General features: G+C 38.9%; 2 protein-coding genes across 4 annotated transcripts; one reads left to right on the top strand and one right to left on the bottom strand.

Annotated features, from left to right (window-relative positions):
- Nucleotides 1-533,447: 533,447 nt before the first annotated feature.
- On the top strand, nt 533,448-1,042,458 carry CTNNA2 (catenin alpha 2; the record flags this gene model as incomplete). Of its 3 annotated transcripts, XM_082315551.1 has the most annotated exons (19): nt 533,448-533,520; nt 584,116-584,222; nt 626,603-626,798; nt 655,180-655,346; nt 659,252-659,371; nt 662,543-662,809; nt 679,274-679,477; nt 919,252-919,332; nt 936,803-936,955; nt 975,342-975,434; nt 975,714-975,870; nt 979,714-979,914; nt 995,339-995,490; nt 1,002,447-1,002,560; nt 1,005,989-1,006,170; nt 1,008,901-1,009,006; nt 1,012,054-1,012,188; nt 1,025,184-1,025,327; nt 1,042,171-1,042,458. In XM_082315551.1, 19 exons carry the CDS (start codon nt 533,448-533,450, stop codon nt 1,042,456-1,042,458), a joined length of 2,940 nt encoding a protein of 979 aa, XP_082171677.1. The 3 variants fall into 3 exon arrangements, with proteins under 3 accessions (XP_082171677.1, XP_082171678.1, XP_082171679.1); XM_082315552.1 differs by lacking the exons at nt 533,448-533,520; nt 1,025,184-1,025,327 and having other exon boundaries at nt 584,121-584,222; XM_082315553.1 differs by lacking the exons at nt 533,448-533,520; nt 1,012,054-1,012,188; nt 1,025,184-1,025,327 and having other exon boundaries at nt 584,121-584,222.
- On the bottom strand, nt 875,992-877,557 carry LRRTM1 (leucine rich repeat transmembrane neuronal 1; the record flags this gene model as incomplete). Its single annotated transcript, XM_082315554.1, has 1 exon — nt 875,992-877,557. The coding sequence occupies one exon, from the start codon at nt 877,555-877,557 to the stop codon at nt 875,992-875,994; it is 1,566 nt and encodes a 521-aa protein (XP_082171680.1).
- Nucleotides 1,042,459-1,153,433: the final 110,975 nt, after the last annotated feature.

Here is a 1,153,433-nt window from a genome sequence, read left to right as displayed (position 1 = left end):
CATAGCAGTATGTCTAATACCAATGGTGTATTTAGTAAATAAATAAAAAAAGGAAAAGATTCCATGCACAATGTGGAAGGGGAAAGGCGAGAACAGGAATGACCATGTAAATAATGTGTGCAAGTCACATAGCTTAATGCATTACCAAGAAGTGCTCAGACACCATGGCGATGAGCATAATATAGATGAGCATACAGAACAGAAAAAGAAACCAAAGAGATAACCCATGCAATCAGTAATGTTCACCTTTTAAACGCATCAAAACAGCAGGATCCAAAGAATTTTCCTTTTATTGTTTCTCTGTCAGTTGAGCGCAGAGCCCTAAATTAAAATAAGCTGAGTGTGAGAAAGCTTCTAATTGAAACATTATAAGAAATTTCCTAGATGATATTAAAATACCCTAGAATCAGCTTCTAGAGGAAATACAATGCAAAGAGATTCAAGCACTAATTAAGCAGACAAACAAACCATATTGAATATAAACAATCCAGCCAAAAAACTGGGAAAAAGCTCTTCTCCATGGAGCTTAGCCACAGTCTGTGTAAAACCGCGTATCCAGAACCGCAATCAGTGTTGGTGCCTGGAGTTGGAACAATCTTTGGGTTTCCTATAAAGCTCGGATGAGAATGACCCCAACAAACACTCCAGCAATAGCCCAGTGCTGTGGAAAGCGGCCTTTCCTGCTGTGTGCACCAGTTGGCTTTATTTGATGTTTGATTTGGTTTTAGTGTTTGAGAGATGCCAGAACTGGTATGCTTATAGAAAGGTCTCTTGCGTAGCAACAATCCACTCCTTTGCTAAACACAGATTATATCTTGGTGATATGCCACAATCGCCTTCCAGCTCTCAGTGAGAAAGATTCACTTCACAACTTTGAATCCATTTCTGGAAAATTAACAGAATTAGTCACAGTGGTACCTGTTGGTAGCAACTCGGGGATTTGAGAAAGGCATTCCTTGACGCAGACATGTCTGGAAAGAAGAGTACAGCAGGGTATATAAAGAACCCAGAAAACTCTGGACGTTAATAAGCATTCATTTTTGATAGGCAACTAAAAGTAACCCAATCAAACAGAAAAGGAGATATTATGACTTTTAATAGAACAGGTAAAATGGACTGAGAACATGAAGATAGAGGACAGCTTGGATGAGAATGAAACAGGATGGATGGGTCTTAGGAAAAGAAGAGAGGATATTGATAATGGTCTTTCGAAAAATGCATTTCCTCAAATGGAAGTAGTTAAGACCCAGAAGGGAACTATTTTAGGGGGGAAAATTTGTGGAGCACTGGCAATGCCTTAAGAAATTTCTGTTGAAGGAAGACATACAGACTATCCCAACATGAAAAATGGCTTAAGAAAGTTGTAAGAAACCTACTTGACCAAACAGACCTTTAGGGAGCTCAGAGACAGGTAGAAAAGATACAAGATCCAGAAACTTCATCAAAGCACTATGGACAAGTTTATTAGACAAACATAAATACATAGGGACAAAAATCAGATAGACAAAGAACAACAAAAAAGCACCTGATGAGTATAAGAAGGAGGAGATGAATGTCCATGAAACAGTTGTTCCTCATCTCAAGGGAGAGGAAGATGTCAGCCAAAAACATAACAAATAATGCTATCTCAAAAGTGATTAGGTGTTTGGCACAATTAACATTACTGAAAAGAAATGAGAAGTCAGGCTGTAATGGGAGAAAAAAAGCTATAGCAGGTAAGTGTTTCAAATGATCTGGACTTGACAACATTCACCTGTGTGTATTCTGGGAGATAACTGGAAAAACCCACAGAGATATGGTAATGACCTCTGAGAACATGGGGTGGGGTGTGAAAAGACTAACACAGTGCCAATATTTGGCAAGGATGGGGTGATACAGTGAGTTAGTGTCATTTCAGTTTTCAGAATAATGTTGAAATAAATACTCAGTCTGTAAGTGTGAAGAAGACAACAGAGGGATGAATAACAGCCAAAACATTTTTTATTTTTTTAAAAAAACAACCTGTGTTGAAGAAAGTTTTTTTTTTTTTTTTGACAAAGCAATAGCCTGGAGGATAGGAAAGAAATCATAGATGTCAAATATTGTGAATTAAGGTCTGGACATTATTTCACTGGGTGGTCTCCTAAGCAATTTTGGAAAACAAGGATTAGATAATGCTACTATTAATGTACTGGCATTTGACTGGAAAATAGCAGAGCATTAATAACTGTTCTCTGAGGAGTATCAGACCAGAATGATGTATTAAGAAACAAAAGCATGTCTGCTGTAGGACAGCTATCAGTCAACATTTTTTATTAATGACTTCGAGATTCTAAGGACTGATGACATTTGAAATCCACATGAACAAGCAGGAGGACAAGACTGAAATCCAAAATTGTCTTGACAAATTGGAAAAATTGTCTGGAAAAAATAAAATCCAATCCAATAAGGCCAAATGTAAAATTCTGTCCCTCAGAAGGAATAATATCAGCTGTGTGATACAGGAGAGCGGACGAGTGGCTGCAGCCGGCCGAGGAGAACTGGGGACACAGCAGGCACACAAGGACCATTTCTGAGGAATTCACACTGCTGTGGAAAATGAAACTACCTTGCAGAGATGGGAATGCACGAGGCTGTAAGTAAAAATTGATCAAGTTCGTAGCAACTCTTTTTCTCACTTAAACTGTTCTAATATGACATAACACCCATAAAGTGTGTGGAATCATATTGCTGTAAATTTATTGGAAATTGATATAATTTTTCCCTATTCTATGATTTTTTTCAATATTTGAGATATTCTTATTACGTCTTATTACACTTTTAATTTGATATTAACTAAAAAAGGACCTAAGAGAGACAATGGGAAAGTCATCTAATGATATGGTCATGGCTAAGACTCATTTTGGCACAGAAATCCTGGTAACTTTGGTCTACAGAAAGTTTGTGACCTGTGATGAGCTCTACTATTAATTTAGAAAGGAGATGACATAGGACTGTTGATAGTAATGGGTGACACGGGCTTTCTTTAGCTCAGTAATGTTGGCCGGTCAGCTGGTCTCCCAGATTCTGGATAGTGCCACACTTCTATGAAGGGGGCCACAAATAGCTCAAGGTGAACACGGATTTAAAAGTTAGGGACTGTGCCACACTCATACGACTACATTCCTTAGGTCCCAGTCACTCTACTGGGAATGAAGATGTCTGGCCAGTATACTGATATTGGCCATCATGGGAAATGTAGTTCAGCTGGAATTTCATAGAACCATAGCATCAAATTTTAGGTTGGATGGAGCCTCCAGAGGTCATCTAGTCCAACACTCAACTCAAAACAGGTTTCACTAGATCAGGTTGCTCAGGGCCATGCACAGTTGACTCTTGAACACCTCAAGGACAGAGTATTGCTTTTATCACCTGTACCTCTGTTTTTTCAGTGTTTCTCAGAGGGACTGAAGGGATGAAAATGAAGGTAGTTTCAATCCCATGATAATCCCAAAAGCCAAAATTCAAATGATACAAGCTAAAGATGCTGAAAAAAATTAATTCCAAGTGTAAAATTATTAAAGCAAAGAAAGAAAAAGGATGGGAGGGAAGGGGGAAAGAGTTAATTCCTCTTTTGTATGGATTGCAATATGTACAGACAAAGAGATAATGGGGTGCTAATGTCCTAAGTTCTTTAGTATTTTGATTGGCATGCACAACGTGAATAAGTCAGCTATAGTTAGAGCTTGTTCCTACATGTCCAGACAGATCTGTAAAAAATGTAGAAATTTAAGGACGGGTAATCCTGCCAGTGCTTACCCAGACATGTTAAACTGTTGAGTTCAACACCGCTACTTTGGTGAAGAAAAGTTTTCAAGACCATGTGCCAGGCATGTCCCTTAAACAGATTAGTCTGTGATCCTTGGTCAACAGTCTTTTGAAAGCATATCCGATTCCCAGGCCCTTTGGAAACCTTACCTGGCATTAACTCCATTTGTATTTACAAATGCTGTAAATTATAGGTGTCACATGGCCTGATATCTGCAAAAAAGGCTGTTATTTTTCATACTCTATGGTTAGCAATAACAAGTCTGCTTACGGGCCAGAAAGCATGATTTCCCATTTGGAAGAATTTAAAGAATTAATTATTTGGCAGAACGAATGTACTTGTAAAATTAAGCGTCAGAACACATTTTGCCCTTTGATTCTCTCTAAAATTCTCAGATAAACCAACTTACCCCAGATACACAAATCATATGCATCATCTGTCTAGCAGGGAAAAAGGAATGTTATGCGTAAATGAATAAAAACTCTCTGGATTTTTAAAGAGAGGAAGTAACCTGAATTGCCTGAAATCTTTTTCAATCCATAAACAATTTAAAAATATTTGAAATGCATTTTTTTCTTGTTTTTTGTACATGTTTTTCCATGGTTATCAAAAACTTTGTGTCTGGAATACGTGAGAGCTATTCAAGGCGAGTTTGTCAAGAACAACATACATACCTCCACTTCTAATCCAGGAATCCAGAAAATATCACAATAACTTGGCAGAACCTGAATTCAGTAAAAATCCTTCCTGCTTTCCATCACCATGTTGAAAATCCCAGCAAAGCATATAAGGAGGATTTATGTACATACCTATATGTATTTGCATATGTATGCATTAAAGAAAAATTCATTTTTGCTTTGGATTGATTTACAATAGATTGCATCAAGCAAAATCATTTTTGTGAAACTGGGAAAAAAAAAGCAGAAGAGCAACTGGAATTGACTGAGGCCAAGAACTCTGGCATCCACACCGCATTTTAGAAACACTAAAGATTCCCAAGACAAAGAGCAGCTCGTTTCTGGGACATGTTACCCAGCTTACAGTTGCAGCAGATATATCTAATAGCAGAGGAAATCTTCCAAACAACGACAGTGATAAGAACAGGTATCCTACACCGTTTGTTTCGTGATATATCTCTAACCTGGCTAATGTTGCAGGAGACGACACGCTGCCTTTTTCTTTTACTTATGAAGTAATTGAACTGGGTAGTTTCAATATTGGACTGCCAAAATTATGACTACATTTAGATGTAGATCAATGCATCGGTACCTGGAGGGTTTTCTCACAGCTCATACTAATCAGAGTGGTTAATAAGGTAGCGATTGATGAATCAGGTGTTAATAGTGTTTGCACTATGATTGCAATTTGGTAATTCTGGATTTTATTTGCATAATCATCCGATGCCAGCCACACTGCACTGACATTGGCAGAACTTGCAATAACACCAGGAATAACCAGCTGATTGAGTTACTGCAGCAAAACACTTCTGTTTGATAAAATGCCTTCCAGACATGGGTCATGCTGAAATGCTTTACAGCGTTAAAGCCAGAACAAAAAAGAAAGTGAAGCACAACTTCCCTTGAGGGTTTTATACTTTACCCCATAGCTGGCCATGGGAGGCATTTTTAGTGCTGGGCACAGAAGATAATGTCTCTGTAGCCTGCTGAAAACAAAGTGGGGTGGTGGTGGAGAAGGTGAAGCCAAGGAAAAAAATAAAAGGTGACAGTCTAGGTTTCTATACTGGCAATAAGGCTTCTAAGAACATGAGGAGTTAAAAAAAGCACTCTGAAAGCATCAAGAAATCTTAGCACCTCCTTAGACCATAGTCTGGATAGAGAGTGTCAGGGAAAGGCAGAGGGTATGAAAAACAAACACAGGAGAACTTAATTCTGTGGTTGCATTGGTATAGCTAAAGAGATTGGAGGAAGGAGGAGATGAGACCAACTTCTTGCTTTGCTGGTGAAAAAAAGTGTGAGGGCAGTCACAGGGTGTCTCTCTTATACCTGGCCTCCCATTTTTGCACAATTTAGGATGTTTTCTGTGAGGGAAACAAAAAAGTCTTTGGACATGTAAAAGGAGTTTAGTGGTGCTTTTTATAAAGAAGTTACAAGACACACTCAGAAAATACTATTGTGCACAGTTAACAGCCTGGAAAATTCAAAAGAACTGCAAAAACATGTTTGATCCTGCACCAAACAAAAGGATGGAGAATAAAAAGCAAGAACGAGCTTCTTCTTTTAGTGTAGTCTGCCTTACATTGTTGGGCCCCTTATAAATCATAAATACATTACCATCTTTGTAGATATCATTATGTGTAACTGAAAGCCAAGAGAGATGGTAAGGAAGACACATCATTCGAATCATCCCTTACAGCTGCAGGAATGGGACCTGTGATGGTCAGGATGCAGATGGTCTGGAGCACCAGAGCTGTGGTTCATGAACGTGATCACCAGAAATTATAAGACTGTACATAGCAGAAGTTTCTATGAACTGCCAACACACTAGATTATGTTCACAAACTCCTTTCAGTTCATAAATTGGGGTCAGTAACATCACAGTGTAAACTGAGGCACAGGTTGCTGCAAAGGCTTTTACTCAGAATCAAATCTCTGGCTATTTCTTATATGGCCACTAAACTTTGTTGCCACTGCCCCTGACAAATAGAATGGAATGGAATGGAATGAAATGAAATAGAATAGAATAGAATAGAAATATTATTAATAAATAATTAAATGCTAAAACTTAAATGCTAAATTTATTTAGTTTGGGCACCTGGCACCCCGAGAGCGCTGCTGGCAGCCTGCTGCTTGCCAGGGAGGGATTAATTCCTGTGCTGATGTGGTGGCTTTGGCATGGATTAACATGAGGGATGTCAACACCAAAATTATATGACCTGGAAGGAGAACAGACTTCCAGAGCAGACAGGCTGTAGCAGGTAGAAGCAAGTCACCAAGATTTGATATGGCCATCTCACTTGCAAAGAAGTTATTCTGTCATTCTGTTTTTACTCCATGGGCACGTAGTTTAATTTGCCAAAGTGTAAACATGCCAATATTAATTATCCTTAATGAGTCAGTCATGCAAAGTAAAACCTGACCACCGGGGAGATATCAGAGGTGATGTACTTATTTTTTATGTGCATATTAATCTGCTAACTTTAAATCTAAAGAACATTGTTAGCCTGAAAAGGCACTCATTATTAAAATTAGGCTGAAAGTTATAAGGCAGAAAAGATGGTGAACGATCTCATGTGGCAACAGTGATTTACAAATATTCATTATTAAAAGCAGAGAGAGGTTGTGTTTCAAGACTTTAATTATTCTGTAAACAGTACCCGATTAACTTGTATTAATCTTCTGTTTGCTTGTTTTCTTGACCTGTGTGAATGGCACAGGAATTTATTAGCATTTGTCATTTATATCCATTTAGCAAAAATGTCAAGGTGATAGAGTAACTGAGGTTACAGGGTTGGGAGGGGAAGACATGGTAGTCAGTGTCTACTTAGCAGAATGTACTTAAGCTGAGCAAGTGACTGTGAACCGCAGCCATGCAATGTTTTTCAATTATCTTAAAGTTGTCCAAAATCGCAGCATTTCTCGGCCTTCAGTGTGACATCAAGCAGATGACTCTACTAGTACTGAAAGCAGGTTTGTTATGTTAATGAGTAATTAAGCTAAGTAAGCTATATATTTGCTGACTTTGAGATATGTAAAGTTCCCCCAAAGGCAAATAAGATAAGGGTATAATCTGAAGTATTTTAGGAATCTTGTGGCAACATGCTTAGATTAGTCCGAAGGGATAACCATGTTTCTTTTTTTGAGCATCCTTTCCTGAGCAGATTTGAGATAACCCTCGTGACTCTGCTCTCCAAGGACAGCGCTATGTCTAATCCATTGCAAAGCTGTCTGTGCCTTTTACTAATAATTTAATAGATCGAGCCCAGCTCTGAAATTTAAAGTGTCGTTAATATTGAACCATGCATTTATGGCTATTAACATAATATGAAATGGTGCCATTTTACAGTGGCTGATGAGTTGGAGAGCAGAGAGTGTCACAGTCCAGCAGAGAACAATAGAGGACTTATAAGAGCACTTCAGTGTACAACCAATAACTATTAAATAGCCAAATACATGGAGCAATTTGCAGAAAAAAACTCACCTTGTGTATAATAATGAGAGTCTCAGCACATAGGAGGTGAAGCTGAAGATAGTTGCGAACGGCGTTAGGTCGCAGACCACTTAGAGGGCCCATTGTCAAGGCTGAGATGCCTTTGAAGAAGCATCATCTATTAATCAGGTTGAGATAGAAAAACTGTAAGAAAAAGGGCATATCAGCAATGCAGAGCCGCAACAAGCTGCCAGCCAGCATAATAGTAATAGCATTATAATAGCGTTTTTGCTCAAAGACTTTGAAAGACTATGAGGTTTAAAAAGACCTAAAGGGTTTTGTGGCAAAAGGCTCATGCCTAGGAGATGGATTATTGACTTGTAACTCCATCTGTCTCAGCCAATTCTTCAAGCAGCTCTTTAAAGGGCACACAACAGAGTTTACCCAACAGGAGTTCAGTGGAAGGTGTAGCAACCTGTCCTGAGAAATCTTGTCTGTCAGAGTTTACCCAAATGGATAATAAAAGACTGTTACGACTGTGCTTAAATCTTGTCTACATGCATGTGGCTAAAACACAGATAGGAGTTGCAGCACCTCTTATGAGCTCTTATAGTGACAAGAGAGCTAATTTGAAAATGAGAGTCCTCCTAATCTTTGCAGAGTGGTCAGGGAGAAGCAGGCTTCTTGCTGGGCTTTGGGCTGGGAAGATACGCAGAAGAAGGAGAAGTCTCGTATGCTCCATATGGTGGAACCCATGGAAGAGAGCACCATGACTAAGACTTTCTTTCCTCTGTTTGCAAGTTATGTTCTTGTTGCCAATAAGCCTAGCAACCATTGTAACTAGCAGTCGCAAAGATGAGCTTTGAATAAATCAGGCTCTGGTCCTTGAGGAGCTCAAGAGTCAATATTGGAGCCTTCCGACTCTTCAGTGGATGGATGGATGGATGAAAATATCAGTTCACAAATCCAGTTTTAATTTATAAGTACTCACCATTCTGAGTATTTATACTCACCATTTCTGAGTACACCATTTTTTACCCCTCAAAGCCTGTATTTCAGCAGGCGACATAGGGCAATAAACACATAAATGATGGTGACCAAACCTCCATGTGAAGAGTCTCAGCTGCCTTGTTACCTGGCTGCAGGTGACCTGAGTGTTTCTGGGAGCAAGGTGGAACCTGGAAAGTCCCTGAGACTTCACTTGTGCTTTACACGTCCTTGGCACTTCAGGCACATGGGTAAAACTCAACTTGGTCTAGCAGAGGCAGAGACACACTGCCAGGCTTTGAGCTATACAAAGACTTTGGTTCCCTGGCATGTGGACCAACAATCTCCTTGTGGTGTCTGAGACCACGAGGCTGAATTATGGATGCATTAGGTCAAGTCTTGAATCTCAAGCGTTGCATGGGAGAGTAACCCCTTCGTGCTCTACACATTTGGAGGATGCATGAAACATCTCAGGCTCCATCCCTGTCAGCCAAAATGTTTTTGTCCCAACAAAAGTACAGTTTAAAAGACAGCGTGGCACAGAGCATTCATTTTGTTATTTTAAACTATTTACACATTTAACATCATGGAGCAGCTGAGCACCAGGACATGGTGTTCACACTAGAATCCATTTCGGAGAGGTTCACCCATGTAGCACTTACAGAGGAGTCCAGAGCACTGAGATTTGATCCAATTGCCTGGGCTACAGAACAGCTCTGAGCAGACCCCTGAAGGGTCAACGACTGGTTACATTAAAAAGCTAGAAAAATGGCTATGTGCCACAAAGGACTGAGCTGTAGTTAGTAGCTGTTATCCTCTGGAAAATGAGACTAATTATTCAGATATGCTGATAATGATTGCCCCTGAAATAGTTTCGATCAGCCAGTCCTGTGAAAGCTTTGACATGTATCCAAAGCTCTTTGTCCCTTCCATCAGCCATCTAACCTAGCAATCACGTCCGTCCCTTCAGCAGCTTAACCTTTCATAACAAAATGGGGAAATGGACAGGCAACAAAAATGCCCCCAAAACAGTCCCTGAACTAAGCATAGGCTCAGAAAGTTGTTACTTTAAATTTTATTTAAGCACAGTCGTAACAGTCTTTCTTTTATTATCCATTTGGGTAAACTCTGAAACAGCAAAAAAGGAGGACAAAACCTGCAGGAAAGCAATTTGAAAGCTGTGCTGCATCATTCCAGAGAGAGCAGGTAATGAGCTCATGCAAGTCCGTGCTGGGACGCGTACACATGATGAGATCTACACTTTCAGGTTTCAGTGTTTGCATGCGAGTTCAAGTTCAGCATTTCCTGGTGGGTGAGAGCCTCCTTACTGCTATTGATTAATGTAGAGCCTTCTGGGTGGATTTCTAAAGGAGAAAAATAAGGAGAAAAGTACCCAAAACAAGTCGAGGAGCTTAATTGCTTCAGCTCTTACATATCTACTGTTTTGCAGGAAAGCGATTGTGTCACAGCACATTACTTCTGATGTCTGCATTATAATACCTCCCTAGGCTAAGGTAGCTGAGGATGTTGCGGAGCTTGCTGGGTTGACTACGGGGTCTAGAGGATGTGGTGGGATGTGAGATCCAGGGCAAGACTCCACGACCCCAGAGGTCCCTTCCTGCCTGGAGTTCCTATGAGAACATCCTGACCTCCCTCTCCCTCTTCTCCATCATCCCCTTCCCCCTCCATCACAGTCTGCACAGGCAGAATTGCCCAAAATTCAGCCCAGCCTGAGTCTACTGTCACCTGAACATGCACCAACGGGTTCCACCAAGGCTCTTGCTAGGCTGTGCTTCACCTTCTGCCTCCAGCCCATCTCTCCTTCAGTAGAAAGGTGGAGAGAGATCGCTTTTCACATATTTTTTGTTTGATCCTCTGCAAAAGTATTGTGTTTTCTTTTCCGAAAGTCAAAATAATTCTTGCCCCTACTTTCAAATCAATATGTCTGCTTGTGGGCAAAGTCACACCTTGGGAGTCTTCTGTGGGAAAAGCAGAAATTTAGGGGAGGTCTGAGTAAGGAAAATGGGAAAAGCTAGAGATGTCATTTATATGTTGTTTAAAGCTGCCACTGCCTCTTTTGCTCTTTCTTGCTGCCTCTGAGGAGCATTCATCCACAGAATGCTTTAACGCAGCTTGCTTTAGTAATACTGTATTTTTTTTATGTTGATCTATTTTTTTTTTTAATCAATGGATCTCAAAACATTTTTTCAAGTAAATAAAGCAAGATTCCTTACCGCATTTAAGAGTAGGTGAAGTGAATTGCTCCGGTCATGTATTTTATGCCATTGTCAGAGCTGGAAATAGAACTGAGTCTCTTGTGCAATGCACTGCCCACTCTGCTTCACTGTCTGAGAAAGAAAAAATACCCTTTAATCCCCCAGAATACTTTATAAATGAATGCTCCATAACACATTGGCATAAAAATGGTCATTTTCCATGCTGGAAAGGCCCTTCTGGCACTTGGTGATTAGCAGCCCCATCCAAAAAAACCTTTGTGTCATCAGTGCCCCATGGTGCAACGATCTCTGTGTCCTGCCAGGTTCTGCCCATGAACAGGACCTCATCAAGGGGAGCTGCAGCCCTGGAAATGGCAGCAGAATTTGGGCAAGGCAGCTGGAAAATTAGCTTGCTTTTGCACATATGCACAGCCCCTGGGGAGATGACTGCTTGCCCAAAGTAGTCACAACGAATGTTTCATGGACCATAAAGATTGTGAGGGGCCATTGCACATTTCTCCCATGAGTTCCTTTGCAACACAGGGCAAAGAATAATTTTGGCATGTGGATGCTAAGTACTTTTTGGCTGTATGGTACAGTAGTACAGTTGCCTACTTTATTTTATTTTTAGCCTACTGCTGACAGATATCTGAGAGGGGGCTTTTCTGCTTATTTCACACTGTGGCAATGCTTGCCTAACTTAACTAGCCATGGACGATGCAGTAAAGAAAATCGAACCGAAATTTGGCACACAAGGTTCACTTCAGAGAAGCATTCATGGGCAGTTAAAGCGGAGCATGGGAAACAACATATCCCCACCTTAAATACACTTCCATTTGCTTTAAAACTCCAGTTGTCACTTCTGTGCTTCCCATTTAATCTACCTCCAACTCCCCGGCATTGTCAATGGTTATAAATAGAGAGGGGCAGCTCGAACAAAACAACGCTTTCAACGCTTCCAGTTATCTGTCAACAGCCTCTTACAAATGCAATAGAATTCTCTCCCAGAAGAGACGTAGGGTTTACTGGTGATTTGCGTTATTCCTCCTCTCTTGTACATGATGAGAAAATAAAGGCAATATGTGGTTTTGATCTGCTTTTTTCTCCCTTACTTCAGTAGTCTTTAGAGGTAGAAATGAGATGTATAAAATTCCCAGCGCAAGTTCTGCTCTCTGCCAGCATATCGTCAATCCTAAATGATAAATCCTGCCTTTCTGATTTTGGGCTGGCCACCTTTTTATGGCAGAGGTCTTGGGGCAAAAGCTGGAGTTAATGAAAAGCTCCTTATTGAAGAGTCCATCACCAGCACAGGCTGAAGACTGCCATGCATCGCTGCAGACAGCCAGGACTTGTTCCAGCCCCTAGGGCACAGCTCGTCCATGTCCATACAGCTTGTATGAGTCCTTGCACTGTGCAAAGATCTGGTTTAGGACTGCTATCATGCACCAGTGGATTATATGTATCTGAGTCCCTAAACAATCCCAGGGCACAGCCTCCAGCCCTGGCTCACCATCCTGTACACCTTGGTGTGCTTTTACCCTGTGCTGGTGCTTTCTTAGACAGCACAAATTCAGGGCATGCCATCTACCAAGGACCATTCCCAAAAGGCAAGACAGACAAGGCAATCCTGGCTGGGGAGAAAAAAGTGTGAATACAATGTGTGTCTTGCAGCCAGAAAACAGATTCTGACTCCTTTTACTCTCCACCATATACGCTGAAAATATAGAAATAATTTGTGAAATTTGTGTTTGTTCCTTCTTTACTACTGATGCAGCAATCAGCACCTGTGGGTAACAGGGTGCCCAGCACTGGCTGATCACCTTCAGACTGGGAGTCCGTTTGACTGCATGGCTCCTTGGCAGATGCCTCCCAGTTCAGCCCCATGACATCTCCAAGCAGAGGTGTGCAGGACAGAGCATAGCAAGAGAAGGAAGCCTTATGGCTCAGCTCTGAAAAAGGGTAGACCATCCATTAGGGCAGTTACAGCTACACATCCTATTTTAAGAGTATTGGCTTATTCTGCAATAAACAGACTGCTTCTGCACCTCAGTTTACCCAGAAGCAAAACAGTGACAATCCCAGGGTGCAAGGACTGTGCATGCTGACCTGGCCATTTGCAGGATTGTTCTGCTTTGGGGATTCTCCAAAATGGTATTATTGATTTTCTGCATCATGTGGCAAATGTTTAGTGCAGCTCTTGAACATTTGAAGTCCTTTCATGCTTGGAAGAAAGCATGACTGTGGGAGTCCCATCCACAGCAGAACAGAAGGGGCTTGAAAACCATTTACAATAAGAAAGGAACTTTTGGAAATGAAACCTTTTATTTTATCTCCTTATGTTTTTAATTTGCCAGACAAGTGGGAGAGAAGTGCTGAGAAAGACAGTGGCATGAATAACAAGGCAAAGATAAAAGCCACACTCTCCTCCTGCTTACGCTTTAATTTTTCTTAGCCGTTAGCTCACATTATGGTGTCTGTAGCATTTTGCCATTCCGGGCTAAAAAGGATCAGCAGAAAATAAAAGCTCTTTTTTCTTAAAGAGCAACACTTGTCATGTGGTTAGAGAGCATCTTGCTCAGATGGAAGACAGATAGAGAGAGGTAGCCAAGATATTGTCCAGCTCTTCTGAGTGGAGAATATCTGATATGAAACAAGCTACAGACTCCCTCAGTCACATCACAGAGGCACTGGGGATCATTTCCACCTAGTATTTTTATGAAAATTTTGTCTTCAATATGACAGAATATCTTTCAAACATTATCCTGCTTGTCAAATTTGGTTAACACAGTAAAGAAGGCTAAAATTGTTTTAGGGTTGACACAGGAAAACAGATAACATACACAGTGTGACTGTGCAGCATTATTTCCTTAGGAAAACAGGCTAAAAAGCAAGAAAACTGGCTCATAGTACTTTATTCCTCGTTTTCCCTGCTCTACAGGGATGCTATAAGATTTCCATTCTTTTCTAGAGCAGTGAACAGAAACTCCCTGGTTACTGCAAATCAATACCACTGAAACGGACTCATTTTATTCGTTCCTTTGGCAAATGAGTGATACCCTCACTGGAGCTCTTCTGATTCATATGTTTGTGAGACATTGTTATAATTACTGAACATCTGGCTTTCCACAGGTCTGGGGACTTGCAGAAGTTTTGTCACAATGTCTGAGGCTCCAAGAAATCACTTCAAGCATGACATTCATTTAACCTTCAGCATTATTTGTCAGCCTTTCTTTTAAGGCGCTGGTCCTTACTATTTCTGGAGTCATCATAGTAAGTGAATGGATCACTGGTGTGATGAGCACAATAAGTCTTATACGCTCAGTTTTCTCAGTAGCTGGAAACTGCTCGTGTCTTTCTTTCCATTTCCTCTACAGAAAGTCCTCTGCCCCTTGCATGCTGTCAGTCATGTGGGAAGCTTCAATTGCCTCCAAATATGAACAATTAATCACTATCTAGACCATTAATGATGCTCAATAAATAGTGTGAAACAAATACTGTCTGATACTAATGACCTCACAGCTGCATTGGTGCTATTAGCATGCACTGAGCATGTTTTTGTGCTGGGTCTGAAGAGTGACAATTTGGAGATGATCTGAGAGCACACTAATAAATGATGTTTCAATGAGGTGAAATGCAAGGAGGTGAAGCTACTCAAGCCCTCAAAGTTGTTTCCAAAACCAGAGCCCCATATGAGGGCAAATAATAGGAGATAACAGCAAAGGTAGCCTGGAAAGTATAACACTTAGAAGAGCAAATTGCCTTTGTGCCACTAAAACTCTTTTTGACTTGGGTGGGGAGGGAAATCCTCCATCATGTTCAGAGCTAGATGATGGACCAGAAAGCAAGGATAGGGAGAGAGAAAAATCTGGTCGTTAGAACAAGGAGAAATTGAAGATGGTGTCTTACACTGGGGATCCAGGTGTAGGGAAGGCACTGAACTCAGCCCCTGGGAGGATGACAACCTGCATACCTCTACCTGCAGACAGGGAAAATCTGCTCAAACAACAGATGATGAATGCTATCCACAAGGCCAGCTAGCTCCCTTTTGCATGACTGGATCATAGCTAGGGCTCTACCTGTCCTGACTGCTTCATCCAAGGAAAGCGAAGAAACACAGGACAGGGCTAACCTCATCCCAGCCCACAGGAGGCAGGGGTGACAAGTACCATGCTAAAAGTGGTCCAAGGTAGCCCATGACATTGCACATCAATATGAGTTGAGTTGGTGGTCATGCAACAGTGGGGTGGAGGTCACTTTAGATACTGGCACTCTTGAGCTGTTGGGGTATATCCACCCTCAGTCAAGGGGCAGGCCACAGCAACCCATGCCAGACTGGATTAGTGCTGTTTTGAGTCCTTCCCTGTGTTGCAGAAAGGACGACAGGTCCAAGAAACAGTTTGTCCTCTAATTCTGTCCTGAAGAGATGCATCAAGGAAAGGAGAAAAGCATGTGCTTTTGAAGAGATGAACGGATCAAAGAGCTGGTTGATGGTTGATGACAAGGATCAGAGAGGAGGCAAGATGCCTGCAGAGAGACATCTGGGGCAGGGATGGGTTGTGTTGGGTTTGGAGAACCACGGCTGCAAGGGGAACAGGGCCTGGAGACAAGCATGCCCAGCAGAGATGCAGCATAATTCAGCAACCCACGCTGCAGGAGTTTTAAACTTGTGCTGGTGAAACCCTGGTGTTCAACACAAAACCTGACATTGCACCTTAACCCTCTTCCCCAAACACATTAAGTGGGGAAAAAAAGAAACAACCCATGATTTTTTATTTTTCCAAATAAATATTTTTGTTCTGAAGTGGTGGAAAATGTTCTGATTCTATACTCTTCCTTAAAAAAGACAACGAACCCTTCTTTCTCCTTGTAAAAAAAAAAGAGGCGATGCAAAATGTAAGTGAAAAAGACACAAGCTTAAGCCTTTTATATTGAATGCACTGAGCAAAAAAGAGAAAAAAGGAAATTTAGGGCTATTTTCTCTCATTTTCATCCCCCGTTCCTGTTCTGAGAAAACAAACAAGTCCATGTGATCAAAAAGACATGTTCAGAATGAAAATGTAGGGAACTGATTCTCTTCTCACTAACATTCATCTGAGAAAGCAGGAGCTTAAAGAGTATGTCTGTGCTGGTACATGAAAGAGGATCAAGGAGCAATCCAGAACCTTGAGTCCAAATGATGCAACCTTGCCTCGTGTCTGTACTTTTTCGTGTTAGTCCCATCTTGAACAGACCACGTCCATACTACAAAGTCCTTGGGGGAATTTTTTATTAATAATGCCAAGTGGAGGATCTGCATTTCATATCCTGAGTTATTGCCATGGGAGGGTCCCCAGGGATATTTAAGGATGCAAAGCCAGGCAGTAGTGTTGGAAAACTGGACAGAGGGAGGAAGGTGAATGCCGAATCCAGTCTCACTCATGTTGCCTGCTGGAGAGGTCCTTGCAGTGAACTGCTCATCAAACCAGGCTTTGCCTTGCAGAGAGCTAGAGTGATCCAAAACAGAGCCCAGGATGAAACTATTGATTTTGTGGTGTGGGCAGCTGGGGAACAGGCCTCAAGTCCACTCCTTGGGAGAATTTATTTAGCAATGTTGATAAAACTTATCATGCCGGGGCTGCCAAATAGCTGGAGAATCACATGCTAGAGGAACCTCACACCTTGAATGGGAAATGTATGATACAGAAAGAGTAAACTTACCATTGGAAGAAAACGTGGATTGTGACTATATTTATGTCTTACCTGGTGATCCCCCACTTACCAGGTAAGTAAATTAATCCATCTGCAACTGCTGGTGCCTGAAGAAAACTAGCTTATGCACCCAGGGTAAGCACAGCCCAGCTGGGCAAAGCTGCACCATCACATCAAATGAAGCAGCAAGCGTGACCTGTGGAGGTTTGATCACCACATCAGTTACAGTGGGGAAAACTCCTGAGGCAGAAGAATTCCAGGTATCCCTGTGCCTTACTTGGAGAGGTCTGCCTATTTTCAGGTTAACAATGCTGAGCAGGGAAGGGAGGTTGCACAAAAAGCAGAATATGCAACTTGCACAGCAGTGCGCCTGCTCCTCTCATGACCTGTGTCTGCAGCCCACTTTCTTCATTACTTCAGGAATTTTCCTGCACATGGAGGTGAGCAGCAACTATTCGTTCTCAAAAATTAACCCACCATAGGAATTCAGGTGTTGATGAATGGTCTCTTATTTTAGCTGCTCACAGAGGAGCTGTGTTAGATAGTATCCTCCCTTGCTTGCTGAAAAAGAGAAAGAATAATTGTTGCAACCCAGGCTTTCCCTGCTGGAATCATTAGGCAGAAGCAAATTCATCTCCTCCAGTTCCCCTGTGCTTCAAGAGGGTTTGAGTGTGCTGCATTTCAGCCAACCCCATCCAACAGTCAGGATCTATCTCTTCCTCGCTGTCTCTGCAAAGACTGGGTCCATGAAGGCTCAGCTGTTTGGATTCATCACTCCAGTATGCTCAATTTTGTACTCCTCACAAGTTTCTCACTTTACTGTCCACAGATGGTTCCTTGTCTGGGGGCTCTGCCTCTCTTGGCGTGCTGTGACACAAGCTATGGGCAACCAGGCAGGCAGCGTTTTCCCCATGCTTAGTTTGCAACGTGCATTTACAATTCGAAAGCAAGGACTGTGCGGTACAGCCTCACACCTCGACTGTGCTGGCTAGCGGTCTCTCCTCTGCAGCTCAAATAAGAATGTGTTCTACCTGCCTTGTATGAATGGGGATTATTTTAATATCTTACAGACACCCTGAGTCTACGCAAGTGAAAGCAACTTATGCGAGGTGGCAGTGGAGGGAAATTCACTGTTCCAGCAGCAAAATGTCTGAGGCACAAGGGAGCAATAAAACCACTTCTGCTTGAAAAGCAATGACATTTCAGTTACAAGGTAAAGACGAAACAGTAACAGAGAAAGCATGAAGCAAACACACATCTGATAACTGGTAGCCCATGAAAATCAGCACAGGTTGTAAAATGACATTGAAAAGCACTCAACAGCAATAGGCATCTGAATCTCAGATCTATCATTTCTGCTGGGAAGTTTTCACACCACCAAGGAAAAAACAAAGTGCTCAGTGTTTTTCACAGTATGTCACGGCAGACAAAAAAAAAAGCCAGAGCTTGTCAATCAATGGCAAGAATTGCAAGAGTGCAGCTATCCTGCAGGGGTTGTGGTGCTCTAGGAGGAAGAAATGCACCATGCCCTGAAATATTCTGGTTAAGTGACGGTATTAGAATTAACAGTTCAACACAGGGTAATGCTGATTTTTGTAATTTCTGCCCTTTCCCTAGTGCAAAAGTTCTCAACATTTTTTTGGTTTATAGGTATCTCAGTGTTTTCTGCTGAGTATTAGATCCCTGAATAGCAAACTTAAGCTTGCTGACAATAGTTTTGATTGCTTAATTATTTTTCATGGGCTCAGAGGCGGTCCAGAGACCACATTTCCCCCTGGGATTTACAGACAACAGCCTGAATGCAACTGATAAGTTTATTAAAGTATCTGCTGTTACTTTGAAGCCATGGAGTTCCTATTAATAGCCTAATGATACTGCATATGTGCTTAGGGGGAGGAAATTACTCCCCCATCATCTACTCTCAAATAAAGCTAGTGGGACTCTGACGCTGTTCATACGTCTCTGTGCAGGACGGAGCATTGCAGCAGGGGCATCATTTCATGCTATGATGGCTGAAGAGCTTTGGGAAGGTAGACAACTCATGCCTCATCAGCCTGGACTAGTGGCAGAGCAAGCATGTGACTGTTTACCCCAAACATACAGGCAATTTTGCAATATTTAATCACAAGAGCCAACAACATGTCTGCTTAGCCTCTAGCTAACAGCAGAGAAAGGACTTCCTCTGTTGACTTTTGAACGAGTCATTTTTTTTCTTAAGCAAGTACTTTCAGTTACATCATTTAGGCGTAATAAGTGATAGTAAGACTTCAGGAATGAAGAAGCCATTTGCCATAGCCCTTCAAAACTTGTCTTTAATTGCTGCTATTATAAAAAAGAAACCAAACCTTAGTTCTCATTCAAAAGCTCTCATTTTAACTCCAGAACCTAATTATGCCTCTTCAGAGAGTTAAAAGATAGGGTCAGTATCTTCTCTCTACTAATGTAAGAACACATTCAACGTTCTCATTTTGATCTTCATTTAGATTAAGAAGTACTTTGAGATCCAGGGGGTGTATTACTCAGACCCTGTGATGAAGCGAATAATTTGCTCTATCGCAAGGGAACTCTGTTCTCTCAGGAACAGCTGATATTTGTTTTTTCTCCTCCACTTTTCTTTCTATGCCTTATGGCATAAATCAGCACCAGTCTCAGTGGGTCAAAGTAACGAGCAGCACACATGGAGGAAGAAAGGGTATGGATGTCCCTGGCTCTGCTCTCTGGGTCAGATTCTCCAGTGCTTTGCACCTGGAGCAAATCCCAATCTCATTTGCATCGCTGCAAACCAGCTGCACTTGTAGGGTTGATATTACTCTGCCCTTTTACTAAGGAGGCTCTGAGGAGAAGCTGGTCCAGCAAGGGCATTGAGATGTAGCAGCATTCCCTGCTTTTCTGGTGCAAGCATAAACAACTGCAGAAGGTACGTTAAGGAACCAAGCATGGTGAGTCTGGCTCCTAGGATTTCAGTGATCGGTGCCTCTATTGGGAAGATCTTCAGCCAATCTCAGTAATTGCAAAACAATAGATATACTTGGGGATCTCTGCCCCATTTAAGTTTCATAACAGAATTTAATAAATGAAGGGTACAGGGGACTGTAGTTGAAAGGAGGTCATATTATCAAGTCCTAAACAAAGAATCTTATTTCCTTAGGCTGTGGCTCGCGTAAGAGATAGCATCTTTCCCCAGCCTCGGCTCTTACTGGGTGGTTTAATAAGAAAGAATCTTTTAGGACCTGGAAAATGGGCTATTGGCCACAAACATGTGGGTTTTTTTTTGTTTGTTTCTTTTCCAGCTGCACTAGCTGGCCTAATAAAAAACCATTGCCAACACTTACAAACCTTGCCTTTTCTATGCCCTGTGGCCATTGCCTGCACTCCTACCATCACATTGCCAACGATACCACTGCCACTGTCCTACAGTGGTCCATCAAGCAGTGCCTAGCATTATGAGTCTCACAGCTTGGACTTTGCAAGCGAGTGCATTAAAAAGGCTTTTGCCCAAGAAGCGGGATGCTGTTTCTTCCCTCGTCTTTCTCTCACTGCACAGACTGAAAGCACGAGCCTTTGTCTAACATGGAAATGGATTCTGGAAAAAGTGTTGCTGAGAGCAATTTTGCAGTGCTGGGAGGAATATCAGTAAGTGATCAGCTCTTTCCCCTCTATGTATTCTATTATTCAGCATCACAAGCTTGATTTTTCTAAAGCTCTCAGCCAAATGCTCACCCGTTCGTCACCTACCATCAAAGCAAGATTTTCAGAAGAGTTCATCTGCCATTTAGACTCTGAAATAAATTTCCAGAAAAACTCCTCTTTGCCTCCCCTCTTCTAAGCCAACCCCTTTGAAAACCAGCATTAGTGCTGAAGGAGAGGCAAGGCTATCTGAAGAGTCTCCTGGAAGCCAAGGTAGGCAAACTTTTGGGTGTATATTAGAAAATGTGCAGGGATGGTTTTCAGTTTTCTCACCACTTCCCTGCAGCTGGAGTGGCAGCATTTCTATTTCACCCCTCTTCATTTTCCTGCAATAGTCACCACATCCATGCACATTTGGGGTGACAGCTGTGGGGAGAGGTTTCATTCAGGGTGAGCAAATCTCAGTCTGGTTTTCCAATAGTGTAGGTGTCCTGAGGCCTCTATGACCTAAAACCTTCCTCTGTCACCTCAGAATAATTTCCTACTTATAAGATTTCCAACTTAAAAGGGAAACTAGTCTATTACTCATGAAGCAGGAGCACAAGTCCTTGGGTTTCAAGGGAGCTGAAATGGTAGAAAGCATTGCTGGAGCATTGATAAGCCCACATCTGTTTGTAGTTAACAGGTCCCAAAACATACAATAGCATAATCAATGGTTAAATAAAGCCAAAAACCCACCAGCTCCCGAACCCTGCTGCAATTACAGGTGGACGTAGTGAACCAACTTCAAAACTGCTTTGCCCACTCACCATGTCCTCCTCCAGGCTGAGGGGGAAATATGCAATTTCTTGCATATTTTTCAAGAAATAAGTAGCAATTCCCAGAACAAGGCCAGGGTTATGTTTTCTGGGGTCATTTTTTTGCTGTACCTGGGATGAAATATCACCGGAGGTAACCTTCTACCTCTCTTGTATCTGCTAGTCTTGAATACACACTGCAGAGGGAGATCATCACAAGAATGTCAACAGCCTGGTGTTTCCAATGCCCAAAGAAATCCTTAATCATCCTTGGTGATTTGAATTTGGCCTGAACCCTTTGAACACTGAGCATTAAACTTCAAGGCAGCTTTTATTTTTCAATGGGAAGTGCTTGTGTATGGGATAAAATTGTTGCCATTTTCCTTGCTCTCCTATCGCTGTGTTTTCTCTGCTCATGCAAAATAGAAATGAGGAGCTGAGTATCTTCATGAGGTTGTTTGTTTCTGGGATAATACAGTCTTTGAGCTATTCTGACTCAAAACACTTTGGTTTACATCATAGTGAATAATTTTGTTTTGGTGGCTTCCACACTCTTCTGTGTCCACGTAAACAGGAGCCATTATTCAGGTACATCTTGTTGCAATTCCTTGTTGTTTTCTGGCCCTCACAGTCAGACTGCATCTCCTGTGGTGTCCTACAGCCTCAAGGGCAGAAAGCCTTCCCTTTTGGTAGGGGGAGGCAAAGAAACAGAGGGATGTTTTGGAAAGCAAAGGGCCACCAGAAGTCCTTGACTATAGAGAATAATATTCATAAGAGGTGTTCAAATGCAAGTCTTGGGTGTATTTGCCAAATGTTCCAAAATAAAATAAAAAGTAGTTTCCTACTAAAACTCGTCAGATTTTTCTGCACAGGATATCCTTTGTGCGATCATTAGGAGTTGTTTCAACCTAGAGTTAAAATCAAGCTTGTATACAAACTGGCATTTCCCTAACAGTGCATCTAATCACAAGAACATGTCACTTCTGTCTACTGAAAGTTATTTTTCATTTGCTGCTTCCCTTTCCCTGAGCCAGAGGGGTTCCTGTTACAATCCTTTCCTAAAACAGGGGCTGCAATGAACCCTGCTTGTCTGAGTGTAATCCTGATAATGGCAGCTGTCATTCTTTGTGCAAAGAAAGCTTTGTCACCGCTCGCTTTGGTTTTCATGTGAAATGTTTTCCTGGTCACCACTTCCATTTGTGCTGCTGATTATATCCCACAACTGTATAAATCAAATGTTTTATGCATTGCTTGTATCATTGGTGCAGATTTGGTTTTCAGATGAGGACAAAAACCCCAAACCCACAAACAAACAACTTAGTAATTAAATCCTGAAGCCATCTGGATTTAAAGGCAAAAGCCAGACGAACCTTAATACCTGCAGTGGCTGTCCCATGGGGATAAGGAATAACTCTGATTTCCCCTCCACCCTTCCGAAGCCAGTTAGAGAACTCACCCTAAATTACAGGGACATTGAAAATGAGAGAGGACGTGAAGAATAGCCTTCCCACGAAGCCAGTCCTCTGCCCAGCAATACTCACTCTCCCATCTGGCCCCGGCACGTACAGCTCCTGTGAGCTACGATCCAGCTAACAACTGGAGCATGCAGGTGGGAGCTAGTTAGCAGAGATACTCCTCTGAACAGGGTGGTCAGGCTACACAGAGTGGTACCCAACAAGCAAGTGGGAGGAATGGGTCCAAAGCCTTGCGAATCAATGCTGAGAGTACATTGCTAATTCTTGGAGTAAGCACATAAAACTGAAGGGATGACATGAAGTTTTAATCTATGCCGTAAAAGTTGGCTGGAGATGGGTTTTTGCTTTTATGGTGATTCCAGAGAGAGAAATGGGGACTATTGCATGCCTGACACAGGCAGAGGAGCTGAGTGTGTGTGGGGTGGTGTCTCCACCACAGACAGTACTTTCCTGGAGATCTCCAGACCATGGGGACTTACAACAATGCTGCAAGGCAATGTGAATTCTGTTGAAGGCATGCTAGTGCCTGAATATTCTCTATCTCCTCTGGTCAAACTGTACAAGACTTGGGGGTGGGTGAGAATATAAGCTGCCGTAATCCATCTGTGCCCAACAGCAGCGCACACCCTGTGACAGATGAGAAATTTGCATGCAGAACTTGGACCTGCTTGTCTATTTGTATAAGCTATCCACAACATAGTTTGCTTCTGACACAAATACCTGCAAAAAAAATCCCAAAGTAGGATTTTCTGCCTTTGTATATGAATTACCTCCAAGTATCCTTAGAAATACTTTTTCCTTTTGATTTTAAGAATCTATCTTATTTTCACTTGCATTTTGTACCCACGCACATTTTGTGCCAGCATAGTCTATGTATTGGCACTATCATAGTTTTATTGCATTGTTACTTTATTTACTTTTTGCATTGTGAAATTTGTTGTTAGATAAACCTCTTATTTCTTGGGGTGGAAACCTAATCTCTTTGGTGGATGTTCCTTGAACTCTCCTTGTTCACAAACAGTGCCTGGGTTTCAAAAAATATGACCAACAAAGTCAATCAAACTGCAAAGAACATCATACTGTTGTCAGTCCCACATCCCATACACTGAGTTATCACTAGTTTGGTTTTAGTTGTTGGGTTTTTTTTGTAAGCTAAGTTTTTCAGGAGCTGTAGGCTGAGAAGATGACAGTGCAGCGTGGTGCTAAACAAGTTATAACAGTGTGAAAGCATTCATAAATGGTAGTTCACATAGGAAAAAATGAGCTAAGTTCTTGGATGTTTCAGTCAATCAGTACTGTGATATCTGATGACAGCAATTATAAACCTACTGCCTACAGAGGAAGCCCTGATGCATTGCGTGTTTGGCTACATAGGTATCGGTCTGCAAAAGCTGTGTGTTAGAAGTGAGATATTGTTGCCTGGGAATGAAAATGTATACATGTGCAGATATTCAGGAATTACTGTCAATCACACAGTACTTAATTTTGTGCTAATTTTCAAATCTATATGTACCTTAGCTACTGGCAAACCAGAGAGATCTTGTCTGTCTTGGTTTCCTATTCCTCTATTTTACCCATGCTGAATCTTCTCTGTGTTGCCTGTGTTTCATTCTCTTGGTCGTTTTACAGATCGGGTATTTTATTGATATTTTGCTACTTCTTTTGTTTTCATGTCATCAGTGAATTTCACAGTGCCTGATCTTCACAAGAAAATAAAAATCATGGAAAGGCAGTGCTGAAAACTTCTTGCTGTTTGGGGTGTGCTCAGTTAGGAAGTACCCAGGATTCTGGGGGACAGGCTTACTGGTTCTGTGCCCAGCCTTGGACTGGGCTCTGGATTGGAGTGCCACTGTTTGAACACCAATGGGTGCATTCCAGGCGTAATAAGAGCAGTTCTACTACAACAAAAAGGACTTGTTGCACCATAAAACATCCCTGAAACAACTCTGAGAAAGTGATGGTCTCTTTCTTCAATCCAGCATGGAGGACATCTATGTTTTCGGAGAACCTTCACCCTTTGCCATGCAGATATGGTCTGCCATAAGAGTATTTACAAAGTATCCTTGTTCATTAGGATGTCAAGCAATTTAGAGGAGGTATGCACAACATCCATGGGAAACAAGGCCAAAACACAGCACAGGACAGTGGATGTGAAGTTGCTTGGGTGATCACAAACCATCTGGCTCCATCAGGGAGTCATTAACATGGAATTCTCAGAGTAAAACAGCCTCTGAAGCTGTATTGCTGCTTCTCTGCCTCTGCAAGCATTTGGTAACCTTGTACATTCTGCCAGACATCAACCTGTTCGCCAAACAGGCCAGGTATTCCAGCGTGGAGTTTCATTTCTCCACATGGGATAGACCCTTAGTGAGTGTGCCTCTTATTTTCAGCCTTGATTACTTGGAGGAGGCTGCTTAAGGAGAAATTACCTATTCAAAGTGGGGAACAGAACGGAATCTGACCATTTGGCATTTTCTTCTGTAAGGGATAAAAGGTGCAATTTTGAACACATTAAGTAGTGACGCTGAACTGCAGAGTAGGTAGTTATAAAAAGATATGGAAAAGTTCTCCGTGCCTGTTTAAGCGGGGATGTCTAGCTCTTCATAGTCTCATGGAGAAGTAAATCGTTAACGCTTAGTTTGCTTTTAGATCATGGACATGCAAGGCAAGGTCTGGCGGTTTTCTGAGCCTTTTCTATAGAAACCTGGACATCCAGCAAATAACACAGGATCCCAGCTTGAGTAGCACCAGGTGTCAGGGGAATCAGACCCCACAGAGGATGCAGGAGCAAGGAGCAAAGGCTTCTTTGCCTCCACATGTGAAAAGAAAAGGACTGAGGTCATGGAGCAGCTGGGCAGCCAAGAAAGAGAGGAAAAAATGGTGATTTCACAAAGGTTGACGATACATGGCTAAAAGTTTCAGCAAAGGCCAATACGAACACAAGGAGGAAACAGGCTGGTGAAAGGGAATGAAAAAGTCCAAAGAGAGCCAAAGCTCAGAGGTTTTACTCATCGTCAAGAGATCATTCCAGAGATGATCTCTGAGATGATCAGAGGTGATCATGATCCCAGAGATCATTATCCCAGAGATTCGGAAGGACTGCCACAGTGAACGGCAAATGAAAAGGTACCATAAACCCAAGCCTGACTTTTGTAGCATAGGGAAGGTTTAGCAGGACATGGTACTTCTGACTGTGGTGCTACTTGTATCGCCCTGCCGTTCTCTGCAATATTTCCTGACCTCTTCTCCTGGTGCAGCAGGCCCTTCCATGCAGCAGCCCTTTTGAATGTCATACCCTAGCATCTACCACTACAATGTTGTTGTTACTGATATTCCAGTAATGCATGGTCACATTGGGACACCTGTGTTTAGCACTGTGCAGACATGGGAAAAATGAACACTCCTAACCCCCAGGAGACAGACAACCAATAAAGGGTGCAAGAAAGGAGAAGATAAGACCATTACTAGCAGAGAGAATTACCCCATGCTCTGAGGGATGCCCTCAGATGATATGCACTGCATTGAGGTGTTAAAAGCCTGAGACATCCAGAGGCAAAGGAAAGAAGATAAGTACCATTGCCTTCACTTTGTTGATGCGGACTGGGAAGGCAGAGGATTAAGCGAACTATCCGTCCTCACTCAATGGCTGAGTTTGTAACTGAAACTGCCCTCCGCAAGTAAGTTTGGTGACAAAAAGAACTGGTTTTTTTTAGGGTGCACAGAGAAAATCAGAAACTTTCACTTCATCCTATTGCTGCGTCTCCACTAATAAGCTAAACGGAGACAGGACACAGCCTATGACTGGCCAAACTGCCTAATTTTTAATATGCTGCTTCACACATCTTCAGCCTATGTCAACTAAGAGTCTTCCATATAAAACTGGGAAAAGTATAAAACTGACCTGTTTTGGGCCAGTAGGTTCTTAGACTAGTCCTGCCTTATTCTATTTATTATAAAAGGTGAAATATCAAGGGCTTTGCAAAGGTCTTGTTCCTACTTAGCTATTGTGGTGTGATGCTGCTGAAAGCTGCAGTGTGAAATCTAAGCCACACACAGTTTAGCATTTCAGAAAAGACTGATGATCCCAGGAAGATAATGACCTGCAGCAGTAGGAGCTGCTATCGTCCTGGAGGCTTGGAAATATTTTTTTTTTTTCCCCCCCTTGTTTTCTTTCTTTCTTTCCACTTTAGAGATTATATTTGAAAACCTCTAAGGAAGTTCTTATAATAGGTACAGAAAATAAGAACCTAAATCTCCATCCCTGTCTATCAGAGTTGTGAGACCTTGTTTCCTTAAGCAAGAAAATGCACAAGGATGATACGGTTAAGAGTTGTCCTTAGGATATACCTCACCACCTAACCTGCCATGCAGATTTACAGTTATAAATAGACCACACACAAAATCAAAATATAAAATTGTCAGTTTAATGATATCCGACCATTTCACGTTCCTTCTTAAAAGGAGGAAATTCCTTCAAGTGGAATGTTCAGCAAGAGCACCCAAAATAGGACCTTTTTTTTTTTTCCCTAACCAGCCTTGGCTTCAAGCTTCGGACTCCTCCCAAGCATATTTCATGTAAGGTTCCAGGCAGTCTCGCCCCAGTAACTGGGCACTTGATTGCTTGGCTGGGTTGTCTATCCCAGGCTTGTTTGGAAAAACAACAGGTAGACAGACAGGCCGAGGGCTGCAGTCCAGAGTCCCTTCCAAAATCCAAGGGTACTCTTTCCTCAGCGAATGTGTGGTCTGTTGACATTAATGAATTGCATTATACGCAGTGAAATGAAAACTAGCTTTGTTTGGGCAATGGTATCAAGAGATTAGCTCATGGGTGATAGAAAGTACTGAACATGAGTCATCAAGGTCTCATGCAGTCCTTTGCATAATGACTACATAACTAGAATTGCAGGCTCATATGTGCTAAAATAAATAGTTACGCCAAGGCCAGCTTATCGGGTACAACTGTTCTCTGATCCTGTTTATGAAGCCATCTTTGTTGGACACAATTTTTGCCAGTCTCCTCAGAGGCTGAATAAAATATTTTTGCAATTTGTTCTGCCTGAAGCCATGGGAAAGCTTTGCAGTTCTGGAGAGATGGGAGCATCAGGTGCGAAAAAGAAATGCACAGAAGCTGAAGAACTCCAAAACCTGTGGAAGTGACAGAAGTGGAGAACTTCTGCAGAAGAAAGATTTGTAGGACCTGCAAATATGGAGAGGATGATTTCTAGCTTTAACACCTGTACTCCTTTTTCTGTGGGGATAGATCGAGATTGTCACAGAACAGAAGAATCTAAAGCAACTGTGCCAAGTTCAGATGTTCTTGATACTCACATCCATCAGCATGAGAGGTGCTAGCTAAGGTGGTACTACTTAGAGCCAGGGAGCTCCAAAACTCAAAATCAGCCCCAGATGAGGGCCTTTGTCCCAAATGTACTTGGAGGGCCAAAAGAGGACTGCACAATTGTATTTACATGCTCATGTTGGAAAAGAACATCCTTTGTTGTGAGAGGTCCATGGGTCTACATCTGTATGACACTACTGCACTTTTCTTGCACAGACAGCCCATGCAGCTGTTGGGAAAATCAACTCTATTTGGCTTGTGGGACTGAGGAACTGGGGGAAGTCATATAACTGCACTGCAAACATGCATGTACAAATAACAAAAGTACTAGTTTTATAGTATGTGTTAGGATGTGAGGATGATTGTATATTCATTGCATGCACAAACCTGAACGATTTCCCAGAAGAAGAGGAGGGACGAACATAGCACCCTGGTAAATCTGTATCTGCCTGCCTGTTTATCTGTCTGTAGGGTCTGTATAAATCATCCTGCTTTTGTGGATGATGGAAGAGGAGAGCTATGACTTTACAGGGATCTTACAGGTCTTGAGAAGAAGCCCTTAGCCACTTATTCCAGCCTTGGTTTCCTTGATTTCAGGACATGTTGCAAAGCCCAATCTGGAGGTAAACCTTGGAGACTTGAAAGGTATTTCAGTCTGCTGGGTTGCAGAGACTTATTGACAGATAATTCTTTGGGTGGGAGGTTACAAGGAAGAAATGGTTCAGTATAAATGCTTTAAAGTGTGCCCTTTGAGCAAAGAAAAGCTGGGGGTTTGTCTTGAACAAGGATGCATGGCAAAAGTAAAAGAGGGTTATCAAAAAGGGACACAATTGGCTGTAGCCATCTTGGATGGCAGAGGTGGGTTGTCCCCACTGTCTGACACAAATCAGATGCAGGAGTGCAGCAAGGTCCTTTTCTCTTCTGGATGACAATATTTTATCTACCTATTCTCAGATTAGGAGCAGACTTTTGTTGCTTCTATAGATATCAAGGCACCAGTCTCTGGTGGGATTTCAGAGTGCTGCTGCACTCCTGATGAATGACGATCATTCCTTTGTCGTTCCCTATAAACAAACCTCATCTCTCATCATGGATGAAGGCATCATTTGGAAATTTCCACCTCTTATTGTCTCTGCTGGTCATTTCTATGTATTTTGTCTCCAGTGAGCAACCCGAGCATCCTGACAGCAGTTGAGATGTGAGCTATGAAAAAAACTGTGTCTTGGGATTTTAATCTTCCTTGGGACATTTGCTTGCAAACATCTGCCTGTTTGTGCAATCTGGCTTCTTGCAGCAGAAAATTTTTTCTTCAGAAACATTTTGATGAACCCTGGGACTCTGGCATGGGTGGTTTGTATGTCCCCAGAGCGGGGGGAGGGATGGGAAAGGGGGGTGACTCTGGCAGATGCAGGGAAAGTAGCTCTGACCTTCCCATCATTTCAGGGTAGGATATGAGCTGAGGGTTTCCCTTGGGCTTCATCCACACCAGCCCTGCCTCTCTGCATTGACAACAGCATAAACAAGAATGGCTCTAAAGTCAGAAAACTCGCAGCTGCATCCTTCAAGGGAATATGTTAGTGAAGTCACCTTGCAGGTTGTTGTGGACAGAAGGCAGCTGAAGCAAGGCATGTCTGGCCAAGAGCAGGGCTGCCTCCTTGTCCCACTGCAACCTGACTCACCCTCAACCAGTCCTGCCAGCTGCACACCCCACTTCCCAGACCAGATGCACCAAATACACCAAATACACTGCTCTCTAGCTGAGGGGCAGAAACCCCTAGCAGCAATGGGAGTGGGTGAGCAGACTGGTGAAGGGGCAGATGCACCGTTGTGATGCTCCTCCACCAGTTCAGGATTGGAGGAATGATGTCGCAACAGGGGCAAAGTGAGTGCTAGGTGACCTCCTAAATCACGGTCATCATTAAAGGAGGACTTGAAGGCTCCCCTCAAGACAGGCTCCAGGGAGCAGTGGCAGCAGAGGTAGGGACTAGCTGAAGAAGAGCTGCTCTGCAAGTTCCCCGCCACCTCCCACCATTCATCTGACAATAAGATTCTGTCCCTGCAGGCTGGCTCTGAGCGATGCACCACAGCATGGCTGCTCAGCAGTCCTGCTCTCCTGGCCAAGCCCTCCTGCTCACTGCAGTCCTGGGTATCTTGCTTTGCAATCTACTGATGAGATTAAATCTTGTGAGCAAAGATTTATCTATCTTTGTGAAAGCTGGGGAGACATACATCATCATCAAGAATTTCACAGTCTCCCATGAGGTTTTCTTAGTGCCTTCAACCATTCTCTGCTGAAGCTTCCCTGAGTTGCATAGAATCATTATTCTCATTTTACAGATACGGCACCAAGGAGAGGTTACATGGAGGTCTTCATCTCCCTTAACTCTTAGAAATCTAAAATGAGATGTCTCACTCTAAGCCAGTCACTGTGACCTTCAATTAGAGTGAAAAAGGAGAAACTAGTGCCTCCAGGGGAAAATTCATCCAACAGACTGATGACAATCCAGGAGGAGATGCATCACCCTCTACTATGTTGATATAGCTTTTCACGGATGCTAAAGAGATCTGAACGTGACTAACTTGCACTATGCAAACTGATGATTCTCACCCAGACTCACCTGATGAGTCTGGACAAGACCTAAAAGCCCCCAAATCATCATCCTTATTTTCCAGGACTACTCAGCTCCATCTCAGCAATCAGCATTACACTTGAAGATTTATGTTGAGACAGGCATTTAGGCTCTACTCCCAGCTGACTCAAGTCAATGGCTGTCATTTATCTTGTTAATAGAAACTAAACTGAATACAATACTGGAAATATGGAGAATAAGGATTTGTGTAGTCTCAAGTGTTATGTGAAACTGCAGCAAACAGAACTTATTTCAACAGAAAGCACCTGTTATTACATGGCTGAGCAGTTATGCTCTTCGTCAGTGCAACACACTCTGCTTTGGTACTGGTTTCTTTGCTGGTGCTACATTGGGGTTATTCTGCTTTACTCTGAGATCTGACACAGCCTCTCGTGTTAAATCAAAACCTAGGAACTGTTAGCTTTGACAAAATACTCACTTGGCTCACTGCAGGGAAGCATGGATTTATTCACTGTGGAAGGAGAAAGAGGGAACGTGCCTCCTTTTTTATGTTTTCTGCCTTCTGCTTGGTGGGATGTGTTGGGCTGACAGATGCAGACACGAAGGCTCTTCCTCTTTCCCCCAGTATAGGACACAGTTGTACCTGTGCCAGGATCCTCTGGATGACTACATCACCCCTGTGACCTCAGGGGTACCTTCTTAGAAGAGCATGGAAAAGCCCTTGAAAAAGACCCATCCAGGCAGATGTAGCAAAATAAGAGACAGTTTCTGTCTGATTTGGTCATAAAATCACAGCCAATTCCTAAATAGCCTCACTGTTTACAACCTACCTCCAGCTTCTGGTTTGTCTTCCTGCAGTTACTGTTGATTCTCACCAGATCCTTCTCTTCCAGTAGCTTGGACTTGACTCCAGAAGTCTTTGCCTCCCTCTGTGTCCATACCCAGGGGTGGAAGATGTCCATACTGCTATGACTGCTTGCCCCCTGCCTTGCTGTTAGCCCCGGATCATTTGAAAACAAAGAGACAGTTTAATTGTTGATACGGGCACCTTGCACCTTCTTTCCAGTTAGAACAGCTCAAGAGTAGACAGAGTGAAGGAAGACACAGAGATCACGCAGCTAAATGGGCAACGGTTGCATGGTCCAAAGATGACAAATCATGTGAAAATTTATATAACTAACATCTCCTCCTCCTTAATAGTTCCCGCTCACTCCATCTTCATCTAACTGAAGTCTACTGGGAGTCACTGCAAAGAGGAACTTGAAGACAATTTAAAAGCATGAGGTAATGCCCTTAAAGGTTGGGTCAGGTCTAGGACATCAGCAAGCCAAGCAGAAACATTTTTATTTGCTGGGAAGGGTTCAGTGACAAAGAGTTCAAGTGAAAGAAATGCTGAAATCCAAGCACGGGTGACTGACGCCCTGGCTAGGCTGGTTAAGTAGAGTGTGACTGGAAAAGCAAACTGATATGCGAGCTTTCCCACTATCTTCCCAGCTGGAGGAGTGTTTTCTAATCCTGCCCTACTTTTGCATTTTTCAAATGGCAATGCTGAAAACATCAAAATACAGATTAACGTGGAGAGCCTTGGAATTAAACTTTTCATTGTTATGAAGTTCCCTTTTGAGGTCAAATTTCACTTTCAGCCAGGTTTTCTCTTTTATTCTGATTGTTTTACTACTTCTAAAAACTCAACAGTTTTTTTTCTTTAATTTGTTATGTATTTGGCAAAAAAGGCATGTTTGTAATTTACAAATCTAAGTTACAGTAAACCAAGTTCAAGAGGACTCATTAATCTTTGGATTAATCTAATGGATGATTAATCTTTAATCATCCATTAATGTGGATGAAACATACTTTCAGTAGACGGAGAAGTGTTTTATTATTTTTTTCTTTAATGCACTGCAGAAAACATCTGGCCTACATCAGGGCATGCAAACCCTGCTCTTACATAAGGATCTGGCAAGGCAGACTTAAAAGTAGTGCATAGAATCTAACTTGATTAGCTATATGTAAAACTCGGCGAAGATTTGAGTGTTAATATACTGATACCAGCTTGGGATGAAAATCAACACCTTGACTATTCCTGTTGTATCTGGTTGGTGCAACTGTTCCCATCAGCTAAAGAAGAGTTGTCCTACCCTGACAACAGAAGCTCAGCTTTATATAGAGAGCTCCCTAGGACACAGTGCATCAGTCAGAGAGGAAATGACCAAGCTTGTTCTGCTGACTTGCCATACGCCCAGGCTTCCCTGCTCTCTTCTGTCCAAGTAGACTGCAAGGTTTTTAAAGCACAGTCCTTCCTGCCCTTCCTGCCCCTTCTAGGGGCTTGTAGGATGAGATCTTGGTACAGTTTTGGTCATTTTTTGGTAGTGTCATGCCGTTGGTGTGACTTCAGGAAAGAACCAAAGCACTATAAGAAGCTGAAGGCTGAATGTGAGCTTCCAGCTCATACTTCTCAGAGCTGGAAGAAGGATGAGCTGGGATGAGATGGGAAATGAGCACACTCCCACCTTTATGCCCTTTTCCCCTAATTCCCCTTAAAGCAGAGCAAAACTCATCACAATGACGGTTCTGTGTTGGGTGACTCAGGGTTTTGTGGCAGAGAGGGGGAGACACAGACCTTCTGGCTCTGTGCTGCTTTATGTTCTTTTTTAAGCCAAAACCAAATCAGAATCAGCTTTAACTAACTTTGCCCACCCACAAATTGTACCTTTTGTTTAGCGTGCACCAAAGCTTTGTGTGTAAAAGGAATTGCAATCTGGAGCTGGTTTTTTTGACAGCATGGTATTTTCTGCTCTGTCTGGGTACAAACATGACAGCCCCCTTTCAGAGGAACAAGCACCAAGTGTTGGCTCGGATCTGGTTTTTATGGTGTGGTTGCGTTCTCTGACACACAAATGAACGGTGTGCTGATAATGACAAGCTGCTTAATTGATGAGTAGTCACTGTTTGACCTATGGGAAAAGAGCAGCACTTTCACCTACAGGTAATGCAGAAATTCAGAGATGAGCCAGAGGCACCATCCTCATCAAATAGCGTTTCCCATTGACAGACAAATGCTAGGGTGAGAAAGTGCTCTAAAAGCTGGACCCCAGAGCTAGTCTGCTTAGAGCTGTCTGTGAGGTGGGCTGGAGTCTTTGGTGCCTGGGCCCCCTCTCCTTTGTGAGACAATCCCGAGTTGGTGAGGAGGGGAAGTTTCTGAGAGGGGGAGCCTTCATGGACCTTTTAATAGAATCACAGAATCATAGAATCATTTAGGTTGAAAAAGACCTGTAAGATCATCGAGCCCAACTATTAACCTAACACTATCAAGTCCACCACTAAACCATGTCCCTAAGCGCCACGTCTACGCATCTTTTAGATACCTCCAGAGATGGTGACTGAACCACTTCCCTGGGCAGCCTGTTCCTGTGCTTTACAACCCTTTCGATTCAATTAGCTCCCAAAGCTCCAGTTATCCTATGTCATTTCTACATCTTCTTGGGGGCAGTAGCCAGTTTGAGTGAGCCTCTGGTTTATCAGGTTGGAGGACTGGGGTGTATTTACAGTCACCTCTCTAAACACAACCGTGTGCTGCCTGATTTGGTATCATCCCCTCCACAAGCCATTTCCTCCTCAGGATGACTGTCCCTTTCCATGCAGCAAATCTTCTAGCGAGGCTTTTGCCCAAGAAGACTGCAGCACTGTTTGCAGTGCAAAGACACTATTTTGGAGGTATGTGGCCCTGCCCACAAACCCCAAAGGACGTGAGAAAGGGGATTTGAATGTCAGTTGGTACTGGGATGATGCATCCTGAACTAAGGTGGATGTTGGTGCAGGAACTGATCCACTAGGAGGGTCTCGCCCAACGTAACCCACTTGGGATGCAACCTCGTCTCTCCTCAGCAACTTGCACTTTGACCGTTTTTCTTTTGTGTTTCTTCATATTTTAGAGAATGAGGCCAGTTGCGCACAGGGCTGGAGATCATATTTTGTTTGGTGCTACCCCAATATCTGTGGGCTGCTTCATGCTAGGTTCATAATTAGGAGACTAACTTCCTTTGGCCGGGGGTAAAAGGGCTGCAGGTGGTGATTCAGGGCAGATGAACCAGGCTATGATTCTCCCAAATTCCCCATTCTGAGGAATTTTCTTCCACAAACAACAAGGAACCCACTTATCTGCATTTGTTAACTGTCTACAGCGGGCTTTGTAGCATATCTCCAAGAAGGAGGTTTCTTCACCAGGAAGAAATTTTCTGGGGAAAAATAAAGTTCTACCAAAAAATTAATTCACTAAAAACATTTTTGCATTGTAGAAGCCCCTGTGGTAGAAGCAATGATGCAATGTGTCAGAGGCACTGTAGTCTGGCTGGTTCAGAACAAGGCTGTTCATTTGTTCAGTCTGTGCTTCAGGGTAGCCTAAGGGAGAAATCCTCAAACACCCTCCAGCTTCTCTCTCTCAGTCAAACACTTTTTGTCCAAAAAAAAGGCAGAGCATTTGGCTTTGTGCCACACTTTTTTTATTCAGCCCTTTGGGTATATGAACACTGAAATGTACACAAAGCTGTGGACTTCACTGGTGCTATGAGAATCAGGCCTGCCAACTTGATCGCCTGATTTATTGACCATTGCTTGGGTAACATTGACCCTAGATGCACTGTAGCTCTGCAGCAGAGTCTTGTCTGCCTGGCAGATGTGGCTTCTTGATTAAACATGTTGTGTTGCATAGCTGCGCGTACAAAGAACTACACGAAGGCAAATGATGAGATCCTTCCTGATACAGCCGAGGAGAGACAGCCAAGTCTGCTGACGTTGAAATGGAGTACTATCAGCTTACACCAGCTGAGCATCTGGACCTTGTGATTTCCAACTTTCTCCAGCTTGCGCAGCTGTAAAATTACGTTAGTGGAGTTACAGGCATCTGTGTTATGAATTTCAGCTGATTTACAATAGGTAGGGATCTTTCCCACACCCACCGGAGGGGTCCATGGACTACAGCTGGAAACCACTAATGAGTCAAGACTAGTGGTTCTCTACTTTCACTGACACTAATACTAATCCAAACAAATGGAAGACTTCCAATTTTACCTGGAGTAAACAAAGGGAGACACCAAACCCCTTTATTTTCTATGGCTCTTTGTTCACAGAGTATTTTTAGTCCAGTTGATGATATTTTTATATATCCAGGATGTTTAATTAAATACATTCATCAAAATGAAGATCCCAAGGAAATTTTTGTAGACATTACTCCATCTAGCATGTCACCTCCTTGCAATGCTAATTTTACATGTCACTCTGGGAATCCAGACATGGTTTTGTTACCTTATTTTATTATCAGAGTTCAATAATTAACAAAAAATCACCACATCCCTCTTTCTTTTCTGGAATCAAAGTTCTTCCCATCCGTGGTCACTACAGCTCTTCCTACCTGTGATCATCAGGGAAGCGTGCAGGATAAGTAGAGAGAGGAGCCACCATATCTGCTTAACAAAAAATCCTGTACTTTCAGGAGGCATTTATGATGAAAGAGGTGCTTGTTATGCCACTTGGTGCTTTCCGGACTGTGTTCCAACCCCAGATCCTCTTCATCTAGTCCTCAGGCTCCTGTCAGTTTGCTGAAGTGAAGACCTGTAGGATAGAGAGGAGATCATATTTCATTGTGCCCCCTAAATCTCAGGATCCTGTTGAACAAGAGGGAGAAAAACTGTCCGCCTGGGTCCGAAGCAGAAGGGATGCACAGAAACAGAGCAGGAATGTCTGGAGGAACATCAGAAAAAGCAGCTGACCAGTGGGCTAAAGTATACTTAATCTTCTGCAGTAACTCTACACCTAAATGCTTATAAAGAGATGAAGAGCAGACATTATGTGATGTGACCACAACCACAGATGATGTCTGTGGTAGAACTTGTAATGCCTCCCCATCCCAAATTGGTGTTTCCACATCCACACAATTCAATTAACATATTCCTGCTTGTAAATTCACTGGATCAGATGTGGCCAGTGTTACATGTCAGACACAGAGGGAGTTTCCTCTGCGGTCTGACTTAATCAAATCCCAGAATGAAGGGCAAGAAACACCCCTGCTAGGCAGTAGAGTTGCCCATATGTTATTACCACTGCTGTTGCTAGGTTCGAATTTGGAGAGGGACACAGGATGAGAGGACTATGTTCAAAGGGCTTAAATTTGACCTAGACCATCTTACTGCCATTCATGGGCTCTTCACTAAACTGGCTTGGGACTTTAATATCCAAAAATAGCCCATGAGATTGTTTGAGTTTTAAAAGTCCTCTTTTTTCCTTTTGGAATAACTTGAAAATTCATTTTTAAAGCTCTAAATCATGAAGCCCCATCTCATTCCTTGAGACTGTGCTGCTTCTGAAGCAGTGGCACATGAACTATGGCAGGGGAGGGAGTGAGAGACTTCCCTTAAACATGATCTTGCTGACTCCACTGCAACAATGGAGCAATCCAGATTAAATCACACCCCCTCCCCCCTTTTTTTTTTTCTGGAAGCCACAAAGCCAGGCAACAGCACTAGTGTTCATTTGTTTGAGTGAAAGCACAAGATTTACTCTCTCCTGAGCGTAACTTCCAGGCTGTTTGGAGTTCTGAAATCGCAGCTTGGCAAAGGGCCAGCTCTAAATAATAGCTCATCACTTCAGCTTGTTTCCAAAGAGAAAAAAAACATAAATAAACAAAACAAGAAAGCTCCACCCATCCTCTCTGTAATTCCAGGCATTGAATATTCAGGGCTGGCTTCTCCAGACTTTCTAGCAGGCCTTAGAACACAGCAGATAAATACAGAGGGGACACCGATGTTGTTTGCTCTTCCATGTTTCCCAGTAACTTTACATTGAACGTAAGAACGTGTAATGGGTTCTCTCTTCTTTTTACCTCATGTGGAGTTCAGTAGGTGGATAATAAAAATACAGCATAAAGCCTACCTGCAGGAAAATGTTCATTTTCAACTCATAAAACTGGTATCTCCTAGAAGATGTCTGGAAGTGAACAAGACCACTTGCCCTGCTACATATTGAAACACCTCATCAGAAGGTTAAACCTCCCCTGAGCTCCTCATCTCCCTGGCTCTTGCAGAGCTCCAGAGTGTCAGCTGGGATCAGGTACTTACACAGCCCTGCCAGCCGAGGGATTTCAGCTACCAGGGTGACAGGGCCACGGTTCAGTGACAGAGCACTAGATGGCCCCTTTGCATGATTGAGAGAACCTATCTCTGTGCTTCCTGAGTGTTGCATGCTTAACTTCACAGCTTTACTGTTGGATTAGCATTGCCTTTTCATGAGCAACATCTGGTACTGGACTGGTGAGCATGGCATGAAGGGCCTCAAGAGACAGGGCAGGCAGGAAAGACTGAGGAGCTGGACATAATGCTTTACCTTGAAGGATCCTGAAGCACTTTGAGGGCTGTAAACTGTGCAGAAATGCAGCTGCCCCAGGGCTAGGAACTCCAGAGAAGAAAATCGCAAAAAACCAATCCAGTTACATCCTAAGATCTAGGGTGGAAGAACAAAATATTGCATAGTACAGTGAGTTTTATTTTCATTTCAGAGTAAGGTTGGTAGCAAGGGTGGGTGTTGAATGGCTCTGCTAGGGGTTTACTGGTGCAACTCTCTGCATATAGTTCAAAGCTGTAAATTAACTTTGCAAATCACAGGCCAGTCGTTTATCCTTGTTTCAACCTTTAAATGTAGATACTTGTATGAAGCAGCAGCTGTTTTATCATGAAAGTTTGCTCCATGTGAGAAAACATCATTTTTTCTTGTGGAAGTGTCAAAGATAGAATGCATAATATCACAGAGTTTTCCTTCTGTTTAAAAACTAGGCAATTCACTGAAATCAGGTGCTTCCTGTAAAGAGTTTTGATTGCACAAAATTGGTGTACTCCTGAAAAGAAATCCAAAATAGCCTTACTTTTATCCAGTGGGATTGTTGTCTTTGGCAAAGTTTGATCAACTGAAACATCGAATAACGATCAAAAAAAAAAAGCCACTCAGTTTTGTGTAGAACAAAGTCCTGCTTCAGCAATAAATGACCAATCGGAATAATTTTGTACAATACTTTAGTTCAGCTCTTACGCCCCTAAAATTGGTAGTTCATTGAGGTCATCAAGGTGTCATATACTTTGAAGGAGCACAGTGCTTCCTCTGGAGATGTGTAATGTGTCACCTGGAGTAAGGAGGCCACTCAGATTTACAGCAGCTGTAATTTTTTGTCCTTTTCTTTATGGATTTACAACACTATCTATCTATGTTTTTCTTACATGGTTTTGTGGTGTAATTTGAGTGCCTGGTCTTTGCAGAGGCCTCTTAGTAGGTCATGTTTTGAGGTGAACTGTGGTATTGTCTGGCAGTCAAGGAGTAGTTTGTGGGATGGAGGTTGGTATAGGTTGTGGAAAAGGAATGGTCCATTCAAGGACATGGGTGGGACAAGAAGGACCACAACGAACTTGAGGAAGTTGGCTAGATACCAGGCTCCATGGGATGAGGCCTGATGGTAGGGGGAAAAGGCAGCAGAAGGGTTGTATGAACAAGGAGGAACATGTCTGGGAGCACAGCAAAGGTGAGTCAAAAGGATATAGCAGAATTAGGATAACACTCTTGTGATAGTGGGACCACTACTCATTGGAGCTGAGGGTTTGCATTAAAGAACCCAAGAAGTGTCCTCAGAAAAATGGAAAGGGAATATCAGAGGGATTTAGAAAGTCTGTGTAGAGATGGATGTATGTGCTTGCATCTCTATACCTGGTAAAGGCAGGAACAGAAGGTCAAAAAGTGCAAGATACATAGAGGTCAGTCTGGGCCAAACGGGAAAAAAAATTCTTATTTTGTTCAGAAAAATAATTGCTGTTTGCTAAAGCTGCTGCCTGCTTCCAAATCCACTCCAGCCTTCAGGGATGACGACTCCCTCTCTTCTGCTTGCTTTGCTGCAAATCATAGTATCTCCTCTTGATTTCCTAGGATCCCATCAGGAGGCCCAGATGCTTCTTCTTGCAACTGCAGAAATACTAATGCTAGTAATTACAAGCCTCAGCTTTGTCCTCTGAGCAGTTCACTGGTCCCATTGTGCCTACAAGCACAAAAGTGCACCTCCAGCTTTTGTTTTTCCTTTGCAACATGAGGGGATGAAGACAAGTCAGTTGTTCAGTCACCTAAAGACTCCTACACCTGGGAAGGATCAACCTCATGCACTCCAGGCACCAGTACATGCTGGGGGCCACCCAGCTGCAAAGCAGCTTGGCAGAAAAGGACCTGGGGGTCCTGGTGACACCAAGTTCACATCGAGCCAGCAATGTGCCCTTGTGGGAAAGAAGGCCAATGGTGTCCTGGGCTGTGTTAGACAAAGTATTGCCAGCAGGTCAAGGGAGGGGATCCTTCCTGGAGTACACTGTCCGGTTCTGGGGTCCCCAGTACAAGAGAGACATGGACATACTGGATAGAGTCCAGTGAAGGGCCACAAAGTTGATGAAGGGGCTGGAGCATCTCTCCTATGAGGAAAGGCTGAGCGAGCTGGAGCTGTTCAGCCTGGAGAAGAGAAGGCTCTGGGGGGTCTCATCAATGTCTACAAATACCTGAGGGAAGGGAGCAAAGAGGATGGAGCCAGGCTCTTTCCAGTGGTGCCCAGTGACAGGACAAGGGGCAGTAGGCACAAATTGAGACACAGGAAGGTCCCTCTGAACGTCAGGAAACACTTTTTTATTGTGAGGGTGACCAAGCACTGGCACAGGTTGCCCAGGGAGATTGTGAGTCTCCCTCCTTGGAGATATTCAAAAGTCATCTGGACATGGTCCTGGTTAACCAGCTCTGGGTGGCAGTTCTTGAGCAGAAGGGTTGGACCAGATGACCTCCAGAGGTCCCTTCCAACCTCAACTATTCTGTGATTCTGTGCCTTAGTTTCACACAGCATCCCCAACCCTCTTTCTTCAGACTGATTGATGTCTTTGCATTGACACTCTCAGAGCACACAAATGATATAATAAGATATTAACACAGAAAATATTAAGCTTATTCAGATCTCAATTCTACTGGCATAAATCTGGAATTGTACTACTGAAACCTGTATGGCAAATAACTGAGGTGAGAACCAAATCTGACCCATTCGACTAATGTCCATCTGGTACTAAAAGGATGCAATGTTATTTTTTAGTTTCCAAATCTGAATGTTATTTTCCTGTCTTTTCTTCTCCTTGTCCTTCCTCCCCCATCATCCCCTGAATTTCTGGAGTAGAGCTAAGACAGTTCAGAGGGACATCTGTGTGCTGTGGGTAACAGTGTGGGTGTGATATATGCATACCACGCAGGCAAATAGGTATATAAAAAATAGTATAAATAAAACACTGACAGACTCCTTTTGTAGCCTGCTCCATCGCATCTTACAACTTGGTAAGATTATTTCTCAGAATGACATCAGTTTGATACACATTGTTACCATGGTGACAGATTTTTCTCACACTTTTTGTTTTGTTTTGTTTTGTTTCAGTTATTACTTGAAATATCTTATTCTTGTTCAAGAACCAACATTGTCTCGGGGATGTTTACCCCCCTCCCCCATCTTTTCAAAGGAGTTAAGCTAATTAGTGAAAACTTCTTAGCCTAAATGATATCACATCCTCTCATCATTTTCCAGTGTTTTTCTCTTTTTATTTGACAATATGAAGTAAAAAGACACACACCGCACACCCCCCCAAACCTAGCAAAAGAAAAAGAAGCCTGCTAATCTTAGTGCATTGAGGGGAAGAGCTCACTGAACTCCATGTGCAGAGGCAGCGTAGTGTGTTGTGCTATGGACTGGGACTTGTGCTGGCCCTCATCTGCCCTGATTTAAAGCCAATGGAAAACAGAGAAATGCCTTGTTAATACCAGGATTTTGGATTTTGGCCCCTTGGTCAGGGCAAGTACATGACTGCTCTGGTTTATCATGTTTTGACCACGCAAAGCTTTCTCCTTAAATGATATCTCATGATACCATGCTTTCACACTTCATCCCCTAGTTGTTACTAAGAATAAACCCTGCTCTTCAGCAACAGTGCAGACTGCATGGAGTTGTGGGGCACATATGAAGAAGTTTATTTCACGACACCTTAATGTCTTTTTACAACCTATAGGCTCACACTGCCTCCCTTCTCTGCCTCTGGTGGTGTTGCATCAGAAGGAAAAACACAGCAACAGGGTTCTTATGTTTCTGTGAGGAGACAAATGCACAGCTCAGAAAGGTAAGGCATGTGACTGCGTCCGTCAGCAGGAATCTTCATCACAGCACCAGCCCTAAGCAAAAGGTTGTTTGTTTAATGACCTAAATATGAACTTGGGACCCATCCTTCCAAAACTGTGAATGGCATAAGCATGCCACCAAAGAGCCAGGCCTGAGGATGCCTAGGGATCCGTCCAAAGTGTGTGAAGGGGGCAGATACCAGCAGGAAAGGAAATGGTGAGGGTGTCCCCTTGGGTCCAAACACACAGTGTATCAGGAAATGTTTCATGGCAGTGAAAGCTATTTGGCTGCAGCTGGCTCCCAGAGGAAGTGCTCTTGGAGGGTCTCCAAACTATTACACGGGGCTGCATAAGCTGCACAGGAACACAGTTTGGATAATGATATTATTGATCATGTTTGCCGTGATGGCACTAAAGAAACCAAACCAGCATCCAGTGCAGAAAAGGCCTTGTATGAATGCAAGGGCTAGAAAGAGCCATAGCAAGGGTGGACAGAAAGGGGCTATGCAGCAGCACAACCCTCCTTCTCTCATGCTTTGCCAGACTTGTGAATACACTTCCCCTAGGACATCCACCCCAAACAGATCAACAGTCACATCCCTGCCCCCTCAAAAAAAGCAGGCTGAAGAGGTCTATTGAGGTTTGGAGAGCCTTCTCCTGGCACTCATAGCATGCCCTTCAGATACAACCTTAAGAACCTGCCAGCAGTATCCAGGTTTGCAGGGTGGGATGACTGAATGCCTCTGGGAGGTGATAAGAACAAGTTGCAAGTAGGAACTGGGTGAAATATTTAGGAAGAAAAAAGGATAAAAAAGAACAAGATGGTTTTAAAGGTGGGAGCAATTGCCTTGCTGCAGTAACCATCCTCTCGGGCAGGTGGAAACCTTTTTAGCAAACGTCTTATGGCTCTCTCTTCTTTGCATGTTATGCATCCTTCCATGGCGGTGACTGTGATTATAGCCTCATCCCCAAACTCCTCAGCACGTGGACAGAGTTATTCTCAATCTCTCAAATCTAGCTAGGAGGTCCCTTGCTCTAACTAAGCAGTTTCAGTATGGGTAATGATTAGAGACTGTAGAGAAAGGTCCCTCAAGGGTCTGTATTGGGGCCAGTAGTGTTTAATATCTTCATCATTGACATAGACAGTGGGATCGAGTGCACCCTCAGCAAGTTTGCAGATGACACCAAGCTGAGTGGTGTGGTTGACACGCCTGAGGGATGGGATGGCATCCAGAGGGACCTGGACAAGCTTGAGAAGTGGGCCTGTGTGAATCTCATGAGGTTCAACAAGGCCAAGTGCAAGGTCCTGCACAAGGGTCGGGGCAACTCCTGGTATCAATACAGACTGAGGATGAAGGGATTGAGAGCAGCCCTGAGGAGAAGGACTTGGGGGTACTGGTGGATGAAAAATGAGCTGGCAATGTGCTCTTGCAGCCCAGAAAGCCAACCATACCCTGGGCTGCATCTAAAGCAACGTGGCCAGCAGGGCGAGGGAGGGGATTCTGCACCCCTACTCCACTCTGGGGAGACCCCCCTGGAGCCCTGCGTCCAGCTCTGGGGTCCTCAGTACAAGAAGGACATGGACCTGTTGGAGCGGGGCCAGAGGAGGCCCCGAAGATGATCAGAGGGATGGAACACCTCTGCTATGAGGAAAGGCTGAAAAAGTTGGGATTGTTCAGCCTGGAGAAGAGAAGGCTGCAGGGAGACCTTATTGTGGCCTTTCAATACTTAAAGGGGGCTTATAAGAAAGATGGGGACAGACTTTTTAGTAGGGCCTGTTGCGGTAGGATAAGGGGTAATGGTTTTAAACTAAAAGAAGGTAGACTCAGGCTAGATATAAGGAAGAAATTTTTCACAATGAGGGTGGTGAAACACTGGCCCAGGTTGCCCAGAGAGGTGGTGGATGCCCCATCCCTGGAAACATTCAAGGTCAGGTTGGACGGGGTTCTGAGCAACCCGATTGAGTTGAAGATGTCCCTGCTTATTGCAGGGGAGTTGGACTAGATGACCTTTAAAGGTCACCCAAACTATTCTATGATTCTATGCTTATTAGCAAAAGATAAAAAAAATAGAACTCCTGTGCATAGTAAGTTTTGTGCTTTTGCAAGCTCATTATTCCCCTCATATTCTCCTCCTTACTATTTGTGGGAAGTGATGAAATCATCTGCTACATTCAACCCCAGAATGAGGATTTCTATACAATTTTTGAAAGCTCACAGGACAGTCATAAGACAAGAAAAACCAAAAAAGATCTCACACTAATCCCAAGCAAAAATGTCTTTCCAGTTGCAATAGGTTTACAATGAACTTTAGTCTGGACAAGGTTTGACTGCTGGGCACCCAATGAAGTGCCTCCCCAGCACACAGACACTACACACAAAACCAGCTCCTGACAGTCTCCGTTCACTCAGCGGGTCTTCCTGGCCCTGTCCCATCATGAAGCTTCCACCTGAAGAGGGGAAAAACCCATTTTTGTGGAACGACTCTGTACAGCAAGTGAGGCACAAGCAGACAAGCAAGGGTGTGATGGGACAGGGGCTTTGTATTCAGCAATTTGCCTTTTCTTTTCTCTTCCTCTCCAGCTTTAGGTATTTTCATTATGTATTGTAAACAAAGGCTCAGAGCTTGGTATATTGCCTGCCACTTTTTTTCCAGATAAATGAGAAAGATGAACTTTGGAGAATGAAACTAGCTGGCTTTGAACCTTTCAGTGCAGTTGCTTAAATCCTCAGGCTGAATAATTTTCATGGTTTTTCTTTTAACAAAAGAAATTCAGTTGGTGTCCTTGTGCCTTCCCAAAATGGAGAGCTGGTTCAAAGAAAAACTTAACAGAAGACATGCTCTGTGTAAGGTGTTCTTTCATGTCCCCAGGGCTTGCTTCAAAAGCCATTCACCCATCCTTGATACTGACAGGGTCCTCTTAATGACGGGCATGACCAGCACTCAAATGGCGTCTATCCTTGCAACACTCCTGTAAGGTAGAGCAGAGCAGGAACTTCAGCAGAGGTATCACTGAGCATTATAGAAACCAAGGAGAAAGCCCCTGGCTCCCAAAGGTACATGCCTACATTTTGCCTTTGCATTTTTAGGCAATTAAGTGGCCATGAGGGGGGTTATTTTTTTTTTTCCTCTCAGAAAACCTTCAATAATTTAAATTCTGCTTCTCAGCCTAGCTGGAGATATGATTGAGGAACTCCACAAAACAATATCAAGCCTAAATACTCCAGGGGTTCACAGAGTAGATCTTTCTGCCCAGGCTGCCCCATGGATGTGACCATATCCCCGTTACAACTGACAGCACTGAGTGGAGCAAAGAACAGTAGCCATAATCCCTCTCCTTCAAGCCATATCCAAGAGTAAAGGTACTGGTCGCCTTTTTGTAAGCAGTGATTTGGGTGCTGGAGCTCTCCCCTGTCTGAGAATGTCCTCCTTAGCCTTGAGCTTTTAAACTCTGTCTCCAAAAACAGTGTCCGGGACACTGGACATCAATAGGCTGGAACATAGTTGTGATCCTTTCTGTCTATTAGAGTGGGCCACCAGCCATGAGAGACTGAAGAGGAGAGAAAGAGAAGCTGCAGAAATAAGACCTCTTCCTGGCTTACCTGCACACTGTAGTGAACCCTGAGAAACTTTGACAGAGCTAGCAACAAAAAATGAATGTATTTTTCCATCATTTCTTTGACAACTACACATCATCACAGACCTTGCTCAACAGCTAGTTCTGGTGAAGATGGAGGCATGGGGATACTTTAGGAGAAAAACAGCCAGGAAAGGAAAAAAAAAAAAACCAAACCCTTGTTAATGCATCCAGGATTTATGAACAGAGAAGGATGAACAGGAGTTCCTTTCTGTCTGTTTCTACCTGTGAGTTATCAACCTTGTTTTCAGCAGCTTTTTCCCATGGCCCAGCACAGTTTTAACTAGCAAGCCTCCTCTATGTGCCCACATTTACTGGGAAGAGTTCTATAGCAACATGGTGAATAGGTGTTTTGCAGCCCCCTCCAGATTATGTCTGCTATGGTTCATGGCATCACAAGATGTTTGGAGTGGGAAGGGACCCTGTGCAAACATTTTCTGTGAAATGAAATGGAAATAGCTTCTGGCACAAGTGGACTGATCCAACTCAACAGTGTAATGTGAATACCACCAGCAAGCCCATCTTAAAGCTAGTGATGCGTCCTGGCACACCCCTTTCCCTAATTTCTGTTCACAGAAATGATGTTCACATCATAAAATTTACCAAAAGCATCCTGTGCCACAGTGATATAGTTGAGCATTTCCTCTTCCCAGGTCCTTTAGGGTTGATCAGCATTTTGGAGGGGCTGGCACAAAGGGATTAGAGATGCCGCTATTGCAAGATATTAGAAAAAAAAATAGCTTTAGGACCTGCCCCCTAAGAAAGCATTTGTCTTTTATCAGGACAAAGAATATTAGCAGTTTACTAAGACGTATGCAACCTGGGCTTTTGCTAATCCATCACACGGGTGTGAAAATAAATTCATCCTGTAATACAGGACATTACGACTAGGTGTGACTCATAGGTTTTTATCTTCCTTTGAAGCAGATAGCACTGATCAGAGAATGAAGCCTAATAACAGTGGTAGGAGTCTGGAGAGGAGAAAAGAGGGGGCTTTCTGAGAGCCTCCATAGATTAATTACACTGAGAACAGATTTTCTTTGTGATCTTCCATGCAGTGAAGGTGCTGTGTGACTTTAAATCCCCTCCTATTAGTGTACCATCTGTCTTTGCTTCGAAATTCCTCATTTGCAGCAGCCTTGATAGGTACATAGTAAGATGGCTCAGGTTTAAAGATCAGAGAAAAGCAACGTCTGTGCCGTTTATGACTTGACTTCTACCAAAATGAACTTATTTGTCTAAATTAGGTGCTACAGCCAAGTATAAATAGATCCTGTCTAGACAGACAATGTAATAGAGAAGTGAGATAAAAGGTTTTAACTGTACCAGGCTCCTGACTTCAGTATACTGATTCAGAGGCATTTCCAGACTGAACGAGGCTATCAATCAAGAAGGGCAAGTGGAAATGGTTCACTCTGCATTCATCTGTTAGGTTACTGTTTCTTGAATTAAAACGGTCTGGGAGACTAGACCCAAAATAAAGGGGAGTCCACAAAACTACTGCAATAGCAAAGGTAAAGGGAAACAGCTTGCTGGGTGACTGCTTCTGTGCCCAAATCCCCATGTCAAGCATCATCTCAGCGTAGTACCATGTCACCAAAAGCACAGTGAAGAAATAGCACTGCAATGTCTCTGCTGATTTAAATTAAAGCAGTTCAGATTTTAGGCAGCTGAAGCATGAGGTGAACTATCAACAGGTTGACGAATGTGGTGTTCCCATATAGGTAGGTTTTGTGTGGCCAGGCCAGATCACCTTTCCAGGCAGTTTTGGGGCAGCCACTTTGCCATAACTAAACAAGGAAAGACAAGAATAGTAACATCAACAAACTTGGTGTCATTGAACCCTTAAATACAACAAGAGGTCAGAGGCAGTAGGATCAAGCTTGCACCTTCTTCCAATTTATCTTCCACCCATTCCCAAAGAGAACTAATACTTTCTGTGTTTGTGACTTTATTCCACCCCTGTGGGAAACAGTATTTTCTGATCAACAAAGTGCATAAATACCAGTATTTTCCTGCGTCTGCCTGGTTGTATGAACCATTTCCCTCTGGGGATTTAAAAGCGCAGCCCTAAAGGGGTCACTAACATCTACGGAGGGTTACAACAAGGCCATGGAGGAGAAACAGTTGAGTAGCATGAAGCTGTTGCATATATGGCCAATGCCATGCTTTGACATGCTAATAGAGGATTATCAGACAGGTTGTATTATCTTGAACGCAGCCTTAATTGGACAATTACAGATGTATTTACTCAAGCCCGATATTTATATTTCAATGGGAATACTGAAAAAACCATAAATGGCTTTTTAAAAAACAGCAAGAAGTGGTCTTGAAATGACAACTTTAACCAAGAGATTTAAAAACGTTATCTCTTCAGCTTCACCATGAGAGTTAAGAGTTGACTTGGTCTCATTTGTGCAAGTATGTCTATAGAAATACCCTTCCTGATAAAATACAACTCTTTAATCTCGGAGAAAAGGACACTGTGATAGGTGGAAATCAGGCTAGCGTGAACTGCTGGAGAAATTCAGACTAGAAATAAAGAACAGATGTTTTAATACTGAGAGAAATTAACCATTGGAACAACTTCCCTAAAGAATTCATAATTCTTCATCAGCTGCTTTCTTTAAATCATAAGGGAAAGGTCTTTTCCTATATTGGACTTCCGTAACACACAAAAAGTAAAAAGTCTCATTTTTTTGCTTCAGCTTTTAGTCTGGGCAGCCAGGAGTAGTAAAATCACTTTCTGATGTGACCACACTCTCCAGATTGCATGGTATTGTGCAGATAAGGTGGAAGGCAGGATGACTCACTCATCAGCTAGTGCGTAGGATCGTGCATGCACAAACAAGTGATAGTCCCAGAAGACATCCTTGAGATGGAGATTTAAAAGTCAGTTTATTTCCATTTAAAGTATTCTCAACCAGATTGTAAAAATAGTTCTATACCTGGTCTCGCTGGAACTCTTCAGAAATCCAAGTGGGCTAACAAACATCATCTAAAAGTGATTAGAAAGTTTTTATCCTGATGGCAAAATTGCTTTGAACATGTAAAGTAATTAGGAGATGTGGGCTTGATCCCCCACCACAGTAAGCACTGTTCCATTTGGCTGTTGAAATGATAGTTACTTTTAGAAAGAGCAAATAGTTTACTGTGACACATTTACATATCTCTGATTGCCATAACATTGTACAAGATCAGCAAGTGGTTAGCATGGGGAACAAGCTGATTCTGGGTATTCAAGAAGAAATTTTCCATCAAGAAAAGTGAAGCCTGCTTTTAAATTATTCTGGAATCTCGGTTGTGGGAATAGATCTGAACAAAACCGACTGATTATTATTGTGTTCAGCAAGATGACGATTTACCAGTGAAATTTTTTAAGTTTCCAAAAATCAGCTGGAATAGTGTCTCCGAGGAACATACAAAAGTTTTATAATTGATTTCACAGTGTCCTGCAAGGCTCTGTTGCCCAAAGCAGTTCTGGCAATTTGCAGTGTGATCTGGAGTGGGGAAGGTGCTTGATAGTTTGAGGTATGTGAGGTGTTTTCCCAAGCCCATAGGTCTTTTTCAACCCAAGTGTCAACAACAGTAGTCCCATTGCCTGAGCTTGGACTATGGTTGCAATTACTATCAGGCTCTGAAGGCATCAGAGGAAGGCTAAAAACCTCAATCAAGTCAAGGATAGTGCTGTACCGGCACTGAAGGAATTACATGGATTTAACCCAGCTGAGCATCTGAAAAAAGCTTTTGTTATCTGTGCCTGTTTTTTGAGGAAGCTGAAGGTTTTGTTTGTTATTATACAGTACCCTTTATTTAAAGGTAGGAGAAGAAACAGAAAGGACAAGATGATGAATGAAATTCTGAAGGTTTGGAAATCCTTCAGAACTTCTGACTTCCATGGAGACAGCATTTTACCTCTGATATGCTAAGCAAAAAAATAGATTTTATCATGAGAAACTGTAGCAAACACTTTACAAAACCAATGATATATATCCCCTTTTATGTCTGATTTTGAGGCGTTGTTTTAATCTTAAAGATGTGCCTTCCATCTGAAATCTCAAGTGCAGAGGTCTTCAGGGTTATTTCTCCTTCCCCCGTAAACTTGATGATTCACCAAGCACGGCCTTTTAGAGACTTGTTACTTCAAGCAAATACTTCTCTCCCTCTGTTTAGAGGAAGAAACATTTTCCTTTTCTTCTGTTTGGTTGTAGGAAATTAAAATGTATTTTATATTCATGTCTCATCAACATGAACTATTGAAGTGTGGCAGGGTATTTTTAGGAAGGCCGAGAGGTTAATTTTAGAATTCTCTGTCTAAAAATACCCCCATGTATTTGAAACACTGCAAAATCTCAGCAGGATTCATAAATAGAACATTTAACCCCTGAGATCCCCTTCCTAACAGAAATCATTGAAAAGAAACCTGCCCTGGCTGTGAGCTATTCATGACTGAAAACAGGATAAGCACAGCAGTTAGGTGTGCCAGATCAGGCACTGAGCTTGAGGTAAACCAGGGTGTGCCCAAGTTTGGCCTTGTTTGCTCTGTGAAGTCCTTATTGTCTTGAAACTGTGTTCTAATAAATCTAAATTTCACATGAGGGTTGAATGTCTATGGTCAACGGCCCAAGTTCCACAGTGGTCTGGAGGAGAACAGCCTTGCCACACAAAACGTTATACTTAAAGCTACTTCTACACATCTTATGAGCTCAAAGTGCGTTTAGCCGTGCTTTGTCCATATTCAAGTCTTAATGTCTGAGGTTAGGCCCTAAACTCTGGTCTTCTGTGGGTGTCTTGAGACAATAAAGGCTTCACACAAATCCCAGAGTTTCCTCCATTGCTCTGCACTGGCTTGAGGCTCTTGCTGAGCTTGATGTGCAGGAGCTGAGATTGTGAGAGGGGATTGTACCAGGAGCTGCAGATGAAACATGTCCACCGCTACTGGGAGTGCACCAAGATGTTAGATCATTTTCTGCACCTGAAGATGAAGCCTTGCAGTCAATGCCTACTATGCTTGTTCCACCAGAAGGCCATGAAGGTCTGCAGGCTTTCTGCAACCCTCTGAAATGGTTTACCTGTTATATAAAGACACGTGCTAAATGTGCCTTCCTATTTCCATAGGCTGGCAGTGCTTTCCTGACTTTCCTCCCCTTCTGCAGCATCCTGTTGTCTGTCTGCTTGCCCTTCCTCCCCTGCCTGTGATTGGATTTGGAGATGAATGGACTTCCTCTGGGAGCTGCTTCTCCTTCTACCAGAGTCTCCTTTCCTGAAGGTCTCACAGTCTGATGTCCAGAAGGGCTGTTCTGCTGGAGAAGCCATTTTTATACCCCCACACCATTTTTGCATTCATCTTATTTTTGGGAACCGTGAACTGTGGACTCATTTGCAGCCCTGGATACAATCCAGGCAATTGCTTGATGAATTGCCACCCCTTTGATGCTTTATGGTTTCCTCAGGAGTTCATGTTCCCATTTAACAACAGAGGTTGTGTTTTTGTGCCATCACAGGATGCTCTTGCATCCAGACAGCTTTGCTTTGGCCAAGCACTGTGTTTGTAGCAAATCAGGGGGATCCTGGGACAGAGGCAATCTGCTTTTCCTTCCCCAGCCCTTACAAGGTTTCTCTCCCCTTCTGAGAGGATAAGGCTCCTTATTTGATCTCTTTTACTTTTAAAAGACTATCAGGAAAATTTTCCAACAAGTCACTGTATAGTGACAGAGAAGAGGTTTACTGGTGGTTTAGCATACAATAAAGTTCAGACTGCTCTTTGGCGCTCCATCTCAATGTTGTAGATCAAATATTCAGACACATGTACAGATAGGGAAGGAAGGATTTATCCCAGTTTACCATTACTATGTCTTGGAAATCTGATGATCTTACCAGATTTCTGGAAGTAGAAAAGTGCATGAGAAGGGAATTCTGTTCACATTTGTGAGGCCATTTTAATACAGCTAGAAATAACCTGCCAAAAGACAACTGGGCATGAGAGAGCTTGTGGATATGATACTCCATACAGAGCAGTGATTATCATATCTCTTTGACAGAAAGTCTTAAAAAGTCATTCAGAATATCCATGGATGAGGGATTCCCAGTTATTTTTCAGAAGTGCAGTAATTGATCACCAATCATGTAATTATTTTAATTGGAGAAAATTACGTGCCTGGCACCTCTTTGCCTTACATCTGCCACAAACTGTTGAGAGTCCTGTGGTCTGATTCCAAGTCTGCTTCATCTAAATCATGAGTATTCAAAAACATCACTGTATCATGTCAGACCTCTATCGGTTTTGGTTTTGACTCTAGCTTTGTTGTGCTGTATTCCTGAGAGAGACTCAGCCTCATATTTTCCCTTCTAGCCTGCTGATGAAATTTTTGTTTTCAGAAGAAGATAACTTAAAACATGTAGTAGAGTCTCTACATGAAGTAGAACACAATTCCAGGACTGGAGATAGCTCTCTCCAGCACAAGCCATGGCTGAGTGCCAGGAAACCTGTATCTGTAAGAAATGACTACAGTGAGATGCAGAGGTCAGTTCACAAGTAAGGGAACAGTGGAGCCTGGTTTGCTGATGTGTGGCTTTTTGTGAGCACTTGAGTGGGTTCTTCGTTCAGAGAGGACATAAAATAGAATCTCCCTCTTCTGTGTAGTCACATAACTACAAAGCATAAAAAGTCACAATATATCTGAGGCTGCTCTCCACCCATAACATTTTATTGAACTTGGCTTATATGTTCAAGAGTTGTAGGATAGGGGGAGTGTCTGTCAGTGTTATTTTCATCCACACATTGGGCTTCCACGAGTTGTTTTCCAGTGTCTAATTCAGTCTAGAACTGACAGCTCTGAGGCATTTATTCCAGAGACATGTAGGATCAGTTGAAGCACTTGTTTTCCCTAATACAGTTAGAGCTTTTTCTTAGTTCAATATTGCATTAAGCAGTGTATAAAAGAAAAAGAAACAGTTTATCTCTTAATTTTCATAAGTTTCACACCATTTTTACATTTCTGAGTTATACAAACAACTCAACTAAGGACTAGCCAATTTTTGTCCCCAGGCAGCTTGAGTTAAAGGTTTTAAAGATATTCCCAAGACAGTTGCATGGTTTTCAGTGCATGGTTTTCATAGCACGGTTTTCATGCTTTGGGTAGTCCTTTCTACACCTGGGCAGGGGCAGAGTTGGATCTGAGTATACCAACATCTCCATCGATGATCAGTCATTACTATGACTGTCTGGAGAACACTGTGAAAGACCCATTGTGGTGCCAAATCATCAGGATGCGGTGTCATCTATAGAAATGGACAGTGTGAGAACATCATTATTCCTGTGTAAATGCTGAAACTGTAAAAATGCGCCATTGATCTGAAGAAATAGAAAAGATTAAAACAAAAACAATAAAAAAATGTGTTCGCAATGAAGCACAGCAGGAGAAAGGGAGTCTGAAAGACTTACCATGTAATTATAAACTCAAAGAGAATTTTAAGCAAGGAAGGGGGTGTGCATACAGATCTATTCATGCGTGAATAGAGAAACCTTTGTAAAGAAGCACTTTTAACCATAAATGAAGAGCCATCAGTGGACCTGCAGATATAAATTTTCCTTACTTCTTCAAGGATAGTGGTACCAAGGGATGATAAAGGTGCAAGTGGCACAGGGTTCATATGTGGATAATGAAGTGCTGAAAGGGGTGGGGGAAAAGTGAAGGTTCAGGAAAGAAGAGATGCAGGGAGAAGCTAGGATGTCTTCTCTTGAACTTTCACCTTTGCTTTCCCCTCTGCCTTTCCAGTTTTTCTTTATATTACCGTCATACTCTGTTCATTTTTGGTATCTCTGTAAGAGCTGGGAGGAACAGATCTCATCTCTACAGGCAGGACAGTGCAGTGTGAAAGACAGCCCATCCCTCCCTGCTCTGATACCCCCCCTAGACATGGGTACTTGCAGGAAAGGCACGTCCTGTGTGCTCCAGCAGCTTTTTACATCTTCACAATGTAGTCATCATGGAAAATGTAGCAATATGTCTCTGGGGTTTGAGATGGAAAAACTTTGTCTTGAGCTTGTTTGAATGGTGTAAGCATCCAAGACACCCCCCCGTCCACAACCACAGGGAAAGTTCCCTTTTGGCAAAGCAGGGACTGTTCCTGTGATAGCCTTGGAAAGTTCATCCACAGTTGTTGCCAGGTGTTTTTACTTGTGGACATAAAGTGTCCTGGCTGTGTGGTTGCCACACTGCCTGCAAAGACAGAGACTGAGTGTGAGACAGTTGCCTTCAGGACCAACATTTCTCTTCCTGTATGGACAATTGTCTCTTTCCAGTTTTGAGGTAGGGCAAGAGTTGACTTTTTGGTAGGGTTGACCATGAAGGATAAAGTATGTATTAAGGTGGACATTAGACTCATTATCTCAGTTCTTGTGTTCTTTAATCATCTGAACAATGAGACTCTTGATGCTTCAGTAGAAATATCGTTCTTTCTTTATAAGGACACTGTGATAGAGAAAGTCATCCTGATGGGCAATACTGCTAAACTGAAACGTAAAAACCCATACGTTGTTTTCAGAAGAAAAGGGCAAGTTTTTTTATTACTGCCTAAAGACCACGTCTTGCTAGATTTTTTCAAAGAAAATAATCCTTACATGCAATAAATTTCTCTATAAACAAGGCAGAAAGATCATTTCATCTGGAAACAGAATGATGTGCAGAGAAGCAGTCATCCAAGCGGATGACTCTGAATATGTATTTTGAGCAAATACATGTGTGTTCTTTAAAGGTCATGCTTCTGTCCCTTTTGCATTCAATCTCTTTAACATTCAAAGATTTTCATGTTTAAGGTCAGGAGTCACCTGGACTGACGGACCTCTTGCAGAACAAAGGCAGGAGGGGGAATTTCACTGGGTTTTAAGAGAACTAAATTGTTGAGCTACATCATGTTGTTTTAGAAAACTAACCTGCCTTGATTTAAAGACTTAAGAAAAAGTGACTTTGCTATGTGCTGTGGTAAACTGACATAATGTTTAGTTACTTCGGAAGGCAAAAATGAGAGTCTTGATCTTCCATCTCAATTTGCTCAGCTTTCCTGGCAGATATCTGATCTTGTTGTGAATCTTTCTGATAAATGAAAGTGTGCAGTCGTATCAGAAATCTTTACTCAGCTTGGCGAAAGACCTAGTATCAGGAGGGCTTCTAACTTTCTTCTGGATAAATTAAATTGAACATCTATACTCTCTGATATCCATGAACTTGAATAACATTTGAACATTTAGAGAAATGCAGAGAAAAATACACAATAGCCTGGGTCTTCCTTTTTTCCTTTTTAAGAATGGGAGTTATGTTTCCTCTTTTCCAGTCAGTGGGAATTTCACTGAACTGCTATGACTTCTCAAATATGATGGATAGTGGCTTAGCAGCTTCATTTGCCAGTTCCCTCAGGACCCACAGATGCATCTCATCAGGTCCCATGGACTTGTGCACCTTCAGGTTCCTTAGATGATCTTGAACCTGATCTTCTCTTAGAGCGGGCAGTTCATTCTCCCACTCCCTGCCTTTGCCTTCTGCGACCTGGGCAGTGTGGTTTGAGCACTCGCCGATGAAGACTGAGGCAAAAAAGTCATTGAGTACCTCAGCCTTCTCCATACCCCAGGTAACCAGGTCTCCTGTTTCCTTACAGAGAGAGTCCACATTTTCCCTAGTCTTCCTTTTATCATCGACATACGTATAGAAGCTTTTCTTGTTGCCCTTGATGTCCCTGGCCAGATTTAATTCTATCAGGGCTTTAGCTTCCATAACCTGATTCCTGGCTTCTCAGACAATTTTTCTGTATTCCTCCCAGGCTACCTGTCCTTGCTTCCACCCTCTGTAAGCTTCCTTTTTGTATTTGAGTTTGTCCAAGAGCTTCTTGTTCATCCATGCAGGCCTCCTGGCATTTTTGCCTGACTTCATCTTTGTTGGGATGCATCACTCCTGAGCTTGGAGGAGGTGATCCTTGAATATTAACCAGGGCTTTATCAAAGTGAGGTTCCTCAAAGTGAGTCCCATGGTCTAAGTAGCCGAATCCCTGGCTGTGGCACCAGTCCTGTAACCACTTGTTGATTTGCCAGATTAAACTGGCCCTTTCAAACGCCTTCTGTTTGACCGGGAGGATTGATGAAAAAACTACCTGCACTCCAGAGCCCCTTACCGCCGCTCCCAGGGCTCTGTAATGCTTCTTGATACTCCTCAGACTGCTCCTGGCTGTATCACTGGTGCCCACATGAAACAGCAGCAGCGGATAATAGTCAGTGGACTGTACGAGGCTTGGTAGTCTCTCAGTGACATCCCTGATACGAGCCCCTGGTAAGCAGCACACCTCTCTAGAGAGTGCATCAGGTTGGCAAATGGGTGCCTCTGTACCTCTGAGAAGAGAGTTGCCTACTACTATCACCCGTCACCTTTTCTTAGTTGCGCCGGTTGTTACACATGGAGCAGATCGGGCTGCCTTACTCAGCTCCAGCACCTCTCCTGGTGTGGTGGGTCTTTCCTCTTCAGTCTGCAGAGCGGTGAAGCAATTCTGCAAGGTCACCTCAGGCTTTGGGGGAAGTCTCTTCCTCCTGCTGGTCCTTGCTGTTGCAACCGTCCATTCTTCTGCGTTATTGGTCCCCCTGCCTTCTGTGTGTGCTGGTGGGGGAGCTTTTGGCTGCTTGGCTGTGGTTCCACTGCAGAGTGCACTTGGAACCAGCTATCTAACTCCTTCTCAGCCTCCCTGATGTTACACAGCCTTCTCACCACCTCCTGCAGCTCAGCCACCTGCTGCAGGAGGTCCTCCACCTGGGCACATTTTTTGCTTAATGTCAAAATCCACTTCCCCTGCCCCCCTTATCCTTCAAAACAGGAGAAGAGCAGGAGGAGGAACAGCTGCTGTGGTACGTCTTTTTTGGTCAAGCACATACTGGGCAAAGCTAACTCTGAACTCACCTGACTGCTTTCAAAGCAAGGTCTTTTCAGTGCTGTGTGTTTTCCAAATTTACTCTTGTGATTTACTCTCTGGAAAGGAAGATGCAGAAAATGATGATGCATTTTTTCAGGAGTTAAACTTTGAAGGCGTTGGTGCACTTCAAATCAAAGTGAATCTCAGTCATTACTGCTAAATGCAAAAGAAACCTTATAATGGTGTGCAAAACTTAAATGCCAAAAGCTAACAATTCTGGATTTCTGTTTGTCTCTGTTCTAGCATGGAGTGGAGGTAAAATAAAGACTTTTAATTTTTAATAAAACTGTTTTCATGATATCATCTGAAAGAGTATGAGTTAATCACAGATCAGATTTCTGACTTCAAAACTTTTAAAGAAGCTCAGGAGATTTTCAGTCACTACAGTTGTGGGCCCACATTCTGGAGCAAGGCAACTGAGCGCCAGTCCCTCTGTGAAAATTTCTGTGAATAAAGAAAGAAAATGAATTGAAAGCTCTTCAGTCCTGTAAGGCTTAAATTGCCTATTTTTCCACAGACTGCAATGCACAAGCTGGCAAGTTTTGCACCTTACCTTACCAGCTTGCTTCAGTGTCCCATCTTGGAAAAATCAGCTAAGGCTAGAAGATAAGTACAGCAGACCAGGTAAGAAAGACAGGGGAGTTATCAGAAAGGTTATTTGTCATAATTTTATCTGTGGTTATTTTCTTATTAGGTGGATATCTGTGCACCAGAACCTGGACTAAGGTAAAATTATTTTGAAAGTATGACATATATTTTGGATAAGGGGTCATTGTTAGTTAATTTTCTATGCTAATTTGCACAGACATGCATTTCACTAAGGGGTGTAAATGAATTTAAATCCATTACTTTCCTCAGTTGCAGAACACTGTTAGATCAGTTAGGCTGATTGCTGATAAAAAGCAGACCTCAAGCAATAGCCAGTGATTCTTCAATTCTGTCTATTTTTTTTTTTTTTTTTTTTTTTTTTTCAGGAAAATATTTCCAGGAAAACATTTTCCAGGATCAGTTTGTTTTCCAGGATCAGTTCAGAGACTCCTGCATGAAGGAGAATGTAACTGCATTTGGTGGATGTTTGTGCTAGTGATTAACTATGCTTAGAGAAAAAACCCAACTATATAATGTCACATTGGAGTTCTGCTAGCTTCAGCTTTCAATTAATTACTACTTTACAGAATAGCAGATTAGCAGAAAAGTAGAGCTTGATTCACATCTGTGTACTTGTGAGATCCAGATCCAGCAAATTCTAGCACCCACATGATAGAGGGGGATTAAAATTTATTTTCCAACCTTAGTCACCTGACCTTGGTCAGAGTTACAAAGGTTAACTTACTCTGTCACATACATCACTTAACAATGTTATTGCTCTTCCCCCTCCAAAAAACTGGAAAGGGAATATCATCTCCTTAATGTTTTTACTATGATAAAACACTAATGAACTACAAATGGATAATCTTCAGCTGTCAGTGAACTGCATATTTATTTGGACAGGTCTCACTTTTTGAAATGTCTGTGAGACGCTTCCAAGGAAAATGCCCTGCTTTTTTGCTCTAACATTAATTCATGTTTTCATCTCCTTGTCCTCTTTGAAATACAATACAGAAAACTCTGTCAAGGATCAAGACTCCAATAAACTAAACGTTGAACCTGAAATCACTTAAACAAACACAAAGGCCATGTGTACATTTAGTTTTTGTGCTAGAAGTCTCAGCTCACAGCTGCCAATGGAAGACCCAAGAATGGCTGAAAATCTAGGAGTTGACTAGGATGTATCTTACCCTAGGATGATCTTCAGACCTCTTTAGTAATGCGACTCATCCATGGAGAGCAAGGCATCCTTCAAAGTGATCTACACTTAATAGGAGATGGAGGACTGCAACGGTAACCCTGGAGTCTTGATGTTTTCTTCTCCCTTCCCCTCCCCCCCATCTTTAAAGATATTTATCTCAAAGTGATTCTTTTTTTTAATCATTGCTGTTCCAGCAGCCCCAAGAGCATTGAGCAATGTGGAAATGGCACACAGTGAATCATATGGTACGTTTTAGCCAAGACGCTTAGTAAACTCCATGGCTTCTCCATAAGGTCTTTCCATTATCCGGGGATTGTTCTCACGCTATACAAGTGGTAACTTAAAGTCACATCTGCTTTGCTGACCTTGCCTGAAGACTGAACATTGTTTGCGTGTTCTCTGAGTTGGAACACGCTGTGTAGCTCCTGCGCTGAAGTGGGAAGGAAACATTTTCTCTATTTCCTGTGTCCTGTGTGAACTTTTCCATTGTAAAATGTGTGCTATGTTTAAAAAAAAAAAAAAATGACTGGAAATCAATATTTTCCATCTGATACAACCATTTAAAATTCACCCACAGGAACTCTGTGGTTTTCAGTTGGTACGGGAACTTTAATAATAAAGCAAATCAACAGATAATGGAGAGGGAGGAGACTTGGGAACAGCCATAATCATCGTTCATTGGATAACGTATCATTTGTGTTACTGAAGTGCCTACTGCAAAAGACTTTTGAGACAAACTGAAGGCTATAGGAAAGATAAAAGCAAAATGTCTTTTTTTTTAAAACAAAACAGCTTATAAGTGACAAATGCACACCTCCAGCCTGTCACCTTTCTAAGATTCACATGCTGTTGTGCCAGCGAGTCAGATACACACTTACTAAAAGGCAACCCTACCACAGGAAAATTGTCATCTAAATAGAGAAAACAGGCAAAAATCTGGGTGAGCTCAGTCATTTCTTCCATTCTTATAAAAGCCTCTCTCAACAAGTTAAATCCAGCAAAAATTAGGTGCTCTTAGTAGGATTTGTCTCACCTAAGTAAAACTTCTTGATGTAAGATACTGACTCTGATATAGTCTTTGAGAGGCTGACTGAGGGGGGAGAGAGACAGAGAAACCTCTAGACAGTAGCAGCACTTCACCTAACTTAGGATACAACCAGTCGTACCCTGGAAGAGCATCTTTCTACACAAACCTTAGGTTAGGTGACAGTCTTTGACAGAAGGCCTACTTTAAAAGGAGATTAATAGGTGAAATAACACCAAACAGTCACAACCACTAACTTGGAGTTTCCTGACTCCTGAGCTGGTCCCTTCAGCTTCAGAGCCTTAATATGCTCAGGAAAAAGAGTTGGCTCCAAAAAGGATATTCAATGTCTGACAGACTGAGGGTGGTAGATGTCAGAATAACCTCTGAAGTGTCTTAAACTCTTACCTTTCCATCGGTTTCGTGTGTGGCTCTTACACACAAGGAGACCCTTATGAACCAGGCTACCTCTTCTAGCACTAATGTGTACATTTTTGCTTTTAAAAGAATGAAACAGGCTCTATCCGCTCTCTTTGGGTGCTGCAGAAAGAGGAGATAATTGCTGCCCCTTTCAAACATATTCTGGAAAGTGGAAAGCCTTCCAGCCCCTGTCACCTGTGGAGGTTCAAACTCTCCCATGAGCTCCACTAATGGCTTTGTCAGCAGACAGCCTACGTGTTGGGGAGACAGGGGAGAGCATTCTTTGCCTGTCATGCTGAAACTGAGTCTTTATGCAGCAGATCTGGGATTAAATCTCCCCTGGATCAAAGAGGGGTAGCAGGAAGGCCATCTGCTAGCCAAAGCAATAGGGCCGTCACCTGAAATGCGGAGGCTGGTTTCCAGTTCCTGTTCCAAGGGCTATTTATACTTTTTTATCTAGTAACTTTTAAAAGATTGATTATGATTATGTGGTGTCCTTCCTATGCTCCACAAATAGGTTGGAAAGCCTGGAGCTAAGATATCGGCCAGTCCATGATGGAGAGGCAAAAGCTGGAGCCAGCTTGGAGATCAACACCAATTCTTTCTCCATCCGACTGTAATTATGTGACAGAGGGGCAGGAAATCTCTCACTCTTGGATTTTCAATCTAGCAACATTTGCTGGAATAAAACCAAGTTGCACTTAGAGGCTGGAAGAGGTCACATGGACAGAAGCTGCAGGAACAAGTTTCTTTCCAAAGTAAACCCTTGTGGAATGAAATTTGGGTTTCCAGTCATGGGAACTTCTTATACAGTAAACTCTTATAGAGTGGGAGATATGGAGATGTTGGGATGACATCTCCTATGCCTTTGTGACATGGATCTGCAGTCTAAAAGCTGTCATTTTCCTCTTAGGTTAAAGACCATTCTGCTTCTCCTTTGTTTATCACATGAATGAAAGTTAGAAACCCATCAACCAAGTTTATCAGACCAACACTGAACAAAGCAACTGTTGATCAAATCTTGCTTTCAGTGAATTCATCTTGAAGATACCTAAAGTCTTAAACAAAATTAAACTAAAAAAAATACATGAATGAAATAAAAAATCATGAGCATTGCTTCATCTCTGGGACTCTGTCCACTGGAAAAAGCCAAACCAAACCCAACCAAATTCTGGAAAGATTTATTACTAGTTTCACAGGTATAAAATATTTGCCACACATGCTCACACGTGTGTTTTCCTGCTAATGTTCAGTGAGTAGCAAGCTCAAAGCTAGGTGTTAAAACATGTTAATTATTGAACTTTTTCTGATTTCAGGTTACATGGTCTTGCCTGAGGTCCTTGAAAACTTCTACACAAGATGAGCAGTGTGCATATATGGAGGGCAGCTCTACTGTATTGTCTTGCTGTCCTGTGCAGGGATCTTTGAGAGACTGGGAAAGGGTCTCAGAGCCACATGGAGAAACTGAAAAAATAAATTACTTTCCTTTGAGTTTGGAAGGGGGAAAAGTCTGGGCACTGTGGAGGAAAACTGAGGTGGAAGAAACCCTCTCACCCTACGCAGTGTGATGCTTGAAGAGCGAGGACCTCCCCAGGCTGGGTTGAAGCTTGGGGAATGAGGGAGAGTCTCGAGGATGGGACCTGAGCACACCCTACCAAAGGTCCTTTAGGTAGGAAAATCAGCTGGTTTGGAATCAGGCAGGTATGCTCAGGAGAACAGTAGTTACCATTCAGCAGCAAATTTAAAGGCAAAAATATCTGAATTTCTTTACTGATTTTATACAGAATAGCTACAGGTAGCGCAGAGGTGCTGAAGAGTAAGCTTAAATCATATTTCTAGAACAACTGTAGGCAATATCAGGATTATACTTAGGCTTACTTTATCTTTTGAGCACCTAAAGATGATTTTTATCTCACGTCTATTGTAAGATTAATATTGGCTGTATGAAACACAGTATCTAAGGGATTGTTAGCTTACTATATGGAGAGTACAGTTTATCTTCAAATCCTAGTTCTCTCTGTTCTTAAAATTGTAAAGTGTATCATGACCATCCCTAGCACAAATAAAACAGGCTCGCATAAACAGATTTAGGTTAAAGGAGCCTGTTTAATAGCACCTGTTAAAGTTCAGTCACAAATCAGAATTAATTGTTCCTGTAAAAATTTTATCAATTAACTTAAGAAGAAAGGTCTGTTTGAACGTGAGAGAGCTGCTAAGTACCACTTTCAATAGTGCATTCAGGCTTGTCATAACTGAATTCTATGTGAAAGCATTAAAGAGGCACATTATTAGAATAATGTCCTTTACTTTCACATGTATGTTTGCACACACGCACACAGAAAAACAGTTTTATTTTTCTCTCACCCTAGAAAGATAATGGCTCTACACTGAGGATGCACGTACTTGTTCAGATGGAAAAGCCAAAAATCACTTGGGAAAAAAAAAAAAAATGAGGCTGGCAGGAAGCCATAGGGATTGTTTACTCTGTCCCCCTTTGAGAGGTGTGACAAGCCTGTCCCCTTTCCAAGGGATTCCTCTCACTGCTGGTGCTCTGACTCCCCGTAGACACAGCTTTACCCAGAAGGGTTTTGTTGAGCCTCAGGGCAAATGAATTCTTAGGCTTAGAATTTTGTTCATGTTTTGTTTTATGACATGTCCTCTCCAGTGACAGGAGCATAGTTTTACCAATTAAAGTAATCTATGGAAGCCAGGAAGCGAGGAGGACTCCTTGTCCCCATGGCTCTCCCTGTCCCTGCTGAGGTTTAATAATGTCAAACATAGCTGTGGTGCTGTGGCTCCCGCAGGGTGGCTATTTAAACAGCTGCAGACTCCTGGGAAAGGCCATCTATACAACTCATCTGCCACCATCTGACCAGAAATATTCGGAACTGGCTGACCACAGTCAATATCAGTTAAGATGGACACTGCTAGTTCCGACCAGATAAGACATGCTCCTGAACAATTGCTGCTTTCTGCATGGCAGGTCCGTTCTCTCTTCACGGAGGACATCAGACTATGGACGGACTCACCCATACCACACCTACCCCCAAATGTCCACATTGCAGGATGCCCCAAGCTTCCCTGAACATTGGAACTGTCAGGAAAAGGGCTTGGTATCCTACTGATTGTTGGAAAGTGAGGGAATGCTAAATTCCTGCTTTTTTCTTCTCAGTTCATTTAAACAGGATTCACAAAGTGGTCGCAATCCGCAGATTACTGGCTGGCTTATAAATCTAAATAATAATAATAAAAGTTGGCACTTTCTAAATTCAGTCTCCAAGCTTTTATATGTTATCTTCAACTTGTCTAAAGACAATAGGCACTCACTGTAAATAAATAATCTGATTGTGTTTTGCAGCAGAAGCTCATAGAGAAAGGTGTATTTTCAGGTGAAAACTGATCTTCTGAAAGCTGAAGGTGCCCTCTCACTTATTCAAGGCAGAAGATTAGACACGATAGGACACCTTTATTAATATTCTTTCTGTCAGGTAAGTACAATCAACTGGCAAATGAAAATTGTTCTGCCATTAGCACTGCCTCATCCATGTGCTAGTTTTGCTAAAATTGACCACAATCACTTTTCATCTCAGAACGTGTAGAACAATATTCTCTTTAAAAATAAATGAAGGTATATGAGCTTAGCTATTTGCTGTGTATCATAGTCAGTCCTCCTCCACAGGGTATAAGTACTCAGATACTGTAATGGTTAGGTCATGGCAGTGTCTAGATACACCTTTAGACATATCAAGCATTGTTTTATACGTTTCAGAAAGTCTGTCTGAGTCTTTCTGTGTCTATCAAGTGTCCTCACTTATTCCTACTATTTCCAAGAAATGGAGCACAGGAGTCCATCCTGCTGGGCAAGCTAATAACAGCAAAGGATGACTTTTGTCCATGCTAATATGAGATGATCAACTCATGTGCAACACCAAGAGAACTAGAATGCTGAGGTAGATATCCTCCAGTTGGAAGATTTTAGAGAGAAGGAGAAGGTAGAGGGGTTTACTCATACCAGTTTTTCCAAGTCCAGGAAGACAAAAAGAAACAAAACTCAAAGAAACTTCAGAGGATAAGCTGTATAGTGCTAAAGTATTCAGCAGACCTCTTCCACATTTCAATTAGTCCATGCTGAGCCAAAATCCAATGCTCTTGTCTGAATGTGTAGTTTATCAACCAAGAGCTAAAAATTCTTCTCAGTAGATAACTAAGGGCTAATATCATCACAAAACAACTCTTTGGGATTTGAGAAAAAGTAGCCTGAAGCAAAATGCCATTCTCTCTTTTCCCCTTTTATTCAGTGAAAATGCAAATCATTCAAACAAGTCTGTTCACCAGTAGCCACAAAGAACCAACATGTCCCATGGCCCAGAGGTTTTTCATCACTTTTCTTCCTGCCTAATATGGTTGAAGTCAGAACTTCTTGACAGGAAATGATTCAAAATGGTTTTCAGATCCTTTCCACTACTTTGTGCACTCGCCTCAGGAAGTCCTGTATCATGCAGCTTCTTTGCTGGTCACAAGAGCCAAAGGCAACGAAGACCACTTTGATCCATGGTTCGTTGACCAGCTGTGACTGGTGTTTGTGGTGATGAAGTGGAAAACAATCTGTAGAGCTGTGCTTGCATCTTAGGGGAAAAGTACCTAGAAGAACCTGAAACTCAGATTAGTGAGACCTGCTTCAGCTGTAGCTTCATGCCTTCTCTCCTCCTCTGTTGTGTGATCCACGTAGCAGACGTGTCCCCAGTCAGACGATCAAACTCAAGGCTGTCTCTGGCACAGGGAAATGCAAAGCTTGAGTGGCCTTACTGGGTTGTATGGTTAAAATAAATCATAACAGGAGGAATGTTTGAAGCCATATTTACATAAAATATTTAAACTAACCTACAAATCCTGTATAATTTGCCTTTTTCACCAATAGGTGGTGCCAAGAATTTATGCATTCATGTCTTCTGCTGGGCAAATGACTCAGAACAGATAATTTAGCTGCACTGACTGCAAGCAGACCATCTGTAAGGAACAGTTTTGATCCAGTAAACTGCTAGGAAAGTGGATTTTGTTGAAGTAGCCACAACATACAGGTGGAAAGCGGTGAAGAGAAAACCCGTATGTTTCACGGCAAGAGTCATATGGCTAAACTAGAATATGCTTCCTTTGCATGATTCAGAAAAAAAATTAAAATTTCTTCTTGGCAAGGCATACATCATTAAGTGTATTAATCAGCACGCAGCTTTCAGAAATGCAAGTCAGCCTTAGCCCTTCCTTTTGCACTAAGTCAGTAGTAGTATGTTAGAGAAGGCAAAAAGAGAGGTCAAGAGAGAATGTATTCATTCATTGAAAGGAAAAGTATCAAAAAATATCCCTATGTCAAAGCTTTTTACATTAAAAACCCACAGCTGGCATTTCTGCTGGGGCACACATCAATTTTAGCTGGACAGCAAAATGCCAAGGCTTTCTTCTTCAGGTTGGATATTAAATTCCCTGTTTAAAGTACTTGATATTATTGCATTTTGGTTATTTGGTTTTTTTACATTCTGCTGGGCTAGACTTCTTCTTGACCCCTTCCCATCGTAAATTTGTGATCTTGGGTCAATGTTATAGTGGAATGAAATGTCACTAATTACATAAAAGGTAAGATAACCTTTGAAATATGTTTAAGCAGCTTAAATATATTTTTTTAAAAATATCAGATTTCAAGGCAACATATTCAATATTTGATGGGAGAAGAAAGGACTGGAGGATGCCAGGAGATAACTAAGAGTGCCAGAAAGCAGATTCTAGAAGCCAGATCATTAACTTCAAAATTAAGTCTAGTTGGCTTTGGAAAGTGTTTATCATTAGAGGTCACTAAGTATAAATTGAATGAGGTACGCTTGGGTGTTTGTAGAAGTGATGCCATTCCCTGGCAGGAAGAGGCATTAGACAAACTCTCAGCATGCCCTTAGCAGTACTTGTGTGTGTCACAAAAAAAAGGTACAGTGAGTTTTGCCCTCCCAAACAGAATAAGGAGGAAACCCTCTCCTCCGTAAACCTCCGACTTTTTTTTATTTGGAAATCCTGTTTCTTTGATGCTCTCTCTCTCACAGAAAACTTCTCCTTATGTCTTTAGTGCCATTTATTAAAAATCAGTGTCCTAGCTTGTGTGCTGAGTGTTGGAGAGCAGGGGAAACTGTGGTCTTATGTCTTGGCCAAATCATATTTACTGGCCCAGTGCCTTGATTGGCAAACCTGGAAAACATAGCAGTTTCTTTTTTTGTTGTTAATTTATTACTAATATAAGTTTTCCTACTCCCTGTGGCTGAGTCACAGTGTACCAGGTAGCTTTTGCCAGCTATTTTTATGTCACACTCACAACAGATATACTTTTTGAAATAAAATTGTACATTCACAGTGGGAGAGTGGCTCTGGGGAAACAGGGCCTGAACTCACAGCCACCAATGCAAGAGTGTTTATACCATTTAGGCAATGGGTCTAACTGTTAGACAATTCACAACCAGGATGAGATACAGGTGGAATTACAAGAGACCTTGCAATGATGATTAAATCAGTACATCTATTTGTTTCTGCCAGTATTTAATAGAAATCTGTAAGTGCCTGGTCCATGTCCTAAATAGTTATTCCCTATTTCTAAACATTTCAAAGATGGGGGAAACAGATCTTCAGGGGATGGGTCACATCTCAGTCTCTATCATTCTTTAGTTTCTCCAGTCCTTTTCTTTACACTCACTAAGGTTAATCCATGCACTAAAGTCATCAGTGCAGTATCAGCCTCCTCATGCTACTGTGACCCTCTGTATTCAGACGGCACAGTAAATTTGGATATCCAATAGGTGTCAAGAATTTTTGCTTCCCCCTCTTCCAGTTCCTGACCCCAACTGTAATAAAGCACAATATTTCTTTTCTCACAGTTGAACTCCAGAGAATTTTGGCACTATAACCTCACAAAGCTTCCAAAATGAAGGCAATCTGATGTCCATGGCTGTAGCAGCAACCTCCACAGACATGCTCTTAATTAAAAAGGAATTAATTGAAACAGAACTTTTGAGCATTGACTTTAACAAAGTTTTCCTTTTACACAGCTACAGGTCCGGTCCAGTGGCCATTGTTTTAATTTATTTTGGCTGGAGTGTATCTTGCTAACATGGTGTACTTTTGTGCGTTTGCCTCTTATTTTTAAACCATGTTTGAAAATATTAATAGTTCTTTATCTTTTAAAAATGCCCATTTGTGTCAAACACATGCAAAAAATTGTCTGAGTTAATACTGAATTATTTCTTTTGGATAGACTTGGTGATGTTACAGCTACCTCACATTTTCTTCAAATATTGATCTCTCTGCAGCTCCCAGAGGAGTTGTCTAGAGAAAATCAATGAGCTTCAACTGAAGAAAGGAAGAAGAGACTGAAGAGGTAGTGTTTTCATATATGTAAATTGCCACATTTATTCATCAGAAGGAAGAAAAGCAAAGAGTAAAATTAAAGTCTATAAGAACATAGTTTACAAAATCAAATGAGTCTCTCTTGCTCCTGTGGCAAATAATACATAAAAGGCTCATGGAAGAAGGAGGGAAGTCATTATAAATGCAATTTAATTCTTTCTTCCACAGAAAAGCACTGATCATAAACTTTCTATTTTAAGTGCATAACGAAAGTAACAAAATATATGCACAAGAAATATCTTTAGTGGGTAAACTTTTGCATCCCTAAATATAGTAACTCAGTACCAACTCTATTAAGCCTGTGATCCTTATCTGGAGCAACCAGAAGATGGATAGTCTCAGTCCCTCATATTTTACCATCTCAGGGACTTTATACAGACCAATAATTAGCTGTTGACATGAGACAACACTAGAATCCAGTTTGCAAAGTTCCCCAGGAGTTGTATTTGTCCAGAGCTGAGCTATTGGTTTGTCTGGGGACTGTTTTCTCTTCCAACTAGCAAGATGTGCCAGCTGCCTTTGGAAAGCCTCAGGCAGCCCAGTCTCTGGCTTGAGCAGCCCTATAAATCCTGCCTTTGGTGGCTGCCTCATGACTTCCAACCGTCCTTGCAGTTCTCTCTGAAAACATCCACTTAACATTTGCTGGGTTGATCTTACAAATGTGACATCTATATAGTAAAGGTCTCTTTCAAACCTAGGAACGCATCAGACTAGTGCAGTTTTTGTTAGCATGTCCTATCTCCTTTAACCTGCCGGGCTGAACCCACATATTTTTGCAATGCTAACGATTGGGAGGAGTTATAGGAAGTAATCATAAGTTGTCTACTGGCCAATACCCCAGGGCATCATCCTGTTGTACCAAGCAAGCTATTTATTTTTTTCCGCAGATGAATATATTTTGTTCAGTTAAAGTTGTTGCTGAGATCTACAGACCGAAACGCCATTTAAGAAACGGTCCTATAACAAGGATTATATGTGTGTGAGCACATCTATGAAATATTACCGCTTCCATTTTTCAAAACCTTACAAGCTCCCAGCTCTGCTTTATCATGATTAGCAGGAGTATGAACACTTCGCTTTCTGTCACTTATCGTGAGGAGCAGGAGCATGAATCCCCGTCTCCCATCAAGCAGTTATTTTCTACTCCTTGTCTTTTTGAGCTAAGCTGCAAAGAACTGTTAGAAAATATATACATATTGGCTCTGAGCTTTTTGATTAAACATCCAGTAGCATAAGGATTGAATTTGTACCTGCAGCACAGCAGTGCACAGCACTGTGTTGCGACCCTCTGTTAGATGTACGCTACCCGGCTCCCCAGCATGGCTGTATTTACTGAATAAGGTCCCTGTGACCATGCTATCAATTTTAAGTCCATCACCATGTAGTCCAATACAGGCCACTCAGTAAATCTCGCATCAATTTCCAGCTTAGCTAGAACATTTAATTTTGAATAAAGTAATAATACAATTAAGCATTTCAGCAATGGAAAAACCTGCTGTTTGCCTTCACTATGCCCACCATTGAAATTTGTGACCTTGTTTCTTGTCCCCCATCCCAGCTACTGGGTCTTGTTGTGGTAATTTAGATGGAAGAAGAGGTAACTGAGTAGTAATATCCCTTGTGCACAGCATGCCAAAGAAGACTAACTGCATCAGCTTGCAAGTCCCTAAGCTAGAGTAGGTTTTCCAAATCCCTTGGCATAATGGTCTCTGTTCAGGAGCTTGATGGAGGATATAAAAGCTTCCTTCTGCTACCAAGCTCCTAGCTCTAGCACATGTCTTTAGCAGCCACAACATGTTCAGGATGGAGATGAGATAGTGAGCACAGATTTATTCACTGCTCTCCCATCCTCAGAAGCTCAAGTTGACCATAAGGTGACTTTCCTTCATTTCTCTATCCATACCTTGGACAGGAAAGATACTCTGTGCCATTACTACTTATTCATAGTCTCCTGGCAGGATTGAACAGTCCTCAGAGAAGGAAAGAGAATCCCAAATCCTTCCATCAAGGAGCCTGGCTAACTTTCCATCCCATTCAATTTCCTCCATTTATGATGTCAAGGTTTTGGGTCAGGGACTTTGCTACTCTATTTTTTGCTGTGTGTATAACAAGTGGGATGAAGCAGACTGAATACAAGCCCTCTTCTCCACTCCTAGTATGAGCCCAAATACCCATAGAATGGTAGCCTTTGATTTAGGCTTTCATTCTAGCATCTGCTGATGCATCCTTAGAATAATACCAGGATTAGGTCTTGTATTGCAAAAAAACCCACAGAGTACTTTGTTATGAATCAGATAAAAAAAAAAAAAATATGTGACCCTTATTTCAGGAACACAATCAATGCTCCTATTCCCTTTATTTGTTTGATAAAAACAAAAAAAACCCAAACAAATATTCCAAGTGAAAGACTTGTGCTAAGTCATGAAAGAAGATACAGTGAACAGGTAGTTATTTTAGGACCTCTTACTTAGAATAGCAGTGGGCTTAAGGGTAAGTGGATCCATTCCATTGATTCCTCAAAGAACAACACCTCTCACTGAAGGCAAAGACAACTGTTCTGGGATTTGGCTTCTAGAAAGTAGACATGTGCAGGAGAATGAACCAGATGAAAAATCCTAGAAAGACAATGCACATCTTGTGCTGGTCTCATACACTCTGTTCTCAGCTTATGGAAGCAAAATGAGACTTTATTAAAAGGTCAGCTTGGAAAGAGAGGAAACCGGCCAGTTCTCAGGAGACATTTTTGTCAAATTTCCAAGAATCCAAATGCAGTTTGGTCTGAGAAAGGGCCCTGTTCAATATAATAAACTTCTAGAAAAGAACAGGCGGGTGAGAACTATGTCACTATGTGTTTTTCTTGCCTCTGAGAATCACATCATGGTTGCTCTGCCACTGCAAGACTTCAGTCTCTCAGCACCTCAGTGCATCTTTCCCAGCTATTTCTGTTCATCACCCACTTTCTCCTAATTGGATTATTCTTCTGTCTTTCTTCCATTCAAATATTATCGCTCATTTAGGAGAGCTACCACTCTCCAGTCTTTCAAAGACATATGGTCCTTGCACTGAGGAGTTCATGCTTCAGACTGTGCTTTCATGGACAATGTCTAAGCAGGAGACAGAAGAGAGCTGACTCCACCCCTGGCTCATCTCCACTGTCTCCTGGATGTCCTGAAGGGCAGAAGTGTTATCCCTTTGGAGGGAACATTTAGCAATCAAACAACCATCTCCTCTTACTGGGTGTTCTGCCACTTCTAGAAAGGCTGATGACTGGGGGGATGGAGGAGCTGAGAAGTTCCACCAGTCAGAAACGTGGTTTTAATCCCTGTCTATAGTGGATAAACAGCAAAAGAAAGTTGCTAGCACCTTCCTACCATCTTATGGATCATGTACAACTGGTAGAGGAGCATCTTTAAAGACCACGATACGCAACGTCAGTGTTAGTCTTCTGGCACCAAAGTGGTTGCAGGGAACTGTAAGTAAATAGATGATGTCTTTAGCTTCTTTTAAAGACATTAATAAGCACAGATATCCAGCGTAGTAAATATAAGTGCAACTGTACTGAAATCTGTGACAAGCTACCATTTATAATCATCGAGGATCACTGGCTGATCCCTGCTGTTTTCTGAAACATTTAATTGAGTTATAAGCAGTGAGATCTTGACTCTGTTGAAGTAAAGGGGAATTTTACCAATCAATCACATCAATAGGTGTCCAGATAGATTCATATAGGGGGTGTCTGTAGGCTCTGAACTGCTCTAGCACAAATCCAAATGAACCCCAAATGAAAAGATCTGGAGAGTGAACTCACATTTACAGGGAAATAGCTGAGAAGAGTTTAGACTATTCAGTCTAGCTACTAAGGAGAATCTACCATTTTAGGACCAATCCAAGTTTCACTTCCATGAGTGTAAATCAGGAGGAGTACTACAGTAGTCAACGGATAAATTTGAAATCTGAGTCAAATCAAATAAGAAAATTAGGGACTGAAAATTTCTTCAATCAAGTTAAAGCACAGTATCTTAGCATGTGACATATGTAAGCAAAGATCAGGTTTTCTGGAGTGTTTAGGTACCTAGAAATGCAAATAGAAAAGTCTTTCAAAAGTCTTTCAAAAGTCTCCAAGCTCCTCAGTCACGCAGTACTGCTCAAGGAACAGGTCACGTGCAATAAGAATTTGTTAAATATCACAAAACCACATGGAGGTGGACAACATAAACATTTCCATGTTCCTGAAAGTGTTCATCATCTCTCATCCTAACTGTTAGCTGTGAGTGCAGAGTACAAAATGAGAGAAGAATATCATGTTCTGAGATCAGTACAGAGCCCATGGACTCAGAGGATTTTTTTCTGTGGGAGTAAGAGAGAGATGATATATATACCCTTGACTGAGAAAGGTACTGAAATAAGGAAGGAGACAGATCAATGAGAAAACCAAGAAGGAACAATCTGTTGAGACCTCAGCAAATAACACCAGCTGAGCTAGGCAGAGTGACATAGGTCCTTTCAACCATCAGCGTCTTTGATCAGAAACTTGAATCAGTTTTAAAATGCCAGTTTCCTAATAGCAAGTTGAAATTACAAAGGAGAAGCAGAACTCATGGAAAGACAAAACTCCCTTTAAAGGCAAAAGGAAGGAAGTGACAAGGCTTATTCTTTTCATGCCCTGTTACATTTTTTTCTGCTGGGGTTGAAAAGCAGGAGTAAAATGTTAACTCTTTTCTCTTGCTTGCAAGGAGGAGACATTCAGCAGGAACCTGAAAGGTCAAGACCTGGCAAAATGCATCTACAGAATACAATAATGCCTTGTGCTTCCCCAGTGCTTTTCACCCCCAAAACTCCCTGTGTATATGCAGGAGTCCCTGCAGAGCTCTGGAGAGGTAAGCAGAGCATTCAGAGAGGTCTGTCTTTTTGGCAGACCATAATCTGCAACTGGGGCTGTATTTCATCAGTTTGCAATTAGATAGTAATGTTAATGTTCATATTAAAAAAACCCACTCAAAAACGCTGAAGCTTTGTCACATATTCCTTTGCAAACTGTTGCTGGAGCTGATTTTGACTGAGGCGGGGAAAATAGATGAGGCAGTCTTAGCCAGGGTAAACTGAGCAGAGCTCTCTCTACAGCAGCTGTCACCAGGTGGGAATCAGGTTCAGACCCTTTTTAAAAAACTCCTTGCTCTAATGTGGCTTTGAAGCTTTTGCTAGACAGTGAGCCAGGGTAGCACTCTAAGTGCTCCTTTATTGGAGACTATCACCCTGGAGAGCTGTCCTTGCTGGTGTTCAGAGACAGTCACTGCTGCTAACAGACAGGACTGCTTATCAAGTTGCTTTCTCAAGTTTTTGGAGTACAAGCTTATAGCCCCCATGTAATTTTTGGGGCTGCTACCCACACTAAGAAACAAGCACGGCTAAGCAGGTATCTGAGCAGTGTTTCCTTGCTCACAATGTTTTTTGTGAGATCTTCAGCTTTGCTGGTCTGTGGGAGGTGATGTTAGTCTTGCTGCCCCATTGGACCCTTCTTTCCAGCGCCTTATACCACCCTGAATTACTGATCAGCTCCTTAAAGTATCCTTGCACAACAGAGGTATGCTAATATCATGAGTTTGCATCTGGGAAGCTGAGGTAGACTAAGGGCACAAGCCCACCAGGAGGTGTAGACAAAATTCTTGGATACTCTAGAGCTGTAAAGCTGTAAAGCTCTAGCAGTAGTTGATGATTGAGAGACTTCATATCCCCATGACATCCAGCTGGGTTTATAGTGTCTTGCTCAAGCTGGCTCTGATCTCCAGCATCTTGGGGATCTTGCACAGCTTGGGAAAAACTGGGACCTAGATCTTCAGAGTGTCATCTATTCTGCAGAACCAGAATGGTGTCTGTCTCAGTCAAAACTAGACTATGCTGAAAAAATAGCTTAGTTAGTGTCACTGCCCTGGATTCCAGTTTTGTCTATGTGGGTCATCAGCTCCACCAGCGAATACCAAACTTCAACATACTGGGCATTTTCCAGGTTCTTCGCATTCATGTGCAAGAGCACAGGGAATGCACAACTCAGAATGCCGGATGGCATATGATGCCTAAGTATGACTATCAGTAAGGATATATCTCACTCCCAGGTTGTTCTTTGACAAAATATATTTTATCCAGGAAGCCAAAAGCATAAAAAACCCCTCCAAACTCAAGAAAATCTGCATACTGTGTTCTTAACTGATGTAAATCAGTGCATCTTCAGTAACAACAGGGTTGAGAATCTGGCCCTAAATCAGGGACATTTGATTTTCTAAAATAGGAGACAGGAAATGACAAGCTATGAATTAAAAATATATAAAAATAATGTAATTAATTATTTCTGTCAACAACTGAGAATTGGCTGAGTATTTTATCCAGAAAGCCTCAAACTTATTACTCCAAAAGTTTTTCCAAAACAAGATTGTTTTCATAGATACTATTGGAAATCCATGAGCCTGCACCAAGAAAAGCAGTTGCCTGATAAAGGGGAGAGTGCTGCTTGCAAAGCCTGCCTGCACAGATCACAAATATTATTGCTGTATAATATCACCAAGTTGAGAGATGATGACCTGACTGACACCTGGCGGACATGAACCTCATCTTCTGAAGCCTCCAGTTTTGTTCCTTGTCCTCAAATCTGCAGCTCCAATCTGCAAGATCCCAATCTGTGTCATTCCTCATTTGCATGAGTGTGTGGGTTTCTGCAGCACTCGCTGTAGCCAAGAGGATTTTACTGAGGAAATGGAAAATGCTGCTGGACATACAGAGAGTGAATATTCCAGCTGGCACTGTTTTCTAAGAGTACTAAAAATTTCCATCAGATTCAGAACAACGAACCCATCTCTCGGCAGCAGGGACCATATAAGTACTGAAAGTAGAATTTAGGCCACATTAAATTTGAGGATGTGGAGGGGATTGTGGGGAAGGAATAGGGGCATCTCGATAAAGTAGCATCAGCCCAGAGGGTGGGATGGGGCTGTTCCCTCTCATCACGGTAATAAGGATTTTTGAGGGGACTGCAGGAATGATTCCTCCCTTGGGTTGCCCTGAGAACTATTAGGGTTGTTGCAATAAGTGTTAAGTACAGTCCAAAACTTGGAAGAGCTGGCACTCGATTTTCCGCTAGGAGAGATTGTACCAACTTGCTCTAAATACATTCCCTCAAGTCAGGCAACGGGAAAGCTGAGGAGTTACACTATCTAACCCAGAGAAAAAGAGACCAGAATCAGTTGTGTATTGCAGACAGATGTCCTCTGTCATAGCTGTGGCAAGGCAGACGGGAGCCAAGCCAAGTTATGCTAAAGCAAAGACAAGGAGTTTGACTGATAACAGTTCTCTGACACCTCTCAGGAGGAAAAGGGTCACTTAAGTGCAGATCAATCACTTTTCCTGGACAGTGAATCAGCCAAACTATAAGAGCAAAAGGTAAGAAAGGCTGCTGATGAGTAGGTGTGGGCTTGCAATGACTGCCCATTGCCAGGAAGGGATTGCCAGTGATTGGGTTCCTTGTTCCATCTTCTGCAAGCTACCTTATTATGGCCGTGATAAAAAAAAAATTAGTATATTCTATGGCCTAGCAGGGTAGGGGAAGCAACATGTAACTCCATGATCTACAATCAAAATTGTCCAGTATGCTGGTAATCATTCCTCTTCCTTCTCTTTGGAGGAACAACAGAATTTGAAAGTTGGTCATGAGCTCTCTAATTACCTGGTTGGTAAATATAATGCTTGCATTGCAAAGCATGTAGGTAAGGCTATGAACCTTTACAGAGCAAAGATTATGAAATTTTACAGAGTAAAGCCTTTACAAAGGCTTTTAAAAGTTTTTAAAAACTTTACAAAATAAAGACTATGAACTTTTACAGAGTAAAGCCGTTGGCTACTTGGCTTATTGCAATGATTACTGGATGGGATTTCTGAGTAACTCGGGCCTTAGAAGCTGGAGTGACTAATTGATATATGCTCTGGCCTTGAAGCTGACAAAAACACTGTCAATTTTATAAGTTTTGTGGGCTGTGCCAATTTCTGTCATCTAAGGATCATACTCATCCCTTTTAATAACTGCAACCATAACTGGCAATAAGTAGGAAATCTCAAAAATGAAATTCAGAGAAATATCAGGAAGAGGTGCTTGAAAAAATAAGCCTGCCACAAACATATAAATTGGGAATGCATCATTTCCATGGTCCCTCTTCTCCAGACTCCCACTGTTTCAAACAAATGGGAAAGTTTTCACTTGGCAAGGGACAAGACAAGAGAGAAAACCTGGACTGGAAGGAATAGAATCATAGAATCACAGAATCGTTAAGGTTGGAAAAGACCTTTAAGATCATCGCGTCCAACCGTTAACCCAGCACTGCCAAGCCCACCACTAAACCATGTCCTCGAGCACCACGTCTACCCATCTTTTAAATACCTCCAGGGATGGAGACTCAACCCCTGCCCTGGGCGGCGTGGGCAGTCAGTGCATGACTACTCCTTCAGGGAAGAAGTTTTTCCTAATATCCAACCTAAACCTCCCCTGACGCAGCTTGAGGCCATTTCCTCTCGTCCTATCGCTTGTTACTAGGGAGAAGAGACCGACCCCCGCCTCGCTACAACCTCCTTTCAGGCAGCTCTAGAGAGCAATAAGGTCTCCCCTCAGCCTCCTCTTCTCCAGACTAAACAACCCCAGTTCCCTCAGCTGCTCCTCATAACACTTGTGCTCCAGACCCTTCACCAGCTTCGTTGCCCTTCTCTGGCCACGCTCCAGCACCTCGATGTCCTTCTTGGAGTGAGGGGCCCAACACTGAACACAGCACTCGAGGTGTGGCCTCACCAGTGCTGAGTACAGGGGCACCATCACCTCCCTGCTCCTGCTGGCCACACTGTTCCTGATACAAGCCAGGATGCCATTGGCCCTCTTGGCCACCTGAGCACACTGCTGGCTCATGTTCAGCTGGCTGTCGACCAGCACCCCCAGGTCCTTTCCCGCCGGGCAGCTCTCCGGCCACTCCTCCCAACACCTGCAGCGGTGCCTGGGGTTGTTGTGACCCAAGGGCAGGACCCGGCACTGAGCCCTGTTGAATCTCACACAGTTGGCCTCAGCCCAATGATCGAGCCTGGCCAGGGCCCTCTGTAGGGCCTTCCTGCCCTCCAGCAGATCAACACTGCCACTCAACTTGGTGTCGTCTGCAAACTGACTGAGGGTGCCCTCGATCCCCTCATCCAGATCATCAAGGAAGATATTGAACAGGACCGGCCCCAACACTGAGCCCTGGGGAACACCACTCGTGACCGGCCGCCAACTGGATTTAACTCCATTCACCACCACTCTCTGGGCCCAGCCCTCCAGCCAGTTTTTAACCCAGTGCAGAGTGCGCTTATCCAAGCTATGAGCAGCCAGCTCATGAGGGTATAAAGATGGTATAAAAGTTGTATGACAACAGGAAACGATTCGGAAAGTAAAACTCCCCTGCTCTGTGCAAGACCTTTGCGGTTTTCTCATGAACTCCTATGACTCATTACAAGTTTTATACAAGATTATATAGGGCAAGGCTGACAGAAGCCGTATTGCTGAGTGGTGGGAGCAAACTACTGCTGAAGTTTTTTCTATAACAGCCTTTAACATTGGTATAATCTGGCTACGGAAAGACTCAGTTTCTCAGGACTTCACTTTCCCACACAGGACATCCTGAAAAACTGCTGCAAAATTTTCGTCAGTTATCTGTAAAACAATGTGATGTTGTTGTCTCAATTAAAATTTAGATAATCTCCCGTGCCTTGGCCACATATCCTGACTGTACCTACATTTAACACAAGTACTTCTTGAATGTTTTTTCTCGGACACCTTGGGAGGATTAAACTCACCCTGGAGTTATGTCTGTTAACATTAAAAGATCAACTGCACTTGACTATATAAACATACCTTTTGTTGCTCTTGGCAGTACTTTGCAGCTGGGTAGCACAAATATTCTGTGTATTTGATCCAACGGAGGATTCTGTAAAAGGAGAAAAAGAAAAAATGGAAAAGTTATAATTGGAAAAGGGTAAATCTCAAACCACATTTATTTACACCTTCTTTAAGGTAATTCTGTCTTTCTCTCTAAGTATGAGAGCTGATAGCCTGGAAGACTGAACACAGGATGATAGCATCACCATCATCTCTTCATCTTCACAGAGATCATGAGTTCAGCCTGGGAAGTGTGCTTGCTCAGAAACCTAACAGAGTTGTTGAAAGCTACCCAAACAAGCACAGAACACACTTGTTCGTCAAGTGCTGGAAGGAGGCCATGGAGAGGAGGAAGACAGAAGAAAGGAGGAGAATAGATATTTGTAGGAAAAATAAAAATAATTGTATTCTTGCTAGGACTGAGAGGCAGTTCCCATCTGCAGAATAAGTTGGCATTAACTTGCTCCCAAAGGGGGATATGTGCTCCTCCCTGATGTGCAATGGTGCTGTTAAACAGGAGAAGACCTGCCCTCTGCCTTTAGTCCTGCTGCCCTGCAAAGAAATACAGCCAAGCATGTTTGCAGAGAGGATCTTGACAGCAGAGACTTGGCAAGACAGTATGTATGCTCTAAGGATATTTTCCAGAATATATCCAGAATATATTCCAGAATATATTCCAGCTCCTTTCTTGCAAAGAGGAAAGAAAATGAAAAAGGTGTGGTGCATCTTCTGTCATTTTAGATGTCTAGGACTTTGACATCTAGTCTAAGTGTGTCATCCAGAGTCCCTCTGTAAAAAGGGGAAAGGTGAGGACTCTCCATGTGATGGCTCCAATTCTTTTGCTCTAAGGTGGGTATTTCAGAGTTACATTGTTTTCTGGTGGTGTCTTTTTCTCCCCACTCATTTTCAAGATTTCTGAGATTAGATATGTTGGAGGTTTTTTAGACTGAAAATTTGGTGGGATCATTCCTATACATAAGGCTTGACTTAAACTGTGTCATCGTTGGCCAACCTACAATGCATGCCTAGTTTAGCATTCACCCCATCAATTTCAGAGGCAGCTGGCATATCACAATGTTTGATGGGTCCTGACCTGAACTGGTTAGTGGTCACTTCAACTGAGACATTGTAGTAGTTATAGGGGCAAAGTTAGGCACTCAGTAAGGAGTCTGCATACCTCACAGAAACAATAAAAGCTTTTTTATTGAACCTGGGAGAAAACTACAACCAGCCTCTTTAGTAGCCATCTTAGAGTTGTAGATGACCAGAGTTTTTTCACATGAAACAAACAGCAACACCAAAGTGACCAGTCAACATTGCAATGATGCTGAGTTTATTTTTTTTCTTTTTCTTTTTTTTTTTTTTTTAATGGAACATGAAAATCAAGAGATTCAATTCACCTGCTCTGTCTCTTTGAATGTGGTGTGATGTCAGAGCTTGAACTTCATTTTTAGGATACAAAAGGTTTTCTGAATAGGGTTTTTTTCACTGTTTCTTAAAGACTGCCAGAACCTGTGCCTCAGTTCCCCACGCCACCTTTCTTCTCCATGCCATCTCTCTTCTGCTGGATTAAATCCCACAAGAAAGAAAAAAGAAAAGGTCTGAGATGAATAAATGTTGATAATATTGAGAGAATGAAAAAAAAAATATCACACTTTTTAAGGAAAACAAGCCAAACCTCACCTCTGAGCTAACCTAAGGTGAACTGCCTGCCCTTTCACATTTAAAAAAAACCCTCTGCCAGGCCACAGTTGTCTCTCTTGCCTCTCACATCTACAAAAATACTCCACACTCAAGCACTGCTTCTATTTTCACTCCTGGTGCCACAGCCAGAGCACTCTGCCTGTACAGAGGGCAGGTTCAAGAGGGGCAGCATGAGCAGGTTCCATTACGTATTAGACAAGATCACTTAAATCACATTTCCTGCTCCCTGAAAAGCTGATTCAAGAGGAGGAAGCTCTTTTTACTGTCCTTTTCCACTGAGGGCATGAAAACTGCTGCTATGTGTAGGTTGGCCAGGGGAAAATGTCAAATGCTCATGTCAAAGTCTCCATATTTTGTGCTGTACCCCAGACTTGTCCTCCGTTTAGTTGTTCATTTTCTTCATAGGTTTTAGCAGCCTTGCTGGCTACAAATTCTGTTGTATATCCACTAATTCTGATGCTTGGTTTGAGATACTTCTAGGTCTCTTCTGTCATTAGTTGTCCTTCTAGAAGAAGGTTTTTTTCTCCTCTGTGTAGTTTGAGATCTGGTCTTCTTCAATGCCTCCAGATGCTCAGATAAAGCTACTGTGTCCTGCAGATATGCACACAGGTAAGGGCCAAGCTCTGTGCTTTTAGACTTTTTTGTTTCTCAAGAATTAGTGAAAAACTTTATCCCACCAAGCATCTATGTTTATGTAGGTTGTCAGGAGAATTTCCTGCTAGACCAATAAAGATGAGATAAAATACAGTGTCAAAATCTCTAACACATCATTAATTAGGTATATTATTATTGTAGAATTAGAAGCCCCAAAATCAAACATTCCCAGACTCTTCTCAGATATGCACAAAAGCAAGTGGAGAGATAACAAGAACCTAAATGTCCATTTAGTACTATTGCATACATGTGATTTAAAAAAATCCTGAATCATAATTTAATGGAGAATTTCTATGAGAAGATGGATATTAGTTTCCCCATTTAAAATGGTTCTACTTACTGCACTTGAGATTTCTGCTTTTGTAGTTACAGGGTTCAACTGTTTCTCCCCTCCGTCCCACTATAACTTTATAACCTTGTGCTAATCTTGCAATGCAAGGAAATATTACTATGTACACAGACAGTAAAATAACCTTGGAAATACAGTTAAACTGCTTAAATGAATTAAAACAAAAAAAATCGCAATCCAATTTTCAGTCTCTGATAAGGTGAAAGAGCATTCCAGGACAAAAATGGAGACTGTCATACAGTGCTGGAAAGTAAGGTCTGGGAGCCAGTTTCAAAATTGACTGGAATTCCAAGCCTTAATTTAAAAAAAACAAACCCATTATTTCATAAACAGTAGTAAAAAACAAAACTAAACTAGTCAAGTGAGATTATTTGCCTTGCACTTGCCTTAGGCCAAATGTGGGCACACTGCCATATATGACAAATCAGCTCATATGCAATAAATTCAGCCAGTTAAGCTCTCTATCACTAAAGGTAAATCACCTTTCACAAACTCATTTTCTCTATGGTCCAGTAGCAAAAACCAGGGGCGATGCCTGCAGAACAGCTTCTGTATAAGGAACAACTAAGTTGGATAAGTTTGTCTTTCAGGTTAAAACAAAATACAGAAGGGGAAATGTTGCATATAAAATCTAGAATTTTAAATCAGGAGTGAAATGGGAGGGTGGTTGCTGGTCTGCCCACCAGATAACCTGCGAAATTGCTTGCTGAATGTGAGAAGCCTGTGGATTCCAAAATCTATGATATGCTTGGAAGGGAAAGTCTTTGAGGATCGTTAAATACAAAGACAAAGATTTTGGGGTAGGGTTCCTGGAAGAAGAACCAAGTTTACCTTGGTTCTGTATGTTTCTCTAAGTGTCTGCCAAAGGCCACTGTTGGAAAGGGACTTAATTAATTGTTAATGAATAGTTAAATACAACTGTTGCTCCTGAGTCTGCTCAGCCTGCAGAAAGCAATGGGAGCCAATGCGGGAGCTGCCCTGATTCACAGATGAATGCATCAGCTTAAATTTACAGGAATGAGCATAAACCAAAGAGCTGGCTTTGTATGGAGTCAACCATTAACAGAAAGACAGTATTAATTAAATGATGTGAGAGAGCATCTTAAAATTCTGCAGTCATCACCAGAGAGAGCAGCAGTAAAAGCTGGAGTTTGGAGACATGCGAGGAGCCTGCCCTCCAGCGAGATGGCCGACTGGGCAGACACAGCAGCTCGGCACAAATGATCCAAGGAATTTTTCTGAACGCGCCAGAGCAATGAGTGAGCAGAGCTCGAGTTTCTATTGTATATGTGGAGTTTCCCACTTGGTGTGAAGATCTGGAACTCAGGCTGGAACAAAATTCCTTAATCTGGGACCCACTCCAATGGCATTACATTAAAACCTTGAACAACACATGCCGCATGTAGCTGGACCAGCACTCGGCTTACAAACAGCATTCCTTTGCTGATCTTTTCCTTGCTATTTTTCACGGTGCATTCAGATAACCTCTGTACTCATGGTGAAGAGTTGTCTCTTGAGTCTTGCAGCTAGTGGGAGCATTAGGTGTCCAAGGTCAGGTCATGAGCACCCATGCTATTTGTAAGACAGACCAGGAATGAGGAGAGAATTTAATTGCTTGGCTGAAGAAGTGGAAAGTCCTTCCAGATGCCAGCATGTCCTTTGTAGTGCTTCCCAGGGTGTGTATCTGTAAACTGGCATTACGGGGGCTTTGGGCTGAAGCTGTCCATTGATGGCTATTGTTCAGTGTTTAATGTGGTAACAGTAAAACTCTCAGGAGTTACCTGTATCTTCTTCTCATTGTAACAAGGAAATTGGTTTTCTAACTACTGGACTGAGATAGACACAGAATTACTTAGCGTTGTGGAGCAACCTCAAACAGGTATGCTGTGAAAACTTATTTCAGCATCTCATTCTTTTCTTCCTCTGTCCTCTTACCAAGCTTGACCCACAAACTTCCAGTTTTCATTTCCCATGTGCTGCCTTTTCCAGGAAGACCCCACCAAACACTCAAAGAAGGCCTTGTGCTCATTCAAACTTCATTAAGCTCAAGAAAAAACTAATCCTTCATTTGGGATGGGATGTCCAGAGCTGTGTAGTAGAGACCCTTGTAGACCTTCAAACACTCAGCTAGAAAAAGCCAAACCTGAACTGATCCAGTGTTGCCAATACTCTCATTTGGGCTGGAGGTTGGATTAGAGATTTCCAATATGAATATGACCAGTATATGGTTTTTTTGAAGCTGTTACTGCACAAGGGGGACCCTGGAGAGATGCCTTGCATACGGTTTGGCAACCAGTCCCTCTATAGTGAATTTCAGAAGCACAGAAAGGGATTCTTCTTCCTAATGCATAACGATTGCACCAAGAAATTCACCAGCTGCTTGCAGATTCAGATGCTAAGCAGATGTGAGCAAGAACAAAGTCTCTTTCTACACTGATGTCCTCTCACTGGGTGCTGGATGTGGTGCTTGCTGGGCCCTGTCAGGGTCACAGTGATCAGGAGCATGCAGGTATGTACATTTCTCAGCTGCTTCTGAGCACAGTAGTTCAACCAGCAGCTCCACCAGTGACCCAAAAGGTCTCCCCTGAGGGCATTATGAGCTGCTGGTCTTTTGCTAGGACCTCCTCAGAACCTAGAAGTTCTTTAGTGATACCTGAGCCACAAAAGAGAGGTTGAAGGGAGACAAACCTCCTAGCTGAGCCACCCAATCCATATCTTCATAGAAGTTAATAATTCATGATAGATGTTTTCTCCCTTGAGTCCTAACTTCTATCATCCAAGGCATCCTTTGGCAATGAGTTCCCAGGCCTACCTCATACTGTAGGAAAACTGCCTTTCCTACCCTAGCACCTCTAGATTGGGCCTTGAATTTGATGAGAAAATAATTCCCTAGTTCTCTTTTTCCATGGTTCTGTAGACCTCTGTCCAGTCCCTGAATTAATCTTTTTTCCCAGGATGGAGAGACTCAGTCAATGCAACTGCAGTTTGTATGGAATCCACTCCATGTCTTTAGTTGTCCTCATTGCCCTTCTCTGAAGCTTTTCTATTTATAATATGTCACTTTTGCATAATGAATGACAGAGTCCCAGAATCTGGGAGAGCCATGAATTTGTACAGTGTCATAATGATCTATTTTGCTTTCTGTTTCTTTCCTAATCATTCTTAGCATTTGATTTAACATTTTTTGATTACTGTTGAGCTCTGAGCTGATGTTTACATGGAACTGTTGCCGTAATATCAATCTCTCGCTTGGGTCATAATGGTTTGATGAGAGCCCATCATCAGATTTGTTTTCAAGCATCCACCTTTACATTTGTCTCCCCCTTCACTTCACATTTCTCCACAGTGAATTTATTCTGTGATTTTATTTCTCCCTCAATCTTGTAAAGTGTTCTTCTAATTCTTCACAATTGGTCTTTGTCTGTATTGCTCTGGAATAGCTTTATATTGGCAGCAAATTTTGTCAGCCTCACTGTTAATACTTTTCCCAGGTCACTAATGAATATGTTCAGCAGCACAGTTTCCTACAGAATCCTTTTTTTTACTTACCTCCGTTATGAAAGACTGCCATTCAGCTCCCGTCTTTTAACCATGTCAGGTCCATGCCTTCTGGCACTCGCATAGTTCCTCTTTTCAGGTATAATAGCAGAACTATCCTCAAAAACATCTCAAGTGGCTCCCATTGCCCTTTAGAGTAGCTCATTAGGTTGTTTATTCTGGTGGATAGAAAAAAGGGTTCTCATCCTTGCTAAACTTCCTAAAATCTTGAGGAAATCTTTAACTAACCAATTCTCTTGTGGTTTTTGGAAGTAGTTTGTGGTTTAGAGGTGGATTTTGCCACATTCTTCTCCTGCCTCACTCTGTGCCTTGGAAGTTTCTTACTCTAACAGTGTATGTATCCAGAGAAATTTTCACCAATATAGTAACGACCAGACAGCTACACTGCAAAGCATGTCCAGGCCTGGATTCATCTTGGATGAAATGAGTCTACATTTTAACTTCACTATTTCTAAGTTCCCCCCGTGGTCTGCAGAAAAAGGAGGTTCTTTTCCCCTCCACCTATTTCGGGATAGAAGGGATATCTTAAAAGGTATTTATCTCTCTGTTGATTTCAGGGGTAATCTTGACAACTGGCTTAACTGACAGAGTTAGTCTCCCATAAATGTGGCTGTGATTAATCCAGCAAAAATCATATTATGTAGGGCTTTAATGAAAATATCCTTTCTGATAATAGTACAGTTTTGCTGCAATAGTTTTGCATTTCACAAAGTGAAATCTTCTGCTGGCAGAACTTTTCCAGTCAAGAGGTATATTGCATCCTGTCTTTAACACAGAGTTGCTCTGGCAGGAAATACAAATAAACTAAAATACCATTTACAGCAACCTTTAAGAACTACAAAACCAGCAAGATTTGTTGCAAGAACATTGCAGAGTGCCTCTGTGGCTCAGGAGAAAAGGCCTCATACAGGCAAAGCATTACTCTTCTGTGTCTGAGCTACCAGACAAACAACTGTTGTAGAAAAGCTTCATGCAGCACTTCTGGTGGAAAATGAAGCTCGGTTGGAGAGAATCAGCTTGTTATGAAGGGAGATCTGTATCTGTCCCCTCTGACTGCTAATGTGAAAGTCAATAAGAACTCAGTCTATAGCACTTGTCATAAGGAGTCTTTGATGCAGCTATATTTACAAAAGCAATGAGGTATTAGCATGGGTTACAGTTCTGGAAGTCTGCAGAAATCTAGCAGTAAATTTACTGCTGTTCTTTTTAAGGTCTTGCTCTAGTTTGCTTCACATGATAGTGTGATTGTTCTTTGAGAGTTTCTGTGAAAAGTCAGAAATATGCAGAATTAAAACCGGTTCTAGCCATACTTAGACCTGAAGCAAATCCCATGTGATGAGATGATGGTTCTGGCATGAGAATTCAGATTTCAAGAGCTCATGTTGCATCAGTTGGGCTAACCTCAAAGCCTTGCTCATGTTGGGAGAAACCCTCCCTTCTAGGAATCCTGTTCAAGTACATCCCAAATCACTGTTGTTCTGGTAGGCTACAGTGGTTTTTTTTCTGTGGAGGTGGATACAGCGCCTGCATCCGATGGCAATGGTTGAATGGTGAAGTTCCACAAAGCAGGACTGTGTTCTGTGATGGACTGACAGAACATCTTGCAGGACATACAAAGTCTTCCAAAAATAAACTAACTCGAGCTCCACACAGGGACAGGAAGCTTGACAAAGTAGTGTAGAACATCCTACATTTATTAGCCATCTTAAGTGCAAAAGGGTGTAATTCTTTACAAATGGAAGTGGTCCAAATAATAGGACCAGAAGAGATCAACCAACAAAACCCAGATGCAGTCAGGACAGCTGACTGGGTTTAGAGAGGGCAGCTGGACTGAGCAGTGTAGCCAGGAGATTTCCATCCCTCAAATCTCTCCTGACTGTTCCATGGGGGCCGGAGGAGGCAGCACCAGATGCTGTCCAGATCCAGTCACTTGCAAAGGAAAAGACTTTGTTAGATCCCAATTTCTTTCTTGCGCCAGAGGAAATTCAGTCCTGCATCTCCACATGAGGATGACTTGCCATAACTGCTCAAGGGTGCTTATTTTTTTCACCTTACATTGCATCCAATGAAGACTGCCCTTCCTCTATTAAAGGTGGCATAGAACATCCTTGCTATTGCTCCATCCAAATCATGCATTTGTAGCCAGATGCTTTTGCTTTTTCTCTGCGTGGAGATTTCTGAGTGTACCAAGCAGACTGAACTCTTCACAAGAAAACTGCCAAACCGTTGTGCAGTCTGTCCTTTAATGATGAGATAAGTAGCACGTCTGATCCATAATCTCCTCCTGCTGGTTATTCTCTGGCAGCAGTTATAAAATGAATATCACAATAAGCTCCTGGAGGGTTAGTAGTGTCTACATTGACTGGCTCTGGGCCTGATGCTCCAGCTTGTTGTCATTATGGGCAGCTGGAATAAACACAGAGAGCACTGAATGAGAGGGAACACTGTCATCCCAAAAGCGCTTCCCAACAGCAGAGTAACTCTCTGACACAGTACTTACTTGTGAGAGACACTAAAAGATCTGGATATTGCCATACAATACTTGAAGGGCAGTAATTACCAAGGAAGGAATGGATTGCCACAGGCAACATATTTTTCTGAGATTAAAAGCATTTCATAAAAGTAGGAGAACAGATGGGATGGGATGAAATGATGGGCCTAGAATGAGCAGTGAAGATTTCACAGGTATTGCATCTACATGAAACAGAGCTGAGCTTGGCAATAAAGATATTTTACCCACCTTTGTGAAACAGCCAGCGCTCAGGAGAATACAGCAGCTGTGTGAGATTACAAAGAAAGGTTACATTGTGTTTTAGTTCAGAAACCAACAAATAATATTGACTAAAGTATTAAGGACGATATTTATAGAATATATAGAGTATTTTTGTGTTATCTGACTAAGATTTGGCACTACATTAATTATGTATAAGACTTAAAAGATAGAGTTAGGCTTGACTCATTCAGGTGGCATGAGTCAAATGATCAAATATGTCTGTGGGCTTTTCTAAACACACAGTCATTCCACAAATTCCATATTCGCATTATTAAATAACAGTCATAGAAATGCTGGTTGAAAGGGAATTCTGAAGGTCTTGAATTACTCTTTAACAACACAGCCACTCATAATGCAGATATTCCAGAGTTCTGTCAATAAATCATATGCACATTTCTCAGTTACATAGAGAATGCAAGTTAGTATTCATAAGACCAGCTTTCATTTTTCATAGAAGTAGAAGACTGTCCTAAGGACAATCAACCTGGACTGTTATAGAAATCCTCATCAATAATGCATCTGCAGACACTCCCAGTTTCAAGGAAAGAACACTATATACTTTTGGCTCAACGTAAAACTTGTTATACATCACAGGAATGTCAAAACTTTGGTTATAATTACAAGAGTTAATTAGGACATAGTCATTAGAGGAGGCACAGACTTCCTCAGAAAGCGACAGTGTGAATTCCTTTTTCAGGATTCTGTGTGTGGGTTCAGGAGCTGTCAGGGTCATTAGATGCAGCCAGCAAATTAGCACACCTCCACAGAAATCAAGACATTAGTCTAGCTTCAGCATGAGTAACTAACAGCTCTGGAAATCAAAAGGATCGAGCTCCTTCTTGTTGGCATTCTACCAAAGTCAATGGAGCTGTTCCAATTAATACTGGTTGGTCCAAGGCTCCCATCCATCGAGCATATACAGCATATATCCATAGATATTGTAGGTACCATCTTTTTAGTGCCTTATCAGTCTTCCTGAACTGTGAGATGGCAATGGAAAGGTAGATACCTATGGAGAACTACCAAAACATCCTACCATAGTAATCACTGTATTTTAGAGCAGGGACTGTCTTTTCACTACAGAACCTAGAAAGATGTCATGTAGTACCTCTTGTATTTGCAGGAACTTCAAGCCAAGACCCAGCACTTACTTTCAGGAAACAAAAGCAGCCACAGGAGAACAGTTTTGATGTTTGATTTGTTTTGATTATTAGTCTATGACTCCATAATATTAATAATAATATTAAGAACACTCAATTAATAATAATATTAAGAGCAAAAAATCATAGAGAAATCTGTTCAGACAAGACAGTCCTACCATTCACTCTGTATTACTTGGAATCTAAATCTCTCTTGTTTCTTTTCATCTCTAGCAGAAGGGATAGAAAGGACAGAGCTAGAAAATAGAGAGTGGCATCTTCAGTAGAAGCAAAGATAGAAAATATCTGCCGCAACATTTTCTTGGGTTTTTTTTCTGTGTAATTCTAAAACCCAAAAAGGTTTGTAATGTGGCAGTGTAAACTGAAGGGGAATGAAAGCTATATATATATATATATAGCTATATATGTATATATATATACACCCCACCCCCACCCTGTAAGGATATACTAGACAAAAATGATCTTCTGCAAGACAGTTTCCTTAGCTGAAAACCAAAGCTCCGCCTAAAAATAATAATAATAATAATAATAATAATAATAATAATAAAAATATAATGAAAAATATATCACCAGCCCTAATGAATAGGTAATGCAGCCAGGAGACTGAGTGTAAGAAAAAAAAAAGTAAGGTCATTAATTACAGAAGTTCTTGGGCACTTCACCAAAACCTAGAGTTGTTAATTGAAGAAGACAATAAAATCATTACGTATAGTGATTATGACTTTAATGTATTCCTCAAGGAGATTAAGTTGTTTCCACTCACTCTCAGCAGCTACCATCACTTGCTCTCAGACTATCATCTTGGTCCACTAGTCTAATAAGTATTCATATTTCTCACTTCCTTGCTCAAATCTGGAGTCCTATTGTCTCTGACGTAATGGCTTTTCTGCAAAAAGCTGGATATAGAAGCATTCCTCAGAGCTCCTATTCTTATTGTCCCATTTGTCTTTGATGTGCTTCCTTTGCAGCTGCTGATTTGTGCAAAATGTCTTTTCCACTTCCTCAGCTCACTTGTTCTCCAATTTGTTGTCATCCTTAATTTTATTGTCCCTTCTAGCAAATTTTCTCCAGTTTAATAGAGTTTCTTGAGTAATTTTGCATCACAGGTAGCATTCTAGATACTGCAGTTACTCATGTGGAAAGCCCCATTATGACTCTTGGAGTAAATATTGATTTTTGTACATTATAAGCTTTCATGTTCCTAGGATTATTGCTCTTTGGTGTCACTCAAAGTAATGCTTCTACAGGATCAATGCAAGAGGCACACGCCATCCCTCTTTTCCTTCTCATGTCTTAGCACACAATATTTCAACACACTGTAGTCAGAGTTTACTCTCAATTCGCCAGATAGATTTCAGTGGAAGTAAATGAGCTGTGCATGAATATCAGGTAAAGGTTTTAAAACATAGGGAAAGCTTGTGTGGTCTAGGATGACTGGCAAGCTCACTTTTGGGGACAGAATTACTAACAAGGGAGAAGCAGCTCTCCTTGCTGCATGGGATTGTGTACTGGAATTGAAAATAAGGAAGAAGGAGAGATGCTGGTATTCTTTTCCTCTTGTATTTGAAAGCTTTGATAGGCATAAAGTAGTGTCAATAGCCACTGGGGACTCAAATCAAGATGTATCCTTGGCCATACCTACCTTCAAAAAAAAAAGTTGAGGCTTAGACATGCTGAGTTTCATGAGCAAAGTACTTTTCATAGACTTTTCTGGGCTGTCCTGTGGTTTCAAAGCTTCTGCACAATGCTTAAGGAGCCCTGGCTGGCAGCATTCATGCCTTTGCCTATGCCCAGGCTGTCCAGGTGTCACGAGCAACCACTTACGCCTGCAGTAAGGTGCCAAGTACTTGCAGCAGCGTAGCTTTCAGAAGCTGTTTCCTCCTTACATCTTTGGAACCTCTTTGGAGGTGCCATGTGGATTCTGTCAAATTAGTGCAAAATTCATACAACCTCTGTCCTTTCCTAGGACCATCTTGACCACAGAAAGTTTGTACTTATTTTTCTATCCTTTCCAACACCATTAGTACTTCGTAGGAGGATTTATTCCAACATGACTCAGAATCTAGGGAAGCCATTAGATGGTCCTTCTTTAGGTTACCGGGTCTGCAAGCACTCCTATGTATTTGACTTGAAATGCACAAGCAAGTCTTTTTGAAGCCCATGATCCATCCAGCCATCCCTCTGCACTGAATCCACCTCACATCTCATTTCTGCTTTAGGAGTGTAGTCAGTAAATTTTTTCACTAGCTGGGCATGACTTGAATCATCTTTTTTTTTTTTTTTTTTTAAACTGTTGATATTTATAGTAGGGAAGAACAGCAACATTACTGGGAAGACATACACTTTTATTTTAGAAGAGCAGGCTGTTTCAACTCATGGATATTAACCTGCAACTTTCTCTGAACCAAGGAAGTGATACAAATCTTGTTGAAGATAGTGGGCACCTTTATGACCAGTAAGGCCTGATCATTTCTAGCACCAGTGAGAATTTTTTTAGACAGATGTCTTAAAGCCACAGAAGTCAGTCTCATCAATAAGAAACACTAGCTTTAAATAAAGGATGCATATGTATTATCTCAGAGGTTAATATATTTTATTAGTCTTGTCAGTTATAATTGCTAGCAGTATAAAGAAGCAACTACCTGCACCTATATGTAAATTTCTTGATGAAGTCAGTTTCTCTACTAGAATACACAAGTTAACTGCAATATTCTACTTTGAGGTAAATAACTGCATTTTCTAGATAAACCTCATCTTCCTTTTGATGCATAAGTTGATATATTGCCTTTGAAAGAGACACACAAGTTCACAGCAATGCAATTTGTCCCACCTTCTCTGCCCTAAGTGAATTACCTAGGAAAAGGGCAGAAATCAGAGTAGGCACTCATGAAACAGCCTATATCCATGTGTCTGGGCTGTCAGCTTCAGCATTCAGGGACGGTTCTCTTAAGGAGCTGATTAATTTTAGAAACATGGGCAAGTATGTGAAACACTAATAATGCATCAAATTTGATGGGATCAGTCAAAACGCTAACAAAACAATGAAACATCAAGAGTCCCTGGAATCCTGTTTTGCAATTAATGAGCTGCTGTTTCCATTCATTACATGTATCCTGTAGAGCTTTTTATTTCTGTGGCAAAACCACTGTTGACATCAGAAGAGGCAGATCAACCCCCTGAAGCCAACTTCTCTCCCTCCTCCCCCCAACAGTCCTGTTGCTCAAGAATAAAGAATAGAAGGTCAAATAGCTGTAGGTGTCCAAATAACTTCCCCCAGCCCTTTTCTTATTGCACCATTAAAATGGGGTGGCCATTAGTGTTTATGAAAAAAGTGGATCTGCACCCTTTACTGTGAAAAGCTACGCTCTTGTTCCAAAAATAAAGATGAAAAAGGCCAAGGCTATTATTTAATGATAACATTCATTCAGTCTTGTGCTGTAGCCTTGCAACAGTTCTCCAGCAGAGGACACTTTTTATCAGGCACCTGCAATATATTGTCCACAGGGACTCTGAGATAAGAAAGCACATTCTCAGTTTCACATTCAGCCGTGGTGTGATTTGAAGGGTGATACATTTCTCCAGCTGGCTGTAAGAATCATTCATTTATTATTCAGCTGTATCTCCAGGCTCCCTTGATCAAGGGTCCTTTTCCTCTCCGTCAGGCAGCTGTTGTGTTATATGTTCCTCATTTCTTTACATACAATCATAGAATAGTTTGGGTTGGAAGGGACCTTTAAAGGTCATCTAGTCCAACGCCTCTTCAATGAGCAGGGACATCTTCAACTTGATCAGATTGCTCAGAGCCCCGTCCAACCTGACCTTGAATGTTTCCAGGGATGGGGCATCTACCACCTCTCTGGGCAACCTGTGCCAGTGTTTCATCACCCTCATTATGAAAAATTTCTTCCTTATATCTAGTCTGAATCTACCCTGTTTTAGTTTAAAACCATTACCCCTTGCCCTATCACAACAGGCCCTGCTAAAAAGTTTGTCCCCATCTTTCTTGTAGGCCCCCTTTAAGTACTGAAAGGCTGCAATAAGATCTCCCTGCAGCCTTCTCTTCTCCAGGCTGAACAACCCCAGCTCTCTCAGCCTTTCCTCAAAGCAGAGCTGTTCCAGCCCTCTGATCATCTTCATGGCCTCCTCTGGCCCCACTCCAACAGGTTCATGTCTTTCCTGAACTGAGAACTCAAGAGCTGGACTCATGCCATGGTTTAACCTGACAGTCAGCTAAACACCACACAGTTGTTTGCTTACTCCCCCTGTAGTGGGATGGAGGAGAGAATAGGAAAAAAGTTAAAACTTGTGGCTTGAGCTAAAGACAACTTAATAGGACAGAAATGGAAGGGAAAATAACAATAATGATAAAAGAATATACAAAACAGGAGATGCACAATGCAACTGCTCACCACCTGCTGACCACCTGCAGCCAGTTCCCAAGCAGCGGCCCCACCCCCCCCAGCCAACCTCACCAGTTTTTTGTCCAACATGACATCATATGGTGTGGAATATCCAGTTTGGGTCAGCTGTCCTGGCTGTGTCCCCTCCCAGGTTCTTGCGTACCTCCAGCCTCCTTGCTGGCAGGGCAGTATGAGAAGCTGAAAAGTCCTTGATTTAGTGTAAGCACCGCTCAGAAACAACTAAAACATCAGTGTCTTATCAACATTATTCTCATTCTAAATCCAAAATACAGCACTATACCAGCTCTCAGGAAGAAAATTAACTCTGTCTCAGCTGAAACCAGGACAACACTGTACTCCAGGTGGGGTCTCACCAGAGTAGAGGGGCAGAATCGCCTCTCTCGCCCTGCTGGCCATGCTGCTTTTGATGCAGCCCAGGATATCGCTGGCTTTCTGGGCTGCGAGTGCACATTGCTGGCTCATGTCCAGCTTTTCATCCACCAGCACCCTCAAGTCCTTCTCCTCAGGGCTGCTCTCAATCCCTTCATCCCCCAGCCTGCACTGATACCAAGGGTTGCCCTGACCCAGGTGCAGGACCTTGCACTTGTCCTTGTTGAACCTCATAAGGTTCACACAGGCCCACTTCTCAAGCTTGTCCAGGTCCCTCTGGATGGTATCCTGTCCCTCAGGCGTGTCAACTGCACCACTCAGCTTGGTGTCACATGCAAACTTGCTGAGGGTGCAGATATTAAAGGGTACTGGTCCCAGTACGGACCCTTGAGGGACACCACTTGTTGCTGATCTGCATCTGAACATTGAGCTTTTGACCACTATCCTCTAGATGTGACTGTCCAACCACTTCCTCATTCACTGAACAGTCCACCCATCAAATCCGTACCTCTCCAACTTAGAGAGAAGGATGTTGTGGGGGACTGTGTCAAAGGCCTTACGGAAGTCCAGATAGATGACATCCATAGCTCTTCCCTTGTCCACTGATGTAGCCACTCCATTATAGAAGGCCACTAGGTTGGTGAGGCAGGACTTACCCTTGGTGAAGCCATGCTGGCTGTCTTGAATCACCTCCCTGTCCTCCATGTGCCTTAGCATAACTTCTAGGAGGATCTGTTCCATGATCTTCCCAGGCACAGAGGTGAGGCTGACAGGTCCGTTGTTCCCAGGGTCCTCCTTTTTATCCTTCTTAAAAATGGGTGCAATGTTTCCCTTTTTCCAGGCACCAAGGACTCCACCTGACTGTCATAACTTTTCAAATATCATGGAGGGTGGCTTGGCAACTGCATCAGCCACTTCCCTCAGGACTCTGGGATGCATCTCGCCAGGTGCCATAGACTTATATATGTTCAGGTTCCTCAGGTGGTCACGAACCTGACCTTCTCTTATAGTGGGAGGGACTTTGCTCCCCCCGTCCCTGCCTTGCTGTCTATCCACTCAGACGTGTGGGAAGAGAGGTTGTCAGTGAAGACTGAGGCGAAAATAGTTGTTGAGTACCTCAGCTTTCTTCTTGTCTGTTTGTTAGCAGTTTGCCAGTCGTGTTCATTGGCAGGGATTACGCTTTCTTTGACCTTCCTTTTCTGGCTGACATACCTGTAGAAACCCTTCCTATTGTTCTTTACATCACTTGCCAAGTTCAACTCCAGCCGAGCCTTGGTCTTCCTGACCCCATCCCTACACAACTGGGCAGTGTCCCTATACTCTTCCCAGGTTACTTGTCCCTGGTTCCACTGCCTGTGCATTTCCTTCTTGCCCTTTAGTTTGACCAGCAGGACTCCACTCATCCATCCTGGTCTCTTGCCTTCCTTGCCCGAGTTCTTACACCTGGGTATTGAAAGCTCTTGCGTTCTATGAAAAGTGTCCTTAAAGATCCTCCAGCTCTCTTCTTCTCCCTTGTCTCTAAGGGCAGTTTCCCAGGGGGGCCTATTAACTAACTGCTTGAAGAGCTGGAAGTTTGTTTTCCTAAAGTTCAGGGTCCTGACTTTACTCTTCACCTGACCCATATCCCTCAGGACTGCGAACTCCACCAGCGCATGATCACTGCAGCCCAGGCTGCCTCCAATCTTGACGTCACCAATTAGCTCACTTGCATTGGTGACCAACCGGTCCAGTATCCCATCCTCTCTGGTAGGGCTGTCTATTACTTGGCTTAAGAAGTTATCCTCAGTGCATTCCCGAAGTCTCCTGGATTGCCTATAGCTCTCCATGCTACTTTTCCAGTAGATGTCGTGGTGGCTGATGGCCTGCAGCAGGACAAGAGCCTGCTAGCATGATGCTTCCTGTAGCTTGTGATGCCTCTTTGCCTTCAGTATTGTTATCTCTAACTTAGACTATCCCAGTGTTCGAGCACTGGATCCTTATTTTACCTTTGTTAGAAGAGACAGGGTGAAAAACAATTATTGATGGGTGTTTAATGTTTTTCTGGGAGCTATGTGTTGTTCATTTAAAGTCTGGACTTACCTTTTACTAGAATGTAAAAAAGAAAAAAAACAAGAGGGAAGCCGCCGTTTTTCAACACTTGTTGTAAAACCCTCCACTCTCTTCCCTGCCTTTACAGTACGGTTGTTAATGATGTTTCTAATTGCTAATTGCTCTCATCAGTTTCATCCCTCCAAATCTCACTTGAAGTTACTCCTATGATTTGAGCAGAATGAAGCAGTTTATTAGTGCTGAGGTGAGAGTGGAAGGAATAATGAAATTTTCACTTCAAAGGTCTTTTGTGACCTTTTCAACATGTTTAAAAACAGAGGCCATTTCAATATCGTTACAACATATTTTAACAGAAAAATGGATTCATCCTGATAGCAAGTATCATTCCTGCTAACAAGAAGCTAAATTCAGATTTTTTTCTTGAAGTTTCCTTCTGGGGCCACCCCCTGACATCTACAAGGGTATCAAAGACTTCATAACCCTCCAAGAACCACTGAGCTACAGAAAAAGAGTGGCACAGCTTGCAGGAGCTGCAGATTGAGATAATTATACACTTGGCTGCTCAACCTTGGCAGATGATGTTGTGTTGTCCTTGTAAGATAGACTGAAGTTCACAGTTATGTGCATTTGGAGATAGCAAACAAAATACCTACATCAACCTTTCAAACAAAATACTTTTCACACTCTGCAAACCATTAAGATATTTATGTGTAATGTTGCTAAGGTTTAATTTCAGAAGGAAAACATTAAGGAGCATTGATCATTTTCCCATGTGCAAGAAAAATCACAGAATCACAGAATGGCTGAGATTGGAAGGGACCTCTGGAGGTCTTCTGGTCCAGCCCTCTGTTCAAGCAAGGCCACCTAGGGCCAGTTGCCCAGGACCGTGTCTAGTTGGGTTTTTTGGTATCTCTAAGGAGGGAAACTCTACAACCTCCCTGTGCCAGTGCTCGGTCACCCTCACAGTAAAAAAGCATTTCCTTATGTTCAGATGGAACCTCCTGCATTTCAGTTTGTGCCCACTGCCAGCGGATGACAATGTGCCCATTGCCAATGGTGCTCGACAAATCCATCACCAAAGTTTATGGAAGGACTGATTTAAAATCAAGTCTCAAAACATGACTTTGAATATAGATGTGCACTTTTCACTGTGTACCATTTACCATTAGATTTCTTTGCTTTAGCCTGTAAACCCTGGACAGTGCATACAATTTAGGCTTAGAGAAAAACAAAGTAAAAATTATTGTCTTAAGAAATTTGTGTTTACAACTATTTGTTTTAGCAGAAATTTGCTTTAGCGTATAAAGTGAGACTTCATTTATCACGAGCTCTGTAGAAGCAAAGGAACAATTTACATTTTTATGTTTCCTAGTTCCATATCATTGACAGCTTATTAGAAGACAAAGTTTACTTAAAATGGCTAGTTTTTACATTTGCATTATGTTCAGTGTATACCTGTCATTACCCATGGTAGAGGATCTTTGGGTCAAACAGTGCCCTCAAACACTCATTTTTTAAGAACATGCTGGTAAGAAAAACTGAACAACCCCATTTAGAGGATAATGAAGTATTGCTGAATATATACCCTGACATATGGTTACTCTCATTATAAGGTGTATCTATCTGCTACATAATCTGAACATACCATACAGGGACTTCAAGCCAGTGAGGTTGATCCAGAGCCATTTCAATAAAGGAGCAAGGAGTTCATCCTAAGAAGTGAGTTTTCCTCCAGTTTGCACCAAGAATGATCACTTCTGTACTTCCAGTTCCTCCTCTCCACCACACAGTTTTCACATTACCACATCAACCCTTTTCTCAACAGTCTTATGCATGTAGTGACAATTGTTTCCGGCGGCATTAAGGCCCTCTCTAAGTCATTGATTTCCAAGCAAGAACCAACACGCTGAAGCTATAGTCCACATTTTGCTCTCTGAGAAACCTCTGGTACACTCGGAGACTGCCTTAGAGAACAATGACCTGGTGAAAAATGTGATAGATATACAACGGCCAAATAGCAATGGACAAATGTTAACGACATAGATTTCCTGTCCACATTTAAACATAATTCCACCACAAGATGGTCTATTCCATTAAAATTATACTAAAAAAGTTCTCAAAACCCCTTATTCTAGAAAGGTTGAGAAGCGTGTGCAAGAATCACATTTCCTGTTTGTTGCTATCAGTGTATTGAACTATGCAGTTTCCCTCCAGACTTGGATCAGAGGCCACCAGCTAGGATGTCTGATTGCACAAACTTTTTTGGTCACAGTTCACAAACCAACCCTACTGGAGAGATCCCAAATGCCCTCAGAAAAATCCACTTCCAGTTTCCTATCATTTTATTTAAAGCATCTTGCCTGTGAATGTGTTGTCAGTTTAAAAAAAGCTCATGCAATGACCCAAAGTCATGAGCACCCCATGGCTGGTAATTGGCCTCAAATCAACTCATTTTTGCCTCGGTCATTTGTCAGTAGCTAAATTAATTGCAGATTTCACTCTTGCTAGGCAACGGCAGGAAAAATTGAGTGAGAATATTGAATTGAGATCTCAGAGACCATTCCTTCTTACTGAAAGCATTTTATATTGCCAGCTTCTATAACATGCTAGATCTGTAGCAAGAATATTGGTTTCTTTTGGTGCTGTCTGTATTCCCTCTTTCCTCCCCAAATCCTTGCCCCAATCCCTCCCTTGCCACAACAAACATCATTCTGGGCATCACCCATGCCACTCTACAGGGCTTGTACCCAGTAGCTTCGGTCATTGGATAGTATGAAGAAGCATTTTGCTTCTTGATTACACTATTACAAGAGATAGATGGGAAAAGAAATTGGAAAAAATGATTGCTTTTAAGTTAAATCCTCAAGCATTGGTAAGCAATGAGCAGATTAAGGCTTTTTATATACTTTTAATGCATGGAATCACATAAATATCAGTTGGAAGAAGCTTCTAGAGGTTTCTAGTCCCAGGCAAAGTTTCTCAGGGAGCACAAATGCACACCAGTAATCGCAGGAGCTTGCTAGTGTTTTGTCTGCTGCTACATTAGGACTGTTTACAGCAAAACTGAATCAAGATAGCAAAAGCTTTCTTTGCCAGGACAAGAAACAAGATCTGTGCTCAGTGAGATAGGTGCACGCCTATTATAGAGAATTGCAGGAAACCTGAAGTGTAGGGCATGTTACTGTCCCTGACAGATTTTCTCTCCGTCTTTTTTCATTCTGCAGAAGTAGTGATACCTAGCACAAAATATACATAGCAGCTGGTTCTCTCCTGCTTTGCAGTTTTCTTGGGGATTCGTATGCCAGCTCACTGACTGTTTCGGTCTCACTACAGGCAGTTGCCATGCCATTTATTTATGCAGAGAGCTTGGCCTCTAAGCCCTGCAAGCGTGTGAAGGCAGGGGCATTATCCAGGGCTGAAGTATTTTATAAGTGAGAAGCCAATGAAGCAAGGGATCTATAGGGTGTTCACGGCCCATCACAAAGCAGGAAGGGCACGGACATTGTATAAAGTCTTTTATGCACTAGGATGGACTGTACTTAATTTCAGATGACCCCAAGTCACCCAAAACAGATACAGTGGAGATCTGAGTTACTTCAGCAATAACTGCTTCAAGGTACCAATCTAGTCCTGTCCTTCCACGTAGGCAAATCACAACTGTCCAAAAAGGATAATGAGTTTCTGAGGATCTCTCTGCTATGTGGTGGTTGGAATGAGCTTGAGAATGAGCAAAGAAATGTGACTTTCAGAACTAATCTTGACATAAATGACATACTACTCTTTCAATAGCCTATAGTTCAAAACCAAAGCTGCCTAATATCATCTTTGCAAGGCACCAGTCTACCATACCTTCAACTGCCTTTCCAAGACTGTCCTGATTTTTCTGGTTTGTAATTTAATTAGGACCCTGTCTGGGAAAGTTGTAAAGGATTGTACCTCAAAGCTGGATGTGATCCAGCTGTTAGATGGTAAACGAATAGCTCTGGGACTCCTTTTTGATTCTGTAACTCTCCAGCATTGAACTAAAAAAACTCCAATCCAGCTGCTGATTCCAGGCTCCAAACTGATGCTAAAAAAGGCTGCAAATTTTTTACAAGTCAGAAGGGAGTTTGGAGTGTTGCAGTTCCTGGCTTTCAACACGAGAATCAAGAGTGCAAAGTGCACAGCACTTCCAAGAAAACAGATCTTAGTATACAAACTCAAACATCCACAAAATCAATTGCATTTTCTTGTCTTGCCCACAAAAGCATTGTACTGAGTTATGCATATTATATTTTTTTAATCTTCTAGACACAAAAGAGATAAAGAACACATTTCATATCTCTCACTGTGCTACATGACATACTATCATTGCATCTTCAGGCATTAATGATACAAGTATCTTTGTGAAATGCTAATATCCTCACTTTGTTTTTTCCTACCAGTCCAATCTTGCTGCACACTTGCAGGCCCTTTGCTACACTCCCAAAGTAGGAAAGTGTCTTGCAAATAAAGGTGAGATTCTCTCCATATTATCCACATTCACAGCTAGTGCAGCAGCGAGGACATGCAAGTGTAACATACATCTGATTCATTTGAATTTTTGGTCATACACCCTTAAAAATAAAAGATAAATTCCACTGAGTATGATCCAATGAATTAAAAGAAAGAACTAACTTATCATATAGGAAAGCTTTAACAATTAGGAGCATCATATTCTTCCTGAAGTGATACAGAATTACTTGAGATTCTCTCTATCAATTTAAAGATGTTTACTTCAAATTTATACTCACACATTTGGGACTGTAACCTGGCCCAACATTTGCATATATTGCCCCCTCAAATTTCCTTCTATTTTCATACAGCCCTTCTGAGAAGTTTTCTGCAAGCTTATCTCCATTCTTTCTGGGCATAAATTAATTGTTGATAAATTTAAAAGCTGTTTGGACGTCTACACAGCAGCTGTCATTCTTCTGTTTGACTGATCCTGAAGGTCACTCATGATATTTTCAACAGTAAAGTGCTCATTTTTAGAAACAGTCACAGTAAAAATACATTTCTCCCAGAAACCAAGAGTGAATAGAAATATAATCAAGTAGGGTGATTTTATTATTAGTGGTAAAGTTAAATCTTTGGAAAAATAGTCAGAAGAAAGTTATTCTTCTTTAGCATGAGGAAAAAGATGGCACCTCCCGGGGAGAATAACTACAAGTCTCCCAGCAAGGTGTCCTTACTTCTCTTGTTCTGTGAACATATATAAAAACTAATTTTATACAAATAAAGGGAAGTTACAGCAGGGACAGAGAAACTAGGTATAAAGAAATTTCTACTCTTAGTCTCAGTCAAACTTTGACCTGGATTAATTACTGAATTACTGTGCATTGACCTTGAAACTTGTTAAAATGCTGAGCAAAAATTCCTTTCAAAAAACTTACATGTAGTTGAGCCACATGCATGGTCCCTCCTCAGCCATCCCTAGCCCACAAGGATACTGAGCAAGCAGTATGCTGGAAGCAAATCATTCTTTGACTTCTCTGTCAGCCTGAAGAAATAGGTCCTGTAAGCTAGAGCTGTGAGCAATGAGGCTCACTGGCAACCTTTTGCCTATCAACCATGCATTAGAGACCATTAATCTATGAACACTGCACCCAAAGCAGCAAGAGCTACAAATAGGTTACTTTTTTTAACCAGGTCTACATGCATCTGTTGAGACACGCTCTGAGGAAGAGAGAACTGCTTTTTTTGCATGTCTGAAACCAAACACTACTGCCAAGCTTGTTGGAGAATGCATTAATTGTCATATAACAATATAAAATAAAACTCTGAAATACTGTGTATAATTTTGACCACCTCATCTGAAAAAGGCTAGGTAAAAACCTCATTGAGGAGAGTAACCTAGAATTAAAGAAACTCCCCAATAAGAGAGTTTTTCCCTGCAACAGGTCTGAATAAAGGGAAACAAAGCAGAAGTGAAGGGCTGACCTAGTCAGACTGCACACTTTCTTGGAATGTGTTTTTACTCTTGAATCATAAAACCACAACAAAATGAAAAGTAAAGCAGCAGTAATTTTCCAGTGAGTAAGAGGAAAGACATTTCTCACTGCAATGCCATAGGCAGTAATAAGATCCTCAGCACGCTAAACATTTATTCTTACATGCACCTGCTCTTGGAATAAGTCACATTATTGGGTGACAACTTGTCCATTCATGTGTCTCTACTGGGCTGGAAGAAGTGCTGAGGAGCAGGTTAGAGTAGGAAATCAGTTAAGGCACATGATTTTTTTCTGGACTACTTTACTAAATTAATCTCAGACGTAGTTCTCTATTTAAACACAGACCTAGAATAAACTTTGTGTTTATTTTTATTGCAAGACATTTAAATATAGTATTTGTGGCAGATACATTGGAAACATTCCACACTGCATCTAAGCAGTTGAACTCATTTAAGTGATGCAACTAGCCTTTAGTCGGAAAAACTAAATTCATCACATGCAATGATAGGAGTGAAACTGAATAGGGAGAGTATTCTTTTTCTTCTCAAGATGTATGAGTTACTGAAGTCATGTTAACCTGTCAGTACTAAAGCATGTCCACCATCCCAGGTGGTAGCGTAGTAGATACGTCATCTGGCTTTACTGAATGAGTACAAGTATCCTTACAGGAGAAGCAAGCCAGCCTGTTTTCAAGCAAATAATTTTCTAAGACAGTTTCTTGCAGAGAGTGGTTCTGTCGCTTAAGGGATTTTGGCCAGGCAGGAGCATCAGCTGTGAGAATTGGCCTTGGAAAAGCTGTTGAAAGAAGCCACATGAGAAATCTCGCTCTTGAGCATGCAAGAGCACAGGGTATGGAAGGGATCAATGGTAGGGGACAGTGGAGCACACAATCAGAGGGTCGATACTCTATGCCATTTAAATACGGCTCCAAGTCCACATGAGTCCCTTATTTAGCATTTCCTGTTGGCTAACTCAATGCCTTCCTAAATGCCTAGCTAATAGAAAACATCAGATGGGGATTTTAGGCCATGTGAAAATTGATGTATGTGGTAAGACGGCAGTTTTCTCCTTAGTGTTAACTTTGTCCTAAGTGGTTCATCTGCTTTCACTGGCCAAAGAACTAGAAGAAGGTATAGGGAGGAGAAGTGTGAAGGATTAGAAGAGGGCTGAGCATGCATTTGAGGATCTGGTGAAAAGTTTCCAGCTGCATCTGTAGGTGCCACAGAGTTACCTTCAGTGCCTAAACAGCCGGTATTAGAAACGGGGCAGGGTGTTTTGGTGATAGCAGTACAATACCTGATTGTTGGTCAAGAAATAAGAAGGAACTAACTCAGACCTGAAAACTACTAGGAGATTGGCATAGTAGATAGATAGGCTTATGGAGAACAGAAGGCAAAGTGTATGATGTGATGCACCAAGCAGCATTATCTCCAGATCCTCACCTTACATTTCCAACACTACATTTTAGCCGTGGCTCTTGACCAGCTCCTAGGCTTTCATTGCAAAGGGACCAGCTATAAACTGTGGCTCAAGTAGAAAATGCACAAGTGTAAAGTTGTGCTCTATATTCTCATCCTGTGCTATGTTTCATTTGTGGCTTTTGGTCTTTCATTAAGGACTTTCTAGTCAGCTACACGCTACTAGGGGGGTATTTTCATAGCTGAAGGCATTTATGAGCTACAGTCTGGTCTGCAGCCTTGCCACTGGCAGCCAAACCTCTCAAACAGTGCTTTGTTATGAGCTTTCTTTCCACCTCTCTCTACTTAATTTTCCTCATTGTATACCAAGAGAAGCTGTCTTGGTTTACTGCAAGTCATAATTTGGCCCATAGCTTGCCAGAATTTCTTTTGAGATCTCTTGAAGTGAGGCTGTAGTATTATCTATGCCTTTGGCTATGGACAGTTTCTCCATTGAGCTTCACTGCCCTTTCTACAGAAGGAGAATACGTTTACACTGGTATTTGGCCACTTCCTCTGCAGCCCCACGTTGTAGTCCTCCTTATGGATCACATACTGTTGGCTGGGCATGCAACAGCCTGCATGCACTTAAATTCCTATGGCCAACTTAGTTTATTCTCATTAATGACAGCTAGTGTTATAGACAAGGCTGAATTAGGACACCTCCTGTTCCTTAAAATGGTAGCTGTGAACAGGGGTTGCCTTTGTGGTTAGTTTCTATCAATTTTTTGCTACGACTATAAAATCCACTTGTCTCATACCAGAGGATGAGACACATCCTCTCCTACCAGACTGTTACAATCAGGCTAATTCAAGACCAAAAATTCTGCCATACCCTTTCTCATCAAAAACTGCTTTGCTTCTTATGAAGACTCTTATAATCCTCTCTGGTACTATTCACCATGAACACATCTTACTGGTGTGGCGTTCCGAATTTTGCCAGTTGGTTGAGCAAGGAGAAGCGAACTATTTAAATATTGAAACTATCCTTGGAGCAGCTACCAATGAGTACTCAATCCCAGAGGGTCAAGAAGGGCTCGGATGTCTTTCGGTAAACCAAATTTCCTGCACATTCCAGCTGTCAAGGCAGCCCTTGGCCCCTTGAACCAGCTCTCAACTGCATATTTTTAATCATTCCCCTGAGCCTTTTTCAACAGCAGTTAAATTGAAGGCTCAGTTACACTGTTTGCAAAGGAAATTATTAGCAGGCTTGTTTGTTCCTTGTTTGTTGGTGTGTGTGTGTGGGAACAGTTTACAAAGACAGTGTGGGGTACTTTTCCTTTGGGAGCCACTGGAAAAAAAAAGTTTAGAAAATTCATTTGTAAAATGAGTGTTTTGGATCCCTGAACAGTAGAAGTTTGGTTTTACTGCAGGATATTTTTGTTACTTCAGATAATCCAATAAACACACTGCTCACAACACCTCTTATCCATCTGTTCAGAGGCAACCGTAACATGAGTATTGCTGTTTCCTTCCAGGATAACTTATCCAAACCCTGACTCAGTAGCATGTAACTTGAAGACAAGTCATGTACTTCACCAGGCCACTCACATGGGGAGGCAGGTCATGATTTTCTCAAAGCCTGGGATGCTTTCTGCACCCAGCCTTATGCATCTGAGCTGTTCCCAAAGGCAGCCAGTCTGCAGGTTACACCTGGCACCCAGCAGTGCCAGAACCCATCAAGAAATGTCCCAGGATTAGCGAGTTCCTACCAAGTACCACCTCATGGTGATGCTGGCCAGATGAGACAGGGTACTAGGTCCATGGGCATGACTGGTTACGTGCCTTGAAGTTACAAGAAACAGAGAGACCAAAGTTTCTCTCTGAAAGTACATGCAAGTCACTTCATTGCTAATTGACCATACACTTCTGACCAATGTGTAATTTGACCTAGGAGCACCCTCAGGTGGCTGTAGCATTGCACGAGGTTGTTGTGACCAAAATGCAGGACCTGGCACTGAGCCTTGTTGAACTTCATACAATTGGCCTTGGCCCATCGACCCAGCCTGTCTAGATCCCTCTGTAGGGCCTTCCTACCCTCCAGCAGATCGACATTCCCACCCACCTTGGTGTCATCTGCAAACTTACTGATGGTGCACTCGATCCCCTCGTCCAGACCATTGATAAAGATATTAAACAGAACTGGCCCCAATACTGACCCCTGGGGAACACCACTTGTGACTGGCCACCAACTGGATTTAACTCCATTCATCACCACTCTCTGGGCTTGGCCACCCAGCCAGTTTTTTATGCAGCAAAGAGTACGCCTGTCCAAGCCACAAGCAGCCAGTTTCTCCAGGAGAATGCCGTGGGAAACGGTGTCAAAGGCTTTGTTAAAGTCCAAGTAGACAACATCCACAGCCTTTCCCTCATCCACTAAGCGGGCCACCGTGTCATAGAAGGAGACCAGGTTGGTCAAGCAGGACCTGCCTTTCAGAAACCCATGCTGACTGGGCCTGATCCCCTGGTTCCTGTACATGTTGCGTGATGGCTCCATAAACTTCCCTCACAGTGAGATCAGGCTGACAGGTCTGTAGTTCCCCAAATCCTCCTTCCAACTGTTCTTGTAGAGGGGTGTCACATTTGCTAACTTCCAGTCAACTGGGACCTCCCTGGTCAGCCAGGACTGCTGATAAATGACGGAAAGTGGCTTGGTGAGCAGCTCTGCCAGCTCTCTTGGTACCCTTGGGTGGATCCCATCTGGCCCCATAGACTTGTGTGTGTCTAAGTGGTGTAACAGGTCGCTAAGCATTTTCCCTTGGATTTTAGGGGTTTCATTCTGCTCCCCATCCCTGTCTTCCAGCTCAGGGGGTTGGGTACCCCGAGAACAACTGCTCTGACTATTCAAGACTGAGGCAAAGAAGGCATTAAGTACCTCAGCCCTTTCCTCGTTCTTTGTCACTATGTTTCCTCCCGCATCCAATAAAGGATGGAGATTCTCCTTAGCCCTCCTTGTGTTGCTAATGTATTTGTCGAAACATTTTTTATTGCCTTTTACGGCAGTAGCCAGATTAAGTCTGCATCTCCTGAAGTTGACTTAGGTATGCTTACACTATATGTGCTCTTTATGTCTCTTACAGCACTTTATTTCTATGATTTTGTGTAGTAGAAAGAAATAATGAGCCAGTAGGTGCTTGGAAAAATATTTTCTTTTCCCACTGAAGTAAACGACAGTTATAAATATCCTCCAGACAGACTCCACTACCACAGCTATAGCAACTATATGATGAGAATAGAAGATATCTCAATAGGAGGAGATGAGACAGGTTGCTTCTGTGAAAACAAATTTACCTATAAGCTCAAATTCAACAGCCACTGACTTATACAAGAGGGGGAAACCCAACTTCTTTTCCACTGAAGAAAATTACTTTTATGTTGCCAGTGCTACAGCATCACAACTTGAAAGCTGTCCCCATTATTCCAACAACTGATTGATTTCCTCCAAACCATGCAACTGATGATTCTGCATTCGTTTTGGGAGCCAATTACACAAAAAAAATATAGTAAGAGTTGTAAGACAAGCCCAGATTACTATTTTTAAACTGTTTTTCTCTTTTCTTCCTCCTTCTATCTAATCCAAAGAAGACATGAGTGCAGAATTCAAGTTCACAGTAGGAAGGAGAAAGACCAATGTCAATAAGCCAAAAGAACAGAAGAATACTTATTTATTTGTATCATTTTTTTTGTTGAGCAGGATGCATCACCTTTATTTAGGTTTTCTGAATACTGACAAAGTGACTTAGAGTGCAGCTCTCAGTTTTTAAAAAAAAGTCTACGGATAAGCCCTTCATGTCCCACCTCGCAGTTTTCTAATACGTGCTATTCTATAGCCTGTTGTAATCACATTTGGAAAGGCAGAAACTGCAGAGGAATACTCCGATGCCATGCTACCTTTGCCCATGGTATATAATCTGAACAGATTGACATTGGCTCAGTTCAGAATCTAGGTCTAGGAGTTTGATGTTAATACAAGCAGATCAGTCACATCTACCTGATTAAGTCTATGTGGAATTTTGTATCGTGTCACAATGAACAGAATAAAATGCGAAAGCTATTAGAAAAAACACTACTTTTCTAAAACAACACTGAAGAACAGGAAAAACACGATTTTTTTGTTTTGCTTACTATAATATTAGATATTTTATTCTGGATTGTTAACATTTCTGTGTGTCACATGCAAAAGAACTTTTATTAATGGAAAACCAAACCCACAGCAAGGAAGAAGCATTTTCCATCCTATTTCTGACTGTTCCCAGCTGAAGAACATGTCAGACACAATATAGTTTTGCAATTACACAAGATTTTAAAAGATGCTGGCAGATGTTTTGAGAGTTTGGCATTCTGTATCAATAAGAAAACAAACCCATGACAGTTTCCCATCGAGTCAGAACAATATAAGAACAGGACAGAATATTTTTAGCATAATTACATTCCATACCACACACCTTAGGCTACTGTAAATAATTTTTTTTCTCTTTTTCTTTGCTGAGTTTTCCAGTAGTAAATGACCAGTTTATAATCAGATACAATTAGAATTCATCGACAGCATTCTCCTGTGGAATTACATAAGAGATTCAGGCCTCTAGTAATAGCATTTTTTCCTGCATTGCCAATGAGTATGAAATAAAAAACATGAGCCCTTAAGGGCCCTACCCTCAAGGGCATAGGGGAAATCCAGGGCCATTCAGTGTAACATCTCCATAGCTCCTTACAAGCCAAGATCTCCTGAAACTACTGGTGCTATCATGAGTTCTTGTCAAGGAGATTAAAATAACACTCAGCACTCTGTCTGGAAAATGGATGAAGCTGACAGAGAGAAAGAGCTTGCTCTTCAGTGACGAATTCCTACAGAAAATAAGCTCTTTCCCCATTAAGATCATTATTAGAGCAATTTTTGGGCTTGGAAGGGAATCACCCATGAGTGTGATCTGTTTTCCTATGTATAATTTTATACTTTTATGGTCATATACATCTGGGTCTATGAGGTCCACCTAAGGCTTCCTCTTCACTCTTGAGGATGTATCTGAGATCAGCCTTTGCATTTTCCCCTTATTTTTATCTTGAAGAGCTCCTGTTTTCCAATGACAGTTTCTTGTATTGTTAACATGCACTTTTTCTCTTATTTGCCTGTAAAGAGTTTGGGGGTGGCAGCAACAAAAGACTAGCTTTTGGGCCAATAAGTTTGAGATATGTTAATAATATTTTGAGGAGCAGAATATATCTCCAGTAATAAATACAAGTAGCTGTGACACTCCAGAGGTTGTTATTCATATTTTTCTCAAGCCAGAACATTGTTAGAAGTTTAATTTAGACAAACTGTGACTTGAATTCAGAGAGTCAACATTAAGCTGAAAAACATACAGGGATTATGAAGAAGTTGATGATTTTACTAAGCTGGAAGAGAAGATGATAACATGTTGCCTTGAGGAAGAGTATGGTTAATTCCTCGAATCATAGAATCATTTAGGTTGGAAAAGACCTTTAAGATCATTGAGTCCAACTGTTAACGTAACACTGCCAAGTCTGCCACTAAAGCCTGTCCCTAAGCACCACATCCACACAGCTTTTAAATACCTCCAGGGATGGGGACTCAACTACTTCCCTGGGCAGCCTGTGCCAGTGCCAGACAGCCCTTTTGGTGAATAAATTTTTCCTAATATCCAACCTAAACCTCCCCTGGTGCAACTTGAGGACGTTTCGTCTTGTCCTATTGCTTGTTACTTGGGAGAGAAGACCGACCCCCACCTCGTTACAACCTCCTTTCAGGTACTTGTGGAGAGCAATAAGGTCTCCCCTCAGCCTCCTCTTCTCCAGCCTAAGCAACCCCAGTTCCCTCAGCTGCTCCTCACCAGCCTTGGGCTCCAGACCATTCACCAACTTCGTTGCCCTTCTTTGGACACACTCCAGCACCTCAATGTCTTAATTAGTAGAAAAAATTATCTTTCTCACAAGCCTGAAAGTAGGTCACTACAACATGGCAATACAGCTGGAAGAACTGAAGAGGAAAAAAACCCCAGAATTTATTATGTGTTTATTGGAAGGCCAGTATATTTGTTCTGATATCTCAGTCTTTTGGGCAAATACTTAGCAGTTAGAGCACTCTGACAGGAAGAATCAAAGAATGTGAATCACCCCTTCCCATCAAGGTGATTTTATCCCTGCAGTTATAGTGATATTAAAGATTTAGCTAGTCACCTCGAAACGGTTCCCATAATTTTGCGAAAAAAAAATTCTGTGATCACATACGGAGGAATAGTCCAGATATTAACTGTGTTTTTTTAACATCTTTGAGTGAAACAATAATGTATCTTGCCTGTATATGTTGAAAGCTAAGGAGGTTCTGTACTTCTAGGTTTTTACTCCACATCTCTCCCTGTGTTTTTAACCTGGGTACATTCAGCCTTCCACTGGGTCACAAGCTGTTAACATGATCAGCTGTTATTTTTCCCAATATTTTCCACATTTCCTAATGCTATTCACTGCCTTTCTTATCTCTGATGTGTGAGCTGGCCAGTGTTCACACCCTGAGGACAACTCTTGAGGGGCATCACATCCTTGGTCTGCGCCCTGTTATAAATGGGATAGTGACCCTCAAACTCTAGTAACACACAAGAAAGGAAAATAAAAGCAGTCAACTCTTCTCTCAAATGTAACACATCATTTTCATGCTGACACATTCACTTGGTATCAGAAGAAGAATTGGTCTATCTTGCTTAACACCAATATCTATTCCTATTCACTGCTGTGCTCAATTGCATTAAGAATTCAATATACTTGAACATGAACCTAAGTTTATTCAGTGTAAATACATGTCTTCTGAGCAGTGAAGCTATCAAATGAATACGTTAGCACCAGCTGAAGCTCTAGCTTTTATACAACCAGTTATTTACTTGAACAGATCTACCAATTCCTGTAATTTGAAAGTTTAGCCCAATGAGCATCTTCTTTTTTTAAACACTGTTGCTGATCAACACAAAAGCATCACCCAAAACTCTTGTTTTGAATACACCTTGTTTCTGTGTGTTTACATGGTCTTTTTAATTTTTCACACCTTTCTTGTAAAGGAAGTGTAATTAGCAGGAGAATTTCTAGTTTACATTTAGTTCTGCGTTGAGTAATGATGGAAGAAAGAATAACCATCTTCCTCTAAAGAAAAATTTTATTATTTCCTAATAAAAGGCTTATTCTAATTTTGTTAAGAAACATGCGTGAAAATGTTCTCTGGTTCTGAGTGCCTACATATGTGCTGTTCCCACCCTGCACCATGACTGTTGACACAGAACTTAATGTGATCTTGAGTCAAAGTCTGTTTTTCTTTCCTGCAATTATCCTATCCTTTTCTTTGCCCTTGATGAACAATGTGGGATTACCTCTATAATCAGTCTACTTCCCTTACAGTCCTGTTTCAAAATTCTTCATAGGAAGCTGAATGTCTTTATTTCCTAGAGATGTCAGGGGTGAATAAGAAGGCTTTATATTAAACATGCTGCTGACTATCCTGAAAGGTTGAACTTCTAACTAAAATTGTTCTCTCTCATCCTCTCTTTCATGAAGCCTTGCTGCTGTTTTGGGAGGACAGTCTATTTGAGCTAACCTCCACTGCCCTAGACATTTGCCTTTTCTTTTTCTCTTTTTTTCTTTGGGGGTGGGATGAGGTGGTGGGGTGGGTGGGTGGGTGTTAGGGAGTGGTTTTTGTTTCAGGAGTTATTTCTGGGTTTTGGAAGAAGCAGAAAGAACAATGACTTGGTGGGAACCTTTGCTGTTGCAACTGCTTTACTCATGGCTACCGGGATGTTGTGTGTTCAGGAGATGAGGTTGAAGTGGTGGGACCACGTTGTGTTTGGGCAGTCAAGTTAGCATTGGTCACAAAACTTTTGAGTGTGGAAGGAGGCAGTGAAAGCCATCTGTTGTGAAACAGTTCCCACAGACTAATGGTGTTGGATGACCTATCTTTGAACTTGCTTATTGCCTGGGAATACTCATGACCTACTCAGGACACTAATCAGTGGGCCAAGAAAAAATATGCATGTGGCAAAGTCATTATCAAGGTCTTCAAGGCCATTGTCTAATGTTCCTTCAAATAATGCATGAGGAAGCCTTTAAGCCTATCCAGGCCTTTGCTTTTTGTGGGTTCCCGAACTGCATGGGAACCAACAGTTGCGTGCATACTGGGGTCCAGTGTGGACTTTTGCATTTTATAAATAAGGTTTTAGATTCTCAGAAGTCCCTACAGGTATAAAGGAAAGGGGACACTGAAAATGTTTTAACTTTGAACTTGCATTGGTCCCACTGGAAGGTATTGTTTAGAGCAACCTCACAGCTGCTCTAGCTTAGTGAGCGTTTTCAGTGAGCTATCTCCTCACCACTGAGCATCTGAATGTCTTTCTATAGTGGAGGTGGCATGGGAAGGCACACAAACTCTTGAAAGGTGCTTCTGAAAGTGCAGTCTAAGGAATGAAGAACTGGGGCTTATTTCTAGCAAGTCACACTACTATAGAAATATGAATTAGTAGAAATACCCTCAGAGAAGTGCAGCTCTTGTAGGACCATGATGAGACCTGGTCTGAAGCACTGAACACTGTTTGGTGTTCTCTGCATTCAGGAGAGAATACATTATCTGAGACAAGGCAGCCAAAGGAGTTTGGTTTGTTAGGGACGAGGGTACTCTCACTTGTCTTTATATGCTTACATCCAAGTTGAATAAGCTTCTTCTGTCACCAAGAAGGCCAAGAGAATACAAGGATACTTCCAGAGAGCAAACCATCCCACCTAACTTAAAAAGCACTCTCTGGATTGGATTTGAGTCTCTAAAATTTACATACTAAGTGAGAGCCAAAAAGTCCTACCATTAATTTTAACTACATGACGTATATCACTGCCCGTGAAATACGCAGTGACTAACTAAATATTAGGAATGAAGAAACAAAGCTAAGGGCAAAGTTGGTACAAGAGCAAACAAAATAAACTTGTTCTGAATGAGTTGGCCCAGAAATTAAAAGCTTTTGTGCCAGCTGAATGAGTAAGCCTCCAAACAATTTTTTAAAAGAAGAGTCGAGACACACACTTTAACTATTTTGACAGATCAGGAGTAAGTTTGCTATATTTATGGACACAGTTACATGCCATGGTTTCATCACAGGATTGACCGACGGGGCTGAATAACCTGGGAGGGTTTTTTCAGCATTATATCAAACCATTGAGTTTCCTGTCCTCTGTGAAAAGTAGGTTAGAGAAAGTGACCTTGCAATACAGACATGAGCAACTCAATGCCTAAAAGAAATGGCAGAGATAAATAAGCCTAACTGCTATGCAATATCCTGTAAACATATGCAAAAAAGACTCAATAAAAAAAAAAAAAAGAAAGCATTGGGGGTATTGAATAAGAGCCTCAGCTCATTCAAAAAGGATTCATGTAGGGCAGTAATTAGCCTTTTTAGAATTACACCGTGACTGTACTTAATGAATCTTTTGCCATCTAATCAAGGAACTTATACTGACATTTTGCAATATAGCTAAAGTTTCCTAACAAGCTCATTTGTCTGAAAAGCTTTTTATTTATAAATCTCATTGGAGGTAAAATTAAATTAATGAACAAGTCCATCTCATTTTTCCAAAATGCAAGAATATATTCTTGTTCCACCACTTTTAGTATTGAATATTTATTTGCCAGTTCAAGCATCACCCATCACTTTTTATTGACAAAACATTTACTTTTGATCCGAGCAGTTTCACACACAAGTGTTAGCAGAAGAGAAATAAATGTGTTAAAACTGTGCTGAGTAAAAGCAACAAACAACCTTTTTTAGGAATCCAGAGAAGTTAATCCCATTTAAATATTTCATGAATAAACCTCTAAGAAGGAAAATAACAACCATGTATATTTCTCATTATCAGACTCAGTGGTTTCAAATTTGATGGCATTGAAACATCATGCACCTGTGTGACCTTAGGGCTTTTTTAATATGCTAATAAAGGTTAGTAATGTCCATTGTATGGTACCTGCAATCATAAATTAGTGCAAAAGAAGTTGTTTCTCAGAAGTGTTGTGCAGTCTCCATTCTTGGAGACTTTCAGGACCACACTGGATAAAAAGACCTGAACAGCCTGGTCTAAATTCAGTGTTGACCCCGCTTTGAGCAGGAGGTTGGATCAGTGACATCCCAACGTCCCTCCCAACCTGAATTATCCTATGGTCTCTGCTTTGACATCAAGACCCGTCAAGTGATTTTTTCTGAAGGGAGTAAAACTACTGTCTTACCTGATATTTCCTCAATCAACTTGAAATAAAAAACCAGAAAGCCTATGCCAAGGGAGGCTGTCCAGGGTGAAGCACATTTATGCTGAAAGGTTAAGTGCCCTATTTATCATTATTGGAAACAAAAGTTTAGCTTGCTAGCAATTGACTGCTCCAGTTCCACTTGCTCAACTATATAAACAGTGGAAACAGTGGAAAAAAAAAAGAAAAACCTGAAAGTTTAGGCATGTTTCTCCCTATCAGGAGGTCTCACAAATAAGTATTTGTGAGAAGGACTCAACGTATGAAGTCTAAATCATTTTTGTGCTCACAACTCTTAAATACGTAACTATGCAGTTATGTGCCCAGGAGTCCCCCCTAACACTTTATGCAGTGAATGTTACATGTTATTAAAAAGATTATCACTGCTGAGAGCTGAGCAACTTATTACCTCCTTGGAAGCAGAATATAGGCACTTTTACAGGAAGACAAATAACTACAATTTGAGCAAAACCAGAAGAAACAAGTCTGAAAATAGGAAAGGCTGAAAAGTGTTCTAGCTGGTCTAATGGAAAACATTGTTTTGTCAAGCTATTTACAGCTTTATTGATTCTGTGGCTTGTTGAAAAATTTACATGCTTTTTGGCCACTGGGAAAACAGGTTACCAGGTTTCATTTTTTATTTTTCTTTTGACAAACAGATTGTGGGAAAATTTGTTTCTGTGCAACAGGACATGAACGGAGCTCTGTGTAAAGAGGGTTCAGTGCCTCTTCTGATGGTAAAATGACATGCGAAGTATTTGCCAAAAGTCAGTCAAGGCTGTCATTATAATTTCTTCATAGTTAAATCTTACAGATTTTTTCTATATCTTTTGTCCATTTCTTCCACTTCTTAAAATAGTCCTGCCAGTTCAGTGATATAGTCACGCATGCAACAAGAATGACTTTTTTTTTTCCTTTCTTAGAATTAAACTATATTGCTGAAGCTTAATGAAAAGCTAGCATTGAATTACAGTTTAATTCTGTTTTTAGGATCCAGGTATATATCAGATTATTCACTTTTTAAAAATAATGCTTTTGAATACCTCTCATTCAATAGGCTTTCAGTTTCCTTCTTGCTTCAAGAAATACCACCCCTCCTCTCCGTGAGAGCTAACTAAAGCTTTTGAAATAAGGAAAGATTGCTTGTATTTATGAAACAGGTAAAAAACATAATAAGGAGCCCTGGATGACATGCTAATGTGTTTGAGCATCAGGAGAAAATTTTCATGTACAATGGACGTTATAGAAAAAAATATCAATAATAAGCAACATTAAGATTTGTCCAGGAAACCTTTATTCCACCCTCCTCTGCATACGCATTAGGAAATTGTTTTTAACAACATTTACGACTTTCACACAGAACAAATGTGTCCTTTAATGAATAGCTATTTATTCATAGACTATTTTGTGTACTATCTGAGTAGAAGCAAGTTGAACTTAACAAAGGCTCCAGAAGGATCAAAGGAAGGATGCTAGGTGGAGGCATCCACCGATGCAGACTGCGCTGAATCAGTGACTCCCACGACCACCGAAGGAGAGCGATTAGACCATTGTCCTTCTTGTGAAAGCCACTACGGCGAGTCAACCAAAGAAACTCTTTCTCCAGAGTGCTGTACAAGCTAACAGGGGTTAGCCTGTCATCGCCTACAGGGGTACAGGACTTATTGTGAGATGCAAGGAAAAAGACAATTTGCAGTTGGAATGGAGATTTTTGAGGGTGTACAGAAGTTATTATGGGGTGTTTAGAGGAAGGGGCAACCTCTCATTTCACTGGCCTGGTCAGGAAGGAATCTGTGTTCTGTCCACCAGAGTTAGCTAACTAATGCTTTTCACCTTCACATGGCTGTGAGCACATGAAATTGATACAAATGTGTCTCCATGAGCGCTTTTATGGAGTTGATGGTTATAGAGTGATACAAAAATAAAATACACATATATATATATATAAACACATGGTTTTCTACACCTAGCCTGAACTCACAAGCCTTATAGTATTTAGTATTTGATGATTTTGCAATAATTTCTGTGTGTGTTGGTTTTGGCTGGGATAGAGTTAATTTTCTTCCTAGTATCTAGTATGGGGCTATGTTTTGGATTTGTTCTGGAAACAGTGTTGATAATAGAGGGATGTTTTAGTTACTGCTGAGCAGTGCTTACCCTTTGGCTGGGGCTGCACGGCTAGAAGGCGCGTCCCCTGGGTGGTGGATAGGGGATCCCTCTCTGGAGGGCGCACCAGATAAGATTGAAGAAGGTGCCGCGAACCAACGCAGCCTAAGGGAAGGCCACCCTGACAGAAAAACCACTGGCCCTCCAAGTCATGGGGGTTGGGCAGGAGGCCAACTACCTCCTCCCGGGGAAAAAAAACAAAACAAAAAAAAAAAAATGCAGAAACGACAAGCATCAACTTTCCAAAAAAACCGAAATGGTGGAGATGGAGAAAATCAGTAATGAAGTGAGGAGGAGGAGATGGAACTGGATCGGTCATGTCTTGAGGAAAAAACCAACAGAAGACTGCGCTGTGGCCCTTGGGACTCCAGAGCACGCAGCCGCAGACCGATCGAAGTGGAAGAACGATGTTCGCGCCTTGTGTGCCTCCTGGCACTGAGAGAATTCAGATTCAGAGCAGTGCTTACACAGAGTCAAGGCCTTTTCTGCTTCTCACCCCACCAGCAAGGAGGCTGGGGGTACCCAGGAAGTTGGGAGGCAACGTGGCTGGCACAGCTGACCCCAACTGACCAAAGGGATGTTCCATATCATATGACAGCATGCTCAGCATACAAATCTGGGGGAAGAAGGAAAGGGGGGACATTGGGAGCAATGGCGTTTGTAACTGTTATGCATGATGGAGCCCTGCTTTCCTGGAGATGGCTGAACACCCATCTGCCAATGGGAAGTACAGAATGAATTCCTGGCTTTGCTTGCATTTGTGGCTTTTCCTTTACTTCTTAAACTATCTTTATCTCAACCCATGAGTTTTCTTACTCTTCCAGTTCTCTCCCCCATCCCACCATGGGGGAGTGAGAGTGCCTGTGTGGTGTTTAGTTGCTGGCTGGGGTTAAACCAGAACACTATGTTCAAAGTACAGGTCCACCAGAAAGCAGCAGCTAATCTAGCTTAGGAGCAGTGGTCAGTATTCTTGTACCCTTCATCCTGGGCATCCAAGAAATGAAGAACAAAGAACAGCTGATAAGAAAAGTAATGTCTTGTCCACCACACAGCAAGTGTGTGAAAGCAACAGGAACAGAGTTCTCCCAGGCAATATTAGTGATCATAACGGTTCCTCCTCCTCCTCGAATGTCCTAGTTCTTATATACTTCTGCAAAGGCAGCAGCTGCATCTTTTCCAGCTTGCAAAGAAAGAGAGAAGCTGTGTCAGGAGCACCAACACAAGGTATGGTTTTGTTCTAGGAAACTGTTGGAGCTTTACACAAGAGAAATCTGACACAGGGCAGACAGTGATCACAGAAAATTCCAGCCTAAGTGTTTTAAGTTTGCCCAACAGAAGGAAATTCAAATCTAGGTTTTCAGTGTACAAGTGTTGGACTTCACTCAATAAGATATACTATTGTAATTTCTAATTTTGGACTGAATAAGAACTGCAGGCTTTAGTAATCTTCTCAATTTTGCAGCTATAGTTTTTTTTTCCCCCTCAAACAAGTAGCAGGGACATTTCATCACATGCCATTTAACTTTTTTTTTTTCCACAAACCTATGGGGACAAAACTAAAAGTTAATGTATATGTTTCAGTATCTAAAGAACCAGAAATATACTGCTTCATACATCTTTCACATATTTTGCATAGCTACTTCTCTGAAAGGAGAAAAACAGCCAAATTTCTCCTTCTGACATTGTTCATGTTTTCTTAGGGGAAGAAAATTCTGAATATTTTATTCTGGCAAAATAAAGCTGAAAACTGAACAGTAGAAATCCCCCCACGTATGTGAAAAGAAATTCACAGCTCCTTGCATTTTTATTGCAATAACACAGAAACTCCATATGTTTTTAACTTTCAAGTTTGTCTCTTCCCTTAATGAGGGCAATAAAACCTTCTATTTCTGAGATGTTCATACTGGAGCAAATCAAGCATTTCTCAAGTCATACTGAAAGAAGGATTGATGTCTGCTCTGCCTGGTAGAAGTTCTACTAGGAAACTAGGAATACACCAAAAGTGGTAACAATAATGGCAGGTGTGAAACATTTTTTTGCAAGGGAAGTCAAACAGTCCAACGAAGGAATTCAAAGCTGCTCTAGGTCACATTAGTAAGGATAACCAATTAAGCAATCCACCACAAACCCGATAAACCCTTCCCATCTGTCATCACTCTTGGTGTTGTCTGAGAAGGGTTGATAACTGCTGAGGAGAACCCAAGGCCAAAGTGATGCTGGTCTGGTGTGCTCACAGATGGAAACCAGTGTGGAGAGTCCCTGAGAGTACTCAGCAACACTGGCAGCAATTGCTGACTCCAGAAAATTAGCTAAGGCACCCAGACTGCTTGGCTGCAGTGGAGTCCAGGCTGGGTTACAAAATCCTTCTGAATAACAGATTAAGTTAAGCCCTGCTGAACTCTGTGTTGCGAAGGCAAAGCTGACTTTTAACCTCCATGGGCTTTGTGCAGCTCTAGCAGAATATTTCCTATCAGTACTTGCAGCTGATCATATAGAAAGTTTGTTAAGTGCTGCATGATGTGCAGACACACTACAGACTGACACTTCCATAAAGTAAAAATATTTCATCAAAACATTACATAAAAGGTGTATATATTTATTCATTGTTAAGGTATCAGCAGAGCAACTGACAGCTAAGATTCACATCCAGCGAATTACACTTGGCACGTATGCACAGTGTTTTTTTTAAAAAAGCAAATCAATTACATTCCTTTCTAAAAGCAAAGAAAAAAAACATCCCACTGGAGTCAGAAAAAAATTCCTGCTTAGTGAAGGCTGTACAACCAAACTCTGAAGTCGAAGCAACATCTCTTCCCAGTCTTTTTCATGAAATTGATCTGTAGCTGTAGAGGTGAAGATACATCTTAGCTATATTTTAGGACTTTGTGATTCACAGGCTTCTCAAATCGGTTTCTAAAGGAGATGGGGAGATAGAGAATTTAAGCCTGTGGATGTAGTCTTGCATTTATCTCTCCTTGACCCTAGTTCTAGTTCAAAAGCTCCCTGGAGTGTGTAAGGCTATAGGTAGGAAGGCAGCGATCTGATAATATCAGCTATATCAGAGGACCACCTTGTCAAGCTGCCAATAGCCACTGAATATAGTTGTACTTACAACCACCAGAGGGAGCAAGGAAAATTAAAAAAAAATAATAAAAAAATCAGTCAGATCGTCTCATTTGGGGAAAAGATACCTCAAAATAAATGTAAAGGAAGATTCAGGACAAAGGGAAGGATAAGCTATCGCCAGCCTTTCGTATTAAAAATGAGCAACATTTTTAAAAATGTCTCAGTTTTAGTGGCAGGATATTAAGGTCCTCTGGCCTTAAGGCCCCCATTTTATCTTTTCTTCTTTCTCAAGAATTTAATTGTAGACTACAGAATTTTGGAACAACCTAACATGAGAACTGAAGTCACATCAGCCTGGGAGCAAAGACTTGCACCCCAGATGTCATGAGACTTACAAGGACATAAACACAATCAGAATTCTAGAATTATCTGCAATCCAGACAAGAGGAGAGGAGAGAATAACTCGCCTGGATTTGACACTTGCTTAAAGTTTTGCAGGGTAAAGAGAGAAACCCTCATGGTTTTCACACCCAGGAATTAACTACTCTAAGATCATCTTGTTGTACCAGAGAGTGCATTTTTCTTTTTGAAAAACCCCGCTGATTTCAGGTGCTGTTCCTAGATTCCTTTTAAATCAGAAAAATCAACTTCTCTGATGGGAAAAAAAAGTTAAAAATTAGTGGAAACATGCTTGTTTAGATGAATTCAGCTGTTTTCTACCTTTGGAAGAGCAAGCCTGGCAAGTTTTCTTTCAATAGATCATGCTGGGTTTATATAGCTGATGGTTTGGGTTCCTCAGTGTTATTGAACTGCTTGGCATGTGGCCTCAGTGTAAATAACCAGAGCACAAAGCCCTTGTCTGTATTTCATTTCTCCGTGCTGTTTGACAAGTGTTTACATTGCAGCGACTGTGAATCTGGTGTACGTTCCTTTTGGCATCTCTCCTCTGTGGTTTCTACATAAGGAGGAAGGGAGAGAAAGATCTGCAGATGGTGTGAAAGCAGACCTCTGCTCATGAGAAGGAATTTCTTTTTCGAGGCATTAACATCTCTGACATTCGTAAAGCATCACATGCCATGACAGAAGCTTTTTCCTCCATCAGCAAATCACTATCTCATGGGAAAGCAGCTCGCTCTTCACCTCTTAGATGAGGTTATGGCCATGAGGACTTGTGTCTTCATCAGAAAACAATACCCTGCCAATTAGGCACCCCAAATTTATTTCTGAGAATTTGGGCATGCTGATGATATGTTTGGGGCTGGGCAAAATGAAACCATTCCCACTGCAAGGACACTTTCCTCACAGTTCCCATGAGGGTAAACAACAAGATGACACCTCCCATGTGTCCCCCATACAACCACATTGGATCTGTAACAGTGAAGAGTCCTTATGGGTACCCGGGGCACCCCAGAACTGAATAAGACTATGGAGAATGGCTGCAGGGTCTCTGAAATTACTGAGATTTGTCATTTTGCTACCAAGAACAGCTCTTTTTCCAAATAAAGAGCTTTACCTCCACCAGAAGTTGGAAAGTTGAGCCAGTTTTCTGGAAGCATCCCAAAGGATTTGTGCAATAACAACATTTCAGCTTGGTGGGGCCCCAAGAGCACCTATAGGCTTGAATTCCTGGACCAGTCTCCCCTGAGGCCCCCATCAAATCCTCTGCTCATGGGTTCAAGAACCCTGTATAAGCTCAGATACCAGCCCATCCCTGCTCAATTGGTCCCTGGGGCTGCTGCTCCATCTGTGCTGGATCACCCCTAGCTTCCTGACAGTGACTCATAGTCTCTCAAATGCATTGCAAGATGGCTGCAAAAAAAGCATCAGTATTGAAGCATGGAGACGCCCCATGTTATTTTATGATGTAAATCCAGATGGCGACATCCTTAAGAAGATCACAGTAGAGCAATGCTCTCTCTTCAGGAATAAGAAGGAAGGGATGGAAACCAGGTGTCTTGTGAAGAAACAGAAGGTGGTCTGTGATAAAAGGTACTGACTGGAAGTTTTAAGTCTCCATGCCAGTTTTCGGTCATAGGTATGTACTAGAAGCATCCCCTGTGCACTATTCAGGCAGCACCTCGCAACTGTGGGAAAATTTCTCAGGAACAAAGATGTCAAATGTCTTTTTTTCTTTTTGAATGCAAGCTATCCCTACATTACCATGTTGCTGCAATTTGAAGGGTCCTTCATAGTCTGGAGACATGAGCTGACAAGAACTGATATCAGTAAGGGAAATCCTCATTTGTTAAAAGGAAAAAGTTCTTTGCAATGGGGATGGTCACAAAGACCAGCTTGTCCAGTAGTTGTGGAGTCTACATCCTTAGAGGCTGTCCAAACTCACTGAGCAACCTAATGCAATTTTGAAGGGTTTTTTTTTTGGAGGGGGAGGGGATCAGACAACATCTAAAGATCTTTTCTAACCCAAGTTATTCTACAAGCCTGTGGCCATCACAGAAATCAGCCTAATGCCTGTGGCTGATTTACTTTGTCCAGCACACTGACTACATCAAGGGTTTCAGCATCTTAAGAAAATCCAAGGGTTTACAAGATTTATTTATAATTGCTTGAAGATTTAGAATGCTTCCAGAAGGTATCACTAACACTATTCCCCAGGAGAGAAGGTATTTATGCCACCATACAGTAATTCAAGGATGAATAGATAGGAATGGCTGTTTTTGGAAGACAGCTCCTCATAGGATAAAGGACAGGGCTTTTTTTGTTTGTTTGTTTGTTTTTAAAATCTTTGCCGAATGTTTTAAGTTGCAAAGATCAACATCATCTTGAAGTGTCTATTTATGTTTATCTCTTCACATAATCACTGCTCTAGCTTTGTGTCACTGACAATGAAGTTTAACTCTGGGCTATGTCTATTGCAATGAACGAAATGGAAAATTTAAACTCTCCTGCAAATCCCCTACTGATGTAGTTATGCCCTGGTTTTGGAACTAGATTCCTTTTGGACGGAGCAAAACAAAGATCTGCAATTCAAGCATGTTTTGTTATGGGACAAATAGGTCCCAAATTCCTGTGATGATGACCATCAGCATGATTAAACAGCAACCAAGGAATTACAGGGAAACTTTTGAAACAAAGCAGTCAGCTTGAAAACTATAAAAAGTGCATGAAAATTTGTAATGGATAGAAAAGCTGCCAAAATCTGGCATGACACTGCCAGACACTGCTCCTGCAGGACCACAATAGGCGGAATAATACAACTAAACTTTGGACAACTGAAGTTAAAGGCAAAAGAGAACATGACCCTTGCCATCACCTCTATTAGCAAAAAAACCTGCAGAAATGAGAATATTTGCACAAGAATCAGGCAAAAGATGCAATGCTTTCTTAAGCGGAAGAGTCAGAATTAGGCACTTCAACTAATCAAGAATAACTTGTCAATATGGAAAAGAAAATTAACACTGGCAAAAGGGAAATATGCTTAGGGAAAACCAGTTGAATAGCAATGCTCATTTAGATTTAGGACATAAGCTTGGTAGGGCAATATTGGACTAATGCAACAAAATCTGGATCCAATTTAAATGGGAGTATGTTGTGTTCCCAAACAGAGGTTAATGAGACTGATGTGAAATCCCAGTCATTGTCAGGAGGAAAAAGAGAGGTATAGAGAGGCCCTCCAGGTAAGTATGTTCTTCATATGAAGCTTAAAGCCATAAGGACTGACATTTTTTCAGATGTCATGGTCTCACAAATAGATCATTTTGGGGAACGGTGGAAGGGCAAGGGATTATATGCAAAATAACAGTCTTATCAGGTACATTAGAAATTTTAGAAGTTGTCAGTGTAGAAGCCCAAACAGAAGGCCTTTGAGCCCAATTCCAAAAATGCAGCATAGGGACAGAACCAAGCAGGGCTAATTTGCAAGTAGGTATATGTAGGCCATAGAACTGGAATTTGGGTTGGAACAAAAATTATTTAATGCCACTAAAAATATTAGAGTTTTTTGTTTGTCAGGAGCAATAAGTTATTTCATAAAAAATTTAAGCTGTATATAATATATACTATATATATAATGTATATATATAATACAGTAACAACTTGATATGGAAATGTAAGCATTAATGTCTCAAATGCAGATGGGGCAGTGACAGAAGGCGTTGGACCAATTACTAGGAAAAGATAAACTACCTTTATAAACCTACAAAACAAGACGGGTCTCAGATGTAACAGTGCAATGATCAGGTTTAAGAGGATGGGTTTAAAAAAAAAAAAGATGTGTAGGAAAGGCAGCTAAACCTCCAACACTTGATTAAAACTGCTGTTACCACAAAGCAATGCAACTGTTTGGCTCAACGTCCTTAAGTCAACAACAGTGGAATTTTACACGCAGCTGTTTTCAGCAAGTTGATAAAGGAGTTGTTAGTTGCAGTGATAGAAAACAGCACTGCCTACAAGCACTATTAAAAGCAGCATCCTATATAGATGAATACTGGCTTTTGGTTCAAATACTACCAACTGAACTTTCTGAGAGATGGAACGTCACTTGTGAAGGATTTAAAAATCTAAGTATTGCCCTTATCAGTTCCAATGCATATAAGTATGAAGTATATGAACATGTGGTGGGTATTAACTGGAATGAAGTGTTAGTTCTGAAAAAAGCCTGACTCCCTGATTTAATCTCCATGAACATGAAGTGCTGCAGGATGCAAAAGCTTCCTTTTGCCCTTCAGCCCATACACAGTACTCACGTCACAGTAGACTTACAGATGGCAGCAAGCTAAGGCAGCTCTTTAGAAAAAGTGTTGTGGGACAGGTGCTTACATCAGAACTAATCAAATGCAGAATGGGAGGAAGGCATCAAAACAAAAGAAGCAGTGAAGGAGAAATACCCCACCTCCAACTCAAGACAAAGATATGCACCAATTCTGCACATTTTAGGCAAGTATTTTTTTATAAATAAAAGATTGCTAGCATAAATCCGGGCTGTTTCTCCTACAGGAGAGCTGCAGAGGAAGGTAAATTGTACATAAACTGTTAAAAAAAATCTCAGGCCCAGGGAGATTGCCTAGCAAAGGAGTATCTCAGGTCTACTGTCTAATCCCAAATGGTGACAGCTTCTTTCTACAAACTGTCTGTTTCCTCACTGTCTGTCAGCCCTCATCTAAAAATATGTAGCCAACCAAATCTTGTTTTGGGAGATGTGTTGACAGACAAACAAACAAGATTTCTAACCATCATTGAGAGGCAGCAATTAGCAAGACCCCAGAGCACAAGGTGGCCAGTTATGCCTGCAATCTGATCAGCAACACCGCATGCAGATTCCCTTGAAGGACCGAAGGTGCTTTGAAAAACCTAGTTCTTATGCCTGCAGTTCAACAAGTCAGTAATCCACAGGGAATACGCCACTTTGTGCGTTCAGATGAATCAGTGACCAATTAAAACTTTAGTAAGAAATAACCTTACTCTAACCTCTATATTCAATTCCCAAGACAGTTTTAAGCTGAATATACACATGAACAAAAAATATACCCTGGAACACAAGATGCCTGTTTAAACAGAGGATGGGTCAATTCTTTTCCCAGCTGTTAGTGGAAAAAATACTGATGTAAAGGATTTGGAAACAATGGCTGAAGTGGGACTCATGCATCTGAATTTCATATAAGATTGAAACTTAGAGTCTCATGTCATCCACCCACTTACCTTTAACTTTGGGGACTCAAGGCTCTGGCCAGGAGCCTAAAGTTGAAATCCCCTCCGCACACCCAGTAAGAGCAATTTCAATGTCAGCAGGGCAGAACTATCCAGCACCAAACACCAAATCAGCAGAGTGGTATTTTTCTCAACTATCCAGACAAACTTGACAGAAGAGTGTTTTCAGATCCCATGTTTTGCTTAACTCTGCAGGCTCAGGCTCTTCCAACACACATTCATATCTCATGTTATTTAAGAGGCAGGACACTACCAACTTCACTACCTAGAGCCAGTAAAGCAAGAAACTTATTTTTCCTTTTCTTTCACTCTCATTAATATTGAGAAAAACCTGTATGAGATGAAGACTTTGTTATTAATCAAGTCCTTTACAAGTTACCTGATATGTTTATTTTTTTCAGTCAGCTAAGGGTGGAATGTGAAGTACCAAGTCAAATTTTAGGATAATGACTAGCTTAATTGCTACCACCAGTGAGTTTAGTACTGTTCAACTGAACCTTGAAAGAAAAAAAATTCTACATTTCTCCAAAGTCTGCTCAATCTGTTCCCCAGTCTGATGCCTGGGGGAATTTCCTCAGAATCTAGAAGAAAAGGTAGGCAGTGCAATGCATATGCAATTTATACAAGAGTCTTAAACCATACTGGGAGATTACTTGAGTGGAAGTTCAGTAGCATTTGTATTTCCAAAAGTTAAACAAAAATTTGTTAGTCTGAACAGCTTTCCTATCTCCTGGAGAAGGACAGAATATATAGGTTGGAGGAACACTACAGCTTCAAAGCATTTTTAAAATTCAAATTAGCAAAACGCATCTGTCTGCAATTTCACTTAGATGCAAGCTCAGATAAGGTGTTCAAGAAAGGAGCACACCTAACAAAGTGCTTGCTGGAGAGACCTGCAGCAAGTCAACTAGATGAAAGATAACCTTTTTGATTGAACTCTAGTTGAAACAATTTGAGGTTCAGTACTTTCTCTTACGCCTGTAAGGGAAAGTCATTTTACAGCTTGTCTTTCACCTTAGTAATAAGAAATGAAAGAATAGACAGCAAGATATTTCCTTCCCAGTGTAAAAGCATTATTTCTAGACTATTTCTATCCTGCAATACTAACAGATACTCATTTTTCTTACTACAGGAACTAGAAAAGGACACTATGACTAACAGAAGCTATACAGGCCATGAAAAAGCTAATAACTCAAAGGTGAGAAAAAAAGATCTACTTTCTCTTCCTCTTAATTTGTCCCTAGAGGCCTTTTTATAATATGTAAACCCTAGAAGTCCCTAAAGAATTTTAATACTAACTGGAAGAAGTCCTACACAAGCATTATGCCTTTTCATTTATTGCAGGTAAGCAGAAAAAAACCTGTCATGCTCTCAGATTCAGGACTGTGAAACTAGATATCCAAATACTGGAGCACTCAGCCAAGAAATGTTATTTGTGGAAGAAAATAATAAGTTCTAAGCCATTTAATTCTGCAAGATGAACTGGAATTTAGAAAAAATTGAGATAACCTACAGAGTGCTTGGGTAGTAAGAAGTTATAATTGACTACTAAAATAAAATTAGGAGCAATACACTATAAGAAAAACAATAGTTACTAACCACGTTAAAACATTATTTGTATCATAGATACCTTATCTTTTTTTAATTGGGGTAAAAAAAAAGTTTAAGAGCAAAATACCTAGTTCTAAGAAATCTAACATTATCTAATAATTAAAACTATTGTTTGTTTGTTTGCTGTTTTTTTTTTTTTTTTTTTTTTTTTTTAGGAACATTATTTTAGTTCTAAGCAAGCTTTGAACAAATATACTGCTTTTCTGCTTACCCCCAGACATCCCGTTTCATAGACAGCTGAAAGGTCCTTCACAAAAAAAAAAAGCAACTGCAGGTATTCTCTCTATATAATGACCTGACTTAATTGTCAATTAGTGGAGCCCCTCCCCTGGAAGGAGCTTATTTTATAAATGGGCTGTTTTGTCTCAGTAATCTTTTTGTAATGTATTTTAGTTATTTGCACATATTCCGGATAAATTAGGAATGGATTAAAGATAAAGTAAAAAGAAAAGGAACAGGTGAATTTGGGTTTGTTTTTTCTTATAAAATTTTAATTTTGTTTTAATATCACCTACTGCTAAGTGCTTTTTGTTTAAGATTAATTTTTTTTAATTGTACTTTTAGATAGAGGTTTTAGTAGTACAGTTAAGTTCTTTTAGTACTTCTAGGCTTAGGTACAAGAGAGAAGGAAAAAAATTCTGTTGTTAAATAAAAAATTGAAATAATTTTTGGTTGACTAAAGCAAATTTCCTTTGAGTGTTATCAAGATACGGTTAAGCACTCAGTGCAGATAACAGTCAACTCATAATTTGTCAGATCTTTCAATGATATTCTGTGTACGATTTTTCTTGCAAGCACAGCAAGGAAGAGAAGTAAAAGTTGCAAAGTTAATGAAATATTCTGTGTTCTAGGCTGAGACTAGGATTTCCAACTCATTGAAACACAATTTTCTTTAAAATAGAATTTTGTCTAATAGCAAAGAGCATACAAATAAGCACATCTTGTTTATATGGCATTATTTTGTAGCCTGTTAGAAACACTGTTTTATTTTAAATGTTTTATTATTAAATACAAGCATAATAGGTTAATTTGTTTTCATAGTTCAGGTTTAAAGTTTCTTATCAAATATTAATAGAGTCAGGTGCCTATGTATTAATAGTTTTTCATATGTAATCAATTATAAGAAAAAGTATTTGTAAGAACTGACAATCCCACATTACTTGTTTTAGACCTGATGTTCAGATGTTGTGAGACATTAGATTATATGATCATAATGTAGCATCTTGGCTACAACATCCCTGGAATTATTTCAAACCTGAATTATTTAATCTGACCAGAGAACTGAGGAAGAGCAGATTTTTCTGTTTTGGTGCTTGAGTTCTAGTACTTGTAGCACCTTGACTGTAGGTTCCATTACAAAGAGTTTTCACATCCCAGGAACAGAAAGAAGGGAGGGGGGAACAAACAACCTTTCCAACTTTTCACATAGTAAATATTACTCTAAATTTAAAGTATTGAATATCAGTATATGGATATTCAATTAAATTCAAAACGTGGTTCCAGACCTGCTAGGTGGTTTTCCATCAAGCTGGGACTGGTGAGCATTGCAAAAATCCACATCATTAAAAGAAAACACAAAGCTCAGTAGGTTTGCTCATTCCTAGAAATCAGTCCCTTGAAACTACAGGCAAATGCATACAAATAATTGCTATGTTGTTGGAAAAAAAGTTTTATTCTTTACACTTGCATTTCCTTAATTATATTTGCATAATGTAATTAGTATAATTAGGCATACTGTACATTGTAAATCTGTATTTTTTCCCACACTCCAGTTGTTTCCTTTTGCTTTATTTTTTTTACTGTTAAATGTCTTCTGTTCTAAGGGTGCTGGTGTGTAAGCTCTTATGAAATTTTCAGTCCTCCTTCATTTCACAGACATTAATCATCTCTAGTGTTTGATGTTCTGCCACAGTGAGCATGGTGTGACCATGTAAGGGTGTTCTTCTCACAAAGTAAAATGTAGGGCTGCAGGACTGACCAAAGCAAACCTATGGAGCAGCACGGTGTGAGGACTTAAAGTAAGCTTTGCGACTGGAGAAGCACAGATCTCACCTTTTGCTAGTGTATCTGCCCTCCAGGTGTTTGGCTACAAGCTCATAGTAAATGATGCAGTGAGGATCTGGCAAATCTTGGGCTGTATTTTAAAAAAAAAAAAAAAAAAAGGAATTGGTAAGGAAACGGTCCTGGTACAAATGCAGCAGAAAGATCTCTGTAATGTTGGAGATCAGAGTAAATGGTCTCGTCTGTTTTGGTTTTTTATATATGAATTTTTATAAATGTTACTTTTACACTTTCTCTCATTGAAGCACTGGGGTAAATGTAGGCCAGTGCAGAATGTCCAGCTCTAGTTTTCAGATGCCCACAGTTTATTATTAAAAATTCATCAAGCTTTTGTCAAAAGTATCTTTGTCGTTTTACATTTTTCTTCACAGTCGGAAACACTTCTTCATCTGTGTGTTACTGCAAGGGCTGAAGTTCAAAGCAAAATATCTAACTGTGAGCCTTGCAGTAAAACTGTGAATGGTGACAATGATGACCTGATGCATATTAACTAAAATTGCCCTCCAGGAGAGTTGTTTTAGCACAGCTTAAAATCTTCAGGACCTGTATCTTTTCTGCTATGGCATTAGACACTATTTGCACACTGTCCAGCTATTCTAATTCTATATTTATATTCTACCAGTTCATATGGATAACCTTCTCTAATGCTCCATCTCATATGCATTTGAAGAATTGCAGATTTCCTGTGATGAAGTAGCTTCTCAAGCTGAAATGGCATCTGGACTTCTGAAGTAGTTCTTGTTCTGAAGTAGTTCTTGTTCTTTCCTAGAGATTTACCAAAATCCTTCAGCAGCGAAGGTTAAAAATCCTAAATCAAAGTGAAAACCACTGCCAATCTCAGCAATTTGATTCTTAAGGAAAACACTTTTTTCAAACTGGGTTCATGTTTTTAGGAGTTCAGTTGGAGCTTTAGTCCAGCTCTGATGGCTTTGTAGTTGGATCTTTTACTAAAATTATTCTAAACACTCAAGTGTTGTCATTTTTAAATAGCTTCTGTGTAATGATCATCTTGTTTGTCATTAGTTACCCAAATTAATGTTTCTACCCATTCATCTACAAGCCTTCCTGAGTATTAAATTCCTTCACTTATTGAATAATGTTATTAATTATTCTATAATCTTGTACATGAATGTAATTTCATCAGTGTAACATAAATCGCTACAGAAGGCTGTAGGGCTTCATTCCATGATCAGCGTATAATTACACCACTTATTGCTCTTGCTTAATGCACGGCTTGTTCAAACAAGGATGCCAAGGCTTGACCTGGCACCCCAGGATCTCATTTGGGTGGCAGCCTGCTTGGGTGTTGGTGTTCAGATACAGGAGCAGTGTTCTTTTTTTAAAGACTTCTGGTTTTAGAAATATTGGTGCTGTTCACTTCCCATGACCATTTCATCCTTTGGGTGCTAAATAGGCATCCCTTTTTATTTGCATCACCATGGAAAATCTTCCTTTTTGCTTATGTGCTCAAACTTTTTGATATCAACAGGACCTCCATCTCATCAGAATCCCTGTCCCACCCTCATTACTTGCTGGTGCTCTCGGATGCTTGTGCTGATGTTCATAATTTTGCAGCTGCTGTACCAGGGGGCAAAAGCACCCATACCCCTAATGAGCACTGCATCACAACTTTCCAAGGGAAACTGGCTGCAGTTGAAGAAAAAGAAAAATTAGTCCTTTTCATTGCCTGATATCTTATCCTGATGACTGAATGAAGTTTACAAAATAAAATAAGCAAATTTACCTAAGGCCAGGAACAAGCCAGTGGTGATAGGAATACCCATAGTTTGAATGTCAGGGTGTCAGGAAGCAAATCAGTATATCAGCATTATATTTGCTATTATGAAGGTACACACTTTTAAAATTAAACAGCTACTGGTACTGCTATTATCAGTTAATCTGATAAAAGTTTTTACTTACCTAAACTCAGCAATCTAAATATGAGGCAAGTAGACTAGGCAGGACACTGGGATCCTTTGATAGCTAGTGAGAGAAACAAGCAGCTTGGGAAGGATCTTCATCCCATGAAAGACGTTTTTCTGAAATTAAAAGGAGCCTTGTGGAGCTGCTTATTTTCATTCACTTTCATTTTGGGTACCTGAACAAATTTTGTCAGTTTACTTATTCTTTGAGTGTGATCAGAGGAAGAATATGAATAGATTAAATTAATATAATTTTCCTACCCTATGAGAGTCCTGTAAGCATAAAATGTGTTACAAATTAAGACATTCCTTTGAGTGGTAGGCAGGTTAGTATGCCAGATCAAACCAATGTTGAACTTGGCTAGGATTGTTTCACACCATAGTAATACCAGACAGGAGAAGCAAAAAACAAGTTACATTTTAATTTGTCCACTATGCTCATCTGCACACATAGACATCATGATTTGCACGCAAGGACGTGATACCTGTGAAATCCACTCTAACTGGGATAAATATTTGCCGCATTTCACATGTTCTTAAGCAAAGATGCAACATTAGGCTTATCTCTTTGAAAAAAAAAAATACTTTTCAGATGTAAATCAGAGCGAGAATTACTGTAACTGTCATTAGTCTAGCTTGCAAATATTTAATATTCATTTTCAGATATCCTTAATACCACACTTTGGCAGTGAGTTCCATAACTGGTTTACATATTTCAAGAAGCAGCATTTCCATTAATGGCATTTATAATCTGGAGAATTTTATGGAAAGTTCTCTTTGAGTTTTTGGACATGACAAAATGAAGAATAAGAAGTTCTTCTTCTAACTTCTCAAAATTTAATATATTTTCATCATAACTGCTTGTAGTCATCTCTTCTGTAAACAATCATACAATCTTTCAATCTCTTTTTATGAAATTTCTATTCCAGGACCCTGATCATTTTCATAACCAATTTCTGAACCCCTCGTGATTCTGTTAATATACTTCAGGAAGCCCTTTTGTATTTTTCATGAGAAGTAGAATACCGGCATCTTTAACTGTTGTTTATATTTAATCTGCCTTCCAGCCTCAAAGTATTTTCAGTCTTCACTACCTACTTATGACATTTTATTCCTGTTTTGTCCTGACGCATACTCTTCTATATTTCTAAACAGAAGATAGGATTTGTGTCAGCTGTTGCTGATATCTTGAGGTTAGACATCTCCATCTAAGTTGCTATTGTAGTCAGAACAGGTTAAATAGATTTGCCTTCTGGAGTTGCCTAAGATACTTACCTTAAGATGAAAAATATTTAGTGCATGTATTATCAGGAAAGTGGAACTGAGAATAGGAGTTGTTGGTGTTTAACTATTGACACGTAGGAGCAGGAGAAAACCATCTGAGATATTCAATATAGCCTGGTTTAATGGTAGCATTCTGAAGATTTCTTATATTTAGTTTCAAGTATTGCCACCCAGAGCCTGTAGTTAAATCACCCATAAGGGACCATCTATCCTCTTTCCTGTTCCAAGACATGGTCACCTCTATTTACATCAGTTTCTAGCAGATGACTTTCTAGATGTTTGTTTTAAAAATCCTCCAATGATAAATGCACAACTTGTCCCTTTTAACTGCTTAACTGCATTCACTTGGAAGTTTATACCTGTTGTTTGACCTAATCTCCTATTCTCTATATTTTTTCCATTCCCTCTTGCAATGTCCTCAATAGCTACAAATAGTTCTGTCTTGGCAGCAATCATTTAAAAATTAAAGATTAATATGGCATTGCTGTTTCTGTCATCTCCACATTAACCCACTACAGAGAGAAATGAGCCTTGACTTTCACTTCATAAAATACAATTCAGTAGTTTCTTACATTTGTCTTCTAGATATTTAGAAACAGTTTGATTTTTTTTTTTTTCTAGCATGTTACTGGGAGTGGAAGTTAAAAAATATGTCTGTAATTCTGTTTCCTTCTTTTCCCCATTTTTAAGGTAGGCAAATGTTGGGTTCCTTCCCAGCCTTCAGAAATCTCCCCCATCTGCTCTGCATTCCCAAGAGAGCCAACAAAAACACTATGATTGTTCTGGTAAACCTGAAATCTTAGAATGATTTTCTTCACATACAGCTTATTTGAAAACATTCGATGTGTCCAGGTATTCCCTGCCCTGTTCTTTCTCAATTGTATCTGACACTGTATTCCTTTGGTGGTGGTAGCTATGTGAGAAGTTGACTGCTTTGTTCACTTGATCCCATATATGCAGTTTTAATTGTATACCTTTAGAAACCTGTCTGCTTTCAGATCTCGTAATGTGTGGACTTGTTACCACAAGATGAGGCAGATTCTAGATGTTGAAAGTGCAAAAACTAGTTTATGACCATGGGGAGGAACATGCTCACGTACATGTCAAATTTGGATAATAAAGGAACAGTGGTGAGACAGCAAAGAGCAGCCATACTGACTGTATTACAAGTTCAGTGTGAACTACACAGTTCAGAGTGAATTTGCATAACAGGAAGATAAATAATGCAACAATCTGAAAGTATGGAGGTGTAGTTGTCTTTGATCACTGCAGTCAGCTTCAGTGTAACACTTAACGCTTGGTGACATCATAATTTTCCTCTGCGGAGCTCAATGCTCAAACACAAAGTGGGAAGAATATTTACTGTTATTTTCTTGGTGGGAAAACTGACCAACAGGGAAGTAACTCACCCAATATCATATCATTTATCTCTGTTACAAAGAACTAGATTTTATGGAACATTTCTAAACAATCTGTAAGTCATATGGGTAGATCTGATAAAACCTCAAAGATTTTAGCTTCAGCGAACTGGCACTTTTGATTCTGACAACTTTCTAGAGCATAAGGACAACAGGATATAATCAGAACTGAGTAACTTCCCAGGTCTTTTCATCTAGGAAATGTTTGTAGGATTTCCCAGGATTTTCCTAGGAGCTTTATATCCAGTACTGGGGTCACCATAGGCTTTTTCCAGCCATAAAGACTCACAGAGAATATATTTTGATGTTTTCCATCACTTAATCCTTCTGTTCCAGGAGTTAATCTTTATAAGTAGTTTCTGGCTCAACTGGCCTGTCATCTGATACTCTCAGAAAGCATATCAATCAGTTCTTCAAGATGATCTTGAACAAAGACTCTTGCCTCCTGAAAAGGACTCTGGTGGCAAAAGTGAAAGAGCAGAAGTCTGGCTGTTGGAACAGTACAGGAAAGTATCTTCAGGCTGACTTCTCCCTATGCTACTGCAAATGAGGAGAGCTAAACCTCCAAACAAGATCTCAGAAGGGGTAAAAATATGAAGGTGTGACTGACAACTGGAAGGGAATAACAGCTCCCAGAATAAATTACATTGGTTTCAATTGCATCAAAAAAGCATTAACATTGTCCAAGGGCAGGTTTTAGGTTTTTTTCAGGGTTTTATTGCTTTATTGCTTTTCATTGATTTCTTTGCAAACTGCTTGCATCTCTAATGCATTTTCCTTAAGCCTGGAAAAATTATTACTGAACACATTTTTTTTATTGTCTTGTAGGATTCAGTTCATGTTTCTACTCTTAATTTTTGTTCCTTCTCTTTCAGGACTGAATGAGTTAAATGATGACTCATTTTTTTTCTTGGCAGGTAGAGAACTGACAATTATTCCTATGCTTTTGCAAATCCCACATTGATGGCGGCGTGATGGCGGCTTGATGGCGTTTGTCTTCCCAAGTAACTGCTACACGTGATGGAGCCCTGCTTTCCTGGGGATGGCTGAAAACCTCCCTGCCGATGGGAAGTAAGGAATGGATTCCTTGCTTTGCTTTGCTTGCGCGTGCAGCTTTTGCTTTACCTCTTAAACTGTCTTTATCTCAACCCACGAGTTTTCTCACTTTCACTCTTCCAATTCTCTCCCCCATCCCACCGGGGAGAGTGAGTGAGCGGCTGGGTGGGCTTAGTTGCCAGCTGGGATTAAACCACGACAGGGAGTTAGCTGGAAATCTATTCATTTAGGTAAGAGCAGCAACAGAAACATGGTAATATGGAAAGCAACTGTAAAAATACCAGGACCCAAACTTCCTTCAGATCCATGGCTCTGAGATCTTCCTGTATGAAAAAATACTCCAACTCTGTATCTATCTAGGAGAAGATTGCTCCTGAATTATCAGAAGGGTTAAATTCACTTCTGCTCAGTGGAATCAAATGAAGAGAGAGGTGAGTTGGTTAAGGTGTGCACAGCAGGGGGTAAGAAAAACACTGCAATTACAAGATCAGAAAATAATTTTAAAGAGAAAGGGGAACCCCATCACTAATGTTGGTTAGGTATTTAGATGTGTGTCTATGCACAGTCTTTGTAAAAGCCATTTGCCTTTAATATAGACATTCACTAATTATTCTTAAACACATTACCCTGAAATTATTCTGCAGCCTCTCAAGTACTCCTGTTCTTTACTACATGGTGCTAGAGCCCTTATACGTATAATGGGAATTTGATTGAAGACTCCAGGTGCTATTACAAAGAAATGTAAAGGCAGCCAGGAATGACTGAGCCTACAGAATAAGCTTCCCATGGAAACAGGACTAATTTAATTCAAGGTCATAGGGAATGGTTGTATCCTGTTGCATTAACTTTTCTTATAAAAGATCTTTAAGTGTTGGAATAATGGTTATTATTTCATTGGTCATATATCAGTTCAGATTCTTCAAGCTGTGTTCTCCTTTTCTCCTATTTGCAGGAATTTAAAAAAGAAACCAAGACAAAAGTACGACAGTCAAAACTTCTGAGCAGATTGGCTTTGGGATTTCAGCATGGGTGAGTTGCAGAAAAAAAAATTAATTTGGAATGGTGTTAATAATGTTCTCAATCAATAAATTTTTAAAAAATAGAGGGAAAAAAAGGAAAAAAAGTTGAAATATTTATGATCCAACAAATGATGCAAGTTTTCCCATTTGTTAATTGGTACTGGAAAACAAAATGGACCAGTTCTTCTGCTGGTGTCAGTTGATATGAGTCTGAACTCAATGGGAGACAATGATTTTATATCAACCTGAGGTTTTGGCCCAGCTGATTCTTTGTATACCAATGAAAAAGCCTGCCCCAGAATGATCGTTCTAACAGGAAAGCGTTTACAGCAGCAAGTAGGTGTTAAAATAAATTAATTATCTATCTGATTACACTTACTTTGGCTAATTGCTTGCCCTGAATAGATTAAAACTATACAAGGAAGCGGTATACTAGCCTTTACTGAATGGATATGGTGACAGAAAATAGATGCAGAAAATAATTTTATTGAGACAATTTTTAGAATTTATTTTGTGAGCTCGAGAAAGAAATAATTGCTGATGAATTTGTATTCAGTGGCATCATCTGCGTTATTGAGACATCGACAGTACAAGAGGTGTTTCTGACAGCTGTTCTGGCTGTGCTTTGAATCTTAATCAGGCATTTTCACCAAAGAGTTATAATAGCACTTACCACATACTCTCCTTTGCAAACAATCGTTAATTAAGCAGAACTCTTTCGAAACAACAGAAACTGGAAAGTCTACAAGGCAAAGATGGAAGGAGAAGAGATGAACAGAAACAGAAGAAACAAGTGAAGGCAGCACAGGAGAGCTAAACTCTGAAAGATTACCTGCTATGGTGTTTTTGACCTGTCCAAATCGCAAAGTTGTGTTGACCTATTCCCAAAGACATTGAAGTCCACATAAAGACCTGCACTGGTCTCTGCCATAGTGGATATTGGCCCTGATGATGCTTTCTGCTTCAGACGGTTGTATTTTGTTCACCTGGAAAAACACTTTAGGCCCTTTGCTTTTTGCACAGACTTGGGTACGTCTAAGCAGTCATGGATATGCTCACCTTCTTTGCCTTGAGTCCCAAGTTTGAAGTATTTTAAAAGGATGTGTAGAGATTATTTTGCTGTTTGTGATGTTGTGTGTGTGATATTGATTATCCAGACTGAGCTTTTCAAGAGTAATGCAGTGGTTGGAGAGCTGCCCGGTAGAAAAGGACCTGGGGGTGTTAGTTGACAGCTGCCTGAACATGAGCCAGCAGTGTGCTCAGGTGGCCAAGAGGGCCAATGGCATCCTGGCTTGTATCAGGAACAGTGTGGCCAGCAGGAGCAGGGAGGTGATGGTGTCCCTGTACTGAGCACTGGTGAGGCCGCATCTCGAGTCCTGTGTTCAGTGTTGGGCCCCTCACTACAAGAAGGACATGGAGGTGCTGGAGCGTGGCCAGAGGAGGGCAACGAAGCTGGTGAAGGGTCTGGAGCACAAGTGTTATGAGGAGCGGCTGAGGGAGCTGGGGTTGTTTAGTCTGGAGAAGAGGAGGCTGAGGGGAGACCTTCTTGCTCTGTACAACTGCCTGAAAGGAGGCTGTAGCGAGGTGGGGGTCGGTCTCTTCTCCCTAGTGATGAGTGATAGGATGAGAGGAAACGGCCTCAAGCTGCACCAGGGGAGATTTAGATTAGATAACAGGAAAAATTTCATCACGGAGAGAGTGGTTAGGCACTGGAACAGACTGCCCAGGGAAGTGGTACAATCACAGTCCCTGGAAGTTTCAAAAAATGTGTGCATGTGGTGCTTAGGGCCATGGTTTAGAGGTGGACCAAGCAGTTAGGTTAACAGGTTTGGGCTTGATGATCTCAGAGGTCCTTTCCAACCTTAATGATTCTATGATTCTATGTTTCTATGATTCTATGATCTCGAGTTTATTTTTGTATTAGACAAACTATTTTCTAATGAAGTAAGGCTCTATGTTGACAGATAGCAGACTTTTGTCAAGTCAGAGCTGTTGGGACCCACCTCATTTGCCTGTGCAGTTAATGAGCTTGAACTTACTATTTTGGAATATTGTGCAGTAAATCTAGACAGTAATGCATACCTTATACCTATTCTTGTAACGAAGTGTAAGTGGTGCCTAAAAATCTCAGTACGCAGACACTTTAAAACATTGTAAAGTAGGTTTTTGAGATGGAAACTTTTTTTTCTATCTAAAGCTGGTTCTGTTTGGAGATTGTGCTATAATGAACCTCCAATGCCAGCTTCAGGAGGCCTGATGTAAGCTGTTTTTGCTATTTTAATGAATGTGGTCACTGAATAACCACTATCAGAGGGAACTTTTTGGTATCAAAAGAAACATTTTGAATCTGTGAATATGTTCAGTGGAAGAACTGAAATTATGCTAACAGAAAACAAAGGAAGATGACATCATGTGGACTGCAGTTTGGGAGTAGGCTTGACAGGGAGGTTTGAGGGAATATCAGAGTTTTATTAAACTTTCTTCTTGGTGGTTAAAGGCCTAAAAGATAATGGGGGGTAGAGGAAGAAGAGTTTATATGAGATCAATCTACAGCCTGTGATGTCTGAAGACAGACCTCATCTTGTTACAAGAGTAAGCCGTTTTAAGAGAATTGCCTATATATTTAGAAAGGGAATTACTTTCATCTCCAAACTAATTTATAGATCATATTTTAGTTCTTCTCAAACTCTATCATCTTTTCTCAGTGATGTTTTCACATTCTTTTTTCCCTTGTGGTTTGCACAGTTTATACAGTTTAAAATCTCCTCTGTATTCCCCCTGGTTGAGTCTCCATCCCTGGAGGTATTTAAAAGACAGGTAGATGTGGTGCTTGGGGACATGGTATAGTGGTGGATTTGGCAATGATAGGTTAACGGTTGGACTCGATAATCTTAAAGGTCTTTTCCAACCTTAACGATTCTATGATTCTATGATTCTGTGATTTTATTCCTCCTAATATATGCTGACCATTTGTCATCAGGTGGGAGAAATGACCGTAAAATATCATAGAATTAAATATCTTTTTTTTTTCATCTGAATGCTCCAGATAGTGGTATGGTTAATTTGTCTTCACACTTCCGTATATGACCGTAGTTCTAAACTTCTTATTGGGATCATAATCACACTTCAGTCTTACATTGTAAGGTTGTGACGAGGTGGGTGTTGGTCTCTTTTCCTAAGTAACAAATGATAGGATGAGAAGGAATGGCCTCAAGTTGCACCAGGGGAGGTTTAGGTTCGATATTAGGAAAAATTTCTTCACCGAAAGGGTTGTCAAGCATTGGAACAGGCTGCCCAGGGAAATGGTTGAGTCCCCATCCCTGGAGGTGTTTAAAAGCCATATAGACGTGGTGCTTACGGACATGGTTTAATGGCAGACTTGGCAGTGCTGGGTTAATGGTTGGACTCAATGATCTTAAAGGTCTTTTCCAACGTAAATGATTCTATGATTTTATGTTTTTGTGAGTTTAGTAGGATAGAGCCTACTTCCAACAAGCAAACTTCTTCCTTTCACCCCATATAGACTCCTGGAAATAAGAGAGAAATATAATTCTAGTCTCAGGAACCAAAATGTCTTCTTTCTCTTTCCAGTGCCAGTGAGGTATAGTTCTGACCAAAATTCTGTATCATTTCCTTGCTTCCAGAATCTCATAATCTTTCATGAATTTCCAGGCAGTGGTCAGATAGTCAACAGCTGAAAAGGGGAGGAGGAGAGATTTGTTCCTCACAAATTGGAAAGGCTTTGTATAATAAGAGTTTTTAGTGTTGATCTCCACCTTTTCATTGCGTGTGATACATTCCATGTTTGGCTTCTGGTTGAGTTTCATAATCTTCCTTCGAAGTATCACTTAGATCTGTGCTGTCCAAAGGGTTTGAGCTAGGCATTGATCTCTTTGGACTTGGGAGAACATTGTTACTATAGGTTACCTCACTAGTTCTCTCTATTAAACACATTCACGTTGTTTTTCTACTTTGTGATCTCCCCCTAAGATGACCAGTCATTTCTTACTGCTAACCATTTCAATTTTCATCAGTGAACTTTTTTATATCCCTTTTATATCTTTAGTCTCACAACATTCACCTGTTCCTTCCTAGAACACTAGTTACTAATGACCTTTTGATCCACCTCTTTCTTTTCTCTTCCTCTGTGCCAGTAATATTTCGAAGTTAAATATGCTATGGAAGCTGATGTGGCAGCAAAGAAATGAGTCATCTGCTAGAACAGGGAGTTTTTTTCCAGTGTGCAGCGGGAATTTCCTTGAATTAAAAGAAAAGGTCAGAATTTAGTGAACAACAGGCAATGACAATGAAGTGAATAATGAATCTTGGTGCACAGCAAAAGTGCATGTGACTGGGATTTAAAGAGGGGGGATAAGTTTGGAGAAATATGATTTTTTTTTTTTTAACAAATGCTGCTGTAGACGTAAGTGATTAAAAACTAACATCCTGAGCATGCTGTTAGCTATACACATTGTTCTTTTGTTCACACACACATTCTGCCCTTGCTTTCAAATGTTTTTTAGATTCACTAACTTTGTCCTCCTTTAACCTAATCTCTCTGATGTTCTTGTGTCTCTGTGGCAGAGCAATTGCCTACAGATGTTTTTCAACTGAGGGTCTTTGACTTTTGTAAATGACGACAGAAGGAAATACTCTACGTAAATGATACGTACAACATGTATGCATATGCTTTTGAGGAGGAGCCTGTCTGGAGATTACTGAAAACATTAGATGGATGCAAAAATGCCAATATCAAAACCAAGACATCCTTTTCTATTCCCTGTTCCAGAAAAAACAACTCTGAATAAACCCAAGCACATCAGAAAGGGGAAGAACAGGAGAAAAACAGGAATGAAGCCCAGCGGCCTCACTTAGCACAAGAAATGCCTGGCTGATGAAGAGTGTTTACTCTATTTTAGTTACAGAGACTTAGGACAGCAACGGTACATGGGGATGCACTGAGAGCAAGGAATAGCTGGGAGGGTGAAAATGCGTAACATCTTATCGTGGTTTAACCCCAGCTGGCAACTAAGCCCCACCCAGCTGCTCACTTACTCCCCCACGGTGGGATGGGGGTGAGAATCAGAAGAGTAAAAGTGAGAAAACTGGTGGGTTGAGATAAAGACAGTTTAATAGGCAAAGCAAAAGCCGTGCACGCAAGCAAAGCAAAGCAAAGCAAGCAATTCATTCCCTACTTCCCATGGGCAGGCAGGTGTTCAGCCTTCCCCAGGAAAGCAGGGCTTCATCACACATAACGGTTACTTGGGAAAACAAATGCCATCATGCCTAATGTACCCCCTTCCTTCTTCTTCTCCCAGCTTATATATTGAGCATGACTCCATATGGTATGGAATAGCCCTGTGGCCAGTCTGGGTCAGCTGTCCTGGCTGTGCCCCCTCCCAGCTTCTTGTGCACTGGGCAGAGCATGGGAAGCTGAAGAGTCCTTGGCTAGTGTAAACACTACTTAGCAACAACTAAAACATCAGTGTGTTATCAACATTATTCTCATACTAAATCCAAAACACAGCACTATACTAGCTACTAAGAAGAAAATTAACTCTATCCCAGCTGAAACCAGGACACATCTGTACTGTGAAGCTGCTCCAGAGCCCTGAAGCCAATTTAGCCCAGCTCTGATCTTCCTGCGAAGGCTTGCTCTTGATAGTTGTTGGAGAAGCTTGCTGATTTATTCAGCAAGCAATTCTTTGCATGAAACCCTGGTGCCACTGCTGCAGCACAAAAACAAATGATGAAGGGTCATAAAGCTTTTCATTCTCACCCTGACAGGAGGCATAACACGCTGGGGACAGGCACATTAACTAGAGATTTCAGTGTCAGGCTTTTCTGTGCTACAGATTTGTTTGCAGACACAAGGAATTAGCAGGAAGAGATTATTTGAAGGCTATCAAGGACCCAACCAAAGTCCTAATTTGCTTTGGCACAAACGCAGATGGATAGAAAGACACAGATCAGCCTGTTCTACCCTGCCTAGCAAAAACTCTGCTTGGGATATATCTACTGTAGGAGTGGGTGCCAATAGTCAGAAATCTGTGTACAGAGATGAAGGAGGAGACAAAAGTTTCCTTCTTAGGCTGTATGAAGGCCTATTAAAAATGTAGCCACGAAATAAAGAAAGCTTAAGTCCAAACATCCTGTTGAAAGGAGGGTGGTAGCAGTCCTGAAAGTAAATAAGAAGATGTACACTTGGATTTCAGGAAAACCAATAGAGTAAGGATCCATAGCTTGTCTGCTTTTAAATGTTTTTAAATGCCTGCACATCCCATGTGGCTTATATAGCCTCAAACAGTGCTACAGACTTTTGGTTTTGGCTCACTTGTAGATATCAAAATTACTGAAGCTGGCAGGTTTTTATAAAATGCACCGTGGATGTTACTGTCAAGTGAAACTTGGAGATTTTAGACAGCGACTTGTACTACCCTAGGAAAACAGGGGTGTCCTAGTTAAAATAAAACCAGGTATGGGCTTTCCCTGTGCTTTCACTTCCACATACATGTGGCAAAGTCTGAGTGCTAGTAAAAAAGAAAGGTTTCATTGTGCTGTGTGCTGTACCAACCACGTAAGAAAACGATGCCCTTTTGCCAAAAGAACTTACTGGATAATTTTTTGGCAAGGAAGATGCATATATTCATGCCATGACTGTACTTTTTGGTGTACCTTAGTGCCTTCACAGGAGGGAAGAGTCAAGCCTCTTGTGAATATTTCTGGAAATTCCATTCAAATCTCTGCAAGTTATGTCTCTCCTGAGAGCACCTTGATGGACATAGCATGCAGCTTAGGGATATAAAAGAAAAAGTATAAAAAGAGAATACCTAACTTGTCCATTCTCCCAAGTACAAGTGAGAAGCCTTGGTCTTTGATCATGCCAGGCTTCATGGGATTTTAGTGAGATTATGATTTGATCCTCTTGAGTTGGCAGAAATGGTCTGGCAAAGCTTTCAAGGTTGGGAAGAAGAGCACTTGCATGTTGCAGTTGACCATCTTAATGTGTATGCTTTCAGTAATTTTTTTTTTTTGTAATACAGACTCCATTTCTTCAGAGTCCAAGTTCTTCATCAGAGATACCTGAACTCTACAAAAATGGGCAAAACTCGCTATTCTCTGTAAGTAAGAGAACTTCATAAAATGATGCTAAAGGTTTAGACAGAAAGATTCAACATCCTTTTTGAGTTAGAATGAATCTAAACCAAGTCTATATAAGGGTAATGATGCCAATCATCTTGTTAGGCTCTAAAGAGGTACATAACACCGTAGGACAGAATTATCTCCTGAGACAGTTCTTCAATGGCAAAGATGAAATGGCCTCTCTAGAGGGAAAGAATTGCTCTTGTAACAGATTTATAAAGGTCTTCTGTAAGAGAAGCATTGTACAAAATTTTGCAGCATACCAACGAATAAACAAATGTAGAGAAGACTGGTAACCAATGAGGAAGAGAAGCTGACTTGACAATTTCAAATAGATGGCCAGTTGTTTATTAACAACATCCTACTGAGGCCTTTACAGAATACATCTACAGATCTCTTGTTTGACAAGGAGAAATATATCCTTGTTTGTAATAGACTTCTTTGCATATGAGATCACAAAATCCAAAAAAAGACAGAAAAATAAAAGGAAAAAGACCGCTCCTTGTTCCTCATGTCGTTCAAGAACTTGTGATTGCTTTGATTGACAGGCACTCACCACAGGTTCTCTGAATGCCTGTCAATCCTGTACCTGTCAGGATTTTGTAGGCTGTAACAGATCATTTTATCTCTTTATAGATCTAGCCAAAGGGTTAGACAACCTGTAATGTATCTTTCTTCTAAAACAATAAAATAAATTAAATGAAAGAGGGGCTTTTTAAATGCACCTCTAAAATAATGAAGTGAACCTTTTAAATCAGGTCTGGCCCAAATGCCAATTAATTTGGTACATGGATAATCTCCAGCAAACTCTTACTGGGGCAGAAAATTCCCCTTTCCATCTTCTGTGCTTTTAAAACACCTTCAGAGCCAATCCTGGAAATGGCAACTTGCAACCAGAAGGTTTCACTAATAAATCAAAATAATAAAACACAAAGAGAAAACATTTGAATACCTAATTTCAGGTCAAATGACAAGGTTAAATGCCTTGCTGGCATTTGGATATTGTGCTGAGTGCATTAGAAATGCAGATAGATTGCTGGGATGTTGGGAAGGCAGCGATCCTAGGACATAATTTATAACCTGTCATAATAGAAATTATTTAAAGGAAAAGGGAACATCTCTGGAAATCTCAGTAATATATATATAGAAAAAAAAAATCAAGAACCAATGAAACTTAGTAAAAAATGGAAGACGTGTGATTGGAGGGATTGTAAAGTAAAAATTCAGGTTTCATTTAAACATAAATGGAGAATTTTTGAAAAAATAGTTTGGGTGGCTTGTAAAACTTGAAGAACTTGCAAACATAAAGACAATAAAAGCACAGGAAATGTGTCATTCCCTGAGACGCCAAAAAATGGTATTATGGTGTGTAGAGTAAGAAAGATGGTAACACCACAGCAATAAAAATAACAGTGTTGTTCAGAACAACACTGATCAAATATACAAACAAAAGTGGAAAAAAAGAAATTACTGCAGATTGTACTAGTTTTAACTCACCTCTCTTTGGGACTGAACTTTGGTTACATTAAAGTTTGAAAGATAACTTTAGGACAGAGCCTCTTTTCAGTGGTGCCCAGTGGCAGGACAAGGGACAATGGACACAAACTGAAACACAGGAGGGTCCCTCTGAACATCAGGAAACACTTTTTAACTGTGAGGGTGGCCAAGCACCAGCACAAGTTGTCCAGGGAGGTTGTGGAGTCTCCCTCCTTGGAGATATTAAAAATCTGTCCAGATACAGTCCTGGGCAACTGGCACTGGGTGGCCCTGCTTGAGCAAGGTGGTTGCACCAGATGATCTCCAGAGGTCCCTTCCAATCTCAGCCATTCTGTGATTATTCTTTTGAACCAGAGTTTAAACGAATGTTGGCAAAACCTCTACATTTGTGGTCTAAAAGTGAGTGGAAAGGGAATAATAAGACTTTATAATTAAAAAATAAGTTGATATTATGAAAAAAATACTGAAAACTGTCTATTTTTCATTAACTCCTCTGTAAAAGCTTCTCTCTGTCTTCCTTGCAAAATTTTGGATTGCAACGAAATTTTATGAGACTAATTGCAGATAGTAAAGTCTTTAAAAAAATGGAATAGTTTGGGTCTCGGAGCAAATAATATTCCACAAGTAGATATGGAATGAGAAGTCAGAATTAGTCTGATACCTGGAAGCCATATAGCTGCAGATGCATTGCAGAGCCTCCACTAATAACTTATCAGGAGGCAAAGGATCTTAGTCTAGTCTTAGGACTGTTTACACCACTACTATTTGGTTCAGAGCACTGCCAGACTAATACCTCAAAAGATCACTCAGATAAACCCTTGGAAAACTTTGTTTAGGAAGTGCATAGTTTCTTAACACAAGAATTATCTGCCCAGAGCACAGTCTAGCTTATATCTCAAATGTGACTCTGTCTTTGCAGAAAACATATTTTGCTGAACTTCATTCACGGAATTCCTTCTTATTCCTCTTATGGCATGACTGAACAGCTCAAGACTTTCTTTGAGGTGGTATTCCTCTGCAAAATATATTGCAACTACATTCTCTGGGTTTTTGGATCACCCAGCAGAACATCCTTGCTCAGCAAGTAGAGTTCCTTATCCCCACTGCCTGGGGATCTGAAACATTGTTTGAATTTGGATTTTCTTTGTAGCCTGCATAGCTCTTGCATATTCTTTTGGAGTTTTTCCACTGTGTATGCATAGCTGAGAAGGTGATGGGAGCATCAACAGCTTTTTGTCTCCTGAAATGCCTACATGGTTCAAGGGACAGCTATGTTTGAGAGCCATGAAGTATTACTCTTTTCCAGGTGGCATGAAGAAGTGTCAGCAGATGACTTTCAGTTAAAACAAAAAGGAGATTGTGCTGCTGCAAAATGAGGAAACATTTGCCTTTTGCGGGAACTACAGACATTTAAGGGAAATTACTTAGTGATGTCCCACTATCAGACTTGTCAGGAAAGCTTGATCTAGCTGTGTGCTGCTCTAAATGAGCAAGTGCACCTGCCCCTGGACAAGGGATCTGTAAGAGTGGAGGATTTGTACTGATGCATTTCACAGTACAGAAGTAGGCAATTTTTCAAGAAACCAGCTCAAAAACCTGGAGTTTTCATGTTGGCTTAAATTCCCTTTCTGTGCTGGGGAAAACTTGAGGCAGAAATTCCTTAATTTGTGCAAAACACAATCTTATCTATATGCAGAAGACAATTTATGCAGAAACAGTGCAGCTTGTCAACATCTCTCTTCTACTTGGCAGCCCCAAACTGGACACAGTATCAGAAATGCAGGACAAGAGGGAAAGAATCGCTCCCCTGGACATGCTGGCTGCCCTCTTGCTAATAGATCCAAGGATGCAGCTGGGCATTTATGGCCACAAGGTCACACTTACAGGACTTACGTTCAACTTTTTGCCCACTTGGACTCTCAGGTCTTTTTTTGCCATACTACTCCTGGTGTAAAACTGGATTTTTTTCTTTTTAAGAACAACCAGTAAAAAGAGTATGTGCAACTAACTGCAGAACCCAAACTGGAAAAAAATGGGATGAATCGCCAGAGCTCTCAAGAACTTTTGAAGAAATCTGGCTATGCCATCAACTATTTCTATGAGACAGAACAATAATGGCAAAATACATCCTAATAATTATGTTTATGCCATTTGATCTGTATAAACAAATATGCTGTAGCTTTCCATCCCCTTCTCCTGAACCCCTGGCAAAATGTGAAAACATATTCTTTGGCAAGAGGAACTCATATTTCTTCATAACAGACTCCTCTGTGTATGCTGAAATAGCCAAATCAGAGAATATGTTCCTGTTATTGAAAAAGAAACTCCAAGGAATTAAAAACTCAAGGTCATTATGATTGACAGGATGCTGGAGAGTCACTGACACTAAGGGACTTGACAGCCTTTCAAACACATGTATCAGATGATAGTTTTCTTTCTAAATTAGAAATTTGCTGGTAGAAATCCAATAGAGTCAGAAGACATTGCATTTCAGAGTTTAGATGCTTCTCACTTCTCATCAGCTTATCTTTGACATCATGTTTTGGTGCAGAATCTCCTCTTTGCTCCTGCTGAATCTTAAACAGATGTCTCAACTCCCACCCTGCAACATCCACCTCCATCGGTCTGTTGTCCTCTTCTGACCCTTGCATTAGGTAATGGATTGGTAATAGTCTACATGAGCTGTTTGCAAATCCAGAAGCCCTTGATTTACTAGCCAGCAACATGCTTGTCTTTTTACAACGTAAAAGAAAAGCCAGAACTTGCAAAGGCGCTGCTAAAATGATGGCAACTTTCTGCTTAGTGCAGGGGCTGAGCTGGCAAGAGTAAATGTGAGAAAGGTCTCCAGAGCATCCAGGGGCAGCAGCTTCTCTGACAGGGCTGAACCCTAAAATGCTGCAATTGCTCCCATGGCCAGAAAAGTGGCTGGAGAGCTGCCTGGCGGAAAAGGACCTGGGGGTGTTGGTTGACAGCTGCCTGAACATGAGCCAGCAGTGTGCCCAGGTGGCCAAAAGGGCCAATGGCATCCTGGCTTGTATCAGGAATAGTGTGGCCAGCAGGACCAGGGAGGTGATAGTGCCCCTGTACTCGGCATTGGTGAGGCCACACCTCGAGTGCTGTGTTCAGTGTTGGGCCCCTCACTACAAGAAGGACATGGAGGTGCTGGAGCGTGGCCAGAGGAGGGCAACAAAGCTGGTGAAGGGTCTGGAGCACAAGTGTTATGAGGAGCGGCTGAGGGAGCTGGGGTTGTTTAGTCTGGAGAAGAGGAGGCTGAGGGGAGACCTCATCGCTCTCTGCAACTGCCTGAAAGGAGGCTGTAGCGAGGTGGGGGTCGGTCTCTTCTCCCTAGTAATGAGTGATAGGACGAGAGGAAACGGCCTCAAGCTGCGCCAGGGGAGGTTTAGGTTGGGTATTAGGAAAAACTTCTTCACTGAGAGGGTGGTCAAGCATTGGAACAGGCTGCCCAGGGCAGGGGTTGAGTCTCCATCCCTGGAGGTATTTAAAGAAGGGATAGATGTGGTGCTCGAGGACATGGTATAGATGGGCTTGGCAGTGCTGGGTTAACGGTTGGACTTGATGATCTTAAGGGTCTTTTCCAACCTTGACGATTCTATGATTCTATGAAAAGTGAAGAGGTCGGGAACAGTCCCAGCAGAGCTCTAAAGCACCAGGTTGAGGAGACAAACTCAATGTGGGAAATCATCAGTGTTTTTACATAGGTTTGAATCTTGAGGGGAAACTAGATTGTTGTGGTTTTTTTTTTCCTGTGTTATCCCAAACATGAGTTAGCTCCTGTCTGGATCATTTTCTTCTTCTTTTTCACTACCAGACATCTTCTTCAACAGAGAATGTGCAAGTGGGAGGTTGTGGAGGTATCAAGTAAAAGAACATTGGCTATGCCCTGAGTACATGGGCAGTGATTTCAGGATTTTGACATGCCTTAGCTCTTGCTACCTCAGTCAAACAGTGAACTTTTTGCCTGTACAGATATGGATATCTGAGCAAATTTTTTGTTACAGAAGAATCTTCCCAATAAAACCTCCACTGAATACTTGGCTTGTATTCCTGTTACTTCCCCTTTCTTAAATTTAGGATTTCTTGCATAAATAAACACTACACTAAACAGAATAAGATGAAGCTTTTACAAATATCTTTTAGGGTTATTGAAGCACTGATGAATTGTATATTTATTACATACTTAAAATGATCATATATTGGGTGTCCTAAGAAATTTTCTTAGGGAAGGAAAAGCATGGGCTCATGTTGAACATGCAGCAAGAAAGGATGATGCTTCAGGAGCTGAAACTGCTGAGTGAATGGTTTGACTCACATTTGGCTCACACTGAATATTTCATTCCATTTCAAGCAGGTCAACCTCAGGGAAAGAAAGAACATAATTTCTGGAGGTGTTAATGTGCCTGACATTGTAATAACAGAAATAGTTATGGGTCCTTTTCATCTTAGACGCTTGAGCTCTTACTACATCAAATGGATTATTGCTTTTACTGTGCTCTGAGATCTCAGCTTGGCTCTCTGATACCATCATATCAGTAAATACATGACATGCTGAATTAGGACGTCCAGTATCTGTTATTTAGTGCTCACATGCCTCTTTTTTTCCAAACACACGTAAGGTTTGAAGCAACATTGGGTGGTCATCTAGGCCTGCTGTCACCTCCGAGGCAGAAGCAAGAAGAGCTGGATCTACTTCTGATGTGTTTATCAAGTTTGTTTTAAACTCTCCAGTAAAGCAGCTACTTCAGCCCTCCTCAGACTGTTGGAGTTACTTTACTATCATTGTACTTTGTTTTTTTGCTCTTCTTACCACCTCAGCCTTTGTATCTCCATAGTCAAGTCACCAATGAAAATATTAAATAAAACCAGGTTCAGAACAGATACTATAGGACCTCAACCTGAAACATCCTCCTATTTACAGAAAACCAAAAGGATGTGCTTTTCTTCTCCAATTTATTAGGCAGTGATTTTCTGGTGCTTGTATATAGGCCATATTCCCTAATTTGTTTGAGAACTTCATACCAGACCAGTATGAAAAACTTTTAAGACCTGTTGCCCCTTCTTCTTTTTCTCCATTTAGGTAGGCTAAATTATCAGTCAGAGAGCGAAATCAGGTTGCTTTAACATAATTTGTTCTTAACAGTTCCACATTGGCCATATTTTTATCGCCTTACTATGATGTAAGTGATTATGAAATATTTAATAATTTAATTCTGCTATTTCCAGACACTGAAGCTTAGGAAGTTTGAGAGAGGTACTTCTGATTCCCTTTTTAAAGCATACTGCTATGTTTGACATTCTCTTGAACTCGGTCCCCTGTCCTATGAACCATGAGTTTTTAAGAATAGTTTTCACTGACTCAGACTTTTTAAGTATCTGTACAAAATGGTGTCTTTAAGGCAGAGTGAGAAAAGATTTTAAAAGCCCAATGTGTCTAAAACCTGAAATGAGGTATGCTTTTGGAGATCGGTTTCTATGTGAGCCTTATTTCTCATGGAGGCAAAATTAGGCTGTTAGTGTCAGGAAAGGTATAAATCTTGGAGGCAGCTGTGTGACTCAGGCTTCTGAAGATAAAAATGTGAGAGATGTTTGAGCTGAAATTAAAGAGCATAAGAAAGGTATAAATAATAATAAATCTGTGTAATTGTATCTCAGTTATCTCAGGATACTTCTGGCAATAATTTAAAGGCAACTTGTGAGAAATGTTATTCCTTTCTTAGAGGAAAAAAGTCCTAAAAATTATTAATTACCTTACATGACCTTCTGAAAGTAGATTTTGCAAACTGGGAATCCAGACTGCCATTTTTCTACACTGAATATCAGATGGTTTGCTTTGACTTTATTAATATTACAGATCGTTTAACATACACTGTTATAAATGGAAAAGTACTATGTACTCCCCATAAACAACACCCCTATGGAGCATGTTACATACTAGAGTTGCTCCTCCTTTTTGTAATCCATCCTTTAGGCTGGAATATAAATGAAGCTTCAACTAAATGAAGGCACAAAGCATACATTCATCTGCACCTTATTTCTTTGTCTATTTCTCTGTTCAAGTTCAGTGCTAATCTATGGGCAATAGGTGTTGCTCTGCTTTAAAGTCATGTTTCACTGAAGTTAATATTTCTCCTGTGATTTCTTTTTCTTGGGTGAGGTCTACAATACACCTTTAAACAAACATGGAGGAATAAAGACAGCATACACGAAGTTTATTCCAGAAAGTCAGTCCACATGCCTCTCATGTCTACTGCATCCATAGCTGACTAGCTGGTGTTGGAAGGATGCAGGGACAGACTATCAAAGATTTTCAGCATAATTAGATTATAAATCTCCTTACCATAAATAACAAGGTCAAATAATAATATGTAGCAATCTTATTTTGGAACATTTTCTATTTAACTCCTATGTTATTTCTTCTAAAAGCATTTGCTGGATTTGAAAGGTGGTTAATTCTGTCAGTAACACTCTTCAGTATCACTACAGTCTCCATCTCAAAATCTTAAACACTTGAGCTAAAAACAAAGTCTGTTTTAAAATGAAAAGGATTATTCTTTTTCCAATTTATGTATTTATTTTATGTAGAAGTGTCTTATACAATTTAGTAGTGCAATAAAATCCCGAATAAAAATAAACTTTTAGTACAGAAATACGGTTAACATAGTACCCTTCTTAGGAGACTTCAGCTATGAATCAACATGTTAGAGGAGTCTGGATAAATCTAAGACTTCATTTCTTATAGCCTGCAGCCGTGTGAATTCTTTCTCTTTATTATAAATAACACTAAAGTGTGTGTTTATGAGACCCACCAAATATGTTTGAAAGGCCTCTATAGCCCTTAGCAAGGAAAAGATTATACGCCCAAGAACTGAATATTCTGAGAATACACTTTGGATCTTTTTTTGAGCTCTATGAACTATTCCCTCCGAAAACAAACAAACAAATAAACAAACAAACAAAACAAAACAAACAAAAACAGAAAAAAGGAAAGAGAAAACTTGCAATGCCAAATAAGCAAGCTAACAGGCAAGGTATAAGCAGTTGCTTAGATCCTAACCACACTTTTTTCACAAGTGAGAGATGAAATGCATAAAAAATGTCTCCTGAAGTGAGTTGTCATTTCTCTTCCTTTTCCACATAATAACAGAAAACAAGGCAGACATTCCTGAGAAGCCTTAGGGTGAATGCATGCAGTTGTATTTTATCCTGTTATGACAGGAGAAAAGTTTGACAAGAACCAATACTGGAAGGTTCAATCTTGTCAATTCTAAAGTTAGAAAGTGAAGACTTGATGAAGGATTTTCCTTGTTTTTTTTTTTTTTTCCCCTCAATGGCAGATCATTAAAAATCTACTTTTGCCAAAAATTTTCACTTTTCTAACCAAAATTTCCCATTTCTAAACCAAATGCTAAAACTGTGTATTTCAGGTCAATATGACTGAAATATTTCAGTTTGAAATGATCAACTGATTTTTGTTGCAAGGTGGCTGAAGATTCATCTCCAGTAATCTCTTGGGGATCATTGCCTCTCAGGAGCTGTTTTGCAGGAACACTATATTCTTTTCGTTCCTAGTCCTCTTCTGTTCCCCTTCCTTAACAATATATCAGACGATGTTCTTCAGTGGCAGACTGTGTCTACACTTGCACCTTGCGTGGTGAAATCTATTGCAAAAGGTCGAGGACCTGAAAAAGAACTTACAAATTGAAGCAATGGACTCATTACTGTTAGAAAAATTCATTTTGATCTGTAATTTTTCAGACTGTAGAATCTGTAATGCCCACTCTTTCCCAATTTTAATTCTAATTTTGGCAATACCAAATGCTTTAAAATGCATTCATTCCTGCAATGAGGAAGATTCCAGTTTCCTGTCTGCTCCAAGCACAACTCCAGACATTTAAGCACGGTGTTGAACAACAATTAGAAAAAACTGTGATGGGTTATGACAGATTGCACCTGTAATGAGGATTTCAAGACTAAACTCTCTAACTGGAAATAGTCAAATACAAAGAACTGGACTTAGTGTGCAAAGGTGAACTTTTCCGGTTGTATTTTGTAGATCTTGTAGAGCCATGTAAAGGTAACTTCTGGCCTTAGGATGGCCCTCCTCATTTGTATCTCTTCCTTACAGCTGTGCTCCTGAGCACTGATGCCAAACCTTCTCTCTGAATTGAACTGCACCTTTGCCAGACTCTAATGTAAACTGGGATGGACTCTTCTCATCCGCTTTCTTAAAGCTTTGGGCATATTTGTACAGGCTAGCAAAGACTTTTTTAATGAAGTGGAAACACAAATGAAAAAAAAAAAAAAAAAAAAGAAAAGCAAACAGCCAATCCTGAAAACTTCACTTTTTTTTTTTTTTTTTTTTCTTTTCAGCATCTTGACCTAAGTTACGAAAGTTTTGCAGAAGATGCACAAAAAAGATGTTTGATCTCTAATGGTACAAGTGTTCTGGACTCCCAGCTAAAGAGCTGGTTTGCCCCTTTATCTGAGTGGAATATAAAGTTTTAATAAGCTCTACAATCCTGAGTCATTCTAATCCTATTATCTGTCAATCCTCTTGGTATTCTGTATATGTACTTAGTTCTCAGAGGTTGGACTGAATTTTTTTTCTAGTCAAATCACTTCTGCTACTTTCACACTGGGCAGAGCAATGCAGTAAAGTTACGGCGCTCTGCTCTCCCAAATGCCAACCGTGACACAAATCACTGTGCTTTTGATAGGGGCAGAATTACCCTGGAGGCCATCACTTCTCCTCCCAGCACAGCTGAGGTTATGCTTATATTTTGAGTACAAAGTCGTGACTGAGGAAGACACAAGACATGACATCATCTGCACATGAGGTGATCTCATCCTTGTTCTGTTTTACTGTAACACTTCTTTTTTTTCCCAGTGACTGCTTGCTTGACAAATTAAAGCAGAAAGAGTAAAAGGGAAAAGATCTACATATTTACTGTTGCATAGGGAAAAATAGCACTTCTTGTGCTTCTTGAACTTCTAGGCTTTTCCATTGTCAGAAAATGATACATTAACAACAACATTTTTTTCTGTGGGGCTATTTCAGGGCTATTTCAGTACCTAATTCCCCTCCTAACTGTACTATAACTTTTCTCTTCAAATAAGTTTATGTCCTTGTACATTTGAATACTATGATAATGAGCAATACTGAAATGTCCAAATGGAAAAGGTGAATGAGACATTACACTAGAAATCAACATTTATAACACCCTCAAATGGCAGGTTTGCAATTAGCATAGGAACTTGGAGATCAATTACACATGGAGTTTTTGCTTTGTGGTAATTAATCACCATGTCACTGAACTTCTTAAGTACATTACATGATATTATTAATAAGAAATGACAGAGGAAGCTAGATAACTGCTTGTTACTGTGTAAAAATGTCCACAAGAGCTCCGGGCTGCTTCTATTTGTGGACCAGCATGAGAAACAGGAAAATATTTTCTTTTTTTTTGCATAATCAATATCAACCCATGTTTGCATTAATGATGACTGTTCAGTTTCTGGGAATTTTTTAGCTATTACTTTAATGCTAGTTTTGACATGTATAAAGTTTGATACATTACTCCAGATATGACTCTTTCAGTGTGTCTTACTTGAATCATGAGCACAGTCTAAAATATATGCCCACCACGTGTACATTTTGGTTAAGAAATATTGTTCCTTCATTTTGAGATTTTCTAAAATATTTGCTTGGCACAAGTCCAAGATAAGTTAGTAACAACAGGATGCCTAATTTAATGATAAAAAAAAAAAACAACCAAATGAACCAAACTTTTTTCAAACCTTCATTGACTACATTTATTTGAAGCAATGCTGTTTTCCCTAAAACTAAACTGCACTGACTTCCTCTGGCTTTTTTATTTAGAAGCTCTATTTTCCAAAACTCTCATCATTCCTATTGCCTTTTTTTAGACTTTGAATTATCCACGCATTTCTGCAGTTATAGTGATTGGGACATTTCCAGTGCTTGAGAAAAGCGGTATGCCTTTCTTCACATACCTTACACTGATAGCAATGTTGTAGGCATCTTGGTAAGAAGTGTGTGTTCTCCTGGTAAGGCTGACTCATAGTTTCTTTTACCCGCTCTTCCTTCCATGTACATTTTCTATAGAATTTTGTAACAAGGAGTTTTTCATCTTGTTTCCACGCAGTTGATTATTTGCAGTTAAAAGTAGTATCTTGTAATTTCCTGCATTGAATTGCATCCTATTTATTTCAGACCCTATCTTTAATTTGTTCAGATCATTTTGAACATTATGCCTATCTTCCACAGTTCTCGTGGGATATGTGAGACCTACTAGTTTATTATCTTTTGCAAACTAATTGCTTTTGCAAGTCCTAATGGGATGCTGTTCCAGAACTTCATTGCTCTGAAATGGCAAAAAACTTTCTAATTTCCAACCCAAATATATTACTGGTCATGTTTGTTCTTGTACCTACCCTGTCTTAATTTCACTAGTGATTTCAATTGTAGCCTAATGCATTTATGGATGGCAATCAGATCTTCCATTCAGCTTGTCACTTTCATAGGTTCAATAAACAAATTTTTTTTGGTTTCTTCCCGTGGTGGGGTTTCCATTCTGTCTCCCTCCTCCCAGGCCTTCTGAAAACCTCTTCCAGTTTGACTTCATTTTTCTTGATCTTGAGAGAACAACTGCTGAAATCCAGCAGCTTGTTTCTGTATTTTCAGTTGCAGTTAACACTTAAATGTAACTTATTACACACTTACACATCCATTCTAGAATATCTATGTCTATTTTAAAAAAATCAAAACCAGTTGTTCTGTATCTCATGGAGTTGATATGGCAGATGAATTTTCTCTAAGTTCACTTTGCAAGTTGAGTAGGTCACTGCATATAATAACTTGAAATCCACAGTGTTCTCTTGGGTCAGGAAAGGTAGCTTTTTACATAGAAGCACAGACCAGAATGGGAACTTGTAGGTCTTCAAGACCTGTTCTGCTAACTTTGGAAAACATATAATATATTCCTCCGAATAGGTTTTTAGAGATCCGTAGTGTGGATTTTTTTGGCAGGAAGACTCCCCTGAAGATATAAGTCTCTGTTCTGTTCTTAGAGAAAAGTATGAGCAACATCTGTAGGAGTTTTCTTAATTTCTCACATCACAAGGAGAAGGGCTGAGCAGGGAGCACTCAAAGACTACATGAGAGAAGGTCTTTCTGGTCCTCCCCTGATGTGTGAAGCCTCCAGGACTTGGAAATCCTTCCCCTCATTTCAAATACACCCCAATTTCTTCAACACTGATGAATCTGTTCCATCCACTTCCCATGGTCCAACCATAACCTCTAGCAGCTGTTTTTGGTAAATTGGATTGTTTTTCTCCACTCAGATCTCTAACACTGATCAGTCCTCCTGTGTGCGGACTTACAAACTTCAGTAAGCGAAAGAAATAAGAGGCAATCCCGGAACAAGACTCCAACAGCTCAAAACTACTATTGCTTTCACGGATATTGATCTAAGTAAGTTCCCTCTGGGTTGTCTGTAGTCAAAGTAACAGAGAAGAAATACTAACGATTTCAAGGCTTCTTTGAGCAGCCATCCATTCTCAGTGTTATTATTTATTGATCTTTCCCTTTGTTCAGGTAAACCATCTTTGGGGCTTGCATTTTAAATGAGAGGTAGAAACAGAATGAAGCTGGATGATGGATCTCGTATGTGGAGATATATGCATTGTATTTCCATCTCTGGTTACTTCTCTTGTGCTATAGGCAGTATTAAGAGTAATTTGAAGGATCCCCTTCACTCCTCTGCTATTCTTGAACATGCATTCTGGGTTCTCTTTTCTTTCTTGCTGTAGCTCTTATTCAGAGGAAATGAAGCTGTTCAGAGGAAGAAAAGCTGTAAGATCCAGTCTCAGTATGTACCTGTTTTAAATTCATGCTGAGGAAATTTATGAAAAAGTCCTAACAGGTCCAGACCCTACATTACTGTGAAGTGTTGGGGGAGAGAAGAGCTACTTCATATATAAGAGATCTATATAAAAGTTGGAAAGGTAAAATAGATTAACACGAAGCTTTCTTGAGTAAGAGGGAACCATCAGCTGCAAAAGTCAATGTTTTGCTTTTTGCTTTGTCCCTTACTGTTGATTTTTAAAAACAAAAGAAGTTTATTTCTACCGAAAATGAATCATCAATATGCAGACCTGGCTTGACCTTCCCTTCAGCTGCGACAGGATTCCTGGGTCTGCTTCTTCATAGTTGTGTTGTAGCTGTGTTGGGCATCAATAATGTTGTCTAATGACCTAATCTTTTTTACTACCTTGAAACCTAAAAACCAAGATTAAATCACTAAATTTCATTAATTCTCAAAGAAAACTAAATTAAGATGTCACTAAGGCTGAAAGTATAAACAGCAATTAGAAAAACGGTAAAAAGATAATAAGGATGTGTTAAATTCCAAAATTAAGCACAATAGAAACAGCAAAGTGGAGCTAAGAATGCATTTAGAAATACAAGATAATAAGATGAAAAAAGCAAAGTTAAAAAAAAATCTTAAATGTGACTTACAGTGGAATCAGGTAATACCTAGGTAACTACAGGTACTAAACCTAGTTTTTTAAAGGAAAATTAATCTTAGCTTCTTTTGATGTATATATCCCTCTCCATGACATCGCATTTCATAGATATAATTTAAAAAACAGGTTGGAAAGAACCTTTGGATGCCCCTAGTCAAACCTCCTTTCTTGCTCAAATCAAAGCTAGCTGCGGAGCGAAATTGAGTTGCTTTGAGCCTTGCCCAGCTGAATTTTGAATGTCCCCAAGAGTGGAGATTCAACATCTCTTTAGGGAACCTCTTCCCATGTCCAACGACTCTCTCAAAGTCAGAACTTTTCCCTTATGTCTGAAAGGAATTTTCTTTGCTGCTTTCCTTTTTATCCTTGCACTGTGCCTGTTTGAGAAGTCTGGCTCCATCTTATCTATAAGGACAGAACAGATTTTTAGATAGTGGAAGACTCCAGCCCCACAAGAATTTCGGGGGTCCCTAGTCTGGGTTCTCTTCAACGTCTCTCATGTATTTAGAGGCCCCAAAACTGCAAAGAGTACTTCACATGTGGCCCCGCAAGTGCCAAACAGAAGGAAACGATCACTCGTCATGATGTGTTGGATGTCTTCTTGCTGCTACAGCTGAGGATGCTGTTGCTTTTGTGGTCTCCAGGTGTTCTGCTGGCTCTTGTGAAGTTTGCTGTCCCCATGGCTGCCACTTCTTTCCCTGCAAAGCTGCTCCTCAGCCAGTTCACAGAATCATAGAATCATAGAATTGTAGAATCATAGAATCATTGAATCATAGAATCATAGAATGGTTTGGGTTGGAAGAGATCTTTAAAGATCATCTAGTCCAACCCCCCTGCCATGGGCAGGGACACCTTCCACTAGATCAGGTTGCTCAAAGCCCTGTCCAACCTGACCTTGAACAATTCCAATAATGGTGCATACACAAGTGGTCAGTTTGATGCTGACCTGCATCGATCCATGGTGCTGCTCTGTCCCTGCATTTGTCTGGGTTGAACTTCATGAGGTTCAGGTTGGTCTGGTCCTCCAGCTTACTGAGGACCATGTGTATAGCAGCCTTGCCCTCTGCTGCAGAAACCTCTCCCTGCCCCAGGGTGGTGCTGTCCACAGACTTGCTGAAGATGCATTCTGCCCCCTTGCTATAACAGTTGATAAAGACATTTTAACAGCATTACCACAATATTGATGTGTGGATGTTGCTGCTTAAACGTGAAACTGTTGAGTGCTATACTTGTAGCCTGATTCTTGTAGCTAATTCTGTCACCATAGAAGACCACCAGGCTGGTGTCAAGCATGATTCACTCTTGAAAAATCCTTATTAATTATTGTCAATTGTCTTCATGTCCTTCCTGTGCCTGGAAATGTTTTCCATGAGAATTTGTTGCACAGTTTGAGGTGAGATTGACTGGTCAGTAATTATCCAAAAAGTCCTTCTTGCCTTGTTTGACCATTCACTTTTTTTTTTTCCAGTTCTTAGGGATACCTCCCTTGACGACAGCAAAAATTCAAAGATGATAGAGCTTGCAATTATTTCAGACAGCTCCTTCAACACTCACAGATGCATTAGTTTGGGTCCAGTAGAATTGTATATGGTAAGATTTTTTAAGCAGTCTCTTTCTGAGGCAGTGATTACCCCCTACTGTTAGTGGTACTTGTCTCGTGTAACTTTTGCTACTAGTCATGGAGATCCAGAGCATCTGAGAGAATATTTTGCCAGTTAAAAAAAAGTAAAGATGGCACCAAATATCTCAGAAGCTTCCATTTCCTTCATCGCTAGTTTTCCTGCACTGTTCAGCAGTGATCCCTGGTCTTTGCTCTGCTACTTATGTACCTATAGACGTCCTTCTTGTTGATCCCATCCCTCACCACTTAAATCCCAAACTCCAAAGTTTGGCCATCCAAATTGCACACCTGCATAGCTGTGTGATGATTTTCTATCCCTCTTTGTGTCTGTCCTTGCTTCCAAGTCCCATAAACATCAGGTTTGTGTTTGAGTTTGACCAAGAGTCCCCTGTTAAGCCAAAGTGGTCCTCCAAAGTGTGCTCCTGCTTCCTTGCACATCAGGATGGATTTCTGTCCTGCTTTTAAGATGTGACCCCTGAAGACTAATCAGTTCCTCCAAGCACGTTTGCCCCTCAGGACCCACAAGGTCGTGCCCAGAAATTCCCTGAATAAACTGAAATCTAGTCTCCCAAAACCCAGGGTCTTCAGCCAGCTACTTGTCTTCATCAATTCCCCCAGTTTCTGAAGTGTACCATTATCCATCACATCCTTGGCTACTGTTTCCCTGTTTGTGACTAGTACATTGATCAGAGTACTCCATTAAGTCAGTCATCCCCCACAAGCATATTTTTTTTTTTTCCCAAGGCACTACAGAAATCTCCTGGATTGGTTGTGCCCTACTGTGTTATCTTCTCACAAAATGTCAGGTTGGTTGAGAACTATGAGAACCAGAGACTAGAATCAGGAAACTTCTTGAAGAAAGCTTCATCTTCCTCCTCCTTTTGAATTGGACAGTCTGTAGATATCCACTGCGACACGTTCATGCATTGGAGACCCTTTTGGTTCTGACTTGGAAATGGTGAGGCCCATGCCATAGAGGATTGTCACTTTAGCACTGTCCTTGCTCCAACTCCAAAAATCCCTGGTGGGATGTATGTTACCTAAAGTTAAAGGGCTATCTGCAGTTGCCACTCAAGTATCCTGCTGTGATTCATAATCCAGTCAATGCTAACTGGACAATTTTCAAAATGTCCCATTTTATAGCCTTATCTTCATAGTTTAGTTTATTGTTTGAATGAACTATTTCTTTATTTACAGGCCTTGGGAAAACTGGTTTGAATCAAAAGAACTACTAGCACATACTGGTGGTTTGGAGGTTTCTAGTAGTGCTTTGGGGTTAGAAATAACACATCTCTCCTTCCCTCTGTCTTCAGCAGTCAGAAATAGCTTCTCCATATTTTTCTGGAATCTCATCTCTCCCCTAAGAAGTCTGGTGGATCATAGTGTCACCAGAGCGGGCTCATGCATGTGAGCAGCAGCTTCTCCATTAGGAGTAAATTTAGGAGCTCTCCATCTCTAATACTGGCCTATGGAAATTGTTTTGTGTTCAAGCAAGGAGATGGTGTCTTTGTTGCTTTTTAGTTATTGGTGATGAGAATGCAGAGAAGTGTCCTTTGGATCTGAATGATCAGCTAGATTGAGTCTTGGGCTTGTGAACACATGAAACAGCAAGAGCTTCCCCAGCAATTTCAAGAGTACCTTTCCAATTTTCATCAAAGAGGTCTCAACTTTTTCCAGTTCTGCTTGTTTCAACTCAGGATCAACCAGAGTCTCAGGTATTTTCCAGACTTGCCTGGAGCTCTCATATTCAAGCCTTCAGTGCCTACCTTCTAGACCTTACAGTCATCGGTTGTACATGAGTTGTGAGTGGGCTTAATGTAAAACCTGTAGCTCTTTTAACATGGGTCTTAAGGCCAATCAGGTAGCAAGAAGACACAACAGTTGTCATGGTATAATTCAAACCTTCAAATTATTAGCTCAATAAAACCAAATAATCTGAGATTCCCATAGCAGTGGTCTTCCTTAGTGATAGCCACTGCCACTGTTTTCATTGCCAGATGGAAAAATAGTGATACTGGGTCTCCTTACTTGACCCCAGCATTGAGATGTACTACTTCTGTACACTCCTTTCGCCATTCTAGATCAGTTATAACATTTTGATAGGCATTTTCAATGACATTGATTATGTGTTTGTCAAAACCTTTCCCTTCTAACAGCCAGGAGAGACATTCATACATTAATAAGTCAAAAACAACACAAGTAGCTTTTGTTTTTTTCTTGGCATGCTGCATAGTGAGCTCCAAGATCTTTATTTTCTGAGCAGCTGGAGAGCAATATAATCCCTCTTTGTCAAAAGTTAATGGAGCATGTCTTTGCCAACCTATTAGAAAGTATCCATGCAACTATTTGCAGCACTATCTATTTAGTGGTGATTAGCCTATAGTCATTAATATATTTTATTTTTTCAGCACCCTTTGTCTTGGGGATTAGCATCCTTTAATGCTATTAGGAATCATGACTGTGATCAGCGTATATTGAATAAATATGCTAACACTTCCTTTAGGGTCCTTTTAACACAGATTTTTTTAAAATGGCTCTGTCCTGAATTTTTACTCATTTCTCCCATAATTTGCTGTAATTATAGAATTGATTCCTGAATTGTCAACTACATTGCTACTTGAAAACAATTTTAGGCCGTGAAATGTCATTGCTTTCTCTGAATTTTAACTCTATTTCATAAATTTCTTTATTTGATACTGAAGAAACCCCTTTCAGAGGCAATGGCATTTGCTGTATACATTCTCAGTTGGTTTTTGTTTTAATCTCAATAGGTAAAAGTCAAATTTTGACTTTTTTTCCAACTCTTTTCAGAATAACTTCTTGAAGGAAATCAGGTCACATAGATGTCAATAGATGTGTTTATGATTAAAGGCTTAGTTGCTGGATATCCAAGCACTTGTATGCCAACAACATTTCAGTGCCTTTTTGTGTGATTTTGTTATAAAATTATAGTTGAGTCTTTCAAAAACATTTATCTTGCAGACTCTCTTTGATTTGTGGTATTGGGGAATCCATAGCCACCTTAGGTTCTGGGTCATTACATACGCCCTCCTTTGGGAGAGCTCTTTGCAACATTTGGCACAAACAAGATGAATTTGGCTTGAATAGTTATAGATAGGTGGTTCGGGTTTTTTTCCACTTTTTTGTGTCAAACCTTCTGTCACATACACATAGGTACCAGCTGACTCCTTTTGAAGGCATTCCCTTACGTTTAGGGAATGTTTTTTGTGAGTTATCCCACATAATGGGCATCTGAAAAATACCTCCCTGATACTGCGGCTTTTTTCTGAGTGCGTGGCCAAGACAGACCTCACCAAGTCTCAGCATATTAGATGAGCTGGATTATTATTGGAGAACATCACCAAGGGAACCTTTGGTCTCCTTGATGGGGATGCAGCAGTAGTATAATTGGAGAGGAATATATGGCCATGTATTTCTGGTATGAATAATCTATTTTCTATAGTGACTGAGGCTACAGTTTCTGTGCAACCAGTCTCACTTCTGGAAAAGAATGTTGATATGTTTAATCAAACTAGATGTGGGTTTATGTCCAAGTAATTTACCTGATCCTTCAGCTGAAAGGATCTCCATCCATATCAAAGGTTTAGGTACCTATTTAAGAAGGTACTGGCAAACATTCTCAATTTTAAATTTAGAGGGAAATTTAAGGAGAAAGAGTCTTATCTGAAAACACTGTGAAAAATGCTTATTTGTCTCAGTGGCCCAGCTGTCTCTGTTCCAATCTGACTGGCCCCTGCTGACGACACTGGCAAAGCCTTCTTTCTTGGAGGATGGGCAGATGGTTTCTGAACCAACAATGTTCTTTTGAACCATTATTTGAATTCAGAGTTCTTTGCTCAATTCCAAACAGCTGCTAAGGCCATTATCAGGGGAAGAAGGGTTATTCTTCATTTACTGCAAGATTTGATACAGCTCCCATGCATAATCCAGATTTAATTAAAGTATGTACTCTTCACATACGCTCACAACTTAACAGTGGCATGCTAATGCGGTGCCTTGACTGGTGCTATTTATGTCTAGGATGGACGTCAGGTACTGTTTTGCTGGGCAATATACAAATTTGCATGTATATGACTGTCCTTGTCCCAGAAAGCTCACACAAGACAAAGCAGAATATGTTGCGAAATAATGAACAGGAACAGTATAAGAAAACTTACGCTTTTGCTGTAATGAAATATAACAATTGTAATGCAGCAATGGACTCACCCCGTTGAGTTTGTTTCCTTCTTCTCTAGGCATTTTGAGAGCTGGATTTAGAGGACAGCAAGCTGACTGAGTGGATATTTGCTGAGTTCTTCCCACTCTTGAGGGCCACGTGGGAGAAAGCATGACAACTGCTGGGAATTTTGAAGAGCAGGTCTGCGAGAGGGCAGCCAACCCTTAGAAGCCAATCCCACCTATGACTAATCGGCTGTGACTCATCGGAGGCTTTGGTTTCTTTTATTAAGGCTTTTCAAAGTCTCTACATCCTAGGAAACATACAGGCAATACACAAGTACGATTAAGTCAGAGCAATCCACAGGCTTACAGGTTATTACAAGAAATAACACCATTAATTCTCCTAAGTGCTTGTATACAGAAATAGCAAAGGAAGATGAATAATTTCAAGAGCTGCACAGCCCCAGGTATAATGGCATCATGTCACCTCAAAAAAGCCCTGGTATCCTAGCATCAAACTTCCTTTCTCCATAGTGGAGACTTTTCTGGTGACTTTCAGGCTGCACAATGCTTGTTGTTGGCATTGCTATTCATAAACCATTCACCAGATCTGAAAGTGAGGACTGAAGGAAGCCCACAGACTTGTGACTACAGTGTCAGTTCGTACCCAACAAGTTTGACCAATGGCTGCTTTTTTTCTGCCTTGTTTCTACAAAATCATTTTTGAAAGTCCACCTAATAATTTTTATAGTTTGCTTGATTTCCAAATCTTTAGACTATCTCATGATGTAATTCCAGACTTTTGTTTCTTCAGCATATAGAATAAGACCTATTTCATCAGAAAATAACAGCTTCTTCATCTCTGCACACACACAACTCTCCTCAGACAAATTCAGCAATTCCTTTACAATTCAGTCCACTGGTGGAAAATTAAACATGTTCAAAATGCAAGAAGCACATTGACAAGTAACCTGTGCTTTTTATAAGATGTGTGACACTTGCCAACTTTTACAGCTTCTTACAACCTGCCATCTCCAGCACCTTTTCCTAGTTTTGCCTCACAAAAGTCCAGCTCCAGCATTTTGAGCTAACACTGCATGATCTGCAGACCATGCAGTCAGGGAAAGGTCAGCCCATGTTCTTCAACTTGTTTAAGTATTTGGTTTTTGAAGGTTGAGTCTCATCCCTGAAGCACTCCCATTACTCACCAGGCAGAAATTGAGGGTGTTTTGCATGTCCTTTGAAGTTGTGATCATAACTGAAATGTTGAAAGAGAAGCCACATAGCACAGGACAAAGAAAACCCTGTTACTCCTGGCTTGAAGTTGCTACTGCTCTTTGGATATGAGAAGGTGCTGATCACGCCTGCTGGTGGCTGGCTCTCCGTATCCTTACCAGAGACAGCCCATACAGGACTCAACAGATATCCTCCTGCCTAGTGTCCTTACATGACCGTTAGTCTTCTAAAACTCTGCTTTTAGGAATAACTGGTCAAGCTCTTGGAGAAATGCTTTTCCTAACAGCTGAACCTTCATCTCTTTTCATCTGTAGAGCCAGACATTCATTCTTCCAATGAGGGGCTTAAGAAGCCAAATCTAGCAGTGGAGGAAGGGCATGACAAGTTGACGTACCTGGTAGTTTTGGATATATTCCTACTAATAGGGAACTATCAATCTCACCAACATTTCCCTTTCCAGTATGTGAGACTTCTGCATGTAGGATGTGAGAAAAATCTCACATCAAGATATTTCTCCAGGATTCCTAGAGTTATTCTTTACACTCATACTCCTGAAAGCTGATTAAATCAAGCTTCTCCTTTATTCCTTGTTTGCCCTTGAATGGTAATTAGTGTTAGATGAAGAATAAGTCCTGACTATGATGAGGCTTTAAAAAAGACACAATGTGGGCTCTACCTTTATAAAGAAGAAGAAATGTGATGTATTCTTGGCTGTAGCAGGAAGTGCATTACTGATGAGGAATTTTTGGGAAAGCAAGCTCATAATTTTAGAAACCTGCAGTTTGTTATGAAAAACATTGTTGTATATGCTTAATGAATAAAATGGACAGTTCTGTTGCATTCTAAACACACTTGAAATACCAAGCAAATATGGCTTTAGAAGTTTACCAGTTTAGGAGTTTCAAGAATGTAGATTTTTTCAGTAATGTACACACTGCTCCAAACTGCTGCCTAGATTCAAAGAAAAAACAAGTTGTCTTATAGCTTCTTCATGAGCCAATCAACTTTTCTTGGAATCTCTATACTCTGCTGCGATATTATTGCAGTCTGACTCTCAGCTAATACATCTTTTGACTAGGGAAGGGAACTACTGTCCCCAATATATTCTTAATTCATCTTACACTTCCTTTACTCTTTCATTCTTTCTATAAAAACTGAAGGAGAAATGCAAAATTATACTGGTAAACTAATTTCCTTGGAATTTAAACATCTGCTTGGGTTTTAATCAGATGATGGGATACCACATGTCTTTGGAAAAGATAGGTGCTTCTAGGATCGAGGAAAAAAGATATGATGTTTTTTTACTCCAGAGAAGTTGGGATTGAGAAGATCAGCAGTAAATGTGTGAATATGCTGCTATCACACCAAATTTCTGGTCACAGATGCCAAGGACTTGAAACAACCCTCGGATTCGTTCTCGCATCTGGGATATCAAAGTGCCTAACCAGTGTTTTGATAGAACTGCCTATCTTGCTGTCATTTGTTAAAGAAACTTCTATAAAATGAGAAATGCCACCATCTTACATGGTTGCAATGGAGAAAAACTCTTCAATGTCAGAACAGATGATTGAAGAGATAATCACTGATTAAAAGGTTTTGATAAAGCTGTGCTCATGATACCAATTCATTAACTAAGGTATAAGTGGATTAGGTCTTCTGAGGCAATCTTGCCAATATTTTTTCCTCCCTTATGATCTGAACTATCCATCCCACACGAGAACCATCTCCCTGTTTTCCTAGTGTGTTCTAGTGTTTTCCCTGTGAAGGTGGAGCTCACACCCACCAATGAAGCTGAGAAAATGTGTAAGTGCATAGAAGCACCTGCAATTTCAGTTCTAAGCCTTCTAAAGATAGCACCTGAATCTCTAGGACCAACTGTCCATTGCTCTTTTGGAGATGTTTGGATCTAATTTGATCTACTTTGCTGATAATTATAGAAACCCTGGTTTATTTTTCAGAAACTGTATGCTGTGGAGAGTAGACAGAGTCTGCACAGTCTCCTGGACCTTCTGGTTCAAGCTTGAGCCAAGAAATAACAAAATAATATTGATCCTTTCTCTACATGCTACTTAGTCTGCAAAGCAGGCTTTGTTCACTTTGCTATTAATTTCTTTTAATCAGATTTGATTGGCTAACATGGGACAAGCTTGCTATAGATAGACAGCAGAGCTAGATGATAATCTTAGAGTAAACCTAAATTGGTGGAATGTAATTGTTAACGGCTAGCAAGGTCTCTTCTACTGTTGTTTAAAGCTAATAAAACACAGGCTGAAGATTCTGATAACAATCTGCCTCTTTCTTTCTGCATTGGGGAGTTTTATTCTACCCATGTTGACCACCAAGTCAACGCAGTGAGCAGACAAGGAAAGTATTCTATCCCAAGAGGGGATATGACTGTGCCTTCCATCTCTTTCAATGATTTACTGTTGAAAGTATTTTCTGTAAACTGGATTGGATCCACAGGAGGGAAAGGAAAGTTTCTATAGAGGAACTTCTGCTTCATTTCTGGAAGAAAGAGCTTTTCTTCATCAGTGACTAGAAGAGTCAAATATCAAAAACATGCTTCCTTTCCTCAGCAGTCTCGTGACTACCTCACCCTTTCTCTTCAGCCCTTTCCACAAAACACCAAAACTTGGGTGGTGGGAATCTCAGCTTTGCTATCAGTCTCCTGCTAAAGGAAATGCACAATGGTCAAACTATATGTGGACATGTGCACTGCAAGCGTCTACATCAGAGCTAATCACTGTAGGGTCCTTTAGTAGCTGGTGGGAATTAAGTGAATATACTCAAATGAGTCTGGAGGATGAGTCAGCTCACGATGCAGGTGTGTAAAGTAGGTCTGATGATTCATGATTTAAAATTGCCTAGTTCTCTCCTTTAATTCTTAGGACAGCCTTGGGTGACTAGCTCATGTATGACTGTCTGGAAAAACAAAAATTAAAGGTTAGACCAGATTAATTCCATCTGGAGACTTTCCCTTTTTCTTTTTTTTTTCCTCGTTATTTAAGCAGAGATTTTTGATGCTGAGCTGTTTCTCTGCCTTCAGTAACTTCTCAATAATCATTGTATGATGATAACAGGTTAGACAGAAACACATTGTTTACTTGCATGTTTAAAGAACCATTTAGTTAACTGAGGCAAGAATAAATTTTGAAAAGTAAAAACAAAAATAGGTTTATAAATTAAAAAAAAATCATAATTTCTGGCACTTCTAGTAGATTATAATCACTAATCACAGAAAGGAATGTTCCATCTATGTTGCTGGACAGGAAGAAGGGTCCTCCGCTGCATATATTCTAGACGTCTACAAAATCATTTTTTTACATGAAACTATCCCATGCACCTTACATTTCAGAGGAAACTTGCCACTGTATTCTGCAGGTCCTCATTATGATATTGAAAAAATGGGCTTTTCTATTAATATAATTATAGGATGCAGGCAAATTAGGACATGTTAGCTCTGGGACCCCCAACATAAGAAGGACATGGACCTGCTGGAGCGAATCCAGAGGAGAGCCATGAAGATGATCAGTGGGTTGCAGCACCTGTGCTATGAAGACAGGCTGAGAGAGTTGGGGTTGTTCAGCCTGCAGAAGAGAAGGCTCCAGGGAGACCTTATCACAACGTTCCAGTAATTGAAGGAGGCCTAAAAGAAAGCTGGAGAGGGACTTTTTACAAGGGAGCATAGTAATAGGACAAGGAGTAATGGCTTTAAATTGAAAGAGGGTGGATTTAGATTAGATATTAGGAAGAAGTTCTTTGCTATGAGGATAGTGAGGTACTGGAACAGGCTCCCCAGAGAAGTTGTGGATGCCCCATCACTGGAAGTGTTCAAGGTCAGGTTGGATGGGGCTTTGAGCAACCTTGTCTAGTGGAAGGGGTCCCTGCCCATGGCAGGGGGTTGGAACCAGATGATCTTTAAAGTCCCTTCCAACCCAAACCATTCTATGATTCTATGATTCTATGTTTGGGGTTCTCAGATCTTGAAAACCAGCAATTATGAACACAGGGATCTCTGTTAGCAAGGGAGTATAAACTGGCAATTGTCTGTGAGCGCAGAGAGGCCTGCAATGCTCTTCTGAAATATTTACCATGCTTGCCTTTCCTTCTTTAAGCTACTCTGATATACAGCATTTGCTGTGGTATATTGCAAATTTCGATAACAGGGCTGCAACCCAATTGTCCATAGAGACTGCATGTTTAGCATGCTGAACAATGGGGTTTCATCAGAAATACTAGGAACAGAGTCTTTTTCATGTTGAAGTTTTTCAGCAAGATTTAGAAGCCCTAAGCTTGTAATTTGAGCTTGTGTCTACCTGTATTTGTGAGTCAGTGATTCCGAAAGCACTCTCAACAAAGGACTCAGTTTCTGAATCTAGACTCTGAATTCAGTTTTACAGGATCCATAGAAATATGCAGTCTGCTGCAGAAACCTCCAGACATTCTTAGGGTAGATAATGTCTTGCCATTTTCATGATGTGGCACTGCCTCCTCTAAATCCTTCTTCCCATCTCTCTAAGATAACACATGCTTTGCAAGGTTTCACCACTGCAATCTGGAGCAACCTAGCTGAAGTTGAAACAGGAGAGATCAATTATCCATGGCTGACGGCACCAGTTAGTATTGGCTCTGTGAAAGAGAACATAATGAGAAAGAATGATCCAAACTGATGTTAAACCAGTTGAATATGAAGTCCCTAAGGTAAAAACCTACCTTGTAAATGTAAATTAGTATGACGGCTGACAAAGCAATTCAGATCTTACAGCTCAGACCAATATGAACATAGCTTTGGACAGCTACTTGCCATCTCAAGTCAGATACTCCCCTGGCTTCTGTCAAACCCCTCATTGTCTCAGCTTCTCAGTGTAAGATACCCTTCAGCACTGAAAACTAAACCCCTGATTGGAAAATCAGTACAGGAAATGGTGTGCTTACAGAGTGGGTCTGTGGCTTCAGCTCTGTCCGAGCATATCCTTGCCTTTAGTGTCCTCTCACTTCCTAAATAGAGTCATCCAACTAATGTGACATTTGCTATCATGGCATTGTTTATTCTATTTGCAATTTCTATCCTTTTTTTCTCTGTGTCATCTTTACTTACATATCATCTCTTTGCAATAAGGATTGTGTCTACCACAGTGAGACTTTGGATCTATTTGGTCCTTAGGAACTACCATACTGAACACGGTTAGTATACCCCTGACCCTCAGGAAGTCCATAACCCAACCTCTGCTGGGATGTTTTCCCCCATATGCCCATGGAAGGAACTATAAAACTGGTGGTGGTGGGGAAATTAAGCAATCTTATGCACTGTAGGAGGGTACTAATTTTTTTTCTCAGGACCTCTGAATAATGTATTTGGAATGCATTAAGAAAATAAAACATTTTCTGGTTAAGAAGAAGCAGCACAATTTTGATCATTAGTTCCCAAGTTATGTCACTTTGAGGTGATACAACTGATGTTGGCCTGCTGTGTGCAGTACACATGTTAATAATGCCTGGGACTGCCAACTCTATCCTTGATAGTTAGTAGGGACAGGACAACATCAGGTCAGGCAGCATTCACCTTTCTAAAAATCCTGCATGTAGCTCCTAGCAGGGAGGTTACAATGGAGAAAAAATTTAGACTGCCTATATTCATTACCCAAGGAGCAGCTGTTCCTTCTTCTATGTACCTCAAAAGTGAGAGGCTCAGTTGACAAGACCAGTTGCTTAGCTAATTCAGGAACAACTGAAATAAAGAAGCTGTAATTCTTTTTTTGCAGTTCACAAGGCAAATTGTCATGCAAACATCTCCTCCTTGACATGCTTGTTAGTAGCAGTTGTGAAAACATTCACAGTTTAATTGGAAGTACGAGTATGGATCAGTGCCTGAAAAAGAGATATGCAAAACCAAAAAGAAATATTTGTCTCCATGAGCCTGGCAGCTGTGCTTCAAGGTGCAAATGAGAAGAAAAAAACATGTCTGACATTTTGAACATTTGAAATACCTCCACCTCCAGGTATCAGGATTCCATACTTCTAGAAGGTATTTTCATAACTACTTATGGCTTGGTATTACATGGGTAGGATAAAATCCATTAAAAAATTCGTTTCTGCACTTAAGATCATGCTCTTTCTCTTCAGACAAAAGTAAATCAACTGTCTAGAATAACAGCTAAAAGACTTTCTCTTCTTTCAGTGGTTGTAACATGAATGTTAAAATCATCAGCCTAAGCAAGACTGAGAGCTGCTCAAAATCATTACACTCACGCAATTAGCAAGCAGCATACTATGAGCTCCAAACTAGATTGTCTGGTTAATTCTTAGAATAAAAAATAAACAAATAAAATAAAACGAGACAAAAGCTTGATATCGCATCTTCATCTGAAAACGGCAGAGCAAGGAGGACTGGAGATATGACTCCTCGAGTAAGGAACGGTTTAAATATGTGAAATGAAATACCTTGTGTTCTTCTCAAAGTATTCAAGACTACATAAAATTATTTTTGCATTTTCTTGATTATTTAAGGTATTAAGAAAGAATGACAATGAAGAAAGCAGTTTTATAATTTGCCAGGTCAGGCAGTAACACTTGCCATCTTCAGAGAATCAGATAAATTTTATTGCAGATATAGGGAAATAGCAGTATTTGGTGTTCTACTAGCACTTGGTCTGTGACTAAAAATCATGATGTTTTACAAAAAGAGTCTCAGTGTCTCACCCCTATTCTCACTCTTTCCAAACATCAGGTTCACTCAATACAGTATTCAAAACAATGAGAGAAAATGATTAAAACAATATGCCAGTCTTTGAACGAGGCAGGGTTTTTTAATGAAGTCATGCTTTCACTCATTTTAATTGAGATGGACTCGGATCCATCTCAGAAATAGAAAATTTCTCCACCTAGATTTCAAAGTGGTTTTCATCAAGGCTTCTGAATTGCTTTAATACTAATTTCCAGGTCAAAATGTGGTCAAAAGGATATTGAATTTTTATAGGTTTTTTCCCCACACTTTAACCTTTTTGTAAATCAAATTCCTTTAACCTTGTTCTTCTTAGATTATTTCCTTGTTAGACATATCCAGTTTTTACAGATCAAGAGCCCAGAAAATACAATGAAAAAGCATTATTGATCACGAACTTTCAGAGAGTACTCAGTTTAGGATTTAACAGATTTACTTTAATTAGTGTTATAGGATTATCACAAAAATATACATATATGTAAATTTTTTCTTTAAAAAATAGCTTTTCTCATCACTGAGCAATACTCATTCCATGTTCTGTTTGTGTATCACAGGACACTTTGACTTTTGTAGTTTTTAAAATTTAAATATTTCTTGGAGCTTTACTTTTATTCACAATAACAGTTTACTATAGCACCTATCTGTTTCATATGCTCTGTACTTGGATTTCCATGTATTTAAGGGCTGAAAAACGAACCCATAGAAGCCAGTGAGATACTAACAGGCCTGAATTTTAACACCTGTCTTTCAGCAAAACATTTCAAACTGACATTTTCTCTCTTGCTGAAAAGAGTTCTGGAAGGCAATGGACTGAAAACTTAACCAGAAATCTGATTTGAAGTCTTTTCGACTGAGAATTTTGAAATTAATACCACTTTTTTTAAGGAAAATCTTTGGATGAGTCCATCATGTTATGTTCCATTGGTTTGCTGCTGCATTGCTGTTTGAATCAGCTTTTGATGTTGGAGGAACGTGCATCACTTCTCCCTTTGGCTGATGGCCTCCGCGACAGCCAGGGATATATAAGCCCAAAAACCGCTTTGCACAAGATGATAGAAAAAATTTGGATGACCCAAATATAGATGTGTCTCTGTACCAAAAAAAGGCAGTCTAAAATTTACAGGGAGTCTGTCAGTTCACAGGGGTCTTTGTGCTATTCACCCATGAAAAATTCCATGTTGCTCAGCCACTTAAAATAGACAATTACCTTATCCTTTGCAAGTCACTAAGTTTCAAAGCATCTGTGATACAAGGGCTGTCCCGGAAAACTCCTTCCTTTGGCATCTTTGACCAGATTGTTTTAACCTTGTGTGATTTTAATATTTTTATACTGATATGAAAAATGATGGAATTATAAACTGCAGTGTAAATTCTGACACAAGCTAGTTTCAGTGAATGTTTTAATTTTTTTTTTCTGAGGTTTACAGAGCTGCACTAATCCATGTATTGATACTCATGTGGCTAGTACTTTATACTTAGAGGTGTGGTGACCTCTGTGAAAGGTAGGTAAAAAAACACTTGATGATCAAAGATACTAATGCAGCTTTTACACTGAGCAGGGCCTAGATTTGGTCTTTAAGTGTCGTGAAGTTCTACTTGGTTCACTCTGGTGTAATTAACGCCAATGAGGGCTCATCCTGTGAACTCTGTAAGTCCATGAACTCTGTTGCAATTTTGGCTTTCCTCCCAAGCAGGTAGGCTGAACTGTTGACAAATGTCACGTCATTCTGTTATAAGGAGACATAATCAGAGCTGATTGCTCAAGAAGGAGAAAGATATGTTCAGAAAGTCCCTGAAAGAGAGATTTCAGGTTAAACTAGATTGTGGAATCAACTAATTGCATCATTGGAACTAGGCATCACTTTTTTTTTGTGAATCTTTAACATGCAGTATGTTTGTGAGTAGCAGCTGACCTGACCATCACAGTGTCTCCTATAAAGATGTTTTCAGGTTTATGACAAACAAAAGCATTAAATGTAGCGACTCCCATCAGTACCAGACCAGTCCAATCTAAGCTACCCCATCTGCAATGAAACCACCAATGCTGAATTATTAGATTAGAGGCTTTAAAGCTTTTTTTCTAGAGGTTAGAAAGCACTCTGGAAAGAGTGTGTGGTGTTTTAGTTTCCTATCATCAGACTATTGCAGTGTTGCGTGATGAGATTGAAACCCTGTGTTCATGGCTGTTTTCACAAATTTCTTTTTCTTCAGGTGGGAAGTGTTCAATTACTAAGAGCTTATGAGATAAACATACAGTTTGGAAAGGGGTTTTTGCTGGTCAATATATTGCAGAAATTGAGGCCAAAAAGCACTTCTTTCCCTTTACTGTCAACAAAGGGAGCCTGGAAGGACTGTCTGTCTCAAGTGTGAATACTTACTTGGGAGCAAGAGGAACCTCCTTTCTCCTTTCAAACATCCAGTGTTGGATTCAAAACATTTGGACTCATTAGTTGCTTATCCCAGTCAATCCCTTATGCTTCCATCACGATACTCAAAAGACAAATGTTAAAAATAAAAAAAAAAAAAAGGAATAACAGTGTGGAAATGGAGGATGATCCAGTACCAGCATTCATTGGAATATTACTCTGTGACACTACTGGGAAGGTGGCTATAGTCAGTCAGTCATGCTGTCACTGCTGACTATTTTCAACTCAACTCAACTCAAAAACTAAACAAAACTTCATTGACCGCAAGGAGTTTATGAATGACAGAAAGGACTGGTCGGAGAACACAAGGGATGCAGCAAATTCTGGGTAACGTTATTGACACCTCCAGGCATAGCCTGTCCCAGAGCCTTGCAATAAGGCAAGGTGCTGCCTGACTGTGCACTCTGGGGTTTTCTTGCCTATGGGTGAGGCAGGAGTTGAGCTCTAACTTCCAACTCCAGCTCTTTCATAAGTTGCCATTTAGAATATATTGGTTTGGTATCTCCTCCGCTGCCTTATGAAAAGGCGAGCTATCCTCAGGTCAAGAGTTTTGTTATTTTTGTGTCTCTCTTACAACTGACTTGGAAGTGACACTGTGAAATAATTTCAATGTGTTTGTAAAAACATTTCTGGTGTTCAATCACATCTTTAAATCCATTTTGTTTGTTGAGGTGAGTAACAGCCTCTTCCCTTCCTCACCCTCTCATCAGTTCTTAGACATGAAACCTGCGTTTATGTTCTCTGCAGAACTCCATTTTTCAGTCATTTTATGTTTTTGGCTAATTTGTCATGGCCCTGGAGAATCAGAACACACACAAGTAACCTGGGATTGAGTTGAAGTCCTCTTGGGTGCAGAATTTGGTCCTTCTTCATCATCAAGTTGGAGCTGATTGAAAAGGAGGACTTCCAAACTAGAGTTGGAAAACAAAATTGCAAGTGCTTGAAAAAGTGCCTACCTTGCAAAGTACCTTTGTAACCACAAAATGAAAGTGAACTGCAGTATTTAGAAAAGGGAGCCAGATGGAATCGCTCCCTATATTCATGTTATTCCCAGCACACACTGGAATTTCAGAAAGCTGACCTAGAAGTCCTCCTGTACCTTTAACAAAGGCGCGATCTGCTCACTTACTTACAAAAGAACTCAGCAAGAAACATGCCATTAACTTAAACAAATGAATGAACTAAGCTATCACCTGAGATGTCCAAACATTTGGAGATCTTTAAAATTTCAAAGTATTTAAAGCATGTTACATTCTGTACTTCAGATCTTCAGAACAACACAATTTTGTTTTATGCTGTACCCTGCAATCTGTCAAGCCAAAGGCTTGCTTTCTGACATACTGTTTGCACATTGCGACTTATTTTAGTGCTTTATACAGTTAAGAAATGAGAGCAGAAATCGAAAATATTCTTGCTTTCCTTCTCCTCCTGCTACAAAAATCTCAGAGTAAGTTGTCGAAAAGTGAATATTGGGAGGTTTTCTTAATTTAAATAAGTCAGGTTTAAAATGTTCTTAATTAGGAGATGTGCATGTTTTGTCATCCATATCTAGTACAGCTTGGATAATAGTGGGCAGTTTTGACACAATCTGTACAGTTTTGCTATAATTAGAGACAGACACACAGAACATCCTTCAGAGTAGAAAATGACTAGTAAAATATATAACTCGCTGACAAGCTTTAAAGATCTCATGCTGTCATTTGTCAACATCTATTCTGTCTGTGGCATAAGCTCACTGTAATGTCTATACAAGCAACACATGCCTGACAATGACCCCCCAACACGTTGATTCATGACAGCATAGATCATGGCCAGGTCCACAGTCTTTTGTGGGTAAGGAAGCTGTTAAGAGCATAGATTTAGGCAGAATCACAAAGACAAATTGCTGATCCACTTGGATAAGTTCTTCTTTCTGGTTTACTATCTAGACTGAATGAGATTGAGGATCGACTGGAATTTAAAATATTTTGAACAGATTTTAAGAATTGTAGCAAATCTGTCAGTTTATTGCTCTGGTATTGAATTCATGACTCCAGTATGGAGTTCCTGTCTGCAGTGAAAAAGATGTGTACCTTCTGTATGACTGTCCTTTTTTAAGAAAGGAGAGGAGCAGATGTCCTGTGCATAGAGCAACGTAGGACCGCTGAAAGTATACTGCAGTAACCTCCTTACTGGCGCTATCGTCTGTACTGGTCTGTGAGGTACATCTTCACCTATTCATGCCTGGTGGCCAGATTCATGATGATGGCTGCTGGTTTGGCGTCACACTGCAGATATATGCGTGTTTAACAGTCCCTATCCCTTCTCTGTAGGGATCTAATGGCAGTGTCTTGGTGGCCCCTTCTGTGCCTGCCAATGCACTGTCCCACAGCTGGGTCAGTGGGTATTACCTGAACACCCACTTGCTGCTTTTTAGGAAAATCAGCGGGGCAGAGGGAAAATTTCCATTGGCAGCTGCAGCATCAAATTGCTACAAATGGGTCACAGGTGTATTCAAAAAGTGTAGCTCTTGATTTCATCTTCCACTGCATGGAAGATGTGCACAGACCCTCTCTAGATCACCACCCCGGTTATTCTAAGAGCATCACATACTGCAGCACTCATCAGTTGTCTTAATTGTCTCTTCATTCAGGGAAACTTTTGGATGATCGTGAGGGCACATGGTAGCTGTGGAAACCTCCTGTTCACTAAGTGGGAGATAGCAGAATTAAGCTCTGCTCTTTTTTCTGCATTTTGTGGTTAAGATCAGTCACTCTGTTGCTATCCTCATTTGAATGTATCTTGTTGAAACATTTTGTGCAAGACCATGGAGACACAAGACTAAAGTCATACTAATTGGGTACAAGAAATTAAAAACTTACTTTTATGTAAGACTGTCTCTGTTTTATTACGTACCCAGTTACCAAGAGGTTTCATTGCAGGACTGTCAGACTTACCTAACCAGTGGTGTTGCAACTCTGACACTGTGTGCTGGAAAAATGCTGGTGAAATAGGAGGTCGTGTACTGTATCTATGCTTTGTCTTGAAGAAGTCTGTTTGATTGCTTCTGCTCACGTTTTGGGGAAAATCAGGCCAACTAGAAGGTTGTTGTGAAGTGAGGAGATTCTTATTACTTTCATGGACTAGATGACCTTTAAAGGTCCCTTCCAACCCAAACTATTCTGTGATTCTATGAGTTGCACTTCTCAGTTTAAAGGCAATTAAGACCTGAACATCTTCATTCATACCCTGCTTTGACTACTCTGTTCTCTTTTATTCCCAGCATCCAGACCTTTTTCTTCTTGCTGCTGCCCTCAGCTTTAACTACATCAATTCTCTGCAGGGATTTACAAAACTCATTACAGAGTGATGAGTTACTCTGGCAAACCAACAAGGAAAGAGATGCATTTTCCATGTTCATATTTCCAACTCCCAAACCAGATGCTTAAATTTGGAAGCTGGTCTCCTTTTTATCTGTCTACTGAATACCCCTCTGGCAGGTGATTGATTTAGCCCGCCTAAGATCTGAGTCTCTGGAGATGCCTGACTTCCTCCAGTGATTGTATAAGGAAGCCTAATGTAAATAAATTCATGTACCTCTCAGTTCAGTATATAAACCTGGGCTGCAGTAGTAGACTCTGGCTCCTTTTGTTACAGACTTCGTCAGTAAAGAAACTTACTCTGGCTTGACAAAATAGAGTAACGTGGGAGAGTTACTCCAGCTGTCTGCCTGAAACGAGCACAAGAAAAGAGTTATGTATCTATATGGACATCCCAGCAATCATCTAACTCCACTTTATCAAGCCAGAGTAAGTTTGTGCTACATACAAAAATTCAAAATTTTTGCTTTTTTTCCAGCCTAACTTCATGGATTTATGGCCATAAGCATTCAAATTACTACAGTTTAATGGATCACTTGTCCTCATCTGGGCCACAGCAAATGCTTGTGGCCACGTCCTTAGCCCTGTTGCAGATGGGAAGGAACATACACTGGCTTAAACTACCCTCAGGCTCTGAAACAACAAAATCTAAGGTTACATGAGCACTTGCTGCAATAACTAATGTGCTGTCCAGAAGCAATGCGTATTAATGATGCTCTTACTAATGCATTATGCATCATGACTCAAGTCAATCAATACTACTTTCTGTGACTTCTGCCCATTGAGACAGTGTGACTCATTGTCAGGTCTCTGGATGGGTCAGCAGTCTGACACTTCCACTGCAGAGAAATGCTGCTAATCTGAGTCTTTCTCATTGTGACAATCACCTGATTTTTATAAGGACGCTAATATTAATCTCTCTTTTTTCACCACAGAAATTACAAAGGCAGGTTCAAAAATCTTTCACCTCCTGTAAACAAATAAACAAATAAATCAATAAGCCCTTTTATCTGAAGGTTGAAGGTTAAAGGTTAATGAGGTAACAAATAAGAACCAGACTGAGAAATAGGCAGCAGAAAAAAAGCTGGTAAGTTGTAGCTGACAATATGTCCTTCCTTAAGTGAGTGCAAAGAATACACATAAAAAAGACAGACTTATTAGTTTCTTTTCAGTTGGAAAAAGAATACAGTGGAAAATTGGTAAAGCAGAACTAGAGAGTAGTAAGCAGTGCTGTTGCCCTTTCTGGGTTTTTTTCTGCATTTCAGGCCAAGTGCCTCATGGATTCATGAAACTCCTTTGGAAATCATAGAATCATAGAATCGTTTAGGTTGGAAAAGACCTTTAAGATCATCAAGTCCAACCATTAACGTAACACTGCCAAGCCCACCACTAAACCCTGTCCCAAAGCACCACATCTACACATCTTATAAATCCCTCCAGGGATGGGGACTCAACCACTGCCCTGGGCATCCTGTCTCAGTGCCTGACAGCCCTTTCAGTGAAGAAATTTTTCCTAATATCCAGTCTAAACCTCCCCTGGCACAACCTGAGGCCGTTTCCTCTAGTCCTATTGCTTGTTACTTGGGAGAAGAGACCGACCCCATCAAGTCCAGTAAAGCCATGTCAGGATCATCAAAATAACATTCAGTATCCAGCTGTGTGTAAAGATGACAAATACCAGTACACTGCTAGAACTATGAAGCTTAAATGAGAAGAGCATATGCTGGGATTTAAGAGGTGGTAGCTCTTCATAAAAACATCCATTAATCAACCCATTGGCACTTCCTTTCTTCCTCCAGTCACTTCCAGACACACTCCCTTTACTTTTCAGGCTTAATTTAGTGCCTTTTCAGTGGTTTCAGAGAATAGAGCTAAGCCTGGTCTTGTGAGAAAACATTATTAGCCAGGAAATTTTCTTTGTTCTTGTGGCTTTCTGGGATTTCATGCTGTAGCAATCATAAGCAATTTTTCCTCAGATGGATGTCTGACTTAGGAAGGTCTCTGGTGAACCACTAATTATACAGAACAGTTTCTGAAAGGAAGGAGGTATTAACAGGTTATGCTCTGTATTGTTATTTAGGTGTCTACAGAGAAAATACACATTCAGAATCCCTTATCTTTGAGAAAATTACTTTTGTCAGACATAAAGTAATTCCTTAAAGAACATGCTCAATGAGGAAAGCTTGAAAGAACTGAAGCATTTTATTCTAAGTAAGAGAAGATTGAAAAAGAATATCTGTAGTACTCAAATACAGAAGAAGGTATGTATCTAAGGGGGAAAGGGGAGGATGGGAAGATATTTGGAGCCTGAGAATAAAAGATGGGGAAGAGGAAGGCTGGAAAAGCTCAGTAAGAACCTTTGCACTTTTCCCAGTATGCTGCCCTATCATGGAGACTGTCTGCGTGGATCAGGTGGACCTTGCTCAAAGACATGCAGCGACAGTTCAACTTTAAAAAAAAAAAGCAAAAAGTAAAAAGCTCCATTCTTTCCATTGAATATATTTTCCATCATCCTGAGTACAGATACAACTTAAGAAATGGCACTGTAGTCCTCCCCAGAGTGCATCAGTAGCATGTGTCCATCAGAGAGGTATCTCTGTGTATCTTTGGTGAACTTTAATGCACTGCTACATTTCAGTAACCATAGGTTTTCCTTTAATGTGGTACTACTATTGCCTCCTTTCTGATCTTTCCCGTGCAGCCTTCAGGAAAGTCCCAAGAGCATTCAGTAGCTTAAAGAGATGTGTCCTGGCTGCATATCTGCTCATCCATAAGCCAGAAGGCTTTGTGATCTTCAGCTCTTATGCTCTTCTTGCTGAAGCAATCACAGGGCAAAGAGTTGAGTCTCTGGGGCTGTGAAATATTCCCTTTCCCTCACATCAAAGTGCCTGATGTGGAGCAGGTCAACCAGAGAGCATGAATGACTACACATTGCACTTCGGGGTCTACATCTCTATGGACAGGTCTCTGCTACCAGAGCAGCAAACTCTGAACTACAACCTATAGCTGTATTATATTGCAAGAGATGTCCATAGTTAAGGTGAATGGCTTGGGGGCACAGAGCTGATGTCCCCATGTTTGTGAACAGGATACCCATGTTCTTCTTTTAATAAAACCATGCAGCCTTTCATGGGCTCCATGTCTGAAGCAGGAGCTGAAGGCAGAGTTTCTAGTTCATGGATAATTTTTGCATTTAAAAATTTCCACAGGATAAAACCCAGGAGTACTTGAAATTCTCCAGGGAATTTTCTTGGAAATAATAGAGCCTCTGCTCTGAGGATGCACCTGAAATTATCCAGCTGGTTTGCCTTCAATCTGTTGCCCGGTCTCCTACCTTCCAGCCCCAGTCCAGCTTCATTTGAAACTCTGATACCAGTGTAAGATCATATTAAAATGCTACTATTTTCTTCAGTGCTGAGGGATGACTTTTACCCTCACTAGGAAAAATGTAGCTTTGCTTCAGGCTTGTCTTTCCTTGGTGCCACATCTTGCCAGCTGAACTCGCTTGGGAAGGGGAAGGTCCCCATTTCTGTGACAGTCAATCTGGCATGCTGGACCAGGAGATTTAAATGCTGTAAATATCCAGGCCTAAAGTCATCTACCAAATCCAAATTCATTCAAATATAAAGTTCCTCAACTAAAAAAAAAAGACAAAAGAAAAGGAAAAAAGGAGACTGTAATGATGTTCATTTGAAACTAAGAGGTTTCAGGTGTGATACTCCAGAATCAACAAACCTGAGTTGTTTGCATGTATATCAGAAAATTTGCCAGATTTCCTCTGGCCCTTAAGAACGGTTCCTCATGTGCCAAGCTCAGTGCTGAGTGGGACATACTTTTGCTAGTGATATTGAAGATATTGAAGAGAGTTTCCATGTTGATACGGGACGCTGCAAATCTGTTTGATTATCTCGATCTGCCAGCTCCAAGGGCTGGCACTTTGAAAATGCTGACACTGGCAGCATCTTTTTCCCAGGGCTGCCAGCTTAGGGACCTCATTCAAGTGCAGAAAACGTTCACATGTCCCCTCATCTGCCCCAGGCTGGGTCATCATTAAACCCTGCCTTGGGCTTGATGTCAGCCTTGCTGGAGATGTGGGCATCAAGCCCACAGAACAACGCTAGTGCCAACTAGAACAACGCTTTTGGTTATGAACTAATAGACTAATACAATTGATAAAATGCAAAGCTGAAAGGGGGCTGGCGTTTTTAAAAATTATATCCAGAAGGCAAAGCTACAAAGGAGACAGAACTAATGCAATTTTTAAAGCTGGATGCTACAGAAGAGAAAGTGAAAAATAAGTGGATTTGTGTGCTTTGACCTTGGCTAGAAGGGATTTGGGTATTTTCAACATAGGAAGGTCAAAAAGTTCCCACGAGCTGTGCCCAGCGAGGACATGTCCTCCAGGACCATCTTCCTGTCCTCCAGGACAGCAGTGGATAAAAAGAAATATTTTGTGATATGAAGAGTAAATCTTGGTATTTGTTTTCTTAAGCAATTTTACAAACTTTTTAAAAGAATGTTTTAGCTCTTGTCTCCCATGACAACACTGAGCACTTGGAAGATATTGGAGACTGAGCATAATGATAATAAAATAGTTTTGACCTTGGCTTTAAAATTTGCTAAGATGACTGAGAAGCACATGGATCAATCAAAAATCATACATGGATAAGATGCAAAGCCTGTAGCTTGTTAAAGTTTTGAGAATCCAGGACCAAACACCATTGCCAGTAATCACAAATAGCCAGCTTCACAGCTGTGGGTCAGCTGCTTTTTTCAGTACACCTTGATTTAAAAAAAAAAAACAAACCAAACACAAAGATATGCAAGCTCAGAGTCACTGAATAATTCTTCTACAGATATCCAGAATTTTCTGATGTCAAAAGGGCTTGAGAAGCCTTCACTTGTGATATCCAGGGCAAGGCATCATAGATGAGAGGGAACTGGAGGCAGGGTAAGGACCTGCTTTGTCAGAGGGAAATTCCTGGTGTTTTTTTCCAGAGCTTTTTATTTTTTTTAGAGCTATTGTCATTCACATTTGGCAGGTCTGCACCCCAATCACTGCTTGCAAGACGACTAAGTAGAAAGCCCATGGGATCTTTGTTTCTCACTATAAACAAAACAATGCACAGAGGCAGACAAGTACATGCTACCATTGTAGTGACAATGACAAAACAATGTCTTTTCTGAGCTGATTTTATAAATTAGTATAAAGCTTTCAAAACAAAGCTTTGTAAGGGCTCCTGGAATACAAACATAAATGGTTTATAACCTCTCTAGTCCTGCAAAAGTGATTCTTGCTATTTAAAATATTCTTATGCTTAATGTTGCATATTTTCAGATCACTCATCATGATTTGCTTTAAATGGATGCTGCATTTAGTCCCTTTCTGTTACACAGAGGGCAATGTATTCCATTTATCAACTTTTCATTCAGCCTCTGATAAGGATATTTATATAGCGTTCAAAAGGGTGCTTGATGCTACTTATAGTCCTCAAGAGACCTAGCCCAGGCCCTGAAGAGGTCTGTTTTTAATAGGATTCTAGAAGTGACATTAACAACAGGTTTGGGGCAATGAAGCACAAAGATGACAAAGTGCTTGGTTAAAATATGCTTTCTAGATGTTTGATTAATGTGTTTTGGCTCTGTGTGCCCTCCTGCAGCAGAAACTCTTCCTATCACGCTCCCACGCCTGGAGGGGAGCTGCTAAAGTGAGCAGGTGATGACAATCGTCCTGCCCCACAGCATTTTGGGAAAACTTCTCTGACATCTGTCCTGTGCACTTCCATCACTCTCTGCTGTCTGTTCTACTGCCACGTTGGTACTACAAACAGACATGCACCAGCACCTCAGGCAATTCAAGGTCCTTCTCAAAGGGTAGTTGGCACAAGGCTTTTCTTGGAGGCCAGGTGTGCCCAACTTCATACTGAATTATTGCATGATTTTGCGTGGGAGTGACCTCTGAAGCTCTCTAGTCCAACCTGCTAAAAGCAGGGTGAACTTCAAATTTACAGTTGGTAGCTCAGGGCCTTATCCAGTTGCATTTTGAGTATCTTCAAGGATGGAGGCTCTCCCAGTACCTATTGTAGTGTTTGACTACTGTCATGGTGATATCAAAACCTCTCTATGCAACATATACTCTCAGCTTTTAACTCTTCCAAGTAGGCAATGGCACTTGCTTGGACGTTTTCCTTCACTGTGTGCAACCCCGACAAATATCAATACGGTTGTAAAGCAAAAAAAAACCCAACCACTTTGGGAAGAAACAGCGGCATAGAAGAGGCAAGTCAAGGGCTGAATTCTTTGCATAACCGTGCTCCATGAAATCATAGTCAGAAGGTCTGAATAATTCTGTAGTCTTTGGGAAATGCGCCCTCCTCCTTAATCTGACTTAGATATATTGTGCCAAGTAAGCCGACATTTATGATCATTTTAGCTACAATAGATAAAAAGAAAAAAAAATATTATTTTCTTTTTTTATTGGCAGTTAACTTATTTTGAAGACTGATTCTCTCTTCCTTGAATCTTACCTTTCTAGACTAAGCAGTCTCTAATATTTTCCACCTCTGAACTGCTGTATTTTGGAACAAAGTCACCAATCACATAGAAGCTCACTTTTGGGTTATTGAAGAAATCCCAGTTGACTTTGCATTGGAAATCAACATGGTCAGGAACAACTTTCTGGTTAATAAAAGAATATGAAGTGCCCTTGAGAGAAAATGTTCATTTTATGAGAAAAGTGAGAATCTGCTGTTGAAGCATACTCAAGAAAAAAGACCAATATCTCTTTTTTTTTTTTTTTTTTTTATATTCTGTGTCTGTTGCATCAGACTAGTCATTGAAAATGAAGGAGATGAGAAGAAATTAATACTACCTCTGAACATTTAGTTCTATCTATAGAAAGAAGAAACACACTTTTCAGACTAAACATTTTTTGGTTGTCTGAAGAACTATGAGAATGTCTTCTATCTTATTTATGAAGATAAATTTCAAGGACAAGTTTTATGATGACTTTTGGTTTTATGGCAGAATTTTTAAAGTGAACTCTGGCTGAGCAAGTATATTTATTATGAGTTCTCCTGCAGTTCTGTAGTGTCCTGGTTTTGGCTGGGATAGAGTTAATTTTCTTCCTAGTAGCTGGTATAGTGCTGTGTTTTGGTTTTAGTATAAGAATAATGTTGATAACACACTGGTGCTTTAGTTGTTGCTAAGCAGTGCTTACACTAGTCAAGGACTTTTCAGCTTCTCATGCTCTGCTGGAGAGAAGCTGGGAGGGAGCACAGCCGGGACAGCTGAACCAACTGGCCAAAGGGCTATTCCATACCATATGGAGTCATGCTCGATATATATACTGGGAGGAGTTTGCCAGGGGGGCGGCGACCGCTGCTCAGAGGCTGGCTGGGCATAGGTTGGCAGGTGGTGAGCAATTGCATTGTGCATCACTTATTCTGTATATTCTTCTATTATTATTATTATTAATTATTATTATTATTTTCCCTTCCTTTTCTGTCCTATTAAACTGTCTTTATCTCAACGCACAAGTTTTACTTTTTTTTTTCTGATTTTCTCCCCCATCTCACTGTGGGCGCGGGCGAAGTGAGCAAACGGCTGTGTGGTGTTTAGCTGCCTGCCAGGTTAAACCACAACATTCAGCTACCTTCTTAGTTAGCAGATTTGTCTGAAGTCACTGTAGGGAATATCTATTGCAAAAGTACTGTGCAACTTCAAAAATATTTATCACAGCAACAGCTCTTGAAGACAGAAGAGCGTTGTTTTCCTCTATTGGTTTCAAGAGAGTAATAAGACTGGTGCTTATTAACTTGTCAGATGCTTTACAGGAAGATAGTGATTGAGAAGTGAATTAAATGCAGGATTCCCATGTCCTGGGTTAACATCCTAATGGCAAGAACATTTTCGGCTGTGTATCAGAGAGGAGATGTCTCTGCCTTCCAGTGTGTCCGTGCATGCTAAGGATGATTAAGACTTAAAGCCTACCGCTTTGGGACACGGAGCTGTTATTCAGAAATGACAGGAAATCAAAGTATCTTTCTTCTTGTGTTCATTAAAGAACTGATGGCATATTTTGATTGTTTTTTACAGGAGTACTCATTCCTGCAATCTGGAAATTCAAATTTGGGTCTTGGTGCATTTCATCTACCAACATATACACCCAGCATATATTTAAGTAGCATATACATATTCATCTTCACATCCTATCTGTATCTTCTGTTGTGACGTGTGTTTCGCTTCCATGGTAGCTATGCATCACCTTTTTTTCGGTTAAATAACAGTGAAATTCTCATTAGTCTATAGGTTTTATGTTTTTTAAAATGTCAAAAAAAGCAAGATGATGCTGGTAATTGATCTGAGGTGGTGCAAGGCTATACCCTCAAATACTGTTTAATGGATTTAAAGCTGTACCAAGGTCTCTAGTGACTAAGGATAGAACTAAATCCAAAATTTCCTTTGGAGTTAATTGTCACTTACTCAGATATTTTTCTTCACAGAGAGGAATATTGTTTGAAAATTAATTACAAATACACTAAATATGTTAGCTGCATAACTATTGCAGCTAGTCTTACATAAATGTTTTAAATAAGGGAACACATCTAATGGTTTTTGCTCATGAGTTAACCCACTTAGGCATTAAATACCAAATCCATAGCCTAGAAGGAGGTATTTTATGTAAAAATCATCTGCATTGTGGACATGCATAAATTAAAGCGACAATGACACATGCTTTTAGCAACCCACTCACAGTTTAGTAACATATGTTCCACTTGGGCAAGGGAAGAGTCTTGGAGGGAAACCAAAGTCCGTGGAGATACTGGCTCTACTCCCTGTTTTGTGCCAAAATCCCAACAGGAAGAACTGAAAGAGCACCAGAATCATTGCCTAAGACTTTCTGTGATGTCTCAGAGATTAGGCAAAGGATATTATGACAAGGATACTGCTATCACATGGAAACACTAATTCACTACTAGGTTGAAATGTTTAGGCACCAGAGAAGTGCCCACAGGGATGGACTTTGTTTTTCTTGCAGTATTAGAGAATTGCCAAAACCAACTGAAATTCAGCAGGAATAGCTATTTAGTATGAGCTCTATTGGGTAAATAATTTACATAGCTGCAAAACCTAATAACGATGTTACTGATGTTGATCTAACTATAAGCTAATGTTGATCTGATGATCTTTAGTATAATCTGTAACAAGTATTTCATGCAAATCAAACTTGTGTTCCCTGATTTTGGTCTTTATGACTAAGAATCCATGCAGCTCTCTATACGCACAGGAAAGAGATGCAGAAGCAGACCTGAAAATAACAAGAGGATTGAAAAGCGTTCTAGAAAAGTCAATAACGCTCACAGCCACAAGAGCTGTGGGAAAGGGAAGAAACCCAGTCAAACAATAGTCTTTGTAAAATAGCACATGAAGACAGTATCCTCCTACTCTTCCTTTCCAAAGAACACCATTTTAGGTGCAAATTTGGAACTGGAAAAAGTCAAGGGAAGGACTCCATGGTCATGTAATTCTGGCACCCATTATGTGTCTGTGTTTTGAAATTAGAGAATCACATCTTGCTTTTCTTTTTGCAGGAGCTCTACCTCATTTCTGGCCTTGCTTGGACAGCACTCCCTAAAAGAAACTATTCATTATTTATCTTACCACCACCACAAGTGATGCTCCTGCCTTATGTACAACACATGGTTCAAAACCATCAACTTTCTCCTGGATTTTACTAAGAGTCTCATTGATACAGTGCTCTGCCTTCCGAATATGAATGTATTTAATTTTCGCAATGCCTGCCTGAGGTGAACACAGACTTCCTTATTACTGGGCTTGTTTTGCAGATGAGAAACTGAAACACAGGAAGATGAAGGTCAAATATATCTACTAACTTGGCATCCTCATTTTAGGACTTGTAATATAAAGGAGGTCAGAGTAAATGTCATGGTCTCCCCTGGCCTTGAACTTTATGAAAAGGCTGGTTATTAAATCGTACCTGGATATCTCTTTGTATAGAGAATGCATTTCAGGCAGATGCAAAATCGCTTTTGAGTTAGCAGGATGCAAGCCAGCTCCACATCAGACTGTGTAGCAATGTACTTAGGCTATGCTAATTCAAGTACAGAAGCTATGTACATTTGGGATTAAGGCCTGCTCAAGTCCAGCTAGTCTGAAAGAAAGCAAGTTTGCACCTGCCTACCGTGCGCCATGATTTTGAGCTTCCTATCCACCCAGTCACTTTAGAATGAGATGCTTTTCTTTTCTTAAAAGACTTACCTATAATGTCCTGTGGGCATGGGGAAAGCCAGGGCTGCTGCTGAAAAGGAGTAGGTGGGGGATGACTGCAGGATCTGAGTAAAGAAAAAGGGTGCAAAGGGTAGGTCACAGCAATCCCTGTCATTTCTTCCTGAATCCCAGCCTGATGCATGCTGTGAACACAGACACTAGTAAGTCTCTAGGAAGCTATGTTCTTTGTCTGCTTTGGTGCACGCTGACCTACGTTGTTCCCTGCCCTGCCTCCAGCTGCAGACAATGAAACCAAGCCAAAAAAATCAGAGAAACACAAATATGTCCGCCCAGTTTTGTACCAAGGGAAATTTAAATCCTGCTCAGCTCACCCAGGAGACACAAAATTCTGAAACATGAATATTCATTATAATCATTATCTTAATGCTCAGCAGAAAGTACCCTGAGCGTTTTGAGGGTAATGCAGGCATATTTTGTTCCATCTTTAGTCCAAAGAACTTAGCTTATAGCTGACTTTAATTTAAAAATATGGATTGAAGTAATTATTCAGTCTTTGATTCAATGATATTGATTGGGCACTGTTAGGTTTAAACTGTGTGCTGGAAGGGTCACAAGCACAATGTAAAACAATTACTTCCAATGACCTTTTCTCCTAATTCAATCTCAGCTTGAAGATTCCAAATGAATGGGGTGAATGATTTAAGTGGGTAGCTAATTTCCTAAAAGATCTGCATGCTGATGCCACAGTCAGCTTTCCTGGCTCTGACTCCAAATTCTCAGCCTTGTGATGCTGCCGTGTGCCTATTCAGAAGCCTGCTAGTGTCAGATGCCTTGTCCCTCCTTAAAGGAAATTAATTCACCTCTTAACCTCTCCACCAATTGAACTACTGGACTAAACACCTTTATCTTGTCAGTGTAGGGCATGTTTTCCTCACCTTGAATCATTTGCATTACTTTCCTGAATGTTAAAATATCAATGCCTGACTGGATGCAGCAGTCCAACCATGGCAATGTGTTCCTCAAAGGTAATAGCACCTCTCTGGTATTAATCAGTATTCTTTGTTACCAATAGAGATTTCTATCTGTGCTTTCTTCTGTAAAACATATGCCTCCACCTTAATCACAAGGAAGACCTAAAAAAAGAAATGTGTGGGTAGCACAGGTTGTTTATCTGCTTTTTGCTAACAGACTGACCTGTTAATTATCTGCTCTTATTCAGGCTGGTCTGTGAAGAACAATGGGTTTCCCCGTTGTTTTCCAGTGTAAAATGAGGTTGTCTTCAATATCTGCTGCATTATCTTGCTATCTGCTCCTGAATTATACCTTACTGAGTAGAAATGCTGGCAGACTTAAAGTGCAATGTGGATTGCACTGAGGATAGGCAGGAGTGGGCACTGAGATGAAGGCAGAGGGACTCACTGCTGGGACTCGTGCACAAGGGTAAAGATGGGGCTCAGCAACTGTGGGGATTCTCCAGTTGCTGGGCAGCTGAAGGAAGGAAGCAGGAAGGATTGGATTCCTCTACTGAGGTCTCTGGGGTGAAGGAATAGGATTTTATGAAGCTGGATCTGAAGAGAGTGCTAGTCTGTATCTGTACTAGCTTTGTCATGCCTGCCCTGATGTGGTTTTGTCCACTTGAACATCCAGCTGGCTCATTCCAGACTTAAGCCCAACAGTAAATCAGCACAGAAACACCACAAAGGATTAGAGAGTTCAGCCTCACATCTGTGAATTCAAACCCTTACCTGACAGTGAAGGTGCAACTTCATCTACGTTAATGTAGTAATGGGCATCTCTACCTATGCTAGCTTTCACATTACTTATTGGAGATCTAGTGCCACAGTAGGTAGAGCAACAAGAAGCTTGCTCCCAGCTATAAAAGTTCAACATAAATCTACATAAATGCCTTGAGAGCTCAGTGAAAGAAAGCAGCAATTTCCATGGCTCAAATGATGGTCGTGTCCTAGTTCCCTCAATCCATGCTATACTTGAGCCACTGTAGGATCAGGTATGCTCCTAAGGTAATATTAAAACCATTGAGAGGTAAGATGGGAATTTTGTAAGGCCTCCAAGAGAGGTCTTACGAAGATCCACCAGTGATGTGTCTTTCTTAAGTGCTTCAGGTCTTGCCAACTTACTGGAACAGAGCTAAGTGGTTTGAAGGACATTCTGGAGCCCAGGTTCCTCCTTTACAAGGAAAGGAGGAACTCTGCTTCTAAGTCTGGATCGTTTTTTTCCACCAACGAAACAAACAGATAATTTATATGTACAAACCTCATACAGCCATCCAAGTTTCCCCATTTAATAGTAGAGTTTGCTGAAAAAAAAGATATTTTCTAGTTTTAGAAACCTTAACTTCAGGATCCGTGAAGAAACAACTAAACATGGCGTTTTAAGAGTAAATCTGCAGTGTTATATTTGTGTGTCTGTTCTTACAATTAATAAAAGAAGTATAATGAGACTTATTATACTTATTATATATTTTTATTTTGTTATTATATATTATTATTTTGACTCATTATACTTATTATGTATTGTTAAACATAATATATATTGTTATATAACACCTTATTCTTTGTGCTGACTAAAACACTTAAAAGATTACTATTTATAACATAAATAGCCTAGAGTGAATAATTTTTAAGTTTCTTTTCAGTCTGTCCCCAACATTTGCCTTTGCCTACTCTACTGGTATGTTTTACCTCTTTCTTTATTTTTTTCAGAGAGATCAGGGCAGATTGCTAGCAATTAAACAGCTGGTCCTCTCCATGACATTTTCCAAGCCCATGTCAAGTTTCCTTGCTGCTAACCAGGGAAATTATGGATGCAAGGCCAGTGAAAGGATGAATTTCAGAGGAGTTCACTCTGAGAAGAAAGCTATTTCATGCTGTGTATCCACAATTACCTCCATAGTTATAGATTTCTGTGCATCCAGAAATGGATATCTTAATACGCATCCTTGCTTCTTTCAAAAATGATCAGATTTTATATGAACCAGAGACATCATGGCCAAGTTTCTTTCCAGCAGTCCCCAAACAAAGGATAGTGATCTCTTCAGCCAGGTCTCCTGTGCTTATACAACAGAAAGACCTTTCTCCACTGACTGCTTGTAGGACTTCAACTTTTTGTGCAAGTGGAGAAAATCACATTAATCTCTGGAGTCTTTTGAAGCATGACTGAAGGGACAGCATTAAGCAAAGCTCTGACTGAACTCCTGCTTGTGGCATGAATTTGTCATCTTACATCTCCAGTGCATGCCCATGTCTGATGAGGTTTTCTAGATTTCTGAGGTTTGCTCTTGAACCTCTTGATTCTTTTGAGGTTCCTTCTTCCTGATACCCACTAGAAAGACAGACAGACTACTATCATTTTTCTTAAGGAGAATCTCTACAGTCCTAGATATCAACAGTCCAAGGTATCAGTCCAAGACATCCTTCTCCTTGTGTCCACCCTGACCCTTAATGGGAATGTCAATAGTTGTGAAAGTTTCCAGAGGAACTTGTTTACTTTTTTCCCCCTGTAATGTTATTGGAACAGTATTGGTGTTTAGCCCACAGAATTTGCAAAGAACGCTGATAGTTGACTCTTGTACTTGTGCTCACACTTAGAGATGACTTCTTAACCATTGTTGGGAGCAATGGTTAAGCTTCCCATCAGTAAAATCGAAAGAGGGAGTTTTGCTTCAGGGATAATCACCATGTACTGATTCATGGTAATGGGTGCCTCTGCTAATAGAAACCTTCTCCAAAAAGGATCTGCAGTCTAACGTTTCCAAGATTGGCCCAGTTCAAGGTTTTGTTTATGCTTGACACTCCCAACTTTGTTTCCCTCTGCAGAAACACTCCAAACTTGTTAATTCCTTTCAGATACAGAGAACAAAGAACAAACCCTATGATTATTTTCCACGGTAAGGCTTAACTTACCTACTAAATACGAAGCATTAACAACCTCCATACTTCTTGCAAGCACTAGGTGAACTGTAAATGTTTCTTTAAATAGGTCTGTTTCTTTAGTCTTGCTGTTTCTCCACCCTTAAGATGAGTCACTCTTAATGATAAGTATAAATACAACTGAGATCTTGAAACTGACTTTTCTTCATCTGCAGTTCCCCAATTTGTGTACTTAATTGTAGCAATTATTTGAGCAAATCAAGAGAATGGGTCTGAAAATGGGTACAGTAGAGATGCTGGCTGGAAAGAAAGGTTTTTATTTTTCATTTGAAGGTGTTGATGCCAAGAGATATTGAACTCCCTCAACTTTACTTAACCCCATTGAGAATCAATGTAACTTGGCACTTTGCTGCAGTGCTCCCACCCAGGCAGGCAGCATTGATTCGTGTTCATTTGCACTTTGATATTTGTGGGAGGGCAGAGAATAGTAAAAGTGGAAGGACTTGGGGTTGATTTCTCCTTCGAACTCCAGTGAATTTTTCACTCCAGATAAATTTGCCAATTACCACTTGGATATCTTGTAATGTTTTCTCTCCAATCCAGGCAATCAGTGAACAGAACAGAGAGAACTAAGTTTGAACAGAACATTTATCTTGATAGCATTCAGTGTGCCAGCATTCAAGTTATAAAAAATGTCTTTCCAATTACTCTAATCTCTTTTAATTTTTTTTCAGCAAAGTGAGGACAGTTAATGTTTATAATACTACAGATGGCCAGGTGCAATAGTACGTTTTTGATTCTTGAATATTTGTATACATTTAGTGACTCTTGAACACTGGAATTGAGGAGGTATGACCTGTTATGGCATCATGTGGATCAGTATATAACATTTTGTCTGTACTAATTTGCCTTATATTCTGCTGCCTGTCAAATTATTTTATTAATTTATTTTAAATTGTCCTCATGTCAGTTAATATTCACGTAACAGAGCTCTTAATCTTACATCAGTAGCATGCTTTTTCCGAATGCTGTTTCTAGGGGTAATAAATAGATGAAATTAGTTTCTTCTTTTCCCTTTTATCTCTGTGAAGCTTATGTATCCTGTCTTTCCTATTTGGAATGATAGATCCCAGCACTGTAGAACAGACTGCAACCTTGGTTTCATCACCCCTCAACCGCATATGCTGGGTCTCTTACCAAAGTTGTGACTCCTGCTGTGGATAGCTCTGATACGGGGCAATTAATCTGTGATCTCAGAATATTGTAAAAGAGCTAGCAATAAATTTCCCTGGACCATAATTCCTTTAGGAGTTAAGAAACTTAGAAGATCTAGGATCTGTTCCCACACAAATATTTTGCATTACTTAAGCAGTAAATATTTATTAAGTTAATAAATATTAATAATTAGCACTAACGATACCGGCAACAATATAAATGGTAGTTAATAATACAATATTAATGCATAATTTAAAAGTAAAAGAAATAATATTAATAGTAATTGGAGTAGTAAATATTTATTGATTTAGTAGTACAAAGAGATAAGTTAGGTGAATGTAGCTGTAGTAACTTATCTTCCTGATCTGTGGGGTGTGATTCATCTCATCAAACTCTTCATGTCTGTAATGTGTATGTATGCATCTGAGCTTAGATTATCATTACACGGTGGAGAGAATTGGACACTTTCAGGGCACAATTCATTTCCTCCGAAGGTAGGATTTACCAGTATAAGATTAAGTCTATCCCAGTCGTTAGAAAGAAAGTCTAGATCTAAGGCTCAAATCCTGACATTTTCAGTTAGGATAAATGAAGCCTATCGCAGTCTCCTGGAAGACACAAAACAAATAATTTTCATATTGTCTGTCCGTACAATAATTCTGCAAAATACTTTCCATGTGGAAACTTTTCCAAGCATTTCAATATATGATCTTTTCACTGATTGATGTTAGTAGTAAACTACATGAACATGCTCAGAATTGCTCAATGCAAATCATCTCCTAAACTGTTTTCACAAAATCATTTTGTCTATGCATTGCCAGAGAAGCTGTGCATTAAGCTTGAGAAGTGCAGGGTTTAACTCACTATTGTCAAGCAATACCTCTCCAAAATGTTGCAAATAGGTGAAATCAGTCTCATTGATCACTGTGTTTTCAAAGCATCCAGTATTGTGGGGCTTTGATTCTGAAGAGGGGGGGGGTGTGTGTGTGTGTGTGCATGTGCACCCATGCTTGGAAGAGGGGGGTATTTGGCTGTACATTTATGAAACCTTTAACCCCTCCTGGGAGATTCTTATCAGTCAAATGGTCCCGAAGTTCATCTGAAACGACCAACTAGCCCATACTGAGGTCTTACAAGTCCATGTGTATTAATAATATGGGTTTCTGGAAATTACTGCAAATTTAGAGACTAGTAAATGGGAAATGAAATCAGACCACCCCTGTATAATTATTTGAATTACCCTATATGCCAGTGTTAGTTCTCATGAGTTGAATATGCATACTGAGAAAAATTTGGCCTCTAAGGGTAGGAAAAAGGAGGTATAGCACTGTGTCTCCATCCATCTATCCTTATTGCTGTGGTTTGCCATAATAACCTCACTTTCCAGGACTAAGAAGTTTAAAAAGTTCCAAGAAGTTCAAAAATTTCATTAAACATAAAGTGACGTAGGCTCATTTCCAACAGGGAGTCACCATAGGGGACATGGTAATGCAACATATAAACAGATGTCCTGCAAGCAACGGACATAAATGCAATACAAACCTCTGCACATCACTTGTGAAGATGAAACTGCAACCCAATTTCTCAATTCCATAAACACACGCTTCCATCATGAGCTAAAGAACATCTTCCTTTATTTCTAGTTTAATCTTTTTGATGGCTTGAAGGTAGAAGACCTCATCTATTGCACAGATTTTCTGCTGTCACACATCAACATTCCTGTGTGCTATCAGCTTGACCTACAATAAAATTTTAACTCCAGAGCAGTGACTGCAGCAACCTTGAATATGTTTTTTAATTGTTATACCTTTATCAGCTGGAAATTGTATGGCTTTCTGTTGTTTGTTTTTTGAGCTCTGTCAAAAATAAAAAGAAGAGAAGATCTCATTCTTTAAAAAAGGAAAAATAAATCACTGCTACATCGGTTGCGCTTCATCTTGAGAAACTCTGACAAACAAAATCTGTGCTGAATTAATGTCTCTGAGGTAGGCAGCCCAGCAAAGGGGAAGTCTAATTGTTATAGAAAAGGGTAAGGAGCTTAAATCTTGCAGGCTTTGGTCATAAAATTTGCACAATGAAAATATGTATCAGAGGGCAAAGGAGTAAGATGAGAACATACTGGAAATAGTTCAGCATTGACCTGGTGGCACCCTCCATTATGTCTTCACACTGTTGTGCCTCAGAGTATTGTAGGAAGAAGAGTGACTGAGGTTGAACAGACAGCTGCTGAGAGCTGTCTAGGTATTACAATGAGACCTGGCAGTTCATTAAGTATTCTTATTTTCTATCCCTCATGCAAATCCACAGCAGATCCACATTGTTAAATACTGCTGAAGATGTAGCCTTACAAACATTTAAGATTTATTGTCAAGGTTCTTAAAATGCCATAAGCCTTGATAGCATCAATGTGTCGGATTTTTTTCTTGAATAGAATGTAAGTAGCATAACCCTTTCTTACTTGTTAAAAGAAAAAAAAAAAAAAAGAATAAAGTAACGGGGTAGAGGTAGCACGTGCCACAAGGAACGGGGACCCTCAGTCCTGCCCCAGGAATCCCAGCTCCTGGCAGGCTCCTGAAACCTGTCTGCTGGTAAGAAACTGATGATAGTGGATTGGAAATTTCTTAAAATAGATCATATATATAGGATTGTCTTTGTCTGTTTACACTCTGTACATCTTTCCTGCTCTTCAGCTGAATCCGTGGTATTTATATATCTGTACTACAGAGCTGGAGTTTCTCCCTCCATTTATTTCATCTTCCATATACTTAAGTCTGGTTTTGAAACTTCTCATTTTGACTCCTGACTTTGTAAAAATAAGACGTTTCTTTTCTTCTCCCTTGTGAAGGCTGATTGATTGATATCAGAAGGGTCATATTTATTACTTCATTACTGTTTTCCATAAATCTTACAGGTGATATTAATGTAATAATGTTAAAAGGGTAATGAACTGACTGACTTCAAAAATAATAATTCTGAGATCATAACCAAAAATAGCTATGTTTTTAGAGCAAGCTCATAACAATCATGTTTTCCTTTTATCATGATGCATAATCCCATTATATTAAACAAATAACCAAAAAAATCATAAAAATAGAAGGTACAAGACATAATTATTTACTCAGTTTGGCCTGAAGGAATAGAACTCTGTTTCAGCCAAACAAGATAGCATCAAATTTTTATTTCTTGCATTTTGTTACTTATGACTCATCTCTGGCCAATCCAGTTATCATTCTAAATACTGCAAGTGTTTTCAAAACTTATTTCACATCCTTTTAGACAACTTCCCCTGTACTATTTACCAAAACCAAACAAGCAGTAAATTAAAGCAAGATGCATTACCAATGAATTAAGAAATATAGGATTGAGAACTAGTTTGCCCAGAAAAAAAAATGGAAAAGCTGAAATAAAGGAGAAGGTCCTGGAATCTGAGTTAAAAAACAGGTGACAGCAACAGCCACATGAAAACTCAGAATGTACTCTTCTTCTGCACAGAGGGCTATAGAGAGCCTATTGTTTCTTTTCAGGAAGAAGGAAATGAAAATATAATAGACAAGACTGGAAATGAATTCAGTAGCATGTCATAAGATTTAAAGTTTTGGACACTTTTGAAAAATCTATTATTTTGATTTGGTTTGAGGTACTTTGGTTTGTAGTAGCTGTAAAGCTACAGCTGTAGAGCTGTCTTTGGATTTTTGGAAGTCTTTCACTCAGTAAGCAAAGGTGGAGGTGATGTCACATGGAAGAAGGAGCATTGGCAGTGTCGCTCCTGGACTCCACTTTTTGTCTCAGTAAATGTCCTAATCTTTCACTTCATGCAGATCCTTAAACATAATGCAACCCTTTTTCAGCTGTTGGTTAGGAGGGGAAGGATATTTGGGCTACCATTAACCAAGCCTCAGCTACCCCAACATTTCTGCACTGGACTGCTTGGGGAGAAGCCTGTGACTACAAAACTGGGAGGAGTGGCTGATACACCAGAAGGCTGTGCTGCCATTCAGCAAGACCTGGACAGGCTAGAGAGCTGGATGGAGAGGAACCTACCGAAGTTCAACAAAGGCAAGGGTAGGGTCCTGCACCTAGGGAGGAATAACCCCATGCACCAGTACAGGTTAGGGGTTGACCTGCTGGAAAGCAGCTCTGCGGAGAAGAACCTGGGAGTCCTGGTGGAGAGCAGGTTAACCGTGAGCCAGCAAGGTGCCCTTGTGGCCAAGAAGGCCAATGGTATCGTGGGGTGCATTAGGAAGAGGGTGGCCAGCAGGTCAAGGGAGATTATCCTCCCCCTCTTCTCTGCCACATCTGGAGTACTGTGTCCAGTTCTAGGCTCCCCAGTTCAAGAAAGACAAGGAACTACGGGAGAGAGTCCAGTGGAGGGCTATGAAGATGATCAGCGGACTGGAGCATCTCTCTTATGAGGGAAGGTTGAGAGAGCTGGGCCTGTTTAGCCAGGAGAAGAGGAGACTGAGAGGGGATCTTATCAACGCTTACAAATATCTTAAGGATGGGTGTCAGGAAGATGGGGCCAGGCTCTTTTCAGTGGTGCTCAGCGACAGGATAAGGGGCAACGGGCACAAACTGAAACACAGGACGTTCCATCTGAATATGCGGAAAAACTTCGTTACTTTCAGGGTGACAGAGCACTGGAACAGGTTGCCCAGAGAGGTTGTAGAGTCTCCTTCTCTGGAGATATTCAAAACCCACCTGGATGCAATTCTGTGCCACCTACTCTAGGTGAACCTGCTTTAGCAGGAGGCTTGGACTAGATGATCTCCAGGGGTCCCTTCCAACCCCAACCATTCTGTGATTCTGTGACTCATGTCAGGACTACTCTTTCTGCTTCTTAAAGCTGTTTTCTAAAGAAACCCGTTAGCAAGTTCTTTGAAGATTAATATACTGACCATATGGTTATAATTTAGCCTACTTCTGTATTACCTATTTGGGTTTACTTTTTCAGCTCTTAATCTTTGTTATCCAGCATAACTCAGAGTTGAATGTATAAAATATTTCTGTCTTCCTTGGCTATATGAAGATTTAGCAGATTTTATTTTTGTTTTTGCCCCAAGACACAAAACTTCCGTTTCTCACTGAAGAAGCCAAGAGCAGTTAGCCACGATGAATATATGAAAAAAGGTATGAATTAGTTGGTTGCACTGCAAACAAGGTTCTGGTTCATTGATGTGCATCCTCCAAATTCAGCAATAACTGTAAGTACTCTGAAGGAGCTGCATTCTTGTGCAACTAAACAGTGTGAAGCCTCTGGTGACAACATAATGCAAGCTGTTGTTTAGGCCTAGAAGCCTATAGGAACCCAAGCAAATTGTGAATAGAAAGTTTTTATTTGGATGCAGTTTTGAAGCCTTTTGAAGGGTGCTGCAGAGGTGCTTGAGCCAGGTCCAGACTTCCCCAGAATACAAGCAGGATTACACCTAGACTTGCCGTTTCATCTTCTTTTATCCAGCAGAAATTTTTCCACAAAATAAGCTCTACAGGGTGTGGATTTACAGGTCCTTAGCTCCCTCTGCACTTGTTCTAGTCCTTAGGCAAACTCAAACCAAATTTGTCCTGGTCCTGTAGTGCCTGGTAACCTACCTCAAATTAAGGCACACTTTTTTTGATTAAAAACTATGCATGAGAACAGATATTGCAAGGTAACCAACAGTAGAAAATTTCATACCTAATTGCTTTATAGTAACTTGTTTCTGTGGCTCGACCCCATCTCATGATACTTATTTGAAATAGTATCTTGTATATGTACTGACTGAGAATTGGAAGCACCACGTGACTTTTGCACCCTTGCTATGAAACGGGAAACATTTTATATGCATTGTAGACAGGAGAAAAATCCTTAGAGGGTCCCACTCTGACACACTGGGAGTTTTATAATAATTAACTAACTGGATGAGCTCATAAATGTAACAAATAACTGTGCCAAATGTGACAGTGGTTGCAATTTCCCCTGGGTGTATTACCTGATTAACATTGATTTACTATCTAGGTCCCTGTTGGATTAAATAAAGTTCTCTCAAACACATCATATTTTAAGCAACTGTACTAAACCCCCCAAAAAAGAAAAAAAAATAGCCATGAGTCATGTCTTTTATTCATTACCCCAAAAACTTACAATCCAGGATTCTCGTAAAGCCAAATGACATTTCGAGAGATGACATGTACCATAAAATAATAGAAATCTTTTCCAGGGAGCTGTTTTGATAGCTATGAATGCTACCCCACACCGACTTAATGCTCCACTTGGCACCACAAAGGCAATTAAATGTATTGTTTACCCAACTTGTACAAGACAGTATTTCTGCAGAAAAAGCTGGAAAGGGACAAATAGCATTTTTAGCAACATGAAACTGGCAAAGAGTGAAATCTGATTCTTTATGTAAGTAGATGGCCTTTTAAATGACACAAATCTCCATAGCAGGAACATTTCGTAGTTGAAAGAGCAGATTTAAAGATCCTGTTTTAAAAATTATTATTTTCCCTAGAGTTCAATTGCTATAGAAGCTGGAAACTTCTTGGGAAGGACCATAAAGGTTAACAAATACATTTTCAGTGATAACAGCTTTAAGTGCTTTCATTTGGCAATGATCATAGATAATTAAATCCCTCTGAGAAGGAAGTCTAAATAAGATCAAATAGGAAAATTACATTGGGAAGACGCACGACATAGCAAGACTAATGTTAGTCCTCAGCTCCTGATGCTCCTCCTTGCCTGTCACTTTTTGGAGGACTAGGACCAGAAAGTGGGTGGTAGTTAGGAGCAAATATCTCCTCCACATTTACACCAATCTCCTCCAGATCAGAGCCTGTGATCAAAGTAAACTACATGTCTTCCTGTAGTGCAGTGACCAGTGACCCTGTTATCTCACCTCTTCTGAAATATTTTGGTTTTCTCTTGAAAGCAGTTGATTTTGCCTTCCTTTATTTTTTCAAAATACTCTTTTTAAGACATGTAATGCTTGTATTGCGAGCTCTAAGAATGCCTCTGTACAACTGATCACCAATGAGAAACAAACAAACAAACAAACAAACAAACAAACACACAAATCGTTGTTCTGCTGATTAATGTCTTAAAAGATTACAGTTTAGTCTTCCTGGCCAGCTGACTACTACATGCTCTTGTATCTGAAATTGGAAAGAGATATCTCCACTTCCAATATATTGGTGGATGGTTATTTAAACCAAATTATTCACAAAGTCTTTGTGATATGGTGGATAGCAGAGAGGCTATGGTTTAATGACTTTTTTTATTTTTTAATAAGGAAAGATTAAACCCTGTAGGTCAGAGAAGAATCAGTAGTATCCTTTCCTTTATGGCACTCTCCATTATCTGAATATAATACTTTACTGTTAATTATTTTAGTAGATAATGCTTTTTTATTCTAGGAACATGCTAATCTACTTTTTTTTTCTTTTTTTGATAGAAACTTGGACATTTTGAAAGAAATCTGTGCCCAAAGTCTTCAATTTAGGTGGCTCATGTTAGCTACTAATATATCTGTACTTTATGGTGGCTTTAATAACCAATAATCTATGTCTAGCATTCAAATTTAACTCATACATTTGTTAGGATAAAGGCCTTTTTGTACTACACTAAGTTAAAAATCAAATTTCCATGATGCTTAAATACCTATATTAAGAAGCTTAGCTGAAGTTTATATAACCTTTAGATTGCCACAGTGTCTTAAAAATCTGTTTAAGGGAGGGTTTTTTTTATTATTATTATCAGTTGATTACAATGTATTTTGTGGGGTTTTTTTGGTGTTTTTTTTTTTTTGTTTGTTTGTTTTTCTCTACATTTTAAAGCTGCAGATATGGATAAAAACAGAATATTTGTTTCTTATATCTTGCCTTAAAATAAACAGAGTGCAGTTGGTTAATTCTCTAAAACTGTGCGTTGCAATCAATTACAGTGTAAAATGTTATGCTCATTTTGCTTAATTACTGCAGAAACCTAACAGGCTGAAAACCTTCTTTTATATTAGCTATGGATGTTTATAGTAACAAGTAGTAGAGCACTTAAATTTAAATATTTAGTCTTTTGGGCTTCAGCGATGATCAGGTAACTGGAATCAGTTGGCTGGAATGATATATTTCTCCTCTTTGGCTGAGACTGTAATGCCAGCAGATAATATATTAGGAAAAGGTCGATGGCAGTTGGCTGTCTTGACCAGTACATGTAGAAAAGACACATCTAAAGAACTCTTCCTGCAGTTGCAGAAATGGCCATGTAGCACAGTCCTTTCTACACAGTTAAGATATTTGGGAGGTTTTTTTGCATTCCTTTTAAGATAATCGATAACAACAAATCATGCATGAGTGGGACTGGACACATAGGACCACCACCCCGCTGTATGTATGACCTGACCAAACATCCTTATGAAAAGGCACCCTACGCAAAGATCCCAATAAAATACAGTGGGTTTTCAACAGACACTGAATGTGAGTGCCTGTGCAGCAAACTGAAGAATAGTACTATTAATCCAATGATAATACATTCAGTTCATCTGCTTTCAGGAATGCAGCGTAAAGCTGGGAAAAAAAGGCCTGTTTCTTAAACAGTGGTCGAAAATACAAGTTACTGCACTTATCTTTTCCACTTTTGCATTACTGCTTAGGAACGCCATATAAATTTCACCCTAGGCAGAGGGGAAAACAAAGTATAAAGGCTATCCTTATTCTTAGGAGTCTTCAAAAATATTAGCAAATTTGGGATAGGCAGTTTTAAGGCAGCAAAATGTTTTCTTGTCTGAAAAAGTGTTTACAATAGTCAAAGCATCTGAAATTAAGCCAGGCATGAGGCTTGGGTCAAATTAATTCTCATGCTGCTTACTCCTTGGTGTAAAATGACCCCCACAGAGACCATATTCATTCTCTATCTACTGCAAAGTTTTTATGCAGCAAGAAACTTTTTTTTCCTTTTTTTTTTCCTTCTTTTTTTGTTTTAATTCTTTTTCCTTTTTTCTTCTTTTTTGTTTTAATTCTTTTTCCTTTTTTTCTTCTTCTTTTTATTTTATTTCTTTTCCTTTTTTACTTCTTTTTTGTTTTTTCTTCTTTTTTTTTTTTTCCCCTAATGTGATGCTTATCTTAGCAGTAATGTCAGACTGGCCCAGCCTGTGACATAGGTTTGACAGTATAGTCTGAACCACACCAAAACCTACCCATGTAGCACCTAAAAATATCCATCAACATCATCTAGCTTTTGGGTTGATGTAACTTAACATTGACAACTGCAATGATTGTCTAGATAGAGACGGGTTTTGAAAGGGATTGGGACTATTTATCTCCCCAGGATATTTTAATTCAGCATAAAACAAATCTGATGTTATTACATGGGGCTCAGGTGAGAAGAAATTCAGTTGTGAAAGCATGCAAAATTCTTCATTAGCAGGTTTGTCTGAGCAAGAAATGAGTCATCATCTTGCAAGTACTTTATGCTTTCCCTTCACTGTAGGATTTTAATTGGCAAAATACTTCAGTGCTTAATGACTGCAAATACTAGGTGTTATGTCTGTTTTCCCCACCTCCTGTGCTAAACGTATCATCACAGTCTTAATTACCTCCTATGCAAGCAATATCTGCCGTTTATCACTATGATTTCAAACTTTTCTACTTGAATCTACCTGCTAATTTTTGCTGTCAAATAAATCACTGTGGAGCAGGAATATGCCAACCTAAGGCAAGGAAAGGGGCATATTAGTGTTTTGACTGCTGTATTAAAAAGTCACTGGGTAAAATGTAAAACAGATGCTGGGACCAGCATCTAAGTGTCCCCTGAGAGCTGGGTGTCCCAGTGATTGAAATACAGAGGTATGTCTACATGTCTCAGGTCTCTGACTCAGTAAATCTCGATTTTTATTTATTTATTTTGCACGCCTAGGTTGTTGAATCACTCTCCAGAGTCCAACCTGCAGGTTACAGCTTTTTCAGGGACAGAAAGGACTGAACCTAGGCTTCCCATTTCCTAGGCAAATACTCTATATTCTTGCATAATGCCTAAAAAGTGAGCTCAGCCCCTGTCCTAAAAGAAAGTAATGACCACCACTGCATTTTACAGGAAGCCTGCCTAATTTTTCTGTAGAGTAGATAATGCCTCAGCACTCTAGATGCCAGCTAGAGGTTGACTCAGATGGGTAAGGACCTGCAGACTGCCTGCAGTCATGCTAAAAAGCATGCCCCAAGGCACCTGTATCTGGATTCTGCCTAGTCTGGATGGGGAAAAAGGCTGTGATTTCACTATGATTTTCTTGGCATGATTTTGCAGACAGCAGTACGGCAAAGCTCACCTTTCCTCACTGCAGTAAATATGCTGAATGCAGATATACCTGTGCTTCCCAGCAATTGCTTTTGTTAGCTTACGTTGTGTCCCTGGCAGGATGGAGCAACAACCATGATGGGAAACCTTCTACTGGCTTGTCTTTACTAGTGGCCTCTGCAGCCCCTAGTCCCAGCTATAGCCCTGTAGCAACTGGGACTTGCCAAGTTTGGGCAGGTCATTGGACTGGAGCAATTCTGCATATGCATGGGTGTAGAAAATGTAGGGGCAAAAGAAAGGGAGCCCTGGATTTAGGCAGTGTTAGGATTAGACAGCATTGCTTTCATATTTACTCCTGATTTGTTGGAAGTGTGGTAAGTCAGTCAACTGAGAAGCTGAGCCCAATATTCCACTTTAATAATTATTAATCAATATTTGTTTAGCAGCAGTCCCAAGGAGGCCCCATCTTAAGACAGGAATCCCACTGTACCTGGTGCTGTTCAAAATGAGAACAAGGAGGCTCTACCACTAGCAACACTATGACTTTATCAACACCATCTTCTGCTTTAAGGAAAATGAAAAAAAAAAAAAACACCAATCCCAGTCAAGAGTGGAGAACAATTTACTTTTATGCATTTACTTCCAAGGCAGTTTCATAAGCAAATTGAAGATTCTTCCAAAGTATGAAAGAAGCACAGTGCTCTCATGTTTTAATAATATTGGATTGCTTCTCGTTCAAGCTGTGACACAATAGAGAAATTAATTAAAAAAAACATCACTGTAGCCATATCTATAATGAATCTCAGAGCCCTAAAACACTCTAAAAATTGACACAAGGACACAAGAAGTTGTATTAAAAGGCTATGGCATTTAGTAAGTACTTGATAAAGGATAATGATATATGTCATACCAATAGTTTTAGGTACTTGAAATGACCATTTATTTATACATAGCTGTACTGTCTGGGGGCCCTGGCTGGGACTGTGACCTGCTGTATCGTGTGTTCTGCAGGCACACGGTACGATGGCCACCATCCCAGAGAGTTCCCAGTATGAAAAAGCCAGACAGCAGGGTAAGTGCTGGGGTGCAAACCTTATGACTTCACAAATTGCTGCTAAAATCCTCAGCTGGCCACCAGCACCTAACTACAAGGGAAGGAGAGATGCTATGTACTGCTCCGAAATGGGAGTTGATGGCTACCTTTGAGGAGTCCCCTGCTCCTCTGTGGGTGAAGGGATGCACAGAGTGACTTGGAAGCCCATGATGGCTCATTTTCCTCTATACGCATATCCAACCCTTGGAAGGAGGCAAAATATTCTGGTCACATACAATATCTTCACAATGAGCGTATTGGAGATGTTCACAAAATCCAGAATCTGTACGTTGAGACACAGTTAGTCTGGTTAGTCTGCTGAATTTGTTGGAAGCTCCTTGCTTTCCCTGTCCTTTCTTATCTAATTATTAATACACTCGTTTGCGTTTAGCACTTCTGAAAGGCAACATCTATAGAGTAAGCTCTCCTCCTGTGTCTGTAAAGGTTGTTTGGTATGCTGCAGCCTCAATAGGTTGGTTATGTTCCTTCTTGTACTATTCAGCAGTCAGTGATGCAAGTACACCTGAAGGAAGTTTTGATCTTTTCTCTTTCGCACACCCTGGTTCATACCCACTTGCTTATAGCTCTACAGAATTCAGCTAAACTCCATCTGCCTATTTTAAAAGCAGATGTACAAAAACACCTAAGTACCAGACACAAATTATCATAACTGCTATCCATATGGCAATTGTAAAAAGAGAAATGTAAAAGGTTAAGGCAAACAACTCATAAAAAAAAATCACTAAAAAATTTTAAAAATGTTTTGCAAAAGTTCTTACAAAACGTAGCTAGTCTTCTTGACACAAAATTTCATGAAAATTTAGTTTCCAGCTTTGCATAAGATAGAAAAGTCCTTTAAACTTATAGACTATTCTTGTTAAAATAGCCTTCAAATATATCTCATTGGCTAATACAAAACAACATATACTACATAGAATTAGCAGAAATTCTTCCCTTTTCCAGCTTAAACTTTCAGAGTCAGGACACTGTAGCTGCACTCATGGCTGTGAAACTAAGTTGGAGTCAACGTGAGAAGACGGGAAGTCAGAAAGTGAGTGGTAATGGAAATGTCAAGTGAAAAAAGGGGATCATATTTTCCTTTCAAATTACTCAACTTGGAGAGTGACAGGAAAAGTTTCATGTTTAAAAGATCTTTTGTTTTCTGAAAGTTTTCAGCATGTAACAGTCATGTGTTATATTGGAAACTCTCTTGCTTCTTTTAGCTATGCTGTAATTTTCCATGAGAGGCAGACAGCTTAACAATAATACTTACCATGTCATGCAGTTCTTCAAAGTCTTGCACAAACACTAAGGAACTTTCTGGAAGATTAGGAAGAAAATCATAGTTAAACACAGCGGCATCTTAGTTAATATTTATAAATATATGTATTTACAAGAGACGTAATTAAACGGGGAGGGGAGAATTCTGCTCTTGCTATGGAGTACAGTTGTCAGTCAAAACATTTTTAGACCTTGGTCTGAGGCTGTGTCTATGTATAATACTTTAGATTGACAGTCAAGTTCCATCTCTGTGGATGCAACAACCTATTTTTGTATAATAATGTGGGTTTTGATTGGCAACTCAACAATGGCAGAATTCAGCCATCCATGTACCCTTTTTATACCCTGGTTATCTGCTGCTATACCACTCTATTGCACACACCCAAGCTGTCAATAAAAATGGGTTTAGCGCTCAACTGTTTGCAACCAGCACAGTCCAGAGGATATGAACATCAAAATAAGAATATTTAAAAACAATAAAAAAAAATAAAATAACCTAAAAAAATAATATTCTACCCTCCATGACTGATTAGCTGCATCCTGAGCAGTGTGACTGGTGTTTGCAAGTCCTTCACAAAATATATCTTTCTTTTACCCTGGCATTGGTTATAGTTTCAGGGATTGCACAAAAGAAGCCCAGGGAGAGGTGGGAGTGAGTGAGTTTGAAATGTTCAGTAATGGCCCAGTTCAATGCGTCTTACTGCTCACATCACCTTTGTACACTGGACACAACCTTTTGGAAGGCTATAATAAACCCAAACAGCTCAGAGTTCCACACCATGATCTTCACCGCTCAGTTACCTCACAACAAAATGTTGCTTTGGTTTACATCAAAAGTTCTTCTCAGGTTTTGTAAAGTTTAGAGAAGTCAAGCTTGTGGGGCAGTTTTTTTCTGCTGTGGACAGAACATCTTCTTTCTTGATTTAATAGATCTTGGCTCGTATTGTGGTAATAGAGGTGTTTGCATGCTGAGCCATTTCACGCATTTTAAAAAGCACTTTGTTAAATATTAGGCTTCATATCTTTGCCAGGTAATAATACTGCAATTCATTTACTCATGGCTTTTAATGGTAGGTGAGTGGAGCTCTCCTGTCTTGAAATTTTGTTGTTTGGTACAAGTTATTCTTGTAAACTTCCTTTAGTTTCAATAGAGAGAAAGAGAGAGACGCAACTGGAAACTGATTCATCCCATCCATCTTAGCCAGTTTCCTAGGAGGAGAAATTACCCTTGTGTCCCTGCATGTTGGTCATTACTATCCTGCATACTCAGTCTGTGTATGATTCTTCTTTTCAAGAAGAAAAATGTGATTTTTCTTCTTGAGTATCATGAGCAGCTGATGACAAGACTAGATTTTCAAACCAAGAATTGCTTGATTGCAACCCTGCTTTAAAACTTTGCTGTATGTCTTTGTAGGAGCAATTAAATATAGACAAATATATCTATATTGTGACTTCTAGAGACAGATGCACCTTGCCTGACTCAGACCCCCATCTTAATGTTACCCCTCTCAGATAAACAGCTCCCTGATGGCTGTCAGTAAAAGAACATCTAGGAGATTTCTCAGGCACTATCTCCTAACTTCTTCCATTCTCTTTTAGCCTCAAAAAACAGTTTGATTTTTCTGCTTAGTGACTAAGTTTATGACAAGAAGTTAAGGCAACATTTGTCTATAAGGACACAGAAGAAATACTCCAACTTAAGGGTACTTGAGAACTTTGTTATTCAGTCATCCAGATCAACCATCACATCACTCAGAGTCAATCCTGGCATCCCCAGTCAAAGCTTTGTCTCAGTCCTTAAACTATGCACATCCTTTGAATTGCTGAGAGGATAAAAGGAATGAAAAGAGGATGAAAAGTTTACCTTGTAGGTATGCTCCCATGGGGAACAGATAATTCCTCAGGGAGTCATTTGGGTGAAAGCACCATTATCACCATTACCTTGAAAAAAGAATTTGGGGCAAGGGAAGAGTGCAGTGCAAAAAGTACAAACAACAGTAGGAACGACTCATACGGGTAGCACATTACCAAAGACCATGAGTGAGGGACATAGAAGAGTTGTCTTGCTACAACTTGGAAAGACAGCAACTGCAGAGTGGATAATAGTAATAGGGATGTAGTTTGGAGGAGAGAGGCCTTAGCAAGCTGCCCCTGGTCCTTGGTCACACTTAGCTGTCAAGATAGCCCCTAACAGGGACTCTGACTTCTCTTTCCATAGTGAATGAGTGAATTGGTGGTGAAAAGAGGCTGACAGACTGTCAACAGAATAGCAGTAAATAATGGGATGGCTAACTGCTAAATGCCTGGTATTCCTAGCTGGGAAGGACTTATAAAACCAAAAGAAGAAATGTGTACACATCAAGTCCCAGAACTACATTTTCAAATGCAGGTATGTAATGTGAAGAAACAAAGCCAATATCTGAACTTCTAAATTAACTGTTTAGTTTTCAATTGGTACAGAAAACTTGAACTTCTGAGCTGAAAATTCTCAGATTTGTATCTTTTCAGAGGATGCAGATTAAAATTGTTTTGGTTCGTGTTAGGATTTTACTGCCTTGTGGGAAAGATGATTCTGTGGCCAAAGAGGACATGAAATTTTGTGTATATTGCACTGTTCATAAATGTCAGAGAGAATATTTCCATCTCATCTCATCTATTAAGTCACATGGTATCTTACAAAGTTGAGTTCCACCACAGGTGGTGAAAGATATCCACTGTCTTTTCTAGAAAGTGTTCAGCTTGTAAGAGCATTAATTTTTTTCTTCAATTCATTGTTTGATTTCTTCTTCTAAAGTAAATCTTGACTTATGGTTTCTAGGAAGGCTGCAAAGTTCTGCTCCCAAATATGCAAAAAATGTTTTGATACCTTTAGTGAGCACTAACTATGGCTGTTAAAAAAAAAAAATCTATTGGAATAAAGTGCTTGTATATTTATCTTCAAAATTGCAATCAGTTCAAGCAAAGAGTTTTTCTTTTATTCTTTTTAATTAATATCTTGAGTATAAATGACTGATTTATATCTTGGTAATAAAATTTTAAGGAAAAGCTGAGGAAAATTAATGCAGGCGAAATAATTAAATTTGACAAGTGTCAAGCAACTCAAAATTGCACTGGGATGTAGTTACATTTAGTAATATTCCCTCAAGACATTCAGAATTTAGAATGAGAAATGTTTTTGTTAAATACTGCAAGAGTTTAAGTAGAAGAAAAAGCATTTCAGCAAATAGATCTAAGACAGTTCTGTGACTGTGTTATATACTTAAATAAAAAGCTGTTCTGTCTTTTCATTTCCTAGCATTGCTCAGATCAGGAACTGAAAACAAAATAATTCAATCACATCAGGTTTGATTTATGATGGACATATAGGTTTAGAGCATGTACAAAGGCTTGTACTCTACTAAAGTGAAATAAATATTGCTTACAGTGAATGGAGAGATTAAGAATTTTCACAAAAACTAATGAAACTGACTGTTTACATGATAAATATTGCTGAAAAATAATGTCAACTTGGTCTAGCAATTGGTCCACCTGCAGATTAAAAACTTAATATTTTTGACATTAACAAAAAGAATTACTATGATTTCTCAAATAGCAGAAGTCTATGCTTGAATTACAAGGTCTTTCTGTATAATCCATCCCTTGTGAAGCAGAAAGGCTTTTTCTCCATAAAATACTATTTGAATAGAATTGTTTACCAAAAAAATCTGTAAGACTGATTGTTTTTTTCCAATCATGTTCTGGTTCCAGTCAAAATGATGAGGTTTCTGGAGGCATCAGCATAGATGACTATGAAAATTCCTTTGTCCATGTGATTTTTGACTGGTTCTATAGTTTTACCTCTCAGTATAAACCCAAACACTTTTAAACAAAAGATAATATTCACAATGAAGCCTACTTACATTGTGTTTTGAGCAGCGTGGTATTGGCCATAATCATTATCAGGTTTTGAGCAAGTGTTATGAGAAGGGTTTTAAGACACTGTAAATCCCTTTGTGGTGAAAAGAAAACTTATCAGCAAGCAAAGAGTGTGTACTCAAGTACCTGTGAGTTTAGTCATTGAGAATAAAATAAGCAATACTTAGAATTCATGGAAGATTGTATTAACTGAGCATGAATAAGCAGTGCCAAGCAGCCATTAACTAGTATGACAGAAATTCACTTAAGATGTTGTATAGAAAGAGTGGCATTAATTAATTAATGACAAGGTAGCATGTGCTGCAACACAGTGCTTCATTTGGACAAGTTTGAAACAACCTGCTGAACTGTCTCGGTTTTGCCTAGAAAGGTTGTATAATGTCTGTCACTGTATGTTTTTAAGAACAGTCTAGGCAAATATTGCAGAATTACACCTGATCTTGTGTTGGGTGAGGGGATGCATTACACAGCAGCTCCAGCCCTGTTTGCTACTTTTCAGATTGGTCTGTGAATCCACACCAGAAGGCTCTGAGTGGGCTCTGGACAGCTCGCGTGCTCAAGTACTCCAGGAATTTGTCTATGTTTATCCTAGGATGAGCAAGCATGGATAGATTTTCATATGGATTAATAACACAAGCATTTCTGATCCAAACTAGTTGAAAAATCAGTCAAGATCACTTTTCTGGAGTTTTCTGTTTAACTTTACAGGTAATAAATAATACCAGAAAAGGATCTATGCTGGGCTAGAGAGAGCTTGCAAATGAGCACTGCTGAAATTCCCTGATTTTGTTACTGGCTGGGAGATTCATTGCTTTTTACATGCACATTCTGGTGAAGCTGGGAAGTAACCAGCAGGTAAATACTAACCATATTATTGTTCTGTTTTTATGATTATTTGTTTTATCTCACATCTGTCCCTATTTGTTCTTCTGCTGGAAAAACAGTGTTCCTCTGGGCAATGCTGAAACCTGCTATGTTCAGACGAGGAAGGCAAAAGAGAAGAAGCAGCAGGTGGTTTGTCCCCTCAGGCTGCCACTTTGATATTTTTAATATGATTTTTTTTTAGAAGAAAACAGGGAAGTTCTGGTGTAGATCCCCGGCTGGCCTGCTGTAGTACTTGTTTCTGTTGCAAGCAAGGAAAAGGAGAATAACTAGGAGAGAAGTGTAAGCACCTAGTGCTGCAGAGCAAGCTATTGGCTGGATTGTAAGGATCATCCACATTCTGCCTGGAGAACTTCATGAGCTATAACTTATTTTCCTTTCCAGCAATGTGGTGCAGTGTTCAAGGTCATGATTCAATCTTATCCATACGGAAATATGATTATTTCTACATAGAGTTGTTAGGGCAAAGGGTGCAGTGGGAGCATTTATTTCAATTGCACTTTTCACTTTTAAATGCTGTTGCTGTTTTCACACAGCAATAAAGGTGTTTGAGAGTTTGCAAGAGCGATGGTGTTTCCTTCTTAAAAGACGACTGGGTGTGGAAGCTGCAGGGCTTGCAAAATTGCACCCGAGAGAAGAGGTGCTGGTAGAAGCTGCATATGTGTGAAGTGCCATCTGGCAATTGCACAGGAAATTAAAAATGCTGAATCATTTTTCTGGGCTAGAGAAAATCCCTAACTGACAGTGGTGTCCTAGGAAAAGATATGATTGCGAGGCCAAAGAAAGCAAAAGGCTAAGAAAAAAGAACTCATTCATTATCTGCACTGGAAAAAAGGTAGATGTGGCAGAGCCAAGGGAGAGGAGATGCTTCCGTGCCCACAGAAGAAAATAGAGATAACCAGATATTAGAGCACAAAAAAGAAACAGAAACACAAAAACAACAAAGCAACTACAGATAGAAGGAAAACAAAAACTGGAAAGGTGATATCAAATTGAGGAAGAAGCAAATCTGCTAGCCAGGCACTCACTAAGGAGTAAGATTTGCAGCCTCTGAGTGCATTCAAAATAAAAGTGTGCTGTCTCTCAGGAGGAAGAGCACAAATGTAGATCTTAGGCTTGAAAAGACCCTGAAAGGAGCAAAGAAGACTCCAGACATCATCTGGGACGTGTTATGCTGCCAGATTCCCCAGTAATGGCTCAGCACACATCTCTGGGAGAAATACTATTAATTGGAGTCTCGGGGCATTATTGTGGCAATCTTGCACTTCACAGATGAGAAAAATAAGGTGGTAAGGTGATGGTTCAAGAGCTGGTACTCTCAGGAAGGTTTGGGGACCGTGATTACTGGAAAGGGGGACTTTCTCAATGCATATATGGCCCTACAATAGTATGTTTCTTGGGAAGAGAGTAACTTGACTGATAAAGAATTTTAGAACAAGAAAGGATGGGAGAAGTCTGGGATTAGTTCAGAGAAGAAAAATTAGTCAAATATATGACAATGAACTAAAGACAATCTCTGGTTGAAGGGTAAAGAGCAAGATCTTTAATGAGAGTGATGGCTATGTCATTGATTCACTTATGCCATTGGGGACGGTCTCTTCAAAACAACTATATGCAGGAAACTAAGGCAGCAAAAAGAGAATACGAATTGCAGGTTAAGACCTACAGCAAGAAACTATAGGTATAACATACATTAGTAGTAAAAAATATTGATAAAGGAATTGGAATAGAAAGCCAGACTTAATTGTCTGGTCCAGCAAAAATCATTTAGAAAAAAAAATGAAGTTACCATAGCACTGGGACTCTTATGCAAGGATAAAAATAGACTGCAAATAAGATTTAAAATTCTGAAGCAAAACTACCAATGGCTGAAAGAAGTGTCTGGTGGTGCTAACTCAGTTGAAAAATTTGAAGACTTGCATATAGAAGCATTCTAGAGTTTCTTTAAGCCAAAGACGCAAAAATAATAAGGAATTTGTATATTAAGCAAAAGGAAGAACAGTAAGGAAGAATTCCAGGCTTTTGTCTCAAATAATGAGCTCTAAAAAAATGAACAAAGAGCTTAAAAGGAATAGAAAAAGGGACTGATCAGCAAAGAATGATAAGCTCTTGGGGTCAAGAAGGATACGATTGTAATATAAATTGCCAAAAGTCAAGTGGGTGTTTACAAAACAATTAGCAAAGGTTCTTCAGTCCTATAAATAAACGAAAGTGAGGAAGGAGCAGAGAGACCCACAAATTATGTTGAATATGGCTAGAAGACGAAATAAATATTCTGTCTTAGTTTGCAACAAAAACACATATGGGAAAGAGAGGGTGGATAATAAGAATGAGAGTACAGAAAATGGCACAACAGTGGTAGAAGGAAAACGTGACACACTCCAAATAGGTGGGTCACGTAATTCTAGTGCGATAGTTGTATTATTAAGAAGTAGGAAATGTGACTAAGACAGAAAAGGCAGGGACATTAAAAATAGGACAAAGATTGAAGAACTGGTATAATGAGAATGGGGTGAAAATCACTACAGAAGTTTGCAAGGTTTTGTACTTAGAAGTACCATGAATATAGAAAGCTTATTGAAAGAAAACCAAAAGAACTTAGCTTATTTATTTGAGAACAAGGCCTGAGAGAGGATACAATTTCTCTCTCTACACGTGTCACAACAACCAACACCAGGGAAGATAAAAGGAGCCATTGGTGCTAAAGAACATGTTGGCACAAGTGCAAAAGGCTGTAACATTTTCCATGACCTAACTGATCTTAGATAAAGTTGGAAAGAAATTAGAAGAGGGCTCGTAGTTCCTCAATTTCTGGGGTTCTGAGACAGTCTTTCTATGAGACAACAGGGTGATAAAAAATCTGTACATTAATAGAGATTCATATAGGGGAAGGAGTTAGAATTTATTGAAGAAGGAAGATAAAGAGGATGAAAAAAATTTGGGAAATTTTGTGAACAATGTAGAACGACACAGGAATCCCGTAGGCTGTGCACATCTGCCAACTCCATGCAGATGTCTAATATAGTCTGAAACATCTTGAGTAGTACCAAACACCTTTTAGACAGCTGAATCACTCTTCTTCAATGCAGACACCTCCATCTGAGCAATCGCCTCGTCCTGTCTTTGTAGTCAATAGAGAGCTCTGCATATGTGTATTTGTCTCTCCTGACTACAAAGAAAGAAACTATTGTGTAGTTGAATGAGATGAGCTACATTTGGACCATACATCTCTCAAGCATTCTAAAAATCAATGCAAGTGTCTAGAAAATTACCCTAAAGCTATGGTTATTAATGAAGATTGGGAGAAGATGTGGCAAGAGTCTTCCACTAAATTAAAGGCAGCAGATGTGGAAACATGCTCTTCATTTTCACTGTATGTGGGAAAGGAGAAATGGTTTAAATTACAGAAAGAGTGATTTGTATTAACTACCCAGGAGACTTTTCTAAGAGTAAGGAGAGTTAAGCCCTAGAATAGGCTGTGTTGTGGGAAATTGCACCACTTCCCACAAAAAGTAGCCTTAGGAACAATGTGAAAGTGCTTCTCTCAGGATCAGGTAGATATGAGGTTGGCAGTTTTCAGGTAGTGACTGAGATGATGATCTGAATCTCTGCCAGCACTATTTTCTACTGTTTCTGTAGTTGAAATCATATCAGACTTACAAATCATTGTTTAACACATTGCTTCAGTTTTTCTTTGATCTTTGAAAAGATGTGTAACTTATTCCTTTGGAATCTTATGTATTTTTGTGCCCTCAAACATTTAAAGTGAGGCCAAAACAAACTGAACAATGAAGTCAACATATATCTCTTCTTACCTACTTTGAATTTGTTTCCAAATGGTTTCTTCCCCAGAATCCCTAACACCTTTGGTTTTGGTCACACACCAAAACCTTTTCCTTTTATTTCCCCAGATATCCTTACTTTGATTATTCAAGCTACTTCCAATGTAATATCTCCTACCTATTCTCCTCCCCACTTCCTATAGTTAAGTCACTTGTTGTGACCATACTTAACTGTCTTCAGCATTGCTGATTATGAAAACGGCCTTCTCTTCACTCAGGTTTTCTCAAGTGTTTTTAACATAAAACCATGAATGTCAGATTTCTACCAACAGATTTTCATTTTCATTTGTGTTTGCAAGCAGAGTTATGGTTACAGAGGAGCCTGAGGCTTTTACTCAACTTGCTATGTTTTGTGAAAATTCTACATTGCATTATTTTCACCTCGTTTGGATTTTACATCAAGTTATATAGCTCAGACTTGGAAACTTGAGTGAAGACCATTTTATTTTCCTTAGTGAAGACCTTGCTGATGGAAACATGGTGCAAAAAAGTATTCAGCTAGCTTTCTTTAAAACTCTGCCCTTTCTCTTTGTGTTGATATAGGCAATGGTGCTTCCAAAAGTGTTAGCTGCTCAAGGCTGGAACCTTCATCATGCAAGGCGGTGGGAGTACGTTCTTCATTCAACCTTTTAACTAGGCCTGCAGACACATAGTGGTATTCTTGCAGTTAGGTTGGAGGAATGATGAAAGAACTGGTACCCTAGAAAAGACACGGTCCTCTAAGATAAAACACCAAGATGCAGAGTCAGAAGAAGGGCAGTGAATGTTTAATTGAGCAGGTTTATTAAGACCTGCACCTCAAGGATGGCTCATCTTCCTCCATGATGTGCAAAGCACTGGCCAATCCTTTCATCACATCTCTCTACATTACTCATCCGTGAGTTTTTAAGAGTTAACAGTGGCTCCAGAGATGGGGATTGAGATTGAAGGTAATATATGTACACTAAATGAGTAATTGTTGCTTGTCTGTAAGCTATGTTGGTGCTTGGTATAGGCTTCTTTCTGAGTGCCACCACATGCTGTGTGTTTGACTTGTCATCTTGGTTTTTGCAGCTTTGGAGAAGGCTCTGTCTGCCTGTTTGCACTTTACTTAAGCACAGGAAGAACCTGGCATTGACTGAAGCCCCTGAGTGGCCTCTAAGTCATATGTTATCATGAGTTTTGAGCCTTTTCGAAGAGCATCGTGTTTCAACTCCTCTTTTCCCCTCTATATTCCTGGCTTTTGAAGTCTGTAGTGCTCTCGTAGGTTTGACTATTCAGTGCTGTGAATAATGGCTCTAAAATGACACTCAAGTTACTGCACTTTCTCTTGCAGTGGCTGTGTACAGTCACAAACCTTGGGGAAAGAAGAGGCAATATGACATGATCATGAAAGCTTGTGTATTTTCAAAGGCTGATTCCAAAAGCTATTGTGGGCTAACTCTCACATTGAATTATTGCAATCAGTTTTGCATGCTCTGTAATACTTTTTTATGCCCTATTTGAAAAGGCTGTAAATCTTTTATGGATAGCATTATCCCTTTTTAATTTAAATGTCAGCAGACCTGAATATGACCACTTTGTGAATTCCCAGCTCATATATCCAAAGGAAGGTTATCTCCATTTCTGTACACACTTGTAAAAGGTGTATTTGGTCTCAGGATCTAGGAACCACCAGAGAGGACAGAACAAGGGACAATATCCTGCATTATCCAGTTTTTATTTCTTCCAAGGAGGGAAGCTCTAACATGGAGCTATACAGAAAAACATGCTAGCCTTTGTTGCACAGAAACTTATAAGCTGTTTCTGAGGTAAGGCAATTTAGGAGGATGAGATAGATGCAATTGATCCTAACTCTGGAGAATGGCTTATCTAACCTTTAAGGGCCCCTCTAACATCTTCTTTTTCCTCAAGCAGTTTCCTGCTTGCAGTGTCTGTATGAGTGCCTAATTGTTCATGGAATTCTGCAAGGTTTTCAGAGCTAAAGATACTGTGAACTAAGTCTTCTAAGGAAACATTTCCACTTACTTGTTGTCTTCTGATTCCTTTGCTTTCGTCCCTTTTCGTTGTTCTAAGAAAGGAGCATATAGGGATGTCTTGCCTTCATTTGCTAAATAATTTATTAGTTTCTATACCTCTTTCTTATGCCCCACTTCTCTCAAAACCAAATACTGTCCACATTAACAAAGATAATGACAGCATCTAGGGATTAGAAAGTTCCTCTCATTTCATTTGCCCTTCAAGATTAGCCTAATCGCTTTCTAATCCATCCCCTTTTGACTGTCTGTGATTTAGTTATCCAAATCCAATTGCGTTTATTTCCACTTAATCAGTTATTTTATGGTCCAACCCAAGACTGTCACTTATGATAGCTGATTTTTCGAAGTGTTTTAAATCAATTTAATTAATTTCCATGTAATCTCTCCAAGAACTTTTGGGATGTTGCTTCCTACACCAATTAGCCTCTTAAATTACTGGCATGTGCTTGTTAAGAAATTTCCTCTTATCTTTCAGTTCCTATGCACATGCTGTTGAGTTCATGGCCCCTTTGATAGTCAAGTGAGCTTGCAAATCATGGCCCACGCACTGCTGCTCTCCCTTTCTATTAATCAGTTCTCCTCTGAATGTTGTTTGCAGAACAAGATCACAAAGAAGAGGTCAAAGAGTTATTTGGCATGACAATCATCTAGCTACTTTGAGATAAATATCTGCTTCACCCTGAATTTAGCCATGCATCACGTTAAGACAGGCAACATGCACTGAAACATATCCTTTGTCTTACTTAACATAGTTTATTTTTCTTTGGATACTATTTGGATACTTTATATGTTAATGTGTGTGTATATATATATATATAAAAAATCAGATTTAGAAACATATGTATACAAAATCATAGAATCATAGAATCATTAAGGTTGGAAAAGACCCTTAAGATCATCGAGTCCAACGGGTAACCTAGCACTGCCAAGTCCACCACTAATCCATGTCCTCAAGCACCACACCTACCCGTCTTTTAAATACCTCCAGGGATAGGGACTCAACCCCTTCCCTGGGCAATCTGTTCCAATGCCTGGCAACCCTTTTGGTGAAGAAGTTTTTCCTGATATCCAACCTAAACTTCCCCTGGTGCAGCTTGAAGCTGTTTCCTCTCGTCCTATCGCTTGCTACTTGGGAGAAGAGACCAACCCCCACCCAGATCCAGCCTCCTTTCAGGCAGTTGTAGAGAGCGATGAGGGCTCCCCTCAGCCTCCTCTTCTCCACACTAAACAACCCCAGTTCCCTCATATGTCTAAATAAACATATATAGAATGGTCTTCCCTTAATATTTGCAATACTATTACTTGCCTTCTGTAACTAGAAAGTGATAAGCTTTCCATCTCTACCAATTTATGATCTTCTATTGATTTAAAGACTTATTTTGGATTATCAGCTAACCTGACTGACCAGATGAATACACTAGCACCTCAGTTTCTTATTATGATTATTTAAGGCAGAAAGAGGAGTTTACTACAGCACAGGAGAGTGAGACCAGCACAGTCCTGCCCCAGCCAGGTTACAATCCTACCTAGAGATGGAAAACAGTGGGAAAAAAAAGAGAACCCCACACTGGATGCGGGAGAAGCAACCACACAGTAGACCAGAGGTCATGGTGATATGTCAATGTGATGATTCAGTGTTGGTTTTATGCACCTCAGATGATTCTGTGTGATTAAATATGAATTTCATTTAACTCAGTGTTTGCACGATATTATTTCCCTTTAATAGTCTTAGAGATCTTTGGAAGGAAAAAGACAGACACTCCCCCTAGTGTCCTACTATTTAAAGCAAAATACAGTTCAATCTCTTCTTTCTTTTTTGGACATTGGCTGTCATCTTCCTTGATTTCTCACATGCATGCTGATTCCAGTCTGCCTTTTAAAATCCTTTCCATGCCGATTGCTCCAAACTGATTACAGCGAAATGAAAGAAGAACCTCCCTGTGAAAGTCCCCTTTGAATCAGGAGTGGGACTAATGGTAACGATCGTCTATAGTGTTGTAGGACTGCAACAGCCTACTCAGAAGCCAGGGGTGCCCAGCACTATATAAACCATGAACAAAAAAGACTGACTCTGCTGGAAGAAACTTAGATTTTATACCTGAAGATGCAGGGAAATTTCCCAGAGTCGAAGGGAAGTAAAACCAATGTTTGACTACACACTCATGTCTGGATCTGAAATGCGCCAGGCTGGCTAATAAACACACATTTATGGGGTTTAGTGGGCTAAAGAGAACTGAGGTCCCTTACTGTCCCCGTTAGTGCCAGCGGGCAGCATGTGCCTGATGCTTTACACCCTGCACAGTGCCCTGGCTCAGGAAAAATCTGTTTTGTACTGTGCACTGGAGCACCAGGGTTAGTTTTGGTTTGCTTTTAACCCTATCTACTTCTGTGTAAAAGCTAAGCAAATCCTTGGGCCATAAATCCAACCCCCATGTCACTGGAAATGTTTCTGAATCTCCCAGTAAAGCCTGCTTGAGTTTCTCTTTGACACAAAACCTGGGACAAAAAGGAGAGTTTTACATGCCTTGGTTGCAAATATCCAAAATTAACAACACTCCAATTCTTAACAGCTGTTCAGGTCAAACCTGCTTGTTCTCGGTGTTCTGTTGCTGTAATTCTTTGTGTAGATGCATTTTTTGTTTAAGTCACGGGGTTAAGGAACAATTGCTTTTCATAAAAACACTCTTGTTCAGCTGTGGATGGACCAATTTATCTGGAAGCAAGAAAAGTCTTTGTCCATTACTGACTATTCACTGTGTTTCCATGTAAAAGTCCAGAGAATAGAAACATAACATAAGGTGACTAATATCCAATTACCAAGGACAGAGTGGTGAAATACTGCAGCTGAGCAATTTATGGAATTGGACACTTCTGCCTTTGTTTGTCTCTGAGTGGGTGAGAACATAGGAGAAGTTTAGAGAATAGAAAAGCCCTGAACAAATAGCTTATTGACACCAACCTACAACTTCAAAAATTATAGGATAACTCTCAGAGGAATAAAAGAGAAATAACTACAGACACTGTCACATAAGTGACAACTAACTAGTCCTTTTCTCTGGGATGTTTGCAGAACCCAATTGAAAGTTTGCAAAATTATAATAAACATGAAATGGTAAAAGTTTAACTGTCTCCAAAGTGTTTCAAAAAATAGCAAGTTTGCAACTTTCAGACCACCTTTGTGTCAGGGACTGTTTCTTTGCTTTAATGAGGATGGAGACATCTTCCTTCTTCCAGAATACTTCACTTGCACACCCTGACATCTGTATACAGTCAAATTGGTTCCCTCTCCTATATGTTCTGGAAGGTCGATGAGCTTTTTCATTTGCCCTCATCCTTTGCTCATCTGATTAGCCCTGTAGGGAAGAGAGGCAGGTAGTAATTTCCAGCGCAGCCTTTTAACATCACTGGGCACCATCAGAGATCAAGATGTCAGTCTTCAGAAGTGGCTCTCAAGTAGCAGCAGCTCTCTGGCCCTTTGCAAAAATGTGCTCACGTCTCCACTCACACCGGGCCTGGACCTGGTCCATCTGGCAGCGTTCTGGTGGGTCACCCAACTCACAAGCTGCTATGGTAACTGACTGAGCACAGTCGTCCCATCATGTGAGATATGGTAGTTTCTTGTGCCCCTTATACAGCATTGAGCCATGTAGGGACCAAATAAGCCCCTACATTGGAAAGCAGGCTGGGGGGGATGAGTTCTTATAGCAGATTAGAGGCTTTGTGTCTCAAGAACTTCTGTTCATAAAGTCCGTGTGTAATGGAAAACATTGCATACTACTTGGGTTGTAGATAAAAGAAGCAGGGAAACAACAGTAGTATGACTGGCAGGGTAAAAATGGTAGGCATAAACCATGGCAGCAGGGATTCAGGAAGGGAAAAGGCAAAAGAAGCACATGAAACAGAGAAGGAATGAAGAAGTGGAATATAGCAGAGGAGAGGTGGATGTTAAGATTGATTAAATATTTAGTTCCTTTAAATATTTAATTTTATATCTTCCTGGCTAACTTTCCAGAACAGAGAGTGCTGGAAGAGAGGGGTTACATTCTGTAGGAATGAGGAGCTTTGCTGTCAGGAGTCAACTCACCTCCCCATGCTTTGGTTTCTCAGCCATAGAGTAAGATAAAAACCTGCCTTGTGGGGGCATGGAGAGGTCCAGTGTGTCTAAATCCTTTGAATAGCTTTAGGTGAGAAGAATAGCAAGTCCTTGTCACAAGAAGGAGGCTGATGGAGGCACTCTCCCATCTCCCTGGGAGGTGATTCACTGCCTGCAGCAAAGCCCACAGGAGCCTGCTCAGGAGCAGGAGTCTGCTCCCAGGCTCATCTGCTTTCAGTTTGCTTTGAAGACAAGCAGGCATGGGGAAGTAGGACAGTTGTATTGCCATGAAGCTTTCATCTTCCAATTTTGCCAGCCTTCATTTGTTGCTGTTTTGCTCTCATCTGGCTGCAGCTATTTCTCAGTGCTTTGTGTACAGCCTTTCTGGATGAATCCTACCGTGAGAACACACTCTGGGTACTGTAGTCATAATAACTGTGTCATTTACTTATCCAAATATATTCAGAAATAATACTGTTTTGTTTAGCAGATATCCACTACTGCAAACCAGTTGAAATCCATGTCACGCAGAGGCCCAACAGTGTGTTATTTTAAAGGGGCACAATCAACTTTTCTGATTTTTCAGCTGAAATTTGCAGTATCCTTTTTTCTTTCCTGTGCTTTGGGCATACTTCCACTTACGAGATTTTGTCATTTAGATACAGCAGAGACTTTCCAGTCCAGGCAACCTCATTATACTGCCCCTTGTGTAATGTGATTAAACTCTATTTTAAAAGTATTTAAGGCTTTCAGTTTTACAATTTGGAGTTATATTTAAACTGACACAAACTGCCACCCATTTTTTCTTGCAAGTCACTGATGTGAGAAATACTTGTTTTGGTCTTGTACACTTGTTCTTCGTTTGGATCACCTACTCAGACACTCCCAACTGTGAACAAGTGGCATCTCCCACATGTCTGGTTCATCATCCCATACCTCCTCTGTATATCCCTTCCCACCTGTGCTGGTGTAACAGCAGAGTGGCATCTTTTCCCATCATTTGCCATGTTCATTGAAGGCTTTGAAAAATATACTAGGGAGAGGCAGTCTTCAGCCCCAATTTTAACTTTGCAACAAACACATAGGTAAGAGATTTGGTTGATGTGTTTAAACTGTCCTGTACTGTACTGTATATTTTAACACACTGCATAAGAACCAAATAGCGGCATCCTCTGGAAATGAAGATGGCCCACAGACTTTCTTTGTTCAAGATGAGGTATGAAAATAAAGCAAAAAATACCTCTTGAAAACTCTCTGAGTTTTTCCTTATTTTTCTTCAAAGGGAATTAATGTTTAGAACTCCTCACTGTAGGTATAGTACTTCAACGGACAAGAAGAGCCAAGTGTGCACATGAGACACTGCACCTGCAACACGCCAAAGCAAACGAATGTCAGACTGGGAAAAGATGCTGCCTCTAAGAAATACAGAGTCTGGCCCTCTTGATTTGCACTGAAGTTTTAATGTAGTATCCTTGTCTTTTGTGAGCCGTTCCCTGACACATCTTCCCCTGTTAATAATCTCCTGATCTCTGGAGAGGCAGTGGGGACATGGTGAGACAGGCAGTGCCATCTCTGACAGCATCTCCTGGCTCTGCACCAGTTGTCCCTGAGCATCTTCTCTGCCAGTTTCTTTGGTGCCTCTCGTGTCAGCCTGCCAAAAAATAAACGGTGCCCTAGTGGAAATAATCCTGTGTGCAAGATAAGCCTCCAGCAAATGGGTTTTCTAACCTGCAGGCTTAATACCAGAGAGATTATTATGTGTGACTAAGCTGCCTGTTGGCATTGGATGCCTGTATCTTTCTCACATTATCAATTATCACTCCCCACCCCCCAGAAACACATATACGTACCCTCTTGAATGGAAAGAAAGTCAATTTTTTGCAAAAGATGCTCTGAATTCCTGTCCCTCTGAGGGGTCTTGGGATCTTTAAATCATTACAAGCTTCCTTGTGAATGATCTTGAGGGTAACACTTTTCTCCTGCAGCCTGCCCACTTGGTCATTTTTGAAGTCACTAGCTCAGGTGGCTGTGTGCCACAGTATAGCTTATGGCAATAAGTTATATTTTACTGCTGATTTTTCTGATAATTATTGTTTTTTTTTCCCCCTTTTTTTCCCTTTCATGCTTATTTTATGTTCCTTCTTCTGTTTTTCCTTTTGTCAGTTGTGTTTTGCTGTGAGGCTTCATTAGTGTAAAAATAATTTTGATGCTAGATATCTGTTCCTTGCTTCTATTAGCCATCGCAGTAAGACCCTGGGAAAGCTGGGAAAGGGATGCATAGCATGGATGCTACTGGGACAGTCTATACAAATTTGAAATAATTTTTTAAAAGGAAGCAAGTGGGAGAAAGGAAGTATCGTTATCCCCATTTTACAAACAGCAAATGAAAGCCCAGTGAACCATTCAAGGAAGCTTGCAGTGGGATTGGGAGCTCAAGCTTGTGCTTGTGGACCCTGGGGTGTTGCCTTGTGAAGACCAAGTTACTGCATGCCAGATGCGCCATGGGAACTGGCCACATGCAGACATGGTTTTACAGCTTAGAGACAGTTTTACAAGGGGGAGAGAAGCTCTGGGCAACTCCAGCACAAGTATTACACAAAGGGATGGATATCTGTTTGAACCAGATAACTTTATAGATGGTTTTCCCATGCACAGTGAATCAAGACATGGGCCTACTTGTCTGCACAAGCTTCCTTTTGGCTTGAGCTGGTTTCTCTCCTGAGGTCAGGGCTTGCTGGGCACTGCAAGATCCAGAATCACAGTCTGACCCTTCTGCAGTTCTTGACCAGGAAGAAGGACTTCCCAAATAGGTACCAGGCTCAGCCAGTGCTTGTCTGTTGGCTATGAGGCTGGCACTCAGCTATTTGTGTCTTCAAGTCAGAATCCATCCTTCCTCCTCATTGCTCCTCAGTCTTATTGGGATTCCATCCTACATATGGGGATCATTTTAAGCAAAAGTTTGGGATTGGACAAAATTCCTGGCAAAACAAAATCATTGATTTGGGGTAAATTTTATTTACACACTCTCATTCTCCCTCCTCTCCTCTCATTGCCATCAGTATTGCAAGAGCAGCAGCCCAAAATTTACATGTATCTTGTGAACTGAACCATGAACGACAAATGAATGTGAGTGATTAAAGTGCTCTGGGGATAAATAGTGTTCAGGGCTGTCAAATTGGCACTTCTCAGGACAGCTATATAACCATTAATGAAGGAAAAAAAAAGTCTGTATTTCTCAAAAGCCAGCAAATTGTCTTTATTTTTCATCATCTGGAGAGAGAAGAGGGCTCACAAATCAGTCTCATTCAGCTGGAAATTTTGCCTTAGTTTCTGTATCTCTGTGTTGGTTTTTTTGTCAGAAATTGAAGTTGTCAGGCCAACACATTAAAGAGTTTCTAGCTAATCTTCCTAGATTTACTGTGCCAGGAGAGGATTTTTCTACAACTTTTGTTACAATCTGGCATCATCATAGTTTGTTAGCATTTTAGATATGGTGAAGACACATGAGCCAAGTTTTTATCAGGAGAGTTACGATGGATTTATTGCGGGATAAGAGAAAACAGAGTTTGGATCATTTATTTCTAAACTGGGATTTCACTCAAAATGCTCCAAAGCATTTTGTTATAATTATAAGGCTCCTTCTAAGGGCACTAAGTAATCCCCAGAGAGACTCTCATTTTGATTTACTTTGAGTGTAAAGTCTTCAGGGCAGGTGGCAGATCTTAATCCGTGGCCCCTTGAGATAAATCCACATTTTCCACTTTGAACTGCAGTTCAAACTTCAATTTGAAGCCAACTTGCAACCTTAAGGTCCTTTATTTTTGCTTTATCTTTTTAATTTGGATTTTGATTCCATTAGCTATTGGGTACTATATCTTCTGTAGTTTTTTATTTCTTTACATGTTTAGTCTGGCTGTTTCATGAAAAAAAATGAATGTAAACCTATCTTGCAGCTTGGGGCACTGCAAGATTGTATTATTATTATTATTATTATTATTATTATTATTATTATTATTATTTTATCTGGAATCTCATGGCTGTCAGCAAAATCAACAGCCTTTCCAAGCATTAAATATATTTTCACTAAGAGGACTTTTGTACTGTATTTACAGAAATCTGTCTTGTAGATTCCCCTTTAAAAACAACTTAGAGTTTTCTTAATTTGACTCTAGACACTGAACTGACTTTCTTACTGCTACTGTCTTTCTTACTGCTGCTGTCTTTGACATACGGTATGTGGCTTTCCTGCACCAGAAAGTCTTGGAAAAAGTATGGCAGATGATCCAGAAAAGAGTCACAAAAAAATATTTTAAAGGTCTCCCAGCGAGAGGGGGGAAAATATCAGACCTTTAAGCGCTTATCCAAGTAGAAGATGGAGACTTGCTTTGGTTAAAGTATGTAAGTACCTGCACAGAGATATAACACAGGGGAATAAAATCTTTTTCAACTAACCATAGACAAATTCAATTACTCTGAACAGAGTAAACTATAGACAAATTCAAAAGAGAATGACAGCATCTATTGTAACAGCAGCTGGAACTGTCTACCCTGGAAACAGTAGCTATATCAACTTCAGATGAAGACTGGCTGTGTTTTGGGAAGATAAGTATTAATGAAGAGCAAAAAAGAAGAAAAGAGAGAAATCATGGGATCTTTCTACGCAGATGTGTCTAAGTGGTATCTCATGACAGTTTCATGAGGCTTTTAAGCAGTTTGAAGTACAGTCCCTATGCCAGGACTGTGTAGGTCGATGTTGACAAGTGGCTTTTAGCTAATTACGTTCTGAGAGAAGGAGTAAATCCAGGAGGAGCTCCTAGGACCATGTAAATCCAGCCCCACTGGTTAATGGGCACTCTCGTTCCCCTCAGCTCTCTCAAGTACATGTTGTGTCTCGTGGGCACAGGAAAATTTCAGTACTGAAAAGCTGGCCTGCCTCTGATCTAGATGATCAAATGGTCCTTTTGAAACTCTCACTGTGTAAACTTGTTAATCACAAATGCACACATCACTTGAAATCCTTCATGTTTTGGCCACCTTCAGGACATTCGTTAATAGTACTTGTTATTCTCATAAATAAGGATTATCTATTCTGATTCGAGTCAGAGCCACCAAGAAGAAAGGCATTGTGTTTGGATGAAGTACTGCTATTTTACAATGGCTTGGTTGTATTAAACCGAAAAGTTCATTGCGATTCTCAATTTATCTTGTTTGCAGTTTGGCCCTAAGTGAGTTCCTACTGAAAATGTAGCCGAAGAGCAATGCCAGTTCCCCTTCCCTTGACCAAAATGCAGCCGTGTTTGCTAACCCTAAACAGATGCATAATCAAAAGTGTATGGATCTAACTCCTGAGCTGGATGGGTTAATTACAGCTGTAATCAGGTTCCCAGTGTGAAATCTGTGTTAGTGGTCTTCCTGGACTGGAATTTGGCCCTGGAATAAGATTAGGACTGCTATTCAGTTGAAAAGAAGGAAGGGAAAAAAAACAAAAAACAAAAAACAAGCCCCCCAAAATGGAGGTGGAAGTGGAATTTCATTTGTATTTACAGTGCATCCAGAGGTACACAGTAGAAAAGTAAGGGTGTACTTGTTGGTACTGTTGTTTCAGGATCTTCTTTTGCCTCATACACACACACACACACACACACACACACACACACAAACCTATCACCTAAAATCCTAACCTTGATTAAAACTATATCCTGGATTATTTTAAGCAGATATAAAAGAGTAGTATTATTCCAGTTTCATTTGATCTTTCTGGTCCAGTCAACTTCAAATCTTCAGAAATCATTACCGGCTGGACTGGATTAATATTATCATTCCGAGTTGTACTAACATTTGCAGAATCATGTTTTCAACTTTTCTTTCCAACTTCAAGACATTCTACAGATGAAAATTTATATTTCTTATAAGATATTAGGAATCTTTAGAGCTGGGGCATGGTTTATAACACTAAGAAATCTCTAATAAAATTTGGAGAGTAGGCAATTCTGCCACTTCACTTATTTTCAATGCATTATAACTAGCAAAGTATCCTATGATCCAGAAACTGATCTAAAGCCAGGGGATATTATAACTGTTGCTTTCTGCTCCTAAGTATTGATCTAAAAAACTTGCTCAAAAAGTCATTTTTAGTTTGGATTTACAATATATCTTGTATCACCGATATAGATGCACTTTAACCCTTGTGAAATAAGCAGTGTTCATTCACATCTTTAGCCTGAATTTTCAAGGTTCATAATTAAGAAGAAGAAATATGTTTTATGAGCTGGGAAAGACACATGAAATGTTATGCTTCTACAGTCAACCACAAATTATGTTTGTTTAAGTAGTGGAAACTGGTATAGAAAGACTCAGGATGCGGGAGGTGGTACATGAGTTAGTTCTAAAGAAACACAGCAGATGTTTCCCCAGATGTTTACACACAAAATAGTATTTTCATGCTGTTTTCATATGATGAAAGAACATATGCAACATGTCCTAGTCATTAATTTTTCAATCTAAGAATGTATTTTCAAGGAGTCATTATTTACTCTTCAAAGCAAATGACAGTAGGCATTAAGGAAAATAGACCTGTTGGGAAAACACACTTCCATGTTTTGTTCCGTGAAAGGTAGTTATTTCAGCTATTCTTATATGGCACTTTAAGTTTCCAGTCTTGCAAAAACATATGCACAGGTGGTCCCCTTGCATTTATCTGATAAAGTTAAGCACATGTCTATGTCTCCCCAGAACCAGAGCTTAATACATGTCTTAGTCTACGTACCTACTGAAACATTTCAGGGGAAAAAATGTCTTTAAATATTTTAAAATTCATGTAATAAATATGATAAGTGGATTTTTAGCCCTGTGTTATTTAATAAAGAAAAAAGTAGAATCATTTGTCTGTACTCTATGGCAAGAGATAGAAAATATCCAGGGAAATAAAGAAGCTAACAGTAAAAATAAATATCTATAGAAATTAACACAATAGCGTCTGAAAGGTGATATGCAGGAGGGAGAACCTGAATGTGTCTTTAGGATAAAAGGCGATAATCTTCTCTAGAGAACTTCAATGGGCCAGACAGCATCACGATAGCGTAATCATTATAGTTGCCTGGTCATGTACCAGTGGCAACATTTAGGCGACTTTCTGTTCTTCAAGTGACTTTTTCTTCAAAACTTACAACACAATCTGCATTATCCTAACTGGTAAAATAGGAAGAATTAATGGATTCATAGTCCTAGGCCAAAATAATTGCAAGAAGCAATGTCTCAATCTTTGGCTCTGTGAAAGAAAAGATTTTAGCTTTATTACAACTCATAAAAAAACATCAACTACCCAGAAGTTTACTCTATTAGCTTTGGACATACTAATAACCACAAAAAAAGAATTTTGTCAGTGAAGCTGCTTTGCATAGTGCTACACCTGAGCTAATGACGTTTTCACTGAATGCAACTTCTTTTAAATAAAACTTAGACTGAATTTTTCATGTCCAGTCAGCACAGTAATTTCTGTACTTCTGATTCAGTTTGGATGGGGTAATGTCAAGTCTTTCAGATTTAACTGGTTTCAACCACTTGACTTTGATCCACTAGTGTACTTGTCAATTTGAAAAAAAGGAGTTTAAAAGGAAAAGCAACTAACAACAGTGTATAAGTGGTGCTTCAGAGTCCATGTCCAACTTCAAACATGCATTACGCTAGATGTTATTCAGTGGACATTTAGACATCTGAATGAGTTGAGCAGAACCTAAGCAAATGTGTCTCCGTGAAGGACATCAAAGACATAGTCCTATGTATACCTGTATAGGAGCTCTCCTGCTCTTGGTTATAACAATACAACATGAAAATAGCTATAGCCAAAAGTCCGTGTAACCCTTTCTTCTGTTTTGCAATGTGCCCGATAGCATATGACTAGAGATACATATTGACATATGGTGATACAGATACAATACAGATATAGTTTCGTCTTCCAGACTTTAGCCCTCAGCTTGTGCTACCTTGTTCTCTACAGCTGATGGTTGGTCTCTGTGATGCTCATCTTGCTTCCAAGCTTTGAACCTGAGGATGAATCAATTGCTTGCTACAGTTTCTGGAACAGCTATGATAATTTACTCATTTACTGTGAGGGGTGGTGAGGCACTGGAACAGGTTGCCTGGAAAAGTTCTGGATGCCCCATCCCTGGAAGTGTTCAAGGGCAGGATGAATGGAGCTTTGAGCAACCTGGTCTAGTGGAAGGTGTCTCTGTCCATGGCAGGGGGTTTGGAACCAGATGATCTTTAAGGCCCCTTCCAACCCAAACCATTCTATGATTCTGTGATTCTATGATAAGTAATCATTTTCCTCCCTCCGAATACTACATACTGCCCAAGACCTCTCCGCTCTTCACAGATGACAAGTGATGCTCCATTTTATTAGCAGTCATTGTAGGACATGCCCTTCTTCAGTGTTTCATAAATGAATAAAGAATTTCTGGGCTTAAGTTTGGTCTGTCCTGGAATTGCAGCTGACATTTATCTTGTGCAATTTGTGCTCCAGTTATCTTTGTGTTCTTCTATCTTTGTACCGTATTGTCTCTTCTGCCCACTGAAAGTGAATCATAGAATCATAGAATCATAGAATCATAAAGGTTGGAAAAGACCCTTAAGGTCATTGAGTCCAACCGTTAACCCAGCACTGCCAAGTCCACCACTAAACCATGTCCTCAAGCACCACATCTACCCGGCTTTTAAATACCTCCAGGGATGGAGACTCAACCACTGCCCTGGGCAGCCTGGGCCAGGGCCTGACAGCCCTTTTGGGGAAGAAGTTTTTCCTAATATCCAACCTAAACTTCCCCTGGTGCAGCTTGAGGCCGTTTCCTCTCATCCTATCCCTTGTTACTTGGGAGAAGATACTGACCACCCCCGGCTCCAGCCTCCTTTCAGGCAGTTGCAGAGAGCGATGAGGTCTCCCCTCAGCCTCCTCTTCTCCAGGCTAAACAACCCCAGCTCCCTCAGCCGCTCCTCATAACACTTGTGCTCTAGACCCTTCACCAGCTTTGTTGCCCTCCTCTGGAAATGCTCCAGCACCTCGATGTCCTTCTTGTAGTGAGGGGCCCAACACTGAACACCGTACTCGAGGTGCGGCCTCACCAGTGCTGAGTACAGGGGCACCATCACCTCCCTGCTCCTGCTGGCCACACTATTCCTGATACAGGCCAGGATGCCATTGGCCCTCTTGGCCACCTGAGCACACTGCTGGCTCATGTTCAGGCGGCTGTCGACCAACACCCCCAGGTCCTTTTCAACCAGGCAGCTCTCCAACCACTCCTCCCCACTCCTGTAGCGGTGCTTGGGGTTGTTGTGACTAAAGTACAGGACCCGGCACTGAGCCTTGTTGAACCTCATACAGCTGGCCCTGGCCCAACGACCCAGCCTGGCCAGGTCCCTCTGAAGAAACAGGTCTCATTTTATTCTTTTCTGATTGGGAAGTATCTTTCACTAGCAAAAAGTCAAAACCCATGTTAACTAAAGCCCTGAAGGCCAACAGAGCTATGCAATCTATTCAGAGGACAAATTAAATAGTAATTAGAGATGAAAGCTGTGTTATGCTTATGTAACCCGTAATAGCACAATTTTCCCAGGACTTGCTCCTTGCAAGATAGCTGACCTTCTAACAGCCACTTTTTTACAAATCTGCACAATGTGCTTTTAATTAAAACTTGCTTTTGAAACTAGGTCCAAATGAGTTATCCTTCAAAACAAAACGATGAAATAGGACCCATCTTTCTGGTTTTACTCTGAACCAGTTCCTTCATATTTTATTCCCACCATAAACAACATTCCTCTCAGTGTCATCCTGCTAAAACAAAGCTGTAAGCTGAAAGTTGGTCTCACCTATAATAACAGTGACATGAAAGAGGTCTTGCTTTGTTAAAGTCAGTTAGCAATCATATCAGGCCCTCCTTCAAAGATGGAGAGAAAGCTGGAAACAGGACGGTGTTTGGTGAGGTTTTTTACTTTCTCAACCTGCCTCTAAAGATTCTGATTTTTCCAATTGCTGATTATCAGGAGATATGGGCATGGGAACAGAGGTTTGAGCTTGTCAAATAAGGAAATAATGATGGAAAAAGAGGAGATGAAGTTTAAGAGGAGCATCCCAGCAACCTCTGGTAAGAGTATGTTGCACTTTTCAGAGATCCTTGCAACATCTAAGTGTCATCTTAAAAAACAGGTGATGAGACACGAGCAGCTCCAAGAAAATGGAGGAGGTGCAAAGGATGCAAAGCAACTTTTGAGTGAACAGTTGTCAAAGTGCATTAGATTTACAAGCTTCTCTCCAATTGAGAAGAAAAAGAGTCTAGATTAGTTATATGTTTCATGTTGTACATGTTTAAAAGTAGTAATGAGAGGGCATCTACATCGTCCACGTGAGAATCTCCAATGTTTGTCCCAAATGAACAGTCCCATGGAAAACACCATGTTTTGTTCCTTGTCATAAGTGAAACTTCAAGGTCACATCACAAAGCACCTTTCTGTACCACACACTAAAATCCTACAGTGACAACTTTCATTTAAACAGAGAAGAGGCGGCAGAAGTTAAAGTTAGATGGAGTAACATTATAAGGGGCAAACTGCAGTGTCTAAAGAAATTTAAGCCAATGAGTTTAACGGGAAATCCCTTTCTCTTTTCAATTAATTTCATTTCAATGCAATGAACTGAATTTAAAAAAATATTTTAGGAATAAAACCCAATTGCAAGATCAGGCTGTGGAATCACTCTGCCTCCACTCAGAAACTACTTGGAGCTGAGGATAAGTGAAATAATAGATTAGGGTTTTTCCAGTGGCTAAAAGGGCTTTTCTTTTAATGAAAAAGTGTTTGAAATTGCAAGATCCTAACAGTAGAGCAACACTTTTAAATTATTAGTCCTGGTCAGTAGTATAAACATCTGAACTTCTTGAGCAGTTTAGAAAGGAGATCTCAATCAGGGAGCATTGATCAGGGTGAGCCACATAGGAACTCATCAGCATGTGCAACCACCTCCAGGGCTCATGAAAGAAGAGCCTTTTCTCATTGTTCCCTACTATAAGAGGGTAAAAGAAAAGTTGTAGAGGTGTCACTATTTTCCATGCTGTAATCTGCCAAAGCAGAAATTATTGTTGCATTGCTCTGCAGATTCAGAGATAAGCATTTAGCCAGAAATTCCTAAAATATATAATAGTACTTTGCTCAGAAAGACCTTCCTGTGTTCTTGTGAGAGATGAAAACTGGAGCTGAATCCCACATGGCAGTTGTTACAAAACCACATTCTTGCTTTCTCTCCTATTAAATTACTATTCCAAAACTTCACCAGTCTTATAGTATGAAATCTTTTTGTTATCAGCTCAAAGGTACTCATGAACAGTTAAATCCAGTTGTTCATGTTCCAAGACTGTTTTTTAGCTTCAAAAGACCTTTTCTTTCCCTGGAATTTGTTCCATTGAGGTACTGATAGAGGATAATCACATCTCTTCTTAGCTTTCATTTTACTTGACATACCAAGGCTGATTTTCCCTCACTCCTTCATTCCACAAGAGGGTTCTCAGTCCCCCTGATCAAGACAGTCTTTCCTTGCACCTTGTCACAACACAGTCTTTCTTGACCATGAATAGACAAATTTGAACACTGCATTTCTAATGCGATCTCTTCCATTTCTTATACCAGGGCATTATTTTTTCTTGAGTCTACTGGAAGTAGGTTTTGGCTATTGCATTCAGCTTCCTCGGTGCTGGCATCACACCAGCATTTCACAGTCACCCTGCAATCAGCTGCACTACACCACTGTTCTTCTTTCTCACTCATTTCCAACTGGTAAACCCACAGTTCGCAACAGAAATGTCTACGGTCAGTCTCCAAGTATACAATCTTACATTTTCTTCTATTAAATTCCTTTGAGCTTTCTTTTAATTCCAGTCTTTAAGGTCATGCAGCTTTTAGGATATAAAGTCCTGATTTTTCTATTAATAGAAGATGCCCTCTATCTTCATGTCATTGGGAAACTGAATTAACATAATCTCATTTTGTGCCAACTCATAAAAGAAACCATGAAATGAGATGAGGCCTGAGTCTTATTTCTTGGGGAACTCCACCAGTGAGTTCTTTACCTGCTGTCTGTTGTCATCTCCCCTTTACCTGGTGTCTTCTCACCACAGGGTTATGGTAGTATGTCTCCATGGCATTGCATCAGATGCTACACCCACACTCAGCCAGATTAAATGTGTAACACTTTTCCTGGAAAATTTCTTGTATTTCCAGAGAAAGGTATCAAGTTATTCTAGCATTATCTACCCACGGTAAATACAGCTTGCGTTTATCTTGTTTTTCATTTGTTTCTATCTCTTCACACACAATACTCCAAAGACTTTCAAAATTTCATAGTCTAAAAGCCAACTTTCTTAGCATGATAAAACTTTCTGTTTAGGGAAAACTCAGTATCAGATATATCACCAACCACAAGTTTAGTGAAAATCCTTGCTCATAGACCTTTGGGTATTTTTCAGAGGACTAGAATGGAGATTGTTTTAATCTTCAGCTTTACATGAGCTTTTCGTACTCCTTGGGATGCTAATTTTCTCCATTTGTCTAGATCTTTCTGTGTTTTCCAGGCTGTACACTAAACACTTTGAATAGGTTAGTCATTTAGCTCATGACATAAATGTGGATTGGAAAATGACAATTCTCCACTGATTGTCAGGTACTTAGAGATACAACAAAAAAGAGCTTTAGACAAGGAAATTATTCTGTTCATTGATGAATCATAGTATTTTAAAAGTTCTGGCTGAAGTGAGTATCAGATGGATCTGCAGCATATCTGCTTCTATATTTGCACTGTGCTCCATCTTTATTGATATGGACAAACAACTATTTTGTGAAATAACTTTGTATTATTGTAGTCCATACAGTAAAGGATTTAATAATACTTTTTTAAAAAGTCTGTATGTGGATGTCCAAATTGAGTTTCTAAATGAAAATAACAAATACATACCTGGGCAAGTAAAAGAAACTGTATTATTCTTTCTGAATATCTGCATCATTCCTGCAACATGACAGTACCAACTGTTTTACAAGATTATGAGCAGATCCCTACTTTTCATCAGGGGACTCAGCAGCATCAGTGTGTATTTCTAGCAGGAAATACCAGATAAAAATCTCATATCCAAGTACATGCAAGGATTCCAATCCGTTCAGGGTATGTAGCTGTTGCTGTAGCACCTGCATAGCTGAAACTTGCCATTATAGCTTTCAGTGTTTGTTTTTTTTTCTTTTTTCTTCCTTCTGAGAGGCCCCCGTTCACTTTGGGAGACCCTGAGGACCAGATGCACTGAGACAGCATAGATGGCAGTCACCTTCATTAGGTACTGCAAAGACTAAATAACAAACACTTTATTTTAGTTGTTTACTACTGCATCTGAGCTGCAGCAAATGACACATCAACAACAACAACAACTATGGGTGTTTGTTTACTCAAATATGAACGTAGCTTTCTGCCAAAATTGTCTTCTAGTGCAAAACCTTTTTTTTGGGGGGAAGGGGGGTACTGCTTATAGGAAAAGATATTATTCTACATGCATTGATGGTTCTCGCCAGTTTTATGGCAGCTCTTACCATCTTTGAAAGCTCAATCATCATACATAAGCAGTCAGAAATAACTTCTAATGTTTCTTGGTTCTCTAAGTGTCCTAGAGTGAAGTTAATTTAGCTTAGGCCATTTGAAGACATTTAATGTACAAAAGAACAGCTGAATCTCTTCCTTCCTTATCAGAGGCTGAATCTTTCCTGTATGTTATAATGCTTCAGTACAGGAAAATACTATTTAAAGAAAAAATGTCTCTGAAAGTTTTCTCAGAACATTTTGTCCTACAACTTTTTAAAAATATTTGAATTTTTGTTTCAACAAAGTTTGAAATATTTTAATTTCTTGTCTAATGTGACAGGAATGTGTCTAACTCTGTGCAAGGCTGAGCATGACTAACTGACATCCACACATTTTCCTCGTTCAGGAATGTATGAAAAACCCAAGGACATGAAGAAGACTATGAGCACAGGGCTGAAAAAGTCAGTGTCACAGCTGTCCTGTGATCGGTCAGTGTACACAGGTCTTTCTTCTCAGTCACTTCCAACCGAAAAGTTCCTGTACTGCATCAAAAATCACCACTATTGATGCTGTAAGTTCAAAGCCTTCATTTTTTTTGTATTAAATTTTGTCATGGTTGGTATGCTATTATCAGGCTAACTTCAGTTCCCTTCAATCCATAGAAGTGAGGTTGAAAAGAGAGGAGACAGATTATTATAGCATTACAACACCGAATTTGTTTGAATGAAAACTTTGTCCTGGCCACTCTTTAAAGTAGCATAATAAACACTGTTCTTTCATAGTCAAGGGAGGATGACTGTATTTAATTCCTTTAATTTACTAACTTAAATTAGTATTTAATTGTATTCAGGTGATTTTAAGCTCACAGTGTCAACAAATTATAAAACAGAAAAAATACAAGGCTGAAATATATTAAACACCAGTGTGGTCAATACGCCTTAAGATGAAATCTCAAAATCTGAAACCACAGAGGGTTTGTTTTTAACTGCCTTGCTCTTCCTTTTCATCTTGTACGGTAAAGTAAAATTTCTACATTCTCCAAGAAATATTAGGAAAAAAAAAAAATAGACGGCCACTTGATTGTCCCTCTGGAATAAGATAAGAATCATATAAAGCTGCTCTGAAATTGGAAGATTTCTTGAAATATAGTGGTGCAGGTAGGGACAGCAAAGTACTACATTCACTTCAGAAGAAAAAAAAAAGTACAGACATGTAAATATGACATATATCCTATCATATTTCTCCTAAATATGTTCAAGCAATGAGCTAAATTCATGTGCTGCGAATACACCTTATCATTCCCTGGCAATGACTCTCCTTTTGGCAGAAACAGTGCTCCACACCAGAGTATTCTGGAATGTGTTAATTTTACAAAATGAAGAAATAGTCACCAGATCATACTTCTCCCTTCTTCCTTCCTTCCCTGCAAGTCGGTTTTAACCACTGAAGCCTCACTGAAGTCTGCAGCACTGAAACACTGCAGCACTGTTTAATAACCTCTTTCTCAGCTCATTACTTGGGACACAGTAGGATCCCCCGTGCCAAAGTGCTGGAGGACATCAACATGGTGAAAAATAATATGGAAGACTGAAAAAGGAAAAAGCAAATCCATACATACTGACAGGCACATTCCAGAGTAAAGGTCAGAAGACAAACAGGACATACAGAAAGTAGAAAACAAAAAAAACCCGAAACCGGTTTGCAACTGATTGTATAGGTCACTGGACCTTTTGCAACTGTGTCCAAACATGCAAATAATCTCCCCAGAAGCTGAAAAAAAAAAAAAAAAAGAAGCAGTTTTTTCTGTGTTTACTGTGCTTCCACATGAAACAACTTGTCACTTTGGCTGTATCGATAAGATGGAAGAACTGGATGCTGTCTGTGATGAAGTAGCAGTGAAGGAACTCGCAGCAACCACAAATGCACCAAAAAATGTTAGGTAGCAACCTAGGATAAAACACATATAGGTAAAATAAACAAAAGAAGAAGGTGACAAAGATCTTGGAAGTGCCACTGCAGTTCTTTAAAAGGAAATAGAAAACAGAATTTAGTTCAAGAATGGAAGAAATTGGGTTAAAAAGGATATTTGCTTCCTGAATACATCTATAAGCAAAATACAACAAATCACTGATAGGCTATTTAGAACTACTGATTAAACCATATGTTAGACTATATGTTCAACAAGTTAAAAGGAGGGATTAAAAGGTCATTTTGCATCTTGGAGGATCAGACTATTGGTGATTTACTGTTATTTACCCATTCATATTGTTTTGGCTGCCAGTTTGTGAAGATTGTGGCAGTGACTGTAAGCACACAGGCATACATGACTAGCAGCATAATCTTCCAAAAACTGAGATGCAATTATCTCTAACATAATCAGAGCTTTTGTGCAAACCCTACTCTTCCCTGAAAAAAAGATTGGTTAAACATCAGCAAAGGCACGTGTAGTGAAGGAAACATGAAGCTTGTAATTAAATCTGACAGGAAGTAAAACTAAAAGCTATTTATACACCATTAACTAGGAGACGTTTAAATGAACACAGTCAAGTGTTATGAGAAGTTGAGAAGTGATGCAGTAAATGAGAAAAAGATCTGTAAGGTGGGAGATAAACTTAATGCAATTCTCCAGAATAAGGAAAAGACCAAAGGGACTATTTCTATTTATTCCAGAAGAATCTGGATCAGACAGTGTAGCAGTTCAGAAACTCATCTTCTACCTTATTATGGTATTTCAGTTCTGTGCAAAAGCAGGTCTGAAACTTACACAAATAATCAAATATTTGCACTGAATTAATTAATATTGAATCACAAGCCACAGGACTGGAGGACAGGGAAGCTATGATGATTCACTAGCTTTTACCCTTGTAGTATCTGTTTCCAGCAATATCTCATATTAACGACATTTCTCCAATGCAGTTTTGGATTATGTTTGCCTTTATTATCTAGAAAAAATGATAATTAATCTTGAAGGTTAGCCATGCTCCCCAGGCTTGTAGCTCCAAAATTTTCACCCTTGGGTTTACAGTTGGTCTTTACTATCTATACAAACCTCAGCTCAAAGTCATAAGTGAAAGAAACAGTAACTGATAATGCTATAATGCGTAAATACATTTCATGACAATATAAAGGAATTCATAACAGTATAAAGTGGTGGGGGGGTTACTCAGTTAATAACATCTATAAATGCTGTTGTTCCCTTAATTTCATAAGTAAGCTAATTATTGTTAGTGTGGTGAGTGAAGAGGTCAAATGAGCTTTGCTGTTTCCATTTCATAGAATCATAGAATCATAGAATTGTTAAGGTTAGAAAAGACCCTTAAGATCATCAACTCCAACCGTTAACTCAGCACGGCCAAGTCCACCACTAAACCATGTCCTTGAGCACCAGATCTACCCTTCTTTTAAATACCTCCAGGGATGGAGACGCAACCACTGCCCTGGGCAGCCTGTTCCAATGCTTGACTACCCTTTCGGGGAAGAAGTTTTTCCTAATATCCAACCTAAACCTCCCCTGGCGCAGCTTGAGGACATTCCTTCTCGTCCTATCGCTTGTTACTTGGGAGAAGAGACCAACCCCCACCTCACTACAGCCTCCTTTCAGGCAGTTGTAGAGAGCAATAAGGTCTCCCCTCAGCCGCCTATTCTCCAGGCTAAACAACCCCAGCTCCCTCAGCTGCTCCTCATAAGACTTGTGCTCCAGACCCTTCACCAGCTTTGTTGCCCTCCTCTGGACACGCTCCAGCACCTCGATGGCCTTCTTGGAGTGAGGGGCCCAACACTGAACACAGGACTCGAGATGCAGCCTCACCAGTGCCCAGTACAGGGACACTATCACCTCCCTGCTCCTGCTGGCCACACTATTCCTGATACAAGCCAGGATGCCATTGGCCCTCTTGGCCACCTGAGCACACTGCTGGCTCATGTTCAGAACATTTAATTCAATTGAAATTTAATTCAATTTCATCCTGTATCTGTGCTCTGTGATTCAGTAATCTTTGCACAAATGCTGAAATGCTAAACATTGATTTTTCCTTTTCCCCATTGTTAGCATATTTCAGAATTAGAAATGTGGCTTAATATCTCCAATAAATATTGCATGTCTGAGAGTCACAACAGATATTTCACTTACTTTCTTTACACTTGCTAAAGACCAAACAAGTTCAACATGGTTGGATCTTGATGCATGAGCCAGTGACCAGAAAATTCTTCAAGGACCTTGTCAGCCTTGAATTCTATAATTAATTGTTTTAATATCATGCCGTAAAGGGAATATTTCATTGTGTTGCCTATTTGCATAGAACTTCTTTATATGAAACATGGCATCAAAATTACAGCACTCTGGCACATTCACTGTGCTCTTAATGTGAACTCATCTCAATGATGTTTGATGACTTAAGCATTGGTATAAATAATTCCTTGTTGATAAGTTAAGATTGGTGAGTCTTTTTAGTATGAAAGGCAAAGGAGGAGTTTTGCTGCTGGTTCAGTGGAGAATATTTCTCTCCTCCATAGAAAGAAAAAAAAAACAGGGGAAAAAAAAAGAGGACACTAGAGTTGCTATTATAGGCATATCAATAAGTATTAAATATTAAATATTAATGAAATCAGTTAAGATAAAGTTAAAGATAGTAGAAGTCTGTGATATGGAAGACAAGTTTCTATATGTCTATTGTAGAGTGCACATTGTCTAGAAAAAGCTGTTTTGTGAAAAGCAGTGTCACTAAAATACCAGTTATTTCATGAATTTCTTTTTTAATTCTCCAAAGTTGAGAATATCACTGTACTTTCTACTGTATCTTCTCAAAATTTCCCTGGAATTATCACTTTCTAAGAGTTTAGCTGACTGAATGTTCTATTATATGTCCTTTAAATTTGAGGTTAATTGGCCTTTGGAACAGCTTACACCAAAAAAATGTATTGCCTGAATTCTATCTCATTTTTACATACTTAATTACAAATCATAGACACCCTGGATCATCTTGTCTGGCTGCGTGAGTCGCTTGCCTGTGCCGATGTCTGAGGTATCCTGGTGCATCTCTAATGGCTCCGCATAGAATCATAGAATCATAGAATCATTAAGGTTGGAAAAGACCCTTAAGATCATCGCGTCCAACCGTTAACCCAGCACTGCCAAGCCCACCACTAAACCATGTCCTCATGCACCACGTCTACCCGTCTTTTAAATCCCTCCAGGGATGGAGACTCAACCACTTCCCTGGGCAGCCTGGTCCAATGCCTGACTGCCCTTTTGGGGAAGAAGTTTTTCCTAATATCCAACCTAAACTTCCCTTGGCATGTCTATGTTTACACAACCACGGCTGCTTCTTAGATGGCTTTTCCAGGTGAACTGGAGCATATGTCTTAGGGAATGTTTAGATATCCTGCTCAGCAGGCAATGGGATGAAGGTCTATGACATGTCTGATGTGTGTCAGCTTTATGTATTCAGAAAAGTTCCCTTTGGCCCTTGGTTTATGAGAAGTATCTCCAAATGCGTCAAAAACTTAATGTTTCAAAGGTGTAAATGTATTCAGTGCAGGTTCAGTCTGTTTTCTTGTCATGGCAAGCTGGTAAGGAACAGTGTGATACTGAAAGAATGTGGCTGTTTCCTCAGGCGAAGGATTTCTATAAATCACAGATGTGCTGCTGGAGAACCGGGTTCTGCCTAGCAGTGTGAGGCATCCTGCTATCTTCTGACAGCCATTAACTAGCAGTCCTGTTCTCCTGTGGTCCTTGAAGATTTTAGTGGTTTTCTCTGACCACTTTAAACACACTCGTTCACGCGCAATGCGTCCAACTGATTCCACTGCCCAGTATCTTCACCTGTAATACTCTTGGCTATAAAGATGATTCATACACAGATCATCTATACACAAGGAAAGAGAAGAGGGTGGCCTCTGCATAAATAAAAATAAAATACATTTCCAGAATGAATGTTTACAGATAGTCCAGATAATGAATTTTATACAAGAAGTTAACTAAAGGAATGTGATGATGTCCTCTTCAGAAGACACAATATCAGCACATGTAGTGTTAAGAAGAGCTGGCACCACTGCATTCAGAGTGTCATGATGATGACTTGTTTACCATCGTTTTGCTTGACTGGTTTTCTGGGATTGATCTGGACTCAAATCTGGAAATTTTGCTCAGGAAAATCCCCAACTGAGCTCAATTACTTCTTGCTAGCAAGGATTTGGAAAGGCAAATCCCCAAGGAGATGTCATTTGTTGTCTTTCCATGAAGAATATTTATTTTATGTAATGAACAAACCTGTGGACTTTTGTGAAGTTTTTAATTTACTTTTTTTAAAGATTAATCGATTTAATTTGATTTATACTTATGTTCAGTTGAGGGAAGGCTGTTAAACAATTCAATGAACTGGTACTGATCATCAAATATATAATTTATATTCATTAGAACTGGTGAGGGTTCCAAATCTTTGTGATTTTACTTTTACTAGCCTAATGCAGTGAAAAATTAATTGGTATAGAGGCAAGAGATTCTTCACCTGATTCAACTCAAGATTCATGGGCTTTGCTTAAGCAGTGAAGGCAAATTTCTTATATGGAATGTAAACAAATATCTGACTTTAGTACTGTACTCAAGGAGTTAATTTTTTTCTCAGTCAAGCTTTAATCTTTTCTGTCCTGAGGTTCATGCAGGCAGAATCCAAGGATTTCTTAAGAAGAGACTCAAAGACCAGGGATAACAACAGTCAGAATTACTCATTTTCCCTCCTGTTCTTATTTTAGCTGTCATGATTGTTAAGGCTATTCTGTTTTAAATCTTGCTCTCCCTCATTGTGTTCACTGCTCTCCTCTCACACAGGGAAACCACCACTTCAACAGCACTTAGCCTTGGCAACAGGATGGAGCTTTGAAATGCTGCATAGTTGGGAACAAAGAATCTGAATTTTCACTAAAGATTATGCACCTCGGTGATGGAGAACAATTACACCGTGACTCCACCTGCATAACTGTTATCAAAGGCAGGAAAGGACCTCATTCATAAAATTCTCCCCTCCCCATATTTTCCAGATTAAGACATGACGTTTCATGCTAACACATCTTCCTCTTAACAATATGAATACAAAAAACCCCAAAGTGAATAGACATCTGTTAGGCAAAGCACAGGAATTTTTGCTGACCCCCAATTACTGGTTTGGCCAGATAAAAAGAGTCTACTTCAGCTCTGCTCACTTGGACAAGTTCAGCACGACAAATAGTGTAAAAGTTTCCATGCCATGTATAGCAGCCATGATTATTGGTTATTCATAAAGGTGCAGCTCCTGTCCTCCCGGGCATCAGCTGTACCCTGTCTCTGTGTTGAAATCCCTCCTGTTGTCTCCATGGTCCTTCTGCCTATTTCTGATACAGAGGAGGGTTGAGATGGAGTTGTTGTTTTCAGCGTGCTCCCATCTCCTGCATTCCAGTTAGCTTTTTCTTCTTTGCTTCTCAAAAAGACTCCAAAGGCTGCCACATTACTCCATCCTATGCACCTTTAGATTTCAGCTGCTAGTTCAAAGTTACCAAATCTGACTTGGCAAGATACGGTGTTATTGTTAACTTGGTTCTCCATGGATAACACTACTGTGGTCATTCTCTTTTATAGCCACGAGTGCTGCTGGTTTGCTTTTGTTCTTTGCAGCAAATTACCTGCTGTATTATGTACAGCCACTTTATTCTCATGTTACATCTTCTAATTGCTAGCCAAAAGGATCTCCTGATGATGTGGGTCAGACTTTCTTGATGATGTTTTGTATTTCTTGGCACTCAGATTTATTTATCCTCTCTGCTCCTGGGCAGACAATAGTCAGACTCAAAGTCAGTGTAAGGATCTACTGGCTACACTGAGTGCTCACAAAGGACCTGATATGTAAAGGTATTTAAGTGCCAAAGCATACCAACAGATCTACCATGGAATGGCCAAAGCTTTTAAGGTGTCTACCTGCAACTTGAAAAATAAAAGTGGTAAAACTAATTAAAGTGGAAAAACAATCAATGAAGAGTCTTCTTCGAGAGTATTCTCTGGGAAGGAGTAAAGTCCACCTTATCACACTTTCCAAGATTCAGTTTCCATATAAGACTCTTATTTCCATACTTGATGTGGGTACTTGAGACTGTAAGATCACAAAAGCCCATGCTGACTTTTTGTGGAAGCCCATAACTAGGTAGGAGCTGCCTTCCACGCTCCTCGCTAGAGATGTTTCTCATGCTTTTCCTACCGAATCAAAGAAGAAGGATGTAGCACCACAGATGTCTCTGAAGGGAGATTTATGCTCTCTTTCCAGTGCAGGTAGGGGAAACCATTAGAAAATGCTAGACACTTCCCTCTAGCCAGCATCCAGCCAACACAGACTCCTGAGATACCATCTTAAGAAACACAACCAGTTCCTTTTTTTATCCCAATGATGTCACTTCCAGCTTTTGTGCATAATTGTACAGTGGTCCATGGACATACCAACAACATGCGACAACTGGCCTCTTGGTCTTTCACTTTAACCCAGGAACATTCACTTCCCACCAGACGCTGAGTTTTGTGAAGAGTGGTCGCTCTTCACCCCTGCTGATGTAGCAGCCTGTTTCACGATTGGAAATTTGGAAAGCATGAAACCTGGAGGGCGTCAGTAAGAGAAAATCTGATATATTCTGTGCATACCAAAGATCATAATTTTGTATTTTAAATAAGACTGTCATAGATTAAACAAAGTACAACACAAACACTTCTGGATCCAGAGACCAAAATCCTGATTTCTGGTGCTACCAGATGAGTGATTTATGCTGAAAGCAAGACCTTCCCTGACATCCCCACAAACATGCAAAGGACATGACTGACTGACCTTCTTTGAGTACTGGGTGCTATTTTCTGAATGAAACTCCACTCTTGTTGAATCCAAACCCTGTAGCTACACTGCGAAAATATCTTTTCATGATTTCTTGTTTCATAACAAAATTCTGATGTTTCAATAGGTTTCCCAAGTTGGAGTGAAAGCTCAATATGAAAACAGATTTCCAAAATATTGTGATTTTTCCAGGAAAGAGTTGTTATTTTTACCTTAGCGCTGCTGCCTACATGGATGACTTCAGAAAGATTTAAACTTCGTTAAAGGCAGGGAGGAAAGCCTCATTTTTTTGCATTACAAATCAGGGCTGGCTGCCTTTGTGCTCTTCAGATTACCAATCAGGCTATGACGGCAGCCTTGCTCCACTCTGGCTTACTTTGTCATGACTCTTAAATGTAAGTTTATGTCTTTAACTGTGCAAATGTTTAGTACATGTTGATAATATCCTGTGACCTGCCTTTTCAACTTTTAAATAGCTCACAACCTTTTTTTTCCCACCTGTTTCCTGAGGAACAGGAATGTGGGCAGACAGCACCCTCTGCAGCGAACGACAGGGAAATGAGAGTTTGATCTCTGGCAGGGACTTTTATTTGTGCTTTATCGGATCTATCTGGTCGGAGCCCTCTTCCACACTCTGCTTTCAATGGACAGGCAAAACAATGGAGTTTGGCACTGCTGTGAAAGCTGAGACAGGCAGAGGCATCTCAGGATATCTTGAAGCATGTCTAGCGTTGCAGGGAAGGGAGATGGTGGCTAAATTGAGTTAAAAAATATATAAAAAAAAAATATAGCACATGCTGTTTCAGGTGCTATTGTCTCCTGTCTCCCCAGGGGTTATCTTTTTTTACAAGTACAACCTTGTCTTATGCTACAGATATGAGATTTAAGAAGATTTTTTTCTAAGTTGTAGTTCTTTTACATGCAATATGTTAAAGGAATCACAATCAAATGACATGTCTCTCATTTGCAGAATTGGAATCTGCTCCAGACTCCAGGCAGACCAGAAACCTTCCTGTGTTGTCCCAGCAGTGGTCATCCCTGTGATTTAGTTATCTACCAACAAGGGCAACAAGTGCTGCAAACACAGATACAAAAACCTTGGGTTCAGAGTAGTTTTTGCCAAACCACAAAACAAGAACAAGACTTTTCTCCCAGTAAGAGTGACAGCAATGGCCCCATCTTCCTCCATGCTAAAGCGATCATGTAAAAGTGATCTTTCTCACCACGGAAATAGCCTTTTACCTGGACCAAAAGTTTAACACCTTCTTCCTGTCTTTGTTTTCTTAGAGGATCCTCAGCTGCTTTCCAACGAACCCTGGTCCAGCTCCCAAACGTTCAGCCTTCCTCCACACCAGCTCCTAATTAGAACAGGTTAGAAGCAGAAGTAGACCTCTAAACTTTGACTAGTTTAAGAAAATGCAGTTATTTGATGAAAACAAAAGGTGATAATTTCAGGTATCATGGGGACTACCTGATAGTGTCTCAAGTCACTTAAGGGTCAGAAGATTCCTGAATATGTAAACCTGAACCTTGCACCCAAGTTCAATCTAGTGGGCAGCAGCTCACATTTATGGTGTGGGCCTTGTAGTGTAGGTTGACCCAGGTTTCAGTCCATATTGTTGTGCTTTGGATTCCCTCTGATATCTGAATAAACCAGCCTGAATAAACTGTAGCTTGGATTCTTCTGTGCTCTGCAACATTTTGCATGATGGAGACACATGCAAGTTATCTACGTAAGTGGATACTTCTCAATCTCTCTGTACTTCTGCTGAGCTACTACTAAAGGTTCGTCTTACTCTTTGGACTATTTTATAAATTATTCAAGGAACTCCTTCTTGTATGAAAGCAAACTCTTGAGATTCACAGACTCTCTTTCTGCTGGGGTGGAGTGGCAATAACGCAATGAAGTGGTTTCTATCTGATTTGTCCACTTTTTTTGAGTGAGAAACACTCAAAAGTTGAAAGAGTTTAAAAAAACAATGGTGTTTGTAAACTGCTAAACTAAGTTTCAAATTTCAAGTACTGTTAGGGTTTCAGATTTAACGTGAAACCTTTAAAAGCAACCATGTGCATCTGTGTTTGCAGACACACACAAACATACTGGCATGTACAGAAAACTGGGCACAGAGACACAGTAAGTTTTACTATGCCCGTGAGATGAAAACTTAATGTCAAATTCCAAATCATAACTGTGTGATGTTGTAACATGTGGAGAGAATTTGGAAAATATACGATGAATGTTATTTTCTGCTCTCCAAAAAAATCTTGGGTCCCAAATCTCTTCCACAATCTTTTTCAGGCTCTCCAAAATATTCTGTTTTTAAAGTCACAGAGAGGTCTAATTTCACTGAGACTAGGGCAGTCATGGTCAAAATTCGATTCATAATAGTTTAGTCTGGTGGGTTTTTTTAATTGTGGAATACTAGCTCTTCCGCATAATTTAAGCATGTTGGAAATGTGGGTTATTCCTCTTTGATCTGAAGCTCAGTTGAACAATAGGAAATTGAACCAAATGTGGCATAATGCACCTCTCGTTAGACATACATAAAACTTCACAGTTTAGTGGTTTTGACTGAAATAATTTTCTGAACACAGAGAATAAAAAGAGTCCTTCAACCCCAGTGTTTCTCCTCACTCTACCCAAAAGCATGTAGGAACCTCTATCCTAGATCAGACCAAAGGACCACACAGTATAACATCCCACCTCTGAACGTGGTGCATAAAGAGAGTTGCAGGAGGTGAATGATAAATAGGGCATGTACAGAGCAATTCCTCCTCCAGCCTTCCAAGCTTCTGAGCAACCAGATGTTTAGTGCAACTGTTTACCATGTTACAGTCAAGAAATCAGAAAAATCAGCCAGAGGGTGGGGGTTTTTTTTGTTTGTTTGTTTGGGGTTGGTTTTTTTTCTTCCTAGTGTTCGTTGAACAAAACCACAGTGATTGCTCCACTCATCAAGCAAATGCTTTAAGTCTTTTTCTTGCATAGCTTGACATAGCACTTGAAAAGACTGAGGGCTGCTGATGCGCACTTCAAGACACTCATAAAATACATTTTTGCAAAAACTGTAAATGTAGCCAATTACATTGTAATGAAGAATCTATTTTTCAGCTGGCTAAAAATATCCCAATGACCACAGCTAATGATGGGGAATTAATTGGATTTCATCATTTTTTTAATTACAGGCACCACTGTCTTTGGATGATCACATTCAAGCTTATTTGTAGGTAAATAAGCCATGGGCTGAAGGCTGTTATAAGGTCAAGGAATGACCCTGAGTTACCTGGAAACACTTCAGGATGGAGAACATGGTGCCACTCTATATTACTTGGAAGAAAAAAGCCTCCAAGGAAAATCTTGAAGCAACCTTGTTGTCTTACTCTGGAAATGTGTTAAGAGCAGACACCAAAGTTGTTTTTCTTGGTTTTGCTGTGGTGAGTCACTGTAAAGAAAAAGAAATGTCATTCACATATTAAAAAGGGAAAAAAAAATCACCTGGTACGATTTTGCCAGGCTGCTTAGACTTGCAAATGCTGTTGATGGACAAAAGAGGAAAGCATCATCAGAAAATTCCAAGATCAGGCTATAGAGGGATTTCTGCTTAAAATCCTCTTTCAAGTGTTTTTTAGAAACTAAAATAGTGATAATGGTGTTGACCTCCTTTGTAAAGTACTTAGTGATATTCTGATGACAAGGGACATATGAGCTATATGGTGGTTGTTGCTGTTATTATTATTATTATTATTTTAGAATTATTAGTTTTATTCTATATCTATTGAGTACATCAAATAGCTACCAAAATTGTCATTTCAACCTGTAGGTTTCTATGTAGTATCCATGTTTCTTATTCACAAACTAAGAGCTTTTCCTGTTGAACTTCTCCTCTTTGTCATTTTTACCTCGTTTTATGTCTGGACAAGATCATTAGAAAGGAATCAAGGTTATAGCCTTTCAGAGACTGCTAATAACTTTTGAAAGACCTAGTGTTTTAATTCTCTCTCTCCAAGGTGTTTTCAGTAACGTTGATTTTGTGTAATTCATTGCAGCCACTTAGAAGGTGGCTGTCTCTTGCTTCCCTGTCATTATCAGTATTTTTCTCTTCTTGCTCCTATGTGGATATATTTATTTTTCTCAAGGTTTGGAGTAGCCTTACTCACAACAATGTTATGTTTTGGGTCTGCTGCAGGGATAGCTGCCCATAGGTTTAGCAGCTTCCCAGCTCAACGATCTGGTTGTTGTTTGGGGTAAAGCTCTGGGGACAAAAAAAAAAAAAAAAATTAGGTGTAAGGCAGTCCCTAGATGAATTTCCATGTGCTGCAGCTGGACACATGACATCTTCCAGTACAGAGGAGACCACAAGGTTAGACTGCAGATACAACTAAAGTGATGCTTACCCTGTAATGGACTTCAGCAACTAAGACAGCAAAACAAGTACCTGAGTACCCTTAAGGATTCATATCCCTGACCTTCTAGGATGCTTTGATTTCTGCCACCTTCTCTTTTACTTTTTTTCCTTTTGGCTTAAAAGAAACAGACACTCATGTTCTTTTTCTCCTAGAAAACTCTGTTCCATTGCTAAAATCATCATCTTCTCCTGACACTTAGCACTATCTTACAGCAGGGAATTGACAGGATGGCTCATCCTGAAATCAATGATGCAGTGTCTACATATATTAAAAGTGTGACTTCCTTTATTTATATAGTTATATATGTTCTGGAATAGAGTTCATCATAGGGGAAAGATAGGCACAGCCTCCTATGAGAAACATCAGCTGCCAGAACCTTGTGTAAATAACCCAGCAAAGCAATTTTTTACTGTCCTAAAATCTTTCTCATAGGCTTTTTTTTTTTTTTGAAAAAGAAAAAAAAAAAGCCCAAACTGTAACTGAAGTAAAACAAGATGACAGCATGTACATAACAGTATCACTTGGTAACATGAAACACTACCTGGATATCCCAGACAAACTGATACAGGTCCACAACCTAAACATCTCCTCTAGCATCCCAAAAAAAGTCTTGAGGATGCTATTTGTCGCAGATTTTAGAAATTACCTGTGACACAAAGGTTCCATAAATCTTTTGTCCAGGACTGTATCTCCTTCTTGCAGCCCATGAAATCAACCCATCAGCATAGCAAGAATGCAGGATGCAGATGCTATTGAAAGTAGAAATCAGCTGCCCACCATCCAGAAGACAAGAGAAGATTTGATCTGCCATCTGAGGCCCATTTTTGGGAACTACCTTTTTTATTTAACTCATGCTTTTCGTAAGAGTAAGATAAATATTTCCATACTTTGAGTATTCGGGTACATATGTTCCACTACATAGAAGTGCAGAAATGAGACTGAAAACACTGAAAAGATATAGATTTATACCAAGACTAAGGACTATGCCGCTTTGTTTGGACATGGTCTGCCTTTGAAGGCAATATGAAGCTACACAGCTCAAGAAAACTTTTGCGAGACATCCTTCGCTATAAGGTCCTCCCTCATAAAACTTAGGACAGTTCAAATACAAGTGAATTAGGCTCTAAAATTCTTTATAATTTTAAGTTCTCCACTCTGCCGCAACCTTAGTGAAGCAGGCAGGATCACAGACTTTCTTCTCTGTGCATTTTAATATTAATTTCTATTACCTGCTTTGAACTCCTCTATGTAGCAGAACACCTGATGACTGCTTTGTGTGTTGTTGACTAGCTTGCCAGCATTGATGATCTCTTCATTGCTCCTCCATTTACTTTGCGCTTCAATTAGGTTGTTATTGTTCTGTAAGTTAGAATAATTGGCAGGTTTTGCAGACACAGCTGACAGTCACTACACTGAAAGGTGGGGGAGTATGAATAAATTTAAATACATATACATAGTGAAAATGAGTGCCTAAAAATATTAAATATAGACACCTTTAAAATAACTTCTAAAATAAACAAAATTCAAGGCGAATAATCCAAAGTAGCCCGCTGACTGCAATCTGAGAAGCTCAGAAGGAGACAAGAGAAGTACCCAGCAGCCAGGGATGCAGAAAAATTTTGGGGCATTTGACTTCTTATCTAGTCTGTCATACACATTTTGTGTGATTCTGTGCTAGGCATTTCTACTGTTATTTTCCAAAGTGTGTAAGCAAGGTTGAGCTCTCATGTTGATTTTTGTGTCTTTGTTCCTCCCTATAAAATGGGAGTGTTACTGCAATGCTGTTTTCTATGAAGTACAGCTTCCCTTTTGCAATGTCACCCATGGAGAAGGGCCTCACTGTGCTGGGGGTTATTCAAACAGCCAACAGAAACATAGTCTAAAGAGCTTATGGTCTGAACAGAATATATGCATAGAGTTTGTGAAGTGCTTAGATAACGCAATGAGAAGAACTGTACAGTGTTTTAGTTGCGTATACCATACATTTAACAAGGCATTTCAGTGTTGCTTGGTGTGCCATTCTTACTCTATGGCCGTATAATCTGAACTACTAGTGAGAACAATAATGAAATCCTGATGTTTCTACCAGACCTACTTTGCTCTTCTGTAAAACTCTCACTGAACTGAAGAGCCAAGGCAACTGTTTTAGATCTCTTACCAAATAGTAGGAAATGGACAGCAATTAAACTCCAGTACCAGATGACATTCAATCCAGAGTTTGATGGAATTCTAATATTAAGTTGGGCATAATGCCTATCATGGCTCACATATCAGAATTGTAGAAAGTGGAAACCTGCTTTACAGATGCAAAGCAGAGCAGCCTGGTTTTACTCAGAGCTAGCTGTGATTACAAGAACTAGATTTAGAGGCAATGAAAACGTACAGAACTTCCATCAGCCTAAGAAAAAGATAAAATATATTAGAGTTTGGAGAAGAATAAAGTATTTAGGGACTGGGAATTGAGAGGAAAGAAAAAAAGAAAAAAAAATCAAATTTGGAGGGTAAGAGGTTGATTGCTGTATGTCTTTTAAACTAGGAAATACCTTTTTATCTGTATTGAGGATTTATCTTGGACAGATTTGGCCTGTAAAGGGCCATGGTCTTGCTTTAACCTTTGAAGGTTTTATGGCAAAATTGGTGCAAGAGGTGGGAGGCATGCTTAAAATTTTATTCAGTGGTAGCATTCTTTCCTGTACTAACTTGCATTGAGCTGACCTGACATGAGCACCAAAACCAGAACTTAAAGAAGTAAGTCTGAAAGTAAATCCTCCAAGGCAGATTTTGAAGATAAACATTTCCCTGCCTCCTTGGATACTCCCACTCCTACAGACTCAAGAGAGCTGCATCATCTGTTGGGCTACAGCTGTAGCTGGGATTCATAATCATGCTTCTGTGGACTAGTTAATATTTCTTGTCTTTATAATCATGGTTCTGAGCACTAGTTAGTGCTCAGATTCATAATCATGCTTCTGTGGACTAGTTAATATTTCTTGTCTTTATAATCCTGGTTCTGGGGACTACTTAATACATCACGTCTGCACATTTTGAAAGTTGCATGCATTTGACCTTGCCCTGGTTGGAGCTGGAGTTTTGAAAAACAGGACTGGGATGCCAAATGTTTCACTGAACAAAAGTCCCGGTCTATATTTCCTGGTTTAATTTAAGTGCTGGTTTAAACTGTTGTTATATGCTCACATGTTAACATGACAGGTTTCTAAAAGTCATTACAAATAAAATATAGTGAAGGTGCTTGGCATTTTCCTGTCTAATTTCTTTACATACTGGCACAGCATAAAAAATTATAAGAAAACTGCAAAACTGGGCAATCTGCGTGTCTTGTTCTCTCTCCTACAAACTGTACTTGTTTCCCAGAAATGATAAATGGAAAATCTTATCTATCAAAGAATAAAATGAAATTAAATGGAGCTTGTGAGTACCAAGTCAGAAAAAAATTGGACTAAAGTTATGTAAGAGAAAAATAACTTGTTTTACAGACAGAAACAAAACAGCATTTTCTGAAAAACTGGAGAACACCTAGTGTAAACAAAATAACCACAACACTGCACTGCACTGTCAATATTTATTTACATTAAATCCCCTAATAATACCAAAGCTCTCTAGATGGCAATGTCAACATATATATCAAAATATCATGCAGGTGCCTCTCTCTATCCATTATCTGTCATTTCAGCCTAAGGAAACTGCCTTTCCTAAATTTTAAGTTGCTAAAGTGAGGCTGATCCCAGAAACAGAAGGTAAAATAAACTCATATGCTGATTCAGCAAAACACTTGAGTCTGCACTTCTAATCAGAAGTGTTATCATGTGTTTATGCCATATTGATTCCACTGACACCCAGACCTGAGCTTCAGTGCCCATCCAAAAAACTCCTGCACAAGAACCAAAAAAGGTGGGACAGAGGGAAAGAATGAAGTGTCCATTAGTCAAGAGTGCTTTCTGTTTGTTTGCCTGCTTTGTTTGGTTTTGTGATGATCAGCAATTCCAATATTAGTTAAAGCAAAGATCATAGAATCATAGAATCATAGAAACGTCAAGGTTGGAGAAGACCCTTAAGATCATCGAGTCCAACTGTTAACTTATCACTGCCAAGTCCATCTATACCATGTCCTCGAGCACCACATCTATCCATTCTTTAAATACCTCCAGGGATGGAGACTCAACCCCTGCCCTGGGCAGCCTCTTCCAATGCTTGACCACCCTCTCAGTGAAGAAGTTTTTCCTAATATCCAACCTAAACCTCCCCTGGTGCAGCTTGAGGCCATTTCCTCTCGTTCTGTCACTCGTTACTAGGGAGAAGAGACCGACCCCCACCTCGCTACAGCCTCCTTTCAGGTGTTGTAGAGAGCGATGAGGTCTCCCCTCAGCCTCCTCTTCTCCAGGCTAAACAACCCCAGCTCCCTCAGCCGCTCCTCATAAGACTTGTGCTCTAGACCCTTCACTAACTTCATTGCCCTCCTCTGGCCATGCTCCAGCATGTTGAAATCTAATGATGTTGAAATCTAATGTGATCTTTTGTACATAGGAACTACAAATGTTCTCTTTTGCTTGAATTGTATTCATCATAGGTTGACATAGTAATTTGTATTGTCTTCATCTCCTCGCTTGCATTTTTCTCAACATACCAAAGAGAAGCTTTTATACTTTACAAATTTAACACAGAGGATATTCCCTAGGATTACATTTTAATGCCTCGGCAGCTTGCCTGGCTTTTCAGTGTTGCAAACCTGTCTTTATTATCCATGCAGCATGCACTGCATGAGAATCAATACTCTTTAACTCAGGAGCCAATTATCCAATCTTTTTGGATAGTAGATTGTAGACCACACTAGTTTCAGGTATGGTCTACATGCTTTGATTTTTGTTTTAAATTTTGTTTCTGACATTTCATGGGAGCTGTCTTGATTCCTTTTTCATTTTTCTCAATGCAACTTCTGCTTTATTCTCCACAGGGAAATTAGTTTTCTACTCAATCTTTCATGCAGACAAAGAATAACTCTGTAATATTTATTTGCAGAATGACTAGAGGGTTTTTGTGAAATAATCTCTTACTGTATCTGTGACTCAGTGGCAGAACTGCAGTCTTTTATGTCAACAAAATGGGATAAAAAAATAACTTTCAGAGGTGTGGAGTTGGAGGAGATATTAATCAATACAAAAAGTCTTCATGTCTCCCTATATTTCTTCTGTAAAGGTAACTTCTCATAAAACCCATCTGGTTCATTTAATACTTCAAACTCCAAACCGGGCATGTTGCATTAATTTAAATTGGTTTAAAATATTACCTGAGATGACATGTTTACTAGAGCTGGCAAGAAAACACATCTAGTTAAAATGCTATTTATATTTCAAATATTCATCATAAGCTTTGCCTGACCTTTTTTTTTTAAAAAATTGCACTTAAATATTAGAGTGGAGGAAATTTATATTGAACTACATCATTAATTTACAATTACAAGACTATATGCACACAATTAAATATTTGGTTCATAAAAATTTATATTGAATATTTGATGAACTTTTTTCTCCAGTGAAAGAAAGAATTATAATCTCTGATCATCATTATTACTAAACACAGACTCAGTGAAAACAGTGAGTTATTTCTTTAAAGGAAATTATATTAAAATCTCAATAATGCATAAAGTATAGTATGAATTTTTAGTATGCTGGAATAATGAGTTCACAGTCATCTTCCACTTTCCTCTTTTTCCTGCCCCAGAGGGAAATGTCCTTAACAGTTGTATAATGTCAGATAAAATTGATTCTTAGAGAATATCTGCATGGACATGGTGAGACCGGACTTTGGTGGTTTTGCAATGAAGATGTTATGATGTGAAGATGCCGTCCAGTTACAGCTAATGAACAAAAAAAAAAAAAAAAAAAAAAAAGAGAGAGATAAGAATTAAGAAGAATTACGAAGAATTAAGAAGAATTACGAAGAATTAATAAGATGGGGTAGTTATTTTGATTTGGACAAGTCTAATTCTTCTGATGAAAGCGAGAAATCAAAAAAGTCTCAAACATCTCTTTCCAGAAACTAACGCCAAGACTCATATTCTGCCATTTCCCTTCTATGCTTTATTTTCACTCTGAAAGTAAAAACGAGGGCAGACAACTTCACTCCTGAGAGCTCATAGGAATGTGGTGATCGTTTCTGCCCTTGGCTGAAGTGTGGGACTGAAAACATTATAGGCAAGCAAAGTAATATGAACTAAAGGGTAGCAACCAGATGAAACTGCAATAAGCTGCTGGACAAGACCCACACTATGTTGAACATGAGTCAATAACAACACCCTGGTGCAGAATAGTAAATCCCATGTAGAGTGGGAAGTCTCTCCCAGCCCTAAGGTTTTAGACATTTATGCCTGACAAGTGTCATGCAGTCCATTACCTTTTTTTTTATCACAGGATTCCCCAAAAATTATGTCTAGATGCAAGCTTTTCAAAGATTTCAACAGTCTTACCCATAAATAAAGCTTTTTTGTGATTTTTTTTTTTTTGCGATGGTTACGTTTCCAATTATATTTTTATTTGAACTATTATCCTCATTGATAATGTCCAGAGTGTTTGAGGTCTTTAACACTTAAAGTTTGTGGGGCTTTTTTTGTTCCTCTGCAAGTTGAAGACTAATAATATCACTACATGAAAGACTGTTACCTGTAGAGTTCTTAGAAATTAAGCATAAAGGAGATAAGATTACTGTGTCGATGTTACTAAATCCTTTTCCTTTGATACTACTGATCAATGTGAGCTGCTCTCATCTTGTTTCAGTGTTTGCATTCTTAAGTCCTGTCAAGAACATAGAGGACTGGCTGATTGCATCTAGAAATCAAAATTCATGTGTGCTCTGAATCCATCAGTTCACACCTGCTCACTCTTAATGACCAAGCAATTTTGGTTTTTAGTCAGAGGATGCAACTGTCAAGAGTTATCTCAAAGAAATAGACCTATTCTGCAGTAAATTTCTTCCATTATCATTTTATTTCTTTTGCTAGGGTCAACAAGATCATCATCCTAAATAATAGCCTGGGAAGATGTAGATGAAGCAAAAGAATGGGAAAATACAATCACACACAAATGCCAGAAGTCTCATTTTAATTTTCTGCTTTCTACAACATGGTTTCCATAGTTCCACCAAATGTTGACCCTTATAAGAAATTTAGTCTTGTTTCCATATCAGTCCCATGTAATGCTCTCAGGGAGGCGAGGAATTTCCCACTGCAACACAGATGCATTGCACAAAGGGAAACCAGCACAGGGAGGTGAAGCAGCTCCTCTGAAGGCATGCAGATGGGGATTGCCTGAGCCAAGATCACTGTCCATTTACCAGTTGCTGAAGATATTGCCTTTTCTGTAAGTCTTTTGCATACATAATATGTCACACTGCAGCTCAGCAAGAGGCTTGAATCAAATCATGTATGATTTTACACTGGATTTTTTCCAGGAGTTGACCATGCTAGATGAGGAGCTGTATACTAGAGATAATTACAGGTGTGGGTTTGTCACGTCAGCCAATACTAAAGCCATATTAAAATCCTTATCCATTATTCTCTTAGCCTTTTCTACTCACAGGATAAATCCATGCCTGCTAAACAAGCAATAAATTTAAAAGGACATTGCAGAGTGTAAGCTGTCATTTTTACAACAGTGTCCAAGAAAAAGTATTTGCATACATTCAGAGTGGCATAGGAAGAGGCTAACGTAATGCAATGTTCACAGGTGAAAGATATTGTGCATGTTAAGAACAAATGAAGGATACTGATGAATAAACATACAATAGCTTGCATCCCTCTATAAATTCCACCTGCTAATCAGAAATCTTTAAAAACAGGATTTATTTGATACTCTGTCATTATCCTGGGACACAGACAAAAGCTGCTAGGGATGACAGTTTAACGTGTGTAGCAACATACTCTGGGGAAAGGAACTTGAAAAAAAGGAAAGGGGAAAAGAATAAGGGATACCCTGAAAAATGATACTAAAACCTAAGAAATCCTAACCCAAACTGAGAACTTGTAACAGCACAGAAGACAGACAAATCATCTGTAATGCTTCCCTGTCATGCAATCATTTGATGATTAGTGTATTCACCTGGTGATTAATGTAATAATTACATTGTGAAATAATAGAGGGCTCATTACATAGCCTGTCAAATAAGGCAAACAAACATTGAAAAAAAGTGTATCTTAAACTGCAGAGACATATTCATTTGATTGAATGAGTCAGGTAACAAATAGTTAGTTATACCAGCAAAAAAAAAAATCACCAGAATGACTCAGGATTTAAAGTAACTTCTGTATACTGTGGCTAGGAAAAGGTTTTCGCAGGAGACAGTCTATTCTGTAATTTTCTCATGTAAAAGTCTATCCTGAATTTTTCTCATACAGTTTCCTGTGAAACAGATAGACTGACTATTCTCAAATCTACAAAGTAAATTTAGTGAGTGGCCTGATCCAGCTTGCAATCTAGTTTGCGATGCTTCATCAAGGCTTCAGTTTAGAAAAATCCCCAAGCAAGCCACTAACACTGAGCTTGAGAGCATGGCTAAGCTGTGTTACTCATGAGCTTGAAGTCAAGCATCAAGGATCTTTGGTGCCAAGTGATTATTAGTTCCTTTTCTGAGCAACTAATGAGCTGGGACACAATAATAAGATTCTAGTAATAGTCTACCAGTGCGTGTCAGTGTTTCCTCCAAAAGCTTTACGTATAAGTATTTGTATGTTGTTGTGAGCTTGCCCCTGAGGATGGAGAAACCTCTCTTCTTTCATCATCGTTTGTCTGTTTTGGGAGATGGCAGATACATTCAGCAGTATCTTGCAATTATGAATCTTATTCAAAGCCTATTACAATCAACAACCATCTTTCCATAAACTTGGGTGAACATTAGATCCAATGTTTGGGTGTGCAAAAAAAAAAATCCTATTGGATATATATATATATATCTATCTCCTATTGAGGGTATTTTGGACTTGGAGTGATGTATATATTTACCTTGAGCTTACGAAGATTCACAGAGAAGTGGTTGTTAATTGACGTTTCTTTATGTATCTTACACAATTTGATTTTGTTTAGCCAGTGGGAGATTAAAGAAGAAATGAATATGTAAGTAAATGAAAGCAACCCCAATAATCTGTTTGGCAACAGTAGAAATACACTTAATTTCAGATTTACATTCTTTATATTTCAGTACAGACATGAAAGCTGTTGTGTCCCATGCTGCCATACCAAGGAAAAAAAGAAGAGAAAAGAATAGAGGAACTCTCTAACCCGTTTTTAAAGAACTGACTGAAATGGCTTTCTTGGTGAAACCCAGGCTTCAAAAATAATTATGAGAAGGTAGAAGGGGAATAATAGAATTTTTTTCTTTCATCTTAAGATTGATTTTCTTTTCAAAGGCAACAGATCAATTTAGTGTATTTTTAGAAGCATTTTCCAAGCTGGTTTTAAAGCCACTGTTCTTGAGGAAAATTCTGTCAAATCTGATTTAGTCAGAAGGTTTCCTGGATTTGGTGGGGCTTTTTTTTCCCCACTGGATGTTGATGAGTAAGGCTAAAAGGCAAGTATGATATTAAGGACTTCTGACAAATAGCATTAATGGGCAGCTTTTCGTTTCATTTCTCTGGGAACTGACTTCCCATTTTGAATTGCAGCTGATGCTGGAGGAAGAAGAGATTAACCATGCTACACCAGGATACTGTCCGACCTCCGGTAGACTCCACCATGGGGGATTAAGAGGGACCAGAGAAAGAAACATCCAAATTCTCCATCTGGCAGAAATAGCAGCAGGTGAAGCAAAGCCTCAGTGGAAAAATAAAGTCGTAAAAGTGATTAGCTAAGGTCATCCTTCTTCCCAGTAACCCAATGGGTGTGGGATGACCTTGGGGAGATCTCTAGCCAAGGCATATACCCTTCGCAAAGACCAAGGCCTGGATTGATCCCATCTAACTTTAGATATCCACCTGAGGCACCTGTGTCAGGCAGACTGTAGTCCCTCTGGAACTAGTCTATCATCAGTGGAGACAAAGAAGCAATTCTGAAGGAAGATTGATATCTTTGGCCTTCATCTCCATCCATTAACTATAGCATACGCAAGGCAATGAGGTCCCTAAATAAGGTGTATTGGTGAAATGACTAATTACTTGGAATCCATCTGAGTTGAGACCTCTGGATCCAGGGAGCTGTCTGCAGTGTGCAATTGGATTTTTCTGCTCTTTTTTCCCCAGTTCTTCCCTTGATTCCTCAGTCCTTCCCTCTCTTTGCGGTTCTCCACCTTCCCTCCTTCCCTTTTTCTCTACCTGATCCTTTAGCCTCTTCCTTTTTCTCACTGTCTGCTTGTCCACACACAGTAAAGAAAACCCTTACTCTAAAAAAATGACAGGCAGGAATGAGAGAAAGTCAACTGCTGTCACGCTCTGTTTGTATGTTATAACTCTCCCTCCATCCTGGCTGTAACATTTCTACTTAAATTATAAGCTCCTTAGAAGAAGCACTGTCTGCTCCTCTTAGTGCAATGCCAAGCACAACAGGGACCTCTAAGTCCTTAAGTACAAACATAATAAAAGCTGTAATAGCAGTAAAGGAGTGAGTGGGTCAGCCAGCTTCCCTTTTCCTTTTATCTTTGTAAGCTGGAAGGTTCACACCAGTACAAATGGGAACACAGATGAATGAGAGCTCTGCTTTCACGTGGCAAAATGTCTGCAAATAAACTGCAGAGCAGGTGTTCAGAGGATTAAATGTTTCAGAGTAATTTACAGTGGCAGGAGTATCAATTTGAGAATTGCTAAAATCCAGGTACTAAAACATCATATTTTATCACGTTTTCAACTAGTAAATGTCAGCTGCTTTACTGGTTTTAACACCATATCAGGTGCATCAATAAATTTACAAAGCATGGACTACTAACCTCAGATACCATTAATTCTGCTTCATTTGTGAGTGCCATGAAGTTAGAGGTATATTTTAGTTTTGATATGCTCCCATCCTAATCAATTTCATAGCAATTTATAATACAATTTCTATGTGTCTTGAACAAAGTGTTAATGGTTAATAGATCACGATGCTTGTTTTGTTTTAGCTTTCATTCTGTTAACAAAGTTCTCTTCACTGAGATCTAGAAGAATAATAAAGCTGATTTGCAAGCTACGAACTTGCCTTTCAAAGTTAGGTAATAGAAGGGACACCCCCTAAAAAAAAGACTTGGCATTAAAATCATGAACTGGCTAAGCAGTCAAAAGCATGATGAATGCCGAAATCAATTAAAAGAGCTTACTGAAGAGCTTAAATCTTCAGCTAATGAAAAGGGAATGTTTCCTATTGCTAAAAAAGGAAGAAAAAAAAATCATCAACATGGCCGTCCTAAAGGCATTTATTTAATGCAAAGTAAAAAATTCATGAAATGTTTGAAAGCAGAGTTTAATATCTAATGACAATACGTCAAACCAAGGTCACTAAGATGATTTTGATGCTCCATGAACATGACACTGGACCCTCTCTGCTGACACTATATGTTGTGTTACAATTCATGGCTCTCTCCCATTACTGAAGTCCTTTTCAGTCATGGCATATTATTCTGCCAAATTATACAATATTATTATGCATTGATTGAGTGTCTCACATTGGAAATGTTCCAGAGAGCACTCTATATGTAACAGTCTGTCTAGGAATTGCTTCAACCAAGAGTGATTTGGAGGTGTCTTCAGAGGGAGGAGTATGCTCACCTTTCACTTTTTACAGCATCGCTGTGAGTCATACTTGAGCTGGAAAGGAGAACGGTTTTGGATTGTTATTGCAGGGAAAGTTTGGGTGGGTGAGGTGAATTCGGTGTGGGTGGTGGGTCAACATAGCAACTAATATAAAAACTGGTCAATGACAACAAGTGGGTAGAATCTATTTTTTTGTCATGCTTGCTAGAGAGACTGTAGTGAATTCAAAACTAACCAAGCTGTTACTTTCCTTCCTAACATAAAGGAAGGGTGCCATCTAATGAGCACTAGCAGCAATTCCTGCCATACCACAAGCTTTTCCTGCCTTATAGGAACAAACTTTATTCACTACATGACAGCTTGTTTCTATCTGTAGGTTCAGCAGCTCAGCTACTGTTGACCTTGACCTTAAAGTAGTTACTGGGATTAGGAGCTGGGTCCTGGCAGGGCACATGAGGATAGATGCTGCCTATGAGCTTTTAAATGTCATCTGTGTCTATTTTTTTTCCTTCTTGCAGCTCAGTGGGTATTGTAAAGGTGCTTTTTTTGTCTCCTTTATATCACCTTTATCCAGCTTCACATACAAACACACAAAGATCTTATTGCAATAAAGAAAACCACTATAACCCCTCTGGGGAACATATACAGGTATCCATTCCTTGCAATTTCCACCTAGTGCTGCACAATGGAATTTTTATCACAGGTGTGATTTTTTTGTGTAAATCACGTTCACAGTGAAAAAGCTTAAAGGCTTCTAAGAGCGAGGAAAGCATCAAACTATGGTGCCCAGTTTGAGCTCTCCACTACTCCTGGACAGGCAGTCTCTTGTGTGAGCCATTTGCTACTGATAGGACATCAGGAGCTCTCTGCAATGTGTCGCAGAGGAAAGATCATTCACACTTGACATCCCTGTGTCATTCACCACTCCGCATGCTCTGTCATAAGCAGTGAATTTTCATATATGGGGAGTGTTCTGGCAAAGAAAAGGCAGAAGAAATCTGTTTCCATATTTGTGGCATACAGAAAAACAAGTGAGAAGCATAAACTGCAACAAAAACGACAACAAAAATATACATTAATAAGAAATTTCTAAAGGTAGGGATAGTGAAGTGTTGAAATTAATTGTCTGGGACGTTACTCAATCTCTATCATTGGAGTCCTTTGAAAGCAGGTTGGGCAAAACGCCTGATAGGGTTAGATATTATACCTGATCCCACCTTGGGACAGAAAGACAGACTAACTCATCTCTGGAGGCCACACACAATGATTTTGTGCATGCTTCTAGCCTTAAGTGTACCAAAAATGGAAAAGGGGTAAGTTGTAGAGATTTTATAAATAACTTTCAGATTCTTTAAAAAAAATTAAATTATTTTCAAAATGAATCTAATTTATCCCATGTACTTGTGAAAATATGACTGCTTTATTGCCAGGACTAACACTCCTTTTATATCTAATAGAGTAAACATTACTGACCTTCAGAGTATTTCCCACCTCATGGCCATGCTCTGAAGCATTCAAGACTCTCAGATCAAAGGCACACAGCTGTATAAACGGTTCATCACGGGTAGTGTAGTTTCAAGCTGCCACATTTAGGCAGCAGCTTGCAGTCACAAGTAAGGTCATTCCATCTCCTCTTGCTTAAATTTATCTAAATTAAATTCTCTGCAAGATCAAATGTTAATTTAGGAAGTTATTTTAATTTCAGTAGTGCTGTGATCAAGTGATCTCCAAAGGTATGAGTTAATATTCCCAGGTGCTGCCACCACCTTTCCTTTATTTTTTTCTGAAAATAAAACTGAAATTACTGCCATTCTTTTTGCCTCTCTGGGGACCATGATACCAATGTATGTGACTAGCATCAGCTCATACAAAGAACTCCCTCTGGAAAAAGAAGTAAGTTTTAATCCAGCACGTACCACAGGCAGACTCTTGCATTTTGTTTTAAGGGAGAGATTCTTCAGACTTTTCACTCAGCAGGGACGAGGGCAGTCCCTACACTGAGAGATTTGTTTTTCTTCCTCCATTGTGTCCTCAGAAAGTGGTCTCAGGCCCTTTCTGGTCAGCCCTAGCTGTCCGTGGGTGCCTGCCTCAGGCAGTGAGCTTTAAATAACCTCCTAATCTTCACCACCCCGTTCCAACACACATTTTTCCCAAGCTGTAGCTCCATTGCAGTTAAGGGTGATCAAACTCATTAAGCTCCCGCAGAAATGTTTATCTAGAAGAACATCATGGGGAGGAAGCAGCAGTCTGCAGTGGATACAAGAATGATAAAGCTGACAAACTCCTACACATACTGTGCCAAGATTTTGGATGCCTTTAGAGCATAAAGCTTAAGGAGCAGCAACAGCAAACCGGTCCTGCCACCACTGAGTGAAGACTGATAACTCTGGTCTTTGTGTAAAATGCATCTACAATTCTGTCACCCACAGTCCCAAACAGATTTTTATTTTTTGTTTGTCTTCCAACCAGGCATCTTTACCCTAAACAGATGTTTCAGCAATGAACTGATCAGATTAATTGGTTGACAAGTCAGTGTAATCCACAAGAAGTCTGAAAACTCATATTGGGAATCACGGTGTTATTTACAGCACAGATTGATGCTGAACTAGTGAGTGATGGTGCTGCCAGATGTAAAATTATGCCCGGCTCTTTCTTGCCACATCTGCACTGCAAAATATTTGAATTTATTCCTGTGAAGATTGAATCTCCACAATTTGAAGCTAAATCAGAAGAGTTGTAATCCAATTAGAGAAGAGAGCATGCCCATGCACCTGGCCAAATGATGCAGACGTGTGTGTGACATGCCAGTCAGCATTAATATTGTGGCTGAAACTTTCTCATCCCCTTCAGTAAGCAATGCTGAAGCTCAGGATTTCTGACATACATTATTAGTTGAGCCAAAGAGTTACCATGTAAGCCCAGAACTGATGGCAAATATCCTATGTGGCATGGTTGTTACAGAATGAGAACCAAGGACTACAGGCACATTGCACATACTAGCTACAAAGCATTTGTGAGCTAGGTTTTCTCCTTTCCAAGGGCTAGTGTTAAAGATGTAGCAGGTAGTTTCTGGGAGATCCAGCATCCTGTACCAAGCTAATTCCAACTGAGAAGTGCAAAATTCTCCTCCCATTTTAACTCGCTTTGCACTCACATGGTGGTGATGACTATAAAGGTACTATTTGCAATTTTACTTCAGAGTGAGTGGGAAAGGTCCAAATGATGAAGGAGAACAGTCTTACGTTTTCTTGCAAACCCATCTCTCGAAGGTTTGGACTTGGAGGTCTTCAGAAAAAAGTGGTGGAACCCAGCAAAACTCTGGAGTTCCCAGGAGCTGAGCCCACCTGTATCTAATGTGACGTTCAGTTCTCTACCTGTCTTTTTATGGCAGTGAAGGCAGCAGGAATTGCCATTGCCTTTAGGACTGAATGTTCCCTAGAGACGATGGCCCTGGACCTGTCAGCTTCCCGACTAACACAGAGCAGAGATCCAGAAGGCCAGACCTTCTGCATCTATCAGTCACGGTGGAGTAGGCAGTACCTCTGTCCTTTTAGTTATTACAACTCTGGTCTTAAATTATGTATTCCTGTGGCTTGAGAAGATAATGGAAAGATCAGAACCAAATCAGGTAAAGATAACAGATATAGTGAGAGAGAGAGACAAAGACAAATGGCATGTCAGTTGAGAGTATTGAAAGTTCCAACAGACAGAGCATCAAGTAGAAATTTCTATCTGCCGAAAGCTACAAGGCAAAAAGTGGCAGTCAGAAAAAATAAAGTTCTTTAAATTGCCCTAATGAAATGGGTCTCAGTGGGAACTAATGGTGGCTTGGCAAAGCGTGATGACAGTCTTCCCATACAGAGGCTTTTTTAGACGTGACTGCATCATGTGTTGATATGGACAAAAAATAACCTCAAGTGCCTTCTTGACAAAAGCAGAGGGGCATCTTTTCCCATGAAGCTTCTGAAATGGCTTCCAAACATGCAATAGGGGAAAGATTCTCTCATCTATAGGTGGTCTTTCTCACCTATAAATGACATGGGAAGGAACAGAGGGGAGAGGAGAATTTTAACCTAGCCTAACTATCAATGCAAAATTGGGACTTAGGAGTTCTAAAGTAGGTTAGGGAAGTCCTCTTTCAAAGACTGCAGACATCTATCTCTGCAATCCAGTTGGCGGCCAGTCGCAAGTGGTGTTCCCCAGGGCTCAGTACTGGGTCAGTTCTGTTTAATATCTTCTTTATTAATGATCTGGATGAGGGGATTGAGTGCACCCTCAGTAAGTTTGCAGACACCAAGTTGGGCGGGAGTGTTGACCTGCTGGAGGGTAGGAAGGCTGTACAGAGGGATCTGGACAAGCTGGATTGATGGGCTGAGGCCAACTGTATGAGGTTCAACAAGTGCCGGGTCCTGCACTTGGGTCACAACAACCCCAGGCAACGCTGCAGGCGTGGGGAGGAGTGGTTGGAGAGCTGCCTGGTGGAAAAGGACCTGGGGATGTTGGTCAACAGCCAGTTGCATATGAGCCAGCAGTTTGCTCAGGTGACCAAAAAGGTCAATAGCATCCTGGCTCATATCTGGAATAGTGTGGCCAGCAGGACCAGGGAGGTGATCGTCCCCCTGTACTGGGCACTGGTGAGGTTGCGCCTCGAATCCTGTGTTCAGTGTTGGGCCCCTCACTACAAGAAGGACATCGAGGTGCTGGAGCGTGTCCAGAGGAGGGCAACAAAGCTGGTGAAGGGTCTGGAGCACAAGTGTTATGAGGAGCGGCTGAGGGAACTGGGGTTGTTTAGTCTGGAGAAGAGGAGGCTGAGGGGAGACCTTATTGCTCTCTACAACTGCCTGAAAGGAGGTTGTAGTGAGGTGGGGGTTGGTCTCTTCTCCCAAGTAATAAGTGATAGGAAAAGAGGAAATGGCCTCAAGTTGCGCCAGGAGAGGTTTAGATTGGATATTAGGAAAAATTTCTTCACCCAAAGTGTTGTCAAGCATTGGAAAAGGCTGCCCAGGGAAGTGGTGGAATAACCATCCCTGGAGGTATTTAAAAGATGTGTAGATGTGGTGCTTAGGGACATGGTTTAGTGGTGGACTTGGCAGCGGTAGATTAATGATTGGACTTGATGATCTTAAAGGCCTTTTCCAACTTAAACAATTCTATGATTCTATGATTCTAATATCGCTTCATGGTTTTCCTGCTGGAAGCATGCTAGGAAACACTTCAGAAATATTTTTTGACAGTGCTAATGACCACAGTTCTCACAGATCTGCTCTTTGCAGTTTGAAGCACAAGTATGAGGGAACTGCCTACAGCAAGTTCACGACTGGCTTCCTTCCATCCCATTTATTAGGGCGGTGAAAGGGCTCAACAACCTGATCGCTGTACTGAAGAAGGGTAGGTGATGTTCAAGGCATGTGAACTCCTTTCTTTGTCAGGAAGACAGTGCCTTTTATCTTTGAATGGGTTCATGCTATTGAGCAGAAGAATGTGTTGTATCTAAATGAGAAGTATCTGGTCCTATCTGATTTCATTCCATGTTTTAAATTTGCTTTTGCTCATTCATAGAATCATAGAATCATTTAGGTTGGAAAAAACAGCCATTGTTGTTCTGAGTGGGAAGAAAAGACAGGTTTTTTAACATGTTAACACAAACAAAAATTATTAAATACATATGCATAACACATATGTGAATATATATATTTATATAAAAACACACGTGCATCTCTGTTTGGATAAAACAATTAGAATATAAAATAACTTTATATATAACAGCATTCTGAAATGAGTCAGTGTAAAACAAAACATTGAAATGCTTATTTCTTGCATAGTCAAAATGTTCCATTTCAATTGCATTAAAATTTAAGCATTTAGATAGATACTTTTTCGGAATGAGACGTGAGACTGTAATCAACTCATTTTCATAACAAAGAATATTCCACAGAAGGCTTTTGGTTAGTACTAGTTTTAAATTCTGATTTTGTTCAGTGACTATCAGTTTCCCTGGAACTATACATTTGCTGAATGTAACATTCAGGGAAATGCTGTCTCTACCCCCTGCCACGATATCTGAATCCTGGCTTGTAATCCCTAGTTTAAGTGAGATTTAAGCAGCTTCACAAACCTGTCACACTGTCTTCTAATCTGTCATCAGTTAAAATGTAATCAGATGCCTCTGAAGTCCAGTGGAAGATACCCACTAACACAACTCAAGCTAATCAGCTGGACTTGGTGTTCAAATATCATAGAATCCTAGAATGGTTTGGGTTGGAAGGGACCTTAAATATCATCTAGTCCCAACGCCCTGCGGTGGGCAGGGACACCTTCCACTGGACCAGGTTGCTCAAAGCCCCATCCAGCCTGGCCTTGAACACTTCTGGGGGGGGGGGGGGGGGGGACATCCACGACTTCTCTGGGCAACCTGTTCCAGTGCCTCACCACCTTCATAGCAAAGAATTTCTTCCTTATATCTAATCTAAATCTACCCTCTTTCAGTTTAAAGCCATTACCGCTTGTCCTATCACTAATTGCCCTTGTAAAAACTCCCTCTCCAGCTTGCTTGTAGGGCCCCTTCAGGTACTGGAAGGCTGCTATAAGGTCTCCCTGTGATATCCTGCAGAAAGTGAAAATTTTCCACTAAGCAAAACTACGAACCACCTGTGCTCTGGGAAAGGAATCTGGGAGGGAGCTAAAAGATATAAAAGTATTTGTTCAATTAATGAACTGTGGAAAACTAACGCCTTGAAGAACAGTTACTGGACTGATAAAAGGGAACATCTTGGCACCAAAGACTGGTCCCTCTGGATGGCATCCTTTCCCTCCAGCATTTCAACTGCACCGCACAGCTTGGTGTCATCGGCAAACTTGCTGAGGGTGCACTCATTCCCACTGCCCATGTTGCCAATAAAGACGTTAAACAGCACCGGTCCCAATACCAACCCCTGAGGAATGCCACTCGTCACTGGTCTCCACTTGGACATCAAGCCGTTGACGGCAGCCCTTTGAGTGCGACTGTCCAGCCAATTCCCTATCCACCGAGTGGTCCATCTGTCAAATCCATTTCTCTCCAATTTAGAGACAAGGATGTCATGCAGGACGGTGTCAAACGCTTTGCACAAGTCCAGGTAGATGACAGCAGTTCCTCTTCCCTTATCCACCAACGCTGTAACCCCATCATAGAAGGCCACCAAATTTGTCAGGCACAGTTTCCTCTTACTGAAGCCATGTTGGCTTTCACCAATCACCTCCTTACTTTCCATGTGCCTGACCGTAATTTCCAGGAGGATTTCCTTCATGATCTTTCTGGGCATAGAGGTGAGACTGAGTGGCCTGTAGTTCCCCGGATCTTCCTTTTTTCCCTTTTTAAAAATGGGGATTATGTTTCCCCTTTCCAGTCAGGCTTGTCATGCTGCAATGGGTGTGTGTCTCCTTGATCATGAGTACACCTAGCCTTTAGTCAGGCTATGGGTGACTGAAGATTACTGATGCAGGGGCTCAGTTGAGTCTGGAGAAGAGACCAATATTTCTAGCATAAGGAACATACTTTCTGTAAGGCAGCAGCTTTCCTAGCATGGCTTTGCTCCCGAGTTTTTTAAGAGACATGTCCTACATGGCAGATCTGGGGCATGACACAAGAGCATGGGGATGCAGAGGGCTTTTTTGAGCAGATGGGCCCAGGAGCTCCAGACAGAATTGTTGGTGTGGGGGCAACCAGACAACCCAAGAGGCATGCTGGTGGGCTGTGTGAGAACCAGGCAATTCAATGCTCCAGCTAGAATGGCAGTGTTGTGGGCTTACCAAAAAAGCTTAATGAGCTGAATAAGGTGGTGGACACACAGGAGATCTGGTCTTCAGAATGCCCCAGGGATGTTGCAGCTACACAGTGTCAATGCGGCTTTTGGACTGACACCATAATGAGCTGGAAAAATATATGTATAAAAATATATATATGCGCAGGGATGACAGTGATGATTTGGGAGACAGCTACTGAATGCTTTTTAATCACTCACTGAATATAGCTTTTTTTTCTCCCCTGCACACCTCTGTCTGACATTTACTTAAAAAAAAATTACTATGCCAAAGCCAAGGCTGTGATATTAAATCCTCAGAACATGACCACGCGGGTTTGCCAAGCAAATGAGCACTAAGTGCAAATACAGTTTGTTCTTCTCCGCTGTTTCTATTTCTGTCATCATCTTCTGTTGCACTGTTACATCTTCAACAGACCAGGCAGTAGTCAGCCAAAAAAACCCCAGGAAACTGGTCAGGCTATCCCATCTACTCCTGTCTGTATTTTATATTTGTTAACCTCATGTCTCCAAAGTATCAAAGAAGCAAATGCTCTCATTTCATTAAAATACTCTTTTTCCATAAAATGTTAACACTGATCAAACATTAATCCTACAAGTCAGGGAGCAATGAATGAGCAGTCATTTCTTTTCACTTTAATTTTTATTCCACCTTTCTTCCTGTGATAGTCAAAGCAATTTACTGGAAGAAAGCAAAGGCTGGGGGCCTTGAATACTATCTATGTGAAGGCTTCTACAGTTCTGATACGTGGGTGAGATACCATCATAACACATATTGTCTTCATTGATATATCAAGGTCTGGAGTGGTGTAAAGCTCCACTTATTTCAGCGTAAAGCTACCTTCCGGTGCAACTTGGGCAGAAGAGATGATCTCTCAAGGGGAGAGGAATAACGCAGGGTGGCTCCAACTGAAGAGGATATGATGTGCCCATGACACGCGCTGCTGAGGGTTGCACAGCATAGGCTGTGGGTATCAGGAAGACCGAGGAGGTAACTAATATGATAAAAGCCAAATATTTCCTTTTTGTTATGTGAGGCAGGAAACATCTCCAACTTGCTCTCCCAGATGTGTTTTTTGAGCTTAAATTCTGGCAATCTGAGCTAAAGTCTCTGCTGTTGGCAGTTACTCTAATAATATGGGTTTCACCTGCTGCTGTGCATTGCTGTGCTGCCTTTTCACCCATGCTAGTGTTATGTTAACCAAGATATTCCTGGAAGGGATTCATCCCTCAAGCCAGCTCTTGAAATTCCCAGGGAAAATGTCATCAAGCCTCCAGGATACTCACTTTGTCTTGATCGGCAGAAAGAATGAAAGATATATCTCATAACACCATTTTCTCTAGATCTGCTGCTTCTTCAAAAGCTATGTGCTCATAGTCTGTCACTGGGGCACGCTGTAAACACAACCTACAAGAAAGCTGAGATTTTATTCTAGCAGTGCAAAAGGTCTACATTTAGTACAACAAAACTGGAAGAAGTTTATGAGGAATAAGAAAGCACAGATTCAGAGTGTGCGTGACTTTTTTTCCCCTAGCAGTTACTGAGTGTACTTTATGAGGCATATCAGAGACTCAAGGCAGGGCTCACAAATATTCTTCTGTTCAGTGTCTTTTGGATTTCTACTAAAGGCTCTTTTCCTCTCAACCTTTCCAAGTGTTATTGATGGTAAATGACATTTCAAAGGATCCATTATTATTTTTTTTTATTAATATACCTTTATTAATTTAGAAGAGCTTTTTGCACAGTGCCCTTGTTTGCAGCTACTTGGTATGAAAATGAAGTGTTCTTCACTGTATTTGATAATGAATCCCATCCTGAGATGAGATCAACTGTGTATTACTCCTCATTTTCTTCCCGCTCCCATTCCCCATTCACCTTCTTTCAGGATATCTAACATATTGCATTTGATACAAAGGTATATTTTAACATTTGCAAAATAACAGTTTAATGACCTTGTGTGGTTAGTGTGCATTTCATAAAGACTGGATGGAATAGTCCCACCCAACTGTACTAACGGACAATGACACTGGAATGTAGTCCTCTGATGGCAACCAGGGAAAGACCTACTTGAATTAAATAGTAGCAATTAATAAGATCATTGAAATTTTTTTTTTAAAATGGTCATAAAATGAAACTAATGTTCTGTGTTCTGCCTATGGTCAGGAAAATTACATAGTAGGAAGATCTTTGAATTGTGACAGAGTAGGATGAAAAATGGAACAAAAAGGATTGCTGTAGTTACTTTCTGATCGAACTCATGAAAGCATGATCAGCAAAGGTGAGCAGAGGTTTACAGGGCCACAAACCTTCAAATCATGGATGACTGATGACAGAGGAAATTAATAAATGTCAGTAGAAGTTAATTGGTGCTCTTGGTTTCAGGAGCTGCTATGTCACAGGTATTTGCCGTGACGTGAGGAGAGTGCATAGTCCTGTCCTTGCAAAGTGCTCTGCTATTTTAGAATGAACTAGGAGAAATTTTAGCAGGCTCAGAATCACTTGGCTTTTGCTTTTGTTTTTTTTCTGAGTTTCAGAGCAGGGGGGGTGGCCTCGTGGGTAGTGGTACTAGATGAGATAAATGGCAGTTCCCATTAATTTTAACAGATTTCTGACACAGTGAGTAATTAGGGTTTTGCGGAAAAGCACAGGCATTAAAGACATGGAGCTATGTGTTCAATTTTATGCTCTATGCTGCCCTGAATATATGTTTTACACAGTCTGGGTTTTGTTTTTCTCTCAGGCTAAAGAGGAAAAGATATGTCATTTTGGCAAGTTTTCAGTATTGATTTATTAGACCAACTAATTCAACTATATTTTAATTTTTTGATGACATGTTTCTCAGATTATAAAGTTAGATCATCCCATCTCATATTTAAATAACACAAACAATAGTACTTTATCCTATGGCTCCCTTCAACAAGCCCACATCCTGTGATTTATTTGAAGCCGTAAGCTTCAGTGAAAGACTTCAAATGACAGTGAATTTCGCACAGTCCTTACTAAGGTGTTCCCATGGTTAATTGAAACAACTGTAAGAAGTATTCAGACTTATTTATAGGTCTGAATTTTCCTAGATTTAGTTTCCAGCCATTAAATCTTAATATGTCTTCGTCTGCTAGATAGAAAGATCTGTCTGGATGACCAACATGATGTTTTTTAAGTCTGATTTTGAATACAGTCTGCTAACGTTAAATCAGATCGGTAGCAAGTCTGGTCCACTAAATACAGCATCTAATATTAGTGGACATTATTTGATGAAAAAGCTTTAGATAGATAGACTGTGCTGCAGAAAGGCAAAGTATTTCTTAGCTTATACTTTTAAATTGCCCTACATGAATTGTTCAATGCTAAAAACCAAAATTGTTTGTTGAAGCACTGTAGGAGCTAGCAGCCTGGGTTGTACTACCCTGTTTGAGGACAACTACTAGTTTGAATAGCAGGTTGAAGAGTCCAGATAAAAAACATATTCTGATCGTATATCCACACCAAAGACCTTTTGCACTAGTCCTTGAGGTTCCCTGGGGACAGCAAAGTGTCTAATTCCATCAGCTGCAAACCCCAAAAAGCTAACAGCAAGGAAACAGTTAACACCCTAACAAAGTGTGCATCTCTTGCACCATAAGCAAAGCTCATAAATGCATATTTCATTAGATAATGTCACCAATATTTTCATACCTTTTGAAGGTGAAGGAGTAATGTATCTTGATGTGAATAGCTAAATACTATAATTTAAGGACCACATTTTGCAGATGTGGAGTTTAAATTTGAAGCATGAAACTATTGGGTTTGTAATGACACAATTTGCCACAAAATTTATTTTCTAATTTTTGAGATTATTTTCTTATAAACAGCGTACAAATTGGTAGGAGCTGCAAATAGCTTGGCAGACAGAAAACAAAGACTTTTCCAAGACACGGAGAGAAATTCTCAGAACTTTCTCTGTGTTTGTATTTTGCTTCCAAGTTTTTCCACACCTTGACTAGAATTAGGTGTTAATCTCAGAAAAGTTATCGAAAAACCATTAATATTTATCCAGAGGAGGGAAGTAGCAGAGGGCCTACTGTACACATAAAAATGACATCGAAAGCAGCATAAGCAGTTTAAGAAAAGAACACAAACAAAAACCCACCATCTCAAAACCTAAGGTAGAAGGTCTGTTTAATATTAGGCAGTTACCAGAAACAATTACATTACAGCCTAATTGTCACAGGGTTCCTTTATAACTGGTGGACAGCGACAGGGCAATTCAGTCCACTTAAGATGTGGCAGTTCTTCTGGCACTTACCTCCCTCCACTGACTATGGGAGGAACCCAGAGCATCAAAACAAAAATTTGGCTATATTTGGCTATATATTTAGGCATATTTGCCTAAAATTAGATACGATGAATCTGTGCCATAGTGTCCATCACATTAGTAATATATAATATAGCATGAGGAGGACAATCCAGATCTCAAATGGATGGGGATCCATGGGGATCATGGTTGAGTGAAAAACATCATTTCTTTATGATAAATACATTGGATATAGACAACAAATGCATCTATCTAAAGATCATATTCTGACCACCAATATTTCATATTCTGTGTATGCCATCTTAACCAAATGCTCATGTCGCCTTCGGCAGGTCTGCTTCCTCAAACCATATCACAGTACTACTTCAATAAAGCCACATACGTTTTGAAAGCCAGCAAAAAGACAGACCCTGGGAGATAAATCTAGTCCATTTTCTAACTCTAAGGTAGGTAGTTCTAGTCAAACAATTTCTGAACTAAGGAAAAGGAATGTCTTCTTTCTGCTTGTTTTCTGCACTTTTGGTAAGCCTTTCAGTTTTGCTTGGATGTCTCCCAGTCAAGTTTCAATTTTAGTAGAAAGTCAGATCTCATATGCCCTTAAAGGCAAATATATATTTAATGTCCTTGTGTTTATTTTTCGGCAAGCTTATGCCCTCTAAAGAAAACCAGTCACATGAGAAAAAGAGAGTTGTTATTCGGAAATAACTGTGATATTTACCTCAGTTTTCTTCCATCTGGAAAGAGCTTTCCTTAGTATACAGACATGAAAGACTGGGGGTAAAGGAGCACATGAAGGCAACCCTCTTCTTAATTCAGCTCGAGTGGAAGTTTAATTTAGTACAAAGAAAAAGACGGATGGTTTTTTTTTTTTTTCTAACAAATGCATAAAGAAGCTGATTTTATCCTTCATTTCAACTGTGAAAACCCATGAACCAAACATCTAAAACAAATTTCCTTTGGCTTAATTAATTGTACCAGCCCTCAGACAAGTGCACTACACTGCTATGCACATGGAATAAAATGCTGTATCTTTTCAGATGCAGATCTCTGAGGACCACTTTATAGTGCTGCCAAAAGGAAAGGTCAAACAATGCCCTTGATAAAACATAGAGTAGAGCTGGTGTAATAGAAATGAAGGTCTAGACTGTTTTCTTTCATGCCACCCCTGGAAATTTCAGATAAGTTCTCAGCAAGTCCCTGCAGTAGTTTATGTTAACTGTGTTCCTATCCCAAAGCCTGATTTCAACATGACTTTGGAGCCATCGGGCAAAGATCCTACAGCCTTCCATAAGATGATGAATGATGAGTAGAATACATAACAAACTGGTTATGTATGTAATTGCAATGACCTTACATGACACAGACAATACGAGAAGTGACACATTGGCATGTGAACTCTGCAGACAAGCAGTGAAACAAAGCCATCTGCTGCTGTAAAAATGTTCAGAGCAGTGACAGTGAACACATGATAAAGATTAAGTAGATGGTGATTACCACCATTGCGTAAGTCTTGCAAGATTCATAGATGCAAGCCGGAGGGGAAGCAGAAGGGAACAAATTAATCATCCTGCTTGACTTCTGGTATAGCATTACCTGGATAATCTTACCCATTCTTTCGTGCATTGCTTCTGGATGAAGTTTACTTTCCAGAAAGGCATCCACTCTTCTTATGGGCATTTCACTGCTGGTTTTAGTTGTCATCCTTGAAGTTAGACATATATCTTCTTTCTCATTTGCATTTACCCTGTCTTACCTTCCAACAGAAGGGCAAAAACCACAGCAAACATGGTTGTATCCCAAGGAGGTTGTGCTGTTCTGCAAGGTAGAGAGATGTTATTTTAAATTATAAGGTGAGAATAAGACTTTGTACTTAAAATCACAGAACCATAGAATCATAGAATACCAGGTTGGAAGGGACCTCAAGGATCATCTGGTCCAACCTTTCTAGGCAAGAGCACAGTCTAGATGACATGGCCCAGCACCCAGTCCAGCTGAGTCTTAAAAGTGTCCAGAAGAATGAGACTGCAGTACACGGTAGGTAGGTGTAAGAGTGAGAAAGGACATGAGTTGCAATAATCTTATTTTGTACCCATTTAACCACCAATTTTGTTTTTTCTCATAGATGTTTAGTTTGACTTCCAACAGCAGAAGGCTGAGGTGAAAACTGAACTGTTGGCCAAACTCTGAAAGCATATTGCATATTACTTAAGCTCAAAACTTCCTGATTAATGAGAAAACCTTGTGCTTTTTCTGAACACACTTTTCAGCATTCCTGACCTATTCATTAAAAAAACTAGGTACTTTGTTGCAACCAAGGACACTTGGCCTTAAATAAAATTATAGCAATCAAACGGGAGTGTTCAGACATAGGCTGGTTATCACATACATTTTGATTGAATGAGGCTAGAATTTTTTAAAACAGGGCTTTTTTTATACTGTGAAAAACAAAACTAAACCACTTGCCCACATAAAGAATTAAAGATGAAGCATACAGAATTTTAGATCCAGAAGTGGAAATGGTGGAATCAGTGAAAAATGAGTAATATATAGAAGAGTGTCAATCAACTTCTGAAATACATATTATTTGACATTAGAAAATGACATAACAACTGGAGCTGGACTAACACTAACATATTAATTGGAAAAGTCTCTCTCCAGAAAATACTAGATTCTACAAATTTTGCTTGGCTTTTTGTTACATTTTCAGAAAACTGCATATATTCTTAATGAATTTCTTGTTGTCACAAGGATGCAAGGATACATCTTCCAGGATGCAAGTCCTGGAAGATCCTTTTTAACCTTTAGGAAGCAGTAGGATTTTCAGGAAGCACTCAATCTTTTTATACCAACACCTGAGCTAGAAAATTTTCCTTTCTTTTTTCTTTCCCTTCCCCTCAGAATCTCATGTAATAAATAAGCAGAAGTTGCTGAAATGGAACATCAATATTTCTGCGAGAATTGGCAAAGCTGCTAGGGGCATGATAATTATAATGAACAACACTCAAGGAATCACATTCTGCATTGACTCACGTCCTGTTTCACTCATGCAAGGCATTAAGCTTATACAAAAGATTAGTTGATGACAAATTTAGTCATCTATAGATTACAAATGAGAAAGTTACAAAAATATCAACATACAAACAATGTTATCACGTATTAAATTGATTTTTACTGGAATGTATAGGATTTCAGTTGTTCTTTTAAATTGCATACAATTCAAACCAAATGTTAAGGAAAATGGGAAATTCTGACTTCTGACAGGGAAAGAAGGAAATAATTACTTCTGCAGAACATGTGTCTATTTGAGATATTGAACTGGTATGGAGCCCATGGCTGGTGATCATGTGATCATGGCATAGAAACAGATTTATTTACTTAGCATTCTCTACAAGGGAAAATATAGTCTTAATATATATACACATGATCCTAGAGCCATAAAGAATGGACCAGCTGTGATTTTTCCTCCGTTCTCTTATAAACTGAAGCCTAGAATAGTAAAAGAATGAAAAACAGGAACATGGAGTGAAACATGGGATTCAGGCTTCTACAGTACTTGGAAGGAAAGTAACGGTTTCCATGTAAGCAACCATTCCTTTTCCTTAGGCCATGTGTCACTGCGGGACATCATAGTGATAGGCCAGAAATTGTCTCATCCTTGTTAAAATTTTCAAGATATTGCATGTATTCCCAATGACTTTCAAATTATTAGCAGCTTAAAATACCTAAACACAAGGATCCTGTTCCATTGGATAAAGAAAAAAACAAACCCTGAAGCAATTTACCTGATCAAACTAAACTGAGGTTACAGCACTCACCGTTTTAATCTGATCTGGCTTTGTGGAGAAGACAATGTTTAGCAAATGTCAGTGTTACTGAAGATGGCCAGGCTGCAAAGGTCAATAATTGGCTTGTTCTTGAGAAAAGGCCAGTGGTGTTATTTGCACTTTGGTGGAGGACAGATTACCATCCAGTGAAGGTAAAAGTTGGGGCCATACTGGGAAATCACCTTTATAAAAATCTTGGAATGAAATTCAGGTTTATCCTGTGCTCACAAATGTCTGGGTGGGGGGGAGCTCATTTGTTTCTTGGAAACAAAGTAGGGATATGGAAACATCCATGAGAGAAATCTTTTTTTATATTTGGGTTAAAAACATGTAGTTTCATGCAGAATACAGAAAGCGCATCAACTAGTTTGGCAAAAACTCTGCAAACACTTTAGAGGTGAAGCTGGGATAGGGCAGTTTGGAAGTCACTGTCTTTCCTAGCTCTTATGATGGGAGCTATGAAAACACTGTTGACAGCAGAAGAATCTAAGTGCCATTCTCAAAGAAGTTTGAAAGGAAACTGAGCTAAAAAAAGAAGATTTTCAGCTTGGAATGAGAATCTTTTGCTCTCGTTAGAAACCTTCTCAATCAGTGTTATTCATGCAGGCACTCTCCTGATGTGCAGATTAACTGTAGGATGTTCAGGTTTGGGGGGACTCTGTTCAGGTAATAGAAGAACGTATGACTGATTGGTTGGACATTTGTAATCTACCTGGCAGCACAAACTGTGTCAAATACTTAGCATAATAAATGGTCTTGTTCTTTTGAACAAAGAAGAACATTTTCTGCTTTGGTAGGTTTGTGATTCAATCCTGGCCCCTTAGAACATTTAAATCCAAAAAAATTCTGCAATCTCCACCCCACCTGCAGCTACTTTTGGAATTTTGGAAGTGTGAGGGTGTGTTTGTGTATAAAACACATGCTCCTATATCTATCTGTACACATAAAGGTAGATAAGTCTTGGCAAATTAATTGTTCAGGTGAATGTTGCAGACCAGATGTCCTGTGTAGAGACAACACAAAACAATAAAAGGTCCAGACTGTCCAGTTCTCAGAATATGGAAAAATCATCCCAAAATTATTGAAAAGGCACGTGGCCGAAAGAAAAGAGGTTATCATATGTTATCTCTCTTGCTGAAGTTGACTACCTTTGACTGTAGCCATATCCTAACGAAAAAGAGATTGCTTTTGTCTGCTCTGAAACAGAATTAAAAAGACTGCAATTACTCATTCTTTGGAGGAAAGAATGTCTTTGCCTTGAGATGCAGCAATTTGATAGCTGTGAGCTTTTCTAGTCAAAGATTATGCATTGGATTTTGCAGCACACTGGGAGCACAACTCCACAAAGGTTTCTCTGGAGACTCTAAACTCATGTGAGCAAGTAATTGATTTGTAGGAGGGCTTGATGAATTGATTTTCCCTAAAGAGTTGATGTCCTGACCTTTCAGGCTGTGAATGGCACAAATCTAAATATTTGTACTGTGCAAAAAAAGGTGTTTAACTGTGTGATTTCTGGACGAGTTCTATGATGCAATGAGCTCTTGGCTTCTTGGAATAACATGAAAAAGACCCTGGTAGTTTGCTCAGCAATGACTTTATTACGCAGTTTTAGCAGGAGAAACTTCAATTGCTTGCACAGTATGAAAAAGAAAGCAAGACTCTAATTCCTTGTAGTTTCACAGAATTCATGCCTGTAGGGTGCGAATTAGAAGTGTGACCACTTAAAAACATGCTGAAAGTATTACTTTGATGAATATGACTTCTTTCTGTGCCTTGATAACAGTGCCATGTTTGCTGCATGCTTTAAGCTATTTATAAACTGCAGAGATCTGTTTCCTTTGACAACCTTGTAATAATGTTTGTAAGTTAAAAAGAAATGATCACGGAAAATATAGATATTCATAGAATTTGGGGCCAGAAGGAATTTTCCTTATTCTCTTGTTCCTAATTATGTAAAAATCCTTCTGCCCAGGAATGAATCAAGACTTTCAGTAGTACGGATGGGGTTTGTTTGATATGTTATTAACATCAAACTCCAGCTTATGAAGGGTTAGCATGTTAGAAATCAGTGACAGCATAAGAAGTCCTCTATCAGAGAATATATAGAAAGACTTTCAAGATATTAAGTTGCTTGAAGGGGACTGCAAGGATAACATTAAAAAGTAAATCTGGTTCTCAAATTTGGTCAAATATCCCCAGTCGGGTTTCTGGAAATTACAGTTCCACCACTAGTGAATGCATGTAATTTCTTTGTTGGCCAGGGCCCTGTCTCAGGTTGTCAGAGGAAGAGTAGTGGGCACCTCTGTGACCTTCAAAATATGCTGAATTTCTTGAAGAGACCTTTCTGGAGAAGCAGGTCGTCGAGGTAGATGCCTATAGGGTCTAAACCTGGGAAAGGGAGAAGGAAGAATCAGGAAATCATTATGTTCTGAAGAACAATAAATCATCTTGTTCTCAATAAGAAAAGCCTTGGATTTGCAGAAGTGGAAATGAAATTACTGCAATGAATATGAAATTTCCAGGGAGGGTTGTGGCAGCCAGATCTTGGCTCATGTACCACAAAGAAACACTAAACTGAGTCCTTTTTCCCTCCTTTCTCTCAGCAGCTGTAAAAATGCAGATATTCCTGGATGTTCCTAAATTGTGGAAAAAGTTGTTTGTACTTGCCCACTTTTTTATGCATTTTTTAAATAGTTGTTAATGATCTGTCTGAAACAAGAAACTGTGTTAAACCAAATTCTTCTGGAATATTTTATGGACAAAAGGAAAAGGAATAAACAACTCTCATTTCCTGTAATTTTAGCAGGATGGAGAAACTCCTAGGGTCCAAAAACTCAGGTTTTGACTCATTTTCTTTACCCAGCTCTTTGATGTGCAACCAGAGAATGTTTTTAATTAAAATGGGTCCCCAAAGGCAAAGATTGTTGTTGTTGTGTTAAAAGAGAGAGAGAAAGAAAAGGAACCTGCATAGTTTTTCATTGCAAGGGACCAAAATAACACCCTTTAAAATTAATTTCCACTGAGTGCTTTGAAACCTGATTTCTTGTCCCCAGAAAACACAATCACTGGGCCAAATATTCAGGTGGTGTTGATCAGCGTGGCTCACACTGTAGGCACGAAGGCTGCTGCAATTCATGCAAGCTCTTTGTGCCGCCTCCAACCATGTAACAGTGCATTAGAATAAGTGCCATGAAAAAACATTACACCGAACCAGAGATTGACAGGCATCCTGGACGCAGTCCCAATAACTTGTTTTTCATTCTTGTTGACTGAAGTCACTTCTGATTGATTTAATATGTACTTTCTATTTCCATTCCAAGGCTGCCTGAACTATTGTTTTATAACTACTTCTTGTTACAGCATGTATTCACTGGTTCTTTCCCACTCTTATCCATAGTAGTGTATGCAATGAAATAAAAAGTGAGCATAAAATACAGATTTGTACATAAAGGAAAGGGAATTGCTTCAAAGGAGGAATGACAAAGACAGTGACAGGATCACAGCAGAAGATATTGATCTGAGGTCTTTGCTAAGTTTTTTTTATCAAACATTGCATTACAGAAATGCAGTGAGGTTTCAGGTAGAACGACCAAGGCTTTGTGTGAATTTTGGTATGGAAAACAGTCAGTCTCTCCCTAGCCTGTTTACCAAGTGCACGTGAATTTTGTTTCCATTAATTACTGGGAAACCGTCACACACAAGGACTGATGGAGGTGACCAGAAAAAGGCTCTCAATATATTATTTTGCCTCAACTGAGAAATGGTGTAAAGGACTAATCATAAACTTTTATGCTGCCTCTTCAGGAGCAGTTTGCAGGACTTTATTTGCCTCCCATCATGTGCAACCCATTTTACGGGACATCTCAAGGTTTTTTGCATAGTAATACCTTGGGCATCCAAATTAAATGGTGCTCACAGGCCACCCAGTGTAAATCAAGGTGGCAAACCCAAGTCTTCTACACATCAGTTCAATGTCCTAAGCACAAGTGACCACTTCTTTCCTCTCTGCTTTTCCCTTAAGACTAAAAATAATCTGCTTGGCTTTCCAGGAGTTTGAGCATGGGGACCTGTGGGCTTAGCTGCTTCTCAATGTCAGCTTGGTCTGCAGACCAGGTACGCTGCAGCCTATGGACCTCATGGGTCAAGAAAGCCAGCAGCTTTGATGGAGCTAAAGCAGATGCATGTAGAAACAGGGAATTTTTCCTGTTTTGTATTTTTAAAGAGTCATTTCTTTCATTAAAAAAAAGAGTTTACTTATCATTAAAGAGTTCCCTTGCCTTTTTTTATTTTTCAGCCTTACCTGAGGTTACTCTCCTTATCTGCAATGTGGTTTATTGTGCTTTCCAGGCCAAAATATTCAGTTTTACAAAGGATCTGAGGCATAATCTTCCGCATCTTGGAGAAATTGCATGAAATTAAAGGATGTGCAGTGAGAAAACATCACAGGAAAGCAGAAAATTGACCCCATTCCAGGAACTCATTTATTGCAGCTGTGGCTGAAATTTCACAATGCCTAAAATCTCTAACAATGAGTACAAACACACACACACACACAAAAAAAATGTTCTAATACCTGAATAGAGCTCCCAAACAGATCAGCTGACTTTAGAGAAAGAAAGAGAAGCCTGCTAATTCTTAATTTATATTCTGTGGTACCACCGGTGTCCAGTAATGGTCCTTTGTGAGAAGTTTGTGAAATCAGTGTAGGTAGGAAGATATTAACACAGTGAGACTGATATAGTCAGTACACAGGGATGCAGAAAGTACCTTGCAAAAATTAATGGTCACCTAAAATAAGAACTATGATTAATCTGGGCTGAAGTTTCCCATCCTGGCATTTTCCAGCAGCCTCGAGCTATTCTATTTTGCTTTCTTAGGGGTAGAAAAAGGATAAGATGAGGAGGGCACAGTTGATTCTTTCTTTCCCTTAATTTTCTCTAAAGTGCTCTATGTGCTTCAGGAGAAGTTAATTAAAGAAGCTATGTTCTGTCTGCTTAGCCTAAAACAGTATTTTAAAAAAATCAAAATCAGAACCAATGCCACATCCATTTTACTGTTACTCATCTCATTCTTTGAAGCAAAGACTTGAAATCTGTCAGATTGGGTTTTTTTGCTATTTTCCTACAATCCATGTTGTTATAAGCTTCTGAAAACTGGTTTTTTTTTGCCTGTTCAATAGAGACATGTTTGAATCCAGCAATGAAATACAGCAACCTGCACTGGGTATCCTCCTCACCATTTCTTTTAAAGATAGTTATCTTATACTTACAGCACAGACCTAATAGACCCCTTCTGGAGTTACAAATAGGAGGAAGATTTTCTCTACAGCTAGATTTCATGCTGACAGAACACTAATAGTCTCAAGGAAAAAATTGAATTTGAGATTATATAGTTAATACAGTAATACTTAGGGCCTCAAGTAAGACTTGCAGAGTATGCTTAACTTGAGACATTCAGAAGAGAGTCTTTACTTTGCAACTGGTCGTTCTTTTTTTTGTGTAGCATTTTAACTAATGGATGGTATTTATATCTTATTCATCTTGCAGGAGCATAGGCAGGATTGGAGGCTGGAAGGTGATGTATAGTGGAATAGAAGAAAAATGAATAAATGAATGCCCAAGTGCTGGCTGTTCCATAGTGTCTCTTCTGTCGTTTAGGAGCAATTAGTTACAAGATTGCAACTTGCAAGGTTTTTAGCTTAATTTTGGTTGCTCTTTTCCACTGCATGGTATTTGCAGAGACTGATATTTTTAGAAGTGCATTTTCAAACCATAACTTCTGCAAGGGTATGTATGAATCAGCTCATTTTGCCAATCAGCCCTTTCTAAGCTAGTAAATAATATCCCTTACCTGTAAATTTCCTTTCTCTGTTTCAAGAGAACAAACTATGATTGCATGTTCTTTCCTATCCCAGCTGTAATTTCAGATTAAATCCTTATGTTTTATAGGAACGCTCTCTTTAATAGGAATTCTTGTTTAATATAGTGATATACCCCAGTGGATATCACAGTAATATCAACTCACTAACCTCCAGCAGCAACAGCACCATTCTGTTTTGGTTCAGCTAACTTTAAGATGGTAACAGCTACTTTCTCCTACTGCTTTCTATGTGATACTGTTTTCTTTAACAGGACAAAATTGCCACAGAGGGGTAAAGTTTTCGTCTTTGCCATTACTAGTGCTACACAATTTCTGATGCCTGTGAATAGTAACTGAGGGCGAACATTTCAAATGGCAAAAGGGTTATGAGTATTTTACTCCAGACCCTAAAATATAAAGCAGCTCTTATTCCTGAGGAATTTGTCATGTTTCTGAAAAAAAAAAAAAAAATCTATTTATCTGGTAGATTAGTTTTATTGATTTATTTTTATTTTACACTTTTGTTTGGTTTTAGTACACTGGTACCTGAGCAAAGTTATCTTCAATGCTTTAATCATATTAACATGTTTTCTAATCAGCCAATATAGTTGAATCAAGTCAATATGCCTGGCATTAATATTTTCCTGTTTTTTTCTAAAACAAACAAGCAAATCCTGGATAATAATGTGGGATTTTCCGGCTTGGCTACAAACAGTTTCTTGCCACTCTTTTCTTTAAAAAAAGGAGAAGAATTTCCATCTGAGATGCCAGGAGTTCTGTCTTGGTTTTGTTCTCATATATAATTAGAACGTCAGGAAAAATAAAAGCTTCCAACTAGTTTAGTGTTGAGACCAGGGCTTTCTCTTCTGGAGGAGCAGAACAGAACGTCTTCATTAGGATTATAATTACTAGTATATAAATACTCACTTGAAAATCCTTACTGTAGAGTGTTCTTAATGCTACAGAACTATTTCCCTAATCAGAGCACTTTTAAGTCCAAGGGTTTAATTGCAGATATAGCCAGCAGATATGGAAAAAATACCCAGCACATTAAACTGTGTTAAGAGAATGTTATTGATTAGGTAAATATTATTAATGGGACCTATCCTTGGCCCCATAAGTTCAAAGGTGTGGATGTATTAAATAATATTTGTAGTTTAAAGGTATGTTTGTGAGGGAGATAAAGTCTGAGAAGTATCTGGCTGCGGCACACCAAATTTTATTGAGCTATCAGAGGTGGTGCACCAACTCTTAACTCTCACTCACTCTCCTTGTTGGTCCCACTCTGTCTTTTTCTCCTTTGCCATGACCTTGGCAACTACTACTTCTTGGTAAACCACCTTTTTAACCAATAAACTTAATACCATTTTTAGGCTTCACTTTCACTACAAAGTCCTGTCAACATGTTGAGTTTTTGCAATGGTTTGGTGCAAGCAAGCAAAACATAGCTGTTGTGTCCCTTGAATGAAGCCCCCTACTCAAATGAGAAAGGTCTTTCACTGACCCACAGTGTCTGGCAAAACTTTGTGCTCCACTGACATACCTGTTCCCATAAATGCTGGGATCCTCACCATGGGATGCTTCGTCATCTGCTGACATGGCCCCTTGCAACGAGGACATACTGTACTCCAAGTAACGGCAGCAGCTGTTATGCTGGCTCAAAAATAAGCCAGCTGTAAATCTTCCTACCAAATACATGGCCCATACAGACAAACATCATTTCTGTTGTTAAAGTTGGAGTCATACAACTTTTGTGTGTCAAAAAGCCTAAAAAGTTAACTTAGCTGCTCTACTTTGGAGGATTTAATGTCTAGTATACACATCGTGCTATTTCTGAAAGTCTGCAGCCCTCATGGTGTTTAATCACAGATCTTACATTTGTATTTGCCTTTTTTAGCATCAAGATCATCCAAAAGAAGGGACGATGTATTATTTTTGCATCTTCCAGTTCACAGTTATTTTTATAATTCTCCCAAAGGCCTCCAGCAGTTGAAGCTCATCAACTGACATTTAATATTTTATTATGAAATTTTCAACAGATTTGTCAAACGTAATCAAAAGTCCTGTTTACTGTTTCATGAAATTCTCTCCCTGGATAAAAAAGAAATGGAAAGAAAAGGAAAAAAGCATATTAAAACACCAAAGACTTCCTAACTACATTTCGAACTGAGAAATGTTGCACCAAAACTCTTGCCAATACACATATATAAGTATAAAGCTATACCCACAATAGTAGCAGGTGTTTCCTTTTCAAAGGAGAAAACTTACAGCTTGAACTAAAAAGCACTCCTCTGATACTCCAATGCTTTTTTTTCCTATGAACAGTGTGTTTCTGAGTCGTGAGAGCCCTCTAGGGTTAGTTCATGCTCTCAATGTTGCTCTAATTAGACCTCAGAGAATCACAAGAAACAGCACACAAACTGTGCCACATCACAGTTGGCTGGCTGGACACAGGCGCTTTTGCCTACAGGTACAATTACTCAGAAATCTGCTTCTGTAAAGGGCACAATTTACATCTCTGTGCTCCTAAATCCACAACTTAAAGAGATCTTGTCTTAAAGCCATCTTTCCCCTTTCCTAAAAAAGCGAGACCCATTTCTATTCTTGCTACCGTTATTTTTTTTTCCTAATTATCTTGCTACCAACTTTTATCTGGGCTGTAACATTTCTAATCTTGCTACAGTTGGTTCTTTTTCCCCTAATTTTCTGATTTCTAATCTTGCTACCAACTTTTATCTGGGCTGTAGCAAAGAGGGATCCCTCTATCTTGGTGAGAGAGGTAGGGAGTTGAGCAAGTGACACTGATTTTTAGGTATAAATTTGCAGCTGCACATAGGAACTGATGGCTCGCACCTTGTCAAGTTTAAGCTGAGAATAGTCTTCCCTTATTTACCCTGATTTTTTACTTTTTTCTAATTCTAAAATCCCAATAATGGCATAAAAAAAAATTAACTGGTTCAGCAAATATTGGGTTGGGCTGTAATTCCTTTCAAACACAGGTTCTTGCAGGACTGTTTCATGTGTGCCACACATCTCCCCAAAGCACGTAGTAGTACAAAGACAGAAAACCTGAGAGGCAATTCAAACCACAGCATACTTAGTTCAGGCTCTTTTCCAAACTTCAGAAGTCTTGTTTTTCTTTCACATATAAATCATCAGTGAGGACACACACAATAAAGAAAAATCAAAAGCAGTGACAGGCAGCACAGCAAAAACAAGTCCAGCTTTTCTGATATTGCTATTAAATATATAGGCAGACGTTTGTCACATACTGTTTCAAGTAAAAAGTCCCAAAGACATCTGTTTTTACAGAAGGAGAACTGTTGTACCAGACGCAGCCAAACAGTAGGTTACAAGTCCCTGTCTTTCATAGGCGGCAATCCCAAAATATAGACAGACCATTTCCCTTGTGGTCTATCTTTTTTTGTCTCAGAGTTTATGCTCCTTACTAACATCCATTTTGGGGGGGTTTATTGCTAAATTCTTTTTTAAATTTCACATATCTGTAAGCCAGGTGTTGGGAAAAGGAAGACAATTCAAATGAGTAATGCTGTTTCTCACAGTTTCATGCCTAACTTCAAAACACACAAAATCCTTGGTACTGTGAGGCACAGAACTCTGCTATTGCATTTTTTAAAACCAGATGTTAACAGCTGTAGCCTTCACATTTTTATTTTTTTCAAAGAAATAAAACTACTTAGAGGCTTGTTTGCGAAAGAAAGGCTCAGAAAGCCAGAAGTAAAGAAGAAGAATCCAAAATTTGCTCTTCTCATCAAAATCCCCTTAAAGGAAACTCAAATTCCCAAAATTCTGATTTTGCTGACAGAATGACTTGTAACAGTATAAAAACAAATGCATAAAAGCCTTTGTGGATATTTTAATGATCAGTACCTTAGTAACTGAGTTTTAGAGTTTCTAAGCCCTTAGTACTGGCAAGCATGTAAAACGTGCAAGTTAGCCAGAGCTGAGCATTAACGGCTACATCAGAACATCTAGGGTCACAACCTGAATATATTTACCCACTCATATTTCCAAATCTCCTTCATCCCTTCTTTTTTTCCCCTCTGTGAGTATTAAAGAGATATCTGGTGATTTTCTCAAAGTTTTGAGCTGGTGCACAAAAAATGGGAGGAGGCTGGGAGGGCTAGTCTGAAAATGCCCACTGTTCTGTGCTCCGTGCTGGTACTTGTAGCCATGTGCTGGAAGATAGCTTCTTGACATGCCCTCTTCACAAATGTCCCCTTCACCACCTGGCAGTAGCGCTGATGGTGAGCTGCAGCACGTTGCAGATGAAGTGCGCTCCTTCAAGCTGAGCCAGAAGAGGGAGACCAAGGATGCACTAAGCCAGAAGCCAGCTCCTTTCACTGCTGGCCATGCTCCTGCTCCCTTCCCCTTTCAGGAAAACCTGCTTGCAATTTCTGTACCTGTATAAACTCTAATTTATGGAATTGAATAGGTCCTCAACCCATAGCGCTGGAGCTGTGCAACCGCACTGTCTTTAAAAGAACCTGACAAGGTCTAACATGGCATTTTCAAATGCTCAAGATTGTCAAGGTACACAAAATGCCTGTACAACCTGCTAGGAGTATGGCAAAATGGCCTTCGTAAATATTTATTTTTTAAGCCAAGAAACTTAAAAGCTGGTACAAGAAACTTGTTTGGTCTTAAGATGCAACACTATGTGTTTATGAACAAGTCTACATTGTATGACTGCTTGCATTACTAGAAAATAGACCACAGCAAGCCAGGATATTCCTGTCATTTATATTCTTTTAGTATTTGGGCTTTTCTGAGCCTGCTTTACCAGCTTTCTCTTGATTTGAACATGGTTTCATATGCATTCTCATTCCTTTGCCCATTATACTATTGTCTTTTTATATTCATGATGGTTTTGTTTCAGCAAAGCCGAGAAGCCTCAAAAATGCATCAAAGCCCCTCTGTAGTGGATGGTGTAGAAATACGTAACAAAAAGAAAGCCCCTGCCACTTAAATCCTGCAGTCTAAGCAGATTTGTAACAGGAGTGGGCAGAAAGGTGGATGCTCACGGGGGCTGTAAGTGCCAGCAAAGATCTGGTGACTTCTGTAGTACAGGTAATATATTAGGATACTGTCCTAGCACATCAGCTGCTCTAGGCACGTTTAGGATTATATGTGGGAGTTTCTGAAGGTGTCTTAATGAAAACAGCATGCATGATTTCCTAGCCCATTACACAGGATCTCAGAGCAGCACAGTGCAGAAATGGAGCTCTATTATAGCCTTCACTGTGCCTGAAAAAGGCAACAGTGTAAAAAAAAAAAATCCACCTCCAAGGAAGATGAAGCGTTACATTCCCTTGTCATTACAAAACAAGAAAATGCAGTGTTCTCAGAAGAATGAAAAATAAAAAAGAAACATCCAGTTCCCCATAACACTGCTCTAGACTTCAGCCAAGATTTACCGGAACATTTCTAAGATGAAGGAACTGCTTCAAAACTTGAGGCAACATTGGCAAATCTTTTGTGACCTCATTGAGGGATAGGTTTGCAAAAAACTATGTTTCTAAGTGTCAAAATAAGTGCCTTACAGCAGTTCCAGCTGTGGCATTCATGGATAGAATTTCCTTCACCCTATTCAATGACATTCATTGCAGATGCTTGGATTTTCTACTTGCATCCTCAAATTCTTACCCAGAGTCCACTGACATCTATAAAAATGCCCCCTGTGACTTAGTGGATTTTGGATCTGGTCAGTTCCAGACTGTATTTCCAGCTGACCAAAAGGTCAATTTAATACATTCATGTAGCCATGAGCATAATAAAGAGAATGGTTCTGCCTCCTTCCTGATAAAACTTGGAAAATGCTTCCAAAAGACTGAGTTCTTTCAGCTTTTCTCTCTCTCCAGCTTGTCCCAAGAAAGTTAGATGTCTTGCATAATGCTGGTAAGCAGCATTGAAAGACAAAGGTGCAGACTCATCTCTTTTGTTTTTATCCTGGTGTCATTTTTATTTCAAGTACTGTTATGCTGAACATTGGGTAGCAACTGGCTGAAGCTGATGGCCACGTCTATCCTTCCTTTAGCAGAAATGCAAGCCACTAAACTTTTTCCAAAGTCGAGTATCTTGAGCAACAGGAGTCATCAGCCAAAAATCACAGATGAATATTGCGGAATATACCCGTGCAATTATAGAGGTTCAGGGATGGCATAGATTAGACAGCACTAGAAACAGCCCACAATCAAATACAGAACACAGCAGAAAGCAATGGATTAGCAGAAAATACTTCCAGAAGGATCAGTGAGACAATTTGGAGAAGGTTTATGGTAAGAGTGTTGGCATGTGATCTTCAGAAACTGAGGAAAGAAGAGGAAATCTCCCCTGAGCGGAGAGAAACAGGACTGTGTGTGAGCTTTCTGTAAATAAGCAGCCTTGCAAGAAAAGAAAGGCCCAAGGCAACATCAAATTCTCCTTGTAATGGGAACAGCAAGGCTGACTATTAACAAACAAACTGTTGAGATAAAATGCAGAAAACTACAATTTGGGTCACCAGGCCCAGAGTGACAAGCATTCTGGTGTCAAGTCCGTCTACAATATAAAATGTGTTGATACAAGCACAACAAAAAGCTGCACCTGATCTGAATGGGTACAGCAAAGAGAGCGAGCTATCTCACATCTACGTTAGATGCTGAAGGTCGATGTTCACGTGCAGCCAAGATTTCCAAATCCCACTTCTTTTCCACATGACTTATATTCCTGTAGTACCTAATCTTCTGTTGACAGTGTTTTCCAGGTACTACCATCTGCCAGTGGGTATGCACGCGATCATCCAACTGCTCATGCTACTCTAAGACTTCAATGACACCCCAGCAGCCCTGGAAAGATCTTATCTTCTAGGGGTTCCCAAATATATTCCTGAGACATCACTGTACATAAAGAGAAAGTCTGGGATAAGCCCTTTCAAGACGGACCTTATTTGATTTTGCCCTACTGTTGATTAATTAGGGGACTCATCTGGGATTTGGAAAACCTGTTTTTGTTTCACCTTGCTCTTTGATTTGAAGCAGAGAACTCACTGTAGGTTTCCTGCCATCGAAGAGGTTGCTGTAATCATGAGGTTTTTGGGTCAGTTTGGATAAATTAATCCTACTGAAGTTGCCCTGTTTTGTATAAATAATTCAATATCCAATGCACCTAAGAGTAAACAAGCCAAAAAATGAGTTACTGTCTGGTCATTAGAGTATTGTCCAGGGATCTGGAGGGGGGAGGCAAGGTCAGGCACTTGTTCCAAAGAATATTTATTTACACAAAATGGAATAGCTCCAGGCAGAGGTTTTAAGAGATGTCTTTATAGAAAGGTCTAAGAGTCACAGTTCTTTTCTGGGATTTAAGAAAGCATCTTTCCAGGTTGAGCAGAATAGAGATTTGAGAGCATGTCTTTTGCCTTTAATGTGATATCTCTTCTCTGCCTTCTCCCCCTGCCTGGCTATCTTTTTGCAGGGGTAAAGGCAGGTCTGGCTTCAGCATTCAACACTAGCTGAGAGCTTGCAGATCACAATCTGAATCAAAAATAAGCACTAGATACACATTGTTTTGATTTTGCTGGAGATCAGTTGCCTAAATGCCTTTAAATCTGGACCTAAAACTGTGAGGACTAGAATACCAATAACTAAAACATCATCTAAGGGCTGAATCATGTTTCTAAATGTCTTTAAGACATTTATCACTCTGGGTTATGTGGTGCAGCATTAATTTCTTTTCAGACTTGGTTCTTACTGCGACACTAAATATTTTTTTCTGAGAAAGTGATGGAAAAAATAATCAAGCAGTTGCACAGCCTAATAAGGCAAGGAAACATTTCACCAAACAGCGAAAAACACAACTGAGCGCTAATGAAAGAAATTATAGCAAAAAGGGGCAGTTACAGGCTGCATTAAACGCACATCAGGAAGCAATTTAACAACTGAGTAACCAGAGTCATATTATTCAGACTTGATCCTCACAGAAATGAAATATTGTACTGTGCTGACACCTGGTGCACAAATACATTTGCTTGGGAATCCACAGCCCCTTGCCATGCCTTCCTAAAGCAGCTTTCCAGTACAGAGGGGTTAGCCTTAAGCCTTTGTAGTCATCTGATGTTTGCAAAGTGCTTAAGAGACAAGCAGAGTTGTCTGGGAGTGATGTCTTCCTGAACAATTCAGCACAATTCATTTTCAGCTGTTTATAAGACGCATCCTGTTACATTAAAGATGTGATTAGAGGCTTGGGAAGAGTTTTTTGAAGGACATAAATGGCAGTAGGTGTGCTTGACTCCGGAAAACACCTTAGAATTGATTCCCTTTGCTACTACTTGTTTAATTTGGAGGTTAGTTGGAGGTTAGATGGAAGTTAATGGCAAAGGTTAGTGGGGCAGATTCTTAGGTCTTGTTTGGCCCAGGTCACTCCCTAGGGTTAACACCAGAAATGTTTCTTGTTCATACCTTATCGTACTCCATCAAGCACCCAGCACTAGTTTTCAGCAGGTTAGGAACCAACCTTCTCCATAAACATGGCCCAAATAATTTTCTGAATGACCCAGTGCTTTTTCTCTCTATTGGTTGTGTTTCCACATGCTGCATAGCAAAGTGGTACCTCATTTAAAGGTCTTAGGTACTGCTATGGTAATTCATCATAACGAATGCAACTTCCTAATGAGCAGTTCTTAACCTACACGATGTTCCTACAATCGCACTCTCACTGTCATTATTACTAGAGAGTCATATGCAGTTCTCTCTTTTGGAAATGTCGTGATCCTTTCATATAAACACGATCTTCTTTTTATTTTAAACATCATAAACCCTGTTGGATTTCCTTGCTTGTACTTCAGAGATTCTTGTATTCAGGGACCACAAAGCTTCATGTACGTGAAAGAGCAACCCACCAAAACACCTCTAGAGACTTTCCATGTAGAGACTATACCTTCCTGTTTGACTGCAAAGTGCCTAGTCAATTAAAATATTAAATGATAACTATTGCATTTTCCAGGCTTCTTTTAGACCCCTTCTATTTAGTCCGGCTGTAAAATGGACACTTGATCACTTAGTTTGGGAAGAACAGATTCACCTAGACACGATGTTTTTCTGTGCTATGGGGAGAAGGTGTGCTGTAGGCAGATTAACTGTGTGGCCTTGATTCTTACTCATGGATGTCCTTATTCTATGTTCATCTCTTTAAAAACCCACACACTTCACCAGCCTTTTTCTGTTCAAAGATCCATGATGGAGTGGTGAGAATCTGTAGCAGCATATGTCGGATGTATCCTGCAAATGAGAGAAGTTCTTTGTAATTACCTATGCAGGCATGGTGACCTGAAAGACACATTACACCAAGCAAACAATTTCCAACAGCAAACAGTGTGCTTGTTTACTTCCCTTGAAGCTTGTTAGGCTTAATCCTTTTTTTTTTTTTTTTTTTCTTTTGGCAAAAATTGATTTATAGCATCAGTTTCAAAACTGAAGCTCCTTCTTTTCATTTTTTTAATACTCCACACAGCAGAGTGCTCTTTGCTCTGTATTTAATGTTAGGTTCGGTTAGCACGTGTAGAAGAAAAATAGCTGCCTGTTAAGAGTATAATGTGCCTCATTTGACATAAAATTGAGGAACAGCCAATATACTGCAAGAACCTCATTTAATTACCTCTTACCTGTGGCTTTCTTTGCCTATGTCTAATCATTAGTCCATGTTAAACATGTTTAACACACAATTACTAATCTTCCCCTTGGAACACTTCAGTCAATTTTTTCCTTAATCCCTTGGAAACTTCCACTTGTTACTTGGGGGCATCTCTGATCAGCAGTCACTGGGTGCAGGACAAAGCTGACAACAGGCAGAGTTTTCCGACATAGCCAAACCACCTTTAAATGAGATGGCTCAGCTATCTGCAGTAGTCAAACTAGATAAAGGAAGGCAAAAGACCTGGGGGTTAGTCTGTGATGAGCCTTGCCCTGCGTTAACTCTTTTACAGCTGTTTCTCACTGCAAGAGAATGCTGTAAACAGAGTAACAGCTGATAAAACATGTGGGTTTTTATCTGGACTTCAGTGTCAACCCAGGTCATATCTGAAACTTGCTGGTGCTTTCGGTATAATATCTCTAAATCGCTTTGTCATCACCGCAAGAGAGCTAAAGCTCTCGTGATTTCATGTCTTGACTATTATGAACTGAGAAAGTTGCAGGTTGTCACATCTGCACAATTTTCCCCTCCCACACTTTGCTGGACTTGGGGGAAGACCATTTGAGCATGTCACTTCTTATTTGTGCGTATTCCCCTTTACTGTAATGTGAAACAAGCCATTTATCTTCCCTTACATGCTGAGCAATACCATCATAGAGTTTTCTCCTTCTTAACTTGCCTATTGTTCATTGCCGTGTACTTAGATCGGAAAAAAAGATTATCTTTTTATTCTGTATTTGTATAGAGCAGCACAGTGGGACTATGTTCAGAGCCAGAAGCTGCAAAGCTGTAAAATAATCCAAGTCAGAAGCATGACATTTGAGTGTGTGGTGGCAGTATTTTACTCCTGTTGTCATGTGAATTGTGGATGTTCAGTTCTGGGTACTAAACCATCCACCCATACAAACTGCTGCTAAATCAGAGCCTGGAAAGGGGTTACAGACACCCAACTGTCCTCACTAAGGTCCTAGTCAGCTCTGAGTGGAGCAGCGTGGTTGCTTACTCTGGCCCAAGCCTGAATGTGTGTCAGGGAGAGCTCTGCATGACCCCTGCCCACCTCACGCTTCTCTTTGGAAGGGAACCAGGGCAGAAAAGTGGCAAGAGACTTGCAAGGTGCTATATTATCTCTCCTGGATGATGTTTCGACATGATGCACATGTGTTACAGTTCAGAAAAGGTATTTTAATGGCCATCAGTGGTGAAGTTTTGTCAGTATCATTAAGATTTCAGACTTGTAGATTTTCCTGCATGGATAAGAGGAAACACATCTCCCATAGAATCAGAATCATTTAGGTTGGAAAAGACCTTTAAGATCATCAAGTCCAACCATTAACCCAGCACGGCCAAGTCCACCACTAAACCATGTCCTCAAGCACCTTATCTACACATCTTTTAAATACCTCCAGGGATGGAGACTCAACCACTTCCCTGGGCAGCCTGTGCCAGCGCCTGACAGCCCTTCCGGTGAACAAATTTTTCCTAATATCCAATCTAAGCCTCCCCTGGTGCAACTTGAGGCCATTCCTTCTCATCCTATCATTTGTTACTTGGGAAAAGAGACCAACCCCCACCTCACTACAGCCTCCTTTCAGGCAGTTGTACAGAGCAATAAGGTCTCCCCTCAGCCTCCTCTTCTCCAGACTAAACAACCCCAGTTCCCTCAGCTGCTCCTCCTAAGACTTGTGCTCCAGACCCTTCACCAGCTTCGTTGCCCTCCTCTGGCCACGCTCCAGCACCTCCATGTCCTTCTTGTAGTGAGGAGCCCAAAACTGAACACAGGATTCAAGATGCGGCCTCACCAGTGCTAAGTAGAAGGGGACGATCACTTCCCTAGTCCTGCTGGCCGCACTATTTCTGATGCAAGGTTTCTGGTCATACTATTTCTGGCCACGCTATTTCGGATCCCCTTTCCATCCCGGCAGGAAAAATGCCCATTTTTGCACCACATAATGTGCTGCTGTTTGCCTGGCTGCTGTGTAGCCCCGAATTTACTCTCAGCTGCTTTTCTCCCCGTTCAGCAGCACAAGCCATTTGTACAATAAGGTCCTTATTAAGTGTTGCTTCCCACGACTCCTGGATCTTTAAAGGAGATGCACAGTGCAACAGCTTTTAAGCTGCATGTGGTACTGACTCTAGTTTTGCAGGCATTGATTAAAGGTAACAGGGAATGGTGGTTATGCCTCATTTGTAAATGGATAGACCCAGAAGAAGGCAAGTTCCTGCCTGTTAATCCATCGACCAGACACAATTTGCCTCAGAAACATGAGCTGTTTCACTTAAACAAAGGATGCTCCCCATCCCACCCACCGTGCATGTGCGCGCACACACATATTTCTTGTACTGACTTCAGCACACTGCAGAGCAGTTAATAGCAGAAGCAGAGCCCAAGGTTACCGTACAGCATTATGGGAAAAGGATTGTAAGAGCAAGTCATGTGTGAAATAAATTAAATACACAAACTCATTCTGGGTTGCACACTGGGTCAAGCGGGCAGCTAATTAACATCCCACAGTAACCTTGTCCCTGCCTGGCTCTGCCCTCTCTAGTATTACTGAAAACACATTTCAGAGACTTGATCCTGTAGTTTAATACTTTTCTTTGCAACACAAGGAAAGAAAAGCAATAGATGTTAAAGATGGGAAAATGGACCTGTTTACTTTTTCTTCCCTGAACTGCCAGTAACCTAAGTTGTTGTTTCAGGAAGTAGAATCCTATGTTGACATTTTAGCATTTAAGGACCCTCAGAGAAGTGAATGGTTATTTAGTGAGCAGCTCACATCCACCTCTGTGTCCAGGGATAAAGGATGTGCATCTACTGCACCCACCACTCCTGAGATTCTGTCCTTCAGTTCATACAAGAGTGGTCTGAGCTCACTGATAATCACAGCTAAAGCTGTTACGTAAATGCAGATCAAGAGATTTTCCATGTAATATTTGTAGAAAGTTTGACTGATAGCTTTCTCCTGATGCTCATAGTTGCAGTCTTTGCTAGGTCAACAGTTCTTCCCCTCCCCAGCACAGCTCGCAAATATCTACAATGGGAAGAGCCAAGTCAGAATTCTTGAACGGGATTTATGTTTCTGCAATTAATAAATCTTCAGTAAGAGATGTGATAAGCTCTCTGGAGCTTTCTTTTTAGATGCCTCAAGATCTGAGCTCAGCAGGGAAACTGGTGACTTCTGCCCTTTGCCCCTTTTAAGATCACTGGGGAGTGGAGTCAGCACCCCATTAAAAAAACAGATAGTGAGAACTGGCAGTGCTTTCCTCATTGCCAGGAGCTCCAGAATAGACCTCTGGGGGAAAATACAGTTAATCAGGTCACAAGAGTGTGTGTAGCCACACTTCAGTACATGGTGAGTGTCCAAGACTGCTGTGGAAAGAGCTGCAATAGTATATCTTCAGACAGTGAGAACAACAAGCTGCAGGACTTTAGGCACTGTCCTTGAATAGCAAGGAAGCTAGATCCTCACCTCTTACTAGTTCCTGGCTGTGGTGATATAATTTAAAAGCAAACAAATAAAAACATACCAAAATACAAAGCATTGACTTAATCCTATGTTCAGTGTGGTCAGTCCATGTGTGACCTTAAGGAAGATTTGGAACAGCTCTGTCCACAATAAGCTACGGTTTATTTGCATTTTATCTCAATTTATGAGGTGTGTTTTGGGCTATTTCACTTCACGTTGGGTATTCACGGCCACTGACGTATCTGCTGCCTAGGAAGTTACCCAGCATGGTCTCTGTAAGAGAGCTAATGTAAGGGGTGTTGCCTAGTGTAAGACAAATGATCTGGTCTCATGCCATATCCCTTTAATACTACCTCATCCTTTATGAGTGGGTACAACACTGTCCCACAGATCATCATGCTTCACAGCCCAGCTGAGTTTTTTCTTCCCTTGGACAGTGTTTAGGCAACCTGGAGGTCTAAGAGCATTTTAACTTATTGCACTTTCAAAACACTGCAGTCCATACAGCATGCAAATCTGTTTTTCTGGTCCATATCATGTTAGCTTATGAAAAGCGGTATAAATGTGGCTAGAAAAGAATGCCAATGCTGATATCTTATTAAATTCGACTAATATATGGTATAAGTCCATTTATATTAACTTTTCTGAATCTCCACTTAAATAATTCTGGTTTTGAACAGAGCTGCAAAATGTAATGCTGTTTTGCAAATAAACAGCCCCTTGCCAAATTAGATAAAAACCCCAAACCACACTTGTGAAGTGCTGTCCTTTTTCACATTAAATTTATTGACATGTTTCAATGGGTTCCATAATTTTCTTTTTTCTATTACACTATTTTTTAATTTTTTTTTTTAAATCATTAACTCTGCTTTATTTCTGTGCAGGTCTCCTTGAACATCAGAAAAAACCAAAGATTTGTTTAAATATTACATTCCCAAGAGGCCTGTAAAAACAGTCACATAGCTATAATTACCCCTTATATGTCCCTTTTCTTTGGTTTTGCAGTAGTCACTTCATGCCTTGCAGCAGTATAGTTTACTGTCAGCAAATTGTGCCAAATAGAAATTTTGAGATCAAATACCTCTATTTAACTACAACTCTGGAAAAACAGGAGCAGTCAGTGAAAGTTTTCAGTTCCCCACTCTGTAAGCTATGATCAAGAGCTTGCAATTCTTTTCCAATAAGGGTGCCTTGTGATTTTAATTGACCAGGATGGTTTGAATACCAGGGTAGGTTTGAATGGGTTTCACAGTCCCACTGGGGCTGGGGGATTTTATTGTTTATTCACCTCTTTTGAAAAGCCAGCTGATGGCAAAAGATCTTCTGAATATATCTCCATGTATCTCAATATAAACATATATCGATATACCCCATTCCTACTTCCCAGCTAGGAAGACCACGTTCCAAAACTTGTTGGCTTTTCAAGAGTGGTTCAGATGTCTGGTCTTCACCCAATAATTTCCACAAAACATAAGGCATTGATCTTACATTTTTCCTTAGATCTTGCCTTGGATTCTGCTTTTGCCAATCTTGTATAAGACTGTGCCACAGCTGGTATAGTGTGGCTCAGGTCCACAACTCTTCAGGTTTCAATGCAAAAGAGATAGCTAAAGTGAAGGGACATAAATCTCATCGAAAACATCCAGCTGGTTGTGTTCAGATTTCTCTGTGAAACATTTTAACAGTGCCCAATCCTACAAACAATGTCTATGTTGAAAGAAAAAAAAAATTGCCAGAATAATCAAAATTCATATCACTGAGCTCGGATCCTCAACTGCAGGCCTTCCAACATATCATTTTGTCTGTCTTCAGTTGCATGCTCCATTAAGCAGTGATTGTGTCTTTCTCTGTTGTGTAGATGAGCACATCATGTGATATCAATTAATAATAAAATGAGATCTGCAAGCAAATGGACCCATTTGCTTGTGAAGGGAGAAGAACGATGGGGGCTGTGTTATGATGGGGGCTATATTACGGTGGGGGCTGCACTATATATATACACACACTAAACCCTCTGCAGAAACAAATCCATCGAATGATAATACCGAGTACTGAGCCAGAAAAGACCTTACCTTTCATCACGTTTTACTGAGTTCAATGATTACCTTGCATCCGCACTTCCACGATGAGCTGCCCCAGTTCCTCAGTGTCTCTGAAATGCACCCTCTCTGGTGACTGAGCCCTGCCACTGCTCTCATTTCAGGCCCAAATCCAAGGATTTTCTAGCTCTCACAGCATGTTAAGATGCTTCACCCTAGTTTACAGGATGTGTTTTCTGAGCAGCTGCAGCAGGTTTTGGAGCCTACAAAAGTCTTTTCCTTTAGCAGCTGTGACCCAAAGGAAGATGTACTGACTCAGAGCAGCCTCTTTGAAACATAGCACTATTTTTATGTATTAAAAGGAACATAACATTCAAGAAAGGTGAAAGCACTTGAGGGCTTACACCCTCAAAAATAAGGCAGACCTGGGCTCTCCCATGTGCTACTACTTCCCTGGTATAGAGTTTCACCTGTTTCTCCGTACATTTGGCATCCCTTATTTGCCAGATTCTGCATTTTAACCATGTAATATTTCCATTCTTTGCCCTGAGGCTCCAGGCTCAATCCGGTCAGTTTATGAAGTCCAGGTGTTGGGTTCTAGGAGCATGGTTCTCTGAGATCTGTAGTGCCTGTGACTGAAAGCCATTGCTTGCCTTCCTGCCTGAACTATCTTCTCTGCACAAAGTAGCAACGAGTATAATAACTCTTGGATATATATCCTGTTCTTGAAAACAACGTAGATCATCCCCATAATTTTTACTGACTTATTCTGGTGATGCAGGGTCATACGTAGTCTATTATCTTTGCCTTGCCTTTCAAGCAAAGAACTATGAGTTATAATAAGGAAGACACAAGAGAGTCCTGAAAGCAATAACAATTCTTCCCTGGGAGAAGATATTTGTTGCATTTAAAGTAAAATGGTCAATAATGCTTTCTCAGAGAAAGTGGTCTTTTTGTTTCTCAGGAATTTTTCATCTATTTAATCTTTGGTTTTTTCTTTCCAAATATTCTACTAAAAGCTTCCAGGTTCCCAGGAAATGTGTCTGGATACCAGTAGTATCACTGTAAGAAAAAATAACCTATAACTAAATAGAATTAAAAAGATCTAAAAAGTATTTCTGTTAATCTGCTGAGGTTGATCCTTAAAAAAAAAAAAAAAAAAAAAAAGAAAGAAAAGAAAGAAAGAAAAAAGCTTATTCAGCTTCTCTGTTTGCAAATAAACGTTTACAAAGTTACCACAAAAATAGCTAAGGTTTTAATTTCTTCCTCTTTATTTACCTGTCATCCCATATCACCCAAAGAAAGGGTCAGACTTCACACTCGAGTTTGTCTTTGAATCCCTTCACAGCAGCTTCAGAACAGACAAAGATGTCATTTATGGATTTGGACTGACCTTTTCATCGAGACCTCATTCGGTTCATTGTTACCAAAAAGACTCACAGCCAGTTGCATGCACTGATTTTGTTTGCAAAAGGATTTAGATGGTAATAATTGGAAAAGAGATTGACACTGACAGAATGAATGTGTGCTGCAGATGAAACTAGCTCTTTGGGATTTTTAAATGTGACCCTGAAAGTAGAATTACTTTATATCAGAATTAATAAAAAATTTCTTCAAGCAAGGAAAAAAATAAAATGCTAGGAGGTGACTAGATTAGTTATTTTCAACCCTCTGACAAGACTGTCTTTTTGGTTCATCCACCTTTCCCTCGTGTTGCCCCATAACCCTTATGGTAGAGGAGGAAGAAGTACCTCCAGTTGGCCCTTAGTCTTGGTGCATGTTTCTGCAAAATTTAAAGGTGATGTTTACCATCAAGCTTGGGCATGGCATATGCAAAGATCTTCTTGTTTAAAGGCCCAATTAAATCTTTTCACCCCAAAATACTGTGCAGGAAAAGAAAGCAACCTTGCAGCCAGCCTGGCAGACATGTGATTCTCAGCTCCCAGCTCAAGCTCTCTCGGTGTATTTAAATGAATCCATTCCTATATTATAGACAAGAAACATGGAATTAGAGGCAATAGGGCTAGAAGGGACTTTGGAAGGTCAGCTTGTCCATCCTCCTGCTTCAGAATGGACTCAGCTTTGTGTAAACACATCCTGTCAGACCGTGTCTGCTCTTAGAAACCTCTGAGGCTGAAGATGCTCCTGCTGTCTTGGCTGATCTATTTCAGTCTTTTATTCTTTCTGTGGCCATCCTAAATTCCAGCTAAACTGTTTTGTTGTTCTGGATACCCCAAGGATGATTTAATGCAAATTTTTAAATTGGGAATCAGAGTAGGTTTGCCCATAATGTAAAGTGCCCCAATACTAAACATCCTGCTCCTCCAGAATAATGAATGTCCTTGACCCTTGTCCTTTCTGAGTGAAAGCATCTCTCCATCCTCCTTAGGTAAAAGCATAGACCTTTTACAGACATAAACCTCTGTTTATTCTCCGTTTTACATCCACCGTCCACTTTTACTTTATTTTTTGTTGTGGAAAATATGAATCATTCTCTCATCAGGTGTCCATTGACAGATACTGTCCCTGCCAGCCATGTCCCGTATTGAACAGAAAGCTATCACTTCAGCTCCTCACGTGCAGACAAACAAAGCATATTCTCTAAGCAGAATTTTTTATTAAATTTTGGTCTTTTGATTTATGGGAATTTTAAAAGCATACCATAAGAGAAGGACACTCCTTTTCAATTTTGCCAAGGCAAGCAACAGATTTCTATTCCTCCTATAATAATAATGTACATGTCATTCCTCAGCAAAGAGTTAAATGATAATCAGAAGAGAGAGAAAACCCAAACAAACCATAAACATTTTTTGGTATTTACAATTTCCTTACAACCTAAAAAAGTGATAGCTGCAAATATTCCCACTTAGAAGGTTTTGTGAACTCAGTAGACAGTCATGGCAGTGCTTAAAGACAACTTTTTGTATAGATTAAAAAAAAAATAAATGGGTGCAGGGACAAAAAAGTTTGAAAAAGTGGGCTGATGGAAGCTGTGTTTGTGAGAGAGTAGATGAGGGAGGTGGATGAACTGACTTCACATCCTTGATTCCATTTCCCCAGTCTTCTGTACTGAACCACGTCTGCACGTGACTTCAGGAGTCTGACTACCCTATTCAGGCTCCTTCAAAATTCTGCCACAGGACACCTACTACATGAGGTTGTCTTCCAGTGAAATTTCAAGGTTGTCCTTCACAGCTCATTTCTAGTCCAAAAGCTGCCTTTGGAACAAGCCTGGCTTTGAAAACCCGTTTGAATCTTGAAGCCCAATATTGAGGTTTGCAGTAAAAGCCATCCTTGACTCAAGTATTGTGTAATGTGAATAAAAATCTGCACTTGTAGTACACCTAACTACTTTAACAAATCTGCTTTAAATACTATGCTCATATTAAGACATAATCAGACCTGAAGTTACATTTTCTGAATTCCCAAATAATGCTTTGACAACAAGACTGCTTTTGACCAATGAATCTATTGGTCTGACCTTGTTAACTAGCTAGTTTCTTATGAGATACTTAACAACAACCCTATGAACACATAAAATACAAAGGCAGCTGGGCTGTCTTTGCCCCACCAGGGACTTAAGCCATGCAGAAGGACAATTTCATCTATGAAGGTGTTAAATGAACCTGTAAATCTTTAAATAACTATGAAGTAGTATATAATGGGATTTCTATTTTGTTTTAAATCACCTTTCTCTTTATTTCCAAGTCTTTCAGCTGCTTTATAAAGTGCTTCTGTCATTAAAAAAAAAAAAAAAAAAGTTATTTTTATGGTAAAAGCCAACAATGTGCAAAAAATATGATGGTTTCAATAGGACAGTTCTGGGTAAACAATTTCTGGTTTATTCATGTGGGTGAGCAATCCTCTAATTTTCAATGATCAGTGAGCCTCCAAAGGCAAAATTTTCTCCAGATTTATAGCAAAATTTTAAAAAATAACCATTTTCCACAGTGCTTACTCAAAGGTATTGTGAAATTGTGAGCTGAGCATGGCATTTGGATGGGGTGCAGCCTGTAACGAGATGCAGATACAGGGAATTCTTGTGGGCAGGGGCTTGATGCCAAAAGCCTTAATTTAGTCTAATACAGACATATGATACAGAGTCACGTGCATGAACGTTGCTTAGTGTAAGTAATTCTTTGAGTCATGGGTGCTTTTGAGTGGTTTTAGGGTAAAAAGGGTGAGAAAACAAGAGCACATATGAGGTATAGAGATGTGAAGGAAGTAAATATGTAAAGCTCAGTATCTAAACTGCTTTGCATTGAGCACATCTTGTTCTCACTGGAAACTCGCAGGTGCTGTCACTGACTTCAGGGTGCAATGAATTTAGGTGTGCGCAACGACTTTTGAAATTTTTGCTGTAAAACCTCTCAAAACCAAAATCCATTTTGAACCAAACACAATTTGAAAAAGGAAAACATGTCAGATTTTTCTTCATTATTACCATATAATAGGAGTGATTTTATTAAGGAACAGTAATAAAATGCAACTTGAAAATGCTATATAAATAGGTGGTTTTTTTTCTGATGCATACAGTAACGTTTCCTCTCTGGTTAATGTGTGTGCATCATAAATACACACTTTCTCTATGGTAATGAGAAAGTGTGTATTTATGTATTTATTTATTTCCAATGAGAAACTTTTGGAGTTGTGCTTTTTTGAAACAAACCAAAATATCATCACATCTATATCAATGTTTGATTTACAATAGTGTAATTTCACAAATACCTATTTTACTTGATCTCTCTTCAGAAAAAGAATTTCCAAAAATTTATGTGGTAAGTCTATAGATAGGTACATCAGCAAGACAGCTCATGTAACAGTGTTGAGACTTTATTATAAATGTTCATAGCAGCATTTGCCTGCTCAGAAAATCTCAAGTAACCTTAAAAATCTTCTGTGTGTACTTCTGTGTCACCTGCTTGCTCTGATTCAGGAGACCATTTCGTGTTCCTTCCGGCATCGGGAATTAATGTTTTGAGGGAACAACACTCACAACAAGAGTCATCTGAGGGATGCTGGGTTGCCCATGAGAGAATGATATGGAATAAAAAGCAGACAACAGACTTCTTCACATTCTCTTGAATTGGTGCCAATTATGCAGAATAAAAGAAAGTCCCATATGAGGAAGAGTTGAATAAGGTAGGACTTTTCTGACCACAGGGACAGCTAAGGAGGAGTGTGATAAGTCATGAGTGGCGTGAGGTGGATGGATAGGGAGTGAGCATCCCTAATGAAGCAATTTCAAAACAGAAACAGAACAGGTAGTTAAGATGATGTGGAATAAGGATACAAAAAGTCTACAGGGAGTCAAGGGAAGACTTGAGAAGTTCATGGAGTAGAAATCCATTAAAGATTATCATATATTTTTACATTTTTATTAACCTTAAATAAATTCTGCAGACAGAAGCCTTGTCTAGCTTGAAAAGTCTGGAGGCTGGGAGAAATATTGCTTGGAAGAAATACCATTTTTTGTTGATTTTGTACTCTTCCATAGGAAGATGCTTTTAGGTATTATTGGAGACAAACTACCTTTGGTCTCACTTAGTATGGTCACTCTTCTATTCTTATTGTTTGTAGTCTAATATCAGGTAGGGTTCATCTCACAGTACTAGTCAACTAAGTCATCTGTATGCTGTAACCTGTTTATCAGGATTCTCTTTATAACTAGTGAAAGAGACATGCACCAGAAAATGATTTATTCTCCCTATTTTAGGAAGGGATGAATCATCAAGTAGAGATGTCTGTGTGTCTCTCTCAACCACAGAAAGCCAAGGGCAAATCCCTTAGATCAGTTGAACACATGGACATGATATCACCATCATACATGCAGGAAATAGCAGTTTGAGGTTTGTCTTTCTGACAGATTGCAACCTCCATTTTATTTTATGGATGACCTGTTTATTGTAAACCCTCTGCAACATTTAGTTTCCTTGAAAATTGCTATTTGAGATCACCAGGGCCTCATCTGAGGCACTAAGATCTAACCTATAGGGGCAATCGGTTTGGGATGTAGTAAATACGGTAAAGGCTAGGACGCTCCTAGAAAGCCTGTGATTAGGTAGTTAAGGACCAGGAACATCAGCCAGTTTCTTTATAAGAAATGAGATGGTTTGCCAGTCCTATGGGCCATTTATGTAGAATGGATTCACTAGGTAGTAATATGAAGAAAGGGCATGAATCTCTTCTCTAAGTCTTCCAGATAGGATGCCCAGTTGCCAAACTAACCAACTGCAGATGAAAGACTTCACATCACAATTGTGCTCAGTCTTCTCTGAGCACAATCTGCAGAATGACGAAGCAAGAATGTGAGTCACAGGTTTGGCCAACCCTCTTTCACTCAACAATTTTCTGTAATTACAAACTGCCAATAGAGCACTGACCAAACACAAGGCCTGCCAGAACACTGGAGATGATAGATAGTCACAATGCGTAGCAAGCTCCTGGGGGTCTTATGGGCACTGATATTCTATGTGCCAAATCCAGTCCTAATGTGCCAGCATATATCCAAAAAGAGATCTGAAACAACATGGGATGCAGAAGATGCAGAAGATCATTGTAAGAGGCAAGCTGTAGCTCGCAGTCACACTGATGGTCGACTGAATCATCATGCCTCTTCCCTAACATGTGCACCCAAAAACCTGACATATAAGTCCAGCCTAGTTACCCTGACTCCCTTTCTAATTGCTGGAGGGATATATGCATTTCTAAATCTAAGCCACCTGACCTAGATACCTGTCTTAACATGACTCACCTGGGAACTTCTTAACTCTTTCTGTTGATTTTAAGGAAGGTAAGGCAATCATCTTAGATTTTCGCATGTTAGAGTTGGATGTCCAAACTTGGGGCCGGGAGGAAAAACACCTTAAGAAAACAGTGAGCTGGGATGAGATAACCAGCTGCCCATTTCAATAGCTTCACCTTGACTTTAAGTCTCCAAGTAGATAAACTGTCTCTCTCATATTATGAGACTTCTCCTGATCATTTTTTTCCTACCTACAGACCGTTACCAAGCCTGTGGGTATTGCTCTTTCTGATCCTCGCCTGACTGTCACCTTTTTGGCATGCACTCACAGTGCTTAAAAGAGAAGTGTCCTCTTCAGTGAGGACACAACGGGATTGATGAACCCTGTGAGAAAATTGCAGACGGGAAAGAATCGGATTCCGATTGCCTAATTTTCACAAAATACAGGCAGACAGAATGCATTTGTATAAAATGTTACCCATAATTGTTATCCAGACCATGACAAAGCAATAATGGGAAAAATGCTTTTCTTATGGCAATTGAGACCATTTCTGGAAGATCAGAATAGGCCAAGGAAGAGGCTCTGTGGGACATCTATGGTTAGGCTATCAATTACATTCTTAGGCAGGGAGTACTTAAACTCTGGTGTGAGTATGCACAAAAGGTAACACGATTCAGTCGACCATCAGTGTGACTGCGAGCTACAGCTTGCCTCTTACAATGAGAATTGTGATTGCAGTGTCAGAAGTCACCTCTAAATCAGAAAGTACAGCCTCTGTTAAACAGCCTCTTATCCTTGAGGAAAATGATGTGATCAGTAAATTCAAGTTGAACAGCCAAGGTGGAAGGCAGTGGTCTATATCAGAACTGACTTTCTGTAGAATAATTACCTGGTACAATGTCACAAATGCAATGCAAATGAGTAAATGCATCCCATTACATCTTTAAATTACTAGTTGAGTTGAAATAATGCAGTAGTTTATTTAATTTTATTAAGCTTTTGAGTGCCAGACATACAGCATTTAGCCCCATGAAAGCAGAAAGCTAAGAGATTGTAAAATGTGTAATGTAAGAATCATTATAACGCTGAGTATGTGAAAAGATCATCGTTGTGTCTTGGGATAATGAAGAAACCCTTCAAACAAGAAGCTGAAATTTGTCAACATCTACCTAATACATACATTTGGAGCATTACCAGGCTGGTCTCCACATTATACAAAGTCTCCTGGGACAATCATGAAGAATAAAAAAGTGAGCTGAAAAAGTTTTTGAGGGCTGTAAGAAACGCCGTACACTGATAGACTCTCTTATTAAAAAGAAATCTGAGAAAGAAAACTTGATTATCAGTATTGCTTAGCTTGGTGGGGAGAAAACCCCAAGTACAGAAAAGTCATGTAAGACAAGAAGGAAAATATTAGTGAGAAACAACAGCTGGAAAAATAAAACTAGGGGTATTCAAATTGCCAGCAGGACATACATTTTTAACAGTGAAACAGGCTCCCAAAGGAGGCAACAGATTTTCCATCCTTGGCTATCCACAGATCAAGACTAGATATGTTTCTGGAAGCAGTGGAGGACAAGTGGGTGAAATCTCCTGAGATTTGTTTTGCAAGATGTCAGACTGATTGATCTGTTGATCCCTTCTGGCCATTAACTTGGTGTTTATTAATCATGTAGAAATGACTAAATTCCCAGAGCCCTGTCCCAGCAATGCTCTGAGCTTAATTAAATATCTGTTCTGGATTATCTGGGATCGTTCTAGTTCTGTGATTAGTCTAACTCTGTGGGCCAAAAGCAATATATGTTCACAGCTCACTATTCTCTGAACACTGGAGCAGCATTTCAATGTGAAGTTTTGTGTTGACCTTCTTATTAACCTCATGGATTTTTCTCTATTACTTTTTTTTTTAAATTTCTTGTCATTAAGGATTATTAAGAGTTGTTTGTAATTGGATTACAGATGAACTTTGCCTCTGATAACCAGATTTTCTTTTTTTATTTTAATTTTGACAATTAATAACTTTTAAAAGAAGTGCCTCTCTACATTTGAAAAAAAAAAGTTTGAGGAGGAGTCCCAAGAAAATCTTGGGTAGTGCCTTGTGTAGTGGAATGTTGAATTGAAAATTTAAGAATGTTTTTAGACGTTCCCCATTATAATCAGATATTTATTCACAGTGGGCAGCAGATGGATAAATCCTTTCTGGTTGGACATATACCATTTTCTCCATCAGTAACTACACTTTTCTTTCAGATAGTATCCCACAGTGGAAAAGATTTCCTGTGCAACTATTGCCAGAAAGTGAAGTTTGCTAAAGAAATGCAAACTGCCAGTGTACACAATCTTTTCTATCAGCAGTTTCCCTCCTCTAGCAGGTAAAATCAACTTCCTCAGCAGCTGCACATCTATGCTATAGCTCTGGGAATCATCTCCTGATACCTCTGCATGTTTTCTCCAACCCAGCTTCATTATTTTTTTTAAAAAGACATTGGAAATGAGTTCACTGATCCTCCACTGTAAAGTAGTTTTAGCTGCTATGTACGCAGAGCTGTAAAATAGAGGAGCTGCTGAGTTAGGCCACCTAAAACACCATTCACTTCTCCAGCACAGCTTTCTATCTTCTTATTGCTGCATGTCACTCTCTTTCTAGCCAAACCAAGACCATCACTGTACTTACAGGACAGTGTTGAGCTGCAGACTCTTTCTTCTAGCCCAGAGCCGTCTCCTTGTGATGCCCACTTGCTGGACTACTCCAGCACTGGAGGGTGAGTGCAAGGTCCTGTTGCCTTGGGCATTGCAGCCCTGCCAACAAAACAAACTGTTAGAAACATGGGACTGCAGAAGCCTAACTTACTGAAAGTGGTTGCACAGAAGGGCGTTTGGTCTGTAGTGTAGAGTAGTTGTGGTCACAGTAAAATGAGTGGCTGTAGGAAGAGAATTAAAACAGGGCAGTCAGCTAACTGAAATCTTCTTTTCCTTGGGACTGCTATCTTTCCATTGAATGAGCTATGCCTCTATTTTATTTTATTTTTCGATGTTTTTGGTTGAAATCAGAGCTGTCAGTCATGAAATTTAGTGGATACAGCTGGGAAACTATGAAGATCTTTTGCTTTCTTTGCCCTTTTTTACTAATTTCAGAATGTCTCTCAAAGTAGATGTCTTCAAAGATTTTATTTTTTTAACTTATAATAAAGGTGGTTACATGGAAAAGCAGAGGATGTTATGTCTTAACAAGACTTTCTTCTAGTCCCTTCCTGATAATGACTCTGAGAATGAAAGTAATTCAGGCTGACAGTTCCTCACTGCTTGTTGTACAGCATACAGAGAAATAGCATAAGACTCCTTAAATGTGAAATGATGAAAGCCATGACTACTTCAGAAACACATACAGCAGAGGAACATGGCTGGTACTTTGAGCAGAATATATTTCTTGAAATAATCTGACTCCAGCAAGTGGATAAAAGTTTGTGTCATTTCTGTTGCAGAGTTTCATTGTATCATGTATAAGACTCTTGAAAGTTTTATTCCTGGAAAGTTCATCTCTGACTGAAAGACTAGAGAGACAGGGATTAAAAAAATATCCCCAAACCTCTGAGCCAAGGATGTAGTATAGAATTTAAATAACATTTCAGAGAGGGTCACATTTAGGTACATTTCACAGAGATATATTTCTTTTTTTAATAACCACATTACTCAAAGAAGTTTAGCAACAGGCAGGAGGGAACTGCCTCAAGGATAAACAGAAGACATTGAAAATGGTTGTTATACCCCTGCAATGCATTTAGTAGACTGTAAAAATAATAAAACTAAGCCAAATGAAATATAAAGCAGAACGGTTATGAAATAAAATCTGGACATCTCATGCTACACCCTGCAGTCTCTGCTTTGGAAAAAAGAGCTTAAGTATGAGGCTGACTGAAATAATGGTTTCACTTGAGTGAACAGTGCCAGGTTGATTGCCAGGTTTTCTTTCTGTACTTGTTTTCTTTGCTAAAAGCATCTCTAAGGCACTCCTCACTGCGGTAGGGAGAGTGGTCCATACTCACATGTCTTCTTTCATTCCCCAGGTCAAGAATACAGCAATACTTTGTGGTTGGCCCATACCTGTGAGCTGTGGGCAGTAACCGTACTCCTGATAGATGGGACTTTATGTCTGATGTGCACTGCACAGTGGCTGGTGGGTGACCACAACCAGCAAGATTCATAGGAGCCCCAGAGAGGTGGGATGTAACTGAGCAGCATCCATGCAGGCAGCTTCAAGGATGATGTTGATAAAGGATATAGTGTTGGATGATTCTCTTGATGTTCTCTCTTGCTTGCATTATTTTCTTCCTCATGAAAGCTTTTTCCGCTATGGTCACCTGGGTGTCATCATCGTTTCCACCACTAATGTCATTCCAACTTCTACAATGAGGGGCTTACAGCATATATTAGGATCATGGATATATTTGCTTACCGAGGTGTGCCCAAATCACTGTTTCTTCATTGCATGCTCAGCTCTATTGTCATAACAAGTTGGTAATATACTGTTCTCTACCTGTGGTAAGAACTTCAGTCGCGTCCTTATCCCCGCTCAACCTTGACAAAGCATTTGGACAGCATGCAGAGATTGTGTGTAATGGTCACAACAAAACATGAAACATGTCTCAGTGAAGCTTATCAACTTTGCTTCTGTTCCAGTGGAGACAGAAAAAGATAGTTATCTAAAGATAAAATTTTGGCAATTATCTATACAATAGTTTTTTTTCATCTTAAAAGCATTATTTCTTAGTTGTTTCTTTCCAGTCCCAGGAAGCTGGTTCCTGAGAAAACAGTTATTTAAGAGACTATTCTTTCATCTTGTGTAGATGCCTACCAACCCTAAGCACTTAGAAGCGTAGGATAAAATTCCACATATAATCTAGCACATACAAATTATAGTTAGGTTTATGTAGACAGAAATATTTGCAGGCATGAAAGATTTTTTTCTTTGACCTTTTTTGTTGTTTACCACCTTTCCCAGAGATTTTATTACACCTCTCAATCAGAATCTGGAGCTGTAAAAATGTTTGACACATGGAAGGATCTTACACGTGCCTCTGCAATGTCTAGGAAAATAATAAAGTACCTGAAAATGTTCCCATATGTGATGCTCTTTTCTGGAGTGTTTCTTGACCTGAATAATGTCGTATCCTCTAGGTGATAGGCATTCTTGTGAGAACAGCTACATGTCCTGAGGAAAAAGTGTATTATTATTGTATCCATGAAAAGTGTTGAAGCGAAAGGTATTTTAACACAATAGCTGAACATATACAGCAATTAGTTTCCTTCCCTTCTTCAAGAGCTTTTTATATAAATCCCATGAGGTTTTTGCATTTACCTATTTTGTTACAGACCATTTTGCCACATTTAAAACGACCTTCATGGCATCTTTAGAAAGCTATTACTCAATGTCAGGCTTGCCAAGATATTAGACACTGAGTATTCAGCACCCACAATGAAGATTGCAGCAAATAGGGCTGAACTGTTAGGAGATGCAAAGAGAAAGCATTAGCAATGGGAAAGCAGCCAAGCTTCTCAGAGGAGCAGAGGTAATTCTTTCATCGTTATCATCGCTGGTTCCCAAGTCAGGTTGTGTTTATAATAAACAGGTGAGCTGATTTATAAGAAAGCCAGAGGGTATTCTATCATGCAATCTCTGAACTTAAACTTGTAAGGTGCAACTAACCAACAGGACTATGGCAATTATCATATTGGGGTTATTACACCTTCATCTTCTTGCAAAAAACCTCCCTTCCAGTACCTCTTTTCTTTTCTCTTCTCTCTCTTTAATGCTCACGCTTCTCTTTGAATCTAGTAGAGAGCACATGCAATGGAAAGATTATATTTTTTTGCCCCCCAAATTAATTCACTCCAAGTCTTCTTCATTCAATGACAAATCAGCTTGGCATGCTAGGAATGCCTGCACAACACACAAATGGGTTCAAATTGGCTCTTTGGAGATCTTCCTGAGGTTCATTTCCCACTAAGAGGACTCATTGAGTCTTCCTCTTTGCAGAGAGTTGAAGCGCGGAGAGGCTGCTGTCTTCCTCTTGAAGCTTCTTTCCTGCCACTAGTCCAGGATATAAAGAAAATTGTAAAATAACAGCAGTGTGTAATAGCAATGAGTTATGAATCAAGGGAGAGAGTGTACATCAGTAAGTTGGAGCATTAGAAGAAAAAATGAGTAAGCCCCATATCTAGGACTCCTGGTGCTTTCTCATTCCTGGGCTCCATCAGTAATAAAATTACAAATAGTCGAACACATTTTGGCTTGAACAGTTTTATAGAGAACCTCAGTGAGTAACATTAACATACATAAAATGCCAGATTTCCCTCTCGGTAGCTAGCTAAGTATTTGGGGAAAAACAGTAAAGATGTCATTATCATATACAAGGGCCAAATCTGAAGTGATATAGAGGCTCCTAAGTCCCATGTATTTTAGCAGCATTTAAATGCTTTCCAGGCTATATTTCTTAATACATCTGAGCTCCTATTTCTACTTCTGCCAAATAGGAAAGCACAAACCATTCTTATCATTTAGAGTTTCTGTTTAGAAATTGAAAAATGGATGTTTTCAAATTCTCTGTGGAAGAAAAAAAAAAACTGAGAAGGTTGTTGAACAAAAATTAAATGAGGACTCCAAATCCATGCAGTTACAGGTGTCTTGTTTCCAGCTCTTCCCAAGTCTAACCAAGCAAGCCTGGGCAATGGAGATTTGGAAGAGATGAATGTGCCAAGGGGCTGGAGACAGGGTTCCTGCCTCTGCCTCTGGGAAGGTGGAGTTACCAGCTCTCTTCCATATGGCAGGGTCTGTCTTCAGGCCACCAGTACTGGAAAGCTGATCTCCCAATTAGATCCCCACAAGAGCTGTCAAAAACTCAGGCTGTTCTGAGCTAGGAAACTAGCAAAAAGTTTTTCACCATGAGTGTGATGCAAATGCTTCACCTTTGATTAAGATTTTTTAGCTCAAAGAATTTCTGACCAGCAATATTTGTGTCATTTTTTATAAATTAAATATTATATATCATATATTATATCTTATATAAAGTGGTGTGATTGTTAGGTAAAAGTTGCTAGAGAGTGGCCAAATATCTGAGTAGTTTTCATGGGTATTTCTTTCCAATCACATCAGTGCATCAAAAAGCTTGAAAAATCCTTAAAGTTGAAAGAAGCATCTTCTTTTCTAGAACGGACCTTGTCGCTTTGCTTTTCTTTTCAGAAAACATTAAATCCATCATCCAAGTAAAGTTTCTGGGGATATGGACTTTAGCCCATAAAAAAAAAAAAAAAGAATAAATCTGCAGAACTGGCTCATTGACAGAAGTGGTTACACACTAAAACTGGGACACATTTAGCTACATGATAAATTTTATTTTTGTTTTCTTGTGATTCAGGAGCAGTTACTTTCATTAAGTCCAAATATTGCACTGAGAACCAAATGGTAGTTAATGGGGCTTCTCCTCAGATTTCAATACCAGCCAAGCCAAACTCAGAGCAGGAGGAAGAAGCTCATACTCCCTCCCCACCTCTCTCCCTAAGTCTCTCTCCTGCAGTCACTGCAAAGCCTCTATTGTTTGCTGTAACATAATAGAGTTCCTTACTTTTGCTAGACAGTCTGGCGTGAGGTGTGTGACCATTTCCAAGTAAATCTGCAAGACATTTATTTGCATAAAAAAGGGATTTGGCTTCATTGAGATATTGGCCTTGCTACTGTTAGTTTCCACTCTTTCTCTGCAGCAGAGCTGCCACCATGCTGAGACAAGGGAGATGTGATCCAATCCCATTTGTGATTCTGAATGCAAACTTTCAAACAAGCTCTAATGCAATCCAATTAGGTGAGGTGGGAAACCAGAGCAAGAATCTTGATTAGCATTTACATGCATTAACATTTACAGTAGACCAGACAGAGTAATAAGCTGTTCCCAAAATAAGCAAATGACGTGCATGGTGCATATAAAACAGTGTAGTTGATTAAAGTCTTGTAGCTTCACTGCTAGTGTCTACATGTTAAAAGTCAGCTCCCAAATCCTCTTACTCCATTCTCATTCATACTGTGGTATTGCATGTGGTCCCTGTTTGCTACAAGGAGAACTGTGATAATACTTTAGATACATCCTCACCAATTTCAATGGAGCTGGATTGCTTTACAAGAAGCTGGAATATGATGTGTTTGTATGTGGTTTCTGTTATTATTGTGCATATTATGGGCCATAGGACTGATTTAAGCAAGTACGATGCCTGGTGTGGAAAATTTCATTAAAAGCTCTGTGAGGGGTAAGGAGATTGGATTTTACTTTTTGCTTTCCTGTGCTACCAACTGAATTGCATGCAAGTATCTGCTTTTGCTATATTTCACTCACAGGCACAGCTTAGGACTATGTCGCATGCACCTGCAGATGGCATCTTGAGCTAAAATTCGCATTTCATGTTTTAACGTGTTTGTCATAAGTCCTAAGAGATGAAAGGGCTCCCCTGCTTCCCACCCCTTGGGGCAGTTATCTGCCAGTGCTTGCCCTTTCCTCCATATCTGGTGCTTGGACCTTTCTAGCCTAAAAGCTTAAATTGAGCATTCAATAGCTATACCATTAGTGGGACACAAAATCATAGAATGACAGAAGCGTTGAGGTTGGTAGGGACCCCTGGAGATTGTCTTGACCAACCCTCCCGCTCAAAGCACTGTCGGTTAGGGCAGGTTGCCCAGACCCATGTCCAGTTGGGATTTGAATATCTCCATGGATGGAGACTCCACAAACTGTCTGAGATTCCTGTTCCAGTGTTTGATCACCCTCACAGTAGGAAAGTTCTTTCTTGTGTTTAAATGGATTTTTTTGTATATCAGTTTGTGCCCATTGCTTCTTGTCTGTTCAATGGGCACCACTGAGAAAAGTCTGACTCCCCCCATCAGGTACTTATACATGTTATACATGTTGATAAGATCTGCCTCCCCCTAAGCCTTCTCTTCTTGAAGCTGAACAGCCCTAGCTCTCTCATACAACAGATGCTTCAAGCCCTTAATCATCTTTAGGGCTCTTCACTGGATTTGCTCCAGTATGCTCATGTCGCTCTTGTGCTGAGGAGCCCAGAACCGGACACAGAGATGAGGTTTCACCAGTGCTGAATAGTGAGGATCCCCAGTGTGGTACCATAAACTGGACCATTTTAAGAGTGGGATAGGGCAATTATTCCTTCACATATGCCTAAAATTAACCCATAGCCAAGCCATTAGCTAACAGGATGGAAAGTCTTTACTCTGCAGTGCACCTTGTACAGGTCCTTAGATCTGCCATGTTGGACTGGGCTTGCTTTTAAGTGAATTATTCTTAGTCTAGGCACTTGCATCCCACTAGTTTTCACAAAGACCTTTCCATCCAATATGCTTTTTTCTACTAAATGACAGTCAAGCATTCTGCAGCTGTTTCCTCTGCTCTGGACATATTGCCCTCTGGGTTCAGTCTAAGTGGGACAAGATCTCTTAGATGTCAGCTCAGAGAATAGCCCTTCAAGGAGATTTACTCACCAGGCTTTGGTACTCACACCATTGCCATTCGCCAAGTAAGAGCCCTTGGGAAGAAAGAGGAACCTCTATCCACAGGCAAACTCTTCAGCTCAGAGTGCTACCAGCCTAAAATATCTTCTTGCAGCTTGGTCACAGAGGAAAGTCAACCCAGCCCATCTTCATGCAGGCTCAGGCTGTATTACTTGGGAAACTTCCTAGTATCTCTGCTGCAATACTTTCTCCCATTTGAAGACTTTTAATTTTGCCAAAATGCTGCAATAACACAGAGTCTGTTCATAATTTCTCTTTTGGCTCAAACATAACACCAGTTGTGTTCATGAGTAGGGGGAGGATACGCTGTCAATATTGCATTGTTCCCACTAGAGATGAGCCAAATAAATTAAAACAAATCAATTTCCAGAATCTTTGCCCATTTCTATGACTGTGGAAAATTTAATATTTCTGAACAACTTCTTCTGTGTCTACAAGAAGAAATTGGCATTTGCTAATGATGGCCAAGAACTGGATTCTGACACAAACAGTTTCTTCAGTCTTGCGGTCCTACATATTTATTATTTTTAAAATCCAAACTTGGATATCTCTCAGGGAATCTCAGAGGAACCCAATCAAAACCATGTCCTTGACAAATGCTTGGGTATAAAAAATTTTGAGATATATTTTGCAAGTTTAATCCTTTCCCTTCCCTCCATATTTTTTTTTTTTTATCTCTCCAGGGAGAATAGACCCATACATTCAAAATTCATGTGGAAATTCCATCCTTGCAAACTCTCTGGCATATTCTGAAAAATTTAATCTATCAGAAAAACTTTTCCCATTGATTTACCTCACAAGTGTGACTTTTGGGGGACTAAGATTCAGGTATGATCCAGATAGTACAGATTACTTCTATTTTTCTTGATCTAAAGAACTTAGTGGTGAGAAATAACAAAAATCTTCTATTGAGGTTTTAAATTTAAAGTACTAGTCCTTTTTCTTTTCTAAACAAGTGTCTTAGAAAAGTGATTCTGTCTCTGTGTTGTCTTTTTGTGTTTACAGAAGGTACACCAACATATTTAGGCACTTCATGCTACCATCAGTGTTTCACAGAAGCCCCTCTTTCGGGTATCTTTTCTGTGGTATGGACATGGATTCAATGACAAACCCAAACATTAAGATCAGGAAAGAATCAAAACACTGATTAATACTCCCCAAGAGGCCAGTGCTCCTTTATAAAGTACCTCTTTTTAAGGATGTGGTCAAGCAAGGATAGTCAGAAAGTAAATAACTTCCAACAAGGAGTACCCCTGTGGTCAGAGAAAAGAGCTGGATGATCACTCATTGTTACAGTTTTTCCTGGGAGCTATAGGAAATGCTGACTTTCACATCTAGAAAATGCTGGCCCAAAATTGTAGTCCTATCCAACCAAAGGTCTTTTTCTAGAATCTCAGAACCTGTCTTCTGACCCAAAATGCACTTGCACCATGTTTCTTCTCCCACAGACACTAGAGAAATGGCCAATATTTCATCTCTGATGATACTTTCTAAACCCAAAGTCGTGTCTGCTAGGAAGGGTATGGGACCTTTTGTCACTGTGAGTCACCTCGGTTCCTCTGGATTCTGGAAAAGACGTTTTATTTGCAAATGGAACTGAAACCATCTTTGCCATTCTCAAGTTGATGAATCATAGACAAGTTCTGAGTATCTGCAATTTCCATGTTGCTCTCATTATCAGATGCCCATTTATATTTAACAGTGTGAAAGATTAGAGTTTCAGTGAAATGAGCACTGAAAAGCACTATAAAGGAGCCTAGAAGACTCAGTTAGGTTGAAATGGCTAGGGCACTATTTTCTATTCAGTTGTAGCTTCCTTTACTTTCTGGGAAAGAGTCTTGTAAAATAGCTTATATTTACTCTGGAAGGTAATTGAATACACTGGTCATATAGCTTGACCAGGACTGCTTTGTGGAAAAAGAATTTATTTACTGATAAATTGACCAGCTAATCGCTTTTTTATGAAGCTTCCTCACATGTTCTGCTGGCCAGGTTGCAATCTCACTTCCAAATGCTGTGCTTTTCCTCTGCCTGTGAGTCATTTGTAATAGTTACAAAATCACAACTTCCTGCTACCAGGTATGAAAATGTGTTCTGAACCACTTAAAAAAAAATTCTTTTTTTAAATTTTCTCTCTGTATCCTTACCCTCCCAAACTGAATAAAGCAACTGAAGTTCAAAGTCTCTGGATACTTTGAAGGACACGTATACTTCCAATGTTGAATTATATCATGCTATTTTGGCAAGAAGAGAACTTTAGCATTAATCTTACTAGTTTGACTTATTGTCTGTTCAGTTGGGACCTTTCACCAGGTTCTGTCCATTGGCTTGTTTAGCAAACCATCTTCTTAAAGAAGCTGTAGAAACAGCTACGAACACTAGAGATTTTCACCACCAAAGCACTGACATGATTTTGCAAGCCTCTTTTGTGCTGCTATAGGAAAGTTTGCACTTCCCGCCTTGCACTCCTCTTGTCTCCCAACTTGCCTATTTCCAATTGCGGGTTGTTGTTTCTGTGTGTCACGTGTTGCCCTGTTGTGGAGGAAGGAAGTGATTCATCCAGATTGTTGGACATCCAGGATCTTGGAAAAATGATTGTTCTGTACTTATATCTTAAAAAAAAAAAAAAACACCACATCACATGCTTAGTTGTTCTGGTGCCTCCATCCTCTCTTGTGTATACTCAGGTCAATATTCTGGGCATAGACGTATTTTTGCTAGAAAATATCTACAGAGGCCAGTGGGTATCACCCCTTCTTTTTTCTGGTGTTGCTATGTATGGTTCCTGTGTGTGTATGGCACACATATATGTCATAACAGCACCATCTTTGTCTCTTTCCTACTACAAATACAACATCTTGGACACAGGATGCTTATTCCATGTCTCTGTACAGTGGGTCTGAAGCTGTGACTCCAAGACCTATTGTAATGTTAATGCATTCAGCAGAATACCCATGTTAGTGGGTGAAGGGGTCTCAGGAAATAAGTGGCAGAAATGAAGCATCTTACCATTATTTCGTTGTTTAAGGAAGCTTGCAGACTTTGCTACAAACACTGGTAACAAGAACTCCTGAGGTCTCCCAAGGGAAAAGCCTCTGAGAATAATTTTTTTCTGCAAGATCCACAAGGAATAGGAAGACTTAAACTCAGCACTGCCCATTAGGCCTCCGGTCGTCTGATAGATTCAACAAATCTGAGTTAAGTGCCTGAGCTTCCTACGCAGTACCGGGGGAGAAGGTGGGAGATGTCAAACTGCTACAAAGGGGTTGAATTAAAAAGTCAGTAAAGTTTTCCAGACTGTCATCTTGCTAGATTTTGTTGCAGAGGCAGCACTTCAAATCTAAAAGCTGGTGCAAAGCTAGCTTTATTTTTAACTCCTGTAGCTGAAAAAAAAGAGTCCAAACTTGTGCTGATGCCTCCTACCTGCTGGGTCTGTGCCTGAGCCCGTGAGCTGTACGTTATTGTGAAATGGGGATCTCTTAGTCTTTCCTCTTGCAGTTAGAACTAATTAAATATTAGTTGGAAAAGAGACTTATGCTGGAATCTCCTGCTGCCTAGAAGAAACATCTGCAGTTGCATTGCAGAGCAAATCTCAGTCTTGATTTGGCCTAGTAAATAGTTAATTTTATTAGAGAGACCTGGGAGCACATTCCTGCTTTGAGCCAAACTGAGGTCCCTGTGTTGAAGATAAATTTACTGCTTAATTCAATTGAAGGGAAAAATGCACAACTCCTTGTTTTGGACATGCCATCATCTGACTGCTGACCTGTGAGGCTGGACTGGACCCTGCAGGGGATATAGGCTGGGGACAGTGCAAAGGTATACCTGTGGTACAGCCCCATGTCCATGAAAGGCTAACTGTCTGGGGTATGCACATTCTTTGCACACCCCTGCACTATGTCATGTGAAATCATGAGCCTGAAGGTCTCCATCATGGCTCCAGTTGCTTGGAAATGTCTGAAGAGGGTGGATGGTCACTGTGACACAGACTGTTCTCAGCAAAGCTGGCCTTGCTTCTGTGTGCCAAGCCATGTGATGGGCAATATCTGCAAAGATCAGGGTGCTGGCAAAATAAACAGTAGTGCAATCACCATGCCCTGAGCCTTTCCTCCTCCCTCACTGGCATTCAGGACTTTTTTCTGTGATCACTAGTTTTTTTTTCTGAAGCAACAAAAGTGAATGTGCAAGGAAATATTCAGTATCACCTAGAATAGGAGGGGAGGATGCTGGGTTCAGCATCTGGCTTTGTTCTGACATAGACCTTTTTGTCCCCAGAATATCTCAGTAAAGAGCAAAGCTTTCTCTTTCTTCCCCTCACCACCTTGCAGAAAAGGCACGGGCTTCGCAGATACGTGCTTATCTACAGAAAAGTTCACATTTGGGTTTGAGCTTTCTCCCATAGTAGTCACATTGTAACCTGGCAGAAGAGTTGTCATCTGTCTACTGGGCTTGACTTAGTGTTATGCCACAGTAGGATATGTGCAACACACACCAGACGAGGGGTTTGCTGGTTGTATGCTATGGTAGTTCATTGCCCATTCTTCTCTCTCTTAAAAGCTACACATAACTTGCCTACCCACCCACAAGCGTCTGGGCAGAAAGGTATTGAACGGCACAATGGCTCACAGTTCCCCCCTGTAAGTTTGGAGCTGTAGCTTCATTTCCTTGCAAGCCTCTATGTAAAGAAAGGGGATGACTACAAAATGGGGAAGCAGAGCTTCAAGTAGTTATTCCTTAAAACTTCACAGACTTCAAATGGTCCTCTATAGCTTCTTTTATAGTGCCAGAAAAAATCTGGACAGGTAATAAATTACAGATTAATGAATTGTCCTCAGCTTCTCATAGTATATTTTGCAAGCCCAAGGGACTTAATGACATGGGATCAAATTATACAGTTTTGTCACCTGATGAGAAAATTTTTGTTTCATGTATTTACTTTCTCATCTCCTGTCTAGTGGTCAAAGTGTAGAGAATTCCCAGAAAGATCCCTTTTCTGTGGCTAAAACAAAAAGTAGCAGAACAATTCCAAATATGAAAATTGTGTTAAGGCTTCTTTGGTTTCAGCTAAATGAACTGTTCCTCTTGAGTCATAGTAATCTTGTAAGATATAATTAATTTTTTTTAAGCTCCACTTCTCTTCAAATTTCATTCACTCATTTGCTTTCAAATGATGAAAATAGTTTTGTTTTTTGTGGTTTTTTTAAATTGAAGTGGCTGTATCTTCATTTATTTCCATTCTTACCATGGTGATTAAATTAGGCAATATTTGCCACCTATAATTAAAATTTTTTACACAGTTATTGTAAAATTATTTTTTTTCTGTAACTGAGACTCTTCTGAAGTTAAATATTTCTCTTGTTTATCATTTCAGGAGCATTCACTATGAATGCAAGAATGGTTAGTCAAGCCCATATAGATTCTAGAATTTCGTTTGATCTTTGGTTTTTAAAAGTGGCTGCTTCTAATTCTTTGATGTTTATCAAATTCCTAGTCTAATTGTAAACCTCACTTCTGAGTTTCTTCTCTAATTTGAGCATTAGAAATGAATGTCACCAGCCCTTTTACAGAAGAAACACAAAGAACAAATTACATCTTAACAGCAGGGCATAGAAGCAGCTTGCAATATTAAATTGTATCGTGTATAACAGGCAGTCAACATTTGGGTGATCAGTTGAAAAGAAAATGCTATCTGCAAGATATGTCACAAAACATGATGTCAGATTTCCTGAGGAGCCTGGTAGAAATATCATACTAGCATGAAAGTGTCAGATTTTAAATGCCTTGGCCCATGGGAGTAAGCATTCAAAATTGCAAGTAAAGCATCTGCAATCTGGTTTACATATTACTAAGAATAAAATGGCTATTATTTATGCTGTATGATGCCTGTAGAATGAAAGCTGTTGATTGTGTAACTGCCCTGGGCTTCGTGCTGTTTTAACAGTGCAATCCAGTGTCAAATTGCTATCATTTACGGATTTATTGCAAGCCCTGGAGAAATCCACCACAACTTAAGCAGTAGGCAAGTGAAAGAATTTCCAGAGCAACTGACTAATAGTTAGGTCCAAAAGAGTTACTAAATTTCGTGCGCATTTGAAAGAAGCGATGTGGACTCCTAAAAGAAGAGTACAGTGGTGCAGTGTTCCTTTTATGTTGCACCTTGCCAAGTTTTCTGTCAAGAGCGATCCCCAAAACCATCAAAACAAGAAAAATAATATATATGTTTAACCCCACGTCCCCTCCCAAAAAAAAATTCTGCCCTCTTCTGGGAAACAGAAATAGAAAATAAAAATACAAAGAGATCTTAAGTGATAATTCAGTTTACCTCTTACACTCAAGGATCCACTTAGCTGGAAATTATTCTTAATAGCTCTTGTCTTATCTCTGTGTGTACTTGTCGTGGTATTCTCATCCTAAATCCAAAACACAGCACTCTACCAGCTACTAAGAAGAAAATTAACTCTATCCCAGCTGAAACCAGGACGGTACTGAAAAAAATATTTTGCCTTTGCAGTTTCCTCTTCTGTGTCTGAGGATCCTCGCCACGGTCTCGCCTACCGTTCTTTTCTCTAGGCTCGGTCACTGCAGTTCCTTCAATTTTTCCTTTTTGGTGTGTATTTTCAAAACTTCTGATCTTTCTCTTTGCTTTCCTCCGTACACAGAGCAAAGAGGCACAGCTTTACTGAGGTGTGTCATTCAAATCATGGTCAGAGTATTCCAGATTAGGCTTTATAAAGGGAGAGAAGGATAATTTTGTGTGTTTTACAGATGCCACTCATTTATACAGGCCAGTATAAAGTTTGTCCTTCTCCAGAAATGTGACTTCTTTACTGAGATTTCTTTAATGGTTGTAAATTTGACGTTCAGCAAATCTCTTTGCAGTGGGTTTGCTGTCTACCCAGTTTTCCTTATTCTGCCTTTATAAAGTGGATTATCAATGACTAAATGTAGAAACTTGCACTTATTTGTAATGAATAGTACGCTTCCCCTGTTTATCAAGAATATTCAGAATTCTACTTATTCCCTCCAGTGTGTTGATAGTCTCCCTTTGCTACAAAATTTTAGGTTGTCTACAAATCTAAAATCATTCATACTTTTTTACGAGTTAAGGTTACTGAGTGTATATGTAGTAGCACCAAACCCAAGAGAGTTCCAGTGCCATGTGGCTCCATCTGAACTGGCAGTTAACCTTTAATAGTTAGAGGAGAGTTTTTCAGCTCTTTTTGTACCATCCATAGAGTAGTTACACCCTTCATACACCCAGCTAATGCTTTCATATCTGACCACTGAGGATGTTATATAGGATAACACAAAAAGCTTCATTAAAGTCAAGTTACAAAATCAACTGCATTTTCCCTAAGGACCATTATTGTATCTTGAAAGGAAAATAGATTGGTCTGAAACATTTTTTTTCTGGACAGATTCATGTTAGCTTCTAAACTCCTGATTTCCTAGATGTCTGCCAATTGTTTATCCTACCCTAGCTTTTTTGGTTTTTTTAGCAGCTGGAGATTAAGATGGACAATAATAATTCCTTAGCACTGCGCTTAGCTCTTTTAAAACGGTAGTCAATATGTTTTTTGGGTTTTGTTTTTGTCTCTTTTCCAGTTATTGGCACTTCAGGTATCCATTCTCTAGAAAAATCACTAGCTGTTTAGAAGTTATTTCAACCAGTTGTCTATATGAAGGTAACTAAACAATATAGAGTTAGATGGGAACTTTTAATATCTCCTACCACTGTCTGCCTATTTTCAATTTCTAGTCTTATTTACCTCTTGCATTAGCTGGGTTGGCCTTTCTGCTCTATGCAAGTTTTATTAGTGTATCTGGCCAAGGGTAATTATTTTAGTGAAGGCTGGAGCAAAAAAGACATTAAGCATCATGACCTGTTGGCATTATCTGTTGACAGCTCCCACTTTCTGTCGAATCAGGATGAAAACTTCCCTTGTTTTTTCCCTTGCTACTAATGAACCTTACAGTTACCAAGATCACATTTCTGTGGCTCTGGCTATTTTTCCCTTATATTGTATATCAGCCTTTCTGATTTTCCTTTTCTGATTCAGTTTTCCTTGTCAAATTGTAGAAACCAAAGGCTTTGGTCTAGCAACACATATTAATTCATTTTTAACTTCAATACATTTAATTAAGAGTATGCGTTAAACTATTTTTGGAAAAGAAGCATTTGAAGGATTACAAGACAGATTTTGGTGCTTCTTGGGACATCTTTAGCATATGATCTGAGAAAAGTACAAGGGGATCTATGACTTTTGAACCTACTCCATTTAAGAACGAGAGAGTATATTTTAGTTGGTTATTTTGAGTGTTTGAAATTCTGAGCATATCTGTAATCATTATTCACTGCCTAAAGCATTCAATAAACACTTCTCTAACTGAATAAATATGAAATGCAAATTCATCTCTTCCTCTTCTAATCCCAAATTACAATATGGTGCTTTCAAGCTCTGCATTTAGATTTCTTCACCTCCTGCTCTTCTCCTTCACAATCCCTTCTTTAATTAGACTACATTTTTAAAAACAGAAAAGAAATTAAAAGTAAATGACATGTGAAAATGTTGTTTTGTTACATTAACTTCACAGATGGTGAAGGCCTACTTCATTGAATGTGAGTATAAACATCAATCCTATTCTCTTCCTTTTGCTAAATAAAACCTATCCTGATGGAAAGAGAATCATATTGATATAAATATTTACAGTGCACAGACAGGCCCGTGCATTGGGGTAAAGTAAGTGGTTATTTTTTCCTCCTTGATCGTCTTGAATATTAATTACTGGTTATTGCATAGGCCATGGCATTCATGGGGTTTTATTCCCTGATCTGCTGCTAACCTGCAAGTTTGTCTAGCACAAGTCATCCAGCATCTTTAGGCCTCAGTTTATTCATTAGGAAAATGAGGATGAAACTCAGCTATTAGGGAGATGCTGTAAAGTTTCTGGGAAATCCTAACTGACATGGTGTTATAAAATTACTTAGTTCAGAACAATTTTTCAGATAAACTATAGGATAATTTATTAAGCAACAGTGTGTCACTCCTGTAAAATACATAAATTAGAAATTTGCTCAGCTGTAGAGCACAGGAAAGGTTTCCAGTCTCTTCCATAGTCCCAAGCCTTAGACATTTACAATGAAGGAAACTCCCTTCATTTTCTTCACTATATTTTTTCACTCAGAAGGTCGGATCTTTCCTTAATGCTGTTTTTTTGTGCAAATCAGATGTCTGGCTTGGTCCCACTTTCACTGATCGCAATGCAAAACTCTCCCTCCCCTTTTCTACACATATACACAGACACACACAAATCTGCTCACCAGAAAACCTTGGCAAGCTCAACCAGCCACATACATAGAATCAGTAACCTGAAATAAATTCCTGCAGTGATTTACACTAAGATTGCATAAATTGTGAAGGCTTTGAGCCAGAAAAAAAAAGAAATAAAGGCAGAAAGAAAGAAAATAGAATAAGAAAGGAGGGAAAAGGAAAGACATCTGGGCCATTTAAAGGATTTTAGCCTCTCGATGAACCTCTTCTTGCTACCAAACACGCCAAAATTAGGCATTCCTTCACAAAAGTCTTTGGAGGGGCAATCAAAACAAAGGTGGTCTTGGAGCATGACCAGTACACTGGCAGAACTCAGCATTTCTTGAAGTATAAAGACATTTTCACTTTCTTTTGAAACATGTGTTCACCTCATTTACAGAAAACATCTGATTACCATATTCATCCTAACTGGGGCTCAGTCCCTTCATATCCTTCTGGGATTCCAACCCAGATTGCTCATCTTACAGGCAGCTCCTCAAATACTCACTGTGGGTCCACATATCAACGCCTCAGGAACCTGTCAGAGAAAGGACATAATAGTTTCATTGCCTGATGGCTTCTACACTTCAGACAACAACTGATTATCCAGCACTTGCTCAGTGCTTCCTACTATAGGTGTAGCCATGAACACTTTCATCTCAAGGCTCAAGGAGAACATCCCCAAGTGAAGAGAGATACCTCCTGGAGGCCCTCATTCAGTTGCCTGAGGGATCATAGACATCTTTACCTTGCTCATCAGATGTTTTTATTTTAAGCTTCTCTGAACTGATCAGGTTGTTTGTTTTGGGCTTCATTCTGGCGGATTTAACTTTGCCCATCTGCTGTAGGAACTGTATGTACCTAACATACCTCACTTCTGTCATCCATTTTTCAGACCACACTTCGGAAATTTATGTGCAGCAGCATCAAACTTACAGCATCTAAGATTTTATTGAACAGTTTCTTAATTTCTCCATTTCAGTCCCCTGATAGTAAAAGACAGGGAGAATAAGTCTTCCTGTTTAAACATTGATGCCCCAGGATAGGGACGGTACCACGCTTTATGAGCTCTCAGAAGTCAGCATAACAGGGTCCTTAAAACAGAATGGTAAAAAAGTATGTCATGAAGACAATTGATCTTAATTAAGAGTGCAGCCTTAGCTGTTCAGAAACAATGCCTAAAGCAATTTCAATTTCACCAAATAATTTGTTTATAAATGAAAAAGTAATAATATTTTTTGGTGTTGCCATTGTTCAAAATAAAACATCCATAATAAAATAAAAAAAACCAAAATATAAATTTCAAAATAAATTTGAATTTTACTTAAAGAGGAACTGTGTCAAGTTTCCAAGCCAAAATGACCTTGTGCTTTGCTTGAAACAATTTTTATATAGTTCAAAATGAAAACTAGGTATTTGATTTTTAGAATGAAGAACCGACATCATTCTAATAGGACTGAATTAATTTTCAGTATTACTAGCGAGCCTAAGGAATCCCTGACTCACCTACACATTGTAGATGCAACCACAATACAAAAAAACCTCTCTCAACTAACTATTCATGACATAGGCAAAGTGAAAAAAAAAAGAAGAGGAATGTGAGGCCTATTTTGGGCACATGTGTCATTCTCCCATTTCACAGTCAAATCTCCCTGTCAATGTTAGATGAGGTCATGCAGGATGTGCTGGGACATGGATGGAGAACTGCAGTCGGAAACAGATCCATGCAGCCAGGGCACATTGTGAAAAAGAATACGAGATGTTATGAATGGGCTTGGATAAAACCTGGCCCCACTTCTGTTGGATAAAATGTGAGAAAACACGCATCCTCCAGCTCCAGACTAACAAAAGTTTCATTTTGCACAGAACATACTGCCATGGGCGAGAATGATATTAATGATGTGGAAAAAGACCAGCCTGTCATTTCTGCTGAAAATGATAAGAGAAAACTATTCCCTGTAACAGTTGCAAAAACACTGCTGGAGCAACTTGAGGAAAAACAAGACTAAAGACTAGTTTGTCAGTCTGGCATCCTCCACTGTAGGGACTGGTAATTTACAACAGTACTCTATTGCTATGCGAGGAGAAGTAATGTCAGCTCAAATCCCATTCAACTCTGTGAAGGCTTTTGCTCTTAAGAGATCAGGGTTAAGCTATGAGTTATCTTTTCACAGGGCTGGTTCTAGTTGTAAGCAAAGTAAACAGCGTTGTAATGGCGAGCATGTATCTATTGGCTTTGGATACTCCAGTGCCTTGGAAAACCTGGCTGAGTGCTGGTGCCACTGATGGGGAATGAACTGCTGTGCATGGAAGTCCCCTACAGAAATTATCCCCCATATTTTTTATGGTTCTCCTATCAGTTACAACTTTATCCACACTTATCTTGACTCTTAGTGAGAATAGTCCCGGGAAAGCCAATATTCAGCATTGTCCACAGTCTTAAGAACCTTTGCATTGAGCATTTTTCTTCAGACCTTGCTTATCAACCTTCTCCTAATGGGAAGTAACATTTTTATACATGAAAAACAATACTCATGATAACATGGACTTAGTCAAGAAACAAGGTAGCACTGAAGATGAGCAGGGTAACGTTTGAAGTGGCTCTCAGATGATTACTGCAATGACTTTCATAGACTAGTTTCTTACCAATAGGAGCATTTCCTATGCTGCTAGTATTAAAAAGAGAGTTTCCATTGTGATTCAGGACAGCAAAAAATGAACACCAATAAGAAGTGAAGTAAGGAGAAAACTAGGCTGACTTTTAGGAAAAAGTAAGAAGTAACATAGAGCCTAATTATTTCCAAATACTATTAGGCTTCTTATTGAGGACATTTCAAAGAAGAGTTCATAAAACATAACAAGAACTCAGCAGAGGTCTTGATAGGGTCATTTTTCAGCTGCAACATATTCAAGCACGTACCTTAAAAGAGTTTGACAAAAACTCAGAGAAGGCAGGGGTGTTTCAAAAGTTCATCTTTTAACCCTGCTAAATGAGCGGTTGTTTTCCTCCTCTCTCTTCCCTCCACTCCTACCCCAATATCTTTGCGCAAGGCTGCTTTCATTATGTTCCTCACTTCGTTCAGGAACCACCAAGACCTGATCCAAGATCTGTTGAAATCAATGGAAAAAAAATTGATTGACTTCAGGATCTTAATCATCACCATTTGGATCAAAATACCCAGCTGCATCAGTTCTTAAGAGTGGAGACAATTGCAGTAAATTGGTAGCACATGGTGTTCACACAGAACTTGGCAGAGAAGTGCCTAAACTTCTGGAAGCAGTTTGTCACTGAGAAATCACAGATGAACCAGCTCAAACAGGCTCCTAATATTTCAAAATGCTTTTCTCCGCTTTAAGGTTATTTCTTACTCACGTTGAGCTTTGGCAGGAGAAATTAAAAAGGGGGATTTGTGTGAGGGTTGATCTGAAGGATGTGCTGAAAGACCATATTGGCCTAATTCTGGAACACAAAATAGGACCCAGATGAATCTGTAAAACTTCAGGCTTAGGGTTGAAGTTAAATGTGATAAAACGTGTACATCTCCCAAACCTCATTACTTCCTCCATGTGTTTTCCTTAGATGTCCCAGCTACCCAAATTGTTGCAAGCCTCCGTCTTGAGATTCATTTGGGTAACAAAAGGCTGAGAGGAGACATATGAGGGCTTCTTTAACACTGAGAAAATATGTAAGGCAGGTTAAAATAATGAACTGATTCCTATATCAAATAGTGTTTCAGCTTTCTGATGTTGCTAAAATAGAAGAGGTGGAAAGAGTGTACTGAAAATCAGAATAATTTTCTGACAAAACACAAGGATTTAACGAAAGCTGAGTAGTATGATTTATATGGAGACCTGGAATAAGTCACTGAGTTGTACGAATTTAACAATGAAAATATTAGCAAGTACCATAAAAATTAAAAAGAAATCCTTGTCAACAAAATTATTACTATTTGGTAAAGAGAGCTCCACAGTTACCAAGATGACTTAAAAAGACTATATAATCACTAGGAGCTTAGGGTAGGAAAAGTTAGGAAACTATCACATTAATAAGAACAGTCTCATTTAAATGAAATGTTGTTTGTCTGTTAAAAAACCTTTTCCGGCTCCATGGTTATCTTTTCCTTGCATAACCCCTTTGGGAAGAGACTGTCATCTTAGATAATTAGATAGTAACTGGCACTTGGGTATAAAAGGTATTTCATGACATTTTATGAGGCATGTCTCAGATTTCCACAGGAACTTAATACCCAAGTACTTTAAACTAAACTGCAATAAAAAGCAATGTGCATGTTGTGTCTACAACTGGCAATTAAACTTGAGGTCAAGCTCACCTAACAGATTTTTGCAGGTGGGGAATGAAAAAGAAAAACAACATATAAAAGCTCAGCTGCAGTATGGACTTTCTGCCATAAAGATGGTGCACTTGCCCATTTTAATATGATAGGTCTTGTTTTTTTGACTAAAATTTGAGGACCACTAGAGTCCAATCCACTAGAAATCAGAAGGAGGCTCTTGCGGCTGAATCTATATATTAAACTGAGTTTAAAACTCAGATTTTGATTTAAAACAGATTTTGACTGAAGAAAGAGTAAGTTTCTATGCCCAAACTGTAGACAATAGGAAGCTGTCATTTTTTGGATCAACACAGCTTAATGTTCTTACCCCAAATTATCACTCCTTCAGCTTATGTAATAGTCTTTAACTGCTGCAGAAGCAATGCTGGGAAACATCCACACCAACAGTGAGGCTTCCATATGTACACACCGTCTGAAAACCCTCCTTTTTTCCCAGCAGGCCTACTTATAGATAAGTGGCATGTTGGCTGTCTTTTTTAACAGTCTCTTTGTGTCAAAGTTTTCAGAAGCATCACATTTTCTGTTTATTGGTCTAAAAAAAGAAAATAAAAGTAGTTTTGTGGAGCTCAGTAAAGAAGAAATCAATGTGTTGTAAATTCCTTGGATTTAGTTATATTAGAGAGCTTAGGGAGGGAGTGAAACAGTATAATCTAAGCTCTGTAGTGAATGAACGCTGGGCACTCATTCACGAATACACAACCGAAACATATTTTTGCCCATTTTCACCAAGTATTTGAGACTCTCCAAACATGATTATTTCAGACATTATCTCAAATGTATTCAGCCAGAAATAAATAGTGTGCTAAAGAAAGGTGACTTCATACTGTTTCTCACATGGGGAACATCCACCAGACTGGTTTTATTTTCAGTGTACAGGGAATTTCATGTTCATAACTCACAATTGTGAACTTCCCCTCTATATAATTGAAGAAATAAGTATATAAATCTTTACATTGATTATAGCTTGCAGCTATAGAGAGAAAAAAAGCTGAGTGTGTTGTTGTAATAACTCTATATCAGAACTGTACATGATGGATAGGACTTAACTCTAACATTCCTAATATATACTAGATTGAGGTGTTTTTTGTAGGACAACTGACTTTCTAAAATTGCTTCAGGTCGAGTAATGTAGCATGTCACTATATTTATAGAGGTAGTTGTTGCAGGAACTGCTAATGAAAGGGGACTATATTCTTCCCTTCTTGGTAATTCTCTCTGAAGGTAGTTGGAATTAGGACCATATGTCAGACCTATAGTATTAAAAGTTCCCAATTTCCAGTTAATCAGAATTTTATATAGATTGTCCTTGAGTCAAAACTACATAAGGATCTTCCTGATCTTTTCAGCCAAGTCTGCAAAAATTCTACAATCCATTTCTGAGCAGATCCAATGATGAGTATTTCTGATATGCTAATACAGAGTTAACACCTTATAAAATCTCAAGATCCCATTTTATATGCTAATCTTGCTTGATTAGAAATTATTACCCCTGGCTGGCTGTAACAACTACTTGAAGGGGGAGTTTAAAGATCAACTCTGTTAAGGAGTAGTGACAGATCATAAACATTCAAGATAGAAGAGCCCTCTTAAATAAGTTTGTCCCTCTTCCCATGATAGGAGACACTGGTAGCACAATCTCAAAAAATGCAAAAGCCCAGGAAAAGTATACAGATCTCTCAGCAAGCACTGACGTGCTCACTAATGGAGGGCAAATGTACCATGTTCAAGATGAAGAGTCCCTAAATGGTATATTCTCGGACATGAGAAACAGTCTCTGCCTTAGCTTGAGATCTGACCTGCTCAGGAGATGCTTTAAAGAGCAGACAAAAGAGATACAAAGTGAAACCTTTCTGCTTCAACCTGAACACAACGAAGCAAAAAATCTACACCTAGAAAGAAACCAAGGAGACGTGGTGTTACAACTCTGGCTAGAGGGTCCAAGAGAAAATATTTGGCTCCTGTTTCCCAAGAAAAAATATTTGGCTCCTGTTTTGAGGATGGCTGTCCATATATCTCATCCACAGACAGCTTCATCTTCCCATGAGGTTTCCACAAACCAAAAGGAACAGGTGACCTTTTAACTTTTTCTTTTTCCTGTTTCATACAAGTGTTTGCACCTGTTTTATGGCTGGTGACATTTTAAGGGGCATTTTAGAAATGCAAATCTATCCATTTTGGATAGAATTTTTTCCATGTTTTTCAATGGAAAATGGAAATCACATGCCACAAACCTTGGGGAGGAATGGGATCAGTGTCTCCAAATTGTACAAGAACTGGCTTTTGTAGGAAAAAGAAAATAAGTGAGAAGGTTTATTTCTTTCTTTTATGTTGCAAAAAAAAATGAAGCCTATCTTTATAGAAAATATTTAAAAATACAATAGCTATTGTCATGAAAAAAAATGAGTGGTTTATTTCTGCTGCCACGTGTTATCTCCTTCCCTGTGATCTGTCTCCTCATGGGCTGAATTACCTATTCCTTTTTTTCCCACCTGCAGATCTTTTCTCCTGCAGTCTTTTGGGGCCTCCTGGCATTAGAAGGGCTTCAAAGAGGCAGCCGCTTCTTAGCAGTTTGTCTGCTCCCCTTAGTATTTAAACATTAAGGAAGACAGTGGATGTAAGAAGCCACAGCTGAGTTTATTTTATCTTAATGATGCAGCCTGAAGCCTCAGCCCCGCAGAGCATGTACCCCTGAGGCTGATGGTAAACACTATTCAGAAGCCTATTGTTTGCTGAATATATCCATCAAAAGATTATTGCGCTTGGCCAAGTTGCTTCACTTTCTCTTTGCTGAATGTATAAGTCCAGGAATTCTCTGCTCCACTCGTTGATTTTGGATTCAGCAGAAAGGCATTTTGTGTTTCGTTAAGCAAACGTTCATGTAATTGTAGGATTAGTTCTGGAGGGGGATGTTGCTCAGATGGATGAGTGACACTCTGGAGTTTGGTATTTGTTACTGGACAGGTTTCCATTGCTGATACTTTATTTTATTTTAACTTTTTTTTCAGTAGTCATTACTCACTTTCCTACTCATATTCCATAGCCTATTGGAAAACGTGAAAAAAAGAGAGGCGTGAGCCACTGCACTCTGTAACCTAATACAATTCACTCTTAGGTCATACTATGCTGAAAGCAAAAATCAATGCCTTACCCACTTGACCTGCAGCAGAACAGAGACAAATTTCTTTTTCCTATCCATTGTTCTCTATAGAGCTCCTTATTGATCTGAATTCTCAGTGTCAGTCCGCTTCTTTCAAATGCCTTGTTCAGTAGCTGCGTTTTCCAAAAAATCCTTTCTGTAATAACCTACCATAATGTTAAAAACAACATACGTGGAGGAAAAAGCCGTCCTGAAGTCAGGTCACGGTGCTGGATTTGGGATTTTTGGATTGAACTGAAACCATTACTGTAGAGTACATCTGGGTATATCTGTACTATGCAATAGCTAGTACAGAGATATGAGGATAGTGAGAGCATGGCCATGCCAGTGAGGCAGTCTGCCTGAGCTAATTTACCTCGTTTCTCTTAAGGAGCTTTTCATACCGAGTGTAGTGTAATAAACTTATTTGCTTCTGCAGCTCAAGTTAACATAGGAAGACTGACTTAAGTATTTCTGTATCCACTGCTCTCAGACAAAGAGGTAGGAAGGAAGCTGTACCCTGGCAGAGAAATTCCCTGCTTTTACCTTTCCACTTATCTTTTCTTGTCTCTTACCCTCTCATCTACCCACCAAAAATCCTCTCTGGAGTGCCGCTGCTAGCCAGTGGGGTTAATGCTGGCACACACTTTCCAGGGGGATGAGAAGCCATTTGATGGGGCAGGTATTGCTTTTATTTCCTGATCGCCTTCCCCTAATCTGTGCAATAATTTGGTGAGTGGAGTTGAGGTGGACTTGATGAACTGCAGTGTCTGCAGCAACTGCATTTCCACTTGCAGCAGAAACAGGTCTTAGGCAGCTTTTGAAGAGCAGGGCAGGACAGAGGAAAGCAGTTCCTCAGGGGATTTTTGTGGAGGTGTGTAGGGGCTGGAGGTAAGGAAAGGATGGCTGCTGAACCTGGACATGAGGTTATTTGGGCTAGAAAGGACCAGACAGGCAGAAAGTGTGGTGGTGCTTGGAGCTGCTCTGGAAACCAGAGGCTGACTGTTACATTTGGCCAAGCCAGCTTGAATATTATAAAAATAGCATAGTCCCAATAACGATACACGTACATAGCCTTTACTCATTCTCCTTTGATTATTTCCCCAAATTCCAGAGTCTTTGGTGGCTGATCACCCAATATGAGGCAGAAGAGGACCCCAGAGGCACACCAATACAGAGACTGGTTCACTTAAAAACTGTAGTTGTGGAAATTGGGACATACAAAGGGTTGGTTTACTGTCACAGATAAAGCTGGACTTGTATGAAAATGTAGCTGATCACCTATCTGATGAAGTTAAAATCAGGTGTGTTTTTTTTTTTTTTTCCTGTGGTGAATACAATCACAGAATCACAGAATAGGTTGGATTAAGTGAGACGTCTGTGGGTCAAGTGGTCCATCCCCTACTCCTCTTTTTAAAGCTAAGCAAACCATATTCTCTCTGCCTCTCCTTGTACTTTCTATTCTCCACCACCTTCACCTCATCTCAGGGGCCTCCACTGGTTTCACTCTGCTATGACAGTGTCTTTCTTGAACTGGAGAGCCCCAAACTGGGCACAGCGCTCCAGATGCAGTCTCACAAGCATCAAATAGAAGGCAATCATCACAGAAAACACTGGCTTAAAAAGATATGGGGACAAGACAAGAAAGAGTTTGCTTTATTAACATTCATTATATCCTCTGTCTAGATCACTTTCTCAACAGATTAATGCCATCAAGAGTATTAATACACTTAAAACTGTTATGGCCAGTACTGTTCAGCTCTTGTTTAACAAATAAATGAGAAACAGCAGTTTGGAATGGCAATCCATCACCCAAAGTATGCAGTTAATGTGAAGAGCAGCATGAACACAAACACATCTTCTGCTAAAGTAAATAAATACTCCAGCCTGAAGTATGCACAATATGGAAAGAAGGCACTCCCTGAAAGTGAAATTGCATACCTGGCCTTGATAATCGAGGGACTGAATTATATTAAATCAGTGTCATAGATAACACATGCAGAGTCTCTGAGCAGATTTCGGATCCAAAATTGTCACAAGAAGCTGACAAAATGTCTGAGCTGGCCTCCCCAGTAGCTCTGATTACCAGTGCTCAGACTAGTGACTTTCTCCAGCACACACCAGTAACACCAGTAATTCCCAATAAGTGGAAAATGTCTTTTGTCAGGACATATATGAAATATAGTAATAATTTCTGCAAGCCACAAGTGGATACCAGTTGGGTATGGATTAATATGGAGCTATCTTTAAGGAGTCACATACATTTTGTCTTCTGCCTTGGGCCTATGATCATAAAGCCTGGATGACTCTTCACATATTCACACCCCAGTCAAACCAAACAATGGCAGCAATCTGTGCTCAGCTGCTCATGCGAAGCCATTTACACCAAGATAACACATTAAAAATTCTTTATTTTTCAAGAAAGATACAACCGTGCTTGGTATAAGCAGGTAGGAAGGTGCAGGATGTGGTTTGACTATTCCACGACGACAGTGATAACGCTTTGCTTTTCTGTATAGAGATCCTCAAATCCTTTAAAATTATTGATAAATGAATTTTCAAATGGGTAAGTCAAAAACAATATTATTTTGATTTTATAGCTAGAGATACTAAAGCACGAAGGCATTAGATGTCAGCCAAGATTTAAGGACAAGCTGAAAATAGATTACAAATGCCCCAACACCAGGATCAAGGTTTTTGTCCCACCATAATTTTAATTTCTGGATGCCTTTATGTACAGAACAATATGATGGTTTCTTTTGATCACAAAATCTATTAAATGAAATTCTTGCGGGTAATTATTGAGGTTTCTTATTGACTTCTCAGGAAAGACTTTTTAAACATTTTTTTAACTTAGATCTGCACAAATTGTTTTTCCCTATTCAGTACATAAAATGCTTATGAATTATTCAGTGGAATTTTTTGTTCTTGATTAATCGTTCTTGGGTCTGGGTTTTCTAGATTGCAGCTAATGCTTTCAAAGTGAAATGCCTGAAATTGGTCGATGAAGTCCATATTGAAGCAGATAATTTAACATTTAAATTCAAAAATGTTGGCTTTAGGTATTGTATAAGCCAGCTTCCCAGTTTCCAATTTATAGGCATCCTTCCAACTCAGATTCTCTTTGGTTATCAGAGACTAAGAGTAAAAACTCTGCTGGAAAATATCTTTCAACTTTCCATTACAATATTTCTCTCTTTGAATGCTGTGGAAATGCCAAATGCTTTGTAAGCGTCAGAGTGAAAACAATCACAATGATCCACATGAGACAAATTGTGCACTATTTTTTTCTGAAATATTTGTGAATATTAATAAAACATTTATTTGTGACCTCAATCAAGAGATGTGTTAATGCTCATCTGTAGTGTTTTTCATTGTTATATTTCTTTCCTTGATTGGTACTAGTAATATAAAGTACATTATACAATAATATAATACAGGTTCCCTCTGTAGCTGCTGGAAAGGAATAGGCATCTCTAAAGGGGAGCTGTGCCAACTGCTTTGGGATGAGACAACTATTTCCCTATCAGTAGGTGCCCATCTATCATCTCCAGTGACCTCATGAATGGTTAGCCAGATAATTACCTGAATCTGCAGTACAATTTTGGCGTTGAATTTTATCAAAACTAAAAGCTCTTTAAAAAAAAAAAAAAAAAGTGCTGACATATATTTCCCATAAGTGTCTGTAGCCACAGTCTTGTACCAGCCACTGTGCCTCAGCACCAGGGAAATGCTTAGGAGAGCTTCTGGTGTCCACTTTGGCACTAAAGTCCGTAGTAAAACTTTCAGTGACCTTTGGTTAGCCACGGGTAGCTGACTCCCATGTACTCATGCTTTCACTGCTTAACAGTGACAATACAGTGTATCTAGACCTAAAGCATCAGTGCTCAACATATTTCAGGGACATCACCACACCGAGCCTGCTCTTGGCTTTCTGCTTCAGCTTTCCACAAAATATTGAACCAGCCTGAGGGCATGAGTCCCGCTTTTCAAGTTTTCAGTGGCTCAGGTGATTGGAAATATCCTCCGCACGCCAGGATGAGCACAGTGATTAGAAACTTCTTTTACCCTCTGAAGCTTGCTCCAAAAGAAAGCATAGACATTTGTGCAGTGGACTGAGTTCTGAAAAGTAAGTGAAAAAATAGCATAAGAACGTGAATTCAGTGAATTGAGAATGTGAATGAAGACTTATGGCTGCTTTCACATTAAGGCGAACAGTACTGAATGCCTATCATGTCTGTGTGCAGCCATAATATACAGTTCAATAAAAAAAGCACACTATTTTGGCATTTAAAGTGCCTTCTGAATGCTACAGTGGTGGTAATTAAAATAATTACTGTTGCATACAGCCAGGAGTCAATGGCTTGCATTGCAAAATTAAAATCTCAGTTCCAGAGGATTCACATCACTTGATTTGCCAATATTCCACCGATTTCTCATTGAGCTTCACATGCGGGAAGCAGATGCAGAACTTCCCTCGGGAAATCCCAGTTTCATGCTGATGTAGATGATCTGGGTTCCTGGATATGTTATTTAATCTGCCTCATATGCTCAGGTTGACATGGACAGAGAGCAGATAGAGAAGTATGCCCAGGACTATGTTAGAGCATATGCCCAGGACTATACTGGATAAACTAGAAATACTTGTGCTGGGCCCTATTGATTGCAAGAAGGACCAAATGACAAACCCTTATGTCCGTGCTCAGCCTGGCTGCAATCAGAGATTTTACTTGTGTGAATGACACTGCATTGCAGGTCACAGCACAAATTTAATTAAATCCTGATAAAATCGATTTGCAGTTCTTGTACTGCTTAAGTCAAGAATAGAAAGCTACTGAGTGAGGCGCCCAGCTGGAGAAAGTTCTCAAGTAGAAAATTACAACTACATTTTTAAACATTCCTCTTATTTTGTGTGCAGGAAAGGCTAATGGACTGGATCCGTGGCTGCATATGATAGGTGAGCTCAGCCAACAGCGGTGGGATTGCATTCACTTATGCCAGCTGAGGTCCACCCTTTCGTCAAATGGATAAAAGCAGAATTTGTGTTTTTAGGAAATCAGCACTGGCTACAGACTTTAATCATGGCACTGGACCTCAGGCTTGTCTGTTATATATAAGTTCCATACAATTTGTGATGATTCAATGTTGTTTCTGTCTCCAGTGGCAACATAATGTCCTTTGGGACATACAAGAATTATCTCGCTGACATAAGGCACCCACCATTTGCATCACAGGAAACGTCTTGTGACCACCACTGGGATTTCAAAGGACAATATTAAAGGCCTGATGATTTCAAGGGAAATCGGACATTTCAAAATCTGGCTCCAAGGCTCTTAACACAGCTGGGACACAGCTGAAGCAGACATTAATAAAAAGCAAGTTCTCCCTGGTTTCTAGAGCAGAGGACAGGCACTTGGGAGGGCTAGCTATAGTACCAGCTAGCTGGGTGACCTGGGACGTTTGAATTCTTGGTCTTGGTCCAATCTGATTTCAGTAGGGGGGTAACTGAGTGTCATGGAGCAAAAAGCATGGGTTTTGTCAGCTTCAGTGACAGAGAGCACCCGAGTTGTCATTTTGTGATAGGTGAGCATCCTAGGGAGCATCCTTGCTAGGTAGACCGTGACTGGAGGTGGGCAGGCCTCACCTTAAGGAAGATGGTGAGTTTCTGCAGGTGATCTATCCCTTCTGTATAACTTGTCTGCCATTATTTTTCTTTTTATTCATTAGCATGTTGTTTTGTCTGCTCTCTCCTGTCCTCACACAGACAGAGCATCATCCTTTCTTTGCAGAATGAGACTATTTTACATGTACTCTGTGAATCCAGATTCACAGTGCCTCATTTTCTACCTGGAATGCTGATGAATAACTCAGCTGTGCCCCTGATGCAGTTTCCCTCTAAATAACAGATACAAATCAATGGATATACATTAGAGCTGCGGTTTCTGAGCCCAAGATAGTTTCATGACAGCTAAAGGGTTTCTGGACATGCTTATTGCACCCTCTTGTGTTTGTTCACTATAAATGCATGATTTATTCAACTTCCACATTTTGATGATGTCCCAGTTGGTATCAAATGCCAACCTTTCTCCTGGGCCTAACTGGTAGAGCACAAAGGACAGAAGAAAACCATAAGCTGTTTGTGTGGATGGGAATTCTCAGCAATTTTGTAGCAGATAGGGGCTTGATCAATAAGTGGAGCAAATCAGCATAATTTTTCTTTCATTTTGGTAGCACCCATTAAGATTATGGTCCTTGATAGAATTGATTCAAGTCACAAAAAATATATATGACCTGGGAAGGAACTTGCATTAGACTATGCAAGCAATAAAAGCACTTATTTAACATCACTTTGTAACTTATGCACAAGCAATTAAATTCACAGCCACTTTGCCTGGCACTTAACTGAAAGACTTTCCAAGCTGTGATGGATTGCGTGTGCGATCTAAAGAGCTTTTCCGGTTCTCCTCACTTCTTCTGTGGTGGGCAAGTTGCCCAAGTGCTTCTCTTCCTTTGCTTTGCACTTTTCCTGGGCAAGGAAGAGATCTTTCAAATAATTATCAATTCTGATACTACCAGCATAATTTCTTATTGATTTTTCCTTCTAGCTCCAGGTTCTTGCAGGTTGAGGCTTTCTAGGGCTATTCAACAGACTGACAGATTTGAAAGTCCAAAGCCAAACAGACCCTTTTCTTCTTTGCCATATTAAATTAAATTTTAAGCTTACCTTTACAAGGCTTTACAAACCATAGTAGATTTTTTTTTCTGCTTTTCCTGCATTGAAAGCTCCAGTCCTATAAAATGACCAGGAAGATGACCAGTCTCAGTGTTTGCTTTGCTGTGGATGTGGACGGCATAGGGTGAAAGTACAGTGGGAACAGAGGACAAGAAAAGGTCTCACACATATTTTTAAGGCAGATTGTTAAACTCCACAGTTTCACTGCACTGTTACAACAGTGATGTTATAATGATGAAGCCTCTGAGCTCCTGTTACAAATGAGTAATACTAGGACCCCATTACAACTGGCCCCATTTTGAAATTTTCCAGCAGGGAAAGCAAGTGAAAGTGTTGGGAAAACATTGGCAAAACAACGTCCATATTTTCAATCTGTGTTGCTGACACCGCTTTGGTGACATACAAATGCTTTTCCACCTCCTCAGCCCTATGCTCTTGCTCCCAGTGCTCTAGGGATGTCAGGACCGAGGTATGCATCTGAACGAAACTAGAGGTTCAGCAGAAAAGAGCCTTACATATTTTGCTTATAGAGAACTAAGAAAACTTCTGGCTGTGTCTAGATCAAAAAGTAAATCTCAGGACAGAAATATAGTTTTGGGCATTGTTATTAAAGCTTGTCAGCTAAACAGGATATTTTCAGCTGTGTGAGAGCTTCGTGGGGAATGGTGAATTATGAACACGTACATATATACATGTACATATATATAACTAAAAAGTAAGGTGGTTAAATTCAGATAAAATGAATATCACGTGGCATAGCTGTTGCCACTGTTGCTGTGGTAACCAAGCATGACAATGTGTCAGACAAGTTAATTTTAGACAAAATAAACTGTTTCTTAAAACTGTTAGAGAAACAGATGGATTTTGTCTTAAAATGGACTCTTAAACATTTGCTCTTTGGAAGTACTTAGAAGCAGACCAAATAAATACACTTTCAACTCTCAATAGCTTGCTCAAATGGAAGGGCTTTCCAGATGCTTTTGGACCATCTTTATTACCCATGACTCACTTGCTAAAGTATTTTTCTGTACCTTCCTGAACTGATGTGTGGCCCAGTTGAGAAGATTATTTGATTTCTTTTTGCCGTATTTCTGCTAGGTTGCTTGGCCTCCATGCTCAGCACCCTCTCCAGGGCTTCAGAACTCTCCATTTTTCCACACTTTTCTTTTTCTCTGTGAAGTGCTGATTTAACTATATACTGAGTTTCCTCCTTAGTGCCTTCACCTTTGCTGTTAGTTTAATATCCTCCAGGCTGCTTCCACCAGACTAGCCTTAATTTTCAATGAAAAGGTAGTACACAGAGTACAAGAAAACTCTATTTGGGATCTGGGTATGATGACTAAAAATGAATTAATCCCTGGACTAGATTATGATGGTTGCTAAGGCACCAGTGGTCACGACCTGATTATATGCAGGGTAAATAGAAGACAGTCCTAAGCAATAATATTTTCACTTAGTGGTTCAAAAGGGCCATTTCCCAATGCTGAGGAAAATTATGAGCCAAAGAAGGTGGGAACAAAAATAGGGATAGAAAAATCAGATTTTCCTTTAGCAAATAGAGTCAAAGTCCAAAAAACCCACCAAGTCGAGATCAAATAAGAAGAAACTGGTTACCAAAAAGAACACTCTCATCTCAATAAGAAAAAGAAAAGCAGAAATTGAAAAAAATCCAAACCAAAACAAAAATGAGCAAAACCTAAAACTATAAGAAATGAAAATAAATGGCAGTTGCTACAGCCAAGAAATTATGAGATTAAGATAATTGATAAGAGAAGCTGATGATATGAGGGAAAAAGCCATTGCAAGTAGTATTACACAAAATTTAAAGTATATTAAAAGCAAAAGAAGTAGTATCAGTAGTATAAGCTTTTGCTAGAGACAGGGGTAACCATTATGAACGGTATCACAAATATCAAGAAATGCTCCCTAAACACTTCCATGCTGAAAAATGACACAAAGTTATTACATATTTTCGATGACAGCTCTGTTTGTAAGTGTTTTGGTAAATCAAGGAATAAATAGCCAAACCTACCAAAAACACCCCTTTTCATGATCAGCCAGTTCAGACAACTTTCAGAAGACTCTGACAGAGTTGGCAGAAGAGATGGTTGATGTATTGCTGGGAATGTTAATAAATCTTTTTGTTCCACTGAAATTCCAAAAGATGGAAAGACTATATGTGCGATAATATTGTATAAGGCACAGAAGAAGCTGGAGACCTGACATCTATCAATCCCAAGCAAAATAATGGAAAAGCTTATATGAGATTCACTTGGTAAAGACTGTGAATATAATTAATGCCAATCAAAACTGTCTCTGGAAAATGGGCCTTGTCAAACAAACCCGATTTCATTCTTTAAGGAGATTACTATTTTGGTTGGAAAACACACTGATAAATATAGCAGACTTTCCTAAAGCGCTCGCCTTCATATTGCACAACTTTCCAACTAAAAATACAGCACTACAAAATATCGATACACCCTGCCACCTAACTGACACGTTTTGTCTACGAGGAAATCACACCTTTGGGAAACAAATATAAAATCATTGATACAAACACAGATTGCTCTGCTGATTACAGGAGTAAAACACAGGTGACTACAATATGCAGAGTATACGGTTTAATTACAGTCTGACCTGCAGTCCCCCTGTGTCCTTCCTATCCTTATGCTCCTTAAATACAGATATTCTCTAACACCCAGCAGGGAACTCCAGAAATTCTGCCTGACTTGTTACAGCAAAGATCCTGCAAAGAAAGAAATTATAGCCCTGCATAGATAGTGTTAAGCCAGATGCTATCCTATAGAGTGGTACAAGATAGAGACAGAAAGTGAGACGCTTTTGGGTTGTCATCTCCATTTTTGGACAATATGAGAATGAACCCTAATGTCTGATGGACTGAAGAATATTTCCAAGCAGTTATGACTAGTGCCATTTTGAACTGTGCTCTAAGGACATTTAATAGTGCCCCAACGGTGCTGGTGTCTCCCAAGGGATGCTGTAATGAGACTGAGCATCTCACAAGCAACACTCAGCATCTTGCAGGATCAAGCCCATATTTCTCACCAGGAGAAAAGCTAGTCCTACTATTGAAGCCTACATTCTCTCTCGCTTAATTTCTTCCAATTATTCTTAATTGTGCCCCCAGGAATAGAGCTCTGTGAATAATTGATTTTTTTGTTTTGTTTTGTTGCCAAACTGGGGGGAGGGAAATTATTCAAGGTTGATTGGAAATGAAAAACATTTGGGTTTTCTCACCATAAAGAAGCCCTCTTCCCTGGCATTTTTCAGGTCAAACAAAATAGTTCTTTTAGTTTAAACCAAGGTATTTTGGTTCATTTTCTTTTTCTCATTGTTGTAAACAATGAAGTGTAACTATATGCAACCTGAAAGCATTATTTGAAATGTGAAAAAGGCAAAACATGGCATTTAAAAACACTGAAATATTTCAAATATAACAGTTTGGAGCAGGGAGTCTGGTATAGGTTGGATTCAACCAATATTAGTGACAATCTTCATTTCCACTCTCAACATGCATTTTCTAGTGACAGAACTGTTTTCCCCATTCTCCCTCCCAGATCACCAAAGTTTGCTATGATCCTACTTAAATAATCCTGCCTTTGGTATTGACTTGGAATTCAGCTTACAGACATAGAGAGATTTATGTCCCTTTCCTGAGCTCTCCTTTAGCCAACCTCTACCTAATTAGTTCTTCTGATCTTCTCTCAAAAGTCAGTCCCTTCTTCCTACTAATCATTTTGTTTCTTGGATTTACCTCCAATTTATCAACATGTGCCTGGGCAGGAGCTGCTCAGAAGTGAATGCTGTGTTAAACTGAAAGCCAGTGACAATGGCTACCTTTCATACATAGCTGGGTTTTGCGATTTTTCCTGCTATTACCACTTTTGGCTCAGGTTTATTTGCTTTACCAATCTCCTTGAAACACATTTCAAGCTGGCAAAGGTCTGTTTAGCCTGTATTTTTTTCCTAGAAGAATTGTAGGTAGCTCGTTTGGAGGCATGGATTGGAAAAGCATGCATCCTGGATGCTCCAGCACCTTTTAATAGTTCATAGTTTCTGAATATTTTACATTACTGTGTTCACTAAAATACCTGTTCTTGCCCAACTCAAATATTCATCAAATTTGCCTAAGGCAAAAACTTAATACACATACTTGGTACTTCCAAATATTACTTATGAACATCTGCGTGCGTAGATGCCTGAGGCTGTAATAAAGCCAAACCTGTCTATATGAAATATTGCAAGGAAAAACACTGGAGGGTCACTGAATTAGAAAAAGGGAAGAGAAAAAAAACAAGCTACCAGCATTTTCCAGCACATTCAAATGTCAGCTGTGCTCTAATACCCTCCTTCACCCACAATCTCAAAGCAAATTGATTTGGTAAACAGTGAGGGATGGCTAAGGATTGCATGCTGGGGACAATCAGGCATGGGAAGAGTTATGAGAAACCTGTGCATGTTTTCATAATTCATCCGAGCAGAGCAATATTTACTGTCCCTCAAGGTGATCCAACACTGAGTTCTGCTGCCAGGATTTAGTCCTTTCAAAAGCACATGAAGGCTGATGATGAAAGCACTAAGCCTGACAGTATTTTTCTGACTTTTTCATTAAGAAATGTGTTATCCACACTAACATGTTTGTTCAGCACACATGCTTCATTGACTTATATTGTATGAACATACCTTAGCTGTGTCCTTAAAAGCTCATTAGGGTCTGTTGAATATCCATTTAAATCTGAATTTTATTCATAAATGCAAATTTACAAACATTCTTAATTGTGTGTCATGCATCAGTGTGATTACAACTCCATCTCCTCTGTTTTGACATAATGTAGATTTAATATTTTGCAAAACCACCAGCCTAGATAATGCATAATGACTTAGCACTTACACAGAGGCAAATGTTTCCCATCGTTTCTAGATTTGGTCAATACCTACTGAGAAAGAAGACATCCTGCAATTAACAGGAATGAGCTAATAACAGCCACCGCTGTGGCCCTGAATAAAAGCAGCAGAATGTTTACTTTCTAATAGGAATCAGAAAATATTCCTTTGTTTAGGAACAGAAATGCAATAGTACACATATATGCTTTGCATTGTCCACAAAGAACTGATACCCCAAAGCTTTGCCACTGTTACGTAATATTAAATAAAAAGTAAATGAATAAGAGCCAGGTAAGAGTAAGAATAGAATGTCAAGATTTGTGTGATATTATGTTTCTGGTCCTCATTTTAACATCCTTCTGTCATTTCACCTCTCCTATTCCTCCCATGTTCTAGTTTTCTCCCTTGATCCTATAATTCTAATAATTTACCGTGGCTAATCTTCACCTCCTTTCCTCACAATTGTCCTAGTTCTAGCTAAACAGTGGATATGAAGAAAAGCCAAAAATGCAGACTTCCACCCTGTATGCCTGTTCCAGATCAGAGTGAAGTACCCCAACCTGCTGGCTATGCAAGTGCAAATCTGATAGCCACAAACCCTGTCAAATCACTTTTTCCAGTGTTGCAGTGACCCTTTGCAATGAGCCTTCATCTATTTCTTCATCTATGGATTGGAGCTTGAACCTGGCACAAGGGTGTGTAATTACAACCCCAATGATTTTTTAATTTTCAACAACTGGATAGGTTGTTCAGCAGGGAATAAGCACAAGCACCGCCCGGTTTCTCTTATTGAAACTGCTGGTCTCCTTTCTGAATTCTGGATTCAAAGACACTTCTCTTCATGCAGACCTTCTTGATGCATGGCACTGAAAAGGAAATGCTTTACCTTCTACAAACATCTGGCTGTTTTATTCTATTGGCAAACCAGTTGATGATCTTCACTGCTATTGATTTCGGTACTTAAATAATGAATCTTTTGTTTTTCTGTTTCCCTCTTTTTTGACAAGAAGGTTTTCTGAAGCTATGCCTTTCCTGGTACCCTTGTAGAGCAGGTCTCCCTCATCAGGGATAACAATGTTCCTTGCTTCATAACCATTTAGGACTGAAGGTAAAGGGATGAATGACAGTTATTCAGCTGTCTCCCCACTGAATGAAGCAATCAGTCAGCCTCAAAATGTGCTACTGCACAATGCCATGCCAAAGATTAAATTGTCACAGCATCACGACCTTGCTCTTCCCCTCAAATTCTCTACTTTTAATTGCAAAATGGTCCTTGACCATATATCCTTTTTTTGACACTTTTTTGTCACTTCTTTTCTGTCTTTGTAGACATGATGATGGACACTTCCTCTCTCATTCAAAAGCCATTCAGTGAAAAAACAGCAAGAAATACTGAATTAGGAGTTCCAAATTCATATGTAATCATCTTCCTTGCTTCACGATAGTCAGACCTTTGATTTTTTTTCTCTAAAATATATACTCATTCTCCTATTGACAGAGGCTTTTCCTTGGAAGCTGCTACTATTGTGTGCAAACTTACCATTTCCTTTCGCATTGATTCCATACCATCTCTATGCTGTCCATCTTGGGCAGTAGAAAAACAAGGCTTGGATCCCACATGTTCCCCAGCTCCAGCATGAATTGTATCAAGTAAGGCGTAGCTCCTAGGTTAATGTTGAGCATCACAAAAAAAGTTGTGCCCAGACACAAGGCTTCAAGGACCTCCTTGCATACAGGTAACTGAAGGACACTGGAGAGATGTCAGCTAGTTATAAGGTTGAAAGAGGATCATCCATCATGTTTTTTGAGACAGATGATAGAAAAAACAGCAGTAACTTGCTAGTTATGCTGAGCTATTCCCTACACTCTACAAAACTATCTACCCATGACTGAAAGGCTCCAATTTAAAGGGAGCTCCCTTCATCAAGAGTTAAGAGTGTTCCAGGTGTTAATTATTAAATAGAAACGTATACATTATTTTTCAAAAGTCACCTCTAGTTACAAAGTTTGGCTTCACTGTTTCCACACCACAGAACACTAAACGTCAACAATATTCAAGGCATAAGTTTGCTACTTTCTTAACTCAGATTGTCTACACGAGTTTTGAAAACGTATTTGATTTTTCTTTTGATCATGCTTTTTATCAGATTGTTCTCTTGTAGCTCCTTTCCAAATCTTTTTCAGCTTGTCTTCATGCTTTGCAAACAGACATCTAAATTTAACATACTATTTCAGGCCTGAGCTCCAGACAGAGCACAGAGATGTGGAAGAATGGTGCAAGGTAATAACCTTTTTTCAAGAGATCTGCTATGCAACAGTCCAGGGAGGAAAAAAGGGGACAAAAAAAAAAAAGTTTTAAAAAAAAAGTAGGATTAACTTAGTCCCCAGAGAAGGCAGCTGAGCCAATAACCTTGCATGTGATTGTGGCTTCAGTAGGACAGCTGAAATGGTCCTCTTCTTATTTTCTCTACTAAATACTTCATTTGCAGATTTATAGTACATATCTTGTATCTTGCTGTTATGAACCTATGGAGATTTGAAAGTAATTAATCATGCTCAAGAGTCATGCTGCTAAGGAAGGAAGAATGTGCAATTCTGCAGGCTGTCAGTCAATAAAGAGAGACTTTTCTGGCATTCTTAATCGACTACCATTTGTCACCAATTTACACACAGCAAACTTAGTGTTAAGGGTATCCTTGCAGGGTAGATTGCCAAATCAGAATAAAACAGAATTTACAACACCCACCAAATAAGATTTTTGTAACTATTTCCCCAGTCCACTTCCCCTTATGTCAGTGGGTTTTTGATGTCTGAATTTATAAAGAAAATAAGGTTAGGAGATATGTGAACTTGTTGTAAATCTCTACCAGGCTAAGAAGGATTTAAGAAACCTTTAAGGAAAAGTGCCAGAGAATAGGAGGGAGGCCTATAAATATCACCAGATAGTCTAAAAAATGTTGACTCAATAACTGTGAAATTCCTGGTTGCACAGATAAAATTCTTTAGTCTTGGTCAGGAGTAGAACATGAAAATTTATCCTGGGCACAGTCATTCTCATGATGAAAAGATCTGTACAGATTTTCATGAGTGATGGGATGAACTTAGAGAAGTAGGTATCAAGAAAGATGTTCCAATATAGTGAGATGTGTTAGACTGCAGAATAGCCTCATAAGGCAACTGATAGAAATCCCATTGCTCGACATATTTTAAATTAGACTGTATACAGCAGGTGTTACATATCTCTACCTCTGCAATAAAAAAACAATACCAAGAAATCACCCTGGCACAGCTGGGGACATAAATAAAAGTGTTTATCTCACAAGCAGCCTAAAAGGCTACTAGTATATTCCGACCATGTACCACAGTATGGATTGTGTTGAATGTATTGCAGGGGCAAATCTTGGAGGGATATGGACTCCACACTTTGGTAAGTGTGCTCTCTTTGGATACCTGTGAACTTATGCATTGCTAGAGAAGATGTATCTTTTTTTTCAGACTTTCCCTTTGTTCCAGTGGCTCCTTATTTGTGTCGCTAATGCTTAAAGTTTCACATTCCTGCCAACTTGTATAAAATAACAAAGCATAATAACTTCGTCCTGCAGTCTGTTATTCACTTTCCCACCTTCTAAGCCTTTGGAAATGATATTGCTCCCCCAGTATCCTTTGTCTTGTCACCTGTGAGCTTTATAACTAAAATCTTTCTTTTGTTCCCATCTTTCTCTATTGCTACATATCCCAAAAGATCATGAAACTGTCAAAAACAGCTATGTCAAGCCTCTGATTTGTCAGGATAGTAACCCATAAGCGACCCAGGAAGGGAACCACCTGGTTCTTGCAGGATATATGTTATCTAGTTTCCATGGTCTAGACCTACAGACATTCAGGAAAATGTCAGAACACAGAATTATCTCAATTGGTTATGTTTACAGCGATGGTGCCTATGGGAAAACTGGTAACATAGACCCAGTATGTTACATCCCGAAAGAGTGAAAGCGTTTTGACAGTCTCTGTCTCAACAACCTCATTAGAGTTTCACAGGCAAGTTAGCCATAATGTGCTTTTCTTTAGCAAGGCTTAAGGCTTAGCCCAGCTAGCTTCTGCTCTGGGATAGACACCTTTATAATTGCTCTTTCTGTGCAAAAAGGATAGAGGGGAGAAATTGCGAGTTGGCTGGATGTGTGAAAATAACACCTTCTGCAGTTGTTCAGCTGATAGTGAGGGTTTGCCAGGTTTGTGCAAAACATCACACCAGCTCTGTTATGCTTCCTGCCCCTCTCTTTGGTGCATGGCATATTACACAAGTGAAGATGATGCTAAGTGGCTTAAACAGAGACGATAGAATGAAAATTGGGCTTTCAAACTTAACACTGCTTTCTTCTATTTCATTGTTCATAAAGAACGATTTTATCCTCAGATTGCACTGAAGAAGTATTAAAAAAAAAAAAAAAAAAAAATTGAAAAGGGGATCCTTTGAGTTAAAAATCTCCAGTGCAAGATAGCTGTCAAGGTAGAGCAAGCTCTGTAGGTAGTAGTAACAGCCTTCCTTTAGCTTCACATAGGAAAACAATCTTTAACGTAATGATCTGGAAAGAGACTTTGGAAGCAATTGAAGATATGGCTGTTTAGCTCTCTTAGGAAAGATAACCTACAGAAATCTTCAGTAAGAAATGTCTGACACAGAGGTCTGAGTACAGCAAAAATTTTGCATGAGGGGTGTAGGCAGAGGTCAAGCTTCAGGTCCCTTGCAAGACACAATATATTTCTGGATCAACGTTGTCGATTTGTTCTTTGTTCTGTTTTTTTTTGTTGTTGTTGTTTTTAAATTGTTCTCCTGTGGAAATGTGGGTACTTTTGATCACTGTTGTTACTACTGCAGTAGCAGGGGGGAAATGTTGTATGCAAACACAGAGTATCACAGCCTTCTCACCAGGCTGGCAGGCTAATCGTTTATCCAGCTTTCAGCCCCATGATTGCTCAGCTCTGGAGCCTCACTCAGCTCTAAACCCTGCCAGCCCTGTGAATTATGCATGCCTCTGCCCAGCCGCCCGAGGGAGTTGGAATGGGAAGGATACACTGAACACGGCTGGCTGGATGAGGCTCCATGCAGCACACAGGGATGGAAAGGCTTTCCCCTCTACCATAGCTGGTGATGGAGGGGGACGCCAGGCACTCTCCCCTTCCTGTACCTGGTCTGGAGCCCTGGCCAAGGGCCTGGGAGAATGAGATTTAGTGTCCTGTCCTACCTTGCATGATCTCAAACCCAAATCACGGAGGCTGGGTGAAAAGAAAACAAGAGGAAGAGAGATTTGAGGCTTTGACTTTTGACTTCAGAGGACTGTGGGACCAGAGGGAGGGAGAAAAGTAAAACCACCTGACATAGCAGTTAGTGCTATCATGTGAAAAGTGGATATCCTTGCTCTTGTTGTCTTTTCAGGTTATACAATTACAAACTTATTTATAATACATATCTAGTCTTCGAAGAGGAGGTTGGGGTCTTCGTCCCTAACCTGAACTCAAACACTAACCTGCTCTTAGGGGGCATCCTAATGGCTTCACAATACAATTTTCTCCCTTTTGCACCTTTTCTGGACAATATACACTCAGTTCATATCTGTACAATGGAGAATTTCAGCAAAATCGATGGGGAGCCATTCTTTTTGCCTTGCAGCATATGCCTTGAACATGGGATGTGTGGGTGTGATTCCAGCTGATGGGAAGTGACTAGCACTCCGATCTGCTCTGTTTCCCCCAGGTGCTCTGATAGCAGAGCTATTTCGTAAATATGTAGTGGAAATGACCTGCTGTGCAGTGAAATACTGGAATAACACTCTGCCAAGCTCTGCAAAGAAAGGACCTTAGTTCCTACTTTCAGGAGAAAGGTTAACATTTATCAGTCCTAACTAAAAAGGATTTCCCTACAAATAAAGTACCCCGAGGGATGGGGGGAAATTAAGGTAAACTGCTACCTTCTGCCTTTCCCTCCTCGCAGAGCACCCTGAATCTGATGGCTTTTGGCTCAGGATGCTGCTTTTTAAGGATCCCTTTCTCAAACACCTTGCTCTGGCATGCATTACATACAGCAAACCACATGGCCATTTCAGAACCTTGGACGCTGCTCTGCCAGGCCAGGTGCTGATCTTGTGCAGTATATCTTTCTCCGTATCCATGTTATTTTGCTATAACAGATGCTTACAGCAACGTAGAAGCAAATCTTTGCCCTTTTTTTGCCTTTTTTTCCTATTTTTTATCTCCTTTGATCACAAAAAAAACCAAAAAAAAACCCCAAAAACCAGATAAATTGCTTCCAATTGCTTCTTGGCTTTCACGTGTACATATTCCCCAATAATTTGTGACTTTTTCCTCAAAGTCTTCTAGAGTGTTTAACAGATTTCTAGTCTTATATAGCAGTGCTAACAAGGAAGTAAGATTTCTGGCCTTCCTTTTCACTACTGTGTTCAACTATGGCCTATTATACCTCACACTGTGAGAGAATGCTCAGCTCAACAAAACCTCTGGATAGCTAAAGGGGGGCACATTTGAGCTACCTCACCTAAATGCCTGAAAGACTGAGCCAAGGTCCACCAAACTCAACGAGAGTCTTTTTTTCATTGACTTCAATGAGCTTTCGATGGGGAATTAAGTCTATTTGCTAGAAGCAATAGCAAATTGTCAGCCCTCTTCTGCAAACCTGCCACAGGGGAGGAACAAAGTGCCAGAGTATGTTAATGAGAACTGTGTGCACTTGAAAAAGCTGTTTATATTGGACACTGCTGTCTTCAGACTTCTCATACTTTCTGTAAGACATTTCCTTTCATTTTTATCTTCGGCTGCAGCCCAGTTGTAATATTTGAGGCCCTGCCGCCCCTTGCTCCATTCGTTATGTTCCCATTTCAAAGAGAAATTCTATCTGCACTTTTTTTTTGTTAAAGGTCACAGTCAAAGTTTGAAACTTGGCCTGTAAATTCCTTCTGGCAGATAGTGGTTCTTTGTTAAGGTAAGGATGGAGAAATAACAAGTTTTGTGACTCAGTTACCACTTTCAGTACATCTGTGGGCCTTTCACAAAATCTTAAGAGTCTGTAACACAGACACGTATAGGACAAATCAGGGATGCAAATTAATTTGAGGACTGTATGATTTAGGGGGTTAGAATCGAACTCCTATTCATCTGCTGTTACAAACTGGTACACCTCAAATCCACAGACATTTAGGATTTGTTTATCTGAAAATTTTCCAAATATTTTATTCTCTGCTTCTGTTCATAGGTTTATTACTTTTGATGGAGTGGAAGAGCATGGTTGCCAGTACCTATTTCACATCTAATTCCCATATGAATCTCCAAATTACTTGTCAGCATTCTTCCGCTGATATTGCCTGAGGGCCTCAGTCATTTAGACAAAGCACCCACGAATGCATGTTGAGTCCAGATCTAGGAGTTGTTCTTCTTGAGAAGGAAACCAGAGAATGGGCTAACAGGCTTGCAGTGTGAATGTGAGATCAAAGCACTGGAGCGAAAAAAGAACCCTACAAATCAATCCAGTGAACCCAAAATTGAATTGTTAAAGCACTTCTCCAGGTTCAATTTCATTCTCTGCTTGAAGAGATTCAAACCTTCATCTCCCATGAGAATGCTCAAGCAAACCACCAGGCTGTAAGTGGAGAAACACAGCTAAGTAAGAAAGGACATGATTATAATTCTTCTAATTCAACCTTGCCTTCATTGTGTAAATAGCCCAAAATTATCAGGGTGGAGTTTCCTAACTAATATAGGTGTTATGTTTCCCCTTTTCCAGTCAGTGGGAACTTTACCGGACTGCCACAAATATGATGGATAGTGGCTTAGCAACTTCATCCACCAGTTCCCCCAGGACCCACGGATACATCTCTTCAGGTCACATGGACTTCAAGACACAGTAACACTTCAAGTAAACTTGATAGCTACATCATTGTCCAAAGTGCAAGCAGAGATTGAGTGATGAAAAAGGAATAATAATTTTCATTGCCATTATAAGGGCAAAATCAATGTAGCATGAAAAAGGACTCATGGGAAAAATATTAAGACTTTTTGACCCAACATGCACTTTTCCATAGAAAAATTTTCATACATCTTGAAACACAAGCAACAATCCCAGCAGACTTCCAAGCATGTATCTTAATTGCAGTTAAAAGAAATATTTGCCCTGACTCTTATTCTTATGAGGTTGGGGGTCTGGCCTGAAGGGCATTATTTTTATCAACACTAAATTTAAAGCCCCTTGACACAGCCGAAACAGTAAATATGAGCTTAGCATGCATGAGAGTTGGGGCATGTGTGAAGAGAATTTTCTGGAGAAGTTCTCTAACACAGTGAGGCTCCCTTCTGTCTTGGACTGCAACCAAAGCAGCTGCCATGCACCTGGCTGCTCCAGAACCATTTAGGCCAGAGGGTAAGCCAAAAGGCTGTCCACAGGTCTAAAGTATATTACCAGCATGCTACCATACTCACTGTTAGCGTCGGAGTAAAATGCTGTGTCTAATGCTTCGCAGGGTAAAGGATTATTCAGATACACTTTTCCCAAATTTAAAATTCCCTTGCATGCATAACTAAGAGAAAATATGCTTAAAGCAGAAAAATCAGCTGATGAGTAATTCCTGCTTCAAAATGAGAAAGCAATAGCTATTACCACTCTCATGTTTTTCTCTGTGGGTTTCCTCTACAGGGCAGTATTAAACCACTAACCATTCTGCCTAATGATAATAGCCACAAAATGAATTTCTTCAGAGTGGCACTTGCAATTAAGTTTAACTGAAGGTCTGACATGATTAATGAAACCACGGAAAAATGCAGTTTTCTGAATCCTAAAACACACTTACATACATGATGATATCAGAGCAAAATGAGTTAAATTCCTAATAGAACACACAAAGACACAAACATCAACACATACATATTTTCCATTGTGGTCTCTTGTGATAAAGAGGATTTGAATACTTCAGATATTCCACACAGATATTTGAAAATAAATGGAAATGGTGTTTATGATGTTAGTCATCATGAGAAGAAAAATTTACAGAATAATTGACAGAATCATTTAGCATGGAGCCTAAATTGATCAAGTAGCTAATTTTATCCTTGTAAAGCAATGTAATATATGTACAGCCATTTCTGTCTGGGATTATTAGATAAAGACGTAATAATACACTGTTATCTCACAATGCTATGGATCCAACACAAAGCCAATTAAAGCCTATGTAAATGTTTCTATTATATTCAGTGGCCTCCCTGCTGATTCATGAGCAAATCTGATTACAAGTTTGCAAAAAATAAATATTCCCCCTCCCAAAGCTAGATTATTCATAAGCAGTGCTGGGCAATGTAGAGGAAGAAGTGCCTTGTCACCTTAAAAAGTACAGCTCTGTATTAGATGGAAAAATCACATGGAAAACGTCACAGTTCAAAGTCTGTCAGCCTGAAGCTAGGAAATGCAACTCATCTGGTTATTTGTGCCATCTGAATCTGCCCTGTTTGAACACATGCATTGGGAAAACAGAATCCCAAGGCTGGAGTTACCCAGGAGTTGAATGGATCTGACTGTGATATGCTAGCAAATGAACTCTACACTACAACTTAGAATTTGGTCTGTGCTGGTGAAGGTGAAAAATCATTAGCTGTTGACAAATAACTATTAGGTCTACATGAAAATGAGCTCAGGGGTCTCAGTGCAACTCCTACATCATAATCTGCTAATAATACTTACACCTTCTTGGTCTCCAAGCACCTTGTAATCTTTATAATGTGTTTATCTGCATAACACTTTTGTGAGACAGTGATGGGCTATTTCATCCTGCTTTAAAGATGGAGAAGATAGATAGGTCATGTAAATAGGTCCCCACAGATCTAGGGACGACTCGGTGAAGGGCTCTTGCATTCAACCATGCAGCATCTAACTCTTCAATAACTTGTGCCTAGTTTTCCTGTACATGAGATAGAAACGCCAACATACAAAACGATGAGTTGCATATAATACAAAGTAGAAAATGTGTAGGAGATATGTGGGGCTAACCAATGCCTCTTAGGTACCATTACAACTTGTTGCTTGAGTTTTGTCAACTTTAAAAAAAAAAATATCTCACATGTTTTGTGAGCTTTATGGAGCTCACCAGTGGTCACCAAGGATACAACCAAGTTTCTTAAAAGAAAATCCCAGGGACTGAAGACTGATTTTCCAGTTAGAGACATGGTGGCCACAAAGTATGGATAAACTGTCCTTTTGTCTGTATGACTTTGCTCAGTGCTTGCTCGGCTGTTAATCTGACATTTCTCATCATTCTAAAATATATTTAAAATGAACATCAAGGTGTAAAGGAAGATCCCTCTGCTGTGTGCCCAGCGTGCCTCCACTGACTGACACGAGCCTGCTGAAAATGCATTGTGTATGTGTCATCCCCGTGCAAGGCGACAGCAAAATCAGACTTGACAAATCAGCAAGTTGCCATATCAAGCCAAGGAAGATTCAAGGACAGGTTTACATTTTTTTTGCAGCCTTTCAATTTTTGTTCATTTTATTTTATTTGTTTTACGGTATTTTTCTACCTCATGAGGCAGTGCAAAGGACCCTGTAAAGCAGCATAGTGCTCTCTCCCCCTTGGTGTCATTTATGGGTCTATTGCTTGAACCATTCATATAGAGAGACAGAATTATTTCTGTCTCTCTGATTGAAGACCAGGAGAAATCTGTAGACTAATGTTAAGAGAAACAGGAGCAATGAAGCTTTTATCTGGATAGCTATGCCCTGGGAACACTCCCAGAAAGAAGATCTTTGAAGAAAGTCACATCTAGGAAGAAATTCTATTCTGTTTGTATCCACCATAATATTCAAGGCAAAACTCAGCAGGCATGGAAGACTGAGCCATACCCAATATGTCAGCGGTGTCTGAAATCACATGGAAACCCTGCTTGGCTGCAGTAGGATAATTCCTTGTACCATCTATGGGCCCATCCATTTTGCTCTTAATAAGGTGGCATTTAGGCAGCCTCCCCTAGTGAAAATGTGGCTAACTCTAGGGTCTTAGTCCAGCAAAGGAACATTTCTGGTCTTGTGGAATTAGCATCTGTCAGCATTATTTTACTCATAGATTGTGCACCTGATATCTGGTCTGATCAAGGATGGTCATTTTTGTATCTTTCCTATATTTTATGCTGCAGTACTGTCAAATCCTAACTTGCTTGTAAGCAAATGAGAAATGAAGGGATTCTTCTATATTATTTATTTTACTTTCTCCTTCTTTCAACGTTAGTCCCTTCCCCATTTTTTCCCTCATCCTGAGCTTTGTTAGTCTCTCTTCTGCTCTGTGCTATACCTGTTATTTTGGGTTATGTCCATCCTCTATGTAATTGCTTCTGAAAGGCTTAAGGTAAACAAAGAAGAGCAGACTGATAAACAATTGCTGCAAGAAAGCCAAGTATAATAAAAGATAGCAGCATGGAGCAATATTTGGGAGTAGGATGTAATTTTAAAGGTCAATAATGCGCCGAGGAAATTTTGCCTGAAGCACAGTTCACATTGATAACAGAGAGTTGGTATCTTTGGATTCTTTGGCTGCTAAATGAGTTTAACAGTCTACCTCTGAGTTCATCTTTCTATCTCCCATTACTTCAGGCTTGCTTGCTTTTACTCACTCTTTCTTTCTTTCCTTCTTTTCTTTGTTTCTTTCTTTGTTTGTCTCTCTCTCTTTTCCTTCCTTCCTTCCTTCCTTCCTTCCTTCCTTCCTTCCTTCCTTCCTTCCTTCCTTCCTTCCTTCCTTCCTTCCTTCCTTCCTTCCTTCCTTCCTTCCTTCCTTCCTTCCTTCCTTCCTTCCTTCCTTCTCTTTCTGTATTTCTCTCTGTCTTTCTCTTTTTCTTTCTTTCTCTGTACCAGATTTATCATGGCTTATAGTTTCACTTATAAAATCTTGAAACACATCTCATTAGTACTTATTAAAATTATTTTTCATGTCAGGCCTTCTGCAGAAAACACTTGCTTCAACAAATAGAGAGCAGGTTTTTAATTTCCAGGTTGTGCTGCCTGTTGGATAAGTATCTGTATTATCACAGCTCCGTTTTCTAGTATCTCTGTTTCCATGTGATCTGAGGACAAACTGCTTGGACTTTCTGTGTTTGTTTCCCTTGTCCATTGTGGCAGTTTCACCTGAAGTCTTAGACCAAAATTGTCACAGAGAAACCATCATCTTCCTGGGGTCTTCAAGTCCTACAAGAATACTACCAACAACCTTAAAAGCGAGGAAAAACGTGAGTTCAGGACAATACACTGAGTTTTAAATGTTGCATTACACTATAATAACTCTAAACTTTTAAGATAATAAAGCCCCTGACTACAAAGATACAGATATGCTTGCCCAGATTTTTCAGGAGTCACTAAGGATTCCTCTGTTCTTCATTTCTAAGCTGGCATCATGAAGAAACCTCATTTTTGGAAGGTGGGTGCTTAAATTCATATTTTTGCCAGTTGAGCTAGGAGAATTCTGTCTTGGAAATCACTGATTGTTGCTCCAAATTTGGCAACAAATATCTTAATATAGTAGCAGGACTTAAAGGAAATCTACAGTTTGATCTAAAATTGTTAAAACTTGGTTGATTTTTCTTTTCACCTAGGGAGCAAAAAGGCCCATGTAAAGGCAAGTGAAGATAGTCAATAGATTTTAGTTTTGATAAACCCAAGGTTTACATTTGCAGACTCTCTTTGCTACTCTGCTGTTGTCTGTCTGTCTGTCTGCATGGGCAAATTCCCACATTGGCAAGTGTACTAAAAGATAGATGAGAAGAACAGGGTCTGCCTTTCCCCCTTGTGTGGTCGAGTGCACCGGGGTTTTTGTAGGGTATCCTGTTTGGTCCCATATGAAACCCATTCAGGACTTAATCTGTGTATCTATAAATGACAGCACAAGTCGCTAGGCAGTGAGGAACTTGAGTAATGGCCTGCACAATTTTCTTCATGTGTTTATGCAATGCTCCCCCCGAGTCCTGTGCAGGCCAGGATAGAGTGGCTGCAATTAGGACCTCTAGGGCAGATCCTTGGCAGGCTCTGTGTTTACAGGGTCTGTGATAAATCATGGTGGTTTTTCTTGCCCAGGTTGTAAAAAAGATAACAGAAAATGATTGCACTAGGACTTTCTGGCTTTTACATTTATATACTCCTGAGCTATAACATATATTTCAGAGACAGAGACCACAGCCCTATAACAGACTTCATGCTATGGGCTAGGCTTACAGCACTGGATTGTAAGTGCTGGAGCATATGCCATCAAACACAGCCACATCTGGGGCTGAATATGGGAACTTGTGCTCCCCTCTTAACTGCTGTATAGGACAGACTTAACATCATTCACACAGCAACACATGCTGCTATTTTGATACATGTGAAATGAGTGCTGTCCATGAGCACATCTGATGCTTTATTATTGCTAAGATAAAATCAGCAGCATCTACAGCTCCATGGGGAGAATTAGGCATGGGGGGGGAGATGTCTTTTTAATGAAGACTTAAGGCAGAATTCCGATCCAATTAAAAAAATCCCTCCATAAAATATTAAACTAAACTCTATTACTATTACAAAGTTTGAACATGAATACTACAGCTCTCCTTGGGGAGATTTTTGAGACTTTTCCTCACACAGGACTGATATGTCTCTGAGCTTCTTCTCCAACCTTATTTCTGAAAACGAAGATCAGAAAGAGATTGCATTTGCAATATAGCTCTTACTATATTTGACATATAAACACAAAAGGCAATTAATACCATCAGCTACAATTAATAGTGCTAACAGAACAATGCCCAGGAGGCAGCCACATATGGATCTCAACACAAGCTGATGATTTTGACAAAGAAGGACTATTTTCTGGTATTAACTAATTATGTGTTGCTCTAGGTATTTTCTCTCTTTTCTTGCAATGTAACATGTACCACAAGGAGGAAGGAAGCCTTTCATTTTTCCCGGTCTAGAGGTCTAATATTAAAATCCAACCACTACAAATAGGCTAATGTTAAACTTTGGCAGTTTGTAATTATCCTTATATTGAAGCCAAAAATTTCCTGTGTATACATCTTATTGCCTGTTCAACCTCATTTCATCCTTCCATTGTTAGTTCAATAAAATTCAGCAAAAACTCTCTGGCTTTATTTGCATTGTTTTTCCCTCTGTTAGTTCCCAAATAATATGAATGTGGACACATGACTGAGAGCACTGAATTATCGCTCACTGGCAGATCCCCGAGAGCCACCAGTTGGGTTCTCAGTCCCTCTCAGTTGCAAAATAAAACATGCTGGCTTAAACTGCTTTTGTGGTGGTTTAACTACATAATTCAGTTTGGCTAAGAATATTCCAGCTGTTATTATGAGGCTGTGAATTAAACCAGCACGTTGTGCTGTGCAGGATGACCTTGTATGATATAACCTTCTGAAAGAACTGTACTGCTTCATTTCTCTAAGAGTTCATGCTAGAGAATCCTAGCTGATCAACCCAAACAATGTCAGTACCTCATACTTCCCACTCAAGGATACAATTTATATGCATATTTTGTATGCAATTATGCAATGATGAGGGCCCCAAACACTATCCCTACACATGGGTGATTAAATATGTGGTCCTAATCTGGAAATAAATTCCGATTTACATTACAGACGTGACCTGCAAGGCAGGATCCCAGCATCACATGTCTGTAGTGCAGAAGAAACTCTAAAGCAACCCACTTTACATCACTCTAGGTTCACCTTTTCATTCTTTTTAAATCAGTCCTTTCACCTTAATCAATAATTTTTCATGCTTGTTTCTGGGTGTCATTTGTTCTATCTCTTCCTCGGATTCAGGCATCCTGAACTAAGACAGGACTATTCATCTGCCTGCATTGCAGTTCTGAATAAGTGAAACTAACAGTTTAATATTTATTGGCAGTTGAGATTCACCTAAACACAGTCACATCTCTAAAAAGTAGACAAATACTGCTTTTCCATGTCCCCAGAAGTGTTTCTTATCTCTCTTAAGTGTTTAGGGCCAGGCTGAAAAAAACGGGTGTTTTGCTATTGAGTCCAAGAGGCCTTCAGTTTGGCTGCCGCTCCCTTGATAAAAGCAATATCACATTTTCAAAATGTAATGACATAAACATGCTTTTATCACGTGGCTTATCATCCTCCTCTCTACTCCATGTACTCTTTGTGTAATAGGTTCTGCACCAGTACCCAAACCTAAAGAAAGATAAACAGAGCAGGAGTTAAACCAACATGAAGAGCTGCTTCCCATGACAGTGAGACTCCGAGGGTAATGCAGAACTTGCAGCTCTGTGGAGGTGACTTCAGTCCTTCCACTGGCACAAACAGAGATTTCTTCCCTTGTCTTTTCATTACCTTAGTCTAGCTTCCACCACCCGGGTTTGCTGCCTTTTTGCCAGGAATCTGCCTAAAGAGGTTCTTTGTCACCCTGTGCCATGGACTGTTTTACACCTCAAAGACTCCCTTGTCCTTTTCTGACTGACCTTCACTTCTCCCTGTCCAACAGAATGAAAAATCTAGCATTTACTAGCTGTATTTACAGTGTCATAAAATATATCTTGCTGAGAGACATACGTTCCCTGGTATGATTCTGTTTAGGGTAATGGGAATCCATTATGCAAGAAAATAACCCCCTGATTTTTATCTTGTGCCCTTGTCTTCCCTTTGTGCCTCACAGTGTTTTAATTAAGCTGTAATTTGGAAGCTCTCTAAGACAGGGATATATCTGTCTTTGATCCCGTAGAGTACTTTATAGTATGTTATAAAGACAGAAATTTTGCAAATCAATCTGCTGGCATGTCACCAATACACTGGAGGAAAGTCAACAGTGAGATCAGGAAATGCGTAGCTCTGTGAAATCTAGTTCGTTTTATTGAGATTTGTTAATATCTCTTAAATTCAGGGCATTCAGTCTGTGCCCATCTGAAGGACTTTTTAGGACAGAGGTGGGTAGACTTTGAAAACATTATTCCTTTCTATTAATTCCATCGGTGGCATCATATTATTCTCAACAGCAACTATCATTGGGCTTATCCCGCACTGAACCAGAAAGGGAAAAGTAGACCTTAAAAATGCACCAGCTTTCCCTTGAGATGATAAGGAAGGCATTAAAGAATGAATAAGGCAGCTGGAGAGAAGAAGGAATATAGGAAGGGGTATTCGTGGCCTAAGGAAGAGCTTTAGGAAATGTCTAACACTACATGGGGATAGTGATCTACTGGAAATGGATAAAAGCAGAAAAGAGCCAAAATAAATTAGGAACTTAATTCAGACTAATGGCTTTTACATGACATTTAACATACAAACGAATAATTCCAACAGGCAATTTTGCATGCTCCCACCTGCTCTCATGGGAAAATCACAGGAACTGAGCTTGAGACAATTCAAGGGTAAAACCAATCTACCAAACAATGGCTCCAACAGACTTAACCTGCTAGAGAGGGGAAAAATTTACCTCATTTTTCTTCTATTTGAATTATTTGATTTCCACTGAGACACACTCAGCACAAGCTGTGTGACATTTTGCTTTGGAAAAAACCAGAAAATAAACACAGGAGGCAGGGAAGATATGTGCATAACCACTGCTGCATTGGTCATTTATCATGTGGGATATCATTGCATGAAAGCCACCATGCTTCACCTTGAGCCTACATGCTCTGACTGTAGACTAAACCCTCTTGTGTTACACCTAATCGCTGCAGATCCTGTTGGGTTCAGAGGTAAAAGGTAAACATAGCCCCTTGGTGACCAGGGCAAACTCGCGTGAACAAAGACAAGACCCCAGTTCATTAGGCTGTAGGCTACTGAAGTCCTGAAGGTAAAGTTTTAGTTATGTTATAGAAAAAGGAAAGGAAGGCTGATTTTCTGATCATCTTTGGCTCCGTAGTACTGATACAGTTTCCTTATCACATTGACCAGAACTGTCTCATTGGGGTTCTTTCGCATTATCTGTTGTTCTGTTAATATCTATCTATTATCTTAGTGTTAACTCACAATTTATCAATGGCAGAAGATTTCTTGGTCTTTCCTGAATGACATTTAGCACAGCGAGCATATTTGGCCCTCATTTATATACTAGTGTAGAAATAACCCATGCATTTTTTTATGTGACAGTCATCTCTCTGTCCTCTCTGTATTTGGGAACCTTCTCTCCAGAGCCTTGTCTTACCTTTCAAAAACTACCTATCTATCTGCCCCATTGGGTGCTACTGTATAGTCAGTGATAGCAATTATAAAAAGTTCTAATAAGCATGCTAGAAAGAGTGTTAAGATAGCTAGTCAGAGGCAATGCGAGTCCAGACAAGAGGGAGGTGAAATTCAGGCTGGAGAAGTGAGATTTGGCAATTAAAAGGGAGAGGAGAACATGAAGAAATTAACTCAATCTCCAAAGAAAGGTAAGGAGGGACACCTTTTAAATATATTAGCAGTTTACAAGTGCCTCTAGCCTCTCTGGTAGAATTAAACATGGCTACTAGTTTCCTCACCATGTGCATGTTCTGGGGAGCAACACATTAATTAATACTAAATATCTAACCCATGGTCTGTCTCAGCTTTCGAGGCACATTATAAATATTGGCAAGAAAGATCATTAAAAACAACACAGATCGAATGTTCAGCTTGATTTGTAGAAATTGCCTCGTAGCAAAGGTGCTGTGAAGATGGATGGGTTTGTTAAAAGGGAAAGAAGTTTTCAAATATCATTTCATAAGGAAATGAATAGCTTCTTCCTACCTCTGCAATGTGGCCACAAACACACGCATACAGAGCAAAGGAAAAAAAAAAGAAAGCAAGCTTTTCTCATTATCACGGGAAGCTCACAGACTACTGAAAAATAGCATGTGTCTGGTGCTGCCTCTTGACAGAAATTTTTCAAAGGCTGGACCACAATTACCAGCAATTTCTCAGACTCCTATCATCCTTTCTTGCCTGCTGCTTTCTGCTCCACCACACACTGACCTGTTTCTCTCTGTCCCCTGACTCTGATGGGCAGGGTGAAATCTAACGGTAGGAAACAGGAAACCTGTAATTTTCCTGCCCTGGGGCAATGTATAATTAAAAGCCTTTTGGTTTAGGATATTTTAAATCAGGTGATAAAGCATCTGAAACATTTAAAAGGGAATTTTCAGACCACCTGGTAGACTTAGGAGAACATGCTCTTTTAACAGCCAGGGGGGCATCTGTAAAGCCAGATGTTTTTACATCTCTGATCTTATTTTGAAGATCTTCAGTTTAATAAAGCTGAAAGTTATTTAGACTCAGAATCACAGAATTGCTGCATCACAGAGTAACAGAATGGCTGAGGTTGGAAGGGACCTCTGGAGGTCATGTTGTCCAACTCATGTTGTCCAAGCAGGGTCACTTAGACCCAGTTGTCCAGGACTGTGTCCTGATGACTTTTTAATATCTCCAAGGATGGAGAACCCACAACATCCCTGGGCAACCTGTGCCAGTGCTCAGTCACCCTCACAGTCAAAAAGCATTTCCTGATGTTCAGAGGGACCGTCCTGTTTTTCAGTTTGTGCCCACAAGCCTCTGGTCCTGTCACTGGGCACCACTTTTCAGTGGTGAGGCTGACCAACTTGTAGTTCCCTGGGTCCTCCTTTCTGCCCTTTTTGTCAACAGGAGTGACCTCTGCTTTCCTCTAGTCCTCAGGTGCTTCTCCCAATCACCATGATCATTCAAAGATTATTGAGAGTGGCCTTGCAGTGACATCAGCCAGCTCAGCACTCGTGGGTACATCCCATCAGGGCTCATGTACTTCCACATGTCCAATTTCCTTAAGTATTCTTTAACCTGATCTTCTTCCACCAAATGCATGTCTTTCTAGCTCCAGACTTTATCCCTGGTTTCTAGGTCCTTAGATTTCTAAAGGCTGGTCTTACTAGTAAAGACTGAGGCAAAGAAAGCATTCAGTACCTCAATATCACAAGGAAAACCTTCCCTAGAATTAAATGAACTTCCCATTCAGAGTTACATCCACAGAAGATGATGTTTCTACTGAGCCTCCTGACCTTTTGAGTGGACGCTTATGGGCTGAAGTCAGGATTTTTATCTAGAAAGACTTTTTTTTGAGGTCACAATAGCTCTTTCTGCCAAAATTCTTTCCTGCCTTTATCCTCAACTACAACTTCTGCCTTGAAAGTGTGGGAGTAACCAACTCTTCTTATAGAAAAAGGTTTTTCTCCTCTGTGGTCTCCTCTGCACACACAGAAAAGTTTATTCATCAGAGAAATTTATGTGACCTTCAAATTTTATTTCATGCCCCCAAGCTCAGTAATACAGTTGTAATTGACTTAATCAGCATCGCTCGTCAGGAAATCCTGATGCTGTAATCCTGATGCAGAGAGAGGGACAAGGCAAATTTACCCAACACCAAGATTTGCTATGAAATCTCTAATGCTCATGTGGTCAGTTGGAACATGTTTTACAGTTACACAGAAATAAACTGATATATCATAAACTGTATGGAACTATTTTATTATTATTATTACAGAGAGTTCACATAACAGACTCTCTAACATCTTGTAAGGTAAGATTGTAAAAAAATTTTAAGGATATTTAGACTCCTCATTTTGAAAAGAAAAAAACCCCACACCCTTATTCTTTTCATTTATGTGTCATTCCTTACAATGTTCCACTCTTTTTTCTCCATAAAGTCTCTCTTCCTATCTTCCCAATGGGTTTTATGAAACTGCTATAGTACATAAAATATGAATTTTAGTACCATTTGGATAGTATTTCCCTTCTCCTGCAATTATAAGACAGAAATTTTCCCAAGACAATGTAAAATAACACAGATCTTCAGATGACAGTCTGGCAATAGATCAAAATCTGGGAAGGGAAGACAGAGAATCCTTTGGGGAAACTGATGAAAATGTCAAGGATACAGAAGGAAAGAGATAACATCTCCATTGCTGAAACATGCTCACCGACTGATAGGTTATATTTTGCCGTGGATAGAAATGATTGCATAGATGTTGCATATCATACAGAAAATGGATGTGCCCACTCTGGAATATCACTCTCACTGTTTTTAAAATAGCATGGAAGCTTTATCACAAACCCATCCATGACTTTGACAGCAGTGCTAAATATGCTGCTACAAAACCCAAAATCAATAGGCTGGAAGGCGAACTAATCCTTCAAACCAACACTGGCTGTCATAGTCACTACTGTGTGACCACATCCTTGTAGCTACATCTGCCAATGATCCATGCAGAAAACTTCCCTGTCAGAAACACTGAGAAGTTCTGCATGAATTCAGAGGCCGGAGTCAATTATTTGCCTTGCAACATATTTCAGGCTTTGAAACGTGGAGAACGAAAAGTAGTGAATAGGGCTGCCCTGCAAATCAAACACACCTTTACTTTTATAGAGCGCTTGGAGGTCTCTTGAATAAAATGCTGTGTAAATGTTAAATGCAATTACATCTAAATATTTGGGAAGCATTATACTACTAATGTTATTTTTATTTTCCAGAAAGGTTGCAGAATCAAGGCTTTCATTATCTGTAACCACTTAAGATTCCAAGTTACTTTTGCTAAAGAGGGAATGATAGCTTTAGTGTCTGGGCTAAGATCCAAATGAGTAATTATATTCTGCAAGCCTACATTCCTCCTCAAGTTTTATATTAGATAAAGTTCTTTTCACTTAGCAATGTTTCTTTTTAAAGACTGACATCTTCCAAGCCAGAGGCAGCTGCATGTCACTGATGGGTGAAATAATTCCTATGTAAACATAATTTGAATAAATCAAGTGCTTTTTGGTTTTCAAAATACAATGTCCACTCCAATTCATGTTTTTCATTTGTTACATGGATGGAATAAAAACCTGTAATGCAAACAAAACAAAAATCCATCAAATCTTTGATTTCAGGGAACAGCCTAAGCACAGGCAATGGGGAAAAATGCTTTGGACAATTTGCATTTACTTTCAAGTGTTTTGTTCATAAACAGCTTTTAATGAAATGGCATTTGAACTAAGTATGAAGCATGCAAAAATAAAACAGCTATTCACCTGCTGAAAATCCCATTAACAAAATTCCAAATAAGATGAACAGAAATTAATAAATCTGTGAATTTCTTTGATATATATTTTAGAAGTCTCTAGCTCAGTAAATAATTAATTGGTATAAGTTTTTCTTCTGTTCAGAAATATAAACTCAGCAACATAGATTAAATGTGCTTTACTTACTAATGATTCTCAATGCATCAAAGCTGAGAGGTGGTAAGGCGGAAGAGCTAAAATGAATAAATAAAAGGCAACAGTGAAATCATCAGGCTATACTGAGGTGTTTGCAAATCAGATCTTGAACTTAAAATATACAATGTACAGTTCAGAGAGCTGCTGTTGGCAATCTGTGGAACATTACTCAGTACTATATTGCTATGTCCAATATTTTATTTCAGATGAGTAGTTATAGTCAAAGATATAGGGAGTAGTTTACTTTGAATATTTTCCCCATGAATGATCCTCTTATAAAGAAGAAAGCGAAAGCTGCTCATACAGCCCTGCTAGGGACAGGAAACCCTGTCCCTTTTAGGATGGGATCCATACATAGATCCCACAAGGAAGAAAAACGAAAAAGAAAACAGAAAAAAGAAAAAGATGCAAAATTTGTGCTAAGAGAATAACTCCTTTCTCAAGGTGTGTTGTCTGCACCAGGCATTTCTCTGTGGTAAGGGTGGTCTTGCTTTATTCCTTCTTGCCTTGGATATGCTGGCACCCCGCTCATCCCCATTCAACCTCCACCCAGGCCAGAAGCACCTCACTTTCTTATGGTAATATCTAAATGACTCCCCACTAGGACTGCTCTGTGATACTCTTTCACTGAAAAACATAGGTTTGTTGGACTAAAAACTTGGAAGTTAAGCAGATTAAATCATAAAAAATGTTATTACTGCACAATAGTTCTTACCAGGCTAAATCTTGTTATCGTAAGATATTGATTAGACTTCTCAAATCCCTTATAGCTTAAAAGATTTTACACCATTTACAGTAATTACAGTGTCTTCCTAACTGGTAAAGGTATCTCTGAACTCCCTTAAGGACGTCTTAGATGGGCAGAAGTGAGTGATAATTTCCCAGTTACTTTTGTGAAGCCAGGATTTTGTCCACTTTAGGAAGTGGAGAGCACTTTTATATTTACACACATATTTCTGTGGGTTCTACTATCCCAAACCAGCTCAGTGCCATGGGGGGCAGCAGCTCGGGGCATGGGACCACTGTCCCCACTTCCCACATTGCATAACCTGGCACGCATTTGTTCCCCAGCTGCAGGGAAATCCCACACATGGTTTTGGTCACATTAAGTCTGAAGCTGGAAATGTGGAGACATGCCATGTTCTTTCAGTGCTGTGACTGAGATAAAAACACTGCAGCTTGCTTCTGCTCGCTGATCTGGAATTTCTTTCTGAAAGTTTACCTTCCCAAAGGCTATCACGTCCTGCTGTGACTGTGAGCATGCACCCCATTTGGATTAAGATACATTTAGGTACCATTCCACTCAGGAAATGTGCTCATTTTCCCTGGATGAATAGGTGTTTTTCATGTTCATTTTAGACACAAGCCTAACTGTATAATCACTGTATAATAATTAGACTTTTTTTTGCTAAGCAATCAAGGGCTAGCATTCTCATAGTAAATAAGTTTATCAAAGAAGCAATCACAGCGAGTCATTTTCATTCATCTAAATGACAGGCACTAGTATTAGAATATACCTTGGGACATCTTTTCACTATTAGTAAAACGACTGAGTGAAAAATGCCTTTCAACTATGGACTTTGTTCACAGCTCATTGATGGCTCATGATGGCATTAATAGTTTTCTATTGGTATCTGCAAGACTGGGCTACTACATAGTGAAATGTTTCCACTGGCATCTCTGATATAGGATCAGGTCCTCTGGGCGTAGCACCTCAAATTCCTTTCAGTGAGTACCTTCGGACATGTGGATTATTTTGTGAGGGTGTCTTGAGGGGCACAGTGACCCTTCAGAGCAGTAAAAATTTACAATATTCCAAATAACAGGAAAATATCCAAAGTTTCAACTTTAAACACTTTTCTTCAGCTGGTGGCGTAGTCCGAATCAAGTAAATAACTACAGTGAGTCTGGAGCAAGGACCCTTGAATTGATCTCCTAGTCCTGGCAGGGATTTGTGATATAACCTTGGGCAAGGTCAAGTTCAGATTTTCTGTACCTCAGCTTCCCCATCTGCAGATTGGCAATAATAATTCTTACTCCACAAGAAGACCGTGGGGCTTAATTAACATCCATAAACCACCTTGAAATCCTTAGATAAAAGGTTCTGTAAAAGGGCAAATGTAATTACTGTTATTATAGTGGTGCAGCTATAAAATATTCATGGTGTAATGGCAAGTCCAGTGAACACTCAGAAGCCTGTAAGATCAATTGCTGTGCATGAATGCACAAGCACATTAGCAGGTTGTACAAGACGCAAGGCAAATTCCTTCCAACTATTAGGGTCCAGTCCTGCAGAGCGTCAAGAGCCCCAGTTTCCCACTGAACCCAATGAGAGGCCCTTGCAAATAGCAGGAAAAGTGGGTTCAAGTACCTTGCAGGATCAGAATCTCAAAAACAGAAACAGAAATTCTCATCATGAAAAAAAAAATGTGAGGGTTTTTTTCCTATTGATCAGAAACATTCTAGTAAACTTCAGTGAACTGTTGTGCTGGCACTGCGCACCAAAGAACGGCGAGTTGGATCCACAAGTGATATAAATCATGGCAGTGTTTCTAAAGTCAGTGCAGCTATACTGATTTATGATAATGAAGTTCTTAAGAACACAAAGTGTTCTTGAGGGGTTTTTTTAAGACACAAATGAGAACTATTACACCAAATTAAACTAGTTTCGCATTGATAAAATAAAAAACAAATAAATAAATCCACACCTTTTCAAGACTCAGTTGCTACATATTTAAACAGAAAAAGTGTCAAGATTAGTTTATCATTGAAATATATATAAAAATTAATTCCTTAGGATTTAGAACAGCAACTGGATATATTGTAGATTTAAATTATTGCTATTCTTCCTGTTCTTGCATTTGTTGTTACCTAGAGGTTCACAGAACCAGCTGTTAGGTCTTGAAGCAAGTTGTCATTAACGACTTTCTAACCAATTACAAGACATACTTAATAACTGACAGTGCTGTTATGCAACGCAGGTATTTAAGGACTTCCAGCTCAAGGACAATATGAAAAACGTTATATGAAGTCTAATCATTGTTTGCACATTGGCTGGCTGCATTTTCTCAGATATCTAGCCTTGACACTCTCCATAGCACTGTCATCACTTCCCATCCCTTCTTTCCACCACACCTGAGCTCATATCTGCTGCTTTCAGCCCATGTAAAAGACAGTACCATCTTCAGTGTCCATCTGAGCATTTGCCACCTCATCAGCCTCATCTGTGCTTTGGCACCCTCCTTTTCACTTCGTTCGTTCCAATATTCATTTGGCATTTCCTCAGATTTGAACTGATGGCAAAGTAAGATTTCTTAAAATATGAATCCCAATGCTGCAAAGGTAATAACAAAATATGCATTTACTCCAATAAGATGTTATGGGACTTTAATGTAATTTGGGGGGGGAAGGAAACATTTCTCATCAGCTCTGTGAGTGTATCTCAAAGATCTATAAAAGGGAAATTTCCCAGGGCAAAAGAATTCAAGTGAAGCAGTCAACATTTACCTTGCTCCCTTGTAAGCCCAGTGTAAAGGTTGTGACTTGGATATATCCCTGAAGCTCGGAGAGACTCTGTGTAACTACAGTTAGGAGTTCTCAGAGCAAATGCTTCTCCGTTAGAAACTGTAGTGCTGAAGCTTCAGTTAGAGGACCTATTTTCAGTGAAGACCATGAAAATTGTGCCTATAAATAATAGTGAACTTTGGCTCCTTGACTGTCTGGTAGATTTTCAAGAAGCTCTGAGTGTGGATGATTTAGGATCAGATGTTTCCAAGCTTTCCAGGGCCATGAGGTCTCATCTGGCCTTTTTTTATAGGAAAGGTACACCAGAACTTCAAGTCCTTTGAGTAAAAATCAAATTTCCCAGTCCACCAGGCATTTGGCAGCAAACCTGGCCAGTTTCCAAGCTCCCAGTTCCCTGGCAGTCTGTCTAACTGTTTTCCACAGAGGAGAGCATGCAGATTCCCTTTCCCCAGCTCATCCCAACAAAAAGGCAGGGAAGCACATTTTGATTTTGGAGAAACAGGAATAGTCTTAGTGTGATCAGACTACCTTGGTGGATTTGGAATTAAATGTTAGAATATTTAAGTTCTGCAGAACAAAAATGAAGTGAGGAAACATAAAGCAATATATTCTCCTTTTTGCCATTGATTTAAGATTTAAAAGTTTCCAAGACTTCAAAATCATCTATGGAACCCAAATTTTCTTTTCCAGGTAGCTCTTGCCTATGGCATGACACATAGATGGCCTTAACAAAGCTCTCTGGGAGTACAGGAGCCCAAAGCACTGCTATAATTTATGATAGAGGTCTTCAATTTCTGTTTATAAGCTGTCCAGCACCTATGGTTCTTTCATCCTGGTGTTTCTTCAAATCACATTATTACATAAATATGCAAATATAACATTTAAGCCCATGGAAGGACTGAGGGAGGAAAGATGCAGAAAGTGGGAGAAAAAAGTATTTAAATAATTAGTGAGAAAATATTAATGATATGGGGATATTCAAAAGAAGAACACAGTGAAATTATAAGTGCTGTGTCCCTTAGTAGCTAATAAAAACAGTGACTTGTGAGAAAGATCTTCAGTGTCCAAAATATTCAAAATCCACAGCTTTTGAAATTAACTTCACGACATAGCAAAACATTTTTTCCTGGGAAACTTTTATATAGTGTTTCATTGATTTCTTTCTCTCCTTTATAAGGATATTCAGGAAATATATTTGTGCTTTTTTCAGCATTGGGCTGTTCATCTCTGTATGATTAACAGTGGAAGGTCAGAATCTTCAAATCCATTAAAACTGCTACAACATCCAGAAATTGCAAAATCTAAGATTTAAAAAAAAAGAATCTTTTTAGCACCTAAGATGAGATCAGTTCACAGCCGGTGAGCAGAAATACCTGCAATCCTTGCCCAAAGTTCAGCCCATGCAATGATTTAGACCAATACTTTACTCATGAAAATATCAGTCATAATCAGTAGGACTACTGACAATATTCAGATTAGATGTGCATAAATCTTTGCAGAAAGTCAGATCTGATCAAATGAACAAACTCAACAGGCAGCAGGAGGGAGGTTATGGGAGGGAGAAGGGATGTCAGGATTTCTGCATTTAAGCAGATGGGATAACCCATCTAGTCCACCGTACTGGTACCTGTAGTACTTCCCTGCAAGAAGCGGCTGGGAAAGAAAATCATGTGCTACCATTTAGCAGCATAATCCTCGCCTACAAATATCATGTGTTTTGCTTGAAAATCTTGCACATTGCACTTCAAAATGTTCCCATCCTACATATATGTCTTTTGGTCTGTTCCTCATGCACTGAAGAAATTTCATCTTGTGGTAATGAATTCACAGAATGAGTGTTTGAACAATCAGACCTTGTGAACAATAAGTTTATGCATATGCATTAGCTGTTCTAAAAGTTCTGTTTAATGAATAATCATAAAGATAATATAACTGATTCCCTGATTCAGGAAGAATGTAAGTTTGGGTTGCAGACTTAAAGGATGTGAAAAATTAGGACATTCCAGGCATGAGAATGACATCCAAAGTGATGACAATGGAAATTTCAAGGCTGGAATGAGTGATGTGATAGACAGGATCACTGAAGAAATTTAAGAAGGGCAAGAAAGAATAAGAAAGATGAAACTTATGATGGATTTGACGTCTAAGATACAATGTAAGAATACTGGATTGGGTACAGAGAGGAAAAATCAGCTTACATCAGAAAGATGTAATGATGAAGATAGCTACAAGCATAATTTCCACAGCCAGACTCTAGAAGGATCATTTGAAAAAAAAGGGAATAGTCTGGGAGCTGCACTTTGTCACGAGCAGAGGCAAGGATGGATGATGCTACACTGGCATGCAGAACTGGGTGCGTAGGTCAATGACAAGAGGTTTAGCTTGTCTACAAAAAGCCTGGCTCCTTGAGGTGTGATGGATACAGAGCCAAGCAGTCTTGCAGGTAGCCTGGATATCAGAGGGACGATAACAGGAGACAACTACCCAGATGACAGAGTGTATCTTGAAGGAAGGGGAATGGTGATGGAGGAAAGAAAGGAAGAAAGCAGCAAGCTTACAATGGGAAAATGAGGAGTTAAGAATAGACCTTTATTAAGGCATCCCAGAAGAACTGTCAGAGAGACAGTCTGATACATGAGAGTAGGGTTGAGGGAGATATATCACAGGCTGAGAGTTGTGAGGTTTTAGAAAGATGTTAATAGCTCTCCATCTTTCACATAGGCTGGACATGGACTGAAGTTCCCTGCACAAAATATGTACTCTACAGGGGGAATTTCATCCCCCATAAAAATGCAGCCACCTCTCTGGTGAGTTGGCCCATTTCGTCTCTCCTACTAACACTACCAAATAGCTTTGGAAGAGTAAGCGGAGAGTAATTTCCCCTCTTTGAAACTATTAAAGTAATTTATGCGAGCAAAATGTAATTATCCAAACTGAAATTTAGCCAGCAGACTGGTTTTATCTTTCTTCTGAAGCAATGCCACCAGAAATAGGCAGGATTCCTTCTAGCATGAAGCTAGAGTATGGATTCAATCCTGAATGAAGTGGAATAAAATGGCCCTGAAGCACTGCTCCTGAAAGGTGCTGAGTTAACTCTAGCCCTCCCTCTTTTCAATGTGACAAGGGTGCTCATCACCTCTTTGCATACACTGATGCAGTACAGGTATGAGGGTGATTTGAAAAGCTGACCTTTATGAAGGCAAAGGGAGATTTACTCTCACCTTCTACAGGTACAGGATTTGGCCAAAGAACACATTATTTTGTGCTGCCAATAAAAGTCCTGTATTGATCAATCCTGACCCTGCAAGGGAATGGGATTTAACAAAATCATAGTCCCAAATGACATAGCTGGAAGATGGCCAGGGCATAATTCAGGGTGGAAAACCTATCGAGCCCCATTCACAGAGTGTTCCTGGACCTCTTAACACAGGTGGTGATGAAAAATGTTGTAATCCAGCCACAAATTGCCCAGACAAGAATTCCCTGGTAGGTCTACATGCTGGGCCCCCAGGCATCGCACCTTTGCTGCAACATGGCCAGATGGATGAGTGGGTGGAAATAGGAGCAGACACGCTGGGGGCTGGGAGACTTAATGTGGTTATCCTCTGCCATGGCAACCCTCTTCTGGCACATCTTCACTGAACATAAGGGACAATCTTGGCTTTGTAGTTAAAGCTAAAATGGGAGTCTCAGAAGCAAGTCTCCTGAGCATCTGTGTCACTGTATGTTTTACTGTTTCATTTGTTCTCTGCAGTGTCCCACTGAAATAAGTGATTTCTGCTTGCAACATTACATCACCTCTAGGATTATTTTTTAAAAATATGCCTTATCTCTGACGTCACAGTTGTTCCCTCTTTTAATGGACTGTAATCAATGGGTCCATCTGTAGAATTACTCCATGAAAACAATCCATTTAAAAAAATGAAGAAATTAAATATTTACTGACATGTCTGCATAACCATCCTTTCCCGCTGTCTGCTCCAGGGCACTATGAGGATTAATTAGTTAATGTTCATGGAATGATCTGAAAAAAAAAATGCGTTACATAGTTGGAATTCACCTGTACAATTCCTGTTGTCCAGTAGGAACCTCGTCTTATTTAGCCACACATTAGTGACCTCTAAACTGGACTATCACAAAACCCTCGTGCATGTTTATTCTTTAAAATCAGTGAAGATGTAGCTTGTGTAGATGTTGCCTTGCTTACTGAACTTGGATGCAAAAATCACCAGTGCCTCAAAAGTCATCCAGAAGACTTCTATATGCTGGCTGTCCATCTTCATTTACAAGGCTGCCTTTAATTTGTGAGGCAACTTCATAATCCAGTTCAATGTAAAAAAAGCAGTTTAGAACTTATTCTTGAACCACTACTTGTGCCTGGCTGGAAAGAGTGTTTCATGGACTGCCCTTCCTTCTGAAATTACTGTCTATCTTTTGTAAAATCTTGCCTAATTCTCTTTTGGGCCACGTGATGAGGGACCTGTTGCATGGTGTGGTAAGTATGATGAAGGGTGGTGCTTTCTTCCAACTTTAACATGTTCACTCCTGATTTTTTCCCAGATGTTTTGCTTAGAGCCCCAGCTCATTAAACCAGATTATTTGATTATAATCTCAGCTTTCCTTTAAAACATAGGTTGGATGCACCACAGATGGTGATGGGAGGCCTCTTTTTTTCTGCATCAACAATACATATCTCCTGACATCTTACTAATAGCCAGAACAAACCTACATGAAATCCAGAAGGCAGAATCCTGTCTGTTTTCAGAGCTGAAGGAAACTATTTATGGTCAAGCAAGGAGGCTATGGTCTTAACAAATACAAAGGGAACTTTTTTTTTTTTTAAAGTAGGACACAGCAATGTCTTTTAAATGCATTAAAATGCATTAAAATGCATTAAAAAAATGAAGAAATTAAATATTTACTGACATGTCTGTATTGCCTTTCCTCTTGTTTCACAAAATTACCAACATTGTTTCTACAGCAGCATCTGCCTAGGGCTCCCTCTGCACTCAATACTTGAAGCCATAGAAGATATTAACCTTTGAGTGAGATGTTCAGCCCTGGTTAGAAGTCTGATCCTGAGAAATATATTGTTTCTAAAAGGACTCTACAGCATAGGCTATTTTAACACATTTTAGCCATTGACTTTATGAAGCTGTCTATAGATAAAAAGAGAAGCTTTAAAGCTTTTTAAAGTCTTCGAGGGAATCTGTGTCCTTAGGGTTCTTTCCATGTGTCTTAACACAGTCTAAGTTCTCTTCTGAGGGCATTGACTTCTCTCATTTTGCATTCAGGGATTGTTGTATTCCCAAGATAGCACAACACACGCACACTGTGATGGTTTCCCTGACTGGGCCAATCAGTCTAAATTCTTCATTTGCCACTACTGAACAGCAGCTGAAGCATAACAGGTATCACCAGGTAATACCTCTCATCAGTATCTCATTCCAAGCACCTCCCTAACATATATATTTTCTTATTTCATTGCCTGAAACCAAGTTCTCCATTTCTCCAAAACCCCTAGACAGCCACTGTATCCTCCTTGGGACAGATTCTAATACTTCGTCTTTTTAGGAACATTTCTCTAGCCTACATACAATGTGCTTAATTTCATGGAGCAGTGATCCTTGTCTCATTGAGTTTCTAATCTAAAAAACAAATTGCACTTGGGTTTCATTTTATGTATACATCTACTGAAAAACAGAATTAAAGGCAGTTTTTCTTTCCGAATGGTACTTTGCAATGAAACTTTGCAAGTTTCAAAAGATGATGCATAAAAAGAACTTGCTGGAAACAACTGAAAGTTTTTTGTTGTGATATTTGCAGTTCTGGCATTGTTTTCATTCTCAATTATTTGAAATGGATTCCTTTTTTCTTTTTTTTTTTTTTTTTTCAGTTCATGGCAAAATCTAAAAACCAGATGTCTAAAATACTGTTGGAATAATTTTCAATATTTAATTGGAAAACTTTTTTTCTTTTTTGTTAATAATAACACTGATTTTTTAACACTTTCTTTTATATACATCTACTTAATTTCATTTTCAATTCAGAAAGCCAGAAACTTTTGGAAAAAAAAAGAAAAAGAAAAAAGTTTTCAACAGCTTTTAATGAAAACTGTAATTTTTCAAGTCTGTTTCTGAAGGAAAACTTTTTTTCTTGGAAAAAACTCAAGCAGCTGTACAGGCAAACCTAACAAAGCAGCGTAGACTTTCTAAATCCATCATTTAAATGCAAGATCCACTGGGGTGAAATGTGGCAACTATTTAATAATGCACAGCAGCACTATACAGCAATTTAAGATGAGAAGACAAGAAGAATGACATATGGAATTGAAAATGCAGGCTGAGTGTAAGTAGGCAAAATCTAATCATCTGAATGTGAATTTTGCCACAGCCACAGAATAGGAATCCCTGCACTACAGATGTTGCCATGAAATCTTTAATGACAACTTGTGAAGGTGTCTTTTATGTCTCCTTTTTAAGAAATGACATCCAGAAACACAGTGACCCCACCTTCCCACTTGAGTATTGGTTCACAGCAACTCAGAGGACAGAGCTCCCCATGGTGAGTCATTAGTACCATATCTTTTTAACAGTGGTTGTATTTTTGGAGTTGCCTCTGGCTGAATCACATAAACACTGCTCAGACTTTGGGGCATCTGAGCAGCTCAAAAATGCACCACAATGAATCCCATTTGGATGTGGGAGGGTAGGGATGAAAAGTCATATTTTCATTTTTTTTAGAATGTGTTTGTGTTTTTAAAAGTTTGAATTATTTCCTCCCTCCACCATTTCTCTAATGGTTTGCTGTCAAGCCTCATTGGTTTCTTCTGATGTGGATGGGCTTATTTTGCTGCTGGAGTGACAGTTTAAAGCCACAAGGGATGGATGACCTGGTACATTTTTTAATTTCTTCCTTTTTATTTCTTGTCTGTAGAAAAAAATGGCCCTTTGTCCAGCAAGGAACATACGATCAGGGGATAAAACAATATTTCATCATATCTGAATGCAAAATGAAGCATTTTGTAGGCCAAAATAAGTCAAAAATAAGCACCAATTCAAAGGCCAAAAGTAACAATAATGTTATATTTATACCTAACAGAAACATTCTCTGAGCATTAATAAACTATTCCTATAATTTTAATAACATTTAGATTCTTCAAAATATTTCCTGAGGTGAACTATTTCCAGTGATGTCTGTTCCCAGTCATAACTGTTTAATGGGGAATCAAAACATGGCTTATTTTGTCCGTAATGTTTGATGGAGCTTGCTAAAAACAAAAGGAAGGTGGGCGGTTCCGTTTTTCAGAGGAGCAGCGTGTAAGGTCTTTAGGCACCTTGGATGAAGAAAGGCATTACCAGGATATTCAGAAGTGCCCAGGGACAGGCTGCTAAAGGGAGGTGGCCATAAGAACTTTGGAAAAATCTCAGGAAGTTCCTGTCTGATCTTGGTTGGGTTTTCGACAATGACAGATCTGGAAAAAAGCACCCCAAAATTAATTGTCTTTGGAATGGAAATATGACATAGTTGATTGGAGGTTGCTGGTCTTCAAACAACACTTCATTAGAAGGATAAATTAAACTCCAAGCTGGATATAGAGCTTGCTATTAAAAAAACATAGCATTGTGCCTGAGGTTATGGTTCTTTTTTCTTTTCTTTTCTTTTCTTTTCTTTTCTTTTCTTTTCTTTTCTTTTCTTTTCTTTTCTTTTCTTTTCTTTTCTTTTCTTTTCTTTTCTTTTCTTTTCTTTTCTTTTCTTTTCTTTTCTTTTCTTTTCTTTTCTTTTCTTTTCTTTTCTTTTCTTTTCTTTTCTCTTTTCCTTTCCTTTCCTTTCCTTTCCTTTCCTTTCCTTTCCTTTCCTTTCCTTTCCTTTCCTTTCCTTTCCTTTCCTTTCCTTTCCTTTCCTTTCCTTTCCTTTCCTTTCCTTTCCTTTCCTTTCCTTTCCTTTTTTCTTTTCTTTTTTCCCTTCCCTTCCCTTCCCTTCCCTTCCCTTCCCTTCCCTTCCCTTCCCTTCCCTTCCCTTCCCTTCCCTTCCCTTCCCTTCCCTTCCCTTCCCTTCCCTTCCCTTCCCTTCCCTTCCCTTCCCTTCCCTTCCCTTCCCTTCCCTTCCCTTCCCTTCCCTTCCCTTCCCTTCCCTTCTCCTCTCTCTTCTCCCAAGCAGCGTCCAAGTCAGTATCAGGTCTAGAGATCCCACTGCTTCAAAGCCCCTTTTAAACAGCTATATATGCTATGACAGAAAAAACCCTAAGTTCTCTATATGGAGAATCTCACAAACTAATCTATTTAATGGTGTTAAGATGCGGTTTAGAAATTATCATTGCCTATTAGGTGCAATCTCTGCCTTGGCTATACGGGTGTGCAGAGCACTGAGCACCTTGCCATTGATCTCCATATTATTTGGCTCCATAATCACAAAAAACAATTGATTACTGGGCAGAGAAAAATTGCTAAACTTAAATAATGAAATAAACATTCCCCTTGAGGTAGCCACTTTCAGTATTGCAGAAGAAGAAAGAATGGGCATATTATGGACCTATTTTTGTGTCATTACTTCATTTTGCCATAATATATTGCCCAGAGTTCTATGACCGAAGAGATAAGGCTCTCTCCATCTTCATCAGGAGAGTGATGGGAGACAGCGAAGTTGTTCATTAGACAGAGATCAAAACAGTTATGTTAAAAATAACAGAGGCACAGAGCTGGGGTAGAAAAACAACAGAGTGATCAGAAGGAGGAGTGAAGCAGGTAGACTGAAGAGTGAACAGAAGGAAGCACAGTGGTAAAACCAGGAGTCACGTCTATGTAAATCACGAAGAGAAACCTGAAAAAGTCACAGTAAGAGGGAGGTCAATGACACAGTGGGATACCATGGCCAGACGGGCCAGTGGGAAGAAAGATGGAAAAATATAAGCAAAGGTATTGGCAACCATGGCTAAAGTGATATTAAATACCATCCACAAAGAAACAGAGATATGAGTTCATGTTTATGATTTCCCACCTTTTTCCCATCTTGTTTGTTTTGTTTCTCCTTTTGTCTGCTTGGCAGCTCATCCTGGAAAGGATCACGGCTTTGATTGTCCCTCTGGTGGTGCTGAGCATCTTGCTTTTACCAAGATACAGTGGTGATAAGAAAGGAAATAAAGTGAAAACCTGAATTTCCCTAAATCCACAGGAATTTTTTGCTGATGTCAGCAGCCAAGATTTCAGCCATGACGTTATATGAACTTTGCATTTGGGGTCTGTATTTCCAAAAGCAGACATGTACATTGTAGATACCTACACTCCCTTCATAGTTAATGAAGAGAAACAGGCGTTTCAGGGCTGCCATTCACCTCTTCCAGAGGGAAATGTACAGATGAAGTAAAACCCTGAAAGACCCTATTTCTCTCATAAATAAGCACTAAGCCTAGGAGGGTCTGGTTCATACGTAGATGTTTATAACACACTGAGACGAATCCTGCTGTCTGTGTCTGAAGAAGTGCAGTATGTGATAAAGCCACGAAATAAGACTTGTGAAGGAAACCAATGTGTCATTCCTTTCACACTTCTTCATCAAGCTTCATTGCTTCTCTCTTTGCGTTCCGAGACAAGTCATTCTCAAGAGTAAAAATGAGAATCCTCCAATTTCTCAGTCGTTCTGAGACTTCTGAGACTTCTCATGATGTCACTTGCAATGAGGGTTGGTTGAGAGGTCTGAGGCAAGTCTTTTCATCAGCTCTGCTGGGACTGGGGAGTGATGAAGGTGGTGGATGGAGGAACTGGCTTGAGCTGGTGGAAGGGAGTCAGACACTGAATTAGTCATCTGTTGTGATGAGGAGTAAGGTAAGTAAGGTAAGCAGGTAAGTTATGGGAAAAAAAAACATGCATCATCCTTCGGTCTTCCAGGCTCTCATTTCCATTTCCTAATGAAAAATGAACAGGAGAGAAACTAAAAGTTCCAAAAATTTTAAAAGGCCATCCAAAATCTGACAGGGAAAAAAAATCTGCAGCACTTCAGAAAGTACTGGATATCTAAGCAGATGGTCTGTTTGCTTTCCTGAAGAATAAAAATTAAATTGATGTTTCTAAAGCAGCATCCAGGCCTTTAAAGATAATAAACAGACACGATGTCATTTGCACTGATGTGCAGAAAACTCTGGTAATGAACTGTGGGAGCAGACTGGGTCCAGTCCACCTCCTATGAACCAAAAGATGTACAGTGTTATAGGTACAGATGGCATAGGCGTACTGAGCTGCTCCTATATGTCTTTTGTTTAGTTAATACTATATTGAATAGCCTGCCATTAACTGCTGAACACAGTGAGTTAATTTTGCATTTAAATAGTAAAACTTCAAGGAAGTTCATAATTGCATATCTTTTTACCAAATGACAAGCCATATGCTAGGAAATTTCAAGCCGCTAATTAAACAAAACATGCCCAAGCATGTTTTTTAACAAATACTGTACATCGTTATTTAAATTCAGGGCAAATACTGTTCTGAGCACTACAAATAGCTAAAATGGTGTTTAATAAGATACACCATCTGCATTTCAAATTGATGCCACCCACATTTAAATCTCTTGAATAATCCCACTGAACAGTTACTGGGGAAAAGAAATGCATTCATGGCTCTTTCTGTGAATTCGATATCACTGTTCTCGGCAATTCTCCTTTGGTTATTAAACTCACTGGGCTAAAACTGCCAAAGTGCTAACTGCCAGCTTCCAGATTACACTAATCAAGAAGTGTACAAACCAAATTGAACTGTCCTTTAAGAGCTCTGAAAAGGGAGTAATTGGAAATAAATCAAAATAAATGCAGGGTTGTTTCTCCCCTCCTCCCCCCACCGCTATATTTAGCTACTCAGAGCTACTCACAAAGCCTTGTAACATATGGAACCCTACAGACTGTATAATCTCCAGATAACTGCTAGGGCCATCCCTTAATCAGCTGAGATGCAGCATACTGGAAGGGAATGCACAGAATAAACCTCAAAAAGGGGAAATTATGGCATTTGGACATATAGACATTTTTCTCTCTTTCCCCCGCCATCGTCACCCTACCCAAGAGAATGAGCCTGAAATGCAACAGCTGTTTGGTTTAGCATCCAAACATCCACCATGTACTGGGTTTGCAGGTGTTCGGAGTCCAAAGCACATTGCCTCGTCTATGCCAAGACAGCTGGTGTAAAGTCACGGGCTAATTGTTACAATTCTCCTACCAAGGAACTATAGGGGATAGTTATGACAATTAACATGGCAGAAATGGAGCCAGGGAAGGGAGGGACTTCAGCAAAGACATCTGCTGGGAAAATAAAGTCAGTGCATCCCTTTTCTTTTTTTTTTATTTTGTTTTGTGGTTTTTTTGTGTTTTTTTTTTTTTTTCTGCTCCGCAGCTGATGTTTTCTTGTGGACGATTATACTCTCCCTGAGATTATTTATCAGTACCCTGCAAAAACTGCTTCCAGCAAAAGCTGTGGGATTGTCTTAAAACCTCTGAGAGCCTGGAAATACAGCCAAGGTTTCCGTTTTACCTGGTTGGGTCGGAAATACATTGAACTACGCCTGGAAGATTAAGCCAGAGCTGGCCTGGCACTATAAATAGCAAAGCAAAGAAGCATCTCAGGGCTTCTGCCTTTCAGCATTAACTGAATTTACTTTATTGTGATTTAGGAGGGTGGTATAAAGATGAAATGTATCATTTATATCTGTGGTATGAAAGGCTCTAAAATTTCTGTGCAGAGCCCCATTAAACTACCTCTCCTACAGCTTCTGTGGTGGCAAAGGGACCATATGTTTTCATTGGCATTTGGCCTGTTAGGGATACAACCACCAGGTCAGTTTGTTGTTTTACTTTATATCTTCTTCTCAATCTTACCCCTTAGGAATGAGTCTTCTGTAACACACTATGTCTTTCCCAATGGTAAGGATAAACCAAATGGGCCTCTATAGTTAAAAGAACAGCTTGGCTTGAAATTTTGACTCGGCAGTGCTGATGCTTTGAATCATGGATAATTTTATGAGTTTTTTAAGATCTCAGTTGGACTGTCTTTTCTGATGCTGTGGTGTAGTTCCCCTCTCCCAGCTCTGCACCAGCACTCGTCTCTCATAATTTGTTCATCCATGCTTTCTGGTTTTCACATTGGATTTCAAGAGGACAGAGGCGAGGAAGATATTACTGCCTTAGAAGCTTGTGTCAGTTGCAAGTAATAAATCCATTAAAAATTTCTAAATCCATTCTTGCAGTATTTATTTGTTTCATTTCAACCTCCAAACACCGTTACTTGCTATGTCTCTCAGTTTCTTTACGTATGCTTTTAATGCTTTCTTCTGCTATCCAGTCTGAATTTCTGAACCCAACCACAACAGCGCAAGAGAATCCCTTAAAGTCCACAAAACCTACCTGTGATGTATATTTTAAAGAGCTTAAGCCACTTTTTAGGAAAAAAAACCCTGAACTTAATGGAAACCACAATGTTAAATGCCTTGCAATGCTTTGAAAATGATTCCTTACCACACTCCATTTGGGTAGGATTGTCAGAAACGCTCAACCATGCTCTTCTCCCTTCTTAATGAATTCTGGGGGAGTTTCACCACTGACTTCAATCAAAGCAGAGTTTGGCCAACATTGAGTTCTTCTGAAAAATCTCATCCTTCTTGTATCCATCTATCCATTTATAATTAAGTACAAAGAGGACTATAGTCTATATTATGGATTAATGGTCTGAAAAATTTCATTTAAATTTACATAAGCCAAAGAAATTCTAATAAAAGCAATAAATCTGACAGTTCTGGTACATTTTGTTTTCTTTCTTTATTCCCTTTTTTCCTTTTTCTTGCATTACTCTCCTTGAAAAGCAGCCAAATAGATATTCTTAATTTTCTTTCTAAAAAAATGAATTGCTGAGTTCAGCATGGAGTCCATTTTGACTGCTAAGTTATGAATCTGGGGTTAATTCTAACAAGATTTTAAATGGAAATAGCGAAAAACCTTTAATCTTTATGGTAATGTGAGCCAATATCCATAGTTAAGAAAGAAAAAGACTTAATTCTCTGCAATAAATAGAAATAGTTTAAAAAGCAGGAGGGAAGAGGGTTAGCACGTGAAAATATTTAACTTAATCAGCCCATACAGCAGTATTTTCTTTCATCATCTATTTGGAGACATCAGTTATGACGATCCACACCTGACTACTAACTTTTTGACAAATCCTTCCTTAAAATCCTTCTTTTCTGTTACACTTATTAGCAATCAAATAAATAAGACTAACCTTGTTCTGTCTTTTTCCCAACAAGCTGACCTATTCTTTCATTGAGCTTCTCTGCCTCCTTCAATGTGCTCTGCAGCAAGCTCTGCTACCAGCTCTGTGCAGGTACCGCATTTCTACTCCATCTCTGGGCTCAGAATTATTATGGCAATGTGAAGAATAGTTATAGTGATCTACATAAATAGCTATATACAGCTATAATGATACAGATAGCTGGGGTGAGAAGGCACTGCTCAAAATTAACATCATGACTGGCTTGCAGATATTGGCATAGGAAGGCATCACACACAGGACCTTATCCTGAAAGATATTATAATTTCCAAATCTTTTGCAGTAGCCTTTCTCATTCAGCCAGTTTTTGTGGGTGAGCCGCCTGCTGAAAACCGGGCTGCTGTGTGAAACTGGTCTACATGCAAAGCGATGTGCAAAGGCACTGGGGACCCTTTGGGGCTGAATGCCCCTCAGTGGTGCCCAACATCCCTTATTAGTGCAGGAAAGCACATTTTGGATGGCCTAAACAAATGGGGAGTAGTCAAGCCCAATGTATTTATTTACTTAGTAGGTACAGTCAGGGACACCAAACAGCCCGTAATACAAAAAAATCGGACAAAGAACAAAATTCTTTGCTGTTTACTGCACAAAATGCTGTCCCTGGGAATCAAAAGTTTTTTGCCACACCGTGCTTGCCAGATGCCTGCCCACCCCTACGACAGAGGTGAATCTGCGCCATGACCTCAAAGGCAGAACCTTGCAGGGATTGCAAATCAGGTCTTGAAACTTATCTGTAACAAAAACACATCCCCACTCATGTCCAGTTGAAACATGCAGTGTCCTGGTTGTACGCAAGAGCCTAGTTCAAGCTGGATTTTCCTACGTAATATTTACCAGCACACACTCACATTTAGCCACTTGTCCGTGACATGATGTATTGTTCTGTAATTACTTTTTTATGCCATGTTCCAGCCACATTCTGAATGTCACACTTTTTAATTAGCTACAAGCCCATTAAAATGATGCCTTTTCAATCCATGTGCCCTGGGAAGGTTGGGCTGTTTTAAAGGAATGATTGAAGCTTGTAAACACAAGCAAGTGATATGACAAAATTAACTGTACTCATTTTCTGTAAAAACCAAAACTAACAATCTGTGAATAATTATTTTCTTTCACTAAATGGTATGCCAGGATATTCTTCTGACAACACCCTCTCCAGAAATTGTTGTGTGTTTAAGTATTTTATGGTGTCGCTCTTTTTAGGTAGTGTGACATTCTTTTAATAAGTCATCAAGTTACACCTCATGGCTTTCCTACTTAAAGATGAAATGGACCACTGACACATCCAATAAATCATACTTATTACATGCGTACATCCATAGAATCACTACACTTCAGGTTTTTATCTGATTTCTGTTTGGGGTTACAATAATATTGAATGCTAGATTTTTCCACGTTTTCCCAGGGCTGGATTTTTTAGACTGACCTTGAAAAAGGGGGAGGATGGGAGGAAGGAAGGAAAAGAAACGGAAAAAAAGAAGAAAGAAAGCATTGTGGGCTGATTGCAGGAACAAATAGGACATAAGTGAAATTCTCAGGAGACAAGGACGTTGCACAGAAGAAATGGGTTGGATTTGTTGAGCTATCCCCTATATAAAGTCTCATTGAGTAGGATAATGGATTTTTTCTTAAACAAACAAACAGACAGACAAACAAACAAACAGACTCTATAGATTTACTCACATAAGAAAATGAAAGAATTGAGATGGAAATTTGTTTAGGTTTGGGATTTTGTTTTGGTTGTTTTTTTTTTTTAAACAGACATTGTGAGTTCCCCCACAGAAAGGAAATACTTTTCATTAAAAAAGGAATATTTAGTTGACAATCTGGTTTTCTATCACATGAATTTCTGTGGAAGTTCCTAATGTGATCTCAAGGGACAGAATTGCTGCCACCACTGTGACTCACAAAACAAAGTTACAGTGGGGGTATGATGAAGGGAAAAGAGACCAGAATCCCAGGTGAGCACTGAGAAGTTGTCTGTGTGTCACATATCCAAGCAGATACCGCTGGCTGATAAAAGCCCTGTCAATGTCAGAAAGCATGGCAAAACAGGCCTTTAACCTGAGGGATCAACACTCTTGGGTTTTTGCACTGGCATGGTAGGAATAAATCTTAATTGAAACTAACTAGGTGTGGAACTGAACTGAGGAGCGAGTCATCTAACACTTTTCATTTTTTCTTTTTCTTCTAAATAAATTGCTTTTTAATTGCAAACAGTTATTATTACTGAACCCCAGAGTATGTCTCCTTTTGCCTGCCTCCCTTTCAGACACTGTGCTCCTGACCATCAGCAGTGAATGTATAATCTTATCTAACTGCTTAGCTGCGGCAAAGTACATTGTTAGTATTTTAAATATTAAGGGAAAATTGATTTTCCTGTTTAAAGAACTGTATTTCTGTGTCGTGGTGATTAGGTGTGAATATTCCATTACCCTTTCCCAGATAAAGAGAGCCTCCTGGGAGTGCTTCAAGGGGAAGTATTGTACTGTAATGATTATTAGATGAGTTCCACCTCCTCAATATGGAAGTGAGTAGTTTGCAGTGATGCAGTTTATTTACTAAAGAGTTGCTTTAAAAAAAAAAAAAATGTTTTTACAATACCTTGGATGTCTCCTTCATGGAAGAAACTTGAGAACTGTGTAAGAAATGGAAGGGCAAGAAGTTAATTTATCGCCAGAAAGCATTTGGTTTTCCCGAAAACTATTCAGGATTTCAGACAACTCACTAAGTAGACGCAGCATAAATAGAAAACAAAGGGGAGATAGAGGAGTGTTGGAGATGTTAACCAATGGACCAGGGCTTATGGCATCAGCCCACAGATGAAAACCTAAATCCAATTCTGTCTTCTGCTTGAAGAGATATCAGCCCCCCTGTCCCGGAGGAGTACCCGTGCGGATGCAATGTGGCATATTCCTATGAGGGAGAGGGAACATTCAATGCCTCCTGTTGATGCAGTTCCATCTGGCATTGCTAATTAAACTTGCACCTGACATAAGGTTTGATTATTAATTGTCCTGACTGCTAAACTCATTCTTCTTCCCTGCCTTAGTGAAAATGAAATAGCGATTCACTAAGCCCCAGCTCAGACTTGTCTATACCTCCATGGGCACATCATTATTCCCTGGAGGCTGAAGTCTTAGCTTTACGTCTACGTGCTGCTTGTTTCAGAGACTGCAGCCTCAGGTGAGTACTGTAGTGGTATTTTCTCCCTCAAATTCTCCTGTCAGAGAGGTCCCATTTTGTGTTCAATATTCCCTGAACCCAAGTGTAAGCTGGGAGACTAGCACTGGAGGCAAGATACCTGTGTCCTAATACCTACACCCAGAATGTACCAGCAAATTGGAAAAGCAGTAACAGAAGCAACTATGACCCATATACCCGACAGCAGAAGGATTAAAGGATATGGAGATGTGGCTTTTCCACACACCAAAGCAAAAGCAGGGGTGAAATCTGTGCCTCCTGCATCCAGAGCCAGTGCTTTGGCAGCTGGGGCGAGGAAACATCTCCTCTTCTCCAGTTAGGGAATATGGTACTTCATTTCTTAATTGTTTTTCTTCCTGGTGCTCCAAACTAGAAATATTTATTTTTTTTATTCAGCAAGAGGATTTTTCACTTGGCATGAAGTGAACCTGTTCCCGTTGTCTCATTTATTTCAGTTTTCACCAAACTGATTCCTTTCTCCCCCATATCACTATCATTTCTCTCTCCATTCTGGTAACTGAATCTCAGGTCCCTTTGCATTCAGTCCTATGCACTCAGTAGCAATTCAGTCTTGAACTAGAAGTTACCTCTTGTTAAAATTCAACCATAATTTACAGAAAAGCAATAATTCTTGCCTTGGATGCAGTATCAGAGCAGCGTGGAAACCTTGCCTGGGATACGACACATCCAACAGAGTGCAAGAAGGCTCCAGCCTCCTGAGGACATTCAGCATGTTATTTCACCTTACTTGTGTTGGTGGTCTAGCAAGATAAGAGAGGTGCATTAGCACCAGATCCTCCAGGAGAGGAAAGGCTTGTTTTGGGTTTGTTTGTTCCATAGTGATTTCTGTTTTGCCCATTGAGGGAACAAGAAGGCACTAAATAGCTGATATTCCACAAATATGTCACCAAAGAGATGCGGCTGCCAGTGGCTGTCACACATGCAGACAGACAGTCTCGCACAGTTTCTGAATGTACAAAGAGACAGAGCTTCAGCTGACTGAAGTGGTACAAGGCACCACATGAAGGGCTCTGTACCTCTGACACTTTGTTCTAGAAAAGGAGCCCAGCCCCTAATTAAATATCATGCTTTAGAAGCCATGTAATTCAAAGCTTTTTCTGCAGAACATGGTTTCACAGTGTTTGCTGTGCTGTGATGCTTCCTCCCTTTCTTAGCAATATTGGTGTTATCTGCTCAGGACCAGTCTGTCTCCACAACCCAGGCTGTGTTGACCCCCTTTATGGAGCTCTAACAACTTCACTCTTAGCAGTGGTATCCCTGGTCTCCTTTGAGGTCTCATGCTGGTGACAGAGGAGGGCCAATATCATTCATGTTGATGAGAGCTGTGTGCACTTTGTGCCGCTAAAGTCAAGGCATGCCCAAGCCCTATTACTGTGTTAGAAGCAGACTTTAGCATTGGAGGCAGATGTCCTGACTTCATGTCCCTGAAGACTTAACCCTTCTGCGCAGCCTCAGGGAGTTTGGTCAGAGTCCCTCACACCAGCTTGGTTATGTCTTTTCCTATTTGCCAAGATGAGTGTGAGCTCTTGACTGAGTAAAATTCAACTCAAGCGAAGAAATTTTACTTCTGTTGAAAGCAGGAGGAATTTTGCCGTTCATTTAAACACAGCTAGGATTTCACCTTCAGAATAAAATTCAGCTCTAAGTAGAGATGAATGGAGATGTGGAGCCAGTTTGTTCAAGGACTTGATCACACTGCACTGGAGTACAATCAACACAGCTATGGGGAAAGGAGAATTTTGATGACCAGCTGCCATGTCACATCAACAGGACAGAGCCTTTTCAGCCGATTGATTATGGCAAAGGATATCTGGTTTGTTTAAGTCATAACGTAAGTCATATTCCTTTAAAAAGTGAGTGGGTCAGATGAAAATCTGTGGAGGGAGAGGGAGTTGTTCTTTTAGGACTAAGTTGACCTTCTCAAGAAGGCTTCAAGCCTGAAGAATATGGCAGGCAGAGGAAAGCATAGACACTGAGAGCTTAGCAAGGACCTGGAGTGCTACAGGTCAAGAATAGGAAACTGCTGAAGAGAAGAAAGAAACTGCACAGAATTTGTTGAAACCTAAAAAACCACTGAGCTGACTGAAATCAAAAGGAGAAGCAAGGACACAGTGTCTTGTTCAAAAAACTTCATTCTTGCTCTGATTTACCTAATTGCTTTCAGTTGTCCTAATTAAAAAGGTAATCATTCTAGTCTGTGTACAACCTAGCCTTTTGAGTTTAAAGAGCACCCTGGTCTTCATGGGGATGTTACTAAATTATCTAGACACATCCTTCTGAAAATTGTGCTTGATTTGTGGGCCCATCACAGTAGTGAACAAAACCCCACAGCAATGCTTTCCAAACTGAATCAGAGTGCTATGGCCACAAGTAGGAATCAGCTTCACTAATGCTGGTTCCAGACAAGCCATTTTTTTCTCTAAGCCTCTCTTACAAGTCGCTGTGAGCTTTAACAAGAAGAACTTTGAAGAACACCAGAAGCACAGTGACAGGTAATTGTCACCCCTTCCATGAATTGCAGGGGAGAGTGAATGGTTGCTCCTGTCAACCGTTATCTGGAACATGAAAGTGTTGCCCCAAAAGCTTGCATTCACCTTTCCCTGTGAACTCAAGGACTCACTGCATCCATGATCCATATATCACAACAGATGACGGTAGTATTGCCTTGAGGAAGTCACCATACCTTCTACCTTTCTTCAGTCTTCCCCTTCTGGGAAATGACAGCCAGCAATCAAGCAAAGAAGTGGTGGACAAGTTTGGCAAGCAGAGTGCAGGGTGATGTGGACTTTGTAATCAACGATACAGGATTAAAGGAGGCTCACTTTAAGTGTAGGGAGATAAAGACCAGTGGACCTCTTCCACCAAGGGTATTGGTGGAAGAAGATCAGGTTAGAGAATACTTAAGGAAATTGGACATGTGGAAGTACATGAGCCCTGATGGGATGTACCCACGAGTGCTGAGCTGGCTGATGTCACTGCAAGGCCACTCTCAATAATCTTTGAATGATCATGGTGATTGGGAGAAGCACCTGAGGATTAGAGGAAAGCAGAGGTCACTCCTGTTGACAAAAAGGGCAGAAAGGAGGACCCAGGGAACTACAAGCTGGTCGGCCTCACCTCGATCCTTGGGAAGGTGATGGAAACCATTTCCCGGCACATGAAAGACCTCAGGAGTAGTCAGGCACATGAAGGCACATGAAGGCATCAGGAGTAGTCAGAAGGGATTCATAAAGGGGAAGTCATGCTTGACCAACCTGATAAACTTCCACAATGAAACGACTGGCTTGATAGATGGGGGGAGAGCAGTGGACATTGTCTACCTAGACATTGTCTACCTAGACTTCAGTAAGGCTTTCGACACTGTCTCCCATAGGATCCTTGTAGAGAAGCTGACGAAGTATGGGCTGGATGAGGAGAGAGTGAGGTGGACTGAATACTGGCTGAACCACTGGGGCTGGTTGTGCTGCCATCCTGAGGGTCCTTGACAGGCTGGAGAAATGGGCTGACAGGAAACTCATGAAGTTCAACAAGAGGAAGTGTGAAGTCCTGCCCCTGGGGAGGACCAACCCCAGGCACCGGTATGTGCTGGGGGCCACCCAGCTGGAAAGCAGCTTGGCACAAAAAGTCCTGGGCATTCTAGTGGACACCAAGTTGACCATGAGCTAGCAACAGCAAAAGAAGCCAATGTGCAGTCAAAAAACATGGGCTTCATTAGGAAGATCATTGACAGTATATTAAGGCATCCTTCTCCTTTACTCGGCACTGGTGAGACACATCTGGAGTGTTGGGTCCAGTTCTGGGCTCCCCAGTACAAGAGAAACTTGGACATATGTACAAGCATGTCCAGTAAAGGGCCACAAAGATGACTAAGGGATTGGAGCACCTCTCATATGAAGAAAGGCTGAGAGAACTGGGCTATTTTGACTTGAGAGAAGATCCTCCTCATGGATGGTCTTATCAATGTGTATAAATACTTGATGGGAGGAGTAAAGAAGATGGAGCCAGACCCTTCTCAGTGGTGCCGAGTAGCAAGACAAAAGGCAATGGTCACAAATTGAAATACAAGAAATTGCATTTAAATGCAAGAAAAAACATCTTTACTGTGATGGTGATTGAACTGGAACAGGTTGCCCAGCGAGGTTGTAGAGTCTCCATCCTTAGAGATTTTCAAACCCAATTGGACACTTTCTTGGACAACTCGGTGTAGCTGGTATTTCTCTGATCACAGATGTTGGAGCAGACAGTCTCCAGAGGTCCCTTCTGAGCTCAGCTGTCCTGTGACCCTGTGATACTCTCCTCAGCCCCTCCATGTACCAACAACAAGGATCTCAGCTGCAATGTATTTTGCTAATTACTCGAAACACTACCCCTCCCCCCCAAAAAACAAGTGTGCTGTAACCTTTTTTTGTAATCAAAATTACTTCCTTAAGGAAGTGACCATGATAGTAAACCAGGAAGTCTTGACCTCTCTTTCCACTGATAAAGGTATGATGGAGCTGGAGACCACTTTTTTCTGTCTGATGTCCCACCCTCCCCCTTCCCTTCTTATGGGAAGAAAATGAATCTTTCTATCTGTGAATTGCCCAATATAAATTATTCATGGAGCACTTTTATCAACCCTATTAGCTGCACACGAATCTAGGTAAATGTCAAATCATCTTCGTTAATCCTTCATTCAGGCTGTTGGAAGTGATACTGCACTGAGCGGTAATGCATTTGACCTCCCAGAGCATTCACTTTGCCAGAGAGTCACATTTTGATGAGAAAGTCTAAGTGCTTCTCTGTGGCAGAACCTGGACTCTATCCTTTCTGAATAATTGGGTAGTAGGAGGTGGCCCTGGTGTTTGCATATTTTCTTCTGGATCATATATTTCAAATGGAGGAAAAAAGGACCTATTAACTCATGTCCATTTGTGTAATGCCTTCCCTGGTGGTGCCCTGCTCTCTAAGAAGTTTTAAGAGCTGCACTGCTTTGCACTTCTCCTCTGCCCTAGGAGATAGCTCACTATATTACATCTCGAAGATTTTTCCCAGTAAGAACATATCCCTTGGAACTAATCTTCCACTCTAACCCTCAAACGAGTTCCTTGACTTTAACAGGCCTACTGTATTTAAAACGTGTCACTTGCTGTTATCTGGCACAACAGCTTTCCTTCCATAAAGACCTGAGTTCCTTGGAAAGAGACTTCAGCCCAAACCTGCAGCAATTTGCAAGTGCCTTTACAAGTGCCTGTCCCAAGGACTTCAACAGACTTTAAGGTGCAAGAAAAAAAAAGAACTCAGATACCTAAATTGGGGCATTAGTGGGAATTTTGCTCATATGTATGCTAGCCTTCATAGCCATAACTCCCTGATTCCATAGATTTTATACTTTGCCATGTGTTTAGTCACACATACTTTCTCTCCAGCCCAGTGAATCTTGAATTGCTTCTTGGATGGTGACACGGTTTCCAGAGTTGTGGTAGAACAACCTAGTGGTGAGGACACCAGCTGCATACCTGGGACACATGGAGACTGGCACCAGATCTGGGCCACGGAATGGAGCTCATATGAGTGCTCCATCCTGCACAAAAGTGGGCGTGTTATTTTTAAATCATACTTCAAACCAAACAGTTGTCATGGCTGCATTGGGTGGCAACCCAATCGCACTGGTCTGTCTTAGGTACAGTCTGAGAAGACCTAAGGGAATGATTCCCCACATGAGGTGGTTTCTGCACCAGCCAGGCTTGGGCACAGAATAGGTATCATGCCTCTCAGCCCAGCCAGGACAGATCTATCTGGGGGGAAATGTAACACTGGAACTTCTGAATGCCCAAGCAATTTTTAAGTTAAAAACAATACGAGACCTTTAGAATTTAGGAATCTGAAGAATCTGCCATGTTAACCAAAAGTAGCCAACTTCAAGAACTCTGTGCCAACTTTCCCTCTGCCCAGTCCTGAGCTGTGTCTCTGTGTGGTTCTGTACTGTCTGTGGAGACTTCACAACTCACTTGACTGTTCCTCTCACAGCGTTGCTTTGCTTGGTGTGGTCATGCCTTACTGTTTCAAGTCTGTCCCCAAATAGCTTGCCCAAGGCTGCATGGAGAGTTTGTGGCAGAGCAGGGACATGAATGCCAGCTAGTGCCCAAATCTTTAATCCATCCTTCCTGTGTGTACTGTAGTTGTCTTGCAGACTGGTGCTGTACTAAATATAAGAGAATGAAAACCGCCAGACAATATGTTTTCCCCTTTCAGGCTTTCCCGGTCCCTCTTTTTGCATCTCCCTTGTTGATCCCACGTGTAAAACATAGAGTAAATAGCGACTGATGCCAGCTGGAGTATTGCGTCAGTACAGACATGAAATGATGCTCCCCTTTGGTATCCTGCTTTTCCATAATCCTTTTCTAATCTGCTTGCAGGGAAAGAAAGACCATATTAGAGCTACAGCTGCCCGTCTCGGATGGATGTAGAGACACAAGCTTGCACATACGTTACTCTGTTTCTGCCAACTCCACAACAATAAGAAATTTTACTATTTAAAATAAGAATGGTGGAAGCACGGCCCATGGGGAGAGGGAGTATATGACAGTGCAAGAAACTTGTAGATATACAATGGGTAGGAAAGGTATCTGAAATGGAATTGAATCCTTTCTACCAAATAGGTTATGAAGCATGCAAAGAAGTCAAGGATTATAAATCAAAGCTGTTCATTTCACACACTTGTCAGCAGGCATTTAAAGCTCAGCATCTCCTCTTTCCTGGCTGCAAGAACCTGGATTATATTCTCTGTAAAGCAGTACGGCTTTCTCAGCATAAACCAGAGCTTTTCTCTTCATCCATCTTCTCTGCACAGCAGAAAGTCTCTTCCACATGTTTGACTAAGCATTTAAGGAGTAGTTGTGAAGTGCCCAGCCTGAGTGAGCCGGAGATGTAATGGGCCAACCTTTATTTACATCAGTGCGTAAAGAAACTGAAGAGATTCATAGGACAAAATGCCCTACATTGAGGTTAGTTAAATATGAAAACACCTCATTTAGGACAACTCTAAGCCACAAGCTGATGGAGATTGAACAAGTCCTCTGAAGAAGCAGGACGACATGCATGCCTGTTCCTATGATCTTCCCAGGCATCCAGAGGCGATTACTGTCTGAAACAGGATGCTGGGCTAGGAGACTTTTTGGTCCAACATAGTCATTCTCACAGTCTCCTATTAATGGTGAACTGTGCAGAAACAGCCAGTCAGAGAGCTGAAAAACCAGTATACTAGGTTTGAGCACAAGCAGCTGTAGGAAAAAGCAGTGGAGTATCAAGACCGTAGCCTCATGACTCTGCTGCTTTCCCAAGCAAGTCACAGACGTGGCGTGGCCCTGAGCTGTGCCAGCTGGTGTGAAGGGAGCCCTGACACAGCATTACATTTCATGCATGGTGGAAACAAAAAGAACCATTAAAAGTCTCACTTGGAGAGCCTGGAGGGTCTGGTTAGTGAAAGCTAGAGCTACCTTCTCCTGGGAAAGAGGATTTGCCATATGAGGTGTATCTTCTTATGAGCTGTATGAATGCTGAGAACCCTCAGATGAAAAACCCAGCACTGGAGCCTCTTTCCCTTCTCTGCCTGGAAAGGAGCTGAACATTTCTGTTGGCTTCTCTCTTCTGCCCTGCACTCGCTTTCCTTTTGCTAGTTAAGTTCTCCTTTGTTTCCATTAAACAATTTATGACTTAAGCTGTCCTCATTCTTAAAATACATGAACCATGAAGAAAGTATTACAAGAACTCTCTTGCCTTGACTGGCCCACCAGGAATGTCAATGCTACAGTGGCTAGCATTTAGATGTCATGATTAAGTTAAGGATATCAATTTCACACTATACACAGTCCTATCTTATTTTCCATACTTTATGGATGGGGAAATAAGCATGTTGATAATGAAGATGCCTAAAAAAACATGCAGGGAGGGGAGAAGGCAAGAAAGTGAGTCTTCTTTCCAAGAAAAAAAAAAACGATCCCCAGAAATAAGCAATTGAATAGGCCTGATAGGACATACAGACCACAATCCAAATGATACACATATGCAATTTTTTAGCTCTGTAAGTGTCTAGATAAGCCTATCTGGTAGTAGCAGCAGCTGATCCAGTGACATGTGCAAAGCTCAAATCCACCAAATATGAGATTACACTTTACATTTAGAAAGCATCTTTCCCTGCGGATAGCATACCATTTTGCAACTATTAAATATTAACTTGATATCACACTAGCCCACTGCATATGCGATGTGTAAGGGGGCGAGTAACTATATTTTTTATGAGACACCCAAAAGCAAGGACAGAGAAACCCACAACTGTGGATTATGCATCCTGCACCTCTCTGTTGTAAATGCTAAAGACTATCAAATCTATTTATAATTCTCTTGACACAAGTGTAAGAACATGCCTGGGGTGGAAGGATGTCAACAACCCCAACTGGAAAGCCGCAGAGAAATAGGGCAGTGAAGAGACTTGAATGTGTCTCCCACTGCTGACCCTATATCCCCATGTTATTCTGGGCAGATTGCTCAGTCTCTCCATGCCTGTTTTTCATCCCTGAAACAGGAATATAAGTCTTTATTTTCTTTGCCTGTCTTACCTATTTGCACTACAGTCCCCCAGGATGGGAAGTGGTTATTATTTTGAGTTTGCAAAGAGCATAGCATAGAAAGGCCCTAGGCTCCAAATGCTGCATTAGTGTAAGCAATAATAAAAGTCAAACAGTTCTCTGCTTCTCATTGCACAGAACTGGCCACAATAGAAGAAATAACATCTGGTTTACTACCTCTGACAGGTGGAAAAATCTCACTTCTTTCCCAAAAGACTTTATCAGTAATCGGGAAGGAAAGTTTTCCTGCTAGAAGGCCAGCTTGCGTACCCAGTGGAAAGATACGATTATATCCAATCTTGAAGCCAAACCATCAACACCTGATATATGAGCCTGTGTCTCTCAGGTGTGAGGGGCTCCAAGAGCTCACACAGAGGTGAGCCCATTGAGCAGCCAAGTGATTATCCCACGACAGCAAATCACAGGAAAAGGAAATGCTTGTTGCAGGCCAGTGCTTCACAGAGAAAACAAATGCTCGTTGCCTCCAGATTGGGAGGGTTGCAACCTGCTCCGCAGAGAAGAAAAAGACTATCTTTTAGCCTGTCAGCAGCAAGGAGACAGATGGTCCTTTATGCACTAATCTTTCTCTACACCCCTAGAAAATCAAGGGATTTTGTCAGTGAGAAACTACATGGCCAAACTCACTTAAAAGAACATATTGCAAAATGATTTGGGTCATTATGGATTAGGCAAGCTTCCCACTTCTCTGGGAAACTAAACAACTCTTTAAAAGAGCTGTGTCAGATACAATCCTCTTTGATACACTCTGTCCCCTGCTGGCATCTCACAAGGGACTGTATACAGAGACCGCCTGATTCTCCTCTCTCACACCAGTGACAATCAGGGGTAACGTTTTTATTGGGAAGATACATGAGCATCAGGCTCAGACTGTCTGATGGGACTGATCATAGAATCACAGAATAGTTTGGGTTGGAAGGCACCTTTAAAGGTCACATAGTTCAACCCCCCCTGCAAAGAGCAGGGGCATCTTCAACTCGATCAGGTTGCTCGGAGCCCCGTCCAACCTGACCTTGAACGTTTCCAGGGACGGGGCATCTACCACCTCTCTGATCTTTGGGTGCAAGTGATAGCATTGAGCAAATGCTGCTCAAGGGATGCATATTATACAACTACTCTAACAGCAGCCTCCAATTTTCCCCTTTTTCTTCTCTCTCCTCTTCCCTGTTGTGATCTAAAAGAGATTGGAAATCAAGTTTCCAGAGGTGAAAAGCTAAAGCTCAAGTGTGCATTAGCTACCTTGTCTTATTTGCTTCCCCCAGGTGCTCCCTATTGTAAAAGTTTAATTCATTCCATCTGAAATCCCGTCACTGCCTAATGGGAAAGGAAATCATTAGAGCTGAGAAAATGATTTCATTATTACTGACTTATTCAATGAATTTGCTGTACTTCATAGTTACCTTTTCTGAAATTTGATGACATAGGCTGATCAGGGATATTAAATGTAATCCATATTGTTTATATATGACCGGCTGTAGAAGTCTCCTGGCCTCAGCACACCACCTGGATGACCATGAACGGCCAAACAGTCAATTTCTACCACCCACTGGCACAGGTCACTTTGGAGTTTACTTTATAATAATTTTTGATCTCTATATTTTTTCATAACTTCTCAAGATTTAAAGTCAGGGGGTTTTATGAGGTCATCTAATTCAAGTTTCCCAAATTTTACCTGGTTTCTCCTGAGTACGTTCAGTAACTTCTCTTTGATGAACATGGATGTGATTCTTGAACCAGCAAGAGAGGATGAAAGAAGCCATTCTATGAGCAGAGGAGCTAATGAAATCATCTTCGTTACAGATTTGTGCCTTCACAGCACTAACTCTAGCTCTCCCTCTGAGACTTTCAGTGTCTTACTGAGTGAGAAACAATGTGTGTTATGCCTATTTCAGAGCTACGCATGCCAGCCGGTGGGCCAGTACCTGCATGGCTGGCCAGCTGCCACCAAATAAATTGACTAATGTGAGTTCTTCCTGTCTTTTCAATTCAGAGGGTGCTAATTCCCTTGTCTTTCCTCTACCCAACGACAGATTTCACCACCCTTGTGGGTACTGAATTCTCTCTGAATCTCCTACTTCCTCACCTTCAAATTTGATTGGGATTGACTAGCAAGTTTCAAAAGTCATGAGGGGATGCAGGGATAAGCAGGAGGAGAGTGGGTTTTTGTAGACATAAAATCACATATCTATGTCTTCTTGGGAAGTTAATAATGAATGCAAATATGACTGAAGAAGGAACGAATTAAGTGAATGGAAGAATGTTTATTTTTACTCCTCAAGCTCTGGGGAAAAAAAAACTGCAGAAAGGAAAAAAACCCATCTCTATTACTTTAGCTTGTATTCTCAAGCAATAGGACTTTGGTGCTGGCCCTCAGCCAGGGTCAGTAGCTGGCCCTATCCATACTAGGTTTATATATATATATATATATATATATCTATCTCTCAATACAATACAATGAAGAGTGAATCTTTGCTGGACAACAGATCAAAAAGCCAGTAGGCAGATTTTATAAATCTTTTTTTTTTTTTTTTTTTTTTCTTTCTAGGTAAGTATTTGGGAATTGTGATTGCCCTAGTTTTACGCTACCAATGCAGTCATGTAGCTTTATGTATTTTTGAGAGCTCTACACTGGATGCACCAGCCGTTGCAAAGCTCTACTGCTTCTTATGAGCTCTCCTTTAAAAGCCCAACATTTGCTGTGAATTCATTCCCCTCTTGCCCTCCCCTGTGAAACACCAGCCTTTCTTCCCACATTCTGGTTTCACAAGCCCTACAGTAGCATTGTCAGAAGCACTAACGCTTCACTTAAATGAAGGAAAGACCACAAAACTACGTTTACCAACAAAATCACAGGCAGGAAGAAATCAATTAGAGGCAAAGTTATTTTGCTGGTGTACCAAAGTCTAAATCACAGCAAGCCTTGCAGAACTGGTAGGGAGGAGGCTGGAAGGAGACATGATAGTGAGTCCATATGCAAGGGTGGACAGCCAGTTTCAACATCTCTATAAAAGCCCCTCTGGAAAGGGACACTTTAGTTTTACAAAGTTGGTGTTGTCTGACAGTACTGCCCAATGACTATACATGAAACAGTGAGAAAATTGGGGGCAGTCTTTTATCTGCAATAGTGGCACAGAAATTGTGCCTGTTGGGGAGCTGCTCTGTGATCCAACACATTCAATAGCACAGCACCATTAAGCTGCCTGTTGGTTTAAGAGAAAGAAATGAGAAATTTTATCAGCTATATTTATGGTAGCTCCTTTTCTGGGATGCTTCAAGAAGAGTTAGAATCTAATAAGCACTGACTATAACAGAGGACACAGAAACCCCTATGTGATTTTATAACATCACTTTCTCCAAGGAACAATGACTTTCAGAGGTAAAGGGCTTTTCCTCTGCGTTCGGTTTCTGCACTGATGTAACTGCATTGCTTGCATCGGTGTTGCATAAGCATAAACCCATATTATATAGATGTGCTACAGTAGCGAGAAAGTGGTTTCACTTGAGTACACTCAAGTTGTTTCCCTCCGATACCCCAGAGTAATGAGAGCTTCTACTGATACAGTCACACAAGTGTAGCTGCATTTTTTGTTTAAAAGCCAAATTTTCAGTGGCTCATAATTTGTATCTCTGAAGAACCAAGGGCAACTAAAACTCAAACATGCAAAGCTGAACTGCATTTGTAGCAGTCCGAGTAGCGACAACACGAAGATTATTTCAATAAAAAGGCAGGAAATTCCTTCAGCATATGACAGTCTGTAACCACAGCAGCACATCACTGCATAGATCTATTTACAGGTACTTACCAAAAAGAAACAGTCATTTCATATTTTATTAATATTTGTTTATAGCAAGCCAACTATGCAATATATGACTTAATATGCCACCACTCCGAATTATTGATTTCCTTTTTAAATGAGTGAGAATATATACCTGAGTTCTCAGCTGAGAACTGGTTTTACAGAAAAAAACCTGCTTCCCGCTTTCAGTTCACAAATGATGTGGGATTTTTCAAGTAGGCATGCTGCAAAATCAGAACAGCAGCAAATGCTGCCTTGTATGATGTGCACCGAGAGCAAAAATCCCAAAGACAAAAACTTGCTTTATGACTTATTCATAAAAGGAAGAAACTATGAAATCACATGATTTTTAACTTTCAAGTGCTGGAGAATTTTAAACAACATGCCTTGAGTGTCATGTCACATTGTATCTGAAAAGGTACTGCTTATAACTGAAGTTACTTTGGGAAAATTTCCCCTGATTTCGAAGGAGGCAAATCAGCACAGAATATGGCCCAGAATCTGTCTACCTAACTCTCTGTCACCTAGACTATTCATTTAAATATTTTTCTGTCTTAATACAGCTGAGGTTTCTCTTTTACCTTCAAATTGTCCAAAAAACTTTAATCATTGCACAGATTACAATAACCATTTCAAATTAATGGTACAATTCAGTGCATACAGGTTTTCAGAAAACATTATCACTCCTACTGAAATTAAAACTGCACAGCCTTAAGTGTAATGTTGTTATCATTTTGCTGTAATTAACTGCTGAAGATCTGACTTAAATTTACGAAGACATAGGTCAAGTTAATTGTCTTGCTTAGCAAAAGAGGAGAACTCGATAAGGTTACTGGAGCAGCAGCTACCTATGGTTAATAAAGATTTTGAAATAGTGGTTTCTTGAGACCAATAGAGCTTCAAAAATATGATTTCCCAGAGCCTGCAGAGCTCCAGGAACAATGACTTGTTTCCTAAATGTCTGCAGATGTACAATGAAGTTGCTGCAATTATGTCCAAAGGCTTGTAAAAAAGCAACACAAAAAAAATCAGTACGCTGAAGATTTATAATCTGGCCGTCCTTTGTTTACTCAGAACAAGGTGCATAAATACCAGATAAGCTTTTTTTTTTTAAAAAAAAATATCCACATGTTTTAAAATATAAGCATATTTTCCAAGGGAACAAAAAGCTAATCCCTAAATGGAATATTTTGAGTCAGACACCCAGTTAGTTTTAAGGATTTGGCTCCTAAGTCCTCTTGATATGGATATTTTACTGCTTATACTAGTCTAGCTGTAGACCATTTTCCACTCAGGAAGGAACAAGGATGTCAGTGTCACTGCCCTGGTCTGAATTCACAGTGTTAACTTGAATGATTTAATTATCTTTTGCTGGCAGGTTCATGGGAATTTGGAGTTTAAGTCCCTGTGTCAGTGGAATTTAGGTTGTTTGAAGACAGATTTTTAAAAGTAGGAAGCTGTCTATAGCTGTGGGCAAATATCTGAGCTTAAAAATCAAGTTTACTAATCAATGTAAGGATGGCTCTATCAATCTGCAATTTGTTAGTCATGCAGAAGTGTTGTATAGAGGAAAAAATTAGAGATGTGCTAATTAATACCCTTCTTTTGCACTGATCATCTTTGCTTATGCAAAGAGCAGGCAAGTTTACTTCCATACATATAAACATAAAGAAGCCAACTAAAGCTGTAAAACTCATAACCCTACCAATGAAGCTATTTCTCTAACAGATTGTACAAGAAAAAGAAAGAAGAATGTTGCTGCTATTTCAGCCTTGAAAGCTGCAGAGGTACCTGAGGAGCCAGGGGGAAGACAAAAGTCTGGAAACAGAGGGGGGCTGGTGTCCTTCTGATTCCAGCCCACGTGCGTGACAGCTGAGCTTACAAGTGGGTTTTTGGCCCACTGCTAGCTTCTTTGTGGAAAGGAATATTTAAATTATGTGTAAACTAAAGCTGAACGAAAAACAAACTGGAAATGAGAAGAACAGTGTTCACTGGATCTATTTTTCTGAAGAGAAATTATCTACCTATCTACCTACCTACCTATCTACCTACCTACCTATCTACTTACCTACCTATCTACCTACCTACCTATCTACTTACCTACCTATCTACCTACCTACCTATCTACCTATCTAGAAATTATCTACCTATCACAAACCTCTGCCTTAGGATGAGAAGCAAATCCTCCAGAGGTGCTCATTTCTTTACATCAGCTATTGAGAGTCCAGATAACCACCTTTGGGAGGTGCCAAATTTTTGGAGAGTTGCAGCCGCTCAAGAATAAATCTGATCCCCTGAGCCTCCCTGGCCTACCCTTTAATCTTCACTGTCCTTCGTAGCCCTTAGCATGGCCATACAGAGTGAATAATCCTGTTACTTGGGGGATCTCATATCCTCAGGAGGACCATTTTGCACCTCCTTCTGTTCCTAGTTTTCATAATATTTCTGGAATATACACTGGTGGTGTGGTTTTGTATTCCTTTGCCCTACCAGAAACTGGCTGCAAACAGATTTATTTCACTATAATATAACCAAATAAATTAGCATCCAAAAGAACTTTCTATCAAAGCCCACAAGCCTAGAGGCACAGGAAAATTGGTATTACTGCAGAAGACAATTATTTGGTTTAAGACGGATAAAGATTCTGCAGGGATTTGATACTAGCTTAAAATTTGCAGGGGCGTTATAGCTATAAATCAGGAGGAAAGTGAAAAGCCTCAGATGGTCCAATTTACTGACAATTTTTCCTCCACATTTATTTTAAAAAATACATCTAATAGCAAACAAGGTTTGTTACTGTTGGATTTGTTTGTACTGTGATAGCATCTAAAATACTGCTGGAAGCTTTCCAAACTCAGTATAAGTTTCAGTACCACTCTGAAAAGTGTACATTACATCCCTTCATGTATCTCAGAAAAGTGTTGCATGAGAAAGAAATCTCATTAAAGGACCAGATATTGCTGTCCTGACTTTGAGCAAATACTGGAATCTGAGTCCTAGTCCAGGTTTTGGAAAAGCAATTAATTATTGCAGGTGCTTCAGGTATTAGGTGCTCAGCTAGAGACACCTTGAAGAAGGTTGAATTTCAGAATGTGCTATGCTCTGAATATAATTAGTGGCTTTCAAATATCTTGGCTTTCCTGGTGCTCTCTGACGAGGACTGAATCTTAAATTCCCATCGATGGACTTATTTTATCAGCCATTTGGGTTTTATTTGTTTGTTGGACTGCTATTGTTTGGGTTGGGTTTTTATAGAGACCAGGGCTGAAAGGTCATTCCTAAAAGGCTATATTATATGTTTTGTTTTAAGCATTTATTCTACTGAATAGTAGTATTTACAACATTCAAACATGGATCATTTTGGTTAAAATGAAAGCTGAAGTGCAAATGTCACTCTGATCCCTTGATAGGCATTTAAATGTGTTCACTTTCCCGTTAAACCATCCATTTTCCAGTCAAAGGAAACCATCTCTGACAGATCTGTGATCTGTTCCAGCAGGGTGGATCTGTGTAATTCCCACGTTGGCATCAGAATTGTATTTATCCTATAGAAATAACCACTCAATCATCAAATAATGCACTGCTACAAATATATTTGTTTGACTACTGACATTTTTTATACATATGCCTTTTATTTCAGATAAGCCTAATCACACTCTGCTGTACCCTTTCAAGATACACAGTATGAGCTTTTTCTCTTAAGTACAGTGCTCTGAAAAAAGTCTGACCCAAGATTTATTAAAATCTCACCATAATTTTGAAAGACTTATAACTGCCTACATTTTGTCCTGATACTAAGCTTACCTTCTTTTATCATTTGTCATTATTTCCTGACAGTAAGAAAGAGAAATCCACTTGGGAATTTCTAGAAAATGAACTTGGCTTTTTAAGTCTAAAATTAACTTCTTGGATTGATCTCTATGTCCCTCACACCATTCAAATAGGATGCACATAAAGATGTTATACCTGTACATAAAGTTGTCAGTTTATGGAACTGTTATATGTATGAGAAAAACAATGGGAAAATGATGAGCTTAGCTTTTTCTCAGGGTCTTTCTAAGTATATTTTTGCTGCAGAATGTTACCCCACTTGGTTGCAATGTGGGTCCTAGTTGCCATTGGTATGTCTTGCTCTACATGTCAGCCAGCAAAAAATCAAACCTTAAAGAGAATTTTATTTTCTCCCTTAGTTTTCTCTGTTTCAATTTTTCTACCAGCAGCACATTGCGCATGGAGTGTTTTTCCCAAAATGTCGTAACTGGAAACAGTGCAATATCAAAGCTCTGGCCAAAGAGATGTGGGGTTTGTGGGGACTCAGGGTGGGAGTGTGTGGTCCCACAGGATTGTACTTGTCTGGATTTCTTCTCTTGGTGCTCCTGATCCCTCAGGGATCTGTGCTTTGTATCTGCTTTAGCACTAGTGTTATCCACAGAATTATCTGATATTCCCTTAAGGATCTCAGCCAATCTGGGGTAGTAGGGCAAATTTACAGATTTTTAATTAATTATTTTCAAAAAATGTTGCTTGAAACTCAGCTGGGATAGTTACTACCTTGGATGTCAAGCTGGGAACATGTTGGAGAAGACAAGTTCTACCAAAGGGAGGTTCTGGCTCATTTCCAGGTGTAGGTTTTTGTGAGACTGTGAAGTCTGTCCATGCTGTGACCAGCAGTAAAAATCCACCTTGTGTGGATACAGGCATCTCCCTTGGGTAGCAGCATAGTCATGGCAACGTGGAGCTCAGTCTCTGCTGCCCACTGAGCATCTATCTGTCTCCTGCTTTCAGCTCCCTTGGGGTGAGATCACCTAAAAGTTAAAAAGCCCCTTTGTCTGTGTTCTTTATTTAGATTATTTGAATTTACAGCAAGTATTGCCTCAAACATTACTTTGCTGGATTTTTTCTCTATTTCTGTGCCTCTATAGTAGTGATGAGCTGATCACGTGCAACCCCACCTAGTGCATACAGGACTGCTCCCATCTAACTTTGTGTGGCACATCATTCTGAAGGCCACTCACTCTGGGATCCTCTCCTGCCACAGAGTGAGACAGACATCTCCAGCACACAGCAACTTCTTCAATGCTGAATCACCACCTGAAAGTGTCTCTTCCTCCCAGCTGAGTAGATACTAAGCTCTGTATTAGATTGTGCTCGTCTTATACTTTTTAGTTGGAATGAGTCTGCCAGTCATTGCAAGACAAGAGTATTTTTCCTCCTCTCACTGAACAGATGACTGTCACCTTCTGGTAGCTACTTGTGACACTTTAGCCCTCAGTACACAAGATGGTAATGAGAAAAGAGACCCTCAGCCTGCCTTGAAAGCCTCTTAATCTTTTCAGGCTGTCTCAGTATTGACAACTGCTTATATTCAAAAAGTCATGATCCATGCCTCAAAAATCAGTGCTGAACTCTGCCACATGAATACACCTCTGTTCTCAAAACTAGCAAAGAAAGAGAAGCACTTTGTCTTCTATAGGCATCTCCATGTTATTCAGGTTGTGGGATGGTCTCCACCAATTATAGAGGGATCCTGCCTTTGGGCATCCTTGTGAAGTATGAGAGGCTGAATCTGGGTCCCTCTCTATCAGCCTGACAACAGTTTAGGATCTAGCTGCTACCCTGCAGTTCTGCAGCCCTGGAAATGTGGAAAAGGTCACTCCTCACCTAAGTCCTTCTCTACTTTTTTTCATCTGTTCTTCCCACTCTGTACCCTGGCTCTTCCTGCTTTTTATCTAGATTTCCTTTTATTCTCTTTTTACTGCAAGACTCAGTCCCTCTGTTGGCTGCAGTCAGGGGAAAATCCTTATGATGACATAGTCAAAGAGATTTGACACTCTACAACATAAAGGGCAATGTCTGGGAAGGGCAGAGTGATGCAGCACAGATTCTGGATGTCAGATAACATTATCAAAGGGTAAAGTTTAACATAATTCTTAGCATGTGTTTTATCTTTCAAAGCAAGCGTTGCCCTACACTTCATTATGTGCTTCAGATGGTGACCAACCAGATGTATTTGTGCTTTCGATGTTTTTATTTAATAAATCCTTGCTACTTTCTCTTTTCATTCCACTCTGGCCCCAACTTTTATCACCATCTTTTAATCTCAAAACGTAGAGGGAAAACTGTTGGTTAACACTTGAGAACTGTTGCCCTCTTTTCCCTTCATTCGTAGGTAGCTACATGTTAACTCCTACATTCATTAAGATGAGGGTTTTAAAATATGCAGACCTAATTGCACCTTCTTTCATAGTTAAGTGTCCAAGTCAGTGCATTTTAGAAATGATGAGCCCCTGTGAGTTTAAATCAAGTCAGTTAGTTATCTTTGTCATTAAAACCCATTGTGTTGGGTGTTTTTAATCTTGAAATGTTTTTTGCATAAGCAATTATGACCCGAGGCCAAACTTTTCAACAGTGATGCGCAAAGCTAGGCACCCATTCCTATATTTAGCACACAGTTAAAATAATCTAGTTTTCAGAGGTGTTGAACACCCTTAAATTCTAGTGCTGTTTTCTGGGATCTCCATACGCTCATTACAACCAAAATTCATGCAATATTTAGATAGATGGGCTAAGGTTCCTCATTTCTGTTGCCTAAATCCATACCTAAACATTCATTTTAAATAATTTCTCTTTATTTTTAAAATACTTTGCTAGGGCATAGTGAATAAATTGATGAAAATTACATTAATACAATATACCCAGTTTGTATCTTTTTCAAGCCTCAGTACAATGCTTTATTCCTCCACTGCAACTGTGTTCCTGAATGTATGTCATGGATTGTCGAAGTACACTCCCAAAATGTCCTCTAAGGATGTCCAATAATACTTAAAAAATGAATTAAATCTTTCCACTGAGTCATGGTTATATTTGACAAGAAGGTATATATTTGTCAAGATGTCCTGTTTTCTTAAAATTTTGGAGCTTTTAGGTCATCCATTTCAAAGTAGCTTACCCCATTCCACCTGCTTTTGACATCTTGACAACAGCTAAACCATAGAAATAAATTGCAGTGATGTTCACATCTGCTTAGGCCTTGTTAAAGCTCTTGAGTATAGTCCTTATTGCAAAGAATAAACTTCTGAGACACTTCAGAAAAAAAAAAAAATCAGTCCAAATCCCCTCTCTGTTGTCATGATTCTCAAGATAGGTACAGTACAGCACACTTACTTGCTCTACTGTGGCATTTTTTGCTTCAGCACACAAAAAATTTACCAGTTGTGCCTTTTGGTTTTAATTTTGTTAAGTTTTCTTTGCCATGAATTGCAAATAGATAAAAGACACTTCTACTTTTCTGATGTCTTTATGCACCTAGGGACTTATATGACCCAGTAGCTGTACATTTGCTATTAGCTGTAGTTAAAATATCATTAGCAAAGCTCATATTAGTAGATACAAGCCACAATAAATATGTTTGGATATTTTATTTGAGGGAAGGTCGGGAGACTCTTTGCAAGCATGCAGACCTCCAGCAGCTCTGCTTCGCCTGACCAAGCCCGGTAAATTAAAAGCCCAGATTCCAATCATGGGATGTAAACACTTTCATATCAAAGCCTTTATGTGTGCTATTTTATTCTGAAGGTACTTATGTTTGTGAGTTTTGTAAATGCTCTTCCTCCCCTGGGACAACTGACTTACTTATACCAGCTAGCAAGGGTCCTCAAGGAAACATTCATTTATCCAGTGAGCTCTGCCTGTGACCCTCTTATCTCACATGTCTTCATGTATCTTTCTGCCACATCCAGCAGCTGAAGGCAATATATCATCCAATTATGCCAGCTAGACACTAGCCGAAGGTTTATATCAAATGGATACATATGGCTAATATCCCGGATATTTACAATGCCACCTAGGTGCAAAGGGATCCTATCGGGGGGAGAATCAGGTCATCATTATTGTTTAAGATGGCCTGTAAATACTAGGTCAGCTTGTTCACCAGCAGTATTGTGCCACTGATTTCAGTGACAGTTTTTGATCTGTTATCTTTAGAGCCCTGTTGGATTTTCAAAGCTAACTGTTGACAGCATATTAACTTTGTTACGCTTTTCAAGTTAACTGCAAAAGGTCAACAATGAGAAATTTGGGGGTTTAATACCATATTCTTTGCATTGTTACACTAATTTATTTTATTATTAACTTTAAAGAAAGGTTACTTCAATGCACAGCAGTGGAAAGCAGGTTGGCAGACCTAACAGAGGATGACAGTAAACAGAAAACAAAAATGTACTGGCTGAACAGAGGGTCTCAGATGTGATTTGTGCAGATTTGAGCCAAATTTAAGTATACAGTAAAAACACATTAAGAATCTTTCATCCACTTTTCTAACCAACCAGGCTGCAAAAATATTTCCTTCTTCACCTAGGAGCCTGAAAAGGATCTGACTACTTCTGAAATTAAGTACTTGAGGGCTTTCTCACAGCCATCTAAGGCAGTGGATAAGACTGCTGTTTGCTTCAGTGGGACCCCAAATTGTTTTTTTTCTGTGATGACCTTGCATGTTTTATCTGTGTTTTAGCCATGTCAGGAGGAACTGTGGAAATAATAAAGCTCAACTGACACTTTAGGCACTACTCCAGGTAAATGTAAAAGAATCAGAAGTAAAATTCAACTCACAATTCACATTTTCATATCACAATCCTAACATTTTTTTGACCACTAATGCAGAAAAAAAATAAGGTAATATTCTTGCTGTCGGTAAGGATATCCATGAGTCTCTCAGTTCACATTATACACCCCAGTAATTTCAACAGCCAGTGTGATTTAAGAATGACCTAGAGCAACACATTATTTGGAAATGATGCCCCTGACAACAGGGATGTACGTCCATGCTGCAACTTGACACGTTTTTATCGCCACCGCAGGGGAGAGTTTAACTTTGCATCACTCCCACAAGACATGACTGGACAAACACATTCTACTGAGTGTTCTTGAACTTCATTTCCTATCTGCTAAAATCTCACAGCCTTACCTACTGCAGCTTAAGGAAAAAAGCAAAGAGGACAGCATTTACAGCCCCTCCTGCTCCAGGAATGCAGAAAAAAAACACATTATCACTTTACATCTGTAACGCAGTACGTGGCTTAATTCACAGGCTATCCTGCAGAGAGTATCAGAGGAAGGGAAAGCTCTCCTTTGACTACTGATAGTGACAGAAAGCCTTGAGACTTTACAGAAAAGACCACTCATTTATGTAGATGCATCTAAAATCTCAGTGCCTGCTCTGTGCTCATTGTCTAGGTTCTCTCAGTAGTCAATGGAAAAGGATTTTGGCATCTCCAGAAGTACAATTCATCCCATCCTTAGACATTGATTTCAAATAGGTTGGATGTTGTCTCTCTCATTGACTGCAGATGATATGTTTTATGCAAAAATCTAAAATAACACTATTTCGGTATATATATTTCAGTATCTATGCAGTACCTTCATAGATAACAGGTCATCTGTTGGCCTAGCAGAGCAGTCCTCTATGGTCTGTGAAGGTGGATTAAAAGAAAAGGCTGAAAATCTTTTCACGCATTGAACGACTCCTGTTGGCTTTGAGTCAAGCCTTCAGCTAGATAAATTGAAATGTTTTCATTTGCAAAAAAAATCTGATGTGTCATCCAATCAGCAAAGATGGGAGAATATACACAGAAGGAAACAACAGCAACAAGTCTTCAGCAATTATGTTTGCCACACCTAGACAGAAGGGTAGAATGAGCTGTGAAAAAGAAGTCACAATATTTCTCCTGCTTATATGAATCTTGAGTTGAGGATGGTCAAGCTTTGTGGGAGGTGTTTTGCTTCTGTATAGTTTTGATCTCATTTGATTTGGTTTAGCTCTTCTATTTCAGTACAAAATGCCAGCTTGTTTCTGTTGATTGAAGGTACGTGTGCTTTGGCAGGAACTTCCTAAGGAAGAGACATAAAAATTCATAGAAAACTGACTCAGCACTGCCCTGCACCTGGTGAGGTGACGTAACCGAAGAGGTAGGTTTATGATACCTGCATTTCCCATTGTGTGTTGTACCTACACTCCTGCTAAGAATTTATCATCTCAGCAATAGCTTTAGGACACATTTACTGCTCCTATGCCATCACATATTTACCCATCCCAGCAGGGCTGGTGCATGCTCCGTATCCACAGTTTCTCCTAATGCCCGGCTTAGGTCATAGTATTGCTTTGTGCATTAACCGTTTTTCTACTTTGTCACTTCTGTTCATCTCTCCTTGCCCCACCCTACAGTTTGCCTTGAGGTGAGGTGAGATGTGATGTTTGCTTTCTCTACTTCATCATGCCATTGGTTACCTCAAAGGGTTCAAATCTGATACTTCTATCCAAGGTCTTTCCTGCCTCAGTAAACTCCACATCCCATGAAGTGTGTCTTTCATATCAGGAAGGAGCATCAATACTAATTCCAGGAACTCCACCTGAGTAAGGAGGTGATTTTTGGCTCTTCGTTGGAGCTATTAGTGCAGAGCAGATTCCTTCTAGAGCCTTGGACCCCTGTAAAGGCTGCCTAATTGATGACAGCAGCCTCTGCCAAAGAACTGGGTGCCTCCACTAGTGGAGAGAATTCTTCCTCCAATAACAGGTGTGAAGACTGCATCATCTTTCCCTCCAAACATGGTAACCTGGAGATATTTTGGCACTTGCAGAATTGCAGACAGAGATTGTAACATGTGGTAGGACCACCAACAGGAGCTGCAGGCTCTATTGTTTGGTCACCTTTGTCCAGGTATGACAGCTTTAGCTCCAGCCTGTGTTCACAAACCCGTAGGATCCTCACAGCATTTAATGCAGACTTATTCATGGAGGTGCCAAGAGCCAGAAGATGGAGCATCATTCATACCTTCCAGGTCGCACCTCACCGGTCATCTCTTTGTGGCACCTAAGGACTTCTCATTACTTGCCTGAGGAAGGGAGGGCATATGGTGAAGGATGAAAAACAAAAGGCAAAGAAGAGCAATGGCCTCAAATTTCCTCTGAAATTGTGTTTTCTGTTGCGAAGATGGATAGGAACAGATGGTTTCATTAAGAGCCTGCTCCAAAGATGATTGAAGATGATAGAAGAATTTCCCTTGATCTTGATGAAATTTTCACTGGTTCTGAAAGACTGGACCTCGATCAGGAAGCCCCCAGTGTGGGTATGATCAAACATTTTCTCTGGGGAGAAGAGAGGTTGTTATGGATCCAGACAAGTCCATATATCGTATAGCCCTAAAGTTCCAGATTAAACATGCATTGAACTGAGGGAGCTTATAAAGGTTTGTAAATAACTCCTCTGGAAGTGTGATTGTGGCCACAGCATGCATAGTGCCTCTGAGCGGGTGGGCAGCTCTTCTCATTCACCATTGTTTGAATAATTGGAAAATCATTCATCCATTACTATTTTATGGCCACAACCGCAATCGTCCCCTGAGCTGGCGCCTCAGCTGGGGATGCTTCATTTCCATTTAATAGGATGAAAACCATGTGGCTGTGAATCATCTGGTTCTGTCTCTGCTGCCTTAACATGAGCACGTTCTCTGTATTCGATCAACTGTGCTGCAGTTCAAATTGATGGCAGGGCTCACACCTCATTTCTGCACACAGAGCCTGTGAACTTTCTGAGGCTGTGAACATTTCCCTTGCCAACCTCCTCAGTTCTAGAGGCCTGGTCATTTTTTTATTTTATTTTTCTGGCTGCTATTGTGTGCTAGATACTTTGCAGACAGAGTAGGTACCATCATTCCCTAAAGCTTTTATTAACAGTACTTTTTCTTTCTGCCCAAGATTTTCTGCCACATTTATTATCACACACGCTCCCGAGCGTGTGTGTGTGTTAAGATGCCCATAAATCACCGTGCAACCCTAACTACACTCTAAGAGTGTAATTCCACAGTGCTTTAGCTAATCTAAACCAGAGCTACTGCAGTTGTTTTCTCTCCTTCACCCCCAGCCTCACCTTCCTACCTTCATCTTCAAGCTGGCCCTAGCAGATTTTTTATAAAGGCTGATATTTTGTGCAATATCATGCAGGGAGGTGATGCAGTTAGAAACCAGGCAGGCTAGTTTTTGGCCAGACCATTCTCCTGAGCTATGTGATTATCCTGTACTGATAATACAAGTCAGGGAATGATACCGTGTGGAAAAGGATGGGATTGAGGGCAGTATGACAGCAAAGCAGATTTAGAGTGGCCTTAAGTTCCCCGGTGCCTCTCCTCTGCACGTGTGGGTGCATGCATGTGTTTGTGGATGTTTATTTCTAGCTACACATTAACAAAAATCTATAGATCGGGTGTTTCTAGACTAGTACACATAGCACTGGGGTTATAAAAAACCTAGTGAAAAGTTTAAAAGATCCCATTGGGAGGCTTTTACAGGAGCTGCAAGGTGACATTTCCCAGGAAGGCAGGCAGTAATCTGGTACTAATCCTGACCTCGCTGGAGGTGCTGTTGGGTAAATACCTCAACACACTCATCAGTCAGTCAGTGATTAACACTGCTCAGCTCATCAGGAGTAACGAGCTGTAACTGCCACAGCTTTCCAGTCCATTCTGTTACTGGTGGGATGGGCACAAGTGGTGCCATCACCTGTGTTTCCTGATGAGGGTGTAGGGACAGGGTCTCCGCGAGTACATAAAGGGATGGTGATGAGGCTAGGCTGTATTTTTTTCAGGTGGAGAACCAAACTAGGGTAATGGAGAGATGAGACTTTACGTGATAAGAAGAGGGGAAGATGAAGGATGTGCAACAGGGATCTCTGTGTGAAATGGTGGAGGGATGTGCTAGATAGATGTGCTAGATCTGGTTAGCATCCTAGCCTACAAGGGCAAGGGACAATGGATAGAGATTTTCCTTCATTTCTCTTTGTATTTTTTCTAAATCCAGACATGGGGATTGCTACTGGTATCTGTAGTTATTGCTGCTATCTGCAGTTCTGCCACTGTTGCTGGTAGTGCCTGCAGCCACTCCATGGTTGACAGCAGCCACATAGCTCATGGCTGGGTCACGTGGCTGTAGACTGCAAGTACACAAGGCCTTGCAATGGATGCAGTGGCAACTGGGATACTACTGTACTAAGTCTGGGTGGGTGCAACCTTTACGCTGATGTAGGAGAGATAAGGCTTGATACATCTTGCTGCTATGTGGAGAAGATGTCTTCACTTCCGGACAGTGAAAGGCAAACCACCTCCTTCCACCTGGTTATAGTAGCAGTGATTCCTCCAAGAGTAAAGCAGCAGTTTGATCACCTTACCAGGTAGTTCCTTTCTCTCATTATTCATTTGTGTTCCCCTTTGTTCTCTGTATTGGTTGTGATTTTTTTCCTTTCTAATATTTTCCACAACAGTAAAATTCTATTCCTCTGCAAACAACCTCTGCTAATATTGATTCAGCCTTTATTACAAATGCATTAGTTGTGCTGTTATTGCCATTATTTAATTTTTTCTCTTGCTTCATGACCACAGTTAAATGAACATTTTGTCCTCTTTCTGCATAAGGCATTTATTCACTTTTCCAGCTTTTACCCTACATTTCCCATGTAATACAAATTCTCTTTCCTTTTTTTTTTTTTTAAGATAGCAGTGGCTGTGAATGTCAAAACCAACTTGTATTCCCTGCTTCTGAAAGCCATTAAGTTTTGCCTCATGAGTTGCTAATTTTTATCCTAACTTCTGAATCATTTGACAATCAATACTTTGTAACTGATGTTGATTAATCATTGGAAAATAGTAATCACTGGTGAAATAAGCAAAAAAGTCATTGTTCTGATATGATAGATTGTATTATGCTTTGATTAAACACTTAACAAATATGTCAAAATGTTTGATAGAAAAGGCACTTCTGGAAGGGTGAGTTTAAACTTTCTAAACAATGAATTTCTCTGCCTTTCTTTTTTCGACCACAGAGGAAACCTAAGATCACTGAGGTCTTATTATAGTCCTCTCAGTTAGATGTCTTTAAATGGGTAGGATGGATCAGAGCAAAGATGTAACTCTTGCTGAAGAATTTGATTTACACTAGTTCTGGGTAGGTTTATTTTTCCTCTTTCAAGTTTCTTTCAAGTTTTCTACATGAGAGCATTTTGCACTTGCTGTTCGTCATGTTTATTGGAGAAAAAAAAATGTTATAAGCAGAGCAATGTAGTAAGGATGTGAAACTTTATAAAGCACAGGAGAACAAGCATATATGGATCCCACCTGTAGCCAAAGTGACCTCAACCTCCTGTTGAGGCTGCATAGGAGCACCAAGTCAGTGCAACAAGGAAAGCCAGGTAGTGATGTTACTCCAGTTTCTCAAAGTATATGGCACCAAATACAACAGGCTGTTTGGCTAAAGTACTAACCCATGACTGCCCAAGCTCTTTAATAATTAAACATGCTCTCTGGTGTAGTTTTGTCTTTGTGTCAGCTAGTGGTCTCCCAGGCAGTGCCCAGGTGTAGTCCGGGAAACAGGACTGCTCTCAGGAGGTTGTGTGGAGAGTGTGGTGTGAGAACTTTGTCTTTGCACCCCATCAGGCTTTGTATTGTAAAACACTCTTACATGACCTCATATCATGTCTCATGAAGGCACCTCAGTCTGCAGAAATTTTCTTTTCCTCATTTGATTTAGCAGTAGAGACACAATCTGTAAGAATAAAAGCAAACACTTTCAACAGACGAATCAGTTCTGAATCAGAGTATCTTCTCCTACTTCCAGTGGGCAAGGAGGAGAATAACCTTTGGAAACAACATGAATTCCCAGGAAGAACTCCCAATATCTATCTGCTGGAAGTTGCATTACAGCACCTCTGAGCTCCTCTACAAAGACAACAACAACTTATGCCAGAGTAAGTTTAGCTGTAGCCATGGTGTCATCAAGCAAGATCAGAATTAGACAATAAGTTCTGACTCTAGTTTCCACCCTGCATCCTTCTCCCATAAGGCTGTTTGCTTTGGTCCTTCTTGATCTTGATCTGCCACTCATAGGTAAATCTCAAATGTTCATCGTTTCTAAGCAGGAAGCTCTGAGATTGAGATCTCTACTCCAGAATCTCCCTCCAGGCAAGCTAACACCTTGTGTATGATTATGCACCAGTTCAAGCTCAGCAAGGTTAGAACAGAGCTTACAATCCTTTCCTGGGGTCCCCCTGGGCTATCTTCATTCTCTATAGCCATTCTTGTTCTCATCCATGAATTCAGACAGTATTTTCTGCTTGTATCATCCTTCAGGCAAGGAATCTTTGTTGGGGGTGGGGAGGAGTTATCTTAACATACCTTAAAATAAAAACAAACAAAACCCACTAGCCTTTCCTACTTGACTTCAAGGCAAAATTCTCATTCAAATTCCCATTACTTGGAATTCATCTTCTCTAGCTTTAACTGTATTAGGTATGTTTAGGCATGCCCAGCATCTAGTTTAAGCTCATGACCTAAGCTCCATGAGCAGATGGTAAATAGTTACAGGAATCCTCCACAGGTTATGTCTTCCTACCCTTTAGACAGGAAGACAGGATGTTGTCAGGTAAATGTAGCTGTGATGGGTAAATGTATTCCTAGGTGTGTTTCTTTCCTCTGAAAATTCAGAGGAGACTGTGTCCTGTTATATTGAACAGTACTATCCCTTTCTTTTCCTCTAGTTTCCAGGGTAATTGCATTAATTTGTCTTTGGTCTCTTTTTATGTTTAAGTTTTAAGGGAAGATCTCCCTTTTCAATGTGTATTTCCACAGCACCTAACACCAGAGAATCCTGCTCTGGCACTGCAGCTTCATGGTACTATGATAAGAGAGGTAATAATGAATTAGGTATAGGAGTAGAATCAAGCACACACAAGTCCATGTAAGAAACTTTCCTTGGGAAGTCATTAGCCTCAATGTGCAGCCAAGGATGAATCTAGCTTCTGTGTCCTTCCTAGCATTCAATTTTTTTTTTTTTTAGTCCTCTTTGGACTATCAGACATTGTTATTTTTTTCATAGAATCACAGAATACCAGGTTGGAAGTGACCTCAAGGATCACCTGGTCCAACCTTTCTAGCACAATCCAGACGAGTTGGCCCAGCACCATGTCCAGCTCAGTCTTAAACGTGTTCAGTGTAGCAGAGTCAACCAATTCCCTGGGGAGATTATTCCAATGATTGACTGTTCTCATTGTGAAAAATTTACCTCTCGTGTCCAATCGGAATCTCCCTGGGAGTAACTTGTACCCGTTACCTCTTGTTCTCACCATGTGACTCCTTGTAAAAAAGGAGTCTCCATCCTCTTTGTAGCTCCCCTTAAGTACTGGTACATGATGATGAGACCACCTCTAAGCTTCCTTTTCTCAAGGCTGAACAAGCCCAGCTCTCTCAGCCTACCCTCATACGGCAGGCTGCCCAGACCCTGGATCATCTTGGTGGCCCTTCTCTGGACCTGCTCCAGCCTGTCCACATCTTTTTTTGTATAACAGGGACCAGAACTGTATGCAGTATTCCAGGGGTGGCCTGACAAGCGCCGAGTAGAGAGGGATAATGACTTCTTTCTCTCTGCTGGTGAGGCCCTTTTTGATGCAACCCAGCATCCTATTGGCCGCCTTGGCTGCAGCAGCACACTGCTCACTCATGTTGAGCTTCCTGTCCTCCAGGACCCCCAGGTCCCTTTCCATGGAGCTGCTCTCCAGCCAGGTGGATCCCAGTCTGAGCTGCATTCCTGGATTATGTTTTCCCAGGTGCAACTCCTTAACACTTGTCTTGGTTAAACTTCATAAGGTTCCTGTTAGCCCACTCTTCCAGCCTGTCCAGATCTTCCTGCAGGGTGGCCCTTCCTTCCAGAGTGTCTACTTCCCCACTCTATTTGATGTCATCTGCAAACTTCATCAGGCTACACTTGACCCTGTTATCCGGATCGCTTATGAAGATATTAAATAGCGTTGGGCCCAATATCGATCCCTGGGGGACCCCGCTTGTGACAGGTTGCCAGTTTGAAAAAGAGCCATTTACCACCATCCTTTGGGTGCGGCCCATCAGCCAATTCCTCACCCACTGCACAGATCCCTTGTCCAGGCCATAATGCATCATATTCTCCAGGAGGAGGCCATGGGGAACTGTATCGAAGGCCTTGGAGAAGTCCAAGTAGACAATGTTGACTGCTCACCCCATGTCAACTGAGCAGGTCACTTTATCACAGAAGGCTACCAGATTTGTCAGGCACGATCTGCCTTTTGTGAAGCCGTGTTGGCTTTTCCCAACCACGTGCTTCATTTGACTCATGATGGCCCCCAGGAGGATCTGTTCCATGACTTTCCCAGGGATTGAAGTAAGACTGATGGGCCTATAATTACCCGGATCCTCCCTTGAGCCCTTCTTGTAGATAGGGGTAACATTTGCCTTCCTCCAGTCCTCTGAGACATCCCCCAATCTCCACGACCTCTCGAAGATTATAGAGAGTGGCTCCTCAATGACATCAGCCAGCTCTCTCAGCACCCTTGTGTGGATGGCGTCAACACCCATTGATTTGTAGGGGTCAAGCTCCTGTAATAATTCACATACTAATTCCTTCACTGATGGTCAGTCTATGTTTGGATCCTCCTGGACTTTTGTTCCCAACGCCTGGGATCCAACAGTGTTGGTAAAGACAGAGGTGAAAAAAGTGTTGAGAACCTCTGCCTTTTCAGCATTGGTGGTGACTGATTCACCTCTACTATTTAACAGTGGGCCTATGTTTTCCTTCTCTTTCTGCTTGCAACTTACAGACTGGAAGAACCCTTTCTTCTTATTTTTGACATCTCTGGCCTGTTGCAATTCAAATTGAGCTTTTGCCTTTCTAAATGCATCTCTGCACACTCTGGCAATGCCCTTGTGGTTCTCAGTGGAAAAATCTTCCACTTCTCCATCTCTGGTACGCATATCTCTTGGTTTTAAGCAGACCCAGGAGCTCGTGGTTGAGCCAAGGGGGCCTCTTGCTCCACTTACTTCCCTTTCTTTTATAGGGGATAAACTGGTTTTGTGCTTCCAAGAGAGTATTCTTGAAAAACTCCCAGTACTCACTGGCTCCTTTATCCTCGATGAAAGCTTCCCATGAAATCCCTCCCAGCTGAGCTCTGAGTGAGCTGAAGTTTGCTCTTCTAAAATCTAGAACCCTTGTCTTGGTGCTAACCTTCAGCATGCTCAGCCAGATGCCGAACTCCACAGTATTGTGATCACTGCAGCCAAGGTTGTTACTGACCGAGATATTAAAAAGCAGCAATACAGTTTCTTTCACACTAATAAACAACTGTGGCAATATTTTTTTTCTTTTTGAATTAAACAGTATTTTAATCAACAGGACATTTTGTTATAATAGATTATAAAAAGACCTATTAAGCAAAATTATTACATTGAATATAAACCCATATAGATGTATTTAGCTTCTACAGTCACTTGTTCCATCATTTTCCTTATAGTTTGCTGCCCACAGCTGATTTGGTGGTTGCTTTGACTAAAGTGACATCTAATAAATGATTGCAGTTTGTTATGAAGACCTTAAAATACATTTAATATATTTCAGTGCAAGTTCACGTGGACTGCTTTGTCTAACCAGTTTGTAACTGAGAAAGCTGTATCTCTCTGTATCCATCAAATAGATTTGCACCCAGAATTTGTTGATATTTGAGTGTTCCTGAAAATGTTGAACAAGGACTGCTCTTAATATCAAGACTGTAGACTAGCTGCATGCAGAAATAGGAAATGGTCTCCTCAGCTCATAGAAGGGTGCTCTATATGGCCAAGATTTCATAGTTAGGTTTTAATATGTGATTGTTCTCCCTCATTGATATGGTGGGTTGACCCTGGCTGGATGCCAGGTACCCACCAAAGCCGCTCTATCACCCCCCTTCTTCAATTGGATGGGGGAGAGAAAATATAACAAAAGGCTCGGGGGTCGAGAGAAGGACAGGGAGAGATCATTCACTAATTAATGTCACAGACAAAACAGACTCGACTTAGGGAAATTAGTTTAATTTATTACCAATCAAATCAGATTAAGGTAATGAGAAAATAAAAAATAAATCTTAAGACACCTTCCCCCCACTCCTCCCTTCTTCCTGGGCTTAACTTCACTCCCAATTTCTCTACCTCTTCCTGTCCAACGGCACAGGGGGACAGGGAACGGGGGTCGCAGTCAGTTCATTACATGTTGTTTCTGCCGCTCCTTCCTCCTCAGAGGAGGACTCCTCACACGCTTCCCCTGCTCCAGCGTGGGGTCCATCCCATGGGAGACAGTCCTCCATGAACTTCTCCAACATGGGTCCTTCCCACGGGCTGCAGTTCTTCATGAACTGCTCCAGCGTGGGTCCCTTCCACAGGGCGCAGTCTTTCAGGAACAGACTGCTCCAGCGTGGGTCCTCCACAGGGTCACAAGTCCTGCCAGCAAACCTGCCCCAGCGTGGGCTCCTCTCTCCACAGATCCTGCCAGGAGCCTGCTCCAGCACGGGCTTTCCACAGGGTCACAGCATACTCCACCGTTAACCTCCATGTGCTGCAGTGGGACAGCCTGCCTCACCATGGTCTTCATCATGAACTGCAGGAGAATCTCTGCTCTAGCACCTGGAGCAGCTCCTCTCCCTCCTTCTTCACTGACCTTGGTGTCTGCAGAGTTGTTCCTCTCACATATTCTCAATCCTCTCTCCAGCTGAAGTTGTCCAGGTTTGTGGGGGTTTTTTTGTTTTTGTTCCCCCCCCCCCATTCTTAAATATGTTATCCCATAGGCGCTACCACCGTCGCTGATGGGCTCGGCCTTGGCCTGCAATGGGTCCGTCTTGGAGCCGGCTGGCATTGGCTCTATCAGACATAGGGGAAGCTTCTAGCAGCTTCTCAGAGGAGCCACCCCTGTAGCCCCCCCACTGCAAAAACCTTGCCAGGCAAACCTAATATGTTTGAAAAGAAAAAAAAAAAAAAAAAAAAAGACTCAAGCTTAAAGCTAAGAGGTATTGAAAACTATTGCATAACTGGAACCTGCATCAATCTATTGTTGCCACAATCAAGTCTCAAGGGAACAAGCAGAGGCTACTGTAATTTCTGTACTGTACCTCCACACCTCTGAAATTTCTCTTTCTTTATTATGTGTTTTAAAATTCACTTCATTTCCAGCAATATTCATTACTCATCCCTGAGTAAGCCAGGGTGCTCTGTTGTTGGTGTTTTAAGAAACAAACATTTGACCCTTCAATGTCAGTATTTGGTCATTCTTTTTTAGACTTATGGAGAGGTAATAATTAACCTTATTGAAAGGAAATTTTCTCAAGACTTTTAAGAGAGAACAGCTCAGATGATACTTCAAAAGAAGGAAATAGGGTAAGTATCCTACTGTACACTTACAACCACTCAAACACATGCTTAAAAAAGAAGGGACTGGAGGTGCTGATTCAATAAATGTTCACTTCACAGCATGAGTTATCTTTATTCACCTATAGTTAAATAATTTATAGGAGTTGACATTAACTTGCATGTCAAAAATCACTTCTCACCCCAAAAAAGAAAAAAAATCTTAAATGAAAACTTAAGTTTCTTTTCTGAAGGTCATGAGTCTTCAGCTGAGTATCCAAGCACGCACTTAACAGTAATTGCCTTTGATGGGACTCCAAGTTAGCGTATGATTAAATGCTTTGCGGCAGAACTAGAAATTAAGCATATTCTTATATGCCCAGTGGAATTTGAGACTGATTCTCAGGTTATTGGACTTACCAGATATATTCCTGCCACTTTTGGAACTACTCAATGGCATACTGGCACTAGGAATACTTAACAAGGAAAGGTGTTGGATTTGTAATGTGATCAGTGCAGATGATAGATCCTGAAATTTTTGAAGAGCCCTGAAGCAGGCCTAGTAGTGCTAGATTTGAAAGCTGAAAGGGTTAGGATAAGGGTCATAAATTTTATTGAGTTTTTTCTTCCTTAATGGGTTCCCCACTTTTGAGAACCAGTTTGTTGGCTAACACAAGGTCAAAGCATTGTTGTGATACAGAGTAACCAGTTGGTTGGTTCGTTTGAGGCTATGGAAAGCCTTACTGAATTGTTTGTTCAATCTTCATACATTTTCATTCTCCTGCTTCAATATACATCCTATACATAATTGAATGCAGAAGACAGAAATATGTTGTTCACTTGGAGACAATGTGAAGTGAGGGAGAGGAAGCTGCAAATGAGGAGGAAGATTAAAAGCAGACAAACCTTGATTGCATCTATAGGAAAGTAAACACTCAGTTTGTCAGCCTAGCACTGAAAAAAGCTTCCATAGTCTCTTTAACAGGACAAAATGTAAGGCCTTGTTCTTTTACTTATATGTATGCACACACGCAGGAGAGTGGAGGTAATTATATGACATTCAAATGATACCGGTATTTGTGTCTGAGTTCATCTAGCAGTAAATGTTAAGGTCATTCCCAATTTGAAAGATTAGTGCAAGACTAATCTTGCACTCAACTCAAGGCAATTGAAGAAGTTCAACACAGATGTGCTCTGCTGACATTGAAAGAAATTCAGGCAGGGAATTGGCAGACTTGAATCTATGCCCTTATTAAAGTCTATTTCTCCCACATGGCTTAGCAAGTTCAGCTTTTTTTTTTTTTTTTTTTTGTAATCATAAAATATGTACTTGAGGTGTAACTTCTTCTGCCTTGGTGACACTGGCCTCTGCAAGAGGCTACTTCCACAGGGGTAGTGGTTTTTCATCTTCATAAGTGAAAACACAGATTTTAAAAAGGGAAATTAAAGAGAAAAAAAAAAAAAAGCCTGGTGTTAAATGGACACACACACACAAGATAGTCAAGGAGCACATGCTTTTCTGAGACTGCGGGGAAAGGAAAAGAGACATAAGTGAACCTGTAGCCTGAACTTTCTTGCTACCTGCTGAAAGCAGGTAATGAAGAAGAAGAAACCCAGGCTGCCTTTCCACCTTGGTCTCTAATGTGCTTTGAACGTCTCTTTTAGAGCTTTGGCATCTTACTCTAATATTTTGTCTGTCTGTGACAGGTTGACCTTGGCTGGATGCAAGGTGCCCAGCAAAGCCACTCTATCACTCCCCCTTCTCAACTGGACAGGGAAGAGAAAATATAACGAAAGGCTCATGGGTCAGGATAAGGACAGGGAGAGATCACTCACCAATTACTGTCACAAGCAAAACAGACTTGACTTCAGGAAATTAGTTTAGTTTATTGCCAATGAAACCAGAGTAAGGTAATGAGAAAATAAAAACTAAATCTTAAAACACCTTGTTCCCACCCCTCCCTTCATCCTGGGCTTAACTTCACTCCCGATTTTCTCTACCTCCTCCCGCTGAGTGGCACTGGGGAATGGGGGTTGCAGTCAGTTCATCATGCATTATTTCTGCAGCTCCTTCCTCCTCACGCTCTCCCTGCTCCAGTGTGGGGTCCCTCCAACGGGAGACAGTCTTCCATGAACTTCTCCAATGTGTGTCTCTTCCATGGGGTGCAGTCTTTCAGGAACAGACTTGTCCAGCGTGGGTCCTCCACGGGGTCACAAGTCCTACCAGCAAACCTGCCCCAGCGTGGGCTCCTCTCTCCACGGGTCCGCAGGTCTTGCCAGGAGCCTGCTCTACCATGGGCTTCCCATGGGTTCACGACCTCCTTCAGGCATCTGCTCCAGCATGAGGTCCTCCGCAGGCTGCAGGTGGATATCTGCTCCACTGTTAACCTCCATGGGCTACAGGGGAACAGCCTGCCTCACCACGGTCTTCATCATGAGCTGCAGGGGAATCTCTGCTCCAGCACCTGAAGCACCTCCTTCCCCTCCTTCTTCACTGACCTTGGTGTCTGCAGAGTTGTTCCTCTCACATATTCTCACTCCTCTCTCTGGCTGCATTTGCACAGGTTTGGGTTTTTTCCCCTTCTTAAATATGTTATCCCAGAGGCGCTACCACCGTCACTAATGGGCTTGGCCTTGGCCAGCGGTGGGTCTGCCTTGGAGCCGGCTGGCATTGACTCTATCAGACATAGGGGAAGCTTCCAGCAGCTTCTCAGAGGAGCCACCCCTGTAGCCCCCCCACTACCAAAACCTTGCCACGCAAACCCAATACACTTTCCATTCAGATTCTCAGTATTTTAAAAGTATTTATGAACTTAAAAGTACATTTAATTTCTAACTGAAGTTACAAATCTGCTCTTTGGGGTGGAACAATATCTTAGAAGAAAGCAGGACTGAGCATTCAGATCAGGTACTTCAGAGTACTTTCCACGCCCACTGTTATATCCTTCAAACTGCTTTGGATGGGTTTCACTATTGGTAACTCAGTCTCACACACAGATTGAGAGACTGACCTACCATGTCTGTACACATGGGAACTCAGGCTCTGATCTTTGGTCCCCTGAACCACACTTAAGATAAATGGCTAGAATAGCCCAAAGTAGGCAAGGAGGGTTCCCCAACAACCATGGCTCAGGCCATTTAACTGTGGGCACTTGCAAAAGCGTCCACATTAGGAACTTCATCACCAAGAGTCAAGAGAAAGAAGGACTTCTGCCAAAAACGTGGGTCATCTTCTGGAGCAGCTTATGTCCTTGAAAATTCACAATCCTAGCAGACTACTGAGACCTATAGTTATTTTGACACCTTCTAGGAAGAGGAAAGACACTTTTGATGTATGGTGCACAGACAACATCTAGGCTGAAAGCAGAGGTAGCAAAGAAAAAAATTACCTGGTTCGTCTTATACAAAACAATGCAGCACCAAACTGAAATACCATCTTAGCTCTTCCCAACAATACAAAAAATTAGTGGAGTGGTGCAATAGGTATAGAAAGTCCTATTTTTCAGCTGAATTCTGATTTAGCCATATTTCTTCCAGTTCACTAGACAGACCAGCTTCTGATAGATCAGGGAGACATGTACTCCACGCCAATGTGTGATGTCGACATACTCTAAGAAGCTAAAGAGCTGTTAGAAGCCAAGAATTAAAAACCACTGGTCCATGACAGAAGGTAAATGCAATACTGAATGAAAAAGAAATGTCTAATGAATATTGTATCTATAAGGGATGGAGATTCGTCATGTGCCCCCAGAGAAGACACCTGTTCAAATATCCTTGTCAGGATGATAATTAGAAAAATGACTTTTATGACTGAGATGCTAATGAGCAAAGTCACACATTTTTGCTGTAAATTGTTCCCGAACTAGCATGGATAACAAGTGAGCTGAACTGTTACTTGTCACCATAGGAATCAGAGAGTCCCTGATCACAAGAAATGAAAACTGTGAACACCAGATATTTGGGTGTTTTCCTTGTCTGTAAGTGCAAAAAGGTTTGGGACACTCTGGGCAAGGTCTGGGCTCTGAGTGCTTCATGCCACACAAGTGATCATTTGTGAGTGTTTTGGTTTATTACTTACAAAAATTTTAATCTAATAATCTGAGTCTGTTAACAGGACATTCTTGCTCATTCATACAACAAAATTCTTCACAGATGAGCGTACAGTCTGATTCACATAGGATCTTCAGTCAAAATGCTGAATGCTTTCCTAGAAGGTACAATCAGTGCCAGGGGCTGAGATTGTCTTCACTTACATGAAAAACCCTAACTATCACTGACAAAATCTAAGTTAGAAATGAGATCATATCAGATGGGATATGACAACCACATTTAATAGACCATGTGAGAAATACTGTAAAATCTCAATGGCTGATCTTGCCCTACATTCATTATAGGCAAATTCCCAGCAGCTTCTTTTTTAAGATTGCCTTTTTCAAGTTAACACTTTCATGAGCATTGCTTCAAACACAAGATTTCTTGTGAAATTCTTTGCAGTCCTTAAATAGAAGATGCAAACAAAAATATGCTTGTGATTTATTATTACATACACTCAGACTTTGTAGTGAAGCTAGCGTCTAGTCAGGTGTTTTAAAGTAATTGAATACTACTATCAGAGAGGGAGAAAGTAATTCACTGACTGTTGTGGTTGAAAAGAGCTGATGTAAACACAGAATTAGCCGAGAAACTATCATCTAAGTATTCCCAGTTCTATAGTAGTGGCCATCTGGCAAGACCTGAAACATTCCCCGCCATACCTTGTGAAGAAGAAGGCAGTCTTGTGTGAAATGCTCATGTGAGGTGATGAAAAGAAAATGACCTTCTGAAAAAAATTCTGATGCAAGATTTGCACTGACAGATGTGCATGAACCTTTGACTACAGTAATTATGATTTTACATTGATAAAGCATTTCTCATCCTGGGTCCCACAGTACCCTATTTAGGATCACACTGTTGAGGTGTTGACACTTTTGATAGTAGGATACCAGCAGGCTAAATCAAGGCATGTTAAATGTGGCTTTGAGGAAACAGGAAGATACTGTGATGAGAAAGAAAGCTTGCAGATGTAACCCAAATGCAATTGCAGGACTAGAAACAAAATATCTAGTTTTCATAGATTATTTATAAGCCAAGTTTGCTGTATCTTTGAGGCTGGCTCATGACTTTCAAACACCAATTGTTGCCAATATTGAAAGTGCGAGCTTTGATTTCAAGTGCTTAGATCTTTCTCTTTTCACAAACACTCTTTTTATAGATGGTCCCATACCCTAGGGTTAGTTCAGGGCATTCTGTTCTTTAGCCTGGGAAGAAAGGCCATGGATCCTACCTATCATTTTAATTGTAATTGAGAAGTTCAGAAAAAAAGTCTTCTCATCTGTACACTCCTATTCAGGAGAGAAATGGGCATCTTCTGATGACAGCTCAGATTTTGGAAGGGTCTGTGTTCCCAAGCTCGTCTGCTGCTTTAGACACCAACAGGTCAATGTGATGAGACTACGACATACTGGGTATTTCCTTTAATCAGTGACAGTTGAGGATGTAGGAGCAATGTTGAAAGACTGACTATCTTTTGTTTGCCCACTGATTGTGTTTTATCTGTCCATCAAGAGGTACTTGAACAGTGTGGACTAATCCAACTAGAGAACCTTAAATCTCCCTTCCAAGGGAATGTATCTAAAGATCTAAAATTGTTATGCTAATAAATAACCATGAGAGGACTTGTGTGAGTCAAGTGAAACTTGAGATGGTTTTGAACCTGACAAGACATCAGTACAAATTCCAACCTCTTTTCTGCCATTTGGAGCATCCTGCAGGACTAAGGTCCTGGGACAGATTTGCTAGTAACCTATATGTTGGCATGTCCAGTCGCTTTGCTTTCAGTAAATAGGAACCGGAAAAGAAAGACACCAATTCTAAAAAGCACCCGGTTTTTCTTCTGCATTTCAAGACTTATTTTCATTCACCTTAGGTTATAGCAGAAAAAAAAAAGAAACTCTCTGAGGGTTGTATTTTGAACTCCCAGGAGGGCTGACCTCCAGCATTCTCTTCTAGCTGGTACTTAATGACAAAAGGACTTACTTTTTTTTAAGAAAAAACAAACCAAAAAAAAACCCAAAACAAAAAAAAACAACAAAAGATGCTAAATTTTCACAGGCATTTTGAGGGTGGGGGAGCAGAGAGCTTGGGAATATGCAGAAGAAACATTTGTATTATAACTTTGCTAGGAGACAATGTGCTCTAATTAGACGGCAGCAGGCTTGCAATATCCACACAGCCTTATTAATATTTTATGCTAACTGGGACCCATCATGCATTCTTTAACATTCATTTTTTGCGCTTCACAGGTTACAGACAGGTCTTCACTTTCTATGTCTATATGAGAATAAATCAAGGTCTTTAGCAAACATTTTGCAAAAGAAAATAGGACTTTTTTTGCCATAGAAAGGTAAAGATTATGATTTACCCACTGCTGGGACACTTACTTATACTGCGAATGATAGAAAAGATAGAAAATTGCCTTGAAAATTGCTTTGAATTATACGTATACAAAAATCCTATATTTGTGTGTGTGTAGGGGAGAGTGGCTGCAATACATTTGTTTTGCAGCTAGGTTTATATGTGTTCTGCCATACACAGGTTTAGTTTAGAAGGTCAGTGAGTATGATTCCTCATTTCAAATTCAAAGAAGTAAGATTACGCAGCTATCTCTGGCCTACATTTTCAGGAATATATGCCCAGCTTTCCTTCATCTGATGTTTCAAGATGGCATTTTTAAATGGATTTTAGCGTATTGCCAAGCACCTGCTTGCACATAGGGTCACCAGTAAAATGAACTCTGCCGTGAAAATGCATTTTCTGCACCATTTTTGCTGTCTAGATTTCCTTTGGTAAGAAATGGACCAAGAGCCTCTTTTCATCAGTTTGGTAATGAATGCTAGCACATGTGAGCCTTCCCTGGCATTATAACGAAAATTGTGTTCTTTCTTCAGAGTCCGACATGTAGGTTTGACAGTGTAATGGAAAGTACAACTGCAATGGTCACTTTTTAGCTAGGGAAAAACTTAACATCAAAAAGTTTATCCTTACCTTGCAGTAGTAAGCTACTTGATCACGGTTTTCAAGAGCAACCATTAAGAGTTTTTAAAATTTCCACAAATGTTGCAGAGCGCGGTTTCCCTACTTTACTTCTGACATTGAGACAAAACGAGAAGCTTAATAAAGTGAAAGCTTATCAGAGTTTACGGTTTCTACTGCTTGTCCTGACACCCTTATTGTGCTGTAGGAGGCAGGTGGGTATCAGCAGGCCCTTGATGGACACAAAGCAGTGGTGATGGATATTCACTTACCCCAAATTCTTGCCCTATAAATAAGAGAAGACTGCAGGGGGGGAAGTAGGGACAGAACTTTCCTGGGAAAGAGGGCTGTCAGTTAAAATCGCAGAGCAGATACATAAGAAAACTGCTGAGACTTTCATACCAAGTTTTTCCATCAAGCTTCAAGGAAGTAGAGATCTGTCACTTTAAAATAATATTCTGCTGTGGGGGCTTCTTAGCCTACAAAGACTCTTCCTCTTCTGTTAATTCTTACTCACCCTACTTTTCTCTTTGCTATAATTTTTTTCTGTTAACTTAATTCCCTCCATCTCTCTCTCCATGTTTCTTATTAAGTCCATTTAATTGTTTCTCCCCTTTACTACTTTAGAACAAAATCATGTTGGACTTCTGTTTGGGTAGTTCTTTTTAATCTTAAAGATCATTTGCCTTTCATCTTCCACCTCCTTTAGAGAGGAGTTTTCTTTCAAATGTGGTTTTTCTTCAGCTTCTTATTTATCTTTTGAATTTTTTTTTCCTTTGCAGATTGATATTTTGCTCAGATTTCTTCTTACTGTTGCACTGTTAAATTGCTCTTTCTCTGTTAGGCCTCTGACCTTGTAAACCTATATCTTCTTTATTCATCAAAAAGATGAGAGAAAAAAGGAGAAAAGAAAAGGGGATCTTACTAAGAGGGAAAAAAATCAATACATTATATGCACGACACTCATTTGTGGGAACTGAGGTGACTCTGCACTATCTGTATTATTGAAGCATCTATGAACTTTACAGGGGTCAAGGTCCCATTGTGCTTCAAGAAAGACCATCCTTGCCTTAAAGAGTTTATACTCTAAGCAAGCAGGATGTATAAACGGTAGAAGGTGGGACTGCTATCTATCTGCTTCATACAGATGGAGAACTGAGATTAAAGACAAAGTTTTCCAAAGAACTCAGGTACCATTTAGGAAGCAAAATAAGCCCAAATTCCTCTGGTCTAGCTTTTGTCTTCATCCCTCAGCCTGATATGTCCTTTGGGCTGGCTCTCGGCCTTCAGAGACCACTAACATATGGACCTGAGTGAAAGTCATGTAAGAAGAATGACTTTAAAGGCTAGAATTTCCTCGGGATGTTGGACATGAGGAAGTGAACTAAGCTGGAAAATCTGGTCATAAATGTCACAGAAAGAATTGAGCACTTCTGAATTTGTGGCTTACTGCTTGCAGAGCAAAGCAGAACAGCAGCCCCAGCGACTCGCTGGGTGCTTTCATGGGGGCTCGTCTTTCTTTCTGATCCTCGGTCGATTAGACAGTCAGTGCTTGTTTGGGAAGCCTGTTCAGCAGGATATGTATTTTTGTTGTTTTGCTGTGAGAAGTGTTTGCTCCTTACGTATTTATAGGATTTGAAGGGAATGGGGGGGGGAGGAAAGGAAGGTGAGAAGGAAGATAGGAAGGAAGGAAGGAAGGAAGGTAGGAAGGGAGGGAGGGACAAAGGAAAGGAAAGGAAAGGAAAGGAAAGGAAAGGAAAGGAAAGGAAAGGAAAGGAAAGGAAAGGAAAGGAAAGGAAAGGAAAGGAAAGGAAAGGAAAGGAAAGGAAAGGAAAGGAAAGGAAAGGAAAGGAAAGGAAAGGAAAGGACTCAAATGAAGACTTCTTCCCTTCATACTTCTCCATGACTCCACAGTGTCATTCCTGACTCTCAGTCATGTAAATGAAATTAGCGAAAATTATAAGGAAGAGATTTTGTTGAAGACAATTTTTTTTTTTTTTTAAGAAAAAAAAAGCAATGATAAAGCAAAAACCCCCAGGACTTTCAATGCAAGTCATCTTTAAAGAATTCTTTCTACAAGTAATGTTATAGAAGCTTCAGGCTCATTGGGTAGACTTCGATAAATCCAGGGTTTGACTGACAAGGTTCCTTGAAGAAATTGCTTTCTGTTGTCTCTGTTCAAGTAATGAAAGATCTTCAATTAGGGGAAAAAAAAAAGCCAATTTAGCACTGAGGATTTTGCAGTGAATCACAATGTGCCTCTGATTCAGTGTATTTATCAGCATGTTTCACTTGAGTAAACACGCTGTTGATTAGAATCCAAGCCAAATTATCAGGCAGCATGCTTGATGTCTGTTTTTATGTTGAGTTCACACTGTATTTCATTTAAAGACAAAAGCAATATTATGGGATTTACCAACATCCTTTTCTTGTTGCATAAATAGTCCAAGCTTTAGCATCCCTGCAACACATACGTGCTGAGTAGGTTACTACAAGCTTTTGAAGCTTGTGATTTGTTTGGCAAAGCTAGTCTTTAACAAACCAGATTTGTACATATATTACAGGAGTTAACAAATCACTGTCTTTGAATCATTCCAGTCAAAAAGTAGTTTGTAAATGCTGCTGTGTAGCTTCCAAACATATTTAGAGAAAAACACTCACTCTTTCTACCACATTACATTTCATTAGTGTAAGGGATGAACATGACAGCAGAAAGGTTCACATAATAAAGGCTAAAACACAGGGCAGCATTTTTAAATCCCCTTAGGACCAGATTTTCAAAGATCTCCAGGCTCCTACAGATGCAAACAGACACTTTCTGGGATTTTTCTGAGCATGCCTACACACATTAGGTGTCTGAAGTGCTGTGGGAAAAAATAAGTTATAATTGGGCCATTAATTATTTTTATAACACACATAGAAGATGATTTGTGAGTGATGATGTCTGTGAAGGAGGAGAAGTATTCTGATTTATATATGTCTTCCTGTCTGTGTGAACATTCTTTGTGATGTGGTTTTAGTCTGTCTTTTCAAAATGTTCACTTTGGTAGGATTTATCCAACAGCCAGACATCAAATACAAACTAATTAAGTCATACCTCATTAAGTAACTCCTTCACTGGAAACAGGTAGACTCTCCTGATGGGATTCAGGCTACCGGTTTGGTTATCTATCTCAATGCAAGATGAATAGCCTTGTAAAAATATCCTTCACTTTACTGTTCCTACAGACAACTAACTTGGATCAAACACTTAACTCTTACATGGCTAAAGTTCAGTTAGAAATCCTCAGTGTAATGATTTCAACCAAGGGTTAAAGCAATCTCTTTCCCCCACACATTTTCAGATAACACAATTGCACTCACAACTATTATTCTAGACATAACTTAAGCTATGTTAGAAATACCTTATAACATTTCATTTCTCAGTGGCAGCCAACCAGAGGACTGATAAAGGACTGACAGATTCTTCTGTTACATTAAAGAACAAGCAAACAAAAAAAATTAATGGCGTTGTACATTTATGTTCTTAATTTCTGCATTTTTAAAAATTTTGATGGGTGCAAATACTTTAAAATAGAGCTATCTAAAAATAAATATTGCATCAGGACAATCCAATTACTCTTTCCTTGAGCATGATTTTAGACAAAAATAAAACTTTTTCTCATCGTTATCAAAAAGAGTGCATTACTGTAATTCCTAGAAGCTCAAGAAGAAATTAGAGCCTCATTTTGTAAAATAATCTACCGACTTGGAGACCCCAACTCCTCAAAATCTTAGACCAATGTAAGAAATCTAAACAATTCATTTCCTTTTAAAATCGAAGAATAAAGTCAGATGCAGCTTGGGTACTGGACATTAAAAAGGTTAAGTATGTCCTAGTGTGTTTAAGGGAGTGGATGATGTAACAAGTTTACAGAAAAACCATCCATTTCAGGTGGAAATTGGCTTGCCTACAATAGAAGAACCATCTTCCCTCCCTGGTCCTGACTAAGTCAGAATATAAAATCTTCCATGAGTCTGTAGTTCAGAATGAAATCTTATTCAAGGACTACTGAGGGGGGTTTTTTTGTTTGTTTTTTCTCTTTTTTTTTTTTTTTTTGCATTGATATCCACACAGCACTTCAAGCGCTCTATGAATATTTCAAAAGAGATCTCTAATCTTTAATCTCCTCCATGTTGAGATAACTGGCCTTGATTTCTTATCTTGGCCTAAGACTTCAGGAGCTGGTCTCTCAAAGTAAACAGTTACTCAATACTTTGCATTTGACTGTGCAGCTGGCATAAAATGCAGCTTGAGCGCATGTGTTTATGGATGGGAAGTCACTAAATCTAATTTTTTTTCCTCTCTAATTGCATTTTGTGCCATCAGCTATGAAAATGTGACCCACAGAAACTTAATGCTTCTGCCTGCATTACCTCACCTCCCATGTGGATACACACTCTCTGCTAACTGTCTCCTTGTCAAATCCGATGATAAACTACCACTTGTGAAAACAATCTGCTGCCATTCCTTTGTTTCCCAGTTACATTTCCCAGTTACAGGAGCTTGGTTGTAACCTTCCAGGCTACCACTAGTGAGAGGCAGCACATATTTCTAGAAGCGGCAATTTAGCAGCAGAGACCTGAACGTCCTTTTCATCTTTGACAAGTGGGGATTTGAGATGTAGGCTGAATCATGTGGTTAAGGCAATGGGTTTGGATAAGCAGGTTGTAATCTGTGACTTCAGGTAAGTCACTCACGTTGGCATTTAGCTGTCTAAAGACATATAGGTGTCCAGTGCTACTTTAGACAGCCTGGAGAGAGGCACTTGGCTTCCAGCCATCTGTAGGAGACGGTGATATATCTGCCAGTCCTACTGGGTATCTCATATACTCAGGGTCATCTCAGATAGTGTTGGCTTCGCCCTTAATTCCATTCCTTCTCTATGAAGTTATTGGTGTAGTAGTTTGTGGTGGTGTCACTGTTGTTATCAGCGATATGGTAGAAAGGGGCATAGACATGACATAAGCTTGTCAAGCAATTGCATCACCCTGAAAAGTTTTGATTTAAGCATAAATAGAGAAAACAGACATTCAGCAAATGAACAAGGACTACAAAGGAAGGAGAAGACTCTGTGTGTGTGTGTGTGTGTATATATATATATGCACACACGTATATATAGGGAACATGCGCCCTGGAGAGGTTGGGGACATATGGCAGTGACTCAGGAGTATCCCCTCATAGCAGGATCATGCACATCAGAATGACCACTGACCTGGCTGATGAAGCAGTGAATTTTTGCAGAATCTGTCAGTGCCCAGGCAGTAACTGACACCTTACATAAATTAAATCATGAGAAAAAAGAGTCTTGTTGAAATTTTTACTGTTATAATGAGCAGGTCAGAAAAGACACAGTGTGACCATTCCTTTTAATGACTGCAAAACATATCTATTTTCATACTATAAATAAGGAATAGTGAGCGTTTACTGCATTATTTTAATGCTTTCCTGAGGTTCTTACTTTGCACGGTGGGATCTAGCCAGCAGACTAAGGAGACTCCACATTTCTCATTTTCCAGATTGCATTCCAGTTGCATACAAGATAATTCAACATGTGGCTAAAAAGCCCTCTGCACCCTCCATAACAGCCACAACCTGCCCTGAGTCCTCTAAGCGACTGGTCTAAAATTGTTTCTAGCATTTTAGCTCTTCTGCGTACCAGAAAGAAGACTGAATAAATCAGCATATGAAGAAAAATCCCTATTGTTTTAATAAAACAAAAGTGCATAACCTATCCACAGTACTTAAATCTCATATGAGAAAGAAAATCTTTGCATTTTTCCACATTGCAAGAGGTCGATGTAGGAATGCTGAGAGTGGCATTTTAAAAAAAAATAAAATAAATCTGTCTTTGGAGGGTCCCAAGGGACTGTTATTAGCTGCTTTTACTGCAGCTAGGGTTATTATTTAATATCACTGAAAATGTGTCACCTCATAGACATGCAGGATAGGTCTATAGCATTATCAAACAGCCTTGACAGAGACAATTGCTTATCCAGTTGGGAAAGTGCTCGCTGTGGGCAGGGCTGTATCAGGTTTACAGTAATACTGAACATTTACTGTAAGCAGTGAGTCCGGTCCATGAATTGCTCACCCGTGATGGAGAAACTTTGCCTCTAGCCATTTCAGGACTATCATAACCACCATTTCAACTCCACTGCCACTAAAGGATCGGATGGTAGGCAGGCAAACAGGCTGCATCCAAGATAAACTGGGCTTGTTAGGGCTTTTTAATAGCATGTCTCCTGCCCAGTCATTCATATTTATATGTCAGCTTGAAGCACACTTGCTAAATCCACCAGTGCTGGACATTGCTGATTTGTGGGAAAGGTCCTGGAAAAGTCACATTTTTTTCCTCTGTAGCCACAGCAACCTCCTGCGCTCTGATAGTCATGAGAGTGGCATATGCTGTCTGGATCAGAGTATGCTCCCCCAGCCCCTGGGCTGCCTGCTCCTGATTTACACCAGCCTGGGGCTGTCTCTTCAGAAAGGCTTTAATTTAAATTGGTAACCTGTGCAGAAGTGCCAAACTGCCTTGTCTTTGCTAGGGTTTTATCTCAAAGTAATGATGTCAAGTTAATTCAGGTTAAGAACAAGTCTTTTTTTCTTTTCTTTCTTTCTTTTCTTTCCTAAGTGAAAAGGAAAGTCAGATCACAAAGATGACTTTTAAAGCAGCATTGTTTTCAAAGCAAGCTTAAAGTGAACTGCAGCAATCTATCAGCCAGACTTTACTGTGCAGTACACTTATTTCCCATTTCCACTTCATTTTGTGTTTAGCACTGTAATTTGTACATCTCAGAGCTGCTACTGTAAAACCTCAGACAACCCTCCAAAAAAAAAAGAAAGGAAGAAAGAAAAAAAACCCCAAAGCAAACCAGGAATAAAAAGCCACAACAAAAAAACTAGAAGTGTCTGGACTTATCTAGAATATCAATGTGTCCACCACAAAGGCTCTTTGTGTGTTGGCCTGATCTGCATTGCCAGTGCTCTTAATTCTGCAAACTTTTCACATCTACTTAATTGTTGTCTGTGTTAAATCACGCTTTTATATTTTAAAAAAATATATAATAAATTAATTATCTGCTTTATCCCTTAAAAGTGATCCATCGAGATGCAAAAATGATGGCTCTTTCTTTTATAGCTGTGAAGAATTTGCATACACAAGCCGTAGGAGTCCCTGACATGTTGTTCAAAAATTAAATAACATGTATTCATCAGACAATGGACTACTCTTATACAGTAAGAGAATATTCAATCAGCTGAAACAGATGCTTAGAGGAAATCTCATTCTTGAAGCAACATTATGCTACTGACAGGTGCATAAAAGAGCCTTAACTGTACAGACCAAAGATGCAAAATCCTTTATACTTTTTTTTTTTTTTAATGGAGATGAAAAACAATCACTTTTGATGGGAAACTGTAGCCATTTTTGCAGCTGATGTCAATTTTAATTGTTTCAATGTGTGATCTAAAAATCAGCCGTGAGGAGAGCAGAGCTGGGGAGGAAGGCATTCCCACTCTTGGGGTGTCTTATACCCAGCCAGGGATTGAAAGGGGACCTCAAAAACAACTAAATGGGAGGAATAACTAAAAAGAGAAGAAAAATTCCTGTATGCTATTCAGTACCTTTACCCATATAAGAAAAGAGCTGCCGTGCTCTCCACATTGCATATATGGCTCATTTGCTAAGTGCTGTAGAGGAAAGCCTTAAAATCTACCTGTATATGATAAGAGAAAGGATTTAAAAGATAGGATATCTTCTTTTTGATAGCTTTCAGAGACAGGGAAGAACATCGGATGACTGAAGTGTACACTGGGCAAGTGAATTACTCGGGTTTTTAACATACTCCTGAATATTCTAGCTAAGTAATAAACTACCTGAGGCAACTGAGGCGAGTGCATTACTGATTTCTGCTGCTACTTTTAAAAGGTGGCTACAGGTCTTCTGCATGTGTTGGCACTCCCTCCCGAGCATCGCACATCTCTAGGCCCCTTTCACAGCTGAACAATTAATCTGGGTGGTACCTATAAGGTAAAACTTCGGACACTAAAAAATATGAATAAATCAGACAGATCAGGCTCCAGAAAGGAGAAGAGAATCTTCCAGAAAAATAATTAATATTGGGCAAAACAGCATTTTGAAATGGGAAAGCATTCTGTCAGAAAATATCTGACCAGTTTTACGCAGCAACTGCATAAATTAATACCAACGCTTTTGCCAAGGGGCAGGCAAGGGGAGAAGGCTGTTAGCGAAGTTTACTTGCTTTCAACGTTTTTTTCTAATTCCCTCCCAGATATCAAAGTCTTTTTTCCAGGGCATGAGGAAAGAAAAATTCACACTTGTGTCTTCTCTGATTGCAAGAACTCTCAGTTGCAGGGAGTTGACTTTACTGCCTGTCTTCAGAGGGCTCCTTTTGCTTCACAACTGCAGGGTTTGAGTTGGGGGAGGTTAGTGGGTTTTTTCTCTTTTCTTCTCTCTCTTTTTTTTTTTTTTTCTTTCACACTGAGTTTTACATTTTAAGAGCTTCTTGGGTTGAGTCAAAAATGCCTGCTGGTGCTTTCAGTGCCTCTCAGTGTCGCCAGCAACAATTATCCCAGGCCACTTCCATTCCAGAATCTCATAAAAATATGCTTTGAGATACAGAGACAGTCTCTCTCTCACACAAGGGTTGCAACTGTCATTCTCTGTCAATTATTTTCTGTGGGAAATTAACTTGCTGCAGGAGACGGGGCAAGTCTCATTGAAGTCATCTGTGCTGAATGGTTTCGTAGGGTGTTTTTTTGGTTCTTTTTGGTAATAGATTCAACAGATCAGTGGCCAACACTGTATTGTCTTAATTTTTTGCATGCCATTGGTGAACTTAAAATTGTGCACTGGTACTTAGAGATACGTGCCTTTTATATACACAGACTAAGGATGTTGATGCAGATGTCTTTACCATCTGAACAGCTCAAAATGTTTTTCAAGCTCTCATTTAAATGCAACTCAGCTCTCACCACTGTTCTGGCACAGCTTTGCTTGGAGCTGGGTGATGCTCATACCAAATGTAAATCATTACACTGACCAACTCCATGGGCCTCACCCTCAGCTGTATTGTAGCTATTTTGCAGCCTGTTGGCAGTGCAAAATAGCCCCAAGGTCACTGTGATCACAGGAGGACTGCAGCCGCAATCCTAAAAATCTGCACGGCCAGAGTAATGGTTTCACCCTGACCAGGACAAGCAATGTGGCTGATCATCAAGGGCTGTTGCTGGAAACGCACGTGTCCAGATTTGGCTTGCTCTTACGCAGCTGCCAGAACAGATTTTGGGGCAGTTGGCATAAGTTAAAAGCAGGAACAAAAAAACAGAAGAAGGTTGTTTTTCGCTCTCTCTGCTAAACCGGGGTATTGTCCACTCTTTTTAACCTCTTTTGGTGTTACTCTTGATATTGTATATTTGAAATTTCCATGCTGAAAACTATTTACTTGTAATGCAGGAAAAAAAGACCCTCATTTGGGTACGGGAGGTGAGGATTTGGTCTTGCAAGGTGAAATCTTTCAGATCATTCTTTGTCCAAAGGACAGCTGAGTACACATGGATGAGTGCCTCTCTTATGGTACTCTATAAATGCTCGCATTTAAGCAAACACGTAGTACTAAAAAAGATGTTCTGCTAGGTAAGAGCTGCAATTTGCCAGCTTCCACCTGCTTTGTCTTACTAAAAAGCAAAATTTTACTCTTTGGGGTGGAGCAACACCTAAGTCTGGGGGGGTCTTGGACCATGATCACGGCCTCTGGGTGCTTCAAGAGAGAAACGATAATTATCAGTCCTCTGGGCTGAACACATGCTTGGGGCTGGCAGCTTGTTCTCTCTGCAAGCGTGTGTCGGTCGGCAGGGCTAGTGCTTTAGAGACCTTTTTTATATAGTCACTGAGTGATAACACCAGGGCATTGTCAGAAAGCTGCAGCAGGATGCACTCAATTGGGCGAAAGCATTGAATCTGTGTTTCTTTTATCCCTGTTCAGCACAGTTTTGTGCATGTTGTCTCCACTGCTTTGAATCTGTTGGCCGAAGGAATGCTAGAAGTAGTTCAAAGGCACACAGAAATTCTTTTCTATTTTTTTTTCCCTTCATGTTGGTATAGAAATGCGCTGAGCACCCCGTCGCTTGGCTGGGGTTAGCATCTAAATATCTGCTCAGGATGTGGCAGCAGTGTCCTGAAAATATTACTGGTTTGCCCTTTGAGAAATGCCACTGATCTTATGAAAAACAATCTTTTGACACAGGCTAAAGGAGTACGTTATAGTATAAAGTTCATGTATGATATTAGTAGTAGAAGCCAAATGACAGAGTCGCAAGGCCAGCCTTTCAGCTCACCAGCCCCCATATCAGCCCACCGTAGGGTCGTGGGGTGAAACCTTCCCTCTGTTGATTCACCAACGTGGTGAGGTTGCCATGCAAAATGGGTAACCTCAGCTGCATACAGTAATTTGAATTTAGCACTGCCTCTGCTGTCAAAAATAATGGTGATGGGGGCCTTGTAACTACCTGACTATACAGATCACAGCAAATATCCTTCCCGCTAAAAGGGCTCAATTCTCCTGTCAAGACACAGTCCTCTTGTACTGCGATGGCAGCCGAGCGCATGCAGTGATGGGAACAAATACCTCTAAGTGTTTTTTACTCTCCTAATCGTTGAGCTGCTCCTTTCATTCCTTTTGTCTTTTGTTGACTCTGTTCCCGCTGCGTCTTTGCTGACTGTCTCTGCCTTATCTCCCTCCATGCACTAGTGCCATAACCACTAAATCCTCTCTCAGCCTCCTTGGCATTAACTGCTGTTGTCACCAACTACTTCTTGTCAACATTACTTGATATCCTTTGTGCTTCACCCTGTCTTGATTCATTCTACCTGAAATTCATCAGTATATACAGGGACGAAGATATAAGGAGAGAGAATTCTGCCTTTCAGTCCTTCTTTATTTGGAAAAAAGTCTCTCTCCTACATGCACAGCTGAAAAAGGGATTGATTTATGTTGCTGCAACTCTACTGATTCTACCTGAACTTTCTCTAATTTCCAATGGTGTAAGGGAGATTAAAATCCATCTCAGAGTACAGTACCTCACTGCTATAGAATTGCTTTTGACTGGGTAAGAGATAGGAAGCATATTTCCAGCCTGAAATACATTTTCATCATTATCTCATGTACAGGGCTCAGTGAAAGACTGTTACTGAGTTCTCTGCAAATCGCCTGAATTACCAATAATCCTTTAGCAGCCCATGAGCAATAAAACGTCTTGTGGCATGGGAATTAATGTTTCTGCATGCCGTGGATGCAGTGGAAGCACAAAAACTGTCTGTGAGATGCATTCCCAGTGTAGGAGTACAAAAGAGTTGCCCTAGCCTGCACAAGGGCTGATTTTGGACCCAAATGGGTAACCCTGCCATGTGATTAACTCCCTGATTCGCAGCCACAGTCTGGCTCTGGGTTACCTTCTTAAAATGGTTCTTTTAGTAGCAAATGCTTTATTTAAGGCTAGGAATACATTTGCAAAGTATAATGTAGTGTCCCGATTTGTCTTGCCACATATGCTACATATATCTTGGAATATGTTTTCTTTGCTCTACCACTGACTTATCCAATAACCGTGCAGACACATTACTATTCACAGACCTCTGCAGGGGCAACACTGCTTTTTTCTCAGCCACTTCACTCAAAGAAGAGATAGGAAGAGCGCAATGAGTCCAATCCCCAATTCACTGTTCCATTAGCTTCCAGTTTACACCAGCTAAAGTTACAGCCCAAATCTTATTGGTTTCCTAGAATATTCATTTATACCTCTTTCATCACAGATTCTCCAGCTTTTCTCTCTTCGAGAGGAAAAAGTTCTAGTTCGGGCAAAGTTGTCCATCTGTTTCATTGCCTTGCCAGGAGTCTCTGCACTCCTTTCTTCTAATCAGTCAACGGCTAAACAGGTCACACCACTCTGAGCCTTTACCTTACCTGGAGCCAACATTTTTTTTCTCCGTTTCATACCTTTGCTCACCATCATGAAATCAGCCGATCAGAGGTGAAGCAGACACTTATTTGGTATTTTTTTGCTTCCAAATCAGGAAAAAAAAATACTTAGTCACATTCACATTGCAAAATAAATGTGTGATATCCTTATAAGTGTGAGGATTAGTTTGCAATAAAGACAGAAGGATGCCTCAAGCAATATGGCTATGCAGAAGTAATCACACATCTTGCGTGGCTGAATTCATTTTATTCATGGTTTCAGACATGCCAAAGGTATGCAATCTCCAATAGACAATGTGTTGTCCCAGCTTCTGAGAAGTTTAAGAAGAACTGAACTTCTGGAGAGTGTGATTCCTTGCTAGGAGAGGAATGAGCGAGTAAAGAGTCTGGATATCGTATAATTGATATCAGCATTTATATTTATGTGAATGAGAGCAGGAAGATGAATTCTGCTCCCAGGTCTCATGCTCAGTCCTTAGCTGAAGTTCTTTGTGCCCTAACAGATATGGTGATGGGAATTAACACTAATAATCAACCCAAACAGGCTTGCATAAGGCTCAGACTCCAGGCTTGTGTTTGTTTGTGTTGCTTGTGGCTGTATTTATAAGTTTTTACCTATCAAAAGTAATGTGTTAATGTCCAGTTCTCACATTCGGACATTGCTACAGGGTTTTCTTTGCTTTCGGACATTGCTACAGGCTTACCAAACACCACAGACACACCCAAGAGCAGCAGTAGATATTTTTTTCTGCAGTCTTGACTATCAGTATTTAATGGAGAAACTTAGTTCCCAGATTCATTTTGTTAACCTATGTCATTTCTGTTACTTTATTCAATACACGCACAGTCTTTGATTGGTTTAGTGACTCATTATAAACCACAGAAGCTACAGTTCAGTAAGTGGGAACTTCTCAGTGTTGGAAAGGACAGAATCTTTCACTTTTGCTCCTAATTGGTGTGAAGCCTCAAACTGTGTCCACTCAGAACTATTATCTTTACTTTTTATCTTTACCTAGCAACATAAGGGAGCTAGAGCATCATTGCATTGGGTACTGTGCAAATAATCTGACCAAAGGGGAGTCACTGACACAGAGAGTTCAGGCATGAGACTTTGTAGAAGGTAGGAGACGTAGCAAGAACCATTGGACAATCTGATCAGCCTGAAAAGCAGCAGCCTCATTAAACTATCTGCCTAATCATTGCCAATGTTGGCACCTTTCTCATTGGCAGCACCACAAATGGTTTTCAAGCAAAATGTGAAGGTGAGTAGTGAATTGGCTCTATGAATACATTGTAGGAGTTCACCTACAGAATTACAGAAAATAGGATTAGAAAGGAATTGAGGAAGTCATCTAGTCTACTCCACCTTCTCTAGTTCGGGGATTGAGAAGAAAGGAAGAAAACAAGTAGCTAATATTTTTAACAAACAGTCATGAAGTCTGTAGACTGTGCCTGCGTGGCAACACCTCAGTAGGTGTAGGAGACCATCAGCAGGGTTGGGAAAGGCTGCAGGGGTCTGTGAAAGTGCCCGAGTGCTTTGTGCTGAACACTGTGCAGATTTCCAGTGAAGGCATGCAAAAAAGGGAGAAGGTGCCTTATTCCCTTAAATGACAAGCTACAGGAACAGTCACCTCACCTCTATTTTAAAAGGATATACATGTATGAAGAGGTTGTCAGGGGTAAGAGGAAGAAATGAGGGTGTGAGGTGAGAATGACCTGGACAAGAGATTCCCCTGCAGACAAGCCCAACTCTAAAGACACTGCACCCCCCAAAATGGTATAGCTTAGATCTGGCTGTGCTGGGGGGGCTCAGAGGTGAGTCAGAGTCAAGCCAAACCTATCCAGCAGAGCAAGAGAGTAGAATACACAAGTTCCCCATGGCTGAAGAACTAGAGTGGATGTTTGGTAGGGGAAGGAATAAAATTTCAGGTTTGACTATATCACTTTAGGTCCACTAGGCACTTTCAGGTGGACACCACCACAGATCAAGCTAGCAAATGCTGAAGATGAGCTGCTGCTGGCTAGGCTGATCTTACAACAAGAGAGAGAGGGTCAAAGAGTTGAAGGCAAAAGAGACCCCCAAGCCATACTACACTTCAGGCATCCTAGTAGCTTTCTTGAGCTTTTCAGAAGCTTAAGCAACACAGACCAAATTACACTTACACAATTAAGTAAAAGGCCGAGGTTAAGTACTGGTAAAGCTGATTCATTCCCTGTTGCTCTACTATTTTAAAGGGCAAACTGCCAGCTACTGAAACACTGACCCTAACATTTTTTTCAGCAAGTGGGGCTCCCATTCCCTTAGAAACCTTGCCTGATCTTGTTTGGTTTGAAAACGCTGCAGGAGTAAATGTACAAGGCTACGTGACTTGCATAATTCTGAAGCACAGCAAATTCACAAGCCCATAACTTACTGTTTACAAACACATTTACAACTCTTTCAATTTGGTAATGTGAGCGAATGAGCAAACAGGCTCAGCATGCACTTACCTGATTTCCCTAGCATATTTAAGACATTTAGCTTATGCCAAAAATCTATAGAGGACTAGATGGAAGGAGAAGCTCTTCCTGGTTCTAATTTCTAAATATATTAAGTGCAAACGCTTCACTTTTATGAGAAAGTTTAACATTTAACTCTATGAATATGAATCTTTGGTAGCAGTTTGCATGAAGACTATCATCTTTCAATCTCATCACTTCTGTCACATCTATTAGATAAGGTCCTTTTCTGTCATTCTTCCATCCAGCTCAGGATCTGAGACTACAAAATTAGCACAGGGCTATAAATTCTTCCTCCTTTCTGATTCTGTCCTTGGCAAATGTATTTTTCTTGCTCAATTCCATTTCTTATTTTGTTGGTGCATTTTATTTCAGAAATAACGTGCTGCTTTTTTGTTGGTATTTTTTTTTGTTATTCTTCAAACAATTACCATGCTACAGCTAAAAAAAGTCATTTGCCTTCACACAAGAAGCCTTCTTCCTGAGTGCCAATATGTAATACTGTAATATGCTGCAAATCCTTCATTTCTGTTTAGGTTTGGAGTGTGCCTATTAGTTTCTAGGGAATAAATCATGACTGTCTGATGACTGAAATGACCTTCAGTCGCTATAGTAATTTAAAATGAAGCTGAGTTGATTCTCATTAAAAACCTGTAATTTTGCTAAGCATTTCAGTCACTTATTTTCTTTGTTGATACTGTATATAATTTCAAATCCTTTTCTGCAGCTAATTATCAAACTATATTTAGTTTTAAGACTGAGTGGTACTGCCATGCATTTTTAGCAACTGTAGTTGCAATAGTAAAGTGCGCTCTCATCAAAGGACCAAGAATTTTCTAGGAACTGAATTTCACCTTGAATCACTCCAGGTTAGCCACGTTATCTGGTTTATTAGCTTTATCTTAAAGCCTCTTTCTCCGGAGTTTTGTATGTGGTATTTCTCACAAGTCTCTATGTACCATTAGCTGATATCATCGCTTATGGTATTTAACCTCTCACTGCTATCCAGACAACACATAGATTTACTGTACTACTGATGCTGATTTCCTATCATCAATGACCATTTAGGCTAGTTTAAGCACCTTCAGCAATAAGATACCTGAAATACCCACACTGCAGAGATTTTATGGTTTGACAGCCAAGATTTTTTATAACTCTTAAGTGCACTTTCACTTTCTTTATTGCACCAAGTATGAAGTTAAATTTACCAAGTAGCATAAATGTCTTCCACCTGTGCACACCATGGAAAGAAAACATTAAAGGGGCATCATTGTATCACACATTAAAAGTGGTGAAAGGAAGAATAAAGATTGAAGTAAAATGTTCACAGGTTGGTGCTTGGATTTTAGTATCCAGGACAAGATGTATCTCTTCAAATTTCAGACATCTGTGGTGTTGACACCCATCCTACACTCCTTTTAGAGGCATGGAGAGAAATGTGCCCTTGTAGGGGAAGATTCATGTGACCAGCTTTAGATACCTACTCAAAGATGAGATGATTAATTCTCTGTCATGCCTCTTCTCTCCATTGACTGAAGGCACAGTGGACAACCAAGTCAAACAGAAACATCCACACTGTATATTTGAAGTTGGGCAAGATTAATTTCATAATTACAGCTGTATTTAAAAATGACATTGAGCTCAACCCAAATGTGTCCCATCTTGCGCTTCTAGGTTTATGTGATCAAAATCTTTAAAATGCCTGTTTTTCAGGAGGTCTGAGTGCTCCTGGTTCCCATCAAAATAAACACAGGGACATATAGTCTCCTTGAAAAAGAGTATCTTGGCTCTTGAAATCAATCTCCACTCAGGCCAGTTTTTAAGTATGATTTTAAAAGAAAAAATTTCCTGACTCCAAGTTTTAAATAGTCACTTCTGTATTCTTTCCTAAATCCATATTTTTAGGCACCAGCCTTAAAATGTACCCACTTCCAAAAATCTCTGTTGGCATTAGCCAGAAGCTTTTGTAACAACTGCCTTTAGTTATGATGATTATGCTTCTTGTTCTAACTTTTTCATTACTTTTCTCATTTTTCTCTGTTCAACAAAATTACATAGACCTGCCTCAATTATAAGCCTTCCTGAATTACCAGGCTTGTGGGTTGTTTTGGGATTCTAATGCTGCAAAGATTGTTTAAAGTAACAAGAAAATCGTGAAACCAGATGTAAGCATAATAAATTGGCAAAACCTAATTCTTTTTTTTTTTATTTTCAGGCTCCATTCTGGTGACCTACCTACTTGGCAAAGTTCTTCTAATACTTAACTCATTTTATCCTCAGAGGAATTTTTAATTTAAATACAAGTCCATACATTTTGGCCAAGATGAGCCTGTGAAATTAACACTATTTTGGATAGCAGCAAAAAACCTGGAATCATCATCTAAAGGCATTTGCAAGCGTTCCAGGAACATCATTACATATGTATTTTTAGTCTTTCTACTGGCAGCAAGAGCAGTGTAAGACATATTTGCATTTCAAGGCTGGAACCAACTGCATTTTGCATGGATCTGATAAAAACATCAGAAGAACAACGAGATACTTTGGCACACACATACATTTCCTAAAATGAGAGAAAAATGAGAATTTCAAGGATGCATTTCTACACCTCCCACTTCAAAGTCTTGCTACTTAATCTCCCTTGAATAAGCTGCAAATATGTCTGACCTCTTAGTAAAACTCATTCATTTCTATGCTTTTTTCCCATGTAAATCCCACAAAAGGACTGTTTCAGTAAGTTTACAGATATTGTACAGATGCTCAGTAAGAGTACAGATACCTTTAAATTTATCAAACACAGTAGTAGGGTGAAGATAAAAAACAGCTTATTAGCACAAGATGCTCCACAGCTCAGATAACTTTGTTCGCTTTTTATTGCACTTTCTGATTTGAAGAATCTCGAACTGTGTGTGATGGCAGAAGACACTTTATTTTCCAAACTGCTCCACGTTGTACAGAAGAGATGTGTAGAGACAATAAAATGTCTCTTGGAGACATTTTATTCTTGCATATAGTTTTGTTTGATCCCAGGTAAGGGATGTTGGACTGAAAGTACATGCTCTTCAATCTCTTGAAACAGCATATGCTCTTTTGGTATTGCAAGCTGAAAAAGGAGTATCAGAAACAAAGCATCCTTATTTCTCAGAGAAAAGGTCAGAGAATATAAAAAGCTTATCTGAATATAAAGTAAATATCCACATCTACTGGAGAATATAACTCTTGCCGTTAGGAAGGAGTTAGCAAGCTTAGCTTGACACATGATCTTTCCAACAAACAGAAATACATTGGCAAAATTTCCCAATCTAGCTGCTCTGCAACTTTTTCAAGTTCTCATATGTCAAATTTGGGCTTCAGCCCTGGCTTTCCCCCAGCAAACCTACTGATCTTCCGCCTCTGCATTCAGTCAGGCATGGCTCTCCACCTCTTACAGTGCCCCTCCAGCTGGCTTTGAAGCCGGGCAGGGGGCAAGAGCAGAGCCATCCTCATCAGTGGCATATTCCTGGCTCCCCACCCAGCCGATGCTGCAGCACTGTTTGACTTCAATGCTCAGCCAACACTCGAAATGCTCACAAAATCTTTTGCAATATCCCAGACCTGGTGGCATTCTGGGATCAGTCTCCTTAGAAGCTACTCCAGGATGAAAACTGAACTACAGCCTAGAGCAGATTATATTTCTCTAGGGACAAGCAGGACTCTTTTATCCTGATTTCTTTCAATCTGATAACCTATCTGTCTGTTTCTCTTTTGAACGTCTTGCTCAGTTTCAACCAGAGAAGTCTCCAAGCTGTCAAGCTCCACCAGCCTTTTAAAAAGAAAGAAGAAAGAGGCAAGGTTTTGTTAACATGTTAATCTCATCCCTTGTGGAAATACCTATTAACTAATCGGTATGTGTGTCCTGCCCAGGACACAGGCCACTTCTTAATCCAGCAGGTAGAAGAGGTGGCAATGAGACAAGGGAAGAAGAAGGATTTAGGATACAAATCTGTAGGAATCCCAGGTTTGTTAGCTCTACTAAACATCATCTTTAAGCTTATTAACTTTATGATCACCACGATATCATGTAGCAACACATTCCAAAAGCTAATTATGATTTTACTGAAAAAAAATATTTTGCTTTCCAGTTTAAAATTTGTTGCCTTTCAGTTTCAGGAAATACTGTTTGTTCTAACATTTTAAGGAAGTGCTAACCAGAGTTCTTATTTATATAGCTTATTTATTTACACACATTTGTCATGGTCTGGCTATTTTTTTTTCCTCTCTAAGGTGAATGATCTCACTTTTTAATAGTTGTTGCTACAAATTACAGAATCATTTCCATTTCTGCTGTGTCCGCTTTTGAGTTTAGGTGCCTGGAACTGCACGTGGCATTCAAGGTGAAAGGGTATATGGATTCATACAAGTTTGTATAATTTTCTGTATTATTCTCCATTATGGAGAAGTTTGTTCAGTTGACCTTGTGTCGACAATAAGTATTTTCATTAAGTTATTTATAACAATTCACAGATCTTCTACTAGAGCTGAAACAGTTCATGTAGAATTTCCATAGCCAGCTGTATAAAATAAACGTGAGTATTTCAAGATATTGTCCATTATTTTTGTATCTCAACACTGAATTTCCTCTGCTGTTTATCCAGCTTGGTAGGCTCCTTCTGCCTGGATTTCTCCTACCTTGGAAACCATAGTAGCTGTTACCTGCAAATTCTCCTCTTTCCCTGCTCACCATCTCTTGTAGATTATTAAAACATTCTTCAAACACCACCATTTTTGGAGGTGCATCTTTCAGCTTCCCCACTGATAGCTTCTTGCCGTAAGGTAAATGAGTGTGTCCCTACTTCTTAATGAAATACTGGAAGGTTTCAGCAAATTGCCATCTTTATGCCAATGCTTCTACTTGCGGCAGTATACCTGGAAGCAGCAATACGTTCGCAGAACAGGACAGGTACATTGCTATTCTGTGACTGCTTTGCATTGCTCTGGTGGTGCAAGGCAGATGTAAACCCAGCTCAGCTGGCTGGCTAGCTCAGGTCAGGGTGGGAGAGCAATGAGATTGCTGCAGAGCCCGTGTCCTTGGAAAATCCAGAAGAGACCAGCACTGAGCTCTTTTCAGAGTATATGCTACACAATTTATGTATTACTCTTCTAATGTAAACTGTGGGCTTAAGCCAAAAATTCATCCTGGTGTGAAGACCTATTCATCTATGATCTCCTGAGCTGAATTTTCATATCAGCAAGAGATTTGAGTAATAGTCTGAATGACTGCACGGCATGTTTTTTTACACTGATCTCCATGCTTCTTAACCAGACCCACCAAAAACCCACTCACAAACTAGCGCCTATAGTAATGTAATGTCCCTTCTAACTTCCAGGCGAAAATATAATATCTTTCTCCTCACCCTCCCCTCCAAACTCCCCTGATGTTTAGAACGGAGGGGTCTGCGGAGCCCATGCTGATTCAGAAGTGATGCAAGGGCTGAACAGAGTTGTATTCACAATTCATACAGAGGAAATGTTATATTAGCTGCACGCAGATGAGCAGCCTGCGCCAGCAGCTGCTCAGCTTTCCAACATGTGACAACTGCAGATCAAAACCACAAGAGTGTCAGGAGGTGACCAGACCAGAGTTTGATTTGTTTCCAGTATAAAATCATAGAATCATTTAGGTTGGAAAAGACCCTTAAGACCATTGAGTCCAGCTGTTAACCCAGCACTGCCAAGTCCACCACTAAACCATGTCCCTAAGCACCACATCTACACATCTTTTAAATACCTCCGGGGATGGGGACTCAACCACTTCCTTGGGCAGCCTGTGCCAGGGCCTGACCACTCTTTCAGTGAAGAAATTTTTCCTAATATTCAATCTAAACCTCCCCTGGCGCAACCTGAGGCTGTTTCCTCTTGTCCTAGCACTTCTTACTTGGGAAAAGAGACTGACCCCCACCTCACTACAACCTCCTTTCAGGCAGTTGTAGAGAGCGATGAGGTCTCCCCTCAGCCTCCTCTTCTCCAAACTAAACAACCCCAGCTCCCTCAGCCGCTCCTCATAACACTTGTGCTCCAGACCCTTCACCAGCTTTGTGGCCCTCCTCTGGCCACGCTCCAACACCTCCATGTCCTTCTTTTAGTGAGGGGCCCAACACTGAACACAGGATTCGAGGTGCGGCCTCACCAGTGCTGAGTACAGGGGCACCATCACCTCCTTGGTCCCACTGGCCACACTATTTCTGATACAAATCATGCAGTATCAAAGCATGCAGTTGTTTTTTTTCCTTTAAAGTTACTATCCAGGATAACCAAAAAGCTTGAAGAATGCATTGGCTGTTAGTCTATGTAAAATAATGTTAAATTTAGCTACAACTGTGTTTGTATTTTGGGGGTATTTACTTAACTTAATGAGGAATGTGATCAGTACTAATGGGGAAAGCGTTCTGTTTTCATATGTGTATGCAAATGTAAGTAATTAGCATGTGCAAATGAGCAGTAGGTGTCCAGGGGAAGGTTGCTGTTTGCTTTCTATCACTTGTGCGTGTTAATTATTAAAATAAGATTTGCAAATAGTCCTATATTTTTTTTATTCCAAGGTTAATAATACAATTCAGTGAGCTTTAAAAAGGCTAGGCTTGCATACTGCTTTGGCAAGCTTCCCAAAATGTTATACAAACTCATAAGCTTTCCTGATTTAGGACCTTTAAATTCTTCACTTGACAAGAAACTGTCCTTTTTCAAGATAGGGGCAGCTGATGTGGACATGGAATATCTGATATGGACAGTATTATCAAACCCAGGTTTAAATTTAAGGTTTAAGTAAAATCATCCCCAGTTTTCAAAGACAGGATTTAGCTGTAGACAACTTATTCATATTTATATACCTGATATTAACTGCCCACGAATTCGTAATTCATGAGTGAGGGGTTTGTAGAGCATTTCTAGAAAAACAGTCCCCATGTGAGTCATTGTTCTTGAAATTAAGGACATTTCCTTAAATGCTTTCATGTAATTGCCTAACTTGAAGCTCCCAGATTAGAAAATCTTGGTCATGTAAAGTTAAGAAGTTTTATCTGTGAACAAGTGTTTGCCTCCTATGAACTGTCTTTGATTACATCAGCTGTGAGCACACATATCCTATAGAGAAACTGAAACTATTAGACATGATTCAGCTTAGAGCCTGCAGCCTACTATACACTCTAGAGATGCAAGATAAGTGTCTGTCACAAAGAGACTGTATTTCAAATACTGCAGGAAAATTCAAGAAAAAACCCACAAAAGACTATCAAGTTTTCTCTAAAACCCTCTTCTTTTTTTTTTTTCTCTTTTACTCTGTTTGGGTTTTTTTCTCCATTTAGGCATTAACTCTTAAAATTATGACTATAGTATTTTTTTAGCAAGACTGAATTCTGGTCAGAGCTTATGATTATGAAACTTTGTTACTGTGAATGGCAAATAAGTAACCAAGTAAAAAAAGAGCTGAGGATGGATAGAAAAACATTCATAAACCTCTGTCAGGCTGCTGTCGACCAGCTGCGAGGAACTGCTTCAAACCAAATCCTCCAACGGCTCCTAAAGTTATCAGTACAAACAGAACCTTATGATCTTCTGACGTGACGAGCCCATGTCCAAGTGGCAGCCTCTCATTTCGCAGCTCAGCATGTTAAAGCTCCTTACATCAAGGGAGGATAACACATCCTTGTACCTACCAGATGAAAGAAGCCAGAGATGGAGCCGGGTTTTCAGTGGCTGAGTGGACAGGGGAGTCTACTCTGATTCATACTAGGTTAAGTGACCCCTCTATGCAGTGGTCCTGGACATCCCTATTCATCAAAAATTTCAAAACCTTAAGATACACATTTTCCTTTATCCAAAGCAAGGATTTGCCACACATTTGCATCCTGCTGTTTCCTAAGCAAACACTTTGCCTGTTGGCTGGAACCCCAGGATTAGTGAAGGACTTAGAAATGAGAAAGGCACTTGCAGAGACAAACACCCTCTGGGAGGCATAAACAGGCCTTTCTGCTCCACTGAACACTGTGTCCTGTTATGGACACCATAGCTGAACAAAAATATGGTCCAGCTGGAGGGAATCCAGACAGGAGAACTGAGAGCGATCAAGTTGCTGACTGAAATGTTAAGCTGAAGGAAGAGGAGGCTGAGACCAAGCGATCACAGGACACCAGCATTTAGGGAGACAGTGAAACCGCAACTGCAGGATACATTTTTAGAACGAGGTAGATCAAATCTGTGAGAAATGGTACAGGAATAGTTGTCCTGGTCTGGGGAAAGAGGGAGGGATAAGCCCTTCTGTTTAGAGCTCTTCCAGCAATCCCTCTCTTTTTATATATTTATGTGGCATCCTATAGCCTGGTGAGCATCTACCATATATGATAGTCAAGGAGAGAATGAGGGAATTGGGTTTGCTCAGTTTTCAGAAGAAAAGTCTTAGGGTAGACATTATGTTGTCCACAACTACACAGTGGGAGGATTTAGGTAAGACAGAGCCAGGTGTTTCTCAAGGGTGCACAGTGCAAGGACAAAAGGCAACAGACACCAGTTGTTATCCAATTAGGTAGAAGGGAACTTTTCCCACTATGAAGACTGAAAAGCATTGGCACAGGGGCCCAGAGAGGTGGAGTAATTTCCTTGAAGATACTCAAAATTCAAATGGGCAAGGCCCGGAGCAACCTGATCTAATTTGGTCAGCTCCTCAAAAGATGCCATCAGCCTCACAAGATGTCATGGGAACAAAACAATACCTTCCCCTGTTAGAGAGTACATGCTGAATTACAAGAGGAGTTTGGCACTGCAACTATCAGCACTGACTACTGTTTAAAGTTAGATAACCGTCTCAGGGACTGAATATCACACAACAGAGCAAAGCACCTATGCAGCTACATGAGCTCTGGGGGAGCACTAACATCCTGATTGAGGGTCATGGCATTAACATGACAAGCCAAGAAGAAATATCAACAGGAGGAGTTTTGTCTGCATTTCAACCTGTCTCTTGGCTGAGGACATGTCTCCAAGGGTTGCAGCTACAGAGCTGTGCATTATTGTAATTTAGACCTAAAGAGCAGGAAACCATTTCAGTCGCTATTTCCTTCACAAAGTCGCTATTTTCTCCAACAACCGATTACATACTTTACCTTAGATAATTATTGGGTTAAAGAAACAGAAAGGAAAAGCAGAAGGAGATCAAAGGAAACAAACCTGCTTTCCTTACCCTTCCATAAATGTCCCAGCCAGCAGGCTACAAAGTCACAGCTCCTGTCCATGGGAATCAAGCAAGCCTTGCTGGCTGCAAGGGGGCTCTGGTTGAGCACACTTATCACTAAGGTCATCTATGCAAAAGATGCACATCAGCAGCCTTCAAACAGCAGCGGTGTTTAGATCAATATCCCAGGAGACAGCTAACCTAACTTCAATTTCCACCTCAGTCCAAGGAAATAAAAAGCTGTGTCTTTCCACAGCCAGGCTTTAAGCACCAGTTTATAGGATATTTTGCAAGGAAGAAAGTTCCCCCTTCCTCTTAGTGTTAATGCCACAAGGATGAAGAGAGACGCTTTAATCTGAAGAAAAACCTTTTTGCCTACTGCTTAGGACAGGTGGAAGAAGGGAAGAAGAAGCAGCTGGCTGAATTACCTGACTCTGGTGAAGCAGAAATATATCCTAGAGGCCAAACAGGAACATATGATACTAAAAAAACGAGTCACCCTTTCTGGCTCAATATTAAAAGTGAGCCAATGCGCTGCACTGCACCAATCTGCCTCAAAGGTAACAAATGTTTTCCAGGAGCTCAGGCCTCATGTGATATTTCTGCGTCCCTCAACTCCAGCTTAGTCAGTAAAAGAATAAGATAAGGTAGCTCTGTAAAACAGGAGTTCAGATTACTGTCATCATCAACAATTTAGTCACATAAGTATAAAGTTTGTACATTGTACCTAAGCAGACAGATCCTTGAGAGGTGACCCAAACTGTCTGCAACACAGGGATCACAGCCCAGGCAAGTGATTTTGAGGCAAAGGCACTTTAGCCAAGCTTCTTCGCTAGTGCCAGATCTTCTTCCCTTTGAAGTGAGTGGACTTTTGCCATTGCCTTCAATACAATAAGGATTCAGGCAAAAAGCCTCATCCCAGGCTGTTTGAATTTAAAAATGCAGCAGGGCTCAAGTCAGCAGAAGGATGGCCTTGAAAGAATGTATTACATATGTTAAAAATGTGCTTGTCTAACTAAATTGTCCTTCAACAATTGCTTCAACAACTAATATGCTGAAATCATATTGCAAATCTACATGAACAAATTTACATTTTTTCTTAACGGATCTAAAGGAAGTTACAGTTGTGACATGGCCAGGGAGGGTAACCCTGGCCATGCCACGCTCAAGTCGCTTTATTTGTGCAATAAAATGTGTTAGGTAAATCGCACTTAGGATCATTTAAGATAAACTGGTTTTACCTCAAAATAGAAGTGATACTGAGACCATGTTCAGCTACTCTATCTCATGGAGTAGGTGGGGATTTCACAATGAACATTAGTTCTATTGCTTTTAATCTTTCACACGTATCTTGCTTTTGTTCAAGTCAGTAGTTCATAATTTTAATCAGACCTATTTTGGACGATATTCATCTATCTCAGGGTATAAAACTAGTAAATGTTACCTAGAAACAGAAACCATGGTATTGGATATACTGAAGACCTCTATGGAAAAAACTGGGCAACCCATGTGCTCATGTAGGTCCATAAAAGCATGCAGAATCTGTGCAGTGACTGATGCTTTCCAAATTCATCAGAATTATTGCATATGCTCGTATGTTCAGCATGGAGGTATAGGAGATCTGGCTTGCTGCCATATATCCACAAATCTTAACTATGAAGCAGCTCTAAATGTGTGACCATGCACATATTCTCTAGTTTTTTCTAAAATTTCCCCCAGGGAAATGCTCAGCAGCCTGAAAAATAATTTCTAGGACTGCTAAGTGTTCAAAAATTCCAGCTAAATTTTAAAAGGCTTCCCATGTTGACCAATATTTTTTTTTTTTTCTGGCAAGATTTCGAGGACACATGCAAGAAAACATAGTTATAAAGTAGTCCTAAAATTAAATTCTTAGGGCTTTTATCATCTAATTCATAAATCAGTCAAGCTTGGAAGCCAATTAGGATTCATGCTGCCATTTCTTCTCTTGGAAGGCTCTGACACACAACGACAGTCTTCTTGCAGTTAGAAACTTCATTTTGATTTCCATCTTAAATTTATTCAGGGTAATTATTTATTTGGGTAATTAAGTGTGATTTTCAGCTCGTGATCTGCAGGCACTGGGTAGTCTACAGAGAGCTTCTAGAGGCCTCTCGGCCAGCACAGACTCAATAGATGTGTATTAACTTCACAGGATTCACAGCTCCACTGGGAAACCTTTAAATGCCTACCAACAACATAAAGAATGAAAATTGTTAATTCCTGTGTCAAGCGTTAATTTGTGTTACAGCTCAAATAGCTGTTTCCACACCCCACTGTTTAAGTATAAAGTATGCAATCATTTTGCCGATATGGAGCTATTTTAGTTTCCTGTTGTATGACACACTCTTCATTCACCCAGTCATCCTCTTAGTCATTCCCTCCACTTGCAGAATAATTTTGCGATGGCAACCCTTTACACTGTGTAGCGAGAGGTTTATCCTGACTAGGTGTGATCAATAGTGCTGCTGTCTGATAACATCACTTACTGCAGTGTCTGAGTTTTCCTTGGGGAACAGTCTCACACAAATATTACCTAGGTTCAGCGCTTAAATCCTCGTGAATATGGTTTATAAAGCACGAGCTGAAGGTACTGTAGCAGAATGCAATGAAGTATTTCAGGTCATATTGGTATTTGACTGCATCTTTTAACAATTATTGGTTGGGTGCACAGCAACTATTAAACACAATACAGCCAGGGTATCTTTTCTCCTCTGCAATAACAAAAGGACATAAAATGCTCATGTCTAGCAGTTCATTACTTTGACTTTGCTATGGTTTAGGGCAAAGAAGCCCAGTAGTATTCAGAACAAAAAAAAAATAGACTTAAACTGTTGTTGTCACCATCATGTAAAATCTCTTCACTATGCTGTGACTAAATGCAACCAGCATAGTACCTGACAATATCTACCTAAAACTCTCACAGAGAGCTTTAGAAATGCTGATGTGTTGAAGGGCTCTTTTTTTTTCAAAACCAACATGAGTTTGTGGTCTTAAATAAGAAACCAAGTCCATGGCAAGAAGCTTGTAAAAGTGTTCATCTTTAGGAACGTGTTTCGTAGAACTGGTCTAAACCAATTTTTAACTAATGAGAATTTCTGATGAAAAATAGGTTTCTTGAGTTTTAGATATACTCTCTGGATATTTATCACAAAAAAGAATCCCATGAAGTAAAATATAATTTCTCAGAAGAATAAAGTATTTCAGATGGGTTACACAGCTCCTTTTTTGTTTTAAGGCTGTATTCAACTGCTGATTTCGATTACGGTGACCAGTTTCAAAATATGATACATTTTCAGTGGGCATCTTAAAGGAGGTTTGGTGGCTATTTCTCCTCAAAGGGAATTAAAATTTTTAAAAAAGACAAACAAAAAACCAACCTTCAAACCTTAACAGGAAATTGATATTCTGGAAGACAATTCTTCATTTTAAGAAAAAGTAGAATCTTCAGAATGAAAATTCACTATCTCTGAAGATTAAATTCATGAACCTGGCTACTCTGAGTGCATTAAGTTAAGCAGGTGATAACTTCTCACAGATAAAGTACTGTATTGATGTAGTACATCTACTTCGGTCCTCTCAAGCATGATAGATTGTAGAGGGGCATTTTAACGAACTCAGACCTCCTGAATCACAGCGGGCATTTTGATGTTCCCTTATTTGATGCCACACTTAATCCAAATCTTCAGAAATTGTTGTTATACATCATAACTATTAAAAAGATTTTAAAAGAATAAATAGGGAATGTTTAGAAAGATAAACATTTTCTAAAGGTACTACAAACGCAAAGCTTGGCCCCTGCTGCATGAAGTTTCTAGAACAGTTAAGTTCTATATTCTTTTTATTTATTTTCTGAACAATAACATGAACTGTTATTGCAAGGTTGTCTCTTCAGGCTTTTCTTCAGTTACTATGAGAACAGCAGTTCCTTTCTAGGTAAAAGCAGAGATTTTTCAAAAACTTCATTATATTACACAATTTGATGCTCTAAGGAAAAACAATAGCCTGATGTCATAAAACATGTGATGGGCCTCCTGAAATATCTCATAACCTGGTCTCCGTAAGGCTTTTGCTCCAATGAAGAAACTCTCGAGGAACCTGTGCTATGGGACAAGAATCTTTTGTTAACACATTGTGAAATCCAGGCAAACTGCTGCAAACAATTACTTTTCTTTACCTGTCAACTTTTCAGCTTTGAGTTGACTAGAGTTAATGCGTACCTCACAGAGCAATAATAAGCTGTGTAGTCATAGCTGTCATGCTTGCAGAACTCACACCACTTCTGAGCTTCTCTTTTTATAGGGACTTGCTTTTTCGTGCCATGCCTTCCCAAAGGTAGTCATGTATGTTTGGCAAAGCTAAACAGCTCAACCCTTTAAAAAAATAAAGACTTACCATGAGTTCTATGTCTTGTTTCACCTGGTGATTTCAAGTGTATTTTTGCCCTTTCTGGCTAAATTTTAGCAGCATCTTTTGGAAACAACTAGAGTTTAAGGTAGGCTTTATCTCTGCTGTCTCCAACTTTCTGAAAGTTAGGGGTCTAGCTGAAATCCAGCTTAGTCACTCTGCACAGAAAGAAAGCACCTCCAACAGCCTCACAAGGTAGAGTCTGTAAGGACTCACTGACTTCACGATTTCATTGAGTGTTGAGGAAACCTAGACTGAGCACCCCATTTCTAGCTGTTCAGCAATAGGCAGGATGAATCTCATCCTTACGTTTCTTTTTCTTAAGTGCAAACTGAGATTCCCCCATAATGACACGACTTTTGGAGATGTGGCATTAAGAATGATAACATCTCAAAAGCTGGCAAAACCAATTTAGTACCTTGTCATACCTGATAAATAAACTGGTTATGTTTTTGAGGAGCAATAATCAGTTATGAAATGTGTGACCCTGGGTCCCATCCTGCTTCCAAAGTTGGCATAAATGTATATATTGCTTTACTTCGTAACAGGAATACAGCAGCTGTTCACATTCATTATCCTGACCGTCCAATGGCAAGGATGGTTGCAGATTTCAGTGTGGATGTAGAAGCTGCCTGCAAAGATGCAGGATGCGGGCTACGTGAATGAATAACTGGATGCATCTAATTACAATTATTGCTCAAAATTGACCCTCCTCATCTCTATAGTCTCTCCAAGCTGAACATTCCTTGATAGATTTATATGTGTTTTTAAGCTTTTTGAAACAGGCTTCCCTTCCCACAGGCTATAAACCTTAATTAATCTAACACATTTTTCCAGTGCTAGAATTTATAAACCCGAAAATAAAATAAGAACTTAAAAACAGCTGTATAGAGCCATATATAAAACTCATCTAGGCTAATTCCTTATCTCTGATAGCGGCCAGTGGCAGATCCTTAGGGAAAGTGTATAATTAAGATGACTTTTATAGTGAAATCTTTCCCCTGGCAAAACCTTCAGGCAGTCAGTGGTATAAGGACTTGCCACAGCAGTTAATAGCTCCTAACTGATATATTCTCATTGAAAAAGTCTGTTCAGATTTTTGAGCACATTCATTCGAATTTCCACAACTTTCTGGGGCAATTTAATTATACTCCATATGAAAAAGTAGGTTTTTTGTTTTGAATTGGTTGCCTGGCAATTTAATTGTATGCATTTCAAGAAACAAAGAATAATGATTCTCTGCTCGCTTTTTCAATGTCATTCTTTTTTTTTTTCTATGTTTCTGATTACGTCCATCCCAGTCATTGCCAAGCTAAAGAGACTATTTCATAGGGTTCGTCCTTATTGCAGAAGTTGTTACACACCTCTGGCCATCTTTGCCATATTTGTGTGTTTTTTTCTCCCCTACTTCTGAGAGGAATTATCCATTCTGAGATAACATAATTCTCAGGAGACATGACAGATGTGGATTTACACAGAGTTGTGGTGGTGATGGTTTGGATCTCCATTCCCATCCTAACGATCCTTAAGATCCCTTCTGCCTCTAAACACCTTCTAAGTGCTGCACCAGTCTGCAGGGTTTCCAAGATCCCCGCTCTGAGTGGCAATAATTAATGTAGAGCCTTTCACTGAGAATGGAAATTTACAGTTGCTTCTTTCTACTTGGTTTGTTTTGTGTTTAGCAATGCTTAATTTCATCTGCCATTCTTTCTTCCAGCCACCCATATCATAATTTAAATAAAAAAATTTCTAAAGAAGTGGCATTTGATCCTTATACTGCTTCTTCCAGTGTCCACTGAGGTCAGTAGAGAGAATTAAGTGGACTTTCCATTGAATCCAGATGGTATTAAGTTGCCATAGGTTTTACAACATTTTCAAAGCGGAAAACCACTTCTGAAATAGAAATGTTTTCCGACCATGTTCAGCAGCTGAGCTGCATATTCTGGAGATTAGAAAGGGGCTGTCTTGCCCACAGAAAGACTGGATGGCAACACCACAAAAAAAGAAAGTGGTACCACAACACAGTTATTCAGATGCATTTTAATTCAAATTGGATGGGACTGTGGGGGAGGAAATGTTGAAAGACACAGAAATAGAATGTTTCCTCTCTTGCTTCAGTGTAATTTAAAACATCAAACCATTTTTAATGAGTTTTAGTGAAACCAAGTCTTGGCTGTGACCTTCTATGCCAAAATTTAGCCTGGAGAAAATTTTCATAGCTGATTTATAAATCCTATAAAATAGGGAGGTTGATGGTGGAAACAGTGAGCTGCAGACACCAATAGGATATACGCTTACAGCCTTCTTTTTAACTTTTAATCTGCAGAAAGGCTCTGTAAGGTGAATTTACCTTGTATCCCAGTGCGGAAACTCTGCATGAAACTTTGCCTTTATAAAACTATGACTTTGATATTTTGCACTTTGTTAGACTCAAGGAGAAAACCATGTTAGCAAAATAAAACATACAGAAGGAAGCACATACCACCAAGTTCTTATCTTCAACACAGGGACATCATTTACAGTAATAAACAGCAAAAAGGCCACTAAACTGTTTGTGTGGAAGGACAGTTTCTAGTCTTCTGTTGAACAAGTGGCTTCTGCACCCATTTCTCATTCTAGTATAAGGCTGAATAAGATCTTCAAGGTACAGACTTTCTTACTGTCAATATGAACAAGGCCTGCCCCGGTGAACACTGTGTAGGATCTCTAGGAGATAACTGTCATGCAAATAATTAGTAATTGCATTGGTCATTTTTTCCTTGAGAGTTAGTAATAATAAGGGTTTGCAGTCATCAGGTCTGCTGTGTAATACTGCCTTATTGATTTCCTTGTAAACAGCTCACACAACGCTTGGGACCTTTCACATCAAAATGTAATTTGAGTTAAAGGTAAGGTCCATTATCTCATAGCATCTGGCCTTCTGCCTTCTGTGTCAAGGGCACAGGTACATCATATCACACCACCCATGGATTACCCATCTGATCTATTCACTATTCTGCACCATTACCCACCAGCTTTCCCAGCACCTTCATGTCCCCTCAGTGGTGTGCTCTCCTATAAGCTACCTGCCTGCACATGCTTATTTTCTCATCTAAGTAATTTTCCAGTTTTACCACAGTCCTCTTGGTTCCTGAATTTAACAGCTCTTGCAGATCATACTAGTCTCCAGAGCTTACTATTCCTTGGGAAATTTCATCCACTACCTTCTCAGCACATACATTTGCTCTCCCCAGCCTTTGTTTTCTTGTAATTATTTCTCCATCCAAACCTATAGACATCTATAGAATTTACATAAACTCAGGTAAAATAAAATATTTATAACAAGCCAAGAAATAATGTTAGGAAAAAAAGTTGTGTAGATAAAGGAATTTTGGTTGAGATTCACTTTCCTTCTAAATTTTGACTTTAGGTAGTGTTGGTGTCCACATCTGAGTTTTGGTCATTTAAATGGCTCTCACAGGAGTTCAGGGTACAGACCATCACAGTACATATTTTAGGTATCTACTTGTGGTGAGATAAATTATATGCTCTAGGAGCATTTCCTTCCCTCTGCTGACTGTAAAGGGATGCTCAACAGCTAGCTTAGAGGTAAACTACCTGCCTTGTAATGCCTCAAGTCAGGTGAGCTGGCTCTGTCCTTCGTTTCCTTTCCCCACACAGAGTACACGAACAGGACATGATGCTATGACTCTATCCTGCACTGAGCTTGATGAAGGCAGATTTCTTGACTAATAACTGAAGTCTTGACTAATTAGTTAAAAACAAGCTGCATTTGTCAACTTTCTTTGTAAGAATTTCATGGACTTTGAGCAAATGCTGTATGCACAAACCTCCTGGCAAAGCACAGACTTTAGTCCTTCAAATCCAGTTTAAAGCAACAACTATTGTGATTACAGTGAGCAAAACAGAAAGAAAAGTTCAGAAAAGCTGATGACGAACAGCACTCCAGGGAACAATACAAAAAAAATGTTTTTATTCTGCACAGAGTAGGACCAGTGGAAGTTGCTCCAGCTCCTAAAAAAACCCACGTACTTTGCTTAACATATTGGCGATGGAGGTGGTGGTGGCAGGGCTATTTTATGATTCTATTGTTTTCTTTGTGTACTTTCTACTTTTGTACTTCATTTCCAAAATAAGTGGATGGGAGCCTGGAGACGTGGTGAATATTCCTCGCTGCATTACTGACTTGCTGCAGTAAATGAAGAGGTCTCTTAACCTCCCTGTACCTCAAATATCCCATTTGTGAAATAGGGCTTGTCCTTTTACCTCTATAAAGCACTTCAGGACCTAAGGGACTATTATCACTGTATTCAGCGCAAAGCCAACAGCTCAAAACAAACAACGCAAACCGCAAGGACTATCCCTACCCTGAGATCAGTTATAGACTGTGAAAAAATCTAGGCTGTTTAAATATATTCTCTAGTTTTCCTGTCCACCCAAGAAAAAAAGGAGAGGGAAAGAAAAAAAAAAAAGTCACTTCAAAAGGCAGGTCCCCTTGCCCAGAGCACTGAGATCTTGAAGCATGCTGTACAACATGGCTACAGTTCCCAAGCTAGAGAGAGATCAAACCTGCAGCTTCACCAGCTCTTTACAAGAAAGCTAATCACATTAGCCACTTCACAAGAATAAATCTTTCATTTCCATTTCACTTTGATTTTCCCTTTTCATTTTTATCTTTAATGGGCAATGGTTTGAATAAAAATCTTTAGGTACAAGGAGGACAAGCTGGTTGCAGAAAGCATGTCTGGGATGAGACAGCAAGGTGGAGACCCTGGAAAGGTCACCACCTAATAGAGTAAGCTTAAAATCTGATCCACTGGTTCATTAATCTGCTTGAGGATGTGTATCAGCTGCTACAATGTCCTGGCTTGGCAGAAGTTTGTTTCATTTCAAAGCTTCCCTCTTCATCACTTAGAGGGAAATACAAAAAGAGAACGAAAAAGTGTAAGCAGGAAAGTGTTTCATTTTTCACTGCTATGAGTTTTGTCATTGCAGAGAAGGAAGAAGTCTGGTCTGATATTGCCTGAACCCCTCAATAAAAGCCGATGACAATATGTCAAGGAAGAAACAAGACAACAAGGTCAAGAAGCCAAAGAAATTAAAGGTGCTATCCTACCCTTAACATTTTACTTCAGCTATCTGGGCCTGATTCTGTACAGGCTTGTATGCTGAGACCTCTGATGAAGGAGTTCAGATGTCTCCAAAGCAGGATCATATACTGACTGAGCCTCATGTTTAGCCCTTGCCACCTAACCTGTGATGCTTTGCATGACTGTATGTTATTTACTTGTTTTGTATGTTGTACAGAATCAGGCCCCTGAGTTTTGGTAGACTAACTGTGAAGAAACAGATTAAGATAAATATAAATACGCAGAGATGTACTTGGCATTTAAGGCAAGATTTTTTTCTTCCTATCAAAACTTTAACAGATATTACTGCATGAATTACTTCAGCAGGTAGCATCTCAGTTTCCAAACCCCTGAACTAGCTTGTTTTTCTGACTAGGGCTGGGAGAGAGGAAGGAAATAAAAATTACTCTAGAAAAAGCAGCAAATGAATTCCCAAGCTCTGAAAATCTTTTCAGCTTCTGGTATGCACAGTACATCAACCCAGTTTGTTGTCCCCTGAAGGGAGCTATTTATTCATGACAATATTAATCAGTTTTTTCCATTGTTTTCTCACCCCTTCCCTTCCAAAATCCTTCTTTCCCTACCTCCTTCATTTTAAAGGCATTAAACAAAATTTAGCCTAAATAGTCAAATTATACCATGAGTTTCCTACTGCAGTCTCATGCAATGAATACCCAAGGAAAATTATGTCGATTTAAGAATTCTCACTTATGCTATAATTTTTTACCTTGGGTAGAGATCCATTAGCTTGCATGAAAAAAACAATGGTCTTTCTTTTTCCTTTTTTTTTTTTTTTGTTTTGTTTGGTTTGGTTTGGGTTTTGTTGTTGTTGTTACAATTGTTTCTACATCTGCAATTGCAGTTCAGGGCCGGAAACTTGCTGTTCATGAAATATTAGAATGTGCAGCTCATTGTCGAAGGAGCTGAAGTTTGCAGAGAGATGTGAAGATCTCAGGTTCTGTGATTTGCGTGGGTGTGTGCCCACAGCTTTTTCTGTCCTCGTTATAAATACAAAGGTTTAAGGAAGTGTGTGCTGTCTGGCTCTCTGCTACAAAGGCAGGGGGATTCGCAAAGCTCTTGTTGCTGCCATGAGTCAAGGGGCGATTTCAATGAGGACTGTTAGGCTAGAAAAAAGTCCTGCCATCAGAGACTTCAGGCATGGCATGGCATGAGGGGAGGAGAAGGGGTTCCCGGATGGACTTTGCCTGCACTGATCAAGGAAATTAGAAATAGTCTGGGTAAAATCAAGGGCAAAACTGGTAGTCTAGGAGTGCACTTTGTTCAGTGTGCTGTGCCCTTCCTAAACTGGGGAGGGAAGCCTATGCGCTGTCTTCACCGCTCCCCTCAGGATATTTGGTTGGAGCTGGAGTAAAGCAAGTCTCCTCTCTTGTATTAATAGAAATTTGGGCATCACTTTGATATGGGTCGTGTCTCCAAACCAATATCATTAGTATTTCTACTTTGCAAATGAGGAAACTGAGGCACAAAGAATTTAAGTGATATGGTCTGATTCTCGTCATGGGACAAAATTTGGAGTCTGCTCCATTTCCGCCCCTATTTCCTATCAGAAAGAAAATAAAGGCTATATTAACTGTTATTTGAAAGAACAGAGAAACAAATATGATCTTTTAAAAAAGCATAATTTTTCTTTCTTTGGTTATTTAAAGAATTAATAAAAAATTGCATATATTTATATGTTTTAGGTATCTGAAAATTACGGGTAGGCATTAATATGAACAGTTGAAATGGGTCTACAGTCCATTCTAAGGAACTTAATATTGAAATAGCTCTAAAATTACATAAACAAAGTACAGGCAACACAAATTCCTACACGTTAGAGCAATAATGTGCTATACAATGTGGCCACATGTGTTCAAAAGTGTAAGAATAATAACAGGTCTCTCTGCCTGGAGAAACATAGTATGACTCAGACATCAGGCAAAGGTTCGCTGCTATGATATGATAGAGCTGTCACCTTTTAATATGTGATGCCAAAAAAAAAGAAAGGTTCATAGCTCCCTTCTCAGTCAATTTTAATTAGATTGAGGGAGGAGAAGGTTGGCTGTGGAGGGGGAGCCACCATATGCTTGTGATATCTGAACATACACAGACAAATACAATAAAACATTATTTCTGTGTCTAGTCTATCTGCTGCCCTTTTTCCAATATGCATTTAATAAGAAGGTCAGTGGGGAAAAGAACAGAGCAAGCAGTATCTCTATGACTAGTTCTGGACCAGCTGTCTTAACTGGAAATCTTGGACAATTACCCAATACATGTATTATTTTTAACTAAGAGGTCCCCATTCCTGCAAATGCAGGCAGGTTTGTTTAGCCTCCTACATACACATAATTTAATTGATTTCAGGGGGGCTGCTTTCACTGCTAGCATTGAACATCTGCTTAATGCTTGAAGGAGCAGCACCCTAATTTTCTTTTCCAAATAAACCTCATGACGCATAAAGTAATAACTGACAGACAATAACTGTGTAAAATTAATTCACCTCATATGTGTTTACAAGGCTAAGAAAGAAAACTAATAGAGAGAGAAATGTAGTTTTCAAAAATCTATGAGGTAGCTTCACAAGAGATTCATAAACTATCTTACGAACAGTGTAAGATGTTTTGTCAGGGCATTTGTACCATGCTCATCCCTAGGGTAATCCTAGTGTTTGATGTAGGAATTAAAAAGAGTATGGGAAAATTGGCAGAATGGTCCTGCAATTAAGGTGCTGAGCTGTGATTCAGTGCCTTTTTCCCTTCCTATCTCTACAAAACCCCTTGTAACCTTGGGAGTTACTTTTCTATAGACTATAGAAACAGGACTCATTACTGGAGCTCTGAATACCTCAAAGCAGCACCAGCCCCCAGTAATCCAGTGGAAAACACTGCTCTTTTCAAGGGGACCTGTGGAAGGATTTAAAGATTTCTACTGCCACCTTCCACTTAATTTTAAACAGAGCCTTCTCACCTGAGGGCCAAAATAATGCTAAAGTAAGCAATACCCCTGGCTCTCCTAATTTCACAGTAAAAAATTTTGCAAGGCATACTTTAGCCCTACTTTCATTGGTTGGTTTATTCATTTATTTTGTTTTATACTATTTTTCAGGAAGGACAGAAGCTGAGGACAAGGGGCACAGAAGGCTTGAAGACTCAAAGTGAAAGTAAGTAGACTCTGGAGTAGGAGCTTTTTGAAAATGTGATACTTTTTAGTGGGGGCACAAAGAAGCAGATTGAAATAGCATAATTACATGTGCCTTTGGAAAATAACATGCAATAACTGCAACCCAAGGCAGAGTCACAGGAGAGTCAAGGTCAAGTTGCATGAACAACCTTAACTGTGGCATTTCCTGAGTTTTACATATTTGAATTTACAGCCTGAGCTTTTTGTTCTTCTAGTTATTTTCTATTACATATGTGAAACACATTCAACCTGCACATTATTCATTAGTAGCTGGTGTTTAAAAGGAAATGGAATAAAACCATGTGGGCTATACATGATTGTGTGGCAAAAAATTGCAAGAGGAATCTCTGTAATATTTCTTTGGCCTTTTGTTTTGAGCAACTGCAGAGTGAAATATTACCCTCAGGATAGAAAAAAAACCTGCCTTAGTGATACATGAGAAAATTTCAGCCTTTAGCTCCAGGCATTGCATCATAATCTCAGTAACCCTCTATCCCTAGGCAATATTTTACCATGTTTTCTCTCCACAATCACTATTTATAGGCTGAGAGAGTGCAGACACTGTGGTATGTTAAACACACGTGGTGGTTTGTTTTGTGTGTATGAGGAACATGAGGTTTATTCCTAACAATTCAGGCAGCTTTATTTGATGTTCTCTGAACATGTACATGCAGAAAGTTTTTTCATAACAATTTGAGACAGAGTGGTGAAAGAGGAGTTTCTCATATCAAATGATATTGGGGAAAAAAGGAAAAAACACCAAACAACCCCCCCCAAAAAGTAACAGAAGGTATTCAGAGACTTTTCCCTTGCTTCACATTCTCGGTTCTGGAAGTATAAAAACATATCTGTCGAAAAAAAGCCAGTCAAGGCACCCTAGTGAAGGTTTACACGGATGTGATTGTAACCCAAACTCAGTCTTTTGCACTGTGTTTAACTTAGCAACTTGTGAAATATCTGGTATAGTGGACTACACTGAGGCAGGATGCATTTGACCAAACTTAACCATGTAAAGTCACAGCTAATCTAAGCTGCGCTCTTATAAGCTTCCTCTATGGAGTTAGTGAAGAGTGATAGACAGTTCATTCCAACTGAGAATGTATACATAGTAAGCTTTGCCTTTGGAGAAATGTCTTTCCCTCTGTGGATGATGTGGGTAACCTGGAGCCTACATATATAATTTTTGGAAAGATGAAGTAAAGAAAGATGTGGGTTCATAGGATCATAGGAAAATTCAGGTTGGAAGGACCACCATGAGTCTCTGCTCAAATCAGGGTCAGCTCTGAGGTCAGACCAAGTTACACAGGGCTTTGTCCAGCCTGGAGAAAGGCTGGAGACTGTGCAGCCCATCTGGGAAGCCTGTTCTCATGGCCAAGCAGTAGAGCTATTCTCCTTTCCCTGTCTCTCAAGTCTGAAATTTTATCACGGAAACAGTTCCTTTTGAAGGGGACCTCAGGGATTTATGTAGTCCAACCTCGTACTCAAAGCATACGTCGTCTTTCCAAGGGGATAGAGCACTGCATGGCATATGTCATTAGTTATGAACCTTGATACCATAAAGGGAAAAACATTTTCTCCTTTGTCACTGATATGGAAAAGAGTTCTTTGTTGTCACATGCATTCATTCTCTGGAAACTGCTGATCTAGATGTTAGATTAGCTCATTTAAATATAAGTGAAATTTTTAGTCAGATGTTCCAAAGAAAGTGTTTCATTCAGTGGAAGAACAAAGGAAGAACAGCAGCTACAAGGTAAGTAAGAGGATGAGAGGCAATTAGAGGATGTCAGTGGACTGGGCTGAAGGAGAAGGAAAGAGGTTTTCTGAGGAGACTTTCAAGTATTGGGTGCTGGCAAAGACCTTGTTTAATGCTTTCACTAATAAACTTGGCAAAATTAGAAGTGTGCTAATTAAACTGATGACAAAAACTGGGAGACACCACTGACACAGAGGAGTGCAATCTACTGAAATAATTGAATGGAACTGAAATAGCAGAAACGGGATGAGATTTAATACTTTGAAGTTATAAGGTCACACACTTGGAGACTAGGAACAATTTATCTAGTAAAGCTTCAAGCTTTACAGTGCAAACAGCTGATAGGAAAATATAACATGGTATATTAGTCAATCAGAGTATGGCTGTGAGCCACCAACATAGTATGGCCATGGAAAAGACAAATGTGAATCTAAGGGGTATCAGGTTGAATACTTCAAAGAGATACAAGGAAGTATTAATTGTGCTTTCCAAAGCATCAGTCTTTTCTCATCTGCAGCTGTGCATACGGTTCTGGCCACTCCTGATTAATAAAGATATTAAACATTTAATATTACATTCTTGTTCGGTAGAAGAAGGAAATTGAAATGAAAAGCAAGGGAGAAAGAGAGATTCCACTTGACTCATGGTACAGTGTGAGACTAAAGAAGATTGGGACTACAGGGAAGCAGACACTCAGGCTTCAAATTTCTGATGTATTAGAGCAGCTAAGAAAGTATGTTCTAAAATTGCACTTCATTGGTACTTCCTTCTTTAACATTTAACATATAAATGTTATGTATGCAACCAATATTCTAATGGAAAAACAAAACTTTGCTTTCTTAGAATAAAATGGGTTTTTTTCTTTAAGTTCATCTAATGTTAATCATGGAATCATTAAGATTGGAAAAGACCCTTAAGATCATCGAGTCCAACTGTTAATCTGTCACTGCCAAGCCCACCACTAAACCATGTCCTTGAGCACCACGTCTACCCTTCTTTTAAATACCTCTAGGGATGGAGATTCAACCACTTCCCTGGGAAAGAAGAGAGAGCTCAGGTCAGTATGACAAGCATGGACATATTCTTTCCTCAGCAGCAATAGGTTCAAATGAACCCGATTCACCACAAAAACCATGGGGTTTGCAACCTGGCACATGCTGGGGATGCAAGGAGCTGGACCATGTTTCCAGCTAGCCTTTAAGAGCCAGTGCGGGGCCAGTCAAGCAGTGAACAGAGAATAATTTCTCCTGATTGGCTGTCAACTAACGTGCCATTTGCCAAAAGCATATTGGTAGGCTAAAGGAGACACATCCCACAATGCCGAATACCCTCAGATTATCAAAACCACATACCCCACAGAGACTTGTGTCTTATTTCTGAGTTAACCCAAGTTATACCTTTTTCCTAACAAGACAAGATGGTCTGTGAAATCTTGGAAATGAGTTTCTTTTCCATTTTCCCATAGTGTTTTCTGTCCTTTCTGGGTAAATGATAACTGAGAATACAAAACGATCAGGAAAAAGACCTGTTCTAAGTTGCTGGTGGTGTCACTGTGCTCAAGATGAGGGTTGGACTAGTAGAACAGGTGACAAAAGTGGCATAATCCTTGTGGCTGGAATTGCATATTTTTAAAATCGAGTTTTATACACAGAAGACTCCAGGGAGATATTGAGGAAGCTGAAGATCAATGAAGGGACTGAAAGCAAGTAAGTGACCTGTCCTAAAGCTTGTCAGGTGGGATTTTGATAAATTTAAGAAGAATCTACCTGGACATTCTGGGTTTTATCAGACTGCATTTAAACAGGGCCAAGACCAGTGAACAGAAAAAAATATCTATCAAAGTAAAAAAAAAAAAAAAAACCAACAGCTCTAGCATAGGTGTAGATGGAAATAATACTTTTAATTTGCTTGGAGGGAGATGAGAGAAGGTAAATTTCTACTGATTGTTGCGGTACTTATAGATATCAGGTCAAGAATACCTTTCCAACAGAAGCAGTCTGTGCTGATATGCTGTGCTTTTTATAACTCAGGTCTTTCCTTCACCATATTTCATTGCGATACATTCCACATTTTAATTTTTGCCTTTTTAAAAACAGCTCATTCCAATGGTAGGACACCAGAGACAAGCTAATTTGTCGAAAAGCCATTTTTTTTTAAATCTACATCATATTTTGTGCCAAATTTTCAGACATATACCATGAACATGTTAGGAGATATCCACCAAAGAGTTCTCAAGTGTATGTTTCTTGAGAAACCATTTAGAGGGGAGCCTAGGAAAAAGAGCCAAGGCTGAAGAGCTGCAATTCCCTCTTCACTGCGGTCTTACACAGGGGCAATTCAACTAAATTCAGGATCTTGAGTCTAGGCCCAAATGAAGGCAGGCTTGGCAAGCAGGAATTGAACAGTGCTGTAATGTTGATATGAATTCTAGAGCAAAGGGAAAGGAAAAGAAAAATAAAAATTAAGTCATATTGAAGTTCACATTTAGGACAAAAAATTACAAGGACTCGCTGATGTGATGTATAGTCCAATCTACACATACCTTAATTTTTCTTAATGTTAAATTTTGAATGTGTTGCACAAAGAGGTTATGACATTGCAAAATATCTGGAGATCAAAACAATATTCCTCCCTCTGTCTTGAGGAGCAAAGCCTGTATATAGTCCACGCAGTAGTATATGAGCAAATGCACATACCTCAGAAAAAGGACAGAGAACAAAATCTCCAACCTAGCTTTTTCTGTATGTCAAAATGTGTTTCACTGAAATCAAAACTAAGTGGAACTGAATGCACTCAAAAGCTATCTAGCCAAGAGAAGAACAGTGGGAGGAAAAAAAAAAAAAAAAAAAAAAAACAAATGATAGTAACAAGCAGAAAACCAGACAAATTGAGGATAACAGCACCCGATGCAATAATCATAATGAGAGCAATTGAATTGCACCTTGAAAGGTCACGTTTACTAGGATCCCATGTGGGTCCTGGATGTGTGTATTTGTACAAAAAGCCAGATGGCAGGACCCACCCCCTCCATACCCCCCCCCCATCTCTATCCGTGCTTGCAGTTCCCAAGGGCACTATCACCTATCTTATCCCAGACCTCTCAGGGGAATCTCACTATCAGCTACAGTGCACACAGCCTTCCCTTATGGTGCTGTGCCTCCACATACTGCCACTTCCATAAGTGGTGGCTTAAACATACAAATGACCCCCAAATCCAGATGTTTTTCTACTTTTTAAAGCAGCCACTAGGCTGGGATTTATTGATGAGCACTTTGCAACCAACTGATGGAATGAGTTTGATATGAATTGCTGGTGGACACATTAAACAGAAATGCAGCATTAATCAAATTACACTGTAGTCTGGGATAGATCACTGCATACAAAAAGCACAGACCTGGCAGAGGTCTGACTTCTCCGAATGTGTAAAAGGAGCTACAAGTTTTGCGTATCAGTTACCGCAGTGAATACTTCTCCGTCACTGAAGGTCACAGCAAAAGCTCAGCACAAATAACAAGCTCAGAGTCACAGAAGCAAAGAACTGATGTGAAAAGATCATTGGCAACTGGTGTGTTTCCCTCCTAATTTTGTGGTTAATTGTCATTTCAAACAACAGTGCTTAAATAAATGTCAATGGTAAAAAAAGCCTGAATTCAAGACGCCCAGGTCATATCAGTGTCCAGCAGCTAATGTTACCAATGCCTGCCGAAGTCTAAAGCTCAAAGTCACTTCATAGATATTTGTTAGGTGTTTAGTGAAAGCCAAGTACCTGTGCCCCTTCTATAGGCAATGGAGAACATCAGGTAATTCCAGAGGAGCATTCATTTTATCCTTAAAAACACATGCCTTCCTAAGATAAGGTGACAAATTTTGCAAAGGCTGAAGGTAGGCAATGAGATTTCCATCTAGGGCAACCACTCACCCATGGACAAGCAGGTCACCTGAGAACAGGCTGCAGCACAAATCCAGAGCATCATTTGATTTTGCACCTCTGGAATTATCCAAAAATTGCTTTTAACTGATTTGTTACTCTGCCCTACTGATAACTAGAACAACATGGAAAATATTAATTTAACATGAAAATACATGATTCTATGCTCCTTTATTATCCTGGAATTAAGAGAATTCTGATGATAATGAGTCTTTCTTTCCACTTGCATATGGCCTCCAACCAAAGGACCTCTGAATCTTCAGAGGAGCTCAGGATACCCCTAAAAAAAGTATGTACAGAGAATGTGAACCAAGGCAACAGTGATCTCAGTGCCAGTGGCTGGGAGCGGAGGATAAAATATAGGGGTACAGACTTTCTCAGTAGCTTTCTGGAAAGCACAAACTAAGTGAAGCATCAGTATGTGAACATTTGAGGAGAAAGCATTACTATATCAACATGCACCAAGGCCTGAGTTTCTCTCATTGCGCTCCCATCCAGAAGTTGCATAACCACATTAGTGCATTAGTACTTCTGGAGAAGATTAACCGTGTACGACTTATGAGCTTTATGGTTTCCTGACAGGAGCTGGCCAATATCCAGCCAGCAAAAAGCTTGGGCAGAGAAGGCTGGGACTGTCTGCGCCACCCATGCAGGCATGACCTTGGTTACATTTAAATCTGCAGTGAAGCATCTGACCTCTTTTAAAGAGGGACAATAGACAGTCCTGTTGTCTGGCCATGTTGTCGGAGCAACTGTAATTTAGCTTACAAAGAGCTGGCCAAGTTCTTGCCGCCCAGTAAACAATAAAATCCCCATCTGGGTTTTAAGCACCAGCTCTGAACAGTGAGGGTTGTGGGTTCAGATTGAGGGTTGTGCATCCAGGCATGGGTAAAGGCAGGTGGATAGATATGGAAGCAGTGTCAATAAAAGCAAGATATATGAAAACTGATAATCATCACAATGAAAAATGCCAAGAGGAGCTGAGCTGTTCCAGGCTGCACAGCTACTGGAATAACTTCCAGCAAGTCATAGGCGTGAAGGGAATGCACATAGGCATGGGAAATCCTCTGTGGCAGAATTAGAAATCAAATAGGAATTTTAGCCTTGTCTCATCCACTTGTCCTTACCTTGTCGCCAATCCAGACAGCAAACCCAGGCTGTCGCACCTGCTACAACATGCACTGAAACCTCCCCTGCGGTCCATATGCTAATTTTCTATCTGTGAGCTATACGCATTTCTGTGACATTAATTACACTTTAAAACTTTGTTCTGTCTCTTACTGGTTCCTTACAAGGCATAGCCGTATTTTTCAAAATTCAGACTATGGTAGCAAAGTAGTCCCTTCTGGCTTGAAAAAATGTAAGCTCATCGGTGTTTCAGACTGGAAGAAATGCTGTCACTAAATATAAGCCAATGTCTCTTTTCTTCTTCCTATCTTTTTCAATTTTTTGTTTCACTAGATAGAGTAAAAACTTGGTCTCTCAAGCTACAGCAACCAGTCCCAGCAATGAGGCTGCATTTCTGCTTGGGGGATGGTTATGTTTTTTATTTCCAACCACATGCACTCGCTGTCAGATTCCATGTCATTTTTATTTAATCTGATTCTCTATCAAGCTGACTCTCTGTCTCCCAAGCCTTCCTGTCTTCCAGCTGGGCATTTTCTAAAGCAGTGATTTGCAAAACATTAAAGAAGGCATATAAATAAATTACTGTCTGGAGAGTGAGTCATCATTATTTAATAGGAGACTGTATCATAAGGAGTGGCTGCTTGTTGGGAAAGCAGGCCCATGCTGCCCCAATTTTATCCTGCTGTTCTCTGCTGCTCTCTCGCTTTCTGAGGGCTTGTCCTGCCCTATCACATCCCGTAATGTTTTGCCTCCTGGTAAATGAGGCTCTTGCTCTGGACCCCTGGTGTTACAGGAGCTAAGGGGAGGACAGCAAAGACACACTAAGGCGAGACACAAGAGCTACCCTGTTGTAACGTGGGTTCAGAAAAAACACCTAATGCCCAGGGCCCCGTTAATCACTAATTGCTGGTGAGCTGAAGGGCATCCAGAGCACATGGATGAGAGCTTGCGTGCACTCTAACGTGTACAGGCTTCCCCAAAAGAAATTATGGCCTGTGCCACATCCCTGCTCCCGAAAACATTGTCTGGCCTTGGGAACACGCTGGAGCTCAACTTAACTAAGAACATACACATGCCCCAGTGTGGTTGCAAATCACAGTTGCATCTTAATTTCTATGACTTTGGGGCCTAAATTAAAGGAATTTATCCTGAGGAAGACCTGACCATGCTCTTACAATGTGCAAAGGAGGGGAGTAGTGCAATAGGGATAAATTTGTACAGAGATAGAGATCACTCTCTGTTCTACTAGCCTCAGTTGGGTCTCTCAACATCTCTACAGAGACTGAGCTTATTTCTTCATGTCCAAAATTCTGCTACATAAGCAAGCAGGGAGGATACAATTAAAATAAACCTCAAGCACTATTCCGTCTTCTTCTGTCCCACCTTAAGCATGCTATGGCCTAGTTCCCAATTATATTATTTATATTTAACCCCCACACAAGAGCCATACAATGACCTCACCTGAGGCTTCACTTCAAATTCTCCCTCCTCCCCATGACAGTCTTGAACTTCTGGCCCCCACTCACTCAGCACTGTGGGCTCCCAGTCACCATCTTACTGGTGGAAAAGCTCCAGTCAACTAGAGGAGTTTCATGTTACTACCTTTAAAAATAACACAGCAAAGCCTCCCAAAAACTCAAATGATGCAGCCAAAATGCCGCCTTTCTTCAGTTCCACTTCTTCATTCATGACTCCTCTGTAAGAACCTAGGTTAGCTAAACCCATGCTAATCTCTCATCTAGTGAAGGTTTTTTTGACTGTGATGCTATGCTGACAGGCGGAGTTCCCACTGATAGCCACCACAATACTGACAAATCCCTTTTTATTCACATTGCCTTGAAGTTTCCACCCCATCCTTTATGCGTCCAGAGCAGATGTGACCTCAGTGCATCTATTTTAGGTCCTCAGTAGTATCTGAACAGGTATGAGATACTTTCTGACGAGAATACCAGCTAGAAAAAGGATCACGCCTACATTTAGTATCAACCAGGGTAATTCCTGTAAAGTAAAAACCCAAGAACAATTGAAAGCTATAATAACTTCCAATACCTGAGGACCTGATCTAAGTCTCTGTGCATTTGCATAGGGCTTAACACATCTAAAGGACCACCATAATATAAACAAAGAGTGCTGATTAATAATTTCCTATTTTTTGGATGGTAATTTTATTTTACTTTTCTACTAAGTTTGTTTCTAGAGGTCATAGAGCAGGATTTGGAGTCTCCTCTTGGTGCCAATGGTTATGCTTATCAACTCTATTCTTGTTTTCCCTACAATGACTTGTAAAGAAAAGCCAAAGGGGGCAGAAAGAGGACAGTCTTAACATCCAAGCAAAAGATATTGTCAGGAACTAGCAATGCCATTTCAGATTTCTGTACCTCTGTTTCTTCTTTGGGTAAGCAAGACCCATCCCTTCCTGTGTGTTTATACCATACTTAGCTTAGCAAGACCTTGATCTTAAATGGGACTTTTATTTACTTTTTTTTTTTTATTTATTTATTTGAGAAATTTACTCCTCTTAACTTACGTACTAATGCATAGTTTACGGCCCATGGGGATTCCAAAGGGCAAAGCATCCAAGCTAAATATCTGCCTCTTCATCACTTACATGTGGAATGAAGACTAAACACTTAATTCCTAAATAAAGCATCTATTAGTAAAAGTACCTTTCTCCATAAAAAGTGACTAAGAAGCAATAGAAGGCAACCTATGAATCCCAAGTTATAGTATTTTGAGTAACAAAAGGAAATTGGGAAAAGTGCCAACATACGGAAAATGAAATTAAGTTTGGCTTGGAAAGGAAACCTGTTCTTAGTAATGAGAGCCAACTGACAGCAATGGTTATACTTGATATGTATCACCAGGTATGGCAATCCTTGTTCTTAATAATGGCCATTTTTCCTACCTGGGGAATGCAGAACAAAGTGATAGATAACTATTATGCCTTTACGCTCATGAAGGCTACAGATCGATGACCAAGGTTCTCTCTCCTTTTACCCTCAAGTTTTTTCCTTTCTTTGGCTAAGAGCCAGGATAGAAAATATGTTTACTCTCAGCAAAAAAGCCCTGTTAAAGTAGGCAGCAAAAAATAAATAATTAGCAGGCCTTTAAAAAAATAATTTGGGCTAAATTGATTTCTACTAGCAAAGATAATCATCTTAATAGGTAATTTTTATTTGGTTACGGTTTATCTGGAAATGGGAATCGTTAAAATGCCTTGACAATAGAACAACCAAAGCTACTAATGAGGTGTAATTATAACATAAGATATATATAATTAAACATTATAAATTGACAAGTCCTTGACAGCCTGTAGTGAGCTAATCTCATGGTATTGCTCACAAGTGTTAGGAGTATTCAGTGCCCTTTCTGAGCTAAATGCACATTTGGATAATACATTTTCCTTTCCCAAGCTCTCCCTGCAACTAGATAGCACATTCATCATTTCCTGGCAGTATTTAAAATGGAATTTTAAAAGACCCATTGAAACCTATTTGTCCTATAGCCCATGGTAATGACCATTATTGCAAAATGTGAGTATATATATTTGATATACTGAGAAGTGCCAGTATCCTGTATTCTAATGCACATGCATCCAGTGCTAAACTACTGTGAAGGTTGATGATGTTTTGCTGGAAAGGCTGAGGAATATATGCACGTCTCATTTAAAAACCCACCTGGTGTTGATATTCACATAATAAACTTCATAAGCAAGTGATAAATTGCATTTTTATGCCTTCCTCACCTGCACTGTACCCTTTAGTCTATTCCTCTCCCTGAGTTCCTTCCAACTTTCAAAATCTCTGAATGGCTTCAAGGAGCCACTATATTATTTTAAACATAACCATGTAAAGCTTCTGGGGTTTTTTCTCCATTTTGCCGAAACGTGGAATTTTTCTTGCCCGAGATTAGCATGCTCTCACTTGGATGCAGAATGAACAATAGTGTTTCTATGCAAGTTGAAAATCAAGTATCTTATAATACACAGAGCCTATAAGCAATCAGAGGAATTTTTTCGTTGCAAAATTAAAGATCTCTGGCTCCATAACAGGACCAGCATTTGCCCCTAGACCCCAAACTATGATATATAATGTATGTTCTCCTTCAATTACAGAAAACACTGTTTTAGCTTATTTTACATTAAAAGATTTTCAAACATTAGCTTAGATTTATCCTCTCTCTTCATCCTTTCTAGCTGGACTAATGGTAACTAAAGCACATGACTGCACATATGGAATGAAAAATGAGTCACTAGAAGCTCTGAGCCATATTTAATCTGTTTTCCCTAATCACGAGTAACAGCACTGCAAGTGTGGACAGTCCTGCTTACCTCTTCCCTGTGTTATAGAGTTGTCCAAAAGTTAAGAACTTCTGCGCATAAGAACCTATAGCATTTCTTTTCTTCTGGTCATGAATAGTTTATAGAGGGCTCTCCAGCTTTCAAGTTACTCTTATTGCTTCACATGAATGCTTGTTTCCTACTCACTGGCAGGAAAACATCTGTGGTCAGAACCTCAGCTGGTGCAAATAGGTATATAATGGAGACTGGATGATTTTTGCCAGCTGATGATCTAAAATAAGATATTTCAGCACTGAAAATCTTCCATTTCTGATTAGAAGAGAAACACTGCATGATGTGAACCGCAGCTCTTGAAATAAGTATTTTGATGTTAGAATGGGGAAAAATGTTATCTGTGTTTCACGAGTAGACTTGAAATTTCAGGACTAGTCTAAGAACACTTTTCTTCCCTATTGGAGTCTTTTATATAGAGGCTGAGATCACCTTCATAACATCTGAATGCTTTCCAATACTACGCTGAGCAACATAATATCATTTGTCACATTTGTTCTGCTCCTGTCTCTGTAGCAAGACAAGCATGTGCAGTGAAGTGCCTCTCTTTCAAAGAGTTGTGGGGTCGGTTTTGGTTTTATTTTTTAGAATGTTATTAATTAGGGTTATGTGGAGGCTGGGTGTCTTTTAGTATATTGATATATTTTTATGGAGGGGTGAAAAAATAGCAAAAAAAAGCAAGTATCTGGCACTTAGACATGAGGATGGTAAGATTTATAAGAATAATGTCCTGGCCTCAGTGAATTTACTGCACAACTGACCTTTTGCTATATTGAAGAAAGTCATAGTGTGGCAAAGAAATGAACTTTTTGGCCATGATATTTACTCTGGAGATTTACATGGTCTTTTAGATATTCTAAGCCTACATCCTAAGTCTTGAAGATAACAAGTGAGTTCATGAATGGAAAAGAAATATGTCTTATTTTTTCTTTAAACAAATAGAAAATTTATGATGAATCTATCTTAGTCAAAAAGTGGAGTTCATTTAAAAAGACAAAAAGTGTGGTCTTTTTAATGGTGAAAATGGGGAAAAAATGACAGCTTTCATATATCCTTATTTTACTCTTCAAATCCTACTCAGAGAAATCAGGAGGGGAAGCTAAAATATCTGCAGAAAAGCAAAATGATAAAGAGAGAAAAACATCATAAGAGAGAAAGCCAGAAAGACAGAGATAAGAAAGGTGGGTATCAGATCCAGAAACTGCATGAGAGCCTCTGGGCCAGATTTTCATTCAGGGGTTGCACCCCTCAGAGCATCTTCAAAAGTATAAATACTTTGCTTCCTCAAATCCCTGAGGAGGGGAGGGACAATTATGTTGCCCAATATTTTTTAATGAAAAAATGCCTCCCTTTTTTCTTGGGATGCCAACACTGAATGGGCAATGACTGACTGATTCTCTCTGGTTCTTGCGCTGCTATGCTATGGTCGTTCTATGGAAACCTTTCTTGCAGAAAGCCAGGCTTTTGGCTTGTACCAAGAAAGACAACAGACTAAGCACTCAACCGAGATCCCTTTTAAACCTATGGTTCTTTGATTGTCACCCATGGCTTCTTCATGAGACTTCTTTAAAGCATGAGACTTTGCAGTCTGATTTTAAGATCTTATGTCAGCAGTGTGGGGCAGGCTAGGATTCTTCCTGTGGGCTTCTAGAAAAGGAGAAGAACACTTGGACAAGGATTTAATTGTAAAGGAAGAAAAGCAGGTCCAAGAACTTCTTTCCACTTTGTTAAAAAGAGGTACCAATACATCAGAAGTAGTTGTATTTCACTTACAGCTTGGGTAAAGGGGACAAAATTCACATAGAAAATAAGGTTTTGCCTATCTATGCCTATTTGTCTCTGTGCCCACAGCAAGGAGTTGCCTCCTAACTCCTTTCCAGCAGCTCAGTAGAGCCGTGCTGCCTACTCCGCCAGACTGACCAGCACTGTTTCATTCCTTCCTCGTACTTCCCTCTGATTTAATTTTCTCCTTCAATTCTCACAGCTAATCTCTCAATGTCAAAACATCCCACCCGACTTTTGTACACAATACCTTGCTCAATGGAGTCTTCGTCAATGACCTTGAGATGGAGATATGACAGCCTTAAACAACTATAAATAACAAAGGTAGCTTTGATAGGCCTTTAGTTCTGGAGTAAAAGTTTTTAACGTAATGTTCTTGAAACAGAGGAGGGGATGGATCAGTCCAGACCAACTCATTTTCAATCCACCCTTTCAGCATGAACTGACATAACTCACAATGACACCTATGGGACTAAAAGAGCACAGGCCACGTTAAGCCCAGTCAGTAGAAAATAAAATATGTTGCTATTTTGTTTCCATGCATTGATTCATGTCACTATTTTTTATTTTGTTTTTCTTCTTTTTTAGCTATCTGTATTTTAGGAAAATAAATAAAAGCTTTAGTTATAGCAGAAATGGTTTTTTGTTTGTACATGTAGATGGCAATTCCTACACAAGGAAATCGTAACAACAGTATCTACTAATTTCATTTTACAAATTTGGTTTGTATATATAGCCAATTCAAACTATTGTACTAGAGTCAAAAATATGCCAAGCATTTCCTAACTTATAAAAACTGTGATTAAACTTGGTTAGGATTCAATAAGCTCTGTAGAGGTTAATTAAATTTTTATAGATTTATTCTTCTTTCAGTGCTGTAAAAGGCTCTTCTGTTTGGTTATCATTGCCAAGTTGGTGATGGGGGAAATTGAGAACCCTGATCTACATCAATCTTCTGTGTTGCCAGACATTGAAATAATTTGCAGAATATTGGTATGGCATAAATTGGGGAAGGAAGGAAGAAAGAAACAGAACTATATCTGAAAGCTGTTTGGGTGATCTCTGGGCTACCATGAATGTTAGACTTCTGCAGGCACAAGAGACATATTGAAACTTTCCCTCACTGGGAATTAGCTACAGAAGAATGAACACTTTTCATCTTGCTTTCAGGCAAAATGGATAGCCACTTCTCCACAGAGGCTATACAAGAGTGGAATGTGGCAATCTCAGTTCCATGAAGATTTTACACTTACAAATACTAACCAAAAACACAGGTGTGTTCTCTGTCTTTCCAAATTACTGGAAAGGCTACTAGCTACCAGGTTACTAGCAGTAGTACTATAGATATCTACAACATTTCATCTAGAAAACCCAAGTGGGGACGGGTGTTTCCTTGAACTAGGAGTCAGGCAGGCAGGTGGCAAAGCAAAGCAGTCAATGTCCCAGGAGGATTACAATCAATATATTACATACAAAGAAGGTGGCTGTGATGAAAAAAAAAAAACAAACCAAAAACAAAGGCTGAGAGATTAAGATAACAATATAAAGAGTACTTTGAACGTGAAAGTCTCTGCTCAGCTTCTGCTTAATCTACTCTGTAACTCACCTGTTCAGCAAAGTTGAAAACATGCTTAAGTCCAACTCTCTTCAGCAAAGCGCTATATGGCATGTGTTTAGTTTTTAGCTTGTGATGAAGTGTTCTGCTAAATATGGATTGACTGTTGAATCTGAGCCTGAGGATGTTGTTAAAATAGTGGTTAGAGGAGATGCAGTTAACATTATTTATTAAAAAGCGTTTAACAGCATTCCTTACAAAAAAACTGCTTAAGAAACTAATCTATCATGGGGTAAAGTTCTGCCTGGGGTTAAAAACTGGTAAAAAGTTAAAAAAGGGTCAGACTTGATAGTCACATTTCATCACAGAAGGACGATCGTCACAGGAATCCACAACAGGAACGAAACTCTGTAATGTTGCCTATGGGGATAGCAGCTATGTACACTGAGTAGCCTGAAGTGTATCTGGGAACAGTTGTTTTTTTTCCCAAAAGTTATTAAAAATTATAGCTTGCCTTTTTTTTTTTTTTTTTTTTAGCATGGCGTAGCTAATGATCATCCTGAATATTCCAGTTATGTTGTGGATCCCTTGCCTCAAAACTGTGTTTAATAGCTGAACTCCTCGGAGGATAGCTCTTGCTTTCTTTTTGACTTGGAAAATATCTTGCATAGTCCAGGCAGTAGCTGAGACAAATAGCAATAAATATTACTAATAATCTGGAACAAGGCCTTTAGCAGCAAAACATATTTTTTTTTGCCAGGAAAAGTGTATTTTATGTGACATAATTTAGATCATCCAAGACTAAATAAGACTTTGGAGAATTCTAGATGGCCAGACTAAACTGTCTGCACAACATTCATGACAGATGAAATTCACTTCAGATAAATTCAAGGTGATACATGCTGGAAAGGACAATTCAACCGCTCATACGCATAGCTGAGTTATAAATTAACTGTAATCATTCAAGAAAAAGATCTTGCTGTCACTGTAGACAACTCCATGAAAACATCTGCTCAGTGCACAGCAGTGATCAAGAAGCAAACAAAATGTCAAGATGTATTAAGAGAGGGTTAGGATTTAAGGATGCAAGTGTTATAATGCTATGGCCTAAGTCAATCGTGTGCAGTCACCTTGGACATTGTGACCAGTTGTGGTCATCCCCCTTCAGACGTAATTTATTGTAAGGAAAGGATTCAGAAAAAAAGATGTGAGGGTAACATTAAAACAAGCAACACAAACATATGAATTGAAAAGCTCAGTTTCCCCTGTCCTGAAGTACATATTATGGGGTTAGCCACTGTCTAAAAGACAAACTGATAGAAGCAAATTTTTGAGAATTTTTTTATAATTAACATGTGCAACCTATTCCTACAAAAACTCAGTTCAAGAGCTTAACTGCTTTCAAAAATAACTGCCAATAAGATTCAAACTTAGAAGTAGATATCATTAAGAAGGGACATAACCAACCAAAATGACAGATAAGGACATTTGGAGGAAGCTCCCTCTCTGGCCAGGTTATTGAATATATTTCATATTCATTAAAGACCTCTCTGGTTTTTACACTGCAGGTTCTCCAATTTGCCTACTATATCCTAGAGAATTTCATGCCATTTGCAAGGGATGTAACACACGTGCAGATGTATCATACCTAACACATGTAGAAGTACATCACTGGCAGAGCATGCTACCAAAATTTTGCACTCTTAGCTATTATACATTATTACTATATTCCATTACTATTAAGTTTTTTGGAATATTGCCAGATTGCTTCGATGTGCAATGTTATGTTTTTGTGCTGGATTACTTTAGAATAACCTACCTGAATCAATGATTGGTGAATTAGCATTACTCTGTACAAACTTCTTGTGAGAGAATGCATCATGCCAAAATCATAGAATCATAGAATCGTTAAGGTTGGAAAAGACCTCTGAGATCATCGAATCCAACCTGTTAACCTAACTGAGAAATGTTAAAATAAAGATGTCAAAATAAATGTTAAAATAATACAACAAACTCAGAAAATAGGAGAGGTAAAATTTAGATGAAAAGACTTGATAAATGAGACTAAAGTTTATATTCTTCAGCAAGCAAAAAGTATAAGAAAAAAGTTCAGTGAAGGAAAAGAAATATTAGCCAAATACAGCTTGGGGAATTATTTCTTGACAAAAACATTTTAAGGATCTGAAGCACAAAAATCTATTTTATGCTTCTCTATGCAGTTGATCATGCATTCCTTCAGGCAGGCAAATCCTATTGACTATACAAGATTTATGTGCAGAGAGCAACAATGGGATCAAAACTGAGGTACCGGCCAGTTAATGCCCGAGCAGGGCAGGAAGCAGTTTTTCTGTCTTTCTTTGCAAAAATGCATGCAATTTGAAGAATGGTACCTGTGTGTATAGAGACAAAATTCAGAATAACATTAATTCTGAAAAATGAGGGGGCGGGGGGGGGGGGGGGAGGGAAAGAAAGAAAGAAGGAAAGAAAGGAAGAAAGGAAGGAAGAAAGAAAGAAGGAAAGAAAGAAAGGAAGAAAGAAAGGAAGGAAGGAAGGAAGGAAGGAAGGAAGGAAGGAAGGAAGGAAGGAAGGAAGAAAGGAAGGAAGGAAGGAAGAAAGAAGGAAGGAAGGAAGGAAGGAAGGAAGGAAGGAAGGAAGGAAGGAAGGAAGGAAGAAAAAAAGAGAGAGAGAAAGGAAAGAGAGAAAGAGAGAAAGAGAGAGAAAGAGAGAAAGAGAGAAAGAAAGAAAGAAAGAAAGAAAGAGAAAGAAAGAAAAAGAAAGAAAGGAAAGAAGGAAGAAAGGAAGGAAGGAAGGAAGGAAGGAAGGAATGAAGGAAGGAAGGAAGGAAGGAAGGAAGAAAGAAAGAAAGAGAAAGAAAGAAAGAAAGAAAGAAAGAAAGAAAAAGAAAGAAAGGGAAAAAGGAAGGAAGGAAGGAAGGAAGGAAGGAAGGAAGGAAGGAAGGAAGGAAGGAAAGAAAGAAAGAAAGAAAGAAAGAAAGAAAGAAAGAAAGAAAGAAAGAAAGAAAGAAAGAAAGAAAGAAAGAAAGAAAGAAAGAAAGAGAGAGAAAGAAAGAAAGAAAGAAAGAAAGAAAAAGAAAGAAAGAGAGAAAGAAAGACAGACAGACTTATCTCCCAGGTAAGTCTGCTGGCTAGAAGATTGGAAAGGAACAGACTAAAAGGTAAGTCCTAATATGGTCCAACAAACAATCACTCAATTTTATGTAAAGTAAAATCCAAAAGGTTTCCAAAAGATTTCATGATATCGACGCCTGGGTGGTTCAGACACCGTCTTGAGGGGAAATGGATGCAGCTCAGGTTCCTCTTGAACTCCCTTTACAAACTGGTACAAACAAAAAAATGTAGACAGAGGAAATCAAGTGCTGTTGCATGTTGCTACTTTATAGCACCTAGACCACACAAAGTTACCTACTTGTATTATGAATACAAGATGCAGTGCCTGGTATCTCTGAACTAATGGCTCTTTGGAATAGCTGACAGTGTCTCTGTGCCCTTTAGCCCCATTCTTCTTCAGTTTGACAAGAAATTCTGCCTGCACCCAAATGCCTTTTCTGAGAAAACTGATATCTAGTTTGCTTCAAGAAAAAAAAAGAAAGGTTTTGATGAAACTGCATTTTATCAAAGAAAAAGCAATTTCTTAAAATGTCCCAAACAGCCCTGGGTAATACTCCGTTTTCTTTCTTTAGACAGACCTACCTTGCCTCAAAAATGTACACACTATAGAAATACACTGCTAGCCAGCTCTTTCAGACACATAATCTCTCCATGTCCACATGGTGGCTACTCCTGTACATATAGGTAAGTAGCAGAGTCATATTTTGGTGCATTCAATAGTTATAAGACCACCTCCCTGCAAAAAGGTACTGCCCTTACCAATACAATTTATTTTGTACTAAATACGTAGTGTTAAAAATTAAAGCTACTCTGCAACCATACTTAAAGTAAGACGGAACTAAATTTATAAAGGCTACTACGTAAGAACTGATTCTAGCCCATAGGATGCTTGATTATTTACTTCAATTATTGTAGTGTTCATTTCCTACTTTTCCAGTAGCATCTAGTAGCATCTAGAAGCTGTAAGCTGGGTCAACAGTCTCTTTAGTTAAATATTGTTTGCATAGGTAGGTCCCTCTAGAAATATTGCAAGCATTGACATTACTGTGGTTAATGCAGTGCCATTTACCAGCTAAACTACACTCGCTGGTCGTTTGCATTCTCTTATCCCATTGTAAGGTAAAACAAGCTAACCAAAAACATCTTAGTTTAAATTAACATATTTTGTTTCATATGTGCAACAGATATAGAGCCTGAATATGGGTACACGCTGTCCTTGCAGAGCTGGATGGACAAAGCCTTGAGCAATCTGGTCCCGTCTCTCAGGTGACCTTGCTCTGAGCAGGAGGTTGGGCTAGAGATCTCCTGAGGTGTCCTCCAACCAGGGTGATTTTACAGGCAGTGACTGTTGCTGAAAGAATGGTCTATAACTCATGGTAAAACAGCTACAGGTTGTTGTTTAGCCATACCTTGAGTTTGATTTTTTGGGGTAATTTTATTATGCATCACTGAAAACTGATACATATTGACTGTCTCAAGAGTGAACGTTTGCCCAGACAGTTCAAGAAGTTGACTGCTTCAAATAAACTTAGTTGCATCGCGGTCAAAGCACTAATTTCCAAGAGGCTTAATAAGACACAGTTACCCTATGGCACTGGGTTTGGTGCTCACCTGTCAGCATGCAGTGTAAAGAACACAGCACTTTGCAGTTGGTGGTATCTAAGAATGGAAAAAAGATGAGTTTTTCAAATTTTTTCCTCTGAAATTTTGCATATTTCTTTTGTCCGACTTCCATCCATCATTTGTGTCATCTTTCAGCTCAAGGTCAGTGTGAGAGTGAAGCAGTCACCACGAGGGCATCCTGCACCCCAAGCCGGCAGCAGCTATTGACAGCAGCGGTGATCCCATCACTACGTACAATGACTCAATACGTAAAATGCATTGAAGAGCACCATTAAATAGGAAGTAGAGGTTTTGCTCCGTAAGGACAGTTTCAAACTTGGATGGCTGGAAAACTGCTCTCCTCCTCCTATTCTGATAATATATGAGCAAAACAACATATATTAACCTTTGCACCCTTTCTTTCTCCTCCTGATCTCTAGCATCCTGGAGATGTTTCTCGCCCTCTGGCTTATTAGCGTGACAAAACATTAGTGTGACAAGACAGACAATTGCCATTAATTACGCACATAGCACCTCTTAATGCTGACTTTGCGGGATTCATTTTCTATTGCCTTTTGCCATACAAAAAGGGAGAGGGAGGAAAGAAGGAAGGCAATAAGGAGGTTACTAATCAATTTAGAGCTTGAGCTTTCTTGATTGCAATTACTTTTTTTCCTAAAACATTATGAATCATGAATATTACTGTAAGTGCTTAAATAAATGAAAGAGTTGAATGATACCCACATGTATTGTCCTATCCAGCTATGATGTTTGTGGGTGGAGGCAATGATTTACTTTTATTCACTAACCAGTATGCAATAGTCCTGCTAGCTTGTTGAGTAACCAACAAATTTTTTATAATAATAAGAAGCAAGTTCCTTAAACTCTTAAATATATCCCTTTTTATTAGCAGGCATATCTTCCTTCTTGATCAAGCGATCAAGATAAATCACATTGTTTTGGAAAATAACCTTTACACCTTTGGCTTTAATTTCGAATTGACAAACTTGTGCTTATAGTCATGTATTTGTAAATGCCTCAGTTCCTGCTCTTAAGATGTGACATCCACCAAGCTGCCATGCAGCTATAATAAACTGGATGAGAGAAGCTTTCCGTGCAATATCTGCTCCATGAGGCATTCAGAGTTGGCACAAGCACTGCATAATCAAAAAGAGAATTATGTTACACTGTCTGTCTTGGTTCAGCTTGAAAGCCATGCTCCCATTCCCTTCTGAATCCACTTGCACCTCCTATATATTGAAATCCTACTTGGAAAATGTTATAAGGAGCTTGCTATAGAATCCAGTCACAGAGGTAAAACCAATGTTTTCAGGACAAATTGAATGTGTTTCAACTGTCCCTGACAAGGACTCCTTTAACCATTTCTTTACAGTATATAGTGATGAAGAATCCATCTTCTTCCCTGCTCTGATACCAAACTATCTCTAGTAGGAAGATTTTTCTACTTCTAGACTTATCTTCTTGAGGACAACATAGCAGATTATCCATGGCCTAACTGTGTAGGATATATCACCATCCTTGTATGGCATATTTCTAAAGTAAGAAAATTGTTTGTTTGTTTGTTTGTATGTTTGTTTGTTTGTTTGTTTGTTTTCCCCAGATTTCCTTATAAGTTATGAATCAGCCATTTTTCGCAAACTGAATCAAGCCTCCAGGCTTTGAAGGTTCCCAGCCTATAGCATTAGGAATATAAATGAGTGATCCTGTGTAATCATTCTCAGACTACCAATATATTTCCCTCTGTTCCCCATGATGCAGACAGGGCACAACTTCTGTGTCTCCCAAAATCATTTTCATTGACCCGCTAAATCTAATCACATGCAAGGATGAGAGATGGCCACAACACGATATAATCCACTAGCAAAGTGATTTTTTTGAAAAGAGAGCTTTCCAAAATGTTTGTGAGAGCAGTCCCATTGAGCCTATTCTGGCACGCTTACAGTATCTGGGAAGCTTTTGTCTCCTGCCCACATTGTGATAAATATCAGTGCATCCACCTGAATGTTCTTGAACAAAACCGAGTTACAAAGATCTCAGCAACAAACTGGTCAGCCTTTTATTTGCATAAATGTTCAAAATACTTTTCTCCTGTTTGTCCCACGCTGTTGCACAATGCTACGATTAAGGATGCTCATATCAAAGTACTCCAATGAAACTGCTTTAGAAATATATGCGTACAGTCATTGGCTTCATTTATTCTGTGTATTCTTTGGAGCCATTTTTCTGGGGCGAAAATCTGATTTGTTACCTTGTAGTTCTGAAATGGGGCATTATGTTTATTTGTATTTTCAGAGCAGTGTTAAGTTGACATTTTTTGAGCCTGTTACAGTTGGAAAAAAATGGAGAAAATGGGAGCATTTGTCCCTTGGAAGATAGAACATGATTAGACAAAAGCAGTTTAGTATTACATTGTAATCTGATATAATAATGTCCCACCACTGACCTGGTGAACCTGCCACAGAATTGCATCTAATGCAGTATTACTTTCTTTCAGCATAAGAAATGTTAAAGAAATGGACGCACTGAGAGCCAGCAAAATTGTACCAACCACTTGAGCGTGGCAAATGGGCAAAGTAATTATGCTACACACACTCACAGAAGAGGAGGGATAACACAAAATAAAAAATAAACATGTCTTTTGAAAATAATTTGGGAGTTACTCCACAAGTATCAAAACAAAATTAAACTCGCTAAGATTAAATCTGAGTACCCTTAAATACGGAGCATCTTTGACAAAAATGAGCCAGTGGACCATGAAACTCTCTTAGGGATGGGATATTCAACAGAAGTCTCCCACAGTCCTTAAAACTCTGGAAATCTCTGGTTCCTACCTGTGAGGTTTGCATCAGAGCTGAAGCAAGACCACATTGGAGGTGTTACATACACCGTTGGGCGTAGACGAGGTGTTGAAGAGTTGATGCAGCCATAGAAGTGCCCAAGCTTGGGTGTCCATGCTCCAGCTGTTGCTATTCAGCAGCCCCAAGGATCCCAGAGCTCAGCTTCCACTTGTTCCACACTCTGTTTTCTAGCATTTGGCAACTTTCTGGTCTTGCAAGTCACCGCAGTCTTGTGCAAGCTCCCTGCAGTCCAGGGGAAGGAAGGACCACAGAGAGATGACTGCCTCCACCGATCCAGTTATTTGGCAGCGCTAAGCTTAATGCTTTACTTGTCTGTTTGTCTTCAAAGCTGCTTCATGAATGATGGGCTAGTCCATAGTTTCTATAGGATTTCTGCTACATTTTAAATGCGGGTTTGGTTCTCTCTAAAACCTATTCCCTTGGTCCTTTCACTGTCTTCTTCATATTCTGACATCTCTGACCAGTTCAGCCTTAGGGAGTCAGTACTCTTCATCTAGCACAGTGCCTCAGTTTGTACAGAGTTGTAAGAAGACAGAGCAAACCTGATGCTTTGAAGGATTATTCCCTGTATAAATGCCAGAGCTAGATGCATATGCCAAGTCCTTGCATTAAGAATGTACAAATATTTAACCTGTCCTTGCAAAAAAGGAGTCTACTGAAATAGCTTCCCTCTCTTTTTGAAAAATATGGTCGGAGTTCACTGCTGTCTTTTAAAACCGTGCTGTGGCACTACCCACCTTTCACGTTGGTGGTGGCTGAAGAACTCAGCATGAAAGCAGAAGACTTAGTTCACTGCGCCTTTCATTCAGAAAGGGTTTCAGCCTACGTCTTTTACCTTGTAAAACAGAAGCTTAATCTTTTCCAACTTTAGGCTAAGTACTTTGTACTTCACTTCTTAATGCTACTACTCAATACATGTGTACAGGAGAGGAAAGTGGCATAAACGTGTCTCTCTCTAGCCTGGCGCTTCATTTGGCATGGGAAGGTCTGGTTTGCAGTTACTTCCTGGGACAGTTTCTGTAATTTAACAGTCATCATATAACATGCTTAAACTGTGCAGATAAGGTGGAGAGAACTCAGAATTACCGTTTTTCTCTGATCTGTCAGCAAAAATTTGCAGTCACCTCTTTTTTTACATGATTATCTTTCCTGGCCCCCTGACTTCCGCATTCTTGGCTGCAAAGAGCAGCAGCCTCAAGATAGCATGCTGGCAAGTACCTCACCTGTCATACTCCTGCACGACCCCATATATGATCCATATATGTCAGCTGTTGATTGTTGTCGTCTTCTGCAAGGTGGAACAGATGAGATTGAAAGCTCTCAGGCTGAGGATGGATTTTAGCTCAGGACCCACACCTCTTGGATGAACGTACTGTTCAGTAAATTACTATATTTTAAGGCAAAGATCACAATCATATCTATCCTTGGGTATCCTATGAAAGTGTTTGTTAGTTGGGGATCCTCAACATTCCTTGACTCTATTCCAGCTTAAGTCAGAGACAGATGTTAAAATTCTTCCTACAGGACAGGTGGATGTGTATGAGGACAAGCATGTTTGAGATGCTTTTAGGCCCAGTTACAAACAGAGCTGGGGATTGTGAGCTATGTTGTTTAATTTTACACAAATTCTTCTCTGCATTTCTGTCCTTTATTGGGACCTACCCTCCACCGTCTACATAAGGAGTTACACCCTCCACCGTCTACATAAGGAGTTATCAACACCACGGTCTCCCAGCTCTTGTGCCAGTCGCTGCATATTGGATGTGGGTGTTGCCAAAAGGCAGTAGTGACCAATTAATTGAAATGCCTGAAGTGGAAAGGGCTTTAATGACATTCCTGCGGCGTACCTGTGATTTGTTTTTTCTCCTGTGTATATCTACACATATTTAAGACTCACAGATTTTCTGGTTATCTACAAGTCACAGCAAGCTCCAACTAATGCTTCTGACTTACCTTCTGACTCTCTTACTACCTGTAAGAGAGAGTATTTTCTTTTGCCTTTTATATCCTGTCAGCTACATTAGGGGGTTTGTCATTTCTTCTTGAATACACTTGTTCTCTCACCATGTATACCGCAGGACTATTAAAAGTTAGCAATTCATATGTGTTGTTTTTATTTGGATGATCTTAATACCGTACAAGCATCAGATTTTGCCTGACCTTGATTGCTCTCATTCCTGCATTACATAAACTGGCAGATGAGGCTGCTGATTAGGCTTTGTAATTCCAAAAATGTGTCAGAACTTACATGTTACAATTGTTCGACACATCTAAGTGTAACAGGTAAAACCACAGGGAAATTATTTTCCTGAAAATTGAAATGATTTCCATTTTGTTGTGTGGAATAAACACATACTTCTTTTTTCTTCTCACATCCTTATGTGCTTGCAGTGCCATGTATTCTGCTCTAATAAATTGTCCTTGTATTTGCACTAAAAATATTTGCACTAAAGGTATGGGCCACATTGTAAAAGTCAATAATTTCAAAGGGCATTTTTTTTTCAGAAGAGTTTTTTTTAAACCAACCATTTTTCAACAAAGATGTTATATCCACAAGGAAATATAAAAGAATACAAACCAAGTCTGGTTTAAAGCTTTTGGAATATCTAAGCTTCTCTTGCATTAAAATTCTAGAACATCACTTTTTGGAAGGGAGAGTCAGTCCATTCTCTCTTGGGGTTTTTTTTCCCTATGCTTTATTTCTTCTGGTTTTGGTCTTACTTTTCAGAGAGGGCTCATCGTGCTGGGCAGCTGTGATAACAGGCTGATGGACACTGGGCAGGCTCAGGGGAACCTGAGAAAAGAGGCAGCTCTTGAAGTGTGTGAGGTTTTGCCCTGGCATATTTTTTTGTGGGAAAGCGCTTTCAGATGAAAAAAAACTAGCAACGATCCAGGAACATGTAGCTGTGTCCCTCTGGAAACTGGGATCTGCTGATTGCTACAAATTTGTTTAAGGGTGGAAAATCTGCAGCTGGCAGAGACAGCACTGAGGCTTACGGTACTGCCCCTGAGGCTTTCCATCTACTGATGGAACGATGCGGGGTTTAAGTGAGTGAACACGTGCAGGTGTCATTCAGCCCCTCTTCCTCACACCGAGTAGTGCTTTATTCTGGAAATCGATCCCCTAAAATCAGCCACAAATCATCTTGATGGGAATGAGGGCAGCTAAATCTGGCCTGAAGAGAAGTGACAAAGATTACATATTGCACCTGAAGGAAGCTTGACACAATGTAAAGACAAACCGCAAATAAATCAATGTAAACTGAAATTCATTTGCACAACTACATGAAACCCCATTTTTCATGATGTGAATCATCGTTTCCCATTCTCCACCTCTTCAAACACACAAAGGTTAAGTAGGGTGGAGGTTTTGATGGAGATGAACAGCTTTCAGCTGCTGGTGGGCGACTTGCAGCAGAGCTCACCCACAAGCTCCCATGAGGAGGTGATGTAAGGCTAAACTGAAGGGAGGATAATGCAAGCAAATGTGACTGACCACAGGATGCTAATGTGAGCTGCTGTTATTGCAAGTGCTCGAGACGGTGCACATTTCTGAGGCTCTCTTAACTACTGTGTCTAAGACTTTGCTGAGAAAAAGCACTTTGTTTAAATTATTGCACTTGCTCTGAGTGCAAAACGCTTTGAGTTTAAATGAATCAAAGGCAAAGAATACCGCTTATCCTAGACATGAAAATTTCAATCCTTCAGAGAGATGAAAAAGCACTAATGCTTAATGACTGTGTGCACTTCCAGTAATTACTAAAGAATAAAGTCTGATATCAGTGGTATAGGAAAGTTAGGTTATGTAAAACTTGCATTAAATGAAGGGAGTTTTGAGGAAAGAAGGGTGTGCATTCATGTCATCTTTTTCATTTGGAAAGCTTTACAACTGGTAATGAAAATATCTCTCCTTTAAATAAAATAGAAAATGTGCCTTTTCACTAGAAATACTTCAGAAAAATACTTTTCTGAGTTTAAATCAGGGAGTTTGGACTCTGGATTCTTTTTTCTGCTTTATAATAACATCACTTCTGTGTTTCCTTGACCGAATCATTAAATCCGTAAAAATCTAGGAAAAAGCTCTTGGTCCTGGATGCCATGAAACACTGACAAGGCTGCCAGTTTCCAAAGGTAGTCAATGCCAACAAATTTGGTTGAAATCAGTGAAGCCTGCAGATATTCACAACCCAGTAAAGACAATGGGTGCTCAAAAATTGAGGCAGTTATAATTAGTGGGGACATGTGCAAATGGATTCCCACGCATGCAATGCAATGTTGAGTAGAAGTACAAAGGGGAAAGGAGTGAACCAGAAGAGCTACCCCAACAGAGGTTGACAATTTCACCTGATTAATTCAGTATCACCTCAAAAGGTTGGCAATATTGCATTTATTTGTTCATTACTCCAAATATTTGGCACTCTTGCAAGCACCTTTCGAGCACTAATTAATTCTCTTTGCATCCTGAGGATCATCTCCATCTTCCGTGTGGAGAATCAAGGTTTTAAAAGGTGAGACCGCAAGCCAGAAATAGGAGATTTGAGCTGTCTGACATCTCTTGCTTTCCTCATGGGACTGGAACAATAGATTAGCATCAGAGGGGGATTCCTTGCTGCTGCTTTATTTGTGCTTCTGTGGGTTTTTTCTGTCTTCCTATCATTCAGCAGCGTTCAGGCATAAATTCCTTGCTCTGCCATTGCCAAGAGAGAAGCCTCTCAACACTTTGAGGTGTGAAGGTGGTGAGTGCTTTGAGTGCGTGGCAGGGTGCCAGGCAGGTGGGCGGGTGGGCTGGAGACAGAAGCTGCCTAACACATGGGATAAGATGTCTTGGGAAGAAAAACTCTGAATCTTTCCTGTGTCGGGCTGACCCTCTCGTTTAAAGACAAAATTAAAAACAATCCTCTCCCACTGGCAACACACACAGATGCATAAAGACATTGAGAACTTTTTCACTACTCTTTGTTGCAAGAAAGAGAAATCCTGTAGCAAGATGGAGTTTCATTCTTTCTTTGAATTCCTCTGGCATTTAGATCTATTCATTCCCTTAGGACACCAGGGATGCTTTTTGAAGATGCCCATGACAGACATTAGAGAGTTTATTATTTTGCCTTCCTTTTCACTTTGCAAGAAGCAGTAGCAGAAGAACTTCAGAATGCCATAAAATCTCAGCATTTTGAATTTTTTTTTAAATATAATATAAGAAAAAAGAAAAGAAAAGAAAAAAAAAGAGCAGAAAGCAGGTCTCCTGAGTGAGTTAAAAATTAGAAATGTTAACAAGTGAGAGGGGGAAATGACTCACCCCAAGGTCACACAACAGCTTGGGAGCAACAGCGGTGAAAGAATGTGAAAATCCTAGTTCGTTGCCCTAGAGGGAGGACCCCCATCCTTCCCGGGCATCTCTGGAAAGTGGCTGGGGAATGAAAGCATCTCTCCCTGCCTGTTTCCTTGGAGATGGAGAGCAATGTCTGTAGCAGCAAGCGTGATGGGAAGTTGACTTCTTGCAAATGGAGCCAGGTATCATCTGGCCCTCAGCTTGGTTGGATCCATGTGAGCAAAAAGTCTGCAGTGTACAAAAGGAGCTTCTTTTAAGTGAATGTGTAGGACACGGTGATAGGAGGTGAGGTTATTTCAGAGCAGGATGTAGAAAATCTAAAGTTAAAGCTAAATCTTCCCCCAAAGCCTGTACTTTCAAGTTGCTAAGAGTAAGGTACATTGAATATGCAGGAGATTGGAAAAGGAAGGAGTTTGCCAAGTTATGTAATTCAATTGGATGTTCTCGCTCTAACTACTGACCTGGATCAAATCTGCTGCCAACTTGCTCATACAGAAGTCAGCAGCTGGTTCTAGTACTGGCCTGGGACACGTTATATTGTTCATTGCATGCATTTTCCAGTGGAAAACTTATTAGAGAAATCAGAGAATAATACATTCTTTTGCAGATTTTATATATATATATAGCTATACGTTAGAGCTAAAAAGATTTATTTTTACGCGCCTCCATATAGTTTTGTGGCTTTTGGCATTTTGTGCAAGTATCTGTGTTTGTTATAGGGTGTTTCGTGGAGGAGTTTGTGTCTTGTGATGTGCGGGAGTGACAGGAAGGGATGTGAGACTTTGCTGGGCTTAAGAATCTGTTGCCAGACCGCCCGCGCTGGGGGGACTGGACTCTGAGCACAGAGCGTCTCTTCCAGGACTGCTTTCTGAAGAGCTCTTCCCGTTAACTCCAGTCTGCTGTGGCCATGAACTCAGAAAATATGCAGCTTTTATGAAGCATTACCTGACATTTGTATTGTGTATTGGTATCACATTGCATTAAGCCATCTCAGATTTATGGCTCAACCTGAGAGTTCAGCTATGCACAGCAACCCCCCAGTTTACAAGACTTGTCAGTTAACTTGACCCATCTGTTTTACAGGCAGCACCTTTTAGTTCCTTTGTTAATTTTTTTCCTTTATTTTCTATTAATTTTCATTTACACCAACAGATGCTTGTGTAGACTGCAGTCACTATTCTGGCTGGCTGGTCTACACCTAACTCTTCTCTGGTGTGAAATAATCATGCTTTGAAATGCTGGAAGGCTGCTACTTCTCCATCCTCCCTTTACCACCACAACTCGACTTCCTTCAGTCACCTCGGCTGTAACAGCAACGCTGTTCTAACATCTTTGCACTGAAGTCAAACTCATTACTCATACTTGCAGGCAGTCATAACAAGTCCAAAGAATCATTGTTGCAGATAAAAGGGCAAATGAATTTATGACAGCCAATTAAAACACAATTAATAATTAAATGATGATGTAAATTCTTAACATGAATAGTGGTTTTTCTAGAAACAATGCTGGCATTTGACAGTGGAGTCTGTGGCTAAGTATTAAATAACATAGCACACCAAAGGAGTGGTGTCACTCCACCAAAGTTAATGAAATATTACAGTGGAGTCTGGTCCATTTTGCTGAGCTTCCAAATAAAGTGCAGAGACTTTAAGAGAATACATTAGATGTGAAAAATAAGTAACATATTTACAGAGTGTTTTCAGTCTTGTGGCAGGCCCTGTCCCTAACAGAGATGTCTCTGTTGAACCTCTGTTGGATTAAGGTTTGGCATAGACTTGTAAAAGGGTCATAAATGAAACAAAGAAAGAAAGAGAGGCAAAAAAGGACCTGCGATATAGTTATACTTTCCTTCCTCAAACATTTAACTTAGGAAGGCAGATCTACATCCAAGACAGAAGGTTATGTGTGGGTTTTTGGCTATCACAGGAGTATGGAGGAAGGAGATATGCTGCAGGTTATAAAGCACAGACGCCAGGAACCAAAGCTCACATTGCCCAGAAGAGAAATGCAGATCCATCTGTGGATATAGTTGAGTCTCTGGACACCAAGGAGTACAGAAGGCATGAATAAGAGATGTGGGCAATGTCCTCTTCCTGAACTTTTGTCATGGTAGGGAAACATCTACCAGTGACATGGTTTCGGTTGTTTACACTTCCCCAAAGCTTCAAATTTCAAAGGTTCTGCTGTTAGGTTGTTATTACTCTCTGTTTTTCTGCCCCTTGTTTATTTTTTAACAGCTTCCCCTTTAAAATTTTAAAATAACTATTTCTCTGCATGCAGCCAGTATGAAAGCATAGTCTCCTACCTCAAGCCATGTGGTTACGAAGCCCTTATTTAAAACGCTTTCTCTCCCCCTACCTCCTTCCTGTACAAAAACAACCCAAACAAACAAAGGAGGCTTTCTTGGAAAGTTGGCACCGGTTTTCTGAGCTCCCACTGTCTTTTCTTCTTTAAGATCTTCAACTTGTTTGTTTAAATGTTCATGTCTTTAGGCCTTTCTTCCTGATTTTATTGCTGGAAACCATGAGAGCTGCTATTTGTTCCAGAAAGCAGATTTATTATTTTTTCTCTACCCCAACTATAACTTTCCTTCAATTTAAAGTAAAAAAAAACAATTTACTCTTCCAATAAGCACTTTAACTCCTGTGACTTAGAGCCCCAAGCTGTGAACCCATCTTTGGTGGGAAGGCACTCTATAAAATTTAGGTGATGCATGCTACAAATAGCTGCAATCTCATCAGTTCAGGAGTATGATGATGGCCTGATGATGGGAGTCAATATGCCATAATAAAATTTTTTAAAAAAGGATAAATATGCATTTTGCATTACATGATATCGAATGTCAGAACGGAGCTGGCTGGGGAATTTGCAGATAATAACAGTTATGCGGTGGATACCTGAAAATTTAATGAGGGTTTCTCAAGCTCAGAGGCACATCTCATGAAGGCACAGGGGCTGTAGTTGTTAGCGAGCCTTGCTGGGGAGCGTGTGAGCGGTTTGCCCCGCTGCTGCCTCTCTCTGAAGAGGCATGTGCCACTGTGCCAGCAGAAGCCCAAAGCGATACTCACAGCGGGTTAGCACTGAACAGAGCGTGCACAAAGAAGAAGAGAAAAGGGGCACCTTCACACACACGTGCACACAAGACTTGAAATCATTTGTCCAAATGAAAACTTTCCAAGGAGTGCATTTACTTTAGTGAAAAAATTACCCACCCAAACACAATTTTTCTTAGTATTCCCCAAGAACATGCCCAATATAGGATAATAACAGAATAATCCAGGAGACTCTGAGAAAGGTGAATGCCCAGGATTACTTCTTTCTATCCCATCTGAGCAGATGAGGAATTTGAATCCAGTCATCCCACACCTCAGAGTAGGGCTCTAGACACCAGACTGTCAGTGTATTCTAGGGAAGGCAAGGCGTTGTTTTGTATATGCAACTGAAAACACATTTGCAAAACTTCAGTTCTGTTCTGCATCAGACTGGAAAATACATTTTAAAACCTGAATTTTCCACTAAGCACCATTCTGGACTTCTTGCCATTCTACTTCAGAGATCAGCATCTAAAATTGTGCAATGGTCTTTTGATTACCTACAGAGTCTTGGTTCATCTATATACGTAAAAAGGTAATTCAGGTCATTTGGTTGTAAATAGCGAGATGATTTCTGACAGGCACTGAAATGCATGTGGGAATTTATTTATTTTCTACACTGAATGAAGTTCTTCATGCTAACCATTCCTGCCTAAAACACAATCACAGCGAGTGGTAGACGAGCATTCACCACACTATTCTTTTGAGATACATAACCATCACAACAAAGAAGAATACAAAGAAGAATTAGTGATAAGAAAGCCTTGGTAAAAATGGGTTCTCTGCTGATTGCATTTAAAGATTTCCAAAGTCAAAGTGTTAAAAAGCTCATGATGAAAGAAATTCTGCTTTTAATGAAAGCTGACTTGTGCACAACCACTTTGACAAGAATAAGCATAAGGCCAACAATCTGAAACGTTTAAGGGTCCCTATGAGTATGTAGTACTACAGATTGCAACATAAAAGTGTTGGAAATTACAGTGGCTTCTTCTATTCCTCATGATTTTTCTTTTCCCTGTGAAGAATTATTTTAATATAAAAACTCACCTTAAAGCAACAAGCCCATTTTTTCCAGCTGTTGGTTCTGGGGGAGCCTTGGCATTGTTACAATTGTGCGAGGTATCCAGAATGTTGTGAATGTCTTCCACAGCAAGAGGGGATGAATAAGAGAGGGAAATCGATAGAATATGGGGACAGTCAAATTAGGCACCTTTGCAGGGGTGACTCGGAGCCATCCTGGTTTGCTAACATTTTACCCATACATGGCACAACAGGAAATGAATATATATTTCAAGAAAATTAGGAGTGTGGGCCAGTGTATCTGCAAGTGTATGTGTGCAGCTGTGTTTGTGGATTTGCCTTCCACCATTTTGCATCCCCTGATTTTCCCATGGGAGAATTTTTGTGTTATGATGAGTCACCTGTGCAGATCAGGATTTCCTCCTGTAACAGGGTATTTTCTGCAGTCTTGTGTTTCCCATTCTGTTTGTCTTCTAAATTCTTCTCTCTCATGTCACTGGCTGCTACAGAAATGCTACAACGTCCCTGGACATTAACTGATATCGTTGTTAAAACTCATCTGGGGATAAAATGCCTTTTGACCAGATAGGTACATGGTAGCTGATCTTCCTGTAGCTCTGTGGTTTGTATTCTCAGGATTCAGGAGTCTGACAATAGTACAAGTCCTATCTCCTTCTCACATAGTGTTAACAGAGTTTACCACCAGAAGACCAGATACGACACTTGCAAAATTAAGGCTCCTCTGAAGTCAGCAGAAATCTAATAACTTAAGACCAGAGCTTCATTTTCTGGAATCATTCTGAAAAAGTACATTGAAGTCAAGCTGAAAAGACAGGAAGGCAACCAAACTACAAGCAAAATGAGTAAGAAAAAATGGCAAAGGATATTGATTCTCCCTTGTTGTGTGTCTTTTGCAGTTGTTACCTTGAAAGGAGTACAGAGGAGAAGGAACCTCAAGCAAATTAGAAGGATGATGTCCTCCTTTCCAAGATGGTTGTGAGGGCTATCTACAAAGCTATAGTCTGAGCTGAAATTCGTCTCTTCTCTCACTCGCTTATACAAATACATGGACACACTTTCATCATGCTCATTTACAAAAAGAGACTCTAAAAGTTTGTAAGTGTTACCATTATGTTTATTGTAACACAAAACCACTAAACTAGAACAAGAGAACTCTATAGATATGGAAATCTCAACTCTGCCAGGTGAAACAGATGACACTGAAGACTGTACAATTGCTTGCTCCTTATGTCCTTGCAGGATAGGTCCCTTCCCCCAGTAGCGATTTCCAGCTTTGCTTTTTTACCTGCTTTGAAAAACTGGCCTCTTGGGAGTCTTCCTTCTCCCATCACCTGCAAAGGTTAACTTTGTGCCCTTTCCAAAAAGGTCATACTGCCCAGAGGTCTTTCAGTTTGCCCATAAACCACAGCTCAGTCTCTGTCACAGCTCCATCCTATTTCTCCAGCCTGGACATGTTCAGCTGCCATCAGGAAAGGAATAGCAGCCCTCTTCTCCACTGCCCACTCCCTCAGACTGTAAAATGTACATGTGCTAATAAATTGTAGAAGGACAAATCAAACATCTTTATCACCTGTCACAGATGTAGATAACTGGACATGAGGCAGTAGGAACTTAAGCAAAGATGTGAAAAAAATACAAGAAAGTGATTCAGTCCAACTCATGACTCCAGACTCATCGGGATCTTCCCTATAAATAACTATGATGTTGTTTTCATTTCTTTTTCTGGAGCTTGACTGTACTCCCACAGGCCCCCATGCGTATTTCCCACAGTGTCTCAGTGGAAAAAAGTGATTTTAATGTGAAGAAAACTGGCATATGCCAGCAGCCCCAGTTGCAATCAATTCAAGGTACCCAATAAGGAGACAGTGATGTCCCTTTCCTTGCAAGAAACAGGATTCAGCCATTCCCGTCAAGGTGAGGAGTCATGCCTGGGTAGGGACTGAATGAGGTGTGGAAGAGAAGGATCTGTGTCTTCTCGATTCCTTTTGTCTATGCAATTTTGCTAGACAAAAAAATTGTATTCAACTTCTGTTTATTTGCCTTGCCTGCACCCAAACCACTAGCGGGGAAGGGTCTGTTTTCTATCTCATATTTGCTGTTATAAAATTTATAAATGAGTCTGCTATTTCAGCATTCTCTCCCTCTGTGTTTTGATCCCTAAATCCGAGGAAATTAGGACCATACGGTTGAAAATATCAGCAACTGCAGTTGATTTTTCTTCTTTTAAAAGTTGTCTTAAGCCTCATAACATGCCATATGCAGTAAGCAAATATAGTTTCAACAGAGCCTGTCTGAGCCAACCATCCAGTACCATCCTATAAGTGGATCTCTATCTAAAAAGTAAATAAAACTGCATTAAGTCTGGAGAGAAGGAAGAAGAGCTTAAGTTAAGAAGGATTTTAAAGCTGTTTCTTCTTTGAAGTGGTTTTATTGCAAATCGCCTTACAGTGTTAAAACTCAGCATTAAAACTCATGTCTTCTTCTCAGATCACCAGTATGGAATTCACCCACAGTTTACAGAATCAAAAAGCGCACTTTGTACATCACTTAAGCATTGCCACGTGATGGGATGTTTCATAATCCGTGGACAGTTTCAGTTTATCCTCTCAGGCCAGGCCCAAAGAGGTTGCACGCCTAGTTTGGATAACCACTTGATCTGGAGTTGAACTATGTCCACTTAGCACACGTTAGTTCGCATTGTGGACCGGCTTTGGAGCAGCTGCTGCACATTATGTTTGGAGGACTAGTGTTACTCCAGCATGAAAACACTTAAAACATATACAGCGTGGTCCCTGGGTGTTCAGCACCAAATATTTACCCTATAGATCTGTTCTTATAGTAACACATTACTTGGCAATGCAGCAATGGCCACAGACCATCACAGAAAGCCACAGCTGGAGAGGAACCATGGTCTTTCCATGAGCAAAATCACCTCTAGAGGGATGGTAGCAGTGCTAGGACCTGAACGCTGAAATCCTGAATGCCATTTCCTATTCTGAACAAATACAATGCGTCCTCACTGATTCTTCTTAAAAAGTGGAACATTAATTGAATTTCTCCGCGCATTCTTAGTGGGATCATAGTTTGCAATTGTCCTCTAGTCGCACGCCTCACTGCAAATTTACTTTATCATCTCACACGCTGTGATTATGAAAACTGGCTGTGTGGCATACAGTGAATCATGCTGTGATTTACTTTGAAGAGGTCAGCTTAAAAAATTTCCTGACAGGAATTTTATCCGATGCAAAGCGCACCGCGACTGAATTAAAATGCAGCCTAAGTATTCTTATATCCATTTCATCAATACCATTATATTTCTCCCTCTGTTTCACCATTATAAACTGATTGGAGGTGTTTTTTTCTTTAAAGTGGATGGGTCAAAAGAAGTTTCCTGCAAACAGAAGGTCAATTGTGTTCTACTGAAAATGATAATAAATAGCTCCAAAGCCTCAGTTACGCTCTGTGATAAGTGGACAGGATGGACAGAGAGTGTAACGGAAGGGCAGATGTGGAAAGTATCATTTAGTAATCACTCAGCCCAGGGGTTTGCAAGCATTTTTAAAAACGGGCATGAAATGATGGAAGCCAGTGTGTAATGAAACAACTATTTCCCTCTTCATTTGAGCCAGAGCCTCTTACAGCACAGGTCTGTGCGTGTCTTTCCTGGCTAAATAGAATAAATCATAAGTATTAATGTAGCACACAGTACAAAATTAGCTACCAGTGCTCCACTAAGCTATGGCTGTTGTACCTGATTTCATCAGCCACCCTCCACTTGAAGACAAGATGTTCACCCACAATTTTTGGATCAATCCTGTAGTGTCTGTGGGTAGCCAGGAAAGACAATTATCTCTCTGTGTTAGCTAATAGGCAAGGTGTAAATAAATTATGCCAAAAGCAGTGCAGCAGGTATTTTTCGTTTGTCAGTAAATTTGTTGTTCTGTACCAGGAATGGATGCCTTTTGCCAATCTACGTATGCTCTTAACATTATTTTTTTTATTGTTACTAAGAATACTGCAGAGCTATTAAATAACAAACACTTATCTGCAGTTTTGGCTGAACTGCCATCTTTAATCATGTCACTCCAAAATGGTTTATGTAAATCAAAAATTGACTTGAAGCATCCGTTAATCTCTACTTGTCGAGCTTGAGACGGCTAGTGGAAATGCAGTATTTCCTGGCATGACATATCATCCTGGCAACATGCCGGCAGATCTGGCAGCATGTAGATGAAGACACCTGGCAGCAGGAGAAAATTAGAAGGTATTTTTAGGATTGATGTATTCCTGCTTTGAAAGTAGCAGTGGTAATACACTATGCAATGAGTAAATGCTTCTGTACACACATGCATTTTGACACGTCCTAGTTCTATACATGCCACCAACATGCAGAAAATATGTAGATATCTACTAAAATGATGATAAGTAAATAAGTAAAAAAAAAAAAAAGTATTTTCTGAATTCTACCTATTTCTGTTTCTTGAATTATCCATGTTATGATTTCTTTGGAAAACATTATTTGTATCCGTAGCTGAATATTTTCTATGGCTCATTAGTCAACATTTGATTGTAATGATTTTGTATTCAAAGACTCAGCGATGCTCAAAGACATCATTTTATATGCTTAAAATCACTTTTTTGATGACTGTAAATCATAGAATTAGGTTTCTAATGAGGCTATTACTAATTTCTAAGTTGATTTCCAAAATCCTGCTGGTACAGTTGCCTGGGAGAATGGGAATTATTGAAAAGAAAATACCATAGTGATTTAAAAGCACTTAAAATATTCATGCGATCTTCCCCTGATACTTGCCCAACGTAATTAAGAGGTCTCAGCTTTCAGGTTTTTTATTTGCAATCCTTAAGCCAAGGTATTTCAAGGTGTATGGCTGATTTGATTTTAGCTTTGTTAATACCTGTACTAAACTAGAGCTTTATGTCAGAAAGGCAGCACTAGAAGTCAGGGAAACATTGTCATTTGAATCCCTCTAAAGATGTAATTGTATATCATCTGCATATAATTAGAAGCAGGTGCACTCTCAGGCAACAAAGAGGTAACACTAAAAATTCAGTAAAACAAAAGTCTGAGATACACATAGCACTTAGAGAAGATAATTAATCAGCCTGGGACACCATAAAGATAAATTAAACGGGGTATCTGATATAACATGTTCGGAAAGTTCATTTGTAAATTTTCCTGAATGACTTAAATAGAAACTGTCAAAATGCCGAGCATGAAGGTGATATATTAAATGACATGCTACATATAGTCAGCTGGAGGCGGTTAGAGAATATAGCCCTGTTAAAATATAAAGCCTAAAGGTCTTTGCTTTGTACCCTGCGAAGTGTTCACAGGATGCCAGTCCCCCAGCACTGACACCTGTTCAGAGCTGGGTTTAGCAAGTCGGAGCTTATGCCTATATAAATAAGAGCCCATCTATGGACTTGCTTTACTTGCCCCAACAGTTGCTTCCCATACTACTGATTCTTTTCATTTTATATTTCATTATTTCCTTTCTTGACCCAAAGTCCATTCATATCAAGGGGAATTTTTCCACTGGCATTCAATAGGCATTGGATCATATCCTAATTTATCCATTCCCAAGAAAGCAAGCCTAGAGCTGCCTAACTAACTGCTGTAAAATCAGCATTCGCATTTGTTTAGACTCTGAATAGTTCAATTCAGCCAAGCCTCTGCCCTTTTTTGTCACTGAAAGCTGTATAATCAGGTATTTGCCCAACTGGCAACTGTTCTGCACCTATATTCTTATGTGCACAATATTATATCATTGTTATTTGCTATTCATTATTCATTATCCTCCTATGAGACATCACTGATTTTTTTCTTATTTTACAAAACCATCATTTCTCGAGGAGTCTTATTTTTCACTTTGCCTGGCATTTTGCAGTCCTTGGTTTTTCAAACAGAAAAAAACCAGACAAACCAGTATTTTTGGCTATCGTCTTCTTTATTTTTCGCTATCTTTCTTTTCCCCATGACTTTTAATAGATAATAGGGAAGGAAAATGAAAACACAAATACATTTTGTTTGGCCAATCAACAAAACAAGATGAGAGTTCCAAATGAATTATGATCATTTGTTATTGAATCATCCCCACTTTGAAATTTTCAGACATCTATTCAAAGGGAGAAGAGTAGCGTGTCTCATTCAGAAACAGCAAAAAACCCCCTGAAATCTAAATAAATAGTGCATGAACACATCATGAGCCGAAACATGTTTGCTTAAATTAGTCACTGAACAACTACAAACACGAAATAAGTATACAAGAAAATCAGTGTGATTTGCAAATTATTTGTGAACAGAAAAAAGAGTAGCCAAGTCCACTGGATAACTGATTAATTGTAATTAGAATGTGGCCCCTGATCATGCATAGCAAATTTCCCACTGATGTGATTTCAGTGAAAATAGGTTTTAGTCCATGCTAATGAATTCTCTCCTGAAATCAACTGATTTCAGTTCTCCTAAGGAAAGCATTTGGTTCATTTCAGCAATAAAAACTGTCCCCATTACCTAAAAAGCTTCATAAAAATTATCCGTTATTTCAGTAAGAAATTGTCACATACAGAAGAAGTGAGAAAAAAAGATGGTTCTACAGGACCTGTTGATGTGTGTTTGACAAAAGTACTTGCATCTCTGGTAGCACAACACAGATGGGCATGACAGCATCAAATGCCCCAAATAAGTGCATATTGACGGGTTTATTTTATTTAAACAAAAGTTTTGCATCAACACACTCAAAGATGTGTATTTATAACTATCTCTTTCTCCATTAGTATAGCAAACCAGCAGCAGCATTTGATTTTTCTAGAAAATCTATAATTTTTGTACGTGGCTTGATAGAGTCAGCATTTTGTTCAGAGTACTGGGCTCCTGGTCCTGTCCCAGCTGAAGCTGTCAAGAGTTTTGCTCGTGACTTCTTCGAGGGCAGGAATAGCAGGTATGTCTACGTTGCCTGCAAAGAATGGATGTATGAATTCCTTCAAGACCAGAGCCGCTGGCAATTTGCACAAACATGTAAGTCTGGCATAGAATCATAGAATCGTTAAGGTTGGAAAAGACCCTTAAGATCATCGAGTCCAACCGTTAACCCAGCACTGCCAAGGCCACCACTAAACCATGTCCCTAACGGCAGAGGCATGCACTTGGCTCTCTGCCTAAGGGCATCCAAGTGGGTTAGCAAAGCACCAGGGCAGATGATCTGCAGTGTAGTAATTGCAAAGAAGTAGTAATGAAGAGAAACTAACCTGAATGCACCAAAATTGCTTCAAAATTCAGATGTTTCCCTTCAAACAAGCTAATTCAGTTACATTTCCATCTTTCTTACATCACTGCTCAGTCTCTGAAAAATCATACAAGAGTTTTGGCATGAATTTTGGGGTGCACATGGCAAATGAGACTCACACTTGCAGGTCTGAGAGAAGGAACATCAGAAATCACTAATGTTAAATCTGAGGTTAAAAATGACTTTTGTTTCCTGCTGTGTGCAAACGTGAATTCAATAAGCAGAAAGAAGCCAAAGGAAATGATGCTTGATCGGAAGCAGAAAGTTCCTGATTTTCCAGCTCTAAAAATGAAAGATTTTGTGTAAGAACTTAGAGGTAGAATATCTCCCTGGTTCTCAATCAGGGAATTAACAACCTGGAGATGTATTAATCATACAAATGTTACGAGTGATTTCCTGAAGCATAGAAGTCATCCAGGCGATGATTAGTCCAGGAACTGAGCCTGACACCAGTTTAACCCTGAAGTAACGCCGACGATTTGCAGTGGCGTGGAGGCAGAACCCAGAACTGGGAGACCTGGTGGAGTTCTCACAAGAGGCACAAAATGCAAAAGTGCATTAAAAACCCAAATTGACTCAAACAATTTTGAAGAAGAAAAAGGTTGTGTGGAATAAAAGTGAAACGCACTGAAGCAATATACTGCAAAGCACGATATTGCAGAGCTCTGATGAGCATCAGAGACAGTCAGACTTGTAGTAAATAAATGTTATTACGCTGCCACAATTACAGCATCTTTCCCGTTTTCAGGCTGGTCGAGCCATCTGGCATGGGCACCCGGATAAAAGTTATGCAATTATTAAAACAAGCTAAATTAAATTAATTTAAATTAATCACAGTGTACGAAAATAACTGGCCAGAAGCATCGAATCATAGTTGTTTTGAACATGATGACCTATTTTTCTGGTTTTGCTGGGCTTTCTCTGATTACGAGGTAACATGCTGCCTTTGAAATCAGTGGCAAAAGTCCAGTTGAGTGAAAAGAGAGATTTGCGCAGGGTACTGTTTCCTTTGTACACTAGCAGTGACACGCTTCATTAAACAACATGCACATCCAGCACCTAATGAAGGGCACAGATATTTTTTTATTACTGTATGTTGGCCTGTCGTGTAGGATGTGAAGGTACCACATTACATCAAAATGTTTCCCACGCTATTTTGGGAAGATCCAAAAGACTTTTTCATTCCTTTAAATGTTATGAAAAGTTTGTGTCCTTCAAACCATTTATAAATAGGTATTTTTATTTCAATGTTTCCAAAATGATTGTCTAAATGCTTTATTTGCCACAAATGTAGGTTTTCTGTTACAAATTCAGCTAATCTTTTGGTGACAATATGTGTTTAAACAACAGCGTAAAAAATGACTAACCGAAAGTGGCTCGATTTAAAGTGCTGAAGAAAATGGGAAGGCGTTCAACTAACAACCTCCCAGAGCTGCTAGGAATAAGAGCAGTGGAAAAGGAGAATCCCAAGAAGGAGAATCCTGAAGAATTTATTTCTATATTTACCAAATCTGCTTGCCAGGACGTGGAGGGAAAAGGCAGCATCTTGCCTGCTGCTTGGTCAGAGGCAGCCTGGCTCCAGGTTTAGGAAGATGTTTGTGTCCTCGCGATTCAACAGGACGTGTTTTCCACAGGCAAGGCTCCCGACGTATGCCTGAAACCCGGCAGCAGACGCACTGAGGACAAAAGGATCGTAGCTTCCACGGCGCAAGTCAGGAGCATCCCCAGCTTTAGTTAAAGCTCCCTAAAATGCTTTCCTGCATCCTAATAACCCATTAAAAGCCACCCAGCAAGGATGTACATATCCTCCTACAGCACAGACAAAAGCTCCCTCCGAACTCTATTTGGCTTCCAGGTTTTTTTTTCTCTTTTGGCATTTTTTTCCCAATTACATTGGCTTTAGGTAAACCCTTTTACAGAAGTTCTTCAAATCTATAACTGAATTGTGTAAAGAGGCAGTTCAACTCATTTAATGCATTGGATTGGAATCCTAGCAGCAGATAAAACATGCTGTTTATTTGGTTTTATGCTCCTGATGTGATGTCCCCCACTGGGCAGAACCATGTGTCGCACATTGAAGGGGATTTTGTGGGATGCAGGGAAAATCCGTACTAGATATTGACGAGTATTTTTTTTCAGAAATATGTTCAGGGAGGAGGTGGAAGCTGTTTTAAAACAAGTCATTTTCCCTAAGTGAGGTCCGTACTTCTCAGAATAAAGCACAGGCAGGAGTATTTATCACTGGATTTTTTCTTTCTTTAATAGGAAATGGTAAAAATGCATTCAGTGTAAGGTTCTATTTAGAAACCTAGCCCAGACTTGCCATTCCTCACTTACCTAGCAAAATTAAAATGCAGGTGCTAATAGCTGTAGAGAAATCCAGGTGTTGAATATGTGACTTGGACCAATATGAAATAAAATGTTAGGCAGAGGGGATTCTCTAACTGTAATTAGATTTTAAGCTTAAGTAGCTGCAATTTTACAAATTTCTCCCCCTTCCAAATTGCAAAGAAACTCTTTTGAGTAAAGCTGGTAATCTGCATACTTTCAGTCTAAGGAAATTAAAATGAATAAATTATTCACCCAAAATGACACGGGCATTTACAATAGGAGTCTTCTCTCTAATAGCATTGTTATTACCATTATAATTGTTACAATAATTTTCTTTTTAAAATCTCATAAGTCTGTTTCTCATATACGCATTTAATTCAGATTCCGTTTCAAGTAAATATCATCCGTAGTATGTCTAGGCTTCAGCAGACTTGCCTGAAATCTTTTCTTTCATAAGTTCTCACCTTCTGAGAACGTTATTGATCCTTAGAGGTAACGTCATTATCTATCTGGGAGAGGGATTAGGAGTCTGGAGATGTAGTCCTATTCTTGGCCCTCTCATTTAAGATTTGTGAACTTCAGCAAAGCACCTTATAAAAAAAGAAAGCCTCAATAGCGAAACAGGCTAATGGCCCACATGTATCTTCTCTATTGGAGTTAGTGAGTTTTGCAAAAGGAACGGACTAAACATAAGACTAACTCATTTTTTACAAATAAGGGTTCAGATCTTCGGCTGAAAGTCCCTAGAAGTGCTAATTATTTTTATGCCAACATCTACGTATAAATGATCTTGCTGAACAATCAAATACTGCAGCCTTTTATATTCTCTTATGTGGTTAGTTCCACTAGGATTACGGTTGTTTTAAAATATACATGAAAGACAGCAGCTATTAGCAAAAGCCTTGGAGATTCATACTGACAGTGAGGACCAGAGGGTTAAAGTCAGCTATTTGGAAATGTCTGTATACAAAAATACCCACTAGACACATCAAGTACTTGGGTGTGCATACAATGGAGCATCACGTCAGCTATCTGCATTTGTAAGCTAATAAAGCCCATGCACAAATACCTGATTTATATGCATACCTGGGGGGTTGCACACATTAAAAATGGCAAGGGCAAATATCTGTGAACAATTGCATTTGCCTCACTTTGAAAACCTGCCCGTTAGGATCAGCCTGTGTATTTTGAGAAACAACCCATCTTCCTCCTTCCTCCTGAGCGTTTATTATTGTAATGACCAAGTTAGCTGGGAAGCACAGTGAAAGCAGGTGAACCTTGAGAAGGGGGCAAGAGAGAGGAGTTCCCATCATATGATTAATCAGACAAATGAGGTATTTGGAGAGAACTGTTTGCATGCAGCTGAGTTTTCTAAAATGTTATGAAGTAATTGCATTATGAAAATAATCAGCTGCTCTGCATTCTGATCATTAGAAGCTGATGATATAATTGTGTTTTAATGAAAAGCATTCTGGTGATTATTCCACAGAGAACTTCTCTGCAGATAATATTCAAATTTACTTCATTTTGGCATCATTTCAAAGAAGTTGAAAGTACAATGTAAACAGCTGGACTGTGAGGTAATGTTATTATAACTTCTGAAGTATGTCCTTTTTCTTTAAACTACTATCTTGAAAAAGTTCTTTGAGTTTATCTGCATAATGCCAGCTGAACTTGTTTATGTTTTATGGTGGCTCATTAAGTAACTTTGTTCTATATTTCCAATGGGAACCAGCAGTTTTATCCTTCTTTGTTTCTGAATAATTAATTAGAAACCATAAAGAATCAATAATACTGTAATTCTCTCATATCCTGAGTGATATTTTATCACATACTCTCTTCTACTGACACTCTGTGACAAATCTTAACAGCATGTACTACTGGTGGCTTACATTTATGGCATTTTGCAGGGTACAACACAAGTCAGATCTTCCTCCGTCGGTAACTTCACTATTGTTTCAGAAAAAACATGCTGTACTTTCTCAAGTTCATCAGCAATCTGCAAACTAGGCATCTGGTATATAAACCCCTCACCTGGGTGGATGAGGATTGCCTCCCGAAGACAATTCAATCCGTTGGGTTTGGATGGGACAAACAACTCTGTGGAAGAATCTGCTTTCCTATTGAATATCTGGCAAACGTGGCTGTGGGTAAATTAATCTCCCAGCCAAATAAGAAAACTAAGTTATTCTGCTGTCTTGTTAAAAGCTGTGTATTTTTCTGCCATTCCTACAGTATTTGAATGCACCTTGAACAGTAAAACATAGTTTTATGCTCTGCTGACTATATTGCTTGCAGGGAGATGTCTGGCTACAACATGGGCTAATCTTTGACTTTTAACAAGCTCTTTGTTTTCTACTCACAGTTTTTTCATTATCTTTCCCCAGATAAATATGTAACTGCAGTTACATATTTGATGGGTAATAGGGGTGAGAAAGAAGAGGTGAACATTGTTCTACTCAGTAAGACCCATTAGTTTCTCTTTGCTACAAACAAGCAACTCCAATCTCCGAATTTCCCAGCTGATTTAAATCCCCCCCCTTGCCTTTTTATCCATGATACACATGGCTGTTTTTTGAATTTGTTGTTCAGTGCAAAGAGAAAAAATTGCTAATTCGGTGTGGTGTGGAGCCAGCCGAGTCTAGTAGCAGCAATGGTAGCTGGGGGGAGAAAGGGAAACAGTAAGTGTTGAACAGGGGATACTGAGATCTTGACCTCAGATGTCCTTCTGTATTGAAAATGTCACACTAATTACAAAGTTGTTGCTAATTGCAAAGTTCTTGGGCTGAGGTTATCTTGAGTCCTTTAAGGGCCTTTGTTTGTAGTCACGGTATAGCCAAGCCTGCACTGTTTGGGAGGGCAGCGTGCTCTCTGGCTTAGTATGTGCTTGTTCCACCTTTACCTTAGTCCTGCTGGAAAACCAGAGTAACCAAATGGCTGGAGCACCACTCAATGCCCAAGATCAGCTTCCCCTGCTTTCCTCATGCTCAGGTCTTCAAAAAGTGTGTTCACATCTTCACCAGCCTGCACCTGTGCTGTGCTGAATCAAGTGAGAAGGCTGGAATAAAATGCCTTGTTTCATTTGATAATGTTTTTGCAGGGGAAGTAAAAGCCCACACCTCTCATTGACTCTAATTAGAACAGCTCATAATTGGCAGTGCTGAAAACAAAGCCACTAACACAGATGTTTCTCGTCTTAGAAAGTTAAAAGGAGGAAAAAAAGGCAGCACCAGAACTTGAAGGGGATCTGTAAGCTTCTGAAAGGTACTTAGTTGCCTAATTCCAAATTGCTTTAGTAAAACTTAAAGCACCTAAATACACTCAAAGCTGTATGTATATATTTGTCTATGATTACTTAAGTACAATAACTAAATCTTAGACCTTTAAAGCCAGACTGCGCTTTCTCCTTTAACTATTAAGTGCCGCCGTCAGATGGAAAGAGGTAGAAAAAGCCAAGAGGACAGAAAAATGTTGTTCTCCTCCAGCCTCTGCAGTTCAGCCAACAAAGAACTGCAGAGTCCAAACGCATTAAAGTTGGAGTTGATGAATCTTGGTCTATTGGCCTACGAAGCTGATTGCTGATTTTCTCCCTTTCATACTGTAAGGGTCTCAAAAAGGCATTGTAATAACAAAGTGCTGTAACAAGGAGTAACAACTGTGGCTCCCTAGTTATTATGCCTTTTCACAGGGAGCTGGCTTTTTCATGTAACTGCGATGTAAGTTTTTGAGATGTTGCTTTTTCAGTGCTTTTTATTTTACTGCAGTAATCAAAGAGAAAAATCATTTCTTTGACATGTTATGTGACTCCAACAGAGAAATGCTGGAGGGAGGCTTTGGGAATTGCTAGCTGCATATTCTCGTGGCAACAGAAAGGAAGGATTGGGATAATTCCTGCACCTTTGATGGGCTTGCGCTATCTCCAGATACTGCTGAATCGTTGAGGCCATAGAACTTCCACCTGGAACTCGTAAAAACATTGGGGGCAAGCAGCATTTCTGTCTAAAATTTACCATGTTAGAAGCATGTATTGGATTAACTTTTTGTTTCCTTTTTTAAATGCCGCCATGGAGAAAATCACCAGATGTGCCTACAAGGCCTTTTCTCACCACCAGCCTGCAGCGTATCCAGAGACATAAATGGAAGCTCTGGATATGCGGTTCTTCTGGGGGAAAAAGAAAATCTTTTGCAGCTTTGCATTGGTTTATAAATTTATTTACTAAACAGCATAAAGTAAAAGAAGTTTTCATCCCTGTTTGGGTATTGACATCTCCCCCTTGACATCTTTACGTTGAACAACAGAAGTAGATCTGTGAATGTCCAGGTGAGACAGTAAGAGGAATCATGGACACAAACACGGTGTGGGAAAAGGCTTGGGACCCAGTGGTGCTGCTGTTACTAGACGTGGTATGGAATAAGACAGACAGGTTATATCTCTATCATCAATTATGTCTATGAGCAGCGTCCTCAGAGAAACTATAGCAGATCATCTCTGTATTTTAAGCATTTTTAAGACCAGATCTCTGCTAAGAGTCCCACTAATCTATGGCTATGCTTGATTATTTTATTATTCCATGTACTGCTATGGCACCTCATGTTGATAATATTCAAGTACACACTTCAGCAGCACCTACACACCAGCCAGGCTAGCTTCTGCTTCCTCCCGTGCCCACTGTGCTAAGCAAATGACAGGTATGGTTCAAAAAAAAAAAAAAAAATCCTAACCATTCTTACCCCTAAGCCACACAGTTTAAACATTATGCATAGCAGGGTGTTAGTAACAGATGGACCGTTACAGTGTATGCCGTGAATACCTACGAAGAATTGAATATATTTTGTATCAATAATGTGGTTGGGAAATAAAAATCTTTGTGAAGAGTCGTTCCTGTGAGTAAGCAGTATAGTCTGGCAGTTTTAACTGGGGGGGAAGGTGAGGAATAACAAAAACAATCATTCCTTATAATGGATAACTACCTGCAACAGCTCTGTTTATATAGGTATTCAATTCTAATTTGTAAATAGCACACAAGTTAAACTAAAGGAAATATTAATGGTTCACAGATTGAAACTTTGCAGAAGAAATTTTTAGTGCATGGTGAACTTTTGCAGCCTACCTAAAAAAGGTGTTAATGGAAGTTTTGAAAGACCTTTAGTTAAGATAGTTTAAAGGAAGCCTTTGCAATTCATACTAATTTCTTTCTCGTAAATGCATCATACATGTCCTCGGTATCTGCCATAATGTTATCATTTCCTCTGGTAATTATAACTCTAACTTCTGTGTAGTGAGTCTTTAAATCTATAAAGCTTAATGTTTCACATCCCCTATTATGTTCCCCTGCTAACAGCAGTTTGCTGCTACCGTTGGCTTTTCGTTATATGGCCCACCATTACTGAATACGGCTTGTAACAGCCCATTTCCTTCTTTCCCTATTCCTATTTTAAAAGCAACTGTTTTTTAAGGCTTGTAATATGCACGTCACTCAGAGCTGAAACATTTTGTTTAGGGCCAAATTCTGGTCTTCATTGATGGGAAAACTCCCATTCACATCAATGAAGGCAGGATTTGTCTGCAGGTGTTTATATCTCATTTCATTTGGAAAAGTGGGCTAGGTTTGTGCTGGGTGGCTTTGGGATGTCCTTCCAAGAAGCTGATAACCTTTCTACAAATGCCCTTCCTGAGAGGAAATAATCAGCAGAATGAGAATTAAAATGAGTTGAAGCAGAAAATTAATCAACCAGGAGGTGCTAATGGATTAACTCCTTTCCTGGCAGCGTCCCTTCCAGCACCCCTCCACCTTTTCAAGGACAGGGTGAGCATGAAAACTGTCCCCTAACCCGAAGATCTCCCTGGCAAGAGACTAGCTCAGCTGGTCAGAAAAGCGTGCCCAGTCTTTTGCACCATTTGCTGAACAAATGATCATTTAATCTCCGATTAATCAGGACACTTCCGCAAGTGCTAAACCGACCTCTACTACTTCTTTCCCTGACACCTGCAACAAAGTGCTGAGAAGCATTAGGTCCTTTGGGCTTTTCTCACGCAGTTGTTCTCATACCCAAGTTTTATTACGCTTTCTGAATTAAAATCAAAGGCCATCTGATTACATTATACAATAGAGTATCTGACTCACCTTTATAAATATCTAAGGTTTTTGCAAACCCCAGGATTGCCGATATTAAAATCAACAGGAAACAAAATTAGTTCTAGCACTCTTTTCTTGAGGAACTCAGACACTAAAAAAGAAAATCACACGGTAAAATTGCTTCCCACTCTTAAATCCTGTGTTGTGTCACAAGCTAAATAATTCTAAATTCCCATGAAGTCTATCTGTTCCTGAAGAAGGTAATCTATCAGCTTGTTGTATTGTGTTTGCAGGTTAAATATTCACTAATGGTTTATTAGCACATATATTGTAGATGATCAACTTTGATTAATACCCAAGTGCTACAGAGTTTCTCATATTTAATAAATATTTTCAGTACTCCTTTATTGCTTTATGAACATAAATTACAATAACTGTCTAATAACTGTAAATCAATACAAACTCTGGAGTAAATCATTCTGAAGCAGAGAGCTGTTAAAAAATGAAATGCCAATCCAAACTTCTCTTTCACTGCTCTATTATGCTTTCTTTGGCGATTTTTATTTTTTTATGAACCCCTAACAACACTATAACACTATATTGGTTGAATCACCTCATTTGGACACAATTTTTCTCCTTGTCTCAAGTCATCGAGATTAGGATCATGTTCTTATTTTTGCTATAGGCTGAAAAGTGTGATTCCTGAGGTCTTGTGGTTAACCTAATTTTACTTTGCCTCTGGCTCTCCCTTGCTTTCACTTCTACTTAGTTATTTTAATTGAAACTTGTGCATGCACTGAAACCAGCATACCGTTGTATGTATACCTTGAACAGATTGAACCCCACATCCTTGGTTGCAGCACAGAGTGGGCCTTAAGAGACTTCTCGTCTAGGTTTAGCTTGGAAGGTGTAGCTTTCCAGTGGCTGCTCCCTGGGTGTCTTCCACTGGCAACGGAGACAGGGAAGTCTTTCTAAAGAGCAATTCCCAAAGTAGCTATCTAAAACAGGCAGGATACATCTTCCTCCACAAGTGACAAAAAAGGGATGACTAACTTTGATTCGACACCTACCTTTTGGATGGCTAAAGTTAAGGAGGATGAATCATACTGTTAGTGTACTGGTCTCCCTCCTCTTTATAGAACAAGAATTTGTTGTTGCTGCTGTCTTTATGTAGCCCTTGCCCCAAAATGTCTACTAGTTTTACGGTCTTCCAAAGACGTATTTTACAGAATCATGCTATTGCGTTGAAATCACAGGCTGGAGTCTAGGTACATGGAGACAAAATGCCACTGAATTTAACTGCAGGATACGTTATTTGGTGAATAGGCTTTCAATAAATTTTAGTATGGTTATTTGCCCTGGATTGGCCAATCTGTTTAATGCTTCCTGCTCTTTCAAAGTGGGCCATTACATCTGGGATGATTTCAGGTAGTCAGGATCCTAATGTGAGCGAAAGTACTTCTAACAACAAAGTACTTACTGTGTCGGAGTGAGTCAGTCCCTGCCAGCAGAACTCTTTGTTAAAATTACTGCCAGTTCCTGCATTATTTGTTAAAAATCACTTCTCACCAATTCTATTTACTAGCACTGATGTTCTCTCTCTGAAGATTTCTGCTACCAAGCCTCTGCTCAGTAAAGTCTTTCTGTGTTTGGTGAGCACAACTTCATTTAAGACACCCTCCACACACCCTGTTACGGCTGAATATCTGTATTTGCTTTGCTGTATGGAAATAGCCTATCTTAATTTTTTTTTTTACTAAACAGCACAATTATAAACTACTGATATTAGCAAACTCTGCTGAATTCTTGCCTGCTGCTCAATAAACTGATTTGTCAATATATTTCTTCTTAGCAACATCCTCTAATATTCCCACACAGGTTGCTCCCGCTCGAGACTTTTAAAAATGCATCCACAACTTCAGCTGCAGGCAATAGATGCAGAGACAACCCAACATATCACAGAAATGAAGTTTATAAGATTATTTAAGTGCAGTTGCTCTGCAGGAAGTTCTCTGGATTTCTTAAAAATATCAGGGACAACAAAAAAAAAAAAAGAAAAAGTGAGGTGCGTGGGAGAATGAAGGACACAAGATATTAATTCTTAGAGTCAGTGAGCTGTAGCGTACAAAATGAAGCCCAGGAACATATGCCACGTGTTCGTGAAGCACTAAATGATACCAACTCTAATTTTCAGCAGGCACAAGCAAGCCAGCTAGATTAGAAGATGCCATGAAATGAAAAGGAAAACGAAACAATAGAATTATCTACTTTAATTTTCCCCAAAGGACAATGCAACTTATCACAGAAGCTACAGAGGTGCATAAACTGTGGCCTAATATTGAAGATTTATAGATTATAAACTCAGAAGACACCATTATGTTCACCCAGTCTGACCTTTAGTGCAGTTCATAATATATACTTTCACTGAGCACTTCTTGAATCAAGGCTATAACTCTTGGCAGCGTTAGGACTCTTCTAGAAAAACATCCCAACATAGACTTAAAATGATGGGGAATCAATAACGTGCTTTAGTAATTTGTTACACAGAACCCCCATGGTTTAAAAATGTGTGTTTTATTTCCAAAATGATTTAAATGATTTTGTCCATTGGCTTTTACCATGCTTCTGTCAGCTAGATTAAAGAGCTTTCCATTATCAGAAGTCTTCTCTCCATGTTCCTACTTATAGATTAGAAGGTGACTTAATCATAATCTTTCCTCAGATAAACTAAATAAATCGATCTTGTTTAGTCTTTGACTGTGAAGAAGGCTTTCCAGACTTCTATAAATCCAAACGCTCCCCTAGACTTTCTGCTTTGCAAGATGTGGTTTCATATCTGAAATATTTTCTCCTTCTATTTTTATGACTTTTCCTGGTTTTATTGAAATTTCTCTAGCTTAAATCAGGCCACCTCATCAAATGATTCAGAACGCTCTGTGAAATCAGCCCTTCATTGCAATTATTTCTTATAACTCAAAGCTCTTATTGATAATTAGTGCAGGGATGCTGTCTGATCACTCACCCCAGATCTACAGTGCAGTACAGTTAGGATCCAGATTTTATTTAGGTTTTTAGAGATTTCTGAGGGAGTATGTTCACATTATGTTTGTGAAGACTCCTCTCAGAAAAACACAAAAGTACCCTTCCTTGTATGTATTTTTATCACAGTTTCACATACTGGTTCAGCTCCTCACTTCTGGATGGCTGTTTCATAGGCAACTTCTGATGACAAAGCTTGCAAAACACTATGACTTGATCTGCTTATTTATTTGCTTTTAATTAAACAGGTTTGGCGGTCTTGGTCTAGTTTTAGTGAGCAAATATCTTCCTCTAAAATTTGCCAAAATAGCTAGTAGAGTTTACATACCGATTGGTCAAAGGCTGCAAATACCACAGACTACATTCTTTACTTGCACATATGAGAGGTGCTAACAGTATTTGTGACAGCATATGGGCTAGTTTCACATCATTTCTACAATATTTCCCAGCTACATCATACAGCGGAGTAGTCGGAGATATTTTGACTTGGTTACTCTGCCACGTACGTGAGGAAAGGCTTTTGTAGCTCTAAGCCTCAAGGAGACAATTTAGGGAAGAATCTTATTATATTGCCAAATATTTTTTTTTAACCTTTCTTCTCATTTACATGTGTTTCAACAGTCTTACAGAAGGTGGTAGCAGCTACCCTAAAGAAAGCTTTGTGCCTCTTACATGACTTCCTTTTACAGGAAAAAATACATGGTTTTTTTTCAGTTGGAGACCACTTTGCTCTTTAATCCTATATGGTTTTTATATAGGAAGCAGTTGAAGTAATTCTTCTCAAGTGAAAATATGTTAAGGAATAGGAACATTTCATGCGTTGTTCATGTGTTTACGGCCAAAAAGTCAAATTTAAATCAGAATCTCGGCACCATAATCTTTTAGCAAATGTTACCAGCTGTTCAGCTCCACACTTTCTTCCTTCTAAAAGCAAGAAAGAAAGTGAAAATCCATCATATCAGTCAGCTTGTGGTTCTTAGTGCCCTTACCTTGACAGATGATACATCAGAGTGCCTGTCTTTCTGGAAATTTTAGTTTTAATGGGCTGGGATCCATCTTCCTGCAAATACTAAAATAAAAATATGCATGAAGTCATTTATATATGACTTGAGCCTATATATATAGGCTCACTTTTTATATGTTCTTCTGAGAAATAGTACTTAATTTTTCTTCTATGTGTCTTTATTTTGTCTGACTATATTGTTCTTCATTGAAAAGGCCAATGAAAGTAGCATGGCTGCTCTAGTATCTTGATATCATTCCAAATGCAAAGAAGTGCGAGAATATTAAAAAAAAAAAAAAAAAAAGAAAAAAGTAGAGACATATAATAGGTAGAAAGTTTCTGAGAAATTTGCCAAAAAATTAATTTAAGGGGAAAAAAATCCTCATGAAAGGGGAATTAAAAAAAAAATCCAAGAAAATATTTTCTAAGTGTTACAGTCAATGGGATCCCAGAAAAACCCTCCTTCTTCATACATATATAATTTTATATTATATATAATTCTAAATTATATGTATGTAATCATAGAAATATATTGTTCCCTATATGCTATATTACCTAGACTGCATTCTTCTCTCATAGCTGTGCAGAGCCCTGCATGATAGAGCATGGACGCTAAATGTAATGTTAGATGCTACTGTTGTAAAGATCAATATATAAATTTACTGTAATAAAGACAAATAAATTATCTGGGGGTGAACATGGTTTTTAAACACTATAATCTTTGTCCACACAATAGCAAAACAATGTTTAACTCTGAACAGCTAAAATATGTGAGGTAAAATAGCCTCTAATCTAGGCTTTTTGCCAGATAGGTGTGACCTTGGTGGCAATGGGAAATAACAGACAGATTACACTGTTCATTTCTAGTACCATAGAAACAGTCCTGGAAATATGATTTTTTTTTAAATTTTCTCCCCTCTGGCAAATAAGAGCTGCTTTGAAAAGCCAGTTGAAACCGTACGCCTTATATACCAACCTGGGTAGCCTAATGCCACTGGGGTGTTTGGACAGCAAAACTGGAGTAAGTGAGGAAAACAAATGGGGTATATTTAAATCCACGACATTTTGTATTTTCATTTCTTATATGCGGGAGCTTGCCAAATATTAGAATAACACAAATGCAAGCTTCATTTGCATGTCTATATGAAATAATAGCCTCTTGTCTTTAAAGTCAAAGCCCTTCGTTACCCAGCTCCAGCCCATTTGACCCATTAACCTGTTGGATGCTGACCTTTCCCAATATTCCCAGACTTTACTGTCCAGCTGTCAACTTATCCTGTATATCCACACTTGCCCTTGTACTCCTCTTCAAACACAGGAAAAGCTCCATACTAAAATCCAAACATCCGGTACCTTATCTTCCTTCAAATCCTGATTTACCCCTCATCTCTCTCATGCAACCTACTCACGTCTTCCTTTTTTGTTACTTGTTTACTTCCAACCTCTACCCTTGCATTGGCAACAACAAAAATACCAGAAATGCACAAATACCTGATTTCATTTTTGTTATTGTCTGCTGACTGGAAAAAAAAAAAAAAAAAAAAAAAAAAATCAATATTTTCTTTTGATAATTCATTTCACTTTCATTTCTAGTCAGTCTGGCAAAAATGAAAAGAAAGATGGAATTATTTTGGATTGAAAAAGTATTTGCTTGACCCCAAACAAAGTAATTCAAATTGTTTCTTGAACTCCATTTTTTATTATAAAGGAATTGATTTTTTGAAACATTATCTTTATTTAAAAATAATTTTTTCTAGCTTTTTCCTTTTTTCATACAGTATGCACGTATTTTGGTTGACATGATTCAGCTTCTTTTTGTTTTCATCAAAAAGAATCAGTAGGAAAAATTTCCCATACTCAGAAACATAAATGGAATAGAAAACGTTGTAATACTTCTTTGCTGTGGTCATTTATGTGCAAATTCAGCCTTGATGTCCTGTTTCATGTGTTCATGTCTTAATCTGTAAAGTTTGCTGAGCAACGATGCTTCCATTTAGTGTTTGTGCAACACCTGCCACAAAAAAGTTTGGATATTTTATTTTATTTTATTTTATTTTATTTTATTTTATTTTATTTTATTTTTTAATGGACTTTTTATTTGTAGTCCAAACCAAGTGCCAGTAAGGGATGGAAATTGCCTACCTTTCTTGTCCTTTCCAGATTTAAGCTTAGATCAGGTATCTCACAACAAATATGCTGAACAGAAATATTCACATGAATAAAATAATCATATTTATATAGCCAAGTGGAAGCACTTAAGGGTTGTTTAATGTATAAGTACAAAACTATTAACAAGAACATAAATTTTGCCAAGAATGTTGGCAAGAGATGATGCATTCCTTGAAAGATTTATCTATACCCATTAGTGTAAACCTTTAGCAAGACTATCTATCTAGTGCAGTCGGACAAAAAATGGGTAGAGTACGGATATATATATATATATTTTTTTTTTTTTTCAATTGGCATTTGGAAAGACAATATTCACATTGAGTCAGGATTTGCTCTCGCAGGTCATGTTGGTGCTCCACACTCACTCCTGGGCTGTACGTGGGAACTGAACACTGTAAAGCTGTTGTAGGCTTCTGGAATGATGGTTAGCTTCTCCATGCCATCGTAGCCAAATTGACTATTTAAGAAACAAAAGATAATGGCATGGCATTAGATTTGTCTCCTATGCTCTCCGTCTGAAATATATGACATGTTCTGCAGACTCAGGACTTCCCAGCTCTATGGGAATGTCCCGTTCAGTGGCAGAAATGCTGGTGGGGAGCAATGATCTCCAATTTCTGGCCTATTTTCAATTAAGATCTGCAGTGTCCTCTCCTGATATCACACAAAGGACATAGAGTTTCAGTATATCCTTAGGATATCATATAAAATAACTGCACTAATTATTCCTAGCTGAATTATAGAATGAAATGATCCTGTTCATTCTTTTTTTTTTCTTTTTTTTTCCCTCCCTCTCTGATCCTCCTCTGATCTTACAGCCCTTTGCAGGTTTGGGACTATAATCAGCAATTCTATGTGAAAACTTATCATCTGATTAAGCACTGTTGGTTCAAGCTGATAGGAAGAATTGCCTAAAAATAAGGAATCAATTCTGAGCCAAGTGTTGTAATTTTAAAAACACTACTTAAAAGGTATACGGTAATGTAATTAGTCAGGGATGTAATTAGAAACATTTCGATGATGGCTTGAGTGAACGACATTTCTTGCTTAGCCGTGCATTTTGAAAATGTTACAACCTGATTTAAGTTCTCAAAGTAAGTTTTGTCTTGAACTTTGTACACTGTAGAAGTGGAAAAAATAATTGGCAATTCCTTTGAGGTGACACTCTTCTGACGCTCCCCCAAAATGCCTTTGCTACAACATTACTCTTGTCTCATAGCCTTTATTCAGATCAAAAAGCAATTTCAAGCAACCCAGCTTCATGTCAGATTGAGCAAAGACTAATCAGACTTTCAATCTTGAAGATGCTCTTTAGGGATGCATGTTATACAGACACATTTAGTACAGAGTCTGCTGATTAGCTTCCCATTTCTTAACCATGTAGTAAAGCTTCGTGGCGAAGTTACCAACTTCTTAGCATGTAACCACGTATGACAGTATTGTGGTTTACTGTCCCTGTGTGCATCCATAGCAAATACAAGTTAATTTGACTTAAGCCATCCTAGAATGAGAGAGAATCAAACTTACCTGTGTTGGATTACTTCTGTCACAGGGCAAGGGCACACACATGAAGAAATGTCATGCCGTAACTTGTAAGGCTCAGTGCTTTCCTCTTGGAGCTGAACACTACATTACAGGTTGGACCGAGGAAAGCAATACTTGGCTAAGGCTAGCTTTTAGCTAATGTTCAAAGATTTGGCTGTGGGATAATTTAAAATTCAGGATCATTGCTATTTTGTGAATGAGACTGAAAACTTACAAAATTAGGTGGTACTTTGTAGTTGCCTGTTCTAGTGGGGGTTCTGTTGCCAGATGTCATAATCTAACTGCTTTGGTGGAAAATTAGTAAAGAAAGACGCTGTTTGAAAATGACTTAATTAAAAAAAATTAATAAATATGAACAGAGCAATATGAAGTGGATAAGGATAGAAAAGACTTCACTGAGGGTCAGTGTTATGGATGGTTCTGCATGAACACTAGGAAGGAAAAATAGATAGTTTGGGATAGAACTTGGGACTACAACTGTAAGAGCAGGTTCAAGTTTGGCAATGTAGATCGGAAGGCCTTTATATGTAGGCATCTCAATCTGCAGTGTTATCTTTAATTAAACAACTTTTTAAAAATTAAAGATATTTTCTTGGTATATTTGAAAACTGTTCATTCTAGGAGAAAACAGCTGATATCTTTAATGACTAGCTGTTCAGAAACAGCCTGGTATAGAAAAAACTGCACATCGTTTTGCTTCTGCGTACACAAAAGAAAAATTGGATATTTCAAGGTTGTATAACCTGTTCTTTTTATTTTTTTTATCTCTGTAAAGGCTGGAGGGTTAGGCCTCTCTATAATTTCCCGAATCAAATGTTCTTTCACATAATCAGTGATGGCTGGAATGTACAGATGTTTCATCATCATTTAACACTGAGTAAACCTCTCTCCAGAGTTTCTCCAGATCTCCTTATCTGTTATGTACTACGCTGTTTAAAACTATGACTGATTTTTGCTATACTAAATCCTTTCCACAGAGTGACTTTCTTTAACAGTGTGTCATTGATTATTTTTCCTACGGCATTCTGTTTTCAATTTTTTTTATGTCTGGTCTTCTGTTTGTTTTTTTTTTTTTTCCTATTTGGAGGGGATGTTGGGTATGGTGAGTTATTTCAGGATGAACCTATCTGTCATTGGAAGGTAGTATCACTTAAAAAACCTTCTGTCTACTCCACACTTTGTATTTATTGTGCTCAGCTGAGCATAGGAAAGTGTTAAACAGCTGTATTACGGCGACTGTTCGGCACAAGGCAGTAAGCCCACAACTCAGATGACACTGCAGTCTCTGTGAGAGAGGGACAGTAACAGCGGGTTGATTAAACATCAGTGCCTTGGAGGAAAGCTTTGCCTTGCACCCTGTGACTTGTTTTTCTTGCTTGTGACATCTTGCAGATTTTTGTTTAAAATGTGCATAATTTTGTAGATACAGTACTTACAGACTTTAATTAGCAATGAAGATAAAACAGTATCGCTTAGTTTCCCTGCTAAAGCTCTTTCCATGGAATGTCACTAGCTGCTCAACAGCCACATTTATTCTGAATGTCTTGCACAGCCCATCCAGTCCATGGGAGCTAGAACGTTCCTCACTCTTTTTACCTACAACAAACATTTTCAACACATTTTCTATCGCAGGTTTTTGAACCACGGTTAATCCTGCAGTAACATCTGTCCTTGCTCATCCCGCAGCTGTGCGCAGCCCCCCAAAACGTCAGAGCACAACTCCCCCACTATTCCATAATGCTCACGCTTTGCTGATTTGGCTAAAAACTCCAAATGAGAATGGTGGAGGAGGAGGTCAAATTGATCCCTAACAAGACAGTTCTGACAAAATTACGTAGGAGGATTTCTTTTCCTTGCAAACCTGGAGGCATGTAAGCAGACCAGAACTAACAAGTGCCAGATATAAATCTGGTACAAATTGATCTCTTTTTAGTTGAATGGAGTAACACAGATTTCTCCCATCTGATGACTTGGCCCTTCGTTTCTCATTACTGAGAAACAAATACATTTTTATAGACAGAGGAAAAAAAAAACATTAGCTATGAAGACTGTTCATCAGTTCTTGTGTAACACCACTTGGATTAAGTGGGAAAACTTAATTAAAATGAAAAAATTTAAATTTCTCATGAGAAATTGAGTGCACTGTGCTTCCTTCTTTCTGTAAATGTGCCTGACTCTCTTACTGCTGTTCACTTTCTGCAATATTGTAAATTATCTCAACAAAACTGAATCGGTGGTCTATAGTTATACTGTGCTGTTTACAGAGAAATAGTTTTGTGGTGTCCTCATAGTAGGGGGACAGGCAAGAACTTGACATTTACCTCTGCTGTTTGCCCACAGCCAGCTGGTCTGACAGCATATGTGTATCAGCAGGACAACTGGCATAAGCAAAGCTTTATGTAGCAGGTGCCGTTTCTTGCAATGAGGGGGTCAAAAACCTGGACACAATAAAATCTGGGAATACTTTTAAGATTTTGAGGAGCGTATATAGAAAATGTAAGACAGAAATCCACAGAAAGATAAGTCTCTTAATGCCACTCATGGAAGAGCTTATTGCACCTTATGTGTAAGTAACTGAGTATCAGGGTCCTTTAAACATGAACTTTCCTAGAGAAGCTGCAATACCTTGCCTGTCTTAGAGTCTCTCATAATTAAATAATGTTGAGTTGATTTTTATAAATACAGAAAAGTCTATGGCTGAAAACTTTTTCTTCCCTCTATTTAAATTTGCAGCACAAAATATGATGTCGCCCATTCACATTAGTGCAAGCTTTTGTCTGGGAAAGGGTGTTTGCCCCTATAGGACCACGAAGAATTTGGCAAGAGAAGCAGTGATAAAGAATTTGGGTGCCTGAGGTGTTTACTTGATTGTAAGACCCAGTTCCTAAAGAAGGATATTGCTATAGCCTAACTACTTTGGTTCCTAAGAAGCTGTAAGTACATATATTCCCCCCCCCCCCCCCGAGAACTTACTAAACCACCTAAATTTCTCCTACACTGCACAAAGCATGATTATCTTGATTGCATCAGTGGCTATTTGCAGCCCAAGGCTACATGCAGTTCAGAAACATACCTTCGGATCACCGGAGGAACCTGAGCTGATGGATATGTTCCAGCACAGGACGGGTAGGACAAAAAGCAGCCATCAGTCACAGCCGTTTTCCTTGGTAAGCCCAGGAAAGGGGCAGAGCCATGCCAACCTGTTGTTTAAGAGCCTGGGAAGAAGATGTGGATCAGAGGCCAGCCTGTCTGAGGGATTTCAAACCCACGGTTCCCACTTCAAGGAGCACAAAGCTGGAAGTGCTGTTGGAACTGCCTGGCCTGCTGTAGCTGAACCTGGGCATATACAGACAGAAATGCATAATTTGGGGACTTTTGCAGACAAAAAAAACCCAAACAACAACCCCCAAAACCCCAGGAACCTAATTTTGTAGCATTTGCTAGAGGCAAAAGTTCACTGAGAAGACTACAGGAGGTGAGGGGAAGGGAAGCAGTCCCCACTCCTGCTGTTTGGCATGAGAAGTAAAGAACTTGGAATCCATTTATTGCCAGAAACTGTAGCCTACTCGTCTGCAGTATCCGCTTTTCCTTTAGCATGGGGAAGACGGTATTTCTAATTTCCGCTTTACTGACACTGAAATGGTTCTAGGATGAAATGTAAAGACACAGGAGGCTCGGAAGGCGCATATGAGCCAACACGCGGGAGGTCTGCATAACAGCCAGAAACAGCACCTCCCCTCCCGTGCTGCAGTCCCAGGTCCAAGCGCTCCATTCCTATCGCACTGCTTCCGAAGGAAGGCGTCAGTTTTACTTCAACTTACGCTTTGGTTCCAGATAGCTAGCGCCTTATTTTTAATTTCCTCTGTCCTATCGTGACATAGTTTTCCAAGTGTACATCATTATGGTCATTTACTTCAGTAATTTGGACTGACTCGTTAAATTGCTTCCTTTGCATCTTTACAGATGACCCATGTTTAATGGCTGTGTTACGTAACACACACCTACCAGGACTACCCTGAACTTCCGCGAAGGGTAGTTTAGCTCTGTTCCACCCCATTTATCTGAGCATCTAAGTCTCATTTTGAAGATGCCCAATGTTCTTTCAATTACTATTCTGGTCACTTTTTGAGTTTCATTACAATTTATAATGATAGAGTTTGTAGAGAGAATCTGGAGATAAAACAGAGAGAGATTAGGCAATTTTTCAAGAGATATCCGCTGTCACCGTATAAAGAAAAAGAAAGATTCTTATAAAGTAAAAGTCCTCAGCGTATTAGAATGTATTGGAATACCTAAATGTTTGCTTACCAAGAAAACATTCTTCCTGAAACATACTGTTTGGAAATAACATTACAAAAAACTCTGGGAGGGAGAGGTGAGATGCATAATATGATAGTATTAAAGCTTATTTGCTCAATATCTTACTTTTACAGTTTCAGCTTAGATCGGACGTCCACGCAGCTATAACTCATCCCACTACCTTGTAATTTACATCTTTATAATTCCCTGCAACTAATAAAAGGTACAACAATTAAGGTCTTAACTGAACAAATGGAGGATCTTGTGATAACAACCTTTGCTCCCTCCTTCCCTTTTCACCACTGTTATTAGCATTAGGTGCTTCATTATGTCAAATTCAGACTGTGCTGCTCTTCTGCTCTTGCACAATCTTGCGTTGTGGGCAGTAACCTGGCAGCCTGCCTCCTATCATCGGAGGCTCCCCGTTGTTCTTGTTATGTGAAAGAGGGAGTTTCATCTGGCGGCAGACCGCGGAGCCAGTATACATCACCATTGCGCTTTTGCAGCACTGAAGACAAAAAGAGTTCAAGATAATTTCTCATTAATGTATACTAGATCACATCCTCTGGCTATTGCTCCAGGTTTAGGCATATCAAGGTCAAAGGAGATGATACTCACTTAAAACATACAGGATTTGGACCCTTCGTTGTGTTAGCTCCTTCTCTACGGTTGGGATTATTTTTTTTAAGAGAAACCCATGTTGTAAACGCAGGCTACATACGCCTTGACCCACTTTTGGGAAAGGGATGTTATGACTCTTAAGGTATTTTTGGCCACACAATAAATAATGAAAATATATATTCAATACTTTAATGCAGCATACTTCTTCATATTCTAAATGCGTCAAGGCATCACACCCACATTTACTTTTAAATAATGCTCATCTTTTATGATTGTTTGCATGTCTTTTTGTTATATCATTAGTAAGATTTTTAAAACATTTATAGAGTCAAATAAATCACAGATCTGAACTACTCAGACAGCTTTTTACTGTTAGGAAAGTTGAGAAAGTATCAGTAACATACGGCTTGAGCACCCTTCATGGGATGGCGTGTATCGGCCGTTGACTTTCAAAAAATCAGATGCTGAATGGTAAGCTTTTTTTTTCCTTTCCACATCATCTTGAACATCTTTATTTTGTCATTCGCTCTTACGATGAGTATATTTCTACGATTGTCCTCCCTCAAATGTGTTCAGCTAGTGTAGCAATTACAGATATTCTTAGTACTCACGTCCTTCTTACTTCTACATAAATTTACACCTGTTGAGCTTTAAACAAGTTGTCTTATACACGCTGACTCCCAGTTTTACATGGTTTCTCCATGTACAGAACCTGACTGAAGGCATGACAGCTCTGAGTGACAGCAGAAGTCTTCTCAGCTCACACCGCCCAAGTCGCAGAAGGCAAAGGCAGGGACTGGGAGAATGAAGAACCGCTCACTGAAGGAAAAGATCAGGTTCGAGACCATTGAACCTGAAGGTGCACAAGTCCATGGGACCTGATGAAGATACATCCGTGGGTCCTGAGGGAACTGGCGGATGAAGTTGCTAAGCCACTATCCATCATATTTGAGAAGTCGTGGCAGTTCAGTGAAGTTTCCACTGACTGGAAAAGGGGGAAACATAACCCCCATTTTTAAGAAGGGAAAAAAAGACGACCTGGGGAACTACAGGCCACTCAATCTCACCTCTGTGCCCAGCAAGATCATGGAGCAGATCCTCCTGGAAACTATGCTAAGGCACGTGGAAAATAAGGAGGTGATTGGCGACCGCCAACATGGCTTCACTAAGGGCAAATTGTGCCTGACAAATTTGGTGGCCTTCTATGATGGGGTTACAGCGTTGGTAGATAAGGGAAGAGGAACTGATGTCATCTACCTGGACTTGTGCAAAGCATTTGCCACTGTCCCGCACAACATCCTTGTCTCTAAATTGGAGAGAAATGGATTTGACAGATGGACCGCTCGGTGGGTAAGGAATTGGCTGGATGGTCACACTCAAAGAGTTGCCATCAATGGCTCGATGTCCAAGTGGAGACCAGTGACAAGGGGTGTTCCTCAGGGGTTGGTACTGGGACCAGCGCTGTTTAATATCTTTGTTGGCAACATGGACAGTCCGATTGAGCGCACCCTCAGCAAGTTTGCTGATGACAGCAAGTTGTGTGGTGCGGTCGACACGCTGGAGGGAAGGGATGCCATCCAGAGGGACCTTGGCAGGCTGGAGAGGTGGGTCTGTGCGAACCTCATGAAGTTCAGTGAGGCCAGGTGCAAGGTCCTGCACCTGGGTCAGGGCAATCTCAAGCACAAATACAGGCTGGGCAGAGAATGGATTGAGAGCAGCCCTGAGGAGAAGGACTTGGGGGTGTTGGTTGATGAGAAGCTCAACATGACGCGGCAATGTGCGCTTGCAGCCCAGAAAGCCAACCGTACCCTAGGCTGCATCAAAAGAAGCGTGGCCAGCAGGCCAAAGGAGGTGATTCTCCTCTACACTGCTCTTGTGAGACCCCACCTGGAGTACTGCATTCAGCTCTGGGGCCCCCAACATGGACCTGTGGGAGCGAGTCCAGAGGAAGGCCATGAAGATGATCAGAGGGCTGGAACACCTCTCCTATGAGGACAGGCTGCGAGAGCTGGGGTTTTTCAGCCTGGAGACCTTATAGCAGCCTTCCAGTACCTGAAGGAGGCCTATAAGAAAGCTGGAGAGGGACTTTTTGCAAAGGCATGTAGCGATAGGACAAGGGGTAATGGCTTTATACCGAAAGAGGGTAGATTTAGATTAGATCTTAGGAAGAATTTCTTCCCCATGTGGGTGGTGAGGCACTGAACCAGGTTGCCCAGAGAAGCTGTGGATGCCCCCTCCCTGGAAGTGTTCAAGGCCAGGCTGGATGGGGCTTTGAGCAACCTGGTCTAGTGGAAGGTGTCCCTGCCCATGGCAAGGGGATTGGAAACAGATGATTTTTAAGGTCCCTTCCAACCCAAACCATTCTATGATTCTGTGATTTGGACATACACATTCACAGAATCAATTTGTCTGTATATTCCCAATACATGCTGACACATACATAGCAAAGATACATAACAGAAAGCATTTGATACACACTGTTTTTCTGTGCACAGTACAAAGTAGTGTAATAACAGACGCATCTAAATGTGTGTGCCAAGAAGCATGCTGTCCTCGAGCCAAATGTCCTTTAACAGAGTCAGAGCCCTCACATAAAGCACTTGTTTTCTTATCAGCTTTATACAAATAACCAATTTCCCAGGAGCACTTTCCATTTTACTCCCTATTACTCCAAGCTCTCCCAAACCATATGCATTTATAACCTGCTAACAGGACAAAAACATTGAAACGTTAAAATAAGAGCATAAAATAAGTGTATCTTGTACCTTGCAAGTCAACTGCCAAAGTCCTATTAATGCCAGCGTATGCGGGGGGAGGAAAGAGCGAAGTTAGCTAGAGTTTGAATATAAAAAAGAGAAATCAGGAGTTTCTCTAACATTTCATGATAAGAATAATTTTTCATAGGACTACATAACATCTCATATACAGTTATATGGACCATCTTTCTCTTCCATTCCCAACTGCTTATCATCTCTGAGACAACTCCACGGTTTAGGAGAGAAAAGAACAAAAGAAAAGTCTGTGTTCTATATTTTCAAGCAAAATGCCTTTCAACATGTGCTGAAAAAACGCAGGTAACACTGGCTCCTGCAGCTCCTCAGCTTACTGATCTTTAATCAGCTCTTTTCTATCTGCTTTTTCAGAATATTACACCCTCTGCCTGTCTCCGCCTTCTTTTTGAACATGCTCTCTGGTTATCTTGTTCCTTGCTTCGGGACATTCCCTTTTCCTTTCTTAGCAACTTCAGAGCACCAGAAATAAACTGCCATTAATCGAATAATTTCTAATTTTTTGACAGAACTCAAGCATATATTGCTCCATGTTGTAGTTCCTGGACCACATTTTGAGAGACCGTGGTATAAACCAACAGAGATGTCAGCCAGTCTTAGGAGATACAATCAATCAATAATAAAAAAAAAAAACAAAAACAAACCCCTTTGCAATAAAAGCCATGATTAACCCATGTGTATAGAACACATCTGGGTTAATTTCAGGGAGGCGTATCAATGAATTTTAGTTAAAGAAACACCTTAAACCATAATTTATCAACTTTATTGCCCACACAAGTGAACTCTGTCTTTGGCAACTCCTTCTCCAAGCTATAGTTCTTACGTTCTGATGTCAAAAAATCTAAAACCTGAAAATACCCAGTCCTTTCTACACCTCTGAATGCGAAGACTCAACTACCAATTTGGTAAATACTATCCCCCATAAAAACTTTGAGTCAACTTTATCCTGTTGTAAATACACTGACACAGAAAGACACTTTATTTTTTTTTTTTTACTTGCGCTATTGCCTAACACTTACAGTGGTCCACCAGCACCAAAATTAAATGAGTTCCTTATGTAAGATTTCATCAATGAAGTCTGTATGATAAATCTGTGCTATTTTTATGTCTGTACCTTTGAGAGTTCACCTGTTTCTTATTTACAAAGGACTAGATGCAATTCCTTGTATCCACTTAGGTTTCTCTTGGCATTGTGCTACTGGAACAAAACCCAGAACTGTTAACATTTTCTGGCAATGGCTTGTATCTATACCATTGACCTCTATTTCAGAAACCACTAGAAACGGTTTAGCCAATGTTAAGTGTCATTTATTTTTCAGTCACTTCTTGTACAGAGCAGTAAACAAAGTGAATTAAACTAACAACACTGTATCTAATGACATTGCTCATTAACAAGACTAAAACTATGTTCTCGTGGGTTTACGATTATGCAGATATAAGTTAGAGCATTTGAAATTAGCCTTCGTCTTGACTTTGACGAATACTGAGAATTAGGGCATTGAAAAAATGCCTGGAAAATTTTCCCAACAGGAAAAATTTCTGTTTTGACAGAAATGGCTTCATCTTGACATATTTATAATACAAAACAAAGCTAAAATAGAAATATTTGTAGGAACTGTCATAGCAACCTGTTTTGATTTAATATGCCAAAATTCTGTTATGAAAATTACTCAGTTTTTACTAAGTAGTTTTTACAAATGTAGTTTGCATGAAGAAATCATGAAATGGAATGGATCCTAGTACCCTGTCAGAGAAATTTCCAAAATAGGATAGTGGTAGTTTCCCCTCCCCCCCCAACACATTATTGCAAGTCCTATGATCATTATAGTTTGCTATATGTTCCTTCAATATTTCTGAGCAGGTTCATTAATGTAATGAAAAAGCATTCTTTGTTTTCTTTCTTTCTTTTTTATGGGATGGTTCATTCAGCTGTCATTCAAATATGACGAATGCTTTGAAAATGTAAATATTCCTGCAGTGTCATTCCCATTTGAGGTGGGCTTTATGTAAGGCATTAAGGCCTTCTGTACCTCTTGACCTGATCGATCAAGAGGCGCAACCATTTTCAGAAGTAATAAGATGCATGATTCAATTTGAATGTGCATAGCGTTTTTGATACTGAAGTCAAGATTTTTATCTAAATGTGCCATGCTCATTTTACATGGAGCATTCTTCTCACACTTCTCATATTTCTCTCACAATTAACAGGTCCATGTGGATTTTTGGGATGTCATTTTCTTTCTGTTTGAAACTACATCCGTCTCCAAACTGGAAGTGGATGAGCTTGCTGCTAGATAACTGTCTGCCTTCATAAACCTATGTGATTATTCGCACTGGTCATGACAGACAGACAAACACAAAAAGGAGTTTTTTATATCATTCTTTAACTGTCAAGGAAAAGTGAGAAGAGGGCGAAGGGGCGTGAAATACTCCAGGCTTATTGCTCATGATTTATTAATTTGTTCATAATCAAAAAACCTGAATTTTATGTTGCTGTATTGCTATTGTAGATGATAAAAGATTTCCTAGTTGAAGTACATGATCTTTAGCAGAAAACAAGGTTTGACCTTTATAAAAAAGTTAATTAACAAGAAAGACTCTGTAAATTAGGTCAAAAGGTCCATTAAGATGCAAGAAAATTTCAGCTTACAATAGATTGGTCACCACCAGTAGCAGCTCTTGTCATCAGCTTTCTATTATTTAATTTTGTTCTTGATTTTTCTCCTCTTTTTTACTTACAGCTGCTGCTCCTTTAGAAAAATCAACTTTCTGTCATTTTCATGATTCATCAAGGCCTGAAGGAAAAGACCAGAGTCATCCATAGTCTTTTCATTTGTGACGCAGACTACTAACAACTTCATTAACTTCCTTCAGGCCATGTTTTAGTTAAAAGTCTTTTGTGCATTTTTACAGATGTTAATGGAAAGATGCATCATCTTGGGCTTCTGTCAATAGAAAAAAAAAAGGAAATTAGAAATTTTACATACTTCCAAGATGTGGGAGATAATTTCTGCAAACATTATTGTGTCTAAAACAAATCTTGATTCTCTCTCACCACTGCTTTGCGCCCACAATATAGAAAATATATTTAAGTGATCGCATTTCTTCTAATAAAAAATGTTTAGCAAGTAATGTAACATAAGTATCTGTTTTAACCCTTAATTAAGTACAGAGAATCTTTAATGTAGTGCAAACCAGAAATTACAGACAAAAAGAAAGGTTAATAAAAAGAAAAACAAGTTTCTTTTTCCTGTAGACCAAAATTTCTACAGCTAGTTACCTCTAGATTACCAAGATGCACTGTCAGATATGGATATTCCCTGTCATATTTTGTCTACTGAAAGTCTCATAAAGACAACAGTTGTTTGTATAATACGGCCTGAGAAAGGATCAACATTTAGCCCAATACTCGTAAATGACATTGCAGAAAAGTACTATGAGTCAGTGGAGGAATCCAGCAGTTTTCACACGGATGAGCAAGTACCAGACAGCTTTCCATCCCACCTCATATGTAAGGAAAGCACACAGGATGTAATAATCGAAAAGGCAGAAGGTCGAGGACAGTAATTTCCCTGAAGTGAAGCAAATCCATTGGCTGTTTTCTTCAACAGAGGAATACTTAATGAACTGCATTTGGAGCCACGGCAGCACAGAAAACCCTTCTGTTTCTCAGACTGAAAATTTTGAAGAGAGTCATTCTTACTCTGTAACAGTTATTAGGATCCGGATATTAATCCTTCTTCCCAAGCCTTTCTTTAGTTAGCAAAAGAAAGGAATTCTAGGGACAGAGCAGTTCCAGAAGACAACTTCAACTAGTTTTGCAAAGGCATGAGCCAAAAATACCTACCGCAGTTTTTAAGCTGTGCACCTTCTGCCTAGCTCCTCTCCCACCTCCTGTCCCTTCTCTCACACGCTCAGCCCAGCTCCCTCCTCTGGTCTCTCTCTCGCTTGTCTTGTTCTCCCCCATAGACCTGCACCCATCCTCTGTGTACAGCTGAACCACCTTGTCTTACAGTTTGCAACAGCACTGTTTACCTGTGATAAGTTTCACTAAGTGAGATCCCTAGCAAGAAAAAACTATATTCTGGCATTGCGTAGGATTCAGAGTCCTGGACAGATTTCCTGTTGTTTTGATGCAGTGTGCAAACATAAGAAAATAGAGCTTGTTTTCCAAGGAGCTAACAACATCAGCAGCACAAGACATGAAGTGTTTACAAACAACAGATGGGAAACAGCTAGAAGGTGGCGGTCAACATGAAAAGCAGTGCTCTCCGCTTAAGAACTCCTTATCTGATCAAGGTTTTTGGAGGAGAAGAGCTTTAAGGAAAGATAAAAAAATAATTTTTCTGATATATGTATAATTGAGTCAGTTATTCAAGGAGGCTTGAGGAAGAGCTGAGAAGTTACATTTTCCTGAGCCTCAATCTTTTCCCTAGCTGCTACCCCTGTCTGGATAGAACACGATTTGCTTTATAAATGTGAGAGAGAGATTTTATGGCATTTGAATCGAATATTCCAAAGTTTATAGCACATTCTCTCAATACATGCAAGATCTCTAAACCCTTCTTTCTCCACCCCCCCTTCAAGAAATGGAGGTGCAATAAATCTACCACACATTGCCCTTCTTGCAATTAAAGGACGAGGGATGACCTGCAACCCCCCTCCCGCCCCACTAAGAGGTGGCATCAACTGATGTTCAAAATAAAATTTTAACAAAATTTAAAATCTATTCCTGTCATTTTGAGAAGTAACCATTTAAGGAGAGGGCGTCCTAACAGTCTGCTATGGTGGTCTTTAATCTAGTCAACATTAGTCCGACAAAAGCAAAGAGCCGGTGTCTCTTTTGCATTTCTTTTGAATGTTTAAAGCCAGCTTTCTGAAAGAAGCAAAGGTAGTTGCCCCATCCTCTCCAGCATAAAAAAGTGGACAGACATACCCGCTGTGGTTCTTTCAAAACAAACGGCATCTGCTCCTTGCCTTCTAGTTACTTCAGAGGTACAAGTCAGGGTAAGTCCCTGGATGCTCTGACTGGCAGATTCTTTTGAGCCAGAGAAAACACTCAAAAGGGGTGGCAGAGGGCATGGCAGGCAGGAGAGTCTTAGTGTCAGAACCCACCTTGCATATGACTCTTTAAACAATATCCAATTTAAATGACCTGCAGGCTGTGAAGACTTTATTGTTGCTTACTGTGCTGCTCATGCTAATATCTAGTACAGAAATGTCTCACTGCAGAGGAAAAGCAAGAAATATTTGCAACCCAGTGCTCAAGCAAATGTGCCAAAAATGACATACCTAAATCAAAATATATGCCTCTCAAATACCTACCCAAAAGGTACCCACACGTGCTCAGGGACGGTGAATGATTTTAGTCAATCCCTGTATATTTATGGGCACACAGACAATTAAGTCCGAAAGGTGATGTCTTACTAATACAAGACACTAAAATATCTTTCAGAGCTGCTGACAATCTCCCAGCAGTATAGGCAGGCAACACTCTGCTTTAAAAAAACAACCTGTTACTTGGTTTGTCTTTAAAGATAACTGAGCCTAAAAGAAGCTTAAAGCATTCTAAGTTCCACCTGCAGCTTTCAAAGTCTGCTTGAGTTGCCTAAGAGATATAGATCCTCCTCCATTTCTCTTCGATTTTAGTTAACTGATTCTTTCCATTAAAAACCCTGCTAGTCTTTGCTTTCCCGTTCTCAGAAATTGTCTTTTTCAATAAAGCACAAATGTTGCCCAAATAGGAACAGGGGTTCAGGATTAGGTGGTGAAAGAAACAAAGCCCATCTAGACACAAAGAGGTATTGAGATCATAACAGAGGAAATAAGAGCTCAAAAAAGTTCATGTTCTCGAAGCAAACAATCGAGACTGTTTTTAGCAGGATTCTCTCTTCATGTAGAAGAATGTTCTACAAGGGAAAAGATGAGCAAAAGGTGCGGAGGTTTTTTTTTTTGTGTATGCAGACACAATGCCGAGACTTGTTGCTGGGGTAAGGGGGATAATTCCTGCTGTGGTATTTTCATGAGAGCTAGATGTAAAGATAAAAACATGCTTTGTAATATTTCAAGAAGTTGACTAACCTATTTTAAGACTGAAAACATGTGAAATATTAGGTCTTACTGAAGAAGTTGATATTGGAAAGTATTTGGATGCTAGGAAAACAGAAGAAAGTAGAGCAAAAGAGCTAAATGACATGACAGATATATTATAGCAAAAGCTAACTGCCCAGTAGTTAAGACAAATGTGGGAAAAAAATAAGTTGATAAGATAAATTGATTGCTACGTTAAAAAAAAAAAAAAAAAGGAAAAAAGAAAAAAGCTGGAATTAGCATTAAGGTATAATATTGTAATTATATTTATAAATATGCTCAGAATAATTTTAGATCTACCCTCGGTGTAAATTCTTTTTGTATGCTGGAGAATATAAAAATTCTAGATTATTATCCCCACTATCCAAGAATAACTTTGTCAGAGAACACATGTAATATTGTGGAGAAAACCTGTATTTGCTGGATATCATGTCATAGCTATTGTAGTAATAGGTAACAGATTATGGCTTGATTGCTACAGATTTAAATGGTATATAGAAGAAAATGATTTCCAGTACATTATGTCATGTCAAGGTACCTGCTATCTAATGTTGTCATACAAAAAAAAAAAAAAAAAGATACAAAAATACTCAATAGAGCTGGCCTCCCTTGGGTGGTAAGAGCTACATTCACTTACAGAAAGTCAAGTTCAGATCTGTCAGGCCATCAGTAAACTATAGGTCAGTATTTGAAAACTGGGACTCCTATGTGCTGAAATTTGCTGTGCGATACCCTTGCAATCAACAATCTGCCTATATAACCACAAATGCCAACATACAGCTCCTTAAGCAGAGAAACTTAAACCCCCCTTGATTTCCTTCACTTTTTATTCTAGGGATCACACAGCTCTGAGTTCTTCAAAAGCAGCAGAGAGCACTGCACTTACAGAATCTAAATGCCCTTTCTGCCACAGAGTCTCCACAACATAAATACTGCAAATTGCCTACAGAACTCGTAAGAAACCATAGTTTCTCCCGTACATCTACCTTCTGGTTAATCACACCACCCTTACAGATCTAGGCCCTGCGTTAATGTCTTTCGACAATGATCCCGCTCATTTCCTGATGGCCTTTTATATAGATAAGGACTGCTACAGCAATGTGAGGTGACTGGGCACAATCAGAGGGTTCATATGGCACATGGTGGGCTGAGGCTGGGGGATGCTGCTTCAAGAACCCCAACTCTCCCAGGACCTTTTGCCCAGGCATATTTATGTGCCTCCAAGTGTGTGTTCTCCCCCGAATTTCTACATCTCCTTTCTACTTCCATCAGCTGCTCCCAGTAAAAGCTGCAGTGAATGCAACTTGTATCTGACCAGTTACTCCTTTAGTAACAACGTATTGCAGAACTCAACAGGAAAAATCTTAACTAAAGGAAAGGTAAAGATTAAATGACCAACAGGAACCAGGCTCACTGACACGTGTGAAGCATACCCTGTTTGTATTTTTCTGTAGTTCTTATTCCAATCATTCTTATTTTCCATGTATATGCTTACTATTTGGGTTCTATATTATGACAGACAGTTCCACAGTTGGCACAGAACTAAAAAACCAACAAGATGTATTTATAAACAGCATCCATGCACGTTTCACTTAAGCAGAACAGTCTTTTTGTCTGTCTTGCTAATCAAAGTGCCCAATATTTCTGATGCTTTGGTGATGTCTCTTTTCTATACGTAGCTGAAAGTTGGCAGTGGGAGATCCCATGGCAGCTGCATTTGTTAGGAGCTGTCAGCTGGCCTCCCTTGGGTGGTAAGAGCTACATTCATTTACAGAGCAGCTTAGCAGCTTATCTCAGTTTTTAGTAAACAGTGGTAACAAATTCAGTTTTCTTCCTTTTCTTTGAGACAGTTAACAGTGATAAAAAATAAAGGTAAGTTCAAAAATATGTTAATAACTTAAAGGAAAGAAAGAAATGTCTAAACAGTGGACAGAGCCCTCTTTCAGGACCATAAGAAGACTAAGTTCATACAGCTCTACCAGATTTTCTGATTTCTTTATCGCATTCTGGCAGACCTCTTAGCAACAGTCCAGCAGTCCATGTCTTCTGTCTTAGATAAAAGTAATCTGGACTAGGTAAGTAATCTGATTTGTTTCTTAAATTGCACACTTTAAAAAGAAACATGCACAGATAGTTGAATGAGTCCTTTGGTTCGAATTTACAAGAGATGTATTTGCAGTTTAGTTGCTGGTGAAGGGAAGAAGTTATATCATTTTTCATAATCATGCTTATTTACCATTTGTGGTTCTTATATGTACACTATAGCTCATGCTCATTTTAGTCAAATGCCTGGAGAAACATTTAGCTGACATTCAATTAGTGATGAAATGCACTGTGACAAAGGAGTAGGTAATTTACTATGTGCTATTTGGGAGCCTTGCTTCTTTCCACTAATATTTACAACAGACTTGCCAGTTACAACAAAGTAAGGTATTGCCCCTACCTAGAATTACGAGCAATCCAAAAGATATGGAGTACAGAAATGAAGGCAAGAAACAGAGGTCTTGCTTCTTTAGCTTGTAGGTAAAGCTTTCCTAAAATCACACGGTTCCATTCAATAGGATGGGAAAGACAATACCAGTACCTAGAAAAGCTATGTGATGCAACCTGAATGCCTAGTTTGCCTTACAGCAATAATTTACACATCATCGTAAAGGGCAGGCCAGCCTAGCATGAGCTTTGTTTCCACATGCAGAATAGGTCATGTTTCAGTCCTAAATGATACTGTGAGGTTAAAATAATTCAAAGTATTTCTGCGTACTACTGACTGTGACTACTTACATCTGTTATATGGCTCTACCCAGTATGTGCCATGATGAGCCTGGTCACATTTAAATTCATATTTAAATGAGTTCTTGCCTATGAAATTTTTTTCCCTGCTTCAAACTCTTCCCTGGACTGTTGTTGTGCCTTGATAAAGGGAACTCAGGTTCCAATTCAGCTTCCTTCCTCATTTATTCATTGTAAAAATGAATAGAGATCCTGACTATATTTTTCTCAGGCTGGGGAGGAGAGAAGAAAAAGACTGGCAACTACTGCCTCCACTTGAGGCCTAATAGATACCTGTACTACTAACATCATTCCCTTACAGGCTGAGGCAGGGAAATTGTTTTGGCAAGCTCCCTCCAAGCCTAAAACAGGCAAGAAAAGGTAAAAAGCATGGAAGGACTCATCCCCCTCCCCTCCTTGTTGCCTGTGAGTTTACGCAGAGGCTGGGGAAGCAGATGGGATGCCACAAGAAGTGCAAAGGATGCACGGAACAACAGCACGTCAGGGGGATTCACACTGCCTCAAAACGGCAAAGTCCCTTCAACAACACCTACTCCGCAGGGATCCTCCGCCACCGGGGCTTACGGGACTTCAGGCTCAGCGATTTTGGAGCAGGATGGTGGCAGCATGTTCCTTCCAAAAGAAACAGCAGAAGAAGGTGTTGCAGCATAGCGAAAAAAACCTTCAGCTTGGTAAGATCAGCAATACAAGTGAAGTAACAGAAAAAAAGATAAGTGCGAGGCTTTGCAGAGAGGGACAAAACCTGACATTTGGTGCAGCAAATGTAGGGCTGTATAACACCCAAGTAACGGAAAGCGGTAAGCAAAGTTTTTGTAGTTTAAGAGAACAGGAGAACCGAAGTTCTTGCAATCGGTCCTGACAGTACACTCAAAAGCGATCATCTTCCCCCTGCGTGGTATCTGAAGCAGCACAAGAGATCATTACGCGAATAAATCCTCATCAACTCCCTCCCAGCTCTTTGTTCGCTGGCCCCTCCTGTCACAGCTTCCAGCCCTGTCCCTCGGCGACCGGGCTGCGCTTGCGAAGCCCCCGCTACCAGGCACAGCCTTTCTGCAGCTGCCCCTCGGCCTCCTCTGCCTTACCACCCGCACGAGATGGACACGCCACGGCCACTGAACCGCACCTCGCCCCGCCGCCGTGCCGGGACGCGCCCTCCCCTCCCGGCGCCGCTTTCCAGGCCGCCGGACTGCGGCCAGCGCAGCCCGGTTCCCCCCCGCCTCGCCGCCGGGCCCCACAGCGCCCGGCCGGCCGGGGAGCCTTCACCTCAGCTCCCCACCTGCCGCGGCTGCCCGCCGCCACCCTGGGCCTCCCGCCGAGCCCCCTCCCGGCCCACACAGCAGCAGCCGCCGCCCTCGCCCTCCCGGGAGCCTCCCGCACGCCCCGCTCCCCTCCCCTCACACCCCCAGCCCCGTGCCTCCTCCGCCGCGCCGCGCCGCCCCCTCTCTCCCTCACCCGGCCGCTTGGCAACGCCGTTTCCATACTCACAGCAACTGCGCACTGAGGCGGCCCGCAGCCGGCCTGAGGACCCGCGTAGTCGGGACCGGTAGCGGCGGCAAGGCCTCCCCCCGCCCCGTCACCCCCTCGGCGGGCAGCTCCCCGCGCCCGGCGGCGGCGGCGGCGCAGGCGCGCTGCCTCCTCCCCTAGTGGCTGCCGCGGGGAGGCTGGCGGCCGCGGCGGCAGCTCCCGGGTCCCCTCAGAGCCGAGCGAGCGCGGCTCGGGCCGGCAGCGGGAGGCGGGCGGCCAGGGCGGGAGGCGGGGGCCGGGGGCCGGGGCCGGGCGCTGTGTGAGGGAGCCGCGCCGCACACCCAGCCCGTCAGTAACCGTCGCTGCTGGGGAGGAGGAGGCGGAGGAGGCGGCGGCGGCGAGAGATTCTCCCACCCCCACCCACCGAGCTGAGGTGAGGCCAGGGCAAAGCATCCTCCTTTCTTCCCCTCATCCCTTCCTCCCTTTCATTCTTTCCCCCCCCTCCCCGAGCTCCTTCCTTTCATCCTTCTTTCCTTATCCTCCTTCCCCCTTATCTCGCCTTCCCCTCATCCTTCCTTGTGCTTCCTGGTCCTCCTTTCCTTTCTTCTCTCCTTAGCCACCTTTCTCCACTCCTCCCCATCCCCCAGACTCCTTCTCCCCGTGCCCACATTTCGCACCCACCAGAAATAATAATCATGCCTTCTTTTTTATTTTTTCTCCCTTTTCCTTTTTTAAATGCAATTTTAATTCTCGCCCAGTGAAAGAGGGAGAGAGAAAGAGACAGAGTCGGTCACAGACAGAGATAATCCCCCCTCCTTTAAAGAATGGATTTGAATTAATGGTCATTTTGTGGTGTGTGTATTATGGGAAGAGGGGGATTATATTTAGGGAAGAACAGAAAGGGTCAAAGGTGTGTTGTTTCACTTATTCATCTATTTACCTAGCATCGCTTCGAGGTGAAACCTAGCTCTGTATTATTTTAAGTCTTTTTTAAAATTATTCTCCTTTCTTCAGGCATCAGAGGTTTCTTCCTCCCTTTTATCCATCCACTGTGCGTCTCTGTAATTTACAGTCGCTTGCTGCTGCTGCTCTGATTGTCTCAGCCAGGAGCCGGCGGGGAAGGGGCGCGGGGAGCGGTGCTGTGCGGTGGGGAGGGGGCGACGGCAGAAAGCCCCTTCCTCCGTCCCTTCCCTCTAGGCCTCTTCCAGGGTCTGAGACCTTTGGAACCACCCGCTTCGTATCCCACCCGGAATCCAGCCCAAACGGTGCCAGCTCCCGTCAAAGGATTTGCTCCGGTGGCAAAGAGCGAAAGTTTAAAACGCGGTGAGCGGGCTGGGGATGGCGAAAAGCTGCGCGGATGGCGGCTGCAAGGCGACGGCCAAAGTGTCTGGTTGCGTGGCTTCTGGAGTGGAAGAAGTTTTGCTTAGACATGGTGGTGGTGGTGGTGGGGAGCGGCGTCGCTGCTGCGAGACTTCCCTGGCTGCCTTGCCCGTTTGGGAGTTGGCGTCGTGGATGCGCGTGCTTAGGGGAGCGTCAGTACGCCAAGGGGTCGGGAGGGTAACTTTTACATGTTTACGGTGGGGTGTAACATGAGGAGTAGGTAGCACGCACCTGCTTCTCCATAGATTGGAGGGGAGAATGTACTCCCTCGTGTCTCGCCGGTTGTGTGCGTTGCCTGTTTTCTTTTTAAGGCGATGCTCCGTCAGTTGAAATGATCAGTTGGTGGTTGTATTTCTCTCTTCATCAGTTGTGTAGTGACAGAACATTTATTGGATTGTTAGCGTGCTTCAGACAATTTCAGCCTTGTTAAGCTTCCGTTTGCTGAATTAGAAGTTTGTTTATACTTCATCAAGATAGATATGTTTCAAAACCCCTGTTATTTTAGAAATCTGTGGATACCACAGCAGCCGATACGACAGCAAAACTCTATCAGCCTGGATAATATTAAAACACGCATGTTATACACTATCTTGGCATGTATTCCCTAAGAAATGTCGATTCTGTTAACTTGTCAGGATTGGAGCGAATGCTGGGTGTTTTGGAGTACAAGGTAGATAAGTAGCAGAAATAGGAGTAGTCTTAAATGATGTTGCTGATGCGAACAACAGATCTTAGTGGCTTTGTGGCTCGTACAATGCTGCTGGTTTCCCTTTTTACCTGTAGTGTCTATGATTGATATTACGTATTGTATTGGGCTTTTTATACTCCAAGTCAAAAAAGAATTCTTTCTAGAGGAGAAAAAGTACTGACCTGAAGGGTGAACTTTTGCACTCAATTGTGTAAATCATTGTTTACAGAAATACCACTTCAGCTGTGTACAAGATAGCTGTAATTCCATTAATGGGCTCTGTTGATGACAAAAGCCTCAACAGGAAAGCTCCAGTGTCACTTGAGCCCTTACATGGAAATGCAACCCTAATTTATGCAGATTTCTGAAAGCTTTTTTTTTTTAATATTAATGTTGAGCATGTGTGGTACTACTGAAATGCCTTTGAACCACTGGAAACCAACAGTATTCATCGACTGGGACTTTACAGCCAAAGGAAGCAATTAGATCTTCGGCTCTGACTCCTTGACTATTATGGTCAGTTGGATTTTATCCAGTTACTTTTGAGTGCAATAAGTTGCATTTGGCTGAAACATAGTTTTGAGAAAAATTGGAGTTTTGATCAGAAGACAGTTAGAGGTGGAGAATCTGCTGTTTATTTAGTTATTTGGCTTCAGCTTCCAGGCACTGGTTACTGATGTGCTTTTCTCTACTGTGCAGAAGAACTCAAAGTATTTTCTTACCACAAAGGTATTCATCTGCTGTAACCTCGTAATCCCTCTCTTTTCTATTTGAAAAAAAACAAGTGGCCTAAAATACTTTAAATTTGTCACTGCGTCCATTTTCCTCTGTGGCTTTTTTTCCAAACCTACTTTTTCAGCATTTTTGTGAAAATGTGAGCTGGATACAGCATGCCAATGCCTTGTCTCAGGAGTGTTTTGTGAGTTTAAATATTACCACTCTAGTGTTACTCTTCTGTTTCTACATTGCATTTACATATTAACCCTTCATCTGCAGCACTGCATGTTGATCTCCTTTTCACTGGGTACGCTCGCTGTGGCAAACCCTTTGCAGGACTCTCTCTTTCCACAAGAGTTCATCGTTCTATAGACTGGCATGTGGTTCTTGATTGTAGCTTTATCACCTTGTACATGGCTTTTTTTTAAGAATGTTTTGTTTCTAGCATAGGTTGAATATACCAAACACTCCTGATTGCTTTTTGTACCTGATTTATCTCAGTTACGTAGCATTCTACCACTTTATAACTTGCACAAATGTTGTCATGATTGATTGTGTAGACTTACAAATAATTGAAAAAGTGTTTCATGATAGTGGCTCCACCTTTGGGGAACTCCATGTTAATCTGCGTTATGTTGTGACGTGTTCTTCTCGAAAGCTGTTTTTTTTCTTTTTGAGATGTCACTTAACCAGTTCTTGACCCGTTTAATTGGTGCTATTTTGTCATCCCCCCTGTCACAGAATACTACACCAAGTGCCATAGAAGTTTATATATGCATATGGATATTTTTAGCAGTTGGAAGTATCAATTGTATCAAACAATAAAACCGGATTCATTTAAGAAGATCTATTTTCATTAATTTTGCTTCCTATTTTTTGTTATATAGCTCTGATATATAAGTTGAATCTCATAATTTTTTAAAAATTATTGTTTTGCTCAGGATTGCCATCATTCTAACCTTCCTATAGCTATAAACACTGTCTCACTGGCTCTTTTAGAGTACAGTTGTAACATTAGTGTTCGTTCAGACTTCTGAAATATTCCCGGTATTTTCAGAATTGCTAAAAATTCATGTCGGTGGGATAGACGCCTCCTTGGACATTCTGTGAGAACGCTCTTCTACGGTGATCTTTGGTCCTGCAGATCAAAAATGTTTATTGCAAACTTAATGGTTTTAATGTTGTACTTGCAATGGACTGAAGAAGTAATTCATCATTCTCATGAGATACCAGCAAATCATCTCACTTCTTTACAAATGCAGAGTTACTCACTGAAAGTATCTGCCCCTTTGCACTGTTACTGTAGATCAGAGTCCCTGTTTAGTAGCACACCTGTGTGAGGGCTAAGATTTCTTTTGTTCTTACAAAGCCTGCCCCCCCTTTTTTTCCCTGTTGCCAAGAAATGTCTTCATCCTCACCTATCAATTTTTCACACTTACTGATTCAAAAAGTGTGTAATTTTTTATCCCTTAATAGTTTTTTTTTTTCCTTGTTATGTATGGCTTCTTACTTCTAATAGCAGTATTTATTGAAATCTGTTTTGTTGCCAAATTGTAGTAGTTATGACAATGCCTTCTAGGTATTACATGCTGTCTGAACATGTGAGTATGAGATTTTTTTTTTTTTCTGTATACAATGACACAGCCATACAATTATTTCATTTCAGAGCAGAGTAGGCTTTTGCTTTTAATATAGCATGTTTCAAGGCTTAGCTTAAGAAAGCTAAGCTTTTTATTTATTTTCTCCATATTTTGTTCATAGGCAGAACAAAGCATAGGACATACTTTGGTTTTAGAGATAATACCAAATGGTATTGGAAATATGAAGGACAAGTACACAGAAATAAATAACATGATATATAGGTGGAAATATGAAGGGTAGGCATACAGAAATAAAGAATAACAACATTAACTTAATAGTAATTACAGTAGCATACTTAGGTTGTAACTTGATTGGAGTTTTTGTGTCTCAGGTCTGTAGAAATTGTTCCCCTAAAGTTAATTTGAGGTAAGATGCAAGAAGAAGATATAAAAAGAAAAGAGTTGGAGGGGAAGATGAAAGTGACACAAAGAAAGTTGTATTTTCGAGGCTAGCTAAGAGCTGCTTCTCAACTAAAATAAACTTGTTTATTTTGTATAAACATTACATTTGTTAGGATAAACTTTCCTGAGGAATTAGATAAACAATAAAATGTATCAGTTGACCAGCGAGAACTTTCCCAAGGCACGGCTTCCAACCCAGCCGGCTTCTGCAGGAAGCAGAAGTGGCCACAACTCTGGTTCCTCTGCGGAGCTCCATTATTGATGGGTAAGGTCCCCCAGCGGTATCAACAGCACCGTGAACTTGACTGTGATCAAACTGCTTGTAAGTGTAGCATGCCTTGAGCATTGTTGGAAACTAAAGAGACAAAACCGTTTAAGACTGCTGTAACAAATAAGTTGAAGACGTGACAACAAGGAACAGAAACTAGGTTTTGGCTTATTAAAAGAAATGGTTAATAACTCATTTATTCTTGTATTCCAGCTTCTTGTTGTCATATAGGAATTCATAATACATCTAAATATATCTCAAAGAGTGATAACTCTTGTACTGAGTCTTCAGTTGGGCAGGCTCAGCACTCTACGGATGTAAAGGAATTTTGTCTCGGATTTCTGGATAAAAGCTCTACATCTCAGTTTTCTAAATTGTTTCCTCAACATCATTCATGGGCCATTGAGAGAGTGGCAAGATAGCTGGTTCCAAACAATGGTTGTATAGGAGAAGGCATTCTTGAATGGTTTCAAACAGTAAGATAGGTTGAAGTCATATTTACATAACACAACATCAGCTGCTCTGGAAAATGAACTTGCTGTGAGCATCACTTACCAGTACAGTTGGTTTTCATGTTATGGAAAATGCTCGTCTTTGGGAATAGTGTTTTCTTTGGGTTGGAACAAGGTGGTGAAGTTTAAAATTTCCAGCAAAATGAAAATTATTTCCCCAAGTAGGAATGTCACCCCCGCTCCCCCCCAACCCCCGATATACGTATTTTGTTTCAAATTTCAATCCTGTCACCAGACAAAGCATTTTGACTTTATGGGGAGCAGGAGGAAAGCTTTTCAGCTTTTCAGTAGTTTTTCATTGGATGTGTTGACAAAGCACACCTTTCTTTGAAATACTTTGCTGAATCAGCATTTCTGGCAGCGAGTTGTTTTTTTTTTTCTTTTTCCTTTGGAATATTTTTTGGCTAGCTACACTTTTCAGTCACATCACCCCTTGCATTAGTATTCTAGTATTGAGAACAGTAGAGAAACATTTTCAACATTGCTGCAGAGACTGTTCAAGTTTTCAGGCTTCTTAAGCAATGAGAATTATTCGGTTAAGTGAAGCCGAGTCCTGTAACAGTAAGAACATCTCACAGGGTTTTAATTCGAGATGTAAGAAAAATAGTAGATTTTGCAGTTATACAAAAGAATCTCTCTATTTAGAGTATTTTAAAGCTATTTTTGTAGATATTCCAATCTGTTGTTATCACTGGTGTTATGGTAATTATTATGTGACATTTTTCTCTCCTGTATACTTGTCCTTTTCTTTGAAGCTATATATTTTAAAAACAAGTATATGTCACATTATGCTTAAAGTAGACAAGAATATTAGAACAGAAGGCAATTTGAATATAAGTGGAACTTAAATTCTGAATACACTTTCATAAGCAGAAAGTAGAAGTGGTTTTGGTCAGGCTAGGCTCCCAGTTGCCCAGGTGACTTCTGCAAATGGGACTTAAGCTTTTAAGTTACTTCAGGCTTCTTGTAAATGGATTAATCAGTGTGTCCTTTCCTACAACTAATCAACTTTAATTTTTAATACTCTATTATTTACTAACAAAACTACCCCTCTATATTCTATTGAATCTGTCTTTATGGAAATTCTCCATTAAAGCCCATTCAGCACAGCACGGGCAGCTAAATCTCTCAGGTCTCTTAAGTTTTACTTACAAGAAATGGATCAATTGGAAATATTTTATTCCTTATATTTTAGATACAGAAACTGTGTCCTTCCTGTGCAGAGCTGAGAAAACTACTTTTATCAGTTCTCTAAATCTTTTCAAACATCAAAAGAAACTCCAGAAGACCTCTTCCTAAAGATTTAACTTTCAAGTTAGATTACGGAGTAGAAGTACTACTACAAAATTTTAGTAAGCACTGGTTTTATTTCTATTGTAGTATCATAATGTTAGTAGCAATAGTTGTGTCCTTTCCAAAGGAACCATGTTAACAAACATGAATAAAGCCTCTTGAAGAGCGGTGTAAAAATATTTTCAGTTTTAACTTGCTGAAATAATCTGAGGCAGATGTAGTTTAAGTGGTTGAGTCTCCATCCCTGGAGATATTTAAAAGATGTGGTGCTTAGGGACATGGTTTAGTGGTGGCCTTGGCAGTGCTGGGTTAATGGTTGGACTCGATGATCTTAAGGGTCTTTTCCAACCTTAATGATTCTATGATTCTGTGATTCTATGATATTTATCTGATGAGATTTTTTTTTTTTTTGCTCCTTCACTGCATCTGGAAAAACATTTTGTTTTTTGCTTCTTGGTCTAATAAGATGTCTTCTTTAAAGTTGTTCTGTAACTTTTGAGTCAATTTAGAGATTTCTGTAAATAAATAATAGTAGCAAGTAAATGAATGAATATAAATAAATAGAGAATAGGTGTGATGTTCTCTGTTGTTAAATATTATCCTCCTTGAATGTTTATTGAATGGTCTGTATTTCTGATATAAAATATGATCAGCTGTGTTAAGTTACCCATGGTTAATTCTTCATGTGAGTTCATATCTGACCCGTTACATATCCCCCACTGGATGCAATATTGCATCTGTAAGCAAGATGGGGCTAATGCACGCAGGTGAAATTTGTTTATGGCCAGTGTTGTGTCATACAACATCTGATTATTTTGTTAGGTAAAAGAACGATAATACATATTTCCTATTAAGATGACTAGATCTCATGCTTAAACTCCTGGAAGCAAAAGCTGTGGTTGCTTTAACGTGTGCCACTATACTTATTGAGAAACTTTGAATATAGAACTCAGTGACTTTTTTTTTTTTCCCTGCATCTCTGTAAAAAATCATATGATGAAAATGGTTATTTCAGTTTTTACCAAAGTAGAAAAGGATTGATTGTAACTTTTTAAAATTGTGCCAGAATATTTCAGTAAAATAAATTGTATTATCTGTTCTTGATTTTGATAGAAAATTTATCAAACCTCTTCATAAATGGTTATCCGATGGTTACAAATGTTGACCATTTAGATAACAAAAGACTGTTCAGCCTTTCAAGGAAAGATATAAAACAGATAACAACTAAAATTTCAAGTCAGAAACATCCAGAGAAGGAAGGATGCATGTTTTCTGCTTGTTTAGAGATGATCAAAAAAAAGCCTCCATCTTTAGGGCCAGCAGTGCTTGCACATGGCCAAGCTTGGCTTTAAATGTCATTTATTTTTCCTGCTGTTGATTAAGGTTAGACTATTGCTTATCAGCATTAGCAGTCCTGTTTGAAATAATTTAGCAGATTGAATCTGGAAGTAGGAGAGTAGTTCTTCCGTTTGTAAAATATAGGAAAGCCAGTTAATTTAATTCTTGCAATTAAAATCCACAGGTGCATCTTTAAAATGAAGTTACAGAATTGCAAGGAAACAGCTACCATTTGTTACCAGTTAGAAAGAAACAACTGCTATTTGTTACTGAGGGTTTTGGGTTTTTTTTGATTGGGGTCAAAGTGAGAGAGATTCATGTATTTTTATTGCAGCATGTGAACTCATTTCTAGTTCTTATACAAATAGTCTTGAGTGCTTACTATAATCAAGTCAGAATGCAAATTCAGAATTACAGCTGCTTAGTCTAATTTTAAACGTATCCATTATCTCTGTAATCTACATTTCCAGTGCTTAGATGCTACGCAGAAATACTTCTAAGAAAAATAAATTGTCAGGAAGTCCATGAATGAAGGAGGATGAGGCTGTGTAGGGGTAGAAAAGGAATAAATAGATCCTCGTTGGCTGGGAGCACTTTGTCCCTGCAAGAAGTCAGAGGCCTCAGCAGTATGCAAAGCTGTCACTTGGACTTGGGTGGGCTGCCCATGGTTTCTGTAAAATTCAAGCCTATTTCATTCAGCTGACAAAATGTTTTGGACTTTTGGACTTGCTAAATATTGTTTCTGGGTCACATCTGATATCTAGCAAGAAAAGGAACATTTAAAAAAAAAAAAAAAAAGAGAGAGAAACTGTTGCTATCTTATGATTTAATTTTACTTGCATGGCTTAGGGAGAATTCAGTGCATGGCTAAGACAGCCAGCATACTGAATCCCCGGATCCTTTAATCTGCTCGTGCTCACTAAAAAGTTTTGAACAAAGTTTTTACTTTTATACTCAAATTCAAGCCCTTGCATTCAGGCCTGAGCCCAGGGAATAGTGGGTCAGTGCAGGCTAGAGTAATGGCACTGCTAAAGAGCAGTGAGGGCACGAGTCCTGAGCAGGGTTGTCTTCTACTCATGCTCTGTTTGTGTGAAAACCAGCATCAAACCTTATATAAATTTTATCATTCCTGTGCATGCTTTCCTCATCTTTTGAATAACTTAAGTGCATTTCCAGAGCGTTTTCTACGGCCTTACGAATACTTTTTGGCTTGCCTTGTTCTAATTCTGTATTTACTACCAACGATATTTTTGTTTACAAATTCAGCCTAAGAACCAGGGAATATACGGGGTATCTATGTTCAATATCTACCTTCAGTTGGCAGGGTAAGAAATAGCATTTTATTATTAATTTTTATTTAACACATTTAATTATAATTTCCTTAATGTGATCAGAGAAACTATCACCTTGCTTCTTGTGGAGTCTTCTTGGAATGCCAGCCAGAGGTATTATATGGTCCCAGGTGATCTCAAACACTGCAGCATAACCTAATTTACATGACAGAGTAATATGGAAGCATACATTTTGTGCAAACATAGCCAAAAAGCCTTCAGAATTAATGTTTTGAAGTAGTTGAGAAAGCTGAGTGACTGTAGTAGCCATGGTGACTTTTTTTTTTTTTTTTTTTGCTTTTAAGTAGAAACATCACTGATTACTAGCCTTCATGTGAGCCTTAAGCTGGGTATCCGCAAGCTACAAATTTGGTGGCAGCAAAAGAAAAATCATGGATGTGTGGACAGATTCAACACATGAAAAGCAGTGTGGTTTGGATGCAAAAATAGCAGGCTTGCAAACAAAATTAGGTTGAGAGCTGTAATGATGACACAAATGCTTTATTGAGGCTCCGCACTCCATGTTCTCCTTGTTTGCTACTGGTGTTAGAACTGTTGTGGCTTGACAGGTGCTGAAGTTGTACCCTTTAGCTCAGATGCTGCGCGAGACTGACTTTGGAGTGACAGATCCTCCCAAACTTGGTTGCATCCTAAGGGTGGAGTCAGCTTAACTTTATTTTAATTGTTTTATGGCTTTTGGGTTCACAAGACTGATGCTGAGATGCACTGACAACATGAGTGTGTTCAGGTCTCCTGTCAGCTTAATGAGTTTATTTTTGCTGGGTGGTTGACAGCCAGCCAAAAGAAACAAAGAAATTTGCATAGCCCAAGAACAGCTTCTTGGCTGGTTTTCCATAAAAAGATCAGTCAGGAGGAAGGAGAAACACTAGAGAGGACTGTTTCTTTTTTTTTTTGTTTTTTTAATCAGTTTATCATCATAATGTAAAATTGGGATCTCTTATTTTTGCTCTCTCTGCACCATAAAAGTGTTTGGAGATGGTGTGAGGTCCATTCTGTTGCCATGATATCCAGAAGAAAGATTTGTTGTACCCTAAGGATGTCGCAGGACTTGCGATGGCTAAAGCCTTTCCTGCTCGGCCCTTGGGAGCTAATCCACAATAATTATTTCTTGTAACAGAGCATGAGTGAGACGGACTCTGCAATGGTTAGGACATGGGTGGATCAGAGCAGTTAGTATTTGGTAACGCAAAAGGAACAGCTTCTCAGGCAGGACTGAAATCCACGCTCCCCAAACAAAGATTTTGGAGTTTAAACACTTCAGGTGTGCTTGAAATTAGTGGTCTGAATTGGGCAGTTTGAACCTCGATCTCCAAGATTTTGAGTGACCTTGTCTGCTGAGCTCTTGGCTGCGCTGGTTTGGATGTTTCTTTTTCATTGCTGTTGTTCATTAAGAAGTTTTTTTCATTGGGGTGAAACTAAGATCATGTAAGCGAGGAAAGAATTTCGAAATCATTCTTTCAAAAATGTATTTTTAATCGTTTTCACCTAGCTTTAATTAGAAATGACTAAAAAATGCTTAGAATTGAAGTCACCTCTTGGCCATTACAGCTAGGGTATAGGAAATACAAGCAAAGCACAGCTGCTGTGGGAAAGGTATGTTGCAGGAAGACTTTCAACAGCTCCAAGTACTTAGAGCTCCTTTAAATAAGAGGAAAGTATGTAAATACAAAAAAATGCTGTGTGTTGAGTAGATGAACTTCCTTTATACATTAAAAAAATAAAAAAAAAGAGCACCTGTATTGAATCTTAGCTCTGGTGTTCACATAATACCCCTTTTGTAGGAAATTAAGTGCCCCTAATCTGAAATATGTTTCTCCCATCTCAAGAAACATACAAAACATGAGAAAGACTTCACAGTGACCAAGTAGAGCGATTTATTTTACCAGGGGCCTCTTCCAGCATTGCAGATGGGTTTCTGAGTATTTTAGCTAAGGGTTTTAGCTAAGTTTGGGTATTCAGATTACGCAAGATTAAATCCTTGAGCCTTTAAAATTAATTACAGAATTTCCATTAATGTTGCAAAGCTCTTACCCAGCACTTCTGGAGCTGGCTCTGCCTTTAGCTGTGGGCTGTGTCTATATCTTCTAAGTGTAGCAGGAGCCAGTCCTGTGTGGTATTAAAATGATATATAGTAAGTTGCTTAAATCTCTGGAAAATTCAAATGCTTATCTGTGTTACCTTATAGACCTGTTGTGAGTACTAATTGTATCTGTTACATGCTCTAGAAGGCAAATGATTTAAGCGAGCAGGATTTTTTTTTTTAACATTTCAACAGTTAAAAAGAAAAAAAGAAGGTAACAATAACTGTCCAGTATGTCAGCTCTTCTTTGCATCTGATTTTTCATCTGCTGCAAATATACAATACACACTGCTCAAACTTTTATTTTAATGAGCTATTTTTTGTTCCTGTTTTGATCTAAAGATAGCTTTTCTTCTGAAGTGAGAAACGTGTTCTGTCATGTTGGGCCAGTTGAACAAAACCTTACAGATGGACTCAGTTACCCGAACGTGAGCTCGTAGCAGACTGTTGCAGACACCTTACAGTATTCAGCTTGCTCTTCAGTTAGCTCATGGGTCTCATGCAGGTCCTGTGTTGTATCTGTCACTGCTATCTTGCTTCTGTACAATGTCTTGGATTATAGCTCATCTCAGTGATGAAAAAAAACCCAGACGTAGCAGAGCATTGAGTTACTTGATGAGTTTCATTGTGTTTCTCTCAAATGGTGCTAACGTGGGTGGAAGAGTGCCATGGAAGGAACCACAATTCTTGATTAGTCTTTAGTGTGGCACGGTACATTAAATAATTACGAAAATTGGTGGGAGCACTGCCATTTCACAGGTCCCTTGGGTGAGTGGAAATAGAGAGAATTATACATATTGTCTTAAAATTATGTGTATTATAGGTGTATGTGCATATATTCATGCAGAATATCCTGTATGAAGAATCTAAATTCGTTATGGACCCATGTTTCTAAATACAGAGAGTACTACGGAAAATCTTACAAGGTGAGATGCAAGATATGTCAAAGATGGCGATCATACTCAATATGTTAGAAAGGTTTCATTTTTTGGTTCTCCAAGGAAATTTTGGCGTCTGAAGAGCAACTATTGCGTTTTCATTTTTGGATCCAGGAAATAAGATAGATGAATTAAACAAAGGTTTGTAATCACTTAGGTTTCTTGTGTTGCAATAGTGACACTATTATGTGCAGTCCTTGCACACGTTTAATCGCCATTAAATAAAGTGTTGGTTTTTCAGCCATATTTATCAAGGTCATCTCATTTGAACGTGCAAAACCAAAACAAAAAACCCACCACATTTTACTTCTGTTAAAGAAAGTATTTGTCTATTGTTAATCCTAGATCTTAGTCCAAACTTCAGTCCAGAAAGTGTATGTCTATGTAGTTCGAAATAATTTAATGAAAATTATTTATTGGTAGTATTTTTAACATTAAAAACATCTGAAAGTGTTAATATGGAGTTTTGCAGAATACTGTGGAAAAGACAAAAAAGAGACCACCTTATTTTTTATTATAATAAATTATGTATGCTTCAGGTGATTCTGGATATCTTGTGTGTTAAAGTAATGAACAGTTCCACTGCTGAACTATTTTATGCTTTCCCTATCAAAGGAAAAAAATAATTTAAGAGCTGTATTTCTGTGAAAACTGTTAGCGAATGCTTATCATTGTAGTGAGGCCCCAGTAAAGTGTAATCTATAGTTTCTTGTGTTTTATTGCAAGACAACTGTATGTAAGGAGATGCTTTTTTGCTACACACTTGCTCAGAGTTGCTACAGTCCAATAGTTGCTGTCCTATTGCTATTTTTGTTACTGCTTTTTGTGATGATGGCTTGTGATTTCATTAACAGTTATTTTAAACCCTGAAAACCTGTCAGAGGGCTAAATAGAAAATAGTTCTGTTTTCCATGTAGATAAGCACAGAAATACATGAATAAAAATCAGGGTAGCCTCTCCTCCACGCTTCAGAAGTCTCCTGCCTGCCTTTCTAAACCTTTGGGAAATGGGCCACGTTATCTTCAATTTTGTAAATAATTAACATTCTCTGTGTGGTTATTTTTATCAAGACTATATTTCTAGATTAATTTGCAGATAGTAATAGTTGTAGTTCTTAAGAGGCTTTTCTTTTTTTTATTGTTTTTGTCTATATTTCTGGCATAGGAGAGTAGGATCTTATCCCATTAGGCACCTTCCTTCTGTGGGAAGCCATGCATTGAATGAGGGAGTTTCAACAATTTTCACAGACTTTGAACTTGTTTTATGTTGTGATAACCCTTGAAACCCAAACGTGTATCTTGTATGTTAACTCCACCTATACTTTCCACAAGTCATCTTAAGAGAGCTTCTTTGCCACTCACAGCGTCAGAACACAGGGTTGTGTTTGTCCTTTGAATTAAGCAACAGTGATTAAATTACACATGCTTTCGTGATCCTTATTTTTCCTGCCTAAAGAATGGTATGGTGACCTTATGTTGACACTATAGAGAATGTGGGCTTTGTTAACTGCATTCGAGATCTGCCCCCGACGTTTAAACCAGAGGCACTTGTTCTAAACCACCAGTTTTCGTTTTTGGGGTTATCACTATCGCATCTGGACCTTTGCCACCTTAGGTGCCATGTGGTGTTACTTACTCTCCTTGCGTTTGTTTGCTTAATATAAGAAAACAAGCCCGTACTACATTTATTTTTAAGTGAAGAGAAAAAAATGACTTTCTCTGGAATGATGACAATGAGCTGTTTATTACCACAAGCTGTGCATTTTATTTTCTTTTAGTTAGAAAGCAGTGATTTGTCTGAATTTTTGGAGTGGTTTTTAAGTGAATAATGCTATAAGAGCCTTCTTACTTGAAGCTTCTTATAAATGTAGTTATTTATATGAGGAAAAACTGTTCAAGCATGGATTATTTATGCAGGAGAGAAAACTGGCTCTGGATTGATATATTTTTTTCTTTCCCATCTTCTCTGAACTAATTTGTTTTCTCTGTGCAGTGAGTGCTCAATATGCTTGCAACTTTGTTTTAGACACTCAGGAGCTCCTTGTACCATTTCCCTTGATAACGTGATCCGATTCAAACCTCGCCTTCTGTTCTTCAAGGCAAACTTTGTTCCCTCGTGGCTTCAAAGAAGTGTTATGCCCTTTCCCCTTTCATTTTTCGCAGACCTGGTTTCATCATACGTTTAAAAAGTAGAACTGAGATTTTCCTTGGTCTAGTGGTATTGGCATGTTCTGTTCTTAATTTTTGTATTTTTTTTTTCACCTGCAACAACTGAGAGATGGATAAGATTAACTGCACTTTTGCCCCCCTCTTTTGATTTCGCTTTTGATGGCAGTCCTCTCCTAAGACGGTCCAGTCTATGCCTGGAGCCTGGGCTCAGCCCCCGGAGGGAACCGTGATGTGAACCCACTCTGGTTAGCCACCAGATTGTTTCAAGGTGCAGTCATTAGTAAAAAGCGCATCCAAGCAGCCTTCCTAAAGCATTGTTAATTATTGACAGTAAACATAAAGAGAAGATGCAGGGGATTTTGTATCAATAATGATCTCTCCTACCTAGAGCCAAGAATGACCTAATTTTTTTTTTTTTTTTTTAGATGCACCAGCAGGATCTGTCTGTAAACAGTTTCTAAGCAACAGCTGCCTGTCCTCTAGAAAGAATGTCACTTTTTATCCATGACTCCTGGGTTTTATAGCCCTTCTGCCCAAATCGGTGCCCTAGATTAGGGGGAGGTTGAAGCAGTCTTGTCAGCAATGATAGCTCTCCTTTTTTCTAGTAGCAACCACCTACGGTTATCTGAGGTGTGTTTGAAATTAAATCACTGTCTCCTTTATTGTTGGTTTCCCAACAGCTTTGCTGTTGCAGTCCAGCACTGTGAATTATTTCCGTGCAGTTTCATAAATATTCTATAATGATCAAAGAACTCGTATTTCTACTTGCATTTAAATGCAAGAGGTGACAAACCAGAAACAGCTAAATAATTTTTTCTTTTTTTAATTACATGGTTTGAACTGGTTTTAAGGCAAAAACTGAGTTTTCCCCGCAGCACAGCAGGTTTCTTTCTTCATCAAGGATTGTGTGGCATCTGTCTCAAAGACTGGGAGAATTCAGAGGCAATGAAAACGAGAGCCCTTTGTGATCAGATTTTTATTACCCGGGAGCCTGCAGCTCAAGTGACCGGTTTTCTGAGACTTACCTGCATTAAGCCCTGTTGAATAATTTGCATCTAGAGGTCAAGCAGTAGCAACTACCCAAGAAAAAGAGCTAACCTTTTCCATGGTAATATAGAGGTAAATGGGGAAAAAAGGGAAGAGAGTAATCTCACTGGACATTGTGAGCTCTCGTGATCAATTTTAAACAGATGTTATTTGAAAATAGCACTCATTTTCTTTTAGCCAAAGATCCATATAGATGAAGTATGGAAAAACAATTTTTAGAGGGATTTTTGTTTGTTTTGGTTTACTACCGGAATCTTTTAAAAGAATGTTAACCTGGGGGCTGTGGAGATCAAGTAATTAGAACTTACAATATTTGAAAATGTCAAGTTCTCTACCTTGCAGCTGAGCTACCATGTCTTGCCTTAGCTGAGACTGCTTTTGAGGTGGGGAGACACAGAACTTGTAGAAAACAGGTTTTTCACCAAAGGATATTGGAATGGAATATGATTATAAATTCATATACTAAGAGGTGGGGAAGAGTCAGCTGGAATCTGTCTCCCATTATAGTCCAAGTAGCTCTAGAAAAGCAGCCTTCAAGAAAATATGGTGGAGGTTACTTATAGAAAAAGCTTGAATTTTACCATGCTGATTCCATTCTCCCATTTATGAGTTGTTTTTACCAAGTCTGTGAGCCAGCAGAAGTAAACTTTCAGTTCATTGAAGCTTTGGGAGAAACAAGAGTAGCCTCATCAGTTACCACAGGATGGTAGGACCTACATAAGTGTATTGTTCATTTTACTTGTTTATTTTTAATTTGCTCTCTCTCATCTGCTACTCTTAAATAGTATTTCAGTTTGAAAAATGGTCTTACTGCTTTTACTGCTTCAGTGCCTGAAGAGAAAGCCTGTGGATGTTGGAATCGGTTAGATTTGAGTAATAGTTATGATTGATAATATAGACTGTAGCCTATGGCCTGATTTAAGGGAATTGTAGCATTTATTTCTTCCCAGGAAGAGGTAAAATCATAGGTCTTTGTCTGAGTGCATTTGAGAAAAACAGAAATCTCAGGTGGAAAATGCATTTTCATCTGCCATCTTTGCCCCTGGTCACTGAGCTTGATAAGATCTGCAATTCTGTGTATTGAGATTTATTCTGGAGTATTCTGCTTTTATTATTATTACTATTTTTTATAATTAGCAAATAGTCACTTCACTCTTCACCTCCTTTTTTCCAAGTGGTGGCAGGAATTCAGTCTGTGGAATAGTGATACTATACAAGTTATATAGGGAAGATGTGAGGTTGTGCTTTACCTTCCAGAAAGCTTAGAATCCAGTTAGATAAGCAAGTTAACTGTTTTAATAGGCAATATAGTTATATTATTATGGACTGAAGTTCTGTGATGAAGTAGGAAAAGCTCACTGACGATGCGGCAGAAGCTGTCTGTCTGAAGACAGCTTTACTGAGCTGTAGTCAGGGATCGCAGAAGAGGAAGACCCTTGGTTTTGAATAAGCATGGGACAAAACGTGTTACTGTTGAAGACATCTGAAACAATGATCCTATGCTTTTTGGTTCAAAGCCTTGTAAGAGGTGGGAAAAAAGCCAAATTCACTATAGTAGTGTTTAAGCTCCAAAAGGAACTATACACACAGGGAGACATGCTGAAAAGGAAATTAAAAAGAACACTAAAACATTAATTTCTTGTGGGTTTTTGTTCTTAAGAAATTTCAAGGCAGTAAGGAAAATAAATAATATTCTTTAAAATAGAAAATGAGGAAAAGACAATGAGGAATCAGGACAGTAGAGAAAGCTATTTTTAGATAAGTAAATATTATTTAAAAGGCATCATAATGTGCAAGTATTCAGTGCCCAAAATATTATAAGGGAGGCCAAAAATAATTCTGCAAAAATGTTCAAGACATGAAAACCAATTATGAATCTCTTTCAAATCCTTTGGAAGCAAGAAGTGTTCCAGCGAGTTGGCAGCCAGTAGAGAAGCGAGGTGGAAAAGGTAGAGCCAAGGAGCAGGAGGCCCAGCGGAAAAGCCAGGGAGGTTCTGGGCATCCTTCTTAACTGTGGAAGAGCTTCTGAAGGATTTTCACAGAGGAGCTTACAGGAAAGGTGTCTGAGGCTGAAATGTTAATTAAAGGTGTTTTAGAGGAAATAGATACAATGAATAGTATCAGGTCACTAAAATTGTATTGTTTTTGTAGATCACAGTGTGTTCGTTTTTTTTAATGATTGGTCTCACACTTGCCGCTTTCTGTGTCTAAGATACAATGACTGGTTTAAGTGCTAGGTTTCATACCACAGTGAACATTGATTAGTTTAATCTTTTATAATTCCTGGCTTGACATTGTCTGATTTTTGCCAGTTTTTATTAATGCTTAATGTATTATTTTGTTTGAGAAGGTGACAGCTTCACCTTGGGTTGGTTGGTTGTTTTTTTTTTAAACCACTTCACTTTCCATTATAATCCTATATGCAAACTATTTGTATTCCATTGAGGTGCCTATAGTAGTTTATTCACCGGATGACCTGAAAAGTTTCATTGCCATTTTTGAATTTATCTGGGTTCCTTTGTTCTCTTAATCTTCATGGAGATTATTTTTTTCAGACACACTGATCAAAGATTCACTATCAAGATGGAAACTGTGTATGAAAAGAAAAGTTCTTCTGTGGAAAAATTAATCTGACGTTAGCTAAATTGCTTTTTTTGAAGAACTAGCACTTCATTGTCACCTGTTTACTTCTTGCATTTCCTTTAGCCTGCAAATACTAGTCATTTGTTAATTAATCACATCATAATTTGCAGGTTTTTATGTATTTATGCGAGAACTTACTTCATGTTTTAATGTTGGTAAAGAAGAAAATGCATTTTCTTTCTTTCTTTCTTTCTCCTCAACTTAGGGGATTTTCATTTCCAGTAAGAGTCATCTTGTAGTCAGACTGGAAAGGTGTTTTGAAGACTGAAAAAGAAACAGGTTAGATAAGTTGATTTCCTCTGTGGTCAGGGCACACAGTAATGGTAATCTCTTGGACAGGTTGCAAACAATTCAAAATGCAACCCTGCAATTACAGTACCTTTTTGTCCTGGATTTGAAGGCATGGAAATACTTATTGCTGTTAAGTATCTATATATCTATATATATTCTTTTTTTCTGAGCTGATATTATTCCTTTCTGTATTGCTTCTCCAGATTCTTCTGAGATCCATTAGTGGTGAAATCAGTTTCCTTCTGAGAATAGCACCATAGTGAAAAAATGCTTTTAATTCTTTAAAATGTCCTTGCACAGAACCTCATGGAATAAAGTTTGAATTTTTTTATATTTGAAATTCCAATTTTTTTATAATAATTTTTTAAAAAATTTCATATTAATTTTGAAATGGCTACTTACAGAACTTGGTAGTGCAGAACCAAAAGTATCTCAGATTTAAGTAATCTGACCATATGGATATGGCTGTTACTTTTCCAGATGAATGAATTTTGAAGATTCTCAGCTACATATCTGACAATGTATCTCTCACTGGAACTGTACAGTCTGTATCCATGTGTGTTTATATATGTCTGCTGGTTCAAAAAGTACAGTTGTAGAGTGATGGATATTTTAAGGATCAAGCACTGTTCTTCAGACCTCTTTATGTAAGAAAGAGATCTAGAAAGATCCCATGTTTAAATGATACGTGTTTTTTGGCGTATGGATTTTTCTGAATTTTCAAGAAGGTCAACCAGATTTTTTGGCCTCTGTGGAGTTAGGACAAAAGCAAGTGAGTGAGTTACTTTTGTATATTTGTCTGATACCCCTTTGCTCTATCCTTCTCAAGAGCAGAGATTTATATCTGGAAAGCTAAGTATATTCTGTCTACCATTTCGTAGTGTGCTTTCACAAGACAAGCGCTGTCCTGCTTCTGGGACAAATGGATGCAATCAAGGCAGTTTCTAATCCGTGATGATTGTAGATTTCTTTGAAGTCAATGGGTGTCCTGAGCATCCTCTTATAGGCTCAGCAGAGGGGATGTTTGAACAGCTTTCAAAGTGTAGCAGGCTTCCCACCAACTCCTACGAAGTTGCTGTACTTTTCTCATCTGTTTAAAATTCATGTGCTCCTGGATTCTTAAGACTGCTTTTTCTCTTCTCTCTCTGTGTTCATGATTCTTTCACCTTCAGTCAGTAATAGGAAATTCTGTGCGAGCTGAAAAGCCTGTAGTACCCAGACGTCAGTTGGCAATCACTATGCTACAGTGTTCCTTCAAGTCGGTTGTTTTCAAAGGAGAAGAAAATTTTTCATTATAAATATATTTAATAAAATCACACTGCTCATTGAGTTTTTGCTGGGTTGCCTGGGGGTGTGAATAAAAACATGATCAATTTAAACATGGCATCACTTTTTTCAGCATTACTGTAAAAAGCATATTAAGGTTTTCATTACAGTCTTTCCATTTTCAGAGTTTTATATCACCTACTAATTTACTCATTATAATAACATTGCATGGAAGGTCCATGTTGAACCAATCAAATTTTATTTGCAGAAAAAATGCTCTCCCAACAGCCTTTCCACCTGTTCAGGAAGACACGCAGTTTGCAAAAATTGTACTAAAAAATGCCAGACCCTTTTGTCCAGAGGGAAGGAAATGTCAGATTAGGGTTCTCTGTATGATGAGAAAAAATTAGTTTAGCTTATGGACTAAAAAATATTTTTTCAGTAGTTATTTTTCTTTTAATTCTATCCATATGCTCCAAGTTCAGTAGATAGTGATATACATATATTTCTTGATTTTTATTTTTTTAAAAGTTCAATCTGAGTTAAATAATAACATCTATTTAGTAATCCCTGAAAAGATTCTTTTTCTCTATTTTTCATTATTGTCCATTTACTTATTTTGCTTCCTATATCTGTGTCTATATGGGAAGAACTTGATCCATATGCATAACATTATGACAGCGCTTCCAGGTTTAATTCCTGTTTCAGAAAATGAGGGGAAGGGGGGAAGTAAGAGAACTTCACCTTGTCGCTGTCGTACACACGTGGGTAGCAATGGTTTTTACAACTCTTTGTGAGGGAAGGGGAGGCTGGTTTTCATATATTTCAGTACCTTTGATTTTGAGTCTTGGACAAAGATCCCATTCTGTTTGTGCTACGTGCTATGTAAATACCCGGCAAAACCGGACTCGGTCTCTCTGTTCAAAATGAGACAACAGCTGGATTTAGACAGATGGAGTGCAAACACAGACTGCCTTAGAATTGATCAGCAAGGTAAGGATTGTTGACAACAACCCTGCCCAACCCAGCTGCCGTTGAGTTTCTTTACGTGGTGCAGCTGAGAAAAGTACTAGGAGGAGGCTGAAAGCAAGCAATGAGACGACAGATCTTTGGAAGAGTTTCCTTGCCAGGTGTAAAGCGCAGCTTTTGAGAAGGTTCAGAGTTACCTGTTTAACGATTTAGTCAGCTGCTTTATGGGATGTTTATAGCTGAAGTCATCTTCCTATTGCAGAAGGCTTATTTTCAGTAATTAGCTCCAGGGCTAACTTAAGCAGCTGCTATTGATGATTGTCATTCTGCACCACCTCCTGAGCTATGCTGTAATATTTGTGCACAGCTGATCTGTGCTAAATTAACTTTCTTTTAAAAAAAATGCTTGTTTTAAACCAGCATTATTTTTCTTGGTTTCACCTGGTTCGTTATGCACCTGAGCAAGTACTTGGATGAGCAGAACTTGGAGCAGAGCATGGGGATAGGAAGAAGTGGTGAGGAATAGGTGGACGCTGCTGAAACCATCACTGCTGCAGAAGGAAAGGCTCATTAAACTACAGGCCAGTATGTGTCTGTAGTAAAGTTTTGAACAGCTTTAAAAGTGAAGGTGAGCAATATGATGCAGAAAGGTGATTTAGTTAGTGGAAGAAGTTTGAGAAAGCACTGACTTTACAAAAAACTAAAGTATCTTTGTAATAGTTTCCTGATTGCATATGATGGAATAAGATTGCCGTTAACAGAAAGTACAGAAAAGGAGATGCAGGATGATAATACCAAGAAGACGAGAGGAGAAAGCTTATCTTCAGGTATATGGATGAATCAGGATGTCGTAAAAATATAATACCTGGAAGATTTAGGAGTAGCTTGAATTGGATGACATAAAAGGAAATCCAAAAATAATACCTCTGTAACAGGACAGAGGCATAGTAATTTCATTTTTGACTGTGGATATGATTATCCAGACACAAGGTATAGAAGCCACATGACTTCCTTCTATACCGCTCTAGTGTCTTGGTAACTGCTCTAACATCTGAATATCAGGACTGAACGCGGTATGGCAGTTATGTTGCTTTCCATATGACCTTTAAAACCTTTTAGTCATTACTTTTCACACTATTGCCACGCTTTTCAGAAGTAGCCAGGTTTTTTTCTTTCTCGCTTTATCCTTTTGTATTTTTGTTATATTGCAAGTTTTCTTGAATGATCCCAGTTTACCAAATAACTGTGGCTGATCTGTTTTCATTGTTGTCTGTTTATCTTCGCAGTGTTTGCAGTTTTTATCACTTTACCTGTGTGTTTTTTTTTTTTTTTTTTTTTTATTCTTTCTTCTGTAGCAAATATAAGGTGCTTGGGAAAATATTTCAAGTAATGGATCACCAGCCTGAAAAGGCTGAAAAATTTTCTTCTACCTGAGAAATCATACCAACATCTAAACTGATTCTCTTGAGGCAGGTAGAAAAATTGATTATGGCAGGAAGATATTTGTGCTGGAAAAGACTCATAGCAGGTAGTTAAAGCCTTTGATTTGATCAGTGCTCATTAATCATGGTAAAAGGAAGGTAAAGCAGTAAAGCATCCTTTCGAGGGGTTATTTATATTGGTCACCTGAATGTTGATGTAAGTTTGCTAGCTGCTCCACGTGAAACTTTGATGTGCAGATATTCTGAAATGACACTTCTGTTTTTTGTAGCAGTGAAGATATTTTTATTGACTAACTAACTAGTTAGTCTAACTAACTAGTTTTAGTTTTGACTCAGGTCAGTAACAGTTTGTTAATTTGCACACACCAGAAAGTATAAAATAAAAAAGTGGAAGTTGCAATGTGCGGTTTCACCTGGGGAGAGTTTAGTCCCCATATTTTGCTGCTATAATTCAGGCACCATTTGTAGTTCACGTGCAGTTGTCCATCGTGTGTGCAATGGGAGCAGCTCAGGACATGCAGCCGTTTGCACTACCTTGAGGATGAAAGCGATGTTCAGGATGCACCCTTTGCTTTCCCTTTTCAGTAAACCCACATCGGAGACATATAAGAAACTCACACACGTGTTTCTGCTTGATGAGGACCAACTCATTGGTGAGGGGTCTGGTTGAATGGGTTGTGAGCACGGTCAGGGCACCCATAGCAGTAGCATGTGCTCCTCTAGCATGCAGGAGCAAGAAATCAAGATTACGCCTCAGTAAACCTCGTCCCACTAACATCTGCAAAACAGCATAACACTTTTTTTGAGCATGGCTTACACAGATGCAGAAAATTGGGAAGTTCAAGTAGCCCAGCATCACAGTGCATAAAGAAATGTTGGTGGGTCATATGGCGAAAGAGCTGGGATGGAATGAAATGTGGAAAGAGAAGGCAAGGCAAGGGAGCTCCTGCACCGTGATGTTGCTCCGGCAGCACTACCATGTGCAAACAGGCTGTGCGGAACTGGTTCTTGCTGAGATGTCAGTAAATTTGAACTAGCAACTGGAATGAAAAAAATACTTTGCTTAGAGCTCTATTTAGATTTCTATGCAGCACATCAAGGTAGTTCTGCTTCAAGAGAAAGAAATGGCTTCAAATGTTTGGAGTTTTTTTGATTGGGGTTAAGTTTTGGACTATGGCAATTTTGTTAACTTCTAGTTTTTTTAGTTGTGTTAAATTTTGCTGTTTTACTATGGTTATGAAGATGATGGGTTTGGAAAATGTAGATCAGAAATCTGTTAGTCGTGTCACAAATTGTTTTTTCTAAAAGAAATCAACAATAATCACATATATTAAAAAAAAAAAAGGTGATATTGCTATTTCCTGCCTAAAACAGAAAAAAAATAAAAGTATGTATTTTCATGAAGCAGCTCTTCTAAGTAATGTTAAAATTATTTTATTCCCCTTAATTTGCTCTTTTTCTGTGTATAATTATTACCATACCATTGCCAGCATTATTTCATTTCTGTAATTATCAGTATTAAAATGAAAAGCCTTGGTTTTCTGTCAGGCATTTTAACCAATTTCTCCTCTGACAGCTTTCTCTTTCTTCATTCGGTGTGTTTATTGAAAAGATCGGCAGTTCCTTAGAATATGGAGTTTATAGACACATAGTGATTTTCATATATTAAGAAAAAATTAGTCATCACTCTTTCAGTTCTTATTTCTGTATTATTCCAGAGTTTCAGAAATGGAAATTCTGGGATTGAATTTAGTTTCAATACTGCAACATCTTGACCCCTGAGTGTCTGAAATTCCTGTAAAAATATTTTTAAAAAGGTAAAACAAATTAAAATAAAATCCAGTGACTTGGGCCCCATAAAGATCAAAATGAAAAGCAAAAGAATAGCTCATATGAATGGGATTTGGTCTTTATGCAGGCCAGGCAGCACCAGCAATGTTAACGTCCTTTGTACAGGAGCGCTGTGTGCAGTTTTGGGCCCCACAGTACAAAAAGGATACGAAGCTACTAGAGCGTGTCCAGAGGAGAGCCACGAAGATGGTGACGGGTTTAGAGGGGAAGCCGTACGAGAGGCGGCTGAAGTCCCTTGGTCTGTTCAGCCTGGAGAAGAGGAGGCTGAGGCGAGACCTCATCGCGGTCTACAGCTTCCTCACGAGGGAAGGAGGAGGGGCAGGCGCTGATCTCTTCTCCCTGATGACCAACGATAGGACCCAAGGGAACGGCGGGAAGCTACGCCAGGGGAGGTTTAGGTTGGACATCAGGAAAAGGTTCTTCACCCAGAGGGTGGTGGAGCACTGGAACAGGCTCCCCTGGGAGGTGGTCACAGCGCCAAGCCTGACAGCATTTAAGAAGCAATTGGACAACGCCCTCAGACACATGGTGTGAGTTTTGGGGTGGTCCTATGCAGGGACAGGAGTCAGACTCAATGATCCTTGTGGGTCCCTTCCAACTCAGGACATTCTGTGATACAGAGTTACACCTTTTGAGGTCAGAGAAAAGCAGGAAAGAGCAGGTGTTTAGGTGGTTATCCTCTTGCTGTGCCATCCTCTCTGGACATATTGGGGAGAACTTCCATGGTTTATGTTACTGTTTGGTATGTGGTTGTTGCATGCTGGGTTTAGGTGCTCTGGAGTGCAACCTGGCGTGGCAGAAGAACGTGCTCCAGAAACACAGACTCTTTTCAAACATACGTGTGTTTACATGGATTGGTCATTTCTGCTGTGTAGAAACATAACTTTGAGACCTGCTTTATTAAATAGGGAGGGGTTGAAAATGGGGGTGAGGATTTGGAGAAATCATATGTACCTTTTTGCGTAGTAAGAGATGCCAAGTTTACCATCCTTATTCCAGTAAGTGAAAGAGCTTCAATAGGCTGAGAGTTGGTAGGAGAATCTTTCTTTGAAGCAAAGTCAGAGGTTACGTTTGTACCTCATGTGGAGCTCAGTTTTCAGATCCGAGAAATTGCTCACACCCTAACTGAATCTACTGGCCTGTGAAAAATCTGCCCAAAGGACATCTTCCCCACCCCCAGCATTTTTGGACATACGGATTTTTCTGCTTCAGCCTTGGAGTTCTTGAATCTCTTATTATTGGAAGTTAGATTGATAGGTCGCTCTCTCCTTCCCCCAGATTCTGCTTTAGGAATTCACTGAATCATTCCTGTTAAAAGTCTGTCTGCTGCTTACTCTCTGAAACAACGATGCAGAACAACCACAATCAACACGAGGCAGAGAGCCGATGGCATTCTGAGTGGCCAAACTCAAAGTTATAAGGACCTGAAATTAAAGGCCAGCAGTGAGATAGTTTATTGCACCTTTGCTTTGGAGGTACTATACATGAGAAAGATGCTTAACCGCTTAATTTGAATTTATTGCTCATCTTTGTCTCAAGTATGTTTTCCAAGAAGTTCTGTTACACTTAACCTTATTTAAATCCATAATGCCTTCAAATGACTGCTTTAAAACTACATTTACAATGTCGTAAAACATTTCTTTCTTTTTTTTTTGAGAGAGGTAAAGGTTGAAAATAGCCTAAAACACTAGTCTGGCCTATAGGATGTTTGGAAATAGCAGAAATAAATCATGAACACAATTCTTTTACTTGAAAATCTCAAAGTTTCATTTAGTAGAGATATTCTTAGGTAGGTAGTTAAAGAATAATAAAGAAGTCTTACCCTATCTGAAAATGGCTATAGCATCGTTATTATTTCACTGTATATATTTCTCTCTCTAGCTATATTTCTATATAGAGTGTATATAGTGGATAAAGCTTTTTAATTTCACTTTGTTTTGATTAGTAGTATTCTTACAACTGTGCAAGTGTTGTTCCATATTTGATATGGAACACAATGGCATTAGGCACATTTGTGTGAAAAGGTAAGTATGTAACGGATAGATATCTATGTGCTTTTGTTTATAATTATTAGATAGTTCAAAAGGGCACGAGAATGCTACCAGTGAATCTGTGTGCTGTAAGCACGCACTGCTGGCAGACACAATTAAATTTGCAAGGAGATCATCTCTTTTCTGGTATTTTATTGCTGCTCTTTTAGGCAGTAGAGCTATGTCTTAAACACTTCTTACTCTGTTTTGCTGTGGGGTAATGTATGAGCTGCAAGTCCCGAAATCCAAGCAATTAGAGTGGGAAAAGAGCTGTCAACTTTGTACGGATTATTTTCTTGACAATGCAGTATTTTTTTTTCCCTTAAACAACGTTTTCAAATATATATCCCTGTTCTAATCACAGATGCTCTTTCCAAAAGTCTTTTCCACAGTCCCTAAATACAGTTCACCATTGGAAAGGCATCAGATATCTCCAGTTCTGTGGTTTCCTTGTCTTGCTTCTCATTCATGTTAAAGAATTGTCATTAAAAAAAAATAATAATTTGAAGGTTGTTCTGTTTTTATCGTCATCAGTTACTTTTCTAAGAGGCAAATCGTTCTTCTTGATCGGTGACCTTTAAAACTTGTTGATTTACATTTAATACAATCCGTCATTTACATTCCTAACAAAAATAAAGCCAGGAAGCTCCACAATATTCATATTTAAACATTAGCTTTTGTCTATCACTGTAAAAATAATTTATTCTAAACATTATAGGTATGGAAAATACTACCATTAGAATTGAAATCTAATTTTAATGAGACATTTTTCGCACAGAGGACAGACTTGACAAACTGACGCAATGTACTTATCTTCTAAATTTCCTTTGTGGTCTTTCACTTTGGCTGGCTGCTTATGAGCGTTTTAAATTCTTTTGCTTAATTTTTTAATTTTTAATAATTTACATTTAAAGAGTGCTGGATAATGGTATTTGATAGACTGATATTTTTGTTGAACTTTTGAATGGAAATTTTAATTAAAATGCAGAAAATTGGCATTTAAATGGTTCTTATTTTAATAAAATGTATGTGCAGGATGAATACATTTTTCTTACCATTTAAATCAGTGTAACAAATGTTATCTGTAGTTATGATAGTTTTGTAGAATGACTTCTTTTTTTGTGTGTGTGTGTATGTCCACCAGATCCCTTAAGTTTTAGGAATGGTAGATTCCTGGTAGATTTCCGGTTATTATACTGATTATGTTTTTTCTCTTTTTTTCCGTAAATGCTCAAATGAATAGAAGAAACAAAGCTTTCTGGCATTTTCAAATAGCAGTTAGCTTCTGAACTTTGAATGAAGAAGATGTGGAATTATGCTAAATAGATAGACTGAAACAGAAACAGGTTTCTCGCTGCACCTCCTGAAAAGGTTGGCCTCACGATTAGAATTTTCTTCCAGCTACTTGGTGGTGAATTCCTCCACTTTAACAGTTTGGCTTTCATTAGGGTGCATGTAGTGAATGTGTTATATTTAGATATTAATTTGTTTACATTCCTTCACTCCTTTATGATAACTTTTTTTCCTTGATAGTTTTCTTTAAATACTTTACCAATTTTATAATGCTGGTTTGTGTAGTGTGTGTACATTATATATGAAGTATCTTTTAAAGTAGAAACATAAAACCAACTGTGATTTAGAGTATATGCATAGCACTAAAAAATGCAGCTGGAACTTCAGTTCTGACCTTGCTAACTCCTGCAGAGAGTATAGGGCGGTTTTCCAGTCTGCCGGCCTCTCTGTTTATTTTGCATGGGGCTAATAAGTATACTGAGGATTGCCTTCACATTTAATATTGTATTTATGGCAAAAAAACAATAAAATAAGATTTTGAAAAGTATTCATGTTTATTTTGCATGGGGGTAATAAGTATACTGAGGATTACCTTCAAATTTAATATTGTATTTATGGCAAAAACCCAATAAAATATGATTTTGAAAAGTATTCCTGGATAAAATAAGGAAATATAGAAAAATCTTTTTCAGTAAATAATTCTTCTCAATCCACCTTTTTTCCTCCCACTCTTTAATTTCACGAGTCTGACGGGTTTCTGTCCCTTTACCAAACTATTGACTGAATTTTTAGAGTGATGTATTGTCTTACTCCCTCTAGCTAAGTTGTACCAGATAGTCATTATAAATTGTCTGAAAGCAAAATTTAGTTTCCAAAGATGTACAATTAAAAAAAAAAAAAAAAAAGAAAAAATTCATCTTCAGCTTTATTATAAATTGATGAACTTGCAATTTTAAGTTAGTTTTGCTCATTAGTTTTCATCTTAGCGAGCGAGAAGTGCATTGTATTGTTCAGAAGTTCTAAAACATATGTGATTAAAACCCATAAGTACTATGTGACAACACAAACCGGTGTTGATCTCTGATGTGATTTCTGCTTCAAAATTCAATAGAATCTTGTTAATTTGCTCAGATGGATGAGATCTATGCAGATTTAATAATTCATGTAATAGAATAGGTATCAAGGACATTGAGTGACACATCATATCTTACCAATCTTAATTTTTGAGGCTCAATTTAATATAATATTAATAGCTTGCTCACCAATACTCCCTTTTACATTATTTTAAAATCATCTCTCAGGAACGTGAAGTCAGGTTTCACTCCAGAACTGTGTTATGCAAAACCAAGAAAGACGGAGCAAATGCAGTTGCATCTGGCGGTTGCCTACAGGCACCTTTTTTTTTTGTACATGTACATTTGTGTATTTTGTATATTGTATATGTATATTTGTATATTTTTTTTTATGTATCTGACTTTGAGTAAAAAAGGTATAACCAGTCATATTTCAGTTGCCTCTGGAGAAGTGTGGTGGGTTTTTTTTTCCTTACCGTACCTGCCCTTATGACCATAAACAGCTTCTCCTATGCAGAATATAGAAAAAAAAAGACTATGTCCTCCCAAAAGGTGATAAATGTAAAATCCATACACGGGAAAGCTTGATCACAAATACTGATACTGTATTTTGAGGGGAGGGGTATGTATCAGTGGAAGAATGTTTTTCTGCTCCTACCTGCAAATCCTCCGTTACAAACTGCCTGCTGACAAGAACGCATCTGTTCGGTTTCTTCTGTCGGAGCTCACTGTAGCGGGTTCTGGGGAAAAGCTTTTCCAAACCTGCTCTTCCTTGAAACAAAAGCAAGGCAGAATAAAAGAAGTAGAAACACAATTGAAAGTTCGTAATTCAGCCCATCCACAAGGTGTGTATCCATGGGTTCTGAAGCATGTAAACGTCCACGTTAGGTTAAAGTATGCATTCTGGTGTTGAAAACATACCGGGAAGCTGGAGAACAGCAAGTTTTAAAAACATTTTTTGGGTAAGGTTGGAAAAGTTTTTATTTGGTCCTGCCTCTCCTCCCCACTCCTTTAATGAGTCGATGTTTATTTCTGTTTTGTTTTATTTTTAAGTGACCTCTCACTCTAGAGTAATCAACTGATTGCTTGATTAAAGTGAGATGTTTTACATAATCAAATGGGCTTTTTGGCCATTTTTGCTTTAATTTTTGCATTTGTGGAGACCTCGGTGTTGCTGCCGATGGTCCAGGTATTTTCCGTTTATGGAAGTCATGGCTAGTAGGATTTTGTTTAATTTTGACAGGCATTCATGCATTCCTGTAACTGATTCTTTTTGAGAGGTTGATGGGATTAAAGAGAATATAAGTTGCGCTTTCTATACTTAAGCCTTTTCACGTGCTTCCTTTCCCTTTCCCTTTCCCTTTCCCTTTCCCTTTCCCTTTCCCTTTCCCTTTCCCTTTCCCTTTCCCTTTCCCTTTCCCTTTCCCTTTCCCTTTCCCTTTCCCTTTCCCTTTCCCTTTCCCTTTCCCTTTCCTTTCCATCGCAATTATTTATAGACTTTTTAGTGTGAATAATTTACAGTTCAAAGCCTGTGGACTTTAATACCTTGGGATATGTTTGGGTTTTCTGGTTCTGTGATTTTTTTTTTTTTTTTTGAAAATCAATGGTTAAAGCAGCAGACGGGCACCTTGGAGCATCCTCTTCTCAGGTTCCCTGGTTTGTTCTCTGCTCTTTGTAAAGCTTCTGTGCATCCTTCAATCAGTAATTTTCTTTTTTCTATGGCTTTGTGATCCTTCTAGATAGACAGATAGACACGTAGCAAACTCTCCTTTTCTCCTTTTTACCATGACTTCTTTATTTGATCTTTCTCTTGAAGTTTACATGAATTTCTGCCGTGTTTAACACGTTCCATTTAACTCGGGTAAAACTGTTTCATAATGATGAGGCAGCCTAAAGCAAAGGTTGAGATATCTGTAGTCACTTCTCTATCCCTACCAGTACGTAAGTTAATTACCAGTGAGTATTATTTATGAAGCTGTAACCACCTTTGTCTGGGTCCTTTTAATAAAACAGTTAACCGTTTCTGTGCTCATTCAGTTATAAGAATACTCTTCATCTTGGTTTTGATTGAATGCCTCACTTTCAGCATTAATTAATTGTTTCTTCAGATGTTGCTGGAACATAGATGGTTTGATATCCTTGCATTTAAGTGTCATTGTCCATTAATGAGCGTAATAAAAATCCCTGCCCACCACTACTCTTTAGTGTCATAAACCCAGAAATTTCTCAGCCTGACTATTATGAATTTTGAGGTAGCTTCGATCATATTGTTTACATATCCTTAATTGTAATTATTTTTTCAGATTAGGATTTTTTAATCATTTTTTTCATGGCATTTTGTTCTAAGTGGCACACCTGTAAAAGGAGAGTTGGGGAGTGCTACTGCTGTAAGGACTGGGGGGTGTAGAGGAACGGCTGTCATCTGCTGCTTAGGATATTTTCCTAGGGAATAAGGACTCTGGGCTGAGGAAAGTGTCAAAAGCAGCTTTCTCCCAGTCTGTATGAAGACTTGTAACTGTGAGCTGGGTGATGAGGCACCATGACTGCTTCTTATGTCTCTAAATTCAGAGTGACCGTTCCTCCTGTTTGAGTGGGATGGATTCCCATCCCAGGAGGGGGCTGCTCCTTCTGAATCCTGCTGTGCAGCACTGTCACCTGGAGCCAAGTCCTAAAGCCTTGAAGAGAAAGTGTGCTTAAGATAAACTCTTTTCTCTCTCCAAACGGCTATTTCAGGTGGCATTCTGCTCTGAGTGTGGGTAATTGGAGGCTCTTTGAGGCTCTGTTTATGGCAGAGGCAGTTTAAATACTGGACTCCGCTGGTAGGTTCCTTCAGAAAAGCTCAGTATTGTAACAAAGAATGACATGAGACTTTTCTCAGTAATAAAGAAGGTTTTGACAGGTTCTCACATGAATCTGGTGGCTTCAACAGAGGAGCATGCAGGTCATGTGAAAACAAACAAACAAAAAATGGCATGTCAGGTGTCTACAGTCCTCTGTTTCTGATCTCCAGTCTGGTTTACCAACTTAGCATGAATTTTCTTGTGAAAGAGAAGGTAAAATTATTGTTGGAATGTGCCTTCATCCCTAAATTAGGGGAATCCCGAATCCCCTCGTAGGAAAAGGCACTGATATTTTGCACTGTTGGATAGGAATTATCTCCTGATAAGAACTATCCCCCCCCCCCCCCCCCCCTTTTTTTTTTCTCCTCCCAAGAAAACCAATATAAATATATTTTGTAATGGGGAAGAATACAGCCAAGTGTTTCTTAAGTAAATAATCTCACTTAAATGAGCTTATTTTGGAATATCATGCATGTTGTCAGCTCTGATGTCATTAGCCTAAAAATCCCCTATTTTGAAACTAAGATTATACTAAAGATTTTTCTGCTCACAGTACAATCGGAATCCATTCTGAAGTGTTTGAGACTGATAGTTTAATAATTCTTTAGATTTGTTTATCTAAAAGAATGATTATATACTATGTAGTACATTGGCAGTAATATGTTGCCATGAGAGAGCAAAGGATAGTGTATAGATCCCAAAAGGATTTGCAAAACTGATCTACTCTAAACCTTAAAAAAAGAAAATTCTAAATAGAAAAAAAATCAGAAACTTTGCATTCAATTAGTCTAAATATAGATTCAGGCTTCTTAATCAGAAGCTTTGCTTCTGTGTCTTTTTACTGTGGAAAATTCTTGTTTAATGTAAAAATCTGTATAAATTCTGTTTGTATTTTTATGTGACGCCACTGTAGACATTTCAAATCCTAAAGCAAATTCTTACTTGAAATGTCTTTAGAATCACCTTAGAGTTTTGGAAACGCTAAACTTTGCAAGGTTAACATCACGGTTTCTCTCAGGATCATAGAACATTCTTCTAAGTAAAACTTAGTTTTTAATAATGTGTTAACAGAAAAGTCTTCATGAACAGTATTAATATTTCCAGTTGAACATAGATAAAGAAATCTGTCTAGGTAAAGAAAAACATTGGTCAAAGTACATAAAATTTTATGGTATGAATTGCTGAACCGTATTCCTTGGAATAGTTGCTATGGAAAGTCTTTTTGCTGGGTTTTTGTTATGTATACAATGAGGCATTTAAATAACAGAAGAAATTACAGAGAAAGTTTGAAAAATTGAACTAAAACTTTTAGTGGGTGTATTCAAAATAATCATTGAATTCTAGGTTGCCTAGCACTGTCCGTTCCTCTTTGCTTTATCTAGTCTCTTCACAAATTGACTATACACTTCAGTGTTAGTGGTACAATAGGTTATTTTCCAGGAAAATTTGGCAAAACAGAATAAACAGGCCATATTAGCTATTAGCTTTATAGCTCGTGTTTTTATATCTTCCTCTCCAAAGCTAGGAAAAATAAAGCTGTTATTGACCCAACGCAAGGAGTAGGCTTTGAGGTCCAGGTCTCCCCTCAAGCTCAGTAGCACAGCAGTTGCTTCCTTGGCCTTTAAAATGAATGGATCTAGGCCAAGTGTCCTCAGTAATGTGTATTTCTTCATAAATAGATTGTTTTCTTTCCCTGAATCAGATCTTAAAGCATTATGAGCTTTCTGGAACAAAGTTAGTAAACAAAGATCTGACACTGTAATTTAACAGTGATTATTGTTCATATTGCTGATTCTAAAATGGGTGATGTTGTAACTAGGAAGAAATTTCTTCTGATTCTTGTGAAGGATTATGTGAAATCCATAATTCAGTTCTGCTAAGTCTATCACACAGCATCAACTTAATATTACAAAAGGGTACAAGACTGAATCAAAATCTGCCCTCCCATTTCTTTGGTTTTTGGTATGTAGAGAATTACTTTCAAACACTTAAATGCACCATGTTCAGTGTATACTCGACTTTAAAACAAACAAAAATAACAATGATGATAATCAGAAACTGTCAACAGAAAGTAACTTACGTCTTTTAAATACTGTGTTGATGGGAAAAGGTGGTTTTAGAAAAGCTTTGGTGAGCTACTAAGAGAAGAAAGAATTGGGACAAGTCATCTGAAAAACCAAATTTAGAAATATTCTCCAAAGGTTATTAATAAAGCAATGAGATGTTCATATAAAAGAAAGGGAATGGGAAATAGGGAAGGAAAAAAAAAAGAAAGAAATCGTCTTCAAAAAGACTAAGGGGTAAATCGCTCTTGAGAATTTTTGGTGCTTTACTCACCATGTAGTCATCCTCAGTCGTACATAATAGGAACTTGAAACTTTTTTGCGTTGAAGGCAATAGAGAAAATTGCTAATGGTTTCAATAAAACGGGATTGGAGCCCATGTCATGGTCTGTGAGGGGAGAAAAAAATCCCCACTCTTCTAAGATCCCTTTGTGAATGCTATCGTAATCTGCAGCATTCACGGTCATAATTATGACTTAAATGCGGTGGATTGACTGCAGTACCAGCAAGTATAGCCTAAAAAGAAAACTAGAAGTCCTTTGAATAATCTGAAGAATGATAAGGTATCATTTGAGACTCGAGTCTCAGGTTTGTCATTAGGCTCATGATAAAAAGTCTGAAAAATATCCAGTTAAAGTCTGATTACTCTTTGGAATTTGTGTACTGTGTAAGTGATCAGATTTTTTTGAATATTATTTTGCCAAGGTTTTTAATGAATCTACAGAGATGGCATGGCTCAGTAGATTAATAAATTGTATGCATTATTTCAGTTATTGCCAGTAAATTGGTAAGTTATTAAAAAGTGATACATTTAAAAGAATAACAGAGTGTCCCAGAACAAATACGGTTTCCAATGATCTGGTACTTTTACATTGATTTTACTAGTGGAATGTTATCAGAAAAGTAATTGTTGCTAGATTTCTTTGCTATGAAAAAAATACTGAATATTAGAGAAGTTGCGGTATGCAAAGGTTTAGATGCTTAGGATTACTTTTCATTATATTTCAGACTTTCTAACACAGCCCTCCTTTAGTTCCCGGATGAATGAGATTCAGGTCGCTTCAAGTGACCAAGTCCACTTACTTTGAGTACACCAAAGTTTCATTCTAAATTGTATATATTCCGTTTTTTGCGTAATACAATACCTGTATAGCTAGTATGGTTCTGACACCATAACTTTGAACATCTCACAATGACAGAACTATTTTTTCAGTACTTTGGTGAACTGGAGGAAACACTGTATTTGTTTATTGCTAGGAAAGAGAGTGGTGCAGATGAGGTGACATCTTGAAGTTACTAAAAAAGTCTAAAGCTGAGGAAGGATTTGAAACAGAATTTGGTATCTTCTAATCCAATTCTGTGTCAGTTACACCCGAAAGTATCTAACATATGCCCACAAGGAAAATTATCCGTGCTAGAGATTGCTTTCAGAAGGTCTCTGAGGAAATGAGAAAGTAAGCGTGAGGTGTATGTGTTGTTCTGCTAGTAACAGCTCACTGCAAGCTTCTGGCTTCGGTCAGGATGAGGGATCCCGGTCTGGGATGCATCTTTCCATGAGGCCACTGTAGAGTTGCATGTGATACAGATAATCACCACGATTGATTTTACTTCTATCTACAATGACTTCTAATCTGTCTAATCTATGAGAAGGTTGGCTTGATCTTGCTGTAGTTGCAGCCACCTCCTGTTAATAGGGTAAGCTAATATTCTCTCCTGGCTGGAAAGTTTGGGCACCATTCAGCTGAACAGTCATAGAAAAGTGGAGTTATTTTCTTGGACGCAGTCACTACTATTATTGCAAGATTCTGTGTTAATCAACACAATTTAGTGAATTGCATTGGTAGCATCCAAACCTGCCACTTTCTTTAGACAGCCAGGCTCACTGGTGTAGTCTGTAGGATGGATACTTTATGAGTGATGGTCCCGGAAGGATTTTATAAATAACTGCTACTTCACTGGGAAGTGATATCTGTGACTGGCATTAGTGGTATAATTCAAAGCTATGTATTAGTGTGGAGTTTCTGCAGCGAAATAAATGTTCCTGAAAGGTCAGATTGAATGTATGCAGCCAGATCTGGCCCAGGTTCCCAGATTTTATGAATGAAAATATAATATTGGGCTTGTAACATCATATCCTTTCTCTTTCAGTGGAAAATAGCTCTTTTAGCATACTTCCTTTAGAATTTGTATCTGCTTGTGTAAGCTGGTGTGAAAAATGAGATACTTTGCTGTTCTGTTTCCTTGGGTACAAGACTGTCTTCTCTGTGGTCCTTATTTCAGATGATTGCTTCTTTTGTGTTACATAGTGAATGCCGTTATAACATTTTGGCATGACTAAGCATATGTGTATCCATGGCTGATACTGAAATTCTTTCCACCCGAAACCTTGCTCGGATGTCTCCGTGATACCCAAGTCTTTGGCTTCCGTAGTTAGCAAAGGAGAGCAAATAAACCAGCAAATCTGTTGGGAAAAGTGAATGCATTTTTCTGCACTACAAGAAAATGACTCGGTAGTTTCTGTAGGAGTTACACAGCATAAGGCAAAGCTGAAGTGGTTTATAATACTAGAGTCCTAAGTGAAATATATCTATATTTTACCTTGGTTTGTTCTGCTTATTATTTTATGAAGCTTAGCTTTTTTTTCTCCCCTAAGACCTTTCATGAAAAATCTCAAAAATCATAACATGGCTGTCAATGGGAACTTAGCTTTTCATTTAGCTTTTCTAGAGTTGCTGGCATATTTTAACTAGCTTTCCCTTCCCATTATACCTTCTAAAGTAAATAGTCATTAGAGAACCTGACTCTGTATTTTACTTATAATCTGGTTTTGAGCACTTTATCCTGAATGAACTACCTGAATTACCCGTGGAGTCAATACCCAGGTTATAAAAAAAGTAGCTACCTACAAAATCAAGCTATGGCACCAGTATGAAGGCAAGTGTGTGTTCTGTGCCTGGAGGATTCCACCATGGCTGGTGGAGTCATTAATCAAATATAATTCCTTATTTTCTTGATAAAGATGAAACTGTTAAGGTAATATGTCTGTCTGAAGTATGACATTTTCAAATACTCTTTGTAGGTTCTGTGTTTACATGCTCTTTCACATTGATTATGCCAAACCATGACAGTAAGCCAGAACACATTTCAAGATGAGATTCAAGGAGTAAGAGGTAATCACCCAGCTGGCAGATCATAGAATCATAGAATCATCAAGGTTGGAAAAGACCTTTAAGATCATCGAGTCCAACCATTAACCCAGCACTGCCAAGTCCACCACTAAACCATGTCCTCGAGCACCACACCTACCCGGCTTTTAAATACCTCCAGGGATGGGGGACTCAACCACTGCCCTGGGCAGCCTGGTCCAATGCCTGACAGCCCTTTCAGTGAAGAAGATTTTCCTAATATCCAACCTAAACCTCCCCTGGCGCAGCTTGAGGCCGTTCCCTCTCATCCTATTCCTTGTTACTGGGGAGAAGAGACCGACCCCCACCTCACTACAGCCTCCTTTCAGGTGTTGTAGAGAGCAATAAGGTCTCCCCTCAGCCTCCTCTTCTCCACACTAAACAACCCCAGCTCCCTCAGCCGCTCCTCCTAAGACTTGTGCTCCAGACCCTTCACCAGCTTCGTTGCCCTCCTCTGGCCACGCTCCAGCACCTCGATGTCCTTCTTGTAGTGAGGGGCCCAACACTGAACACAGCACTCGAGGTGCGGCCTCACCAGTGCCGAGTACAAGGGCACGATCACCTCCCTGGTCCTGCTGGCCACACTATACCTGATACAGGCCAGGATGCCATTGGCCCTCTTGGCCACCTGGGCACACTGCTGGCTCACGTTCAGGCGGCTGTCAACCATCACCCCCGTTGGCACTCCTCATTTTGGGATGGGAAATGGTGATACACGTTTGGTCTGAAAGCGGTAGAAATTGTCATAACTTGGGACTGTGCTTGGGCAAATATTCATCCAACAAGCTGAGCCTACGGTTGTGGTATGACCACGTGGTCAGATGCTAGTGTTTCTAAACAGTGTTGGGACCAGGCATAGATCCTATTCTGCTGGACTGAGATATAAACCATGCCATAACTGTTCAATATTTAGTACTTGCTAGAATTTGTACAAAAGGTTGGTTTCTGCCTTCTTTCTCTCTCCTTTGACCAGGAGGGTTTTTTTTTTTTTTGGAAGTATGTTTTTTTCCTTTTCTGTTTTACATCACAAGGGAAGAATAAGAGTTCAGTAAATGGAGATTTCAATGATTTGAAGTGGAAGAATGCAATGCCTTTTACTTTGTTTTAGTGAAACTAGAAGTGCCATTCAGCCTTATCTAGAAATTCTGTCCAGCGCTCTCAGGTTCATGAGTTCTAGTATTTCATTGAGCAGAAATAATGTTACATGTGAAAAAGCATTATTGTGCCCTTCAATTACTATATGTGAGCCAGGAGAAATTATGTAGTTTTTCAGCTGAAGTAATGAAGACCTTGCTGATGCAAGTGATGAGAATTTAAATACTTGGTTAAATATCAGGAAGAATATATCTCTTCGAAGAACTAACAAAGTCCTCCAAAACATATATGCTGTTGTCTGGAGGAGGATATGCAAACCAGAAGATATGCAAATATTGGATTTAAAGGTAATTTGTGTAAACTGATGATCTAACACTGCTAATAATTGGAATTTATGTATGCGCTGGCATATGGGAAGAACTAATTAACCACTCGTGCCTAATGGTGCATAGTAGGAAACAGTAACTTATAAGCAAATGCATGAAGAACTCATCAGAGGCTTGTAAACAGGAGCCAGGATTCAGATTTTTTGGATTCAGGCTTCTGTATAGTTAGATGCTACAATGTTCTGTTGGATCAGCAATGTGCAGTGTTAAGCTTTCTGTGTACTACACGAAGAAACCCTGTGTAACAAATCCCATTTCAGCTTGAATTGTGTGGCTTAGCAAGTCTGAGTGAGTCAGGCCTCTGTAAGAGGTGAGATTAGAAATGGACTCTGGTGCTGTCGGTTCTGGCTGGAAAACCAGTAAACACTGGAAGGCTGAAAGTGGACAGCGGGAAAGGCAGGTAATGCGTGTAACCTTCAAAACAACATCACTTTGTTAGAATTGAAATTACTGTGAAATTTTGTTGACCGGCAGTCATAGGGAAATTCTGATTTTGAATGCAAAAATAGAATCATGAGTGAAAAGATTTATATAAAATTTTAAAGCTGTTATGTGTAATTTTATGTTTAAACACCTTGGTAATTGCCACATTTGAGGAGAAGGAGTTAGAGAATGTTTAAATGCTTGCTAAATAAGTCAGCGCTCCTTCTTGTTTAACAGCGAAAGGCAAAAAAATGTTGAATTGTCTCTTATAGTAGAAAGTTGGCTTTGTACAGTTTCTTTATTCCTAATAAAACTTATCCATGTATTATGCTCTTCTGTGGTGAATGTGGAAGTTAAGAGTAACTTGTCAAATTGATCTTTATAATTTCAGGAACAATTATACATGCTTTTCTTTTTCATTTTCGTAGAAAGAATAACTTGAATTTCCTAGGTTATTTTCACATATTTTTTTCTTTGTTTGTTTCATATTTTGGGGGTGGTGGGGGTGTGAGTATGAATAAAGAAAAAAGAGGAAATAATTCCTGAAAGAACAACAATCTTTCAGTCATAGAAATATATTCATATTATCTCACAAGAAGGTGAATTAAATATTTAGTATATACCTAGATTTCCATACATTTTTTAGTTGTAATTTTAACCTGTAGTTTACAACAACAGTAGAAAATTATGCTGTGGTCCTTTGAGACAGTATAGTTTATGAGATGTCTTTGTAGTTAGGCAGCTGATAAGGACAGGATATGAAAGGGAAGAATCATAGCCATAGGGAATTGAAGTGACAGAGGAGACAATTTATGTGATGCAAGCAGGACGGTGTAAAAGGTTGTTTCAGAGAGCAAGGTCAACTGTGTACAAAGCTTATTGTGAAAATGTTGCATTTAAATTAATTAAGTTTATTTTAATGGAACTAGAAGTAGCTGGGTCCTTACAGGGTGTGGCTTTTATCTGGCCAGGATAAGCCGAGCTACTTTTCATTCCTCTGTTACTTGCTGGTAATATGAAACAGATTATCTTAAGGCGTTCTAAGAGAATGGAACTATGGATGATGGCTAGATAAGTCTGAATGAAAGTAAGACACAGCAGTGGTGATTAAGAGATTGATTGTATCAAGAACATTTAAGAAATTGTCATTTTTTCCCTCTTAGGCACTTGTCTCCTTATGACAGGATCAAAATTAATTCCACAAAATAATCGCTTTTGACTTCATGCTTTCTTCTCAGGCCTGAATACTGTCTATCTAAACAAAATACGTAGCATCAAAAATATTAATGAAAAGAGATAAGTTTGTGGCTCCCAATCTGAAGAGAATTGTATAGACATTGTAAAAGGTGACATTGTAACCGTAAAAGTGAAGATGAATACTGAAGGTCTGTTCCCTTTAGGTCATCATGCTCTCAGAGGCAATGCTCCTTTTGTCCTGAGATGAGTACAAATGAGAGGAAAGACTAGGACATGTCATAAATTATGCCAGCCTTCCCAAATAAGTGCTATCAAGATGTCTGATAATGTGAGATATTTATCATAATGGCATTACTTGATCTTCTCGAACTCAGGCTTTGAATGTGATCTTTCAGTGGCAGTAACAATAAAATGTTAAGCTTTTCCTCTTTGCGATTTTTAAGTTTTATTATTATTTTGGTAGGGAAAACAATAAGTAAGTTGAAATCCTGCCTAACGCAATTTAAAATAAGGCACATGTATGTATTTCTGCGATAGTCCTGACAAAAGCCTCTGGCCCATAAATTTTATTTCCACTATTCTAATTTTTAGCAAATACTACCTTGAATTACCCCATGTAATTACAGATTTTAAACCTGTCTTTCTGTAAACAAATTTTGCTACATTAAAGGCAGGCAAAATAACAGATTTCTGGGATTAGCATTTTGTATGATTCAGTAATATATTGTATAACAATGACTTGAATTTTGCATATGTTAATAGATTAGATTAATTTATGGATTTGATTAAATGTGCTCTTTGTTATGATGCATTAGATTGTTGCAAGGCTTACATAGCTAAGATTTATCTTCAGTGAATATTTTAATTTACTTTGCTTACTTGCCATAAGCTAGTGAAATTTTGTAGAACTAATTTTCTCCCAAAATTGCATCAGTGCTTACCAGTCCTTGCTCAAAAGTTTCCTTATGATGCCAACTGTGTGGTGATGTTCCCAAATTCATATCTAGCTCTCATACAACAAGGAATTTCAAAGTTGTGGAAGGTTCAAGATTTCAAATTCACAATGAACATCTAGGGGAAGCTGAAGAAGTAGTTCTAATGGAACAATAAAAAGAACAAAATGGGTTAAGAACCAGTAAATTTCTGATGCTACTGCTCTTGGAAAGTTTTAATGTCATAGATGCTGTCACTAGAGATAACTTGAGGGAGAGATAACAAAAGAGATAGATAAAAAGAAATGGAAGGAAGGATTTCTTTTGTTGCAATTTTTCTGGCTTTTACACTACAGTCGTTTTTGTAACAAAGCTGGAGTTGGTGAGTTATCTGGGCATTGCACGAGCTATTTTTTCTCAGTAGCAATTAAACATGTGAGCACTTTAACAGAATGAAAGACAATAGAAACGGGAAGCTGGGGATAATTTGATATGTTTTCATAATATGACCTCATAGATTATTAATTTTTCCCCCACTGTGAGCATTTAAGAATGTGGGTTTTTTCTTTTTGTGCTGGAAAAATTAGAACAGTAGTAGTTTATTGTTATATTTTTAATTACAGTGTATTTTTTATGTTGGGAGTGTTTTAGAGTTAAATTGTAGGAAAAAAATGGCATATACTTTTGAAATACTTTATTAAAAAGAACTCAGGGGGATTAATTTGGTAATAATTTTGTATTTGGAGAAAAGCAATGTCTTTAACATTATAGTAGATGACAGCTGAAAAACAACTGCAAGAGTCATCCAGAAATGAAGTGGAATATTTATTGCTAAGGCATCTATTTGATTTGTCAGATTATATTATTATCAAATATTCTAGTGGGATACTTCTCTATCCATGACACACAGAAATAATTAAAAAAAAAAGTTTCAAAAGGAAAATATTTTCTTAATGATATCTGGTTTCAAAAGAGTTTGCCCTTATTACGTTAAAAAAATTTAATTGCTGGTATGAATGTTTGAATTCCTTTCTGTGATCTAAGGAAGTAATTAAATGCTGTTAAATGGAATCCTATTTCTTGAAATGAGTTCACTTTCTTTTGAATTTTCTCATTAGCTACTATCTTACCATTAAGTAATTGTGCAAGATCATCATGGATTAAAAGTAGTATAGAGGATTTAAACCTATATTGCTGCTTTTGAGAATTCATGAACTATTGAGGGTTCTTTAAAAGCTGGGACTAGAGAAGGGAAGAAGTGCAGAAAATAACGTGAATATTTGATTGAATATGACATTTTCCTGTCCAACTAAAATGATAGGAAGGAGCTGATTAACCTGAAATGGACTAACAAGGGGTCTTCGTATTTTGTTGCTGAAATGAGGCACAGGGGAGAGAGGGGCATGTGTGTTACCTGTATGGGCAAGACAAAGAGAAGGGTCCTTGTCTTGATTAATAAATAGGTCATGTATTCATCCACATGGTCCACATATATGTTGTCTCTGCTGCGTTTTCTATCTCTTTTGGCACCAACAGCCCGTAGAGCGTTGTCTGAACCTCTCTCTTGACTTCTAGTGGTGTGAGAGGCACTGAAAGCAGTACCAGTGTATCGTGTGTAACTTACCACTGTAAGTGTCACCACCAGTTCAACACTTGAGTTATTCTCTGTGCCTGTCATTCTCAGTACTGATTCCTCACTTCCAGGAACGTTGTAGATCTATGATATGAAGTCATTTTCTTGAGTGCCTGTTTGCTAAGCTGAATGATTCCTCTATGCACCTCTTTTAGTAAATGAGGCTGCTCATGCTTGAAAGGCAAATTGGAGCTGTCATCTCTGTGTTTACCCTCACTATCTACTGGGTTACTCGATTCCTGATCTGCCTTGTCAGGGCAAAGCTATTCCTGCTGTAATAGCTTGGAACCCTGTGCCCTGGTTATTTTGTCACACAAGAATAGGAAAGGGAGTAGATTAATCTCGCTCCAAAAAGTTGGCCCAATCTTTTATTCCCTTGAGGTTTCCTTATCTTCCTGGAGATTGTCTCCAAGTGATTTGTCTTTCTCTTTTTACCAGGGTAGACAGTAGGCCAGAGTGTCAACAGTTTTAGGCTCCATTTAATGAGGAGATGAAATAGTTGATTCCTCAAAGTGTAGAAAAAAGCACCCAGATACTTTGCTGGTGTGCCCTCCGAGCCTCAGACAGCCTGCAGCTCGGGGGCTTCAGGTCAATCTGTTAGGTTTTTGTTTGGTTTATGCTTTTTTTTCCCTTCCCTTTCATGAATGTGTTGAGTTAATTTATGAGCTGATGTAAACTTCTAGCATCTGCAGTACCCTATGACAAGGAGTTCCAAGACTTCGCTGTAACTTAACATTCAAGTTTTTTATTTGACACTTTCTTTCTTTCTTTTTTTTTTTTTTTCATTGAAAAAGACAAAAGCAAAAGATTGTTTCACTTTATCCATGACACTTCAGGTTTTGTTGGCTGTATTGTATTCCCCCTCAGTTTTTTCTTCTGCATAATGAAGGTTTTTAATCTATTTAGTTGTTCCTTGAAGTCCTTGATCATCCTTGTTGCCACTGTGTATTTCTCAGTTCTGCAATATTCTGTGTAGAAAAGTGATGGCCAAATAGTATTCATGATATGGATTTATAATGGCATAATGGTGTTTTCTGTTTTGTTCTCTTTCCCTTTCAGAATAATTCCTCACTTTATTTTTGGTTGCTACTCTGTGTTAAGCTGGCATTTACATAAAGCTATTATAATTCACAGATTGCATTCCTGGGTATTAATAACCAATTTCAGAGTCCATTGTTATGTATGCAGTCAGGATCCTGGTCCTTTTTCCTGTTTTTTTATCACTTTACATTTATCAAAGTTAAATTTCATCTATCTTTTTCATAGCCATTTTAAAAACTTCAAAGCAGTTCGGTTCCATGGTTCTTGTTTCATTGGAAGGAAGGAAAAGGAGAAACAGCTAAATGACTGGATTACATGGGTTGACATTTTGGACATCAGTAGATGTTGTATTCAGTCCTGAGATCAGTTTATTCTCCGGAAGTTTCTCAGAAACAGAAGAGGAGGGGGAAAGGACATGAAAGTAAAAGGAAATAATAAAACTTGGGCCATCTGTAGTGTGCTTGAATTATAAGAGTATGGTAGATCAGGGAGGCCGCAGGAAACACAGAAGCAAGTCTGGAACCTGTGGCATTACCAAAAACCTGATGCCTTCTTAAGAAGTAATGAATAGACACCCAAGAAGATGTGTTAGAGCAGTGTTGGAAATGGACTTTTTCAGGCTATCAAAGACATAGTAAAATGTGTTGCTACCCAACAAGCCTCCACAAAGTGCTAGACCTCAGAGCAAGACCAAAGGAAAAGATCTACCCTGGAAGGACACAGCAGACAGGAGATACGATTGTTCATAAGTCCCTTTCATTTTGATTCTGTCTTTCTGAATTTTTTATTGTAATGGCCAAGCTGTGTTCTAATAAAATCTAGTTTTACTAATTCAAAGCCCTTGTAGTATTTTTGGTTCGCTTAATTGAAATAAAAGCTACAAGTAGATCCGGCTCAAAGTAGTGGTTGATGTAGGGCCGAATTACAGTCACACTGATGAATCTGAGAAAGTCTCCCAACTGTTAGCAATTGCAGATGTAGTCTAGACTGGCCACTAATTTTATTGGAACTGTCTTGTGTTAACTTGTGGTCATATCATAGGTATGAGGAGCTAATTTTTTTAAAAAAAAAAAAAAAAAAAGATTTTTCTAAAAATTTCTAGAACAATGACTGTAGAAGTTCTAGCTGGTATAGATAACGTGTCCATCTGTATGACAAGTGACGGAAAAAAACTAGAAAATTGCAAATTTGGTTTGCCTCTATGGTTCCCCCCCCCCCCCCCCATTTCAGGTATTGATTAATAACACAAGTCTGAGGAAATTATTGATTTTAAAAATGTGATTTTGGGGCCTTTGAAAAGCACAATATTACTGAAGGGCCATTTATGTTCTGCAGGTGTTACAGGTATTGTTGCCTTGGACTCCAAATTAATGCTAAGAGGAAAACACAATTACATCTCAGACAAAAAGGAATGAATAAGTCATGAAATGTATGAATAGAGAAATAATCTGAGTAGTAGACTCTCATTTGTCCTTGGGATGGTTGTTTCCTTCCTCCTACAGTTCCTTCATGGATGAGGTGGGGAAAAAAATGTTTGGCTATGACTACTACACAGAAAGCAAAAAATATGGACTGATGATAATATATGAGATATTATGTTCAAAGTAGAGTATTAATAGAATTGCTAAGTAGACTAGAAGCAGCCACATCTAGTCTGCTCTCAGACATTAGAAAGCTGGAGCTGCAGTGATAAGAATTATTTAAAAAAAAAAAAATAGTATGGCACAGTGGAATTATGTGAAGACAAATAGGGAATTTAAAGAGTGGGATGTAAAAATGTAGTAAAACCCAACTGAACAACAACAACAAAATAGCCACAAGGGACAAGCTTACAGTGCTTTGTACATGGCAGCAGAACAAGTGATAGGATGCTACGGAGTAGCAAGAGTCGGAGAATCACCTATTGACTGGATATTTGAATACAGTATAAAAACCCCAAAACTACTCAGGCTTAAAGAATGAACATACCACGATCAGGGACAAATGATGATATTAGATACTTTACATGCCTGTGCAATGAAGAGAAATGATGATGACACGTGCTGCTATTGAATGATCTTCATTTTCTTTAATTCTGCTATGAGGACCCTAGTAAAACCCAAGAACACTCATGCGTCGTTGTGATGGCTGGCAACATACACTGAAGTTATTAAAGACATGGATGTGAGCCAAATAAATTTGCTGTCTTGAAAACCGGCTTTTTTCATAGTAAGATATAAAGGAGGAAACTTTAAAATAGTGGTATGGTTAGGAAATTAGCTACAATGATGGTAAGTTTTTATGCTACTGCTCTGTATGTATACTGTAAATATCAGCTGTCACTAGGTTGTTATCTCTCCATCTCTCGCTTCTGCAAGTAATCCCTTTAGCTAAAGCTGGAGAAACATTGCTTAAAACAAACAAGCGGCAATGTGTTCATTCTTCACATCAAACATTTTTTTTGTATTTTATGGGTAGTTTTAAAGAAATAGTGGATTATACCAGTCAGCGCCAGTGGTTTTCCAGCCATATGAATTATGTTGCCATGGAGCATAAATCTTTAGATGTCACTGGCCTGTCTGACCCGTACTGGCACATTTGTAATTAGCGGGAACTCTTGAATCTGTATGCTTCTTATCTTAATGGAAAGTAGTGTTGTAGATTGTGTACAGTGTTCACTGCTAGAGTTCAAGGGTTCTGGAATTCTGTTCGATAAAAGCTGAATTTAGTTATTGCGGGAGCGTGTGAATCGGCTTCTCTGGAAACCTGTTTACTTGTTGGGTACCGTAAAATGACCTTCAAAGTCTTCACATGGCTGTACAGAATTTTCTGAAATGAAGCCAGATCCCATCCTTTGCTTTTGTTTTGTCGAGGTTTTTTTATGTCTTGTGATGCATTTGAGGTGAAGTAGCAAGATTCTCCAGGTGCAATGCAGTAATCGTTTTATATTTCGATTGAACCAAGCATTCCCTCTACAAAACTTGAAGCAGTGCGTTTTCAGACATTCACAGAACGGCATGCTGGAAGGAAGAGATGCGATTAGTGTAATCACCTGCGTAACATGCACCGTATCTTTTAATGAAGTCAGCCCTGTTTAAAGTAATCCTTACCTCTGAGGCAGTGAAGTTCTGAATTTAAAATAAGCAGTGATGGAAAGTCCATGTCAGGCCCTTGTAAATTGTTCCCTGGAAATATTTTCCCTATTTAAAAATATTTTGAAAGCTGTTTATTTCCATTAAGAACTTGTTTAATTTCAGCTTTCACTTACTGGGTTTCAGTATAGCTTGGCCTGGATTTAGGAGCCTGTTACGCTTTTTTTTTTTTTTTTTTTTTTAATGATATCTAAAATTAATTAAAAATCTTTAAATCTATGATACCAATAGTAATTGTGTAACTCCTGTGTAATTCTTGTTAACAGATTCGAGTGCCTACTTTTCCCATTGTTTTGTGAGAGGTTGATGTTGGATTACAGCCTTACTCTGAGGTTGTTCCATCTTTGAATTTTAAACTAAGGCACGAGATCTTTTTTCTGCTTTTCTGGAATGTCTTCAGTACTCCACATTTTAAGGAAAAATAAGGAAAAATCAAAATTAGTCAGCAATATAATAGATTAAAGAGAGAGGACAGGTGTTAGGAGCGCTGGTCTCTCTCTTTAACTTAGATTTTTTCCAGAATTATGTGTAGGTTTTTAGACAAGCAGCTACTTTTTGAAAAAGCTGTTTTCATTAAGCCTGTCATCTGTACTGTTATGGCTTTGGATGTAATCTTTTACATTAGGAATTGTATGTGTTCTCTGATTGTCTACACTATTTATTTCCTTTTGAATAAAGGACTCTTCTGAATAGGAAATGCAGACCTTTATTATCTTTAAGTAAATTAATTTGTTTGAGAATATAATGGCGATGTGATTCTTACGCCACATTGTATTTAAGTATTTCCGGACTAAGAAAACTACAGCAAATCCTGCAAACACCCAGCTGGGGAAGAGAAAGGTTTTTGGATATCATCATGGATGGCTATCTATGCATTGTGCTTTATTTAAAACATCCATCAGCATAAGAATAATATCAGGAAAAGTTTCCGTAATAAGAGATCAAGCAGAATTAAGCAATTTAGTTCTTATTCTTAAAACTCGTTTCCATCATTGCAGATTTTTACTTTGTCCTTTCTTTGGATGAGTGGAGCAGTGGTAAATAATTATGGAATGGTACATGTGGCTTCTGTCAGAATATGAGGCCTATTCTGAATAGGCTTCCTAGGGATAGAGCAGCTTTCTTTAACATGTTTAAAGAAAGAACAGATTCAATGAACACAAGGTTAGGTGATAAATTTCCCTAAGATTTTTAGGAATTTCTCAGAGGCAGTTGATGAACAGATTGACAAATGCAGATACCAGCAACGAGACAATGTGTGCATCTAGAAGTTGATGGGAATGTTCAGGAAGGTTATTAATGGCCCTTAATATTAATTGCTGAGGAAAATGTCAACTGTGCTCCCACAGGGCTTTGTTTGAAAACAATCCTGTTTAATGTGGTAATTATGGAGTTGGAAAATGGAACAGCTCCTTCTCCGTGGTATGGAAGCTTGTAGCCTTTACAAGGGCAAGGGGAGACTGTTGTCATCCCGTACGTCACAGTGAAATTGTGCAAGCTTTGGGCTGCTTTTATCTGTAGTTCAGACAGTTAAAAGATTCTGTTTGGTGCAGAAAAATAGTGTTGCATCTGTAGGAACAAGAGCAAAAACCTCTTAATTAGAATAATTAATAGTTAGATAATTTAAAGCTTAATGAAGGAGAAAGACTTGTAGAGATGATACTAGCAGCATTGCTACTGTATTGAAACTAGCAGGGAAATAGTCTTCCTAAGAAGCCAACTAAACCAAAAAAGCCCCAAAAACCCTAAAGCTTTGAGTCTCCGTAGGAAAAAATGTAAATTGCGCATTTGAAGGTAGCAACGGTTGATCTTGTGGAATAAAGAGTTCTCTTTCAGAGAAATGAAGAAAAGCTGCAGGGAAATACAGAGGTAAGGTTAATTGTAGCTTCCATGTCTGAGGAATTGTAAAGAGGATACTTTCAGTCAGAGGATGACTCCTACATGCAGAAGCTTTGCAAAGTCATGGTTAGAGCCAAGTTCAAGAACTTTTTTTGAAGAACTGTTGGAATTTGAGATATAAATACTGTGTTGCACGGGGAGCAACCATGCGTTAGTTTAAACTAAAGATGCTTAATACTTCTCTGCTCTTGTAAAATGTAAACTGGTATTACTAATGCCAGTTTAATACAGTGAATAAAAATAAAAAGATGATAAATAGATTTAGTGAATAAAAGTTTAGGTTTTTTTTTCTGCAAGACATGAGATTAATGCTTTCTTAAGAAGGAACAGAACTTGAAAAAAATTTTAAAAAGTTATGGTTTTATTACTGAAAAGGAGGGTCATTTATGTAAGGTGATCATATCTACAGTAATCTAAATGTCTTATAAAGGTATTACTTTGCTATATGTAGAAATTTTCCATCATTTTTGGGGAATTAGGATGGAGAGAGAATGCAGAGCATAGGATCTGCACCAAGGACCTGAATTAAAATCGTTTGGTTTTCCTGGGCTTGCAGGATGACCCTACGTGAACCAGCATCCCAGCAGCAGTGAGCTCAGAGGCTTTGATCACGTCCAGAACTCTGTGAGAAGACTTTTATTAGGAGGCACTGAAGAGCTGTGTGAATACAGAGCGATTTGTGGAAAAATCTTCAGTTGTACAGAAGTGACTTGGCAATCTTTTGCTGGGGCTTGGGCTCCCTTTTGGTATAGGTTCCTTAAAATCTTCAATTTCACTAAATATTTTAAGGAACTCCCACACCTTGACAGTAAAAGTTACTTAGTGGACAAAAGCATGTTCTTATGAATAATACAAGATAAATTATTTCAATGTAAGAATTTTATGTATGGCTGCTTAATACAGCTTTCAAGCATTTTCATTGCTTACTTATCCTGGAGTAAATTACCTTTCACAATTCTACTCCTAATGTTTGTTAGAGCAAACAAATGTGAATCTCCTCCTATTTTTCATCCTTCTACTGATAGCCCTCCCAAAATCACCAGGTTACTTATGGAGAACCAACCAGTAGATTTTCATGTGTTTTAAGAATTGAGTATTGTATCTAACATCCTCCTAGATTGAGGATCTTCTGCGTAGTAAACTCCACCTGAGAATTGAATTCATAGTCCAGCTTCTTGTTCCAGTGTCCACAGATTGTCCTTGGATTCATATTATAGTTGTCTAAACCTTCTGAAATGGCCCTCTGAGGGACTGGATGCAGCTCAAAGGTGTGCTGGACCAAAGGGGACGTAGGTTTGTACAACCGCTGCCGCATTGTGGTGCCACGTTCCTCAGGGCCATCTCGGGCAACGCTGATGTGAGAGCCCAAACAGATAGTCAACCTGTAGCTGTAGATGTGCGAGCCTTTGAAATAGAATTATTTTTCTAAGCCACATAGTAGATAAAAACAATTTGGACATTGCACAGAGCTAGGCTTTGCACAGAATTCTGAGGCATGTTATCGCTGTTTTTAATTAAAGCAGAAGAGGAAGCAGGTCGTGCGGGGGGGTGTAGGTGGAACCTTTCTGATACGCTGACCCATACGCTGCAGTTTGCACCTTCCCTGTGAGTTCTTGCTGGCCTCTTTGATTCCTGAAGGCAATTTTCCCTCCCGGCTCCGTCAGGTCTTGGTGTAGGCAGTTGCCTCCAAGACTGAGCTGGTTAATGTGACTGAAAAGTGTGAATGACTCAGCCATTGACTTTTTATAGCTTTCCTGTTTCTGTGTTAGGGGGCTCCACGGTCACCGTCCCACTGGCTTTGTTACCAAGGTAATCCTCCCCTTGTCAAGGCCTTTTTCCTCCTTACTTTATGGTTTATTGGCTAGAAGTCTGGGTTTGCGTAATGGGCTGCTTCCATTTAAGAACTTTGTTTTGTTGGGGCCAGACCAGGATCTCAACCCAACATGGAGGTGGAGGGTTAGCAGAAGGGGAGGAGGCTGTGAAGCCAAGAGGAAGTTGAGAGCTTAGAAAAGCTCAAATTAAAGCTCTGTGTGGTTAAGCTTGAGAGTGGGGCTTACGGTTTATTTTGGCTTGTTTTTTCCTGCCTAAGTTTTAGGAAAGGAGAGAGAAGAGTCACATTTATGAACAAAATAAACAAGTATGTAAAAAAACTTGTTCAAACATGCAAAACCAGATATTCCTCCAAACCATCCTGTTCCGTCTTTCCATCTTTCTCTTTTTTTTAAGCAAGGTGATGGGAACTGCCCATGTCAACTCTGATCGTTTCAGCCAGATCTGCTGGAGGCTGTACTGGGCTGTCATTGACTAATGATAGATGCTTTTATCTGTAGAAAGGGATGTTCTTTATTCCCTTATCCATTGCTCTTTTACTCCTCATTGTTAGTCTCTATCCTCTTAGCATTCTCCCTTTATTTCCCTTCTTTGCAATTGTTATGTACTCATTTTTCTCTGTGTCCTTCTGTCTCTGTTTGTATTGTATTAGCGGAGACAGAATGGGCAAATGGATTGAGAACAGTGTTGGAAACCAGGCTGCCTTGAATATCAGAGCTCCTGCAACAGCACTTTACGCTGCGCGGGTCAGATCCCAATGTACGGCTGCATTGCTCAATACTGCAGATAAACGTACGGCACCAGCAGAATCTCAGCTATATATACCACCAGGTATCACTGCAGTCCTCTGCCAGCCAGATCAGCCAAGAGGTGGGGTTTCTAGGACTGCGTGTGTTGCTAGTATTTCTAACGTCTGAGCTAGTTTGTCCTGTGCTCCAGCCTACCCTGTACCCACACAAGGTAATTCAGAGCCAGCTTGCGCACCTCTAATGTCACTGTTAAACTCCGTAGGCATACTCAAGGATATAACCATTCAAGTGTTTAGATTTCTAGCTCCCGATGAATCACATAAATGCATCTGTGAAGTCAGTCAGAATTTTTCTGTATCTGTCTCAAGAGATTGTGTATCCTGCTGTAAGGAATTCCATACCCTTCACATAAGCCTGTCTCCACACAGAGAGGTGTTTGTTTTGACATGGTTCTCAATCTAAGGATGCAAATCAAGAAAGCGCAGACTGTCTGTCGTTCAGTTTCTCAGTCATCTTAAACCAGTTTGTGTCCGTGCTGCTGCTGAAAATGCAGTGCTGTCCTCCCCTTCGCCTCTGCTGCTGTGTTCGGAGCTGTGCTTGTGCTGGTGCTGTCGCTCCCGTGGCTCTGGAGTCGGGCAGGGAACCGAGACCTTCCTTTTCTTCTGTAGGATTAGTTCGTGCCCAACCAGGTTATGTTCTTGATGGAATTTACAGCACTGTTACAAAGTGCAAAGGATAGAAACATGCAGAAAGAGCTGAACTGGCCTCTCAGCTGTGGAAGATTAGATTGGCTTAAAGCATGTGGAAGTGCCCCATTAGCCTGGACATGTGGACTGTAAGCCAAGATGATAATTGATGTGGGAGAATCATTTGTAAAGCATACTTTTCTTTTTTTTAATAGTCCATGTAAATCTCTTGAAGTGTTAGGGCTACTATAAATTTAATATTTGGAAATGAGGGCTAAGTTATTTTGCCTTTTGCCTGCTCTCAACTTACTGACTTTCTACCTTGCTGGACATCTTTCTTTCTCACCAATGAAGATAATTTTCTGCCTTCCAGTAGCAAGTATACTGTTGGAAGTACAGACTTGTGCTGCCAGTAGTGTCAATCTAGTATTGCCACCAGATTAATCCTATGGATTTGCTATGAATCAGGTAGAATGTGTTTTTACTTTATTCTGTATGAAATGTTCAGCATCTGTCTTTCATGTCTGCAGTGTTCTGCATTGCAGATGTGAACTGGATTAACTGGAGCCCTGTTCTTGGCTGGCAGTGCTTATATTTCTGAAAAATTATCAGTTTGCTTCAGCAAACATTGCTTTTGCTCATGTAGAGTTAAACGTTTTTACAGTTACATTTAAGTTGCATCATAGAAATGAGATGCTCTGTCACTCGCGAGCAGTTTATGACCATCAGAATGTACATTTGTGTAAGTCGCAAGGAAAGCAGGACTGTTGTGGAGGAAAACTATGTTATAGTGTGATAGACAAACAACTAATTTCACATGCAGAATATTTTGTTTTTGTAGAAGGTTCCAAACAATAAAATTCTGCTGATGATAAGAGTGATTGTGGGGTTTAGATTTTTGGCGACTGTTATGTTAATGAAGAATTCCAATCACAAAGTTAGATTCTGGCTATAGTATAGGAATCCACTCTAAAGAATTGTTGACTAAGGTAAATACTTATTTTCCTTACAGATAGGCTTTGAAGACAGACTTCCTCAACAAATCTTCACATTGAACAATAGTTACCGGGCTGGGTAGAGACATTTCTGTTTTGCTGTATTTAGGAAAAGCTAAAAGCTTAAAACAAGTGATGGACATATTTTGGCACATGTTCTAGGAAGAAAAAGCACAGTTAGGCAATAGAATTCATTAAATATATTCTTGAAAAAGTGTGGAACTAGTTTCAGGATTAGGACTGCAATCACCTGTATACTTCTTTAGGAGTATCACTAACAGAGCTATTAAGTTACTTTCTTTACTTGATAATAACAAATGTCAAATTCAAACTTAATAATCACGTTGCCAGTTGATAATATATGTGAACAGCAGAGAATAAGTGTCACTGAAACCTTCTGCTAAAAAAGTTTTCTTAACTCTGCGATCATAAAAACAGCATATGAATTTTAATTCATTGAGATTTACCCCAAAGAACAATCAGTACATGTTTCTAAGTTACAGAGGTTGGAACTCAGACAAGAAACCTAATTCCACATTTTGAAGAAGGAATGGATTGTTGTCTGAGTATGTTGCTGAGTATTTAAAAAACGACAATAAGTTGGAAACTCTGGGGGAAAGCAAAAAAATTAAGCTACTTAAGAAAATAGTGGATATCAGTCTACTCTAGAAGGTGATAGAAAAGATCTCTTTTACTTATGGCTACTACTTTTTTCTTCTATCATGTTTATGTTTATATGAAAAATGTTCTGGAATGCCATTATCCTCTGCTCACGCAGGTTGTCTTCCTCACAGGTCCTGCACAACCACAAGCCATGTATAAGCTATGAAGCAACTTATGTTTTCAGTGAAGTATTACTTCAAGCTAATTGTTTGGGGAATATTTGGTCAAATAGTCATAAGATACGGTTAGCATCCTTTCCTTTATCCAGCCCAGCAGTTCCCGCTTATCTGTGCAGTCTAGGACGATTGTTGCAGAAATGGCAAGGAAGAAATAGTCCGTCTTTTTGTATACATACACTTGGGCAGGTAGCTTCTTTTTAGTCTTTTAAAAGTCTTTTGTCATTTAAAATTGCTGTTGTGACAGCAGCTGGAGAATGTTGAGGAAAATGCACTCACTTGACTTTTTAATTTTACTCATTTGCTTTTGTGGGGTAGATTTTACTGCAAATGAAAAAATTTCTTAGGTTTTTATTGAGGTTTTTTCTTGTACATATCCTTTTTATAGTTGAAAGCATTGCTCACCCTTCCATATTGAATTTTGAAGGATAGTTTTTCTATTTCTTAGTAAAGGTTGAAACTGAGGCAGTATTCTGATTGAAACAACTGATCATCCAGGTTATTTTTTGTGTCACCTGTATGATTGCCATCTGCTGAAATTAGTTGGCTTTTGTAGGCTTTGGACTATGTTACAGCTTTGAGTATATTTTTGTATAATGAGAGGTGTGTGTTTGAGTACCCATGTTAACAGTTAGGGAGAAAAAGCATGCTTATTAAAAAGAAAGAAACTGTATTTGACACATTTAAAAGTAACATGACTCATAAATTATTGACTAGAATAATTATCTACTTAAAATTTACTTTTTGAATACAGAGGCCAACTGGAGTAGCAGCCATCTTTATATAAAAAAGAAACAGATTTTGAAAGACAATTAAACATTGTCTGTTAGAAAAATGAGAATAGCTCCCACAGTAACTCTGTTTACCGCAACATAGAAACTGTCTCATGGTTTTCTTTAATCACATATATGGGTGTTTTCAGCATTGTAAAACATGAAGTCTAATGATTTTTTTGCAGAAGAGTGGAAACTGAATAATAGAACTTTACCACACACTAGATATTATCAGATAATTCTGCTACCAAATGTTTGCAAATGAGAGGAGGCTGAGGGCTGTTTTTATATGTGATTTATAAATACATTGATTAGGGAGTTCTGATACGCCTCTCTTTTTGAGCAAGTATGTTAAGCTGTCTGCTAGTAACACAGTGAAAATCTTTTGCAGACTGTGAATGAATTTTGCAGAGACTTACTAGCCTGTTAATTTTGAGTGATAGTAATTAGTCAAGACATTCTCCTGAATAAAGCAGTAGAACTTATTTTTGTATATACTAGATAATGTCGCTAGAGTACTGAATACGTACCTTATTGAATTAAGCTTTATAAAGTGGATTGTTGTTCAAAGAGCAATAGCTGAACTTCTTTTGATTTTGTTCACTGAATTGGGGTTTTTTTTGGTTGTGTTTTTTTTTTTTTTTATATATATTACTGAAATTAGGTTGTCAGTTATACATCTTTTTCTGGAAAAACAATTTTAAACATTTGGGATATTATATACAGAGGGCTTGATTTGGATCTCACTTACGCCATGTACAATATGATATTATTGGTTTGTCTTTCCCTGCTAGAGTTCTCATGGTGTTCTAGGTATATGGGACTTTTAATTTTTTATTTTGATTTTAAAATAAAGGGAAATATTTAAACCAGAATTATTTAAAACCAACATTGCTTTTCACCAAATACTTATATCACTTTCCAGCTCTAGGAGGTGCTTTGTATGTCTCTTACAACCTGACAGATGGATTTTTCTGTATTTGGAATTTCAAAAATAAAGTAAACTGTCTTGAAAATTTCATGAAAACCTGAAATGGCAAATAAAATGACAGCAACTTGCTGTTGCCTTTGTTTTAGGCCTTGTTTAAGCTTTTAAGCCTAAGATGGTCTGGAGAGTCCTTTTTGTTTTTAAATGAGTACTTCCATTTTTGGTGGAAAAATTAAGAAATCCTGAGTACTGTGGGGAAGCTTTACTCCAAAAGCTGAACAAGCTTGGTGAAGCTGTTGTAGTCCATGTGTTGGTGGATTGACCTTGGCTGACTGCCAAGTGCCCACCAAGCCAACCTCTCACTCCCCACCCTCAACAGGACAAGGGAGAAAATAGGATGAAAACCTCGTAGGTAGAGATAAAGACAGGGCGATCGCTTACCAGTTGCCATCATGGGCAAAACAGACTTCACTTGGGGAAAATTAATTTAATTTATTGCTAATTAAAATAGAGTTGGATCATGAGGAAAAAAAGAGAAAGTCTGACCCACCTTCCCCCACCCTCACTTTTTTCCCAGTCTCAACTTCACTCCTTCACTCCTGACTCTTCTACTTGCTTGCCTCTCCTGCCCCGAGCGGCGCAGCGGGGATGGGGAATGGGGGTTGCAGTCGGTTCATAAGGCTTCGTCTCTGCCACTCCTTCCTCACGCTTTTCCCCTGCTCCAGTGTGGGTCCTCTCCGTGGGCTGCAGTCCTTCAGGATAAACCTGCTCCTGCGTGCACTCTCCATGGGATGCAGTTCCTTCAGGACATATCCATCTGCTGTGGTGTTGGGTCGTCCGTGGCCTGCAGTTATATCTGCTCTGATGTGATCCTCTGTGGGCTGCGGGGAAATAGCTGCTTCACCATGGGCTGCTCCATGGGCTGCAGGGGCATCTCTGCTCCGGTGCCTGGAGCACCTCCTCCCTCTTCTCCTTCTCTGACCTTGGGATTTGCGGGATTGTTTCCCACACTTTCTTTACATCACTCCTCACACTGCCAGGCAGTGTTTTGTCTTTCCTTAAATGTGTTTTCCCAGAGGTGTCACCAGCATCGCTGATGGGCTCAGCTGTGTCCTGTGGTGGGTCCATGCTGTGCCTAGCATGGGGCAGCCCCTGACCTCTTCTCACAGAGCCCGCCTTGCAGCCCCCCCCACTACCAAAACCTTGCCACGTACACCCAATACAACATGTATGCAGCAGGATAGGGTATTTGTTCTTACGGGTTATAGGAGAGAAAAAATTTCTGAATATAAATGTTTAAGGGCTCAGTGGATGTGGCAGAGGTGCACCTGGGAGTTCTCGGGAGTAGAGGAACGCTAGCAAGATTATGAAGAAGTATTTTATATGTGAACGGGAATAGCATATATGCTATGCTCTAAATAAATTATATGCAGTATTTGGATATTACAATAATAATTTTCATGGATGTTGTGTAATTTTGTCTGTTCTAGGGAGTATGACTTCTGCAACGTCACCTATCATTTTGAAATGGGATCCCAAAAGTTTGGAAATCAGGACTCTCACAGTAGAGAGGCTATTGGAGCCACTTGTTACCCAGGCAAGTATCTTGAATTCGTTTTGCTTCTTCCTTTAGCTTGATGCTATATTTACTCATTTTATGTAATTATCTTAATAATCTTTGATAATAAAAACTTGAACGGTTTTCGTCTGTGATCTCTAGTGGAAAGCTCTGTTCAAACATGTTTAGAAGTTCTTGTTCTAAATAATTTATAGCCTCAAAGTATGAGCAGGAATACAGTAGCAACAACTATTTACATACATTTGTCTTTTAAAAACAGTTTAGAAATTTATGAAATGTCAGTTTAAGACAGGAATCTGACTAGGTCCATACTCTTGGTTTGTTCTTATGCCATGGAAGACAGGTTCACATGCAAAAAAAACCCAAAACAATGAACCAAATTAAAGAAACTATTAAAACCTGTTCCATTTCATGCTGCGATCAGTTAGGAGTGTGTGCTCAACCAGTTATCTTTCAACTGAGTAAAATTTGCTAATAGAAGCTAAAACATTTGTCCAATGGTCTAAAAAGAGCAAGATGAAAGTGATGCTAGATAACGTGTATAATGTATATATTAGCGATGTTCAACTTTTAAGCAGGTAGGCCAGTTTTATTATTGTCAGGGAAAATCTTTGTCTATCTATGCATATCACGTTTCCTGTGTCTGTACAAATTTACATGTGCTGTGAGTGCACGCACAGGGGCAGGAGCTGTGCGGCCCAGTGGAATATGGCAGTAGGCATCAAACTTCTGTCACCGCCAGCGCAGTTGGCTGAGTCCGTGGCCTGGTGCCTTTCTGTTCCCAAGTTGCCATTAATAATGGGAAGCTGGTTACATAATTTTATTCTAGTAAGCTTCAGGATGGGTAGCTCCATTATTTAAAATACACACACAAGTCATTTTTCTTCTAGGAATGCTCGTTATATTAAAAATGAATGCCAGCTAACCCCATCTGTCCGTCCACCTGTTACTAACAATTTTCTCGTAGACATTGTGGGTCTTGAGATCGGTCTGCTGAATAGAAATGTAGGCCTTCTTTCGAGTGTGAGACCAGACCTGATGTTTTTGTTTTCAGAATAATACAGAGGTAAAATATAAATCACTACTTCTTTAATTCCCCCAAAATGATGTCTCTGTATGGTTCCTATGCTTTTTAAAGTGAGTCACTTGCCAAAAAAAATTACACCTATTCTTTATTTTTGAAAAAAATTACACTGTCGTTCTACAAATTGTTCTGGACGTGAAAGTCTCTAACAGTGTACGCAACTTTGCAGACTCAAAGGCAAAGAGATATACGTTTCATTTCACGTAGCTGTTGTTAACATGGTATTTAACTTTATTGTAACCCTTGATAATTTTGTAGTTGATATGGAAGGCAGACTAAAATCCCAAATTCATTGTGATACCAACTGAAAATTAGGTTATGAGCTCTCTGTTATTCTGATCCTGGTGTCGGCATAGGAAGCGAAGCTGCTGTGAACCATGATCTGTTGTGAAAAGAGCAAATTACTGAGTCTTCTGTGAGTGAATTTCCTGGTTTCTTTTGGCTTTATTTTCCAACACCCTGCCCAGAAAAGAGAATACATCATCCAAGAAGTGGAAGTACCACTGTAGTTTCTCAAGTTGCTTAACTATATATCTATGTCTATATATCTATATATTTATATCTATATATTTCTATATTTCTATTTTATATATATATTTATATCTAGCTAAATCAAAAGTTTGATAGCAGCCTCAACAAATGTAAATAAAGAAATTACAGGCTGAGCTACAGGACATGAATTTCTTCAGTGGTGGAAACTAAGGTGTCTGAGAGCATACTTACCTTTGTATTTTGATGAGCAACAATGTATTTCTACTTTAGCAGTGTGTCAAGAAGACTAAAGAAAAAAAGTGCAGTCTAGAGGGGGTAGAGAAAGGTTGGGCTATTGCTGTATTCAACATTTATGAATATTTCCATTCTGATTTCTTCATTTCATAGGTTTCTAGATAGTATGGACATACAAAAAACCCATTTTTGAACATGTAATTTAATTTCTTGTATTAGAGAAATAAGTAGTTTTACTTATTTTCTTCTACTTTGAATCCAATAAAGTATGTTTGACTAAAGCATGTTTTTGTGAGCCACACAAACACTATCACAAAAGCTTCAAGTGATGAGAAATGTGCTACCTTCAGATTGTGTTTATCTGTTGCATTTTTAGCTTAAGCTATTCAGCTGCTCTTTCTGTTTTTCTCAGATAAGTTAACGATCATCCCAGTTTAAAGGCTTTTCTTTTTTCTGCTTGAAATTGCATATACAGTCTGGTCAAGTCAAGAATAGTATCTCGGTTACCTCTGTTTGGGCTTAGATTGCAATCTGTCTATGCAGTGACGACCTCCACAAGATACTGTGTGCACGTTCCACATGCAGAGATTTGGATCTCCTTAAAAAGTTTCAAAGCACTTTCCTTCCTAAAGAGAACATCTAAGTTGAAAGTTTATCTTGGCAAGTAAATAAATACATAAATATTTCATCCCTGTCCAGTTTGAACTCTGATGTCCACTGTAGATTCAAAAGAACTGCTTAACACAGAAATCGTCGAGATGTGAAGTCCTTCCATAAGTCATTAAAAACAGATCACTGGATAGAAGAGAGAGGTTTAATGTCCGCAAAATGTAACAGAACTGTGCTGCACAAGTTCCTGAGCAACCTGACCTGACTTTGAAGGCAGCCCTACTTTGACCAGGAGTTTGGAGTAGATGACATCCTCAAGTCCCATACAGCCAAAATTTGTCTGATTCTGTGGTTTTTAGCACTACCAAGACCAATCCATGTCTTATTTTGGCATTCACACTTGAATATTTAGAGTATCCTTTTGTTCTCCAAGCTGTGTATGGTTTTGGAGAATGCTTGAAAAACCAGAAACGGTTGTACACAAGACTTTGGGCTCCAAAAATGCTGATCAAGCCTTTTGTGTCTGTGTGTCTGTGTGTGTGGGGGGATTTAGGCTCTGAACTCAGTGTATTTATAGGCACATGAGTGACAGATTTTCAAATGGTGGCGCATCTACTGACTTCTACTGAAATATTGGGAGTAATAAAGAAATGTGATGTGGATTTGAAAAAGAACACCTCAGTGTGCCAGGAGAATAGTGCATTAAAACTGAATTTTAGACAAGCTCATTAGTGTTCCAGATGAGAAAATATGGATAACCTATGAATTGATTTAGAAGAAATTATAAGATAGGAAGGTTGTCTGAGCTGGAGGCAAAAAAAAAAAAAAAAAAAAAAAATCCATTAACTGATCATGAGAACGCATTAGAAATGACAGAATTGCATTTGTTCTAGGAAGCCCTGAACTAGCAAACTAATTAAAACTTTCTCTGGCTGTCAGAGATGTAAGAGTATTGGAGCTTGCTGGGGTACCCATTTTCCCAGGGCTTGTTGTCATGTTTAAAGAGTAACAGATATGCCCTGCCACGTGTCTTTTATCACATTACTATTATTGAGATTTTGTAAGAAATGTGTGATTGAAAAATTTATTAGAATTTCTGTTCTCAACAATATTGAATTTAATAATTTAAATATGTTTCTTTGCTCCGGCTTCAATGTCACAATTAGCTAAAAGTAGAAGGTAATTTTATTTATTGCTAGTTTTGTTTTCTGAGAGTTTAACAGTTAATCTTTTTTATTGTAACTCCTATAATTTTTAATTCTATGAAATTTTAATAAGGAAATGTATAACTAAAATATATTCTCAAGGGATACTGCTTCTCATTCTCACCTTCATGCATAGTAACCAAAATGAATTACAATTCTATTTGTCAGAGTATGCATGGTTTTCATAAGAAAAAAGAATTACATTTTTAGGAAGGGCTTAACTGCCATTACCTGATATTTTATATGTAGCTGGAAAATAGTGCTTGTGGAGGTTGCCCATATGGACTCAGGGGATTTTTTGTTTTGTTTTGTTTCTGGTGGCTTTGCGTAATAATTAAATAGAAATATGAATACAAGTTATATATGTTAAGGAGAGGAAAAAAAAAAAAATCCAAAACAAAGCAAAACAAAAAAAACCAACCATAAACCAGCAACATTAATGCAATTGTTTTTTTGGAAAAACACCCAAAATTCTCATGTGTGAGCATATGGATGAAAAGATGAAGGAGCTGTGTATAATTTTTGAAGATAAGATTTGCTCTTTTGATGAGATTTCAGTTTTCTGCTGTCAACCTGTGGTTCTTTTCAGTAGTTTTTCCTAGGTATTTTAAATAGCAGTGAGGCTGTTTTACAGATGTGCCTTTATTACCCGAGCCATGCAGCAGTTGGGCTTTTTAGGATCTTTAAATTTTTGGACTATTATGTGTTATTTCAGAATTGTAACAATAACACAAATAATAGTGAGTGTTCCTGTTGCAGATTTTTCATGCCTGTATTTTCCTTCCGTATGACACATTTTTGTCCTGCTGGAGTTGCTGTGAAGAGACAATTCTGAATTGCACTGCGTGTTTTGGCTTTTTTCCCCAGTAAACTTAAGATGCTTGTTATAGTAGCTTAGAATGAAACAATAGTATGTTGTAAGGCAGACAAAAATCATTGACTAATTATTTTGCATTTTTTTAATATATTTTATCACTCAGTATATATCTATACTATATAGAATAAACAAGTCAGTAGATAAAATTCGAAATAGTTTTAATTAGTGCAATTTATTTAGAAAACCAGAATAATTACGGCGGCTGTTATACTTCATGTTTTCTTCTCAAAGAACTTGGGCCTAATCTAATCCCTTGTGCAGTGTATTTGGAAAATGGACTGATTTCTGTGCTGCTTTGAGGAACATAAATATATTCCCAGCCATTCCAGTTAATCAGATATTATTTATATTCAGTGAATCTTGCTTTTATTGCATTTGAATGCTAAATCTGGTGTTTTCCATGGGAAATATAGTATTGATTACTATTGTCAAGGAGCTGCATCTGAACCACACCTATGCACGGACACAGACGGGTTTCCTTTTGGAGGGTTTGTGAATGTGTACACACGTTTCAAACAATTTTGAGAAAAGCTGAGTAACTGGTAATGGAGCACTCTACGCCTGATACACTTGTTCCACTTGTGTTAGTAATTGCGCAGAATTTTTGAGTTATTTCTCTATTTGATAGCTGGATTCAGCTGAAATCATCTGCAAGAGAGACCTAAGGGAAAATTAATTATAAAGGCTTATTTTTTGATCATTTGAGCTCAATTCAGCTGTGCAATAAGGTCAGTATTATTTTAATGTTTTTACTTGAACGGGACTATTTTCCCAGTTGTGAAGTTAGGTTCTGTGTAAGCTCTGTTTCTGTCGGCACGCTCCCAGATCTGTGGCATTTCTGGGAGCGCAGGAGGACGGACTGCACGTCGGTATGCTCTGGCATGGGCTAGTTAGGTGATGGCCATTCGTGTCAGGGACTCGAAGCCAAAACCTATCAGAAAATTAATTTGGAATTTTTATTTTCTAATTGAAGCTGAACTTTAAACATTATTTATTTATGAACTTATTTTGTTGAATAGGAACAGAATCCACCTTACTCTCCAACATTATGCTGCGTATTGCTTAAAATAATTTCTGAACTAAAAACTAGCAGGTGCCCATTTACTTTAGGGTGTTTTTTTCATCTGTTGGATTCTATTCTGCAAGTAACATTTGCTGCATTCTGGCCATCGCTGTTTCTTCTTTGCCATTGGATTCAGTTACATCTGTGCCTCTCTGTAAACCCTAGTTGGAATCTTCTCAGTACGGAGACTTTTTGTGCTGGCTAAGAGAACCTTTAACTAAATTTGATCTTTTCTATTTTTATTCTCCCTTGCTGGAAAACTCCATACTATTTATAGTATGTAGTTTCCTGTAAGGTCTGGACCTTGTCAGTCTATGCCTTCCAGTGATTAGACTCAGTGTTTGAAGGTGTTTATGTATGTGTTTGTACTTCTGAGCTTAGGTATATGCAGGTTAGCATTTGCTGGGGGGAGAATGACGACTCAGAGGGCTTTAGCTCCCATCCGTTACGCCCATGTTCTGTTTTTATGGAATAATGATGCTTAAACTCAGAGCAATGAAACATGATGGCTACTTTTTTCTTCTCTTCTGCCACACAAGCCACTATGGAGAGATGGTGAGAAAATTTGTTATTGGTGTATCATAGCTGGAAATGCAAGTTATGCTGGGAGTGTCGCAGGTGTGCAGTAAATGGTGACCGAAAAAGCGTATGGCTAAAATGGACCTACTCTACTGAGTAACTCTTTGTATTCTTAAATGCTGGACTTCCCATCCATTGAGAAACTCTTCGATCTTGTTCATCATTAGCAAATTATTAGTGGTTCAGGGTTACGGACAAAACCGTTTTCATCACAGTTTAACTTAAAAAAAGCATTTAGTGCTTTGACTCTTCGCTCTCACAGGCAGTCTAACCTTATGAAGCAGGTTTTCTGTGTATGACATGAATATATCCAAGTGCAATAAGTAAGTTCTGAGATGGAATTTGCTGGATGTCCTTGTAAATACAGTGAATAAATAATCTGACTCGATGCAGTTGTGTAGGTTGTGTCATGGCCTTGACTATTATATGAGCAGAAGATAAGTGCTCTTTCCCACCTACAGGGCTGATCTCTTCTCACAAATTGAGATCCAGTCTTGAAGTTAGACTCTCTTTTTGGGTCCAGGCTTCTGACATCTCATCAAAGCCGAACCAAGAGAAGAGGCACAGAGAATAAATATGTATCTAATGACAAGAAGACACACACCATGTAGAAACACAGCTTTGTGTAGACAGCGTGCACATTAATATAATTCCCCAACCACAAACCTCATCGCTTGGCTAGCAGGGATGCCAGTTGTCCTTGCAAAGAACCAGAGTTTTAACTTCAGGAGAGTGAACTGCTGTAAAGTTTCCCCCATTGTAACCAATTCGAGTGTAATCGTAATGGGGATAGTGTCTTGACTGAAAAGAAATATAATACATAAACAAGAAAAGACAGATAGCTGAATATCAAGCTAGAGTAAACGTTGAGAAGTTTTGCTGGTATTTCCAATTGCGGCTCCATTGCAAGAATGAATGAATTGCAGTGGAGAGGTTGGGGCAGGGAGGAGCTGGATGAGTCTTTCCTGCAAGGCATTCATCGGGGAAGAATTAGTGCAAGGAATTGCATAGCTGAAGCATGGGAAAGTCCCTGATAGTGTCTTCGTCCTGTATGCTGAAATAGTACAGCCTGCAGTTTTGAAACTTTTGAAACCATAGTCTTTTCTTGCATATGGTTTTCTTGCAACTGTTTCATGGAAGGTTTTCAGAAAATGGTGTTCTTGCCTGGGATTTCCAAACTCTAAGCAAGAAGATGAACCTAATATGAATAATTATTGTAATATCTTTCTTCTACTTGTGTCCTTGAAGATGTATAGCAAGATGCAGTGAAGCAGAGATGAGCCTTTTTCTGTCCTCAGACATACAACTCAGCAGGTTCTTAACAATCCTGCTGATTTAATCTGGGTCATCGCTGTAGAAGGGGAACATCTAAAGGTTTTGAGGGAGAATTGGCTTTGGTTGCATTTGTAATTATTCTTTTCGGTTTGTTTGAAAAGCAGTTATATGTTTTATTTTTTCTTAATATCTTGTGAGCTACATGTCACTTCCAAAAATTCTCGCAGTCAACAAATGTATTAGCAAATTACAGTCTTTTTCTTTTATGTGAAAAATGCTAATTAAAGCAGGATAGCTATATCAGCTTATGTTTTAAAAGATGATTGCAGAGTTAACAGCTGATGGCCTTGTTACAAAAGAAGTAATAGATTTTCATTTTGGCTGAAAAGCAAATTCTTGTTGGTATCATAAACTCATACTTACTAAAAGTGTTTGACACATTTTTTCCAGTGGTTAAAATGAAAGACTTCAAAATTATTGCAGCAGATATAACTGCTAATATAATAATTTATATAACTGTAATAGTTCCAAGTCCAGGATATATTTGTACTGTAATTGAGTGCTTTAACAGGGGGTTAACTTGAAAAAAAATGTTTTTAATATCACCAAATGTAAATCAAATGTATTAAAAATAAACAATGTCAGTCACGTACTGTATGAGCAGGGTGTTGGTATGGTTTGTTAAACAGCAACTTCAAAATAGCTGTTATAACATCCAACTGAACGTGAGCTCATAGTAGCAAAAGATAATATGATCCTTAAGTGGATCAGCTGGTGAGTATAAAGTAAATTTAGTGAGACAGTAATATTGTTAGAACGTAGCATTAATGAAATTATTATTAGAAGGATTCCCCATTCTCAAAAAAGATGTTGATAAACTGGAGGAAGATCAGAGAAGAATTATGTGAATGATTTGAGTTTTGTCTTTTAATGGCAGACTAAAGACTTTGGATGTGTTTAATTTACATGCAGGCTTATCAATAAAAAGAAATTGTCTTAACTTAACTGTCAGTGTAGATTTCAAGACTATTTCTGGTAACACTTACAGTGTAAATAATATTCTAGAATTAATTCAAACTAAATTCAAATATGGGATTCACACCCTGAAACTAAAACATCCCAACATTAAACTGATATTCAGTAGGAATTTTGGAGTAGGAACTTACGGGAGTAGGCTGTAGTAAGTTAAGAGGTATTATGATCTTAACCAGTATACATTTATGTATGAGCAAAAAGTTTTCTTGTAGTGAAGGATTTTTTTAATCTGACAAAATCCTCTGGCTGGAAACTGAAAAGATAAGTAAATATAAACTATAGATAAACTATAAATAACATACAAGCTGGCATAGTTCTCCTAGAATGGTGGGCAACTCAGTGCTACCAGAATCTGTGATTAAAAACTGGATATATTTTTGAAGGACTTGATTTAGGTCTAGCAGGAGTTATAAAACTGGGAAAAGAATTACTGGAAGAACAAAAAACTGCAATAATGGGACTTGTCACTTTATGAATCAGGGAGGAGGCGGGAGCAGAATTGCTTGTTTTCTGTCATAGATCAGATTTGCCAGGAAAAAGAGAAAATAGATACACAGCCTATGTGATTAAATATGTATGCTTCTAATGACTTCGGAAGCAATTTGGATATTAAAGTCTGTAATCCATCTTCGCCTCATTCTTGAGAGTGAGGTAAAAATCTTATTCGCTTTCTTATTTTTCATTAACTTAATTTGCTGTATGTCATCAATCCGCAAAAGTTAAAAAGGCTACAAAATAATCCTGATTACAAAAAGAATACGCTAATTCAAGGTTTTGCTTTGAGGTGTTAATTAACCTAATTATAATAGATCCATGTTCTGAAAAGCAATGGCAATTTTTTGTTCCATTTCCCTTCATTACGTATTTCTGAAGATTGACTGATTTATTTGCAGTTCAGAGAATTCAGGGCATGGATACGTGGATTTTCTTTGGAATATTGATTCCATTGGGTGTGCACCTTTTAATGGATCCAAGTACATTTTTTAGCGATCTTTGAATGTTTTATAAGATGCAATAGTATGGAACTAGAGAGATTTGAGCTTTTGGTGTATTTTAAACAAGACATTGATTTTCAGCCAGAGAAATTTAGAAATGCATCACAGTTTTGCCTTAAGCAGGGTCTAAATTACCATATTTAGTTTCCTGTTTGGTAAATTAATGTTTAGTATCTCGTCCCACAACCTCATAAGTGGCTGGTGTTCTTGAATATTATGTCTCTGAGCAGCAAATGCTCAGATTGGGAAGAAATGTCCTTTTCTACTTGCCTCTTTCAATGGGATGATATTTTCCCCTTGATGTATTGAAGTTTCTCTCTTATTTAGTATATTTCTACATACTACTGTAGTCATTCAGTACTCATTGATGAGACTTCTCAAACCCTTTACTACTGTATAATGGGGTTATTAAGCACATGTAACTCATGCTTAGTGTGTTCAACACAGCTGTGTTCAATATTGTGCAGATGACCTTTGAAGAATACACAAGCAATATTGCTCTGCTGAGTGGAAATTTTTCTTTTTGTAGATATCTGGTTTTTTAGAATAAGTTTTTTTAAACCCTAAATGAAGTCAGTACTAGAATTTTCATTCTCATTTAGTTTGTTGGGTCAGTGTGGAGCAAGGGACTAGTTGCTCAAATTTTCACTCTTGGCTGATAGCTAGCTCATAAATACAAGAGTATTTAGCAAAAAAAAAAAAATGTGCATAATCCTAGCAAAGTAGCCCTGACACCTTATTTTATGTGAGTATTTTTCTTTAGATATTAGTTTTAAAGATGAAAATAGATGGAATTGATTATGCATACCCTTTTAAACCAAGAAATACAGCTTAATTTTAGCTTGAGAAACTGTTAGGGTGGAAGAGGATAAACCAAAAATAATTCCTCACCTGCTAAAAGTTACTGCAGACATGGCTCTTCAGATTGCACTCAGTCTGTTCTCCTTTTCCAAATCACCTGCCACAGCACTGATATTGTATGTGTGGCTTAGCAGTGTCCTGTGCCGTGTCCCTTGCTCTGGCTGTGCCTGACGTGGTGGGTCCTGGAGCAGAAGAGCTGTGGCAGAGCGCTGCCCTGCACCCAAGCCAGGTTGGTGCCTCCTGCTTGCCCATTACTTGGCAGCAACCTGGTGTAGCCCTCGCTCTGTCATACAGCCAAGGACGCCTGGTTCTTGACCTGGGATCTTACACAGCTTTCATGTAACCTGACCTCTTATCCTGCATGCGTATATGCATTGTATGATCCCACATTTGATTTTTCCACCTTTTGCCCCACCTGGAAAACTCTTGACAACGTGGCATATTCAGCCTGGGTTTAGTTTTTCTATTTTTTTGCTTTTACCCCCCAAACTTTATCTTGCCTGTCAGCATGCGTTTGGGACGGAAGGAGTGGGGAACAGGTGAATCTTCGACTATGTTTTCCTGACAGACCTGGTCATGTACTTTCTAGGGAGCACTTGTTGCACCAGGTCCAGGTCTAGTGTAATTCCCTTCTCAAAGCAGCAATCAGACTGGGAGTCAGTCAACCTTTCAAAGTTAGTTCATGATCCTTAGAGGATATAACAATATACCGACCTTTCAGATTGTGAAATCACAAGCTAGCCCTGGGCTTGTGAGCATCGTCATTATTAGACACGTGCGCTTTCTTGTTCTAAAACCTTATCTGCTTGTACAAACGGTTAAACTGTGAGTTTTCAGAGAAGGATTTTGGAGAAATGAGATTTGCAACAGGAATTAATTTTCCTGATTCATTTCATTTTGCTCTATAGTAATGAAAATGTATTGTATCTGCTTATGCTAATAGTAAGTTCCTTTATTAGAAAGTATTCATATAGAAGCATAATGAATCCAGTGTACTGAATGGCTACTGAATATTGAGTTGTTTCCAGGGGATACGTATTAACCTATTCAGTTTTTCCCAGCGAATTATACATATCTGCACTCTGTAGTGCAGAAAGATTAAGCTTTTACTACTCTGCTTGAAATCCTTTAATTGCCAGGTAGTTTTTCACTTTTCTGAAGAAGCAATTGGCTCAAAAAACTTGACAAAAATGAATGGATGAGACACTGCATATATATATATATATATATATGTACACACACACACTCATATATGTGTGTGTGTGTATATATACACACACACACATATATATACATATACACATGTATATACACACATACATATGTGTATATATATATATATAATTTATTTTTTCTTTCCAGTCTTCTACGCAGTCCATATTCTTTTAATCTGCTTCCTTCATATGTTCCACCACATAAGAGATCTTTGAATGCTTCCATGAACATGTAATATTTATATTTTTTATTTCTTCTTAAACTGAGGGACTCAGTGCTTTCACATCTGTGAAATAGGATATTGTTGACTATTGGAATGTGATGGATTAAAAAAGTTTGTGGTCATGTTTTTGTCCTTCATAGAAAAGGAAATGGGCTTTATTTGAGCAGTTTCTGCCTGACGTAACTGAAGTACTTGTTAGAGTAACTGAAAACATGTGGGTGTATTCTTGGTGTAGTGCTGGTTATGATGAGTTAGCGAGCTCCAGCTGTCCGCTTCCCCATGCGGCAGACATAGCTGGAAACAGAAGTTTCTACTTCCTTGCTAGCTTGCTTGGACAAGTAAGAAGGAGTTAGGAACGTTGTTTTCTGTTTTCATATGCTGGTTGGCATCTCGTTGCTAGAAGTCTCTTTGTTATGAACTTTCCTGTGTTCTCAGCCTGGGTGCCCGTGTCAGGTTTTCCTGGGTTCATCACCTGCAGTAAAGCTGGCTAGAAAGCTGCAGTGCCGTATCATGGAGGGTGAAAAGTTGGTCCTCTGTTCTCAATCAAGGTAAAATTTAGGAGCCTCAGCACTTTATCAAATGTACTTTATCATCATTCCTCAGTCATTGTTAGCGTGGACCATTACTTGAAACTGAAAAGGCCCGACCTGTTTTTGAAGTATGCATACCTGCTAACATGACAGGCCATATATTTTCATTATTAATATACCTTGTTACACAAATATTATAAATTCTTTGGGCAGAATGATTGAAGTTGTACATTTTCCCATTAGTGCCTGTCAACTTTGTTGATAGATACATACCAGTAGTGTAATATACAGAATGGACTGATGCAGCTCAAAGCTATTTCTTTTTCTCTCTCAAAAGGCATATTGTGAGTGCTTCTCTTTATGTTTTAATTTGTTTTGAATATTATGTAGAAAGAGATTTTTTGTTAAAGAAAAAGGTGAGGTGGGTACTTTGTGACACTAACGAAATTGCAGCAATTGTACTGCTTTAGGATCTTTAGTCTCATAAAAATTGACTTTTTTCTTGCAGTAGACGAACTGCAAGAGTGGAAATTATTATTGCAGTCATCATCCTAGAGCTTTTGCAGGTGTTTAAATTTTACTGAACAAAAGTTACTAAGCACATTGAAACTGAAGACTGAAATTTTGAGCTCAATGTAGTAGTCACTGCATAATATTTTATACATCTTTAATGAGAGCTTAGTAATGCATATGTTCTCCACACCTCTCAGCCTTTTTCATTGAAGTAAAAATGTTGAAGAGTAAAATTGGTATAATTAAGTTACACAATTGTGTTCTCTTTTCAAGTGATTGGCCCTGCAGTTTTCTCTTTAGACTTAGGAGAGTATCCTCAATTAATGTGAGGGATTTTTGCCTTTTCTGGTTGTGGTTTTTGTGTGGAGGTTTTTTTGTTTGTTTTGGTTTTTTTCTTTTTGTTTTGTGACTGTTTTGCTTTTACAACCCAGCAATAGCCATTTAGGCTGGATGAGCCAGCAAGGACATTAAACATCCATAGATCATTTATTTTACATCTCTTGTGGAAATGAGATAGGAAGCCCAGCGTATCAGTTTGTACTGAGCAGTGTGAGTTTTGTGTATATTCAAACAGTTGGAATGGTGTATTTTTATACATACTTTTGTCAGCAGAGAAATTCTAAAACAATTATGTGAGAAACTAAGTCAGAATAAATTCAGACGCTTATATGATGCTTCCCTCTTTGTTAACAGTGATGCTCCTAAGGCTGATTTGCCTTGAAGCGGGATGCATCCTTCAGAGGTCTTCTGTCTGCAGCCTTTCCTCCAAGTCTGCTGGGAAGCAAGGGAAGCACGACTGACATTTTTCTCTCTGGGGAAGTAAATATAAGGCACCACTTAGCAGGAGAGCTGCGTTCAGATGTGCAGATGTTTCTGTCAATGGTCTTGTGAGCTGACGCCCATAGAAGCCCTATTAAATAGCCAATAATTTGGTGCTTAACTCTTTTGGAAATGGGATCACTGCTCCTGTGATGAATCAAAGTGCAAGTTGCTATGAGCGGCATGGCCCTGAGTGCTGGTTGAGAGCTTTTTGGTCTTGTGCATCTAAAAATCATCAGTTGAAGAAGGTGCATGCTAATGTGCTGTTCACACGTATTTGTTAATCCATTGCTCCATTAATACCTTATTTACTACAGTCCCACTGCTACTTGAGGCTGAGGACTTCCATGACTGCAGAACTCGCACTTTTATCTGGAGTACTGTTCTCTGGTGCTCCACCTTTTATTTCTGTTCTAAAATCTTGCATGATGTTGAGTTACTTATTAGTAGGTACATCCTACAGCCACATCCGATTGAGGATTATGGACTTAGCCAGTACAAAGCCATGTAAAGAGATGCCACGAGAATAGTCAATGGCCATACCCACAACATGTTTTTTGAACGTCCTTAGAAAAACAAGCAAACCCTTTCCTTTATGGATAGTATTTTCTTCCTAAATCTCAATTCTGAAGAAGCATTTGGCTTGCTAAAATGCTTTAAAAAATGCAAAAACCTTGGTGCTTCTCTGGAGCCTGTATTCTGATAGCAGAGAAGTCATTTTACAGAGAGTATTTCTCCATCCCATATTAGAATCAGGTGCGACTGCAGAGCTGCTATGAAGGACAAAACCTTGAACTGAAATGATTATCTGCTACTGCTTCTGCTGACCTACAGCTTGTGGCTTCCACTGGTCTTGATGCCAAATGTTAAGCCATGAGAGGGAAGCCAAAGGATCTTCAAGTTTATGTAATGTAGTCCTCTCATCTCCTTGTCCTCTTGGCCTCCCCTCCAATCCTTTGCTTTTGCTAATTGCTTGGTTTTGTCCCGAGGCACCATTCTGTTCCAAAATACCAATAAAACTTATGAATTGCATGTCAGGAAAGTGTAATTAAATACTTTTGAACTGGAAGGAAAACTACTGAAAATATTTTAAGCTTTCATTCTTTATGGAGTGGAAATTTAGTAGAGAGAAGCAGTTCTAGAACTTTGGAGGTGATGGTTTTAGAAGTTTAATTTCAGTTTTTAGCTTCCTATAGTAATTTTATGCAGGATTGTCTTACTACTCCCATTTGACCAGGCCATTTGTGTCAACTCCTTCAAATATTTCCCTTGGCCAAAAAATTTCTAGTTCTTACATCATCAATCTATGTCCTGTGATAATTTCTTCTCTTTTTTTCTTCCTCCCTATTCTTCCTGGTTAAAATATCTGGGTACTCTAGATTCTTTTAAAATCACTGCATTAAAAAAATCGCTGCTCCTTTTAACCCAGAAATTCTTGTGCTTTTCTTCAGGCCACACTCTGGGTGGTCCATGTTTTTCTCTGCCAGACTCTTAGTAGGCCCTTGCTTTTACAATAGGAACACAATGAGGAACCCCTGTTCCTTAAGGCTTCCATGGTAACATCTGGTTCCTCGGTACTTCTGTGCTCTTCGCTCTGACACAGCTTTAGTGTGCTTTTATTACAGAAAAGGGCAGGAATCAGCAGGGTTGCATTTTTTGGTTTAGAATTTCCTGGTTTAGAGAAAGTTATTTTAGGTTAACAGGCTGTTGGGTCTGAATGCATCAGCTGGTTATATTTTGAGTTTCGTAAGTCTCATTTAAAGAAACTTCATTCATTCATTGGACAATCAGTCACGTTACAAACGTTCTGTATACTTGGCAGTCTGAACTGTGAATTTAATTACAAATTTTCCATTGAACTGCTGGCAAATACTTAGGTAACGTATACTTTTTATGAGTCAACTCAGTTGCAGTGAGTCAGCTGCTCTTCTAACGTGTATGTCTTTCACTGATGTGCCCATCAGAGAGCTAAGGCTTCAAAGGCCACGTTAAGAAGATATATATTGGAGTGTAATATAACCTTTTTTTTATGATATCTCCTTCCTCTGTCACACTAACCAGTACTGTATAGAACATTATCTTCATTGATTTCCCTGTCAGTGGTTGCTGTAAGCTTATATGATGTATACGTTGAGGTTATATAGTTTGCTATGTAGGTGATACTGTCACTGTGCTCTCTCTTTGTGAGATGATATATTTGCCACTGCGGTATCTGAACGCTCTGCAAGAAGCTTATTTAGCCAGAAAATGAATATGTGTAATCAGCATCTAATTTCACAGAAGTCCAACAGGGAAGCTTGTGCTGGGTTCCTGCATTTCCATTTATGTAGGGTGGAACTATCAAAAAGCTAATTCTTTCCTCAAAATGTTCCTTATGCTGGATTCATTAAGTTCCACTTCTGTCCACTGAGAATGTGTGGGCAACTTGATATTCATAAAACCTTTATTAACATTTATAATTACATTTTATACTACTGAAGAACTCATGTTTACTTTTCATGAGATTTTTTATGATGTTGTTTGTCCCTGTAAATCTATTTTCTGTGGTCTTAATTTAATAAATCTCATACAAGATACTGAAGAACTTTATGTAAATAACATGATCAGAGGCTTTTTTGTTGAGTTTTATTCTTGTTTGACACATTTTCTTTTTAAGTAACTAAATCTATATATTTCAAATGTTTCTGTGACTTAGTAGAGATCTAGGTGTAATAGATCTTGGATTTAGTAAGCGTTCTGTGTTGATATAAGGTACATATATGAAAACATACTAGCATTTTACATTACGTCTCCATATTGATCAAGTCAATGTGTTCTGTTGACCATATTGATCAATTCTGATTAACCACCTTAGCCCTGAATATTCAGTTACTTTTATGGCAAGAGTCACACATTACTCAAATATTTTTCCTTTTATAGGAGGCTTTTTAGAGGGATGTTGTCCATCATCGTCATTCCCCCCCACCCCGAACAAACAAAGAAAAGAACAAAAAATGAAAAAAAAGTTTTACTTCATCAGATTGTTTAGTTCTGGTCCAACCTTAACGATTCTGTGATTCTAAATGAATTTGGAAAATATATTTTGTGTATTTTTTTCCCCCATGTAAGACTTTATATTATATTGTATTCCCCAGCACAGTTTATATTCTAAAATTGGTTCTACTTAGAGATGAAGTGCATATGATAGTTCATGATTTATCAGGTATTTCTGTTTGCCATGTCATATTTATTCATTTAACGTACACTTTATTTTTACAAGTCATTCCACACAGGGAACCATAAGCCAGCTGATGAGTTCCCCTGCAAGTGGTAGTGAGCCAGTCAGCCCATCTGCAGCTGGAGGGACGTGGATTGGGCGTACTGGGAAGCAAGTGATGGGGACCTGGGAAAACAAAACACGTTAGAGACTAAGATGCTCATACAACAAATGCTCACAGAACAGACTTGTCTTACTTATTCTGAGCACTTCATCCAAAACAGAGAAACTACTTTAATATTCATCCTCCCAAGGCAAATTTTGGTATGATAACAGCGTTATCCCTGAGTCTCTTACCAGACTTGTGTAAAAAATTAGCATAATCTAGTTATAATGAAAATCTGACCTGCGATTGCCTGGGTTCCTAAATGGCTGAAGGGAAAAAAAAACCATTCCAAGATGAGACAGATGAGCAGTCTTCTTACTTCTTGAAAGAAGAAAAAAACCTAACAAAAAACAAAGTGTTTGGAGAATGCCATAGACCCTTTGAAATTTTTACAGCTCTAAAAGAGCTTGCTGTTTTGTGAGGTGTGGTTTGAGGGGCTGTGGTACTGCAGGCTTTTACTAGTAGTTGTTTTTTTTCTGGAATGCTTGCCCAGCTGTGGGATACAAGTATAATACATTCTTTTCATCCAAGGTTGATCAGCTAATCCAAAATCGGAATACTTTGCCGGTGTTACATTGTTATTACTGAGTTATGCAAAATATGCTAGTTTAAGATCTGCATTACTTAAACCAATGATTTGTTATAGTCTGATATAAGAGAGTGAAATTACTATTTTTTAAGTACGAGTGAAAAACTAAGAAGTAAGGAAAAGGTGCTATGAGCTTTTGAATTGTTGCTGCTTATTGTTCATTGTGAGTTTTCTGCAGCAGAGAGGTGCAGAAATCACTTGGCCATGTTTTTGAAAATTTTCAAATTGGCAGTAACAGCAACACCAGCCGTCTCCACATTCTTGTTGGGCAGCCGCCTCTCCCTCTTGTGCTTTCACAAATTGTATGTCTGCAATGCAAGAGATGGGGACACTGGGTCTCCTGAACAAAAGGGCTGTGGGATAGTGGCAAAAGAATGCTTTTTGAGTAATATTGGTCTGGAAATGATAAAACTGTTGTTGATGATCCTATTCACAAAAATGTAGTATAATATGTACATCCAGAGTGGGAAACTGGAGCAAGCGGGAAGATATAATTTCATGCAAATTTATAAATCCTTGAAATCAGAGTATTAGAGGTAGATTGCCTCAAGTCTAATACTCACTACCTGTTTGTTTGTTTATGAGCTGAGAGTAAATCAAATGTCTATTTTCTAGTTCTTACCAGTTTGTATTGTTAGAAATATTGTGACTAAGAAGCTCTCTTTCTTTACAACACAGTGTCTTATAATTCTGTTGCATGACTCTGGGATTTACTGTGTGCAATGCACTGGTTCATTCGTATTCACTTGATTTATGAAAACAATTGAAACTCCTGTTAATTCTACTGTAAGAACTTGTTTAATGCTAAGTATATACTGAAGTGCCATCCTGACTACAGGTATTCCTTGAGATGGCTTCCTGATCAGAGCTGTAACTTTCAGTCCCATGTTTCTTTTTAGGTCTTGTTTGGTTATATACAAATGTCTTTTTTTTTTTTTTTTTTTTTTTTAAAAAAAAAAAAAAAAGGACAGGATCCAATTCCTTTTGGCTTGTGACAGTGGAAATCAATAAGGCTGTCCTGGATTGATTTTTGTACCTGTACTAAATAAATAAACATTTTTCTTAAGGAATATAATCTTAATTCTTTTTATAGTTGTGTGGCAAGATTTGGAAGATTTACATTAACTTTGTTGTTAACATCTGACAGTAAATTCCATATAAAATAAAAAATAAAAAAAAAATTAAGACTGATAAAAGCTTTACCGTGTAGGTTCTGCAGGTATCCCTAGAGGTATTTTAAATCACATATGCTTTTAGAAATTGATTCCTACAGATAAATGTAAAATTAAGTTATTAAAAGACTGAGTAAATGGAAGTGCTTTCTCTTGTGAAGGACTAGCTTTATAGCTAGAAGTCTTTTTTTGTTAATTGTATATTTTGCTAAAAGAGATATTCAACCTTTAAAATTCTTTTTTTTCTAGATGTTAGAATAAAAATTATACGGTATGTCCATAACTATGCAGAGACTGCAAAAAGGTAATTAAAAAATGATGCTGCAGAAGAGGTGTTTGTTGCCAGACCCTGCCACTGCACATATGATTAATGTTTTGCATTACTCATTCAGCTACTCTAACCCATCTTTGCTTTCGTCACTAGCAAATGCAATAGTTGACCTGGGCAGATTTATTACCGTTCGTTAACATATCAGTGGAGTTGAATGACCCAGTTGCTAGGCAATTTTTAAACAGATTTTTCAGGTGGGACTCAATATGTTTCGTAGTACTCTGGTAGCCAAGAAATAATTTTTTGGTGGCAAAAAATCTAATTGGTTCTATTGAAATTGTCTTCAAACCCTCTAACATTATAACACACTGACACAGGAATTATCATTGCTGCGAGATAGCTGCCAAGTCCAGGCAGCTGCTTTCAGAGGCAAAGTCCTGTTAAAAATCAGCAAAAAACCTCAAGGACACAGGCTTTGATAAGCACCTGATGCTTGTAAGGGCTGTCAGGCTGAGCTCTGGTTTGCAACGTCTCCCGTCTTCACCAGTGTCCAACAGCAGAGAGTTGTGGGAGATGGTAAGGCTCAGTAAATGTGTAGAGATTGCTGTCTTTGAACCACCGATTGGCGGGAGCCAGGGCTTCCTGAGCCTCAGACTTGGGGGTGGAGACAGAGGAGGAGAACGTGGAGTTCCTGGAGGTTTCACAGGTATCATGAAGGTGTGCGTGCAGGAGGAAGATCTGCGCTCTCTGGTCACCCTTCCTCAGTTGTTTGTTCCAGTTCCACTGCATCTTTTTTGAGGGAGTGATTTGAAACTCAGCTAGTAGTCAGCAACACTTTTTGTTGAGTTTGCACAAGGGTATCGGAAATGTGGATTCTTGCAATTATCTCCTGTAACAGGGACTAGACTTGACCGAGTAAGGAGAACTTGGTGCCGTGTATCTTGACTTCACAAAGACTTTTAATAGTGCCTGAAACGGCATTCTCAGGAGGAAGCTATCATTTAGGTGAAACTGCTGTGAAATGAGATTTACTTCCAGGTTTCACTGTCAATATAGGTGAGTCAACCAAATGGTATTCTGATTCTTTCAGTATTTTAACTAATGGTCCAAATGATGGAATGGGGAGATGCCTACTACCTTTGCAGAGAACACGAAGCAGAGTTGGGACTGTGAGCATGCTGGTAGACAGAATTAGGAGTCGACATAACCTTGGCAAATTGCAGATGATAATCTGAAAATATAGAATGTACAGGCAATTAGAAAGCTCTGCACTTGGCATAATTAATTGCATAAATACACATCAGTGACCTGCCATAGTAGAGCAGGCAAGGAATGGCAGTGGATCATAGCTGAGCATGTCGAGAGTATCATGATTTACTAAACAGTCATGCACTAAATTCAGCTGTAGAACAGAAATACACCTTCCTGAAAAATAATCTTCCCATGCTTTTCAGCATTGGGAGGGCTGTGCTGGCAAGTAAGATGCAATATGCTGTCCATTTTAAGCACTGCACTTCAGGAAAGATTTGAGCAGTTAAAAGGAGTCTAGATAAGAGCAATAACAAAGATCAGAAGTGTAGAAAACATGACATTCTGTGAAAGAGTGGACAAATTGGAGCTGTTATTCTAAGGAAAGAAGACTGAAGTAGAATGTAACAGTTCTCAAATACATGAAGAGGGAATGGGACAATTTGTTCTCCGTGCCGGTAGTGGATAGAATGAGAAATAATGGACTTAAGGTGAAATGGAGAAGATTCCAGATAGATATCAGAAAATAGCTTTCTCATAGTAAGACGAGTGAAGCATTGAAATAGGTTTCCCAAGGAAGTGGTGCAATGGATGGTATTCGAGGTCCTTAAAACTGGAGCAGATAACGGTTCTGCTGTACCACTGTTGGGAATGGTATAGCCGATTCTGTTTTGGGGTGACATAGCCCAGAATTTTTTTTTTACACCTTTTCCACGCATATGGTGCCAGAATGATTTTTTGTTATTTTGTTTTTCTGAATTTCTTTCCTGTTAAGTCTTTGCCTTTTTGACCATCAGTGAGTAGTGGCATTCATAGCATCTCTTTGATCTCTTCTGAATAGTGATAGCTTTGTATATATCCTTGTTTTTTCCTTATTGTGCATACCTTTATATATTCAGTATTGAAGTTTATCTGTCATTTTATCACTAAATGTAGCAAGTGTCCTCTGTGCTTCTATGTGGTCAGCTTTAATTTTGATTAATTTCAGTAACATACTATTGCATTTCATGCATACTGTGTCATCTGTTTCTTTTCCACTTTATTCATATATCAAACACCAGAATTGTTCTTGAATTCTTCAGTATCTTTTCTATGTCCTTTGCTAAATTTGAAGGCTGAAGTATTTCAGTTAAAAATCTCTATCGCAGGACCAAGAGGAAGTAAGAAAACTGATGGAGACCTTTGATCAGAGATACTCTGCATGTAAGATCTTGGGTCTGGGGAACTTAGCTGTTACATTTTAATTACTTTTATTATTGAGTTATATTATTCTGGGGTTTGTGAAAGGTTATGACTGCAATTTGAGCAATTTCCTGAAAAAAAAGAGGATGTGAACAAACACAAGGCATAGTATTAAGATTTTTGTCATGGAAAAAGCAGGAAAGGTCACAATGCTTTTTTTCTGACCTTTCTCTCGTTTCAATTCTCAAGACATTTTTCTTTAAGAAGAAAAAGATTGGCAGATTCTACTGTTCTAAGAAAGCTGTAAGATTTTTATTAAGTGTTGGGATTGGGATCAAGGATTGGGTCAAGACTAAACAACGACAAAGTTTGTTCTCACTCAGAGACTGATAATCAGAAATAACGAGCAATCAAATTTTAACTAAATATTGGGGGAGTCTTCATGGTGTTTTGCCTTTTTGTGTGAAAATTCTCTGCTCTCTCTTGAAAGACCGATTCTTGTCTCTGTATTAAAAACAAACAGGGAATGTGCTTCTGGAGAGAGTGTGTGTGTATGTGTATGTGTAGGTTTGCATTTTTTTATTTTTAGAGACTGCATAGTTTCAGGTCAGCACTGACACTTCTTATTCTGGTAACAAATTATTCCCTTTCACTTAGTCTGAAAGAGCCTAATATTCGTGGTAAGGAAGTTCTGGCTTTCCCCCCTGCTGGTGCTCAACTTGGAGACTAATAAGCGACCTAATGCCGCCTTAAAAATTTGGAAATTTATCAGCCGGAGATAAATCAGCAGACATTCTTCCTGTGGTAACAGGATTTTAAATGGGGACTTTATCTTTGAGTGCAAGCTGTGCCCCCGAGTCATAGTGAAGCGAAGTTGTGATTCATTACAAAATGCTCAGGCATTAGCATCATATGCCTAATGAATACTGTCACGTATTTGGACTTGAGTGTCTTCTAGCCTGTGCTGCTGTGGATCGGATCTGTTGTGCCATGAGCTGTACAACCTCACAACAAAGTGACTGTTCGTACTTTCAAGAGCTTTTTGCGCCCTTAATCTGTGCTACTTTCCTGTTTTGTTAGTTCTTTGTGCATCTGTCTTTTAAATTCAGCAGAGGGAATTTTTGTATAGCTGTTTTAAGAGTGAATTGTTTGAAACAAAAGGCAAGGCTGCTACTGAAGCTACAAATTTTTTCAAAAACATTGATACAGAAGGGGGAAAACATCCTTCAGATCATCTATAGTTAAATAGGAAATATTTTGGTTTTGAAAAGTTAATAGGTGTGAAAGCTTTGCTTGTGCAATCAAACATTAAAATTAAGCAATTTTCCATTCATATCTGATTATATTAAAGAGAGCATAAATACTTAACTACTTGAATTCATATTCTGGCCAAAAATATTTAGCAAATGTAAAGTGGATTTCTATGGTAATTTTCTAAGGTTGTCTAATTTGATGTCCTTTCTGTGACTTCAGTTTCATTTATGAAATAAAAGCGAATATTTAAGCGTCTTGAATACCTTACTTCCACCTGCATTTGCCTATGTAGAAAACCATCACGTTATTTAGATTTAGGCTTCAAGTTTGCTTGTTGGTGCTAGATACTGGAAATATTGAAAATCTGTCATTATGAGGCAAATCTTGCCTCAGTTAGAGGCAAGGTTTGTTGTTTGCCACTTCTTTTCATGCTGTACTACCAATTTTTATTTTATATGTAATTTAACTCTATCTTACTTATCTACTTTGTAATCAATATAATTTAAAAAAAAACACAAAACTTTCTGTGAATTTTGAATTCCCAAACAAGCCTTTGGGAGACAATAAACATACCAATATCTGTTCCAGTACTGAGCAGCTTCTAGCTCTTCTGAAAATCTGAATGTATTAATAGAAATGGTTTCTGTGTCTGGTACTGGAGGATACCTCTGGATGTTAACTTAGGTTGACTTTGTTACTTAAGAATGGAACCTTTCCTGCTGATTGTATTTTGATTAATCAGTTTCCACACTGTTTGTATTCACAGTCATGGGTGAAAATTTTTCAAATCGTTAAAAACAACAACAGCAAAAAACCTTGAATGCACAGAGGAATATTAGATAAGAGAGGATGACACTCAGGAAATGTAAATCTTCCTAATTATTCTTAAATGGCACACCGATCTGTTTATCTTCCTGAAAAGAAACATTTCCTGCTATTCAATGTGTATAATCCCTTTCTTAATTTGATATAAATACTTCCAAGAAAGACGTTTGTTCTCTTTAAACTTCTTAATTGCTTATGTTGTCAAGATGTTTGTTAAGATGTTCAGCAAGCTTTACAGAGTTTCTTGTTAACTAACAAATAAACAGTTGAGGCAAATTCTCCTACTCGTTCCCCACAAATTAATAACTTTAATAATTCTGTTAATAGATTTCTGAACATAGTCACTCTGTTGCAGACCTGTGTGACTATCAGCTGGGATGAGTGCAGTGAAATCATTCTTCTTCCAAGTTCCTCCTGAAGTTGTGGATTAGCCATCAACAACTAAGCATACATTAATATTTTTTTGTTTCTGGAGATGGTGTTTTCCTACTTTAGAGACAATCTGACCAACCAGCTGAAAAAAATTACTCAGTAGGCTTGAACTGATTTGTATTGAAATGCAGGTTCTTTGTTTTCATGGAATCTCATAATTTCTGGGTTTTCATAGTGCTAATAGAGCACATAGTGGAGCAGATCATCTTGAGTGCCATTACGTGGCACATGCGGGACAACTGGGGGATCAGGCTCAGCCAGCATGGGTTTATGAAAGGCAGGTCCTGCTTCACTAACCTGGTCTCCTTCTATGACAAGGTGACCCGCTTAGTGGATGAGGGGAAGGCTGTGGATGCTGTCTACTTGGACTTTAGTAAGGCCTTTGACACTGTCTCCCACAGCATTCTCCTGGAGAAGCTGGCTGCACATGGCTTGGATCAGTGCACTCTGCACTGGGTTAAAAACTGGCTGGACGGCCAAGCCCAGAGAGTGGTGGTGAATGGAGTCAAGTCCAGTTGGTGACTGGTCACGAGTGGTGTTCCCCAGGGCTCAGTGTTGGGGCCGGTCCTGTTCAACGTCTTCCTTGATGATCTGGATGAGGGGATCGAGGGCACCCTCAGTAAGTCTGCAGATGACACCAAGTTGGGTGGAAGTGTCGATCTGCTGGAAGGTAGGAAGGCTCTGCAGAGGGACCTGGCCAGGCTGGGTCGTTGGGAGGGGGCCAACTGTATGAGATTCAACAAGGCTCAGGGCCGGGTCCTGCCCTTGGGTCACAACAACCCCAGGCACCGCTGCAGGCGTGGGGAGGAGTGCTGGAGCCAGCAGTGTGCTCAGGTGGCCAAGAGGGCCAATGGCATCCTGGCTTGTATCAGAAATAGTGTGGCCAGCACGACCAGGGAGGTGATCGTGCCCTTGTACTTGGCACTGGTGAGGCCACACCTCGAGTCCTGTGTTCAGTGTTGGGCCCCTCACTACAAGAAGGACATCGAGGTGCTGGAGCGTGGCCAGAAGGGCAACGAAGCTGGTGAAGGGTCTGGAGCACAAGTGTTATGGGGAGCGGCTGAGGGAACTGGGGTTGTTTAGCCTGGAGAAGAGGAGGCTGAGGGGAGACCTTATTGCTCTCTGCAACTACCTGAAAAGAGGCTGTAGCGAGGTGGGGGTCGGTCTCTTCTCCCAAGTAACAAGGGACAGGACGAGAAGGAAACGGCCTCAAGCTGCACCAGGGGAAGTTTAGTTTGGATATTAGGAAAAACTTCTTCCCCAAAAGGGCTGTCAGGCCCTGGCCCAGGCTGCCCATGGAAGTGGTTGAGTCTCCATCCCTGGAGGTATTTAAAAGATGGGTAGACGTGGTTCTTAGGGACATGGTTTAGTGGTGGACTTGGCAGTGCTGGGTTAACGGTTGGACTCGATGATCTTAAGGGTCTTTTTCAACCTTAACGATTCTGTGATTCTATGATTCTATGATAATAGTTTTATTTAGCTGAAATATATGCACTAAACAGTCCCTTTCTTCTTTCTTGGGAGTCATGATTTGAGATAAGATGAAACTGAGAATTCAAATGAAATTATGTCAAATATAGTCTAATGACCTAGTTAAATCTAACCTGCATTTAGCTTTCAAAGGAATACAGGTAACTGGCACTGTATAATGTAGAAGTGATCAAACTTTCCAAAAGGGTATTCCACAGTATGTGTTCCATATTTTTTCTTCCAGCTCAGATATTAAAAAACACAAACAACTCCTCCCAAACTCTAACAAACATTTGTTAGGTGCGTGCTTTTGTATATCATACTCCCATGTGTACTTCTAAAACCTCTTTCCACCTTTCTGGCAGTGTGTCAACACCATGAATCACATTTATTTGGCCTAAAATTTAGTGGAAAACTAGTTCACTTAACAAAGGCCTTAGAGTTAAAAATATCCATTTTTAATACTAAATGTTTTACTTAATAAATGATACCAAATAAGTATAATTAGTAAGACTGACAATTGTCAATCCTTAATGTTAGTACTCAGGAAACACCTTTTAGTTAGTGCTCTATCATGAAAATTTGTGTTCTAGAGAACTTGAGGCCAAAAGTAGTAAGAAAAATTAAAAAAAAAAAAAAACTGGAATAAAGGAGCAAAACCAGCTTGCAGTAGAATCCTGCTCAAACTTTTCAGTGTAGTGTTGTAATGGATAATAATAGAGTCTGAATGTGTTGACCTGCACTAAATGCAAGGAAGTTCATTTGCTTCTCCTACCATTATTGTATTTTAAATGTCAAGTTGAACAAAGAAAATTGCCTTGAAGAAGTCAGAGATTTACATATTAATTGGAAAAAGTGCAAGATTGTAATTTTTGATAGCTAAATCCTAAGCAGTATCTAAACATTGAAGTAATACAATCAGTCTTTGCATAAGGGCTCTTACTTCTGCTGACTAACATTATGTTATTATGTACGTTAAGCTATTTGTAGTCAAGCAAAACTATAAGGCAAAATATGCTTGATTTTAAATTCACAGTAATTGGCCATAGTGGGCTTTGCACTAGTTTAACTCAACCAATTTGTGAATAAGCCAATTTATTTGAGCTAAGCGAAAATCCAGTATGGTTACGGTCTGCTGGTGGAGCAGGACCAGCAGCTGCGAGTCAGAGGCTCTTGTTCATGATGGGCCAGTGCCGTTGCCTAAAGAAATCCCTGTTGAGGCTGCAGAGCACAGAGCGGCGTGCTCGTGGAAGAGGAGATTCAGCAATCAGCAACAGTTCTGGCAGAGAATCTTTCTAGTACAGATCTGGCCTCAAGTACAGTTTTAGAACAATCCAAAATAACCAGGGTTGGTTACACTAGGCTTTTATATCTTTTATCCCTTCTTTTTCTAGAACCGCTGGTGACACCTCCAAAACTTCATACATTAACAATAAAGAAACCTGTTGGTTTCAGTCACAGGCTGAACACATCATTCTGTCATCTTTGTGGATAATTCCCATAAATATAAATTAATAGAATTTGCATTGATACATAAATCCTAGTGAAACTGGTGTTCAGTGACGTAGCGTTATGTTGTATAGCGATTCAACAGCAAAATTGCCTTTTGTTAGCTCCTTTGAGAATGTACCTAGGTTAATCTATATATTACACTATATAAATGTAATTTCCTTTCCATTTATAAGAGAATGTTTTCTGTATCAACTCAGAACCGTGTGCTTCATAAAAAAACAGAGGGAAAATTAGTTTTGTTCCTTGGTAATGAAGATCATATAGTTTACAGCAAGTAGCAAAAATGAGAAATTACCTTGAAACAGTGCAGGAGATGCATTCATATTTAAATGTGACTTTAATCGGTTAACATGATTGATTAAAAAAAAAGAAATTAAATGTATTTCATTGTAGCTAAGATAAAAGTACACAAACAATACCCACCCAAGTATAAATACGCTCCTTCAAACAGCAGTTAGAGAGGTACTTAGCCTAATGTGCAATCTTTCAAGTGGCAGAGTGGAAGAATTTTTTAGTTTGACTAAATAATTGTTCTTTTAATCCTTTGCTCCGCTTTCACTGTGGTGCTTAAACATTTCCACTGGTAGATACTAATCCTAATATTTCTGTTCCCAACCTCTAGAGTCTCCTAGGTTATACTGCAGATAATATTTTTACAAGCTGTTACACATGACGATAACTGCCTGAAATTTTCCATATTATACATCTGAATGTACTTATTTACAAATTTTTGGTCTTTTGTGAGTTACTCCTTCCTTTTTTTTTCTAGTTAGAGATGTACAAATTCCTATTGACTCTATGCATTGCTCTGAAGACAAAGAAATTAAACTGCATCCTCAAAGACTATGTTGGGTGGTTTTCAACATGTCTAGTAGTGTTTGTGAAGAACTACCATTCTTTTCTTGAGCAGTAGTTAGCAGCAGAAGAAAGTTATGTTACAGAACAGTTGCATTCTTTTCTGTAACAGTTATGTTAGAGAATTTTGGCATTTTGCAAAGGCTTTTCTTTTTATAATTAAAGAAACACAGTTAAGAGGTGCTTGTTAGGAAGCTGACTGGGGAAAAAACCTACTTTTTTTTAATTTTTAGCAGTAATAGCCTACTGAGATAATTGGTGTAAAAATGTAATATGGAATTATATATTGTTAAGGATGACATCCTTGTTAAATAGCTTATTGTTAAAAATACAGCCTGAAGTCCATATACTTTAATGTTACTTAATACATTTGTGCTCTAATAAAAAACTTATTTTTTGTGCCTTTGCTTGTGCCGGAATGAGTTGAAAACCAACTTAGTGTCACTTTCTGTGTTTCAGACATAACACCTTCTCCTTGGCACCTGCTGTTCTGTTCTGCCAATTGCCACTTACTGCTGGGAATATATATATATATATATATATATATATATATATCTCAGATTCTTTTCTTTTACATCTCTAAGATTTTTATTGGCTGTCACTGCCAGTTGGGGTTATTTCCCCTCAAATTTGTAATTTTGTTCTTTCCTTCTCCATATGGTTAAGCTTAATCCAAAGTTATTGTCACTGCGTTACTGTTCAGAAAATTGATGCCAATGGTGGTAATGGTAAGAGGCAGCAGGTTAGGAAGGACTATTTCATTTGCAGCAGGAGGGGAAAACAGTCGGATCTCCTTACCATGGGGGCGAAAACACAAACCCAAATTCAGTTATCAGGTAGGCAGACAAATGCCTAGTACTGTGGTGATTAGAAAGGTTTAGGTACCATATGCAGTGGGATAATTAGATGTATTACTCATGGTTTTGTTGAAACAAACAATGAAAAAAATTGTTGATGTCTACTCAACTAGATCTATCTGCGGAATGTGTGGGACAGAAGTAGCTGTTAGGTCTGTGTGGGATGATGTTGCTGCTCTCTGTTCTTCTGACAAAAAATTAAGATCAGCAGAAGGAATACAGAGATGGTTTCTGTTCCTAGCAGATCCTGGGAGAAAGCCAGTACTTGCTTCTCGTTTGACCAAAGGTGGTTTCTGGAAAGGTTCTCTTTTGCCATGTCTAGAATTCTGTCTCTGAATAGGCTATTTAAATTAGCAAACTGTACTGCCATGGCAGGTCCCCAGTGATGAAAGTTGAAAATAACATAAAATTAAATATGATTGTGTGCCAGCATAGCATGGTACTCTTTTAACGCATGGAATATGCTCTACTGAAGAGTAATATCCTCCCCTCAGCCCAAATGGATGAGGTGGTTGCTCTCTAGTGGCAGATACATCATATATATGACCATCAAAAGACAGCATTGAATCTCAGTTTAGTTGAATAGTAGTAAGTTGAAAGCTCGGTCAGTTGATTTAAAAACAAACAAACAAACAAAAAGAAATGAAGCAACCTTTCAAGTCTCTCACACAATTTGTAATAACGCAATTGTATTTTTCTTCTGTTTTTTAGGATAGCTTTCTTTCCTATATCGCTGTGCAAAAGGTGCGCGATAGAGAGACACCGAGTGCTCTGTCAAGGGAACAGATCTTGACTGTAGATGAAATACAGGCTTTGCCTTCTCAGCCTCTGTACGATGTATAGAGGATAGGTGGACTACGAAGCAGGTCAAAAACTGGCCAGACTTCTGAACTTCCAGAGTAGTAGTGAAAGATTGATGGCCACCAACTGCCAGGGGCATTCTACAGGGCTCGGTGTCAAGCTGATATTATTTAATGTCTTGTCATTGGTTTGGGCAACAGGGTGAAATGCACCCTCAGTAAATTTCTGGAGAACACCGCTTTGGGAGGGAGATCGATACGCTGAAGGCTGGGGCTGCCATGAGGAGTATCTCAAGAGGCTGAGGAAATGGGCTGACAGAAACCTAACCAAGCTCAACAAAAGCCAATGCAAAGTCCTGCTGTGGGATGGAGCAATCTGATGCCATGCTCCGGGCCGGGGACGGGCTGTCTGGGCACTGCTCTGCAGAAAAGGACGTGAGGGACCTAGTGGACAACAAATTGAACGTGGGAGGGGAGAGCAACATTGTGGGAAAGAAGGCCAAACTCATACTGAGCTGTTTTGCTGAGTTTAGCATAAGCATAGACAGAGAGGGCCATGGTAAGAGGTTGTTCCCCTCTAGCCAGTAGTTGTAAGACCACATCTGCAGTACTGAGTCCTGTTTGGGGCTCACGACTAAACAAGACATTGCCATACTGGAATGAGTCCTTTGGCCCCGCTTTGATGAGGGGCTGGGCTAGAGACCTCCAGAAGCCCCTTCCAGCCAAAATTAACTTATGATGGTATATATAACAACCTGATTTTTGAATTTTAAGTTGGCAAAGGAGATTTTATACAGTGTGTGAAATGTGCAAAATAAGCAGCCTAAAAAAGCACTGTTAAGGGAATGCTCCCTTCTGTCTTTCTGAGTGAGAATTTATAGGTGCTCTATATTTACAATCTCTGCAGTGTTTTCTTTGCTGTTCATAATGTTAGCACGACTGCAATTGAATGGTGGAGGTGTGGCTATTGATGCTGTTGTGCCATTCTTTCAACACTACATTTCAAATTATTTCAGAACTGAAACAATTGGCAAACTAAAATGGAAAGACTGAAACAGTTATTTCCTTCTGCCTCTGTACTTGCACCTATTCTGGAGGTTTTCATCACCATGGAATGGGTGGCTGAATGTGAAATGTGCCAGCATCTGAAAATTCATGATCAGAAATGTTATGTTGTTCAAACTCTGTAATTCAAGTCGTTCTTTCTCCAAACTGGATACCTGAGTGTGTGCTTATTGGTTGATTAAGGGTAAAGAATGGCGGAAAAGAAAAAGTATAATAGTCTGGTCTCATCTGGTCTGTCTCAGATCATACTATTTTGTAGAGTTGTTATTTCATTTAGATAAATTTGTTTTGGATAAGGATTAAAATAACATGGTAATAATATTGGCTTTAACCTGTCCACGTTTTGCCTTAGAGAAGTTTGTACAGTCTTCTTGGAAAACAATTTTTCTTCATTTTCTTGGTAGTCATTTTAAATAATTTTCTTCATTTTCCCCAGTTGTTTGTTATTTAAATAAAAAAAAAAATGACATGAAGAATAAGTTAATTTTATTATTCTTCATACTATTAGAAATAGAACTCCCAGAAAATTAAATAACATCCATTTTGGGGGGATTTTGATTTAATCTGTTGTATAAATAGAGAGGAAGACTGTTTGCTTCTGTTTTCTGCTGTTCTTTATGGGAAAGGTTTTCATTAAAAAAAGATATATTACTTGTTACAGAGACACTAGAGTACTAACTTGCTGCATATGTCTGGAGTGTTTTGCTTCCTTCACTTCCAGTACTTTACATTAGCTGAAACTGAAACTCCTGGGAATCTTTTTCCTTAGGTTTAGTGATGTATAAGATTGTTTTAAATGCTGTTTAGGAGAGTTCACAGACAGTAACGTTACCCTAGGGGAGGTAGCCTTCGAGGGTCCATCGCCAGCTGATGGATGGCACTCCCGGGAGTGCCAGCTTCTCTTCTTTGGCTAGTGGAAGCCTGGGGAGATCAGCCTGCCTACGATAAACTTAAACAGAGTGCTACCTGCCTTTATAGTTGCTGCTATTTTTGTTTAGTATTCAGGTAAGGATTATTTAAATCCTTTTATGTTATTTCCTCTAATACAATGTCTTAGACATTGAAAAAAACCAAAGATAATATTAAAACTTCTGTTCTAGATGCAATATCTATTAAGGTAGGAAATAAAACTTCCCCCCTCGCCCCTTCAACATAAATAACCCCAAAATTAGTTAGAAAAAGCTGTAGAACCTTACTAAGGAAATTGCCATCTCTCTTTTGCTTTTTTTTTTTTTTTTTTTTTTTGTCTTTTCTCCTAGCCAATACAGCTGTTGCCTGCTTTGTGGTGGAGTTCCTTTGAGAACTAGATCTTAAGTAATGCTGCCTTTAGGATTGTTAACAGATTCTTATACCAAAAAGAACTGTCAAGGAAATGGTACGTTAAATATCAACTAAGAATTTAACTTTGTAAAATATGTGCTGTTTATAGTGACAAGTCTCATACAAATCCAGTAATACAGCACAAAGTACACTAAAGCCAGGGATTTCACTAGTGTGTGCTACTGTTACTCTAGCGTGGTGTGCCCTCATGTGGTTAAATGAAATATCTTCCTTCAATGAGTCAGACACCCTTTGAATTTATTGTCTATTTTACGAAAGAACTGGGAGAAATAGGCTTAGCTAAATGGGAGATAGTTTGACGCCAAGTAGATTTTTGGTATTTTTTTGTTGTTGTACAGCTCTCAAATGATTTGGGACTTGGAGATGGGTACAGATATGCTAGCTTTTGGTTCTGATTCAACAACAGATGTGTGCATTTTTCTTGTCTTTGAGGATCCGCTTACCAATATTTAGGGCAAAGTGGCTTCATTTCTGATTGGTTAATACTGATAACTCTAAGTATGGAAATGGAAACTTGTTTGTTGATTTTCTCCCACATAATATATAATACCACTAGTCTTTTACCTTGATACCATTTGGTTACCCCAAGACTTAATTTGTGTTAGTAATAAGTAGCTAGCTACTCTAGGTATCTCACATCATGCATGTTATGCATTTGTAAGCTTGACTATTAGTTCTGTATTCAGTTTTGGAAGGAATTAGAGTTAGTGAGGTGTTATTTTGTATTTTTTTATTTCTCATAATTCACGTAGATTGCTAGCAGCTTTTCTTGAGGGCTTCATATTCTTACAGCAAATGGCATATGATAATGACTTTTCTTGCACTTATGAAAGTAGTGTAACAAATTTTTGCCCCAAATTAAAAATTGGTAAAACTGGAGAAAAACAGGAAAATGCACTTACGGCATCAGTGACATATACTGTTTTCATTAAAAAGGAAAACAACAGATGTCAGTAGGGGGTTGTACTAGTAATAACTTATTAACTGTGAGAAGTTAAATAAATGAAAGTTATTGAATGCAAAAAATTACTTCATCCTCAATTACTGCTCAGTTGTTGCGAAGACCATTCAACGCAACTGAAAGTTAACATTTCTGTCGGATTTGAGGTCACTACCGCTTAGTGTGTGTTTACTGATTATCAGGTAGACTTTAGCTTTCTGATTATTTTTAGCTGAGGTAAGAGAAATCTCATGTTTTACTGTTTAAGGGAACATTTTTTTGAATTCTAGCCTGTTAATCACTGGTGAGTTGCAGAGAGATGATCATTTGGAGCTAAATAACTTGCCTTTACTGGTTTCAACATTTTAAGTTCCCACATGGATGCGTGATGTTGTCTCGCTAGGACAATGGTAAACAAAAGGAAGATGGTCACAAGATCTCAAGCAGGAAGGACTGGTATCTCCAAATGTTGCTTCAATTAACATTCAGTCTATGCTATATGAAACCCATAAGCATACTTGATTTAGAGCTTTGGAAGACTCAAAGGTAGGGAGATGCCGATTCCTTTTAGGCACCCAGCTCCTGGAGTATAATTCATAAACTGAAGTTATATGATTAGGCTCCTTGTTCAACACCTGGAGAAGAGAGATGCTTAGGAGTGATATTTATAAGATGGCAAGTGGGAAACATGTCAAAGAAAGTAGACTTTTTGAAATTCCGACCCTTTCTGAAACTTGTATGCTCAACTCTGAGCCTACAGAGGGGAGCTTATGTCATATGGTGATTAATAGCAGATTTGCTTGGAGTTAGTCTAAATCCTCATTCAGGGTGAAAAAATGGCTCATCCTTCTCTTTTCAAACCCAACCGCGCTAGTGTTGCAGCCCATCTTCTTATATAATATTCTAGATGTTAAGATATTCACCCATGAAGGAAGAAGACTTGGTTCACTTCTCGCCTGAGGTGTACTTCAAATGAACATTTCTTACTCCCCCAAGACAATGCTGTACCCACCAGTTAATAGCCTGGTCTCTAAGCTACGTGAGGTAGTCATCCTGCTAAAATTATGCCATTATGTGGGGAAGAATTCTTGTTCATCTATCCATCTTAGTATACTCATCAGCTATTCTTACCCATAATGAAGAAACAGATGACAGAAAATGAGTGTTTAACACTAATCATAAACTTGAATTTATGAAATGGTACAACCTAACTTGCTTGGTGTAACCTAAAAACCTGAAGTAACGGGTATCTGCGTATTTCGTATTGTCTTTGGCAGTTGTGATTGGCTGGGAGCAAGCCCTTTTGCACAATTAAGATTCACAGTGAATTAGAAATAGAGAGGAACATCTTACAATTCGACTTTTCTATTTTGTTTGCATTAAAGGCATTGAGCAGATTTTTTAAGAGTCAAATTAAGTCAACAGTTTAGTTGAAGACTGATTACTCAAAAGCGTTAGTAACCCATTGTGTAATTGGTCCAGTTAAACACCTGCTTAAGCTTTTCTAGTTTGGCAAAAGCTGGAATTATCAAAATTTCTAACAAGACACGAGAAACCTGTATTCAGGAAGGGAATTATTTAGCTCTTAAAAGATTCTTTGCAATCCTAACAGCACAGAGACAGAGAGGGTATGTTGTAATTAATGTTGCTGTTTGTACTGCCCGTTCCATGAGGCGGTCTTGGTCCCAGTGCTGTTACCAGTTGACAAGTGTCCACACCACAGTGCGGCACCGCCATAAATGGCATTAATTGGCATTCTTCTTGTCAGGCTTTGCACGGAGGTTGAATGAACCATAGCAATTGAACAACTGTTTCTCTATCCTTAGGGCTTTTCTTGGGGCCACGGTTGAGGCAAGTTGTCTGGGTGGTGTGGGGAAGCTCGAGTCATGTACGTGAGCAAGTGAATCCGTAGGAAACTTGAGGAACATAAATCTGCTATCTTTTGTGAGTGGAATATGAACATAATCTTTTTCCTGTCTACCAGGTAACTCCTTATATGATGGAGTTATAAGAAAAGAAGCTGGAATTCATATTGGCCTTCTAAATAGCATCACAGTAATTTAGTGCCAATTAACAGTAGAACTTTGTCACAAAAGGAGAATTTAAAAATTTTTGCTCCTAATTTATTACAAATGAGAGGCAAAATATATCAGTGGAGATATTTTATTAGCTTAACTTATGTTAATTCCTGTTTCAATTGTGGGAGAGTCAGTGAAAGCATATTGCAGGTTTTTATGTCTGTTCTATAAAAGATAATTTTTCAGGAAGATTTGTAGGTAGAAAATAAGCGCATTTTTTTTTTAATTGTTTTTTTCTTCTTTTTGTTAACAGAACAAGTAGTGGGAAATTCCACAGAGAATTAATACTTGCTGAAGAACTTTAAAATACTTGCTGAAGAACTTTTAAAGTGCCTTATATAATATTCATTCACGTTGGCTAGGATATAAGCCTCTTCCCATGGTGTGAACACTGATAAGAAGAATATAAATTAACAGTAACGGTGTTGCTATCTCTAAATTGCATCCTAAAGGTACATCATGTAGACAGAATAGAAATATGCAAATTTGTTCAGGAATTTGTATTTGGCAGCGGAAACGTGAATCAGAGCAGCTAGCTGTCCTCAAGCTAGATTGGATGAAAATATAGTGGCTCTAATCAGTGTTGCCTGAGTTATCTATGCACTTTGCATCCAAAAGGTAGGTGTGTCACTGGCATTTTTTAACATCCTAGGCAATAATTTATACATTAGAGAGAACAGTCTGCTTATTTATTAATTCTTCTGTATCAGGAACAGTGTGGCCAGCAGGGCCAGGGAGGTGATGGTGCCCCTGTGCTGGGCACTGGTGAGGCCGCACCTCAAGTCCTGTGTTCAGTGTTGGGCCCCTCACTACAAGAAGGACATCGAGGTGCTGGAGCGTGTCCAGAGGAGGGCAACGAAGCTGGTGAAGGGTCTGGAGCACAAGTGTTATGGGGAGCGGCTGAGGGAGCTGGGGTTGTTTAGTCTGGAGAAGAGGAGGCTGAGGGGAGACCTCATCGCTCTCTACAACTACCTGAAAGGAGGTTGTAGCGAGGTGGGGGTCGGTCTCTTCTCCCTAGTAATGAGTGATAGGATGAGAGGAAACGGCCTCAAGCTGCGCCAGGGGAGGTTTAGGTTGGATATTAGGAAAAACTTCTTCACCGAAAGGGTGGTCAAGCATTGGCACAGGCTGCCCAGGGAAGTGGTGGAGTCTCCATCCCTGGAGGTATTTAAAGAACGGATAGATGTGGTGCTCGAGGACATGGTATAGATGGACTTGGCAGTGCTGGGTTAACGGATGGACTCGATGATCTTAAGGGTCTTTTCCAACCTTGACGATTCTATGGTTCTATGATTCTAACCAGCAAGTGTTTGTAAATACTGAAGGAACCTGGAATAAGTGCAAAAAGACTGGGTTAAAACACTGGAATTTGGTGTGGATAGTGAAAGTTACATTTGTCAGTGAAATTTCACATATCTATATGTAATAGAAAAAGAATTTCAGTTTTATGAATTAGGTAGACAGCTGGTGCTAACTGTGCAGAGATAATGACAAGAGTTAATTATGTAAGCTCTTAGGAGAAAACTAACTGTTACAATTTATGGGCTAAGGACAGTGGCAAATTCCTTAAGTTGATAGAGAAAATTGAAGAACGATTATTATCAAAAAAAGGAGTTGTATTAAAGACCAAATTGTGCTCAACAGAACATCTTTGTTCACAATTATATTGGTGTAATAAGCAAAAAGACCCAGTTTTTTACGTAGTACTAGAGAATAAGCACAAGTATGAAAACACCCAAAAAGTAGCTGCTTCTCTGTTTTGTACATGAACGGAGGAGTTTGTTGAAAGTATTTTCAACTGTATTTTGCTCAATAATATCTTGTAGTTGGACTAGGATTACTTAATGAGCTACTGCTGAGAGCCATATCATAAAGTAAGTTTATGATGTAGAGTCGGAATATATAAGGTGAAGTCCCATGTGTTTTTGCTCTGTTTCTGAATGGTGAAAGTGAAGAAGTTTACGAACACGGTGTTCAGGTCTGTTCTCTACTTCATTTTGAGCAAGGAATTTAATCTGATCTTCCTACAGCCATGCCAGTGCTTTAACCCATAACACAATCTGTTTCTCTCACAAAGTATTTTGAAAGGTCTGTGTTTCATCCTGCTGGCAAAGGAAACAAAAAAAGAAAACCCAACCCTGAGATGGTTTGGAAAACAAAATTCTTGTTTTCCAGACAGCTGTAGTGATTTTTTTTTTCTTTGATGAAACGAACTTCTTTCGGAAACAGGAGGATTTTGAAAAACAACGCTGAAGGGGATACCATTAGTATAACCAGTGAGGCAATAAGATAGTGCATTCGAGTGGAAGAGTAGCGTTATATCTAGAAGCAAAAGGGCCCTTACACTAAAATGTCAGGGCTGTCTTTTTTCAGGTCATTGAGTGTTTCCAGCAGCTTGGTGATATATGAGTGTATGAGAAGAGAGGAATAACTTGTAGCTGTTCACATTCAAGAAATGCCAGTGGGAAGAACAAGTAATATTTACTTGCAAATAGAGAGGACATAGGAAAATTTCTTGCAAATAATTAATGATCTTTCAGAGAAACCCTTTTACATTGATTTCACTTGTGCCACCAAACCAAAGTATTTGCGTGAATGGTTTTCACAACGTAAATGTTTGCATAGCCATGTTTGATTTACCTGCTTTGGCTTATTAAAACCAAGCAAACAGATAAATGCTGTCCACCCTCTGAAAAACCCCAACAGCCTCTGTCATTGATATTTTAAAATCATAAAATCACAGAATCATAGGATGGTTTGGGTTGGAAGGGAACTTTAAAGATCACCTGGTCCAGTCCCCTTGCCAGATGTAGGGACATCTTCCACTAGGATCAGGTTGCTCAAAGCCCCATACAACCTGATGTTGAATACATCCAGTGATGGGACATCCACAGCTTCTCTGGTCAACCTGTTTCAGCGTCTCACCACCCTCATCATAAAAAAAATTCTTCCTTATATCTGATCTAAATCTACCCTCTTTTAGTTTAAAACCATTACCCCTTGTCTTCTCACTACAGGCCCTGGTAAGAAGTCTCTTTCAGTACTTAAAGAGGGTTTGTAAGAAAGAAAGGCTGCAATAAGGTCTCCTTGGAGCCTTCTCTTCTCCAGGCTGAACAACCCCAACTCTCTCAACCTGTCTTCATAGGAGAGATGTTCCAGCTCTCTGATCATCTTCATGGTTCTCCACCAGACCAGCTCTAACAGGTCCATGTCTGTCTTTTGCTGGGGACCGCAGAGGTGGATGCAGTACTCCAAGCGGGGTCTCACAAGAGCGAAGTAGGATCACCTTCCTTGACCTGCTGGCTGCACTTTTGATGCAACCCAGGATAAGACTGACTTTCTAGGTTGCAAGCGCACATTGCTGGCTCATAGCTAATTTTTCATCTACCAGTATCCCCCAGTCCTTCTCTTCAGGGCTGCTCTCAATCCTTTCAATCCTTAGAACCCGAGGGAATGGCAGGAAGCTACGCCAGGGGAGGTTTAGGTTGGACATCAGGAAAAGGTTCTTCACCCAGAGGGTGGTGGAGCACTGGAACAGGCTCCCCTGGGAGGTGGTCACGGCACCAAGCCTGACAAGATTCAAGAAGCATTTGGACAACGCCCTCAGACACATGGTGTGAGTTTTGGGGTTGTCCTATGCAGGGACAGGAGTTGGACTCGATCCTTGTGAGTCCCTTCCAACTCAGGACATTCTGTGGTTCTACGATTCTATGATTCTTTCATCACCCAGTCTGTACTGAAAAAATAATAACAAGACATCAGTCCTAGGTGAGTGATCAGTGGCAAATCCCAAGGATTAGTATAATAATAAATAAAAAAAAAAACCATATCAATATTTTCCTCAAAGATTGTCAATATAAGTATATTTTGTAATGTGATAATGGAAAATCTTGAGTATCTAATGCAATTCAAGCAGGTATTGAGGAAAGGGGGGGGGGGGAAGTATTACAATTCTTCTTCAACTTTTGGCCCTTGCATTTCAGAAATCTGTAGGGAAAAAAGTTTCATTCACAGAGCCAGGAATGTGTTTCTATGAGCTGTAGCTGCTGACTCGGGATTAATTTGATGAGTATGTGATCCAGCTCTATCCCCTTTCACTTCTGGCATCCCTGCCCGCACATGACCTCTGCAACAGGGAAATCCATGCTAATAGAATTTTCTGCTTTTAGCAAAGACATCCTCACCTTTCTTTTGTGCTGCTGGAGCTGTGTAAGGAAGACTTAATTCAGGATGGGACTGAACTATTAATTAGTGAAGTTCTGTTTTTCCAACAGAGATCTGTGCTAGAGCTGTGTGAAGCTTCTTTAATAAAATAGGAGAGCAAGGTTTCCCTAGTGTGATCCCAAAGCCAGGATCATTATAGGGTTGCTAAATGAGCTTATGGTAATTATCAAGTGATATATTTGATAATTGTACAGAATTTTGGGTGAGGTCTGCATTAATTAGTAACAGAAGCTGATAGAGATGTGCTTTCCTTTATACCAGTATAGGTGGGATAAGATATTTAAAATAAACCAGTTAGCTTTAAAGCCCTGACAGAAAACTGAGCTATGTTCTTGCTTTGTCTTTTTCCTTTTTCTTATTTTTTTCCTTTTTTTTTCTTTTTTTTTTTTCCCTTTTAATATGGATGCAGTTAAAATTTATGCAGCTGCCTCAGAGCTTGCTGCCTAAGGTGCCCGTCTCCTAACTTGGGAATTCAGAAAATGACTCTCCATAGTCTGGCTTACAGATACCCGCAGTTCACTCTGACTATGTAAAAAATTCTGAATTTTGTGTTTGTCCTTATGCCTTCTTGAAGAAAAAGAACAGTGATACCTGATGACCAGCCAGCTCCCATTAAACAAAACACACATAATTAAAATCAACGTATGTTCAACCAATTACTATTTTTCCTTTGCATATTATATGCTTACCCATTCAAGAAATGGATTTTTGCAGGACTTGCCTCATACTTACCAGTTTTAGGAGGAAGGCCTCTCTTGTCGCTCAACGCAGTTGGTGTAAATTAAATCAGGATATTTACTTTTCTATCTAAGTACTTTTTATTCAAAGTCGCCTGGAGATAAATGTTGTGTTATAAGGGCTGTACATAAAATGGTTTGTCGGTTCTGCTGAAACAATGTTGTACTAGTAACTCCAACATGTAGCAACATTTTGTTAAAGAACACACACGCATACACTCACTCTATATCTATCTATATATAAATACATATTTATATATACCACCAAAACACTTTGGAGGTTATCATGGTAAAATATTTATTCAGGATTTATTTAGCTTAATTTAACAGTCTAATACCTAGGTGCTCGTTCTCAGTCTGATTTTCTAGGTTCCTTTCCTCGTCAATCGACTGCCTGTCTGTAGGCACAACTTTATCGTATTCTGCGACAGCTGTGGTCCCTATTCCCATTCAGCGACTGCCTTAGTTCAGTACTCGTAGATGATCTTACAATAGATGTGTAACTTCTTTGTAGGTAAAGTTAGGTGAAAAACATCCCCCCTGGTAGTTGAATGGTGCGCAGAAGGAGCAGACTTGCAGACTTACAATCCAGTAACACCGATATTGATGATTTTTAATGGGAAACTAAAATTTTAGGGTACCAAAAGAAGTCTGCAATCCAACTGATTTCTGTGTCCTCACAGGACTGCAGCAGTTCTTCTGCCAGCTACAACTGCTTTGTGTTTGTGCTATTTTGAGCATTTTTTTTTAGCTATTGACCCCTGCATCTATCTAATAGACATCTATGAAATAAGCTGATTTGATTTAATTTATTGACCACCTTTTCTTTACTTCAGATCTTTTTCTCCTCTATAGTATCTGAACTGTTCTGGCAGCCTAGTTCTAGTTTGTTCAATAAATAATGAAGATTACGTTCTGACATTATTCCCTTCATCTTCAGGTCTCCTACGTGAATCTCATCAACTGCTTAAACAATTGTATTGCCTGCTGTATGTGAAAGCTTTTCGTAGTCATCGTGATGATGTGCTGGACAAATCCATTCAGTTTGCTAACCCCGAGTTAGGTTACAGAGGCAGCCTAGTTTGTTTACTTATAAAATTCTAAACCCCTTAAATAGACAATGATCAACCACAAAAGGATCTTCAGGAAATTTCATGAAGGATAATTTCAAGGGAAAACTAATAAAGACAATATTATTTCTAAATATAAATAGTGGAAAAAACCAGATGATTGAAGATTATTACTTTTCTGTAGCCAAGCAGACTCCTTCCTGAAAGAAGGCTCTGGAATACAATTTTTTCACCCACTACATCCATGCATATGCATATGGTGTTTTCAAGCCCTGGTAATCGCTTTTTTTTTCTTTTTTTTTTTTTTTTTTCTTTTTTTACTTCTTCAATAGTCTATAGTTTTTAGATGTGATTTGAAAAAAAAAACAAAACATAGCTCAAAGAGCAAAAAAAATGTAGCACAAACAGCACGACACAAGGCTTTTTGGTCACAACTCTACCAAACACCTTGTCACGCTCCGTGTAACAGGGATGGGATGACAGTGAATTTTTATACTTCATTTTGAATTCTCATGCTTTGTAGTGTACTGTCTTTATTGCAAAGGTTTTTATTTTCTTACATGAAATTTCTGGGTTAGCACACCCCGATACGTTGCTTCAGCTGCCCTGGTTTGTATCCTGGTACGGGGTGAATTGCATCCCTGAGCGTTATGGATCCACTGCTGTTATTTCATGCATTTCATACCTGATGATACCTGATTCAGTATTCCTGTTTTACAGAAAGGCAGCCTTTTACTGGTGGAGTGATAGAAGATTTTTTTGGTCCAGCAAAAAGCTGTGGTATACACTGTGCTGTATTGTTAAGCTTTGTTGGTTAAAGTTTCTAATCAGTTTATTCACAGCTCACTAAGGAATTCCTTTAGGAGATTCTACAAACATGGAAGCAGATTTTCTTTGTTTTTAAATACTGGGGAGAAAGTGCGATCATTCCACTATTTGCTTTTGTCTTATGCCAGTATATTATAAATACACTGGAGCAATACTAAACAGAATAGTTTTAACCTGTATAATCTTTGCAGCAGGAGCTGTTCATTCCTTAATGTCTGGAAAGCATCCGCGATGTTTTTGTCACGGGTTGGATGTAACTGACAGTACTTATCTCAAGGGCTGATTGCTTTTTGAATGGTTTCTGACCCATATGTGTTAGGTTTTCATTCTATCAGTGCATTCATTTTTTTTTTTTAAATGAAAAACAATGGCAAAAATGGTGCTTTAGCACCAATGCCCTTCCATACCTGTTTATTATCTTTTTCTCCTTCACTGCTTGACCGTGGTTTGCTTAGCCCAGACTAAATAGAGGTTAAAGGGAAAACCCTTTTTTGAGGTATGTGCTGCCGTGCTTTGGATTTTAAACTTTAAATTTTATTTATTCAATACATGTGACCATTACATCATTTCCAGAGTAAAGAAAATAGGGGGGGTATTGAGTTAGGTGGCCATCTATTGTGCTATGAATAGTTGAAGAATCTTTCAAACTGCTAAAAACTTGGTTTTCTTTCCCAAAGGTAACAACGCTTGTTAACACAAGCAATAAAGGACCATCTGGCAAAAAGAAAGGGCGCTCTAAGAAGGCTCACGTGTTGGCTGCTTCAGTGGAGCAGGCCACTCAAAACTTTTTAGAAAAAGGAGATCAAATCGCTAAAGAGAGCCAGGATCTGAAGGAGGAGCTGGTTGCTGCTGTAGAGGATGTACGCAAACAAGGTATGTGGAACAAAATGCTTAACGGGGTAACGGTTTTATTTGATGCTTTTCAAGATTTCTTCCAAAACAAGTGTATCAGCTGCTGTGATAATGTAATTAAAACTATGTCCTATATTACAGTATATCTGTAATATGGCATATAAGTATTAAAATAGCTATAGCTTTGTGAATGGCAATGTGTACAAAGAATCTTCTAATTTTGGTAAAAAAATGTGTTTTTTTCTTTCCTTTTAGCTGTTCTATCAGCAAATAGTAAACTCAAATATTACTTAGAAGGCATGCTGCCCAGTGCCCAAGCTTATTGTTTAATTTTCAGCTTGCTTTTTATTCTGCTGTGTAACAAAATGACATGATTTTTCTCTTTACTAAATTTGAGCAGTGGTTTAAAGCCTATGGATGCAAATGTACAGTTCGGATTATGGTGCATACATTTCTGAACAATCTAAACATTATCAATCAAATAGTACAGCAATATAGAATTACTTGTGGTTTCAAGTATATATTAAAATATATACAAAGCTTATCAAAGTCTGAAAATATACAGATAATAGCAATATTAAAACCATGATTTTTTCTGGGTGTTGGTGATAACAAGATAAATATTAACATTAGTTTGCATACTGCACAGCTTAAACTGCAAGTTTCAAGATACGCAATGTTACAAAAAATTGCCTAGTTGGGCGTGGGACTCAGACGCGGGATAATAACATTTTCTTTACTGGCAGAAATAATCCTGGTTTTGCATGATTTAATATTTGAAGTTTAAATTGGTATTCTAAGAAAACTGCTTTCAAATAAGGCTTTGAAATTTTAGAAGTATCATGGATATCATCTGAACATTTTTCCTTCAAATGGTAAAATGTATGTCAGATGCTTTCAAATTTACATGTGTGGTAGGGGAAAAATATGTTTTCAATATGTGCTCATAAAAAAAACTTATCCATTTTATTGACTTTGATTGCAATTATCTTTATTGCAGCAGAATTAAGTACCTTTCAGGTTTTTTCCATTGTAAATCCTATAATCTAAAGATACCATCTGCCAGTATCATAGGTCCTGGGTTTTAGAACAAGACTGGCAGATCTCCAACGGATCTTTCAAAAGGAGTCTAAAGGACTTAGGTATAAAGTACTGATTTTCAGTGAGTTAGGCCCCCAGCACTCATATGATATTTTTTTCAGTTCACGAAAATTGGACTCAAATGATCATAGGAGCAGGCAGAGTTAAAATTCTGTATTTGGGAATATTCCAGTCTGTTCCATCCTGAGGCTATTTCTTCCTCCTATCCACAACATATATATTTAGTTTCACTGTTTTCCTGTTCCTATATGTTGTTTTTTTTAATATTGAATTTCCAGTACATCATCATAAGTCGAGTATTTGCTGTATACTCTGTGTACAGTGTTATGCCAGTATTCTGGTGGGGGAGGTGGGGCTGGGTGCTTTTGTTGTTGTTTTTTTTTTTTTTTTTTTTATTTAGAATTTTGATGCTGATGCCTGGTTGTTCTGGCATGCAGTTTCATTTGTCAACTACTTCAGTTTCCCGTTGCTTACATGACTTATTTTGTGTTATGTCAAATTCAGCATCTTCAGCGCTGACACGAGTGCCCTGTTCCCTCTGAATTTAGAGCTCCCTCCCTTTGGGGCTGCGATGCTGACTCAGTTTTGCTAGCTTCTCCCAAGGAGCCTTCTCCTGAGTTAGAGTCATCAGCCGAAACAGTTGCGTGCTTTCTGATCTAGGCAACTATGCCACGTTCATTAGCATGGTGTCAGAGCTGCTTCTTATCTTTCTTTATCATTAGAGCTTTGTATTAGTTAACAGTGATTTCTTTTGTAGATTTTTGCTTTGTAAAGCTAGAGGCATCTGAGAGGATTTGCTGTGGAGAATTTTGGTTTTCTTCTTGATTGAATTTCTGGCTTTTTAGTGGATGATAAGCCTTTTATTCTTTTTTTTAATCTCTGTTAAAAAAAAAAAAAGATGCAGGAAGCGGAGAGAAAAAAAAGGTCTTAAACAGTATTACACAGAATGCTACAAGCATTCGTCTTTTGTCAACATTGCAGGCTAGAGAAAAGTCTGTCAGAAAAGTGGAGCAGCTTTTTTGGGTCTGTACAACATGAGCCCGTAATTAGGAGAGCAGGAGACACCAAACGGCGTTATTGGCACACACGAGCCGTGTAAACTAGACCAGCCTTGGTGCAATGTGAAATGATATGTTTAGCTCAGTGACATGAAGAGCTGGATTAATGAACTGAGGCTGTGTTTTGCCGGAGTATTGCTAGTTGATTTTCTGGCAAAATTCCAGCTTGGATAATTGCACCGTCAACCTAAAAACGTCTCCTGCAGTTACAGCTGGCTCTGGTGTGCTCCTCATTTCTTGCCCTATATTGCTGTATGCTATTATATGCTACTATAGACAGTTGTTGCAATTCATCCCGGAGAGAGTTGCTTTCCATTGATAGGTATGAAACGAATGTACTGTATCATTTGCAAAGTACTTTGGAATGAACATGAATGCAAAGAATATATAGCTTTAAGATGATAATTTGAGCTTTAATTTGATAACGTGGAAGGGTAAGATGTATTTGGATAGCTGTATGAAACTCTGATGATCGACAGTTTTGATTTACAACGTTGAGTTCTAAAAAAACAACCAAGAGCAAGAAGATAGATTTTTAATGTGTTTTTTTTTTTAATTTCATGTAATTTTATGAAAAAGAGTAAATATTTTATGCATAAAGCTCATAACTGTGTATCTATGAGTGTATGTATATATCCCATAATAATTCCATAATAGGAATACTTTAGCCTCATAGGTCTTAAAAATACCAAAATAGTGAAAATAAGCTTTAGTTCAAAACCATCTAAGTGAAATTATCCAATTGGTGTGCCATTGAATACTTTGCTGCATGGGTGTTTATTCCCATCTTGTCAGAGCTGTGTAAAAGGTCTCCCAGATGGGGGACAGATGAGACCTGGGAAATGCTGGTGTTTGTCGTTCATGGCATCTTACATTGGAGGGGAGGGAAAGCAGACAGCCTTCTGCGTATTGAAGTTTTGGGAGGAGTGAGATTTTTGTGTATTTTTTTGGCTATAGTAACCCTAAGAAAACTACAAAGCCTGACAAGCGCAGGAAAGTGAAGAAGAACTCACAGAAGTAAGAAATACAGTCTGGGGAGGGGAACAGAGGCGTATGTTGTCATAGCATAGGTGTCTAAATGCAACTGGTCTTTTATTGATCATTAGAGAAGAAGGAAATTCCCTGTGGACAGGACATCCAGGTTGTGATTCAAACAAAAATCCACAAAGAACTGCTGGTCCATTGGGCTCAGGTCTGATTAAATTTATTAAGAAACAGTCTGGGGTGCCAAGGAAAGCAAGACAAGGAAATAGATTATATTTATATAAAATTATTCTATCTATTAAACGACTTCATCAATGACTGTCTTGTAAGTATGTGCTAGTGACTGCCTGATTTTAAAATAATTTTCCTAGAAGTTTTCTGGCATATAGCTAAAGCTTCCAGTACAAACATGATTTAGTCTAGCAGCTGGTGACGAGGTGACCTACTTAGTGAATGAGGGAAAGGCTGTGGATGTTGTCTACCTGGACTTTACTAAAGCCTTTGACACTGTTTCTCACAATATTCTCCTGGAGAAACTGGCTGCTCATGACTTGAATGGGTATATGCTTTGCTGGGTGAAAACCTGGCTGGGTGGTTGGGCCCAAAGAGTTGTGAATGGAGTCAACTCCAGTAGGTGGCCGGTCACAAGTGGTGTTCCCCAGGGCTCAGTACTGGGGCCAGTTCTGTTTAATGTCTTTATCAATGATCTGGAGGAGAGGATTGAGTGCACCCTCAGTAAGTTTGCAGGCAACACCAAGTTGGGTGGGAGTGTTGATCTGCTGGAGGGCAGGAAGGCCCTACAGAGGGCCCTGGCCAGGCTGGGTCGTTGGGTGGGGGCCAACTGCATGAGGTTCAACAAGATTCAGTGCCGGGTCCTGCCCTTGGGTCACAACAACCCCAGGCACCGCTGCAGGCGTGGGGAGGAGCGGCTGGGAGCTGCCCGGTGGGAAAGGACCTGGGGGTGTTGGTCGACAGCCACCTGAACATGAGCCAGCAGGGTGCCCAGGTGGCCAAGAGGGCCCATGGCACCCTGGCTTGTGTCAGGAATAGTGTGGCCAGCAGGAGCAGGGAGGTGATGGTGCCCCTGCGCTGGGCACTGGTGAGGCCGCCCCTCGAATGCTGTGCTCAGCGCTGGGCCCCGCACCCCAGGGCGGCCATGGAGGGGCTGGAGCGTGGCCAGAGCAGGGCAGCGAGGCTGGGGCAGGGGCTGGAGCACAAGGCTGGGGAGGAGCGGCTGGGGGAGCTGGGGGGGCTCAGCCTGGAGAAGAGGAGGCTGAGGGGAGCCCTCCTCGCTCTCTGCAACGGCCTGAAAGGAGGCTGGAGCCGGGGGGGTCGGTCTCTGCTCCCCAGGAACAAGCGCTGGGACGAGAGGGAACGGCCTCAAGCTGCGCCAGGGCAGGTTTGGGTTGGATATTGGGAACAATTTCTTCCCCCAAAGGGCTGTCAGGGCCTGGCCCAGGCTGCCCAGGGCAGTGGTTGAGTCCCCATCCCTGGAGGGATTTAAAAGGCAGGTAGACGTGGTGCTTAGGGACATGGTTTAGTGGTGGCCTTGGCAGTGCTGGGTTAACAGTTGGACTTGATGATCTTAAAGGTCTTTTCCAACCTAAACAATTCTATGATTGTATGGTGGTTGTGCTTTAAATTTTTTCTTTTCAAGCAGGGTAGATACAACTTCACGCCATAATCTGAAAATTATACTTCAATAAAGGGTTAGAAAACAGCTGATGCTGTTTTTTGTGTTTGAAGACAGGGTAAACTTGAGGTAGACTATATTATTTGTTCATGCAGATTTATGCACATTGCATAAAACAAATATGATATAATCCATGTATTCCATGACTGTCAGTATGCATGAAAGTAGGTATCAATGCCTAACGCACAAAAATGACTTTAACTTTCTCGGTAACTTTTTTTCTCTGTGATGGAATAGACCAAAAAGTAATGTTTTTAATGCTTTACTTTAATGCTTTTAACTACCTAGTTTTTAAAACTTTTAAAATGAAGATTTTAAACTAAACCCTGTGAAAGGTCTTCTTGCTCACTGTTCCCTCCTGTCTTCAGTTACCTGGGGAGAAAAGCAGGGAATCTGCGTATATCTGAGGCGGTGAAAGCAAACTCCAAACCCATAGAACATAGACAAGATGCTGGTTGTTTTTATAATAATTTATAATGCTACTTAAGCTCATTTAAGCTCTTCTGATTTCAATGACAGCAGTATGACATGGAGAGAGACAGATTCTGTCTTGATATTTGTAATGTCACATACACCATCACAACTGTCTCAGTTTTGTGTTTCTGGAGACTGCTGAACTCTTAGCCAAATGCAGAGCATTCTTTGAGTCTTAAAACAGTACCCCAGTTCAGCTGGCAATTTGTACTTTAGGAGACCTCTCCTGATTGTACAATTTTCTTTCACTTAGACCGTGTTAGACCAACAGTTCCTTCCTAAAACCCAGTCCTCCCACTGCCATGTTAACCCAAGTCTTTAAGACCTGCTGCCTGGAGGTCTTGACTTTCCTGACTGAAGCAGAAAATCCCTGCTCAGATTTTGCCTTCCTTAAAACTTTTCCACTCTCTTTAGATTTTTGTTTTCCGCCCTCTAATCAAATCAGTTTTCTTTTTTAACTGCTTTAAAGAGAACTCTTAGCAGCCATCTCTGTTTCCCATGGAGTCTGTGCTGCTCTCTATATTCCTCCTCTGTTTTCTTCTCCTTTTCTTTGCTACCTTCGCATGGTCATACACTTATTTTGTCTTCCTTGCAATTCAGGGCCTGAAATTTCCCCTGTCTCATGGTCTCTTTATACCTCCCATTCCCTGTTAACCCTTCTTACTTCCATCTCCTTCTCATACCTTCTCATGTATTCACGTGAGGTCCTTCTCCTTGTCTCTCATGTTCAGTCATGGTTTTGTAACATAAAGTAGAAAAAACCATAAAAATCAAATGTCTTTTCTTGATCTCTTTTTTCCCTTTTACTTTACAAACTTAATGTACCTTGTTTTTTGTCCTTGTGTTCTCTATCAGTAAATTACACTCCTCTCTGAGTCCTTCTCTGACCCTGGCCACCTGCTTCACACTGTTCTGTTAGCCCATCCTTCTGATTGTACTTATTTTTATCCATTCTGTCCCTTCTTCCCCTAAATTTCCTTCCTATCTCACACTGAAAGCATTCCTAGTAAGCCTATCTTATTTACATTTGAGTCCAGGGTGTGAACATCTTCTTATATAGCATGTTACACTGATACCTCAAATGTACTCGCTTAGCAGAGTCATCTGCAACAGACTTTCCAGGCATCCTGATTTACCCAATCTACTCTCTCTGCTGTCCTGATTTAAAAAAAAGAAAAAAAAAAAAAGCCAAACAAAAATAGAAGGGGGAAAAAAAAGGAAAAAAAATGTTTGCATCCATTACTATGTAAAAGCTTTCCTGGAATAGTTTGGGTTTAAGACTTAAAGTTGCATTTAAAGAATAAAAAAAAAAAAACCTTAGCTGAATACATTAGACTTTAGTTCATTTGGTTAATAAAATCCAGCTAATGGATGTAGGCTTGCTCTCTCTGTCTCTCTGCTAGTTTTTCAGCATTTTTCCTAGTTCATAAAATATATGGAAATGGAATTACTTCATAAGGGTGTTTCTGTAGAAGCCATTAAAAGACTTGTCACAATATAACTATCGCTTGATGTGGGAGAGGAGGAAATTCTTTTTATAGAGAAAGCAAATGATGAAGCATTGTCTGATTTCTGCATCCATTTTCAACTCTGAGGCCCAGCGACAGAATTCAAAACGAAGGGCTGATCTGCAACTGAAGGTGCTTCCAGGTATCTCTTACTGTAACAACTCAGCGCCGAGTACTTCGTGGCTTTTCTGGCATTTTTTGGAGTCTTTCTGGCTGATCGTTATTCCTAAAGTCTGAGTTGAATGAACGAACTGTGGGATATTGGGTCTGAATCTGGCAAGTATGAAGGAGGAATAATGGATTCTTTTTCAAAAAAACCCCCAAACCCCTATACTAATATTTTATCACTTAGAATTTGTCTGCATAACCTGAGCTATTGTTTCTTTCCTGGGTTAGGGGCTAGAGAAATTTTTTTAGAAAAAAAAAATATCTGGTCTTTTCAGTTAAACCTGTGTTCTCCCTACCTTTATTTAGAATACTTTTCACTGAAGTGTATTAGGACCTTTGGGTTTTTTTCTCTTACAGAAGTTAGTGACCGCTATTTCTAGATAGAGGAAAAAGTACTTGTGTGTGTGTGTGTAGAAAGAAATTACTGAAAAGCAGTTATTTTAGACATACTAGGCTTCCTATCCATTTCTGAAAGATGAAATGAGGCTTGTGGTCAGTCTTGCTTAATGGGACTATGATTCTTGGTCTACACTTTTGAAAGAACCTGTGTGTATAATAAGCATCTTCTCTATTTTGCCAATAGCATCTATGCTATTGGCAACTTGCTTTTTTCCAATCTCTCTGATGGCTCACGCCTGTCCAACAGGAAGCTTTGGAGATCTGAAGTCTTACATTCAGCAAGTCACTGAAGCTATGGTCTGAAAACTCTACCTTGTTATTCAAAAATATTCATATCTATTTTGAATTGCTTGTTACATTTGGAAGCAACTTCAATTGTTATTCATCTTTGCAGTGCTCATCCAAAGAAATGTGGTGTGCCAAATGTCATTCTATGCAAATACTTTTTCAGACCCTTTTCAAATCCATTAATTATCTTTCAGCTCCCAGAGAATTTAGCTTCTGAGAGACATTAAAGTTCCTTTTCTAAAATGATTTAAAACACTTCTGATGAAAGAGCAGGCATTGTACAGAATCTCAAAGAGTTGTTATACAGTAAGTGGGGTCAGGGGTTCCCAAATCCAGTAGCGACGCTGCTGCAGCTCCATGGCCCCAGGTCCAAGCAGTAGCAAGGCTGAGCATATATTCCCAGTAGGCACATGCACACAAACACTGATATACAGCTCATATATACATATATATACATGGCTGACCACAGATATCAGACATTCGGCACTCACTATTCTGTGATTCTATGAAACACTGGCACAAGCTGCCCAGAGAGGTGGTAGATGCCCCATCCCTGGAAACCTTCAAAGTGAGGTTGGACGGGGCTCTGAGCAACCTGATGGAGTTGAAGATGTCGCTGCTCATTGCAGGGGGGTTGGACTAGATGGCCTTTAAAGGTCCCTTCCAACCCAAACTATTCTATGATTCTATGAAACAAACCCAACAGCACTAAGTGTCTTATCCTCTTCCCCTCTCTGGCTGATTAGGATTGAAGGTCCATTAGTGGGAAATACGTATATTTATATGCGTAGTGTAGATCCCTTCCGTAGCTGGGTTTAGCTGCTCAGTCTATACCATAGCTGGCCCCTGGTCTCCGCAGTTGCCCCACTCCCAAGGACACACACAGACACAAACACATGGAAGCAGATGTCTCAGTTGACATCCAGACCCTGTGGTCTCTCCAGAAGCTGGAAGCCAGAAAACCTGGCCCAAGGCATGGCCAGACAAGTGCATTGACCAGCAATTTTCTTACATGTGGCTATCCCCTTTTATCCTCTTATCCTTCTGTTTTCCCATGCTTATTCATCTTCCTCCCCAAATCATCTTGGTCCTCGCTTTTCCCCACCTCTGGTTCCTCCCCTAAACATCCCATTACAACTCTTGTGCAGTCCTAAAACGTTCTTCCCCTACATCCCATCGTGAGTCCCGTACCCTTGAGCAGGAAGCTAAAAATAGAAAAAAACGAAATGCATGCAGGTGATTTTCTATACACGTCCTTAATGGTTCAGGCAGCTGCGGAGGTCTTGACTGATGGTTATACTGGTTCTCGGTAAAGCCAGCTGAGGACTGAGGGCCTGGACTTATTCTCTGCACCATTTTCAAAAGATTTCTTTCTGTTACAGCCTTGGAGCTTTTCTAGTATTCATTTCACTTTTCAATATTTTGTTTAAGCTCATGTTAGTTTAAATTTATGAAAGCAGCTTACATCTCTGAGAAATGTTTGTTTTAAAGGGTGGTTGGCATTTGATATATTGCCCAAATATGACAGTTTGAGACAGATTTTACAAAAGCACAGAGATATATGTTTGAAAAATAATATAAATGAATATATTAGATGATTTTTCCTTTTTCATACTATATTTATTTATATGGTCTTTCTTGAAGATTTTATTACTATCGTGACTCTATAGCAGGGAAGAATGAAATTGCTTTGGAGTGTCGACTTCTGACAGTTGTCAAAAATTAAATTATATTTCTATACTTTCAATTTGTGAGTAATGTTGCTTCCAGAAATATTTGACTTGAATTCTAAAATCAGATCCTAAAATTACTACTTGTTCATTTAGAAGCAATATTTCTGTTAAGAAAGGTTTTATTTGAGAAAGGATTGCAGAAATACACCATAGTTTAAAAAAAAAAAAAAGAATCTATCAAGGGATTGTAACTAGAGCATATTTTTCAGTAAATATTTTACTCCACCACCCATCACACTGTAGTATTAGTATGCATGAAATTTCTGAATTCAGGTCAAATTTGGAAAATAGTTTCACTAAGATTGAGAAAAGAAAAAAAGTAGGGTCTTACAAACTGGAAGAGCCACCATAGGCAGTCATCATTCCCTGTTCTGTCTTCCAGCAGTAATTCCCAAACTGGGTAGGCTTAGTCCACAGTGGGTAATCCCCAGCAGTATTAAATGTACAGCCTTTTCAAGTAAGTTTTGAGATAACTGTGAACAATATTCTGCAAGAAGATTTTCTGGCGTGCATGAAATCTGTATTTAAGTCCTCTCTGTGCGCAATTCAATATAGAGATTTGAATTGAAGTCTCTGACCCCTCAGAAGAACGCTGTTACTGTAAAGCTATAGAGCACTGTGGGATGAGCATCTCAGCCTCTCCTTTTGAAGCTGTTCTAATTTATATGCTCGCGAAACATCATCTGGATCACAGCTGTGTGCTTGAAATCACTTTCAATTCATTGGGCAGAAATTCTAAACTGAATTTCTTTTTGTTCAACCCAACATTAAAAAAAAAACAAAGTTTGATTCACCCTTTGAACTGGAAAATCAGTTATTTTACAGCCTCAGTCAGATTTGAAAGTATTTGGAAGGAATTCCTTTCAGCTTGGCAACGGAGTGACCTCAGATGACTGTGTGTAGGTGCCCTCTAAAACCTCCATCACCAGTGATGGAAGTTTTTAACGGAGCAAAGGTAATACGAGTTTCACAAGCTGTCTAATATAGCGATGGATAGGGTTAGGGAAACTGGGTGGGAGGGTGACCGGGAGCGGTGCAGAGACAGTGTCTTGGAGATAGAAATTGGGAAGTCATCCATCCAAGGGAGAAAGTCAAGATAAGCTTGAGATTTGGTCATTACGTCATGCTTCAGTAGCATTGCTTCGAACGAGGAGCGGGTGGGCAATATGGGATGCGTTACAAAGCCAACCTTCACTCAAAGGGATACCTTCACTCCTTCTGCGCTGCCACCATTACCCTCCCTGTTCCCTTCGCCTCTCCAGTCCTGCTCCCTTCCCTGGGCTGAATGATGACAACAGGATTATTTCCTATCTTTCAAAAACCGTAACTGGAAAATTTCAGGAGTGATTTAGTAATGATTACGCAGAAAAAAAGTTACTAACAAACTTATATGAAAGATTTTTGTTCTGTTGAATAAGTGTTGTAAATGAGGTGTTAGAATATATTTGCAATTTAAAAAAGCCAGGTTTTCTGTGTTCAGAATGTAATTGTAAATACTGCTGTAATTCACCTAAAAAGTGGGAACCCTGGGTTCTGATCCATGTTACCAGGATTATTTCTGCTACTTACCCAGTCACATTTAATGAGAAAGATATAAGCAGTCCTTGGAGTAATAAACTTTATCTGGGAATATTCCTTGTACCCTCCTCGGTCCTCGCCCTTGCCTAAAGTGTGTTTCCTTCTGTGTCTTTATTTTTGACTACATTTTCCATGGCAGTCATCCAGCTTTAAAAGCAACTGTGAAGAAGCTTCATTCTCCCATACAGATTAGGCTTTAATTTTGGATATGGTTTCAGAAAGTGGTAGATGAGAGAAGTAATAAAAATGACAGCATGAAAATTTGAAATACACTTCCTAATGTCTGAATCTTAAAAGGCGTTTAGTCAATACATAAAAGACTTTAATTAATTGTTTTTCCATTTACCATTTTGAACACATCTGGAGTACACTTTTCACATATTACAAAGGCCCGTAATCTGAGTAATACTCACAGAGTGAGGGAATATAAAATATTATAATCAAATAACACACGCTGCTTTCCTCTGAGAAGTGTCAAATTATAGTATTCTGATCGCCAGCTATCTTGTTTTCTCTCAGTTTTTATCAGAGACAAATAGTGTTTAAACTTTAGGTCTGCAAGATCTTATGGCTGCTGCTTATATATGAAAACTGGAAAAGGAGACCGTTCTAGAGTGCCTATGGAATTTAGATTATTTTTATAACTACTAAAAATAAGTCTAGACTCTCCACTGATTTTGATTTGTGATGTTTGCAAATCTCATTCATCCATAATTGTTCCAAATTTGACTTTCAGAGCTGTGCTTGGCTTTTTTTCGTGTTTGTTTTAATTGCAGATAATTCAGTTTATATACTCTGTTTATATTATTATGTGATTTCTACAGTATTTGACAAAACATATGTTGCTTTTCTTCACAAAAATATATCAACCCTGTCTTCCTTTCACCTGTTTCTTCTGGACCTTACCGTTTTAAATCACTCTTAATTTTATTCCTTCGATCACGCTGTTATTTTATGGCTAACTCGATAGATATGATTGTCCACAAACATGTGCCTGAATTAAGCTACTGTTCAGTTAATCCTTAATGCTAATATATTTCCCACTGGCTGAAGCGGTTTCCATTTTCTCCGTTGTGCTCCTTCCCTGTTGCTTCTACATCCAAGAATGCTTTCCATGCGGAAAAGCCCTCGTTCTATTTGTTCTGAGTCTGTAGAGCTAATAGAAAAAAATACTGTTCGAGCATTAGGGCTGTCCTTTATAGATACCTGGGCATGGCAGAAATTATGCTGAATTTCTAGTATAACAGTGAAACAAAAAGAAATAGGTATAAAATCCTCATGAACACTATATGCTGGGAAATTAAAAGAAAGTTTCAAAGTTGGAGGGATGAGGTTCTGAAATAACCCAGACATAGCAACAACAGAGGCAAAAGGTGGCGAGGGAGCTGTAGAATAAATCTGTCTGTTTATGGTGAATACTGGAAGGCTGTATACTATGATTGCAGGTGGAAGCAAGTAGCTAGACATGGTGATCTAGGAATCCTTCTGGTCCTGTGTTCCTGCATACAACACAATCTGGTTGAGTGCAAGGATCAGGCACAAGGATCATACATTTCTAAGTAGAAAATCACTTTGGCTCATCTTTAATTCTATCCAAAGAATAACCTGAAGTTGCATGGTAGGACAAACTTTTTGTTTTCTTTCTTCATTTGTCTTGATTTCCACTTTCCTTTCCCCATTTCCCTTTTTTTTCCTGTACTTTGGCTATGATTTTCTTGCCTAGAAAGGTTGGACCAGATGATCCTTGATGTCCCTTCCAACCTGGTGTTCTATGATTCTATGATTTTCCTGACTACTCCCATCTCTTTTTTCTGCCTTTGCCTCAGTGAAAACTGAAGACATGCAAGATTGTTGTTGTTGTTGTTGTTTTTTTGGTTGTTTTTTTTTTTTTTCCAATTCAATGTGAGGTGGACATACTCAATTAGCTCTAAATATGCTAGTTTAAGGAACAGAGATGCTCTAGCTAGGCTAGTGTAGAAATCTATATGGACTAATATGCCTGCTGACGAGTGCATTGAATAGGTGCAGCTGATGACTATTCCTGATAGTTAAGCACAGTTTTTACACCTCTCATGTTTCTTAATATGCTTCCACGGTGACATCTATACTTGCAGCTCTTGCTAATGATTGCTTTTTTCTGCTCCCATTGAAAATCTAACAACAATAACGTATTGTTTATGAATCTTCTATTACACAAAGCGTACTGATCTGCCTTGTTATGTGGTGGTGGTGGTTCCTAAATTGGCTTTATGTTTTGATCCCTGCCCCAGAGTGTAATTTCACAGAATGAAGTTCAGGTATCTTTTTATCTCTCTGCACAGAAGCTCTTGCAGTTTTGAAACATTCATGCCGTGTGTGTAGTTATATAAGGGGCTATGTTATATTAACACCTGTATGATATATGAATTCCAATTGAAACTGGCAATGAAGTGTGAGGGTATTAAAATGCTTTCAAGTCAAGTTTAGATGAAAGATCATTATAGTCTGTAAAAGTTATTTTTTTAATGTAATTCCTAGTTTTGGAAAGATAGGCTTTGTTTTCATCTGAATTGATGCTCTGGGCATGATTTCAGAAATCCTTGACAAGTTCTTTTATGGTGTAAAAATAACTGCATTGGGTCTCAGATATAGGTTACCATAAATAATGTGTGCAGATTATGTGAACAGATAGTACAAATGAAATAACTTAATTCTTTAAAAGTGCTATTGTGCCTTCTGTCTCTTGCTCTGTGTAAACCTGCAAGTGCTCTCCTTTGTATTCTTTGTTGCCTTTTTTCTCTTATCTTTTCTTATTGTAAGCCTATACCATAGGCCTTCCCTGTGCTGGTGACTCTCCTTGGTCTGCTTTTCTCCCTTCTCATCCTATCTCATACCGGAGTACCTTTTTCAATTTTTGTATTTAAATTTTTCCTGTTATTTTTCTGTGTTGACCACAAAACCCTAAATTGTCCAACATTAACATGCCTGTTCTCTTAATCCCAGTCAGGGTGTTGCGGAAAGGTTTTTTTTTTTTTAGTTTTAGCCACATTTGTTCCCCAGGTTTTCAATAACGGTGTTAAGAATATGCTGTATGCCTCCATCATTTTCATAATCTGCCCATTCCCTTTGTCTCAGGCTCATGAAAAACCTGGGTGATCGGCAGGCAGCAATACCTCTTGCTATATTAATCCCCAGGCCACAGCGTGCTTGGAAAGGTGCTCTGTTCGGAGCCAGGTGGTTCCTGCTTCTCTTACTGCTTCTGTCAAGTCATTCACAGGTAGGAACTAAGTATAAGAAAAAGCATAAATTAGCAGGGATTAACTGACCCCTTAAAACATCTAGTGAACTAATCAATCCACTAGACTGATCAATCTCACCATCGGTCCCACCTACCTCCTCCCAGTGCTTCCCCTGAGCTGGCGTTAGTAACTTGCTGCTCCTTCCATTCTCAGAGCTCGTTGGGAATTTTTGATAAATTTTGTTAAGAAAGCATGGCTTGCTGGAAAATATCAACCTTTTGAAACTGAAGCTTATCTCAAAAAATATCAATTTCAACTAAACTTTTCATTGGGTAATTTTTTTTATGTGATAATAAAGAATGATGGAGCTGATTTCTGTTTTTGAACTTAGTTCACAGTGCCTAGGGCATAGATACAATCTAGCCACTAACTTGCTTGGCTATACAGTATTTGTAAGCCTCTTCAAGCCCCAGAAAGAAAGTAATATCCAGAAGGATGGAATCTCTCTGCCTAATGGAGAATGCCACAGTAGTTTTCTTAGAGCGCTTCCTTTTCTATGTCTGTTAGAATGTTGTGTGTGCTTTTCAAATGTTGTTCCCTTCTATACATGATACGTTTCACTCAAATTTATTAATCACAATTCTCTTTACAATTCATAAATGGTTACGCAGAAACCCATTAAATGATTAAATTCAAGGCTTTAATTGCTAGGACTCAAAGAAAAAGATTTTTCTTTATCAGTTATGTTCATTTTAGTCCCTTTTTACAATAATTATTTTAATAAATTTACTATGCACTCTTCACCAAAAAGATGGCAACTTTTCCTAGGAATTGCCACTGTAGTTATTTGAATAGTTTTGTCTTGTTTATGTGATGAGATAATCTACTCATTTTGAATGTGCTTCTTGTCTCAGTTCCGCAGCTATCTGGTAAAGAAGGAAACACTTCTTATTTTTAGTTAAAAATCTCAAATTTTTGGAGTACCTAGAAGTTGTGGAAAACTGCTAGCTGAACAAAGAAACAACAGGCTTCCTGCAGCGCTGAACCACGCACCCCGGTGTCTTGCTGCGTGGCAGAAATCTGTTCTGCTTCGTGCTGACTGTTGAAAGACAGTCCTGCCGCTTTCAGTGCCTGAGCTACCCGAACAGGCACCACCAGCTTTCCTTGGGAAAGATCTTGTGGGGTTCCCTCCCGCTGGAGTGTGGGAGCAAACTAGCTGTGTATAGGCTTGGACAAGCAGGTTTATCAGGCCACTGGAACAAAGCAAGCAGAGAACCAATTTGGCAACGCAGATGCTACTTTGAGATAAAAAGAAACATTTTCCTTGTCTTCTGTAAAACGTTGAAGTTCAGTTGCATGATTTTTGCCAGGATACAAATAAGGCCACATTATAATTCAGTTGAGTTTGAATTTTTAAATTTGCTTCTGTGTTTCTTGATATTTCAAGAGGTCCAGTGCATTTTCATGTTCTCTAGCACCAACCACAGTCTTGAACACCTAAAATGCTCATGTTGATGTTCATGAACTCTCCAGCTTAGTGAAAGCTAATCAGTTGTTTAGTTTATCCCTGAAGGACGTTAAACTGCAGAGGAGCTGAGAGCTGCAGACAAAGAGGGATTAGAAATGGTAATGTATTCTCACATCCAAAACAATTTACTCTTGAATTGAAATTTAATTAACATTTTATTGTACTTAAATGTATCACTGATGTTTCAAATGTGCTATCAATCTGACTATTAATTAGAAAAATTCTTTCTAAAATGTAACATTTGTGAAATAATTGTTTTAGATCATCATAGATATGTGGCTAAATATCTTAAAGTACTGTATTCTTGGTCTTTTACTGTTCCTTAGGAAAGAAGTAGTTGGGTTAATTAAAATTATACATTTTAGTGGTCTATGAAGTGAATGAGATGGTGTGCTATTGGATCTAAATGTGAATATTGAATCTAAAATACATACCAGCTTTAAGGATATCCATTGTGCTTTAAAATACATAGTGATTCATCTTCCATCACTTTATCTAAATGTCAAACGTAAAGTGAGTCAAATTTAAGTGAACTAGATTGTCTGTATAATCAATTCCAGAGAGACGCAGCTCCAGTAGCAGAAATATAATGGGAAAAGATCAGGCTAGATCATATATGGCCTTTTCTGGCCTTGAAATCTATTAATATGATGAGAACAGGGGTCCTTCTTCCACAGACAGAGAACAAAATCCCAACTGCAAGTGAAAGGGGAAATGAGTTTAGGGGACATAGTAGTAAAGATTTAGAAGAAAAGTATTAAGGAAGGGGAGATGAAGATTTAACAGCCATTCGTGTGAAGCTTTGGGAATTCTGAATAGCATCTTTAATGCATATTTATATTTATAGTATATAGTATATATTAAGTATACAGCATTCTTCAGTATGAAAATACTCTATAAATTACTTACCATATTTTAACAAATGATTATACAATGTCAAATAGAGATTACTACTGAAATGAACTATTTTCAGTTATGGAGAATGGATTTTAAAGTACTGTAATCAAAATATGATATTTTAAGATGTGGGGTAAATAATCAATATGATTATTAAGATAGGAGGAATATAGACAGTGAGAAACCAACCATCAAAGTCCAGATTTAGTCCATTATTCCTGAACTGGAAACTGTAGAGTTGGCAATATACTGGAATGGGCGGTAAGTGGTCCTATGCTATTTGGTGAGTTTCTAGACAAGTCCAAAGGCGATAAAATTACATCCTGGCAAAAAAGATCTTTGCATCCTGAAGGGTTTGGTTTTGTTTGTTTTAATAACAAGACAGCATCCATGAGGAAAGGATTATAAACCTGCTTACATTATTTAAATGTACCCTATTAGCAATTATGGGTTATTTAAATCTATCATATTATCATTTAGTATCATAAACACTGTTCCGTATGGAATCTGCAACTCAGGTTGGGTCTCTACATTTTTTTAATTTACAATAGCTTCATAACAGTGCTTTTGCTCTAATTACAAGGAGAGCACTCTAAAATACTTTAATTAGGTCATGGATCAGTTGTCACAGTCTTTTTAATCTTGGACATGTAGAACAAAAGACAAAATCTAAAAGAGATGGATTAATTTAGCCCATAGCTTTATTAATTTCTTCCATTTGAGAATTGCTCAGGAACGGTACATACGCTCAAGCTGTCATTGTTTCCTTAATTATTTCCAGGTGCTTAAAGTATTGTCAGCATCCCCTGCTGATCATAGCTGTTCTCTAGATTGCTGCTTTGTGCCCACCGTCTTCTATTTCTTAATAAACACTTCAAGGCTTTGGAAAAATGCCATTTCCTCAGTGTATTAACCATTAAGAGCTTCCTTTCTTAATACCTAGATGCCTACCTTTAAGTCTGTTAATGATTCTAAAAGTTCTAGCAGATCAACATGGCATGTTTATGCACCTCTACTGAGAAATGTGCCAGTAATCAACGTTGGTACCTCTCAGCCATCCCTTTACTCTTTTTTCCTGTATGCCATCCCCAGCAACTTGCACAAGGCACTATTTCAATAGGAATGGCTTTTTTTGAAGACAAGGATCAGAATATACCTTCTTTACCCACTGTAAGTCCAATCTGTGATTTCCATAGCAAATGGTATATAAAAATTGACAGCTTTTCATGCGTGTATATGAAATGCATCTCTACAGGGCCTTTTTTTGTAGATTGCATGAAATCAAAATCATCATTTGTTACTTAAATACTATACATTTTACAATTATTTTTCAACGTGTTTTCAACCCATTGTGTTGGCAAATTACTGCAAATTCCATGTTAGTCCTAAAGAAGCCATGATCAATGTATTTGGTTTGCTTTTGTCACTACTGTTAAACATTATGTGGTTGCATCTGAAGAAAAGAGTTGGTAAGATCTGGAGAGTAGATCATCTTGACTTCCAGTGTTAAGAAATTATACATTTTGGGTCTTGTCCCAGCACTGTTGTGGTACTAGCCGTCGTGCATGCTCCTGAAGTTGTTTGGTATCTGAAGGAAGGAGAGATTTCACTGAATCACAGAGGCTGGGAGAGACCTCTAGAGATAGTCTAGTTCAATGCCCCTACTTAAAGCAGGGTCAGCTACAGCAGATTGCCCAGAACCGTGCCCGATCAAGTTTTGGATATCTCCACTGATGGAGACTCCACAAGCTCTTTGGGAAGCCTATTCTGGTTTTCAATCACTCTCACAATAAAAATAAAAAATAATAATCAAAACAATGGAAAATCCATTTCAATTTATGCCCATTGCATCTTGTCCTTTTATTAGATACCACTGAGAAGAGCCTTGTTTTTCATGCCCTCCTATCAGATGTTTGTATGCATGGATAAGATCTCCCTGAGCCATCTAGCGCTCTCAGCCTGTCCTCATATGACAGTTACTCCAATCCCTTAGTCATCTAGTAGCCTTTGTTGGTTTTTACCCCAGTATGCCCATGTCTGTCTTGTACTGGACACAACACTCCAGGAGTGGTCTTACCTGTTCTGAATAGAGAAGGATCATCTCCGCAGCCTTGCTGGCAACACTGTTCCTAATGCAGCCCAGGATGCTGTTGACCTTTGCTGCAAGGGTGCATTGCTGGTTCATGTTCATGTTGTTATCCAGCAGGATGCTCGGGTCCTCCTCTGCAGAGCTGTCTCCAGCTTGTTGGCCCCCAGCATGTGCTGATGCCTGGGGTTACTCCTGCCCAGTCACTTTGCATTTCCTTTTATGAAGCCTCATTAAGTTTCTCTTTGCCCATTTCTCTGGGGTGTTGAGACCCCTCTGAACGGCAGCACAACCATCTGGTGTCAACCACCATTCCCAGTTTTGTATCACCGGCAAACTTGCTCTCTCCCATCATCTAGGTCATTAATGAAGAGGTTAAACAGGCTTGGCTCCAGTACTGACCCATGGAATACTCCACTAGTGACCTGCCTCCAGTTGGACTTCATGCCACTGATCATGACCCTGTGAGACCAGCAGTTCGGCCAATTTTCAGTGCACCTCACCGTCCACTTAGCAAGCTCACACTTCATCAGTTTCTCTGTGAGGATGCTCCAGGAGATTGTGTGAAAAGTCTTACTAAAGTCGAGATAAGCAACTCCCCTGCTCTCCTTGTGTTCAAGGTCAGGTTGGACAGGGCTTTGTGATCTTGTGATCACAAAGTGATCTTGTGATCTTGTGATCACTTGCCTGATCTAGTGAAAAATGTCCCTGCCCATGGCAGGGGGGGTGGACTAGGTGATCTTTAAAGGTCCCTTGCAACCCAAACCATTCTATGATTCCCCTTGTCATCTCATTGTAGAAGGCTATCAGACTGATTGGGCATGGTTTCCCCTTCATAAATTAATGCTGACTATTCCCAATCACCTTCCTTTCCTTCATAAATTTGGAAACGGCTTCCAGAAGTATTTGCTCCACCTCTTTTACGGGGCTCAAGGTAGGCTGACTGGCCTGTAGCTCTCCAGATCCGCTTTTCTTTCCCTTCTCAAAGAAGGGATGACATTTGCTTTCTTCCAGTCTTCAGGAAGCTACCCCAATAAATCACCATGATCTTTCGAAGACAACTGGGAGTGAACTGGGGCAGCTCCCTTGGCATCTGTGGGAGCACTCCACCAGGGCTCATGGACTTAGGCATGTCCAGTCTATTTAAATGTTCCCTAACCAAGGTTAAGCCTGCCTGCCTTCCTTCCCACTGCTCTCAGGGGCCTGGGATTCCCAAAGACAAGTCTTATCAGTAAAGGTTGGTTATTATTTTTGTAAATATTGGTAATCTGTTATTCCAGTTAATATGGCCACACTGATATTTTTAAAAGGTTTTTATCAGAATATTTGTTTGTAAATTAAATCCTATGAACGCCCGCATTTATGAAAATAGCATGGTTGCTTTTGTTAGTTACACTTGCAGGTTGTTTATTTTTTGAAAAAAATCCTGTCATCATCCTTTAATTTCTCTTTGATATATATGCATAGATATGTACATATATTTTCTCGTGTGTATCCGTCTAAGAACATCACAGAATACTTATGCATTTCTGTTGTTTATTAACACTTTCCCTAGCTACTGACATAATAATTTTTTTTTTTTTTTCAGTAAAAAATAAGAAGTAATCAGCCTAATAGTTTCTGGAAATACATTCAGAAAATAAAATTCTGAACAGATGTGTATATATATAGTTTTTGAATATGTATATATATGTATATAAAAGTATAGGAAAATTGTATATATTTGTTGACTTCATCTGTTTTTCTGATTTTTTTTTTTTTTTTCCCCTCAAGTTGAGTTTCACTTTTGATATGTAGTACTCACGTAACCCCTTTCCAGTTGTTTGGGGTCTTATTCCATTTTAAGACTTTAATGATGAGACGTAGAAATTTGAAGAGGATTCAGCCTGAGGCATGCAGTGGGCTGTACATTCCTTTTGCCCTTTTGACTTTTGTTGTTTGGAATGTTCAGGTTTTGGGCTATACTGAATCATTCAGAATTTTGGTGACCTTTGCAATCATCTGGTGATAGCTTTTTGCAGAAGTTAAGCTTGTAGTACGTGAATTACCTTATACAGATTACTAGGTGACTTGTAATCATTAGAATTCAGGAATTAAGATAGATTTCAGTGTTGAGGGTTTTTTGGGGAGGGTGGATGGGGGGTTTTGGTTATTTTATGTTTTGTTTTGTTTTTGTTTTATTTTCTTTTTATGATGAGGGTTTCTTAATATGGCTAATAGAGTCTTTCTCCACTCCACTCTAGGAGAAATTTCTTAATATGGCTAATAGAGACTTTCTCCACTCCAAATGTTCTAGGATTTTGAAATCATTTTCTAACTCAACTAAGACACTTCATTTACAAAATGTAAATTAAATGCACGCTTTTTTCTCAAAGCAAGATGACAAAGAATTTAGTATGTGGGTCTTGGAGAGAAAATGGCGGGCACTATGGGGCTAACAAAAAAGGGTATATGAATCCTGCAAGGTATCAGGTGAATGATTTCTCATAGTTGCAAATGATATCTCCTAGAAAACTGCAGTTCTTATCACATGTATTCCAGGAACATAATTGTTTCATAGGGCTGCTGAAATGATTATAGGAATGGATATTCTATGCAATAAGAGGAGACTGAAGTACTGCCTTTAATCTGTCATGGCTCATCGCAAAAATGCATGAAGCGAAAAAGGGACAATAGGAAACACAGTGGAAGAAGAATACTTACTTAAATTGAAGGACAAATGGGGCATGAGAAGAAATGGATATAAATTATCCACAAATACAGTCAGCATGGAATTAAAGTGTCTCTAATGAAAAAAAACCTGTCAGATTCTGGAGTTCATTTTGGAATAAGTTTTCTACTTCCAGTAGGATTAATTGGGGTTAAACGTCTGAGCTGTTTCTAAGATGGAAGCTTGATGAGTTTATGAGTGTAGTTATTATCATATTAAGATTATTATTAATTATATTATGAGACGACTGTCTGCAGTGGGAAGGAAGCAGACCTGATGACTCAAGATGTCTGTGTTTCTTGCGCTGACCTAATTTTCACTGAAAGTAATTTAATATAGATGACAGAATAACTTGAAATGAATTTGAAAAAGCAATGGGTGGATAAAAGTAGGGTTGGCTTTTTCCAGATAAAAAGGTTTCTCTGAAAAGTAATTTGCCTAGCTGTAGCTCCAACATTACCTTTGGCCTGAGAGCAGTTTGGTACTATTGCTGTGCAAGGATAAAAATATGTTAATTGGCACTGAGATAGACAGTCCTTCCTCCCCAGTAACGGCTGGCTTTCTAGGTCATTATATTTTAAATTGTGAACTACTAGTTCTTCGTAAGACTTTAACAACCTGCTATGAACCTACTATGACCTGCTATGAACTTTTATATTAATACATTTTGTTTTGATTATTTATGTCTATTTAATACTTTCTGCTTAATTATTTTGGAGAACATTTATTTCACCTAAATTTAGCTTTCTAAGGTTAAAAACTAATCCAAACTTTTTAAGCTGTTGTTTTGACCCTCCATGTATTTTCCCTCTGTCCACCAGTGTTGATTTCCAATTACATTTGCTAGTTGTATCTCCTTGGATAGTCAAGCCTAAGAAGATAATTTTCCTGCTTGCTTTCCTAGTGCCACTGGCCAGTTACCAAATATTATTTCCTTCTTTCATAGTTCAATATTAATATTTATCTGAAGCCACAGACTGGTAATTTGGCAGAAAAAACATAAAATCTCTTCAGTACCAAAATGGAAGTTAAACAATTTGTAGGCATCTGATTCTGAAATCCAAGGCTTGCTTTGGCTGCCGTTTCATCTCATCTTGGATATACCTAAAGTTCACGTACTTTCACCTACAAAAGTTTTGATGCTGGATGCTCAGAATCACTTCCATCTCATCTGAATCCAACTTAGAGCTTAAATAAGGGAAAGCCTTGCTGGGCTTTTCAAACCATTGCATGTATCCCCTTGGGTTCCATCAGCTAGATATGCTCCAAGAGCGCATATTGGATCAAGCTTTCTACATAAAGCTGCCATAGTTGGTTGCCTTTAATAAATAACCGAAGGGAAGATGATGCCTTCCCAACTGTTACGCTGCTTAGATGAATCCAGTCATCCACATTTTGGATCAAATTCCCAGGTGAGGAAATTCAAATGTAACCCTTGCCCGCATGCTAGACTCTAAGCTATTCTGTGATGCCCCTCAGCCTCTCTTTTTATGTGCAATATTTTGAGTCACTGACTCAAATATAATAAAGTATGTGTCACAAAAAACTTTGTGATCTCAGAGTTCCTTGCTCCTAGTTTCGGTGATTTTTGGCGCACAGGTAAAATGCATGGGAATGTAGGTACAGCAAACTGTGGTTCTCCTCCACAGAAACCTTGTTGTTTCTCTGTGGAGACCAGGTACCTAGAACTTTGACTGCAATGCTCAGCATTTAAGCATGTTCAGAATTTTGTTTTGTTTTCTCTTTATCTAACAGTGATTGTTTGTACCTTTTAAGAAATCTTTTGAGAGTTTTGGCAACCTTATGGAAATCTCAGAAAAGTATGCTGCCTTAGAAATGAACCGTTTCGATTTTTCTACTGAAATTGTATATTATCAGCTTATCTTCCAAGATATACTGCACAGAAATTATCATAAGAATATGTGGTCCTAATGATAATATAATAAGGAAAAGAGATCTGATGGGAATTATTTACTGTGGCTGCCTTAAGTCACTCCTCCACTATTTGCATTGTCTTATGGGAAGTTATGCCATCTGGGATTTTTTTTGAATGTTGTTATAATGGTCTTAAAAGCAATATAAATATGCTTTGATTTCACGTTAGAAGTTACGTTCTTTCTAAGCTTCTACACTGGAGACAAACGGGTTTTTTTTAATTTATTTTTTTAATAATAGCAAAGTTTGGGTTAATGTAAAATCTCATTTGCAATGGTGTTTGCTCCTCTTTCAACCTGATTTCATAGGGAAATGAGTCTTGCATAATTATTGATCTGTTGGTAACTCCTAATATATTTAAACTGTTTCAACCTATGCAAAAGAATGTAAACATAATTAAAAAAGAAATTAAACAAAAATCAGCAACTGGAGAGAGAAGAAAACAAAATAAAAAGTCAGACTTGTGTTCACACCAAGAGTGAGGTGGGTGCAATTCGACCTTGTCTTTGCCGCTGGCTGGCTGGTCGGGCAGCGCAGGCGCAGTCCTGGCAAGGCAGAGCAGATGCTCTTTCTCTCTGATTGAAAGTGTCACGGAGAAAATACGATGGAGTGGGTTTTCAGGCAGTATAGTAGCAAGATAGGTGAAAATTAACATAAAGCTATTAATTCAGATGTGCAGGCATAAACTTTTATTATATGAATGAATAAAATTGTGATTTGAAAAGAAGGTCATAACAACCAAACTTAAATATCAAAACTGCTGAAAGTTTATGATGCATTTAGAGAATACTGAATTTAAAAAAAAAAAAGCTCGCATACTGAGCTTTCTTCCAGCGAAGGATAACAGCATAAAGAAAGCTAAGTCAGTAGATCACTTCCACCAAGTTGGGTGGCAGTGTTGATCTGCTGGAGGGCAGGAAGGCCCTGCAGAGGGACCTGGCCAGGCTGGATCGTTAGGCCGGGGCCAACTGTATGAGATTCAACAAGGCTCAGGGCCAGGTCCTGCCCTTGGGTCACAACAACCCCAGGCAACACTACAGGCGTGGGGAGGAGCAGCTGGAGAGCTGCCCGGCGGGAAAGGACCTGGGGGTGCTGGTCGACAGCCACCTGAACATGAGCCAGCAGTGTGCCCAGGTGGCCAAGAGGGCCAATGGCATCCTGGCTTGTATCAGGAATAGTGTGGCCAGCAGGAGCAGGGAGGTGATGGTGCCCCTGCGCTGGGCACTGGTGAGGCCGCACCTCGAGTCCTGTGTTCAATGTTGGGCCCCGCACCCCAAGGCGGCCATCGAGGTGCTGGAGCGTTGCCAGAGGAGGGCAACGAAGCTGGTGAAGGGTCTGGAGCACAAGTGTTATGAGGAGCGGCTGAGGGAGCTGGGGTTGTTTAGTCTGGAGAAGAGGAGGCTGAGGGGAGCCCTCATCGCTCTCTACAACTACCTGAAAGGAGGCTGTAGCAAGGTGGGGGTCGGTCTCTTCTCCCTAGTAATGAGTGATAGGACGAGAGGGAACGGCCTCAAGCTGCGCCAGGGGAGGTTTAGGTTGGATATTAGGAAAAACTTCTTCACCGAAAGGGTGGTCAAGCATTGGCACAGGCTGCCCATGGAAGTGGTTGAGTCTCCATCCCTGGAGGGGTTTAAAGAACGGATAGATGTGGTGCTCGAGGACATGGTGTAGATGGACTTGGCAGTGCTGGGTTAACGGTTGGACTCGATGATCTTAAGGGTCTTTTCCAGTCTTAACAATTCTATGATTCTATGATCATCTTGAAAGTCAGTTTTTGTTTGGCATAGCCACAATATAATTCCAGGTAATATATCGATGGGATTGTATTCCATAGCTGGGCTAGCTTATTTTAAATACTGTTAACAAGTCTACGCAGCAGAACACAACATATTTTGCAGATACCCAAGCTGGTCTGAAGTTAGGAAAGCCGTGTAACAGCAGGGCAGCCCGACGCAGCCACATTAACTGGGATATTGAGTCATCGGCGGTGTAACCTAATGGGAACGGGCTCCGAGCAAGGCTCCTCGGCGGGCAGGTGACAGTGTGCAGACAGAGCTAAGCTGCTTCTGACCGCAGAGGCAGCGAGCGCCTGGGGTTTGGGTTTAGAGGTTTCTGTAGTGGGTTGTTTTCTGTAGCCTTTCAAAGTCCTTTAAAATACAGAAGTGTTTTCTCCTAGATTGGATGAATAGTATCATCTCTGAATTTCTATTTTTTAAAGCACAATTTTTCTTCCATTTCTTGAATTGTGAAGGAAGATGATGGATTTTCACTTCATTATTTTTCAGCTGACACTGCTAAGTCAGGTGGTGTAATCACGCATTTCCTACGGGGATGAAGGTGGATAGCAAGTGATGCATGTTTTCCCTGTTGCCTAGAATAACGTTCTTTTAGTCCGTAACAATTTTGAAGGTTGCGGCTTACTCAAAAACATTCTAATAACCCTTTTTGAATTAGTGTATTTTTCTGGGGGCCTCAGCATTTTATATAAAGTTTATTTTATGTATTCTAGTCAATTCATCCTTGATGCTCACATCAGAACTAGGAGTAAGCTGGATTTCAGTTCTGATGTTACAAAAACGCTTGCAGTATAGTTATTAGTATGAATATTTAGATTTCTGTTTTAATGACAGGTCCAGATTCCTGTTCCTATATCTAGAAACATATTATTTTGCAAGTAACTTGTGAAATATAAATGCATCATTCTGTTTTCCAGATGATTAGTGAAAAACTTATTTTTTAGGTGTCTGGAATTGTTTTGGAAAATTATGGGCTGATATATGTTCTACACTTCTGTATGGTCTATGTGCTATATTGTTGCTTTTCTGGTAGTTAGAAAAATAGAAACTTCCCATGGCAGAAGTCCCTTCACTGTCCTCTGTGAGTCCTATATGAAAGGAAAAGATACGTGCAGTTCTTTTTCAATTGCTACTGCATTAAACTATTAGTTTATTTGACTTCCAGTCGTGCACTGTTTATTTTTCATTCACTAAGTCTTTCTTAAATATCAGAATTTACCTGATCTTGTTGTCATGTTAACCACATTTCAGTGTAATTTAATGTAACATTTACCTTTTCAGTTGAGCTTCATGTTCTGTGTTGTCTTAAATTAGATTATCAAATCTTTGAAAGATGATTATGATTTTAAAAAATCTTTTATGCTCAGTTAGGCAACTTATTCCTTGCTGTAAATACAGGGGGAAAAGGTTCTCCCTTTCCAATGTCAAGGTCTTTGCCCCTGGTATCTTGCCTACTTTTCTGAATGCATTGCGCTGTCCCTGGCTCCCCTTTCTTTCTGATCACATATTTCCTTCAGCTTCTCCCTGTCCTGATTTTGCTACTGTATTCCAACCTAGTCCTAGTCTTACTCCTTTAAAAGCAGTATTTCCTTAAGTAGCCGAAAGTTATTAGATCTCAGCTTTACAGAAAGAACTCAAGCTCTTTCAGTGCTGGTAGCATTAAGCAGTGTTTTTTTCTTTTTTAGTACTTCCATCTGCTAAAAAGAAGTAGTAAAGTTAATCCTTAAAAATCTTGATTTAGTTACCAAGTACTATGTGGAATGAGATCCTTGCTGCTGGAATTAAACAGGAAAAATGTGTCCAGGCACCAGCATGTTTCATTTGTTATACAAGAGAGTGTTTTGCTTTGTCCTCAGAAAGGCAGCTGAAGGGATATCTGGGCAGTCTGGGATGGTGAATAGGTAGAGGGAGTGGAGGAAACTGGGCAGTAAAATCATAGCAGCGATGGTCACAAAGGGAATCATGAGATTTAATAAGGCTCAGTGCTGGCTCCTGCACTTGGGCCACACCAACCCCAGGCACCGCTGCAGGCGTGGGGAGGAGCGGCTGGGAGCTGCCCGGCGGGAAAGGGCCTGGGGGTGTTGGTTGACAGCCACCTGAACATGAGCCAGCAGTGTGCCCAGGTGGCCAAGAGGGCCAATAGCATCCTGGCCTGTATCAGGAACAGTGTGGCCAGCAGGAGCAGGGAGGTGATGGTGCCCCTGCGCTGGGCACTGGTGAGGCCGCCCCTCGAATGCTGTGCTCAGCGCTGGGCCCCGCACCCCAAGGCGGCCATGGAGGGGCTGGAGCGTGGCCAGAGCAGGGCAGCGAGGCTGGGGCAGGGGCTGGAGCACAAGGCTGGGGAGGAGCGGCTGGGGGAGCTGGGGGGGCTCAGCCTGGAGAAGAGGAGGCTGAGGGGAGCCCTCATCGCTCTCTGCAACGGCCTGAAAGGAGGCTGGAGCCGGGGGGGTCGGTCTCTGCTCCCCAGGAACAAGCGATGGGACGAGAGGGAACGGCCTCAAGCTGCGCCAGGGCAGGGTTGGGTTGGGTATTGGGAAAAACTTCTTCCCCCAAAGGGCTGTCAGGCCCTGGCCCAGGCTGCCCAGGGCAGGGGCCGAGTCCCCACCCCTGGAGGGATTTAGGAGATGTGCAGATGTGGTGCTTAGGGACATGGTTTAATGGTTGGACTTTTGATGATCTTAAAGGTCTTTTCCAACCTTAATGATTCTATGATTGGGAAAAAAAAAAATCTGTGATAGGAGTGATAGCTCTTCTAGGTGGAGGAGAGCAGAGTAAGTGTCCGAGCAAGAAGGTTAGGACTGAGGAGAAGGAGTGAAGGAGGGGGATGTAGTTTGAAGGCAGAACTGTAGAGAAATGCCGTTGGGATGACGCTGCTGGGCTGCGCTGTCCCGTCCTCCCTACCAGCACCGCTGAGTTCTCTATTTCTATAACACACGCTGCTGGTTTTCTTACGTTATGCTGGTTGCGCTCAGCAGTCTGTCTTGGTGTTTTGGTTTCCTTTTTAGTTGTTGCAGGTGACTGCTCTAGAAGAAAAATACTTTGGGAATAAAGAAGAAAAGGCAGAGACTATCGAGGCAGTTGCTGCACATGTTTTAAAAAATATTTCTCCCGAGCAACTCAATATTCAGTAACTAAGCCATTATTTTTTTCCTAACAGCAGTTAGTTTATTTAGTGAGCTGTTTATACTTTCTGGAAAAAAGTACAAGTGTAAAACTTATCTTTAATTACCATTTTTTTTCAATTCTAGGAGAAACAATGAGAATCGCCTCTTCGGAGTTTGCTGACGACCCGTGCTCCTCAGTGAAACGGGGCACCATGGTGCGGGCTGCTCGTGCCTTGCTTTCTGCTGTCACTCGCCTACTCATCCTGGCTGATATGGCCGATGTCATGAGGCTTCTGTCACATCTGAAAATTGTATGCATTTTTAATGTTCTGTATTCTTTTTGCATGTTTTGTGTGTAGAAAAATAGGGAACAAATCAGTACTGGATGTCACTGTTCACATTTCTTACTCTATTTCATGAGTTTTTCCTAAAGTGCTGAACAAGAAGTAGGAGATGACACGTTGCTACATTAGTCCTAGTCATTTTCTAATTTTGCAGAAATTAATCTTTGAGACTTAAAGTAAAAATTATCAGAGATCTTCAATGCCTAGGCTGGTACTGCTGTTACGCAGCTCTCTGAACTGAGCAGAGGCATGTACTTAACTCACCTTGCCTGTTAGCTGGGTGTTTTACTAACTCAGGACTTGTAAAGTATTGCTATCTTGTGGCAGAGCTTAGGTACTACAGTTGTGCTATTTTTTTTTTTCTCTGCCTGACTTCTGGATGTATCAAAAGATTGAATCTTTAATTTGGAGTGAGACAATAGTACAAGTGTCTAATCAGTCATCAAAGAGGAAAAATAGAATAAAGAGGAATTAAAGATTGCCAGATAGTTTGGTATGAATTTGTATTCGCTTTGGCTGCCACCATTCATGTTTTTATCAGGAGTATTAAAAGATTTTGTAGTTGAAACTGGAAATGTTGGGTTCTTTTTTTTTTTTTTTTTTTTTTGCTAGTTATTGGACTATTTCACTTCTATTGCATAAACAAATAAACTTCTGAAACAAAAAAAAAAATTGCAGAAACTCATATACAGAATATTTAAAACCTGCAGAGAGTGCATGTTTGAGTTTAGCAGAGGAGATGGAGAGTTACTTCTTTTTAATAACTGTCCAAAAAGTACTTCCTTTTGTTTTATTTGTCTTTTCAACAGTGTAACTGTACAACAACATTTATGTTCTGGAAAAACAACGAGAACCCTTCAACTTGCAAACTGTGCAGATAAGCTAAACAGTTTGAAACCAGTTTTCCTAATGAAAAAGGCAGATTTTTCTGCAGAGCTTCTTGTGAGCTCTGCTCTAATGACCAGAATGCTGCTCTCGCAGTTGCCAGCGTGAGGCTCTGATTATCTGCAGCATAAGCATTGTCTTTCTCGAATATGCTTTTAATTTTTCCCCACTATAATACTCCATGCAACTGTAATTCAAATAATCCTTTGCTAGTGAGACTAACACTTTAATATTATAAACAACAGGTTTTTCTAAACATTATGATTAAAATTCAGATTCAAAGTCTTTCATAGGCAATGAGAAATATTGTTCTCACATCTGAGATTTCTCCCTTCGGTTACAGCAGGGTACTCTGTTATTTAAAACACAAATGTCCAATACTGTTTGGTAAGTGGGTGTATTTACTTACACAGTTTGCACCCTAGATTTGCAAGGGCAGTGTATGGCAATGTGGTTTGTAATCTCTGCATTTATCAGATGTTATTATGAATCCTGTTTCCAAGAAGCCAGACATCTCTGGTTGTTTCTAGCAAAATTCAACTTACAAACCTTAAATTTGATTTGGGTTTTTTTCAGGTTAAAAAGGGTAATTTATTTCTGAGGATTGACAGTGTAAATATTTTTATGTTACCATTTTATAATGCAAACCAATTTTAGATGAATAAAAATTAAATTATTAGGAAAAAAAAATGTGTTTGTATTTTACAAAATTGCTGAAGGGGCAGCTCTTGTATTGACTCAAAGGTAACATTCAAAGACTGGTGTAAGCTAACCATAAAATTAATAAACTAAAATCATTCTGCGTGTCAAAGTTATGAAGCCTGATTTATACTGAAATGCACTGTAATCGGTTTTCACTGAAAGCATGTCAAAGGAGTGAGTTACGCTTCAGACTTCATGGGAAATAGTGCATTTTAATTAATGTTTTTGAGTGAATATATGCAGATGCTTTATGGAAGGACACTTGGTCATTTCTTTCAGATTGTCTTTTGCATTTCTGAAATTAGTAATAGTGCTAATTGCGGTGAAGCTTGTGGAACCCTCATAAAATAGCATATGCTAATATAGTATGTGATCATACGCATATAGGATTCTGAGTCTATCGTAATTAATTACAGGCTAGTTAATCAGAGGAACACATCTGTACAGTTGAGGGAAGATGTGTTTTTCTGAGGACAGAGAACTTGCTCTAACATGAATTTGTAAAAGAAATTATAATAAAAAAGGGGTTTGTGCTCATGTCCTTTCAAATACTTATTATAACCAGTTTCTTCATTTTGAAATTTCATGGGCTTGAGCCCAGACTGACACAACAGAGTATGATCAACATCTTTCAAAGGCTGATTATCAGAGTGGAATCTGTAACAAATTCCTTAGCAATTTTATTTAATGGGGAGCTGGCAGGACTTACAAAAATGCCTTACAAAAATCATTTTGTCATGCCTGTGCTGGTCATTACAAAGAGGCTAAAGGTGAATGTTTCGGGTAGTTTAATATACATGCTTCTTGATATGAAAGGAAGATGTTCATAGTTTGCAAGGAATCCTGCAAGGACAAATTAGTTAAATTGATGATGCTTTTATAATTTGTGTTAATGGTTAAGGCAGTCAGATAGTTCAGCTTAAAACTGCTGTTCTTTTTAAGAGTAAAAGAAGAGGTAATTGGATTCTGAATAAGATGTAGCTTGCAACTCTCAGACTTAGTATAAAATTTCCAACATAACAGCTATGGATTTATCTGCTTGAATTATACATTTTCCAATAGAAATGTATGGGTTTGCTACTCTACTGCCCTGTAATTTGTAAATCCGCAGTAAGTAGGTAAAAGCTCAAAATAAAACCATCCTCTCCCGCTGGTAGGAAAACACAATTGGAGCAACGCATGATAAAAAGGCAGGTTCTGCACATAATCGTGCCTTTCTGAATTCATTAGACGCCAGCTACTGCTGAATTTAGGGATTCCCAGCGGCCTGTGGACAGTAAGCTGCAAACCTCTGCTCTTGCATAGGAGCGTGTCCCTTTCGGAACTAGCTGCTTCTCTGCGAGGGGAAAAGTTGTCTGTTGTTGGAAGCTTGTGCACGTTGTCGTGAATTAAAGCAATAGGTTTTAGAAAGAAGGATGAATAGAAGCTTTTCAGTTCTCAATCTTTTTGCTTTGAATTGCATTTTTATCTTGTGAGGGAGAGAAATACAACTTCGAATTTTCATCTAGTCACAGGAAAATTTCCTTTATTTATTGTATGAAAAGAGCATGTTATCCCTTCAGATATTTTTTCTTACTATACATAAGGTAAAGTTTCACAATAGATTTGGTAGATTAACTTGGTGCTGTACCTGGGGTTTTATATCTTTGCCTGATAGCTACAGGATGACTGCGTAACTTTAGGTCCGTTTCCCTTGGTAGATTCTTTTCTCAGTTTTGAAGTAGCTGAAAAAGGAAAGCTGAGAGTCAAGAAAAAAAAGAAATAATAAATATATTCTGGGTTGAATCTATTGTTGTTTCATTTATTTCACAAAGATACAGTGTTTTGGATATATCAGGGTAAATTTAAATCTTAATGGTAAGTTTGAGTTCCCTTTTTAAACGTTATTTCTTGTCCAGAATTAATAACTTCCCTTTGTTTTCCCAGAAAGCCTGTACCACACATGAAGAACGTATTCATCTATGTTGTTTTAAAACCTGCGGATATTAAACATTTCATCTGATAAGTGCGAGTGGTGAAATTAATATACTTATGCCCTTTACATTAGTTTTACATGATACCAAAGTACAGTAAATGGAAAGTAATGCAGAATGACAATCAGACAGCTCCTCTATTAAGAAACCTAATTAAAGTTAGTGGGACTGTCATAAAGCCGCTGTACAGTGATGGGCGTGAAAGCTAAATTGGGTCCGTATAATGTAGAGTATTGAGTAGAATAGTTACAGACTTTGTCAAAGAGTGCACCCGGATTAAAATGCTGACACAGTTGATATATTATGTTCTAGGTAGAGGAAGCACTAGAAGCAGTGAAAAATGCAACAAATGAGCAAGATTTAGCGAATCGCTTTAAAGAATTTGGAAAAGAGATGGTAAAACTGAACTATGTAGCTGCTAGACGACAACAGGTGAGTATATTTTAAAGCAGTGGTTGAGAAAGTTAGTCTTGGTTCTGCAGATCGCGTTTTACGTCCAAGTCTGGATTAGAATGTACAATAAGTAATTGCTGTGTCATGGCCTATAATTTATTCGCATTGATTTTTTTGAATGTGATGAAGTCTTTAATAAATGCAATTTCTTTAAGAATATTTTGCAAGTGGCTTTAATTAATAGCAGAATGAAGGATGAAAAGGCAAGTGATTCAGGAGGTTAAGGATAGTTTTAATTTGATGATTATTTCCATTTAATTCTAACCTATGCTGATTTGAGGTCACCCTGACAGCTGGTAAAGCACAAGCTCTTTCGTAGTCTCGTATAATTCAATTCAGGAAGAACAGAAATCTACTTTGTGTTTAAAACCATCATTATTAATTTTCAGATACTTAAAAACCCCAAGTACTCAATTCATTCGTTACTAAGGCAGATGGAAAAAAGACCAGAAAGTCACGATAACATTTATTCAATGCCTGCAATTATACAACTTTGCAATAAAGATAACTTTCTCCTGAACACTGTTCTCTTTAAGAGTCCAGACAGTGCTGTCGCTGTGGAGTTGTACAAGGTCTCTCCAGCTTCGATTGTATTTGAATACCACCAATCATTCAGGGGTGTAGTCTTTGTATTGCATAGAGTCATAGAATCGCAGAACACCAGGTTGGAAGGGACCTCGAGGATCACCTGGTCCAACCTTTCTAGCACAATCCAGACGAGATGGCCCAGCACCATGTCCAGCTCAGTCTTAAACATGTTCAGTGTAGCGGAGTCAACCACTTCCCTGGGGAGATTATTCCAATGATTGACTGTTCTCACTGTGAAAAATTTACCTCTCGTGTCCAATCGGAATCTCCCTGGGAGTAACTTGTACCCGTTACCCCTTGTCCTCACCATGGACCCTGTAAAAAGGGAGTCTCCATCCTCTTTGTAGCTCCCCTTTAAGTACTGGTACGTGGTGATGAGGTCATCTCTAAGCCTTCTCTTCTCAAGGCTGAACGAGCCCAGCTCTCTCAGCCTACCCTCATATGGCAGGCTGCCCAGACCCTGGATCATCTTGGTGGCCCTTCTCTGGACCCCCTCCAGCCTGTCCACACCTTTTTTGTATAACAGGGACCAGAACTGTACACAATATTCCAGGGGTGGCCTGACAAGCGCCGAGTAGAGAGGGATAATGACTTCTTTATCTCTGCTGGTGAGGCCCTTTTTGATGCAACCCAGCAGCCTATTGGTTTTCTTGGCCGCAGCAGCACACGGCTCACTCACGTTGAGCTTCCTGTCCTCCAGGACCCCCAGGTCCCTTTCCATGGAGCTGCTCTCCAGCCAGGTGGATCGCAGTCTGAGCTGCACTCCTGGATTATGTTTTCCCAGGTGCAACTCCTTAACACTTGTCTTGGTTAAACTTCATAAGGTTCCTGTTAGCCCACTCTTCCAGCCTGTCCAGATCTTCCTGCAGGGTGGCCCTTCCTTCCAGAGTGTCTACTTCCCCACTCTATTTGATGTCACCTGCGAACTTCATCAGGCTACACTTGATCCCATTATCCAGATCGCTTATGAAGATATTGAATGGCCTTGGGCCCAATATCGATCCCTGGGGGACCCCACTTGTGACAGGTTGCCAGTTTGAAAAAGAGCCATTTACCACCACCCTTTGGGTGCGGCCCATCAGCCAATTCCTCACCCACTGCACAGATCCCTTGTCCAGGCCATAACGCAGCAGTTTCTCCAGCATACCAGATTTAGAAAGCTGGCTTTCCATATTCATCCATTTATTTTCTGCATTACAGTAATGACAATTTACTTCTGTATTACTATTGTATTTTTATGAAATGTAACATTTTCAGAGTTATACTGAAATTAAATAAATTAAAAATGCAAAATCTATTCACGATATGAACAGCACTATTCTGTATGTTCAGATACTTCCCCTGTGGAAGTGTAGCTACAAATATGGGAAAAAGAGAAAAATGTGAAAGCTAATGAAGGTATACGTCTCTTAAGTTCTTATTGGAGGTATGAAAAGATATCAGAAAATCTTAGTTATAAACCTTTTAAAATTTTCTTTTTAAGGCCCATTTTTATAATGCCAGTAAGGTTTTCCATATAACTCTGGAAAATCTTGACAGCATTAGAACTTACTACTTAGATGTTCGTACATTTTCCTTTCATCTCTTCTGTTTGGTAGCCTGATAAATTTTTTGGGAACTTAATTCTCTCTGAAAACTGTTACCTCTCAGTCATGTGTGGTGGAAATGAGTCAATGGGTAGAACCTTTAAATCCAGAATATCTGGGTTCTTTTTTAATTTTTGCTATGGATTCTATGTGTGAACATAAGTAAAGCATGGAGCTCTCCAGACTTCTTTGTCCATAGTTTTAAAATAGAAGTAATAACGTTTTGTTACTCCTTGTGAATGTTGTTAGGACTACCTTACCTAATGTTTGAAAGGCTCTCATGGACAGTGTGATATATCCCATAAATACATAAATTCATGGATTAAATAACAATAATACAGTGTCATCTTATTCTGGTAACATATTGTACAGTGTCTGATGCTTGTTGTCAGAGGAAACAAAAGAAAGTAGATGTCATTAAAGCAAACACTAAATGATATGAGGAATAGATCAAAACATGAAGAAAAGGCTAAAAATAATGAGGGACATATTTTTTAGGTCTTTAAACTAAATACATATTCATCAACGTAATATTTTTAGGCTTGGATTTTTTTAAAGGTCTACCTTATGATGGTTTTGTAAAGGACATAGGTATTGTACGTACAAAATTATGGCACTTGCTGCAACAGGACTGTTGTACTCACGTTGCCTTTATGGAATCAGCAGACTGAATGCAGTCCATCAGGAAGAGTAACTTTGAATGTTTTATACAAATGTTCTGCGGGTCTTTTAAATAGAGACTCTTTGATAAGAAGATACTGTGAGCAGAATGTAACAGCTGTAGCTACGCAGAAGGAATGGACTTTCTTAGGCAGGAGGGAGATTTCTTTCTGTGATTTATGGTAGATTCTGTCTTTGATTCCATCTGTGCAAAATCACTGGACAGTATTTATGCAGAGACACTTAAGCTGTATAGACAATACATTCTAACGTGAAAACTCATTTACAACTATAAAAATTGCGTGTTTTTGTATAGGAACTGAAAGATCCTCACTGCAGGGATGAAATGGCTGCGGCTCGAGGTGCTCTGAAGAAGAATGCCACTATGTTGTATACTGCATCCCAAGCATTTCTCCGCCACCCTGACGTGGCAGCCACTAGGGCCAACAGAGACTATGTCTTCAAGCAAGTACAAGAAGCAATTGCTGGCATCTCCAATGCTGCCCAGGCCACCTCACCCACTGATGAGAACAAGGGGCACACTGGCATAGGAGAGCTTGCTGCTGCACTAAATGAATTTGATGTAAGTATCAGAAGCGTATGGGAAGTGAAGTTTTTCTCCATGAAATCTACAGTGCTTTTAACTAATGGGTCTTGACCAGATCTCAAATTTCCCTTTTCATTCAGGTCCATTTCCTCAGACTGCGGAGGCAAAGTGCAGACATTGATTGGTGTTACTTTTAATGAGGAATAGTTGTTTGCTGCTAATGGACTTGAATTATGAGTTACTTGTGCTCATATGCAGCGGCTGTGATAGAAAGAAGTCCTCTTTTGCCCTAGTGTCCTTGAAAAATCTAGCGACATAGTTCTAAATAATAAAAAGTCTGATTAATCTGGCATTTTAGTTCTGTGACTAAGATCTGTGATTTGTTGAATGGTAAAATCATATTTGTCTGGCAAGTCAGGAAGTCAAGACAATAAAATAAAGATGGTGATGGAGCTGAGCATCCTGGAAACAATAACATTCAGCTTCAGTCATGAATTATGTTAATCAAAGATATGGAAAAAGCATCTTTGAAACACAGTTGATACCAGTCCCTTCAGCTGCAGGCAACGTGCTGCAGCCTCTGTTCCAGAAATAGCTACAGTTTTGCTTAAGCAACTTTCCTGGCAGCTAATGGTTTAACTTTTAATTTCATTGCCAGTCTTATATTCTGATATTTCCCTATTTTACGGTTGAGGACTGTTCTTTAGAAAGTGAAAAAAAAAAAAACAAACATTAATTGCAGACAGTATCTGAAAATATGTTTTTTCTCTTTCATTCTGACTTTAGGTAAGGGTTTGTTAAAATTGTAATTAGGGAATGGTGTCCTTTTCACTTTGATTAATACCTAACGTTGCAATACAAGTACCTGGCATAGACCTGCAGGAGCTGCTCAGACCTGCTGTATTTAGGGCTGCCAGTGGAGGCATCTCATGTTGTGTTGGACTGGGCTTGTCTTCTGCATCGATGGCTTACTGTCATCGGGTCTGCTTTGGATACGGTAGTGGAAACAGTAAATATTATAGGATCAAGGGAAGCTCCAGGATTGAGTAAGATATTGAAAAAAGGCAGCGCATGAGTATACAAATAATAGCAAAAGGGAAATGGGGTGGAGGTGACAGAGGTGGAAACAAGACAGCAGAAAATGTGTGGATAGGTGTGCAAAGAGACAAGCAGATAGGGTAAAACTGCTCAGAACTCCTGCAGGACCCAGAGGTTGACTCCAGTTCCAGCATGCTTTTCAAGTAAATCATAGAATCATAGAATTGTTCAGGTTGGAAAAGACCCTTATGGTCATCGAGTCCAACCGTTAACCCAGCACTGCCAAGTCCACCACTAAACCATGTCCTTGAGCACCACGTCTATCCGTTCTTTAAATACCTCCAGGGATGGAGACTCAACCACTGCCCTGGGCAGCCTGGGCCAGGGCCTGACAGCCCTTTCGGTGAAGAAGTTTTTCCCAATATCCAACCTAAACCTGCCCTGGCGCAGCTTGAGGCCGTTTCCACTTGTCCTATTGCTTGTTACTAGGAAGAAGAGACCGACCCCCACCTCGCTACAACCTCCTTTCAGGTAGTTGTAGAGAGCGATGAGGTCTCCCCTCAGCCTCCTCTTCTCCAGGCTAAACAACCCCAGCTCCCTCAGCCGCTCCTCATAACACTTGTGCTCTAGACCCTTCTAGAAACAGTACCGCCTGCATCGACTATACTGATATTTTTTCTTTAATATCTATATTTCTATAGTTTTTCCTGTAAAATTATTGTGGGTCAGGATTTAAGGAATTCTGCGTAGTTTTAAGGGCCTTCTCAGCTCACAGGTGCCTTATTAGTAAGATCCTGAGAATAATATGCCTGGTTGGTCTGATTGTGCTCTGGCTTTTGTGGGGGACTTTGCATGTTATGGACAGCAGAGGTTTGACAAACAGTAACAGAAAACACGTGACAAAGCGCTGCTGCTGCTGCTCTCTGGAAAAGGCTGCTGCTCAATGCAAAGAGAGTCATGCTTACTGAAAGTAAATGCAGTGAAGGCTATGCGAGGCATCTGACGTTTTTCCCTGCCTCTTTGTGAGAATATCTGTTCATCATTTTTCTCCTCAGGTAAAGTCTTTTCAGCTTTACGTGATGTTGCAGGCATCATGAATGCGTATGTGAGACGTATAGCCATAGTATTGCGTTCTGTTCACAATTACTTGTGGAAAAACAGCCTGTCATTTTTGAGAAGTTTCTCTAATTTTAAGAAACAAAATGAAAATTTTCTTCTCTGACTTACTGAGGAGATGAAGATTGCAACTATTGTTTTATCTGCTAACTATATTTCCTGTTTTGCCTCACTGCTTAGCTGTTGAACGAGATTTATCCACACCTAATTTTGCACCAGAGCCAACATTCCCTAAACTCCAGGGAAAGCCAGAATTTATAGCTGTGATAGTGGGATGATTGTGAACTTACCCTTATGTTTTACAAGCAAGAAAAATTACCAGACCGGTGAAACTTCGTCATGGGTAAATAGATGGTGGAGAAAAAAGTTTGATTTTTATGCTGGTAATATGTTACTTCAGCAAGGGAAAGGAAGTTTGTATTTTCTAGTGAAAATAACTTTACAGTATATTTATTTTACAGTATCAGTCATATTGATTGAGATCAATTTGTGTTTGGTATGAAGTGCATACTAAACCTTGTATTATGTGACAAGATAATTCTTTTATATTAAAATAAGTTTACAGTTTTCTTCTAAAATATTTAACACTTCTCAGCCTCATTATTTGAAATTTCAGAATCAGCGTTCTGTGGCTTGATGCTTCAGATAACTGCAGTGTAAATCATCTGAACACTTTCTCAGTCAAACTGTCATCACATGTAACATAAATAATTACTCTACCTATTTTAAGCACTTCAGCTATTGTGTTTAAATGGGCGCCATGTTAATTGTCATGCTCTGTACAATGGTGACTTGTGGTATAAATTCACCTGTGAGTTATTAGCTGCAAAGTTTTGGGGAGAGTTGTCATTTATTGCTTCTTGGAGATAGTTTATGTAGAAATGAAGAGAGTTCACGAATCTCTTTCTTATCAGATTTTCTACTTTAAAGCACTGTTTGAAGTTGATTGATTACAGAAGTACGTGTTTAATGCCTCATCTTTTGTCCTTTAACTTAAATATTCCTGCTTTAATTTTAGATCATTTAAATCCAGATATTCCTGTATTTATTAGTGAAGTAATTTATTAGTAAAATTTGGTATATTTCTGGGTTCTTAGAGCAACTAAGGACGCACCTTTTACTCCTCTCATGAAATTTGCCCAAATTTATGCAAGTTACATAGAGAGGTTTGTTAAGATCTTATTTTGAATTCTGAAAATATTCTGTTTGCACCGAGGAAATGGTAGTTTTGGTTGGGTAAGGTCTCAGCCTTTCTGATTATGAAGAGACTGCCGTGTTGTCCCATGCTGAGTACTGCGGGATTGATTCATCTTGTACCCTCCGTGCTGTCCCCATTCCCCATAGCCATCATGATGTGTACCAGAGACAGGACCTACCCATCAAACTGGAGTGCAGCGGGGAGGTAGATAAAAAGATTGTAAAATTACTAAGTGCGAAGAAATGAAGTGAGAAAGACCAGGAAATCTGTGCTAAATGAAATCCCAGGTGAAGACAGATGGCATCTACGCTCCGATGTGGGCTTGGCAACTGGACAAATAGATGTAGAGTGAGTGATGGGTGTAAACCCTAGCAAAGACTGGAGACAACTAGGAGGGGGATGCATTCTGCATGACAGAACGGCGAGGGAGCTCCGATTAGTACGAGAGTGCATCCATTCAGAATATGGATTGAGATTGTGATTTCTTACTTTCTAGAAGTGTAGCTGTGTCAGTGGGATGTGCTGATAACAGTTTAGAAGTGCTAACCACTGCGGAAATTCCAATTCTAGGGGTTTCAAACAGGGCACCCTAAATTACTTAACATTTTAAACAATTCCAAATATTTTGCTTTAGATTTTGATATGACAAATGAGGGTAAGCATTCTTGTACTGTACTGTGAGGGTTAGTGTAACAGTTTTGTAAATATAAAAATGTTTACTATGCGTGCACCACAGACCCATAAAAAGGAGTATTTCTGTGTTTGGAGCAAGGCTTGGATTGTCTATGATAAATGATGAGTCAAGGATAAAATAAATGAATAAAGCCTGTGACTTAGAAAGGGGGGAGAAGAGATATCTAAAGGAACAAAGGACCAAAAAACCTGCTTTCCATTGATGCTAAAAGCAAATATCTGTCATCTTTTGTATTGCTCCAGAAAGAAAACATCAGAACTGATGCGGCTGCTTAGCTGACTTTCTCCTTGAGTTTTGTGTTTGTGTGTGTGCGTATAATAAATTGGCAAGTTCTGTATCTATTGATGGAATAAAAATGGTTTTGCATTTGTTAGAATGTATATATAGTGCTCACTTTTTAATACATGTTGATCCAAACAGATGCACCCTGTACCTGATGTTATCTTAATACTCCAGTGATGGTTTCTTTCTGTGTGCTCACATCCATTTGTCTTTAAAGTGACTTACCAGCAACATTGATCCGTGGTACATCTGGAACTGCTCTGCCTGCGCGTCACCCCTTTGCTCTCCGATTCCAAAATCGCATTGAGGCTTGAGTTAATATGAAAATAATTTGGTTTATAAAGGAATTGATCTGGTTGAGAACTGAAAGAGGTGGTTAAAATTATTTTTGGTACATGAGGTATTTCTATATTTGAGATAGGTCCCGAGGTACTGAAAATGTACCAATTTTTGTTATGAGAAGGATTTGAACAGAAAAACTCCAGGCAGAGTAACTCAAACTGCAATAAATTTTTGAACACTGCAAGTCTACCGTTTGGGAGATGACTACTTTTGATGAGAAACAAAGCGTTTGATGACACTAGTCACTGTCCTTCAGGCTGTAAAATGAAGTTTATACTTAATACATGGACTATCATAACATATTTCTCAAAGATATTAATAATCATTTAGGAATATTTTTCAGGGCTAGTGAATGCAGTGCTCCTTCAATGGAGTGAAAGATCTAATAAGTGTGTAATGAAAAAAAAAAAACGACATAGAAACTGAAAAGGCACAGTACTCGGGTACAGCAATAGCAAAGGATGCTTTTTTTGTAATAGAATTAACAGTCAAAATGTGACATAAAGGTAGCAGACAGAAGAGATGCTGTATCATTAAGTGACTACCTTTAAAATGTTGGTTTTTGGACAAATAACTGTACTAGATGTTCAGCCTGAGAATGAATTCCGCAGAATATTTATGGAATCTCAATTTACTTGTAAATATGTTCTTCAGAGAAGTGATTTGTGATGCTGGAGATAAAAGGACAAAATGTGAGCTTCAAAAGAAGAATTGAAACGTGTTTGTTTCAGTATTGAAATCATAAGAAACAATTGCAAAAATATTACTGCACACCCCACACAGCAATTTGAAACTAGACTTGTTGAGCTCTAGTGTCTAGGGAAGCACAGCTAAATGGCTATTTCTGTATAGTAGCAGGTAGCTATTGAATTTAAATAGGAATGCCAGTGTTACTGTGCACTGGAGAAGCTGTGTTGCAAATTCAGATAACCTCATATATGAGTTTGAATGAAATTCAGTTGGTTTTTTTGTTTTCCCTTGTGCAGCTGAAGTGGCTTTTAAACTGGAATGGTGTCAAGTCGATCGTTTCACGTGTGAAGGCAGCAGGGCTGCAATCCTGAAGGTTCAAAAGCTTCTATTCAGTAGTGAGAACCTTTGGCACTTTCTGCGGTCCTGGGATCTCCCCTGGGTGGGGAAAAATCACAGACTGGTCATCCTTCGCATATTAAGAAAATAATGAATAGCACAATGTTGTGTTTTACAGTATACCGAAAAACTTTACCTGTTTGCAGAAAAATATGTTTGAGGATGCTGAACGGACTTTTCAAGAGAGGAATAAGCAGAGTAAATTTTCAGGGTCCTGATGATGCTAAGGGGCTGAACAAGCTTTTTCTTCCATGTTATTGCTGCACTTTCCTGCCCACTACAACCCCTTCTGTGTGCTACTTCTGGGTTTTTTTTCCATGCAGAACGGGAGCAGTTTAGCAGCAACAAACTCAAATTGAGTTTACATTGAGGGTAGATTCAGACTAGATATAAAGAAGAATTTTTTCACGATGAGGGTGGTGAAACACTGGCACAGGTTGCCCAGAGAGGCGGTCAATGCCCCATGCCTGGAAACATTCAAGGTCAGGTTGGACGGGGCTCTGAGCACCCTGATCGAGTTGAAGATGTCCCTGCTCATTGCAGGGGGTTGGGCTAGATGGCCTTTAGAGGTCCCTTCCAACCCAAACCATGCTATGATTCTATGATTCTAAATTGCTTTCATCACCTGTTTCAGAAGTTCATCCTACTTTTAATCTTAGTAGTTAGCTTTATGGCATATTATGGTTAATGTTTTACCTGTGCTTGTGTATCTATGGGAATGTATATATGTTATTGTGGAAATGTCAGCTCCAGAGTACAAGGGACAGCGCTGGAAACGACAGGATTGTGGTATCACATGCATAGCAGAAACGTGACCTCTGCAAAGGGAAGCTCCCTTGCTTTCTAGCAGTTAGGATCTTGTTACCTTCATTCACCTTTAGCAGTGAGAATGGTGCTGCTGATCTGTATTTTCTGTACAAGAGCACCATCTAGTGGGTTTCTTGATTTTTTTTTTATTATTATTTTATTTTTTTTCCCCTGAAACCCTCCTGTGTACTAAATTAGTATTGTGGAAAGATATAGCAATCAAAAATACTATTTCTAAGTTTAATCATACCACGTTGCTACCACTTCTTTCGATGGCAGAGAAAGCAGTATGCCAGCAGGCCAGGTGCTTTCTGTGTTTTCCTGTCAAACAGATTTAACCTGTTTGTAGTGGGACAGTGGCCAGTTTATTTGCAAAGGAGTTTTTTTAGTGAACCTGCATCCAAGCAAATTTGATAGAGATAGTAGAAACACACAAAGGAAACCCTCTTTAAAAAAACCTAATCGATGTTTCTATAAAGAAATAAGTTTTCTGTAGCAATACAACTATTCCATTATTATTCCATTTATTACAGATTGCTTATTTCATCATTAATAATAATGGATATCTGAACTGTTAAATCAAAAATATATTAAAATTTTGTCAGGTTACATATAACAGCTCAAAAATAGCACTAAGTGAAATTTTCCAATTAGACTACTGTCACAAATGGGTGAGGGGTGATTTATCACGCTTAAGGAATCACCGACAGAGGTATTAGCAAAAGTGGTTTTAATATGATGTGAAAGTGCGACTTAACAAAGTTCGATGGCGAGGTTCTCCCTATTGATTACTGCATGGAAGAATCATACAGAGGAAAATTGAGTTACACTCGAGTTAGAATGATTCACAGAGAGACCGGGGATGCAAGGAGTAAGGAATACCCTGCCGTTGAGTCATGAGGTTCAGAAGGGACCCCTTTGCTTTCTAAACTCCTTCTCAGAAACGAGTCTAAGTGCAGCTGGATCCAGTCCTAGTCTCAGACTTGGTCAATGGTTTATATCTAAAGGATTATATATGCAAAGCGTATATGTTTCATTAGCATCAATTCAGCGTGCAATCAAAATTACCAAGGGAAAAAAAAAAAGGTATGCGCGGTATCCGTCGCTGACCAAAGATCTGTCGTCAGAAAAAGATCTCTCCGCCTTGAGGAGCAGCCTTAGAGGTGTCCGGGGAGGGGGATCACCGCCATGCAGCCACGCTGCCTAGCAGGGGGAGCTCCAAAAGATGCTCACTTAGGCTGTCATATTTATGGGATAAAGTCCTTGACTTGTAGTCAAAATACAAGAGATATGAAAGGTATGCAGGAGATTCCTTGTACCCACAACTTTCTTTGTTGTTTCCTTGATAAAAGAGTCGCTCTGTTCCTTTGTGGGTTTGCAGAAAACAGATTAAAAATAGAGGAATTCACGGCCTGTCTACAGCTCGGGCCTCTATCTCTTTCGGAGCCTGCACCAAGCCACTACCAGTCTGTTCAAGGGGTCGAGCGCACCCCTCACAAATACACTTGGTACTATTTTGAGTGTGTTTATTTAGCACCTCTGAGATGCTTATATAACTCAAGGATGTGATAAGTGAACACCACCAATATTTTAGGGAAACGATCTCTCCATTTACATGTAGAGGAGAGAGTCAGGAGGGGACTGCTGGGGGCTGTGAAGGGGGGGCTGTTGTTCCTCCGTCTGCTCTTGGCTGTGCGCTTCTACCCGAGTGTGATATTCATCAAACTGCTAGGAATTTAGTCATCCCACTGTCCCAGAAGGACAGGTATTCACTTATTTCTTGGAGTTAGTTCTCCGTTCTTTTAACAAACGGGCTCATCGAAAGCTGCAGTGCTGGAGCGGTGCGAGCAGGAGTGCGTTTTGGGGAGCTGGCAAAGGCAGAGGGAGGGGACCCTCCTCCCCCCGGGGCACTGCACTCTCACACTGTTCATATTTCTCCAAATTACACCTGTACGGCATGTCTGTGAAACGCAGCCTAGTGACAGGTAGAAACGTTTGATTTATCGCTAAACAGGAACCGAATAGCCTTGTTAGCACTTTGGGGGACACTGACATACCTACATAAACCAAGCCTGCGAGCACACTGCATCTGTTTTCACGGCGGTGCAGGCACTTCTGACAAGGAAATACATTGAACACTCTTATTTATACAGTCTCGTCTCCCAAGTTGTGCCGAAAAACTGGGTCCCTCAGTATATTATGTGCTTCTTTTTACACAAAGGCAGTTTTTCATACTGTCTTGTGGTTGTGACATTGTTTGTCTAAGCTATCTGTCAATTTGATGTTTTAATGGCATTTGTCGCTGTGGTTTTGGTTCCTTCTTCTGACACGTTGTTCGCTTTGCAATGGCATTTGCCTTAAAAATTGTATTTTCGTTGTGCTAAATCACTGAGAAGCATGTTAGGAAATGGTCTCTGCCCCGAAGGTTTTAAATTCTAAATAGATGAATTAATAAAGTGTAAAAAGAAGAATAGAGGAAAGAAGGTATCATTTGTCCAGAGCCACACCACAGATTCATAGAATCATAGCATGCCAGGTTGGAAGGGACCTCAAGGCTCATCTGGTCCAACCTTTTGATACAAGATTAATACAAGAGTCAATAAAGGCACCGCAAAGCCCTACATTCCAATTAAGTGTCTCTTCTTCTGTACTGTGCTGCTCACCGTGGTACATCATACATCCCTTGAGTTTACTGGGCTTGTCTTAGATGTAAACTTTTGTAAAACTGCGTTATACGGAAGTTTCTTACTTGAAAGATATTTCTGTTCTACCTAGGATAATTCCTCCACCTGCAGAGCTGCAGCGAGGCAGTAATATGATTGCGGCTGCTGCTTTATCAGTTTTATGCTACTACATTGTCTTGTACCAATACTTTTAAAACTTTACATTTTGGTTTTTTTTTTCTTATAGCACCTCATATTAGATTCACAACTGTATTATTATGCTCTCAAAGATGCCTTTCCTGTCTTTGAGAATATGAGTCTGAAAAATCAATTCAATTTTCCTTCCTTCCACAGCCCTAGAGAAGAGCAAGAAGTGTTTGTTGTTTTTTTAGTTTTGGTTTGGGGTTATTTTTGTGTGTGTGTGCGTGATTTTTTTCTAATCAGTGCTTTTAAAATTTTCCTATTCTTAAATAAGAAGGTTGTTTCCCATTAGAACAGAACAAGCTGATATTGGACTTCTTTTATGTGATTTGATAGTTTCTTTTAAAATTCACTTATACTCAATTACAAGAGGAAATAACTTTTGGTTAATTGGGGGGTTTGTGTGTTTTAAAGAACAGAGCACAGTAAATTGCTTAAAGGGCCCAATAAAGGCCATCATTACTTTTGTAATCCTTTCACACAGTAGAAAAATTAAAGAAGCACAAGGACATATTGAATTCCTTCTTGTTCTCTCAGTCAGTGGTTGAATGGGAGGTAATTGAGCGGGGAATTCTAGGAAGTGCCTATATGAAGGTAAGAATCTGACCTGCCCTGTTACACACATGCACACGACTGTATAAACAGGAAAACTGTATAGACATGTTTGTTGGGGTGTTTTGTTGTTTGTTTTTTTTCCTCAAAAAAGTGGCATCTAAGCTCTTTCCTCTCTGAAGTTTCATTGTGAGTTATAGCTGAGCTATAACTTAAGACTCTCTTTGTTACCAGCTCTAAGGTGCTGTGGTTTCATTAATGCTATTTAGAACTTTGAAAAAATGATGCTTTCCATGTGCTTCTTTTCAAGCTTGCCAAAATGCTGAGCACTATCAAAGTTTAGGAGTCTGTCCATTGACTTAGGAACGCATTTGGATATATTTTATGTTGGCTGATTTTCAGCTTTTTCAGAACTGGAACTTACTCTCTCCCTCCAGCCTCCCAAATCATTAACATTACTTATGTGTTTGAAAAGTAAGCAAAGCTGTGGTTCTGAAGAAGCAGCTGAAATTTCCTTAAGACTTTCTACTTATGGAAACCAGTAGATGAGCACATTTTTCATGAGCAATAAGGCAATGCACAGAAAAAGTAAGTTTTTGCAAGAGCACACACTTAATTTGGAAAACAGAGACAATGATACAGTAATCATAGTTCTTTTGGAGTTGTAAAATTGTTTTAAAAGATTAATTTAATTTTTTTTTGTTTTGTTTTACTTTATATTTCTAATTAAAACTGGGTTTTTTTTGTATTGTTGAAAAAGATATTCTAATCCAGATAAATTTCACCAAGTTTCAATGATTATGTGCTCTCTTATAATACAGTGCATTTATGTACAGTATGTAGTTATTTTCAGTATTGTAGTTGAAGTATGAATAATTTGTCTGATATTTTATATTTCGGAAGTGGTGCCATGTAGCTTATTAGTGTTCCTGATAGCTTATTCCTGTTTGAGCAAGATAAAGATGGCTTATATTACTAGTTAGCATGAAGAGGTCCATTTTCTGAAAGTTTTTATTCTTTATGGAAACATTGCAACCACTCTATAAACAGACCTTTATATAATTTAAGTAAAATGGAGAGTACAAGAGAAAATAGTTAACTATAATATGCTTAAAGAAGATATTATCACAAGTGTAACAGTTTTCAAATAAGTCTCTAATTATATTTAAATAAATTTTCTTGGACTTTGTTTCAGCTACGTTCATAGCAAAGCTACAGTTTACACTGATCTGTCTGCAGTTGTAAAGAGGCTTGAAACATTTCATTATAAGGCCTGAATTATGGTGTCAGCCCTTGATTTATGGCTCTAATGTTAGTTAACTAATTACAAATGTAAAATGTTCCAGTTCATTTACATTCAGCGTTCGTTAACTAGCTGTAAAGAAGTGATGGGAACTTGAGACTTTTGAAGGAATTTATTTAGCCACATTTCCTGGCAACTATTTTTTTCTTCCTTCCAAGAAGACATTATTTCCGTTTTAACATAATGTTAATATATATGTAAGAACTTTGTACGTGTCAATAACATAGTCTGAAGTTGCATATAGATACCAAGCTTTCTTTGAAAAGGAGTAAAACCTTTCATAAGCAAAAAATAGCGTCTCTTTGGGAACTGAATGTCGAGAGCTGTTATGTAGCAGGTTCTCATCCCCGTTCTTTTTTTCCCAAAGCTCAAAAACCTGTTGTCCTTGTGCGATATTTGAGAAACGTTTAGAGTTTAAAATAAACATCTAAAATAACATTTATTTATAACCACTTGTCAGAAAGTAACTACATCATTATTTATTATATTTTAAACAAAGCACAGTTGTTCTGTTTCTTTCCTTAGAATTTCTAAGGCTTTCTTTCCCAGCAGTGTTTCTTGTTATAAAAGTGAATTAAGAGAGGCCCAAAAGTTAGTTCTGGTCATTTTGTGTGACGTTAGGGTTAAGAAAGCAGTGGGGTAAAAAAAGCATCTAATTCTCCTGGTGGACAGCAAGTTCAAGCTGAGTCAGCCGAGCACCCTTACGGCCATGCAGATCGGCCACCTCCGAGGCTGCGTTAGTAAGACCGTAGGCTTAACTTAAGGCAAAGGAGGTGATTTTTGCCCCTATATTTGGCACGTATGAAACTGCATCAGGCCTTCCAGATCCAGTTTGGGGCTTCCCAGTGCAAGGAAGGCTTTACCATACTTGAGCAGATCCGGCAGAGACCGCAAGATGATGAGGGGGCTGCAGGACGGGACAAATCGGGAGGGGCTGGCAGAGCTGGGAATTTTTCGGACTGCAAAATAAGAGGCTTTGAGGCGGGATTACATTGGTGTCTTCAGCTGCCTGGTAGGATGGGGTAGAGAACCGTCAGTGCAAAATAACGAGATGTCTCAATGTCTTGGTGCTAAAACGACGATGCAGAGTGATGGTCGCTAGCACCCAGGACCGGAGAGTGGCTGGAGCCAGGGTGACCGGGGGAGCCCTGAGGGGACAGGCCACAGGCGGCCGCGGGCTGTGAAGCCTCTTAGTCCCCCACAGGACTGCCTGGGGGAGGGTCCTGGCATCACTCCTCTTGCTTTGATTGGTCGCCCCTCTTAATTTGACTGGTATCTCTACCACTCACGGAACTGGGATGACAGAAGGTTCCAGAAGTCCAGAGGCTGCAATCTATAAATAGGGACTTCGCTCTCTCCCAGGGGCTCTCTCCACTGAATACCCCTGTTGGGAGGTCCAACACTGGATCCAGGACGGGTGATTCTCCTCTTCTTCCCTCTTTCTCTCCCCCCCCCTCTCCCTTTCACTTCTCCTAGGTTATTAAGTTGTTCAAGTTGTTAAATTGTAGTTAAGTACTGCACGGCCTACCTTGATCTACCATAAAACTGCATAGCTTAGCCACATAGCTGGAGTAGGTATAATCGTGAGAGGGCTGGCGGGTATCAAATATTTGTACTCAATATTTGTCTCTATAGAAGGTTTCTATTAAAGCTGGTGTTTGTGTACGGACCTTGAATGTTGGCTCACCTTAATCCACACCGAGAGGGTTTGCGAATCTTGGTCACCCCCCCTTCCTCCAGGTGGGACGTGACAGAGGGTGTAGAGAAAATGGAGGCTACTTTGAGGTTCCTGCTATTGGGATGAGAGGCAACTGGCACAAGCTGATTGAAGGAAAATTCTGCTTGGATATTGGGGAGAAAAAAAAAAACAAAACACACTATGAAGGTGATCAAACACTGAAAAAGGGGGCAGAGAGATTTGGAAAATCTCCAAAGATGGAGATCTCATCCTGACTGGATGAAGCCTTGAGCAACCTGGCCTGATGTCAAAGCTGACTCTGCTTTAAGGAGGCATTTAAAGCAGATAACCTCGAGAAGTCCATTCCAACCTAAATTATTCTGTGATTCTGAATTGTCATTAATAGAATATCCCAAACAAGTATTTAACTGACTTCTTAAGCCTAGAAATTAACTATAAACAAAAAGTTTTGTGGGATATGGATGAAAAATTACTGAGTGCAGTAATCAGTGGCTTTTATTCTTCATGAGGTAAAATTTGATTGTCATAAAGATCTCTTCTTATTTAGAAAAAAAGCCACAAAGATATTCCTTTTCTATGTTTTACAGTGAGGAAAGCTGGCTTGGATTAATTATACACCCTCAATGATACACACCTTATTGTTTAAAATGTAAATGGTATTTGCATGTAGCCTGTACGGAATTCCCTGAATGTATTCCTGGAGTATGACAGAACTGCTTGTGAAAATAGTGAGCTGGGTTTCATTGATCTGCAGATTGTTCATCCTCAAGGCTCAAAAAGGAGGGAAATCTTCCAGGAATACATTCTTGGTAGGTCCTTGGATCTCAGAGAAGACTGAGGTCTTCAAAAAGACAGGGTCTTCAAAAACCTCTAAGAAGAAGAATGTGATTCATGACTCACTGAGAGGTGCAGGATCTGCTGTTTGAAATTTGCTGTGTAGGTAGAGAACCTTACACCTATATCTTTAAGGAAGAGGAGGAAAAGTGAGGCATTTTTGGAAGGACTGGTTATGTTGCTATAACTTAAACATGAAAATTGCAATAGTGCTGTATGGGTGTTGCTTTGATTGAGTTTATGGGTTGAGAAAGAGCTTTGCTACGAGTCGAATGTATGTTGGCTATTGGAAATCCTCTAGTCTCTAGTAAAGACTACTTCCTGTCTTTGTTAATGGCCATTTTTATGGTCATTTGAAAAAAAAAAAAAACAAAAACAAACCACCACATGACTATTAACATGACCATTTTATGGTCATTTAAAAACACGACCAGATTTGGATAAGGAAACACTGAAAATAATCTGAAACATGCAGCTAATATTTTTTATAATTTTTTCTTCCTAATGGCGTAAATTGCTAAGATAGTTCATTTGATTCAATTTCAGTCTTGCTACTACTAAATTAAATATGCTGTGGTGAAGATGCATTTATATAGTTGATTTCTGAAAATCCCAAGTATTATCATTTGACTGAAAAGCACAGCTACATAAATATGCATAGGCCTAACTCTTAGAGAAGTCATTTCTAATTTAGATGCTTGTAAAGCTGCTCTGTTTACTGCTGTGAAACATAGACCCCAGAAGATACATGTGAGACATTATTTCACATTCTGGGTAATGCTGCATTTATTTCTGCTAAGTCATCGATTCCCAGAGCTGGAACAATATGCTATCTAGTTAAAATTCTTCTATTTGTCCTTTTTATTAAATAATGAATCTTCATAAATTTCCTGACATCCTTATGTTTATTACTATTTAACTGCTATGCATTCAGTTAAGTTATAGATTTGTCAGGGCTTGATCCTTTTTCTCTGTATAATAATGAAAGTTACGTTTTTTGTGTGTGGAGTTAATTGGAAGTTTTATTGAGAAATAAGCAGATCTTTTGTAAAAGGCTTGTCCCACTGAATTAAAGAAAACATCTTTGCTTGGAATCAGAATTTAGCCTAGAATAAGTTCATTTGAGCATGTTCTGATTCGTAATAAACAGATACAGTTTTCAACGTTAAAGGCAGATGTTGGCTATGTATCATGTCCCTAAATCCTGATTTACATTTTAATACAGTGTTCTGTTTTTTCAAATTAACTGTGTCATTTGACTTGTGCTTGTTGATTGCTCTTGGCTATTAAAGGAAATAGACTAATCATAAAGTTATCAAAATGTTGTGAAAATTAAAATGATTCATTAGCAAAAATCCGACGTGCTTTAAAATAGGTGTGATTATTAGAAAGCAGAATACTTTTAACTTTTTCATTCCTATTTCATGATTTATTGTCTTTTAAAGCTCAAATAAGAAGTGCACAGCTTACAGAGCATTTTTAGACAATATGCAATTATGAAACTTCTTTGCATGATTGCAGCAAAAGGTTACTGAATTACACGGTGGTGTTAATGTGCCTGTAAGTGGGAGCAGGCAATTATTGCTTCTCTATTTGTTACCTTGAACTACAAAAGGAGAAAAGCAAGTCAGAGTAAAATCTAGCGGTGACTCAAAACTCATAATATTGCATAAGGTTGTACACGGATAGGGGTAAATTCTATGCGTTTTATCCCTATTTGATATTGGGTAATAAGTTTGATATATAAAGTACACACATGCTTAGCAGTGATCAGAATTTAAGAATTAAAATGACTTTAATAGAAAACAGTCTTTGAAAATATTTGTTTTAGTGGAATAAAGACATTTTGCTAACCAGTAAGCTATTTGACAAATTAAAGGTGTCTTCCTGTAGTGCTGTCTTTTTAGTTAAGTAATCCAGCACTTTTTCCTGATTTAAAAACAAAACAAAAGCTTGCAAAAGCCTTTTGAAAAAGGCTTTTAAAAGATGCGCTACAGAACGGGAATCAGAGATATTTCACATTTTTGTCTAAGTGTGATTATCTAATAATGGTTTTCTTGCAGTGTTAATGACAATTTCTTCAGTTTTTTTTTTTTTTTTTTTTTCATTTAATACTGAGGTAACTAGTAGCATTTCAGCAGTGTAATCTACTAATAAAAATAATAAAAATGAAAGAATTAGTTAACAGAGAATATTCCACTTTCTCTTCAGTCATAAATAACTTGGAACTTTCATATGAATTTCCTGAATATGCAAGAAATTTTCAGAAGATTCAGGAAAGAATGATGTCAGTTTACTTGAAGATGAAATATATACATATAATATAGAGAGCTAAAGAGACACATACGCATATTGCATGCATATTACAGTTGTCTGTGTTGATTTGTTTTATACTATGGGCTTCCCAAATACATATTTGAAGCAGTTGTGCTGCTTTTGACAGTAGTGTTTTGTAACTATATGTTGTGAATTATTTTTAGATATAATTATTTTTTATTTTATTTATATATTGAGGTTTCAGGGCTACTAGATATTTCTATAATATTGATTTTTCAGGAATTTGGTAGACAATTTATTGATATGAAAGACTAGGAACACTGTGAAACCGCTGAAATAAGAGACGTTTAAGAAATCCTGAAGACCCATGCATGCTCCTAATTTTCCCACTCATATTTTGTTTTTTAGAACAAAATTATTTTAGACCCAATGACTTTCAGTGAGGCTCGCTTCAGACCATCTCTTGAAGAAAGGCTGGAGAGCATCATCAGCGGAGCAGCGCTGATGGCAGACTCCTCGTGCACGCGAGACGACCGCCGGGAGCGAATCGTAGCCGAGTGCAATGCCGTGCGGCAGGCCCTGCAGGATCTGCTCAGCGAGTATATGAATAATGTAAGTTATACGCTCTTACTGCTGGCTGCGTTTTCAGTAGATGATTAAACCTTTCTGCGGCTAATGCTATGACTTTAATAATTAACAAAAATAATGCATTTTTATACCAGGAGTAAAGGTAAAGCTATTTGAATTATTTAACTTTTTAATGGTAATGCTATTTGAATTATTTAACTTTTTAATCTATTGCAAACGTTTGACAGAAGTTTGGTACAATTAGAAGTTCACAGGAATTAATTTTGGCCTGCAAAGGAACTCTGTGCTCCCCCATAGCTTTAGCATTAAAGTTTCTTCTTATGTAATAAATAGCCAACAAGTATGCCTTTTGAGGTAAAATACTTTTTTAATGAAAACTAGGTGCAAGAAACATAAGCGGGAAATGGCCTGAGAATTATTTTCTTAATTAAAGTGAATACAGTTAATTTTCAACATGATTTCCACTGTGCAATGGGCGTTATTGTGTTTGTTTATTAGGATGTTACCTGCAGATACTCATGTGAGGTTGTCTGTTTGCTCAGTGGGTTAAACTATTGAAGGTCTTCGCTTGCTGTTGGAGCTATTAAATATTCAGTTGCTATGAAAGTAGTGAGTTTAGTACTATTACTGTTCACACAAAGAAATGCATCTGCTGTATCTTAAATACAGCCATCTGTGTAGGGTTTCAAGAGGTGTTAAATTGTTCAACATGGTGTTAACCTGTAGTGCATAACCTTTGTTCTGTGTAACTTATCCCAGAAAATTCTCTCCGCCTAATGCTGTGTGTTAATACTCATGAGTACTACCACCGTGGCCTTTGGAGGATGTGTGAAAAAGTCCTAAGCAAAATCAACAACCTTTTTCAAAATGGAAGTGTTTGCAGATATCAAACTGAGCATCCTATGCTTTGCCATTTTTTGTCTGTCTTTGGTACCAGAGTATCAGGTGGCACATTTTGATCCTATTTTGCTGGAATCATCAAAATAACATTGAAGAGATGTGCAAGGATGAACCTTTAAGGTTGTTATTTTCATTGGTACTGTTACAGTTAGTTGGTAGAGTGATACAAAGCTGTATCAATAGTGCAAACTTCGGTCCCTTAGTCGTCGCATTGTACTACTAAAAATTAATTATGACTTTTTTAAGGTATTATTCCATATAATAGAATCACCTCAAGGAATAGTTGTTTCTGATGGCGCAGAATTTAAAAGCATCTATTATTTGCTTTTTGGTTTTCATGAAGTGATAGCTGAAAGGTTCTTGAACTGTGAATGAAAGCAAAGTCTATGCTGTTTTGTTACGGGATAGAAATTATAAAGAGACCATTAAATAACAGGTGATGAGACTGTGGTGGAAGAGGACTTGCTGGATTGCTTCCTACAGAATCTTGCTTTGTAGAACCGTTGCTGTTAGGTGAAGACTTTAAAGGTCTTTCAAAAAAACTTTGAGAACTGATGGATTGTGGCTTCCTATTTTATTGTGGTGCCTCTTTTTAAGTACACAGGTTTTTGGTAACAATGCAGTTTGCCCTTGGAACAGAAACAGTCTTATTTTATTTCTGACCACATTTACAAAGGAAGGAGAGTTTTAAATGACTGTAGGCATTTATGACCACACTGAAGGTGGCTAATATAGTTTCATCGTGTTTACTTAAACACATAATGGTGTGAGCATCTGCTTTTATGGTTACCGCTGTATGTTTTTTTTAATTTGTTTTCCTCCTTTTTTCTTTTTTTTTCTTTTTTTCTGTTCTAATTAGTGTGAGCTGCACAATTCCTGTAATTTTTTATTTTCCTGCTTTATATTGGAATGTAATTAATTTAAGCTATATTTTACAGCTATTGAGTAACCATTGTAAGAACTTAATATATACTTAAGTTACATGAAGTGAAATTCTTCTGATTTAAACACATCTGGGATGGTAGATTTTGAGAACGATATTGCATTAAACATTGTCTTCCAAGCTGATCTTAGCAGATACAAGGGATGGGATTCAGTTTACAGATTAATATACCTAAATTTAGGTTCCTGTACATAGATACAAACAGGTAAACTAGGGGCCTCAATTCAGTTGTTTAAAGATAGATGCCTAGTGCCTAGTGCCATTTTAAACTACCAGTTTAAATGGTTCAGTGTTCATTTGAACAGAGGCCGCTCAATCTGCCACTCAGAGACATTTGGATCTACAATGGATCTTGTGTCGTACCTGCCAGCCCCGCTTCCATGTCACGCATGCTCTAGGGAAGAACAAATTGCCAGACTCCTACCTTTAGCAAATCATTTGAGCCTCAGTTGCTTCAGCTCCTGTTGGAATTGATGGAGATAAGATCGCTACTGGAGATCAGATCACTACTGCCAAGGGAACCTGAAAAGCCATTCAGATGACTAAGTGTTATAATCTAATACAGGATAAGCTAAATAACTCTAGACTCCTCTGACTATATTAATTAAATCCCCATTAACGAGGGTAGAAGATTAGATACCTAGCTTATAGGCAGCTCCAGTTTAGGTATCTGTCTAGAGACTGAATTTCACCCATTGTCAACCCTGTCAGAATTTGCTTTAGTATTTAACCTGTTGTTTGAAACGTGAGGATAGATTTTTTGCAAGTTCACGATAATGCTATGCATGTTCATTATGACAAAATATTGCACTTGGAAAGTTTTTTAAAATCTTGGATGAGTTTCAAAAGAGTAAAACTGAAAGGCATACACCAAACTGCATAACATGACACAGTTCTAAGTCTGATCAAGAGGTGGCTAGACTGTCAGAGCACATTAGCTTTGACGTGATTTGGTGAAGATGGACATCTTTCTTTAACATCTGCCCACATAAGCTTAAACCATTGCAATCCTGCTCTTGCTGTAAAGCCTGTGAAATTTAATAGACATTGATGCTTTGCTTTTTTTGCTATTTGATGATATCTGAAAAATGACAGATCATTTTTTGCTGATGTTTGTTGATCAAATGTGCATACCGCTTTTGATGCTTGCTATGAGATTCAGAGAACGTAGAAAAAAATAAATATTTGGATGTCATATTTAAAGGATACAGAAAATGAATTGCAGGGTATTGGCAATGCGCTGTACAGTCAATGTTAGTTCAATCCTTCTCCAGCTTAGAATTATTTCTTTTGAGTTATCTACTTCTATGATGTGGGTTCAGAGGGTGTTTCTTTTGGTATGCAACAACATTTCTATTTTTTGGTTGTTAAGTAGATTCCATATTCCCTTTTACCTGCTGGATATTTACACTGCAGAGTCTCATTATAAATTGGTTGTGGTTTATGTTCTGTCTCATATTAAATTTTCATAGAAGTTAAGTAAAATATTGAGTGCAAAAGAACCTACTCAGAATGGAGTCATCGTTCTTGAAGCTTCACTCATCTTTTGCTTTTGCACCAGTGTATGGTATTGCAGGCATGAATCGGAAACTGGAAGGTTTACAGGCAGCTGTATGAAATACAAAGTTGGCTATGTGATGCTGCATACTTTCTAGCATTTCAAATGATGAATGCTGAAGGCAATGCAAGGAGAAAAAAGGGGTTTCCAAGGTTTTGTGTGCAAGAAAAGGAAATAGCTTCCAACTGAACAATGTAGGAACTTCTGCCTTTTAAGTAGTATAAAACATATAAGAAAACCTCCTCCTCCGGCAAAACACCCCCCTGTGCCCACCTCTTTCTTAGAAAGTTCCCTGTAGAGAGGCATGCGTCTTATCTTCTGTGCTCCTGCGGGGCTTTTTAAGTACATCCATCGTATCTCCTGGTATATTCCCTGCACTTGAGATCTGTTTTGTCACTGTTGCTTTACCAGACTTCAGTGGATCAATATGCTCTGCTACATGGGAAGGGAAAATTTAACACACATAACAATGTTGTTATCCCTATTCATCTACCCAGTTTTTATGGATCCATCACAGACTGACAAGTAGATAATGATGTTCTTGCAATTGGTTATATGCCAGGCGTAAAATCTCTCTGTGTATTATCCAGAGTTTTACCAAAGTAAGTTAAAGCTGTTTTGCAATTCAGAAAACTAGACAGACAGATGCCACAGGTCATCTTATCATTTGGTGAGGCCGGGACAAGGTTGGTGAAACAAAGATTCAAGATGTGAGGCATAGAGATATGAGTTTAAAAAAAATTGCAGATACCCACTTTCAAAATGTTGGCAACAAAAGAAAGATATGAAAAGAAATTCTGTAAAGAAGAGGATAGGGCAAATTTCAATGCAGATGAGTAAAAATAATGGTGGTTTTGCAGTTGTGTTGTTTTCTGTTGCAAAGGTTTTAGGATAAGTGACGGAAATGTATTTAGAGGACTGTGAAAAGACGTGGTTGGAGAGGTCTGTTTTGGTTCCTCCTTCCTTATCCTCAGATAAATGTTGGTTTGTTCCATTTCCTACATGTCAAATAAGATTTTTTTTTTTTTTTTCCAGGCTGTCTTCACAAATATTCAGATGTTCTGGTCCCAATTCAGAGGTTATTTAAGCAATTATTGTTGTGGGAGGTTTTTGAATTATTATTGCTGCAGGAAACTTAGTCCCTAGGATCTTTACCAGTGCTATGAATAATTATGCATTTGTATAGCATATTGCATTGACTGGAGTCTCACAGTGCATAAGTCCTCTGCAAGAACTTATATGGAGATGAGATATAAACTGTTTCATTATTATTTGTGTATCTGGTAATATGTATTAGTTTCATTTGTCTTCCTGGTAACACTGTCAAAATATTTTCCCAGCATGGCATCTATTATTTCTATGCTGAACTTTAAAATCTTTTATTTCTGGGAAGCGGATGCGGGAGGAATCTCAGTCTGCTGGGTCATATGACTTTGTTTTTCCATCTCCCACAGAAAATTGATAGGTTTTTTTGCAGATTCTTATGTATGTGTGATAAATCCCATCATTTATTTCAAAACAAAATTACATTTCTAGACTTCTACAGAGAAAAACTAAATACAGCTCCACGGAAGCTCTTAATACAATTGTTTTCCATTTGTCTAAATGAACAAATAATTTAACAGATGGTTAGTTCTGATTGTGGTCTAGTTTCCTGCTGGATTACTCTCCTGGATCCTTCATGATGTGTATTGCAGGCTGTCAGGGAGCAAAAATCCTAGAATCCTGGGAGTTCCAGCTCTTAAACTCCTGGATTAGAAGTACACTGCCCAACACATATAACCCAATGCTGGGCACCCTTTCTAGCAAGCATCAGGGTGCTGCTCTGTTGATGTCTGATTAGGATACGAAAGGAAGAAAATTATATCTTTAGAAAAATATGCTTAAAAAAGGATGTTTTGAATTCCTTCTGACATCATCAGTTTCTGTGCCAAGCAGGAGAAAGACTGAATTTTGGGTTGCTGGGGCGTATCAAAGAGAAATTCAGAAAGCAGTTGACAAGTGAGTAAGCCATGACCCCTGTAATCACTTGAATACTGTCTTGGCATTAATTCAAGTCCACATTTGAAAAGGCATTTCCTATCTGGTTCAAATACAAGGTTATCTTCTTAAACCTTTGGGCTCGTTATTAAGCCAACCTTCATTCTCATGCCTGCCTTTTCCTCTCACACAGCGCTCCCGTTCCCGGCCACTCCCAGCATTTCAGAAGAGCTTGGCATTTGTTTTGATTGTAATTGGGTTTTGGGACAGGGAATATTTCTATTTATCCAAGTGGAATGAACAGTCCTTTATGAAGTCCTTGTATGACTCCTGATGATTTAACGTATAGATGTGAGGACTAGAGCACTACAGGCTAGGCTTTGTTGTTGTTGTTGTTGATATTTTACTGATATTACCATAGGAATAACGTTGCTTAGCATTTGCTCTTTGTAATCTTGTTCTCTAAAGTTACTATCCATTCCTGATGCCTGTTCACTATAACTGAGATGCTATAGGCTCTAATTCGTGTTTCCTACAGAGAAGAAAATGTCATGTCTTGAAAATGCAAAATATAAGAAGAATGAATAAGAAAACACAAGTCTACATGCAGTTTTTCCTCACAAATATATCAGTGAAAAATTTGAATAGCTCAAAGTAAAATTATGGTGCTGCAGTACATGAAAATGAAACGTCCTTAACGGACAGCTGAAATTATTGTACTTGATTGGAGAATGAAAAACATGATAGCAAATGAAAATCTATAAACTCTCAAGATACTGTCAGCTTCCATATTTAACAGCTCCATCTGAATTCATATTTAAGAGAAAAGTAATAATTCTTGTGTACGTTTCAGTTCTGGTGCTGACTTGCATAAGGTTAATCTGGGTGACAGTGAGCAGTAAATTACAGTTATGAGACAGAGAAATGTCTGTAGCTGTCCTGCGATGAGTAATCAGGGATGAGTGACAAGAGACTGAGTGCTGGGTCGTCAGGATCGACTGATTTAGGCATGACTGGCTCAGCAAGACAATTTTTCCATTGGCACCATTGTTGAGTCCCTAGCTTTCCAAATATTTCTTAGAGGACAGTGGCTTGTTTACAGCTTCCCACTATTTCAAGCTGGAGATAAGCTATTTTACTATTCCCTTTTCTCTTTTAGAGGCTATATGAGCAGTTTTGTCGTTCCTAACTTGGAAGAAAGAAGTAGAAACACAGTAGTTATTACTGGAGGAATAGGATGTGTTCCCAAGTGGGCAAATGTTTTATGATGTGTCACAGCGTTGCTTCTCAGTCAGTTTAGGTTTCTTTGCATTTATGCATCCCTCCTGAGTGCCTCGACTTGTCGTGGCTGTACATAAATCGCTGTCTAAGTATGCTACCTACAGTGTAACTTGAGCAACCTTTTAAGGAACCTTCTGACTCTTCTTTTTCGATGATAACATCAGGGCCTCGTAGGGGTTGCCCGGTATTTTTTGATCGTTTTACAGAAATGCTGCACTGCTTACAGTTGCACAAGTGAATTTTGATTTATTTATTCGTTCCTGTATTTTCTGGTTTTGCAAGTACATATTCAGTGTTTGTTTTGTTTTTCCTAGCAGATTCAGAGAACCACGCTGATGTTTTCCATTAGAAACAAATAGAAAAGCCCTGTGAGAAAGTAGGACTTTATGGCTTGGAAATGACAAATATGCTAACCATTTGTCTTGACTTCAGGTTCTGGTTGTTGTAAATTTACACAGTCCTGTGCAGTTTCACCCATTTGGACTAGTAGATTTTTAAATTTACTGAATTAATACTTATGGGAGGAAATGCTGTTTCTGAACCACAGTGCTGATAGCTTTTCCTTAGTGGTGTCTACTGGAGAACATTTTATAGATGACTCCTATATGCTCTTTGTCTTTAAAGCCAGACCTCAATATGTCATGAGGAAAGTTTTGTGTCTCTTGTTAAAATATAAATAAAGCACATGAGGTTTTTGGAATCTAAGGCTGAATTGCTGGTTTAGGTTGAGTGATGTTTCTGACAAGATATTTCCCTCCAAGTTAGGGTGGAAATTTTCTAGACTGCCAGTAAATCCAAACAAGTGCCTGCATATGAGGACTTATTTTCTCACTTTCATTTATGTCTCTATACAATTAATGAAGCCCAGTGATTGACCTGAAGGGTTGGAAAAAAAGGGTCTAAATCATGTTACATTCCCGTGCCTCGCTGCATTTTTTTTCTTATTATCACTTTATTGTTATTCCGTTGTTAAGTAAACTGCATTTTTAAGGAACTGTTTAAATCTAGACATGCTTATTACTGGAAACCATGCGTTTAGTATTTCCATAACTTGAGGAGCGAAGGTGAACTTCCCTGTAAACATTGCGACAGGCTAATGTAGGCAGACTTGTCAAATACTTTTTCCTGTCCAGACATCTTGGTCTTTGCCTTTAAAAGTACTGGATGCCTAATCAGGAAACAGTTTTTTCCACATGTAAATTCAAATGTTTCAGTCTCATAAAGAATTTAAATATATAGGATAATTCTATAAATTATATTTGCTCCTTTCTTTGCTGTTTATCTTAGTAGGAAGGAATGGCTGTTCTTTAAGTCCCAGACCTGGAAATAAAGTTATTTGCCCTTTATCACTGATTTTGTATGTTCGTATAATGCTTAGTCTTTTGGGGCCTCTGTTACTCCAACATTAAAATTGAGGTCATGTCAGTCTTAATTCATTAAAGTTTAAGTGCCTTGAAGTTTCCACATAAAAAAAAAAAAAAAAAAAAAAAACAAATCTGTAATAATATTACAATATTTGTATAATTGTAGTGTTTGACTGTTGGAAGGTGTCCATAATGTCTGTCTCTTCAGAGACACAGAATTTCTCTCAATTTCATTTCTTTCTCTTTAAAGACTATCTGAATCTCCTTAACAGGTGTACTGAATTTTTGCTATAACTGAGCAAATAATGAATTTCTTTGGTTTGCCTATTGAACTGAAAACTGAGAGAAGAATGACATGGGACAGAATGGAGTGGGCACAGCAGTCATGGGGACGATTACGTGGGATTTAATTCTGATGATTTTTTTCGTTTGTTTCTGACCAATAACCCAGACTGCTTTCCTAAAATATGTGATACTAATTTCCTACATGCCATAGTTTGGAATAAATGATTTATTAAGTGGACCCCAAGTTCATCAATACTTTGCCTCCAGAAAACTCGCCTTTTTTGACAGGTGTATTTATTATTCTTCTCTGTTCTACCTTGTATACGTATGAATGCATTCAAAATGTCTGGCTATACTTCTGATACCTTATCAGAGTATGTGCTCATTTTAAACTCAGTGTATTCAGATAAAAAAAATGTTTTGTTTTATTTTGTTTTGTTTTGTTTTTTAAAAAGGCATTGCATTTTCTTCTGGTGATTTTCATTTTTTAGCTCATTTTATTTTGCATTAATTAGTTTTGTTTTTTCTAAACTGTGTTCTTACAGAAGTAATGACTTCTGCATCAGTGCTTTTAATGTGCTGGAAAGCATTGCCTTAATGTTTGCAAGATTTAGGCTATCTGAAAATAATGTTGTTCAAGCTATTCGTTCACCTGTAGAAAAGTCCTTTATCAATCTTGTGTATATAGTGTGATTCATAACTTCTATAATTTTTCTTTGTACTGAAGTTAGCATTTATGGGTCATTAATTTGTTGTTTTTCCATGTCTGCAGGTCAATATCAGTATAAGAGAAGTTTTTCATGCATTTTATACTACACCAATAGCAATATGATTATTAGCTCTATGTATACCTGCTTTTGGTATACGGAGTGCATTTGCTTTTTGGTGTCTTACTTTCAATATTTGCACAGTCCAGATTAACATTGTTGTGCATTGTATTCTTTTGGATGCAAACCAAAATATTCCCAATACTTAAAGAGTTATTGGGAATGCATCAAAATAAAATAAGAATGAACTGACTGAAAGCAGTGAGCTTGCAGAAACCCACGTCAAAAACCTGTGTCTCCTGGAGGCTACATAACATTTTCTGTCCATTTAACATTGGATGATTTTTTGGTATGCATCATGTGTCCAAATTCTGGTAATCATGTGGAAAACCTGAAGGCAGCAATGGAAACATAAAGAGTAAATTAGCTATGCGCATTTGTTTCTCGGAGGTATTATTATTCTGCAGGTGAGCAGGGGAGGGAGAAGGTGTAAATAGGCGTGGGCTCCATAAGGGTGCAAGTGCCTATCAGCAGTGTATTCTTAAGTGCCTGTGTGCCCTTGTTTAGGAAATAAGCCTATAACTCCTCTTGAGCATTTTCAAAATCTGACGTAGCCAACTGTGTTAACATCACAATATACATTGAATCAGCTCTGAGCACTTTGTAGTAGTCTTTCTTCAACCTCGTTTCCATCAGAGGGCTGGAGCACCTCTCCTGTGAGGAAAGGCTGAGAGAGCTGGGGTTGTTCAGCCTGGAGAAGAGAAGGCTCCGGGGAGACCTTATCGTGGCCTTTCAATACTTAAAGGGGCTTGTAAGAAAGATGGGGACAGACTTTTTAATAGCGCCTGTCACGATAGGACAAGAGGTGATGGTTTTAACCTACAAGAGGGTAGATTCAGACTAGATATAAAGAAGAATTTTTTCACGATGAGGGTGGTGAAACACTGGCACAGGTTGCCCAGAGAGGCGGTCAATGCCCCATCCCTGGAAACCTTCAAGGTCAGGTTGGACGGGGCTCTGAGCAACCTGATCGAGTTGAAGATGTCCCTGCTCATGGCAGGGGGTTGGGCTAGATGGCCTTTAGAGGTCCCTTCCAACCCAAACCATGCTATGATTCATTAAAAGCTGGTAGGAAGTCACGTCAAAACAGGGGGAAGGGTAGAGGATGTGAAGTGAAATTTGTCCCGTTTAGTACAGTAGATCATAATTTTGGTAGTTAAGGATACACTTTTCCACAGGCAAAGGTCAAAACTCTTCATATTAGTAAAGTCCTTACAATATTTACACCTTGATTAGCAATCAAAACAACAAAACTAGAAAATTACATTAGTGTGTGTAAACCTCTGGTTTATGTATCCTGCATTAGTTTGCATTATTTGCTTTTTGTTTACACAAGGAGTGTTTTTACACATGAGAACAAGGCACCGTAGGTTAGTGATGGCAAAATTCAATATAGAGAATTGTCATCTGAAATGATGGTGTTGGATATCCAGAAGAGGGCATACTTGCACACTAGAAATGTTTTTGGCATCACTAAAGATCTGCATGCCGATGTGGTACAGCTGTAATCAAAGAAAATGTAATAATATAGAAAACGAAGAGGTTACCTTGTTAGTAGTTCTGGGATCTTTAGAAAAAAATAGATTGAAAAGGTTATTTGGGGAAAAATATATATATATTAATGAAATTAATATGAACTATCAAATAGAAATCAGGTGTTAATTTCTACTTGCATTTTTTAACAGATGTTTTGATTTCAATAAGGAATTTGGCAGGCGAGGGGTAAGAGCCTCTCCTGCCCTTTTGAAATTATTTCAGTTGCACGTGTATGATGCAGAGCTTAAGAACATATGCATTGTAATACAAGCTAATTAACAGTCAAATATCTGGTAATAGGAAATGAGATATATCAGTATTCAGTGTGATTTGATATCCGACCTGGGAAATTCTCTTATGACTTCCTAAATACAGTAGAACTGCAAGGACATCATGTCTTGTGACACAGTAACTTGTCTCTTTTTCCAGAATTGTGTATTAGCCAGACACTGGGAGCACATGTGGTTTATTTTTATATTTGTACTTGAAAAATGGAAGACAGAAAAAGCATCTCTACTGTAATCAGTTCCCTGAAACTTCCTTAGTGAAATAGTAGGAGGGAAGGAGGATTGTTTCATTTCTTTTAAGATGACTGAGCTAGAGGAATAAGTAATTTTCATTTTTGTTTGGATTCTTTTTGTAATTTCAAGTATTGATCCAATTTTCATAACATTTAATAGTATTTGGAAACTTTGTCAGAACGCTTCCTTTTAACAGATATTGCAACTGGTTTAAAATATTTTAGCATACATTTGTCTTCAACAGAATGGAATGAAACTTCTTGTGAAATTCATTTGTCTATAATAAATCTTTAAGCTTATCTGCTTTATAAAATAAGCTACGATGAAGTTTAGGGTAACATATCGATCACATGTTTTCACAATACATATGTTATATAGGTTTTTTTGTATGTTTGTCACATTAATTAACTGCTACCTTGACCAATTCTTTCATTTGTTTATTTAACAATTAAATAAGCAATTATTTAAAAAGAAAAAACAAAACAACACTAGGGGAGTGACAACCCAGATGGATGCATTATAATTGTAATTATGCATTAACATTGCAAAGAAATTTATACATTTCGATGTACAATCCGAGATCCTCAAAATAAAATTCTGTAGCTTTAAGTGGACAATGACTGAGCTCTTTCTGACATGATCTAAAATACCTTGGGGCATGATGTGTAGTAATGTAGTTACTATAAGGCTGTCAAATGCATTGCCAGATAGTATTTGAATCCTGGGATCAGATAAATTAGATTTTAATTGGGTTTTAAGGGTAAGCTGAATAAGTAGATAAGGTAGAATTAACCAGAGACATATTAACGTAATGAAACCTTTGGATCTCTTAAAGCTATTGCATTAAACACCGTACAATCTCTTCTTGAAAAGAGACGTCACGGTAGAGTAGAAAGAGATTGACAGTGATAGGTAAGATGAATGGTGGTATCTAGCATAATCACATAAACACATAACATAACCACATTATCTGCAGCACCGTAAACCCAAGAAACTGGAGAAAATTGCATTAGTTGTATTTTATTATAGTGTTTTGAAGGGAAAGAAAACAAATAAATAAAAAGTCCAAAACTGTTTTCCCAAGCTGGTGGGACCATTCACGCAGGGAATTTACTGAGGCTGTTGAATGGTGGGGTTTTTTGTTTCTTACAGAGCAGAAGAGAAGCTGCTGCTATGTGAAATGGCCAGAACACTTGCGGGTGTATTTCTTTTCTCTATGAACTACCTTATGATGGTTTTGCTCAGTGGAATTTTTATTTTTATTGGATGCATGAACTTTTTACTGGTAACTTCCTTTTGTCTTCTGCATAGGCACATTCACATGATTAAAATATTTAAAAAGTTACAAAATTCAAGCACTTGAACTCATTTGTTATTCCCTTATTTTATCTTTAAACACATTTTTTATCATTTAAAGCAGAACAATATGTTTAATGACTAAAGGCCTTGTAATGCAAACTTTAACATGAATAATTTATTACATAAGTAAAAACAGGGGTCTGTCGTGCGTAAGACTCCACAGTTACAGTAAGTATCCAGAAAGAGTAAGTTTTAATTTTTTAAAAATTTTCTTACATAAATAAGAAAAAAAAAAAAGGAAAGAAAAAGAGGAAGAAGAGCAAGAAAGTGAGAGGAGGAATTTTTTGTTGTTGATGTCAGTCATAAATACATTAGTTCATTACAAAATTATGTCTTATTCTTCTTACCGGGTAGGTGAGCACAAACCCTTATGCCTGATGCATAAGGGTTTGATTTCTGCATATAGGATGAGGACTATAGAGCCAGATCCCATGGATGTCAGTGAAGAGTCATTCATCGTTACACAAATGCGTAAGGGATTCACTCAGGAATATAAAATGCCTGACTTCCACTAAATAGATATCCCCAGGAAAGCCAGTAATGCTAACTCAAGATTTAAAAGTTAATTATATACATTGTTAGATTTGGGTCTTGGGTTTTATGGGAGCTGGTTCGTCGTGATGTGTTCTGCGTGGATAGCCATCACATGATTAATCCAAATGTTCAATTGGAAGCATTTTGTCAGTGTGAACTTAAACGAAAGTTATGAAATCAGATGTTTAAAAAAACAAAGCATAAAGAAGTTAATGTTTTGCAATTTCATATCATGGTTTAACTAGTGAAATACATTTTGATGCAGAAATACAGAGGCTTTTTTTTTTCTTTTTCTTTTTTTTTTTTTTTTTTTGTCAGAAGCTATTGAGGAAGCTTGTTTAAAGAAATCTGCCCATACTTTTGATGAACATAAATTTTATGTCTCTCCTCAAGCAATTATGTTCTCTCCTTTCAATGTAAATAAGTGAATAAGTGAATAAGTGAATAAATAAATAAAAGGTATGCCTGATTGTGAGTGTGTAAGAGGAGACTTACAAAGTAGATCTACGTTCAACCATTTGTATGTACCAAACAATAAAACTTGAAGGCTCATTAGCTTGGAATGACCCAACTGTGTTTTATGCATAGGGGTCATTTCTTTACTAATGAGCCACTAAGCCAGATGGCTAACCCCACAGTAGTCTAACTGCATTAGTGTGATTCAGATTTTTAGGCAAATTGCTTTTCTTTTCTTGTCTTATTTTTTTTTTTTTTTTCAAACAGGAGCTAGAGGGACAGCTTTTTCTAGAACTGTGTAAAACAAAGTATTTTGCCTTAAAAGATAAATGGCTAAGGTGACTCTGTACTTCTTAGGGGTTTACATCAATTTCTAATATTTTTGCTGGTTTGTAGTGATGAGAGTCTGTTTGATACTATCTTCTCTGGAAACTGTTTTGGGTAGAAAGTTATTTTGACTGTCTTTATCTATATTGGATTTTGTTTCAATAGATAATTAATCAATCCCATTCTTATTGCCTCATATCTGAGTGCGTATGAAAATACTTATGGGTAAAATAGAAAAGAAGAATGACTCCACACAGGTGACAGTGCAAGAATAATATATTTTTTTAATGTATGTTTTCTTATAGAATTTTTTCTTGTCTTTATGAATTTAAGATATTTCAGGTGCTCAGGATGAGGAATGGTTGCTCATTTGGGCATGGATTCATATCGCTTGAGAAACCTTTTTCAGGCATGTAAGTGAGAAACCAGGTCATTGTGGATTCCCCCAAGCCAGTTGAAAGAGATTGATGCCTTCAAAGCACACTGTATTTTAAGTAACCTGGATTATTTTCTGGGAATGCCTTTCTCTCACCATTGACTAAACCATACACAAGGCAAGTTTGGAAACGACATAAAACCCTATGTAGAGAACAGTCCTAAAGAGAAGAGCACTTCAAAGGAGGGCAGTTTATGAAGGACAACTTCAGCAAGTTGGTTTGAAAGTGTGTTTCAAACATATTGGGCCAATGAACAGCCATGGTCCTTTCAGCAATCCCACATTTGAACGAAATTTTGATGTAGCAAATTGTTAGTGTCTGTTACTGTGAATAACTTCATACGGTGATTTGCTCATATCTTACAGGAGTTTGTTGCAATGATGTTAGATAATTGTACATAGGTTCATAGCACTGAGTATTGGTCTTATCTTCAAAGAAGGTGGCTACATTTGGGGAAATAAGAACATCAAATGGCTCAGAATAAAGCTTTATCTGGCCTAGTATCTTATCTCTGATAATGGTCACGGGGGATGACTAAAGAAGAGCATAAGAACCTGACAAACATACTGTGATTGTGATTCTTCTTTGCAAAATTTATTATTTTAGCCTCCAGCAATTTATGGTTCAGGGAGTTCCTGAACCAAGGGTGATATTTATTGTTTAGAAATGAATAATCTAGGATCCTTACTTACATAGCCTGTAGAGCATTAAGATTTTAGGGGATTTACACAGGTCACCAGAATAGCTATTTTGCATCATTATGACCCTTTTGGGTTTTTTTTAACCCTTTTTCTCCCCTCTTGAGTTTTGCAAGGTACTTAGTCTAGGATGAATTAGGAAGGGGAGAAATTGAATCAGTAAGTGAAGGAGAGAGAGGAAAACTATTACATTTTGGTAGTTCTATTTGTAGATATTTTAAAACATTTTTGAACCACGTCTTGTAGACGTGATCAACTTGAACCTGCAGGCATTTCCATTTGGAATACTGAAAACTGAGCATGCTTCATCATATCTTTTAAATGTATCAAGCCTAACACATTGAGATTTGCTTGCTTAATTTCCACCTGCTACGGTTTTCCTGCTATACCTGGCTCTCACTAGCACCAGTAACTTGCAAAGCAGTGTGATTTCCTACTATGGGAAATCTGCCTAAAATTAGCTGTGAAGATACGGAGTGGGAGCTGTCAGGAACCCTGTAGCCTTACTGTGTGCTTCCTAAACAAGCCGTGTTATAAGAAGTCCTGCTAGAAGGTACAGCGTCTTCAGGGTAGCTGCGTTGTGTGATCAAAATGCAGAAGGCCAATGCATTTTCTTTGTCAGAAAATGTTATGAAATGTTTAGTAAATCTTTGCTTCAGTAAAAGGGTTCTCCTCTAAGCAGTAAAAGTCAGAATCAGGGCTAAAAATGCACAAGATAACTTTCTCCAGAGAGGAGGAGTAAAAACAGTGTCAAAACATGAGAAAAATAAATGAATTTTAGATGTAAAAGTGCAAGAAAATCTTAACACTGTTGTGATTTGCCAAGGCACATAAATCTGTCTTCAAGAACTAGGACACAGGTCATTTTCTGATGGAGATACTAATCACAGGGAAAAAGGTGTTTTTCTGTTTTATCCTGATTTGAGCTCATATTTCTGAGTTCATATTTCGCCATGTACTGACATGCGTGTATCTCACATTTTTAGCTTCTGTCTCTCTTAACCAAAGACAAATTAAATCTCTCACTGAATATTAAGTGCTAGGAAGGAAGTTATATTCAAGTCCATCGCTGCTTTTAAGGTTTGTTTGTGAAGATGAAACTTCTACTTTCTAATTGAGAATGTGACTCTGGTCTCCAAATCATACCTTAATTTGCAGTCTGGGAAATGTAAGTGGTATTTTTTTCTCTTTACTTAGTGTTGCCAGACTAACAGAATGACAATAATATAACTGTTTTTTGTCAAACCATATAATTAAATGGCTATGAAAACTAAAGAGCATTCCATTCACTGAAGAGTGGTTACACTTTTTACTGCCATGTAAGCAAAATTGTAATAACAAAATGATAGAGCATCATATGCTGTGTACATTTTTATTTGTTAATAACAAATTTAAAACGATAAATACTTTTCTTTCTGTAAAATTCTTACTGAATCTTTTGAGACTTCAGTAGCACTGTAAATGTAATCTGCAGTTCTTTACAATTATAGTTTAAATAGACCAAGTCTAAAGGGAGTCTGCCTATTTGATTTCCAAATTTGCATCACTTAAAATCCAATCAGACCAACTGTTCAGATTTTTATTAGATATGAAATACACAAATGGGTTCAAGGCCACACTATGTATAGCAAATACATACCTTGTTTTACAGCATGGATTATCTAACTTGTTACTTAGCATGTGGTTTGACCTTCAGCCCACAAAGACTGCTTACTGACTTCTTGAATTGTTACTATATTAAATCCTTCGATTTTCAGTAACTGGTGTTTTATAGGCCAGCAGATTGCATTTGATTTTGTGAATTTGCTGCAACATATTGAGTTTAACGGATTTATGCAGGAATGTAAAACAAAAATAATACAGCAGGCGCTCGGAATTTTAGAACACAAGGGCATTAGGCTTGCAGATGGCCGATACGGATAATGACGTTGAATAATTTAGTGTGGAAGGTAATCTGGTTTTGACAGAATACATTAACATTTAGCCAATGCATACAGGTGTTTGGGTAGTGATCTGCATGGTCTGATCGAAGGAGACCACAGTGACTGTGTGAAGTGCAGCATTATAATCTCACTGACTATGCCTAAAAAAGGAGGATCTGTTCAGAATGTGCTAAAATATATTTAGAAGACCCTTAGTACTGCAGTCGTTAAAATAATTTCTCACTGCGTGGTGTCATTTTTTAATTTTGATCAGGGGAGAAAAGGAAGAATGTTTATTTAATGCTTTGATATAATTGTATGTTCATTACAGGGTGAATCTAAGAAAACAAGGAGGAAGAAAACATGGCAATTAAAATACGAGGTTTTTCTCCTGTTCATGTCTATGATGTCAAAACATGGCCTCTACCTCTTCCATCCAAATTCATTCTGAGACACTCCAATCTTTTTGCCATGGCAACATCTTTAAAATGTAGTAGACACAATGTTAGTCTTGGTATTTGAGAATTAGAGAGAAACAATCAGACTAATATCCTGCGACTGGTGTTCAGATCAGCTGGCAGGAGCTCTTTGGGTTGCATTTGCTTGGCTGTACGTGCATTCCAGTAGCGAGTTGTGTCATATTTTTGCAGTTGTCCCTGACACACACAGGCAAACACACACAGAGTCACAGATCATGTCAGTTTGTTTTATTCCAGCCTGAAGTCAGTTTACCACCACTGTTACTTTTGTTAACTGATACGTCTGGAAGAGAGTGACCAATTCTCCCCAACTCTTTAATGAAATACCTTTCGCTAAAATCCATATTTATAAAAGTAACAAATACATATACAGTATTCATGATGACATTAGATAATGAGTATGTAACTTCAATGATGTACATCATCTTTGTCAAATTTTTCAGGGAAATCAATCCTGAATAATTTTTGCCTTGGTGAGAAAGAATCTGCCAGTTTGAATATTTGGGAAAAGAATAGACTAGACTAGAATATTTCAGTTGGAAGGGACCTGCAACGATCATCTAGTTCAACTGCCAGACCAGTTCAGGGCTGACCCAGTTAAAGCATGTTATTAAGGGCATTGTCCAAATGCCTCTTAAACACTGACGGGCTTGGGGCATCGACCACCTCTCTAGGAAGCCTGTCCCAGCGTTTGACCCTCCTCAAGTTAGGAAGTTAAGGAGCAAAACAGTTCATCTGTAGTAAATAGTAACCTTTTCGGTGCCCAGCTGCAGTGCTTGAGCCATGCAGCATGTCTTGCCAGCCATGTCCCTGACTGTACTGTGCGATCAGCAGCAGAGCTGAGCTAATCTAAATTTCCAGCTTTCGGCAGAAACAAGTCACGGGGAGCTTGCTGAAGGAGACATTAAGGTTTGATTTCAGATGGAGCCTTGCGTAGGCTGGATCATTTTCATGACCACTCAAGCATTGGTTGAGTCCCTGACTGATTGTCGGTATTGAACCCAAATAAGAATCTGATGAAAGAAAGAGAGGGAGCTTTCAGCAATGCATAGTATAGGGGTTAAATTGAGTTAAACTTGCTGTTTTCTGCATCTTTTGTCTCGCATATTCAAAAAGGCAATAGCTATCAGATTTTCTGAAAGAAGCTAACACTAGGTTAGCCAAATGTGAAGAATTTCTGTTGAAGAGTTGAAGTTTTTCAGTATCATATGAAATTGAAAACTAGAACATACAAGGCAAAGAAACCTTAATACACTTAGCACTCACTATTTTTATAAAATAAACCATAAGTGTTATGAATGCCAAGAGCAGCCTAACCATCATATTGATTTTATAATGTTGTTCCTGACTCTAGTATTGCAGTGCAGTGACATTTCATTACACCCATTGGAACTATGATAACTGAAGTGCAACACCAGCTGATGGAAATGAAATTAAATCTATCTTCAGTAATAAAGAAGTGATGTCCACAAAGAATAGAATACAAACCAGTTTTCTAGTTTTATAATGTTCAATTACAACAAGCTATAAATAAAAAGTAGATATTTGTTGTAGCAATACTTCTTGTATATCAGCTAACAATCAGATAACATAATTTCTCTTTGATTATCAACAAAAAGTTCCTAAAATAAATACATCTCCACACTATTTTGAAATTTGTATTCTACAAAATATTTAACAAAGTTTCTTAAATATCTTCACATTTGTGGTGACAGACATACAAAAAAACCCCAACTTTGATGCTTACACAAATACAGTATATCTGGAATTTTCAAGACCTTGAAGTACTAAACATTTAAGCAACATCAAGAATTACTTTGGATAGGAAATCCATCCTGTTTATTTCGGTCACTGAGTGATAGTAAGTGTATTTAAAATTAATAAATAAAACAAACCCCTGACCGAAAAAGAAATATACAGTCTCTAGATTTGCAGTCATAGGGTTGAAATGTTACTGCCTGCACAAATATATTTAGCTCTTAAAGCATTCATAATTCATATGTTGTCCTTGCATATATTATCTTGACTTTTTCCAGGTTCTATTTTAGTATTTGGAGGTGTCTCTAATACCCTGTTACTATATGAACAGATAGTAGGATCACGTTTTCAGATCCCCATGCACATTTTGGCTTGTATAAGAGGCTCAATAATGAGAATGGGAGAAGTATAACTTGCAAAGGGGTTTGAAGCTAGAAAGATGGGGAAGTATAAAGAAAAATAACAAATATATTTTAATTGGAGACAAAAGTCAATTAACATTAGTGAGGGCTGGAAATTTGGCACAAGAAAATTTTTGTAAAGAACATGAAGGATTTACGTCACTTGTTGAGTTGGTTAGCAATGAGGTCTTTTAAAAGGAATGCCATTTTTTCATTGTCTTGAGGATATTATTTTTTTAGATAATGAACTTAAAAACAAACAACCAACCAAACAAAACCCAAACAACCCCACAAACAAAAAAAAAAAAAAAAAAAGGAAAAAAACCCTACCTGCATTTAGTTTACAGCCCTCCTCCTAAACCAAAGAGCTTGTGCTGTTGTCAGGGAGTGCTATTTCCCCACCGTAACTGTCATACCTGTGGAAAAAACAGATAACAGAGGGTTGTGAAAGAAGTATAACTCTTTTAAAGCCCAAACTTAAGGCAGCAGCTTGACATTAACATACGTCCTGATATATATATATCTATATATAAAAAAATGTGTGTGTTTTATCTGATGCAGAGCCTGGACAGACAGGGAGTGGGCAGAGGCAGAGGTACTAGATGAAGCTTCTGAAAACATTAAGCTGAAGTACCTGGTTTTTAGTCCTTACACAGGCTTTTATGACGAGCTCTATGGTGAAAGGCTGAAATAAGCTCCCGTGTTAATGTGCGTTGTACAATGCCCCCACATCGCCAAACCAAAGTAAATCTCCCAGTCATGGCAACAAGGTCCTTGACCTAGAGATATTTCTTGGTTTGTTTAATTGTTTTCTGAAAGAATATAAAAAATTACTATCTTCTCTTGGATTCCTCATCACTCTTCTTTAAACACAGTATTTACCCTTGACTAACAGGTCACCAACATGGGGAGGAGAACCCCTTGGCTTTTTTATTGACCTTTTATCTGAATACCAGGTGAAAGCAGTTTATTATTTGATTCTGGACATCCAAATCGTCACTTGAGATGCAAATTTTGCTTTCATTGTTTTGCTGGATACCACAGGCCTTTGAAAGGTATTTATTATGGCTCATCTGATTCATGGCATTCTGCTAAGGGTTGCTGTAAGTGGATTTTGTGAAGCCTAAGAAGGGAGAAACTTGCATCCTTTGTGGGGTCGTCATAGCCTAATGCAAAAAGAGTACTACTGGACTACTAAAGGATTGGACCTCACAACAAATATATGGGTGGTTATAGTGCCCGGTTCTTCAGTTCACGTTCTCAGCGGTTTTTTGCATAGCTTTCTGTGAACTGCAAACCTTTATTAAGAGAGGGGGAAGAGATTTTTCATTTTGTGATATGTTATTGCAAAAGAAATTATATACTGTATGCACGTTGTGCCATGTATAGCACATGATGCAAAAAGGCATATTTAGCTAATTTAGTAAGTTTTGGGAAAACAAAGTACTAAGATTTGTCTTTTTTAGTTCATTCCGTTCTCCTTTGGAGAAGGACCTAAACTCAGAGTTGCAAAATGACCTTTTGAAAGAGTTATTAAGAATTCAGAACAATTCTTACCATTTTCATCTCGATCTTGATGTCTGTATTACTCTTAGTAGAGTCATTTTCATTTCCCTGTCTCCTTTCCAAATTTCCTGACGTATAACTGACAAGATCTACCTGGAACATAACGCGTGAAGACCCCAGCTGAAAGGGAGCAGAAGGAGCCTGACACTGGGATATGAAATGCAACCTTCGCCTGTCACTTTATGATATTAAAGTGTGTCTGGCACCTGTGAACACATTTGAGGGGGATGGTAAAAAGTGTAGTTGAGAGAAGTTATAAACTGATCTGGTTTTGCTTTATAACGGTCTTATTTTTTTTTTTTTTATCTTTCTCATATCTGAAAATCTATGGTTTTGGGGGATCTATAAATATTTTAAAATTTCCTCCAGGTTCTAGAAATAGTATTTCTTCCTATCCTGGTATATTTATTTTCTTAAATAAGTAAAGGGGCAGAAGCAGGTCATGGCTGCTGGGCAAATCTGATTTCTTCCTTTCCTTTTTAAACCTTAAAATAATTTTCAATGAGCTCTTTTAAAATACTGTTCTGTGGATAGAGAGCGTTGGTGGGGGGGTGGAAATCAGTATCTGGTTTTCATCATTATTGTTATTGTACCAGAGTGGCTAAGGGACATATGTGTGAGTTTACTTGCCCATAAACATTTATTCTTTGTTGGCCTGGTAAAATGAACTTTTGTAGCTAAAAGTGTCTTGGACTTACCTAATGAAATTGAAGAAGGGGAAGCAGGACAGTCCCCAAGGAAGTCTACATCTATAAGAACAGTTGATATTCCGATTGGTGATTTCCTTACTGAGTTGCTAGCTAGCACCTGTAATTTCTAGTAGGGAACTCTAAGGAAATATGGCAAACGTCCCTGCAGTGAAGGGATTTGGCATTTAAGAAGACTATCAGTTTTCCACCAAGAGCGCAGCCAAGCAAGCGTTGGAACAGGTTGCCCAGAAAGATTCTTCAGTCTCTATCCATGGAGCTTTTCAAGACCAGACTGGATAAAGTTCTGAGCAACCTGACCCTACTTGGGGCAGGAGGTTGGACTAGGTGACCTCTGAAGTCCCTTCCAGACCAAATTATTTTATGATGCTACGATAGTTAAGAGAGTTTGGGCACGGCGACAGCCCGTTTGACGTTCAGAGTTCTTGTACGTTTCCAGCTGACAGCAGTTTGTATTTCTGGCATTTTGCAGAGTGAGGTAGAACTGATATTCCCATCAGCTCATGAAGCAGCACAAAAGTAGGATATTAATTAAAAATGGATACTGATTTCTTATAGAAGGTACCCTTAACTCCAAGTTGATTCCCCATATGCTTCTGCCAATTTTTAAGCGAAAAGCAGACGTTGGGTTCTTTTGTGACATTTGCTTCTCTTTTGCTGATTAATACAATGGAGAAGGGTAAGTGGTAGTATCTTGGTTTTTTTTCACCAATTAGGAAAAATAAAAAAGGTCTTTACTACACTAGCTGTAACCAATGTCTTACAGCTTTGTGAAGTAAATTTAGTATAGAAGAAATGTGTATTGGTTCTTTGTATGAACCCTGAATGCTACAAGAAAAGTATATTTCAGAATAATATATATATATGATTAAAAAAAAATCAAGAAAAAATATCCTCTTTTGATATTTTTACTTGAAAATTATGAATCACTTTGCCAAATTGAATGACTGACTCTCTGTATTTTTTTTTTCATTTTATGACTACGTACATTTTATCAACGAGAGACTTAAGTTGCTTAAGTTAACCAGGAATATACAAGCAGAACTACATATGCTAGTTCTTGTCATTGTATTCTCTACTCCTTAAAAATTTATTTGAATCTTTTTGTAAGATACCTATAATTAAAATCTACTGTTGAGAAATTGGGGATGGATGTTTATGACATTATTCAAAGTTCAAGATGAATGGTTTTCCAAAAACAGTATATATTTGTGTCATGGTTTAACCCCAGCTGGCAACTAAGCCCCACCCAGCCGCTCGCTCACTCCCCCCCGGTGGGATGGGGGGGAGAATCGGAAGAGTAAAAGTGAGAAAACTCGTGGATTGAGGCAAAGACAGTTTAACAGGTAAAGCAAAAGCCGTGCACGCAAGCAAAGCAAAGCAAGGAATTCATTCAGTGCTTCCCATGGGCAGGCAGGTGTTCAGCCATCCCCAGGAAAGCAGGGCTCCATCACGCCTAACGGTGACTTGGGAAGACAAACGCCATCACCCCGAACGTCCCCCCCTTCCTCCTTCTTCCCCCAGCCTTATCTGCTGAGCATGACGTTGTATGGCATGGGATAGCCCTGTGGTCAGTTGGGGTCAGCTGTCCCAGCCGTGTCCCCTCCCAGCTCCTTGTGCCCCCCAGCCTCCTCGCTGGTGGGGTGGGGTGAGGAGCAGAAAAGGCCTTGGCTCTGTGTGAGCCCTGCTCAGCAGTAACTGCAACATCCCTGTGTTATCAGCACTGTTTCCAGCCCAACTGCAAAACATAGCCCCGCAGTAGCTACCATGAAGAAAATTAACTCTATCCCAGCTAAAACCAGCACAATGTATTACGTTTAACTTAAGTAGAATTTACATCGGGGCTTAATGGTCTTATGTTCACATACACTTGCATTCATTATCTACCTGGGAATTTTTTTTTCTATTCAAATGATTTAGGGGAAAAAAAGAAAAAAAATTGTGGAAATATGTGGTAATAAATTATTAAAAAAAAAAAAAGAAAGAGGAGATTATTGTTGTTTTACCTGAGAGTTACATTTATTCTGTCATTGCTTTTCAGTATAATTTTGCTTTTGCACGTTATGAGAGAAAATAATACGTGTAAATGAGACCCAGGCACATTTGCAAACTTTCACTATGTCAATATGTAGTTACTTTTAAAAGTTATCAACAGATTTATGTTCCTGCCAAGGATGCTGAACGCTGCCCTCCCCCCTCCAAATATATGATTGCAGTTTGCAAATAGATTAGCAAAATTTGAAACTTGAAGGCTACAAGCCAAGAAAGTAACAAGTTATTAACTTATGTTACCTATGTCATTATAACATAAGGAAACTTGCCGGGTACGTTCTTTGCTAGTTATTTCCAATAGAGGGATTTATGCATATTCTAGGGAAAATGATGTTCTGCAAACCCCATCTTTCATGAAGTAAAAGAAGACTAATGAGGGCCATCTTTGTTTTAGAGAATAAATTGAGACTCCTTGTGAATGCTTCAGATTTCTCAGGGTGTCTGTATTTGTATAGGCAATCTGCTGAAACAGTGATTTGCATTAGATTCTGCTGGGTCATGCTAATTTATAAGTCAAGAAGTCACCTTTAAAATAAGTTTCTATTGCTAGTTTTTTACTAATGTTCTTTGAATTCTGTGAGAATACCTTGTGAGTTGTGTTTTCAGTTAATTATAACACACTGACTGTCAAATAAACTATGTTCAGACTACGAATGTAGAATTTCCTGCTATAGGAAGCAGGCTTTTAAATTGTGATTTATGAGAACATAGGCTTTACCTACTCATTTTTTGTGATGTAGGCCTTTAAAAAAAGATTAAAAATATTTTAAAAAAGATAACTAAGTCCCCAAAGTTAACGTATAAAGAAAAAAAAATGAAAGGAGTTTTCTGATCCCATGCAAAAAAGAATTCCAATTTAAAATTAATGGACTTTTTAAAGAGTTCTGTCCAATAATATCCTGTTTGTTTTTCCAAAGGTATTTTCTAAAGGACTCGGGTATTTGAAATAAAAGTGGACTTAGGTGGCATTGGAAAAGAGTGTAATTTTAAGACTGGTTAAGAAATTTAAAAAGAGTGTAATTTAAGACTGGTTAAGTATAACTTTAATTGGTTAAGAAACCAGTTCGCATTTGATTATTTTAAAGATATTACTGAAACTAATTTAATGATAGTTTGCTATGGAATCAGCATGTCATTAGGCTGTCACCAGTTTTAACTTCATAGAAAAGCCACAGTAACATAACTTGAAATCATAGTGTTAGTATTTACATACTTAACGTCTTTACTAACAGTATGTATTGAATTAGTAAAAGAGATACTGTAAGTAATTAATCATCTAAATATTAATACTGTAGAGGTTCATTTAGGAACAGAAAAATCCCGAAACATTCTTTAGATGTTGATCATGTGTTGGAGATTATGAGAGGTCTGCATGTTCCATGCAAGGATGAGAAGAATTAACACATTTTAAAATACATTCAAAGATGTATAATAGAAATAATACAGTTGTGCCTGCTTTTGTTCTGTGTAACAAGCCACGCTGATAAGATTTGACTGGAGCCATGATGTTGAATAGAACATTTGATTTTCAAATAATGGTCAGGAATAAGAACTTTCTAATTCTGTGTTCATAAATTCTGTTTTCATTCCAAAAGGTATTTTTTTGCCAGTCCAGGCTCTAAGTGGAGGCTCCTATGCTCCGCTGTTCCTTTCATTTGTCTTTTTTTGTGGGGGTGATGATGTGACTGACGATTAGGAATGTCATTTCATTGCTCCTCTCTGCCTCTTCACCATTTGCACGTTTGGCCAGGAGGGGGAAAAGTTAGTTACATCCTCTGCTTGGAGAGGCTCCGAATCCCAGCCTTCCTACTTACAGTTCAGCATGCTAAGCAGGATCCTGGCTGTTTTGGGGGGATTGAAAGTACCTTTCACTTTTATATTGAAACTGGTTTATTTCAGTAGAAATTTTGTGTGTATTTGGGGCAGGGGATTGTTTCCAGCACAATGTGCTTGTTTGTTTACATCTTTTGTTCTTATATTTTCTTTTTCTGTATGTGTCGTGTTCTTAATTTTTATTTAAAAAAAAAAAAAAAAAGAAAAGAGAAACAATGGTGTTTTTACAGACTTTTAAAGGCTCAGAATAATAAAATGAATGATATGCTTTAGCTTCTGGAGCAATTGTTTTACATCCATGTTCAGTGTGGTAAGAGAAATGACAAACTCTTTGTTCACTTCTTTTTTCCCTGGGTGTTGTGGAAAAACAAGTTTTCTTGTATGGATCTCAACTTACATGCTTACAATACTTTTCACTCTACTTTAAGACAATAATTGTTATCCAATCTTCTAAGGCAGGCACTTCAGGTGAGTGTTTAAGGTGTAACGATTATGTTATTCAGTGGGTAAATTGAAATGTGGGGAAGGCAGAGGAATTGTTCCTTTGTTCTCTGCCTTTACCAAGGTGAAGGTAAGTGACATTCAACAGTATGTGACTGATCGGTTGCTCACAGTCTTGTCTTTGTACTATACGAGTTTGGAAAAATCTGCCTGTCCATTATAAATGTAGTAGGACATTAAGATTCCACATGTCTTTAATGAGCCACTAACTCAATTTTTTAATGTGTAACTAATTTCTCTTTTAAAAATTATAGATCAGTGAAGAGATTAAAATAAATACAAGCATTGAGGATTTTTTTTTTCCTTCAGGGCTATAGAATGGAAATGTAATCACCCTGGAAGAGATCTGGGTTCTCAGAAATGAGGTCACCTTGGCAACAAAATCTTCTATTATTGTCTGAAAGAAGCTAATCAGTGATTTGGCTGAGCAAGAGAATGATAAAAGGGATCTCTGAGCCATTTCCTCTCTTTTTGGTCCTCTTCTGATGTACAAGATGATGGTAAGGTGCTTGCATCAGAAGCTGGAGGAGGCTCCTGCCTTTCCTCTGTGCATACAGACGCTGCGAGCACCAAAGGGAATTAGTGAACCCTCAAGAGGGATAGGATGTATTCAGCTTTTTCTACTGATCTGTAACAGCTTGAGTGTTATTCAATGACTAAAAGCGATGATCTGTTCAGAATGATGTAAAACCTTTCCATATATTCCCATGTGCTTGCTCGTTCCATTGTGTTTGCCCTGGAGGATTAGGCTGAAACCCACGAGGTCCCTGTCTTCGGTGGGATTCTGGGAAATGAGTGAGTACAGGAGGACTGGGGAGTCAGGACTGATTCCTGGGGATAGGTAGCTGGGCTATCCACTTGGGGGATGGTGTCATGTACAGTATCTTAATAGTCACAAATTTTAGATTTACTTTTAAGTTTACTGGCAGAAACCTACTTTTTTTCCTAAAGGCTTAAAACATTTTGATTGGGTCTTCGAGTAATAATGTACCTTTTGAACCTGACTCCTGTGATGTATCTCCCAAATCATTTATGGGGACAACTTCTAGAGATGAAAATACAGTTGAATCTTCTCCCAGCTTAGGTGGGCAGGGAAACTTTCTATTCTTGCTTTATTTATTTGCTTTTGCCTTTCTCTGACACCCTTTTGCTAACATCGCTTTTGCATAGCTCTAGTAATTAGTTCTCTGCCACTGCAGTTGCCTATGCCTTTTTTATTTTCTTACTGTGGTGTGCTTGCTTTGTTTGTTTGGGTGGATATTGAAATATTTAACCCAATTGAAATCTTCTTTACGTGGCATATTTGGATGAAATGTAATCATGTGAGTTATACTAGGTATCACACTAGATGATCTAACGGTCCTCTTTGGCTTTGCTTTCTATTGATCCATGGATCAATAGCAAAACAGTATGTATTTACTTGTCTGAGTATTAGCCTGTTTCCTCACCCAGAAAACAATTTCTAGTATTGTCAATAGGGCTTACAATTTACAATGAACTCTGTAATGCGAAGGTAGAAATTATATAGGAATAACAGGCTCGGTCTTGTCGTGCACTTTGCCTTAGAAAAGAAACATTTGAGTCAAATCAGGTAAAGGAGTTGTGGTACAAAAATTTGCCATAGAACCTCTGGAATGAAGTTCAGTGCCAAAAGGGGAATTTTAGAGTACAGAACTACTGTCAGTGTTAGACCTATTTTGCTGGATTCCCAGCCACTTTGATGAAAGTGTCTGTGATCGGAAAAGGCAATTAGAGCCTCTGAAATGACCTTATCTATTTCTGTGTAGACTGGACATCATGTTGAGGTGTTAGACACCAAGATCATTCATTCTCGGAGCAACTAGTTAAGAAATCAGCAAGAAGAGAGAGAACCGTTTACCTGGTCATTCTTAGGGACCAGACCTGGTTCACGATATTGCTACTGGACAATTGATTTGTAATGGTTGCATAATGTATTAAAAGGGATGGAAAGCCTCTCCCCTCCCCCTCCCCGCCTTGAAATTTTCATAAAAAAAAAAAAAAATCAGTAGTTAGTTACAAGAACAGTAATTGGGTAACACGTTTAGAAACGGTATGGAGAACTTTTAAGTATACTGAGAGACATGCAGCTAAGTGCGAATCAGAAAACTCCCAAGAAACAGTCTTAATGAACACACACCTGCATGATTCCATAGCAAAGAAAAGGTATCCCATAAATAAAAGGACATTCTTTAAAAAGTTGAAGTCATATGCTAATGAGGAAAATGGATAACTGAAAGGTAAATCGAATGTAAAAGCACAACAAGAGATAGACCAAAGTAATATTTGAGAAACAGGTTGCTGAGGGCCGGTTGATTTCAAATATACCAGAAGAAGGAAATCTCTTTGTGACACTAAATGAGTTATGGTATAAAAGAAGTCCTGGGTCATTTAGACTAATTTCTAATGTTACTTATGTAGGAGCTCAGGGAGGTTCCCATACCTGAGCTATTCTTTGCAGTGGATAAACTGATGAAATTTTCTCAAGTTGAAATGTCAGTAGAAGAGATTGTAGAGCAAATTAATATAGAATGATAGAATGATAGAATCATAGAATCATTAAGGTTGGAAAAGACCCTTAGGATCATTGAGTCCAACTGTTAACCCAGCACTGCCAAGCCCACCACTAAACCACGTCCCTAAGCACCACATCTGCCCGGCTTTTAAATCCCTCCAGGGATGGCGACTCAACCCCTGCCCTGGGCAGCCTGGGCCAGGGCCTGACAGCCCTTTCAGTGAAGAAGCTTTTCCTAATATCCAACCTAAACCTCCCCTGGCGCAGCTTGAGGCCGTTCCCTCTCATCCTATCGCTTGTCACTGGGGAGAAGAGACCGACCCCCACCTCGCTACAGCCTCCTTTCAGGCAGTTGTAGAGAGCAATAAGGTCTCCCCTCAGCCTCCTCTTCTCCAGGCTAAACAACCCCAGCTCCCTCAGCCGCTCCCCATAACACTTGTGCTCCAGACCCTTCACCAGCTTCGTTGCCCTCCCCTGGCCACGCTCCAGCACCTCCATGTCCTTCTTGTAGTGAGGGGCCCAACACTGAACACAGGACTGGAGGTGCAGCCTCACCAATGCCGAGTACAGGGGCACCATCACCTCCCTGGTCCTGCTGGCCACACTGTTCCTGATACAGGCCAGGATGCCATGGGCCCTCTTGGCCACCTGGGCACACTGCTGGCTCATGTTCAGCGGCTGTCGACCAGCACCCCCAGGCCCTTTCCCGCCGGGCAGCTCCCAGCCGCTCCTCCCCCAGCCTGTAGCGTTGCCTGGGGTTGTTGTGACCCAAGTGCAGGACCCCGCACTGAGCCCTGTTGAACCTCATGCAGTTGGCCCCGGCCCAACGACCCAGCCTGGCCAGGTCCCTCTGCAGGGCCTTCCTGCCCTCCAGCAGATCAACACTTCCACCCAACTTAGTGTCATCTGCTCAATATATTGTTTAATATATTAAGCAATAATGCACCAAGGTAAGCCGTAAGCACGGAAATGTCTAAAAGGAGCCTACTTGTGAAATTGTTGAATTATTAACTGTGATTTTTTTACCTCTTGCCTAATTTGACATTGGTGTTAGAGGAAAGGAAGATGGAAAATATGACTCAGCTTAAAGAAAGACCTAAGGAGTAGGTGGCAGAACCTAGGACTAGCAAGTCTCACTATCTAACAGGCAAAATGTGTATGTATATACATTATTTAGAAAAGGTGTAAGTAATAAAGCAATGAAATTTGCAGGTGGTACAGCATTGCTTAGAACAGTTGGGATGGCGCTGTAAAGAGAAAATTACCAAATATGCATTGCCAGTCCCAAACTCTACATTAGCTGTTGTCACTCAGGCTGGGCTAGCAGAGAGGAAGGGGAGAAGGCTTGGAGTCATTGAGAATGCTTCTGTGAAAACATCTGCTCAGTGACCTCGAAAGGCAAACAGAGTACTAGGAATTATTGGTGAAGGAAGAGACAGCAACATGGCAAATGTCTTGTTGCCACTGTATAAATTCATTACACCTGTATTTGGAATAATAAATGTAGTTCTATTTATATATTAAGCAGAACAGAGAAGGTTCAAGGAAGATTGACAACGAGGATTAGAAATAGGGAGATGCTTATGAAAAAGAAAGATGAATTATTCTTCATCTTGCTGAAGGGATGATTGAAGGGAGACGTAGGAGATCTGATAAAACCAAGAATGTTATGGCAAAAGTAAATTGGGAATGATTTTTCACTTTGTTGTGCCATAAAGAAACAGAGAAAAGTTTAAGAAATCAGATTTAAAGCGAACAAGACATAAGTAATTGCTTTTGCATACTGTCTTTGTAGAATTCTTTGCCTTTAGATGTTTTGAGTGCAGAAGTTTAAATGATTTCAAAGGAGGATTATATAAATCCAAGGACAGTAGAACGTTTGGTGGTGTCTAATTCTGATGGTGCTCTATAATAACCTGAAGAATTTCTAACCTGCAGACAGCATGAAAGCAGACTACGGAGGAATTATACTGTTTCCCCGATAGGTCTTACATTTCTTCCACTTCTGTATGCAGTAGTCATCATCTGAATTTCATGAGTATTCTAAGGCACTGAGAAAATCAGTGCATCGTTATTGTTTTAAAATGTGTGCATGTATGGTATATGTTTACTATACCTTTGTCTAATGAAGCTGGTAAGAGGGTTGCATCCTATTTTTCTTCTATGTAACTCTGCCCCTAGCATACCCTTAGATTGCAAAAAGACTGAAAAAATTGTGGGGAAAATGTCATTTGCATGAGTCCTGTCCCAAATAAGACCTCTGTTTTCTACTATAAATACATATTTATTTTGAATTATTATTTTTTATTATATATCTCTGAAGAATGCCTTGTCTGTTACTTACCGTCTTAACCTGCAAGTTTTTTAGAATTGTTCTGTAGGTGATATCTTGACCTTTTACAATCAGTAATAAAAAACCTTTTGAGTTCACGGACTTTGAATCTAACTGTGGAAAAGGCAAACACACAATGTAATTTGGGCACTGTTGCATACTGATAAGGATTTCCCACTGCTAGCCATAGATAAAAGAAATAAATAATCAAACATTTGCATGTTGTCATGAAAAGAAAATTAAGTAAAAGCCCCGTTTCTGTACGCTTTTTTTTTGTGTGTGTCACTGTAACCAGCAGTAGTTACTGAAAAATAAAGCTGACGTAGATTGAAAGAGAAACTCTGAGCATAAGCTGGGCATGTAATTCATTGCCCATTTTGCTAGTTATTCACAGTGCCTCACTGGCTTAATCCTTTTCCATCTTCAAAACATTGCATACACATTACTTAGGCTATCTTCTGAACTTTTTAGATTCCTTGTGTTAGGTTTAACTCATTAGAAGATTCTGTAACTGATATGTCTTCTTTAGGAGACAACAACGGGAAGATTCTGAGATTTTTTTTTGTCATTTACTAGTGTCAAAATGATAGATTTTATTATATGCTGGTTTGCACATATTTTGCAGGGGGAACACTTTGCAAAAAATATTATAAAACCAAGTAGACATGGAAGCATAGCAAAACATCTTTTAGAGCACAAGATGTAAAGTGCTGGCTTCACTGTGCTTAGTTTTAAAAGTCTGATAGTTCATGTAAATTGTATTTGGTGACAATATCCACTGAAACCTGCAAATCAATAAACAACAGTGTCATAGCTTTAAGTGCCAATAGTCAGACAGGCAGAGATCATTGTTATAAAGATATACACAAGTTAATGGTTCCATAGTTGCTAAATAAGAAAAATAATCACACCTGGTAAAGCACTGCTTAAACAGCAAAAAAGTTGAGATTAGAGAGGATTTTGGAAAAAAGAGAAGAAGACAGTGTGACAGATGAAAAGGAAGGGAAATTCAAGAGTTTATGCAACATGGAAGAAGGCATCAAACTCTGAGTACACAGTCAGAGCAATAGTTCAGCACTTACCTGAATGTGCTTTTTTTTTTTAATAAGAGGCACGAACTACGACATTGTTAATGAAGAACATCTGTGGTTTAATTTCATAGCTTTAATTATAAATACATGTTGTGTTCTTTATCTTTTACATACGTGGAAAGTTGCACAGAATAGCTTCCTGTTAAATCCTGCACTCTTGACTTCAAGACTAAGGAAGAGAAGTTGTTCTTCTCGAGTCCAGCAAAAAAATTGACCTGGAAACCAAGCTCTTGCAAATCCCTACAATTGGCAGCAAGGGAACCAGAACTTGGGGCTTAAGAGCATGAGGGAGGAACGTTATATGACCATAGGTGCTCTAAGGAGAGGAAGGGAAGATATTTAGGCATGTAGAGCTGATATACAGAGATATTCTGTCACGTGAGAGAACTTATCCTTGTGTGGAAGTTTGGTCAAATTTTCAAATGCTTGGGGTTTTGTCTTTAATAAATCACACTTTGTTGTGCTGTAAGAATTTTGTTTATTTTGTTTAGAGACTTTATTGAATTCAGCTCAAATGTCCCAAATATAAGGGGAAATTTATAAATAGGAAATGTTGTATAGACTGCAACAGCCGCAAAGCTAATTAATTGTGAGTGTAAATCAAAACTGCTTTTATCAGTGAGAATCTATTTCAGGCATTTCCAAAAGGGTGGAGCTATATCTTTTTGTGGGAATTGGTGGGTGAGAATCCTTAGATACGCACATGTATTCTTTTTCTATTTATTCCATTCAGCTGAGTATGTTTTTGCATATTTTGATATACATTTGACAGGCTTATTTTGATCAGTGATGCAGTTAATGGTCTTTAAATTATGAGTTTATTGAAAGAATATTCATGTGGATTTGAAAGTTAGTTTGTAATATACAGTTTTTTCCTATTTCATCTTAATATTTTATTTCTCATTTTCCTTCTCTTGCATTGTATTTAAAATCTTTTTTTAGCTTTCTTGGGGTATTGCAAAGTAGAATAACCTGTCATAATACTGAGAGTTAAGTCCCTGAGACTGTGCTGCAGGACTACTTTTATCTGTTGCTTCAGTCCTCTTGTTCCAACAAGAAGGATTCTCCTTAGATGAATTCACAAGTCTGAAACCTGAATCTAACCCCGTAAGTGTCTTATCTTCAGCTGTACTCAAGCACTATTGATATTTAATTTTGCCTCCTGTCCTCTGTTTCTTTCCGTGGGCACTTCAGACATGACGCAAGAACTACCCTGAACAAAAGACTATTAAATACTGAAATGAATTAATGTGGACAGGCAGGAGATTGGCAAGGCGCTGACATAGGCCTTTGCTATATCTGAACCTAATAGTTCTCTCCATTTATTAAGTCAGTTATAACATGTTACATTAAATGTTGGAGTCCATAACAAAGCACAAGCATGGTATGAGATATTATCTCTTCAGAGCAGGAAATTAATTATTTTCTGCACACAGATAGCAAGTCCTCTTATTTTTACCCATCTTTTGGTTACAGTGCTGTAAATACTTCTCTCTTGACCCTTTTTCTTAAACAGAAACAAAACCCTTAACTCATTAAGGTGCTAATTTTTGGCTGTGCTGTTTCCTTAGATTTGTTCTAACTATAACTGAATTCTCAACCTTGAAAACTCTTTTCTATTAAAGATACACGCAATAGTGGGGGATTGAGAGGATAAGGGTCAGAGAAAAGGCTGAAAACTGCAATTTATCCATTAAAATATTTTAGGTCTCAGAATTTTCAATCAGTCTTGCAAAAGGTGGATTTTTATTCCAGCTTTTAAAAATTGTTATAACAATGCCAAAAAGGCATTTAAAGGATGCTTTTAGTTTTAAATGTTGGGGCATTTTTAACAACATACCAAAAATCTTTTCTTGAAAGAATGAGTTACCAAAACATAGGAAATATCCTTTTTTTAAATATGATTGGGCCTTATTTCGTAGCAAAATTGCCGGAAGAACAGACTGAAAGTCAGTCTTAAAGAATCTGAATTTTGGTAAGTCACAGCCATGTGATAGAACTTTATTATTAATGTCCTGTGTGATTTATAATTTTCTTAATAATTTATAAGTAACTTAATAATACTAGGCATGCCAGAAAAATGTCTGTGAAAATATTGGTCTGTTGTCAAGTTTTGTTTTTATTATAAATAATACATGTAAGCCTTTTGACAGGTTCAAGCCATAATGTTCCTAACTGGCCTGTTTAATACTGGCCTTCACCAGCAGTGCGATATCAGAGTTTCTGCGGCTTTTTACCCAAAATAGACTACGCCTAGCAATGACAGAGGTCATAGCTGTAGTATGAAAAAGCCATATTAATTCGACCAAATTTCTCTTGTGGTAGTTAAGATATGTAAAATCACGAAATGGAACACGCAGAAAGGGGGTGGTAAGGAAGACAACTACAGTGGATGAAGTGTCACCTAATCTGAGTAGCAGGAGCTAGTTGAAAGAAAATGTACATTTGTTAAGAATACATATAGCTATTCTATTTGCAACATAAATTTACAAAATTGTTTTTAATGATGTATTATATTTGGGAACACAATAGGTGTTCCAAGGTGGGACAGTTTTTAGTGTAGTATAGATGGGATCTATTTATTCCTAATTTTATTACAGGACATCACTGTCTGTTAGTGCTTGTATACGTAGATTAGCAACAGTTTAGATCACTTTAACTAAAGATACTGGCAATCCTACTGAAAGTATGAAAATAATACACCCTCAGTAAGGACGATGTCACAGAAACCTGCATAGGCCCCACTAATCTAATATATTAGAAAGCAAATTTTTTGAGAAGGTGGCTGATTTTATAAGTGGTACTTGTCAAAATCTGAATGAACAGACTTTGCTTATCTAATAATGTCTCTTACCTAAAACGATTCAAGGCACTCTTTTTTTTTTGTTTTTGTTTTTGTTTTGGGTTTGTTTTGTTTGTTTGGTGGGTTTTTTTGTAAATGATTTTTTAATGGCTAATGCAAAATTAAACACTTAAATCTTGCAAAAATTTTGAACACCTGATTTTTTTAGCATGTTAGTGTGTGAATCTACGTTTTCTTTCTTCCATAAAAAGTAAATTATACATGTAGGGGGCACAGAAATGAGACAATGAATACAAAATCTTATTTGGTGTATCTATGTTGTTGTTTTATAAGGTGTGATATTTCGACATCATTGAATTCCTTTGTAAAATTTCTACTGTCAGATTTCCACAACTACCCCAGAAATTCTTCAGTTTTAATCACTATTTGTGGTCTAGTTTCTTGTTAGTGTCATGGGGGATCTACATAAATAAATATGAAGAGGATGTTTTATTTACATATTCATTATGGAGTAATGCATTTAACAAGAATATAAAAATCTTTCTTGGAGGGGAGAATGGGAACCTTTCTGATATTTGCAGAAGTCAGCACGCAGGATGAACAGGTACCAGCCTGATGCAGAATATGCCATCCAAAAAAGAAAAGGGAAGGGGGGGGAAGAAAAAGAATTTGCCTTCAGTTGAACCATCTACAGATGTTGAATATAGATAATTATGGTGATTGCCAAAAGACAGTAGAAAACACTCTTCAGGATCCTGGAGGATTTGATGTGGGGTGAGAGAATACTGATCTCTTTAAGTCAATATCAAACATTCATGGTGCTCAGTGAGGCAAAGATTTCACTTTCTGTAACTGGTTTACATATAACTATGCACAGCTATTTCATCATGATGAATCTGAAGTTTATTGCACCCCATGTAGTGGCAGTGCATACATTGCAGTGATAATGTGGATATATTATAATTAAAGTAAATGCTCCTATGATCTTCATTGGTAGACCTTTGACATCTTTTATTACAGTTGACTATTTTCTTGAATTTTACATCACGCTGAGGGCTGTCTTGTTTCTTTTATCTTATAAATAGCTTGAATTCCATCTTTATGGCAGTGACTATATGAACCTAAACTGCAGACAAAAGACTGCTTTTGCAAGTAAATCTAAAATTTCTACGATTTTTATCAGATTTAAGAATTTAAAGTAATTCTCCTTCACATAGGAATAATTATCTCTTGAAGGTGAAAAAGAAAACAAGCCTGTCTCTACTTAATTTAAAAAAAAAAAAAATGGAAACTACTTACAAGCATTTCCATTAAATATGAACTATTGTGATTCACTTTTTCAAGACTGCAGTAATGGATGAAATTACTCATTACAGAGTGTTAGAAAAAACTGAAATAATAATTTAAGTTATTTGCATTTCTGACCTGTTAACATTCTTCAGTGAAAAATTAGTGCACCTCTGAAAAAATACTGATAGCTTTGAGACTTATTTTTTTAAGTATTGTTGTTCAGAAAAAATGCTTTGATAGCATACATGCGTTCAGCTTGCTTCCCCACCCCCCACCCCCCAGCATTGTCCTGCACAATTTACTTATTGAAAATTGGCCAAAACCCAGTATGGGATTAATTTACATCTCTCTGTTATCTCTGTTGCCAAACTGTAGGACTTAATAATTTTCTGTAAAAAAAGATGCAAACTCTGGCTCGCTGAATCCCTAAGTCAAAATTGCTTGAAGGATCTACCAGAGGCACCTTTGGAAATTTTTTCTTGGCCACCATCTGATAATCAGACTCATATAATGAGAGCACAGTAAACATCTCCTTAATGTCTTACCATGCTTGTTTAATAATAGGTGGTATTTGTTTTCTAGCTATGGAAAAATAAAAATTCTAGGGACCCTCTTCTTAAGAGATGGTAGTGCCCGTTTAAAAACAGACAGACAGACATATGTCTTCTACCAGATATCCTGTATCCATGGTAATCACAAGGATGCTGATCTGTGAAATTATGGAAGGGATGTTCATGAAATGAAGGGAACAAAACAACAGGATCCAGAATGTTCATTGACTTCTTGCAAAATTAAACAAAAAGAAAAAAAAAGGAAAAAAAACCCAAACAAATACAAAATTAAAGTTGTTATACTTTTATTTCATTCCATAGTGGAATGCATAGAGAAGAAAGGAGTAGATGCTAGCTGTTATTCTGTAGTCCCTGAGCTGTTTTAACAGCTGTCTGCAGAGGAAAATGTACAATTCACTAATGAATACTGGTTCCAGATTGAAACTTTTATCCATGCTTCATTGGTTGAAACGTAATTTTACTTCTGTTTTCAGGTAAGCACTAATTAATGGGTAGTTATACCTATTCCTTTGTAAATGGATCCTGGATAAAGCATCCAAGAACTTATTATGGTTTTGTTAATCCTTTCCAATAATACCAAAGAAATCATTTTGTTCTGTGAGGCACATTTAATGAGATACTAATGCGCCTAGCAGATTAAAGAGGCACCAATTAGATCCTAGCTCTTATTTGTTAATGAGGAAACTGCTTCTCTAAGGTAGACAATATATTGGGTCTGTAATAGTTAACTAATACCTTCAGTTAACACAAAATTCTTAATTAAATATGATTGTGCCTATAGTGGCAGAAAGAGCTCTTACCATGCTTTTGTCTGATTACATCACTTGCTACATTAAGTTCATTAGAAACATTAAGCAGTGAATAAAGGCCAAGGGAGATGAATCATTTTTAATAAATGATAAATGTTACTGAGACCATTTATTCAGTAAGGAGGAATAATAGTTACAAAGAATGTCTTTCTTCTTCTTCTGTGGTCTACTAAAATATATACATTCCTGGTGCTTTGTTGTTGTGTTTGTTTTGGTTTGGTTTTTTTCCTAATTAAGTCATTAAATGTCTTAGGAAAAAAGATAACCAGAGGTCGAAATAATCTAATGTTTTATTTTAATTTCCTTCAAAATTTTGACAATGCAAGGATAAACACCCATGTGAGCACTTCTATGACAGAAATGTTATGAAAGAACAAAAGATTGCTTCTAAATATACTTATATCAGCCTACTCTGAACGAAGTATCTTTAGGGAAACCTTAGAGAAGCAGGAGAACACAGGGCTATGCAGCAAGGTCAGAGGCTAGCTTTGGAAACCGAGGGCTCTTCAGAAAATTCAGTGCTAGTGGCTTCTTTTCATGTATAGGGGAGGAATCCGCCATGAATGCCGAAGCAGATCTCAACAGTGTCATCTCAACAGCATAAAGGTGGAGGATATCTACTGTAACCCGTTTTTTGAGAATTTTAGACTCGATATGTTATTACCAACGTTCTCAGTTCCAAAGAACTCATTTTGGACTTCAGTATATCCCACATCAACTCCAAAAAAAACCCAAACAAACAAACAAAAAACCCCAACCAAACCATCAAAGTTAGTTTTATAGGATAAGTTTGATTCATTCTTCATTCTTCACTGATGTCACAGAATTGTTGAGGTTGGAAGGCGCCTTTGGAGATGCTCTGGTCCAACCCCTCTGCTCAGAGCAGGACCAACTAGTCCAGGTTTCCCAGGTCCATGGCTAGTAGGGTTTTGAATATCTGCAATAATTCCCAAAATGTTTCCTTCTAAATATATTGTTGTGCAATCCTACTGCAGTTATGTACAGATCATTATTTCTATGCGAGACTAAGTTAACACTGGTGGGTTATATATACTCTTTTATTCCTGTTCTGCTTGACTCTGAGTCTTTTATAGAGTTGTTCTGTCCTGCCTTTTTACTTCATCATCATTTCAGTGCCCTACTTTTACAATCATTTTCCTGCATATTGAGAGTAATTGCAGTTGATACTAGAGTTTGTGAATCCCTTTCCTTAGGCAAAATCAGGTAAGAAATGAGAGCATGCTAAGTAGAAGCAATAAATCATGTTTGCAGAAACTACTGCTGGCTGTAAGACTGCAAGAGCTTTGACATTTACTATTCCTGAGCTTGATATTTACTGTTACTGAAACAGATTTTTATAACAGTATTATTTAGTAATATTTTATGAAGTAGATTCCTTGTTGTTTCTCAGTAACACAGCCATACCTATATCTGAGGGAGGGGACTGCAGTTTTAAAAACTTAAGAGAGAAAACAGGAACTTGATTAATAGTTTCTGAAACTATTTCTTTTGCCTTGTATAGTGTTTTGACTCCTGTCTCTAACGTGACTTTTACCCATGCAAGCAGGTTTAGGGAAGCCTATGACTTTAGTTGAGAAACGGTTCAAGACAGGGAATCAGGCTTTTTGTACAGAAAACATTTAACAAATATATCTATTTTTTTCCCCCTTATAAAAACCCCAGAGCCTTTTATTAGAGACTGGTTTGTAGTCACAGAACTACATTCTTTGTCTCCTCTCTTTGACTGTCAGCTTTCTGTCCCCTTGAAGGCTGCAATGCCAAAGTTATTACAGGCAAATACATCAAACGGCTTGTCAAATCATGCTGATTCCCTTTCTAATCTCAGTGCAAGCTCTCACCTCATCAGAGGTCCAGGAAGGTTATGAAATGAAATTCAACAGTTAAAGGAAACTTCTTGCAAATACAGAAAAGCGTCTGTCGTTCATATCCTGGTTTTATTCTATGCATGCTGCAGGATTTACCCATTATCCCAAGGGGAGGGGGTGGAATCAAAATATTAAGTAGTACCAAATAATAAAATAATTTTTTTCTACTTTCTTTTTAATGCAGTTGCTTCCTAAGAATAAAATGTAAAAGCTCTATTTAAAAAGTATATAAATCACACACCATTTCTTCTCTAGTATTTTGATATTTTTCAGGAAAAGTAATAAAGTCCAGAGGCATTTAATTCTCAGGCCTTTACTAAATAATTTTGTTTTCTGACATAAATTCAGGCTAGGGAAGGTACTGACCTGCTAATTCTGATCCTTTCTCCTAAAATCTGCTACTTTCTTCATTTTTCTGATCCTTTACTTTTCTGATTTTTTGTATTCAGTTTAAATGAGTACTGCCATCTAATTACAAATAAAAGAATATTAATTTAATTACCTTACACTATAGGCACGAAAATAAGTGAGCAGTTATCATAGCCATTACACCAAATGGCACAACATTAAATTTCTGACCCTACTACTAACAGACAGAGCTGTTCAATTGCAGTAGCGCCTTAGTATTGTTGAGTAGTCCTAATTATTGCCTTCTGTGAATGCTATATTTTGAACTTTGTGCCCTGGACTGTCTTGTTCACAACTAAGAAATAACAAGTGCCTTCATCAAAATGCAATGAATTCTCTGACATTTTGAATTAACTGCTAGAACCTGTTCTAGCCCCCGGCTGGGGGACAGAAAATAATTGCCATTCAAATATATCATTTTTTTGCTATTGCTTCTTGCTTCACCTGTCTCCTGTGCAGTGAAGTTTAGTGAAGTTCCTCAACCATAAGTAGGAACAAACATTCAGGAGGAAATCAATTCTGTTTAATTAGGTCCTTCTTGCAGGCAATGGCTCACTGAAATTTTCTTCACGTGGATCCAGATGGAGAAGTTTGCTTTAAAACAGCAACGGTGGTTCTCTTTATTAGAGAAAGGTCAGTTCTCAAAACATACCAAACTGCCTACGTTAGATGCCCTGTCTTCCACTGACATCACAGGAAACGGCAAGAAATGTGAGGTGTCTCACCTGCTTTGGGTAGTGTCAACCTAGACCTCTTTTGAGGACAGGTGCCCTGATGGTAACGAGAGGCTTCTATATAAATTCTGCCTGTGCTTTTCAAAATGAAGTGTTTTGTATTGTATTTAAGTCTGTCTGATTTAAATCTGTTCAAGAGAAAAGGGCAGAAAGTGTAATATTTCATCAGATACAAACCCATGCAGTTGTTGCCTTCAAAATACGTGTCGTAGAAGCTAAAATATAATGCTTTCTAGCTTAGCAATCTTGGAAATGGGTTCTCTGGACTGCAAGAGAAAAAGGAAAATGTTCCTTCAAGTGCTGGGAGCTGGGAAAATGAGGTTGCTAGAAAGAAAAAGGACATAGCCATAGCCTCAAGGAAGCTGAGAAAAAGTTATGTTTTTCCTTCTTCAGCAGGACAGGATAGGCAGTGTATCTGTTGTGGTTGTGTGTGTGGCAAATGAGATCCACAGGGGCTTAAAGTGTCCAGAAAGTTCAAGGTTCACTAAGGAGAAGGATGTTGAAGAAGGATGAAGAGATGTAAACAGTTTGTTTGTTGCTAACAATTCTATGTAGTAAAGATCCTGTGCGTATCCACCTACAGTAAAGAGCCCAGAAACTGCACTGGCTTTAGAGAAAGACCTCCATATTGGTAAATTAGAGTATGTTGAGCTGTTCCATATTTCATCAGCCCATACCCTGTGGTCTTGATTCAGAGATGCACATAAGTAGGTGTCCCACTGCTTTTGGTGAAGCATCATCTCACAGACACGCACGAAGACACCTATCCAAAACGGAGCCATAAGCAAACCACCTGAAGAACCATCACCGAGGTCTCAGGGAAAATTACATGATGGCAAACCTGCTTTAGCATTTATGCAGCACAAAAATCTATTGAATGGCTTTATTTAAAGATAATTGTCACTTGTTTCTAAGTACATTTGACTATCTGAAATAATGTATAAATAAATAGAAACAGACATATACCTATTTTTATTTTTCCTCATTTCCTGTATCAGAGATTATAACCTTGTGTCAAAACACTGAGTGGAATTTCATACCTATTTTTTTAGGCTTAAAGGCCTAAAAATGTGATCAGAATTGCACCTTCTACTGTTACATCTTTAAAGCTATGAAGAATTTCTAATATGTGCAAAACTTGTTTTTCACTTCATTCTTCTTAATGAACTGAGCAACTGACATTTTTTTCCCTGTTCAATGAGAAATGGTAATTTTTTTCTTTGTCTGCTCATTGTAAGAATAGTATGGGCGTATTGTCTCTTTAGTCTTCATTATACCTCCTCTGCGTTAACGTAGGCTTCACCTGTATTTTAATATAATAACAGATTTGTTTAGTGCTCCTATAAATAAGTATACTAGCAATCCCAGTGATTCAGAAACTTCTCGCTCAGTTGCCCATATACGTTATTTTGACTTAATCTCACTGATATTTGTTAATATGTACAATATGTACACATTCTCAAAATGGAAACATAGACATTGGAGTAACTTTGTTCTATCACCTGTCTCTGAAATACTCTTTATAATACTGGGAAAGTTTTATGCATGGTGTAAAAATTTGGAAAGGCAGTAAATAAAATTATCCTTATTCTGCAAATGTTTTCGTCAGACTAACTTGCAGGCTTGCCTCCTGTATTAATTTCTTAGTATACATATCCTAACTTCTTATCTAAGGGGCAAAGAATGTCTTTGCTCAATGAAATTGTCATAAAAAAGTACATTATTCTAACTTTTAAGCTCCACAGATACAGAAGGCAAATGATTATGCTTGTGCTGGATAGTCAGGAGTATGTAGTTAATGACATTAATTTTTAATGTTATTATTCCACTCTTTATGATTGGAATGTTTTTAATTTTTTTGTGTTTGCTATATAGTCAGCGAGAGACCTTACAGCAACAGAAGTAGGTTTCGTGGTTCAATTTTGGTTAAGTCAAAGGAGGAAATGACAACTTTTTTCAAAACGTTTCTTTATAAGTATTTGCCAGAGATTGCATTGCATCCTTGTATTAGTGTGCCACTGAAGTGACATATTCCAGAAGGCAATCTGTTCTTGACTGGTTAATGACATAGACTTTCTCTCTGATCTATACTTTTCTCTACATTAATATTTATGCTACACTTTGACATAGTGGCGGGGGAGGCGATGAGGGGGAAGAGAATGGGAGACCCATCCATTGGTAGAAGCAGTCACTATTAGCAAAGACAGAAGTAGTGAAGACAAGCGAAGGCTGGGTCTGTTCCCGCACTGTGGGTCGAGAGAATGGCACAGAGACAAGATATTCACTGTCTGTATGCCAAGGGGGGCTGGGGCTGAAGGACCCGCGGGGGGGAAGGAAGAGCACTGGCTGCACTGGCCTGCAGAGACTGAGCTGAAAAGTAATAAAACTCTTCAAATATAATACTGGAAGAAGCGATGCAAGATAGCTAGATATTTCCCCCCTTCCGCAGCTTGTCTGCTGTATCAGAAAGAAAAATATAGTATGAGTCTTTAATTGGATCCAGTCTTTGTTTCCGTATTCCATATGGGCTGTATAGCTTGTAGAATCTAAAGGAACTTTACCACAAAAAGTGCTTTAAATCATCTTTGTTTATGCAGTAAGGGCAAGCAAGAGACAGGCCAGAATGTGTATCTAGCTTTTAACTGCCTATGCATGGCCCCAAGGAATACAGTTGTGGGTCATTGCTATGACTTTTTTTTCTTCCTCCCATATAAACTTTCTTCCTCGGGAAACTTAGTAGAAAGGTGGTTATGAAGTTGCTCTGAGGTTTTATGCCCTCCCCTTGCAAGAGATTCCTCTTGCAAAAGTGAAAACCTTTGAAGACAATCTGTGCTAGTCATTTCTAAGACCATAGCCTAGCTCGCTACCTTTTTTTTTTTGACAAAAACAAACAAAAAACATGGCAATGTGTCGTGCGTTTGCGCCTTGATACAACTGAGTAACAAAATCAGAATCAGATGCTATGGTTCATTTTGATGAAGAAGCACAAGTAAACTTTATTTTTAATGCCATAGTATTATACAAATAAGTGCTGAGATTAATGTAGAAATGAATTGGGAATATAATTTAAAGAATCTCAGGTAGTCTTCTACTTGATCCATGTTTTCTCCAGGCCATCAATTATGAGTAGACTATTTCTGACAAAGGAAGCAGTGAATTTTCTAGTGTGTAAAAAAGATGCATGAGAAGTTGTGAGTTTAAACTCAGAGGGGGAAAAAGCCAACAGCTTAACTTTAATACATATAAATGTACTCAAAAAGTGGTTATTTTCATTTTCTCTTGACCTGTTAGGATTCAAGATGCTCTTATGTAGAAATAGGGTTTAACCTCAGTGTTCAAGAAAGTACTCCTCTGGAATATCAAGAGGTGTTACAGACAATGTAGGTATATTAATAGAAGGATGTCTCTTATAACCCAATATGGCCTTTCCATTTCTTTTGTCCAAGATGGTTTCCATATTTCTGTTCTATCTATTTGACTTTGGAAGAGAATAAGCAAGGAAATCTATATTTCAGATTTTAGAATCTCTGTACATTTTAATAAGGCTTAAATATAACATTCTGCTAAACACTGTGGGGAAAAGGCCAACTGAAATCACTAATTGCCAGCCACTTTTTTTAGAATGGCAGAATTATTTTTGCCTGTAATAATCCTCAGCAGTTTGCTTTGCTATTGTTGGAACATGTTTGACTACCAGTTGTTAAATGAGCTTGTATCATTTAAGAGTGGGAGAAGAACATTTGAAAAAGGAATTGGAGTATATTTATTTTAAATAGGCAAATTAAGCTGTCACAAATACCATTAAGAATAATTTCTAATAGACAACCTTCACATGGTTTTGAGATTAGCAGTTTAAACCTCCCTGTGTGTGCTTTTCCTTTATAAATTCCTTTTGGAATGATATGATCTTCTCAAAATGTTGGTTTTCCCTTCTTTTCTTTGTATTTAGTTTTTGTTATATCTTCCCAGCTCTGATTTTTATCTTTTTCCTTTTTTAAGCTCAATTAAATGCAAGAGTATGAGAGTGTACAGTTCTGGACACTGTATTTGCAAGTGCCCTGATATTAAACACATTTTTATTGCAAGAGGTTATTTCCCTGTTTGAGAAATTCTGTGGGAAATCATTCAGACTCATAATACCCTAAGAACATGATAGACCAAATTGATACTTTCCACTCGCGGAGTTTCCTCTTACCAGTTTGTCAGCCTTTCTGGGTTAAAATAATCCAACACGATTATCTTCACCAGTGGACACATCCATCCTCGTCACTGATACCACCATGATGGCATTATAAGGTGTCGGGTAGGAATTATATCACTTAAAGCTGCTTGTACTCAGCTGCTGGGTGTCTAGGGCTGAGCCATACTGTTCTTGCTGTTAATAAGTATTTGGCCTTCTCTCACTCCTAGCTGTTTACTTCTTTTCTCGTAGGAGTATGGGTTTCTTTAGCCTCCAGCTTATTTGAGAAATGATCCTAGCAGCTACATCACACTGTTGGAGTCTGTATTCCCAGACCTAAAAGACGTGTGTGCTATTTGTCTCTTTGGAAGACAGTACAATGATGTGTTGGCAAGCGAGGAATAGTATTTCATTGTGTTGGAAAATAGTGTTTTAAAATTAATGTTTAAATAAATGAGCAGAGACGTGATGGACCTGCATAAGTGAAAGACTGAGTGCCAAGAGAATAGAGAGAAATGAATATCAGAAACTACTGAGTAACCAGAAGGATGAGGGAAGGGGCTTGAGATTGTTCTGACTCCAGAATAATTATTTGTTCCAGTTATTTACATCTAAAAAGCTTCAGAACTGTCAGTTTAAGAAGACCTATATGCTGTCTTGTCCAAAAAGACAGACCAACCAGCAGAGACCAGCTCCATGCACGTGTGAACATATTTGTATCATTATTTCATTAATATTTTCTCTCTGTCCATTATGGCTGCCTGTTTATGGTGATCTAGTCTGTGTTACGTCAGATCAAAATGGGTAAACGTCAAAATAGTGATCTAGACAAGCAGACACTTAAACTTTAGTTGCCAGAGTAATTAGTTATGAGGAAGATACTGATTAAGTGTACAGCACTTTAGGTGACAGCATTGGAAAAGCGGCAAAGAAAGCAATCAAAAACCAGTGGACAGTTAAGAGATTCATCTTGCAAATAAGGGATGGGATCTGGAGAAAGGACCGTCAACTGCCTGAGCAGCATGACGCACGGATCAATACAAAAATAGGGAGTGGATCTGCGTAATACAGACTCTTGGGTGCAAAAAGGATATTTTTGAAACTCAGCTGAATTGTACTTAGACAAGTTAAGTTAATAAACAGTGGAGACAATACGTGTGCACGTTAGGAAAAAAGAAATATTCATCTTCTGAAATGGTGTGCTTGCCTTGCAATTAAATTCTGCTTTATTTTTGGAAAGAACTGCTTCTGGAAGAAAACAGTTTTGTTTAGTGGAAATTTATTCTGTCACAGGTTTCTACAGGAAAAGAGTTTACAGGCTTCAATCCAAACTCCTTAATGTGACTTGTAACTGTGAAGATTTCCAAGTAAGAGTGATAGAACTGTGTAGTTCCATCTACAGAAAACTCGCATCAGAGGGCAAAGAGGCCTGAAAGGTTTCAAAATTAAGCTTGCTCCATAAATTGCAATAACGTTCACAAACAGTCCAAGTGAAGAAAAAACTCCACTAAACCTGAAAAGAAACACAGATGTACTTTACTGATTAAGAAAAATATATGATGTCATATATTACATTCTGAAATATAATTCAGTATATCCTTATATCATCATTTTTTCAGTATAAAAGTACCTATTGTCACTTGGCTGAGTATTTACTGGGGGAAAAAAATGAAAATAGTCACAAAAAAGTCTATAAAGATGGATTGCTCAAATTATAAGAACTCTATTATGAACATTAAATAGGTGGTTAGGTATGCAATAACAAGCCAGTATGCTTATTTTTCTGGAGACAAATCAAGTACCATATCATATTAGCTTTTAAACTTTTTGGCACACAAATTCCAGATTTCTTATTAATAAGAAATCTTCATGTCAATAGGTTAATTGCGTAAGCAGTTGTAGACATGGGATGGAAATCAGTCACAAGTAATGTCCACTTCTCTAACATTTATCATTTTCTTATAAAGGGCTGCTTTAAACATCTCATCAGAACTCTAGTATTGGAAAACTTGGTTTTCTGTGGTTGTTTATATAAACTCCCTGTGGATCAAAATATGTTTTAAGGGTTGATCAATGTTCTCCATTGTACACGAAGACCCAAATATATACAAGAATGATGTTAATTTTGTGGGCATCTTGAAAAACTTAAAAAATTCACATCCAGACCTGTTTGGTCAATATAATTTACAAGAGCAAAACACTGGAGCATTTCACACTGATTAAGGTGGTGATGGATCTTTTATGGTCTAGAGGTAGAGAGGAAGAAATAGCCCAAAAGATACCTGAACCTTTCAAGTTAAGACATATTCTGCATAAGCAGGAAACAACCAGTTTTCCTTATAATTTCAAATCCATCTGAATTTTTGAAAGATGGTATATATTCTGTTTCCTTATAGTATTTTTCTATATGATTAAATTAAGATTAAGGATCATTTTCCTACGATTTTAACTTGAAAAATGCTTAAGAGAAATATTTCATGGAAATAGTGGAACTGGAATTTCTAGGGTTTACAGCCTTGCATGTGGGTACATATATTTGGTACCTGAACTCACTGAGAAATATTAATATTTTTTTTTCCTCTGAAAATAGACCAGTTCTCTAAATATCAGCATACCAGCATTTACCAGGGTTTGAATACTGAAGCAAGAAATGAAAAGAGAAGGCTCGCAGCAAATTCCTCTGTCTAAAAAAGGGACCAAAGAACTTTAAAGTGGATACCTAGAAGAAAACTTGAGGGAGAGTTGAATTAGCTTTGGTCTAAACCATTTTTAAATAAAACTAAAAAGGCAGCAGTGTGGTGATTTGGATGTTTTTGTCCATTGTAACACTAAAAGCTGGATTATGTTTAGACGTTAAGTATTCTCATATAAATTCTGTAAAGGAAAACCCAATTACCACTCTGAAATCTTTTCAAGTGAAACATAACCCTGAAACAAAACATTGCAACCATTTTACATTCAGAGTCTTGAGTTGGGAATTTTTTGTCTCACCATTTTCACTAAAAAAAAAAAAAAAAGTTGGCAAAAAATAGCTGTTCATTCACTTTTACCTAATTTGACAAATAGTTTGGATGTCTCCCAGCTTCCATTTTCAAAGGAAATACAGTCACCAAAATGGAGGGGCTGTGGGGGCAGGGGAAGGAAAACTCAGATTTACTGAAGTCTCATCACAGTTGCAAAAGCAAAGGGATCATAGTTTGAGTTCCCCGGATGGTATGTTCTCTTCTTGAGTCACATTGGCATACACATCTGTATGTATTTTTAAGAGCTGTACTGAATACATATAGTGTGTCTTTGCTAACATGAAAGAGCTGGGAATGTCTGCTCTTGATCCATGGGTGCTTCAGGAGAAGGTTTTTTTTAAAAAAAGAATGAATTCATTCTTCTTAAATTCTAAATTATTTGTAACATAAACAGTGTCAGTTAACTTCTTAGTGCATCTGCCAGGTTCTTGAGCTGTGGCAACTGCAGCCTGGTTGCAGAATTCCTCTTCAAACTAATGAGCTATTAAAGGAGAACTCTGTACTTTGAGAAGGGTTAAAAAAATGAAGATGTTGGATAGGCTCCTCCAAGTGTATTTCTTGATTTTTAACTTCAGATGCAAAACTCCATTTATTCTGAACTGTAGGTCTGCAAATTTTTGCCATAATATAAAGACTTTGATGAAAAAAAAAAAATGCAGAAGGCACTTTGGAGGTGATCCTGAAGGCATACAATAAGCACTACCACTTAAGAGCTCTAGTTAAATAGTTTAACTTTTGCTCTCCATTGGCTTATACTTTCTTACTTTCTCTTCCTCTGTTTTTTTAGCATGATATCTTTAGAACTGTTATTCTCAGTTTAAATGTTTATGAAGATGAGCTTACAAATAGCTGTTAGCTATTAAATCTTCGTGATTGCATAATGAGTTATTGTCCTGACTCTTGCATCATTCTCTGAGGGATATGTGATATTTTTTTTTTCCTTCAGCGTTTTTCAAGATTTTATGTAAAAAAGAAAGAAATACACAAAGGATATTTAATCTTTTCTTTTGCTGGCATTGCCATGGAAACATTAAAAGTAAGAGGAACTGTAGGAAGAAGATGAAAAGGTAGAGACAAAGAAGGAGATACAGAACAGTAAAGAAAAAAAGGAAGGCATGTGGCAATGCATTAAGTTTTAAGACAATCAATATTTAGGTATCATTTTGGTTCAGAAATTCTATCACATTTGGAAAAGCTATACTTTTTAGACCTGAAATACAGGTTAGTTTGACCAATCTATGTAAAAATAAGAATAATTTTTCCGTTCAGTAGAAATACTAAAAGAAACACTTCAATTCATGTCTTTTCTGATGTTTTCATAGTATTATGACTCTGATAATGGTAGAGATTTATGGCTGAGTTGCATTCCCTAGGATGAATGCTTCTGGGCTTAGGATGTGCATTCTGTTTGCTCTTCTATCTTTTTTGCATGTCTTGGACCATTGCCCAAAGCCTTTGGAAAAAAGACCTTCCTGATAAGTGTGGAGAAGTTGCTGAAGTCTGGATCCTTAACTGTAATTTGGTCTGAAGGACTTAGAGAGTGTATCATAGTTCTTTTCTCAGATGTGTGAACCTAATCCAATTTTATCTGGATGCACTTACTATAAATATCACAATTTCCCTTGTAACCAGCCGCTCCCTCTTCTTTTTCTCCATCCAGCAGTCGCTAATTTATCAGTCCTGTCTTTATATTTGTATGTTATCAAGTTCCAGTAGGTGGCAGCCCTGCAGCATTGATGGTGGATTTTGCAGGACGCATAAAACTTACTGTGCATTGCAAATGGCTTCTTTTGCAAACCCTTTGCAATAATTCTGAAGTTCTCATCCCTTTCATGCCTATGATTTACCAGTTGGAGAGAATAATGTCCCCAAATCTCCATTCTATATGTATTTTGTCCTATGATGATGTCTGCTATTATATTCCATAGCAAAATATATATCAGTTTTGGGTTTGTTTTTTTTTTTTTTGTCGCTGTTGCTGGAATCTATTCTTTAATCCCATATTGTGGGTTAACTCTAACACACATGCAGCAGTTACATTGCATTACACTGGTAAAGCCATATTGTGTACAAAGACCCATTCTCTGTTTTATTTTTAATAAATGGATGTTACGTGACTTGTTGCCACCATTTTGTTTTGGGGAATTGATATCTTGTTTGCATAGTCCAGTGCTGTGTGGGACTGAAGTAGGCTGTTGTGAGAAGTTAGGCTGGCATGAACATCTCTGTATCGCCTCTCCAGTCCCCTCTTCGTAATCTGATACAGTAACAGGACTCCCACTGCATTTATTTTTCCTATTTATTTCCTCTATTAAGCAAACCTTGACTTTATCCATTTTTAATGATGTTCTGGGGTTTCCTAAGCACGGGACAGAACCTGGTAATGTAGTAATTTCTCCTTCCAATGGAGAAACAGTAAGTTTAGTTTAGTGATAACCTATTTATTAGAACTGTGTTCTTAAGCATTTTAAAGCCAGAAGTGTATGGTCTGTGCAGTTATTTTAGTCTTCTACATACTGATCCTATAAATCTTATTTGGGTTCTGGGATGAGAACCTGCTCCTTCGAGAGAGCAAGGACATAAGACAGAAGAACCCAGCTTTCTGGATAAGGCACTGGTATGAATGTTATGAAGCTGTTATTTTCTGGACCTACTCATACATATGTTATTGTCACAGTCCTTTAAATAGTGTTGGTGTTGCTAAGCAATATTCAAATCATTTAAAGATATTTTGAAAGCAGTGAATACCTGTTAACAGGCCTTTGGCCTATACTAGTTGATTTACTACTGAACTGTATTCATGCATTTTTCTCTGTTCTTCCCTTTTTGTTGTTGTGTTTGTGTTGTTTTGTTGATTCCAAGAATTTAACCTTTAAAAGTAAAAAAAAAAAAAACCTGCAAGAATTGAAACGAGTGAGTTAGAGGAGAGGACCGGTGGGGGCAATTGGGGAGGAAGGTACACAAATGGGAATACTCTGCTCATTAATGCACGTTTCCTACTGTTCTGCTCCGTAAATTTGAGAAATTTAGGAAGTGGAGATGAGAATTGCCAGACAGCGTGTTGTTGCCTGGCAGCCTGTAGAAATCATATGATGCTACAGGAGGCTGCCTGACCTAAGTGAAATAGATATTTTTGCCCCTTTCTTCTTGCTGTTAATTCTTGAAAGAGCTGTTGGGATACTGCCTGGTTATATCGCTAAGAATCGCTTCAGTGAAGGAACACATATAGAAACAGATATATTTTTAGAGGTGATGCAATTCATATTTTAGTTAAGGTAGTATATTTTTACATTCTTAGTTGGATATGAAAGAAGATACTCTCATAAAGAAAGGCTTTGTTGCAATTTGTGATGGTAACGTAGGCTGCTACTAATTGTGAATAATATAGGTAACCTATGGATATTTTAGCTGTCTGTGTGTTGCATAGGTTGTATTTCTCTCTAGAGCTAAGATGTGGGTATTAGTATTTTGCTTTCATTTCAAAGGCATTGTAATCTTTTCCTTTAAATGATTTAAATCTTTGCAGTAAATCATCCTCTTTAAGTCTTTCGGTTTTTTTCCTTAATTGTTAAAATCAAACTCACACTAATAGCAAAACAGAGAAATTCTTACTTCAAGATGCTGCATATGAATCTCCTGCATGTCAATGCATCTTGTTAAACCAAGATTTAAAGAGATGACTTGTTGTTGGGTATACATGAGTTCCTCTTTATATTAGCTAGTTCTATTAAGGAGAGAAAAACAGCACTGAGTTTTAAATTTGTGGAACTCGTTTATTAACTTAGTGAACTTCTATCTTTTTTTATTTTTTTTTTTCCTTCTAATTGGATCTTGAAGAAATCATTTCCTAAAGAGATGACAGTTTTAAAACCTGGTGTTTTACCGGTGTGTTGTAAAACGTCTACGCTGGGTCGCCGTTACAAGTAATGATGATGACAGCAGAGTTTATTACAGAAGGAAGTAGGTAACAACACCATAGTTCAGAGCTCTGTTATGGTAGGTGCCATACATACTAATTGGCATAGTGCTTTTAGGAGGTGATTAATGAGTTTTCTGAGACAGTCTGCAAATACTGGAACTCTTTAATGAATAGCAAGTTAACAAACATTCGGGGAAAGAGCTTGTGAGGAAAATATTTGAGAGTCTAAAATATGTGTTAAATATACATCTTCTCAACCAAAATATATTTGGGTTATTCTGTGTTACATTTCAGTGCTCTTTGCCTCAAAGGGCAGTTGCCTTGTGCTTTCTCCTACTAAAAGAGAAATAATATGCTGAGTAATAAGCTATTATGTTCTTCAGATATTATCTGACTTGTTTTTCCATGTTTTAAAGTCAAAGATGCTTTCTAGTCAAAGCAGCTCAAGATAACAAGTCTGGATGGTGCTCATTTCTTTCCACTGCTGATCTCTCGTTTGCTCTCTCTTCTCAGGTCTATCGTTTCATGAGTTGAAGTTTGGACTGCACCTACTAGGTTGCAGATAGTCTTGTGGTTGCAGAGGCTTTAATTTACATGATCCTTTATTAAACTGCATTTCCTCTTTCATTTTGCTCATGGTATTTATAAAAAAATTGTGACACTCCTGTTTTTAACTTTGCGGAGTACGTGGTCATACTCTGGTCCTAAGCTTTTCATTAAACTCATTTCAGCAGACAACATTTTGAGATCCAGAGTGTCACCCAGCAATTAAGTAATGCCAATTGGTAAATTTAGAAATGCCATACATCTGAATTGAAATGGTTGACCTTTTGGCACAAAAGTATGATAATCATGGCTTGAGGTAGTGTGTTTAAATGCACATTATTTCATAAGCAATTGAGCTCATAAAATTATATGTTTGGCTATTATCTTTCATTATTGCTTTTGTAATTTTCTAACAAGCACACATCAGATAACATCTTCAGCAGCAGTGGTAGCAATGCTCCTTCTTGGAGGTAAGAATAGAAGTCCAGAGTCGATACCTAATTTTTCCCAGTATACAAATCCAAATCCAGCTTTGGAGCATGGATCTGTAGTGGGATTTTGTTTGTTTTTTTCAGGGCTTTGACAGGTGAATTTGTTTTTTTCTTTTTAAGGATGTTTACACGGACAGTTCTAGCCTCTGCTCCACCTTCTAGTAAAGTTTGCCGGTGTCCAACTTGTAAGTAATAAGGAGGCTGTGTTTATGATGACGTTAACAAAACCTACAAAACTTATGTATCAGCAGGGTTTGGTCTTACTAGCCAGTCCCCTAGAGCATTTTTTTCCTGTCCAAAACTTCTTGTTAGATTTGCTTTTGTTTCACAAAATTTAATTGCTCAGAAAAAAAGAAGTTAGGATTTCAAATATCCTGTTTTAAAATTCCTACTGTTCTGATTTTGACAGTTCTTCTCTGCTCAATTCAGGATTTCACAAGCCTTCTAAAATCTTGCATTTGTCTCAATTTCTCCTGTTGCTATTACACTACGCTACTTACTAGTGTAGACAGAGCCAGTAATGGACAAAAATCACCAGAAAACCACCCCCCTCAAGGAAAACATGAATCTAATGTCTGATGGAGAAACTGGTTCTGGATCTGGAAGAGGTACTGTATGTTCCATAGCCACATTTGAATAGCCATTCCCACACCTTGAAGAAATAGTAATTAAAAAAATCGGTTGTGGACTGAGGTCAATTCATTTTATGAATCAGGGCCATTACAGAGAAACACAGCTGTCTTTGTAATTAGGAAACTACTTTAACAGTAAACAAGATAATTTCTTAAAGGCAAGAGTTTGGCTGTGCTAAGAAGAGAAACAAATGCCGCTCCTGCCACCAGTAACCGTGCTATTTCTATATCCAGGTGCCGGTATCCCAAGATTTGTCCTAATCTGTTGAAATTCAATTCTCTTCTTGACCCATGATTTTCCAAACAGTGCAACTTCAGAGCATAATGCAGTTAGGAAGAGTATTTAAAAATCTTTGTCAATGAGTGAGGCCCTGTCAATGACTCAGTCTTTCATGTCGGTATTGTCAATGAATCCCATTCCTGTCTTTGAAATGCTAAAATTACCCAACATTAGGTCCTTAGAAGAGCTTGCTGATCTTATCCTATTGTGAATATTCCAGTGCCTATGTCACCTGTACCTTTTGAGTTGTCCTGCCAGACACGTCGGTTATTTCATGCTAGCTGAGGGGGCAGTTACCTTCGCAATACTGCCAGATATTCTGTGTATCACCGGTGATGAGGCTTTTCCTTTTATAGCTTTGAAACAGTGCAAGAATCCTGACTCCTGACACTATTTTGGGATAAAAGGAGGATGTTTTCTTCTTCTGCAGAACTCCTATCTGTTTCAGTCAAGCAAAACCATATTGCAGTACTTGTAACTATCCGTGACAAAGAAACTTTCTGTTTTGTGTATCTGCATCATGGATACTAATGAGCCATATAACACTGCACATTTGTTACTAACTTTAAGGTGATTGATCATTTTCATCTTGTGTGTGGATAATTATTTCCCTAAATAGAATTCCTAATATCATGACAACTCGCACAGCCCCCTCAAACTGATTCACTCGTGTAACTATGGCAGCTTCTTGTTGTATTGTGCTGCAAAGATTGTCTGATTAGTAAGAAATTATGATTTATTTAAATAATCAAACTCAATGTACTTAACAAGGAAACTTAATGCTCTCTTAGAAGTTCTCGCTGTGAATCATCTTCTCAATAGCATAATAACATTAGGTTTTTTTCCTTCAACATTAGCACGTAGAATTGAGGTTTATGAACAACCATTACTGCATTAATACAGAATCAGAGAATAATTCTGGATGAAAGGAACCAGTGGATATTATCTGGTTCAAATCTGCTCAAAGCAAAGCTACCTTCAATGTTAGATTCGGTTGCTCAGAGCCTTGTCCTCTCACACTGTGCCCAGGGGTGGACACTCCACAGTCTCTTTGGGCATCCTTAGTTTAGCAATATCTTAGAGTTTACCTGGACATCAGTCGAACTCAGTTTGAGCTGACAGGGTGGATTTAGCTACTGGAGGTTTGCCCAGAGTGTGAGGAGGTGCCTGGCTCTGCATGTGCTTAAAAGTTTTGGCACGGTCCTCTCCAGGGGTGCTTTCCCCCTGTCTGTAATGGGAATCTGCAATAAATTACTTTATTTTGTGAATTTTCCATGAAATGATCTGTCTTTTTTTTTTTTGATGAAAATATATATAAAGTGTACATTTCCATTAACGTAATTTTTTCTAAGGTAGTCAGTAAAGAGAGACTTAAATATTTGTACCTAAGCTGAAAGAGGCATTTTGCCATAAGGTTGAACTAAGTCCTGTATAAATAGCGGACCCCGCTATTCCATGCATAGTTCAGAGTGGGTTTTGTGTACCGACTATGGGTTAGCAATTGTAAACTGATAATACATTTGATTGCCGTAATTAAAGGCATTTGATTACATCAGCTTGGAACATTTTCTATAATATGATTAAAATCGCACTGGAACACATTCAGCAGTTTTACACTTCAATAATATACAATATGGAATGAAAACCTGGCAGCAGACTGATGAATTCAATGTTGCATGCAGGAATACAGAGTAAGCACAATTACAGTGTTTCAGAAGTAGCCGACAAGTAATGCATTTCAACAAATTTTGCTTTTGTCTTTGCTTAGTCTTCAAAATGGAGCTTCAGATTTCACAAGTGCAACTTGTAACTCGTTCAAGGTTGTTTTAATAGTTATTTTTGAAACTGTGCAAAGATCAGGATACATGCTTTATTATTTGTACGTACTTCACATTTTAAATGAAATACTTAGCTGAGTTCTTTTCTTCTCTGCAACATCTTGTTTTGTTTGCTTCCTGCTTCTTTTCTTTCCTCTCTTGTTTTCAAAACCTGATGTATATTACTTACTTTTTGCTTTGACATTTTTTTTTTTCTTTTAAATCTCCCATTTTTCATCTCTTCCACTGGCACTCTTTCATTCTTCCGTTTCCCTCAGTTTACTTCTCCCCAGTATAGAAAGCATCCATACTGATATCACTAAAGGTACATTCTTTGAAAGTGCCTTTCTTCTGAGTTAAAGGTCTAAGGGAGACTTTTCTCTCTTTAGTCAGTTTGATTCCTCTGCTTCCTTCAGTGCTCTCAGGTTGTCTGTTTTCCTTTATTATGTCTAAAGTCCCCAAAAGTTGAAGAAAGAACCAATGGAAAAGAAAAGGACATGTTGAATTGAACCTCAAGGGTAATCAAAAATTAAGACATCATGGAAAGGGAATGAGGGCATGGAAGACAAACTGAGCTGTCAGCAAGCAAACAGTAGAATGGTGCAGAACTTCCATAATGGTTAAACAATATAATTTTTGTCTGTACTATTGCCCTATTTGTTTGTCTCCACTTTCTAATACTGTAAAATTTTTGAAGCAGTGTGTATGTTTTGTTGGTACTAAGCAGCATACAGTTATTTGTGAGAATTGGGGTAATAATTTAACACATTTCAGTAAATCTGTTACTCATATTTTTGAATTTTCATCAGCTAAATTCTTTATATATAGAATGAGGGTTAACCTCTCTGTGTAGTTTTACTAGTACAAATCAACTTCAGCCTTACTGAAAGTGTAAGGTCTCAAAGTGCTATCTTGCCAAACTCAAGATTTAATCTGAAAAAAGCACCGGTAAGATTGTATCAAACCCAAAGAATTTCCTTGTGCCTTGAAGTGACAAAGTCACAGCACCAAAAAAGTGATAGAACGGGCTTCTCTTGGCAACAATTTTACCTTACCAAACTGATCGCAAAATAAAATTCATGTTACTCTAGGGTAAAGCGAGACTCCGGTGTCAGAGCTGAGAAAAACTTGGTGGAAAGCTGTGTGATAGGAGTAGACCTGTAGAAAGAGGAGTGCATCTGTAGGACAAAGGAGTTCGTGCTGAGGACTTGACGACCACATCATACCCATTTCAGAAGGGTTTGTGATGACCTAGGTCTGGTCTGGACTCATAGCATGAACAGGTGGCAGTGGCTGGAGCTCCTGAATCACACCACCTGGTTTAGTTTTATCTGGAACGACTCCAGTCCATATAGCTGAAGACCACGCCATGGTATGAACCAAAGTGCGGTAAAGGAGAACCAAGAGAGGCACAATCCTAAAATGCAGATGTAGAGTCACTCGGTTCCCAAATGGTTTCTCTATGGAGTTTTACCTATAAAGAGACAACTGGGTGGATGAATCTCCGCCCCACCCAGCTTTGGAGTCACGTATTATAACTCTGTTCCTCTGGTTAAACATTGTTCTCTTCGCTGTCATGTTATGACTAGCAGTTTCCACTTGATGCCCATGATTCAAATCATTGTTATTTTCAAAAGAATTCACAAATAATATGGAATTCTAAGTGCCAGGTGTTGTTTCTTATATGTTCAAATAACATGATTACATTTAAAAAAGCTGTCACTACAAAACTAAAATAAAAAATGAAAATACAAAAAAAAAAAAAGAAAAGTCAGTGTTATTGCTCATAATTTGATTTACTGCATTTTATATCCCTTTGCTGGTAGGTGGTAATCTTCTCCAAAATTAAATTAAATACTCTACTTTGTCATGGGAGTATGCATGCAGAAAAAAACCACTTTCCTGGGATTGATGGATAATTATTTTTCTGTCTTAACCAGAGAATTTAATCGCACGAACAAAGTACAGAAATTCTAAGATATTAAAAATTTACTTGTAGTGCTTTGCGTTTGGATTGTTGTATTCTCTTGAAAAAAAGTGTTTAGGTCGTATAGTAGTTTCATTCATTAAATGAATGTGATTTTGTGAGCATTTTTACCAGCACCACCAGCAGATATTGTCTGTATTAATTCAAACATGCAAAAAGAAATTGCCATCTCACATATTATAATCAAGACCTTGTGTGTCATTCTTGTTTACTGCAAAGTTTAATTAAACTGGAGTGAATTTAGGGTTCACTTATGACTATAGGCTACCCAACAGTCAGTACATAAATAAAATGAAAATGAGTTGGATTATAATTGGAGGGTAATAGAATTCTCTCACACAGACTGAAAAGGCATTATTACCACTTATATTTGATACGTCAGTATTTATTTATAGGCTGAAATGGTGGTGGTGATGGAATTTTTTTTAACTTATTTTTATAATTTGGTCAGCATTATACTACTGCATCATGAATGTAAAAGTGATAGAAATTGTCAGAATCACTGTGAACTTAATGTCAAAGTCGGTAAAATAACATGGGCTCAAGGTAGCTTTGAAAAGGAGAGTAAGAGTGGAAAACATCGGCGGAATTTTTGGGCTTAGTTTTAGTTTTCACTTTTATTCATTGGCGGAATGTGCAAAAAGCCCACCTCACTCCCAAGAACAGACTTTACTGTCGGTAACTTTGTACTGTGTGTCTGTGAGCTCTACTGTTGAAACCTTGGTTCCTACTTAGGAAGAACATAAGAGTTACATTTGGAAAATGGTAAAGTCTGTCTACTTGCCTACACCGCCAAGTGAGCCAGGAGTGTCCCACAGAGGTAAGCAAGGCTAGGCTTGAAAATTGACAATTTGTGGAAAATACTTAAGAGTGTACTCACATGTCCAAACAAGAAGATTTAGTTTGTTTGTTTGGTTTTTTTAAAAGAGGTAAACATACAAAGTGTTGTTTTCATTTCTTGATAGCTAGTAATAGATAAAGAGATCAATATTTTTCTTTTATTTTCAAAAGGAAAAAAATACATAATGGGAAAAAAAAAATTACAAAGAGAGAAATGGGATTTTGGAAAAGAAGAAAAAATAAGGCCAGGACACAACTGTCATGGTGGGTCAGACCAGCAGACCTTTACCTGGTGTTGGTATTTGCCAGTAGCGGGTGCTCTAGCAAGGAGTGCAAGGAGCAAGGAAAGCATGGGGCGAGTTTTTCACTGCTGTATCCTTGAGGCTTCCACGCAGCTGTGATTTAGAAACTTCCTGAGCTGAAATTAGCATCTGAATCACTGTTTTAATAGCCAGCAATGGACCTATAATCCACTCATTTTTCTAAAGACTTATTGAACCCACTCATATGTTTGAGCTTCCCTGCAACAATGAGTTTCTGAAATTAATTAGATATTGGATGAAATAGTAATTATTGTTGTTCATTTTAAATGTCCTACCTGATTATCCTATTTTAGATCTCCTAATTTATTGATTAGTGGCCAAGTTACAAAATAATGGTCTCTCCCTTTCCCTCTTTTGCTGACTTAATGACCATATTCTTTGTTTAGAGCCTCAACTGCTGCATCTACTAGTCTCTCAAGAGATGCCAAGCCCTCAAATATATATTTTGCTTCGTCATTTTATTCTTAAAGAAAGAATAGTCTGGTCTTACAATGTGTATATGATTATCTTTTTAACCTGTCCTTTTTCATATAATGTTTAGTAACTTGGTGCTATTTAATAAGTTGATTTAAAATATGTGGAGGCAGTGCTCATATTCAAGTGAATAATATCTTTGAAGAAAGATGTTGTGATAAGTCATGCAGTACAACTTATTAACCTTAGGTGGACAGTTAAAGAATTGCTTTGCATCTTCACAGAATTGAAAAGTGCGAGGTCAAATCCAAATCTATATAGAGCTCATTTGCAGCCAAGTGTTTTTGGTAAATTTTTTCTTACAAATGGCTGTGTTGTTAGTAAGAAAATGGTACTAGACTGGAGTGGTGAGTGTCCAGAGAGGGTATCTGCTTTGGTATTCACAGCCGCCAGCGGCAGCACTGAAATACAACTTGACAAGTTTATGCTGATGTTACACAGTTTATTATCTTTGAGTGACCTTTGGCTGACAGTTAGCTACAGCTGAATAATATTGACAAATCAGGGTGCATGAGTTTAATTTGGTTTTAATACAATTTGCTAATTACTCTTGAAATTAGATTTTCAGGAGGTTTCATTGTAACGTTGAAAAAGGATATTGAGGAAGGAACTGAAAACTTGCAGCAATAAGCACAATGCCTTAATTTTAGGCTATTTCTGTAAAACATTACTGCCATTTTAACAACAAATAAGGGATCAAAATAAGAAGTGGATGCTTGGGAAAAAAAGAGAAAGAGTAATGAAGTTACAGCTAGCTGTTTAATGGGATGTGATGGGGAAAATAAGTTTTCAGATTTGACATGCGTTCTCTCCATTTTGCCTGGATTCATTTGCAGTGTTAGACACATTCCTTAGATTTCCTTAATCCATGTGTACTTTTTTAGAGGAAAAAACTTTAATGTAGGCCATCATATGTTAATTTGTAATGTATTAAGGTAATTTGCTTTTGCTAGCATTCTAGAAATAATTATGGTAGTGTAAAATGAGTTCCTGGTCTTCCCAAATTAATTGAAGAGCAATGAGATTAATCGTGAGTAGGAGGGAGTCCAACCGAATTTTAATATGGAAGAGCAAAATGGGACTATTTGGAACATACCACCTTTTATCCCCCTGCTGTTAAAAAAAGGAAATATTCCATTATGTGAATGGATTTTCCTGGGGCAGCAGATGAGTGCTAAGCAGATGAGGTCAAGGGATAAAACCTCCCTGTGAGTGACTGCATGGTGTAGTGCCTTGACTTCCATGCCTCATGAAGCTACAGAACCAATGAAGAGCGATCATAGGCAATAAACACTTAGGGGCACGCCACACACGCGATGCATTCTGAACATAGTAAAGACTCAGGCTATGCTTTAAAAAAATGATAAATTCAAAGCTTAGCAAGATGATGGTATCTCCAACAGAGAAAGACTGTCATGAGAAGAGCAGGCAGGAATGAGAGGTAAAGAGGAAGGATTGCAGGTACTTCTGGAGGCTTTCCATGTGCGAGATGCTTTTGCTGGCCCTCTGTGAGGTGAAGGAGTAAAGAGCTGAGGGTAGAGGTGCCCCAGGCTTCAGTCTGTCCCTAATCCTCATGTGACAGGGATCTCCTTCTACCCGTTGCCTTAAATAGGGTGCGGACTGCTCATTGCAAGTTGTCAATGGGGTTTTAGCTTGGGCACACGGGTGTAGATCTGTACGTTTGTCATTCTTTTTATGCACTGAGAAGTGTTCAGATTTTCTCTACTTACAGCAAATTTATGTGATGGAAAAGTACATGGTGATTTAATAATTTTGGAGACTTCCTTTTATTTCAAATAATCAAACAGGCTAACTAGATAGCTGAATTTCACAGAAACATTTTGTCTAATCAAGGTCTTGGGCAACAGGGGATTTGCAGAAATGAGGAGATCTTTTCTTATTAAATATTGCCAAACTATGAGATATCACGTCATACGGTATATTAGGAAAGACACTTGTCCAATCACAAGACATCATTTTGCCATTATAACTAATGCAAACAGAAATACTGTGAAAATCTAGAAATTAATTAGAAAGGCAACAGGTAAAGCAAGGTAAGTGGGAAGTTTGACTTTCCAATTAGTCAAACTTTTCTCATTAATGAGGTAAGTTAAAACCTGGGAAAAGAGCGGTCATGGGCTGTTTGTTCTGGAACAGGGTCTGCATAAAACAGACAGCATCCTCGGCTATTCCTTAAACTACTTTTTAAAAGCATTATAATTTTCTTCCCATATAGTGTATTGATAGTCTGACAGCAGCATGTGGCAGAGTACAAAAGCCTGGAGAGTGACCCAATGCTATTTTGTACTTTGAGGCTGTGCTTTGGAAAAAAAAACCAAAAAAAACCAGCTTTGGACAAACAAATCTGCTTTTGTGTTTATAGTAGATATGACACAAAGTTCTTGGACATTTAATTTTAAATCATAGTTACTTATATTACTGTGGCTTTGAATGATTTACCAGCTTGTGTGGTGAGATGTTAAGTAGCTAAAGAAATATCACAGTGTTTCTGAAGTTCTCGGTTAATGATCTGCTTTAAAATGAACTTTTGAAGCTATGACAAAGAAGTTAGACCCATGCAAGAGACATGAATGTTAGCAGAAGCAGCAAACTCCGAAGCTTTCTTTTGGAGCGTTTCTCAATGCTCATCAAGACTAACACCTAGTTCAGGTGGTGCTATGTCAAGTGGTGGCTTCCTGAGATTTGCAGAGGTATGTTGCAGGCTGTTACATTTCCTTTAACAAGTAAGTTTTAGAGTACTCTAAGGCAGCCTCAGAAATGAAATTGGATAGTTCCTAAATTGTCAAAGGGTGTCAGGGCTCTGGAAATGTTATTTTTAGTAGAACTGTGCTGGCCTGTCTCTTGCCCGAGATTATTTATGGAGCATTCCCAAGGTGATTTGTGTTTGCCAAGAATAAAGTTTTTATGCCCTAGACACCTGCATTCTCTATCCCCACTTACAATGTCACAAAACTTTATTTTTCTTCCACAAATGACACTTGTTCCAGATACTGGGCACCTCTGAATTTCCCCTTTTGGAAGACATTTGACTTGTAGTCCTTTTAGGTGTTTCTGAGCCTTTTCTCTTCCTATGCCACCTTGGGAAAACTGGGATGTGTATGCACACATAGCCCATGAGATGGGCAAGGAGGCTGGGGCAGCGGTGGTGAGGAGAGCTCTGAGACAGACTCACCCAAATATGGTGAATTTGAATCCCATAAAAATGGGGTGTGATGTTAGTGACAGGACTTTGCAGGGGATGCAACAAAAGCTTATAGAAAAGGTGGCATTCCTGAAGCTACCTCTGTGTGATAGAGTGTGTTGGAATCATGGACGTCATTTTTACGGTGCACAAATGGGTATTAGCGTGCACGCAGCTTGGGTGCCGCTGTGGATGCGGCTCTTGGAAGCAGTAGAACCACCAGCAGCTAAGATGTATTCTGCGTCTAAACTGCGAGTCTAAACAATGACACACTCACATTTTTTTTTTTTTTTTTTACATTACTCCTAAAAATGAGCAGTAAGTAAACTAGTTACTTTAAATCACTGATCTTTAATTATTAGAGGTTGTGCATTAAAAAAATAACTACAATTAGATATTAGGTATTAGTTACCAGGTCAGTTAGGGACTGAAAGTGCAGGGCTATATGTTCTTCTTTGTTGACAACAGAAGAGCAGAAGTTTCTTGGGATTCTTTTCCTCATAGAATCATTTCCCAGAAACAATGGCAAATTTGTTCTGAAAAATACTGAATATTCCAGAACCTGAGCAGGAGTGATGTGGATGTTATCTGGGGCTCTGTGCATCGCCGAACAGCCGGTCACACGAACGCTGTGGTTTGTGCTTTGATGTAATTAATTTCCTTCCTTCCCTTCTTCTGTACTACAAACAGCCCATCTGTTAAAGTGAGTAGATTGTAGACAGCATTTTAACTTTTGGTATGTGAAGTATTTTTGACGTTTTCTGTAGAAATACGAGGCCGTCATAAATCTGCAATGTACTGATTCTCTGCAGTGAGGGGTATTTATTTTATTTTTTCTACATGTGAGAGCTGAAAAAATATAATTAGTATAAATAATGTTAAAGAGGATGAACAGTAGCGATTGGCTTATTACTGTTTTTCCCCTTTTTGGAAAAATATTGCAAAACCCATGACAAACTATCATAAACCATCTGCTGTTGCCAGGTGATCTTGATCTTTTTCACTTTGATTTCTTTGTGATGAGCATGGCAGACAAATTGGATTTTTCTTGTTGGCTGAGTGTCTGCGTTACGCTCTCACCTTAGGTAGCCGATACTTTCATTACAGAGTTACAATTAGATATTAGAATGAAAACATCTCATTACTCTTTATAAATGATGGTACTTATTGTAGAACTATACTATCATATTTGACCATAATAATTTAAAATGTTAGTTACATGAGTGAATGTTTTATGAATTTATGTTTTACAATGTTTAGGTTTTTTTGGATTTAATCACAAGACTGCTGGTGGACAAGCAAAGTTTACACTGAGTCCTTGGTGCCCGGTAGGGAGAACCATCGGTATGAGTAACTGGCAACAGACAGAGGATACTTGAGGCTGAATTAAGTGATGGCTTTTGCATGATTCATCCAGTTCGCAGTAGTGGGGTTACACATGGGCTCGGTCCCATTGAGGATCTTGATTCTTTAGATTGCTGTGAATGCAGCATCCGTGAAAGCACAGAGGATGGAGGGTGGACACATTTGTAGGCTTGAACACTGCTTCATACCCACAATCCCTTCTTTTGTACTACTGAAGTAAGATAAGATTTTGTAAAGCCCTAATGCAAATATAAATTCTAAATATTTGCGTTTCTTCTGATTTCTCACAGATCTCTTTTTTTTCAATCAAAAACCAAAACATCCCACAAAAAACCAGTTTGTTGTAGGAGCCTGAGCATGGTCAGTTTGACATCCCTCAGAAGATAAATCAGGAGCAGGATGAATAGTTTTATTCCTTTTTTGTTTTTTACACAGTAGTATAAGAGAATATGACACTAAGTCAATCTTTTTCATGCCTATTTTCTTTAATAAGCCTTTAATAGTATATTTCTCAGGGTTTTATTATCTTCAGATAAGACTATATTCTTCTTGGTTTTGTTCACTTCCTCTAAAAACTGCCATATCAGAGAGGGAGTTTTTAAAATGTGGTTATTTCACATAGACATCATAGATTTGTTACAACATTATGCCACTGTTCTTAATGTTACTTTTCTGCTATATATTTTCAGGTTTCTTGGTACTGTGTTTTTGTAAAGATAATCGTTAAATTTACAGCATTAACATTTCATCACATACAATATTGTTATTATTAAGCCTTCCTTGAACACTGCCGTGTTTACTCATTTTTGCTGGTTGTTCTTTTCATCCTTACTCTTGTCATTACAGTGATAGTCAGAACATCATTGGTATAAATTAAGCCAGATTGTAAACTACCTGGAGTGGTTACTGTACGATAATGTGTCTGTTAAAATGTTTTTTGTATTCTTTAATTACCAAAGAGAATTTAGATTATGACCCTTGGAAAGAACAAGAAAATGCAGAGTGAAAATCTGATTTTGTATTTTGAATTTAATCAGAGGAATTCAGTGCTGACCACCAATGGGTCTCCTTGGTATCCTAGACGAGTTGTGCTGACTGTGAGATTGCCAAGTCTTTGTATGAAGGTCACAGTCCTGAAGTTAGTATGGGATTAAAGCCCACACCTGTTTATAATGTTTTAAAGATTGTTCTCTTTCCAATGTGAGTAAAAGACTGATTGTCAAGCTTTCTAACAGTTTTTCCTAGGCAGCTCTACACAATGCCATCTTGTAGAGCTCTTAGACTTTTTGACCTCTTAGGATGTCAAAATCTCTTTTACTTCTTTTATTTGGCTGTTGACAATTCTCTGCAAGACAGGTTTAGAAGACTAGCAGTCCATTGTAATTATGTAATTATGTAATTATGATGAGAAATTAAACCTCTAGATATAACGGTACTGATTGGTACATGAAATATGAAAACTTGGAATCTGCAAAATATTGAAGAATGCCTTAAAATAATAATGAATTAAAAATACCCAGATCAGAATACTTTAGAAAATTTTGAATGTGTGAAAGCAGGTTGGATGATGATGATGATGAAGAATACTGATCATAATTATAGGGAGCGCTACAAATGCCTTTAAGAGAACCACAAGGTTTTTTTTTATTTTTACACACATTGATATATGTACATTGAAAATTACCCCAACTGTTAAAACCCTTATTGCATTGTTTATATATTGTCATCTATTTGGCTGTACGTGAAAACCCAGAATGACTGCAGCTTACTACTGGTCTATTCCTCTTTGTCTCTGGAGTTGTTTTTGGACCCTTGTAGTTCATTGTCATTGAGTTTACGCGTTTGCAATAAGGAACATGATTACAGCGTTATACGCATTTTTTCATTATCTAGTGTAGAAATTTTGAAGTTACAAGTCTGCGAGCTCTTTGATAGTGAGACTCCAGTAAGTCTGTCCAGAAAGCTCATCCTGCTTTACCGCACAATACTACAAGGGAACCAAAGCAAAGTGAAGAGAATACATTTCTAGAGGCTTTAAAAACAATGTCTATGTATAGCCATAAATTTTCTAAATTTATGTTTTGTTTTAAACCCGACTGTGATTTAGAAATATACAATTGCTACGATTAGCTATCTAAAACTGATACAGTCGAGAAGTTGACTTTGTAAAATGTAAAGAAGATGCAGTTAACTAAAAAATAAATAGGATAAATCAGAAACCCATATAATGCAGATATGTGTAGTGTGGCATATTTTACATGAATATTGCTACTTTAAAAACAGGGCATGGAAGCAATAAAAGTGGTATATTACTATTTTAGAACTTAGCAGTATCAGAGGCTTTAGAATTAGAGTCTTACTGAAATCATATTCCTAATTATATGACCCACAACAAACAGACTTCAAATTACTTTTTATTTAGCGATTTCGTTTGGTATTTGTGGCAGAGATGTTTCCTGTTGCATTTTATTCTGTGAGTTAGTAAGGATTGGGTAATAAATATATCAGTTTGTAGCATCTCATAAACTAATGGCTATTAAACTTTGATTTCAGGGAATTCAAAATGCTGAAAAATTGTATAAATATTTTCTCTTTTTTTTCTCCCCTTTGGAAAGTTTTTATTGCTGTATCTTGCTATAAGATACATGGAAATACTGTAATAATTCAAATAATTAAAATATATTCTTTTGGTTTACATACTTCTATTCTTCTCAGTGTTCACGTCTTACTTCAAAAATAATTTACATACTTTCAGAATGGATGCTTGCACCAGATGTGTGTGATAAAAGTTAATTAAAACACTATGGCATGTTCTTTCTCCTGATAAAGTTATAGAGAGAGAGCTTTTTCTGACTGAAATTATTTGAAAATGTCCTTAAGAAGTTGCAAGATTTACTGATTTTCAGTCAAAAATGTGGTTCCAATACCAAACTTAGACTCATTTATTACAACACAGGCTAAATTTCATGTAGAACTTAAAGAAAATATTAGGTTGCTCTTTTCCGAATCTTATGCAACTGCAAATGTCTATGGAAGAACCTTTACTAAATTTTTTCCTTACTCTGTCAAAGGAGACATTGTGCTTGTTGTGCATTCAGGATATTGTCTAGAATTGCCTCTTCTTCAGCTTCAGGGTGCTCAAATGTTAGGGAGTCTTTCAGTTTAGCTAGAAATTCATAGAATCACAGAATCATAAAATGGTTTGAGTTGGAAGGGACCTTAAAGATCATCTGGTTCCAACACCCCTGCCACGGGCAGAGACACCTTTCACTAGGTGCTCAAAGCCCCATCCAGCCTGGCCTTGAATACTTCCCTGGAGGGGGCATCCACAACTTCTCTGGGCAACCTGGTCCAGTGCCTCACCACCCTCATTATCACCGTCAAATTATCCAGTAGTTAATTTAAATTATATAATGGGAATTTCTTTGTTCATTGGGAAGCTCATAATGGTTTATCAGTATCCTGTGCAAAACAGATTAAGACATCATTTCAGTTGCTAGTGCTCTGGTTGTTCAATGATAGGCTGAACATGATGGTAGAGACTAATACATTTAGAGTCACCAGGGAAAGCCAGGACAGGATGTGGGATTAGACAGGATATAAGGAAGAAATTTTTTACGCTGAGGGTGGTGAAACACTGGCACAGGTTGCCCAGGGAGGTGGTGGATGCCCCATCCCTGGAAACCTTCAAGGTCAGGTTGGACGGGGCTCTGAGCAACCTGATCGAGTTGAAGATGTCCCTGCTTATTGGAGGGGGTTGGGCTAGATGGCCTTTAAAGGCCCCTTCCAACCCAAACCATTCTGTGATTTTATGATCTTTCTAAAGAAAATTCCTTGTAGAACAAGTAGAGCTAACCAATGCTTGAAGTTAATGAACATCACCAAGCATGTGTGAAACGAATGGTACCTAATAACATTTCATGACTCTTTCTCTGTTGATGCAGGCAGGTAAAATGACGTTTTGTTTTGGTTTTTTTTGTTTTTTATTTTCCTCCAACTCTTGAGACAGTGTGTATGCACTGAAACCCTTGGATCGTGGCAAAATAGATCCAGATGCCTCCGAATATTTGCAGTTTCTGTGATGTGCTGCTTTTGTGATAGTTCTGGGAAGTGTGATTAGGAAAGCCTTGTAGATTTATAAATATCAATCTTACAAAATGAAAAATGCTCACTTTGGTAGGGTTGTGTTTCACTCTGTCATTGCTGATTTGAAGTTTTAGATAGAGGATAACAAAAGAGATTTTTTTTTTCCTCCTCTAATCACTGTTTCTGACAAATTCAGAACTGAGGGAATATGCCATTAAGAAAGAAAGAAAGGTAAAAAGAACAAGCAGTACTACTGCTTTGTGCCATTAAGAATTTTTTTTTTTTAGTTGGGTGACATTTTGGGGATAGGCTGCAATTGTTTGTTGAATACAGTCCTTTGAGTTGAAGGAGGAAGAGATGTTCTCTCATTTTCTCTTTTTTCCGTCTCTTTTTCTCCGCTGATGATAATATTTGGTACCGGTTCTTTTGCTTCCCTTTTATATCTCATTATTTGTATACCACTACATCCCTATTAAGAAGACTGTGTTTTTCATAGAATCATAGAATCATTAAGGCTGGAAAAGACCCTTAAGATCATCGAGTCCAACCGTTAACCCAGCACTGCCAAGCCCACCACTAAAACACATCTACCCATCTTTTAAATACCTCCAGGGATGGCGACTCAACCACTTCCCTGGGCAGCCTGGTACAATGCCCGACTACCCTTTCGGGGAAGAAGTTTTTCCTAATATCCAACCTAAACCTCCCCTGGCGCAGCTTGAGGCCGTTTCCTCTCGTCCTATCACTCATTACTAGGGAGAAGAGACCGACCCCCACCTTGCTACAGCTTCCTTTCAGGGAGTTGTAGAGAGCGATGAGGTCTCCCCTCAGCCTCCTCTTCTCCAGGCTAAACAACCCCAGCTCTCTCAGCCGCTCCTCATAACACTTGTGCTCCAGACCCTTCACCAGCTTCGTTGCCCTTCTCTGGCCACGCTCCAGCACCTCCATGTCCTTCTTGTAGTGAGGGGCCCAACACCGAACACAGGACTCGAGGGGCGGCCTCACCAGTGCCGAGTACAGGGGCACTATCACCTCCCTGCTCCTGCTGGCCACACTATTCCTGATACAAGCCAGGATGCCATTGGCCCTCTTGGCCACGTGGGCACACTGCTGGCTCATGTTCAGGTGGCTGTCGACCAACACCCCCAGGTTCTTTCCCACCAGGCAGCTCCCAGCCGCTCGTCCCCCAGCCTGTAGTGTTGCCTGGGGTTGTTGTGGGGTTGCCCTCGATCCCCTCATCCAGATCATTGATGAAGATATTGAACAGGACCGGCCCCAACACTGAGCCCTGTGGAACACCACTCGTGACCGTCCACCAACTGGATTTGACTCCATTCACCACCACTCTCTGGGCTGGGTCATCCAGCCAGTTTTTAACCCAGTGCAGAGTGCACTGATCCAAGCGGTGAGCAGCCAGCTTCTCCAGGTGAATGCTGTGGTAGACGGTGTCAAAGGCCTTAAAGTCCAAGTAGACAACATCCACAGCCTTCCCCTCATCCACTAAGCGGGTCACCTTGTCATAGAAGGAGACCAGGTTAGTGAAGCAGGACCTGCCTTTCATAAACCCATGCTGGCTGAGCCTGATCCCCTAGTTGTCCTGCACATGCCACGTAATCACACTCAAGATGATCTGCTCCATGACCTTTCCCGGCACCGAGGTCAGGCTGACAGGCCTGTAGTTCCCCGGATCCTCCTTCCGACCCTTCTTGTAGAGGGGCGTCACATTTGCTAACTTCCAGTCATCTGGGACCTCCCCGGTTGACCAGGACAGCTGATAAATGATGGAGAGTGGCTTGGCCAGCTCTTCTGCCAGCTCCCTCAGTGCCCTTGGGTGGATCCCGTCTGGCCCCATGGACTTGTGGGCATCCAGGTGGAGGAGCAGGTCGGTGACTTAGTTTGGTCAACTAAGCCATTTCTTCTTATTTTACCTCTTTAACCTGCTTTTTCTCCGGGTGTTTCTTAACCGCCCTCACAAGCCCCTGTCTCCGGGCCACACTTTGCCATTTTCCATTTTCTTCCTTTTGGAAATATTTTAGTTCTGTTGATTCTCAAAAACAGCTTTTTTCCTATTTCCTATTATGAAACTAAGACAAGTTAACCAATAGATATTTACTTATGTCTTTCTATGTCTATGGGACTTTTTTAGTTATTCAAGGCTGTCTGGGTTTCTCTGCAAAGAGATGATACAAAATAAATCTTACGCAGTTAGCCTTCCCAACCCTTCAGCCAAGTGCAATAAAGTGCCCGTGTTGTAGAGATGGAAATACTAGAAAATGTGTAATGTAACACTAGACTATGAAATATATGAATTTCTACCATAAGGCAGTTTTACCTTTTATTGTTACAAGCTATGCAGACAGTTAATAAACCTAAGAAAGAACAGAAGGAAAAGTGCTGTTCTCTCCTTCAGCATGTTAGTTGTCTGTGAGATGATGGGGCTTATCTAATATAATACATATACCTGCAATACTGTATTGGTGCTTTTCATACCAGGAGAAAAGAGAGAAAAAATAGTCAGAGAGAAGAGTATATAATCACTCTTTCTCTTCACTTAGGGCTTTATCAGAACAAATTAAAATCCAGTTAAATCACTGAAGTACAACATGCACATTTAAAAATAGGAAAGGTAATTGGAAATCGGGAATCAGCAAAGCTACTTGAAACTACATTTGCATTCTTTCATCAGACTGATAAAATTTCAAGTTGCTTGTGTCTACACAAACAGCTAGTTCGATCTGCAGATAGTGTCGAAGTCAAGCTCATGACTGGGGAGGAGATTCATGGTGCTCTGCCTTGCTCAAATCACTGAACCAAAGTTTTCTTTCAAGCAGGAAGCAGGCCCAAACCAGAATTGCTCCTTTCAGCAATCATTTGTCATTATAAAGAGAAATACCGTGTAACTGAGTGCTTGAATTACCAGTGCTATATGCACAAGGAAGCAAGGGTAAGAGAGAGAGTATATTAAACTCCTTTAATCTTTGCTCCAGCAAATCCATGCGACTTGCAAGCACATTTTTGTTCATCTTTGTGCTCTCTGCTATTTTACTTCTCTGCTTGCAATTATTTGTACTATATATAATAACATAATTGTTTAATTTTATGATAATGTTTATGTATTCAAAATTGTACTCAAATTTCTGTGGGAACTGGTACACTTGTAGCAATAGGAGGCTATGGAAATATTTCTGAAAAAAACAGGGCAAAACTATTTTTATGTTTGCTTATAACATTTAACAGTTTTTTTTGTTGCTCCTCTTCTGCCCTTGAACTGGGTAGTTGCAGTGGAATGGCAGAAAGATATAATTTAATCTAAAAGAGCATGCTATGTTGAAAGTAACTTCAAAGCTATGATTAAACATACTTACAATAATTAGTTTCAAAGCATTCTAATTCCTAGCAGTGTTTGAAGAATTCAGCATCTAATGAAGTAAAATAAATTACACACCACTTTGTTCATTGAATAATCAATTTTCTTCTCCTAACCACCATTTATCAACAGAGCCCTTCACTAGAAAAACTTCTCAGCTCTCCTTTAAATATACTCAGAACCACATTCCTCATTCCCCCTCCCACACACACACAGTGAGCTGGACTATAACACCTTCATTGGATTACAATGCACAAAAACTAATAGTTCACTTCGGATTAAGAGTTGAATCAAGAGAAAGGAAATGTTCAGTGCAAGCTCTGTAATGCTTTGCTTTAAAGAACTCATGTTAGTATTGATGAAAGAGGAAAAATTGCATTTCCAAAATTCTATTATTTTCTGAGATTCTTAAGTAATACTAAATTGAGAAGCTCCAGGTGCTATATAATTTGAGCTGTAGTTTCTTGTGGAGGAAACACGAAACTTTGTATTTTTCATCATTGATTTGCCAATCAGTTAGTGTTTTGGATGACTGAAGCAAAAAATACAGTATTTCTATATCCACAAGTAATCTCACTGACATTAGTGAAAATCTCTATCTCACATTTTGACCAGAGGATGTGAAGTATCATGTGATCTCCCCCGCAGCAACAGATTTCAGCAGCAACAAGAAAATTTAGGTGAGAAACTGAAAGAAATTGAGAAATTTCCATGTGAGAGGGAGTGCCACAGGCAAAGAGGGTAGCTAGCGCTCTTGTAGCCTGGCTTTCTTGCTTGTGGTATGTTCCAAGTAGAATGAGAAAGTAAGCGTACTTGAAATTACTTTTGGACTATAAATGATTGGCAGTACAAGTGATGTGGCAGCTCTTCTGCCTATTATCCCTCTGGAAAGACAAAGGAAAATTGGACCAGGCATTTACTCTTTCATTTATTTATTAATTCATTCATTCTTTTTTTTTTTATTTATATATGTATATTGATGTCACAGTTCATATTGGGCCTGTCTAAATTTAGAGTTTCCATACTATCCATGCACATACTCATGAGCAATATGGCTAACCATTCCTAGGCATATTAACTTGAATAACAGAATTTGAAAGGATTATTTTGTAAGGGCGATATAGTTTGAGTAAGTGTTTACTGTATTACGCAGTCTGCTGAGATGCTACAGTAATATTCAAAATGACAAAAACACCGGAAGATTAATTTAATAGTAATTTTGAGAAACGATATAACTTACTTATTGCTAAGGACCATAACATATCAAAATGAGCTTGCTTGCACTTTTAAAATGTTAATCTTAAGCCCCTGGGGAACTGGAGACAATTTTTAAACAAGTTTTCTCATTAATTTTCCATTTATAATGAATATTGTGCAGGAACATGTAAAAACCCTTGGGAATAGTTTGTCATAGATTAGTCTCTTTGTGACGTAATAGTTCATTTAGGTAAAGTAATGAATAAGCAGACATTTTAGATATATATATCATAATCTAAATATAGATATCTTGGTAATTATAATTTTACTACTTCATATAAGCAGGAAAGATAATAGAGGTAACAGAGCGATTATGACCCAAACCAATGAAACTTCAGAAATGAAAAATTGAAGGAAATGCTCTGTCTGTAGTCTAGATCGCTTACTGTCATTCTGTGTTGGTTATTCAATATGGATTATTTGTTGAAGAAATCCCAGCAATAAGATAGAGAGTTTACCTGCTCTTCACTGAGGACAGGAAGGATTAGAGCTCTATTGTCTTATGAAATTGTAATAGATGGTCTTAGCAGACCTAGTTATTGATTTGGTATTATTATTATTATTATTATTATTATTATTATTATTATTATTATTATTATTATTATTGTAATGCTATATGGCTGTAAAATGTGGCACTGAATGTATAAGAAGAAAAGTACTCTGTTAAAGTTGTTCTTGTTTTACTTTGAAAGCTTTGGTTTCTCTTCGTTACTATGCAGAAATTTTAGGACTATATTTTGCTATTCCATGGCCATACTGAGCAGGTTTTACTTTTGTTTTGATTTTTTACTTCCTGTATAGAAAATACATTCTGTTCTGCTTGTACTGAATTACCAGACCCAAATATATATATATGTAAAAATATATATATATGTGTGTCTGTGTGTGTATATATATATATATTTTGCAGCCTTTGCACATGCCTCTGTATTCCCAGCTATGAAAGAAGCCTGTAGGACTAGACTCATGCATTTGCTTCCCCCCTCCGCCATAATTCAATATGCCGAATGAATGGCATAGCTTCTTTGGAAAACATTTTCTGATAAGATTCCTACGACTTTGTGAAAACATAGAACAGCATAGGCAACAGGAGGTGCCTAGGGAAAAAATATATCCATAGAACAAGCGTGGAGTGATGGTTCCCTAGAATGCTTTCCCAGGCTGTGCTAAATCACAGCTTGTAAAGTAAGATGAGACTGAAAATGAAAATACATTTGTTAAAAAGTTAATGGAAAAGTTTTATTTCCAGTACTTCCTTGTCCAGATATTAAAAACATGGCTATAATGTGCACAGTTCTGAACTGTTGTGCTTAACTGGCTACTGTTATTCTTCCCCCTTTTTTTTTTTTTTTTTTGGTAAGGAAATCCAAATTTGTATGAGGATGCATAAAACAATGTTTCATTACTTTATTTCTAAGGTGGTTCCATACATGTGCTTTTCAAAACGGAGACATAGATTTGTGCTGACAATGTTATACTCGGAAAGTTTAAGCAGATTTAGATTTGTTTTTTCCTGAAGCTTAAAGTTTACTGTTAGCTTTTTTTTTTTTCAATAGAAAATATGCCTTTATTGAAAGGCATAGGTCATAAAAATCCAGAGCTGTGCAATGAAAAGTGTTTTTGAATATCTTTGCTCCTTTTTTGCTTGTAACATATTCACATGATTTTTTCTTCTGCAACAGTCAATGGATTCTTTTGTTTCATTGCATTATCAAGCAGCATCACAAACAAGTTCTAAAGAACTTTAAAAATTAAAAGGAAAAATGAAAGGGAAAAAAGCCATATTTTTTTTATGTGTCTGATCTTGCATTATGTAGAGAGATGTGTGTTCAAGGTTATAAGTTTACGATAGTGAACTTTCTGTTTTGCTATTGTATTCTTGCTTTTTAGTATTAAAGCTGATGTGAGCTGTGCCACTTAATGCTCCACTGGAAGGTGCTAAATTGATCTCATGTAGTAATTAGGATTGTGTGGGAGCATGCCCAGGAAAGGAAAGAAAAAATTCTTAGCTGCTGAAGCTAAGCCATTTGCACCTGCTGGTGAAGCTGAAAAATATCCAGATACCAAACCAGACTATGCTAGCCTTTACTGTGTCCACAGCAGGAAATGGAGGGCTTCCCATCAGTGATCGGTGCCACATGTTCTGTATTTTCTAGATGTATTTTTAAAACTACATTTTAAAAAAAGATGTTCTCATCACCTACATGTCCTCAACTTCTTCACTCCCAAAAAATTGGGGAGCATATGAATCCCACCAGTTACTGCAGTCTGGGAGCTCTGGGCTTCCTGATAGCATAGAATTGTTAAGGTTGGAAAGGACCTCTGAGATCATCGAGTCAAACCTGTTACCCTACCTGCCTGGTCCACCTCTGAACCATGGCCCTAAGCACCACAGCCATATGTTTTTTGAATACTTACAGGGACTGTGATTGCACCACTTCCCTGGGCAGCCTGTTCCAATGCCTGACCGCTCTCTCTGTGAAGGAATTTTTCCTGATATCCAACCCAAACCTGCCCTGGCACAACTTGAGGCCGTTCCCGCTCATCCCATCGCTTGTTCCTGGGGAGCAGAGACCGACCCCCCCGGCTCCAGCCTCCTTTCAGGCCGTTGCAGAGAGCGAGGAGGGCTCCCCTCAGCCTCCTCTTCTCCAGGCTGAGCCCCCCCAGCTCCCCCAGCCGCTCCTCCCCAGCCTTGTGCTCCAGCCCCTGCCCCAGCCTCGCTGCCCTGCTCTGGCCACGCTCCAGCCCCTCCATGGCCGCCTTGGGGTGCGGGGCCCAGCGCTGAGCACAGCATTCGAGGGGCGGCCTCACCGCACAAGGCCTTATCTTGTCAGATAATTTTCCTCAGAGATCAGGAAAGAAAGCAGGTGAGATGGGACCCAGTCAGTGTATCAGTGATGTTAATACAATCTCACAGGCTATTTAAATCTATATAAATTAACACCTTCAACAGAAAACTGTGCTCAAGTCATAGACAAATTGTATTTTTTTCTTGATAGTATTAATGGGCCCATATTGCATTAAATGAACCCATAAATTTTTTTCTGCTCAAGATATATAATATGTATTTATAAAAATGCTTTTACTTACAAAGTATGCAGAGCTTTGGGCTCCTATCTCTACTGTTCCCTTCTTTTCCTCCAATGTAATCTTTCTGGTTTTGGTTTGTTGTTTTGTTTCCCAAAGGGATAGTATTTGGGGCTGTATTGATTTATGTAGCATTGACAGAAGGTTGAAAAAATTGTGGGCACCTCTACAATAGCCCTTTTAACCTGGACTTCCCTGGCCATCAGTCACTTTGAGAACTTCAACACATATATTTTAAATCTGGCTGCTCCTTCAGCTCAGTTGCTTCCTTCTACAGTGATTTCACTCCCTCCAGATCCACTTACAGGCTCCAAGTGTTCCCTTTGGATGGTGGTGAGGCTCAGAGCACTGGCCTTGATTTGGGGCTGCTTTCTGGGGCCTGGGGTACGTTATACCGAGCCAAGAGACAAGTATTTAGTTTTGGGTGTGCAGCTGGGAAATACCAACCAGAGGGAAGATGTTTGTTGTAAGACCTGGTCCAGTTTTATTTACAAAACAGTGACCAATAGCTAATGATTCAAAGAAAGACAAATAACTCAGTGTTCAGTGTTTTATTCATACAGTTTTCTTCTTGTACAGAAAAAAAAAGAGACCACCCTTGACTCCTTCAGCAATGTTACAAAAGAAATGATTGTTTTAGAATATATCGGAATAAAAGAAAAATATTGGCTAGATGAATGGGACTAGTCTGTATGGGATTTTTTTTTTCTTTTTGTATTTCAAAGGCATGTCCTGCTTGTCACTCTGCTCTTGAATTTTGCAGAAAGGAGATCAGCTTTTGCAGATCACAGATTAAAATCTAACAACACTGGAGCTGTTGAAGGCGTACTTATGAAAATTAATAACCTGTGAAGGTTACAGGCCCTCTTGTTACTGAAAATCAGATAGTTAACCTGTATTCCTGAATCTGTAGTGTAGATCACAGAAACATAAATACAATTACTTTCAGAGGTCATCTTATCCTAAAGGAAGAACAGCTAAAATAATGCATATGTATATGCATGAAAAATATATTCTATGGAGTATGAGCATATAGTGTCTCAAAACTGTCTTGTGTATGTGATAGCTTTGCCCTCAGGTCATTATTCAGCTTAACCTTGGCTATCAGTACAATCACCAAGACTCAATGTATAGACACTTTTGACTAACACAAGGTCTAGTGATAACAGAAATGTCTTTGTCTATATCTGGAATATTATGTTATGGCTTCTGTAACTCTTTGAAGAGGTAAGGTGAAAGATGTGGAAAATCTGAAAAACAATGGGCCACAAATGACAGAGGGACATAAATAATTAAATGCATTACAAGTTTAAAAAAAAAAAAAAAATCCAGTATAGCAATTCTTAATGATATCTTCCATGGACCACATAAGTCGATGAATTTCAAGTTCAACCATTTGTGCTAAACAAGGTTAAAATGGCTAAAAGACTGACTATATTTTAATGTGCTATAAAGAAATTAAAAGCCTCCAGCAGTCCATAAAATATCATCCTTCAGTTCTGAATGCAATGCCCATTACCACGGAAAGATGTAGTCAATCGTAGGGCAATAACTACCTCTGTAGGGCTGCTGTAATTGCTAATGTAATTGTATAACTGAGGTCTACCCAGTTTTAATTCCACTGTCTTCTATTCCTTTAGTAAGAAATAAAGTTTCTTCATTCTTTAAAGAGGTACTATATTTTATACTACTATATTTACTTCATTCGTTTAATATACAGCTAAATTGTCTAATTACTGGTGACATGTGGTATCCAGTATTTAGTTTATTGAAAGGAAAATGCCACATTCATTTACTTTGCGTATCTACACGTTTGCAAATCATTGACAATAAAAAGTGATCATTTTTATGTTTCATTCTAGTACTGCAGTTAACCCCTTGACTGTTGTGATTTTGCTGATACATTATGCATGGTATTTTTACCGTGTTGCACTGTTTCAACACTCTCAGCTCACCAATGTATTTATCTGTCCTGATTAAATGTATTTATCTGTCTGATTAAATTAATAGTAATTTAATCAGGTAAAACCCATCAGCAGCAAGATAGCCCAAGTATTTGATTACCTCTATGCTGAAAGAGAATTTTTTTATTTTGTTGAAATAAATGTTTGTAGAATTGGATTTTAAGTCTTCGATTCAGATGAGTTGCCATTTTCTGAGTGGGGCAGATTGTGTTATCAAAGAGAAATCTACCATTTGGTGTCCCGGCCATTACATCCTTCACCGGTACAAGAGATGACTGCAGTTCCTTCACCGGTACAAGAGATGACTGCAGTGCCGTATGTAGAGGTTGCACAAATGTGTCTGCATCCTTCAGGTCTGCTAACCGCCTGCAGCTGAAAAGTATGCGTGGGGCCGGGGGCTCCTGGTGGTGAAAGTCCAGAAAGGATAAAAAGCATTGCAATAGCAGAGTGAACATAAAGGTGGAACTAGGCGATCCACTGTCCTGCCCCTTCCTCCCCTCTGAGCCCGTCTTTTGCTCTCTTTTCCTTTGTGCAGAACACCATAGTTTCCTTTAGAGAGAGGAACGCTTTTCAGTTCTTGTTCTTTCTAATTGTCTCTCTATCATCAGAAACTGGCATACTAGACAAGCAGAAAAGAAAGGAGTTTGCTTGCAAGTTTGTTAGGAGCAACAGCAAGCAGGGAGGAGGCAGTCTGAAAAAGTGAGAAAAGTTGCTTTTGTGGTTTTTTTTTTTTGTTTGTTTTTTTTTTTAATTTCACTGTGGCTGCTCGGCATCTCATTCTGAGCAGCAGCAGAAGCATTGCAGCTGTCAGGCATAGGAGGCAGCTATGGCATTGATATTCTTGCTTTCATGTTTCAGCAGTTGTCTTTGCAACTATAAATGACAGAACCTCTTTTTAATATAATTTAAAATAAAAGCTAGAATTTTGTAGACATTGATGGGAATCATGTGGGAAGTATTGCTACTTACCATGAAATATGGCTTTGTTAATCTTAGGATATGAAATGGATTAGATATTTTGAACAGAAAAAATGGTGTTTCTTTCCTTTTTTGTTATTAATGAATATGATTTGATAAACATATGGTCAGTTTTGGAATGGCAGGTCCTCTCCTCCTGATATAATAGGCTTTATACAGAATGAAGCTTCATGTCAAGAGTAAAGGAGAAAATCAGGTATGCTAAAGAGGAAAATGTCATCGCTGGGTGTTAGAACTTGTGGATGGTGAGTAGGGTGCACAACACGTGCATTTCCTTACGGTATGATGAGGACTGGAGCTGTGCCTTAAAACCGTTGAGAAAGGGTAAGTAGCAATGCTTGCTGTACCAAAAGCAGGAAGGCAGGAGTAAGAATTTTGCCAAGTGATAGTAAATTGAGAGTTAATGACCATTATGACATCCTAAAGGTGAGAAGGACAAAGAAGAAAAAGACAAACTACACCTTTTAGAATCATGGATAAACAGAAGGACTTTGTGAAAGTAGTGACTATTTATTAGTCAAGTACAAAAACAATGAATGAAATGAATGTTTTTTACATGCAGAATGTATGCTTGTGTCTATTGAATAAGAAATGTGGAAGAATAAATTACAAATAAATGGAATCTAAACCAGATTTGTTCATAACATGAAAATAAAGCTACAGTTCAGTGCATCCTCCTAAATCTAAGAGCAGAAGGAGAGTGGGAACAGAAGAACATGATTAATCTTTAACAGTAAACTTTTTTCTTGTCACTCTGAATGTCTTGAATCAAAGGCAACCATGCGTCAGATGTTGAGTTTGAACAAAATAAATGATAAAAATGCATGATTTGATGAAGTTAGTGAAAATTACTGATTACTGATATCTGGTCACACAAGAAGTCTTCACTTGTCTTTAACATTGAATGGCTAACCCCTCCCCTGCTTCTCTTAGCTGACTTTTGAAAATTAAAATTTTTAAAAATTACTTGGTTTTAAAAGAGAAAGGGAGGGGATATTTTGAAATTACCTGTCTTTAAAAGTAGGGTAGATCCCATGGACTGGTATACTGTATTGCTATAAGTATACTTAGGATTTTGCCTTTGAGGAACAAACTTAGAGCAGCCATAAATTGTAATATCAATTGACAGTCACCTATTAGCATAGGTTAAATTATTATTGCCATAAGAAAATGAAGTACAGTAAAGAGTCACTGCAGAGATGAGGATTCATCCAGGCAGTGTCAAAGAAATGCTAGGGCTTCAATCCTATATTGCAGCTATTTAGGAATTGATCAGCTTTGCATATGAATGTCTTTGCATCTGCTTGACCTACTCCAGATGGGTAGATTTTGCAGTGTGTTCCCTTCTTAAAAAAAAAAAAAAAAAAAATTGTGTGAGAGAGTCAGCAAGCAAGAGATGAAGCCATGATCGTATCTGTAACCCCTATGCGCGGTAAGATTTGTGTTTCTGGGGAGTCACACTGTCCTCGGTGCAACTGCACCAGGCAATGCTATCACACCAAATGCCATGAAACAATGACACCACCGAACCACCACACTAGGAAAATACAGAAATATGCTGGCCTTTCTGATCTCATTCAATGACAGAATTGGGGTGTTATAAATCTCCCCCCGGAGCCCTGCGTCCAGCTCTGGGGTCCTCAGCACAGGAAGTTAAAAACTGGCTGGACGGCCCAGCCCAGAGAGTGGTGGTGAATGGAGTCAAATCCAGTTGGCGGCCAGTCACGAGTGGTGTTCCCCAGGGCTCAGTACTGGGGCCGGTCCTGTTCAATATCTTCATCAATGATCTGGATGAGGGGATCGAGGGCACCCTCAGTAAGTTTGCAGACGACACCAAGCTGGGTGGCAGTGTTGATCTGCTGGAGGGCAGGAAGGCCCTGCAGAGGGACCTGGCCAGGCTGGATCGTTGGGCCGGGGCCAACTGTATGAGGTTCAACAAGGCTTAGTGCCGGGTCCTGCACTTGGGTCACAACAACCCCAGGCAACACTACAGGCTGGGGGAGGAGCGGCTGGGAGCTGCCTGGTGGGAAAGAACCTGGGGGTGTTGGTCGACAGCCACCTGAACATGAGCCAGCAGTGTGCTCAGGTGGCCAAGAGGGCCAATGGCATCCTGGCTTGTATCAGGAATAGTGTGGCCAGCAGGACCAGGGAGGTGATAGTGCCCCTGTACTCGGCACTGGTGAGGCTGCACCTCCAGTCCTGTGTTCAGTGTTGGGCCCCTCACTACAAGAAGGACATCGAGGTGCTGGAGCGTGGCCAGAGAAGGGCAAGGAAGTTGGTGAAGGGTCTGGAGCACAAGTGTTATGAGGAGCGGCTGAGGGAGCTGGGGTTGTTTAGCCTGGAGAAGAGGGGGCTGAGGGGAGACCTCATCGCTCTCTACAACTCCCTGAAAGGAGGCTGTAGCAAGGTGGGGGTCGGTCTCTTCTCCCCAGTGACAAGCGATAGGATGAGAGGGAACGGCCTCAAGCTGCGCCAGGGGAGGTTTAGGTTGGATATTAGGAAAAACGTCTTCACCGAAAGGGCTGTCAGGCATTGGAACAGGCTGCCCAGGGAAGTGGTTGAGTTCCCATCCCTAGAGGTATTTAAAGAACGGATAGATGTGGTGCTCGAGGACATGGTGCAGATGGGCTTGGCAGTGCTGGGTTAACGGTTGGACTCGATGATCTTAAGGGTCTTTTCCAACCTTGACGATTCTATGATTCTATGACACGGACCTGTGGGAGCGGGGCCAGAAGAGGCCACAGAAATGATCAGAGGGATGGAGCACCTCCCCTACAAGGACAGGCTGAGAGAGCTGGGGTTGTTCAGCCTGGAGAAGAGAAGGCTGCGGGGAGACCTTATTGCAACCTTTCAGTACTTAAAGGGGGCTTAGCAATAGGACAAGGGGTAATGGTTTTAAACTAAGAGGGTAGATTCAGACTGGATATAAGGAAGGAATTTTTTACAATGAGGGTGATTAAACCCTGGCACAGGTTGCCCAGAGAGGTGGTAGATGCCCCATTCCTGGAAACCTTCAAGGTCAGGTTGGATGGGGCTCTGAGCAACCTGATCGAGTTGAAGATGTCCCTGCTTGTTGCAGGGGGGTTGGACTAGATGGCCTTTAGAGGTCCCTTCCAACCCAGACCTTCCTATGATTCTAGGATTCTGTGGATGCCAACAGGAGGTAAAGCTCTCTGAGGCAGAAATGTGTGTTTCTAAAATAGTATCTGAAGCCTGAATGTTTTAGCTTGGCTTCTTTATATCCTGCAAGACGTGTTGAATGTTTAGCTTGTAACGGTATCTCATGCCACCACATGTTAAGGCTTATAAACAAAAGCTGCATGATATTTTTATGTGGTAAAGGTTTGTTTGGGGAAAAAAAAAATCCTTATTGGTGTCTCTCATAATGACCTCTGTCTTCTTGTGAGTCAAGAGAAATGTAAAGAAAAACAGACAAAAGCGCCCACCAACAAAACCCTTCCTGCAGAGTCTGTCTAACAAAAATGTAACATAATTATATGTGTGAATTGGATGAAACTGAACTCTGTACTTCATGTAAAGGGCTGAAGCCCATCTATGGTGCTAGAGTAAATTAATTCTAGCTTTGTCTCTCTTCTTTCTGCATTACTGGGTACTCAGAGAGTCAGTGCTGAAAGCTATGTCGGCCCAATAAAATATTTTTGTGTATTTCAAAGCCAACACAAAATTATACTGCCTGTTTCTTGTCTCCAAATTCATGGAGATATACTTAGAAATACTGTTTTGCCCAAGAGGTTAACTGCATGCTGCTAGTATCTATATTCTTGCTAAAGTTGCCAGAAATTTGTTTTGCAAGAAGAAAATGTGCCACAGCACATGCTCTTAGTTTTCTGTCTGTCTTAGTGTGGAGAGTGGAGTCAGGATAAATCCTCCAGCTTGCTTATAAAAGTGCAGTGTGGAAGAAAAACTTAAAATCGTGGGTGCCCCATGCAGTAGAGAAGAAGTTTTGTGTACTAGAGTAAAGGGCTTGACTATGGTGTGTATCTATCTCTTCTGTTTTCTTAAATTGCTTTTATAGGATATTCATTATTACCTTAATAGCTTATTGTGCATAAGAAACTTGGCTTATTGAATAACAGGTAGGGATCTGCCCTGTGGTTTTGGTGTAGCCTGAAGCACATGCCACAATACAAACAGCAGTTAAAAAAATCTCTACTACCATTTTCTGCATTCAGGATCATTTATTCACATTTTTCCTCTTAGTAGTAGAGTTGTAACAGTCTCTTCTATTGCTGCTTTTGTGATAGAGGCCATTATTTCACTAAACAACAGCACAAATGGGGGAAAAAAAAAAAAAGTGTTTGTACATATGTATCATCAGGTGTCCTCTTAAAGTTTCATGCAAATTTCTTAACTAAAAACCACAAGGAATGTGCGAAAGAGCTGCAGCCATAGCACTTATGCACTTTCTACTTGTGAGATAGCAGACCATAGGTAAATAATATCTGTATTTTAAGGGGTTTAAATGACTAAAAGAAGCCACCATGTCCCTTATGTAATAGGTAAATCTCTTCTTCCAAATTTTGTAATTTGAAGGTCTTTCTGCTGAACTCTGTGACTGTGGCGCATGAGGAGGAAAGGGGGCATCACGGACTGAGTAGGAGGAGTAGGTGCCAAGGCAGGGTCCTCTCCTGTAATCAGTAATTATTATTATTATAATCCCCTAATTATTATGAGGGGATTCTGATTTCATGTTGGTATCAGCTTTTAATTTCCATTCGCCAGGCTTGTGCCTGCTGGCAGCGTAGATTGGCAAAGCCCACTGTGCCTGGGCCAGCAGCCGCGGCGTCTCCTGCAGCCCTCGGGGTGCTGTCAGCCAACTGTAATGGCAGGAATGGGATGGGTTACGACGTCCAGCGCACCATGGGTCAGAACATCTTCTTATAGGTGGTTATTTCCACCTCTCTGTAGAATAAGCAGCTGTTATGTCCCTGCAACACTGAGATGACAGTCAGTGACTGTTGTGTAGGACTTGAAGCAGCCATGATTGAACTTACCGCTTGCGTTGCTTTTTGATCTCTCTCATGACTTTGCTGAAGTCATGTCTGATCCTCGGTTTCCTACGTGCGAAAATAAGTAACAGTGTTTTGCTTATTAGTTGGAGGTTTCTTTTCCTTGCATACAACAAGCTGGTGCTTTCTCCACACTATGGACATCTTTCCAGTTCCCTTCAAAATTGTAGGAATGGTGTCATATGTGGTGGCATCATCATGGCTGACTAAAGAAACGTAAAATCCTTTTGAGAGAAGGGGAGGAATTGGGCATTTTCTCCATCATAGGTTAAAGAAAACCCATTAATGTCAAAATCGGAAGCTGCGGTATTAGTGTGGTGTCTGCAATGCGATTGCTCTGGCTTCAGCACCATACTGGGATCTTTTTTTTACACAGACTTCATTCCTAGGTCACGATTTTTGTTGTCTTAAATGGCATGAGGCTTGCTGAATCAGCTTGTGGAGTGATAGATTTGAGTGTAACGTTTCTGCTCTTTAGCACAGAGCTGTACATGGAAACAAACATGTTTGTTAGGATGGGAGTTAGAAGTCAGAAGTATAACCCCCCTCCAAAAAAAGTACGTATGTATATAGGATGTGTGAAGGGGAAAGTAAAAGCAGGATGAAAAATATCTCTATTTTATGCTTTAGCATTTAATTTAGTATCAATACTTAGCACACTTATTCTCGTAACTGTTAAAGTTTCCATGTATTTATTGGTGAATGAGTTTTTTTTAGTCTGTCTTTTAATTAGAGATTGGGCAGAGGGGAAATCACACCCAAATGTCCCTCAAGTGTTGAATTATTTGTAAATATAAGAAGGGAAAAATCAGCCACTGTTAAGTCCCTATTTCACATGTATATTTCCTTTTTTTTTTCATATAAAAGATTTTAGTATTCTCTTTATTGTCTTCACTTCCCCTCCCCTCCAAGACAGTTTTTCTTTTTCCATCTGCTTTTCAGTATCTCTCAGCCAGCTTTTTTACACCTCCAGGTATGTTTATTTCATGTACCTTCCCCACCCTTGATCTTTTATAAAGCAAGGTGGTCATTAGCGGTAACTGGAGGATGAACGCAGCTGTGCAGTGGAAATGAGCTGTTTGTTGTTGCTGCAGTTGAGTATCCTAGGGAAACCGAGGCAAAGGCTTCATGTGAATTTATTTAAGTAACGCATAATACAGGAATTGGATACATGTCCACAAAGTTATTTAAAAACTCAAGCAGGTAGAAGTAGATAAGTAAATAAGAATTAAATATACTGAAATTACTTGGTGGATCTGGTCTCTTGTTCAGGATGCCAGGTTTTTGATAGAAGACATGAAGATTAACCGGCATGAATATAATTTCATTTACCATTTGTATTTGCAATTGTAATTTGATCACACATTGATGGTGCCATCATTCTCCATCACACTGTGCGTGTTCATGTCTCTTGTCTTTCAGACTGTAAGCACTTTAGGATATAGCTATGTTACTATCCTCGTCAACATGGGCATTTAACGGACAATACATATGGATCCACTGGGAGACAATTCTGTATTTTAGGAGATATGAAATGTCCATCCCAGATTTGATGCAGAGTTGCTTATTCCTAAGATTTTTATTGCTGGATAGGTACTGCTGCCACCGAGGCAAAAGTGTAACCATGCGTTGTGATACTATAATAAATGTGTTTATCTGAGAGATCCCTATGCCCCGTTTGCAATCAGTAGGAGCAAGAGCTGGAATGTGGTTAATGCACAGCGGGAGGAATGTCAAATTGTTAGCAGCATCTTGTACCCAGGAGCAGCAGAACAGGTGCTTCACAGCTAAACTAAACCAGGAGAGAAAGAAGAAAATGCCAATATAAGTTGAATTTTCAGACAGGGAGTGTCAAAGCTGTAGATCATGAAATGAAAGGTTGCTTTGAAAACCTTACAGCATTTAAATCCTTCTTCCACATTATATTTTCCTACACTATTTCAGTCCACAATCAAAAATTCGTCTTGTGGGGTCTTTTGTTTGTTTATTTGTTTTGGAAATTCAAAGTTTTCATTTCTAACATTAATTCTTCCAAAGGAGGATCTTCAGTTCTGTGACTCATAGTGCTTTTGTTCTTGGTGTAAGCATCATTATTCAGCTTAAAAAACATTGTATTTCTATTTCTTATCTAAAGTGTACTTATTTTCTTTCTCTTACCTTTTTTTTTCCTCATTCTCTCCATGTTTTCGATAAACAGACCGAGAGGTTTGGCCCCTCCATCTGCACAGCACAAGCACCTGCCTGCTGGGTGAAAAGGGATTGCTAGAGAAAGTGAGACAAGGCAGGGAGAAGGAAAGGAGGGTGGACAGATTAAAGAAATGTAGATGGTGCAGTTAAATAAAGTAAGTTAGAAAAAGGGAAGCGAGGAATGAGAATAAAAGGAGGGGGAATAGGTGAGAAGAATGTCATGCACATTTTAAATCTTAAGCTCTGACAGCTTTTTGTTTCAAGTATGGGGGGAAAAATCAATATCAAGTATATTGCTCAGAACTAAGCTTATTAGCAAGCAGAGAAGAAAGATAATGTTGGGTCCTTCTTTTCCAGAATAAGAATGCATAAAGCTATGAAAATATTTTTGAGGGCTAAATCCAATATAATCTCTGTATGTAAGAGAGAGCAGCACTGAGAACTGCACAAATGAAAACAACCCTGAAAACAGTAGCACCCCCCAAGTACCATAGGTGGGAAAAAAGCTTCAAGACAGTACCAGCAACATATTACTATGAAGGAATACTCACATTTAACTTCTAAAAGAAATGCATTTTTGCGTATTTTGGGAGTGTGCACGCGGCAGAGTTAGGAGTCTGTATTATCCTGTGCGCAACTTCAATGGACATCATTAAGATATTGTACATCTTATAATTATCAGATAGATTACCATATATTAAGTCTATAATTTGGTTACCCTAATTTTGTATGTTTCTGTATGTCTTATAGCTGTGTTATTTAGTATGCAGCTGCATATCACACTAAGTTAAAGATCACTTTATGCTTCACTATTTCAACAGTTAAGGATTTATGAATAGTTTGAAATGATTTTTCCAAATTTAGGCTACTTTTACTTTAATTGGCACTGAATAATAGTAAAAGCATCATAGTCTTTGCACAATATGTTTCCTTAACAAAAAAATGTCACTTTGCTGTCATTGGTATAGACTGCAGTGCAGCACAAGTAAAATTTCCCAAGATTTTAATTAATTCTGCCTTAGTGAAGTATCTTTCATTCTCATCCCCCTTCAGAAGCACATAAATACAATTTCTAGCGAAAGACAGACATAGATTTACAGATGGTGAATCCAGGAAGGATCATTTTGATCATCTGTTTTGACCTCTGCATAACACAGAGCAAAGAATTTCCCTTATTAAATTCCCATTCAAAGTAGAGCATATCTTCCAGAAATAAATCCTTTCTTCATTTTAAAGTGGCCCATTATGAAGAATCTAGCATAACCATTAGCAGACTTCCCTAATGATTACTTACTCTCATTGTTAAAAAGGTATACTTATTTCTTGTCTCAATTTGATAGTTTCAACGTTCAGTAATTTTTTATTCTCATATTTTCGTCTGCCATCTAGCCCACTTCCCTCTTCTGGGGCCAGAAACAGAGCAGAAGTCTAGGAGAAGGTAGCTGAAGTGCTTGATAGCTCTCCATGTCTGCAGATGATTTTGGAGCCTTTCCGAGGGGCTCTGTAGATCAGGAGAGAAACCAGAGGACTTCCAGGCACTCCTTTTCAACTCACAGAGAGAGCTGAGTAAACAAAGGCCGTCTTTCTTGATATTTTCTTTTTATCTGTCATTTTTAGGAACAGGATAAGGTGTCTTCTGTCAAAAGGTTCCTATGTGACTGACAGATTTTGAACACTTTGTAATAACTAACCAGTGTTTGGCCAGCTTTCATCTTTTTTGGTTCCAGTAGCTTGGAGGCTGATTCCAAGCTCATTATCTGTTGTGTTTGACAAGGTGAGGCTGCACTTGCACTTTGTCAAAATTATTCTGTTTCCCGGCACTGCTGGTGGAGGTCGTTCTTGAGTTTCTCTGTGTTTGCATCTCCAGCCAGGCTGTTTTCAGAGTACTTGCAGCAGAGCAGTAAGTCACAACGGAAGATATATTGGCAAGAAGAGAGCAATGGAGTGGTTATGGAGTGCCTGCTGCTTTGGCAGCAGGAAAAAACAAGGCTAGTTATACCAAATGGGGAAAAAAAAAAAAAAAAAAGGTTTACAGATATAGCTGCTTAGTGTACAAATTCAGGTTTCTCTTCCTGGAATGATTGATACAGGTGTTGGTTGTACGGTTTATCATATTTGGTCTCTGTGCAAGAAATACTGATATTGGGCAAAGAGTCACTGAGACATCACCTCCCTGGCAGAAGGCAGGGGAAGCTGAAGAAGCAACATGAAGTGCCAGGGCAGGTTTGTGCGCTGGGAAGATTGTAGAGGTGCGGGAGAGGGAAAAACAGAACAACTCAGTCAAATGGCAGCTTTAAGATAACACAAGAGATTCCTACAAAGCAGAGGATATTTCTATACCCTTTGAAGAGTCTGCTTGGTGCCCAGCACTGGCCAAGAGCCGAGACAAATACATCGGTGGTGTGGGTCTGTTGAGGAATCACTTACTTTGGCTTTTCTAAAGTGGAAGTTGCCAGTGTCAACCTTTTCCAAGAGCATCAGCAGAACCTAATTGCCCACTGAGGCTTGTCTGGCTTTGTTTTGTGTTTTGTCGTTTCTTTAAAAAAGTGGCACTTTAACACAATCTAGTTACTATTTTTATGGAAGAAAGAAACCAGGAAATGTGTTAATGTTCTGTGGATCAGTAATGAGGGATTTCAAGCCTAAAAAGACAACTGTCTGGTTGTCTTTCAAGTTCTTGAATGGTATGCAAAGGTAAGTTGACATGTTCCATGACAGTCTCCGTCATGAGGACCGGTTAGGGCTCACCCATATGTAGAAGTTTGATAAGGAGCTAGATGCAGATGATCTGAAATTGCAGTTGTTCAGTGATCTTGCAATTAAACAGAGAGTAAGAAAATGTGATTTGAGGTCAGTAGGTCATTACTTTTACTACTGGATTTGACTGTAGGATGCTATATGGCTTCTTTTCATTAGGAATATAGGAACTGCCACACTGGATTAGGCTAATGGTCTTTCAGTTCCTCTGTACTCTCGCAACTTGCATTACCTATAAAAAAATATATGTTTTTATCCATATTTTAATCTGCAGTTGTTAGAAGTGGCCTATGAAAATGATGGTCACCTCAAGGTTGTGTTTCAGTACTTTAATTAGTGTTTATTTTTTATCTAAAAGAAGAAACATTCCCTGAAATCTCACTGCTTTTTACCAAGTCCTGTATAGCTGAAGGTTAAAAAATAACCAGATGATGCCTCAATATCTGTATGTGCTCCTGTCTAAATTGATCAGACAGCTAGATGGAAGAAACTGTAATTTATCTAATGTCTTTGTCAATCTGCAAAAACATTTCAATTAGTTAGAGCAGTGGCTTAGTAAAGGCGCTGTTCCTGCCTCTCACAGAGATGAACGTAAATGGACAATGTGTTGCTGAAAGTCATCTGAAAGCAAACACACCAGATGAAGAGCATGAGAGGAAGGTCAGAAAAGTCTTGAATTGATTTAATTTTTTAAGGAAAGATTTGCAACTATTACTGTTAATATCTGCCCTGCTTTCAGGGGATAGAGTTAATTTTCTTCTTAGTAGCTGGTATAGCACTGTGTTTTGGGTTTAGTATGAGAATAATGTTGATAACACACTGATGTTTTGGTTGTTGCTGAGCAGTGCTTAGACTGGTCAAGGACTCTTCAGCTTCCCCTGCTCTGCCAGGTGCACAAGAAGCTGGGAGGGGGCACAGCCAGGGGGGCTGACCCAGACTGGCCCAAGGGCTGTGCCATACCGTATGGCGTCATGCCCAGTATAGAAACTGGGGGAAGAAGAAGGAAAGAGGGGACGTTTGGGGTGATGGCGTTTTTCTTCCCAAGTCACCGTTAGGCGTGATGGAGCCCTGCTTTCCTGGGGATGGCTGAACACCTGCCTGCCCATGGGAAGTAGGTAATGGATTCCTTTGTTTGCTTTGCTTGCGTGCATGGCTTTTGCTTTACCTATTAAACTGTCTTTATCTCAACCCATGAGTTTTCTCACTTTTACTCTTCTGATTCTCCCCCCCATCCCACTGCGAGGGGAGTGAGCGAGCGGCTGGGTGGGGCTTAGTTGCCAGCTGGGGTTAAACCACGACCATATCCAATTATAGAAGTCATATTTCATCTGGAAAAGGACACATTCAAAACTAAATGGAGAGAAATTTGTTTTATGCCTGTGCACAGAGCCTTCAAAGTTTAAATAGTCATGTGGTTGGGAATCAGGGCCCTTGGATTGTGTTCCCACCATAATTGAGAGATTCATTTACTTAAATAAGGCACTTAATCTCACTGGGTCTGTTTCCCAATACTAAAACAGAAATCATAAACCTTAGCAGTCTAATTATGGGTGTCTTGTTAGGCTTAATTAATGTGTAAGGAATGTTGATATCCCCATATGAAAACTGGTGTGTGCTGTGAAGTGCGTGTGTGTATGATTACATTTAATACACCCCCTCCATGTTGCTAAAAGAGCACTGTTAGGGTTGCAAGGCCAAGCAGTCAGAAGGAAATACAGGTTTTGCGCATGGACACTCCCTTGTGACTACTCAGTACGGTAAATATTTAATTATGCTATCATATGCTGCCATCCCAGCAGAAAGCCTGTCTCATTCACTTCACATCAACTGCAAACTTCCACCTCTTTTAGCCAACCCTTTCTGGTACCACTCAGTTTCACCATCCAATTGTCCTTCTTTCTCCTTTCTGATCCTATGTCCAGGTCCCTTCCCCTTCCCCATCTCCCTAACATCTTTGGGAAGTTCCTGAAGAAATAGTTATGCCAAGGTGGTTTTTCTTGACGTCTCAAGAATAATTCCTTGGTGTTCAACAGACCGATGCTTGTGTGAAAACAGTGGCACTGTCTTCCTGATTACAGATATATTTCATGAACCAATTTCCAACCTGACTTGCAGAAATCCAGGACTGAAGTTGAGAGAAAGTTTTGGTCAGTTGGGATGTGAGTGGTGCAGTTCAGCTTCAGGTACCTTAACCTGAATGTTCTAATACGAGTATCGAACAGATGCACGTTGACTTTGGAAAGATCGTAGAATGACCCATTTTGTGTAGGTCAAAGAATTACAAGACTCCAATTTGTTACAACAATTCCTATTAAATTTCAGATCTATGAACCAGGAATTTTGTGCCAATGCTCATTGCTTTCTTATGGTTACTTCTAAGAGGGAATAACTCTGTCTGGTACATGTCAGGTTTTGACATCCATATTTAATGTTCCTAGGAATGACTCTTTCATATTCAAGGAACTGATGAGCGAGACAATTGTTTTCTAAAATTAGGGATGAGGAAATCTATGGAAAAATCACTGAAGGTAATAAAATGGAATTACAGGATATATTATTGCAGACTTTGCATTGCACTTCCCCAAGCTATATGGGTTCACTGACTCCTTTGAAATATTCTTTCTAAAGGCTGATTTTGTTTTAAAGAGCACTTTCTATTGAGGAGTGCAAATATAGCTAATCTATTATCTACTGCAGCTAGCTAAAATATATGTATTTGCACTGTTTAGTTATGCTGTATGATGCTGTTGCAGTGGCGCTGCCGCATGGTGTTCAAATGTTTGAATACACTGAGGTTCATTGAATAAAGCTTGTTTCACTCAGCTGGGAGAAAGGCTTATGAAATTAGCAGAAGTACCATCATTAATACCTATTATTCTTGTACTTCAACAGAAGATAACCATGCTCATTGCTTTTCAGAAAATAGAGGTGTTTTTCCAGGACCAAAATTACAACTTTCTTTTGTCTCCTCTTTAAAACTATTCATTATTTTGAAAGTAACAAGGAAAATACAGTAGGACAAAATTGGTATTTCCCATAGATTCAAACTTCTCTGAGAGCCAGAATTTTTGGAAAGGAAGAGAGTTGTTACATGAAATGGAAAAAATTGCTAGTTTTGCATCGTGGTGGAGACCAATTCCTGTAGGCTTTTTTTATCATTATTTTATTTCTTATTTAAATAGCAACTTGTTCTTAAGATACAGGCTGCGTTTTAACTCCCCATTGAAGGTGCACCTAGGACTCTAGTGAAGTGGTAGTAAATGATAGAAAAGACCCAGAAGACTTAAAGATATATCTAAACAGAAGGATGCAGGAGTGTTTTCTGTCCTCAGATCCACATGCACGTCTAGCTGTGCAGTAACTGTGTATCAGGACTAGGTCCGAGCACTTTCTGCCCTGGCTTCGTGTGACCACTTGAATGAGTTTGGTCCTGTGTGCAGACCAGCATGTAAAACCATTCTCCCAGCCCAAAGCATCTGGATGTGGAGCATCCCATGAAATGCAGGGGATCTACTGATGCTCTAGAGTTAAAAGGATGCTGTCATGTTCAGTTCCAGTGGCTCTGTGCTGGTAATCTAAATTTATGTCGCTCCTTTGGTTTGGAGCAGTATCACCATTACTTCCTGCACTCTTCAGTTGAATTATACATGTTCAATAAGCAAAACAAACACACTGATTTGGTAACCCCAGGTGTCTGTTTCTTAAATTGCTACATACAAAAATAGCTACATAATTGGACTGTCACATAGATCACATGGGCAATAATCATGGAATCATAGAATCGTTAAGGTTGGAAAAAACCCTTAAGATCATCGAGTCCAACCATTAACCTATCACTGGCAAGCCCATCACTAAACCATGTCCCTAAGCACCACGTCTACCTGCCTTTTAAATCCCTCCAGGGATGGAGACTCAACCACTGCCCTGGGCAGCCTGTTCCAATGCCTGACAGCCCTATCGGTGAAGAAGTTTTTCCTAATATCCAACCTAAACCTCCCCTGGTGCAGCTTGAGGCCGTTTCCTCTCGTCCCATCGCTTGTTCCTGGGGAGAAGAGACCGACCCCCCCCGGCTCCAGCCTCCTTTCAGGCCGTTGCAGAGAGCGATGAGGGCTCCCCTCAGCCTCCTCTTCTCCAGGCTGAGCCCCCCCAGCTCCCCCAGCCGCTCCTCCCCAGCCTTGTGCTCCAGCCCCTGCCCCAGCCTCGCTGCCCTGCTCTGGCCACGCTCCAGCCCCTCCATGGCCGCCTTGGGGTGCGGGGCCCAGCGCTGAGCACAGCATTCGAGGGGCGGCCTCACCAGTGCCCAGCACAGGGACACCATCACCTCCCTGACCCTGCTGGCCACACTATTCCAATGCTGGACTGCATCCTTCAGGCTTTAATTCTCACATGAAAAAGGACTACAGAATCTGTTCCTTAGAAAAATAATTAAAAAATACCCACAAAACAACAACAAAGGAGACAGCATTTAATGAGCTGGCCGATATGTCAGCTTATTGTTTGATTTTGCAGCCAGAGATAATAACAGCTTCAAAGGCATTGTAGCCAAGAATATTGTTGCTAACTTTGCAATAGTAATGAAAACTGTAGAAGAATCTTTGAATGATGTGAAAGGTGAATTATACAGCGCCTACTGTCTTAAGTATTTAGAGTTGTCTAACTGCATTGCCTTTTTTTCTGTGCAAATAGCTCTAAGACTAAGATTTCAAATAATTGCAAAAAATCTAAAATGCCCAAACCATAATGATCATCTTAGAACTGACCTTTAAAAGGTATTTCTATACACTCTGTACACAGATTGTTTTGAACAATCAAACTTCTATTTTAAATTCTAAATCTAGTATAATAAGAAGGCAGGCTCTGTGTTAATATGCTGATAAACAGACATTAAATTTAGTTATAAAATTTTAAAATGCCTGAAAACCTGTAACATCTATATGCTAACAATTTCTGAGTAGGTTAAAAGTATAATTCTCCCAGGTACCGAATAATTGCAAAGTAATATTAATGCATTTCTCTGACTCAACTGAGTCTCTCTCTCTCTCTAATGCGATGAAGTAATTGTAGGTGCATGGGATATGGTTTGACTGATGAGAGAAATTTGTCGGAACCACTGAGCTGGAGGCTCGTACGCTGCAAGGTCCACCAGGGATCATGTCTAATCTTGAATGTGCAGATGGTGAGGATTAGGTGTGAAAGAATGTAAAAACCAAGTGCAGCTGGGGACAATGAAGTTCATTATAAATCTATTGAATATTTTGAACTGCTAAGTGAGAGCTGCATAAAATATGCAGCAAGAGATGGTATTTTATTGATTCAGTATATGTATTATTTAAAAAAAAAAAATCTTGCTTAAAAGCAAACAACTATTTGATGAGCATCTCTACCACCATAAAGCTTGAATGTTTTGTTAAAGTTCAACCAACTGGGTTTACCACGTAACTATTCCTTGAGTTTCCTGGATCCTGGAGCTTGAGTATACATCTTAAAGGCTCAGAGAGAAATACTATAGTTCAACATACTACCAAACCTGTTTAACTCCCTTCCTGCTCCACCAACAAACTTAGATTGAAGAGTGGGACTAAAATAAATTAGAAAATCAGAGGGGTCAGTGATGAAAAAAAAAATCTTATCTCGGTTGTAGACTTCAAATTACTTTATAAAAGATTGAATATTAATAACTCCATTTGAGGTGGAAAACTGAAGGACAGAAAGGTGGTACGACTGGTACAGTATCATTCAAAGGCAAATGGCAGAACTGGGAATAGGGTCCCTGTACCTTGAGTTGCACTCCCATGAACGCTGCATGGGTTAATCTGGAGTAACCCATCCACTGCGGCAGTGATTTACCAGTGGAGAATGTCCCTTTTACAGGTCAACGCAATGCTAACTGATTTGGTGAAGGGAGAAGGTGGAGCAGGTGGATGGAAGAGAGAGAAGAAACTGGGGCTTATACACAGGGTAGTTACGTTGCAATTGGAGAGAAAAGACAATGCAGCACACAGTTCCTTTGCTAAACTGGCTTTTCTCGAGCAAAAAGAATTTGTATTGTTGTAAGACTTTGGTTTTATGGCATCTGACATTTTCAGCATTTCAGTGGCACTGCCTGACAAACAGTGAGGAGCTGTTATGAATGCAGGTACTAGTCACCAAGGGAAAGACCTTGGAAACAAATACATAAAAAAGAGAGATGTCCAAGTATTAGGTCAAATCATGCACCTGGAACAAAACAGGGAAGAGTGATGTTACGTTAAAACATGTTTTGTGTAGCTCTTGTCTTAAGGAGACAGAAGATTAGAGTTTGGAGATTAAAAACCTTTTGGTACCTAAAAAAACATTTCCATTAAAATTAGTTTTGTTTTTTTAAACTCATTTTATCATGATATTTTTTCCTTGAGGTATCTGGCAATTCTGTCATGGTGGTAAAAATCTGTTCATCTTCTCCCTAATGTCTGAAGCTCTTCACAAATAATGGTGAAGAATATGCTTCTCATGAGGCTGTCCTAGCACTGAAACCCAAGCACATCGTGGAAGAGCGGTGGAGATGGTCACTGGCAATACCAATGTTCTCCCCCCCTTTCTTGGAGAAAGCACCTTGTTAGCAGACCACTGCCAGAGCCACATGAACAAACGCATCCAGGAATCACATACAGTCATACTTTGGCAGAGCAGTTTTCATCAGTGCTATGCCCTGTCTTTGGCCAGAAAAATGGAACGGAAAGGACACTCCCTGTATTTTCATGAAGGTGTGCCTCTACAAGCCATTCTGGCTGAGATCCATCTCCCCTGAAATGCTTCTCACCTTAGGCTCACTGTCTAGGCAAGGAAGAAACTAAGTTTTCTTAAGGAGATAAATAGTCTCGTTACTTCTCTTAGAGATACTTTAGAGAGCCAAGTATTGTAACCTGAATGTTTTATTTTCCTCTTATTGACTATAAAGAGATCTTAGACAGCTAGCTTTAATGTAGACATCTCGTGTCTCTGTTGGAGACATGTCTGTTTGGTTAGAGAAGTCCCACTCTCTGTCAAGATAAGGGTGTAAAATTAAGAAGATGCTGAGCTGCCGAGAGCTGTATGATAACTACCTCTTGTTGGATGGAAGCCTGTTGAGATGTACCAGGAGCTTTCTAATCTACCAAGCTTTGGGGTTTTTTTTCTTTTTTCTTTTTTCTTTCTTTCTTTAGAACACAAAATAGTAGGCTAGATTATTGTAATTCTTTAAACATACAAGTAGAGAAGACCCAAAAGTCATAGTGCAGCATTTAATGAAGTCTGGAAATCAGTCTCCCTGTTTGCTCTGTCATTGTAGATCCCTTCCTCCAGCCCAGCTTTCCTGTCCAGTGCTTTACAGGGATTTTCTATTGAATAAACTCCATGCAGCCTCTCACGTATTCCTAGGAAAGCGGAAGGGTACGTCAAAATACATGTTTTAGAAGTGTCACCGATGTCTTTTTTATCAGTACACTTGCAGTTCAGATCAGCACTGCTACTGCCAATCCTGATTGTTTACAAGTTTATATTATTTCCATAAAACATCTCTTTAAAATAAAACTTGCTATAAAGTCTTAACAAAAGAAGACTTTATTTTTTTTCCTCCTTCTTACCAAATCAGCTGGTCCAGGGGTGAAAATTGGAGATGCTTGCAACTTTGTTAAACAATGAAAAAAATTTCACTTTTTAAAGCTTTTGAGAGTAATGCAAATACTTTGTCTTTGGCTAATAAGACCTACTTTTTTTAAGCAATGTATTTGTCACTGAAGATGCCAAATTGACAGTCCTGCTAAATAACAGCTTCCATTCACAAGTGAAAGCAGTAGATGGAATGGATTGCAATGCCGATTTCCATACTTTGAGCTTTAAAATTGTTCAGGATATACTATTTAAGCACAAAAGATTTCTTCAGACAATGCCGATGCTATGAAATTTTCATTTTTTCCCCCTTTAGCTTGAAATGGCAAGTTAAAAATTGGTTCTCCTGCCTAACTTCTCTTTGTAGGTGTACTTCTGCTGAGGGTTCATACTGTGATTCTCATACATTATCTAAAGACATTTGTTATTCTTCTTTCCCAGGTTTTATGTATTTTTATGTATAACTATTGACTTTAATGGAGCTGCTCCCAGTCTTCCCTGCATGTCTAGCATTTATTTTATTTTTGCTTTTGCTTAGGCAGTATTGTGAATTGAGAATAAAGCCACCAGTTTGTCCTTTGGAAATATCTACCATTATCGCTGTTTATTAGAGGCATTATGAAAACTATGAGCTAAATGGAGACTATGTGAGGAGGATTATAATTTTACTGCTACATAGAATAGAGGCATTTGGAAAGTGGTGCCTCTTACCCTGGGGATCAGTTTGATTGTTCTTATAGATTATATATGGAAGATGATTCAATTATACTCTTTTTAGTATGTTGATAAATATATATTGTTGTGGGTAAAACTGATTTTTTTTGTTCTTTTGAGAACTCCAGGCTAAATTATGAACTTCATATTTCTTCTTCTCTAATGTGTGAAAGAAAACCAACAGAGAAAAAATAGAAGAATGTGAAGTAAGACCTATTCCAGATCTTTCATTTTCAAAGCAGAGTGGTTTTTTCTGTGTAAATCCTATACTTAAAGAAGAGGTGTATCAGACTGTACATTGAAAATAACAGGAAAATGTCTGAATCGTTTCTTACATATAGGCACTGCATATCCTGTGTGTCAAGGATATAGGTAAGCAGTTTATATTTTGATAGTTGATCTCTGTTACAAACCCTGTGGATACCCTGAAAAACTTTGAAGTCCCAGAGGCCAGCAGAGAAACACCAGAAATGAACTTGTTGGCAGCAGGACAGTGTGGCATCACTCAGACGTAACCCAGCTGCTATTTTAATTGAATAAGAACTTTAATGAGCAAAGTGAGGTTAATGTACAGTCCCAGCTTTCCAGCTGATCAGATTGACAGTGTTTCATTTTGCTGTCAGAGTTATCAAAATGTGTTTTTTTCTTCCCCGTGATATTCCCCTATTATAAGAAGTTTTGCAGTAGCAGAGGAATGCAATTGATATGCAGTCAAATTGTTCCTGACAGAGAGATTTTAAAAGCTTTTAGAGTGGATGTAAAGTAGGAAATTTTGTCTTCGCAGAGTCTGCTTAGCCCATCTATCTGCATTAAGCATCTAACAGTTACACTGAACAGAAATGACATCTTAAAGAAGACTAAGTGCTGCTTAACTTTTTAATGTCATTCTTGGCAGATCTGAAGTTGAATATTTTTTTTCCTAGTTGCTGTATCACTCCATCATAGCATTTTATGAAAAATAAAACAGTACCTGTGTTCTTAGCAGTGGACTTTCTATTCTCCCTTTTGCACCACGGAGACAGGAGTTTGTGTCTCAGCATATAGAGTGAAAGCACCACACTGATAAACAATTGATGCATGCCTATATATGGATTTGTGAGAGAAGAAATACAAGCCAAAAAGAAGCCTCTTACATTTCTTCTGACCAGACCCCCACTATTGCAGATATGTCTTTTAATCCTGCTTTTGAATCCATGAAGATTCTCACTAAAATTAAGGGTTATTTTTGCCCCAGCACTTCCCGAAGTGCTGTTTCAGAACCCCAGTCTTGTTATTTTCAGAAACTTTGTAGGGTTTGGATTGTATTTATTCCTAGCCAATTCATACCTCATTAATTTTCTGCCAACAGTGTCCTTCATCTTAAATAAATCTTAACTCCATACAGTTTCATTTCATGATATCTTTCAGCAGAGCAGTCCTACAGTATCCCTTCGCAGCCTTCCTTTTGCTAAAACTACACAATCCCAGCTTTTTCAGCTTTTTCCACCAATAGTATCTTAGCACATCCTCCTAACTCCTTTTTTCTGCTTTGCTCATTTAAATTCCTCTTTCTTGAATGTAAATGACTGCAAGTGCACAGTGTTCCAGGTGAAAACTCACCACTGCCTTACACGGTACCATTAACATTTCCCATCTCTGCTTGCCCAACACTCCTAGTATTGCATTTGCCTTATTCACAGGCACATTATACCGCTAGATTATACTTATTTAGAGTAACAGCTCTTCCCTCCATTACCATTTGCACCTGCTGATTATCTGACTTACAACAAATTCTTATCAATAGTCCCTAGTGTAAGAACTTGAGCTTCAAACTCTTCATTTCTAACCTACATCTTATATTTCAACCTCATGGTTATCCAGTTCTTCACAGTGGTAGTCAGTCATTCAAATCTGTATTGAAGATTCCTTCAATTTTTTCTGCATAATCAAATTTCATGACTGCCAGCATGTAGATCTGAGGGTTCTATATGCTTTATGTCATCTGCATTAAATTGATGTGTATTACGCTAAGCAAAAAAAAAAAAAAAAGGTTTTGTCCATAGTTATTTAGGGAAATGGAAATTAGAAATATCACATCAACCATCTTTTTATAAAAACAGTCATGCCAACAGTCTGGGTCAGATGATAGCAGATACTCTGTATGTCCATCTCCTGCTCGTAGCATTGGGCAATGAGTTCATTGCTGTCCCGGGCTGATTTTTCTATTTCTCCCTTACCCAAGCTCTGCCCTGCCATTTCTTCCTTGGTCACATTGCAGCACCCCACAGGTAGGATCCAATGAGCGCCTTCTTCCTAACCCTGCTGCTAGTGTTTTGTGCTCAGGCTTCCATTTTTGCCTTATTCCTTACCCTGTCACCTTGGGATGAGCAAAGCGAAGATGTGCTCCCTCACAGGCTCCTTTGCACAGAACTACACTCCAAGTGCAATATGCATTTCCACTTCTCTAGTTCCTGTCCTCGGTGTTTATCTCAACAGCTTACAAATACGTGGGATGAACTGGAGGAAGCCCTGAGAAGACGGATCTGATCTCTGGGTTTGATAGCTGACCCTTATTTGAGCAGGAGGTTGGACTAGCGACCTCCTGGGGGCTCCAGCCTGGATGTTTCTATGATCCAGGTGCTGCTTGTTTTGAAGAATCCAAACTCTCTCCTTTTGTCTTCCCCCCTCCCTTTTTTTTTTCTTTTTTTGGTAAAGTGTTCGGATTCAAAACACATTTTAAATTACATTTCTACTTGGACTCAGGATATTTGAACATGTGGATAACCTTCCTGAACACTTCCCTTTAATGAAATAACCCTAAAATGGAACATTTCTTAAAGTGTTTCTTTGTATTTAATATCACCTACAAAGGCTTCATCTAAATTGACATTTCTGCCTCTGAGTTACACTTACAAGAAGTACAGAAAAAGTCTATGATCACTTAATGTGTAATAGTTATTACAGCTAAGAATAGTCCAAGGAAGTTTTACTTTGGAGAAAGATTTATTTGAGGGAAAAAGTACTTAGCTATTCACATGAGCTTGGTCATATAAGTATAAAAGTTATTTTCAACATTGTATCAAATTCAAGGTTAAAAGCTCATTCAACACTTTTATATTAAAGGTAATATTTATAGTATTGGTTACATTGGGTTGTGCTGCTTGAGACATTTTAATGTTAACAGTGTAAATGGTACAACAATGGTACCTCTGAGAAATATGTAATATATGTATGTGCTGCTAATACTATTCTTATTACCATTGTCTACTTTATCTCATTTCCATTAAAGTGATGGATATTAAGCAATATGAAATAGAAAAGGCCATTTTCTCTATTTTCTGCTTTGCTAGCTGGCAGTACGTAACTGATGAAAACTCTTATTTTATCAAGCACATTTTATATTCCGAAACGGGACTGTAATGAGCAAATAGCAGAAATAATGCCAACAATGAGTTTGGTCATTAGTGTATAGAGACATTTATGAGGTGTGCTAAGAGTATTCAGTAACTTGCTTGAGAAACATGGTGATTCTTGTAGCCATGCATAATTTAAATACTTTTTTGCTATTTGTAGTCCTGTAACAAGTATATAGGAAATTATGGTTTATGTATCCTAGAAATGAAAATTGATTAGCTTTTGTAGCCCTTCAAACCCCAGATGCAATAGTTTAAGGCTTCTTTCATTTTCAGATTTGCCTTTTCATCTTCTTTTTAAGGAGTCATAGAATTGACTACAAGACACCTAAAGAAATCACCCTGTCCCTTCTTCTCATTTATTGGCAGGATAAAATAGAGTTCCTCTCCAAAAGATGTTCTTTTAGCCTGCTAAGGTCCTCTTGAGATTGGCGTTACTCACGCTGTACTTGACTAACGTGTAACTACCCATCCTTTTTTTTCTTCTTATGAGTAAACAAAGATTCTCCTCTCATAGGATGTTTCCCGTAGCTCTTCAAGGTGCTTGCTGTTTCCCTTTGTATGTTCTCCAAGAAATTTGCAGTTATCTTAAAATATGATGCCCCAAATGGACTCAGTGCTTTATCTGAGGATCTCTTCCTCAGCCACTGTCACCTTCCCTTTGTCACTGTCTGTCTTCATTGTTGTCCTCTAATTCCAGAAAATATTTGAATTAAATTCTCCAGTCATGAAAATGGCTGATATTTCCCTACAGTGCTCCCTTCACTCGCATGGGTGTACAGGTGTGGGACTCTGTTAAAAGCAAGGAAACAATGATTCTTTTAAAGTTCATAACTACTTTTTTCCAATAGCCACTAAAAAAGAATGCTGCAATTTATGTAATTACTGTGTTGCACAGAAAACTTCTAGGGAAAAAAAATGAAATGAATATGAGCCATTAGTATGCAAAGCCGTAACTCAATACAGTAAAAAGAATTTATGGGCTTGCGATACAGTTAATTGACTCCCACTTCTTTATTACTTATAAACTGTGAATAAAATCTGAGAAGGGCACACACACACACTTATTTTATTAATTAATTAAAAATTAAAATTTATTTCTTTAGTTTGTATTGCAGTTAAGCCCTAAAATAAACAGATCCAGGAACGAAAAAATACATCTGGGTCCTCGGCTTCCTAGTGCTATCACCAGCCGAGCAAAAACTTTGGGTGGCCCAGAGCCCCAAGACTACCCCACCTACTTTTTGAAGCCGAGACACACATCTCTTTTTTCACTTTCACTTACCCGCAAAATTCTTAACACCTTTTTTTTGAGTCACTAGGTTGTGGTGTTTCTTTGTTGATAGATGATGCAAAGGACTGAGAGGAGTTAGAAGCCCAGGATGCCTGACATTGCTTAATGTAAAGCCTTAGGAAATATGTAATTGAAAATTGTAATTGACTTCACGTAATTATATCCCTAATTTTCAGAACATTTGTATGTTAATCCCCAGCCAAAATTTGAAATCCACTCTTCCAGGTTGTTTGCTTGTTGTAAAGACAGAATATTAAAAAACTTTGTGTTATTCCCTTGCCTGATTGTATACTACAGAGATGAAATTGTACAAATATAATGTGCTGGGACAATTCAACCCTGAGCACAGCAGCCAGCCTGCTATTTAAACGCTGGATAGCTGCAAAACAAACAAAAATAATTCATTTCATATCACGTTATTTTGAATACTTTGATTAAATAGGGAAAAGCAGCAAGACGTTAATTATATAGCTCTACCAAACTCTGCAACTGTTAGCAAGTGTTTTAACTCTCCTTTGCAAGACTTTGCTCGGTATTGAAATGGTGCCAAAATCTATATGTACCTTGTAGGTGCAGGTCGGTGCCATCAATCTGGAAATTGCTTCAGGATCAGCAGTGACATAAAAAAAAAATCAAAATATTTTACTTATTTTTTAGTCCCACTGTGTTACAGTCCCATCACGTTCCAAGCTTTAGTAAAGACTTACATGGACAAAGGCACCGAAGGCTAAACTGAGGGATATGGACAGAAAATAATTTGCCTAGATGAATTCTTCCTCGGCTTCTCCCTCTCCGCTGTTCAAATTCAAATCTTCTTCTGGAAACTGGTTTGAAACGAGATCCTTTACAGTATTTGCTTTATGTCTCCTTTGTTATCTATCATCTTGAATGCTTAGAATTAAAAGGTGCTTTTTTTTTTTTCCTTTTTATTTTCTCTTCTTTTTTTTACTTTAACCTCTTCTGAAGTGCGAGATTTAGTTGTAGGTCAGATGTGAATGAAGAATTTCCTTACACTGTGTTTTAGCAAAGTCTGGGCTAAAACTGGGAGAGTCTAGTTCTTAGAAAAAATAATTCTCTGTCTCCCCGATTAGTGAAGAGGTTATTCTGGGAAATCTGTCAAATTCTACGAAGGGCTTTAAATACTACTTCACTAAGTCGCTGTGCAGGCTTATGGCCAAGGTGTGCTTAAGAGTTCCTGCAGTGAGATAGGCGGTACAGGTGTGTTTCTAAATCCAGAGTCTAACTTAGTGAGAGGAGAGTCCTTCACCTATTAAATACTCCTCCACAAGGCTCTGAAAGGGATGTTAGGAACTCTGAAATGATGTTTATACAACACAGTTCCCGGGAGGACAGATCGCAGAGCACGTCCCGCTGTCCAAATTTATCTGCTTCCCTTTCCTCTTGCTCCTCTGCCCTCCTCTGCCAGACTGTCTGCCAGGTAGACAAAAGCGAGGCAGCCTTGCCTTTGAGTTTCAGACAATAAAACTATTTTGTCTGGTTTTATGGTGGTTGTCATTTCTGCTTGGCTACTTCAGTCCAATGGGACTTGAGGCAAACAAGGATGGCAAAGATGTGCGTCTCAGCTGGCCTGAAATCTTGTGCTTGCGGCATCGTTTCAAGTGCCCTCTGCAATCTTGCCAGCATCAACTGGCTTCAGGATGGCTGAGACTTTGGGTCATGGTCTCCTTAGGGTTATAGTAGAGTCGGAGGGCAGGGCGAAGTCCTTACTGCACCCCAGCGTGGTGTCAGTTTTGCTCTTCAACACAGGCGGTTAGAACAGGCTGTACTCTTCCAACGCATTTATAGGAAACCGCAGCAGCTCAGCTGAGGGATGGGAAATATTTGTGCCCAGCAATTACTCTCACTCTTTATACACGCTGAGCCAGAAAGGACTGCAATTTCTAAAAAGACTGGCATTGATCTACACTATGTGTAACCACATAGGAACCTCTTTTTTCCTTTTTTTCACGTTGGTCTTGGGGGGGTTTAAGCAGAGAAGGTGAAACACAGCCTTGCACTTGGGAGGCAACCTCCATTCTTCCCAGCTTGAGTAGTGCTTGAAAATATCTTGCTCAGGGACTGAAGTGGTGGGTGAAAAAATGTAAATGTTACTGCGGCATCTGTTAAGAACTGCTAGAAAGGCTGATGGATTTGAGCTGATTTTCTTGTGTGTCTACTTGTAAGTTTTTAGGCTAAAAGAGCTCTTGCATCTCCTTGTTCCTAGGTGTGCTGTATTTTCAAAATGTGCTTTCTGAACATGCGCTGAGGGACTCTCAGATCCAAACCACATTTTTTCACCAGAAGGGGGAAAGTGAGAAAACCACATTCAAATGTCAAGAAAAACAAAAAACAGTTTAGAGAAAATGAGTGGGAAAAATCCATGGGTATGTTCGAAACTGCAAAATAACGCGATACCCTCCTCAGGTGAAACTCAGAGAGTGTTATGCTGCTGATTTCAGCCGGTTGTACCTGCTATGATATAGAAAGCTATGCAAAGAGTTACAGCACTGCAAATAATTGTGAAAGCCTGTCTAGAATCCTGCTAATAATGGTAGGGCTCTGGTTATTTGGATCAACATATGTCAGCAAATTGAGAGAACAACAGAAAAAAAAAAATGGAAAGTATAGCACGCTTTTAAGTAAAAATGAAAAGATGAGATGGGTAGAACTAAAGGAGTTTGTTTGGTTTTAAAAATATCTGAAGGATACAGCTACAGGCACAATAATGGGCTTTTTCTTGTAGTCTCTCTTGCATTACACAACAGAATGGGAGGCAAAGCACTCTAGCTTTGTGTAAAGACGTCAGGAAATTTTTTTCATAGGTAACGCTTCAGTCTTTTCCATTCAAAGATACTGACCTCTACTTGTAAACAAGACCCTAACAAAAATTTACAGAGAAAAGTCTACTCTTGCATATTTTCACATTAGTTAAACAATATATCTTGATTGACTTTAGTACCAAATCTCTATCTACTTTTTTTTTTTTTTTTTGGAGACAGAAGAAAACATCAATCTAGAGTCAATTAATTTTGTTTGGATTTCCAAAGGAACAGGTAGACAGCAGTGTTGAATTTAATTAGCAGTAGTGAGGTTGCACGTGTCGGTACATCCCACTGTCTCAAAACCTAAGAGCTTGAAGACTCTCGTCGTCTTTCAGACTGTGAAACAATCTTGATGGCAGTAAATAGACCACTCATCCTTTAATAAAAAAAAAAGGGACATTAAAAAATGTTATTCATGTAGTGTCTTCGTGTGGTGTGTGGGAGGCTTTGAGACTGACGTGCCTTTGTCTGCATTATCTGCTAGCGATTTGCAAAACCTTCTCCAGATTGAGCTCCCTGCAGGGGAGCCTGACAGCTGTGATGAGCACCGAGCTCTCCCTGCGTCGTAGTGCTTCTTCCAATCGGCTCGTATCCATCGGTCAGGGAAAAGAGAAGAGTATTTAATGAAGTAAGGGAATCCCATTCAAAATGCTGAATAAGTGTCATGGTTTCATTTATTCAGATTAGCAGAAAGCGTTACTATGCAGTTCCAGAATGGCTGGGGAAAAATAATAGATACCATGGTTGGGTTGCTGAAAAGGAGGGGAAGGGGTTAAAAAGGGAACCTTTAAAAATAACCACAACCCCCTAAAATCTAGTAAAGTGGGTTTTTTCTTCTTTCAATGGCTTAGAGCCAACGTGAGATATCTGGGGCCAAGCTTTGTAAGAAATTCACTTAAACAAGTGTCGTGGTTTAACCCCAGCTGGCATCTAAGCCCCACCCAGCTGCTCGCTCACTCCCCCCTGGTGGGATGGGGGGAGAATCGGAAGAGTAAAAGTGAGAAAACTCGTGGGTTGAGATAAAGACAGTTTAATAGGTAAAGCAAAAGCCGTGCACGCAAGCAAAGCAAAACAAGGAATTCATTCAGTGCTTCCCATGGGCAGGCAGGTGTTCAGCCATCCCCAGGAAAGCAGGGCTCCATCACACGTAACGGTGACTTGGGAAGACAAACGCCATCACCCCAAACGTCCCCCCCTTCCTTCTTCTTCCCCCAGCCTTATCTGCTGAGCATGACGTTGTATGGCATGGGATAGCCCTGTGGTCAGTTGGGGTCAGCTGTCCCAGCCGTGTCCCCTCCCAGCTCCTTGTGCCCCCCAGCCTCCTCGCTGGTGGGGTGGGGTGAGGAGCAGAAAAGGCCTTGGCTCTGTGTGAGCACTGCTCAGCAGTAACTGCAACATCCCTGTGTTATCAGCACTGTTTCCAGCCCAACTGCAAAACGTAGCCCCGTAGTAGCTACCATGAAGAAAATTAACTCTATCCCAGCCAAAACCAGCACAACAAGGTATTAACTGAATCTTTTCTCTGTGCGTAGCAGCTCGTCCTGCAGCCATTTCAGTACATTGAGATCCAGTTTACTACCTGAGTCTCTTTGAAAGACTGTGGTAAGTTGTGGGCTAAAATGTACAGAGATGGTAACCAAGTATTTAACCTTAAAATCTGCTCTCACTGTAGCCTAGATGTAGGAGACTTTCTTTTTAATTTCCCTTTGAGTACAGTCCTGCTCTAGGCTGAGCTTATTAATGAGAGAAGGGAAGGTACCAGCTGGTCTCGTTCTGGGTCAAGGAATATATTTCCTGGGTTTTAGAAGGTACTATAGTTACCATTCAATGTTTTATTTCCCACCTATATTTTCTTCTGAATTCTGTATCATGGAAATTTTGCCTCACTAAGAATGGGAGAGGAGGAAGAGATCCAGAGGGGGCAAATTTGGGAACCTGCTACATACACTGCAGGAAAACAAGACAGTGCATCTGAGTTTCATACCTGGGTGTGCAGAGCATTTACTAAAAGCCTCTTGGGTATTAAGGCATAAATGAAATGGGAAACAAAATCTGACATTTAAGAAACAAAAACTTTGACATAGTTAATAGAAATGATTAGAATTGTAATCTCCCTGAGACACATCAATTAAAATAACACAACAAATGGTGCTTCAGTGCAGTCTGACATGCACTGTGGCTTTAAGTTGTTTTTAATAAACATAGTAGACAGTAATATCAATTTAGGAAAAAAGATAAGCGAGAATAAAATTCAAATTTAAATGCAAAGGTTAGAGTAGAACAGATGACTCATGCTTTATCTATATTGAAGTAATTATACAGTGAGAACTCAGAACACTGGCTTTGGACTTATAAAGAGCAAATCACCATAGTGAGATTTATCTTCTAGCTAATTTTATGGACAACACAAAAGTTTCTAAAAACTGCTACTTGAAGGATGGGTATGAAAGGTCATTGCTTCTTCAATTCCCCCTTTTTTTCCATTGAAGGACTTAACAATCATTCATGTTTACCAAATCATTTTACTTTTTCCTGAAATTTCCTATGAGGCTGTTGATTGCTTTTTCTCTCCATCTCGAAACTTTTCAAATTACATTCATGTCTTTGTATATGATCTGCTAGAAATGGTTGCCAATACGTTTGTAGTGCAAGAGTCTGCAGGCATGGTGATAAACAGCGCATTCTCCAAGGAGATTTGCTAGATTACTGTGCTTTTTATTGTGCTTTAACTCACCTGTGAGCATCTTGAATGCTTGCTGGGACTGGTGGCTGTGTTTTCAGAAATGTTTGATCATAAAACAGAACAAAGACATTTTAGTTATGAGGGTTATACAGATCTTGATTGAAGCATTTTTAAAGTCTGATGCCAGTAGATGTCAACCTGCAGAGTGTTAGAAAAGTCAGATTAGTGGGAGGCTATAAGGTGGTTTGCAGATGGCTGAAATGCTGCATCAAAACATTAGATGATTTGTAGTGTTTATTTTCCCCTCAATCACAATTTTTCATTTTAAACGGATTTCACTTCCCCCCTCCCCCTTTCAAAATCAAGGTTAAAAAATTATTGGTGTCTAATCTGTTTTCTCTCTGCATTCAGGAAAACCAAGTTATTAAATGCCATAATTAAATGCTCTGCAGATCTGATTCTGCCTCCTTTGACAAAAGGAAGAAAAGATTCATTAACTCTGTACTATGGAATAAGTTTCCACCATTCTAGGGAAGCAGTTCAGGAGTGCAGGTGGGAAGATGAGTTTTGGGGAGATCTAAGGAGACCGTCCTCCTTCCTTGTTGCTTCTTTCCTCCTCTTCTCTACATCCAGTTGCAGAGCTGGATGAAGTGCAATGAAGCTCAGTGACGGCTGGTGGGGACATAAGGACTTAATACTCTCTGGGGAATTCGGATGAGGTTTGGTCTTCCAATATCTGAGCACCTGTGTGCTGCAGAAAAAGTTATTATGAAAATACTCGAAGTAGTTCTAAGGCAAATACATGTATCTAACCTAATACCTTATGTCGTATTTACTGGTTTGGAAATAATTGACTCCTTTGAACAGTATTAAGCATTTATCTAGTGCTGTCCATCTTCAGATTCCTAAGAAACATTTATCAGTCTTTTAATCCACTAACCAGACTGTTTCCTCCCTCTAGCCACTCATGAAATTGTATCAGTTTTCTTGGTAAGTTGCCTTTCATGTTAAATTTTCGGTTCACTCTTCTATTTTATATAAAGCTTAACAGAACTTGCTTTTCTCAGTGGTATACTGTGGTGATGTTCATAAACAGCTTCCATTTTCATTTTACCTAAGGGTCCGGTTAGCATGTCGCAGCAGAAGGACGTGGGCAGCCTGCCTCTTTGTGAGTGCTGGCCATCCGTCTTCAGTTCTGCTTGCAACAAGTGGCGTAAAGCACCAGAAAACTGAATACATGGGCTGGAGGAAGGGTGGAACGGCGGTCTTGCAGGGTGAATCTGTAGGCATGGATGTGTCGAAGAAAGCAGTTGATTTCTTCAACTTTTTGTGATATTAAATTCCAATTATTCCTAGCATTTCTATAGGTTTTTTGACATTACAGAAGGAATGGATGGAATAATTTTGAAACATTGTTTGAAAACCTGAATTCTCAGCGTGAATTCATGCTTTTGTACATATATATATATATGTATTCAGACACATGCACTATATAATATCCTTAACATTTTACCATGTTTACCTATATTGTTAAATAATTCACACATCATAATACAAAGACTGCCCTTGTGATTTAATGCAAGAATGACACTGGTTCCTCTTACATTGCAAAAGGTTTATTTGGCTTCGTTCTCATCAAAGCTCCTATCTATATAATTTGGGATTATGCAGGTGGACCTTCCCAAGGGGTTCTTTGTTGAGTAGGGGTCAGTAAGTTTAAGGAGCAGGACTTATTCACCCAAGCAAAAACAACTACACCTTTGTATCATACTGTATTTCACTATCTAAATGTTCCAGCTTTGTTCCACGCTAGCTCAGATGTTGTTGTACTGTGCTTTTATTCAATGCAGATATACAGTGTGTGATATTTTACCTTATGCTGAGGTGCCGTCACCAAGGGAGTGAAGAACTTTCTGTTAGATAATTTGGCTAGTACCTCAGGCAAAGTCTTTCTTGTCAAGATGGTGGATAAAAGCAAGAAAACAAAGTCTCCTGTGACTCTGAGTCTAGTGTGGTCAGCAGAAAAGTACCAGATAGAGGTAGCTCTTGATTTATTGTATATCAGTTAATAAACCATGCAATGAGAGAAAGGGTGGAAGAAGTCCTTGGGATAGCATTATTTATTCCTGGAGCGGGGAGACGCAAGATAAACCTTCCTCCCTCTTAGCCTCACAAAAGGCTGCTGTCCTAAATATCTTTCTTTAAAAAAAGAAATCATCCTTTTTTTTTTTTTTATTTTATTTTTAAAAAAAGGACTCCTGCATCTAACATAAGCAAATCTTCACGTCCGGAAGAGAAAATGTTAGAGATTCTGAGATTCTTTTAAAGGATTTCTGGTTTAGCTTTTGGACTTTTAAGGGAAGAATTATAGTAATAAACACCTTTATTAAAGTTTAATAACTTTTGTTTTAAAAACAAATAGGTGAAAGCAGAAGTAGGATATTTTTTTTTTTTTTATGCACAATATAGTTTTGTGAACTGATCAGTTAAGAAAATAAACTCCAGGCAATAAATAATTCTGTAAAACCTGAAGAATAATAGCCCTCAGAGAGCAAGTGTTTTCAAGACTACAATGTGAAGCGATGCTGGAGCCCAAATGCAGTTAGATACCTATAATTACTTGAAAGCGTTTTGTACTATATGAAATAACCTTTTGAGTTCTAAGGGAAAAAGATAAATACATGGGAAAAGAAACAAACAAAACGCAAAGTCTACGGTAGATTCAGGCGGTTTTGGTGGGTAGTGGTTAGCAGCATGTTTAACCATGATGATTAGTTGCAGTTCACAAGAGTCACCTGTTGCTAGAACCAATATAAAAATCTTTAGGCATTTTAGATCTTCTGTGCCACCTTCCCTACAACTTTGCCCAAACAGTTTCAATATATCTATTAAAAAATTGAAATTGTTAAATGATACAACCTCTCACATTCAGTCTTGTTTTCTCTGAAGAGTCACTAATATAATTTTAGCCGGAGCTGTGACAGATGGGCTCTAAGGCAGATCTGGCTGTGTGGAAGTTTAGGGAGTTGCTATGACATCATGAGCCCTGGGATGGTGGTGGGAGGATGATTTTGGAGAAAATACTTGGCATGCATAAGCTATCACCTGTACTACGCCATGAGTAGTCTTTTGGGAGATCTGACAGCAAAATGATAACTTGGGAAAGATACACATTCGTTTTATAAAAATACTTCACCAAACGTGAAAATGTTGTGAAGGGCAGGAAGACTATTCAAAAAATAATCCCTCTGCCAATGTGTTTCTGGGCTCCTGTCTTGAGCAAGGAAACAAGGAAGGATACAGATACACAAAACTTTTCAAAACAAACTAGTTCTGGACTTGAAATGTTGAGTAGATAGGAACCCTCTTCTTTTCCCCTGTTTTAAAGGTCTGTTTTGAAAGGCAGCTGCTCAGGGCTGGAGGGCTGCTCTGTGCCCTTGCCTCCCCCTCTCAGGAGAGCTCACAAAGAAATCCTGTTTGGCGTCTTGGAAGGGAGATGGTTTCATGATATTGGGTGAAATATTTATCTTCTGTAACTTTGTTTTCCATTTTTGGAATCAAGAATTTAATCTCTCACCATTCTTTTAATCAATTAACTCTTTTGGTGTTGAAAACGGCTGAAATGAGCCTGGCAGATATAAGACATATAGTTTCCATGAGAGCAAGGAATTCAAGCAGACCAGTGCATGTAGATAAATCTATTAATTATGTGAAATATTTGACATATTTTTGAGACTTAGCAATGCAGGGTGCTTTTCTCATGTCTGTGGAAGGACAATTTCTATTATCCCCTGTGTAGGGTGTTAAACAGTGTTTTCTTGCAAGAGGTAAGCAGCAGAAAGCCGTCTTCAAATGTGACAGTGTCCACGCTCTGTTGCGTCCCTTCTCTGAAGGTTATTGCACCTTCAGTAGATTCAACAGAGAAAACGCTTGAAGATGCATTGACATCAATATGCAGAAATGCCAGCTATGGTAGCCGGGGCTCGAGCTCGGGCTTACTGTTGCTGAATTTCTAGAGATGGTAATAGCTGGCAGAGGGACAGAGGGAGCAGCTGGAGAACAGGGACATCTTAAATCGCTACAGCTGTTTGCTTCTGTGCAGCTGAGCCAGAACTTCAGTCAATTCCCCATTAACTTAAACTATAACAAGATAAATTGAAATAAAGCAAGGTTGCATTCAACTAAATCAAATTGTGAACAGTGAAATTGAAACAGTGTTCTCACGTAGATAAATCCTATGACACATTAGAAAGATAATTTGAAATAGAGTTAACTGCAGGAGGACTTCATTTAGGAGTCCGGATTAAGAAAAGCAACAAAAATAATCTCTTTTTGAATGAGATTTTATTATGCTGAATGATGAAAGAGTATGGTTTGGAAAAAAGCTTCATCATAATTTAAACATCTTCTAGGGAAAACTGAAACACGAGTCTAGTCCTTTACTCCCAGTCACCAATGTCTAAACTGCCAGCATAAAGAAAATCCTTGATAGCCAGGTAGAATAAGCTATTTACTTCAGTAAAGTTAGTCCGGATTCTGGTTTGGGGGTCGATATGAAAGGTAGGCTTGTGTGCCAAAGAGAAGTGGGAGAGCAGCAGTCTTGTCTGATGCACAGCTATGCCGTTGAAATTCTGGGTGCAGGTAGAAAGGTCGGTACAGAAAACCAGCCCAAACACAGTGAGAAGTGCAGATCCAGCAGGTTCACAGCTCGGCTTACACCTAAAGTCAGCTGGAGTCATCTGCTGATTTTTGTATTTTTTCATTAAGGTGTTTAAAAAAAAAAATCAAAGTGATGTTAAGGAAGGTGAAGTGACTGTTGGGAGATGTCAATGCTTCATTCTGATTGCTGTGATTTGCTCACTCCAAATTCAGATTCTTTTTTCCTTCATATTTGTAAATTGAAATTTCTTTATCATGTAATGCATGGCATAGGCATATTTTTTCCAACCAGTTGCTTTTACTTTTGCCATTTGTAATACCTTATTGAAAATCAGGTGTGTTTGTTGGTTTTGTTTTTTTTCAAAATAATAATTCTTTATAGCTCTGATGGATTTGAGCATTTTGCAACCACTGTCCTAATGAATACATTTTTTTAGTGTAAATTATACTCATGCAGTCAAATTTGAAATATCAATTATTTGTAAAAGGTCCAACTGTTGAAATCCCTAGATTTTCTTGCTCTCATGCTTATCAGCATCTGGTTCTTCCGTCTCACTGCCATTGTAGTGGAGTATTTTCCAGTAATGTATACTTAGTGATATGTTAAACGGGTGCTATGAACTATTTATCCTTCCTCTAATCCTTTTCAGAGTAAAAATACTTCTGTCTGTCAGATAGGTATTGCATTATTAATGTTTAATTTTCATTAGATCCTTCTCCAGATCTGCTTCCTCATCTTCCTAGATCTATAGCTTTATTTTTGTCTCTATGTATCTGTATCTTTATATATTCTTTAGCCTTCTCTATATTTTTTATTGAACATAGACATTTGTGTTATTTTCTGTGGTTATTTTTTTCCCCTATAGTTTCAAGCTGAGCCATAAAAAGCTGTCTCCTGCAGCGAAGAGTTTTACCTTTGTCAAAGGAGTGAAGGACAGGTTTGCTGTTCTCGCTGCAGCTTGCGTGGCTGAGAAATCAGTGCTGTTCACTACGCCACGCTCTTCTAGCTAGAGCTTCCAGTAGGGTGATGGCTTCTTGCCCAGCAGGAAGGGAGAAAGTTGGTTACAGGTTTTACAAAGGAAAAATAACTTTTAAGTTCCTGAACTAATATGTATCCATGAGTTTTAGGCTGTATAACTCACTGGAAAATTAGTTCTATTTATGTTTAATTAGATAGACTTTTTTGTTATTGCTTTAAGATACTCGTCTTCATTCAATTACAATTGTAGGCGATTACCGAAAGTCAAACCTTGTTGGATGGTGGGGAAGAGCTGGTAACAGTTTGAGGTGTTTCAGTTGGTTAGCATGGGCACAGGGATGAATTACACATTACTTTTTGTTTTATTTTGACCTAGAAAAGTCTTATTCTGGTAGAGGATCATTGCTTGCACCTGGCAAAAGGCCAGTCCGTAGTCATTGTGGACTATTTGCCGTTGTTAGATGAGTCTCAGTGGGAAGCTGTAAACATTATTAATCGTAAAGTAAAGCATGTGTGCTAAGGATCATAATCAGATGATGGAAATGAACTGAGGGAGGTGATTTTGTAAACCAGATGTATGTTTCAAATCAAAATACTATATTATTACTGACTTTCACTGTCACACAGACATTTACTTGAAGGCATGTATATGTAGCATCTTGTGTCAGGTAAGAAAAGATTTCTCTCATGGAGCAAGAATAGCTTAAAAAGTAAAGTTAATGTGATTTTTTTTTTTTTTTCCTTAACTCAATACAAAGTATCTGGTTGACATTTGAGAAGATTTGAGGCAGTTAATCCTACCTTCAGGTGAATTATCACTAAAATTTCCAAACAATCTCTGCAGTCATGGATGTGGTCAGTTTTTGACCCTTTTTGAATCAAGGGAAGATCAGCTTGAAGGAGAAGAGAGGCTAATTAAAATGAAGTCTCCGGGCTCGATCATCTCTCTGTGGCAGGCAGCTGCAGAACTTGAAAAATGACTTTCTGCTGCCTAGCCAAATTCTGGTTATTTGCTTGGCTGGATGATAAAACCATCCATGACCTTCAGCAATGTAAAAGACTACGAATCTTTTGTGGTGGAACAAAACCCAGAAGCAATAGGAGGACATTACAATTCCTGAAGTGGAAACTTTCAAATCCTCCTTTGTACTTCTGGAAAAGAATTGTCAAAATGTAGTCTTCAGGGAGAAAAAAGGCCATGGAAATGTCCAAGAAAGTTTTATGTCTAAAGCATAATTTTAAATAGTTTTATTTTAATAAGCTTAACATTTTTGGTTTTTAATATTTTGTTTTATGTAGATACATAACCTTTTACCTGTTGAAGATGTCCAGCAGTATATTAGAAATACAAACACAGGCAGTGTTGCAAACAAGTACAGATAATTGGCCAAATGTAGATAATGTGGAGCGCCAAGCAATTAAAATATATTAAAAAAAACTATAAAAGTGCAAACTTCTGACTTTTTAGTAGTACTGGCTGGGTTTGCTAGTACTGTGATTCAGCTGGGTTTTTTTCTGTTCAAACTATCTAGTGGGCAGATAATGGTTGCCAGGGCAAGTGATGTCAAAACCTCTTTCTGACCTTAAAATGGAGTCATGCCAATTACTGATCATTTTGTTAGTCCACAGAAGGATTCTGCTGTAGGGACTTGCACTGTTTTCCCTTGGCAGTTGTCTTTGTTATGTGCTTTGGTGTAATATAGCTAAATACACTGAGTAGTGCAGCTACATCTACCTTTTTTTATGAAAAAACCTCCCAGTCTCCTCCCAGTCTCCTCCCAGTCTCCTCCCAGTCAGAAAAGACCTCTCACAAATGTGTAGATACCTTTCTGATGATGCTGGTGATGATGATGAAGAACAAGGGCTCCTAAGTTTACTCTGAATAGCGCTGCCATTAGTGGCAGCAGCAATATTGCCTACCTATACTTTAAGTTCAGGCAGCCCCAGGAAAAGCTATAACAGGAGTCAGCATTGCTGCTCTTGCAGCCAAAAAGCTAAAACTGCGTCCTGGGCGGCATCAGCAAGAGAGCAGCCAGGAAACCAAGGGACACTTATTGCACTGTACTCAGCACTTGTTAGGCCACACCTGAAAGAGTATGCAAAAATTATTTCTGCATAGGCATATAATATTACGTATCATTGCATTACATATACATAAAGAGATATCTGCAACATTGTTATATGGCATTTAGTACCTATATCGTGTGATTTCAACATTTAGCCCTCCTGTGTATGAGTGTGTCCCCTTACAATTTATTGATTGCCAACGTATAGGGTCAGTACATATGAGACTGAGTTACCCGGCAGCTCGGAGATATGGCTATTTACTGTTACTCTCTTGGCAGTGGTATAATTAAAAACAGGAGGACAAAGTTTCCGGAGCTTTCCTGGCTGCTCTGCAAAGGTGGCCAGGGAAGGGAGGAGGACGTCAGGACCATCGCACCGTGGTAACGGTGCAGGAGCAGGTTTGCAACTGTAGCAGCAATTGCTTTAACCCCGTGGGCAGCGCAGCCCCGGGGGGGCAGTGAGAGGCATGAGGAGTGGTGTGTCCCCTTGCCGAGCACTGGGAAGGTCAAACAGCCCGCCTGCTGCACTTACACCTTGAGCCATCACCTGCTTGGTCCTTGTATCGGTGACTTGACTGCAGCTGGCAAATAAAGGCATCAATAGGCTCCTTTCGGCCTCAAATAGCTTCAACTTAGCCATTTTAATTCAAAATAATCAGTATTGTTTCCTGTAGCCCTTCATCATCAGGAGAATGCATGCTTTCGGATATATGATAGAAAATGTGATCAGAATATAAATGTTAAATTAATTTTAAATCCATTGGTTTTAATATAAAGATGTCTCTATAACAGTTCAAAATATTGTAGAGAAGAAAACAACATATGCTATTGCTACAGAACAAATATTGGCTTTAGCCAGATTAGCAATATTATAATGTCTTTGTTATTTTGAGTGGCTGAACTGTATAGAGAGAACTATTTATGTCAGCTTTTCAGCTTGAAAGGGAAGACATGGACAATTATGTATATTTGTAAACGAGTGGAAAAGTATGGTTTATTTATAAAGGAGTATATATGTATATATTAGTATGCAGGTTTAATATCCAGATAGTTCACTTGAACACTTTTTGTTATTTTCTTTTTCTGAAGTGAGTTGATACTAAATAGTGAGGGACTTCATATAAGCACCTAAGTACCTACCTGTATGCAGACGTATTCTTTATGATTTTAAAGGGTTAAAGAGAAGTCATAATGCTATACGTAGAAACAGAAAAATGGAATGTGTAGGGGTTTGTGGGTTTTTTAAAACTTCATTAAAAAACATAAAGCAATGGAATTTTTTAAGACAGTTTAAGATTCACTCACAAATAACGATATCAAGCTCACTTCTGTTGCTCTGATAAGAAAGTGTCTGATGCACTGATTCCACAGCGTTCCCTCGAGCAGTGCCTCGGAGATCAATAGCTCCTGTAGACAACTAAGAGAGAGGAATAATCCATAACCAAAATAAAATATTGGCAATGAGCTCTTAAAATACACAGATCAAGACGTTACATCATAATCTCTAGCATGCTTTTATCCCCCTCCAGTTACCAATATGATTTTGTAACACACCAGCAGTAAAATTCAGCTCCCCATATCATCACATTAATGATATTGGAAAAGTAAAGAAGATTCAGACTTCCATTTTTTAATGTGTTTGGCTTCAAAATTGCATACTATAAACACTGTGCACTTTTGTAGTTTACAACCCAAAAGCTGTGAGTTTACACCCCAAATCCTGATTTTCTGTGTTTATAGGGTTCTTCTTAGCTCTATGCAGCTGTGTAAAAGTTATACACCTAATGTATGATAATCCTCCTTCTGTAGTCAATGGAGAGATACATAGAGGGGAAAAAAAATGCTAGACTATTTAAGACACCTATTTGTGATGGGATGAATTATCCCTTGGAACTGTCAAGTGTAATGATCTTTTATTCTTTCTTTTTCTAAAATAATATCACTTAGCATAATATAAAGTTGGATTTTGAAACTCCCTGTAGCTAGCTACTCAGATTAAAAAAAAAAAAAGTCATAGAAAGTTGTGTGGATGAAGATAATTACATTCATCACAAATAAAGAATTTAATATTACTTCTCTGCCTTTATGCCTTTTATCTAGAGATGTCAAAATACATGACAAAGGATAAGGAGTATCACTATTGAATTTTGAAGACAGGGAAACTAAGTACTGTCTGTTATTTTACTCAAAGTCACAGAAGACTACAGTAATATCCCAAGTTATTTTACCATGTCTAATGCCCTGTCCATTGGAACATGCTGCTTCCAATATGTTTTCAGCCCCAATTGGATTTCCATTACCACTCATAACTTTGGGTTGAACCACATATAAAATCTATAGCACTGTTTAAAAAAAAGTCCTAAACTCTAAATGGCTTTCTCAGGCACAGTGTCACATTCAAATTGACGCTTTTCAGAATTACCATTTCTTGCTTTTTTTCAGGGAAAGAAAGAAGGAATCAGCATTTAGCACCCTCTCCTCTTGCCAAGAATACTTAGCCTGTTGCTGATCTAGGAGAAGGGTTTACTCAGATTTCTTTAATAAGTAAAATTGATATTGGTACTTCATCACGACTAAAAGTGCTTTGTGTAATAGCTGTAGATTTTTTCCTCCTTTTATCTTTTCTTTAAGTAAATATCTTCTGCATTTAATTCTTTCTCTTAACTCTTTTTCTTTCTCCTCTTACTCTGCAACTGAAGGGCAAATACTGCATTAAGCAGAACTTCCTAGAAAATATTTTACAAAGGCATTTGGATACTAAAATGAGAAGGCACTTCTAAAACAGAAAGAAAACAAAAGATATATTTGTAGTCATATTAATGGTTAGTATTTGTTGCAGTCCTCATAGCATTTATTCATGCTTTGATACTTATCACAGAAATTATTGTGCTTTTACCCCATTTTGTTCTTCCCCATGCCCCCAAATCTTCCAGCTTTTGCAACATAAGGATCTTTACTGTGACCGCTAGAGACTCTTAACCCTTCTTACAAAATTTAGTATTAAATCTTCTCACAACATGCCTGTGTATTCATATGTATCACTTCTTAACCAAGCCTTGCTATGAAGTTATAGTGTCTTTTATCTTATGGAAAAATCCTTATCCATGAGGATTTTTCATGTTCCCCAATCACAACAGTTGTCCAGCGCTTTGTGAATTGTTAGTAACTGGGATACATCAATGGAATTCAAACTTTTTAGACATTCAATAGTTTTAAAATACCAATAGCTACAGTTTATGGAAAAAAAAGAAAACAAAAGTTCTCCAGTTGCTAGCAAAAATAACAATTTTTACAGGCTAATGTGGCTCATAGGTTAGATTTCACAACTCACCTGTCTTAAGTTATAGTGAGAACTGGATCAGAGCTGCATCTGAGAAGCATCACCTGAAACACGTGTAATTTTGTTTCATTTTGCGTAATGGACTGCAGAGCGGGGTGGCAGGCTGTGGAAATCTCCAGCCCAGATCAAGCTGATTGAGGGACTCTATGAAAAGTTTTCTCGTCCATAGATTTACACAGGTGGTGACATCATGCCAGAAATTAAGATCCTTTAATATTTTAATAAAATATAATATTTTCTTAAGAAAATATTGTATAATATTTTAATATTATATATAATAAATAAATATTAATATAATATTAATATTATATAATATTAATATATTAATATTAATATATAATAACATATTATATTAATATTATATAATATTAAATACGAGTCTGCATTTTATAACAAGAGCAAATAAACATTTAAAAGTGGTATTGTTGTCTTTCAATAGATATTTAAACATCGATTTATCTAAATGTGTGTGTGTGTGTGTGTGTGCCTCTAAGGAAATTTATAGCTTATATAAATATATATACATGAAGTACAAATATATATATATAAAAAAATAGAAAACCAGAGTGGTTGGCAGCAAAGCTGAATATTTACTGCTTAAGGTACTTTTCAGCATTATCAGAAAGCAGTGTAAATATTGCATCTGTTGTCCCTGGAAAATGCCAGAAAATATTGCTGATTTATTATGTGGGAGGAAGGAAGTGAAAAAAAGATATGGTGCTGAAAAATGTACACTGTAGGAGAAAGAATTGACTAGACAATAATTTGTAAAGTTTTACACTTGCTATAGAAAAACTCCCTCCACTGTTTTGAATTTTGAGTTTATAAATCATCCATCTCTTCTCTGTGTAAGTCCTGTACAGAAATGGACTGTTGGGATTTTGTTGGGTTTTGTTGTATTTTTAATTCTTTTCCTAACTAGGAAAGGGTGCAACTATTAAGCTGGTATAGATTCCTCCTAAGATAAATCAATGCAAAACTATCATGTCCCATTTTCCCTTTTTAATACTGTGTTTTACAAATCACGTCTTTGCCTTTGACCTAAAATAATGTCTCTCTATTTTGTATTTTAGGTGAGGTTAGTAGTTAAATGGCTGTCGTCTAAGTTCTCTCTTCTGCTTTACAGTGCTTGGAATTGCATTTAATTTTCTGCTCTTACAAGCTGCCTAGTTAAGCTTAAAGAATTTATACTAAAGACATTAAACCAAAAATCTTTAATTTTCAATAATCAAATAGTTCTGCTTTTATGATTTCAAACCAGTGCCATATTTTTTAACAAGATTTTGTTAAGTAGATAACATTAACAATAGATAACATTAACATAATCATGATAAAATATAATCTGGAAAGATCTCAAGATCTTACTCTTCCACCCTACCAGAGTCCAGATACAAAGACCTGGTTGTGGAAAATATATATGACAAAAGATTAAGTGGTGGGGAGGGATCCCAAAAATTAAACCCAGAAAACTCCTAAAGTAAATGGCTGAATATAGAGGGCAAGTTTGACAGGGACTGGCCTCAGCATAACTTGTCTTTTAGTTAAACGTAAATATTTAAGCCTTTGAACTACTGATCAGTGACTTAGGTTTTGAGATAAATCTGTGTTATATAATGAATGAGGCTGCTTCTGTAGGCTCCTTACTTCATTAACTGTACGAATTGAATAGATGGAAACAGGAATAGTCAGCAAGAAGTCAAAAGAAAATGATAAGAAATCTTGTGGGTAAGCCTCAGGGTCCTGCCTTTAGTTTTGATACCAAATAATGTGCTTAAAAAATTTTTGTGTGGTACTTGTCAAGGTGTGCAGTCTTTTCTTAGTACCCAGACTGAGCTCCTTCAGTCCTGACAAATGCCTTTAAAATGTTAATATATGTCAATGTGAGTTACCTCCAACGTCGACACATGATCTGAAGGAAATAGGACTTCAAGATCTGTCTCCCCTTTGATTTGCAGTGTGGCCGAGCTCTCTGAAAAGAGGATAACCCAAGTTTATTGGAAATTCCCCAGTATAACATTTTTTTCCATGGGAAATATTAATACCAAAAGTCTCAGTTTGGGCTAAATTCTGATTACGTCAGCTGTCCAAGATCCTTGTTCACTTTTTCAGTGTTTGCTCACGGTAAGGCTACTCCAGGTGGCTCTGGGAGACTGAAAATACTCAATAATTAAATGGTAGCTCGAGTTTTCTTAAAAAACTGTGGTATTTCCACATGATGAGAGATGTGGTATCTGTTCAAAAATGCTCTCTTCTGCATCTCCAGGGCTTTTTTCTTCTGAAATGGGAATTCCAGTTTCCATACAACTCTTAGAGCGTCAGTGGGTTGCATGAGATGCTGCTCTTATATTAGAAATACGGTTCTGTTTCAAGTTTGGGGGGATTGGTCCACCAATAAGTATTCTGACAAACAAAGTCTAATCAAATCAAGTTAGTAGAAAATTATGGACCTTATGATAAACTTGAAAGATTTTAGCAGCATGCTTCTGGCAAGCTCTTACAGCAAAGAGTGCAAATAATGGTTTTCTGAAACTTATAATTTGGCCAAGTACAAACAGGTTAGCTTGAGGACATCTCCTTGATGGCTGCTAACTCTTGAATAAATTTCAAAGTACCATTGCAAATTATAAAAGTATTAGGGTTGTTAAGAAAACAGCTGGGGAAATGAATATCATAAGGATTGTTAAATGACCTTAATAAAGGGATTGCTACTGTTTCCTCATATCTTCTGACAATTCTCAAGAGGACCCGGAAAAGAAATCAGTCATCATCATGCAAAACTGAGGTTGGAATATTAAGTTGTAAGGACATATATTCCAAAACAAGAAAAGCTTAAGATTTTTTTCCCAAAAAAGGGAAAAAACAAACTGAGAGAAGGTAGTCTAGCAAAAAGTGAGTGAAGATTATATTGCTTTTAGAAGTGGTGTTTGGAGATTCATGTATTTTCCTTCCACTTTCAGTGGTATTTCATCTTCATGGTATTTATTTCACTTAACTTTCTCTTTCTCTTTGTTATTGTCTTCTTCTCCTTTCCCCCCTTTTTTGTGTCTTTCCCTCTCTCTTTTCTTCTTCTTAGGTTTAAAAAAGCAGCAGAAGAATATCTCCATGTGCCTCCTAAGATGTACTTTTTTTTTAATAATGCTGAGTTGTATACATCCCTTTTCCCTTCAAAGCATACAAAACATTCCACTTGCACTAATTTTGTAGTTATTGCCACAATATAACCATCCTTTAAAAAGCTGTAGCAGTTTCAAAATGATACAACAGCATTTGGAAAATATGGAAATATAGAAGAATATGTATTATATTAGGGCAAAAGTACGGATATAGAGAAATAAGTAAACAAATTGGAAAGTGGTGAAAATAGGATTTTTACTGGAATTGCCAGAAGCACTTTGGAGGCCCATCCTAATGAAAGATTTCTGCTCTAAAGAACATACACTCTAAGTAGGCAATGAGTAAAGCGTATTTTATCAGTCTAACTTTGATTATGAAGAGCTGGGCTACAAGAAAGAAGAATTTATGCTGATAGTCCCATTAAATAACTTCTTACCAGACAAGTAGTCCCATCAGGCAGAATCGCATTTAACTTGAACAGCACTGTCGTTGTTTCAGAAGTCTAATGGCGTATCCCGAGTCACGCAAGACGTCTGTTCGTCAGCAGAGTGTTTTAGTTACAGCACCGCGATTTCTATCTTTTTCTCTTGCAGTGCTTACCTTGCCATCTTCATTGACCTCAAGCTGTTTGGGCTTTATTTGATTTTAGAATCATAGAATCGTTAAGGTTGGAAAAGACCCTTAAGATCATTGAGTCCAACTGTTAACCCAGCACTGCCAAGACCACCACTAAACCATGTCCTCAAGCACCACGTCTACCCTTCTTTTAAATCCCTCCAGGGACGGAGACTCAACCACTGCCCTGGGCAGCCTGTGCCAGGGCCTGACTGCCCTTTCGGTGAAGAAGTTCTTCCTAATATCCAACCTAAACTTCCCCTGGCGCAGCTTGAGGCCGTTCCCTCTCATCCTGTCCCTTGTTACTAGGGAGAAGAGACCGACCCCCACCTCGCGACAGCCTCCTTTCAGGCAGTTGTAGAGAGCAATAAGGTCTCCCCTCAGCCTCCCTTTCTCCAGACTAAACAACCCCAGTTCCCTCAGCCGCTCCTCATAACACTTGTGCTCCAGAACCTTCACCAACTTCGTTGCCCTCCTCTGGCCACGCTCCAGCACCTCCATGTCCTTCTTGTAGTGAGGGGCCCAACACTGAACACAGCACTCGAGGTGCAGCCTCACTCATTTTATGTCATTGGATAGTAGTATGTGTAATAGGTCACGACTGTCTCAGTTTGTGCTAAGTCTTTAGTTTACTATTGGGATGGAGAGAAGCAGGCCGGCTGCAATCTCACATCAACGCCACCGCTTCCTGCAACACCCTGATTGCTCTTGGAGGCTGTCTGTGTAAGTACTGACTGCTGCTAGGCTACTCCACGCATGCACAAAGTACCAGTGGTACCTTTGCTGTAGGCAGCAGTTGAAGGCATGGCAGTGAATATGTTCCTTCCCGTACGCTCAAGCATTTAAATAACATAGAGGTGCCATTTTGTGCCGACTGAGAAAGTGTGGATGTGCTGGGGAGCTTGTGTTTAACGTTGCTGCAATATGAGAAGTGAGCAAAGAGCTGAGCTCAGGCAAAGTTCCTGAGTGCTGCAGCAATCTGGAAAATCACACAGAACTCTGAGATAGTCTTGAAACAGTATTCTCAGCTGTGTTATGCTGTTTTAAGTCCTGTATTTCTAATTTTGACCTTTCTTTTTTTTTATATCTGCTTATTGCCAAGAAGGTTGGGGCACTTTCTTCATAAACACACTTTTCTAAAACGAATCGTATCACACTCTGTAGAATAGAGACTGCAGCCATTACTAAGATAGTTACTGTCTTCACTAAGTGTTGCAGGTGGTGAGGAATTTGCTCATGGCAATTAGTTAAGCTGGTTTACTCCCAGCAGAAGAAAAGACAGGTGAGTCTAGCGTGCAGAACAGTGAGCTGTTCTGAAGTCACAGAAGGAGACTGTAAAATAAAATATAAAGGAAAGACGGTTACATTAGTTCAAGATTAAGAAACCCAGGGAAAAGAAAGGCAGCCAGTAGACTGAGCTTGGAGAAAAGAAGAAAAGCAAGAAAAAAAAAAAAAAAAAGGCAGAATAGTGCTAGAAAAATTGATGTAAAGGGAGAGGTAAAATAGAACTTGCCTTTCGTAGCCCCAGGGAAGCATGTGTTTTTATAGATGCTGTGAACACTTGTGTTTGATGGAGGCTTTTTCCTCAAGCAAGAAAGGAAACAAAGTCCACGTAATATTATTTTTAACGCTCTTTCTTCAGGTTTGCTTTACTGTCCAGAGAGTATCCCTTGATTTTTCAGGATCAAAGCATATGTGTCATATAATTTAAAGTATCCAAGAGGATATGGCGGAAGTGCAAGAACTGACAGAGTCCTTTTTTCTCTTGAGCCTAGCCTACCTCTGCTTCACTTCAGTAACTCACTGGCTTGGACATGATTATTTCTGTGTTATTTCTATAACACATCCTACTTTATGGTTGCATGTTAGTGGATGAAATTCCATGAGTTAATATAATCAAAATCAGCAGTTTTTGAACATTTTCTTCTGCAACAGAAGATATTCTTGAATTAATCTGTAATTCCTACTACACATCTACTAAGACGTGGTGCTTTTTTATGGCATACCATGAGAAGGATGTTTAGGTCTTCAAAGGGAATAATGGACTTTCTTAAACAAGTAGCACCTTTTTTTCTTATAAAGCATACTTTTAAAAGTACTTTAAAGTAGGTTTTTTATAAAAAGTAGTATTGTAAAAAACAATTTGGGGGTACTTTAGTCGATGGATACAGGAGACTTCAACCATGATACTTAGGTGGCTTTAGAGTAAAGAGAGGAAGAAGTTCTTGAATCCAGAATTTCATTGCAGACACAGATAGGGTCAGTGAAGAAAGAGCATGTGTGGAGGGAATTCTAAGAAAACAGAAAGGATAAAAAATGACATTCCATTTTTCTGCTGTTCTTGATAAATGATATGTAAGCATAGTCCCAAAATGGGGGAAAAAAAAAAAAAAATTCTGTCTAAGTTTCACATTTTTCCAAACTTTTCCAAAACTTTGGCCACAGTATATAGGGAGCTGGAACTTTTCATTCACGTTTTCTACCCAGTCTCAATAAAGCATGAAATGTGGGGTGCTACCAGCTACATACGGGTCTATATGCTCAATACACGATGGCCTGTGAGTGGATGACCTCTGGGGACTTTATTTCTCTGGGCAGATCAACCATGTTCTGTGAAATATCCATGTGGATCAACTGTGTTGTCCACTTGGCCAAATTAGAGCTTGTAATTGCCATTTTTGGGAACTGAATTTACTATCAGTTTCTTCTGTGTGATGCATCGGCTGTGTCTGGTACAGAAAACATTTGAGTTGTACGGCTGCCCAGGAAAGGTTCTCGTGGTTATGAGACCAATACTCTTTTGATTCTGCCTTAGCCATGCTATATAGTCTTAGGAAAATCACAGAGAGTAGAATTTGTCTCCAAACTCTAACCATCTCAAATGCAAGGGTCAAATCTAATCTTGTTGTTTATGATCCCTCTGCATTCAGCAGAATTATCTTCAGAAGGGGATTCTTCCTGATCTAGAACAGTTGCCCATGGTGGCTGGACTACATCTTCTTACAAAGCCTTCCTCTCGTCCATGTGTCAGAAGACAGCCTAGATAACTAGCTTAGCCTGGATGCCACAATTTCACATGTTTATGGTTAGATTAAATTAAACCAACCCTTCAGGTGTCTGCGGATTTGTCATACGCAAATTAATGTATTGATGTTTCATTTTCATCCTTTTCCCATAGAAACAATAATTAGATATGACAGCTGATTGTGTTGCAACATACAAGTATACAGCGCTTCAGGAGTCATAAAGAAGAGAAACAGAATAGGTGATTAGTGGCACAGAAGGCAAAAACTGATATGTATAACCCTATTTTACATCTCACTCTTCAGAAATCGTAATGACCAAAAGTATTCAATATAACCTCCATCATTTCCTAAATGAAAATAATAACAGACTATCCATTATTGTAGGGTTTTTTTCAGAGAAATGGAAGGACTTTCAGATTTGTGTTTGTGTTTTACATGTCCTCCTCCACGCTTCCGTTTTTTAATCTTCTTTCTAGCAACTCCCAGCTCCCTCATGTTAACATTACCGTGGATGTTGCTAGTACAGAAGAAGGTCAGTTCGAAAGACTCTATGTTTTGCATTAAGCTATTTATTATGACACTTTATGCCTATTAATTAGATGAGTCATATATTTGATTCACCATAGAGTTTATCTTTACAAATAGTCATGAAAGAATGACTCAAAGACCACAAGCTAGATCTCTAAATGGAAGCAGTCTTCTAAATACATAATGCAAAAATGCTAGGAATTGTTAAAAAACAACACAACCCAACCAACCAACCAACAAACCCCACCCACAATTAAGTAAAGAGCAAGAAAGAATAGGCTTTAGAAATGGATAATGACAATGGAAATATAAGAAAAGAAAAATATGAATGCATGCAAGCTTTCCCATATCAACTTCCATAGATGCTGTGATGAATCATCTGTTATGTAGTACACATAAACAGATAACATCACTCTTACATCAGTTTTAAACATAATTCATAATATCTATCAGAACTTTCAAACAATTAAATTTTTAAAATTAATAGAACAACTTTCATGGAATCATTATAGAAAGTGGAGAAATGTAAAGTCACCAGCATTAATAAATCATATGATATTGTGCAGTTATGCTGAATTAAGACACTGTTTGGTTTTACTTAGAACGTAGCATTGGATATCATAATATTAGTAGGAGAACTAAAGAATAATGATTATGCTTTATAAATGTATGTTTTGGTGGGAAAAAAAAGGGGAGCAAAGAGTATTAATAAGTGGATATTAACAAGTGAATATTACACTGGAAAAATGTGAGGTTTTGCTTTTACCAATATACAATTGCATCTACCCAGAGGGAAGAGGTTTTTTAAAAAAAAGTAAATCTAGACTGTAAATTGATGGATCCTTGTGGATAGAACCTGGATCCTTCTCGGAGGTGAGACAGAGATGGATTTATTACTTTTTAAGGGGAGGTGGGTTGTAACTGAGGAAGGGATAAGTCTCAATGTCTGTGTACATTTGGAGAAGAGAAGGGGATTTCATTGATTAAACCTCCAACCACTTTTACCGTCAAAGGCAGAGAAAGGAACAGAATTTTTTTCTACAGACCTTGATTCATCCATCTTGGGACATTTTATCACAATGTGAAATATAGTTGGCATTTGCTTTTTACGACTCGTGAGAACGAAGTGTTTCAGAATTGGCGTGCATGTTGTATGAGGGGCGGCAAAGTCCAGGCCAGCAGTGTGGATGGACAGAACAGAAAGGCATCCTGAGCTAGCTGGAATGAGATGTTTTATGTAATGTAACTCAGATGACAAACCAGGTCCATTTTCTTATCTGCTCAGCATCAACAGACCTTGCTAATTCAAAAAGCATGTTAGTAAGTGCGGTGGGTTGACCCTGGCTGGAGGCCAGGTGCCCCCCAAAGCCGCTCTATCACTCACCTCCTCATCTGGACAGGGGAGAGAAAATATAACGAAAGGCTCGTGGGTCGAGAGAAGGACAGGGAGAGATCACTCACCAATGACCGTCACGGGCAAAACAGACTCGACTTGGGGAAATTAGCTTAATTTTTACCAACCAAGTCAGAGTAGGATAATGAGAAATAAAACCAAATCTTAAAGAACACTTTCCCCCCACCCCTCCCTTCTTCCCAGCCTTAACTTTACTTCTGATTTTCTCTGCCTCCTCCCCACGAGCAGCACAGGCGGACGGGGAATGGGGGTTGCAGTCAGTTCATCACACGCTGTCTCTGCTGCTCCTTCCTCCTCAGAGGAGGACTCCTCACACTCTTCCCCTGCTCCAGTGTGGGGTCCCTCCCACGGGAGACAGCCCTCCACGAACTTCTCCAATGTGGGTCCTTCCCATGGGCTTCAGTTCTTCACAAACTGCTCCAGCGTGGGTCCCTTCCACGGGGCGCAGTCCTTCAGGAACAGACTGCTCCAGCGTGGGTCCCCCATGGGGTCACAAGTCCTGCCAGCAAACCTGCCCCAGCATGGGCTTCTCTCTCCACGGGGCCACAGGTCCTGCCAGGAGCCTGCTCCAGCATGGGCTTCCCACAGAGCCACAGCCTCCTTCAGGCATCCACCTGCTCTGGCGTGGGGTCCTCCCCGGGCTGCAGGTGGATCTCTGCTCCAGCATTACCTCCATGGGCTGCAGGGCACAGCCTGCCTCACCATGGCCTTCACCATGGGCTGCAGGGGAATCTCTGCTCCAGCGCCTGGAGCACCTCCTCCCCCTTCTTCGTCACTGACCTGGGTGTCTGCAGGGTTGTTCCTCTCACATATTCTCAGTTCTTTCTCCAGCTGAAGTTGCACAGTTTCTTTCCCCCATTCTTAAATATGTTATCCCAGAGGCGCTACCACCATTGCTGATGGGCTCGGCCTTGGCCAGTGGTGGGTCTGTCTTGGAGCCAGCTGGCATTGGCTCTATTGGACACAGGGCAAGCTTCTGGCAGCTTCTCACTGAAGCCATCCCTACAGCCCCTTTGCTACCAAAACCTTGCCATGCAAACCCAATACATTCCACCCCTCGCCTCTGTGAATCACATATTTAAGAATTATTAAAATCCACATTTACCACACAATCTTCACAGTCTGCTCAAACTTCACTCACATCAACAAAAAAATAATTCCCCACACCAAAATATAAATAACATCATCACAATACCAAACAAAAGTGGACAATTTACACACAATCCAGCACTCGTCCTTTCACCACAATTACAACAACAGAAATTCCCCGTGATGATTCCACTTTTCACTCTCTAGCTGTGTTCAGTCTATGTTTTGCCCGTTACCTCTCCCGATTACTATCCTTATCTCGAATTCCTCATGCCCCATGTTGGGCACCAAAAAGGACTGTTGTGGTTTAACCCCAGCTGGCATCTAAGCCCCACCCAGCCGCTCGCTCACTCCCCCCTGGTGGGATGGGGGGGAGAATCGGAAGAGTAAAAGTGAGAAAACTCGTGGATTGAGACAAAGACAGTTTAATAGGTAAAGCAAAAGCCGTGCACGCAAGCAAAGCAAAACAAGGAATTCATTCAGTGCTTCCCATGGGCAGGCAGGTGTTCAGCCATCCCCAGGAAAGCAGGGCTCCATCACGCCTAACGGTGACTTGGGAAGACAAACGCCATCACTCCAAATGTCCCCCCCTTCCTTCTTCTTCCCCCAGCCTTATATGCTGAGCATGACGTTGTATGGCATGGGATAGCCCTTTGGTCAGTTGGGGTCAGCTGTCCCAGCCGTGTCCCCTCCCAGCTCCTTGTGCCCCCCAGCCTCCTCGCTGGTGGGGTGGGGTGAGGAGCAGAAAAGGCCTTGGCTCTGTGTGAGCACTGCTCAGCAGTAACTGCAACATCCCTGTGTTATCAGCACTGTTTCCAGCCCAACTGCAAAACAGCCCCATAGTAGCTACCATGAAGAAAATTAACTCTATCCCAGCCAAAACCAGCACAGTAAGGTACATGGCATGAGAGCTGCAGTTCATGAAAGCTGCTGTTTTGTCCTTGACCTTTACATTTCAGCACTTCCACAGTCTGCTGGAGTCTGTTGTTAAATGCCAGCCTGGAGTTATGAAGGCATGAAAAATTATCAGTTATAAAAAGGATTGCCTTTCAAATGAAGATCAATACAAATCCTCATATTGAGACAAACAGAGCTACACACAAAAGCATTCAATGCGGGAACTCAGGGAACTATTTCTATTCTGACAGCACGAGCAATGGCAGGGTGAAGGAGGCCACTTTCTACTGTGTGTAAGTCTGCATGAAGAGCGTTGCAACCTGTTGGGAGAAAGATAGCTTATAGAAAGGCCGACAATCAACAGAATACTTGTAGTTCCTAGCTGTGCAAGCAGGAAAGGGATATTGGGATGTGATGATGACATAAGCCATCTTTTGAGGGTTTTATGCAACTATACCAGTGAAGTTCACATATCGAGGGTTAGTGGATGCGTAGTAGCATGCTTGATGCCAAAGCAGATACTGGTTCCTACAGTCTTCCAAAAAGCCACAGACACCAGTCCTCTGCAAGAGCAGTAGGAGTCATCTCACTGTACTTTCAACTTTCACGGTGTGGAAGCCTACATCTGAGCTGGTTATAACGCTCCAGTCGTTAATAGAAAAACCAGGAAATTTCGGCAGATGGTTCAGCTAATGTGTTTTACACATCTATCTGAAGACAAGCTTATAGTGCCCTGGCCCTGTTATATATAAGTATAGGGACTTTAGATATCTATCAGAGTAGAGATCTATATTGTAAATATATTTCTATGCTCAAATTAAAATGCCTTTTTTTTGGTTAATAATTGCTACGTTCCCCCACTGTTTTACTTTCTTATAGCATTCCTAGTTTATTGCTCTTCAAACTGATGTTTAATGTGAGAAAAAATTATCGCATTAACAGACATACAATTCAGGTGTGAATTTATTTGTGGAAAAAAGAGACCTCAGTGATGGTAGCCTGCACACCCCTTAAAACTTTTAATATACCATCTGTGCTCCAGGTCATGTTAGGTCTAAGAGTCTTTGCCGTTGAAAAGCGTATTTTCCACTCCAAATGGAGCTACATGCAGCACTGATCCAATTTACACTGGAAAGACAGGTTCTTGAAGACCTTTAGGGTATAGAAAATACTTCTTAACTACTGTGAAGTAACATTAATAATAATAAATATTACTTCAGAATGATAAGGGTCTAGGAAATTTGCAAGACCCTGAAGAAAGCATGAGATTTTCACAAAGATGCTGACTCTCCTATCTGGTGAAAAACTGCATTTTAAAATGTCAAAACAAGATTTCAATCCATTCAGAAGTATTTCTCTCAGATGGCTTTGAGGTTTGTTTGGGTTTTATTTTTTTTTACTGTTGAGGCTTTGCAGTGTGCTAGTCAGGAGCCTCCCTCTTGCCCAAGTATCTGCAAACCAACTGGGATTGCAAATATGTGGCAGAGTGTAGGAGCCCTTACCGATTCCATGGATTCAATATATTGTCTAGTGTTAATTAAAAAAAAAAAAAAGAAAAAAAGATGTTTTCAGAGAAGTCATATATTCTCGGGAGAGACGTATATGCAAATACAATGAAAGCCCAATTTCGGTTTGTGAATCTTCTCATTAAGCTTGTCACCATAATCTTTTAATAGAAAAAAATGGCACATTAGCTGATATTTAGAATTGATAGGCTAAGTAATATTTTAAAATTGTTTTCACAAAACTTTTCTAACACTTTACAGTGCTTACAAGAAAATCGTATGATCCAGGACAGACTATCCATAAGTCACGAGTATGTCAAATTTCATCTATTTTAACTGTTTCATCTTCTTCTATTCTTCAAACACTTTCCATGTTGAAAACGTCCAAGAAAAATTAGAAGACAGTATCCAAGGCAGGAAAACTTACGACAATTTAATAAATTACCTGATTTTTCTATTCTGACCTGCGAATTTCTTTTTGTTATAAAATATGGCAATAGAACAAAACATAAGAAGGCACTTCTAATTATCTTTAAAACCTTCAGAAATAAAGGCTTCTATTAGATGGCTGCCTGGTATTATTTTTTTTAAGCACTTTGGAAAATTGCATCTGAGATGAGATAAATGCAACTGCACATTTAAATTAAGATTATCTTTAGGCTAGTAATCTCATTTACTGTTCAGCAATTTTAATTCAAGTCAAGACAGTACAATTAGTGTCATCATCCTGCTGGTATTTCTCATTGCTTTGTGGCTGTATTTACTGTTGTGAAGAAAAGACAAGTCATATAAAGTATAAGTCAAGATAATCCATTAGTAAAGGGAGAATACGTCAGCAAGTATTGCTGGTGCAGCCTGAGAGCTGGCCTTCCCTTCAGACATCGATTCTCTCTTAGCTCTAAGAAGAAGGTCTCATTAAAACACTTGACAAACTTAATACATTTCCATTTTAACATGGAGATAAATTTATTTCAATTGACATTCTGAAAAGCGTTGGGGTTTTTACCCCTTCTTTTAAGTGCCGGCTTAAAATTATATCTTTTTTTGAATATTTATATTATGGGTATTAAAACAGTAAGAACCATTTTCTGTATGATAAATTTTATTCCCCCTAATAAGAAGGGATTTTGGTGTTACCTGTGTGGCCTGTGTTTAGGAAGGTATCTGTTCTGAGCTGCATTATGCTGCAGCTTGCGTGAATATAAAAATGTCAGCCGTTTCGGGTGTACAAAATGGACAGTAGCTCTGAACGTACTTTGCCTTCCCAACTAGCAGAGGTTTGAGGGTTTTTTATTGGTAGCATTCTTTATTTTCTACATCTACATTAGCGGGTCCCAGAGGAAACCGGATTGCCATGGGTGGGTGATTTTCTTCAAGCCTGCAGCATTAATTACATTTCTGAATTTGGAATTCTGGCAGTCTAATTTTATCTTTTTCTTAATAAAAATGTTGTTTGTATGAGTGATTCTGTATGTGATCTGGTAAGATACCGTGCTTCAACTTGTTTTCGGTAGCAGTGTATTCCCCGAGCCCCACTAGTAATGTTTCCTTTGCAAAGAACTGTTAAGTTGCTGTGAGAAGCCCATTCCAGGAAGAGTAAAGGAGAAGTGGTTTGTCCTGGGGATGCTTCCCTGAATATATTGCTGTTACATTCAATATTTTCACGACAGTAAAGATGAGATCTCCCCACTGTACAATCTGCTAAGTCAGATAGAGTGCAAGCACGAGGGTGTTTTTTACAAGGAAAAGAAGAGATATGAGGGAATGAATCAAAAGCACAGGAAGGAAACTTTAAGCAAAAGCAAGAGACATGAGGTTACATTTGAGTTGCACGTTCGATGCATAGTTTAGCATCAAACTTATAAATGTATATGTCATTTAAAAATGAGAGAGACACAGGGCCATGACTGTATATACTGTTGCGTGGTAGACAATGTAAACTGTGGCACAAGAATGCTCTGCCAGAAGCATTTTTAGTTTCTTACCGTTCAGGTTTCTTACCATAAAGGTGTTTAATGTACACCTGTCTTTAAACTTATGAGTAATGCTATTCATTCGAGTGGACTATTCACTCTTCACGTCTACCTTACTACTACAAACTACCTTACTGCTTCAGGAAACAAAAGCATCTGGTGCTATTAAGACCTTGAAGTGTACTGAGAGCTAAGTGATTGTGCATGATATACACACATGTATCTCTCTTTCTGTATATCTATATATCTATATATGTTTTCAGCATTAAGCAAAATATAGAACGACCTCCCTGCTCTTATATAGATTCTCCTCTATGTATATTTGTGAATCAACCCTGCGTAAGATGACTTTTACCCTGGCTAATAAATATGCTTTTCAAGAGATGATCCTTTTCTCATTCGCATTTTCTTCTTTTTGGAATATGCAGTAGTGGGTTTAATAGAGGGTATTATTTGGGGAAAAAGGGGGGAATGGTGAGGAGAGAATTCCACGCAGCGTGGAGAATGCCACTATATCAGAGTCACTCGTGCCTCCTTTCTCCGTGAAGTGTTGAGTGTGTTTTGTACCATTCATAAGATAATGCTCTGGTATCTCAAATCTGATAATCCTGTACTGCAGTAGCAGGTGAAAATGTTGGAAAGCGGCAGGATTTAGCAGATTGAGCAGAAAATCAAAGATAAACCAGTTCCTAATTGTTTAGCTAGGGAGGTTCTAGCAAAAAAAATTAAGCTAGGATCACCTGTCAGTTGGGTTTTTGTAATATAATTTGTTGGTTTGCTGCTTGTCACCCTGGCTGTAAATCAAGCAACATGAATTTTGGCCTTGTTCTTTGCCTAACTGAATGGCTTGAGAAATAACCTTCTGACAGCGAAAAGCAGCAGCAGAACTTAAGTTCACTTCAGACTGATTCAAAATGTGCCCAACAAGCTTTGGATCAACTGAAGTCCTCCAAGAAAACAGATCCCAAATACATTGAGGAATTAATTTAAGAACCTCTTCTTACTCTAAAAAAACTTGTCAAATAAAAGCAGCAATTGCCAGAGCCAGTCAGAGTTATGAGCAGGATCAAGTTCTGCCTAGTCCTGCAAAACTGGGAAGAGAGAGGAAGAAAACCACTGAAGATACTTTAGTATTAAAATTTTTATTCTTTTGGTAATATTTCAGTATTTAACCATTTTTTGCAATATCTGCAGTGACAAAATACGAGAAGAAAATAAGTTACTGAAAAATATGGTTGTTTGTTAGTGTAAAGCCAATGAAGTGAGATTTGATTCTCCATAAAGAAACCTAAATTGCAACATTTCAGTTGATGTTAATGGGATTTGGACCAAACCCAGTAGTAAAAGCTCAGTTTTTCAGGTAACTATTAGCATCACTGTACAGACAAAATTTCATCTCCAAATGGAAAATTCATTAGCTAAGTTGAATTTAAAAGATTTTTGCCATCTCAGCTTAAGTAAACTAGAACATAGGTTGTCTACTCTTAAATAATCTAGCCTAGACTGAAGGAAAAAGAAACACTTCTGCGGCCAACAGAACTACTGAAGTTGTCTCGTAGGGGTGTGGGGCTTGTGGGTGGGTTCCCTGGTGAATAGCAAAGGTTGAGTTTACCTTACAGCCATTTTATAAGGGGCAGAACAAATAGGATGTCTGTCCTCTACCTTCCTAAGTATGTATTTTCAGAAGTCAAGTATCATCTTCAGAGTTGCTATTACCCTTCTGTCAAGTTACAACGAAGCTGAAGGGGGGAGGTTCGTGTGTTCATTTAGAGAATTCCTGGAAAAGAGGAGGCTCTGGAGAGACCTTATTGCAGCCTTTCAATACTTAAAGGGGGCTTATAAGAAAGATGGGGACAGACTTTTTAATAACACCTGTAGCAATAAGACAAGGAGTATGGTTATAAACTAAAAGAGGGTAGATTCAGACTAGATATAAGGAAGAAATTTTTTACAATGTGGGTGGTGAAGCACTGGCACAGGCTGCCCAGAGAGGCGGTAGATGCCCCATCCCTGGAAACCTTCAAGGTCAGGTTGGATGGGGCTCTGAGCAACCCAATCTAGTTGAAGATGTCCCTGCTCATTGCAGGGACTTGGACTAGATGGCCTTTAAAGGTCCCGTCCAACCCAAACCATGCTATGATTCTGTGATAACGTTTAAGTTCATGTACATACACGAAAGCCTGCAGATGGGTGCACAAACCTCAGTTCCTTGAGACTGCAGACTACAAACAGGATAGGAGTCATATTCAACAAATACAGACCTACTGTGCTTAATTGCCTTAAGTTTAAAAGCTCTGTGTTTAAGATTTTAATTGGTAAATAAATATTTAGTTGTGATAAACAAGTTGATTAAAAGTATTCAGATTTGCTGGAAAACACTATTTGGCTAGACATGTTTATCAGCCAGATTTGGATCCCATGACGCTAAATGCTCTATACTGAAAGAAAATTACATTTCCTGCCCTAAAGCAATACCTTCATTTCTGTATTTTCCTAAACAGAATATTGGATGCAGTTTGCCGCTGTTGCATTTTTTACTTTTTCATCAAACACTGGTATTTATTTCACAGTTATTTATGCAGTAGATTTATTTGAATTACAGAAAGTTATCATAAGATAGCTAAGACTGTGACTTAAAGTTTCTTGCATCGTGGAAGTGATTGCCTGTGTAGGCAATGGGAAATTCTTTATTAGTGGCCACTTGCAGAAGTATGGTACCAGTAGCAGGCACAGTGCATATAAAAATGCTAACCCCAGTCATAAGTGCAGATAGTTCCAGCTTTTCTCAGAACACGCTGTTTGTATCCCATATCTCTGGTTAGTGAAACAGGCAGTTGTGGCAGGAAAAAGCTGAATAAACACTAAATAAAATCAATTTATCTTTCACTCCTCTTTGTCAATGTTTTGTAGGGGATTTGCGGGGTAAAATGTTTCAACTGTCTGTATCAGCTCCAAGGGACGGGAATGAAGACGTTAGCAGGTATTAACACTGGGTCCACCCTATGCGTTACCAGTGCAGAGTTCACTATTTGATATTTTATTAGTTTTTCAGGAGCAATATACTCTATCTTTAGGCAGACCCAAGCTATGTTGGTTTGCAGATAGTTCAATATGCATAAGCTTGAGTATGTCATAGAAAATTCCCCTCATTTTTTCCCTGTCCACAATTAAGAAAATAAAAGTTAATAAATGACAGGAAAAATATTAAATTATATTTGACACCACCCCCTGCAGTCATCTCGAAAATATCTCTGTGTATTCTTAGAATATGCAAGTTAATAGGACTTTATACAATGCCTACCAGCGTGTGGTTCACCCAGGTTGTGGTCTCCACGTACAATGTAAAAGTAAGTAAGTGATGAATCTAGAGAATAGCGTGCTGCGGTTATGATTTGGAAAGGAACGGATTGGTTCAGCTTGAAGGAATTGGTCTCATCTGGAATTATTTCACTTTTTGATCACGGCTGTCCCTGTAGCTTTCCTTTCAAGGGTTTTCTAAGTATTCATGGAATGAGTTGGTCCTTTATATGCAATTCCTATCTGTTAAACTATTTGCAGAGACTACGTTAACACCTGGACTTTGCTTTTACAATAGCGGTACATTATTTTTCGCTGGTACATTGGTCTGGTTTTGACAAACACAGTCTATAGTGAAAAGCAGGTAAAAATATATTCCTTAATTGTATGCCATACCTAGAGTGCAGTTAATATATTTTTTCCTTCAGCAGACTGGCTCAAACACAAATCAATGCCGAGTGATCACCTAACATATTTTTCATAATTTAGTTAACACGATGCGAAGACCAACTTTCAAAGCGTGACAGTGGAGTTCAGTTCACACCACACAGAGTTAGGAAAACCTGCCACGGTTCTTTCCTATATTTGTTTTCTGTTATGCATGATCAAAAGAATGACAACAACATATGTTTGGGGCAAACTCGGGTATTTCACCCTGAAAAAGGAGCAGGCTGCGGTTGTGCTATTTCAGGAGTGAGGTAGGGATGAAATTTATCTATATGTTGTTCATTATATGCATGAGGAAAATTAATCAAAATATTGCTTATAAACCGTTCTTCTTAATTTCTACCCCGTGCTGATTCGGCTGGGCTGGGCTGTTGCAGGTACACAGCCAGGGCTCTGTCCTTTCTGCACTTCACCTGCTCTTCAGACGATTAAAATTAAGCATCTCTATGTTTTCCGTATGTTTTTTTTTTTGTCAGCAAAAAAGCAACAGGAAAATTTTATCCGCTGCCTTAGGTGCCTGTCTTAGGACAGGAGGAATCAGGCTCTGAACACGCATTTCTTTTTTCCTGTCTAATGTAGTTTATAGGCTCAACTTTAGGGTGGCTCACATCAGGTAAAATAAATTTTGTGCTCCTTCGCTTTCTCTGCCTTCATGTTCATGCTGGATGTCCCATTTTTGGTGTTCTCTTCTGTGGGAATATCCATCCCAAATTGATAAGAGAGCTCCTTTATTCATTCTTACTCGCTTACAGGGGAGCATTACCAATTTGGGCAATAATTTTGCTCCATCTCTCGACAGCGTTCTCACAGGATGAATGAAATGCCATTTTAAGTCATTCATTCCACTTTCGTACAAAATCAGGATTTTTATTCTACTGCGGTGTTTTAAAATTTGCCAAGTAAAGATCTTCTGCCACTTACCCTGGGAGTATATTCCACCTCCAACATACTTCACTTGGCAGAGCTTAGAAAGTTTTAGGCTGCTTTTTGAATGGGCTTCAACCAGTATGGTTATAGTAATAACTGGTGTTATAGTATTATAGTTATCTATGGAGCATTCTTAATTGTATCTCTTAAGAGGCAATATAATATTGCCATTGAAGTTTATGTTTTACTATTATCTTTAATGTGGTCACAATTTTTTCCTACAGACTCTAAGTATACCTGTGGTGATGACTCTCGTGTTCCATCCTGCACACACGGCGTTATAATTTTATTTTGTTAATTATATAATTTAGTTATATAAAATGTGTCCAGAAATCTTGTTTTACAAGTAATAAAATTATAAATAGTAAACTATTTTATTTATATCGTGGATATGCAAGTTGTATTAATGTAGCTGTACAAAATAGTTGTAGCTAATATTTATGCATTAATATTTATAGATAAATGACATTTGCAATGGAAATTTGCTTGCAGATTCTCCATTATGATATAAACCTGACTTCTGTAGAATGTTTAATGAGCCTCACATATTGGCTTCTGGCCTTTTCTTCCCTACAATTTATGTCTGCTTCATTATAAAGCAAGCTCTTCATAACAGAGTTTTGTTTAAGTCAAATCTCCCTAACACTAAGTTACATTTTCCAGAAATCAGTGTCCCAAATATTGCCAATGATGTTAGATGTGGGAACAGCCCAGGTTGGGGGCTCTTTAAATCTCTCTTTAAACTTCTGTAGAACTTCTTGTTCAATATTTACTTGGCAATAATGTCAGGTTAATTTTTGTTTTTATAATTTTATAAATTTCCCAGTCACCCCTCTTTTCTGCCTATAGGAAATAAATAAATAAATCCATGAAATTAAGTTATCCATAGAATTACTTGATAATTTGCAGTCATGTATTTTAAAGGAGGAGTAAATTTTACATAACTTGCATTTTAATTCTGTCACTAAGTTAAGCACCCCTATATTTTTATGCCTGCCACCTAAGGAATAATTAAAGCATCATGCTAAGCTCGATGACGGAAAAACCAAATGAGTTTGGCATCTGAGGCAGGCATGACTGTCTGAAAAACCTCATAAACTTCCACGTGGGTGGAGAAGCAGTAGCTATGCTTTTAAGATTGCTTCCAGCACTCACATTGGCACAGCTTGGGACAAATGCCAGTCTTCAAGAAAGGCTTAAACACATCACAAACTCGCTCTGTTTAAAAAGGTTGAAGCTTCAGTATGTGTTATTTCATGATTATTTTTTTTTATTTTATAGAATCAGGTGCTCTGCCAAAACCTGCAAGATTTTGGTTTCTTTTTCTGTTCGATTTGACAGGAGATTTATCAGTTTACGTTGCTACTGTACTCTCAGATATCTATTATTCAGACTTCTTCTCTCAAGGAGTGGGTGTCCTTTGGCCACTGAAACAACGTGAACAATCTCCAAGAGATATCATAATCCTAGACTGCTCCAAATAACTTATAGGGAAATATTTTGATATAGAATCACAGAATCATAGAATGGTTTGGGATGGAAGGGACCTTCAAAAGCCATCTGGTCCAACCCCTCTTCAACAAGCAGGGACATCTTCAACTAGATCGGGTTGCTCAGAGCCCCATCCAACCTGACCTTGAAGGTTTCCAGGGATGGGGCATCCACCACCTCTCTGGGCAGCCTGTGCCAGTGTTTCACCACCCTCATTGTAAAAAATTTCTTCCTTATATCCAGTCTGAATCTACCCTCTTGTAGGTTAAAACCATTCCCCCTTGTCCTATCGCCACAGGTGCTATTAAAAACTCTGTCCCCATCTTTCTTATGAGCCCTCTTTAAGAACTGAAAGGCCACAATAAGATGTCCCTGAAGCCTTCTCTTCTCCAGGCTGAACAACCCCAACTCTCTCAGCCTTTCTTCATGGGAGAGCTGTTCCAGCCCTCTGAGCATTTCTGTGGCCTCCCCTGGCCCCGCTCCAACAGCTCCATGTCCTTCCCGTGCTGAGGACCCCCGAGCTGGATGCAGTGCTCCAGGGGGGGGTTGCATATCTCCCATGCAACTTAGTGATGATTGTAGGACTAAGTCGCTTTTTAATAATGACCACCCTTTCTTCCATTCACATACCTGGAAGTTTGGTTTTGATGTTATAAAGCGCATAAAATTTCGTACCTGCCTAAAACATATAGATTGGCTTAGTCTATGTGCACAATAAAGTGCTTTATTAGAACTGGGCCTAAAATGCACGCCTTGCTAGGAGCTTGATTGCTTCTGCTTTCTATAGCGACTTACAGCATTTCTTATTTGTGCTGTGCCTTGTTTTCTGTGAATTATAATAGCAGAGCAAATAAAAAACTGCAATAAATACTGATATCAGTGACATCAGATCAGCAAAGGGCATTAATATTCATTGCAAAAAAATCCTGCAAGATAAATTATTGGAGGAAGGGTAGGCATTTCAGATGATTTTATTGAGACAGCAGAAATTAAAATACAGCGCAATATTGACATTAAAGTATGCTCCCCTTTATTTGATTTGTTCAGTAATACAATCAGTATTTTTTCAGTAAATTTTTCACACTTAAAATGTAATAACTTTGGTCAAGTTAAAAACCAGCAGAAATTAAAATACAGTGCAATATTGACATTAAAGTATGCTCCCCTTTATTTGATTTGTTCAGTAATACAATCAGTATTTTTTCAGTAAATTTTTCACACTTAAAATGTAATAACTTTGGTCAAGTTAAAAAACAAAACAACAGCCCCCCCTCCCAAACCAGCCCAAATTCTGATGCTTAAATCCTTATTTACAGATCCTGTTCCACTGAAATATTTCGACTTCTGTCCCTCAATGAAATCTGGCATAATCTGGCATGCTGACATCATTGATCAAGCTATGGGTTGCTCTCAGAACGCTGTTACCCACCGAGTCTTTCCACAGGGCTCAGTTTGCTGCATTTACCGGCAAAGATACAGATCCTACTGCGATTTTCAGTTGTGCATTAGCTCACCAGCTGAAAAATATGTAACCTACAGCTGAAGAAACTTAATATTCAGCCTAGGAGGAATTAGTAGACCTAGGGTAAGCTGAAAATTTATTCTATTTACATTTGAGGAAAGGGAAAGAAAGGTGGTTGGGGACAGGCATATGCCTTGGGTTTCCTTTAGGCTGCTATCTGGAGCCTTCCAACATTTCTCTTTCCATGAGCCCATGTTCTGGAGGGGGTCCGTCGTCGAGGGGATTCCCTTGGGCTATTGTAGTTTTCTGAGTATTTCATTCTGGAAGGAGGGAGCATTCCGCCTAGGAGACAGGGAAATGAAGCGAATCTCATTTAGAGAAGCTGTGCTGGTGCCTAATTTCTGTATTGTTAAAGCACAAAATTAAATTCTTGGTAGCTGTGCAGTTTTATATAATTACCACCATTTTTCACCAAGCAAGGGGGGAAAAAAAAAGTGCTGTTTACATTAAGGACCAAATAGTGATGCTGCAGGAGTACGTGGCCAAGGTTCAGGTCCTCTAGAAGTGCAAATATTGATGAGTTCACACCCTCTTGCCCTTAATCTTTTATTCCTGCAGTCTTTCATCTCTCAGACAACATTCCACTCTGAAATTCATGATGTCCAGCACTGGATCACAAACCAACTACTGCATCCCAATTCCAGCAGCTGCGTCTGACATGCTGTAAGAAAAAACGGTGCTCAGATTCAAGATTCATGATCCTAGCTGACCGGACATTTGTGAGGGAATGAGATTTCACCGCTGTTTCTTCTCTGATGAAAACATTCCCATGTTTTTTATCATAACACCTCTATAGTTTTAATCAAGTATTGTAAACGTGCTCAGCAGTTCTGTCCTGGCATGTTTTGAAAGTGCAAAATACGAAATCCCTAATAATCCCTAGAGGAACATTCTTCATTTTGGGTTAGTTTTTTGAGTCTGGTGATACTTTGTGTTTGTAGGTGAAGGCTTCCACCTTAAAGCACTACTACTACAAAATGTTTTTCTTACCTGCGCTAAGAAACTTTCTCAAAGAATGTCAGTACTGTTGATTTGGATGCCTCTCAGCCTGAGCTAAGCAGTGGCATCTGAAAAACTGATTTATCCCCTAAAGAAAGGAGCACGTGTTCCCAAGTATATTCTATTGAGAAGCTGAGCACTCCATTGATGATAGATTATTTCTCAAATCACTGCAAGAAATAAACAGCCTTGCAAATGTAATCAAACAGGGATCAGCAACGGTATAAAGCTCTTTAAATGTTTAGAGCTAGAGAAAGAGGATACGGGAGTTAAATAAGGAGGAGGAGAGGAGATGAAATTGTTACTTAACTACCAGTTTCTGAAGGGAAATATGTTTAGGGAGTGCATTTTGTCTTGTATGTATTGAAGAGGAGACAGCATTATGAGAAGATTTTTACACCTACTGGGACTTTTATGTTGTTGTAGACAGGAATAGAAGAGCAGAATTGATGCTCTGCATGTAGGAAGCACATCCATTTCAAATTTTGCCTGGATTTAGCAGTGTAACCTATTCTTTCCCCTTTAACATTTTAAAACTTTATTTTTGTTGAAATTCATTGCAGTGCCAGTATAAAAATACATTAAGCTATAATACAAACCTTGGGCTTGATCCAGGTATGATGATGGCAGTAGGAGTCTTCCTACTGACTTTGGATGAGACTTATGATCAGTCTCCCAGCAATTATTTATGCCTTCTGGAGAAGAAGCATTTTTAATACAAAAGTCTAACCCATCTACAGGCTTGTTGCAGAGTTCTCAAGGTTTTTTTTAAGCCTTTCTAAGATAAGATACAACAGTACAGAAACCATTGAATCTCAGTGTACTATTTTTTTTTTTAAAGCTGACAGAAAGGAAATCATTTTCTATTATATCCATTTTTAGACATTTGAATAAATTCCCTGATTGTTAAAGATACTAAGCATTCACACTTCAGAAGAGCATTTTGTGTTAGTAAATGATGCAGGATGTTTTTCCCCCCAAACGGAGCACTGAAAAGAGAAGCAAATGTTCTGAAAATTAGTCACCCTAACCTATTCTGCCTGGAAACAAGCTATACCTGTTTTTGTCCTTCGTGTCCTCCTTTCTGGCCTTCAGAGTCATGTCATTTTTTTGATAACAACTTTCTGCCTGAGGGTTTTTGTTGGGTTTTGATCTTTGCGAGAGCAAGTGCAAGGGCTTTACTTCTCCAGGGATAGTGACACTTGTAGGAGAACTCAGCATCAGAGAGTAGCCAACAGCGGTGGCTGTTATGGACAATTCTGGACCCCGTCGGACAGAGCAGGAGGAGCTACAGCAGCCAGGAAGGGCTCTCTGCCTTAAGGGGTGTGAGGCAGGAGCATGGGAAGAGCTCAGGGTTGTATGGAAAGGTTTGGGATGGATGGGCTCCATCGCAGGCTGAGAAGATTGGGTGGGAAGAGGTGTTATGAATGACAGAGAGGATTTGGGGAAGGCATGGAGCGATGGGTTCTTTGTGGAGAGCAATTTGAGATGTTGGGATGTGTTGGGGACTCAGAATAAGGTATGTCAGAGCGGAGAGAAGTTAGGGTGTGTGAAACAGAGTAGGAACGTAGTTGTATGTGCAGAGGTAGACAGACCGAAGATCCCTAGGCTTAACCTGTTTCTGAGAGTAGCTGTTAACAGCTGCTTCAGCAAACAATAAAGCAGGACAAGTGCTGAGTGAGCCTTCTCTTTTGGATTCAAGGAATTTTTGAGTTAAAAGTTGCATCTGGGACATCTTGTGTAATAATTCTTGAATTTGTTCTACTGCTTTTTGAGTCCTTTTATATATGGCTCCAAGATATCTATGACAAATGTTTGTATGCGAGAAAGTATTTATTTTCTTCTGTCTAATCACTCAGTGCAGTTGTCCTCAAGGTCCTGCATAATGAGAGCAATGAATAATTACCTTCTACTCACCTTTTCCATTAGGTTTATAAATGCATAGGTCTGCCTTTTTTTTTTTTTTTCCCTTCTTTCTCCACAAAGCTCATTTTAAACGGAAGAATTTTTATACCTTTATTACTCTTGTCTGTATTTTCTGTTCTTTGGTTCAGCTGTGGCACAGGCAGACCCCTGATCTGTATGGTTTCATGGCGATGGTCTCTGTGGTGTTCTCTAACCCTTCAAAATAGTTCCTTCCATGTGTGTTCTTGGTCATCCAACAACATTATAGCTGTGCTTTTACAGAACACCCCAAACTGACACAAGATTTCCTTCCTGAGTGAATTGCTAAAGGAGGAAATGTTGTTGTAAATATCCTGTTGGGGTGCCGCAAGCACTTTAATACAGAATTTCACCTGTTTGTTTTTTGTTTGTTTCTGAGCTCCTTGCAGTATTTCACACTGTTGATTAGTTTTGACTTTACTGAATATTTTGGTGTCATAAGCAGATTTCACTACCTCACCAGCTCTAGATCAGTTATGGACATATAGATGAGCTGAGACCCAAAGTAGATCCCTGTGGGATTCTGTTAATAACTTCCCCTCATTGGGAAAATTGACCGACTTTGATCTTTTAACAGGATACAAATCTATGAGGGAATTTTCCCTTGTACGGAATAGTTCCTTGTAGAGCTTTTGTTAAGGAATCAATCACAAAATCCTACTGATGTGGTGGTACTGTTCAGCTGCCTTAAAAAGCTTAATTATACCTTCCTCATCTGCCCTTGCCTGGTGATGTGTTTGTATGCAGTAGGTGGATCTTAAAAGCTCTAACCTGATACACTAAGTATGGAGAGACAAACAGACTAAAAGAAACTTATTTGTACAATTGAGTAAGAAAATTTTGATAGGAAGTGAAGGAGAAACAAGCTCTGGGTAAATTTAATCAAAATTTGAAGACAACTATAAAGAAGTACTTTATTTACCCATTTTCCTAGCAATGATTATGATGATAAGAATAAGACTTTTTATTTCCAGAGAACATTTCTCTTGAAAAGCCACTCTTTTGATATATCTGAGGCTTGGAGTGTGTTTATATTATATTCATCTCATAATAAGGCTTTTCATGATCATGAAGACTTTACTTCTCTTCCTACTCTGGTTTCATCATTTCCCTGACTCTTTTTTGGCTTGCTCTAAGCTATTGGAGAATCTCACCTGGAGATGTGTTACAGGCAGGATGCTCCTACTGGCTTTAAGTTCCTCAGCTTAAGGATGTTAAAGTCACCAGATCAGTCATCAGGTCAGTAAGAAGTTTTTCTCTGTAACAACAAATTCAGAGGTATTTTTGGGACTGAGTTGTCTGGAGCCAGGACAATAGTGATGGTTGTAAGCTGCCCTGTTCTTTTCTTGCTGTCAGCTTTACTTGTAACTTTTGCACTCAGAATTTATGCTTTAACTTAATTGTAGGGTTTTAAAGTGTTTTATAATCCCTGAAGGAACTGTTGCAGGCTGCCTAGTGGTCCAGTTCAATTCTAAGTTTTGAAGTTCTTCTGAGAGTCCAAATTGTTTTTGTAGTAATTTTTTAATAGATAAGTAAATTACTGAGAAAAGAAATTACATTAACAATACTTCAGAGGAAATTGTAGCTATAAGATCTGGCTTCTACTATCCACTGAACATCTCTACCCTTCACTGACATGCCAAATAATCATTTCTCTTGTGGTTTATTATTTTGTTTCTGTTATGTCAGTGTATTAATAAAAATGTCAGTATATGACTAAAGTACATCATTCTATTTTGTCAATGGATAACTCCTGCCATTTTAAAAAAAAAATAATATAGAGAGAGTCTGTTCTGTTGTTCTGACTGGGGAAAATAATCTTATTTAAATATGAATCATGAAGATGCCAAAATATGAAGGGTTTATAGTACACATTTTAAGAAAAATATGTTCTCTGATTCTATTGTGATATATCTATTTTACCAGTAAATTCCAGTCCTGTACACAGTTATATCTCATTCCTGCTTATTTAGGTGCATGCAGCTGGCAAATCCCAGTGAAAACATCCAAACTGAACAGGGTAAAATATTACAACCTTGTCAGACAATCTTTATTTAAAAAGGATGTAAATCTGAGGTTATTCAGCTTTTCCCCCACACACTCAACTGAGTTATTATGTTTATTAAAGTGCTTGTTTGCATTATTTCAAGACACAAGTCAAAAAGCAATATTTTATGCAGATAAAATATATTGGTTTGTTGGGAAATGGAAGAATTTTATATCATCTGTCTCTTGAGACAGTATTAATATTTATTGGGTAAAAAAGCTATTTTTTTAAAGATGTCAGCAAGTGTGGGACAGCTTAGGATAAATTTCTCTGATGCAAGGTACAGACCGTGTTCTCAGCTTTATGTACCTGATAAATGTTGTGCAGCTTCTGTCAATGTCATTGGAGCCATTAGCAGATCGCTTCAAAAAGTTCAGTCATTTAAAAATGAACTGAGCTGTTCTTTATGGACATCCATTATTAAAAAGAAATATAACAGAGTTGTCATGAATGACTTTCATCTCACATCAATTCCCCATCCATGTAACTGTGTTGCCTTCAAGGGAGCTGTTCCTAATCTATAACCATTATAGATTTTAAAGTCAAAAGGGCCATTCTGATTATGTGTAATCTGACCTTTGGCATAACATATGACATAAATTTCCACCTGCATTAGGTCTGATGATTAAGCCCATGCTTCTTTGAAAGGTGATGAATAATGTATCTCGCCTAACTTCATCTCTCAAAAAAATATAGTCTCAGCTTTCTTAAGTAAGTGGAGAAAAGAGAGGCACCTTTTAAGAAAGATTCATCCCACGTGTTCAGTTACTTAAAACGTAATAAATTGAGCTGCCTGCCGGGGGTCTTGTCTATCCCCACTGCCTGTACTCTGGTTTGGACTGGCCTTGTACTTTAACTAACTCAAATTAGTTGATACGAATCCCTCCCGTGCAGCTTTGATCTTCAGATTTCACTGAGCCTTGATCAGTTTTCCTCTGGGTTTATTATTCTCGCTTAAGAGTTTATTGGTATTCTGAATTTGTTTAGCTCCAATAGCCAAATATTGAACCTTGTAAACACATCTCTATCAGCCATCACAGGTAGAGTCAGAATCTTTTTCTGCTATAGAGAGGGGTAAAACTGAAGATGAAACTGGATTAGAAGGACACACTCTTTGCATTTCATCTGAAGTCTGCAAGATATGTGGGATTAGTCTATCTGGGATGAGTCTATCCATATGCAGGCTTTTGCTTTTGAGTCAATTCATCAAAATAAATATCCAAAATATTCCAACTGAATATTATAAAATGTCTTGGGTTATCAGTGCCTCAATTCTACTTATAGCTATTCAGTGGAGCCATTTTTTTTTATCTGTATCTGGATGTATGAACCCTGTTAACGTTAACCTGCCTCCCTCCAAAGATTAATTTCCAAGTGTCATTAAAACAAATCCACAAAAATTGTTACAGAGTTATTGCTTTCTCTCTTCTTGGAGGATTAAATGTTGGTGTAGAATTGGTTTTTTTTTTTTCCAAACCATGTTGCATTAATAGGAGCAGGACTGCAACTTTTGGCAGCAAGCAGTCCATAGGTGCAGTTTTCCTACATAAGAGATGCTGAAAACATGTTCAGAGCAGCTATTATGATAGGGATAGAACTGGTAAATTTTTCTTAGTTACTGATTGCTGCTGGTATAATAATGGATCCTTCTATATCAAGGCATTTTTAATCAATAAATCCAAAAAAGTATTTTAAAATGAATATATTTATGTTGTTTTTTTTCTTCCAGTGTATCTCGATGTTAAATTTTCTGTAATGGATGGCATTTACTCCAGCTGGCCTCGACCTTATAAATTTAGGCTTGTTCCTATGATAATGGCTAACTCCAGGCTGGTCAGTGGAAAGGACTGTCTTTTTTATTATCTTAAATAGCTCCGATAAGGGATAATGAATCCAGTAAAGGTGCCTCTTAGAAAAACCTGGCATTTTTGAGATCTGTCCTCTTTTTAGTCTTCCTGCAGAAGCAGCCCCTGAGCTGGATGACCCCTCGTGTGCCTTTACTCTCCGATATTTCAGAGCGTAGGATCTGGATGCTGAAGGGAGCTAGCTGACCGGGTGACCCAGCTACTCATCGATTCCTGGGAAGTTTGCAGGGCAATGAAGGGGTATGAAAGTTGACAAGACCAGACAGAACAGAAATCACCTTGATACATAGGATTTCACTGTGTCTGTGGTCCATCAGATGATTATTGAAACAAAAAAACCCTTAGCAAGGCACAGTCTGGCAGTCTTACTTGGAGAGCTGTTAAAATATAGCCCTGCATGAAAAGAGATAGAGAAGTGCTACAACTTGTTTATTTCATTGATTATATTATACAAGTGCTTTTATTTATTAACTGGGAGGGAAATTCTGCTGTTAACTGAGTGTATACCATTTCTGTCACTTCAAGAGTTTTGTGCGGAGGGCAAATTAAACCCTAGATTGTTTTTATTATTTGCATCATTAGCAGTCAAGAGAAAGCTTTCCTTTTCCAAATGTTGCCAAAAATGATGTTGCTGCCTGTTTTAAATTAGAAAAATTAGTAAGATAGTCGAGAAGCAGGCTCCTGATGCACTTCTTAAAGGCATTAGAGAGAGATCCCATCACCTATGGAATGAGAATTACTGAATAGTTGTTGAGCTATGATATGTTTCTACGAAAGAGCTCCATAAACTGCCTGATTAACAGATATCAGCCCCGGAATGTCCAACAGAATCGTTACATGGTATAATTTAATCAGGTACTAAAATACATTACAGGATTTTCTAGTTGCTGTTTTGTTCCCCAGTGTAAATGCTAAAATTGGTAACGCAAGTCTAAGCCAGAATGTTTAAAAATGTGCCTAGCAGTAGGCAATTTATCTTACATTTAGGCCTTTTCAGTGCTGCCACCAAAAATCTCGAAGTCTGTTCTTTGCTCTGTATCCCCGTCAGCGGCACAGCTTGGCCACTGCTTTGCTGCCTGCCGGCAGCCGGCAGGCTCTGGCCGTAGCAGTCAGGGCTTCGGCCACCTTTCAGCCCTCCCACACATTCCTGCTGTATCCTTTGAACTGCCTCGATTCAGCCAGCACGAGTTTATCTTATTAATAAGGCCAGGCAAGTAGCGATGACCTTATTACTGGATATTCACGCCGTATAATATCCTTGTTAAATACATAGGTAGCGACGGATCTCACAAGGGACAGGATCACAGCTTTATTAACGTCGTCCTGTGTCGTCCCTCGGTTCACGTCAGCGCTGTGTCTTGCAATCAGAGTATTTTGCAAAGGACAGTTTGTATCGTGCGGTATTGGTAAAGGAACAAAGTCTTTTGTGAAGGTAGCAAGAGAACAGGGTGTCTTCGGGTGTTCACTGCTCTGTGAAGCTGTTTAATGTAACAGTGGTTTAATGCGCTGCTTTATGTGTGTTCACAGACCACGGCGAGGCAACGCTGCCTACAGGTCATTTGTTAATTGAAGTTTCAAAGCGTTCAGCTGATACATGTTTTCTGGCAGCGGGTATACTGGAAATGGCAACGCTGCCTACAGGTCATTTGTTAATTGAAGTTTCAAAGCATTCAGCTGATGTATGTTTTCTGGCAGCGGGTATATTGGAAATAGCATATTTTATTCAAGAGACGTAGGTGAAACTTGAGAGTCACGTGAATATAATTCTGCTGCTCTCCTTCACAGTGAGCCGGCAGCCTGTGCTGAGAGAGGAATAATATGAGAGAAAGAAAACCGCAAGAGAACCTTCATTTATTTGTTTGAACTTTAAGAAGAAATGTCTGTATACTCAAAAAGCCAGTCCCAGCTACTTCATATCTTTTAATGAAGAATTATATTTGATCAGCATCACCTGTAACTTCAAATTTGAGAGGTTGCACGTAAGGCTTTCAGTTCTTCTCTAGGAGATGTTAGTCCTTTTTAGCAGTAAATGAGAACGGACTCCTAATGACACCAATTAAGAGAAGTGAAGGCCTTGTTCCGCTCTTTATGGTCTGATAGGTCACTTAAAATGAGACAACAAAACATATGGCGCAGACGGGAACAATTTGGGCTCTTTGTGGAAAGACGAATGTCCGTGACTTAACGAGCAGAAGGAAGAATGAGCTTGCACAGCCTACCCAATTACAGTCTCTCTCTCCCAAGAAAATGAAATAATTTGGAAACTTTGCAAACATTGCCGTGTATTCATATACAGAGATAAACCGGCCATTTTCATGTTTGTGGGAGTATGGTCGTCTGGAATCTCTTTGTGTAATGTGTAACCTTTCCTGGACCAAATCTGACATTATCTAGCTGTTGTTATACAGGCTAAACCCCAGACGTAATGGCTGTTTGAACTATTTATCTGACCAAAGCTGGCAGGACTTTGAGGGGGACAGTTGCAATTCTGACAGCGTGATCTCTTCAGTGCAAGGCAGAAATTTTGCAATTTTGCCCCTGCTGTTGTATATGGAAAGTGTTAATGAGAAATCAGAAGCTCCATTAGATTCCCCCTGTAATGACACACCTGGGGTTTAACCTTTTAAAGACACACATATTTTTAAATTACAAAGATGACTATTACTCTTCTTTTTCTCTTTCTGTTAGCCTGTTGGTTCTAGGTGTCTGCTCCAGTCTCGCCCTTATCAATGAAGGATTTGGATTCAAAGAGGAAGGGGGTGTAAATAATTCTTACAGCTTGATAATAACACTGGTAGACAGTGTACGATGTGTCTGGAAAATCAACCACAGGCAGGTCTTCACCATGCAAGATTAATGTCTCACCCTGATACAATATTCTGTTCTGGTAAAGCTCCATCTTTTATGCTCCGTATTAGAAAAACCCATCACCCAGTTTGTGGCCTTGGTGTTCCTTGTTAAAGTATCATAGAATCTGGTTCACATGAGGGTTTGTGGAAACATTTCTTCATTAGAACTATTTTTCAAGTTCATTTTCTCTTCCATTTTACAACCAATCCATAGTATTTAGTGCTAGACATGGTTTTTCTGGGCATACAACTTCATACCAAAAATACGTGGTCTCAATCATGGAAATGATGTGAATCCTTCTCTATTTGAGGGGCAGGGCTTGAAAAACCAAGCTGCAAACAGAATAAATCTTCCCTTCCACTTTCCTCTGGGAGCATTAGATTTATCTCATAATTTGAATTTTCACCAGTTTACTTGAATTTGTTACAGATTCTCCTCTTTGGAGACTGTGGTCTTCACACCTCAAATTTCCAAATGTCTCTCGAAGATCAGAGGGAAGCACTTGTATTTTGTGGGTTTTGCCTGGGAAATGGCAAGATGTTTAGGAAGTTGGGATGTTTCTTGTTAATGCTAATAGTGAGTTGATTGAGTGGGAAAAGGAGGAATGGTACAAGACCAGCTGTTAATTAGGATGTGGGTTCCCCAGCCTGAGGCGTTTGTGTGGGGCTATTGTGAGAAAAAAAAAAAAAAAATATAGCTTTTAGGACTGACCTAGCTGTTCCTACTGCAATCACAGGTAACTGTTATCTTGTTGAAAGGAAGTGCTTTCAACAACCCAACTACTGCATCTTTTGTAAAGCACGACTTATATGGAAATAATACAAATAAATATACATGGGAGGTGAGGGGGAAAAGCTTTCCATAATACTGGGAATTTAAGCTTATTCAGATCCTAAGGTATCCGTGGGCTATATAAAGCTTTTCACTAAGTGACTATTGAGAGGAGCCATTTGAAAACTCATTTGTGAATTTAGCATATGAAATTTGAAGTACAAATATATGGTGTGACACTGCATTATTTGTTCAACACACCAATGTTTTCCAGGCATTTTTAATACAAAGACTGAAATGAAGGAAGTTATTGCTAGAAAAAGGTAAAGAGAAACTATAGGAAGAGAGATAGAATAGGGACCCGTATAGGAAGCGACCCAGGCAGCACCATCTTTGTTAATAATAAAGGAAACATTTTCCATTGAGTTAAACATTGTCTGATTACATGGATGAAGTTACAAAAAATAAGAAATGAAATCTTTTCAGAGATAGCTTTTTTCTTTTTTTTTTTCCCCCTCCCCCGTTACTTTGAGTTAGTTTGCTAAATATGATTCCCAAAAGTCACCTTGAAGTTGGAAACTTTGGAAAAGTTTCCAGTTTGTCTTTTTTGTGACACATCACAGAAAAATATAGCTGCAGATTATGTGGTCGTAATAAATTGTTCTGATCCAAGACTGTGACAGAGATGTGCTCGTGTAACGGCAGCAGAGCGGGGTCTTGCCACACGACCAGGTGGGGAGCGTATGCGTTGAAGCACCTGATGTGACAGTACTTGTATTTACGCCATTGCCATCAACACGGCGGGTCCCTCTCGTGCAGTGGAGGGCAAATTCTGCTTAATTTTGTAGAATGTTTTCCATCTTTGTTATCTGGGCTTCTTCATTCTTTACCAATACTCAAATTTCAGCCTGAAGATTTCATGTTTGCATTTTGCCCGCAATACTTTTTTTTTTTAATTTTGGATTTTATTTACTTTATTTTTTTCTCTTTTTAAATGCCTACACCTGTGGAAAGCACAGATCAAGGTACCTCCTAGCTTAATCATACAGTGTGTGCCAAGCATTATAGCAATAGGTAAGCTAGAGGAGTAAATTAATCACAAAAGAGGTATACTGACTCATAAATCCTGCAAATCCAGGGTCCAGTGTGTAGCATGAAGTCTGTGCAAAAGAAGATAAATATTAATTTTGCAGTATTTAAAATCAACATTTTAAAAACTGTAGCCTACGGGCCTAGGATTAGAAACATGTTATGACATTGCTATGACATCTAGTTAGTAACATAGTACATTTAATATAGTGTATAGTACATTTAATATAGTGTTGTATATACAAATATAAAGAAATTCATTAAAATGTATTAGAACCCCACTGGTAGCTGCTCACACACCAGTTCTTAACAAATAATGCAATAAGAAGGAATGAAAATTATTCTGGACTAGTACCATCTGGTTCCTTATCACAGATATATGATTACTACATTATAGTTGTTGTTTCACTTTGGTAGAGAATACATGAAATACTTTGAGATAGTAAAATGTTTAAGCATAATAAACAAAAAAGTAAAATCAAATTAAATTTGTGACATGCATTCATTTTCATGGCTTATGTCAACCATGTGAATAAAAAATTAATATTAGCTCAGTTGCTTCAGAAAACCATTGATTTTTTTTTTCCCTAACCTCTTCCAACAGGAATTGTATCATATAACTTTGATAAACAGAGAAATGTCCACCTTAAAAATAGTTGGCCAGCTACTACTCCCCACTGAGAAGTCATTTCAGAAACCTTAACATTGTAATGGTTATTTATCTTTTCTGAATTAACCTAAATTAATTGATTATCATATCTAGTTGTTCTTGGGCTAGAATTGCCCTCTACCTTGACTCAGTCTTTGCTGCTCCTTTCTTCTCGAGGTGTTGGCTGTTCATTATATTATGTCCTTCTGGTTTTATTTGCTCTTCTAAAAACAGCAAGTTCCTTGGGGCCCCATTCCTTGCCTCGACAGCCCTGTGCTTCTGAGTGCTCCGGCAGCAATTTTCTTGCAGTACTTATATTTGGGGTTTATAGGTCTTGAACAGGAATGATGGAATTTTTTATCGTGTTTCAATATCAATGCCTCACACAGCAGTAATGATACCGTTCTATACCGGTTTGTACATGAACTCCATCATACATCTGAATACCATATTTATCTTGCTATTTGCTGATCTAAAATCTCAGCCTAACATTTTATTTGCATTAATTATGACCAGATGTAGATTCAAATTATATAGGGGGTTTGTAAAGATTGTCTTAACATGTAGAAAGTCATAACGCTGAAGGTAAATAGTTTAGTCTGTCTGGACTAATGCAGTTTTTGCACTGGCTAGCCTGCTCCAGCTATTTATCCGATGAAGATCAGCCTCTCAGCAGCGCAGTTTTAATGGTGCTGTCAGAATATGCAGAAATATACATTGAATTCTAACCTCTCAGCACCATCCAGGGTAGTAGTATTACACGACGGAAAAAATTTCTAGCTGAATCTCAGAAATGGTGTGTTCATCCAGGAGTAGCACTGTTCAGGCATGAGGAATGTCGTATAAAAAGGCACGGAACAGGTTTTGTTTTCCTTTGGAGTTAGTCTGGGTATGTTTTTCCTGAGAACGTGACAGCTTTCCATACCTTCAAGAAGGTACATTTTCTTACAAAATATGCTTAATTAAAAGTAGCAACGGTGGTTGTGATAATAAGATCTGTTCATAAGTAATATATAGAATGGGAATTTATAGACACATCCTGAGAACTTAACACAAGGGATGACTAATGTATAGAAATATTAATGCGAGGCGTCTTAGGAGCCAGCGTTTTCATATTCCCTGTAGAAATGCAGTGGTAGATGACACCTAGTGGAGTTTGGCATTAACTACAGCAATGCTCCTAAGCCTGCAAAACTGTTCATGACCGGAGTCGAAAGGAAAAAATATTCCTGGAGCTGTTGAACTCTACCGTTCCTCTTGTTCTAGTCATAGATATGAAAATTTTGTATCATTACAGAATTATTCTCCCCATTAAAAATGATAGTCACGATGGGACTGTAACGAGGCAGCAAAAAACCTTTTTCAGCCTCTGCACTTTTCCACTCGATATTTATTTTATACTCCTTGAGGCTGCAGGATTTAGAATTATAAATACACTATTTTTGGCTACTTTTAATGCTAGAAAAAGAGGTTTATCTTTATGTGAAAATTATTATACCAAACTATACTATGGAAAAAAAGAAAAACATTTTTTCCTGACAAAGAACAGAGTATCTGTTGTATTTGTCTGTTATCATGGTCTTTCTCAAGGTGTGGTGTCGTTACACAAAATGATAGCAAGTTAATTATATTGGGCTTCACCTCACCAGACAACTTAGTTATTCTTCAGTCTGAAGAGATGTTTTTTAGGGGCTCTTTTGAGTCATGAATTTATTGGGAACCTTAAGTGTTGTTTTACTGGTGCATCAAAACACCTGCAAAGAAAAATATGAAACATGTTTTTTCTTTCTGTAGATAGGTCAGGGTTAAGGAAACAAATGTCTTATAGTCAAACTTGGTTCCCTAATGAAAAAACAGTTCAGTTCTTAATCTTATTGAAGAAAATGAAAATAATAAATTACTAGAACCACCATTTGCAGCACCAGATGCTCACCAGCATGCGTGTACTTGGCCTACAGCTTAGTGGATACATGTTGGTCTCTGTTTACAGGATGATTTGGGTTCATGTTGGAAATCATCCACTTTTGGGATGTTATTCCAATTTTCTTTATTTCGTATAGGTCTAACTCATGTCTCTTGTCCTCACTTGTTCATGGGCCACATTGAAGAACTTGTCAAAAACATATGGTTTGGGTCTGATCATTAAGTAAGCAGGTATGTGCCAGGAAGTTTTGTGTTGATTTTGTTACGTCTCTACTTCTTAACAGGATAAACGTGGGAGCACAGTCACCTCAGTGAACATACGGAGTTATAATACATCCAAGGATGTTTGTGGGGATGGTGGATCTGGAAGAAGATGTGTCCCAGTGAGAGGCAGCTGACTTATTATTGTGTCTTTCATACCTTTCATATCTCTGGAGAAACTTCATTTAATAACCCATCTCCCCTGAAAGCACTGGTGGTTGATGTTCCTCCATGGCAGATGTGCTAAATTGGCCAGAGTCCATTTTAATCTCTCGTTTACTGGTTCTGATAATGAAGTCTTGACCTCCCAGCAGATGGGACTGGCAAAGCAGTTCTGCTTCCTACTAACAGGATCTGCGAACCAATCTGTGCCTGAGCATGTGGCTTTTATATCCAGTGGAGTGGCATATTGGGTCAGGACTGCAGGGTGCTGAAGTCAGAATAACTCTCCGAATTATTGAATAAACACACACACATGCACCCCAGCAAAAGAGGCCTACAGTAGTCTGTGCTTTGCTATGGTCTCACGATGTATCCTTCTAGATACGATGCTCAGTACAAGCATGAGCTTCCAAAACTTCTTAAAACCACTTAGATCAGTAGGCGACTCGAGAGCAGTCCAAGTTGCCGTGCTTTATCTTCTGATTATGGGGTGATTATAGGTGTGCTGCAACTGTGAGATAATGAATTTTAACGAGAATATTGGATCACTTTGCAAACTGTAAATGTGGCAGTTGGAAGGTGGTGGTGTTTGCACATCTGTATCTTACGCTCAGGTTTCTTGAACGGGTTGATTTAAAATGCATGCTCGGAAAATAAAAAAAGTAACTCTGATGCAGTAGAGGGGAAAGAATTTAATAGATCCACTGATTTGCATTCATTATAGTGTGCTTAATTTACTGTATAGGAACTTCTGTCATTTAATCAAAATGCAAACCACAAATTCTTACATACCCAAGAGCAAACGCCATTGAACGTACAGGCAGAGTGTATCCCGAGGCAGCCGTGGTGACTACAGCCGCTGTCCCCCTTGGTGCCGCTCCCTCTTCATCACGTGCTTGTGCCACGCAATGCACTCCTGGCCATGTGCCATGTCTGCTCCTGAAGAATGTGGGGGGCTGTGCTGCTACACCACAGAACCGGGCTTGGACTTGGTTTGGATCCGTGACACACGGCCACATCACAGACGTAAGTTGTTCGGACTCCAAATTAATACACTGCCGGGTGTGAATGCAGAGCAGATGGGCTGCTCTGGGATAATAACACACTTGGACACTCACGGAGGCAGCTGCTTTTACATTCAGAGGCACAGAAGTTGCATTACACAAAAGCTTTCGTGGAAAGCACCAAGGGGTAGTCACGTTACATTTGGCACTAACCTGGGAAGACTTGGAGTGTCTGTGGCAGAAAATAATTCGATTTCTGCTCTGAATGGCCTTCTGATAGCACCTACCTTTCTATAGGAGAAACCCAAGCTACATTATTACCCAAGCTAAACAACCAAGCTGGGGTTGTTTAGCCTGGAGAAGAAGAGGCTGAGGGGAGACCTTATCGCTCTCTACAACTGCCTGAAAGGAGGCTGTAGCGAGGTGGGGGTCGGTCTCTTCTCCCCAGGAACAAGCGATGGGACAAGAGGGAACGGCCTCAAGCTGCGCCAGGGCAGGTTTAGGTTGGATATCAGGAAAAACTTCTTCCCCGAAAAGACTGTCAGGCCCTGGCACAGGCTGCCCAGGGCAGTGGTTGAGTCTCCATCCCTGGAGGTATTTAAAAGAAGGGTAGACGTGGTGCTTAGGGACATGGTTTAGTGGTGGCCTTGGCAGTGCTGGGTTAACGGTTGGACTCAATGATCTTAAGGGTCTTTTCCAACCTTAATGATTCTATGGTTCTATGATTATATGCCTGAAGTTAGTTGGCAAATACCTATTTATATGTTCCACGTGAGGGTTTGGTAGTACCAACCATATGTAGTTAGCACTGATAAAAGATGCCAGCACTTTCAAAGTCCTCCTGGTGAATCATTTCTGGAACTGTTTCCTTACCCCATCTCTCCTGCAGAAGAGGCAGCCATGAATGTTGTATTCATTATGGCGTGTCTGATTTGGAAGTTGCCACATACTTAAAGCAGTTGCATATACTGCACTGGCGTACAAATGTCTTGATTTCTGCGCCGTTTTGCATTTGAGTGGGTGTATGTGTGTGTGCCATGCACCCAGCTGAAGCACGAGTGAGTTTGGTGTTTGACATCAGCCGGAGAAGGCAGCCTTGTTGTCCCAGGAGCTGGGTCCATAAGGTGAAATCTAAAATTAGGGGTTTGCATTCAATCCTCACAAGTCTTCCCAACTTCAGTAACATCAGGGTCATATTCTTGAGGTTTTTATGCAGTCTGAATGTCACATTACTTGGTAGGAGACACTGCCGTTAGAATTTCTGAGACGTAGCTCTGCAAACCCATTTGCAGCCCCTCTCCTGGCTGGGCACAGAGGCAGGCGAGCTCACTCCGCTGGCCCTAAAACCCAAACAACTTAAATTCCAAATTCACCTGACGTGCTGACTCAGCTGTCACCACCACAAGTAAATCTGAGCCTGACGGTGAGATCGGTATTTATTTAGTGTGCGCTAAGGACAGACTTTCCTCGAGTCAGCGCTTCAGGGCTCAATGCACAGTGAATATACGTAGAAGCTGAAAGGTATAAGCGTGAGTTCTGCCTTGTCCACCAGATCACAAGAGCCTTGATATTAAAAGAATAACTGGAAAACAAGTTTCGTACACTGATACCGGCCGCGATGCTTAGAGTGAAAATAAATTAAAGACCTTTTTACACTGCAAAAGACTTTCAAAAATTAATCTTACAACAGCCCACATGGCACTGAAGGCTTAAATACTTTATTGACCAAATTGGTGTTCAGAGTCTGCTGTGAAAACTAGGAAGGGCTTGCATCAGTTTATCTTTCCCTTGTAATATCCTTTCAGCCATACATCTTTAGGCAGGGCTGGCTCTTCGGGCATTATTATTAAGCTGCTGATCTGCATTTCCTTTTGTTTGATACAAGTGAGAGAAAAACCTGGTTGCGATGTTCTGTAGAATCCATAGGTGTTCAGAAGCGTAACGCGTGCTGTGGTGTTCAGGTAATACAAGTAGCGATTTTGGCACGTGCTCCACATTTTCTAAAATAAACCGTGGACTTTAGAGTTCGATCTAGCCACGTAATAAGCTGCAGTCTTTGGAAGCTGGCTGTTTTCGGTGGCCAGGCTGGTTTCTGTGCTCTTCATCTCTTTGCCAGTGCGACCCGGGGTTTGGAGCACATGCTGCAGGAACCCCGGTAGATGGAGCAGGGTAGCAGCAGTGCTGTATAGGCTGGGCCATAAGGGCAAAACCACATGACGGTCTGCCAGGGAAAAGAAAAGAGAGAGGAGAGAATGGAATGAGAGGCAGAAGAGTGAAAAACGGAATCTGTGAAGAAGCAAAGAACAGACTTGAGAAAGACAATTTTAAAAAAGCAAAAAGGGGAAAACCTGCATGGGAGATATGCAATAGTACTACAGAAAAACAATATCAAGACCTATGTTGGATCTTATTTTTAAGCCCCAAGTATATTTAAATTTTTCTTTAATCTATATTTTTTCACATTTCTGCTTTCTCCATCTTTCATCATAATTGGAAATACAAAATGAGATTTTTTTTATAGCTAAAATTATGGTTTTGTCTTGAGAGTCTTACTTAAAGCTGAAGTATCCTCAGGAATGCATTTAGTCAGGAATGTTTTGCAATCATAGTTTTCATTGTTTAATTTCAGTAGGGAAAATTTAACTTCACTTGACTACTCCAGAAATATTCTTCTTAAAACTACCTTACCACATGGCTGAGCTCCACTTTTATTGCTCTGATTTTTTGTTTAATTTTCTTGTTGATGCAAGGAAAACTAACGTGTTCAGTTGTGATTTTTCCTTTGCCGCTGTTAAATATTGTTGAAAAGAATTATTATTTCACTTGCTACTTGTAACCTCAACCCTAAGTATAAAGCTACAGCTTGATAGTCAGCTAGTGAAAGTAGCCAACTCCATTACAGAGTTTGCCTTCTTGATCATTCAGGGGCACTAGGGAAACGTCGGGGGAAAAAAGTCCGATGCAGTTAATCAGATTTACTGCTGAATGATCTATATGAAATTAAACTGGGATAAATCAGCAGAAAGTTGTAACTGAATATTTTTTTAAATGAAAGTATTCAAGACATGCTTTTATCTTATAAATTGCAGAACAATTTAGCGTATATTCCTCCAGCAAAAAAACTACTATTGCTATTAAAAACTACTATTATATAGAAATGGATCAAGTCCTATAAAAATCAGTACGATCCTTCTCAGATGTAGGTAGGGCTTTGATCAGACCATGCGGTTCTGAGATTGCGTCCTTTATAGCATCGTACTAATGACATCGATTTCAGGAGAGTTCTGGCTGATTATGATTTCTGCAACTGCAGATCCATGTTTTAATAAAAGAGCAGCTGGGGCCATGCTGGTAATCCACTCTGGTTTACATAAGAATTTCCTTTAGGGGAGAGCTTGACATTGCTCTTTCTCTGGTAAAAAAAATGGGATTCAAGAATTTCAGTTATCCTAGGTTGCTCATTTTCACTATCATGCTGCACAAAGCTGCCCTCCAGTTGTGCTTCTCAATGAAATTATTTATGGGACTGCATTAAAACCTCGATCAATGAAGACAGCCAAATTAAAAAAAAATAAGGGTTCTCCCCAAAAGAGAGATTTTTTCCTTAATCCAAATAATACTAAAGCTAAATCTATTTGTGAATCTCTGCTCCCCAATGTTCCCTGTGCAAACTTTTTACATCTTTTAAATTATGTATTTACAATGTCTTAAAGCTGGAGAAATGGCCAGGTGTAGGAAATAAATATTTCCTACACAATAAAATAAAAATTAGGCATTAGAAATAAATATTTCCTACAGGAGACAAAGGAAAGTGAGTGTTGAAGGCAACCTTCAGTTGCAGATCTCTGCCAGCGCCCCGTTATGGAGCAAGAGTTTCACTGTACTGGTACAGAGTTTCTTAAATGCTATTGCCTGAAACAAGCTAAAGCGAGTGATCGCTGTCAGTCTGGTGAATCCCAAAATGTGGAAGAAAATTCCAGAGATGTTGCTACCAGGATCACTGGGCATGCCACCAGTATAAAAGCACTGAGTGTGTAGAGGCAACAAAAATGACAAGTTAAGAATTGAGAATTTTCTACCCTATTTTGGGGAGAAAATAGGATAAGAGGCACTAAGGTAAGGAATTAGATGTGTTTTGATGACTCTTGCCCTCAATGGGTTGGGATCATCGTTCATGAGCTCTCTACATTTTCTCTTGTGTGGAAAAAAAAAGCGAAAGAGTAGACACTGCAGTGTTAGAACTGTGATATCTGGGAATAGCCTTGAAAATGTTAACGGATCTCTAATTAGAAGCAGGAGTGTTCATGGGAATTGTGAATCATTTGCTGAGAAAAGCAGATCTGAGCAAATGAAATGCCTCCAAATAGCAAGGACAGAGAGCTATACATGGAATTTGAGTACAGGATGACTTCATCTCGATATCCACAAAGTAACAAAAGGCGTTGGTGGCAAAGGAAAAAAAGTAAGCAAGACTTCACTACAAAAGAAATCAAGTCAAGAAAATATAGAGCAAAGTTGGGTAGCGCTGTAGAGATTTGATGGCTAATACCCAGCATCGAGACAGACTGGACAACCCAGATTCTGCTTGCCACGGAGTTGTCCATTGCCTAGTGAGACGTGCAACCACAGCATAATTAGGCTGGGAGGAACCCATGAAGGTCTCTAGTGTGAGCCACTGTCATCTCAGATCAGGTTGCTCAAGGTCTTATCTGGGCAGGTTTTGAATATCTTCAAGGGTGGGAATTCCAGAATAACAGAAATGTAGAAAATAGAAGTAAAAAAAGGGAGACAGAACCTACTAAGGGATAATGAGGTTGTGTTGGCAGGCTAATAGAGCAAAGAAAACAAGAAGCTGAGGTGGGCAATGAGTTGATGGTTCAGCCCTCAAAACGTCACATACATTGGGAAAGACAGCAGCTGAGGCTGTGACAAGCCAGAAACCATATGTGGCAGCTAGAGACCTAGGACAGCAGAGCAGATGTAAGGATTGTAGAGAACTATAGAAGTATAGTACTATGGTAGTAAAAGAGGGGCCAGTGTTAGAGAAGGGAGGTATAGAAAAACTTGGTGCAAGAAAGTAAAATAAAACTAGACATAAGAAATTCAAAGACCTACTATGCCACTGTCTGGTGGAGAAAAATCATCAATGTGAAGTCAAGTCTCATCCAACCATGAAAAAATAAACCAGAATTAATTCTTATTTGAAAACCTCTTGAGTGCACTTGAAAGCAAATAAATTAAAATATGATGGCAGTCAATACCATGTCTTTGTGCTGAACTCTGTACCGATAACCCTGTGCCCCCGCAGGTCAGGAAACGCGTGTGTGGAAGGAATATTAACAGCGCATATGGATAAAATAGGGTGCAGTGACATGCTTAGAGCTAAGAGGAAGGAACATGGGTTGCAAGTTATTAGGATATGAAAAGAGACAAGAAAAAATAATATATATATATGCACTAGGATGCATATAATTGCAATTTAGCTGTACACACAGCGTTTCAGTATATGCTGCATTATGTACTTACAGCATGTATGCCAGTATTTATGTCGGTTATGAACCAGTCTAGTTGTACAATCAAGAAATTATCCAGTGCAAGGTGGATAGTGCTTAAATTATCAATAATACATATTTTAGGATAAAGGTGGAAAGAAGGAATTTGCAGTTTATTGCTGTAAAATGTAAATTTTGCTTCTGTCCAGTGAGGCTGATGCTTGCTGTGAAATGGCAAAAATGCCTACAGTATATTGAAGCAACCTGGTGTTCATGGCCGGCATTTTCAGTAGGAGCGAATGGTGTCAGTGCCTTTCTTTTTTATCTTTTTTCCTTTTTTCTTCTTTTTTTTTTTTTTTTTTTTTTTTTTTGAGTTTCCGATTTCAGACAACTTCAGTTAAGTCATTTGGGACCATTGAGGTGCTCCACATTTCTAGAAATCAGAGGCAGCTTACCTTAAACTTTACAATCAGCAGTTGAAGCATTTTGCTATTCATATATTCCTGTGGGCCTGTGTGAGCTTGGGCAAAGGCGCAGAGGAGTCGGCAGCGGGATGTGGAGTTTCTGCCTGTCATTTCACTCCTCTAGGATTTTACCGAAAGGAGAATTATGTCAATGAGAGGAGTCTCGCTGCATCCTACAATTTAGGTACATGACAATTCAAGCATACTCCAGCTCCTGTGAAAATACATGAGAAGCACGGAGTAAGAAAGAAACCAGATTACTATCACCAGTACATTCCCAATCTATTTTCTATTTGGCATGTATTTGGCTATATTACAAGTTTTTCTTTCTTTTTTTTTTTTTTTTTCCTTTATTTTAATAGGACTAAAACAAATGGAAAATTAAAATCTGAACAAAATATATTCCACACCACTGATGTCGAAAAATATTTTCTTCCTGACTTTCTGTTGTGAATTCATTATCTGAGAAGATTGTTTAGGTTTCAAAAGCTGTCATGCTCGATACAAATAGCTTACACCACCTCCTTCCTTTAACTTAGTGTGAATGTTATACACAAGACAGCTGACACAGAGTTATGATATTATCAGCATCATTTAACTTCTTGCACTTAATTTACCTCATTAACATTTTTATTGCATTTTGTTACTGTTGCATATATTGAGGAACTGTAGTTGTAAAGTCATCCAGTTCAGGCAAAGCCCCTATATATGGCTCAGGGATGTCAACAGGCTTTCATCGTCACATTAAACTGGATTAAATAGTTAAGCGTTCCAGCTGCTCTAGTACCTATCCAGTTGGCAAAGGTGTGGAATAATCTATGACTCAGGGTTTTCCAATTTTCAAGATCACATTTCTCCAGCCTGACCAAATGATATGCTAGAAAGAAAAATGGTGTGTTGACCACGGGACCGGGATTTGATTTCAAGCCTTGATGCACCAATACTTCAGCAGGCAATGATCTTGATGGGGTGACAGTTTGCAATCTATCCTCAGGCAGCATGAAGGCTGTAAATTACCATACCTGGTGTTTACCATTGTTTCTTACTGATAATAGGTGGGCAATTTTTGTGTGTGTCTATGATATTTTATCGATTGAGTTACTAAAGGTCACAGATACCCAAAAGTTGGTTTTTTCCTGCAGTTATGTTATAGATTTTAATGAGTTTTTGAAAGTATGTTGGCTTAATAGATATGATTCTGATAAGCATGCTATATTATCGTCCAAACTTTTAGAGTTCCAAAAATTTAGGGGATCAGATTCTTCTGGAGTTCTTGTAAATGCTTTCAGTAAGTATTTTTTTTTGCAATGTTAATGTTAGCTGAATATTAGGAGCATATAATTTCACTTTAACTTCTGTTCAGTGATAAAGAACTGCAGATCATGTAATTTGTTTCAAAATCTTTTTTCCTTTCAATTTTCAGAATGGTCTTTGTAGCTTATGGACTGAATGTCATGACTTTTTAATGATGATTGATAGAAATTATATAAGATACCAGAAAAATACATTTTTTTTCATAGACTTCATACCAGTGTATAACTTACAGTAGGAAGCTCAATTTAGCCTTTAAAACTGAGTTTATTTGAAATAAGTGGTCAAATCAGTTTCTTAGATTAGTAATCTCAGATTATTTAATATATAAATAGTTTCCTCTAAACAAAACAAAACAAAAAATCACATTCACTTTGGATACCTAATCATTACTAAAATAGCATTGAGGAATATATCTTTGTTCAGGCTTCTGAAGTGAAAAGATATATCAAACTTCTTCAAAACCTCCTGTGAATCTTTGCAGAAATTTTACTAATGAATTTTCTTTTTGATTCTTCTGACTGACTAGGAGGTATTAGCTCTCTTCTTAATTCAATTATATGCCTCTCCATTCAATCAATGCTAATAGGTTAATTTATTTTCAGCTATTATTATTACTTATTTGCTAATAAAACAAAACCACCAGGAGACAGTTTGAGATGAAGCTTCATTTTGCAGCAAGCAATAGGCAGAGTCAGGGTGTGAGACAGCCTCTACCATGAAGCATTTAACAGTTACACGAGGTAAATCAGGGTGGGCAAAAAATGTCTTCCTTGCAAATAAAATGGCTAAAATGAGTGTTTACATCGGTTAGCTTGCTTGATTTTCAATTATTCCTTTTTTTGCACATTTGAAGCAGCCGCTGGAAAATATTTATCTGGAATTAAGGGGTGAGAAAAGGGCCATTAAAGACTCAGGAGTAGTGAGAATGGAAAAGAAAACCTGAGCATAGGCAGAGGGAGGATGAGAGCAAGTAACTGTGCATCTGGTTCAACAACATTCAATCTTTATCAGCACATTTAGTGATGGTCTCTGTGGTACACGCCAGTAAACTATTGGGAGTGTGGTTGTCAGACCATACACTTAATATTGAATTTTGTATTCTTCTAATTGTTTATTGTGCTGCTTAGCCTACACATGGCTACTAGTCTCTCCGCTTTATTAGGGCTTAGTTAAACAATTTGGAAAGCCTTCTGAGGATGGACAGAGGACTTCCCTCTGTAACCTTCAGTTCAATCCTTAGATTTTTACAGTTCCTTTTAAGAATGACATTGATATCACTGATGTATCACTTCCATGGCTGGGCATCTTTCTCAGCAGCCTTCAGAATCAGCATCCAGGTTTAATTTTCCCTAAATCACTGTTTATTCATACAGAGGATACATATTTCTCTGAGGATTGCATCCACATCTGGTTATCTCTGCTCTGCTTAGAATTAGACTTTCGCTTATCCTAAATCAATTATTTCTAACAGGTGCAAAACCATAATCCCTTTGGTACCTGGCACCAAGCAGAGTTAAATGGAAAAGAGATGTGTAGGTTGGAGGACCGTTAAGAGTCTTTTAAATCAATTAAATCAGATTCTGTTTTGGTTACACGTAATCTCAGCTCAGGTACCGTCTGAAAGCTTTTTCTTTTAATGTTTGTTTATAACGTTAAAATGTCTAGATTGCAAAATGCATACACCTTACTAAAAAAAAAAGAAAAAAAGAAAAAAGGAAGTTTTATTCATTACGGTATAATATGTACTTGTACAGTTCTCTAGTCTGCTTTTCCCAGAATTTCCTCCCACTGTGCTCTTCTCCCCATCTTCCCAAAATGCATATTTTCAGCCTTGAGGAAAGAATATAGGAGAAGAAAAACTCAGCTGTCTGCATGATTTGCTGTCCCGACATCTCAGCCACCAGAGATCTCAGCCTTGATGGTCTGGAATAGGTTATGAAAAGGATCCAAGAAGAGCTTGCTGCCTGATTAATCTAATAATTAAGTGTTGCAGTTATTTAGGCTTAAATTAATATTAATAGAGTGTTATTTCTAATAATGAAAATAATCTTTTTTAATCAAATCATAATGTCGTACGTTGCTCTTTGTGGTTTCCAGTTATGCCTTTCATTTGCATGGTGCCTTTGTTGTTTTATCTACATGTATATACACATACGGGTGGGTGTTTGTGTATCTATATACCAGAACAAATTGCTAAAAATGAGGATAAAAAGCCATTTCTTATGCCATGGAATGCAAAAGGTGTTTTGAAACATGGACCCATACTACTCTTTTAACACAAAATAACTGAGGGACATGGGAAAGGCAGACTTTGCTGTACCAGAATTGATACAGGAATTTGAGCCTGGCAATCAGAACAATTACCAGGACCATAAGAGTGTGGAATTAGTGTCTCCCATTGCAGCTTTCGGTTTGTATACACAATTAAAGGTTCATTGGTCTACATACAGAGGAATTATTTATTCTGCCCTTTGTCTGTCTGAATGATTTTATGTCGGTCTTCTTCCTCCTTCCAAAGAGTGCGTTCAGGAGAGCGAAGAAAAGTCTTGACAAAACTGCCAAATGCTGATGAATCAGGATTCTTTAATTTAAAAAAAAAAAAATCCCAAACATTTGCTTTAGACTATCTATGGTGTTTATTTTCTGTTTGCAAATCATTTACAGAGACAAAGAACTTCTTTTTTCTGTTAAGGAAGAACAGAGCATCTTTTAAGATAACATTAGGAAAATATACAGGTGGAAAAGTTATTGAGTTGTGTGATTTATGTGGGAGTTCTCGGCGCTCCTTATGTGTCTTTTTGAGGGAGGAGATGAGCATGGAAAAACCGTGTGTCTGCCCATCAGTTTATCTTCCTAGAGGAGCTCTGTTGTCACCTGTTAGCTTGAGAGACGGAGCAGCATGGACGGGTCTAGAAAAAGTAAATAACAAGGCTAGTGAGTAAGCTGCGAATAACGGGTTTATGCCATAACTATCCTTCCCATTTTAATGAGTGGCTTAAAGTAATTCATGTATTTGAATTTCTGATGGGTATTCCCTGCACATGGCTTTGCAGGGCTAACTCTGAAATTAGCTCAGGAAAGCTTTGAATCTCCAGAATATTTCAAAGCACTGCAAAAATGTGAAGGAGCCACCTCTTTTTCCTCACACTCATGATTTCAATTTATCTTCAAAGCTATGGTCGTTATATTCCCAGGACTTTCACGTTGTGTCCCCTGTGGTTCTCACAGGCAGGCTGATTTCAGCTATAAATGCTAAGCTGCATTATGCTTATTTTCTGGGCTTGTTTTCCTTTGTTTTGTCTCTGTTTTTCACGCTCTTATTGGAACTATTTCTTCCATACAAAGAAGTGAAAATATCTTTTTGACAGAAACAAATATGAGGAGTGTGAAGGTTTGCAGAAGTTATGAGCACAGGGCAATAGGACTGCAGCAGATACTATTCTGCAGTCTCACATAAAGTATTTGCTGTCGAGCATCCGCATCTACAATATTGGTAAGCATATTAGTATATGCTTGGATAAAATATTCTTTTTTAACCCATTATAAGACTCCAGGATTAGAAAGTAGGGAGCAGGAAAGGGCTCCCTGATTTACAGAAACCCTTCCCATTCTAACATCAGCTACCAGCTTACCTTGACCCTTTCCTAAATAGACCAGGTTTCATCTTGAAAGTCCTATATTCCAATCCCTCATGGTAGGATATTTCTTTTCATTTGTTATGTCCACTTGTTGATACGTACTATTAGCTGAAATATTTTGATATATACGGAAAACCTTTCCTTAACAGCAAAGACCTCCTTGTCTTGTGGCATGGAAGACAGGGAGAAAGGCAATGTTTTTGAAAGATCTGGATGACTTCATAATTCAGGGATGTTAAGCCCAAAGCTTATGTGTGTGTAAATTTGGCACTCATTAACTCGTAATATTTCCAGTTAACACTGTCTCTATCTATACGGTAACTGGCCAAGGTTGTCTGGATGGATTACCTGAGAAATTCCAGTGAAATTCCATGCTGTTCCTTTTGCGCTGATTTTCATGTAGGTGTTTTGAAGTCAAAGATCCACAGTCACAAAAATCTTCAGGCTTTTGATTATCAACAGTGGCTTTTTGATCTTAGAGTGACCTTCAGAACTGAAAACAAATTTCTCTTTGCAAAATGTGAAAAGAGACATCTAAGGCCTCTGAAAGGCAGCAATAATAAGTACCAGTATGTAGAAATCCACTTGCAGCCAAAGGGAAGATGTGAGGAGAAGAGTTAACTGTACACGATTGTACAATAGCGCTTTATGTCTGCTATATTTTTGTCAGATTTGAATAGGTTTTGTCACTTTGATATGCTTTTCCAAAAAGAAAAAAAAAAAAAGAAAAAAAAGTGGAGTATATGACTAACTAGCATTAGACTTCTGTAGGAAAATAAGCAAAATCATGCTCTGGCAGGTGATTCAGGAACCAAGATATTCTTTTTTTGCTTCTCTTGCTGATAATTTTTTTTCCTGGTTTTAATCTATCCTCAAAAAAAAAACCCACAACGAAAACCACTTTCTCTTAGCTGAGTTCAAAATCATCCATGGGAGGAGAATTCCTAGGCCACCTACTCAAAGAAGTGCTTTTGAACACCCTCTAAGAAATTTCAGTTCATTAGGGAAAGACCAAAAGCTCCAAGTACGATAGACTATTAAAAATTGGTCCTGAGTCCTTGCAATAAGGGAACGTTAGTTGAAGATGACTCGCAAAAAGCAGGGAACGCAGACCAGCTGATCCATCTTTAAGTGAAGGATTATAAAGCAACCGGGCAGGACTGTTTCTTCGGGGTAGTGGCCAGCTGTTTGTGCCACGCTGTTTCCATTTGAATGAAAAATCAGCCTCCTTACAGACTCTTACTGTTCTCCATGTCTAGTGCTGGGGTCGATGCAGGGATGTTTGTTACTCTTTTGAAGGTTTTAGCACAAAACGGAAGGTAAAATAGCATTCATAAAATAAAATTGAATTGTTAGTCTGCATGAATACAGTAAGTACTTATCAAGCTGCTGCAAAATGTTGACAGTGGCTGTGATTTTTCTCCGGAATGGTGGGAGTTTGGCTGGGATTGGATTATCCTTGCAGTGACATAAGATCATGGGTCACCAGCTCTATCACTAGTGAAATCATGAGAAAATTTATCCCTGCCAAGATGAGAAAAATCCTGGTTGGCTGCCTAGGTATCCCTTCCTCTCTGCACCACTTTTGTTTGGGCATCCTGTGCTGTGTACAGGGAGCCTCTGCAAGCACTATACACACAATTTAAGAGTGCAGAGCAAATATTTATTGGCTACTACACGCAGCAGATTTCTAAGCAAACTACTACTCAGCGAAGCATTAATATGGTCACTGCCCCGATGCCATACCCAGTGCTGGCTTGGAGGTTTTCAGCCAGGTATGGAAGGATTCTCCTTCATTGCTCCTTGGAACAGGCTTCCAACTTGTGTTTTTTCTTTTCCTTAGGATTTTAGCTAGCTTTTCACAGCAGTATTTTGCTGCCTGATTCTTTGAGCTGTAGCTTTGACTCCAAGAGAAGAGATGAAATCTTGAAAGAGTGACGGGGAGAGGAGCAGGTAGGGAGGTTGAAGGGCAGAACTGATGACGGAGATTTCAGTGGGGGAAAGAATGGATGTGGGCTTGACAACAGCAGAAATAGAAGCTGAAAGACAAGAATAGTTAACACAGAGCCAAATATGTGGAGGGTAGATGAAAGCTAGTGAAACAGGCAAAAAAAAAAAAAAAACAAGGCTTTTTTGAGCAATGCTTTTTTCCCTGGTAAATTGGAGAGTGAGCACAATGATTAATTGTTACACATGCCATCAGGATGCAGATCAAAGCAAAACCAAGATCAAAAACCCCACAATATTATTTTTATAAAGTATTGGTTTATGGGGGCTCGGGCCATTAACAGCTTTCAGTTATGCATCAGGTTTCTGTGTTACTGTGATGGAAATTAGCACAGCTCCTCAGAAGTTAATGATATTCAGCAGCTCACATTAAGGGTGAATTTGGCCCTCTAGATCTGATCTGCGTATGGCTTGACACCAACATACTTCTGTGGACTTTAGTGGTGTTAATCCTACCTCAGGCTTATAAGAACTTCACTGCTTAATTCAAAAGAAAGTCTTTCTGAGGACATTAACTCAAGCTTGTAACTCCGGACAGTCACTCACTCTCCTAATTCTAATAATTGTGTCCTAAAATTGTCCAATTTTAAAACTCTGTCAACTTTTTGTAACTACTGTATATACACATCACTTCTGTGCAGAACTAACAATATCAGTGGATCGGGGAGATGGGGAATTGGATAATTTTTGTCTCTTTAGTATTTTTAAACTGCTGCTTCATCCTTGCATCTGCCTTGCATTTTATAGGTGCACTAAATTTGATGACCGTGAAGGGTTGTTAAACAATATACTGTGATAAAAATAGTTCCCTTTGCTGACATTATGTGTTTTTTTCTAAACTAGCTCCATAAATTACATCAACAAAACCTATTTACACTTTTTTATTTTTTCCAGAATTTGAGACAGGTAAACTAAATTGTCTCTGTAGGACAGAGACTGAAAAGAATCACAAGCAAATGATGGACCTGGCCCTCCAGTAGTTACTCATAATAAATAGCCTTGTTCTTGCAAGTACTGTTCCTTAAAGACACTGGACTTTTCCACTCCACTGTTACTGCACCATGTACCCAAGAAATTCTTACACAATATCCTTCTTACAAGGTTTTTGTAGAGCTTGATGTTTGAATAGAATTAACAAATTCCTGTATGTATTTCAGGCTAAATGAAGTAATATGGTGCTTGAACAGTGAATTGAAAGCATTAGCTGGCCCTGGTATTTCTGAAGAAATTTCATATACTGACAGGGTTATAGAAGCTTGCGTATATTATACATAGTATGAAATAAGACTGATATTAAAATGAGACTTTAAATAGTATCATTTAAATATGAGATAAGCATTCAATTACTTTGATCTAATAGGTCAAAGAGTTAGCACTGTGGGAGACACTGACAATTCCAATAGAAGAAAGGTAAAGGAGAAAATATATTCTCCTGAGTCAAGAAAGAAATTACGAGAGAGAGAACAGTATTTAGAGGACAGGCGATGTAGGGAAGCTGATAATAAGCTATATCATAACAGGAAAGGTCATTCAAAGAAACAACAGCTTGATTATTCAGCTAATCAAAAGAATCAGGAAGGCACTGTTACCTGCTATCGTTTCCCAACTTCATACAAGGATATATACTACCTACTAATAAAAGTATCATCATAATTACATGTCTACACTCTATCTTCCAACTCTTATCCTTCATATTGGAGGTGTGAGGTCAAACAGATTATATAAATTGTAGGAGATAACGGAAGGACGAACAAGAAGAACTGGGTGATATGTTTTATTTTGAGAAATTAAAATTAGGATTTTGAAAATTTTCAAAATTAGGATTTTGAAAAGTTTGGAAAGAAGTTCAGTAGCTGAGTGAGATTTCACTGTCTAAAAAGTGAAGATCTAAAAATTCCAGCCTGAAAATAATGGTGTTGCAGAATTCCCCTTTCCCCTTGTGTTTGATTCGACTTTTGAAGTTTGTTTTATAGGGCCATTCTTTGTGTACCTATTCCCCTTACGTCCCAGAGCACTGCCCGTCTGGCTCTTTTAAGACTCTTTAATGCAAATCGTTTAAACATGTTGATTTAAAATCTGCAACTACCATTGGAGTTCCTATTTCATATCTTCCTTGTTGCTGTGGAATGTGAAATATTTCATTATAAGCTGATGTTTTTTAAATACAGAAGCTAGATACCTACTGAACACTACTCTTCTTTGGATTGATATTGATAACATAATAGATGAATTATTGCTCATTTTATTACACTTACGGTCAGTAGTGGTGTATTAATTAATAATCTGATTACTCATTTGCTTTTCATAAAAATCCTTTTATTTAAATAGAATAGAAATAAATTATCAGATTCTGTCTGAAAAAAAACAAACCAAACCAAACCAAACCAACAAAACAAACAAAACCCCAAACTACTAACGGAAACTAAAACCCAAAACTTGCATATCATGAAAGACTGGATTTTTGGATTCAGATATACTTTTCATACCTGTCATGATCTACTTGGTCGTAATGAACACTCCTAGTGAAGTTGCTCATGGTAGGAGACACAGTCTTTGGAGTGAGAAAAGGAAAACTAAAAAAAACAAGAGAAAGACGTTGGAGACATTTGGACTCTCATCATATGGTGCTGTGTTAGTGTGTGAGTTTTGCTTTCTGATTATTTCCTAGTGTTGTAGTACTTGAGCTATAGCATCCAGACAAAATCTGTTTAATTTCAAAAGCCAGTTATGGATTTACACAATTTGATAGTGTTTCTTGAAATGTTGCTATTTGTTCTGGGAGAAAAAAACTGCCTTAACTTGTGTAAATAATGTGGGAAGGGGGAAAAAGTTGACAAGATGAGCTCATAAATCAATGATGATGAAGAGAAATCTGTCATCAGCTCAGCTGAATTACAAATTGAAAAGAGTAGTTTCACAGTTGTCAAAAGAGTAATAATTATGCCAGATTTCCACTTGTGTGGCCTGGCTTGATTTTTTGGATTTTCTTAAGATGTATAGATAAAAATGGTTTGGCGATATATTGCAACAATTTTAAAAATAAATCTGCTTTATTTTCACAATTTTGTTTTCCTGCTCCTGTAAGAGCATGCATTTATGAATCATCCACCTTAACAATGGTTGTTAAAGTGCAGTTAATTCAAAATTTAAAGACAATTTTAAGCGTCATATTTATTTTTCAAGAGCCCATGAAAAATTCCTGTGAACTGCACCATCATATCATTTCCATTACGTTTGTGAAGGAAAAGGAAAGCAGACCACGCATTATTTGTCAAGAGCTTCTTTGCTGTGCCTTGGCTTCATAGCCTCTTCTGCTCCAATGATGAAAATTGAACATAATATTCATATAAGCCCTTACTGCAATAGACTACTGCACCCTTCAGAACAAAGAAGCAGAAACAAACCTTACAGAAAAAAGAGGTTAAAGAGCTATTCTGAGAAATGTAGGTAAGTGCAGCTGAATCAAGCTTTCCCTACAATCAGCTCTCAACAGTTTGCTATATAATAGTTGGGAAGATGCTTGAATGTTACATTTGGCAATCCCTGCCTCTGTTTAAGGCTCAATAATACTTGACATTGACATCCTGTCATGAAGAATTAGTTAAAACATTGGATCTAGAGCAACTAAGGAGGATGTGATATGTATGTAGGTGTTTGAAAAGCATGGATATGAAAAAAAAAAAGATAAATTGTTGAGGCTGATTATGTAACTGTTAGTTCCAGTGGTGTGTAACGTGGTGAGAAGAGTGAGGTGAATCCAGGAAGGATTAAGGCTGAAGATCAACAATGGCTTGATTAAGAAAGTCAAGACAAATATGGAATTACTCCAGGCTCAGTAAACACAATGAGTAAAAGTCCCTTGTCGAGTTTACTTATAGGTAAAAATAATTTTCTCGTAGTTGAATTAATACGCCTTATGCTGATGTCAATAAGAACATACTGTTGCCTTCTCTGAGAGTTGTATGAGGACTAGATGACTTTGCAGATATCTCCTGGTTCATTTTTTATGCATTTGTGAAAGTTAACTGCTTTAGTCAAATCTCCCTTACAGAAAGAAATCTCTCACTGAGTAAGGCTTTACCAAATCTTTTTCTCTGCCTTTCTTTGAATATAAACCTAGTAACTGAAGGAAACTCACTTTGTTTAAAAGTCCGAGATTGAGAAACAAAAAAATCCACCAGCTGGCATAAGGTCATGAAACAACAGCCAAGGAGAAAGGGAGACACTAAATTGCCTCCAAAGGTCTCACCTATATCTATTCTCTTTGAGTCTGTCATTGCATCAACTCATTAATGACACTTAAAATCTGTGGAGATATGTGGTAGTTCCAGGCTTTACCTCTTAAAAACATACATAATGTGTTTGTCCTACTGAATTAAGGAAATAGCATCTCAGAAATTTAGGACAATCTCACCATTGTAGATCAGATTTTTATTACATTCTGCATATATCTCCTTCCTTCCCCAAAAGCAATCAAACAAAAAGACAAAACCACTCAGGTGGAATGAGATTCTTTTCCAAACGTTGCGGCTGCATCATCACGTTCCTTGAAAGGTAATGTGTCTTTGTCTGATCTTTCAGACATAAAAATGAAGGCTGTCCTAAAAACCAAGTCGGGATTCCTTTCTGGAGGGTTAAGTAGATCATTTGTCACTGAAGTCTTGTTAGTTTGGCTGCTGACAAGTCAGAAAGAAAAATGTTTTAGCAAAGCCGTATAAAGATCCCAGTAAAGGAGCGGATGCTTGCTTTTAGCAGCAGGATTATTATCCGATAAGATTGCAAATCTCTTTGGGATCTTTACCAAATTTTGACTAGGAATCACTGGTAGGCCTTCACTAAGGTTATATGTTTGGAGAAGGCAAAACAATAGCATCAGTTAAATAAAAATAGCTAAGTAATGAGGAACTAAAGGAAGTATTGTCTCCGTCCTTGTCCCAGAGACTCTTTTTCTCCCAAAGACTCACTCTCTTCACTGCATCTGTATTTTTAGCAGGGTGGTCAGACTTTTAGCTTTCCTGGTAAAATTAATTCTAAGAGCTCCAAAGAAAGCTGATAATTATTAACTCCTTGATAATATTAAATTGTAACGCAATACAAGTAATTCAAAAGATTCTTCAAGATTATCGTGACTGAATAGCATGAATAGCATAGCTGGAACAGAAATATAGGTCAGCATGAATATATATATCCATCTTTTTCTCTCTGTATATATATATAGTATATATAAGCTTATATATATGCTTATATATGGGGAGAGTGAGGTGGCAGGGAGAGATTATATATGATACTTACCCTGCCTGTGCTAAACCAAATAGTAAAGTATCAAGGCCAGGCTGTGAATTCATTAATTCACGTGGTGATTGCATTGGAGCTAAGAGATGAACTGCTGCTTTTAACAGTCTTGGAGTGTCTATGTGAAATATAAGAATGGTTGATACAAATTACTCATGTGACCTCCCAAATAAATTGATTGAATTCAAACTCTTGGCAGTCCTTGCTCTGAAATCTGAAAATGAGGTAGTTAAAAAATAATGTTCATAAAAAATATATTTAGTCCTGTATATACAAAATAAAATTTCTAATGTGTGGTAATCAGCATTTCTGTCTGCTTCCACATAGTAATCATTTTTAGGAATCACTGTAATGAAAAAGCAGTAAAACTCAGAAAGTAGCAGGCTATGGTTACTCATACACGCCTGTACAAAAAAAGTAGATCCATTCAGATAGTTTTTAGCATTAAATTATATATATATATATGTATTCTCATTCATAATGTGTCTCTAGATTTTTTCCTCTGGATTCATTTACGTAATGGAAAACTGCCAGTGTTCACAGATCTAAGTATTACGTCAGTCTGGATTTAGTCAGGGATTTCATTAAATCCCGTCAAATGTTGCCTGAATTAGGGCAGAATAGAAACTTTCTAAAGACTGAACTTTTCCAGTTACTAGCTATGATGTAGCTTTAATGCTGAAGCCACAAGTGACAACAAAAAACCCCCACATTTTTTAAAAATAATTTATCAAATGATATGTGCAGAATGCAAATGAAGACACAAAGTATGTCCCAAAGAGATTACAACCCAAACAGAAACTGGATAAAATGCCTGAAAACCTGATATCACAGCTATACTTGGAAAGCTGATATATTTGGAAGTCGTTCTAGCTTAATATATGCATTGAGTAACAGTGAGCCTTGAGGATGCGATGCATTTGCAGGAAATGTATACGTCAGATAATTAGCAAAAAGAGAAGAAAGAGGAAGAGTTGTAGTAGAGAAAAATGAAAAGATGGGGATGTGGCTAGATATGAATAATTAGTCTTACAAATCGGGTCTGTAGGCAGGGGAGATACATAGTGAGAGACCCTTTCTTGAGAGCTCATGTGAAGGTGGTTCTGCTAGTAATAATGTGGAAGAGGAAAGAGTTGGAGATAAGAGAGAGTCGAGGAAGAGATGCTGGTGCCAGGTGTGAAAACAGACAAGAAGGGGTGAAAAACAATTCAGCCAAGAAAAATGTGGTGAAATGAAAGTTGTTTAAATGGGGAGGTGCATAAGAATGGTGAACAGCCCGATGTCATCGGTCTCAGAGACAGAGAAAAGGGCAGATTTGTGTGTGCACACAGCTATTTCAAGGCAGGGGGGAAAGAAAAACATGGAGAATTTGTGACAAAAATCAGAAGTTTGTGTGAGGCACCTTTGTGAGTATTGCCCATTGAGGCTGATCCTGGGCTGATGAATATGGGAAGCCTTTCCATTTGTTTCAGTAGGCTTTGCATCAGGGCATTCAAGTGCTTTAGCATAGTCACCAGTTAAACCGATTCACATCTCCCCTCCGAATATCCATATTCTCATGAAAGCATTATTCCTGTTGTGTGGTTTGTTTTGGTTAATTAAAAATGGATGTACAACAAAGATCGGAGCTTAAAATAATATTTGGGGTGTAATTTAACCCCAAGATGTTTTACACAATACTGAATTACATGATGTTGTTTGAGACATTCTGAAGACAACTTTGACTTTTCATAATAATTAATACAGTTCCTCTCAGCTCTGTAACGTCTCTCAAATGTCAGCTTACTTGGGCCCCATCCAGCAGAAGCACTGCGCTGCTGTCAGGAGAGCCACCGGTCCCTGGAAGGGATAAGAAAATGAAACCCCTGTCTTCATATGGCAAAAAAAAAATTCTCAATATACTTTAAAAAATGATATTGTTTAGTAGTGGCTTGTGCAATATATGATCATTCCAATGACTAGATTATTTTCTGAAACAAAATTGTTGTCTTAAAATAATTTTTAAAAGTGCTTTCTGATACAATGTGTTTCCAGACTGTAGCTTATGAGAGGAAGGATTTATTATTTTATATTGAATGACTGGCTTATTCCCAGTTTTAGCTCACTGTAAAGTGTGTCTCCAGTTAAGGATATGGTTAAATGCCTGGCTGAAATAGGCAGATAGATTAACAGCCCTGCTTGTGCAAATGTATTTATGCGTGGTCCATTTAGGCGAATGAGCTGCTTCATGAAAAGAAAAGTGGTTCCTTAAGAGAATGTAGTTTGGTGTATACACAGTATTGAGAGAACGGAACTTTATGAATGCAAGTGAGATAGTAATGGAACAAAACACAGAATATAGTGAGAAAAAAAAAAAAAAGATTTTTTAAAGTTATTTGTAAGCATGGATACACATAGTTTCAATATTTATACATAAGGAAGCAAAATCTTAAATGTTTCCTTGATCTTCTACTTATCCCTAAATATCTTCGCATAACAAAATATGCATCTTATAAAGAGAAACGACTAATTAAGGAAGCAGAGATGCTGTAGAAAAGGAGGTAGGTGAGTTACAGTACATCGTCATCTGTTCAGAGGCCAGGCATGCATGAGCAGGATACATTACCTGGCTGCATTTGTAAGACCTTTGCTGAAGTACTGGGTCAATTTGGGGTACAGCCTGCAAGACAGTTGAAGTCTGATTGAAAAAGAAGGTAAAAATAATGATCAAAGACCTAGAAAAATATGACTGATGAGAGAAGATTGAGTGAACTGGTGGTGTTTCGTCTGGAGAAGTGAAAATTGCTACCATTTTTCCTCTAGGTCCTGAACTATGTAAAACGCTGCTGCAAAGTGAAATAGAATAAACAGGTTTCATTTTCTTGCTGGACAGGAGAAATAGTTCTGGAATAACATTGCACCAGGGAAGGTTCAGATTAGAATTAAGGGAAATGTATTGGGAGTAAGAGAGTTCTGCACAGAAGAATATTGCCTGAGGCTGCTGCAGAACCCTTATCAGTGGAGGGTTTTGATAATAGCCAAACATTTGTCAGGACTGATACAATTGATTTTGCCCTGTTGGAGGAAAGTGAGCTAAATAGCTTCTGAAAATGCTTTCAGTTATTTTTTCTATCATTTTAGCAGCTAAATAACAATATTTAATACACTTACATACAATATTTTAGAAAATCGAAGTATAAAGACATCTTTGAATTAAATTGTACCATATCCGTGTTGTCAAACCCATCTGGAATTGTTAAAATTTTAGTCCTGTTCTGAATATGAAAAATCTGAGTTAATGATACACATGCTTTCTCCTGGCAGTCTTTTTTCTTTAAACTACTGCAAAAGACAAAAATTCTTGGAACAAAAGGCAAATGAAAAATGCAAGGATCAAAACTAGTCCAATTTATAAACTAGTAGCTTAATAAAATAAAACCAGGGATTTATACCTCTGTCCTACTCTGCCTTTATGTTATGCATAAAATAAGCAAACAGAATAAAGCTAACATCATATGTCCTTGTTTCTCAAACTTGCACTTTATTTTCAAAATCACTAAGCAGTGGTCTGCCTGTGCTGTCAAATCAACAGGAATTTCCATTAACCTGAAGATATGTACTGTTAAGTCTATCCTGAATATCTAAAAAAAAATCATCTGTATTGTATTAGTGACAGTATGTAGATGCACTTGCAAGGAAAAGCGTGAGTTTGTGCTTGTATGAGTGATAGCACCTTTTAGATCAAACCTTGCCGTGAGTTTCTTACCACAGCTGCCTCGTTACCTGATGGAAGGCTGATGGCTACTCAGGAATTTCACAGTTAAAAATGGTGCAGATACATGTACCAATCCAAGTGGATGGATTTCTACACACTAGCTTTAAGGTAAAGGTTGGTTTTTCCCTGCCAATTACCTTAATACGATTTAATGATTCATTACACATCAGTTTGCACACTGTCAAAACCTTAGGAATACAGATGCATGCACGTGTATATTGCACTTAAATATTTGTGTGTAGAGATAAGTTTCATTAAAAAAATTGATGAGATGACAGTAAGTGAAGAAGGCCTTCATTTTGCAAAGTAAAATACAAAGTGTTCCTGTTGTTTCTAAAAAGCAATATAATAAGGACAGATATTTGGAAGAGTCCTAATACAATTCAGTTGCAATAAAGGATTAAAATGCCAGAATTCTTGGCACAAATAGAAGTTATTTCATGTTCTGTGCTGAACTGTATTTACAGTTAGAAAATGCTTTCTAATGTGTAACCCAAATCTCTTTTGTTGCAAATTGAGCTGATTACTTCTTATCTTACCCTGCGTAGACATAGAGGACGATTGAACACAGTTTCACTTACAAAAGATTTGAAAACCCTGTGTCTTTTTTCAGAGCCGCTTTTGTCTAGAATAGAGTTTCTTATCCTGTGAATATCATCTGATGCTATTCTACTGGCTGTTTAGACTAGCCTAAATTACAAGTATTCAATTAGCTTTAATCCAACCATTTGATATGCCAATGGCAGTACCTTATTACAAGGAATTCTTTTTTCTGACATTAAGCAAATCTGTATTTTCAAACGACATTACTTACCCGCTTGAAGAAATTGCTCTGAAGTAGGGTGTGAATTTAGAGTGCAACAATTCCTGAGCCCTGATGGGGAAACTTGTATTACACAGTCAGTCAGAGATAAAGGACCTTGCTGGAGGTGATTTCAGTTATTTTAGTGGAATTTGCTGCCGAAATTATGTCTGCTTCTGGAAGTAGCTGTTCAAAGTCACTTTCAGCAAGCTGCTGTCCTCTCTGGTGGGACATATATGTCCTTGCGTGGCTTGGAGATGGCTCCTCCTCAGCTCCAAAATAGGAGTCCATGCATTTTGCATCTGTGTAAGGAAATGTTGTGTCCATAGCCCTGGCTTCAGACTCCCAAGAATCCTCCAGATCTCTGGGATGAGCTGATACTCCCTTGCCAGCATAATTCTGGAGAAACTTCACTCATCTTTGAAAAACCTGAAGCCAGCCAGCTGAATACACAAATTTAGCAGAAACTTCCAGTAAAATGAAGCCTGTAACATCAGTAGAGAAGTGGAAACCTTCTGGATTAACCAGACTACCTGTGATCTGAGAATCAAGCCTTTTAGTTACCATGGCAGAAGTAAAACAGAAAAAAAAAAAAAGTTTTTTTTGCTTCTTTGGTGTCCCTGATAAAATCTCTCTAAAATTTCTTTAAAATCGCTTTATGCTACAAGCAACCTCTTTCACAGAGTTCTAAAATAATGGTTAATCATCCAGGTTTATATTTTATTAGCTGTCAAGCACTGCCTAACAAAGATAGGCACTGACAGTGAGACGAGACAACATCAAGGTTATTTAGGAGCACTGTATGGATAGGTGAGAATTAAAGATTGGTATGAGATTTAACCAAGCCCTTGATGGAGTGATGTGTCTAAGAAAAAAAAAAAAAAACCTTTCTCCAGACCCATCCGGACGTGCTTCAGTTTAATCAGCATCATCAACGCAAAGCTCCCATCTGTAGAAGTGAGGCGTACTCCCACCAGAGAGGCGAAGGGGAAGAGCTTCATAACCAAAGAGGTTCCGATTTCTCCGTGATAACGGTGTAATTGTCAATCTTTTAAATTCCTGTGATAAAATCAGACTTTGAAATTAACTGAGCTGAGCTACCAACTTCTCAGGACAGGTCTAGAAATAACTTGTTGGCTATGAAATCCTACACCAAATAGGAAGACTGCAATCGAGCTCCAGTTACGCACAATTAGCTTGGCTTCCTACAAGGCTCCTGTGGTGAGGACTGTAATCAACTCACCTACAGACACTGTGATTTCGCACGTTAATGGCACTGCATATCTAGGCCAACTTCCATTCCCTGGGAAAACACAGCACTTGATCCATGTTTGGATAGGGGACATCCTACTGTTCACATTAGATAGAAAGAGCAGCGCTTAATGGCAGCTTCTCATCAATGACCCTCGGGTTGTGTTATACCAGAAAAAATCCTGTCTGAAGTAACGGTGGCAGAATCAGTCCAGCAATATGATCCACCAATTTTTTGAAAATACACACAAGCTTTGCCGTTGTGCATTACATTCAGGTATAGACAGCTAGTGCTTTATTAACCACCAATATTGTATTTAAAATCTTGTGTCTAAAACTGGGATCTTTGCCTGTGAATACTCCTACTGCTTGGCAAAGCTAGAGAGTCAAGACTATATATCTTGATATAGGTTGGTGGCAAATGCCAAATGTGTTCCTGCCTTATTTTGTCATGTCAGCTGCCATTCTGCCTGAAGAACTGTTGAGGAAATGAGGCAGATTTCGATTGCAAAATGCTGAAGTATTAATTCAATTATCATGCCAGCAGAGGTATCCTCGTAAGATAAGGTTAAGATAAGATTAATAGAGATATAAAGAAATTAAGATGACAGATATTTATTTCAAACAAGGCATATCCTTTTATATACATTTATTTTTGTTCACTTATATTAAGATGGATTCAGTAAAAGGCACTGAGCTTGTGCATAACGTGCTTTACACAACGTAGGATCTTCCCATTACCGTACCTTACTTCTTGATTCAGTCTTGTAGTAAATTAAGTGCTAGAAATTTGATGAGGTTTGCACCATCTCAAATAGTCTGAAAGTTTTGTGTAAAAATTGTTTATCTATTTTACTACTGGCATTTTTACTAGCTTGCCAGTGATCTTTCTGGCTTCTGCTGGGTCTGCTTAAAAGTGCGTGCGTATATGTGATGATCTTCATAGGTCTCTCCAGGGGTGACAGACTTGACCACGGCGTATGTTCTTGTCCCAGATTTCCTAGGAGGTATCATTTAATTGTTAGCCACGTTATTATGTCTCCACGTACACAGCCATAAGTAGCTGTTTTGTATGGGAATTAAATATTTTAGTACTTGTAATATGCAGTTTCCTTAATTTTGTGTTTTTCTTTGACATATCACTTCACACAACTATAAATAATAAACTACTTAGCTCATACATATCAATAAGAAAGTCTGTTAGAAGTGAGAGATTGCTTGCTTAATACCAACAAGTACTTCGGAGAACATCAAATCCCCTGACAGATGAGTGTTGCCACAAGGATTTATTTTGTTCAGGCTTTAACTAAAATAGTTTCAGTTGCATTTTGCTATTTAAGGATATTGAAGTAGAAGGTTATAGCAAAATGATTTATAGATAGTAATTGCATTTCCCAGCTTACCTACTTCCATAAATGAAATCACAGATTCAATTTGTACTTGATCTGGAGCACAACAATGTCAATATTTGTATATTCATTAGTTTAACTAGAGAGTAGTTTTCTTTTGTTCCTCCCCAAAATATTTAGAAGTTTTAGGACACATACTAGTGTTGATTTCCTTTTTCTCCTTATAAGATACACAGAAATATGTTTCTATATATGGAGTATTTAGATTGTTAATTAAAAGACACATCTGAATTTTAAAGCGGGAAGGGAAACGTAGCAAAGGTACGTGTTCTTATACGGTATTTTTATATGCTATATAGTCAGCATCCTACAAGAGGGGAATCAGAAAAAATATTGACTCCTACCTTGTATCTGGAAGTTGAATCTTAATGAACTCATCTTTAGTTGCAGAGATAACACACAATCAAATCTGTTCTTTCCCTGATTTGATGAGACAAAACCAAGTTGGACTGAAGGAACAAGAACCATCATATTTTGACCGTTCAGCATAGCATAAATGTTCACAGTGAGTGTCACAGCACTGGGGTCTGAGGTGAGCAACTTTGTTCGTTTTCTGGTAGTGAAATGAAAAGCAGAGAAATTCAGTGATGTAGGTGAAGTCATATAGCTCCAATCCAGGACAAGAAGATTGCTGGGCAACTTCTAAAGCTGAACATGGAGCTTAGCACTTCAGTGAACCTAAGCGAGTTTCCAATCCTGTGCTATAAATAGATGAGTATATGCTACTTAAAATGGTAGCCTTTCTTACTCCAAATAAAAAGTTTCTTCCGAAGACCAGGGGCAAAGGAAGGAGTTACGGCAGGAATGCCATTTCCTAAGTGGCTTAAAAGCCTCTACATTATTCTCCTTGCTAATGTCGCTAGTAAAAGAGAGCTTTCCTGAATGTCTTTCTCTCCCATTGCTTCAATGCTCTCTTTTTGCTGTGTAAGTCGTTCCTCTGTGGGCTCCCCAGGTTGTCCGTACTTGAAATCACAAGCAGACCAACAGGCCAGTCTGAGAACTGCTGCTTCATATGTTTGGTGTCACAGCTATTTAGACACTTGAAATTTCTTTCAATTACCCAGTTTTATTGGAATCTGTTACTGTGGTCTGCTAGCCAAAACAAGGACTTTACTAAAAAAATAATAAATTGCTGGCTAATATTATTTGCATGGTAATTGCTTTGCAGTGCCTATTAAATCAGTGTTTCTGGCACAGCTTTGTGATAGCAGAAGTAGGGATATTAATACACTATGACAAAAAGCTTTTCTCATTTTCTGTTTTCTAAATGAATTACAGTTTTCCCATGGTGGGGGGGCTGGGTGGGAAATGTATCCATTGTTACCCTCACCTTCATGGGATTTTGATGAGGGCCGCTGCATGGGCTGGAAGATCAGTGATGTTTGCAGACATTAGGGAAATGTTTAATGGGACAGGGTCAGCTCTGCTGTAGACTTCTTGTACCTTTGTGGCCCAGCTGATCTGCACAGGAACAGAAAAGCCAGCCTGTTCCCAGCTTGGAAATGCCTGATGACATGTGCCATTCATCACTCTGAAATGTCTGCCGTGCATCCTCAGCACAATTAATCTGCGTGTATGCTGGAAGTCCAACACCTTCAGACCACGCTGGATTTACTGTCTTTGCCTTCATTACTTTTTGAGCACATACACAATCATTTTGACACATTCAGATGAAATGGGCTCTCTGGCCATACACTGATGACAAAGGTGTCCATATTTCCATCTGGGATTTACAGGCAAGAAATACATGAGCCTCAGAAAACTCCTAGTTCAGGACATATAAAGCAACGGCTGTCTCATGGTTTGATCTCAGTTTGATTTCTCCCTCCAGAGCATTAATGGTGATTATATAGTGTATATGTTGGCTGGGAAGAGTCTTCTGAACCTGACTGCATTTGTTAGGTCCGGTCACAACTCCCAGTTGGTTTTAGTAAGCATTTAGTGAAGTCTGGGATTGCAAAAAATAACCTTACAGGAACAATTTTTAATGTTATATAACAAACCCTGCTTTCAGCATTTCTAAAATGCTTCATACCAAAGCTCTTTTGTCTGTAGTGCATCATTGCATACCATTATTTTTAGCTGCCATGATTTAAAAATGTTACTGTAAAGACACTATCACACATTTTCTATATGATTTTTTTTTTCTTAAGTGCTCACAGGACTCACTGCAATTTGTAGCCAGTTTAATTAATTATTAGGCATATGTAACTGTCAATCAATAATTTAGATACTTCTGGCTCACAGTTTTTGGAATGGAGTTTGGTTTATGAAGAGTGAACAAATATACCATTCCATCTGTTAGCCAAACCACCTGGCACAAAATCATTCGGGCCATAATTATGTAGCTAGCAAGAGTTTCAAAAAAATGTGATTTCTAGAGTTTTAATCCCGATTGATGCTTTACTTCGTAGTGATGGAAACCTGACTAATGCATCAAGGACCAGTTCTTTTTTTCACACCTCTGGATAAAATAACTTGTGTTCACCTTGCAAAAAATGCCGAACATCGACGAATATAGGAACCCAGAGACAGGCGTGAAATAATCCTGAGAGCATAATCACAGGAATGGAATTGAAGCTGGTCCGTTGTTACAAGCAGTTGAAAGGAGTCACGTAGGAGTTGCATCATTGTCCTTTTAATCTCTGTAGGAAGAGACCTGGGACAATTTGGGAAATGATTTTTCCTTCTTGATGGTAGTGCGAATGTTTTTCTGAACTCTGGGTTTTACAAGATTGCTACATCTGCAAATCTATTTTCTTATTCTTTCGGTGATAAAATTTCTTCTTTAATCCTCTGGAAGCACAGAGTACACACATAAGAGACTTAGCAAATTATATTTGAAATATAAAGAAACTTTCTCTTTTTAACTCCTGAAAGGGGAAAACAAACTCATACAAGGTTAGCTATAGGTTAGATAAAACTTCTGAAGTAGGAGCAAATAGATATGCCATTTAAAAAGATAAAGAAGTTGCTCCAACTAAGTGTTTACTGCCGGTTGCAAACAGCCTTTAAGGATGGAGTTGAACATCATGCAGAAGTTGCACAAAAAAGTGTTCATATATGTACACACATATATTGTAAAGCTGCAGCTGGGGCAAGGCTGATTTAATAACGTAAGGAGAGTAGTGCTTGTAAGGCACACCAGGAGGCTTAAGCAGCTATTTAGCATAAAAGTTAGTCCTTTTTTACTAAAATTAGTGAGATATCAAACAGAACCTGGACCTTGTTTTGAAGTTTTACTGTTTGCCACTGTTCAGAGCACGTCGTCAGACCCGAACAACCTGTTGTTCTGCATGTTACAGAAAGACACGGGTAAAAATTTGCAGTTGAAAATGCAAAGAAATAAGGTTACTGAAGAGGGGTCTTATTGATGAATAAGAAGCACCTGCTCAGAATAGTTTGCGTTGTTAAGGTTTGCTTCCTTGTGGTAAAACATTGGCATGCCATACTTCAGGGTCTGGGGAGAGGGAATCCTTAGTTTTAATTCTTTGCATGGTTAAAGTCATTCAGTTATCATTCAGTTCAATTAAATGGCTTTTAAGATTTAATTTTAGTGAAGGGAAAAATGATATATCATTAAAATGATTGAATTTTTTTTTTTTTTTTTTTTAATTGTGGCAAATATTGGGGAAGAGCCTTTGAGATAACTTTAGTAATACAAAATGCTTCTGGTAGTCTGTAAAACGTGTTATCTATAATGAAAAAAGAGTTGTTGATATTGCTAATTAATAAGTGCTAAATTGGTCTGGAACCTGACACTTAATTTACCCCAGTAATGGCATTCACGGGAAATCACAGATTACGCTAGGCTGTCATTCTGTAGAAGCCCCCTTCTGTCAATTTGTAGAAAGTTACGGCTTTTCAGCTAAAAATCAGGGTTTGCCTTTTGTCTGCTGAGAGGAGAAATCTAGGAAAAAAATATTTATTATTTGGCAGAGGAAGGTTGAGAATAAGTTCTATGTTTGAAAATACGAATATTGTTGCACTGAAACAACAGGTAAAGCATTCCCACCCAGGATGAGGTGCTCAGCCAAATACTGTGAGTCCTGTAAGTCACTCACTTGCAACGACTTCTGTAATTGCCAGAGATACGTATATGCCTCTCTATAAGTATTGGTGGAGAAATAGATGACCTTAGTGGATCCGTCTGGATGTCTTCTTTACTTACTGAGCAGAGAATCAGGATTTTTAGGTTTCCCTGTAAGCTTTTCCTTCTACTTGCACCCATCCCCATAGTACTCAAGTGCCTTTTCTTTTATTTTTTTTTTTTTTCATTTTCTGTACAGTTCCTTATATTCTTATTCTCGAAACTTTCTTGACAGTGGGCATTATGAATACAAGAGTTGTCTGAAATTGCATCAGTAATGGATAGACGATCATCAGACTTGCTCTGACTGTGGATAGTAATGAATTAATTTTATGCTGGAAGAGCAAACTGCTTACATTGTTATATACAAATCATTTAAATAATCTGTTTTCTAAATATTTTTAATTAGGTAAAATTATTAAGACACATGGGAAATGGGTTCATTTTTTTAATTTAAGACATGAGAAGTCAAACTGTGCCTTGTTTGTTGTGTTATTCTTTAGTTTCAGTTGAACAAATTAATAACATATTAACATAAAAGCGCTAGGTCTGAACTCTATCTCAACTAATATTCAGTCTTTGCTAAGAGCCACCGTAAGATACAGCAAGGCACGGTCTTAGCCGGTTAACAGGTAGTTTCAGAATAACCTATGGAAGGGCAGTAACCTCGCTTTAATCATTAAAATGTATACAAGTGTGCATAGTGTGTTACAGGCCTTAATTAGAAACACATTCTCGGGCAACTTCTTAGCAAATCACTTGTAGAAAGGGTTACTTGATTTGCCTGTCCGTCTGACACACAAATTAACCTATAGCTAAAAAAACACTAGTCAGGATGGCATTTGAAGCAGAGATTGAGAAAACTGAAGCGATGGAAAGATTTCACAAGAGAAAAACATAATCCCTTGCCCCTTCTCATCTCCCCTATAACCACAGCCTGTTACAGCGGAGTTTATTAGCTTGAGGAGGCTCCCTGAAAGTGCAGCCAAAGGGTGGTCACTTCTGCTCCAAGCCACCAGGTTTATTCTTTTCTTTTTTTGTTTTTTTTTGGTGGACAACAGGAACTTAAACAAACGATACAGTCCCAACAGAGTGTTTGGAAAGAGAGCACAGCTCCCTTTCAGTCCTCAGCAGTTCCAGTGCATCCAGCTTAACATCTCAGCTCCTTGGACCACAAAGTGTTCTAGGGCAGGATTGTTAAAAGATATGAACAGAAAATGGTCTGTTATATTGCATTATTCAGAGAAATTAGTAAACATGGGGATTCTTCCACTTTTAGCAAGCGTCCTACAGAAGGCAGAAGGAGTAGCTGACCAAGAAGAACCTGCGTGTATTTGAAACATGGGGATGTGTAAGGTCCCTCTGGCCTCAGTTTCTCTAGGTGACTGTAACTGTGCAGGTTGGGAACTCGGAAATTCAGTGACTGGCCCATGAGTAGGAAATTAAAAGGACCATTTCCACCCCACGGTGTACCTTGTCCCAGATGCTGTTACTAAAAAAGCACCTTTTTTAATCTAAAAGGTTTCTAGGGGTGTATGTACACAATCAGTTCAATGTTTCCATTTCTGCACAACTGTTCCTTTTTCTTAAATGCCTATTTTTTGCATCAGTGATGTCTTGTATAATGTGTTCCAAAGTTTATTTTTTAATTTATGATTATTTCTGATGCTAGAGTGTGCATGGGCCCCTGTCACACTCCATATCCTCTTCTTACAGGTAGGTACAAGCATATCGCCAAAAAAAAAAAATTACCTCTGCTGTAAAACAGCTTCTGCACTAAGTAATGACGAGAACAGCGAAGGAATACACCAGGCAGTTTAATCAGGAATAGGAAATAATAATAATATAAAGTGAAGCAGCATAAAATTGTGAGGGGAATAAAAAAGAAGGTGTGTGTGCTTGTTTTAAAATCATTTGCCAGTGCCTTGCCTTTCGCCGTCGTGATTTTATTTTTGCACTAGCCCTTTGTGGCCTGGCCGCTAGAGGGGGGATGGATACACGTTTTGCCGTTGTGCTGCAGTTTTGGGTCCAGTTTCTTTGCCTCTCTCCTTACGTGCAAACTTTCCCAAATCATTCATCCTTTTAGTTGTCGGTAGCTTAGCCTTATCTAGCAGTTCTGTCCTTTCCTAACTTATGCTTAACGGAACCGGGGACTGTTTTCTAACTGAAGGCAGAGTAGTGATCTATATCAAGCTATTTAATTTCTTGAAAGCTGTTCTGTTGCATATACATTTTAGGTTTGTTTTCTTTTTTCCTCCTTTTTTTTTTTTCTCTGCACACTAAGCAGAGATATTTACTGCAATATCCAGAAAGATAGGTGTCCAATCGTTGCATATAACTTACACCTCCAAGGCATCCATGAACAGTTTTCCTTATATCTTGTCTTTTGCTTTGTATTTGACAATTCAGAATTTCATCCATCAAAGCTTATATAATTGTCAGCTTTTGGAAGTCCCTTTACAGGTCCTCATGATTTTCATCACTTTTTGCGATATAAATAATCTGTCATTTGAAAAATGCCAGACGTTGCCTGATTGTAGCTGTGATGATTCAGCAGCCCTGGCCTTGGGACCATACCGCGCTCCACTTTATCACTGGATTGAGTAAAAGGCCACTGTATTTTTGAGTGCCTAGCTACTTTTCTATGACCATAGAGCTTGTCTTATTTATGAGAAACTGAATATCTTTTAAAGGAGTTTTGTCAAAAGCTCTTTAAAAGTCCAAATCCAAAATTGTCTTTTTTGTATGGCGCTTTTTTAATATTATTATGGTAGTTTGGGATTGCAGGTTATTACAGAAGCATGATGTTACTCCACAGACAACCAGTCAATTTATCCCTATGGTATGGTATTACAGACCTTAATAGATCCTGAAACGAACTTAAGAGCTACTGAGGTAAGACTTCCCAGTCCATTGTGATCATCTCTAATCGGCTCTAAATTAGGGGAACTGCAGTGTATTTTAGTTATTCAGGTTTTTGTGCAACAGCGACTTTTAGTAGAAGTCTGCTTTTTTTTTTTTTTTTTACCAGCTCCTCCACTTCATTTTTACGTGTCTTTTTTTTTTTTAATTTCTTGAAAAACACTATTTGGACCTACTGATTTGTTGGTTTAAATGCCCTAGTTTGCTTTAAACACTCTCGCTTTTATTTCCTAATTGTTAACATCTCTATTACCTGGAAACAATAGATCAGAGATAGATTTTAGTGTTTGTTTCCAATTTGATTTTCCAGGACTTACTCATCAAATCCTCATTAAGAGTGATCATTAATAGCCATAGCTTGACTCCTTTGCTAATGAAAAATGACAGATTGGGGTTAGATTATTCTACATAAGGGGAAAACATAACCAGGAAAAAAAGAGAAAAGTTTTCAACTCCCTTTTTTATGAAAGACACACAGTGTAACTTCATAAAACTACTTGGGGGATCTTTTGGGGAAGATCTTCATTCCACCAGCTAGCATAACCTAATGCAGTCCCTAACAGTTGCTGGAATCAGGGAAATACATACACAAACCCAATACAGTAGGATTTACTTCAGGCTAGAAGTGCCACCCATTAAAAAACCAGCTATTGTTTTAGCACATTTCACATAAAGTAAAAGCACAGTCTCCAAGGGTCCTGTTCTGTGCATAACAGCAATAAAATAGTTCACATTTTTAAAAATATACCAAAAAGCCCATTGTGACAGAGCAAAGATGGACAGAGGAATAAGCTCCGGGTTCAGCTTCATGGGCCTCCATGGGTTGCTGTTTCCCCCACTGCAACTACCTGTTTGTGCATACTCATTTTGTCATCAAATGTCACCACAGAGCTTTGTTATCCCTTGATGAGTTTCTCCTGTGTTGGTTATCACCTCATTCTCTTTCTGATTCATCTGCTATGGGCACTGTCCCCTTTTCAATTTACCCCTTTCTTTTTTAGCAGTGATTTTCTCTGTCCCATGTAATTCACCTTTTTGCAATTGATGCTCGATGCCTTCCACCTTCTGCAAGTCTAAGCATTGCCCCACGCAGTGTTTTTTGTTTTGGGGTTTTTTTTTCCCCATAGAGAGTATGCCAGATGCATTTCTTCCACTCGTTTATTGTCTCCATTATTTCTTTGTCTTTCAGGCCATAGGATTCACATTCAATTTTATTAGACTACAGCAATTACATAATAAATTCATTACATCCAGTTGTTGTTTGGGAATTTGATCTGACAGCAGCAGTGGGTTCTGGGCTGTTTGTAAAGGTAGTTACGGCGCGAGGGGAAGGTTCGTGAAGACGGAGGCGGCTGCATATGCCGGTATAGAAATACAGAATGTCCAATATGGAGTGACATTTACATGAAATTAAGGTAAACATTTGACATGTGGTGGCCTCTTTAGCATGGGGATTGCAAACCTTTTAGCAGCAGCCACAAATTTCTGTTTGCTGTTGAAAAAATTGCTTTGGGAAATAATCGGGATCAGAGAAGTAAATTTTCTGTCAAGATAAACTTTAGTATGGAGCCAGGTTTAAAAAAAAAGAGTGGGGAGGGAAATCCCTAGGTGGTTTATCTCATTATTATTAACATTCTTTAATATTTACCAGGCTCTCTCAGCAAGCCAGGCTGTCAGTAGAGGCACTGAACTACAGAGACAGATTCAGGTTTACTCCCGGGAGCTCACGTTACCTCTCGTCTTGCAAAGAGGGTTGATGGCAGATGTGTTTCAAAGGGCTGGCCGTTGTTAAAAGAATGAAAACCTCTGGAATTCAGTAGCTGTGGACTGCTCTTGCAGTTTAGTTTGGGATTTTCAGGGTTTCCCTCTTCCCTCCCCCCTCTTTTGCTTCACTCCACCTGTGAGGTTCTGGGAATGAAAAATGGGAGAGTAGGTGAGGAGGGGTAAAAATTAGAGGGAAAGTATATATTTTTAAAGATATTCAGAAATCTGATTTCAGTTTGAGTCCCCCAGCTATGAGGAGGATGTTTGCTCATACCTTGTTGTCACCACTAGGGTACAGAGGTGTGCTGCTTCAGGGAGAGCTGGCATAGGGAAGCTGCATCGCCTTCATTGGATAAGCTCGTAAATCAATTTTGTATGTCCGTGCATATTTTTTTTATCTCAGATTTTACTGAAAATACAATTTTTAGTCCTCTCTCGGGTGTCGTGCGCTGGTTTGCTATTAGGAGAAAGGTACATCTTGAAAAAGGCCACAACAAAGTTTGTAAAAAATGAGCGACCAGGCTCAATGTCTAACCGTGGCAGTCAGAGAAATCTGCTGTGCTAAAAATGGTAATTCAGTGATGAAGTAGGTTTTTATACTTACCTATTACCTTTGAAATCTTGGATTAGTCTTTGTTAGCTCAGAAATGGAACCGAATTGAGCATGTTCCCATAGCACCCGTGTTGAAAGACATCTTTCTGGCGGTAGTTACCGTGTCTGGTGAGGATGTGAAGAACATGAGAGCGGTGAAATGGTTTAAAATAAAAAGTGCCTTAGCAGAATAGTAGGTGCTGTTTGCCAAGCACAGGCGCACATAATATTATCCTTTAGCCACTGCCAATTATCTGTAATTTCTATAAGCAATGTACATATTTGGATTTTCAGGAAGAGGAGAAGTGGAGGAAAAGGTGAAAAGCTGATGTTTATTTTAAACTGAATTTCTTCTCTTGTAATGCAAATCTGGGTGCTTTGAGCTCAAACTCCTTTCAATGCAGCCTGTTACATTTGACTGTCTCACCAAACTGTCACACCAGCAAAAGCGAATAAGAACAGTAATTGGTTTAAAGGCTGAATAATTGTGTCTGAATGCCAACAAGTGACGTTATCTTTATAACAAAAACAATTGCCCTGTTCTCACAGAAATACAGATTTCATTGCAAATGTGTTCACTTTAAAGCAGACACACTGCAATAAAATTACAGTGCTCTGCAGCATTCATCTCAGATCTTCACAGCCACCCACCCAATTACAGGCTGTGTCTTGCCAGCAGAAGGTTGTTGCTTGGTTTCTGTAATATTTTTGCTTTCCTCTACATAACTTTAGAGGTAGACTGCGCTTACTCCTTTCCTTTCACCAGGTTTCTCTGCTGATAAAAAAAAAATTGGCTGATACGGAAAGTCTTTTGCATGGCGCTAAATGCGATATTTTTGTTACGTAGAAGATACTTTGAATAGTTGTTTCTAATACCTTAATAGCTCTGGTTTATGTCAGTAATTATATGAAAGGTTAATCTTTAAATCACCAGCATTTCCTAAATTCCTAATCAACTTCATGCTCGCAAAGGAACCCGTATAAATGCTCAATTTGTTAATATTAGACTGGATTGAGCAGGTCAAGGAAAAGTATAACCTTGGTGCATAATGATAAATTGAGCACAGCAAAAATATCTCAGATCTGTTTGTCATAATAGCTGTGAATACGAAAGCTGAATACGAGGGAGACTGAGTGTGGATATAATTAGCAGGAGAATCTGCTGTAGCTCAAGATCACCCATCTCTCTAGATGAAGGTTTCTTATGGATGAGGAAAAAAAGTAGATATTTTGGGTAGAAGAGTCTGATTTTCTAGAAAGTCTGTGCTGAACAGTGACAAGGATAGCTAAGAAGTCCAGCCAAAAAAATCAGTGGAAGAGGCACAGTGCTGGAGTTCAGTGAACAAGGTGATGGATGAGGGGGACATTGTGCTCCCAGGGAACGAGGAGGTGGCAGAGGAAATGACGGGGTGGCGTGCGCGCGTGTTTGGGAAAGCATGTCCGCCTGAGCCTCTGTCAGGGAGAGTGTGTGCTGAGAGTTTGAAAAGAGGGAGAAAAAGAGAGACAGAGAGAGATGCTGGGTATCTTTCTTAAATCTCTGCTGTTGTCCTTGCCACAGTCTTAACGTGGGAGGTGAAGGCACTGAAAAATCTTGTTTTCCTTGCGTGCACAGTGGTCCCCTTGCCTTCTCACCGGTTCTCATCTTCCCTTTCATCCTGTCCCTTCACCCTTTCCTTTTCTCTTTCTTGCTCAATGAAGCTATTTAGTGTTGTACCCTCCTTGCCAGAAGCTGTTTCATCCCTGCTTGCTCAGTTTTTAAAACTGCTTTCTCCACCCACCTTCAGTCTTGATTTTTCATCTGTGCTAGTCCTTTAGATTTACCGTCTTTACAAAAGAAAAGGCAAAGGGAACCAGCAACAACCTAATTTAGTTGTCATTACTTCAGTCTTTTCTCTCATCTTTTGTCTCTTCTTAATTTTTTTTATTATTATTACTGTTATTATTATTATAGCACTAGAAATAAGCTTCCTAATTAAATACTCCTTCTTATTTGCCATTCTGAATACCATTGGAGAAGCTGGGGGGAAGGGGAGGGGTATTCAGAGTGTCCTTTTGCTGTTAATGCGCAATGAGACACATACAAGAAACAAATTTAGTCCATCTCAAAAGCAAATGAGGGGCTTTTTATCAGAACCAAAGAAAAATGATCAAATAGGCTCATTTCAAGTGCCCCTCAATGCCTTACCCATAAAAACATACAGAATATATTAAAGCATACAAAAATATCCTTAGGTATCTTTCATGATCTCTCTCTGGCACACGTATGCAAGGCAGTTATGAACCAGGCATGGGACTGCATCTTCAGACTGGTACAGAGCATCTGGCTGTTGCTGTGCACATGGAGGAAGAGATCACCCCCTTGTCTAACCCCCTGCAGCACTCAAACAGCATGGTAAAGGAGGGAATTTGCAGCTTTAACACAGAATTTCTTTGTATTTTATATATTCAGGCCAGAAACAGAATGTGGTACATTAGCATTGATTCTGTGGTTTCATATCATTTTTTTTTAAGTAGTACAGAAAGGAAGGAAAAAAGACAGAAAGGAAAATAAACCATCCTTTATATACATTCAAAGCATACACAGCAACAGTTCCTTCATCACTGGGTGCACTGTGAGTGTGTATTGATGTTAGCAGCAAGAGATTGCATATTAGAGATCTATAACACTGGTAGTGTTAACCATTCTCAAAAAAGGTAGTTCTTTTGCTTGCCTTTCACCCTGTCTTGTATGTTAAAAGACACTTAAATAAAAAGCAAATAATGTTAATTACCTAATTATAAAAGGGAGATTAGTCCTATTAAGTGGAACATTAAAAGGGGAATATTTAAAATATTTTCATTCCTTCGATATTCCCCAAGCATCTCCTGAACAACAAACTGTTACAACTAACCCCAAAAGCATCTTTTTTTATTTTTTCTTCCCTTTTTTTTTTTTTGGAGCCATTTCATAAGCCAGACTATGGGCATCAACAGAGAGGGAATGACATATCTCTGGACAGTTGGTGAACATGAAATTTGGAAGAAAGAGTTGGGGAAAATTTGTCCCTGCAGTTCCTATAAATGCAGTACAAATATAATAGCTCTGATATATACCAATGCAAGCAGCCTGGAGCAGGATGAATAACTGGGTTTGCAATAGCTGAATTGAAATGAAATACTTGCTCCTTTATTTCTTTACAATCCATATATTTTTCATGTAAACTTTCAGACTAGATGTGGGCACCCTGTGGAGTACCCTCATGCCGTGTAATAGCAGTGACACCCCTCTTTCCACCAGGTGATATTCAGAGGGTATCCAGATCTCCAGATATTCTCTGGAGATCATTAGGAGGTTGTGTCTAGACGATATTATCCTTAGAAAAGATTTCTGCATGGAGATTTTGAAATAGATCATTTTGTAAAGTTTAATAACTGCTGTGCTCTATATGGAAGATCCATCCATCATCCTGCTAAGGGTGGCAAGTCATTGGTGATCATTACCTCTCTTCAGGAGAAATGGCAACAGGCAATACCGAAATCAGCTCTCACTTAGGAAATCACTGCACCTTTAAAGAAAAATGTTCTGTTCAGTTTACTTGAGCTGTCAACGCATGAAGCAGAGAGGTGAAGAAATTCCAAAGGCGGAATTGCTCACGTCTTTGCAAACGTAGCTTGAGGTTGCTAACACCAATAAACAGCAGGAATAATTCCAGAGGGGTGCAATCACTAGTGTGTTCAAAATACAACCCACAAATATGCTAAAAATACATAGAAATACAACCATGGGATGATTCTTTGTCGGTATCAGTCTTGCATCAGATTTAGAGGGGCAAAACCATGACTGAACTAATACTCCTTATAGCAACAGGGGGTCACTATAGAAATAAAGCTAATTCATATTTTTTTTTACCATACGCAGACAATATTTTAACAATCTTGGTTGGTTTTGGAAGCTTCCTGGCAACTAGCTGTAATCAGTCCTGGCTGCAGTGCTGCGTGTTGCTTTGAGGAACATATAACGTAGTCCAAAGTTAGAGAGCCAATTTTTCACGGTTAAATTCCCTATTGATTTCAGAGAAGGGTTCAATGGGGAAAATGCATACAGTTTGGCCCTCAGTTAGCATGGCGTAAAGTATTTTTCTTAAAATATGATCAGGCACCCAAAGAGACAAGGGGCTCCTTACCTACTCTCTGCCCTCACCGCTAGGTTCATATCTAGACACTTAACCCCTCAGGTCACTTGGGAGTTTCAGGATGGATCAGGCCCTTGTGGGTTTGAGGCATAGACACAGAAATGTGCGTTCGTTTAAAGAGAGAAAAGCCTAGTTTTAACAGTGCTAGCTTGTTTCAAAGCCATGGGTGAATTTTCAGTGGCTTTAATATAAAAGCGGTTGATTTTCAATAATTTTTTAATGAAAAAAGTCCTAGCCCAATACATAGTCTCATTGCTTTCACACATGACATTGTAGTCTCACTAAATAAAAATTTTGATTAAGAGGTTATCGTCATATTTAATATTAAACAGGATGAGATGTACCAAATAGAGGAAAATAAGTTCTGACTCCGTAAAAATAGTGTCAGTCAGAAAAAAATATAAAATTCATTCTTTATGTTTAAAATTAATGGCTAAAACCTGCTGTGCAGGAAAAAAAATGGTTTCTTCTGGCTATTCTCTGCTTTATAAGTCTACTGTAGCTTTTTAAGGGTAGGTGGCACTTCGATGCCATAAAAAAGATAAAACCTGTGTTAAATTAAAATATATGTTAGATTTCTGAATTTTTCCTCTATTGGTGGCAACCTTAGGATAGAGAAATATGTACAAAGCGTAGAAGTGTTACCCAATTCATTATCCATAACATTTTATTAGCATGTAATGCTGTATGAAGAAAATTTCAAGATGCTCTGCCTGATGTTATAAAACTACCTCATCTTCATTAGTATGAGAGGAGCTGTTGAAAAGATCATTCAGTAGTTTGTTCACATACTGGAATGAAAAATCCAAAATACAAGGAAAGGAAGCTTTTATTTAAGGGCAGTCAAATAAAACAGCTGTGTGATTCTACATTATTAAATCACTGCTTATATCCATCAATTCCATTTAGCAGTCATTAGTAAGGAGGGTTCGTATAATTTCAGCCTTTGCAGAGATTTTAGAGTTGTTTTGTTAGTGAAGGCTGGCGGTGAAAGTGAGGGGCACGAGACAGGCTTTGCTAGCAGTTTACTATAGGACCCAGAAGTATGCTTTAATAACTCTCTGTCTCACTCTGGCAGTGGTACAGCCGAGGTTTTACTCGTGTAACACACAGGTTTCACCACTGAGAACCGAATAGCTTCTGCTCTTCTCCATTCACCATGGCACCACACTGCACAAAGCAAGGGTTTCTTTGCTCTTAGCATATCTCAAAACAAGCATAGAAGTGGGAAACACTAATAAAAGCCCTTAAATTGAGATGGTTTTGCCTTTTTTGTTTTAAAGAAAATGATGACGAGCACTTTTTTTGGCAGTGTTTCGGTTGTTTGGGTTTTGTTGTTTGTTGTTTTTTCTTTTTAGTGAGACTTTGCAATATGATCAGTTTTGATACAAAATACTTTTAGGGGTTATGATGCAGTTTTTATGGACTTTACAGCAACTAACAAGTGCACTGTACTTAAAAATCCTCAGAAATCCTGTCCCAGGGACACGGTCAAAACTTTAGCCTTTCTGAGGTGCACTGGCTCCTTGTTGTACTGACATCCAGTTACAGGTAGCACATTAACAAAAATATAATTCCAGTGTCATGCTTCATATCTTCAGTAACATGATGTAAGTGAATGCGTACTAATTACAATGTGAAGCCATCTGGTTAATTTTAAGCTTGCTATTTTACGTGGCTTCTTTGCTCCTAGACTTTCATTTCAACACTCAGTATGAAGAAAGAAAGAGGTTAAACTGTTGCATTTTGTATACAGGGAACAATTCATGTAATATACACCAGTCTGTAAAAACTGTAAATGCTATTTTTTTTTATTTTAAACAGTTTTCTTAGTTTACAAAAGATCAATAATTGGTACCTTTTTACACTCTCAGATTCCTGAATATTGACAGATCTTCAAAGGGAGTATTAGCATATGAAATCTTAAGATTGACTGTCCTGAAGATTTTTAAGACACGATAAAGCTAAAATATCAAGTCTTTTAGACAGCCCCTCTTAACAATTTCGGCAGAGGAGCGTGTCAGAAATCACCAGCAAAGCACAGCAACCCCCCCCGTGCCACTGTCTGCCTGCACGCTGTTATTTGGTTGCACACTGTTTAAATCCCCAAGGAAAATCACACCTCGCATTCCCTCGCTGGCTGCTGGTGACAGGAACAAGATCCGTACTCATTAATGATCACCAGGGCTCCCTCAATGTGGTTGGGTTTGTAATCAACGTAATACTCCTGGGCTGACATGGCAGCCATTTGATGCATGGTCTGTTTTTGCTTCTGCTTTCTGCGCTGTGTTACAAAGCACTGTCTTAGTTGCCTTAAGCTGGCTGGAAAGCACTTCCAGGAGACATACAACACTAAAACCACGATGAGGAAGGAAAAAATCAATGCCATGGTCCCCGTCACCACCTTGTGAATCTGAACAGCGTTCTCCGAGTTCTCGCCGGGCATGGTCACGGTTATGGCGTATGTCGTGCGGTCCCCTTCGCTGTCCTGCACGTCGTACGTGGCGGTGGCAGAGCCGTAGCTGAACGTTTGGTCACTGTTGTTCGTTACCGGGGAGAGGGTGTTAATGCTCGTGGGGTCTGCCGCGTCTTCACACAAGTGAAAAGCGTACACCGCGTCCAAAACATCCTCGCCCTGTGCGTACTCAGGGGTGGCACAGAGCAGATTGCTGTCGTAGCGACCCTTGAAGTTGCTCAGCCAGGAGGCCAGGGCGCAAACGTTACGGCTGCAATCCCAGGCGTTTGCAGAAAGGCTGATGCTAGTGAGGGACTTCCAGGAGTCGAGGACTCGGGAGTCGATGTAGGTCAACCGGTTGGAGTCCAGCTGCAGGGATTTGAGGTGAGGTACACTTTCGAAAACGTGAGGTTCGATGTATTCGATTTCGTTGCCGGAGAGATCCATTTTTTCAAGTTGCCATATCCAGTCCAAAGTGTTTACTACGATGGTAACTTTATTCCTTCGCAAGCAGAGAGAATGCAGGGAGATGAGCCTGGGAAAATGGGCTAAATTCACCTTCACCAAGTCATTGTGCTCAAGGTGCAGCTCAGTGAGTTTGAACAAGCCTGCAAAAGAGTTTCGAGCCAGGCTCTTTAACTGATTGTATCCTATGTCTAGAAACTTCAGGCTGCGACAGTCCTGAAAAATTCTCACTGGCACAAACTTGATGGCGTTCGACCGCATGTGCAAAGTTGTTAGTTTTCTCAGCCCGTGAAACAGGTCAGGCTCCAAAGACTGTAGGTTGTTGTATGATAAATCCACACTGCGCAAGTTTGGCATGGGTCGGAAAGTGGTGTTGGGCAGTTGGGTTATTTTGTTGGAACTCAGGGTGAGCTCTTTAACTCGCCGCAATTTTTGAAAGGCATTCCCCTCCACTGAGCAAATGTGATTGTGATCCAGATAGAGCCACGTGAGCTGCATTAACCCTGTGAACTGTCCATCATGCAGCTCTGAAAGGCTGTTGTACCGCAGAGACAAGCCCATCATGCCCGACAGGTTGCGAGGCATCTCTGTAAGATTCAGTGATTCACAGTACAAAAGCCTGCCCTCACACCGACATAGCTGTGGACACCCACTATTCACGGCTGGAAGCATTTTAGAAAAGATACCCAACGTACACAATATCAACCCCGGGGGCTTCCTCAGCAGCCAGTTTAAACAGAGACCAATAAGAAGGAAATCCATTAGCAAGAATATTTCCAAATATGCTTGAGAATGTCCATTGAATCTTTTCAAATTCTACATCATATTTTATTTAAGGGAAAAAAAAAACCAAAACCAAAAAACAAAACAAAGCCAGAAAACCAAAGCAAAACAGCAAACAGAACAAACACAGAGGCAAATATTTCACTTTACAGCATGCAGGAGCTGTGCAGCATTAAAGTTCACAGACATTCAAAGGTAAAATGATAGTGATTTTGTTCATGTTAAATGCTGCAGCAAAGAAAAAAAAATCTTTCTTCATGAAAGAATTTAATTAAAAAGTGTCTTACCCACCCTTTTCCAGAGAGTGACAACCTCCATTCAGTTGCTTCCTTTGTGTTTGGACTAATTATATGCAGAGCTAAAAAAGACCCCTCTGTGCTACAAATTCAGTCCCTTTCAATTTTGTGCAAGGCTGGCAAGCTCACAATGTCTCACTTCGCTTCTGCTCAAAGAGCGAAAGGCTTGTCCAGCTAGCTTTTTAGCTGACTCCTAGGACCTGCAAGTTTCAGAACTATGTACATGAGCTTGATCTTCTCCTTCTCCCTCTGTCCTTTTCTCTGCAGTTAACACTGTGGCGTGAAAAAAACTCCAAACTCTTTACTAACGACTCCACAGGATTTGTCAATCTGTTTAATGTCCATCATTTGCAACGACCATTGACCGGCACAACCTTTACTCCATAGAGAGATTACCATTCATTCACTGACCGGCTAAGGGTAGCTTTATTTCCCATTCTTTGTTCGCTTTGCTTGTTAGGTGATGCTTAGAGCAGAGAGAGACAGCAAGAATCCCTTCCCTTCAGCTGAGCAGTATGTTGCTAGAGCATGCAGAGGCACCTAGTGTTCACTGAGTGTCGTAAGCTGCTCATGATTGTACGCCTGCACTGTGCATCTCAGACATGGGCAGATTGAAAAGGGGTGGGCATAAAACCAACATTTGAGCGAACCAGGAAAGTAATATATGCTCTTTGATGAAATGGAAAATACTTTAAGCCTATCTCGCCATTTCTCAAACACGCACGCACACACAGCCGCACAAATCATCAACAGCGAGGCAGTGCTAAGTAGGAAGCTTGAGAATTAGGATTCTTTTTTTTTTGCTTTTGTTTAAAGTCTGAATTTATAAGCTATTAGCCGGGAGAGGGAGATACTTGATTTCTTGGTTTGGGAAGGAATATGTAAACCAGTATCTTTGGATTGCTTTTTCTCTCTAATTCTGATGATGAGATTTGCCTTTTGGAGTCTTGGGGTGGGGGAGCGGGGGGGATGTGGTTTTATTCTGACATTGTCTAAATAGAGCATGATTTGAAATTCTGTGCATTCTTTCTCATAGAAATGCAGCCAGAGCTCTGCAAATAGGAATGTCTGGTTTCATATAAGCTTTAATTACATTTGGTCTTATTCCATCCTGCATATTTTGTATGTGTTCAGCACATGCCTTTCCTAAAGCCTTTTTTTTTTTTTTTTTTTTTTTCACTGTACGCTATGGCACACAAAACTATAATTCTTGCAGCATAAAGACTACTGTGCTTTTGGAATAAGATTAACGTATAGGTTACTCTGACCGTGTCAGCAGCATGCAAAGAAGGGGTTTAAAACCCGATTAGTTAATAAGTTCTGCAGATTGTGCTGGTTTTTGTTCCGTGTACCAAAAAAAATCCTTGCCTGATAATTTGCAGTCGTCATTATCTATGGGAAATGCATCGACAATGAGCTCTATCTGTAATTTTTACTGACTGAAAAATATACGATACTTCTGTCAGGAAAACACTGGCCATCTTTTCCTATTATAAAATAGAGTCTAAAGCCTGTGTGCTGGTGAACGCAATCAGAGCTGACAGCTCACGATTCTGCCTGAATTCTCTATGAAGAAGTTTCGCATGGAAATACCAGTATTGCAGAAGACCATGCTAATTTTAAGTCAGCATCGGTTGTGAAATGCTGGAGGCAGGGCAAAACCTTTTTTGCTTTCTTTTTCACAACCGTATTAATTTTAGAAAAACCTTCTTTTTGAAGTATCTGTTGGAGAGCTACAAAATCCTAGAGCTGCTCGTTGTGTTTGAGTGGGGCTGGCTGCTGTGAGTGTGTGCTGGTAGAGATCAAGGAATGCAGCAATTTGATGCAGTAAAAGTTGTTTTACAGAAGTCCTGGAAAACTTAAGCTCTTGTGCATAAAAATGTGTGAAGGAGGTTCATTACAAATGTATTTGCCAAAAAATGTCTTAAATAAATGACAAATACAAAATACTGTGACTGCGGTTTCAGAACCTGGGAATCAATGTGCTTTTATGCTCCCAGTTCAGTTTATTCACATTTTTCTGCTATTCACAGCCTTTGCATTTCAGTGGTCTCAAAGCAAAAATGTGATGCTTTAATAGTATATGAACCTCTTATATGTTTTAGCATTTGGGCAGGAAAGCTGAATGCGTTCTTCCTCTCCCCAGATCATGCTGTTTTATTCAAAGCAGGCTGTTTATGCAAGTGCCCACTGGTTGCAGTACACCTTAATTCTGTTTCTCAGTACACAAAAGCAGGAGGGAAAGCAATGACAGAACCAAGAGAAAGAGTATTGAAGCAGGAGAAGAGACTAAAAAAACCTTGTGCAAGAATGCATTCCGGATTACATTTCTGAATATTTTGATGCAATTAGCAGGAAAAAAAAATGAAAAAGATGACTTGAACTTCACAGACATGAAAAAAGGTTCAAAGTGATATGGTGTATCCCTTAAAAGACAGCCACCCTATGAGTCTTCATGGGGTAGGGCTTACTGCCCTCTCCCATATAACAATTTGGGGAGAGATCTGCAACATTAGCCCTAAAAATTTCAACTACGTCTTCAAGGAAAGCTGACATTTTCTGCAAATCAGATGATGATAATGATCACTTAGTTACCATCTAAATGCTATGTAAAAAGTGAAGAATTCCTCTAGTAGAGATGAAACTCCGTGATACATCCCTGTGAAGAGCTGAATACTTTTTTTTTCTCTGCTGCTTCTTGCTAGCACCGGGGATACAGCCTGGATCCTAACCAATCTGCCTATTCCCACACTGGCACATAATCTATTATCATTTGGTTTCCAGCCGTAGAAATTAGAGCAGACAGTACCAAACCTATATAGCATTAGCTGAAAGACTGACAACTAGAATTAGGGACCCAGAATTAATGGCCCTAAGCACACTATCTCGCAGCTCTGTCAGAGGTTTATTGCATGAGAAACTCTGCTCTTATTTGTCTAAAATTTGTTCATAAAAAGGAATCCAGGTAGTCTTAAAATGAGAGACCTCAACGTATGTTTGGGGCTGCGATGTTGAGGCAGAGTAGTGACCAAATTCGAGAATTGTGGCATGTGGATCTGAAAAGACAAACTTGCGTGAATATATGTCTTAGCCCTGAAATATCTTTTGTAAGTTTGGTTTTCTTCTATATTTCTGAAATGTACTTTTTTTTTTTCAATAAAACTAGGAATCCACTTTGAACATGATTGTAATGCAAAGGGCTTAATTTCTACTGTCTGAGCTGTTATCACAGCCAAACTGTTAAGTTTACACATTTTCTGAAGTTTCAAAGCCTCGGGCAAATCTCTATAAATTAGCGGATTTAAATTAGCTTTATTAAATGTGCTATTATAAAACATTTTAAGAAGCACAAACTAAGTTTTTACGTGTTTAAGGGAGATTGATTAAATCAATGTAAAGTAGGTTACGGAATAACAGCATGAGTAAAGTTTTAGAAAGTTTAGTTGGGAAGCTATTTCTTGGAGTCGTAAATGTAATTCACTGGCAACACCCCGCAGTGATTGTCAAAATTGTTCAGGTTGAAAAAGGGAAACATTTTTCAATGTATTTAGCCTACACATTTTTAATATTGTGTTCAGATTAATGTCACATATCATTTAACTAGCCTCAGAATCAGTTCATACTTACTAATTCCTTGTATTGCATGGCATTACTGTTTGTACCCAGATATTTAACCTGCCTGAGTTTGCAATCCAGGGGTTAGGACAGAATGAATAAGAGCAGAATCTGGCCACTAATGTCTAACTGTGCATAGATACATGTTTTAATATATTAACCAAAAAAATATGAAAAGACAAAACAGTATATTAAGTACTGAGTATATTTCTTCCCTCTGGTATTTTCTGAGTGGTTTCTATCACTATAATAAAAAGTGGGACTTGTAGTGGTGATTTTAATTTCCTTTCATGAATGGACAGACTCAAACCTTGATCTCACATGGTAGTCTTTAATTTTCAAGTGCACTGAACCATGGCATTTTGTATAAAGGAAACATTTAAAAACAGAAAAGGGAAGAAAAAGACGTGACTTCAGGTAAAGCAAATGAAATCTGTTATTTCTCCAGTATTTATATCTCGGTCATCCCTGGCATTTGGCTGGCTCTCCTTTCTATATAGAATTCAGGGTTTCAGCTGATAAGAAGTCCATCACCTATATAACGTCTCTTCTAGTAAATATAAGAACGCACCCAAGCTTTTGACCAAAATACTTCTAGCGATTCAAGATGTCAAAGTAATAACGATAACTACCATTAAATTATTGCAGTGCAGAACAGACACATTGAATTTGTTACTACCTTTAAATAATAGATATTCTTATGTACATCATCTTATTGTTTTTGACAATGCGATAAACACTTTTCTCTCTCATTAGTCACTCCACTCCCATCATCAGCCACACTCAATAGCAGGCAGTCATGTACAGCTCTGTAAAGACCTCTGTGCAGAATTGTCAATGCAGTGTGGAAATGTCAATTTTTAGGAAAATATATCAGTGGTAAGATGAAGTGTCTTTCTCCTCCATTCATTACTGATAGACTACTTGAATAAGCTAAAGAGTTACTGACTCTCTAAGTAGCTGTGAAATTGCCTATGGATTTCTGGATGTGCTGTCAAAGTTCTAGACACTGTTATTGGTTGTGAATGTCCAGGTATAATGGAAAAACGACAAGTAAAAACTATTCTTCTGTGATTAATCAACGCACTGCTGAAGATCATGTAGCGTCCTGGTTAAGCAAAGACTGGTGCGTTACAGTCAAGTTACTGGGTTGTTGGAACTCCTGGTTTATAGGGAAAGTGGAAATTTAAACCTTGCTTTTCAATTAACTCTTGCTAATTTCTATCTCTAAAAATGTCTTGGGAAGTCTTGGAGGAAGCATGTGTAGAGTGCAATGAGTAGCAATTGTAAAGGCTTTAGTTAGTTATATTTAATTGGAAATCAATTAGTTCCACCTTCAGAAATGCTGAGCTAGACGCTCCAGGAAGGTTCATCTCAAGATCTTCCCAAGCATTTCTGGAGGTGCCAGCGTATGAACTGTAACTGATTTCCAATTAGCTTAATAGCAGAGAGCCACAGCTTATCCATACACTTGAATACATCTACTTTGCCCTCTTCTACTGTTGATAGTTCATCTGTAAGGATTATTTTTGAATAAACTATAATTCTAAATGGCCTTTTATTTGTGTTTTAAGACTCTTTTTTACTGAAAGGATTGTGTTCTTACATGGATGTAGCTAATCCAAGATGGCTATTGATGCCATTGCATCTCATGTTGGTTGGTTGATTGCTCGGTTGGTTTATTTGGTGGATTTACTCAGATTCATCAAGCCTGTAAGAGGCTGGATGATGGTGCAACCATGAATACACCACAAAGTGACAGAATAGCAGGGTTGGTTGGGACTGTGAAAAATCTCCCCTGTAGTCAAATCAGTTATGGCCCTAAACCCCTCGTGTGTCCATGACTTACTGGCATTTTGTGTCCATCTCCAGAATAACTTGTTGCTCAGGAAGCTGCTAAGTTCCACCTGGGGATGCAGGCAGGACCACGCCAACAAACTCCTGTTGTAGAGAAGTCATTCATGTTATGTTGGGATAGCCTTCTTGATGCAAAACAGTTCACTCTTTTTATCAACAACATAACTTTAGTGGCAGTAAACACTTTTCAGACTTTCAAGGTGCAGGAAGTAGAGAGAATTGAGAGGAATTTATGAAATCAATTATTAAAAGCTAGGTTGAACAAGCTAAAAGCTGTTCCTGGCAGTCTTCTGGAAAGTCTTTTTACAAATGGATGAACTGCTCTTGGAAAATTTTCCCAGAGCAGAAAATCTGTTCTTCTCAGTATTAGACAATCGGTTGTTCTTAATCCGTTTCTTTTGCTCCTTTCCAAATGTATTTTAAAGCAAAATCAGAAAAGATAACAAACTTTATGCTGGCCTTTGTAGATACATTATTGCAAGAAATACAGGTTGGTGGTAAAGTCGGTGCTAAACTAGTATTTTGAAATCGAATAAAGGCTTCTATTGAATTCTCTTCCATCACAGAGGGTACCATTTGAATTGACTCCGAAGGGAGAATTGCAGGGAAACTCTGCTTTTGGATAATGTTACCTGGAAATAATATGATTTGAAATGTTCTTAGATCTGACTCTTGGATTTACTGAAGACCTGAACAATATGAGCTAGATCATGTCGTCATGGAAATAGATGTTGGACTGTAGCAGAGTGCCTATAGCAAACAGGCAATCGGATCTTTGGCAGACTGTATTATTCTCAGTTATGTGTGCTTCTTGGTATATTTTGGCAGATGGAGAAGGCAGGATTTTCATGTTGCCATCCTTCTGCTCTGATGAGATCCATAATCTGAAGGGAGAACGCAGGGTAAATTTGGTTGAAATCCTGGTTGTTTGTGTATTGCATCTTACTGGGGGATTAGAGGGGATCTGAATCATTAGCTCATACGTAGAAGTAATAATGCAGAAACCAGGTTGAAGACTCACATTTCAGATAGAAGTCATTGTGATTTTTGCAAACTTAAAGAAGACGGTTTGTTGACTACCTGAAATATTTATGGCTTCATTACGTATTATTTGCAACTGATGTAATGTCTAAGAGCAATAATCACGGGTCAGGAGTCTCAGAAGGACATATTTAAAGGCATAACAAAAGATAGTCATGCCTTCTAAAAAAAGAGAATAACCTGACCTTTTTCTTTTAAAATTACTTAAAAATACTGAGGCAATACTAAACAGTTTCATATGGTGGGGGTGGTTTGTGTGCTGTGTGTGTGTGTAATCTTAGAAACCCAGCTTTGCTCAACAGCTAATTTAATTTTGTGAGATCCAATGGCAGTCTTTGAAATGTGCCTTCCTGACTCCTGCTTGGTTTTATTTCAATGTATTTATGTGTCTGTGCTAAAGGCTTTTTATGTCTTATAAGGAAGAAACATACAGCGTAATCAAAACTTTGTGTTGCTCCTTTACTCTCAATAAATGTATAGAAAGGTACAGTAAATTCTAATAACATACCCAAAGACCCTGAATTTACCCGCAAAGCTGTAGAAAGCATATGCGAACCACATTCTCAACATACATACAATAATATGAATGTAAATTACCCTCACATTATATATGTCTTTAAAGGTGAAACAGCAGGTTTGGGGGGCAAATAGTAACAAAGCTGTAGGGTTTACTTCAGATATGTTTCAGAATCATATTTCCTCTCCTACTGCTGTAATTTTGAATCTTTAATATTCATGTAAAATGAAGAGCTTATTGTTTCTTAAGACTCAATTTATATTTTAAATGAGTGGAAAGATGCGTAATCAACTTGAAAAGACAGGAAAAGATCAGCCTGTTTTTCAAGATACAGGACATTTTACCGTGTGTTTTGAATTCTAGAGACCATTTTTAAAGAACACTTGGCTTACTTCTGCTCTTTTTTTGTAGTGCAAATTAATTATAATTTGACAAGAGAGTGCTTGATTTTCTTCTTCAGATTTGGTGTAGAGCCAAGCTTTATTAGTTAGAGCCTCTAAATCAAAATCAAAGGTCAGTATCAGTGAAATGCCTGTGGCTCAAGATATATTGTAGTTCTTTCCCCATTATTCAGAGATTTTTGTCTATGAAAAGTTGTTTATGTATTTAAGTGGATGCTGTATGTTGCATGCATGGCTGTGGAAGAATAACCATTTTTCATTATTACATAGGTAATGTTCCTAACAGCAATCCTAAAGATGTGGGGAATCATTGGTGTGAAACTCCTGAACTATGCCTCTCTTTGGTGTGGTCCATAAACTCTGGCTGAGGGTTCCTGTCCCACAGCATGTGGTACCCAGCGATTCCCCTTCTCCCTCCAGCCCTGTGGATGACGGACAGAAAAGCTACTCCCAGCTCTCCCCCAGCATCATCCTTCGGCCCCCAGAATCTGTACTGGCAACATCTTGTATGTTGCTCAACGGGGGCCCATTTGAGGAATTGGCAGGTAGGGGACAAAAGGTGATTAAGCAAGCTACGATAGTGATTGCCAAATATGCCAACAGAGATCAGAAGGGGAGCGAGAATGGCATGGTGCCCAGCCTGACAACGTTTAAGAAGCATTTGGACAACGCCATCAGACACAGTGTGAATTTTGGGGTTGTCCTATGCAGGGACAGGAGTTGGACTCAATGATCCTTGTGGGTCCCTCCCAACTCAGGACATTCTATGATTATATGATTCTGTGAAATGGGCATCATTTCTGTACTTAAAAAACTGGAACTAGCAGTGTCTGAGCAGAGAGGCATTAAAGATACCTAGCTTTAAAAAAAAAAAAACCTAATCCTGGAAGCAGTTCTGATCCTCACTTTACTTCTTCTAATTGTAGATCATTTTTTTGCTTGTTCTATGCCCTTATTCTTCTTACATCTAGGGTTTTTTTCTGTTTCTGGCTCTTAATTTCAGGGATTGTCTCTTCCTGTGTCCCTACATAATGCCCAGCATGGACTATTTTTTGCCATGTCCTAATGAATATGATAATAATCAACACAGCTTAGGCGTCCGAGGCAATAATTGTTGGACAAGAATTAGTGAATTACAGTGCTCCCAGATATGTAATCTGTGCGACTGAGTTTTGGTCACGTTGTCTTTCTGCAGCCTGTTTTGCTAGCTGAGCTTGGACCGTGCACTGACATGAGGTCAGCAGAAGTCACTTCTGGCCGTTTTCATGGCCATGAGGGCTGTGAAGGCAATGAGCGTTAGAAGACATTGAAAATGTAGTGGGAAGAAGCTTCCATGCCAGAGGGATGAAGTTGGGAGGTATTTGCTTCTTTACCTTCTGCCCAAAGAAAATCATATTGACAGCAGTTATAAAAGCATTTCTGACAAAAATACAAAACAAAACAAAACAAAACCCAACAACAACAGCAAAACACCTTTGATTCATGCTGCTTTTTCTTGGTCCTCAGTCTGCTGGACCATGGAGCCTGTTGCATGCATCTGCGGCACTGCGAAGTAATGCTGACCTTGGGATACTGCCCTGAAACGTGTTCAGCTCTGAGTCTTTTGAGATGTGTTCTCTGACTTTCTGCATTTGCTGGCACCGCCGTATCCATTAAATACTGATTAGATTTCAGAAATCCAAGAGACCAAATAATGCTATCATCTGTTCCCTACTTATCTTAATAATATTGCCAGTAATATTCCAATATATCAATTCTAGGATATTCTATTCCTAACCTGATACGAGAAAAATAGGGACAGTATGTTTTTTGTTTCAGACGCAGAACAAAACGAGTTTATTTATTGATTGGATTTTGCTATATTGCCTAGAGATGAGGGTAAAAAGTGAATTAGCTACTTTCAAGGACTGTTAGAGAAATACATCATTTTTCATGATGTTTGATGAATTGCTTACAGTACTTGTTTAACTTAAAACTGCAATTAAAGATCGCCCTCTAGTCAAAAGAAAAATGTGATAAAAATGTGACTTGAAACTGGGCAGAAAATTTTCTAAAGCCCTTTGGGATTAATTCCAGTAATTATTCAATCTGACGTTTTCCAGAGAAATAACCCTTTATGTATGAACTCCATTAATCATAATAACATAGTTCACATGTCAGATACTTCTGTCCAGCCACTTCATACTCTACATTTCATAAGAGACTAATAAACATCTTCACTAAATATGGGAAAATATTAAACTGCTTTCAAAAAATCCCAGTGCATGTGTATAGTTTTTAACTAGGTTTTGGTCTTGTGAGGTGGGACATGTTGTGTCCATGTCTACCAATACACTGAATTTCCAGGCTGTAGCTGTCATCAGCATCTTGTCTCCTGCTCATTTTGTGTCATTTCATTCACAGCACTTTAAGGACATTCTTGCTTTCTTTTCTCCTCTGAACTGCCCTGGAGAGGTCTGGTTTGTCTGTCTGTCCAGTTGTAAACACTTATTTTATTAATTTGCTTATGTAAATAATTGGTCTTTTGCAAGACCTGTATGTAGGAAATAAAAATTCTACTTTAGATCATCTACAGACATAAGAGTGAATACTTTTTTTCTTGCATATGAACTTATTACACATTATTGGAATTGCACACTGAATATTGAATAGCTGTCTTTGATGATAAGCAACTCTAATAAGATTTTTGTTGTGTTTGTCAGTGTTTCATCAACTGAAGATATTCCGTAATATTATCTTGTGTTAAAAAGTGGTGGTTTAAAAATGCAGCGGTGATTAGAAGTTCATATTTGAATAATTTACCATTCTCTCGTTTTCAGATTCTGACATTGTTTTGTGCTTTTGAAGCTGGAAAGTGGAATTATCTGTGTTCTGATGAGAAGTGATAAATAGGATCTTTTGCTGAATGTGGATAAAAGGCATAGGCAAATGAGATTGTTCTAACACAGCCTCCTCGTGCATCTTCCGACTTCTCAAAAGCTAAGAGTGGAGAATAATTTCCTGTCTTTGGAGATTTCTTTGATTTTTTATTATTTTTTTTTTTAAGTTATGGAGCAATGTACGATGTACCTAGGCTGTTATTGTGACTAACGCTTTCCGTTCAGGATTTTTGCATGTCAGTTGTCATTCTTTGCACACTCCAGTAGATGGCAACTCCAGTCTTCTTGACATTTAATCTCCATTCACACTAGAAATATTTTCTGTGCCCACCCCCCCCCCCATCTCATCTATATAAATGGGTAAGAGTTTCACAGAAACGTGATTCAATTTTACTTTTATTGAAATCACCACGTAGTATCTGATTTGAACTGAAATGGTACCAAAAAGAAAAAAAAAGGGGCCCGTAAGCACCAATCCTCCTGGATCATAAAGCACACACTGATTCCCCCGTAACTTTTAAAAATATTTTAGGAGTTTTCATAAAAAGGATTAGTACCCAAAACTTCTTTTTATGTGAAATAAATGAATGGGTTGCTGCGAATATAGCATACTGGCTTTAAGTTTAATCGTTTGACTGTAAAGCATATAGGCCATACCTCCCCATCGTAAGTGTTAAGGTATTTATTTTTGCTGTGCACAGTAAATACTTGATCAGACTTTTAAAAAGCTGCAAATGATATTTCTTTGTGAATTTGATAATGATGTACCTAGATGCGGCCTGTCTTGGGTGAGGGCAAGAGTAGGACCGGGGTTTACTGCGTTGTATTAGACATGAGACTATTCTCCGATTCCCCCTCTTGCTCAAAGTGCTGATATATCCAGCCCATCTTCTTTGTGCTTTTATTCCATCCCATCGATTGTATTGCCAAAGCATCAACGCAGAAGAGTCCATTTCTCTGTTTTCCTCCACTGACTTTCACAACTTAAATACTTGCCTGTAGAATTTGAAGACCTAAAACAAAGCATCTCTCTGTGAATGAATGCCAGACATCAACAACAGGCACAAAAGATTGTGATTGCTCTGCCTGGGATGGAGACTAATGATCATAACAGTCACACAAAGGAGCCTTTCTCTACCTCTCTCTATCAAGACTCTAGTTTCATTTTCAAATGACTTCCACTGTGTCTAGCAAGGTTTTATTTTGTGGTTGATGGTTAAAACAGGGCAGAGTGAGGGATAGTTTTGGGGTTTTTTTTTTTGTTTTTGTTTTTGTTTTTGTTTTAAATAAATACAGATTTAACTTCAGAAGAATACATGCTACTTATCAGGTTTTGTTGTTGCTCTTTACCTACTCCATCCATAGAGAGTTTTCAGTAATTGCATAAGAAACTTTCAAACTACCACAGTCTGCAGCATCAGTGATGCTGTTTGATGCTAGGTCTTATGGTCACAGACAGATACAAAGATTTATTGTTTAAAATGAACTGCAAAAAGTTCTGAAGCAGAGCAATGTTTAAGGCCAGATTTAGATGTTCACACTTTTATTGGTTTAGTAAAAACCTTGGTTTTCAACCCAGAGTTGATTAGTCTGTGGACATTTTTACTTCACAGAAACAGTGTTAAAATAAATTATGCTCATACAGGACAAGCAGAATATTGGTCCATTTAAGCCTGACTGATTTTTATGTAACAAATTAGTGAGCAAGGTAATTAAATCTCTTTTGGATGCCTGTTTCATCTCTGGAAAGAATCCCAAGAACCTCAGAAAACTGACTTTCGGGTTATATACAGGTCCTGGGTCTATTGCAGCTAAGTGGCTTATTTCTCATTATCGCATTTAGTGCTACAGAAACTACTCCACCAGAGTCTTTATTAAAACTTGCTTAAGGCTAGCATTTTCCCTTGGGTCAATAATGACTTTAGAGGAATGGATGTACAAGCTAGATTTGTTCTTGCTACTGGAATGAATTATGTCTCGTTGGAGCCCCCGGGCTAGTATTTCAAATTTGCCACCAGGCACTTCATCAAAAATTCTATTCCAGTATTGAAAAGACCTTGTGTTCCTATTAGTAAATGCAGAGCACACATATGAAGATCTTCCCCCACACCCAACTATATACAACTATATATTTTTCTCCGCTAAGAATTGCCACACGCATCAGTGAAGAATGCAGTTTAGAAACGTATCCCCAAGATTTCATGTATCGGGGAGATGGTTACCAGTTATTTCTGATTAAAATATGGAGCAAAACCAAAGCTTCTGTGGTGCTCCTACTGGTAAAAGCCATTAAACCCTACAGCTTATTTTCCTGATGTGAGCACCATATTTATGAGAGGGGTAGTGTGGAAATACCATTTCCTTCTGCAAGTCCTTGCTCATAAGTACTCCAATCAAGACCAGGATTTCTTCTTCTGTGATCTTATTGTAGAATCATAGAATCACAGAATGGTTTGGGTTGGAAGGGACCTTTAAAGGTCATCTAGTCTGACCCTCCTGCGATGGGCAGGGACATCTTCAACTCGATCAGGTTGCTCAGAGCCCCGTCCAACCTGACCTGGAAGGTTTCCAGGGATGGGGCATCCACAACTTCTCTGGGCAACCTGTGCCAGTGTTTCACCACCCTCATCGTGAAAAATTTCTTCCTTAAAATTTCTATCCTACTCATGTGAGCAAGTAGTTCTAAAACATGTGGTTTCCTCAATAACTAAAACCAACTGTGGTTTCTTTTTTCTAGTTTGGAAAATCTGCTCACGTTGATAGTAAGATAAAATATTGACTTAGAAAAGACTTTGGATTTGTGATTCCCAAAACCAAATTGCTGGCTTTCCCATTCCTGGTCTGGTTTTTAAAAATGATTGTGTGAAGTTTACAAAATATAGTAGTATAGAGGTGTTTGTTCTCTTTCAGGGTTTTTACAGACTGAAGTATCTGTTGAAATGCAGAGGTGTTTGATGTTAAAAAGAGATCGGTAGTGGATAATAGGCAGACAGGTGTTAGGCTTTTCTTTGTGCTTGTCAAGGACAAAGTCTTCCAGCGCATTACTTGGATAGCTCACAAGCACATTCACATTCTCATCTTATTTTTTCTTGCTGACTGGATTTTCCCCAAGTGCTATGTTCAGAGATTTCAAATGCAACATTACCTAAAAAGTGCCATTAAAATCTGAATCAAACAGTGAATGTTATGACGGATATTGCACTTTAACTGCTATGTCTGTAGCCCAATATTAAATATAAATAATTATTTTCATATATACAGTGAAGTTTTCCCTATAACCATTTCCACGGTTTATTTCTAGCCTAACAACTGCAGGAATTGAAAAATATTCTTCTCCTCTTGCTATATACCATATACCACACTACTTACTTTTCATTCCAAAGTAGATTTTCCAGATGTTTCTCTACAAAACAGAATAGAACGGTTTAGCAACTACAGCAGACTGTAAAAATATATTTGCTTTCTTGCCATGTGCTTATTCTGTATTGGAATTTTAGAGAATACCATTTTAGACAACATCATGGCAAGGCTAATTGAGTAAATTCTGTGTATAGGTAAGTTTTTCTGGACAGTTTGTAAGGTTGAAACAACATTTCACATAGTAGGAAGAAAAGAAGATCTTCATATGAAATTTGCAATGCAGTCAGCTTAATCAAAATATCAAGAAATAGAAAAAATACGTATAGGTACAGTATATATAGTCATGGAATCATTTAGGTTGGAAAAGACCTTTAAGATCATCGAGTCCGACTATAAACCTAACACTGCCAAGTCCACCACTAAACCATGCCCCTATGATCCATTTCTCTTACGTTGCATTTAATCCCTAAGAAATGAAAATGCAGAGTTTTGGTCAAGATATGAGACATCAGCTTTTGCCTGAGTTTTCTCCATTTAGTTTCAGCTTTAAACAGTAGTGGTCCAATACAATAGTGGAGCTTATTATAGGTGCTTATTTTATTTTTATCTTTTCAAATCTTTTCTTTTTGTTTTGTTTGCTTTAAATCTAAAATAAGTTAGACTTCAGTGTTGGTGTTTTAGAATATGGAAAACAGACAGAATTTAAGAACATGTGTACTGATCTTCTAAAACTCCTCTGGAGCTGAAATGGATTCTCACCAAAATCATGGGATGTGGATGTCTGCAGTACCTGTAAAGCTTTGAGTCTCAGCCCCAACAGTATTTTGGAGCCCCCTTATAAATAATCTTTTACTTGGAGGTTCCCATCTAACCCAGACTTCTTAAAGAAATATAAACCACTATCAATAAGAGTTAACACCCACCCCCCGCTCTGTTTAATGTGATTCCTTCTGTTGGTTGTAGCTGGGCAAGTCATTGTGACATAAACCTTAGTTCATAGACATGCAATGGATTTAAGAAATCACCCAGTCCATCTTTTTGCTCTAAGGCAGCATTAGTTTTGTCATTCTTGACACATTGGCTCCTCCTGTAAACTCCAGAACTGAAGATTTCTCAAGGAAATCTATTCCAGTGCTTCACTTTTCAAATTCTGAGAGATTAACAAGCTCGGTTTGTCCAAGCTTTTACTGTTGGTGGAGATTTTTGCTGACCTTTGGTAGCTGCTTTTGATCTTTTTTGGATCCATTTTAAATGGTCCGCATTTTCTTGATCCCCGTTGCCAAAAAAATCCCATGGTATTCGAGCTGAGACCTTGCTAGTTCGGCGAACAGCATCTCCCTGGCTGCCGTTGGGTTTTTCTGTCCGAGAACGGTGCTTGCCTTTTCCGCAGCTGGGTGACATTGATGACTCCTGTTCCGTCTGTGATTCACGAAAGCCCCTGGAACCTTTTCTACAGATTTTCTACATAGCTACTACTTGTTCTGTGTTTTATAGCTGGTTATTCCTGACTGAGTGAACATCTTGCACATGACCCTGTTGGATAGCGTCTCTTTTTTTTTTTTTTTTCCTTTTGAGGACATAAGTGCAATTTGTCAGAATCATTTTGAATTTTTATTCTGCCCTCCAGAGTACTTTCAGTACTTCTCAGCTTGGTGTCACCTCCAAATTTAATAAGCGTATTCCGTGTTCTATCACCTAGGTCATTAATGACAATATGAAACATTGATGGACCCAGAAAAGACCTTTCTGTGTCATTTCTAAGTGAGTCAAAGAATTGCTTTTAGGTAGCAAACTCATTATATGGCATGGATAATTATATTATATTAATGAAACTGTGTAACATAAGGAAGTAGCCACATCTAACAATGATGATGGAAGAACTCACCTACACCAAGATTTCCTTTTCTCCTCTCAGTTTTTGCCTGAGCTGGTTATCCGACCTTGCTTCGTTACCGTCTCAGGCTCACAGGCAGGACGCAGGGAGAGCAAAACAGATTTTCTCCTTCTCACTCTCAGGCTGAGCTGGACATTTAGCGTCCTGTAACGAGAAAGAGAGAGTGTTTAAGTAACAATCATCACAAGCAGTTTCAGACATTCTTCATTCCTCTGCCTGCCCAGAAAGTCTGTAGAGTATGAATAAACTCTGTAATTTAAACAAGGAAACCTGCAAGGACTGACAGTAAAAGGGGTTTTCTTCCTATTTGCTCTGATCACGTGGATGCTCACACAACTGCAGCCCCCATCTTCGCCGTTTCACTTGGGTAACAGCCTTTCCCTGAGAGCTCGATAGTGCTAAGCGTTCACTTAATGCACAAATCGCTTTGTGCTGAATTATGTATTTTCTTAATTTTTATTTTAATATGAAATAAGATTCAAAAAAATATTTCCCATGTTCTACTATGGAAATAGATACATCTCCTCATTTCTAGCTGTAAAGTTTCTGTGAGAAGCCATACTACATTCATATATCCTGTCTCCATGAGCTCGACATAACATTTGAATTACTGATTACTTGCATTATGTGTAAAAATTAATGGAGCTGGACAGCTATGCCCCTGAGGACTCTCAAAGGCATTAACTATTTCAGTGAAGTCCTGGAATATATTATCTCCATTAAGTTGCATGTATATTTGCCCGCCTTAAACTCTAACACCTCAATGTCATCCCAGTTAGTCAGTGACCATCATATATGCGGAATGTATTCGACTAGGAGACACTTTTACACCTTTGGTTTGCTGAGTTGAAATAAAGCTTCTGTTATTTTTTCTGTAGCATTGTTCTCCTGGGAATATACTGAAAGAGTTTTGCTTTGGTTTGTTGGGATGGTTATTTACAAGCCCACACACACACAATAAATGACAAGCTGATATGTTTTTTGTTATCTAAACAGCATTTCCATGAAACTTTGGCTCATGTGAAATAATCTATTATATTATTACTTTCAATTTATTTGACACCTGTCCAATACTCTAGACACTTCTAGCTATCTAAAGTACTTCTGTAGCTTCCAGTACAAAAGTATTTTTGCACTTCCAATATTTTTATGTCGTTTATCTTCAAAATACCTGTGTAAAATATTCCTGCTTATAAATAGATAGAGAAGGTAGACAGAGACTAAACTAACATGACAAACACCACACAGGAATCCTATGCTGAAGCAGAGAATTTGTGATTCAGAAGCCATAAACTGGCACCCCGGGCATCCAGGCCTTTTCTTCCGTAGCTTGTTGCATAAAGCGCATCGTTCTCAGCTCATCCCTGCATAGCGATTTGGTTTTCATGCCTACAAGGTTGTAATACCTTAATGAGGCATGTAAAGAAAAAAAACAGCTTGTCCAGACCTGGCTTATTCTTTTGTATATCGCATTCTTTTATTTTAATCTCTGGTTTTTTTTCATTGTAACCTGCCTCTCAGAAGAGGTTGACTGTCCCATATGGGCTATTTTGATGACTGTCCCAACATGCAGGCGCTCACATGCCCCATCTCATCATCCCTTGGTAGACGAGATAAGTCATGCTGTCTTCTAGGCATACTTTTCCACCATGGGGCCTGGCAGCAGGTGGACTCAGAGCGATTCTGCTCAATCATTTTGGCATCAGAGGCTTAAAATCTCTGCAGAAGTATTTTGCTGAATCATGTTACAGTTTTGAAATACTCTGTATAATATGAAATTTCCCCTAGTGCAGCTTCAAATCTCATGTCCCTTAATAACGGCTTAGGGGATTTTTTTCCCCAATGTGGTAAAATCTATCATCTCTAATACTAATTTGGATTTTCTTCTCATTTAATGTTGCTGCTACTCCTTCCTGTAGGGCATGAGCCAATCCTACTGCTTCGGTTTGGGGGGGTTGCAGCGGGAGACGGCCACATGCCAACGGCCACACAGGTTTGAGGTGGTGTTTTGTCTGCACCTGAGCAGCACCTGTGCAGGAGCATTTGCAGGAGCAATCCCAAAGGCAGCTCCTAAAGGCAATTCCAGTGCCCTTTAAGCCTGTATATACCTTGAAACAGGTAATGCAGAGTGTGTCTCGTGTTGCACCATGCCTTGCTTGACTGGCCTAGGAAAGGGAGGTAGGCCAGCTCCTGGGTGGCAGCTGAATATTTTGAGATGCATCATGTCTTGTACTCACGCACTGTCACGGATTACAGATAAAGGAGCAAACCTCTGCACTGTATTTTGTTTCCTTGGACCTACCTGTGTCACAGACATGGGGAAAGGTTGGCTGAGAGGAGTTTTGCCACCACTGCCTCTAGAAGGACCATTTTGCCCTGCAGATGAGTATGTATTTTGGGCATGAACTTCCTCCCTTACGAATTACATGTTCCCCCTCACCACTTTTCTCTGAGCTCCCTTTTCTGTGTCCTGTACTTTTGTTCCTAAATCAGGCAACCCCCGAGACATTCCTGGTTCTGCCCAAAATGGAATCTCACAGCTGGAACTGGACAAAACACCTGTAAATTGGCAATTTTAAGGCAGGCACCACTGACAACACTTGTAACCCTTTCTCCTTTCCTGTGAATCTCAGACATTTATATGGCCAGAATAAGCCCAAGCTCTTTGTGAGGAGCTGGGTTAAAGCACGGCTTATAAATGGAGAGTCAGAAATTACAGCTGGCTTTGAAAGGCAGGAAAGTAGGGGCTGAGAATTTGTGAGGTCAAGATGGTGAGTAATGAGAGAAGAGAGAAAATAGAGGCAGAATTGATTCAGAAGGATTTAAAGCAGAAAGTTATTGATTTGGAGAAATACAATATTAGACAAAGGCAGGAAAAACCCCATAAATTTACAGGTACCGATATTGTGAGAAAGTTGCAGGAATTTGATAGGACTGGTAGAAACAGTTTAATTTTGGAGACAAAAGTTATATGAATATACATGTCTAGTGATGTGGTGTTTGCAATCTTAGGAGAAAAGTGTGTCCAATACGACTGATTTATGAACGGGTGCCGGTACCTCCAGATCCACTGAAGCGATTCTGCGGTCTGTTATAGAGATACAAAGACCACATTCGTTGGGTTTACACACAGCAGAGAGGAATATAGCATATGGGTGATATAGTCTGACCTGCTTAGCATATGGAGAAAGCAGTATAATACCAATTTTCTGCTACCTTGGTATGTTGCCTAATAATTTGGGATAGTTGAGTACGCAATTAAAATCTGTGAACATAAAGGTACTCGGTAGCTTTGGAATAAGGAAAAAAAAAAGAGGGTAATAATAGTGGGGAAGTCTCATAGTGGAAATTTAAAATGACATTTAAATTAAATTCTTGCCTCTGTTTGTAAATGTGGCAGTGTTTAATGTGGTTTTGATCAGTGCAATATGCTATCCTTATATCAGCATAGAAACGCCATTTGTTCTCGGTGCAGTCAGTATCAGGTTCTTGTGGGTGGTGGGGAATGTCCCTTCATAACAAGCACTTGATTTAAGTGGGACAAATGAGTTAAATATGAGCCCGTGTCTGCAGACGCAGAAAGCCAAGCTAAAAGTCCATTTTTATTCCTCATGGAAAAGCTTCACAGAGCTGATTCAGGGGTTCTCTGTGAGTGCCCCAGAGCCTAGGAGAAATTCATACAAGCGGAAAAGGTCATATAATGCCCCAAAGAAATTGCCCTAAATTGTGTAATCTATAGGGGGAATAAGAAAAGTACAGGGTTTTTTGTTTTTCCTCCCTCCAGAAATTTACCCTACATTTCTGCTTTGAACAGATGTCTTAAAAAAGTGTGTGGGAAATTTCCAGAAAGGTCCCATACGCTTGAATTTTATTATGTTTCTCAAGTGCGATAATGATTTCAGAGATGACTGATGCTATTACTTTGTTTTGTTTGCAACATTTTGTGTTTCAGTTCTTTTTATTATGTTTGCATAAGTACAAATAGCTGTAATACTAATCACTGTACTAAATCGCTGGAAAAAGAATATATAGAATTTCAATTATTTAAATAAGATTTTCCTTGGCTAGTGAAATGTTCCCATACATTTTTTGTTTCCTTCCCAGATTTAATTGATATTCAGGTCTATCTATGAGGGCGGTCATACTAGTCATTGAACAATATTCAAGCCCACCGTTCAAAATAAGCCTTTGTCTTTATCCTGTATGGCAGGAGAGACTGAAGGCTGAATAGTCCAAAAATTTGGGGCACTACTGAAGTAAAGAAATGGAAGCAACAAGGCAGAGGAGAGGTTTTAACTGAGATATTGTGAGGGACTGCATTTTCAGTAGAGTGGATTAACAAACCAGGGGGTGTCTCCATTGAAGCCTCATGAGCTCTTTAGGTGTTGGCAGGTCGCAAGTCCAGAAACTATTTCACGGGTGAAAGAGAACGACTTGGATGAGCGAGGAGGCATAAGAAAGCATACTGAGCCATGGTAACATCTCAGCTCAGGGAACAAAAACACACTCTTGTGGAACTGAAGCAAATTCTTGAGCACATGTAGGTGTTCTGCAGAATGTTGAGTGTCTAACAGACAAAACCCAGCTTATTTAGCGGATGTATGGAAAGAGGGAAATGAACTTATGAAAAGGACCATGAAGATAATTTTGATTCTGTTGTAAGAAAGACAAATTACTCATAACACTAGCTAGGTGGTCAATTTGAGATTGTTGCTACGGAAAGAAATTAAACAATAGAAATGCCATCAACAGGAGCAAACCTTGAATCACACTTTTTATGTGGGCAAGGAAAAGTAGAAGAGACGTAGGAATCTAGGACTGAAGAGACAAATGACTAAACCGCCAAGCTATCATGCCTGTAACTAGCCTCTATGACAATATTATTATTACTGATGTGCCTTCACCCTGCCCTTTCCCACTCGCTGTAATGCACATCTCAATTAGGCTGTTTGGGATGGGAGCTACGAGTCTAAGGACACTGACCTTGATGGAGGGATTTGAGTTTTATTCTGGAGGTGTGTCTATGTGCTTATACATATGGATAAGCATTTGCATATGTTTGTGTAACACAAAATAATTGTTAGAAAGCATGCGAAGGCTTCGCTGAAGTGATTTAGAGGGAGTAGGTGGTTACTGCCCTAGAACATGGAAGGGATTTGATGATATGAGAGAGTAGGAGGACAAATAAGATTGCAAATATTATTTATGTTTTGTAGTTATTGTAGCTAACTCTTCTGTTTCTGTATCTCCAAATATTTAAGTTTTCTCTAAATTTCTGTAACTTTGTTTCATGGAAAACGTTCTCAATTTTGTTTTAATAAAGGAAACTTTTAACCAATGGGCATGCATACAAATATCTGAAACACAGTTCCCTAAGACATAAAGACAAAAGTCAATTAAGCGTAACATAAAAAAGTATTATTTTTTTAAAAGCTTGTGTATTTTAAGCAGCATTCTTTTGTTTCCATAGTCTATGTTATGATTTTAAACTCTTCAGACTGCTATCGTTATGTCTAGGGATCACGTCTTTATTATGTTCAGTACAGTATGCTAATGCTGTCTACAAAGCATATAAAGAGGGGAGTCACTCCACAACGGTGCTTAAAAAAAGAATTTTGGAAAGATATTAAATATCAAAATTTGTCAAAATTTTCCTGCGATATTTATAATGTGTGTTCTAGGAATCAGTAGAGGAGTTTATTCCACTTTCCCTGGTTTGCTAGCTCAGTGCAAGTCCTACAACTGGATCAAATGGAAAACATTTTATAGATACTCTGTTGTAGTCATAGGACATTTATCATAGCAAGCTGGTTAAAGCATCATTTAGCTGTATGATTGCTCTCTGATGCTATGGTAATTGACGTTTTAAAAAAAAACTTGAGTAGAAGAATGTTTAGGTTATTGACTTTTTAAAATAAATACTCGCAGATCATATTTACAAAACAGAGTATTTCACCCTCTGTTTATGAAGCAGTAAACAGATCTGCTCATTTTCAGCGCATTCTTTTACAAAGATTGTTGTATCTAAATTCTGATTTTACAGCATTCAATTAAATAAAATGCATTACTTTCAAAATTAATATTTTTTTACGGTTTTTATATGCGCAGGAAATCACAAAATGGCTTTTCTTTCTATTTGCAGTTCAGGTGGAGACATGCCTCTCATCTAGTGGTGAGAGATATAATATGTGCCCAGCTTCTCATTCCAATTCACTGAATTACCCAGTTGATCCTGCCACCGTTGTGCATTGTTTCCCAGCAGAGCATAGCCGGGATCTCACCGCTGCTACACAAATACTCCATGTAGTGTGGGAGAATGCAGAGAAGAAACTTAGGACGTTTCCAGAAATATAAACTTTGTTCCTTAGACTAGTGGATTAATTCTCATTCCAGTAATACAGAGGGCAGAATTTGATTAATTTCAATTATTCTGATTAGGAAAAAATATATTGAATCAAAAATCCATATCAAAATCCCAATGAATCATAGAATATGGTCAGAAGGGACCTTTAAAGATCATCTGGTCCAACCCCCCTGCCATGGGCAGGGACATCTTTCACTAGATCAGGTTGCTCAAAGCTCCATCCAACCTGACCTTGAAGACTTCCAGGGATGGGGCATCCAACTTCAAAATTTGAACTTTGAAATTCCTAAAATAGCCGTGAAAAAAAAAATAAAAAAAAAAATCTCCATTTGCCCTGAGTTTCTGTATTTATTTCAGCGTGTCATCTGGGGAATAATACAACCTATAAAATCCACGTAGAGCACAGCAACACAAAAGGGAATAGGAGTATTTGTCTGTTGTTCTTACTACCGTATTTTTTTTATTTATTTTTTTTACTAACAAACAACTGTGCTGTATAAAATAGTTTGTAATCTCATTCAATAACCTCTCAAGTCAGTGAGCTTTTCCACTCACCATCATAAACTTATTGGCAGGCAGGGGAAATTAGACATGATCATGGCTTCTAGGCCAAGAAACTGAAAATTGGTCTGTACTCATGAATGTGGTATATAGTAGGCTGATATAAATCCAGTTGGGCTATTAGGATTTATTTTGGAAGGGAAGAATCATGGTCACATTTAGTGCGCTAGATTCAAGGTTTACAAGAATAACTAATTATAATAATGCTTGTCTCTTCTTATAAGAACAAATATCAGAAGTGATAGCAAAACCAGTTAAGTCAATATAAATCAAAAGTCAATTTAAGTCGCAATCATGAGGATACCAAACCAAAACCTTTTGTGATATTCTGTATTCAGAAGAAAATATTTTTCCACACCATTTTTTTCTGTGCTACAGCATTTCTCTGCAGATATTTACTTAATAATTAATTAATTTCAGTATTTCATGACTTTTAAATGGTGAATTAATTTCATAATTTCATGAGTTTTAAATACTTCCGTGATACCGTTCACTCCAGCATCACTACAGCTCAGCTCTGTCCCCATCACTCCTGGGGAGCTTCTTTTTGTTCTGATCTTAAGGGTCTTTTCCAACCTTAATGATTCGATTTGATTCAATTCGATTCAATTCGATTCAATTCTGTTCTATTCTATTCTATTCTATTCTATTCTATTCTATTCTATTCTATTCTATTCTATGAAGTGCAAACAGGTCTGAGCAGACGTGATGACTGAACATCCCCATGACACTTCCCATTACTTTGTAAATCCCATATTAATGCCAACTTGATCAATACCAGTTTGGTTACAGAAACATTCTCTCTGAAATTTCAAAAGAAAAAGTTGTTCTGCTCTGCCATGCCTGCAATCTTAAATACTATGTTTTCTTGCAGCTAAATTGCGGTTTTGGTTTTGTAAGAAACTGTTGAAATATCCAGCAACATTTTTAGACTACTATATTAATCTACGTTAATTTTGCAAACAATATATTTTAGCTATATAAACAACTGAGCAACAAATGAGGCTCATCAATCCTGTGCACATTAGCAGAGTTCCTGTGGAAAAATTAGGATTTGATCATATAATTGAGGATTGAACAATAACATGTGTGGATAAAAACAGGGAAAATTCTAGCTGAGCAGGCAGCTATAACACTAGTATTTTATTTTCAAGTGTGTGGTTCTGCAATTTGAACAAATTTTGGCATAAAAGAAGAAGTAGCAGTTGAAGTAACATGTTTAGCATAATGCCTAATATTGTGCATTGCCCTTTTTAGCGCTGAAAATATTAAATATGTCAGTCAAGAAATCATGGCTATTTTGAATTTTGATTTATTTTGATTGTATAAAGGTAAAACATAGTGGATTTGAATGATAAAAGCATTATATACACACACACAAATATATAAATATGTGTCATCCAGATTTGTTTTTCTCCTGATAAAGTTTGAAGTTATGTGGACTATTGGAAATAACTTTCTGAGGCAACAGCTCATTCTTCTGCATGTTGTTGCAATTTGTTTCTGATGTAAAAAATATATGGTTTTGGAGAGCAGAATGATATTAGAAGTAGAGAATTTTACTAGGAGATGCTATTTGTTGTAATAAACTGCTCCGGAATTCATCAAAGTGAATGCTGGCATAGGCAGTCATTCTGCTAGCCTCATTTTTTTTTGAAAAAAAAGCGCTCTTACCCAAAATTTCTACTCTTTAGCTATATTAGATGATTGATGGACATTCTTATCTTGATTTAGGAAGTTATCTAAGAAATGAAATTTCATCCTTGAGTATACAAATATCTGTAAATGTGTGCACACGGTTGTGCATTTAAGGCAATTTTGTAAAAAAAGAATATATTTCTGTCTGAAAAGAAGCCCATGAAATATTGATTTCTTAAACACAGTTCCTTTTGTTTTGTGTGAACATGTGATATTAGAAAAACAGGCTCACCAGAAACGTTTATAGGTACGTCGCCTGATGTGGTCATGGAGTTGAGGTTGCCCACTCCCCGTCTTGTCCATGCACATCAGGGCTACAGCCACCAGCGGGTGTACGTGATGGCCAGAGCAACCCTCCTGCTGTAGTATTGTTGCTTTTACCTAATTTTTCTATGCTATGGGGAAGCTTCCAAAATCACTTGGCATTGGCCATTACTTACCTCTAAATACAGACTAACCCCACCTTACAATTACTGTAGTTGAGAATATACAAATTTATAAAATTGTTTAAAATACTAAATTAAATTATTACTAAATTACTGAATTAATTAAATGTTAAAGTATTAAGAATTTGAAAATATAATTTGAAAATATAATTTCAAAGCTCTGTATTCAAATCATAGCGTTCTATCCATTCCCCTCCTGGAGGTAACGCTTCCCAATCCTGGAGAACAAGCTATTACCACAGCGATATTTCAGCAGAGAAGAGCACACTTGATATATTCAGAGGCTTGTTCTGCATCGTTACAGAGTGCCACTTTCCTGTGGCCAACCCTAGTCAACCCATCTGTGCTATGTGAAGTTCTTCTGAAGGTCAGACCTCCAAGATAGTTTCAGGACCGAGGCCAAAATGAGTTTACACTTTGTAGATACACTTTTGCTCTTTCTCCTGAGCGGGTCACTAAATGGCTCTGCGTGTGCTCGGAAGTCATGCCCTCACAAAGTGTAATTCTGATATCCATGTGATATTTAATCTGAGAAAGTAACCCTTTCTCGTCTTTTTTGAATGAATCTCTTATGTATATGAACAAAACAAAACAAAAGCCTGTATTGCATGTTGTTGAAAGGGTTTATTAAGGAAAAATATTTTCTCTAAATTGTGCTTCTCAGCCATTACATCCAGACTAGTACTTTCTTATTTAATCTCTGCTACCTCTTGGTTTTGATCTGGGAGTGAATTTCACATGCGTATTCATGCAATATTTACATTATTAATATTCTAGGGACATGGTTTAGTGGTGGACTTGGCAGCACTAGGTTAGCGGTTGGACTCGATGATCTTAAAGGTCTTTTCCAACCTAAACGATTCTATGATTCTATGATGTATCTGTAATTAGCCTTTAAATGAACAGCAGTATTTTAGCCAACTAGTATACACAAGTCTTTGCTACCAATTTGTGTCACCTTTTGTCTTAGAGAAAGCTTTTTTTTTACTCTTATGTGGTTTTCTTCTTTCTTGCCCTTGGTCCCTGCAACTTTTAATAACAGTGGTCAAAAAAACCAAACCAAACCAAAACACAAAACAGCAGAAAAAAATAACCTTTTTCTTCTTGTTAAAATAGCCTGTTGTTATGCGTCTAGGTATTAATTAATTGCAAGAATCCCTTCTGTTCTCTCAGAAGCATCATAAAGGTATTTTTGTAACCCATGCTGTGATCATAACTCTTCTATTAAAATGACCTTTTTTTACCACTGGTTTTCCAGACTGAGGAACAGAATGGGTGTGCAGCGTGACATACTTGCAGGACATACTTAAAGGCAAGCTGTGTTCTGCATTGTTTCACAAATTAAATCTTAACTGAGGTTTATCCCTTAACACTCCCAGAAATGCTGGTCTTTAACATAGGAGATGATGTCTCCATCATGCATTCCTTAAATGGGGAGTATTAACCCAATATATTTGTGATTTACTGGGCATTTCCTGCGAGCTCGTGAAACTCTCAAAGATTCTTCCAGAAAGAGTAGTGCGATACAAATAGCGGAGTACAGCATAGTTTCACAGGTTGAGCCTTTACGCTTCTCTCCCACATAAAAGATCATTAGAAAAATAAAGTTTTCATTCCTGGGCTCGCTCCTGCAAGATAAAGAGGAAAAAAAAAAGACTGTTCACTTTATACTAGAGAGGTAATATGCATCATGGCACTACTTTAAGATGAGATACTTCCTACCCATTTCACACTTTAGAAATAATTACTTAACACAGCGCAGCCCATTTTATTCACAGTAACTTTTTCTCAGTAATTTACTTAGTAGTTCTGAAGTGAAAAGCATCATGCGGTGTGGAAAGCCACAGAGCTTCTCCTGCCGCGCTTTAGTTTATTTTTTAAAATTTCTTTAGGCGTTTGATCATCATGGAATTGACTCACCCTTAACGCTAATTGCCATACCAAAGAAAACTCCGCTAAAATACAGTCTGTTAGAAACAGAACTGGCCTGGGAATTGGGAGTAGAGTCTAGTTCCCATAGACTGTGGATTCAGTTGCTGTCTTGTTGGTGTACATCATAACAACGTGTAACATGCAGAATCTCTACAGTTCTTGCTGTCTTACTGAAATCATTGATTTTTAAAGGTAACTTTTATTCAATTATAATTTTGTAGATAATGCCAATGAAATTATAGGGTATGGCATATAAGAATAGAATAATAAATAGGAAGTGTGGAACGCTACATCATTGTATTACTACTGAAATTGCTATTGAAGTCAGTGCAGAGCCAAATTAGTGAATTATTAGAGTAACGCTATTTAAAATAGTTGATAACCATATATATTAAAAATAGGCTTAATTTGGAACATCAAAGTTTGTTATTTAGAAAGGAAAGAAGAAAACCAGATGCTGAGGTCAGTCAGCACTTTTACCACTTGCGATTAGTTTCTCTATTCCTCTGTCATGAAAAGGTATTCTAACCAGCTGCGGATGGCTGGGGGGAACTCTCAGTCGTGCACGATTTGTACCGAGACTTGCAAACTACCACATTTGCCTTTGTACAAACCATGCGCTGTTCCCCAGTAAAAAATCTCCTGCAGTGAATAACTCGGTACAGCTCCAGATCGGTAGTTCACTTCCAAAGCCAATGCTAATTGATAATGGAAGGCACATCCAGGATAATATAAGAATTTAAATGCCACAGACTTTCAAGCCTTTTGAAAATGTACACACTTGTCTCATTGGATGAATTTGGAAAAGCATCTAAATAACTTAGCAGGATATAAATAACTTTGGAGCTGACAAACCAAATCCAAGCACATTTTAATGCTCTTTGGACGGCTAGTCTTCCTTTGGCACCTTTGAAGGCTCGTTCAGTTTCATTTATGAACATCAGAATGAAGGTGGTGCCAATTAGCATCTGTTTCAAAGTTATGTCAGGTTTTGCACTGGAACCACAGGTTTCAGTCTGCTGTGGTTTCATTTAACATTTTTTAAAATTTTTTACACTTCATTTCCTACAAGAAGTCTTTGTGGCAAAGTACCAAAAGAACTATCTTGCTTTTAACCCCTTTTGCAATATTTTGGGGATTTTAGTCATGCCAGAAGATGAAGGTGTATCAAGGAAATTTGAAAAATAGGATTAACTTTATCTTTTCTTGATTTTAAAAGGTTAGGCAGAGTGTAAACTGTCCAGTGGTTTTGCATGTTGCATATTCATATACTTTCTTCCATTTCCATTAGCTATAAATGGGCTCCAATGGCACTTACCTTAACAGTTTCAATGCCATCATTATCAACGTAGCAGAGTTAACTTGTCATATTGCACATTCATAGTAATAACTCTTTTTGGAGGCGTTTATGTGAATGTGCAGAGCTATTCATTCAATTACCCTGTGGACCAGGCAGGGATGATCAAATTAATTACTGTCTCATGAATATAGAAGATAAAGGGCCAAATCCAATTAAGGACCTCGGAGTCTATGAGCTCGGAATTACAACATGAACATTTTAAGTGATTTTTTTACCACAGGGGTAGCGGGACCTGGGCTATGCAGTGTGACTTGAAAAAAATGAAGTCACCTCAATTCAGAGATTAACTGTGCTGAGTACAGTCCAAGCCCCCATGCCTTCTGGATCTTAAAAAGCAAGTTAGGGCTGGAAGGAGAAGGCTTTTTCCAGCTTATGCTCTATCCTGAAGACATGTATTGATAGTCAATGTTTTGAAAAGACTAAGTGAGTTTCTAAATCACATAGAGGTTATTCTGCCTCCTATATATTTTTTTTAATAGTTGAGTATCACCCAGGAAATGAGAGGCCTCAGTCTGATTTTCTGTTGTGGGGATTCACAAATCCTTATTTCCTTTATACCTCCAGACTGGGTGTATATTTTTACCTATCCCCCGAAACTGAGCTGTGGTACCGCTTGGGCTGGAAGGGTCAGAGGGACTCCAGGCAGCAGAGCCCACCCCAGCATATCCCACCCCGGGACTCCAGGCAAGGCTTCGGGGGCAGGTTTGCATTTGTTTGGCCTTTTGAATCCACCAGTCTTGCATCCCTGCCTTCAGGGGGAGAAGGAGGAGTTACCTCCCTTCCCTGCTCCCATTTTATCCACTTAATCCAAGTCATCTGTTTGATGATTCCGAAAATATAGCTTATATTCAGTGGAAATTTGGAGTGCCCGTGAAAAGTGAATGTTCCAATCATTCAATGGAAATAATGGTAAAACTCCTGCTGACTTGAGAGGGAGCACAGAGAGGCTTTGTAAATGCACCAGTTATCATTTCAGTAAAGGTCTTTATGCATTTAGGTTTTTCTAAGAACAGAACAAAAGCCAAAAACAAATCTGATATCTATAAGGAGAAATAATGACTCTAATAAGTTTATAGATTTAAAGCATTATTTTATGCCTAATTAGTCTGTAATAGCATTTACAAAGGGGATTGGGTTTTTTTTCCTGCAAAAAGATTGTTGATGGAAATGTCACAGAGTTATTTTCAACAGGCTTTTGCTTCAGATAGCCCACATGGACATTCTGTTATTTTGTGCTGGCTTTTACACTAATGCCCTGTAATTGTGTTTCACTTCCTCTGATTAAACTGACACGTAATTTGAATGGGTATCACTTAGCACATCGATCTGAGGTGGTGACAGGAACAGACCGTGGCTTTGCTCTGTAAAAATAGAAGGAGCTGGTCCTTTGCTCTTGCATTCTTTTGAATGTCTGGTTGGAGTTTAAATAGTTCTTTTATTTTGATTTTGTTTTGTTTTATTCCATCACTAATGCCTAATGGTTGTGATGTCCTACAAAGGAACACATGGACACAGAGAAGGCAGTACTCAAAGTGAATGATTAATTACTGTAATGAGGATTGATTTATTTTCTTTTCCCGGCTTTCCTCTATCTCCATTCATTCAAAACAGTAGCTAAAGTTACAGTATGTGCCCAATTACATCTCAGGCGCATTGTTTGCTTGCAGGTGGGGTTTGCACTGGAGATGTGCCAGGCTGAAAAGCCTTGTTGCCAGACACATGTCACTGCCCTCAGAAAGTTTGACACATGCACTAACCTGATATTGTGTAGGCTGCACGGTACGCTGCCAAGTAGGGCGTCAGAGCTGGAAAGTAGCAGGGGTTTCACTGGCTGCAAGAAACATCAACTGAAATAATTTCAAATATTGTTTCGGTGTAGACTGTAACTGAAAGTGTTCAGATCAGGTTGGAGGATAAAGAGAAAACCAGAAAAACCAAACAAAAAACCCACCTAGGTGGTCTGGAGGGAACTGGCAAGATAAGGTAAAAGAAAGTAGCAATGAATTTGAAATAGCATTTAATTCTCTGTTATAAGTACAAATATTGAGTTAGCATTGACTTTCAGCTGCGTACATTGATGAACACATTTTTGATAGGCAATAAACAAGACCTCATCTCCTTGTGGATCATCCAAGGAATATAAGCATGATGCAATTAAAAAGAAGGACATGCAGATGTAATAATACTTGATACACATCTCATAAAGAGATCTATTAGATAGTGACTGATGCAACCAACTAGTTGAAATCCTATTTTTCAGTGATATTTGATAATCAAAGCACTGTAAACACAGTCAAGACATTTCTGTGCCTCCTACAGACAGGCGAGATTTGGGGGGTTGAACTCTAAGGCTATATAATACCTGTCTTTATGCCATTAACAATTCTGCATCTAAATAGAATGGCATAGTAGGAATTTCGGTATGTTCATTAGAAATGTTCATTTAATACCTGTAAACGTTGTGAACTCTTTATGTATTTCCAATGGTCACTTCATTTGTCAGAGATGTCTATTTGTTTAAAAAGGTCCTTTGCTGAAAAAAGTGCATAAAAGTCCACACTACAGAAGCCAACGTTATAGTCAAATATTGCCATCAAATGGAGCCGTTTTTCTTAAATACATAAACAAACAAAAAAGTCTTTGCTTGCAACCAAATCACATTATGTGGTTCTCCTATTCCTTCAAGAAGGAGACCTGGAAAATACCAGAAGTATGGTTTCAAGGGATGCTGAGATGTCTCAGGAAGTCTTGCATTTAATTCAGTGAATAACACTTATCCCTATGACTCACAATATAACCTTTAATCTCAAACCAGCTAGGAAGAGATTGGCTACAAGTGCTTTCCAGTGAATGGGACATAAAACCAAGGCCAGTGGCCATACGAGACAGACATCAGTATCACTTCCATTAAGAGTTCTAACAAGTATTTCCACTAATGTGTAACAAAGACATAACAAAGATTTACTCAATACATTTTCTGACTTTAGATTCACGTGGTATTGTTGGTTACATGTTGCAGGACGTCCTGAACTTCCCTGCCACTCCTCTTTTCTTAGTTGCCTGGTATTGCTTCAACTTTTTAACAGATAAAATTTTAATAGAAAATATGATAGAAGGCTTTATTAATAACTGTTCCATTGCTTAGTAACATTAATTATTATGCTTATAATAATAGAAGAGACTTTTCTCAAGAGCTTGTAATAAAATGGGTAAATTTTAACACTTTTTATTTACATCATCTTTCACTATGGGCTTCCATATCTGAAGGGAAAGAAAAAATGTGTACTATGTCCTTTTCTTCCAGTTACTTTAGATTAAGAGAAGCCATCCAGAAGTGATTTAAAAGCAGATTGCAATTTACAGCTGGAAAGCAGTTGGTGCTTAAATGAGGGGTTTGTAGTGGACCCTTTGCAAGTAGATGTCTGTGAAGAAATTAGAATAATTTTGAATTCTGGAGTAAACGTTTCTGACCTTCTAAATGGAAGCATCTGCAAGATTTCATTTAACTGATGAGTGGGGAGATTCTCAGCTGGTGTAAATTAGCATGGCTTCAGTGAAGCTGATGGTTTTATAACAGTTTACACCATCCACATTTCTTTCCTCAGAAATTCTATTTTTTTATATGCATTTTAGTGTAACAACATCAATTTTGTGTACAGGCGTCTTCTGAGTAGAAATATGCAGTTTATTCGATGAAAACCCTTACGTTTTCCTCTTTGAGTCCTCTGAGTAAGCATTGCAAAGGAAAAGATGCTCTTTAACTACAAGAACTATTCTGCAGCTCAATATTCTAATGCATATTGTTACAAAGTCACCCCCCTCGAACAGAAAGGACTGAGGGGAAGCTTCAGAGACATCAGTTCTCAAGGACATTAGGACAGAAACCTGGATCAGAAGTACACTTGCATGCTAACACTCCTGTCACCTGCATTTGCAGCGATATAGATCACATCACACACGTATTGGAGAGATTTCTTGAGGACATATCAGAAAACCTGTCTCAGGTTATCAGTCTGGGTCCTCCAACTGCATTTTCTTGTTTTCCCCCATTATCAGCAAACTTCAGTTCCAAATTAGGGTAATGCTGGCATATGTCTTTATCTGAGAAAGCTCAGATTAGAGAAATCCAGCTATAAATGTGGGGGTTTTTTTTTGTTTTCTTCATTAGATTGCAATGTTTCTGTGACCAGCAGCTGTCCGTCTCTTGCAATCACACCTATAATTACCAAGATAAGAAACAGTTTTTACATAGCGTTGTCCTAAGGCCGTCAGTAGTGATGACTAAAATATTAAAGTGTGTCTGTATATGTTTATATGTTAAGGGGTTTTGAAGGGTGAAAATGAGCACGAAGAAACAAGCAAGATTGATAAGATCCAATGCCGAATCTAAAATGTATGAAGTGTGTTTCTTTTAGAAAGTGGGAAGAAGGTGAATTATTTACAGGACCTCAAAATACCACAGCCTGGAAGTACAGGAATGTCTTTTGGGGAAACTTGTAAAAAAGGTGCCCTTACAATGCTAATATTTTTAAATTCTATGGAAGAAAATAATCCAAAACACACATAATTTGTCCAGGATGCAGTCTCTAGCCTGATCCTTAGGAAGGCTGGACAATCTTTGTAGTTATTAAGATGGGATTTTATCTCATGAAACTGAGTTGTTTAAGAATTAGCCATCTAGGACCACAAAACCCCCTTCATTGTCGAATGGAGAGAAGCAACCCCATGTGGTGATATGTATCCCATATTAAAATAAATATGTAAGACAGATGGGTGCTCTAAAAATGCCTGTCACTATATGCTTAATATAGAAGGAGCTAAAATAACTAGATTTTATTCAGTATTTCTAGATGGTAAAATTAAATGAGATGGTCCTACCCTGAAAACTATCACTGCTTTCTCAAATGGCAGTGTGCTACATTATGATCTGAATTTAATTAAATGACACAACTCTTAAATGATGGCAGGATATTCTTGGCGTGGGGAAGAACTTCTAATAGATGCACGGCTTCCCTCCCCCCAAAAAAAAAAGAACCAATGCATATGTTTTACCTAATGAAAATCAATGAGATTTGTTTGTTACGCTTGCCTTGTAACTTAGGAAAGTGCCACCAGTTGCCTTTTCTGCATTTTTCGTACCTCAGTATGCTATAAAAAACAGTCTTCACTAGTAGCTGGAAGAGAAGGACTGTATCCTCACCACGGTGATCTTGGAAACTCTAGTTCAAAAATACACAGAAATACAGACATATTCGATGTATATCTACAAATGAAAAAAAGACCACCAAATCCAACATATTGCTGCCTTCATTCTCAAGAATGAAAAAGTTCTCCATTCTAGGCAACCTCTAATGTCATTATAAATGTAAATTCTTCAGGCAGTTCTTTTTTAGGGAAGCTGAGATGCCAGTACGTGATTATGGGTAACTATCAATTAACAGTAGCAGCTGCCACTTGGAAACTAGTGAGATCAAGCTCTGATCCTAACTGGGCTTTCAAATCAAACTGCTGTCATTGATAATGTTTCTGAAAGTCCTTGGTTATTGGCAAAAGACAAGAAGTAGTTACAGCAGCGAATTATGCAAAACAAGAAAAGCAACAGCCACAAACCAACCAAAGTAAAATACTCCCCTACACACAAGCTCTCGCTCTTGTGAGAAGATAAAAGAAACCACACGTCTGACATTAAACATACCACTTAATTCACCAGTTCACCACTTGAAGGCATTCAGATATTGTGGTGATGTGGACTGCATAAAAACATACATAAAATAGAAAAAGAGAGTCTTCTTCAACCACTTACATATTCAGTTTTCATAATCCCTTTATTTCATTACATACTTAGTTTTAATTGCCTACAGAACTAGATAAAACTTGCTTGGATCCAAGCCAAGGCCAAGATTTGCGCACCTCAGGTACTGATATCGTGTCCAGCTCATGGTTCATTTCTATTTTATTGACTTTATTTCCTATCTGGGATTGCAGGGATGTGGCTTACCCAGTTTTCTGCATAGTTGTGATTATTTATCCTACACTGGAACCAATTACACTCACTGTGGTCTGGTCACAATTTTGTAAGGTAATTAAAAACTGCTGGAAGCAATTGTTTTATTTTAGGAGAACTTCTTGTCCGTAACATACATTTATGAGCAGGTTATTTAGTGAATGGCATTCTAGATCTGAGTAGTATTGTGGAAGCGCCGTGAAGAAAGCCTGTAATTCAGTGTTTTATTGCAAAGCGGCAAGATGGCATACATACGGGGATCTTTCTGTCTTGTCCTTTCTCTGTGGTGGCTGAACCTTTCTCCTTTGCGACTGCGTAAACAAAGGCCTGAGTAGAAAAAGGATATCTGAGCAACCTTTTTTCCCCCATTTATGCAGAATTCTCTTTTTTTTCCCCTCAAGAAAAAAATGAATGATTAAGAGGAAAAGGGAACGTACAAATTTTCATTCCACATGAGGTGATTCTCTAGCAAAATTGAAGATGGAAAACAGGTGATTGCAGAACCTCCAATGTAATTACTTAGAATAAATGCTAAAAACTAAAATAATTTGTAGGAATAAACATAAAGTTTGGATGAAATCACTGACATGAGTAGAACAGTAATTCATGTTCACACCATTCTTTTTTTTTTTTTAATGTATTTATCCTGAGATGTCTTCTCAGCTCATCCATAAAGGAACCATACAGATTTTCTAAAACATGTTTTCCTGACCCGTCTCCCCAGCGAATAGCTAGGATTTTCAACTTCCAGTGAAATTGAGTCTCTACTCACTTCTGCTAGGATATATAGTTTAGCCTTTTCCTGACCCAAAATTAGTCTTCTTAACCTGTCAGAAGGAGAGTATGTATTGGTATGTTTAAACCTAGCTTTCTGCTTAAAAGCACTGATGCAGCTTATGTCTGTTGTTCAAAATGTTTTCCCTCTTAGTACTAAGCTTCTCTTCATCACTTTTAAAAGGGCTATTGAACATGAGCATAGTTTTTAAAGAGTGATGTTGTTCAACATTTAAAATAAAATATTAGGACAGATATATTTTTGAGCAGCAATTTACGCCTTAATATAACATTGTGATATTGAAGTTCTGAATAAACTGTAAATAATGGAACCATCTACCTAGGGGATGATGAAAATATAAAGGTATATCAAGGTTTGGTAGCTTTTGGATCAATAGATAATCTTTCCACCTGTCTCCTGGAGGCTAAATTACTCGACTAATGGCAGTGAGGAAGTCTTGGACATGCAACATGTAATTTGTTAGGAGACTGAGCTCTCCCAGGTATTTTGGCTTATAGCTGAAGCAGCAGAGAAGACAGAGGAATGTGTGAAAACAGTGGTCCCAAATTTTCTTACACAGTTTTAGGCTATAATTATTATTATTATTACTACTATTATTACTATTGTTGTTATCATTATTGGTAAATTGAAACACTGGGCTTCTAAATTATGAATTCTAAAGAAAAAGGACAATAGCGCTCTCTAACATCTCTCAATTAATTGTCATACACATTGGTTTTTTGTATGTGACATTATGTTGTAGGTCTGCAGTTGCTGCACTTTTTGTGTATTTCTCGGCATGCCATCCCCTTCTTTCATAGGCCACTATTGTCAGCCATGGGCATGTCATTGATCATAATTTTTTTTTAAATATGCTCAAAATAATGGGTTTGCATCTCACGCAACTGTAGGTAATCCTAACTTTTCAATATAAAGATATTCATTACCATAATATCTAAGCCCTCTTTATGATAATAATTTTGGTAGTAGCAATTTTATCTGTTTCATGTGCCGAAATTTCAGCTTTATTGTTTCCATATTGGTAGTATTTGGAATTATTCAAAACGAACAACACAGTTCCAGTCTGGAGCGTGTTCTTCCAAGGCTGACTGTGTCTCATCCAAAATGCGCTGTCTCCAGGCTGATTGGCCTGACCATTCGTGTCTTGATTCTGTGATATTCTCCAGGGTTCGAAAGGAGTGTCCTATTAAGCACCTCATGCTGATCAACAGAATTCTGTAATGAGCAAGTCGTGGGATATAAATAGCCTTAATAGTGGTGAAAAATATTTTAGGAGATTTTTATTTTAGTCCACTAGTATAAACTGTGAACAGCTCATGAAAAGAAGAAAAAGAGGGAGAGAAAAGGGTCTTTTTTCAAAAGGAAAAACAGTGCTGTATCTTAACAGAGGTCATTCTAGCAAATGCTGAAATTTCTTACCATCCTTAAGTGCTTTTTGTTATTATTTCCCTTCCTAACTAAATGAAGTTGAAGTTCCCTGTTTAACTAAGTGCTTACTTTAATATTATGCAGTTTTAACTGTGAAGCTTCATAGACTTTGCTTAATATAAGGAAGGCAGTCATCGTATTCTGTATGTTTTATTGCTCAAATAATATTGTTGACAGTGGTTGCAACCGTAGGTATTTTCTAGAGGAAAAGGACAGTATGTAGATTTCTTCCACTAACCGGACATGGATGTGTTGAAAAACTACTCAACTTCTCATACCAGGTGGCCAATCAGTCTTAAAAATGCTTGAAAAACATATCCAGGGAGCTGGATCTTATGTTGCATGACCTGGGAGGGATACTGCAGCCTTGGGGTAGAAGTGCAATGGAAGACCCATTCCTGACCTGGGGGACTCTGCAGACAGCACAGCCCCTGCTCAGGAGCCCGTGGAAATTAGCTCATCCTGATCAACTGAGAAGAAATCAAACAGGCAGGGAAAATCTCTAACGAAATTAGGATGGGAGTAACACAGATTGAGAGAATCATTTGAAAATATCTTGAATAAAAACAATATGCACATGCTGTTAATGGTCCCTAGAAATCAGGAACCTGATTAATATTTTCTACTGTAACAAAGTTCTCCTTGTTACACCATGAATAGATGTAATTCTGTCCACAGGAACTCTGAATACCAATATTTTGGCATTCAAGGAATTCCGTGCATTTCTCCTTCTCCTTTTAACCCAATGCCAGCAGCAATTTTTGCTTCCTTTTTATCCCACCTCCAAAGTATCTTTCTTCCCTTTGCAGAAAAGATTAAGAGAGAAATGCTATAAGGCTCAGTACCAAGCTTTATATTTTTTTCAGAAACACAGGAAACCACTAAATTCCTTTCTATGCCTTCTAGGAATGAAGGCCAAAAATTTATCACAGAGCAACATTAATATAAGAGTATTTAAGGACTTAAATAAATAAACTTTAATAAACTTATATTTTCAGCACAGAGCAGATGGTGTTTGACAGACCTGCCTGAAGCTATGTAACATCACATGCCATGCTATTTATTTTTCAATAATGTGATTTACTAAACAAATTTCTCCTTTGAAATCACAAAGTGAAGAAGAGTTTTGTATCCAGATTAAAAGGCGGTAGCCATTTTATAATAGGTGAAGGACACTTAAAATTCCCAGATAAGTAAAAACTGTGCAGGACATGAGAAGTGTCTCTACGACTTCATCCGTATCCATATGTGTTAATAAAATATTGCCATTGAGAGAGCTCAACTGGATCTCTGTCCACTTGGGCTGGTAGCCTGTTTTCCAGCACAGACTGGTTCATGCCATTTAGCATCTCAGCGTGTAGGCATGATTTGGGCAATTGCAGAGAGCAGGGAGGTTTTCGGTAAGCAATATAGAACGGGCTTTTCTCTATTTGGGAGGGAGAAGGGGCTGGCCAGATGGATATTGACAGTTTGTGTTGTGTGGCCTAAGGGTCACAGAAGGATTCCCAGTTGTCGTGTGCTTCACAACAGGATGTACCTTAAGGGACAATGTTTATGGAATTTAAAACTAGACTAAAAAATCAGAGAATCATAGAATGCTTTGGGATGGAAGGGACCTTTAAAGGTCATCTAGTCCATCCCTCCTGCAGTTGGCAAGGACATCTACAACTCGATCAGGGTGCTCAGAGCCCTGTCCAACCTGACCTTGAATGTTTCCAAGGATGGGGCATCTACCACCTCTCTGGGCAACTTGTGCCAGTGTTTCACCACCTTCATTGTAGGAAAATTTCTTATATTTTGTCTGAATCTGCCCTCTTTTAGTTTAAAACCATTACCCCTTGTGCTATCGCTACTGGCCCTGCTAAATAGTCTGTCCCCATCTTTCTTATGAGCCCCCGTTAAGTGCTGAAAGGCTGCAATAAGGTCTCCCCGCAGCCTTCTCTTCCCCAGGCTGAACAACCCCAACTCTCTCAGCCTTTCCTCATAAGAGAGGTGCTCCACCCCTCTGATCATTTTTGTGGCCCTTCTCTGGACCCTCTCCAACAACTCCATGTCCTTCTTGTACTGAGGACCCCAGAGCTGGATGCAGGGCTCCAGGTGGGGTCTCACCAGAGCAGAGCAGAGGGGCAGAATCCCCTCCCTCGCCCTGCTGGCCATGCTTCTTTTGATGCAGCCAGGATACGGTTGGCTTTCTGGGCTGCGAGAGCACATTGCTGGCTCATGTCCAGCTTTTCATCTATCAGTACCCCCAAGTCCTTCTTGGCAGGGCTGCACTCAATCCCTTCATCCCCCAGCCTGTATTCATACCGGGGATTGCCCCGACCCAGCCACCTGACCTTGCACTTGTCCTTGTTGAACCTCATGAGGTTCACACGGGCCCATTTCTCCAGCTTGTCCTGGTCCCCCGTCCCTCAGGCGTGTCAACTGCACCGCTCAGCTTGGTGTCATCTGCAGACTTGCTGAGGGTGCACTCGATCCCGCTATGTCATTGATGAAGATATTGAACAGCACTGGGCCCAGTACGGACCCCTGAGGGACACCACTCGTCACCGTTCTCTATCTGGACATCAAGCTATTGACCACTACCCTCTGGATGTGACCATCCAGCCAATTCCTTATCCACCGAACAGTCCACCCATCAAATCCATGTCCTTCCAATTTAGAGAGGAGGATGTTTTGGGGGATCGTGTCAAAGGCCCTACAGAAATCCAGATGGATGACATCCGTAGCTCTTTCCTTGTCCACTGATGTAGTTACTCCATCATAGAAGGCCACTAGGTTGGTCAGGAAGGACTTGCCCTTCGTGCAAGTTACAGGATACATTTGAAGAGAGGCTTAGGAGGGGTGTTAGATGTAGGCTACCATGGGCCTACTCTCAGTGATGGTTTCCTTCAATGAGCAATACAAAACACCCAGGTTAGGAACCTAATTTACAAACTTTTAAGTCAGTCTCAAAATTTCTACTTTTTCTCAGTGACCATTTAGGAATGTCAGGAACCTTTGCTCCTAAACAGTGCGGTTTATCGGATGCCTAAGTCATTCAGTGTCATTGTATCCCGTAGCTGACTGCCCTGGAAGAAGTCTCAAGTTCCTATTCAGGACAATTTTCTGACCTCCTAAGTGGGTGCCAAGCATTAAGTGCTTGACATTGCATGTCAGTGGTGAACACAAAATACATCTGCCCTGCATGGGATCAGTGCAGAAGAATTGTTAACTGGATGTTTTGTTTGAGAGCTGTAAAATACTGTGCCAGTGTAGGCTTAAGTGTCATGGTGTTTGCTTTTTGATTATTCACATTGTGTTAATATTCACTACAATACGTGCAGTGTAGCAAATTATTTCCTGATTTTATGGGGAAAAAAAGGTTATCTTTACCCCAGCAAAAAATGTCTTAAAACATTTTGTGTGGTTATGTATCTTTCTAAGCCAATGCATTAAAGCTTAAACAATGAGAAGGAAGAGAACAACTTAAACAATATTACAGAAATTGAATTATTTGACTGGGAAAATAAAGCATCCCAGAACACTAATGTCACCAAGGATACTCGGTTCAGCTAGTACACAGCACACAGCTGGAGTAATTGAAAATTTTCTTAGAATATAGCTTTGTCGTCTAAGAGACTAGGAACCTGGCTGAGACCAGCTCATCTGGCAGTCCCCATTGAACCATTTTGACAGTTAGGAGAGGCTTCCTATCCCAAACTTATCTGCCCAGGTCTGCCTCGTTTTTATTGTGGAATTTCAGCTTGAAAAACTATAGATTATGTGCACATATGACAGCTGCTGTCTTGGACAAAATACCAGGGACTGAATTCAGGGCATCTAAAACTAAAAGCATGTGCTGCAATTGCCTAAAAAGCTGTGGTTCTTTAGCTGGGGACCAGAAGAACTCAGAAAAAGGACGAACACAAGAAAAGTGAGATAAAAATATCAGCGGGTTACACAGATGCCTCCTCTTGTATCATAGCAAACACTTTCTATTTTCTAGCGTCAATTTGTATGATTAACTCCAGAATTTGTAATGGATTCTTTTTAAAAACCTAAGAGGTAAATTTATGTTTTATATTAAATTCTGGTGGCACTCGATATTTTTGTGTTTGAATTTCTAAATAAAAAAAGGGGATGGGTTTTACAGATATCTAAATGATCATAAATACATTGGCCTCGTATCACAATTAGAATTACAGACAATAATAGAAAGCAGGCGTTCCCTAGAATGAATGCTTAAAGCAGAAGACTGGAACACAGGCCACTTGCCAATGTGGCCACGTAGAGCTGATAACAGTGCTGTACGTTTGAGAGATCGTTATTGAAAGGGTATGTTTAATCCCCATCCCACCCCAGAAGTGACTTCTCAATAGTTCCCAGAAATGTATGCTATTAGGCTCAGCTGGAAATAGAAAATCAGTCTTAATCATATGCAAGGAACAATTCTAAATAGGAGTATTTGAAAACAGCATTGGGAAGGAAAGAGTACTGCCAGAAAGAATGGAAGATCATTTTGATTCTTGATGAAAAGCTAGCAAACAGAGTTCAATGTGATAAGAGATGTGACAAATCTTTAGAGAAGCAGTTTTCTCGTAAGAGAAAGGTAATACAGCTGACAAAGTCTCTTAATGCTTTTTGTACCACTGAATCTAAAAAAGTTTTTTTTTTCATTGGCTATGAGCCACAAAAAGCTTTTTCCCCCCTTTTTAATCTTCGTGAGGATTTTTGCTTTGAGACTTCCTGCAGGAAAGTGTTTTAAGTGGAATTCTTCTTTATACTGCACCTAATGTCTGCCAATATGATTCCTGTTACAGGCATAGGGACCATTTTCCTTCTGTCCTCAAGCTGTGTTGCTGCTTATTATCATGTTTAACATTCCCAGTGCCTGGCAGGGTGGAGATTAGAAACTCTTAATATTCGTTTTATAGTGAAAGGTCTTGCCAGATTTTTGGAGTATAGGCTATAATATATGCACATAATTTATTGGTGGAAAAGTTCTGAACTCTCCAGTGAGTCACCGTAATCTTTCTTCTTATCATTTTAGGATTGTTTTAAAATAATCTGCTATGCCCCCCGCACGTAAACATGTTAAAAACATTACATTGGAAATAACAACTTGATGGAAGCAAACAAAAAGAGATGCACAGATTTCCTTTGATAAATCTGTACTATTTTTTTTTAAAGTGTATATTTTCTGGAGTATTTTTCTCTAACTCTAAAATTTCATTTTTAACAGACTGGAAGGAAGGAGAAGGGGGACCCACTCAACATTGCTATTGACAAGATGACCAAGAAAACACGAGACCTTCGAAGACAGGTAATCTATGCTTTTTATAATGCTTCTTGATTTTCCAAGAAAGTCATTGCTTTTCAACTTCAGACTGGCTTTGCCACCTGTAGAGGTATAAAGAATTTGTGTCCTTATTTAGATATGACACTACATTACACGTGACATTAAGCAAAGGAGTAGTGTTTCCTGAGGAAGAAAAGGGAGATTGAAACATATTCCAAGTGTAATTCCCAATGGTCTTAATGTGTGGGAGGGTAGGCAGATTGGCCAGACCTTCACTGCCTTTGCAACACAGCAACCCCAGTCATAAAAACAGTGGCATATGTGCTTATTTGTATTTATTTGAATACTCTCATTGAAATAACAGGAACGATCAGCAGAATATGAAAAGGTTTGTAATAGCAGAATATTTTCAAAGGAAACTTCTGAGGTACTATATTAAATAAAGATCCTATAAAGATACAGAGGAGGCTAGTAATAATAAAATAAAGGTTGCCCAGAGAGGTGGTAGATGCCCCAATCCCATAAACATTCCAGGTCAGGCTGGACGGGGGTCCGAGCAACCTGATCGAGTTGAAGATGTCCCTGCTCATTGCAGGGGGGATGGACTAGATGGCCTTTAAAGGTCCCTTCCATCCCAAAGCATTCTATGATTCTATGATTCTATAACTGTAAAGCATAGTTTAAACCATAAAGGTTGACTTTCTTGTATTACATTTATCATTGTGATTGGTAATAAGACTGAAAGATTCATTCAAAAAGCTTGAGATTGGAAAGAATAGAAGGGAGATTGGCAAACCAAAGGGAGAAACCCCCTGTAGGTTTCTCTTTACATTTTTAAAGTTAAAGCAGGAGGGATTGCCTCTTTTTACCTCTTTTTTCTCCTTTTGAGATGATCCCAATTCTGCATTTTCTGTAAAAATAATAATAAAAAAAAAAAATTCTACCTGGCCAATCAAAGGTTGCCTCTGTGCAAATGATCCAAAATCCACAAATCTTCAAGACCAAGTAAGGACTTAAATGTATCTTCAGATACCTGTTTGCAACGTGATAGTTTCAGAAAGAGTGGCCCCTATAGGCATTTTGAAATCAGTGCTTTGCACTGCTAAAACTCAGCTCATTTCACCTCTTCCTTAACTCTCAGCAAACACGTTTGAGGATCATATTCTCAGAACTTATTTCTCCAAATAATAAAAATATTGCAATGGACTTACAGACAATATGAATCACTGACTCTCCTGTATAAAGCCTAGCATCACATCTGTTGCTCAGCTAATGACAGAAGAAAGATCTCTGCTGTTCTGACCTCCAAATTTGTGGGATCCTAGGTTCTGCAGTGGAGCTTGTACCATGTGTTGCCTCCCACCTCTGTTCTTATTGCTTGAAGGAAGTAGCAGACTAACACATGAGTTGCTGTTCTGTGTGAGGCTCTCAGCAGTTGCCTGAATTACTCATCTCTAAAGCCAAATTTACTCTGAAACGTGATACAAAAATGGCACCTTTCTTAATAAACTGTCTGCTTCTCGTGTATATTCAGCCCCATGGGTGTTGAATTCAATCTCAGAAAGGTTGGAACTTTGTATGTGGGTAAAGTGAAGCACATATATAATATTTTCCTGATTGGAGATGAAGCTTTTAACGTAGTTTCTGATATTTATGAAAGTTAGTCATGTAGGTATAATGTTTATTAAATTGTGGCAGTTGCTAGTAAACTAATCAAGATTAGATCATGATTGTGCTAGGTTTTGTACAAGCGGAGAGGAAGATGGAGTCTCTGCTTTCAACGATGTGTATTCTGACTATAAATCACTATCCTTTAGAATCATAATCAATGTTCTGCTTCATCACATGCATAATCAACGGTATACATGTGCGTGTCTGCCCAGACAGACCTGCCTATGCACCCCCTGCTAAATTCCAGAATATGAGGATGTCACTGGGGGCTTAGTTTAATGGCTGGGGAGAGGGGCTTGAAGATTAAGAAGAAATGAACCACAGCTGAGATTGCAGTATAATAGTATTTCAGTCTTTCTATTTTGGGCTAAATCATGGGAGAGACAACCAACTTTGAATACCATAATGCCTTTTGCTTTTAATGAATCCCTTTTAAAGCAGCTTTGCTTGTCAGATTTATGAAGCTTAATGTTATCACCATAAAACTGGACAATCTACAAAAGATGTTTTGGTAATGAAGAAGGTTTATATATTTCATTTGGTAGTCAGGCTCCCTTGCAAGGCTTCACTATTCAACCATCTAAGACTGATTTTTCCCTCTCTCCCCAGGTTCCTTAGCTCTTTATTTCTGAGATATTATTTCATTATCTACAGAACACGCAGATATGTGAAATGATTGTGGTTGGGATACAAGGTGCTAAAATTCCATCTCACAATTTACAGTCACATCAATATTTCCTATTCTGATGGAATTACATCTTTTATACTCACCGTTTAAACTCTCCTGGGCATTGGAAAACTATTAGGGAGATCTAATTATATGTCTTAATATAAACTGCCAGTAAGAACATCAACCTAAGTCAGACCAAACAAGGTCTTGGAAGCAGACAGGTCTCACCAGCCCATAGCTTACTGCTGCCATTTCTTACTTTATTTTGACCAATTTGGAAAAAGCACAGAGTTCTGTGTCTGATAACATGTTGTGCCAATTGGCACAATTGGGATTCGGGGTCTTTATCCACCCGCAGTATGCAAGTCTGTCGTAAAAAAAAAAAAAAAAAAAGGAAAAACAAAACCTAAAAGCTAAACAAAAGCATCTTTCGCTGTGTGGTACAGCAAGCTAGACCAGCAGCAGGGTGCTTGTTGATGCCAGTTATTTTGTTTGTTTGTTTTACTTCCATAGGGAAAAAAAAATACTAACCTTATAGTTTAAATACTACAGCTAATCATAAAGCAGCAAGCACACACAGTATTTCAAGCATTGCAACTCTGCGGTGACATTGAAACACAGATAAGCAGGAAGGACAGACCAAAGAATTTGGCTAGCGACCAAGCTGGATGCCTAGCGAGGACCAGCACGGTCTATAGATCATTCGGAGCTGCACGAGCAGGGCGGCAGCTGCTCCGCTGTCACCACCACTGGTGTCCCACCTGCTAGCGCCGCTGCCTCCTGCCCCGCTGCCACCGCCTCTTTGCCTGCTCTCCTGCTCCAGTTGATCAGCTGAGCTTGTTCAATCTGTATGGGGCAGTCGGTGTCCCTGCAAGGTATAATAACCAAAACCATTAGTTTTCCCTTAAAGAGCAGATATCTGTACTGCTGTTAATTTTAACAGAGCAGCCTGTCTGCAGTATTCTATACAGTAGATTGAAATAAAACAGTTCTTAATTTTTGTCCATTCAAGCCAGACTAATACTTTGTATGCCTCCAAGTGGAAGGAACTGTAAAGAAATAGGAAGAATTTTTACCAGCAATTCTCAGTTTATACTGGAAATGATGCTTTCATCTAGCTGTTAAGGCCAATTCCTGCAGACTTTGGTTTATATCATTACTAAAGCTAGTTCGAAATACAATATGAAATAAATGAAATAAATGAAATATGAAATAAATACTCAGCAGAAAATTTTCACTTTCTTTCTTTAAAACTGAAAAGCGTCCAAAATTATCCAGAAACTTAATTTTGAAAATAATAAAAAAAAAAAAAAAACTGGCAGTGTTGTAAGTCACATTTGGATTTTTTTCAGTAGTTTCAAATTTCATTTTGAAAGTTAGTAGTTTATTTCAGCTTTGCATTTCAAGTATAAATATATACATATAAATAAATATTGAAAATTATAAATATAGTTATAGAACTGTCAATAATGTTTTCCATCATTTTAAGGTGTTTTGATAATTTTGAAATTTCCAGGTTTCATTCCAAAGTAGAATAAAGCAAAAATAAAGAAGTACTATATTTTTCTTAAAGTAGGATTCCTGGTTCTCCTTGCAGTTTTAGGCAACAAAACTTTATTATAAAATGTATTAATAGGAAATGTGAAGCGGAAAGTCCCAATGTTACCAGTTGCATTTCGATAAATACTTTGAACGTTTAGACTGATGTCCTGGGCTTTTGTTTTAATGGAGCGGATGTCTAATAGAGATTAATATTATCGTTAGATACCTAAGTCTGTGTGTGCAGTATCAAAAGGGTTTTTTTGTCATCGGATTATTGTTTAGTGACCTTAGACTACGTGTTGTTGGGTGTAATCCAGTTCAACCTGTTGGGCAGGTACCACAAAAAGCAGCATAACATCACCATCCTATTAGTAGCTACATACAGTTTGTAGCTAAGATGGTGATTTTGAATATGGAAAGCTGTCATCATTTCTGGACTTGAAATACCTGTGCTTGTTTTCGTGGTCTCTGGTTTTCGTGTTTCTTCTCATTTTCTCACATCCATCCTTCTCCTCTCTGCTGCTACCTCTTCTGCTGTCACTCACTTGTTACCCCAGGCTGGTCGGTGAAATGCAGGAAGATGTGAGGCTGCTTTTGGCATCTCCTCTGCCAGCCGGCCAGCTGGTACCCACGGGGTGGTCGGCCAGCTGGTACCTGTGTTGGTGCGCTGGCCAGCCAGCTCCTGACTTCACATTACAAATTTCCCTCTATAGGACTCTAATTCAGGTCACTGTTCTCCTACCCAGACAATTTTTCATCAAACTTCAGCTGTTTAGCATCCTCAAGACCTTTTCTGTCTGTCAGGTGGTTTTAAAATTGGCCAACAGATTAAAATGTATTTGGAAAAATGGACAGAGTTACTGTAATGAGCCTGATTTTCTCAGAAAACCAGTCTAGAAACAAAAGCCTTTATGGTCAAGACTATGGTCCTGCTCTGTTTTGCTCTGTTATCTGCAACAACACTCCAAATTTTCAATGGTATATTTAATTTTAGGACCGCCTACTGTGCTACTTTGCTAGTTATATTGGTACTGTACAACTATAGCATGTTATTATCCATAAATAAACCCTTCACTATGATTTCTACAGTGACATGTAGCTTGTTTTCCCATATGATTTTCCAAGAATGGGTTTCACGTGTAGCTGTGGTTTGTCATTTAAAAGTTGATTATTTAATCTCAGCTACTTTGTAGGCTCAAAGGTGAAAGACAGGCACTTCTATGGTTTCTGTATTGGGTTGGATGAGTTGTATCCCTCTTTCTTATGAGTCTTGATGGAGGTTAGGATATCAATTGCTTCTTCTGTGTCTGCTTTTTCCAAGTAGCCACTACTAGCACCCTAGCAACGGTGACACACTTTTAGGTACTCAGGATCAGGTTTAGCTGTTTAGGTATAAACTAATATTAATAATGACTGTCCTATGGTGTCTTTCTATCAGCCACACACTCAAACTTGTTCAGTTACATAGTTTGCAGCACCCTAAATTAAATATATATATATGTATATCTCCAAATCATGTTTGCCCTTTCTATACCTCTAATCAATTCTTTATGTATCATGTAGGGCCTGTTTTAGCAGGGCCTGTTGTGATAGGACAAGGAGTAATGGTTTTAAACTAAAGGAGGGTAGATTTAGACTGAACACAAGAAAAAAATTTTTCACGATGAGGGTGGTGAAACACTGGCACAAGTTGCCCAGAGAGGCGGTCGATGCCCCATCCTTGGAAGCATTCAAGGCCAGGCTGGATGAGGCTCTGAGCACCCTGATCGAGTTGTAGATGTCCCTGCCAGTTGCAGGGGGGATGGACTGGATGGCCTTTAAAGGTCCCTTCCATCCCAAAGCATTCTATGATTCTATGACTCTATGTAGTTAACACATCCTTTCACATGACCCTCATGTATTTTTGATTGCTCTTTTACATTATCCTTGTGCTAAGCTGTGTTCTCGCAAATACCTTTGTAAGAGACTTGGTGGACTACAGGCATGGTATTTATTAGTCTGTTATCAGCCATGTTCTCTAACATGCCTCCCTCCAATTGCACAGCTACAGTTATTATACCCTTTATCTTTTAGTCCTTGATAGTACTGTTTCAGTAGCTCTATTAGGCTACAAGTCAAACTTTTAAAAGGTTAAATGTGGATGAGACAAATACCTCCTGTAGTTTATTAATGCAAATTTGGTAAAACAAAGATCTTGGGGAGAACTTCTTGATCATACTCGGTTTTTATCTCCTTCCTACGTCTCTGAAAGTACTCGCAATTCAGTGTACTTTCTTTAATATGGGTTACAACAGTTTGAATTAGATAACAGGCTTCATAATGTTCTTAGGCTTATTTGTCATATCTTTTTTTTTCTAGCTCTTGAGAGGCAGCGTATCTCCGTTTGCTCTTTATGTCAGTCGCTTCCACTTAGATTAAGTTGTATCACTGCTGTTTATGAATGCTACTTGCGGTTAAAAAAAAATTGTTTAGCACTTTGAAACCTGCCAAAAATTGACGTAGACTCTAGAGAGACTCTCAGAATAAAAACACATTAATATTAGCTCATGTAATTAGACTAAAGGGACACCTAAAACTGAAAAAATGTGTTCCGTTGGAACAGATTTTATCACATCTAACCAATACAATGCAAATTATATGATGGATAGACACTTATATAATGTTTTCGGTCTGTGGACTTAAATCTCTGTTTCTGCAAGTATGTGAATAACTTGCTTCTTTACAGTATGTAAATGCTTTGAAGGAAACACAGGACCCCCTCCAAAAGAGGAAATTTTATCATCATCATTTTTCAGCCAAGCTACTGTCTCATCTACAGACCAGATGACTTGTCAAATGCTGTAAGGAGGGCCAGCAGCACCTAGAAATTAAATCTTGCTGCCCTCAATCATGAATTACTCACGTGTGACTTATGATTTGTTTAGCCTCTCTCCCTTCTAAAATGCTCTATGAAGACAAGCAAGAGTTACTGTCCAGTTTTAGAAGAATAATCTGAAACACAGAAAAATAAAGTTTCTTCGGAAGGTGAAGCTGTCTCAGCTTAGGTATTCTGCGTTGTACCAGCTTTAAGAGGTACACAGCATCTGTACATTAAGATATAAGCCCAAGGGAAGTATGAGTGCTCAGAAAGCAAAACAAAACTAAGATCTTCAGAAGAAAAGAGTGAACCCAATTCTAATCAAACTTATTAGATAACCAATTCCTTTCGGCTCCTTTGAGAAGCTGAACAGCACACCCAAAGAAATAAAAACTTGTATTGAGAGGGCAGGGGAAGAGAAAAAAAGAGAACCCTGAGAGTTCCCTCCAGCTGATGTCAATTATAGAAATTGGGTGATAATATAAGGAAGCTGGTTTTCCTTTAGTCTTCTATACAATCAATAGAGAGTTCATTTGCAGAGGGTGGTTTGGGGTTTCAAGGATGTATTTTGGAAAAGCTCATCTTTCTTTGTCTATAGGGAGTCATAACTGAACTGCTTCCTAATTTAGACACCCAAAAGATAGGAGCCTAAAGGTAGGTTTGTGTGAATAATCTTTTTCCTTTCAAGCTTAAGAGCCAGTCAATAGTGCAGCAGTGGGTGCATTTCTAGGAGGGCTGGGGAAGCAGGCTCTGCCTCTCGTTATAAAAGTCGGTTCTGATGTGGCCTTTGTTGCAGACAAGAGGGCCCTGGTTAAGGTTATAAATCCTGAAGGTGGCTTTTTTTAATTCAAGATCTGTATAATTTAAGGAGGGCTAAAAACACAGAGAGGGAGGGTCATGGACCTTACCTAGCTCACATAACACTGTGAGAATTTGTAAGAGAGTTGATACAGCGTTTTGAAGATGCAAAACTTCATGCAAGTGTTAAGTAGTAGCAGAATATCCAAGAAGGTTGTAACTTCAAAATTTAGTCTTGTGTGAATGTTTACAAAAAATTTATTTTGTGAAGGCAAGTTGAAGCAAGGTCATACTTAAATAGATGATCCACAGGAGTCTTGCTAAGGTTGTGCTGTAGTACCAAAGATGAGGTATCAGTTGTTCCCAAGGGAAAGCGCAGTGTGATTAGTGATATCGCTTCATTCTGTTGCATGAAAATGCTTTTTGACAGAATGTTGGCATTTTTTAAAGGGAGCCAGTCGTAAATCAATCTAAATGTCTTTGAACCTAAGGCTACCTGCAACATCAGCTCTTGATCATTAGAAACTCATCACGTTTTTCTTGTTGCTTAGTAGGTTATGTTTTCACCTGCAGTGGCTCTAGTGCTCTTGGAAGCTGGCTACGACAATCTGGAAGCTGGCTTTCTGGAAGCAGTCTATCAAATGCTAATACAGATTTACTTCTGTGCCAGCACTACATGTTTATTTCTTGTGTTCATTTAATGTGGGTGCACCGCATCGCGTGTACGTCAGTACTTCTTTACTGGGTCTCTCTAGCAGCTTGTACGAAGGTATTAGACAGGAGTCTTGTGTGATACGGGATTATAAAGCAGAGATAGTAATGCTCCACTTTATCAAGCCCCCTGCTTTTTCAGCTCCCACTGAATTTATAGCCACTCCTTAAAGCAACAGAAATAGGCAAACTGAATTTCACTGCTTTGGGCTGAAAGAACTGTAAGCCCCTGGCATGCTCTTCAACACTGCATCCACTTTTTGTCTGCTCCCATGGGATAGACTAACTGGTATATTTACTTTAGGAAAGGAGTTTTAGAAAAATGTCTAAAAATCTGATCTAAAAAGTTAGGGGCAACAAACTGTTATTTAAATTGCACTTAATCGTGATTTTGACTTGAACTTATTTGAATGCGTGTGTCTTTGTCTCCCTCAAAATGTGTTTCTTCTAGATGTTTATCACTGTGACATTGAGGTTTTTATGGTGCTCTGAAGTGCTTCAGAGGAAATAGGGAGTGTTTTAATACTGCTGATTTACTCTTCAGGTCTGCAGTAATTTCCTTACTGCCTAATTATAAGGCTCAGTTTAATTTACTCTACACATAATATTTACTGATGCACATATGGTGCCATATTTCAGGAAAGTATACCCATATCAGGTAGTTTTGTGTAAGGCTACAGTGTGTAACATTTTCATCAAATGAAGGAAAGTTTGATCTGCAACATAATAGTAATGATGGATTGTTTTTGTCTGGCAAAATCTATAGAGTGCAGTAGCTATAGCTGCTTTTGCTTTTTGAAAGAGAGACTTCGGGAGCTTTTTTGTTTTGTTTTTTAACTGAATGAAGTTGTGAGCACAGAAGGTTGGCCTTTCAAAGTGGCTTGTGAGGAATTATGAGGCAAAACTCAGAGACAGCTCTATTGCATTAGAGTAGATTACTGCACATAGTTTGTCCATAATTCCTCAAATAACGAGTCTTTGTAAAAGCTCATGTATTTCAACAAATCTTTGTACTTGCTCCAGGAACTTTAGAAGATGCCTAGCTCTCTATCACTGCGGAGAAACAAGTATGGAGTTTTTAAAACTCTTTTTAATGAGAGACACAGTAAATGTGGGAGAACTTCAAAAGAAGTGTATAATGTTGCTACTCAAAAAAAATCCAAACCAACCAACCCCCAAAAAAACAACAACCAAGACCTATTCCAGGAAACTTCTATTGATGGTAGGTTTGCATAAAGAAGCTCTCTCTTTTCTGTAGTGGCAACCAGAGAATGACCTGTAGTCACATCAGCCAAAGAAACTTATAGAAGCTTGGATTCATAAAGAGAGCTTCAAATTTTGATGTTCATTATCAGTAATGCCGTAGCATGAGGTAGGGAGTGCTATAAATGTAGAGGAAAACATAGTTCTTTTCCAAAGCCTTCTGTAATTCTGTCCTAATGGATTTATGAGCAATGGCAAAGTACATAGAATTTAATTTCCAAATGGGATTTCAACGTTGCATTTGTTTCTTAATTGACATTAATTTTGTTCAGTAACGCTATTTCTAAAGTACTATAAAATGCCTTTAATGTCACTTGTTGTTAAACAACCAGAAATATAAAAAGTTTGGAGTTTAGTTTTTGTTTTATAGAAATTACTGCAAAGGAGAAGAAAACAAAAAATAAAAACAAAACAAGACTAAACCCAACAAAAACTCCAACAAAACAAAACAAACCCAAGAAAAAAAAAAAAAAAAGGCTGTGATCTTAGTGCAGTAAGGGCTTTTTTGAAAGCTACAGATGATAATTGATAGTGTCAGATATCAACCATCTTGGTCCATGGGGCAGGATCAGTTTGTGACTTTCAGTGTCTCTTGGAAAGGATGATGAGAAATCCATTTTTGCAGGACACAACCAGTTTTTAATCTTGTTTCAGCCATTGCCTGGAACTCCAATAGATAGGTCTAGCAAAGACAGCTGTCATCGGTTTCACTGGGGCTAAATCTCTAGGTTTTAGAGAAGCTGACGATAATATTTAGTATGTCAGCCTGTTCACACAGCTGAGGTAGGTAGAAATGCAAGTGTGGCGCATGTAGCACTTAGGCTATTAACCCTTTAAAGCTTATTGGATCTAACTGCTTTTAAGAGAGGTTATTATGCACGCTTATCATTTTGAGGATAACTTCATGAAGGCTTTTCATAGACAACTTCCTTCCCATTTGTGACATTTGGCTATTTAACCTCCTCAAAACAGTTTTGTCCCCATTTTTTTTATTTACTGAATTTATAAATAAACATAAAGCTCCAAAGCCGCTCTACTTGATTTTCATCATGTATCATTTCAACAGAGCCTAAGACAATACATGAAGGCACACAATATGTTGTGGTTCTCTGTTTAATCCATGGATGTTTAATCCATGGATTTTATTCTTCATTACCTTCCCCTTTGTCACATCTCTCTCCTCTTTTGCATCAGACCCTCTAGGCTTGCAGTCTTGGTGACATTTTTGACACTTTACAATCCTCCTCAGTTTTCACAAGGATATCTTTCAAAGTTTTATGCTGCTGCTTTTCTGCTGGGGTAACCTCCTACAATGTTTCCCTTCTTCTTTGTTCCTATGTGTAATGTTCTTTCTGCAACTTCATCCATCCCTATTTTCCTTGTCACAACTCTGCCCTCCCAGGTCATACAGAATACGAAAGATAATCCCTGTCTTTCACTTCTGGATTATTTTGACTTCACTGACTGCTCAGTCCCTGCCTGTATTTCTGTCCTCCTGTTTTTCCAGCATTTTTCAATGGTAATCTCTGTACTGTCATCTACCTTTTTAAAGCCCTGTATCATTCTTTATTGTTAGAAATAATAAATATTTGGTACTATCCCAGCACTCCAAACGGCATTAGGATTTTATTGTTCTATCCAGACATGAAACAAAACAGAGTTCTTGCCCTGATAATACTCATGTATTTGGGGGGTATGTGGATGTCTGTCTCTTGAGCTTATACATTTTTCTCTGCTTTTATGTAACCGCCCTAATATTGTTAACAAGCCCGAGGCTTGCTCTTGCCAAAAATTATTTTTTGAAAAGGCACTATAAAATTTCTAAGTCACAAAAATTGATAAAACACTCATCCCTCAAAAAAAAAAAAAAGTCAATGAGGATTACGTACCTAAGTATCTGGTAACTAAGTTCTGTGCTTCTGGCCATATACCATTTTGAGGAAACTTTTGTAGTGACCTATGACTAGGAGGAATTTTTTTGTGTGTGTCTTATTATTTTTCAAATTTCTGGTCAAAACTTGTCACTTCAAGTTGCTTTCTGTTAGTAAATTCATCCCCAGTCTCTGTCTGACATGGGGAATTTCTCTTTAGAGAGAAGAAAGTTCACGCACAGAAAAATATGTGAATTATGATTAGTCTTTGTGAGAGCATCTCTTCCTGAGTTTTTATGTTAGGCTCAAATCTTAAATATTTTTATGTAGTATATTCCAGAAATCTGTAGTTTGGGTGTCCAAGTGTGATACATGCTTTAAATGTTAATCTTTTTGCTGTTTAATCTATCAAGACACAATTAATGGCATTAGCATTGACATGCCCCAGTTACTTTTTGATCACACCTCCATGAGTTGTTGTGTAGAGAATCGACTGACCCTTTCTCTTTAGCACTCTATTGCAGTAGCTTCTAATCATAGAATTGTTAAGGTTGGAAAAGACCCTTAAGATCATCGAGTCCAACCGTTAACCCAGCACTGCCACATCCACCACTAAACCATGTCTACAAGCACTACGTCTACCTGTCTTTTAAATACCTCCAGGGATGGGGACTCAACCACTGCCCTGGGCAGCCTGGTCCAATGCTTGACCACCCTTTCAGTGAAGAAGTTTTTCCTAATATCCAACCTAAACCTCCCCTGGCGCAGCTTGAGGTTGTTTCCTCTCGTCCCATCGCTTGTTACTAGGGAGAAGACCGACCCCCACCTCGCTACAACCTCCTTTCAGGTAGTTGTAGAGAGCGATGAGGGCTCCCCTCAGCCTCCTCTTCTCCAGACTAAACAACCCCAGCTCCCTCAGCCGCTCCCCATAACACTTGTGCTCCAGACCCTTCACCAGCTTCGTTGCCCTCCTCTGGCCACGCTCCAGCCCGTCCATGTCCTTCTTGTAGTGAGGGGCCCAACACTGAACACAGCACTCGAGGTGCGGCCTCACCAGTGCTGAGTACAGGGGCACCATCACCTCCCTGGTCCTGCTGGCCACACTGTTCCTGATTCAAGCCAGGATGCCGTTGGCTTTCTTGGCCACCTGAGCACACTGCTGGCTCTGTGATGGTCACTATTTTATTCTCCATAACTCAATTTCGCAATATATTGGAGGAGACACTTTAACTGCAGTGGAGAAGGCTTTATTTTCATCTCTTTCAATTAAATTAATACCTGTCTGGGCATGCTCTGCAGCTGCAAACTGGACTTGGGTTCAGCTTGTAATGCACGTTAAATAGAAAATGGTGAATAAGGTGCTCCTTGGTAAATTCTTGTTACAGATAGCTTTATACTGCCAGTCTTTATAAAGTTTAACAATCTGTTAGAGTCATTAATCTCCCGCTGTGACTTTACCTTCCCGTGTCAGGATTAGACATTTAATTCTCTACTAGACTGTAAGTAGCACTGAGACATTTTGGTTCTAAAATTGTTATATAGCCATAGAAAACATCATTTCAGTGGGCAGTTTAACCTCTTTGAGCTCAATTATAGCTGTGAACTGACAATGATAAAACAGCCCTAAACAGTGCTTAGAACAGTAGAACATGATGCTATCAAAACCAGCAACTGACTCTGCCCCATAAACCGACTAAATTGACTGAACTGGAAAGACATAAAATCTGCCTTGTGGTACACCATTCATACTTTAAAAGTATTTGCAGGTCTTGATATTTTCCTTTCATATCTTTGTGCTGGTCTGGCGAACTTATTATTCTTTTAGCTATATGTTAATTAATAAACTTTTCTCCATGGCAAAATGAATTAAGCAAGAGCTTTTTTAATGTGCTTTCTCCTCTAACAAATAGAGTTTCATGTCGTGGAAACTACCCAGACTTTGAAGTCAATTCTAACTTAAAAATTCGGGGGGGGGGAACCCTGAAGCATTGTTTTGTAATAGTTTGTGTTATATTTACATCAGAATGGAGGGTAAATTAAGGCATTGAAAAGACAATTTTTAAGGTCCATATAAGCGTAAGATCTCATGCTGGTTTTAGAATAAAACTTGACGTGTGTTTACCGCATGTTTTATGACCATTTAAATTCAAGTCACAGACTTCTCCCATTCCCTTCTGAACTGATGTTGCTGCTATGACACAGTAAAATCTCTGGATGCGTAAGCCATCACTTTGGTTGGACTCTGTTGCAGTATGCAGAGGAACGCACAAGATGAGTTTTCCAGTAGTTATTTACCTTGATGAATAGCCCTAATTGGATCAAATAGACTGGCAATGCTGAGCTAATACTTTTAAATGTCTTGTCTTGCGCAATTAATATTACCTTGTCATGTATCCATTTCAGCTATTGGATGAATGTCTTATGTTCATACTCCTGTCACATTTAACAAATGATTTTGTCAAGTCATTCTTTATAGCCTGTGGTGATGGATAGCAAAATTTGTGGTCTCCTGCGTATATAAAAACTGTTAACTATACCTTTCAACTTCAATACAAGGGCGTCCAAAAACTCAGATAACCAATTTCTAAAGAAATTATAATGCATGTTTACATGAGGGGTCAGAAATGTGCTGCTGACATCTATGATTAACACAGCATAGGAAAACAGAATTTGTTAATTTTATGTTTATCAAACCTGTGACAGTCAGAATTCAGGGGTTTTTTTTTCAACTGCTGCAATTCTGAACTGCAGAAGGCAACATACAGTTACCACTAGAAACAAGATATCCATTTTATTAATTCATTTTTATTCATATATAACTCTACTGTATATTTACAGTGGGAAATCCCAAATTGCTGGTTATCTGATGCTCTTGCTCTCCTTTTTATGGATTTTTAGTATGTGGTTGTAGACGGAAGGTATTTAACAGGCTGGATCGTTGGGCCGGGGCCAACTGTATGAGGTTCAACAAGGCTCAATGCGGGGCCCTGCCCTTGGGTCACAACAACCCCAGGCAACGCTACAGGCGAGGGGAGGAGCGGCTGGGAGCTGCCTGGTGGGAAAGGACCTGGGGGTGCTGGTCGACAGCCACCTGAACATGAGCCAGCAGTGTGCCCAGGTGGCCAAGAGGGCCCATGGCATCCTGGCTTGCATCAGGAACAGTGTGGCCAGCAGGACCAGGGAGGTGATGGTGCCCCTGTGCTGGGCACTGGTGAGGCCGCACCTCGAGTGCTGTGTTCAGTGTTGGGCCCCTCACTACAAGAAGGACATGGAGGTGCTGGAGCGTGGCCAGAGGAGGGCAACGAAGCTGGTGAAGGGTCTGGAGCACAAGTGTTATGGGGAGCAGCTGAGGGAGCTGGGGTTGTTTAGCCTGGAGAAGAGGAGGCTGAGGGGAGACCTTATTGCTCTCTACAACTGCCTGAAAGGAGGCTGTAGTGAGGTGGGGGTCGGTCTCTTCTCCCTAGTAATGAGTGATAGGACGAGAGGGAACGGCCTCAAGCTGCGCCAGGGGAGGTTTAGGTTGGATATTAGGAAAAACTTCTTCACTGAAAGGGTGGTCAAGCATTGGACCAGGCTGCCCAGGGAAGTGGTTGAGTCCCCATCCCTGGAGGTATTTAAAGAACGGATAGATGTGGTGCTCGAGGACATGGTATAGATGGACTTGGCAGTGCTGGGTTAACGGTTGGACTCGCTGATCTTAAGGGTCTTTTCCAACCTTGACGATTCTATGATTCTATGATTAATACCGATGAAAATAAGCTGTGTACTTAAACATCCTGAGACTTTTCTTACAGTTCCATGGGGCATATTCTTATAATTGGGTTTATAATACCACGTTAACCTTGATGTGAAATTGAATTGCTTGTTCATTGAACACAGCACTTTGAAACAGATACCTCCTTATGGAATGATATAAACAGAAAAATGTTGATGTTCATTTAATATTTAAAATATTTTTTTCAGTGCAGCGGGCAGGATGTTTTATTGACAACAGCATTGAACATTTTTTTAAGGATTTTCTCTGAGAATGAATTGGAAACCACATGGGATTTTTAAAATCTTTGTGTGTTTCTTTGGAAATGCCACCATTTGGCATATGTCGGTCCAAGGGACTTCAAAAGCTCTAAGTCTAGGTACAAAAGTGGGTTATCTAACTTGGGAGCAGAGCTTCCCAGCAAGTGTTGGGAGACAGACATCTGCAGAGGGAGATGAGCCCTCTCTGGCAGCATCTGTCCCTTACTGCTGGCTATAGATGAAACCCTTCATTTGGTAGGGAAGGATTGATGTACATAGCGATCGGAAATCTATCGGCCATGTGATGCAGAGTGCTCTGCTATGCATTAGTCTCTTGACACTTAACATCTTAGTGTGGTTTTTTTTCTTTTTTTTTGCAATGCTTTGATATATTTGGAGCAATATCAGTGTTTATCTTTGTATTGAGATGGCACCTATGAAAACTGTTCGTGGATCAGGATCTCATTGTATAAGATGCTGTGCAAACAGACCCAAAGGACAGTCTGAAAGAGCCTTCGATATAAGAATAAAATACGAGTCAGCAAGTGGATATCTGCAGATTGATGAGAGAAAAAAAGAGTACAAGGTGACAATCTGATAAGTAGCAGCAACCCCACACCAGCTTCCTAACTGTTGGCAGGTCTCTCTGATATATTCTTTTTTTTTTTTTTTTTTTGTCTTTCCCTCCCCCCCCCCATTTGTATGTATTACTGTGTTAGCTATTCTGAGTGCCTTTAATCATTTTGGAAGTAGAAAAATACTTTCCAGGTAGAATCTGAGTAGAATGAATTTTTAAGGGGAATTAAGAATTGCTGTTCTTAATAATACATTGGCTACTTTAGTTGTAGCAGAAAGAAAAGGAATACCTCATGCAAACACATACATGCTATTTTGCTTTGCTTGTTTTTGCTGCACCGTTAAGGGATTGAATGGAAATATTCAAAGCTACCTTGCTCTTTATTCAAGCTGACAATTGCTGCTGTCAAACAGCAACTGCATCTTGGATCTTGTATTTACAGTGCCTAACAATATACCAGTTTTCAGTATGATTGGGTGTTTAGATGACACGTTGTCTAGCTAGAGCTTTCTTGTCTGGACTGCAAAATAGAGAAAATTACCTTTCCTGATGTTTCATCTAACTAAAAATGCATGATTTAAGGAGACTAATGGCTAGCCAAACCTCCAGGCTGAATATCTCCCAGCTTGTGTTTTGAGTCCACAGTTTTTCTTTCTTAACAACCAAAAAGCTGGAGAAAACATGCTAAAAATGTTTCTGATCCATACTCCTTTAAAGCAATTAAGCTTCCAGGAAGAATTACTTAAGATTTCAGTCATCTTTCTGGCTGTCTTTCAAATTTTAGTGAAGTTTGACGTTAATTAGTGGTTATTAGCAAGGTGGAGAAGAAGTTAGTGACATCATTCTTACAGTAATATTGTTTCAAACGGATGTTTTTATGAAATAACAGGTGTTTAATCTTCGGTAACTTGTAGGGTGTTTTTTTTCCTTTGGAATAAATTGTAGTATGTTTTCTAATCTGCCTGGAAAATGCTTAGAAGGGTTTTCTGTTTATACCTGTTGGAGGTATTTGAAAGAGAATACGAAGTACAAGGCATGTGCTAAACGAAATGCTCATTATTGGGTAGAATACTATTCAGAGCAGGAATTAGAGAAGGCTTAGAAATATTCAGGTTAATACTTTAATGGTTGCTTGAAGTTGAGCTCCTTAATCCATATTTGGCTTTTAAGTGAGCTGAACTGTTTTTTAAAGTAGTGTGCAGCTTTCATTTCTCATCAATTTGCAATGTATTATATGGGTAATCACCATCGTCCTATATAGATCCGTTCAGTCCAGTAGGATTAGATGTGTGAGTCAGCATGAATCTCAGGAGGGCTTTACAGAGCTAGGCCCTTAAGTATTGGATATTTGTGTGCTTGCTCCAAATATATAACTTGGAAGAAAGAAAGAAAAAGCCCAAACTCCCATACAGTGCTGCGAAATGTGACACGTCAATGCTTAAATATAAGTAACCATTGAATACAGTGGGAATGTATATTGATAATTCTTTTATTTACTGGTCTGCTGTCTTTTGTCACAGCTACGGAAAGCAGTAATGGATCATATATCGGATTCATTCCTGGAGACCAATGTCCCATTACTGGTTCTCATCGAGGCTGCAAAAAGCGGTAATGAGAAAGAAGTGAAGGAGTACGCTCAGGTCTTCCGTGAACACGCCAACAAGTTAGTGGAGGTAAGTGACCTTATTGACACAGCTGGGTTTCTATCTGTAGGAGAGGCAAGAGAAATTATGTACTGGCTGCAGTGTTAGAGGTAGCATTTCTTTAATACAGGTTTCAGGAGTTTTGGTCAATTTTATCCTGGTGATTGCGCAGCAAATGTCTGGATGACTGGCAGGAAGGAGCATGTGCTGTACTTTAGTAGTTCATTAAAGAAACTGAGCATGTTAAAAATTATATTTCTGGTAAGCTGTCAAAAATCATGAGCAACAAGAAGTAAATTTCATTTCAGCTTTACTAACAAAACAATAGATCTAAATTTCTATATAAGTAAAAAGCCAAATAGGTGCTTCACAATAGTGTGTGGTACTGGCCAAAGGCTGCTCTAGACTTAAGAGCTTGTCATGCTGAACTAAAATAGGGAAAAGGACATATAAAGAAGGCATAGCCTTAAGACCATATTTGCTCTTGAAAGGTCTATATTCCAAATTATATATATAGTATCTATCTTCTGTTTCTGAAAATATCTACTGTATAAAGTCAAATGATAATTTCAAGTCTTCACGGATGATGTTGAAATAGCTCTATCCTACCATGAGGAGTATAAAATATAATGATTGAAACCTGGATGCTCATTGAATGGACTTTTAATAAAATAATGACGATGTTGATCTCAGCTTGCCCATTAACAGATCAAGAACTATGAAAAATGCTTGTATTTCTTGAAGACAAATATAACTCAGTGATTTGCTTGATGTCGTCATGTGGCATTATTTACTTGTCTGTACTAGCATTATTTTGAAGAATATGTAGCCCCTTTGCAATATCCTTTCTCTCTCATGCCATGCATTCTTTAGCAGAGGAAAATGCTATTTGGGAACTACTGATTTGACAGGTATTGAATCATACCTTTGAATGACTTCTGTTCTTAAAACAGGCATCATCCTAATTCTCTAGCACCTGAAGCAAGGAGTAAGGGTTTCCTGGTTCCTATTTACTAAAGCTAGAGTTCCCTGACAAAATATATGTGTGTGCGGGGGTATTTTTAGTGGGAATAAGGTGCTGTTCTGGAGCATCTCACTCTTCTCATGTACACAAGAGAGACTTGAGGTACCTCCTTCAGGATGTGGGAGTCGGGTGTTTGCTATAGTACTTAACTCGTGAGCACCTAAGGGTAGGTCCCGGGGTTTAAAAGCTCTGGCTGGATTCTGTATAATGCTGAATACAGTAAGGTTTAGTACTGTTGTCTGCAAAAGGAGCACAGGACTGTCGGCAGCTTTCACTCCCGACTCTTCTGAATTATGCAAAGGTTTGTTACTGCCGCCTGGTGACTGGAGCTGTGGCAATGAAAAAGGAAATAGCCAGTAGGTATATAAAGAGAGAAAAAAGAAACAGAAAACCCCTCCACAATATTCACAGTTATATTGTAGTGGCAGTCAGTGTTGTAGCCTTGTACACTGTATGCAGTGAATATATGTGGTTAGTATTATAGCACTCCCCTCCTCCACAGGTTGCAACAAAGTGTTGCAATTACAGGTCTAATAGCATTATTAAAAATTTAAAAGTAACTAAGTAGATCTTTTTAAAAAGATGATAAGAGGTAGTGACATAAAAGGAGGAAAAAATCTTTTAAAGGCAATACTTAAACAAAAAGAAAAACAAAAAAAACCAGCCCCCCTCAAAAAAAAACCAAAAACAAAACAAAACAAAAACCAAAAACCTTCAACTGGAAGAAACCCAACAAGAATGATTATGGTTACCTAGCTTTCATTTTACAAGCCTAACATTATGTTAGTCGTGTACTTTAGACCAAACTAGAGTTTGGTTACTGATTTTGAACATTATGTGGCCATCTTTAGGTACCCCACCAATAAAACGATGATAGGAACAATAGATGTCTTGGCCCTAGTATCTAATATTTTATTCCATTTTGGTTGTTCCAGACAAGCAGATCCTTACTTGATTCTCGTACATCTCTGACATTTGGTACTAGCCTGTGGGTCCATCCTTACTCTTTTCCAAGGATGGGTTCTTTTAGATGGATCTTAGTCTTTTATTTGTAAGGATTCTTTCTGTTTGAGGTAATAAACTGTCTTGAAGAAATTAATTTCTAGTGCAAGTGGAATTTTGAAACCCAAGTTTCAGGTTCATCAGACTGCACAAGAAAATAAATATTTGGGATAGACTTACATCCTTTGTACGCTAGAGTTTGCACTTAAAATAGTTTCAGCATTTTTACTTAATGATTCACAATGGTATCTTAGCAGATGGGCTTCTATGGTTTTGTGGGTCAAGTATTTTGCAAATAGTAAAATGTGGTTTAAAGATGAGACATAATCAAGTGACTATGGAATGCAAGATCCTTTCCCAGGCACAGGGCCAGAATTGCTTGGTAATATATGCAAACACAGTTCCACTGAAGTATGTGGAGTTGCACTTGCTTATGTTAGAGGAATTTGGCACTGCAAATCCAATACTGTGAAAACTCTATAATATTAATCATTAATCTTAAAATCAGAATCTGAATTTCTTGGATGTCTTACCAAGCTCAATAGAAAGTCCATCAAAAGGTCAGGAAAAATAACCCGTGTTTTAATACTTCTTTGTGTAAAAGCTACATTTTACCATTCTGAGAAAAGAAAATGCATTTCTTGATATTTGATGAATACAAATGGAAGAATTTTCTTTGCACAGTCAATACACTTTCAAAAATATGTGCTGTAAGAATGAGGCTTATGGAAGTTAAATTTCTTTTGCAGTCCACATTGCAGAATACTTAAATCTTCTCTTAAGGGCTGCTTTCATTATTGATGTGTTTTCCCTTCACCGCCTCTTATCATAACATTTTGTCTTTTGCTTTTCACTTGACTTGCTATGATATGCCTCGTTTGAGAATAATAACCACAAAGATGAATTCTCATTTTTCTAGACATTCACTGACAATCAGCTTTGTCTGTGGGTTATGCTGGAAACCTGGAGTAAGGTGTCATCCCATGAAACCTGAGGCACGTTATCTGTGATACCTACGGTTAGAACCCTTCTTGTCTCAGGCTCCTCCAGAGTCCAAGAAGGCAGAGCACCTCAAGAATGAGACCCAGCTTAAGTATGATGTGAATCATCCAAAATGACTCAAATTGTCATACAGATATTTGGGGTAAAAAATAATAGTAAAATAAAACAAAATTTCGATGGTACCATTCCAGGCTTCTATGGCTAACTGCTTTTCTTCAAATCATATTTCAGCAGTCATCTCTCGAATTTCTGCCTTCTGAAACTGAAGTTAGAGAAGTGATGGTGCCGTTCCAGGTCATGATCTTTACCTCATGAATCCCTTAATGTTTTTAAAAAAATTATCTCTAATGATTGAAAGGCAGAGTTGTATTGCCAGCTTCAAATGCTGACCTTGGGAAGTCATTTAACGTCTGTATCCAGGCACCTTCATTTGTAGCATAAGGTTAATGACAGATAATTCTAATACCTACCACACAAAGGCACTTGACTGATAAATCAGCTCAGATTTATTCAATGCATCTATCAAAGCGCTATATGGCAGCTAATTAATTAATTTTTATTATTCTGTTTGGTAAAACTTCCTTGGTTTAACCGTTAGTCCTCTGGACTGTTTTTTGCAAAGTTAAATTATTAAATACAACCAGTTTTCCTGGGAGATGAAATTCATCATCCAGTAAACTCTTAAGAGCCACGATAGCAAGCTGTTTAGTTGTTTTCAATAGGAAACATCAACATGTTTGAAGTTTAATTAAGAACTGTGAAAATTCAGATTATAGGGTCTTCTAGTTAAATTAGTGGATTGGATCAGGCTTTCCATCCTCACCGGGATGGAGAAAAGTCCAAGAGAGTTCTGCTAATGATTTAAGTTTTGGGGGGGTTTAATATTTTTGTGGAAGGACTTCACCATTTGGTGATCTGTGAACACTTACAAGAGCTAAATCCAGTTGCATTATTCTTTCTTGAAACTTATTTCCATCAAAATTGGAATGAAGGGGATTTTTGTTCTTTAGCATGAACTGATTCAGCACCAAATTTGAAACAGCTAAAAATAATCTTTTGATTAGACAGTACCTTACCAATTTTATGAAGAATTTTGTGGAGCCTACATGTATCTATCAGTTTCATCTCATACAAGCTTAAAGATTTCTGGAGAAACTCAAAATAATCAGTTATCTTCTAAGAACACTTGGCTAGTGGAAGAACTGTATTAGGCAATGGTTTATGGTGATTAAAATTTGATACAGTGAAAGCAAATCAAGAGTATCACAAGGTAGGACAGCAATTTGTAGCAGATGAAACCGAACAGCAGCATTTCCGTTTCTGTTTTATGGTCTCCTTGCCTATTAGGCTTGCAGGTGTCTTTATTAACTTTCTCCTGACCATGTAATTGCGACTTTGAAGAGGATACTGGGGTTACTTTTGGGAGCATAGGGGTTTGTTTTTTTTCTTTTACAATGTCAATAGAAAAAAAAAAAAAAGTTGGTGTTTGAACTTCTTTATAAGGCAAAATGCAGGCTACCCTTCATTTTCCAAGAACTGTATTATTTGTAGCTCCCTAATTCAGCCTGATTGTATGTTTTGTATGATAAATGTGGAAGCAAGCTTGCACACTGAAGACAGGAGGAGAAAAAACCACGGCTAGCGTGCACAGCACACAGAGCAAACAACTGGACCTGCTCAGTGACCCCTGTCTGCTTGATTTGGTAATGAGGGGGGGAGAGGAAAAAACGTGAGAGAAAATTTTACAATGGTGGTCGGCCGTGAATTTGATCTAGATTTACATCAGCAAGAAGAGAGCTAATATCCAACCCAGTATTTTTTTCATTCCAGAAATATCTCTCAGAAAAACAGACAGAGTGTTTGGTCCCTAAAGGAACACAAAGCTAGACTTTCTCTTAGGGAGTGAAGGTCTGTGTAAATCTGCAAATGCACTTGAGATCGATGGAGCTCTGGCAGTTTACAGTGCGGCACTCTAGCTCACTTCCAGGAGGTACTAGTGATCTCCATAAGGAATATATAACAATATTTTGTTTGTGCTTTTGTAAATATTGTATAAGTTCATGAACTGAGTTGGATTTTCATTTAAGATGGACAAAACCCAGCGTAACAAGCCTGAGAGGAAATCATTTGGCTCGTTTATTTCTGCAACTTTATTTCAAGGAAAGAGAGTGGTCCTACTGATATATTTCATAAACACTGTCCGTATTTGAAATATTTTATTCTTTTTTATTTAAGTGCACATCAATGCATTATCAGAGTGTACAACTAGCTGTTTGCATCTGGTAATGAAGAAAAAGTGTCAATATTCTTTCATAGCTTCTGTATCCAACTTCTGTCATGAAAAATGTATACATATCTGAGTTTCTTCTTACAGACTGATCAGCTTTTATTCTTCTATTTTTATTTTAGTTGACATTAAGCTAATTAAGAAATAATATTTAGAAGATAGTAATCCTTGGTTCTAATCAAGGAGTGTTAAGAAAGTCATAGATTAGTTTAATTCAAGCCCTTCAAGTTGAGAGATTTTATTTGAAATTAAAGCTGTGGGCTACCTCTGTGTCCTAGTGTTTCATCTGCTCATTTTAGTTTTAATTTCCATTTCAGGCCTTTCTTCCCTGCGTGGGCAACAGATGTTCTTAATTCCTAGTAAACATCATGAGTACATTGATGATAGCTAAAACCACAAGTCCAATTATCTGCAATGAGATCATGAAAAGCTTGAACTCCTTGCATTTATTTCTTCTGAGTCCCTGCTGCAGCCGGATCTAGTTAGTCCGTCTCTTCACCTTGAAGGTGGATATGTCTTTGAGGCAAAGTGAACTCAGTCTTTCAGGATAAAACTTTCTGGTGGTGCCAGGTCTTTACACTGGCTTTTTTACTTACGTCAGCCACTGGATATTGGTAGTCCACTGGGATCTATGCCAGTTTCATCTTCTGGTTTCTAGATTAACACTGAAATGAAATCAAATTGCCTTATAGAAAAGGTGAAATAACTGCTGCTTTGTGACTTTTTGAGTTTCTTGTGTACCTGTCCCTGAAGAAGATAGGTTATTAAAGGAGTTAAATAATCAATGTCTACATTTTCAAGATTACCTTCATCCCAAAACCATTTCTGCCTTCAGGCAATATGGATCTAGCTTTGAGGCTTACAAAGGCAGCTGTAGGAGGTAGCAGTTGCAGAACCTGCTTGTGATCTGCAGACTGTGTCATTAACATGGAAACATGGGTGAAATTAAACTATTTGACAATGAAGAACTTGGCTACAGCAGATGCTGAAGGCCCTGGATGCCGGTCCCTCAACACCTGCCCTTAGCAGGTTTCTGATGAAACCCAGGAATCCCAGGTGGCTGAAAGGGGAGGAACTTCCTTATCTGATGGCTTCTTTGGCAATATAGTCCTGTTTCCAAAATTTCTTCCTACTAATAAACGCCCTGGTAAACAAGCATGCCAGAATCTGAGAGACTATTAACATTATCTTGAGTAGTCATTTTCTATTCATTTGTCCCTTTCCTTTATTCTTACATTGCTAAGCTTCTGCATCTCATAGCAACACCAAAAGGGTTGAAGGATCATTGTCTTTGTTCACATGTCTTTCTGTAATGTACATAATAAGCAAATGCTACATAGAGTTAGCAACCTGTGGGTAATGATGGGGTGGGTTTTTTTTTCCTTTACCAGGAGAGTATAAGATTAAAAAATAATAATAAAAAAAAAAAATAGTGAGTGGTAAATTGCTGCAGAATCTCCGTGTCAACTTGAATGCACCTCTAGCTTTGGGACTGTAGACATAAAGCCAGTGCTGTGCTGGTTCTGTTATCCGATTTCCTATAGATCGCCATTCATTAGCAAATGACTGTCTTATGTGTTTTTCCTCATTGGATAAAAAAAATGCTGGAGGATTTTCTACAAATGAAAATGTACTTTGGCCACTTCACTTTTTTCACTGTACTTCTTTAACATATTTTTTCTTTATATACTCTATTAATTATTTTCATGAGGAATATCTGGGTTTCTTCTTGCAGAAAAATATATTCCTAGTAATTTCCCAATATTTTCCAGTTACCTGTTTTTTTTTAAGATAATTAACTTTTAACAATGCTTATTTACGGCTTCTATAAAAGAGACAAAGTCCAATTGCTCCTTTTTTAATCACTGAGTAATTTTTAAAAAATATTTTTCTAGTGAATAACACCTGCTTAGCTAGGGACTCATTTCTCCAGTCTGATCACGCTACAGTGCTATGTGATTCATGTGGTACATTTTCCCAAAATAAAATGACTCCTACAAACTCTAGTATCCATTTATGTCTACTATCTCATACAATCCAATCGCATAGCAGTCTGTGTAGTTTAAAACTTAATACAATCAAGAGCTCTTGGTACCATTTTAATTAATTGGTTACATAAATTATGGGTTTAGCTCCTCCTCACCGGTTGTTTGAGTTTGTAACGTTAGTGTACTAAGATGCCATACAACATCGAGGCTGGAAATCATCCCCTAACTCTTCCATAGGAAGGACTGCTTTGAAGGGAGTGAATGCGTAAGCCTGTTAGTAGAAGGGGCCCTCTGGAACCTAAATGTCCTTTTACTTTGTACTTAAACACTTCTGATACACATGATTTTTGTTTACAGACATATCATCTCTTCCATCAGGGAAGAGTTAAAAGTAAGTGGAAGCTCCTGAGACAGATACAAGCCTTCCTTAATTACTCCCTCATCAATGACAGAAGTAAAGCTAGTTGTTGTCAGAGGCATTGCTCTCAAATCTCTCAGGATGAATCCATGGCATCTGTGTGGTGACATGGTGTAAAATTCCCAGCTAAACGACTGCTCAGCCTACTCTGTTTAGCAGCTAGAAGTCAATACTGGCAGGTGTGTAGTTTACCTACCTTCAGTTTCTGTTAGATTTGGGGTGGTTTTTTATATTTCTTTTCACGAGGCAGCAAATACGAAAGTCTCTTCACTTTGCTAGTAATAAATTTTATCTGCTATTTGCACTGACCAACCTATTAGTTTTTTGGCAACATGGAAGAAAGTCATCTCTTACCCCAAAAAATGGGTTGCAGTTGGAAGTTCATCAAGTGGTATTAACGTTTGAGAGAGGTTTATAAAAGAAGATGGTAACTGTCTGTCCTTCTGATAGTCATATCACTTGACTTGCTTTATTCATGTGTCAGCAGGGCGTCACTTATGAGACTACCCTTTCCTCTCCCATTGACTGTTCTTTCTAGCAACTGGAAGAAGGGTTTGCTAGAGCAGGTAGGGAGGTCTGTAGTAAGATACACACTTGGACTAAAAGGGCCAAAGATTAATTTCAGCAAACCTATCTCTTTGGACTAACAGGATATCCTTTGCTTAGGATATCAGGTAGAAAATATCAGGTAGAGATAGCCTTAGGGTATATCAGGTAGAAATACAACTACTGCCACAGCTGACTTCTACTAGCTTTCTCATCTTTCAACCCATTTCAGATGTAGTAAGGGCACTGGATAAGTTTTCAAGATGAACCCAGAGCAAGGCTCTTTTATTACTGTGTTGACTTCAGGACTTGTGTTTTTAATATTCAGAATGGCTTCCATTCATTAATTTCTTCATTTCATGTGACTATCCTCAATGTCTTGTGCAATGCAGACGCCTTTCCTCCTTCCAGTTGCCAGCTGTGAGGATCCAAACGGAATATGTGCTTTTGAAGACAGGGAGAATGAGATACTTGGCATGTTAGTTATTCAAAGGTAATGTTTTCTAGATAGCCCCACCTAGCCCCATTCTTTATTTTTACTTTCATATCCTATTTTATAACGTGTTTTATTTGTGTCTCTGGCAACAAGCCCTAACCATAACTGATGCTTTTCCCAGTGTTTCTTTAAAAAGGGAACTTCAATCTCTACTCTAGAAGCTGTATGTTTGGATTAATTTTTGCTACTCAAGACAGGTTAACATTTTACTACTATGTAAAATGTTTAGCATCTTGGCCTTTGTTCTGTGATTTATCAGCATGGTTATATTTCAGTCGGTGAATATTAAGAACTGTGCTTTTACATATGCATCTTAGATTTCACTGTGAGAAGGAAGAGTTTAATCAAATAACCTGTCTTAGAGCATGAAATTTAAGAGAAATAAAGGGAATGGTGGGGAATAAAAGAAAGAATTAAATACAAGAAGCTATGCTGGTATTCCACACTCATGACAAAGTAGGAAATAAAACAAACAGCTTATATTACTATAGAGAAAGGGAATTTGTCGTCCATGACTGAGCCGTTTCCAGCGTGCAGGACAGAGATAGAGGGACTAAACTATTTAAGCCAAAAAGTTCAGTACAAGCAGTAAGTACTTCTGAGAAGACTGAAAAGAGCATGTACAAGAAAATAATGAGTCAGAAATAAAGGTGAGAATTCAGACACGCTCAAAAAATCAGCAGAAGATGCACAAGGAAAAGCCATGTCAAAGATCTGAGGACAGAATGGCATAGTTAATGACGGAGTTTTGAACTGATGTAAAAGAAGAAATTGTAATCAAGAAATCTTATGATTTTGAACAAAAGTCATAGCAGCTTTAATTTTAAAAAAGATTGCCATTGAGATATATATGGCAAAATTTCAAATCTAGACCCTTGATGAATAAAGTTTATTAATCCAGAACAAAGTATGCAAATGCAAAAATCATCATCTCCAAATACTAATATCGTAGGTACACTAGAGTTGTAGAGGAGTGTCTGTGTTACTTTAGCTTAGGCAATGTGTGGGTCATAGCTTACTCTATCCTGTTTTTTTTTTTACCCTGTATGCTATTAGATTCTAACAAGCACAGAGGTTATGAAGATGCACCCATCATAGGTATATCCTACTGCTTCTACTACAGTGCCAAGACTGTAGCTGTTGGTAGGGCATGAATGTCAAAATAATCCTTATTGCCTAAATGTTCTGGGTCAGGGACGCTGGCTGTGTTGGCTTTTCGAAGTTCCTGTGGCTGAGGGGTACACTGGGAACTTTGCAACAAACTGTGTTTGAGTGTTCACAGTGGCACCCACATCCATTTCCCTTGGTATATTTACATTACCCCCCTATATTTACTATTTGGGAAACCCAAAACTCCTCCATCCCAAGTTTCGATTAGAAAACTTTCATTGATTCTGAATCCATAATCAATTACGCTGAGTAACGTCAACAGTGAATTCCTCTCAGTACTAAAGTTTATTACTTTATCTGTAATCTAAAGATGGCTATTTCATAATTTTTTGCCCTTACAGCTTGTTCCACATCTTATCTGCACCTTTGTTAAGAAGGACCTTTCTTATAATAAATCTGTTCTCCATGTACATTCTTGCAAATTTTGATCCAACAGCTCCCAAACTTTAGGCTATTAAATGAGGTCCTTTGGTCTCTTCCTATAGGCTTTTTTTTTCCCAAAAAAGTTTAATTACCTGTGTGATTCATCTCTATGCCACCTGTTTTTTCAGCAGTTTCACTAATATGTCTCTGCGCAAACAAAAAATGTCGTACTTTCTCTTAGCATTTACTAGATGGAAGTAATACCTGTAGGCATAGTGGTTTGTGGCTTTACTTGAATGAAAACATCTTGTCACATCAATATTTTTTCTGTCTTTTCCTGGAATTCCATGTGTTTTCAGTAATGAAATGCACCTTTTGCCATTTTAGATAAGTTCAATAACTGTTGTTATTGTGTTTTCATGCCTGTAGTCTAAGCCTTGGATGGCCTGTGTGGCTTTAAAATATTTTTCTGTCAAAATAGATCCTCAAGATTACCAGCAGAGTCAGATAAACCATGTCTTTGTTTCCCCCAGGATAGCTGTTATTTGGACAAAATTTACATCTCTGCTGGAAGCTTTTGTTACAGAATCGCATGAGGGAAATGGTAACAGAAATCACGGTGATGCTATGAATGGACACAGAGCAGGCTGTGAGAAATAGGAGCCGGGGAGGGCAATTGGGGGAAGAGAAGGGTTTTGGGTGAATGTTCAGTGAAGTTAGTTATATGGGCTTGTAATGCTGCTGCTGAATGTCAAGTATGTATGGGACTAGATTTTTTTTTTTTTTTTTTTTAAGACTTGACTCATGATTTTTTTTTTTACTTATTGACAACCTGTGGATTCAACAAGAAAATTCAACATTTCATGTAGCTATTAATCCAAAAAGTAAGTATTCTTGGTCATAATCTTCCTAGGTAAAAACTTGAGCTCAGAGATGAAAGAAAAGAGACATTGGAAAACCTGTAGTGCTGCAACCCTGCTATGCTTCATTAGTTAAAAATAATACTAAACTCATTCAGAAAATAACTAGATATTACTGATTAAAGTACTATAATCCTAATAATAAGTTTCCTTAGTGTTTGAAAATGGTTTTATACCTTAATTTGAAGATAAGTTTCCAAGCAAAAAAACCACCACCTCACTATTCTGTTAGAATAACACAACAAACGTGGATCACGTTTCAGTAGAAAATACTTTGAGATATTGACGATAACAAATGAAGACTGACTTCATGGCTTAGCATGAAAAGTCATTGGTTTTATTGGTTTATTTCTAAATTCAGAGTTCTGAGTATCCAATAAAGCAATTAAGTGGATTTTCTTCAAAGTTCCAAAAATTTTTTCCTATGGCTTCAGAGCAAGCATGAGGAACTTCAGCTTGAGGACAACTTCTTAGGAAACTTATAAGCAGCCAAGAAAAGGATTTTAGCATGAAAGTGTAATCTCAGCAATAAGTTCAGTTTCACAGTACACAGGTTATAAAACTGCAGGTAAAATTGTGTTTTGATGATCCTGAATTGGTTCCAAGATTTCAAAAGTTCAGGAAAAGAGGTTCTGTAAGCCTTAATCTCTTTACAATACATTATGCTTGAAAGCACAAGATACAGAAGGGAGGAAAAGTCAAGATTTTATCAACGCCCATAGTTCTTGCAGTCAAAAGGATTGTGGAATAGAGGTCCTGCTTCTGAAAAATGAGGGACTTACAGGCTAGTGATTTCACCCTAGTGTCTCGGTCATTATACCTAGGCGCGAAAGTCAAGTCATTGCTTTATAATGAGAACCTGTTATCATAGAGTCAAAAATGGTGGTGTTGCGTGTCTCCTTGTAGTGTGTTATTCTGTAGTCGTACCCTTTAAGGTACCAATTATATGACTCAAGTTTTTTGGGTTTTTTTGGGTTTTCTTACTTGTAATGAAAATAAGTACAATTCTTACCCATAGATATGCAGAACGTGTAGCAGATCAGCTGTTACCTTGCCAACACACAATGCGTACTGTTCTATAGCTTAAAGGAATTTGTGAATTTTATCATGCCCAAGGAAACAGTTAAGAGCTGCTGTTTGTGACATGACTGAAAAGTCCCATGGATGTGTGTGTGTTGACAAGATGCTATTGCCATAATGTCAGAAGGAAGATGAAGGCACTTAGCAAGGTATATTAACGCAAGAACAAGGAAATGAGCATACAGAATTTTTTAGGTAGGTGAGGGGAAATGAGAAAGAAGCAATGATGATACCTTATTTGGCTGAGTGTAACTTTCTTAGTGGGATGATTATTCTTGCTGGGATGCCTATAGAGCTGAGTAGAGTTTATGTGGGAGACTCTGTGTTATCCCTCTCAGATAATAATATCAAAGGACATCCCTTTTAACAAAAGGAAGTTTGGTACTTTTGTTGGTTTAAGTTACAAAAATTGAAATGTACGCCAGAAATGGTAGCAGTTGCTGCTACTGACCACCGTACTTACAATATTGTGTAATATTAAACCTCCAATCATACATAGTATTGGACCTAATCACTGGGTTACCTTGGCATCCGCTGGTTTAAAGAAAGTCAAATTCTTAAATAACACAAGTAGGAAGCTGTAACATTTCACATTCACAGTCTGTATAAGAGAAAGCAAGAGGAGATCAAATTCTCTACCTCATGTTGCACACAAATATCTCAGTATTACTGTGATCTTTGCCTGTTTCATTGAATAATGGTAACTCTAGATAGCATGAATATATCACTGGCAACCTTATACAAAAGGTTCTGCATCAGTGCAAAATATTAATTATACTAATTTGTGACACGTGATTTTCAAACGCCTAACAGATAAGAGCATTATGGCCATAAATCATTAATTTAATCTGATTATTTTCAGTCATTCTTTTATTTGCTGTCTGCTCAACTAAAAACTGAGGTTAATGAATCTTTCAAATGTACTATAATATTCTAGAATTCATTATTTCCACACCCCTCTGCCCCAGGTAAAAGTCTATCTTTTTTCTCCTCTCCATCACATTTTGGATTAGAGAGGAACTTCTGAGTCACACCATATATTTTCATTTCTGAAAGTCGCTGGTAGCAGTTTTCCCATCTGAAATGATGTACAGAGAATGAGATGGCAAAAAGCCAGAAAGCAGTAGGAGCTCTGGAGTGCAATGTGCAAGTACAGTTTTACCATAAGTCTTACCTTACATCTTTCTGTCTTTGCTGTTTTCTGGAGAAGTTACCTATTTTCTCGTCCATATCATGGCCAAAAATCATCTACTTTAGTTTTATTTTTAGTAAAACTGGGAATTCTGCTGAGAAACTTGCATCTCTTTCCCCATTTTTGAATTTGCTGATTTGCAAATGAATGAGGTGTTATCTAAATATACCCAAATTTGGTAGCAATCATTAGAATGATTCATCATTTTTACACATTAGAGTTACAACTACAAAAACTTCTTCCCCAATATTTTTGCTGAATACAATCCCACGCCTTGTCTTTACCTGCCTGTTTTACCTTCATAAAGACTTTTTGCTTTTAGAGCAGAATTATTTCCCACATCTTCGAAGCAGGAGAACAGCAACTTTTATTCCTTCTCACTTTGTAACGTTTAACAGAAAAATGTTTGACATTTTGCAAGCCGTAAGTAAGCATGTAAAACCAGATGCTTGGCTGGTGTAAAATAAGTATGTCTCCATCAACTAGGTGTAAATCCAAGGCTTCTACCTTGACTGCACTTAGAACTAAAACAGCTCAGGTTATCTTAGGATTTGGGTGATGCTTCTTGCCTCAAACACCTTTTAGTGCTCAAGAGCACCGAAGTCTGTCTTACATCAGCTTTTTTGTTTTTGTTGACCTCAAAATGCTTTTTAAATTTAATCATTAATATTATTTCCACTTTGTAGATGGCATCCTAGAAGGTGAAATGATTTGCCCAGAGTGTATTAGTGGACCTGTGGCAGATCTAGAAAAAGAATCTGATCACTGATTTCTATCAGTTGTTTATCACTAAGGCTTTCACACTCCTTGTTCCAATTTCTAGATTTTAACCGTACTATCTTTTGGATATCGGTTGACTTGTTATTTACACATCACTTAAAATAGTAAACTAGATACAAGTGAGCAAAAAGCTTTGAGTGTTTAGAAGCCATTAGATACAGCCTACGCTTTACTATATATAAGCCAGTAGAAGTAAACATAGTATACTTCCAAGATTAATTTTAAATAGCTAGAACCTTTCTAACATACAAGATGAAATTCATTTTGCCTAACTTTTGCCTCAGACTAGTCTTTTAGCCTTTTAGATGGCTGTTGTCTACACCCTCTGGGTCATCGCTGTAGAGAAATGTACTTAGAAAAGGTGTTTCTTACCATCCCAAAGTAGGGCTATCCGGCAAAATATGTGGGATGCATTGACTCTGAAGATACTGTTCTCTCTTGTGCAACTTTGTGGGGACCCTAGACAATTACGTGGCAATAAATGCCTTTTAGACAGCCAATGTTGAGTTACGCATGGTGAACATCTGTCTGTAATGGCAAAAGTCACATCTGTGGTAAAAGGTTTTTACTGCAGAAGTCACTGCCATTGCCTGTGGTGTACTTCTAATTCTGCCCTCAGTTACGTGCAGTGAGGACATTAAGTTCTTGTAATTACCTTCTCGTGAAAGCCCAGAATGCTTTATTTGCATCCTATTCTTCTCTTGTAATAATGCTATAATATCAAGTCTCTTTGGAAGTAGGACAACCAGTGGCACACGTGTCTAAGGGGAGCATCAACATTTCCCACCTCAAGCAGGCTAAAGATATGTTTCTCTAATATTTTCTTTTAAGCTACAACAAAAGAAAAATATCCTGCAGCCACTGCCTGTGGTCGGTTGCATCTTAACCTGTTTGAGCTCTCTGAGCTTATTTTAGTCTGCAGTGTCTGTCAAAGATGCTCCCGTTTCCATCTTCTGTGCGTTGAAAGCTATCTTGGCATGTAACTTTAACACAGCAGATGGGACACAGTGCAACTTGGCTGACCTCTACTTTCAGCATTTAAATAGCTAAACTGATTTCATTACCATAAAATAAACTTCCAAGAACTTCTTACAATGTAGACCAAACTGAATAGCTAACAAGTGCCAGTTGCAATCCTGTAATTGCAATAGATGAAGAGGTCAGTTTTCATAATGGTTTCATGGGATTGAAAGATACTTCCATTGACTTTAATGAGAACCAGAGGGATGAAATGCCTGGAAAACTTATGTGTTCCTCTGACTAAGACAAGGAAGCCAAAATAACATTGATAGTAGTGCACGCGGGCTTCATTAGTGTATGTTGCCAAAGTCATACTCTTATTTTTCAGTATCGTTGAAATGAGATGGAAGACAAACAGGGATTGCAACATTGGGAACTGAAAAATTGTGCTAATAGTGCTCAACATACTTAATCTCAAGACTATCACTTTCTTGAGGAGGTTTTCTTTCTCGTATCAGTTTTCTGTTGTTTTCAGTTCCTGATGCACCCTTTTCTCCTATTATTTGCCCTCCTTTTAGACGGGACTGTAACATCGTTGGCTACCAGCTCTAAATTTTTAACAAGCCAGGTTTTATTTTCTGCCAGAGACTTCCTGGAGGAACTCAAGAATACCATCCCCTCAAGAAAAATAAACACTATAAGTTTATATATCTATTACAATGTGAAGATCAGAAGACAGTAGTTATTAAAAAGTGGTTAAAAAGGACACTCACCCCATACACCTTGGCCTCTGACAGAAGGATAATGGTCTCCTTAGCAATTTTTGCCCTTTGTCAATGCTTTTTTTTTTTTTTTTAGATCTGATTATTCTTACACCTTCTTATGTCTGGGATTCATTTTTCATACATGAATGTAGGCTCCATCCTTGCAGCTCCTATCCCATTGGTTGGGCTGAAATGCAGATGCCTTTGAATCAACTCACACTTTGGCAAATGCTGATTTGGGTTTCAAGTATTACAAAGAAATGACATAAATCAATGGGCACACATTAAAATGTTTGACACATTCTTTACAAATATGCAATATTTATGGAATACTTGTTTTTTTTAAAAAATCTGAATGACTCAGATAACACAGCAGCATATTTGAATACTTGCTCCCTTTGGGCTGCTGTGAGTATAGCATGAGCTTTGTAGAAGGGCCTTTGTGTCTGATTTTTTTCAATTACACCAACTACAGATGTTGTGTTATACCACATAGTTACAGATATAACCACAGCTGTACTATGATCTAATGACATAGACACGGTAAAACTGATCTTCCTTTACCAAATATGAATACGCTTTTAAGTCTAGTTCTAGATGGCTTTTTTTAGTGTTTTCAAAGAAAAAGGACAAAACAACTTTATGCAATTAAATAATAGAGGTGTCTTTCACAGCAGTTATTATAGTAGGGAGGCAGAAGTCTGTATTTTTACTTACTGATCCTGTTCTCTGTGGCTTTTTCTGCACAGGTTTTTCTACTTGTTTTCATTCTTCTTGCTTGTCTTTTTCTTCAGTAATATAATAAATAAAAACAAGCTTTTGTGTGTTCTTCTTCATATCCGATACTGTAATTATGGCATTTTCGTTGTAATATTGATTTGGAAAAAAAAGCCCATCTGTATTTCTGTGCATAAAGTAATGGAAATCTGAATCTTACAAGAGAGAGTTATTTAATCTTTATTGAGACGATTTGTAGAAGGCTTGCAAGAGAGAGAAATAAAGGAAGAGTATTGTGATTTGAAACTCTCTTTTCATTTTATAAGAAACTTAGTAATAAAGTTAAGAATATATATGTATTTTATATAAATAATCACCTTCAAGAAGTTCTTGTGATCAAATTAAGTTTCATGTTTGTACCTCATTCTGCAACTCTGCCATACTTACATGATAATTATCATTATTATTTTTTCAACTCGATGTCTATTTAAGAGAGCCTTTCACTGTGTTAGAAGACATTTAGAGCAGAATTTTCTTAAATTCTTCTCATAGGATGTACGAGATCCTGCACTTGCCAGGAGAGCAGACTATTTTAGTCAATACTTGCTATGAAGGTGCAGAAGCCTGCCTATAAAGTCAAACAGTGTTTGGTTTTGTTTTTTTTTTTTTCCTTTAAAAAAAAAAAAAGCCTTAACAGGTGGCGTTGAAAACCCTGCTTACGCGCTGAATGCTATAGAAATGAACTGCAAGAAATACCCTCAAGAATGGTAAAGCATGAAATCAAATTCTCTAAATATTCCATAATCTAATTTCTAATTCCAGTCCCATTTCTAATCTATAAATTCCAGAAACTTTCAAGTTCTATGTCAAAGAGCTATTTGGAAGGTGATCCCAGAATTTCATTCCCATATCACAAATCTCCTAAATTTCATTTTGAAAATCTTACCAGAATGTGAAGTTCTAGTTATTTTTCCTCCCAAGCACTTATCTCAAATGCATTTGTAAAACGCTGTTGTAGCTTCCTCTAATGCCCTATTTCCCCAGCCTTCCTAGCAACTCTGTACTTGCGTTGGTTCACGCTGCTCCCTTCATGCATGTGACTGTTCTAAGTGAAGGTTTGCAATGTTTTGTACTAACAATTTAATATATTTTCTCAAATTATCATTATTGTTTTTTTTTTTTTTTTTCTTCAACATCTTTATCTGCTACTGTGTCCTGTGCTTTCTCTCTGATCTGGTCTGTTTAGTCTTTCAAATTGATTACACAAGTATGGTTCTTATGATAGATTATCATCTGTGCTTGTAACCTGTCAGAGTTGTTATAATTCCTTATGATTGATCAGGCAATATAATTTCTATTTCTGCTTAATCTTTTCTGTGCTCTGCAGTTTCTTGGTCTGATGGACACTGAGGCAATCCATGTTCCTTTGGCAGTTCCTCAGAGAATTAAGTCCGAGCCTTTTGGCCTCGTACATACATCTATAATTCTGAATAAAAGATTAAAGAGCTAATGCAAGAGCTGAGATCATTCAGTGGAATTCTCTTATTTAACAATATAGGCATAGCATAACATGTCTTTCTTAAAAGCAATCATTTGCATCCCCTGTTACATGTGAGTTACATTTTAGGACAAGAAGGATCTATCGGGAACACGCGTATAATCTAAAGGGACAGAGAGACAATGTTTAATCATTTGTGGAAATGACTTTGTGCCTGGAGACTCTTGTGAGACTGTCCTTCTTGAAAAGAAAGGCTCCTTCCCAGAATACTATTTGTTGAAGCTTATACAGGCAGAAAGATAATGATATGTGCAGCAGCAAGCGGTACTTAATCTGAACTCCCCCCCCCCTCTTTTGGCTATGTGGTTTCAACTATTTCACAACATACTGACATGTATTTTGTCATGTCAGTACCCTGACATTCCTGAATCTCAGGAATTCATAAAATGTCTGTGAAGCTCGATCTCTCAGGTAATAGATGATAATTGTTTGATAAATATACTTCCATCTACAGTGTGTGACTACATAAGGCTGAAAAATGGCAGGATGGTGCAGCAAAATGTCAGTTCTGTGAAAAATCGGTAGAAATTGCCATATGAGGATAGGCTGAGAGAGCTGCATTTGTTCAGTCTTGAGAAAAGGAGGCTTAGAGGTGATCTCATCACCATGTACCAGTACTTAAAGGGGAGCTACAAAGAAGGTGGAGACTCCCTTTTTACAAGGAGTCCCATGGTGAGGACAAGGGGTAACGGGTACAAGTTACTCCCTGGGAGATTCCGACTGGGCACGAGAGGTAAATTTTTCACAGTGAGAACAGTCAATCATTGGAATAATCTCCCCAGGGAAGTGGTTGACTCTGCTATGCTGAACACGTTTAAGACTGAGGTGGACATGGTACTGGGCCATCTTGTCTGGATTGTGCTAGAAAGGCTGGACCAGATGATCCTCGAGGTCCCTTCCAACCTGGTGTTCTGCGATTCTATGATTCTGTGAAATTTTCAATGAAAATGGCTCCCTGATGAAAAATAAGTTAGCTCATTAAATTTCGTTGGCAATGTCAGATGCTAATCTAAACACTAAGAGAATAGCCTTGGTAACAAGAGGTAAAGCTTGTAGGTGGCAGGTAAAAGTAGTGGTTGTATTTGCATGGTAACAGGTGGAACCATTCTGAAGCTGATGCGATGAATCTATAGAGCTGAACGCAAACTCTTCTGAGCCCTCTAAACAAATATGCATCAGGGATGTTAAGTACAGAAATGCATACTGTGTAATTATGGGTTTGAGTTATTCTGGGAAAACCTGGAACTAGAGAGAAACCATGTGAAATTTCTCATATGAATGCTTTCCTGGTAAGAAATGCAGTTTTGTGTCAACATAAACTATTTGTGAAAGTTTACTGAATTTGGCCAATAGAAATATACTTGGTGTCAACCTGAGACAATTTTTTGTGATTAATTTTCATTGCAGCCGCTGAACAGAAAAAATATTATTTAAACAGCTCTGTTTTTTGGCACGCATTTCACATACAGATAGTCTGTCTGGCACAGTTTCTGTATTTTTATTCTCTTATTATGAAAGAATTTTCCTGAATCTGTCATATATGTTTATAATAAATCTCAACCCTCACCCATGTATATATTCTACTTAACTAACAATAATGATCTGGAGGAAAGATACAAGGATAAATTAATGTATTAATAATATCTTTTGAAATTGTGTGGGATTTCTCACATATTTTAGAAACTTGGTCGTGTTTCCTGCAGCAGTGTGTAATATCAAACATAATGCCTTGACTAATTACTGTTGGAACTATTCTACTCAATCCCCCTCATTTTTGTTTAGTTAATATATTCTTAATTTCATTCCTTAAGCTGAAAAGTGAAATTGCCAGGGTTTTTTTGTAAACAGCTGATATACTCCATTATAAAAGCCACCAGACTTTTCTGGAACGACAAAAAATGATTAGCTGTGTAATGAAAAAAAGCATATAGATATCAAAGGAAATAAAATTGATCACAACGCTGTATTTAATGCATGCATTAGGGGGAAAAAATTACTTTAGCAGGATGATATGATCTTGGTTATTTCTTGATGTAAGCTTATTTTTTTTAAGGAGGTCAATGAGCCACAGTTGGCCAAGAGAAAAGAAACCATTACAAGGAAACAATTATAATGTTTCTTTTCTGTGTTTGTCTTTTTACTTGAAAGTCAGTGGTACTGACTGAGGTACATAATCTATAATTTGAGATAGAAAGGAAATCCTGTAAAGATGTATTTTACTTATACTGAAGGAATGGGTTATTTTTATTTTAAAAAGTAATCTAATGTTATAGTGCTCAGAAAAAACATATATGTATTTCTGAACCCTGTAGCAGTTTGATGCACAATCATATACCCTAGACACAAAGTATTATGTGTAATTACGGTGTTTAATTAAACTCAGTTTTGCTAACTTTTGGAGAAATACACCAATAAACAAATGCTGATATTTTTCCTTTTTGAGGCAGAAATGAATGGGTAGGATTGCTTCGATTTTCAAGAACTAGAATTTTCTTGCATTAGCACTTTTAACTGCTTGAGTCTGAGTTTTGCCAAAGGATGACTGTGTTTTTATTTAAAACTCCTTTTGAAGGAGGTTCTGAATTATGTGTAATTGCGTGTATTTGGGTTCAGAACAAAACCTTCTCTTGATTTTCACTGAATCTTAAAGGTTTTTCTGTATAGTGTTAAAACTTCGCTACGAAGGCGGCAAGTATACCTGCTTTGTAGCTTGGTAGTTGAGCATTGTCTACAGAGGTTAAAGCTGTGGGTTTGAGCACCTCCAGGCAAAGAATGGAAATAGTCCTAAATGTCTAAAAATTAAGTTGCTGTACAAACAAGGGAATATATTAACTCTTCTTCCCAACATATTTCAAAATCAAGGAGACACCACTGCAGCTGGGGAGGTAGAATGGGAGAGGATACACGTTCTCACCTCCTGGAAAATGTTATCAGGTGTGAGTCTTTGGTACAGAGGTTTTTGCCTTCGTTCACTCATCTGCGCTGTGAGAGCAAAACCAGCTTGAGATTCTGTAAAGTTGGTTTCTTACAAATTGCTCTGAGATCTTGAAGCTAGTTTTCACCGCTAATGCTGAATGAAAAACCTAAGTGCTCCTTTGGCCACAGAAAGCAATAGTAGCCTAGCTGAGATCTGAGCGCCTGAGTAAGAACAGCTTTCTAGATTTTGTTAAATAAATTGATAAAGCTGGAGAAAAATCAATGTCGTTTGGGTACACAAGTTTTTGATCAGCTATAGCAACCAAGTTTCAAATTTGTAATGTTACAGGCAGAAGCTGAGCCCTCCCTGCTCTTCCCTTCCAAACTTGCATAGCCCTTCATAACCACCATGACCTGTTGAACTAGCTTGGCAAAAATAATGTAGCAGCAAAAAACTATGATACTTATTGTCTCTGGTTCATCTTTGTCAGTACTTTTTTTTTGTTATTACAGACAAAAGATAAATTCCCTGTAAAGCAGAGCTGAGACATCACCGATGAGTTAAAATGCTCTCCAAATTTAGACTAGTTAATTATACGTTATCTACCTTTTACAGTGGACTTGAGGTTTTAGCTTGTTAAAGAAGAAAACTGCTTGATAGCAGCAGCTGTGCTATCAGTGAATATTAAGGAAGATGATTATCTTAGTTAATTTGAAAACAGCCTGTGTGCCAGCAATGTAGAGAAGAAACCTCTAGTCCCACAAATCTTCACAAATTGTTCTCAAGTTTGATAGAATAGTTATTATTTGAGTTGGGTAGGAATTCTTTTTTAATTGGCTTATCCACTGTATAAAGGAAAGAGTTTCCCTCAGAATTAGAGTGGAAAAAACAGGAGAGTTTCTGTAGTTACTTCATATGTAAAAAGCTTCAATTCTGCCAAGTAATCGCAGACAGCTTATCAAAGGCAGACTCTTGGGGAGCTGCTTGAATCTTGTGGCATTAGTATTTGTTCTTCACCCACATTCAGGGAGCTTTGTGGGAAGCCTGTGGTCCAATAGGTCTTTCCAGCTTTTGTCTGGAAAGCAAGCTCCTCACTCTGTGTATGCTCATTAGGTTGGTTTTGTGAGTCATTAGCTTTGCTTTTCTCTACGTTGATACCAGTGTGGCAGGGGCTAACTCCTCCTGCGCACTGTCTGACCTGGACAGCCAAGGAACTGTAAGGCTTTCGTGGAGGTGGGAGCACAGAAGTGCAAGTAAGGATTATCAGCTTTTACCATTACATGATCACCTTGCATATATTGAGATGGATATCTAGAGAACTGGAAAGCAGAGACTGCCATCCTTTGAAAAACAGACATTTATTAACAAAAAAAGAATAGCGGTACTTCTCTGTAGGCCGTTTGGGAATACGAGTGCAGTTCAAATGTGAAGAACAGCTCACTAAAGCCAACGAGTGATTCTGAAAACGGATAAAAATGCTTCAAAATACTTTGGAATCTTTCATGATAATACTGCAAGCTTGCACTGGCATATTTGGGCATCTTTTCTTAATTCCAATTTGAACAATGTTTCCGAGGAGAAAGAACTGTCACTTGAGCACTCTCAGTGGCATATTTGGCATTTGCCTGAAGACTGAAGGGTAGGCTTCAATTACACTGCGTAAATCCAGCGTAAGAACGTGAATTCAGTCCAGCGTGTCTAATTATACCAGTGTAGATGAATGCAATATCTGCCCTATTTTTTATTTAGGATTTTTCAAGAGAGGATTTATTCTTAGCTGGAACGTTAGTTTGAAAGTCAGTGTCGAATGTCAGCTGGAGTGCTAAATGTTAGTTTGAGTGTCTGTTGTTTGAATTTGCGTTCCTTTAGTCCATGTAGATGAAACTAGCATTTCTCAGCCTGTTGAAATGGTGTAGGTTTTTTTCCCTCCCATAAATCATGTGAATTCAAGTAGAACATTAAGACTTTCAACTTGACTGTGTTTGCGTTTTTAAGCCATTCTCTTGAAATTAGATCGAGATATTCAATGTAAATCACCTCTGTGCTCCCTTCTCAAATTGAATGCTTGCCTACACTGGGAATAGCACAACATGAAAATCAGCTGTTCTTCTGTGAACTTCTAAAATAAGTAAAGCTGATCTTAAGTACACCAGTGTTTTCTCAACATATGTTCTATTCAAATATCCTCAGCACAAGTCCATTTGCCATTATTTATATTGGGTTTTGACAGCTAGGAAAAGAAAAATTAGGAATTTTGGCCCTAGTTGATAAACTGAACAATGGGTTTTTTTTTTCAAATTTTTCATAGTCAAAAAATCCCGAACAGCTGCCTGAGTATCTGTGTCTGTGTGTGGTGGTATTTTTTTTTTTTTCATTTTAACCAAACAGGTGAACGTGCATCACAGCAACATATTCACAACTTAATTCAAATGGCAGTCTTGTGTTACTACACAGTTCTGTATGATTTTACAGTGTTTCTTGATGTGTTTCTTAAGACTACAGCGTAATGTTAGTATAATAGGTAGCAGGTAATAGCTCGCAGACTATCGACTGTCATGGTCTCCGAAAAGGCAGTTTCTCAGATGGGACCAGTCTAGGGTAGGTTATGTTTCCATTGACTCAGAAATGGAATTGGTTTCCTTATGTTTATGCAAATAAATGCTTTCACCAGCTGTTATGCTCAAACTACTGAGCTCATTCCTCCTGTCACACTGATGTAAATCAGGATTAATTCTACTGAAGCTGATGACCGTATAATGCTAAATATATGGAAAGACGAGAAGCAATGATTTGATAGCAAACTGTAATTTTTGAAGAAAGACAGAGTAAAAAGTAGTATTAAAAGCTTTTAGCACTGAAATGTTGCAACACATTGTGTTGCCATTTGGGAATCACTGTCTCGGGGACAAAACCCCGTTGTATGCTTGGTTCAGCCACACGCTGGCAGACCACTCGTGCCGTTCCTTCCCCTGCCGTTTTAGCTGGCAGGAGGCTGTCATCATGGTAGCTGCCAAGGGGTTTAAAGAGCTAAAAAAAATTGCAATGGAAAGAAAGGAAGGATTTAAAAAAATAATAATTACAAAAAAAAAGCGTCAGCTTCCTGACAGTGAAAAAAAAATGTCTATATAACAGCTGAAGCAAGAAATACTCACCTGACTCCTTGGCTTATTGTTATTCTAGCTTCATTCTAATGCAGTTTCTTCCTGTTCAATATCAGTTTGTAAAACTGTGTTACATGTTCACTGACCCCTGGTAACTAAACAAATCCCAGTGTGCAGCTAGATGAATAAATTCCAGCTTGTAGTAGTGCAAATATATGCTGATAGTTGTTCAGTGAATTCATAATAAATTAAGCATTAAAAAGCGGCAGGTTAGAAGAATAAAACCATATAGGAACAGTGTATTTATACGTTACTCATTATTTCTGGTAGCAATGATATATATACATTTTTTTATATAGACTACAACACATTCTTAGGTCAACCAATTGTGTCTTTTTCATGCCAATGAAAGAAAAGCTTTTGTGATCAATTGCCACACTTAGAAAATGCTTTTTTATTTACCTCTTTCTATACGTGCACTGGCACTGCAGAGACACTTCTGCATAGAGTCCCATGAACATTTCTGTAGTGCCATTGTACATATGGAGAAGTGAAAACAGAGCAACATTTACTACCATTTGTGTATCGGTGGATTGATTGTGGAATTCATTTCTACCTTGGTTTGTCAAACCTAAAATGTATTGACCAAAGAGCGTGTTGTAAGAGCCAAGGCTGCTGTAAATCACTGAAGATTTGCTGAAGTGGAACAACGCTGCTGTACATCAGTTGGGGATGTTCAGCTTTGTCTCATTGGGTGGATTGAATGAAGAGGCTTGGTCATTTTATGTTAGAGTTGGTGAGTTTTGTATTTCTGCTTTGGAATTATGTCATTGAGTGAAATGTTGAATGTGATCTGCAGTGCTTTACTGTGCAAGTGCTTAATTGGTTTTGTTTATAGCTGCACTTGAACCCCCTCTGTCTCTTACTCTCACACACACAAAGAATTTCTATTTAAAATTTGCTAGCGTGTTCGTGTTCAGGGCTCCTGTTGGTGTTTCGCACTGTGAGAACGGGGATTGGTTTTCAAATAAATAGAATTGAGTTGACCATGGTACATTTTAAGTAACATGACATAAGTAGTGATCAAAAATGTTATCATTATATTTGCATTATTTGGGGAGTCTGAGATACTACGGACATCTGAGTAGAGACAGCAATAAAAATGCGTGAAACAGATCAGAGGGACCAGCATGTCACCTGCTCTGAAGGTAGCTTGTCAGAGAAAGAAAAATCCTTCAAAGATAGGTTTTAATATATTTTCCTTTGGTCTTCCAAGTGCATAAAGATACCGTAAGAACCTGGGTGATATGTGGAAATTTAATTTACAAGTATAATTTAGACCCAACCAATAATCTTCTGTGGTGGTGTTTCAAGCACAGAAATGCACATGCAAAGAAGACAGCATGAAGGGATGTCAAAATTTCTTTTAGCTAAAAATGTCTCCTATACTGATGTATGAAGCTTCTCGGTAGATCCCATTTTAAGGGTTTTTTTGTTTGTATTTTTTTAAGCTACTAAAGTTCTGTGAATTTATCATAAGCATGTAAATAGAGTCCTAATGGATGCAAATAGCCTTACTGCTGTGCAGTAGATAAAAGTTTTTTTCCTTGTTCTCTTCACTCACAAAGTCTCATAGCTCAGATCCAGATTGTAGCTAACGGTGAGTCTGCAAAGGAGGAATATGCAGAGGAAAGAAAAATTGGGGTTTTGTTGTTCCATTTTTTTTTTTTTCTTCTTGCTGTCATTAGTCAATCTCTTAACAGGTATTTGAATGGGCCCTGAGTGCAGATTAGTGCAACGCTCATTGCAGTTGGTCTAGTAAATCTGACCTCGTCACACACTATTGCTATTTGTTTTCCTTAATTAAGTGTTTCATGTACAGGAATAGAAATCCATACAACCGGTATCAATGCAGACTCGTGAGACTAAGTGAAACAAACATCTGCCAGGAACGGTTTAGCTACAGCTGATCCTGCCTTCAGACAGGGGCATCATCTGTCAAGTTTCCTTTTGGCTCCCATTTCCACGACTCGTAGTAATATTATATGAATATTGGTGTAGTGAAATGAATGTTCCTGTGGTATCTTGTCTCCTGATGAAACTAATCAAACTTGGCCAGAACGTTCCCGACATTAAAAGGAACTTGATTTGCCTACTCCTAAAGAAGAACATAGGGAGGTGTTGTTCCTCGCCTGCTGCACAGATAAGCAATCTATGGGTTAAAAAGAAATACTGTTAGCGTCCATCACCTTATCTAGATATATTCATGGGTGCAATTACTGCTTCTCCAAACAGCATGGAATGGGCCTGAGAGGAGACTCAGCAGTGCTCCATTTTATTGTACGTGTCCTTGCATTTCCGATGTTTTTCAGTTTTTTCGTGTTGCAGGATGATATCTGAGGAATCATTTAATATAAAGACAGATCTTGGAAAACTGAATGTTGACCTGTAATTTGATGAAGAATAGCTTCCTAATCAACACAGGGGAAAAAAATCTACTCTAATCATTCATTCATTCACCTGTGGCTAATTTTAAAGGTGATTTACTAAAAAGTTCTTACGGAAACAAGAAACCAAAGTGCAGAGCAACTCCTCAGTTCAACGTAGGGTTTCACATGTCTGGAGTGATACTAACAGTGTTGGCTTAAACATATCACAAAGGTCAGGAGTCCCTATAAAAGCATGCTAAAACATCTTCTTACTACAAATCTGTCTTCTTGTAACCAACGGGGAACCCCACAGAAACCCAGTAACTCTCCTGCTTCCTAGTTGAAGGTTTTTTGGATGTGCAACTCTCACTGTAGTTTTGTAGGAAGAAATAATATCTTTTATTAGGCAAACAGCTCTGTAAACACTAGATGTTATGAATCCTGGTTTCTTAGAGATTTGTATTTTGTGGTCAAGTGTGAGATTCAGCTGCAGCTTCTCCCACAGAATTTATGAAATTTCTCACCTACTCAAATTCCTCAGTGTGGGCTACCAGGTAAACTCATTCCTCGGTGAGGCATTAAGAGGCTAATAAGGTTTGTGTCCTCAAAACCGTTGCCTGTTTTCATTGAGATTTTAGGAATTTAATTTTGACTGAGACACAAACTTATGTTACTTTGAAATAAACTCATCAAAAGCTTAAAAAATTATTAAGATGGACTGGTGGAGAGACTTTCTGCAGCTTTATCATGGACCCACCGGCCACAGACTTTGAACTAGCGGTTTACAAAGGAGTCCACATATGTACTGATATTGTCGTTAAGTCTAATAGCAGAGACAATGGGCATCTTATACTGATATCTGCACGCCAAGAGGACCATAAATCAGAGCACGGTGAATCTCTGTCTGCGGTCCTCTTTAGAATATTTATGTCAGTTTTGATTTCTTAGATATATGTTTGTTCCCATTTTATGTTTAATACTAAACATCACATGAAGAGCTCTTGATATAAAACCTCATTATTAAAAATTACTTGCGTGTGAGCTGCATTCATATGACAATTTTTTTTTTTGACGAGTCAAAGAAAAAGCCAGAAACAGCACTCTAATACAGAAGAAATAAACCTGTTTTTATTCAAATGGTTTTGGATATTTATGAGCTAATGATGATCCTTTGAAAAGGTAATCAGCTTTGTTGCATAGAACTGCAAATGTGTGAAAACTGGGATAAAATGTAAGACTGAGTCAGAACATAACAGTTTTTAATCAAATAAACCATATGATTGAGTTTGCAACTAAGATGAAAATTTCCACATTTTTATTTAGTAGTATAACAAAAACAAAATTATATGAAAAAAAAATATAATGCAGTCTTAAATTAAGGGAAAATGTAATTTGAGGATATGAATTCCAGCACATTGAATAATTAATACTGCCTTTTTTTTTAATTAATACTGCCTTTTTTTTATGTATTCTCCTTTCAGAAGAGGAAAGAGAACTAAATATAAATGCAGTTTTTCTCACCTCATTGTCCTTTACTTACCTGTAAGAACAGATTGAGATGTAAGGTTTCTCAATGCCATCTCTTTTGCCCACGTCTTTTTAATAGATATAAGAGAGACCATGTGTTATATAGATGAGGTAATTTAGGCTAAAATTCTGCTAAGGATTATGTTTACAGTTAAAAAAGGTGGATGAGTGTGCGCAAGTCCTCAGGTCTGTGTCTTGGCTGTGGTTTGCTTACTGGTATCCATGCAGCTGCTGTTAAAGAACTGCATGTAAGTCACCTCTGTTTCTGATCATACAAAAAGTATGGATCTACAGTGACAGGACAAAAAGGGAGGAGTGATTGACTGAGGTTTTTATTATACAGAAATGGGAAGATACCTCTTATATCCACATATTATTTTTCTGTTAAATACTCTGGGTCTTTGTTTCTTGGTGTCAGACACTTATATTGTAAAAATAATTTTCATAAATATGTCTTTTCTAAAAGAAAAGGGGATGTATTGGCAGGAAAAAGGACTGCTAAGCAGATGAGTAAACTAAATGATGTTTCGAGCCAATATGAGCTCTCTCCATGCCAGGGTTAAACCATACTGACAGGAGGAATAGAAAAGGGAACATCTAGTTCTGTTGCCTTGTCTACGCAGTCTGGTTCTGGGCAGATGATATCATTCTGCATTACTCTTGAACTGTTACTAAATTATTGTAAAAACATTTTATAGACTATTATTGCACAAAAATTAGATACATGTAAAATCAATCTTTCTCTGAATGTAACTTTGTAAGCCTTTAAAATATTGCTCTAAATAAAAATCTCTTCACTCACCCCTAGGAAGGCGATCATAGTATTTCACAAGGTTTTGTCTGTGAGCAAGGGAACTAATAAGACTTGATTTCTTAAAAATAAATTTGCATTCTACATGCCATGAGAATCTCGGATTTCTTTCACACTAGCAATCTTCCTTCTGATGCAATACCCACGCTTTTTTTCCAGTCCTTATGATGGTGTATCACCACTTCTGCTTTTGCAATGTCTCCAGTTTCCATCTATGCCCTTATTCTTTCTTCCCCATTAACTTCCTCATCTTGTCTTCAAAGCCTCCTTCCATGTTTCCTATCTATGTTTCCTTTGATGGCTGGACAAATGCAGCCTGAGCTGTGGCTGAGTAAGTGTTGGTGCTGACCAGTGCTTCCCGGCTGTCAAGTAGGCCAAATAAAGCAAAAAGCTGAATTCTCCCTCAGTGGGACACTCATCTTGACACAGATGCGGGCTTTCATGTAAGTTAGGGAATGACCAGCACACTGGTCACAAATCTTGACCTTACCTCAAAGGCAGGGTCATGGATTACGCACAAGAGCTAGAGGTGCATTTCCCCTTAATGATAATAAAGTCATATTTACGTAGATAGCAATGCAGGATAGCAGAGCGACTAGTGACTGCATACCCAATTTTCAGGTTTTCATGTGAACAAGTTGCTGTTGTTGGATGCTTATCTAGAATTTAAAGATGTCCCCACCTGTGCTATCAATCCCTAGCAGCTGTAATAGATTGTTATACAAGTCTGTCTTTATCTGCTCAACTTCAGCCCTAAAATTGGTTCCATCTAAGTTGCAAGTTACGTTTCTTTAGGGATCAGTAATTATAATTTGTGATTTGTTTATACCCTGGGGTGTCTGATATCACACTGTGTTAATATCTTCAAAGCTTCTGTTACTATCCTGAACTTTTTTGAGTTCCTACCACAATCCTCCATTTTTCTTCAACAACTGTCAAATATAGCTTCCTGATAATATAACTCATGTTTAATTATCACAGCCTAGTCAGGCATGCAGCCCTGTTCTAGGGTCACTGAATAGTTTGCCAAAATAGTGGACTGTTATTAGATAGATGGATTGTTTTGGTAACTACTTGCTATTAATAACTATTAATTGTAGCACTGCCAGGGGTATGTTGTCAAAATTGCTTTATGGGATCAGCTCATACACACTGCAGTCTTGTAAATCTTGCTTCCCTAGGACACCAACTGCCCTCTCGCCCCTTGAGTATTTCAGCATACATTGTTCATAATTCATCATGAATTTTAATGGCAGTGGCCTTGATTGCAGATTGACCAGAAAGGATTAATACACAAACACCCTGAATTTCAGCCTCGTTTGTTGGTATACCAAAACAATAAATTCTTTTGGCCTTTTTGCATGCTTTGGAGCATAAAATTACTGTTGGTTAAAGGTTCTGCTGTCTGACATTTCAGAGTTGTTGCTGTAGGTTTTCAGTATGAACAGGTATGAAAGAATGATGTAAGAAAGCCTTTACTATTGTCAAATTAGAAAAGAACCTGATCTTGCTAACAGAGGTAAAAGAGCACTGAGATGGGCTGCTGGTCTCTGACCTACGCAGAAGGAATTCTTGTAGCTGGACATTTTACATTTGCTTTCTGTGAAAGGAAGAAAATAAATGTATACTATTGCAATATAAAATGCATTTGTACCTGTAACTGAGAAAATCAGTAAATCAAATTAATCGATTCTAGCTATACTACCTAGACTCAGCAGTCGTGTTAGCTATGTGGTTTAGAACAGGATATCTGCTTCGTGGTCCACCTGAATGGATGGACAATAGAGAATAGATCCCCTACAGCTTTATAAGCTGCTTTCTTGTAGGAGAAAGACTTGCTGCATTTCATCAGTGCAATGCTATATTGCTCAAGACCAGTTAAAATTAAAAGAGGAATTTGGTCTTAACTGTGTTGTTGAGATTACGCCCTGCTCTTCTTCTTGGTTTGCTACAGCTGTTTGTTGTTTATTTCTTCAGCAATGGATGACCACGTACACAGAGAAAATTCAGAAATTATGTCAATATAGTGAGCAAATTGTTGAAGGGGGAGATGCCATGTCCCTGAAGCTGAGTGCCCCACTGCACGTCCCAACTCCTGTGGGAGTGAACCTCAGGAGAGAAGCCCTTTTCTGCTGTCCTCGTCTCCCTCCTTGCTGGCCAGCTGGGAGATATATGTGTTCCCCACTACTACTGACTATCAATTAATTGTATTCCAGCTGAATGCCTCAGAAACACTCTTAGGAAAACGAAGGAGGATCATATGTAATTCCTAAGGGAGTTTTCTGTCAAAGCAGAAAGCATTTCTGTTGATTTCAACTCTGGGAATTAACATCCTCACCCACTTTTCTGAAGTCCTTGAATTTCAAGCTGTTCAGAGATATGGTGGAACACAGAACCCCTCACAGATGTATGCCTAGACTTTTAATTGTGGGATCGGATCTTTGTGTCTGGTAACTGGAACAGCTCTGAGCCTGGTTACTCTAGCTGGGGACGCAAGCTGATAGGTCTGGGCAGTGCTCCACACTAAGTGCCCAATAGCATTGCTTGAATAATTTTACAGATGAAACTTAAGAGGTTTCCAGAATTATTTTTCTTAGATGTAAATCGGAAAAATGATCTGAAACAATCACCTGCCTTTTCTATAATCAATTTGCTTTCCCCTGTTTTCCATAGGGAATGCTTGGGCTGACGCTGTTGAGAAGTCACGATGACCTGGAAAGTTTGTCTAAAATCACAGATGCACATTAGCATCATACCCCTCTTGTTCTAGTAGGTCTTTGGACCGCAGTAGGGGTTTCTTGTGCTTGCCATCAGGCATATTTATCATGGTTGGGGCTCATCGGTGTGGTGTAGAAACTTGACCTGTTTCAGGAAGAAACAGTTGTATGGTCAAATTCCGTGTAAAAAGAGAAAGCAAAAAAAAAGAAGAGTCAGTATTTACTCCTGCTGAATATATTTTTTATTCATATCTAAAATCATTATTATGGTCTAATCTTAAAAGCAAAGGATCAGACGTAATACAATACCCTTTTCTTGTATTCTTCACTGGCAGCTCTATAATTGAATATGAACCAATGTATTTTTTTTTCGGTTATGAATATAATGAAGTAGAAGGATTTTTCAAGGTGTTTCATTTTTGATCTCACTTCTGTTCCATCCTATAGGCAATAATCATGGCACATGCCAGAATGGTCCTAGAAATGGACATTCAGATGGCATTAACAACACTTTACTGAAACTGTCCAAAGCTAGGATTTTTGCATTTTGAATAAAGCTTTCAGTATACGAGGCTTCTAACACTTAAATTTCTTTCAAAAATCTCAATCCAAGACCCACTTTATTTATTCAAGTCAGAGTAACTTTGAACTTTACCAAAAGCAGAAATCTCTTAAGGCTCTTACATCTAAATCTGATATGGAGGAAGTCTCAAGGGAGTTTGAATGAGTGGAAAAGCCTTATTCCTGTAGTAAATACGAGTGAATATGCTGTTGACCTTTTGAGAAGTGAAAAGAGTTTTTCATAAGTTCAGTGGGCAGCATATAGGGCATGAAATAAAACATTCAACTGTTGGGCTTAAAATTCTCTGTAGCTTTCTAACATTCTGCTGTTACCGACCTGCTTAGATATGTACAGAGTATTGTAAATGTTTGAGCAGTTTATATTAAATATGTTCAGGGTTTGGTATTTAAAAATTTTCAGAGCAAGCATCAAACTCGGTAAATTAAATCATTAGTAATTTACAAAAGAAATGCCTTTTTTACTGCTGTGCATGCAATTAGGTTTTTTAATACATGTGAATGTATGTAAATGTGAACAACTTAAAAATACATCTCTTATTTAGATAAGACTATATGACTGGAAATATAAATGAGGGAGAATTGGCAATGTTAGCCAGTCTGAGGTTCCCCCCATGCCATATGGAATAGGTACTGAGAAAGGGACCACAGTCTCATATTTTCATGGTAGTACAAATTGGCACTGCAGTGCATGAAGGGGAAGAGGAATCTGCTGCAATATGTACTCTCAGTGACATTTTGATTTTTGGCACTTGTTTGTGTATGTGCAAAAACATCCTGTCTAGTGATAAATAGAGTTTTGCTCATAATATAACGCTTGAGTGAATAGAGGGAGGATAAATAAATTGAGGATCTTGGGTAACTTAGCTTCAGCTCTGCTCTCCTTTAGAAAAAAATCTCGTAGTTGTGGCTCCATGAATATCACTGGGCTGCCTACAGCAGTACCAACATTAATATATGTCAAAATTTTGAAGGATTCGGAGATTGTTACAATATCTGGATAGATTACTAAGTGGACGGATAAATAATTGCAAATAGTCAAGATGCTACAGTTCAGCAAGTTACTACTCATCAGCTGAAACAAGGTAACTGATTATTTGCTTGGCTTTAGTCCACCGTGAATGTTACAGAAAATTCTTAAACCACCTTCAACTCAAGCTGAAAAACTCAGAAAGTTTCACGTTCTCAAATGTGTGGTGTAGACAGATAAGTTTGACAGTGTCTTGGGTTTGTTTAAGTTATTCTATATTTCCCTAAAAAAAGAATAACTTGCTGTAAATTTTCTGCTTCCTAATATTTCCATCAGTTAATTACAGTGAAAAAATAAATTACATAAATAGGAAAGACATGTATAACAAAAGTTAAAAAAAAGCTTATTTACAAAGAATGCACAAAACTAAGATATAAATAGATTGCGTTCTCTACCTTAGAATGGTTAAATGGTTGGGGAAGCTGAATAGAGCTTTTTTGTATCATTTCTTCTAAGCAATCTATGGTGGGAAAAAAAGAATAAAAGAAAAAAATTAAAAAATAGAATACATACATTAGCTGCAATATTCTGCAGCCTTTGTGTTGATATTGCTCCTTTGCTATAGCGTATCCTGCTCCCTTTTTTTTACATTTCTGCTCTAAGCGATGGATTTCTTTTTTGGACCTTTTCACATACATTAAATTTAGAGTGGCCATGTTAAATCTTTGAATTTAAATTTGAACCAAAGGACAATACATTTTGATTGTCATAATTACCTTTAACAATACAAACAGCTCAAGTCCAAATTGGAAATAGTCTACTTTAAAAACACAACGCAAAGTAACTACACCTGATTTTCGTCAGTGTAAAAATAAAGTAAATTGGTCTGAAAGATCCTTGATTACTTTTGCAACTTGGAGTGCAATTTCAAGGGAGAAATAAAGTTTTTCTGTCCCAGGCAGTGTGCGTGGCAAAAGCAAGGAAAAAATGTTAATCCACACTTCAGTTGCTAGCTAGCGAAAAACTGGTGTAGGCATTGCCTATCCATACAGTACTTACTTACACTTCCAGCTGACAGATAAGTATATCTTTAGAATAAATCTGTCCTTGGTACGTCCTTTCAACAACAGTAATAAAAAGATGCATTAGAAACAAAATCCTTCCCTATCCCCATCTGCTATACAGCAGAAAACTGCTTGAAGCTGAAATGCAACCAAATGCATGCAAATACATTTTATTGGGACTGATCCTGTATATCTTTTGAATAATTGAAACTAAGGGAACTCTGCATGATTAAAGATAGATACCTAGCAAGCTGCAGAGTTGCATCTTGGGCTATCAATGCAAGTGATAGCAAATTAATATGAAGGAGTTGGTGCGCACTTTTTCACCTCCCCAGTTCTAGGATTGGTTCAGTGGCTTTGGTGATTGCGGAAAAACACAGCATCACTGGAGCTGGAGTGTTTATTTTCTTGCTCATTACTTTTCCATGCTCTTGCAGGATGGGTTTAAGGTGTTTAGCAATTGTTTTGATGGTATAAGAGTAGCTTAGCAGACCTGAAATTCGGGATAATAATGTTTATCTCCACAACAGTTTCACTGTTATTAAGTTCCCCATGCATTTTGGGGACGATTCACAGTTCATTGATTTTTGTATTTAAAATGTATTCATTCATATAAATACTCTTCAGACATTTCACATTGATGTTAATACAAACTTAAGTTCTGTTTAGACAATCAGTGAATTCAATATGCTCAAGGAACTTAGTAAACAGGGGGGGAAAAAAAAAAAAAAGAAGAAAAAAGGAAGAATTAATTACCTGGTTACTTCCACAGCCTCTCATGAAATCTTCTCTTCAATGCTTTGGTGGAGACAGAGCACTTGAACCATAAAGGTAAAGGCTGTCAAATCAAAGTTTTGGCAAATTGGCAGCTACAATAACGTACAGCCTTTTTATGTTCCTTTCCAAGCTGTCTGCTCCATCCAGCTCAGGAGTGGTGTATTAAATGAATTCCCAACCTTGAAGAGCCTGGGTTCTTCACAATTCATGTTGTATTAAATATGCACATGCCAAACAAGTTATAATGTACCATTAAAAACTCTTCTATTTCAGTAATACCTTTGTCAACAATCATCAGGGCTAGCTATAATCTAAATTTAAATAATAAACTAGATACATCTAGCAGATAAGATAGTCAACCAAAGACCTGAAACAGTCTCTGGAAGTGCCTTTCTCTTTTTATCCATTACCCAAAGAGATCAGTTTGGCACTTAACCAAAGTGTCTCAGCTAAGTGGAGTGGAATTGGGACTAAGCTTTTTTGATCATAGTTTTAGGTAGGAAAAATACCTGAAGTTGCTGAATTTATAGTAGGCTAAAGCATGTTGAATTACCTGACAGTTTTTATTGACTGAGAGCATGTATATGGACCTTGCTGTGCCAAGAATCTTAATTGATGGTAACTTGATTTTGTATTTGATAACAAAGTCAATCAAAATAATTAAATAGTGTTGTATCTGGTGATTGAGTGCAGTTAAAACTTGTACTGTTTCACAGATCCGTGCTTACATGACAGCACTGAAATGCAGGCTTTGGCAAGTAATGTCTATTTCTTGCGATGTTTTAAAATAAGTTTTGGGTAAAGTCATAGTATTTCTGATTTGTAGTGCTAAATTCAATTTTATCCAGATTCCATCTACCTTTGTAGGATTTGCTTATCTCTATGCTTATTTGACATAATCAGAGCTTCCCATGGTACAGGCTGGCGTGCTCTCTGCTGAATTGTGGAAGTAGTATTGCTTTCTGACTGCTGATGATACAGGACTTGAAATATACCACAGAAACTATTTAGATTAGGATATTATACATAATATGTAACTTTTTTTTTAAAAAAACAGATAACAGTAATGCTCTTTTGATGTATATTTAATGTAGCCACAGATTACATTTGAACTCCTTCTGTGTTGATAGTAACATCCAAAACAATGTACTGAACTATAAATTATTTTACAAAAAAGGAGAAAAAATTTTCGCTGGTTATCTCTGTAGCCTTCCTTGGAAAACTAGGACACTTTACAATATCCAAATAGCATCTCATCAGATTCTATTGAAAGAGTAATTAACAGACACAGAGAAGAAATAAGTTTTATTTTCACTGATTTTTTCTGCGAAGATCTCTTCCAAGAGAACTCCAAGACCTGCTTAATGGTTTGATTGCCATTCCATGACACCCAGCCCCTTTCAGTCACATATCTCACTGCTATCTGAGAAAAAGATATATGGTGCATCTGGAGCCTTAGGACAGATTTTCACCATGATAATCACAAAATGAAGGGGCAATCTAAAAAACCACTTACTTAAAATACAGAAGATAGCTATTGCTGAACTTAATACCATTTGCTGTTTTTTAAGATCTGTAATTTCCACTCATGTTACTGCATTCTAATTATTATCCTGCTTAGCTTTTGTTTCTCATGAAGATTAAAGTGGTTTGTTTGATGTGTGCAAAGAAGCGACTACAGAAAATGGTAAATTAATTGGAAGATGTCAGCTTAGGAGAACGTTTTTGACGTGAGCGCTGCAAGGCTGTTAACAAACAGACTAACTCATTTGTCTCACCATGAAATGAAAATAAAAATCACAACATTATGATAAAATCTTGACTAGGAAATGCCTGCAAGACTCTTTGAAGCCTTAGGTTCTTTTCTTCCCTGGGCTTTGGCACCGTGATATATGCAAACCACGTTCTACATAACTGTGAAGTGAAATAGGTTCTATGCAGAACAGATGGACCAGGCCTAACGTGGCGATGTGCACTGGAGACGGGAACAGATTAATACCACAAGGAGGGACCGGAGGAAAATTGGAAAGATGGGGGTATTTGAAGTAATTCATGAATCATTTCCAACTGATAGTTATGCCTTCAGGCACAGTGAATAATATCAAGGAAGCATAGTTAAAATTTTATAAGTTTGTTTTAATGTGGATTAGAATTAAGAGCCATACTTTCAGATGATTAAAAAAAAATCTCTTGTATTCCCCCCTCCCAGAATGTACCTTTGTGATTTAAATATCACCGACGAGCTTAATTATGTGCACTGTGACATGAATTGCTGTTTGGAAAACCTATGGCAGATTCATGGACTTGGACCAAAGCTTTTGGGAATGGATTTTTTTTGCAAGAAGTGCTGTATGAGCTGGGAGAACATGCTCTGCCACGTGCATCCAAGCCACAGGGAGGCAGCTCTGCAGTGTCTGGAGGCATGGTCTGATTGCTAGATCTCATTCAGGTGTCTCTCTAAGTCTCCTCTGTCTTTATCTTATCCAAAGAGTCTTGTGAAGTTCAGACTTCCCAAGGCTGTGCCAGACCAAGCACAGGTAGATACCTACATCTTTGAATGACATCTTCAGGCATACATTACAGAATGAGGCTTTCAACAGAGACATTTCACATGACCAAGTTTTAATACTCTTGCTAATGGACATTTTACTCTAGGGCAGATAATCACGTAGAAATAAAGTGGTCCACCTGAGAATTAAAACAATTTTGACATGCATAAAACCGTCAGGATCTGAAACAATGAAGATACTTGAGAAACATGTAACTTCCCAGTATCAGTGAAGGTATCAGAGTTTTGTTATGGGTGGAAAAGCACAATTCCATGTGTTAGAACATCAAAGATTCTTCATTTTGCAAAGCTCAGAGTATACGGATGAGCCTGATGACTAGTATTCATAATGGACATGGTTAATAAAAGGAAAAAAGAAACTGTGAGGAAAGGAAATGTATAGATAATTATCTGGATGATCTACATTCTCCATATGACTTCTCAGGAGATTATTTTCAAGCTATAGAAGAGGATGTGAAACACTTGACAGTGAGATAAGATTTTGAGAACAATCTAATGAAGACGGATAGTTCGGTTTGCTAGTAAGGAAATATCTACATGGGTTTCTGTTCACCAGCACAGAAGATGGTGTTTCATTCCTCTTGTATACAATTCTTTCATTCTAGGGAAGGCTCAATAAGAAGAGGGGAAGGTGGAAAATGGCCCGCTTGCCTAAAAATTGATTCTCATTCTGCTGATTTCATTGCAGGTCGCAAATCTGGCCTGTTCAATCTCAAATAATGAAGAAGGTGTGAAATTAGTCCGTATGGCAGCAACACAGATTGATAGTCTGTGCCCACAGGTAAGTAAGATTCTTGCTAAAAAGTACTTGAGAACTCTTTTGGCATTAGAAAACATCAGTTAGCTGAGACAGGGAAAACAGCCGAGATGAAGATTATAGCCTTGCCTTTGTCATTACATTGTTGCCTGCTTTCCACAAACTGTGAAAAATACGTTCATATCTTGAGGCCTGCGTATCGAATGGGGTGTAATGCTGTATGTTTAACATATTTCGTAATCTATTTGTTTTTTTCCTTGTGAAAAAGTTTTGCCACTCCTCATAAATGTTTTTGAATAACAGGTAATAAATGCTGCGCTCACATTGGCTGCCAGACCCCAGAGCAAAGTAGCACAGGACAACATGGACGTCTTTAAAGATCAGTGGGAGAAACAAGTGCGAGTTCTCACCGAAGCTGTTGATGACATCACTTCGGTGGATGATTTCCTCTCTGTTTCAGGTACTGAGATCGAGGAACTCTTCTAAAAATATACTCCTAAATTAAAGTAATGGGTTGGAGCAGAGAAAAGTTATAATTACTAAAGCATCATTAGTCCATTAGTCCGTCTCTATTGGAATGCTGATCTTCTACGCTCAGTAGGAGCAATCAAGCCTGTGTTCAGTTTTGGGCCCCTCACTACAAGGAGGACATCGAGGTACTAGAGCATGTCCAAAGAAGGGCAATGAAGCTGGTGAAGGGTCTGGAGCACAAGTCTTATGAGGAGCAGCTGAGGGAGCTGGGGTTGTTTAGTCTGGAGAAGAGGAGGCTGAGGGGAGACCTTATTGCTCTCTGCCACTACCTGAAAGGAGGTTGTAGCAAGGTGGGGGTCGGTCTCTTCTCCCTAGTAACAAGCGATGGGACGAGAGGAATCGGCCTCAAGCTGCACCAAGGGAAGTTTAGGTTGGATATTAGGAAAAACTTCTTCACCGAAAGAGTAGTCAGGCCCCGGCACAGGCTGCCCAGGGCAGTGGTTGAGTCTCCATCCCTGGAGGTATTTAAAAGACAGGTAGACGTGGTGCCTGAGAACATGGTTTAGTGGTGGCCTTGGCAGTGCTGGGTTAACGGTTGGACTCAATGATCTTAAGGGTCTTTTCCAACCTTAAAGATTCTTTGATTCTAAGCCGTGCTAATTAATCCCTGGTAGCAACGGTTAGCTTTTCATCTCCCAGAAAACAGCATCCAATTTGTGCTTCTATTTCTAAAGTCATTTTGTTTCAACTCAGCCACAAAGTAGGCTTTTAGCCACCTTTAAAAATGTATTACAGACCTGTGACAGGCTGACAGTATTTGTAAAAATTGTTAGAGACCTCGTGCAGTTGTAGGCAAGAGAAGGAAAGATGAACTTTCCATACTTTATTTTGTAGCTTTGCTCAGATCAGCTGTGTCTAAACAGTGGGGCAGATGGACCATGCAGTCCCGGCCCCCGATCATCTGTACCAGGTTACCAGGCCCTGAAGAGGGGATAGGAAGGTGGGAAATAGGTAGATGCTGGATGTGAGCCCCATCTAGGTATGTTGTCAGGACATGACCAGTGTGTACGTTTCCAGAGAGCTGGGAAGCACTTCTGGGTCCCAGAGTTATTGGTGTAGCGATGCAACCAGAGAGAAGTAGTAAAGTAGCATAAGAAATAGCAAACCTTTGCGCTTCTCTGACCTCACTGGGAAGGATTACAATGCAAAACAAGCTTTTCTATGAAAACAGACAAAGTATCTTAGTCCCTACATAAAGAAGGGATGGAGAAGAGAAGAACATTCATTCTTTAGGTCACAGTCTTTCTCCATCCTCCTTGTAAAGTGCTACAACTTGTGGCAGAGTGTATTGTTATAATATAGTCGTGCACAAAGAATATGAGAATTTCAAAGTGCTGCATGTCTTGGGTTGTCTGCTACAGAAAACTCATTTTTCTATTACGGTTTGAAAGAGGTGAATTTCATTGTTGTGAATAAGGACACAGTGTGCCAAGTGTGCTTAGCTTACTCTAATGTTGCGGAAGAGCCCAACTTCAAGAGGTAGCTTGGCTTTAATTTTATGTTTCATTCTACATTCTTTTCCTTGATGTTTCCTAAATTTCCTAATAAAAGTTTAAGATGTTTGGAGAAAAAAAAATTGCCCTTTAAAAAAAAACCCTTAATTTTCTTTTTTGCCCTCCCCTTTATTTTATTTGGTTGTATCCCTCTATTATTAGTAACAGGGAAATGGTTTGGTTTAGTATAATTACACTCCACTGTTCAGCACCACTGCTAGAGTGTTTACTGCAAGCCAGGACAAGAAAATGAAAATGAACTCTCAGAATAAAAGGGTACTTCAGAATCTGGTAGCACATAGATTTTTATTTGAGATTTGAAGCTGGCAAACACTTTTCAATAGACCTAGTTCTACAACGAAAGAGCAGACCAAGCTGTAAACTGCAGATCCAGTCCACAAGCCAAAGAGATGGCAAACTTGCTTAAATGGCCATTGTGTTATTTGCTTGAAGACTTTGTTCACTCCAAGCACTTCTATCCATAAAACCAGAAGTTATTTGAACTGATGACATTTTTATTTTTTGTTTTTCTCAAGTCATATTTTCTTCTAACATACTCTTGACTTAGATCCAAACTTTCCAAGGCAGCTGAGAAGTAGTATTTCTGTTGGGTTTAGATTTTTCTCTAATACTGTCCATAGCATCTCTATTGAAAATGAGAAAACATGCCATGTATCCAGAAAGCCTGTTGCTGCTAGCTGTAAGCTTGGAAGCCTCAGCTTACATAGGGTAGTTTTATTTTTGGATGTTAAACCAGTGAAGCATTCGAAATGGGCTAGTGTCTGGTTAAACATACCTCATGAAACGACACCTCCTCCTCTTCGTATTGAGTGTCACATTTGATGGCATGTTTTATTAATACAGTGGCTACCAAAAGAAGTCTGACCATAATTTTAATCAGTTACTGTATATTTCAAATGAACTGTCCGTTCAAATCTATATAGCACTTCTTGTTGGGCAAAATTTAGCTATGCCATGGTAGAAAAACTGACAATGGTGAGGAGGAAACAATGAAGAAGTATTTTAGCAAAGCACCATTTTTTTAAATGTGGATAGAGGGTTTTTTAAACAAAGACTTTTGCCTTGCAAGTTACTCTGATTCACAGCTCAAGGGACTTTCAGTTTTCATTCAGAGTTGTTACAGTTTAAAATTCAACATCATGTAAAACGTTCCTGAAACCCTCAAATGATTAAAACTTGGGATTTTTAACAGGGAAGATTAGTGTGTCATTCTGGTTTTGTGGCCAAGGATAATTAACAAAAAGCAGTTGGTGAACCGATTGATTCCATTTTATTTATTAATACTACAAAGAACAGCGTTTCATTTTCAGTTTAGTGGTGTCTGGGGCAGAAAAGTAAGTTGCTGTTTAGAGTTGCTGAGTCTCTCAGAGTGAAATTGCTCAAATATGAAATTCGGTCATAGTTTTATTATTGAAATGATTTTTAACTGTACTGGCGGCAGGGAAATAATGTCTGACCTAGTCAAAATCTGCTTCATCCTTTCACATTATCTGCATGTGAGAATGCTAAGTAAACTGTGATACTGCAGCACATGGGAGGGGATGGCCTGATTCTGAGCCAAGAAAAAACAATGCAGCTCCCAAGATTTCAATAAACCTACTTGATATTACATCATCTGAGCAGACCCTCTGTTGGCAACTCTTTTTTCAGAACATGCACAGTCACATATGATCATATTGTGTGTCATGAAAAATTCACACCTTAATCTCAGGCATAGATAGAGTAAAGGAGGTGAATTGTTCGTGCACAGGCTCCTACTGTCTACAAAGACCATTTGCTGTTGTCTTTTCAAAATGGTTTATTTTCTTTGCTAACTTATTTAGGCACAAATGAACCAAATATATTAAACATTTATAGGAATGTGTAAATTCATCTTCAGAAAATTGCCCAACTGTTTATTAGAGTGTCTGCATAATATTTGACCGCTTTCCTTTTTGCATTGATTTATTACACTTTCATTATAATAAAATTCAGTGTGATGTTTGAAATTAATGTGGGTGTTTTTCAAAGAATTACAAGTTGATACTCACAGTATAGGTGAGAGGACATAGCCCAGTCCCTTTTAAAGATAAATATCACACTTGGGATTTTTACTGTGATGTGGCATAGTATCACAGAATGGTATTTGTTTTGCAGACCTGGATAAAGATAGATACCAATTTTTTAATATGCTGACATTTGCCGTTTACCCAAATCAGTAAGCTTTGCTATGAGGAAGAAGGAAATGAAATGAGTCTTATATTTTTCCTCCGTTCCAGAAAACCATATTCTGGAAGATGTGAATAAGTGTGTGATTGCTCTCCAAGAGGGGGATGTCGATACGCTGGACAGAACTGCGGGTGCCATCCGAGGCCGTGCAGCCAGAGTTATTCACATCATTAATGCAGAGATGGAAAACTATGAAACTGGAGTTTATACTGAGAAAGTACTGGAAGCTACCAAGCTGCTCTCTGAAACCGGTAAGCTTACTTGAAATATTGTTCAAAATTAAGTCACTTAAAACTTTCAGTTAGTTCTCTGAAATCTGTAACTCAGAGGGGAACCTGTGCTTGAAAACAAGATATAAACAAACAAATTAATAATCATGTTTTTTTTTTTTTTTTATTCTCTACTCAATGCTACTGCAGAAGTCATATTGACAAGAGCCGTATAAGAGAAGAGATTCAGTATCCATCAGGGCTAGTCTACTTCATCAAAGTTTTGATGATTTGAGTAAATAATACACAGCCTTTTCTTCAAGTTCTTTCTGAGTTGGTTGATTATGTATTATGTGTCTCTAGAAAATCATTACAAATGTTACTCTGTGGTCTGTGCAGGTGAATGTACTTGTTGGTAACTGAAGTTGTGTTTCAAAACAAAACAATTTTTCATTGAAAATACATTTGAGCAACTGAAAATATATTACCTGATTGAAAAAATATAAAAGTCTGCTAGGTTATATAAAATATATAGATTATATAAAATAAATAGGTTATATAAAAATATAAAAGTCTGCTACATGGGTAGACTGGGAAAAAACACTGATTTTTGGGTGGTTTTTTTTAGCTTGTTTTTGCCTTCACAGAGCAGAGGTTGGATTCATCTAAGTGTAGGTAATTATGTCCAAGCTGGTCATTTCAGACTCCCTTATACTCAGTATTATCTGTTGCTATGTCTGTCTGAATTGCTCAGTGCAGGCAGTACTATCAAGTGCTCTCATCTGAAGCAGTGGTCTGCTTTTGTTTGGATGAATCACGCTTTGAATTTCAGTGACTTTACCGACTGGGTCTCCACTCACTGTGTACAAGTGACCAGCAATGATATAGATGCACGTAGTATAGATGTCTGAAAATGTCTGAGCTGATCCTCCCCTATCTCACTGCACTTGCTCATCTGGGCTTTAAAATCAAGATTATTTTAGAAGGGACAAATGAGAATGCTTCAGTTCAGAACACGGCAAATATAACATTAAGACAAAACAACGGACATCTCGCTATGAGACAGAAAAGCAAAAACTGGAGCTCTGGCAGCCTCTGTGTTAGCTTTGAGCACGATCAGCAAAATGAGCTAAAAAAATGTTGGAATGATTTGATACTACTTGTTGGGTTATTGTTGTCCCCAGTTTATTATCTTTTAGCCCTAATAGGGGACCCCAAGCCCTATGTGCACAGATAAATCCCAGTGACCAAAATCAAGAATTTCTTATTTTTCTGATCTTTCATTATGATTTATTAGCAATTATAGCTGAAGCGTGGATTCTTGTGATTGTGATTATGACTAGAACGTTGTGCCTTGAACACCCACAATGCTTGTAGATTCACACCAATCCATAGAAATTGGATTTTTTCACAAACTTTCACAGGCTCTTTCCTGCGAGCTGCAGAGAGACATTTTTGGGGTAAGGTTGGGAATCAGCAATATAATCTTCACCCTACGGTACGTGCTCCATTCGGCTCTACACAGCTATCTCCTGTGCAACATTCATGTTCACTTTACATCTGCCTGAACCCGGAGGATCGGGTTTTGGCCCTGTACAGCTTGAAGATAAGGCAATAAGGTTTGCTTTTTTTTTCCTCCAAGTTTAGTGATTCTGTTTAAATGTCCTGCGTTTTTGAGGTGGGAGAAGCAAAAGTGGGTCTGAAAATTGTTTTTATTATTCCCCTTTTTGTTACTACCCAACAAGATCAGTGGAATGAGTACTGTAAATTTAACTTAGTGGCAAATGTCTATGAAATGTCTAATTCACAACAAGAAAATAATCTGTTCAGTTTAGGTGGTTAAATGTTTTGTTGCACTCTTATGTTAAAGTCTCCTTTTGTTAAAGGAGAGATTTTGAAGAATTCTTCCTATCGCTAAGATTTATTTACTAAGCAAAACAAAGCATATTTTCAGACTTTTTATTCAGCTAAAATTTCTGACCTAATGTTCTGTAAAATTTTTATTATTAATTTTTCAAAGGAGTAACTTACTCCTTTGAAGCATATAAGCATGAAGGTATAAAGCACAGTTATATAGATCAGCAGGAGGCACAGTAAATACTTACATTCCATATTTAATGCACTTGTTTATATAATTTGAATTATAACTAAGTGCTAGAAGCTCTGGACTAAGTGCATCTTGACACCATCAACTTGTTAATGCTGGAATTCATTACTTAAGAATGAGTCCCTTTTCCTCAAAGTTATTCTTTATTTTGTAAAATGTAAGTAAACTTGTGAATGATAAAGAAAAATTTAAAAAAAAAAGTACAAATAAAAAAATCATGTGTACAAATTGTGCAGCAGAATTTCAGAGGACGGGATGGGCCAAATTCAATGGAGCCAATGAAGCTAAAACGATTTATGCCAGACACAAATGTGGATCATTAATATTGCTGCACAATTTCTTTCTGCAGCTTTTTGGGCCATTTACAAAGGCATTGATTATTATTTTTCTATTATTGTTGATTAAAGCAGGTAGAATTTACTGACTCATTTCGTCACCCTAGAATAAAGTGGTAAAAACGGTATTTAGACCATCCTCTGCCATTCTGTGCCCTGCCCATTTATACCCTGCCTTCTCCCCCAGAACTGGTCTCTGTCTACACATCCATCCATGCAGCTATGGATATAGAGAAATGGGTATCTGTGACTACATACATATGTTTATATATTCATTCTATCATCACCTTGAGATCCTGTGCAGATTTTTTCAAACGCTCAAGAACGATGAGAGTGAATTATTTAGAGTCAGGCTCCACCCACAAATGAACATATCAAAATGTCTGGGAGAAACTCAGTGAGGAACACCTTATCGTTTTCATCTTTGTTCCTCCTTATTTTTAACTGAATCTTTATTTATTTTCAAATGAAGTGCTTTTGAAGGCTGAGAAAAATGTAGTTAAATGACAGTGGAAGGGAAATAAGCACATTACATTTCTCTTAGAATTATTATTTACTTTTAACTATCAGCTCAGGAAAGGAAAGCCTCTGTTAAGCCTCCTTTGCCAGGGATTTCATGTTGTTGTGAGTACTGGGTTTGATGCACAAGTATGCATACACTGTTTTGGAAAGAGAAACACCTTGCTAATGGCTTTTTGGGGGGCGAGAAAAATTAATCTTTACTGAAAGCAATATTGGGTGGTTCTGGGAACTTGAAACTATGCAAACTTTACTTTAATAACTGTTTTCACCTTAAAGTTGTATTTGTTTGTTGTTTTAATTTACAGCCTTTGGAATATATGGGGTGGGGTTTTTTTTTGTGTTTTAGTGTTTTTTTCCTGTGCTTGACTAACCCACTGCCTTTATAGCTAAGTACTTGATAGAGGCTAGATTCTTATCTCTGACAGCAGTATTAGGGAGTGACGTATTGGTTAATGTCTTTTTAAAATTGGGTACTTCTATTTTCCTTTAAAACCAAAATAAAAACTTGACTCTCACTTGCTGACTTTCTTATAAATCCAAGATGAAAACTATAAAACTACAGAGTCTATGGGGCTTGCTGGGAACAAACACAAAGCTCATAGATTTTAGTGGATGTTAATTGTGTGCAGGAGTAAATGAGAGCTTCAGGGAGGGTTTTTTGCCTGCTTTTTTGGGAACTGTGAAGTTTTACTAATCTCTTTAGCTTGGTTTCCTAAAGAGCAAGGCGCAGTGGCTCCCTGGAGGCATCCCCAGCCCTGGGCATCAGGCACCTCCATGGGGCTAGGGGTGGCTGGAGGCCAGGCTGGAATCTCAGCCCACTGGTGGGAGTCAGGATCAGGCCCAGTGAGGAGAAGCAGGGTCAGACACAGCCCAGGGACTGGTAGGCAAGGCCATGCTGATGGCTGCTGTTAAATGTTATATTGGTATTCAGCATTTGTAGAGAACTGTGAAATTATCCTGCTACAGATGGTCCATGAAAAAAAAGGAAGGAGAGAAGGGTGGAAAGGAAAAGAGAAAGGAAAGGTTAAAAGCAAGGAAAAAGGCAAAAAGCAAGAGAAGGGAGTATGAGAAAAGAGATCGATTTCTGCTTGAATATGGAGATCACTTGTACTGCTCAGCACCAGCAGTGACTGAGGCCAGCTGCCTTTAATGAGGAGGAGACTGAAGTCTCCTCAACAATTGCTTGAGAAGCTGTAACAACTGAAGGGAAGAAGCATGAGTTTCTAAATGAGTAAAAAGAATTGTCCGTAGAAAGAAATCAAGTAACAGGCAACGAGGTTGAATATTATTTTTCAAGATTTCTGAGATGCAGGGAAGAGAAAAAGCTGTGACATTCTTTAAAGGTCAAAGGGTTGAATTTAAATTGAGAAAACTAGAATAGACTTTGCAGGGTTGTAATGAAAGGGAATGAATAGGAAATGAAGGAGAAAAAGCAGAGCGAATGGGACCAGAACTGCCTAGGAAGGGCTGTGAAAACTTTCCAATATATTTTTTTTTCCCTTCAGTTTGCATTGGATTGTCTGGAAACCATCCTGGAAGAGCACATACCATAGTACTTGGGTTACTCACTTCTGTGAAGGACATTGGAAATCTGCATTCGTCTGATTCAAAGCAGGAATTTGAGTTTTGGCTTTTAGCATGTTTTAAAAATATCCTAGTAATTTTGTAACTACCTGGTTTTAAGTAGGCCGCTCTCTGACTTCTGTTTTGACTCAAATTTTTTATTTTGTCTTTATCAGAATAGACTAAAGTTGAAAATCAACACTACTGGCAATTCAGCAATAAGCCTGTGAGAGTTTTATCAGTGTTAGTAGGACAAACTTTAAAGATATTTATCACTAGGAAAAGGCAGCTCAATGATATTATCAAAGCTAATACTAAAATGTGGTAAAGATGTATTTTTCAGCAGTGATATGAAGGGAAACAAAATGTAGAAGCAAGAAGATTAATTTAAGCATAGGTGTAATCCAAAAACCCCATATTGAATCTGAGGGAGAGCTGAAAATTGCAAAATGGAGCCTATTTAAAAAGTAAATGATGTTAAATTCATGTTTTTATGGGAGTTTCAGGTAGTTATAGCACAACTTATGGGTACCATCATCCTGAGAACATGAGATCATTTATCCAGGGGTTTTGATGAAATTATGGCTTTTATTCTGCAAAGCACTGTAGCATTTTCTTTAAAGTTTTGCTAGGCTGAAATCCAAAGGTCAAGGTATCACCAACAAAAAACATTTAATGCATTATTAAAAGAAAGGTATTTTACAAAAGGACCAGAGAATACCCAACATTATTTTCCACTAGTGCTTGGTTTGATCCAAAGAATTTTTAACCAGAGAGACTGTGTTCAATATGTATAGGAATACAGTAAGACATCCTGTAAAATATATGATAAAACAATTAAATGAGACACATAAGAGATTAATAAATCACCACAGTGTCTAAAAGCTTAAATACTATTTCTTTTTCTCTCCACTTTTAGAGTTTAAAAATAGAATATAGTACTAAAGGAGAATACAACGTAACCGATTTAGATTTTCAAAGGCTTTTCATAAAGTCCTGTATACACAGCTGTTTGGAAAATGGGTAACCATGGAGTGAATGTTAAGGCCTTTGATGGATTAAGAGCTGGTTACAAGGCACAAGCAAAGCACAAATGACCATTTCTCAGCAGGCAGAAAGATAAATCCTGTGATGCTTCGGGGGTCAGCGCTGTGGTTGGTGTATAATGTATTAATTAACAGGTGAACAGACAGAAGCAAAATTTGCCAAAAGGAAAATGTTGGTTTGGCTGATGGGAGTAGGGGAGTTTCCTTATCAGAAAGACAACACTAAAAGATAATTTTATTTAATTTCTCTAGGCAAATGGAACAATTTAAACTATATTATCTACACTGACAGGAAGGCTCTGAGCTAATTCATCCTCTCAGAAAAAATATGACTTCATGACAGGCAGCTGGGCAAAGATGCCTTCTCCATGCACAACAGCCCTCCTATCAGCGTTTAAGATGTTAGCCTGTACTTTAAGGAGGATATTCACCGAATGCCCCAAATTGTTGTTTCAGCTTTGATCTCCACAACCTAAAAATATTCCAGAAATGGAAGAAGGTCAAGATAAGGACAACAAAATTAAAAAATGTGGGGATTTGGAGACAAATTAACTCCAGGAGAGTTTTGAAAGACTAGGATTATCTATTTTGGTTGTGCCAGACACCTTAGATAAAAAATAGTAGGTTAGTATAATAGAGGTGCCCATTTTCATAAACCATTATTACTTAGTCGCTGCTTAAATCTTTTCTCAAAAACATCTTGTGTTCTTAAGAGCCATTTTTTAAAGTAAGGAGGATGATTGTGGAGGTAGAAAAAAATTTATACCAAGTCTAGAAAACATAGGCAGAAAAATGCAGTGAATATTGACTAGCTCCAACAGAATGTTTTGTTAATATAAGTGTGAATTGTACAACAATCATTTAAAATAAAAACACTGGCATTCCTTGCATCCCCTTGCCTACACACACCTACGTACAGATACGCACAAACTCATAACTAAAGCCAGAAGGGTGCTTTGCTTGTGTTATATAAACCATTTCGTGTCCAACAGCATGGAACGCTCTTCTTGAGGGGATTTTTTGAAGAGCTGCAGCTAGCTTTTATTTGAAATATTAACCTGAAGGGAGCTCCGTTTATTAGTAATAATATTTTGGGGGTACTCGCTGTATGTAGTCTTTCTTTACACAAGTAGGCAGGAGGATGAGTGAGACATCTGAAATTGGTGAGACACATCTGTCCCTGCAGCCATCATTTGTTATCCTTCTTTGTACGCTTTCTGATGTACCCTTTCACAACATGATTGCCTGCGATGCTGGACACGAGGAACCTCCCTGCAGACAACGCTTACCTTGGTTGTCCCCTGACATTTTATCTTTCTGCAAATGACAATTCAATGAGGACAAAGTTTGAAGGTTTGGGTTTTTTTTTTTTTTTCTTTTATGGGTGTCCATATCTCAAAATACTTGGTAATGTAACTCCATACATCCCATTAATTTCTGTAATGTACAGCTCAGCTGTACTGCACATGAGCAAATCCAACATTTCCTGAAAACATTGCATTGCCACGTCTATACTGCATAGTTACGTATACCCACGGATAAAGAAGGAGCCTTCTGTGAAGTGCCAGAAGACTCACTTAACACGTATGGGCCAAAGGGTCAGCACTTTGCCATAAATTCAAGGCACCCAGAGAACACTGGTTTTACAGTCAGTGGCTAAACTGGTGATGCAGGGTATTGGCAGCATAGGCTGATTCTTCCTGAAAGTCTTGTGTTTACTGCAAAATGCTATAGGGTATGTGTATTCATCATTTTGCATCTATCCTTTAACCATTTCACTGGGGGAAAAGCTAATCGGTACAGAGCAAGAAGAGGAAAGGTGGTCTTGTGCTTCAGATAGTGATGTTTCATCCTTTTCTATGCCATAGCACTTAAACCAGCATGCTGCCAGTTTTGCCCGAGTTTTGCCTTTCCTCTTTCCTAAGTGACCGATGTGAGACGTGTAGGGTTTGATATCCAGAACTGATGAGAATTCACATTTTTACTCATGAGTATTTAGCTGTAATGGAAGTCTGTGACAGCTTCTCTGAGCACAGAATGGTAAACACTCTGAAAACCCAATGGAGTGACGTAAAACACAGTCATAATTTTACATGGGCATTTCTTCATCCGTGACAACCAAAATATTATTAATATATGTATGTATATGCATGATATGTCTTTGCACAACATGTGCTACAAAGATACATAGATGGAAGCATACATTAGCCCAAGCAACAAAATATTTAAATCAAATTTGCTTCTCTGAAAAACAGTTGGTCTAATACTGTTATATATTGCATACTATTTCAGTAGAGCTTTATAAAGCTTTTTCTTTTTAATTAGCAATATAATAATAATGTTGTAAATTATTATATGATATGAGACCAGGGTTTAATAAACATTTAATGAAATATTTAGAATATTCTTATAAGGAATTTACAGTTCTTCTAGAACAGACTTTGACCAACACTTCAAGCTAAATAAGGTGTCATGTTCAATTCTTTATGCATCCTTCAAACTAAATTGAGAAACTGTGCTGTCGTCAACAGAGTGTCAGATATCCCATAGGAATTATTTTTTAAATACCTGTTAAAAACACTTAAACTTCCCCGTAGTAGACTGTATTCTTTCCTCAAGTAAATAAAATAACGGGTTAATAAATAAAAAAAAAAATAAAATAAAAAAATCCAAACCAAAACAAAAACCTAGAAGAAATTTCATTCAAAACTCTGAAATTTTAAGCTATAGCTTTGTAAATTTCCAGTACTAAAACCTCTTAAATCTGGATAATTGTTGAGCTTTTTTCCTAACGGAGCATCATTTTTTTCCATGTAGTGGGTCATTCATGGTGTTTTGCTTTATTAGTCTCCGCTGATAACCCTTAGCTCACAATACCGCCAGTCATCCCGGATAGTTTTGTTGATTTGTGTGACATACACAACTGTAACGTTCAGTAGAAGCGCAGATTCTCTGTGTGAGATTTTCAGGGATCCTTCCTTCAACTTTTAGCAGTGAGGAGTCCAAACCTTTAGACTGCCGTGTCAATCTTGAACAATCTTACCCAAATCAGACTAGATTTTTACAGCCACTTATTTCAACCAAGTGATTGGCACCTAAAATTACATGTCTAGTCTCTATGAATGTGGCATAGGGAAAATCAAATTTCTGAAGGGCAACTACAAATGCTTAAATGAATGCAGAGTTACCAAGAGCTAGCCAGAGGGCAAAGCTGAATATAGCTGGGTATATCAGATCAGTCATTTCTCTGGAGCTCGAGCATCTGGTTTGTCCAAGAACAGTCCGGCTCCAGAGAAAAACCTCTGGTCTTTGAGAAGGGTGATTCCCTTGGATCCAAACCCCTGGATACTAGAAAGGGTTGAGTAGGTGCTTGTCTCTTTAAAATTAAACTCTACAAAGTAGCTCTGCTGATGCCATTCAAAAATAGTCTTCTAGCTAGAAAAAATGCCGCAAAGTTGAGACATTTGGGAACCCTTCAGTTCCAGTGAGATTTGGATGGAAAGCAGCCACTTCTCGCTCAGCCAGTGCCCTCCTGGGCACCCTTCTGATTTAGAGCCAAAAGTGTTCTGGGATTTGGTGCAAGAATGGGATTTATTTATGCCATGGTTGTCCAGAGCAGATATCTGGTCTAAGCCAGTCATCTGTCCTCCCTCTCTATTCAACGGGCAGAGGAATATCAGAACTTGATTCAGCTGAACTTGAACTTTCTTAAAGTAGGTGTGATGAATTGTCTAATGGAAACATCTATTGCTATCCGTTTGGTACAGGGAAACAGATTTCTAAGTTTGAGATGTATGAAGTAGGATGAAACCAGGCCAAGTTTCCTAACTCCCATTGATAGCACTAAGAATTAGAAACCCGCGCACCTGGAGGGACCTTGACCTTTTTGCTTTCTTTGTGTCTTAATTATCCCTCTCTAGATTTCTGAACATTCACTTCTACTTAAGATTGTGAGGAATTTAAGTTCCTAAATAATAAGGACATAAAAGTGCATTAAATTAGCTAGGCATTCAGTCTTGCATATTAATGAAACTTAATATTCTAATGCTATGAACAATAACGCCCAAATATTTTTAATATTTTTAGCTCAATAATTTTATTATGTAACCTAACTTTTCCCTGTCAGCGATCTTATTGTTCCCATATCACTAAACAAAATTTGCAGCTATGTTTTTAAGTACAAACGTTGCAGTACAAACTGATTGCCGTAGGAGGAAAAAGTCAATAGAGAATGTATTTCTAGAAAATAGATAATTGCTTGATAATTTTAATATGTAGGAGATACGGGTGGGGTGGGAGAAAAACAAGAAAAGCTTTAGAGAAAATATTTTCTGTGTGGAGCAGGGTGGTTCAAGAAAATACAGGTTGTATCAAGGCATGAATTCACCCGTGGAGATGTGCTAGTTTTCTATTATGCTGATAGTAAAAAAAAAAAAAAAAAAAAAAAAATCAATCAATAGATGAAATGGAAGTAATTTTAACTTTGTTGTTTCCCAATTTTTCTCCAGCAGCCGTTCAACCTAGGTTTTGTTGGCAGTGATTTTACTTTCAATGCGATTGAAAACTCATCTACAGAAAGGCTTTAAAATCTTCATTTGTTAGAAAGACAAAGTCGATAAATTAGAAGTGTTGCTATTAACTTGGGCCCTGATTCTGTCAACATTTATGCAGGTGCCTAATTAAGTCGTGTAGTTAGACTGAGAGATGTTAATGGATCACATTTTTCAGTCTAAGTGTATGCATAACTTCTTTGAAGACCACAGCTCGAACTAAGAAACCAATATTTAATTTTTCCCCCAAAGTACTGACTTGCTTATGAATCTGAAATTCATAGCCAATCTCTCTGTGCATAATAAATGAACCATCCTCTATCTGATGCATTTACAGGTTTCAACTCCAGGTAGAGATTTGATGCCTTTGCCTGGATTTTGCTTGTAGCTGTTTCACTGACGGCATAAGAATATCCTTCTTTGTACAGTAAATGACAGATAAGAAAGACTGGAGGTTTTGTGGGTGCAACTGAGTCAGGTATTTCCCCATACATCACTGTCATGGAGCTCCTCAAGTATGGCCCAATAACTTTAACTGGAGAATAATAGAGTCTTAACTCAATTTCCAAAAACTTGACTGACAATACATGCTTAGAGAAACTATAAGTAATAGCATCTTATTAGTTTAAGATGTTTTTTCTTGCTTGTCTAATAAAAAATGAGAACTGATGTAAAAATGCAAACAAGCAATTCATAATATAGTTTAATAGCTATTTCCATTTTGAAACAGTAGATAATGTTCACTTGTAAAAATGTAAATTAAGGACTAAACTATAGCCAGGTCTGCAAGGTCAAAATTCTTGAAAGAAGGTTGTCCCCATGGTAATACAGGTGGTCAAAAATGAGTACCTCATGTTCACCGAAAGGAGCAAAATGTATTTTTCCGTCTCCTTCCCATGGCCTGATGCTTACAACTTCTGCTGCTTGAATGAACGCATGGAGTCATGACTGTTGGCAGCTTACCAGTGAGAAAAATGACCTCTGGGGCTTCATTCTGGAAGATTATTGGTGTAAGGCTTCATTGGCTGAGCTGAAGGACTTAAAATTTAGGTAGAAGGGGAGAAAATCCCATACAGAGACACTATGGGAAAATATGGAAGAGCCTGTCATCCTTGGACAATTGAGCTCTGCTTTGGCCTCTACCTACTTGTTGCTCTTGTACATCCATTTCAAGCAAAGGGTGGTTGTAAGTCCAATAACATTGCTTTAGTAATGTATGAGTTTAAAATGTCTCTCAGAAATTAAATATTTATTTCTGACGAGGAGCGTTTCTTATTGTAGCACATTTTGCAGAATCTGGTGCTGAACGGAGACCCTGTAGCCGCCTATTAAATACTTGAGCAACAATTTCCATGATACTGGGGGGGAAGTTCTGATTTACCAAGTAAATAACCTCTTAAAATATTTCACTTCTATGTCTCCCTTGTAGATCTCTGTGTCTAAGACTTACAACTTCAGAGGGTCTGCTTGTGACCAGACTAGCATAACAAATACAGCATGTATCCTTGCCTACTTTTTCTGTGTGCTTTCATATTACAATCATAGAATCGTCAAGGTTGGAAAAGACCCTTAAGATCATCGAGTCCAACCGTTAACCCAGCACTGCCAAGCCCATCTATACCATGTCCTCGAGCACCACATCTATCCGTTCTTTAGATACCTCCAGGGATGGAGACTCAACCACTTCCCTGGGCAGCCTGGTCCAATGCTTGACCACCCTTTCAGTGAAGAAGTTTTTCCTAATGTCTAACCTAAACCTCCCCTGGCGCAGCTTGAGGCCGATTCCTCTCGTCCTATCGCTTGTTACTATGGAGAAGAGACCGACCCCCACCTCGCTACAGCCTCCTTTCAGGCAGTTGTAGAGAGCAATAAGGGCTCCCCTCAGCCTCCTCTTCTCCAGGCTAAACAACCCCAGCTCCCTCAGCTGCTCCTCATAAGACTTGTGCTCTAGACAATATTCATTGGTCAAGTAAAAAAACAATTGGAAATCAATAATTGTAGCCCAAATATAATGTTTAGATGTTAAAGGTGTAAAGTACAATATATATTACAAGAAGAGAAATTGATTACAATGGTCAACGGTCAACTAAAACAAGCATCTTTATCTTCTTTTTTGGGGGAAAAAATCTCAGCAGTGAACTCTAGCAGGCTATGAGCAATTTCCTTCAGGAGTTGCTGGAAGTTTCTTCATTTGAGTATTTTAAACATGATTCAGAAATAGCTTCTAGATAAAGAGTATAGAAGAATTAATGTTATTTGGACTTAATTATGTTATCAAAACATAGAAATATATGTCTGGATACAACCACAAAATATATTTAAAAAAAACAAACAAACAAAAAAAACCAAAACATTTTCACATCTTTCACATACACATGCTACAAAAATTTCTGTTCAGTGCAAAAATGAGCATAGTACTCCAACTAGGGCCTCACTGTGCAACTTCACAGTATCTTCTCTCAAGCCCTTTTATATATATTGTAATAATTCTAGATTGGCGTCTGCTGTTTTTTATGATAGCATCACATTGTTAGACACGTTGCAAAAGTCTGTTTGACTTCTCTTTCTGGTTTGACAATGTACCATGGGTAATTATTCCTTGAGATGCTTTTTCTCATGAGTTCCATGTCCACCTTATAGTAATTTAATTTACGTTTCCCTTGTTTTGCTTCTAAGAATATCATGTGTGGCCATGTCAAAAATCTTACCAAAGTCAAGCTGTATCACATCTACTGCTTCTCCCAACCCACTAGTTAGCTGCCCTGTCAAGGAAAATATTGTAATAGCTTGATGCAACCTATTTTGACAAATCTGTTGCCTTTCCAACATCTGCTCATTATTTACAAGATAATTAAATATTAATGGCTTTACATCGTGTTTAATTTTCTTTCTGGGTACTGAAATTAGGCTGAATATGCTATAATGCTTCCTCCTTTTCTTCTCTACCTTTATATAAATAGATATGTGTTTTTTCTTCTTTCTCTAAATCCCTGGAACTTTCATTGTTATTGTTTTTCTTGAGTTCAAAAATTGCTTTGATTATTTTCTTAAGAACTGCAGGGTAAATTTTATTACGCTTTGTTAACTTGAAGGCATTTTTAACAGATACATTTCTTTATGTTTATGTAGATGTTCTCCAGACTGCCCTTTCCTAATTCAGGTCTATTGCACTTACTATTAATTATGTTAAATACCTTACTACCTCTGCTCTTTAGGAAATTCTAGACAGAAATTTAAGGACCTTAAAAATGAGGGTTCTTTTCGTCCTTTTCTGTTGCCATTTTTGCATCTCTAATTTTACTTGTTTTATCCCTAAGACCCTAAATAGTTTTTCTTCTTTATGTTTACTTGTTTTCATTGTATTTTTAATGATTACTTTTTGATTTTCAGGCTAAAGACTTCCTTATGCAATCATATTAGTCTCCTACTACACTTTCAAGTGTTCCATTAATTAAGATAATTTGATATATGCATTTATTAATACTCTTTCAAAAACTTCCAGCTCTCTTGAACTCCTTTTCTACTTAAAATATTTCCCCTCTACCTAGCAATGTTTTAATGTTTACTTTTTTAACTCTATTGTTGCTGTCACTTTTTCCTGTTTTCTCCAGTACACCCCAAGCACTTAACTACACTTACTGAACATTATCTGCGTGAAAGATACAATTCTGTTCTTTCATCTGTGTACATGAACATATACATATATATATATTTGTATATATATACATAGGCAGAATGAACAAGATTTGAATAGATATATCCCTTTAAAGGGTTCCCCTTTAACATCCAGTGAGTAATATTTAAATGCTAGAAACAGAAAGGTTGAGCTCGTAGTTGCTGCCAGTTGTTCTTCAAAATGTAAACTAGTCTTGAATCATGTTTTTCTGTGTTTTTTGCTTCAAATCAGATAGTAAGAAAGATGCATAAAACATAGTTTTCATTATGAGTAAAATATATTTAAGGACATTCAGTCAAGAAGAAAATGTGGTTTCCTGCCACAGTGAAAGTTTACTTCCTAGGAAAGATTGTCACTGCTCTTGATGAAAATCACACTGGAAATTCCCCTTTGTGTTCATCAGCTGGGATGAATACACTACCAAAAAGTGTATTAAAAATAGGATCTAGGGAAAAAAATGGTAAAGAAAGATAATATTATAACAAAAGGGCAGCTGTCTGAGTTAGGAATCATCTTTTCCTCTTCTTCCAATTATAGTGCCAAAATAATAAAGCCAATGGTACATGATTTGGATACTGAGATGCTAGAAGAAGGCAAATAATAAAAATGATGTGAATATAATGAAAAGATGGCTATCTATAAATCTTAAGCTTGACCCAAGTTCCTTAAATTTGTAAGAATTAATCCCAATAGATTTTGTATCCAGGTTTCTAATGAAGTGTTGATTCTGTTTGTTCTGTAGTATATGAGAGCCCCGTCCTCCAATATTAATGTTAAAACATTGAAGAATAGGAGTAACTAAATGCAGGAGTATAGGTGCATTATAATTAGTGACACCTGATGTTCCTGTTTGTAGGATTTGGTTTTAAGTTGTTAGAGAACTGTTTTGGGGAATATTTATCTTTCTGCATATGTGATATGCAGAAAGTAATTATAGCTTCAAAGGAATCCTGTATAAAATTTGAAGAAAAGCCTCTGGTTACTTCAAGGAATGCCTTTAAACTATTTACTTAAGTAAATAATTGCCTTAAGATATGTCTTCAAAAAGCTCATACCAGAGTTTATAATACCATTAGCTAATATCTGTGGCTATTTTTTGTGTTATATACATGATGATAGTGAAGAAACAGAATGTCCATTTATGTGCCTTCACAAAAGTCACTTGCTAGATTTTGCATTCTAAACATGTACAATTATTATACATAATATACTTATACGAGTATTATTATTCAGTATGAGCTAGACTGCAGTTAGTTATCTAAATTAGTAGGCATAATGGCTACATTTTGCTTTGATCATTTGATATAAATATGTACTGTATTCATTCCAAGTTGTAAAGGTTTTAAATGTACTTTGCTGATAGCTCAGATAGCTTGCAGTCTCTTGAAAGTTAGTAAATCACACTTTTTAAAGGACATTTTACATTCTTTGTTGTGCAATTGGAGGAAAGAATATGAAGATGGCTGTTTTCATGCTGTCAGAAAATGTGCCAGAGCTCTGCATGTGTAGAGTCACTACAAACCCACACCACGAGCCTTCCTGGGTCTTGAAATTGTAGCAACAGTATGTACCATGTCTACTGGAAAGTATTTATGCCCAAGGGCAGAGGGAAAATGTTCATGAAAGAAGGTGTCTAATCTTACTGCCTTTCGTTTTGTTTAATCTAGTTATGCCACGTTTTGCTGAACAAGTTGAGGTTGCCATTGAAGCTTTGAGCGCAAATGTCCCACAGCCATTTGAAGAGAATGAGTTCATAGACGCCTCCCGGTTGGTTTATGATGGAGTTCGTGACATCAGGAAAGCTGTTCTGATGATAAGGGTACGTAAGGCACCTGGGAAATAAAAATTGGGACTTAGAGGAAAGTATTACATTGGATGAGAGGAATATAAAAGCGTCTTAGAATCAACTTTGTTTCATAATAAGCCAGAAAAGCTTGACATTGAAACAAGCATGAAACAAAAATACGTGCAGCAAAAAAGAATTTGTAAGTAAAGAGATGAGGGTATTTTAGGGGATGAACCACAATTAATTTGTTAATCACCTAGGAGAAGATTTGATCACAACTGCCAATAGATGCAAACTTGATTACTGTTTCTGTAGTAATAGCATTAATTTGCTAAGACTTTCAAAGTTTGTGTAGAATTTTGTTGTTGGTTTGTTTTTTTTTTTTTCCTAATGTATGTGTGCTGCCTAGGATACGAGGTAAGTCTGGTTAAAATCTAAATGAATAAATAAATTATCTTGCTGCTCCAGTGAGCCTCTGCAGGGATGGTTTTGAATGTTTACTGAGGTGAAGAATGTGTCATTTCAGCATTGACTAGCCAGTTGATTCAATTTGCTTAGGCATCTTTTACAAATAAATAAAAAAACCCCACAGAACAACATAATTATTGTTAGAGTAGATGTGTGTCTTGCTTTTCAGTGTAGTCTACAGTCAAAGATTTAAAAAAACAAAAAAACAAACAAAAAAACCCCAACAAACCACACCTGGTTTGGGCATCTCTTCAGCAATTGAAACTCTTACTTGAAACCCAAATTACCTTAAATCTGCCCCAGTGAAAGCCACGTACAAATAAAGCTACAGTGAAAATCACAGAGAAAACTTATGAAGCAAGTAACAGTGCTAAAAGAATAAATCATCCCTTTGAGCAAACAGGTAACATACACTTGTCGTTGTGAGTATAGTATGGCTCTGATGTGAGACTTCAGGCAGTTGGAGCACTCCAAAATAGCTTCCTTTTAGTCATCTGTCGCTATGTATTAACATTTACACAAAAAGCTTTTGACAGGCTTAATTTTATAACTGCAAAAAATAAATTCCATTCCCTACCCAGTGCTAATCTCAGGTAGCCTGAATTATAGTCATGATTGGTGCTGGGGGCAAACCCGCCCGGTTTTCTGGGTTTGCAGCATTGGGGTATTTGCAGCTCTTCTGGACTGGGATGGAAAGGAAAGATCTGCATAGTAAAAGATCTCCATTTTTCCTTTGATTATCCAGTTCTTTAGTCTGTAACAGCAGTTTCCAAACTTCTCATAGGACAAGAACCACTTCTAAGCACATTTAATCTTTTGTAGTCTCTCATGAGTCATTTTAAATGGCTTCATGAGACAGAATCATCAGGTGCGATCTGCTATAGACCCACGCTTTCCCATCCCCTACGCAGAGCTCTGGCTTCCAGCACCCCCCTGTACATCAGAGCTGTCCCAGAGAGGTTTCCATGGGACTGTCCATACTGGGTGAGATGTTTCTGCTAAGCACAAAACACCATTTTAAATTCTGGAGGCACATTCACTTATTTCATTGCTGTTTTACTGTTATATTAACCACCAGCTTGGAAAGCTGATCAGCATGCAGGCTTTGCAGCCGTCTTAGAATCATCCCAGGTTACTTTTGCAATTGTATCACTACTACTTTCTGCTCCCTGTATGATATGAGTTAATGAACTCTGTTTACCCAGATTAGGAAGATGTATTTTTGCATTCGGACAATTTACTTATTTATGGAGCTAAATGTAGTGCTCCTTACCCAGGCAGAGAACTAAAGGACATAAATGGACTCATTATCCTTGTGAGTTAACTGGGAAAGTCACATATATAAACTTACACAGACCAGAGTTTGCTGAATCAGAACCTTATTTTGTAGAAAACAAAATTAGTTTCAGTTTGAGACACTCCTTAGCATTCCCATCTGGACATCTCACATTGAAACGGAATGTATAATTAAAGGGTGAGCTTTAAGCTATAAAAGACAGTCTTTAGAATATTTTTATCTAATAATCTATTAAATCTCATGCACACCTTTAATTCAGGCTGTAAAACTTCTTGCAGAATTTTAAAAAGAAAAACAAATGAAACCTTGAAAACTTTTTAGAGCATCTGACACAAACAATTATTGTTAGGAAGGAATTGTTCATGTGCATACCATGAAAGATTGAATTTATCTGAGATGATTCCCTCATTCCATGGAGGAAATAAAGCCACTGTTTAAATTAATTTTTGTGGCTATAATTACTTTTAGTAAGCTGAAGGAAAGGGGGATAATCTCTGTTCTTCTTTTTACCCTTGAGAAAAGGAGATTTTATTGTCCCTTTAGAGGAGAAAGGAGACTCATTTTTGCATTGGGGACTATTACTATGATCTATACAGAAGAAAAAAATCTCTTTCACAACTTAAGAAGTAGTATAAATAAATTTAGGAGTATAATTATAGAACCTAAGAATAAGATAGAAAATAATAACTTTGTTCCAACATCTTTTATATTACTGCATCAAGATCAAATTACACTTTGTTTTTTTCATAGCCACTTATGAAATTCCCTCAGTTATTAGACAGAAACCCTCTGTACAGGTAGGAAGAATCACAGTGGCACCTTTTCTCGTTCTTAGGTAATTTCGAGGCCAGACCTCTTTTCACACATGGACTTTGCTATTGGCAACCTCGCTGTTAGTTGCATCTACGTTAGCATTATGGTTACATTTGTTCGGATCATGAGTGCACTTTTGGAGGCAATCTCCAGTTGTTCCCTCTTGCCGTGTTTTAGTTCATATACAGAGTAGTCTTAGAGCATATAAACTTGATTCTTTGGGGTGAGCCTGAAAGATGTGCTCTAGGAGTGTCTTAAATGTACTTCTGTCATTAAGGGACTTTCAGTCCCTGGGAGCAGACTACAGCGAGCCTGAATAAAAATCAAATGAGGGTAGTGCAAATGTGGGGTCCTTAGCACCAACTGTGTGGATGTATGAATCTTCTGCTCTTCTACACTTGTCAATGTAGGCTTAGCCTTGATCACCTCTGGGGTAGCTGCTCTGGTGAAATCCAAAGCGCTGCTACATCTCAGATCCTCTGGAAAAATAGACTTGGTGCAGAATCCCATCATCTTTTTAAATCGTCTCCAAAGGGTGCTGTGGAGGTCCCTTGTCTACAGTGACTGCCTGTTGCTTCTCAGGTTGAATTTAGAGTGTTAGATTTTACTGTAAATCATTAAAGAGCCGAAGACCTGCCGTGAGAGAGGTTCTGTGTCCTTGCCAGTCAGATGCTGCTTGCAGCACCTGAGTCATTCAGACTGCAACTGCCTTTGTGCAAACACAAATGTACAGAATAGCGTGGAGTTGAATAGAAAAGCACATTATAAAGGCATTTTTTTCTCCTTAGCTTTTAGAATTAGAGTGTATTTTCCTGGTAAAAAATGGAGAAGTATCTTTTCAGTCTGTCTTTCCTCTTGTTACAAGGTTAGCTTGCCTTGGTGTTTACAGAGATGAAATTCTTATAATTGCATCTTACAATTTTTACGTGCACACAGCACTATAGCATACTGAGGTTTCTATCTTCATCAAGTATATTTGAATTGGTATAGCATTAAACAAATAGCATTTATAAATCTGCATATATATGCCATTTTATGACTTACACATGCATAATTCACATTTTTATACTGCAGTTACAAAAGATAAAACAAAATTATACTGATGGAAGATATTTTGTTTACCACAAGATCTTCAGTCTAGCAGCCAGAGAGATATTAAAAAAAAAGAAAAAAAAAAAAAAGATTCCAATGACTGGAAGATGAAAGTCACCAAATTCATATTAGAAATAAAGCATGCATCTTAAAAGAGAAAGTATGTATTCGCTGGGTGATTTATCTGGGATTGTGAAAGATTATTCTACACTGGGAGAATTCACCTGAATTAGATGAATGAAGTGAAGAGTATGCTCTATGTGTAGAAGAGAGACTGTATTTGAAAAAAAATCGTCCTGGGAAGTCTTATGGCCTGTGCTACAGAACAGAAAGACTAAAAATTATGAAAATGGTCCATTTTTCTGCTGAAATCAATGAGTTCATAAAATCTATTAGTTTTGAAAATTACTCTAGCTCCTCCTGCCACTGGAGGTTGTCAGAGTTTTGTTTGGAAGCTGTCTCCAGTCTCAAATCCATGTTTCCTATGTCCGTGTGACCATAGGTTCAGGTGTCTGCAAGACTGATTCAGTCCTTCTGGCTTCCAACTCAGATAAATTAAGTTCCAGACTTTGTTGTCTTGGAAACTAGGTTTTAAATACCAGGGTCCTGTGTAGTTGTGCACAAAAATTAGAGTTCTTATGGTGTGTCTAGAAGGCCCTGCTAAGAGTAAAAATCAAGTCAAGGTACTTCAATACAATATTTCTTTTTTATACCTTTGTGTCTAAACAAATAGGAGGCCTTGTTATATATGGGCTGCATCTTCAAGAGATCAGATAAAACAAAGCAACGGTGCAAGAGTGACAAGCATGCAACATGTTTGAAATGGCAGCATACAGATAACAGTTAACTACTGTTCTTCATCTTAATGAAAAAGGTAGCTATTTTTGGAAGAAAATGAGGGTGTTAAATTCACCACACTTGAAAACCTTCAGAGAGTGAATCTGAAAGTTAGTTTTGAATTAGATCTCACTTGTACAGAGTGGAGATACTGAGATTCCTTGTGCTTGTAGTATATTATTAACAGTTGCATTAACTTGTCCTTTTGGTTTGCACTACATTTTCTCCAAGTTCAACATCTATACCCATTAAGTTTCAATTTTTTAAAGACCACAAATTTTAGGATCATGAATGTCAGGCAGTAACAGCAATATATTTTTTCTGAATGTTTATTTAAGAATAAATCCCTGAAACACAGAATTTTCAGAATATTTTAGCTTTTTAAGAGGCATCCTCATGCCCTTACTGATTACAGTGTTGAGATGTAATATTTTGAATATTACGCCCTTACTTTACTGCAACTCTGACTATGAAAGCCTGGGAAAGGGCTGCATATTATCTTTTATAGTCATATTTATAAAAGCAGAGACAGAAGAAACTAAGAAGAGTAAACTTGGAGGGGGAAAGGCTACTGGTTTTGAAACAACTAGTGCAACTGGCTAGTTGAATGGACTTGGAGGATGGGGAAGAGCCAGCTGGTTTATGAAGAAGGGGTTGAAACTCTCCACTCTGTTCCTGTTTGTCACAGTAAAGCCTAGGCAGATGAAAAGCTGAGCCCTGTGATAGGAAATACTCTTCTTTGCTCAGGGAGTTGTATGATTCTCTTAGTAGCTGGTTTGCTTATGACAGGTTTCAAAGTCCCATCCTGCCCTCAAGCAGCTGAGCAGGGAGAATGAAGTGATTAAAAGTGATTGGAAAACAAGACCATTGGACATCATAATGATGAATACCAATCTTTCTTTTTTGTCCTGTGGCAGAAGAGAAAAGACAAATTCATTTTTTCACCTAAACTTCATCTCCTGTCTATCCTGTTATATACACTATTTGTACATGCACCTCTTTAGAGATGCAGCCTGAGTTTCATTACCATACTGTCATACTTGGTTATTTCTTCCTCCAGCACTCAGCATCAAAGTATGTATTTAATTCATACTCTTTAAGCCAAAATGACGATGGCTGTGTTTTACTCTCCCCATCATGTGCACTTCACCATGTAGCTAGCAAAGCAGCTGATTTTCTGTTACAAACAGTGATGTGCACTTCATGTTGGAAACCAGGCTGTAATATAAATATCGCCAAAAGACTTCTCTACATTATGTTAGAGGGTTTGGACCAGTTCCTAGTGACTGAGCATCTTCAAGACAGAGCTGTAATGACAACTGGCAATGATTAGCACCTCTGCTAGCAAACTTGATGTTGCCTCCAAGCATGAAATGCCAGCATGGATGATTTCTTCTGTAACGGTTGGCCCTCCAGGTTAACACTGAGGCATATGGGTATCCAGTAAGGTGAGGGTTTCTCTGCACAGATACTGTGATCTTCTTCTTTGAAGAAAATATTGTACCACTATATTGTACCTACAGAAGTTACTTATGGCCAGATTGTTGTACTAGATGCTATTCAAACACAAAATGGAATATAATCTTCCTTCTAAAGACTATTTATGGTTTTGCACCATCTATATTAAATGTAGTACTAAATAGTGATTTAAAGTAGGCTGTCTCTCTGTATATACATAAGGAAATTTTTTTGCTCCTAATTTTTTGTTAGAAGGTGAAAAAAATATCAGATCCATCAGATATCTTTCTTCTCCCTCCTTCCAACATTTTAAACAACCTGAAGCCAGCATATACGTAACTAGATTTAATCAATCTGGCCGGAGACCCTCACACCATTCGTAGCACCAGCAATGGAGATAACGTGGTTTCAGTTTAGGGGATGAGGCAAATTCCAAAGCTGTGTACCTGAAAAGAACCATGTGAACCCATAAGATAAAGCAGATTATAAACTTTACATTTGTTTCAAAACCAGTTGACGTTATTTACATTTTTTTTTCAAGGGGAAATCTCTTATTTGCTGCGATAACATTTTCCTCCAGGTTGTTAGTTCCTTTTTCCCAGCTATTTATTTTCTCTTTTGAAGATTACGTGGCAATTCCAGTACTATAATGGTATTAGTGTCCATTTATATATGAAATAACATTATTTTGAGATACTGCATTCCAGTTGTTAGTGTTTCCAAAGTCCATTTGTTCCTGGAATGGCATTCATCATGTTAACAGAGTTAAGAAAAGTTGCAGCAAGGTAATGATAAATGCTATTTATAAAGAAAACTAGAGTTGAACCAACTTAATTTTTAAGACAATTCAATTTCAGTTCTTGACTGCTTGGGCAGACAAGTTAATTTAAAAGGAAAGAGAAACAGCATTTCCTGGGCAGGTAGTCAATGAAATAAGAGCTTACTGTACATAGGACTTTGTCTGTATCCTTTATAAGCTTGTCATCTCCTCTCTTTTGCTTTTTCTCCCTGTCTCTCTTGCTAGACCCCTGAAGAGCTAGAGGACGATTCAGACTTTGAGCAGGAAGACTATGACGTTCGCAGCCGAACAAGTGTTCAGACTGAAGATGACCAGCTTATTGCTGGCCAGAGTGCAAGGGTGAGTATAAAACCCGCATACTACATTAAGTGTCTGTAAAGCTACAAATAAAAAGCCATGCCTCAGCAAGCAAATGCAACGATTTCAAATCTTCAGGGTCATTTAAGAAAGGATGGGAGTAAGCTGACCTAGGTGTTTAAAGAGTTTTCATGTCTCACCTATTTGAAAAGCACTGACTTTGTTGAATGATCTTCCTTAGGCTTATGTGATGCCTTGTATCAGCCGTTTGCCCCAGCTAGTGCTGTAGGAGAAGGCCTTGAAGGCCTTGCAAATGTGTTGAAACCGTGGGAGTAGTCAGTAAATTAAAAAAAAAAAAAAAAAAAAATCAAAACCCAAACCATCAGGGCACCACGTGCTGTATCCAGAGAAATCCTACATTAGTCATGTTTCCCAGTGTGCAAACCTGTCAAGAAGATCTGTTTAAGCTACCGAGGAGTCCCTGTAATTTAATTGTAATTGAAGACATTTGTTACTGAGTCAATGTAATTTTACCAGGGTAATTACATCATGATAAACTCGAGTCATTGTGATTTGCGACCTCAGCTTGTGCATGGGGATAGCAAATTAAGCTGATGAGTGCTTTGGGGGTCACAGGTGCTGGAGAAGTGAAGTTTGTTAACACTCGGGATTATGCCACCCTCTGATGAATGTTTACCTTTTACTAAATAGGCTGCTCAGCTCAGATTATTTAAACAAAATAAAATCAGCATATAATTTTGGGGGCAAATGACATCATGAAAATATATTCGACTGGAAAGAGAGTTTAAAAAAAAAGCCTTAAAATTTTCCAGCAGAGAACCAGTAGAGAACTGGGAATTACCTGAATGATTTTCATGGGTGTTTTGCACAGGTCTGCAGTTTCTTTGGATAAGTGCTTAAAAGTGAAGTCATGGACTAAAAGAGAAGCGTCCTCCACACGCACATTCAAACACTGTAGCAAAAACTGGTAACTGGAATGGTGACTTCTTGAATTCTGGAAGAGGATTTGTAGGTCTGCGAACCTGAAGACCAAAAGGCAACAATACTTTGAAAGATCAATTCAGAGGACCAGGAAAGACGAGTTTTCAGCTGCTGTAGGAAGACCCACAGTATGTTAGGGCTTGACACAAATGTTTTATACCCTGAAAAGAAATAGTAGAGTAATGCAAACCTAAATGAAGCTTACTTAGAGGTATGGGAAGAATGTGAGATATAGATAAAACGGAATGGGCAGAGGTTTCTTTTTGTCTTAAATTAATTTCCCTGAATATCGAATACGGGTGGTAAATAAACCATACCATGTATCAGAAAAGCTGGGTTTCTATCATTGTATCCCAAGGACAAAAAATTTTGTCCTTGCATATCAAGGGCATATCATATATATCCTTATCACCTAGATGAAGAGCAGATGGATTGAAGGTCCCGTCCCAGAGAGGTGGGTGACCAGGAACTGGCATTGAAAACCAGGCAGTCAGGAGAATTGCAGAATAATGCCTGGATACCTTACCCTGAGAACGATGAAAGAGCAATGTTCTGGATGCAGCTGACTATCTTTGAGGGATTTTTATATTTTAAAGCGCAGAAAGTCCTGTTTGATATATTAAAAGAATTGACTACTAAAGTAAGTCTCAGGTACAAAGTACTGAGATACAATAGTTGTTTCACAGTCCTTTTTTTTTTTTTTTTTTTGTTACATCTAGGATTGGGTAGCATATCATCCTTTCTTAGGCTGAAAACCAAGTAAAGACTGCAGTAATATTTTTACTAAGAATCTAGTTCACCTAGGGACTTAGGAGTCTTAAATTCTATTACATTTATTGTGGTTATTATCACTGCTGCACTTAAAACCTTCTGCTTTGATCAGCTACACACTGTATAAACATAATATATTATAAAGACAGTCCCGTTCCTGAATAACGTAGAATGCAATACGTCACAAGAAGCAACAAACGACGAAAACCTAAAATGAAGACATGCTAAGCAGAAGCTGCCCAGTCCACAGTCTTGAGTGACTCATTGAAATGAGACTGCTAATCAGAATAGTATCTTATTTGAACCTTTTCTGTAGAAAAGCTGGATTTTTATTTGTGGAACATAATGGATTTGTTTAATATGCTTACTCCATGGAGCTATTAGTATTTCAGTAGAAAAATTTGTGTTGGTCTTCAATGGAAATAAAACTTGAATATATGAGCTGCATTTGCTATAGGATATAGCTTCCTTGAAAACACATCAGCAGCTGGAATAGAAATGTTAAAACACTGTATACCGGTTTAAAGGCTGTGCAGGTGAAGCTGCCCACAGAAAGAAACCACATGCAAGACATACAAATCAGCTTTCCAAATTTTACTACTCCTATCACATTCTCTTAATTTCAGTTAATTCATCTGTTCTGGTCTTTTATGTGTATTTTATATATTTATTTATTAGCTTGACTTACACTGCATTTTTCTGTGGAAAGACTAATATGCTACCATTTGAAACTGCTAAGTTACATTGATAAGGACTAATTAAAACTCATGTGTTGCATTTTAATTTGATTAACTTGCAAATTTCTCATTTTCTGATCTACTGTTTATAACCTTTTTTAATTTCAGTTTTGGAAAAGGTCAATTATGAATTTTTAAAAGCCAAGAGCATTTTAAGAATATGTAGAGAAAGACTTCAGCTGATTGAAAGTGACACAAACAAGAAAAAATGTAATGGCACTTAAATATGTGTCACACCCCATTAAATGCATTATATGGTCTTCAGAACCCCTAAAGCCAAATAGTAGCTCAGCTTGGAAATCATTATTGGAAGTGTCCATTTGATCTTCAAAAGTAATTATAATAATTTTGTAGGGTTTTCTTTTTTCTTTTTTTTTGGCGGGGGCAGGGAACTTTCTGCTTTGTTGGTAATGCCGAGGCAGATTAGTATCAACCTGTGTAGTGCCTTTTTGCGTGTCTTCCAAGAGACAATTAGACCACTAAATACTATTGAAAGGTACATTCATTACAATTCACTCCAAATGTATTATCTTGCATGCCATAGCTTATTTTAGTGTTGGCTTAAGCAGAAAATCTCTGTTTCTGACAGAGAATGAAACTGGGGGAGATAGTGGCAATTCAGCCTGCCTTTTCCCGTAGACGTCATTCATTTTGTTCTTCCTAAAAGTTAAGGTTTAACAGGGATTTTCATTAATCTTCCTGTATCAACTGATGAATAATCTGTATATCATGACATCACATATATGATTTTAAATTCTTGAAGGTATAAGAAGAGCTATAAACATGCTGTGAATTTGGTTTTGCCTTTTCTAACAGAAATCAAATGTCTACTGGGTTTTTCTTGGCATCTTCACCTCCCATAAAAAGAAACTAGAAGTTGGGCATGCCATTTGGACTACTGGAAATGTATAGTTTCTAGCTTCCTTTTTTCATGGCCAACTTCTCCCATTTTTTCTCCAGGCTATCATGGCTCAGCTTCCCCAGGAGGAGAAGGCTAAGATTGCCGAGCAGGTAGAGATATTCCACCAAGAAAAGAGCAAACTGGATGCAGAGGTGGCCAAGTGGGATGACAGTGGTAATGACATCATTGTGTTGGCAAAGCAGATGTGCATGATTATGATGGAAATGACAGACTTTACTAGGTAAGGACAAAATAACCTGTGCTGAGTACTTCTTCAGACATCCCACATCTGTCCTTTTTGTTGCAATTTATAGCCTATTGAGATGATGTGCTGTGGTTTGGGGGATGCAAAGCCAGGTAACACGCATCACACGTAACGGGATGGGTTGTACAGTCCTCTACACATGACTGCTCTGGATATTTCTCCAAATGGGATTAATCACATGAAGTTTTTGTCCTATTTATGAATCTGTTTTATTTGCAGATCATCTTGAATATCAGCAGCAAAGATAGTCTGTGACCTTACAGACACTCAACTGACATTTCCTTTAGTACCCATCTAAATGCATGTGCCTCTCTGAACTTTCAACATTTCAACACAATTTGTGTCAATCAAAAATAATGGCAAAACTATTTATATCATTTCGAACACTGAACTTCTTTCCAAAAAATTCCCTAATGAAATGAAACTGTTTTGATCTAATAATTTATTGGAGCCTGTCAGTAATGGGTTTTTTTTTGCTTTCATTTCTTTTTTTCTATTGATGTCTTGTTCTTTTCTAATTGCAAAGGATCAAAAAGCCATTCATTAATGATATCATATAAACAGAATTATTTTGTTGAAATATAGTCATATTGTTAATCACACCAGGGAGAACATGTTACAAGATTCTTTGAATTACAGATCACCATAATAAAGGTTTTTCAGTGTTTATTTTTAATGGGAGTTCGAAAGTTTAAATGGTATTTATCAAAATGTGATTAGACAAAACCGGACAAAAATCTTCATGTTTTTATTCAGAATTAAAATAAGACATCCATTTATTCATCTCACTGAGGTGCTCAAATAGATTTCTTAATCACCAGCTGATCACATGCCTTGTGTCTGGAGCCTTCGACCCATTTCAGAGGCGACAGTCTCTGCATTGACAATATAGGGTTCGCACATACCTTTTGATAGATAGATAGATAGATAGATAGGGGGTGTGTATAAATACCATTAATTTGCAAATAACTATTTGCACTCACATGGCTAGTTAATTGGTAATAGGCAACAGCAAACATTTTTATCCATTTTTAATTTAATTATACATATAGAAAGTTTGCTTACTTTAATAGATTACTACTACTTTCCAAGTAATTATTCTCTCAGCTTATTTGCTTTTTCTCAGTTTGTGCTTTTACAACTGTTCTTTTTGCAGTAGACTCACCACTCCTGTACACTAAATGGCAGTGTAGAACCTCCTATGAAGGGTGATGTTTTAAAGGATTCTTAATTTTATATTTGTATTGTCTTTGGGTCTCTGATCCTTCTGCCCCAAAACAGAGTGAAAAACTGTCCAAACAGTACCATCATTTCACAGAAGGAAGAAACAATGTTCTAAAGCAACAGCCCAGAATACGAACACTTTCTGCAGCCTCCCAGACAACCTTTGATACATTGAACATCAAATTGAAAGTTTTGTAATTACATTTTCTACCATCAAAAGGACAGAAGTAATATGAGAATGAGAGAAAACTACTGTCACATTTGAAGTAAATTAAAAAAAAAAAATCAAAGTGCACCTCTGTTTACATCAGATTCAATAAAAACTTGTTTAATATATTCCATTAAAACAGAACAAAGCCTTTCACACCTTTTTGGTTAACTGTAACCTCAGCAGTGTTAAAATAGAATAATTTTTCAAATGCGTGGAGTTTGTGTCAGTCAGATCTGCTGATGTAATTAAAGTAGAGGCATATGAGGTCACTGAAGGATTTTTGCTACAGTTTAAGTTTAACGAGAGTGGGATACTTGTTGTATTTCCATATCGGTTTAAGGTGAAAATGAAAGTATGGAAAGAAGATAAAAATGGAAATATGTTTCAGTATGTTATTCTTGGCATTATAGATGAAAAAAATGAAAACATACTACTATGTTGTGCTTAGAAAAAATGCCTTCAATTTTAGTTTAAAAAAACCTAGGTTTGATCATATTATGATTTTCCATCAGTCTTGTCTGAAGCTATATTTCTGCACATAGTATAAAAAAATAAAAATAAAAATACACAAAAAAAAAAAGAAAAAGAAAATCAGCTCACTTCCAACTGAGCCATTCTCAGGAGCAGCAGCAAATTTATTATTACAAACAGGATTAAAGTTTTGAGTCTGAAGCAAACTCAGAAAAGTCTGCAGTGACTTTTTACTTTTTGTCTATATACAGTTTTGTAACTTTAATGACTAAAATCAGAGTTTTGTGCATCATCTTAAAAGTATAATGAAAGATCAGTCTTAAAGCTAATTATACGTTTTAAGTGTAACATTTAAGTGTAACATAAGGATTATGCTTCACATATCTTTGCTGACAAAAATCTACTAAAAAGATTTTCTAAACTGTGACATTCTTGTTCTAGACATGACAGGCTTAACATTTAGCACTGGCTTGGGAATAACATAATTTTGAAATAGTTGTGTATTCCAAAAGAACGTTGGCTCAATGAGCACTTAAAAATGCGTATTCTAGTAAGCATAGCTCATGTGCTTGAAGGCGCCATCACACTAAATTGCTAGTGAGGCATTTTGTAAGAGAGAGGAAATATAGCAGACCGATTTCTTAATCGAGCTGTACTATAAAGTAGTTAAAAGGTGAAATACTAATAAATTAAGAAGTCATTTGTGTTACTATTTTAAAATCAAACACTAAACAGGGTCACTAAACCTGTTGCCTTTCATGATTTATTTAGATTGTGCATAATTGTATTGTATTTCACAGAGGTAAAGGCCCCCTGAAGAATACATCAGATGTCATTAATGCGGCCAAGAAGATTGCAGAGGCAGGATCAAGGATGGACAAATTGGCACGGGCGGTAGCTGATCAGGTAACAACAAAAATGGACAGAAACATAATGTAACCTCTATCAATGAGTTGGCTTCTGCACAAAAAGGTTATCTCTACTTGGCAGAAAACTACCTGTTGAAAGTCACTGCCTGGATACTAATCTACCCATTGAATATAAGTTCCGTACCAGTCAGCTTGGGTTTTGCAGTACAGGAAAGTCATAAATGAGTCTCTCTAAATCTCAGAAATGCCTGAATTGTTCCACAGCCTCACTTCTGGACCCAGGTGATTATATTAGAATTAGACTGATATATTTGCTGTCATGAGAGCAGTAGAGACTTGGATGCTCCGTTACCCTTGCCATATGCCTAGGAATCCTTATATTCTTTTCAGCTCGTTCTTCCAGCAATTTCCCTTGATATGGCATTTTTCTTTTTCAAGATTCCCTGACTCCCTTTCTTCTGCTTTGCATCAGAGTATCGTGCTTTCACCTTACAACCCCCTGCTCCATGTTCTAGGGTCTGTGTCCTCAGCCCCATTACCAAGTTCATGCCACAACTGGAAAGATGAACTTGCTATATTCAGCCCCTTTCAGACTGGATTATTTATCCATCTGGAGAGCAAGAGGAAGCATCATATTAAAAGTCAGGAGCCAAATTTCAAATCCAGGTTCTAGGTAGCTAATTTTAGATTTAGGCGAATTAAATTTGACTTTTTTTTTTGCCTTGTAAACTTCCTATAGTTTCTTTCCTTTCATTGTCATCAGGAGAAATTTTGCTGGAAGTGGGAAGTGATAACTTCCTTGCCTCTAGTCTTCCTCTTCAAAATAAGTATTTCTTTTTCTTCTTCAAGTGAGCATGTAATAGTGTGTAACACGTCCTGCCAGGGAATATGGGCCAGAGTGGCAAGAAACCTGAAGCTGTCCCTTTTCCTATAACCTCAGAAATGTTGGCTTTAGGTTTTCTTCATTATCAGCTAGCATTTTTCTTCTAGTTAACCCATTCCAGTCCTTCAAATGTAGCATTTGTTCATTTTAGCATAAGAAAGAAGAAATCCATCTGTCAGCTGATGAAATTCCTGGTCTACACTATTTGCAGAGGTGGAATATTTTAAAGAAAGAAGCACAAAGAGACTTGTTATGCTTAGAGTGCATTGGCTTGACTCACATTTTAAATTTCAGAAGACTTTAACGTGCACACTTTAATAATAAACAGTAAAATCACTATGAGAATGAAGTGTTTGTTTTAATGCTTGCACTTTAATGATACTTTACAGAACTTTGGAGGCACTCATGCAATATAAACTTTTTATGGACAGTTGCATTTTTAATTACTGTTCCAATGAGATCTTACATTTTCATTCGCTCCAAGGTACTTGTATTTAAAGCCTTGTCAGCTCTCTAGAAGTATTGCATTAAAGTTCATTTCTTTCAGTTCATAGACTTCAAGAGTAGGGTAAATATTTCTGTATTAAGTTGTCACCGGTAGGGAGAAGAGGTCTCTTAGGGATTCATGCCTGAAAGATGTGGCAACTGTCTGAGAAAGAGAGGCATTATAGCATTGCCATAAGTATAAAGCAGATTAAACCTAACAGCCACAATGAACCTCCAGCTTTGTTTATTGTTAGTTTTAAAAGGAGAGAAAAAAAACAAAGTGACTGCTTTCAGTGTTATAGACGACAGTATACGCAACTACTTCACCACAAACGTTCCTTGTCAGCATTAGCCATTGGGGCTAGAGCAGTCTTCTCAAGTCAGAGGTTGTGTTGCCATTGACTCATGTGTGTTTAATTTTATCAGTTTTTGTTGAAGTGCTCTGATAATATTTTACAAAAATTGAGCATAAACTTTGTAAGCTGCTAAAAAGACATACTTGGAATCTTTGTTCCCCAAGCTATACTTTCAAAGAACATTGTCAGTCAGACTTTGTTGGGTAGCCCCAAAGAGTTTATATGGGAGACATGCTGTTAGCAATGGACTCTTTTAGCAGTGTTTCATCAGAGTGAATTACTGAGCTCTGTTCTCTTGAGGCAAGACTTTGAATATTAACTACAAGAGGGTTGTTTATTATGCTGTTGGTATTGTGGGGGATGATGCATTTTCTATTCAGAGTCCCAAAGACTATGAATAAATTGTACTTGGGCCCTTTCTAGTTCTATCGATTATAAAACCTTCACTGAGTCTACCACGTTTGACCTAATATAATTTGTATCAAAACACATTTGAGATCCACAGCATCCAAAATCGTACAGGACTGTAGATAGCCTTCCCTCTAGTATGAAGAAGCATCCCTTAGACATGCAGAGTGACCAGCTTATCTCCTTGTGTTCTTGAGAAGAGCTGCAATACTGATGTCATCTGCTGAGGGACTCCATAGTGTGTCACTTACACTTTAGGAAATAATTTCCTTCTGGCACAGATTAAGGTATTTATGCATTAACAATAAGCTTGCCAAATCTGTCAATACCAAACCCCAGCAGCTTCACCTCTGCCTCTCGAGTCCTTCGTGTGTCAGTAAGGGGCCTGGCTTCTGCCAAGTCTGAAGCAGAGCTGTGTCCTCTGAAGGTCTGCACAAACGCCAGGGAAGCTGGCAAGACAGTCAAGAGTTGGCATTAGAGTGGATGTAATCAGTCAGAACTGGATTTATCTGGACTTTAACTGGTCCAGGTTGTATCTTAACCTGGATACCCAGCAGGCAACCTGGAGTTTCAGGTCAAACTTGGTCTTTTGGCTGCTCAATAGATTCTTCTGTTGTGTACAAAGTGATATTATAAGTGAAACCACCCCCCCACCCCCCCCCCCCCCGCCAACATAGCAATCATATTATTTTCATTGTCTTTCATTAGTGGCTGACAGAGAGGTTTCTTCTTTCTACAAAAAGATATAGCGCATCTTCAGGTTACAATTCATATGTCTTGAGTTAAATGAAAGGTAGAGTTTGAATTTTCACATTTCATCAAGTATCTTATGTAAAGATGAATTGAAATGGATCCACCTAATACACACACATTGCCACTATCTCCTCTGATTACCTCTCTGTAATAATATAAATGAAGCTACATCTAATCAAATATTTCTTTTGTCTGTAGTGCCCAGACTCAGCCTGCAAACAGGATCTGCTAGCGTACCTGCAGCGCATTGCCCTCTACTGCCACCAACTCAATATCTGCAGCAAAGTGAAGGCAGAAGTTCAGAACCTGGGAGGAGAACTTATTGTATCAGGGGTAAGCTGGTATTTGTATTTAGCCATTTATGTTTCCCATGTAGCACTTGAAAGGGAGCGTTTTTGATGGCAATAATGTACAAAACAAAAACATAGTGATTCATAAGCAAGCTTTTTAAATGTTATCGCCATTATTCCAGACCTTACAATAACTCGCGTAGAGCAATTTGATTTTCCAAGTACCCTTTGTTTATACTAACCCTGTAAAATCTTCATTCTTCCAAAAGAAAAGTAATTTTATAGCCTAGAAAGTCATTGCCAAACTGTGAATATTATAATTATTTGGAGCTTTTTGTATATTTGCTCATATAAATATTCTTTCCTTTGTTAGTACTGGTAATTTCCTTCCTCTGTGCAGAAGCCAGCTCTGTATGAAGTGCATATTGTTAAGATAGTGATGACTAATGGGATTTCATTCACTCAGGTTCCAATGCACACTAGGTTTAGCAAAAACTCTGGAAGGCCAGCAAAATATTTTAATTTTTGATGCACGTGCTGTTTTCAAATACTATTGGCAAGCATAATTATATAGTCTAATTCCTGTCCAGTTATTTCATTTATTTTCAATGAACACTACAAACTTTTTACACACAATCTTTTTTAGAAGTCAAGACAAGAATGTGCAGCAGCAGTAATATTATAAACAATGAATTTTCTACATTTTTAAACTATTTTTTCTTTCCTTCTCCTAATGTTGGACTCTGTGCCTCTGGCAATTACTAGAACCAAGCAGTAGCAATTGCTGCTCTTCATGATTTTCTTATTTTTTTCTTCTAACTAATCACCCTAGTATTCGCCCCATGACACCTTTGTTGTCTTCTAACTCAAATACAGACCATATGTATGTAAATGTATAATATGTTTCACTCTCCTGAGTGTGCGTTCAAAATGATGGTGATTTGTGAGACCCAAGATACTTGAAACAAGATTGTTTTCAAATGCGGTTTTGAAAAAGCACCCTTTCATTGTTTAAGCCCAATCAAGTACGAAGATTGTTAGGACAACTAACTTGTGCCCTTCATTTCATCCATAAGATTCCCCAGTGAAATCACTGGCCTTCCTCAAACATATCAGAAGTCAGAGCAAATGTTCTCAACTACATAACGTTTTGAATTTTTGCAAAGCACTATAGAAGGTCTTAAACATTTGCCAGGCTTTCTTGGATCAGACATTCTGAAGTCATATATGCAATCCTAAAAGGAGCTGCTTAAATGTTCCTGTGTCTGTCCTGCAATTGGTCTTCACTTCTTGACGTATGTACATATGTAACTTTAATACCTTGATCTTCCCACAGCAATGAAAAGATCCTCTTCCATTTTCCTGATATTAATGGAGTGATCTGTCCTTGTATCGCTGACAGCTATGCTGCACAGTAAATGCTATGATCTTTTCTTCCCTACTGCCATCTGGGCCCAGCTTTCATACCCATTGAGTTGTCATATTCATCTATCTATAGCAATTACCCAAATCAGTGCTTCTACCAGCTTGGCTTTTGTGGTTGTGTGTGTTTCTTTTTCAAGTCTCTTTATTCAGTGTATGTGGATGCTGAATAAGCCATTGTGAATCTCTAGCATCTATTCGTTACTGGAACATCACCATCCGTTGTGAAATTTAAGTGGCCGAACCGCTTGACTTCATCGTTTCTAGTCTGGCATTGTTAGCATCTGCTGCTTACCAGGCTTCATCACCATTGTGTTTCTGTTTGGTTGGGTTTTTACAGTCAGTTGCAGACAAAGGCAAAGCAAGCTTCAACCACAGAAATTATTTGTGTCTGTTCCAAAGACTCAGTAGTACGGACATACAAAAAAATTTAAGATTGCCTAGGTTGCTTCTTCTGCTGTTGCTCTGAACAGGAGGTGATATAGAGTTGAACTCCTGTACATCCCTTTTTTGAGAGCATTATCTTGTTACCTGGTATAACACAGTTAGTACAGTGCTTTCCTGATAGTGTTTTCCAAGCTGTTTGTCTTCAAGGTGCTGGGTACTGTATGCTCCTTTGCTATCCAGAGATCTGGTATCCAAGTGCACATCTACATCTGCTTGTCTACTTGCTGCTTCTGCTTCCATCTTCTTCTTCATTTCCTCTTGGATAGCCAATTACAAATAAACAGTATTTTATTTACATTAAAATGAAATACCATTATTTGGCAACTTGCATACAGTACAATGTTAGAAGTACAGTAGAAATCCAGAATTCAAGCTTCCCAACCTATGACTACAGAAGTAAGTTTATGTGAATGCACTATATTTAAGTGGTTTGATGTAAATATCAAGCACCAGGATGATTATTTCAATGTTGTAATTTACTACTGTGTTTACAAAGAACAGCAATATAGTTCAGATTGATCCAAAAGATGAGTTATGATTCAGAATTATTACGGGGAGTACAATTTCTGCGTGAATTTTTACATTATTAAGAATATTAATCAATATTTACAAATGAAATGAATGTATACATATGTATGTATGAATCTATGTGTGGGCATATGTATATTTATGTAAAAAGGAAAGAGACACAAAACCAATTAAAACCTAAAAGACATGAAAGCCACCCCACAGTTCTTATAGTTCTGTTAGAGAAAAATGTGTTGCAACAACTTCAAAAATACTGTGTACCTAACATATAATGTGCTATATATCTTTTGGTGAAACTTCTATTTCTTTTTTTCCCCCCACAAGATTCAGTAGTTCAGTACGGTTTATCTCTGAAAATAAGCATAAAGCTGATCTTGTTTGCTTTTTCCTCTATAGATTAATATGATACTAGCATAGCATATGAAGGGGTTCTTTTTGGCATCCTTGACTTTGTTGCAAATAGAAAAACAGATCAAAAAGTAAGAAAATGTCATGCTCCTGAAGTGTAAATTATTTCAGTAAAGAACCCACTGTTGTTTTTCCCTTTCTTTCTTTCATTCCTTTTCCCCCAGCTCTTTGTCTCCTTTGATCTTTCCCATTAAATTCCCCATATGCAGATAGCAAAATTATTTTCACCAGATAAGCAAGATTTGGCAATTGAGAGTTAGCATACATCAGCCTAACCTCATTAATATCAGTGGAGCAAGGCCAATTTAGACTATCGGTTGACTTGGCCATTTATGTTGCAAGGTAAGACTCTTAATTCCTGACTCCAGCTGAGTTTTGAAAAGTAAAATACGGAAAAAGTATGTGATACCTGTTCTTCAGTGAGGAGCCTTGTAAACTTGAAGAAGATTATAGGGAAGAAAGCAAAGAAAAGGGGTGAGGAAGGAGTCAGATAAAAGCAAAAAGAAATTAATATTAAAAAAGTGCAAAATATTTCAAAAATATTTCCAATCTGTATAGTTGGTATCCTTGTTCCTAATAAAAGTCTCTTTGACTTGGTCCATAAAGAGATATGTGTTTCTGTAATTTTAAATTTGAATATCCAATTTCTAATTCCCTCTAAAAATGAACAACCTCCTTTAATAAAATCACAGACTAAAAGCACTTCAAAATAATTTTCTTTGTCTCTTGCCTTAGTTTATTTAATGTAATGTATATTTGCTTCATAATCAGTTGCACCATTGTATTGGAATGAATCCTCTGAGGTGCTGAACATATGCTACTCTCAGTGAAGTAAATACCATTTAGATATACTTAATGCATGCTGATAGATAGCCTTTTTGTGATAGCTACTTTTGTCGGACAGAGTCGGTTTAAACCATAATGTTTGTTATTTGGATAAAAATTCAGACTTTTTCTAACTCTAGGGCTGCTTTATTTTTTTAGTATTCCTGTCGGACTCCTGTTAGCTAGACGATTACAATAAAACAGATCTATATATTCATTTCTTACTCTAGGATAAATATTCACTTGTTTTGTTTACTGCTGCTCTGAAGCTGATCAGCTCATTTACCTACTCTCCATTTAGGCTATGAGCTTGCATTTTTTTAAAATTCTTGTTTATGTTAGTGGCTTTGCTACAGTTTTTCCTGCAGGATTATATTGCACAGAATCTAAGAAAATCCCTTATTCAAGGCAGCCCCCTATCCTTTGCAGGTTTGTTTCAGAACTCTACAGATATAATCAGCTGTATTATCAGAAAATTTGCCCAAAGAGTCTTAAACTTCTGAGCCAGACAGATATACAGTGTCATACAAACAGCCATGTACCTTTGAACACTGTCCAAAAGTATTGAATCAATAGCCAAAGCACACTCCAAACATACGCTGTAGCTGGGTCCAATTTCCAATTATTTTCAAAGGCCCATTTATCTTACCATAATAGGCTCAGCTACGATACTAAGAGAAGGATTATTATAATATTTCGAAGATACAAGACAGTTTAGTTAAGATTGTGACTTCATCTAGGTGTTCTTGCTTGGTGAATTTAAGCGAGGACTTTGGGGGAAAAAGGAAGGTAAAAGGGCTGGAGCCACCCCATTAACTTTGGGTAGGACATTATGAAAATTCCCATAACACCTGGACTGGGAGGTTGGATACTTAAAATATTAACAGATATAGGATATGCTGCAAAATAACTGTCTGTATGTTTATTCTTGATCAGTAATAAGGTAACTGGAAATAGCTAGTCCTCATCAAAAAAGAGTGAGCCTCATTCTTTATCACAGAATAACGCTGTGCATCCAGCAGTTACTTCAGGTGAGCTGGCAAACAGTTTCCCTATCAATTCTGCCTATGGATCTTACACCTAGTAAAACAGAATGGTTTAAAGGTCATACTTTTCTTTCATTTAAGGCTGAATCACCCTAAACTACCTTGTGCTGTAAAAGCAAGTTGGTATGCATATGGGCAGTGGAGTATCAAGTTGCTACTTATGAATTCTGTAGACTCAGAGAAAAGTCAGGTAATTGGAGGTTCACCTGCTATTAAAAGCGGGTGAGGCCATTTTTCATTGAGTTTGGATTAAGAGCCTGTGCATAAGCAGTTGCTTAGGAGCCACTGATTTGGTATTTCATTCCCCTGCCTCAGAAAGCCTTTCTGGGGTTTTTCTTTTGTTTGTTTGTTTTCAAGTAGGCAGAGAGAACCTTTGCGTTTACAATGCTTAAGAGTACGGAGAAGATGTTGTTTTGGAGTTTGGTAAATAAAGTAATTTAATTCCTCCTGAATCAGGCAAGAATTTAGCATTAGGTAAAAGAAAGTTTGCTGAAGGGAGAGCTGGCAAATTGACAAAACTGCAAAACCGTTCCTTTTCTTCAAGATTCTCAGAAGTGCAAAAAGGTTACTCCTGTTATTTAGCTAGCAACAAAATAAGTTTTACTATTAATTTATAACAGAAATGGAAGAATGATACATGAAGCATACTCACAGAAACAGTCTGTCAAACCATGGTTTGTAGATATTTCTGGGCTGGGTTGCTTGGACTAGCAAGCTGTCAGTGTTTTCAGTAGAAAACAGCTGAGCTAAGACCAAGCTGTACTTAATGATTAATAAATATCACTAATAGGAATTTTGTGGTTTGTCTGCTAGGGATTCAATTTACTTGGAGCTGAGGGTAAGAGCAGTTATTCCTAAATAACTGCTGTGTTCATGTTTGCCGGACAGCGGGTGCTCAAAGAGTTACACAGCACAAAGAAGAGCTATAGTCCTATATCTAAGCTGACACTATTGCAAGACTAGGGTTTGGGTTATGGTATTATCTGACAAGTGGTTATAACACAAGTGGATATACTCAGATTGGTAAAGGAAAGTGAAAGATGGACCCAAAGACCCTATAGATCATTACTAAATTGCTTAAGAATATAATTTGACTTTTGTAATTTTCTTTTTGATTTAGGCTTTATTTTTGCAAGTTGCTTTTCATGTTTACCTACTGTTTCACCCACAAGATTGTAGGAAGAAGTTAGAATGTCAAAAAAGGGGGTTTGCAAATATGAACAGTGTATTGTATGTACCAATGCTGTGAAAATAATGAGACAGGACTCATGGAAAGATATTTGTTTAGGATGGCGTTGGTGGAAAGGAGTTCTGTTTTGAGACTTGGAATGAAAACAATGGGTAAAGGAGAGGATTTTGGAAATAATAAAGAAGTAAGCCAAGGAACTTGAAATATGAGATATGAAAGGGTCAGGGGAAGAAAAAGTCAACCCAAAAGCAATATAGGAATGTGAAATCAAAGAATTGCAATGGTGGGAAAGGACTGAGATAAAGTCAGGACCATAAAGTTGGTGGGACTCCACAATAATCTCTAGTTTGCAGATGACACCAAGTTGAGCGGTGCAGTTGACATGCCTGAGGGACGGGATGCCATCCAGGGGGACCTAGACAAGTTTGAGAAGAAGGCCTGTGTGAACCTCATGAGGTTCAACAAGGACAAGTGCAGGGTCCTGCACCTGGGGTGGGGCAACCCCCGTATCAATACAGGCTGGGGGATGAAGGGATTGAGTGTAGCCCTGCCAAGAAGGACTTGGGGGTACTGATGGATGAAAAATTATCTATGACCCAGCAATGTGCGCCCCCAGCCCAGAAAGCCAACCATATCCTGGGCTGCATCACAAGAAGCATGGCCAGCAGGTTGAGAGAAGTGATTCTGCCCCTCTGCTCTGCTCTGGTGAGACCCCACCTGGAGCCCTGCGTCCAGCTCTGGGGTCCTCAGCACAGGAAAGATATGGAGTTGGGTCCAGAGGAGGGCCGCAAAAATAATCAGAGGGATGGAGCACCTCTCCTGTGAGAAAAGGCTGAGAGAGCTGGGGCTGTTCAGCCTGGGGAAGAGAAGGGTGCGGGGAGACCTTATTGCAGCCTTTCAGCACTTAAAGGGGGCTCATAAGAAAGATGGGGGCAGACTTTTTAGCAGGGCCAGTAGCGATAGGACAAGGGGTAATGGTTTTAAACTAAAAGAGGGGAGATTCAGACTAGATACAAGGAAAAAATTTTTTACAATGAAGGTGGTGAAACACTGGGACAGGTTGCCCAGAGAGGCGGTAGATGTCCCATCCCCGGAAACATTCAAGGCCAGGTTGGACGGGGCTCTGAGCACCCTGATCTGGTTGAAGATGTCCCTGCTTGTTGAAGAGGGGTTGGACTGGATGACCTTTAAAGGTCCCTTCCAACCCAAACTATTCTATGATTCTATGTGGTAACATAAAAAATTTATCATCCTGACACTGAGTCAATTTACTACTCCTAAAGGATAAAAGCATCAGTGAGTTATGCAGGTTAATCAAAATGAGTTCTGATAAAATCCCTCATGTCATATATTCATTATATATGATGTATTTTATGGAAACACTGTCTTAGGGCTTTCTGAAAGTTAAAACAGTGAAGAATTCCTAATTATCCTAAGAAACAACTCAAAGACAAATAGAAAAAAAAGAAGACATAAATAAGTGGCTTTAAAGCCATTTACAATAATTATTCCAAATATGTAACATTAATAAAGATTTAGTTCATTAGATGAAGCTTACCTATTGCTTCCCAGTAAAGGTAGTGCGGACCAGGAGCCCAAAGAGTTTATGCAGTTGGCATCCTTGGAGGGGTTCAAGCCCCAGGCAGACAGTGCAGCAGCTGAGCAGGTCTAATGTTGGTAATCACCTCATTTCAAGTTGAAAGTTGTACAAGAGTCCTCCAGAGGTCTCTTTCAAGTGACATCTGTACAGTGTTTTGATTCAGCTAAGTGAAAGATCCCATAGGGTCTTATTTCTACGTCTGTGAGTTCACATGGTTTTGCCTTTATAAGTGTTGCTGGATTGTACAATAGTATATACCCTGAGCTTTGGGCATCTGGGGGATCATAAGGATGATCCATGTAAAGAATAGCGCAGAAGACTTTGGAAAGGTTGATTTATTTTTATTACTGCTATGGTTATTTCTGCAAAACAGCTGAGTGAAGGTGGATTGGTGGTGGGCAGAGTTTATATTGTGTAAAGAAAAGTAGACAAATGAAGCTGAAGACATAACTGAAAATTTCAACAAGAAAATATTTTTTATTAAATACTCTTAGTTCTTTTGAAGCTACAGTGTTTTGATATAAGGCTGTTTTCAGGACTAAGAAAATATCTCACTCTATAAATGCACATGTAAACACACATACACATAAAAATGAAACAATATATCCTGCATAAATGGAAAGATGTTATCTAGAATTTCATTTGCAAAGCAAAATCGCACTGTACTTGTCTTCATTAGAATATATTCGTGGAGACAAGAAGCATGCACACCATCCATATGTTTACATTTAGTAGGTTAAAATTTAGACAGGTCAGACTTTTATCCTTATTAAGAAGCATTTTGGCTACAGGGAACATGCTCTTGTGCTTTATCAGGTAACAAATATTCATGAATTTCTGAAGATTACATTTATTGCAATTTCTCATTAGAAGAGTTTTCTGCAAAGAAAAGCATTTCTGATACCAAATAATGTTAAGCCATTTAATTCCATGAGAACCAAGCAACATGTTACGGATTCAAGATTGAGGCTTGAAACAAATATGATCATAGAAAAAGATTAGAGAATTGAATGAAATATTGATATATATGCTTCATTACATACTGCATTTGTTTTAAAAATGGTAACCACTCTAAAATCCAAAGCTTGCCTGCTATAGCAGTTATGGCTTCAGTCCAGCATGTTTTCCTATTCCAGGCCTTGCTGAATGAGATGGGAAGAAAGTGGGAATATTATGGCTTTGTGATATAGAAACTGCACCAGCCCTGCAATAATTGGCAAGGCCTAGAGACTATTCTAACATACCCTAAGGTATGGTCCTAAAGGACTATTCCTATAAAAATTACTGTAAAGAAAGAGAGGACTTCAGTGGTATCTCATGTTCACTTCTTTTCCTGTCTTACTGCCTTTAAAGGAGGTGGTTTGGGATGAAGCTTTACCATTTTGTATTAAATAAGAATTCCTCGCCTCTGGGGCGTTCTTAGGCACATCCTGAGGCTTTAAATAAAAATCAGGTTTGTTTCTTGCACATGGAATTATGGAGAACTGAAATTACATAATGACAGATTTAATACACAAGAGGAGATTTTGGACTGTGTTTCTTATACAGAAGTACATCTTTTAGCTCTTGCAATTATTTAACTTCCTGATTTTGGATAGTGGTGAGACTTAATCTCACTTCTAAAAGTACTATCACATGTTGCTTTCGCAGATACTAAAAGAATAACAACTTCAGTTCAGACACATCAATTTCTTGCGCTTTAATTATAGTTCTTGACAACCTGAGTTGCAGATGAGTAACACACACATAGAAACTCACAGACAAGAAGACATACCCTCAAGGGAAAACATTACAGGTTTTCCCAGCCTGAGCAGATTCAATTGGAATTACTGAACCAAACAGCTTACAACAAAGTATTTAATAAAACTCACAAAAGGAATGTATTTCCATTAAATGTAGGAGGTCAAAATAGCCTTTAGGAAGAGCTCAAGCTGAGTGAGGAGGGTTAAAAGTTGCCTCATATCTTTAACCTCTGAAATATTTTCTTCCACACTTGGAACATATTATTATTACTGTTATTATTTATGAACCTCATAGGAGCAAAGGAAGAATAGGTTTGTTCTCACATCATTAACCTTACATAACTGATAAGAAGATGCATCAACAAAAAGGGTTTGTTTTGTATAATGTATTCAAGACATTGGTATGGAGTCAAAGTAGAAAACTATCCAGTATCAGAAAAATCGATCCTAACCTGTTACTGTTCGATATTCTCAAATGCTTTCTTTTAACAGCAATTCTTTCTAATTTTGACTAACATATCATCAAAATACCTTGTGAACTAGGTTACCAGGTAGGTAACAGTATCACTAGAAAATGAGATGAAACATAGAAGTGATTTGTCCTAAATCTCATCAAAGACCAAATTAGAACCCTGTAAAACTGGCTTAGAGCATCAATAACCAATCCAAAAGACTGCAGAAACATTTTCATCCTTTTTCATACCTGCAACTAGATTCAACGTTCCTTTTGTCAAAAAACTAGAGAAGTTACAGCTTTACTCAGTCTCAGATGGGATGTTACATATTTCATCATTCCTTAGCTATGACAGATAATGAACAAAAAAGAATTTTCCATTTATCCATCAAGCTGATCCACTACAGCAACAGGACATCTTTGGGTCAGAGGTGTGACTGTGTTAAGGTCTCAGACTTTTATGATATGTGTCAGCTTGGCATTTTTACGTGGCCTTTCCAAGCTGTTGTTTCAATTCCTCAAAATATATCCATTTTTACCTTCTGTAAGTATACCAGTAGTACACATAATGTTTCTGTGTGGTTGATACTCCTCAGCTTTTCACAGTCTTGCTGTACTCAAACTTTATAGACAGCAGCCACTGGTACCTTAGTGGTGCCCGCCCATTCCCCATCATCCGTCCATCTTTTTAAGCAAGAAAGCAAGCACTTTGGTGTTTTTTTCCAAGAGATCTTTGATGTCAAACTGAACATGGACCCTTTTTTTAACTTGATTTCTAGTGCCTGGGTGCAAGTGATTCAGTCAACGACTTGATCTGCATTCACATACTTTTCTTATGCTCTCAGGTTTAACTTATGTCCCTTAAGAAAATATTTTAGAGTATTAAAGTCTTCATTTACTGTCTCTTTGTATTTCCATGTATTCATTTAATTAATCTTAGTTGTATTCCTTGGAACACTTCGAATATTTCCCTCCTTTCTTGAATGCATATACTTTTCTGCAATGTTTTCAGTTAGGTATATTCCTTCTCTGCTTTTGTTCACTGTTTAGGCAAGTAATGTATTCTAGTGTATGTTCACAAATCAGTCTTATCTTTTTTGCTCTTCCCTTAATTTTCTTTTTATCAACTACAGATATCATATTAAGCAGGTCAAAACAAGATTTCAGATTTGAGCAGTGCTAGCCCCAAAATACCATCTGGGGTATTATCTGCTACCTAATCTATTGAACTGTTTGTATCACATTATCATGATAGAATCTACCATATTTCTTCATATTTCTCATCTTGTGTTGTTACTGGAGAATATTCTTGGCCATACTCAGTCTTCCAGAATTTAATTGTGCTACTTCCATATGTTTCTATTCCAGTAAAAGACAATTTATTTATTTTTAGGAGATCTTAGAACTGCTTCTACAAGTGTAATATTTCTCACATTTAAGGATATATCCTCTGAACATCCTTCTCTTTGTCAGAATGAGCAAGCTTGCTTAGGCTTAATAAGGTCTGGCGGTCATGGGAGTTTGAAATATATTCCTACTTTATTTGGCAAAAACAACTGTGGTGCAATAGTCAAGTCATACATTACCTACGTTATGAATTAACTGGATTCTACTTGGTACTTTTTACCATAAAAGCCTTTAAAAGTTCAATTTTTCTTTTCTCTTTGGCAGACTAGTAGACATACATGTTAATAAGGAGTAGATGCAATACAGGGTACCAGAGGTGTTTTTCCTCCTCTCTATCTTCATACATGCAAATAGCATGAAATCAAGATGATGTAATGAGAAATCAGACAGACATATGTTTAATTCAATTATGAACTGAAATTCACAGCACTATCATCACTTTTCATTACTCAGATGCAGCCTAGTTTTGCATTGTGTTCCTGAAGTTATATATCGTCTCTAACAGTCACAACAGCTCTTCATTTAGTCAACTGGACTAACCAATTTGTTGAGTTTTTAAATCCACAAATATGCTGGTTTAAAGTAGCATCTGCAGATACTGCAGGATTAGATTTTGATATAAGTTTTGAAGGTTAAGAAGAAAAACACTTGACTTCTGTTAGGTGAAGTGACTGGTAGTAGACATGAGTCACACACTTTCTTTTTTCAATAGAACGAAAAGAGAGAAAAACAGAGCAAACAAACAGAGCAGGGAATACACATTAATCATTACTAAGACTGAAAAAATAATCATGATTAGATTACAATTTACATGATCCTTGTAGCAACAAAAAGCCTAAGGGAAAACGTCAGTATTAACTCTGTGTGCTTATAATACATACTCTTAAAAGAGATTTAAGGAGCATTCATTTTTCATCTTCCAAAAGGCAGGTTCTTATGCTAGCGCTCTTTACTGGCACTGAATAGTCCCCTATTCTCTGAGCAGTTTTATTTAATGGAGTTAGGTTTAGCAGTATATTCTATTTTTTTCAATTTTAGTATACAGCTAGGTTATTAAGAAAATCCCAGTGGATAATATAAGCAATTATGTTTACTTTCAAACCTGCTTTTCCAGAATTTGGATGATAAAAATTCCATTTACAATAAATTAGAATGAATATCCCATTTTAAGCCCTCCAGTTTCAGTTCTTGGGAAGTTTTTTGAAAAAATGTGCTTCAGCCTATAAGGTTGCCATTGTCTAAAAATGTACGATCTTTAAAAACATCGCCTCTTTGCAATTTTGTTGATATTTTCTGGAACTTTAAAGTGTGCTCTGTAAATAAATGTACGCCCAGAATTTTTATACTTCCCTCACTTGTTCTTTCAGCACAGTTTGTCAGTTCTAATTTTCAATGCGAGAAAAACATAATTCTTTCCTGCCCTCCTTCACATAGCGGTGTAGGTGGCCTGCCCTCTGGCTTCCTCTATTCAGGGGTCAGCCCAGAGGGCTGGATTGTGTAATGTTTATTCAGTGCCGGTGGACACAAGTGTAATTCCAGTTGTGGTCACTGGAATTTCAGCTGCCTGCATCAGTGTTTATGTTTTTGTACAGTTCAGCTGTTCAAAACCATACGCAAAATAATGCTACTCAGATGTCTGTCAAGCAAACTCATGCCCGATCTGATGTCAATCAGCTTTTAATAGTGATAGAGCTTTCTATCCTCTCTGGTTTTCATCAAAAGGTGCCAAAATTTATCCCCTTTCCCAATCAGCAAACCCTGTAGGGCTTGCACGCTTAACCTGTGCTATGGGAGCAAGTGAGAGGAACCACCAGACAGCGGGGTTACTCATCGTGGAAGAGTCCCTGTTTCCTTGACCAAGCATAGCTCCTTCAGCACACGTTTTCCTCTCTCCTCACCTCTACGCTACGGCACAATATTTCTCTTGCTCTCTCTCTCACTATCTCTTTTCTGTATCTCTCGGAAATCAGACTGGAGTTCAGAGCACTTTCACTACCTTTTATGAGGTAGAGTGTGATGTCATAGATGGGGGCAGGGCTAGTCAACTTTCTACCCACCCACCCACCTGTGCTGAGGGAGCTACACTTGAGACCGGAAGCAGTGACTCCTCGACGGTGAGTAACCTCCTGTCTCATCTATATCGTTAACTCTCTCTCTAGATCTGGGGGTGGAGGGAAAAAACATGCGAATGGGGGATTTTTTTGTTAGCTTTCTTTTTTTTTTTTTTTAATTAACCATAGGGCTCACAGAATGAATTGCATGTGTCGTTATAGTCACCTGCGAAAAATCTGTTCCTTCCTGTTCTGAAGTCCTAGACTTAATGTCATCTGTAAAGCCATGATCACGTTTCTTTGCAGAGGTGCTCCGTTTACTGGTGGTTAAACTCATCCTTCAGTGTTTATCTTGCATTCTGAAAAGGCAGACTCTGGTCCCCTTCAACTCAATTGCTGAAATTCCATTCATTTAATTATAGTAGTGCTGGGCCATCATTTTTCTAAAGTACTTTATAATTAAAGATAGAATGGTGTTATTTATATATTTATCATTAACTGTGGGTAATGCCTGTTTTTACAGGACAGGATTTTTATTTTCTATATTCTCTGTTACTGTTTTTATTTGTTTTATCCAGAATGTTTATGAAGCTCTGTATTGACAATAGGCTGATTATAATACCTATTTTATAGATGAAATGAAATTCAAAAGTAAATTGTGGAAGATGTGAAATTAAGTAGGAAATCAAATCCCAGGAGATGTAACTGAGATTTAACCTTTGAAATTATAAATCAAAGCATTTGATTTTTTCTGTGATAAGAACTTGAGATGGGCAGGAATATTGCTAACTGAATTTCTTGGTGTTTTTCTTGTGTCACTACCTATACATGACTATTTTACTTTAAAGCACTGTCTTGTTCCCTGTTTCCCTTGGCCCCAAGTATTACTGCTTTACTGTTTTAATATCCGTCAGCATTTTAAAAAAGACAAGATGGACCACGAAGATCTTCCTTTCTTGTTCTGCCTCTTGGGTATCTATTAAAACTGTCAAGATGTCAGAGCTCTCATACTAAAGGGCAGAAGAAGGATCATATGAAGATTTTGACCCCTAGGGATACTGCAAATCTTGCTGTTCTTCTTCATTTAAAGCTCTTTACCAGCTCCGTGTGGGGTCTTGTCATATCTCAGTGAAAGGCACAGAAAGGCAGGAATGCATATGCTATAAATCAAAGGCAAAGAGAGTGCAATCACAGCCTTTTCAGCAGAGGTGGTCCATAGTCTGATTGATGAAGTACTTCTATTTTCAGGTGACTAGGTGGCTTTGAGGAATTGGGTATAGGATCCAGAGCCTTCCATCTTCTGGTCACCGGCATGTATTGGGGATTGGTCAGTAGTGATGGATAGATACTGCTCCCTGATGGCTCAGTGATGCTCTTTGTATCAATGCATAGGAGATCTGAATGCAATTCTGGGAGGATGAAAGTCTTGTTTACAAAGCTACCAAAACTTTCACTAATGACTGTTTCCATTCCTGTCAGAGAGAAAAATAAGGACAAAGAATATAAAAATTGGCTCCCTGACAGGTAGTAGCTTTTCTAGCTTTGACTAATGTGTCCAAGGAGTTTTATTACTACTGCGTATGCCTTTAGTGAACCAAACATTGAAGTCTCCAAATCTTCCTTTGCAAAGTCAAGAACTTGTCTAGCAAATTCAGCTTCCCTAGAAAACTTTGATCTTTTAAGTAGGAAAGGAAAAGCAGGTTAGTCAATCTCTAATGTTTCATTGGGAAAACTTTATAGGAATTGCTGTTGCTAAAGGCGGTTTAAGGTTTGTTCTTTTCAGAGGCAAATGCTTTGAGGTAAAATTTAATTTAGATTCTAAGCACATCCTTTGCTGATGAATTTACAGAATTGTTTTTGCACATAATTATCCTTGCATAATGCAGGAAACCTTAATTTTTGCACGGAATAGGTAAAACATGAGGACCAACTGTACAGTGCCCCTAATCTCACTTGAATGATACGAAAGCATTTTGGTGGCAAAGAGAGGGAAATTCTTTTTAAAAGTGATATAAGGATTGGGAACAGGAAATCAGAATTGGTATCATTCAGTAATTAAGGTGAATTAGAGATACTGATCCGCACTGAGGGGATATTATGGAACAGAGATGTCAGTGGATTACTTTAAATCCAGAGAAATTTGCTCTCTGATTTTATCTTGTAAAATGAGCAAATCAGCAGTTGACTAACTTATGTATAGGGGGGAGTTTGTAGAGGGAATGATATTCAAAATAACATAAACTGTTGCGATAGTTAACTTGGAATCTGCCTGTGCCAAATCTAATATTTTTGTCCGTGCAAACCCAGGATGTGAGTTTGCCTGAGTAACCTAACACTGGGAGAATAAATAGCCTAATTTTATATTTACTGAACTAATTCCCCTGTTAAATTATTTTACCGGCAGCTATGATTAAAAAAAAAAAAAATTAATACATCTAAAGTGCACAGATTCCTGTATTTTACAACTTTGGCTTGAATGTGTATTCAGTCAATTGCGATGTTTGTTTTAACTGTATGTTATTTACATGTACATAAATTGAAGTAAAATATAATAAGGCCTAGATTTCAGCTGATTTTATTTAGTGTGTAATATGAAAACTCTTGAAAGCAAATATCTGAGCAACTTGTTCCAATATATGCTAATTTAAATGAGTTAAATCTTCATAAGTGTTTTGCAAACTGAAAGTTACTTTACAATAAGGCAATCTTAAAAATTGTGTTGTTTTACATTTGCAAGCACATTGTGTGTTACTGACTCAAAGCAAAACCAGTAACTAGTATATTTATACCTATATATTTAAGCAGGTCAGCATTTAAATTACAGATTTGTTCCTCAGTCATGCTGGCAAGGTGTGAGCAATACTTTAATGATGTAAGATCACATATAGGGATCAAACGTTTTTTTCAGTATGATTAAGATAGCGATGTAAAATTCCCAGTTTTTCTGTATTTGCCAGGCTGATTTCTCTTACAAGTTGAATTAAAACTTTGTGGGTTGGTTCTTACCTTCTTCTTTTTCTATATGAAAAGTGAGGGAGAGCTATGAAATGCACCATCTGTTCGCAAACCGTGTCAGCTGGCAGATAGATGCTCATCACCCTGCCCTCTCTTACTGCAGTTTTAGGCTGGTATAACACCATTGACTCGAAAGGAATTACTTTTGATTTAATCTTGTTGAAGCAAAAGAAGTCACAATGATAGTGCACAGCATTCTAGAGGACTCTGTGTTGATTTAAATTGCAATCCTTTTAAACTTCGACCTCAGCTCATTTGAATTGTCAACAAAAATGCTCGATAGCACTTGGACTGAGTACAGTGGTTGGAGGAAACTAGGACTGCCTTAACACCCTGGACTTTCTGTTGCTGGGACAGTTGCATCTCAAAGACATTAAACATGATTCTGTTCAATCGTAATCCTTTGGATTTTTATCAGTCCCTTCTGAGCATCTCAAAGCAAACACGATGGTGTACCCTCGTAAAACTGAAAACAGAAGCAAATATTGTCATTATTTCCCTTCTGCAAATGAGAACACTGAGCCACGCTCAAGGCAGAAAAGATCTTTAGCATCATGATGAATTTCAAACACTACGTCCTTCTCCAAGACTCAGATAATTTTCAAGACCAGCATTTCTCTGTCTTCCATTATATATTCCAGTTTCCACTCTGGATGGCCAAATAAAAATTAAAAAAATAAACACAGGAGAAAGAGTTCACTGTAGTTAGGAAGTACAGTTTGAAAATGATGGAGTCGGAAAGAAATCTTGCAGTAAGAGGGGGAGGCTACCCCACTCAAGTTGTGCAAAAGGTGAGAGTAGGTCTATGGTGTAATGAAAACTGAGTATTTTATTATTCAGAAAGATTTTCCTTGAATTATGAAGAGGTTTTGACTATTATCTCCATTGTTATGTGGAGAGTGATTCATCTAGCCAAGTGTAAACACCTGCATCTGTGATGTGCACTCCAGGCTTCCTTTATAATTAGTGGAGACCAATAGCCATTTCTAGAGAGCAGATATTGCTGTTTCAGGTAGACGCTAACAACCGGTTAGATTAGTAACATCTTAAAAAAAATGATAGAGGCATGGGCAAGTGAATTGAACCATGTACTAAGACAAGCATAGAGTCAAGGGGTTTAGCCTTGGGGGTCTTTTGAGGGTGTATATTCATATGTAAGTGATGTAAACTTCCTGTGCACTTAGCTGCCGGAGAAAGGAAACTGCCTAATTTTTTCTGAACATAAATATTTAAATTGTTTTGTAAGGAGCATTTATCTATATAAAGTAGCTCTCTTGGGGTCCCAATCTCATTAGTTTCTGTAGGCTGGAGGGATTGATTTATTTTGTAATATGTGGTTTCCCCCCATTTGATACTTTTGGTGATCAAAAGAGAAGAATTAAGGAAAACAATCTCAAAAATATTCATTAACTTTGATTGAATTCTTGGACTACTGGGTCAAATCCAATTTTTTGCAGATGTTCGTTATCTATGCCCAGATTCACTGTACTGTCTTTACAATTCTAATGCAGTTTAGGATCTCTACATATAAATAAAAAGGTGAGGTACTCTGGCCCATCTCTGTAGAAACTGAACCTGTGAAAGATCTCAAGTGCTCCACGGTTCCTGGCCTTCTCCACCAAGCACAGGAGGAGTCTGGAATGCCTTGATCCAGCACCTGGAGTTAGGTAGGGTGAGTGCAGGGTAAGACTTCATTTATAGAAATGGAAACTTCGAAAACCTTGCCTAGGTCATCGAACACATTGTCTCAATGGTTTTTATGAGCAGCCCTGTTTTTCATTCCTAGTGAAACTGTTCAATTACAGACATCTGAAAAAATGCTTCTGGGGGTTCTATTGCCACCAGCTATGAACAGCTTTTGGATCCTGACTAATATTAAAAGACATTCAGTCACAATTCTTCTGATACCAAGTAAGTGGCAAGTGTTCAAGGCCAGGTTGGATGGGGCTTTGAGCAACCTGGTCTAGTGAAAGGTGTCTCTGCCCATGGCAGGGGGTTTGGAACCAGATGATATCTAAGGTCCCTTCTGACCCAAACCATTCTATGATTCTAAGTGCAGACAAGTCCATAGATAATCATGACTAATGTACAATTTTTAAGTTAAGTAAGAGTTTTATAAGAAAAGAGCCAGTGCAAATGCTTTTTCATTTCACCATTCTTCTAAATAACAGCTGAATTTATACCTTCTTCTCCTTTACATAAATTCTGGATTAGAGGGAAGATTTGGAGATGTGGGTGAATTAATTTGTTTTTGTGTAGGGAAGCTTGTCCTGAGGTGAAAAGCACAGAAAACATTTGGGTTATGTGAATCATTGAGGCTATAAGTACTTCTGCATTTGTTGTTCAGGGAAAATGCTATCTAAAGTACTGAATCTCAAAAGAAAACAGAGACCAAGTAAATCAGGATTTCCTAATATGAATATTTTCAGAAAAGTGTAGTACAGCACTTAATCAACTTGAGTGAGGTATTAAATATTTGTCAATAATTGGTGATATTTTTTCCTCCTTTCTACAGTTACTCAGTTTTTCCCTTTGGATAAAACACTTGCTCTTGTAACAGTGAAAATGAGATCGCCAACATCATCTACACTACTCTTTTAGATACATTTGCATGTATACAGAAGAGAAGGCTAAGGGGAGATGTTGTTCTCTACAGCTACCTAACAGGACGATCTAGAACAGCCAGATCCAGACTTGTCCGAGGTGCATAGTGACAGGAAAAGGGGCAACAAACACAAGTTTAAGGATGGGAAATTCCAATTAGACATAAGGAAAAAAAGTTTTACCTCAAGGGTAGTCAAATTCAAGTGCAGGGTGGAGGTCTCTAGCCCAGAGGTATGGGAGACTATCCGTCCTTGGAGATACTCTGGCTTTGAGCAAAAGCCTGAACAACCTCATCTAATTCAATTTGTTTTGAAGAGTGCATTGGACTAGATGACCTCAAAAGGTTATTTTCATCCTAAAGTATTCTATGATTATATGAATATTTGCATAATAAAATCTGAGTAATAAAAACAAGCCTTTACAATTCAGAGCAAGATTTTACTCAGTCCAGTTTATTCTTAATTTGCTGTCATCTTTGCTTGTTCTTTCCTTGTGAACTGCAACAGCTTTTACAGTTGTTTCTGTTTTGTTCTGGTTTCGTTTGTTTGCAGTCTCCAGTAATCCTTACCTGTTTTGCTGGTTTTTAATAATATTTAGTGTTAGCTAAAGTTAAAAATGTAATGAACAAATGCATTCACAAATTGTATATTCAGTAATGGACCAGGGAAAAAACCTTCTAGTAAGGAACACTTACTGAACATTATTTAATCATTGATTGAGTTGGTCAAACAAATAGAACAGTTAATTGTGAATATTGTATTTGGAATAAAATGTTAGAATTTCCTTTAGAAATTATTTGCCATATCATTAAGCTATCTCTGTCAGTGCTGGGACTTTTCTGAAAAGCTGAAATGGGGCTCTCTCTTGAAGAGTACTGCGGAGATTCAATTTTGTTTCTTTATTTTGTTGCATACTGTTGTAAAGTCCTGAAAAGTGCTCAGGGAATCGAACGGAAAAAGGAACGTTTCCACTGATTGAGTTGAGAAACACTGCAAGGACCCTCAACTCCAAGGAAGTAAAAGCATTTTAGCACCTCAGAAGTGATCAATATTTTGAATGATCGAACCCTTTATCTGCTTCTATGAGACATAAAATATACATGAACAACAGGAGTCAAACATTAGGAAGCAAGGAACAATTGTCCTGGTACTATCTTCCATTCTACAAGAGGATTTTGTTTTATTCATTTTGACTCTTTGATGCATTGTTTCCAAACCCTTTCCCGAGAAAAGCCAGCTATGCCTGTAGAGCAGCTATCTTCAAAGTGTCTCTGTGCTGACCTGGCCAAGAGTAACTTTAGAGATACGAAGCTAGCTGAAGGAGCAAATTTGCCTCAAAATGTGACAGATCCTCACATCTGAAGACATGGAGATAACTCATATACAGATACCATTCTGACACTCTTGCAAATTAAAAAACAAGTTGGGAAAATATCACATTTTTCAGCATTGCAGTCTGAAATCCTGCATTATGCTGCTTTTCTTTTTGTTTTCATTGTGACAATATCAGGAAGAATAGCAGGAGATAACACATTCTTATGTAAAGAATATAGTGTTTCTATGCTTTATAGATTTTTTTTTTTTATCCGAAGTCTCCTGCATTTTATCACTGAGAGTACAATTTCCAGCCAACCAGACATGATGTGGACTCCCTTCAGGTAAGACTGTAAGAAAGACCTGCTTTTCTTGTTATTATACCTGTTCTCTAGATAAAGAACAAAAGGTTTGCTTCCAAAACTCAGTTTGAAAGAGCACTAAATTATTTTGTGCTTTTAAAAATGATATCTATCTTCAAATTACATAGAAGTCAGAACTCAAGTCAGCAGGAGGGAGATCAGTAGCACAGACTAGTTAGATAACCTGTATTTCCTCTTTTAGATTTAACTGCAATTGGATAGGAAAGTGGAAATTTGTACTGAGATGCTTTTGACAGAGTCCTGTCTGTGCTTTTCCATCTGTGCCATCAGGTTCAGACAATGTCATATCTTGTGTAGACTTCTAGCACACGAATCCCTGTGTAAAATGGTGTATACAATCCCGGCAATACACAGACCACTTACATAAAGTTTTGTATTAATTACTTTTTATAATTGGGACTGATACTGAGCTTCCATGGACTTCTTACTCTAATTTTCTTTAGTAAGTCTCCTGGCAATATAACAAAATCATAGTTATAGTTTGAGTTAGCGTATCCTGTCAAGTATAGTTCAGACTTCTTCTTTGTTTCAGACATTTTATCTTCTCTTTGAAGATTAGGTAGGAGCCTATCTTCAAATCAGTCATATGAAAGTCTGTTTCCTGTTAATCATCCAAGAAGTCAGATCAAACCATTCCATGGGACAGGATGATTTTAAAGTGGCAAATGTGGTTGTACTAATTTTGCTACAATTAGTAATGCAACTGCAATGGCCATTAGAGAATCATATTTTTTTGTCCATGACATTCCATCATAGGCATCATTCTTCAGGCATTAGTTCTCTGCAGAATGAGGCAGAGTTAGAAGAAGAAAACCTTGAGCCATCATGGCAGAAGACTCATTCCCATGTTTGTCAATTGTAGGTTGATGTAGAAAGTGTTTCTTCCTCTACGTTCAACTTTAGCAAAGAAAACCTGTAGTATAGGCAACCATGGCGCTGGCAAAGTTGCGGGCTGAAATTCTGTTCCCATCTACCAAACTCTGACTTCATCGACTGAGGATTTCTTCCTTGGTCTGTGGAGTTGTTCCAGATGTTTGGGCATTCAGACTGATGTCAAATATCCTAATTCAGTAACAGACTGACAGTTTTGAGGCAGTGTTGTAGCATGAAAATGACTGGTAAATCAAGCTTATGTAAAAAATTCAATGCTATATATGATTGCTTGTCCTTACCCCGTTTCTTGTATATGATATGAACTGTGTTGTTTTGGCATCTTTTTCCTGCTGTGCAGTGGCAGATAGAGAGCAGAAGAAAAAGAACTGGTTCTGAGAAACTTTTCTTTATGGGTCAAAATATTTTCTCCTATTAAATTCTGAAAAGAGGGCAACAATATATTAATTAAATATTAAATATTGAGGACATAACCTACATTATGTTTGGTATCTACAAGAAAAATTGTAAATTTTGTGTTATAGCAGTAATATCATATTGGATAAACTATTGACTGTAAATATAGTTGATTAATAGAAAAACTTTAATATCTATCAAAAATTCCAAAATATATTTTTCATCTTTGGGACCTGCCAGGCTGAAGAGAATTCAGTAATAATTATATTTCACAAAAAGAATTAGATAACATTAACTTTTAGTTGTTTCCAATTGTCTTATTTTTCATTTCACCATTTCAATTGTGAAAATATGAGCTTTCATGCTAGCTCATTAGGACAAACACTGACAATATGGAACATCAACCAATGATATAAAAATAACATTTTGATAATGTCTAAATCAGAAAGTCATTTAGTGATTTCCACAAGTACAGCAAATCATATATAAAACCAGATCATAGAATCATAGAATTGTTAAGGTTGGAAAAGACCCTTAAGATCATCAAGTCCAACCGTTAACCTATCACTGCCAAGTCCACCACTAAACCATGTCCTCGAGCACCATGTCTACCCGTCTTTTAAATACCTCCAGGGATGGGGACTCAACCACTTCCCTGGGCAGCCTGGGCCAGGGCCTGACAGCCCTTTCGGTGAAGTTTTTCCTAATGTCCAACCTAAACCTGCCCTGGCGCAGCTTGAGGCCATTTCCTCTCGTTCTATCACTCATTACTAGGGAGAAGAGACCGACCCCCACCTCGCTACAGCCTCCTTTCAGGTAGTTGTAGAGAGCAATAAGGTCTCCCCTCAGCCTCCTCTTCTCCAGACTAAACAACCCCAGCTCCCTCAGCCGCTCCTCATAAGAAAATAAGTGTCTGAGTCCTGCCTAAAACTCATATTAGCTATCTCATCCCTGAGCTGTGATCATCAAACTCCAGCCTCATAAAACATCTGCGTTTCCAACATTAATATTCCCCATGTGTGTGTTTTGCTCCAGAACATGCACATGAGTATGTTAGTTAGAACCGTTCTTGGTGTGTTACAACACTTAGCAAAAACCTAAACTTTGGCAGGATTTACAACTGGGTGCTTTGCTATGTTACTAGATAACCCAGTAAGGAATTTCAGTGCATACATAACTTAGTAGGGCTGGCTGGACAGCAGAGTTGGAGATGCCTAATATCTCTAATGGTGTACCATCCTCTTGGGCCAGACAGATGGATTCAGTATCCTTCAGACTATAACCTGTGAGTGAGGCTTTTTGCAAGGCTTCTTGTTAAATATCCATCCGCTTGTAGCTATTGATGAGGGAAGGAAAGAAGACAAAGCAAGATGAGATGAGTAAATACGCAAATGATCACGACCATGATATTGAAACATGTTTGTCTCTCAGCTGAGGAGGCAAGAAGATTTTTTTTTTCCTCAAAAAAAAAAATATTTGTAAGCTTTCTGTAAGCTTGAAATTTAAGTACAGTCTCCACTAGCTGAGCATTTCTGAGTTGGTCCATGGCTTACTACTTCGGATGCTGACTGAGAAACAAAAGATAGGCAGGGCTCCTGGTGTTTCAGTGAAGTAGCCTTTATGTCTTGCTACAAAAAAAACTAAAGTTTTTTTGTAGGACTGCTGGATACATTTAAGGGCATTTAGGTGGTATTCCTTAAATTGACGATGTTAGTATTCTTATTTTATCATAAAGAGATTACTACTTCAAACCTCTTCATTTAGTGAATAAAGTATAACCCTCCCCAGTTTTAGTGGTATCTACTGATGAATTGTATTTTATGATTATATTTATATCTATGTACTGTTTTTAGTTTCATGTTAAGTATTCTCCTCAAAGCAAATGAATTGGGATATAACTTTTTCTTTTATCCTTTTTCTTTTAAAATAGCCTGGAATAAGAAAATCAACTCTATAAATGCATCTCTACAAATTTTCTGTATTGTGTCTGTTTGTCATCTTTTATTAGGAATGCCAGTACTGGGAGCATTTTTATATGCTTATGCTTTTTCAAACTGGCATAAAGCAGTTAGCAACCTGTTGACCTTGTAAATTAAACGTGTGTTTTAAAATGGCAATGGTTGATAGAAGACAGAAGATACCCATAGTTCTTGGTATCCTTGTGTGCTTTCTGTTGTCCTAAGAGGCGGCAGCCTTTGTTATGGGCTTGGGAATCCCTATAGGTTTCTTACCTGTAACTGAAAAAATGCAGATGAGGACAGTTATTCAGTGGATTGGCCACCTATAAAACACAACGATTCCCAGAATGAATTACATATTCAACATGTATAAAGGAGTAAGTTAATTGCAATCAAATATGAAAACAAAAAAAGCTAGGAGAAGGGGCATATAATACTATTTTCTCTACCCAGCCACAGATCCATTTTTAACACCATTGTGACCATGTTACATCCAAATAATGACATTTTGTTTATTATAGAATTTCAAATATATAGGATAGTTTTCTCACAATGGACCCATATCTGGCAAAAACGTTACGCGCGCTTTCGAGTGACTGACAGAAATATGGCTTCAGCCATTGCGTAGTAGTGCTGATAAATAGCAGATGTCTCCTACCATAGGGATGAGCGCATCTGAATAGCAAATAGGCCATTCTTGCATTGGCTGTCACTAATAGTATCATGTTTTATGCATGAAATGTGTCACAGAAATGTAAGGCATAAGTTTTATGAATAAGATCTTTCTTACATATATCTTACATACATATGTAGGACTGGATTTACTATTAAGCACAGCTGAGAGGAAAATGTTCTGTTGCATAAGAATGTGATCTGGGAAAATGGTATTCCTGAGTCACCCTCCAGATTCGTAACTGCTTCATGTAACTTTAGTTGCTCTAGAGGCTGTGAGTTGACTTTTGGCTTGTGGTAACAGCAACTGTACCTGTCCACGAAAGCATGAACTTGCTTTGAAAAGGAGGAGAAGCAGGGAATGCACCCAGAATTCACAGATAACCTTAAGGGCTTGGCAATGCATAAATTACCTGCTAACGGCATACAAACCAAGTCTTAGCCAAGAGTTTTCAAAAGGTTACACATTCTTTTTCAACATGTTAAATAAATGGCAATTTGTCCTCCCGATCTGTACAAAGTAAACCAGACTAAACTCTATTTATCAATAATTGCTAATACTAATTTTTTGCATTCACACGTTTCAAGGTCAATATGGGCCATTGTTATCATCTAAGCTGTCTTCCTGCCCAATTGATGCATAGGCTTCCGGAATTAATGTGCATGAAAAATGTCCAATACTTCTGCTTAAACTAGAGTATACACATTAAGCAAAAACATCCAATATTGATTTCACAATTTCTAGAGATAGAATCACTCTCTTTCCTGAGTTCTTGTGATTAATTAATATCACTGCTAAAAATTTTCAGCTAATTAATAACTAAAATGACCTGCTTCACATTTCAGCCATTAAGTTCTGTTATATTTTTGTCTAATGTGTTGAACTTGAAATATTATCAGCTTTCTATTACTATGTACTTGCTGATTTTGATCAACTCATTTTTTAATCATGCACTTTACTAATGGAAAAAAAAGAGCTGACTGAATCTTTCCCATAAAAGACGGGGTTTTTTGTTCTGGAGGTTCTTTAAATTCTTTCCAGTTCCTCAGTGTTGTTCTTGCATTGAGAAGAGGACTCAGTATTCCATAACTGTGGACACACAATAAACTGAATGTGATAATTTAACCTGTTTCACCAGTGTCCTCCTTTCCGTATACTCAAGGAGTGATTGCCTAGGATCCTGCATAGGATAATGTTCCTTATTGTATAAGTAGGTATCATCTACTATGAAGCTAGCCAAACTGAAATCTACATTTCTGACTTTTACCAGCTCATTAGATATCAATCACTTGCCCTCTGTATGACTTACCATTTTCCCAATTATTATGTTATCTGCAAATTTCATCAGTTAAGTGACTTTTTTCCAAGTTTTTAACAGAAATATTCATGTTGTAAAGCTGACAAATGGTTTCTCCAAGAGCACACTGCAAAAGTCACTGTTTAGCAATGATTTTTTTGTGTATACATACTTTTGGAAAAGTAGCTATTAGAGAATTTGGAATCATTCTGTATGTGCCTTGTGAATTTTGTATCATCAGATGAGTTTTTAATCACTGTCATGCAGTACAAAGCAAAACACCTTTCAGAGGTCCAATTATATCAACAGCATTATTATAAGCAATCCAAAGTTTAAGCACATCAAAATATGATGTAGGTTACTTTGAAAATATTTTTACCCACAAAACCATTTGGTTACCATTAACTGTATTTTTGTCCTCCCTTTATTTATGGAGTCTGTCATAGACGTTGCATTATTTTATTTGGGAGCGTTGTCAGCTGAACTGGCCTATCATTTCACAGGTCATTCTATTTGCACTGCTCAAATATTTCCAGACTAGGAACTATCTACAATTCTTTTGATGTCTTCCCCCACTTTTCAAGGTTTATTAAAACCAACAATAATGGTATAGAGCATTCTTAAACAGCCAGCTCTTTTAAAACTACCTATACTATATCCTTGCTCACTGAAAATGCAGATTTTTTTTCTGTATTTCCCTTCCTTTTTGTAGTATATTTCTGATAATAAATATGAAGAAATCTCTGGAAATTAAATGTTCTCCTTTCCAAAAACGGTGGGATAATTCTTCCCCATTACAGCGGTGTGACAATGCAGGGAGAACATCTCTTTTCATTTGCTGTACTGTTAAGGAGAAAATTTTCCAGCTTTATTCTCTCCCGCTTCTTCAGCTATTTTGGTATTGTAATTGCTGGTTATTTTGCTTAGATTATGTGTATATGTAAAAGAAGCGATAAATCTTGATTGTCACAAGATTCTGGAAAATTCTGCATATAGTGCAGGGAAAATGCAGCACAGCTTATAAGCAGATCAAAAACTCCTCAAAGCCTTATGGATTTTTTGGGGAAAAAAAACCCTGAAATTATCTTCTTGGCAGATAATAGGCTCTGCTGCTCCAGTGTTCTACACTTGCATTCACTAATTACAAAGTTAGCTTGTAGCAAAATCTTTTTTTATTTTTTTTCTGAATGATTTATGCCTTCCCTGGGTAGATGGCAGTTTTAACCTGGACAAGTGACCGGCTCCAGTGCAGTGATTCTTAGGTTCTTTATGGATTTTGAATTTTCCCCACCATTCTCTGTTCTTGCAGTTTTATGGGCCAATAACCTAAATTTATCTCTTATGTTTAAGAGGGCTTTTTCTCCTAAATGGAGGCAAATGTATTTGTAAAGAGATCTAAGTAGCAGAACACTATTACTTTGTGTAGCAAGTCAAAGGCGCTGTTAGCACAAAAAGCTATCGTTATATTCATAATTCCCTAAACATTGCTAGGGAGTGAAGTTTGCCTTCTGTACTCTGCAATAATTTCCTAGTGGTACTTTTATTTGAAATGTTAATTTTCCTTCTTATTTTTTTTTATTATTAACATTATCTGTTTGGAAACGTGCGTATGTTTCTGTGCCCAGATTTTGTAAGGAATTAACGCACTAAGGGCTTGATTCACTGCTGCCTCGTTCCAGTTTTATGCCACTGTAGCTCTGCTGATTACAAAGCACAGCTTAAAGCTGAAGTAACACAGTGGTGTAGTAAGATCTAAACGTTAATTGAAATGATGTTCATTCAGTTTAATTCTTCTTTACTGAGCCATAATACAAGCAAGGAGCTGGAGGCAATAAGGAAATCACTGGAAGTGCTTAGGTAGCCAAGTTGGATACATGGGATGGCTACCAGCAGGTTTTGGAGAACACTCATAGCCTAATACTTTTATGGGGTTTTTATGTCTCTCTCCTGTTTCCAAGACTTGAAAGCATTTTACAATATGAATGGATATTAAGGGCAAGGACTAAGTATCTGCATATTAAAATGTGATTAATAATGGTGAAAATAGGGAGCTCTTCTCTACTATAACAGCAGATTGAAATTAGAGGTAATTAAAATGGCATCCAAATATGTAACTTGGTTTTCTAAAAGACATCGTTGCAATCTGCATCCAGTCTTGTAGAAGTACTTGCTTCTGCACACCTTTATCGATATACTCCATAAAATTACTAATGTGTTTAAAGATGTAGATTGCATCCTTTGTATGGTTTTAAGCGTCTAATTCAGGTGCCTCCTCATTTCAAAATGTTTCCTTTAATCATTGTGTTCCTTAATATATGCCCCATGTAAAATAGCTACCAGAACTCTTTTCATAAAGAAACGCTGGAAAATGTGAGGCTATTAGAAACCTTCAACAAACAGAATTCATCCAGGAATGTGCAATATAGGCTTGATCCAGTCAGTTTATCCACACTGATAATGAAGTAAATACTATTTGACGGTATCACATTATATTCAATACCAATCCACCAGTGTTTCAAAAAGAATCATTTAACAATGAATAATGCTTGATTGTAGATCTCTGCAGTAAATTAGAATATCCTAATTTAATAGAGTATGATCTGCTATTTGCCAACAAACATACAGATTGCCTTATAAATCATGCAGTAGTGTGGTTATAGAATAACACTATACTGAATTATATTTCATTACTCCCTATTGAACAGTCATGTTTCTGCCATATAATGTAATTTTCCATCTTTTAACTTAGTTTCTTTTACTAACAGAAAATACAAATTAGTCCTGAGAAAAAATATTTACTGGGGGCAGGCAATTAACTATGCATTTCAGGGAATGGCACCAAGTACGTGAAAATCATTAAAATGCTTTTTGGTTTTTCGCCTCACTGTATGGAGCTGTTTATGTATTTAATGAATCATAATGAGTATAAGGCCACAGCTGAGGAAATCAAAAATAACAGGTAAGTCTATAGATTAACGTGGTTCCAGACCCAGGCTTTCTGTGATGTCTCTTGTTGTTCACATCAGTCATGGACACTTCAGAAAGAGGTTTCTCCTGAACTCGTCTTCTGTTAATGATTCAGTATACTTGAGGTGAAGTATAATATGGTTTTCGTTATTGCCTTATGAGTATTTATCCTGGTTACCTTGCTTAGAATTCATGTTAAGGAATCATATGGTCCCCAAATATGGATGAGGAAAGGTTTGGAGGGAGACAGGCCTTTTATACTATTTAAAAATAGCTAAGAAGTTACTGGGCAAGTGGGGTGGAATTAAAGAGTTAAAATAATATTACATCCAAAATTGTTCCTACAAACTGGGAAAGACTTACAAAAAAATGAGGCAGCTTCCATGGTAGAAAGGCTTTATCACAAAGAGTATATCCCACTTTTTCAATATTTTGGGAAAGGGATAACTGAACATCCTAAATAGTAGCTTGGTTTGCTACAGTACTTAAGAGCGTATTTTTAGCACCTACTAATTTGAGGATGTCCAGTTGGATTTGGCAAGAGCCTAATTCGCATTTTGGAACATTGAGACATTGCTTTGGGAGTCCCTTTATAAGCTTAAATCCTTTTGAAAAATTTGGCCAGGGATATATACGTGATTTCAGTGTATGATGGAAGCTTATTGACTGGAAGTCCCAGTGGTTTGAAGTTCAACAAGTTCTTAAGGCCTCTTACATCCAGAGGACCCAGGAACCTCAGGCAGACTCGTGCATCGAAGAAACACAAGGATATATGTACAAAAAGCCTCCTAATCATAAAGTAAAATTCCTTGTGAACATATGTAGCTCAAATATTACAGTAGCTACAAAAACCTGCAGTTAACTGTTTCATCTTTTTATTTCTTTAGGGGTTTCAAAACCTCCTTTCATCTTTTCAGATGGGATTCTCTAACAAGCTCAGCACTGGCCTCACACTGTTCCTGTAGACATCATCGGGGGTGTTATCCTGGGCTTAATAGGAATAATTAGAACAAACCTGAACACTTGGAAAAATCCCTGTTGACCTGCTTTTCAGTTTCTGACATGTAAAAGTAAATTTTTCAAGGTTTAAGTGAGAAGTCATGTTTTTTGTGAAAAAAGAGGCAACTTCTTACCCATAGAAAAAGAATCAACAACAAAAAAATGGCCAACACAAGCTTTTCCTTTGAATTATTAAAAAATTTAATGTGAGGTACCACAGTCTTACCTTTACAGTTCGGTGCATGTTGTTGCTGGTGCTTGTTACTACAAGCTACTTGATTAATCCTGAGGGAGAGGATTCATTTCATCTTTAATGAGATCTGAGAGTATCCAGACTTCAGTCAGGAAACGGGCCGGTGATCCAGTCGTGGGCTAACCTTGCTGTATTTCATTTTCTTTTCTATTTGTAGCTGGACAGTGCCACTTCTCTCATCCAGGCAGCTAAAAATCTGATGAACGCTGTGGTCCTTACAGTGAAAGCATCGTATGTGGCTTCTACTAAATATCAGAAGGTCTATGGTACTGCTGCAGTGAACTCACCAGTTGTATCTTGGAAGATGAAGGCCCCTGAGAAGAAACCTCTAGTAAAGAGAGAAAAACCAGAAGAATATCAGACAAGAGTGAGAAGAGGGTCCCAGAAGAAACATATTTCCCCTGTACAGGCCTTAAGTGAATTTAAAGCTATGGATTCATTCTGAAACACTAAGCTTTACCAGGAGGGTTTTATATTCTTTTTGTATGCATACCTGCCGACTTGTATGCGTCTGGCATGGGGGGGGGGGAAGCAGTGTCAATTTGCATGCAACCTGAAACTCTATTGAAGTAACTAACTTTCTGCAATGCCAAAATTTAGGGCATTCTCTTCTGATGTTAAATGGACTTATTCCAAGCTTACTTTTTAAACTAAACTATAGCATTAAATTGGCCAAAGAATTTGCGTCACAGGGGTACGTGTGGGTTAAATAGTAAATTCAAGTCTAAACCCAGAAATTTTTATGCATGCAAGAAACATTAGGTTGGCAGGTATATTAAGTGAAAAAAATGGAATTGTAATGGTAGACCATAAAGCTTGTATTGCTTCTGTTCCAGTGCAAAAATGTACTAGCCAATATGCTTAAATGTGTGGCCCAATAATTAAATGATATAACTTTTAAGTCATCTTCATTATAGTATGTGAATTTTTAAAACAGATACAAACTAATTCATCTTAAAAATGCTTCTTTTAAACCATATTCTGTTCTTTCTATTCTAGTAGTGTTATGATTGCTCACATTTCAATTAATCCCATTAATATGACCAGAGGTTTACTTTTGCCAATTGAATTCCTTATGGTGGAGTATGAAGCACAATATGGTGATTGACATTGCCTTTTATATTATGATTATTATTATGATTATTATTATAATATTAGTAATAGAAGACCTGGTGGTGGAATGTTTAGAGACACAGAAACTGACAGTGTGAGAATTTAGAGGCAAATATGTAGGTGTAGCTTGGATTACAGGTATCTGACATACCATTGTAACCACTAACTCAATAAACTCATTTAACCTTGGAATCCTCAATATGGCTCATCTCTTTTAATGCACAGATATCTCCTGCATCGTAGCTGATGTAGACAGTGATTCACTTTGCCTCATGATTCCTTTTTTTTGTTTTTTTCTTTGTGAAGGAAAGACAACATTACATTCATTTTCTCATTTTTTATACCCAGGATAGCCAAACATGGTCAGCGGGTCAAAAGCAGTTTAAATCTGAGACAGATTTAAACCTCAATACATATGATACATACATGTCAAGTGCGGGATGAAATTATTTGTTTAAATACACCACCTCAGAAACAGCATAAAGATAGTTCATTTATTAAGCTTATAAGGTTGACCTCTCAGAACCTTGGAAATCATCTATTGTGGCACACTGTACAGACCTGTATAAAGACCACTGCACAAAGAAATGCCGTATCTACTTTTAGTCCCAACAGTTGGCTCAACTGCAGAGACTGTTATGAAAAGTGTTATGAAAAGGTCTTGGTATATACAAAAATAAAACAATGAGCATGTATTTACTTTTTGTATAATTAAATAGTAACAACTTAAGAGAACATTCATGGTCTCGTAAGGGATTTGAAACACTGTGATAAACAGCGAGGTATACCATAAGTGACACGTATATCCCTTACTGTGTTTTTGAGAGATGTTTGATGCTTGTCTCAGATACGCTGATTATTGCTCAGAATAGCAACATACCAAATTTTGTTCTATTACCCTCCTACACAATCTTTATAGGGAAATGTACTCTCAGAGGCTTTTTAGGAAATTACTATTTTTGCTTTGTTTAGTTGTATTGTATAATAAAAAGGTTCCCCAATCAGAACTGGAGACTGTACACATGACCAAAATACATTAGAAGATGTGGGGAAGTCCTTGAAGAGCTTTCCCTATAATGCCCTGTAGTCCGACATAGACTGACATTAATTGTGGTACCAATAAGCTGCCTAAAAGTAATTGGGATCTTTACAAACGAAATTACGGAGACAAAAGATGGATACTGAGTTTAAGCAAAAATAGAAAATAACAGACAAATAAAAATGTCCCAGTATGGTGCATGGAAAAAGAAAACAGGCAATTGGCCACAAATAAAAGTCACAGCACTTCTTCAGAAGTGTTTTGGTCTAAAACCGTGATGGATTAACTCAATGATTGCTTTAAAATTACATTGTTGCTATAAGAGGCATCTCTCACTTAGCAAGCATATAGACAATGAGATCTATGAATGTGTCTTGCAGAGTCTCCCCTGATTAAGGCTCCATGGCTAAAGAGGAAGACTGGGATACAAGGAATCCATTACCAATCACTCAGTCAAAATAGTGACAGTGTCAGTTAGCAAAATGCTAAAGAAAATGAGTCTTTGAAGGTAAAACCCAGAATGATATTGGGCAAATTAGTTGGCCGAAATTAGAGTCCTACTTTAGGATGGATTATTTGCCTTTTGAAGGGGCCTATCCATGCTCTAAATATCTTTATGGTAGCATGATAAAATTGGATGTTGATAAATGAAAAGGAATGCACATGAAAACAGGAACCAGAAAACAACCAGAACATACCAGTTCAGTGCTTGGCTCGTGTGGTAAGGCCTATAGAATGTTAAGATTGATGAGGTTTAACAGAGAAAGAGGAAAATATTGAATGATACTATACGTCAGGGATGTGCCTATGTTTGAATCCTTCATGCAGTTTTTATCAACTGATGTGAAAGAAGAAATGGTGTAGGATGGAAATGTACATGGAAACATGAGAAGGATCACTAAGTCTGGAACTGCTTTCATATAAGGAAAGACTAAATAAGGTAAGAGTCTCCAGTTTCTTCAGGGTTATCAATAGTGAGGCTATGAGATGAATAGATAAGGAACAAGTAATCACTGGTCCTTATAACTCAAAAATTAGGGGTGACACAATGACTTATCAAACAGCAAGTTCAATATTTAAAAAAATATTTTTTTTAATAAGTAAATTGTGGAATTCACTTTCACAATGTCACAGTTGCCACAATGCTATAATTCCATTGACTGCACCACCCAAGAATTCATCCCACAGACTTTCCATTTTGAAATCTTGCAGATCTTAAAGATCTAGATTTAAGTCTAATATAAAGTGTAGGCATAAAATAATGTGTGTGGATTTTGGAAATGTTTGCTACAACCAGTCCTCCACTGTCCTAAGGGAACTCATATCCCCGGCATAGTGTAATGGAGAACTGCTGGACCTCCACAACCTTCAATCAGGCAGCCGCATCTGTTTCTCGTGGCTGTCACCTTGGTTCACAAGCCAAATATATGGCTACCATATATATTCCTGTATACATACAACCTTGAAAATTTTCTCTTCAAATTGTACCTACAATGCAAGAGAAGCAATTACATTGCTGTTCCTAGAAATGACAATTATATATTTCTTGATGACAAGAATTTAGTTATTTTTAGATAATTATTTGCTTCCAGCAGATGAACGTACAGCAAATGACTGGTTTGAAGATCAGCATGGAGGTCAGGCAGGCATCCCTGAGCTAGGGGTAGTTTCTGTCCTAGTGTGATCTTTCATGCTGTGTTCGCTCTTCTTGTTATTCCCATGCCAGGAATTGTTTCTTGTCTACGAGAAACCAGAACCCCAAGTTACAAGAGTGAGTTATATGCTTCTTCCAGAAATGGCTGTATCTTTTGACCTGCAGCCATGAGGAGAAGGTTAGAGTCATAGAATCATAGAATTGTTTAGGTTGGAAAAGACCTTTGAGGTCATCAAGTCCAACCGTTAACCCAGCACTGCCAAGTCCACCACTAAACCATGTCCCTAAGCACCACATCTTTTAAATACCTCCAGGGATGGGGACTCAACCACTGCATTTAACTCCATTCACCACAACTCTTTGGGCCCAGCCATCTAGCTAGTTTTTTAACCAGCGAAGAGTAAAGGGGTTTGGCTTACTTCCCACCGTAACGAAATATGGAAAAAGGGCTAGTAGAATATTTCAGTATATAGTATACTTCTTCAGCAAGAACAGCAGCCAATTTCTGAATTAAGAAGTCAGAGAAAACAGAAAGCCTGGGAACTTTTAGATAACTTTCAAAGTAATTTTCCGAAGATTCCTTATTGGTTTATTTATTAAATTAAGAATTTGAAAGTGAGAAGAGTTAAAATAGCTAAATATGTATTGTAGGTCAAGGAGCTAGTAGTCAAGGAACTACTGAGCAAGGCATATTACTACAAAGGAATAGATGTTTTGGACACGGCAAAGAAATAAAATCTGAGTGTAGTAAAATAACTTAGTACATTACTCATACATAGCACTTTTTTGTCCTTAATCCCCAGTGATCTCAATGACATCATTAAATTTATACATGAGTTTAAGTGCTTGGCTGCATGTAAATGGTAGTATTCATATGCTTGAAGTTGAACAAATGCTTTGATAATAAGGAAGCAGGGGATAAAGCTCAGCACATATTCACTTTGATCCAGATTTCCTTGCTACTCTGTCCTTAGAGTGTGAAATACCGATCAATAGTTCAGTTCTTTTACATTTTAAAAAGAGGTGGACCAAGGTGTAGAAATGCAGTGGGAAACAATCCCACAAAGACAAAAATACTGGCTGGATATTTTTATATCTAGCACACTAGCACATTGTTTTATATCTCCACATGAAATCTGGCCAAAACAAATTTCCCATGTCTCTATGAAACCTGAGTTTAATAAAGAGAATGTATATTTATAGGCTTAAAATGACATCTCTGTATATAAAAATGTAGTTTTCAATGGGATTTTCAAGCAAAAACCAAGTGAGTTTGTTTTTTTTTTCAAATGAACGCCCCAGTATGAATCTAAATTAAAGGCTTATAATGGAAATAAGGCAACGTATCTCTTTTCACTTTATTTATAAATATGCCTTCAAACAACCTTTCAGATGGAGGAAAAGAAGGTTATCAGCAGTAGTCAACATGGATTCACCAAGGGGAAATCATGCTTGACCAATCTGATAGGCTTCTCTGATGGTATGACTGGCTGGGTAGATGAGGGGAGAGCAGTGGACGTTGTCTACCTTGACTTCAGCAAAGCTTTTGACACTGTCTCCCCTAACATCCTCATAGGTAAGCTCAGGAAGTGTGGGTTACATGAGTGCGCAGTGAGGTGGATTGAGAACTGGCTGAATGGCAGAGCTCGGAGGGCTGTGATCAGCGGCGCAGAGCCTAGTTGGAGGCCTGTAGCTAGCAGTGTTCCCCAGGGGCCAGTACTGGGCCCAGTCTTGTTCAACTTATTCATCAATGACCTGGATGAAGGGACAGAGTGTACCCTCAGCAAATTTGCTGGTGATACAAAACTGGGAGGAGTAGCTGATACACCAGAAGGCTGTGCTGCCATTCAGCGAGACCTGGACAGGCTAGAGAGCTGGATGGAGAGGAACCTACTGAAGTTCAACAAAGGCTCTTGCCTTCGTAGGGTCCTGCACCTAGGGAGGAATAACCCCAGGCACCAGTACAGGTTAGGGGCTGACCTGCTGGAAAGCAGCTCTGTGGAGAAGGACCTAGGAGGTCTGGTGCAGAACAGGTTAACCATGAGCCAGCAATGTAGCCAAGAAGGCCAACGGTGTCCTGGGGGCATTAGGAAGAGTGTGGCCAGGAGGTCAAAGGAGGTTATCCTCCCCCTCTACTCTGCCCTGGTGAGGCCACATCTGGAGTACTGTGTCCAGTTCTGGGCTCCCCAGTTCAAGAAAGACAAGGAACTACTGGAGAGAGTCCAGCTGAGGGCTATGAAGACGATCAGGGGACTGGAACATCTCTCTTATGAGGAAAGGTTGAGAGAGCTGGGCCTGTTTAGCCAGGAGAAGAGGAGACTGAGAGGGGATCTTATCAATGCTTACAAATATCTTAAGGATGGGTGTCAGGAAGATGGGGCCAGGCTCTTTTCAGTGGTGCTCAGTGACAGGATAAGGGGCAACGGGCACAAACTGAAACACAGGACGTTCCATCTGAATATGCGGAAAAACTTCGTTACTTTGAGGGTGACATTGCACTGGAACAGGCTGCCCAGAGAGGTTGTAGAGTCTCCTTCTCTGGAGATGTTCAAAACCCACCTGGATGCGATTCTGTGCCACCTACTCTAGGTGAACCTGCTTTAGCAGGAGGCTTGGACTAGATGATCTCCAGGGGTCCCTTCCAGCCCCAACCATTCTGTAATATTGTGAGATCAGACTTGGTTGTTTAGTTATTTTTGCAAGGCAGAGGATGAATATGTGTGTGGAAAAGGAAAGAAGCTGGAATACAGAAAGAGAAGATTTTTGGTTCGAACCTCATCAGTAGCTTGTCCAGTAGAGAAAGGTCACCAGCTGAAGCCGTGTCCAAGGACAGACAGATTATCCCATGTCATCTTAGCAGTGAATTCAATTTATTTGGAAGTTAAGCACATAGCGAGCTTGCTGCTGACTTGTATTTGCAGAGATCAGGAATAGTCAAGAATTTTTTTGGTTTCTCGCTGAATGACCAAGTGCATCCTCAAGCAAGGGTTCACACATTTCTCCTGCTTTTGATATTTTTCCCTTTATGACTCAGTTAACACCAAGCTATGGGGAACTTGACAGCTTGATAAAAGCTGTGGGAGGTAGAAATGTATTTTTGTGCTCTAGTTATACTTCTAAAGGAAAAAATATTTAATTACTTGAGCAATGTTTCCTTCTTTTGATAATGTCAGGTGAGGTGTCATAGGTGAGTAGCTGCTACCCAATATTAGCTTCTCCCTTTGGGTAAAATTTCAAAGTTCCAGTGTTGTTTGGTAATTCTTGCATAATAATGGACTTGAAAAGAGATGCATCTTTGCAGAATGTGAAATGTTTATACTTACCTGCTTTATCCCAGCTCGCTAAAAGTTAAATACAAGGCTGAAAGAGAACTAAAGTAATGTTTCCAAAGCCTCCTATAATATTCAGAGGTAATGACTTTGCTAGAAGGATGTATTTGATCTATTATTTTTTTTCTGAAACATTTCATGCAAAAATTATGAAAAAAACGTTCTTTGGCCTGCATTTCCAGGAGATCATATTAAATCGTCTTAATGGCTCTGTCTTCTCACTGAACCATAGATTTCACTGCTAACAGGATAAATGGGAAAAAAAAAATCCATTTTTTAAATCTTAATTTCTTTTAATCTATTTGATGATTTTTTTTTAACTGTGTCTCTTTTTATTTATGTGCACTCTGTGTGCGTGTGCATGCGTGCACAAAAATTCCCAGGATACACAGAGATTTAGATGGCCAAAAATGTACCAAGTAGCAATCTGTTCCCCAGGAAGCAAGTGCTGCCTTGAGTTAGCTGGAATATCATAAGGATGTCACAAGACCTTCTCTATGGGATGTATGGAGTTTTTAAGATCTCTGACGATCCCAATGCATGACTTTTCAAATATATATGTCTATGTATATATGTATATGTGTGTTTGTACATATATATATATATATATATTTGGCTATATGGAAGTCAAGCCTGGTTCAGTTAGACCATCGGCTCCTTGTTTTCATTAGCTTGCCAGCAGCGTTACTGCCCAGCATTAGTCAGTGTTATGCAGCCTCATGTCTGGAAGCTGCAGGAGCTAACAGAGACCCTGTTAGTTGTCATATACAATTTTCATTATTAATTAGGCCCTGGCCTACAACTGAGACTGTAAGGAAGATCCATTATTTGGGCCATAATTGTGGAATAAATTAGGATCACTAGACTTTGTCATAGAGCTATGTGAAGTCTACGTGCTTCTCGGTTTCATTTGTCCCTTAAGACAGGGTTTTAAATCTCCAGTATGCACAGTTAAGAGCTCAGAGAAACTCAGTGGTATTTCAGTGAGCCACTTATTTGCCCTGTGAAGAAAAGCACTTCCAGTTTTCCCTGAAAAACTTCTCTGAGCAGACACTCTGGTATGAAGCCTGAAAAACCAAATTCTGAGATAAAATAGGAAATGGGCAGGTATGGTCATCTCAAAGCTGTGTCCGGGTCATGTAAAAAATGCCTATTTCCTTGGAAATAAGTGAGGAAAAAAAATTGAATAACTTTAAAGAAGTATTTATTTGGATGCAGCTTATTTGATGTTAAATTTTAAAGAGAAGTATACGGAAGCTTTATAATTTAAAATTTAATAAACCTTAAGGAAGAAGGTAGAAAACACAAGGTTTTGGTGAATCTTCAGTGTTTCTCTCCACCCCTTCTCATTGTCCTAAGGACTTGTCACGGCGGTATCAGCATTCAGACGAGCACACCGTGCTTGCCCAGGCGGATGCAATGTTTCCCATCCAACTTTGTGCACATACCATGGGTCCACAGAACAGCGCTTGGACAGGTGCCAGCATCACTGCCACAAGAGTTGTCCGTAGGAGTTGAGAGCTGGACCAACCTTGTTCAATATAGACATCAACAGCCGTGACTCCTATAGCCAGCACGCGGCTGTGCAGGGTCAGGACAAGGCAGGCCGAGGGCTGTAACCCCTGCAGAGCCCTGGGCTCTAGCGGGCACAGCATCGCTCTGTCTGTGATCCACAGACAGGGCAAATATGTTTTACCGTATATTCAAGAAGAAAACAAAAGTAAAACAAACAAAAAAAAGCCTCAAAGTTTTTCTATAAATTCTCAGACTAAAAAAGTCCTAAGCCACCATGGCTAGTGTCTCACATGTAAACCAGTAATCTGTGTTAATTTGTTAAACATATTTCTTCAGTGAAAACAACATTTTTTTGCACTGTCATGGGTTGGATTTCCAGACACACATTGTTACTGCTTCCTACTTTATCACTATCAATTTCCTCAGCTAATTTTTATTTTGCTAGTGCAATTTCTAAGAATCTTTAAAAAAATCAGTGTGGTTTTTTTTTTTCCTGTCAAGCACAAGTCAATAAAAAAATGCTCAAAATAAAAAAAAAAAAGAAAAGAAAAATAAAACAAGAAAGAACACTCTGATACATATTTAGTTGTCTCTTGATTCTTCCAGCTATCAGATCTACCAGTATTATACCATAAACCAAACACACAACACCTGCAACTCACCTCCTTAAAGGGCTACACTCTGTGGTCACATTCTTTCAAAGTCAAACTATTTTAAATTTTCTAGATACGAGTTTTGTAGATTATGGGAAATTTTCAAGTCTAGGTCTGAAATTACATGATACATGTAAACTGACTTAATGGATAAAGATTTTCACATTAGGAATTGTATTAGCCAGGCTGAATCTAGGTGAAAATATAAATTAGACTGAGAAAAAATGGCCTGACTCGTGTTGCCATATCATGTAGTTGTGTATAGCTAATCACAATGATTTTTAAGTTCTTTCCTTCAGCTACAGAAAGATAAAGCAGAAAGCTGCTTCCACACTCAAATATAACTGTAAAAGACTGACATTTGTCTCCATTTCAGAAGCTGCTGCCTTGGTTTAATGAAGATGTGAAGCAATCACTCCTTAAATGACTTTTTTTTCTTAATCTCCTTCTCAAATGGTTTTCAGACTTAAAGAAAAAGAAAATTACTAGGGCAGTTCCAAAGCCTGTTAATTTATACTGTTCTTACTACCAAAAATGTCTGACTGAGAATATGGTTTGTTAATTGACCTTATAATTGACCTGTAGAGCATCATGTGTTGGGCATACTAAGTTGTCTTATGATAATGCCCTCCTCATCAAGGCTTATTGCTTTAGTGCAGCTCATTAGGAAACGAGGACATAAATTAAACTTGAAAAGGGAAATGGAAATGCTGAAGTTGATGTGGGAATGTCTCAGAGTATCTTGCATGCTGCAGAGGGTATGCTGGCCTTTGCTTCCTGATGCCTTGGCTAAGAGATGGATTTATTTAGGAGTTACGCCTCCCATTAAATTTAATTGCTTCCCCTGAGGCTCTCCTGGTAAAAGCCTACTTAGTTGAATGAAAGGTGCTTCCTGTCTGAGAGTATGTGGCAAAGGTATGGCTATTGGCAAGGGAGACTGTCACATTAATCATTTGGTGTGTGGACTTGCTTGCTGCAAAGGTGACGGTGGGGGCTTCAAAGGCTCGTAGCCACATTGTTAGGTAGAGCTGAGCTGGAAAGCAGAATGCACCTTCTGTGGTACGACAAAGGTTACTCGTTGTAGGTAACCTGTATTCATAGCATTTCTACAGGAAACAATGAGCTAACAGAACTCACTCAAAAGCGAATTTCATTTATTATTGATAAACTATTTTAGATTGCAGAGAAGTTTTATTTTTCCTTTCAGGATTAGTGTTTCTTATTTGGGAAGTCTTTTCTACATTATTAATTCAATCATGAAGAGCACCTTGCTTTTTAATTTTTTGCTTTCAGATTCTTCTCACTCCTGCCAAAGCCAGGGGATTTTAGGTTTGCAGTCAAGCTACTGAAAGCTCTGTTCTTGCTTAAATAAATATTTCATTACTGATGATTTCATGGGTTTAAAACTCTCTAGTATTGTGTCTCAAGTATAGCCACTATGACTTCTTTTTTCTCCCCCCCCCCCCCCCCCCCAGCATTTTGTGTTCAGGAGGGAGCATCATTATTTACATTAACCTAATTGGGTGGACACCTTATAATACCCCCCTAAGATAGCACCAGGAAGCTTTTTCCATGACCTGGGATGCAGGAAAGGTTGTTGTCAAACATTTTTATCCTTTATCCCAGGTTTCTGCAAAAAAAAAGCTTGGATCAAGTGGCTGTGTAGCACAAAGATTTCAATGACACAGGAAATTCTCATGGATCTTCATCTTGCACCGTTCAGGTGGGTCTAGGCTCTAGCCTAGTTTCTCCTTCTTGTCTGGGTTGTTTTCCGAGATTGTGTCTACCTTGTGCCACAGAGCATGACTTGGAGGTAACCAAACTGGTTGTGCCTGAGTTGCATCAGAAAGCAGAAGCAGTGTAACTGCATCACAGCCATATTTTATGCAAGTAAAACCCTGATAAGCAGCACTATTACACCAGCTGAAAGAAGCCCAAGTTATTCAGGGTTTCAACACAGAAATGACATCTTTTCTCTATATTAATCTTTCCAAAGGAGATCAAAACAACCATAAAAGTCAAGATTCATTAGAACAGATGCCATAATATTTATTAACATAACCAAAATGCACAAATGTCTTGAGCAAACAGGATAGTCATAAAAAAGGCAATATAAACAACTTTAGCTTTCTTTGTCCACTGTGTTATTGCAGCTGGTTCCTTGCATTCAGGCTTAGTTTCCATCAGTCATTGGGTTTCTGACTGCCAGCAAACACAGTCCTCAAAGAATCTCCCTTCCCATCTCCTTCAGTGCCTGGACTGCACATCTGCTACCTGCACCACCCAGATGCCCTTCTCTGAACTACGTGCTCCCTGCTCCCTTGTCTTTCCCCTTTCTTCTGGCCCCATTTTGGAGCCTGATTTCCCCCTTTCTCCAGGGAGGATCTACTCCCCACCACATTTCCCAGCATTTCTCTGTCTACTCAAAGCTGGCTTGAGAGTCTCTGCCCCATGCTCTGTTGTAGTGTGGAGATGTGCTCTCCGTTGCAGATATGTGAATTATGATTGTCCAAAGCAGGGCTATCCCGGACCATCTTCAAAGTGTTATTTGTCAGAAGCAAAATGTTCCTTCTGGATTATACACTCTATGGTGATTACATTGAGCAAAGGGCTAATAGCTTTCTCTGTATTATCTTGTTGTAATGCACTCAGCAGTGACGCCTGAGACCCTCTTTGCTAAAGAACCTTGTTGCTCGGGTACCTGAGAGTAACTTGGTTGGGATACCCCAGGAAAGTACCTAAGGGGCTCCCCACTGTGGGCCAACAGCATAAAGTCAGAAGACAGGAGCCTACTGTTTCTCTGCAACAATTCCATACGCTTTTGGGACACCCTTCATTTCCCAGCTATTTCAAGCTTGAAACTGGTCTGTGTTTGCCCTCACTTTGGCTCTGTTGGGTTTTTTGGGGTTTGGATTTTTTTTTGCACATGATTGATGTCCTGTCAAAGTGCAATTTCTCTAAGCGGGCTTTGATGAGAGAGATTAGTTTCTGTGTTTTATGTGACAGGGACGTGTGTGTTCTACTGAACTGAAATTGTACCTTGCATGGCACAACTCTTACAGTGGGAACCAACTACTCAGCACTGGCCCTCTTAGCACGAGCTTCCTTTGCCTGTGAATCTTTTTTTCTAGGCTTTTATTCTCTCATAAGGACAGACAGACCCTGAAATGCTGGCATATTTGTTATAGTCACTTGATTGGCTCCATTTCTAGGCTAGTGCCTTTCTAAGACTCACCGAACTTGCTTGCAGTCTGCGGTATAGAAATGTGTATGCTGAATAACAATAAACTGTTGGGTTGTTTTCTGCAAGTAGGGCATAAAAGACAGTATTGGGGCGTCTAACGTAATTATTTGCGTTAAGCTGGATTTGGAGGTGCATCTAAGCTTTTAAATGCTTTCCTAAAATGTCAGATTGCTTAAGAAAATAAACAGAAGTCTGACAGACGTAGGAACTAGTGGTGGAGGTGGTGAAGAAAACCAGACCATCATTGAAAAGTAGGGGTGGGAGATAAGTTTATCATCTGATCTGTTCAAAATGCTCAGAACTTCTATTCTAAATGGAGGTGTGCTGGGTTGCCTTTTGTGATCAAGTTTGGTGCTGAAGTTTTTCATGCTGCCTGATCGGTGTGTTCAGAATAAATCCATGACTGCAGTGCACAGAGCGTTAGAGCTGGCTGAGCAGGTTGGGTACCAGAAGCAGCCTGTGTGTAATAGCATGAATCTCGATGAAGGTTCGTTTAACCTGTTTGCTTTGCTTTTATTCTCGCTTCTGTCTGCCTGTCTCATTAACCTGCATGATGTGACTGTATGTCTGTATGAGGCCACTTGAGCACAGAAGCGCTCTGCCTGAGGAAGCTTCAGAAACCAATTTAAATTTGACAATAAGTGATCAAGAAATTGCAAAAGAACCACTTCTGAAGTCATACATATATATCAAGGTAAAAAAAAAAAAAAATCACAAAATGAATAGGAACTTCAGAAGTAGGCTATGTAAAATCTGCTACCCACAATTAATTCTATATTAAAATCCATACATTGGCAGATTAGGCACCAGTAAAGAATGGCTGATACTAAAGCAATGAGTCATATCACCAATGCTGCAGCCCCTTGTGAAGAATTTTATCAGGAGATTATATTAATCTTATTTGAAATTGTCACAAACATCCTTTATTCTAATTATCTTTGCCTGAGGTTCTGTTAAGAAACCGTGTATCATTTTGTAATATAAATGCTTCATAACTGTGGATTCTTGTCCTGTGCAATAACATTAAAGTGACTTTATATCCCTTATGTATACAAATTAAACAGAAGAAAGTTCAAAATACCCTGTCTTTAGCATAAATTGCTTATAATTATTTTGTCACAATGACACACCAGTCATAAGTTAGCTTAGCTTAAAATATGCTGATACTGAACAAAGATCTTGTTCTTATACATGTTTTCCCTAACAATGGTGATTTGACCCAGATTTAAATTTGCCCTAGCACGGACATCTTTTCCACGAGCGTTTTTTTGTTTTGTTTTATTTTAAAGAAGGGAATGTTTATTTCTTTACTTAATCAATTTAATAACAATCAATGGCAGCTCACTACCTTTTTAGAATCTTGTTGCAGTTTTAATGGATTTTTTTTTTGTGTGTGTATAAAATTTAAAGTGCTAGCCCAGGTTTTACGTTAGCATCTTTCACAGGCAGGTTTGGGAATGTTTGGCCACTGGAGCTTGGCTGCTTGCTCTTACTGGGCAGACAACAGTGCTATAAGTTTAAGTAACCTAGTGACTAATCCATGTTATGCAAGAAGCCAAAGAGGCACCAGAGCAAGGAGGTGGGAAGCTGTTGGGTAGGAGTAGCTGAAGGGCTGTTTTGCACCGTGGCATGGATCCCTGGCGTGCAGAGCATGTTCAAAATGCTTGCCCTGCCTTTTTTTCTGGCAACATATTCAATGACTATCTTTAAAGAGATCACCAACTCCACGAGTCTTATGCCTTTTGAATTCTCCGTACGTAAAACAACTTGAGGAATGACTCAGCCCTGTTGTTGAGCCCCTCTCCAGGGGAAAGGGCTAACTACTGATATTTAATTAGACTAATGCTGCATCAGACCCAGATCCATCTATACAGTTTTGTGCACATTGTTTTTTACAATTTGTAAACTTGTACATATATACAAATTTGTGAGATTTCTCTTGATGCAAGTAGGAGCAGACTATTATGTCTAATATGTCCCATATTTAGATAGTTTTGGTTTTAGCAGCGGGCTATTTGAGTCAGTGAGTTCAGATAAGCTAAAAAAAAAAAAAAACAACAACAAAAAAAACCCAAAAAACAAACAAACCCAACATTAAACAACCTAAAGTTTCTGGTGACCTTCTAAGGTATTCAAACTGCAGGAAATTGTATTTATTTGATGAAGTCTCACCAAGAATTCTAAATAACAAGATCCTAACAACCTTATGCAAGCACAAGGAGAACATTTCATCAATAGTCGATGGCTGAGGGTTTAATGTTGACTACAGCTGTCCTCTTTTTATTATTGCACTGTGACTTCACCAAGATTTCTGGTTTTATTCAAAGAGGCCTTGCTGCAGGCATTTAAACCTACTCTCACAAGCATACCACGAGTACAAGGCACAGCACTGCCTCTGATCGTAAAACTAAAAAGGAATAGGAGAACCATGTTACTAATGAGTATGTGTCCATGTTAAAGTTGGAGTATTTAAGAATAACTCCCGAAACACAGAGCACCTTGACATCAGCAGTTAAATGTCAGGTAGGGTAAATGTACAGGTAGGTAGAGAAAATGAAGTCTGGAAACAATCTGTTTTCTGTGTTTCATAACATTTCAGAGCAAATTGAGGAGCCTCTTGCCACTCTTTGTTTCCAGGAAAGTTAGAGAGGACTTGTGATGCTCCGTGCAAGAAACAGCCACTGACAGTTCTGGTCTGTATCTAACAATCTCTGGCCCGTATTGGGCATGGCCTGGATATTCAGTTTTCTGAAGGAGGAAAAGAAATAAGATATTATTCAAATGATGTGCCATATCAACACCTCTGCTGTACAAAGGAAGAATAAGATTCTTGCAATAAGATTCTAAGAGGTACTGGTGAAGGTTTTAGTTTATAGAATATATCCAAGGCTTGAAAGTTTTTTGTGCTCCATATCTTCCTAATAGGGAGGGCAGTACTATAACTGAGAGTAATCCTCTTTATTTTGATACTGTGTCCTTAAGCAAAATTCTCCCTCTCTCCTTTAAGTTCCACCTTAAAAGAAATGTAAGAAAAGACAGACATTTAAAAAAAAATTACTTGCTTTGAATTGCATCCTTTCCAAGCAGACCTGGCTAGGAAACTGTCAGTATTTACTTTGAGGGGGGGAAAAATATTTATTACATTATTTCATAAATATTTTCTGAGCATTTCATTTAGGGAAAGAAATCCAATAACTATAGTTTCCCAAAATACCAAATCTATTTCCACTCTCAGTAAGAAAAATCTATACTAAGGCATTGAAGGATTACAGTGAGCAACTGATCTTCCTGCTGTCAAATTTTAAATCAAACAAAGTTTTCTATGGGAAAAAAAAGAATTTTTTTTCCTGTGGAAGAGAAATTTAACAATGTATTTCCAACTAGATCTGTTTTGAAGAGAGTCAATGACTTTGCCACAAAGCAGATCCTCATCTGATTTAAGCCAGAATAGCCGCACTGACATCAGAAGTTAATCTCTTTAAGGTTTTATAAGTTATTACCTGGTAGGATTTTAACAACATGATGGCTTACTGCATTCTTCACTTGCAGTATTATAGTCAGGATTCACCAGGGTCTGCATACTGGAACAGTTACCCAATATATGCCTTTAAAAGAGCCGCTTTTTGGATGCTGGCCACTTTGCCAAGGTATAACCTTTAGGACTTACATTTTCTACACTGTGTCTTTACAAACTAGCTGAAAAAAAAAAAAATCATCTGGATGAATTTTGTCCCGTATGAGGATGAGCATAGGAAAAAAATGCATTGCTTTGCTCTGGGTAAACACAAACAGTGGCAATCTCCCTGCAGAGTGAGTTTTCTCTCCACTGCCTGGAGCCAAACCCCCCACCCTTGGTCCTGCTTTGACCAGCAGGTTCCTCTGAGGACCGCTGCCCAGCGTGAGCCGCGTTCCCTTCACCGTGTGAACGCAGCAGTGCAATATGCCACTGGTGTCATTCACTCAAATGGCTTCTAGAACAGGTTTACATAGCACAGCTTTTGTAGCGGTGCTCACATTGGCTCTGAGGAAATAAGTATGGGAATAGAAACAAGAACGGCTTTATACTAGAGCACGTCCTTGCAGTGATGATTCTTCATGTACAGTTGCATTTCAGTATGGAGGCAGGCTATTGGCTACTGGTTTTCAACATGTTAAATATTCTTCCTGTGAGTTAGAGATTATTCTGATTTATTTTTTTTTAACCCAAATGGTATGTGATCCCATGAAAAATGCCTTGTAGAAATCTCAGTATGCAAAACTGACATCAGAAAATTTTATAATCAACCAAATGTGCAGTTTCGTGAAAGAAGGTATCAAATTAGCATGACAGGATCTGCTTTCAGAAGAAAATGCGAATTATAGTGCCTTCCTTTAGGTCTTTATCTGCTGTATTCTGTGTCAGCCATTATTTTGCTCAGAACCAGTGTCAGGCTGATGTGCCTGTAATTACTTGGTTTATCTAAATACTAACACAATCTCCATTTGAAGAATGTGGATGCAGGGCATACAGGATTGCTGTGTTTTCAGATTTATTTTTTCAAAGATTGGAAATCACACACATTCATCTGGCCTAATGTGGATGTGTAAATCTTACAGTCAAAGATGACACTACTAGGTACAGCTGAGCTCCAGTTCATTACGTCCTACCATATAATCATGAAATATGTGAGATTAACTGAGCCCTCAAAAATGCCTATTTCTCACTGTTGGTTATGAAGGCAGTTTAGGATGATTTGCTCATAGGTGTCCACACTGTCAACTTCTCAAATTAAATATTGTTCAAAGAAAGTAAATAGGATAACGGAAGAAAACCAAAGCCTGTCAGCTGAGCAATGTTTCTTAGGGAAATGTAGAGTGATTAGTGACTGCCAAGGAGGAAATCACGCTGCACAGATGTATGCATACAACACATAGCTAACAGCACATCCTTAACATTGCAAAATTAGGCAAAACTCAAAGGTACGATGTCTGAATATCTGCTACATGCACAGCCCAATTTCTGTTCCCTGGTTGGTCTGGACTATGATACAATCTTTACTTACTTAAGCACGGACAATTTTTTTGCACAAGATCCTGTCTTATTCCACATGTATGATGGACTTCTGGGGATATCGCGTGGCTACATAGGAGAGGAGGCTGGCTGTCAGACTTGATCCTCACTTTCTGTCAGAAACTGTACTGAGCAAGCCAAAGGACGGCAGAAAGAGGAGATAGATAGCCTCATGGTGAGGCAGCTGCATGCTGCTCCAGGGAGTTAATTATATTTCAGCCTCTGCCTTCAACTTATGTGATATCCAGCAAGTCACTTAAACCAAACTTTGCACAAATGGTCATTAATTGACCATCCCTTGCTTCCCGGTCTCTCACCTTGAGACCCTAGGTGACGACTGGCAGGAGTCTGAGCTCCTGCAGTAGCAGCCAAAGTCACTGAGTACTGTGCTTGCAAAAACCCATGATATAGGGATAAGTACCCTGAAAAAAACCGCTCCAGGTGTTTCAGGCTGGACACCCCCAATTAGCGTATATATTTGATTTTAATCTCTTTGTGCTGCCCATTGGAAGAATGGAGATATTGTTGCCTCCCAGCAAGGGTAACTTAATTAATATTTATGAAGTACTTGGTTTCTATAGTGATGAGCACCCTAGAAGGTTCAGGAAGAAATTAATTGTTATGTTTTTGAAGCTGGAGTTGACTAGGGCAGAGTAAATAAAGGAAGGGCCAATAAACTAAAAGATGAGAGTATCAAGCGGCAGCTGATTAAGTGAGCGTCGTCCTTCCTGCTCTGTGAATGAGGTGTGAAACAAAACCAATTAACTTTCTGTCTGTCCTGAGCCCCAAGAAATCAGATAAGTGTAAAATTAGACCACTTTTTCTGTGGAATTTTATCATGAAAGCTTTCTTTAGAACATTTTGTTGCCCTGTGAAAATAAATTACTTTTTCTTATTAAAATGATTTGAAAATTATTCAGAATTTCCCTCTATCAACTGGAAAAGGAGGAAAAAATGAGCAAAGCCTTTTACTCAAGAAAGCATGTTTTAGACTTTTTGAACAGTGGAAGGAGACAATGATCGAACTCCAAATCTTTGTATATTTTATTGTGCAGATTTCCATGAAATCTCAAAGCAGAACATCAATGCAGACACATAGTTTATGTATTAACAACATCTGTGTAAGGCTGACCACCTGACTTTCTGCCCTGAAGAAATATAAGTTTCTGTGTCAGATCATTCTTGTGATGTGGCAAGGAGCAAGGTTGGGTCAGCTAGTAATGGAGGCATGAGATTTGTCTTATGATAAATTACTGGAACTTACGTTGAGGGTTATTATGAAGGAAGATGTACTTCAAATCACTGACATTTCATGTATTCAATGTGCTTGGGAAAATAATCCTGTCCTGCAATAATTGTAAATAATCATGTTTTTTTTTTTTTTTAACTAAAATACACCTGTACTGAAAATGCTTTATGGGTAAAACTTTGATTCTCATGTAACACTTCTCATCAGTGGAATTTTATTTTAAAAAAAGGGGAAAAAAATGAAGAAAAAAAAAAAGCGCAACCGTTGTCTCTGTTTTACAGACAGAGAAATTGATGTCAGTTACAGACAACAGAACGTGAAGTACCATCAAATGCCATTTCCACAGTACTGTGCGTCATAAAGGGAGAATGAAGAAATTAATGTTCATTGTTCAATTAAATAAACTAGGAATTGATAAAATATACAATAGATCAGACATTGTCCTTGTGCCAGATAAGTCATCAATCTTCAGTGCAATATCTACCTGCAAAAAAAGATTGAATAGCATACTGTTATCATACTTAATAGTGTTGTTTGAAAATGTTGTATTGAACATTTCTTTTTAAAAAAAAGTTTGTTTTCAGCAATCTGACAAAAAGGGTTTGGTGGCTTTTTTTGGTAGTGAGAATTATCAAGGTTTCTTTTTCAGCTTTCAGAAGAAAATATGCATATTGGAAATAGCCATATCTAAACTAGCTAAAGTGGAAAAGTACTAATTTCTTATCTCCCTTTCCTATAAACATGTTTATTTTTTTAAGTCCTGGTTATAAACAAAAATGTTTGTGTCATCTATCAAAATTTAGATTGAGATATAATTTTCCTATTGACTATGGAGAGGATCATGTACAAGAGTAATCTTTTGTTCCATTGACCCTAAGACAAAGCAAATGACTTATATACGGCAAAATGTTGATGGCAGATTCTACCATCTTTACCCTGAGAAGCACAAGGCGTTATTTGAGGGGGTAAAAACGTTGCTCAATAGGAGCAAAGGTTGAAGAATCTGCTCACTAGCAGAGATACCCATGAAATGTCATGACTAATTGGAAAAGCTACTCTGAAATTAGCATTTGCTGAATGGTTTAATAAAATCAGCGTGGTATGAAAAAAATAACAGCAATTACTGTGTTACATAACTCCCAGGAAACATCTATCAGACATCACAGACTAGCTGAAGATGTATAATTTAGCATTCCCCTTCCTCAGAACTGCTTGTTCTTGCTCAAGATGGTCTCTTTCCACCCTATCCCCCATCTGCTCCACCCCCGCTTCCTATCCTGTCTGATTGCTTGTACACTTTTTTTTTATTTTTTATTACTGGTATTCATTTTAAGGAATCAATATCAGTTCTGTGGTTGAATCTTCAAACTGCTGAAGGCCTCTGCCAGTTAAAAAGGGATTCCAACTCCCATTAGCTACAACTTACTGGTTTCAATTTAATCTATCAGTTTATCTACCCAGGCTCTGATATTGCTGTCTACCAGTGCCAGCGGTGTTCAGGTCGCAATTGTGTGTTAGCAGGAAAATTTCACAGAGGAATCTCTTTTCAGTAGTGCTGCTTTTAATTTCCCATGTACAGTGCTGACTCTTAATTCATTTGTGATCACAGGAGTAAAATGTCACAGCTCAGAAACACCAAAGGAGAATAGCTCGGAGACACCAATGTGCTCTCAGGATAAAACCACCCCCATGTAGAATAATTCTGATTTTATTTCTTTTTTATTTCTTTTTATTATTATTATTATCTTATTTCTTGGGCTGTGCCAGTGTAAATTACTGGTGTTCATGGCCAGGATCTGGATGTGTTTGCTAGCTGAAGAGAACTTATGAAGACTTCACCAGTCACCATTCACCAGATGATGGGTCATAACTCATCACCAGTGTAAAGGACTGCAGAGGGCATTAAGGACCTTCCTGAGATGCAGTTCATGCAGGTGGTGTTTTCATGAAGATAAACAATATAAAACCTCCTGTTCCAACACCGTTGCAATTACACGTGTGGGCAGGTAATGTGAAGAGAAAGGTAGAGCGTTCAAATCCCTGGTTCTCAGCAACGTGCCCCTTAACTCCAATAGCCCCGAGCCCTCTGACTCCCCTTAGCCTTTCATACTCTTCTAATCACTCTTCTACATCTCACAACTCCTGCCTCTGACTTTTGCAGGTCATTTGGCCACGTAAACTATCTGAAATTTAATTTCAAGGAATGGTGCTTATAAAGATGTATAAATCACCTAAGATAGGATGTTTAAGTTTGAAAATTTAGTAATAGCTTTGCTGGCTTGAAGACAGAATGGATCTTTTAGATGAGATTTTGATGGAATTACCTGGTGAATTTAGATACTTTTAGATGTATTCAGATTTTTTTCTAATAGCGACTGACAAGCTGTGAACACATAAAAATCTCCTTGCGCAGCTTCAGAGGTCTCTGTTACCAACATTTCTAATTTGAAAGCACATCTCTCCCAGACCACACAGCCTCCTCTTTAAATGTCAGCAACTTATCAGTTTCCAGCTCTTACAGGGAAGAACACCTTTTACAGTGCATGGATACAACATGTGATAAAACGGACCGAAGCTTATAACTGCCTGTTTTTATTTTATTGACATTTCTGATGTGTCCAAAATTACTGTAATATAAAGTGAGTTAACCACAGTCTTTAGCTGAGAGAGTGCTAAAACAGTGACTGAAAATGATTGGCTCTCTAATAATCACAGGCAATTAAAAAAAAAAAAAAAAAAGTAAAAGGGTAGGAATCTTGCTTACCTAATAAATAGGTCACTAGAGAAGAGCCGATAAGAGGAAAAAAAATCAATGACCCTGACATGAGTGGAAAAGTAAAAAATGCTGAGGACTAAATTTTCAAACCTACTCTGACAACATCACTTCCCTTGATGGTGTCATAATTATTTGTGCAATTTTGTGTGACAACAAAATTCTAGATATGCTGAAAGAAGTTTTATGACCTGCTATTACAGCTTTAAGTTTCCATTAAACAGTCATTCCCTGAATTCTCCTGCAATTTGTAGCACATAGTTTTGACCACAGAAAGACCTCTTTTTGTTGTTTTCTGTTCCCCTTCTGTCTAATTATGAAATCTTACACTTGTCAGTAGCGAAGAAACAGGATTCAGCCTTGAGCACAACAGATTGGTCTGCGCACCTTTTCGTTGGAGACAGGGGGTACACAGAAAATCTGAATTCTCTAGGGAAAAAAATGGAAAGAAACCCCCATATTCTTACAGATGGGTTTTTAGACATGAGCCACATGAGGGCTTGTTTTTGTGGAAAGAAATGGAAATAGATTATAAGCTTATGTAAAGCAATTTGGTGAAACTACATCCTTTAATAAAGTTGCTGTACAGTCAGGAGTAGCAAATAACATACTGGAAAAAATAAGAGGCTTTAAAGAGAATAGCCTCACTGTGCTGTGCTCATGGGCAGGACTATGCAGAAGGTGTTGATTTGTCCTCTGGTGAAAAGTTCTGGCTATTCTCGTGTATTGTGACAATGCAGCGGCTGCTATTACCTCGTGTTCCTTGGAGAGATGAACAAGTGTTGGCATCACTGGGATTGATTCTGCAGAGAGCTTCTGTCCTTCCCAAAAATACGTCCTGTGGTATTTTGGGAAAAGGAAGCTATGATAGATTCAAATATTCTCTAATTTTTTTTTTAATTACCTGGGCATTTAAGTCAAAGCAATTAAAAATATAAGGATTCATGGGCAACAGGCATTACACAGAATGCACAGCATAGAACCGTCTGATTTGTGTCTAACATATTGAGTCTTGATGTCCCCGGAGGAAGCCTAAATGATCAGAGAAGATTGAATGCTCAGAGTTTAACTGGCTAAAAATGCATTGTATGAGTCTGATGTCAGGGATAAGATTTGTCTGACCAAAGACGGACCTCTACAGTGCAGATATTTAAATTATTACAGTGAGTCCCTGAAGACTCCTCTTATAGTAAAAGAAAACAAGCAAGAAACTTTAGGGTGCTGTTAATTGCATCTTAAAGCAGACATCTACATTTGGTCAAGCAAATCACGCTCTAAGATAACTGTTTTTGTCCTTTTACAAAAAAAGAGAACCTGAGGAGCCTCGTTCAGGTGTGGAGTTACATAAAGTTAGGAGACATGAATCCTAATCGACACGCACTAGAAGAGACAGCGTTAGGGAATGTATAGGCAAGTGAGGGACAAACACTATTTTCTTAATGAAAATAAAGAAACAATCAAAATGCCTTATCTTAAATAAGAAGTAGGAGAATTTAAAAAAAATTCTTTATTATGGCTCTTCCTGACTGTCAAGGTTTTTTTGAGATTAAAATGAACTCTGTATCAACTCTTCTACTGAAGGATAAATTAAGCTTGATGAGTGCATAGATGAGTAAAGTATGTTTCATCTTGTGAGAAGAGTTAAGCTTTTTCAAGCCTTTCCACAGCTAAGGAGGCCAGGATTAGCACGACTGCAATGTTTTTTAAGTCAGTCCAGCATTTCCTAGTGCAATATTTTCTAAAAGATGAGAGGAGTGTGAAAATTAAAAAGAAGAGATCTCTATGCCAGCATTTAAAGAGCTGCTTTACCCCTTGGAAACAACGTATGGTTCCAAGTATGTTTTCTGTGTTTTTTATAGGACAAATATGTCTCAGTCTGCAGTCTAAGTTGATATAGCTTCCCTCTTCCTGATTGTATCTATTCTTCTTTAACCTTTAAAGATTAGGAAGATAAATATTTCACGTTATATATAACAAATACATATAAAAATATTTTCCTGTTCACCGTATTATTCAGTAGTATAACAGTCTCTTAACTAGAAGTCAGATAATACTGAGGTGCCATTTGAAGATTGGTTGGTTGTTACGGATATTGTTACTGGAATATTATTCTGGTCATATGGAGGAGAAGAGCAGCATCTATTAACAAATTATGCTGTAACCGAATACTGGTAGGCAGATATTCTAAATGAGGGATAACAGGAAGTGTAAGGTTCTACTTTATTCATGTAGTATGTCTGAGGCTGAAATTAGCCATATGTCATAAAAAATACAACAGAGATGTGAGAAATTGTATGAAGATTTAAACTAGATATATACATCTTTCACTGTTCTCTTTATTCTTACCTCCATACACCGCATTCTTCAGAGGGAAGGTGGTAGAGGAATAGTTCACTCGTGATGGTAGTAATGTGGGTATAGAAAAAGTGAGGTTCAACTTTCCCAAAGACTTTCTTGATAGCCTTAGGCAAGGTCCAGCTCCCAAGACTCAATTCGTAATCTGCTGTCTACCACCAACCATTGAAGGGCCCCGGCCCCACCAGAAGTCACAAATGAGGAGGAATTCCCTTGCCTGCATTGCTTAAAGGCCCTGATAAGGTCACCCTACAATGAGCTCACTTCATATCTCAAGGTCTAATGAAGTCCCAGTAGCTACCATTGCCTTCACTGGAGGAGAGGAGACGAGGTGAAGCCCTTACACCTAGTTCGTGCTCAAGGTTTTGTGGGAGAGAGAGAGTTACCTTCCTTCCATCCTTCATCTTTATACCTCCATGACTTAAACATAAGGTTAAAGTCTTCTTGAACCTTTTCCATATGATACAGAAAGCAGTGATTCATCTGAGAGGGTAGGGGGTGAAAGTAACAGAAAAATTCTGTAATTGCACTATTGTTTATAATTTAGTTTCCTCTTCCTGTCAGTACCTAAATACCAATGACTGATGATGTCTTCTCAATGAAACAGTTACTGTATAAAATACAGTAAAAGTCCTTGGAGCAGAAAACACAAACCAGAACTTTCCCAGATGAAGTCATCTACCACTAGGCTAGAGATTTAAACTCTCTCTCTCCCTCTAACCTAATGAATCTTTAATTGCATTATATGAAATGAAACACACCCAAAAGGAAGAGGTCAAGGATTTCCTTCCTTCTTTTCACCCTGGAATAGTTGTAGTCTGGTTGTTAGTGCATTCTCCTGGAGAAAGAGGTGGTTTTGAATCCTCTCAGGGAAAGAGTAAGTCGGGCAGGTATTCCACATCCTGGCTGAGTGCACCAAGTTCTGAGCTGTTAAAGAAAATTGAGACGATTTTGTTTTCTGGGTAAAAGCAAGAGCTGAAGAATAAGTTCAGCATCAAAGACTCAGTCTCATGCGGCCTGGAAGGGACCTCTGGAGCTCATTGAGATCTGACTTCTGCTTAGACCAGGCCATCGAAGTTGCATCTAACTTTTAAGTTGGACCAACTCTTCAGGGCCTGGTCCTGGGATCTCTCCAGGGATGGAGAGTCCACAACTTCTCTGCACAACTTGTTCCAATGTTGAATATCCCTATGGTGAAAATGTTTTCCCTAATATCTAATTAGAATTTCCCTTGCTGCAATTTATGATCATCACCTTCAGCTTGTAGTTTTGAATATACTTATATTGATCCGCAGGATAATCTCTAATTTACAAGATTAGAAACCAGATCAGTGATAACCTTCCTAATTTATTCTCCAAACACCTAAAGTCTCCTAGAGGTTCTGATCTGATGAGGAGATATCTGATTCATACCTGAAGATATATAAGCAGTCATTACCTGAAAAAGTCATGTAACAAAGGTATGCTTACCCATAGGACCATTTCTCGTTCAAGAGTACAAGGCTTGCTAGGTTGTACACCATCTGGATCCAGCAGTGTGTCTCATCCCCTGTGATTCTTATCTACACCACTTCAGACACCTTTACATGTCATCTGCGTTTACCTCCCAGAGGATTACAGAATTTTTCAGTATTTCCTCTGTTTCCAGACAGTACTATCAAAATGCCAAATAAGAACTGAATATAATGCAAACTTCGTTTTGCACATAATGCAAACTTTGTTTTGGAGTAAATCTCTGTCCGGAGAACACCCTTACAACTCCCCCCCTCCCTGCAAAAAAAACAAAACAAAACAAAACAAACAAAAAAAACCCCAAACAAACAAAAAACCCACCCCCGAAAAAACACCATAAAAAAGAGTAAAACAGAGACTCACCAGAGCCAGCTCTTTGGAATATAGTAGAGGCTGAACATTTTCCTTGAACTTGTATGAAAGAGAAGGTAAGACTTCATTAAAATGGATGAGCTTGAATAAATGTCCAGGCTTTTGAACTTCACCTGTGCCAGATTTAAAGTCATAAAAAGTGGGGTAAATTCATATACAGTTTACCTTTAATCTTTCTGGAAAAATTTTGAAGAGAGATTAATATTCATACTTTCTCTCCAGGATCCACTTCTTTTTTTTAAAGTAACATTGTTGAGACGCTCTGGAAATTCATCTTTCTGGTGACTTAGTCATAAGTGTCTTTTTCAGATCATTCACTGTCATAATATCCAACAAACGTCCCTTTTCGAACACATACCCGAAATGTTTTAAGTTAAACAAATATACATTTGCAAAATCTGAAGAAACATTGAATATATGAATATAACACCTAAAAGATTTAATACTCCTTTATTCTGAAGAATTAATCTGTGAAGAATGCCTTCAAAATCAACATATTTAACCAGTTTGAACTAGTTTTATAAAGTTAGTTAAAAGGAGTAAATATTTTCCTATGATAAAATTTAGTCACCTTAGTTATTGTGCTCTATGGTTAGTTAATGATTTACATTCATATGGCAGCTTCCAAACATGCAAAACCCACGTCTCATCAGTATCAACCATCATGGTCTACAGAAGACAGGTGCAAATCTGCGTATAGCCAATAATATGGCAGAAGACATAAACAGGGCATGGCCAGAGAATTCAGAAGAGCTGGGACACATTCATAGATCATAAGAAATGCATTTTGTCTTTCTGCTCCGTTTTCTGTGCCTTTGTTTTTGTGTTGGAAAGCTGTGGGGATAGTCTTCACAATCTGTGCAGTACCTGTCATCACCGCTTCTCTGGTCTTGATGGAGGACTCCAGGTGCAACTGCAACATAATTAATAACATAAAAACAACATAAGAAGATGATCAAAAGAAGTAATATGAAGGTGGGACAAAACCAGAAACTGATTTTATACTGTTCAAAATGGCCATATTTCAAAATGAAAAGGAAGAGAGGAAAAAAGAAAAAAAGAAAAAAGTAAAAAATAAAAAGATGCAGCACAAATGCTCCTTGGAACGAAATACAATAATCTTGTTTAATCCTGAATCATTGTTGCAATCAATTCAATTTTGTAGGTAAGCTCCCATGACACATCTATTCCAAGAGCTAACAAGACACAGAGCTGAAATACCAACAACCCCAACAGGAGACCAAATTTTCTCTTATGATGAAAATCTCTGCTTGGAGAGGTTTCAGATCTGCGTGATCAGTGTGAAATTGAAATTACTCCAAGTGATTTTGATGAGTGACTGTCTTCACAGATGAACTGTTTGATGTTAATGCAAGAAAGGAAACAGAATGATATGAGAGCAAGTGAAAGCTTTGGGGGAAAAAAAAAGTAAGAATAGTTCTGATGGGCTTTTTGACTAATCACCATAAATATATGTGATAGAATAAAAAAAAAAAAGAAGAAAAAAGTGAAATAAGACTAGAAAGGTGAGCAGGGTTAGGCAGATATGTGGGTTTTATTCTTTGCACAACAAAAGAATAAATGAACAACAGCAAAAGATAATGTTCAACAGCACATCAATAGTTGAAATATGTGCGTATCAACTGAATCTTTCATTTTGAATTAAAGGAGTATTATATTAAAATAAAAGGGATCTCATGCACTTTCTGTAACTTATAATAAAGTTTCTGCCTTTAGTAGGGATGACATCTTTTAATCTTATGAAGCATTCATACTGACAAATAAGCCAACTCATTTACATTAGCCAACTTGTTCATCTCCTTATTAATTTGCATCACTTGCAGCTCTGACTGAAATTGGGCCATTCTGAAACCAGGAGCTGGTGTTGTGCAAGGTGACACATGGTCTTACTTTCCTCTTGCTGTGGATAATAATACTTATTGCTCTGTAATTAACCTTTCAGTCTCTTCCACGAGTAGCCTGACTTCTCACTGGGGAGCTTGACACTTTAGTGCAAAACTTGGTGTATTTGATGTATAGGGAAACTTCAGTCCCACCTTCTGAATGTAGGTGTAAGTATATGTGAGGGGTTTTTTTTAGGATCAGACCTGAGATTTCCTAAGACTGAAGTGTTTAAGTTTTCAGAGCTATTATTTACCAACATAGTGCATTGCATTTTCTCTAGTCTTTACAGTGTAAGGTCACAGAGTATCGGAAATATGCAATAAATCTTCTGGTGTTTATGTATCATTTTTGTCTTGATTTGACAATATAATATATATTCTTTTCTAAGATGGTATTGCCTACAGGGTTGTAAAAGTACAAAATGCCTTTAAATACTGCTAATCAAACTACAGGGGCAGCTAATGGAAGTAATTTTAGACCTTATTGAGGGGTTATGCACAGTTTTGCTACCTAGCAAGCAGAGCTGCATCCAAATTGTGAACTTCAGGAGTTCAAAAACTTGGTCCTTGCTTCATCCTTGCTCTGGAGGATAGGAAACTGTGCCAGGTCTTTACTTGGCATGGCTTAGTTCTTACATGCTCACTCAGGTTGGCTTAGCTCCACTAGCTGATGTATTGGCAAGATGGAATCAACACTTTATGTGGTTGTTTTTTAAAAAAATGATTTTTATGTTGTCCACCCTCAGTAAACAAAAAAATACCCTCCCACTGCTGACATAGATACAGGCAGTATAAGGCTACCTAATGCTTTTTTTCTTCCCTGTATTGCTGTGCAAGTGACTTGGAAAGAAACCCATACCTATTCTCATAAGACCCACAGCAAAATTGCTGTGCAACTTAGTCACATAGTAGAAGTGCACTTGAGTTGGTCTAGGACATGGGGTTTTTTATTGAATTTGGGGAAGTAAGAGTTTCACAGCTATTTGTTTTGGAAAATGGATGGCCAGTACAAATCTGAGAGCATTCTTGCCTGCAAGAAAATTCCTAGGTCTGACTATTAAGGTCATGGGTCTTACATGATTCATTCTAAAGCAGTTTATCTTTAACACTGCTTACATTTATTATGGCATATTATATGATTATAAAATAATGATGTCTTCTACTTTGAAGACAATTTTTTGGGGCTTGTTTCTGTTTTTGTTTTTTTTGGGTTTTTTTGTTGTTGCTTTTTTTTTGGGGGGGGGGGTGTTTGTTTTTTGTTTTTTGTTTTTTTTCCTTTGGGCCAGAAAGCAATACAAATTGTAAGTTCTACATCCCAGGTTAAGCAGGACAGCACTGTTTATGCCATGCAATTCATTCTCTGGCTGGTCTGGGTGAACTAAAAATCAGAGTGAATCAAAAGACCTGAATTGTCAACATGTTTGGGTGCCTGAAGATGCAAACAGGGATTTAGAAAGATAACCAAAAGCAGGTAGGTGCCCATGTTTGTCGGGTACTTTAATATTACGCCTTCTATCAAGTCATACAGCAAGATGCAGATACTTCTGAAAAATCTCTTTAGCTGTGTATGTGCCCTATTAGACAGACATTTTAAAAACTCTGGTAAAAATGCCACAGTGAGCTCCATGCCTCTCAAAGGCAAGGAAATAAAGGATTACAGGAATCTTATGATACTGGTGCTATGGAACAGGAAGCACAAACTGACGGAGAGCTCTGTGAAACACCTTACAATAGGATTGGTTTTCAGATGTCTTCACCGTACTCGGCTCTTCTCCCCCTTGAAGACACTATGATTTCTCTTTGATTTATATTTTCCTTATGACACTTGTTGAAGGAATTAATGTCATAACTTACTGATATTTCTCTCACCCAGTAAGGCATGGTGGGGACCATGCACATTTCCTAGATCTCTCTAGTGCCAGGTTGTGACGGCGTACTTCCCCCTGCCCCCCCAACCTGACCTTTATCTCCCATAACCCTGCTCAAGTGATAACCACCAGTGGTGGTTGTAATGGATGTGTCTGGTCATGAAGGCTACATTCGGCTCAAAGTGGATTCAGGAGACAGATAACAACACAATAGCCAAGGGCTAATTTGAGCAATATGCTCTCCTAACCACGGTGTGGATCAATATCCGACTCAAGCCAAAATTGGAAGAAACTAAAATCTGTGGTCAGTATGCAAATATGACTATAAGTCAATCATCTTACCCCCATAAATAGCGAGCAGCCCAAGAGCCCTTTGAGTTCTCCTGCATGGCAGTGAGCTGCACAGCAGGATCTCCCCTTGAGTAGGGATGCCTCTCAAGGTTATGCCTGCCACAGAGATCCCTTACTCCTAGATATTGAGAGATTCCTTGCTGCAACAGATCCTCGGTAAACGACTTGTAAGCTTCGCTAAGATCGTGTGCACATATAATCCTTTAGATATAAACCTTTGACCAAGTCTGGGACTAAGTTTGGTTCCAGCCACACCTAGACTCCTTTAAGAGAAGGAGTTTAGAACACATGGGGGTCCTCTCTGAACCTCGTGACTCAATGGGAGGGTCTCCCTAACAGTTTTGTCTGACCCTGTCCTCTATGCAGTAAATAATCAAGTGTACCTTGCCATTGAACCTTGTTAAACCACTGTCTCATTTACTATCAAACTTTGTTAAATCACTGTTTTATATTAATAAACATATTGCTGCTTCTCTCTTACGAGTGAAGCACATCACTCCATCTGCGACAAATTGGCGTAGTTGGCAGGATGGCAAGTAGTACCCTCAATTATTTACAGAGGCATGGAGTGAATGCAAGTCCCAGCTTCTCAGAAGAGTGGGCTTGTGACAACTGGCATAATTGGGAAGCCACTGAAGAGCACCTAGAGGTAACTAGGGGCCGTACAAAAGATGGAAAAGGGAAAGGAGTTATCTGCAAGATGTTAGGTACCTGTTTAGAAGCTACATATCAAGAAAGGGAGAACAGAAACAGAAAGAAGCAGAACCTAGAGAAATAAATAGAAGGTAGCAAGGCAACTGAGTTGTTACTGTCTTTAAAAATTGAACAACTGCAGAAACAATTATAGGAGGAAAAGGAAAAGGACAAAAGTTGGGAGAAAAGGATGAGATGATGCTTATGCAGCCTCCTTGCCCCCCTGACATCGTACAGATCAGGAAACTAATAACATCCCCTGACGACTGGGATGACATCTGGAGTGATCCCAATGATAGCGAGCCAGAAGACAACCCTTTGTTCCCCACAAATCCTCCTGAATATGAAGCCAGACCCATTGTTAAAACAGAAAGAACTGTGGGACCTCAGGGTGGTCATCCGCGACGTACTATGCGAACTGTCCCCTGGGATCCATGGCAACTGACAAATTTGCAAGAGAGATATAGCAGAAAACCAGGTGAAACTGAAACTGAATACTTGTGGTGAGTATACCTAAGTGGTGGCAACCAAATAATGCTGAGTGAGGATGAAGCAAGCGGCTATTGGGGTCCAGGAGTTTTCTTAAATTTGGGACCTGACCCAACAAATACACCCCATGCTATCACCAGCCGGGTAGCCTATTGGGCTGGAGGAATAGACACCATGGAACAAGGAAAACCCTCCATAACCCCCATTACGTCTCTGAGTGAGCTCTCTACCGCCGTCAGAAAAGTCACTTGCATACAAGCCGTGCACGAACGAGGACTCCATGATGTCCCACTATCTGCTACAGTAGATTTTGCAATGTTAAAACCACTGATTGGAGGAGCCCTGGCAATTCTTAAACCCCATCTAGTTGCAAAATGAGATGAGATCAAGACAGACATGAACACAATGAGCGACTAGGTGATAACACTCAAAATGCCTGCAAGCAACTCCCTACATGGGAGGGAGTTGCTGATTGTGGGTGTAGTGGAAAGGAATATTGTTTCAACATGCAAAATTGAATGTTTGCTTTAAGTATATAAAAAAAAAAAAATATTTTGGCCTTTCTGAAATGTACTTCATTTTTTTCCTACTGAAATTATTTGAGAAATGTGGTATAACTTTTCAAACCTTTGGAGTCAAACATAATCAGAATTTTTTGGTGATCATACCATTTGACTCAAAACTTATTTAAGATAAATCATTTAAAATCATTAGAAAAATTTCAGTGAGCTTAAATGAGTTTAAACCAGTATCCTAATAAAATGAATCTTGTTATTGATTGACCTACTCCCTTCTCTGCCTAATGTATAATGTTATGAAGTAGTTGTCAATGTTATCAGGACCTGCTTCTTTCTTAACCTCAAGCCAGGGCTTAGTCATCAGCCCTAGTCATTTGCCTTCAGTCCTAACTTTCAAATGCAAAGAAGAAAGCTTGGCTCTTTAAATATGCTGCAAAACTCCTTCTGACTCCAGCACAGACAGATTTTTCACTCTGAAATGTTGGATCTTTATACAAGCAGAAGACTCAGTGACATTTTGCTGCGTCACTAAATCCATGCAAGCAGAAGTAACTTTTGCCAAAGTGAAGAATACGAAGCTGTTACACACAGTTAAGCCTTAAGGGTTATGCCAGAACAATTCCTTGAGTCTTTCTAAATCCAGCTGAAGGTGGCATCAAATTTATCTTCCTAGGCCTTACGCAGGAGGATAAGACTAAAATATCAAATCTGTCTCTGAATCAAGTCTCTAGTTAGTAACCAATACTTTGGCTATCTATACAAGGTGTTTTATACACATATATATGTGTGTGTGTATATATATCTGTCTCTCTTCATTGAAGTTAGTGGGAGTTTTGTGATTTATTTCACCATGTATAGATGGATTATATATCAAAGGTTATTGAATAAATGGTCCAGCATACAGATTTCATTTCCTATACTAGAATTCATAACTATACACAAAGATTAGATGTTTTAAAACAAACTATTGTAGCTTCACCAGTCACATCTCCTTGACTAATTTAGGCTACAGTGATATAATTTAATAACAGGAAGATTGTATTTGCTGCTACTTATTATCTGTTGTCCCACATAAATGCTCTTTTAAAAGTGGTTTATTTGTCATCCCCCTTTAGAACATTCTGGCAGCACAGCATTTAAGTTATTTGAGGAACTCTGGTTATGTGATGTACGCCCAATATTTTTGCAAAAATAGCAAAATTTTTTTGGATTAACTGTATTTCAGAATTTCCTCTTATAGCTCTTGTTTTCCCCATTATTGCACTGTTTGTGTAATTTTTGCTGTATCTTTAGAAAACACTTATATGTTTACTTATACTTAGCTCTCAATATGCATTCATTATGTTCACAGTGAATATCATTTTTCTGTGTGGGAATGGCATAAAATAGAAGTAGAACAACTTAACTGAAGCATTTGAAGAGGATCACAGTCCACTGGGTGTTTCTCTTCCTACACCAGTTGGCTCTCCCACACCTTCCCCTCCTCCCTGTCCCCTTTGAGCCCAGTCCTGTGGACAGTACTTGTACTCAGGTCCCTTGGAAGCACGATTGCAGACATGCATTCCTCACCTACAAACCCTTAGGGAATACTGTCTTTTTATGCATTCTGCAAAAAGCCTAGCTTCTTTGGCACTGTGTAAGACTTAAAAGGTTGTAAGTAGTGCCAGACATTGAAATGATCTATCAATCAGCACTGTTGGTAAGGATATAGATAGATATTCTTTTCAAACCCTTGAAAACAATAGCCTGAATATGTGTTCTTAGATCTGTGCATAGTGAATTTATAAAATAGCATATGAGAGAAACAGATTCCTCCTGTTTTCCATTTTCCATGGAGGTTAGGCTGTAAGAGCATACTGTCAGGACATCCTTGGCTGATCTGACCCACGTAGAGGATCTATATTATCTATGTCAGCTGTAACTTGTGCTGTGATTTGTCCTTTGGAGGTACCTACCTCTCCCCATTGACTGTGTGGAGAGATAACACACCATGCTTATTTTGGAAAATCCACAAGAACTTATTAGGAATATGGTTGGGTGGTTTATTGGTTGGTCAGTTCATTTGATTTGGTTTGTTTTTTATGAGTATTACAAATGGAAATTGAGCAACTAAAGTATTTTTGAGTCCAGGCTGAAACTGAGTGATTTTAAAGAAAATAAGTTTTTAAAAGACTGTAAAAGTCCCCAACTATTGGATTGGCATAGGCATTAAAATAACTTAATATATATTATTAATAGTTAATTTTAAGAGGAAGTTTAAAATATGGAAAGTGGGAAAAGAAAATAATTTTTAGTTATATGACCACAAAACAAGTCTATCCTATTCAGTCCCCAAGCGGTTTAGTCACACCACTAGAAAATTGTTTGTTTACTTAGTTCAGATTAGGTGTCTTTATTTGTGGAGTTCCTTTTTCATTCATAGTTGATAGCTGCAGTTCTCAGATCTCAAATTTCACTCCACCTTTATGCAAAAATAACTTCTAATGTAATTTACATTTTTTTTTTAATAGGTACACTTTGATTTAATAAACGTGGTGATATATCTTACAGTAGCTTAATTTGGTAAACTATATTAGGTTTCTCTGTAAGATGTGAAAGCTTTTCTTTAGTTCAGACAGTCAAGGATTCTGGCTGCAGTTGTGAAGATGTTAGTTTTTGACCTGTTTGTAGTCAAGTATTCAAGAGTTTTAGAAGCAGTACTATATGATGCAAAAATTTGCTGGCAAAATCTATGAGGCCTTCTCGTCCCTACATTATTGCTTACTGATGGGTGGTGATCTCCCTTATCAGAGGATTTCAAATGGCTACACAATCTGGTGCTTCCCATCAAGGAGGAGCAGATTATGCCTGATTATGCCTCCAGATCACTGAGTTTCTAATAGTTCAGCTGGGATTTAATTTTAGCTCTTTCTCTTAATCTGTTACAGAGGTTGCGTGTGAGTCTTACATGTGCCCAAGTAATTAAAAATTGTCACATTTGCTCAATGGTTTGAAATAGACATTTTCATAAAAATTACACTTGGGATTATTTTGCTGGGTTTGACTTATCAATTCCTGATGCAGACTTTTGAATAAATAAAACATAGCCTGGTATTACTTAATATCATTTCATACAATTGGTGAAAACTAATTTGATGATCTTGTAGAGGGATTTCTTATTTCCCAAAAGAGCCAACAGATGACATCTATCTAATTTGCCAGTTAAAATTTGTACATGCAGCTTATATGAGAAAATTGATTGGAACTCACTTGACTATTGAATAAGATTCACATCACTAAATATAGTGACTGCATTAGTATTAACTAAACTTCCGAACCACAAAATACATTTTGTCTCATTTTATTTGTAGAAGAATGGCACAATTATTTTGTGAATAATCAACTTCTCAATTTAGTCAACAATTACATCCTGTTATAATAATTAAAATTGCACCCTTCTATTTAGACTATTTGAATAGATTAATTATTTCTCATCTTAAGATTTAACTCGATCTTTCTTTTTATCTCCCAACCTTCGAAAACAAGGTTATGTTAAAATCAAACATGGGTTCTACACTTCTGTTCAGTCTTCATCTGGTTTGGCCCACAATGCCAAAACATGGGTACTTGAATACCTGTGACTGAAATTCAAGAACTGTATTATTTGGGTTACTCTTTGTAGAAGAGACCTTTCCATTAGACTATTCACAGGAAAAAAAAAAGGAATTGCCATCAGGCTACAACTGAATTTTCATTTACTTCAGCATCTTGTTCTTGTTGGTGGCTGGCAGATAATGCAAAATACTGTACAGTAGGCAGTTATTTTATGCATGGCATCAAGGAAAGCTCCTTAGGAAATGTGGGGGATTTATATATATTCCCTAATACTTATATATATTCATTATTTAAAACTCTTAATTCTAAAGACTTAAATATTTGCTTTCTGTTCTTAAAGGCACTTTGATCCACTTATGACTTTAGGTACTGAATTGCTGTGTTGGTCCTACATCCTACATTTCAGTAGCAAATGAGGTCTGCGGAATATCTGCTCAGCTGCAGACTTCAAGAAAGATACTTTCCCTGTGTCCCTAGCCTGAAGGAGGAGGGTTTTCTCAGTAATCCTTTTGCTTCATCCATGTTTCTGTGCAGCATCTAAACAGGGCAAAATACAGAAATGACATACATATGTCTTCTCTCCTTCAGTTTTGGAGATTTTCTTCCTCTTCCTTTATCCTTGAGTGGTCTTGTTCTCTGCCAAACATCAGAACTGATATTTCACCTCTCCATGTGCAAACCAAGAACAGGCTCTCTGCCAAGCCCAATCCATTATAAAACTTCAGCAGATCTGACACATATGGGTTGATGGATCTTCTGATGTCTTCTACTGTCACTTTTCACAACAGCAACAGGATGAGATGACTGTCTCAAACTCCCCAGTTTCAGTTCACACAACTATTCAAGAAATTGCCTGCCCCAAAATAGTGTAGTGGGGAAACTGATATTATACAGAGATTTATTTGGGAATGTTAATGTTTAAGTATATATGAAGTAACTAAAAGGGCACATAGGAGGTCTCACCAGAACAAATAATCTGAATCATTCCCAGTTGTGTGCTTTGGACATAGCTCTGGCCACCACACAAAACCCCAAATGGGAGTCGTGTTTCGTTATTTGTAACAGAGCTGGGCAGACATTTTGTATAAGGACAAATCATCACTGCAGAAGGTATGAATCACTGCAGAAGGTATGAAATGCCTACCGCTTGGTGAAAATGGTAGGCATAACACTGGATTATTAAAAAAATAGACCTATCTTGAGAAAATGGTGCTTTCTGCATCAGTAGTCTCAGTGCCTCTCTAGGTACTATTCACAGCTTAGTCATAAAAAAGCTGCAGGGTACATTAGTATTCTATGATACCACAGAGCTCTTTTTCACATGCATATATATCATATTTCTGCATATATGTTTGCACAATTATATAACTTATAAAGGCACATTAGAGGAGAAAGAAAATTAAATATATTGTTATCCTTAGCTTCACTGTATGAAACTGCAACAAAAAAACCCAGCATAATAGCTAAGACATTAAATATTCTTATGAGGTTCTGTACACCTGGTCATTCGTTTTATAAAAGATTTGAAATCTAGTGTGTGAAGTATCCAAACATCTGTAGTACATTAAAAGCAACATCCAGCAGTACTACATAATCAATTAGTACTTCATGAAAACATTTATTGTCTAGCAATTTGTATTTGAAGCGTAATCTTGTGGTTTGAACAGTACCACTGTTTCAATTTTTGACCCTACTACAGATTTTGAGGATGATGATAAGCTCTTCTTTCTGTATCTCAGTCATCTCTATAAAACAGGAATAATAAAGTTTATCTATCTCAAAAGGGGTTTTTAAAATGCAATCATAGAATATATATATGACATCAACATCATATAAACACATGTTCTTGATTAATCATTACCGTTTTTAAGCAGTGGAAACTGCACTCAGTATCCATGTAATTTCCAAAACTTTCTGTCTTTTTAGAGAAGTTTTGATCCTCAAGCCTGCAAAGACTCAAGCCTTTGCAGTATTGCCACGTATTTCTATGGGATTCCAAGAAAGCAAACAGGCTTAGCCTGGGTTTATCTAGACTCGAACTTTGCACAGTAAAAGAAGTAATATTTTTATACGATCATGGCTAGTAAAAAAAATGAAAATAATATAGGGTCTTACTGCACACATTTATTGCTGTCCTTAATAATACTACAAATTCCATGCTTAATTTCTTTTTCAACACTGAACAAGCCTGAAGGCTTTTCTTCTAGGACTGTTCTTGTTTTCAGTCCTGAAGTACTCTTTTTATGGCTTGTGTATTTTGTTATGTTGTGTTATACTTACAACTGCCATTAAAAATATGGCAGCTAGTGCTAAATTTTGTGCAAATCCAGAGACATCGACAACACTTGCACTGAAGAATTGTCACCTAAATAAACAAGATGGGCAGAGGATATGATACCTAGCACTTAAATGAACAGAGGGAAGAGTAAAGGGCATATTAAAGCTCTGGTCATGGCAAATAGTAAAGGCATAAGGTGCAACAATGGCATTTATGCTAGGGGCATAACTTTAAGAAAAAGGAAATAACATGAACTGAACACGATCCCATGAGGACTGTAAGAAAGACAGGCATGGAGTAGCCTCAATGCAAAGGGACTGAGAGGCAATGCTGTAGACAGTCAATTAGCATGGGAGAAAGAAAATTCAGCCAACACTGTAGGTACAACTCTGTAAAGAAATAAAATACTTGCATCCTTTTAGCTACTTTTACGCTCATTTTTCTACCAGGTGCAAGTTCTTTTTACTTCTCCTCTTCATGTTTTTGTTTGCCTATGACAATGCAGGAAGAAAAGATGCCATGGAGTCTCTACTGTCATTAAGGCATGTGTTCTACACAGTTTGGGGTATAAGAAACCAGAAAAAGATTTTACTCTGTATTTGTACCCTCCCACTGCAACAATATCTATTTTACTTTTTCCTGCTTCTTAGACTCTCATCAGCATTTAATTAATCTGCTGGCATTATTACTCAAAACCGTGAGCGTGTCATCAGCACTTTGAGAAAATATTGAGAATCTCATCAGCTCTTTCTGTTTCAGTTGCTAAATTCTACCAGGTTGTTTGCACAGACATTGCCTGCCTGACCCAGATATATGCTTTATGTGAAAAGAAGTGTTAAAGTAGGTAGAATTGCTCTTCATGTCTCAGTGAAGTTGGTAGATGGGAAAGCGCATCTCGTAGGGATTAGGAGCACCCACTGTGAATGTGGGCCCACTGGAAGCTGACGTGGTGGTGGCAAAGGGGGGTGCTGAATAGTAGCTAGGAAGTTACTGGAAAGATCTAGAAAGAAAAATACCAATGTAAACAGGAAAAGTCCGAGCTTCTTCTGCTTGTTATAACTGTACTTTCAATCTGGCACCAGCATAATTTCGAAAAAATCATGCAAGTGTGCCTGTTAGGATACGGGCTCCCAAGAACATGATTATTTGGCTACTGTTGTTGCTATAAATAACAAAATTGGAAGTTTGTGATAGTTAATCTCTTGCTGTTTCTGAGGGTTAGTTTAATGATTTGGACTCAATGGGACTAATTTGATGGAGTAGTCTGATGCCTGCCAAATGGCTGGAGTTGCACGACACTGGGATCCAGCTACCTGCAAAGCTTTGCCTAGCTGGAAAAAGTCAGACAGCACTGGAGCTTGCTTTATGCAGAGGCTGCCGGCTTTGTAACTCTGACCCCAGGCTGGAAGCCTGGCTCTGACAGGGGTCTATTAAAGTCCCTGAATTACTTGGTGTAATACCGACTGTTTTTATTTCGCTGTGATGTCAGAGAAGACAAAGTACCTTAGCCCCTAAAATTCCACCTAGAGAAGCCAAGCTTTAGGCAAAAGCTCATACCCAAAAGCTTCTTTTTACCTTTGAGGCTCAGCTGGTACAAAATCCTATCCAATTTAGAGTAGTTGTAACCTAACTGGGGAACAGGTTACTATGAAGCTGTTGTAGCTAAATGCCTTATGAATTCAACTTCTGTCTATATTGGACTCTAATTTTTAGATATCTGTTTTTGTGATTTTTTTTTCTCTTTTAAAACTTGTTTGCCTTTGGCCTTTTTCTCCTTCACAGCAGCTGAGCCTATGACCTCCAACTCAAATGTGATAGATTGCTATGATAGGTTGACATTCTGGTGCTGGTATGGTTTGAAAAGTAATAGCCACATTTCTATATCTGGGATTCAACAGTCTGGGAGAAAAAAGGCAAGCCCCTCCCCCATTTAGTTTTGCTGTAGAAGGTATGGTTCTAGCACTGGGCTCCCGTGTTGTGGGTTGAACAAGGACTTCAGTACAAATAGCAGAGACAGAGCAGGATAGAAATTAGCTTAGTCACATGAGGAATGCACTATAATACCCTCTTCAAATTTGGTAAGTGCACTGTTTGCACCTAGATGTGTAACCCACTTACCAATCAAGAAATGCATTTAATAAAAGAGGCATTGTTTTATATTTTAGTGACTCAATATTATTATTTATTATGTCTGTGGCCAGCAGGAACAGGGAGATGATAGTGCCCCTGTACTCGGCACTGGTGAGGCCGCACCTCGAGTCCTGTGTTCAGTGTTGGGCCCCTCACTACAAGAAGGACATGGAGGTGCTGGAGCATGGCCAGAGGAGGGCAACGAAGCTGGTGAAGAGTCTAGAGCACAAGTGTTATGGGGAGCGGCTGAGGGAGCTGGGGTTGTTTAGCCTGGAGAAGAGGAGGCTGAGGGGAGCCCTCATCGCTCTCTACAACTGCCTGAAAGGAGGCTGTAGCGAGGTGGGGGTCGGTCTCTTCTCCCTAGTAATGAGTGATAGGACGAGAGGAAATGGCCTCAAGCTGCGCCAGGGCAGGTTTAGGTTGGACATTAGGAAAAACTTCTTCACTGAAAGGGTGGTCAAGCATTGGACCAGGCTGCCCAGGGCAGTGGTTGAGTCTCCATCCCTGGAGGTATTTAAAGAACGGATAGATGTGGTGCTCGAGGACATGGTATAGATGGACTTGGCAGTGTTGGGTTAACAGTTGGACTCAATGATCTTAAGGGTCTTTTCCAACCTTGAAGATTCTATGATTCTATGATTTCCTGACTCTCCCTGTTGTTCAGCTGTTTATAACTACAAGATTTAGTCTTTTTTTGAGCTGAAGTTTTCTGTTCTTACTGACTTCTCTGTGCTGAACATTTTGGGGTGGGTTTTGGAGAAGGAAGGACACTCACGGAAATATCCACCTTTTTTCCCTACAGTAAATACAAGATGTAGACATGTTAATTTAGAGAAAATTATCTGGTAAAAGCACCTTAATAGGATTATAGCTTGAGGTTTAGGGGTCAATAGATTAAGATAGCATCCTGAGAACTGGAGAGCAGGCAAGAAAAATAAGAGATCTGGGACTGATTATTAGGATCGGCCACTGACTAGTTGGACCGAGAACGGAGACTGGTGTCTCCTGAAGAGCTAAAGAGGGGCACTTGAAGGCAGGAGCTGGCTGGAGAAAGGGAAGATAATCAGTCAAGGAAGGAGGAAGAGAAAATGAAAATGGGGAGAATGGGAACAGATGGTCTGATTACTGAACAGGGTATCAAGAAGCATTCAAGAAGTTTTAAGAAAATGGAGATCATAGAAGAAGAAGAACTCAAGTCTGGGAACAAATGTATTTTTATCCAGGGGTGTAAGGCATCTTACACCTCAGCTTGGTTTCAAGCTTCATCTGAGGAGAGAGTCCTGTTTTCAGCAAATATCTGAGAAACATACCATGTCCGTTCTGCTCTCCTATTGATTCCTGAAAAGGATGAATATCCCCTAGGGTTATCAGTAACTTTGCCAGCTTGCTTAGCAGAGACCCGTGTAATGGAAATGAGTCATTAAGCACACTTGTGAACCATGTGGATGTCAGTATAATGTCTTATACTGGGGTTAGATGTATTTTTTGTTTACAGTTAGCTGTAAATACTAGAAAAATGTGAAGTTTATTTATTATTTTAACATAGGTATCCTGTGTCTCAATTCAAGCACAAAAGTAAGAAACTATCAGAGCAGTGGTTATCCCTAAACTAGTTTCTGTGCATTTATGCACCACAATTACAATAAGTGAATATAAGACATGAAGACACTCCCCTTTGCACCTTCTTGGGACTATTATTTTATTCACTGTGAGAGATGTAAAATTAACCCAAACCTGTTCCTGGATTTACCAAATGAAACATGGAGCTGACTATATTGTTTCATGATTCAAAAAGGTTAGGAACTCCTTGGAGACAGATTGTCTCCCAAAAAATCTTAAGAACTCCTCAGGTAATGGTAGGACAGTTTACTAGTTGCCACCTCTGTGAATGCTGGTTCAGTTTTGAGATCGTCAGTTCTTTGCTACTCGAGGAAAAACTGTATCTCATCTGCAAAAATACTAAACTAAAGATGGAGAGAGCTGTTCTTTGGAGAGACAAATATGCCTAAAACATTATACAGAGGTGTTTTGAGAGGGAGATCCAAAAAGAACAGTCTTAATTGCCCTCTATTGCAGTTCCCTTTCAACAAAATAAGGACAACAGTATTTTTTACAAAATCAGAGAATGGTTGAGGTTGAAAGGGACCTCTAGAGGTCATCTGGTTCAATCCCCCTGCTCAAGCAGGGCCACCTAGAGCCAGTTGTGCAGGACTGTGTCCAGACAGCTTTAATTCCACAGAAATGTTTCGAAAATTAATTAATATTTATGGAGCATATGGTTACTATAGTAGTAAGCAACGCTGAAGAACTCAGGAGGAAATTGAGCACTATCCATTCTGTGGAAAACAACAAAAAAGAATTAGCATGAGCTCATGTAATTAGAAAATATATTATAATGTGCACTGGAGTACATTGGGTGACTTTTTGTGGTTTTGATTCTGTGACCTTAGTAATCCTTTGGTGCAATTTCTATGTTTTTGTTCTATAAATGCTCTAGTAGCCAAGCCAGCTAATCCTGACTATAAAATATTTTATTTATTATGTTGGTGCTTAAGTTATCTTATATTAAGGCTTTGTGAGAATTCTTGGAGTGCTTATGCATAAATAGCACACAATGATATACTGCTTTCCGTGACATCTTATTTGTTATGTGTGTAGCATAAGTATTGATCAAGTGAATCAATAAACACTGAATACATTAGCTGTTGTATGAAGAAGATGAATCTACTAAGCACTCATGCTGTATTATCTGAGATTTCAGCCACTTTGACTCATTCCCTTTCTCTTTTGTTTGGCAGTATATTCCTGTGACAGCAGATGAACTTTGTCATGAGGATGTGATGGGAAAGTGTTTAATTAAGATCAAAATATACGCTGTACTCTACTTCTCTTAGGTTTTCATAGCTTCCATTCCTTCAGTGCAAAAAAAATAATTCTCTCTGCTATTTTAGCAGTGTTCTGTGAATGAACGTAAGGAAGGTAATAACACTTCGTAATCCTCCTTCATGTTAAAAGGAGGAATATAAAGCTTGAACTTCTAGTACCTTGGCCTCTTAGATATTGTTCTTGCTTGCTGTTTCTAGCCATATTTCTGGGTTTCCAAGTATGAATATTTACATCCTCACCTCTACTTTATCTGCTTAGGAAACAATGAATGATCTCAATTCTGCTTTCTGACCCTGAACTGAATCCTTACTCAGCTATAATAGTTCTCTAAGAGACTGTTTTGTCCATTTTGTCTTGCATTAGACATGTATTGGTAGGTCGTATAGGTAGACTTGCTTTAACATTTTGAAGTGCAATGGAAAAGTTAATCCAAGTAGGACCATATCCATTTCCATTTTTTCACAAGTTTGTTCCATTTGTCTACATTTGCAGTAGTCTTTGCTGGAATATCTTGATGGATAGGGAGATGGGATAGAAGAAAAGAAAGGATGTTTTTAAAAATGTGGGGTTTTGTGGCTCATGGGGAACTGAGACGCAAAGGTATATGAGAGTCACTGGTATATGAGGAATGACACTTTAATGCATAGGTGACACACTTATTTCCTGCATGGGACTGTAAGTTTTTTATAGACCCAGAGTATCACCAGATTGCACTTGATGTTACATTCTCTGTCATCACATCAGGCCAAGGTACATGACTATATTAAGGGGATGATACTTTTTCTTCCCTTTTGACTAACAATGTAAGAGGGTAATGGTCAGTGCAGGTGGATGGTCATTTAATGGGAATCCCAAATGAAGCAGAAAATTGAGGGGGTCTGGGTTAATTTACAGTCTTTTTCTGGGCACTGAGGCAATCAAAATAGGAGTTGCAGAATCTCAAGGTCACATTTTCTTCATGCAGCTCTACAGTGTTTAAGGACCAGAATAATAAATATCTCTGATATTTTGAAAACTCTGGTTTTGGCTTTCACTCAGCAGCCATCCATCTAGGAGATGTACAGCCCACATCACCTCAATATCTGAATGCCTCGCATCCTTAATGTATTGATCCACCCAGAATTCCTGAGAGGCAGAAAAATGCTTCATCTTTATTTTAGAAATGGGAAACTGAGGCATAAGAGATAAGGACTTAAAGTCATAGAGAAAGTCTGTCGAGGAGCAGAGAACTTAACCTGTCTTAAAAGTTGTAATGCAAAGCCCAAACCATCCTCCACCTGTCCTAAAGGAATTTACAACTATGGAAAAGACTCAGTTGTGCTTTTTAACATTAGCTGTTCTTCAAGAAGGCTTTAGGTTAGGAAAAAAAGTGAGTTTGACTTCTAAATCTTTACACCTTCTTCTAGTATCGGTATAAAGATATTCCTATTTTCCCTGCTTCAAAAACAGACCTGAAAATCTTGCATATTCCTTTGCAGGCTTTTGATTTTAGTGTGTGTGTATTATTTCACAAATTACCTTCCACAGATACAATTTAACTGCTCACCATTTCTAAAGCAGACAAAATCTTGATCACATAGAACACAATCAAAATGTTTTTCTTTTAATTTGTCGATCTGTCTTGAGACTGTATTCATTCAAAAGAGCATGTAACAGTTTTTACATCATTCTTATCTCCTCTTCATTATACCCCATTATTTGGACACCTATATAAATTACTATCAATTCATTATAGTCTTAGTACTTACAGAGATAAGGCAGTGTTTGTCTAAGAAGGCTTAAAATGCAGCTCTTCGTGTGACCTGAAGATTTTATGGACTTACTATGAGTCTTGTTTTATATGACAGGCCAACCAACCTATGGAAGGGAGCTCCTGTCCATAGGGATTCTAGTTGGATAGTAATTGTCAGTTAATTTAGGGATAAAGTTAGAGGAATTTTTAAATTGATCAGGAATACCTAATGAAGACTAGGATTTTCTTAGATTATTATTTTTGCTCTGGACTATTAACTTTTCTGGTGAATTAGTTGAGGTGTGTTAGATTTGGACTAGTGCAAATGAGAGCTCAGTTTACTCTTTCTAAATGAAAGATGGAGTATGCTCCAGACTGTGTAGCCCAGATTTACTCTCAATGCATAATATTTTGCTACAGCACCAGTGCTTTTATTTAGGGTTTCTAAAAGTGATCAAAGCAACCAGCTTTCTGCCATTCTCTTTGTGCTATTTACTTCACTGTTTTTTAGATATTATGTATTTTTTCTTGACAGTCAGATTTGTTCTCAGATATTTGGTGGAGGCATTTTTTCCATTTTGAGTTACAGCCAATTCAGGCTTTCTTGGAGGAAAGAAAACTCTAAACATTAAGTCCTGCTCTAGCTGTAGTCACTTAAGACACAGAAATGCAAATAGAACTTTTAGCCTCATCAGCATTTCATGGTAAGCCAAATCTCATCTAGCCAATGCATTTATGTCTGCACAACACTTAAAACTTTGAGTGGCCTATTTTGTTTTAAAAGAACGTAAGTTAAAAGGGTTTATACCGTAAGTTTCCATTTATTACCAGCATTCCCATGGGCATTTCCATACTATTCAGTGCAACTCTTCAGGGAATCTTGCAGCAAAAAAATAGCAAAACAGCAGGACCAGATGCACTATGTTTTTTGGATGCTCAGAACTCTGTTTTAAGACAAGAGGGTCTTTTGAGACCTGCACGGTTCTGTCTGCATGACACATTACTCTTTGGCTACAGCAGTAGGTTTGAGTTAGCTTATACATTTTTGCACCACCTCCACCTTTTCCAGGATTAAGATGTCCCAGGGCTGTCCCAAGAGAGCTGTTAGTCCCATTGGCCAGGATGACACCCATCATGACAAGTCAACAGGAGGGGTTTTCCAGATCACCTTACAGACCCAGAAGGCTTACTGCCTAGGTGATATGGGACACTTTATGAGAAAGTTTGAGTTTGCACAAGACTTATTATGGGATGTTTGGGGAAAGAAGCAAAGAGAGAGAAAGGGATGGATCAAGGTGGTTTGGGGAGGAGCAAGAATGTAATAAGGCCATAAAAGGAGCTGGTCACGTGTAAGTGGATTGCTGGATAGTGTGCTTGTCTGGCTGTGTCCTGCACATGATCAGTGCAGTCTGGCCTGTCTTCTCATTAAACTCAATTTCTAACTATTTTACTGGGGAAGAGGGTGCCTATTCTGTGTGCATGTGTGTGTATGGGGGTCTGAGTGCTAGCAACTGGAGTCAGACCATGGGTTGGAGGGGTCCGTATGTCTGTGGTGCCAGCAACTGGAGGGACTGGAGTGCATGCGTATAGTGTAGGTGCACAAGTCACTGTACAATCGCTAGTGAACATCAAGCTGGACTATCCTTCGAGTAAGAGGCTTGGGAGCCAGATATCAAGGAAAACCTAAGTCTGGGACAGATACCAGAGGGTCTGCAAGTTGGCAGCTGGGGGGATCAGAAAGAGCAAAGCCAAATACAGGAGGAACTGTGGGGCCTGGGAGTCAACTGAGAGACACGCTCTGTGTGTGTGCATGAGGCAAGGGGAGATGGAGGATCAAGGGGCCAGTTACTGAATAGACTGTTTAAGCCCAGCTACTGCGGAGATCTGTATTGTATATAATATGTATATATTTCCCAATAATGAATCATCATCCTGATCAGCCAGAGGGGGGAATAGCATCAGGCTGCTTGCACCATCTGTGTTTGCCTGAGAGTTTCTGTCTTAATTTGTGTGTCCAAGTGTGGTTACATGTGTATATAGTGTACCATGTGTGCATGTGTGCTTCTTGGGAATGCATGTTTAGCCTCACTGGCTGGACCTGCAGCAGCCTTGCCTCTATTGGGATACCAGATTAGTCAACCCCTAAATATTTTTATTATTTGCTTTAGTCTAGAGTCGAGGAGTCTCTTATAGCCTAATAACTTCTTTTAGCAGTCAGTATATGATCAACAGTACAAATTCAGTTTGCTTAATTACAAATCTTTAACTGATGTTCCTAATTAGGAATCTACTTTCTCAGTGCTTCCTCCTTTGACACTGGCTGGTAATTTGGCCATTTCATATAACAGTTCTCCATTCCTAAGAAAGTCCTCTATAACAGGCACATCAATGAAGTTATTAATGTCAGCTCTTTCTCTCCCTCTCTCTCTCTCTCTCCACCCTTCTCTCTCTGTCCTAAATCATATGTTCCTAAATTATATACATATAGTTCTATATTAGGTTAGGGGGAAATATTCAGGCTAAATAGTTTTATATTCCAATCCTTACTCAAAAAGCATTGGTATTCTGGAATATACTCAAGGCTGGTTAACTTCAATGGGACTGGCACCAGATAAAAAGCAAACAAATAATGTGCCTTATTGAGTTAGGACCATTATCTGGTTTTCCACTAATACAATTCCACCAAGTTAAACTGATCTCTGACAATTGAAGGGAAAGCAGAATCAGTGTCAAGGTCCCACATTGCTCTCCACAGCTGGTAATTTACAGGAGAACGAGTACTGACATGAAATCTCCCAATGCTGTTAAGTTCTTTCGAGATCATGGTCTAAAAGTGAAATGGGACTTCCCATGGGGGACTAATGCATATGGCTTATGTAATTAAACCTGGTGATGGTGATAAAGTCTGTTTGTGAGCAGACTTGCATTGTTTGAGCTAACCTCACATCTGCAGTAGGCTATCCCAGGAAAGATATAGTCAGGCTGTGTGATTTTCCAGTTGTGTTTTCAAGAAGACTTATGATAAAGACCTGAGAGATTAAGCAGTTGTTCCAAAAAACAGAGTAAATGCATTATTTTTTTGTTTTGTGGGAAAGAGACTAAGGCTTTGAGTTCTTTCTACCATACATCTTTGTGGAAAAGGCTATGAAAGGAGTCCCAGGAGGCAAGAAAGTAACCACAAAACAGGAAAATAAGTCTCTTCCAGCATACAGAAAGGAGCATTTCTGAAATAAATTTGCATTAATAGAAGGGAAACAATTGGAAAGTAATGAACTTTTGAGAAAAGTTTGATTACAGGAACCAACATAGGTGGCTAGCCTGAAGATAAGAAGATGGTGCCATAAAAGAAACTCACTAGTGACAATATACTTCACTGAATATAAAAAAACCCTTTGATTTAATTGATTCAGCTGAAGAGAAGCTGTTACTGGGAACAGGACTGGCTACAGCCCAATAATTTCTCCTCAGTCTTTGGTGGTGTTAGTTATCCAAATAGTCCTTCAAGTGGTTGCTTTTCTCCTCCTCTTCCTTAACTAGCTTGAGAAGACTAAACTTTTCATGAAATTGGATGGATTCTGTCTTGGTTTTGTTGCAAAGGTCAGCTAAATTTGGTTGAAATCAAAGCAAAGTATGCAATATGACTGGTAAAATAGGAACTGAAATCTTAATCTGCCATTCTTTATGTCGCATGAGTTCAAAGTCAAGACACTGGTCATGACATAAATTACTTTAAAAGAACTTTGGGAAAAATATCCTCTTCCACCATGATATAAGCTAAAAATAAAAACAAATTTGAAAATTTAGGATTTAAGCATTTCACAAATGCTATAAAATTCTTTTGTATTTTCTTGCCCTGCTCAGTGTTTTCAGCTCTTCTAAGTTTGATATATTTCAGCAGTATTAACAAGATGGGTTTTTCTTTTTTTCTTTTCTTCTTTTGAGATTATGTAATGAAGATATTTAATAGAGCTGACCAAGGAAAAAGGAGAAAATCACACCTATTTTAAAAATGTTTGTTTGCTCTCCCTTCTCCTTTCTGCTATTTGAAAGCCATCTGAAATATTTATAAGTAACTGAAAACAACACAAAGAAGAAAATTTTACAAATGTATCATCAAATTCTTTCCTGACAATGGAAAAAAAAATGATTTTTAGCAGTGAAAATTCATTAGCACTTAAAAATCTTGAGTAGTTCTAAGATCCAGCATAACCCAGGTTTTTAGAGTATTGTGTTAGACGCTTTACTCTTAGTGCTGCACTCTTGTTTAATATATTCTTCTTATTTTGCTTCTTTTTCCCAGATTACATGGCATGGATATATATGCTAGTAAGTAGATTGTAAATAAAATTTCATGAGGTATTACATCAAACTTTCTTCTGGTAAATTCCAATGAGGATGTGAGAAACAAAATAGAAAAACATGAATCTCTCTCTGTGTCTTTGTTAGTGGAACATAATTTATCCTTCATTCCTTTTCTTATGAGTTCAATAATGTTTTGCTAATGATCATTTAGAAAAATATAAATAAATTGCTCCTAGAGAAGAGAGACTGTAATCATCATTTGTAGCACAGAGGGAGAGCAATTCTAGACTTGACTGTGCTAAGTCCTGTGCAAACCCAAAGCAAAAAGATGTTGCCTTTGCTGAACTTGATGATAGGAGTGTATAAAATAAAATCTGTGTTACCAAATGTTTGAATCTCACTAATTTTAAGTGAGACTTGGAGGACAGCAGTTTCAAGGTAGCTTTTGACAATCTCAGCCTAGAAGGCTCCGTTTTATTTTTGGTTTGTTTATGTCCTTGTCCTAATAAACCACGAGTAACATTTTGTGTGAATTTGTTCTCTGGAGCCTGGTCATTTGTGCTTTGTTACAGTGGCTACAAAGTGTCACACTGACGGTAGGTATTGATGGGAATATAATAAGTTTTTGAAAAGAACTGTCATAGACGTTAGAGAAGGAGAGGCTTGAGACAGATGAGATGATAAGGACAAAAAGTCACTACAGAAACTTCATAGAAAAGGAAAAAGAATTACAAATTGTTACAGATAGGTTTGCCTTGCTCGAGAAACGGAGAGAAGGGGGTTAAGAATGAGTGGGGAGGGTTGCCTTTTTGGGGACACAGGTATAAACAAATCAAACTCTAACTATTAGGAGGAGATAGGGAGTGAAGTTATCCACGACGCAGGAAACTGAAAGGATACTCTTCTGTTACAGCTGTAGCATAGCCCCTTATGAAATACATACTCCCATCTCTGATTAAGAACTTCTGGAATCAGGTTGGGTACTGTTTAATTAGGGCAGTAATTTAAAGATCATTACCATCAGGAAAAGCTCATTTTCTGCCCCTTTCTGCCCCACAATCATTGGAGAATTTCTGACTCACTACTCCTGAAGACCTGGCATCCTTTGGTGCTTTCATTTTTGTTCTCTGTTATGAACCTGTTACCCTATGGAGAGAAAGCAGAAGAGATTGTACAAATTTGCCAAAAGGATGGAAAGTTGGCTCATTTGTTACAACAGGTGCAATATATTCACATAACTGCAGTATGTAACACCCACGTGGTAGCCAGGAGAAAATAGCTACTCAAGCAATCAGCATGGGCAGGCCTGTAAATAGCCCATTCTGTCCCCCTAGTAAAAGGAAGGTGGAAGAGAAGGCAAGTTGGTGGGCGTTATGCTGCGAAAGGTCTATGCAAGGAAAGACAGAAGAGAGGTAGGTTTTGTCATTCAACTGTTAAATTAAAGATATAGATAATTAAGCTTTAATAGTTTTGTTTTTTCATTGAATTGCTTGTTGAAATGATATTCAGTGTTTGTAGTTAAACTGTAAAATTTGTTCCTATAACTAAGACTGTAGATGAGAGGTTGGCCCTCTTAATTTTCAGAAGATGCTTACAGCTTTATTGTCAGAAATAAAATTCTCTGCGGTGAGTGAAAGACCTAATTGCAGAGAAGTTTGAGTTCTTCTTTCACTTAGGTGTCCTTGTATATGTTCAAGTTACCTCTGCTAACTCACTGGCTGTGTGTGTTCCCCTGTGGCTGGGTCTCTGTACAGGTGTTTCTGTATGTGGAGAGTATATGTAATGTCAGGTATTCTGTTTAATGCTAAATGTCAGATTGGAAAACTATGTGTGTGACTATGAGTTGCAGTAGGGAATATGGTTTTTCAAGTGGTGGTTGTTAGAGAGTTGTTTCTTTCCTTAGTGCTGCTTGGTTTGATTACCCACACTGACACTGCTATGAGCCCTTTACTTCTCTGTAATTAGTGTTTGAGGTGCAGCCTTTGAAGAACACGTAGGGCTATGTGCTGATTGTGCTCTTCTAATGTTTGTTGCCCCAGTACAGGTAGAAAACGTGCAGTTTGGATGCCTTCTCTGAAGGCAACTTCTTACAAGGTCTTGAAGGTGTGGCTCTCATCAAGACACCACTTATGCTTCATTTTTCCAGTGTCTCATGGCTCCTTGGTGCTAAAATCCAGTTGAGGGCAAGTAGCTGAATTTCTGAACTTGAACTCTTTCCTTAAAGTAAAGGGACATCCCAGTGATCAGAGACTAGTTCAGAAAAAGTGTAAGCTCTATTTTGTATCAAGAATCATGTCAGATCTAGAGAGGGGAGTTGATGGGGTGGATGAGGAAGATGCAGCATCAATATATCACTGTACTGCTTGTGATAGAGCTCCATTTCGAAGGCAGTAAGGCAAGCAATACATCATGAGCTAACTCTTGAGTTTTCTCTGTGTCTCTTGTGTTATATTGCCTGACCCCCAAAGCTGCTGATGTATGCTCTCCTGAGATGCTGTTTTCTTCCCCACTTGACCTGCTTCCCACTAGCAGTTTGAAAGTTGGGGAGTAGCTCAGATTTAATCAGAGCTTGAACTTCAAGCAGAGAGATTTAGAAGCCTGAGCTAACAGTACTATAGTCTATCCCCACTAAGCTTTTGTCTGGAGGTTTATGGGGTAGCTGTGTATGTGACAAAGAAAAATATCATATAAAGTTAAGTCAAATAGACTTATGTTTCAGTCTTGAAGCTAACACTGCAGGTTACAGTTTACCACTCAACTAGTAATGCTAAAACTAAATATAATAAAAAATACCAATATCTGATTATCAGGAAAAAAAAAATCTGAGGATATATATTTCTAGGGGGCATTTAAATAGAAAGTAATCACTGTCATGACATCAAAAGAGGACATATAGGTAAAGGAGAAAAACAATAGCAGAAATTATCAGGGGGTTGATGCACTATACACAGAGAAGATGGGAATGCTGCAACGGTAAGATTTAAGAAGCCACAAATATCAGCACTGCAAAATCAGTCAAGATGTCAGAGTGTCACTCTCTTAAATCTTTCACCTATACTTGTCATTAGTAACAGGACTTGAAATGTTAATGAATATACCCTCATATAGTAGCCCAGGGAATTGCTGCCATTACCAAATTAAAGGTGTAGAAAATGAGGCAGAGAGACACAGGTCCTGTAACTTTATGCCTCTAGTTTAACCTTGTCATCTAGCTTCCATCTATAGTTCCTGGAGAGACAGCAGCACTTGCAGAGGGCAATTCAATTTTCCTCTGTTGGCTTCCTAAAGCCATTGAAAAGCTTGACTATCAGTTAGGTTTCAATGAATCCTACTTTAAGTGATGCTTTCAAGGACATGTAAACTTTCTACGGCTATTTGGGGAATTGAATGCAAATTTTTTTCTTATGCAACTCAGGAAAGCATATCATTTTTTATCATAGTGCCATAGATAGCAGAAAGTGCTAGCACCATCCTCTGAAAGGCACTGAGGGTTTTGATGGAAATGAGGTAGAGAGAGACGCAAAACATCTGACTGTATAGTTTATGTAGGCTCTCAAATGCTTGCAGTTCAGTATAGGGACCAAAGCAATCCCCACATGGTGAATGAATTTTCCAAAATTGGAGAAAAGAATGAGTATTTTTTTCATTTCAACAGGGGAGAAAAGTGCCATCTCTACATTAAATACTTGTATTTAATCTGATTTACTTTCATTCCAGTGACTGAACCACAAATCTATTGTTTGTCTCTTTCCTTTCATTCTGTTCCACCAATTAAAATAAAAAAGAAATATATAGATTGCTACTCTGCTGCAATCATGGACTTGTTTGGTCAGTATAAATGTTCCTTAGCATCTACAATCCTGCTAGTGACAGCTTTTTCTCTAGTTTATTATGGGACTTAAAATGCTGTAAACACTAACTTAAACTGGTCAGGATCAGTAGCTGTTGTCAGTCATAGTCATCTCTCTGCTCAAAACCTTTGCTCTGTATCGTAATTAATCAAAGCTTTCAAAAGTCAATGTAATTAAGAGCAAGACAGTTCTAATGGACAAATTGCAAGCTGCCAGCCCCACATCTAAATAAAGCAACCAGTTAGCGTAGTCATTTCCTTGGCACAACAGAAAGCATCTGATCCTTTTCTTCTCCATCTTGTCTCAAAAAACTTGTCTGTGTGCTCCCACTAGGCATTGTTTCCTCCTTTTTAATGTTTAGAGAGAAAATGAAATGGTGAAATGCTGAATCACTAGGGAAAAGGACCTTGCTGGAAAGATGAAATCTGAAAACTAACCACCTTGCCACTTGTGAGCTTAGAGAATAAAACCTGCTATTTGTGAACCTCTCAGGATAAGAAGTACTTCAGCAGGAATGGTTTTAGCAGACTGCAGTGTTTCTTAAGAAAAGAGGAAAAATCATTGTTCTGTTTTGATCACTTGTTTTTCTACTGTAGTAATGCATTCAGCTCAGCAGTCAATCTTACATTAATAAACGTAATGCAAGCGAACTTTCCTCTTGAAGTGTTCTTAAGGTGAGCTGGTAGTTGAAATCTGTATGAGAATCAGTAATACATACCTGACATAGCTTTCTCTAGCTGAAAGCATGTCAGCTATTAACCACTTGATAGATCTCTATTGCAGGATTTGGGAACTGAAGTAAGGAAAAATGAGATATGAAAGAGAAAGCTAATTGGGTGAAAGCTAGTAATTAAACTTCATTGAATTTGGCAGGAAACACTGGCTAACATGTATGCTTCAGGATGTTTCAATTTAAGATCTTGATATGTTGTGGTTTTCTGTTTGTTTTTCTTAAAATTGGATTAACTTGTTTAATTTTCCTTGAGCTACCTTTAAGTGACCAGCTATATCTTTGATCACTATCATCTCCTATAAATATCCAGGTCCTATTGAGTCTACTACAGCACAGCATCTCATGTCAGACGGCATGCTCTGTGTTTAAAGGCATGGCCATGATCCACAGTTGTCAGTCATAGGTAGGACGTGCTATGGTGCAGGGTTCCCCACGTGGTCCCTGACAGTCAGGTGCTACAGGGACTTGCTGGAGGATGCTGCCCAATTTACATCACTGTGTGTTTGCCATGGCAGGTGGCTCTAACGAAAACTGAGTGAGTTAGGGCTGATTCAGCCCAGGAAAAGACGGTGGGCTGGTTGGTATTTTTTTATGCCTCTCTGAAACCCTATTACTTACAATAAAGATGAGCTCTCACAGTAAAATGGAGCAAAACAGATCATTCCAAACTATTCTGAAGTCCAAATGGATTTGGAATCAGTTTAAAACAGATCTGTATCTCTTCTGTACTGGAGTTAATGCAATAGTCTTCCCATAAGACCTTCATAAACTGTGATTTTTGGCTGCTTTACTCCTGCTGCTGATTTTGATCTTTTCAACTTGCATAGCTGCACATACAGGAGAGCTGTTCAGTTATATCTTATTTTTATGTTTCACTATCTTATCAATGCACTCATGCACACAGACAGGAGCTAAAAATATTTGAAGTACAAAGTTACATTCTATGCTATAATGTGATCATAGAGCTAATTTTTCAAAGAACAGTACGGGACTATATTTTTAATGCCTTTGGCATTTATTTCCATTATGCTGTATGGCACAAGTCTGATAAAACTTCATGGGATGTATTGAGGCTTTAAGATATTGCTATGGAATGTTAGCCTCCCTCGGAAATCCAAATGAATCCCACAATTCATTTACTTGCTCTGTATTGACAACAATAATTAGCAGTAAATATTAATGTGAATGCAGAAGTGTGTGAATCTATTAGATACAGTATCAGTGAAGCCTTTATGCTGTTTAAGACTCCAGAACGTGACAATTGTCAGCTGCATATACAGAAAGAACCACAGAAAGATCACTCTTGATGTGGATGAGACTTGTATGGTTTTTGACAGATGAAGACAGATTGCTAACGATTATATACCAGTTTTCATATAAATCTCTTAGGGAGCACGTGACCAGGCTGAAACAGGAATAGGATACATTAAATCATGCTATGGTTCAATATTTAATTACTGAAAGTTGGAATAACTGTGGTTTTTCTTCTTTCCCCCCCCCCCCCCCCTTTAAAAATAAACCCAGTAATTAACTATTCATTTAAAATTGAGTGTCTTGGACGCAGAATTTGTTGCCTGGGAGTTGCTGACTGACAGCTAGAGGATGTAGTCTCAGTTATTCAATTCTTTCTCAAACGCTGCTCCCTCTCCCTCTTCACATCCCTCCCCCTCTCCCTCCCCCCCAAAAAAAAAAAAAAAAAAAACAAACCAAAACACCACAGATGAAAAAACAACGTGTTGTGGCCTCAATATGGACATTGTATGACCTGAAAGATATTAAGGGAAGTTGCTGGTTTTTTTACTGATGAAAGTAAAAATGTCTTAGGCTCTTGGGAAATAAATAAGCAGTGAATGTGGAAGCACACCAACAATATGATATTATAGACTTTATTCTCTTTCTAGCTCACCAATAAAAATACAATTCTGATAATAACTATGAATTCTACTTTCTCAGTACAAAGAGACTGTTCTAATACCATTGCAGTTATCAGAAAAAAATTAAAAACTTAAATTTAAAAAAGCACACTATAGACCAGTCCTTTTATTCATGAATACAAGTTCATTAGGTAGAGTTCAGATTGCTCTCTGCTTTATCTACCTTTCCAGAACACCAGCAGTGACACTCAAATGTTTGAAAAAGAGAAAATACTGAAATTATGAGTACTAATGCCGTGGAGACTCTTTCTACACCCAAACTAGTGATAATTTCTGGTGTCTGCATGCAGCCACTAAACTGCTTTTGCTTTGTCCAAGGTAGCTGTAATGGAAGCTGAGGGAGTGGCAAACAGCGATGTGTGAGATGAGGAAAGCTGTGCCAACAGCTACTGGTGATGCTCTGCTGTTTCTGTGTGATTGAAGGTGCTTGTCAATATTGGGTGGCTCAGAATTTGTTTCCTGAGTATTGCCATTCACACTGTAAAGCGTGATACTTTTGCAGTGTCTAGCTGCGGCGGTAGGCAGGAGAGCAAAGCATGGAATAATAGGGAATGGGTTGCAAAAGAGGTGTGAAGGTGATTCTAGGAGGAAGCTAGGGACTCAGACTATTACAGGTACCTTCTCTATTAGGGTTCAGATAGACAACTTCTCCCTTTTCAAGGGAAAGGGAATTTAAATGGTAAACAAAGATTATTATGGACCCTCTTCTCCATAAAAAGTGAGTAATCTGCAAGCACAAAGTGTTTGAGCTTCTCAGTAAGCACAGAGTCAAGATCTCATTGCCATATAATTTGTGTTTCCTAGCTGGAAGAGTACTACTACCAATGATCTTGGAAGAATATAAGAGTAGCCTTAGTTCAATATTAATAAAGCCTCTTTGTTGGTGCCTCTTCCAGGTTATTGTTTCTCTTAATGGCAAAAGAATATTTGCTTTGGGACATAAGGGTCAGTTAAGTAGGTATCACTACCCAGCTACGTGACTTCTACAGTTAGAGAATATCTGCATCTCTTGCAGCACTTGTTAGATGCAGATCATTTTCCTTTGCAGAGGTGGGGAAGCGAAGTTGGGCAAAGAGGCAAAGTATTTGCCCAAGGCCACCTTGCAGAGCAAAAAGTAAATCTTTGAGGCTCTTGTGTCCTGACTCAACCGCCCGTTTACTGGCCAAGCAGTTATTTTTTATTGCAGAATATTATCTATCTACTTTACCTCCACTGGCCTTATCCAATTAGTTATGGTACAGTATAGTTAAAATTTGTGCTTTGAAATATTTGGAACCTTATTTGACCGCTGGAACAGAATGAATATGCAGGAATAGGATAGAATTCAGTTTTCCTAAATTTAACCAGAAAAAGAAATGGAGGACATATTACATTGTGAGTACAATAACATCAAGTGTGTGAAAGAAGGCTGGTATATTCCTCGCTTTCCATCCTCACGCCCTTCATCATCTTTCTAACATTATGTGTAACTTTGCTCGCTTTCAGTTAGAGGTCACCTTTTCCAGTTAGCCCCATGACATTATTGGCATATTTAATGGTTACTAGCAATTGCTTTCTCTGCTATGCGCATTCTGAGAGTAGTAATTTCCTAGATAGTTGTATAGTACCTTTGATGTGTACGCTAGGCTGGGCATCTACCCCTGAGTACCTTCCCCCTCCCCTGACTGATGGCTGTGCCTGGTAAGAGGAAACTTAATTTTATAGTCGTTTCACTTGTTTACGACAGTTACAATTACTTTCAAGATTCTTCCACAACTCAAGTCACTGGTGGGGACTATGAGGCCTTGTGTTTTCTTCCTTTCCCTCCCTCTCAGTCAGTGTGTGTATCTGGGGTGGCTGATTTGGTCCTCAATCACGGGTTCGCAGGGCAGGCTCTCACAAGTAGGGGAGCATGAAGATATGCTTGGCCAATTTGGTCTCAAATTCAGGGAACTCTTTTCCCATACTTAATTTTAAGAAGTATTTTAAATGTTCCTGATTCTTTTTTCCCTGTATTTAGATTACGTTATAGTTTTTTAAAATAAACCTTGGTAGCAAATCATTCTCAGAACTTCTGTAAGTCCAAAACATATCTTTGGCAGTGTGTCAGACAGGTTTATTGATTAAAAGCATGTTCCTTTGACTCACCTGGGGTCGGGTGAAAATTGGCTGCTTTAAAATTGTCCTGGCTGGCCATCTTGATGTGCAACTTGCAATATATTTTCTACGTCCTGGTCTGTTTCTTTTAAAGATATGTTTCAATATTTTTTTCTTCAAACAAGCACCGAACATAATATACCAGCATAGATTAATATTGAACAACTGAGATAACTTGGTGTTTGACCAGAGCCATTACTGTATCCTGAAGTGTGAAGAGGAAGAGAAGAAGTAGAACCTCTCTGAACTCAAGGAAATGGTAGTTTTAGTTAGGAGCATGCTGGGATGGCACATGCAGGGATTAACCTGTGTTAAGTCAAGTTGTAAATATGTGAGACAGCTGTAATTATATGATGCAATCCCTAAATCTGAGGTAACATGACCACGGTACGACAAATTAACAGTTGTATGGACTCTCTCTCTGTTTTGGATGCTTAGTTTTCACAGTAGAGCCTATTCATTTGGACACAACCGCAGTTTGCTCTAGGCTTGATTTTGAAGCTTTGTGTCTCTGTTCAGGTCTCATAGCATCATCAGTCCCTTGCTTAGAAGATCCTTTGGATTATTTAAGATCATTTGAGTAAAAGTTTCCTTCGCTTCCAGGAGACACGGATCACTGGAAATCAATGCAGGCAGTTATTTAGATGTTGGCATATTTATGGAAGATACTTAAGCAAAGAGCTTTCTAACTTTTCTGTAGCAGAGCTGTTGCTTCTCAGTGCTGACTGCCAAGTGTCAGAGATCTCGGTCTGTTTTTTAAATGACAAATACCTACCTCAAACTACTATGGGAATTGAATTAGTGGATAAAGGAAAGGCTGTAGATGTTGTCTACCTGTACTTCAGTAAGGCCTGTGACGAGGTTTCCCAGAGCATTCTCCTGGAGAAACTGCCTGCTCATAGCTTGGACAAGTATACTCTTTGCTGGGTGAAAACTGGCTGGATGGCTGGGCCCAAAGAGTTGTGGTGAATGGAGTTAAATCCAGTTGGTGGCTGGTGACAAGTGGTGTTTCCCAGGGCTCAGTACTGGGGCCAGTTCTGTTTAATATCTTTATCAATGATCTGGATGAGGGGATCGAGGGCACCCTCAGTAAGTTTGCAGACGACACCAAGTTGGGTGGGAGTGTTGATCTGCTGGAGGATAGAAAGGCTCTACAGAGGGACCTGGACAGGCTGGATCAATGGGCTGAGGCCAACTGTATGAGGTTCAACAAGGCTCAGTGCCAGGTCCTACACTTGGGTCACAACAACCCCATGCAACTCTACAGGCTTGGAGAAGAGTGGCTGGAGAGCTGCCTGGCAGGAAAGGACCTGGGGATGCTGGGCGACAGCCAGCTGAATATGAGCCAGCAGTGTGCCCAGGTGGCCAAGAAGGCAAATAGCACCCTGGCTTGTATCAGAAATAGCGTAGCCAGCAGGACTCGGGAAGTGATTGTCCCCCTGTACTTGGCACTGGTGAGGCTGCACCTTGAATCCTGTGTTCAGTTTTAGGCCCCTCACTACAAGAAGGACATTGAGGTGCTGGAGCGTGTCCAAAGAAGGGCAACGAAGTTGGTGAAGGGCCTAGAGAACAGGTCATATGAGGAGTGGCTGAGGGAGCTGGGGTTGTTTAGTCTGGAGAGGAGGAGGCTCAGGGGAAGACTTTATCACTCTCCACAACTACCTGAAAGGAGGTTGTAGTGAGGTGGGTGTTGGTCTCTTCTCCCAAGTAACAAGTGATAGGATGAGAGGAAATGGCCTCAAGTTGCCAAGGGCAAGGGCTCAAAGGCAGGTTAAGGTTGGATATGAGGAAAATTTTCTTTACCAAAAGGGCTGTCAGGCACTGGCCCAGGCTGCCCAGGGCAGTGGTTGAGTCCCCATCCCTGGGGTATTCAAAAGACAGGTAGACGTGGTGCTTAGGGATGTGATTTAGTGGTGGACTTGGCAGTGTTAGGTTAACAGTTGGACTTGACAATCTTAAAGGTCTTTTCCAACCTGAGTAATTCTATGATTCTATTGATAATAGTGGATGTCTACACTCATTTTCCTACCAGGAATGTCAAGGTCTGAATGGCCATGGACACCGAAGAACTTCATGAGTCTGGAAATGATCCCTCTAACTTGTGGTTCAGTACCTTACAAGCATCCAGAAATGCTATATGATCTTTTAGGGTTTTCTAATTTTTCTTTTTAATTTTTTTAATAATTGCCAACAGAACCTGGGGGAAATCTTACATTGCTACTTGATGCTCTGGTGCAAGCTGTTGATTCCTAGGGTATAAAAAGATATTCTGCATTGTTTTGTTCTCTTTCAATAAATGATGGTGTATCAGTTGATGTGATGACATAGCTGTATGTAAATTGCTATACCTCTTTTGATGATCTGGTCGCCATAATTGAGCTGAACTTCAGTGCTGTTTTTTGTCATGAGAATTTGAGAATCAGAATCTTAAAGGATAAGTGATATAGTTTGGAAAGATGTTGAACACATCACTTGCCACTAAAATAACCTGATTTCATACGGTAAAGCTTGAAAATATTAGTTTTATGCCTTATTTTCTATCTTTGAGAAAAGAGTAAGGTAATCAATATTCTTCTTGAATTATTTGGAAATGTAAAAAAGATACTCCCCTGGATCATCTCAAGATTATTTTAATCTCTTGTAATAGTAAAATAACAACAGACTTTTTTCGGTCAGTCTTTGAGACTACAGTCCTTTCTCACTGCAACACAGCTTATAGCTTTCGCTCAAATTGTGTTATCTTTCTCTTTTTTCCCTTTTTTTTTTTTCTTGTTCCAAAGTGTAAATTGTTTCCTGCCACTCTACAGGATTTTTTGCTCTTAATGATATGGAGGGAGATAACTACTCATAGTGTTGACAGAGGTAAGAGTACTAGAATAAGTAATACTTCAGATACAGAATGATATACTGCTACTGGGAGTAAACTCAACAAAGATTCATATCCCAAAACACTAGTTAGTCTATCAGCACTTCTGCCATTATCTCTTAGGCCACAAATCTGAGAGAAAGTTTCAAGGTCAGCTGTAACTATACTGAAAATCTCTAGATCTAAGAAAAGCCCAGTGAATTAGCAACCTGTTTCTTCTCAGATTTTGTTTCTAATGTGAGGCTACTTAGATGCCTCCATTTGGTTGGATCAGTGTAATAGGATAAGGGTAAATATAAAAGCCTACACAGATAAAGAGATACTTTGGGAGGGCAGAAATAGTATTTGACAGAGACATCAGGTATGTCTAGCCCACAGAAAGTATGAGGTCAGAAGGCATTTCATGTTGACGCTTATTTATTTGCATGTGTAAATAAATATATACCACTAATACTGGCACTATGCTAATTTGTCCAGAACAAAGACTAACTGAATCAGCTCATTTAAAACCATTTTTAATTGTTTCAAAGCCTTTAAAAAAAAAAAAAAAGGAAAAAAAGACATGCCTATATTTAAGGCAAAGTTGTAACTTATGAGCCACTTACCTCTCAAAAATATTAAGTTTTTCAGTCCCCATATAATGAAACTAAAATGATTATTCAGATAGAAAAGGAGTGTTCCACAGTGTTAATGTGTAGTCCATTAATACTGTTTTTCACCAAATGATGTGAAAAATTTGCCATCATGATTGTTAGTGGAAGACTTCTCCACTCTTCCTCTTCAATTCTTGCCATTGGCCTTACTACAAACATAAGTACAAGCTGCCCAAAGCAGCGGAAGGACAAAAAGTATTGTAAGGGTAGACCTGGAAAAGCCCAAGCCAAAAGGAGAGGCATTTTGTGGTCTTTGGGTGTGGAAACAAGGTAACTTTCTACAGAGGTTCATTACTAGTAATAGGAAAAAATGAATGAAGCTGTTGGTCCACAACTTGGCGAAGAGGAAATGGTATCTACAGATAGGGGAGGAGAAGGCTTAAAGGGCTAATGCTTTTCTGCATAAGTCATTCTGGGAACGAAAACTGCAATTAGATCAGTTAGCATCTGTAACAGCAACTTCTCTTTCTGTGAGAGGGATATGAGGCAAAAAATACATACATATTTGGACTGGCTGGGTTTGATGAACTTAGGCTGCTGTATTGCTTCACTCAGAAATGTTTTCCTCTAAAGGAGGTACCAGCAGGAAGAAGCAGCAATATTTCATACAGAGCATTCTCATAAACGAGCCTGATTCACGTCACTACCAGAACTGGTGCCATCCACGACCATTGTTTCCAATAGTACTGTCTTCCAGGATTCATACTTGTACCCAGGGGAAATAATAACTTAGTAAGGCCTGTTGCAACAGGACAAGGGGTAAAGGTTTTAAACTAAAAGAGGGCAGATTCAGACAAAATACAAAGAATAAATTTTTTATAATGAGGGTGGTGAAACACTGGCATAGATTACCCAGAGAGCTGGTAGATGCCCCATCCCTGGAAACATTCAAGGTCAGGTTGGACGGGGCTCTGAGCACCCTGATCTGGTTGAAGATGTCCCTGCTTGTTGCAGGGGGGTTGGACTGGATGACCTTTAAAGGTCCCTTCAACCCAAACTATTCTATGATTCTATGATAATAAAAACCCAAACTTGCAAATCCCTGGTGTATATAAAATTACGATTGGGTGTGCAAAGCTGGTTAAAGATTGATTTTCAGAGAGTATTTAGAATGAGTCGCAGACAGAAATGGAAGCGTGAATTAAGTGAGGCTCTTCAGGGATGTGTCCTCGTGTGGTGCTATTAAATATTTTCATTAAGATCCAGGTGATGGAATAGAAAATTTACTTACTGAGTTTCAGGCTGTACCAAGCTGGAAGAAATGGCAAGTACATGGGAGGACAGGATGAGAATTCAGAATGATCCTGACAAATTGGAGATATGGCCTGGAAAAAATGGGTTGAGATTCATCAGAGATAAGTTCAAAATTCTGTACTTAGGTAGAAATGATCAACTCTAATGTGGATCAACTGAAGAAGAAAGCAGTAAGAGTGATAAGGAATCTAGAAATATTGCCCCTGAAGAAAATCGGAGGAATACGGGTTATCTCTTGTAGAAAAGAGGAGACATAATGTGTAATGTAAGTGCTACTGCAGAGAGGAAAGAGAAGGATAATGGATGGGAAGCTAGTGGCAGACTCAAGGTTACAACTGATTTGTTGGCCAAATTTTCATTGTGAGCTTACATATGTGCAGTCTTGCAAATTCAGTGCTTTACTGACTGCATGGTGTAAACCTGTCTAAAATAAATTTCCCACTGGTATCAAACCCTAAGCCTCTCAGAAAAGTAGATCATCTTTTGCTTTGCTTTTGTTTCTCTGCAATCTATTAGCATGAGGTTGGCACTAATGCTTTTTGCTATACATGAGATCAGGAACTGTAAAGCTATTGTATGAGTAAACTGTTCTATTTGTATCCATCAATGAATTTGAAACTGAAGTGTACATGCTGCAAGTAGGCTTTAACCTTCATCTTAACTTTTTGAGTAGCTTTTTACATTAACATGCTGTAGCTGTCTCATAGCCTTGTATTACTATCAGAATTTAAGACTGGAAGTACACCTAGCTTCAGCAATTGCTTGTCACTCACCTGTTGAAATCTGCATTTATATTGCTAATTACAGAGAGTGATTTCTTTTCCCTTGTGCTATGCCCACTAGACTACCTACCACTTACCTGAATTTTCAGAAACCATTTTCCATAATAGGTCAAGAGAACTCCAGAATAATATCCTTTCTGCTAATGCAAAAAGTATTGGAACTATTGCAGTTTTAAAGAAAATACTTTCTCCTTTTTGTGTTTGTTCATGCTCCCTGGAGCTTGGTTTTAGATGAAACGGAAGCGTGTTGGATGGATGCCTTCTTTCTTATGACCTGAAATTGGCTTTAAACAGCCATTTAGGAGCAATTCCTGCTCACTCTTATGAAACTTTTAAAGACCATATGTGATTAGGTGCTCATGTAACTTCTCAGACTAATCATTTATACCATGTATTATCTCTTTCAAAAGTGGCTCTTTGGATATGCTGCCGTACACAGCACACATAATACTGTATCTTCTTAAATGTAATTTGTCAGGTATTGTATGACCGTAATGAAAACAGTAAGTCTTCTTTGAGATTAACTGAATTTTGCTCCTATTCATGGGATGCTGCTGTGGGGTTTTTAAATTGTCCAGTAAGTGTTGACTTGGGATGAGGTGCTTTTAGGCTACCTTGCTGCAAGAACTGTATTATGGGAATCTTTGTGCAAGGAGAATGCAAACAAGACCTTGAGTTAGGATGATTACAAAACTTGTAAAATGCTTTTTCATGCTAGTTCAAGAAGAATTAGAGATGAAGTGGGGTTTGTCTTGTTTTAGGTCCCAAAATGTGCTTTTTACGTTGCCTATACAGTCAATGGGGACAGGTTGCCCGAGAAGTTGTGGATGCCCCATCATCGGAAGTGTTCAAGGTCAGACTCGACGGGGCTTTGAGCAACCTGATCTAGTGAAAGATGTTTCTGCCCATGGCGCAGGGGTTGGACTAGACGACGATTAGAGGTCCCTTCCAACCCAAACCATTCTATGATTCATGGGATGACTGATCTGAACTTAACTTAGCATTTCAGGTACAGGGCCTGAATAATCATCCAGAAGGTTACTTCTCTGCCAAATTTTCCCACAGTGCCACTTTAGAAGAGTATATATTGTTCCTTTTGATTTCTTATTTTTAAATTTTTAACACTGCATATTGACACTATAGAACAGCTTGTTATTTTTCCAAAGAGACTGATATATTTAGCATTTACATGAAATGGGAGAATCTTGATCCCAGCCTTGAGCCCTCTATTTTAGATGAGTTTTGAATGTCTGAATCAATGCCTGGGAAAGGTATGGGTTTGTTATTTGCTGCAGGGCCGAGGCTGCAGTCCTCTAGTGCCCAGACAATCCTTGGATGCAGTAGAGTAGTCCTAGAGTTGTGGGCAGAGCTGGACATTTAGCACAGATTTCAGTGTCTGGGATTTTCTTTGAACACCTAAATATCAGAGACTAGAAAAATAATAATTTTAATTTTCTTTCCACTTAACTCTAGTGTATTTTGACAGCAGCTGACATATGGAAAGCTGGGGAAAAAAAGTGCTTTGAAATGTAAGTAATGTTTGTCAGAAATAGAAACCATGTAATGATATGACAACAACCAAAACAGTTTGTATGGCCCCTTAACTATATTATTTGTTTTGATTTGACTGCAATAGAAAGCACCCATCCATGGTCTCTGCCTGGCTTGTCAGTTATTTAAAATCACAAACCCTAAATCAATGCCATCAGCTCCTTCTTTCTGCTAAATAACAACAGCACAATCAAATACTACCACCTGCAGACAGTGGCCTGTATCTCAGTCCACCTCTCTGTTGAAGCCAATGAGCAAGAAGAGTCTGCAGAGTTAACTGAAAGTCGAAAGAAGCTGTTCCATGCATTTGTGGGTTTAATTTGCACATACTTAATCCCACCTTTGGTTGGCACTGTAATCATACAAAAAGTAGGTTTTGAGGGACTTGGGAGGTCCGTAGTCTAACCTCCGTCTCAAAAAAGGACTAACTTCAAAGTCAGAGCATGTTCCTCAGGGCTTTGTCCAGCTCCAGGGATGAAGATTCAAACCACTCCTTTGGATCTCTGTCTGGCACTTAACCAGTCCCACTGGCAAAACCTTTATTTCCCCCTTTTTTTTTTTTTTCCCCCCCTTGTGCCCAGATTTTTTCCTTGCACAACTTTACTATTGCCTCTTGTGCTTTTACTGTGTTCTATATTCTTGTACCTTCCTTCTTTTAGATAAAGACAACTTTAAAATTTAATAAAGTTTTCTCTCTTCCAGGCTAAACAATCCCTGCTTCCTCATTCTTTTGTGTACATCTCTCTTCATCTGTCTTTTACTGGGGCAGGGGTACAAAGCTGCACAAAGTAACGTAGAAACACTCTTAGAAATGCTGGAAAGAGCAGAATAATAATTTCCCTTAGTTGACTGCATTTGAAGGAGTTTGACGAGTCAATTATGCAGTTTACCATTACTGTGGTTAAGGCACACACTGACTCATGTTCAACTTCTCTACTGGGATACCCAAGTCCTTTTTGACTCTCTAGTCAGTCAGCCCCCAAACTGTGCTGTAGCATGGGTTTACTTTGTCCAAGGCTCACATCATCTGTCTGTCTTCTACTTTGCAGTCAATGTATTTCTCTAACTTCTTAACCTACCGTCTAGCCAAGAAGGCCAATAGCATCCTGGCTTGCATCAGAAACAGTGTGGCCAGCAGGACTAGGGAAGAGATCATCCCCCTGTACTCGGCACTGGTGAGGCTGCACCTCGAAGCCTGTGTTCAGTGTTGGGCCCCTCAGTACAAGAAGGACATTGAGGTGCCGGAGTGCGTCCAAAGAAGGGCAACGAAGCTGGGGAAGGGTCTAGAGCACAAGTGTTATGGGGAGCGGCTGAGGGAGCTGGGGTTGTTTAGTCTGGAGAGGAGGAGGCTCAGGGGGAGACCTTATTGCTCTCTACAACTGCCTGAAAGGAGTTTGTAGTGAGGTGGGTGTTGGTCTCTTTTCCCAAGTAACGAGCACTAGTGAAAGAGGAAACGGCCTCAAGTTGCACCAGGGGAGGCTTAGATTGGATATTAGGAAAAACTTCTTCCCTGAAAGGGTTGTCAAGCATTGGAACAGGCTGCCCAGGGAAATGGTTGAGTCCCTATCCCTGTAGGTATTTAAAAGCCGGGTAGATGTGGTGCTTAGGGGCATGGTTTAATGGTGGCCTTGGCAGTGCTGGGTTAACGGTTGGACTCAATGATCTTAAGGGTCTTTTCCAATCTAAACTATTCTATGATTCTAATAATTCTTCCCCAATTTTATTTCATCCTAATGCTTGCTGAGAGTTCCTATGTTCACTAGGAGCATGAGATAAAAATTGCCCCCTGCTCCTCCATTCCCAGGAGAGATGGGAAACTGGTGAAAAGAATCAAATAAATTGCTGTACCTGCAATGGCAAGCAAAAGGCACATGCTGGAGACTTAGGGTGCAAATGAAACAATTTTTATGTCCAAATATCATATTGGTACCAGAGTGTTAATGAACACCATATCAAGGGAAAGAGAGTATTCAAATGCCCAGCACAGATAACTACATGGTTGAAAAACTGTCTGGAGGTGTTGCCTGTGAAAAGATTAAAAGAACAGCTATGAAGGAAAAGCAACTAATTTGGAATGGAAGCCACACTCAAAGTCACCATGTCCTGGTAAGTCTGATCATGATTCTCCCTGCTTCAGATCCAAGACTCTACATCTGAGCTACAACAGAAGCTGCATTTACTTGGAGCGACCAAGACTTATTAAAAAAAAAAAAAAGGCAAATGTGTTTAAGATGACATATATATATTTGGAATGAATTTTCTGCAGAAGCTGAGAAAGCAATGGCTTTGCCTGATAGATCCTCCCACAGGAACTATGGCTCAGAGCAGTATCATACTTGTCTTCATCTTTACAATGAAGCAATCCTGGAAGAGATAAAATGCACAGAATGAACACATAGAAGAAATGTGTAAGTTTTCCAGTGAAAAATAGCATTCATTCAAAGCCAGGGAGAGTTGTTTCAAGGGGGGTTTCTTTGCTTTATTTTGTTAAACTTCAGTCTGATCACAGGTCAACCTCAACAGCAGTTTGAAAGCTATGACAGCACAATTGCAGTCATTTTATCATTCAACTTGTGTCAGCTTATTTTGATTCAATAGAGGCACTGGAACCAGGCCTGGGTACTGCTACGTGCACTACACGGATGCAGTTTAGTGCTCAACCTTCCTTTACAATGCCCAGACTTAAGACTTTAAAAAATAAAAAATAAAATTAAAAAAAAAAAAAAGCAAAAGGGAGGAAAGAAGGCGGGGGGGGGGGGGGAGCCACAACCTTTTCACTTTCTCTGTGAATCCATATGGTTTTCTGAGGTAAAAACTTGCAGTGTACATAAAGGTACATTTTAATTTCCTAAGAAAAACATCTTCCTCTTGGATTGATCACATGGTGGAAATAAGGCACAAGCCTTATTTTTAGATACAAAACAAGTGGTTCGCAGACACCTCATTTAATGAGTTTCTGTTATATACTGCAACGGGGCAAAAATCTCAAGTGCGGGGCTGTAAATGAAGAACTGTCCTGGCTGAGGAAGTAATACTGCAGTCCCCATGTAGGTTAATTCCTAAACCCAAAGCACTGAGGTGTTTCCAAAAGTGGATATCTGCAGGAGGGCAGGCTTTCAAAAGCTACTTAAGTACCCAAAGATGCAAGTAACTCCCTATTCACTTTCCAATGCACTATAAAACATTTTCTAGCTATTGTTAAAATCATTAGCCATTATGTGCCTCCCCTTTGCTACCTCTAGGACCTAGCACATGGGTTACATCCACATGGTGACCTGAACCTGGACCCTACCTCGCTAACAAGCTTTCTGTGAAGCAAATTCAGAGCATGATTTTAGAGTCAGGACATTGCTGAGGTCACTCCCAACAGTCTGCAATCAGCTGTCATTTTTCAGACCCTACAGCCACACATTCTTTCCACTGCAGTTAGTTTTTGGGGCTGTAAGTATTAGCAGGAATACTGAATTTAGAATGTAGCTATTACCATAGTCTCTTTGACTACGTCTGGGGCTCATGAGAGAGGTCACTGCAAGTCTGTAATTATTTGTAGACATTTTTTGACCGAGATTCAGACTGTAACTGCTTTCTGCAAATTCCAGCTTGCAGTACCTTTGTTGGCTAAGCCTCTTAAAACATTTGACACATCAGATGGATGATCGTGAAGTCTGAAAAATATGAGTAGTACCTGGTTGTTTGAAGCCATGGAATAATGAACAGACTTTTGAAAGAAACAGAAGGTCAGAAAATGCTCGCTGATATCTGATGTTTTATACATGCAAAACCATGGACATAACAGAATTAATTTCTTTGGGCAGCAAGGCAAGGAGCACAGGAAAGAGCAACTTAGATGGGAGAAGGATAATCTGTGAAAGAAACAAGCTTAAAAAAAAAGTTATCATGGGAAAGGTGTTAATTTTAATGATTAAGAAAAGCATACAATTAATACATTTGAATACATTGTAGAAGAGTGCCAGTACTCCTGCAAAACACTAAAATACCTTTCTGATTAAAGGCTGACTCTTAAGGATAAAATCCCCTGATTTTTTTTTTTTTTTTAATTCTGCACATTTTATTTATATAGATTGTAGAAATTACATAGGAAATGGCCAATTGGTCAACAAAATGTAGTCTGCAGTGTTACCTGCAGAAATTTAACTCTGTCCTCCTGCACACACATTACAATGGAAACTTAACTGGCATTTCTGCCTGAGCCCTGGTTATATGAGTATTTCTTCGTTTTCTCATACAAAAAAATATAAGAGCTTCCTATTCAGCAGGGAGCAGAAAATTATAGATGCAGCCTGTATAATGCTCTCCTCTGTTTTGATCATACCTTAAATTCTATAGGTACTAAATGAATGGAAGAAAATAAAGGCTCTGCATGTCTCCGGTTGTTTGAATCCATGATCAGTGGCATCTCTCATATCAAATTCAGCAGCACAATGTTAATCAAGGTCAGCATCTCTTTTTTTTGCAGTGATTAAGGGTCACGTCAGAGAAGACATATTTCTTTGATTGTTTATCTTATTCACATCTGATAGGGATTGAAATCACTCATGACCAGTGAGACGCTCCAGCCTGAGGCAGTTTAAATGGATGCTGTGACTTCAGCAATGGTTAGAGATCAACTCTTGCTGCATGCACATATTGTGTGGGATTTTCTGTGAGATACGCTGGAGTTTTAACGATTGGGCACATTCCCTTGCTTAGTCTGTTTTGATCTTCCCATTCTGAAACACTTCAAAGTCAGTTTAAGGGTGAGAAACACTTGGATTCCAGGTGCCCTTTTCTTTACCTGGCCTTTAAGGAAGGTCTCTGTTATGCAGATTTGCTGAGAGGGAGAAAAAATGTGCTTGATAATTGCATAAGAAGTTTATTATTCAAACTTCACAGATAATTGGCAGCAGCATACCGGTGGACAGTAGTATATTTTAACTGCTGCTGAAGGGTCTGTGGGACCTTGCAGAGTCCCACAAAGCTGAGAAACTGGTGTGAGTACAGCAGAGAGGCTTGGGGGCTGGAGCATGGGATGCTTGTGGATGGGATGAGAGAAGTTGCAAGGGTAATTATAGCAATCTTCCTTCCAGTGCCTACGGGGGCATAGGGAGAAAACAGAAGCAGACTCTTCTTAGAGTTGCACAATGAAAGGTCAAGAGGCAAAGGTCACAAGTTTCAGTAACGGAAACTCCAACTGGATATTAGGAATTTCTTTTTTTCCCCCCCATCACAGTGTTTACACATAGGGACAGGAGCCCAGCAAGGGGGGAGCAGAATTGCAGACCCTGCAGATTTTCCAAGCTCGGCTGCAAAATTTCCCAAGGAATGAGATTTATCTTTAAGGTTGCTCCTGCTTTGAGCAAGGGTTTGCAGAACAGACCTCCGAAGGTAACTTCCAGACACAACTATCGCCTGATTCTGTGACTCTGATTGTATGTAATCTCTCCTGGGGAAAGGGAGATCCCCTCTGAAATAAAAAGTGGCACTGGAGAAGCAATGAATGTGATGTTTTTTAACCATGACGACGGGCTCAAAGGGCTTTTATCAGCTCGTTTCAGAGTAGTTATGTATCACATAGCAGGAAAGTCAAGAAAAACAAAAGTTGCAGGGATCTACAAATACTTTGGTGATCTCAAGGGACTTTCCAACATATATATATATCTCCTGTTAATAAACGAAGCATTTCTAATTAGTGTAAGTGACCACAAAACTCTAACCAAAAAGCACAAATTAGAGAAAGCATAGCCTAATTTAATGACTCTAGAAGTTATTACCTGCCTACACGAAGTCTGACACAAGGCAAGTATTGACTGAACTATGTGGATTGAATTAAGAAGTCTAGTGTTTTTGTGCCAATTGGAGGAATGAGGAGGGGAGGAGGGTGGAAGAGAAGGGAAGCTTTGGCTTGTGACGGAGAAGCTCATTTACCCCAGATCCGAAATCCATATGCTTGTTAACTAGGAACTGGCTACATCCCAACATGAAAAATGAAGTTTACATTGTGTGTGTGAACCAGCAATTTGCATTGATTTGCACATGATTTGTGTCTAATTTGCTAATCGTTAAACTCCATGTGATATGTAAATAGGTAGAAAGTTAAAACCGAGGTTTTAAATTCATTCATTTTGACGATTTAATCTTGTTGGCAGGAGTTGCCTTCTCTCACACAATCTGAGTACATTGAAGTTCACCCTCCATGAAAGGCTTGCAAAAAGGTCTTTCACTCATATTATTTCCTTCTATTGTTACTGTCCAAAGGTAGATTGGACTTCTTTAGCAGTGACCTGTTTTTTAGGATCTTTGAGATACTTAGATTATTCCACAGCCATTTATATGACTTGTGGTCCATCTACAGGTGAGACTGACCAGTACAGCTAATTATCACTTTGAGATACCTGAAATACAGATGGGATTCAGAGCAGCAAATGTAGGAATGGCATAAGTAAAAATAGCTGCCTGCAAGATACTACAAGGTTGGTGTTAATGTGAGCAGGATCAGGCTGAAAATCTGCAAGCAGACCTTCTAATATTTCAGATAAATACATATTGTTTTATTTTAAGTGGGTTTAAATGCAGAAGGATGATTACTGTATTGCAACATTTAAAAAATTAAATAGTAACTTTGTCTTTTTTGACTGAAATGGTAATGAGAGGTGGCTAAAGCAGGATGTCTGATATTATCAGTGCCTCAGCTATCTTGGGTGATTTTAGGATCATGAGAGAGGTGTTATTATCAAAGCTGTAACAAACAAAAATGAACAAGTTTCAAAGACCGAATGGGGTTTGACCTCCTGTTAAAGAAGGTTTTGTCAGAAACACATGCAGTGCTAATACATTTGGTTGACTGTAGGAACATGTTAAGTTTCCTGATGTCCTAGGAGAGAAAAAAGGTTATGTAAATGAAGTTGTTCCATGTGTAGGTTGGTTGTTTGGTTTTTTCTTTGAAAAAATTATTCAATCAAAAAGCATTTTAACAACACAACAATTCACGAATCAGTGTGACTCAGTGAATGGAGCACTGGATTATTAAAAAATGTAATAGATTGTCTCCAACTTGCTTTGTGATCAAGGCGAGACACAGTTAAGAGGTACAGAAAGGTATTTTAACTGAAGGATGTCAAGACAGGACAGGGCTGTGTGTGTATATATATATATGCTAGAGCTTGGGAGCCTGGACTTGTTAGAGACATCAAAATTCAGTGGTGATATGTAAACAGATAGTGGACAGACATCTATTCTATGTTGAGCATATTTATATTTTAGATGGGCTTGTATTGAATATGCAGCCGCTAAACATATCTTCAGATAAAATTGATGTGGAAACAGTCTGAAAAATTAGCATAGACCATGAACTAGGTTAAGTTTACTCTTTCAGTCTGTAGTCAGCTGTAAGTTTTGAGTTTTTTCTCTGAAATACTGATTCAGAGAAGGGTGCAGAATGTATAAGGCACCTCACTTAGGGGAAGATGTTCTTCAGGGTCAGCTCACATAGCATGACTCTTCCTGAAGAGTGCTAAGGCCAAGTGACCACGTTCCTATAAACCCTGGCTGGAACAGTGCCATACTGAGAAACTGAACTGAAACTCTCACCCTTTACTCTTTTTTTACCTTTAGTGCAGGGAATATTCATTCTGTCATCCAGTCCCTAGTTACAGTATATCAGATTTTGTGTCCAAGCTGTGGAAGGTCTTGTTTCTGCTCCACTACCAGCTTTCCAAAATCCAGTTTGTTGGTTCAGAGAGCAGCTTCAGGTTCTAGCTGTCTTTGCTAGAATTAATTGGTTCAGATGTTCCCCCAACCTTCTCCTCAAGGATCATTTTGTGTTCTTCAGCTACCATTACTTATATCACAAGTATATTACTGGAATCATAATTCCAGTGCCGTATATGAACATCTGTAAGATTATTTAGTAAGCTAGCACCTAATAGAATAATTTTTGGCTTATTTCTAGTTACCCTCTACTTCAAATTGCCAAAATATGGATCTAATGAAATCAAAACATGGAGGAAAAAGTATGAAAGGCTAATCAGACTGTCTCAACTGGTATTACACAGTTTAACATGCTCCCCATCCATACAAAATAGACATTTTCTCTTAAATATAAATACAGCAATGAGCATTTTCAGTAGAGTTGCAACAGTTATGAGAAAAGGTCCTGCTTTTTTCAGTGTCTTTAAAAATCAGATTGAATTATTTATGCCTCCATAACATTTTGAATTGAATTAATTTAGGCCAAAGGAAAATATTTGTCAGCTAGGTATAGGTGTTCCTACAGAAAAAGTGGCTAGCTCATTACCATCCATTCATATCCTCATGTAACATGTTTTTTAAATCTTTAGTAGAGACCTAAAAGCTAATTTAAAAATGTTGCAGGCTTTGTTTTGTAAATGACAGAGAATCTACTTTGCATAACAAATATCCAACTCGACCTGAAGTAAAGACAGATGAGAGGACGCTTTTAAAAATCCTTTCGTATTCATAACACCTCTTTTCTTAATTGTAGTCAACATAGGTTTTCTTATGTAGGGCAGAATTCATCACTGAAGAATATGATTTGGTAAAGTTATCAGCATGGAGGGGAGGGACTATTGATTTCTTTTTAATACAGTGATATCTTTTCCCTCTCCTGTTCAATGTACTACTTTCTGTGCACCTGAAGTAATCATTTTTTTCACAACGCAAGATGGACATATACAGGTCAGTCTTCATAATGAGGAGAAAGTATCTTCAAAGCAATTCTTTCCCTCTGCTGTTTTCAGCTTATGTATTTTTTTGTTTAAGGCCATATTTCTGCTTTTCAATAAGAATAATTATTTTTGAAAACTGTTGCCTGGCCCAATCAGTTTATGTATCTTTTCCTTTTTTCCAAAGCATTATATTGGGAAGACAGAGGGATTTTAGTATGCCTGTCGCCCGTGGGGGTGATCCTCCTTCCTCCAAAATGGTTGCAAATGTGATTGTGGAGTGATTATTACTGGAAAAGAACAATTGTCCAGACCAGCAGAAAATCTGACATGCAAAACCAAAAAACAACAGCAACTTCAAAATGGTTACTTGTGAAGTTGCCAGTGATTAACTCCATTTTTCCTGGCTGTAATAATGAATTGTCAAATTAAAGTTACACTTCAGTTGTTACCTACAATGTCAAATGGAATGGGATGGAATTGCCCTTTTTTTGTCTTTTTTTGAAAGCCGAATGTGTTATGACTTAGAATCTTAACATATATCAATATCCTGTAACATTATTTCACATGTTTTTCAACTCTATATATTTGGACTGCCTGGAAGAAGCAGTGCTGAGGTCATCTGAAATGCAAACTCAGTAGTTTCAGTTTGTATGTGAACCGGAAGAAAATGGGCCTTCAGATATGATGCCTGTACACAGAAAAAAACAGCAGTTGTGATTTCTTCATAGCCAAGGGGAAAACAGTTACTTGCTTGTATTTACTCTGGCACTCTGTGACATAAAAACTTCTAGGGAAAGGGGTGGAAGACAGGGAACTACCCATGCTGAATAATTATTCTGAACTGGTTCCAGTGTGGGAACTGACAGTGATTTGAAGAGAAAAATAATAATTTTTTTTTTTTTTTTTTTTAAAAAAGCCACTTCTAGGTCAAATTTGAGACAGAGGGGTTACAGGAATTTCATTCAACAAGATGGAATTTATATGCAAAATTTGTCCTTGTAGTGCCAAAGGGCTAAAGAGGGCTTAGCATTTGTTTTGAAAGGAGTCAAGAGCACGTCATACGCTTACCTGTTTATAAATGGAATTGCAATCATGAGCATCAAGCTAAGGTTTGAAAAACTGAGTCTATGCAATTTTTGCATTTCAACGTTTCTGTAATCACAGTCATGTTGGACTAAGATGTGTACCCTATACATTATTCTACTCTGTAAACTAAGAAATACATGGGGTCATGAGGTTTCAGATGAGATTTTTAAAAAAGCTTGTTGACTTTATTGGAAACGATTCCAGCTGTTCTGCCAAAAGGAGTTAAAACATTGGCAAGTCTTGCGGAGGTAAGAATTTTCTGCCTTTTGCTTACAAATTCACAGGTTTCCACTGGCTCATTGGCCATCCCATTTGGTTTGCAAGACAAAATGAGCTGGACCTAGGCAGTTACTTACCCTTGCAAACAAGGGCATATTTTGTCGAAGTCATATCTGGCTTCGACTTTTTCTAGAGCCCTTAGTTTCCTTAAAGAAAGAACAGTCCTGGGAACTGCTTTTCCAATACCAGTTGTTTGTGATCTGTAAAACTGGGCATTAATGAAGTGGCTAAAATGAGGAACAATACACCTAGAAAGGTTAAAGCACTGATATTGCATGGAGGGAACCTCTAGTTCTTAGTTTCTGGTCTCTGCTGGGACAGTTTATCATGTTGTATCAGGTTGCTGGCTCCTCTCTTTCTCAATTAATTAATTCTGCTAGTTAATGCAGCTGGTTACTAGCAAAGATAAGTGGCTGTTAACACTAAATGAGAATAGACTCCTCCTAATTTCAGGCAATAAAACCATGAGCCAAGTTCTTTTGTTACTCGCACTGCACTTCCCCTATTAGCTGTTCCCATTCACAGATGAAATAAAACAAGCAACTTCAACAAGAGCTGGGCATTTAATTACCTTTACATAAGATAACTGGCTCATATCAGAGACAGCGTGGCCAGCAGGACTAGGGAAGAGATCATCCCCCTGTACTCGGCACTGGTGAGGCTGCACCTCGAAGCCTGTGTTCAGTTTTGGGCCCCTCAGTACAAGAAGGACATTGAGGTGCCGGAGTGCGTCCAAAGAAGGGCTACGAAGCTGGGGAAGGGTCTGGAGCACAAGTGTTATGAGGAGTGGCTGAGGGAACTGGGGTTGTTTAGCCTGGAGAAAATGAGGCTCAGGGGGAGACCTTATTGCTCTCTACATCTACCTGAAAGGAGGCTGTAGTGAGGTGGGTGTTGGTCTCTTTTCCCAAGTAACAAGTGATGGTAAAAGAGGAAACGGCTTCAAGTTGCATCAGGGGAGGTTTAGGTTGGATATTAGGAAAAATTCCTTCACCAAAAAGGGCAGTCAGGCACTGGAACAGACTGCCCAGGGAAGTGGTTGAGTCCCTGTCCCTGGAGGTATTTAAAACCTGGGGAGATGTGGTGCTTGGTGACATGGTTTAGTAGTGGACTTGGCAGCATTAGGTTAATGGTTGGACTTGATGATCTTAAAGGTCTTTTCCAACCTAAATGATTCTATGATTTTCTCACTCTTCAGACTGAACAACAGGAGTAATTATGTATGATAGAGTATGAACCAGAGGTTTCAGAGTGGACTCTGCATAGCTAATGAACATCAGTCAATAGATAACATGTCAATGGACCTAATCCTGTACCAGTAAAGTCATCGGAAGCATTTGTCTTCACAGGGGTGCAACACCAGACATTTGTCTCTGAGGTCAATTTGAATTCTGCCAGAAATGCCTTATGAGTCCTATGGTTGTCCTTCCATTTCACTGCCTCGTGCCTTGCAGCCATTGAATATTAGACTATTTAATTGATTTAACACTATTTTGACTGTCTTCTAGTGCAAATGCTGACCTTGATAAGGGAAGGCTTTTACTTTTTGACTTTATTTTTTTTTTTGCAGTTGCCAGCATAGTAATTAATACATACTTAATAGAATCCAAAATTAGTCACTCCTGAAAGTAATTATGTGCTAATTATGCAATTATTTTATTTTATATAGGCAGCAAAAAAATTGTAAAGTACTTCAATTATAGGTTTTTTTTAAAAATCAAGTCAACTAGTACTTGACTTAAATAGTCATTTATGAAATAATTTATCACTTGACATTTTAAGACTCCAGGTATTTTTACAGCATTGTTATTGTGTACCTAACAAAACTGCTTTTTCTTTATCTGAGATTTTTTTTCCAGTATGAGAAAATTGACATAGATTTATCTTGCACATTTGTCTGAAATTAACAGATTATATGTTTATAAAAATTCATTTTTAGCAGATTATTATATATTTGTCTGACTCTGAGCAGTTTTGGTTGAGTTTGAATTTCTTTAAAAATAAGATTTGAAGAAATGAGTTTAGAATAATTTTGTGTGCAAATGAGGCTGATCAGATCAAGTTATTTGTGTATCTGATGCTTAATTTCCTCTTTATGTTTTCTGAATCTGTTGACCATTATTGCTCCATTTGTCAGAAATGGCAACATCTCCAGACAGATAAAGGCCAGAAAGTTTTGTGAAAATTCTGTCTGAATAGGCAAACAACCCAAACTAGTGCTTCCAATCGAAGAGAAACTATATAAGCTCAGTCTACGTTGTTTGGCCAGCCAGTGTATCAATCAGCACACACTTACTATTTGCTGATTGACAAATAGGTAGCTTAAAACCAGGTACAGCTCCCCAGGGAGTAGTCCGGATCCATGACAAGGCAGATGGAACATTGCAGTGGCTCACCCTGTACTGAGTATTGCAACAGGGAAAAGGTTTTGGGAACAGATGATGAGGGAAAGCAGTAGGAGATAGGACTTAAACCCACAGGAAAGCAGGCTTCTTTAGTTCAGCTGCTTATGAGTTATTTTAATTCTCCTCTAAAAGATGTCTCTACAGTGCTTTATCTCCATAACAATATTGTTCAAGACAGTATCTGCTGTGCTCAGAGGGAAACTCTCATTTGTGTACAGGAAACAAATAGCGTCAATCAAATAGCACTTATGACCCTTTCTGCATAATACTACAATAATATGGTTCTGATTTACTATTACTCAGACTACACTGGTAATTAGGTGCTCAAATGAATTTGAAGCCTTATTATTGTAAACAATGTAGGAAGACATTCATAGAAGATTTACAAAATAATGTTATGCTGTTTGATAGCCAGGAATCTAAGGCAGAGAGGGGTAAGTTATAAACCTGAGATTTTAAGTGCTTGTTGACTCTAGCACTTAGTAAGTCTTTGTTGATACTAAGTGAATTTTTATCAGTATCAAAAATCAAGCAATATTAAGGAGTGCACATTTACTAACAAAGATTTTGCCAAAACCTTTGTAGATCCTGGATAGTCAGGCAGGATTGAAACTCCACCCCATCTTTACAAAAAGGCTGGGTGTCTTCTGTCTTCCCAACGGAAGATTTTTGATCACGCTCTTGAGATGTGATTAGTTGCTAGCTACTGTTTGGTCTGGATATTGTTATTCTTTTGGAAATTTTAGCACAAAAAGTTTTATGCCAATCTTGTCAGTAAACGTATGGTTGGGAAGAAAAAGGAGGTGTTCTAGGAGTCCCTGATCCCATCCAGCATCTGTGTGTCTAGATAGTGCTCCCTGATGGGCTGTCTCCTATAACCCAGCATTACTTCTTGCTCTTGTCTAAAAGAGGTGGTAGTGAGTCTGTGTGTGTGTCTCATCTGAGCTTTAAGTTGAAAGAAATAGGCTATAAGGACTGGATCTTTATCAGCCGCTGGATGAAGAGTTATGTTATACGGACTCTGATGATACTGCTAAATACAAAAATATGCTCTGCCATCTATCTTTTCCTTCAATGCTTTCTGTAATCAGCTCCCTTATTCTGTTTTTACCTCACTAACTCATACTGCTGTGATTGACTGGCAGATAGAGACCACAGCATTGCCAATTTACATTTGCAATCAATAGAGCACTTAGATTTCCAATGACATTATTAACATACATTTAATAAACAACAAAGTTAACTTTCAGCTGACATTTATGACTATGTACTGAAGAAGAAACACTTAAAATGTGATTACACAGAATTGTTCCTGGATACAACTGTCTTATATACCTCTGCTTTCCACTTTCCTTCTCAGACACCATTCAGAACTCCTCTCCTAAAGAAAAGCTCCAAAATGCTTTGTCTTCTGACATCAGCAAATATATGTACACTGTTTTAATTGAGAGCTAGTTAGCAAAAAGACCAAGGAGTTGAGATACACACAGACATAAGGATGCGGTGCAATTTCCATAGTTTGTACTGTCTGGGAACTTTGTAAAGTTTACTTTATTTTAGGGTATGTGTGCCTTGCAAACTCACTTTAAGTAATCATGATCCGGACTTCAGTTGCAAGGTTAAGCTAACCTGTCATTGAGCACCTACACTGTGAAGTTGACTTACTTGGTTACACACAAGGAATTTGCCCTTCTTCTTATATTAAGCCGTAACGGTGCTGTGAGCCTCCATCTTCCGTCTGTTGGGTCAAAAAGGAAGGGAAGAGCTGCTATGCAAGTCTAACTGAAGACAATACATCTTTTTCAGGGACTCTTTTGGGTGTCCCACCTTGATAGGAGATGGATCAGGAGACAATGTGCCTGGTCATGAGAGTACAAGGAGGAAATGGAAGAAAACAACTGGAGAGCTGTCAATGCAAGGGACTCATTTTCCCTCATTTCAGAGTGGGCATTCTATTGCTTTGAACTGTAACAAGCTGTCCCAAATTCAAGCCTCTAGCTAGGCCAAGTCTATGAAACCACAAATTCAGGCTGAATGCTGTGCTTGATCAAGGGAGGTGAGAGACCTGTGAACAGTTGAGAGTGAGACTCAAGGTACGCACAAGAAATGCTCCATGAAGCTCTGCAGTGAAAACATAGCTTTACTTTCACATCAGGGGAATGGAGGGTGGGGGAAAGAACAAAGGAAAAGTGGACAGGCAAAAAATCACAGGATGAGTGTCTCCTTTCTTATAGGTTGTGGAATCTGTGAGGAACAAGTGGATGGTGCAGTCGGCACAGGAGTTTGCAGAAGACTAGCAGTGAATTGAATAGTAGCTATTGTGGCCTTGTAGCTTCATACACCTCTTTTATACTTAGTCTCATGTAATCTGCAACTATACAGAATTAGCCAATATACTATTTGTGCTAGAAAGACAACGGAAACATCATTTAAAATGGCTGAAAGCTAAGTGAAAGCTAACACCAGTTGAATGGGCAGTGAGATAGGCCTTGTTTTGTAGATAAAATTTATCTTTTTTTGTATTTTTTTTTCCCTTTTTTTTGGATGGAGAAGCAAGATTTACCAGGAAGATTATTTAAAAAGCTGAAAACTTGGAGGTTTTGGCAACTGGGATGTCACGTCTGGGATTGCTTGCATGTGAGGGATATTAGAAGCAAGCCTGGGATGCAATATGCTTACTAGCTCTTATTAAAATATGACTAAATAAACAATTAAGGTATTTACACCACTAATTTTTTTTTTTTTTTGAAAGGTCAGCATTTACCTGTAAACTGTAGAATCACAGAATCATAGAGGTTGGAAGGGACTAGAGATGAAGACCCTAAAACCTCTCTGGGCAACCTATTCCAGTGTTCAATCACCTTTTGCAACAAACAAGTTTTTTCTTATGTTTAAATGAAATTTCCTCTATTTCAGTTAGTGCTCATTGCCTCTTATCCATTCACTGACCACCACTGAAAAGAGCTGGGCTCTCTTTTCTTCATTACCGCCCATCAGGTGTTTATACATGTTGATAAGAACCCCTTGAGCCTTCTCTTCTCCAGACTGAGCAACCCAAGTGACCTCAGCTTTTTCTCATATGACAGACGCTCCAATCCCTTAATCATCATCGTGGTCCTTTGCTGGACTCACTCCAGTATATCCATGAGTGCTGAATAGAGTGAAAGGATCAAATGTCTGATCATTGCTGTCTCCAGGATGTGTTTTCAGGCTCTCTGCATTTTTGGGAAGATAATTTCAGTTATCCTTTATTTCACGTTTTGCCGTTTCTTCTTCTTTTGAAAGCATAAGGAGAAAAAAATTGTCTGTATATAAGCAGCCATGGAAGGAAGGATGTGGTGGGAGGAGAAGCTTCACCTTAGTGTAGCAAATTTAAATCCCAGTCCTGGAGAGGAAAATTGTCTATTTTTGTAGCAGAAGGAGGATTTCAAGGTTGCCGAGATTTGGGGAGCTCATATGTGTTTAAATATTTATACATTTACCTCTTCTAAAGGTAAAAAATAGAATAGGGAAGGATAATGGAAAAAAACCACTTAAGAATGTGAAACTTTTTTTTTTATAGAAAGTGTCAGAAGAAAGTTTTAAAATCAGGAAAAAAAATCCAAAGACCAAGAAAACCAAGCAAATTTAGTGGCATATGTTTTAAAAAGCCTGTTTCCTTTTTACAGCAGTAAACATGTAGAGTTGGACTGAGTATCTGAATTTATTTTGAAGTTTCTCATTTTGGGATTGTGAGTTACTCCCTGCTGAATAAGGACTCAAAAAATTATGGATGTATGTTGGAAATATTAAAAGAATGTTCAATATTAAACACACTTTAATGAAGAGCAAAATAGATTTTTATGTTAAGTCTTGCTTGTGTTATTTTCCCTATATAAATTTTTTAGTACTGCATAGACGGGGATTTGAACTACGTCACAGTGGAAATAAGTAACTATGCTGTCCACTAAAATAGGTTGATTTTACTTGCTGATGTTAATCACTCAGACATAAAATCAAACATGCCACCTGCAATTCGTGTTAAGATATTTGGCCTTTCTCTACTGTTAGACTATTCTGCAAAAATATCCCTAGGATCCTTTGGGTCTTGTGTCTTCTTATCTTAATACCAGTAATTAGAAGACTGAAGTGCATTCCTAGGTTTCACAGTTTGAAAACAAAAATACAAATTGATTTTGTTAACATATAGCAAAAGATAGGGAAAGGAAGGCAAAATTGTGCTTTGACAAAGTAGGAGTCTAATATTAAATGCATTGAAAGATAAATCAGAGAATACCATTGCGATACATATCATTTTGTGTTAGGAAGTTATAGGCTTACTTTCAAAGTAAGAGTTTATGGCAGGTCCAAAGAGGTGCCCATCTGAGTAAGAAGGATGCACGCTATCACTATTGACATTTTGCGGATGGAAATGGCGTCATGGAGTAATTAGATTGGCCTAAGGTCTCTGAAGAAGTTGGCAATAACCTCACCTTTGCTGAATGTTCATCCAGTTTCCCAGCTGCAAGATCATCTTTCATCTCAAGAATAAAGAAATAGTCTCTTTCCACAGTGAGAAAAAACATATTCAAATGTGTGAGGGAAAAGAAGCTCCTTTTTTGTACAAAAATAGGTTTTCTCCCCAAGATCAGCTGATCTCTGAACTTTCTTTTTTTCTTCCCATTGTATTTTTAAATTAAAATGTGGAGATTTAAAATTCATTGTAATATATGGGCTTGTAACTCCAGTGAAAGAGAAGACAGAGTCTTGTCCTTAGAAATTGTTCTCTCCCAAGAGCTAAGAAGACCCCATATTTTCATGATGAATGATAATCTTTAAGGTGTATGTATGTTCTGCTGAGTGACTTCTGATTTCTTTAGTTTTGTCTCTTAATCTGTTTTTTACTGAATATTGATTTCAGTTCACTGCTTTTCTGGAAGTACTGTACCAAAGATTATCTTTCAATAGACTCCAAGCATGACTGGCTTAGTAAATTCTCTCATCTTATTAAAGGTTTATATTCTTATAGCAGGCTCTCTTTCCCTTGGAACACATAGGCTAGTACTGCAGACAGGAATATCTACAAAGCCTTTCTTAACTCTTTAGGTAACTGCTTGCAATGACATTGAAACCTGCACATTTTTTAAAGAGGATATATGGATAATATCTTCATGTTCATATTTTGCTTCAAATTTTGTATGCAAGTTCTCATTAAGATGATTTCCATCAGAACAGTTTTGGAAAAGATTTTATGCAGTTCTTGTTTGAAATCTGCTGGGAAGGTTTTTTTTCACAATAAAGTGGTGTGGTGGACAGTGGAAAATTAATTAAGTGGATTCAATTAACTAATCAGGCAGACTGATGTGTGATTAAACAGATAGTGTCCAGGAAAGCATTCTAATTATAACAAGGTATTTCTTTAATCCCAGATAAATCTAATTAATTTTAGCTTACTTCAGTCTCCGATGTCATATTTCAGTTTTGTGTTGGAGTGACTGTATGATGACAAGTCCTAGACTGGTGACAGACAGGGACACAACATCTCCAAATCAAATGACCAGAGATAAGTATTTGAATTAGGGGTGAGGGGAAAATCCACAGGAGCACCAAAGTGCTTGATGTGCATTTTGCTGCCTGAGTCTAATTGTGATCTTCAAAACTCGTAATCAATTTATTAAGATTTGTCTATGTGGCTCAACGCATTATTTCAGAGAGATGCCTGAACTGTCTGTGAATGAATTAATGCCAGGACTAGAAGCAATATGTGTGTTAGGCTAGCATTTATCCTTGTCTGATTGGACTATCGTAGAGTTAAATAACTTGGGTCAGTCTACACAGCTTTGCATTGTGCCATGTCTGTAGCTGTTCCACTGTTCTTATGTATGCCCGGTACCAATCCCTCTTGGTGGGGCTGAAGATCTTAATGCTTGAGCCTCTGTGATATTCCTTCTGCCTAGGTCTGCTGTAGGGTCTGATTTTGTTCCTCTGAGCCTGTCTAATAGACTGCTGGAGTAAGCACTGCACACCTACCCCATATTGCAACCTTAGCCCCCTTCAACTTAAAAAGACTACAAAGACTAAAATGTCATCAAATCCAAGTAAAGGGAGCAATGTCACTGTGGAAAAGAGATTTTAAGATTCTTTAAAGGTATGAAAGCATGATCTTGCTTCCTTGGGACAGGGGAAAAACCTGAATTCAACCTCTTTCTTCCAGGACTGTTTTCCCTATATTTTTTATTAAAGGTCATCACTGGGCTTCCTGTAGGGTGATTTAGTGCAAAGATGCCTCTCCCTGGCTCCCAGATGGTTTTGGCAATTCTGTAGCTTACCTGTACAACCAGGAAGGTTTGGCTCCATGAGCTGTGGCATTTCCATCACTGAAATCCCCAAACTCCAGGAAGCAGCAGCCCACACTGGGGAAAAGTTGAACATCATTGTGGGACAGCATTTCTGAGAACATCACCTAGATTTTAGGTCTCCAGTTTGCCATGTAGGCACTTGAGTCCCAGAGACAGACAAATTTATACATATCAGTTGTCATATCTGTCTCTCTGTTCCACCTGGAAGCTATTAAAAATCCTGTAGAGAGGCAATTTATAATTAGGAGACAGTGGGATTGTGATAAATCATCTGCACTAGTATTAATCTGAGTAAGTAGTCTGCATGTCTGGATGTGTACGTAGCATTTACGTTGCTCTTATTTCCATTTAGAAAAATTTTTAGAACAGATGTGAGGATTTCCTGCCTTGGTTTGAAATATTTGGAAGTCTGATAGTCTTAACAGAGCAAGAGCTACAGCAGTGTGACCACTGTGTGACCAAGAAGGTTCAGAACAATTGTCATGATTAGTAAATCTGATAGAGAAGAGAAAAGCCACTGTGTACATATGAAGAAGACCGGACATATATGTTAAACAAGGTTGCTACATGTGTGCTGTGTATGATGTCTTGAGCAAGTATTTCTGTTCTCGAAATCCCAGGAGTAGTGTGGGTATTTTGCTCTGATTTACAGTTCATAAGCTGAAAAGATCCCAAATGCCTGTGCAATGATACCTCTGCTAAAAGACCTTGGAGGATGTTAAGTCGGATTAAATTGATTTAGTTTTGCCTATAGGCCTTTTGTTGAGTCAGAGACTGAATTCTAGTGACAATACAACTGTATAGCAATAAGCCCCCATTGCAATGCAACTGTCTTGAAAGCCTTTTGGGAATGGCTTATTAAGAAATAAGAATATAAATTCCTTGAGAATGAATAAAATACAGTTCACCTGCTTGAAAACCCAACTGCTTAAAAAAGAAAAAAAAAAAAGAACACTTAGGGGTTTATTCAAAATTCATGCAGAATCCTAAATTGGTTTGATCAACGAAATAGCAATTACTCTTCCTTCTCACAGCCCTCCTCTTCCATAGAATGAAGGCAAATAGTAGAGAGGAAAATCCTCATCTTTAATTTGAACTTTGTAAAGCACTGACAGATCCATCTGCTTCATTCTTTGTAGGAAAAAACACGTGATAATGATTCTGACTTCATTAATCATTAAAAAACAAATTATCTGAATTCTACCGCATCACAGAATATAATACACAAGAGGTTTCTACATATAGTGTCTTGCTCATAGTTAATGTTCCTGTCTTTAGTGGAATTACACCAATCATGAATTTTTCCCTTTGTCAGTTTTGGTTATGTTTCTTCATTTATAATTTCATTTTATTTACCTTGTTTATTGGATTTTTTGGGGGATTTTTTTTTTTTTTTATGCTTCCAGCATAAACTCTGATTGCCTTTTAACAGTCAGCTTTTTAGTAAGGTTCTCTATTAAAATCAAAAAATGGTGCCCAGATGAAATATGCCCATTGTATTAAGAACCAACCTTGATTCTTAAACTTTTTTTATCAAACCCCTAGTTTTCATGCAAACTTTCTGAAAGATTATTGAACTCTTGTTAAGTATAACAAAAATTGTGACGTGAGAGTGTATCTGATATGGGGATTTAGAATGACACTCAGATTAAACTGAGATTCTCACTCTGCTCCACTCTGGAAACACCATGATAAGAAAGTAAACAATTGTGTGCTATTGTTCTGATTTCAGATTTCATAATTTCTCAGCTTAGGAGCTCAGCCATAAAATAGTTAGATGTGGTTTTGTTTGTAGTTTTCTGGTTGGGAACAAGGACATTACAGTAAGGAAACAAAGCACACGGCCTCTTATCTCCTACCTGTTAAGCCTATTGCAATATATATTAAAGGAAATAAAAAAATAGTCATACCATAGCAGAGGAAAAAGAATGTGCTTCCAGACTTAATCACTTATGTTCTCCACACAGATCACAGCATTTGTGCTAGAGCTGATTGAAAATTGCAAGTAGTATTCACAAACATCATTGTCTGGAATCTTCATTACCACAACCTCCTCTTTTCATGCCCTGGACAATGTTTGTCTTACCCCTACAATTTACTTCAAAGGCTCCTGTAAGATGGTCTTCCTGCTTCGTTGCTCTGATCATATTATGCATTTTTCCCACATGTCCATGAGCCCTCCTTTTCCACATCAAACATAATTTGTTTGTTTGTTTTAAGGTCCTTTCTGATTTAACTTCTGTCGAGCTTCTTAATTGTTTTAATATAGTGTGAAGTAGTAATGCTAGTCTAATTAATTTTCCTATTTCTTCTTTTTTAGTTCTTACACACAGACAATTTGCAAACAGAAAGCCAAATGAGCAGAGAAAATGTACTCCGGACTGTTCACTCAGCTCTAAATCATCTCCAGGCTAATCCACATAGTGTTCGTACCTGTTCATTTTTTTGTCAACTAAGTCTTATTTAGTGAACATAATGTTCTAAAGGTTCAATATTTTAAAGAAGTTCAGATATTTTATGTTCTTGATCATGTTCCATATTCCCTGTCCTCTGGATTGCTCATAAATCTAGGCTGGTTGGTTGCCATTTTCTCAGTGTTTCACTCCAGTGCTTCCTGTAGCCTTTGTGGGGCAAAACTGGATAGTTCATCACATTTCCAGTCCATTTGAATGTAACATCTGTCACTGAACATAAGACTGTTTACTGTCCTCAGCTGAATAAGACATTCATAATGGGGGGGGGGGGGGGGGGAAAAGGTTTTCTTGAAGCCAAAGGACCTTTTTTTTTTTTTTTTTTTCAATTAATCACATTAATCATAAACTTGGTTTTGATTTCCTGAGGGACTGAGCCTGCCTTGGGACTAATAGCATCAGCTATTTCCCCTTTACTTCTGCTCTTTGGAAGGACAAGGCAGGGGAGGGAGCAGGGGGAAATAACAGCATTAAGTCATGCCTTTCTCTAACAATAGTCTGAGTATGGGAAAAAGAAACAGTGAATGAAAATGCTTTACTGCCCTTGATAAAGAGAATACGGCATTTACTGAGACACTGTTCCAGCTCTTCTCCATGCTGCCTAGCAGTATGTGGGGATATATATGCTTCATCCAAGAAGAAATAGTTAGTTGTTTCATTACTTTTGAGGCTCCATTCGTGAACAGTTTTCTTCATTTGATATGTTCATGGGATGTAGAGCAGGTAGAGATTTCCCAGGACATTGCACCAAGCTGCTGCCTTTCACGGGCAAGCATAAAATTAGCAAACTCCGTTCTGAAATTAGTGAAACTCTTTATCCATGCCATGTCAAATTATTCAAATCTTTTCACTACATACTCAAATCTATTATCTCTTAGATTTCACTTCAACATAGTTTTTATGCCTTTTATTTTGTTTAAAAGCATTTTTTTTTTTATACTAGAATACAGTTATACAGCCCACTAGCACAGTTAAAAGAAAGACGATATGACTACCTCGGTGGTCAAAACTGCTATTTACACTCTGCTTTAAATATTTTCATTTCTAAACCACTTACCTAAAACGACGTCAAAACTGTGTTTGAAGAAGCCTGAGATGCACAGATTTCTATGGCAAGAAAATGGTATTATGGTCTTCTAATGTGATCTTTTTCATATCATCGGCAGTGGACTGCCACATGACAACAGCTAAATCACATCCATGTGACAGTAGCAGGAGGAATTATCATTCTCACTGCCCAGAGTCTGACCTTTCTCCTGGCACAGCTGTCCATTATGCTTAAGATGTATCCAGGCAATCTGGTTTCCATACTTAACAAATACTCCTTTGGGTTCTTCTCAAATACTTTTTCTTGTTGAGTTTTTAGTAGCCAAAGTCACAGAGATTTCACAGTCACTTTGAGGAGTTTAGTCTGCAAACTAATAGCCATTTGATATTGAGCCCAAAATTGTCTGTACTGAATTTTCAGCTGTGGGTTTTGTTTTGTTTTGTTTTGTTTTTTTTAATGAGGTCTGTCCCCCCTCTGTGGCCTTAAAAACTAAAAATCCTTTCTTTTCTTTGTGCTTAGTTTTCAAATACACAGAGATAGTTTTCTTCTCTCTCCCCCCAACCATCATTCAGCCATGCTGTACATAATTAGTTCTTTTAATCTTTGCTAATAATGCATCATTTTATGAAAAGCTATCAAGGCATTTATTATAAAGTCTACTTTCATTTTCAATCAGCAGAGCTATGTCACATCCTAGAAAAGCACATGTCAGAGCAGCCTTAAGTGTTCTCCTTGCCAATTTTTATAATGGGCAATAGGTCCTGCAGGTAACAGAAGAGATTGTGCGTAATGATAGTTAAGCTGGAATCACTGTTTTCGTTCAGTTTAGATATCCTCCCTGCCTTGTCCTATAGCTGGATAGAGAATCTGGGCAAAGAGAATGAATGCTAATAAGGTGCTTGGTTTCCTTTTCCATTCGGAGAAAACAAACATACCACTAGGTTTGGTGGTATTTATGGTATGAAGTTTAAGACTACCTGGGATGTCTTTTGCCTTAGGAATTTCCTCACGCCTCTTGGCAGAAATACAGGCTATGGGACGTTGCATCTGTTTTCATGAAAGAGTTTAATATATAACTGCAAGACGCATGTGCAGTACCTTTCTGCATATACATAGGATGTTCACGTAAAAAAGAAAAGATTATTATATTTGGAATCCACTGTACTTATATTCAGAAAAAAAAAATAGGAGGTGTCACAGAGATAGGTTAACTGTAAGACTGAGTCTGTTACTTTTGTAGGTAGAAAAAAAGATAGTTCTCTTTAGTCTCAAAATACATGCCTGCATTCTTAACTCAGTTCTTTTGTTCAAGATCAGGATTTAAACAACCTCTAGGATTCATTGTAAAATCATAGAATCACAGAACAGCCCATAGAACAGACTGGAAAGAATCTTGAAAGATCATCTGGTCCAACCTTTTGTGGGAAAAGGAGCCTAGATGAGATTACCTAGCACCCTGTCCACTCATGTCTTGAAAACCTCTGGTGACAGGGACTCTACCACATTCCTGGGGAGGTTGTTCCAGTGATTGATTGTTCTCACTGTACAAAATTTCTTTTTTATGTCAAGATGAACCCTCTTCTGGTACAACTTGTGCCTGTTGCCCCTTTGTCTTCTCTATGTGGCTCCTTCTGAAGAGAGCCACTCTTTAAGTACCAGAATACTGTGATGAGGTCCCCCGGAGACTTCTCTTCTTCAGGGAGAAAAGACCCAACTCCATCAGTCTTTCATCATAGAACAGGTTCTCCAGCCCTTTGATCATCTTTGTGGCCCTCCTTTGGACTGTCTCCAATCTGTCCACATCTTTCTTGAATTGTGGGGACCAGAATTGGACACAGTACTCCAGGTGCGGCCCAGCAAGCGCTGAGTAGAGTTGGATGATCACATCTCTGTCCTTGCTAGTAATGGCCCTGTGGATGCAGCCCGGGATCTGATTTGCCTTTGTTGCTGCAGTGGCGCACTGCTGACTCATATTCAGCTTGCTGTCCACCAGGACCCTCGGGTCCCTTTCAGAAAGGCTGTTTCCTGGCCACACAGATGCTAGCCTGTACTGGTGTCTCTAGTTATTCCATCCCAGGTGCAGGACTTTGCACTTGTCTTTGTTAAACTTCATACTGTTTTTGCTAGCCCACTCTTCCAACCTGTCCAGGTATTGTAACATATATTTCTCGTCTATCTTTTTGACAATAGAATACACAATGAATTGTTGTTTCTTATCCCAGTCGCATTAAAAACTGGTTCATGTTTCTTTATGAAAAGAATATATAGGCTGATAGTATTGCAGACCTAATAAGATGGATTTGCTCACAAGATTTTTATGATGTTTTGGTGTTTTTGGTTGGTGTTTTTTTTTTTTTTTTTTTTTTATTCAGTGTCATTAATCCATATTTTTCTTGGTTAGTGTATTTTGGTGTTTTAAAGAGGCAGCTTCTCTGTTGGCTTCCTCAAACTTTTTTGTCCTCAGGGAACAATCTGGTTTCTCTGTTTTTCTAGCCTGCCGCTAAGTAGAATATAGGACTATAAAGTCTCTGCAGAAATTTTGCCTTGTTCATTATTCATTATCCTTGCCACTGCTGATGGTGACAAATGTCATTACTTTAATGACCATCGTTACCTATTGTCATAATTAAGGGAGATCATTTAATGAAGCTGAATATAACATTGCTTAATGCATCAAATTAAGAAAAGATGTCATGACTAGGTACACAACATCACCCATCATTTTTAAAGATGAATCAATAAATTAAACAATTCCTCCTTATTAATATGACAACATTGTCTTTTTAAAGGTTCACAGGAGCAAAGAAAAAGGGTGCCAGATGGTTCTTTTCCCTTATTTCCTCCCAATTCAGCGATGACATGTGAAGCTGTATGCCTCCACCACTTTCTGGGGCTCACCCAAGAATGTTTCATGATCGCCATTTTATGCCTGGGTTGTGTATGGCTGCACCTCTCTAAATAGCCCATTAGGCATGTCATCCTCAAGTAGGTGCAGCTTAATATTGCTGCAGCTAACAAATGTCTCCTTAATTTAAGTGACAAGCATCTGTATCTCTGCAACAGATGGTCATGAGCTCTGTACCATGGATCACTGTGGGTGGTCTGGCATATGTTTCAGAGGGCTGAAGAAGTCCCTGTACCACTTTTTTGCAGAAGCCATGCTATATGAAGTGCCAGTGCACCATAATAGGAAAGGCAATCATCCTGCATAACAGAGAAAGCTAATGAAGGGCCAATCATGGTGTCAGTTCCTTCCATTTCAACAAGTGGAGTCAACAACTGAGAAAGTTATTCCACCTTTGTTGGGAAGATGTACTAGATGTGCAGGACACTCATTTAGGCTGTGTACTGAATGGTCTAGCCAATCTTTGAGATCCTGTAGGCCCCATCTGTGCTGACACAGCAAAGTGTATGTGCTGATCATGGGAGTCTGGATTTCGGTTTGATGGTAGGATCAGGAAGAACACAACATACGGTAAGTGGGCACAGAGGAAGAGAAATTTAGAGACAGAACAGAAAAAAAAAGGAAAAGATGGAAAGGGAGGGGAGGGAATGAAATGATCTGTACAGCGTGGGTCAACATGTGAGGAGAAGCATTTGGCAGGCATGTGGGAAGGAGGTTTAGCCATGGATGATTGTGGCTTTGCGGCAGATTACAGAGCTCTAGAGTCACTTGTCACTACTTTTTGTCTAAGCAAATGAGGACGAGTCACCTCATCTCTTTGCAAAAAGAGACGACCTTCCTTCTCAAAGGGTACGAGGTTCAGCTGGTAGTGAATATGTGATATTCAGATCTTATCACCGGCTGAGAAAGAGCAGGAGAAGAATGGATGATAAGGAGCAATTAAGAAGAGGATATACTCTAGTACAACTCCTGACAGAGGAATCCCTTGCCTCAGAACTGAAATAATTATTAAAACAGCTATGTTGTAGGCAACTTGTGTAGATGTGTGTATGTTAATAAGCTGGAAGTCTTCTAAGTAAGTATTAACAGGTACTGACTTGTTTAACTTGTGAATCCAATGAAATCAGACTAGTAGCAGAGCTGCAAACTAATTGGCTACCTTGCAATCACATTTACTGATACAAGAGAAAACATCCGCAGGTCTGCAGTTCTGATTTAAGACAGAGCCTTAATGCTGACAATGAGGAGTACACCAGAGTCTAAAGTATTAAAAATTATGCCCTTCAGGACTGAAAAATTCTGAACAGTATTTTTTTTTTTTTTTCAGGACATGCAGTCATTTCTTAAAAAATTATTTGGTGTTGTCAGTAAATCAATGGACAGTTAGCCCCACTGATTAGGATTGATAAACTGTAAAAAATGTTGCACTCTCTAAGGATCCCCCCCACTGCCCTGCCTTAGTAATAGGAACAACTCTTTGAGAACACTTTCAGCCTCAAGGACAGAATACATAATTGTGTTCATGAGGTACATCTATCACAATAGGGAAAGAATTCCCTTGTAAGTATTAAATGTGAGATATAGGGAAAGAAATCCTAAAAAAAAAAAAAAAAAAAAAAAAAAAAGACAGCCCATTCTACCTTCCCTTCACAACCTTTAGATTTTAGCTTTCACTATAACTTAAATCACAAAGCTGCATAATGGGTAATCTGTATCCAGCCATTTTACACATCTCACTGATTCCCAGTCCATGCTAAAGCATGACAAAGTGTGTGCATTTCTGGTACCAAATAATAAAGCATGGATCTCATTTGGAAAAAGGAAAAAACCAACTTCAAACAACAAACAAACAAAGACAAAACAAACAACTCCCCAAAAGTATTTACTTCTCAAGAAACCCATCCCTCATTTTCACTCTCTGAAACTGAGGAATAGATTAAAACACAGCCATATAATTTACACTTAGCCTTAGCTGGTTCTGAGTTATGCACTGTTCACACCTAAAATAGCACAAGGAAGCAAGAAGCACTACATCAAAACATCCTCATTTTTCTTCACTTTGGTTCAGTTCATGAATATGTACTCTTTGTTGAATTAATTTATCTGTCCACAGAACAGCTTAGAGAAAAAAAAAATGTCAAAACAAAAAAAACCCACACCATTGCTGACCAATGAAAAATTCCCTTTTGGGACTATGGATATTGCATGCTTGAAAATGTTTTTAGTATTTTAACCATGATTGAGGCTGAGTCCTGTTGTTAATGTTACAGTTCTGGTTATAGACACGGGTATCAGACTATGTATCTGCAAAATGCACGAAGAGGCTGTCCCTTTCCTAAACAGCTACTGTCTCAATAAACAAAACAGGCCAATACGGATGGAGAAATAAGTTCTAAGATTTACTCATGTTTCCATCATATTTGCAATCAGCCACCACAAAGCCACGTTTAACTTACTATTGTCCACAGTGTAGCATATTCCATCTTTCTCAGGGGAATTCTTCCTTCTTGGGTTTCACTTTTCAGTACCTCAAAGCTAATGCAAGGTTTTTGGCCAAATTCTGCTCCATTACACTGAGATAATACAAAGGAACTTCAACCAAATCAGTGGAAATATTGTAAAGTTATCCTAGTTTCATTCCATTTCAGTGAACTTAATAATTTCATTTACATATCTTGTTTGGGAGACTCCTTGATAAAGAAAATACCATCCTGTGACACTGAACATTCAGTCAACCTCCACACTGAAATGAGAGTTGAAAACAGTCGGATTTGCAAGTGCAAATTAGTATGTATTGGGACATGAATGGTTCTGGATACGTGTTTTTCAGCAAGATTCTCAGGATTATCTGAATTTAACTTCACAGCAAACTCATTGTTTCTGTGAATCTGTATTGAAAAATCATATTTAAGACGAGACGTTTGATGGGATGGGGTATATACCTGTTCAGATGAAAACTGTAACGCTTAGCTGACTGTTTAGAATAGAGGGGGGATAGCAAGAAAGAAAATCAATTCACTCAAAACATGTATTTTTGTAATTTAATAGACAATAGAAATGTGTCTTCTCAGAGGTGCCAGGGTGTCTCTGAGTACTTGCTGTTATATGCAACTTAGGACATTTTTATTCAGAACTGAAGCTAAGGTGTTAGATGCGTGAAATTCTTTTCCTAGCTCTAGTGCTGAGTTGGCTTTTAATTTCTGTGTACCACTCTTTAAAGTGGCAACTCATGATAATTTGCCTCTCAGGAGTGCTGTAAGATTTCATAAATATTTTTAAGAGTTTTGAGATCCTTGGATGAAGTGTGTGATAAAGTGAAAATGAAAAAAATGTACAGAGTTCAAGTGCGCTTCATTGGTGATGTCTGTTTTTTTGACTGCTGTTTAGCTTAGTTTATCCAGTATTCTGCCTGGTTTGTGTACTGGAACCCACAGCAACTAAAATACCCACTTCAGTTTACTATCAAGTTCCTCTGTGCTTCCCTTTCCAAGATAATGCAGACTGTGTATAGAAATAACATTTTCTTGTTTATGAGCAGAATCCTTGCATGACGAAGGAATAGGGGGAACAATGTGAACAGTTGGGAAATGAACACTGTTAATAAGTAAAAGTTGAAAGACTTAACTCCTATGAATAGTTCTGGACTAGAAGACAAGTTCAGCCTGCAGATTTTGGAAGCTGGATGTCAGTTACTTGCCGCAGGTTTTGAAGTGGTACAGAATTCACGTGTGTTGCATAGCTGATCACATGCAATGCCACTGTGGTAAATAGAAAAATTGTAAATTCTCTTGTTTGGTGTATAGGAAAAATGAATATCTGTTAAGTATTCCGTAGCAGAAGTTGTGAATTGCATTTCCTTGTCTTGACCCTCATGTCCACCACCTCAAATAAGGAGCTTAGAAGTTACTCCATGCCAGTCCACTAGTGCCTGGAGTGAGCTAGGACACAGGAAACTAGGCTCCTTTACTTGTGTTTACTACGTAGATCACTACATTTACTAGTGTCTAACCTGCATAGGCTTGGGAATATAATTCATGGTTCTGCCTTTTAATTCCTCTTACATTAAATGGAGATAAGATTCCACTAAGCTTTGTTGGAGTTTTTTGTTTGGTTTGTTTGGCTTGGTTTATGGGTTTTGTATATTTAGATGTCCAAATTTTATATTCTTCCTGAATGGTGTTTTTCCTGATGAAGCAGTGGTTGTCTTGTGTACATCGGGATGGTGCCTCAAGACAGAAAAGTTCTTGTTTTTCCTGGTTCCACCATAACAACTGTGGGAAAGTGTTACTTAATCAAGTCAGACAGTATGAAAAATTTGTCTGCTAACCTGGCAAATTTCCTTTTTTCCTGAGTTATGTTCCAAATTTTGTATATACATGTATTTACATTCATGTTTCAGCATTTCATTCACAGCAGTTTAATTTGTAATGCCTGGAGGGTTCAGATGTATTGTCTCAATTTTTCTGTCAAGGTATTTACAGTCCTACGAGCATAAGGAACCTACCTGAGAAGGTAGTGCCAACATTTGTATGTTGATACATCTACCCGCAGATTTGTGGGTGTTCTGCTTTGGAGTTCTTGCATATGCTCTCCCCTGGCCTTTTTTTTTTTTTTTTTAACCTCTTTTCCCTGCTTGAATAGTTTAACTTGATGCCAACTTTGTAATATAATTTATCTTTAGCTCCAGATAAATTTATTCTTGAGTGCTAAGAGTATGATCTTTAAACACTCTGAATGACAGACCTGAGAAATGCAGTTAGAGTGGTTCTGTCACTAAAAGTGAAATTGTGAATAATAGGTTGCTCTTAGCATTTAAAGGTAAGATACACGTCCAGTGATATTTGTGTTTGAAGTGTGGCTGTGAACTGATAATTTAAAGCTGGTTTCCTCTCAAAGGAGGTGCTTCACGTTTATAACCTGAGATTCTCTTTCTGAGGGTTTAAAATTTCAAGAGTGATGAGCTGTATTAGATTAAATATTTTTTGAAGGCTACTAGCTTATTCTGATCCCATCCCTATAAAGTACTCTGCAGTTTCTTTCTCGTTTTACACAACTGTATAGTTCTTTTTCAGAGAATAGCACAATTCTTAATTTTTGTTAAGCTGATGGCATAGCTAGGACCATTCAGTTTAGCATGGCATAAGGCGTGTTAAAAGTTGGCTTGACATTGGACCTCAAAAAGTAATTTTAAAGAAAGTGATGTATTACTACGTATTAGTGATTGTCTATCCATTGCAGTCCTCCAATGACTAGTTATAAATCCAGTTCTATCCATATCTTTTATGATGATATAACCTGAAATTGTAAATTTTGTGGTATCCAGATATAATATAAGTACAGATTTGGAGATTTCATGAAGGAGATACAGAAATTATTCAAAAGTTTGGAGAGTTTTATGAAAACAGTATAATTAGCTGTATAAGACATAGCACAAGTGAAAAAGTATCTGATACTGGAGGGATCTTTGAACTAGCAGAGGCACCTTAATATCCAGTAGTTCAAAGGCAGAAGCTGGACAAGCCACAGGGAGGGTACAGTGCAGCTTTTGAACAGTCCGAGAAAAAAATAATATGCTCTTGGTCCATGTTCATTCTGAATCAAGACCAAGTGACTTTCTTAAAAGAGATTCCACCATTCAACTCTAACTTGTTGGTGCTGAAATTGAATAGACTGAAGCCTGCACTACTCAGAGTTATTAACTATTGACTGTCTACTTGGAACTCCTACACAAAAAGAAGACCAGATAGATTATCATCTAGTGTGTTCATAAAACAAATCAATCTGATTTTTAATAGGTTTATATCAACATACCTTCTTCAAAGATTATACACAGATTTGACATGCTTCAAGACTTAAATTACTACTTTTCTTATTTTAACCAATTTCAATATGAAACCTTGACTATTGGAAACTTTTTCAATTCATGACAGGAACATCCATATTGTGTAGTTTCAAAGCATGTAACAGCGATTCTTTTGTTTGTTTGTTGAAGCTGGTACCAAACTTTAAAATAACAGTTGTACCAGCAATGTAATGCAACCCAGCACAAAAAAAGGTGTTTTCATTCTTCACAAAAGATTTTGTAACATATAGTAGAACTCAGTTTTTGCATATTCCATTAATGAACCACCTTCAGGTATGAAGTGCAGCACTTGTACTTAAAAGTAGCCATCTGTTACAGTTTGGCGATCATGATGGTGACTCATTCTAGATGGGTGAGGTTTGTGAGCACTGTGATTCTTATGATCTTTCATCTGCATGACATTTCATTATTTTATGGAACCCTACCAAGTGTCTGGAGCACAGCCGTGTTTGGATGTCTGTATTGTTTTCAAAGACTCTCCCAGATTTGCAGAAACTTAGGCACATTTTACAATCCTGCTTTCCCTCTGGATTTGTGGGAGGACTGAGGAAAATGCCAAAACCGTCTCTCCTTCACACAGAATCACACTCCACTGTTTCTGTAGAACAAACATCTTGCATATGTTTCCTACATGATTTTACTTCTCCACCCATGATCCGTAATTTTGTTAAAACACTACTTTTCTTTCTGTCCTGGTGCTAAATATCATTCAGAATTTCAGTGTTTTAAAACTATTGGGATGATAAATGGAGCTGAACAGGGCAGGTGATACTAATTTTTTTAAACTGGTTTTCTGGTCTATGGGTAATTACACACCTGGTTGAAACGAGTAGGCTTGGAAATAAACTGTCAGGAGCTCTGTGCCTTGACACATTTTACCATTACAACTTTCTGATTATCACCAAATCAATGTTTTGCTCACTGAGGCTTATGCTATTCCATGAAAGTTTGAACCTGATGAGCTACTATCAGGTGCAGTCCTGCTACGAGTCAGTAAGGTTGAGTCACAGAAGGTCAGGTTACACATTTCTGGTCACTTAATGCTCAGAGTTTCAATGAAACAGATGTCTATCAGATCATGGACTCCGAGAGATTTCTGAGAAATCTAAAAAAAGCATTTGAAGGTTATTTTCCTATCGTTAGAGAGACAAAAAAGTACAAAAATACCGCAGTGCAAAATATAAGATTTCAAGCTGAGCTTAGCTGGTTAACTATGGTAAAATCCAATCTTCCCCCCCGCCCTCCAGATTTTCATAATTTTAACATTTTCTTCATTAAAACGTAGTTTAAAAATACAAAATAGTTTCACCTTTTCTCAGTTCACTCTCATAACAGTAGGTCTAACGTTCAAAGGAAAACAGTGTTGCTTCACACAGAACTGTTCCAGTTGTGTGCACCAAATGTAGAAAGTAAACTTAAAAAGGAAAGTTCACGTGCAAGTTTTAGCTTGGACCATAAATACTTTTTTAGTAGATTATACCCAAATCTGAAACAGTAGTTCCTTGAAACAGGCATAAGGCAGTGCTACCTAAGAAGCTTTGAGTAGCTTCAAAAGGGAAAATAAGGACAGCATGGTCCTCAAGTTACAATATAGCATACACTACAAGGCAGGAAAAAAAATTGCTGCATTGATGTCTAGTACTTCAAATACCATTTTCCTTAGTTATTTTCCATTGCAAAGCAGCAGGGAAATAGCTCTTTCTTCTATCTTGTCTTTTATAAATCGTCACAATTTAGCAACTTCAGATGGGGTTCAGCTTCAAGATTTAGACACCTAAACTAGTTGCCAATGTGGGCCCGCCTACCAGTTTAGGCTGCTTAAGCTCATATTATAGTAGCAGGAGATCTAATCAACACAGTCAGTGCAGGTATTCAGGTCTCCCACAACAGATATACATTTGGTGAGCTCTGTAGCTTTCTAGATTCCACTGACTGTATTGGCTAAGGGCTTAATTCAGTTGTCCACACATAGGTTCCTAGTGTCACTAGAAATACTCTAAGATGTCCAGTCTGATCTGCAATTATCGGTCCAAAGGGACATGAGTCTTTTCCAGACCCTGCATCTTATCTGCCAACCCCATCACAAAGATAAATTCTGGGCACATTAGTCATAAATCTCACCTTTTATTTCCTTAATTCAGTGTTTATGTATATCTTTCTATTGCTCTACATTAGGCAACTTTGAAACTTCAGAAAACATATTTCAAATTGTGATACGATACAGGAAGGAGTGGGTTAAAGGAAAGATGTATATTTTTACAAAACATTTCTTGTCTTTGTATAAGATAAGCAATAAGGTTTAGAGGAGAGGTTATCATTAAATTAGCAAGTACATTGCTGTGTGTAAAATCAAGGCAATATTGACTAGCAATACAGAAGTATTATTGCTTATAGATAAAGTATTAATGTATGAACATTGCTGAATTCAAAAGGTTCAGAAAAAAACCCAAAACTATAGTTGTTCTGGAAAATCAGCCTAACAGTAATAAATGAATAAATATGTAAAACATTCAAGCATTTAACTTAGCAAACGAAGGTTAAGAGAGTATCTATTGATGTTCTATGTAAACTCATCCACATGGAGACCAGGCTTCTGAAAGTAAAGGGCACTTTAGTCCATCAGAAAAAAACAAAACAACAACAACAAAATCATAAGAGGCTGTAAAATGCACAATTTTAACAATTAGTATCATTAGTCATTACAACTACTCCTCTATCATTTATCTTCTTTGAATTGAAAATTAATGACTTTCTAAAAGACATTCTAGGTCAAGTACAAGTTTTTAATTTTGATGTAGAAATAGCTTGGAGAAAATTTCTAGTAAAATATTCAAAACATTGAGTTAATGAAGTGGCTACACTGCCATAATTTACAGATTAAAATGGTGAGAAAAGATACTTTTATTGTCAGTCATATGATCTTCTCTGCCTGCATCAACACATGACAGAAAAATGCATTTACTATATTTTTAAGAACTAGATAAGATTTTACTTACTGCCAGGATCTATCCTTTCCTTGTTTTCCTGACTTTGGAGTTTTTTATTATTTTTGTAATCAAAATGTCCATCTTCTACATAGAATTTGAATTTGCTTAGAAAAAAATCTAATTGGTAGAACAGCCATTTAGTATTTCAGTTTAAAGGTAATTGAGAACAAAACATAAGCAGTGACTTCCCCACTTATCAGACCTGGAATTGCATGTATAGTCAATAATTATACATATTTCTGGCTTTGACATAATTTTGGGTTAAAAGTAGGAGAGGGAGAGACTTGCTAAAACATAGTATTTTTGTTATTTGCATATGCATATGTACATTGACTACCAAGGTATTACTGTGCTTATTAGCAATTACAACAGCTAATTTACTATTTTAACTTATTGTTTCATAAAGCCACAGTCAATTTGTACATTAAGAAATTGTAAGACTGGCACCAAATTTGTATGTACTGGAAGACTATTCTTACCAATTTTCACCTTCTTCTTTGTAATTCAGTGTAGAAAAAATGCAAGAAGGAAAGAACTAAGTAATGGACTTTGTCTATTTTTTAATTCCTGTGTACAATAAATCACATATAGTGAAGCCTCTTACTTAAGAGATAATTAAAAGTGGAATTAAGAAGTATGAAATGCCACTTTGGAGAACAAATGAGAATAGTTGGAAAAAGAGTGATTCATTAGTGTGATCCATAAGGGAAAGTAAAAAAAGAGGGAAAAAAGTTTCAACATGCTCTTCTGATATGAGACTTGTAAGAAATCTACTGACTAATGGTGGTTTGTGGGACAGATGGATGGAATTCACTTACTATATTTCTTGCAATTATTAAATGTCACAGGCATATATAAATAGTATATATTTATTTTCCCTCCTGCTATCTTTCCTTCATTCATTAGGTCCAGCCCACCTCCAGTTTTGGCTATCTGAAACCAAAACTGCAATCTTTAAAACCCCTCCATTCATTTGCCATTTTACCCCAGATGCTCTTAAACTCTGGTTCTCAATGTTATTTTCGCAAGCACCCGAAGTTCTGCTTCTTGGCATGACCACACCCCCAAAGCTTTCATGTCATCAATGACCTAGATGCATACATCACACTTCTGGGATACTGTCCTCATTTAGAAAATACTGGCATTATTTTGCCTTTTGTGTTTGAGTGTGGCTTAAAGAGGAACATTGGGTTAATGATCATGAATCTGTTTCAATACTGGCCGCAGAGAATATAGTCTCTCTTTGCTAAACCTGTACCTGATACTATCTTCCTTCTCACCTTTTGTTTTTGATGGGCATCTCACTCAACAGGATGTATATAAGCCTTATCAGGAACCACAAATTAGATGTTCATTCATGTCACTACAGGGGTTAGTTGGCCGAGTCAGTGGCCAACAGAGAAAGTACATGCTCATCACCTAAGGGTGAGAGCTCTTGCTACTCTGGAGCATCGTGGGTGGATATCTTAACCCCATAGGTGAATATCTTAGCAGATTGAAGAGAAAAGCTGCTATTCACTCAAACTTTACTTATTCCATGAGGAGTGGAATAGCTTCAACAAGAGGGGTGGGAAATCCTCCCATTCCCTATACAACAGCTGCAAGCTACTCACTAAGCTTTTATTTTAAGAGTTTTTCTCACCATAGCCTTCTATTTTTTTCTGTTAAAGAAAGGCATGTCTGCTGCTGTGATATTGAAAGAAAGATCACAAAGGCCTACCTTTTAGTAAAAGGTTTGTGCTGTTGGTGCCTAGTGATAAAATTTTTTTTCTATTTGAATACATAAGTCCTGGAGAGTAGTTAGATTTAAAAGACACACTATTTCCAGTGCAGGACCTAAAGTAACCTAGTCATAGAGTTGGCAGGCAAGGAACCAGGCAGAAAAGCTTACACTGTAATAAAGTATATCTTGTATTGTCTGGCTTTACATAAACCAGAGCATGGCTCTTGGAAATCGAAAGGGAAAAAAAAAACAACCCGAGAAAAAGGAGCAGGTGATATGACAGTCAAAAACACAAGTAGTGAGAAATAAAAATTGATAAAGGTGAAGTTGAAAGTGCCTCTATTCCAACAGAGAAATTTGTTCCACAGTTACAGCTAGGAGTCTCTAACAAATTAATAATTAGAGAATAAAATGAAGAAGGAAGCAGAAGGAAGCAGGTTCTGACCTAATAAGATCAAGAAACAACACAAGGACCCACAGCCCCCTGTGGTGATGCATAACATTTGAAGTATCTCACTTAATTATAGCTCTGCTAATTTGTAGTAGTTGCTAAATAAATGTACTGTATCCTGTAGTCTTTGATAATGAAATACTGGTGAAACGGCATGCTACTCTGTTTGTCCTTTAGAGTCTCACAGTAAGCTGGAACAGGTATTTGCCTGCGTTGTTGAGAATGCCCCATTTGCTTTTCTCTAAGCTCTCCTTGGTGAACATATCAAAAGTCATCTCTCAGTTGGCAGCCCAAGTAGATTCCTTACATAGCTAATGAAGTCCCCTAAAATTAGGTGTTGTAATATTCCGTATGATGGCACAGAAATTCTTGTCTGCATTTGAGATTTCATTTTCCAAGACAAAAACCAGTTTGCAGTAGTTGTGTACTAATTTTGGAGTCACTGTGGGTACACCCTGGAGTCATACTTGACGGCAGAATTTGATTGCCGGTAGCATAGGCTTAACCATAGGAGTTATGAATGGGAAAGTGCAATTAGGTCATGGAACAGAATTGCTGCCACTGGTCTCTCCTCATTTAAAACCAGATTCATTTAAGATGAAGATATGCCTCATTGTTCTTCAGATAGTCTCAAAAGGGTCTGGCAGCTGGACTAAGCAGAAATTCATCCTGATGGTAAAACAGTGATCAAACCACTCTGGAATGGCTGCATAGTTAAGGAATGTATTTCTACAAAGCATTCTGCATATATTTTATAACCAGAATAAATGTGCTGGCAATTGAAAACTGGAAGCCTGTTACTGGAAATTATTTTTGCAAACTGTACTTATCCAGTGGCCATAACACTTTTTAACATCTGCTGTTACCTTGCTGAAGCGTATGGATTTAGCTGTTACTAGGAACTTAATAAGCCCAGTGCCTTCATCAGCTGCTTTCCAAATCACTGTATCATATGAGGAATTCTTCAGGAAATGGAAGCCGTGGTGTGTCATAATGCATTTAGCAAATGACAAATGTAAACACATCAAAATATATATGCAGGGAAGGGAAAAATGCATCTCCTGGGCTGGATGCTTATTGGGCTGTGAAAGCAGTCTAAAAATCAAATAAAGACCTAGAAAGTATCCTGTATATATATAAAAAAAATCTTTGTCTATGAAAGCAGATGGACTAGATGATGGTTATAAAATATGTACAGAAATGGGCTAGATTGATCAATATACTCCAGCTGTTTTACTGTGATGGTAAAAAGCAGCAATAACAGTTAAATCAAGCTTATGGCTGATTTGCATTATTTGACTGAGTTAAAGCATCTAAAGCAGAATGGTATTCCTAACAGTTTTTGTCCATGTAAATAGCGGCTTGCTCCTTGTGTTGTATTGTCCATCACAAAAGTTCCAGAGTTTTACTCTTCTGTAAATTATGCCCAATACCAGAGAACAAAAGCAAACAAGTTCATTTAATTCTTAAGCTGATCGTTGCAGCTCTTATCTAAGCTGAGACCCAAAAGATTTTCCTGGATTTTGGACTTAAATGCACCCCATTTGTGCCTTAGTGCCACCTTAAGAGGAATCTTAGGATTTGTGTTTTGTTGTAAGGGAGTCTTGGTTCTCATGTTCTTGCATCCTAGTGCTGTCACTTGTTGTGCTATTTCTTACGTTTTTTTAAGTTAGAACGGTCTGTCTTCTGCTTTCTTCACCTCTCCTATACCTCATCAGCCATTTTTAATAGATATATCAATAACGAGCAGAGCTAATTTCATCTGGAGACTTTACCACATCCTCCATGGAGTGTTAGCTCTTGTTTTATGTTTCTTCCTTCTTCTTGCTGCAGCCTTCAATATAGTTTACGTTGTCACAGAGTTACTTAAATGCAGCTAACACGTTCTTCATTACAAAGTCATCTTCTCGTCATGTCCTTGCTTGGTGGCTCTCTGCCTGGGCTCGTTTGGGGCCCGTAAACTATCTGAATGACAACGACTCCTCCCACTGATTATAGAAAGAGCATTTGCAATACTTTTGAGGAATGTCATCTACAATAATTTTTACAAATAACTCATGTGTGGTGTAGAACGCATGCATTTTCACTTTTTGTCTTCCGTTGCCTGTCTATCTTGTATTAACTTCAAACTCCAGCTTGCAAGTCTTTAAAATCTAGCTGTTTACAGCAGAGTCTTTTTAGGAGAGCTTTTAGGGCAGAGAGTCTACTCTCTTTTCTGAAAGGCCCTGAATGTACCTTATATCAGAAATGTATCATTTTAGCACTTCTCTGCTCATTGCAGCAATTTTGATATCCTGCAGTTACAAAGAGACTACTTTGGAGGTCTTTTCAAGAGGGAAGGAAGGAGTGCTGTCCTCTAAACCTTGAGCAGTTCAGTTGCTGCTTTCAGAACCAGTCCTCTTGGTTTGGAAGAGCATCATCAGAGCAATAGAAAGTCCAAAGGGGAGAAAAAAATTGTCTCCAGCCTGCTCAGTTTGCTCAGCATGGTTGGGCTGGTCTCCCTTGGATAGGCAGCTTCTGAATGATTCTGGGAGAAAAATCTATGACATGTATGACCGTGCTGACATATATATTAAACCAGGCAGAACAAATGGGTTTCATTATGAAAACTAAAAAGTAACAGGGTATGAGTCTGCATATGAATTACAAAATAATGACATACGTAACAATAAAAGTTTACTGCTGTACTGCAAGGATAAGTGTGAAATAGTAGCTGTAGCATATTATGCGCACACTAATAGCAGAAGAGCGTGGCTATGGCTCTAAATACAAGCTGAAGTAGCTTTCAAATATTTACCAATACTCATAGGTCTGTGGTAGCATTTAATAAAGTGTTGTGTTGTCCTTCTAAACAGAGCATGTAACTGATTATCTTCTGAATTTCAGTTCCCTGAAGAGCCACAGTTGCTGCTGATTTATGAAGACTGACTTGATTTCCTATGTATAAGTAATTAAGCAAACTGTTTCTAGATTACTGAATTTATACTTCTGACACTTTATGTTTCCAAACAACAGTCTTTCCTTGAAAGATACCAATGTGTTGTAACTGTTGTAACTGACCTTTTACCCTTCTGATTCTCTCCCCCATCACGCTGATGGGGAGTGAGCAAGCAGCTGTGTGGTGCTTAGTTGCTGGCTAAAATCACAACAGAGATTTAGGACATGTAGCAGGAAGAAGTAAAATGTTTCAAAAGGCAGGTACAATGCAAAGCACTGTGTGCAATGTGTTAAACATTCTAACAAACTTGAATCTACATTCATCTTTGCTAGCTTTCAAGTTGAAACAGGGAAATGAATGTGAAATCACCTGAAATTAATGCCTTTTTGAATATCCCTTTTCACCACTGTAATTTTTGGAGGTCACAGGCTTTACCAAAAGAAATTGAATCCTATAAAGCATTAAAATAATAATAAAAAAAAAGAAGACAAAGAAAAGAATTTTAATGAAACTTCTAGGAAGTTGTGATTAGTATTAAATCAAAGTCAAGTTTATCTATCAGTCCTCAGAGACAGCAAGGAGGCAAAAAAATAAAGGGCTTATTTCACAGCGATAGATTTAATTTAATTAGGAACAGACATTCTCAGCTTGGCAATGGGAACTAATGTCTGGGTGCAAAGAACTGTATTGGGGAACAGTACTTCACATGAACGAACAACTGAAGGCTAACTCATGACTTGAAGAGCAGTTTTGGGACAACCTTTATTTTCCAGAAGAAGCTCCAGGAAACCAAAGCTTTTGAAAATATGAAGAAAGTATTTACCTACTCTTTCATACTGGGTTTCTGGGGGTCCACTTTAACATAGCCTGCCCAGCTAGCCAGCTACTCAGAGCAGCAAAGGTATGGTTGGAGACCTACTCCTCCCTTCCCTTTTCCTACTGCTAAATATATAAGGTTACCACATTTTGCAGAAATGTCTGCAAGATTACACAGCAGTTGCAGGAAGACAAACACTGTCACCTTGTTCTCCACCCTCTCCTGTCCTTTCATGTTAACCTATTAGAGGACACCAATAGTCACGAATATGAAGCTCACAAACTCATGAACCTGATCACCTTGTGCATCCTGAAGGTTATACTCGGTGGTATCATCAGGTCAGGCCCTGCTTGAGTATGTTTCTGTTTCATGGTCAATCATTTCATCTGACTTCTGGCTGTTTGGTGTCTGGGCTTGAGTGACAATGCCTGTCAATGCTCTTACAAAAGAAAAGACCACAGATCTGTCTCACACTTCCATGCTTTCTCTAGGCAATGCTCACTCCAGACCTTCCCAGCACTGTCAGCATGTCCATGCACCAGTGCACATTTTTGTTCAGTGCAGGGAGACTTAGACCTGAAAGCACATTGATGTGACAAGTCCTCCTGTAATATTAGCACCAAAGACACGGATTTCAATATCAGCATATGACAGGGAAAAGCATAATTAATGAACTCCAAGTGAATCAGAGTTGCAGGTTTACCCAGATGGTATAAAATATGTTGTGATCCTTTGTCATAGATCATGAATCTATTAGCAATTTGATATGTCTTCAGGTATGCTTAATTCAGAGTGACAAGTGGATATTGTGAAGAGAACAATGCAGCACATGCCTGAGCAACTCCTTATCTATGAAATAATACCTAGATTAGGTTAGAAATATAAATACTTTAATTCATGACACAGTTTGTTCATTCTCTGAAAGCATTGACTTTTAAAGAGGTTAAAATCAAACTTGAAGGTAGAATGCTTCAGTTACTTAAATACTAATAGCATAAAGTGATTATTGTAGCTATAGGCACCGGTCTCAATAACATAATATTTTGCCAGAAACTGAGAACCCAAGCTCTGCTATCACATTTTTTAAAAGCATTTCTGTGATTTAGGGAACAAAACATTTAGCTTTGAAGTTGCCAAAGCTCTAAAGTAATTTAGATGGGTTTGATAATTTGAGCATTCAAATTTGCATGTGGGGTCTGTTGGACCACACAATCTGATTGTGAGCAAGCAAATCGAAGGAGGTTGATCAAATTGAACAAAGCTGAACAAATTAACCTCCATGGAAGAGCTTTTGACCAGATCAACAGGCATGTAATTACTGTGAAAGATAATGAGAAACAGAGTTCTAAAGATAAACATTTTTTTCCCCCTTACTTGTAGACCTTAAGCAAGGAGCTTGTATTATCCATGCCTGGTAAGAGTCAAAAAGAGCTACATTATACAGAATTATATGACAATTAATTTGACAAAAAGCTAAAGACAAGGCGGTGCATATATACTTTCACAGATATGGCTGAAATATACTTTCCAGAACCTTTTAATTAATCATATGACAAAATCATAATACATGTACACAGACAGTCAGTGACACTCAGCATTTCCCCTGTTCTTGACTTTCTATGCCTTTGCAAATATAATAAAGTTTTTTGATCTAACTATACAATCAATGAAGATCATAACTGGGAAGATCACAGTTAAGAATTTTACCAATGTCTGCCTTTAATGAATGTACAAATATATTAAAATGGAAGTTGTTGGATAGTGTCCCAGATACTTAGGAGAGATTTTTCATGTCATGCAGTGGTTTCTGAATTTTAAGAATTTTGAATGTAAATAATTTCTTAAATATCTCCATTTCCAAAGGAACAGGTATTTTTTCCATCTGTTTCATCTACACAATAAATGTAAATGAAAAAAAGAGAAGGAAAAAAGGAATATAAAAATAACTATGTTGGAACTTATCATTATTGATTTTTCCATATGTTGTGTTCCTATTTAGCCAAAAAATATTACAGTGAAAACCTCTATTGACATCTATATGTTAAAAATGTTTTTCTTGTCAAAGTTAGCAGCCCAAATAGCTTGTTACAGTGCTACATTTCACAAAGATATCATAGATACTGCCTCTCAATACACTTTGACATTAAACTCAGTTGCAGAACCAATGTAGATGACCCCTTCCCTTCTTAAATATCTTGGGCAAAATCCTGATAATGTGTTTAATAAAAAGTGAGTTTCGTCCCAAAAAAATGTTCTGTCGCATTCACCTTGATATTAAAAATAAATATGATATAACATTTTATTTCTTACTGCTTATTATTTATGCTGAAAATTCCCTCCTTTATGGATGAGATTGATTCTTTTTTTTTTTTTTAAGTCAATGGCTCTTGTAACTTTAGAATGAGAATGGTTGTGTGGATGCACATTTTACATTTGGTGTGCAGATAATCATCCACTGAACCGATGAGGGAAGGAGGATGCTTATTTAGTTAACCTACTTGATTTACAGCAGGAACATATTGCCTCCACTTTCTGCTTTGTCTGAAGTTTTTAGTGTGACTTCTGTACAGTTTCTTTCTGTCTGTGCATGCCATACTTCATCCTCTAAAATGGGAAGAGTGTGGCTTGATTTCTTTCACTCTTTTTATGTCTTGCCTATTTAAAATGTGAAGTCTTGTTATAACATCTGACGCAATGAAGCTCCAGTGTTGGTTTCTATTGCAAGGTAAATGACAAATATTGTTTATCTGCTGTGGGAAATATGGCATAAAATAATGAATTATGTACACTTTCAAACCACCGTACTGTAGCTACTACTATACTCTTATTTCACCTTTGTTCCCTCTTGCAAATGCTTAAAAAGGTTTACCTTGGAAATTGGCAGGATGAATAATATGAGGAATGGACTATTAGACAGAGCTTCAAATTAGGGATAGCACTAAGCATATTGAATTCTTTTCTTTCATAAGAGCACATTAGTAAAGAGTCAATTATTAACTCTGCTACTTGATTTATTCCAACATTTTGAATGTATTAGAGGTAAATGTATTTAAGTTTTTTTTTTTAATTATTATTTCAAGTCGAAATTAGGTTCTCAGAGGGTAAGTAGATTATAATAGATCCCAGCTCCTGGGCCCACGCACTGATATGTCAGTAGGATTTATTATAACTCGTACCTTCAGAGAATAAGAATTACGTGTAATTTTCTCTTTTAGTTAATGAGATTATATGCTGTTCAATAGGTATTTTCAGTGTAATTTGATAGTGAATTCTTACTGAGAGATCCAGGCCTTAGCTTTATCAGTATGGTTTCTTAATTTCTGATCACTTATTTTTGTACCTTTCCATTTTAAAGTCACATTCACAGTTTAATATGCAAATTTATCATCTGGTTCAGCCATACTGCATCACTTATGAGAATATTAAGCTGTGCAGGTCCAGCGAAAGCTCATTGAACAGTTAAATGAAGGCAGAGAGTTTGCAAAATACGGGTTTTATTTAAGAGTTAAACAGGTGAATTATATGCCATAAAAGGGAGGGGAATGAGAGACCACCACTTGCACTGCTGGGAGAGGAGCTCAATGTGTAAATGATCCTGAGTTACAGAATGTATCGTTTTTTAAATCAGACTTCTGTAACCTTAAAGGATTTTTAATACCCTGATTTCTTTAAGGTGCTATGATGAAGAAAGATTAAAGTAATTTAATTTATTAACTGATTTACTATTTACTTAAAAACTGAACTTACATGATTATTTATAGAACTATCCGGAGGTTTTTTTCCTTAATTTAAGCAAACACAAACTAAAGTAGCTGCAGAATCTATCGTATCTACCGTTAGAAAATTATATGACTCTTCAGGCACAAGAAGGGATCAGATTGTTCCTGTGTCTTGTTTAGGCATGAAGTGGTGAGAATGCAACAGCAAAGAAAAATTATAATTAGGGTTTTTTCCATCTGTAAGTTGGGAAGCAACGTTACTTTTCCTTTCCCACAAGTCGGAAATGCATACTATCCTTACTGCCATTGAGGAGCCAAACAAAGCTGCTTTCTAACTCAGGTGCAAATAATTTTTTGATAGATCATCCCCCTCTGAGTGTAAGTAGTAAATCTCATTCTGGTTATTTCAGGGAAACAAACAGTTTGTAAAAGATTTCTGGGTTCCTACTTAGGCAGGTCCTTGGAGTAGGGGATACAGAAAGAAGTAGAAAACTTCTGATTAAAAAGACCTGTTCTTCAAGATGACCTCAGTTGAAAACGCTGAAGTGCTGATCTGTGTTTGTCTGAGGCTGGGTATTTTTGGAAAAGAGGTAGATCTTGAGGACATGCGTAGGAAATGGTGGTTTGGGGTTTTTTGTTGTTGTGGTTTTTTTTTTTTTTTTTTTCCTGGCTGATGAGTCCCCATGCAGACTTTAGTATTATGACTTTTATAATCTCTGAACCACTCCTTCCAGTGCAATTTTTTATTTTGATTTTTATATTTGTTTTTACTTTCAATGAGAGATTTTCTCTGACAGTTTTCCCAGATACAGACATACTACTAGCAAAATAATCAGTATATTCTAGCAGATGCATGTAGATATCAACTGCCAGAAGAAGGTAAGAGCTAGAAATGTCTTCCCACTGATTTGTTTTGTCCTAATACCTGTTCAGTCAGTGTCTAACAATCTTAGTGGTCCAATAAATGAAAATATTGGAAGATTTCAAAATCTTCTACCTACTGATTGGTTTTAATGTATAAAGAATAAATTGATTTTCCTTCACAGTTAGAAATTATTTTCAGAACATTGAAAAGGCTGTTTTGAGAATCAATACATTATTAGAAATATTCTGACAATCCATAAGTGATTTTCTTTTTACGTAAACATAGACCTGCAACATAACAGGGTTTTTTTCTTCAACAAAAATTCGAACATTAAAGTTAGAATCAGGCTTATCTATTTTCCTGAATCAGAACTTGAATTCAAGAGGAGGAAGTAAATTACTGCAAAGGTATAGTAGGAAACAAATTCCTCACGACAGATTTAATTGAATTTGTTCTCTGGAGACAGCAGTCCCAGATTGTCTCAATTTAGTAAGAAATTAGATCTCCCTTTGGAATTTCTGATTATGCTTTTGCAATTTAACTTTAGCCGTAGAATAGAACTGCACGAAATCTAGGAATCTCAAAAGTTCACCTTCCTTATGAGATTAAATTATCATTATCCTACAGTTGCTTGAGGTAGTATACTTTCCTGTACCAAGAATTCTCTGCAGGGAAGAAAGAAATTTATTGATTCTGACACAATAGGTAGGTTTCTCATTAAGTTGGGTTTGAGCCGTACTAAAACTGTAGGCTAGATCCTCACCTAGTGCTACCTAGTATTAACTTCAAAGGACAAATAAATCTGAAATTGCATCAGGTAAGGATCTTTCTTCAGGGTAAGAGTAGTATCTTCTAAGCATCCAAGACACTTCAATTTAAATACCATAATGTGCTGCAGATGGAAATTTCATCATGTAAGTGGGATTTGCAAAGGAAAATGTAGGTTGTTACTTGACAATTTTACAAATAATTTAGGTAATTATTTATTGCTGGAGAAGTTAATGTCAAGATTGTTTGGTGAATAAAGTGGTTTCTTGTGTTGTTAGCAGCTTGTGTCACAGTTGTCAACTCAAGCAAAGTGCTGGGGTGATGGTGGTGTTCTTATTATCAATACTTATTATTTATTGAGACTGTCACTGCAAGTAGTGCATAACAAATATAAGTCAAGGCAGGTTTTCCCTGGTAAGACTTGGATGAAATCATTAGACAAATTCTGCCTGAGCCAGAAATTCAAAAAGAGAAAGGAAAATGGAAAAAGAGAGGGAGGGCATAGGGTATAAAATTTTTTATTCAAAGTCTAATTACCATATATGGGCAGGTGAAGAAGTTATATCTGGGCTTGAATGAGGGCTGATATCATCAGAGGTGATGAAGAGGAGAGAGGAAGGAACAAAGAAGATAAACCAAGGTAGTGATGCTTCTCCACTGTGTCCTGAATTGGCTGATGTGTTACAACATGATTTCTTCATTAGCTGTAAATAAAAAAAAAGTGTTGCTTCAGTTTGCAGGAACAGAAAAAAAACCCAAACTTCCACTGGTGTCTGAAGGAAAAAAGAATTAGAGACATAATTCATCTGCATATTGTGGTGATTTAGCTTTTTTTATTGCTGTATTTCCTACAGATAATATTAAGACTGAAATCTTGGATTCATCAGCTGAAAGCTTTTGGGAACAAAGTTCCCCAGAAGCATTGTTTGGGGTAATCATCAGACTCTATTATCAGAACTCTTGCATAATGAATTCCTGTGGCCCATATAATTTTGAGTTGATTTTCATGGAGAAATTATTCTTGAAAAAGACTGTGAAATGAAAATCTTATTATTATTCTGAAATAATTTCTGAATGATGGTGACTTTTTAAAATAGATTTAATGCAAATTAACTAAACCCAAGTATTTTTGAACTTGTACGACTGCATAATGCCATGTATGCGCAATTCTCAAATAACATTGCTTGTCATATTCCCTATGAAGATAAATCTTGTGTATAGGAGTAAGACAGGCCATCAGAACAACTGTAATTATTAGCAGAATTTTTTATCCATTATCTTGGAAAAAAAATTGCCAGTCATTTAGAGTATAATTACTTCTAACTGTATAGTGGTCTGAAAATTTTGATTATTGGACTCCACTTCCCTCACAGAGGTGCGTAGATGCTGCCAGAATTCATGGTGTTTAGAGAAAGCAGATTTTTTAAGGGAGGGCTGGCCACAGCATATTTGAAGGCGATTGTGAGTTTCTTTTCAAAAGGCCCCAGGGAAGCTCGCAAAGGACTTTAAATAATTCACGTGGCAAAAATGCATCCAGAGAGCTTAAAGTCAATAAAGCCTCTAGCTCTTTATAGTACTTTATGACTGAGTCCTAGTATATTAATTCAAGCTCTCAGAGGCAAAGACACCATATTCTCAATCTGCTTGGGTGCAAATGTGAGATACCATATGGGACTTAGCCCCAAGAGGGAGGACACAATAAACCCACAGTCA

This window comes from Platalea leucorodia (genome assembly GCF_965183815.1).
Source record: "Platalea leucorodia genome assembly, chromosome: 6".
NCBI classification, from domain to species: Eukaryota; Metazoa; Chordata; class Aves; order Pelecaniformes; family Threskiornithidae; genus Platalea; species Platalea leucorodia.
Note: the sequence above shows the minus strand (reverse complement) of the source record. Positions and strands in the feature narration are given on the sequence as shown.